Here is a 1,072,347-nt window from a genome sequence, read left to right on the forward strand (position 1 = left end):
ACCCCTCGCGTGATGGACCGTTCACTTCATATTGACTGAATTTTCTCATTTTGAGAAGATTGAAGGAGCGATATGTTTTACTTGCTAAAAACATTCTAAATCCAAGATCGCATAAATATTTCGATAGACTTTGCTGTCATCTTCAGGTCTTAAAAAATCTTTTTGTTGTGAAATGTGTTCATTTTATGTTGGACGTCACGCCAAGTTGTCACATAAAAAAAAAAGTGCTGCTTTTATCAACAAGACAACTTGGTGTAAGATCCAGCTTAAAATGAACACTTTTCATAACGACAGATATAAAGCTCCTGGGTCCCTGTGGTAGTGGTAAGGTCTTAAGGGACCAAACTGCTGAGGTCATCGGTCTGGGTGTTTGTAAGTTGGGCAAATGCCCAGGAGAAATGCCTGAAAAAAATGCCCAAAAACCATAAATACCCAGGCATTTACGCATTTTAAAGGTTTAATGATAAGCGACGCTTATAAAAAAAATTTGAGCTGATATTTTGTATTGGAAAAGTTGTTTTGAAACATTCCTTTTTCAGTGGTTAGGTAACAAAGTTGAGAAAGGTGCTTGAGAGTTAGGGGATAGTTATTAGGAGAAATAAATTGCGCTGTAAACATAACTTTTTACATCTTTAATGAGATCAATTGTAGGGGTAGTACATAATAGGAAAATAAAACGACACTCAAGATTTAAAGTAATTTTTGAAATAAAGTATAGTTTATATTAAGTAGCTAGCCTGTAGGTGGTATATTTACTTATATTACTGCAAACAAATTAAGAAATTGTTCTCAATCACTATACCTAACCCAGCACTTTTTTCATATTCTGAGGGCACTTGAAACATTTTTTGATATGCTTTTCCATTTTGTTGGAATGTGACTGTATTCCTTAAAACAATATTTATAAGATGTTCCTTTCCGTTTTAAATTGAAAAATTCCCAAACAGGCCATTTTCTCTTAACCATCTTGCAACTATTCAATAATCTATTGTCTCTAACACTGTAAATAACACAAAGACGAGGTTATGTTGTTTCTCGCTCAACCACATAGACGTGAATGTCTGTCAGACGGTCAGAATCTTGCCAATTCCAATTAACTAAATAGCCCACAGAGCTGCATGAATTACGGAAAATTGCCAGCTATTCACTCAGAATCTGATCTACTATCTATTTGCAATAGCATTAGCACTAATATTTGCTTAGAATAACTGGAATTAGGACAAAAAAGTTTATCAATTATGATTCTAGATAGGAATGTGTCACATATCGATTACGATTCCACAATTCCAAGAATCGCGGATTCTCTAGGAATCGACTAGTATTGGAATCAAATGATTCCAGCGTCTTGGGCATTGGTTCATTCTTATTAAATCTTTTTTTTGGTTAGTGTTCTCATTTAATATTCACAGCCTTGCAGTCACACGGCAGATAAAGAAAGAAGTGGAATAGAATACTACAATCTGTCTCAAAAGTCGCAACATCTGACAATATATATTTTTTTGTTTTTCATTGAAAACAGTTTAACATTTAATAATACATTTATCATCGAGTAACACATGCCAGCTGTTTAACACATTCAGTAATAATTTTGTTATCAATCATCATTCCTCAATACTATTCGGAGATGTGACGCGGATTATAAAGAACGTTACATTACAAAGCGACGACCCAAAGAGAATGTTTTTTTTTTATGCCGGCTTAACACAACACAGCTATTCAACGCCGTGACTGCGCGCGCGCGTGTGTGTGTGTGTGTGTGTGTGTGTGTGTGTGTGTGTGTGTGTGTGCGTGAGAGAGAGAGAGAGAGAGAGAGAGAGAGAGAGAGAGATAGAGCGAGAGAGAGAGAGAGAGAGAGAGAGAGAGAGAGAGAGAGAGGAACTGGTAAGCCGGCCGGGTTGGCCGAGCGGTTCTAGTCGCTACAGTCTGGAACAGCGCGACCGCTACGGTCGCAGGTTCGAATCCTGCCTCGGGCATGAATGTGTGTGATGTTCTTAGGTTAGTTAGGTTTGGGTAGTTCTAAGTTCTTGGGGACTCATGACCTCATATGTTAAGTCCCATAGTGCTCATAGCCATTTGAACCATTTTGAGAACTGGTAAAAATGAAAGGATATTATAAATGATAAACATCTGTCAACAACATACACCATCCCCTGGTACAACAAGTTTAATTGCTAGCAAAAAAAAAAAAAAAAAAAAAAAAAAAAAAAAAAAAAAAAAAAAAAACCATGCTTCTCTCTTCTTTCCTTTCGTTCATAGTCGTAAAGACAAGTGTAAACATTTACTAACCCTTAATGTCGTGAGTATCGTCCCATTCCCATTTTAGTTGGTTAATTACACATTCTAACAGCAAAAAAATAAAAAAATATTTCTTTTATAAATTCTAGGTTTTGGGCATTTACAACTGCTTTGGGAAAATTCCGGGCAGATACCCATTCATAAATGCACTGCCCACCTAGCATTTGCCCGGCCATTTTTGAGGCGTGAAGACGACAACAATGTCTTTCGAAACCGGTTGTTTTAAATATAGAAGTTTTTATGCGATATTGACTTTAGAATGTTTTTAGCATCGGCTTCATAACTCATTACCAACTGTAGCGCAGTTTTCTTTGCATAACTGTAGTTGTACCATCGTTTCTTCCCTGCGTAACACAGAACACGCGCTAACTCACGTTAAGCCGTCCGATGCGCTATCACTCCCAGATATAGGGGAAGTGATGCTAATATGGAACACTTTTTTGTTTAATGCAAAATACTGAATTTAAAATGTGGCTATTCCGTCAGAAATTTCAGCTGTGTTAGTTTATATATCTATTACAAAGAATGGATAATAATTTTTATGAAAAATGAACATAATAAATAATTACAATAGATTTTTTGACTTGCTGTAAATTATGAGCATTTCTAAGTGGGATGGTAACATGAAACAGATTTAAAATAAATAATAAAATATACATTCCCAGTTTAGATATTTATCAATGAAATTATAAAATGGAATTTTGACCTCACATGGAAAAATCACAAATTACAATGTAAATCTGTGGTAAAATAGTTTTTATGAGCTGTAGAAAACAATTCCGGTTCACAATTTAAAGTTCTTCATGAACAAAAGTCGCAAACGAACAGTTGCGTCTCACACCCACTGCACAACATATGAGCCCATTCCTAACACATGACACATTGAACCCAAAGTTCTCCAGGTTTTGACTTTTTAAATGCCTCACCACAAAACAAACAGTCTGGATCATCGTTTTCAGGAACGTCTTTCCCAAGAGTTTCTGTCAGGTTTGAACTACCAGAAGATAGTTCTATTTCCTCTTCCTCGCTACAACTTTCGTCCTTACTTCTTTTTGTAGTTAAGAACAGTGTTCGTTTACCGGTGTCAACAGTCTTCGCCCTTGTAGGTCTGTCTGACATTTTGGCGGTTCCTGGTTGATCTATAGGGCTATAAAAGGAAGATACCTGAATTGATGCCTTTTTCTTCTGTAGATTCAGTTCAGTACTTTGTTTGTTGTCTATGAAACACTTCAAAACGCTTTTATAGGGTTACCTGGTTAGGACAGTAGCCGAAAGTGCTTTCCGATCTCTGTTTGATGTCTTCTTTTTTGAACTTGGGACTGGAGAGATGTGCCGTGGCTTTACATAGCCTACAGATGCTGATGGACCCGCTGTCTGCTCTTCCCTTCGCCCCCCATCGCTTTGCTTTGAATCAACTCCGGCATCTCCATCGCCACAAAGTGCTTCACCACTGTCAGCTGCCTTTTCTGCTTCATGTTCAGCTGCAATGAAATCTGCTTCTGTAAAAATACCTCTGTTTAGTGGATAAATGCCGGTACATTTGAATCCATTGACTGCTACTGCACCACTTTGGACTCTGAGGTACGCCTTTCCAAGCTTCTCTGCAACATCGTAGGTGTCCATACCGCCTGTCCTTAGTGCCTGCCTAATCTCTTCACTGTAGTATGTTTCTAGGGGGCCCATGAAAGTGCTATCAAGGGGCTGTAGTCTATGTGTAGTATGAGGTGGCAAGCAGAGAATGGTCACATGATTATCTTTTGCTTTTATTATGACATCTATATTCCTGGTGTGAGAATAATGTCCAGCCAGTATGAGCAAGACAGGGGATTCAGCTGTAGGTTTCGTAGTTCAACGCAGTGGGTAAACCATTCAGTGAATAGATAGAACTGTACGCAGCCTGACGGATGACATTTTCCAATAGCTCCAGGAGGTGCACCTTTCATTAATCTGTCTGTCCAATTGGTGCGTGGAAAAATCATCATCGGAGGCACAAAGTTGCCACCTGCACTCATGCTTACAATGATCATCACCAGACTTCCTCTCTGTGCAGCAGTGAGGACTCCTATCTGTTTTCTTCCCTTCATGCCAATTACGTGTGGAATTTTTGTTTGCACTACACTAAGACCAGACTCGTTAACATTGAAGATCCGGTCAGGAGGATAGCGATATTCAGTGTATTCAGCTTCCAGAAGATCAAAAAATTTCATGGCACTCTCTCAGTTAAAGCCAGTGGCTCGAGAAAGTGATGCTCCTTCATGATTTCGTACTGAAAGCTGATTCTTGTGTCTGTTCATGAAGTGATCGAACCATGCCCTTCCAGTCATATCATCAGTGAACGGATCGCCGATTCCATTTCTTACTGCCAGCTGATAAGCCATTCGCCTCACGTCATTACGAGTGAGTCCATAAAATTTCTTTTCCATCTATAGGCAATACTCAACAAGGTCCTTTTCAATTTCTTGGGGAATAATAGGTTTTCTACCTAATTTTTCAGGTGCTAAAGTATTTAAATCTGTATCCTTTCTAGTCACCTTTCTAAAGAGAGTAGCTTTTGGTATATTGAAACATCTTGCTGCTTCATTTAGAGTCTTAGTTTTATCCCTAACAGCCATTATTGCTTGAACCATATCTTCAGGGCGCCATTTCTGTCGCATTCCCCTTTTTTCAGGCCATAACCTGCTTCTTGGCATGACGACACCTATAAAACAAAAAAGGGGTTGTAATATGGAACAGCCTGTTTCATATTTCCACCCAAAACAATTTTCAAACTAACCAAACAGACTACACTTTCGATAAATAATTTCAAGTAACCAAAATTATCATTTGTAAGTTTAATTCCATTGCTAAATCGTAATGTGGAAACAATATGCTAACTTCTAAATAAAAGTAGTAGGAAAAATATTTGAATCTTACGTTGCAAAAACTTTTGGAGGTTGGAAAACAACTTGCGTCTACTCATGGCTACATACAATGAGATATTGACCTCTGCTGCCTCTAGTGGCGGAAACAGAACATTGCGCTTGTGATAACTGAAACTGAAGCCAAATGACATTACTAGTCTTCAAATACTACGGTGTTTCATATTACAACCCTGTTTCATATTACCGCCACTTCCCCTAATAATATTGTGGTCGACTAATAATCACAGCGACGAGCTTATGTCGCTATGGCATGTTAGATATCATAATACTCTTTCTCATTACTTTTCCAAAAAGTTCCCTACAGAACTTAGTGCAGATTATTCTAAAACCGTAGGTTGCCATTTTTATGTATTATGCAACAAAATGTAGTAGGGAAGAAGCTCTATTCAATATGCTAGCATCTCATAATACTCATTCTCAAACTGTAGGTTACCCTTTTTATGTATTATGCAACAAAATGCAGTAGGGAAGGGGCTCCATTAAATTGTGCTAGCATCTCATAATACTCTTTTTCAGTAATTATATAAAAAATTGCCTGCAGAACTTAGCGCAAATAAATCTCAAACCGCAGGTTACCGTTTTTATGTGTTATGTAACAAAATGTAGTAGGGAAGGGTCATTATTAAATATGTTAGCTGCGCTACAAAATTACATAGCGTTATTATGCAATGAAGTCGATCGTTGAATAAAATCTGCAGCTTGCTCATAAGACGGACCATAAAAACCCTAACTCCAAGGGCGCACATCGTCCGCCCGCAATCCATCTGCTAAACTTGATCCTACAAACCAAATCCCAACCATGTGTACAGAAACGAGCAAAATGTCATTCAACGCCTTTCAGATTTCATAATGAAGCTCGTACAGCTGGTTAATATGACTGTATTACATCTATATACGCAATGACAGGAATTACTTACCGTACTGTATTCACCCTGGTACGGAAATCCTGTCGTGTTTACTAATAATTATTTCTGATTCTATATTTTATATAATTTAGAGACATTGTCCCTCTAACTACCTTTGTATGCTATACTTTTTTAACCCAGAAGATTGTCATGGCTGGCCGAAATTAACTACCTTATTAATAAAAGTTTTTTATGATCTATGACTGGGATCTACAAACACAAAAAAAGTACAGATTCGACCACTTCCTTTTCGTTTCCTGAACAGAGCCATCTCTGAAAGAAGGAGGAACTTCGAGAGGAAAATAGGAACTATCTGAAATATCAAAGTACAATTCGAAATACTAAGTAAGCGAAAAGTATATGAAGGCAAGCAAGTTCGATTCGTTGACTTCTGATGTAAGCATCTAAATAGACGAAGTAGTTAAAATACAGGGTGATTCAAAAAGAATACCACAACTTTAAAAATGTGTATTTAATGAAAGAAACATAATATAACCTTCTGTTATACATCATTACAAAGAGTATTTAAAAAGGTTTTTTTTCACTCAAAAACAAGTTCAGAGATGTTCAATATGGCCCCCTCCAGACACACGAGCAATATCAACCCGATACTCCAACTCGTTCCACACTCTCTGTAGCATATCAGGCGTAACAGTTTGGATAACTGCTGTTATTTCTCGTTTCAAATCATCAATGGTGGCTGGGAGAGGTGGCCGAAACACCATATCCTTAACATACCCCCATAAGAAAAAATCGCAGGGGGTAAGTTCAGGGCTTCTTGGAGGCCAGTGATGAAGTGCTCTGTCACGGGCTGCCTGGCGGCCGATCCATCGCCTCGGGTAGTTGTCGTTCAGGTAGTTATGGACAGATAAGTGCCAATGTGGTGGCGCTCCATCCTGCTGAAATATGAATTGTTGTGCTTCTTGTTCGAGCTGAGGGAACAGCCAATTCTCTAACATCTCCAGATACTGTAGTCCAGTTACAGTAGCACCTTCGAAGAAAAAGGGACCAAATATTTTATTGGCTGAAATGGCACAGAAAACGTTCACCTTAGGCGAGTCACGTTCATACTGAGTTGTTTCCCGCTGATTCTCAGTGCCCCATATACAGACATTGTGACGGTTGACTTTCCCGTTAGTGTGGAAAGTTGCTTCATCACTAAACACAATCTTTGAAACGAAAGATTCATCTGTTTCCATTTGAGCAAGGATAAAATCACAGAAATCGATTCTTTTAATCTTATCAGCTGCATACAGTGCTTGAACCAATTTCAGACGATAAGGTTTCATAACTAACCTTTTTCGTAGGACTCTCCATACAGTTGATTTTGGAATTTGCAGCTCTCTGCTAGCTCTGCGAGTCGATTTTCCTGGGCTGCGAACAAATGCTTGCTGGATGCGTGCTACATTTTCATCACTCGTTCTCGGCCGTCCAGAACTTTTCCCTTTGCACAAACACTCATTCTCTGTAAACTGTTTATACCAACGTTTAATACACCACCTATCAGGAGGTTTAACACCATCCTTCGTTCGAAATGCACGCTGAACAACTGTCGTCGATTCACTTCTGCCGTACTCAATAACACAAAAAGCTTTCTGTTGAGCGGTCGCCATCTTAGCATCAACTGACGCTGACGCCTAGTCAACAGCGCCTCAAGCGAACAAATATACAACTAAATGAAACTTTATAGCTCCCTTAATTCGCCGACAGATTGTGCTTAGCTCTGCCTTTTGTCGTTGCAGAGTTTTAAATTCCTAAAGTTGTGGTATTCTTTTTGAATCACCCTGTACATCACAGCAGGTGGCATCTACAGACAGCTTGTAGGAAACACGAGTTTACCTGAGATCCCTCCCTAACGGAAACACGAGTAAACCCGGTACCCGTCCGCAATGTGGTAATTATTAGCGACACTTTGGTTACAGCCGGTTGTTGTTGTTGTGGTCTTCAGTCCTGAGACTGATTTGATGCAGCTCTCCATGCTACAATATCCTGTGCAAGCTTCTTCATCTCCCAGTACTTACTGCAACCTACATCCTTCTGAATCTGCTTAGTGTATTCATCTCTTGGTCTCCCTCTACGATTTTTACCCTCCACGCTGCCCTCCAATGCTAAATCTGTGATCCTTTGATGCCTCAGAACATGTACTACCAACCGGTCCCTTCTTCTTGTCAAGTTGTGCCACAAACTCCTCTTCTTCGCAATTCTATTCAATACCTCCACATTATTTATGTGATCTACCCATCTAATCTTGAGCATTCTTCTGTAGTACCACATTACGAAAGCTTCTATTCTCTTCTTGTCCAAACTACTTATCGTCCATGTTTCACTTCCATAGATAGCTACACTCCATGCAAATACTTACAGAAACGACTTCCTGACACTTATATCTATACTCGATGTTAACAAATTTCTCTTCTTCAGAAACGCTTTCCTTGCCATTGGCAGCCTACATTTTATATCCTCTCTACTTCGACCATCATCAGTTATTTTGCTCCACAAATAGCAAAATTCCTTTACTACTTTAAGTGTCTCATTTTCTAATCTAATTCCCTCATCATCACCAGACTTAATTCGACTACATTCCATTATCCTCGTTTTACTTTTGTTGACGTTCATCTTGTACCCTCCTTTCAAGACACTGTCCATTCCGTTCAACTGCTCTTCCAAGTCCTTTGCTGTCTGTGACAGAATTACAATGTCATCGGCGAACCTCAAAGTTTTTATTTCTTCTCCATGGATTTTAATACCTACTCCGAATTTTTCTTTTGTTTCCTTTACTGCTTGCTCAATATACAGATTGTATAACGTCGGAGATAGGCTACAACCATGTCTCACTCCCTCCCCAACCACTGCTTTCCTTTCATCCCCTCGACTCTTATAATTGCTATCTGGTTTTTGTACAAATTGTAAATTGCCTTTCGCTTCCTGTATTTTACCCCTGCCACCTTTAGAATTTGAAAAAGAGTATTCTAGTCAACATTGTCAAAAGCTTTCGCTAAGCCTACAAATGCTAGAAACGTAGGTTTGCCTTTCCTTAATCTATCTTCTAAGATAAGTCGTAAGGTCAGTATTGTCTCACGTGTTCCAACATTTCTACGGAATCCAAACTGATCTTCCCCGAGGTCGGCTTCTACCAGTTTTTCCATTCGTCTGTAAAGAATTCGCTTTAGTATTTTGCAGCAGTGACTTATTAAACTGATAGTTCGGTAATTTTCACATCTGTCAACATCTGCTTTCTTTGGGATTGGAATTATTATATTCTTCTTGAAGTCTGAGGGTATTTCGCCTGTCTCATACATCTTGCTCACCAGATGGTAGAGGTTTGTCAGGACTGGCTCTCCCAAGGCCGTCAGCAGTTCTAATGGAACTCAGGTCTTTGAGTGCTCTGTCAAACTCTTCACTCAGTATCATATCTCCTATTTCATCTTCATCTACATTCACTTCCATTTCTATAATATTGTCCTCAAGTACATCGCCGTTGTATAGACCCTCTATACACTCCTTCCACCTTTCTGCTTTCCCTTGTCTGCTTAGAAGTGGGTTTCCATCTGAGCTCTTGATATTCATAGAAGTGGCTCTCTTTTCTCCAAAGGTCTCTTTAATTTTCCTTTACGCAATATCTATCTCACCCCTAGTGAGATAAGCCTCTACATCCTTACATTTGTCGTCTAACTATCCCTGCTTAGCCATTTTACACTTCCTGTCGATCTCATTTTTGAGACGTTTGTATTTCTTTTTGCCTGCTTCATTTACTGCATTTTTATATTTTCTCCTTTTATAAATTAAATTCAATATTTCTTCTGTTACCCAAGGATTTCTACTAGCCCTCGTCTTTTTACCTACTTGATCCTCTGTTGCCTTCACTACTTCATCCCTCAGAGCTACCCATTCTTCTTCTACTGTATTTCTTTCCCCCATTCCTGTCAATTGTTCCCTTATGCTCTCCCTGAAACTCTGTACAACCTCTGGTTCTTTCCGTTTATCCAGGTCCCATCTCCTTAAATTCCCACCTTTTTGCAGTTTATTCAGTTTTAATCTACAGTTCATAACCAATAGATTGTGGTCAGAGTCCACATCTGCCGCTGGAAATGTTCCTAAATCTCTGTCTTACCACTATATAATCTATCTGATACCTTCTAGCCGGTAGCTTTTCTTAAATAAGTGTTATTGTCGCTAAATATCTATCGATACATTTATCGCGCTGTCTGTGAGAAATGTTCCTCGGATTTGTAACGAAAATGACTGAATACAGTCGAACAGAGAAAATATAAGAGATCGCGGTGTCGCGTGTTGTCGCGCCGCGTCGTGTGAGTCCGCCGGCATCGTGGCGGAAACCGCAGAGATGTGAACCAGGACACGCGGCTGAGAAGTGAACCGAGCTGCCGCTGCGGCCGCGGAACGGGTCGAGCGGGCCGCCCGCCTATGTGTGGTTCTACAGTCCTCCAGCTTCCCTGATGCAACTAGCGCAGAATAAGCACAAAAGTTTGGAAATTTATGCAGTGCTGTGGAAAAGACTCGATCTGTCATAAATACGAGGGGTTTGCTGAAAAGTAATGCCTCCGAGTTTTTTTGTGAGAAAACTCTTTAAGCTTTTTCTATAAAATAAACGTTATTGACATTCCACGTCTTTACACTTCATGTCTCATATTTATTTCTCAACATAGGCACTCTGGCGACGAATACATTTCTACCAACGAGAGACCACTTCGTTGGTGCCGTCACTGCAGAATGGTTGGTTGTTTTGTTGAGGAGCCACAACCTCTCCTCTGCTTGCACCGCTGTCAAAGTGAAGCCCTCTAAGGTGTTCTGTAAGTTCTGGAAAGAAGATGAAAATCGGATGGGTCCATGTGGGGAGTGTATGGAGGAAGGTGGATGACAGTGGATCCAAGGTCTCGGATTGTTGAGATTCGCAGCGCTCGTGTGTAGTCTGGCGTTATCGTGCTGAAGGAGAGGGTGCTCTGTGTGTGGACGAACTCTTCGAATTCTAGACTCAACTGTAACACGCTGTTTCTCATGCACTGAGATACTTACGTCGCCCATTGCCACGTTACACACTACAATTCGGAGCAATAAAGGGACAACGGCCTTGCCGCAGTGGATACACCGGTTCTCGTCAGATCACCGAAGGTAAGCGCTGTCGGGCTTGGCCGGCACTTGGATGGGTGACTATCCGGGCCGCCATGTGCTGTTGCCATTTTTCGGGGTGCACTCAGCCTCGTGATGTCAACTGGGGAGCTAATCGACCGAATAGTAGCGGCTCCCGTCAAAGAAACCCATCGTAACGACCGGGAGAGCGGTGTGCTGACCACACGCCCCTCCTATCCGCATTCTCATCGGAGGATGACTCGGCGGTCGGATGGTCCCGATGGGCCACTTGTGGCCTGATGACGGAGTGCTTTTTTTTCTAGCGATAAAGGGCTGCGAATATGTACACATGAAGAATAAAGGTATAGAATTTTAATAATTTTTGTTTTACTTCAAAAGCTTTAAGAGTTTTCACATGAAAAATCCTGATGCATTACTTTTCAGCACGCCCTCATAAATCTTATCTACAGTTCTACGAGACTCGAAATGTGTGTACATTCAAGGGATTGTCTGGCAGCGTTCTCCCACGTTACACTTGTAAATCAGTGTCCATACATGCACACTGATTATTCATATGGTGCTAGCTGTTTATTGCACTGTGCCTCGGTGTTCTTCAATACACAAAGCGCCTCCTACTGATATGATAACTTAATTAGACCTTTCGTATCACTATTTCTTAGTGATCTCTTCTACCGTACGGCTGCCACAACAACCCTCTCTAATAGATTCCACACAAGATGGAATCTCAGTACCAGGATGCAAGAATTTATCACCGCATGATCATCCTGAACTATCATAGCTCCTTCACCGCAGTCGTAGCACAGTTGTATTGGTGAACCACACGAACAGTTGTTTTATCCACCTGACGGAGACCATGTATATGCTAACTGCACTCCTCTTTTAGTGGAGATGCATTTCAGGGCAACTTTTTTAGACCCAGAGTGTATTATAACACAGCTTTGCATTTTATTGGAGCACCGGTTTCGACGCTTTCGACGTTCATCTTACGGCGTATAATTACGATTTTAACTATCCGATGATAAGCGTTTTAAGACGTTAAGCAACTAATCGGTTTATAACTTGAATGTTGGGATATGGTACATCCTCTCTAGTCTTGCAAACTGAGAAGTTATTATCAGCTCAAGATGCACCTATAATGATGTGAAGCCGGTTGAGATGCCTAAAAAATAAACCTCTAAGCAGCTAGCGCGGTCTTGAAGAATTTTCATTCATTTTCAGAAAATTTTAAAGGATTATTTAAGATTTGTTTGGAGAATTTTTGGAAATTTTTTTACAGTAACAATGTATAATAAGGAACTTTTCCTCCTTTCATTTATTTCGATGTCCGTCTGAAGCTGTCAGAATCACTCACCATTGCTGTTAGTAATAAACAAACGTGTAGAAACAAGGCGATCACGTGTGTGAGAGGTAGTCATGAAGTTTTCATTATCGTGTCGAGAAAAAGAAGTTACGTAATTTGTTCTTTTTTGTGTTGCACATACAGGACTACAGTCCTAATACACATACACTGAAGCGCCAAAGAAACTGGTATAGGCACGCGTATTGAAGTACAGAGATATATAAACACGTAGAATACTTGTCAGATTGGTTACTGTTGCTACAACGGTAAGTTAGCAAGATTTAAGTGAGTTTGACATGTTATAGTCGGCGCACGAGCGATGGGACACAGCACCTCCGAGGTACCGATGAAGTGAAGATTTTCCCGTACAACCATTTCCCGAGTGTACCGTGAAAATCAGGAATCCGGTAACACATCAAATCACCGACATCGCTGCTGCTGGAAAAGGATCCTATAAGAACAGGACCAACGACGACTGAAGAGAATCGTCCAATGTGACAAAGTGCATCCCTTCCGAAAATTGCTGCAGATTTCAGTGCTGGGCCATTAACAAGTGTCAGCGTGCGAATCATTCGACGAAACATCATCGATAAGGGCTTTCGGAGCCGAAGGCCCACTATTGTACCCTTGATGATTGCACGACACAAAGCTGTACGTCTCACATGAGCCCGTCAACGCCGACGGAAATGCTACAGAGTGGCTCCAGGAACGCTCTTCTGTGTTTAAACACTTCCGCCGACCACCGCACTTCCCAGACATGAACATTACTGAGCATATCTGGGATACCTTGCACCGTGCGTCGTATTCTTACGGATTTATGGACAACCCTGCAGGATTCACAGTGTCAGTTCCTTCTGGCACTGCTTCAGACAGTCGAGTCCATGCCATGCCACGTTGAGGCACTTCTGCTTGCTCGCGGGGGCCCTACACGATATTAGGAAGGCGTACCAGTTTCCTTGACCCTTCAGAGTACAAATCCCCGCGCCACAGTACCGTAGCACGCCTCTGGACAAACCGAAACAAAGCGGCACGGTCCACTAACAAAGTGCAGTATGGTGCTGTGATTCGTGTACTGCGTCTGAACGGGAACAACTCTGCGACAGCCCGTGCTGCTTTGGTGGAAGTGTACGGAAACACTGGTCACGCGCCGCAGGCGCTCCTGGTGAGTCAGACAAGGCTAAATGTCGGAGATTCGAGTAGCAGCCCATCTCCCTGTGAAGAACCAGGAGTCGGTATTCGAGGATCGACGTGTCATAATGGTGGCGACACGAGACAAAGTGAAAATCAGTCGTGAATCACTTCTGAACATCTCGCACGACAGTGACAATTTCACAAAGTTCGTGCCGGCTGGGTCCCACGACTGCTCACATCCACTCTCAAAGGCCGCCGAGCTGAGGCAGCAGTGGAAAAGTTGCAGCTTGTCAGGCCAACCCACATAACCTCCGTAACTGCCTAACTACCACGGCACCGATAACCTCGTTCTAGAGCCCTTAAGCGTTCCAAACTCCCCCTCCCCCCCTCCTCTACCAAACCCTTCTTTACACAATAAAGGTCAGACCGAACGGGAAAACATCTTATGACTCGATACCTGGAAATTATTAGCTTTCATTTTACTCAGTCAAATTATGCGAAATCAAAAATGTGATCACACAATAAAATAAGCGTGAACTTATTAAAGTATGAGCTGTGACCTTCAGTGACGAGATCCCTTTCTCAAATTACGTTTCATTTCTATGAAACATACTGAAGAAACATAACCACTCGTCCCACTTTATTTTACAATGAAGGTGACTGCGTGGTAACTCAGAAAGAATACGACAGGACACAAAGTATTAATTTTCAGTGAGAACATTTCTTCTTAAATTGACAGAGTATGAATAAAAGGGGGGAACATCCTAAGCTAGAAGCTGGCTGGTGCCTGAGCATTAAACAACCCATCAGAACACGTTAAAATGATGCAACGTCGTTCATCGTGATCGACTATACCGGAAGTGAAGAGAGAGGAAGAGCAACGTGTAGACTCAGGCACTCAAACTGCGCTCTTATGAAACAGAGTTACGAGGGAATTGAACCATGACCAAAAACGCGCAGTTACGGCAGCAATATTTATACCGACTGAACAACTGAAACAAGTATAAGATAGGGAACTCGCGACCACAATACAGACGGTGAAACTGAAAGTACACATGAGTGAATAGATTACTCACTGAGCAACACCTTGGTGAAACAGATAAAAATCGCTAAATTGCAGAGAAACGAATACACCACTATGAAAGTTAGACTAGATTATGAGGAAACTGCGAAGAGATCAACGAGAGCAGGAAAAAAATTGGTTCAAATGGCTCTGAGCACGATGGGACTTAACATCTTAGGTCATCAGTCCCCTAGAACTTAGAACTACTTAAACCTAACTAACCTAAGGACATCACACACATCCATACCCGAGGCATGATTCGAACCTGCGACCGTAGCGGCCACGCGGTTCCAGACTGTAGCGCCTAGAACCGCACGGCCACACCGGCCGGCTGAGAGCGGGAAAGCTGAATCCTCCACTCGTTCATGCAACACACAGTCCTCACCAACAAAAGAGGTTGCTAAACTCCCATAAAATTATGAAGATGTAGCTGTTCAAATAGCAAGTTAGACGTTGGTCATTTAAGTCAATTGAGATCACATCTTGGGGTACAGAAATTCGAGCTGAGGGCCACTTAACGAACACGTGGAAATAGGTGGAACAAAGCGCACGCGGAAATTCGTACATCTAATCACACACAAAGCCGTAGCAGGAATAGACACATAAACTAGAATAGAAACAAACTTAACGCACACGAAGACACAATCATTCTCACACTCACGCACTCACACAGGGTAAAGATCGCCCTAACTTGTCCTAATCATCATGCAATGACGAACATTTCACATCGTACTGTTCCAAAGGAGCAGAGCAAACCCCTAACAGTAGAGAAGCATTATACTTTTAATTGAATACAACCCAGTGAAGTGAAAAAAATCGCTTCAGTTAGGCTGAAGAACTTACACATTCACAATCGCTTTAAAGTAGCAAGACGGTGCTATAAGAGTTACGAATCGAACTCACTAACAGCCAGCACCAGAGTATCCTTCTGGCGATAGCACCTAGAGAACCACCCAGGTGAACCGGAAGTACCAGAGGGGTCATTTCCGCACCCAACATAACACACACGGATAGTGGGGATAGATGTCGTTGCGCCGGTGGTTTTCCTGTACCACCAGCGGATAGGAAGCAGCTAGACTGCCACATGCTTCATAAATCCGAAAAAATACATCTACATCTACATTTATACTCCGCAAGCCACCCAACGGTGTGTGGCGGAGGGCACTTTACGTGCCACTGTCATTACCTCCCTTTCCTGTTCCAGTCGCGTATGGTTCACGGGAAGAACGACTGTCTAAAAGCCTCCGTGCGCGCTCTAATCTCGTGATCTCCTCGGGAGGCATAAGTAGGGGGAAGCAATATATTCGATCCTCATCCAGAAACGCACCCTCTCGAAACCTGGCGAGCAAGCTACACCGCGATGCAGAGCGCCTCTCTTGCAGAGTCTGCCACTTGAGTTTGTTAAACATCTCCGTAACGCTATCACGGTTACCAAATAACTCTGTGACGAAACGCGCCGCTCTTCTTTGGATCTTCTCTATCTCCTCCGTCAACCCGATCTGGTACGGATCCCACACTGATGAGCAATACTCAAGTATAGGTCGAACGAGTTTTTTGTAAGCCACCTCCTTTGTTGATGGACTACATTTTCTAAGGACTCTCCCAATGAATCTCAACCTGGTACCCGCCTTACCAACAATTAATTTTATATGATCATTCCACTTCAAATCGTTCCGCACGCATACTCCCAGATGTTTTACAGAAGTAACTGCTACCAGTGTTTGTTCCGCTATCATATAATCATACAATAAAGGATCCTTCTTTCTATGTATTCGCAGTACATTACATTTGTCTATGTTAAGCGTCAGTTGCCACTCCCTGCACCAAGTGCCTATCCGCTGCAGATCTTCCTGCATTTCGCTATGATTTTCTAATGCTGCAACTTCTCTGTATACTACAGCATCATCCGCGAAAAGCCGCATGGGACTTCTGACACTATCTACTAGGTCATTTATATATATTGTGAAAAGCAATGGTCCCATAACACTCCCCTGTGGCACGCCAGAGGTTACTTTAACGTCTGTAGACGTCTCTCCATTGATAACAACATGCTGTGTTCTGTTTGCTAAAAACTCTCCAATCCAGCCACACAGCTGGTCTGATATTCCGTAGGCTCTTACTTTGTTTATCAGGCGACAGTGCGGAACTGTATCGAACGCCTTCCGGAAGTCAAGAAAAATAGCATCTACCTGGGAGCCTGTATCTAATATTTTCTGGGTCTCATGAACAAATAAAGCGAGTTGGGTCTCACACGATCGCTGTTTCCGGAATCCATGTTGATTCCTACATAGTAGATTCTGAGTTTCCAAAAACGACATGATACTCGAGCAAAAAACATGTTCTAAAATTCTACAACAGATCGACGTCAGAGATATAGGTCTATAGTTTTGCGCATCTGCTCGACGACCCTTCTTGAAGACTGGGACTACCTGTGCTCTTTTCCAATCATTTGGAACCTTCCGTTCCTCTAGAGACTTGCAGTACACGGCTGTTAGAAGGGGGGCAAGTTCTTTCGCGTACTCTGTGTAGAATCGAATTGGTATCCCGTCAGGTCCAGTGGACTTTCCTCTGTTGAGTGATTCCAGTTGCTTTTCTATTCCTTGGACACTTATTTCGATGTCAGCCATTTTTTCGTTTGTGCGAGGATTTAGAGAAGGAACTGCAGTGCGGTCTTCCTCTGTGAAACAGCTTTGGAAAAAGGTGTTTAGTATTTCAGCTTTACGCGTGTCATCCTCTGTTTCAATGCCATCATCATCCCGGAGTGTCTGGATATGCTGTTTCGAGCCACTTACTGATTTAACGTAAAACCAGAACTTCCTAGGATTTTCTGTCAAGTCGGTACATAGAATTTTACTTTTGAATTCACTGAACGCTTCACGCATAGCCCTCCTTACGCTGCCTTTGACATCGTTTAGCTTCTGTTTGTCTGAGAGGTTTTGGCTGCGTTTAAACTTAGAGTGAAGCTCTCTTTGCTTTCGCAGTAGTTTCCTAACTTTGTTGTTGTACCACGGTGGGTTTTTCCCGTCCCTCACAGTTTTACTCGGCACGTACCTGTCTAAAACGCATTTTACGATTACCTTGAACTTTTTCCATAAACACTCAACATTGTCAGTGTCGGAACAGAAATTTTCGTTTTGATCTGTTAGGTAGTCTGAAATCTGCCTCCTATTACTCTTGCTAAACAGATAAACCTTCCTCCCTTTTTTTATATTCCTACTAACTTCCATATTCAGGGATGCTGCAACGGCCTTATGATCACTGATTCCCTGTTCTGTACATACAGAGTCGAAAAGTTCGGGTCTGTTTGTTATCAGTAGTCCAAGATGTTATCTCCACGAGTCGGTTCTCTGTTTAATTGCTCGAGGTAATTTTCGGGTAGTGCACTCAGTATAATGTCACTCGATGCTCTGTCTCTACCACCCGTCCTAAACATCTGAGTGTCCCAGTCTATATCTGGTAAATTGAAATCTCCACCTAAGACTACAACATGCTGAGAAAATTTATGTGAAATGTATTCCAAATTTTCTCTCAGTTGTTCTGCCACTAATGCTGCTGAGTCGGGAGGTCGGTAAAAGGAGCCAATTATTAACCTAGCTCGGTTGTTGAGTGTAACCTCCACCCATAATAATTCACAGGAACTATCCACTTCTATTTCACTACAGGATAAACTACTACTAACAGCGACGAACACTCCACCACCGGTTGCATGCAATCTATCCTTTCTAAACACCGTCTGTACCTTTGTAAAAATTTCGGCAGAATTTATCTCTGGCTTCAACCAGCTTTCTGTACCTATAACGATTTCTGCTTCGGTGCTTTCTATCAGCGCTTGAAGTTCCGGTACTTTACCAACGCAGCTTCGACAGTTTACAATTACAATACCGATTGCTGCTTGGTCCCCGCATGTCCTGACTTTGCCCTGCACCTGTTGAGGCTGTTTTCCTTTCTGTACTTGCCCAAGGCCATCTAACCTAAAAAACCGCCCAGCCCACGCCACACAACCCCTGCTACCCGTGTAGCCGCTTGTTGCGTGTAGTGGACTCCTGACCTATCCAGCGGAACCCGAAACCCCACCACCCTATGGCGCAAGTCGAGGAATCTGCAGCCCACACGGTCGCAGATCCGTCTCAGCCTCTGATTCAGACCCTCCACTCGGCTCTGTACCAAAGGTCCGCAGTCAGTCCTGTCGACGATGCTGCAGATGGTGAGCTCTGCTTTCATCCCGCTAGCGAGACTGGCAGTCTTCACCAAATCAGATAGCCGCCGGATGCCAGAGAGGATTTCCTCGGATCCATAGCGACACACATCATTGGTGCCGACATGAGCGACCACCTGCTGATGGGTGCACCCTGTACCCTTCATGGCATCCGGAAGGACCCTTTCCACATCTGGAATGACTCCCCCCGGTATGCACACGGAGTGCACATTGTTTTTCTTCCCCTCTCTTGCTGCCATATCCCTAAGGGGCCCCATTACGCGCCTGACGTTGGAGCTCCCAACTACCAGTAAGCCCACCCTCTGCAACCGCCCAGATCTTGCAGACTGAGGGGCAACCTCTGGAACAGGACAAGCAGCCATGTCAGGCCGAAGATCAGTATCAGCCTGAGACAGAGCCTGAAACCGGTTCGTCAGACAAACTGGAGAGGCCTTCCATTCAGCCCTCCGGAATGTCCTTCGACCCCTGCCACACCTTGAGACGACCTCCCACTCTACCACAGGTGCGGGATCAGCCTCAATGCGGGCAGTATCCCGGGCAACCACAGTCGTAGTCCGATCGGGGGATGCGTGGGACGAGCTGGCCGTCCCCGACAAACCCCCATCCGGAACCCCACAGTGACGCCCATTGGCAACAGCCTCAAGCTGTGTGACCGAAGCCAACACTGCCTGAAGCTGGGAGCGAAGGGATGCCAACTCAGCCTGCATCCGAACACAGCAGTTGCAGTCCCTATCCATGCTAAAAACTGTTGTGCAAAGAACGTCTGAACTAATCTATAGAGAGCGCAAACAAATCGACACAAAATTTAAACGGTTATTAAAATACAAGGTTGCCTAGTAAATTCAGTAATGCTGCTACTTGTGCACTGCTGACACACTGCTCGGCGGCGGAAGGAGACTACGCGATTTTACACTATTCAGGTACTAAAACGCGATGCTACAACTCTCAAATACTATAACACGCCCGAAATTTTGTGAATTAAACAATGCAAGTACCAAAAACACGCAAAGAAATTACAGGTACTCTCTCATTCCTTCGTACAGAAGACAAGGTAAAGGAGTGAACATGATAACATAGATTGTCATTATATAAATATTGGTGTGGATTACACAGGATCATTAATGGATACAACATTGCATATAGAATTTCTAATGCAGAGTACAGGTTATATCACTCTCACTGTTCAGTCCTTCTGGGCAAGTTTGAAGAAGTACACCGCGGATGAGCGGTGTATAAAATGAGATGTGAACAAGATAAAATCGATAAAATGTCTTATGAAACGATTCTCTATAGACGTTTCAGTCTAATCATCACGGGAGAGTGCTGGGTGTGCGATTGTGACCCTTAACCAAAGGAGCAAAGCAAGCAGTGGAAACATGTGGAGCCACCAGCGTCGAAAAAGGCGAAGACCCGGGAAGAATGATGCTGAGTGTTTTTTTTTTTTTCGGACTGTCGTAGTGTGGTGCTAACAGATTATGCTCGGTAGGGGCCAAACGTCACAAAATCATACTTTGGAAATATACTGATGAGATTGCGGGAGGCTATTAAGACGAACTATTGCGGGAAGCTGTCCAAGGAAGCGCCCCTTCTCATTCTCCACAGCACGGGCACACATATGCTGCTTCTTCGGAATACCAGATTTTGCCTCGTCCCCACTGTTCGTCCATGGCACCCAACGGCTTCTTCCTCATTCTTCGATTCAAGGAAGCACTTCGTGGCACACATTTCCAGAACGACGATGACTCAGTGAATTTAGGGGTAGGCGTTTCCTTTGCAGTCAAAATGCAGACTACTACAAGGAAGTCTTCGCTAAATCACCCATCGCAAGAAAAAATGTGTCACATTAGAGGGGTAACGAGTGCAGGAGGACCAATACCATCACCAAGTTTCACCGCCGCACTTTGGTTATGTAGAAGCGACAGTGAAAACTTCGTGTGACTATTCCTTGCAATACCTTACAGTTTCGATCTCACCGCAAAATACAAGTAGCGCACTTGGAGAACGAAAACGCCCTCTCTAACAATCAACAAAGATTCCGCAAACAGAGATCTTGCGAAATTTAGTTCGCTCCGTTTCCCCGCGAGATCCACAGCACTGCAGACGTCGGCGCTCAGCTTGGTGCTGTGTTCCTTTGCTTCAGGAAGGCGTTTGATCCAGTCCCGCGCTTCCTTTTTAAGTTTTCCGAATATCGGACCGCATTACAACTGAATTCAAGACTACCCGAGGTTGAACTCGATACGTTACTTTTAACAAAACAAAATCGACAGATGTAAAGGCAACTTCAGGAGTACCATAAAGAATTATGACAGGAACGTTACTGTTTACGATATATGTAAATGATCTAGTGCTTAACGTCGGAAGGCTGTTTAAGATTTCCACAAGACTAATGAATGGTGCAGGCCCTGGCAGTTGACACTGAGCGAAAATAAATACGTAGAAGAAGAAGTACGCTACTGTAGAACCAAACAACATCATTGATGACAGATCGGTGGAAACAGTATCTATAGTAAAATATCTATCCAGAGCAAGCTTAAGTAGAATGACCACAAAGAACAAACAGTATCAAAAGTGGATGCCAGACTGACATTTGCAGGGAGAATCTTAAGGAAATGTAACATCCGTGAAAGAAGTACCTTACAGAATACTGATTCGACCTATTCTCATCAGTCTGTGACATCTACAGGTTGGATTAATAGAGGAGACAGACATTATTAAAAAAAGAGCGCATTTTGTCACAGGATCGCTTAGGCGGCGCGAAAGCGTTACGGATGTACTCATCAAACTGCAGCGGCAAACGCTACAAGACAGGCGTACCCATCACGCAGAAGTTTTTTTCTCTTTACATTCGCAGACAGCAGTTTCCGGGAAGAGTCGGCTAACATACGAGGACTATTGTTTTTTCAGCGTCTAGTCGGTAAGCTCTGAGCAGATAGATTACCCACCGATCGCGTCACGCCGAACTTTTCAGTTCTGAACGCACAGTGCGTACGTAAAAATGCCTATAACAATAGTGCCTCCCTCCAAGTCTGAAGTGCGTACTATCATTCGATTTCTTCAGTCTGGGCGTTCCACCTGATTTCATGCAGCCCACATAACTTAACCGTCATGCGTGACAGCAATGTGTGGCAGCGGTGCAGGAACTTTGAAGCAGGACGTACAATGTCAGTTGAAACTTTCCCGTCTCCTCTAATCTCTTTTGTTACGCAACCTTCCCTTCTACAATAACCTATGAAACCTTCCCTTAGGATTTCTATCTCTTGCTTAATAATAACAAATGAAATCTTCCCTTTGAAATTAACTCTCTTTCCCAATAATAATAAGTGCAATCTTCGCATGCATATTTAAATGCTGCTTATTAAGAGTGATTTGCTGATCATTTCGACGAAACATAGAATGTGTCGTCGTCGTGGCCCTCAGTCGTTACTTGCATCGCATTCGGGAGGACGACGGTTCAATCCCGTCTCCAACCATCCTGATTTAGGTTTTCCGTGATTTCCCTACATCGTTTCAGGCAAATGCCGGGATGGTTCCTTTGAAAGGGCACGGCCGATTTCCTTCCCAATCCTTCCCTAACCCGAGCTTGCGCTCCGTCTCTAATGACCTCGTTGTCGACGGGACGTTAAACACTAACCACCACCACTGTTACTTGCAATAACCCAAAACTGTTCCTTACCTTTTTTACTGTTACTGGATCGCCATCTGACTGCTACATCGAACTGCGACATGAATATACTTACTCTGTTTCACTATATTAGCTGCTGGTGGGCTGTCATAATAAATGGCTGTATTTATTACCAAAGCTGACGTTATTCTTTAATAGCAAAGCTGACGTTATTCTTTATTTATTTGACTGAAGTTACGTAATTAATAGTTAAACTTTTTCTTAAAAACAATAAAATTTTGCAAAGTTTTAAGTTGATGGTTTTTAGGATGGATTGTAAACAGTAATGCAACATTGCTGGCAAAAATTAATTATATTCTGAAAACGTTTCTTCAAATATTTACTGCTGGTAATGAAATGATTTTACAAACATTAAAATGGGACTTACTTATTAACTAGCATTGCGTAAACATACCTTCAGTAGTCTTGAGTTTCAAAAAAAAAAAAAAAAAAAAAAGGAAACAATAATATTAGTTCCTCTTATGATAATAGTTAGCTGATGTCTCTGTACATCCGTTTATAATCTCTTGTAAATCATAACTGGTGGCTGGCAGGCTGGTGGCTCCTCTCAACCTCTCGCTTCAGACCTGCTACCGAGTCGCTTCATACCTCGCTTACTACTGACTTCCTACGAACGCTAAAGTGCTGTCTCTCCTGCCAACAATGGTTTCTGGTGCAGACAATCCCTGCTACCATTACAAATTGTATCAATGCGCGGTCTTTCCCGCTCATTTCTTAAAATGTATCCATACATAGTCTGTTCCTCCCTTTTTAAAATTATATCAATGTGCGGTCTCTCCAGCCAATAAATCTTTGGTGCAGACATTCCATGCTACCACAATTATTTCCAAAATGACAAATATTAATTATTCCTACTTAATCCTATTAATAAAATATAAACATCTTTCATAAATTGTGGTTTGACAATAGAAGTATACACGTCTTACACAGTAATGCAGGGGCTCAGGGAACGAAAGGTGTACCAGCCGACGATATTATTTAGCGAATGGATCAGGCGATTTGACAAAATCGTCTACGAAGGGCAATTCAGAACAAACGTAGAGAAATGTTGTCATCGGGGATCGTCCTTCTTCATGACGATGCTCGGCCGCAGACTGCAGCTGCAATAAGGAAGCTCCAGCAGCGTTTTCGACGGGAAGTGTTTGATAACCCGCCATGCGCCAGCGGACTTGACTCGGTCTGATTTTTATCTTCTTGCTCACACGGTCCGCTGGCTACGAGGAAAGCAGGTCGGTACAGAAAACGAGCTGCAGACCAGCGTACAGAATTGGGGAAAAGCTAGGACAAATGTCAATGCCGGGGCGGCGACTACGTAGACAACTAGTTGCAAGGTGTAGCTAATTGTTGCAAATAAAACACTTTTGATTTCCCCCCCCCCCCCCCAGTTCTTGGTTCCTGGAGTCGGGTAGACGCGCCGGCCCCCGGATCGAATCCGCCCGGAGGATTACCGACGAGAGCCAGTGTGCTGGCCAGCCTGGATGTGGTTTTTAGGCGGTTTTCCACATCCCGCTAGGTGAATACCGGGCTGGTCCCCACGTTCCACCTCAGTTACACAGCTCGCAGATATCTGAACACATTCACACTATTTCATGGATTCCACTAGACACAGACAGTTGGGGTACACTATTTCCGTCCTGGAGGGTACGGGGTAGTGGCAGGAAGGGCATCCGGCCACCCCTTAAAATGAACATGCCAAATCGATTAACCATGGCCGACCCTGCGTACCCGCGGGACAAGGCGCAAGCGATAGATAGACAGATAGATTTTCAGTGCGGATTCCATTTATCGACTGATCGGATCTTGAATATATATAAACTAAACTCCGTCTGAACAGGCCTTGGAAGGCCCAACGGTGGCGATCGGTCGCCGTGTCGTCCTCAGCCCATAGGCGTGACTGGATGCAGATATGGAGGGGCGTATGGTCAGCGCACCGCTCTCCCGGCCGCATGTTAGTTTACGAGACCGGACCCGCTACTTCTCAATCAAGTAGCTGCTCTGCTTGACTCACAAGGGCTGCGTGCACCCCGCTTGCCGAGTTGGGCTTGGCAAACCGGATGGTCACCCATCCAAGTGCTAGCCCAGCCCGACAGCGCTAAACTTCGGTGGTCTGACGGGAACCGGTGTTACCACTGCCGTTGGCCTCGTTTACTTCTACCGTCTCGCGAAACGACCAGAACGAGAAAATTCTAGAAATTACAGCTAATACAAAGGTCTGCTGGCAATTTTCCCCTCGCCATGAGAAGGGGGAATCAGTGCTATCAGACGTGCCATTCGCCATACACTGACAGGTCGCTTGAGGGTGTAGGTGTATGCAAAAGTCGCTTGACAGTCCCGATTTGTCGTTGACAGATACGCTGTACCCCACGCTCGCTCCTGCCCTGTGAGCCGTACCAACACCTACTCAAAGGAAGGCCTCGGCGCTTGTTCGTGACGTCACGTCAACTAGGCACGGGGAACGCCAGGTCTGTTGCAGGTATACTCATAATGGTGGTGTCTCCCTCTCTGACACAGGAAAATGTGAAACTATTGGCGGTAGTTGACCAACACACATTGTTCTGAGAGATTTCTGCAATCAATTAATTGTGCAATTCATTACACTTCTTAACAAATAGTGTACTCCTGAACTTAAATTTGCCGGCCGCGGTGGTCTAGCGGTTCTAGGCGCGCAGTCCGGTACCGCGCGACTGCTACGGTCGCAGGCTCGAATCCTGCCTCGGGCATGGATGTGTATGATGTCCTTAGGTTAGTTAGGATTAAGTAGTTCTAAGTTCTAGGGGACTGATGACCACAGTAGTTAAGTCCCATAGTGCTCAGAGCCATTTGAACCATTTGAACTTAAATTTCCACCTGTTTTAAGGATTGACATACAAAATCAACTTCATGGCCCCGCAGCAACAGAATTCGTGCTTCTTTACCTTATTTGTAAATCTGAGGAAGTTACGTTTGTCCTGGGTTGTTTTTACAAGAAACTGTCAACATATTGGTGCTCTTCTTTAGGTTTCTTGGTTGACTATGGGGTGAGGAGCACTGAATGTTAATGAAATATCTTGCGATTGTACACGTTGGGGGAGGGGGTGGGGGACAGAAGAAGAGGCAAAAGAGAGATACTTGTTTTATCAAATAAAATTTTTTGTCTTATAAAGTTTCTCCTTTCAGTTGCAAGAGGGGAATATTTATCTTTAATGTTTAAAAAAGTTTAAGCTCAGCAGTATTTTCGATGTATGAAACTATTTTGTTTCCTGCTTAGAATTCCTTTCGTTGAAAACGACTGTAATCTAATGACTGGCAACAGTTGGACATTTACACATGTAAATTGGTTCACATTTCCAGTGACGATGTCAAACGAAAATAAATAAACAAATAAAAGAAACTAGTTCATTGTGAGGGGGTTGGGGTAAGTTTCGATAAGAAAATGGATCAAGTAAATATAGTTGATTGAATGTAAAATTTCCGATGCTTGCAATGGGGCAAAGCATCTTCTCATATTGATCTACGTTTGTGTCGACAGGATTCAGTAATACAGAAGTATGATCTTCATTTGCAGCTTTACGATAGTAAGAAAATCTTTCATCTAAATAAAACTGCAGAATCCAAAACGATACCAAACATGTTGTCCAAAAATAAGAGATTTACAGTGATAAACACTCCCAGGCGTTTCTGCCTGCAACAGACCAGGTGTTGGCCGTACTCGGGCCTAGAATCGCACGGCAGGACAGGTGGTGCTGCCTCCTGGTGCGCGCTGTAGGAAAGCGCGGCTGCTGCCGTGAAGGCGCAGCGGGCCGCTCCAGTCGCTCTCTGGCGGCAGCGCGGGCAGGTCGGCGGGCGGACGCGGACCGCGGCACGCGAACCCACCACCCACTGCGGCACGGTCGGCGTTCCCACAGGCACCGAACCGCGGGCGCGCTCCGCGACGACGACATCACCCCCGACGCGACTTCGATCAGGCGGTCGACACGCGGTGGACGAAACCGTATCCATCGCGGGTGCCGGCGGGCTCGATTCTGCATTTGTTTACATTGAGGATCCAGCCGGTGTGAAGGCTCACGATATACACAGACGATAAGACGTGTTTTAAAGTGTCATTCAGCGTAATTTTTTTTTTTTCATTTGACCCTGCGTCACGCGAAGTTGCGCAGTTGTGTTTGCTAACGACCTTCACTCTGAGAAGTAATGTTTTTGTGCTAATTTAGGCTACCAGTTCCCTCAGTATCGCCATTCATCTGACAGTGATTGGCGACGTGCCAGTAGGAAGGGAAATTAGCTCGTGTTGTACAGCTGTGTTATCTTTCCGAGTTCTTTTTGTCGTTGCGAGACGAGATCAGCCGGGCGGAAGTGATCTGCGCAAGAGGCGGTGACCGGAATATGAAGCTGTGCGCTGTCGGCGCCTGAAATGCAGCCACAGCAGAGCACGTCCAACATGAGGAACAGCCACCACCACAGCCATAACCACCACCATGCCAACGGACATCTCAAGACCAACGGACACATCCCGAGTAAGTACCCACAGCTCTTGCTCCTCGTCCCGGTTACAGCTTTCTGCTCTAGTTGACCACCCTGTAGACTTGTCGTGGACGCTGAATACGCGCATTTCAGTGTTTGTACTGCGAAGGAGTTGATTAAGAATTCAGAGCTCGACTACGCATGAAAATGGAATTGCACCAAGAGCGGGGTGTATTTCATACGAAATCCTCGCAACTAAGGTAGGTCTACGCTGAAATTCTGACATCATTTCGTCGGAACCGTATACTTTCTTTCCTGCATTTTGATTTTAGAAATGCTTCCCTGGAAGCTCCCAAAGAGAGGGAATGGATCTACTGTTATTTGTTTTATTTTAGGCGCACCAGCCTTTTCTGACGGTGTAATCCTATCTTGCTCTCTCTCTCTCTCTCTCTCTCTCTCTCTCTCTCTCTCTCGTTTTGTAGCACAGCCAACATCCTCGACAATACACGTCAAATTTTATAGTCGACTGCACATGAAAATGGAATGCTTAGCTAATGTTATAAATGGCACCAAGAGTGGGATATATTTTATATGAAACCCTAGTAAAACTTTTTGTTTCCATATTTTTGGGAGGGATAATACGGACAGAAACAAGAAAAAATTCTCAGGTAAACATTGGCTCTAAATTGGATACCTCAAGCGCAATGAGCACAGTACGCTGCTGATGTTTCGTTGCTATCCGCAGGAGACATCTCCAAAGATACTTCGGCAATTGAAGCCAGTTGTATATGTATCTTTGGAGATAGCTGCCGCAAATGGGAAAGAAACGTCAGAAAATAGTTTTACACTGTGAACAAACCGATTAGACTGGAAATTTTAGCTGAAGAAAAATTTGGTTGTGAATTGGCGAAGCTAACGAATCTTAAAACGAAATAAAGGTCGTGGTAACATAGGAAACTGTAGCGTAATCCTAGGTCTACGTTTTTTCCATATTTAACTCTCTTTTCATTATAGAAGGTGTCCCACGAGATGTGCTCAATATTTAGGGATACAACAGAAACGATCCCTCCAAGCAGTAAAGTCTAGTAAACAGAGGCTCTAAAATGCCTATTTTAAGAGCTATGATCACTTCTCCATCTTCGATACTGTGAAATAAAGCTCTTTGCTTTCCATGTTTTGGGAGGAGGTAATATGGACCAAAACAAAAAAAAAAACTTCTCAAGGAAACATAGGCTCTAAATTGCACACCTCGAGAGCTATGAGCACTTATTCGGTAGAAGAGATGTGTTTCACAGCAGCGAAGATGAGCAAGTGCTCATAGATCTTAAGGTACGGGTCTTAGACGCAATGTTACTAGACTTTTTGGCGTCGAATGATCATTCTTGTCATATCCGTGAACACAAGCTATTTCTCCTGCGACAGCCTGCATTTGGTTAAAACTGCACAGTGAATTCAGAAAAGCTATACTACGTAACCGATATAACCGCCAACGCGTTCTTTGGAGTACACTGTCGTTGCATAAATAACTATAGATGAATTACAAAAAAATGCAAGGGGGAGCGAAGAGCAGGTAGTAAATGTTGCGCAAATCTTCGTCACCTGGCTCTCAAGGGACATTGACACGGACGAGCTGACGCTACAGGACGAAGAGTTTCAGCAGCTGTAATGCCAGCTGGTCTCGGACAGGACGTCCACTCGCGCAGAGTGTTTATGTCGGAGTTACAGGAGGGCCCGCCGAGTGTGCCCCCCGCCACCCGCGCGGCTGCTCTCGCCTTGCGTAACCCACTGAGCGGCGACCCTTAGGCTTACGGGACCGCGCGCCGGTACCGGGGTACCCAGCACCGGCTCAGCCCGGCACAGCGCAGCCAGGGTCACACAGCGGGTTGCGCCGCCTGACCCACTTCCGCAGTCCTTCTTCCCAGCCGCCGCCCGCACTTAACATCAGCGCTCTTCCTCACCGCTTTTGCGACAGCAAAGAACCTAACAAGCACGAAATATCATTGATCGGCCAAATCTACAAATAATCATTTCTGGCGTAATAAAATTGAAACTAGGACGTACACAACGGCGGCAGACGTCACATCACGAAAGAAAAAGTTTTCAAAATGGTTCAAATGGCTCTAAGCACTATGGGACTTAACATCTGAGGTCATCAGTCCCCTAAACTTAGAACTACTTAAACCTAACTAACCTAAGGACATCACACATATCCATGCCCGAGGCAGGATTCGAACCTGCGACCGTAGCAGCCGCGTAGTTCCGGACTGAAGCGCCTAGAACCGCTCGGACACCGCGGCCGGCCAAAAGTTTTCACTAAATTGGCATTACGGATAACCGAAAAATGGGATTGAAGAGTTCGCCTCAGCAATCAAGCGTCCGAAAATTATAAGATGATTAAGTGACGAAAATGCACTGAAGCGCCAAAGAAATTGGTATAGGCATGCGTATTCAAATACAGAGATATGTAAACAGGCAGAATACGGGCCGGCCGTGGTGGCCGAGCGGTTCTAGGTGCTACAGTTTGGAACCGCGCGACCGCTACGGTCGCAGGTTCGAATCCTGCCTCGGACATGGGTGTGTGCGATGTCTTTAGGTTAGTTACGTTTAAATAGTTCTAAGATTTAGGGGACTGATGACCTCAGAAGTTAAGTCCCATAGCGCTCAGAGCCATTTGAACCACTTTCTCAGAATACGGCGCTGCGGTCGTCAATGCCTATATAAGACAAGTGTTTCGCGCAGTTGTTAGATCGGTTACTGCTGCTACAATGGCACGTTGTCAAGATTTAAGTGAGTCTGAACGTGGCGTTACAGCCAGCGCTTGAGCGATGGGACCCAGCATCCCCTAGGTAGCGATGAAGCGCCGATTTTCTCATACGACCGTTTTACGACTGTACCGTGAATATCAGGAATCCGGTAAAACATCAAATCTCGGACATAGCTGCGCCCGGAAAAAGATCCTTTAAGAACGGGACCAACGACGACTGAAGAGAATCGTTCAACGTGACAGAATTGCAACCCTTCCGCAAACTGCTACAGATTTCAACAAGCGTCAGCGTGCGAACCATTCAACGAAGCATCATCGATGTACCCTTGATGACTGCACGACACAAAGCTTTACGCCTCGTCTGGGCCCGTCAACACCGACATTGGACTATTGATGACTGGAAACATGTTGCCTGGTCTAACGAGTCTCGCTTCAAAGTGTACCTAACGGATACCTCATGAATCCATGGACCCTGCACGTGTGCAGGGGACTGTAATGGCTTGAGGCGGGTGCAGTTGGAGTGATGTGGGACCCCTGATACGTCTGAAAAAATGTTCAAATGTGTGTGAAATCTTATGGGACTTAACTGCTAAGGTCATCAGTCCCTAAGCGTACACACTACGTAACCTAAATTATCCTAAGGACAAACACACACACCTATGCCCGAGGGAGGACTCGAACCTCCGCCGGGACCAGCCGCACAGTCCATGACTGCAGCGCCTAGACCGCTCGGCTAATCCCACCCGGCGATACGTCTAGATATGACTCTTACAGGTAACACGTACATAAACATCCTGTCCCACCACCTGCATCCATTAATGTCCGTTGTGCATTCCGACGGACTTGGGCAATTTCAGCAGGACAACGCGACACCCCACACGTCCAGAATTGCTAGAAAGTAGCTCCAGGAATACTCTTCTTACTTTAAACACTTCCGTTGGCCGCCAAACTCCCCAGACATGTTGTTCAGAAGAGATCTCCACACCGTCGTACTCTTACGGATTTATGAATAGCCCTGCATATCGTCAATTCCCTCCAGCACTATCTGAGATGCTACTCGTGTACATGCCACGTCGTGTTACGGCAGTTCTGCGTGCTCGCCGGGGTCCTACCCGATATTAAACAGGTGTACCAGTTTCTTTGGCTCTTCAGTTAAGCATCGAACAGTACTGGAACTCTGACCCATGCTTTTCACCGCCACTGCTCTATCAGCATGTGTCACAGATTGCCTCAAACGTTCGTCTTACTACCACCTTCTCCTCATCCTCTCCGAATTCCAACAGCAGGCTTCCACGATACTGCAGATAGTATGCTGGGTGATACTGTGCTGATGCTACAAACTTTCAGGACTGATGAAGAATAAATGTCAATTTGAGGTAAGAGGCCGTGGTCTGGAAACGACCGAGTCGAAAGTTATAAAAGAAAATCGTTGTGATACGTCTGTCAGTGGAATACGTGTAGCGCTACTGTTGTTGTTAAGATTTTAGGGTAGGCAACTTTCAGAGATGGTAGTATGGACCAAAAAAGGAAAAGAAGCCCAATAAACATGGGCTGTAAAACGCATACCTCAACACCTATGAACACTTGTTCACCTTCGCAACTCCTAAACACATCTCTAGTACTGAACAAATGCCCATAGCTCTTGAGGTATGAATTTTAACGTCCTCATTTGCTAGATAATTTTTTTCTTGTTTTGGTCTTATGAAGAACAGTGCCGGTACATGTATTTTACTCTCAGAGCTATCACAAAGTTTTTGGCTTATAACTTTCGAGTCAGTCGTTTCCGGATCAGTGTCCCTAACTTCAAATTTATAAATTTACCCTTCTCCGTCATACCTGGAAGTGTGTATCATCATCTTGGGATCACCCTGTGTAGTAATGATCTCGGTTCTCCACAGCGCCACGGTTGTTAGTGGTATGAAATTCTTCTAGTGGTAGTCGGAGTATACGCTGCATTGAATACTTAAAGTATTTTTAGTTCCAAACTTGCTGAAAGATTAAAATTGCGTCGGGGACCAGTACCCAAATCGGGAACGTTGCCTTCCGCAGGAAATGCAGTTAGCAACTGAACTACCTAGGCACGACTCCCGATCCGCCCTCAAAGCTCCAATTTCGCTAAAACCTCTCTGCTACCTTATGAACTCAAGAGCAGTCTCTTTCATACCTTACGCTCTTGATAGGGTGAGACTATTTGAGTCGCTCCACCGAGTGAGGTGGCGCGGTGGTTAGCACACTGGACTCGCATTCTAGAGGACGACGATTCAAACTCACGTCCGACCATCCAGATTTAGGTTTTCCGTGGTTTCCCTAAATCGCTCCAGGCAATCGCCGGGATGGTTCCTTCCCTGTCCTCGATGAAATCCGAGCTTGCTCTCCGTCCCTAATGACTTCGATGCCAACGGGACTTCAAAACCAATCTTCCTTCATTCCGGTTGTTGGTCGACTTTCTGGCTGTGAGTGGACGACGTTGTTAAGGTGCGTGTGGTCAGCACATCGCTCTCCCGGCCGGACACAACTAAAGCCACTTTTTTTCTCCTTCGACTAACTGCTCCGTCACTAAAGAACCCACCGAAGGAACCAAACCAGGGTGTGAGAACACCCGCAGCTTGGCAACTGGAGGACATCCAGCCCAAGGTTGTGACAGGGTTTTACAGAGAGTACTCTACTGCACTGGCTCCTTACTTAGCTTGCATTTATCGCGAATCTCTTGCCCAACGTAAAGTCCCGAGCGACTGGAAAAAAGCACAGGTGACGCCTGTATGTAAGAAGGGTAGAAGGACGGATCCTCAAAATTACAGACCAATATCCTTAGCCTGGGTTTGTTGCAGGATTCTCGAACACATTCTCAGTTCGAATATAATGAATTTCCTTGAGACAGAGAAGTTGCTGTCGATGCATCAGCACGGCTTTAGAAAGCATCGCTCCTGCGAAACGCAACTCGCCCTTTTTCACATGATATCTTGCGAATCATGGATGAAGGGTATCAGACGGATGCCATATTCCTTGACTTCCGGAAAGCGCTTGACTCGGTGCCCCACTGCAGACTCCTAACTAAGGTACGAGCATATGGGATTGGTTCCCAAATATGTGAGTGGTCGAAGACTTCTTAAGTAATAGAACGCAGTACGTTGTCCTCGATGGTGAGTGTTCATCGGAGGTGAGGGTATCATCTGGAGTGCCCCAGGGAAGTGTGGTAGGTCCGCTGTTGTTTTCTATCTACATAAATGATCTTTTGGATAGGGTGGATAGCAATGTTCGGCTGTTTGCTGATGATGCTGTGGTGTACGGGAAGGTGTCATCGTTGAGTGACTGTAGGAGGATACAAGATGACTTGGACAGGATTTGTGATTAGCGTAAAGAATGGCAGCTAACTCTAAATATAGATAAATGTAAATTAATGCAGATGAATAGGAAAAAGAATTCCGTAATGTTTGAATACTCCATTAGTAGTGTAGCGCTTGACACAGTCACGTCGATTAAATATTTGGGCGTAACACTGCAGAGCTATATGAATTGGGACAAGCATATAATGGCAGTTGTGGGGAAGGCGGATAGTCGTCTTCGGTTCACTGGTAGAATTTTGGGAAGATGTGGTTCATCTGTAAAGGAGACCGCTTATAAAACACTAATACGACCTATTCATGAGTACTGCTCGAGCGTTTGGGATCCCTATCAGGTCGGATTGAGGGAGGACGTAGAAGCAATTCAGAGGCGGGCTGCTAGATTTGTTACTGGTAGGTTTGATCATCACGTGAGTGTTGCGGAAATGCTCGGGTGGAAGTCTCTAGAGGAAAGGAGGCGTTCTTTTCATGAATCGCTACTGAGGAAATTTAGAGAACCAGCATTTGAGGCTGGCTGCAGTACAATTTTACTGCCGCCAACTTATGTTTCGCGGAAAGACCACGAAGATAAGATATGAGAGATTAGGGCTCGGTCAGGGGCATATAGGCAGTCATTTTTCCCTCGTTCTGTTTGGGAGTGAAACAGGGAGAGAAGATGCTAGTTGTTGTACGAGGTACCCTGCGCCACGCACCGTATGGTGGATTGCGGAGTATGTAAGTAGATGTAGATTTGGGATTATTCTGGTAACTGACACGACTTCAGATCCAGAAATTCTGAGACGAATTTAATTCGTGGTTCGCATTCAACAAACTATACATCTTCTTGGCACGCTAGTTGGCGGAGGCAGTGCACATTATCGTAACTTTGCTTTTCAACTATCGAATAGCTCTTGGAGCTTGGTGTTGTTGTTGTTGTTGTTGTGAAAGACGAGAGACCGTGCAGGGCAGCCTTGGGCCAGCAGTGGGAAGCAGCAACCGCAGTGGCGCAGTCTACAAGGCAGCGAAACTTCGGCGGTCCTCAGCAGTCGCGCAACGGGCCACCCGTGGTGCTGCTGCCGGCGTCAGCGACGTAGCCGACATTCCTGCAGACTGCTGCAGTGCTCGCTCCTGCACGCGGTGTACCTGTAAAGGCCGGGTGTCAAGGCAGCCAGACACACGTTCACCGACTGCTCAAACGTGGAGACACAACTAGTCGTCGTAGCTGTCTTGTCATGCCTCTGAGCGCAGCTAGAAAATGAACGTCTCCTTTTCTACTGCGTCTCCTGTTTACGTATATGAAATAGTAGTAATTATTGCCAGAAGCTTCTGGGGTTCGACTGCAAGAGCTTTCTGAAAGCAGTTACGCACTGAGAGTGGCAAAAAGACCGAAAACTAGAGAGGATCTCAAGCAAGAATGCGGGAAGACCGGAAGCGCGTTGTATAACGAAGAAAAGGCGACGAAGCTAGAACGCAAAAACACAAAGGGCGCGGTACAGACTGTCGGAAAATGATGCTATTAGCATCTGGATAGGGAAGAAGGGAAATGTATGAGTAGTAGCACAACCTAAATTGGATAAGTGTTGGTGAATCTCCTCGGAATTATTTATAAGAGGATTTCAGTTCTGTTCCTGCTATTTACGAGTCTAATCTCCTAGGCATAAAATCTGAGCCACAAGGGGAAGTCGGGCACTCGTGATGACTGGGTGTTGTGTGAGGTCCTTAGGTTAGTTAGGTTTAAGTAGTTCTAAGTTCTAGGGGACTGATGACCATAGATGTTAAGTCCCATAGTGCTCAGAGCCATTTGAACCATTTTTCTTAAGTCGGGCAACACAAACAGGTAGCGTGCGTCTGCAGACATAACGTCGAAGGCACTGTGTTTTTGGACTCATTCTGGTTTCCATCATACGACGTACCTCTGTTTATCTACTTGTTCTTTCCGCTATATCGTCGAAAACTGACAGTTTTAGACCGTGGCTGTGTACAAAATACAGGTTAATTTTTACGAGGAATATTTGTGATATCGCCATCTTTATTTACATTTCTCAAATAGCAAATACTTTTTGGTTTGTGTGTGGTGTTTTACAGTACATGTACATCAGATAAATAATTCAAAAACACTTCAGTATTTCGTGAACACAAGGAACAACATTGAGTAGAGTAACGCGGGATTTCCAATTTTCGACGGCACCTACCCACGTAAGAACTTCTGCCACATGAGGGAATAAAAAAGGGAAATGTCAACACCAACAAATGTATATCTAGATGTGAACACCTGTCGGAAGATGAAGCTATGACTTCGAAGCCGGTAACGGCTCTGTTTGTGTAAGTACATAGCATTATCAGTACTGGATGGTCGCTGTTTTCTTTCTCGCAGGAATCGACCTATACTCGTTCTTTATTTTGTTTCGTTTGGGGGTGCACTCAGCCTCGTGATGCCAATTGAGGAGCTACTCGACCTAATAATAATGGCTTCGGTCAAGAATACCATCACAACGACCGGGAGAGCGGTGTGCTGACCCCACGCCCCTCGTATCCGCATCCTCCCCTGAGGATGACACGGCGGTCGGATGGTACCGGTAGGCAACTCGTGGCCCGAAGACCGAGTGCTTTTTGAAGATGGAGTTTGGCTGACCATCCACTCATAATGCTGAGAATCAAATTCGAGTTTCAGGCGTCATTCGTTCCCAAGACATTTGAATACACATCAGCGAAACAAATTTATTAAAAGGATCAAAGAAATATAGCCGACAATTATGGGCTTACTTGTCTTGCTACTATCCTTCGCAAAGTTGTCGGGATTCCTTCAGTTTGTGTTGTTTGCCAACAGTAGGAATTAAAATGCGAAGGATTGTATTTTTTTAATAAAGACTGTCCGTGGATGGTACTTGGAGAAAACAGTTACGTTGCCACAGATACTTCCTTCGCAGGCGATAGCAGAAGAGGGGCGTGAAAGGCCGCGAGTCGGCAACAGGTGGCTGCAGCGGCGCAAGTAGAGCGCGACGGCAGGGCGGCCGCAGGCGCAGCGCGGCGCCACCGTCGCAGCCGGCGCACGCAGTCACGCACCTCACTGACGTAACTCACGTCGCCAGTACTTCCTCGCAACACTCGAGGCTCTGAGCGGATGCCAAAAGGAGTACAGGAAACGCCACACCCTTACCTATTGAGCTGCAGTGAAAGCGATAGCCTTTCGCACGCTTGATAGCTCTCCTGGAAATGAGGCTGTAGCCTTAATTGCAAATCGTAGAGTATGTTAGTGACGAGTGCGCTGAAAAGACGTCGTACGCTTTAAAACAAATACGAACTGGTCGGTTCGAAATACAATGGTAGGTAAATGTTTCATCTCTAGCTTTTTTTATTTAAAAAAAGGTTAAAAGGCTCTAAGCAGTATGGGACTTAACATCTGAGGTCATCAGTCTCCTAAACTTAGAACTACTTAAACCTAACTAACCTAAGGACGTCACACACATCCATGCCCGAGGCAGGATTCGAAGTGCTAGGGGACTGATGACCTCAGATGTTAAGTGCTCAGAGCCATTTTTTTTTTCGAAATCTGTTGCAATTTGCAAAAGGGTTGCTCTTCTGTCACATTGAACGATTCTATTCAGTCGTCGTTAGTCCTGTTCTTGCAGGATCTATTTCCGCCCGCATCGATGTCAGAGATTTGATGTTTTACCGGGTTCCTGATATCCTCGGTACATTCTTGAAATTGTCGTAGAGGAAAATGCCCCCTTAATCGCTACCTCGGAGATGCTGTGTCCCATCGCTCGTGCGTCTACCATAACACCGCGTTCAAACTCACTCAAATCTTGATAAGCTGCCATTGTAGCAGCAGTAACCAATCTAACAAGTGAGCCAGAGACTTGTCTTATATAGGCGTGGCCGACCGCAGCGCCGCATCCTGCCTATTTATATATCTCCGTATTTGAATACGCGTACCTGTACCAGTTTCTTTGATGCTTTAGTGTCATAATACTAATTTGTTTACATTAATGCTTGGCAAATTGCTTTAGAACGACTCCAAGAAATAGCAATTAAGAAAAAAATCATTTTAAAAATATTTGTCCGAAAATATGAGGAGTTCTTGTGTCATACAGTTAATTTAAGACGTACAACAGCTACAAACTCTCATGACTTTGACAGCATTGTAATTTACATGATATAAAACTGAAGTGTGTACTCACCAGTATCGGTTTTATCTTAGCACTACGGTTGTGAACACAGGACTGCAGGCTATGGTTATGTGAGTTGTAAATTCGGTGGTAGTGCTGTTTATTTCAGTCTTTTCTGTATCCGTTCTGAATAGTCAGTCTTTTTGGTAATTTTTTTTTCCTAGTGGGCAGGCTCGGTGAGAAACTGAAATGTATTTTGCGTTAAACATGGCTTGCAATTTTCTAGAATTCCTCGCCGGTTTTGAGACTCTTACTTTTCGTACTATTTTACTTCACAGAAGTTAGCTGAGAAATTAGTACATGTAAAAATATAAATGGTTTCACTAAAACATTATTTTTTGGAAGAGTGGAGGGGGAGGGGCGTAGGTTAGCAGTGGACAGGTAACGTTAGTGTGGATAGTCTTGTTAGTGGATTTGTTACATCTTGTAACCGTTCTGCCAACAAAATGCAATCTTTGTTTTGCCTTCCCCACAACATTATCTAAGAGATCGTTCCAATTTAAGTTTATCGTAATTGTTGTCCGTGGTATTTAACTGAATTGACAGTCTTTAGATTTGTGTGATTTATCGGCTGACGGAATGCGACACTGTTGATAGTGATTCGCGTGTAGAGTATGGACTTTAAGCTCGGTTGGAACCTCTTTAACGGATTCCTCGTGTGTACGATTTCACACTATTCATTATTTAGGGTCAATTTCTACTTTTCGCACTATATATCCTGTCTAAATCATTTTGCAGTTGATTTTGATCTTCTGGTGACTTCAGCATAAGCTGAAAGACAGCATCGTCTGAAAAAAAAAATCCTAAGAGGATTGCTCAGACTGTCTCCTAAATAATTTATACCGATTATCGTATCTTTTCTTTGATTACATATTTATAATTGTATTATTAGTAGACCAAAATTTATTGCACGTGGACATGGCGTGCTTCGGTCGGCTTATCTTGACTTTCTGTCGTGATATTTCAGCAGGACACCCCGAACCACTTGACAGAACACCCACAATACGATGCGATTTCTTTAGTCAGCACCGTGTTTGTTTAGTGTAACGTCACCACGTGTTTCCGACAACGGCCAGTGAAGGCCAAGTGCAATAATATCGTAGACGGGTAGTAGTCTTGTCACAGTCATCCAACGATACCAACACATAACGGACACGTCATCCAAAACTTCGAGACACGTACTGATGGACCAACTTACCTAAGAGTTCAACAAGGAAGTTGTGGAAAAATTGACCTCAACGTACGTTGATTGTGAAGGCCGTACATGACGAATCAGCACCTTAGAGACACTTTGGATGTGTTAGCACGTACCAGTGGACTTCTGTTGCAGTCTACACTTCACTGATATTGACTGCAGGAGGGCGATGACATGTCAGCTGTTAGGGTAATCCGTTTAGATCCAGTTGCTGACATGTTTTGCGAATGTGCAGGACTGGAAATGCGCAGTAAGCATACTACTGCAAAGACCGCTAGGACGTTATATGGAGTAGGTATCTCCAGATATAGCACCAGTAGCTCAGCCTACATCTATACGATTTTTGTGTGATAGGAGTGGGTGGCGTAGTAAAAGCCTATTTACACTAATGCGTGAGCTCCAAAACGTGTTCTGCAACTGGGCCTCCATTTGAATCCTGATAGACAAGTGTGTGACCATCGGTGCTGTCGAAGTCATCTGCAGTCGGCGACAGTTGTGAAGCTTCCACCACTGTTCATAGCAATACTCCCACTAAAGTCTAACAGGTCAACATTCGTTATGTTTATCAAATAAATAAGAATATATATTGTGTTATCTTCAACTGAAAATATCAGATGTATCAGATATCATCGCATATCCATAAAATAAAAAAATGCGGGTATTTATCTACCTGGTCATATTTTCTTATGAGACATGTAATGTTTCCTGATTGCACATTTACCAACCTTCCTTTTAACAGTTGTGCGATGAGTGCTGCCAACAAACACTGCATGTCTCATAACAAAAGCTGACTCTAAGCGTCTTCTGTTCAATGTATGTAAAAATCTGGAGGTTCGAGTCCTCCCTCGGGCATGGGTGTGTGTGTTTGTCCTTAGGATAATTTAGATTAAGTAGTGTGTAAGCTTAGGGACTGATGACCTTAGCAGTTAAGTCCCATAAGATTTCACACACATTTATTTTGTAAAAATCTGGGGTGATCGGAATAAACTTATTCGTTACCCCGTACTGAACAGTAAGAGTAGGCCTAGAACGAAATAGCGAAAGCAGAGACAATGCAAATCAAGATCGTTAGGCTGGGCTTGGAGTCGTTTCTCCCAAATATCGGGCATGGATGTGTGTGATGTTCTTAGGTTAGTTAGGTTGAATTAGTTCTAAGTTCTAGGCGACTGATGACCTCAGAAGTTAAGTCGCATAGTGCTCAGAGCCATTTGAACCATTTTCTCCCAAATATAATTTTATATTCTTTCCAGGGCGTCATTTTGATACGTAAGAGAAGTACGTACAAGTGTGGGACCAAGGGCGGCGATGCAGTGTGTGAGAGACTGTACTCGCATTCGTGAACTGCGAGATTCATAGCCTGGTCGACCAGTTCATGCTTTTGTATAAGAAGAGGAATGAGTCGCTTGGTGTTGTTCGGCAGCTAACTGGAAAGGATTTCTACTCTCATGCACTTTGGCTCCCGCAGTGCAGGTGTTCAACTAGTTTAATACAGACGATGGTGATTAATGAATATGTTATACAGTGTTGTCGATGTTACTGGTGTTGAAGAGAGAACATGAATCCCGACGCCGAGGTACTACTGACTTCTATTGTGGATGGCCAGTTTGATGCTGTCGAGCTTAAAATCCTGATGCATTCATTACGCACTAGCGAAATGTTTAGGATTTACCCAGGGCCACTGGCATACAATCTAGTGACGTTTGACTTTTCGCTGACACCTGTGCTCCACTTGATGGTCAAATTCCGGTAATGAAAAGTTCCTTCTACCCTCACAATTTAAACCATATTAGACTCATCACTCATCTATAAAATGAAGGTAAGTATTTAACTATAATATTTTGTTTTGAGAACGTCAGTGCACTAGTACCCTTGAACGACCTCGGCACCAAGGAGGACGCTGATTAAATTTTCTGTCGTTTCTTCTGAATCATTTGAGGAGAACACCGAAATTATCCTTTCGATATGGTCATGACAATTATTTTTTTCCAATTGAGCTAGTCCTCTGTGCGTAGTGATTTCAGTGTCGGTGAGACGTTAAAATAAGAAAGGTATCTTTCTTGTATTACACGAAACATTACAGACAACATAAAGGTTCCAAATTATTGCTGCTGATTATTCGTGCAACACACAAGCTCGATTTCGGAAAATTCGTCCCACCACCTTATATATCTGCGAAGCCAGTCCCATCTATGTTGATTCAGTGAAACGCGTTCATGCATGACAGCTGTTGCGCAATGATATTCTCCCATACCACTTTACCACGAAGTTATTTAGAAATTACATGAAAATTTCTATTTTTTTATTTTGCTAAGCATATGAAATCCAACTGACCGTGGAGCGTACGATCCACGCATGGACGTATTTTGTTGAATCGACGTAGATGTGACTGGTTTCCCAGATGCATCTGATGACGGGATGAGTATTCTGAAACCGAGCATGCGTTTTGTACGAATATTCAATATGAATAAAGTGCAGCGAGAGATAGTCTGTAAGCTATCACATAACAAAATGCATTGCGTGGTAACATCTCGCATGCTTTCCAACTTCAATCGTAGGCAGACATTTTGTCGTAATTTTTTAATAAAATGTTAAAGTAGTAATTAAGTGAGGAAACTCGATCTGAGATAACGTCACACATAAGAATCAAATGTACATCTCTGTCTACCTTCTTATGTTCTCCCTTCCGTAGGTGAAACAATATGTACCCATTTTTTTGGAGAAAGAGCTCGTTTCCGCCGTTAGAGTATAACCGCTCACAAGTTGTCTATAGACCCCATTGTACCGTACTATAGCAGTAAACTTAGAAAATTTGTATAACTGCAGAAGTTCTGAAGTGTTAAGATTAGGCGTCACGTAAGTCTCTTCGGGTTTGCTGCCGGATCCTAAAATCAACTTGACTCGATACTTCGGCGATCCAACTGGTCGCCATCTTCAGGAAAATGCTGCTGTTGGATCGCCGAAATATCGAGTTAAGTAAAAGCAGCATTTTCCTGAAAATGGCGACCAGTTGGATCGCCGAAATATCGAGTCAAGTTGATTTTAGGATCCGGCAGCAAACCCGAAGAGACTTTCGAGACTTATCACGCCGGGAAAGCTTACGTAACCACATAGACGTCACGTACTTAAACATGTTGTGTGTATGTTGGAAAAAATAACCAAAAAGATACATAAAACATTTTATTATTATTTTACAAATGACGTTAATCCCACCTAAAGTTGTGTTCCCAGATCCTATCTCAATTGCACAATCCAAATACTTGTGCTCCACATTTAACTATCTTTCTTGGAGCGCACGATCGTAAATTAGAAAAACAGGGGTGGGTCGTATAGCTGCTGAGTGCCTCCGAGATGCCATCGTCAACTACTATGGAGAGATTAAAATCCGTGTCTTACTTTCGAACAGGCTCTAGTATTTATTATGTTCTTAAGCCAGGTTTCAGTAGCTAACTGAACTTATATCCACTTAGATTTCGAAATACGCTTTGGATCTGCCACTAATGGAGTTCATACGATGTTTCGCAGCTGATTGGAAATAATTTATTTTAGTTGGGTGTTGGTCTTGCTGGGTACAGATTCGTTATATTCACAGAGGAGATCCGCGGGAGTATAACGGGACAGCCGTCGGGAATCGAAACGGACCCCACCCAGCGAAGGCGGCCAGCTTTTTTTGAAATGGAGCCACTTACTATCAGATTGCAACCGGTAACCGCTCAGCTGGTGCAATTTATCCTCGCCGTAAGGTAGCTGTCTGCGCTGCACGGGTCACTTTCTGGAGCGTGGCGAAGGGCACTTCATGTTGGGCTCTTGCCACACTGCTTTCTGAAACACCGAAAAGTACATGCTTCAAAAAATGGTTCAAATGGCTCTGAGCACTATGGTACTTAACTGCTAAGGTCATCAGTCCCCTAGAACTTAGAACTACTTAAACCTAACTAACCTAAGAACATCACACACATCCATGCCCGAGGCAGGATTCGAACCTGTGACCTAGCGGTCGCGCGGTTCCAGACTGTAGCGCCTAGAACCGGTCGGCCACCCCGGCCGGCTACATGCTTCCAGTTACTGGATACACAAAGGCTATCAGTGGACTTGTTCATTACCAGAGTGTTGCTTTCGCAGTCGCGAGATGCAAGTCAGAGTTATCTTGACGATTAGAATCTCTAGTGAGCCGCATGCACTCTTTTGCTAGAACCAGGGCATTCGTAAAATCAAAGTAATGCAGCAGACAAAATCGTTGCAATGTAACATCGGTTCTGTTATTTTCAACTTTATATGTATAGCTATGACTGATGTACTATTGAAAAATTACCGGTCGTTACGCGAAACAAGCGCCGCAGTGTTAGATCACCATAAAAATTAAATACAAACAGCTAAAGAAAAAAAAATGAAAGATTTATTATTGTTAAATATCTAAATTATGTGTTTTGGCTTATCCGTCATAAGATAACAGTCTGCTGTGGAGTATTACTCTGGGCTGTAAGCATTCCTCGTTCTCAAAATATGATGGAAATTAAATCCAACTTATTTTAATGTAAAGAAACAGAAAACCAGCAAAAAAAACAACACAAATAAAAAACAAAACAACTTTCAGCACAGCAGGAGTAGCACCAAAGGAGCCTCCCAGCTGGACGTCCGCGTGCGACAGGCGTAGCTAGCACGGTCAAGAGTCGTACGCCTTCAGTCCGTGCAGAGGTTTGATATCCAGTCTAGCATGTGGCGCACATTCTGATGATTACGCACTGTGCACCATTGCCTCTGCTCTGTTTGCACCCTTGCCTCTGCTCTCTATGCTCGTTCATTTAATTTTGTTTTAACAAGCAGAGTTCTAACTGATCTGCGATTGCGGTATCACGAGTTACGGAGCTCGAATATTAACTCGCAGAGGTGCTTCGTGAAGTTGTGCTGACGAAGGACGCTCAAAGGAAGCGCCACGTGTTGTCGGGCAGCGCTACGTCGAGTACGACACACTGATTACACAGGTGCGCAAAACTGGAACAGCGATTGTGTCACAGCTGAGTGCCGTGCGAGGCAGAGCACTATTTTTTTTTTATTTTCGGACAAAGAATGGACTATAAGTCTGCAGCGCTATTTGAGGCAATGTAGAAAAACGTTTGTGCCGTAGACGTCATGTGCTATACGACATTCGCAGTCTCAGCGTGCAGAATATGCGAAATGACTGTAGAGGTAGTTTATATTTAAAAATGGTTCAAATGGCTCTGAGCACTATGGGACTCAACTGCTGAGGTCATTAGTCCCCTAGAACTTAGAACTAGTTAAACCTAACTAATCTAAGGACATCACACACATCCATGCCCGAGGCAGGATTCGAACCTGCGACCGTAGCGGTCTCGCGGTTCCAGACTGCAGCGCCAGAATCGCGCGGCCACTTCGGCCGGCAGTTTATATTTAAAGTTACATATAAATATTCAGGTGGTTTTGTAATACTATTACAAACTTTAAGGGTGATGGAGAAGGGTACATGTATCAGCTTGAGGTAAGGGACCCTAGTTCGGAAACGACAGAGTCGAAATGTACAAGCAGAAACTTTCTCAAGTTCCGCCTTAGCCTTGCGCTGCGCTCAAACTAAGGACTCCAACTTCCGAACCTGGATCATGACGTATACAATTCTTGATGATTCCTCCCCGATACCGTCAGATAGTGTCTTCTCTTGACGGAGTAGTAACGGGGCACTCAGAGAGACAGTAAATCCTAAGTCTACGGTAAAATAACAATGAATTCCATTTATGTGCACGTGTTTTACAAGCTGCTACATTTACAACAGTTGTTCAAAGCGCCATCCCCAGGCGTCAATGCAGGCGTGACATCGTCGCACAAAGTTTTCTCTTACCCGATCTATTATCCCCGGTGTCGTTTGAACAGTGTCGCAGTCAGCGAGAATTCTTGCCAGGACACTCTCCTCAGTCTCACTTTACCCACGGCCCCAGAAGAAGAGGTAAGTTGGGTGCTGGCCGCGACACAGGACCTCTTCTGTCTATCCACTTTCAGGAAACGTCTGATCAAGGCTCACAAGGGGAGGCCGCCAATTGTGAAATCCAGATTCGATTCATACTGCGCATAATAAAAGCTCATGGCCAGAGGTATAATGTGGCAAAGCACAAAGATGCACTTCTCAGCCGTTGTCGAGAAAATCGACAGTTAGAAGAAACCGTTGCGGTGAAATACTCTCTACGATTACAAATTTTCTACACCGTCGTGGTGCAGTGGTAAGAGGTCGGATTCGTAATCCGAAGGTCGCCGGATCGATTCTCGCACCATGCTACCTTTTTTTTTAGTATTTGTTTTTTGTAATTCAATATATATATATATATATATATATATATATATATATATATATATATATATATATATATATATATTTGAATAGTATTTGTTTTTTGTAATTCAAATATATATATATAATTCCCGGCAATCAGTTGCAACAATTATGCATATAATAAGTTGTTGAAAGTCGTTTGTCGTGGAAAAACTGGCGACTTCGAACATCATTATGTTTTCCGCAAACAAAGTTGTATTTCACAAATGTTATTAATTGTCTTCATAATGTTAACCATGTATAGTTGACGAAAGACGTAGAAACGATATTCCGAAACGAATACGTATAGCGTAAGTCAAACGGTCGAATTAGAATGGAGACCCCACGAACACAAACTTGCTGTGGCAGGTATGAAATATAAACTCCGTTACTCGCTCGTTACACTTGAAGGACAGATGTTGAATGGGCCGAAACGAGCCGCCGCATAACAGCGTAGTTGCCTGCTAACTTCGAAAGAATGTAGATGCGGTCCCTAGCGCAACTTATAACATCGTGGAAAATCAGTGCGAACGGGAGGGCTTTGGTACACCCTGTTAAACAAACGGAAAAATGGAGGCGGTACAATTGGAGAGCGATCCGCCTTCGCCAACATGCATAAGCAATTCATTAATAATTGATATATATATATATATATATATATATATATATATATATATATTTTTTTTTTTTTTAATTACAAAAAACTAATAATAAAAAAATTGCATGGCGCGAGATTCGAACCGGCGACTTTCGAATTACGAACACGAGCGCTTACCGCTGCGCCACGACGCTGTAGAAAATTATTAATCGTAGAGAGTATTTCACCGCAACGGTTTCTTTTAACTGTCGATTTTCTCGACAACGGCTGAGAAGTGCATCTTGGTGCTTTGCCACATTACACCTCTGGCCATGAGCTGTTATTATGCGCAGTATGAATCGAATCTGAATTTCACAATTGGCGGCCTCCCCTTGTCAGTCCAAAGTTGGAACCACATCTATAGACGAATAACAACTGGGGTATGTTCCAGGAACCTGGGTAGTTTGCGTCTCATAACACTGTACACACTAGCTCATTTAAGAGGGGAGGAAGAAGGAACTGGCGTAGTACGTAATCAAATGGCTAAAATGGCTCTGATCACTATAGGACTTAACATCTGAGGTCATCAGTCCCCTAGATCTTAGAACTACTTAAACCTAACTAACCTAAGGACATCACACACATCCATGCCCGAGGCAGGATTCGAACTTGCGACCGTAGCATGGGATTCTCAACGGCCCAAACATGACTACTGCGACTATTTGACAATCCGTCTCTGATAAAACGGTTTCATCTGCGGAAAGTACATATGCAGGGAAGTGGGGATGGACTGTAAAACGCTGCAAAAATTATTGACTGAAACGACACGAGGTCGGAAGTCAGCAGGCCTCAAAGCATGCATTTTCTGTGGATGGTAGACGTGTAGTTGCATTATCCGTAATATTGCCACACAATATTCTGCGAAACAGTCATTTCAACTGCAACTGACCGAGTGCTGATTGCAGATCCACTCGAGCAAGCAACGCACCTTCAAGTCGGCAGTCCATGCAGTACGTCTTTCTCCTCGGGGTTGTATTGTGGTACCTGTTGCCTTGTTTTACTTAATCGTTATCACAATCTTGGATATATGGTGCGAGCCTGATGTCTTCTACGCGGATATTTGGTCTTGTACGACCTTCACATTTCTCTGCTGCATCCTTTTGCTTGAGCAAACACGAAAATCATGTCTGCAAGTTCCGTCACCGGATACAACTCAATCTGAATAGAGCTGATCGGCGTTAGCACTTCAACCTGGAAGTACAGACCGCAGTCTAATACAGTACAGACATTCTCCACCGGCGCCTATTAATTAAATTGCGTACATATGGAGTATCGTCTCAGTTGTGTGACTCGATTCGTGGTTTTCTCTCAGAGAGGTCACAGTTCGTAGTGACAGACGGTAAATCATCGAGTAGAACAGAAGTGCTATCTGGCGTTCGCAAGCTAATGTCATAGGCCCTCTGCTGTTCCTTATTAACATAGAATGATCTAGGTGATAATCTGAGCAGGCCCCTTAGACTGTTTGCAGATGACACTGTAATTTACCGTCTAGTAAAATTATCAGACGATCAATTCCAATTACAAAATGATCTAGAGAGAATTTCTGTATGGTGCGAAAAGTGGCAACTGGCACTAAACAAAGAAAAGTGCGAGGTCATCCACATGAGTACTAAAAGAAACCCGATAAATTTTGGGTATACGATAAATCGCACAAATCTAAGGGCTGTCAGTTCGACTAAATACCTAGGAGTTGCAATTACGGGCAACTTAAATTTGAAAGGCCACATAGATAATGTTGTGGGGAAGGCGAAACAAAGACTGCGCTTTGATGACAGAACACTTCTGATGCGACAAATCCATTAAAGAGACAGCCTACATTACATTTGTCCGTCCTCTACTGGAATATTGCTGCGCGGTGTGGGATCCTTGCCAGGTAGGATTGACGGAGGACATCGAAAAAGTGCAAAGAAGGGCAGCTCGTTTCGTGTTATCGCGCAATAGGGGTGAGACTGTCACAGATGTGATACGCGAGCTGGGGTGGCAGTCACTGAAACAAAGGCGGTTTTCTTTGTGGCGAGATCTATTTACGAAATTTCATTCACCAACTTCCTCTTCCGAATGCGAAAATATTTTGTTGACACCCACCTACATAGGGAGAAACTCGATTGCTTTTGCTGTGTACGGGGATGGATTAAGAGCAAACTCTACAGAGACAAGTATAAAACACAAGCGAGGCATTAGCCTCTGTAGTAAAAGCGCGCGAAACTGTTCTTCCAGGAGTTAGGTGCACTGTTGCGAGGAGAGCTGACAACTGCATTGACATCGGAAGTAAGACTGTTTAACCCCTTCACTCCTGAGACAAAAAAAAAAAAAAAATCGCAGAAAATTTTTCTTTTCACTTTTCCAGCAAACTAATAAACAAGCTTGACAAAAATGCAAATGAAATATTTTTTCTCATGATAAACTAAGCCATAAATGGAGGTTCACATAGGTGGGGCTCAAATCTTACTTGTCGTGAAAACATACTGGTCTTCTTTTAGTATTTTCTTTCCCATTTCTTCAATAAAAACCTTTTATTGAGCAATAAATATATGTCATTTGGAACAGTAAGTTGAATATGCTAACACGCGCAGAAAATAGGATTCTTAATGCTAATATTTTTGAAATACAGTACTTGATTTCCAATACAGGTTTCTATTGATGTTCTACAACATCTTCATAAATGTAAGAAAACGGTAATCACACAATAATTTCTGGCAAGTAATAATTTGCTGCTGCCAGTAAATAAATCTTCACGTTTTATGAAAAGCTTCCAAAACAATTATTTTTCACAATACACAAATACATTTTACATTGGACGCATACGTCTCTTATCTTGGAACTGCGGACAGGTTTTCTCCATTTTGAGGCATTCCTTGCCTCCACAAGTTTTGGTAGCTGGCCAACATTCTAAAACCTAACTTCTGAAACTGGCTGCACACAGCTCTTCTTGGCTTTTATTCACTTTTTCTGCATCATCAGAATCTTGGCTGCCAGAGAAATTCGCTGTACGAGGACGTGCTATTCTCCCAGCTACTGCCACGACTTATTATCGTTGTATTGTTTACCAGTCAGTTTTATCAAGTTCAGCGGGACAGTCTTCAACCCAAAACGGGAATTCGTCATCTTTCCTATCAGATAATTCTGCATGGGCCTCGTTAAGGAGAGCTACTGATTGCTCATCAGTTAATTTTTCATGCCTTGCAGTAGAGACGAGAAATAATAGTTATTTCAGTATTCCATTATCGAAGACCAGGTTGAAGTTAGCAAATATGCTTTATGACCTGAGATCCAAGTACCAAGACCTTTAGAAAATGTCTTATCTCCTAGTAACGAACAAAATTTATGCAATTCTGAACTAATTATCAACATATAGAATAGCGAACGTTAGGTGAAAAACACCACTTCTCAGTACAATATTTAGGCCTAAAAACTGTTTACGTACGTTTTCGATTTGTAGACGTAACCATTTTCTGGGTATGACCAGCTGTAAAGTAAAACACAAACCGTTCCCTGCAATGTGCTCCGTCCTGTAGACCTTCGTTCTATAAGCAGAAAAATACGGACATTTACGGAGATAATAAATAGTGAGCGAAGGTTCACATGTGTGGACCGAGGGAAAAGAATGAGTTACAATCAAATGTCAGCCGTCGTAAAACATCCGTTTTTGTTTAAATCAATGAACTGCATGGGTAAGTTTTTTGTGCGCTCCTTACGATTTCTGTGGAGATGTTTTATGCATATCATTGAAACTGCTTTAGACTGACTCTGTACTAAATGTAAATTGAATATTCGTTTGTACCAACAAAATAGTACCTAGTCAATAAAATTCTTCTAGGTTTGAGGCCGCATTGTCATCTGTAAAATTCCGACGTTTCGGCTACTGTTGCAAGGCGCCTTCCTCAGGGTGTATTGCTAACTGCTGTTAGCAAGGCACCTAGTTGCGTGTACTATAATAACATCCTGAAATGCTACGTACAGCTTGTGGCAAGACTGACAAATAATTATAGATGTTTGAAAAGCTAGCCCGTCAAATCGACAACAGTTATTAATGTTAATTTTTTTAATGTTCTTTCAGCTGACGTAGCACTGTTACAAAACGGTCGTTAGCACCGAATTGGTGAAAAGCTAGATGTTTAAAACAACAATCGGCCACTGGCAGACAGGACTAGGTGGAGTGATCGCTGTTTCTCTTCCGCGCGGAGTGCACGTGACGTGTGATGAGTCAGTTAGCTCTTCGGTGTCAAGCAGGCCTAATTCTTCCAGAGCAACTTAGCTCTTATTTGTACTCACTGCACCTGCACCGGGATCCAAGCAGTACAGCGCTAGCAGCAAACTGTGGGAATCAGGAGTCCCACTTCTTCAGGTCTTCACTTGCTGGCTGCTTTTAAACACGAGAGTGCGGCCGACGGGCTGCCCCAGCAAGAGTAGAACGGAAATGACCAATGTAACCGAAATGTGGAGTGCGTGTAGCACTTAGAAGGAACCACAATAACAGTGCGGGTCCGTAACGTGCTTACTCGAATAGTAAACGGTTGTGAAGACACAGTTGACCTCTTAGCAACAAATAATCCGGGGCTAATAACGAGCATCAAAACGGATATAGGGATTCGTGTACACATGGTTGTCGAAGAGAGACTGAATACTGTAACTCACAAATACACCAAAAATAAACGAAAAATATATTTATTCAAAAAAGCTGATAAAATTCGCTTTTCTCCTTCCTGAGAGACAATCTCCACTCTTTCCAAATCAACAATGTAAGTGTAGACCAGATGGGCTTGAATTTAGAGTAGTGGTATCGACAGCAATTGAGAGATTTATACGAAATAAATTAACAAACGACGGAGCTGATCCTCCTTCGTACAAAAAAAGGGTCAGAACACTGTTATAGAAGCAAAGAAAAAAAATGCGGAATTTAAAAGGAGGCAAAATCTCCAAGATTGGCGATATTTTACAGAAGCTCGAAATTTAGCGCCTACTTCAATGCGAGATACTTACTACAGTTTCCACAACGAAACTTTGTCTCGAAACCTGGCATAAAATTCAAAGAGATTCTGGCCTTATATGAAGTATGCTGGTGGCAAGACACAATCAATGCCTGCTCTGCGCTGTAGCAATGAAAATACTATCGACGACAATGTTTCCATAGCAGAGTTACTAAACACAGCCTTCCAAAATTCCTTCACCAAATAAGAACTACTAAATATTCCGGAATTCGAGTCAAGAATAGCTGTCAACATGAGTAACTTAGATGTAGAAATCCTCGGAGTAGTGAAGCAAGTTATTGTACATCAATTAGGTTCCTTTCAGGATATGCTGATGCAATAGCTCCGTACTTAACAATCACATACAACCGCTCGCTCGACGAAAGATCCGTACCCAAAGACTGGAAAGTCATTAACGTCGGCATGCAGCAGGATTTTGGAATATACGGTGTTCGAACACTATAAATTATCTAGAAGAGAACGGCCTATTGACACGTTGTCAACACGAATTTACAAAACATCGTTCTTGTGAAACACTACTGGCTCTTTACTTACACAAAGTGTCGAGCGCTATGCCAACGGTCCACGGGGCTCCCCCCCGTCGGAGGTTCGAGTCTTCGGGCATGGGTGTGTGTGTTGTCCTTAGCGTAAGTTAGTTTAAGTTAGGTTAGGTAGTGCGTAGGCTTATGGACCGATGACCTCAGCAGTTTGGTCCCAAGAGACCTTACCACAAATTTCCAAATTTTCGAGCGCTATCGAAAAATGATTTCACATTGATTCCGTATTTCTAGATTTCCAGAAGGCTTTTGACACCGTACCTCACAAGCGGCTTGCAATCAAATTGCGTGCTTATGGAATATCGTCTCAGTTGTGCGACTGGATTCGTGATTTCCTGTCAAAGAGATCACAGTTTGAAGTAACTGACGGAAATTCATCGAGAAAAACAGAAGTGTTTCTGACGTTCCCCAAGATAGCGTTATAGGCGCTCTGTTGTTTCTTATCTATGTAAAGGATATAGGAGGCAATCTGAGCAGCCGTCTTAAGTTATTTGTGGATGAAGCTGTCGTTTATCATCTAGTAAAGTTACCAGAAGATCAAAACCAATTGCAAAATGATTCAGACGAGAGATTTGTATGGTGCGAAAATTTACAATTGACCCCAAATAACAAAAAAATTTGAGGTCATCCACCCGAGTGCTAAAAGGAATCCGTTAAACTTCGGTTACACCATAAATCAATCAATATAAAGGCCGTAAATACAACTAAATACCTTGGAGTTACTATTACGAACAATTTAAAGTGGAAAGAACACATAAAAATGTTGTGGGGAAGGCGAACCAAAGACAGTGCTATATTGGCAGAATACTTCGAAGATGCAACAGATCTACTAGACAGACTGCCTACATTGCGCTTGTCCGTTCTCTTTTGGAGTACTGCTGCGCGGTATGGGATTCTTACCAAATCGGGTTAACGAACCACATTGAGAAAGTGGGCATGATACAGGATTTGGGGCGGAAATCATTAAAACACAGGCGTTTTTCATTGTGGCGGGATCTTCTCACGGAATTTCAATCACGAACTTTCACATCCGAATGCGACAATATTTTACTGACGCCGACATACGGGGGGGACAAAAGATCATCATCATAAAATAAGGGAAATCAGAGCCCGCACTGAAAGATATAGATTTTCGTTTTTTTCTTGCGCTGTTGCGGAGGCGAATAATAAAGAATTAATGTGAAGGTGATTCGATGAACCCTCTGTCAGGCACTAAGTGTGATTTGTAGAGTAGCCACGTTGATGGAGATGTAGAGTTAGAGAATACAGACGGGTTACAAGGCTATTTAGCCTCCAGAGATTCTCAGAGCCCGCATCTCGTGGTCGTGCGGTAGCGTTTTCGCTTCCCACGCCCGGGTTCCCGGGTTCGATTCCCGGCGGTGTCAGGGATTTTCTCTGCCTCGTGATGGCTGGGTGTTGTGTGATGTCCTTAGGTTAGTTAGGTTTAAGTAGTTCTAAGTTCTAGGGGACTGATGACCATAGATGTTAAGTCCCATAGTGCTCAGAGCCATTTGATTAGATTCTCAGATATTTTTGCAAATGGCAGTTATGAGTCAAAAATAGGAAAACCGGTGAGACAATATTCCAGTTAACCGACTTGGGTATATTGCCTACGGTGCCTTATTAACCTCTGCAGTGGTGTCGTATTATGATCGTCATAAGCACACATTCCTCGCACAATGTCGTGTTACCAGCTTTACACAGCCGTATATCCTGATATTCTCTGATACCTTCTACGGTCTTTCATAAAATCGTGGTTCCTAATCGCTATGAACCGAGCAAAGAGTTCCTTCCCATCTTCCATGTGTTAGTCTTACTATTGTCACCGACTATTACCCATTTAATTTTCACAACAGCCACAACGACGCGCTCAATTGCTATCTTTTCAGTTTCTTAATTATTCATTTTGCGATCCCTTCTAATTAACTCGAAATTGCATATATATTGATTTCCCATTTCACATTTCTCAACTTTGAAAGACTTAAACTGCCTTAAGTTATAAGTGGCAGAATACTGAAGAAATAGACTTCGACTATGAGACCCTAATTTTGTATCCAACATTCAGTTTATCAAACGAATTCGAAAAGTTTTTTTTTTATTTCTTCTCTTCCCGCTATGCATGCACCTTTCCTTGCCATGAGTACGCAAAGTTCTCAGTGATTCGGTAATATCGTTGTCAGTGTCTACTGTCATATTTTCAACTTACTTGCTATAGTGTCGTCATTTTTGTTTCCTGTCGTATCTTAGCAGCTAATTATTATCGTTATTATCATGTTCTTCTTAGAGATGTGGTCCGTCTGTGTAATTAAGTAAAAGGATGCTTGTTTTTCTGCCATGCGCATTTCGCTTCCGTTTATTCATGAAGCACCCTCAGTGGCGCGTAATATATGTTTGTTGTATGCATGTATATTTGCATCTTATAATGCAATAAGAAACCAAGATGTAGGACTCAGCCAGATTAAATAATGACTCATTCAATCTCCTCACTAAAGACACTTGCGTTTCCCTGCACACATGTTTCCCTCTTTTCCCCGCAAAATCCCCCATAACAGACGATAACACACACGGCTACGAAATAAACAAACGAATATCGAACTGCACACAGACACCGCAACACAAACAAAAGACGACCGATGAGGAAACAGCGACAGCTGGCAAAACTGATTACAGCAAACACGCGTAATCAACACAGAGTGAAAGGGAGGGGTTCAAGTGAAATGTGCTCTCAAACAATCAAAAATCTGTACTTGTGTACGCAGGACAACAAGATACTATTGTAGGACTACAATCATTAAACAATAAGATCGCAAAATCGTAAATAGAACCAAACAGTAATTTAACTTTTCGAAATTTGTGATCTGACAACGTTGTTTCTAAATAACATTAACACGATATAGAAAAACTGTAATGCACGAGGGCTATTTTGTTCAACCTTCGATCGGTCGCAAAATGGAAACTTCGGCGAAAATCAAAAATGTTTTATTTGCGCCATTTAGCTAGACCGACCAGATGCTTCTCAACATAGTCGCCGCTCCGAGCTAGACATTTGTCGAAGCATGGTACCAACTTTCCAATACCCTCGTCCTAGAAGGCAGCTGCCTGTGATTTCCGCCAGTTCCCTGAGCTGGTCTGCAGCTTCTGTGACAAAATGCCGTCCTCTTAGCCAGCGGTTCATGTGAGAGCAGGGGATTTATGGTGAGCGATCAAACATTTCCCAACGAAAACGCTACAGGGGACTCTTCGTTGCACCTGCGGTATGCGGCTGTGAATTATCGTGAAGAAGAAAAGGCACGATAGTCACTTTATGTGAGGTAAATGAAATCAGGCGAAACTACTCAGTAGGACTTTATACTTCTCGAGGAACACTATTTTCTAGGCATGCTTGCGTGCTCATTGTGCGCTCAGAATTGAAAAGTGCTACGTGACGTAATAGACCGGCATACTAGAGGCACTGCGCAAAAACGTCTGCTCAAAACTTCACCGGACTTCCTCTATGATTTTCATTTCGTGATCGCTCGGAGGTTGAAACAAAATAGCGTCTGTGACAACATATATATATATATATATATATATATATATATATATATATATATATATACATATGACTATATATATATATATATATATATATATATATATATATATATATATAATAGAAACGTTATATAATGCAGATTTTACATATAACACGACAAACATGTATTACGGGCCACTGAGGACGCTTCATAAATGAAAAGAAACAAAATACGTACGACACAAAAACAAACAGCCTTTTATGTAGTTGCATGGACGCACCACATCTCCAAGAAGATAATAAGACTTACTGTAGTGTATCGGGAAGTCTTTCAAATTATAAAGGTGGCACGGGTAAAACACAGGGAGCGAAAGGCTATTTACAATTTGTACAGAAACCAGATGGCTGTTATAAGAGTCGAGGGGCGTGAAAGGGAAGCAGTGGTTGGGAAGGGAGTGAGACAGGGTTGTAGCCTTTCCCCTATGTTATTCAATCTGTATATTGAGCAAGCAGTAAAGGAAACAAAAGAAAAATTTAGAGTAGGAATTAAAGTCTAGGGAGAAGAAATAAAATCTTTGAGGTTTGCCGATAACATTGGAATTCTGTCAGAGGCAGCAAAGCACTTGGAAGAGCGGTTGAACAGAATGGACAGTGTTTTAAGAGGAGGATATAAGACAGGGCCGGCCAAACGCTGCATGGTGTGCAGACGTGCGGAAGTGCTGCACATGTGCGCACGTGTGCGACAGCGAGCTACAGCGACATCTGTTATTAGACATGTGTCCTCAATGAACGGCGGCTCCACTTTCTTGTGGTACAAGCAAGAGCGCAACATACCCAGTCTCGTTTACCCCTGGTGACCGTAACCTTAACAGAGAAGTACTGAGAAATGGCAAGTACTGTGAAAAAGCAAAGGACGGGGGATGTATGTTCTCAGTCGTTTAAAAATGACTGGAAACTGCAATTCTTTTTTGTAGCCGTTGGTGAAAACTCACAGTGTTTGCTGTGCCGCCGAATAATAGGCCGCCAGCGTAAGTTTTCAATTGAAAGACATTACAATACATATCACAAAGACGAGTGTAGTGTACTCAACAGTGAAGAACGGCAATCAAAATTAAATGTCCTTAAGAAAATGGATGAGACACATCAACTCGATTTTACTGTACGTCAAAGTAACTGATACTTCTTGAACTCTTATTTTCTTGTGTTACATTTATGTCTGTTTTACTGTACGCTGTACAATGTACTGTTTTCAGTTTTCCAGAATGACAATCACACGAAATCTTCACTGCGAGCAAGTTTTAAAATCGCAATAAGAATTGCACAATCTGGGAAACCCTTTTCCGAAGGGGAGTTTGTGAAAGGGTGCTGATGCTGCAGAACTTGTGTATCCCACGAACGTTAACAGGTTTCAAGAAATCAGTCTATCCAAACAAACAGTGACAAGACGTATCAGTGCTATGGCCGGCGATCTGCACAGGCAGCTAATAAATAAGGCTAAATACGTTTTCGCTTTCTCTGTTGCGCTCGATGAAGCAACAGATCTTACAGATACAGCCCAGGTTGTGATATACATACGAGGTGTCGATTACGCACTTTGTGGAACAGAGGAGCGACATCTATGCGTAGAAACATACACTAAATGAGCGCTGACGGCAGCGGCGTGCACGCTGTGACCCGTAAGTTGCACATGTGCAGGAGCACCACACGCGTGCAGAATTTCTGGCCGGCCCTGATATAAGATGAACATCAGGCCCTGATATAAGATGAACATCACCAAAATCAAAACGAGGATAATGGAGTGTAGTCGAAGTAAATCAGATGATGCTGAGGGAAATAGATTAGGAAGGGAGATACTTAAATCAGTAGACGAGTTTTCCTATTGGGGAAGCAAAATAACTGAGGATGGTCGAAGTAGGGAGGATATAAAAAATGTTCAAATGGCTCTGAGCACTATGGGACTTAACTTCTGAGGTCATCAGTCCCCTATAACTTAGAACTACTTAAACCTAACTACCATAAGGACATCATCACACACATCAATGCCCGAGGCAGGATTCGAACCTGCGTCCGTAGCGGTCACGCGATTCCAAGATAATAGAAGCTTATAATATGTGGTACCCCAGAATAATGCTGAAAATTGGATGGGTAGATCAGGTAACTAATAAGGAGGTACTGAATAGAATTGGGGAGAAATTTGTGGTACAACCTGACTAGAAGAAGGGATCGGTTGGTAGGACAGATTCAGAAACATCAAGGGATCACCAATTTATTACTGGAGGGAAGCGTGGGAGGAAAATCGTAGAGGGAGACCAAGAGATGAATACAGTAAGCAGATCCAGAAGGATGTAGGTCGCAGTAGTTACTAGGAGATAAAGAGGCTTGCACGGGATGGAGTAGCATGGAGAGCTGTAGCAAACCAGTCTTTGGACGGAAGGCCACAAGAACAACAACATCGGAAGGTATTCAACGTTATCAATTAGCATTTTCATTGGTTTATAAAATAAGGCCAATTTTCAAGTATTGTATTGTTCTGATCGTACAAGTTCTTCCTACAATTAAAGGACGTTTTGAAGCATTCCGTCTCAACAGTTTTTTTTTTCACTTGTATTCAGTTTATCGCACTATTGACCAATTTTGGCCTTATAGGTCATTTTCATGGTACTCTAGAAAGAAACAGATCAGAGATGCAACATACAAAAATAATATTTTAGAACGGACGACATAAATTTGTGCTTAGAAATGTCGAAATGCTGTGTTAATAAACGGCGATAAAACCGGCATGAAAGCGAGCACATAACACGCAGGCGTCAGAATTGAAACCAGAAGGCTTACTGCGTGTAGTAATAGTCAGCTTTGTAACTAATGCCAAGCTATAGAACACTATATGTGCCCGTTACCGTTGTGGAACACCTATTGTCACTTCCGTCCACGCGGAAACAGTTACAGCAAAGATACAGGAATTTGAATAAGCGTGTCCATAGATCGATACGTGAGTCAGACACGTAACGAACTGCATTCTGTTATAAATATTTATTAAAAGGTTGAAACTGTAAGACCAAATCTAGAACGAACAGTGTGCCAAGCATCAAATGCGTCTGCAGAGTGCGGTGAAATCTAGGGAAGTCTTTATTAAATTTTGGACTTAGAAAAGCTTAGAAACACACTTTTCCAGACAGTACATCAATAGAAATATAATCTGTGATGTCAAAACTACATGTACTCTTATGTAACAAACTGTTTACTTAGCTAGAAAACTACATTCATGACTGCGATAGGTACATTTAGAGTCAGCCAATCGTGCAAGGTATAATAAATTGAACACTTGTGTAAAAACAGCCGAGTTGGAATACTTTAAAATGTTCTTTAACAAATATACGGTTGTGATGGTCCACGTGAAGGATATGACCTTACTACAATGAGATCGTCTTTCATTAAAACATATTTTTAACAGAAGGAAGCGCCAATTACATTTGCTGTCAGTTGCATTTATTTTAATCCGATGTTCAAAATTATATTGCGATCGCTTTCTGGATCATAAAAGAGCCCACGTTAAAAAAATTGCACAGAACAGTGCGTGTAATCGAAATGTCTGAGGGTTGTGTTGATAAATATGGTATGTGTGTGATCGAGGAGGCCACTCGATACGGTACTTCGTAGCGATTCTGCTACATGATGTATCCGTGGAAGTTTTAATCTTTACTACTTTCTTAAGAGAGTTTTAACTTGTGGATTCTGTTATGCTCAAAGCCTCCTAATCAGCGAATCGTTTCGTTACGCCATCTGATCGTTATTTAAGTTCTACTTCGAGTCAGTCTTGCTTTTTTTCGGGCAGATGTGCTTCGTTAATTTATTTTCAGTATCTGGTCTTGGAGTTATAGATGGCAGCGATCGAGATAACAGGTTTTTGTTTCAGACGTCAGCGCAGACTCGGTTAATTTGTACGAGAAGTTGTGTGTGGGATGTTTTTACGTTTCTCCCCCCACGGCGCCCGCTTGGAGCACACACCTGTACGGAGCAGGTGGCGGGGATTAATGGCGTGTCGGGGCGGTAGCGGGCCGAATCCGTCAGACACCGCGCCGCTGGTTCAGCGGGGCAGGTCAAGGACTGCTGCAGACCGCAGTGTTGTGTTTGCCCGTGTGGGCTCGCAGCTCTGCCCTTTTACAGCGGAGCCGATACTCGGCGCACGTGCGCATCACGCTTGCAAGGGGACCAAACGGACTTCCCTGCACCGATTTTATTCGTGTTGACAGGTTGTGGAGGGCACAACTAGGATGCCAACATATGTAAACAGCAAGACCCAACTTCTAAACGTTTTCGAGAAAATCGAGTTTGAAAACTTTTTTTTTCTTTTTTTTTTAGTCATCTCATCTGTCTCCTGAGTGGTTTGATGCGGCCCGCCACGAATTCCTCTCCTGTGCCAACCTCTTGGGTAGCTCTTGCAACATATGTCCTCAATTATTCAATTATTTACTGAATGTATTCCAGTCTGTCTCTTCTTCTACAGCTTTTACCTTCTACAGCTCCCTCTAGTACCATAGAAGTTATTTCTTGATGTCTTAACAGATGTCCTACCATCCTCTTACTACTTCTTGTTAGTGTTTTCCACGTATTGCTTTCCTCGCCGATTCTCCGGAGAAACTCCTCATTCATTGCCTCATCAGTCCACCTGATTTTCAACATTCTTCTGTAACACCACATCTCAAAGGCTTTGATTATCTTCTGGCCTGATTTTCCCACCCTCCACGTCGGTCTATCATACAATGCTGTGCGCCGAAAGTACATTCTCAGAAATTTCTTCCTCAAATTAAGGCCTATGTTTGATACTAGCAGACTTCTCTCGGCCAGGAATGCCTTTTTTACCAGTGCTAGTCTGCTTTTGATGTCCTCCTTGTCTGTCCGTCATGGTTTATTTTCCTGCCTAGGTTGCAGAATTCCTTAACTTCATCTACTTCTAGACCATTAATTCTGATATTAAGTTTCTCGCTGTTCTCATTTCTGCTACTTCACGTTACTTTCGTCTTTCTTCGATTTACTCCCAATCCATATTTTCTTCTCACTAGACTGTTCATTCCATTCAGGTGCTGTAATTCTTCCACACGTTCAGTTTGGATAGAAATGTCATCAACGAATCTTATCATTGAGATCATTTCACCTTGAATTTTAATTCCACTCTTGAGCCTTTATTTCCGTCATTGGATCTTTGATTTATAGGGTGAACAATAACAGCGAAAGATGACATCCCAGTCTTACACTCTTTTTGTATCCGAGCACTTCGTACTTGGTCTTCCACTCTTATTTTCCCTCTTGGCTCCTGTACATATTGTATATTACTCGTCTCTTCCTATAGCTTACCCCTATTTTTCTCATAAATTCGAAGAATCTTGCACCATTCTACATTGTCGAACGCTACTTCCAAGTCAACAGATCATATGAACTTGTCATGATTTTTCTTCAGTCTTGCTTCCATTATCAGCTGCAACATAGGAATTGCGTCTCCGGTGCCTTTACCTTTCCTAAAACCAAATTCATCCTCATCTAACGTATAAAAACTGTAGCCGTGCTTAGAATTTTGTGTGGTCGCTAGTTTTCAAGTACTCTACAGCGTAGCGAGTAACCGCTTAGTTCCATAAGCGCGAGGTCGCCGGAGTCAATCTCGCTGCTGATACTTTTTCTTCAATCCCAAGTAATTCAAACAACAAATTTATTGTGACTATCCAAATTAACAAAATCTATTGAATCTAATTAATATTTTTCTATCTTTATCCTGAAAAAAGGAGACAAAATTGTTCTTAATAAGATAGGAAATAAAAAAAAAGGATACTCGAGAACACTGAATCAAATCAGTATAGTCACTTTATTTATACTATTGTACCTGCATTTGCAATAAATATAATGTGCACTCGTTGGAGCAATGCAAGCATCAGGATGATACTGATCACAGAAATATGAAAAACAATAATTATTGCAACGTACAGCACATGTAATAAATGCCAAATTTTTGCATGTGCTTTTTTCCGTGTGTCTATTGCAAAACAAACTTCTTTTCCGTTCATAAACGGTTCTTCGCCATCACACAATTTCTCGGCGTACCGCGCATGAAGGAGCGTATGATCGAATACTGGTGCACGTAACAGATAGTGTTCGACTGCTTGAATGCTACTGCGTTCTTCTCTAGAAGCTATCTCTCGGTTGTGTTCGATGGTATACGCGCAATTTTGTAGTCTTTTTACATGCTTATAAAAATAAAAGTCCCAAGGTTGGAATAACAGCTTCAGCACTGCACTTTGGCAGATCATCTCCATCTTGGAAAGTTTACGTCTGAATTAGAAACAGAAACAATACTGACAGTGAGTTTCGCTCCCGAAACCTTGCGCTTATGAAACTAAGCGCTTCCTCGCCCGACTGCGAACTGATTGAGTACTAGCGACCTTACAGATTATACAAATACCCAAAAAATTTATCTCGAAAACGGTTGAGAGTTGCATCTTCCTATTTACGTATGTTGGAGCCCTAGTCATGCACTAAACATGCTCTCAGCGTGAATCAAACCGGTGAGGGAATGTTCGCACGTTTCCTCTGTTAACAGGCTGTTTGGATTCAGAGACCCAACGACTTCGTCGTGCTAGTCGTTGGCCGATTGAAAGTAAGTTCTGTGAAAGGATGTAGGTCACGACGATGGAACTACCGAGTACGAAGGTCGAGGTGCAGGACATCTTTGACAATGGGTGATATCATCGGAATAATGTCATCCGAATACTCAAAAAGAAGGACAATTTCATTTGCGTATGTCAGGTTTGCTACTAGCGCTTCGAGCAATTTTTTTAGTGCTTGGCAAGTCAGTGGAAGCTGTATAGGAGTTTATATACCAGATGAATCACGTCAAACATCCAGCTCTTTTATTTCGTGAACGGTTTAAGGTATCGGAAGAGAGGTTTACGGTAAACAGTAGCCAGAGGGGAACGTAATTTTGTTGTACGTGTGAAACTGTATAGCACTTCTGTCGACAGAGATATTGATTTTTAATTGGAATGGTGCACTTTTTTAAACTTCTGAAAACACGATTACATTGATACCAGAATGAAAAATGCTCCTATCGTACCACAGAAAAAGGCGGATGTGTCCTGGACAGAATTAGGGATGCAAAAGAAGGGAACTAGCTTTTCGACATATCTGGCGGCTTCAAACACATTTAAATCAAAACATCTTTACATATTCCCGCTTTTTTACGAGTTAACCCTACTTCCTCAGCGCAATGAGGTCTCTTAGCTTCAAGGTGTTGGCACACCTGCATGTTGTAATTTATGGTCTGAAGTACCTGATTTTGTGCCGAAAATCCAGAAGATTCGCCAACCGTAAGTAAACATTGTATAATATCATATTCAACTTTAAAGAGACGTTGTGTCATACTCACGACATGACAAATGCCACGTTGGATGACATGGTGACATGTGGTCATGTTATATGATATGACTTGTATCATATGACTACTTGACACGTTACATTACATGAATGACATAGATGCTAATGCGAAAAAGTAAAAAAGCGCTAATGTATCAAGATATTTAGATTTAAAAACCAGATGAATCGAAAAGATAGTTCGCTTCTTTTATACCTCTAACTCTACCCAGAAGACATTTATCTTTGCTTTATGCCGCAATAAATCATTTTTAGTGCTGCTTGCCAACATTCACTTTGTGACATTAGACCGCCATATCTTGACTTGGCCGACGACTGATAACGCATAGGCATTTTATTATCTTTAGAATCATATTATATGGTACCAACGGATAAGGACTTCCCAAAACTACAGAACGCTTATTAATTACATGTATTTGTGTGTTTGTCTACCTCCTCACAAAATTTGAACCGATTCGCATAAGTTTGATACATAGAAGTGGTGCGCCTCAAAATCTCACAAAAACCGGATTTTTTTCACGTAAAATCCGCGTGAAGCTAGATTTTTGAAAGCGCGTTTTCAATTTTATCGAAAGAATGCATTTTTTATGTTTTTTAAATCGTTTCCCAGCATTCATTTTACGTAAGAACGAATGTCAGGTGCTACATTTAGTTCGACATTAAACCATCGTATCTCAAAAAAAAAAAAAAAAAAAAAAAAAAAAAAAAATTGGTTCAAATGGCTCTGAGCACTATGGGACTTAAAGTCTGTGTCATCAGTCCCCTAGAACTTACAACTACTTAAACCTAACTAACCTAAGGACATCACACACATCCATGCCCGAGGCAGGATTCGAACCTGCGACCGTAGCAGTCACGCGGTTCCGGACTGAAGCGCCTAGAACCTCTGGGCCACCGCGGCCGGCCATCGTATCTCGACAACGGATAAAGGCTATTGGATAAAAAAGATATTGTTTTGACTTTATCCATTTATCTATCTTCGTGCAAAATTTGAACCGATTCGTACAAGTTTAAAGCGATGCGCTTCAAAAACTTTACAGAAAAACGTGTTTTTTGCACGTAGAATCCATACGAAGCAACTTATCTTGGATCAAGGTTCGATACACCGTTGAACCACCAGTCTCGCACCAGTCCGGAGTTATATAAGGATGACTGTTTTTACACGTGAAATCCGAGCGGTGCACATACAAATGATGCCATTGGCTGAGAATTAATTTGAGCCCAACTACAATGTTTTGTAAAAGAACTAATCGATTTGCAAAATTTGCCTGACAGTCAGCTCCGGTCCTTCGTCAAACCTTGCTGTAGCATAATTGCAGTAAGACAGACACTCGAATGGCTACACAAATGGCCGCTGGACCAGGCTAAACCAAACACCTTACAACCCATGTTCCTATCTGAAATAGGATCCACGATTCTGCGCAAGTGCTATTCATACGTATTCGTTACAGAGCTTCCACGCTATAACGGTAACGCTGTTGTCATTGAAACTTTTCGCAAAATGTCAGAGAAGTGTGCTAAAATGGAAAGGCTTACAAAAGCGCTAACCGTGATGCGGGCAACGGCCTCTTTCGGTGGTGATGTGGAGGTGGTAGATATAGCGAATTATCAGTTGTACCATTCCAGGAATCCCCACAACTGCATGTAACATCTGAAATGGGACAAGTCAATATGATGGAAATATAAATTGCGCTCTACGGACCATTTACATGTTCGATGAGTGCTTCTGGTGGTGCATAAGAACCATCAAAACTTTGATCGCCATTTGGGAAAAACTGCACAGCTTCCATATGCAACGACATAGTGTCACATACAGAGTGATCTTTGAATGATGACCACCTTACAACTTTTTGTGATATTTAAAACAAGTTATTCTGCAGTTCCGTTATAGAACCGGATATAACTGCTCATTCAACTTGCAGGGAGTGTTGAGGGTGATACTATTTTTTCTGGGAGGAGGAAGAGGAAGAGAGAGACGAGGATACGAAATGATCCATCAGTTTTTCTATAACGGAGATATTTAGGAATGTAAGAAGGTTGGTACCTCAACCTGGGGAACAACAGAAATTTTGAGATCTGAGGGAGCTCCACAAGCTAAAATATGCTTAGACTGGTTTAAAAAAGGGAGGCAGGAAATATAAGCATGTCTGTGGCGGGTAATGAAAGGACTATAGACTGTAATGGGTGTTCACTGCGTTAGCTCAGCCGAATCGTATTCAGCAGAACCGTGCACGCCACCTGTGGGATTCTTGACTGGAAAAAGCCGGTTGGTTGTAGGGATCAAGAATTCTATTTCACCAATTGAATGGGCGTGGCACTGTTTGTTGTCATATAGCACTGTGGAGGCATCATGAGCAACCTCCGCAAAATAGATCCACAGTGAACTGCGTAGTGTGGGGCTCGATATGGTGTCTGCATACAAACGCGCAACTGGTTTGCAGATTTTCCACTTCACTGCGGGCAAGAAGCAACCGTCAGTTTCCCGGCGTTCCTTTTACGACTGACACTGATGTGATCGCCGTCGCCCGTTACCCAGCAACGCCCTCTTTGCACGGCGCTGTTCCGCAAAACGGCGCGGTTGGCTGTAATCTTGATCTCGGCAAGTGCGCCGACTTCGCCGGTGCCCGCTCGCACTCGCTCCATTAATTACGGCTCTTGCGAAACACAGCTTAATTACGAGTCTCAGAGGCTACTGGACGCGAACGAACAGCTAGGCGAACGCTTCCGCGCACACTCGTTCGCACATGCGTGCTCCGTCAGATAGCGGGCATTCCGGCGCCGCCTAGAACCGTGAGCAACCGAGGTATCCGCTGGACGCCACGGAATACCAAATGTGTCTCCGTTACTACAACTGTTGACACCTAACCTGTTACGGTCACAAAATATCGCTGAACAAACTGTGTGCAGTTGACATTTGGAGTAGGGTCCTCTCAAAAGGGCACTGCTCGCAGCGTCGCGAAAACTGGACGTCTCCAGTGGTCCAGACAACACAGAAACGGGACAGCGCTTATTATGTGGTTCGATCAGTGCACCGATGACACAACGGGGAGTTTAAAGCGCAGTATGTGGAGGGTGTAGCTCTGGCTGGAGGAGAAGAAGGAGATTAGAATTTAACGTCCCGTCGACAACGATGTCATTAAAGACGGAGCGCAAGCTTCTATTAGGGAAAAATGGAGAAGGAAATAGGCCATGCCCTTTCGAAGGAACCATCCCAGCATTTCCCTTCAGTAGTTTATGGAAATCACGGAAAATCTTAATCAGGATGGCCGGATGTGGGTTGGAATCGTCGTCTTCCCGAATGCGAGTCCAGTGGTTGGAGCTAGTTCCATTATGTTTTGAGGGTGTGCTACATAACACAACTTGTACCCATCCATCCAGGCTGTGGAGCTGTCCAAAGATCACAGTGCCACACCAAGGCCGACAACGCATAACGATACCACAGATGTTAGTGAGGACTCGTCACAATCCACAACGACGTATGAGAGGAGCTTTTGAAAGCCACGTCTCAGCCCCAGCACTGCAGCGCCCTCACACTCAGGTCAACATAGTGTCGAGCGTGCAAGAGCTCAGTAGGGCGCAGCTAGCCGAAGTCTCAGTGGAACATGCTGTGGTTTTAATGTTGAACATTGGACTTCATGAGAACAGTTTGTGATTGTATGCATTACGTGATGCCTTCGCAGTCAAAGGCAGTTATAAATATTTTAGACTCTCCTGAGGCAAAGAACTGTCTCAAGTAAATATTTGCATTCATTCATGCAATACAGTAAAGTGAACTAATATTTCATCTGTTACAGCTAAAAATGAACCATCTCCCAACTCACACAGAAAACCCACAGTTGTGGCCAGAAGGTTGTATTTTCATGTGGTCACAGGGCAGGTATATGCAGACTTCAATCACACACTCTCGCTGACCAAGTGTTATCCTTTTCTCTACATCTTCATGATGAATATGCTGCAGACACTCCCAACATGGCAACAATTGTGCTTACATTCTAGATTTTTCGAACATGAGGCACCCTGCCACACCCTCACTGGTGTGCTCAGTCACCAATGTTAAACCCATAAAAAACGTCTAGGACTCTTTGGAACAGCGGCTATAAATTAGCAGTCAACATCTCTGCGGTTTGTACAGGATCTAATCATCAACAAGTGGTTCCAGTTGGATGTGCCAAATCTGAACAAACTTGTGAACTCTCTCCTTCTCGGAACTGAGGTCGTTATCAAGCTAGATGCGTCGTTACACGGGATTAGCGTCATGTCTGCTGCAGGTGAATAATTTTTGTCTGGTGTTTCTATATAGACCAATATCAACGAAAAAAAGTTTTCATGTAGAATTTTATTCACTGTTTATTTTTTACAGGGCTCAACAATTGAAATGCATCCAGATCGGATGACATAGATGAGAGATTTTGCAGAGGATGATGAGGAAGAACCTGCTTCCCTTCTAGCAGCTTTTAATTCTGGGTCACGTGTGTAAGGAACATACCAATCAATTGGAAGAATATCGAAGAAAAACGCATTTTTTAAGAAGTGTCACCAGACTAATGTATAAGTGGCGATCAAAAAATGTGCGGTTAAAGGCAGTACAGTCCAAAATCGGTATTCCAATGAGGCAAAATCTCCATGAGAATTGAGGCACCAGGTTGAAGATACCTGTCTGCTTAAACACCATGTCCTGTTGTGCCAACAAGCGTGCAACTGCCTGCTGCACATCCCTTGGCCGACAGGAAAGCCGACCCTTCAAGGTCTTTTTTAAGGGACTGAGGGCATGATAATCGGATGGGGACAGATCAGCACTATTGGGCGGGTGCCCAGGTGTTTTCCACTTGACTTGGCCCACAATGGATGAGGCAGGCCTGCCAGATCGACTGGCATCTTATGTCGCAGCGCGACCTGCACGGTTTTTTGCACACCGTTCCACAACAGTGCTGCCCAATACACATTCTTCATTACCTGATGGGTCTCTACCGAAGTTTGTCCTCAGCAGCCAAGAACAGAATAACAGCACGTTGGTCCTGTTTGGACACATCTGGTAATAACGTCGCCATAGCGCATTTGCCGCACACATGTCGGAAAGACACGAATGCCACATTAATTCCTTGCCTAAATGTCGGTGCTTATTACCCGCATCGAAGTCGCGCTGGGATGCATACTTACTGTAGCAACGCCCTCAAACGGAGATATATTGATCGCCCCTTCTACATAATTAGCTTAGAGCCCACTGCGTAGCTTGCGTAAACTGTGTGGCCTGCACAGGCCTCTTCTGTTTTTCTTTAATAGAATTTAAAATTGAACATCATCTAAACTTTTCACGCAAATTAAGACCATAGAAGCATAGTCTTTTCCGAATGCACTTCTGAGCAATAACCAATTCTGGTAACTGGAGTCAGAGGTCTGTGTTAATCTTGCGTTTTGGGTTCTTGTGGTAATACTCCAATATAAACTTTCATTCCCTAACACACTTTTCTTTAGAAGGCAAGTACCAGTTTTCATGGATTTAGGCTTATATATGTTTTAATATAATGAAATATTTTCATAAAACTTTCATCCTGTATTTCACACGCTTAAGGGTTGAATTTTCAAAATACACTCAAACACAGATCTCTTTATTTCTAACCAAGAAACCAAATACAAAATTAGTGCCTTAGATTTAGCTTAAAATGCTTGTTTAATGAAATATTTTTGTATGAAAATTTTGATCCACTATTTCATCCCCTTAGGACTTGGATTTCAAAAACACTGAAAAACATGTTTTTTAAAATTTATAACTGAGAAGACAAATACGATTCTTCATAGCTGTAGCTTTAAAAATGTTTTAGTTGTACTTTAATATCGATTTGTTTTCAAAATAAAATTTCAATTCCTATTTCACCCCCTCATTGACCGAATTTCGAAAAATGCTGAAGCAGCTATTTTTTTATGTGTGGCCGAGAAACCAAATACCAATTTTCGTTGTCCTAGCTTCAAAAATTACTTAATAGCGACATATTTTCAGAAAAGCCTTTGATCCCCTACTTCACTCACTTACGGATGGAATTTCGAAAAATTCTTTCCTAAACGATGCTTACAGCATAAGATCAACACCCTCTCCAAATTTCAAGTCTCTATCCTTCGTGATTTGGGCTGGGCGATGATGTATCAGTCAGTCAGGATATTGCCTTTTATACGTAGAGATTATAGACTTAAATCGCTAAGTCTCTTGTTCATCTTCGATTCTGTGTAAGACACGTCTTATACTGCAAGCTCCTTCCTTTCCAAATTTTGAGAATTTGTAGTATGGACCAAAACAAGAAAAAAATTAGTAAATATAGGCTTTAAAATACCATACGCGAGGAGCTGTGGGTTCAAAAATGGTTCAAATGCCTCTGAGCACTATGGGACTTAACATCCGAGGTCATCAGTCCCCTAGAACTTAGAACTAGTTAAACCTAACTAACCGAAGGACATCACACACATCCATGCCCGAGGCAGGATTCGAACCTGCGGCCGTAGCAGTCGCGCGGTTCCGAACTGAAGCGCCTAGAACCGCTCGGCCACCGCGGCCGGCGCTCCGTGTTCGAAACCTGGTTGTAGAATGTTTATTGTCAAGTTATGGGGATGCAAGAGCGTTTTATTAACTGTAAAATTACACCTGGATTTTACAATAAGTGTAATACAATCATTATAAGTATATGTGCGTATGGTGTTTTCAGAGGTAACAATATTTTTAAATTCCTGTATTCTTGTTTTTCATTCTTATATCAGTTCTTATATCTTATTCTTATGTTTGTTTTAGGAAGATTTGGTGCATTCCCTTGGATGACACCGATCGTAGAAACGTTCGAAACCTAGAAATTCCGAACACCACGAGCATCTCGTGAAGGCAGGTTTGCCACATTGACATTTCTTCGTATGAATCTCACTTGTTAAAGGAACGTTGTGAACAGTGGTGATGATTTCACGCGTTGACAATGATTTCTCAGCACACAACACATAACAGATCACTCTATCAAAAACTGGCGCTTGCAGCTGATTATGACTCAAAGAATTCCACCGAAAACAATTTCAAATTTAATCAAATGGCTCTGAGCACTATGGGACTCAACTGCTGAGGTCATTAGTCCCCTAGAACTTAGAACTAGTTAAACCTAACTAACCTAAGGACATCACAAACATCCATGCCAGAGGCAGGATTCGAACCTGCGACCGTAGCGGTCTTGCGGTTCCAGACTGCAGCGCCTTTAACCGCACGGCCACTTCGGCCGGCCAAATTTAATCCATCCGTTTGGTTTCTTTGAAGATTATGAGTAAATCTTAAGTATCCGATACGATATGCCACCCCGTAGCCAGACTTCTTCATTTATGCAATATGCGTTGGCAAAGACACCATGTAGAGTTGCAGATGTCATTTCAATCTTTAAGAAAGGTAAACGAAATAAATGCGCTAATTATCGTGGTGTAGCATTAGCAGACACAGCGTATAAGATCTACACGAAGATAATATATCAACAGCTGCAAATTATCGCCTAAAATCTGTTATCTGAAAAACAAAATGTTTTCAGAAAAACAAGCTCCTGAAGTGTTAACGTTTTCACACTTAAGCAGATTACAGAAAAACAAAAGGGAGTTCAACAGGGAAACACATGTCGTATTTATACTCTTAGAGAAAGCCTTCGACCATGTACATAAGAAAATCTTATGGAACATATTATCCAGGAATGGATATCCTCAGCAAATAATGAAGGTGATAGGAAGCCTATATAAAGGTACAAAAATAAGAAGAGAGACTAACCATACTATTTCAGAAGACATGCAGACAAACCAAGGGGTTCAATAAGAATGTAGCTTATCACGTACACTTTCTAATGTATACATTGACGATATGATTAAAACATGGTTCAAAAATGGTTCAAATGGCTCTGAGCACTATGGGACTTAACATCTGTGGTCATCAGTCCCCTAGAACTTAGAACTACTTAAACCTAACTAACCTAAGGACATCACACACATCCATGCCCGAAGCAGGATTCGAACCTGCGACCGTAGCGGTCACGCCCAGACTGAAGCGCCTTTAACCGCACGGCCACGCCGGCCGGCAAAACATGGGAATGAGAAACTGATGAAGGCTTGAGACCATCATATAACATATTTTTTTAAAACGGTGCTTTTCGCAGGCGACCTTGCAATTCTACAGGGTAGCGAGACCTCGCTACTATGAAAATAGCCACTCCCAAAACAAAAGCTCATAATAGTACACAAACCCACTGAACAATTTAGTCACTTCAATTACCTTGGAAATATTAAAAGCTATCATAATGGACTCGACATCGACAACAAACTGCAGAAACAGCAAATGATATGCCGAACAGTCTGTGGGACATTAAGAAATAAAGTGAGGGAAGAAACTAAAGTCAAGTCTTATAAGGTAATGGCGACCCCCAAAATGCTGTTAGGAAGTGAAACCTGGACAAATACAAAAAAGTAAGAAAGTAGAATCTAAGGGGCAGAAACGAAATTTCTAGATAGTGTTATGAGGTGTACAAGACTAGACAGACTAAGAAAAATAAGATATAAGAGCACGGCTTTAAATATATGCTATAAATAAGAAAATAAACTCTGATCGACAAAGCTGACTAGAATGCCAGATTCAAGACTATCAAAACGAGCCTTAAATTTTAAACCTTTGCGTACAATATCTTTAGGAAGACCAAGGGAAGGATGACTGGATACTTAGAAGGCGGAACAGCCCCATGGCCTAGACGATGATGTGAGAAGAAGAATTTGAAATAATTTTCCAATTCATTAATTTTTTTTAATTCATTTAGCAGACACGCAGTTAGGAGACGAACAAGGATAACATTATTTCAATATACAGTGGAAACATTCGTGTAGTAATCTTCTACGGACGTGGTATAAACGAAAAACAAAAACGAAAACATTAGTCGGCTTTCGAACATAGGGCCCAAAACCGTGAAGCCGCAATGCTAGCAAATGTGCCACCACTTCGGTCGAAGTACTTACTCTTTGAAAGGCGCAAAATGTATCTCGAAAACTTTGGCCGCCGTTTCCTGGGAAACAGTCGAGTATCTGTGTATAAGCCGAGAGATGTGTATCGCGTATGGTTCAAATGGCTCTGAGCACTGTGGGACTTAACATCCGTGACCATCAGTCCCCTAGAACTTAGAACTACTTAAACCTAACTAATCTAAGGACATCACACACATCCATGCCCGAGGCAGGATTCGAACCTGCGACCGTAGCGGTCGCGCGGTTCCAGACTGAAGCGCCTAGAACCGCTCGGCCAAACCGGCCGGCTGTTCGCTTATGTGGACCCCTCTTTCACAGAGAGAAGTTCCCAGGAAGTCGGGTTATGGCATTTGCAGTGTTTTGATCGTTAGCGATGCGCCTCCGTCTAATTAAACACGAGCTTGGTTAGCAGCCAGGCCAAGATTACACGATGCGGACTAGCGTCAGCGCTTGCGGTGACTGCCGCGGCTGGGACGTGGTGTGAGCAAGACGAGCAGGGAGGTGGGAGGCGCTCCGTGGCAGCTGTGCAGCTGCGCAGCTGTCGGCGCGTGACGGCTCCCAGCGCGCCTCCAATATTATTCGTGGATCACGATACCCGCCACCCGGTCGCCGCCACCCGGCGCCAAACAATTTGCCGCAAAGTGTCCGCCGGACTCCCGCGGCGCCGCCCCCTCCCCCCCCCCCCCCCCCCCCCAGCAATTGTTTCCCGCGGTCTCAGTCCCGCGGAGGAGCTCTTTCTGTTTTTGTACGGTTTTACAAACGATCGCACAGCCGAGCCGAGAGTGCGCAAGGTACCACAACGCCATTCGGGACGGCAGAGAGCGTTCTTCTGTTAGGAGACTGTTCAACACAATATAGCTCCGGAGGTATCGGCTGTCCGTTGTAACTACGTGATCAGCAATAAGAAGAGTGAGAAATTGCAATTGAATGAGTCGGTGGAAAGCCCTTTCGAAGACTTTTACATAATTCTAACGCCGCGGTACACTTGATTCCCACAAGCCTGCCTATCAACAAGACTACAGCTCGCAGTTTGAACAGTACCCACTGTGTCGCTAGTTGCCATTTCATAGGTGCGAACAACAGCGTTGCGGAACGCGCGTCACCAATTTTGTTGTCGTGGTCCATTTCTCGCGATTTGCAGTCTGTGAAAGCTGTAAAACGTTGATTACAGGCTATCTCGAAAAGACTGTGTTTTGTATAAATGAAGATGGAGACTGAAGACCGGAGCCAATTTTAACTTAGGCAAAGCCCTATAGAATTTTTATTTGCAGAAGAATCGTCGGATGTTATAAGGTAGTTGGGTACTTGTCGTTGCCGGTATACATTTATTCCAGTTCAGTCCATCTTCTCATTCGCTCTGTCTCTGTCCTTCTCCCCATTGCCACTTTGTCCATCTTCGTCTCCCCCTCTCTCAATCCACCTGCTCCTCCTCCCCTACTCCACCCCCAATTCTCTGTCTATTCCTTCCTGCCCCTGTCTCTACCCATCTGCTCCTGCCCCCCCTCCTATCCCCTCTGTTCCTTTCCCCTCTGTCCGTCGTCCTCCCTCTTGCCCTTTCTATATCCTGCTCACCCCCTCTATCTCCCACTCTTCCCACCATCGTCTCTTCTCCTTCACTGCCCATTTCTACCTTCCCATCTCTCCCATCATTGTGTCCATCCCCTCCTTTCCCCTCTCTCCTTTCGCCAGGTCCTTCCCCTCTCTCTGCCCATCTCCTACCATATCCTTTCTCTGTCAATTTCACCTTCCCTCTCTTCTGCCCAGCACCTCCTCCCCCATATCTCTGTTCATCACCTTGTCCCCACTCTCTGTCTGTCTATCTCGTTCTTCCTCGTTCTCTCTACACATTATCACTGCCATCACAACAAGAGGTTGTTGGTTCTTATCCCCACAGTATTTCTTTCCAGATAGTAAGTAATATGAATACTAATTTTGGTTGAAATCGACATTTTTTCCGCAGCTTTGCCCGCATACCCACATGTCACATATATTTCACATATATTTAAGTAGACCTAACATGTCTCACACATGAAACTTCCTGGAAGATTGAAACTGTGTGCCGGACCGAGACTCGAACTCGGGACCTTTGCCTTTCGCGGGCACGTGCTCTACCATCTCAGCTACGCAAGCACGACTCACGCCCCGTGCTCACAGCTTTACTTCCACCAGTACCTCGTCTCCTACTCTCCAAACTTCACAGAAGCTCTCCTGCGAACCCTGCAGGAGAGCTTTACGCCTTGCCTTGGCACGCCAACACCGACATTGAACTATTGATGCTTGGAAACATGTGCCTGGTCAGATGAGTCTCGTTTCAAATTGCATCCAGCGGATGGACGGGTACGGGTATGCAGACAACCTCATAAATCCAGGGACCCTACATGTCAGCAGAGGGCTGTTTAAGCTGGTGGACGCTCTGTGCTGGTGTGGGGTTTGTGCTGTTGGAGTGATTTTTGACCCCTGATACGTCCAGATGCTACTCTGACAGGCGACACATACGTATGCATCGTGCCTGATCACCTGCATCCGTTCATGTCCAATGTGCATTCCGACTGACTTTGGCAATTCCAGCAGGACAATGCGACATCCCACACGTCCAGAATTGCTGCAGACTACCTCCAGGAACACTCTTCTGAGTTTAAACACTTCTGCTAGCCATCAAATTAATGGGCATATCTGGAATTCCTTGCAACATACTGTTCAGAAGAGATCTCCACCCCCTCGTACTCTTACTGATTTTTGGACAGCCCCGCAGGATTGATGGTGTCAGTTCCCTCCGGCACTTTTTTTTTTTTTTGTCATCAGTCTACTGACTGGTTTGATGCGGCCCGCCAAGAATTCCTTTCCTGTGCTAACCTCTTCATCTCAGAGTAGCACTTGCAACCTACGTCCTCAATTATCTGCTTGACGTATTCCAATCTCTGTCTTCCTCTACAGTTTTTGCCCTCTACAGCTCCCTCTAGTACCATGGAAGTCATTCCCTCACGCTTAGCAGATGTCCTATCATCCTGTCCCTTCTCCTTATCAGTGTTTTCCACATATTCCTTTCCTCTCCGATTCTGCGTAGAACCTCCTCATTCCTTACCTTATCAGTCCACCTAATTTTCAACATTCGTCTATAGCACCACATCTCAAATGCTTCGATTCTCTTCTGTTCCGGTTTTCCCACAGTCCATGTTTCACTAACATACAATGCTGTACTCCAGACGTACATCCTCAGAAATTTCTCCCTCAAATTAAGGCCGGTATTTGATATTAGTAGACTTCTCTTGGCCAGAAATGCCTTTTTTACCATAGCGAGTCTGCTTTTGATGTCCTCCTTGCTCCGTCCGTCATTGGTTATTTTACTGCCTAGGTAGCAGAATTCCTTAACTTCATTGACTTCGTGACCATCAATCCTGATGTTAAGTTTCTCGCTGTTCTCATTTCTACTACTTCTCATTACCTTCGTCTTTCTCCGATTTACTCTCAAACCATACTGTGTACTCATTAAATTGTTCATTTCGTTCAGCAGATCATTTAATTCTTCTTCACTTTCACTCAGGATAGCAGCACTACTTCAGATATTAGTCGAATCCATGCCATGTCGTGTTGCGGCACTTCTGAGGGCCCTACAGGATATTCGACAGTTGTTACAATTTCTTTGGCTCTTCAGTGTATATGACTGCTAAATATGGAGTTATCGTATCACCAAATAGTAAAGGAATGTGACTGGTAGTAAGTAAGAGAACATAGGTCCGAGTCGCCCGTATTCTTTTACAGAGCCAGAAACGTGGATGGTAGCAATGCGCTCTCTGGGCAGGCCTTGCGTTGGAAGCGGCGCGCGCCCAGCAGCCTGTGTGAACCCTCAGAGGGGTCGGCGAGTGGCGCTGGGAAGGTCCAGGCAGACCCCAGACTGCGCGGCGCCCCGCAGCCCCCGCGCCGGCTGGCGGCCACCCACGAACCCGGATCCGCTGCACCTGCCGACCTCGCCGGCGATCCAATCGGATGGGACGGGATGGTTGCCTGAGGATTCGGCTCTGCACTGCCGAGCGACCCCACTCCTCAGACATTGCATCCGTCAGATCGGAGGTGATATGAAAATTTCAGCCTCCATTTCCATTTCGTGGCCCGCCCACACGTTTTCGGCCACGAGAATCAACCTTTAGAGTCTACACCCCATTCATAACCTAATAGGAAGACAACACTGTGATTTCCGTCTGTAGTACGGGCATAAACTTCGCCACTAGCTGCCTGCAGACATACTAAACGAGACCGACAGTTTGTCCAAAAAAATCACGAATAACTACACTACTGGCCGTTAAAATTGCTACACCACGAAGATGACTTGCTACAGACGCGAAATTAAACCGACAGGAACAAGATGCTGTGACATGCAAATGATTAGCTTTTCAGAGCATTCACACAAGGTTGGCGCCGGTGGCGATACCTACAACGTGCTGACATAAGGAAAGTTTCCAACCGATTTCTCATACACAAACAGCAGATGACCGGCGTTGCCTGGTGAAACGTTGTTGTGATGCCTCGTGTAAGGAGGAGAAATGCGTACCATCAAGTTTCCGACTTTGATAAAGGTCGGATTGTAGGCTATCGCGATTGCAGTTTATCGTATCGCGACATTGCTGGTCGCGTTCGTCGAGATCCAATGACTGTTAGCAGAATATGGAATCGGTTGGTTCAGGAGGGTAATACGGAATGCCGTGCTGGATCCCAACAGCCTCGTATCATCTCCATGAATGTAACGGATCGTGCAGCCACGTCTCGATCCCTGAGTCAACAGATGGGGACGTTTGCAAGACAACAACCATCTGCACGAACAGTTCGATGACGTTTGCAGCAGCATGGACTACCAGCTCGGAGACCATGGCTGCGGTTACCCTTGACGTTGCATCACAGACAGGAGCGCTTGAAATGGTGTACTCAACGACGAACCTGGGTGCACGAATGGCAAAACGTCATTTTTTTCGGATGAATCCAGGTTCTGTTTACAGCATCATGATGGTCGTATCCGTGTTTGGCGACATCGCGGTGAACGGACATTGGAAGCGTGTATTCGTCATCGCCATACTGGCGTATCACCCGGCGTGATGGTATAGGGTGCCATTGGTTACACGTCTCTGTTACCTCTTGTTCGCATTGACGGCACTTTGAACAGTGGACGTTATATTTCAGATGTGTTACGACCAGTGGCTCTACCCTTCATTCGATGCCTGCGAAACCCTACATTTCAGCAGGATAATGCACGACCGCATGTTGCAGGTCCAGTACGAGCCTTTCTGGATACAGAAAATGTTCGACTGCTGTCCTGACCAGCACATTCTCCAGATCTCTCACCAATTGAAAACGTCTGGTCAAAGGTGGCTGAGCAACTGGCTCGTCACAATACGCCAGTCACTACTCTTGATGAACTGTGGTATCGTGTTGAAGCTGCATGGGCATCTGTACCTGTTCACGCCATCCAAGCTCTGTTTCACTCAATGCCCAGGCGTATCAAGGCCGTTATTACGGCCAGAGGTGGTTGTTCTGGGTATTGATTTCTGAGGATCTATGCACCCAAATTGCGTGAAAATGTAATCACATATCAGTTCTAGTTTAATATATTTGTCCAATGAATACCCGTTTATCATCCGCATTTCTTCTTGGTGTAACAATTTTAATGGCCAGTAGTGTATAATTTGGAAAAAAAGCTAATGATGGCAGAGCCCCAATCTTCTTAGAGGATCAGGATTGAAACACATTTTTTTTCTGAAAGCAGGTTAGTTTTATTCAGGGTTCAAGTACGCGATATTATTCCCCGCTCATCTGGCTACAAAACTCTTTTTTAACATAACCTCCGTTCAATGCGACGGCCTTACGCCACCTTACTGGGAAGGCCTGTATGCCTCTTGCGTGATGCCACTCTACTTGTCGATGACGGAGCCAACGTCTTGCTGCAATCATAACCTCTCCATCATCCACGTACCGCTTCCTGCGAAGAACATCCTTCATTGGGACGAACAGATAGAAGTCGGAAGGTGCGAGATACGGGCTGTTGGATGGATGAGGAAGAACAGTCCAATGAAGTTTCGTGAGTCCGTCTCGTGCGCGTAGGCTTGTGCGAGGCTTTACGTTGTCATGGGGAAGGAGAAGTTTGTTTGCGTTTCTGTGACGACAAACACGCTGAAATCGTTTCTTCAGTTTCCTAAAGGTAGCACAATCGTTGCACCGCGAGGGAGGACATCAAACGGAATAACCCGTTCGGAGTCCCAGAAAACTGGTCGAGGGTGCGGCTTCGAACATGCCACTTTGTTTCCGGGCTGCGAACCCATGTTTCATCGCTTGTGACGATGTTCACTTAAAGACTGTCACGATCACCCCCGTAACGCGCAAGCAACTCCGCAGAGACGGTCCTTCGTTGCTCCTTATGGTCTTCTTTAAGCGCCGAGGAACCCGGCGGGCACATACCTTTCTACATCTACATCTACATTTATACTCCGCAAGCCACACAGCGATGTGTGGTGAGGGCACTTTACGTGCCACTGTCATTACCTCCATTCCTCCCTTTCAGTATCACAACTGGTTGGCGAGTGCATCTGCGTTAGTAATAGAGACGTTGAGTTGAGCACTGAAGCGTTGGATTGTGATCCGTCGATCACTTCGAACAAGTGTGTCCACACGTTCAAACATTGCAGGAGCCACAGATGTGTGCGACCGGCCGGCGCGCGAGTTATCGGACAGATTTCCGCGACCTTATTGCGATGATAAGAGACGCCTCGTCCAACGACTAAGAGTGATTCTGTCCACTGCAAGTTCTCCGTAGACGTTCTGCAAGCATCTATGAGTATCTGCGGTGCTCTGGTTTTCCGACAAAGGAAATTCGGTGACAGTTCTCATCTTGGAACAGATCTCCGTTACGGACGACATTTTGAAGGCTATGTATAGCGCTTCCAACTACTGGAATTTCATGAAACTTTTGGAGCTGAAGCAGGAATTTTATTTGCACTAAAGTGACATGTCTCAAGCTCTTTGCAATAACGATCAAAAATACACAATATTCCATTCCGAAGTCTCAATAGAATTAAACCAGCATGATTTGATCGTGTGATCAGTAACATCCGTTTCTCCATGAACTTTATCTCCTATAAGACGTACGGTTGATTATTGTTCTGCGTCACTGTGCAACAGATCCATTAATTCTAGCGTTTCTTAGGTTCGACGTAATTCTCAGCGTCGGGTTGAGTCTGTAGATATTTTCTACAAAGAATTTAATGGTGTCTTGTTGTAAAATGTATAAAGATTTACGATCATAACCTTTTTAACTAATATAAAGTTTGCATGCAGTTGCAGTAAAGGCTAATGTTATGAGGATATGAAGATTCAAGATGAATACAGAAAGCGGTGTAGAACTTATATTCTGAGCACTACTTCCTTTATTTACACGAGTATGTACTAAATTGCTAGACTCTTGATGTATAGTGAAAACAACTGGGAGGTCGTGGGTGCGATGTGCACTATTTACTGTCAACATTCGTGAACAACTAGTCGTAAATTTGCAGATAGTAACAGCGTGCTCTACGGTATGTAACATGAGAAATAGTAGTAATGCCTAGATGAAAAAGTACATCTTCGAACCGGAAATAAATTGTTATAAAAATGACTGATAGCCGTTTCATTATGAAATTTTAAGACCCCGTCAAAGTTCATTACAAGCCTACGTGATACTTCATGGGAATTACGAAGTCACAGATGTTAATGTTCTGTCGAAAACGCAGATTATTAAAAACTGGAATCACAAAATTTGAACACATCGTACTTTCCGCCATTTCACTCGGTAGTACTCGTCACTGCTGCTATTACCGTCATGAATCATGCCAGTCAGCTTACTATGACTCCATGATGAACGTGTAACACAACTTTGTCAACATAAAATGGGCTCTCTACTGCTAAAGGTTGCGAAACACTTCACCACTTACCTGGTGAGTTCCCGTAAGAGAAATTTGCAGTTCCCTAAAGATCAGTAGTGAATTGTCTCAAATTTAGCTAACGTAAAACCAAGTACGAAAAATACAAAACCAAAAGTTCTCGAGGTTAATTTCTGTAATTTCTGCCAATTTTTCGTTAGTGAAGTGAAAGTCCGGCTCAAACAAATGGCGCGAATTTTGCAGTAGTTATAAATTACGTTTTATTCAAGTAAAAATTAAGGTGTGAACTATTTCGAATCTATAAGTATAAAAAATAAAAACAAAGCTGCATTATTCCAGATTAAATCCGCTGAAGATACACTTAATGTAAAAGACGATACGCGTTTGGAACGTATGTGAGACTACGGCTAGAAAAAGGTGTTTGAAGTTAATAAACAAATATTTGCGTAATTGCTACCAAAAATGGGAGCAGCAACAACCTAATTATAGGTATTTTGTTTCCATCTTCAATTTTCTACGTTTTATGACACCATTCACTTCGGACGAACGAGCAAGCGCGATACATTGTAACAGTGCAGTTCTCCGTGAGCTTAAACGCATCAGTTGGCAGATATGGCGTCCGGCGGGTATGTACGTACATAATGTAGATCTTATTTGCGACACACAATCAGTCGAGGTTATGGTTCATCTGAAAATTCAAATGGTTAAAACTAATACATTTCAAGACAAGAAGCGGGGTTGAAAAAATCTATTTAAGCATGATATCCCTTCTTCATTAATTGGAAGCGGTTCACCACTGGCTTCGGCCCAATAACACAAAATATTAAATATGACTTCTCTGGTGTAAACTTTAAACTGAATGCCATGTTGTCAGAGAATGACAAGAAATCAAACCCATGTTCACCATACGATTTTAATCTGTCGCTAAGTTTCGTTACATCAAATATTCCTTTGAGAAGAAAAATCTTTCTTATGTAACCACTCCCTAGTGTTGAATTGAACCATTTCCCGCTACATCCTATCTCCAGAAACACTAGTGGAATAAGGTATGCCGGAGAGTCTGTGTGGAGTTCGGAAGAGTCGGAGAGAGATAACGGTAGACGAAGATTTGTGTCGGGTCGCAAAGCGGGTCTCACACACTTGGCTTCTTTTTCTACGCAATTTCGACAGGGCCCGGACACGAACGTCCCAAGGTAGTACGATGCGCTTCTCAAAATCCAAAAATTTGACTTTGAAGACATAGAGCGCTGTGAACTATATAAAATGTGGACAGTTTTCACTGAGTCATCCGTTGCCGTGGGCGTAACTTGCTAGTCTTGTAGTCGCGAGGTTGTTAGATGGATTCTCACAAGAGTTCAATTTTTTTTTTTACTTTGATTTGAGTTCTGTATTTATTATGAAGTACAAATGTCATTTATGAAATGTTGAATCATACGTTTTTAAAGAAGACAATATTCTGTAATGTTTAATTACTAAAAGCTTGAAATATGATTATTCATAAAAATTATTCTTATAAAAATGCGAAGCATTGAATAGAAAAAAAATTTATTTATTTCTAGAGATTACGAATTAATAGGAACATGATACTGAAAGCAATTTATTGATGATCAGATTTTTTTCATTTATCATTTTTCGTATTTTCATACGATTAGTAATTAAAAATAAAAGATGTTCTTTTCATTAAAAATATTTTATTTTTGCTAAATAACATTTTTATTTGAGAGTAAATACAGAACTCAAATAAAAGTTTAACAATATTACGTGTAGCGAGGATAGAACTAACACCCTCGAAACTGCAATATCAGAAAGCTGCATATGCAGTCACGGACGACTCTACAGAAATACTCGAATTTTTTTGTGCTTACGAACACTTGAAAATGTCGAAAGTAGATTTTCTTGAGTATTTTTGTGAAGTGCTTTGAACTGATTTAGGAAATCGGTGTTCAGGCACTGATTCACATCCTTAAGTAGGTAAGTAGGGGGGGGGGGTGGGGGGGGTACTTCAAAAACTGAGTTACGCGTTATTACGACAGGCCAAGCACCTTATGTTGGATGCTGTTCTACACTACAGATGACACAGATACACGACACTGTTTTACAACATAGTCACCAAGTCTCCGTAAACAATGCTCGGAACGTTCTTCCAATCGTCCAAATTCGTCAACGACAGAAATCCACTCCTTGGTCGCGGAGCCGTTCGAGAACGGCTGTGTTAAAGCTGTTGGGAAAGCTCTTTCCCCGAGATGCTGTTTCGGCTTTCCGAAAAGGAAATCACATGGTGCGAAATGTCGTCTTCTCCATCAGCTGCGCATTTGTGTGACCTTGGTCAGATTATGGGCACCATTTCACTACAGGTGGATGCGACATTGCATTTGGTCCGTATACCACCAAAATTTCATTGTGAATCTGTGTGCAGTTTAAATGTTTTGCCGACGAGAATCGTACTGTCCCGCGTACTTCAGCTCTGAAGTACGTTACCAGTTGCTGTACCATTTCATTCGCACACTGTGATACACCTGCTGTTCGTACCGCAGCAGGAATGGGTCTACATGAAACTGGGAACATGTACACTGTGTCCCATTTACGTTATGACAGTGGCTATCAAAAATAATTCTGTTCGCAATATCTATGTATGCTTCTGGATCAATACATTGCAGAAATCGTTTTAAATGTGTTTTGAAGGAGTCACTATAGTTCTTTTTTGGATTTGCATTCAATAATGTCGTACAATTTTGTTGCATGTCTTTAATTGCGTCTTAGCGGTGACCTTTTGTTGCGAATTTCAATTTGGGGAACAACCAGAGGTAGGCGACTTGGGCAATATCTGGTGAATACGGTGCGTAATCTAGGACTGAGAAACTTAACTTACCAAAAACTCGCGCACAATCTTACTTTGTGGGCTGGACGGTATCGTGGAGGAGCGACCAGGAACCTGAATCTCGGTATTCGTGTCGAATTTGACGAATTATCGCCGAGAAACGACGGAAGACCCCAAAAAGTTGCCTGGCTGCTCCACCGTCGTCTTCCCACGAGTGTCAGGCACCTGCTGTTACGTTAGCGGCGGGACGCCTGCTGCAGCGCTTTGACCTACTACACGGCTGCTGTCGGAACTTCAAGGATAATAATGCCGCAACTCGCCACAACATAGCACTGCAGTTTGTACACAAACAGTCCTAACGGAACTGAGACATACTGTGTACTTCCGTCTGACAGTGTATCATTCTTATCGTGCAGTGTTCTTAGTGTGCGACGAGATGTATAGCCCAGTTTCTGAAGTCCCTGCAAATGAATAAAGTTGAATAGCACCAGTCCTTAACCCATTACTGGCCATTGTCCCTTTTTTGGGACGCGTATATTTTACTTATTTCTACGTAAGCAATGGAGCTTTTAGACTTTATTGTTGCACCTGTAGGTTCAACTAACTGCTATAATGCCTGTAAATGTAAAATAAATAACTTTTTTCTAAGTACTTCACGTCAGGAAAATTATAAACCTGCCGATTTTTTGTTCTCGCACTTGGCAGCACTGTTTGTCTGCTGGTAGTTCCTGGACGACAATGAGCTGTGATTTAGTTGTCTGGGCGTGTTTGTTATGAACATAGGAATGTCCATGTAAGATTAAGTATACTTCAGATATTTTCAAGTAAGTGCAATATCGATATATTTTATGCGTCCCAATAATGGGACAATGGCATGTTACACTATCATTTATTGTTGATGTGCCCTATTCTTGTATACAAGTATTATAGAGAGAAGAATTGCAATTTACGTTCTTTATATGTGCTTTTTTTCATGTTCTATTCGAATTTTAAGATTTCAACAGGATAAAAACATGCCGCGTGGACTTACACTTGAAGAAATTCTAGCAGAAGTAGCGAACCATCAAGAGAGTGACGATGAAGATGATGATGTAGAATTGGCGATTATTCCACCCGATGCAGATGTAATAATAGATGAAGAAGAAATTGACGAAAATGTATTGAACAATGAGTCTGTTGTACAAGATGTAGCCGGTACTTAAGAGAGAAGCTCTCACTTTTGGTTGTCCGACAGAGAAAGTGATCTTTTACCTATCAAAGAAAACAGGATCAGTACCAAAACGCAGAGGAGCACAAGGAAGCTTATTGATGGGAGGACGGGTAAGCACAGATGTACGACTAGATCCAGGAAATCATTTCATTGTGCCAAGTACAACACAGAAGAGAGTAAAACACAGAAGAGATGTGCTTGCTGCAAGAAAAAAAACAACAAAAATTTGTGATAGGTGCAATGTTGGTGTACGTGACAAGTGTTTTGCTTCATTTCATACTGAATAGACATTCAATAATATTAAAACATTCTTTATTTATTGTTTGTGTTGTTTCTTACAAATGGTTCAAATGGCTCTGAGCACTATGGGACTTAACATCTGTGGTCATCAGTCCCCTAGAACTTAGGCCCGAGGCAGGATTCGAACCTGCGACCGTAGCAGTCGCGCGGTTCCGGACTGCGCGCCTAGAACCGCTAGACCACCGCGGCCGGCTGTTTCTTACAGTATTATGCATGGAGAATAAGATTGTGAATTTGGATAGCGCATTTGGCCAATGTCCCAAAAATGGGACGGTCTGTAGTTTTTGTTCTAATAAACTGAAAATTTTCAAAACAACTTTTTATTCAGTTACTCACTCAATGTAACGTATTTATGTATAAAAGTTTGCAAAAAATGATCGGATAGAGTTTTGGCCAGTAATGGGTTTAGGTTGTCTTGTCAGCTGCTCTGAGCGTAGCCCTCAAGAGGAAAAGATCAAGGTTCGATTTATGGGCGATACAGGGTGTTAGAGTGACAAGTGCTTTCAGCTCCCTGTGCTACAATGACGTAACCTGGAACTTGCTCCACCAGCAGCGTCTGACCGTGGACCGTGGCTTTTTTTTAGTTGATTTTTACTTCTATAGGGAATGGAAAGGGTAAAAATTTTCGCTTCATTTATTTATTCTTCTTTCAGCTTTAGTTTGGGCACACAGAGGGGTCGTTTAACTCGCTTCTTTTGGTGTGTGTTTGAAAACACGGTGTAAAAGTGCTAAAGGACTTTTATGTCCTTAAATTATGGAGGATTACGTAGGGATAACATTTACGGAGGCTCAAATACTATCGCCTTCGGTACTTTATATTTGTGGTTGCGTGAGGATTCTACCGTACCTACTGTGGTGAGTTGTGGTGTACTGTCGCGTATCATGTCCAGCTTCCGAAATAAGGTTCGTGCCTTCTCCTTGACCTTGTCTGAGAGGTAAGATACGCTTAAGGCTCGATGAATATCATGATTCCGGATCCACCATTGGGCTCCAGTGATCCATCGTAGGCATCTGCTTTGTACAACCTGTAACTTCTTGTAGTTAGTGGCACACGTAGTACCCCAAGAGGTCGATCCATACAAAATAGATGGTTCGAATGTGGCGTGGTACAGCTGGAGTTTCGTGCGTTGGCTGAGGTACGAGCTCTTCAGAAATGGGAGGAGAGCTCCCAGCATTTTGAGGCCAGACGTCTTCTTCTCCATAATGTGATGACTATACAGCAGTTTGGCGTCCAGATGCACTCCGACGTATTTTACAGTTGTTGCCCAGGGGAGTGGCTGGTATGATATCCGTAGTCGTTCATTGACGATGGGTCTCCGACGTGTGAAGACAATAACTATGGTTTTCTCTGCACTGACTGTTATTTTGTTCCTGTGGGTCCAGTGGTTCACTAAATCTAGTTGGCGCTGCATCCGTGTGACGAGGTGGTCCATTCTGGTGCCTGCAGTCAGGAGCGCTGTGTCGTCGGCATAGAAACTGGCAGTAACATGTGGCACCGTCGGGAGGTTGTTGATGTATAAATTAAACAGCAGTGGAGATATGACCGATCCTTGTGGAAGTCCTTCAAGGACAGGCCGTGTTGTTGAATTCTTGTCGTCAATGCGAACATGTAATCTGCGATCCTGAAGAAAATTGTCGAGAAGTTTCAAATAGCAGTCTGGTAGGGGAGTGGTAGGACCGTGGCTGATTTCATACAGAAAGCGGCGCGCGTCCTCGGCGCGGCAGGTTGTGTCGGTTGGGTCCGCGTGTGACCTGAGTGGGCCGCAGCCTTGGCAGCTGGGCGCAGTCGATGCCTTGACCTCTCGCGATCCGCATTCCTCGCGGCCGACATCAGTCTTTTGTAAGGCGGCCGCGTAGCGCACGACGGCTCGCCGCCTCGCCGCGCCGCTTGGGTATTTTCTGCTCTAACGAGTCCGCTGGGACTGGCTGTCTCCGCGAGCCGCTCAGCCCGGCCGACACCCGCCGACTGCGTGTCGGATCCATTTCTTTTAATCCGGCGCTGCGGACGCACGAGAACCGTCGGCAGGTTTCGTAATGCAGCCATTAGTTACAACAGTGAATCGGGCGGGCATTCGTGGAGCCGGGCCGGCAGAGGTCGGTCGTGTTTCTGGCGCAGAGCTCGGGTTCGCCGCCGCCTCGCGCCGTGGCGAGGGCGGACTTGTGGTTAACGGTCCGCTGCCCGCAATGTCACCAGACTGGTGCCGGCACCTTGCCGTCTGGGAAACGCTCCCCGGCGATCTCGTCACAAGTTCACTGCACTGCACTGCTCACTCCTTTACTCAGAGTACTTAGGGGCACAGTTACTTCTGGTGTGCGTTCCCGTAAGCGCGTTTTACACAAGCGGTTTTTTGGCCAAAATCGACTAGTCGAATGAATGCGAGTCGTTTGCTTTCGTGTAAATCATTAGTCGATCGCATCGAGTACAGGACAGTGACATCAGTGATCAATTGACTGTGCCGAGTGTGGAGTTCTAAAATCTCGTTTGTTAACATCGTATGTTAACTTACTCTGGCCTAGGTCACTCGTATTTTGTTAATGGGTTTTGCGCTCTTGTGTCTTCTCAATCTTTATTTTGTTATTTGCTTCCTTTTCGTGGCACGCTGCAAACACGGCACGAGGGCGCGGTATTTTTTATGCTAGTGTGTTCCCACAAGAGAGACCACGCATCTCAAACCAAAGAGGCATATACCGGATAGTTATAAATAACATTCCCTATTGAACACGTTATAACAAGGGAACTAATTACCATACGAGTACCAAACTTGGTAACATTAATGTCCAGAGTATGGCGTGCATGATTTTCATGCGTCACAGGGCTACCTTTCAGTTCCACCAGTAACCAACCACGCACCAGGTGCCGTGATCAGTCATCGTGATTCATAGTCTAACAGACCTGACCAGTCGCAGTGCACTTGTTGATGTGTCAACGTGAGCTTGGGCAAAAGCAGCAGGGCATTACTGGTGAAGCTCCATTATCAAAAGAACAGTAACGCTGCAGCTGCACTTCCAGAATATCGCCGGCTGAAAGGTTTACGGAAGGGTCCTCTTTCTCCACCTGCTGTGCGGAGCACAATGAAGAAGTTCGAAGCAACTGGAGAACTGGGCGTCGCTCCGGGAAGAGGTCGACGATCGGTTGCACCACAGGTGGCTGATAAATTCGCTGTTGCTATGACAGACATCGCTGCGCGCAATTCCCGATCGTCAGGCAGTGCGCGTGGTGTGTCCTGACACTTGAACATCCCGTGGGCCACTGTACAGAAGGTGCTTCGAACCATTCTCAAATGGTATCCGTACGAGATCCATATCGTACGGCAGCTTGCACCACGAAACTTCGCTCTCCAACTTCTCGCAAGGACTGAAGCTGACGAGGGCTGGGTCTGGACCATCCCATGGCAGACGAAGCTCATTTCTCTCTAGCGAGTGAGGTGAACACACAGAATTTACGAGTATGCGCATCTTCACGTCCAGTCACTGTGCATGAAGTCCCTCTATATGGTGAACGTGTCAACGTATGATGTGCCTTCATCACTGGCCCATACTTTCTTGAAAAGTTTGGCGCTCAAGGACCAAAGACGTGCAGTGTGACTGGTCAGCGCTACTGCGATGTGCTTCGCCAGCATGTCATACCCGCCCTACAGGAGAGAAAAACATTGAACTCAGCAGTTTTCATGCACACATCGCTCGTGAAGTTCACCTGCTTCTCCGAAATACATTTGGAAACGATCGAATTACCAGCCCATCGTTCCCGAATGCTTGGCCGGCACGATCTCTTTATCTCGCACCCTATAATTTCTGGTTGTGAGGCTACCTGAGAGACAGGGTTTACCAGGGGAAAATTCACACATGTGCTAATCTGAAGCGCAGCATATCGAGAGAGGTAGCCAGCATATCTACGGACACGCTTCGTTGTCCTGTGCAGAATACAATCCTGTGCTCTCAGACTCTTCTGGACACTGATGGGGGCCGTATTGAGCCCTTTGTGTAGCAGTAATGGTACTGGTTTGTAATAGTATGATGTACCGCAGCAGCACATTAAAAGTGTTTCAATTGAAATGGTTCTGCGTTATTTCTCTCCCCCTTGTCCTTGACGTTAATCCTATCAAGTTGGTGCTCGTACGGTAATTAGTTTCCTTGTTATAACGTGTTAAATAGGGAAGGTTAAATTATAACCACCTGGTGCCTTTTGCTTTACCGGACGAAGTAACACCCTTGGCTTTACTGTCGGAGTCAAAATTATCAGATCACTTTATTTCAACTTGAACACGGTGAAGTACTTAACTTTGTAACAATCCGTGTCCACAGAAATATGACGAGTATTTGTACTTTTGCTGATCATTAGTTTATCGCTTGATACAAAATAAAGTACTAGTTTCTTCTCAGAGTACAGCTGGTTATAAATTTTTGTGCAGAATTGAGTGTTGTGTGATGTCCTTAGGTTAGTTAGGTTTAAGTAGTTCTAAGTTCTAGGGGGCTGATGACCATAGCTGTTAAGTCCCATAGTGCTCAGAGCCATTCGAACCAACCAAGAGTTCAGCGTAACACAATTGTCGCGCTGGTGGTTCGGTAGTGCTGTGGTCTTCGGTGATGTTTGCCGACCAGGGTGAGCGCCACTGCGCACAGACATAAGCGAGCTGGTGCGGTGACGTATAGAAACTTTTCTGGGCGTGTCTACCCCACCGTCTCTCATTACTTTGTAACGGGAGTGCACGCGAACTCTAGTCGTCGTGTTCACTACGCCAGCCCATGGGCTCGCTGTTTACATATATTATTCCCTAATCTTTCCGCGTAGCTATAGTTGTGACCTATTCTCTTCACCAATCACAACAGGTTCTTTTTAGGCTCTACCAGAATTAAGGAGGAAACTTCCTTTGGTAATACATTGCAGCTATGGACATACGCAGTCGTTCTGTTGCTGTTGCTCCACCAAAGGTATTCCATATACAGGGTAATAGAAATGTACGATACAAATTGCAGGACACATTCCTCACACGTAGTGTGTCTGGAAACGCTTTGTATCCATGTTACAACTAATTTTCTCCAACTCACTGATAACGGGAAACACAGACGAACAGAACGCACCACCATGGCATATGCGACTCTTACTCACAGGAGATGTTCGATATGCCCTCCGTGGGCACTGATACATGCATCAACCCGCCGCCGTAGTGACTGTCGGATGCACTGATGTATGCCTGGAGTACTGCGTATGGTTCCGCAGCCTTCCATAATACGGGCGCGGAGTCTCTGAACACCTCGTACTGGGCATCCATGCACAAGAGCTTTCAAATGTCCCCTCGAATAAAAGTCTTGTAGATTTATGTCCGAAGGGCGTGGAGACCAGGCAATTGGTCCACCTCTACCTATCCATCCGTCACCGAATCCGTTGTTTAGAGGCCGACGGATGTTAACACTAAAATGCATTATGTAGATGTTTCTGCTAACAGATCAGGTAAAACATTCTCTACAAAATTATAGCTTTGTCCCTTGAGACTGACAGAAATTCTTTGTTGATGACTTGCTTCAACAGTTGCATGAGGATTGTCGTCTATCCACACACACCGATTGTGAAAATTTACAACCTGATCTCGTGGTACATTTTTGTTACACCCTGTATATATATTCCAAGCACTTCAGGTGACGAGTTTTAATTTTATTTTTTGTCTATACAAAATTTACTTTTGATTATAGACTTTGCCTGTATCTTCGCAAAAGATGTGTATGTTTTACTATTCAGCTCCTATTTTTGGTTAAAACAGCATTAATAGCTACAAAATTGTTTTACGGGTCATGTAAGTTTATATACATCAGTTCCCAGAGATGTTCGATTTTTTTTAAACTGTGAAACACTTCTTTCCCTCTTCATCGTATATACTTAAATTCTTGTGTATCACATTTCTTATGCTCTTCACAAGTGAGCATATGCAGTATGCAAGCATTTTCTTCCGCAATAAGATTTATGACTTTCAATATAACTACTGATTTGGCCGACAAAGAGAGACTTAACAGTTCGGCAGATGAACATAATCTGATCTACAATATCTCAAAACATTTCATCCCCCTAATGCAACACATCTCTTTTTTCTTTAACGTTGTACAATAATTACGAGAACATTCTGAAAAGTTACCCTACAGAATTTTTTTATGTGAAAACTATGAAACATTTTTAAATAAAATAAACATTATTAACGTTCTACAGCTTTAGTCTTCATGTCTACGTGTTTTCACCCCTCTGTCGCTAGAGGGCTCCCAATTGTAGCGTGTAACATGGCGGTGCGTAACGTCACGATGTCGGTGTACGAGAAACAGCGTGCTGTCATCGGGTTTCGAATCCTGTGTGTTCGTCCACACGTCGATCACCTTCTCCTTCACAATGACAACGCCAGACCACACAGCTCTCGAGGAACGTAGGGCGCCGAAACGTTTGACACACCACAATTACATAGACGTAGATTATACCACATTTACCAGGGTAGAGAACTTTGGCAGCTCCCCAGTTGTGTGGCATCGTGGATTTGAGCACGTGCGAGGTCTCATGTAATCAGGATGTCTACAAAGTCCAGCGGAGGAAGTCAGAATTTTGAGGAACGGCGTTACGGTGAGTATTAACGAAAATAAAATGTGAGCTTAATGCAGACGAGTAAGTAAGCAGGAGTAACGTGATGAGAGGACGAATATTAACTACTGGCACAGAAGAAAAGGTGATAACAAAGAGTTATTAACGAAGTAGTGTTCGGGTTAAAGAGGCTGAAGTGTTTAAAGTTAACAGTAGTGTATAAATGATAAGAAACAGTAATTGTGCTATAAAACGTTCCAAGCAAATTTTATTAGCTTTCGTGGAGAATGTTCCCAAAGTGGCGCTAATGAGTGTGGAAGCTGGATTTAACACTAGTGGCGAGCACGAGTGTGAACTGGAACTGTTATGGTGGAAGTGCTTGTTACTTAAACACAGATAGCATTTACATATATAGTTCGTCTGAGATGAAATTCAGTAATGCGCGTTATGGTGTCTATTTTAACTGAAGTGAATAATAACCAAGGTATATTTAACTCGAACAGGGAGGTGGAATGGGTACTAAGCACATGGTCACAGTTCTCCACCTTACCCTAGTTTACCTGTACGAGAATCCCTCTCCCCACCATCAAGCTCAACTAAATAATTTCAGGCTGAATTAATTAAATTTGCTACCGATGACGTCCATTGAAATAGAGGACGGGATGGGATTGGAATATTGCGCGGTGTCTCGTACATCGCCGACCAGTAACTACAGCCGCGGCCGACGCACAACTCGCGGCATTGCTCCACCACTTCGCAAACAGCGTGTGGAATACAGAATAACTTCACGGATATGAATCGAGACAGCGGTGCTTCATATGATGGCGGCGATGGGTCCTGCTCGCATCACGTACTTTGCTTCATGGTTATTCGAAACGTGTAACATAAAAAAACTCAGGTTAACGTAGCCAAATGAGTCGTATTACTGGATCAATATGGTTTTAAGGCAAGAAAAACGTCCGAAAATGCCTTCGACCCTGTACTATTTGCGACAGCACTGGAATATTTACCATTTAAAACCACTTAAAACGACTGTTGCGTTTGACACGACAGAAATGTGAATAAGAGCAAATGTAAACAGTAGTCGGTTTTAAAGCAAAGTCCAACGTAGGTCTGTAGCGCCACATTTTCGTATTACACGTCCATGTTGCCAACGCTGTTATCTCTGACGCATGCTCAATTAATCCACAGAGCTTGTAAGCGACTCACCTTGAGAATGGCTGAGAGACTGTCATCTGAAAATCGGAGATGAATTAAAAATATCCAGGATACACGCCCGAAAAAAGTTGGAATAAACATGTAGACAGTTTACTGAAACAGTCTATGGCAGTTTAAACTCTAGTTCCTGCCCTAATTTCGAGTTGTTCCGTCCACTTTCTCATGCCCTGAGCACCACATTAAGTGGTGAACATGCACTCTCTTCGCCGTCTTTGAAAATAAGTAAATGGGACTATTCTGTTCAGGAAACTAAATTTCGTCTATTTGCAATATGCCTCGTAGATTGTGCGTGCTGATAAGACTTCATAACCTGCAACTGTTGAACCACAGTGGCGACTGAGCAACTGTGCCCCCTCCTCCCCCCACCCCTTGTTTAGCTCTACGTCGCAGTGAAGAACGAACGTGCACGTTTTCGCAAGCAAGGGTGGCGAACGCCAGAGCTGACGGCAGGCTGTTGCGGAAGGCGGCGGAGCACCTGTTACTGCCCACGGCGGCAGCGCAAGTAGGCCGGAGTCAGTGACACGCGGGACACGCCCCCCTCCACCCCCTTCCCCACACCCCTCCCCACCATTATTCCGCCTACGCCTGCAGGAACTGTTGTTCGTATCTGCGGCCCCGCTGACGTCATGCGACAGGAAGCTACTCTCTTTCGCGTCCAGTCTTATCTGCTGACAGTGGTCCTCCAGTGAGCTGTAAGTACGCTGACTCAAGTTGTCTCGTCACATAAACAAAAATAGAAAAGATAGCCCTCTGTCTTTCCGTAGTTGTCACCTAAACTCCACTGCGGCAACTGTTGTGATTGCCAAACCAGTTATTTTCTCCTGCACGTGTTTCCAGGGAACAGAATTGAAGGCTCGGTCATGGTAGCAGTACCAGCACAGTTATGTCGTAGGACGAGAGAGTTGTAGACGGTAACCGCTTACCTTCTAACAAGTAGATTACTGTCATACGGGCACGACTGGCCTAAATTACGCACCCTTATGGAAAAGGATGGGAACAGAACGTATATTTATCTTACCATATTAACAGTCTTGCTAAACATCATGAGCCGTCTGGAAGCTGAACTACTGATTTATATCTCTATACTTCCAGCGTCAAGCCGTATTTCACTGTTGACAGCATCCTCTGGGAAATGTCGTGCGTGCAAGGCCTGGCACAAAAGGTACGACACTGATGCAGACAAGTACAGCTAGCTTACCGGCCGCTGCTTCGCTCGCGTAAACCGTATGGTGTGCAAGGATATTTTTGTTTTTCTTCAGTCGAACGTTTCTGTTGTTCGCAAATTACAACACCTTCTGAACTTTTCACGCTAATTAAGAATATAGAAGCATGGTGTTTTCCAACCAAAAAGCGATTCTCGTAACTGGAGTCCAAGGTTTTTGTTAGTCATGCCTTGTAGTGATGTTCTATAGAAAGTTTCATCCCCTAACACATATTTCTTTATATTTACCTGAGAACTGACTTACCAATTTTCACAGATGTCGCTTTAAAAAAGTTTTTGTATTTCTTTAATAATAATGTATGTTTTTGAAAAAAAAATTTCACCCACTTAGTAGTTGAATTTCAAAACATGTTGACAGACGTATTCTTTTATTTCTGATTGAGAAACCAAATACTAATTTTCGTGGTTCTAGTTTCAAAATCGCGTTAATAGCGGCAAATTTTCAAAATTCGTTTCATTCCCTAATTCACCCCCTTACGTGTGGAGTTCTGAGCAATCACTTCTTAAACGATGCCTACAGTATAAGATCCACAGCCTCGACAAATTTCAAGTTTTTATCCTTGGCGGTTTGGGCTCAGCGATAATGAGTTAGCGAGTCAGTCTGGTCCTATTTCAACCTCTTAAGGGTGAATTTCCAAAAACAGTAAAATACGTAGCTTTTTATTTCTAAATTAAGATTTTCATCGATTTAGGTTTAAAAATGCTCTCACAATGAAATATTTCCGTACAACATTTGGTTCCCTGTTTCACGGACTTAGAGCAGAATTTTCAAAAACACAGAAACATATGTTTTTCTGTTTCTAACGGAGAAGTCAAATACCAATTTTTATAGATGTAGCTGTAAAAAGCTTTAATAGCTGACCTTCAACCAGGTGGTCCGAAATGCCAACATTTTCTGTCTTCAGTTGCAATTATTTTTTATTTTTCTCTCTTTACCATAACAGGAAACGTTGTCATTTTAGAAATTTTGTACCAGGGTGGCAATTGCCTGAAGAAAAAAAGAATGAATCGGGATGTTTATGTCATGTCTTTTCTTCAAAGAATGTTCGTGGCGAATATGCTCTGGTTCCTCCCATCTTTCATTTCGCCAGCAGCCGTGTTCACAGGGCTGCACGTACCTCCCCACCTCCCCCCTGTCGCATTGTGTCAGGCAGCTCTGCTGGGTCAAGTCTGCCGAGTCACACTGGTACGACCATCTGTCAAAAGCCTGAATAACCGCCTTTTGCAGCGCGAACAGCTGCGAGACGGGCAGCAAGAGAGTCAGTGAGGTTCTGGAAGAGGTATCGACAGGGATACCGCACCATGCTGACCTTGGTGGAGTGGCTGGGTGGCTGCGCCAGGTTTCTCAGCTGACAGTCTGTGACGCGCACAGCCCAGTCGAGGTGGTTCCACAGATTCTCGATTCCTTTTAAATCCGGTGATTTTGGTAGCCACGGTGTCTGGTAAACTCGTCAGCTCCTCGTGTCGAGTAACAACAGACAGCGCGGAGGCGTGGACGTGGTCCCCATGGATATATGGTTACTTGTGTTGATCCATTGTGCGACGAGATCACGTAGGAAATGCCACGAAAACATTCTCCAGACCATTACGCTTCCTCCTCCGGCCTGGAACCTTCCGACGATTGTTCCGGGCTGTTTGCTTTCGGACGTTTCACGCCGAACACACCAGCGGCCAACTGTCCGATGGAGCACAATATGCGATTCATCTGGAGAGGCTACCTGTCGCCAGTTAATGGACGTCCAGTTGTGGTATTGGCGTACACTTTCGTCGTACTAGTCATCAAGGGTACCTCAGCCAGGTGCCCGTGCAGAGGCCCACACGCCGAACCATCGTGGAGGAGACACTGTTGCTAGCCCCTTGGTTCATCTGGGTGGTCAGTCGTTCAACAGTTGCACGTCAATTCGCCCGTACACGTTTCCGCAACCGTTGTTCACCACTGTCTTCTATAATGAATTGATAATTAAATCGGAACCCTTAGCTGCCGACAGGTGTTGTTGATATACGTCAATGGGGACAGCTGAAAATGTGTGCCCCGACCGGGACTCGAACCCGGGATCTCCTGCACACATTTTCAGCTGTCCTCATTGATGTATATCAACAACACCTATCGGCAGCCAAGGGTTTCGATTTAATTAACATTTCATTCTAGAGAAGCTGCGCCGTCATGAATGGTATCTGTTCTTTCGGGAACAGATACCATCTTCATATTGTCGTCTATGGCCCGCGGTGCACCACAGCTGGCTCAGCGCCGATTTTGGATACCGCCATTTTTCCACGCACAGTATACTTTAAACACGGGGCACGCGAACCACTTTAAAAACTTAGCCGTTTCGGACATGCTTCCGCCCTTGCCCCAAAAGTCAACGATCACGCTCTTTTGGACGCCATTTAAATCGCTCCGTTTCCACATTACAATGGCTGCACTATTTTCTGCGTCTCCCCGACACGGTTCATATGCCCTCCACTCATAGTACTGCTACCTAAAGTCCTGAATGGTTATTCCACGTTCACGCCAAACATAGGTGGAGGTGACAGTAATCTGACAGGGCCGTCTAGAATAGTCAGAGAGCTCGATATGACTTAGATGAAGAAAGCTGTGAACTCTCTTGCTTACCGAAGTCAGGCCACTATCAAAGCTAGTGCATGAAGTCTCCTGGGGATGAACAATTTTTATCGGGTGTGCTTATGTGGTAACATGTTACAACCACGACACGAACCAAGAAGAAGATCAGTTGTACTGAATTCCTGACTAAGAGTCCTCTTCGGTGTATGATGACGTAGCTCTCGCGATCGACTGGTAAACAGTCGCCCTGTCGCATACGACAAAGACACTAAGATCTCCGAGAAGCTAGTCGTACACAGATGGTGAAGCCGAGGTTCGCCTTTACCAGGTGCTCGCGAGTGCACATTGCGGAGGACCTAAACGCAATTGGTCTTCCACTGAAATTAGCGCGAGCTGTTGGTTCTCCGTCGTGATTTTGACAAGTTACCCCGCATTTGCAGATTTCCGCGTGACAAAAGTAACGCTGACAGCTGCTAGGCCGTATACTTTATGCCAACTTAGATGGGATTAGTGCCAGCGGAAGAGTCCCGATGATAGGCTTGTCATGTACACCGGTCGAATGATCATTATTTGCGCGTAGCTTAAAGGTGTTGTTTTAAAAATACTTGTCCAATATATGAAAGCTGTTGAACGTATTGCACCCAGAATGTACATTTATTATGAGTACTTTGCTTTGTGCTTATCTCTCTGGAGACGATGTGTGAACCCCACTTCCCATGCATCGTGTCCGTCTTTCTGTCAACTTCAGTATTTTGCAAGCAAGTTCCGTCGCGTTTTTCTGCACGTTCTATTCCACGCTCTCTCGTCTTAAATAAATTTCATGCCTTACACATTCAACTGACACTTCTGTCTGCGGATTGCTATCGGTCATGAGCTTTACGTTTACACTTTCTTTTTAATGACCACAGGAAAAAAACATGTACTGCCAGCTTAAACACCAATATTTTGCAACAATGTAAACGGAGTCCATACATCTTAAAAAATGGAGATACGAGTATGTATGTATGTATGTATGTGTGTGTGTGTGTGTGTGTGTGTGTGTGTGTGTGTGTGTGTGTGTGTATGTCTGCGTATGTATGCATGTACGTTCCACGTCTCCTCCTAACCCACTGGACCAATTTCAACCAAACATGGTACACGCATCTCTAAGTGTCAGTCAACAATCGCTGTGGGGCTAAGAACCACCCACCTATCATAGTTCAGGAGCTATGACGTCATACACAATGAGATGGGTGGAAAACTGCCACATTATGCATGACGTTTAAATTATTTATGTACTACTAACTCTATTAGCAATAAATTTCGCAGGTAGTATCCATATATGCCGCTAAAACACCTACAAAATTATATCATTGTATGACACATAGTACAGAAGATATGACGTCATCAACACTGAGATGTTTGAAAAAATGCAGCATCATGCATGCAGTCTTAATACATTGATCGCTTACTACAAAGACACTCCTACAGTTGACTCAACTTCAGAAGATCAGTGACACCTAGCAGCGCTTTTGACAGCTTTCAACCGAGAGGCGAAAACGGCTGTAGGCGAAAACAATAGCCATCTATAGAGCTACGAAGAGGCGTTGCCATAGAGACCTTTACAAAATTTAGTTGTAGAAACGTGATGCAGCTGCACTAACATGTTTGTACATTATACATATTTCTTTGTTCGAGTGTTTCATAGTTTCGAAGGTATTTTCACGAATACTTGAGAATGAAATTTCGATATTACACTACAAAACAGTTCATTTTTTGTTTTTGTTTCGAACAGACAACTGATTAAACGAAAACGGGGGCAGTAACGGGTTTGTGACCTAGACACTTTCCACATTATTGGTGTGATACACATATGTCCAAAGAACGATAGTAAAACTCTCATTATTGATAAACATAACAGTATATAAAACGATAGTTCACAACGAGTAACAAGGTGTAACACCTTTGTGAAATAAACACTGCAATGGATTTTAACATTCCTTCGGCTCTGAGGTTATTAGAGCTAGGGCAAAAGCTCAGATCTGCGAAGGACGGAGAATAAAAGCGGCCATGTCCTTTTCAAGGAACCATCGTGGTGTCTGCCTTCAGCGATTCAGGGAAATAACACTAAACCTAAATCTGAACGCGTAGATGGGTGTTTGGACCCTCAAATGTGAGTACAGTGCGTTGCCATTGCGCCACCGTGCTCGGTTGCTACACTGGAGATAGAACGTGAGTGTACATAGTGTCCTGACCAAATTAGTTGTCGATCTTTTTGGGAGTGCAGTTTTCTTTTGCGAGTGATACGTCCAATTCATCACCTGTTATGTGAGGGGTTTGCCTTACGGGAGAAGTGTGTGCGCTACAAAAAAAGTTAAACCGTGTGGTTAAATTCCTAAATGGCGAAGCTACGACGAGCGCTCGATAAGAAATGGAAGACATTTTTCTCTACAGATATCGGCCTAAAAATCCATAATTTGTTGTGGGACATCGTGGAGTATTTTTACTTCAGGCCCTATAGTTTGTTGATGATTCGATTGGTAGCGGCGCTTTACGTAGCCTTCAAAATGGCGTCTGTACTGGAGGTACGTTCCAGACAGAGAGCTGTCATTGGGTTTCTTTTGGCGGAAAACCAGAGCATCGCAGACACTCTTAGGCGCTTGCAGAATGTCTACGGAAACCAGGCACTGAACAAAAGCACGATGAGTCGTTGAGCGTGGCGTCTGTCATCATTGCGAAGTCGCACAGACCCGTCCGACGTGTCGAACGGTTGCACACAGTTGTGACTCCTGCAGTGTTGGAACGTGCGGACACTCTCATTCGAGGTGACCAACGGATCACAATCAAACACCTCGCTGCAAAACTGGACGTATATGTTGGTAGCGCTGACACACTCGTCCGGCAGTAGGGGTACTCAAAGGTGTGTGCCCGCTGGATTCGAGACTATGGAGAGCAACGAAGGACGATCTGTGCGTAACTGCATGCGCATTACGAGGATTATCGCGACAGTGTTTTGCCGAATATCGTCACAGGCGGTGAAACATGAGTTCATTGCTTCGAACCGAAAACAATTGTGGAGTAGCGACATATCACCTCTCCTCCGAAAGAAGAAGTTGAAAGCCGCACACTCAGCCGGTAAAGTAATGGCGATGGTCTCCTGGGACTCTGAAGGCGTTATTCTCTTTGATGTCCTCCCTCATGGTGCAACGATCAACTCTGAAGCGTACTGCGCTCCCTTCAGGAAACTGAAGAAACGACTGGCAGTTATTTCTCAATATTATTAAGTGTAACCTACTGCGTATAACAAGGCGGAAATCCCAATTTAGTACGAGTACAAAATAAATGCCCAGTCTTTGGAAGCTGTAACGTCCGTCAAGTATCTGGGTGTGACTATTCGAAATGATCTCAAATGGAATGATCAGATTACACAAGTAACGGGTAAGGCAAACTCTAGATTCCGGTTTATTGGTAGAATCCTGAAGCGATGCAGTCCTTCAACAAAGGAAATAGCTTACTATACGTTCGTCCAGTCTTGGAGTATTGTTCGTCTGTATGGGACCATTACCAATTGGGTGTGATTCAAGAAATTGATAAGGTCCAAAGAAGATTCAATTGACTCTGAGCACTATGCGACTTAACTTCTGAGGTCATGAGTCGCCTAGAACTTAGAACCAATTAAACCTAACTAACCTAAGGACATCACACACATGGATGCCCGAGGCAGGATTCGAACCTGCGACCGTAGCGGTCGCTCGGTTCCAGACTCTAGCGCCTAGAACCGCACGGCCACTCCAGCCGGCTCCAAAGAAGAGCGACAAGATTCGTGACTAGTGCATTTAGCCATCGCGAGAGCGTTACAAATCTCATAGCAAGTTTGAAGTGGGACACACTTGCAGACAGACGGCGCGCTAAACAGAAGGGGCTGCTGACTAAATTCCGAAATCCGATCTTCACCGAGGATGTAGAGTACATATTATTACCTCCAACTTTCAAATCGCGCAATGATCACCATTCAAAGACAAGGGAAATAAGAACTCGTACTGAGGCGTTCAGACAGTCGAACAGAGGGGGGCGGGGGAGGGGGGGGATATGACTTTGGCGCGAATTGTGCCCTCCACCACACACACCGTTTGGTGGCTAGCGGAGTATATATGTAGATGTAGATGTAGACTGCAGCGTGTTTGTCGCCTCAAAAATGCGAATGAACTTCTCCTATTCCATAACAACGCAAGGCCTCAAACAAATCTGCACACACGAGAGGAGCTGACAAAACTTCATTGGATCGTTCTTCTCCGTCCATCCTACAGCCCTGATCTCGCACCTTCCGACATCTGTCTATACGGCCCGATGAAGGATGAAATTCGCTGGAAGCAGTATGTGAATGATGGGGAGGTTATTGAAGCTCCAAGACGTTGGCTCCAATGTCGCCCAATAGAATGGTATCATGCGGGCATACGGGTCCTCGCAGTAATGTGGCGTAAGGGCCGTAGCATTGAAAGGAGAACATCTTGAAAAATTAAGTTTGTAGGTAAAAGTGTGGGGAATAATATGGTGTACTGGAATCCTGAATACAACCAACCTACTTTCAGGAAAAAAGAGCTGCATCACTTACTGAATTCCACACGTGCTAGTTTGCAGATGCTCCATCAAAAGAAGGTTAGAGAGTTGTAGTTAGACTACATGACGAAACGCGGCTAGACATCTGTTAGGGTCTCGTGTTGTTGCGCTCTGAGATGGACGTTTGCAGGTGCAGCTTGGGAGATGCGACCTTTCTTGTTGCCGTCTCAAGTGGAACGAACTCGAGGGAGGCTGTTAAGAGCGGGGTTTACTGCTGTTGACGTTTAGTGTCCGCCACCTGGAGTCACTTCAACAAAAGCGGCGCGTCTCGCCATCCTCGCCGTGTGCTGTAGCGGGGCGATGTACGGCAGCGGCTGCCAGCCCACCGTGCCGTTGGATGGCTCTCTCTGACGCCGTGACTGTTTCTGATAGAGGAGCGCCCACTGAGTGCATTCCTCCGCTTAATGGCGTCACACTGGCGTGCGCACCGACCGGCGATGCACTCGGGGCACAGGGTCCCTCCGGCTGAGAACGCTTCCACTTTCTGCATCCTACTGTTTTTCGTTGACCTATACAATACACTCAAAAGAGTCTTATTGCAATTATGAATTGTACTGGCATGGAATCATTGCCACTATTTACTAAAATCTGCGATTTGTTTTTGTAGTCATTAGATGATAGTTGTAGGCTGGCACGGGAAAGCTAACTGCTCAAATTCTCGCAAGACGTGCTATGCGCTTGGTGGAGGAATTACTACTAAAGTCTTCTAAAGGAACCACAAATATAATATTCACAAGTTAGTTTCAGAAGAAAAATGCAGAGAAGGAAATAGACCACTTGACTTGCTTTATTATAATTACAGTCTTGAACCACAATGTTTATTTGTACTCAGGTTATTAATTTCAGTAGGTAATGAACATCTTGAGACCTGAATAAAAACGTGTTGCATTATGCATATCAAGTCATTGCATCTAATACTACAGTCAAAATCATGAGCCATTTGGGCTTCGTCAAACAAATAATATTATGGTATGTAAAGAGCACCATTGAAGTGTGCATACTACACATGAAGAGAATGATTATAACTGAGTCTCTCTCCGTCACATGTAATGACATGAGATGTGTAGTGCAACATGTTTTTACTCAGGGCTGAAGATGGTCATTACCGACAGAAATTAATAACCTGATTATACATAAACACTGTGATCCAAGACTGGAATTATAATGAAGCAAATATTTTCCTGGATTGCTGGAAATTTTTTCGTGACAATGTCACCACTTGTACACCTCTTTACACAACCTTATTAGACATAAGGTACTATACGCGCGAGCAAAGTTGACACTCGGTGCGGTGGTTGATGGCAGCGACCCTAAAGGGATTCCCCATTTACAGTGGCTCTCACCAGCCACCGCGCCGCTTATTACCTGACACGGTAAGCAGTGAGGCTTGATGGGACATTTTAGCTCTTTACGGGTTTCTGCAGGAATTTATTTCCGCCTTTAAATTGATCTAGACTGGTATGACGGCAACTGTCACGTAACGACTCTGTAGCACAACCCTTCCATATGGATCCCTGTGTTAAACGAGGATGTGTGATTGATCCACGTTATTTTCCTTGTATGTTGCTGCCGTCATGGAGCCAGTCAAAGATGATCTGCCTCCGAGAATGAAATTAAATTACAGGATGGATGGGAAACTGTTCACTTTGAGTCGTCTAAAAGCAAGCTTCAGTCAAGCTGAGTCAGAAAGAGAACTGGCACTAATCCTAAATAACTTCTCCGCGACATACAAAAAGATTGGTCTCAAAGTGAATACCAGTAAACCACAGCTCCTTTACCAACCAGCGCCTAGGAAAGGACAAAGAAATATCAGTGTCATCATCGACGGAATGTGGCTTCAAATCGTTAACTCATGTACTACTTACCTCGGTAACATCTTCTCTTCAAATGCGTATATAGATCTGTATATTCCGTTAAGAATTAATCGTGTTGGGGCATCCTTTGCCCGAACAAAATCTCGAGTATTTGACGGACATAACGTCAATGCTGCAGCAAAGATCTTCAAGTACAATTCCGTTGTAGCTCACACCAAGCAGGAGCGCAAATGTTGAACATGTTACAGACGGAATCTTAAAAAACTGTAAAAAGATCACCAGTTGTATGTGAGGAGAAGTTTCCATACAACATAGCAAGACGGTCGCACAAATATGAACGTTCTTGAAGAGGCATACGGGACCAGTACAGAAGAGATGTTAGTAAGACGCCTTTTACGATTGGCAGGACATGTATATAGCATGCCTGAAATTTGCATTCGTGAACAAGTGTTTTACTCTGAGTTAACAGTGGGCAACACTGTGTGAGAGGTCAGAGGAAACGTTGTAAGGATGTAATTGAGGTTAACGTGAAGATGTCACATTAATGCTAACAACTGGAAAACTTCAGCCGTAGACTGTTCATCCTGGACATCACTAGTCCATCATGGGTCACTTTTTTAAGAAAACGGTCAATGAGCAGCCATTGATAAAAGGCAGCGTGGGTAGTAACAGGAAAGGCGACACGAAGTGGAAGGAATATATGATGCTCCACTTGCCGCCACCTATCAACACTGCGCAAACTGTGTGTGTCTCACATTGGACTGTACAGTCATCGTTGGCTTCAAGTTGATTGGAAGACAAACACTGCGTACAGTATCTTCTAGAATCCTCGCACCATTCCCGAAGAGGATCCACCTTGGCAATGAAGTATACTTACGCAGGAACGTGTGGTGAAGGGACTACATATAATTTGCAGACGAAAATTCATCTTCCAGTCTTTTGTTTGCTCGGTAATTAACTTCGAAGTTTGTTTCCAGGAGTGACCTTTCCAAACTGGCTGAGACAATAGCAGGCAGAGGTTCGGGAGACTTCCTGGTTCACAAATCGGTTTGTATCCATATAACTGCCAGTCGACCAATTCTTGATTGCGACAGTTCGAGAATTCTTACGACTAAGATCAACGGATGAAATAGACAACATTCAAAGAAGACTTACGCGCTTCATTACTGGCTGGTCAGCGTTGAATGTGTCACAAAAAAGCTCAACTAACTATTGTCAAAGAAAATTATTGTCTTCCATCTTCATCTAATTCTATATCTACATCTACAACTACATCAGTACTCCGCGAGCCACCTTACGGTGTGTGGGGAGCGTACTTGCTAAATGAACCTGCAAGGAAACGTGTTGCTCTTCTTTGGATTTACTCTACTTCCTATATCAACCCTATCTGATACGGATAGCAGACTGACGAGCAATATTCGTGTATAGGCCGAACGAGAGTTTAGTAAGCTACTTCCTTTGTTGATGAAGTGCATTTACTGAGGGCTCTTCCAGTCAATATTATTCTGGCATTTGCCTTACCCTCAGTTAATATTGTACAATTTGACTCTTACACAGAAGATATCAGCAACCAGCCACTTTATACAATGCTATTTATTTATTTAAAGAGCGCCGTTACCAGCTTCCAACCCACAGGTTCATCTTCAGACGGCTAGTTCACGTTTTACATTAGCTTTCGCCTTTTGTTTCACCAGCTGACGAAATTTCTTTGGGGTGGTGGTGTCGATCAAAAATCCGCGCGATTATGTTTAGTGCAGTCTGCTTATGATCTTGCAGCAACGAAAACCGTTTTTTTTAATTATTTACGTATATGTATGCACATAATGTAAAGCACCACTCACATACTAAGCAGTTTCATCATATGGATGTATGTTTACAAAGATGCGCTCTACGCCTTGAACGAGCAGAGAGGGGGGGATTTGGTTTTGCCCTTACAAAACAACCAGTTTGTTGAAGTGTTACTGCCAACGTAGACGGCGTTGGGCTGCAGGAGGCGCCATGCCGTACTATCGAAGAAAATCACACGGCACATATTTAATTGAATTGTACCAGTTGATGCGAAAACACAAATCGTGTCGACTCGGCTTTTGCATTTCATACATACTCAGCAACTCTAGCTGTCTATATCGAAATAATCAGCAGCCAGTTTCATAAAGGAAATTTACTTTGTTAACGTTTTCGCACACTTACTGCTCATCTTCAGAAGGTTATACCTATCGCATTATTAGCAAGTGTCAACAATGATATGCATACAGCAAAAACCGTGGTCTTATGGTGCTATGAACCACATGGCCACCGCATTCTGCCTTATGCCTCTTATTGTTGACACTTGTATATGCGATAGGTATAACCGCCCGAAAGAGCTAAGAAACTAAATTTCTTCTATGCAAGTGGTTGCTGACCATTTCGATATAATAATGAGTTATACGCTGAAGCCCTAAAGAAACTGGTATAGGCATGCGTGTCCAAATACAGAGATAAGTAAACAGTCAGAAAACGGCACTGTGGTCGGCGACGCCTATATAAGACAACAAGTGTCTGGCACAGTTGTTAGATGGGTTACTGTGCCATAATTGCGGGTTATCAAGATTTAAGTGAGTTTGATCGTGGTGTTATAGTGGGCGCAAGAGTGATGGGACACAGCAACTCCGTGGTAACGATGAAGTGGGGATTTCCCGTGCGACCATTTCATGAGGGTACCGTGAATGTCAGGAATCTGGTGAAACATCATATCTTCGAAATCGATGCGGCAGGAAAAAGATCCCGCTAGAACGGGACCAACGACGACTGAAGAAGATCGTTCAACGTGACAGAAGTGCAACCCTTCCGCAAATTGCTGCAGAATCCAATTCTGGGGCATCGACAAGTGTCAGCGTGCGAACGATTCAACAAAACATCATCGATATGGGCTTTCGGAGCCGAACGCCTACTCGTGTACCCTTGATGATTGCACGACACATAGGTTTACGCCTCGACTGGGCCTGTCAACACCGACATTTTACTGTAGATGACTGGAAACAGGTTGCCTGGTCGAACGAGTCTCGTTTCAAAATGTATCGACTGCATGGACGTGCACGGGTATGGAGACAACCTCATGAATCGATGGACCCTGCATGTGAGCAGGTCACTGTTCAAGCTGGTGGAGGCACTGAAATGGTGTGGGACGTGTGCAGTTGGAGTGATGTGGGACCCCTGATACGTCTAGATACGACCCTGACAGGTGACACGTACTTAAGCATCCTGTCTGATCACCTGCATCCATTCATGTCCATTGTGCATTCCGACGGACTTGGGCAATTCCAGTAGGACAATGCGACACCCCACACGTCCAGAATTGCTGTAGAGTGGCTTCAGGAACACTCTTCTGAGTTTAAACTCTTCCGCTGGCCCACAAACTCCCCAGGCATGAACATTATTGAGCATACCTGGGATGCCTTGCAAGGTGCTATTCAGAAGAGACCTCCACCCCCTCGCACTCTTACGGATTTATGGACAGCCCAGCAGGATTCATGGTGTCATTTCCCTCTTGCACTATTTCAGACATTAGTCGAGTCCATGCCACGTCGTGTTGCGGCACTTCTGCGTGCTCGCGGGGGTCCTATACGATATTAGGAAGGTGTACCACTTTTTTTGGCTCTTCGGTGTAAAAGGTAGAGCGAGCAAGCAAGCGGTCTACCTCCAACTAGGAGAAGCCTACCGGCAACTATACTAACCAGCAATCTTTAATGGGTGACGAACATGTAGTTTTGATGCACATTTTATTAATTTATCCCAAGCATCTATTTTAATTCTTGTAGATGCTTTAATCTTGTGCAGTGTGTTGAATTTTTTTGGAACATCCTGTATTTTCCTTGTGCGATTGACTTTTCGGGCAAGAAAACGTTTGCAAGGGTGTCCTGTCGCTTGTAACTTGCAGCTCTGTAGCATCTGCGTCGTCGTGTCAGCCAGGTCTAGCCTGTAGCGAAAAACTGGTACCAGCTCAGCCGTTTCCATAGCTGACGGTGGATCCGCGTGCGTCGGAGACGGGGAAACTAGTCGGCGCGCGGCTGGCCATGTATGAACGCGGTGCATGGGAGCCGCTAGCCCGACCCAGACCAGAGACGCCGTGATGGCTTTTTACTGGCGACTAGCGCGGAAGGTCGGAGCAATTCTATTGTCTCCATCGCGGCGTACGCCAGTGCCACTGCTGGTACGTGCGCGTCATCTGCAGCGCTCGCTGTCAGGTAAGGGAACCGTTCGAGGCTTCTAGGAGAATTGGCTACAGGTCGCCGAACACATTTTAATCTCACTCTCACGAGCAGCAGCACGAGGGTAACACTGCTTCGAAATACGTTCGTCGTCGCTAGATTAGAAAAGCTACATTATAGTAAGAGGCTAGTGAAAAACATACAGAACCAGGAAATTTGCAGCATTCAAGGCGCAAGTGTACTACATGACTATACATAATCTGTTACTAAGGTAAGATCGTGAGGAATATCTTTCAAACAGGGTAACAGTGCGATACCTTGGCTCTTTTATCGTTTTAAATAATAACTACATTTGGAATAAATAATGGAAAGAAATCACCACAGCCGTATCATCAAAGAAATTCTTGAACATTTCTCGTGGAGAAACAGACGGTCTGGCTAAAAGTATTTTAAAAATGGACACAAACAGTCTCGACCGCAAAAAGTTATCTCGATGGTGACAGATTTCGGTCAGTTTTTGACCATCTTCATACCCTCATACAATGATGATGACGGTGACGGTGAATGGACCGGGTGTTGTAACTAACAGTTGGTAGTTGATGGTTGGAGACACAACATCGTTCTGTACGGAATCCAGTTCATAGATTTATAAATTATAGAGCGCAGCAATCAGTCATCCTTTTTTAGATTTTATTACGAAAATCCAGATTTTGGCTAGTGGCTAGCCATTCTCAATGCACTATTTTCTATTCTCGATGCATGTAAGTCCCTGTTGTTCGGGCATCAGTTGCATTTATTTGAATACTCATAGACGTTGGCCACTGATGGAATTGTGTATACGATTGGAGTTAACCCACTCAGCGTCAGTTAATGCCTGAAGATGGTGTATTGAAGCACAGAAACTGGTAACCATATAATAAATAACATCGAAAGGACGGCTGTAGGTATTCCATTGTAATGTTTCCAGTACACAAAAGCAATTGATCAGACAGCATCAGCAGCTCTTTAAGATTGTTAACTGACTGGGCTACTGTGCACACGGAGGTCTCGTCGTTGTGCGATCCTGGGGAACAGCACAAGTACTTCGACAAGAGATGCACTTGTCAAAATGAATGACACCTGTCACTAAATGTTCGTGGATAACTGTACGAAAACGCCTATAACAAATTTACTGGGGTCCTTGTTTTAATATCTCCAACCGTTCGTGAAATACATTTCCGGGCAATGTGATTACAAGCCCAGAACCTACACCGTATAACGAAATTTCACTTACGATACGTGTGGAAGTATGTGATCAAATATGTGTAAGAATTGGGGTGTGAAATTTAGCACACAGAGGTGCCACGTTCCTCCACAACAGTGGCTTTAATTCAACTCGCTGTTGAGTCGAACTGAGCTCAGATTTCAACTACAGAGACTCCATGCAATGCTGTTTTAGATCTATGCCAGAATTCATGAATCGCAGTGGCTAGCAGTTGGTGGCGTGCCCCCAATTCGGAAACCCATGAGCAGATGTTTTCAGTGGGTGAGACGTCTGGAGAACGCGCTGGCAAGGGCAACGTTTCAGCACTGCCTGTATCGACGTAGGTCAGGACAGCACGGTTAAAATGCAGTCCTTCGTTATATTATTGAAAGATAACGTCAAGGAGACTTTGAAGATAGTGGTCAGTCAACTCTCTGAACACGTCAAAAGGGTGAGGTTTCTCGTCCAAATTGCGTGCTATGCGGATCGGAGATGAATGTCTTGTGTACTCAAGCCCATTTCCTCATTCAAGGTAAGTAACGGTGTCTGTACGATCTTCCACGACCGAGCAAAGAATATCTGGTCCTCTCGCGCGCTAGTCGCACGGGGCCACTGAGATCCTGCACGGCCCTCCTAAATTCGCCGATTCAGTTTTCGAATGGCTGTCGTGGGATGTCGACTAATATTGCGGAACGATAAACAACAGTCCTCGAAGGCGACGATACTATCACTGTCGACTTCCGATCGTTGCGGCAGACGATCCTCCTCCTTATATGTGGCGGAACACGATCGTCTCAAAACAACCAACACTCAAATGCAATTTGTGAGTGAGAAGCTCACTGCACAATCTCTCCTCAAACTCACACTGTAGATGGATTTACTGTTACATTCTTTACATGGTTGCGATGAAGTGCTCTTCATTTGCATAGCCAAGCATGTAGTACATTTTATGCCAGTTTTTAAATTTGAGATCTGCGACATAAAGTCGCATAGGAGGCAGGCCATTATGTTGATAATTAACAGTAGTACAGCATAAACGCTTGATCAGCCTTAGTGAAAAACCCATGCTTCAAAAATAGAGTGACTTTATAGGATGGAGAATAATCACTACCAGTCACAACAGAAGGTGGTTTTCATGTAACACACGACCGTTTCGGGCTTTTGCCCAGCTTCAGGTGGTTTACATTCATTTACATGTTTCCATATTCAGTGCCAGTTTAAATCGAAAACAGATAATGTGATGATAACTAAAAAGACATAAATGAAGCTTTTGGAAGTGGCTAAGCGACACGTGGAACTACACTATCATTTATAATATATAGAATGGTTGCTGGCAAATTGTGCAAGGTTAAAATATTGCTTGTTGTGAGGGCGTCATGAGTTGATTTTTGATTTTTAAAATATTTCATTAAAGATGTGTAGAAATGAGTACATGTGCTTCTGAAGTCACTAACGTCTAGAATGCCACTACTTTATCAAAGACTTAGTATGGAAACAAGTATAATTAGCATGATGAGTAATATACAGTTAACGCGTAAAAAACGAAATATTTTTGTAGCAAATGTGACAAATGTAATGTGAAAGTGATGTGGATACACAAGCTATATGTAAGTATAATAATATTTTAAAATGCATGTCGCTTAGCCACTTCCAAATGCTTCATTCCTGTCTATTTAGTCATCACTACGTTATCCGTTTTTGACGTAAACTGTGATCTCCACCACCGAGTATGGAAACATGTAGATGAATGTAAACCACCTGAAGATGGGCACAAGCCCGAAACCGGTCGTGCGTTAAATAAAATCACATCCTATTGTGACTGGTAGCGGTTACTAATCTACACCCTATAAAGGAACAGTCATGGAGTTCAATTGCATCCATTACGTACAAAATACTCAAAGAATGACTATATTGCTCTTAATAAGGTGCATTTCGGACTTAGCCATCTTCAGATCTCTAGGAGCAACATGCTGCACGTAGATATAAAGGCTACAAGTTGTGAAAGTTACAATCATAAACAGTTTGAAATTTCACCAGAGGTTAAAAATACCGCTATAGTTGTAAGGTTCTTTTATTTAGAACACGACCGGTTTCGGGCTCTTCTACTTCCATCTTCAGGTTCTATAACTTCGTGCTGTGACCCCGAGCTCCGCGGTGGACGAGTATAGGACGCGGTGTATTACCAGCGAGCGTTGTTAATGTATATGATCCCACTTCCGGTCACCATTGTTAATGTATACGGGCAGGGAAGGGGGGAGAAGGTTGTTACATATGCCTCGTGACGACAGTGTGCAGGAGGTCGAGCGGGCGGCACTTGAGAGTGGGCATCCAGGGCTGCCATTAAATGACAAAACAGGAGCCGGCCGCTGTGGCCGAGCGGTTCTAGGCGCTTCAGTCCGGAACCGCGCTGCTGCTACGGTCGCAAGTTCGAATCCTGCCTCGGGCATGAATGTGTGTGATGTCCTTAGGTTAGTTAGGTTTAAGTAGTTCTAAGTCTAGGGGACTGATGACCTCAGATGTTAAGTCCTATAGTGCTTAGAGCCATTTGAACCATTTGACAAAACAGAAAATTAGGTACAATAAGGAGTGTATATTTCAATGTACGATGTACAAGGGGCGCGCCTAGGATCGGAAGTTACCAGGTTTAGGCCAGTCTAGGAGGTCGAACAATTAATTGAAGTGGGCAACAGAAGAGGAAGCGGTTTATGTTAACTTATGTTGGTGGACGGTCGTGAAAAGCAAAGCCAGGGGCTCTGCCTTCCGAAAAGACGTCTGTTCTGCTCGAGGTCTGGATTACAAGAGAGAGAGGCAACTGCATTCCGCACCGCAGAACACTCCAGCGTCCACACGCCTGACCCGCATCCCACGCACGCTATTGCTTAAGACCAATGGCGTGAATTCGCTAGCAGTTTCAGCAGAGGTCTCAGGGCGTCTCTTGTCAGCAGCTTCAACTGGACAGAACTGCCTCGGTTTTGAAAGACGAGCAACTTGTGTCATGTAAGCACAGCGTAAGTTGCTCTAGGAGTAAACTTGTAAAGATTTCACTGGACCTTTGAAATAAATTTTAGAAATCAATTCCCTAAAATATTCCTTGACTGGCCGCGACCATGTACAGCGCAGAGCACACCTAATGGCACAGCAATGCAGATCTCCTGTTATATTTTTAAACTAAGGTGACTAGACGTTTTTATTTTGTGGGGACAGTCCTCAATTTTCATGCTTTGGCCTCAGTTCCTTTAAAAGTGATTGAGGACAACAAATGTCCTCAATTTCTTATTTTTGACTTCAGTTTTTGAAATTTCCCTAAATAATTGAAATAGGAAGAAAGTGCTGAACATATCACACTATAACTCAACTAAATGTACCAATGCATCGCAAATTTGGCATCAGGTGCTAATTTAATTGCAAGAAAATGGACTGATAACGGCATGGAAGTATTTTTGGTGCGAATGAATTTTTCCTTGAAATCATGGGAGACATGCTGAAGTATCAGTCAGATCCTTTCTAAAGTGTTATTCCACATGGTGAATTTTATCGAAACTTGACCAATCGATCAACAACTTCGTTAAATTTTTGGATGACGCGGCAAACTCATTTATAACTTTATCGTGAAACAAAACAGCAATGTTATTAATAATACCTCTTTCAGTGTTCGAGATTACGAATGCTTGTAAGAATTCTTGTCCTAACAGTGCACTTAGCCTAGTCTCTACATGCCGCAAAGCAAAAAAGGCAACCGTCAGCCAAGTGCAATATCCAACGTAGAGGCTGCTACATGCACTAACATATAAACTATACTGAGACGACAGCCTGCAAGCAGAGGGCACGCAATTTCTACAATTATAGCCCGTCTATAAACAAGCCATGAGACTCTAAAAAATGGTTCAAATGGCTCTGAGCATTATGGGACTTAACATCTGAGGTAGCAGTCGCGCTGTTCCGGACTGAAGCGCCTAGAACCGCTCGGCCACCGCGGCCGGCCATGACATTCTCTTCCTGGTTATTATTTGCGTATACGGTAAATTTTAAGAAAACGATAGCTAGTTTGTTTGAGAAAAGACAAAGTAGTTCTTTTGTTGGAAGTCTCAGAGACTCATGAGATACAGTTACAGACAGCCACAAAGTCATTTTAATGTGTAGATTTGATGAACTGCACTATCTAAAAAACATTCAACAGTCTAGATCGCATAAAATATTTATTTATTTACGACAACCGGTTTCGACAGACTTTGCCGTTATCTTCTGGTCTTAAAAATCTTTTTGTTGGAAAACGTGTTCATTTTACGTTGAAACCTCACGTGAAGTTGTCAAGCGGATAAAAATTAGCGCGTCATAAAAGGTTTGTAATAACTCAAATATTTAAAAACATGAAGCACCCTGTGCAAAAGGCCATTTCCGTATGTATATCGCTCACAGGTGCTTGTTACATCACAAAAACACAGTACACAGTCCCACATCTGTTTACATAATCTGGACCAAGAGATGTGCTTATTCAGTATGCTTTTGAAAACAATTCTGTGCTTTAAGTTTCCCTCATTTTCGTCCTCATCTGCTCACATTTTTCGCTGTTGGACTCGAAATTAATTTTTTCCGCCCTTTGCCGCCCCTAAAAGTTTGTCGCCCGACGCGGCCGCCTACTTTTGGCCAATGGTAGAAACGGGCCTCGTTTGGACGGAAAGTTTGTTTCGCATGCAGCGTGAATTACGCAACGAAATGTGGGTAACTAACACATGGACGGTCGTGATTGGAAAGGTAACAGCTGCAACGGGAATCTGTAGCGAAAAAAAATTAACTTGTCCGTTACATAAGGTACGGAATGCTTCTCGCGCGATTAATCTCCACCGTTTCGACAATGAAGTGTCCTAAATTAATTAGCAGCTAAGTGTCTGAATGGCGATAATTTGTAATTGAAGCGGGAGAGGAACGAATATTTCGTGCCTGGGAGCGGCCGTTAGCGGACACACCTTAATGAGAGCCTCGCAGGCGCTCCCATTTAGCATCGCGCCGTGACTGCCGACGCGACCGTGTAATTAAGACCGGCGCGCAGCGGCGCAGCACGGCCAAGTGGTGCGAGACCGCCCCACACTGCAGCAGACACTGTCGCTGTGTAGTCCGGCGGCACGGCCCGCGATCGCGGCAGGAGTTACCGGCCCCCGCGCCCCCGTAAACACGGCCGGTTATTACCCGCTGTCACTGGCCGTCCCGGGAGCTGCCGCTGCGGCTGTAGAGCCCGCCGCTCTCGCCTCGTCGCCATCTACGTGACAACTCGCCGCAACCAAGGCCTCTAATGCAAAACGAACGCAGTTTTCATTTTGTACTACATTTCCTAAAGCAGATAGAACTACACTGAAGAGCCAAAGAAACTGGTATAGGCATGTGTATTCAAATAAAGAGATAGGTAAACAAGCAGAATACGGCGCTGCCGCCGGCAACGCCTATATAAGACGACAAGTGTCTAACGCACTTGTTAGATCGGTTACTGCTGCTACAATGGCACGTTGTCAAAATTTAAATGAGTTTGAACGTAGTGTTATAGTCGACGCACGACCGATGGGACACAGCGTCTCCGACGTAGCAATCAAGTGCGGAATTTCCCGTACGACCATTTCACGAGTGCACCGTGAATATCAGGAATCCGGTAAAACATCAAATCTCCAACATCGCTGCGGCCTGAAAAAGATCCTGCAAGAACAGGACCAACGATGACTGACGACTTTACCTCACAAGTGACAGAAGTATTTCCGGAAGTTTACAATCTTGACAGAATCAATCTTTACGAATACAAACTAATATTGACTTTACTTGACTAGCATATAGGCATTTACTGATTTCGCTTTGTGTATTACAAAATTTTACGAAATCGCTTTTCTTCTTTCAATGGGTTTCATATACATTTGACATCTTGGCTAGGAAAAACAAATTTCTTGACAAATCAATCCCACGAGCGTTCTGTCTTTGCCGACTGAGATACGGAACCCTAAAAAGAGACGGTATTCAAAGCTTTCTTCAACTTCCGTTGCAAAGCACGGGCGTATGATTGGTCATGCAACAACGTCTTTTCCACCTATTTATCGCAGTACGTTCCATTTATTTGTGTTGCTGGTCGGGTGCCAGTCACTGCACCAAGCGTGGGAGCTCTGCAGCTATTCCTGCATTTGACTATAATTTTCTCCGTATACAACAGTATGAGCCGTGAATAGTCTCACAGGTTACCGACGTTATCCACTAGGTCATTTATACAAAATCTGATCAGAAGTATCAGGTCATCTTTATGTAATTCGGAATTCATCTCTACGCATCACGAGAAGCGGAATCAGAATAAAAGGAATTTGAAGCCATTTTGACTATTTTTCGACCGTGACTGTCTCAAGAAATATATAAAGGTTTCTTTTATTTTTTTATTTTTTTAAATTACCGCTAACAGTCACAAACTATGTCAACTATTATGTTACTTATTTATTTAGCGACATGTTTCGAGCGTTATACCTCATCTTCAGGCCAAAAGGCATTACAAAAACAACTTTACAGTAAAGTCATACTGATGTTATATAGTCTTTTCGTAAATGCTATGGCCGTCCTCTGGAAGAAGAAAAAGCTTGATAAGAGGCGATGTTACTTTGTAAGCTGGAATGATGTTTGCACGAAAATGTTTTGTAATGGTCACTCACTTTGTTCTTCTGGCGTGGCAGTCTCGTTGTGATACGTTGCGGTGTTTCCATTTCCGTGGCTCTCTTGGTCACTGTTCACAAATTGTCACTAACATATTGTAACAGGTGCTCAATTTGTAATGTATTTCATCAACCTACATCTGTAATACGATAACAAGACGTATAGAAGACATGTAAACACCTGACACCACATAGATCGACAGAAGGATAGTCAAATCGAAACCAGCTGTATTTCGATCGCCATCTTGTCCACTGCACTACAGAACTGCTTGTGATCGTGTTTCCAAGTTACTGCTATGTTAGTGACAATTCGTGAACAGTGACCAAGAGAGCCACGGAAATGGAAACACCGCAACGCATCACAACGAGACTGCCACGCGAGAAGAACAAAGTGAGTGACCATTCCAAAACATTTTGTGGAAACATCAGTCCAGCTTACAAAGTAACATCGCCTCTTACTATGTTTTCTCTTCTTGCACAGGATGGCCATAGCATTTACGAAAAGACTATACAACATCAGTATGACCTTGCTGTAAAGTTGTTTTTGTAATGCCTTTTGGCCTGAAGATGAGGTATAACCCTCGAAACATATCGTTAAATAAATAAGTAATACAATAGTGGACAAAGTTTGTGACTGGTAGTGGTAATTTATTTAATAAAAAAACCTTTACAAAATAAAAGTGTATGGAGCGTACTGTGTTGTAACTAGAGAAGCAGTAAGAGCAGAATGTGTCGATTCTAAGAGCTCAGTGACTTTAAATGTGGATTACTTACTGGTAACAAAGCCATCAGTGTCATTTAAACTATTCTAAAAGCTGCCAAAGTCGAATGTTGATGTGATTGTGAAATGGAAACGTGAAGAAACAACCGCAGCTGAACCAAGGTCTGGTAGACGGGGACCGCCGAGCATTGCCGAGGGGGGTTGTGAAATATCGCAGGAAATCAGCGGAAGGAATCAGTCGTGGATTCCAAAGCGCTGCCAGCAGTCCAGACAGCGCAGTGACTCTGCATAGGGAGTTAAAAAGAATGGGGAGCAATGGCCAAGAAACTCCTGATAAGCCACAGATTTTAATAAGCATTGCTAAGCGAAGATGAGGCGGTATAAACAGCGACGCTGCTGGACAATGGATCACAGGAAACCAGTGTTTGTGGTGGTGAATGACATTATATCCTACGGAAATCCGATGGAAGGGTTTGGATTGGGCAGTTGTCTGAAGAAGGTTACCTGCCATCATATGTAGTACGGAGAGAGTTAAGGTGTGGTCCCCTTATTGCGGAAGGCTATGAAAGCATTTAAAAACATCGTGTACTGTGTTCAGTAGAGGAACAGTTATGTGACGATGGCTCAAAAAATGGTTCAAATGGCTCTGAGCACTATGGGACTTAACATCTGTGGTCATCAGTCCTCTAGAACTTAGAACTACTTAAACCTAACTAACCTAAGGACATCACACACATCCATGCCCGAGGCAAGATTCGAACCTGTGACCGTAGCGGTCACGCGGTTCCAGACTGAAGCGCCTAGAACCGCACGGCCACACCGGCCGGCTATGTGACGATGATTGTATCAACATGACAAAGCACTCTGTCGTAAGGCATCACCTGTGACGCTGTAGTTTATGGACATTGACATTCCTGACCTGCTCAGAATACCGACCTGAACCCAATGGAGTACATTAGGATGAATCAGAACGTCGACTTTGCTCCAGACCCTAACGGCCAACATCACTACTTACTATGGTTTCCGCGATTCAGACTCGCGTCCGGCCATCTTGATTTACGTTTTCCGTGATTTCCGTGAATTGTTCAAGGCAAATTTCGAGATGGTTCCTTCGAAAGGGCACGGCTGCTTTTTTTCTCCATCCTTCCCTAATCCGAGCTCGTGCTCCGTCTCTAACGACGTCGTGGTCGACGGGATCCGCTGTTGAGGAAGAATGGCTGCCATTTCTCCACAGACATTGGGCCACCTCACTGAATGTGTCTGCAATAGAATCCAAGCCGCCATAAAGGCGAAGAGTGGGCAGACCGCGTATTAATCTCCTCTAATATGTGTCCGGATACTTTTGATCAGATTGCGTAGCTGTCACAGTTCCTACAAGGTGACCTGAACAATGCCTGACGTATATCGTGTGTGTAGAAGAAGCCAGAGAGAAGTGGACGTGGCGAAGAGTGCCTCACGGGCCTGGCCGTGCCGGTGTTTGGGCATCGGCCCGGGCCTTTGTGCGTTGAGTCAACGTCCGGCGGCGGCGGCGGCGGCGGCGGCGGCGACCACAGAGGCAGCGCCTGAGCGCACACGGCCCCGCCGCCCCCGCCCCCAGCACGGCAGCGCGGCAGAGGAGGCGCGCTCCGCACCGCCGCTCACAGCCGCCGCCGCCGCCGCCGCCGCCGCCGCCTCCACTCTGATGGGCACACACCTCGCCTCCCACTCCTCGCCTGCCCAACACTCGCTGTGAGCCTATAAACAACCACACGTCTGCACATTTCACGGGAGTTCTCAAGCGCGCGTTTGTGAATGTGTTAGACGAAGTGTACACCATTCCCCCCGACAGATGTTTGCTTTGGTAATGACATTCATCTTATGGCAGCAATTTCTATAATCTTTTCCTGTAGCCATGCGAGAACGGAATACGCCCCGACTAATAAATACGAGGGTGAGTCAAATGAAAACCTTAAATATTTTTTTAAGTATTATTTATTGTGCGGAAGTGGCACAAAGCTGTATCACCTTTCAACATAATCTCCCCCACGCTCAATGCAAGTCCTCCAGCGCTTGCAAAGTGCATAAAATCCTTTATAAAAAAATTCTTTTGGTAGTCCGCGGAACCATTCATGCATAGCGTGCCGTAGCTCTTCATCAGAACGGAACTTCTTTCCTCCCATTGCGTCTCTGAGTGGTCCAAACATATGGAAATCACTTGGGGCAAGGTCTGATGAGTATAGTGGATGAGGAAGATACTCAAAATGCTGGTCTGTGATTGTTACAACTGTTTTAAGGACGGTGTGGGGCCTTGCATTTTCATGTTGCAAAAGGACACCTGCTGACAGCAATCCACGCCGCTTTGATTTGATTGCAGGCCGCAGATGATTTTTAGGAGATCTGTGTATGGTGCACTGGTGACAGTGGTCCCTCTCGGCATGTAATGCTCCAAAATGACGCCTTTTTCGTCCCAAAAGAGAGCATAACCTTCCCTGCTGATGGTTCTGTTCGAAACTTCTTTGGGTTTTGGTGATAAGAAATGGCGCCATTCCTTGCTCGCTCTCTTCGTTTCCGGTTGGTGGAAGTGAACCCAGGTTTCGTGCCCAGTAAAGATTCTTGCAAGGAAACCATCACCTTCTCGTTCAAAGCGCCGAATAAGTTCTTCACAAGCATCAACACGTCGTTCTCTCATTTCTGGAGTCAGCTGTCGTGGCACCCACCTTGCAGACACTTTGTGAAACTGGAGCACATCATGTAAAATGTGGTGTGCTGACCCATGACTAATCTGTAAACATGCTGCAATGCCATTCAGTGTCACTCGGCGGTTTTCCTTCACTATGGTTTCAACTGCTGCAATGTTCAGTAGAGTCGCAACTCGTGCCTGACCTGGACGAGGAGCATCTTCCACTGAAGTCACACCATTTGCGAGCTTCCTACTCCATTCGCACTCTTCCTGCTGTGACAAACATGCATCACCGTACTGAACCTTCATTCGTCGATGAATTTCAATAGGTTTCACACCCTTCACTAAGCAAAAACCGAATAACAGAACGCTGTTCTTCCCTGGTGCAAGTCGCAAGTGGGACGGCCATCTTTATACTGATACTGCGACGGTACGTGTGCATATGCACTATGCTGCCGCCTACAGGCCATTCTGCACGCTGTTTGTAGCACGCTTACTAACTTACAGGATAACGACACGAAATTTCAATTTCTTATTACAAATTTAAGTTTTTCATTTGACTCACCCTCGTACATCGACGGAAAAAATATCGCCAGCACCAAAAAGGAGTAGTGCAACATATACGAAAGCTGGTAGGCGTGTTTTTACATCTGAAAGATGACGTCTGTTCAAATCTCGACCCAGTCAAGTGAGAGTGACGCTAGCACCGCCAGTATGAGAATCCAAATCCGGTTTGCTCTAAATACACGCTGTAACGGTCGTGAGTATTAGCTACCTGATATTGGAGGTGGTGAGTTGATTTTAGGTAAAAATGCCTTTAAGGTGGCAAAGACGCCATTATCAACACTTCACTGAGTTTGAACGAAGTCGTGTAATAGGGCTGTGAGAAGTTGCATGTTCCTTCTGTGATATTGCAGAAAGACTTGGTAGGAATTTCGCCATTGTACGTAATTACCGGCAGCTATGGTCAAGGGAGTGTACGGTCGAAAAAAAGCGGGCTCCCGACGGTCACGTGGCACTACCGAGAGGGAAAACTATCGTGTTCTGTGCATGGCTCTGGCGCGTCGTACTGCATCTGCAGCACCAATTTGAGCAGCAGTTGGCACCACAGTGACACAACCAACTGTTACAAATCGGTTACTTCAAGGGAAGCTGCTAACCAGAAGCCCTGTGGCGTGCATTCTACTGACACCAGACCACCGCCATTTGCGACTTCAGTGGTATCAAGCCAGAGCTCATTGGAGGGCAACGTGGAGGTCTCCGTGAAGAAAGCTGGTTTCTCCTCGGTGCCAGGAATGTCTGTACGGTGGTTAGAAGAAGGCCAGTTGAAGCCCTGTGACCAATCTCTCTACGTGCCAGACACACTTGACCTACACCTGGAATTTGATCTCATGTGACAGTAGAACCACTCTCGTGGTTATCCCACTCACCCTGACTACAAATTTGTACATCAAGTCTGGTGATTCGACCTATTGAGCTGCCATTCAGGAACAGCATTCCAGGAGGTGTTTTCCAACAGGATAATGCTTGTCGACATATCGCTGTCGTAACACAACATGCTCCACAAAGTGACCACGTATTGCGTTGGCCTGTTCGACAACCAGATCTGTGTCCAGTCGAACACATATGGGGCATATGGGGCGTTATCCAGAACCAGCTTTAACCGTCCCTGTACTGACCGACAAAGTGCAACAGGCGCAGAGCTCCATCCACAAAATAACATCCGGCACCCGTACAACACAACACATTCACGTCTCCAAGCTTGCGTTCAACTACACCCGCTGTTAATGTACCATCATTTCACATTTGCAGTGGCTTATCTCACACTTACATTAACCTGTGATACTGCAATGTTAATCTCTTAAATATGTTACGTACACAAATGTATTCCCGAAACTTCATCACTGTCCGTTAATTACTTTTTGGTGTTGCGATATTTTTCCGTCAGTGTATTTATCAGCTGTGAAGCCATCGTACAACTGTATCATGAAATCAGTATGGAGATCATTACAAAGCATTTGTCTAAAATACATGATTTATTTAATGCAACATGTTTCAGGACTACGTTATCCCATTATCAAGTTCTATAAAACAAGGAAAACAGAAAGCGTTACTTCCATCACCACGCACCTTAAAAGTAATGGTGATATGTCTACACTACCTCGTGGTACTCCGTACCTTAATTTTCCATTAGGCACAACCAAAAATTATATTCAAGCAGCAAATATATATTGTCAAAAATGAATTTCTTCCTGATATATTTCATGATACAAAGTTCGTAATTGGCTGTGGCGCATGGCATTGTAACAGAGCTCTTTTTCAACGAAGTAAACTGCTGGTGCCCTACTAACTATTGTACTATCCTGTTAGGTATACAGGGTGATTCACAATTCATGTTACACACTTATAGAGATTGTAGAGGGGACTTTTTAGATCAAGTTTACAAAGGGACGCAACGTCATCCAGCGACGCTACAGAGCGTAGAAGTTGTAGGCGCCGGTGCCTGTAAACGTGTGCATGTATACTGGGTGATTCCGCGATGATGGTACAAACTTTCTATGATGACGGATAGGTACAAATGTATTTACTTGAGGTTAGCGCCCATGCACATGAAACGAACGAGTCTAAAGTTACAAGCGAAAACCGTTGTGTTACCTCTGACGGTGGAGTGCTTGTACTGTTACTGTTGTTGCTAAGACAGTAGGGTAGGCAACTTTCGTGCGCTTGCATGAGTCCTGTGGCAGTAGTAGAAGACACGCTAACTGCTGCGAACCACCTGCATCCCTTCATGCTTCATGTCTTTCCCGATGGCGATGTCATCTTTCAGCAATGTAATTGTGCTACAGTGGTTTGAGGAGCATTACAGTGAATTCACGTTGATTAATATGTCAAAAATCCGCCTCAGTTGCGGCATGTTACTTTACCCAGGTTTCAGCTAGAGTAATCTAGCCTTCTTCAGAAGCATATAATAACCTAATAGATGCCAGAAAAAGGCACGGCCAAACATAAAAACATTAAGTACCGTGGTACCATGTCAAGCTACGTTACTTATCTGAGGAACAGCCCCGGCCCCAGTTCGTGGAAAGCAGTCGGTTAGCCGCGGACGCTACGTTGGAACGTAGCTTGACATGGTACCACGGTACTTTAGCTTTCTATGTTCGACCGTGCCTTTTTCTGGTATGTATTAGATTATTATATGCTTCTGAAGAAGGCTAGATTACTCTAGCTGAAACCTGGGTAAAGACCAGCAAAATATCGCAAGTGAGGCGGATTTTTGACATATTAATTTATCGCAGTTGCTGACAGGGCTGCAACATATTAAAAATTCTTAATTCACGCTGATGTCTCAGCAACCAAATACATCTGATGTAAATCCTATGGAACCCACCTCGCTCGCTATCGGGCGCCATCACCGCGTACGCAGATCAGCAGCCCCTTATTTATGCGAATTACATGACCTGTTTGTAGACATCTAAAACCATATATCTCCACTAATCTATTAACAAACTGTCGGATCCCTCATACATAGAATTAGTGTTGTACTTCGTTTCAAAGACGGACAAACAAGCTATTAAGTAGGTGTTCATAATGGTTTAGCTCACCAGTGTATTAAAATGTGCTGCCAGAAACACTACAGATTTCCTAACAAAATGTGAATAAATACACTACTGGCCATTAAAATTGCTACACCAAGAACAAATGCAGATGATAAACGGGTATTCATTGGACAAATATATTATACTAGAACTGACATGTGATAACATTTTCACGCAATTAGGGTGGATGGATCCTGAGAAATCAGTACCGATAACAACCACCTCTGGCCGTAATAACGGCCCTGATACGCCTGGGCATTGAGTCAAACAGAGCTTGGATGGCGTGTACAGGTACAGCTGGCCATGCAGCTTCAACACGATACCACAGTTCATCGAGAGTAGTGACTGGCGTATTGTGACGAGCCAGTTGCTCGGATACCATTTAACAGACTTTTCAGTTGGTGAGAGATCTGGAGAATGTGCTGGCCGGGGCAGTAGTCGAAAATTTTTTTGTATCCGGAAAGGCCCGTACAGGACCTGCAACATGCGGTCGTGCATTATCCTGCTGAAATGTAGGATTTCGCAGGGATCGAATGAAGGGTAGAGCCACGGGTCGTAACACATCTGAATTGTAACGTCCACTGTTCATAGTGCTGTCAATGCGAACATGAGGTGACCGAGAGGTGTAACCAATGGCACCCCATACGATCACGCGAGGTGATACGCCAGTATGGCGATGACGAATACACGTTTCCAATGTGCGTTCACTGCGATGTCGCCAAACACGGATGCGACCATCACGATGCTATAAACAGAATCTGGATTCATCCGAAAAAATGACGTTTTGCTATTCGTGCATCCAGGTTCGTCGTCGAGTACACCATCGCAGGCGCTGCTGTCTGTGATGCAGCGTCAAGGATAAACGCAGCCACGGTCTCCGAGCTGATAGTCATGCTGCTGCAAACGTCGTCGAACTGTTCGTGCAGATGGTTGTTCTCTTGCAAACGTCCCCATCTGTTGACTCAGGGACCCTCAGACGTGGTTGCACGATCCGTTACAGCCACGCGGATAAGGTGCCTGTCATCTCGACTGCTAGTGATACGAGGCCGTTGGGATCCATCACGGCATTCCGTATTACCGTCCTGAACCCACAAATTCCATATTCTGCTAACAGTCATTGGATCTCGACCACCGAGAGCGGAAATGTCGCGATACGATAAACCGCAATGACAATAGGCTACAATCCGATCTTTATCAAAGTCGGAAACGTGATGGTACGCATTTCTCCTCGTTACGCGAGTCATCACAACAACGTTTGACCAGGCAACGCCGGTCAACTGCTGTTTGTATATGAGAAATCGGTTGGAAACTTTCCTCATGTCAGCACGTTGTAGGTGTCGCCACCGGCTCCAACCATGTGTGAATGCCCTGAAAAGCTAATCATTTGCGTATGACAGCATCTTCTTCCTGTCGGTTAAATTTCGCGTCTTTAGCAAGTCATTTTCGTGGTGTAGCAGTTTTAATGGCCAGTAGTGTATATTATTATACACGACTGATCAGGCTCAGTGTGAATAGGTGAAAGAAAAGAAATGTTCAGTTACAGAATTATAAACAGTATTTCATAAATAGCGACAGTTAATGCTTCGCTCCATCACAGTGCAATGTCTTATAGAGTCAGGACGTTTCGTTAAGACGACTAACGCAGTAGTGAGGCGGTACGCCGCGAGCCCTGCAGCTGGGGTGGTACGCCGCGAGCCCTGCGGCTGTGCGAGCTGGCTGGTCGCAGGCCCGCGGCCGCCTTCCGTGTCGAGTTGCGCGGCCGGAAGCGGGGCGCAACCTGAGGCCCGCCGCCACCGGAAGCAGAGCCGGGGGCGGCGCGCCACGCGGGCAGGGACTGCCTCTGGGAACGCGCCACCTGCACCCCAGCACGGCCACCCTGCACCTTCCTGCGTGACTGCACCTCACCCGCTGCAGCGGAGTGTCGTCGCAATTCGGGCATTCGCTCAGTTTCACATTCAGGTCTCCTGCCCCTTAGAGGAAAGGAGCCTCGTTGCCCCCTCCCCCCCCCTCCCCCCTCACCTCACCTCGCGCGCCTCTTGTATCCAGATCAATCGAGGGTGTGCGGACATTTGCCACGCCGGACTTTTGCCACGATTTTACCCGCTCCGAAGGGTTGGGTCCCTTGTCACCTCCTCATCGCTGTCGCGCTGTAAAGGTACTTACTGAGCCTTTCCGCTGCTTGACTTAACATAGGACCAGAATCTCTTTGGATTTTTCGCCACATTTCTAGAGAGACTTTCGTTGTGGAAGCTATTAAATGCATCTCGCATTGAAATCCGCACCAAATTTCGAGCCTCAGTAAAACTTCCCCAATTTTGGAGATTTTGCGTTCGTCTAAATTATACGTGCCTTTTTCGGTGCTCCTGCAGCAGCTTTCTGTCGTGTTTCGTGTACCATGGGGGATCAGTTCCGTCTCTTACTAATTTATTTGGTATGAATCTCTCGAGTGCTGTTGATACTATTTCTTCGAACTTAAGCCACATGTGGTGTTCACTTACGAAGTTTGGAAAGATTGGAGACTGTCTCTTAGAAACACGTCAACCGAATTTTTAGCAGCTTTTATAAATAGATATATTTCGCGTTTAGTTTTGGTGAATTTCTTTGTTACGAAATTGAGCCTCGCTCGACTATTTGTTCACTAATCCCTGTATGTGTCGTCATGCTCAGGATTATTTGTGGCTAAGAGGTCAAGTCTGTTTTCGTAAACATTTACAATTTGAATTGCCTCGTGAACTAATTGTTTAAAATAATTTAAAAAAGCTCATTTAGAATAATTACGGAAATTGTTTTCTATTTACAATACGGTCTGAAAATGTATTTTTGTTAACTTACAGACGGTAGATTGAAGTCACTGCCAACTATAATTGTATGAGTAGCGTACCTATTAGTGATGAGACTCAAGTTTTGTTTGAACTGTTCAGCAACTGTTTCATCTGAGACCGGGGGTCGGTAAAAGGAGCCAGTTATTAATTTATTCCGGTTGTCGAATATATCCTCTGGCCATACTAAGTCACAGGAACTGTGTGCCTCAATGCCACTTGTGAGCTGGAACACACATTACATTATTTTTCCTTAAGTTGTGCTTCTAGTCTCTGTTGTAGTGCAGATCAGTACAATTACGGCTTTTCCCTCCAAAACCTAGGATGCTTTCTCGGTGACTCAGTAAATACCAGAGCTAAACAATGTAGAACAACAACGTACGTTACAAGCATAGCATTCTGTATTAGTTCATTTCCTTATTTTAAAATTGTACGTCGACTTCAGATGACATGTCAATCATAGATGTTCTTATCTCTATTTAATGAACGTGATCAAAAAGAAATGATTAGCGTACATTCGCATTCTCTTTACACCGTTCCTTTCTTGTTGCTCCCCTGCCGATGGACTGTTTCTATCGCAATCAGTAAGCATGAAAGTAAGCTACCGAACAGACAGAGGGATCTATATTTATACTTGGCAGAACTAATTACATACTGACAAAATCGTCGGTATTGCTTTCGTTCTCCTAAAGTTATAAATATTTCTATTTCGGAAAAGAAGCTCTGTATTTCGGCAAGATGTCGAAGAAGAAGGTCCCTTAAGTAGTGGTTGTATCGATTAAGATGTGGAGACGGCGGTTTGAAAGCGGACAGAAGTACGAGGAAGGGCGTCCCTTACCTGAGGGATCGCTACTCAAGCTAGCTGGCGAAGCGGCAAGTGTGGCAAACGTCCGGCGTGGCAAATGTCCGGCATTCCAATCGAGTACGAGCAATAAAACACTGCTCCCTTATTTAGGAAGTTTGAAGCTCAAATACCTCCTTAAAAAAAAAGTTCAAATGTTTGTGAATTCCTAAGGGACCAAACTGCTGAGGTCATCGGTCCCTGGACTTACACATTACTTAAAATAACTTACGCTAAGGACAACACACACACCCATGCCCGAGGGGGGAGGGGGTGGGGGGGGGGGGACAGGAACCTCCTGCGAGAGGGGCCGCGCAATCCCTGACATGGCGCCTCTAACCGCGCGGTCATTCCGTGCGACCCCTGTTTCAGCCTGTAAAATAACACAGTCGTTGGTGTCGACACAAGAAGGATGAAACAATATTATGAAAAGGAAGCCGCTACTCACCATATAGCGGACATGCTGAGTCGCAGATAAGCACAACAAAAAGACTGTCACAATATAAGCTATTTGATGTGACGAATGGCAGCTTGCTATAAATGTGGGAAAATATAAATTAGTGCAGGTGAATTGGAAAAAAAACCTGAAATACAGTACTAATGCTGTGCATCTTGACGTAATCACGTAAACTGAATATCTGGGCGAAATGCGGCAAAGCGATATTAAATGGAACGAGCATGTAAGATCCGGCAGTAGATAAGTCGAATATTCGTAGTCGGTTAACTGAAAGAATTCCAGGAAAGTATATTTTATCCCTAACGGAGACCGCATACAGAGTCCTGGTGCGACCAATTCTTCATTACTATTCGATTTTTTGGGATCCGCACAAGGTCGGATTAAATCAGGACATCTACTCAAACACGTGCTGCTAGTTTGTTGCCTGTAGGTTCGATCAACATGGAAGTATTACGGAAATGCCCATGAACTTTAATGAGAATGCCTCGACGGAAGAAGACTTCCGAATTACAGCTCGCACTTAGGCATAACAGTCGTTCTTCCAGCTCTCCATACATGAGTGGAATGGGAAATACCCTAGTAACTGGTACAGCGGGACGCATCCTCTGCCATGCACTTCGCAGTGGTTTGTAGAATGTAGATGCACATGGAGTTATGTTAAACACTGCGGTATTGTTTTCCGCTGTTGACGCAACCGGCAGCTGAGACGGCAGAGTGCTGTGACATCTGTGCACTGGACAGAAGGTGTGCTCTGACTAGTTGTTTATTGTTGTTTTATTTATTATTTATTTATTGCAAATTTAAAGACCTGTTACCTGATATTTTAAAACAGGTCGTACATATTACAGATTTCGTCTGTCAGCTTTTTTATAGATTTTTGTTTCTTTTTTTAAATGCAACATTTGACAAACAATAATACCTTTTAAAAAGACAATAATTTGAGATTGAAATATGAATAAAATTTTTAGTGTTTTCGTCGCCACTGTAGTCTTGTACTGCAAGGAAGCAAGGGAGAGGATGTTGTTATGGGTGGCCAGTATCCTCTTTCTATAACACAAACGTACACGTGGATCAATACGGTTCTTTATTTACATGAAGCTGCTACTTAACTTGAATAGAGCGCATGTTTGTGGTTAAAGCTCATGAGTAATACTCCTCTTGCGGACAATATCGGTAATATTGCTATAGTCACACTCTGGACGCCATGTACTGGCATAGCTTGTGCTGAACTACGCCGCTCTGCAAACCTGGAGTACTGAACCGAGGCAGCGAGTCCCTCCGGCCAGCGGCGGCGGCCTAAATACTCGCTGCCGAGAGGGCGTTGGCAGCCTGTTGCTTGTCGGTGTGTCTCTGGCCCCTCTCGTGATAGCCGCGCTTGATCCTGCCCTTACTTATCGATCTTCGCGCTTCAACTTTGCCGACCGGTGTGTTGGCGACAGCTTACTCCAGCACAACGAAATTTTGTCGTTTTGAGAAGAATGTGGAAAGACAGGAGTGTAGAGGAGAGGTTTGTTAGCGCCATCACCGATTGTGACTGGTGGTGAATACCTCGAAATGTTTTCTTCGAGCTATTGACCACCAGTCACAAGAAAACAGGTCATAGGTAGTAGAAGAGAAACGGTATTGCTAACCCTGTGCATTAACACCTGGTACTCAACTGTGCATGATATCGAGTGATTTCTTGGCTGCCAGCATCTTAAACAACATTTACTGTAATATTCACTAAACTTAACTATTATTTGACTGACATGTATAATTTGTCAGTGCATTTTGGAATGTTATATCTGATTCATAAACGTAGGTGTCGTATTTACTGTTACATCTGTTAGTAGTTGTTATATGATAGGTGTCCTGTAAACAAGTAGCTGACAGGTATTATGATGTTCTGATCCAGTATAGGGGTGAAACTGATTCAGATCGCCATCCCGTCACGCACATTTTGGTTTATCCGCAGTTCCCCTAAACCGTTTGAGGCAAAGAGCAACATGCCAGTTTCCTTCTCCATAGTTTCCTAGTAGATTCCGTAGTAATGTCGGAACACATGAGGCAATACTTACCGTACGACTTATCTTAGAAAATAGATCAAGGCAAACCTACGTTCCGAGCATTTCTAGACTTAGAGAAAGCTTTTGACAATGTTGACTGGAATACTCTCTTTCAAATTATGAAGGTGGCAGGGGGTCAAATAGAGGGAGCGAAAGACTATTTACAATTTGTACAGAAACCAAATGGCAGTTGTAAGAGTCGAGGGGCATGAAAGGGAAGCAGTGATTGGGAAGGGAGTGAGACAGGGCTGTAGCCTCTCTCCTATGTTATTCAATCTGTATGTTGAGCAAGCAGTAAAGGAAACAAAAGAAAAACTCGGAGTAGGAATTAAAATCGACGGAGAAGAAATAAAAACTTTGAGGTTCGCCAATGACATTGTAATTCTGTCACAGACAGGAAGGGACACGGAAGAGCAGTTGAACGGAATGGACAGTGTCTTGAAAGAAGGATATAAGATGAACACCAGCAAAAGCAAAACGAGTATAATGGAATGTAGTCGATTTAAATCGGGTGATGCTGAGGGAATTAGATTAGGAAATGAGACGCTTAAAGAAGTAGATGAGTTTTGCTATTTAGGGAGCAAAATAACTGATGATGGACGAAGTAGAGAGGATATAAAATGTAGACTAGCAATGGCAAGGGAGGCGTTTCTGAAGAAGAGAAATTTGTTAACATCGAGTATAGATTTAAGTGTCAGGAAGTCTTTTCTGAAAGTATTTGTATGGTGTGTAGCCATGTATGGAAGTGAAATGTGGACGATAAATAGTTTGGACAAGAAGAGAATAGAAGCTTTCGAAATGTGGTGCTACAGAAGAATGCTGAAGATTAGATGGGTAGATCACATAACTAATGAGGAGGTATTGAATAGAATTGGGGAGAAGAGGAGTTTGTGGCACAAATTGACTAGAAGAAGGGATCAGTTGGTAGGACATGTTCTGAGGCATCAAGGGATCACCAATTTAGTATTGGAGGGCAGCACGGAGGGTACAAATCGTAGAGGGAGACCAAGAGATGAATACACTAAACAAGTTCAGAAGGATGTAGGTTGCAGTAAGTACTGGGAGATGAAGGAGCTTGCACAGTATAGAATAGCATGGTGAGCTGCATCAAACCAGTCTCTGGACTGAAGACCACAACAACAACAGTTTCCCAGTCCTAGCTTACGCTGTCAGAGTATTCTGACAGCATAAGCACACTAAGCAGATTCAGAAGGATGTAGGCTGCAGTAGGTACTGGGAGATGAAGAAGCTTGCACAGGATAAAGCAGGATGGAGAGCTGCATCAAATCAGTGTCAGGACTGAAGACTACAACAACAACAACAACAACGTGGCCGTCGACGGGATGTGAATCCCCTGTTTCTCCTTCCTTCCGACGCTGGCCGCGGGTCCGCAGACGTGCCTCCTCGTCCAGAACCACGTTGCGGCAGTCGCGCGTGCTCCCAGCTGAGTCCCATAAATCCTCGCCCGCGGCCCGTTACCCGCGGAAATGTGGCGCGGCGCAGGCCGTGCAATTAGCGGCAGTAAAGCACCGGCGCGCCCCACGTGGCCCACATGCGAACCAGGCCGGCGCGCTCGCAGATCGCCCCCTGTGATTGCCGCCTGCCTGGCCGCCTGTGTGCCCGGCGCGGTGTTGTTGCCGCCCGTGGGAAGCGGCGCGGCGCGGCGCGGCTCACCGTCTGCCGCTACAGCCACCATTAAAATCCTATCTCTGCCATTCAATTTGTCTCGTCATAGCGGCTTCCATTTACGTTACATCCAGCCATTAAAATTGCATCACCGTGACGGTGGCATCCAATAAACGTCAAATTGGATATGCAAATGATTAGCATTTCTTTGCAGCCTTACAAAATAGATAAGTGCCACCCAATTACACTCTGTGTATAAGAAAAGATTAAGCGGCCGGTTTCCCCATTCAGAAATCGCTTCGGAATGTCGTTTGTTTCTGAGAAGATAGTGTTATGCATAGTGTAAGAAGGAGAAACTTCTAGCGGCTCGCGTCCAAATTCGACAGCGGCTGCATAGTGGCCTGTCGAGATCGTTCCTCGATACTGCTGCTTGCGAGTGTGGACTCGCTGGGTTCAGGTGGGACTCACACAACGCCTCGCAGGACCCTAGCGGCCCTGCTTGAGCCGTCCCCACACGGGGCTAAGTTAGTTAACGTTGACGTGGAGCTGTACGAGGCGGGGCCAACGAGATACACGGGCCGCGCGGCGTGCGTCACAGCACGTGACACTACAGGTCTTACGAGCTGCAGGGACAATCTCAGGCGCGAGAACGCGCACATTTAAAAGTTATGCGATCGGCCGCGCGTCGAGCATTTTGCTCACACGCAACAGGCTGTCTGAAATGTACCTAATATGTGTAAATTAGTATGTTTTTTTTATATTTATAATAAAACAGTCATATCTTGCTATTTAAAAGATGTATTTGCATTACGAAACTCAGTATATTCACATTGTTGATAATAATCTTTGGGCAATTAAAATCGCCAGTCTTCTACGGAACTTATAAAAAAATCGAAAGACAATTATTCATTATTATTATTATTATTATTATTATTCAAGAGCTGTGACTTAATCTTCGTTATACGAGTGTCACTCCAAAAGAAATACACTCTATATTTTTTAAATCCATCTTTTATTCTACGTGTTTGAAGGTTTTACAGTGTGTAGATACATCCCTTAGGAACAATATTTTCATTTCTCCACATAATTTCCATCCCTCTCAACTGCCTCATGCCATCTTGGAACCAGCGCCTGTATACCTGCACGGTAAAATTCTGGACCAACCTGTTGGAGCCACTGTTTGGCAGCGTGCACAAGGGAGTCATCATCTTCAAACCTTGTTCCACGAAGAGAGTCTTTAAGTTTCCAAAAGAGATGATAGTCACATGAAGCCAGGTCAGGATTGTAAGGCGGGTGTTTCAGTGTTGTCCATCCGAGTTTTGTGATCGCTTCCACGGTTTTTTGACTGACATGTGGCCGTGAATTGTCATGCAACAGCAAAACATCCTCCTTTTGCCGATGTGGTCGAACACGACTCAGTCGAGCTTGAAGTTTCTTCAGTGTCGTCACATATGCATCAGAATTTGTGGTGGTTCCACTTGGTATGATGTCCACAAGCAAGAGTCCTTCGGAATCGAAAAACAGCGTAGCCATAACTTTTCCAGCAGAAGTTGTGGTTTTGATTTTTTTTTTCTTGGCTGAATTTGCATGATGCCACTCCATTCATTACCTCTTCGTCTCTGGTGAAAAATGATGGAGCCATGTTTCATCACCTGTCACAATTCTTCCATGAAATTCATCTCCACCATTCTCGTACTGTTCCAAAAGTTCGCTGCATATCGTTTTTCTTATTTCTTTGTGAGCCACTGTCAACATCCTAGGAACCCACCTGGCACAAACCTTTTTTAACGCCAACACTTTCAATTTTCTGCAAACAATTCCTTCCCCTATCCCAACGTAGCGTGACAATTCGTTCACTGTGATGCGTCTGTCAGCAGTCACCAATTCGTTAACTCTTTGCACATTGTATGGAGTGTGTGCAGTACGAGGCCTGCCGCTGCGAGGACAATCCTCAATATTGCCGTGCCCGCTTTCATCATGTAACTTGCTTGCCCACCGACTAACTGGACTTCGATTGACAGCAGCATCTCCATACATCTTTTTCAACCTCTTGTGGATGTTTCCCACTGTCTCGTTTCCACAGCACAGGAATTCTATGACAGCACGTTGCTTCTGACGAACGTCAAGTGTAGCAGCCATGTTGAAGACATGCTGTGACGGCGCCACTCACGGGAACAGATTGAACTAAGTTTGAAAACAAGCGGGAAGGAAGTATCTACACACTGTAAAACTTTCACTCATGCAGAATGAAAACTGTATTTTTACAAAAATAGTGTGCATTTATTTTGGAGTGACCCTCGTATATCTGAGTTTGCCCAAATCACATAATGTTCCAGCATGTTTATTACACGAGCGTGGTTACCACGCTACACTCGCATTCAGGACGACGTTAAACCCCGCGTTCGGCCATCCTGATTTAGGTTTTCCGTGATTTTTCTAAATCGCTCAGGCAAATGCCACGATGATTCCTTTGAAAGGTCACGGCCGACTTCCTTCCCCGTCCCTCCCCATTCCGATGAGACCGATCACCTCGTTGTTTGGTCCCTTTCCCCAAAATCAACCAACCAACCAACCATGTTCGTTACACACAAATTTTTGACAATGAATACATGCATTTTTTTTGCATCCGCCTTTTGCGGCTTGGACAGACTTGACATATACAATTGGGCTTCTCGGCGTCTAAAACTTCAGTTTCATGGGTAAATCGTTTCATAACTTTCGCCAGATAAGACAGATTTTGGATTGTACTTCCATGCACCTCTTCCTCCAGCCACGCCAAAATTCTTTCTTCTTCTCTGTGCATCTATAAAAATACAAAATAATGTTAGCCTACTCATTTCATATGTACCTAGCCATCGTAAATAATAAAAGAAAACACACACACAAACACACACACACACACACACACACACACACACTATAAACTAAGAGCAATACACGCAAAATGAGATTTTAAAAAATATGAATAGCGGAATATACGGTCACGTCGACGCTTCCGCGATGAGCTAAATGCCGCGTGGCGGTGACCTGCCCAGGCAGGTGACTTCGGCGGGCGATGCCCATGTACTGACGCAACGACGACAGTCAGCGCGGACAGGGGAACGTATAAAAAACAGCTACTGAGTTAACGAGAACCCTGTAGGTACTGTTCACAAAATGCCGACTGATTTACAATTTCTGCCAGCAAAATGATCATAGCGTGATACTCGCGGGCTACGACCTGTTTAATATTTCGTGGCTGCTTGCTCAAATACATTCACGTTCTCGATGACACATTACAACGTTTAGGACTTTAGTGGGTATTTTTTCCTTGAGACACTAATTTTCCACTTGGCCATGGACATAGCCGTGCGTTCTCGATGTATGTCGGGCAAGGCAGCTAATGTGACGTCACAAATTCGTTTCGGGGGCCCGTATTTCACATGGGCGTGGTACAAGCTTTGTGACGTCACTTCCTGTTATTTCACATTGAGGAGCATTGTCTTGCGTGAAACTCAAAATAAGTTCTGAGATATTTCGGCAACATTCTCTACACCACAAACAGATCTTGCGAGACGCCACATTCTATCTGTAATCTTCAATTAAAGAGTTCTGTATTATAACTTACACCAGATGAATAATGGGTGTCCCAGGATGAATAATAAGCTTTTGAGCGCCCTATACGTACAACCATCAGGAAAGCGTGCGGGTTCTCGTCTTGCTGTATACAATTTCTTTCCAACTTCGCGTTTTCTAAAACATTTTTTTATTAAAACTTTTCTTGTTAAATTAATATAAATATTTTCTTTAAAATTCGGTGTTAGGTAAATATATAACTGCGCTCTGTCTCAGGAGTGCTTTTCTCCGATTTTGTGAATTTCTGTAGGGTAATGTCGATACTGACTGCATATGTAACTTTCCTTTTAGCCTTATAACATGTTCACCGATATTTACGTTCTTACTTAAGAATACTACAGACGGAACAAAATAACCACCATATGCACAAGCGAAGAAATGTGCGATTTAATGGAGCTAACGTAGCCATTTTTCGAAAGTCTATTTTCGTTTACAAACTGAGTGATTTTGGAGCCAGATGCAGTCCATAGCTGCCGTCGGAGAACGCTACAGTCGCAAATTCCGTTAACTACCACGCTTTATGTGACGCGGGGCTGTGTCTCGTGAGATAGATTTTCCCTTTCGCGTCCACGTCAGCGCTAGCTGCCTAGTCCCTTGTGAGACCGGCTTTAGAGTTGAGTAGCGTCCTGGTGGACAGACTTTGTTCACTTGGCCGTGTAGGATCGTATGCCCACGTCGCGTACGTTGACCGGATTTGTCTGCGGCAAGTCAAGCGCCAACACGGACAATGCGCTGCGAACTGTCAGTAAGGTTACGTCCCTTTATTGCAGCTTCCATTGGCGCGGCAGCAGAGTGAGGCGCTCCTATGACGGTGCTCCCAGCGCCAACACGGGACTTTGGAGCGGCACCACGTTGTATTTACAGACGAGTCGCTCCGGTTTGAAGGCTCCTCGGTGCCAGATTCGTCACAGCATATGGGTCCAGCATCTAGTGCGGTACGATTGGCTACGCAACACGATCACCTTTGGGGTACATATCCGGTCACCAGGCGTTACGTTTCTGACTTGTTAAGGCTAGTAGTTCTGCTCTATCTTCGAGTTTCCTGTGTCGTCTTTCAACACGATATCGCAAGACCGCGTGTTTCTTATGCCGTCCTTATCTACCCCGATACAGAGGTCGCCCGACTGGTTTCCTGGCCAGCACGTTCTCCAGACTGAAAACATCTGGTCGTGGGTCGCTGACAATCCGGCGAACCACCGCTCGCCATCCATTACGATGGATCAGCTCTGGCATAGAGATGAAGTGGCATAGAGTGACGAGACCGTATCTGTCTTACAGGTTCAGTTCGGCTCGGCGCCCAACCATATTAAAGCCCTTCTTGTTGCCACACTGGTATATCTGCCTACTTAATTTCACATCCTGTATACGCCGAAATTACCTACAGATTTAATCACATATGCTCCCTATTATACACCAAAATGAAAGATATTTCATTATTTGATATCATTCTTGGTAATGCCATTTCAGTGGTGACCTGTATAAATTTCTTCTTAATCTCTCCTCCTATTGGTGTGCTACGTTAGGAGTACCAAAATTGAATTGGGCAGAACAGATATCAAATATTCTAGCAATAAAGTCTACGTTTGGCAAACCGGATTTTTGTCCTGGTATTAATACTCTTGTTTACTGGCATTGGAGGGCGTTGACGTGTTCTACAAACATTTAACTTGAGTAATGTTAATTTGTTCTGCACCACTAATTTCAGCCTTCGAGACGGCTCTCCTGTTTTATTGTTACTACAAGCCCCCAGTAGCTACGTGGCATACTTTATTTAAGTTTCGGTAACTTGCAACTATATTTATCTATAAAGATTGATCCCTGTAGTTTATGGCACGTAATGGAACATTTACCAAATTCACTGCTGACCTGGATTATTTATATGGACTTACAGTAGGTAGATTTTGCAATCTACGTCAGATGAAACTCGTTTCTGATCGATGATTATTCGTCTTCAGCCGACGACCTTGTCGCAGTTATAACACTGGATTTCGTAACGTCAGCGAAGTTAAGCGCTCTCGGGCTTGGCTAACACTTGGATGGATGACCGTCTTGCCGGCCAGAGTGGCCGAGCGGTTCTAGGCGTTACAGTCTGGAACCGCGTGACCGCTACGGTCGCAGGTTCGAATCCTGTCTCGGGCATGAATGTTTGTGATGTCCTTAGGTTAGTTAGGTTTAAGTAGTTCTAAGTTCTAGGGGACTGATGACCTCAGAAGTTAAGTCCCATAGTGCTCAGAGCCATTCTTTTTTTTTTTATGACCGTCTTGGTCTGCCGAGCTCTGTTGGCAAGTGGTGTCCTTGTAGGGCCAATTGACACCTACATGGATGAGAAGTAAAGGCTGCGGTCGCGAAAACTGATAAGCGCGAGTGAGCGTTGTGCTAGCGACATGCCCCTCCGCGTCCGCATCCAGGGACGCTATGGTCTGAGGATGACACGGGGTTCGGTCGGTACTGTTGGGCCTTCAAGGTCTGTTCGGACGGAGGAGGAAGAGGAGGAGGAGGAGGAGGAGGAGGAAGTAGTCTCCGTCTTCCCCTTCTTCCAACGATCACCACAAACACATAAGTAAAGTTTGCAGAGCCCAATCTGAGAATCGACACTCTCAAATGGTCATACTATTCGGCCATACTCCCGCCAGCCTGTCTCAGCGAGAGAATTTCTAGTCCTTTCCTTACCACATGTCCTCAATCTGTGAAACGATGCGAAGCTGTTTTGAATTTAACTCTGAACATTGGGCAGATAGTCTGGTGATTGCGAAATTTGTGCTACCATCTCTAGCCCCTTGTCGAGCTATCTACCAATGGTGCAAATTCCTGCCACTGCCTGGTTCAGTGCCTAGCGCCGGCAGTTCGCGTTCCTTTACCAGCGTCTGTGCGAAGTCGCAAATGTTCCTCGCGATTCTGGCGGTGGCACGAAGCCAGTGTCGCCTTCCTCGTCTGTCTTCGTCGGCACCAAGGACAACCGGGAGGTGCCGCTGACGTCACTTCCTTCTGGCAGAGGCCGTGATGAGCAGCGTAAATCACCCGGCAACGCCGCTGCCCCGTGGGGCACCTAGCATAGCGCAGGAACCGACCAGCAACCCACGAGTTTGTGCTTTTACCTATTTATTTATTTTTGTTTCCACGAACGATATTGGGGGAATCGCTCATCGGCAGATGGAACGCTCTGTAATAGTGCTTAAGATACAATTAGCTTCCTGGCTCGCCCTGATATTGCGTCTATTTCATGTCCTGTTGAGGCAGATATTCACATGTTTTCTTTAGATGGTAACATACTAATTCAGGAGGATGGGTACCCATACTACGTGACTTCTTTTCACAAACTGGATGAAAGAAGAAAAAGGAAATTAGTCGGACGTGGTTTGAACGTCAAAGTCATTAGAATCCGACAAGCATGGGACCACCGGCATCGGCCTGGAGTGTGTCAGAGAAACCAGGGAAAACCTAGATTTGGTGTGATGGACAAGGACTGGATCTCCTCTCCTCCAGCAAAAGAATCCAGTGTCGTAACAACTGTGCAGCACTGCTCGTAAACACCACTTACTTCACTTATTCCTGACCTAGCTCGAGAAACACCACTTGTGACAGTTCACAGGCGCTGTTCAACAAATGAGCCACAGGTCATTTGTATGCGGAATGTGTTTTCTGTTAGTGGTTCAAAGACAGAGTACATTTTGCGTAATTGTTCGAAAACCATTGATCTAATAACTTCAGGTATTTATAGAACAGGCCCACATGTTAGTATTTAGCACAACGGATGGGGGTGTAAGCCCAAAAACCGCTTGAAGTAAGAAAGCAAAATTCGGATTCAACGTCTCCTCGACAATGCGATTATTAGAGACGTAGCACAATTTGGATCGGACATGAATAGGGCAGGAACTCGAATGTTGTCTTTTCGGATGATCGACCCAGGCATTGACAGAAAATTTAGGTCTGTGTTTGGAGCTCATTCTTATCGAATACGGGCCAACTGTGCTGACCAGAGGCTTGTTCTTCTAAGTCAGACAGTTTGAGCCGGGAACGTAAAACTATTGCAAAGAGTGATGGTTAATAGCTCATTCTTCACGTTTCCTTTTCTACATTCATTAATTATCACATTTTCATAGGTGTTGACAATAAAACAGATCTGTACTCCACAAGACATATGAGTTGAAGGGCACTACTGATAACACTGTCTTATACTCGCTTTACTGTTGCGCACTCGAGTAGCGTGTGGGAAGAATGATTCTCATAAAAATCAGATTATCAGTAATCGGGTGGCTTTTTAAAAGCTGTTCTGTCGCTCAAACATGAAGTCAGGCACGAAAAACATCGCTACCCTGTTCTACTGCCGTCGTATGCTAATAACTAATTGCTTGTCGAACTTTTCTGTTTCGCCAGAATCTGGTGGAAGACGGCGTCAGAGGGTAGGAAGACGGGCAGCTGCCGACAGAGCGTCAATAGAGTCTCGCGGTGGCTTCCGAGGGCTCAGAGACTTCGTACGAAAGTAAATGAAAGGAGTTCTGGAGATGAAGTCATAACACAGTAGAGTTTGGTGCGGTACTGTCTCTCAGTTGGGGCACTGCAAGATCAATAAAACGAGACGCCAGAAGCTGCAGCCGATTACCTCCAACTAACGCGAGGGACCCTAATTACTACAGGAACTTCGTAACCCCACGATATACGCGTTCCTGTCGCTTTGTCTCGTAGCGTCTCCGTGAATGAAGGATCCTGCCTTGTGACTACCATACGGAGGATCTGATTTCACTTGCCTGTGCAGCTGAAGATTTCTTTGACATAACTGAACAGCTGTAAGAAGGAGAAGTAGTTGCTCTTATGTAGGAAAGCCTACCTTAAGTGTCGGTGCAGTTATGTGCTAAATACATGCCTCATGATACGGTCGTCCAAATGCGCCGCTGGTAGGAGATGACAAAGAAGTTCATCATCTGAAGGTGGTTCACGATGCTGGTATAGTAGAGAAAACGAATAAGAAGGCAATATGGTAACCATCACTAAAAGATATTGTAAAAAAAAGAAAAGAAACTGTTTGATAGCTGCTACTATAAACAACAGTGTTTCTTCTATTACCATTCACTAGTCACTAGCTTTACAACAACAACTACTACTACTGCTGTCAATTTTTATATTAGTGTGTCCGCATTTGTGCGTCTTAATTATAACGGAGAAACAATACAAAACCTTCTTCAACTAATACAAGTAATACTGACTCTGCTAGTATTAATCAGAACTTCTATGACCTTCGATTGCATTTGTCTGACACATAAAGATCCACTGCTACATTGGAAATTGTTTCTGAGATATTTTCTGGGCTTCATTTCCTCGTGTTTGGTGACATAGCTCCAATTTATACTTTACTTCAAATAACTTAAGGGTTTGCTGGCGGGTGACGTCGTCGACCACCGCGACGTCACCCGGCAGCAAACTCGTAAGTTACTTGAACATTTAATTCGCCGGGAAAAAGTAAGGTCTCACATTATACTTTACTTGATAAAACTTTGTGTAGTAAGACTGAATAACACTTTTTCTTTTTTTTTTCTTTAGAATCGACTAATTCCATCGTTAACTCTTTATCAAGCGAGCATTAACCTTAATGCTATAGTCCTGTGTGCCTAACTAAATCATTGAGTTGGGCCGGTCAGAGTGCACGTTTGAGGTGAAGCTTCGTACTGGGTTCAAAATGGTTCAAATGGCTCTGAGCACCATGGGACTTAACTTCTGAGGTCATCAGTCCCCTAGAACTTAGAGCTACTTAAACCTAACTGACATGACACACATTCATGCCCGAGGCGGGATTCGAACCTGCGACCGTTGCGGTCGCGCGGTTCCAGACTGTAGCGCCTAGAACTGCTCGGCTACCCATGCCGGCTTCGTATTGGATTAATTAAGCATTGTCACTTCATATGGACCATTGTTGAGTCAATGGCGTTGTGGGATTCATAATATCTACTTGGTAATGGCTTAAAGTCGAAATAGGCCGCTTCTGGAAATGAAGTCGTATCTAGCGAAAATGGTCACTTAAATTTTCTAGGGTCTTGCTCTAGGTCTCTGGCATCTTGTCTGTACTCGCTCATTACTTCGAAATACGCAGTAGAGAACAGGGTAGAGTTCACTGAGTCAACAAGAACAAAATAACAGGCATTACTAACCTGCCTGTTTATTCTGTGCAAATAAGTTGGACACGGACTATTTTCTATAAGAAACAAACGAGCAGTGGGAAGAATCACACACACACACACACACACACACACACACACACACACACACACACACAGAGAGAGAGAGAGAGAGAGAGAGAGAGAGAGAGAGAAAGATAGTAGTTGTATGAAGTAAGGATGACGAACGTATTGCAGTGGGTGGTCTCAATCAGGCAGCATGGAGGTATGAAACGGGGTCTTGAGCTCCGAGAGTTAAGAGAGAGCTTCCCGCCCCGATGTGGCTACTCGCACTGTTTCTTGCCGATTTTCTCTTCCCAACGGCGTTCTAGAAAAAGGCAGCTCTGGTGAGGAATTGCTCTGCCCTTCTGACAGCCTGTAGTAACTGCGCCGGAAAGTCGCGTAGCGTTCACCACCGCAATTGTTTGAAGGTAGCCTATGAAGCTTTCTGCATGACATAAGTAATCCGAATGTATCACTATCAAGCGATGTCAAACTTTCTGATCGGCGTATATTTGCGCCGTAGCTACGGCCACCCACCGGGGAACAGAGCCAGTTGTCAGTTGCTTGCTCTTGGAATTTTTTTTTTTGGTATATTACATTTCATAAAAACGATACTGTAGGGCTCACTGAGACGCTAGGGGTGATGGAGTTGGATGTAATCGGACTAAAAAGTGTCAAATAATTTCTTCTAGCTCCGTACAGATTTCTAACCCCGTACAGATAGTCCTCAAAATCTGTGACTGTGAAGTTTTAGTGGCTAGGAAAATACTTGTAAGATTTGAAAACCATGGGGTGAATTCATTAGGTAATACTAAGTAGGTGATCTACGCATGTATCATTCACTAGGTAGTGTAATCGTAAGAAGGTGAGCTATTCATACAGCAGTTAATAGGTAGAGTAGTAGTAAGAAGGTGAAGTAATCATCCATCAGTTATGTATTGCAGGCGCCCTACGATTTTCATTTTAAATCCTACAAGTTTTTTATAGATATTAAAAATTCACGATCACAAATTTTCAGGGCTATCTATGTTGGGTTGGGGATCTGTATGGGGCTAGGAGAAATTATTTTATACTTTTCAACCCAATTTAAAAAGTTAGTGTACTAAAAATTCATTTTTATTAAAAGATTGTTTTGTTTTTTAGTCTTTCCTGTGCGAAATTCTACAATCGATTGCAAACATTTTGATTTAATTAAAACAGAGACGTGTGGTAAATTTCGGGTTTATTTCGGTTTCTCTTCACATGAGTGAACCAATATATTGTTTCCTCCTGTGTATTACTCGCAAAAAGACTCGTGAAGATAAAAATTAGAGAGATTCAACATCAGATGGGAGCTTACCAACAATCGTCCTTCCCATGAAGCATTCGTCACTAGAAGAGAAAACAGTTTAATGGCAGTGGTACACAATACCCTCCCACCACACTCCAAACAAGAAAGTGAGTTAATACTGCTTTGTCATTCGTTTCTGAACTATGTCTAAAATTTCAAGACTGTAGCTCATTGGGGAGTTAGTATAAAATCAATTGCAAAATTTGTACTGGCCAGGAAGACAGGCAAGAAAGCGATATCCAGCTCCTCTATCCCACTTCCCCTCTCTCTGCTCAGACGTTCCCGTCCGCTCGCATACAGGCTGGAACCCGTTCCGGTCCTACCTGCATAACACGCCAGCCGTGCAAAGTAGCCTCGATATCAGGCACTACCAACATTCCTCACCGTAACCCGAATCACTTCCGAACAGACCAACAAGAAAGCGAGTTAACATTGCAGTGTCATCCAGTTCGGAGCCATGTTTAAAATTCCAGGTATCTTGCTCATCGGGAAGTTTAAAAGCAAGCAGACAAATAGATAGACAAGAAAGCGACCTTATAGAAGCGTGGTAAAAAGCTCATTCAGAAAATTTCGACGTACACATACAACCAATGCTCTGATTAGCCTCAGCAGAGACGCGGAGAAGCAATCCGTCAGGAGCGCCGTAGCACGGTACGCAGTAGGGAGCTGGTAGCTGTCCTGTGCAACCTGAGACCTGTCCTGGCTTTGATTCAGCGCTCGTTAGGGAGCAGGGCAGCAGCCACTACAGTCAGCCCGCACTTAATGGCCAGACCGCACCTGCGTATCTGCCGCCCGCCGCTGCATAATGCATACCGCTGTCCTTCCGCGCCGCTCCTAGTGCTCAGTGCTCACCGACCGCCGGCTACACTGCTGACACTTGTTTACTTGTTCATAAATCGCCCCAGCCGCACGGCGCCTCTTTGCCAATTAAATGACGAGGGAAATTACTACCGCGCCTTGTCAATTACCACAGATATATTGCTGTTTGTTTTGGTCTGCTATCTTTATAATCGAGTATACACTTCTAGATAGCCACATTATGGCATTTTCTGTATCGTGGGATCGCGGAGACCTCTACCACGTGGAGGGAACGTGACGCCATGCGAAAGGCACGTAACAGGTGTAGAGGACGCAGTGAAAATGACCCGCTCCCACTCTTCTTAGCAGCCACCATAGCTACCACACACAAAGAGCTTTGACATCCGCATTATAAGACGGCACATATGTCGTAACCCTTTTTCCGCACACTCTTTCGTATTGTTCAAATAAATTTCAGTCTTGCAGTTAGTCGCCGTTTAATACATCGCGCGATATTTCAACCTGACAGCTACCAATCATCTTCAGATGAGCCATCGTAGACTGACGACCGAAATATATATCGGGTGCGAGTATTCCACGCATCTGTCAAAATAAAATTGACAGACGGACCACACCTCCCGGCAGCAGCGCCTTCGCTAGAACCGCGGAACTCAGCTGTCCTCTGCATTACCGCTCGCCGCGGCCGTTGGTGCACTCTGTTGTGTTCGATTAGAACAAATCGCGGAGCTAATAGCGTTCCATGCAATGTCCAACTGATAGCCGCTATCAAGGTTCATCGGCTTTACCCCTAGGCGTATTTCCACGACACTGCAGAACGTGTGCGGCAGAAAACTGCAGGATCGTAACCGATTAGATAGGGAAACTTCTTCCTCGTCGCATCAAGAGATCATGTTGTGTACCACCAACACTGTATCGTCTGCCAAAAATTCATTAGCGGAGTGTTCCATTACGTCCAGTAGCGAGCAACATTTGATCTCATACGTATGATTTAGCCAAACATCTCGGTTCTTTACTGAGACCATTGGTGGGGAAATGCTCACAGTGCATCTGTGACTAAGCTGACTTTTTCAACATACTAGAGGCTCTCCACAAAGCAGTTCTGACAGTTTAGTTAGTTCTGATGTGGTATAAATTTCTACAAAAGTCCCTCTCGTAGATTCTTTTGCAGTTTCAGTTGGACATCAGTATTTTGTTTCGGTACACTCTATTCTGAACCTCTTTTACGTTCAACCTAGAGTATTTGTTTTTTGAACAAACTGACGGCGTCGCCGTGGGTAGCCCTTTGTCTCCCTTGGTAGCGAACGTTTTTATGGAGGATTTCGACGAGAGAGTGCTCGAATCAGCTGGCCTTAAACCAACCTTATTTTGGAAGTATGTGGACAATATTTTCATAGTGTGGCGTCATGGAGAAGATAAATTGATGGATTTTCATCATCAGCTCAGCTTCATTCATAACAGCATTCGATTCATTAGCGAAATAGAGAATCATCTATACATTTCTGGTGAAAAATATTTTTCGCCTATCATCTAAGTTTGTAAGCCTTTTGGGATCAGTGAAGGACGACTTGTCATTGCGTAAGGCTGGAATTTACAAAACACCTTGTCAGTGTGGTATGGCTTGTAGATGACAGACCACACGCACTGTGGAAGAACGGTGCATGGAACATTAACGTTGCACCCACCTTTTGCAACCAAGCATGTCCGCTTTTCCCGAACACTGTATTTCCACTGGACATTCAACTAAATATGCTAAAACTATAATTCTAACCGGCCGGCCGCGGTGGCCGAGCGGTTCTAGGCGCTTCGGTCCGGAACCGGGCGACTGCTACGGTCGCAGGTTCGAATCCTGCCTTGGGCATGGATGTGTGTGATGTCCTTAGGTTAGTTAGGTTGTAAGTTCTAGGGGACTGATGACCTCCGATGTTAAGTCCCATAGTGCTCACAGCCATTTGAACCATTTTATAATTTTGACCACAGCAACTTGTTTTCGTGGAAATACGATTGGCGGAAAAGCTGATAAACCGTGGTAGCGGCTATCATTTGGACAGTGCATAGAACCCCATCGTCTAGACGATTTGTTCCGATCGAAGACGACCGTGTATGACAACGGCGGCGGCGAGCGGTAATGCAGAGGACAGCTGAGTGCCAACGGCGAGGGCGCTGCCGCCGGCGAGGTGGTCCTTCTGTCAACTTTATTCTGAAGCATAGCCCACTATGTATATTGTGTGGAACGTAGCTCATCAAATTTCGCTAGCTCAAAGTTTCGTCACAGGGTTATTTGGTAAGCGTGATAGCGTTACGGAGATGTTTAGCAAACCCAAGTGGCAGACTCTGCAAGAGAGACGCTCTGCATGGCGGTGTAGCTTGCTGTCCAGGTTTCGCGAGGGTGCGTTTCTGGATGAGGTATCGAATATATTGCTTCCCCCTACTTATACCTCTCGAGGAGATCACGAATGTAAAATTAGAGAGATCCAGCGCGCACGGAGGCTTTCCGGCAGTAGTTCTTCCCGCGAACTATACGCGACTGGAACAGGAAAGGGAAGTAATGACAGTGGCACGTAAAGTGCCCTCCGCCACACACCGTTGGGTGGCTTGCGGAGTATAAATGTAGATGTAGATGAAGATGACTGCCAGGTGCGCAGCTCAAATATCGTGGGATGTACTAAGCTGCGACTGGCTGCAGGCTCGAAATTTGTCTGAACATTCTAATCGCCGGTAAACTTCTAAAATTTACATTTATTCGTATTACTGTAAATTCAACATGTCCTTTCACCTTAACAGTTACCAAATTATCTGGGCTACCACACAACGAAAATGAACAGATAACGGTTTATAGACGGGAGAAACAATTCGCTTTCCGTCAATACGATCCAGATCTTTTCGCTAAGTATTTACTTTGCGTAACAAACTACTTAACGTGAAAGTACTCCTCCTAAATTCGTTGACGTCTCAATATTCTCTTTACCACAGCAAATAATACCAGTAGCGCCGTAGAAATTCATTTTTCGCTTAAAGTGATATAGAGTGATGAATAGTCAATATAGCTATTGCGAATGCACTCTCTTGTGGAAGAAGCAATCTTTCTTCTACAGATTAACAGTGTTTGATGCATTTTATTATCGATGATGTCATGTAATTTACTACTTGACAGTAGAGACATATGATGGATCAAATAAATGGTTCAAATGGCTCTGAGCACTATGGAACTTAAATTCTGAGGGCATCAGCCCCCTAGAACTTAGAACTATTTAAACCTAACTAACCTAAGGACATCACACACATCCATGCCCGAGGCAGGATTCGAACCTGCGAACGTAGCGGTCGCGCGGCTCCAGACTGTAGCGCCAAGAACCGCTCGGACACACCGGCCGGCTATAATGGATCTTATGCTACTTAACACTTTTTGAATACATACTGAATTAATTAGTTGACAAGGATATACGATAATATGATGAATCGTTCTTCCGTTCTCAATACGTCTACTAAGCGACAGACAAACGAGCTAAGTGTTGGAGCAAGCCTACAGCCATGCGAACTCTGCCGGTGCTAAGTTGAGGAGCAAAGTAGCTGCCTACGGCCTGGGGCTTTCTGTGATCCCATGCATATTTAACGCGGCAGAGGTTAAGACCGCAACAATGGGCGCGCGCGCAGCCGTCAGCGACGCCGTGGGACGGGGAAGTGGCTGCCGAGTTTGGATCTGTAAACAAAGGGCGGCAACGGGCGATCCGTCAGCTCAGTTGCGGGAGTCACGTGGGAAGGCGCCGCACGCGGAAGTGCCGCGCCGCCTTCAGCGCTGGCGGCCCGTCGCCAGCAGCAACAAAGTGTCTGCGTTAAGAATCTACGGCAGGCACCATTACGATAATTACTTTACCCGTCTGCAACAGACTGTGATGTTTTCCTCGAAAACATCAGCCAGTCGAAAGATATGAGGGCCAGTCAAATGAAAAGCGAACACCCATCACAACGGAATCGTGGAATGGTACCATTCGAAAATAATCACCATACGCATTAAGACATTTATCCCCCTGGGGGATATCACATCTTGCGAACCATGGATGAAGGGTATCAGACGGATGCCATATTCCTTGACTTCCAGAAAGCGTTTGACTCGGTGCCCCACTGCAGACTCCTAACTAAGGTACGAGCATATGGGATTGGTTCCCAAGTATGTGAGTGGCTCGAAGACTTCTTAAGTAATAGAACTCAGTACGTTGTCCTCGATGGTGAGTGTTCATCGGAGGTGAGGGTATCATCTGGCGTGCCCCAGGGAAGTGTGGTAGGTCCACTGTTGTTTTCTATCTACATAAATGATCTTTTGGATAGGGTGGATAGCAATGTGCGGCTGTTTGCTGATAATGCTGTGGTGTACTGGAAGGTGTCGTCGTTGAGTGACTGTAGGAGGATACAAGATGGACAGGATTTGTGATTAGCGTAAAGAATGGCAGCTAACTCTTAATATACACTCCTGGATATTGAAATAAGAACACCGTGAATTCATTGTCCCAGGAAGGGGAAACTTTATTGACATATTCCTGGGGTCAGATACATCACATGATCACACTGAGAGAACCACAGGCACATAGACACAGGCAACAGAGCATGCACAATGTCGGCACTAGTACAGTGTATATCCACCTTTCGCAGCAATGCAGGCTGCTATTCTCCCATGGAGACGATCGTAGAGATGCTGGATGTAGTCCTGTGGAACGGCTTGCCATGCCATTTCCACCTGGCGCCTCAGTTGGACCAGCGTTCGTGCTGGACGTGCAGACCGCGTGAGACGACGCTTCATCCAGTCCCAAACATGCTCAATGGGGGACAGATCCGGAGATCTTGCTGGCCAGGGTAGTTGACTTCCACCTTCTAGAGCACGTTGGGTGGCACGGGGTACATGCGGACGTGCATTGTCCTGTTGGAACAGCAAGTTCCCTTGCCGGTCTAGGAATGGTAGAACGATGGGTTCGATGACGGTTTGGATGTACCGTGCACTATTCAGTGTCCCCTCGACGATCACCAGTGGTGTACGGCCAGTGTAGGAGATCGCTCCCCACACCATGATGCCGGGTGTTGGCCCTGTGTGCCTCGGTCGTATGCAGTCCTGATTGTGGCGCTCACCTGCACGGCGCCAAACACGCATACGACCATCATTGGCACCAAGGCAGAAGCGACTCTCATCGCTGAAGACGACACGTCTCCATTCGTCCCTCCATTCACGCCTGTCGCGACACCACTGGAGGCGGGCTGCACGATGTTGGGGCGTGAGCGGAAGACGGCCTAACGGTGTGCGGGACCGTAGCCCAGCTTCATGGAGACGGTTGCGAATGGTCCTCGCCGATACCCCAGGAGCAACAGTGTCCCTAATTTGCTGGGAAGTGGCGGTGCGGTCCCCTACGGCACTGCGTAGGATCCTACGGTCTTGGCGTGCATCCGTGCGTCGCTTAGGTCCGGTCCCAGGTCGACGGGCACGTGCACCTTCCGCCGACCACTGGGGACAACATCGATGTACTGTGGAGACCTCACGCCCCACGTGTTGAGCAATTCGGCGGTACGTCCACCCGGCCTCCCGCATGCCCACTATATGCCCTCGCTCAAAGTCCGTGAACTGCATTTACGGTTCACGTCCACGCTGTCGCGGCATGCTACCAGTGTTAAAGACTGCGATGGAGCTCCGTATGCCACGGCAAACTGGCTGACACTGACGGCGGCGGTGCACAAATGCAGCGCAGCTAGCGCCATTCGACGGCCAACACCGCGGTTCCTGGTGTGTCCGCTGCGCCGTGCGTGTGATCATTGCTTGTACAGCCCTCTCGCAGTGTCCGGAGCAAGTATGGTGGGTCTGACACGCCGGAGTCAATGTGTTCTTTTTTCCATTTCCAGGAGTGTAGATAAATGTAAATTAATTCAGATGAATAGGAAAAAGAATCCCGTAATGTTTGAATACTCCATTAGTAGTGTAGCGCTTGACACAGCCACGTCGATTAAATATTTGGGCGTAGCATTGCACAGCGATATGAAGTGGGACAACCATGTAGTGGCAGTTGTGGGGAAGGCGGATAGTCGTCTTCGGTTCATTGGTAGCATTTTGGGAAGATGTGGTTCATCTGCAAAGGAGACCGCTTATAAAACACTAATACGACCTATTCTTGAGTACTGCTGGAGCGTTTGGGATCCCTATCAGGTCGGATTGAGGGAGGACGTAGAAGCAATTCAGAGGCGGGCTGCTAGATTTGTTACTGATAGGTTTGATCATCACGCGAGTGTTACGGAAATGCTTCAGGAACTCGGGTGGGAGTCTCTAGAGGAAAGGAGGCGTTCTTTTCATGAATCGCTACTGAGGAAATTTAGAGAACCAGCATTTGAGGCTGGCTGCAGTACAATTTTACTGCCGCTAACTTATAATTCGCGGAAAGACCACAAAGATAAGATAAGAGAGGTTAGGGCTCGCACAGAGGCATATAGGCCATCATTTTTCCCTCGTTCTGTTTGGGAGTGGAACAGGGAGAGAAGATGCTAGTTGTGGTACGAGGTACCCTCCGCTACGTACCGTATGGTGGATTGCGGAGTATGTATGTGGATGTAGATGTAGACGAACGATTCCTGTTTCGTAGAAGGCGGTCGGCCACTGGCAGATTCACAACCGCACCCACTCTCACACTTCCACGTCCACGCACGTCTTTGTTCAGGTCGTCAAAGATTTGAAAATCACACGGCGAAAGATCCGGGCAGGACGGAGGATGTTGCAGAGTTTTCGAACCAGCTCGCTTAAGTGTTGCCTTCGTACGAGTGGCAGTTTGGGAAAGGGCGTTATTGTGCAACAGGGTGCAAAAAAAAAAAAAAAAAAAAAAAATGGTTCAAATGGCTCTGAGCACTATGGGACTTAACTTCTGATGTTATCAGTCCCCTAGAACTTAGAACTACTGAGACCTAACTAACCTAAGGACATCACACACATCCATGCCCGAGGTAGGATTCGAACCTGCGACCTTAGCGGTCGCGCGGTTCCAGACTGTAGCGCCTAAAACCGCTCGGCCACTCTGGCCGGCGCAACAGGGTGATTCCGACCGATAACGTTCCTGGGCATTTTGACTTTATGGGACGCCTCAGTTTCTGCAATGTTTTTTCATAGCACTGCACATTGATTGTGTTTCTACACTCGACAAACTCGACGAGCAGATGGTCCCTCCAGTCGAAGAAGATAGTCATGACATTACTAGAACTTGTGTGAATAGCTTCGGATATCTGTAGCGGGAGAGACATGGTATGTTTCCGTGGCTGTGCCGTTGCCCTCGAGTTGTCGGAATGCTGTCTGACGGAATTATCCTATTGCACGGCGACGCCCGCCCCCACACTGCCAATCGGACGAAGGCTACACTTCATCAAGTTGGCTGAGAAACACTGCAACGTCTACCGTACTGCCCGGATCTTTCACCGTGTGAATCTCTCATCTTTGGCGACCTGAGGAGAGACATGTGTGGGCGTCGGTTTCAGTTGAACGATGGACTGCAAGAGTGAGTGCGGTTGTGGATCCGTCAGCAGCCGACCGCCTTCAACGAAACAGTAATCGATCGTCTCGTCTCCCAGGGGGATAAATGTCTTAACGCGAGTGGTGATTACTTTCGAATGGAACCGTTCCATGGGGTCCAGTTGTGGCGGGTGTTTATTTTCACTTGACTGCGCCTTATAGCAGGGCTTTCCATACACGACGGCGTAATATCACGAATGAAGATAACTTTTTGATGCAGTGTTTGTAGTCTTACGACGATATTTTTGTTCAGTATACGACACAGCTACCTCATAAAGAAAACAAATCCTTGCAGGTCATCTAGACACGTTCGCCGTGTGCTCGTCCTGTGGCTGTTACGTGTGCTGGAGCCATTCTGTGGTATCTGGGGGAAACAACCTGTCTGATAGGCCAGCAAACACAACCGCCTCAAATGACGAGCTGGGGTCGCATGATTTTGCTATGGCTTTTAAAACGTATGCCGACCTCAGCTCGCAAAATTGATTCCAAAACCAAGTACACGCCGTATGTGTCACGAGGTATCTTCTCTTAGTCAGCAACCAACACGGCGAAAAGAGCTGTCGTGGTGATACTGAGAAGGACGCTTGTCGACAGTGTTCTCAACAGTGGTAATGAGTAAGTGACTTGTCTCTCAGGGATTCACATTCTGAAGAACCGCAGGCAGTAGTTCAAAGTGCTATTGAACATCAGAAGGGAATGGGTGGCACATACCTTCAAGACCATAAGACAGCTCACTTTCTCATTGTATGAGTCAGTACAGTGATGGGGTACAGAAAGAAATTTTTTGTTCTTGTTGATGTTATGTTTTCAACTCCTTCATTGTTTATTACGAAATCAGTGGAAACAAAAAAAAAAAAAGTTCTACACCGACTTCAGAACCAACGTTGCACAGCAGCTGCTAGACTACGCAATTACCCGAACCTCTGCACACAGGTGACCATCAGCGAGTATCACCTCTATGAGATTTCAGGCGGAAATATGAGCTCATTTCCCGAAGCTCGTACCCAAACTGAGAATAAAAAAAAGTGACCAAAACGTGTGGTAGGGTTCTGTAACAGGAAAAAGAAGTGAAAGGTCATGGCAGTGTAATAAGTGTGGTGTTGTCCTACATTTAGAGGTCTACCATAACCAACAATCATGCTCGGTGATGAGTAAAGCAGTCATACTAGCTGTAATTCTAGAGAATATTTCTCTTGGCAAAATCAGTGGTCTAGCTAAAATACTTTAAAATGGACTACTTTTAATGGTAGCCGGTTTCGGTCAGTTGACATTCGTGGAGCCACAACACATACTCCCTTCACTACCACCGCCTGAAACCGATTACCTTTGGAAATAACTATTTTTATTGCGCTCCATTCATTTTAAAATCATACTAGCTGACATGTATTAAATGTAATTTCACAACAACCAGTAGGTTATTTAGATACGATGTAATCGGGTTAAGACTTTGTCATTCCTATACTAAGCCATGTTTTCCAACACCTGTTGGAAAGAAACTTTTGATAGTCTTGACAGGAAGCAAATTCTACGGAAAGTGCGATTAGCAGGAGCAGCAAGCGGCCAATGAAAATTCCTGTATTTTGTTTCTGAGACATTTTGGCTGAGAGAGCTGGATTTTAATCTCGTGGAGCGATTGAGAGCTCTCGAAATCGGAAAGTCGGTTTGCGATCCTGTGGCGTGTAGAAATTTTATGCCTCCTGGGGGGAATCTGGTGTTTTCATAGTGAGTGATCCTCCGTGTGGAACCAAGTAATTTCTTGCAGGACAGAAGACTGAGAGAATCCGAGAGTGAGTTTCCGTGCGTGAGTCACTTCCGCTTATTTAGGCGAGCACTACCATTTAGTGAGAGTGCACGTGGTAATCTGAATGTAGTGTTTCTGTGTGTTACTTTTGCCGTGCTGACTTTAAACTGTTATCCTATTCTGCTTCTGTGGAGATTGTCGGTGGAAGTTGCTACCAGCCAGATGAAGGCGGTGTATGAGCTCCGAGCGTTGCACCCCAGCGCAAGGCGTTTAGTTATTGACTTTGGAGTAGTGAGAAGTTTAATCCAATCTCGGCAGTCAAAGCCGTGCTGGCAACTCGTATTCACTCTGACGTAATTGTGTAACAGTGCAGAGTATTAACTCGGGCAAAAAAAGAAAAGAAAAAAATGCCTTTTCCTAATAAATCTGAGGAGCCAGACGTCGCGTAAATTGTCTCGCACGTCACACTTAGATGAGAAAGTGGCAATTCTGGATGCTGCCGCCATTCAGACTTCGAGCAACGTCACAGAAGCACTAGGGCGAAGGAAAGGAACCTTTCATTCTGATAGGACTGATAATTTCTTGAAAGGGAGAAACCAGCACGTTATTCTGGATAGAGAGTCACCAACAACAACATGTGTAATGCGACTATTAATGCTCATAATGTACATTCATAACTTCTTGTTCTTGCGATCTTCGGTCCGAAGACTGGTTTGATACAGCTCTGGCCGCTAGTCCATCCTGAGCAAGTCTTTTCGTCTCTGGATAAGTACTGCAACCTGTGGGGGCTGATCAGCAAAGACACTAATTTTTTTCGCAGATGTTTATTACTCCATTTCAGTTTTTACGTGATATTTTTCAAAGTATTCCCGTCCTACTGGAATGCCCTTATTACAGCGTTTCTACCAGTTCTCGAACGTGTGATCCAGGCTATTCTGTGTCAGGTCCTTGAGAATCGCCTCACTTTTCTTGATCACTGCTTCAGAGTTCTCAAATCGAATGCCCCGAAGCTTTGTCTTCAGTAATGGGAATAAAAAAATTTCGGGGTGTAAGCTCGGAGCTACAAGGCGTATGCGGTGCACAGGTGATGTTGAGGTGAGCCAGAAACTGCGTGACTTGATCTGCGACGTGAGGCTGCGCAAGTCATGATGAAATCGCCACCAAAACCTGGAAAGTTCTGATCATTTCTTTGGAATGTGCTTCCTCAGATTAGCCAACACTGACGTGTAGTTTGCTGCTGTAACAGTAATATGCGGGGGGGGGGGGGGGGGGGGAGGGGGGTATGCATGCTGGTAAATCATTCCATGGCAGAAAAAAATGTGAACGCTATCACTTTCCCAGCAGATGGAACAACTTGTACCTGGTTTCTTGTTGAACCTGGCGATTCCCATACTGTCCTGCCACGTTTTCCTTGGAAGTCATATTGAGGCGGCCATGACTTGTCACCGGTGATAATCGATTCCAGAAACGCCTCCTCTCCATCAGCAGAAAGATGCAACACCTTGAAGACGCTACCATATGAAATACTCAACCCTTCATTGACATTGCGTAACCCTCGCGGACAGTCACGTCAGGTGTGTTGATGTTGTCTTGCGTTCGTCACAACAGACACCGAAACAGCAGGCTCACTTTTCCTTAATACAGACAAGTCGGCCTTCTTTGAACTCCTTGAACCATCTAAAGACTGTTATATGAGCTGGTGCATCGCCACCGTTCACTTGCTGCAGCTTTGCGTAAGTTTCATTGGCTGTTTTGTTTGAACGAACACAAAATGTTATTGCACCGTACTGTTTCGTCACGTCCATTGTTTGGCATGCGAAATGCAAAGAACATCTACAAAATACACCAATATCGCCAACCTACCGATACGAGAGTGCTCCCGCCTACGGACATGATACATAAAAACCCGCTCTTTCCAGATATTCGTGGCATATATAGGAAACGCTGATGGAAGCTACAGGAAAAAATCAGTCTCAGTCTTTGCTGATCAGCGCTCGTACTTCCATTTCAAACTACTTACTGTATTCACGGTCGCGCGGAGTGGCCGCGCGGTTAGAGGCGCCTTGTCACGAATTGCGCGGCCCCTTCCGCCGGAGGTTCGAGCCCTCCCTTGAGCATGGCTGTGTGTGTTGTTCTTAGCATAAGTTAGTTTAAGTACTGTGTAAGTCTAGGGACCGATGGCCTCAGCAGTTTGGTCCATTAGGAATTGACACACATTTGAAAAATTTGTATTCACGCCTTGGTTTCACTCCAAAATATTTATCCCCTCCCATACACTTCTCTCAATAACCATATTGACGATTCTTTGATGCGTGCCGGCCGCTGTGGCCGAGCGGTTCTAGGCGCTTCAGTCCGGAACCGCGCTGCTGCTAAGGTCGCAGGTTCGAATTCTGCCTCGGGCATGGATGTGTGTGATGTCCTTAGGTTAGTTAGGTTTAAGTAGTTCTAAGTCTAGGGGACTGGTGACCTCAGATGTTAAGTCCCATAGTGCTTAGAGCCATTTGAATCATTTTGAACCTTGATGCGTCCAGATGTGACCCATTCTTTTAGTTGGGTTAACCACAAATTTCTTTTTCCTTCAGTTCGATTCAGTACATCCTCACTAGTTACTCGACCTACCCATCTAATTTTCATCATTCCTCTTTAGCACCAAATTTCAAAAGCCTTCTTTGCTCTTCCTGTCTGAACTGCTTATAGTCTGCGTTTGATTTAACGTATGTTTTGTAGTATGTTGTAATCTCAGGCTTTTTGCCAGCGGTGCGTTGTCCGAGGAAGTGTTACTCCATAAATATTTTTGTGATATTTTGATGCTATAAATAAAATATCCGCCCGGTGCAAAGATGCCAACCTCTTCATCCTCAGTTATTCTATAGTTTTATGCTCTGCCACAGAAGTTACACCCCGATGTCTTAAGAATCGTCCTGTCTTGCTGCCACTTCTTCTTATCAATGTTTTCCATGTATTCCTCTCCTCGCAGATTCCACAGAGATACTCCACATTTCTTATCAGTCCTTCTATATCACCACATCTCAAACGCTTCGCTTCCCTTTTTTCCGGTTTTCCCATAGTCCAAGACTCACTTTCATAAAAAAGCAATGCTCAAAACGGACATCCTCAGAAATTTCTTCCCCAAAACGAAATTAACGTCAGCAAATGCTAGGCAGCGTAGTGGCCTAGTGGATGTGACTCTCCATTAAGATGCAGGAGGAGAGATGTTTAAATTACGAGTTTAGTTTTCCTCTGATTTCTCCAGATCACCGGGGGGGGGGGGGGGCGGGGGTTGGGGGGGGGGGAGGAGGCGGAAGGCTCCTTAAACTACGACGCCGCGACCGATTTCATCTTCCGTCCTTGTTCAGCTCCAGCTATTCTTCTTTTTTTTCCCTTGTGGCTTTGTCCCGCACCGGAACAGGGTCCCCATGGTTATCAACTTATTTGGCATAGATAATTTCAGCGGTGCCAGGATTTCCTTCCTCTCACACCTCGTTACTCACCCTGGACGGGATATGTGTAGTCCAAGTGTCTGCGTGTAGTGTCAGTCATGTGAAAGTGAGTGTGAGTTTTCTAAATGTTTGCGAATCGTGTAACTGAGACGGGATTTGGTAGCAGCCCAGCTTTAACCTACTGCGATGTGGGAAACCTCCTAAGAATCATATACGGACTGGCCGGCACGCCCCTTCTGTATATAAATTGGGCATGCCGACCCTCCTAGTTTATCCACCCAGTGGATTCCATCCGTGGCCGGCGCATCTCCCTTTCCCAGAAGCGGCGCTTTAACACGCACGGCTAACCAGGCGGGCTCAGTTCGAGCTGTTTCTATGTCAACTATGATCTCGATGTCGACGGGACAAACTTTAAATATCTCTGGTGTAACTTTATTGGAGCTTGCGGCCAAAGGCTTTCTTTGACACAGCTTCCACGTGAGAACCACATGCCACCTAAAAACTTCATATGCTTGTTACATCACCACCTGTAGAAAACGGGATTCGAATTGGCTTCTAGAGGAATACCAAGTGCACACCTTAAGGAATCAGACAGCTCCGAACGGCATTATAGAAAACTCAGTAACGGTATACTTTCGGGCGGCTTAACGGGAAAAGCTATTAGGTTACGTACAACTAATTTGCCATAGGCTGTCAGACAAGCACCAGTAAACTGAAGGAGGTAATTAAAAAAGCATTAAATGTGGCGAAGCGCCAGTTGAACCCTTCCGGTTACTTCTCACACGCTGGGCCGAGGAAATGTGGGAATTCCACGGTTGCTGCACACCCTTTTGTACGGTTAAACTCAACTGCAGTTTCCCTTTGTTACAATACAAGAAGAATGTAATCGCACATCTAGCCACATAAAGGCTTGATGATCACACGGTATACAGGTGATACCGTCAAAATACAATCATAAAGTGCCAGAAGAGACCAAGTAGTTAGACGCTAAATTTATCTAAACTTTGCCATCACTGTCACTGAAGAAGTGGCTTTGAATAATGAAATTCCTTGGAATAATAGTATGGAATATTGATCAGCATGGTTAGAGGACGGGGTGGGAATTTAGTGGGTGATATGTCCGGTAACGGAGCGAGCTTATAGGGGCAGACAACTCTGCAGCCGTGTGTGTGGTCAACAGAAAAATCTTGCGAGTACTTCTCGAAGAAACGTAATTTGTTGTAGCACGGTAAGTCTTTGGCAGAAGATTAGATAAACCAAGTCAAACTTCTAGTCTGCTGCCTTGACCGGTTCGACGACTGGCCTTCTCATATGACATTCAACAGGTTCGTAAAACTCTTAACCTCGATTAAAAAAAAAAAAAACGATTCATAAGCGCGTCGTGGTGCTGCAGACTGCGTCATATGTAAGTACATACTACCACCGTGTGGAAGCATAAGCAAAATCGGTGAGCCTCTGGATGCCAGCTTGTCTTGTGAGATACTGAGGCACGAGCTCAGTTTTAGTAGTACTCCTCTTCTAGTCACCAACTCCCATAGCAGTTTAATTTCTGGTCACTCTTTTGACTGGTCTGGTGTGGTCCACCAAGGATTCCTTTCATGAGGCAACCTCTTCAGAGCAGCGCTTGCACCTGATGTCCTAAGTTATTTGTCGGGTGTATTCCAACCTCTGTCTTCCCGTGCGGGTTTTAGCCTCTACAGCTCCCTCAGCTAGTATGGCGGTTACTCCTTCAAGTCTTGACACAGGTCCCATAACTCTGCCCCTTCTTCTTGCCACTGTTTCCGCATGTTCTTCAGCTCGCCGAGTCTGTGGAGAGCCTTCTCATTTCATATCTTATCAGCCAATCTAATTGTCAACATCCTTCCATAGCATCGCATCTCAAAAGCTTCGATTCTCTTCTTTTCCCAATTTTCCCTACATAGAATTCTGTGCTCCGAACGTACATTCTCAGAAATTTTCAAATTAGGGTCTATGTAATATACTGTTATTCTTCTTGCCAGGAACATCCTCTTCCCCTGTGCTAGTCTGGTGTTTATCTTCCATGCATCCTTGGTGTTTTTGCATCCAAGATAACAGAATTCCTTCACTTAGTCTTCTTCGTGTTCCCCAATTTTTATGTTAAGTTTATCAGTGAACTCATTGCAGCTACTCCTCATTACTTCCGTCTTTCTTCTGTTTACTCTCAATTTGTAGTTAGTACTCATTATACTGTTATTTCCATTCAAAATTCCATTTATAATACAGTGTCATCAGCGATTCTTACCACTGATGTAGGAAAAAGCAAGAATCAGAGCTCCGCCTTCTGTTCCAAACGGGCCAATTGAGACCGACCGACCGCCGTGTCATCCACTGCCAACGGCGTCTTTCGGATACGGTAAGGAGGGCATGCGTCACCACAAATCTCTTCCATCCGTTGTCGGCTTTCTCGATATCGGAGCCGCTACTTCTCAGCCAAGCTCTGCGTCCTGGCCCCGAGGGCCAATCGGGACCGTCCGTCCGCCATGTCATCCTCGGGGCCGTTGACAGCTTTCCTGTCCTTGGAGGCACTGCTTCTCATTCAAGTTTGGCGTTCTGGCCCAGACAGGCTAATCGAGACGGAACGACTGCCTTGTCATCCTTTTCCAATGGTGTCATCGGATGCGATATGTTGGGGCTTGGGATCAGCACACCGTAACAGTTAACGTCACGAGGCTCAGTGCACCCCATTCCAGCCCTCCCACCAAGGAAGATCTCCTCGTAGCATAGGGGTCGAACCCGGGTCCTCCGTATAGGAGCCAAACAAGCTAGTCACAGAGTTACGGAGGCGGGCTACCACTATTGTACGTACCTTTAAAATCAAGACTATGCAAATAGCAAACTACAAGTCGGTTGTCACACAAATTAAATTATCGCTATAGGAGACAACCCACTCAGTCTTACAATGCCGGCAGGATGAAAGACCTGCTGCTACAACTACAGCCGTCTCGAGCAGAGGACCGCCCCTTCTGTACTTGCTGGTGCACTGGCGCCTGTCCTCTTAGCGCGGAAGACGTCGCCCGTGCAAACAAGTACGTCACCCACGATTGTCAGCGGAAGGCTGCGTGTAAATGCAAATGCATGCAAATGGCGCAGAGACTCTTATAAGCGGCCGGGTGCTGTCTCACGAGTTGTGGACTCGTTTTAAAGAGCGAGCGCTGCCGCTGGCCTTCTGCTGCGCCGAGGCTCCGCTCAGAGTGCTTATTGCCGAGGGTCTAATTGGGAAGTCGGCGCTGGGTTGATTCGCTTGGGCAGTGGAGCGGTAAGGAGGGGAAGCCTCTCTTCTCGCGGAATGCCAGGTATTTCTGCCTCTGTTGTGCTGCGGTTGACCGGCGGAAACAATAGCTGGAGCTAGAGTGCTGCAACGCTCAATGTTTGACCGGTCACAGCTCGTGTCCGGCCCCACACGACTCGGCTCGGTCACGTACTCGACCCATGTCTGATGTCCGGATTCCGGACACGCGGATAACCGAGCATGACCGGCACGCTGCACTGTACTGTACAAATCCAATGCATCTCTCTCTCTCTCTCTCTCTGTCTCTCTCTCTCTCTCTCTCTATCTCTCTCTCTCTCTCTCTCTCTCTCTCTCTCTCTCTCTCACACACACACACACACAATGTATTTATCTCTGTCTCTCTCTCTCTTTTACTACAAAAGTAACGTTTCCAAGAGCGGGTGCGTAACACAGCTAAATTCATAGAGCACTTTCTTTTATAATATTTACTCCCGTCTTCCTAACGTCCGGGAACTTTGTTGTAAATAAAACATTGATCACAAAAGACCAATCTGTGTTAATGTAATGTGTTGTAAGCGTCAAATAGTGCACCTGATTATGCGAATCAGTCCACATATCAACTGTCGCAGCACATGTTTTATTAATAACTTCCGCAATAACAGAAGGCATTATGCTGTTTCGTATTACATCAGCTCGTTCTTTGACATGTCTGCTTATAGTAAAGGGATGTGGCATGACATCTGCCACGTTAACTTCTCCATAATGCGCACCTAGATGTAGTAATGCTTGGCCTAGTTCTCTGAAACCTTCACCGCAAACAGCATTAAAAGGTCTCATATCTTTCGCACGCACTGCAACACACTTTGCTGTAATACTGTTTTTTATTACTGCCTGTATCCCTGAAGGAGCTGTATCTTTGTGAGGTTTCTTGCAACTGTGTTTCTTTAAATGAGTGGTTCCCGATTGGAAACACAATAATGTGGAGCAGTTTATGCACGATACGTACCCAGTGGACGCACTGTTTTCGTCTACAACCAACAAAAATGTGCCCCATACTTGGCTTTTTAGACCTTCTCCTCTCTTCAATGTATAAACATTGGTTTCAATCTTACGTCTTACTGCACTGGCTTCCTCGCACTGCATGATTACAGAGAGCGAGACACACCACAAATGAGAAGCCCGTACTGGCTGCAGTCTCACACGAATAATGACACTTGTAATGTGTTTGAAGTTACGTGCTACGTATTCGGTCACGGCTTCTATGCTCGGTCATAGAATTAGTGCGGGCAGCCTATCCAGTTAGGGTGTGCTCGCCCCATGCCGTATTTTGCGCTCGCTTACTCGGTCATGCAGGACTCTAGCTGGAGCGGCCGCAACCTCCAGGCGTCAGCCACCCTGTCTGGTGAACTCCTCGCTTTAGTACAGGCCACAGGCTGGCTTTTGTACGAGCTGTTCATCGTTTTTCGGAACGCAGACATCTGTTTTCGCCCGCACTGATCAAAGACTCTGCGTGAACTCCGTTGCTAAAATACGGAACCATCAAACATTATTATGGGTTTCATATACCTATAATCTGTACGAAATAGCAGATACAGATAAGCACTGTGCCACGTCATACACTGACAGCGTCTACGCTGCAAGCTGTTTGCCTGTTCAGTAGATTTGTATTAGTGAAACAGTGCTGACTTCCACAATATCGAGTGTGTTAGGAATTAACTTGTTTCTAATGATATACAATGCAGTTGAGACTGCAGCCTTCTCCATTCCCTGCCGCAATGCTAACAGATAGCATTGCCTTTTTGTAATCAGTGATAATACATTTGGCTGTATTTCCATTAATTTTGATGTGTGTGTGTGTGTGTGTGTGTGTGTGTGTGTGTCCGCGTATACTTACTACTAAAATAGTCCAAGTACAAGCTGACAAGCAAAATGGAGCCAAAAATTTTACTAGCTGGTATCACTGACACGTCTTCAAATTCGGATGTTGTGCCTATTTCTTGAATTTTTCCCAGCCACCTGAACAACAACTTTTCTATGACCGAATATTATGACCACTGCTCACCTCGACGTTGCATGCCTCCTGTGGCGTTGCGGGCACATGACGCGGTAAGAAAAGCATGTAAGCAGAGCAGACACGTACTATGGGTTGAAAATGGGCAAATCCATTGAGATAGGCGACTCCGACAAAGGACAGACTATTACTGCGCAAAGGCCTGTGGACGAGTATCTCGAAAACGGCGAACCTGGACAAATGTTCGCGTGCTACTGTTGTGAGCATCAAGAGGTAGAAGGACACAGAAACTACCAAAAGGGGCTAAATGTTGGACGTCGACGATTCTTCACAGAACGTGGGGTTCGCAAGCTTGTCTGCTCTGTAAAGTAGGACAGATGGAGATCTGTGACATCTCTGCCGAAAGAGCACAATGCTGGTGCACGCACAAGTGTTTCGGAGCACACCGTTCATCGTACATTGTTGAACATGAAGCTACGCAGCAGACCATATCCACATGTTCACATGCTGATCCAACGAAATCGTCAGTTACTATTGCAGTGGCTACGGGACCATCGGGATTCGACCGTCGATCAATGCAAACGTGTCGACTCTTCGGGTTAATCACATTTTTGCTACACTCGGTCGATGGTCGTCTACACAAACGCCGTCATCGAGGAGAACGGCGGAAAGAAACGTGCAGCCATTATTATGCTATAGGGGACATTCTCCTGCGGTTGCGTGGGACCTGAGGTAGTAATCGAAGACACACTGACAACTGCGAACCACCAGCATCCCTTCATGCTTGATGTCTTCCCCGACGGCGATGTCATCTTACAGCAACATAACTGTCCGTGTCTGAGAGCCAGAACTGCGCTGCAGTGGTTTGAGGAGCATTATAGTGAACTCACGTTGATATCTGGGCGACCAAATTGGCCTGATGTAAATCCTATGGAACCCATCTGTGTCGCTATCGGGCGTCACCACCGCGCACGCAAATCAGCGCCCCGTTATTTACACGAATTACATGACCTGCGCGTAGTCATCGAATGCCACATACCTCCACAAACAATCAGTGGAGTACTTAGTTCCAAAGACAGACAAAGAAGCTATTAAGCAGGTGGTCATACTGTATTGGCTCATCAGTGTATGTAATTTACTGAAGATATTAAGAATCGTATAAGCGACGTCGGAACTAAATAGTAGTAATTTGATTCGAAATAAAATTTCTTCGTTGAATTTGTGCTATACCCGTATGCCTGGATTAATCAAACAGTATCCTATATTCATTTGAGTGAAACTTTGGTATGACCTTTACATTACTGAAACCCCATATCCAAAAGCAGAGTTTATTAATACTTATGTACCCACGTTTCCGCTACAACCTTCGTGTTCGTCCATAGCGGTCAACAGTTGCGTAAAAGACAGACGTGTCTAGCAATTAAGTCGGTCGGCACCGTCCGGGCAAACTCAAGGCGCACACTATGGGCTCGCTGAGCTGCTGCTGGTTACGTGAGCTCTGCGGACGTGACGTGGAGGTTAACGAGTGCTTGCAGCAACTGCTCGCTACGTGTCAAAAGCTGCCAATGAATACTTGCCATCAGAGCGTGACACAGTCCTACACTGGAGGGGTCACTTTAGACTTATGAAGTGAGCATTTCTTTATGCTTTACGGATATTCCTTCTCATTTTTATCACAGCTGTCTGTAAAACATCGTGTAGTTTACTTAACGCAAATTTTTCGTGACGTTAAAATATTCTACACGCCACAAGCAAAAGAAGCTACATTATGCAACTGCAAATTTTGCAGCACACAGAGTGTGACTCTCTTTTAAGGAAAGTGATCTGCCGTTCCTTGCTTGAATTAGCATACTGTCACTGGCTTTCCGTTCCATACTGAGCTGATGACAAAATTGGACGTCTCAGCCAGCGAAGTGGCGCAGCGGTTAAGGCACTGGAGTTTCATTCTGGAAGAGTGAATTCAAACTTCCATTGGGCCATTCACAGGTGTTCTGCAATTTCCTTAAGCCTAACGCCAGCATGGTTTCTTTCAATGAGACACGACCGATGCCATTCTCTATCATTGGACTTTACGAGCTCGTGCTAGATCTCTTGCCGTCTTGTCGTCAATGGGTCTACTGAGCCCCAGTGTTCCTTTCGTCAGCCTAGTGGTAAAATCATAGTGAAACTTGTTTTCGAAACTTGATAAATAAGATGTGTGGTGTGTGTATAAGCTTTTTGAAGCATCTCTGTTTAAGAGCTCAGTCTCTCACCTTTACTGTTGGTGCTGTTGCAGAGGGAGACAGGGATATTAATCACTAAGACAAAATCATGTATTTGTAAAGGTGCCAACAGCCTCTCGGCTTCGCTCAGTCCTTGCACCTATTGTCTTTAATGCTCGACTCTCCTCAGTTCTCGAGCTATTTAGCATTCGTTAATAGTAATATCTGCCGCAGCTAACGGTTCTTGATGATTAACTTACATTTCGTCATTATGCTTTTGCACCGTTCTCGACATAGTCTTTCTACAAACGCTACTTGCCACCGCACAAAAGTTTGCAGCCTTTAGAGAACTTATGAGAACCCCTTTTCGCGAGTAGAGCGAGGCACGAGCCGCTAAGAACAGAATGTCAACTCAAACCCTTTCAGCTGTATAATTTCCAAACCGTTATTTTATTGGGCTACCAGTATCGGCGATATATTACGCCATTTTCAGGTCCCCTGATTGACGTGTAGAAAGATTCCAACGTCAGTTCCAGTCAAAATAGGTGCCAGCATTCAATGACTGGTATCTGTAGATTTCTAAGAGATACGACGATCACTTCAAACATCGTCGGCATATGGAATCTTCCTATACGTCGGTCAGGGGGCCTGAAAATGGCGTAATATATCGTCAAAACTGGTAGCCCAATGAAATAAAGGTTTAGAACTTAGACGGTTGAAAGGAGTTTCATTTGACATTCTGTACTGAGCAGCTGAGTCTCGCAACCACCTCTGAATAGATGGACTTAAAATGCGGCGTTTATATCGATTGCACAGAAATGTTTTTACGATAAATATCATACCAGCAAGCTCAGGTTTGTCTTTTCTTCTATAAAAATATTAGTAAATGGAAGATATTGAGAACTATTTCGATTTATTTGCTGCGTAAGTGGCGTAAAAAGTGGAAATAAAAAAAAGATTCCTGCAAAGGAGCTCGAACCCACGACCCTAGGATTATCGTTTGCTATTGTTTTCGCTGCGCCAACCACTGTCTGTGAACAACGCAAATGTTAATGGCCCATGTTCATCCGATCAGTGCCAGAAATGGTATTTGTTTTCTAAACGCTTACCCATCTGATGCTCCCAAGTCTGTCACATTCATTTCTGGTCAAGCCCTGCGCATACCATAAATTAAATATGAACGAAATCCATGATGAAGAGTAGGCGCGGTCCGTCTGCTAGTGCGGCGATTGCTTAAGTAATACAGTCTTCATGTTTCTGTTGATAGGGGTGAATGTCGAAATGAGAGGAAAAAGGGATGATATGTAGCCTACTCTATTTGGAATACTAGTATACTAGCGAACTGCTAGGCTTAAATATCCCCACTCGAAGGGTAGATCGCTGTGAACGGTTTCACAAGCCTTCCGTTTATATTTCCCGGGGGGAACTGAGAATCATATTAAATCACTGGTGCATGATAAAGTTAGGAGGAACTCAATGCTGCGCTTCCTGTCCCCTTTTGGGCAAATAATGGCAATGAAAATTTCTTTCACTGGAAGAATGGAATCGGCTACATCCTTAGAAGCCACAGCACGTAACGGGCAAGGGTGTTATGCTTTAAGTCTCTATGGACAACATGAGCTAACGTAATCAAAAGAGTTACCAAATATTTGCTGCCTGAAGTTTAGTATATAGACCAAATAAAAGTGCCGTTCAACAGAACAACCACTTATAATATGCAGTAAAATACTGAAGTAAACTTGGACAGCAATGTTATGGAAAGATACATCATTATGTAACACGAAATACTAAATTACAGCACAGTAACTTCAAAAATGAAAATTGAAAATAAGGTTCCTTTTATTTACAAGTTTTAAAGTAGCTAATCGTGGCTTGATAAAATACATGTATTACTTTTAAGGCTGTGGTAGTTCCGATGAGTCTAATACACAATTACATTGTGGTTTCTGAGGCACTTTAATGCTTTAACCAACTGGTTGTCGGTGTTTTTGATTAGTGCAACTTTTGCACTTTAATGAAAACCAAGATGATGAAATAAGTAGCAGGTTTCTATCTTTACTGCAGTATAAAAGGCCTTTCTTCATTAGAAAAGAACTTAGCTATACTTTAATGTGCTGTTAAAATAACAAAAACATTCAAATTTGCTACACAAATCCTTGTGAAGTAGTAACAGATAGAAGCCGTAAACATACACGATATGTGCATATTCCTCACTAGTGTAGATGTGTGGCATTTTAACCGTTTTTAACGATGCTTCTCTCTGATACACACCCAATTCCTCGCACTGCTTCACTCACAACACACTATGGACAACTGTGTGTTGAATGGGCAAGTTTAATGGTAGGAACACATCCACAGGAAAGAGATGAAAGCAACGAGACAGATTAGACTATAATAAAATATGTTCTGCCTCAGAAACCATTCGGAATAGGGCATATGTCCATGTAAAGTTTCTTGCTTCAAACGAGCGTTCCTGTCATATTCCTTGAAGTGAAATGAAAGATGGATATTGTCGTAGAACTGCTCAAAACAACTTTAAAACTGACGGTCGTCTTTTTGTGGGTTCTTGATGCAGTGGACCTGCTATGCAGTGCCACTCTTTCTGACCATATGACTTCGTTTCCGTCTGCAGAGGGTCGAGGGCTGTAAGAAAGCACACAACTACTCCAACTCGCTTCGAAATGACGTAACCACTCTGAACAACTCCTCTATGTTCTACTTCTTTCATAAGCACACATAGCGCGGGTACACGGATCGCTATGCTACTACTCTCGTGTAGCTAGACTTGTAACAGAACAGTCAGTCTTCTGTTTCTGGACGTGGCTGTTGTCGCCAGGACTCCCTTTCTCCTTGACTTCAAAGGCACCGCCATCGCACGACTTCAAAGTGTAAGCGTCGCTCCATATTAAGTGGAGACGTGCAATCGCTGCCGCGCTTTGCCGATGTTTCGAGTTCACTCCTCTTTCCGTGAACACCGCATATTCCCAAGAAGCTCCTCCTCCTCCTCCTCCTCCTCCTCCTCCTCCTCCTTCTCTTTCGTCCGAACAGGCCCAGCAGTACCGACCGCTGTGTCATCCTCAGCCGATAGACGCCACTGGATGGAGATGTGGAGGGGTATGTGGTCACACACCGCTCTTCTGGCCGTTGTCAGTTGTCAGCTTTCCTGACTGGAGCCGCTAATTTTTCGTCAAGTACCTCCTCAATTGGCCTCACAAGGGCTGAGAGCAGCCCGCTTGCAGATATCTCTCGTCAGACCGGATAGTCACCCATCCAAGTGCTAGCCCAGCCTGACAGCACTAAACTAATAACGGGAACCCGTGTTGCCATTGCGGCAAGGCCGTTGACCTCTCATGTCTTGAGTATTGAGCATTCCTTCCGGGACACGCTGTATCAATGTGTAGTGTGTTGTTGTGTTAAAAGCACTAGCGTGTTCCAGCTACATCTGCGACGGAAGCGTATTCTGGATTAAACTAGACGATTTTTACCGAGAGGAACGCATTCATGGAGATGGAGGAAAGGGAAGAGGAGAGTTTAAGGTGTAAAGTCCTTTGGACGACGAGTTCGCTGCAAACTGAGCACAAGCTCGGATTGGCCAAGCACGGAGAAGACAGTCGACCGTTTCTTTTCCAAGACAACCACCACATCATTAGTTTAGCACGATGCAGGGGAAACCGATAGTAGGGCCTCCCCGGTTCGTTCGACGAACAGGTTTCGGGCGTTATCTGTGGCTGCCGAAGTCTCTGAGCCGGATGCAGTCCTCCACCCTGTTCCGGAGGAAGCTCTTAGCCCGCAAGGTCTGGGCATTCACAGAGGGTGGGTTTGCTGGTAGTTGGAACCTCCAACGTTAGGCGCGTAACGGGGCCCCTTAGGAACAAAGCTGCCAAAAAGGGGAGGGAAGCCAGTGTGCATTTCTTGTGCATGCCGGGGGGAGTCATTCCGGGCGTGGAAAGGGTGCTTCTGGATGCCATGGAGAGTACGGGGTGCAGCCAACTGCAAGTGGTGGCCCATGTCGGTACCATTGACGTGTGTCGCTTTGGATCGGAGGAGATTCTGTCTGGTTTTGGGCGGCCAGCGGAAATGGTAAAGACTGTCAGTCTTGCTTGCGAGATTAAGGCGGAGCTCACCATGTGCAGCATCATCGACAGAACCGACTGTGGTCCTTTGGTGCAGAGCCAAGTGGAGGGTCTGAATCAGAGGCTCAGGCGGCTCTGTGGCCGTGTAGGCTGCAGATTCCTTGACTTGCGCCGCCGGGTGGTGGGTTTCTGGATTCCGCTTAATAGGTCCGGAATCCACTACACACAGGATGCGGCCACACGTGTAGCGGGGGCTGTGTGGAAGGAACTGGGCATTTTTTTAAGGTTAGATGGTCTCAGGGAACCACAGAAAGGGCGTCCGTCTAAAAGGAGGCAGATAAAACACAGTAAAGTAGTTGTAGAAACGATCGGTATTGTAGTTGTAAATTGTCGTAGCTGTGTTGGGAAAGATAGTTCAAATGGCTCTGAGCACTATGGGACTTAACTTCTGAGGTCATCAGCCCCCTAGAACTTAGAACTACTTAAACCTAACTAACCTAAGGACATCACACACATCCATGCGACCGTAGCGGTCGCGTGGTTCCATACTGTAGCGCCTAGAACCGCTCGGCTACCCTGGCCGGCTGTTGGGTAAGAACCAGAGCTCCAAACCCTAATATAAAAGCACTGAAGCCAAATAGTTATAGGTACGGAAAGCTGGCTAAATCCGGAAATAAGTTAATTCGAAATTTTTTCAAACGACCTAACAGTGTTCAGAAAGGATAAATGAAATACATTTGGTGGTGGAGTATTTATTGCTGTCAGAAGTAGTTTGTCTTGCAGTGAAATTGAATTAGATAGTTCCTGCGAAATAGTGTGAGTAGAGGTTATACTTGTCAATCGGACTAAACTATTAATTAGATCGTTTTGCCGATCCCCCGACTCAGAAGATACAGTTGCTGAACAGTTCAAAGAAAACTTGGAGTCTCATTTCAAATAGGTAACCCACTCATACAACTATAGTCGGTGGTGACTTTAATCTACCCTCGCTGGAAAAATTGTACGTTTAAAGCCGGCGGCAGGCATAAAACGTCATCCGAAATTGTACTGAATGCTTTCTCAGAAAATTATTTTGAACAGTTAGTTCATGAGCCCACTCGAAGCGTAAATGGTTGCGAAATAATCCTGGACAAATAGGGAGTATCATGACGAATACAGCGATTAGCGATAACAAGGCAGTTGCTGCTAGGCTGAATACCATAACACCCACAACCATAAAAAAGAAACGCAAAGTACATCTACTTAAAAAAGCTGATAAAATGCTCTTAACGCCTTTCTAACAGTCTCCACTCCTTCCCATTTGATCACGTAAACGTAGAAAAGATGTGGAATGATTTTAAAGAGATAGTATCAACGGCAATTGAGAGATATATAAAACATAAATTAATGGGTGATGGTACTGATCCCACATGGTACACAAAACGGGTGATATCGCTGTTGCAGAAGCAGCGAAAAAAGCATGCCACATTTAAAAGAACGCAGAATCCCCTACATTGGCAAAGTCTTGCAGAAGTTCGAAATACAGCGCGTACTTCAATGCGAGATGCTTTTAATAATTTCCACAACGAAATTCTGTCTCTAAATCTGGCAGAAAAACCAAAGAGATTCTGGTCATACATAAAGCACGCCAGTGGCGAGACGCAATCAATACCTTCACTGCGCGATGACAACGGTGAAGTCACTGATGACAGTGCCACTAAAGCAGAGTTATTAAACACAGTTTTCCGAAACTCCTTCACCAAAGAAGACGAAGTAAATATTCCTGAATTCCAATCAAGAACAACTGCCAAGATGAGAAACATAGAAGTGGATATCCTCGGTGTAGCAAAGCAGTTTAAATCATTTAATAAAGGCAAGGCCTCCGGTCCAGATTGTATTCCAGTCAGGTTCCTCTCTGAGGGTGCTGAGGCGATAGCTCCATATTTAGCAATTATATACAGCCACTCGCTCACAGAAAGATACGTACCTAAAGCCTGGAAAATTGCTCAAGTCACACCAATACCCAAAAAGGGAAACAGGAGTAATCCGCTGAATTACAGGCCCATATCACTAACGTCGATTTGCAGTAGGGTTTTGGAACATATACTGTATTCGAACATTATGAAGTACCTCGAAGAAAACGATTTATTGACACATAGTCAGCACGGTTTCAGAAAATTTGGTTCTTGCGGAACACAACTAGCTCTTTGTGGTGCCACCACCAGACACCACGTCTACGTCGGAGCCGCGTGTCGCCACTATCAGTGATTGCAGACCGAGCGCCGCCACACGGCGGGTCTAGAGAGACTGCCTAGCACTCGCCGCAGTTGTACAACAGACTTTGCTAGCGATGGTTCACTGTCTGTGTGCGTTCTCATTTGCAGAGACGACAGTTTAGCATAGCCTTCAGCTACGTCATTTGCTACGACCTAGCAGGGCGCCATATTGTTACTATAATTATATCTTCAAGAATGTATTCTGAACAGATAATATTGTGAATCATGCACCGTCAAGAGCGACGTTCATCATTAATGGATTAAAGTTAAGTATCGAACTAATTACGTCCGCTTTCTGAATTCTCCATCCTTGTCATGTTCCAGACTTCACGTCAGTATAGTTCTTCCCTCCTCACGCCAGCGTGCGTGAGCTAAAACGCGTGCATTTCGGCCTCCACTCGTAACACGGTGTTGACTCTTCTGCTAACACAAAACTCTTTATACTCATGAAGTAATGAGTACTATTGGCAGGAGATATCAAATTGATTCCACATTTCTAGATTTCCAGAAGGCTTTCGACACCGTTCCTCACAAGCGTCTTCTAACCAAACTGCGTGCCTAAGGAATATCGTCTCAGTTGTGCGATTGGATTCGTGATTTCCTGTCAGAAAAGTCGCAGCTCGTAGTAATAGACGGAAAGTCATCGAGAAAAACAGAAGTAATATCCGGCGTCCCCCAAGGAAGTGTTATAGGCCCTCTAATTTTCCTGATCTGTATTAACGACATAGGAGACAATCTGAGTAGTCCTCTTAGATTGTTTGCAGATGATGTTGTCATTTACCGTCTTGTAAAGTCATCAGATGACCGAAACGAATTGCAAAATGATTTAGACAAGATATCTGTGTGGTGCGAAAGTGGCAATTGAACCTGAATAAAGAAATTTGTGAAGTTATTCACATGAGTACTAAAAGAAATCCGCTAAATTTCGATTACGCGATAAGTCACACAAATCTTAAGCCTGTAAATTCAACTAAATACTTAGGGATTACGAATACAAATAACCTAAATTGGAACGATCACATAGATAATGTTGTAGGTAGAGCAAAATGGTTCAAATGGCTCTAAGCACTATGGGACCTAACATCTGAGGTCATCAGTCCCCTAGACTTAGAACTACTTAAACCTATCTAACCTAAGGACATCACACACACATCCATGCCCGAGGCAGGATTCGAACCTGCGACCGTAGCAGCCGCGCGGTTCCGGACTGAAGCACCTAGAACCGCTCGGCCACAGTGGCCGGCGTGGGTAGAGCAAATCAAAGACTGCGATTCATTGGCAGAACACTTACAAAGTGAAACAGGTCTACTAAAGAGATTGCGTACACCCCACTTGTCCCCACTATTCTGGAGTATTGCTGTGCGGTGTGGAATCCGCATCTGGTGGGACTGACGCATGACATCGAAAAAGTTCAAAGAAGGGCGGCTCGTTTTGTACTATCATGAAATAGGGGAGATAGTGCCACAGACATGATACGTGAATTGGAGTGGCAATCATTAAAACAAAGGCGATTTTGTGGCGATGGGATCTTCTCATAAAATTTCAATCGCCAGTTTTCTCCTCCGATTGCGAAAACATTGTGTCGGCACCACCTGCACAGGGACAATTGATCATCACGATAAAATAAGAGGAATCAGGGCTCGCGCAGAAAAACTTAAGCGCTCGTTTTTCCCGATCGCCGTTCGAGAGTGGAACGGTAGACAGCTTGAAGGTGGTTCATTGAACCCTCTGCCAGACACTTAATTGTGAATAGCAGAGTAATCACGTAGATGTAGATGTATGGGGAAAATGTGAACGTTGACAGCAAAACGGGGATCAGTATTCCCTGTTAGCGAATGAGAATCGAGAGTACAAAGCCGACGCTGGAGCTGTGTCGGTTTGCGGAGCTCCAGACGGGAGTGCGTGTGGCAGGTCAGTGCGCGTGTCGCGTGGTGGACTTGGGCGCATGCGCGGCCGGCCGGCTGTCACCGCTCCCCCACTACCACTCCCACGGCGGGCCGCGGTCAAGGCGAGGCCGGCCGGCGCGAGCACTGCTCTGGTCCGCGCAGCGCTCTCTTTCCTGCCCCGCCGCCACGGCGCGCCTCGTTCAGACTCTCACAACAAGGCAGGCGCCGCTAATGCTGACGCGCTAGGCGCCAGCACGCGCACATGCCTCGCCAGCGTCCACTTCCGATGTCGGTGACACTCTTTTAACGGCGCTACGACCAGGGGCGTGTCCGTGGTTCAGTTCTCGGAGGTGGGGGAAATCTGTCACAGTTATTGTTTCTACATTTACATTTTCATCCACATACGCACACTGATAAGCCAGAGCATTATAACCACAGCCCACCGCGACGTTGGACGCCACCTGGTGGCGTTGCGGGTACCTGACGCGGTAACAAAAGTATTTAAGCAGAGCGGACACGGACAGGGCATCACCCTAGTGAAGATGTGGGCTGCAAAGCAGAAAATCCATTGAGATAAACTGACGAAGGGGATATTATTATTAAGCAGACTCTGTGAAGGTGCAGAATGTTGAAATAAGCAGTTCACATAATATGCAAAAAACTGGTGATTTCTCAAACTGTGGAACAATCAAGAATGGGGTGCCGCAAGGTTCGGTCTCGGGTCCTCTGCTGTTCTTAATATATATTAATGACTTGCCATTCTATATTCACGAAGATGCAAAGCTGGTACATTTTGCCGATGATACAAGTATAGCTATCACACCCGACAGACAAGAATTAATTGGTGAAATTGTAAACGATGCTTTTCAGAAAATCATTAACTGGTTCTGTGCAAATGGGCTCTCATTAAACTTTGACAAAACACAGAGTATACAGTTCCACACAGTAAATGGAATGACACCATTAATAAATATAGACTTCGATCAGAAATCGGTAGCTAAGGTAGAATATTCAAAATTTCTAGGTGTATGCATTGATGAGAGGTTGAACTGGAAAAAACACACTGCGGATCTGTTGAAACGTTTGAGTTCAGCTACTTATGCTATTAGGGTCATTGCAAAGTTTGGCGATATACATCTCAGTAAATTAGCTTACCGCGCATATTTTCATTCGCTGCTTTCGTATGGCATCATATTCTGAGGTAACTCATCATTGAGTAAAAGAGTGTTCATTGCAGAAAAGCGTGTAATCAGAATAATTGATGGAGGTCGTCCAAGATCATCCTGCAGACAGTTATTTAAAGAGCTAGGGATCTTCACTGTAGCCTCTCAATATATATATATTATGAAATTTGTTATTAATAATCCGAACGAATTCAAAAGTAATAGCAGTGTACATGGCTACAACACTACTCAAGGTTAAATCTAACTTTGGCTCAGAAGGGGGTAAATTATGCTGCCACAAAAGTCTTTGGTCACTTACCTAATAGCATCAAAAGTCTCACACATAGCCATATAGCATTTAAAAGGAAATTAAAAGAATTTCTTAATGGCAACTCCTTCTACTCATTAGATGAATTTTTGGACATAGTAAGTGGGTAATTTCCCCAACCCCCACAAAAAAACAAAACAAAAAAATATTAAAAATATTAAGTGTCATATAATATTTTGTGTAATGTAATATCTTGTATAGACACCTTTTATTAACACGTTCCACATCATTACGAAGTGTCGTATTCATGATCTATGCAACAAGTACTAATCTAATCTAATCTCTAATCTAATCTAAAGGAATATCTGAAAACGGCGAAGCTGGTGGAATGTCCATGTGCTACTGACGTGAGTATCCACGGAAAGAGGCAGAAGGGCAGTGAAACTGCCACTTAGCGCTAAATGGACATCCACGCCTCTTCACAGAACATGGCGTTTGGAGGCTTGTCTGCTCTGTAAAGAAGGATAGATGGTGATCTGTGGCCTCTCTGCAGAAAGAGCTCAGTGCTGGTGCACGCACAAGTGTTTCAGAGCACACCGTTCATCCTGCATTGTTGAACGTGGAGCTCCGCAGCAGATCACCGCAGCATGTTCACATGTCGACCCAGCGGCATCGTCAGTTAGAACTGCAGTGGGCACGGGACCACTGGGATTCGACCGTCGATCGGTGGAAACGTGTCGACTCTTCGGGCGATTCACATTTTTGGTGCACCAGGTATACGGTCGTCTCCACAAACGCCGTCATCGAGGAAACGGCGGCTCGAAACGTGCAGCGCATGACGGACACAGTCTGCCTTGAGGATATTCTGCTATGGGAAACATTCTCCTGCGCTTGCATGGGACCTGCGGCAGTGATCGAGGACACGCTGACAGCTGCGAACCACCTGCATCCCTTCATGCTTGGTGTCATCTTTCAGCAGTATAAGTGTGCTACGGTGGTTTGAGGAGCATTAGAGTGAACTCACGTTGACGTCTCGGCGACCAAATTCGTCTGATGCATATTCTATGATACCCATCTGTGTCGCTATCGGGCACCATCACCGCGTACGCAAATCAGCGGTCCGTTATTTACGTGAATTACATGGTGTGTGCGTAAACACCTCATGCCTTAGACCTACCAACAAACTGTCGAATCCTGATACGCAGAACCGGTGATGTACTTCATTACAATGACGGACAAACAAGCTACTAAGCAGGTGGTCATAATGTTTTGGCTCATCAGTGACATATTCCGAAAGTCGCTGTACGGCGCACGATGGAGAGTACGTCGGTTTCAGATGCCAGTTCTCTAAACTTGCCAAACAGCGTTCCTTAAAAACAACGTCACCACCCCTCCAGGGATTCCAATAGGAGTTTCGGAAGCATCTCTGTAACACATACAGGGCTATTACAAATGATTGAAGCGATTTCATAAATTCACTGTAGCTCCATTCATTGACATATGGTCACGACACACTACAGATACGTAGAAAAACTCATAAAGTTTTGTTCGGCTGAAGCCGCACTTCAGGTTTCTGCCGCCAGAGCGCTCGAGAGCGCAGTGAGACAAAATGGCGACAGGAGCCGAGAAAGCGTATGTCGTGCTTGAAATGCACTCACATCAGTCAGTTATAACAGTGCAACGACACTTCAGGACGAAGTTCAACAAAGATCCACCCACTGCTAACTCCATTCGGCGATGGTATGCGCAGTTTAAAGCTTCTGGATGCCTCTGTAAGGGGAAATCAACGGGTCGGCCTGCAGTGAGCGAAGAAACGGTTGAACGCGTGCGGTCAAGTTTCACGCGTAGCCCGCGGAAGTCGACGAATAAAGCAAGCAGGGAGCTAAACGTACCATAGGATGGTGCTCCACCGCACTTCCATCATGATGTTCGGCATTTCTTAAACAGGAGATTGGAAAACCGATGGATCGGTCGTGGTGGAGATCGTGATCAGCAGTTCATGTCATGGCCTCCACACTCTCCCGACTTAACCCCATCCGATTTCTTTCTGTGGGGTTATGTGAAAGATTCAGTGTTTAAACCTCCTCTACCAAGAAACGTGCCAGAACTGCGAGCTCGCATCAACGATGCTTTCGAACTCATTGATGGGGACATGCTGCGCCGAGTGTGGGAGGAACTTGATTATCGGCTTGATGTCTGCCGAATCACTAAAGGGGCACATATCGAACATTTGTGAATGCCTAAAAAAAACTTTTTGAGTTTTTGTATGTGTGTGCAAAGCATTGTGAAAATATCTCAAATAATAAAGTTATTGTAGAGCTGTGAAATCGCTTCAATCATTTGTAATAACCCTGTACGTGTCGATCGAACCTATCGATAACAAACCTAGCAGCCCATCTCTGAACAGGTTTGATGTATTCCTGTAGTCCGGTCTTGTAGGGGTCCCGAACGCTCAAACAGTATTCAAGAATGGAGGCACTGGTGTTTTTTACGCAACCTCCCTTACAGGTAATCCACGCTTTCATTAAATTTCCCCAATAAGCAGAAGTCGACCATTCGCCTTCCCCACTTTGCAACGTTACGCCCAGATATTTAAACGACGTGTCCGTGTCACGCAGGACACTACTAATGCTGTATCCGAACAGTACAGAACTTTTTCTCCCACTCATCGGGATAAGCTTATATTTTTCTACATTTAGAGCTAGCTCCCATTGATCACACCAACTAAATTTTTTGTCTAATTCATCTTGTATCTTCTTACAGTCATGTAACGACATTTTCCCGTGCACCACAGCACCATCAGCAACAGCCACAGGTTGCTACTCATACTGTCCGTCAGATCATTTGTTTATGCAGAGAATGATAGCGGTACTGTTACACTTCCCTGGGGTACTCCTGATGATATTCTTGTCTCCGATGAACAATCAATAAGGAGAACGTAGTGCGTCCTATTACTTACGCCTTCAGTCCACTCACATATTTGGGAGCCTATTCCGTATATTTGTACGTTCGTTAACTGCGTTTTTCGGAAATGTAGGTAAATGCAATCTGTTTGACCCCCTCCCCTCTCCCAACCTCTTTCCGGAAGTATGGTTTGCCCTCTAACCCCTTATTTAACATGCAACAATTGCCTCGGATTTTATTAATAGCAACAATAAGTTACATAAAATGTTTTATTATAATCGTAAGGATTAGTTTACATCAGTGGTTAGTGCTAGTACTAGTAAACCCCCCTAGTCCCGATTCTTTAAAGAAACTCTGCTCTGTAAAATAGCTTCAAAAGTCTGATTACTATACAGATAGGTTAGTGAGTTAAATGTCTGATGTTAAGCATGTAAGGGGGAAAATTTAGAGAAGTTTTGAAATTATTTTTGAAGTTTGTTGCGAGTCTCTAAGTGTTCTCATTATCAAACACTTGATGGGTGTGCGCTCGGTAACTTGCGCCCCATTTTAAGCAAAAGCCAGTTCTCTATTCATCTCAGTGTTTATGACATCAAATCTCCGGAACTATGTGTCGTATAACGATATAATTTCGCAGGTAGATTCACTGCTATACAGGGTGTTACAAAAAGGTACGGCCAAACTTTGAGGAAACATTCCTCACACACAAAGAAAGAAAATATGTTATGTGGACATGTGTCCGGGAACGCTTACTTTCCATGTTAGAGCTTATTTTATTACTTCTCTTCAAATCACATAAATCATGGAATGGAAACACACAGCAACAGAACGTACCAGCGTGACTTCAAACACTTTGCTACAGGAAATGTTCAAAATGTCCTCCGTTAGCGAGAATACATGCATCCTCCCTCCGTCGCATTGAATCCCTGATGCGCTGATGCAGCCCTGGAGAATGGCGTATGGTATCACAGCCGTCCATAATACGAGCACGAAGAGTCTCTACATTTGGTACCGGGGTTGCGTAGACAAGAGCTTTCAAATGCCCCCATAATTGAAAGTCAAGAGGGTTGAGGTCAGGAGAGCGGGGAGGCCATGGAATTGGTCCGCCTCTACCAATCCATCGGTCACCGAATCTGTTGTTGAGAAGCGTACGAACACTTCGACTGAAATGTTCAGGAGCTCCATTGTGCATGAACCACATGTTGTGTCATACTTGTAAAGGCACATGTTCTAGCAGCACAGGTAGAGTCATCATCATCAGTTATCTGCTATATTAGCAGGTCCTTTGCCTCTCCATTTTCTGCGATCCATTGCTTCCTTCTTAAGGCTGCTGTATGTTGTACCGTCCATCATGTCATCCAGTATCTGGAATCTCTTCCTTCCTCGCTTCCTTTTCCCTTCTACATAACCTTCTAAAACTGTTTTTATCAGTCCGTCATTCTTTCTTAATATATGCCCAATCCAATTTCTTTTTTTTCTCTTTATTACATCTAGTAACTGCCTTTTCTCTCCCACTCTTCTCAGTACCTCTTCATTTTTTACTCTGTCCATCCAACTTATTCCTTCCATCTTCCGCCATGTCCAGATCTCAAAAGCCTCCAGCCTTTCTCTGTCTTTTTTCCTCATAGTCCATGTTTCAGCGCCATATAGAAGAACACTCCATACAAGACATTTTATGAGTCTCTTTCTGAGTTCTCTGTCCATACCGCTGCAGAAGATTCTCCTTTTCTTATAAAACGCCTCTTTTGCCATTGCTATCCTTGTTTTAATTTCTGTGGTGCACTTCCAGTCGGTGTCTATCCTGCTTCCAAGATACTTAAAATTTTGCACCTGTTCTAGTTTTTCTCCATTCAGCACAATTTTTAGTTCCTTATTTCCTTCTATTGCCAATACTTTTGTTTTATTTGTGTTAATTTTCATTCCATATTTTTTTCCGTTAGTTGCAATGGTGTCCACCAAATCCTGTAATTCTTTTTCCCCTGTGGCTAGAAGGACCATGTCATCAGCAAATCTCAAGCACCCTACTCTTCTTCCTCCAATTTCTACTCCTTTGTCATCTAATGAGCATTGGTCAATCATATTTTCCAAGTACAGGTTGAAAAGAGTAGGTGATAAACAGCATCCTTGTCTTACTCCTTTCCCTAGTCTGATCCAGTTTGTACTTTCTCCTCTCACTTTAACTGAAACTTTTTGATTAAGGTACAATGAGTTTATAAGTCTTCTGGTTTTCCAGTCCACTCTCTTTTCCCTCATAATAGTCGCCAGCTTGTCCCAAACCACATTGTCAAATGCCTTTTCTAAATCGATGAAGCACATATATAGGTCTCTTCCTTTTTCAATAAACCTTTCTCCTAAGATTCGTAGGAGCCCTATTGCATCTCTGGTGCCCGTATTCCGTCTAAAGCCAAACTGCTCCTCGCCGAGATTCTCCTCTATTACTTTTTCAAGTCTTTTATTAATTATTCTTAACATCACTTTGGCTGCATGTGAAATGAGGCTGATTGTCCTGTGCTCGCTGCATTTCTTGGTTCCTTGTTTTTTCGGCAATGGAATCATTACTGTTGTCAAAAAGTCCTCAGGCCATTCACCACTGTCATATATTTTATTACATAACCTCAATATTTCTCTTATTCCATTGTGGTTCAAGCATTTTAGTATTTCTCCCGGTATTGTATCTGTACCTACTGCTTTGCCATTTTTCATTGCAGCAATGGCAGACTTTACTTCTTCCATTATGATGGTCGGTCCTTTCTCTTCATCACTTACACTGTTGTGTGATTCAAGTTCCAGAGTTTCTGGTTTGCTATTTGTGTCATATAGCTCTTTTATATATTCTTCCCATCTCTGGAGGACATCGTCACGATCTTTATACACTACCTCTTCGTCTTTACTCAAAATTTCCATAGTAGCACTTCCTGCTCTGTTTTGTTCCCATGTCATAGTATTTACTCTGTTGTATAGTAAGTCGTATCTTCCTTTCCTGTCCAGTTCTTCAATTTCATCACATTCCTCTTTTAGCCATTTTTTCCTAGCCTGCTCTGTTTCTCTTCGCAGTTCGTTATTTAACCTTCGGTATATCTTTCTTGCATCTTCAGTGTTCTTGTTTTTCAATTTTCTTCTCTCCTCCATCTTGGAAATCATTTCTTGTGTGACCCATGGTTTTTTTTACCTTTTCCCTTTTACATATCCTATATTTTGCTGTCCTGCTTTAATGATTCCTTCTTTCAGCATATTCCAGTACTCGTTGGCATTATCAGGTGCTTCTTTGTCTCGTAATGTGTTTAGAAAGTCCCGAGACAGCATTTCTGTAATTTGTTCTTTGTTGGACCTTATCTTCTCTAGATCCCATTTCTTCACCATTGTCGCCTTTTTCAGTTTTTTCATTCTTATTTCTATTTCTGCCATAAGTAAGTTGTGGTCACTATTAATATCTGCACCTGGTAATGTGTGCACCTTCTTGATTCCATTCCTGTATCTTTCTTCTACCAATATAAAATCGATTTGGTTTCTATATTTATCCCCTGGTGATTTCCAAGTGTAGAGCCTCCTCTTATGGTTCTTGAACCATGTGTTTGCCACTATCAGCTGCCTTTCCCTGCAGAAGTCAACTAACCATTCACCTCTGTCATTTCTCTTTCCAAGACCATGACTGCCTACTATGTTTCCCTCTTTCCCTTCTCCCACAATGGCGTTCCAGTCTCCCATTACTATTTTGCAGCATTTTTTATTTTCGTCCATTATTCTCTCTATTACATTGTACGTTTCCTCTACAATTTGGTCATCATGTTCTGAAGTTGGCATATACACCTGGACAATCAGTAAATCTTTTTGTGCTCCTTTCAGCCTTACACCAATAACCCGGTCATTTGCATAGTCTACATATTCCACACATTTAGCCAATTCCTTTGTCATAATCATTCCTACTCCATTAATTCCTTTTACTTCTCCTCCTGAGTAGTAGAATACATATTCATCTGACTGCAACTCTCCATGTCCATTCCATCTTACTTCAGCAACTCCTACGAGGTCCATATGATTCTTTTCCATCTCTCTTTTAAGGTTTTCTAGTTTTCCTGCTTGTAGCAGAGTTCTGACATTCCAGGTACCAATTCTCGTTTTGATTTTTTGCCTCCTTTCAAGTTGTCCCCCCCGGAGATCCGAATGGGGGACTATTTTACCTCCGGACACTGATTTAACATGAGAGGAAGCCATTTTTTGTGCATAAAATGGAGACTGCATTACGCAGGGAAGATAATCTGCGGTGGTATTCCGTTGCCTTCCGCAGTTCTGGAGGCCGCCCCTAACATGGGATACAGACGCCTTTTGCAGCCGCCCGCTCCGGGTCAGACGCTGCATGAGAAGTATAGGTTGGAAAATGAAAGACCCCTAGCCCTCGAAACCTAATAGCGTCAGGGTCGGAAAAGAACAAGAGCTGGCCGAGGGTGGCCAGATAGGAAAGATAAGAGTGAGGAGCCTGGCATAAGTAAGTGGAAGCAATGCCAGGACTCAGCTCGGGGCCCCGTGGTCGCCAGCCACGTATCACTAGGTGTGACTCCCTGAGGTAGAGTATCCCATATGAAATCATGATAACGTGCTCCATTGAGCGTAGGTGGAAGAAACTAAAATGAGCTCTAACATGGAAAGTAAGCGTTTCCGGACACATGTCCACATAACATCTTTTCTTTATTTGTGTGTGAGGAATGTTTCCTGAAAGTTTGGTCGTACCTTTTTGTAACACCCTGTATATGGATAAAGTGTCTGCAATGTGTGTTGCGATTAGAGCGACTAGGAAAGAAGTGATACGTTAAAACGTTATGCTCGATGCTGAGCTTCCACTGCAAGAACATCACTGCTGTGCACACTGGCGAGAGCTGGTGACGTGGGCTGCTCGCCTGCCGTTACCCTATGACGGCGGCGCGCTCTCGCCTGCCCTGGCGCTAGCCGCTGCCAGAGGCCGGGCGACCTGCCCGCTACAATGCTCTCTGCTGCAGACAATGCGCGGCACGCAGCGAGACGTGCGCCTCCACTCCTCATTCAGGCTGCAAACGATCTGCTCGCCTTCTCTTTCGAGCCCTCGCTGTTTACGATCTCATTATGCCGCTCTAACTGCCTCCGTTACACGAGAGTACCGTAATGCATCACGGTCACGACCGCACAATAACGAATAAATCAGCATTGTGGTCCGCAGAGAATCTAATGCGCTTCGAGTTCAGGAAACGCAGTGCTGAGACAATTTCCCTCGGCTCGCGTCCTTACGGCGCGTGCGGACGTTACAAATCAGCGGCGTGGCAGCCGGCTCTGCACGCCAACCCTCAGGACTTATTACCCGCGAGCCGCGAGCGGAGGGCGCGTCTGGCACTGAGCGTGCGCAGCTTTCCGGGTTCTGCGGAGGACAGTTCAAATGCGCAACTCGATACAGGCAGTTCGCCGACGATCGATACTAGAGTATCGGTGAGTGGGCTACTACACTTATCCGCCCTATTCTGGAGTATTGCTGTGCAGTGAGGGATCCGTAAGAGGTGACACTGACGGATGATAATGAAAAAGTTCAAAGAAGGGCGGCTCGTTTTGTATTAATGCAAAGTGGGGGAGATAGTGCCACAAACATGATACGTGAATTGGAGTGGAAATCATTAAAACAAAGGCGTTATTCCTTGCGACGGGATATCCTCATAAAATTTCAATCGCCAGTTTTCTCCTTCGATTGCGAAAACATTCTGTTGGCACCCACCTACATAGGGAGAAATGATCATCACGATAAAACAGGAGAAACCAGGGCTCGCACAGAAAAATTTAAGTGCTCGTTTTTCCCGCGCGCCGTTCGAAACTGGAGAGAAAGCTTGAAGGTGGTTCATTGAACCCTCTGCCACACACTTAATGGTGAACAGCAGAGTAATCACGTAGATGTAGATGTGCATAGACTGCGCGATACTGTGCTTCTGTTACCAAAGCACTATGCTCGTGCATCTCTTTCGTACTGATTATCCTGTATTCAAGTGTTTGCTAGAGACTAAAACCAAATAAAGTGATTGGGTGGGCGAGATACTGGGCTCTCATTCCTTAGGAACGAGGTCCAAATTCCAGACTGACCAAACTCCAGATTTAGGTTTGCCTAGAGTTACGCAAATCGCTCACGGAAAAAGTTGAGATGTTTTATTGAACAGAAACCGACTGGATTTCCTACCACGTACTTCATCACGTGGGGGCTGTCTCAGCGCTTGTAATGACTTCAGCGTCGACGGGGCCACAGTGCTAGGTTCCATTCCTTGTTCCAGAAGGCAACATACAAGGCAAATCCTTTCGTATTATTCATTGTGCAATGGGTGGTCATATGGTTTTAATTATGACCTCGAAAAAATTTAGTTACATTGCAACTTGTTGGCGTGTATATGGCTGCAGTTCTGGTAGACACTGAAGTCGCTGCCACGGTACCGTAGCATGCCGCCAGACGTGCAAACACAAAATGTGCAGACACTAACGTAACTGGAGAGACTGAGAAATGGTCGCACGTCGCAGAGAAAGGGCTGTACCGCACGCTTTGAAACAAATATTACTATTTTTTTAATTTTTTGCTATCAGGATACCAGCATTGATTGTGAGATTCAAAGTCTCTTTTTGCTGACGAGTGACATCTATCACGAATGCAGTAGGGGCTCTAGGAACCACCGGACAATCTAATTTTTCGAATTTTTTTATTCATGGTACGTGAAGTGCAGAACAAGCAGTTCGATGCAATTGTGAAAAATTCTCAAGGAAACAGACTTTGAAGATTTCCGGAGAACTTTAATTCACGAAGTTAATGATGTGTTTCACAACAGACCGCGTAGCTCAGTTGCTAGAGACGGAGAATAATAATACGTAATAGGTGTATCACTTGTACGAAACGCACTATAGTCTTTTTCTTTATTTATTTTTTCGTTCTCTTCGAATACTGAAATCATTTAAATAGAAAATTCGCCACATGCATGCTATAATTAACACATATGTAATGATTATTTTTTATGAAAAATGTATGTCCTCTTATTTGTAATTACATATTGCACACATAACAAATATAACTTATGGATTATCAATATTTTATGAAAGATTGTAAATAAATAGTGTTTAAATTGGAAAATATTACAAATTTATTAACAATCTTTTACAAAACTGAGAATTTTAAATTTATAACTAAAACTGGAATTTTGCATGTGGTGTGTAATTAGAAACAAGAAGACGTACATTGTTCTTAAAAATGACTGGATATGTGTCAATTGGCATATGTTTGATAGATTTTATATTTAAGTGCTGCACATAATCGAACAGATAGGAAACAGTTAAATGAAAAAAATTATAGTGAGATTCATAGCAGCAATCCATTAATTACCTGACTAAATTATAGTGAGATTAGTAACAGCAATCCATCAATTACCTGACTTCCATTCTACTACGCTACCAAGTGAGCCAAGCGGACAATAGTGAAAACTGCCTTAATTTTAGTAAATTACAGTTCCTCGGAAAACTTCAAAGCCCATTTTCTCGAGAATCCTTAAGATTTTCGTGGGACTTCTTGGCCTGGCTGATATCTGAGTTCTGAACTTCAAGCAGGATAAATATAAAAAACTGAAAAAAATCCTATTGCCCGGTGATCTCCTTGTAAGACTATTTATTGGCATATGAAACACCATATTGCCACATTTTCATTTGTCTTTCATGGTACTGGGTGTCAACATCCTCACCACAGTGTTATAAGGTATTCAGCTCAAGTATCAGAGGCTAACAGCACTTTCGCTTGCGGCGCAGGGAGGGAAGTCAGGCCCGGATACCGATCTGGATCTGCAGCAGCGGCCAGCCTAAGTGTGGGGTTTTGATGGTTTTTCACTCCCGTTTAGGCAAACGCTGAGCTGGTCTCCAACGTACACTTAAGAAAATACAACGCAGAAACAGTTTACATACGAAAACACATACAACGTTTCCGCGATTCACAGACAGGTGATGCTGCAAGAACCCACCACTTGGACTAAACCTCCAGCAATGTCTCAGTTTAGCTGGTGAATCCCTAGATGGAGGTATAAGAGGCATTCAGTACTAACTGGCCTCGCTTTCCCACTCGAGTTAAGCCAGTCCGTTCTTGAACTGACGTAGTGAGCCGTCTCGTACGAGTTCTACCTACCTGTTACGTGGAGCCGGCCGTGGTGGCCAAGCAGTTCTAGGCGATCAGTCCGGAACCGCGCAACTGCTACGGTCGCAGGTTCGAATCCTGCCTCGGGCATGGATGTGTGTGATGTCCTTAGGTTAGTTAGGTTTAAGTAGTTCTAAGTTCTAGGCTACTGATGACCAAAGATGTTGAGTCCCATAGTGCTCAGAGCCATTTGAACCATTTGTTACGTTGAGATGCTCTCTTAGTTTTATGTCCCCTTGCGAGCCGTAAGATCCTGAAAATGCAGTACTACTGTCTGTGTTTTACGTAATGAAACGGGAAGAAGTCTTTTTGTTCAAATAATCTTTACATAGGATGCCATTATGGGGCGTTAATTTAAGAAATGCCGTAAAATGAATTTGTTCACACAGATTATAAGCTAACTATTAACGGTACCAGGGCATGGTTTACCGCATGACTTGATCGGAAGTCATCCTGTCGACTGTCTGAAACTTGAGCGTAAAATCGGTATAGTTCATATAAGATCGTACATCTTCGGGTATGCCAAAGTTATTCCTTTATTTATTAATATCAGCATTTCCTGCCGTTGTTAAATTACTGCAAGGTGCTATTAATGATTCTTAGGCTCCCCCTAATGTCTGTTTGACAAAAGGCAACTCTTGTTAGCAAATATTTGTTAATAACAATTACTTGATTCGCGCCAGAACAGATGTACATCCCTACTATCTCTTTTCTGACGTCACTAGCGATTTCTGCATCGGCACCTCATCCCACTGTATCTGAAAGCGCCAAATGGCCAACCTCCTCTGATGGCCAGCGTGGGAACCTACCTCTCGCTCCTTACTCCGTACCTGCTGCAGCGCTGATACATTCACTTCACGTATGTGAAATGCAAAACTGGAAATAAAGTAAAATGCGCTCTTATCTGCAAAGAAGGAGTACCTTAACGTGCACAGAACTTCCCATCAGTAGGTTAACAGACATTTGTGACGACAGGAAAGGGACAGGGTCATAAGCTTAAAATAAAGATAGCATTTGTCAAATGCTGAAAATAAGAGACCCAAAGAGGACGGTGTAAACGCTAGGAAAGAGAGATTTATCGCAGACATTTGAAATTTTGCGAAAGTAAAGGAAGACTCAGCAGCCTGAAACGCCCCACACAGCGTCAGGTTGAGATTTTAGGAAAAGTCAGCACACTGCCGCTCCTCATTGTCAGTGAAAGCCGTGCAGCCTCGTGACGGTCACGCGATCGCGCTACTGCTTCTAACTCTATACGCTGCGTAGTTTCCCCCTTGACTTTGGCAGCCTTGAGTTCACGCTGCGGCGCCACTTGTGTCCTTGGATGAGTGAGCTAAGCGTGTTCTTATGTCACGTGTTGCGTCCGTAACTGCTTTTGTTGTGGAGTTGACTTTACTTGCCACTGCAACGAGCTGAAGTCGTATGGCATACTAGGCCGAGAGACCACGACTTCTTGTTTGACCTCCAGGGTCCTTATACTATCCATTGGCATGCGTCACTCCAGAACACACGCTTCTCAGTTTCCATTTGGAACACACTGACAATAGACCTCAACATGACACACTTCCTTACATTTAAATATGGAACAACGTTGAAATATTGGCTGCTTGCGGGATACTAAGTTCCACCACGGCAGGAGTTGTGCTCACTAGTTCCAGTATGAAAACACCTATTGGTTCTGGACATTCTGGCAGCAGCTAGAGCAAGTGAACTGACTGCAATCGTATGATGAAGCGCGTTCTACACGTCTTTCTGAAAATTAAGAGCGCCTTGCAGGGCGTCTGTTGTGTTTTATATATGAATGCGTATGGACAATCGTCTTCCTAGATTTTTTGGACACCTCAGAATTGTATCCGTCGGCATAAAACCTGTCGACATGGATTCTCATATTCGTCCGCCTTATGTCTGTACAACTCGTTCACCATGCTCTTCAACAGGCTGAGCTGGTTACAAATCACGAAGTCTCGAAGAGGAAGCTAATAGTGAGGTCCAGCGTATGTTCGGCTCTTATTTATCAAAGGTGTGTATTTTGTATTGAACCGGGGACCTAGAAACGACGGAGAGACTACGTCCCGCTGTAACCCTCAGTGGTTCTCATCCCCACAACAGGCCACAGCTGTTATTGTGCGGTTCGGCCACCAATGGACTCCTCCCTGAGAACGTCTCATACCAGACGAATGTAAGCCTAAATGTTTACGTGGTAGAGTAATTATGATGTACGCGTACGTGGAGACAGTGTTTGCGCAGCAATCGCCGGCATAGTGTAACTGAGGCGGAATAAGGGCAACCAGCCCGCATTCGCCGAGGCAGATGGAAAACCGCATTAAAAACCATCCACAGGCTGGCCGGCACACCGGACCTCGACACTAATCCGCCGGGCGGCTAGCCGGGCGGGTTTTCAAAATGGTTCAAATGGCTCTGAGCACTATGCGACTTAACTTCTGAGGTCATCAGTGGCCTAGAACTTAGAACTAATTAAACCTAAGTAACCTAAGGACATCACACACATCCATGCCCGAGGCAGGATTCGAACCTGCGACCGTAGCGGTCGCTCGGCTCCAGGCTGTAGCGCCTAGAACCGCACCGGCACACCGGCCGGCTTAGGCGGGTTTTATGAAAGGTATTTAGTGGCTTGGCTGATGTGCAACATTTCAAATTTCTAAGGTAGTTGTTTAGTGAAAATAGATCTTCCATTCGATTAATGTGTTTTCGACATCTGATAGTCTTTGACAACATTTTATTGTTTTAGTTATCTATTACGTTTGTGCGTAAGTTCGTAGCGTTTTTCCATGAGTTTAGTACACACAACAGTTACACATAACAGAGACTTTAGCCATTAGTAATACATTCTCCTTCACTATTCGCAACAGTCTGCCAACGCTGGGGTAACTTTTTCGATTCCGCGACTGTAGAAATTACGTGGTTTTGAGGCAAAGAACTAGTCGAGCCACGTTCGGAGCTCATTTTCATCTGGAAATGAAGTTCCTCGAATGTTGTTCGATAGAGGGTGGAGAAGGTGAAAATCTGAGGGCACAAGATCAGTTTGTTAAGGTGGATATGGGATGACTTCCCAATCCAATTCTTGTATAATGTTTTTTGTGAATGTCGTAGAATGCGGACGGGCGTTATGCTGGAGTACCTTCATTTTACGTCTTCCTTCTCTTTGTTCAGGGATTACGTGTGGAAGACGTCTCAGTTGTTGACAGTAAATGTCGCCAGTGCTCGGTACACTTCGAGGAAGCAGTTCATTGTACAACACACCGTCGCTGTTTCGCCATGTGCACAACATTATCTTTTATCGTTTCGGGCAGGTCTTTGAACCGGGAGTTGCTGCTTTGTTTGGGCTCAGCCAATCCTTTCTTTTCCTCACGTTGGCACCTCACGTTACCATAAAGACACCATTTGTCATCACCAGTAACAATACAGGGAAGGAATTGTCGGTGTGCTTCACAAGCCAACTGATGACGAGCAAGCAGAGGGGCACGTAAGGACATCCTCTGATTTTTGTGATTTTTGCTTAGAGCATGCTGTACCCATACATCCGATTTTTAAACGTTTTCCATTGCATGAAAATGACGCACGGTGGTGGAATAGTCACAGTTCATCACATTTACCACTTCTCGAGTACACTGACGTGTGGATTAATGCTTTTAAATAATCTGCATCAATGTATTCCTGAACGTGCAGAGTCACTAATATCAAAGCGATCCCCCTTAAAACGAGAAAAGCATTTTCTTGGAGTGCTCTGTCCAGTGACGTTATACCCACACACGGTGCAAATGTTTCTGTCTGCCTCTGCTGCTGTCACCCCTCTACTGAACTCACACACAAGAATATGTCCGAAATGTTCCGATTTAGCGGCTGCTACGGACGCAGGTTCGAATCCTGCCTCGTGCATGGATGTGTGTGATGTCCTTAGGTTAGTTAGGTTTAAGTAGTTCTAAGTCTAGGGGACTGATGACCTCAGATGTTAAGTGCTTAGAGCCATTTGAACCATTTTTTTTTTTCCGATTCCTCCACTTGGCACTCCATTTTCTAGCGTCCACAGATCCATTCACTATCTGCAAATGACAAACTGATAATATGTAAACTCAAATTGCAACAGTGAGCTACAAATAAAAAATGACAATCCATAAATAATACCGCAGAAATCGGAATACCAACACGCAAAACAAAATCGCTACGAATTCATGCACCAACCTAATAATTTATCTAAAGTTCAAAATTATATATTGAGAGATGAGAAGAATGGCCCTCCCTTTCTCTTACTGAATTAGTGTTCTCACCGGCAGTGCTGATACAATATTGACGCGACGGAAGCGTGTTCTGAGACTTTGCCTCACGAATTATAGAACGTGACAAATGACACAAAGAGACACGTTGTAAGTGGTGGTTTAGGCAGCAGATACCTAAGGCTTGCGAAACTCCGATTAATTCACAACTTAACGAAAAGGCGCTGTCCCCTGCCCCGCCCCAGTAGTTTGACACTCCAAGAAAGTTTGTTGACCAGATGCCACTATCAGCATCTGAAGTTGGTGATTGTGTGCCGAAACCGGTTATGATTGTGTCATAACAAATGAGTGCATAGAGAAATTCGGAGTGCAAAGAAATAGAAGTTTATAATTATTTCGACTGTATACGTGTATTGTCTATTATAGAGAGAGGACGAGTCTGACATCCCGTAGACAGCGAGGTATGCAGAGCACAAACACGGATTGTAGAAAACATCGAATTTGTACTTTGAAAAAGAGGCATCCCGGCATTTGGCTCAGAAACCACGGAGAGCAGAAATTTGCGTAGCTGTACAGGGAATCGAATGCTGGCTTTCCGAATGTTATCGCACTGTTTTAAGCACTGGACCGCCTCACTGGGTACGTCTGTTTGATAACAACGTCAAACGCTGGAGCAGTACTGTAGAAGAGAGCGCGCTAGCGTCTTGTCTGAGGGTTTCTCCACAAGTGCGATGCGCTTTTCCAGGACTCTTACAACAAATCTGTCTTCCATTCGCCTGCCGGGATGGCCGAGCGGTTCTAGGCGCTACAGTCTGGAACCACGCGACCACTACGGTCGCAGGTTCGAATCCTGCCTCGGGCATGGATGTGTGTGATGTCCTTAGGTTAGTTAGGTTTAAGTAGTTCTAAGTTCTAGGGGAGTGATGATCTAAGATGTTAAGTCCCGTAGTGCTCAGAGCCATTTGAACCATTTTGTCTTCCATTCGCATGCCCTAGTACTGAAACTACCCGTTCGTCTCTTTACATATTGTTATGTATCGTTTTTTAGAATTACCGCTAAACCTATGATGTGACGTGCTCCGCAACTAATGTCGTAGATCTTTCCCTTGCTACAGACACGAGTCTGCATGCCTCCGTATGTGAAGAGAAACCATTACCACTGTGTTTCGTTGCCATCATTAAGTGACGATACGTTATTGTAGACAACAGCAATGCATGCGACAAATCTGAGCGTGTTGATGACCCTATACGACAATCGTTTATGCATATTGAGAAAATTAGCATTCTATTACCTCTCCTTGTTGCACACGCAGTTACCTTCCATTGTGAAAGAACATTCACCGGCCAGTGTAATGAGCTGAGTTTAACATTCTACGCACACACACACACACACACACACACACACACTACGGGAAGAGCGCCGCGGCCGCGGTCGCACGGCAGAGCGCTTTGTGGCTGCGGTCCCGCTGGCAGCAGCTGCTGGGTCGCCGATCTGCAGCCGCGCGTCTCCACGGCGCCCGAGTGTGACAGAGGCACTGCTGATCGGCTAACTCGTATGACGTCATAAGAAAGACAGCTCGGTCGTGCGCGAATCGATAGCTGTCTCTGCGGTCAGATGTCACAGCGCTAGCCATTCTGGCAGACGAAGTAGAGCAGCACGCTGTTATACGCTGTCCAGCCACATTAATGTGACCACCTGCCAAAAGCCTGGCGCTCTTCGAACCGTGCACGTACACTACGAGCTGTGTGACAAGTTGCATTGTCCTGTTGGTAGACGCCATCGTGCCGAGGAAAAACAAACTTTATGTCTGTGGTGGGCCTGGTCTCCAAGAGTAGATGCGTACTTGTGTTGATCCAGTGTGCCTTCCAGAATGACAAGATCACCCAGAGAACACCACGAAGACATTTCCCATACCATAACTCTCCCTCCTCCCGTCTGATTGTCCAGACGATTGTTGCAGGGTGTTTGCTCTCTGACGTCTCATAGCGTATACGCCACCGGCCATCTGTCCGGGGGAGCACAAAACGTGATTCATCAGAAAAGACCAACTGTCGCCATTCGGTGGACGTCCAGTCGCGATATTGGCGTGCATAATCTGGCTTTCGTCGCTGATGAACATCAGCCAGGATGGATGTATTAAGTTCCATAAGCAGCAACGTTCTCTGGAAGGCCGTTGAGGAGACACTGCTCGCAGCCCCACGTTTTACCTGGGAGGTCAGTTGCTCGACATTTCAACGTCTGTTCGCCCATACACCTTGCCACGGCCATCGTTCACCCCTGTCATCCATGGCCTGTGCTACACCAGCCTTGTCTCGGAGCCGGTTTTGGATAGCCCCATTTTGCCATGCACGGTATACTTTAACTATGGTAAAAAGTTTACAAATTCAGCTGTTTCCGAAATGCTTCCACCTCAGCCCGAAAGCCGGTGACCATGTCCTTTTGGACGTCAGATAAATCACTTCGTTTCAGCATTACCACAATGACTGCACTGTTTTCCCCCGGCACGCTTTATGTACCCTCCACTGCTGGTGCTGCCTCCTGCTGTCTATGAGTGTTTATTGCACGTTGACGTCGAACATAGGCAGTGGTCTCATTAATGTTACTCAACTGTGAATGTTGAAGTCTCACTTTCATTGTAATTTTGGAAGGTAGTGCTCCCTTGACTGAGAACCTGCCAAATTCATCCTCGTGACTTACACGAGTCCATAAATTTAGACACCATTTTGAACGAAATCGGTAAATTAACAAATATTGTTGCGATCTAGACTGTTGATTGTAACCTAAATATTTATATGAGTGTTACAGAAGAAAGGGACTTCCCTACTACATTTAAGTTATAATGCCTGTTGGATTGGTGGCACAGACAGGAAAACCTGGATTACAGACTTGGCATTCACTGTCACATGACTGCTATTTTCTGCACTAGAGCATGGAGCCCGCGTTAAACTGGATAAGCCAGGCGTAAGGGTAGGTTAGTTCTGTTAGTCCAATTTGGTATAGGTGCCACATGCTTTGTAGACGCCCTCTTTGTTCTTGGAGCGTGCCGCTTTCCAAATCTTAAATTACTTTCCTTTTCAATTTTCGCCTTCCAGTTTTTCACATGTTGCACTGTCTAAACTCAAATCTCTTATTCCTTTATACAACTTCGAAAACTGAATTACATATTATTTTGACAGGCCCAGTCACTTGTACCGAATGCTGTACTACATTTCAAAGTCACATAGATACAAGACACTATTTTTGAACATCGTTACCAATTCCCTGTAAACAACGAAAGGCATTTTCTACGAATCATTCAAGTCCTCAACGACAGCAATCCGCTGCTTGGTAACGCAGCCATTCGAGAACCGCTGTGTGAACGTCCCCGTTGGTGGACAAGCTCTTTCTGCAGATGTTCTTTAGTTGGCCAAAAGATGGAAATGGTACGGTGCAGTATCTCAACTGTATGGCGTATCAGCATCACCTGTGTCTGCGGGGCCTTGGTCAAACTGTTGGCGCCATTTCAGAACGGCTGGACGCGACATACCATTTAGTCCGTATACAGCCAGAATATCACGTTGAATCAATTTAGACGTTTGTCAACAGGAATCGTACTGTCCCGCGTACTTCAGCTTTACAGTACGTTTCCATCTGCGACGCAGTTTCTCTCCCTGCAGCACACCCGAACATATACACTCTCCTGACAATGCAGCACTCTTGTTGCATGCGGCCGGTGTGGCTGTGCGGTTCTAGGCACTTCAGTTTGGAACCGCGTGACCGCTACGGTCGCAGGGTCGAATCCTGCCTCGGGCATGGATGTGTGTGATGTCCTTAGGTTAATTATGTTTAAGTAGTTCTAAGTTCTAGGGGACTGATGACCACAGATATTAAGTCCCATAGTACTCAGAGCCATTTGAACCATTTTTTTCTTGTTGCATGTGTCATTTAGTTTCAGAAGTCCCTCCGTAGTAATCCAGTGTTACTGGCAACGTTACTGATCGTTTTTCAAATCTGATATGTACCCGCTAACTGGCTATGCCAGTTCTTTCACAGGCTTTCTCTTTTTCATGCAGCGAAGAAACATGCAGGAAATCAAATGCATCAAGGGAACTCTTACGGCGAGATATGCTCGGATGACAACGAAAAGATTCGCTGATCCATTTATTATGTGACAAGCGTGTTTGAAACTCTTTCGACAATTCGCTATGAAATTTGTTTCGAATATTATCGCCACGAATGGACACAATAGTCACTATACCGTGAGCAAACTGCAAAGCTTGAAATCACCTGTCGCCTCGCATTAAAAGGCACCCCCTTCCCCGAAACTAATCATGGATTCGCACCTGCTACCAGCAACAATAATCGTAGGTTACCCCACAATCAGAATCGAAAAGTGTTTAAACTTTTGTAATAGGAGTGAATTTCTCGAACGTTGAGATTATTACACCACTTACTGGTAAGTCCTACAATCTAATACACTAAAGCGCTAAAGAAACTGGTACAGGCATGTGTTTTCAAATACGGAGGTATGAAAACAGGGAGTCTACATAAGACAACAAGCTTCTAGCACAGTTGTTAGATCTGTTAGTGCTGCTGCAATGGAAGATTATCAAGATTTATATGAGTCTAAACGTGGTGCAGTCGGTGCACGAGCGATGGGACGCAGATTTCCAAGGTAGCGGTGAAGTGAAGATTTTCCCGTGCGACCATTTCACGAGTGTACCGTGAATATCAGGAATCTGTTAAAACAACAGATCTCAACATCGCTGCGGCCGGAAAAACGATCCTGCCAGAACGGGATCAGCAACGACTGACGAGAAACGTTCAACGTGACGGAAGTGCAACCCTTCCGCAAATTGCTGCAGATTTCAATGATGGGCCATCAACAAGTGTCAGCATGCGAACCATTCCCGAAACAACATCGATATGGCCTTTCGGAGCTGAAAGCCCACTGGCACTGTAACCTCCCCCTCACCAATCGACCTTAATGACAGTAAAAATTAAACCGCATACACCTAATGGAAATTTGGGAAAAGCAATCGTCACCAAAGTTAATTTGTCGGTAAAGAGGGAGGAAAGGGTTACATCTAAATGAAAGGAAAAATGCAAATGAAATTGGTGAAAATTGATTTTGAGAAATGGGTAAAATTAATAAAGAAAGTAAATGTGCGGTCGTTACGTTAACAATTAATTGGCGTTAATTAGATATTTGAGATTTGGGGAAAATTACGGTCGCCAGTCCTATGGGCAACTACTATAATAACTGAAAATGAAAGATTAATGCACATATAATTAGCACTAAAAGCGTGGCAACTGAAGGTTGACACGTGTTTTGTGAAAACTGAATGTTTGTCAGAAGTAATACATTTCGCTACACTTTGACTTAATTTAGCAAAAGAATTAATAAAACCGGAAAATTGAAAGTTAATTTAGTGATGAAATTAATAGAGAACTTTGTTTCTGAAGCACTACGAAATTCAATAAAATAAGGTTAGCCTTGGGCTACCTCAACAATCATTTCAAAAGCTACTTGAATCTACGCAATTTAGAAATAATAGATTTAACTTTGAACTTGAATTAAATGATTCTGAACAATTAACAATAGTAAAATTTAGTACGTACCAAGCTGAGCTGCAGTCACAGGTAAGCTAAAATATTGTAACAAAACTCGCACTCTTAATTTGTGCTTGTGTAATCTAAATATTGTAGCCAGCTATGAATACTTTAACTGAACTTAGAAATTAAAGCAGTGAAATGGAATGATATTACTTTAATGCTGGCGTTTGAATTTCAACGACACTCGGGTTCATTCCGGAAAAGGAAGGGACCCTGCTTGGTAATGCAATTGGGACAATGAGCAACAAAGGTTCATGCTACGTTGCTGTATTTCGTCGACACAAATCGACCAGTTTGAAAAGCTGAGGTCTGCCATACAGTTCTAAAACTATACATGCTTCCAGTCTTCCTTGTTGGTTGACTGGAGGTTTGAAGTCGTCGATCGAGGAGGTGACGACAGTCACTCATTGTCGGCCGTCGCTGTTGCAGAAGCTGGATGTTGGCGCGCCTTCTTCTCGACACGGTCACCAGGCGAAACGGGCTCTTGATGTGCGCCAGCTAATGCTTCCCGTCCGCGACACCGTGTCAAAAACTATCATAGCAAGTCGAGCGCAATTACATGCTGCCAAACTCCGAAAGCGCGGCAACTCGCGGGAGCGTCACACATCTGCGCCACCGCCCTACTCCAGCCAAACTCTCCTCTCTACCCGCGATCCACGCGGCAGAGTTAACACTACCAAAGATCCTAAACACTTTCGTTCTCCACACGACCTATCGATGTAATCGTTGGATAGCATAGTTTTCCCTAGGCAAGACCCAGCGTAAAAATACAAATAATATTTACAAAACAAACCAATTATACATCGACATAAATGCATATATATATATATATACAAATAGTAAAACAATTACAATATATAAAGACACAGAAATGTCATATCTTCAGGTAAAAAAATAAGGGAAAAAATTTATAGTACAATAGGTGGAAATAAGAGGATATGCATTTCCGGCGTTACACGTGCCACACATTGTCTGAGGATGTTCGTGTAACTTAAACAGACTCAGAAAATGTCCCAAAAAGGAAAAAAAACAGCGGAAATGCATATGCTCAAAACATCAAGAAAATTTAGCATTCTAATTAACCATAAACCAATTTTTAGACCATAATAATTGAGTGGAGACACTCCTAACCTTATTCCACTCTGTCATCTTACACAAAAGAAAACAGGTTGACAATATATTAAAATTCATAGAAAATGGTTTAGCTATTCTAAAATCAGCAAAATTCCTAACAGTCTCAAGAAATGGAATACTATTTACAAAATTAATCAGAGTACATGGTCATAAAAACAGGTAGATAAAAATACGCAAATTAATAATTAATTACACAGAATACACATTTTTATATAACCTTTTCATAATTAATATTCTTGTCATGAGAGTCCACTTAACGCTAAACAAGAAAATAATATACAGCAGATCGAAAAAAAATATTGACAACAGAATTCCTTCACATCAGCTGTCCGGGAAGAAAAACAACTCCGCCTTCCGTACCCGCAAGTACAAAGAATGCCGAGAGCCGCACAAGAGCCGACAGCGGCTCCGCCTCGCCAGTATTGTTGCGCCCGCCTGTGCGGCACGCTTGATCTCACTGGCCTGTGTAACGGCATTTCCAGAATGTCCGCTTCACTGAATTCTTTCGGAAAAACTACTCCCGAGTAATCTCAAGGACTCCATTAATACTATCACAGTGGATAACTCAACACTGTCCATCATCACACGCATGTACTAGCCTGAAACTTAAAACAGAGTCAAAATAATACTATCACAGAGGATGACTCAACATTGTCCATCATCACACGCATGTACTAACCTGCAACTTAAAACAGAGTCTAAGTACATCCGCAATGACTAGTAAAACACATATTCATGAAATCTTACAGGTAGTTAAAAAATCATATTTACATTCCTTAATCTACTGTGACTCAGCTGAAAACTTAAACTAGCAGCTTGGATTTTTCAACTGATTAATAATCAGTTACCCTTAAATCATTTAATCAAAATTAATTACTTATTAATTACAAATTCTTTAATGACCTGTTGGTCAGGCAATAGCACAGAATTGCTACAGTGTGAATCCAGGAACACTCTTTTGAGTTTAAACACTTCCGGTGGCCAACAAACTTCCCAGACGTGAACATTATCCAGCATATCTGGGATGCGTTGCAACGTTGCTGTTAAGAAGAGATCTCCACCCTTCCTACTCTTACGGATTTATGGACAGCCCTGCAGATTTCGTGGTGTCAGTTCCGTCCAGTACTACTTCAGACATTAGCCGAGTGCATGCCACGTCGTGTTGCGGCACTTGTGCGTGCTCGCGGGGGCCCTACACGATATTAGACGGGTGTACCAGTTTTTTTGGCTCGTGAGTGTATATCTACAGGGACGGCGTATCGTCCTGTGTGTGTGTGTGTGTGTGTGTGTGTGTAATAGCCCCCGGGAGGCAGGCCAGCGGACGGAAGAGAGTCGTAAGGTTTCCACTGCCACTGTGCGCTCGCCCCGGGCCCCGGACACCGAGCCGAGTGAGTCGCCTCGCCGGGGTGCTGTGCCCGGGGCGAGAGCGCGGCCAGCGGCGGGCAGCCGTGCGGAGACGCCGGCTGCTGGCTGCTGCCAGCTTGCAGCCGCTCGCTGAATCACCCCACACCCTGCACTCTGATTCGGCATGCCGCGAGCGTCGCCTTTGCTCCCGCTTCCTCATCCGTGAAAACTGTGTGAAGAGCACTAAAGCAGCGCCCTGTTACGCAGCAGTTCCTGTTACTAATCTGCGTCCGACGCATACATTTTACGAGACGTTTCAGATCATAGTGAGACAACTCGAGCTAGGAGATGAGGCGAAGAAGATGATGTTAGTGATGACTGGTCGAATAGAAATCTGTAACAATTCTTGCGCAATAATAATAAAACGGTGAAATCGTCGTGTCCAACAAATAGAATACTTGCGCAACAGACCCTACCGAAGGCGAGTCGGTCCAAACAGACATCATGATGCCCAGGGGGACACAGATATGATTAGCACCACGAGTGATGAAGAAGAAACAGATACAGACCAGGGCACCAACACAGATGTTGAAGCGTCCAGCGCCGATAATCCATAGTGTCAACCAAGTCCACTTCAAAGAACAGTCTGGAACGACCGACAAGAGGTGCACAAGTCAACACACAATCCTAAAAACAGATTGCACCTTATATGTAAATAGTTAACAGCACCTCCATGTCTAATAAGAGCTTAAAGCTAGTTACCTCTTCAAGGGACGTACGCCTTCCATTATGAGGCAGCGCACAGTCTGGATGGAAGGATCTTAATTGCGGTCCCTTGAGCTCAACCCGACAGATACCTATGGTAGATCGGGGAAAACCACCGTTCAGGTCGTGTTGTCGGTAGGGCTGGGAGGTGCTTGCGCCTGATGTACTCTACTAGGAGCCTTGTAAGCTCAGCACAAACCGTTAGCGTCATTACCTTTATTACTATTACCACAAGAACCATTTCATTAGCAACTTTGAGCCAAGCACAAAATCAGTTACCTCTCTATTGTATATCGTAAATAGTTTAGCACGCTGGACATGGAGGTCTTAGTCTTAGTTTCTAGCTTTAACGTACCCTAATCTCTTCTATTTAAGTTAGTTTTTAGGATGGTAGATGTTAAAGGCATGGTGAGCGATGGCCAGCGTGTTGAGGGTCATTCCAAGACCCGGGCCGCCGCCCACAACCAGGTGACGGGCAATATTATACCTATCTCTTCTCTATTCAATTCTCTTCCTTCCTTCTGTCTAAATATTTAATTTCTTTTTTTTATTAATATCTCACTTGATTTTGTATTAGTTATAAGTTTTTCTAATGCTGCACAAAAAAGATATCAAATGGATGTAAACAAATAGAGCCCGGGGCACGGGCAACGGTGTGAGTGGGGACGGGAGCCGGGGTGGTGTTACTTTCAGTCACACCGGCTAACGGCTAAGTGGCAACATAAGACCCACCATAAGAAATTAGACGGTGGGTCATAAAAAATAAACAGCTAGTGAAAAAAAAAAGTGTCCGTCTATTTGTCTTTCTGAACGCCCTAACCTCCAAAGTTACAAGACGAATTTTCATGGGCTTTACACAGGTAGCATGAGCATAGCTAGCGACAACGTATACTCTTTATTTCTTTATTTCATCAAAATCGAATCACGATAAAAAGATATCGTAATTTAAAGTTTTATCTAAAATCGTCTGCTCGGCTTAATAGTTCCGATGTTTATCTCTGTAACACCACCATCACGGGGTAGTTCACCAAACAACCAACAGATGGCGCAGTTAGTTTAAAAAAAAATCAGTAATATGTATTTTCGAAAGTTTACACCAGTAACACAATTAAGCGCCGCAATCTCATTTTTACAAAATAGCTGAAGCGCCAAAGAAACTGGTATAGGCATGCGTATTCAAATACCCCCCCCCTCCCCTCCCCTATGAACCATGGACCTTGTGGTTGATAGGGAGGCTTGCATGCCTCAGCGTTACAGATAGACGTACCGTAGGTGCAACCACAACGAAGTGGTATCTGTTGAGAGGCCAGACAAACGCGTGGTTTCTGAAGAGGGGCAGCAGCCAGGAATCGACGACCCTTCATGACCTTTTATAAGCGGCAGGAGGCGTGATAATGGCATATGGAGAGATCAGGACTATAGGACGGATGTCGAAGTGTCTGCCAATTGAGTTGGTGTAACTTCCGCGTTACGCCGCGTTACGCCCGAGATCGACCGGCGTCGTGCGTCGAATCGCGACCAGCACGAGGCTTCGCGAAACGTTCCACGACGGCGGTTCAGACAGACATGCTGCCCCACACACATCCCTCATTCTCCGATGGATGTCTACCAGCGTTTGTTCTTCAGCAGGAAAAACAGAAGAAAAGAATAAGAGATGTTTGGACGCAATTGGCTATAACATTGCTATAGATCGTTTCCGCATTTACCTCACGCACTTCGGAAGAACACGAATGCCACGTTAATCCCTACATGTCGATACTTATTTGCCTAGGAGACTCGCTACGTTGCATATATGCTGCAGCGACGCCATCTAAGGAAAACTTTTTGATCGACCCTTATACATTATGATTTTATCCAGTGTGGCCAGCCGATTATCTCCTAGTTTTTGCAGCGGAGCGGGGCTCGAGACAGATCAGTGTGTCACGTGCAGGGGATGCCGGGGCCTTTATTGCAGTATACGCGATAAACATCCATACGCTGGGTAGGTGGATTTTGAATTTTTAAACATCTTCTGCGTAGGAAGGTCCTCAAATAATGGAGAAAGCTATTCGCAGGTTGGCCCAACCGCAGTCTGAATTTGGCAGCGACAGAGGTGCAGGTGGCGCGCTGGGCCGGTGAATGGGGGCAGAGCTGCGAGCCAGCCAGCACAGTCCATCAGATAAGGCCGGGCCGTCGGGCCGACCCCTGCCATTCACGGCGCTCTGCGCAGTTCTGCTCGAGTAGTCGCCGGCGGCTGCGACCGCACCGCAGCCCAGCTGCCGCTCGCCTGACACGTGGCTCTCTGCAGCCCGGTTTTGTTTCGCCATTGTACTCTACAGACTACGTCCAGTCTCGTTGTTCCGAGCGAGCGTAGGATAATGCACGTAACAAAGAATCCGACAGTATCAGACTAGAAGATAAGTGTTGAACAACTTAAGCACATCAAAGCGCGTAACTGTTTAGTGGCGATACTTGTGGCGAAGGATTTGAGTGTGAGTGGAGATTGGTTTGGGACTCTGCAAGCGTTGACTTTTAATCAATTTTTGTTTTATTAAACAACGATTTACAGTGCCAAAGCACATACGAATGAAGCAAACCCTTGCAAGAATTAGCTTCAGATTAGAAGGAGGGTACCAAAAAATAGAATTAATAGAATAATTTGATCACCAAAGAGGGCAACAATCATATGCAATAAAAGCTTATCCTTAGATAAAGGCACATGTAACCGAGTGGTTATAGTTAAAATTTCCCTTTTTAACACCTTATAACACGGAAACTAATCACCATACGAGTATCAAACTTGGTAGCATTAATGTCCAAAGTATGGGGACCGTGATTTCCATGGATCACAGTGCCACCGTCCAGTTCCAGCTATGACCATCAGGTGTCCGCTCCGATAGTTGAGTGGTCAGTGCGACGGACTGTCATTCCAAGGGGCCCGGGTTCCATTCCCGACTGGGTCGGAGATTTTCTCCGGTCAGGGAATGGGTTTTGTGTTGTCTTCATCATCATCGTCTCATCCCCATCGACGCCAAATCGCCGAAGTGGCGTCAACTCAAAAGACTTGCACCAGGTGACCGGTCTACCCGACGGGAGGCCCTAGCCACACGACATTTCATTTCTTTCACCATCAGATGCGGTGATCACACATCGTGATTCATAGTCTCACACACCTGACCAATCGCAGTGTGCTTGTTGACATGTCAACATGAGATTGGACAATAGGAGCAGGGCATTATTGGTGAAGCTCTATAATCAAGTCGACCGGAGTGGCTGAGTGGTTCTAGGCGCTACAGTCTGGAACCGAGCGACCGCTACGGTCGTAGGATCGAATCCTGCCTCGGGCATGGATGTATGTGATGTCCTTAGGTTAGTTACGTTTAATTAGTTCTAAGTTCTAGGCGACTGATGACCTCAGAAGTTAAGTCGCATAGTGCTCAGAGCCATTTGAACCATTTGAACAGAATCGCTGTTGCAATGGCAAGCAACGCTGCGCGCAACTAGCGATCGTCAGGCAGTGCGCGTGTTGTGTCACGGCAGTTGAACATCCCGTGGTCCACTATACAGAAGGGCCTTCGAACCGTTCTCAAATGGTATCCGTACGAGATCCGTGTCGTACAGTAACTTGCACCACAGGACGCACAATGACATGTTGACTTCGCTCTCCACTTTCTCGCAATGATTGAAGTTGTCGAGGGCTGGCCCTGGACCATCCTATGGACAGAAGAAGCTCATTTTTCTCTGACGGGTTAGGTGAACACATAGAATTGCGGAGTGTGGAGTCTTCACCTCCAGTCACTGTGCATGAAGTTCCTCTGTATGGTGAATGTTTCACCGAATGGTATGTCTTAACGGCTGCGTTCATCATTGGGTCATTCTTTTTTGAACAGGCTGGCGCTCAAGGACCAAAGACGTGGAGTGTGACTGGCCAGCGTTACTGTGATATACTTCGCCGGCATGTCATACCCACCCTTAAGGAGAGAGACGCATTGAACTCAACAGTTTTCACGCAAGAAGATGGAGCCCCACCGCACACCGCCCGTGAAGTTCACCTGCTTCTCCGAAACACTGTTGGAAATGATCGACTTATCAGCCGATCATTCCCAAGTGCTCGGCCGCCACGATCACCTGATCTCACTCACTGTGATTTGTGGTTGTGGGGCTGCATGAAGGACAGGGTTTACCAGGGGAAGATTCACACATCTGCTGATCTGAAGCACAGCATATCAAGAGAGGTAGCCAGCATACGTGCGGAAATGCTTCGTTTTGCTGTGAATACCATCCATAGCTTGCAGACTCTTCTGGACACTGATGGGCGCCGTATTAAGGTCCTTTTGTAGCAGTAATGGTACCGTATGTAACGGTATGACGTAATGTAGCAGCACGTTAAAGGTTTTTCGATTGAAATGATTCTGCATTATTTCTCTTCCCCGTGTCCTTGATATTAATGTTACCAAGTCTGGTACTCGTACAGTAATTAGTTTCCATATTATAACGTGTTAAATAGCGAAAGTTTAATTATACCCACCCCGTAGATGAAACAATATTTTTTCGTTGCAAATAAATTTACGAGAAAGCATCAGAATGAAACAGCAAGAAGTGGAAAGGCTGACTCGAACGAGACCACTACTGAAACGTCCCCTTAGAAAAATTAATGAATTACTGTGCTGGTAATCACCTTACGTTATTTGATTTTCAAACAGCTGAGCAAAACTGAACGTACTCAGACATTTCTCTCTTTACTTATTCTGATCAACACTAAACTGACACACAATATTTTTTAGCGCAACGCAGTCTGACTTTCAATAATCCCTAAAAAAGCATGGCCCTGACTAACAATAACCTATAACTTTCATGAATCACTTACCTCACAAAAATCTCCGTTACTCGAACAATTGCAAAACAGCGAGCGCCAATACTGCCAGCTAAATAAAAGATTCTAACTACTGAAGGCACTAACTACTGATAGGCATAGTTAGCAAATGAAAGATTTCGATAGAGAACAAACAATGTATTTACCTTAATAGTGTTCAAAAGTCATATATATCAGTTCATGACATCCAGTCTTACAAATTTACTCTCTCTGATGGACACACGTCCAGATCATCCGCTCTCAAAACTCCGCCATGTCTCTCCCCACATCCACCACTGCTGGCGGCTCACCTCCAACTGCGCAACGCTATGCGCTGTTCACATCCAACTGCCCAACACTACAATAGAGAATATTTCAAAAATGCCAACCAGCCACAAACTGAACACAGCACAGTCAGTGATTTTCATACAGAGCGCTACGTGGCGTTACCAACATAAAAACCTAAACAGCCTACTTACACTACTACCGTCTGACAACAGACGGGACAAACACTACTAAGGAAATGAGAACTACTATGGAATCTTCAACGAAAATGTACGAACAAGCAGAACATACGAAGACTTATCATTAACACACAATGATCTCACAACGGCCTAGCCGTGTGTTTAATTCAGAACAATAATGGTACATTAAGCTAGTACCATGACCGCACTGTATGAATACTGTTAAATATAGTCAAGGCGCAATGAAATTTCTCATGGCCTGTTCGTGTTTCTTCACAACAACGAACAATAGCAGGCTGGCTTCACCAATCCTGCCGCTCTCTCCCACACTGTTGTGGTTGGTCAAGACTCTGAAACCTGCCAATGCCCGCCAGTTGAAATTGTGCCTCACAAAAACCACACAGTCTTTCTAGAAGCGACGATTTGGCTATACAACTCAAATATTTAAGAGCATTTTTTGTAGCTTCGGATAGGTGGTATCGATGATGTCATTCAATACTTCTAATGGATCTTGTGTTTAAGACCTAGAAGGCGTTCTTTAAGATAAGTGAACTGTGATTTTTGTTCCAGTTTGCAAATTATTCTTTTCTTGAGGTATTTTATAATGTTCACCCGATAAATCAAATTTAGCTTCCTGTAATGAATCAACGCGTTGTTCCCCAGCATTGACAGTCGTTTCAAGAGCTGCAAGCAAATCATCGACAGTTTTTACTGCCTTCCGGCATGCTGAAGCGGTATGTAAGGACTGAGTCACATTTATAAGCCTAATATGTTAAAATGTTCAGTTGGTTTTGGTTTCTGTTGTGCTATTATTCTTCATATTCTTTGCAACTGTCTATACTGCCACATGTTTTGATAGTCAACATAATAGTTATAGGGATTACTTTACTGCTTATAACGTATTTTTCTATGCAAATTTCACCACGAGCAAACACGTCTACAGGGTACAGAATATCAGAAGCATCTACCAAACTTAAAATATCGTGGGCGGCGGACTTGGATGGTTTTATTAACCACTGGACTGAACTGCAAAAACCGTTTTAGGCATATGGGACATTGAATGCAAGCTAGTGACTGAGTTAGTTTGAGATCTGATTCTTTTCTTAGCTCATCACTTGCTACTAGACATTTGTTTGAACAACATTAGAGTCGCTTTCACAGTAGCAATCAACTCAGGTAGTTTGTTAGATTTTTCAACATATTTTTACTACCAAATTGAGCATGTGGGCAAACACGATGTGTGACATTTTCTTCAAAGTACCATTTCTATCCCTTTATCCACCGAAGTCAAGTCCTTATGAAACTGGCCATAAAAAGAAAATGACGAAAAAATTGTTGACAGTAGTAAGAAGTAGTCAATTTTTTTTTTTTTTTTTTTTTTTTGCTAGCATCGAACGTCGATATTTTGTTGCGACACCGATATTACTATGTTATCGATATTTTGTAAATACTGGCGGCCATCGAACATGCCTATTCGCAGCTCCATGGAGGGTTGACTGAAAAGTAATCCCTCCACCTTCGTAACTCTTCAACAATTGGTATCATTGGTATGTGGCAGGTACTGGCTTGTTTCGTAGCCTCTTCTGTACAGTTCCGCTTGGCGGGAAGTCTTAGCATTGAACGGTTGTGTTGTTACAGTGTTAAAAATGGAACCCTGCCTAGAGGGTCGTCAATGCGATTGAAGCTACGTGTAGTCATTGAATTCTTGACAGCAGAAGGTGTCACCCCAAAGGAGATTCATCAAAGAATAAAAGCAGTTTATGGTGATTGTGTTGATGTGAGTACTGTGCGTCGTTGGGCAAGTAAGTTTAATGATGATGAGGCGGGAACATCTGACCTGCGTGACAAAGAGTTGGACGTCCTGTGACAGCAGACACCGAGTTTCATAAGGAAAATGTTGACAGATTGATACAGGTCAACCGTGGTATCACTCAGAGAGAAGTTGCAAGCACAATCGGGATTTCACAAGAACGTGTGGGTCACATTACTGCTTTGCTTGGCTATCAGAAGATCTGTGCACGACGGGTACCCTGGGTGCTGAGTCCTGATATGAAAGCGCACAGACGTGAAATTTGCCGCCAGGAACTCCTCTCGCGTTACGAGAATGAAGGTGACGCCTTTCTCCAATAATGAAAGACGATCTGCGGGGACATCATTATGCTTCTGATGAAGACGTTGAGAGAACTGTGAGACTGTGGTTGCGGAAACAGTGTGTCGACTTCTTCCGTGAGGGCTTCAGAAAACTTGTGCATCGTTGGCAGAAATGTATCCAATTGGCTGGTGACTTTGCGAAAAAGTGAATATTGGTGATTAAAGATCACATTCTAAGGATTATTTCTGCATTTGATTTATTAAAATATTCCCATCCAAACCCAATTAACTAAGGTGGAAGCATTACTTTTCATTCAACACTCGTATAAAAGCTACTGGGGAAGTAAAACAAGAAATACCTCCAGTCGCAAATATAGGGGCTTAAAAGTGTTACACCATGCATGTCGACCTCTTTTGGACCAAACATTAGTGTACTTCGCTACTTTATTTTATTTAATAATGCATAAATATATTACCAAATTTCACACGTAGTTCTCAATACAGTGTTTCGTTACACACAACAAAGTCTTATTTATAAATTGCCTCTTATACAAGCTAGGTACCGGTACTGTCAGACTCTATAATCTGTATTAGCAGTCCATATTAGCAGTCCACTGTCCCAGGTCATTGCAGAAGCTGTCTATGTGCTTGGAAACACGCAGGTTTCAGGCTGTGAATCAGTACAAGGTGCCGGCTATAGGAGCGTGCCCGACCCTACGCCCGAAACGGACGCCCTCTGATTACGGGACGAAGTCGAGGCTACTAGGGCGTTGTTCGACAGTTTTTGAAATGCGTCAGTTAAATTCACGAGCCTTAAACAGCACTTAACTGATGGATGCGAACTCACGAAATATGGTTTGAATTCAGTTGAAGTCTTCTACTGGGGCGACCACGTAAATGTTATTATGGTCTTCAGTAAGAGGGGTCTAAACAGTAAGTTTGTACTTTCGCCTATAGACAGAGACAGTTCACGTAAAACTATAACTATTCCCTTGAAGTGTTTCCGCAAACATCCATGGAAGAAACCTGTAAGGCGTTTGCTCTCCACATTCTCACACAGCATATTCGCAGCCGGGTGCAGAGCGCAAGCGTACAACGACGGTAATGGCCGCTTATATCAGCACCAGCGTAATGGATACTGAAGAAGCTGCAATGGCACAAGTGCACACAACGTGCGCCTGATGTTCCTTCCGAATCTGCCTACCACCACAATGACGGACTGATGATACAGCGGCAGCCTCAAACGATATTGTGCGAGTGAACGCCCGTCCTCACAACTTTCCACGCACTATGTGCTACGGGCTGTCTGAAGCTGGTAGGAAGGCCCCAGATCAAACAACCCTCGGAACCGCGCGAGGTGGCGCAGTGGCTAGCACACTGGGCTCGCATTCGGGAGGACGACGGTTCAATCCCGCGTCCGGCCATCCTGATTTAGGTTTTCCGTGATTTCCCTACACCGGTTCAGGCAAATGCCGGGATGATTCCTTTGAAAGGGCACGTCCGACTTCCTTCCCCGTCCCTCCCTAATCCGATGAGACCGATGCCCTCGCTGTTTGGTCGCCTTCCCCAAACAACCCAATCCAACACTCGGAAGCCGTTCATAGCTTTTATAACAAATTAAAAAAAAAAAGTATTTCCTTAATTCAAATAGCCACTAGAATGCCGAAAAACTAAGCACTGAGGATGCAGAAAACGACGATTTTATAGAACAGTAAGGTATTTTGAATAAAAAATTGATAAATAATTATTATTTATTTTTAAACACATTTCGCTAGAATGCAGACCACGACAGTTTTCAGAAACGGAATGTCAGTAGTAAGATGCAAACGTGAAACATCACTCGCCCTCCGCTTGTTGTTCACATTTAAACTTCTCTCCAGAGGGACCAAGATTCGACTGCACAACACTGTTTTCACGACCTACCCTACAATCCAAGGCAGCGAGCTTCGGTCCCTTACACACATAGAAAGCACTATTAAAAGAGGTAACATTGGTGGAGCGTCATTCTAATAGCTCTTAAAGCGAAATAGAAGCGGCACCGCAGTATGCAGCTCTTGAAGCTGTACGCGGTGCCTAGTGCGACGTAGGTACATAAATTGGATACTGGACCCGCAACGTCATGAGGCGTAACACGGTGATCAAGAACTTCGTTAGAAGGATGCAGGGAGATGGCTATACAACCCCTAATTAGTGGGATAGCCTCTTCGAACACAGGGCGGGAAAGTTTTAGGAGTTCCGTAAAGCCTGCACAATAGGAGACCAAAGGGTTACCACCAACACCAACAGCGTCGACATTCAACAATAGATTATGAGGTGGCAGGATAAAGAGAGAAGGTGGTTTTTATTGCGAAACTACCGTGTGGAGATCAATGGACGAATGAAAATTCGAAAAATGGATGACGGTAACTATCACTGTTAAAATAGCTTACAAGTTCAGTCACTGTTAAGACAACACATTTTGGACGAATAGGGCCTCTAAAACATAAAATTTAACTTTGTAGCTACAGTGCTTTCGATTCATGAAATCGTGAGGGACGTTTAATCTTGATAGACGCGCCCACTGCTGTGCACTTGTATATTCTGATTTCGATTTCTGCCTGCTACGGTGCCCTTATCATTACACTACAGTACATCCCAGTTAAGATGTATTCAACAGATGCGGAATATCCTCGTAGTCAATAGCCTAACATTAAGACCGCAAACGGAAGAAAAAGGTGATAACAGTTTTCAAGCAGATTTCATGCAAGTATCCACGGATTACATTAATTAGGAAAGTGATCCATGTGACAGTGCACATGAAAAATGTTGTATATGAGCGCTGAACGTTTTATGCCGCGTAAATCTAATAGGTACGTGCGTCTGCGGTTGTTCTTGTGATATGAACCAGTTGGTTATTTGCGTAAACGCTCCGCAATTAGTGGGCCAGTGCGCCCAAGCTAAGTCCCGTGTTTACATAGTCTGTTGTCATCACATTATTCCGCCCTTTCGCCAGACGAAATGGGAATTGTCAATTAAGGCTTAAAACCCGTTCTTCCGCGTTCAGTTAATGAACCCGAAGCGACGCTGCGGTCTGGGAACATCGATCCCAACGCTCTCGTAATTAGTCGAGCTAAATCGATAAAGAATCCGGACAGTAGTACTTCATTAGGTTAGACGCAGCTTTTTATCAAGGCAACAGCTCCAGGGCATAGCAGTTCAGGTTGCGTGCTCGTTAATCACAGCTACCTCCAACTTATTATTATTTTTTAAACAGATTTTATAAGTTGTATGTGTGGCTTCGTGGATAAGTGGGTAAGCGCCACACTACTAATACAAACGTTCGGGGTTCAACCTTCCATCGGTCCTAAGGTTTTTCTTGTCATGTGTCACTTCTGCCATGTCAGAGGATGATTTGTGCATATGTAGTGAATGCTAAGTGCTGCCGTTGTTCGGAGTACGAATGTGTGATGTTGGCAAATCATCGACGCTGATTTTGATTTCATCATCGACGTGTAAATGTCGATATCAAATGTTGAATTTACAGAAAGGCGCTCGAAAGAAATGTACTAATATATCTAATATCATATTTGGTAATCAGTGGTACCCAGACTGTAAAAATAACATTTTTGAGAGACGTATCCCCTTTAGTTCTGTCCTGTTGTTACAGAGAGCATATCCTGCTTTTGCGAGCAGTCTTTCAGAAGCGACAATGTGCCTACTCAACTGCAATACTTACGAGCAATTTTTGAAGCTTTAGTTGGCTAGTATCGACGATGTCATTCAATACTTCTAATGGGTCTTTTGTTTAAGTTCTAGAAGGCGTTCTTTCAGATAATAAATCAACTAAGATGGTATGCCCGTTTCTGTTTCAGTATACAGATTATTCTTTTCTTGTGCTTACAGAATGTATTTTATTGGCAGAACACTTGGAAAATGCAACAAATCTGTTAAAGAGATTTCACACTACGCTTGTCCGTCCTCTACCGGAATATTGTTGCACGGTATGGAATCCTTGTCTGATGGGATTAACCGAGAACAGTGAGAAAATTCAAAGTGGGCAGCTCGTTCTGTATTATCGCAAAAAAAGGGAAAGAGAGATGGGGCTATGAGGTGCGGGACGGGGTGGCAACCATTAAAACAAAACGATTTTCGCTGCGGTGAAATCTTTCCACTAAATTTGAATCACCAACTATCTCCTCCGAATGTGAAAATATTTTGTTGACTCCCACCTGTATAATGAGATATGAACGATGTAAAAAAGTAATGTACGTTTTTGAGTGCAATAAAATAAGAAAAATCAGAGATTTAGATGTTTATCTTTCTCACCTGCTATTCGAGAGTAGAACTGTCGAGAAACGTTTGAAAATCTTTCTATGAACCCTCTGCCAAGCACTTAAGTATGAACTGCAGAGTAGTGATGGAGATGTAGATCATGTAGAAGTATCCTCAATGTCTGTAAGATCACGACAGAGATTTGAAACTCTGGCCTCCTTTCACCCGGTGTTACACAATGGAAGGGTCGGATTCATCACGTCCAAACCAAGTAGTTCACGTAAGTTAAAACTCAGGTGTTAAATTTCAGCTGCTGACATGAACTAAAAGTTACCGAAAAATAGTCATGAAATAAGAAGTTTTTCTCACGGTTTTCTTGCATGAAACTGTTTTGTGTATAGACATGAATCCTGTCGTCCCTTGGCGTGTCAATTTAAAGCAATCGAAGTACAGTTAAATTTCTGTGGAGAGCTACAAGTCATATCTGTAAAGTTGCTTCCAATTTCTTCTGCACTATATACAAATAAATAACAGATTTCCAGGACATTAATGTAATTTTATTTCTTGTAACTATTGCAAAAATGTGAAGTATTGATGCAATGTTGCTAATTTGTACGTCTGTGTGACGTAGTAAATGCGGGAATTAATGATTCAGAACTTTTTTGGTATAACGAGGGAAGAAGAAGAAGAAGAAGATAATGATGAATATGAAGTTGAAGAAGAAAAAGAGGCTTTTCTTCCCACAAATCGGAAGATAAGCGTGACAGACAAAAAGCATAATGATTTCATTTCCTATTTTTCGCCACTTAGATGATCCTGCCACTAGAAGGCCTGAGCAGAAAACTGATCTTTTCACATGTGATCCAAAACTTCCGGTCGATTCATGAAGGCGAAAACATTGCACAAATAACAACGAACCATCCAGACTGATTACGGCCATCTTATGCTTTAAAAAAATAAATTAAATAATCGATCATTCCAGTTCGAATCGCTTCATTTTCTGATCTGTTTCTCGACACAGATTTTGTTACTTTTCTTGCCGCAATTTTTTCGAAACGAATGATCCGACTACTTGCCGCAATTTTTTCGGAACGAATAATCCGACTATGAGGTGGAGTAAATTCTTTTGTGCCGGTAGCTTTAGCAATATCCGAAGCCTACTCGCGCAAGAAGGTCTTACTGAAACTAAGTGTCTTTAGATAAAAAAAAAAGTTTAACGTCGCCATTGTACCCGACCGAGTCGTATGTCGTTCTGAAACTACAAGTCTCCACCAATACAGTTCACATTCGAAACGGCCAAAGCGAAACTTTTTTCAACAGTTGTCACACATAGGCGATTCTTACCACTTCTTTTCACTCAAAACACCAGTGCTTTTTCTTTTTGTGGTTGAGGAGTTTTATTTCCTGGCGTTTCTTTCGTAGATAATTGATAATTTAATGTGACATTTATCATTCGACAATTCTTTCTTTAGTTTTTTCGGCTTCGTTGAATCTAGAGTCTGCAAAACGAAGTGTTTACGTCGTTTCTAACCATATGTCTGCATTATTTAAATGTTCGCATAAAGGTGTATACACCGGTCCTGATATCACGTAATCTTCGCTCGTGTTCTCTTTTGACGGTTTCAATTGACAAAACATTCATAGGGTTCCCCATCACCTGCGAAACGAAACTGATTGTACAGAATATGTTTTAATTAGAATTAGCATCCGAAAGATGTGTTTTCCAAATACCTATTAGAAGTTAAAAGGAAGCCGCGCGGGATTAGCCGAGCGGTCTAGGGCGCTGCAGTCATGGACTGTGAGGCTGGTCCCGGTGGAGGTTCGAGTCTTCCCTCGGGCATGGGTGTGTGTGTTTGTCCTTAGGATAATTTAGGTTAAGTAGTGTGTAAGCTTAGGGACTGATGACCTTAGCAGTAAAGTCCCATAAGATTTAACACACATTTGAAGTTAAAAGAAAGACGCCTCCCACCCTCCTGCATAAACAAAGACAGCCGTACAGTAGCTTCCCTTTCCAACAAAACCTTGAAGCGGTATTCCCCTTCATTGGACGGTGCGGTGGTATCAAGACGATCGCACTTCCCCTGTCGTGTGCACAACAATCGCTCGAACAACAGCTAATGGTATCCGTCTTTTAGTCGTAAGCGCCAGGCAAGGAACTACCCTTTCAAACGATTTATTTGGGTAACTTAACAGTTCATGCTTAACAGAACGCAGCATGTCATTCTCAATGGAGAGAAGTCTTCCGAAGTAAAAGTGATTTCAGGTGTGCCGCAGGGGAGTGTCATAGGACCGTTGCTATTCACAATATACATAAATGACCTTGTGGATGGCATCAGAAGTTCACTGAGGCTTTTTGCAGATGATGCTGTGGTGTATCGAGAGGTTGTAACAATGGAATATTGTACTGAAATGCAGGAGGATCTGCAGGGAATGGCAATTCAATCTCAATGTAGACAAGTGTAATGTGCTGCGAATACATAGAAAGATAGATCCCTTATCATTTAGCTACAAAATAGCAGGTCAGCAACTGGAAGCAGTTAATTCCATAAATTATCTGGGAGTACGCATTAGGAGTGATTTAAAATGGAATGATCATATAAAGTTGATCGTCGGTAAAGCAGATGCCAGACTGAGATTCATTGGAAGAATCCTAAGGAAATCCAATCCGAAAACAAAGGAAGTAGGTTACAGTACACTTGTTCGCCCACTGCTTGACTACTGCTCAGTAGTGTGGGATCCGTACCAGATAGGGTTGATAGAGGAGATAGAGAAGATCCAACGGAGAGCAGCGCGATTCCTTACACGATCATTTAGTAATCGCGAAAGCGTTACGGAGATGATAGATAAACTCCAGTGGAAGACTCTGCAGGAGAGACGCTCAGCAGCTCGATACGGGCTTTTGTTGAAGTTTCGAGACTATACATTCACCGAGGAGTCAAGCAGTATATTGCTCCCTCCTACGTATACCTCGCGAAAAGACCATGAGGATAAAATCAGAGAGATTAGAGCCCACACAGAGGCATACCGACAATGATTCTTTCCACGAACAATACGAGACTGGAATAGAAGGGAGAACCGATAGAGGTACTCAAGGTACCCTCCGCCACACACCGTCGGGTGGCTTGCGGAGTATGGATGTAGATATAGATGTAGATACCAATACACAGGTTTTGCCACACATCTGACCATTCCCCTGCCAGTGGCAAAGCCGTCGGACAACGTCGATCGCAGTCGCGTATGAAATGGCTGCGGACACGCTTGGAGACGATCAGCATGTGAATGAGTCATTTCCAGATCGTCTAGCTACCGTGTGTACTGTCATCGGCGGCGAGCAGATGTGTGTGTGTGTGTGTGTGTGTGTGTGTGGACGTGAGTGCGCCCTTGGCGTGTTGTGTGCCACAGTGTTATTGTCTCGCTTTATATACGAGCTTCATTAGTGCCATCCCGACGACGCCGGGTTGGGCCTGAAAGTGAAACACGTTTACGATTATTACGTCTTGCGAAACGCGCGGGCAGCGCCGGTCGTGTGACGGTGGGAGGGCCGTGGAGAGGCCGGGCTGCGGTGACCGAGGAGAGGGGTCGGCGTGTGGCAGCTGGCCTTGTCAGGGGGCGCGACACGAGTGATCCCGAGGACAAGCCAGACTCTCCGCGACTTCGTGAATCACGGCGGCGTACACGGCCTCACCCGCCATCACGGTCGGAATACACGCACCGCCAGCGACGTGTGGGGCGACTTATTTCACTACTGACGAATAAGTAGAAGAAAAAAAAAGTTTACGGGTTGATCTAGATCATTTGCCTGCACAGATACCATTTTAAAACAATCTTAGTAAGGCCGGTGTTACACTATCGTATTTCTTTGTCAAAGAAGTATGATCAATTATTCGTCAAATTTCTTTGACAAAGATCTTTGACGTGGCGCGTAAAGGGGATATTACACTGCTGTCATATTTTTCGTCAAATTTCAAGATGACAGACAACAACTTGGTATTATGCGCTGCAGTTGCTAGTACCACAATTGCACTGTGTGTGTGTATTTGGAAGAAAAGCGGCGGAAAAAAGGAACATACTTGGATGGAGCCACAGGTATTACGTCGAGATAGTAAAAGCATTCAGGAAAATTTATTACGAGAACTACAAGCGAGGGCGTCAAGTCTTGTATATAAATTACTTACAAATGAGTCCGCAGCTCGTGGTGGTGGGTAGCGCTCTCGCTTCCCGCGCCCGGGTTCCCGGGTTCGATTCCCGGCGGGGTCAGGGATTTTCTCTGCCTCGTGATGACTGGGTGTTGTCTGATGTCCTTAGGTTGGTTAGGTTTAAGTAGTTCTAAGTTCTAGGGGACTGATGACCATAGATGTTAAGTCTCATAGTGCTCAGAGCCATTTGAACTTACAAATGAATGAGAATGTATTTCCGTATTTGCTCAGTAAAGTGCCTTCTCATATTTCAAAATAGAATATATTCTTGAGAAATGCTATATGTGCATAAGACGGGCAAACTGTGAAATTGCGATTTCTTGATACAGAAGAGAGCTAGTTTGCAACGCAACACTCGACCATCACATTGCACATTAACCAAAATAATTCCAGAGACGTGTGAAGCGATTTATAGAGCACTGAAGAGGGAATATGTGAAGGTAAATAAGCGTTTCGTACACTATATCAGCAAAAAAAACTATTTTTATTTTTGAATAATTTAATTAATGGAATTACTGCTCCAAAAACTATAAAACTAATAAAAAGTACGAAAGAGATTAAAGCTTTTTTAACTTGTGGCATCCAGAGTAAAAAAAAGACAAAATAGAATGAAAAGCTAAGAAAGAATATTTTTATTTTATAATGTGACCACATCCTCTATTCCGGCTTGCTGAAAGACTGCTGTATGTTTCCAGATGTATAGGTGGATGGCTGTAGCGGTGATTGTGGACATGAAGTCGCCTGAAGCATATTCCACCTGCCCATCAACACACAGTTAATAGCATGCAATGTACCCTTCCTCACTCCCCAGTCTAGTCGAAGCCACTTTATTGAAAAAAAAAAGGCTAAGGAACACACCAACTTTGGAGCAATGTTTACACTCAGTACAGAGACGTCAAATCTACGGCGAGGCCCTAGATTTGATCATATTTATTTGACGACAGGCGAGACTTGGCAAAGTTCCATATTACACCATCGAATTTCTTCGACATAAATATTTGGCATATCAACTTTGACAAAGAAATATGATAGTGTAATATCGGCCAAAGGATCACCAGACTCGCTTTGACCCGCAGTATAGGATTAAAATAGTCACTACTCGTATGTATACATTTATAAAAATCATGTGAAGGGCCAGAGGGAAGGACCAGGTAACTAAATTTTTATGAAACTCGAAAAAAACGCAGTTTTAATGTTTGAACAGTGATTACATCAATATATTATGAGAACATACAATACTTTTTATTTCGTAAATTGAACACCGTGGGAACTTCCAAAGTGGAAACAGCATTATCGGCATGTGGATCGTTCCCAGAATAAAGTAATTTCTCGACATACAATCAAATGTTATTCTGTAAGGGGAAAGAAACGGGTAACTCAAGCGAAACCGTCGCAATAATTTCTTAATACGACTAAACGAATTTCTAATTCCGATATTACAGCGACAGTACTTAGTTGTGGATCAGCTGACTGAAGAACTCGCAGCACTAGGGCGAAATAGTCTAGTCAGGCTTCGCAAATCTTTTCTGTTTCAGACTGGGAATTGCAATAATAAACGGAATTGTTCAAGATAGATTACAGGAAATAGCATATAACTGCAAAGCTATTGTGCACTAGACAAGTACGGAATTTTGAAGTTAAACATGCCCTTATAAGCAGGTATGGGCAGTTCAAACAGCCCATCCACTGAAACTTCCTGGCAGATTAGAACTGTGTATCGGACCGAGACTCGAACCCAGGACTTTTGTCTTTTGGGGCAAGTGCTCTATCGACTGAGCTACGCAAGCACGACTTACGAACTGTACCCGTAGCTTCAATGCTGCCAGTAGCTCGTCTCCTACCTTCCAGGAATGCTAGTTCTGCAAGCGTCGCAAGAGAGCTTCTGTCGAATTTGAAAGGTAGGAGACGAGGTACTGGCAGAATTGAAGCTGTGGGTACTGGTCTCGAGTCGTGCTTGGGTAGTTTAGTCGGTAGAGCACTTGCCCGCGAAAGGCAAAGGTCCCGAGTTCGAATCTCGGTCCGACACACTGTTTTAAGCTGCCAGGAAGTTTCACAACAGCGCACATTCCGCTGCAGAGTGAAAATCTCATTCTGGCCAGACCGTCCATTGGTTAACATTGTCAAGTTGTCCATCATAAGTTGTTTGATATTATAGCAACGGCAGGGCTGGAGTTTTCTTGGGGGTAGTTGCTGTTCTCTCTCTCTCTCCCCGCTCGTGTGTGTGTGTGTGTGTGTGTGTGTGTGTGTGTGTGTGTGTGTGTGTGCGCTCGCGATTTCTGTTATTATTGTCAAACATCTGTTTCTCGTAACCTGTAGAGAATTTAGAAGTGCTTGTTCTTTCTTTAGATCAGAAGAGTCCTTGAGGTGCTGTGGTCTAAACCCTGGAACGAACCTTAAAGAGGGTCAAAGACCATAAAAGTAACAGCAGTGCAGCTGGACGTCTTGTCGTCGCAATAAACATAGTCGGCACTGAGTTAATTTAACGGTAATTGAGCCCAAATAGCCTGGAATCCTCGCTGCGGCACGGAATTTAATTGAGGCTTACAGGGTTACACTTACAACGTTACCGCCGCACGGCAAGCGAGGTGTGCCGGCGCCACGGTTAGTAACTTCATGTCATAGCAAGGTGGGGGGAGGCAGCCGTGCCTGGGGCTGTCTTGAACTCGTCTTCTCCGCGTTGCCGCGTTGTCGACGAAACGGCGAGCTCGTTTTTCACAGACACTGGACAGGACGTCACAGTTAAGTGTTCAACGGCTGTTGACAGCGACGTCTTCGTTTCCGAGCATAATTTAGGTGCAGCCTTACGCTGCAATTGCTGCCAGTGCCTGTCACCATCCACTTTGTTTCGAACATTTACACTCTCTGAAGCGTGCACGGAGAGGTGAAATTGTATCTTGGCCGACGCCTTCAGAATGCACCAACCGAGGCACTTGAGTCCAACCCAACAGTACACAGCACAGACTGTCTATTAAAGTGAGTGCATTAGACATTACCTTCGTCTGGTTGACCTTGTATTACTATTTATGCAGGGGGCGTCTGGTGAGATTAGCAAAATTTCAAGTGAAAGTGCAACCGAAACAGACACACACTTGGATTTCATGCTCTCTCGCCGCAGGGCGTATCAATTGGTGCCAACTATTAGTTGAATGATTTAACCGAGCCGACTTCAACGAGCGACGATAAATGCCCCAAAGATCCGGAAAGAAATACCCGACAGGTTACAGGCACAAGTGACTTGAATACGTGTTGCTAATTATGCGGAACGCTCAGAAGAAATAGCCTTAGAATCAGCATATTACATAACCGTGTGGTGTGGTACTAATATGTAGACAAGTTCATTGCCTGGAAGACTCGGGGTAAAAAAATGGTTCAGATGGCTCTGAGCACTATGGAACTTAACATCTGAGGTCATCAGTCGCCTAGAACTTGGAACTACTTAAACCTAACTAACCTAAGGACATCACACACATCCGTGCCCGAGGCAGGATTCGAACCTGCGACCGTAGCGGTCGCGCGGTACCAGACTGAAGCGACTGGAACCCCTCGGTCTCACCGGCCGGCCTCGGGGTAAAAGCTATATGAGTTCTTGTAATAACGTTAACAGATTCCATCCCAACAGTGTACTGGCAGATTGTCTATTAATGTGAGTGTGCAGTCATCAGCTGTATTTCTTTCTCATTATCCTATTTCACGATATTTTGTTACGCAGAGTAAATTGCTGAACTCGTTTAATCAGATGCTACTGTCATTAAACACTTAACTAAAAGTTATCATTGCCTCTGTGCCACAATAAGACAGAAAATGAAGTTACATGTCCTAATTCATCTTCTGCTTGGCGTAAATCTGTGATGTAAATTCTTAGGCTGTAAAATTGTCGACGAAACATATAACTTATTTGCGACACGAGCACTACGTTGTGTCAAATACTGAAAAGCAAATGCGAGTTTTCGCGTCAGACTCTAGTACACAAACCGTTCTTCTTGCACAGTAAATGACATCTGCGTCTTGAAAGTGTTTCCTATTACACATCCATACAATGTGAACACGAACTCCACTGACAAAATTTATTGGGCTGTTCAGGGATATTGCCTGAGTGTCTTGATATAAGGGACTTATTCTCTCCGGTGCCTAATTACAGAGTGATTGCTTTTCGCATGATTTGTTACCCTTATTTATCTTTGTATCTGTATTGAAAATATCTGCACAACATTCGAAATGTCCATGTGTCTTGCTTGTTAACAAACTCACGCTACCTACTGCTGGAAACAGTAATGTCCACATCACACTTCGCCATCAAGCTTGCATTCAGTACTACTCAGTGATGTCTCGCTTTGTTTCTCTGGCAGTGTTAAAGTGATAAACAGCGCTAAGCTTATGGATACCGATGATGAGTTGGGCGACACCCAGCTCGTGTGTGGGTTCACTGAATGCACTGGAAGAGCGACACGACGGCGCCTTGCTGAGCTGTCCCACCGGCGGCGACATTTGTGCGTATACTAAGGTGACAAAAGTCGTGAGGTACCTCCCAGTATCGTGACGGATCCCCTTTTGCCCTGCGAAGTGCAGCCACGCGACCTGGTATAGACTCAACATGTCGTTGGACGTTCCCTGCAGAAATATCGAGCCGTGCTGCCCCTATAGCCGTTCATATTTGCGGAAGTGTTGTTACTGTAGGATTAGCGCACGAACTGACTTCTCGATTACGTACCATAAACGTTCGACGGGATTCATATCGGGCGATCTGGGCGGCCAAACCATTTATTCGAATTGTCAGAACGTTCTTCGAACGAGTTGCGAATAATTGTGGCCCAGTGACATAGCACATTGTCATGCATAAAAATTTCATCGTTGTTTGGAAATGGTCCGTGAATGGCTGCAAATGGCCTCCAGGTATTCGAACATAACCCTTTGGAAAATTATGAATTACTGTGCTGGAAAACCTCTTACGTTATTTGATTTTCAAACAGCTGAGCAAAACTGAACGTACTCAGACATTTCTCTCTTTACCTATTTTGATCATCACTAAACTGACACACAATTTTTTTTAGCGCAACGCATTATGACTTTCAACAATCCCTACAAAAGAATGGCCCTGACTAACGATAACCTATACCTTTCACGAACCACTTACCTCACAAAAATCTTCGTTATTCGAACTACTGCAATACAGCGAGCGCCAATACTGCCAGCTAAATAAAAGATTCTGATAGGCATAGTTAGCAAATGAAAGATTTTGATAGAGAACAAAAAATGTATTTACCTTAATAGTGTTCAAAAGTCATCATATATATATCTATCAATTCATGACATCCATCTTTACAAATTTCCTTTTTCTGGCGGACACACGTCCAGATCGTCCGCTCTCAAAACTCTGGCATGTCTCTCTCCACATCCACCACTGCTGGCGCCTCACCTCCAACTGCCCAACACTACGTGCTGTTCACATCCAACTGCCCCAACAGTACACAAGCGAATATTCCAACAATGAGTCCAACCAGCCACTGACTGCACACAGCACAGTCAGTGATTTTCATACAGAGCGCTACGTGGCGTTAACAAACATAAAAACCTAAACAGCCTACTTACACAATTTCCAGTCAATCGTCGTTTCAGCTGGACCAGAGGACCAGTTCGTTCCATGTAAACAAAGACCACACCATCACGGAGCCACCATCAGCTTGCACAGTGCCATGTTTGGGACCATGGCTTCGTGGGGTATGCGCCACAGCCTACCCCTACCGTTAGCTCTTAGCAACTGAAATGAACTGTCCATGATTTTTAAGTCGTCTAGCGTCCAACTGATGTGGTCACGATCCCAGGAAACGCGCTGTAGGCAATATCTTGCTGTTAGCAAAGGCACTCGCATTGGCCGTCTGCTGCCATAGCCCATTAACGCCAAATTTCGGCGCAGTGTTCTAACGGATACGTCCGTCGTAGATCCAACATTGATTTCTGCAGTTTTGCACGCAGTATTGCTTGTCTGTTAGCACTGGAAACTCTACGCAAACGCCGTTACTCTCAGTCGTTAAGTGAAGGCTGTCGGCCACTGCGTTGTTCGTAGTGAGAAGTAATGCCTGAAATTTGGCATTCTCGGCACACTCTTGAATCTGTGAATCGCGGAATATTGAATCCCCTAACGATTTCCCAAGTGGAATGTGACACGCGTCTAGCTCAAACTATGATTCCGCGTTCAAAGTCTGTCAATTCCCGTCGGGTGACCAGAAGCACCTTTTCACATGAATTGTCTGAATACAAATGACAGCTGAGCCAATGTACTGCCGTTTTATACCTTGCGTACGCAATAAGAGCACCGTCTGTATATGTGCATATTGCTATCCCACAACTTTCGTCACATCAGTGTAGCCGCCTAAGAGAAACTGGATCCTTCCGTTTCCGAATCGGAGAATACATATTACAGGCATTTTGATCAAATATTTCAGGGCAGCGAAAACAAGCTTTCCTAAAAATTACGCGATGGGTTTTTGTCCGAATTTCAATAGACAAACGAAAACTGGAAAGTGGACAAATGAGGTATCAAATTGACCACGTGCTGTCTAGTTTTGCAAAAGAATATTTAATTACTTGAAAGTAATCAGTGTAATTAAGAAGAAATCAAGTGATTTTAAGGAAAATTACACAACGTATTTTCGTCCGAATCTTCATAGCCAAACGAAGAACCTGATATGAACCAATAGTGTATCGAACGGACCATCGTGAGTTCTAGCGTTGCAGTGGAGAGGTTTAATTACTTGAAAGCAATCATGGTAACTGAGAAACACTTAATTAATGATTTGAGCGAAAATTGAAATGTTTCACGGGTAGGCGCTACTAGAGCAACGTAAGCGAAGTATATTTTATTTCAGTCTTCAAGGCCTAGCTATTTTAGCATAAAAAGTTGTATTGGTGTAAAATTCGACTATGAAAAAATGGTTCAAATGGCTCTGAGCACTATGGGACTCAACTGCTGAGGTCATTAGTCCCCTAGAACTTAGAACTAGTTAAACCTAACTAACCTAAGGACATCACAAACATCCATGCCCGAGGCAGGATTCGAACCTGCGACCGTAGCGGTCTTGCGGTTCCAGACTGCAGCGCCTTTAACCGCACGGCCACTTCGGCCGGCGACTATGAAAAAGGCTTCCTTAGAATCAAGTACTAAATTTGGGAAATTCCGCTAACAGAAGAGACTAGGGAGGCAAATGAGATGTCAAAAAGCTCATCTCTTCAAGGCATAGCCTTTTCGCGGATAAAAAAATTACATTGGCGTGATATTCAACTCTAAAAAATGCGTACTTCAAATCAAGTTCTAAATCTAGGAAATTCCGACAAGACGCTAGGAAAAAAATGAGGTGTCAAACATGCTTTCTGAACAAAACTTGAAAATGAAAAATAATTGGAAGAACATGATCAAATCTTTTGTGAAAAGATTTGACCAATGGTAAAAGATAAAACTGATTAGCGAAGATCTCATGCGCCCATCGAATGATACTCGAAATAATGTACAGCAAGTGGGGTGCCAACTGCGAATTCAAAATCCACTGTTTAACTTAGAATTATAGAATTCTATGAACTAGAGGATATGTGTTGATGGATTATTTAGCTCCACCGTAAACTGCTGTGTCAATGCCCAAAGATTCGAAACAGTTCCAACAAATCCTTCAAGTATCAAGAGAAGGAATGCGCATTCCCTGTCGCTTCCTCATTCGCTGTATATGATTTCGAGCATCATTCAAAGACACGTCAACTGTTTCTCTTATCTATTTTATTTCTTTTTAGACAAACCATTTCACAAAGGATTTGACAGTTGCCGGCCGATGTGGCCGAGCGGTTCTAGGCGCTTCAGTCTGCAACCGCGCGACCGCTACGGTCGCAGGTTCGAATCCTGCCTCGGGCATGGATGTGTGTGATGTCCTTAGGCTATTTAGATTTAAGTAGTTCTAAGTTCTAGGGGACTGATGACCTCAGATGTTAGGTCCCATAGTGCTCAGAGCCATTTGAACCATTTGACAGTTTTTTCGAAAAAATAATTCCCTATTGTGAGGGTATTTTTTCATAAGCAGAGGTAACTGGGGCATCAAACCAAATAGATCATTATGGCATTTTTATCGTGTAACGCACCATCAGAGACCACGGGTGTCTTATACCAAAATACCCACAAAATATCCCCGAACAACTTCTGAAATATTGTCGTAGCAGCTAGAGCTCTCCCCGCTATAGGTGCTGTGAATTGCCAACCCTGGGCGCGTCCTAACGTCAGGGACATGTCACATGCTGCCGTAAAAAATTGCCGATGCTTGCCAGTAAGCCGGCCGCTGTGACCCAGTATTTCTAGGCGCTTCAGTGCGGAACAGCGCTGCTGCTGCTGTCGGAGGTTCGAATCCTGCCTCGGGCATGGATGTGTGTGATGTCCTTAGGTTAGTTGGGTTTAAGTAGTTCTAAGTCTAGCGTTTAGTGGATGAAAACTCCGTGACTGAAGAAGTAGTTTAGTTTTCAGTTTTGTAGAGCTGACTCATCGTGTTCGCCGGCGAAACCGTGTGACTTGGTTTATTAGCTGGTACAGCGGAGAGTTGTGGGAGGCGCGGCCGAGAGGGGGGGGCGGGGGAGGGGCGAGGCTGCCGGCGTGCTGGCCGCTTGTGTAGTGGCGAGTGCGAACCGGGGACCAGGGCCGGCCGGCGACCTCTGCCGACGTTGCGCAGCACAGGAAGGGAACTACTTTCTCCCGCCGCAGGTGTTAGCTCACAGCCGCGCAGCGCCGCGTCGCCGTGATGGACGGCCACGGTTGCACGTCTTACCTAATGCCAGCAGCGCATCTACAAATATGCGCTATGCGCACTAGTATCACTCCAGTTGGTCGTCTATGCTGATACATGAGACCTAGGCGCGGAGAAATAGTGTTTCATGGCCTTCATTCGCGTCCCATTCCCTCTTACAGTCACATCTGTTAATCTGTTCTTTAAAAATATTTATTTCATCTTCCTGTCATTCACTTGACTTAGAATTCACGGTCTCTTCGAAGTTACGCGCCCCTTTATAATGAAATACTAGCCTTTTCCTCACAGTTTTGCCTGTGTACGCATTCGCCGTATATTGTGGCCAAATCTTCTTCACTGCCCACCTCATCCTCCCCCTTTCTCACTCTCCATCTCCTTCCCTCTCTAGTTACCCCTGCCCATCCACACGTGTAGCCTCTGCAAGGCATGCCGATACTACCCACACAGTACACTTCCTCCCCTCTCTATTTGTCGATATCCTCCTCCCCACTCTCCCAGTCCGCCTCATCCTCTCCCTTTCTCTCTGTCCATCCCATCTGCCCCTCTCTGTCCGTCGCCTCCTTCCCTGTCTCTGTTTTTTTCTTCCCTCTTTTTCTGTCGATGAGTACTTCATTCTCCCCCTCTCTCACTATCCGTCTCATACCTCTGTTAGCTCTGCTAATCCGCATATGTAGCCCCTTAAAGGCATTCCCAATACTACCTGCACAACACACTGACATATAGGGAAGCCTGCATGTCAGGGGCAGAAAGTCCCTTTTTTTTCCCCATATCTCCACTCCCATTAGATCTGGGAGGCTCTGACTCAAACAGTGCTGATAGTCGTTTTTTAAGCTGTGTGTATACCAAATATGGTGGTCTTGAGAATGTATCAATGAAATACCTTAGACCTGATAGCCAATAAAGCAAGCCTGTGTGGTGCATTTGTCTCCACACAGTCCTGATGGAAATTCATTCCTGTAGGCTGAAAGTTCTCATTCAAATTGGTGGTAGTCAGACAGTAGACTGAATATCGTATTGTATGGCTCAGTGGAGGTAACACAATGTTACCACTTCTGGTCATCTTCTGCAGCATTTTTCGCATGTGGAAACATTCTCTGTGCTATATTGAAGATCCACTGTAGAACACTCTTCATCTTGGAAACCCAAATTATATTGTTGCTATGACCCATGCATCTGGCAACGATTATTGTTGCACATTTGAAGTTGGTTAACTCACATCATGCTACCATGTTCCTAGACGTTTCTACACTCATACCATAAACCACATCTAGCAGCAACATTCCCCTGATGCACATGGGACATTTTGAAATAGTGAAACTTCTTCCATATCCTTTACACTCTCAGTTCATATAAGTGGGTATGCTTACCGTCGACTGTTTTGTTTGTAGTTAATTTTAAAACCACGACTATGGAGCATTAAGAAAATGTATCTTCGTTTGTTGTGGTTTTTGCAAAAGGCCGCCCTACCTATTTTGGCAGTGGAGACTGATATCTCAATCTTAAGCTTTGAATTTATTAAGAAGCATCTGGTGTATTGCAGTGTAAGGAAACGAAATGAAATGAATGCAATTGGCGTGACAAAAGAAACAGGTTTAACTGAAGCTGTAGTTGTTAAGCGCAAGAACCATGACAATTATTAATAAATTATTCTTTTTGTTCTGTGTTGGTTTTCATATGCATGCAATAAAATCTGTGATGCACTGGTAGCACTACAAACAAAAACGATAATTTTGAACATTCGAAATATAAACTTAGAAGAATAGTAAAGTAGAAATATACAAATTTTGATGGAATAAGGGAGAAAAAATGTCAACAGTATATATATATTGTACAGCCTGATGTAGCAAAAATATACCTAATCACCTCGGTAACAGAAGCAGTGGTACTGAGTGAAGTTCTTATGTGGGAAGGCTAAGAGTGGAATATGGACGTCCGTTGAAGAGGACTGAAGGAAAGAAGAAAGATTAGGATTTTACGCCCTGTAGACGACGAAATTTTTAGAGACACAGTACAAACTCTGATTATAGAAGAAGATGTAGGAGAAGCAGAAAAGAACCATCGGGCATTTATATCCAGTGATATAGAGAAATGGCGGGAGACCTAAGTCTGGCTAGCTGGCTGGATATATCTGACGCGATGGTAATCAGTGCGCTACCTCGGACTGTACTGTGGAAATTCGTCAACGGAAGCAAAAGGGTGGCAAAATGAGAGATGCAACTGGAACAACCAATCAGATCAGGGACCTATCAAATAAGTGACTAAGTTCGAGGTAGTACCAGAGATGGTCTGCAAAGTACTTATTCACTGCCTCCATACACGGATCTCGAAGCACTTGCAACGCGCCTACTGTGGCCGTAACTGGCGTCATTACGTCACTACCGACGTCCGCGTCATAAACAGCGGGTCATCTGCCTGGGGCGACGTTTATTATTTTAATGGGCCATCCTAGAGGCCGACCTCGACGGCAAATAATTTCCCCCTCGTCGTTTCATATTTTCGCAACGAACTGCTAACTATCTGCCGATTTACGGCCTGCTTACCATTTCCTCCTAACAGGAAATGTGTTAGGTCATCCGCGCTCTGAACGCCGCGCCGACGTCTGCCAGTCAGGTCCAAATTAATCGCTGGCCAGTATCAAATATGCTAATGTGCGGTGATATTTTTCTAAAATTTGTCATCCCAAGGAGAGGCGGCTGCGATTAGCGCGTCGCATAATTCCCGTGCCCCGCTAACGGATGAGCGGTATAACTGGCGGAGTTCTGTACTGAGTCATAACTATTGACGACAGCGGCAGGTATCGTTTACGCTGTGGCGGCAGAAAAACGGCCGCTGCGAGGAACGCGCGAGACGGAAAAATCCAGTAGCCGAGTGTAATTGCGTGTAAAGTGCCTGACGAGAATGGACAATAAATAGACGATTACCGTAGTTTCTCTGGAATACTGGCTGTTACTTAGTCCACGTGTGTGCTAATTGATGGCTTAATGAATAAGTGTTAAAAATTACAGCTTACACTACCGTCCAAAGAATTTTCATGGTATAACACTTTCTTCGTTTACGCGGAAACTGCGAGTTTCACAGTGTTTGGGATTCTATTTCAAACTAAGGCCCGCCCTTGACGATACAATGAGCCGGTACACACCGGAGAAAACCAGGGATGTAACCACCTTAAGTGGCCATGCCTGTTGACTTAACTGTTATCTCAGTACTTTGTGTGGCCGATAATAATGTCAATTCAGGGTGTTCACCGCTCTACCAATAGAAGTGGTGCGGATTGTCACGACTTCCGTCCTGTTTGATGACGAAGGTATCATATGTAGAGATGTATCGCCTGGGTGACTGTGATGACAGCTTTCAGAGTACAGTATTATGGTTGCGTTCTTCGGGACGATTATCAAAATAAAAAAGAAGTATGAGAGCGAAATCTGGTGAAGCTGCTTAGTATTCCCTTACAACCAGACAATGGAGACAAATGTCGCCATTCGACCTAACTAACCACTGTCGATAGTCACACGTCTTGCCTGTACGAAACACAGAGGGGAAGAGATGTTGAACATCATCATCCCCGCTGTTTTTGTCCGCAGAATTGAATCGAGGAAAATGTATTTCGCTATCCACCACTGTAGCGAATGTCAGAGGTTGGAACTTGTTGAGGTAAATGCGAAGGTTTTTTAGGTATTTGAAATCTGTCTTTGCAAATTGTAGCCGGCCAGTGTGGCCGAGCGGTTCTAGGCGCTACAGTCTGGAACCGCGGGACCGCTACGGTCGCAGGTTCGAATCCTGCCTCGGGCATGGATGTGTGTGATGTCCTTAGGTTGGTTAGGTTTAAGTAGTTCTAAGATCTAGGGGACTGATGACCTCAGATGTTAAGTCCCATAGTGCTCAGAGCCATTTGAACCATTTGCAAATACTAAAATGGCATGTTTATTTTGCAATGTGTGTTTTTTATTTACTTTAAACGTCGCCAGAGGTAACATTTTCGCCTGATTTCCGCTCACATCTGGAAGTGTTGTCCGCTTGCACATTTTCCACAGTTGCCACTGATATTCTTAGCTTACATTAGCGTTGTCTTCCATCTCTAGTGATGCAATAGATTGTCGTGTTTTACGTCACTAAAACATGTAGAGTTGCAAGCGAACGTGAAATTAGAGAGAAATCATGACTAGCAAAACCTGGGAAATGTGCAAGCAGACGACACTTTCAGATGTAAGCGGAGTCCAGACGAAATACTGCAACTGTCAATGTTTTAAATGAATAAAACGAAACAAGGAGGGTGAAATAAAGACGCATTTTAGTACTCTCAAACACTTATATTAACTACGAAATCCATGGTTGCGCAAACGAAGAGAAAGTGGAAGCCGGCTATTTGAAATTAGCGCAGACACGCGCTCCGTCTGTGTCGACTGAGTGGGGGAGCTAAGACCACCACATTTTATTTCTTCCATTAGTACTGAAGAGACGTGCTAGCCCCGTTTAGCATGGGGGAAACCTTGACTATGATAGCTTTTGTAGCAATTCACAGTCTCACCTGTCACCGCCTAACGAAACAAACACGAACTGCGCCTATCAGCGTAGCAAGGGCGACTGGCTCGGTGTCGCAAACCGTTGACACGAAACGCGATATGAGCAGTTGTCTGTTTCCCAACGTTTTGCTTTCACCTTAAGACATTCTCCCAGCAGTCTTCTGCGTAGCAGCACAGCCTGGACAACAGCACCTCGTGAAACGTATGCTACGTCTACGTGGGACGTAAAAACTGCATACTGCAGTGCTGTGTGGCAACATTGCGGCCACACGAATTGCAGCCACATATACTGCAACATTACCGGACCACTATCGCTCAGAAATGTTTGTGGCAATACGTTTGTTGAGCAAATGGCTACACTGTTCCCGCAATATGGGCGAACGCAAACTCCTGCAAGTGTGTGCGTCTCTATAACATCACACACAGGATCAAGTTGCAAAGAACAAGAAAAATCGGGCATTGTGGATGCGTGATTTTTTGACTCAGGGGAGTGCTTTAGAAGAATTAAATGGTGAACTGATGCTAGGTACATACTTGTTCCATAATTTCACCGGGATGTCAGAACACGACTTCTAATATCTTATACAAGCAGTTTGTCTGAGAATTGGTAAAACTGTTAAAAATGTAAAAGAGTATATATCAGTTACAATCCAAATGGGGATCTCCCTTCGGTTTTCAGCTATTGGTGATTCGTACAGAAGTTCAATGCATCTCTTTAAAGTTAGCTATCCATTAGTAAGTCTCATGCTGGCAGAAGTGGGCAATGCTTTGCAGAGGGACTAAAGGATTTCACTGAGGGAGATTTGAAATAAGAGTACATTTTTTATTATGATTTTATTTTTGTTCACAGTACCACAGTTTACACTACAATTCCTAGATCTGGAACCATTAGAGATGATATGAAACTCATGGCATCAATTGCAAACCATGTGGGCGAAGATCCACCAGTGCTTCCACTCTTTCCATTACAATTTTTTTGTCTTTCACCTGGCGTAGGTACAAAGACTTTGGAATTTCTTGCATGATTTCATCAGGCTTAGCAACGGCCTTGCTGCAGTGGATACACCGGTTTCCGTCAGATCACCGAAGTTAAGCGCTGTTGGACGTGGCCGGCATTTGGATTGGTGACCATCCGAGCCGCCATGCGCTGTTGCCATTTTTCGGGGTGCACTCAGCCTCGTGATGCCAATTGAGGAGCTACTCGACTGAATAGTAGCGGCTCCGGTCAAATAAAACCATCATAACGACTGGGAAAGCCCTGTGCTGACCACACGCCCCTCCTATCCGCATCCTCATCTGAGGATGACACGGCGGTCGGATGGTCCCGATGGGCCACCTGTAGCCTGAAGACGGAGACTTTCATCAGGCTGGATTCAGGGTGCATATGCACAGCTTGACAACTGTTTTTTCAGATTGCTAACTTTGTATGCATTAATTTCGACATCCTATAGCTCTGGTCGTACATGAGTTGCATTTATAAAATGCATTGTTCTCTCGTTTGCCCACTTCTCCACTGCTGAAGACAACAACCTCACGGCTGCAAACAACTAAAAAACATGTGGCCACATGTGCACGTGCAAACTTTCGAAGAAAATCAAAACAATATTTTTTCGCTCAGACACGTGTCGGCAAGAGAAGGAGGAAACAAAGGTGAGAGCGAGAGAGAACCGTTTACAGACAAGGACAGTTACTCAAAGTGCCTTGCAATACGAAATACTCCCCACCCTCGGTGGACAACACTGGCAACCCTTCGACAATGCGTCGGTAACTACCGGCAACAGCCTGTAACATCAGGAATATTGTTCAGCCATACCGCACAATTACCGTCTCTTTCAGTCACATTACAGCAATCTTGATGCAACACCTATGGGGCAAAATATTGCCGTAAAATATGGTCCGTCTAAAAGCACCTTTACAGACGGTGCAAGACTGGAAATCAAACGAGTTGGAGCGCTTGTGTTATGTTTACGGTAGCACCAGAGAGGACAGTCGGACTGACGCTCTGAGTTTAGCCAAGAGTCGTGACCGGCTGACCCATTTGGCAGAGAGATGCCTGTGAAAGTAAGAGCTATGGCTTCAAGCACCCGTCCAGCACCAAATTTCATGTCACGCAGAAATTTATTTTATTTCTCTCTCGCTAATCCATTTCTATAAGGGGCAGTCAAATGAAAACCGAACAACCTCCTCAGCAGGTCCATGAAATACTTGATTCAAAAGTAATCACCACACGCATTGTCTATCCCACTCGGAGATGAGACGACCAATTCCTGTTTCACAGAACGCTGTCAGCCGCTGACGGATCCGCAACTGTGAACTCCTTTTTCGACTGCAGGCAGCAGCCCTCGGCTCGTCGAGTTTCTCAGCGTGGAACCAAAATTAATTACCAGCGCTTTGAAGACACTTTGCAGACAATGTCAGGACTATAAAGGCAAACTCCCAGGAATGCTGTCGGAAGGAATCATCCTGTTGCACGCTAACGCCCGCTTCCACACCGGCAATCGGATGAAGGCTACGCTTCAGCGATTTTGTTAGGAAACACTGCAACATCCCCCGTGCTGCCCGGATTTTTCACCGCGTGAGTTTCACATCTTTGGCGATCTGAAGAAAGATATGTGTGGACGTCGGTTTGAGTCAGACGAGGAAGTGTGAGAGTGGGTGCTGTTGTGGATCCGTCAGCGGCCGACCACGTTATATGAAACAGGAATTGATCGTCTCATCTCCCAGTGAGATAAATGTCATAACGCGTGTGGTGATTATTTTTGAATGGAATAATTTCATGGTCCCGTTATGGCGGGTGTTCGGTTTTCATTTGACTCCTCTCAATAGAAGACCCGTTGCTGGTAAATACGACTAAATGCTACGTCAAAACCTCGATAATGTGTTTAGCCCCCTAATCTATCTAATTGCTGCGATGAACAAAATAATCGGGATTCGCAATATTTTATATTATGACACTGATTGCAATTAATGTCATAAAATTGTATGCTTATGCTTTCAAACTAGATTCTAGGTACAAGATGCATAACTGGTTTAAGGAACGACATTCTGCGAACACCGTATGCTCGTACGTAAAAAGCTCTTTAGTGTCGCCAAAGAGTACATACTGTAATGTTACAGTAGCTTTTAGTTAACGGAGTAACCTCGCGATATCCCGGCTATAATCACGGATTGCAAAAATCTGGAATATAATCTGAAAAAGAATGTGACGTATCATTAATAAGAATATAAGACACTCGGCTCCCTTAGATTAAAATAAACTGAAAAAGTAAGCCGCGCGGGATTAGCCGAGCGGTCTAAGGCGCTGCAGTTATGGACTGTGCGGCTGGTCCCGGCGGAGGTTCGAGTCCTCCCTCGGGCATGGGTGTGTGTGTTTAACTTAGGTTAAGTAGTGTGTAAGCTTAGGGACTGATGACCGTAGCAGTTAAGGCCCATAAGATTTCACACACATTTTTCGAAAAAGTAAGTAAATAAATGAAAGCGGTGATTAAGAACTACAGTTGGGATAGAGTGTCGCACAACTATCCATCGGTGGTATTAGGACCGCTCCGTTAGCTGTCGACATACCTTGCGTCTTCTGTCTGAAACATATCTCCTGGGCCTTATCGGCATAATTGATCGTAAATACCCTTGATTGGCATAATGCAGCAGAGATGAAAATTAAGTCCGACCGCGGTGAAGCACCGGTGCAAATACTTACCCAAGCTGCGTCTTACAGGAACGTGGAAAATACTTGTATACACGTGAATACAAAAGGAGAAATGCAGCCTCCTATGGGACGATTATCGACTCGTTGTTCTTTTGTTTCAGTCGATAATTCTATGTTTTGCAAATCACTCTATAAACAGAACCAATTATTCTGCTACGTGGTGAGAAATACTATAGTCACTGCTGATGGGCGGTGCTGGATCGTTCGAAGACAGCGTTCGCAGCCTTAACATCCTTCTCTAGACCGATGCTAGATCTTAGATGCTCTCGACAAGCCGACCACTCGCCGTTAGGGAGCGTCACAAAGCAAGCCGGTAGTTCGGCAGAAAGGGTTCAGAATAGAAGAGAGCTCCGCGAGCATGAATACAGCGTGACCGGTCAGTCGGTGACTGCGGCGCTGTGTGCGCCGGAGCGTGTCCCCGCGAACCTCCTCTGCCTCCACGCCGCGGGGCTGGCACCCGTCCGCACAGGTCACATACAGCCACCTCGCGCGGCAGTAGCATTCCAGCCAAAGTACTGGGCGTCTGTGCAAAGTCCTCTCACAAGATTCACGCTCATTTCACTGTGTTCAAACTAGCGCCGCAGTTGCTGGGATGATTGTGTCAGACAGTAGCGTGAAACGTACTCCTGCCAGCAGCAGTCGTGTAATTCAATACTCCCGGCATCTGCCAACTGGCAACTTTTGCACGCTCGGCAGATCCTTAGCCCAGACAGCTCGACACGAAAAAAATTCAAAAAGGTGTGCAGTGGTTGGCATCCGGCATAATTTGTGACTTTCAGCTTCCGACGGTACAGCGCTTCATCATTAAGATACCAAGAGGAGCGCTACATGGAAATTTGCACCGCCCATAATCTTGAACTCCTGCATCTATATTGTTAGGAATAACTTTTAACTTCAGCTGTAGGGAGAGATCCTTTGTTCGGCAGCAGACGGTGCAACAGCCAGCAGAAATCGTTATCATTACGGTTGTCAACGTCGTTCGGTTCAGGACACGGTCATAGATTGGATGCCTGGATGACCAGAGTGTCACAATGTGTTGAAGAAGACAATGCTTAAAAACTTGCTGGCAGACGACCACTTTTCCAGATAGAGTTATGTGTTCTGCATTGTGGCTCAAATTTGTTTTGATGAATCCCCTGTGGATATTATTTATTTTGGTGCATAAAGCAAGAGTAGAAACGATTGTGTTCTGCAAAAGCGGAAATCAATCTATATATTTGTAACCAGAAAAATGTTTTAAGATGTTTTATGTGTTGTATACAAGAATTATGTGAGGTAAGAATTATTTGTAACAGCATACACCAAACATTTGGAACGTTGCTTTTGGTTCAAGCGAACGTGAGGCTGACAGCGGATTCTGAACACCCGAAGTGTCCGTCACCCTATTGCAAACCGGGTAGCGCCTTGCTCAGCTCGTGAGGTACACTTCCCGGTAGTCTCAGACGCAAAAGCGTAACTCGAAATGTGACATTACGAAATGTGTTTTAATTACGACAACAAGTGGTTCTGCGTGTTTTTGCCAGAAAGAGAAAAAAATTTCTTGAGATGGAACTCATATTATTAATTCCCGAAATAAAGGAACATAATAAACCAGAAGTAAACCATTTCAGCGCCTAGACATTTTCATACTATAATATAAGTTCGAGAACACACCAGTCGGTCCTCAATATGAAAGTAGCAGAACCCATAGAGCCCAGTCCTATAATTTTTTCTGCAAACACGGCCACTTTAGATCATTGCTTATCAAAGGAAGATTTTATTGCGTCTAATGGTCTTTGCTTTCTATGCCGAAGTGTTTTTATTGGAAATACTTGAGTGAACTGGATAATATAATAAATATAGCTAATGAAACGACAAAACCAGTTTTTTTCAATATGTACTCTCTGAATATCGAGTTTATTTGACTACAACTATGTCCTTCAAGTTAAAGTAGCAGTCTAATGTGATGTAATGTTTAAAAAGGCTGCCGGTTAATCGAGTCTTTTTTTTTTGCCACGTCCTTTGCAAAGTTTCCACAACATCAGTATCTTCAGCTTTCAGTACGCGGTCCGCCTAGAATATTGTGGGTGTCACGATCCCTGAAATGATGCTAATAATTTACTGCGAAACTCAACGCACTTTTACGATTGAGAAACAGTTCACGTTTTGAAGTACCATATGATCGCTGTTTTGAAAACTTCTCTAGTATTACTCGAGGGTATATAGTCAGTTGTATGTTGCCGTAATGGCCGTTACTTTTTGCAAATCCATGCTCTTTCTCACAAAGTCATTTTTATTTTTTCGTATCTTTGGACTGTATTAACGCCCTTATAATTAAAACGCAACTACAATGATTCTTTTTACTTCAAAGTGTGGTTTCAAAACATAACAAAACAACAAATCAATTTCTTCAAACTATTAGTAGGCTTGGAAGGCAATCGTGCCTGTAATTTGCAGTAGAATTGGCTACGCTCTGGTTATCTTACACAATAATGTATGAAATTGTAGAGAAACGAATAATCATAGCTTTTTTATGTGCAGAAAGAGAGAACAAGCTAAATGAATCAAATTACATAATCTCACAACTGCTTTCACTTCTAGACCTTTGTATTGCATCTTTTTGTAGAGTTCGTCGCTCACTTGTACATTGAAGTCTCCAGTACAAACTTGATGGGTGGCTAAGAGAAAATCCACAAGTGCGGAAGCAGATATTCGGAGAAACTCCAGTGATATTTCGTTTGGTTCCAGAGCGGAAAAAAAAACAAGGAAAGAAGACCGGAGATGAGTGACTGACATCCGTCGAAGATGAGAAGCGTTGCAGACTAAGAACATGTTCGCAGCGGACGAGGGCAAAAGGGAATGGAGCTTTTCGGTTTCAAAGGAACCGTCCCGGCAGTCCTCGTAAATGATTTAGAGATTCTATATGTAGAATGAAGGCTTTAACGACAGGATGACGTAGATGCTGGTTAACCTTTCGGGATATGAGATCGTGGTCCAAGAAACTCTTCTGTTCCTGACATTTCGTCCAGGACTGCGCTGGACATCCTCAGAGGCGCTCCTCCGCTGAGTCTTGCCCGAGAGCGACATATATATATTGTCGAAAAGGGGCCGAGGTCGAAGTAACACGTGATGAGCAGAGATAATCCTTGTAAAAGATGAAACTTAACTATCGATGTCATCTTGTCAAAGTTAAAATTGTCTAGCGATTCTGCAGAGCTACTGTTCATATGTCGTAAGTTTCATCGCCACCTCTTTCCTATTAAAATATCCTGATGATTATAACTTTCAGTGGTTTCTCTAGATAGTCGTGGATAATAATTTAACGTTGTGGATAAAATTTCTGTTTCAGAAAGCTTCACTTCGTGGTTTCCTGATTGAAGAGCATGCTCTGCCAGAGCTGATTTCTCTATTTTTAGAATGAGATTTTCACTCTGCAGCGGAGTGTGCGCTGATATGAAACTTTCTCGCAGATTAAAACTGTGTTCCGTACCAATAATCCAACTCGGGACCTTCGCCTTTCGCAGGCACGTGCTCTACCATCTGAGCTACCCAAACACGACTCTCACCCCGTCCTCATAGCCGTAGATCTGCCAGCACCTCGTCTCCTACCTTCGAAAATTCACAGACGCTCTCCTGCGAACCTTGCAGAACCTATTTTTCCTAGTGGCAAAGACTTTTGTGTTATTTTAGCCTTGTATTTACGCTCCTCTTCGTAGTTCCAGTATAATCTTAACCACACGTACACGGAATTTTAGATACATTCCATGTCGACAGAGGAGGGCGTTTATCCTTCACAGACTGGAGTACTTGACTTATTTTCTTTATTAGTATGAAGACCGCTCTGATGTCATGTTTCTGTAAAATCTTGTCGATCTGATCCTTTACTTTTTTAATAAAAAGGGAGAGAAACTGTATTTTTCCGTCGTTGTGGTTCATCCTTGTCCTTCGGTCTTCTGTTCCTTGGTCGCAAAATTCTCTTTATCTCTTTCCCCGAGTAGCCATTTTTATCGAAGGCCTGCTTCAGATGTTTTATTTCAGCGTCCAGGTGTTCCGATGTGCATAACCGTTCGGCTCTATCTGCAGAGAAGCGCCACTGAGGATGTCCAGCGTAGTCCTGGACGAAACGTCAGGAACAGAAGAGTTTCTTGGACCACGACCTCACATCCCGAAAGGTTTACCAACAGCTATTCTATGCGTAGCCCAAATCTGGATTGTTGGAAATGGATTTAAGCCCTGCTCGTTCCGAATAAGAGAATGAACGTTACAGTAATTTTTCTCCTCTTCCTGAGAAAGCACAGAGCACCGTGGATTTTGATTCATTCATGGTAACTAATAATACAAGAGACGATGTTATTAACAGTCTGTCTTTGTCAATCTTGTAATATGTCGTTGACTCAGCCTTGGACTGCGTCGGGGTGTTTAGATAGTCCGATACTCTTTCAGTCCCTGGCTGAGAAAACGCTTTTAAAAGCAAAATACAAAAAAGAGTTTGAGTGGATGGGAGTGACACAGGCGGCTCTCTGCCATAAGATGTGTTGAGATGTCGGAAGAAACTCACGAGAGGCATGTTATAGTATACAACATTTGAGGCAACTTGTTATCTAGGTATGTATAAAGAAGTAATATTGTGAGATTAAAGACACGCAGGGAAGTTGAAACTTACACAGAGACTGGAACTCGAGTTAATATATGGACATGTAAGCTCCATTAAATAGACAGAAAAAAAATGAAGAAACGTTTACATATTTAATGCGACATGAATAACGTGCCATTTAATGGTGACTTCAGATACGTGCCTTATGCTGATTGTACCGAATGCCTCCGCTGTGTAACCAGATGTGCTGTGTGCGCTTTTCCTAAGGATGGTCTGTACCCACTGACTAACACAATTTGTACTGCTTTTTCGGTGAGTTCGTTGTCTTATCCTTTTTTGTACCAGAAAATAAAAGTAATTCAGTAGTGTAAGATCCACGTGAGCAGGTAAACCAAGAAAGTTTCGTACAAAGTTTTCGTCGCCAGAAACTTCGATCTCAACGAGGCTAAGTTTTTGGAAATTTTGTATATTGGAGAACCAATGATGGGCACACAGAAAAATGTTTGTTATAGATTATCAGGAGTTAATAAGCCTCGGAGGGAGAATATCGTTTGTTTACAGTCTTGTCACAAAATCAGAAGAGGAGGGGCAGGCGTACAGAAGAGAAGCAGTCTTCCTTGCCGCCTGATTAGCGGGGTTTTACATTTATCATGAATAAAGACTACCGTCTCAGTATCCTGGCGATGTCTACGTCGTGCAACCCTTTCTGTACGTTTGTATTCTGTGAACGCAAGCGTAATGATGGATTCTTCCAGCTTAAGTGAATGGTACCGCATGCCGCCCGAACTATTGTAACACCGCGAAGAATAATTACTGTGACACCTCGGCAGCATTCGCCTCATCTTCAGCCACTGTGCGGCCCAGACGTAAGTCTCTCCGCCATTCTTTCTCGACCACTCTTCTGGTCATACGCGCAACGTGTTGCTCAAGTCACCTCTCTGATAGAACGTCCGGAGAGAATTGCAATGTGCCTCTTCCTTATTTAGCTAGTACACGAGCGTGTAATTTCCATGAGAACCATTCACGCTGTACTGTGTGCGGTGTCTGATGTATATACACGGCGCTACCGGCGGGAACTGCGAGTCCAGGTGGCGGGGGTGTTATTTCGGTCGGTGGCGCGAGCCGGCGCCGCTTTCAGAACACGTCACGAGGGCCGAGAGCCGACCGCCAGAATCGGCCACTCCCTGGAGCGCGCCAGCCGCTCGGCCTGGGGCCCGACCAGTGTTGGCTGCCAGGTGCGAACACTGGAAACTTGTAGCCGTGCTCATTGTTTCCTCTGCTGTCGTACCGGCTCATCGCGTTTCGCTTTTGTGTTTGTTCTGGCGGTTCCTTTCACTCGAGACGGGCTCTACATTCGATTATAGAACAATGCACTATTGTGCTGGAACTGACGGAGACAGGGGTACATTTCCTGTATAAGCTACGTTGGAGTGTGTAAGTCTGGCACTTTTTTCCGGTCGTAGGCAACTGTATATTTCTTCTATTTCTTTGCAACATCTACATACACTACTGGCCATTAAAATTGCCACACCACGAAGATGACGTGCTACAGACGCGAAATTTAACCGACAGGAAGAAGATGCTGTGATATGCAAATGATTAGCTTTTCAGAGCATTCACACAAGGTTGGCGCCGGTGGCGACACCTACAACGTGCTGACATGAGGAAAGTTTCCATCCGATTTCTCATACACAAACAGCAGTTGACCGGCGTTGCCTGGTGAAACGTTGTTGTGATGCCTCGTGTATGGAGGAGAAATGCGTACCATCACGTTCCCGACTTTGATGAAAGTCGGATTATTGACTATAACGATTGTGGTTTATCGTATCGCGACATTGCTGCTCGCGTTGGCCGAGATCCAATGACTGTTAACAGTGTATGGAATCGTTGGGTTAAGGAGGGTAATACGGAACGCCGAGCTGGATTCCAACGGCCTCGTATCACTAGCAGTCGAGATGACAGGCATCTTATCCGCATGGCTGCAACGGACCGTGCATACACGTCTCGATCCCTGAGTCAACAGATGGGGACGTTTGCAAGACAACAACCATCTGCACGAACATTTCGACGACGTTTGCAGCAGCATGGACTATCGGCTCGGAGACCATGGCTGTGGTTACCCTTGACGCTGCATCACAGACAGGAGTGCCTGCGATGGTGCACTCAACGACGAACCTGGGTGCACGAATGGCAAAATTTCATTTTTTCGGATGAATCCACGTTCTGTTTACAGCATCATGATGGTCGCATCCGCGTTTGGCGACATCGCGGTGAACCCACATTGGAAGCGTGTATTCGTCATCGTCATACTGGCGTATCACCCAGCGTGATGGCATGGAGTGCTGTTGGTTACACGTCTCGGTCACCTCTTGTTCTCATTGACGGCACTTGGAACAGTGGACGTTACATTTCAGATGTGTTACGATCCGTGGCTCTACCCTTCATTCGGTCCCTGCCAAACCGTACATTTCAGCAGGATAATGCACGACCGCATGTTGCAGGTGCTGTACGGGCCTTTCTGGATACAGAAAATGCCCTGGCCAGCACATTCTCCAGATCTCTCACCAATTGAAAACGTCTGGTCAATGGTGGCCGGGCAACTGGCTCGTCACAATACCCCATTCACTACTCTTGATGAACTGTGATATCGTGTTGAAGCTGCATAGGCAGCTGTACCTGTACACGCCATCCAAGCTCTGTTTGGCTCAATGCCCAGGCGTATCAAGGCCGTTATTACGGCCAGAGGTGGTTTTTCTGGGTACTGACTCCTCAGGATCTATGCACCCAAATTGCGTGAAAATGTAATCACATGTCAGTTCTAGTATAATATATTTGTCCAATGAATACCCGTTTATCATCTGCATTTCTTTTTGGTGTAGCAATTTTAATGGCCAGTAGTGTATTATAACTTAATAAATATTCAATCCTCACAGAGTTGGTATTGTTTTGCATAACTTCCTAGAAATCCTAATGCCTTGAGGGTCAACTGTATGCCAGAAATGTCTCTTCGAAAATTTGTTTCATTCTACTTCGTTTATTAATTGCATGTTTCATTTCCTACTCTACTCCGCTGGCAACGAGGGAACAAACTGACTACAAATACGAAATATTTGAGAGCGAATTGTCAGTTTCGACATTTCCTGACAGTCTTGAAATATCTTTCGAGAACCGGAGGATACAACGATTTTTTTACATGATCTTGAGCTAGTTCTAGCTTCTGCTTGGCTCTATTGACATTTAAAGAGCGTCAAACGCAAAGTTTTTCCCTGCTGAAGAAGAGAAAAGAATATCATCTTCATTGGTATGATGCCTGATAAAATACTGTTGGTTTCCAGTCTAGGAAATCGGTTGACTATGGTATTATCTCGCAGAGATGTACTGATCTTAGCAACCCGATATGAAAAACAGTTTAGACTACTGAAAGTGAGCCGGCCGAAGTGGCCGTGCGGTTAAAGGCGCTGCAGTCTGGAACCGCAAGACCGCTACGGTCGCAGGTTCGAATCCTGCCTCGGGCATGGATGTTTGTGATGTCCTTAGGTTAGTTAGGTTTAACTAGTTCTAAGTTCTAGGGGACTACTGACCTCAGCAGTTGAGTCCCATAGTGCTCAGAGCCATTTGAACCATTTTTTTGAACTACTGAAAGTGAACAAAGCACCAGGCCCTTCCGGAAATCCGGCAACATTTTTTTTTAATTGAAGACGCTCCGGAATTAGTTCTTTTCCTATCTCATATTTATCAAGATTATCTTCTGCAGCGTACAGATCCACTTGAAAGGCAGAAGATTGGATACACAGACCAACATACCTAACGTCCATCTGCTGCAGGGCCGTAGAGAATATTCCAGGCTCAAACAACACGATTTCCTGAAGGACAACAACTTCTCTGTGCACAAGTTACTGTAGGTTTTTAACACGATACCGTAAGTACATTTAAAAACATTGAGTAACTTGGAAATCAGGAAGTTGTTCCTAAACTAAACTAGCAAACTGCAATCAAGAAACAAATTTTCAATTATTTCCTCACTAATTTACTGTAGAATTATAGTGTGACGAAGGTTTTAGGTAGAGTTGAGTCTGACTGCGTATTGTGCGAGCGTGAGCGTACAGTAAATATCTTCTTAGTTAAATACTAGGTCACAAGCGCACAAAAAAATAAAACTTTGGCGTTTAGAGACACAAATAATGAAGTCAAAACTGCTGATACCAGTAGTAAAAACACTAATAGAATAATTCTTACCACAAATGGGCAACAATAATAAAAAAACTTATTCTAAAACACATCCATATATTACGTTGATACAATAACCTTGCTTGGCCCAGATAACTGTACGAGTGGGCTCCAACTAGCAATGAGAACATATTTAAGCCTGTGATTAACTTTACAAGCTGACACACTGAATAACTAAGAGAAGCAACCAACTCACAGCGATACAAACCTGTTAAGGCTTTCGTGGCCACTTGTTGACATACCGCCTGTTGGCTTCGGACATTGGCGCGCCAGGTAGATTTAGTCTGCGGCCGCGAGCTCGGCTCCAGTCCACCACCAGCAATGGAGGGTGAAACTCTGACAATCCCAGCCAGTCGTGCTGGCGAAACGCCAGAAAAAATCATCAGACGAACGTCGGCCGAAGAACCCGAGACAGAAGCCAACAGGCAGTCTGTCAGTTCATTGTGACTTCTAAAATGTATTACTGCCTATCTTCAGCACCTGCTAGACCAACCCCAGAGACAGCCACACAGAAGTAACTACCAGATGGACCTTAAGGAGGGCAGTGCAATGCACAATAACTTATCATCTGTATATAGTCATTGAACTACAGTCTCGCCGTGCATATAATTTCACAGCCCCAGTACGCGTTGAAACTCCGTGCCACCTTATCGTATAACGCCAATAATGGGACCAGAACAAAATGGCGCAGCTCACTGATAAAGAATAATGTCGTGCGTTAATTCCTCTGTCATTGTGTGCCAGGATTGCGGACGTATACTTGCAATCAAACAAAAAATTAATTTAGTAACTTTATTTCTTTTGCGGCGATAATTAAAACTTTATCATTGACCCTCGTGTAGATAAAATGTTAGGAGGCAGCACTTTCTGTATTATTATGTCCAAGAAAGAGAACTACCAGCTTTGCGAAGTAAAGCAGCAGAAGTAAAACGGCTAGTGAGCTATTCAGATGAAACGTGCATGCACATCACAGTATGGACAGTTGTCAAAGTGTGTGTGCGAGGAACACTGTCAGTGCCCATGTTTAACTGTTCAGCTATGTAGGGTACTGACGACGAATGGCAGCGAATTCCCCCTCAAGAACCCAAACCGGAGAAGATATTAATGCAGGACGATGGCATCTGGAGCGAAGCCGGCGTTCTAGCTCATTCCAAAGGTGTTCAGTTCCTTTCAGGTCGGGTCTCCGGCAGGTCATTCCATTTCAGAAATGTTCTTGCCCACAAAGCATTACTTCACAGATGCTGCTTTTTGACAGTGTGGATTGTGATGCTGACAGAGACAACCATCGTCTCAGAACCGTTATTCTACTGAACGCAGTTCACAATGCTGCAAAATGTGTTTCTATCCCCCCGCATTTAGCGTTTTCTTTTACATTTTAAGGGGGAGACACCCTAACCACGAAAAATACCCCCGTATTATAAGACCATCTTCTCTTGGCATTCCGGAGAATGACGATTCAAACCCGCGTCCGGCCATCTTGATTTAGCTTTTCCGTTATTTCCCTAAATTGCTTCAGGAAAATTCGAGGATGGTTCGTTTGAAAGGACACGGCCGACTTCCTTCCCTATCCTTGTCTAATCCAATGGCAAAGATGACCTCGCTGTCAGGTCCCATCCCCCGAATCAACCAACCAACCTCTTTGGCACTGGACATCATGGCGGGTAGCGTTCTCCAGGCACTCACCCAGGTTCCATCTCTTCGATGGGATTGTGGCCACAGGGTGCAGCGTGTTTCGGTACTCGACATCACTCGTTTCCAGTCATCCAGCGCCATTCTTCTTTACACCACTTCGAGCTTCGCTTAGCGCTGACCACAGGAGTTCGTGGCTTACGAGTAGCTGCCCGACTACTGCACCCTGTTATTTTCGTGCTAACTGGACTGCTGACAGCACTTTGGACCTCGCGAGTGTTTCCTTGCACCGGTTTCATGCGAACTTTTACACTCACCCTGCGCAGTGCTCGACGGTTCCTGTCCGTCAGTGCCTAGATTCTGGCTGGTCTTGGTTAAGCTGTCGTTGTTGTTGCGCGTTTCCACTTCACAATCATGTCATCAAAAGGACTTTGGCGGCTTTAGAAGGGTTGAAACGTCGCTTAGGAACCAGTTACGCAGTTGATATCCAATGAATAGTCGACTTGCTGTAGACCGAACCGCTCTGCTGTTCCTGCTGCTCCAGTGACAACGCTTCGACTGTGTTATCTGTATGTTTTTCCATTTGAAGCAACACAGGGCTTTGCCCGTCTGACTTCTAGCACGGCTAAATGAGTGCTTGAAGACATCTTTTATTTATTCGTCGAAATGATTGTTTGCATGCATGACTGCACGTCTGTATCTGTTATTCCCTAAATTGCCTGCTTGTTTTGGATATTAGTCTATTATTTGAAGCGTTGTGGTATCGTATACCTAGCTGATGAATTATTTGGTTGGCCGAAGTTGAAGTCCTTTCATATAAAGTTACCGATTTTCTCTTGATGTATGTGAGTGTGGGTGGTTCGCCTAATAATTCTTTTATGTATGTGTTGGGCGTATATTTATCGGCATCTGCTATGATATGTAGGATACGGTTTTGCACAGTTTTAAGTTTGTGCAGTTGGGAGTCTGCCGCCATTGACCAAACTTCTGATCCATACAATATAGTATAGAGGATAACTGCTCTGTAAGTCATTCGTTTCTACTGTCAGCCCCCACCCTTGGTGAGTGGGTACAGATGATTAAATGCTGTACTACCTTTGTTCCGATCCCTATTTATTTGTTTCCAAAAGTCAACTTCTTGTCTATCTCTAGTCCTACGTAGGTTGCCGAGTCGGTCCAGTCGATGTCTCTGCCTGCAACCAAAATCTTAACTTTCTTGAACATTATCCCTACTGTTTTTCCTGGATTTATTTTAATTTTCCATGTGTTACACCAGCTTACTATTTTGTCCAGATGTTCTTGTAGTTTCCTCACTGTAGAGATTTCTACTGCTTTTATATACCGCTGTATCATAAGCGTAAAACGCCACTTCGTTGCCTGCCAGTTCTGGTATGTCATTTGTATACAGAGAGTATAGTATGGGACTCAGAACCGACCCGTGCGGGTCCGCAACCACGGCGTCCCTGAGCGTACTGACATGATTTCCGCACCTAACAGAGTATTGAATACCTGCTAGGAACAAGTCAGTTATGCTTATTATGTGTTCTGGAATCTCTAACTGGAGTTACTTGTATATTAAGCCATCAAGCCAGACTTTCTCGAACGCTTTCTCGATGTCGAGGAATAGCGCTCCTGCGCTATGTTTTATATATCTCGCCTTGCGTATGTGTTCGACCACACGTAGGGATTGATGGACAGTGCTATGTTCAGGACATAAGCGAAACTGCTTAGGGGTGACTATTATGTTATTTTCTCTCAGGAATTGGGTAATGGCTCTGTGGGTGAGGGACTCCAGTACTTTCCTTAGAAAGCACAGGAGTGAAATGGGCATGTAGCTCTCGGGTAGGATGGCGATTTTATTGGGCTTGGGTAGGGTTACAACCTGGGCAGTTTTCCACGCGGTTGGGAAGTAGGTTAGGGAAAGGCACTGGTTGTATACGGCGCTGAGGTGGGTGATTGCGGTAGAAGGAAGATGTGTTAGGTAAGGGACTCGCCCCTTGTCAGGGCTGAGGAGTTCTTTTAAACTGACCGTTCCCTCTTTCGTGACATCTAGTGGTCAATTAAGCATACGTACGAGTGTGCGAATACCTTTAGTCAGAGGTTGTGTTTGGGTTCTCCGGGGACACAAAGTGCAGAGAGCGGGTGCGCTGCCTCTGCCGCGAATCACTGTAGCCGGTGGAGCCGCGCCGGCGGTAACCGAAGAGGCCGCAGGAATGTGCCCCGCGAAACCCGAGAAGGCCGGCCGCGGCGCGCCACCTCTGAGCGGCCGCCGGCGGCCTTGCCCGCTCACCACAAGGTCGCGCCGCGCGGCCGCCGGAGGGGTCAGCCTGCTGCCCGTCTGCAGCGCGCCTGCGACACTCTTCTGTCGCTCACCACTTTCGGACAGGGAGCACTTCGCGACCGCGCGAACGTTGTGTGAGACTCTGACCTGACCGGAACCGTGGAGGTGGCGCGTATTTCCATCACGAGGCTGTGCGCCACTGCGCTCACACATTGACAGTGATCGGTCCTCCGAAGGCCTCTCGGTGCCGCTGCCACTTACGACCACGGGCTTCAAATACGATGAATATGCGGCTGTGCTCTTGTAACGTCTTTTGGTGACTGGCTGGATGAGGAGAGGGTGGTACGATAGGTCGGTGGCCGGGCTCCTCTCATTACAACACAAAATGCACACGTGGTTAAAATACACTCTATAGCACGAACCAATTGAGTATTTAACTTCAATGACGTCCAGTCTGAAGGTCTGTGGTTTATAGCAATCAAGTAACGTGTACTAATTCTTGGGAATATTGTCCGTGTGCACATCACAACTATACACAATGACTAACGTTCCCTCATGGCTAACGAAGGTACGAGGCGACGACTATCACTGTGGAAGACTAGAGCACAGTACGACTTGTTGAGGTGCAATACGAACTGAGTCCCGATGCGACGTGTTGAGGTACTGACATCGAAAGATTGAGTCTACTCTTTCGGCGTCGGCGGTCCACGGGGCGTTATCGGCCGTAGCCTGGGGGCGTGTCTTGGTCTTCTCTTGTCATAGGCGCGCCTAGTTCAGCGCCTGCTATACAATGTTTCCTAGTGCCGATCGGTGTGCTGGCGAAAGCGTACGCCAGCACAATGAATATGCAGATTACTCATTTTGCACGTTGTTCTCATTCTCTGGTATATTAGTAGTGGGCAATTTTATGGGGGAATGAGGTTCGAAGACTATGTTGCGGAGTATACAGACTATTCATTTATTTGCTGTCGGTTTCGAAGCAACTATGGCTTCATCTTCAGGCACTTTAATACTGTTACCGATCTAATATACTTGCGGGCTGGTGAGCCGGCCAGCCTACGTGTGGTTTTAGGTGATTTTCCACATCCCAGTAGATGTAAAAAACTGACTTGTCTCCACGCCCCACCTCAAGTACACGCTAAGTAAACATTTAGAAAACATTTCCACACTTGCTCGTAGGACCTACTCTAGACGGAGACAGGTGGGGTCCAAAGATTACTTTCTGGGGGACGAATGAGAGACTTATGACGTTAGATGTTTACTGTCGCCCTCACATAGGCGCTCAACACCATGTGGTAAAATCTGAAATTTACGAACTTGATTTAAAAAATGTTATGAGGAAGTACTTCAATGTAACAAAGTCCTAATTATTTACGAGGCACATGACCGAGAAGCGGCCACAGTAACATTTAAATTCATACTTGGCGTGTTGGTACGCTGATTCACGAAGTAGTACACGTGCAGAAAGAAAATACAATAAAATAGTGCAAGCAAAGCAATCGTATAATGAATAAGCAAGCTTACGTGATGAGTGAATCATCAACTAATGGGCACGTGGCTTACAGGAAGCAGCACTCAAGAAAAGATCTTAGTTATTCATTATGAACCGTGACTTAAATAGTTTATCTGACAGGAGACGTAATGACGGACGTAATGAAAAGTAAATTCTCTCTCGCTTCCGCAAACTTAGCATGGCACTACAAACATCACGTAGGAACTGCAAAGCGGTGGCGTCTCTCTTGTTCATTGTTTGTGGTACGTCCTGTACCTAAGCTGGCCAGGATAAACCACTTCACAGATCTTGTTCACCTCTAGTGTCACTTGTCTTACTGACCCACAGTTAGCTTTGAGCAACACGATAGTTGGAATACGCGCAAGAAATGAAAGATTTACGAGAAATGAAAAGTTCTCTCTCTACTCGTGTTTGCCAAGTAGTCATGTGACATTATATGAAAATAGATACTTGCATTAATATGCATCATAAAATTCTGATTATACGCTGCTATTGAGTCAGTCTGACATTGCACTGACCCAGTGGTTCCCAGCATGCGAGTAGTTACCTCTTGAGGGATGAAATGAAGTTTCTCTGAGGGCTAAAAGAAAAACGTCCGATATTCGAAAGATCATTACTTTTATCACTATTTCGTAAGACTGGCAAACAGATTAGGTAACTTAACCAATTACTACACTTTTTTAAGTGACAAGCACTACTCATCTATGACAATAAAATATAGACGTACAGGGTGTTCGGAAATTCCAGTTGCAGACTTCTAGTACTTATAGAGGGCAGCGAGTAACTAATATTTTGAACAGAAGTCCATGTCCGGAAACGTACCGTTTCCATTCTATGACGGTTTCAATACATGTATTGAACTCACCTACTTCTGCTTGAGGAATTGAATTAGACGTGACGCAGTACAATTAGTGGGTAACACTCCGAAAGGCAACATAACGAAACATCAGTTTATCATTGAAGTGCATTTATTTGTACTAACAAAAATGGTACAAATGGCTCTGAGCACTATGGGACTTAACATCTGAGGTCATCAGTCTCCTAGAACTTACAATTACCTGAACCTAACTAACCTAATGACATCACACACATCCATGTCCGAGGCAGGATTCGAACATGCGAGCGTAGCGGTCGCGCGGTTCCAGACTGTAGCGCCTAGAACCGCTCGGCCACAGCGGCCGGCATTATGTATTCGCTCACCTCTAAGAGTCCTAGAAGTTTATAACGGGAATTTCCGAACACCTTGTACACGTCACATATGCTGAAGTATCCCATGACAATTATTTCTCCGAGTTGTAGGGACTTCACACAAAGAACCTGAAATTGATTCATTATTCATTTCGCAAAAGATAAACGAATTAATTGATGGACAAGATAACAGTTACTAGCTAATGGCTACTATACTGAAGTAAGGCATACGCAGTATTATTATTAATATTAATATTATTATTTATTATTAGTGACAGCGATAGTGATCAGACACAAAGCATAGGTAGTTTGACGTTTCCAATTTCTGTCAATTCAGAATTAAGGAGTCCAACAATCATATGATATATGGAGAATATGTATAGCAGACACTTTTGTACTTGGTTGATTTCAGGAGGGACGGTGGTTACGGATGACGCAAGTGTCGCTACAGGGAGGAGTGCTGCAGAGAAAGCATGTTTTGCCGGCCGCGGTGGTCTAGCGGTTCTAGGCGCGCAGTCCGGAACCGCGCGACTGCTACGGTCGCAGGTTCGAATCCTGCCTCGGGCCTGGATGTGTGTGATGTCCTTAGGTTAGTTAGGTTTAAGTAGTTCTAAGTTCTAGGGGACTGATGACCACAGATGTTAAGTCCCATAGTGCTCCGAGCCATTTGAACCAAGCATGTTTTCTAAGAAGTGTCTACCCTCAATGTGGATAACTTTCTTTCGTGAGAAGTTTGCGGGTAGTACTCGCGAGATGCCGAGAATTTCGTCCTTATTATATAAGAAAAGTTGTTATAATGAACAGTACCAATTATCTCATTGACTCATTAGCTTGTGGTTTAATGAAAACTTACAAAAAACTAAATATGATTTTTATGTCCAGCATTTGGAGCATGGCGACGCATATTCGTCACCTGTAGTTGAACTGCCGTTTGTGCAGTCGTTTTATTCCAAATAAATATGATTCATCTTTCGACATTTTAAAAATAAAGCATTTGTAGGCGCTAAGGTTGTTGATGTTCGGAGGGTGGTGGGGGGTTACTGGCTACCATCTGATTACATTCAGGTAGTGCTCAGAAAGATGGGAACCCTACAGTAACCCTTCAATAGATTTAAAACACTATTTGGTTTTACTTTTTTTCTTAGAATAACTAGAAAAACATGCGTAAATGTAAAAATCAGATAGCGCGATATTTTTGACAAATGTTTCCAACTGGACAATAAATATTGAAATTCCACTGACAGTACAATTGCAGTAGACAAATGTGTTTAGATGAACGCAAATGGAAGTGCACTTTGCCTGAGGTGCACCGACTGTGACCTTGTGGTCAGCTTGGCTGGCTACAGAGTCCGCGTTCCCGATTGGCCCTTTCTTCCCGTTCCTGCCCCTACGCCCGCTCCGTCGTGTAATTTTTCTGCGATACCACGGCTTAGAACGACGTCCACTTAGGTACAATCAGAAGCTCGAATAAATTAACGGTAATGAAGATACGAAACTCGCCAAAGTTAAGGCAGATTACCGTATGGCGTTCAAACATTTAACAGACGCAGGTCTTCAACTATTGCCGTAAAAGGATGGTGTACTGCACTGTTCGATTAAACACGCGGGACCTAAGAGGGCCATTGTACACGTTTGTGTTGTTACCAGATGACGTGAAGAGAAGCAACAGCGAGGTGGCGCGGCCCGCCTGTGAAGACTCGCAGAGGAGGGCGGCGCGTCGCCGCCGGGGCGGTGACAGCGAGCAGGCTGCGGCTGCAGCAGGCAGCGTGCCAAGCAGCCGGGCCCAGTCCCCTAATTACGGACGCGTTATTTACGAGCTCGCCGCTGACATCTGCTGATTAGGAGCCGTGGAGAAATATGACGGAACACCTCGCGAGTGTGAGGTGGCCGCGCAACGCGTCGCTAGGCGCCGCCCCGCGCCGGTGCGACGACCCCGCTTAGCAACGCTCGGTGTGTGAGTGTGTGTGTGGGTGAAAGAGGGATCTTTCGTTCCTCTAAGTCTAAACACTGGAAAATGTATAGGAAAGTTTCAGAGTGGTCGGCCACACGCAGCCTCCAGTCCGATTTATAGATCGTAGTCGTCATCTGACATTTAACGTCTGAAGTTGTGACGTCACGACAAGTACACTTTGCAAGTAGCCGCCACACCACTCCACTGTCCGCGGCGATATAAATTGGCTTAAAAGTCTTTATCTCCTACAAAACTGACGTAAGAAACTCAGAATCTATTCCTAATACTGATTAGCACCAGAGTTAAACTTAGTTTTTTTTAGGTTCCCGTACCTCAACCGATAAAAACGGAACCCTTATAGGATCCTTTGTTGCCAGTCTCTCTGTCTGACTGTTAAAAACCCTTCTTCCCAGGAACCGGTAAACGTATCAAATGTCCATTATTATTATCCGGGCTGTTATGCCGTGGTCGGTTGATGAATTGGCACAGAATTCATCAACCGACCACGGTATAATAGCCCGGATAATAATAATGGACGTGATATTTCCGGCCGTGAAAGCCTACATTTTAGTATCAGACGTATCAAATTGATATTTACGTCACATAACGACTTCTATAGTCCGTTCGCGATGTAAGACTTAGAAGTTTCTAAGTCAGTGCAATCAAAAGATACGTCCTTTATTTTCACATATGATCTTACTCGCAAACCCATGCATCGAAACCTATAGCTTACTTCCCGCCGATCTACAATCATGAAATTTGGCAAGAAGTAATGTTTCTCAAAACAAGTAAAGGACAAAATCGGAAAATTGGTAATTTGTAACTATGTCCCACGAAAAAAATATTTCTTTTGTTTTTAGTTATCCGACGTGAAACTTGAAATTAAAACACTCATTAGTTCTGAGTTCAGGCTTAATGGGTTGTCAGCGAATGTTTAATTCACGTACAATTAGAAACGCCTTACCTACTTACAGTAATCCGTCCTGGATATCCGATGATGGATAAATTTCGAAACGCATCGTATGAGCAATAAAGTCATTCCTGCCTGATATTTGACTACTACCGTTGGATCTAGTCAACCTGAATGCCAAACGACTGGTTATTCTAATAACGCTCGCCTACCTCTTCCCTCCCTTTATACCACATTTATGTTATTGAAATTAAAACATTCTCTAAAGTCGTAGAACACTGGGAGTAATATCTTGTCACAGTAACAGCAAAAAATGGTCGAGATCTTGGATTCCCAGAATTAATGAACTGTATTATATATAAATAAGTTGGTACGGAACTCTCAGTGCGCCAGTTCTATTCGCGCCTGGCCAACCTTTCCAAACGGGTGAGGTTTTTCCGTCCCAGCAACAGTTTAAAAATTACCGTCTTACATCACGAAAACTATTGACTTCGCTGAAACTCTTTCTTTTTCGTTGTTTACCAAATTACCTCCCTCGGCAACGCATCGCGACTTTTCAAAAACCGACGTTCTTTGCAATTTTTTCACTATTCAACTCGTTCTGAGTACAAAGTTTAAAATGTCTATCTCCTACAAAATTTCATTAAAATTCTGCAAATCACTTATGTTCAGGTCTGTACAGTGTCTCTAACCACGTCAAGCATGTCGCAGACGCCTGCCCATTAGAAATGCGCATTTTAAGTTCTGGAGTTGTTTCCGGTAAAAATGGCACATACACGGTGCCTCTCACGTAATAGCTTAAAAAGGAATGTATGGGTGTCAGATCAGGAGACCTAGGTGGGCAACGGCAGAACACAGTGTCGACACGTTCATCACGGCCGTGTTCACTTCCACGTCACTTCGAATGCGCCGGCTTCCTATTCACTGCGCCTGCGCAACGATCAAAATTTTTAGTTTCCTTTTATATTATCTCTAATTGTTATCGATGTATCGCTATGCATTAAGTAGCTATAGCCGTTTGTAACCATTATATTCGTTTTGAATTGCTTTACTCATTCTACCATACAAGCTGTGAATGATTTTCAGTTACCTGAAACTACACACCTTTTCATGTCTTAAAAGAAATAGAGACGACACGTGTATGGCAGAACGTAAATTGTGAGCAAAAAGATATGCCTTCAAATTACTAGCACACTACAACTATCAGCTGCGTATCCAAACCAGTAAACATGATAAATTATTAGACGATTTTATAGTACTATGTACATGGCAGCACGACAACCTCGCTAAACGACACAAATTTGAATATAAAGTTTTTATACTTCACTTTTCCTGTAGTATGTTTCACTAGGATAATATGCGAGTGCAGGACTACAGTCAAGGACGAACTTGGAACTGTGGGGCTGTTTCTAGCAGCAGAACCGCTCTACACTCGGCAGTACGCTCGTGTAACTGCTACCAGTAGAAGTAAAACGTTTCAGTGACAAACAACATCAAAATGTTTCTAGAATGAAATTTTCACTCTGCAGAGGAGTGTGCGCTGATATGAAACTTCCTGGCAGATTAAAACTGTGTGCCGGACCGAGACTCGAACTCGGGACCATTGCCGCGAAAGGCAAAGGTCCCCAGTTCGAGTCTCGGTCCGGCACACAGTTTTAATCTGCCAGGAAGTTTTAACATCAAAATGGTTCAAATGGCTCTGGGCACTATGGGACTTAACTTCTGAGGTCAGCAGTCCCCTAGAACGTAGAACTACTTAAACCTAACTAACCTAAGGACATCACACACATCCATGCCCGAGGCAGGATTCGAACCTGCGACCGTAGCGGTCACGCGGTTCCAAACTGAAGCGCTTAGAACCGCACGACCACACCGGCCGGCCGACAAGCAACATCCTACGCAGACGGACCTGTCAATGAGTTATGGCTGCAGCAAGAAACGTCAGCAATGGGACATGCCGATAGCAACGAACACGTTGCAGACGCGCATATAACACCCTCACGTCATGGAGATTATCCGTGTGTAACAGATTGCGAGAAAGAACTATGAACGTGCCTATTACACAAGACACGAATGGAATTAATTTATTTAAAAGTTAATGAATTTACTGAGGAGAAGCACTGAAATAAAAACTGAGTAATTTTCTCATTGCTATAAAAAAAAACAAAAAAAACAAAAAAACACAAAAAAACGATGTCAATAATGGAAACCCGCATCTATTGTTGAATCCCAGCTTATTAGAAATTTGATAGGATCCTGTATGGAACATATTATAGTATTTGCCTACATAGTTCAACTCAGTAACAGTGTTATTTATCAGTTACGTCAAATATCGTCAATCCTTACTGATCTGCGAAGTCGGCAACTCATCGATGGTAATTAAGATAACATCATTGACGTATAAAGTTCGATGAGCGATAACACCATCTACCACCAATCTTAAATGGTGACTTTACTGAATGACGTAAAACACAACACACAAATAATCTAATATCATATTTATTAATAAATACAACAATGTTTGCAGAAACTGTAAAAATAACATATTTGGGAGAAATTTCCGTTTCACTCTATCGAGTGGTTGTTGTTGATAGACAGCATAACCCGCTTTTGAAAGCAGCGTTTAAGAAACTGACGATATGGTTATACAACTCAAATATTTAAGAGCAGTTTTTTGTAGCTTCGGACAGGAAATCACTATGACGTGATTCCATATTTCCATTTGATTTCCTTTAATATCTAGAAGGCTGTCTTGCGGGTGGTATGGGGTAATACGTCCATTTCTGTTCCAGTTTGTCAGTTATTCTTTTCTTGTGCTATTTTATAATGTTCATTTCATGAATTAAATTAACAACACCACGAAAATGCGAACAGAACGATAAATGACAGGCTTTATTCCTCGCGTAGTTACAACAATAACCAATTTTTCTGTTTTGTTTGTTCAAAAATATTCCTCCCCCCCTCCACCACCACCACCACCAGCACCAACACCGTTCCCTGCCCCATCCCATGGACACGTTTGTCAAGTCGCAGATGTGTTGTGGTGGTGTTGTTATGTGAAATGTTGAGAAAAAAAATTCGTGTAGATGACGAGAAAGCCGTGCGGTCAAAGGCGCTGCAGTCTGGAACCGCAAGACCGCTACGGTCGCAGGTTCGAATCCTGCCTCGGGCATGGATGTTTGTGATGTCCTTAGGTTAGTTAGGTTTAACTATTTCTATGTTCTAGGGGACTAATGACCTCAGCAGTTGAGTCCCATAGTGCTCAGAGCCATTTGAACCATTTTTGACGAGAAAATTAAGGTTGTGGAACAGGTACCCTGTTTTCTTTTTTGGCAACATCGAAGATAGATTTTTGTCTTAAAAATCGATGTTACGACATACTTAACACTTCAGTATCGATTTTAAAATAACAGTTTTAAACTCCCAACATCGATATTTCGTAAATAATGATAATCATTGACCATCCCAACCCATGTGCAACAAATATTGCTTCGGAAAGAATTCAGAGCTCGAGACGTTGAAGACCATTAGCCTTCCTTTCGAGGGTATGGACTGTGCGGCGCTGTTAACAGACGCGCCCGGTTTCCTGTTCGGCTGGCGAAGGCCGCCGGGCACGTGCGGAAGCCTGGTGTCGCAACCCGCTAATTGTTCGATAGCGCCGGCGCGGCTTGCCGTCGTGTTATCGCCGGCACGCCAAAGTCGCTCAAGGCTCGTCTGGCTGCTTCTTATCCGCGAGGAGACAACGCGAACTCCAAACGCGTCGCTCAAATCCACCTACTCTTCTGATTAGTGTGGTGGCGTCTTTTCCTTAAAGTAAGTGTAACAATGAACCTGAACCACTTGCAACCGCCAGGGTGTTTTCCGTACGACGCAAGCGCTGTGTCCGGCGAGCGCGGAAACCAGGCAGACTCCGGTCACTGATAAGGCTGCGACCTTTCTTCGGGCTCTGGTTGGTGGCGTAACATTTTAACCGAACTGGACAATTGGACAAGTTAGGAGCAGCCTTGAAAGAGAGTCTGAGAAAATCTTTTCACCTTTTAGCACCTCCGACTGACGTGTCAGTAGCATCTGCGCACAGAGTCAAACTCGATATGCCACCTGCCAAACGCCGACGGGCGGGCCGTTACCTTACTTACGATCGTACTGTTTTCCAATCAGACGTCCAGCGTAAAGGATAAATTTGCAAACATATTTTGTTTCGATTCTGTCAATCTGAGAGATGGTTGTAGTTTTCAAGTGTTTACATCTTCGCCACTACAGCGTTAACTATCGTCTTCTTACTCAACAAAAGAGCCCTGTATCTGAGCACACGTGTTCTGTAGATCTCTCTGGTAGGCTGTATGAGGATGGTAATAGCTGGCGTCGGAGGTTTTCCGTTCAAGTGAACGATTGGATAGAAGTTGCGGGTTGGTTCTTGGGGTAGATTGATTGCCACCACTGTGTCACCTGCTGGTGCGTCCTGAATGTGGGTGGTGACGTTATGGCTGCTTCTCTAGTATTTTGTAATACGATTAGGAGAGCCGCGCGGGATTAGCCGAGCGGTCTAAGCCCTATGACGCTGCAGTCATGGACTGTGCGGCTGGTCCCGGCGGAGGTTCGAGTCCTCCCTCGGGCATGGGTGTGTGTGTTTCTCCTTAGGATAATTTAGGTTAAGTAGTGGGTAAGTTTAGGGACTGATAACCTTAGCAGTTAAGTTCCATAAGATTTCACACACATTTGAACATTTGATTAGGGCAGAATAATAATGTTGTCTTTTGATTCAGGTTCATGATTTTAAAATCATTGGTATAGTAGCTGCTTCACGGTAGCTAAGTCAAGTGGATCTTGGCAATGAGTTGCTCTGCGCCTGTAGCTCCAATTCATACGACAGCTTATCACGGTAATTACGAGGGCATGCTGAAAAATTATACTCCGAATTTTTAATGTGAAAACTCTTAAGGCTTTTTAAATAAAACAAACGTTATTAATATTTTACATCTTTGTTATTGATGTCTACGAGTTTGGAGTCCTCTGCCACTAGAGGGATCCGAATTGTAACGCCTAAGTGGCTGTTCCTAACCTATGTCGGTGCGTGAGAAACAGCGTGCCGTAGTAGAATTTCGAAATCGGAGAGTCCTTCCACACACGGACCACCCTCTCCATCAGCATGTTGATGCCACTCCACACACAAGCGCGGTGACATCAGCAAAAATCCGACGACTTTGGTTCACTATTATCGATCATCCTCCACTTGACCTCTTTCGATTTTTCATGTTTCCAAAACATCTTCTAGGGCTTCATTTCTATAGTAAAAAAATAGAAATGAGAGTTTGGCGCCACTGGCCGGGAGGCCCCTTACGGCGCAGGTCCGGCCGCCTTGGTGCAGGTCTTATTACATTCGACGCCACATTGGGCGACCTGCGCGCCGGAGGGGGATCAGATGATGATGAAGACAACACAACAACGAATCCCTGAGCGGAGAAAATCCCAGACCCAGCCGGGACTCGAACCCGGGCCCCTGAGGACGGCAGTCCGTCACGCTGACCATTTTTTAAAATCTCATTTTGTTCGTTTTAGTTCGTTGTATGTGCTCGGGGCGGACGTCGCAAGACACCCGTTTCAGTTCGCCGTTGATCCATTAACTCAGTTTTTTTATTGCAGAGGGCAGCTAACCCTCTGACCGAAAACGCTGAGCTACCGTGCCGGGTTTGTTCGATATTGTTCGTTGCGTTTGGTCTGGGCGGACGTCGCAAGACGTCCGTTCAAGTTGATCGTTGACTCTTTAACTCAGTTTTTTTTTTATTACAGAAGGCATGCAGCCCTCTGACCGAACACGCTGAGCTACCGTGCCGACTTTGTTCGATATTGTTCGTTGCGTTTGGTCTGGGCGGACGTCGCAAGACGTCCGTTCAAGTTGATCGTTGACTCTTTAACTCAGTTTTTTTTTATTACAGAAGGCATGCAGCCCTCTGACCGAACACGCTGAGCTACCGTGCCGGCGTCCATTCAGCTATAGACGCGGATTATTTTTATAGTGATGAAGTGGTACAAGCAGAAATAAGGTTATGGCTCTGTCAACAAAGTCAAACATTCTGCAGTGACGGCATCAACAAACTGGTCTCTCGTTAGGAGAAACGTGTTCGTCGCCTGGGTCGCTATGTTCAGAAATAAATATATAGACATGAATAAGAACGATGTAGAATGTCAATAACATATGTTTTATTTAGAAAGCTTTAAGGGGGTCTAACATAAAAAGTTGGGAGCATTATTTTTGAGCAAGCCTTCGTATTGCGTGGAGTGAGACTTTCGTTCTACACACCCTCGGTGTGCTTAGATACGAGCCACGTCCAGTGGACTTAACGTTATCTGAGTTAATGGGCGGCCAGTGGTTTCCTGCCACGCATGTGATCGTGAAGTGATTGTCTCATCCCCTTCCTTCTGAGAATTTGAATATACGTTATGTAGAAAGCTTTGACGAATACGTGTGATTTTGTGTGTTTTCCGTGTTCCACGTAGTCGTTACCGACGTGTTGGTCTAAAAGAGGCTTTCAATAGAAACTTAAAATGTAGATGGAGCCCTTTAACCATGTGTTGGTGTTGTTACTTCCCGTTTGGTATTGAAAACTCACCTTGTACAAATAAGCGCACTCACATTGCAGACCAGCGTGTGATTTGTTTCGTATGCTGGTGCAGACCATCATATTTGACGTACCGTGGCAGAGCAGAGCAGACATACCGTTGTGCAGCAAAATTTTCAGTTTAAATGCCATGAGGAGCAATTTGTTTGTATTTTAGGGCGAGAGAACAGGTTGACTACTCTTCACAAGTTCAAGTGGTAGAACTAGCTGTTAAGGCCGAGAGTAGATTGCAAGGTTTCACATTAAGAAGTTTCAAATCGTTGATGTAATATCCAAGTTCTGTATCACATGGGAAATAAATGCACGTTTTAATAATATCAGTGCACTGGGCTTTATGACAAGTCAGCTGGAGGGATGGAGTGAGTTGTGTATTGGAGAGACTTTAAAATTGCCTTTCGTTATACTGATTGAGCACTTCCATTGTTTCGCTAAATTATAGGCTACAGGTATGCTAGAATGGTCTACTCAACAAGGTCAGCACCAGTTCCCTTTTACGTCTTTCCCCTAATGACGACGTTGTCGATGAGATGATACACCCCAGCGCTCATTTTTTCGTATTTTCTTTTTCATAATCTTGAAGGCGCTGACATCCTTATTCACTAAGAAGAGCTGAGTTGTAATTCATGTAGTGGGTCCTCCATTTACAAAGTTGTTTACTCCGTCACGCCATATTGGCAAATTGAGGACTGAGTTGCGTTGGCGTCGGCAGCGCACACGAGTGAGTGGCCTTCAGAAGCAAACGGCCGACGTCTTTCAGGCCCAAGTACAGCCGCTCGTGCTGTCTCTGGACTGCCCGTCCGTAAAGACTTATACCTAGCCACTGCCTATTATCCACAACGCTTTTTCTATATGATCGTTTTCAAGATGAGAAGAACTCTTAATACTATCAGAAAACCCAGCGCGTTTCTGTGGTTTTACCACGTTCTCTGGAGTTGATTTGACTTCTTCAGACTGCTATGTGCAGACAAAATTCCTGTTAGTATCTCTTTCGCGTAACCTCTCGTCATTCTGCATTGTGACTTTTGTGCGCAATCTGTTAAGAAGCGTAACTTTGTTATTTTTTTCGGCCTTTCCTTCTGAAAGAGAATGATCTGAAGCCTCTAGCTAAATAACTGTATAATACTGTAAAAAAGGTTTTACCAGTGTCTACTTCACGGTGTTAGAAACATAATGTAATTTTTAACTTGTTCTTTCTCTGTTTCTCACTCTGTCTCACTCTGATCTATTTTACTTTCCTTTTTAAAACTGCGTAAGGATGAAATATAATAACACACTTTAAAAGTTGCGTAAATATAAGAGCTCAATACCCAATTCCCTGTGCAACATGCGGTCTGCTTTACAGTTTGGATAGCAAACTAAGACAAAGCAGCAAACAAATAAACGAATAAACACGCGAAAGAGTCTGTATCCTCCCAAGACGTATCTTATCATCTTTGACTGGAATATTAAATAAATGTGACTGTACTGGAAAATAGGCTAATAATCCAAAAGTGAGATGAAAAAAGATGTAAGCTTTGTGGAACGTTGTCTACAGAAAAGAGTGTATTGTGTGCTCTTCCTGTGGCAACTGTCTAAGAACTGAGTCAACTTGTCGGGAAGTGGGAAGGAGGCTTATTTCGGCCTCCTTAATGGGTAGTGGTCTGGGCATAAGAGAGCGGTGTAAGCGGGGCGTGGTCTTGTGGCTGGCGTTGTTGACTCCGGATCAGGGGGCCCTGCGTTCGATTCTCTGCTTAGTTGGAGATTTTCTCCTCTTGGCACTGTGTGTGCGGTTTTGCGTGTGTGTGTGTGTGTGTGTGTGTGTGTGTTTCATCACCGACGCGCAAATCGCCGAAGTGGCACAAAATAAAAAGACACTAGAAGGTATTTGCCACCGAACAATTCCATACGCACATTCCGTCTTTGTAGGGAGTGGCTCAAGGTCCAGTGATATCCGCAGGACGGATTGTCTGTGCACCACCTGTCGCAGAGATACTTCTGAAAGTCCTCGCAGGAATTACGACCTTTCAGAAGCGCTGTAGGTGGGACCAGGAACTAGCCAGTGAGGGTGCGTACATTCTGCTACTCATTCTGACTGGCTGAAAAGCGTGAATGTTGAATAATTTCGTGAAGCTGTTTGGAACTCGCGACATCGACGATTCATCCGGCAGCCCTCGTCCAGTGTAGAAGTGGCGTGTCCCCTGGGCAGGGGCTGGTGCTCTCGCAGTTTATTTCAGGAGTCGGGAGTTCGTGATCAACCGAGTTATTTCTTGCTGCGCAAACTGAAACATTGCGGAATTGCGTTACCGTGCGTAGGCACAAGTCGAACATAGTGTCTTGGAGCCAGTAGGTAGTTGCACGATAGTGTTTCAGCGAACGAGGCGGACTTAGCAAGATCTAATAAATTGTACTTGTTTCTGTGGGAATTTGAGAGCGGTGTTTTTCTATGAGTCTTTTTTTCTTGACGTTGATTCGTATATCCTGTTGTCAATGGTAGGAGACAGTTGTTGCTTGGAGACAGTTGTTCGAGGCAGTGTGTAGAACGTCAGGAGTGAACCTTTGCAGTACAGTGGTCGGTACTCACAATCTTTCCTGAAAGTAGTTATACACTTACAGGGCTTTTAATTATCGACTTAGGAGTTGTGACAAGCTTAACTCTTCCTGGTAGGTCAGAGCGAGGTTCGCGATTCTTAACTAGACTGACTGGTAGGGCAACAGAGCAGAGGACTGATCCAGGTACACCAAAAAACGTTTGCGATTACATCTGTGGTGCCGTACGTCGTGGAATGTTTCTCCGAGAAGAGTGCGTGAATTCTCGCCGCGACCGCGAGAGTGATTCCACCCGCCCCGACAGAAGCTCCGAGGCACGGACTGAAGGAGCGCATCCATTCGTGTGACTGTTACAATGTTTAACCAGCAGCAGGTAGGCTGAGATGATAAGAAGAAAGACCTGCAGTGCCAGATCCCCCTCCAGCTGCCGTCGGCGGTGCCGTCGTTCCCTCGAACTGCGCCGACAGCTCGGGGCCCAGGTCGCTGTGACGCCGGGCGCGCCCACAGGCCCGCGAGAGCACGGAGTGGAGGTGCTTCTCCTCCAGGAACGCGGAGGCGCCGACGCTCTTCTAAGCTAAGAAGAGCCGAGCTGCAGCATCCTGTAGTGGGTCCTCCATTTGCAGAGTTGGTTCCTCCGTCACGCCACATTGCCAAAGTAAGGACTTGGCGTTGGCGTCCACAGCGCACACGAGTGCCTTTCGGAACCAAACGGTCTTAGAGTGCCGGAAGTTCTTTTTTGGACTGGGACTTTATTTTCTGAAACTAAGTTACGTCAAACCTCCCTATATATATATATATATAAGTCACTTACCTCACAGAAAATCTTCATAAGACGAACTACAACAATTACAGCCAGCCTAATAAAAAGATTAAAAGATTCCATCTACCATAGACTCTTACTACTAGGAGGCATATGGTTAGCAAAGGAAAGATTTTGTTGAAGAGCAAACAATGTATTCATGTGACAACCAATTCCGAAAACTATGTAGTTGTCAATAGCTTCACTGCCCAAACATTATCAACAACATCCGTCCTTATTTTCTTGCGTCTCTCTTTACAATGCATGTACTACCAAGAGAGAGTCTCCACTAAGAAAAAAGCATGTACGTACACTCGCTAACAGCTAGTCTGCCGAACCACAGAATCTCTTGCCGAGGGCGCAGAGCGATATTAATACAGTCTATAGCGCTACCAACATGCGAACATAAAAACAGGCTATTTACAAATTGAGGACTACTAGCAGCGCCTAAATGTACTTTGTTTGAGTATGACAGATATAATGAATTTACGTAAAAAGTGGACATAAGATCTGATAGTGAGTATAATACTGTACGTAATGAGGAAAAGTGAGGGCATCCTCATATTCTAGCAGTTAATACCTTTAATATTCAGCCTATGAACTTTAATACTACAAATTACGTATATGGGGTCATTAAAAAATTTCCGTCTGAGGGCGTTGGTGCAGCGTGCATGCAACGTAGGAGAGTCTCCGATGCGGGAATGCAAGCACTGATTTCTAGGCAAGGGATTAGTGTGGCATTCGTGTCTTTGCGACGTGCGTCCGGTAAATGCGGTACACGCGAAATGTGGTGACGTTATTACCAAATGCGCCCAAACAGGACCGACGTGCTGTTATTCTTTTCTTGACTACCGAAGGACAAACACTGGTATAAATACTTCGGAAATGAAGAATGTATGTATATGGAGCAGTATCTGTGTCGGAAACCGCCGTTGTCGAATGATGCACCAAGTTGTGTTGTGGCCGCAATTCGACACAAGATGGCGGTCGCTCTGGGAGGCCGCCTCAAGCGGGAGACACGCGAACCGCCGCCCGCGGTCCATTAAAAAACACCTCGAAGGGTCGAGGATGTGCGGCAGGCGGCTAAGGACTTCTTCACGGACGAGGACTCGACGTTTTACTAAAGGGATATCTTCAACCTGGTGCCTGAGTGGAGTGTTTGCCTCTATATTCACGACGATTTTCCCTGATTGGCGTACCGATTCTGGACTGTATCGCCTTCGAACAAAACCTTTCTGATTCCCCATTATATATTGGTATTCTACATGCTCTGTGTGAGACGTAAATAGGCGTAGCTTTGAATCTGCTGGACGAGGTTGTCCCATAATGCAGATAGTTTGTGATAAAGTATGAAAAGTAACCGTCAATGATTTTAAGATGTAGTACCATAGTTCTCATGTATATTATATTTTTGTTTATAGGCACGTTTAGTAGAGTTAAATGTATATTTGACGTACATTGTAACCATGGGCATGTGGTTTACATAATTTTGAACTACGAAGCAGTACTTAATGTTATTATATAGTTAAAGCATTATATATGCTTCCCTTTTATTGAGGGAGATTTTATGCCCCTATTAGTTATCGTGTCTAGATGTGCCAAATAATGGCGATATATCGCATCACGTCGCAGCATAATAAACTACTATAGTACTTAATCGTACCTTTTTGTGGTATATGAGGGGTAGTAAAAACTTCTATGAACTGGAGGAAATCAAGTCAAATAGTTCATTTTTGTATTTCCAACGTCTCGATACTTGGTCCACATCGAGATATTGGCACCACAGTACCGCATCACGCCACTAGAGGAGACAAACCAAACGGCGCAGCCATTTGTCGAAGCAGAGTATCGTGCGATAATTGATCTTCAGTAGCAGCGGAAATATTGCAGTAGGGGAGGGGAGGGGGGGAGTGACATCAGTCCAGCCAGCTGTAAAAGCCACCTCGATCGCTCTGACACAGCTGCAACGGCTTCTTAGAAATTGTAGTTGAGGCGGTTGCAGGAATCGCTAGCATTTCCAAGCGCCCAATAAGAAGTACAAAAAACGAGGGGGAAAACGTAGCTACAACATATAACAGCTACGGTAAATAAACAGTGAAGAACTTTACTTGTAAGAAAGGGAAAATATTTTTGAAAAGTAATATTTATAAACTACTGACGTTATGTTAATGGTTGTTCTACGATCCCCTTTTGACAGCGGCATGATACACATGTCAGTGCGTTCGAATAATAATTGGACCATTTTGTTTAAAAAATGAGTTTTATTTTGTGAAATGATCAACATTTCAGTTCTCTTGCATTAATTGTGTGAAGAAAGTGATTTTCGGCCATTTAACTCGGAACCGATTTGCTCAGTGACGCAACGATAGAACTTTTGGAAGGTGAACCTGCGTGTAAATACAAAGTGCGATTACCTTATTGCAAAATAATTTCCTTTGTATAAACACTAACTACGCGCACAGTTATCTGTCACGAGTGCCCCAAGAACCAATAATGACCATTCTGGCCTGAATTTAGTTTTCTATTTTTGTGCTGTAAATTCATTAAGTATGACAGTATTCAGAATTGAAGTATTCAGCATTTGTTGTAATTTTAACTGTAAATGGCAATGATTGTGCTTTCCCTTTTTTTCTGCTGTTGAAGTTGCTTCCCTTTCGTTAAGACTTTGTGATACATATGAACATAAAATGTTACTGACTGATGTATTGGGAACCACTCCAAAGTCACTGACACACAATTTTCGCGTGACACATTTTCTTCATTTTACATTTTCATTATCATAGTAAGCAACGTTATCTGCTACAGTACTTTTTGCAACCATTTTTTGATTTATGAGATTTTGTTCTAGCAGAGTCTGGTCGGTCTTGTTTTGCTTTGTTTGAGACTTCGTCCAGCCAATACTCTTCTTTTTTGGTACAGTAGCAATAAACTATTCACTGCGTACTGTATTTGTCGAATTGCTGGCTATAGCTGTTAATATGATCCTTTGCAGACTGACTAACAGTAGTTTGGAAGGTACACGAGACACGGGTGTTATACTTAGTCTTCAGCAGTCTGACCCCACCTCCCCCAGCGCGCAGTAGCCGTTCAGAACGTCGTTGTCCCTCCCCTGCTGATCCGTCTGTGTAGCTACGAGTTATTTTATGCGCACCCCACCGTACCCACAACATCTCCATAGTGTTGGACTAATTGGCACGGACATACATACGCACATGTGGAGAAATCGTCACAGCGCAACACACCACAGTATATTGTGCCATATTTAGACAAATATGACCGCAACAGCACGACAATGACATACGACAAAGGATAAGACAGCCTGACGTCTGGGCAGAACTAAAAACCATCACCGACAAAATTTCACAAGCACTCCACACAGCATATAGACAGGAACGACCATACATGAAACGGAGAACAGAAAATCACCCCACAAGGCAACACAACACATGGAACGATTCCGACAACAACACAACCACTGACTCGGATGCCTCAACAAACTCAGAAGAAGACAATATGGATTCCAAGAATAATATAAAAAATAAGATAAATAACGAAAAAGTAGATATTGAACGTTATCCAACGATAAAGATTGTATAAAAATCTATAAAATGTATAATGCTTGTAACTATAGATAAGTAACATGTAAATAACTGCTGAGTTTAACTTCATAACGGCATACATTACAGAAATACACTGAGCTGAAACTTTCTGGGGAGGCGAGGTTCAACGACCTTCCGAGGCTGCCCTCCCACAGCAAAAGCCATGACACTGCCAGTAACCAACAGTAAAATTAACATGAGAAATGTATGCTAATGTATTATATTTAGTGAAAAATTGTAAATGACGTATTAGTATTATTTCTACTTAGATGTAAGCAAATTGCTGCTCCATCTACGACTGACTCGAAGCCCTCCCACTTGGAACAGTCAGATAGTGGGACACTTTCTTCGATTAAAAACTTCTCCTATCATCTGTTGGTTTCCTCTTCAATTTTTTGACTGTTCCTGTTATATTTTTCGCAATTTACACTCATTCTCATAAATTAAGGCTACTGCTGATACATGGTGAAACAATGCTCTGGTGGGCGGTTTGCGGTTTTATATCACCTCGGGGTATGACCATGCAGTGCATTTGACCTGCGGTCGTAGCGCGGTGGCGCTGGCAGCAGTCCACACACGCAGAGGTGTGTTGGTGCATGTAAGAGTACGGTGCAGCCAGTAAGTGTGCAGACGTTTTCAGACGTACTAATAGTGACTTTGTCTTGAAAATGGCTCAAAGAACACATATTGATGACGTGGGAAGAATACTAGGGCGACTGGAGGCTGGTCAAACACAGGAGGTCGTAGCACGGGCCCTCCGTGTGCCACAAAGTGTGATCTCAAGATTATGGCAACGATTCCAGCAGACAGGAAACGTGTCCAGGCGCTACAGTACGGGACGTCCACAGTGTACAACACCACAAGAAGACCGATATCTCACCATCAGTGCACGCAGACAGCCACGGAGTACTGTAGGTACCCTTGCTCGGGACCTTACCGCAGCCACTGAACAGTTGTCTCCAGACACACGGTCTACAGACAGCTGAACAGATACGGGTTATTCGCACGGAGACCGGCAAGGTGCATTCCACTGACTCCTGGTCACAGGAGAGCCCGTAAAGTCTGGTGTCAAGAACACAGTACACGGTCATTGGAACAGTGGTCCCAGGTTATGTTCACGGGCGAGTCCAGGTATAGTCTGAACAGTGATTCTCGCCGGGTTTTCATCTGGCGTGAACCAGAAACCAGATACCAACCCCTTAATGTTCTTGAAAGTGACCTGTATGGAGGTCGTGGTTTGATGGTGTGGGGTGGGGTTATGATTAGTGCACGTACACCCCTGGATATCTTTGACAGAGGAATCGAAACAGGTCAGGTGTATCGGGACGTCATTTTGCACCAGTATGTCCGCCTTTTCAGGGGTACAGTGGGTCCCACATTCCTCCTGATGGATGATAACGCACGGCCCCACCGAGTTGCCATCGTGGAGGAGTACCTTGAAACAGGAGATATCAGGCGAATGGAGTGGCCTGCCTGTTCTCCAGAGACCTAAACCCCATCGAGCACGTCTGGGATGTTCTCGGTCGACGTATCGTTGCACATCTTCACACCAGTGGGACACTTCAGGAGCTCCGACAGGCACTGGTGCAAGAATGGGAGGCTATACTCCAGCAGCTGCTCGACCACCTGATATAGAGTATGCCAACACGTTGTGTGGCCTGTGTACATGTGCATGGTGATCATATCCTATATTGATGTCGTGGTACATGCGAAGGAAATAGTGGCGTTTTGTATCACATGTGTTTCGGGACGGTTTTCTCAGTTTATCACCAATACCGTGGACTTACAGATCTGTGTGGCGTGTGTTCCCTATGTGCCTTTGCTGTTAGCGCCAGTTTTGTGTAGTGCCACGTTGTGTGTCACCACATTCTGCAATTATCCTTAATTTATGAGCATGAGTGTATGTTCATCTTATTCCAGTACCAACAGTATGTAACAACGTATTATAACAAGCAAAACTGTAAAATGTACGACCTGTTTTTTAAAATAGGCAGCAGATCTCTCAATATCCAATAAAAGATTTATCGCTTCCATTTGCTGGCACAAGCATTGCACTGCCTCTGCTCTATGCTCGCATCTCTAACTTGATTCAGTATACTGGCCTAAGCAATTTTTATATCCAGGGCAGTAGGATAAGAGTGCAGTTTGCAATGGTCATAATTTTTCTTAAAGGGTGCGGAAGGGAGGGGGGGGGGGGGGGGGCAGAAGACCTCCTTGCCTTTACAAAGCTAACGAAAAAGAACACAGTATCCACATATTCTTAACAATTATCTCTAGTTTACTTTTACTGGCAGACTTGTAATGAAATATGTTAGTGCATTTCAGGCAGTGCATAGCCATTGAGCTTGGCGTTAAGAGAACTGTGCATGGAATTTGTGAACTGCTTGTGTAGAGTGGCAGCCAGCTTACCATTCCCGGCGTTTTCGAGCAATAACTCTCATGGCTTATCCTCATAACTTCTCAACATCATTGCAGTGCCTCACATTAGCCATTGCAGTAAAGTGTCCTCAGTAAATCATTCTGCCCTAAAAGCATTCCAAAATAATGCTTATTTTGACAATATGTCTCTGAGAATAGATTTTTTTCGGGGTCATGTTTAAAACTTTGTAACTATTCCACGTAAAAAATGTCTTTCATCCGAGAGGCCGATGTCGTGCAGCACAAGTGAAGAAGTTTTATAAGTGGAAAGGTGCCGGAGAGCCGCGGCGATCCCGCTGTATAGGCGCCAGGGGTCGAGCGGCGTAGCGCGGAGCAGGTGGTCCGCGGCAGTGTTCCATTATTAATGGCTAACGTGCGTAATCTGCGGCGCGCGGAATGCCCGCCGCCTTCTGCCGCGCTGCGAGGTCGGCGAACGCGCGGCCGCAGCGGCTAGCGGAGAGGCAGAAGGCGTAGAGGCGCGTAGCGTAAGCCGTCGGCACACGGACCGTGCTGTCGAACGTCAACGTTGAGCGTGCCGCGTTCAACGTGCTGCTGAACGCTCAGAAACGATGCGACTTGTGCGTACGGTACGTGGGCCCCAACGTGGTATGCGCGATCGCAACGCACTCCAGCGGCAGTTTGAGGGATGTTTCTAGTTCGTAAATCGCACTGTTTACTCGACGGGCGCGCGTAAAATTCCTACGTTAGCTCTATTAAAACGCACATTTCCTCTATCGACCACGAAAAGGAAAGCACCATGTTCAATCAATAAGGACACAGGCTTACAAAAGTTCCATTACAAACAGTCCGGTACAAATTTGGAATACTTCTCCGCATAAGATAAACATTATTTCATCATTCCCACATTTAGTAAAACCCCAAGGTCACTCTTACTTGATCACTGTTCCTACCCAGTAGCAGAATCTTTACAACATGTGAATTACGAAGCGTAAAAGAAAAACGAGCATAATATATTTATACAAGTAACGCAAGCTGTCCTGTAATTAAGCCAATCGAACAAAGTCACCCCTCAAAAAAAGGTGAACTTGTATTTACATAACATCAAATATTATAGCATATACTTATATTAAACTAATAATAAAGTATCAGAACTAAATAAAAACGCGAATGTTGGGAAAAGAAATTTGGGAGTGTAAAGACGCGAACAACCGCCTCAGCATAGACTCTAACCAACAACAGGCTGCTGCTCCTTAAAAATATTGTGTTACCCCTTGCTAAAAACGTTGATCACTCAACTAACAACGGGTTTTCCATTGATTCTCAATTTGCTCGTGCTCAGAAACGGCAGGTATACATATAGGCTTGAAATGAATGCCAATATGGCGCCTCACAACTCTGTACTGAAGGGAGACGGCGTGCGTGTGACGTAGGTGGCGATGTGCCATCTCATTGGTCAACTCTCAGACGCACGTTCAGAGTATCTGACATGCCAGATATTGCTCCGCACGCTCGGAAAGACTCCCGAACGTGCTGTTCCACGCTATGACGTCAGAAACTCGGCACGCTCAACGCTCAACGTTCGGATGCACGGTCCGTGTGCCGACGGCTGTAGGCGACGCCACGGCGGCCGCCGCAGACCCACTGGGCTGCAGGGCGCCGCGCTGTCCGCGACTCTCGCCGAGCGCACGGCTCCCGACCAAGTTCTTGAGAAACCGCACCACCTGCAAACATAAGCTGTAATCGGTCCCAAAGTTCCTCCATAAGTCAAAGAGTGCTTCACAGCCAGCGCGCTCCTCGAGCACAAGGTGAACGCAAGTCTGCGATCTGCGAGTACCGAACCCCCTCCCACGCCACAGGGAACAGGGTGGGGAGACGTGTGGAAGCTTGTGTGAACGAGAAAATCCATCCTTAGGGAAATGCTTGGACGAATACAATCTATGTACCGGGTGGTTATAATTAAACTTTCCTTATTTAACGCGTTGTAACACGGAAAGTAATTACCATATGAGGATCAAACTGCGAGGTGCCGGGGTGGAGAAGAGTTTGTACCTCTTTAATTCAGACGAATCTTACATGAGAACGAGACATACACTCGACCCCGTTCTTATCTACCAGCTAATTAATTATGTGCACAGCGGTAACGGAAGGAAATGATGGTGGACCCTGCTAGTTGGTAAAATAAAGAGTGCTCACTCACAATAATTTAATAAACATCGTAATCTACTAAAAAAAAGAGAACTTTGTCATAAAAACAACAGCAAATGGGATTCTGCCTATATCTACGAAATGATATGCGGATTAAATATCCCAACGAGATTTATTATGTATCAGAACATAAATGCATACGATTGTCGACACACACAGTAGGTTAAAGGATAGCGTATACTCAAATATTATGAGAATAAGAGTTGGCTCGAGAACAAGGGGTTCCTACTCTCAGTGATGCAATAGATTTACGATAATGACTGGAGGTCCTAATGAATCAAATATTAATCTCCCGACTATATAGCAGAATCGCAATTAGTAGTGAGAGCTCAAATGGGATCACATGGAGAAACAGGCAAGGCGGACTTGTAGCAAAGCGAGAGCGCGTGTTGCTGAGGGATTCAGTATAAAATTGATAAGGTCGTACAATGCCGGAGCCGCAAAATACAGTACCAGTACTGAAATCTGCAGCACGTCGTCGGTAGGCAGCGCCCTGATGATGTAGGCGCCGACTTCTGCCGTGCAGCAACTCTGTGTCAACCCCTGGCGTCGAAGGCTGTCCAAGAATTCTAAGTTCTTCCGAAAGGGAGGGACCAAGTCGCAAGACCATCCGACTCCCAGGAAGATCAGATCCCGAATCCCCCTCTGTGATGCGATCAAGCAGAGAAGCCAGCACTGCTCAACTCCCTACTCTCCTCGAAAACCGCGAATCAGCATGCAGTTCTGATTCTAAAATTCCCCCACACTGTCTCGGGACATCATTCGCACCAACAGCGAGCATTCCCTCCAGTTTCGAGCAGGGTTTCATGACGACAACTAACCTAGGTTTAAGTTGACCAATCATGCCTCTGCTATTCAGCTGAGGGCACTGAACTTGCCGTTTGACCGGCTACGAAAACAACCCGCCTAGACCACCGGCCAACCGGTGCCAGACAGTCGCACGCAGCAGGGCACAGTCCACAAGTTTTCTCCGAATCAAGTGGACAATGCAGTCAGTCGGTGCTAGCAATTTTCGTTCCGGACGCGCTGGTTGGTTCAAATGGTTCAAATGGCTCTGAGCACTATGGGACTTCTGAGGTCATCAGTCCCCTAGAACTCAGAACTACTTAAACCTAACTAACCTAAGTACATGACAAACATCCGTGCCCGAGGCAGGATTCGAACCTGCGACCGTAGCGGTCGCGCGGTTCCAGACTGTAGCGCCTAGAACCTTTCGGCCACTCAGGCCGGCGACGCGCCGGAACGGTAAACACATAAACTGCGGCGACACTCAGACGTCTCGCTGGTCGTTTCGCCCTGCATACAATAGGCGAAACTCGACCGACGTCAGTCGTTCCACCGGGTGCTTAAACCTATTGCACGAACCCCTCACAATTCAGGGAATTGCAGCCCCCAACAGGAAACGCTGTGTGCCGCGTCCTCCAATGGTCATCTCGCACAAGCCGTCCAGGGAAGTAAAACAACATGTTTAGGAATCGAGTGAAAAGTATTTTTTTGAGCTCTCAGTACAAATACTCTCATTAAAATAACCTTATTCGGTCTGTTACTATCGTGCAATGAGATAGAACATTAATAAAATTGATAAAAATGAGAGGCGTCATGAAAAAGAGGGCATGAAACCTCTCAAAACTCGGTAGCATTAATGTCAAGGACACGGGGAAGAGAAATAAAGCAGAATCAGTTCATTTGAAAGATTTTTAAGGTGCTGCTGCATTATGTCATACCATTACATACCGGTACCATTACTACTACAAAAGAGGTTCAATATGGCGCCCATCAGTGTCCAGAAGAGTCTGAAAGCGCAGGATTGCATTCTGCACAGCACAACGAAGCATGCCCGTAGTCATGCTGGTTACCTCTCTTAATATGCTGCGCTTCAGATCAGCACATGTATGAATGTTCTCCTGGTAAATGCTGCCCTTGAGGTAGCCGCACAACCAGAAATCATAGGAAGTGAGATGAGGTGATCGTGCCGTCCAAGCATTTGGAAACGATCGGCTGATAATTCGATCGTTTCCAAACGTGTTTCGGAGAAGCAGGTGAACTTCACGAGCGGTGTGCGATGGGCCCCATCTTGCGTGGAAACCGTTGACTTCAATGCGTCTCTCTCCAGCAGGGCGGGTATGACATGCTGGCGAAGCATATAGCACTAGTGCTGCCCAGTCACGCTGCACGTCTTTGGTACTTGAGCGCCAGCCTGTTCAAAAAAGAATGGACCAATGACGAACATATCTGTGAAGCCACACCATACTGTGACGCGTTCATCATACAGACCAACTTGATGCACAGTGACTGGAGGTGAAGATTCCCACACTCAGCAATTCTGTGTGTTCACCTCACCCGTCAGCAAAAAAAGGCTTCGTCTGTCCATAGGATGGTCCAGGGCCAGCCTTCTTCAGTCCTTGCGAGGGAGTTGAGAGCGAAGTCAACACGTCGTTGTGCATCCTGTCCTGGAAGCTGCTATACGAAATGGATCTTGCACGGATACCATTTGACAATGGTTCAGAGCACCTTCTATATACTGGACCACGGGATGTTCAACTGTCGTGACACAGCACGCGCTCTGCCTGACGATCGGGAATTGAGAGCAGCGATGTCTGCCATAGCAAGAGAGATTTCATCAGCCACCTGTGGTGCAACCGGTCGTCGGCCGCTTCCCGGAGCGACGCCCAGTTCTCCAGTTGCTTCGAACTTATTCATCAGGCTCCGCACAGCAGCTGGAGAAAGAGGAGTCTTCCCCTGCTCCATTTGTCTAAGTTCATGTTGACACGTCAACAAGTATACTGCGACTGGGCACGTGTGTGAAACTACGAATCGCGATGACTGATCACCCGGCACCTGATGGCCATAGCTGGAACTGGACGGTGGCGCTGTGACGCATGAAAATCATGCACCCCATACTCTGTACATTAATGCTACCAAGTTTGGTACTCGTACAGTAATTAGTTTCCGTGTTATAACGTGCTGATTACGGGAAGTTTAATTATAAACACCCGGTAATTCCTGTCGCGTTGCAGACCAATTACTTCATGCTGCAAACGAGCGCTATCTGCGTGGTAGCTTCACTATCTGCGTGGTAGCTTCACAGGAAGCTATTCCTATTACTTCACAGGAAATAATAGGAATGGAAAACTGAAAATCGGTTATTTCAGGAACCGGATATTTTGAGCGGTTGTAACAGTCAGGTTAAACTGACCAGGAAAAGAAACCGATTTAATCTAAAACAGGTTCTTTCAGTGATAACCGCCGTTTCTAGGTGGCAATAGTTAAAAGAAAGGCGTTTTTCGTGGCGGCAAGATGTTTTCACGAAACTTCAATCACCAGCTTTCTCCTCTAAATGCTAAAATATTTCATTACCGACAAGCTACATAGAGAGAAATGATAATAGTAATAAAACAAGGGAGATCGGAGCTCATACATAAGGATTTAAGTGTTTGTTTTTCGTACGCGCTGTTGGAGAGCGGAACGGTGGAGGAATAGGCTGAAGGTGGTTCGATGAATCCGCTGCCTGAAACTTTAAGCGAGATTTGCGGAATAGTCACGTAAATGTGGATGTGTAGATGTACGGCCGCAAGTAATATTTGCCGGGCGTGGTGGTGGTGGGGGGGGGGGGGGGGGGTGAGGGAGAGAATAGGCAATAACAAACTGCGATCCTATCTCCACCCCACCCCCCATCGTCCCCCTCTGCCCCCCCCCCCCCCCCTACCCATGCCAATATCCAGAACGGACTTGCTCTGAATCTGCGCAAGATCTGCACACGACACAGTAGCCGCACATTTCACAAAACTGCACCGGCAGTTGATATACCTTGGTAGTGCCTGCCTACAGTACGTCTCTCGAGAGCGGCCCCCCGCTCTGTACAGCGAGCGTTGTGTTTTGCGCCCGGCCTGCTGCCTTCTGACGCTTTCGCTCGTCCAGGGAGGGTGCTGAAATGGGCTGCAGTATGCAGGAGAAGCTAGTCTCTCCCGAGCAGAAGTGATGTCAAAATGACGTGTCACTCTATGCGAGCACTAAACCTGGTAGCAATCGACCCAGTAAGCCGGGAGACACATCACCTCCAGTGGATATGAGTGGACCCTCCAGGATCGCGACGGATAAAGAAAGCCAAATATCTGCGACAAGCGGGAATAGAAATGCCACTGGCACTCGTTCCACTCGCAGCGATTTCATCTTCCGTGCGTTAAGCAGAGCCGGCCTTTGTGGCCCACCGGTTCTAGGCGCTTCAGTCTCGAACCGCGCGACCGCTACGGTTGCAGGTTCGAATCCTTTCTCGGGCATGGATGTGTGTGATGTCTTTAGGTTAGTTAGGTTTAAGTACTTCTAAGTTCTAGGGTACTGACGACCTCAGATGTTAAGTCCCATAGTGTTCAGAGCCATTTGAACCATTTTTTTTGTGAAGCAGACCGAAGCCACAAACTGGAAGAAACACATTCCTGTTACAGTGCGCTCTCGTATATAAATAAAATGCAATGTTGCAGAACACACTTTTGTTACAGTATCAAGAAGGTTCTAGAATCTGTTACAGACGTGAAGATGAAGAAAACCTACCACCCTTCATTTCATAACACAACCCGTCTAATCACATGACCATTACCAACACATACGACTTTTCACTTTAATATCGTTCATCGTAGCGTCCCCTGATGGCTGTTACAGCCGATCACAACAAATCGTAACAACAGTGACATATTTGTGATAAATCGTCAACGTCCGTTGCCTTAAAACGGCATACTCTCATAACTCGCAACTTATGATACGAAAACCTCGAAATACGATGAAATTCATCGTGGCGTCCCCAGAGTTGTTCACATGTCGACTGCTAAAGAGTGTCGTGGCCGCACAGAGTGCCACGACGTTTTGACCTCACTTTAGCTCCAAAGCTCCGAATGACACTAGCTAACATCCGCTTCTGTATGCGCCTCACGCGACCTGGCCTGCCTAAACGGGCAGCTGGCGCGCATGCGCATCCGCCGACATGACGTGAGCTGCCCGCTGTCTTGCCCCACGCCACTGCCGTCCTCACATCTGCCATCACAAGTGGTCATCACCTTCTAAGTGGATCAGATCGTCTAGCGTAAATTCCGCTTGAATCGGGGGCAAGTTCTCTACCGACAGTTACTCAAACATGACTCACGACGCGCCGTCACAGCTTCACTTGATCTGCCTGAAGATTTTAATTGTCTTGTTTGTTATTTTTACAATACGGCGTTGGATTGCTTTTAATCATCATTACCGAGCGTCCACATCATTCTGTTACTTGTATGCGAAATATACGCGAAAAAAAAAACAGCCTTAGTGTCAGATACGGTTTCATATGTGTTTCCCGTGTATATCTGAAACATGTAAGCCTACCTTCGATGACAAGTCTTCAGAAGTGAAAGTAGCTGCGGGCGTATTCTACGGCAGTGTTATGCGCCCTTCCCTTTTCACAATATAGTGGATAACGTCGGAAGCGGAAGGCTTGCAGAGGATCGACACGTGGTACATGCATTGACAGTTGACAGTTGAGTCTAGACATCGTCAAATGTAGCTAACTGCGCATAGATGAGCGAAACGGTCTGTTCTTGCTTGATTAGACGTCGTCCAACAATCAATAGAAACAATCAATAAGACTGAATACCTGGAAGCGTGTCTACGGAGCGAGTAAAAGTGCAACAATTAATTATAAGAGAGACAAACAGATTTCATTGAAGAATCCAGAGGAAATGAAGTCCACTGAGGTAGGAGGTTGCTTACGAAATCCTCATGTGACCGATACTTGAGTATTGTTTGTCAGTCTGGGACTCGTTCGCACGACAGTGAGACGCCATCCACCGCCCATTCTTTCTCGATCAGTTTCGGTGCACACGTCTTGAAATCGGAAGACGCTAGACTGACTTTCTTTTTGGGGTCCTTTGCCAACTGGCCTAGACTGTCATTATAAACCAATCATTCATGTACTGACGCCTATAGAAAGGCGATTTACATACGTATCTCTACGTTTATTTTGCAATGACTCATCTAATTTCGAGTACATGGTTGGTCATTCTACTGGCCTGCACCGGGTTCTCAGTAGATTTCAATACGCTTTTTCTGTCTGGTAATGTAAGTGGGTACTGGAACACTTATGACGAACGTCCTACATATATCTCACGAAAAGACCATAAGGCTAAAAACTGGAGAGATCGGACCTGATACAGTGCTTACCAACACTTCTTCTTTCGGCGCACTTTTGGCGAATCGAATACGAAAAGCTACATGATTTACTCTCTTCCGCACACTATAATGGTGTCTTGTGGTGTGTAGATGTAAAGGTTTCATTTTGTTTATTTACATAAACTTTGTCGCTTTTGAGTTATCTATCTTTTGCAAGCATGGACTGCAGAGAAGATACAGGAAAAACGCTCCTTTTGTTTTTTGACAAGAACATCCAACAGTGTGGCACACTCCGTTGCACCTGATTACGGTTGTAAATGGGCTATGCGGTATGTCTGTTAAGGGAAAAATAAATGGATAAATAAAGTACCATTGAATCTGTAACCACATGGACATAGTCATTTCTTTTTAGGCAATAAAATACGAGTATATGTGATTAAGGGGTATTTTGTTTTAACTACACCTGTGAATCCACTATTTTATTTTCTGTAGTTCCATCTTGTGTAAATGGAATGAGGCTGCGGCTTGCCGAAGACTTGCCAATGAGGCACCGGAACTCGTAGCTAAATAAAATTACGCATGTTAATTTTATTTAATAATTTCATTTAGCTACGAGTTTCGGTGCCTCATTGGCACCATCTTTACGCTTCTATACACGAAACTACGTTAAGTCATCTAGTCGTTTGTGCACCACTATATCCAACTGGTTTCCATAGACTTTTCGATCGGCGTGGAACCCTTCACACCTCTCTGTTTTAGTGGTTGGAGCATTGTAGTAAAGATTTCAGAGAAACTCCATTACTCACCTATAAGATTTAATTCGCTTTCGTTTTAAACTTTATACCCGTGGTCTAGGGGTAGCGTCTTTGATTCATAATCAAAACGTCTTCGGTCACGGGTTCGATCCCCGCCACTGCCTAAATTTTGATAAATAATCAGCATTGGCGGCCGAAGACTTCCGGCATAAGAAGTCAGCCTCATTCTGCCAACGGCCTTGTCAAAGAGGGCGGAGGAGCGGATAGAGGTTCAGGGCACTCTCTTGTCCTAGGGGTGGGAAATTGCCCCTAAAGGCGGAAGAATCAGCAATGATCAACGACATGAGGATGCAGAAGGCAATGGAAACCACTGCATTAAAGACACGTAACGTGTATCCACAGGACATGTGGCCTGTAATTGAAGAAGTGTCATGATGATCTCTCCATTGGCAAAAGATTCCGGAATAGTCCCCCATTCGGATCTCCGGGAGGGGACTGCCAAGGGTGAGGCTACCATGAGAAAAAGATTGAATAATCTACGAAAGGATAACGTTCTACGAGTCGGGGCGTGGAATGTCAGAAGCTTGAACGTGGTAGGGAAACTAGGAAATCTGAAAAGGGAAATGCAAAGGCTCAATCTAGATATAGTAGGGGTCAGTGAAGTGAAGTGGAAGGAAGACAAGGATTACTTTTCGGCTGCGGTGGGGCGAGGACGCCCGCTGCGCCCCGCCGTGCGCGACCGTGAGCGCTTACTTGTGTTTACCTTCTCGCGGCGCGAGTTGTATTTGTTCCAAGTTCAGTGCGACTATGGCACACACATGGCGCCACGATACGATCAAAATTACTTTCCAACCAGATCACGCGCGTCCTCGAGCCTATGAAATAGAACAGTTCATACGCGACGATCTACGTTTAGATCCGGCGACTGTCGTCGGAATACATTTTTCTATAACGGCGAGCGCAGTTTATGTTAAAATGACCAGTCCAGAGGTCTGCGCGACAGTGGTTTCTAAATACTCGAACTCTCTCCGATTCAAACATTCTGACGGGCATATCGGTGCAGTGACGGTGGATCATGCAGGCATGGGCCTAAGGACTGTAAGGGTTTTTGAGCTCCCCTTCGAGGTCCCAGAGGAAGTTGTCAAGGACACCTTCCCACCATATGGCAATGTTATCAGCCACGTTGCAGAAAAGTGGCAAACTTTCTCGACGTATAAGGTCTACAATGGTGTGCGCCAAATTAAACTTGAGCTCAAGAAACACGTGCCGTCCTATTTGAACATCGGTGGCTGTCGTGCAATCATCATGTACGACGGTCAACCGCGTACCTGTTCAGGATGTGGGCAGGAAGGCCATGTTCGATCGAGCTGCTTACAACGTAGAATTACGCAGATACCAGTGGGAGACTCCGTTTCCCCGACGGGGACGACAATCCTGCCCCTCACGTACGCTCAGACGACGATGCGCACCATAGTTGAGGACGAAACGGGCGATCAGACACATCCATCGACGCCAGAAGTACTAAGGGAGGAAGAGGAAGGACCCTCGGTGCCAACCCATATGTCGCCCCCTCCACAGCAACAACAGCAGCAACAGTCCCACGGACTCCAGACGCAACACAACATTCAGAACGCGATGGACGTGGACGCGAACATTGTCCCGACCGCGGCTTTCCTAGCGGAAGGTGATACGACGCTGGATTGCCTCCCACATTCGGATACGGATGTCCACGTTCGAAAGCAACGTTCGCCTCGACGACGCAAGCGACGTCGGCGGACCCCTTCTGACGATTTCCTCCTACACACGGCCGGTCAAGAAGGTGACATCTCATCAGACGGCATGGATGCTGCGCCTGCTGAGGATCTGTGGTGTAGATGGTTCCCTTGCCCATACTACGAGTGCCCAGTTACTTCTTGCACCACAAACGCGGCAGGTCGCGTCGATGGATGGCGCTCCGTCTACCTCTACCAAAGACGACGTACGTGAGAGAGATTTAGGTGTCGATCAGCTACACAGCATCGTGTTGCACCCACTGTGGTCGGACGATGTTGAGGAACTTCCTGAAGAGGGCACGGGTGACAGGGGAGGGGGCGGCATTGGGGATGCCACTCCTAGCGTGAAAGACTCATAATTTGTAACGGGTTTGGTGGGTCCGGCATCTCTTGCGGTTAGCTTTGATTGCCATGGCGTCTACCCTAGGTGAAGAGGCTAGGCAGCACACCTTTCGCCTTGCCACAATCAATATCAACGCGATAAGGGCACCACACAAACTGACACTGCTACAACGCATGCTCGATGCGGCGGACATCGACGTGGCCCTCTTAAAGGAAGTATGTGTCGCTAGTTTCCCTGACTTCTACGGATATACCGCCCACATCTCCCACGCCTCTTCTACCGATTGTGGTGTGGCTGTCCTGCTACGGGACGGTTTGGCGGCTACGAACGTACTGTACTTACCGAGTGCAAGAGCCATGGCAGTAACAGTCAACGGTGTACGAGTCATCAACCTATATGCCCCTTCAGGATCAGGGAGACGGAGAGATCGGGCCCGCTTTTTTTAGGAAGATATTACGCGTCTATTTATGGGCCGCATAGACGATATGGTGATCGGAGGAGATTTTAACTGTACATTATCTGCATCTGATCAGCAGCCACATCACGTCCCGTGTGCGGAATTGGAAATGCTAGTGCGCGACCTCACCTGATTGACACGTGGCGCCACATCCATGGCCCAGCTCCTGGTTACACCCATTATACAAGCCATTCATCAAGTCGGTTGGACAGGATTTACGTCACAAGCACCCTTTCGACGGCGACGAGAGGAGCAGTGCTCTGGCCCACTGCATTCACCGACCACACGGCCTATATTTGCACCATTGCCCTCCAACCTGCACGTGTGTGGCGCAGTAGGCCCCCCTGGAAACTGAACGTCGCCCATCTGGACGAGCCGGCATGTAAAGGTGCTGTCGAAGAGTCGTGGAACGCGTCCTTACAGCGTCGTGGTCGTTACCGATCGACCCTCAGTTGGTGGATTGAATGTGCGAAGCCTGCTCTTAGGCGCACCTTCATGGCTTACGGCCGGGAAGCTGCGGCATGGAGGAGGAGCACGGAAAACTTTTATTACACCGTCCTACGGGAATGTCTTGCTATGGAGCCCTCACCTGACAGGCAGATCACAGTCAATCGCGCGAAAGCGCAGCTCGTCTCCTTAGCACGCCATCATTTACAAGGCGCTGTTATACGGTCGCGTGCTCCAGACACGATACAATCAGAAAGGCCATCTATGCACCACGTGCTCATAGAACGCAGGAGGCGCCGTAGGGCACTGGTAACCGACATGATAACCGACGACGGTCGACACGTGGTAGAACAAGCAGATATAGCAGAAGCCTTCTATGGGCATTACGCTCAACTTTATTCAGCAGTGCTCCCTGATATGGCGACGGTAGACACCGTTTCAGCACATGTCCACGGTACAGTTCCACCAGACATGGTACCGACTTTACTGGGAGAAGTGACAGAAGAGGAAGTTCTCGACGCCATTGGTAAAGGTGCTTCCCATAAATCACCAGGAATCGATGGGTTACCATTAGAGTTCTATCGAGCCTTTAAACAACTGTTGCTACCGTGTTTGATTGAAATTTGCCAGGAACTGATGTCCCCGGGTATACCGTTGCCTGCACCATTCTTGGAAGGTCTGATTGTCCCCATCCATAAGCCGAAGGGACGGAATCATGTCCGCGACTATCGTCCCTTAACGTTATTGAACAGCGACTTCAAGATCTTTTCGAGGCTGCTATCAGAACGTATTCGCGGCACACTATTGCACGTCTTGTCCGGCGATCAGACGTCCTTGGGGGGACCCAACAACATCAGAACTGCGTTATGTCGTTACAGAGATCTCATCTCCCTTGCATGGGTGAGACGTTTGCCGGCAGCCCTGGCGTCTATCGACTTTAGCCAGGCTTTTGACCGTGTGGGCCACACTTTCCTCACGGCCGTTCTACGGCGCATGGAATACACCGACCCCTTTATCACAGTGTTGACACGCCTACTACATGGTGCAACTTCTCGAGTTCTCGTTAATGGAAGACTGACGGCACCCATGCCGATCCTCCGATCAGTACGACAGGGATGTCCATTATCAACATTGTTATTTGCATTGGCCTTAGAACCTTTGTTGTGTGGTCTCCGAGACAGGCTCACTGGGATACAGTTCGGCGGCTCCATCTATCGTTGCACCGCATATGCGGATGATTTGATGATCGTCATACGTGGAGCTGACGACATGGCCGCGGCTTTGGACTGGATTGCAACCTACGGTACAGCTTCTGGTAGCCAAATCAACGTTGACAAGTCCGTCGCCTTGAGCATCGGGATTGGGCTACCGCAGGAACACATTGCCCCTTACGCTTCAGTGATACTGTACGCTGCTTAGGCTTAGATTTCATGAACGACATGCGACGCGCGACGACGCTCAATTATCGACGCCTTCTTAACCAAATTAGGGCCGGAATTGCAAATCAGCGCTTGCGATCCCTCAACATCGTTCAGCGAGCGTATTATGCCAATGTATACCTTGCGTCCCGCATAACGCATGTCGCCCAAACGCTACCCATTCCGAAGCCCTTGGCTCGTAGCATTATGGCAGCGCTGGGATACTTCGTCACCGCTGGTATGTTACTGAAGATCAGATACGTATCTCTTACCCTCCCCAAGGAAAAGGGTGGTCTCGGCCTAGTTAACGTCCATGATAGGGCCATTGCCCTCTATGTTCGCTCACATTTATGTCTGCTGCGCCGTTGTCCTACGAGCCTCACGAGTCTGCTTCTGACGGCGCTACGACCTGCTTCCCTAAGAGCGCCGGTTCCACTACAGGACATCCCAGCGCCCCTCTTTTATATAGGACGTTTCTATTTAGAACGAAGTTATTGCAGTGTCGTGCTCACGACACCACAAATGGCCACAACTCGACGCCTATATCATGACATGCTGCAACGCCGCCCCCAAATGTGGTCGAACTAAAATATCCTGACGTACGGTGGCGCGTGGTGTGGAAGACTGTACACGATGCCATGCTTGATTCCGATGTTGTTTCTCAATGGTACGTAGTCGTTAATGGGAAGCTGGTGACGCAAGAACGTCTCTACAATATCCACATGGCAGAATCTCCCAATTGTGTGGGTTGTAATACAGTAGATTCTGACGAGCACCGCCTCAGCTGTGGAGAGGCGGAACCGGTTTGGCACCTAGTGCGGCAGATGCTGGCTTATCTCTTGCGAGTTAGGCCGGAGCATATATCTGCACGCAAGTTATTGTTTCCGGATGAGACATTTTACCCCGAGACTCGAACCAACTCTGTCACCTGGATACGTGGACATGCAGTCCATTACCTCTGTCGTGACGGACACAAGAATTTCCTTGACTTCTGGCTCTATTTGCAAGAAAGACATCATACTATTTCCGGGCATACCAGATATCGACAGTGCTTCGCAAACTACCTATGGAGTGCCTTTCACAGCCCGCCCTGTAGCTGGAATGTTCCAGGCAGTGGCAGATGAGGTCAGAACGAACTGCAAACGAGCACATATTGAACAATCTTTATCAGTGGGCGCAGTCGCTGGGAAGCTTTCTTTACATGTTATTTACGTTTCATATCTTCGATGGCGTCTTCATTCTGTTTTAGTTTTCCAGGCTTGATTAACTATGACTGTTCGCACATTGATATGTATATAAATAAACAAAAAAGATTTTTAAAAAAAGTGGGCAGGAGACCTGCTTTCGAATCCAAATAAATACACAAGAACAAAATAAGAACAAAATGAACAACAAATAAAATATAATAAAGTATTATACCCTTTCCTTTCTCCTTTTATTTTATTTTTTTATACAAAGTTCAGAGGTTAAGGTGTTGGGCTGCCAATAAAAAAAAATTAAAAAAAAAAGTTGGTAGAGCACTTGCCCGCGAAAGAAAAAAAAAAAAAAAGGATAGCGTTCTACGAGTCGGGGCGTGGAATTTCAGAAGCTTGAACGTGGTAGGGAAACTAGAAAATCTGAAAGGGGAATGCAAAGGCTCAATCTAGATATAGTAGGGGTCAGTGAAGTGAAGTGGAAGGAAGACAAGGATTTCTGGTCAGATGAGTATCGGGTAATATCAACAGCAGCAGAAAATGGTATAACAGGTGTAGGATTCGTTATGAATAGGAAGGTAGGGCAGAGTGTGTGTTACTGTGAACAGTTCAGTGACCGAGTTGTTCTAATCAGAATCGACAGCAGACCAACACCGACAACGATAGTTCAGGTATACATGCCGACGTCGCAAGCTGAAAATGAACAGATAGAGAAAGTGTATGAGGATATTGAAAGGGTAATGCAGTATGTAAAGTGGGACGAAAATCTAATAGTCATGGGCGACTGGAATGCAGTTGTAGGGGAAGGAGTAGAGGAAAAGGTTACAGGATAATATGGGCTTGGGACAAGGAATGAAAGAGGAGAAAGACTAATTGAGTTCTGTAACAAGTTTCAGCTAGTAATAGCGAATACCCTGTTCAAGAATCACAAGTGGAGGAGGTATACTTGGAAAAGGCCGGGAGATACGGGAAGATTTCAATTAGATTACATCATGGTCAGACAGATATTCCGAAATCAGATACTGGACTGTAAGGCGTACCCAGGAGCAGATATAGACTCAGATCACAATGTAGTAGTGATGAAGAGTAGGCTGAAGTTCAAGACATCAGTCAGGTAGAATCAATACGCAAAGAAGTGGGATACGGAAGTACTAAGGAATGACGAGATACGTTTGAAGTTCTCTAACGCTATAGATACAGCAATAAGGAATAGCGCAGTAGGCAGTACAGTTGAAGAGGAATGGACATCTCTAAAAAGGGCCATCACAGAAGTTGGGAAGGAAAACATAGGTACAAAGAAGGTAGCTGCGAAGAAACCATGGGTAACTGAAGAAATACTTCAGTTGATTGATGAAAGGAGGAAGTACAAACATGTTCCGGGAAAATCAGGAATACAGAAATACAAGTCGCTGAGGAATGAAATAAATAGGAAGTGCAGGGAAGCTAAGACGAAATGGCTGCAGGAAAAATGTGAAGACATCGAAAAAGATATGATTGTCGGAAGGACAGACTCAGCATACAGGAAAGTCAAAACAATCTTTGGTGACATTGAAAGCAACGGTGGTAACATTTAGAGCGCAACGGGAATTCCACTGTTAAATGCAGAGGAGAGAGCAGATAGGTGGAAAGAATACACTGAAAGCCTCTATGAGGGTGAAGATTTGTCTGATGTAATAGAAGAAGAAACAGGAGTCGATTTAGAAGAGATAGGGGATCCCGTATTAGAATCGGAATTTAAAAGAGCTTTGGAGGACTTACGGTCAAATAAGGCAGAAGGGATAGATAACATTCCATCAGAATTTCTAAAATCATTGGGGGAAGTGGCAACAAAACGACTATTCACGTTGGTATGTAGAATATATGAGTCTGGCGATATACCATCTGACTTTCGGAAAAGCATCATCCACACAATTCCGAAGACGGCAAGAGCTGACAAGTGCGAGAATTATCGCACAATCAGCTTAAGAGCTCATGCATCGAAGCTGCTTACAAGAATAATATACAGAAGAATGGAAAAGAAAATTGAGAATGCGCTAGGTGACGATCAGTTTGGCTTTAGGAAAAGTAAAGGGACGAGAGAGGCAATTCTGACGTTACGGCTAATAATTGAAGCAAGGCTAAAGAAAAATCAAGACACTTTCATAGGATTTGTCGACCTGGAAAAAGCATTCGACAATATAAAATGGTGCAAACTGTTCGAGATTCTGGAAAAAGTAGGGGTAAGCTATAGGGAGAGACGGGTCATATACAATATGTACAACAACCAAGAGGGAATAATAAGAGTGGACGATCAAGAACGAAGTGCTCGTATTAAGAAGGCTGTAAGACAAGGCTGTAGCCTTTCGCCCCTACTCTTCAATCTGTACATCGAGGAAGCAATGATGGAAATAAAAGAAAGGTTCAGGTTCAAAAAATGGTTCAAATGGCTCTGAGCACTATGGGACTCAACTGCTGAGGTCATTAGTCCCCAAGAACTTAGAACTAGTTAAACCTAACTAACCTAAGGACATCACAAACATCCATGCCCGAGGCAGGATTCGAACCTGCGACCGTAGCGGTCTTGCGGTTCCAGACTGCAGCGCCTTTAACCGCACGGCCGAAAGGTTCAGGAGTGGAATTAAAATACAAGGTGGAAGGATATCAGTGATACGATTCGCTGATGACATTGCTATCATGAGTGAAAGTGAAAAATAATTAAATGATCTGCTGAACGGAATGAACAGTCTAATGAGTACACAGTATGGTTTGAGAGTAAATCGGAGAAAGACGAAGTAATGAAAAGTAGTAGAAATGAGAACAGCGAGAAACTTAACATCAGGATTGATGGTCACGAAGTCAATGAAGTTAAGGAATTCTGCTACCTAGGCAGTAAAATAACCAATGACGGACGGAGCAAGGAGGACATGAAAAGCAGACTCGCTATGGCAAAAAAGGCATTTGTGGCCAAGAGAAGTCTACTAATATCTAATACCGGCCTTAATTTGAGGAAGAAATTTCTGAGGACGTACGTCTGGAGTACAGCATTGTATGGTAGTGAAACATGGACTGTGGGAAAACCGGAACAGAAGAGAATCGAAGCATTTGAGATGTGGTGCTATAGACGAATGTTGAAAATTAGGTGGACTGATAAGGTGAGGAATGAGGAGGTTCTACGCAGAATCGGAGAGGAAAGGAATATGTGGAAAACACTAATAAGGAGAAGGAACAGGATGATAGGACATCTGCTAAGACATGAGGGAATGACTTCCATGGTACTAGAGGGAGCTGTAGAGGGCAAAAACTGTAGAGGAAGACAGAGATTTGAATACGTCAAGCAAATAATTGAGGACGTAGGTTGCAAGTGCTACTCTGAGATGAAGAGGTTAGCACAGGAAAGGAATTCGTGGCGGGCCGCATCAAACCAGTCAGTAGACTGATGACCAAAAAAAAAAAAAAGTAATTTTCCAAGACCGAGTAACTGCAAGTACAATAATCAGTCTAAACAGTCTCAAGTATTTGATTTAATCATTTAATGTAGCGTTCGTCTCAATCCCCACTCCTAAAAAAAAAAAAAAAGCAAGAACCAAGGATCCGGGAAACCTTGTCACAGTTGGGCCAGTCTATGAATGAGCATCATTCAGGGTCACTATCTGTCAAGGTCACGTACTACGTTAACGAGTGGTCTTCATGAATAACGGCAACTGGAAGCTGAATACCACCACACAGATTATGGTAATATTTTTTCAATAAAAGCCACTCATTCGGTATGAATCAAATCGTGTCCTTCAGCATGTTATCATCATCATTATTATTACTATGCCTCGTACGTAATACGTCATCGAAATGCCATGGAGAGGCACTTCAATCATTATTATAACGTTGATTTGTCTCTTCTGTTTCAAACCCACACCACCGTTCTTTTCGTACGGAAGCTGGTGTCGTGATGTTGGACAAGCCATTTCCTTAACATTTGGAACAGAATTTTCTTACGAGTCACTGAAGCTACGTGCCGTGTCCGAAATTAAGTAGTCGTCCCATCAGTGCTTTGGATAAACAGGACGGAGTCGAGAGCAAAAACCGTGATGACAAGAGACAAACCTACCTTTTATTGCAACGCAGAGTGAAGCAGGGGGAAAAGAAAAAGAGCAGCGAGGCCGGGCTGCCGCTTTAGGTCTCCCGACAAGAGCGATCGCCCGGCCGGTGACAGCGGGCCACTCAATTTGTGCCGCGCTGACGGATGGACCCGTCCCTCGCTGGCGCACGGCAGTCGCCGCGCAGCACGCTCTGCGCGTCGCAGTTTTGCGAGTTCCGTCGTACGGATGCTTCATCTATTTTTTCGCTTATTGTGTGCAAGGCACATCGTGATCATTTTGGAGCTAATGGTGCTAGTTTCCCAACAAGCAGTCGATTTAATGATCGTTCTTACACTCCTGGAAATGGAAAAAAGAACACATTGACACCGGTGTGTCAGACCCACCATACTTGCTCCGGACACTGCGAGAGGGCTGTACAAGCAATGATGACACGCACGGCACAGCGGACACACCAGGAACCGCGGTGTTGGCCGTCGAATGGCGCTAGCTGCGCAGCATTTGCGCACCGCCGCCGTCAGTGTCAGCCAGTTTGCCGTGGCATACGGAGCTCCATCGCAGTCTCTAACACTGGTAGCATGCAGCGACAGCGTGGACATGAACCGTATGTGCAGTTGACGGACTTTGAGCGAGGGCGTATAGTGGGCATGCGGGAGGCCGGGTGGACGTACCGCCGAATTGCTCAACACGTGGGGCGTGAGGTCTCCACAGTACATCGATGTTGTCGCCAGTGGTCGGCGGAAGGTGCACGTGCCCGTCGACCTGGGACCGGACCGCAGCGACGCACGGATGCACGCCAAGACCGTAGGATCCTACGCAGTGCCGTAGGGGACCGCACCGCCACTTCCCAGCAAATTAGGGACACTGTTGCTCCTGGGGTATCGGCGAGGACCATTCGCAACCGTCTCCATGAAGCTGGGCTACGGTCCCGCTCACCGTTAGGCCGTCTTCCGCTCACGCCCCAACATCGTGCAGCCCGCCTCCAGTGGTGTCGCGACAGGCGTGAATGGAGGGACGAATGGAGACGTGTCGTCTTCAGCGATGAGAGTCGCTTCTGCCTTGATGCCAATGATGGTCGTATGCGTGTTTGGCGCCGTGCAGGTGAGCGCCACAATCAGGACTGCATACGACCGAGGCACACAGGGCCAACACCCGGCATCATGGTGTGGGGAGCGATCTCCTACACTGGCCGTACGCCACTGGTGATCGTCGAGGGGACACTGAATAGTGCACGGTACATCCAAACCGTCATCGAACCCATCGTTCTACCATTCCTAGACCGGCAAGGGAACTTGCTGTTCCAACAGGACAATGCACGTCCGCATGTATCCCGTGCCACCAACGTGCTCTAGAACTACCCTGGCCAGCAAGATCTCCGGATCTGTCCCCCATTGAGCATGTTTGGGACTGGATGAAGCGTCGTCTCACGCGGTCTGCACGTCCAGCACGAACGCTGGTCCAACTGAGGCGCCAGGTGGAAATGGCATGGCAAGCCGTTCCACAGGACTACATCCAGCATCTCTACGATCGTCTCCATGGGAGAATAGCAGCCTGCATTGCTGCGAAAGGTGGATATACACTGTACTAGTGCCGACATTGTGCATGCTCTGTTGCCTGTGTCTATGTGCCTGTGGTTCTCTCAGTGTGATCATGTGATGTATCTGACCCCAGGAATGTGTCAATAAAGTTTCCCCTTCCTGGGACAATGAATTCACGGTGTTCTTATTTCAATTTCCAGGAGTGTATTTCATTTCGAGAAGCCTGCAGAGAAAAGTGTGTATATTTAATGGCTCGTAACATATTTGTATTAAATTAGCTGATTATCCAACTAATTAACCGGTTAGATGATCGTTCCAACATTCTCTTTGACACGGAAAGGAATCTATGTACAGTATAAAATCGAATTAACTTTTTTTTACATATTTTGGGATTGAAAGTACACGACATTAACCATGAAGTAAAATGTTTTCCAGTTTTTATATAATACTGATTAGACGCAACACTTGGTTATAAACAACACACTTAGTTTCTATTCGGCTTTAGCCGAGATAGAGCGGTATTTTGCTTCATTGAAACCTCACTTCTGAAAACTTAGCACCTGGAGGGTTGGGTTGGGTTGTGAGGTCATCGGTCTCATCGGATTAGGGAAGGACGGGGAAGGAAGTCGGCCGTGCCCTTTGAAAAGAACCATCCCGGCATCCCCGCATTTGCCTGGGGCGATTTAGGGAAATCGTGAAAACCTAAATCAGGATGGTCGGACGAGGGATTGAACCGTCGTCCTCCCGAATGCGAGTCCACTGTCTAACTACTGCACCACCTCGCTCGGCTTAGCACCTGGACCTTAAACATACAGAAGCATATTACTTACACGCGGCAAGCAAACAAAAACAAAAGATAAAAAAATCACAGCGAGACATAAGAAAAAAAGTTATTTGATCTCTACTGAAGCTAAAAATGTTTTGAATGATTCAAATACGATTCTACATATTGCATGCAAAAGGACTTGTCGCTCTTCTACCAGCTGTGTACTTTACGTCTGTGGAGGAGCGAAGAGGCCCTAATAATAGAAAAAAAAAATTCAGATCAGACCTGCGTTCAAGAAGTACCAAAGAAAAGACGAACAAAACTATAAATCTGTATCTCTGATGTTGGTCTGTTGTATATTTTTGGAACATGTTTTATGTCTCGTATAATGATATTTTTGGAGATCTAAAGTCTCCTCTCTAGGAATCGGCATCGGTTTCTAAAACAACGATCGTCCGAAAACCAGCTCGCTCTGTTCGCCCACGAGGCCCAGGAAGCAGTTGATACAGGCGTGGAAGACGTTCGATACAATTGCACACTGCCGCCTAATGAACAAAATACGAGCGTAAAAAATTTCGACCAACAGTGTGATTGGACTGAAGAGTTACTAGCAAACAGAACATAGCACATCTTTCTCAATGGAGAGAAGTCTTCAGACGTAAAAGTAACTTTGGGTGTACCGCAAGTGAATGCCATAGGACCATTAATTTTCACAGTATTTGTAAATGACTTAGCAGACAACGCTAGAAGCTTCATAAGGCTTTTCACGGATATTGGTATTGGATAGGGAGTCGCAACGCTGGCAAATTGTTGTGAAATGTAGGAAGACCTACAGAGGATCGAAGTTTGGTGCAGGGAATGGCAACTTACTCACGACATAAATAAGTGGAAATTTCCATTACTGTACGATTCGATGATTGCTAAACTGCCATTGGAAGCAGTTACATTCATTGAACATCTGGGAGTATGCGAACGGAGCGATTGGAAGTGGAACCACCACATTAACCAAGTCGCAGATACGACAGAGGTGCCAGACTGATATCAGCTGAAAAAGTTCTCAGAAAGAGTATAACGACGAACCAGGTACCTTACAAACCGTCATTTGACCGATGCATAAGTATTTCTCGGCTGTCTGAACTGTTACCACAGTGGATTGATGGCTAAAATAGAGAAGATTAAAAGATGATAAGATTTTCCACGTCGGCTGCCACAAACACAAATTCATTAAAAAACAATTCTGTTTTCCGCCTTGGCTATGTGTCATTCATGTCATACGATCAGCTGATTTTGGAGACGTACCATTTTCAAGTGCTGCTGCTATCGTCGTTACCTTACAGTTGCACTCTCTGTGGGGTCATGCTATCTAAATGACAAACTTACATTGTATACGCACATAGAGGGTGACGTCCGAACCTTAGAAGAGTGATGCCGGCACGGTAGCTCAGCGTGCCCGGTCAGAGGGCTAGCTGCCCTCTGTAATAAAAAAAAACTGAGTTAATGGATGAACAACTAACTGAAACGGGTGTCTTTCGACTTCCGCCCAGAGCAGATACCACGAACGAAAACGGACAAAATGAGATTTAAAAAAAAAATAAAATAAAAAAAAGAAGTGGTCTGCGCGGCTGACTGCCATGTGGGGCACCCGGGTTCGATTCCCAGTGTTGCCAGAGACTTTTTTCCTTAATGAGTGGACTGGTGCGGGATCCACTCAACCTCATGAGGCCAACGAGGAGCTACTTGATCGATTAGTACCGATTTCAAACTCGAGAAACCCAACAACGACCGGGAGAGCGGTCTGCTGATATTATGCCCATCCATGCCGCATCTAAAGGCGCCATTCAAGAGGATGACAAGGCGGTCGGTCGGGCCCGAATGGCCCGTCTAGGAGCAGAACCTGAAATTCAACACAGGGTGAAGGTGTGAGGTTACGGCGACAGGAGCACTTGGAAATAGTACGCCACCGAAATCAGTTGATCTTATGCTGTAAATGACAAACAAAGTGAAAATGGAATGTCTTTCAACCCACGAACGTTCGTTTAGTGAACGCGGAGATGTTCGTCCAACTTTAGTGGCAGACATTACAAGACAGGAGTTGTGCATCACGATGTGGTTTACTGCAGGGCGTGTGTTCCGAGAAGAGTCAACCAAAGTATTGCTTTCTCCTACTTATACTCTCTAAGACAAATTAAAAAAAAAGACGCACGACGAAAGAGTTATCCGAATGTGACTGAAATCGATAGGTGTAAAGTACATGTACTGACAACCAATCATAACAGTTTTAGAAAAATTGGATCATTTATTCAAGAGGAAGAGCTTCACAAATTGAGCAAGTCTAACGCGCTGGTCCTTCTTGTGCCTTTATGTAAGCAGTTATTCGGATTGGCATTGACTGACACTGTTGTTAGCTGTCCTCCTGAGGGATCGTGCGACATTCTCTCCAATTGGCGCGTTGGATCGTCAAAATACCGAAATGGCTGGAAGGTCTTGCCCATAATGCTCCAAACGTTCTCAGTTGGTGAGAGTTCCGGCCACCTTGCTCGCCAAGGTAGGCTTTGGCACAGTGACGGATACAGTAAAACCTCAAGGAGGGGGCGCTAAGGATATCTTGAGCTACCTTTACTTTTACGGTAACACAAAATAATCAAGTCACACGCAAAGTTTAAGAAAGTTTTATTTAAACTGATTATTCACATACACAAGACTATGCCATCTTATGATATAAAAAAGTTACAATTGTGGTCCTCTTCCTTAAATGATAGGGGCTGACTGACGGGGGCGGCGCGGGTGGCAATGCGGACGGCCCCGCCACTGGTTTGGCGAGCGATAAGACAAAATATGGAAACTCTCGCAGTGTACGGGCGGGGGTTATTTGCTGACGTGTAAGCCCAGGCTGGCTTACCATGAAAGGTGCCGTAGATGACAACCAGAGGGCTCCTTCTGGCACCCCAGACCATCCCTTTGGCTGTTGGGCCTTACGACGGGTATTCTACGGCTGTCCGGGACGTCTCCAGACAATCTTCGCTGGTTATCGGGGCTCAGTTCTAAGTGGGACTCATCACTGAAGAACATTGTTCTACACACAGTGAGGTTCCAGGCCGATGTCCAGGGTCTTCCATTGTAAGTAGGCTGTTTTGGTTCTTATATTGGTAACGCCACCGCCACCTAGCGCTCTGTATGAAAATCACTGGCTGCGCTGTGTGCAGTCTGTGGCTGGGTGGCATGGTTGGAATACTTGCTATTGTACTGCTGGGCAGTTGGATGTGAACAGCGCGTAGCGTTGCGCAGTTGGAGGTGAGCCGCCAGCAATGGTGGACGTGGGGAGAGAGATGGCGGAGTTTTGAGAGCGGACGATCTGGACGTGTGTCCATCAGAGACAGTACATTTGTAAGACTGGATGTCATGAACTGCTATATATATTATGACTTTTGAACACTATTAAGGTAAATACATTGTTTGTACTCTATCAAAATCTTTCATTTGCTAACTATGCCTATCAGTAGTTAGTGCCTTCAATAGTTTGAATCTTTTATTTAGCTGGCAGTAGTGGCGCTCGCTGTATTGCAGTAGTTTGAGTAACGAAGATTTTTGTGAGGTAAGTGATTTCTGAAAGGTATAGGTTATTGTTAGTCAGGGCCATTCTTTTGTAGGGATTATTGAAAGTCAGATTGCGTTGCGCTAAAAATATTGTGTGTCAGTTCAGTGTTGATCAGAATAGGGAAAGAGCGAAATGTCTGAGTACGTTCAGTTCTGCTCAGCTGTTTGAAAATCAAATAATGTAAGAGGTTTATCAGCACAGTAATTCATTAATTTTTTCAATGGGGACGTTTCACCATCTCGGGATTTTGAACATCTAATACGTCAGTTGAACAGAATTTGGCACGATATCTCTCCGGAAGGCATCCAGCAACTCTATCAATTAATGCTAAACCGAATAACTGCTTGAATAACGGTCACAGGCGGACCAACTCATTAATGTGAAGCTTTTACTCCCGAACATATCATTCAGTTTTACTGAAATCGTATACTCATGTGTTTGTCTGTACATTTACATCACATCCACCGATTTCCTCCCCTTTCGCGTACTTACTTCGTGATGAGTCGTTTTTTGCTCTTAGGTATATTTAACGAAAAGATATGAACACAAGTGTACACAAAGTGCTCCCCCCCCCCCTCTCTCCCCTCTCCACCCTACACACTGTAAGAAGGCTTCCGGAGTACAAATGTAGATATGGGCGTGCTTCACATACAACACGTAAAAGACAGCCGGACTGCAATATTTGATGAGAAAACTCCTAACAAAAGTATCTGGGTACTTGAAATCGGTCCAAGGCCGTAGCTGTGCAGTAGTACTGAAAATGAGTTAAATATTGTCAGTTGCAGACGGCATACAGTCACTGTAGAAAAGCCGAGCGAGGTGGCGCAGTCCTTAGAACACTGGACTCGTATTCGGGATGACGACGGTTCAATTCCGCGTCAGGCCATCCTGATTTAGGTTTTCCGTGATTTCCCTAAATCGTTTCAGGTAAATGCCGGGATGGTTCCTTTGAAAGTGCACGTCCGACTTCCTTCCCCATCCTTTCCTAATCCGATGAGACCGACGACCTCGCTGTTTGGTCTCTTCTCCCAAAAAGATCCAACCACTGTAGAAAAGCTATGTCTCGAGGAAAAACAACATTCCCTTGGAGTGTGTCTACTGTCAGTTGTGAGGAACCTCATCATTGTGAAGGCCTTTACAGAAAATATTTTCGTGGGTCTGGCGTTAATCCAAGGTCATATGCGTAAAGTGAATATTTTTAAAGTGAAGAGTTGAACTGCTGACAAGCGGCAGGGAATTATCACGTCAGTGACAACATTTGATTAGACATCGGAGCACTTGTGTCGGGTAGTGTTTTCCCCGCGCCGCCTGTCGAACACGCACCCTGCACAGCCGCTTACATCTCACCGGCTATCGAGAGCGGCTCTTTTGCATATCTATCTCGAGGCTGCCACTCACAGCTGTAGCGGTGGATCTGGGAGCCGTGATAGACCACAGAAACAAAGGAACAGCATCCTATTCACGATATACTTATCGAAATGTCATCTTTAGTCCGACACTGCGATACAGTGCTAACTTATTCCGAAGCTCAGTTCAGCCACTAAAGTGGAATACCGCCTCTTGGTGTATCGCAGCTTTTATGTGTATTTGTGACGTTTTTCTGTTCGTCGCACGAAAACAACATTCACCACGGATTCTTTCACTTCCGGTACCACCTGCTTTTAATATTATCTCCAGTACACAAATATCTTTTATGACTTATTCGTCCCATAGTCTAAGTGAATGTTAGTAATTCCCTTTAAAATCTTAGACAGTCATCAACTAGGTACGGACTCCTCACTTACGTTTTTACTTTTTTTTTGCATGCTCAGCAGAGGGAATCCACATCCACCCCACAGACATCATGCACTTATATTCTTTTTTTAAATTTGGAAGTACTTATGTTTGTAACCTCACTAAAAACTAATTATATATGTAGGGAGTAGAAAGCAATTTATGGGAGTGTTAGATGGCCGAGATCTTCGATGTTTATGGACGTTTAGAAAATCCCAGAAGCGAAATGGTAAGGCACTGGGTTCACATTCGAAATTATCGAGGTTCATACGCCCTGTCATCCAGACTGTGGTTAACCAATATTTGACTAAATCAGCAAAACTTTAAGCTTTCAGTATCCTTCGTACGTATTCACGGTGTGTCATTTTCTGTTCAGTTCTCTTTTGTAATCTGTCTTTGCACTTCAGTATTCGAATTTCCAACAGCACTGTAGAAAAAATTTCCATTCCTGATAGCTCACGCTTACTATTGGAAAATTAGTTTCACGTCCCAAACGCCACTACTGTCGAATGAGCTTCCTTTAATCAAGAGTAAGATACGGAACGAAAATGTACCTATTTCTCGTGGAAAGAAAGAAGGGAGGAAAATGGACGTTTAGGGATGCATGTCTCGTAGGTGCGCTTCGCCGCATATAATGACCTCAGTTTCAGGTGGCCAAGAACAGGGAAATGCCGGCCGCGGTGGTCTCGCGGTTCTAGGCGCTCAGTCCGGAACCGCGCGACTGCTACGGTCGCAGGTTCGAATCCTGCCTCGGGCATGGATGTGTGTGATGTCCTTAGGTTAGTTAGGTTTAAGTAGTTCTAAGTTCTAGGGGACTGATGACCACAGCTGTTAAGTCCCATAGTGCTCAGAGCCATTTGAACCATTTTTGAACAGGGGAAGAAATAAAACTTGACCTTACCGAAGGAAGCAGAAGGGAAAATTAGGACTTAACGTGTCGTCGAAAACGAGAGCATTACAAGCGGTGCATAAGCTCGGATTGAGGAAGGAAATCGGCCCTTCCGGCATTTTTGTCTAGCGATTTGGAGAACCAGTAGTGAACGTAAAGCTTGATGGTCGGACCGGGTTTCGAAGCCCCGTCCCCCAGGAGTGCGGGTCTAGTGTGTTACCACTTCGCTACGTCACTCGGTCTTTCTGACGGAACCAGCGTTGCTCTCGGCTGAGGCGATTTTCGAAAAACTTGTAAAACCTGAGTCGTGTTGGTGGAGAGAGGCTCTGAATATTGCTCGAGCGTCTTAGCAGCACGTGTGTCTCTACCGCTGTTCAGAAAACAAATGTGGCTGGAACTTCTTTCTCGTTTTTTGTGTCTCAGGCGATATAGGCTATATACCTTTTTTGGTGACTGTAATGAAACTATAATTTAGACCACACGCTCTTCCCTTTATCTCAAAGCATCTTCAATTGTCAATATAACAATTTGCTTTTTCTTACAAATCTGTTTGTCAAGATCGTAATCAGTTCTCTTGTTAAACAGTACTACTATTATTGAACAGTATTAAATTACAATTTTTTGTATCCTGAAAACTGTTTGGTGATAGTACGATAAAACGTGAGAACTGTTTACGATCTTGACAAATACATTTGTAAGAAAAAACTTAAGTCTTACAGTGGCTAGTAAAGATATAGTCAATAAAGATGGTCTGAAATAAAGCGAAAAGGGTATGGTATAAACAAAACTTATTACTGTCACCAAAGACGGAAAATAACGTACCGGGTGATTAAAAAAGAAAGAACACAGTTCAACAGTTTGTTACAGACAAACTACAGTATAAAAGATAGAAAAAAGATTGCGCATTTCACTTCATTTGAGGAATGTTCAAAGTTTTGGCACAGATGCTCTGTTGTTCGTTTGTAGCAAAATGGCGACCACACAAAAAGAGAAATAATTTTGTGTCTTGGAATTTGCGTGAAGTCAATCCATTGTTCAAATGGATCGTGCATTCCACCGCCGATTCAGCCAGAAGCTTTCTCTGCACAAGCAGGTTTATAACTGGCGTACTCAGTTCTTGGAAGTTGGCTGCATATGCAAAGGGAAGAGCACTGGTCGGCCACGCACGTCTGACGGAAATGTGGAGTGTGTCCAAGGTACGTTCCCACGGAGCCCTCTGAAGTCCACAAGACAGGCAAGTCACGAACTTCAACTTCCTCAAACAAAGATGTAACATGTTCTGAAACGTAGCCTCCGCATGAAGCTTTACAAGTTGCAGTTGCTACTGCTACTGCGTCCCGACGACCATAACAGGACACTTTTTCCAAACAGTTCACTTTTTGGGACGAATCGACATTTCGTCATGGGGTAAAACAAACCACCGTAATGTAAGAATTTGGGGATCACAAAATCATGGCGTCGTCGTCGAACATGAAAGAGACTCACCGAAACCATGTGTTTTGTGCCGTTTCTGTTCACGATGTTTATGGGCCTTCCTTTTTTACACAGGAAACTGTGACTTGTATGTCATACCTAGACACGCTGAAAGATTGGTTGTTTCCTTAACTTTACGACTATTCCAATAATTACATTTTTATGCATGACGGCGCTCACCCCACTTTCATCTTGAATGCAGCGTTATCTTAACAACACCATCTCACAATCTCGGGTTGGAAGATGTGGGTAATAAGATCTTCTTCATTGCCTTTGCCCTCTCATGTCGCTAACCCTTACGTTTTGCAATTTTTTTTCCTGTGGGGACGCATAAAAGACAAGAGTCTTTGTCCCAGTTACTCTTCAAGAACAGAAATCGAATTGTTGAAGCTGTCGATTCAATAAACAGGACCTGCTGAATGGCTTGTAGAACGAAATGGACGGCCGTTTCGATGTTACTCGAGCGACGCATGGCGCCGTGTTGAGTGCGTGGTCTGTGCGAACATAAAACTGTGAACCTTTGTCTATCCAGTGTCATGCGCAATGTGTTTCTATTTTTCATAGTTTGTAATAAACAACTGAAATCTTTTCTTTTTGAATCACCAAATGGTTCAAATGGCTCTGAGCACTATGGGACTTAATATCTGAGGTCATCAGTCCCCTAGAACTTAGAACTACTTAAACCTATCTAACCTAAGGGCATCACACACATCCATGCCCGAGGCAGGATTCGAACCTGCGACCGTAGCAGCAGCGCGGTTCCGGACTGAGGCGCCTAGAACTGTTCGGCCACAACGGCCAGCTTTTTGAATCACCCTGTATATTACTTTTATAACGGCGACTGCGGGAAAAAAGAGACCTAAACACACAAAAATACAACATGTTATAATGGCTGGTCAGGCATACTTTGTTTTCATTTCGTCGTTTCATGTTTTCTCTTTTTTCCTCTTCGGTTTGTGCTTAGTGTCCCACCGAAAGAGGAAACAGTTGTTATTGGACGACTAACTTAAGCATGATGTGGATGAATGAAAGAATCGTCCGGGCTGCTTGTGGACCGTTCAGACATGTACAAGACCTGTACAAAGGAACCCCCCCCCAAAAAAAATAAAGGAATGATGTGACCGATACGTGGACGTCCAGCTGGTGTTGTTTACCCTGCTCACACTGCATGTAGCGCAGCCTGTCCACGGGCGGAGTAGTCTGTCTCGCGACGAGACGCGCGTGCGCAGGTAGACAGCACGCGTGGCGTGAAATGCGAGACGGCGTCCACGGAGACGGTGGTGTCACGCGTGGGAGCCACGTGGCCGCGTGGGCGGGGGTCAGCTCCGGGTCGCGGCGAGCGGCCGCACGTGGCGGTCAGGCGCCTCACTCTGTCACACGGTCACAGCGTTTCTTCGAAAATCTGCGGGGAATTGAGTTTTTGTCGTTGTGGGCCAGAGTCCGAAGACTGGTTTGCTGCAGCTCTCCACGCTTATGTGTCCTGTTCAAGTTTCTTCGTCTCAGCACAACTACCTACATCCATTTGACCCTGCTCTCCGTGTTCAAGTCTTTGTTTCTCTCTGCAATTTGTACCTCCCTGCGATTCCTTACTTTACGAAACTAATAATTCATTGACGCCAAAGGACGTGTCCTGGCAACCGATCCCATATTTTAATCAGTTTGTACCATAAATTTATTTTCTCCCCATTTTGATTCAGTACCTCCTCATTTGACCTCTGAGATTTTCTGGACGCGAAGTTGATTAAGAGTGTGCACCCATGTGTTAATGCCGAGTTGTTTCCATTTTTTCTCACTATTTCGCCTAGCGACCCACTGGCGTTCTTCAGTCGCTGTCTGCTGTCTAATCCAGTCTGGTTGGAGTCCAGTCAGCAAGAACTTGCAACAGCAAAATTCACACAACCTGTAGAAGACAGCTGGCTCAGTGGTCGAAATGTTATACAGAAAATGGAAATAACAACTCGGCAGAACACATGGAAGCGCACAATTAACCTCCTCATTTGTTCTTCGATCTACCAAACAATTGGGAACTACGAATACCACAGCACAACTGGAAAATCGTGTGAGAAAATTTACCGATGAAAATAATACCAGAGGGCTGCATATCGGCTTGGCACAAAGTAATGGACCGGAAAATAGTGGCCAACTCCAAGCTTTACTCAATCCAGTTAAAATCGACAGCCGCAAATTGAAACTGTGATTCTGAGGATACAATCGAACATCGTTTTGAGTGCTCGAAATTTGTCGATGTGTGGCACACAGCAAGGGACATGATTCGACTGATCAGTAGAAGGGACATTCGAAATATACATGCTTCTAACGCTATGATGCCCGAATGGAAACCGTTCCCGAAAGCAAAGCGACACGCAACAACGTGGATCATGGCACACATAATACATATAATTTTTGGACTTAAATTAACGAACAACTTACAGAATCTGGCATATTTATGGTATGAATACGACAAAGCAACTCGTCATCCTAAATACAGGCTTACGTACGCGAATTTTCTCAAGGTTCCATTACGTAAAGCTTATGATAGTATTTTGACATGAAACCTCACGCAAAAAAAAAAGTGATGTGGATTCTACAAAAGTGTGAACTAAAAATATCTCAATGGACAACTTTTCGCATATTTTCGTACAAAAGACTGAAACTTGAATATGTTGTAATGTATATAATTATGTTTCAAATGAATTTGTTTTCTGTTATTATGCAAAGAAGTTAAATGCTAAATAAATATTTAAAAAAATGTCAGCACTCTTCTATGGCAACCAGATTTCAAAGCTTCTATTCTCTTCTTGTTTGAGCGGCTTATCGTCCAAGTCTGATTTCGGCATAAGGCTAAACCCTGGACAGAGACCTTCAGAAAACAGTTCTTAACACTTACATAATTTTATATTAGATGCTAATAAGTTCCCATTTTTCAGAAATGATTTTCTTGCTATTGCCAGTTTGTGTCCTATAGCCTCTCTATTAAGGCCAGCATCTGTTATTTTACTGAGCATACGGCAAAACTCATCTACTATTTTCAGTTTCTCATGCCCTAATCAAAATACCTCAGCATCCCTTTATTTAAATGGATTTATTTACATTTGTTGATGTTCAGAATAGAAATCCAAATTATAGTAACAAAAGTGGATAGCTGAGAAAGACACGTTCACGTTAAGAATGGTGTGTGGCTCTGTTGTATCTGCCATCATAGTACAGGGCGGGAAAAATAAAATTGTACCGGAAAATATTGACAGTAACACTGAAGCAGGACTGATCATTGTTAGTGAAAGTCACAGAAGATGCTGGAAATGGCCACCACTGACGCCGACGCCGTGCTATGCTCGATTTATCAAACTGTGAGAGACTCGTGGTGGATCTGCCTGAGGCATAGCGGCAGTAGCATTTTGACTGTTCCGTTTTAGCCCTCCCAGCGTCTCAAGATTATTTGTGTACACCTGGCCTTCAATTTGCCGCACAGGTAAAAATCATAGGGCGGGAGATCGGGCATCGAGGTTGTCAAGAGACTGCGCTGCCTCCGCTGATTGCCCTCTCCCCACAAAACATCTGAGGCACCTTCCGACAAGGCTGTCTAGGCGGTGTGTGCTGTTGCTCCGGCTTGCTGAATATGTCTGTACAGTCGTCCATCGCCTGTAAGTTGATCTACGTATGATTCAAACTTTCTGCACATACCGAAAAAAATCGTGTTTCGATGCGGAGATAATCTTGAGTTCATACAAGGGCTCTTCAGAGTACTGATGGGACTTTCATGATGCATGTTGACGCATGTTGTGTCCCCGCTTATTCTGACAGGCTGAGCCATGCCTCATCTGAAGAAATGAAAAATAAAGCTAATGATCCAAAAGTCGTGATTCCACTTCACTCGGAAACCACCGGCGGAAATCGACTCGCGGAAGCTCGTCTTGACGCTGCAACTCATGCACAACAGTGAGTTTGTAGGAATATAGATGCACCTCTCTTTTTTTTTTTTTAATAGTGTTTGGACAGGACGATCACTTAATTTACACTAGCACGGTTAAACGTCGTTGAGATATCGAGACTCTGTTTCAGGTTTCCCTTCACTCGAGCGACGTTTCTTGAAGTTCGAACTGTTTACGGGTTTAATTCACTACAGAGCCCGTTTCGCGTCATTTTGCACGTTACAGTAAGCAATTAAAGTGGCGTCTAACGAAAACGCATCGCATTATGGATGATTTCAAGACATTTGTGCCTATATTGTCAAGTGTTTGAGTGTGTCCTCCAGAAACAACACGATAAAAACTGACGATAAGCCGACCGAAGTGTAGCCAGTCTCAGGTGCAATAATACAGTCGTAGGCTAATACTGTGGCTCGGCGGTTCCAGTGAGTACTGCGACTGCAGACAAAAACGTTCAAATGTGTGTGAATTCCTAAGCGACCAAACTGCTGGGGTCATCGGACCATAGACTTAAACACTACTTAAACTAGCTTACGCTAATAATAACATACACATGCCTACACCTGAAGGAGGACTCGAACTTTCGGCGGGAGGGGCCGCGAATTCGTGACATGGCGCCTCTAACCGCGGGGCAGGACTTTTTTTTCACTAGCTGCTTATTTTTTATGATCAACCTTCTAATCTCTTATGGTGGGTCGTATGTTGCCACTTAGCCGCTGTGACTGGGTCCGGGATCCGGTGTGACTGAAAGTAACACCACCCCGGCTCCCGTCCCCACTCACACCGTTGCCCGTGACCCGGGCTCTATTTGTTTACACCCATTTGATATCTTTTTCTGTGCAGCATCAAAAAAACTTATAACTAATACAAAATCAAGTGAAATATTAACAAAACAAAACGAAATTAAATATTTAGAAAGAAGGAAGGAAGAGACTTGAATAGAGAAGAGATAGGTGTAATATTGCCCATCACCTGGTTGTGGGCGGCGGCCCGGATCTTGGAATGACCCTCAAGACGCTGGCCATCGCTCACCATAACTTTAACATCTACCATCCTAAAAACTAACTTAAATAGAAGAGATTAGTGTACGTTAAAGCTAGAAACTAAGACTAAGACCTCCATGTCCAGCCTGCTAAACTATTTACCATATACAATAGAGAGGTAACTGATTTTGTGCTTGGCTCCAAGTTGCTAATGAAAGGGTACTTGTGTTAAAAGTAATAAAGGTAATGACGCTAACGGTTTGCGTTGAGCCTACAAGGCTCCTAGTAGAGTACATCAGGCGCAAGCACCTCTCGGCCCCGCCGACAACACGACCTGAACGGTGGTTTTCCCCGATCTACCATAGGTATCCGTCGGGTTGGGCTCAAAAGAGAGGAACCACGGCAGGACTGCAGACGTGTACTGTAAACACATAATATATTACTTGTATTGTGTGTTGACCGGGGTCCTAGAAACGACGGAGAGTCTTCGTCTCCGCCATAGACGTAGTGGTCCACAACCGCACGGTGACTACCACAGTCCACTTCACCCCTCCGCCGCCCCGCACTGAACCAATGTTTCTGGGTTATTGTGCTGTTCGGCCCCCGCTAGACCCCCCAGGGAACGTCTCACACCAGACGAGTGTAACCCCTGTGTTTGCGTGGTAGAATAATGGTGGTGTACATGTACGTGGATAAATTGTTTGCGCAGTAATCGCCGACATAGTGGAGCTGAGGCGGAATGAGGACAACCAGCCCGCATTCGCCGAGGCGGATGGAATACCGCCTAAAAACCATCCACAGACTGGCCGGCACACCGGACCTCGACACAAATCCGCCGGGCAGATTCGTGCCGGGGACCAGGCGCTCCTTCCCACTCCGGAAAACCGTTCGTTACACCGCATGGCTAACCGGGCGGGCATAATATATTAATTACGTAACTGTATTTTCGAGGTGATCTATATGTACGTGATCACACTACAATTCACACGCGTGTGTGTTTGACAGAGGTTTAATAAAACCAGTCTCAGGCTACTTCTCGACTGTTACACTTTAGAATAGCTCGTAGTAAAGAGAAAGAGCTACTGGTCTTTGAACTTTTTCGATGGCATCACTCAATGCTATTTCTTGTTCTATATGATCTTTGCAGTGGATGTTGTTTGTAATTGTAGTGCCTAGATATTCAGTTGTATTATTTATCGCAGGACTGCAATTTAACGGAATTTGTTTAGTACTCCTGTGGAAGACCTCTTACTTCTTATTGTTTAGGATCAATTGCCAGTTTTCGCACCAAGCATATACCTTCTCCAAATCATTTTGCAATTTCTCTTGATCTCCTGGCAGTTTACTAGAGAGCAGACGGCGGTATCATCTGCATTCACTCCAAGAGGGTTGCAGAGATGTACAAGGGCCTGCTGAAAAGTAATGCTTCCGAATTTTCTTATGTCTAAACTGTTAAAGCTTTTTATGTCAAACTTTAGTAACATCCTACCTCTTTATTCTTCATGTTTACGTATTTATTTCTCAGCATAGTCACATTAGGGACAAACACATTTCTCTGAAGGAGACCTCACTTTTTTCATACCGCCACTACAGAATGTTTGTTGACGGAGCAATAATTCAACCTCTGCTTTCACCGCTCCATCACTATCAATAAGAAGTCATCGAAGGTGTCCTTTAAGTTTTGGAGACATGTGAAAATCTGATGGCTCCAAGTCGGGCGTGTATGGAGCATGATCGATGACAGTGAACCCAAGGTGCCGGATTGTTGTAGATTTCGCAGCGCTCGTGTGTGGTCTGACATTGTCATACTGAAGGAGGAGATGCACCACGGTGGACGACCTCTTCGAATTCGCACTTTAAGTCTTTTGAAGTTCTCTCAAGCTCCGACATAACTGCGTCACACACCGCCATGTTATACGGTACAACTCGGAGCCCTGCAGCGGCCGAGTGTTGCAACTTGCGTCAGCGAAGCGAGAAAGTCGACCGAGTAATATGCATGACATTTAATACCTCAAACGACATTGAGAACAGAATAACAAAATCGGAGATACTACTTTTCAGCACGCCCTCGCATCCTACAACGCAACTATCCTGGGTTACGGAACCCTAACCGAGTTGCTGGTTGCCTATGCAATGGCTCTCAGGGGCAACAAAAATTTAATTTTCAGTATTTAATATAAATAGTGGCCGGATTTAAAAATTTAAAATGCTGCCGTAATTTACACATTAAGTAGTCTTAGGTGAAACGTTTAGCCCAATAAGGCAAGTGTTACACTTCTAAATTGTATATTTGTCTTGAGGCAGCGTAAGCCACCAGGCGCAAATACCCAGACAATATTCATCCAAAATATGAGAATGATTCCACCTAGCGCCTTCCAGCGAACTTCACTCGTAATTTCAAACCTTTGTGAAAGTTTTTCTCGCTGATATCTCTCACAAAATAATGAAACGAAGAAAGTTTACCGCTTACTACGTTATGCTGTTCATGCAGTAAAACTGCTGCAAGAGGCATGACGTTTTAATTTATTACTTCTTTACTACTGGCCGTGTTCGCAACGCATTTTGCAGACAGTATTTGTACATACCAATGAGTGTTCCTGCAAAATTATATCATTGTATGACACACGATTTAGGAGGTACGCCGTGATAAACAATTATGTGTGTGAAGAATTAGCTATTTCTTAAAATAAAGCGCACATTACCCAGAATATACGCATCCATTGTTTGCTAATGAAAACGCTTAGCTACATCCAACGAACTTTAGAACATAATACACCTTTTTTCTAAACTTTTTCTCGCTCACATGCTTAACATAAAATAGTTAACACATTAACTCATTCGTAAAGTAATTAGAGCTTTGAAGCTTTTTTATACATATGAACTCGATTCTGTAATACGTTCACGCCGGCGCAGAGAACTGATTTTCTTGCCATGGGGCAGCGCGTGTATTGAAAAGCCCTAGGCTAATGTTTGAATATACTGTCGTTTTATTTTGAAGGTCCATTATTTTAAAACAACGAAATCTCACATAAAGTAATTTCACACTAAATTAATAACAAAATAAGTGATGTCTCGTTTGTTCAGAAAGCTCCTTCATTGAAGTGTCACACAGAATTGTATTCAAATTTTTCGTTGCGCCTGCTTGATACATAATAAGGTATACTTTAGTGAACTACTAGTACCGTAACTGGTAGAGAGTTTGTGAGCCTCCAGTGGCACACGGCGCCATTGAGATGGTCTAGCGTGAGCCACCGGTGGTACAAGCCGGCGTGACCGTGTTAAAGAATCGGAGGTTTACTGGATGTGTCCTAAATCGTTTATAGACACTGCGCAATAGAATTAGAGAATCACTTTTTCTAACCACTTAATTATTTCTCATTGCATCGTATAAGTTAGAAGTTTGGCTCAAAGGTGCTTACAACCTTCCTCTGTAAACATGCAAAAGGGTGCATCCTGTGACGCCACCCCATAGACACTTCAAACAGCAAGATGACACACGCGAAAGAAAGGCCAGAGTTCAGAAGTTCAGGTGAGGTTAATGATGTCACTGTTCACCACAATTCTACCCATCGCCACCGTGGACGTATCGCACGGTGGGAAGGTTGTCGTAACCCATCTTACCAGCTTTTCTCCCCTTCTTCCACGTGTCCGCGATGGAGATTAGAACCACGACGCTCAGCATCGAAATCACGCTGTTTCTTATGTGTGGCAGAGTAAACTAGTTCAGACACCCTGGTGCTCAGAACTGACACAAAAAGGGCTCACAGGGTGGTATAAAGAGCGTCGATGGAATCGCCCTTTTCCTTGAGGCGTTGATCCTCACACATTTTGAGGCCGAAAACAACAGTTCACAGTACGACGAGCAACAGGATGACTTCTGGACACTCTGACACTGCTGACACCCCATGGGGGCTTTAACTCTTCTCCAAGGACATTGTGGGACAGCAAACACATTGAAAATGGTAGCACCCCTTTGGAGGACAGTGTGATAACAATTTTTGTTCTGGTGTACAATGTGGAACTACAACGGACCGATGAAAACCATTCGGCGAAATCTGAACGCAGCAAAGGATGCTTACGCTTTTTCAGCCCTCCTGTTTTGCGCCGTCCTGACTGCGACCCTCTGCGGCATGATCATGGAGGTGTGTGATATTGACACATGTTCGAATAAAAAGGTAGAGGGTTCCTTTAAAACTTCCCAGTTCGGCAACAACCTCAGTGGTACGACACATGTTTGCTGAGTGCTTTAAAAATGTATCTGTGGAGAAAAAAATCTTTGACGAGAGTTTCAGGCACCTGCAGATAGGCAACCACTTGACACACCTGCACTCAAGCATGTCTACTAGCAGATGGCCAAGCGTCTTGCCACAGATTTTTTCTGTGCAAGTACATTTCTGAAGTGCTCAACAAGTGTGAACAGATGGCACTGAAAGTACTGTCGAACTGGGGGGTCTTAGAGAGAGCATTTACAGTCTTGTTCACTCATGTGTCAATCTCACAGTCCTGCATGATCATGCTACTGGAGGTTGCAAAACGGGAGGGTGAAGAAACACAAACACGCTTTGCTGCTTCAGTTCACATTCACATTTCGTCGAAAGGCTTTGAACATTCCATGGTGGTTCCGCCCTGCATACAAGAGCAAAACTTGTGGTCGCAGCGCGCTCCAAAGGGGTGTGATCACATTCAGTGGGTATCTCGACCATAATATCTTTAGAGAAGGACTGAAGCGTCCGTGGGGTGTTAGCAGTGTGAAAGATTGTCACGAACGTTGTTTTCGACCTCAAAATGTATGGGTGTCGACGCCTTAAGAGAAGGGCATCTTTTTGATGCTCTTTAGGCCACCCCCAAGGCTTTTTGTGTCGATTCTGATTGGCAGTGTGTCTGAAACGTTTTCCTCGCCACACATAAGAAGAGAGGCGTGTAAAGAAGAGGTTAAATGTAGGTGAGAGAGGTTTCGACAACTTTCCCATCGTGTGATACGTCGACGGTGGCTTTGGGTAGAATTGTGGTGAAATCGGATGCAATCATGACATCATTAATCCACCTTACACAGTACATGAACTTCTGAACTCTGGCCTTTCTTTCGCAAGCGTCAGCACCGTGCTTTTTGAAGCGTCAGAGAGCCCGGTGGTGCTCAGTGTAGATTAAGAAGAGCAGAGTGTCTATAACACATCTCTCCAGCACCACTTAATGACTTCCCGTCAACTACTGGGAACTGTGCCCTTTCTGACGTGAAATGGCTGATCGAATAGCACAACTGACATTTTTAAGTCTAGCATGTAAGTATTCGCATAGACCTCTACGGCTGTACTCCACCGTGTCGTTGTGTGTGTGACCAGCGACTGCAGCTGACGTGAGAACCGCGGGGCGGAGGGCCTCCGCAGCTAGAGTTCTCCTCCCTGCGCTACGTCCGCGCTGGCCTCAGCACACCAGAGGTCCGGCCTGCGCTGTGCTGGGCGGGCCCTGGCTAGCGGCGGCTATCGCGTCCACATCGGCCCGCCGTTTCCTGCTATTGTTCCGTCAGCCGCGCCGTATCGACAGCGCGGCTATTTCGAGAAAATGCCGCCATTGTGCAGCTCCAGCTCCAGCTTCACGTGCCAAATGTGAGTCGCGGTCAGACGCCGGGCACTTCTGCTCCAGGCTCTGCAGGCCGCAACACACCACGGCTGCGGCGCCATCCAGCTCGAGGCTGTACGGAGGGCGCTCTGCAGGTCTCGCCATCGAGAGAATCTATACGCGGTTACGCTACATCTACATCTCCACACACTTAAGCAAGACAACAACCATCTGCACGAACAATTCGACGACGTTTGCAGCAGCATGGACTATCAGCTCGGAGACCATGGCTGCGGTTACCCTTGACGCTGCATCACAGACAGGATCTCTGTGATGGTGTACTCAGTGGCGAACCTGGGTGCACAAATGACAAAATGTCATTTTTTCGGATGAATCCAGGTTCTGTTTACAGCATCACGATGGTCGCATCCGTGTTTGGCGACATCGCGGTGAACGCACATTGGAAGCGTGTATTCGTCATCGCCATACTGGCGTATCACCCGGCGTGATGGTATGGGGTGACATTGGTTACACGTCTCGGTCACCTCTTGTTAGCATTGACGGCACTTTGAACAGTGGACGTTACGTTTGAGATGTGTTACGACCCGTGACTCTACCCTTCATTCGATCCCTGCGAAACTCTACATTTCAGCGGGATAATGCATGACCGCATGTTGCAGGTCCTGTACTGGCCTTTCTGGAAACAGAAACTGTTCGACTGCTGCCCTGGCCAGCACATTCTCCAGATCTCTCACCAACTGAAAACGTCTGGTTCATGGTGGCCGAGCAACTGGCTCGTCACAATACGCCATTCACTACTCTTGAGGAACTGCGGTATCGTGTTGAAGATGCATGGGCAGCTGCACCTGTACACGCCATCCAATCTCTGTTTCACTCAATTCCCAGGTGTATCAATGCCGTTATTACGGCCAGAGGTGGTTGTACTGGGTACTGATTTCTGAGGATCTGTGCACCCAAATTGCGTGAAAATGTAATCACATGTCAGTTCTAGTATATTTGTCCAATGGATACCCGTTTATCATCTGCATTTCTTCTTGGTGTAGCAATTTTAATGGCCAGTAGTGTATATCAGTGCGAAGCACCGGCGGGTGCTTGGTGAGCGGGGCTCAGCGGGCAGCCGCGCCGGTGGCCGCAGCGACATTGGAACCTCGCGCAGCTCCAGGCCACACCACACCGGACGGCCAGCCTCGCGTGAGAGCGATTCCCCGTTCTCCTTAAGTCGCCGTTCAATTATACGGCTGCAGACGTTCCCAGCATAATTACAACTACCACGAACTGGTTCCCCGACACATCCTTCGGCAATCGTAAAATCGCCTCCCGATTCTTCTGTCATAACCGGCTCCGTCCTCCTCAACTTTTGCCACTCCCGATAGTTTTCTCCGCAAAAAAGGAGGGAAAGGGGCGAAAAGAGGAACAGGGCATATGCGAGTCGACATCTGGCGAATATTTCCAGATTTGTGGTACGGTAACTTACCAGTGCGGCACACACATCGATAAGAGACCACAGTTGCCTATTCTGCCTCGGTATTATATAACATAACGCTGCGTTTCTCGCTTCATATACTGAATTTCACATCTTTTACGTGGATAAAACACCGTTCCTGACTTGGGAAGCACCGTACATGCAGAAGTAGGGTGCATTACTTATTTGATCACACCGGCTGTACAGCCTATGTGACCAGAGGATTGTTTGTGTTCTGTGTCTTTCTTTCGTTGTACAACTTGCATGTTGTAATCACTAACTAGATAAGAATGTACTTATTATATAGCCGTATTATATGTCTACATGCACATCTGGACTCCGATAGCCAGTTTGCGGTGCGTGGGGAAGGGTACTCCTGATGCTGGCATCTTTTCCCCCTTCCCTGTTCCATTCACAAATGGCACGTGTGAAGAATGATTTTTGTTAAAGCCACGTATGACACCTCATCCCTCTGATTTTCTCGTCGCGACATTTCGCTAGACGTATGTGCGATATATTAGGAGTGCTCAAATGAGAAGGGACGAAACGTCGTAACAACCAAACCTGCTTAAATTTGCATATGCCGCTTTGGAATAACGTAGTGAGACTTGCGTGAATGTATGTGTCGTCACCTCCCGCTAAAAAAATCCAAATCTGTACCCTCAGCAGGCAAGATGACGCTCACCGACTTTTTCGACATCCGAGGTCCGATTTTCATCGAATTCCTCGAGTACGGGAAAACCGTCAACAGTGACATGTACTGTGAGAGTATTCGTGAGCTAGAAAAGACCATCCAAAGGCCTGAACTGCTCGCGGAGGGGCGATTCTGCTCCATGATAACGCGCGTTCACGCGTCTCCAAGGTCACGCAAAGTTTAATGGCACGTCCGAGTAGGAGCAGCATCTTGAGCTATCCGCCATACAGCCCAGACATATGGGCTTGCAAATTCCATGTCTTTGGCCCGCATACAAAAAAAGAATTAAAAATCACAAAGCGAAGCGCTTCAACTCCGACGACGAACTGAAAGACACGGTAAAGGACTGACTCGTGTCGTAACCACAGGGAAACATTCGGCTCGTGTAACTGTGGAATGGTTGTACTCACGCTTATGGTGATTAATTTTCAATAAAGACTTCGATTATACCGGCAGTGCTGTTTCGTACCTTTTATTTTGAGCACCGCTCATACAAGGACTTCATTTGTAAAGGTCCGTCTTGATTAGGCAGGTTGTACAGCCTATGTGATCAAAACGGACCTTTGTGTGAATAACGACCCATAACATCATCGCGGACTCATTTACAGACTTCATGTCTTCAGCTGACAGATAGCAAAATGATGCCAGGTTCTTCTTGCAAAGTACGTTCTCGATATTTCAACAGCATACCTCTCTGTGGTGCACAACGCCTCTCTTGTACCGTCTGCCACTGGAATTCACCGAATGTCTCCGAAACGGTTTCGCGCCGAGTTAACGATCCCGTGACAAAAATGCGCTCCTCTTCGTCTGCCGCGCGGTCTGGGGCGCCTTGCCACAGTTCTCTCGGCTCCCCCCGTCAGAGGTTCGAGTCCTCCCTCAGCCATGGGTGTGTGTGTGTGTTGTTCTTAGCGTAAGTTAGTTTAAGTTATATTAAACAGTATGTAAGCCCAGAGACCGATGACCACAGCAGTTTGGTCCCACAGCAACTTACCACAAATATTCAAATATATTCTTTGCATTGTACAAATTAACCATAAGTTCGATAGGGTCTCAGACTGACGAACAACACTGAAGAATCAGTTTTGTAAGTTACTCTTTTCGAGGGGGAATTACATTTCCTTAATATTCTCCAAATGAACGTTTTAGTCTAACGTCTGCTTTTCCTTCTTTTTGTTTTATGTGGTCATGACACTTTGGGTCGCTCCATACGGGCACTTGCAGATTTTTAACGGTAGTTGCTGTTTTCAGTAAACTGTCGACTTTCGAGCACAAGTGGATCTCTTCGCCTAGTTCTACGCTGTGCGTTATGTTTGTTTACGTTAAGGAGCAACAGCCAGTCCCTGCTCCAGTCGTATGATCTGCGGGTCTTCCTGCATTTCGCGATGTCTTCTGGCACTGTAACTTCCCTATAGGTAACGATATCGGCAGCGATTAGTCTCACGTAGCCCTCAACGTTATTCGCTAGATCATTAGTATAAGTCGCAAATATTAGCGGCCCCATAGAACTCCCTGCGGTATTCCCGAAATTTGTTCCGTTGGGAACCGTGTCTGGACTTATACCTTCTACCTGCAGAGGAGTCCAATCTTCAGCAACAAATCTGACCGATACCCGCTGATCACTTTTTTTGTTCACTAAGTGGCAGTGCGGAACTCCATCAGATGTCTTCAAGAACTAAAGATATTGATTGTTTCCCACAGTGATTGGCAAAATTCATAAATATTTTGTGAATAACGTGGTAACATAGGTTCACGTCAGTACAGTTTCCTGACTTGGGTCTTTTATATAAGCTGTACAGAATCATCAACGAATAGCCGCACGGAACATCCGGCTTTTTCCACGGGATAATTGATATGTACGATGAAAGTTATCTAAATAAATAAAAATATAAGCTGCAGTCAACTGTTTCTGGTTGTAAGACCTGAACTGCGATAATACATCAACTGTCGTATTGAGCAAGCAAAGCTGCACTGTAATAGTAATTAATTGTCATAATGAAGAGGGAAGTCTTTCATACTGTAAAAGTTATCGATCTGGCTGCAAGAATTTCGAACAATATAAACTGCCTGAATAATTAACTTGGACGTGAAACCTATAGTAATTGGCTTTGCAAAATTTGATCACAGAAACTGTCTCTGAATAACGTGAGTTGACCCTGATTGAATAAATAAAAAGAGTCATAATCTTTTCTCCTTACCTCTATTCTGCGCAAATCTGAATAACTCGATGCAGTACTGCTCTGTCTTGCGCGCCGCTATGCCAAAGCTGTAAATTACTGTATCTACACAGACACTCGAGAGGTGCAATGAGTTCTCTTTTAATTGCAAATCGAACATATTTGTGGATCATCCATTAAAAGGAATTGTAAGAGAAAGGTTGGTAAGAAAATGAAATATGCGTATAAATGACAACACAGTGTTTTTTTTTCTACTGAGAAAAAGTGCTCAAAGCAGATTTTAAATTTAATGAACTTCTCAACATCCAAACAATACACTTTCCTATCTCTCAAATATAATAACTTTCAGTAGAATAACCAAGTTCGTTCGATGGCACAGCTATAGTGAAAAAAAAAAATCGTTATTGTATTTACCTGACATTCTTTTAGTTATATTAGATTTCTTCCTTCTTCACAAATCAGTTTCATAGTCACGTTGATTGAACAAAATGATAAACTGAGACATTATATTTGTGTCATAATATTGCCATAGCTTCGTCACTAACAATGGTTAAGATTAACAGCATAACTCTAACACACCTGAACTTCGACTCTGTCTCTCTAAAGCTATACATTGTATATCTCACTGCGCCCTAGCGCAGCTTAAAGATACTCACTCAACTTCTGTGATACAGCTTACCACATCGCTATTCGCTGACAATCGATGCACACATACCAGAAATTCATATACCTAAATTATACATGACACCCATCAAAGGGATGTATAACTCTTCCTTTCTTGGTGCTCGTCGCCACATTTGGTACTACAGGAACGTTGAGCATAATCGAGCATCCCGGCAGAGCCACGACACATTGTTAGTTGTTTGCACAATCGTCGACTGTCCCAGTCACGGTGTACAGACTTAGTGTGCATTTGGCGTCATTTATGACTAGGGGAACTCTGCATAGCCGTTCACGTGATAATCGAACTGATCGCCCGTCGTGTTCTTCTCAAATTGAAGCAGTCGTGTCCCGCTTAAAGATTTCGCTGTCGACGGAACGCCAAGTCCTAGCGTCAAAAACGAATATGCAGAACGGACAGTGCTGTGAAAAATCAGACCTTCGAAGCCTGCCAACAGCCTGGGCGCGCAGCAGGTGGTAATCCCGCCGGTCTGCCTGCTACGCTGGGCTGGGCTCTCGCCGCTGCCGCGGCTCAGCTCCTTCGGACGTCGGATTAAGCAGCCAGTAATGGACACACGCGCTCAAGCCGTCGTGCGCTCGCGTTTCACACCTCGCAAGGCCCGCGACGCGTTTCATCTTGTTTGAGCTGTGCTTTAGCGTGGTGAGAAATAAACGAAAGGGCACAGAGGTTTAACATGCTCAACGTCTTGTTCACATTCAGCTCGCCAGTAAGGAAACGTCCGTCGTTAGAAACAAGCGCTGAGGATAAGGGTTACCAAGCATCTGTTCAAAACAGACGCAGTCACTTAGACCGAAGAATGGAGAAGAGGTTCAAATAAGTTATTTATTGGTGTAGAAGATTTTCTATGAAATGGTAGCAGAGAAAAAACAAATACAATAACATGTAAAAAAATTTTCTCGATTTCCTTCACATGGAACACAGTTTTCTGTTATAAGATTAACAGAGTCTGTTTACCCGATGGGGGCATCCATCAAAATGGCTCTGAGCACTATGCGACTTAACTTCTGAGGTCATCAGTCGCCTATAACTCAGAACTAATTAAACCTAACTAACTTAAGGACACCACACACATCCAAGCCCGAGGCTGGACTCGAACCTGCGACCGTAGCGGTCGCTCGGTTCCAGACTGCAGCGCCTAGAACCGCACGGCCACTCCGGCCGGCGGCATCCATGACTTTGGAGTGATAGTAATGTCTCCGTCAGACAAGAAGAGCCTCACCGGAGAATTACAACACATACGACTGGTGTTCCGAGGGAACATCAAACTGAAAATGCGATGCAGTTGAAATCAAGAACGCCTCAGAAAGTGGATGAGATTGAGATCGAGGAAGAGAAGCCAGAAATCGCTTACCTGTTTTTCGCTGGCCCAATATCCGGAAAGACGGTAGACTCCTGCAGAAATATGCCATCTAGTGTATTTCTCTCTTTACAGCTAACATAATTTCTAATATTAAAGACGATCCAAGTCTCCGAAAGCTCGGCGTGTGTCACATTCCATGCGAATGTAGAAGACTGTTAGGAAAGTAGAGGAGAGATGCAAGGAACATCAGTGGCATACCCGACTACAACAGCCAAACGAATCAGCTGTCGCCGAGCACTACCTCCAATGTGATCATGAAATGACTGAATTTTTTCATTTTGAGAGAACTGAAGGGCGATCTCTATAATTTTTAGAAACCATTCGCCATCCTAGATCGCCAAAGATATTTCGATACGCCCGCTAAACCCGCTGGGCAGAACAGGTGACTAGTATTGTGGCAAGGGCCAAATAAGGTTGGGGTCAGTTTCACCTTAAAATTGTAATAACACATTTACAACCAAAGCGGCACACAGCCGAACCTTTACAACTACGAGTCTCAAAATGCAGTTCTTTAGCGGCTGAAGGCCTCCACACAAGAAATCTTAAAAATCAACAAGATAAAAATGCAGTTAAAATAGCAAGTAAAATAATTAAAATATAAAAAACCACAAGGCAAAAGTAGATAGAACAAACATATGCAAGGTGTAATACAAACGGCTGAAGGCCCACAGTAAAATTTTCAAGATTTTTAAATTAATTACTATAACCTTTCAGAGGCAGAAGGCCACAATGTTTAAGCTTGAAACGTAATTTTAAGAATAAGGTTCCAAGGCTGAAGGCCCAAATTAATTTTCCAAAATTATAAAAAAAATAAAACCATAGGCCTTAAGTTTTAAGTCAATGAAACCGGAGTAAAAGAAAAGACAACACAACGGCAATAAGCTCTCAGCAAATATCCACTTGCCGGAATTCAAACTTACTTACATAAAACGCAGTAAAACCAAGAATTTTTCTTTTATCATTGGCTATGATAGATTATAAACTGACAATTAAACACCTGTGAGAAAAACAGTAAAGACAACAGCACTCAGAAGCCTCCAGGGGGTCGGTCTGCCCTCGTTCACTTAGGTGAGACAGGTGGTGAGCCCAACTACACTTGATCCGTCGGAACCCAACCAAGGGACAGCCACGGACCGACCGAAAAACGACTTGCTTGCCACCAATCGAGAGAATTCAAACACAAAATGTTAAGGGCGTGATTATCCACAATCAAACATGTATATGCATTAAGCTGTCAATACTACACACCGTGTTGGACAGCGACAACAGAAGAGGAAAGGAGACTGTCTAAAATTACGTTAGTGGCCAGGGCAGGTAACCGGAACACTAACGGCCACAAGGCGGAAAATTCCTCTGAAGTGGTCCTGAATAGAAGACGCCATCTGGGGGCGGCTGCTCCGAATTGGGAATATGTCTGCCAAGTGATGAGCCTGTGTGGTGGAACCCTCTCGTGCTTTGATTGTGTACCTCTTGGATGAGGTACACAACACTGCTACACTGTAGAACCTAAGAAACTGGTACACCTGACTAATATCGTGTAGGATCCCCGCGAGCATGCAGAATTGCCGCAACACGACGTGGCATGGACTGCACTAATGTGTGAAGTAGTGCTGGAGGAAATTGACACCATAAATCCTCCAGGGCTGTCCATAAATACGTAACAGTACGAGGCGGTGGAGATCTCTTCTGAACAGTACGTTGCAAGGCATCAAAATGTTCATGTATGGGGAGTTTGGTGGTCAGAGGAAGTGTTTAAACTCAGAAGAGTGTTCCTGGAGCCACGTTGTAGCAATTCTGGACATGTAGGGTGTCGCATTGTCCTGCTGGAATTGCCAAAGTCCGTCGTAATGCACAATGGATATGAGTGGATGCAGGTGATCAGACAGGATGCTTACGTACGTGTCACCTGTCCGAGTCGTATCTGTATGTATCAGGGATCCCATATCACTCCAACTGCACACGCCCCACGCCATTACACAGCCTCCACCAGCTTCAACAATCCCCTGGTGACATACATGGTCCATGGATTCATGAGGTACACGACCATCCGTTCGATAAAGTTTGAAACAGACTCGTCCGACCAGGCAACATGTCTCCAGTCATGTTGACGGGCCCAGACGAGGCGTAAAGCTTTGTGTCGTGCAGTCATGAGGGGCACACGAGTGGGTCTTCGGCTCGTTGATGTTTCGTTGAATGGTTCGCACGCTGACACTTGTTGATGGTCCAAGATTGAAATCTGCAGCAATTTGCGGAAGGGTTGCACTTCTGTCACGTTGAACGATTCTCTTCAGTCGTCGTCGGTTCCGTTCTTGCAGGATCTTCTTCCGGCTACAGCGATGTCGGAGATTTGATGTTTTACCGGATTCCTGATATTCAAAGTACATTCGTGAAATGGTCGTACGGGAAAATCCCCGCTTCATCGCTACCTTCAAATGGTTCAAATGGCTCTGAGCACTATGGGAGTTAACATCTTAGGTCATCGGTCCGTAGAACCTAACTAACCTAAGGACGTCACACACATCCATGCCCGAGGCAGGATTCGAACCTGCGACCGTAGCAGTCGCGCCGTTCCAAACTGAAGCGCCTAGAACCGCTCGGTCACACCGGCCGGCTCACCGCTATCTCGGAGATGCTATGTTCCATCGTTCGTGCCCGACTATAAACCACGTTCAAACTCATATAAATCTTGATAACCTGCAATTGTAAGAGCAGTAGCCGCTTTCACAACTGCGCCAGACACTTGTTGTCTTATAAAGACGTTGCCGACCGCACCGCCGTATTCTCCCTGTTTACGTATCTCTGTATTTGAATATGCTTGCATATACATATTTCTTGGGCTCTTGAATGTATTATTATAGAATAAAATGGAACAGGTATAGCCGTCCTTACGATGTTGTTTATCATTTGGCTACCAGTTTCGGTGCTTCAGTACACCATCTTCAGCCTTTAACTGACGCTTAGGGGGTAGACTTCAATCGTATACATTATTTCATCAGTGGCGAACATCTATGAAATGGTTTTCGCAGGGTGCGTGTAACTACGATATTGTTTCTCTAACCATCAAAATCGTTGTTACAGATAGTCTACGAAAGCCATTTCGTAGATTTTAGCCACTGATGGACTCCTGGAGTTAACCTTCTCAGCGTCTCTTAAGCCCTGAAGAATATGTACTTAAGCACCGACATTGGTAGCCAGGTAATAAATAACATCTCAAGAATGGCTGTATGTGTTCCATTTCATTACATAAATGAACGGCCGAAGGATGGAAATACTACTAATGTTGAAACTTCCTGGCAGATTAAAACTGTGTGCCGGACCGAGACTCGAACTCGGGACCTTTGCCTTTCGCGGGGAAAAGTGCCCTACCGCCAACGGCTATCCACGCACGACTCACGCCCCGTCCTCACAGCTTTACTTCTGCCAGTACCTGGTCTCGTACCTTCCAGACTTTACAGAAGCTCTCCTGCGAACCTTGCAGAACTAGCACTCCTTGGAAGAAAGGATATTGCGGAGACATGGCTTAGCCACAGCCTGGGGGATGTTTCCAGAAGGAGATTTTCACTCTGCAGCGGAGTGTGCGCTAATATGAAACTTCCTGGCAGATTAAAGCTGCGTGCCGGACCGAGACTCGAACTCGGGACTCCCGAGATCGAGTCAAGGTCCGGCACGCAGTTTGAATCAGCCAGGAAGTTTCGTATCAGGGAACACGCCGCTACAGAGTGAAAATCTCATTCTGGCTACTACTAATGTTGTCCGCCAAGTCACTAATTTATGCAGCATGAACAGCAAGAATGCCATTATACTGTACTGTGGCACGCTTGAAGTAACTTGTACATGTATCAACAACTCTTCATCCAAGGTAATATGATGCCCCACCTCTAACAAGCAATCCTCAGTGGACTCACAAATTTGGTGTGGCACCCCATATGACCATAGTTTAGTTAATGAGCCTCGGTATGGTACTGCGCCAACGGCTTTTTGGAAGGGGAAAAAAAACAGAACCTACCCAGCTGTTTTCAGACTGTCATATGAGAGAAGCTTAAATCGGTTTTGCTTATGCTCTTGATTCCATTTCTCCGACGCAACTGTTGATGTGCATCGTGCACTCTGAGAAGCTGAGAATGCGAATAGAAGAGACAGGTGAGATAAAAGAGAAGGAGATAGAGAAGACGTGAGGGGGAGAGACTGTGGTTGTAATGGGAGAGGGGTGGAAGATGGGGGGGGGGGGGGGGGCGTGACGTGGCGTCCCGCTCGGTCGTGACCGGCTGCCTATCTGGCCGACATCTGGCGCGGCCGCAGCACGCGCCGCCGTTGCCGCCGCCCTTATTAGCTAATTAATTAATTAACTCGCTCACGGCGGCGCGCGGCCCGGCCAGCCCCCGCGCTGACAAGCACAAACCACTGCTTCGAGAAGTGCTATCAACACGCGGAAGTCTTGTTCAGCGCGAAGTTGATTTTACACTTTGTAAGCTGTATGTAGGTCACTGTTTTTCGTTTCAATCGCTACAGTTTTGAATACAGCTGTTGTTTGCCCGCGAACGTATGCGGTGGTCGGATAGCTACGTTAACGTAGACGATAACCAGAAAAGGCAAGTGGAAAACGGAAGCTCTTGAAATTTGGTGCTAGAGAAAAAAGATAAATTTTGGAGGAACAGATCAAATAACTAATGGGGACGAACTGAACCGAACTGAGCAGAGAAGAAATTGACGGCAGTAATTGACTAAAACGATTGATTGGGCGCATTCTGAGACATCAAGGTACCATTAGTTTGGTAATAGAAGTGCTGGGTGGGGGGGGGGGGGTAAAACTTGTAGAGGGAGACTATGACTAGACTTCAGTAAGCGGGATGAAATGGATATTGGTTGCCGTAGTTAGGCTGAAATTTAAAAAAAATCTTGCACAGGGTAAACTAGAGTGGAGAGCTGCATCAAACCAGTCTTCACCAGGCGAGGTGGCGCAGTGGTTAGCGCGCAGAACTCGCATTCGGGAGATTTACGATTCAAACCCGTGTCTGACCATCCTGATTTAGGTTTTACGTGATTTCCCTAAATCGTTTCAGGCAAATGTCGGGATGGTTCCTTTGAAAGGGCACGGCCGGTTTCTTTCTCCATCCTTTCCTAATCCGTCTCTGATGATATCGTTGTCGACGGGACATTAAACCCTAATTTCCTCCTCCTCCAGACCAATCTTCTAACTGAAGACCACAGCAACAATAACAACACTGTGTAGACGTGAGGTATGTGGGCTCAGGTTTCACTAAAAATATATAGAAGTATACGTTAGTATAACAGAACTGATTGTCCTGCGTGTGAAAATAATGTTAAAATATCAATTTGAAAGAGATAGTTGCCCTATGGAGAACTGTAAAGTGTCAGATTGTCAGGGTCACATCCCAGGATACTGTTTCGAGTAATAAACATGAACTTACATCTACATCTACATCTACATGGGTACTCTGCAAATCGCATTTAAGTGCCTTCACAATTCTCTATTATTCCAATCTCGTATAGCTCGCGGAAAGAATGAACACCTATATCTTTCCGCACGAGCTCTGATTTCCCTTATTTTATCGTGGTGATCGTTCCTCTCTATGTAAGTCGGCGTCAACAAAATATTTTCGCATTCTGAGGAGAAAGCTGGTGCTTGGAATTTCGTGAGAAGATTCCGTCGCAACGAAAAACGCCTTTCTTTTAATGATTTCCAGCCCAAATCCTGTAACATTTATGTGACACTCTCTCGCATATTTCGCGATAATACAAAACATGCTGCCTTTCTTTGAACTTTTTCGATGTACTCCGTCAGTCCTACCTGGTAAGGATCCCACACCGCGCAGCAGTAGGGCCTATTCTAAAAGAGGACGGACAAGCGTAGTGTAGGCAGTCTCCTTAGTAGGTCTGTTACATTTTCTAAGGATCCTGCCAATAAAACGCAGTCTTTGGTTAGCCTTCCCCATAGCATTTTCTGTGTGTTCCTTCCAATTTCAGTTGTTCGTAATTGTAATACCTAGCTATTTAGTTGAATTTACGGTGTGTTATCGTTGTGTGACAGACGACAGTAAATCTGAAAAGTCAGTGCATCTGAATATTTGCTCGGACATTCGAATTTAATTGAGAGAAGTGTGTTCACGTCACGCGATAAGAGTAGTTCGTCAGACTTGAGAATTCTGGCTATGTTAGGATTATCACGGCATACATTTCGCTGCAAACTGTATGATATTTCAGTATGTAAGTAGTAGGAAATTTATGGTAAGGACTATGGGACCAAACTACTGAGGTCTTCGGTCACTAGGCTTACGCACTACTTAATCTAACTAACTTACGCTAAGAACAACACATACACCCATACCCGAGGGAGGACTCGAACCTCCGACGGCGGGAGCCACGCGAACCGTGACAAGACGCCTGAGACCGCCCGACCACCACACGCCTGTAAGCAGTATAGACCAGATTTATAGATGTTGTTTCAGAATATAGGGTATACATAAAGTCCGGGAACACTTTCAATTATTTATTGCACAAGAACTAAACATTGTACAGATGTCATACATATTGCATTTTGAAGAGAAACTCTGGAAGTCTTTTTTATTTTTTTTTATTTTTATTTTTTTTTTTTTTTCAAACATTCGATATGCGAACCATGAGTGACCCGGCAGACGTCAATACGGTAATTGAATTCTTGCCATACCCGTCCCAGCATAGCATCGTCGACTGTGGCAGTCGCTTCCCGTATTCTCTCCCGGAGCTCTGCTACATCACGTGGCAGAGACGGTACACACATAAGATCTTTAATGTGTCCTCATAGAAAAAAGTCACCCGGAGGGAGATATGGTGATTGGGGAGGCCATTTCATGAAACAGCTATCCCCTTCTGTAGCACGGCCGATTCACATTCACTTCACTCAGACTTGAACGTTCGCTTCTCTTTTCCGGGCACAAGCAACCCGTCGTAACGAATTTGTTGTGCCAGTGGTAAATGGCCTTCCTTGTTGGTGTCTTCTTACCGTACTTTGTTCTAAACATCCGTTGAACAGCTGTAGCACATTTGTTTTTGTCGAACTGTAACACACAGAAAGCTCACTCCGCACCTGAACTCGCCATGTTTGCGACTAGCGCTGGCTATCGGCAAATTACCAAACTACGCTTTGCCGGTATACATGAAAAAAACTTTCAGGGTTTCTCTTCAACATATGTATGATATCTGTACAATGTTTGGTTCTTGTGCAATAAATAATTGAAAGTGTTCCCGGACTTTATGTACACCCTGTATAGGCATATTCGGGAAAAAACTGGTGCTGTCACTTACCAGTGCAATTTTCCACGCCATATTAATACTTGAGAATGAATGCTGGTGAAATTATTAGCAACTGCATTGAAAGAAAGAAGTAGCAGTAAGCAGTATAGCTATAGGTAGACGAACATGAGCGCCGTTCGTTGTGCAACTAGTAAACGGAGATCTCCAGTCTGGTTATATGGTAGTATTTATGTAAGGTGATTCAGGTGGAAAGGTACATGCTTTAATGGTGCTGGTATTAGTTATTATTCTGAACAAAAAAGACATATGAACGTATGCCATATTCCGAACATAAAGGGATTTAATAAGGTTTTATTCCTGGGTTGTGACTCATTATTCCTGCCCTCACATTCTCACATCAGTGAAAGATGTGAGGCGATTTTACGTACGCCGTTTTTCTGCGACTACTGAAATTTTTATTTTCAACTGTTTGTGTACTGTATTCCAGAGTCTGAGATAGAAAAAGAGTCCTGGAAGTATGTACGGAACGGTCTAAAATTTCTAGCCTGTCTAGTTAATTTAACAGACCGGGATCTTCAATGAATCCCGCAAGTGAATGCGAACCGGGTTTGACCCCTTCCCCCTATGTCGTCACCTAATCGACTGCGCGTGCACAGATCTACTTGCATGCGTTTATAATTATTATTTGTATCCTTTGTAAGTACCTACTCAAATGACGACAGCTATTTAGATGTATAAAAAATTGAATAACATGTCTTCGGAAAACTGTAGAATTACTTTATTTCTGTCGTTTTTAAGTCTTGTTTTGTTATGTCTGACGACAACTGTTTGCTTGTATTTTACAAGACCCGGTTGCAGGTCTATTCTACAGCCGTCATCAGATGCAAAAATAGGAAATCCGAGCAAAATTAAAAAATAAAACTATACAATAATACTGTAAAAAAAATTGAGAGTATCATACCACTGCTGGAACTTTCTTTTGAGTCATCAGTCTTCTGACTTGTCTGACGCTTCTCGCCACGAATTTTTCTCCTGTGCCTTGAACCCTACGTCCTCAATTATTTGCTGGATGTATTCCATTCTTTGTCTTCCTCTAGTACCATAGAAGTTGTTCGCCGATGCCATAACAGTTGCCCTGTCACCCTGTCCCTTCTTCTTGTCGGTGTACTCTTTCCTTCTACCCGCTCTCTCCTCTGCACTTAACACTGGATTTTACTCTGAACTCCCAATATTTTAATTTCACCGAAGACTTTTGCCTTTTCTATAGGCTGAATCCGTCCTTCCCACAATCACGTATTTTTCTATTTCTTCAACCAGTCCGTATCCGGCTCGCAGTCCGCCGGCTGCCACCCGAGTCTTAATAGAATGTCAACAGACATCGCACCCCGCGCCGGCAGCGCTCGTCTGCATGAGAGGCGCCGACGCAGCAGCTGTTTGCTGGACTTTGAGCGAGCCGGCCGCTGTAGTAGAGCTGAACTGCGCTCACAGCAGAATGCAGACGCTGGAGTGCTTACGAGCGAAGGCCCTGGGAGCGTGGCCCAGATAGCGCCGCCCGCAGAGCGTTCGCCGACTCGGCCGCCTGTGCAGACACGCACCTGCTAGCTGCTAGCTGCGCGCCACCGCCGCCGAGTTCACGGCTTACCGCAGTGGCCGAGGTTGTAAGCCGAGAAATTAACGCTTCTCTTATAGTTGCGCTTCCTTACGAGCCTTGCGGCATGTGCGATGTAGATTAAGCAGATATTTCCTCGTAACGTATTCAGACTGCTGTATCAGCTAAAAGTATGCCTTGAAAATCGCAGTAACCTGGATGAACGTGAAGTGTAACTCATTGCGTAATACTGTTTCCTCATCACCCGTCCAGTGACGTTAGGAAGAATAACGTATAAAATTCATATTGGATTTTCAAATAAAAGAGAAGTTGTACTTTTCGATTATTCGTTACCGGTATTAACATTGCAATAATTAAGTTTTCCTCGTGCATTTTAACGAATTACTTAGGTGCTTTCGGAGTAGATAAAGATACAAAGGATTTCTCTTTTTCCCAGTTATTCACTGCGGAACGGTATGCAGGTTGGTGAAGGGTTTTCCTTCATATTCCATCGAAAGCCAGTTCACGAAATTTTGTAACTAAAACTTTTCCTGGAATAGTCGCCGATTCCCTCAAAATGTATTACATTAATGCCATCTCAGATTCTCGCCAAGTACATTTAAGGGTTACATGATTTATTAGTCCTCTCACTAGCCCTGTTTTCTTTCATGAATAAATTTGTTATTTCCTATTTCTTGTATGCGATGTGGGTCCTTTAGGCACATCAGGAGTGATTATTTCAACACTTTGTAAGCTGTCTATTTCGAGAACAAATCGCGTTATACTCAAATCAGCTCAGTGAAACCAAAGTTGGTACATTCTGTCCGACACAGGTAATTAACACACCAAACAGCTACTAACAAGGGGGTCATATGGCAATTTTTTGTATTTGTGGTACATGGAGTTCAAAACTCAAATATAAATCGACAAAAGCAGTTCGATGAAACTCTCAAAAATCCTGGAGAATATAAATTTTTGAAAATTTGTAATTTTCCGACCGCCTTTAATATGCTAAAGGAAGATAAATTTTACTCGACAGCGCGCGTGGCTGTGAGGTACAATGCCCGCCTAACGCGTCTGTGGCACAGGTTCGATTACTAGCTCAACCAAAATTTTAAACAGAAGTACCATGTTCCACAAGCACTTAAGGATGAGAAAGAATTTAATTTGTAATGTCTTTTTGCTTCAAACACTCTTTTCTAAAATCTCACTTATTAAGAATGTACATTTACAATGAAAACTGAATTTTTGTGTGTGATATGTAATTGGAAATAAGTAGACGCACATTTTTCATAAAAATAGCGTTTGATGAATTGTATATTAAAGTAATTTAATATTCGAAATGAATGGGGAAAAAACGATAAAGACAATGCCCGAAACGAGACTCGCACCACCGATCGTCAGTCTCCACAGCTACTGATTTGATTTCCACCTTCATATATTTCACACTTCACGGAATTGCTAGTAGGACACGGACCTCTGCTTGCAAATTTTCAGTGGCCGGGAATCGAACCTTGAACCCCTATGGCCAGGCGAGCGTTCTATCACATAGCCACACCGTCTATCGAGAAAAACCTACCATCCCTTAGCATATTAAAGTCGCTCGGAAACTTCAAAGTCGATTTACTTGAGAATTTTTGACGATTGCACGGAACTATTTTTGAGGATTAGTATTTGACTTCTGAACTTCAGGTACCTTCATAGAAAATTTTACAAAAATCCGATTGTCGTGTAGTCCCCTTGCAAGACTATCGGTAGAAAACTAGAATGTGTTCGAACAGCTTTTGAAACATTCACAGGAAAACATCGGAGTGTGGAGCAACGCTAAGTACCCTCCACCATGCATTTCGCAGTGGTTCTGAATAATCAAAGCACTGGCGGATACAGAGCGACTCTCAGCCAAAAGTGGGTGCATAATGTTGAGAGCCAATAAAAGAAAATAGGCCACTGCATACGAGGCTGAAAACAGAATACGGACTGACGTACGAATAATTGCAACCTGGAAGGAATTATGTTGAACTTTGCAACACTGTTAAGTTCTTTATTGGAAACGTATAAATGAATCACTTTGCGTCAGGTAGTGAGATTACTGGTGCAAAGCACGCTTTGAAAGGATGCCCGCATTATCTCCGCTAATTGAGTCAACGCTTATACGGAGTGCTGATTACAATAATTCGGTACCTGATTGACGCTAGCTTCCACCAGCCGGAAGTACTTGTTCAAAATTGTTCAAATGGCTCTAAGCACTATGGGACTTAACATCTGAGGTCATCAGTCCCCTAGACTTAGAACTACTTAAACCTAACTAACTTAAGGGCATCACACACATCCATGCCTGAGGCAGGATTCGAACCTTCGGCCATAGCAGCAGCGCGGTTTCGGACTGAAGCGCCTAGAACCACTCGGTCACAGCGGCCGGCTGAAGTACTTGCATTTAGTACTAACATGTTAAGTTAAATGGCTATGTTCACAAATAGTTATTCCATGGTTTGTAAAAGTGAAATGTAAATATTGTTATAGAGATGTTAAATTAGTTATGCCGTTTTGTAAACTGTTCTATTATGAAGAGAGGAAGTAGTTTAAAGTGTTTTTGATTTCTATAGCTTGTTAGGGCGAAGTATTCAGTGCAGGTTTTACTGTTGAACATTGGTACCTCTAAAGACTACATCAGAACAATATATGAATTTGGCGCGAGAACGCGAGACAGTTGCACATTACAGAACCTATTCTTACACAACATCAGTAAAGTCTTTCATTTATTTCAAGTTTCGAGATACTGCTGCTGATTAACACTTACACTACAATATCTCACTTTACACGTTGCCAGGCAGTTGTTTTTTTCTCTACTGAGTGCGCATTATGTGTAATTTAGTATTCAAATGAGTAGACTGTGATGACAGAAGTGATTTTGTGTTTAATTTCAGTTTCTTTAATGTGTTAAGACATTCATGCGTATAGGCGGTTAGGCGTTCATGACTGTTTTAGAAATTTGCTGAATGGCTGAAATTTGAATACCTTCGGGTGAGACAGTTTCTTTAGGAATAGTTACCAAAACACGAATTTATTTTAAAAGATGAATGTTCTATTTTTTCCGTATTGTACAGTCACAAACAAAGAGTAATTCCCAAACTTAAATGGCCAATCAATAGCCCATTTCTCTGTTTCAAATCACTCGGATTTCTATTTGTTCTCAAAATATAACACAGCTCTTATAAATATTAAAATTTTCTGCCAGATGAAAACCTGGAACTAAAATGTCAGTTGCTTATGGTGCATAAGAAGCAAATCAAGCGATGTTGTATCCGGAAATCAGAGTTTTGAAATGTCTCTGTTCATGTGTTAAAAAACTACAACTCATTCTGTTGAATTGTGCTCTCGTTGGACCACTTTAGTCAGTCATTTTCCGGTCATGATATTCAATAAGTTTTCTTTTCGAAGTGCCCAGTACCCTTTCACTCGTTCTGGTCTTTTTTTGTCGTTCGTCGTCTATGTAGACCCTTTTTATTGGATGTCGTTTGTCTATTTTTGGTTTAAATCTTATTTTTATGTTTTTCAGTTTCTTAAAAATTTTCTGTTTAGTTTTACATATCACCCAAGTTTAATTCTAGCTCTTTCACATCCTCCCTGATTTCCTTTATCCAAACAAGTTGTTGCTTCATGTTCCAAAGTTACTCTATAATTTTTCTTGTTCTCCTAACGTTACCCCAAAAAAAGAGATCCTTTTTTTCCGCATGGTGTCTGTAATGGGCTCCAGTCCACTGTACACCACTTCATTTGACACTGTCCGCTGTTGTCCATCTTTTTGATCTTTCTTGCGCATGAATCTTGTAGCGATTCTTTTGTCTACTTTTAGGAGTTTGTCGATTCTTTTTTTCTGAATGACTTTGAAAAGAGATTTACTTCCGTATGTCACCTCTGATTAAACCGCCGTTCTCTAATGGTTTAATTCACTTGTGACTGATTATCATGTTTTTTTTTGTATGAAGATCATGTTAATTTTGGAATTTTTATCATTTTATTAGTTCTGTCTCGCCACGCGGATTATTCGTGCAAGTTGTGTGTTGTAAATTCTCCTACATATTTACATTGTTTCGCAAATTCTACTTTTCTGTTATGTACTGTTAGGGGGTTGATTACTAGTGAATCTGCTAGCGTCATCTCAGTCTTTTCGAATGACATCTGTAGTTCTACATTTTTGTGCTATATTTTGTACTCTTGTTATTTCTAGCTTCTTAAATGTTATCCGTTATAGAAACGCTAGGTCGTCCTAAGCAATTTAAGCTTTTTCTATTCTCTTGGTTCCAATTTTTATGTTTTAATATATTCCTTGTACCATTTCCTGATGACGTACTCTGGAACATAGTTGCAAAGTAATGGAGATAAACCATCTCCCTGTCTTAACCCTTTTTTAATCGCAATGGCTCAGATATTTCTCCCCTAAATTCCGATTTAGATCTGGTTAGAGATAATTTTATGATTTTTTATTAATTTAGGATGAAATCCTAAATTCCTTAGCTGCTTCATCATTGTAGATATGCGGATACAATCATAAGCCTTTTTTGAACTTTGCAAACGTTATGACTTACTGCTTTTGTCTTCTTTTGTAGTAATCCGTTACCATTTTCAAAGTGATTACTCGTTTCCTTTATTTGGACAAGAAAAAAAAGGGACTAGTTACAGGTTCATCAGAGAATGAGATTACGGAGAGCACAGCAATAACTTTTGCCTTGCTGTGGCTGTGCAAAGGATAAAGGCTGTGAAAAACAGCAAGTCGGTGGATGACTGTTACGCAAAATCCAGCCGAACACCAAATATAGTAAAGCTTGCATAGTAGCTCGTCAGAAGAGGGCAGCTGGCCCTTACTGAATACGAGCTGGCTTGCTGTCGCTGTGAGTGAAGCTTCATCCCGCTCTCGAGACCGTGGGATTTCGCCACGTGAGTTGACGTAGCGGGCGAGGCCGCCCCTGCGACCCGCTCCGGTGCGCTCTGCGCCCGCTGTCCGCATTTGGCGCCACTGGTTTCGGGGTTGTCTGAATCGCCGGCTACAGCAGTTTCCTCTTTTATATCGAAATATTTTCTGACGGTAATGCCGGCAAAATACAAACTTTCCCACAACTCATATAAAAATGCGTTATTTGGCAGACCCCATACAGCAATGTAGTACAATAAAAAAGTTCACATTAATAAGTCCTACATAGAATCAAGGTAAAAAGGTGTCTGTAATTTATGTGAGAGACTTTCGATTTTTAACTCCCTGGGAAATAGATCTGAAACTATGCCATAAAATTTCGGGCGTGCAGCAGCATAAATTTCACTTCTTCTTCTAATATTTCAGCTGTATATCTTCCATCAGTCTCCAGAGCGAGCCGAGGTGACTGACACTTCAGCTCTTGCTTCGTCCTTTTAAACCCACGGACCGCGCTACTCAACCTCTCCTCGAAACCCTCCATAAAAAAGTTGGCCATGAAGGGCGGCAGACGGCTACCCATGGCGACGCCGTCAGTCTGTTCATAAAATTCGTTACTGGATAAAAGAGGCTGGAAGGCACTGGAATCTGCTAACTTGAAGCCCAAAGTATTTTGGAGATATGTTGATGACACGTTTGTACTGTGGCTCCACGATGAAGATAAATTAAACGAATCTTGAAATCATCTGAACTACATCCATAGAAAAATTCGGTTGACGATGGAAATGGAAAAAGATGGATGCCTTCCATTTTTGGATGTTATCGTGCGACGCAAAGGTAATGGCACTTTGGGACATGTAGTATATCGGAAACCGTCCCATATGGATTTATAGTTTCGTGCGAATAGCTGCCACCATCCTTCGCAGACGATAAGTGTTCTCAGAACTCTGGTACACAGACCACACGTCATTGCTGACGAGAGCAGTCTGGAGGACGTGCTACCCTTCAGAAGAGTTTTCGAAGCGAAAGAGTACTCTCCACAGCAGATACGTAAGGCGCTACAAATGAAGCCAACATTGGGCATAAGGAATGCAGAAGAAGACACGGAAGGTTTTAAATCGTGGCTTTTCTGCCATACATTGGAAGCCTATCGTCAAAAATAGGACGGATCGTCAGTAAACTGATTTTTCGCCCTCCACCAAGGACAGCAGCGCTCCTCGATTCCGTTAAAGACGATTTCGATTTTAGCTTCGACTTCATCTTTCTGCGACTTAGTAGCGAAAGAAGCAACTGAAATTCGGTTGGTGACGAATTTAATTAATGGAGATAGCGGCTTCAGCTTGGAAAAATCATGGAATCTGGCACTTTCTGTGATAAACTCACAAAAGACGCTGCGACGGTGCAGCTCGCAGTGATACATCGATATCACCATGTGTATCGACTGTGCAGTCACAGATCTAATTTCATGCGTATGTTATACCTCTTTCCCACCGCTCAACGTTTCTGGCGGCTTGTGTATCCGTAGCCGCATTCGCAGTAGCGCGGTCCGCGGTTTTAAAACGACGAAGCTAGCGCTGGCGCGTCAGTCACATTGGCTGACTCTGAAGATGGCTGGACTATACAGGGTGTTACAAAAAGGTACGGCCAAACTTTCAGGAAACATTCCTCACACACAAAGAAAGAAAATATGTTATGTGGACATGTGTGCGGAAATGCTTAATTTCCATGTTAGAGCTCATTTTATTACTTCTCTTCAAATCACATTAATCATGGAATGTAAACACACAGCAAAAGAATGTACCAGCGTGACTTCAAACACTTTGTTACAGGAAATGTTCAAAATGTCCTCCGTTAGCGAGGATAGATGCATCCTCCCTCCGTCGCATGGAATCCCTGATGCGCTGATGCAGCCCTGGAGAATGGCGTATGGTATCACAGCCGTCCACATTACGAGCACGAAGAGTCTCTACATTTGGTACCGGGGTTGCGTAGACAAGAGCTTTCAAATCCCCCCATAAATGAAAGTCAAAAGGGTTGAGGTCAGGAGAGCGTGGAGGCCATGGAATTGGTCCGCCTCTACCAATCCATCGGTCACCGAATCTGTTGTTGAGAAGTGTACGAACACCTCGAATGAAATGTGCAGGAGCTCCATCGTGCATGCACCACATGTTGTGTCGTACTTGTAAAGGCACATGTTCTAGCAGCACAGGTAGAGTAGTAAGAAATCATGATAACGTGCTTCATTGAGCGTAGGTGGAAGAAACTAAAATGAGCTCTAACATGGAAATTAAGCGTTTCCGGACACATGTCCACATAACATCTTTTCTTTATTTGTGTGTGAGGAATGTTTCCTGAAAGTTTGGCCGTACTTTTTTATAACATCCTGTATACAGCTAAAACATTAGAAGGAAGTGAAATTTATGCGCCTGCACGCCAGAATTTGTTCTGGAACAGTCATTCAAAAATGGTTCAAATGGCTCTGAGCACTATGGGACTTAACGTCTGAGGTCATCAGTCCCCTAGAACTTAGAACTACTTAAACCTAACTAACCTAAGGACATCACACACATCCATGCCCGAGGCAGGATTCGAACAGTCACTGCGCCGCGAAAAAATGATGTGCGCCTGCAAAGTTTAGAGCTACATTGGCGAATCTATAAATTTGACGACTTTAATTGTCTAAGTTCCAACAACTTTTACATTCTCAGTTATAGTCAAGTACTCGTAGTATCCGTTCAGTCCGTCACAGATAATTGGTAAGTACGGTTACGAGTCTGAAACAGAAGCGACTACCTTCATCCGGAAGACTGGTTGAACAGGTTTAACAGGATCGGCGAATACGGTTAGAAAAATCTACCTGTTAACATCGCTTTGATGACACTTGTGTGTGTGTGTGTGTGTGTGTGTGTGTGTGTGTGAGAGAGAGAGAGAGAGAGAGAGAGAGAGAGAGAGAGAGAAGTGCAGCAGTCGTCCCTCAGTTGCGAAGCGCGACACGTCTGCTCGAACGTATGTAATCCCGAAAGGAAAATAGAGGTCACATGGAGAGTGGCTACCCTCCTCTTGAGAACGGTTCGTATGAACAGAAGCGAAAAGTTGAGGCGGCCTGAGACAGTGGAGCCGGCAGCGGCGCTGGGTGAACGAGCGCAGCCGGCAAACAGAGGACGCGTGCCTCTGAATGAAGCCATTGTGGCGCCGCGCGCGGTATCCGGACATTATATTCTAATGCGCGACGTTGCATATTCAGGGCCCGCGGCTGTGATTAGCGCGGCTGCCGCACGGCGCGGCCCTAAACACGTTACCACCTGGTCATCCGGCCGCTCTTTAATTTACTTCTGCACCGCGCCTCGCATTATACAGTATCTACGAAAGAGAGGCTCTTAAGCTCCACAACCTTCACGAAAGACATACAAAGCTGCTCGCACGCAGTACTTTAGGGCTCGAACGTTTCCGTGTTGTTGTTTTGGTGAGTTAGAAGACTGGTTTGGCGCAAGTCTCGATGCTAACCTATCTTGTGCAATATGTCGTATTTACCCGCGGGCTTTCAGTTGAAGTGTCGTCCTCCCCTGTACGGGAGCTACATACTGTGTGCGCAAATACAGGTTGTGACACAAGAACGTCGACATATGGATGTTTGGTCTGGCCGTGAGTGGTGCACGGATACCAAAGCAGTTAAGGCTCGCATAAAGCTGGAAATCTGGGTTCGAATCCCGGTACGGGCACATGTTTTCGCTGACGTCATTCTCTTACATAGCTTATGGTTGCTCGTATGCGTAACTGCGAATACATTTTTTAAATCTTGTGCAACTCTCTTCATTTCTGCGTTAGTATTCTAGTCTACATCCGTTTGAACCAACTAACTGTGTTCAAGTCTTTTTCTCGCTCTACATTTTTATTACCTCTTCCCACACTTACCTTCATCACGAAACCGACTATTCTTGATTCTTCACGGCATGTCCCATCAACCGATCTCTTCTTTTAGAAAAATTCTTTTGTTCCCAGTTCGATCTAGAACCTCCGCATTAGTTATCCCGTCCACCAGTATAATCTTCTGGATTCTCCTGCAGCACTACATTCTCCCCTTGTCATGTTTGTGGTCCATATTTCACTTCTGTATCTACATCCGTACTCTGTAGATCATTGTGAATAGCATAGAAGAGGGTACTTTGGTACTTAGCATCGTATAACACGTTAGTGGTACTTCCCGGTCCCATCGCGTATGCAGCGCGGAAGATGGTTCAAATGGCTCTGAGCACTATGGAACTTAACATCTGAGGTCATCAATCCCCTAGAACTTAGAACTACTTAAACCTAACTAACCTAAGGATGTCAACACATCCATGCCCAAGGCAGGATTGGAACCTGCGACCGTAGCAGTCGCGCGGTGCCGGACTGAAGCGCCTAGAACCGCTCGGCCACCGCGGCCGGCCAATGCGGAAGAATGACGGTTTGAGTGCCTCTGTGAGTGCTGCAATTAGGCTAACCTCGTTTTCGCTGTAGCTACGAAAGCGATTCGGAGGGAACTGAGCAATATTTCTAGATTCTTCACTTCATCCTGCTTCCTGGAATTTTGTAAGGAGGCTTTCGCGGGATGATTACACCTATCTTCAAACGTCTGTCATTTTAGGCTTTTCATTTCCGTGACGATCTCCCGTGAGTATATATATCGTAAACGATTTTGTCACAGAATGCATACTTGACATACATGTACTGAGAGACGTTCTGCCACAAGTACCATCTCCTGTATGAGCAAAGAAATACCAGGTGAAGACCTTCCTATAGAACTACGATAACGCCGTTCAAAAACAAACAAACACACACACACACACACACACACACACACACACATACATGCGACGAGTCACGGAAGACGTAATACTCCTTTTATTTCGTGAACGGTTACACATATCGAAACGCAACGTCGAGGTGCACGAATGTTTCGTACTTTATTTTTTGTTATTAAATTATATTATCTTTTTTAACTTTTTTCTGTATTCTCATCAGTAAATAACTAAATATGGTTTGTGAATTTGATTCCTAAACATAATCTCTCTTGGGAGGTAATTGTTATCTGACCACCCATAACAATAAAAACAATCATCCTCGGACGGTGATATTCATGTGGCCTCCCATAAAAATAAAAAGAATCTCCCTAAAAATGTTCGCATTTAAAATTTTCTTATTTCGCGTCAATTATATTTCTGGAATTTTAGACAAGACATTTGTGATGAATATGTACGTGACGCGGTCGACATTTTCATATGTTAGTGATGCTGTCATTCCTGTTGGCTCCTTAATGTGTTTGTCTATAGTGCATAGAGTGACAAAGACTCTTTAAGCAGATAGAAGCAGCAGAAATCGTGGTGACAGATTTCCATATCAACCAAAGTGAGCACGAACATCTGGTGGTGCGCTTTCTCACCCCCACAACTGTCCTTATTAAATCAAATAACAACACCTGCGAATAAGATTCGTCTGTGTCTTAACGACAAGTTCTCTAGCCGCTGATTACTAACAGCTCAACTATGCTCGACTAACTTGTCATTTCCTGCCACTCGGCATGGTTGTCCATGTTTAGCGCATGTGACTTAAACTTGTTCATCTGAGTGATACTAAAATTAAAATAATCCCACTTCCTAAAGGTCAATTATTTTATTTGATGACACGTCTTCTTGGTTGAACATATCTTGATGATCATGTACTCTCTTGTATACTGTGCTATCTATCCCGAATTTCCAAGGAAAAGTGTCGCAGTCATTTTTATCTACCAAATCAGAACAAGTTGTAGTTTCACAACTGAAATTAGACGTCGTGAATGCAAGGTCCTTTTTTTACACTTATAAGTGTATTTTCTATTCTTAACCTAGAAACATGAGTGTATTCCTGATAAATGAAATGCAACTAGACGCGAAGAAGAAACCATCGACTGATGGCTCCTACTGAAACACCTTTTAATAAAAGTTTACTTCTTGACGTTTAATGGACATTTTGGATTTCGACGTAAACATCTACTTGCGTGAGTCGCATATCTTTGGTTTATCTGTTGATGTGGGTAAAATAACAATAAATATTAATGACTGTATCATGAGCACAGAAGTGCGCTTTAGTGATTCACATTGAGCACTTAGCGAAACCTGATGTTCTTTAAAGCCAGTTGCCATCAACAGTTTTTTTTCTCTGTAGTTCTCCACATTATTTTATCCTCTTGTCCATTCTAACATGATGGCAAGTAGTGATTTCTCTCACTGTTGTGCCTTATCGTGTATTCGAGAAACGTTAATTTGAATGAAATATCAAACAAATTGCCAAGTCGGTATGTAAACTCCAACTTATCACACTACTCCTGTATGATGCACGCACACTAAACGATTGAAATTAGCGGGATGAATTAATGATTTCAATACCATGTTACAGGTCTTACGTAATTTTCAAAGAATATAAACATTACCAGAATATAAACATTACCAGAGATGTATACTCTACGTAAAATTTCATCTCTGGCTCAGCGTAATAATGGCGAAGACAGGAATAAGTCATTGCGAGGAAGAGAAGCAGACCGTGTCTGTTGGCACCTAACACGAAAAACATCGACAGCATAAACCTTACTTTCGTGCTTCACAGACTGAGACACAGAAGGTAAACGATTTTCATTTGCTGTAATTGTAGAAGTTTGTTTAGCATGTTTTTCAACTCATATATTGTTTACGTAGTAAGTGAAACTTCAGGCATACGAAATTAATACTCAAATGAAACTGAAACCTGTGGTTTAAAGGAGATTGATTTACCTTGTATCTATCGCAAACGTATCTTTTCTTCTGTTTGGCTCGGACAGTCATCAAAGCCTCCCATATACAGATACTAAAAGCAATAGTGTTCTTTTCAAAGCCCACCGCTGCTCGCCGAAGACTGAAGATTAGCAGTGCTCTTTTATTTCTAGAAAATATGACGTAAAATTTTGCTTACGGCAGCACCAGCGTGGTGTGGTGTTGTTGGCAACGACCAGCCATGAAATAAATAATTAATGCTGTTCTTGCTCTACGGTTGATAGGATCTTGCAAGTAACCTTGTCTGCTCATTAAATTAATTATCCTAGTACAGCGAACATTTCACAACAGAACGTTTGCGTTAATATGAACGTCACATAGTTCTGAGTATTCAAAGGTCGTTGGCAACATCAGGAAACTACGCCGCCACCGCCGTAAGTAAAATTTAAGTAGATTTTGATATTTTTCCTTGGAGCCCTTCGTTGTTGCGTGATAAATTGAAATCTTATCGGTTTTTAGTTCAAATGTCATCGTAATAAGTATTATTATTGCTCTGAAATATTTGTGTATAGGTTAACCTGTACTTTTTTAAACCTGCACAGAAAAACAAGACGATTTTATTCGCCTTTGCTCCGCAACTGCATTCACGGTTGGTGATACCTTTGCTTTCGTACTGCACACTTCACCATTTTTGTAATGCTTTGTTGCACTCTAGTGAGCCACACATTGCATGTAACTTGTGCAATACTCTTTCTTTATTTAAAGGATGAAATTTTGAATCACTTATTTTTTTAAATGTTAATCCAAACGTTCCGGTATTCGATTGTTTCAGACACAGACGTAACTTGATTTTCGCCTTTGGCAATACAATGTTTGCGCAGAAAATGCTCATTTTAGCCGTTGCATTGAGTTCAGTGTTGAAGTGTAGCCTACGACCCGGTATTAATCGTTGGTTATTACCTCGGTCATAAGAAAGAGAACAGCGGTGGTCTTTGAAAAGAACATTATTGCTTTTAAACTTTATATGCTGGAGGCTTTGGTGACTGTATGAGCCAAACAAAAGAAAATATACATTTGCGATAGAGACAAGGTAAATCAATCTGCTTTTAAACTACAAGTTTTAATTCCCTTTTTTTCTGTGCACTTCAGTCTAAGTTTTCTCGACGGTAGAAGCGGCTCTAAAAAACGTAAATCTATGTGACTTATTTTGCTTGATTCCACAATATTTTGTTTGAATAAAAACCAACCTAGCAATGATGCTTGTACTCAGATTCAAATTTGTTTCTTTTACACAAAGCGTAATATTGTACTGCATTTAAAATAGAAACCTTTCAGTGTTAAGTGTTGTGAATGTAGGAACGCTGTTGTCCTGAATAGCTGCATCACGCACCCGTTCTCACCGCTCTCCTCCACGCTGTAGTGTGACGTTTCTGTCAGGCAGAATCCGCCACAACATAGAGTTACAGCCAATGCCTCTATTTGTGCAATATTTCAGTCCTAGGACAGGAACTAGCACCTAGCGGAACGTTGGTGACAGGCTTACCAACAATGATGGTCATGTAGATGACCTCCAGTCTAATACATAAAAGACTTGGGTTGAAAGGTGACGGTTCAGATGTAAGCTGGCGAAGTCAGCGAATGGTGATGTCGTGAGAATCATTGTAATTTTCGTCATGGTATGTATATTACGGATATGCAGTTTCAGTGAGTATCTTATGCTTGCCATTTCGATAACGTCAGGGTTCAAAGCGGGCAAGTGGTATCAGCAGGTTGAATATTTTCAAAAGAAAATGGATGTTTATAACATGCTATCTGTTACCCACAGCTGCGCTCGAGTATCAGTAATTCTGGTATGATGAGTCATGGTGTGTGAGCAAGAAACTATTGTAAGTGCAATTACGTCAACTGCCCACCCCCCTTCGTCCCAACTACCTCAACGCACATCTGTGCATCTTTTTACTGAAGTAGGTATACATTATACAACGTGTACATTTTGCAAAAAAATTAGTAATTTTTTAACATTGTTTATGTTCATTCATGTAAAAAAGATGTTCCATTCCGTATTCATTTGTGGTCTCTCTCTCTTTTTTTTCTAACGTATCCCTTATTCTTCCTCGGGGCACTAGATATCTGCATACAAATTTCATCCAAATCTGTTCAGTGATTTAGATACACTTTCACATGTAATATTAGGATGGGAGTACGGATTAAACACGTTGAGGACTGTATAAACATTCTTCCATTACTTTGAATCTGTTACTTGAACATATCGACCAATAAATAAATATAATGAAGTTCAAAAGTCAAAGAATGAATAGGTTTCGCTAAGAGTAAATATATTTCCCTAATTCGCGTAACTTTCTTCAAACCAATAAATATCTGGTACTACAGACTATCTCAATCAGCCTATATTCTTCCTCAGGATACAAGCTATCTCCATACCAAATTTCATCGAAATAGGTTCAGTATTTACAATAGTACTAAGGATTTCAGAGGGCAACATGCATCCTACACTCACGTCCTCAACGTGTTAGTGCTCCTTTCTACTAACAAAGAAGTACTGCATCTTGATTCGAAAGAAGTAGAGGTCATTTTCTAGTCCCTACAGCTGAGTCAAGAGTATCCCTTAAGTGAAGTGACTTTTGGTTGCTTGCCAGACCAATGGTCCCAAGTACCTGGTGACAACCATTCATAGTGCTTAAGATACGATGGAGAAATGCGATCTTCAGTATATCAAAACTTAGTGGACTAGTTCACAGATAATTAAGCGTTGTGAGGGTACGAGAGGAGGTGTGGTAATTTCCAGGAATGTTTGCTATCGAAGCCGCGGGCTACAAACGATAGATATCGAACGTGCGATTCTAAATCGATAACGCGACTGTGGTGGCGGGCGTTATGAGCATGTTTATAGGGGTCACTACAGCAACGACAAAAGAATAGTTACTAAAATACTTGTAATTACAAAGCAAACGTCTTACCTCAATCATCGTCGACATTGTTGTCATGAGAAAGGATGTGTATGCTACGGGAAGCATTCCCTTTTTGCCGTAACCTCGGTAGACTCTGCCAGTGTCACGCAAAAATAGGGGTACAGTGTCACATGCGTCAACTTTTCTTTGCAACCGCAAGCTATGGAAATACAGATACTGAAACAAGTGGAGTTGGTCTCTTTCTCCTGGACGCCCTTCTCTTTTAATGGAGGATTTAACTGATTTTCGACAGACGCTCGATGTTCTTCGTGTGCGCACTGGTGTCGTTGGAAGACAACGAACTTTACAAATGTTCAAATGTGTGTGAATTCCTAAGGGACCGAGCTGCTAAGGTTATCGGTCCCTAGACTTACACACTACTTAAAAACCTAACTTATTGTGAGAACAAAACACACACTCATGCCCGAGGGAGGACTCACCTCCGACGGGAGGGGCCTCGCAGTCCGTGACAGGACGCCTCTAACTTATACAGTGGTTGTCGAACTCGTGGCTGAATCCTTCTGCTTTCAGTGTCTTGTAGAACTGAAAGCCGTCTGTAATCACTTTGCTACCGGGCAGTATAAAGTGCTTTATCAAACAGACTACAGTTACCTTGTCTCTGGAGAACACTCTTACCACAAAGAAATTCCGGGATTCTCGTTCTATACCACCGAATACCCAAATATGTTTGATTTCATTCTTTAAAGGTCGTCCTTACTGGTTTTTCCTTCTTGCTATGTGCGATTCGTCCACTTTAACAACTTTATTTGGTCCTCCGATCCGTACACTATCGTTCGTCACTATTCTCTGCAAAACCCGAAATAGTCGTACAGTATTGGTAGATAAGTCAGTTTCGGATGCTGTTACTTGCAGGGTGTAGTCTCTGATCCAGCAAGATAGAAGAATTATGCTGGTCTGGATTGATAATTTGGAATAGTCAAACAATGTATTCTTCCTGATAGTCGTTCGTTTACCACAGTTTCCGCAATGAAATTGTAAAGGTATTTCACTATCAGAACTCTTCTTACGAACTTTTATACACTTCGCCCCAACGCAGTCTACACAGTCCATCCTTTCGTCGTCCGGTATCAGTCCATATTTCCGACAAAAATTCAAACAATTTTCTACATTGCATAAGCATGGAATTAGATTCTTCCACGTGAGGCAATCGGCCGAAGAAACATCTACAATACTAGACATCCCACTCACTACCGACAGAAATCGTTTGGGGTTCGCTAGCAACACAAAAATAATTTATCATAACGCCCGCCACCCCAGTCGCGTGATCGACTTAGAATCACACGTTCGATATCTATCGCTTGGAGCCCGAGGTTTCTATAGGCAAACATTCTTGGAAATTACCGGAGATCTTATATGCATGTAATTATATGATTGGTATAATTCAAACAATCAAGAACGTTTGTCTGGTCAGTTTAAACCATGTATTGTGAATGTCTAGAACAACACAATATATGTTACGTACAGCACTCAAAGTACGTAAATTTACATTAATGTTCCGTCTTAGTTTTGCATCACTCTCGTAACTTGCAAAGTTTGTATGTTTATTTGACGGGAAACATCTTTCCCATTTCTCTTCTGGGCACAACAGGAAATCGCTACGACAGCCACATTTGTAACAGAGATAAAACTAAAGCCGCGCTCTTAGTGCCGCACAGCAGAGCGTGTTGTCCTTCCAATGGTATATCATGTAGCTGTCGACGTAATCAAAAAGGCGTTTGGTGCTTACACCGCACGCGCATTGGCGTACGTCTATATTTACTTTTGCATCTACATTCATACTCTGTAAACCACTGTGAAGTGCGTGGCAGAGGGCACTTCTCATTGTACCAGTTATTGGGGTTTCTTCCCGTTCCACTCGTATAAGGAACGAGGAAATAATGATTGTTTAAACGCCTCCACGGATGCACACACCACAGCGATGCATTTGAATATATTGCATTGTAGCTGTCACCAACAGCAGTTGCCTGCAAATTACTTTCCGCAGCTAGGCCTGTACAGAGGAAAAATGTTCGCTGTAATTTTGGAGGCAGCGCTGGGAGTACTATGTCGACCTAACGGTAGGAAAAAAATTGAAATTTGTGGTAAGGACTACGGGACCAAACTGCTGAGTTCATCGGTTCCAGGGTCAACGCACTTCTTAATCTAACCTAAACTAACTTACACTAAGGACAACATACACACCCATACCCGAGGGAGGACTCGAACCTCGGACGGGGGGAGTCGCGCGAACCGTGACAAGACACCCCGCGTGGCCCTAACGATAGGAAATTGTCTTTATACTATCAGTTTTTCCTTTAGGCGTCCATTAGAGCAACAGTATGAGTCTCCCAGCACCGCGCTGTGCGAAGCGGGTGGAGAAGGGAACGTCTTGATAACAGCGTGGATCAGTGGCGTTGGGCTTTTTCACCGTTGGCTGCAGAATTTGTCTGACGCCTTATGATCGTCGCAAGGAGTGTGTGGTGGAGGCAAGGTACAAACGTACGTATCGGGCGTGCAGCCTCGCGGGTTCAGCGGGGAGACGGATCAGCCATGTTTTCGGCTGGTATCATGTACGGATGTCACACGTCTGTCATTGCTATAGAATGTTATGTGAGAACTGTCCAGTATCCTCCAACATCGTCCGACTCTGCAGTCAACATTTGAGCAATGGATTCGTCATTCCAGACGATAGTACACGTACACTCCACGTCCACCTCGTAAACACCTTCCCCGAGGACGCAGTGTAAGCTCCACCAGTCATTTTCTATTTTACGATCCATACGCAATTAGAAAGACAAATGTGGAGCAGATATTATAAAAAATAAGTTGGACTGCCAAGTCGAGACAGGACCTGGGAGCACAACTTTAAATGGCATTAATATTGTTCGTGAATGGTAATAAAATATGTAATTTTTTTTTTCTCTTCTTATCGGGGACTCTCACAAAAATGTTTGCGCATAAGACCTTTAATCCTTTATATCATGACTCTAATCATCTTAATTAACGTCAGTCGTGTCCGCTCAATTCTTCATACTGGTACAATGGTGACTATAGATCATTTGCATGCGTTTCCCATGAACGGCGGAATTGAACTCTCTCCTAAAATGTATACATATCGTCTTCCTCTACGGAAAGGAAAAGCATAAGAAGGTAGATGGAGACGTACATTTCTTCCTTATCTGTGACTCAGTTACCTTTAATCGAAATTATGCATTGGATTACCACTTCAACATTTTAATAAAAATTTACAGATTAATTTCTGGAACGATGGAAGGCGGAAAGCGTACTAGGTGTTACACCAGGAAGCATGATAACAAAAGCAGCATTGGAAGAAATTTCTTTCTTGAACGGTTGACATATTGGTCAGCAAAAGTGGTCTAGATGTAATTACAGATGTCGTCAAGTGTGAAAATTGAGTGTAGGTAGAGAAGCACATAGTCGCTCAATATTCGAGACCTGAAACGCATTTACCAAGCTGGGGTTCCAGGCGACAAATGTGAGTGAAGGACAACAAGCGATCCCTTTCCCAAACACGTGAAATACGAAACCACGTGAGACTGTACGTTAAAAACACAAGCTACATTAATTACACACAGTTTCGAGAAGGCCAGTATATCAGGAGCAAGCACTGCTGTTAATGCCGCTTCTGTAAGTCTCTTCCGTCCGTCGCCAGTTCAGTGATGCCAGTGTTCGCTCCCGGCGCAGCATACAGTAATAAATGCAACTCGTTGTACGACCTATCTGATTTATCATCTGTTCTATTCCCGGCGGAGATGCATCATTCGGACAACAGTCTAATTTCCGTCAGTGCCTCGGGGCCTTGTTAAGATACCTGGAGACCAGCTTAGGACGCGGATAAGGCCCGGTCGCCGATAACATCTTAGTCAACTACCATACCGACGTTATTAAAATACGGCAGTTTGCGAATACATTTCATTATCTCTTACGAACCGAAATAAATGAGAGAGCCACTTCACGCTAGAAAGGAACAGACGTAAGCCTCGTAGAAAACGATTTCGTAAATCTTTCAGTCGAACAGGACACAGCCTCTGGAAGTGTTAATATAGAGGACTTCGAAGCTGCTGCAAGCTATATGCTTAATTTAATCCTTGGAGTTTGTAGGATGATTTCGCGCAACCGGGAAAAGGATGCTCTCTGTTTCACGTATAAATCAAACACTAACGAACACACGTGATGGGATGATGGCGTTAACTTCTGAAGGCAAAAGCGGCATACGTAAGTTGTGCGTGGAAAGTACTAGTGAATTACTAAGCGCCGAGAAATACGCAAACGGAATATGTAGACGAGTGACTAATGATGCTAGGAAATACTCTTTGCCATACATTGTATTGTGTCTTTCGGAATATGTAGCCTGGTTTCCATAATATCACAAAATAACGACTCGAAGTTATGTGTCGAACGTGATAGAATTTCTGAAGGAAAAACTGGTTTAGATAATGGGAACGCATTCTCAAGCAAGCATATACCAGTTATGTATGGTAAATACTAATGGTTTGCAAAGCGTAGAGGAATACGCACCAGACAATACTGCATTGCTATATGCGCAAATGTCCGCCCCGATAGCTGAGTGGTCAGCGTGACGGATTGCCGTCTTACGGGCCCGGATTCGATTCCTGGCTGGGTCGGAGATTTTCTCCGCTCAAGGACTGGGTTTTGTGTTGTCTTCATCATCATTTCATCCCCATCGGGCTCGCAGGTTGCCCAATGTGGCGTCGAACGTAATAAGACCTGCACCAAGGCGGCCGGACCTGCCCTGCAAGGGGCCTCCCGGCCAATTACGCCAAATGTTCATTTCCAATTTATGCTCAAATGGAATATGTAGACGAGTAATTAACGATCCTAGGAAATACTCTTCACAACACATTGTGTAGTGGCTTGCGGAGTATGTTGCCTAGTGTCCATAAGTATAACATGTTCAAACAAATCGTTACAGTCAGAGAAAAACTGGATAATTTATTGAAGACCTAGAGCTTCACAAATTGTGCGACAGTCAGGTTGGTATCCCACAACTGTCCGGGGCGTCTCCAGACCCGTCTTCGGAGCAGAACCTCATTGACTGGAGTAGAATTGTCCGAATCTGGCCCTTATGCAAGCAGTTGTTCGGCTTCATCGATAGAGCTGCTGGATGTCCTACTGAGGGATTGTTCTGTCCAATTGTCGCGATAGATCGTCAGAATCCCGAGCTGGTTGGAGAGCTGTGCCAGTAATGCTCCAAACGTTCTCAATTGTTGAAATATCTAACGACCTTGCGGGCCGAGGTAGAGTTTGGCAAGCTCGAAGACAATCAGTAGAAACTCTCACTGTGTGCAGGCGGACATTATCTTGCTGAAATGTAAGCCCAGGATGGTTTCCCGAGACGGCCAGCAGAACGAGGCGTAGACTATCTTCGACGTACCGCTGCGCTGTAAGGCTGCAGCGGATGACAACCAAAGAGGTGGTGCTATCAAAAGAAATGGCACACAGATTGTCATTCGTGGTTGTCGGGCAGTACGGCAGGCGACAGTCAGGTTGGTATCCCACAACTGTCCGGGGCGTCTCCAGACCCGTCTTCGGAGCAGAACCTCATTGACTGGAGTAGAATTGTCTTATGAGCACCGCTTGGAGCTGAGCCCTGGTGTCAGCGAAGGCGTGTATGGAGACGTCCCGGACAGCGGTGGGATACCAACATGACCGTCGCGCGCCATGCGGCCCAACAACCTGGAGTGATGGCCTGGGGAGTCATTTCATTCCATAGCAGGACGCCTTTGGATGTCATTCGTGGCACCCTTACAGCACAGGCATACGCCGAAGATATTCTACGTCCCGTTTTGTTCCCCTTTATGACAAACCACCCTGGGCTTATATTTCAGCAAGATAACGCCCGCCCGCCCGCACACGGTGAGAATTTCTACTGTTTGTCTTCGTGCTTCCCAACACTGCATTGGCCAGCAAGGTCGCCGGATCTCTCCCCAACATCTGGAGCGGTGATCGTCAAAGCTTTTTGCTCAAGAGCCAGTATTAACATTGGGGGACGACACCTCGAGCCGTATATGTACCAGTCTTATTATTAATTGGTAAGATATACAAGTTGGCATGTTGCAAGCGTCCAGTAGACTAGTTGTGGTAAGGGCGCGATAAGTTGGCAGGTGGCTCCCATGTAGTGATCGTTAAAAATCGGCACTATTCAGACGACTTCGTGTCAGCTGTTCTCTATTTCAGATTCTTGCACCCTTAGCGGCCCCAAAGTCGTAGCACAGCTTTGCCTAACTATGTCTTGTCTCTGTGAACGGATGGTTAATTGGTTAATATAGGTAACTGTACTTATGTTTTAAAGGGTTCAAATGGCTCTGAGCACTATGGGACTTAAACTTCTGAGGTCATCAGTCCCCTAGAACTTAGAACTACTTAAACCTAACTAACCTAAGGACCTCACACAGATCCATGCCCGAGGCAGGATTCGAACCTACGACCGTAGTGGTCGCACGGATCCAGACTGTAGCGCCTAGAACCGCTCGGATTATGTTTTAAAGCTTTATTCAATACGAGACACTATGACATATGATTTGAATGTCAGTTTTCTTCTACTCATTCCACTGCATTATAAGATCTTTAATGGAATGTTCCCTGCTGCAAGTAACTATCACATTTGAAGTTGACCGTCTCTGTAACGTGCATTCACAAATCCATGTTACTTCCGTCTCAAAATTCATACCGTAGCAGCTGATCGCTACGAGACGCTCGCACACGTGAGTTGTCGGTACCGGAAGACAAAACATTAAAAGTTTCCCGCTGTAACACAGCAGTGGCCGCACTACTTGAGCCCTATATCGCTGATGTAAGCGTCCAACTTTACTTAGCTCATGGACGAATTCATCAGCATCGATTAAAATTAAGCACATCTTAAAATCCTGACTCGCTGTGTAAGTGTGTTTTTGTTAATAAGCAGGAGAACTACAGCTCTTAACATTAGTAGACGTTTTGGACTCGGGTGTTAGTTGTCAGATGCATATTGTTATAAAGTACGGCTGAGAATCGCAGGCCACACGAATACTTGATTCAGGCCGCATGTGCCCCACGGGCCGCAGTTTGACGACCACTGATTTGGAGCATTACGCGCAGAGCCCTCCAACCAGCTCGAGATTGATATCCCTCAGGAGCACATCCGACAACTCTGTCAACCAGTGCCAACTCGAATAACTGCTTGCATAAGGGCCAGAGGTGGATCAACGCGTTATTGATTTGCTCAAATTGTGAAGCTCTTTTCATAAATAAAGCAGCCAATTTTCCTGACATTGTAATCATTTGTTTTTCTGAACATGTACATCACATCTACTGATTTCCGTCCAAGTCGAATAATTCCTTTGTGATGCGTCATCGTTTTTGTCTTAGAGCGTAAATCTGTGAAAGCACCGTGCCTGTCTGTCTCTCTGTTGGAACTTTGAACACACTTTTCGAGAAACTACCTAACGAATTTTCATGAGGTCTTCGCATGGTACTAGAGCACAGCTTCGGGCACCGTTTGGGCTTTATTTCATCAAAATCGGATCACTGAAAAAAATACAACCATCCATAATATAAAAATGTGTGTATCCATGTATGTCCCACATCTCCTCCGAAACCCGTGGACCAATGTCAACCAAAGTTGCTAGATTTATCACTACACACAGCAGTAACTGTCTGAAAAGAATCGTTGTGGGGGTGAAAAAGAAGTGTAGGCCATGGAGCGGAAACACCCAGATTTTATTCAACCGGATTTGCAAATGATAGTACTTAGTGACTTGCAACATACTTTATATCATCACGAAACGTTCTATCTCTTACAGCCCTCACAGAAAGATGAAAGTAAAAAGTTTACCGCTTACTGTATTTTCGCTTTTCATGCAGTAAAACTGTCGCATCAGAATGACATTTTAATTTATTACTTCTTTACTACTAACTATATTCGCGACACAAAACTGCAGACAGTGTTCAGATACACCACTGAATATACCTGCAAAACTATATCATTATACGACACATAGCTTAAGAGACACGATGTCATAATCATTGAGCTGCGTGAAAACGAAATTGCAGGGCGAAATTAGCGTAAGATACAGGTGAAATGTGTGCCCATATATCTGTTTCGATGAAATTTCGTATGTAGATAGCTTTAATTCTGAAGAAGAAAATAGGCTACTTTAGAAAGTTTGTAGTGGAAGATATTTTCCGATTTGAAGAATATTATGCGAATTGGGGAAGAATATTTACTCTCTGAAAAAGCTATTTACTCTTTGACTTTTGAACTTATGGTTGATATGTGCCACGTGATATGATTGAAAGTAATGAATACCATATGTATACAATCTTCAACGGATTTAGTCCATACTTCCACCCTATTTATTGCTTAATTTACGCGTTATATAACGTATAGCTACTTCAATAGCACGCTGCATAAATGCGTGCTCCTGTCCATGCCTTTCTGTATGCACTGTTTGGCAGCAACGCTACGCATGCTGATGCATCGTGCGCTGTGACAGCTTGAGAGAGGGAAGAATGGGGAGCACATCATGAGCTGTGGTTACCCAAACAGGCAGACATGTGAGGGCAGCTGATGTTATTGGACATGTAATTGTTAACTTACTCACCATCACTAATCATAACAAAACTACTGATATGCGAAAGCCGCCATGGGTCACACTTAGTACATAATTTTTCCGTTGTTTGTAGTCGAAGTAATGTCAGTGGGGAGTGTGATTAATCCAAGCATTTAAAATACAGATAAAGCAATATGTGAAATAGTTGATAATACTGTGCGTAGGATGTGAATATCATTCGTATCTTCTAGTAAACCTTGCGGGATGTAAGGTCGTGGTCCATGAAACTCTTCAGCTCCTAACGTTTCGTCCAGTGCTTCGCTGGACATCTTCAGAGGGGTGTTTCTCCTCCGGTGAGTCTTGCAGTCGGCAAGACTCACCGGAGGAGAAACACCCCTCTGAAGATGTCCAGCGAAGCACTGGACGAAACGTTAGGAGCTGAAGAGTTTCATGGACCACGACCTTACATCCCGCAAGGTTTACTAGAAGATATGTCATCCGGTCGTGAAAGCCTTCATAATATCATTCGTGTTGCGAACTATCTGTGAAGACATTGATTCTCTGCAGATCTAGAATTCGGCGAATATATTATAACTGTTATGATTCCTTGTGTTGCTAGTGGTCAATGTGGGGAAACTAGCCTATTCCGGCGTTTGTAGAAGTATTTAGGATGGAGTAGCCATTGTGTTCTTTCAAATGGGACGCAGAAAATATTAGCGAGCAGCATATTGTTCTCAATGGAGAGACGTCTACAGACGTTAAAGTAACCTCTGTCGTGCCACAGGGGAGTGTTATGGGACCATTGCTTTTCACAATATATATATATGAACTAGTAGTTAGTGTCGGAAGTTCCATGCGGCTTTTCGCGGATGGTGCTGTAGTATAGAGAGAAGTTGCAGCGTTAGAAAATTGCAGCGAAATGCAGGAAGATCTGCAGCGGATAGGCACTTGATGCAGCGAGTGGCAACTGACCCTTAACATAGACAAATGTAATGTAATGCGAATACATAGAAAGAAGGATCCTTTATTGTATAATTATATGATAGCAGAACAAACACTGGTAGTAGTTACTTCTGTAAAATACCTGGGAGTATGCGTAAGGAACGATTTGAAGTGGAATGATCATATAAAATTAAATGTTGATAAGGTGGGTGCCAGGTTGAGATTCATTGGGAGAGTTCTTAAAAAATGTAGTCCATCAACAAAGGAGGTGGCTTACAAAACACTCGTTCGATCTATACTTGAGTATTGCTCATCAGCGTGGGATCCGTACCAGGTCGGGTTGACAGAGGAGGTAAAGAGGATACAAAGAAGAGCGGCGCGTTTCGTCACAGGGCTATTTGGTAAGCGTGATAGCGTTACAGAGATGTTTAGCAAACGAAAGTGGCAGACTCTGCAAGAGAGGCGCTCTGCATCGCGGTGTAGCTTGCTGTCAAGGTTTCAAGAGGGTGCGTTTCTGGATGAGGTATCGAATATATTGCTTCCCCCTACTTATACCTCCCGAGGAGATCACGAATGTAAAATTAGAGAGATTCGAGCGCGCACGGAGGCTTTCCGGCAGTCGTTCTTCCCGCGACCCACACGCGACTGGAACAGGAAAGGGAGGTAATGACAGTGGCACGTGAAGTGCCCTCCGCCACGCACCATTGGGTGGCTTGCGGAGTATAAATGTAGATGAACCTTGTGGATTCCGAGCCTGTGGTGCTAGATGGTTACAATGTACACGAATAACAGGAGCTCTACACTCAAACATTGTGTGCTATTCATAAATGACACAGAAGGTCGGCTTGCGGAGTATAAATGTAGATGAACCTTGTGGATTCCGAGCCTGTGATGCTAGATGGTTACAATGTACATGAATAACAGGAGCTCTACACTCAAACATTGTGTGCTATTCATAAATGACACAGAAGGTCACAGCTTTGCTCGTGTTAAGGTCGTAATTTTTTGCACGCAACTATTTTCACAAAACAATCAATTTTCGTGTTTACTTCTTTGTTCTTACCACTTACTGCTTCCCGGAAGCCTACTAAATGGGATGTGGTGAAGGCCTATGGTGCACAGTTAATGGACTGCGACTTCCTCAGGACAGTAGGTGCTTATCAGCATCTATTAGAAAGAAATGTCTGAACGTTTTGGCAGGAGGCAGCGGTTTAGCGTGAGCGCTATTAATGGGAGAAGGCAATGGCTAATGAAAAATGCCTCCATCCCTCTTCTGAGACTGACTGGCTGAAAGGGATACACAAATACCTCCATGGAGCAACTTTGTTGCTCGCGGAATGAAGGAGTTAGCTGGTAGCCATCACGAGAGGTAAGTGACAAGCTGTGGGCTCTGCGAAGCATTGGTGATGTTTTCTTGAGTATATCGACAACCAGGGGTGGTCGTAAGAGATCAATAAAGTTGTTTCCGCAACTATGGGAAGCTTCGAAACTGGTCACGAGAGCGTTTCCCATGCTCACGCGGTTGGTCACCTCCCTGTTTTCACGGGGAATGGCTTAGTCAACGTGGACCCAGTACCTAACTGAAGGTGGAGTTCAGTGGATGGAACGGACATGGCGGGGCTTAGTTGAAGCCAGTTGATTCCATTTGTCTCCATGAAAATTTGAAGTGGGGTACTTCTGTGAATTCTTTGACCAATTGACGTTGAACTGTAATTTCTGTATTGTTCTCGTAGAAATTGTCAGCAGAAGTTTCTAGCAGCGAGTTGGAGGAGATGGAGAATATTTTAGCGGTTAGACTGCTATAGGATATTTATTAGTGGCGTAGTTGTGTTGGCAGTTTTAATTCTGTCTCGTGGCTCAGAGCGAGGCTGACAGCCCTTAATTAGCCTGATTGAATAGAGTGGTAGTACAGAGAACTAATGTGGGTCCGCCTATAAATGTTTCCGAGAAATATCGTGTGCTGCACACCGGTAAGACTGCGTGCAGTTGACTGTGGCCGCGAGCGGCACTTCGCGCGACGTAACGTGAGCCCCGAGAACGGACGAAAGAAATGTTCCAAGCAAATGTTCAAATGTGTGTGAATTCCTGAGGGACCAAACTGCTTAGGTCATCGGTCCCTAGACTTACACACTGCTTAAGACCTACACACTACTTAAACTAACTTATGCTAAGAACAACACACACACCCATGCCCGAGGGAGGACTCGAACCTCTGTCGGGAGGGGCCGCGCAGTCCGTGACATGACACCTCAAACCGCGCGGCCATTCCGCGCGGCAAAGGAATGTTTCATATAAGTGAACGTATCTGAGCTATATTAATGACGTCTTTAAGGTTATAAAACGATTTCATTGCTTTTTTTTAGTGGCAGATTTATGAATTATCAAGTGCTTGACGTAATTTCCTAGAATTTGAATACTGCCTCCAAACAAACAATAGTACAAAATTCCACAGCTAGGTGCCTCTAGTTTAGCTTTTCAACTGCTAGTCAGCCACATGGCGTCAGCGGAGTGCATCAGCGCCAACGTTGTATCTCATTTCTGTACACCGTGCTGTACTGTGTATGCGAATTCCGGAATGGCTGACTTGAAAGAACAATGGATCAGCATTAGTTTTAAGTTCCACAAAACTGCAACCGAAAAGCACTGCACGTTAAAGAAGGGTTTTGGTAAGTAATCTTTGAGACATGCAAGAATGTTTGAGTGGTTTAAACGATTTAAAGATGGAATTCTGTGGAAGAAGACAAAAACACGTCCCACAGTCATCATGCGCAAACAAACCCAAAAGAGCGTGAAGTGATCTACAAGGACACAAAGCAGACAATCCATTATGTTTGTGAAAACGTAGTTTCATGCGGGAAATGTCAATGCATTCTAGCTACTGAACTGAACTTGCAGTGAAGTTCGTTCCTCGTCTTTTGAACGCCAAACAACGAGACCATCGGATTCAGGAGTCCACTGAAGTAAAACAAGAGTTCCAGATGGTCCAGATTTCCTGTAGCGAGCCTTAACTGCCAATTAATCGTGGGTGTACTGTCAATACCCTGAAAAAAAGTACAGTCTTCGCGGTGGAAGATACCATTCTCTCCGCACCTGGAAAAAGCACACGCCGTAACGTCACCTCACTGTTTGTGATTGGTTCTGACATTCCTAGAATTTCCCGTAAGGAAGTTCTTCCTTGTTGTCAGTTACAGGGAAGGTTCATTGCGAAATTTTGAGGACATTCAGGGGAGAAGTTAGTCGCAAACGGCTAGATACACTATGTCATCAAAAGTATCCGGATACCTGGCTGAAAATGACTTACAAGTTCGTGGTGCCCTCCATCGGTAATGCTGGAATTCAATATGGTGTTGACCCCACCCTTAGCCTTAATGACAGCTTCCACTCTCGCAGGCATACGTTCAATCAGGTTCTGGAAGGTTTCTTGGGGAATGGCGGCCCATTCTTCACGGAGTGCTGCGCTGAGGAGAAGTATCCATCTCGGTAGGTGAGGCCTGGCCCGAGGTCGGCGTTCCAAAATATTTCAAAGGTGTTCTACAGGGTTGAGGTAAGACCTCTGTGCAGGTCAAAACGCGAAATGCTAGTTGGAGCTAGACTCACGGGACATTCTATTTCGAAAATCTTTAGGGAATTCAATATTCCGAGATCCACAGTGCCAAGAGTGTTCAAAATGGTTCAAATGGCTCTAAGCACTATGGGACTTAACATCTGAGGTCATCAGTTCCCTAGACTTAGAACTACTTAAACCTAACTAACCTAAGGACATTACACACATCCATGCCCGAGGCAGGATTCGAACCCGCGACCGAAGCAGCAGCGCGGTTCCGGACTGAAGCGCCTAGAACCGCACGGTCACAACGACCGGCGTCAAGAGTGTGCCGAGAGTTCCGTATCGAGGCATTACCTCTCACGACGGACAACGCGGTGGCCAACAGCTTTTACTTAACGACTGAAAGCAGCGGCGTTGGCGTGGAATTGTCAGTGCTAACAGAGAAGTAAGACAGCGTGAAATATCCGCAGCAATCAGTGTGAGACGTACGACGAACATATCCATAAGCAAAGTGCGGCGAAATTCGGTGCAGCCGACCTATGCGAGTCCCTTTGCTGACAAGACGACATCGTCTGCGGCGCCTCTCCTGGGGTCCTGGCCATATCGGTTAAACCCTTGACTACTAAAAACCGTCGCATGGTTACTGAGTCTCGATTCAGAGCCGATGGTTGGGTTCGAGAGTGGCGCAGATCCCACGAATCCTTGGACCCAAGTTGTCAACAAGGCACTATGCAAGCTGGTGGTGGCTACATAATGGTGTGCGCTGTATTTACATGGGTCTTTGACAGGAAAAGGTTGTGTTCGGCTGCTTGGAGACCATATGCATCCAATCATGGACTTCATGTCCCCAGCCAACGATGGAATTTTTATACATGACAACGCTCCATGTCATAAGGCCACAGTCATTCGTGATTGCTTTGAAGAACATTCTGGACATTTCGAGCGAATGATTTGGCGATCCAAATCTTCCGACATGGAACATTTATGGAACATAATGGAGAGCTCAGTTCGTGCACAAAATTCTGCACCGGCAATTATGGACTGCTATAGGGATAGCATGACTCAATATTTCTGCGAAGGACTTCCAACGACTGTTGAGTCCATGCCACATCGAGTTGCTGCACTTCGCTGGGCAAAAGAAGGTCCGATACGATATTATGATGTATCCCATGACTTTTGTTACCTAGATGTATAGAGGACGCCGACACGAGCAGAGCAGCAGTCATAAAGAACCTCCTGAAGATGGCAACGGGCCTCCAAATGTGGTGGAGATCTCGACCTCACCTGGGTGGACACCTGAAAATTCTACGAGTTACGAATGTGCCGGGAATGCTTCAATCACAAATGAAATCGAACTTGAAAGGGCGGCATTTTGACTTCATAGAAGAGATTCGAGCAGAACCAGAACTAATTTGAAACATGGTAGAGCAAGCAGACTTCTAGCTCTGCTTCCAACAATGGGAAAAGTGAAATGAAACGAAGAAACGAATGAAAATTTGCACCATTGTCGGGATTCGAACGCAAGACTCCTGCTCACTAGGCAGACGCTCTAACTACTGCGCCACTGCAGCACAGCAGCTTTGCACAACTGGACAGACTACCCTAGCCAGCTTACCCCCTCAATCCAAATTTCCATTCACGCCTCGGACCACTCAGTATTGCCCCCAAACTCGAACACCGTTGCACAGGCTCTCCAACCGTATTGGAATAAGACCTCAGGATTGTTACTTCAGTGTGCACACATACGTCATAGGTCTTTGAGATTTCAAAACGTCTCTGGAAAATTGTAGCTTAATTTGCTTAAAACACCTACGCTTGGGTTTCAGGCGGGGTCCCCCGTGCCGTTTGTTGCTGAGGTGCTATTCCATAAAGTTGGAGAGCTTTCGCAATCCTGTTAGAGTTTTTGGAGAATACCAAATGGGCTGAGGCGTAGATGGTACACTACTCGCCATTAAAATTGATAAACCAAGAAGAAATGCAGATGATAAACGGGTATTCATTGGACCAATATATTATACTACAACTGACATGTGATTGCATTTTCACGAAATTTGGCTGCATAGATCCTGAGAAATCAGTACCCAGAACAACCACCTCTGGCCATAATAACGGCCTTAATACGCCTGGGCACTGAGTCAAACAGAGCTTGGATGACGTGTACAGGTACAGCTGCCCGTGCAGCTTCAACACAATACCACAGTTCATCAAGAGTAGTGACTGGCGTATTGTGACGAGCCAATTGGTCGGTCACCATTGACCAGACATTTTCAGTTGGTGAAAGATATGGAGAATAGGCTGGCCAGGGTAGCAGTAGAACATTTTCTGTATCCAGAAAGGCCCGTACAGGACCTCCAACATGCGGTCGTGCATTATCCCGCTGAAATGTAGGGTTTCGAAGGGATCGAATGAAGGGTAGAGCCACGGGTCGTAACACATCTGAAATGTAACGTCCACTGTTCAAAGTGACGTCAATGCGAACAAGAGATGACCGAGACGTGTAACCAATGGCACCCCATACCATCACGCCGGGTTATATATCAGTATGGCGATGACGAACCCACGCTTACAACGCGCGTTCACCGCGATGTCGCCAAACACGGATGCGACCATCATGATGCTGTAAACAGAACCTGGATTCATCCGAAAAAATGACTTTTTGCCATTCGTGCACCCAGGTTCGTGCACACCATCGCAGGCGCTCCTGTCTTTGATGCAGCGTCAAGGGTAACCGCAGCCATGGTCTCCGAGCAGATAGTCCATGCTGCTGCAAACGTCATTGTCTTACAAAGTCCCCATCTGTTGACTCAGGGATCGAGACGTGACTGCACGATCCGTTACAGCTATGCAGGTAAGATGCCTGTCATCTCGACTAGTAGTGATACGAAGCCGTTGGGATCCGGCGCGGCGTTCCGTATTACCCTCCTGAACCCACCGATTCCATATTCTGCTAACAGTCATTGGATCTCGACCAACGCGAGCAGCAATGTCGCGATACGATAAACCGCAATCGCGATAGGCTACAATCCGACCTTTATCAAAGTCGGAAACGTGATGGTACGCATTTCTCCTCCTTACACGAGGCATCACAACAACGTTTGACCAGGCAACGCCGGTCAACTGCTGTGTGTGTGTGAGAAATCGGTTGGAAAGTTTCCTCATGTCAGCACGTTGTAGGTGTCGCCACTGGCGCCAGCCTTGTGTGAATGCTGTGAAAAGCTAATCTTTTGCATATTACAGCATCATCATCTTGTCGGTTAAATTTCGCGTCTGTAGCCCGTCATCTTCGTGGTGTAGCAATTTTAATGGCCAGTAATGTAATTTGAATCAAGGAGGGAGGCGTGCTAGTGTGTCCATACAGCTGTGCAAAGCCACTGTGCCAGGATTGCGTAGTGGTTAGCACATCTGGCTAGTGAGCAGGAGACCCGAGTTGTAAACTCGGTCTTGGTACAAATTTTCATTCAATGATATAATCGCTGGAAGCGGTGCATAAAATTTCGCGGCTACTACGTTGGAGGTGATGTTGGGAATTAACGTGTAAGTTAAGTTTTGTGATTTTTAAGGGAATATGCTCGGAAATTTGAATGGCATCCCATATATGGTCAAAGTTTCATTGACGAGCGCTAGTCATTCCATGACACCCCATCCCGTGTTCCTCACGATCCGCCGGGGCTGTGTGCCAGGCAGCGATGTTGCGTGCTCTGCTGGGCCGCGCGCTGTGGATGACGGAGTGGGTGCGGCGGGCGAGCAGCGCGTCCGAGCAGCGGCTGCGCCGGCTGGAGGCGTGCCGCGCGCTGGGCGTGGCCCCGGGGGCGCCGCCCGACGCCGTCCGGCGCGCCTACTACCAGATGGCCAAGCGCTGCCACCCAGACCTCGCGGGCCCCGCCGCCACCGGCCGCTTCCTGCAGCTGCAGAGGGCCTACGAGACGCTCCGCCAGCACCACCACCACCAGCAGCAGCTCAGCACGCAGGCCGCGGCCCCGGCTGCGCCACAGGTAGCGTCTCCGTCCACCAGGTTGCTGCCTACGACGCGGGTGCACAAGCAGTCTGTTGCATTTCCACTGGACGAGTAACTGCAACAAGTTCTCGATTATCCTGCTTTCAGATCATTTGTGCGTAGTTTGGCCATTTTCGGTAAAAATGAAAAAAAAGTCTGAATTGCTCTGCCATAATTAGAACCAATATTTTTTTTTTTTTAGAATGAAAACTTGCGGTTGAGAAGACGTAGATGACGAGAACATACGCGAGTGGTTAAATAAGATAGGCAGTAAAGTGAGTTCGGTAGAGCTGAACAGTGAAGTCAAGGCGACTGAGGAACGCATTTTCGTGCAAGACTCTATGTAAGAGTATTATTCCATATCCTTGATACTAGCTGATGACGAAAGCTCTGTTGAACTGGTTTCCATGCTTCCTCCGAGAGAATGGATTCCATTCCCATCTTTAACTCTTAAGCCATCGGCACACGGACCGTGCTGTCGAACGTTAACTTTGAGCGTGCCAAATTCAACGTGCTGCTGAACGCTCAGGAACGATGCGACTTGTGCATACGGTACTTGGGCCCCAGCGTGGTATACGCGATCGCAACACACTCCAGCGGCAGTCGAGGGATGTTTCTAGTTCGTAAATCACACTGTTTACTCAACGGGCGCGCATAAAATTCTCACGTTAGCTCTATTAAAACGCACATTTCCTCCATCGTCCACGAAAAGGAAAGTACCATGTCCAATCAATAAGGACACAGACTTATAGAAGTTCCATTACAAACAGTGCGGTACAAATTTGGAATACTTCTCCGCATAAGATAAACATTATTTCATCATTCCCACATTTTAGTAAAACCCCAAGGTCACTCTTACTTGATCACTGTTCCTACCCAGTAGCAATCTTTACAACATGTGAATTACGAAGCGTAAAAGAAAAAGGAGCAAAATATCTTTATAGAAGTAGCGCATTCTGTCCTGTAGATTAAGGCAATCGAAAGCAATATAAAGCATGAACAGAAATGATCATAACACACTTTCCTGTGGCACGCTTGAAATTACTTCTATGAAGAAATAATCAATCCAGTCGTAAATTTCTCTTCATACACTAAGTAATCTTATTTTCGTTAAAAGACGTTGGTGAGGTACTGAGTCAAATACTTTTCATAGGTCCAGGAATAATGCATCTGCTTGACTGGGTTTATCCATGACTTTCAGGATGTCATATGAGACAAGCACAAGTTGGGTTTCACATGTTTGATGTTTTCGAAATTCGTGCTCGTTGACACGTAGGAGTTTGTTCTGTCCCAGATACAGCATTGTATATGAGTTCAGAATATGTTTTAGGACCCTGTATCAAATCTACGTCATTGAGATTGGACGGTAGTTTTGTAGATAGGTTCTATTATCCCTCTTGTGGACAAGTGTCCAATCACTGGGCAGAGCGTTTCGTTGAAAGCATTTTCACTATATTACAGATGAAACGGAGCTAACTGAACTCCAAATTCTGCATCCAGTGTGGCATGGATTCTATAATGGCCCGGAGAGTTAATCGATTTGCACATCTACATTTACATCTACACTCTGCAAGGCATCTTAGGGTGTGTGGTGGAGGGTACTTTATCATTGTCAATTCCCCCTTTTCGTGCTACAGTCGAGAATGGTTCGCGCGCAGGTCGACTGCTGATAGGCCTACCTGTGAGGGCGAATCTCTCTAATTTTACCTTCATAGTCTCTTCGTGAGGTATACGTAGGGGGAAGCAATATATCGGTTCACACTTGTAGGAACGTACGCTTTCGAAACTTTCAGTAGACCACATCATACAAAACGCCTCTCTTGCAGCGTCTGCCATTGAATTTGGCTGAGCATCTCCATGACGCTTTCGCGCTCACTAAACGAACCTGTAACGTGTGTTGCTCTTATTTGGATCTTATCTATTTCCTCTATCAGTCCTACCTGGTACTGATTTTGTATTGACGAGCAGCATTCAAGTACTGGTCGAACGAATGTTTTGTAAGCTACTTCATTTGTTTATGGTCTACATTCCAGAGGATTCTTCCAATGAATCTTATACCGGCATCTTCCTTGCCTGCGATTAATTTTATGTGATCATTCCACTTTAAATCACTTCCTTACCCATCCTCGTAGAAATGATATGGTTGTGATTTCTTCCCGTGATTGTTGTACACTAAAACGTTTCGTCTGTTTCTGTTAAGGTTCAGAACAGAGTGTCGGTCTTGTGCAGGTGTTCCGGCATTTCGCTACAATTTTCTAGCGTTGTTTCTGAAGCAACAGCATCATTTGCGAAAAGCCTCATGGGACTTACGATATTTTCCACTAACTCATTATCAAATATAGTGAAAATTAATATTCCAGTAACACTCCTTTGTGGATACGTTCGAAATCACTTTTACGTCGAAGATTTCTCTTAACTGAGAATGACGTGTCGTGTTCTGCTTGATAGAAACTCCGGTCACACAGTTGCTCTGATATTCCGTATGCTTGAATTTTGTTCATTAGGCGGCAACTGGGTCTCAACGCCACTTATCTTTGCAGTAGTGTGGAAGTACACTACTGGCCTTTAAAAATGCTACACCACGACGATGACGTGCTACAGACGCGAAATTTAACCGACGGAAAGAAGATGCTGTGATATGCAAATGATTAGCTTTTCAGAGCATTCACACAAGGTTGGCACCGGTGGCGACACGTACAACGTGCTGACATCAGGGAAGTTTCCAACCGATTTCTCATACACAAGCAGCAGTTGACCGGCGTTGCCTGGTGAAACGTTGTTGTGATGCCACATGTAAGGAGCAGAAATATGTACCATCACGTTTCCGACTTTGATAAAGGTCGGATTGTAGCCTATCGCGATTGCTGTTTATCGTATCGCGACATTGTTGCTCGCGTTCGTCGAAATCCAATGGCTGTTAGCAGAATATGGAATCGGTGGGTTCAGGAAGGTAACACGGAACGCCGTCCTGCATCCCAACGACCTCGTATCACTAGCAGTCGAGATGACAGGCATCTTATCCGCATGGCTGTAACGTCTCGATCCCTGCGCCAACAGATGGGGACATTTGCAAGACAACAATCATGTGCACGAACAGTTCGACAACATTTGTAGCAGCATGGACTATCAGCTCGGAGACCATGGCTGCGGTTACCTTTCACGCTGCATCACAGACAGGAGCGCCTGCGATGGTGTACTCAACGACGAATCTGGGTGCAAGAATGACAAAACGTCATTTCTTCGGATGTATCCAGGTTCTGTTTACAGCATCATGATGGTCCCATCCGTGTTTGGCGACATCGCGGTGAACGCACATTAGAAGCGTATATTCGTCATCGCCGTAGTGGTATCGTGTTGAAGCGCCATGGGCAGCTGTACCTGTGCACGCCATCCAAGCTCTGTTTGACTCAATGCCCAGGCGTTTCAAGGCCGTCATTACGGCCAGAGGTGGTTGTTGTGGGTACTGATTTCTCAGGATCTATGACCCAAATTGCGTGAAAATGTAATCACATGTCAGTTGTAGTATAATATATTTGTATAATGAATACCCGTTTATTATCTGCATTTCTTCTTGGTGTAGCAATTTTAAAGGCGAGTAGTGTACTTTCGTATCTTGGTTAGTAAACGAACATTTGAAAAGTACATTTATAATTGCACCTTTTTTCGTGATCTTTTCGCTCGAGAGACTCTCAAGCTTTCGGGTATTTATTGCTGCACATCGGATACGACACAAAACACGAAGCTGTCCTCTGCCAGTGCTCTATAGAAACAAATTCTTCTTCACCTTTTTAGTGACATGATGTTTCCGTTTTTCTCAGGCGTAAATAAATTTTAGTAGGCCTCTCGCGTGACTAGGAGCTGTCTGTTAGGAGTGGCCCGGTGTTAAACCGAGGAGTGGGATCCGATGTCGGGGCTGCCAAAGCGCGCCTGGATTAGCCGACCGCCGCGTCGGCAGGTGTGTGCCCGGCGGGCAGCGGTGCGTGACAAGGCGCGCACAATTGTCCGGACCCGCACTTCCATTACCCTCACGACTCCTTCTTTCCCCCTTTTTTTTGCGTCCTTCCGCCCTTGAGACAAAGAGAATCTGGAGCGTACATTAATGAATTGTCTGAATGGCGTGTTAATAGTCGACGCCAGACTAATGACGACGGCAGCTGTTGGCCGAGAGCTTGTGCGTGTGTGTGTGTGTGTGTGTGCGTGTGCGTGTGACTGCGTGCACGGCAGCCAACAGCGTGCTGCGTGACGGGACGTCACCTGCCGGGTTTTTGTCCCGCGGCTTCCACTCGTAATGCCTAGATGAAGATGTACGACAGGATAGGAAAGGAAACAGTTTGTGTGTGTGAGTGCGTGTGTGTGTGTATGTGTGTGTGTGTGTGTGTGTGTGCGCGCGCGTCTGCGCGCGCGTGTGTGTATGTGGGTGTGCGCGCGCGCAGTGAGGCAACGTCACTGCTACGTAATGTGAGACGAGTTCTGGCAACAGAGGAATTTTTTGCAAAGCGAGAAAGAGAAAAACAAAAACTGAATCCTTTCGTCCTTCTCAGTTTCAATTTTTCCCATCAGAATTATTATTTACTTAGGGTACTACATCACAGATACGAGTACAAAATGTTTCCAAAATCGCAAGTTGCATAATTTAGTTCTTACGGGGTGTAACGTGACCAAATGTTCATTACTCCGACATAACGAAGCACCCAGTTCTTATTTTTCTAAAATTGGCTTCTGCAATCGCAAGTGCATATTTTCGTCATTGTTCCACTGCAGAGTATTCACCAGCTTATTTATCTTTGAGCTTTCACAATAAGACTACAACTCGTTAAGAACAGTGTCTTTATACATGATCATACAATGTTCCCCACACTTCTGTGTAAATTATGCGGATGGAAGAGTAACCGATACTGAGTACTTAGAGCTAAACAGAACTGTTACTTGTGTCAATCACTTTTTTTTATCCACTACGCGTTTCGACGGCTTACACTCTCATCTTCCGAAGCGTCACTGCTATCTGTTTTTCACTTCATTTCGCTACAAATAAGGTATAATTTGTCACTTGTTATCGCAATATGGCACAGAAATGATACGCAAACTGGCAAGTGACTACCTCCAGGAAATGAAATTGAAATATAGTCCACTGATCCTCCTGAATATATGGGTGTAAGCCCTCAGAAAGCGTCGGGAAAAAAAATTAAACTGTGTGACATAGATGTTTTAATTTACCTTTCGTCTCATAAACAGTCGCAGTTTCCAAACCACAGTCGAACATGGACGAAATAAGTCTATCTACAATCTTCTTTTTTTACTCCACTTTGCTTGCTTGGTCAGAAACAGCACGCTCACCATACATAATAATATTTAAAACAAAAAAAATCGCAGCGTTCGTTAGGTTGGCACTCTGTCCTCTCTCTGTAATGTTGTCTCCAGTGCAAACGTTCACACATACAAGTGAAGTAGTGAACAGTGGTGAATTGTCTGCGAACGCTCGTCCTCTTGTGTTCCCTTCGATTCGCTCCGGTGTAAACAAGGGTTCACTGTATTTTGATCATTTATTGTTGGTTCATTAGTCTACACGCGCCAGTAATTTGTATGTATTTGGAGCATTTTTTCTGGTGGCTGTACAGGTTGTCCAGCGAAGGGGTCCCTGATTTTAAGTGAAATATCTCTAAAACTGGAATCGATAGACGACCGCAACAAAATGGGGTGATATTGTGAAAGCTGTTAGAATTTTATACAGAAGTTTGCAAATAGTTTGAGCAGCTACTAACACATGGCGCTGTACACTGTGCAGCTCGTAAAGTATCAGAACAGAATCTTTTCGAAATGTCCGCCGCTCGCAGTACGGAAGCGATGCAAACGAGCAATGAAATTTGTCGTCACATCCTGCAGTGTCTCAACGGAAATGGGTTCACATGCCACACAGATCATCGATTCAAAATCATCCAGCGTGGTGGGATGGTTTCGATAGACAGTGTCTTTCAATGTGCCCCATGAAAAGTAACGACACGGAGTCATATCGGGTGAATAGAAAGGCCAATTGAATCCTACAACAGTAAATTTGCAGTAATCCAACGCAATGACTCTATTCCCGAGGTATTTCACAAGAAAGCGGAATACATGTTCGGTGCGATGTGGTTTGGTCCCATCTTGCATGAAAGACACGGTGCCTGGTCGCTCCTCCAACTCCAACTGTGTGGCGACAAATTGTTCCAAAACTGCAACGTAACGTTAATTATCGTTTTTCATATTAAAAAATTGGTCAATAATTCCTCTAAAACTTAATCTGTAATTTTGGGAGAATACATTGATTTTGCCTCACACAAACTGGGCTTTTCGGAACTCTAGAATCGCCACTTTTGTTTATTTACGACTCCATTCAAGTGGAATTGTGCTTCATCTATGAAATAGGTGCAGCCAACATCAAATACTTGATTGTTATCAATCATTGTGAGAATGGGGTTCGCAAAGGTAGCGCTCTGCCGCACAGCTCTTTCAGATATGGCCTGGTGGCTTCGGATTTTGAATGTAAAGACATGTGGGCTCTGTCGCTGGATTTTCTGCGTGCTGGATCGATTCAAACCAGTCTCTGCTGCATTTCTTCCATCGATTTCCTTGCGTTATACAGAATAATTGCAGAAACCGTGGAGATATTTTCAGGAGTAACTGCAGTTTACCTAGGGCTAACATTTCCCTCTAGACAGATAATCAGCCACGCTACCTGTCCGTTGGAATTTTCCGAAGAGCTTGCGAATGGTTTTCATATCGGGTTCATTTAAAACATTAAATCGTGATTGGAAACTGCGCATTGCTGCCTTAGGACTGTGTTCTAACCTGTAGTATTACAGTACCAGAAAGACAAGCTGTTCAATGGAATACAGGATTTCAAGCTCTTCCTTCGCCAACCTTCTTTCATGTTTCAGAGATGGAACTCATGGCTTTGTCGAGTAGAAGACGGCAACTGTCATAACTTGATTTTCCAGAAACTTCGCTCAGTGGAAGAGAGGTCAAAATAAGCGAATACGTGTCTCGGCTTATTCGTAGATACTAGACCGTCAGAGTTGTCGACGTAATTTAGGTGCCTTTCAGTGCGCGATTAGTTCAGTCAAACTGATGGCGCAATGACTAGCGTCTTTCGATTTTGCATCCGTTGCTCGAAAACCGATTAATGTTTTTATTTATTTTATTTCATTTATCTTCGCAAGTCCGTAGAAGATTACTACATGAAGTTTCTTATCAAGTTTGGGGATACAGTGGAGTTATATTAATTGCTAGATTACAGCTGTGTTGCACAATAACTATCATACATTTATTGTGTAATGTATGTGTGTATGGTATTTTCGGGGGTTATAATCATTTTAAATTCTCATTTTCTTATATTTCTTTCTTATATTTTATTCTTACGCTTATTCTTCAGGGAGATTTGCTGCATTCAGTTCGATGATACACAACGTAAAATCGCGTGAAGGCTAGCTTGCTACAGCGACGGCTTTACTTGTGAATCTCACTCGGGAAAAAACGTCTTTCAAATTGCTGAATATTTCATGCGTTGGCAACAATTTCGTGGCAAACTACGCATAATGGATCACCTTCCGAAAAGTGGCTCATTCATTTGATTACAGATCGAGATACACTACAAGAATTTCACTGGAAGCAATTTCAATAATATTTCCAGTCATTTATTGTTTTTATTTTTTAAATTAATTCACCAGATATACGATTAGTAGGTGAATAAGGACAACGTTATTTCAATATACATTGGAAAACATTTATGTAGTAATTTTTTACCGTCGTTTTCTCAGAAACGCTGGAGTATCTACGGATAAGCCGAGACACGTATTCCTTATTTTGACCCCTCTTCTACTGAGCGAAGTTTCTGGGAAATCGGGTTTTGGCACTTTCCGTGTTCTCGTGAGCTGCGGGCCTGGGGCGCATTAAAATATAAGCACTAAGTATTGCGATTACAGAGGGATCTGTTAACATCTTTTCGAACTATTTCGAAACTTGTGTATAAAATTTTTACTGTTTTCACGATAAACATACCGTTTGTTAAATTTGTCTATCGACCTTAGTTTTCGAGATATTTAAATCTGAAATCAGGGTCCCCTTCGCAAGAAACCCTTTAGTTTTCACAAATGGTAGTTCGTTTTTGTCGTGGCCTGGATAGTCAACGAACGGCAATGGTAATAGCAACAACAGTGAACGTGACTGTAGGCATTCCCGGCGTGTACTGCTGATTAAGGTTTCTCGTCTCTCCAGCGGGGTGCTAGCGTTGATTTATTGCGACGTTTCGGTAAGTGTCTTACTACCCATCTTCTGGCGCGGAGAGCGGGCTATTTATACGCGCGGTCTCCCCCATCCACTAGTCCTCGGGAGGCTGCGGTGGTCCGGCCGCGCCCGCTACCACCAGGCTGGAGACCCGAGAAACCTTCACCAACAACAGTGAATGTCCAACAATATAAAATTCCAAGACGGTCAAGTTTCTCCTACGGGATATGGTAGCAGGCAGGTCTCGTGCTGTTGAAGGCGGAGGCGGCGTGGCGCGGCGTGACGCTGGAGCACGGGCTGCGGCGCCGCGTGCTGGTGCGGCGCCGGGGCTCGCCCGCGAGCGCCATGGGCGGCGGTCACCCGCTGTGGGCGCTGCTCACCACCCTCTCCAGCTTCCTGTGGCGGCCGCGCTGCTGACCGCCGCGACACACACACGCTCGTCGCACATTACGATCGTCTTTCGTTTTATTCCCCACTTTCTGGTAGAGCCGTTTGTTCGAAAGCTTCGGCGACTGCGTTTAAATAAATCCTCCAAACTTCGCCGTGATCCGGCGAAAGGGATTAAGAGCTTTCCTAACAAAAAGACACTGCCAGATCGTAGAGTCTACAAGAAAAATTCAAGTTTTATGAAATTCATCGCTTCCTAGACAACGGATATTGCAGTTCTCACCATCAATATGTGTAAACTGATAGTATTGACATGATTAGTCGATTACCAACCAAGAGTCCGAAGATACAACTCAGGTTAGTGCTTAATGGTCTTATCTGCTGCATGTAGCAGTGACCATTATACCATGCAAACAATACACAAAGAAGTTTTTACATCCCTGTGAAACAATACGTTGCCGATGTACAGAGAAGCGGCAACCCGAATTATAACTGCAGTGCAACCGTTGTTCCACACATTGCTGTTTCTGACGCATTCGAGTCTAAATCCTCATCTGAAATAAACTGCCTGAACACTGAGTTCACTACGAGTGCTACCTTATGTAAGCAGAAATTTGTAGTTTCAAGCATTGCCAGTTTTACCTAGGAATGATGAATAAATTTTGAGTGATGAAACTACTGGTTGTGTTTTGTTGAAACTATATTCTGTTTTAAAGGAGTAATCCACTAAATTACAGGCCCATATCGTTAACGTCGATATGCAGCAAGATTTTAGAACATATATTATGTTCTAACATTATGAATTACCTCGAATGAAACGGTCTATCGACACACAGTCAACATCGATTTAGAGAACATCGTTCCTGTGAAACACAACTAGCTCTTTATTCACATGAAGTGCTGAGTGCTATTGACAAGGGATTTCAGATCAATTCCGTATTTCTGGATTTCCGGAACGCTTTTGACTCTGTGCCACAGAAGCGGGTCGTAGTGAAATTGCGCGCTTACGGAATATCGTCTCAGTTATGTGACTGGTTTTGCGATTTCCTGTCAGAGAGGTCACAGTTCGTAGTAATTGGCGGAAAGTCATCGAGTGAAACAGAAATGATTTCAGGCGTTCCCCAAGGTAGTGTTATAGGCCCTTTGCTATTCCTCATCTATATAAACGATTTGGGAGACAATCTGACCAGCCGTCTTCGGTTGTTTGCAGATGACGCTGTCGTTTATCGACTAATAAAGTCATTAGAAGATCAAAACAAACTTCAAAACGATTTAGAAAAAATATCTGAATGGTGCGAAAAGTGGCAGTTGACCATAAATAACGAAAAGTGTGAGGTCATCCACATCAGTGCTATAAGGAACTCGTTAAACTTCAGATACACGATAAATCAGTCTAATCTAAAAGCCGTAAATTCAACTAAATACCTAGATATTAAAATTATGAACAACTCAAATAGGAAAGAAAACACAAAAAATGTTGTGGGGGAAGGCTAACCAAACGCTGCGTTTTATTGGCAGGACACTTAGAAAATGGAACAGACCTACTAAGGAGACTGCCTACACTACGCTTGTCCGTCCTCTTTTAGGATACTGCTGCGCGGTGTGGGATCCTTACCAGGTAGGACTGACGGAGTACATCGAAAAAGTTCAAAGAAAGGCAGTACGTTTTGTATTATCGCGAAATATGGGAGAGAGTGTCACAGAAATGATGCAGGATTTGGGCTGGAAACCATTAAAAGAAAGGCGTTTTTCATTGCGACGGAATCTTCTCACGAAATTCCAATCACCAACTTTCTCCTCCGAATGCGAAAATATTTTGTTGACACCGACCTACATAGGCGGATAATAGAGAATTGTGAAGGTGGTTCGATGAACCCTCCGCCAGGCACTTAAATGTGATTTGCAGAGTATCCATGTAGATGTAGATGTAGATGTAAAAATACTTGAAGTAAGGTATCAGATTCGGTCAAGCGCGTTAATTCCTAAGCATTAATTGCAACGTTTCTTTCATTGTTTACATCTCTCACTTTAAGTCTGAGTATGAGTGACTTGGGTTCACAGCAATACTTCGATAATTTGCCGCTGGGCACTAAGGATGAGAGGGACCCTTGAGCCACTACCGGTGTGTTGAGACTTTCTCAAAAATCAGAGAAGGATGACTGAACTATACCGTTTGTTGGTTGGTTGGTTGGTTGGTTTGGGGAAGGAGACCAGACAGCGAGGTCATCGGTCTCATCGGATTAGGGAAGGACGGGGAAGGAAGTCGGCCGTGCCCTTTGAAAGGAACCATCCCGGCATTTGCCTGGAGCGATTTAGGGAAATCACGGAAAACCTAAATCAGGATGGCCGGACGCGGGATTGAACCGTCGTCCTCCCGAATGCGAGTCCAGTGTCTAACCACTGCGCCACCTCGCTCGGTATATACCGTTTGTCACACTCGGGAATGGTGCTCCGTGTAGTCTGACATACAGCAAGAGGGAAGCCGCTAAGTGACAAGAATCTGGGGACGCTTCAGCGAAGTACAGGGATTCCCGTTACAAACAATCGGGTTTCTTGCTTGGTGGCTCTTTCCTTCACAAATCAGGAACGCAAACAAACAGTTGAAGCAAAGCCTAGCGATGTAATAATCACTGGGATGATGGCAGCCGGCACTGGAAACTACCACAGCGACAAGCAGGGTGAGAATGAGAGAGGAGTTCCCGAGTTACACGCTAGCTAGCACAGGGTCTGAAATTTTCATTCTGTATGAAGGCTATGAGGTGTGGTTATGCGGTGTCAATCATTCATTGGGTAAGATTGCACATTGGGGCCACCAATGACAGACGATGCAATGGAAAATTCAGTGCCCTGCAGGACAGAATAATCGAGAAGGTGGACAAAACGATGTGGCAGGAAGAGCTGGAGAATCAGTCAGTTAGGCAGAGGGACAATAATGAGACGGTGAGCAGACAGTCAGAGGAATCAGAAGAGATGGTGGGTTTGCCTTCTGGAGGCGTGCCAACCTACTGTCGTCTAAGTCTGCATTCATTCCGAACTATACTCTCACTTTCTGACTTATATTTTTCAGTTAATGTCGAATGGACTTGGATATTTAAGCATCCAACTGCGTGTCTTCTCTGGCTGTAGCCTAAAAATTTTACACTAACACCGCTTCTGCAAGACAGTTACTGTACACAACGGTCGCTGGGAGTCTGAACACAGGAACACCACATCGGCCACTGAGCGTGTTATACCTGAGGGGATTAAGTTGTCCAGCCTGGCAGAAGAAACGATTTAAGCGATCCAGGGCATCGCCGCAAAGCCGCAGAACATTTGAGATGAAAGTTGCTGGCTGTTAACTCGACGCCACACAAACGGGGAGATGTGATCGACACTTCGTGCTTAGCTCACAACCGCGGCACACGCCTTCATGCAAAACTGACTCTGTCGAATAGTGAGATGAGACAGTTCATCAAACCCTCCCCTCCCCCTACTTGTTGAATTACTGAGTCATGTTTATGCCCAGTCATATCGCTCTCGAGACTTACATTTATATTGCTTATATAATAATAAACGTTAATATTAGCAAGTTTTAATTCCTTTAATCATTTGTTTCCTCTATGGTCTGATTTCCACATTAAGTTCCATGATTTGCCTCTCCCAGTTCACTACATTTTGGCGCCCAGTGTGAGGCTAGTTTATCATTCGCTGTATCCTTTTTTAATTAATAACATTTTGGCACTGACTGTGGGGCCTGTCGTTTGGGTATTTCAATTTCAATAATACGTATTGGAAACACTTGAGACGCTATACATACGGCATAGTGTCTGCGTTCCTTCTTTTGTTGTGTACTTCTAAAGATTCTGGAATCTTACTTTTAGTTTTACATTTATTATTTGGGCTGAGTAAGCCATTAGCTTCATCTACACTCCTGGAAATTGAAATAAGAACACCGTGAATTCATTGTCCCAGGATGGGGAAACTTTATTGACACATTCCTGGGGTCAGATACATCACATGATCACACTGACAGAACCACCGGCACATAGACACAGGCAACAGAGCATGCACAATGTCGGCACTAGTACAGTGTATATCCACCTTTCGCAGCAATGCAGGCTGCTATTCTCCCATGGAGACGATCGTAGAGATGCTGGATGTAGTCCTGTGGAACGGCTTGCCATGCCATTTCCACCTGGCGCCTCAGTTGGACCAGCGTTCGTGCTGGACGTGCAGACCGCGTGAGACGACGCTTCATCCAGTCCCAAACATGCTCAATGGGGGACAGATCCGGAGATCTTGCTGGCCAGGGTAGTTGACTTACACCTTCTAGAGCACGTTGGATGGCACGGGATACATGCGGACGTGCATTGTCCTGTTGGAACAGCAAGTTCCCTTGCCGGTCTAGGAATGGTAGAACGATGGGTTCGATGACGGTTTGGATGTACCGTGCACTATTCAGTGTCCCCTCGACGATCACCAGTGGTGTACGGCCAGTGTAGGAGATCGCTCCCCACACCATGATGCCGGGTGTTGGCCCTGTGTGCCTCGGTCGTATGCAGTCCTGATTGTGGCGCTCACCTGCACGGCGCCAAACACGCATACGACCATCATTGGCACCAAGGCAGAAGCGACTCTCATCGCTGAAGACGACACGTCTCCATTCGTCCCTCCATTCAAGCCTGTCGCGACACCACTGGAGGCGGGCTGCACGATGTTGGGGCGTGAGCGGAAGACGGCGTAACGGTGTGCGGGACCGTAGCCCAGCTTCATGGAGACGGTTGCGAATGGTCCTCGCCGATACCCCAGGAGCAACAGTGTCCCTAATTTGCTGGGAAGTGGCGGTGTGGTCCCCTACGGCACTGCGTAGGATCCTACGGTCTTGGCGTGCATCCGTGCGTCGCTGCGGTCCGGTCCCAGGTCGACGGGTACGTGCACCTTCCGCCGACCACTGGCGACAACGTCGATGTACTGTGGAGACCTCACGCCCCACGTGTTGAGCAATTCGGCGGTACGTCCACCCGGCCTCCCGCATGCCCACTATACGCCCTCGCTCAAAGTCCGTCAACTGCACATACGGTTCACATCCACGCTGTCGCGGCATGCTACCAGTGTAAAGACTGCGATGGAGCTCCGTATGCCATGGCAAACTGGCTGACACTGACGGCGGCGGTGCACAAATGCTGCGCAGCTAGCGCCATTCGACGGCCAACACCGCGGTTCCTGGTTTGTCCGCTGTGCCGTGCGTGTGATCATTGCTTGTACAGCCCTCTCGCAGTGTCCGGAGCAAGAATGGTGGGTCTGACACACCGGTGTCAATGTGTTCTTTTTTCCATTTCCAGGAGTGTATTTCTTATAACGAACAACACAGTGTGAAACTTCTACGTTATTTGATTCTGAAACAGGTGATTACAACTGAACGTATTGAACCAGCTTTCTCTTTATTTTTTCTTATCATGTCAACACTGACCCACAATATTCTAGCGCAACGCAATCTGACTGCTCAGAAAAACTACACCCTGACTTCAAATGATTTATTCAAAAGAATGGCCCTGGCTAAAAAGAAATCTTAACAATAACCTATATATTTCATTAAGCACTTACCTCACAAAAATCTTCAATGCGCGAACTACTGCCATACAGCGAGGGTCAGTACTACCAGCTAAATAAAAAATTCTAACTACTAAAGCCACTAACAATTAATACGCATGTTGCTAGCAAAGGAAAGATTTTGTTGCAAACCAAATGTTGTATTTTTTTTACCTTAATAATGTAACATCCAGTTCAGACCCGAATATAAATCGTCATTGACACCTAGTACAAAGGTATATAATCATGAATAATATTCAATCTCCAAGTCGAACACGCACAGATCGTTAGCCTACGCTAACACTTCAGACCTCTATCCTCCATCAATGCTAACTTCTCACATGTAACATCCATCACTGCTGGCTGTTCTCCTCCAACTGCCCAACAGTACTTCCATCACTGCTGGCGATTAGCTTCCAACAACGAGTCCAACCAGCCACAGAGTACCTTACAAAGAAAGCGCAGTCAGAGATCCAATGCAAAGCGCTGAACAGCGCCGCCAACACAGATGCAGCCCACTTTCAAGTACAATGGAACACGTATGTCATTTAGTCGGACTGTTGAACGATACCAAATAATCTCTAGCATTAATACTTCTGAAGTATGTTCCTTTATTTCTGTTGGGAGAATTGCGTCAAACACATGAGAGTTGTCTCATTCTTCTTTTATCTGTGTTCTGATGCTGCGGCATCTAATGTTACATTCTTTACATATATTATGGAAGTTGGCTTCTGGCATCTGGAGTCACTGTTTCAGGTTTTCCGCATTTCCTTGAAACAGACATAGGGAAACTGTAATACTGCGGTATAAAAACTCCTTCATTATCCTGCTCCAGAAAATCTAGTTCATAGTCGCTAGGAACGTAGAGAGGACGTTAAATCTGGACAGCTGCCTTTCGCGTGGAGTGTTATTGAATTGAGTCATTAGTCCATCGAGCGTGAGCATATTGTCGAATTTGATGAGTACAGTCCTCGGTAGGCGCTTGTGTGGGTGACAGTCCTGATGTTTCACACGATTTTAGTCTGTTTCACTTGTCAAATGGAGCAAATATTTCGGTAACTATGAAAGGTTTCAGTTAATTAATTTCTCAGTTCTCTGCCCGTGCGATGTTAGTTCTAAAGTATCTGAAGTGGATAGGCTGATAGCGGCTAGGCTGTAGAATCCAGGGCCACTGACTCAGTGTTTGTGTTGTAATGGGGGGGGGAGGGAGGGGGGGGGGGGATCAATGTTTCGTACTTCCGACCTCTCTCCACTCTCTCCCCAAATATAATATGCTGTCACTTCTACTTTTAACCGTTTAGGATTCAACAATAATAACAGTAAAATGTAGACTATATAATCCGTGAATATAATAATTATAACAATTATTTCCTTACATTAACACTCAGCACGTAGTTTCACATAACTTACAAGGATAATAATGTACATGATGTAATATTCAAGTGTGCACTCGTCATTATCAGTATTTAACTTGGCATTAACATCGTGAACACAGGTTTGCAGACTGCGGCTGTACGAGTGCGCAAATGTGAGCAATGCAGTTTCGTTCATTCGGTTTCGCATACGATCAGGGAAGTAGGGAAGTCGGTCTTTATATTATTTTTTACCTAAGTAGAGGGCATTTTCCCTTCTGTCTGGCGTCACCAAACTCCCTGAGGTTTGTCGTTTCTCGCTGAGGACTCAAGAACCGGGTAAGATTTGTTGTTGGTGGCAGATAACGGACCAAACTCCCTGAGGTTTGTCGTTTCTCGCTGAGGACTCAAGAACCGGGTAAGATTTGTTGTTGGTGGCAGATAACGGACGGAGTGTGTGTAGACACATTTTCACGGCTCGAAAGCTCTCTGCCGCCTGATAGTCCGCTAGCGGATCCAAGTGGGCCGGACCTCAATGGAGCAACTTAAAAGCGTCTGGTGATAAACATAGCTTGTAATTTTCTAGCATTTCTTGCTGTTATTAAACTTTTTTCATGACACTTTATTTTCCGATACATACCTGGAAGCTATAATTAATATTCCTGTGTTCCGAGTGCAGCAGTGCGGGCTGTACATATCACAGGACGCTGAAACATAGTAGACACGTTCATTAATCGATGCGCTGAAAAAAAAAACAATAATTTTACTTTATTCCACCAAGTGAAAATATAGCACTGTAAGCAGTCAGAATGCAGGAAAAGGGGAGGAACGATCAAGCACATGATATGTGTGGTTCTGGCACCTTTATTAGGATATTTTCACGAGTTACAACATGGATTCAGTATGGTCTCCCGACTCATCAACATGTTACATCTGTAACGTGGCATGGTCGAAGTTTGCTCGTAGCATATCCAGTGCAGTCAGAGCAATATGTCATTGTATGCTGACCTTTAGATCAGGAAGATACACCCCTGTTAGACATGATTTTTCAGATAGCCCAGAAGCATCATGGACTTAGATCAGGAGTTCTAGAAAGCCATACATCTTGAAATTGCCTAGAGGTGATGAGTCGTTACAGAAGGTTTCTCGAAGCAAATCTTTCACCTGGCAAGCGATATCTTGTATGAAAGTAGTTGTGTGGACACAGCTGCGTTCTTGCAAAGATGGAATCACGTGTTGCACAAGGCGGTCCTTACAATGTGCGCCTAATAGGCCTGCGAGCTGTCATCTCCTCGAAGAAAAACAGACCAACAATGAAGGAGCTTCTGAAACGACACCACACAGCGACATAACCTGAGAGTTGTGGATGCCCTTGCACTACATGTAGCGGAGCAGAACTCCATATGCGACATTTCTGTGCATTAATGGCACTATGTGGAATAAAATGTGCCTTGTCCGACAAAAGAATATTCTCCAACCACGTGTGGTCCATGCGTGCCAAAAAAACACTAAGGATAAAGTCACGGTGTTGTAGCCTATCTTGGACCTTCACTTGTTGCAAAATGTGTATCTCGTAAGAATATCAGTATAAAATGCGCCACAAAATATTTAGAACTGTTGACCGGGGGGAAGATAATTTCTGTGACACAGTTCGGGCACTGATTGTAGAATTTGAGGTATGTGCTGCACGGTCGGCTACAGCTCAAGTAACTTCAACAACCGCCAGGGGAATGGCCGCCTCCTATTCCTGCTGTACCACCTATTTCATCTGTTTGTTCAAATTCCTCGATCATATTCTTTACCCCATTTACTGACATAGGGCCTCTTCGCAGTGATATACCCACAATGCAACGCTACTATTGCTGCTGTTTTGATAAAATAGCTTCACCGGCCTTGCATGGCCTTTCTTATCAATAGCCTAACTATTTACATCAACAGTCACTTCGAAAAAGAAATCGAAATGCGTCGGCGAGCTACAAACTGTATACTGACGTCAAACTTCTTACAGCGCCATATTTCCCCCTGGTGGCAGAACGTGGAACTATTATTTTTTCAGCATACTCCACGAGCGTACCGATTAGTGAACATATCTGCGGTGTTTCAGTGTCCTATGATGTCTACAGCCCACACTGCAGCACCTGGAAATCCGTCAGTTTAATTATAACCACGTGGCACCAAAAAAATTGGGAAATTGATAAATATGAGAATATAAATGATATTTAGTGAAGCGTTCTTCGTGGTCCCCATTTACCCCCCCCCCCCCCCCTCCCGACCGTCCATAGATCCGCGCTTGGATCCGTCGTTGAGGCGCAATCCGATGGCTGAAATGGAAGAACGCTGCCAGAGAAGCTCACGTGACCGCGTCCGAGTGTTCTCCGTCACACACTTTTGACGTGTTAAGGATGTTCAACGTAACGATGACTTCTGATACACGAGTGGAGTTGCAATTGCGGCAGGTCCAGATGATGCTCCGGTGTGAGCGGGGCTCACCAGCCCCTTGCCGCTCCGCTGGGCGAGGCGTTGGCGGCCGCATGTCAAGAAAGAGCGGAAGGCGGGCTTGCGCAACGAGCCCGCTGCAGGCAGAACGTAACTATGCGAAATAACCGTCATTTATGCAGGCTGCGCTTCCTGTTGCACGGGCCGGCGTTCTGCGCCACAGCTATACTACTTGTCGCAACGCCCGCCGCCGGCTCTACTGTTTCTGTCTGGTCCTACCCACGCAACGTCGCAATTTACTGGCTCCCAGCGTCCGCACTGCCGAATTCGCGCAGTACATGGTACAGTTCCTGAGAAGCAGTATCACTACAGACGTTAATCATTTGAGAAAAACAATGAATGAGTGTAGGTCAGAGTTTGATGATCTGTCAGTGTGGAGGATTCTGGAGGAGGAACATAATCCAACCGAAGAATGTGGGAAAGAAGCAGACGTGGCCTCTTTGAACAAACACCTAGTATCTGTCTTAGCAAAACCGCGGCAGGCTTACATCAAAATGGGTGGTGGTTGTGTTGGAATCATGCTGCTGCAGAATACGAGATAAATGTCATAGAATGCTATACAGAATGCAGTATCCTGGTGCATCAGTATCACAAGGGGCCAGTTTGCTGCACTACTGTCACTTTGAAAGGTTTCAGTTTCAGTATGTGCACGTTTCTGTGTGTTCTGAGCGTTCCGCCGTCTTGATGCACACTTTTACTTTCAGCTGACAGAACTCCCCCCTTCTTCAAATGGTTCAAATGGCTCTAAGCACTATGGGATTTAACATCGGAGGTAATCAGTCACCTAGACTTAGAACTACTTAAACCTAACTAACCTAAGGATATCACATACATCCATACCCGAGGCAGGATTCGAACATGCGACCGTAGCAGCCGCGTGGTTCCGGATTGAAGCGCCTAGAACCGCTCGGCCAGAGCGGCCGGTTTCTCCCTTCTTCTAGAAGTTCTTCCTGGAAAAGGTTTTTATACAAAGAAGAACTATTCAACTGCTCTGGAAGATTATCTGGTTTTATTGTCCAGATTACAAACAGACTTGAATCCACAACTCAATTTACAAATGACTGAACTGTTCCAAGGCTACTGGTGGAATCCTCCTTTACTTCATTTTGCGCTTCTAGATCATCGTTGACCATTGTCATGGAACTTCATCTTGAAGGGGCTCCCTGGTGCGACGCACGGCGCTGTAGACCCTGTGGCTACTTGCGATGATTCGGTTTCATCATAAGCAGGTCTTTCTCCACCGCACGACGCCCGGGAGCACATCCAACACAACATCCAGACATAATGAAACCATAATCGGTTAAATACTTCGACTAACCGTAATAACATAACTTAAATTTGATTAGCTACGAACTAGACACGATTTTTCAATTATATCAGCTATTACGGAGGCAGATGTTTTTATTAATTCTCATATCTGTATCCTCATAGTGTGGATTCAGAGTTCCGTTCGGGGACGGTTTCTCAACACATGTTTCTGTCCCCCCTTTCCCCTCCTCCCCCCCTCCCACCCTCTCACTTGAACCTCGCCATAGTCATAGACTGCACAACACAAAATCAAAGTGTGCGGTAACTATTAGCTCTGCTACTGTAAATGCAGATTTGTAGACCATGCCTATGTGAGCGTCTAAATGAGAGAAATACTGTTTCTTTTCCCGTATCCATTTGCGTTCCGGAAGTCAGTCTTTCTGATATTTTTTCCCTTCACAGAGCTCCTGCTTACCCATACTCAACTTCCTGTGATTTGTAGGTTCTACCTACGGAGTTACCAACCGTGTCGGCTTTGTTGTTGGCAGGACGTACGGTCAGCTCGAGAATGTGCGCCTTCACGTGCCTAGAATGTTACCGGCCGGGTCGTAAGCAAAATAAAAAAATAAAATAAAAAAGGCTCTAAGCACTATGGGTCTTAACATCTGAGGTCATCAGTCCCCTAGACTTAGAACTACTTAAACCTAACTAACCTAAGGACATCACACACGTCCATGCCCGAGGCAGGGTTCGAACCTGCGACCGTAGCAGCGGCGCGGTTCCGGACTGACGCGCCTAGAACCGCTCGGCCACTGCGGTCGGCAAGCCACAAGCAGCTGAAAAGTATCCTGTGTTAAATGTAGCTTGCGATTTATAAAATTTCTTATCATTTTCGAGAGTCCTGACTTTCTTGCTGAAATGTTCTGAGAAAGTTAGCTGTGAAAGTAGTAAATTGGTAAAAATATAAACGCACCTATTAAAAAGATTTCGTTGGGTAGGAAGCCATGACCTCCATTACACCTCCCTCCCTCCCCTTCCCATTTTGGAAATGCGCCCTGTTCTGCGAACACGTCCTACTGACAGGGCAGTCTGAAGTGTTAAACAAAATGGTTCAAATGGCTCTGAGCGCTATGGGTCTTAACATCTGAGGTCATCAGTCCCCTAGGCTTAGAACTACTTAAACCTAACTAATCTAAGGACATCACACACGTCCATGCCCGAGGCAGGGTTCGAACCTGCGACCGTAGCAGCGGCGCGGTTCCGGACTGAAGCGCCTAGAACCGCTCGGCCACTGCGGCCGGCAAGCCACAAGCAGCTGAAAAGTATCCTGTGTTAAATGTAGCTTGTGATTTATAAAATTTCTTATCATTTTCGAGAGTCCTGACTTTCTTGCTGAAATATTCTGAGAAAGTTAGCTGTGAAAGTTGTAAATTGGTAAAAATATAAACGCACCTATTAAAAAGATTTCGTTGGGTAGGGAGCCATGACCTCCATTACACCTCCCTCCCTCCCTCCCCTTCCCATTTTGGAAATGCGCCCTGTTCTGCGAACACGTCCTACTGACAGGGCAGTCTGAAGTGTTAAACAAAATGGTTCAAATGGCTCTGAGCACTATGGGTCTTAACATCTGAGGTCATCAGTCCCCTAGAGCTTAGAACTACTTAAACATAACTAACCTAAGGACATCACAACCGTCCATTTCCGAGGCAGGATTCGAACCTGCGACCGTAGCAGCCACGTGGTTCCGGACTGAAGCGCCTAGAACCGCTCGTTCACCGCGGCCGGCGAAGTGTTAAACGGCACAGTTAATTTCTCGCCCTTCTTTCCGAATCTGGTCCTAATCTAACTAGCGTAGTTCATTTTTCTGATAATGTCAAAATGCCAACTGGCACACTGTCAGAAATGTTAACGCGTCATATGGCGACCGGAACCTGCTAACAAACTCTTGGTTCCCACGCAGTGCCGGTGGCAGCACACGCGTCGTACTTGAAACAACCAGTGTATTAACGAACTCTCCTTGAAGACCTCGTAAGCCCCAGTGCATTTTTTATTTGCTGCCATTCATGACTGACCTGCCACGTAGTGACTAATGAAGGTCGTGTTTCCACAATATTACATTTTTACATGTATATGAAATGAAACTCATTTCATTTCTTATCATGTTAACAAAGTTTTGACAAAATTGTAATTTTAAACTTGTAAACTTAGAACTTATAAAGAAATGGAAACGTTTAAAATTAGCAATTTATGTCTTAAGAAGAAAGGAAAATACGAAGGTAGGAAAGACTTTAGATTTATACAATGCCATCATCGAGTACCACAGAAACACATTGAGCCCGTCGCTCCTGAGCAGCCACTGCCTTATCTTCTGCTACTCGCCATCCGAAGCCCAGTAACCTCACCAGTACTTTGAGTTCCTCGCACTCAGATCTAGGTTAAGTTAATGTACACGCCAGTCTACATGCATCTCTCTTTGAATTTAATATTACTTTCTAATCAAAACTTGTTTTGTGGCTCTTCGGTGACTAAGCCTTTAGCTCGTCTTAAACTGCTGAGGTCATCGGTCCCTAAGTCTATACACTACGTAATCTAACTTAAACTAACTTACGCTATGGACGCCACACACACCCATGTTCGAGGGAGGTCGAACCTCCGGCGGAGGGAGCCGCACGGACCGTTGGAAGGCGCCTCAGACCGCACGGCTACCCCGCGCGGCAGCACAGTCGATAGTGGTCTACGCACAAACTCTGGTCTGTAATTGATGGCGTTATGCCATGTATGTGTAATAGTCGTTTTCCTGCGATCTACAGCCGCAGTATACAAGTACACTACAGGCCATTAAAATTGCGACACCATGAAGATGACGTGCTACAGACGCGAAATTTAACCGACAGAAGAAGATGCTGTGATACGCAAATGATTAGCTTTTCAGAGCATTCACACACGGCTGGCGCCCGGTGGCGACACCTACAACGTGCTGACATGAGGAAAGTTTCCAACCGATTTCTCATACACAAACAGCAGTTGACCTGCGTTGTCTGGTGAAATGTTGTTGTGTTGCCTCGTGTAAGGAGGAGAAATGCGTACCATCACGTTTCCGACTTTGATAAGGGTCGGATTGTAGCCTATCGCGATTGCGGGTTATCGTATCGCGATATTGCTGCTCGCTCTGGTCGAGATCCAATGACTGTTAGCATTATACGGAATCGGTGGGTTCAGGAGGGTAATACGGAACTCCGTGCTGGATGCCAACGGCCTCGTATAACTAGCAGTCGAGATGACAGGCATCTTATGCGCATGGCTGCAACGGATCGTGCAGCCACGTCTCGATCCCTGAGTCATCAGATGGGGACGTTTGCAAGACAACAACCATCTGCACGAACAGTTCGACGACGTTTGCAGCAGCATGGACTATCAGCTCGGAGACCATGGCTCCGGTTACCCTTGACGCTGCATCACAGACAGGAGCGCCTGCGATGGTGCACTCAACGACGAACCTGGCTGCACGAATGGCAAAACGTTATTTTTTTCGGATGAATCGAGGTTCTGTTTACAGCATCATGGTGGTCGCATCCGTGTTTGGCGACATCGCGGTGAACGCAAATTGGAAGCGTGTATTCAAAATGGTTCAAATGGCTCTGAGCGCTATGGGACTTAACACCTGTGGTCATCAGTCCCCTAGAACTTAGAACTACTTAAACCTAACTAACCTAACGACGTCACACACATCCATGCCCGAGGCAGGATTCGAACCTGCGACCGTAGCGGTCACGCGGTTCCAGACTGAAGCGCCTAGAACCGCACGGCCACACCGTCCGGCAAGCGTGTATTCGTCATCGCCATACTGGCGTATCACCCGGCGTGATGGTATGGGGTCCCATTGGTTACACGTCTCGGTCACCTCATGTTCGCATTGACGGCACTTTGAACAGTGGACGTTACATTTCAGATGTGTTACAACCCGTGGCTCTACCCTTCATTCGATCCCTGCGAAACCCTACATTTCAGCAGGATAATGCACGACCGCATGTTGCTGGTCGTGTACGGGCATTTCTGGATACAGAAAATGTTCAACTGCTGCCCTGCCAGAACATTCTCCAGATCTCTCACCAATTGGAAAGTCTGGTCAATGGTGGCCGAGCAACTGGCTCGTCACAATATGCCAGTCACTACTCTTGTTGAACTGTGGTATCGTGTTGAAGCTGCATGGGCAGCTGTACCTGTACACGCCATCCAAGCTCTGTTTGACTCAATGCCCAGGCGTATCAAGGCCATTATTACGGCCAGAGGTGGTTGTTGTGGGTTCTAATTTCTCAGGATCTGTGCACCCAAATTGCGTGAAAATGTAATCACATGTCAGCTCTAGTGTAATATATCTGTCCAATGACTACCCGTTTCTCATTTGCATATTTTCTTGGTGTAGCAATTTAAATGGCCAGTAGTGTATGTGTTATGAGTCCCCACTCTCTCGACAGGCACCACCATCCTTCTGGTAGAGGCTCACACGCAGAAAATACATGGTGAAGGCCCGTGGCCGGTTAATAAATGAACCGTGCCCCGGCTAACATAATTATGTTTAATCCTAACCGCTACCTGCCTGTGAGCCTTTACTCAGCTGTCCCGCTCCCTTTGCCATAAATTCACTCTCAGGTATTTCCTCTCCTGTCCCTCACTGTCTCTGGTCTGCCAGTTTTCAGCCAATATGTTGCCGCGCGATACTTAATAGAGATGTCAATTTGGTACATCCTGAGGAGAACGGTGCTTCCGCTGACGTAGTGCTGGTAGCCCGAATGGCCACAGGAACATACTCCCCTATCCCAGTAAGAGACAGTTGAGGATCGAACTTGTTTTGTGGTAAAAGGCGAGTACTGAGTGGCGGAGGTACGAGAACGGCGTGAGGGAGGAGCGGCAGTAACCTGTGCCGCGGGGCGTCCGGTGCGGGCGAGGCGCGACGTGTTGTGAAACACTTGTTGCGGACGCCGGTGCTGCAGTGACGCAACGCCACCTGCGTGCGCCCGCTCCGCGCGCCGAGGCCGCCGCCGCCACCGCAGCTCCAAACACGCGCCGGTCTTACTCGTTACGAAGACTGCACGGAGCATCACGATGCTCCCTCATACGTAAGCTGTGAGCCTACCTGGCACTTACAGTGGCTACAGTTCAAAACTTATAAGAGATTTCCTCCCAGTATATGGCGACAAACAGATAGAAGAGGATGACAGCGTTAAATTTTGGAGATGACAGTTTCGTAATGAATTCAATTAAGAGAACCATGCCGGCCGCTGTGGCTGAGCAGTTCTAGGCGCTTCAATCCGGAACCGGCCGACAGCAACGGTCGCAGGTTCGAGTCCTGCCTCGGGCATGGATGTGTGGGATGTCCTTAGGTTAGTTAGGTTTAAGTAGTTGTAAGTTCTGGAGGACTGATGACCTCAGATATTAAGACCCATAGTGCATTTTTAAGAGAACCATACCACGAAAGTGCTGAAGTGCCTTAATAAATGGTTCAAATGGCTCTGAGCACTATGCGACTTAACTTCTGAGGTCATCAGTCGCCTAGAACTTAGAACTACTTAAACCTAACTAACCTGAGGACATCACACACATCCATGCCCGAGGCAGGATTCGAACCTGCGACCGTAGCGGTCGCTCGGCTCCAGACTGTAGCACCTAGAACCGCACGGCCACTCCACCGGCGAAGTGCCTTAATAAATCAGTATCTGCAATGCAGAGCAGTCAGACGTAAGTATATAGGAATTAAAACGCTAGCATAGTTGCTGATTTTTATTCCATAACGTCATACGGGGTCATTTTCTGGGATAGCCCATCAAGCCAGCGTAAAGTATTCAGAGCCCGAAAGCATGTAGGCTTAATATATATTATTTGTGGAAGACTGTTCAAAAAACTGAGGATGCTGTCTAGTGTTTATCAACACAGTAGAGACCTCGCTGATCCGTTCACTACGGGACCGGATGGTTGGATGTTTGGAACGCAGAACAGGTCGGATGATCAAAGATACACTTTTGTTGACCGATAAAATCACAGTGCAGTACGGTACAACTTTAATTTTCAACTGGAAATACTGTCAGAAATACAGTTCCATGGTAAAACAGTAATAAAACGAAAATGTCGACACCCTAAAAGATCTTGCACAGTACTGCCTATACAGTAAGTTACATCTGTGTCGCACAGTAAGATATTGTTCCTGCGAGTGGGAGTTTAACAACTGTAGATATATTATTACAGTACGGCATTGACACACAACTAACTCATTTTAGCCGGCCAGTGTGGCAGAGCGGTTCTAGGCGCTTCAGTCTGGAAACGCGCGACCGCTAGGTCGCAGGTTCGAATCCTGCCTCGGGCATGGATGTGTGTGATGTCCGTAGGTTAGTTAGGTTTAAGTAATTCTAATTTCTAGGGGACTGATGACCTCAGCAGTTAAGTCCCATAGTGCTCAGAGCCCTTTGAACCATCTGAACCGATCCAGGTACCGCATTTATCATAGGCCAACTGCCTACTGATCCATATCGCAGACGATGAGTTTCTGACATGTCCAAACAAACACCGGAAATGCGGTGGTCGGACTAAGCAGGAAATCGGATCATTCGAGGTCGAATTAACGGGATTCTACTGTATATGTACTCCTTAATGAAATTTCTCGTAAAGGCTGTGCGAGGGTTGGAACTTTAAAAGTGGCAATTACTTATTTACAGCTTGTAGAAAATAGATACTCCTTTCAAAGTTTCACTGACCTTCAAAGCAGTCATCACTATTGTGTATAATCCTTGTGGAAGTCGTAGATATACTTAGCAGCGCCAATTGCGTTGGTAGCGAGAGTGGGGCGGTCTATTGCCAAATGAATCTCTGTAACACTTTTGAAGCGAATGTCATGTAGTGTTTCCTTCGATTTATGAATCAAGTTGATGTCATAAGGACCTAAGTCTGGGGAGTGTGGTGGGTGGTATAGAAAAATAATGGGCGGGTCCCGCATGTTAGTAACGAAACGTTTCAGGTAGTAACGAAATGTTCTTCGAATCTCGTGGAATATTAGTTGGTCAGTAAGGAATATGCACGATATGCAGGGGCCCCGTTCCACACACAGCTCGTGCAGTTGGCAGTTGAGTCGTAGCGAGAGCCAACTGGAGAGCAGTGGCCAGCGCCTGCGCTGGAGGAAAATGGCGCTGGTCTAGCGTGGGAGCGCCGCCACTTACCTGCAATGGCCGCTCATACAGCGGCCGCGCTGCCTCGCTAATGAAGCAAACACATCCGATGAGGCGGCCCGAGACACTGCGCGACCTACGGCCGTCGCCGTAGCGCTGGAATTTATTTTCCACAGATCACAACTCCGAGCCGAGCTACATAGAGGCTAGCCTTCCCTCCGAGCACTTGCTGTGCAATGTTGCCGGTACAGCGCAGAAACTAAGAGTCCGTTTGTCCCGACATCGATAAGCATTAACGCTATTTTCCAGTTTTATCTTCCCCGTTTAAGCATTTATGATAACCGTGATATTCCTCCTTAATACTAGAAAAACCGAAATCTGTTACGAAAGCTGTTGGCTTCAGACCACTGACTACTTTTAGCGACTAAAACGAGATACCCACGTTTACGAACAAACATGTGTTAGTTACTCCATATACGAATTAATAAATGTAACGATTCGGTTTTTTATTTAGTTTCAACATGCGACCCGTTGCAACTGAAAAAATACACAATTTTAGTGCCGACAGTATTCATATAGTTATATGGATATGGTGTCTGTTCTTTCGGATATGTCCGAATGAACAGAGACCGTTTCCATATAAGTATATAGTTCTGGCAATACCGGCCATGACCTTCTTGTTCTGTGCGGATGCACACATATTCCTCGAACTCTTACGGGACTTGGTAAGATTGTCTTCCACGAGTAATGAGTGTGTTGGGGTGGGATACTATGAATGTAGTGTGTGGACATACAAGGTGAGAATGTGGGTCTCGCGGTAGGCGTGCGCGAGATAGTCCCTGCAGTCGCGCTATCCTCTGTGCCCTCGATGGCTAAGATGGATAGAGCGTCTGCCATGTAAGCAGGAGATCCCGGCTTCGAGTCCTGGTCGGGGCACACATTTTCACCTGTCCCCGTTGATATACGGTATATCAACGCCCGTTAGCAGCTGAAGGTATTAATATAATTCTAATTTCGTATTCATATAGCGTTAACTTCCTTTGCTGGCGACTTTTAACTGCTTACCTCCACTGAAAGAGACATGTTTTTTGAAGAGAGAAACGAACAACTTTGTTACCAGCTGATGATATATCTACGCGACATAAATTCTTAGCGTTTTTGTTTTACATCTAGGTATTCCGGGTGCCATGCGTTTATTTACAGATCGTCATTTTTTATTTGCGGTTCACTGTTGCTGTCTGAGTTCACGTATTATCATTCTGTCGTTTGGAGGTACTGAGTGGAGCTGTGGACGCTAGAAAATGGAGTGCCAAGTGGAGAGAGAAATCGCAACCTAAACAGGTTCAGTAGACGGGTGATAGCAGGGGAGACAGCCAGAAACCTTTGTGCCATGTACAGCGATAATGACATTGGACGGAGTACGGCAAGAAAATGTTTTTCTTCTTTTAAGGAGGACCGTTTTGGCATTAGTGACACTCTACGTTCAGGAAGAACTTGGAGGTTTGATAACTATCGTTTAAACGCAATTATCGGCACTGATTCACATCAGTGTACACGAGAACTGGCAAATGTGATGAACTCTGATGATTCCACTATCGTGTGAAATTTGCATGCAACAGGGAAGGTTCGAAAATCGACTGTATGGGTACCACATACGCTAAGCCAAAATCACAAAAATCTGCCGGTGGTCGTATGCCCATATCTATTTGCGCGTCAAATTGGCTTATGGACAACACTGACTATTCTTATCCTCTATCGTTACTAGCGACAAGAAATGGTATCTTTATTCTAACATAAGGAAAAATAAAGGGATGAGTGAACCCAAAAGATGCAGCAACTCCCTGTACAAACACCTGTGCGCAGCCACAAAAGATAATGTTACGTATCTCGTGGAACAGCGACGGTATGGTGTATGAAGATTTCCTTCCCGACGTGTAACCGTCACCGCTGTCGCTTACGGTCAACGACTGAGACGTCTTGCAGACGCAGCCCAAGAACAACGACCAGGAAGACTGCGTGAAGTGGTGCTACTCCACGACAGCGCCCGCCCGCATTGTGTTACATTGACAGAAAACGCTATACAGAACTGCGGTTGGGAAGCCATTCGCACACACCTTATTCACCTGACCTTGCTCCCTTATCTTTTCACCTTTTCCGATCTGTGTCGAACAGCATTCAAGGAACTTACTCTCCGGATGAAAAATGCGCTCCGGACATGGCACGACGAGTTCTTGGCCTCAAAAATATGTGACGTCTACAACCGAAAAATTACGCCAATGCTGGCAGACAGTTGTAAATAGTGAAGGAGAATATATTATTGACGACTAAAATCTCCGTTATGTGTATCTTTACGAAAAAACGCTACGAATTTATGCACCAACCCAATATTAATGCACTTTCATTTGGGGTGTGTCCATTCGTCGCCTTAATGACGTCTTGAACCCAGGTGAGAGCACTTTCAATGAAGCGTCTGAATGTCTGAGAAGGAATGCCAGCCTAGTCTTCCTCGAGAGCTGAAATCAGAGATGGTAGTGTCGTAGGACGCTAGCCTCTGGAGTGAAGTCCACGATAACTCATCCCAAAACAGTTACATTGGATTCATGTACACACTCTGGGCAGACCGGTCCATTTCTGGTATACTACTCTCCACAAAACATTGCCTCACAGACGCTTCTTTATAATAGGGTCATTGTCATGCTGATAAAATCAAACTATTGTACGCAGTATATAAAACTGTAAATTGTTTTCATGTCCTTCTGCATGTTTTCTTAAGCGCAATAACTGGACCACAGCAATCACGAAAAACACCTCCATACCGTAAGACCATCTCCTCCGTACTTCACTGTTGACATTGCTCATGATGGCAGTAACGTTCTCCAAGGCATTTGCCAAATCCAGTCAATTCCATCGGATTGCCATGGTCATGGCGTATAGTGTAGTTCATCACTCTCAGTCTCTGTTCAGTCATCCACTGTCCATTGAGGTCGCACTTGTACACCACCTCAAGCGTAGATTAGCATTGATTACAGAAATGTGAGGCTTATTAGAAGCTGTTCGACCATTGTACCCCATTATTTTGAACGCCCTGCGCCCTGTCATTGTGCTAGATGGACTGTTGGTAGCACTTTGGAACTCACGAATACTTCTTTCGGCTAACTTCGTGCGATTTTTCACAACCACCCTCCTCATTGCTTGACGGTCTGTGTCCGTCAGTATAATGAAGGAGGCTTATAGTCTTGGAACAGATGTGGTTTCCACTTTGCAATCACAAGAGGCAACGTGGACAACTTTAGAGGGGATCAAATGTCTCTGTTGGATCTGTTACTCAAGTGACATCCAATCACTATACTTTGATCAAAATTGCTTGATGGTTGACACATCACGCGTTGGAGCTGGTTTCCTCCAACGGGAGCGTTCAACGCCACGACCGAACCGTTCAAGGTTGCCAAACTGCAGCAACAATTGGTAAATGCACTTCGAATTTCTTGTCCGGCATTCTTTCTTGGTGTGTTTGGATCCCGAATCATGGGTCTAGTACTTTTATTTCGCATTTCACCATGTACAATGGCCACATAAAAAACAATACACACACAAACATAACGACGCTAATGAATTACACACGTTTCATAGATAGCAACAACTAAACACTGCTGGATACTTCTTCACGTGACGGGATTGAGCGTCACATATGCGTTTACCATACTCACAGAGATCGGCTTACATTAGATAATCTTCGCACGGCATTGTGTGAAACCAAGTTTTTTAAGGTTGCAATTCATCGTTGCAATTGGGTGATCATACTCAAAAGAACAAAAAATTCATTCAGCTTTGTACTATAGCTCAATGGTTGGCGTACTAACTTGCCGTGCTAAAGGTCGTAGGTTCGAATCTTATCAATTATCACGAAATTTCTTAATATCTAAATCTAATTATTTTTTCAGTTAATTGGTTTGAATGTATTTTTATTTCTTATTTTCTGACACGTCTTTTTCATAATTGTATTGACTTTTTATTCGTTATTATTTTTCTACCTGACAATTTTCGTCTGGAATCTGTCTGTCTCTCCTATAATCTGCAACCAAGTGCCAACCACGACTGCTCATCGGTTAGTACCGCGCCAGCTCGTGTAGCCAGTGAGAGGATAGTTACAGGTAACCAATGATAGCTATAAATTACAGTTTTAAACTTCCTGACAAAATAAAACTGTGTACCGGACCGAGACTCGAACTCGGGACCTTTGCCTATCGCGGGCAAGTGCTCTACCATCTGAGATACCCAAGCACGACTCACTACCCATCCTCAAAGCATCAATTCTGCCAGTACCTCGTCTCCTACCTTCCAAACTTCACAAATACTCTTATGTGAAACTTGCAGAACTAGCACTCCTAGAAGAAAGGATATTGCCGAGACATGGCTTAGCCACAGCCTAGGGGGTGTTTCCAGGATGAAATTTTCACTCTGCAGCGGAGTGTGTGCTGATATGAAACTTCATGACTGATTAAAACTGTGTGCTGCACCGAGACACGAACTCGGGACCTTTAGCTTTCGCGGGCAAGTGCTCTAATAACTGAGTTACCCAGACATGGAGGCAAATGTCCCGAGTTCGAGTTCGGTTCGGCATACAGTTTTAATCCGTCAGGAAGTTTCATATCAGCGCACACTCCGATGCAGGGTGAAAATTTCATTCTGTAAATTACTTTTTATGTTTTGAGTTTGCTCGTAGAGGTCAGCCTTAATTGCAGTGAACAAAGCGATCGTGTTTTTAGTTCTGCCGCAGATTGTTAACCAACACTTTCCCGGATGCATTGCACGTCAGGAGGTTTGGCTGGCTTAGGACATGAGTCTAAATTCAGGGCTACTAAAAGCGTCTCCTGCTGCAGCTCAGTCACTGGTGACTTAAAGTCAGCTATTGACAGAGCATCTCGCGTTGCCGACATACCTCACGACGGCCACTTACAACATTGCTCCGCGTTACACATTAACAGCATTTTTAGTGACTTCCCGTGTTTGTGTGTTACCTATAACCAAGCGGTAGCCGTCGGCCGATGTGGCAACATCATAGCGGCAAGTGACAGGCGTCAACTATCAAGTAATTTTAAACGAATATACTCTACGTTCGAAGTCACAGCACTCTCCTGACGGAGCCATTTCGCTGACAATACAATAGCCCCCGCCTTCGTTTCTACTGGCCGGTTCGCCTCTTGTAACATCTATTCGTAAGTGGGTTGCTTGGTTGGTTGATTGAGGGAAGGGGACCAGACAGTGAGGTCCAAATGGTTCAAATAGCTCTGAGCACTATGGGACTTAACTTCTGAGGTCATCAGTTCCCTAGAACTTAGAACTACTTAAGCCTAACTAACCTAAGGACATCACACACATCCATGCCCGAGGCAGGATTTGAACCTACGACCGTAGCAGTCGCGCGGTTCCAGACTGTAGCGCCTAGAACCGCTCGGTAACACCAGCCGGCGACAGTGAGGTCATCGGTGCCATCGGAATAGGAAGAATGGGGAAGGAAGTTGGTTGTGCCCTTTCAAAGGAACCATCCCAGCATTTTCCAGTAGGGATTTATGGAAATTACGGAACACATAAATCAGGATGATCAGACGCGGGTTTGAGCCGTCGTCCTCCCGCATGCGAGTCCAGTGTGCTAACCACTGCGCCACCTCGCTCCATAGTGTGTCTCGACACTTTTGCTCAGATAGTATAACTTTCAATACACAGACGACATTTTGACTGAGCGCTTTGATTCGTCGTACTTTGTGCAGATATCTATTTAAGCTGTCGCAGGTCATAACTACACCTTAATCTCAAGCAATAAACAGCGTGTGGCTCCGCTCCCTTTTATTTTGTAATATCGATGGCTTCCTTGTCGATATTGGCGTTTGTTATCCAAAAAGATTAGGCGTTCGTACCACAACCAAATGTAAAATTAAGGTAGGGAATCGAACCAGGGACCTTGGATTGACCGGCTGGGGTGGCCGAGCGGTTCTAGGCGCTACAGTCTGGAACCGCGCGACCGCTGCGATCGCAGGTTCGAATCCTGCTTCGGGCATGGATGTGTGTAATGTCCTTAGGTTAGTTAGGTTTAAGTAGTTCTAAGTTCTAGGGGACGGATGACCTTAGAAGTTAAGTCCCATAGTGCTCAGAGCCATTTGAACCATTTGAACCTTGGATTGAATAGTAAGCGGCGCTTTCCACTAGACCACGGAGGCAGCCATATCCCCTCCCTAACTTTTCAACACTTTCCGCTTCGTATGACAGAGGGCCACAAGAATGTTCTCTTACCAGATGCACTGAATTCTACACCATATTTCTCGAACTGTCTTCTTCTGGGAAGACTTGCACTTGTCTAACTGGTTAAATCATAGCCTCAGCTGTGCTGAGCTATGATTTTTCGTTTAAAAAGCTCAGCTATGTCTGACGAGACATAGGTTGTTTTTCGGGAGTCACTTTTTCTGCCGGAGCAAAACGTTGGCGAAATAGAGTTATCACTGTGCAGGAAGATATGGTGTATGTCTCAGTAACTCCCTGCACTGAGTCCTCTGTGATTAAATATAAGATTACCGAACAGTGATTACCGTCTGCATCAGAAGCCGCGAAGTAAAATTAGAAACTCTCCACCCAGGCACCGTTAATTAACAATTGTCCGTTCTCGGCTACAAGCGACAAAAACTGTGAGACTGCTGGCAGGGAAGCGCTGTTGAAAACAGCCGTGAAGGCAGAAGTGACTGAGATGAGCCATCTGCTGTTAACTACGCTTCCCTCGAGAGCGATATAATTCTGTGTGACTGAGATGAATACGTGTTTCGGAGATGATTCGGCAGTGATCTATTATCCCAATGCGGCTTAAAAATTATGTCTAAGGAACCACAGAGAAGTATTAACAACGAAGCTTGCTGGCACAAACCAAACGCGACACGGTACTGAACCGTGACTTAATTTCTCTGGCTAAATATAATCTACGAAACGTGCTTGTGAACATGTGTATATAAAACAGTTCTTTTTCAAGTTACTTTAATTTCCTATTTTTGCAGTCACCTGACACTGAACTTTGTTAATGTATCAACAATGTGAACGTCGTTGCATGTATGAAGGCTGATAGCCCCATTTTTTATCACGTAGTTTGTCTTCAGCATTTATTTGGCGAATATATATGGTGGTCTGACGTGATACAATGTGCTCCTTTCTACTAACAGATTACAGCTTGTGTGAAACACTGAGGATGTTCAAATGTTTGAAATCTTACGGGACTTAACTGCTAAGGTCATCAGTCCCTAAGCTTACACACTACTCAACCTATTGAAAGGAGGAGAATTTTATTGTAAAGTTATTTGAATGGTGTCCAATCCCGAGCGCTCAGCAAAAGTGTAAGTTTGTTCTTACAATTTGTCTCGAATGAAAAACCGGATTAAGGAGCCTAATTAAAAATGGGAAAGTTATGTCACTAGTCGTAGCTGGGGCCCTAAATAAGGAAACCACTTGCAATAAAAATATTCCTATCTAAAGTTAACAATCGAACAGAAAATATGAATCCAACCAGTAAATAATTTTCGTAGCTTCACGGATTGATTTAAAATATGCAGATTACGGAAACTAACTGAGAATGAAATAGGACTATTCCTACTTTGTTCGCTTTGTGATATAAACCACTGATCAGTGAATAAAATGCATTATACATTGGCTGACAGAAAAAAGTGAACAACCAGAAGACATGGTAGATGTCAATGTAAATTAGTACTCGTACATGTACAATCTACCGGCAGGTCTGTAGATGATTAGATAGAGTTGTAATTCTCTGTGAAGGGTATAAGGACAATCAGAGTCCATTAAGGTTTTTCTGTGTTATTTATCAGCCTGATAGGGTATGTGAGGGGCGCGGAGAGAGTGAGATGTTGAATGGTCACTGTGAAGGACAGAAAGATGTCACGTGCTCGTGTGAGAAAGCTTTGTCAGCACTTGACAAGAATTTGAAAGGGACTCCACTGTGTGTGTTCATTTGGCCGGTTGGTCGAACCGTGCGACATCCACATTTGCGGGGCATTCAGATGCGATAGTGGCCCGATATTGGACGGCGTGGGGAAGTGAGGACAGGCGTACGCGACGTCGAGGTTTCCGTCCACCAAGTCTCACCACCGGGACGGAGGGTCGCCGTATTGTGCACCAGGCACACCGTAACCGCTTCGCAACCGGTCTTGCAATACGAGAAGAAGTAATGGATTCCTTGCAACATTCAGCTTTATCCCGCAGCAGCCGCACTAGGGGACTACCGCTCGAGGCGTCCCCGGTAGAACGTGGGTGGGAGTGTGTATGGAGATGGTATCTGTTGTTTCGGACATGTCCGAAAGAATAGATACCATCTCCATATATAGTTAAGGATAACCGGCCATTGAGCTTGTTCTTCTGTGCGGATCCACACGCATTGTCCGAACTCTTGTGGGACTCGGTCAGATTGTCTGCCGCGAGTAATGAGTGTAATGGGCAGGGGCACTACGAATGTAGTGTGTGGACATTAAGTTGGGAATGTGGGTCTCACGGGGAGCGTCCCTGCAGTCTTACTATCGTCTGTGCCCTCGGTAGCTCCGATGGATAGAGCGTCTGCCATGTAAGCAGGAGATGCCGGGTTCGAGTCCCAGTCGGGGCACACATTTTCGACTGTCCCCGTTGATGTATATCAACGCCTGTCGACAGCTTGGGGTCTTGATTTAATTATCATTTCATGGGTGGGAGTAGGTCGAACGTTATGTCTGTTCCAGTGCGAACAGAATCCAGGGTGAATGCGACGTCATAGCGATGACTGTGCTCATTAGTTTCTTCCCACGGTACTTCAGTTTCTTTTAAAACTTTTTTATTTAATATCAGGCAGCGTGTTTTTGCATCAATATATAGGCACTGTGCCTTGTACAACTAATATTGTTTAACCTGTTGTAATGAGTAATATCTGCAATAGCGTTAACCCGACGCAGATTTGCAAGGCGTGAAGCCTAAGATGAAAACAGAAAAAAGGCTGGCTACTTGAGAAAGAACTCTTAATTGTGTCTATTTTTAAAATACCGCTGGTCTGTTATGTGGTCCTTCTTGTACCGCAGCGACTTGTTTCGCGCCTTAACCACATCCATAATAGTTTCGCGGGGGCTGCATTTCCCGGAAGTCCGCCTCCGTAGCCGGATGGTTAACCGCTTAGCCCGTACGGTAACTCAGCGATTCGTTCGTGACCCTTTGTAATCGAGATGTACGGGACGTCGTCATCCTAGTGGTTTCGTACTTGAAGAAACTTGTGCAGTCTTTTCGTCGCCGAATAAGGGCCATCATCGATCCTAGTGGCAGTTGTACGCGGTTTTAGCGCCATTTCCCCTGAGAGTGACTGCTTTTATTGTCCGTGAGGTTGCCTGAGCGAAAAGAGCGAGCGCCGCCTCGGATGGCGCTCCTCGGCTGGGTTGCAGTGTGAGTGGCGGAGACTAGCGCGCCGGCTAGACGCTAGACGGCCGCTGCTGTATAAGGCAGCAGGGAGCAGTGAGCGGCCAGCGGGAGGGACGTGCCGCGCGCACCAATGCAGCCTCGCTGGCCGCACTTCTTTGGCTCGCCGCCGCCGCGGCCGCTCGGCGCGGCCGGGCCAGCGCGCCGCCCGTGCCGGGATGCCATGCCCTTTTAGCGACTAATGTGTCATTGTTTGGCACCCGCCAGACGCCTTTAATTGTCTCATTGTTGGCCGCAGCTGCACTTCTTTGCCGGCGCGCCAGCTGCGCCGCGCTTGTTCGCCATGTTACGCGACAAGGGGCGCCGGCGGCGCGGCGCGGTCGTCTTCCCACAGCGCTATCCCCTCCCTGGAAGGCGGTCTCCCGTTCGTCACCCGATCTGCCAAAATCGGCCCTTCCACAGTGGGCACGTAGCGTTCACTCCACAGCCAGCTTACGGAGTGTAGCGCAAGGTACTACACTATTGACCATTAAAATTGCTACACCAAGAAGAAATGCAGATGATAAAAGGGTATTCATTGGACAAATATATTATACTAGAACTGACATGTGATTACATTTTCACGCAATCTGGGTGCATAGATCCTGAGAAATCAGTACCCAGAACAACCACCTCTGGCCGTAATAACGGCCTTGATACGCTTGGGAATTGAGACAAACAGAGCTTGGATGGCGTGTACAGCTACAGCTGCCCATGTAGCTTTAACATGATACCACAGTTCATCAGGAGTAGTGACTGGCGTATTGTGACGAGCCAGTTTCTCGGCCACCATTGACTAGAAGTTTTCAATTGGTGAGAGATCTGGAGAATGTGCTGGTCAGGGCAGCAGTCGAACATTATCTGTATCCAGAAAGGCCCGTACAGGACCTGCAACATGCGGTCGTGCATTATCCTGCTGAAATGTAGGGTTTCGCAGGGATCGAATGAAGGGTAGAGCCACGGGTCGTAACTCATCTGAAATGTAACGTCCACTGTTCAAAGTGCCGTCATTGCGAACAAGAGGTGACCGAGAAGTGTAACCAATGTCACCCCATACCATCACGCCGGGTGATACGCCAGTATGGCGATGACGAGTACACGCTTCCAATGTGCGTTCACCGCGATGTCGCCAAACACGGATGCGACCATCATGATGCTGTAAACAGGACCTGGATTCATCCGAAAAATCGACGTTTTGCCATTCGTGCACTCAGGTTCGTCGTTGAGTACACCATCGCAGGCGCTCCTGTCTGTGATGCAGCGTCAAGGGTAACCGCAGCCATGGTCTCCGAGCTGATAGTCCATGCTGCTGCAAACGTCGTCGAACTGTTCGTGCAGATGGTTGTTGTCTTGCAAACGTCCCCATCTGTTGACTCAGGGATCGAGACGTGACTGCACGATCCGTTACAGCCATGCGCATAAGATGCCTGTCATCTCGACTGCTAGTCATACGAAGTCGTTGGGACCCAGCACGGGGTTTCTTATTACCCTCCTGAACTCACCGATTCCATATTCTGCTAACAGTCATTGGATCTCGACCAACGCGAGCAGCAACGTCGCGATACGATAAACTGCAATCGCCATAGGCTACAATCCGACCTTTATCAAAGTCGGAAACGTGATGGTACGCATTTCTCCTCCTTACACGTGGCATCACAACAACGTTTCACCAGGCAACGCCGGTCAACTGCCGTTTGTGTATGAGAAATCGGTTGGAAACTTTCCTCGTGTTAGCATGTTGTAGGTGTCGCCACCGGTGCCAACCTTGTGTGAATGCTCTTAAAAGCTAATCACTTGCATATCACAGCATCTTCTACCTGTCGGTTAAATTTCACGTCTGTAGCACGTCATCTTCGTGGTGTAGCAATTTTAATGGCTAGTAGTGTATGTACCAGTCGCGGGAAGAACGATTCTTGGTAGGACTCTGTGTGAACTCGAATTTCTGTAGTTTTACCTCTGTGGTCTTTGCGCGAGATACATGTAGCAGGCACCAAGATTTTGGTTAACACTTCTAGGAATGTAGACCTTCGATACTTTAACATAGTAGAGAAAAACCTGATGCAGAACGTCTCTGTTACAGCGTCTGCCACTGGAACTGACTGAGGATCCAAGTCACGCTTTCGCTCTTACTAAATGAACCTATATTGGTACTTCTCCATTTCCTCCATCAGTCCTACTTGGTACGTATCCCAGACTGACGAGGAATACTCAAGTATTCGTAGAGCGAATGCTTTGTAAGTTCCTCCCTTTGTCGATGCATCTTTCGTGAGAACTCTTCCAATGACTCTCACTATGGCATCTGCCTTACTCACTATTAATTTAATGCGATCGTCCCACTGTAAATTGTTCCGTACACATAGTCCTAGTTTATGGACGTAACTGCTTCCAGTACTGTTCTGCAATCGTCTAATCATACAATAAAGTTTTTTTTTGTGTACGTGTTTGCAATACAATGTATATGTTGAGGGCCAGTTGCCACTCACTGCACCAAGTGTCGATCAGTTGCAGGTCTTCCTGTTTCGCTACAATTTTCTAGCTTTGCAACTTCTGTATACACATCAGTACACATCAGCGTCATCCACAAAAAGCTTTATGGAACTTTCGAAACGTTATCTACAGCGTCATATATATGTGTGTGTGTATGTGTGTGTCGAAGATACATATATGTCGAAGATTTCTCTCCGTTGAGGTTGAGAATGACATGCTGTGTTCTGCTTGCTAGAAATTATTTAAGAAAGTCACACAATACCGTACTCTCGTATTTTGTTCATTAGGCGGCAGTGCGGAACTGTATTGGCGTGTTGCCGAAGCCAAGGAACACGTCATCTACCTGGATGCCCGTATCTACTGTTTTCTGGGTCTCGCGGGCGAACACAGAGAGCTTGGTTTCACACGATCGTTATTTGGAGATTCCTGTTGTTTCATACAGAAGAGATTTTCGCTCGTGTTATAATACCAGAGCTTAGAACATGCTCCAAAATTCTACAAATTACTAACACCAGCGATATAGACCTATAGATGTGTCAGTTGGTTCAACGACACTTCCTGAAAATGGAAGTGACCCGCGCTTTTTTTCAAAGAAGGCTTCACTGCTCCTACGACGAACTGTACGCTCTTGCTAGAAGAGGAAGAAGTTCTTTCCCGTACTCTGTGTAGTATGGGATACTTGTCATACCAGGTCCAGTGCTCTGTCCTGTGTAGAGCGTTCAGTTGTTTTTCTGTTCCGTTGCCACTTATTTCGATATCTGTCATTTTGACGTTCGTGCGAAGATGTAAAGAAGGAAGCGCAGTATTATCTTCCTTGGTGAAACAAATCTGAAAAAGGAGTTAGTATTCCTGTCTCCACTCTGTTATCCTCCGTTTCGATACCATTATGATCACGTAGTGTCCTGACAGATCCCATAGATCAGTTTCTGATTTCTGTGTTCCGTTAGCTGTTACAAATAGAGTCAGACATATTCGATGGAATTAGGGATGGTCAGTTTCGCGCTCCAGCCAAGATACAATAGAGTGACTGTTCGTCAAAGCAGGAATGTATGCGTGCCGCCTAGTGAACGCCGCTGTGGTCATCTTGCAAGAGGGTAGTGTCCACAGCTTGCTCGTCACGAATATTTAAAGGAGAGATTAATACTTGGTCGTAGAACATGTTCAGATATACATCCTGGTTCATGTTCACGGTGAAATGATTCGGGGGGGCCCAAGCACGGCACGAAAAACACACCCCCATAACAGCACAGCATCACCTACGACATGAAGTACACCCTGCGCACGCTGCGTCTTAAATGCCTCGTCGGACTAGCGGTCCACTCGACGCCTTGCGTCTGTTGAAGAAGAAACAAAATCGCGACTTGTCGGACCGCAGTACACGTCCTCGGTCAACTAGTGTCGAGGTGTTACTAAATAGGGTTTCCCGAAATTCGTTGTCCAAAGAAAACTAAATAAATATTCGAGAATTCGAGTAAGAACTGCTGCCAACATGAATAACTTAGAAGTAGATATCATCAGTGTAACAAAGCAACAAAAATCACTTAATAAAGGCAAGTCATCCGGTACAGACAGTGTGTCAATTAGATTCCTTTCAGGTAATACCGATATACACTGACGAATAAAAATCGCAATTAATACAGAGTAATCAAATTTCGGGAATACAATTGTCTAGATAACATATTTAAGCGATTAACATTGCAAGGTCACAGGTCAGTGTAAGTGTGAGATAACCCACTGGAAATGTGAGATGCTGGTTCATTAATAACCGGGGTAACCGCCAGAATGTTGAATACAAGCGTGCAAACGTGCATACATTGTGTTGTACAGGTGCCGGAGGCCAGTCTGTGGGATGGATCGACACTCTGTAGAGTATGTTCGGTTACAACAGCGGTATGTGGTCGAGCGTTATCCTGTTAGAAAACGCGCTCTGGAATGCTGTTCATGAATGGCACGAAACAGGTCGAATCACCAGATTGACGTACAAATTTGCGTTCAGGGTGCGTGGCATAACCGCCATATACCGCCTGCTGTCATACAAATTCTCACCCCAGATCGTAACTTCAGGTGTAAGTCCAGTGTGTCTAGCACCCAGACGCGTTGGTAGCAGGCCCTTAACTGGCCTTCTTATAACAAACACAGGGCCATCACTGGTATCCAGGCAGCGCCAGCTTTCATCAGAAAACACAACAGACCTCCACCCTGCCCTCCAATGAGCTCTCGCTTGACGCCACTGAAGTCGGAAATGGTGGTGGTTTGGGGTCAGTGAAATGCATGTCTGACCTCGAAGTAACCAATTAGTAAGAGATCGTTGTTTCACTGTACTGCCAAGTTCTGCTCATATTGTCGCTGCACGTGGACCAGAGCCACACGCCGAACACGATGGCCTCTCCTCTCGGTAGTGCCACATGGCCGTCGGGAGCCCGATCTTCTTGCGACCGGACATTCCCATGACCACAGCTGCCAGCAGTCATGTACAGTGGCTACATTCCTGCAAAGTCTTTCTGAAGTATCGCGGAAGGAAAATCCAGCTTCTGTTATATCTATTACACGACCTTGCTCAAACTCAGTGGGATGTTGATACTGGCATCTTTGTCGTCTTTAAGGTATTCTTGACTAACATCAACTGACGGCGTCAAGTCTCAAGATAACTAACGCTCACGACCCTGCATTTATAGCAACCCTAATTTGCAACCTCATAGAGGCGCTACCAGCGCCGTTCTTATGCGACTGTCGCGAAATTTGAACATTCATCTGTCAGATGTAGAAACACGCCTACCAACTTTCGATTATGTCGCACAACTGTTTCTTCGTGTTGCGATTTTTCTTTTCCGCCAGTGGAACATCTGCATACTTGACAGCCATATACAACCGCTCGTTCGACGAAATACCCGTACTGTAATGCTAGCTCTGTTGCGACTGGTGTGGATTTTTTAAATATTTCAGAATCAGAAGTAAGATGATCACGAAGCAGGATTGCATCACATTGACGACAGCAAGAAAACACTAAACTCATGAAAAAGGAGGCTTTCAAATTACCGAAGCTAAAACCACCGATTAACTACCTGATATCTTTGTAATTCTATATCCTCAGGCTTAGATATCGTTGGGGATTGCGAAAGTTTGGTGACACAAGGCCATGTTAATATTCAAATTCAGTGATAAACTGACATCGTAAAGAACGTTAGAGTTAAGGCTTGACTTGTTAAATTGAAACTGCGTAAATGACAGCACGCTGTTGGCGTGCGATCGTTGCGTCACCAACCCAGTCACTTCAAACGTACTCAACAAGCTGAGACATAAATAGAAACTTTAGAAATTGTTAGTTGGAAGGATCTTCACAGCACTAGTGAATAAAAACATAGTCAAGCTCAAATAAATTATCATTTCAAGTTAAATTACAAAACTTAAAAGATACATGTCGCTACAGAATGGCGGTTGGAACAAAACGAGTAACAATAAGAAAACTTACCGTATTTTCTTTTTACAAAAACATGCTACGATCGAAAATAGGCAAATGATATTAGCGGATTTCATAGATGTAAGTTATATTTTATACATAATGCGTATATCACCAACATAGGATTTGTTACAGTACCCGGCGGAGGTTCGAGTTCTCCCTCGGGCATAGGTGTGTGTGTTTGTCCTTAGGATAATTTCGGTTAAGTAGTGTGTATGCTTAGGGACTGATGACCTTAGCAGTTAAGTCCCATAAGATTTCACACACATTTGAACATTTGTTACAGTACCCAAAGACTGGAAACTTGTGCAGGTCACACGAGTACTCGAAAAAAGAAATAGAAGCAATCGAGTCAATTTCAGACCCATATAACTGACGTTAGGGTTGCAGAACATATACTGTGTTCGAACGTTATGAATTATCTCGAAGAATTGAACTATTGATACATAACGCGGATTCAGAAAATACCGTTCTTGTGCAACACAACTAGCTCAACATTAATGAAGCTAATGAGACCTATCGGCAGGGGATCTCAAATTAACTGCTTATTTCTATATTTGCAGAAGGCTCCCGACAAGCTGCCTCATAGTTCGTAGTAACTGACGGAAAGTCATAGAGTAAAAACATAAATAATATCTGGGGTTCTCCAAGGATGTGTTATAGGCCCTCTGCTGTTGCTGATCTGTGTAAACGATTTCGGAGCTAATACGAGCAGCTCTCTTGGATTGCTTACGGATGATGCAGTCGTTTCCGTCTAGTAAGAAGATCAAGACCAAGTGCAAAATGGTTTGGACAAGATATCTATGTGTTGCGAAAAGTTGCGATTAACACTAAATAATGAAAAGTGTGATCCACATGAACTAAAAGGAACCCGCTAAATTTCGGTTGCACGATAATCCACACTAGTCTGAAGGCAGAGTGCGATTTATTGACAGAACTTTTAGAAGATGTAACACGTCTGCAAAAGAGATTGCCTACACGACGCTTGTCCACCCACTTCGGGATCCACATGAGACAGGACTGTCGGAGGACATCGAAAAAGTTCAAAGAACGTCAACTCTTTTTATACTATAGCGAAACAGAGGAGAGAGTTCGACGAATACACGAACTGGCGTGGCGCGATTAAAACAAAGGCGTTTTTCGTTGCAGCAGAACCTTCTCATGAAATTTCAATCACCAAGTTTCTCTTCACAGTGTGAAAATATCTTGTAGGCACCCACCTACATAGAGAGAAATAAACGATGATCGTAATGAAACCAGGGAAATCAGAGATCGGACGGAGAAATTTAAATGCTCGTTTTTCCCTGCGCTGTTAGGCAATGGTACGGTAAAAAAAAAAACAGTGTCAAAATATTTTGATAAACTATCTGACAGGCGCTTAAGTGTGTATTGCAGAGCAGTTGTGTGGATGTAGATGGCTAAATCAAATACGTATGGGTCAGAAGAGGACTGGGCATTGTCTCGGACTACTTTTTAAGAGAAATGAAAGCCGTATTTCAACTTAAAGGAGCAAACCGGCAAATTAAATTAAATTACATGCCGTATGGCGTTCATTGTTGTTTGGGATATTGTTCAAATGTTCAAATGTGTGTGAAATCTTATGGGACTTAACTGATAAGGTCATCAGTCCCTAAGCTTACACACTACTTAACCTAAATTATCCTGAAGACGAACACACACACACACCCATGCCCGAGGGAGGACTCGAACCTACGTCGGGACCAGCCACACAGTCCATGACTGCAGCGCTTTAGACCGCTCGGCTAATGCCGCCCGGCCATTTGGGATATTCTACGGGGTGGGTTCAGCCGCATGTCGGAAAGGATGCTGTTGCTCCGCCTCTTTCCTTGCTCACATGTGAGAATCGTGTCGTACGTGTATTTGAATAGTGTAGGTGAGTTAACGGATGCACGTAGAGTGTAGTGCTAAGTTTGTGTTGTATGATCATGAGAGAACGGAAAGTGTAAAACCCGGCGCCGCAACATACCCTACTCTTCTCGAATAGTACCGAGTGGGCTGTCGAAATTAATGTCGCCCGCCATCCGACAGACGGACAACCACCAACAATGTCACATGCCCTCACTTCACGAGAGACTGCAGCGAGGCTAGGAATTAAATCCAGGACATTGGCACAAGAGTGCCGATCGCGAACTCTACGCCACCACTTCTCCTCCACTTGCCGTCAAAATTTGATGGATCACCACGATTCGAACCAATTTACCTCTGAGGCAAGCACCACCGCACAGGCGTAAGTTAGCGACCTCTGCTACACAGGCAGATGATTGTTATGTAAGTCACAACGAGACTCCTAATTATTCAGGACGTTGATGACTAAGTTGTCGAAGTTAATGAAATTTACTCGGTAATTTCGCCGTGAAGTAAAATTTTCCGCGAGTTCTGTTACATCAAATTTCATCGTCAGTGGATGCCAGGAAGTGTCAAGGAGTAGTCGGTAAACAATCTTTGTAACTAAAGTATCCAGAAAGAGATCACGTTTACCATCGTCTGCGTGTGTGTAGGTCGGTGAGAAGGCTCTGCGTGTGTAAGTGCCTCCCACGCAGCGGGCGGCTTACCCTGCCGGGCGCCGCCCTGCTGCGTCGCCGTGTCGCCGCTCCCTCCTTCCCCTTCTCGCTGCTCCTGGGCTGGACATCCCGCCGGCGCGACTGCATTGTTTGGTAATAAGCGGAGCGTCGTATGACGGCCGTAACATCTCGCCGCGTGAATCTGTTCCGCTGTCATCACCTCGTGGAGAGGCGAAGCAGAGAAGCCACTCACTCTCAACGCACGACACACGAGTGTCTGGCTACCGACGCCGCGTTGCCACGTGATCTCGCAGGCGTCCCTCCGCTGTTGCACAGAAAACAAACAATAATACACGACCTTCGAATCTACCAGCTATCGCGTCTGTGCTCAAACGTGATTAAGTCGTAACAGTCCTTACTGTTACCTAGTGCGCCTGTCATCGCATACAGTGAAACAGTATTAATACCACTCGGATATACTGGTAGCTGTACATTTATAGGAACTCAACACAATCCATATTAGTGGCTGCCCTAGTGTTTAAGAAGAACGCGAAGTTCTCCTACCAGTTTTACCATAAAAGGACTGTGCATGTGAATAGTTGCATAATGAGTCGGGGGGACGAAATAATGGAAACTGATAAAGAGTTGCTGCTTGAATAATTAAAAAAATTAACTGGAAAGAATAATTGAAATAAATTGGAAGGTACACATCATCCTGGGTGAATTTTAACTGATACTAATACCAACAACCTTCAGTGTCAATATATTTAAGACCAATATTCATTATTTAAAGTTGCATACTTCTTGTCATTAGTTCCATTGTGCATAGAACTAATTATGACAATGCTGAATCGCCCCTCCGCTGCTCACGCAAATTCCTCTTGTCTGCTTCGAACCTCCTGATGCAGAATTCTCGGCGCGGGCCAAATGATGAACAGAGGGATGTGAATAATCCATATATATATATATATATATATATAAACCTGTCTTCCTAATAACTTTTATAACAATTTTTAATATACGGTTGGAATACACATTTTTAAACAATACTGGCACCGCGGAGCTAGTCATACGTCCGCCCACTACCACTTGTAAAAACAAACATATGAAGGTACAGAAATTAGTCAGTTGATGATCCTATCTCTTCTCTTGTTTGTGTAAAAACATTATTTCTGGCGCAAAGCAATACGTTAATTCACGTTCGGGTTTACATGTATAAAAAGAAAATAGTGAAGAAGAAAAAAGAATATTATCCACTACAGATGCCACCTCAGGTTGTCAGTACTGTAAAAACAAAGCCATTTTTGGCACTGTAAAACTGTCAATAATATAATAAGGTTATTATATTCAATGCAGCTGTGCTTCGTACATTAGTCCACGAAGATCCTAACCGATCCAACTCTTGAGATGTTCCTGTACTGAGTCAAATTTACCCGAAGAACAAAAAAAGTCTAGATTCTATGTCATGTTCCTGGTAACTACTTACGATACCGTATCGGACTTCACCTGCCTTGGTAACAGGGGACACATCAGTCCTTCCAGACATAAAAAACGCATAAAATTTCAATTTGTTGGCGCAGCTGTATTGAAACAGAACGTAATGCATCAGTACATGTTCATTAAAAGTGTGGTGTCACCGCCAGACACCACACTTGCTAGGTGGTAGCCTTTAAATCGGCCGCGGTCCGTTAGTATACGTCGGACCCGCGTGTCGCCACTGTCAGTGATTGCAGACCGAGCGCCGCCACACGGCAGGTCTTGAGAGACGTCCTAGCACTCGCCCCAGTTGTACAGCCGACTTTGCTAGCGATGGTTCACTGACAAATTACGCTCTCATTTGCCGAGACGATAGTTAGCATAGCCTTCAGCTACGTCATTTGCTACGACCTAGCAAGGCGCCATTATCAATTACTATTTATCTTGTGATGCATGTACCGTCAGACCGATGTTCACCAATTATGGATTAAAGTTAAGTATTCCAACAGATACGTACTATTTTTGCTAGTCTCATATCCCTGACCTGTTCCAGACCTCACGCCATCCTGCGTGAGCTTAAACGCGTGCCTTTCGGCTACCCGTCATTGTGGATTGGCTGTCTTGCCAGCCCACAACAAAAAGTTCGAAAGATAAGACATTCATTAAAAACCTGAAAGACAAAACATTATACAAGGTGCAACGGCTATAAGTGCAGTTATTTTTGTATGCGGTATCTTTATATGTACACACTTCAGTGTGACGGTTCTTTTCTCTCTGTATCCAATAATTTTGCCACAGACACATCATGTAGTTTCACGACCTGATGTTTTCTGCACGGCCGTAACAGCATCACTAAGACTACGCCTGCCGGTATAGACTAACCATTTTGCATCCATGCGTCCACACTTCAACACCAGACCTTATGCCCACGGGAGAATCAACATTAATGGCTTGCTCTTGCTCTTGGAGGCACTACCGAACATAAAAACATACGACTTGTACTAGCCATTATTATTAGTCTGCAAACGACATAAATACTGATGTCATGTTGTTGTGTACACCATCCACATTCACCAGTAGAAATATCTCCACTTACACCCGCTACACCCTATATTGTTCTCACCTAAGTGAAGTAACGTCCGCCCTTCGTAGCTTAGTGGTCAGCGCGACAGAATGTCAATCCTAAGGGCCAGGGTTCGATTGCCGGCTGGGTCGGACATTTTCTCCGCTCAGGGACTGGGTGTTGGGTTGTCCTAATCATCATTATTTCATCCCCATCGACGCGCAATTCGCCGCACTGGCGTCAAATCGAAAGACTTGCACCCGGCGAACGGTCTACCCGACGGGAGGCCCTAGTCACACGACATTTGCCGGCTAGGGTGGCCGAGCGGTTCTAGGCGCTACAGTCTGGAACCGCGCGACCGCTACGATCGCAGGTTCGAATCCTGCCTCGGCCATGGATGTGTGTGATGTCCTTAGGTTAGTTAGGTTTAAGTAGTTCTAAGTTCTAGGGGACTGATGACCTCAGATGTTAAGTCCCATAGTGCTCAGAGCCATTTGAACCATTTCACACGACATGTGTTTAGTAAAGAAACACGTAAGATCTATAAATTTTTGTTTGCCTTGGTGTTGTAGTAAAGTGTACGTATTACGAAATGTTTCGCTCCTGGTACAAAGTACTTTGTAAAGAACCTATCAGAAACTGGCATGTTATCCTCTTTATGTAACTGCTACGTGTAGAATGGCAAACGTGAGGCGAGAGCGGAATTGCTGCTGAGAGTATGCAACCGTAACGGCCCTGCTGTGTGGTGGCCAGCCGAGCGTTAGGGGTCGCAGGCAATATCTCGCCCACGCATCAGGTGACACGCCAGTTTCAACGTTCAAGGTTGTACTTTACAAAGGAAACGAGTACGTACTACGATACATACTGCAAACAATCACGACTTGGCTATCCAGGTTTCAATCCATGTATCAGGAAATTTGTAAGCGATTTCATCTGACTCGTGAAGTTGCTGCGGAGTCGCTACAGTAAATGGGCAGCAACTTCTTCACGGCTCGTCAGCTCAGGTTGTCACCCACGACATTTGGCAGTGAAATTCCTGTACAGAAATAGCACCATGATCGTGTGACGTCGTCCGGTAACGCTCTTGCTGGGAATGCTTCTTTCTTTATCTTACACAACTCATTTATACATTATTTTTTATTCACCCTTATTAACGGTTTATGGCCGCAAACTCAGACGTCTCCTTTTCGAAGTTAATTCCGAGCACTCACTGAAAATTTTAATTGAGGAGTGGTAGCAACATCATGTGTGCAAGGAACCACAAACGCCCTGCTAAACTATGTGCTACAGTAGGAAACAGCCATTTAAAGAACGCATGGAAACAGGAATATGAGAACGGATTTACTAAATGCATAACCCACTGAAGAGAAGATTTTAAATGGACATGGGCGACTTGATCGATAAGGCATTGACATTAAACTTTTAGTTGACGAAGAACGTCAAGGGTGGTCCTCTTAACGCTCACCTCTGACCATTTTTAGTACCTACTGTAATCCTGCTCTTTTATAGTCGTCATACGTCCATTCAGCGCCTCTCACAATGACGGATGGCCGTTTCGTTTTCTCAGCGTCGTGATCATCTGTTACACCGTTCTTGAACATTGAGCACTGCTCCCGGATGCTGTTCGCATCCATACATCTTCGTCATAGACTTCAACAAGTCCTCGTCAAAAGCGAAAGGCTCCACCTGCATCACGCTTACACTTCACAGTCGCTTCGTCATTACACCCACCGTAGAAACACGGGACGAGTGAATGACACTGGGCGAGCTCTTACAGTTCAGTGAACATCCAGAAAGAATGAATGAATCTCACGGATCAAGGAAGACAATGGCGTACAAGTTTTCAGCTTTGCAGCCGAGTAGTCGTTTGCTCTGTACACGGGCCCTAGTTGTCTTTGGCTGCTCACTGTTTGGATTGCGACCCAAACAGCGAGAAACGAAAACGACACCTGATACCTGATAAGGACAACTAGGACACGTTTCGAAATACCGTGGAAAGAGCATACTACATTTCGGCTGCAAATCCAGAAACGTCTAAACCATCAATTTCGCCGAGACAGCTGGTAGAGCAAAGAGCGCACGAAGTTTACTGTTCGGAATGATGTTCGTAATGATCGATCGAAGAGATGAGTCAACTTCGCATTTCGGCCTTAACGACCGTAGTGAACCAGAAGATAGGGAAGATTGTGGCAGAGATAGTGGATAAACTGATGATCGTCATTATGAATACAGTTAATATTTCTAGTCATTCTCTCCCAGTTGATACTTCAGTTAAATATTATATGTAGAGAGATGTACAGGGCTATTACAAATGATTGAAGCGATTTCATAAATTCACTGTAGCTCCATTCATTGACATATGGTCACGACACACTACAGATACGTAGAAAAACTCATAAAGTTTTGTTCGGCTGAAGCCGCACTTCAGGTTTCTGCCGCCAGAGCGCTCGAGAGCGCAGTGAGACAAAATGGCGACAGGAGCCGAGAAAGCGTATGTCGTGCTTGAAATGCACTCACATCAGTCAGTCATAACAGTGCAACGACACTTCAGGACGAAGTTCAACAAAGATCCACCAACTGCTAACTCCATTCGGCGATGGTATGCGCAGTTTAAAGCTTCTGGATGCCTCTGTAAGGGAAAATCAACGGGTCGGCCTGCAGTGAGCGAAGAAACGGTTGAACGCGTGCGGTCAAGTTTCACGCGTAGCCGCGGAAGTCGACGAATAAATCAAGCAGGGAGCTAAACGTACCACAGCCGACGGCTTGGAAAATCTTACGGAAAAGGGTAAAGCAGAAGCATTTCTTAAACAGGAGATTGGAAAACCGATGGATCGGTCGTGGTGGAGATCATGATCAACAATTCATGTCATGGCCTCCACGCTCTCCAGACTTAACCCCATGCGATTTCTTTCTGTGGGGTTATGTGAAAGATTCAGTGTTTAAACCTCCTCTACCAAGAAACGTGCCAGAATTGCGAGCTCGCAGCAACGATGCTTTCGAACTCATTGATGGGGACATGCTGCGCCGAGTGTGGGAGGAACTTGAATATCGGCTTGATGTCTGCCGAATCACTAAAGGGGCACATATCGAACATTTGTGAATTCCTAAAAAAACTTTTTGAGTTTTTGTATGTGTGTGCAAAGCATTGTGAAAATATCTCAAATAATAAAGTTATTGTAGAGCTGTGAAATCGCTTCAATCATTTGTAATAACCCTGTATATATGTTACTTGCTATCGATTGTAAACCTTTGCTGTCCGCATCTTGTGCTTATTCCAGAACCCATGGGTATAAGAAAACAATAGAGTAGTGAAAGTAAGTGACAAATTACAACCATATTCTTATAAATAGTTAGATAATTTAAATGTCCTCCCAGAAAACAATATAGGCTTCCTTACAAGATGTGTACGATGAAGAAATTTTTTTAATATTAAAAACCAGTGATGATGCTCAGCATGAATAGGTGAAACGTCTTTAGTTAGAACCAAAATAAACATTCAGTTGCAAAACACGGAATTTTTCTTTGCTATATGGTAAGCATAAATATTATAAATGTTGTTCTCTCCTGCTTTAGTGGCATCATATATTTGGTATCGTCGTTAGAAAATGTGTATTGTTGTGTGCCAGTTTTATAAATTCTCTATTCCATGTGGAACATAACGACAAATAGGACGGCACTGACTCCACGACGGACCTAAGTTGAAAGGGCGACTGAGGAAGAAGCGCAGTACACAGGATTGCCACATGTCCGACTTCTTGCGGTCTTGTACGGCCAAATATACATGGTGTTCGGAATTTCCCGTTAGAAACTTGTACGTTGTATGACTTGTAGAGGGGAATGAGTACATAGTATTTTGAATAGAAACCAAAGTCCGGAAACCTACCGTTTCCGTTTTACGACGGTTTCAGTTCAGATGTTTAACTCATCCACTTCTGGTTGGGGAATTGAATTAGGTGTGATTCAGTATAGTTATTAGGCAACAATTCGAAAGGAAACGAAATGAAATATCCATTTATCACAGTTTATGCAAAGTTTAATTTACGAGAGTCTTACAAGACAGACGAAGATCTGCTGGCACGAGTCCTGGCTGCCGCACTAGAAACTGAAGAGACACCAAGTGGAATGGAGAGTGCGTACCAAATCATGCTTCGTTGGTACGTCCGTAACAACGTTGGTGGTCGCCACATTGAGCCGCTGTAGTACTACATCAGTACTGATCTGTACGTACAGTATGCCGGGCTCACTCAAAAATAAAAAAGAACCCAGCATACAGTAAGTACAGAACAGTACTGGAATAATGTAAACATTGGTAAATGAGTTTTACTGTTTGGGCAGCAAAATAACTGAGGATAGTCGAAGTAGAGAGGATATAAAACGTAGACTGGCGATGGCAGGGAAAGAGTTTTTGAAGAAGAAAAATTTGTTAACATCGAGTATAGATTTAAGTATCACAAAGTCTTCTCTGAGTGTAGCCATGTATGGATGTGTTTAGATAAGAACAGAATAGAAGCTTTTGATATATGGTGCTACAGAAGAGTGCTGAAGATTAGATGGATGGATCAAGTCACTAATGAGGAGGTACTGAATAGAACTACGGAGGTGAGGAATTTGTGGCACAAGTTGACTAAAGGAAGGGGTCGGTTGGTAGGACACGTTCTGAGGCATCAAGGGATCATCAATTTAGCGCTGGAGGCAAGTGTGGAGGGTAAGAATCTTAGAGGGAGACCAACAGATGAACGGGCTAAGCAGATTCAGAAGGATGTAGGTTGCAGTAGGTACTCGGAGAGGCTTGCACAGGACGGAGTAGCATTGAAAGCTGCATCAAACCAATCTTTGAACTGAAGGCTACGACGACAACAACAACAAAAATCAAATGGCTCTGAGCACTATGGGACTTAACATCTCAGGTCATCAGTCCCCTAGAACTTAGAACTGCTTAAACCTAACTAACCTAAGGACATCACACACATCCATACCCGAGGCAGGATTGAACCTGTAACGTAGCGGTCGCGCGGTTCTAGACTGAAGCGCCTAGAACCGCTCGGCTACCAGCGGCCGGCCAACAACAACAGCACCAACAATTTAAACACGTCATATTTAACTGTTAATACAAACAAATGTGCTTACGTGATAAATGGATATTTCCTTCCGAATGTTTACCTAATAATTGTACTGCGTCATGCCTAATCCAGTTCCTTAAGCGGAAGTGGATGAGTTAAGGGATCCGAACTGAAACAGTTGTAGGATGGAAACGGTACATTTCCGGACATGGGTTCCTATTCAAAGTATTATGTACTCACTCCCCTCTACAAGTCCTAGAACTTTGCAACGGGAATTTCTGACCACCTTGTATAAGACTCCAGCCTGTCTGGCTTTTGTTACGTCTTTTAGCAATGAAGTAGAAAACGCACAACTAAGGTCTATTCTAAGCTACTGACGTAAACGCAAGGAATAAGTTTAAGGAGACGTACTAAAAGGATATACACTCGTAGATATACTGAACACTTATTTGCTATCATAATTGCTGAATTATAACGCTGTTTACTACTTTTTTTAAATTTAAGCGCGTTTAAGGTTAATCTCGCAAACAACTCGCGGTAACTGATTATTAAGTAACAACTGAAAATACCAAACTGACGCTATTTCTATTTAAAATAGGCAGCCTGACTTTTAAGGAAAAATAAACGCAGAGTCCATCTTTTCTATTTTTGGACCTGGAAACCGTAAATGTACAGTCAACAGCTGTAACATCAACGGCCAGTGACTTAAACACCAAAGCAACTTAGTTTTAAGTAGGAGTAACTATGGATCTTGAACTGTGGATGTAGTGGTAGGCATGCATCTAAGTCTTTGATGATAGAAAGTCCTTTTTGACTCTTGTAGAATTATAAATGGTAATGAAAATTATTATGTGAATAATGTGCTCTCTATTAATAATTATGTTTGTAATATAGTAACTGTTCTTAAATGCTTTACTGCAACTCATTTTACATAAATCACTCTTGAGAAAATCTTGCAAATAGAACTGGGATCAGATCGATCGCCAAGAATTAACTCCTGCGTGATATTATCTGTCTCGTATACTTCCCCATCAGTGCCACTGCGTTGTCTAGTTTCCTCCGCTAAAGCGCCCATTCGTAAGCAGAGGATTTCGCTCGTGAACGTTGTTTAAACTGAATGCCCTACTACGAATATTTTGTTGACGTACGAGTACATTACGTGAGAAGTGGCCCTTTACGGTCCGCTGCGCCACGGCCTTCGCTATCTGCGCTCTGATCTCGTATTGTCGCTAGAAGCACGACACGAGTCCTAGTGGTGCAACACCTGTCGACATAAAGACGTCGGCAGCTCGGGACACACAGTTGGTTATACGACGTCCACGAGGAGCGCCGTTTCAAGCAAGTGTTTCTCGTAGCTCCCAATAGCGCGCCGGCACCTGGCGGCTACACGAGACCCGCAACACGCAGGTGACGTCATACGTAGTTCCAAGTGCACGAAACGGGACGGGAATCTGATAAGGCGCGCGTCAGATCACGAAGCTCGTTGCCTGTCCAGTGACGGACACATCTCCTCGTTCACTCCCGAAAGGAAAAAAGAAAGCGTTTTAATTAAGTGGCCGTAAGATTTGAGAGGAACACGAACAATGTTCTTTTAAGCTGGGCGCCGGCCCCGAGTATCGTTCCTGTTTATCTTAAGTGGCAGACAGATGCTACCCTTATGCACTGCGTGGCCCTGCGCGGCGATCTTTAGGGGCCATTATCAGGGAACTAACACGATTTACGTGACCGCTGAGCCGGCAAGCGGGCGGCAGCGAGGTGAGGAAAACCTGCGGCGTGGGCAGCGTCAACATTTACTCCGCTCCCAGTTTACTGGAAAGCTCTAAAGCTGTTGTCAGTAGAGAGAAACTCCGGGTTCTTGTAGGCAGCGAGTAGAAGATGTCATCTCTGCTCTGTCATCTCTACTTTACTAGATTTACCGCTTTTACTCGATATTATTATTACGACATTGATACAAAGTCGTGGAAAATCTAGTAGGTAATTACTAAATACTTTGAAAAACAGTCACAAAATTCAACTGGATACATTTTCCATACGTACTGCCGGTCGGAATAGCGCGAGAACAACGAGAAAAAAGTATTTGTTTCAGTCAAAAATCTCACTTTTATTGTTTACCGACAACCGCTTTCGGTACCAAATACCACCATCAGGCCAACGTACGATCGAAAAATCACAGTGCATAGTCCAAATACCCGTAAAGAGTATCCGATCTTTTTTTATCACTTCCACGCATAATTTTTGTCTCGATCGCGCTTAGTTTGTTTTACGATTTTACTTATGACGCATTTAGACATGCATAAAAGAGGAACATTTGTGATGCGGCAATAGTGCAGCGTACGAGGCTGAATGCTGCCGAAACGTGTCATAATGAAAACTAAAAAATCAAATAATTAAGATCTAGACAAAAATTCTGTTGAAGTAATAATAATAATAATAATAATAATAATGGTAATAGTTATAATAATAATTAATTATGTACATTTTGGTGATTCAGCCGTTATTTAATATTTAAATTGGGACATAGTGTTTCAGCAGCACTTTGTTATCCTTACGTGTATATCTAAATGTTAAGCTAATGATTTGCAATTTTCCGGAAGTGTCCATACCCCCTCGCATCACGTTTTTTGGAAATTTAGAAATTTTTGGTAAGACCTTATGGTACCAAACTGCTGAGGTCCGGTCACTAAGCTTGCAAACTACGTAACCTAAATTAAACTAACTTACGCTAAGGACAACACACACCCATGACCGAGGGAGGACTCGAACTTCCGACGGGGGGAGCCGCGCGGATCGTGACAAGGCGCCCTACACCGCTCGGCTGCCCCGCACGGCATCATCACGTTTTTGCAAGGTTGGTCGGAGATTGTTACGAAACTGATAAATATTAATTCAGACGAATATAAGGACAACACACACCCATGACCGAGGGAGGACTCGAACCTCCGACGGGGGGAGCCGCGCGGATCGTGACAAGGCGCCCTACACCGCTCGGCTGCCCCGCACGGCATCATCACGTTTTTGCAAGGTTGGTCGGAGATTGTTACGAAACTGATAAATATTAATTCAGACGAATATTTTTGCAGGAGAGGCTGGGCATTGTGATGATACTGTGGAGCATTTAGGACAACGTTGTGCTGAAATGTGCTACGCTAATTTAACCAGTAAATACAGACTGAAACCGTATGTTGTATTTAACTTACTGCAATTTCTCATTGCGGGCACACACTTCACAGAATGCGTAATAATAAAAATAATACTAGTAATAATACAAGATCTTGCCTGACTTAGTTGTAAAAATGTTGCATCATTATCACTGAAAGCTTCCTCCACTTCTGGTCTAAACTGTCTTATTTCGAAAAATTGCGAAATGCACCAATAACGCCCCTGCCCAAACGTACCGGGGCCGAACATAGTTGCACAACATTCAGCATCAACAAATCGTCATGGAACGGGCTCCTGGATCAATCTGACAGCGGCGCATGACTCATTCACACCGAGCGAGGTGGCGCAGTGGTTAGCACGCTAGACTCGGAAGGACGCCGGTTCAAATCCGCGTCCGGCCATCGTTATTTAGGTTTTCTATGAACTTCCTAAATCGCTTCAGGCAAATGCCGCGATGTTTCCTTCGAAACGGCACAGCCGACTTCCTTCCCCATCCTTTCCTAATCCGATGCGACCGGTAACCTCGATCTTTGGTCCCGTCCTCCCAAATCAACCAACCAACCATGGCTCATTTACGTTACAGAGCCCACTGCTGACAGCCTGAGCTAACACCGTCACGAATTAAAGAAATATGCTGCAGTGATACAAGCCTTACTGAGACAGTGGTATGTTCTTACAATATCTATGACAATTTGAGCACAGGAGGCCCAACTCACGCAGTGCATAGGGTCAGGACAACTTGGCTTGTCCGCAGAATTCTGGAAGTTGATGCGGAAAGCTGTAAAAATTAAAATACCTGTCAGTAATATGTTTTTTAAATAATGGTAGTAATAATATCTGACCTTCTGTGATATTAGTGTCAAAGTACTAATACTGGACAAGGAATGTGGAAAGCAATGATCGTGGAACCTGTAGTATCCTTTAAATAAACGCAAGATACCATCTAAAACCCAAACGAGGATTGACGTGCCTAGTAACGCAATTGTGTGCAGAGTACAAAAAAAATTTCTAAATTATTTTAGTAAGTTTTAATAATTAATAGCGACACTTCTGTGGGTCACCAACTTTTCTGTTTGCGGTAGAACGAGTTTGTCAAGTGCAGAGCCTTCAACCCTGCGTGCTTCGCTGACCGCCTTCCGTTCAGAATGACGTGTCCGTTTCTCATCGATACACGAGATCTCGCTTTCTAGATACAGATCGTGACTATTTCTGTTGCAAGTTGGAAAGAGCATGATTTCACAGTGCCGAAGTGATGTTTATTGTGAGTCTGTTGCGGTTTGGTGACACAACTCATAGAAAACTGCGCAATGAAGTCTGATGCCTTGTTCTGTGGTGAAGGGCTTCCTAGTGTTACTAAACTGATTCATTCAGTCATATAAATCAGCTGTGATCATTCATTTTTCTGTCGGTATGTGCGTATAACTGTGAATTGCATATTGGTCCCATATTAGGTAAGTCACAGCTGTATTTGTGTTTAGAGACAGAACATGTTTCGTCACCGTCGTACAATCAAAGTTTCTTGTGAGCATTTGCGCCAAACTGATGAACTTTTATTAGTTTCATACCTGGGTTCAGCAGGACACAATGGTGGAACAGGTAAGAAAAAGAAGTAACATGATAATTTTCCTAAATGTTAATTATGTAAACATGAATAACAGAAACGGATTAGTGATCCCGTACTCATGATGAAAGATGCTTGGGTGAGCATAAACAAAACTAAGTTTTTCAACAATGCGGGCTCTATTCAAGATCTTGTGTATCTTACTATTCGTTATTACATTTCTAAATAATGTTCATCATCAGCAGTAACAAAATTGTGAAAATAGTGTATGAGAACTTTTCCTTCAAACTGGTCGTGGTAAGGGTAAGTGATCTATCGAAAGAGGCCTTTGGTACTTTACAGCTGACTTCGATGGCGCTTTTGCAGTGACGAAAACCAGAAGGGGAAGAGAGCGTAGAGCGTGAGTCGTGCACAGGAAGTGGGCCGTGCCGGGGGGAGCTGTGGGCTGACGCTTGGCTCGAAGAGAAGTCGTGACGAGCCTAATTGTGTCCGCCCTTATTAAAATGCACACCGCTTTCTCCACTCGCGGAATTCGTGGTGCGATGCTTACTTCGAAAAGGTCGGGTAACTCTTGAAAATATCCTCAATACCTGACTTGATTGGCCTTCCGGTCTCGAAAACAGGAAGTGAAATGTAATAGCACGGCTGAAGAGCCATCGTGCAACAACAGCTATTTCCTCGCTAAGTAATTGCAAAAGTCTTCAGTGAGAATCAAAAAATGAAAAAATTCTAAAGTTTCAAAAATTCTTTAGACAAAAAGAACAAATAACATAAAAAGTGCAGAGCAGAACCTGAACTGAAAGGATGTGAGTTTCGGCTTTGGGGATATGTTAAAGGATGCGTTTACCAGGACACGTTCGGTCTCTAGTTGATCTGAAGGCTACTACACGGCAACACGTTGTTCGGACTCCATCCGAACTGCTGCGAGCAACTGTTGATCATGTCGTTTTACGGATGCGGCATCTCGGTAACGTCTCTGGTGATCTTACTGAACAAATTGTGTAAGAGGCGGTTAATAATAAAATCAACATTATTCCTTTCTCACTTGTTTGACCTTTTCTGTCTGCGTCTCGTTCCTAATCCATTACATATGGGAACATTTATATAAGTCTTTCCTGCATTCACAGCGCCAGATATGCACCTAGCGTAAATCGGTTCCGCACTACCGCTTTAGAATTTCTACCAAGTTTCTCTGCCATACGATAATTACAACCCACACTGAGCCTCTGCGAGTAGCTGCAATTTATTATAACCACCTGGTACCAATGTGTTGCTGGATAGTTACCTGCTTGGTCCGTGGATCGTAGTTGCGACATGTAGTATGATGTGGAACAAGTCAGCTTTTACAGTTATTGTAGTACACTATGTAATCTTCCCCTCCTTCCTAATTCGAGTCGTTGTTCACAATAAACAAAGTCTTTTATGAGAAGTTTGAGAGGAGCGAAGATTGCAATACACTTTCTAGTTTACTTAGCTTTTCGTGTAGAGTTGGCACCAGTTCTTCTTGTCTAGGGGTCTGATTTTTGAAAATTCTTACATTTTAGGTCTTCATGGTTGACTTGACATCGTCCGCCCAAAATACAAAAATACGTCCAATCACATCAGAGGCATGCTTACTTCAAAAATGCTTCAAATGGCTCTGAGCACTATGGGACTTAACATCTGAGGTCACCAGTCCCCTAGAATTTAGAACTACTTAAACCTAACTAGCCTAAGGACATCACACACATCCATGCCCGAGGCAGGATTCGAACCTGCGACCGTAGCAGTCTCGCGGTTCCGGACGGAAGCGCGCAGAACCGCTCGGCCAAACCGGCCGGCCGCCGGCATGCTTACTCTGCAGCAATAACAATATTCCAAAGGATTTATAATTTTTCTTGACAAATGAATTTCGATTATTATTTCATAAATGAATCCAGAAATAAACATAATAAACACTATTCTGTATTGAACTGGGGACCGCTTCGTGCCATCGGAGCCCTCAGTGGTACACAGCCCCACAACAGGCCACAGCAGTCCACCCACACAAGCGCCGCCCCACACCGAACCCAGGGTTATTGTGCGGTTCGGCCCCCAGCGCCTCCCGCCCCCCCCCCCCCCCCCCCGGAAACTTCTCATACCAGACGAGTGTTTGCGTGGTAGAGTAATTATGGTGTACGCATATGTGGAGACAGTGTTTGCGCAGCAATTACCGACATAGTATGAGTGAGGCGGAATAAGGGATACCAGCCCACATTCGCCGAGGCAGATGGAAAACCGCCTTAAAAACCATCCATAGGTTGGCTGGCACGCCTGACTTCGACACTAATCCGCCGAGCGGATTCGTGCCGAGGACCGGTACACCTTCTCGCTCGGGAAGCAACGCGTTAGACCGCGCGGGGTTAATAAACAGTACTAGATCGCGTAGTTATTGATAGAAATTTTAAGAGTGCCAAAGAACTCGTAATTAATTTCAAATGTTCTTAAAAAAAACAATCCCATTGCAGTAAAGGAGTAAGTGTACTATGAATCTGCTGCCAGTATGTTCAACTATCTAGAAGCGATTTTTGAATGGACATTACATCCTTACGGCACACCTCCGTGCAACAAACATTTTCTTCTTCAGTGGGGTGTTTTCCGGCAATGTAATACCATCATATATTAATGACTGAAAGTAGAAAAAGTAAGTCAACTTGTTGAGACTTTCATCTCCAAAATCTGATATTATCAATAAGGCAAAAAAGTTACGGAACTAAGACGTTGGAGTTCTGTAATGTATAACATCAAGTTCTTACCCAAATAAACGCCTAAGAATTTAGGATATATTGTTTTACTTACTGATTTATTCGCATCCATTATTTCTAATGGTGACTGACAAGGCCTTGCGCCGTACTGTATTGCTTGCACTGTGTTTTATCCAAACAGAGTGGTAGTCTATTTGCAGAGAACCAGTAATTAATTTTCAAGAAAATATTATTTACATTTCGGATGTTGATGTTACTCCTATGGGCTTCATTATAACACTTGCATCTTAAGCAAAGAGAAGTACTTTTACATCTTGGATACATTTTGGAAGATCATTTATACATAACAAGACCATGTCCAGCATCGATCCCTGTGATGACATGTAGTGATTTGATTACCCATTCTGAAGATGCTGTTTCACTGAATACACTCCCTGAGTTTCTTTAAGTAACTCTATGCATCCTTGTATACGGCAGGTTCCGGTGGCTGGCATTTAAATCTCGCAAAGACCTCTCCAGTTCAGCAGCTGTCCGTCGACTTTTTACGTAGCTGGCAACTCGCATCCACTATCCATCGCTGTCCACATGCTTCAAAGATTGGTTAGCAACCAGCGCTGAGGGCAAAAACTTTATCTGGATTAACACGATTCATCCGCACTCGTATCTCGGTTGCGTCCTTAATAATGCTGCAACGGATATTTCTCATGCTTGAGGAAGAATGAGAGAAGTCATGCTATCAATGTTTCACACTTTCGTGCTGAGTCTTCACAGAATGTTCCCAGCTGCGGTAGTAACGATAGGTGGCGCTACACACAGCTATTTACGAAACTGGCATCTTGCAACGTACAGGCACGTGTGAACGGGAAGTTTTGACCGCATTGCGTACAACGGATGTTCTTCCGTATCGAACTAGAAATTACGAAACTGTTGAGCTAAACTGTTGAGCGTTGTTTTATTTTCTTCTACGTCAGTAACAACTGAATTATTACGGAACGGTATAATCAGATTAAACTCTTGAGCGGTAATTATTATGTCTTCGTGGCTTTTTCTTTGGAGTGATTCTCATAATCTGTCATTTAGACTTCGACGTACATACTCTTCCTATCCGGCAGAAGGTTTTAGTCTGGCTCTGTTATATATTTATCCGTCTCCTTATCAGTTCGAATCAACGAGCGTACGGACAGTAATAAGAACTAATACCGGCCCTTTCCGGCAGATACAGAGAGCGCAATAGTGGTTACAAGATGCCCTGATGCATTCGTGGCAGCTATAAAAGGCCCCTAAATCACTTGTAGCGCCGCGCCCGTTCCCAGTGTTTATGGAGGCCTTCCGAGGGCGCGGCGTAAATCACGCGGACCGCGTAATTGCGAACCTCTGCCACGCGGCGCGGCGCGGCGCGACGGCGGGTGCCGCCGCCACACCTGCCACCCCACTCTGCTCCACTCAGCGACCGCCACGAGGCCGCCAGCCCTGGGACTCGCTTATGTCAGCGCGTTTCTGGAAGAAGTGTACACCACGTGAAGGAATCGTGCAATGAAACGGAAAGACGCTAAAATTGTACAACAACAGCAAAATGGAATTAACAAGTTCTAGACGATTCTTAAAGGAGGACATCGGGCATCATGAAAAAAATTATACTGACACACGGTCCAGTCACATTGGCATCCTGTCAAAAGCATGAACAGCCACTTTCTCAGCGCGGGCGTACAGGAGAAGAGTCAATGAGTTGTGGAAGATACAGATAGGAATGTGGAGCCATGTCTACTCCAGTCCCGTAGCTAGTTGCGAGAGGTTTCTAGGAAGCCATGGCCCGAACGGCCAGAACAAGCATTAGGCGGTAAATTCAGGGAGTTTAGCTGTCAGGTGAGTACGGTGCTCTCCGAATCATGCACGTAATCTATCAGCTGTGTGACACGTTCCATTGTCTTGCTGTACATGCAAGTGTGCCAAGGAAAAAACAAATTACACGTAGGTATGGACGTGATCCCCAAAAATAGATGCGCACTTGTGTTAATCCATTGTGTCTTCCATAACGACGACACCAACCAGGGGCCGCGGATCCAGTCCTCATACCATAACACTGTCTCCTTCATCCTGGACCCTTTGCGGCGGCGCGGTTCTTTCCGTCCCTTTACGACGAACCTGCACCTCAGCAGCTCATCAGTAGGAAAGCCGAGTGAAACCTACTGTAGTTCGACGTGAACCAGGCTGCAATTAAAGTCACTAATCTACGTTTCGGGAGAAGCACGAAATGAAAGGTTGGAAATTTTGTCCTCAATTAATCACTGCCAAGCCCGTGCTAGTCTTAACAGTCACTCACAATCCCTTTCACTCACGTTAGCAAGTTTATGGTGTTGCATCTCCCGAAAACGTAATAGCTACAAAAATACTAATTGTTTTTGATTGAGAACGCTCGCCAAATATTAAGTCTGTCGGTACCAAATGCAGTCACAGTTTTTAGCCACCGACCTGCTCAATACGCCACGCGGAATATGTCTTTCCTCGTCACAAAATGCACTTAAAAGTTCCGAAATTTCTACACACATCGGAACAATTATGCCGTCACTTTCCAACACTTTTGATGTATGAAACACTGCTAGATCCGGCAACTTATCATTTTAATCGGAACTACTACTGCACACGTCCGATCTCTTTCATGGCTAGGCCTCGACTCTTCTTTAGAATACTCTCAGTCTTCTCTACCAGCAGAGAAAGGCGCGCGAAGAATATTGCTTTACCATTGGTCAGTTTACTCAACAGCCAATAGCAAAACAACATTCTCCCGCGTCAATCCGCGCTTTTCATCAATAACCAATCGCAAAATAGTAAACCTAACTACTGCACTTTTTACCGACGTAATTATCTAATATGCTGAAGTTTTGTTTATGCATAAAGTTATTTACTACTGTTATTTATACCTGAATTAACTTTCTCTTTACCATAAACTTACTTTACAAATCTATTCTACAAAAATCCACTTTGTTCATATCCATACTTCTTCGAAATGTTCCCACACTAAATCCTACTACATAACTCGTTAAACAATTATCTTCATATTAACCTTAAACCACACTCACGCATCATTCATACTGCTAAAACACATTTATAACATTTTACATACACAAAAAGACATAATAACACTTTATGAAATTACTAGAACAGATTATGAAAAACATTCTATTACTTTAGTGCACTCTAGTGGGCACAATCGAAACTAAATGAGTCCCCTATCCAATATTGTCCTCTATCGGCTGATACATAAACTACGTGTGCGTCCAGTCTCACGTCACCATCTGTCACTATCCAGCTCTGAGACACATCCCCCACTTAACCGCCTCCAAGGCAGGATAGTTATACGGCGCTGCGCCTCAACTTCCGACGATTGCTGCAGCGTGGTAGCTTTCAGACGTTTCAAGCCAATGGAGCATGGATCGTCATTCATTCGAAAAGGCCACCTGTCACCTGTCAGTGGACATCAAGCTGCGGTACTGGCGTGTAAATTCCAGCCTTCGTCGCCGTTGAACAACACTCAGCATGGCTGCATGTAACAGGCGCCTGACACGGAGGCTCATAAAGAGCAACATTCGCTAAATGGTCGTTGAGGAGACACTGTTGGTAGCCACTTTGTGCATCTGGGCGGTCAGTTCCCCAACAGTTGCCGTCTATTCGCCCGTACACATCCCCACGGCTGTCGTTCATCCCTGCATCTATGACGTATGGTGCACCACAGTTGCCTCAGTGTCGGTTTTGGAGACCACCATTTTGCCTTGCACGGTGTACTTTAACCATAGCGGCCTGCAAACAGTTTACAAACTTAGCCGTTTCGAAAATGTTTCCACCGTTGTCCCGAAGGCCAATGTATGATGTATGACTGTCAGATAAATCGGTCTGTTTGTGCATTATGACAATGACTACACTGCTTTCCGCCCTCACCCCCCCCTCCTCCCCCGGCCCCTCCCGATACAATTTATAAACCATTTTCTTGGTACCCCCACATGCCGTCTGCGAGTGGTTATTGCCCACTGACGTCGAACATAAGCGATGGGCACTTTAATTTGGCTGGACCGTGTAATTAGGCCTGTACTATGTACGCTTCATTTTGCCAGCAGAAGGTAACGGTCGGAAATAAAGTATGAAAATTCAGTTACGACAGTCGAAATTTTTTGAAAAATTAAAAAAATTAAGCAAGAAGAAAATCTGAAGAAATTTGAACAACTATGGAATTAATACTCTACAGAGCGTGTGTACAGACTTACCAGTACTCCTGACCGCAGGTCACTCACTATGACCAATCCTCATTAAATTACATCACATTTGTTTAAAAAATGTTGATCTTATTTAACAAATATAATTACAACAATGTATTTTCACAGCAACATTACCTGCTTTCTGGTAGTAAATCAAAGACGAGAACCAAAAATTACAAGAGCGAACGGTGAGGTGCGAGCTACTATCCGACCGATGGCGGGCCGCGGTTGGTGCACTCCTGCTGTACAGTGAGGAGAGGATACATGGAGCCCAAGGACAGAGGACGAAAGAGGACACAGAAAACAACTGCGTATACAGAGACGGGAAAGAGAAATAGAAGTAAACTCAGAATTAAAAATACTATGTTTTAGATAATGCCGACAGGGCAGTAATACAAAACGATAAAGCACTTAGAAAGGACTACACTTCGTATTCCCCAAAAGACATAAACTGTGTTCGATCTTGGGGTCGAAGACCACTGAGGTGACCAACGGAGAGTTAGGAAGACCAAAACTGACGTTAAGAAGTAGAAGTCAAGACAGGACACACAGAAAAATGCGTGTGCAAAGGAAAAAAAAAGAATCAAGAAGCCCGAGAAACGTGAGCTGAGCAGATTGATCTATTCTTTTGACGTTAGTTAATTTTCTTGTCGCGTGCTGTCAATATCTGCGCAGATAACACAAAACAAATAAATGAAGTTGTGTTCATGGAACTGAAAAACAAAAACAGAAAATAGGAAAGTAAGATGCATTGCAGTGCTCTATTCACTGCCTTTCAGTTACGCGATGAAGACCGGTCCCATTTATCGTGAGAGGTGACACAATGATTAAAAATATTCTGTTCTTATTGGAAAGGCGCAGAGATCAGATCATAGTCCAACCACTGTGAGTTAGGTATTCTATTGTGTTCTCAAAATAATTCATATGGATGGCGGCACGGTTCTCTCGCAACTTCGGTGCCGGTGCAGCGATGCTGTGCCTGTCCCCACGGCACCTCTCACGATGCTTGAGCGTTCACTACCTGGCCGCGAGAATGCCGACAAGGATCGAGTTTGTCCTAAGGCAAAGAGTGGTCCGTAACTCAGTGAAACCCACAGTTCAATATATTTATTCGTTCTGCATGCGTTCGGGAACGTCTATCTTAGCCGCCTCACCCAATGGTGAGGTGGCTAATATATAAGATGCGTCATAATTAACAACGAAAACTGACACGATAACGGAAGTAAAAACGTTCCAGGAAGCAAGGGTCTGCAAATGAGCCATCTGATAAGATATACAGGCCACCAACAACTTCACGGAGGTTTTGTCCCAGTTATCGCAAATGTATTCGGGATTTAAGCTTCTCTATGTATTAAGTCCCCATCTAATGCAGCTAGTCGGACCTGGTGGTCTAGCGGTAAAGCGCTTGACTGGAAACCAGGAGGTCGCGGCGTCGAATCCCGGCCGTATCTCGAATTCTTGAGTCTGCGTAGCCGTTACCTCAGAACGATGTGATGAGTCGCCAGAAACGACACGTGGTTCAGATTCAACGAAGCACTGTAAGTCTCCTTTCCCCATTTGGGTAAGTGGAGCAGGTTAGGGACACGCAAGTCGCCGAAGTGGCGTCCAATTGAAAGACTTGTTCCAGACAGAAGAGCCAAATGAAAAGAAATGTTATTGAGCTAAAGCTACTGGTGTAGGACGACACTGTACGCGTCAGTGTTGTACAAGTTGGACAGGTCTAGCAGGGGCTATAACTTGGCCTCCAAGTTCATTTCAACTCAGTCCCCTGTTACTCCAGTTCTTCAACGGGAATTCTGTGCCCTTCATTTTTGAGATGCCCCAGTCAGTATGATCATGAGGACTAATCTTTCCTCCCGCACAGGTTATGAAGGCCCAAAGGTACCGGCCGGTCGCCATGTCATCCTCAGCCCACAGGCATCACTGGATGCGGATATGGAGGGGTGTGTGGTCAGCACATCGCTCTCCCGGCCGTATGTCAGTTTCCGAGACCGGAGCGGCTACTTATGAATCAAGTAGCTCCTCAGTTTGCCTCACAAGGGCTGAGTGCACCCCGCTTGCCAACAACGCTCGGCAGACCGGATGGTCATCCATCCAAGTACTAGCCCAGCCCGACAGCGCTTAACTTCGATGATCTGACGGGAAGCGGTGTTACCACTGTGGCAAGGCCGTTGGCATCACGAGGACTGATGTCAGATAAAAGTGTAGTGCTCAGAAGCGGTCTGGAAAAATTACAAGGGTGTTGCAGGGGGGGGGGGGGATTATGCTGAGCGATCATACTTGCGAAAAAAATTCGATACGTTGCGCCTTGTCTGAGTTGCTTAGCATTGAAGCTAGCCAGTCAGGGATATTACAGCTGGTTCTAAATGAACAATTGCAACTGATCACATTACCACTCTTAAACTTAACAAAATAAAGTAAACTTGCTACTAACCACAAAGTGTCCCAGTAGCAAACAAATTCACACCCCAATATAATGTAATATCTCTTATGTGTTTACATTTCTAACTGTAACTCAACTGTAGCAATGTAATACTTGGTATATATTAATGCACAATTTTGCTGATAACAAAATGTAACCCCCCAATGAAAACATCACTGTTGTTCAACCAGCAATGAGTGTCCAGTGCAACTGTTCACAACAAATACCAAAAAATTGTAATTATGTAATAATGTGTATTCTAAATAATTCTAATTGTTGTCACACATGGTACTGGCATACCATAAAATGTGATTTATTATGTTAAAGAACGGTTTTACAGAACAAAAAGTCAAAAGACCCATTTGACAATTCCAAAGATAATACCACAACTAAAGATCGTATGTAAGTGCGTTGTATCTTAGTCCAGAATGCTTAGTTCGTAAGAACAGAAGCTCCTTGTAAACAATAACCAGTAGTTATCTGAAGATGGCCTAATAAGCTGAAAACTAATTTATACAAATAAAAATCTCAACACTCAATATGGAATTTTTCTATTAAGAAGTGACGGAAAAATCCATAAATAAGGATAAAATGATCTTCACTGATGAGAATAAGTTCAGTTTGGGTGGACAGGATGGATTTCAATATTATTGGCATGATCTGAGAACAGAGCAGCAGGTAAGAATGAGCAGAAATTTTGATGTTGGAAGTGTTACTATTGAGGCAGCCTCCTGCGCTAAAGTCACGCACTGCTTGACTGAACACTAGAGTGAACTCTGACATGTACACTGAGATGCTACAGAAGGAACTGATTCGAATATATGAGAACCATGGGGACCAAAGTTTAATGTTTCAAAAATGTAATGCATCTTTATGTTTCTGCTACAGCCAAAAAGCTCTTTGAAGATAAAGATCTCGAGGCCTTGCCCTGGCCTGCACGTAGTCCGTATGTAAACTCCGTGGAAATCAGTTGGGGGAATACTCGCGAGGAGTGTTTATCGTAATGGAAGGCAATTTGAGGCCGTATGTGAGCTAAAAAATCGGCACGAAAAGCGAGGGCTTCCGTTTCACTGCTAGAACTACAAACCATACCAAAATCAATGCTGAAGAAAATTTTCGAGGTAATTAAGAAGAACGGAAGTTGAACAAAGTACTAACACTGCAATAACACAACAGGACAATGAATGCTTTTACGCTAATTTCCATCCAGGATATGCAAACGCCTTATTTTGTTATTCGTGCTATGAAAGAAACTATGTAATCCGTCATCATTGATTACGTCTTATATCTATCTACAACTTACATAGTATATTCGATACATGTGTGTTTCGGTCATTGTATTACTACCTTCTTGGAACTCTGTCTTTATGCTGATTTCCACTACTATATAGCGGGTGATCAAAAAGTCAGTATAAATTTGAAAACTGAATAAATCCCGAAATAATGTAGATAGAGAGGTACAAATTGACACACATTCTTGGAATGACATGGGGTTTTATTAGAACCAAAAAAATACAAAAGTTCAAAAATGTCCGACAGATGGCGCTTCATCTGATCAGAATAGCAATAATTAGCATAACAAAGTAAGACAAAGAAAAGATGATGTTCTTTACAGGAAATGTTCAATATGTCCACCATCATTCCTCAACAACAGATGTAGCCGAGGAATAATGTTGTGAACAGCACTGTAAAGCATGACCGGAGTTATGGTGAGGCATTGGCGTCGAATGTTGTCTTTCAGCATCCCGAGAGATGTCGGTCGATCACGATACACTTGCGACTTCAGATAACCCCAAAGCCAATAATCGCACGGACTGAGGTCTGGGGACCTGGGAGGCCAAGCATAACGAAAGTGGCGGCTTAGCACACGATCATCACCAAACGACGCGCGCAAGAGATCTTTCACGCGTCTAGCAATATTGGGTGGAGTGCCATCCTGCATAAACATCGTACGTTCCAGCAGGTGTTTATCAGCCAGGCTGGGGATGATGCGATTCTGTAACATATCGGCGTCCCTCTCACCCGTCACAATAGAAGATACTGACGTTTTGCTGTCCAGCGCCATCTGTCGGAAATTATGTGATTTTTTTTGTTCTAATAAAACCCCATGTCATTCCAAGCATGTGTGTCAATTTTTACCTCTCTATGTACATTATTCCGTGGTTTATTAAGTTTTCAAATTTATACTGACTTTTTGATCACCCTGTACATGTATTTATAGATATGGCGTCCCACCTAACTCTGCCACCTCATGTAGAAAATAAAATGTTTCCCCAGGATGCACCTATGTCGCGTGCCCACGCAATGGGCGGGAGTGCACATTCCCTACAAGTAAATAAGCATCACTTTCAACACAAATTTACGTTTTTTTCTAGGGAAATTAAAACTGGAGCTACCGATAGTTGTGACAGACTTGATTTCACTGCTCGAAACCTTATACTTTCTGGAATACTTAGACTTTAAATAATGGAAACCATGCCACAGTTTCTGCCGTAATGTTGTAACACTGTAATGCGGGTTGCCTGCACTGTTCTGAAGCCTGCTTTAGGCGATCCTTGCTTGCTCTGCGCAGTAATGCAGAAGTCGTGGTGCCGTTGCCATCCTTTAAAATCTGTGTATTTCTGGAGGTATGAGTTTTAGAAAGTGGAAACAAGTCTGCCGTGGCTAACTGTACGTCTAATTGCATTTTTCACATTTTCTTTCGTTTCGAAAATACATGAGGTGGTAGAGTTAGATGGGACACCTCATGAAGTATACTCAGTATTGTAAAACACTCAGTATAATGTCATTTATTGAAATTGAACTCCGCTTCTCGAAAAATCACTATATATACACACAAAAACAAATAACTTGTAGACGACCATTCATCAAGAGCATCGGTGAGGTCTGTCGGAGCTGGTCCCAGCTCGTCGAGGAACTGGCTGTACTGCTTTTTTTTCTTTATTGTATTTCAATTCCCCATCGGGGTGGGCTGGCAGCAGCATATGCGCTGCTCTTCAGCCGAAAGACATAGAACAAACAATAGAAGACAGTTAAAAATATACAAAGGAGAGAATATGGTGAACATAGATCTAAAAAAGAGGGAACATCATGGAAGGCAATAGACAAAAAAAAAGGGGCGACTGTAAAGTGGAGATAAAAACCGTAAAAAAGTAGCGCACACAAAAAACCACACACTGGGACAATTAAAAGAACACAAGGCACAGTACGACCGGAGCATGAAAGTATCGACGGATGACAGCGAAGCTCAAGGCAGTACACAATTAAAATCACACCTCGTGACGCACAGGAGAAACAGCACTAAACACAAAACTGGCGTGGCACACTGACGATGAGGGTCTGCCAGGCGCAAGGAGATGAGGGAGACTGGAAGAAAGCCCGCATCTCGTGGTCGTGCGGTAGCGTTCTCGCTTCCCACGCCCGGGTTCCCGGGTTCGATTCCCGGCGGGGTCGGGGATTTTCTCTGCCTCGTGATGGCTGGGTGTTGTGTGATGTCCTTAGGTTAGTTAGGTTTAAGTAGTTCTAAGTTCTAGGGGACTGATGACCATAGATGTTAAGTCCCTTAGTGCTCAGAGCCAGACTGGAAGAAGGGAGGGACGGGAAGAGAGGGGGGAGATGGGCGGGGGGCGCGCTGAAGAGGGCCAGGTAGGGAGGGATGTGGGAAGGAAAGAGGCAAGGATGGGGTGCAGGGTCTCAGGGGGGGGGGGAGGAGGGGAGAGGAAAAAGGGGGCCCTGGGGAAAGGGGGGGGGGGCTGTACTGCTGCTGCGCTGGCCTTATAAAGCCGGCGGATGCCAACGGAGTACTTCAACTTTCCCTGTATCTGTGAGGCGGCCTCTGCAGAAAAAGGTTCGCATTTGTCTCTAGCAAGTTCTGTTTGTTTTGAAGAATTGTTTTCCTCTTGGTTGCGCCTGCAAGTGCTTGTGTATATTATATGGTACGCAGGGGTGCCTTGAGTGTAGTCTGCCTGGCAGGGGCCGTCTGTGGCAGACGTAACACCTCATATATGAGAAACATACAGGAAACGCAGAAGGATGTAGGGTGCAGTAGGTACTGGGAGATGAAGAAGCTTGCACAGGATAGAGTAGCATGGAGAGCTGCATCAAACCAGTCTCTGGACTGAAGACCACAACAACAACAACAACAACACGGGAAACGCTAAGGTATTCTACTGTCAAACGATTGTGTAACCATACAGTGAGATGCCTTGGCGCTTGCTGTATGTTCGTTGCATTCTACAGAGCTGGAGAGGGCAGCCTAACTGCCAAACCCGGTAATCATCTGTATTACATTGCAAATGCGAGTGTGATAACTAATCAGGTATTAACTTTCATCTAATTTTAGCTCCCTTCTGACTGCAAAACAGTAGCAAATTTTCGTGGAAGACCGAAGTTTTAACGGCCTGTGCCAGAAAAATGGGAGTTTACTCGGTTTGTAGAGAGACACTTGCTACTTTGCAGGCAGCATGTTGTACAGTGTGCGCGCGGCTCCTCGCAGACGGGAGCAGGTGCTGAGAAGGGAAGCTGCGGCGACCGGTGCACGAGAGCGCTGGAGCGGCGCGGCGCGGCGCGGCGGCCAGGTGGAGGTGTGGGTGTTGTGTGGTGTGGTGTAGAGGGCTGCCCGCCGTGTGGCGTGACGCCGCTGTACTCGCGGAGGGCGTGGCCGAGACACGCATTGTTCTGGCCCGCCGACAGCCGCCCTCTCCATTCAGCTTTCACCGGCCGCTGGAATGCACGCCGCTGCGAGGAAGCCGCTCTCCGGTACGGCACCGCACCTCAGAAACGAGGCCGCGAGTTCACCACCGCCGCATAAACAAGTCGCACTGGCACTACACCCACACATCACGGGGCAAACACTGCCTTGCTAGGAGACATACAAACAAAGTGCCGTTGATTACAGGATACACACTCGGTAGTAATTTGGAGGTAAAAAGGCGGCCTGATAGAGAGTGACAAACTGAATGGCACAAGTAAGAGTGCAAACGTATCACGCCGTTTCTTTTGTTTTTCGAATAGTAAAGAGTACAGCAGTCAGTTACAAATAATGTTTATTGCATATCCAGATTTCGGTCACTGTGTAGGCAACTGCAATGCTGAAGGACATATAAACAACCATTTACATTGATATGATACGCGGGTTGGTGTGGAAATCATTAGAACAAAGGCGTTTCTCGTTGCGCCGAGATGTTTTCAACAAATGACAATCTCGAATCTTCTACTCTGAATATTTCATTCATACCCAGCTACAAAGCGAAAAATGATCGTCGTAATAAAATAAATCAGAGTTCGTACGGAAAGACTGACGTGTTCGTTTTTCCCAAGCGCTGGTGGAAAGTGGAATAGTAGAGAAATAATGTGAAACTGGTTCACTTAAATGTGAACTGCGGTGTAGTCGTGTTGATGTAAACAGTAAGGTAACATGTTTGCCTTAGTAAACGTACAGTTGTATAACTTTTAAACGACAGTCGCAAAATACATACCGGTAAATGTAAATTAAAACATTAAAATCACTTACATATGCACTTAGTCCCATGGACTACTCGTTTCAGAGGCTGAGTTCACACCGAGGCCGTGTTTGCAGTTACAACACAGTTGGCTTCAGTGTACGTCATACCAATCTACAGCGCTCTCGTTACATCTGTCATGCGATGACGACATGTATTAACTTTATTTTACACTTCGTATGTTTTGTTTTTTTATTTTTTTAAAACTTATGTGCGTAAAACAAATAAGGTGGTTGTAACTAAAAAAAGTGACTAACATTTTACAGTTAAATGGTCGTTATTGTGTGATTTACCAAGTGACATCGATTACTGCTGCATACATTGCTACTGAGCACGGTTTACAAAATACAAAACATTTTTCTCAAAATATCTAAGGTAATAACTATTTTATGATAACTACATTACATATCAAGAACAGTTGAAGGAATTGGAACAGACAATAGTGGTATTATAATCACACCAGCAGCGATATGTCGATACGACCACAAGCCTTTCTACTTTAAAATGTCGTCTTTCATAAGTTTCACATAAAAAACATAATAATTTGGACAGTTTGGTGTTACAACTAATAAACTTTCAATTACATAATGTAATAATGTGGGTTGCCTCCAGAAAGTTTGTACTCATATGCGGTCTAGTCTACTGTCTTCTGACTGGTTTGGTGTGCCCCACCACGAATTGATGTCCTGTGCCAACTTCTTCATCTGAAAGTAGCACTTACAATCTACGTGCTCAATTACTTGTTGTATGTATTCCTATCACAGCCACGCTGTATACTTTCTACGCCCTACAGCTCCCACAAGTACAGTGGAAGACATTTCCAAGTCCCACCATATGGCCCATTCTTCTTGTCAATGTTCTTCCAAATGTTACCTTTTCTCGTCGATTCTGCGGAGAAGAACCGCCCCATCTCTTATCTTATCCACACGCCGATGATTCTGAAAAGAATCGAGCTCCCATGCATAAAACAACTTCAGGCTTCAAATTACTTTACAAATCACTCAATGTGTTAAGTATTTGATGGTAAGTATGTAAGCGAGAATAAGTTTAGAAAAGTTTTCAAATTATGTTTAAATTTTTTTGGAAATTGCTAAGTACTCTCGTTATCAAACACTAGATGAGAAGTTCGTAATCTGCGCTCCGTTTTCAGCAAGAGCTAGTCTTTCACTCATCTCAATGTTTGTGACATCATATCACCTAAAGTATATGTCGTGAAAATAATTTTACGGGTGAATTCACTGTCTGCAAAGTGTGTTGCGAATATAGATTCGGAAAATAAGGGTCGCCATTGTTTTTAAAAGACTCTATGATACAGCAGGTGACACAAGTAAACGCCATATGAATCCACACCCGTTGCTGGTTCAGCGACGGAAGGGGCGTTAGCAGAGGACGAATGGCGCAGATAGAGCTCTGAAGAGAGATCTGCGGCAGACCGGCATGCCCGAGGTTATTCGATTACATATCGTGACAGCGGATGGACGTGTACTGACTAAGTGGTCGCAAATGGAAGGGGGTGCTGTTATCCGATAGGAGCGGACACATCGGATTAATTCGACGCCGTCCATGAACGCTTACAGACCATGCATGGTGAAGAGGTCATGGTTTGTCAAACGGTTGGTCGCTGATGTCACATGTTCAGAGTAGGACGGTAGAGTGCAAAGGATGACGGTCAAAGTGGGCGTCCCTCCACATCCACGAATGAAGTCAACATCGCTGACTGTGCGACTATTCCTTGCATGGCAGGGCAACGGAGTTTTACCAGACTGGTTTCTTCAAACTGATTGTACGCTACGACAAATGTCTCAATGTCGGTGGCAACTGTGTCGAAAAATAGTGCTAGATGTGTAGATCATGACACCATGGTGTATTTGTTTTGTCAATAAAGTTTCCGTGTGGAAAACAATGACGAAACTTACTTTCGGAACGTCACTCATAGGAAAGTAGTAATGAATTAAAATTTCATGTCTGATGCCGTAGTTTTGCTGCATGAACAGCGAAAATGTAGGAAACAATAAACATTTTTTCTTTATCTTTAAAGTAGAATAGACGGTGATGTGTGACATCTCTGCCGAAAGAGCACAATGCCAGTGCACGCACAAGTGTTTTGGAGCACACCGTTCATCGTACATTGTTGAACGTGGAGCTCCTCAGCAAACCACTCTTAGGTGTTCACATGTTGGCGGCGCAACGACATCGTCAATTACGACTTCAGTGGATACAGGGCCATAGGGATTCGACCGTCGATCAGTGGAGATGTGTCGGCTCTTCGGGTGAACCACATTTTTGCAACACTAGGTCGGCGGTCGGCTCCGGAAACGCCGTCATCGACGCGAACGACGGTTCCAAAGGTGCAGCGTCTCACGGATGCAGGCTGGTGGGAGCAGTATTATACCACGGGAGTATTTTCCTGCTCTTGCATGGGACCTGTGGTAATAATCGAAGACATGCTGACATTTGCGAAACATCTACATCCTTTCATGCTTGCTGTCTTCACTGACGGCGATGTCATCTTTCAGAAGTATAATCGTCCGTGTGTCAGAGCCAGAACAGTGCTACAGTTGTTTGAAGAGCATTATAGTGAACTCACGTTGATGTCTCGGCGACCAAATGCGCCTGATGCTAATCCTATGGAATCCATCTGGGCCGCTATCGGGTGCCATCTTCTCGTACGCGAATCAGCGGCCCGTTATTTACGCGAATTACGTCATCTGTGCATAGACATCTAATGTCACATCCCTCCACAAATCTACCAACGATGTGTCGGATTCCAAAATGGTTCAAATGGCTCTGAGCACTATGGGACTTAACATCTGAGGTCATCAGTCCCCTAGACTTAGAACTACTTAAACCTAACTAACCTAAGGACATCACACACATCCATGCCCGAGGCAGGATTCGAACATGCGGCCATAGCAGCAGCGCGGTTCCGGACTAAAGCGCCTAGAACCACTCGGCAACAGCGACCGGCTCTGTCGGATTCCTGACACGCAGAATCAGTGATGTATTTCGTTCCAAAGAAGGACAAACAAGTTACGAGTGTTAAGCAGGTGGTGATATGTTTTGGCTCGTAACGGTGCTTGTGTTACTGTGTTGAACCTTTCACGATGTGTAGATTATCTCAGCATTTTAAACTTTTAAATTCAGTCCCTATTCATTTGAAATATTGAAAATCAGATTTTGTTGCCCCTGGAAGCAATTAGATAGGCAACCTGTAACAAGATCAGGCTTCCGTGGCCTGAGATACGTTTTCTTCCTCCCTTTAGCCTTGCTCCCATTGTAAAGTGCAACGTCAGAAGTGGCTATCTGGTGTCTTTACCAGAATCTACACTGATCCTCATCGATCAGAACAGATATCTACGGGGAGCCAAGTTCTTTGAAAGATGCACATTTGTTCGGCTTTCTCGTGCGGTCAATGCAAGTTTTGCGATTTGAGCGCGGGTGCCTCTTTCCGTAAGTGCGAGTAGATAGAGGCATTAGGTAGCTTAGCGACTGGAGGCAGGCGGAAACTGGAGTGTTACAAAATTATACCGAATGTATGTAAAGATAAAAAATAAAGTAAATGTATATGTGGAACTCTTTTTCAGAGGAAGAATATGAATTAAATAACTGAGAGGAAGAGATTGTAGAGTAATAAGAAGGCAGTAAGGACGTTGCATTCAGGTTTAGGTGGCTCAAGTTTTGAAGGTTAACTGTTACATTTGCACAATGTGAGATAGAAATCATTTAAACTTTAGTAATTTTCGTTGGGAAAATTTCCGGGATTTACTAGCGAGAGTGAAAATATAGTAGTATTGTAAAACAGTGAGGAACGCGCGAACTGAAACTTGCTAGAGCTGAAACTTTGGCTAATAAACAGTGACTATAAGTACAAGGTCTCCGTCTTCATTACTGAACGTAAGTCAAGAATGCTGTATTATCTGTTAAAACGAATATTTTATCAAACTGTGTAGAAGATCGAACAGGGACATGGTACAGGTGCTAGGCACTCAATCACTGCTCTTAACCTTCCCTTGTTTACGTATACTGTGAACATCACCCAAATAAAGTAGTTTCCGATTGCCTTTATTAATTTTGTGACCGCGAATAACCATCAACATATAGCTAAATGGGGTGGAAATGTAGAAAGGATTTCTGAGATTGTTCTGAGTGTTAGTGAGCAGCTTAAAACGAAGCTCACGCACCTGTCGCGTGGATTTGAACATTTTGAGACATTACTGTCATAATGCTATGCGATATTGACTCATTTTTGTCATCATTTCGTGGTTAATTTTATTTGCAGTGTATGGGACACATTTGATTGGAGAAAAGGTTTGCGATTTTCTCACTGGAAAAGTGTTCTCTCAGTGTGGTCTGTGGGTCCTCTTTGTAGCAGGAAGTGGTCAGCGAATCTCATTACAGATGGCAAAGGTTCCCTGGCAGCTGGACAGTAAGACTGTGGCCTGCGTCGTGCTTTTGTTAGCAGAGCCGGCGCCTCTCCTAGCCCTGAGCGGAAGGCGCCGTGCCGTCACTTCAGTCTGCAGTGAATCGTTGAGGGTGACAGTCTTGCCTGTATTCTGTTCAGACATCAAAGGACCAGATACCGACACTCTACCCAGCCGTGCGTGTGAAGTCCATTGCTTTTGCTCCCAAATTTGATGCAACCAAGGGATTTGAGTCACCCCACCACTCTGTTGGGTGGGAAGAAGTCGCCACACTTCTATCCGAATACGACTCTCTTGTTTGTTACGGTGCTTTTTGTAAGCCAAGTTTATGTAGTGTTCCCCATTTTTTCATGAAATAATGGATATTCTCGATTATCACACTGACAACAGCATTGAGTAGTCCACTCCAAATAGAGTTTTTTTGGAAGGAGAGAGTTGTGGAGGAAGATGTATGTTTTGTAGTCATTCGATCACCGCCTGCTATGAGTCACTCGTCTCCCGGCCACCGTTTGCTTGATGGGCGCACGGTTTGCAGATTTTTGGGAAATGCGCGTGCCGCAGTTGCAATAGCTCTGAACAGCTCACTACTTACTTACTTTGCCACGTAACTTGTGTGGTTAATTTGGTTATAATTAGTGTCATCTTGTTGGATCGTTATCTACGACTTTGCGGTGTGCCCAGATGAATAGATCTTGTTGCACTGTCTCCGTTAAGTTTTCGACGATTTTCAGTGCCTCCCCACAGTGTTAGCATCATTTTGTAAGTACTGGAAAGTCTTGCCTTCCAGTTTAAGATGAAGTGTTATAATGCTTTGTTTTCCCTTCAGTCTTCTTCCGTGGTTTTATATCTGGTCATTACGTATGGCGGACTCAGCTTGCAATTTGTTGCCTGATTACGGGTCCCATCCAAACAATTTATTCAGAACATAGAAGAGCACCTATTTTTCTGACGCGGTGATTTGGGCCGGCCGCAATGGATGAGCGGTTCTAGGCGCTTCAGTCTGGAACCGCGCCACCGCTACGGTCGCAGGTTCGAATCCTGCCTCGGGCATGGATGTGTGTGATGTCCTTAGGTTAGTTAGGTTTAAGTAGTTCTACGTCTAGGGGACTGATGACCTCAGATGTTAAGTCCCATAGTACTCAGAGCCATTTGAACCATTTTTTGCGGTGATTTGGACATAATTAGACACGATTTCTAAGATTTTCTGTGAGTTGTCAGTGCCTATATCTTACACACTGTGAAACTGTGTTCTGTGCTTGGAAGGCTGACAGATGAGTTCTTCCAAAGAGTACCCGCCATGTACTTACACGATGTGATGGGGGAAGTAGACGGATTAGCGAGGGCTAGAGCTCGTTTTCTGGAAGTTACTGCTTCGGTGTCATCAGATGAACTAGAGTTGAGTTTTTGATATTTGTGGTCGTTTTGATATTTTCGTGTAATTTTCGACGTTTTGTGTAGTACTGATAATCTTGGGAGGTTCATTTTCACTGTTGGTATGAGAGTCCAGTTTCATGGAACTGATGGAGCCTAACCCGATGTCACATGTAACTAGAACTTAGTGACACGTTCTCTTTCTTAACACTGCTTTACTTTTATCTCTATTACAGAAGTCGCTTTACGTATATTTCCTGTGGCTCAGGAATTGGTGAGAGTCTAGTTTCGAAACAGGAAAAAAAAAGAAAGAAGACAAAACCTGTGCAACTCTTGAGGTTGTGCAAAGCTCTTTTTTGCAATCTAGATCATGCACGCTGACAAGAAACATGCCATAGTTAGGGTTACCCACAGTAACAGGGAGGCGTACCGATGGTACAGTAGTTGTTCATGCATCACCTCTGCGACCGGAGGACGAAGGACAAAACTGGACTGGCACTTAGCGTACGGTACACTACAATGTAGATGTAGAGATAGGTATAGACATGGAAGAATAACATCGGTTCGCACCGTCACACACTCTCCCAGTAAACAAAGGAGCCTCTGAAGGACAGCAACTGCAAAAAGGATATCTCATCGGAGTTTACTGAACATATGTGTGAGACTCGCTCTCACCAAGCAATGAATCGTGTAGTATTCGTTAGGTCTTACTCATCTCTCGCATTTATCTTGTTTCATAAGGATCGTAGATAGAATACCACTACTCAACAATGGGTCGGACGACAGTTCAGTAAATAGCTTGTTTCGTAGATGAGGTGCGGTGGCCAAAAAATATTTCCAACAATCTGTACATGTCATTTGATTTTCCTACGACTGGGTGCATGCACTCGTATCATATTTAGATGCATAAATACAGTTTGACTGCTAGAATTGACTCAAATGACTTATCGTTCATAATGTGGGCAAGTAATGGAAGACCTTGCTTATACTGACAGCCACAAGCAAATTTTATTACCGTAATCCAGTATTTCAGCATTTTCAAGAAATTTTCGTCGATACCGTCTCTCTGTATAAGAATCGTGTCTCCAATCAGTGTGACAGTTCCGACGTTATCTGCTGGGACGTTTAATGTGTATCGTGAATGATTATAGTAGTACGTCATTTCTTTCAGTTGCGCCGGATGGCGCTTACGTTGCAGCCCACGTTGAATCTATATATACAACAACTAACTTCATGGTACATACGTCTGAAATCGTCGCCCGTTTAACGACAAGAATAGGTGTGCCACGCGCACTTGGGAAACATACAGCATCGCTGTGACAAATTTTACGAGGGTAATCCCAACAGTAAGGTCTCCTATTTTTTTTATAAGTACATAGACCTGTTTATTTCTACAATGGTTTACATCAGTTTACAACTTGAACATTTAGATATTTTTAGACATATTCACCATTTCTGTCGATGCATTTTTGTAGACGCTGTGGCAGTTTTTGTATGCCCATGTCATACCAGCTCGTCGCCATGCTCTTCAGAAAGTTATGAACCTCTTCTTTCACCTCGTCGTCGGAGCTGAATCGCTTTCCGGCCAAATGTTCTTTTAACCTAGGGAACAAGTGATAGTCACTGGGAGCCAAGTCAGGACTATGGGGCGGGTGGGTGATTATGTTTCACTGAAACTGTTGCAGGAGAGCAACGGTTTGCCGAGCGATGTGTGGGCGAGCGTTGTCATGGAGAATGTGTACGCCCTTGCTCAACATTCCTCTTCTCCGGTTCTGAATTGCTCGTTTGAGTTTTTTCAGAGTCTGACAATACCTGTCAGCCTTAATTGTGGTCCCAGCGATTCAGCTCCGACGACGAGGTGAAAGAAGAGGTTCATAACTTTCTGAACAGCATGGCGGCGAGCTGGTATGACATGGGCATACAAAAACTGCCACAGCATCTACAGAAATGCATCGACAGAAATGGCGATTATGTCGAAAAATAGCTAAATGTTCAAGCTGTAAACTGATGTAAACCATTGTGGAAATAAACAGGTCTATGTACTTATAAAAAATAGGAGACCTTACTTATGGGATTACCCTCGTACGTGCTTCTCATATTTACAATCATTTCAGAAAATAGTGTTCCATCTGGTCTGAAAGGAGCTCCACATCGCATGGGGCACAGTCCGTTGGTGGAATTCATACGTAGTTATTATCGTCACATCTAATGTAACATGCCCAATCGATTCAGGCTGCTGGCGGACTAGTGGATTTCAGCATGTTAGGAACAAATGATCGACTTCACACTTGATCATACAATAACAGCTTCGTACACGCGCACGCACTAAGCCGGTATTAACTGATGAGGAAAAACATCACGAAGACTGCTGGAGTTGGCACTGTCCGCCGAGAGACTGAATGCTGCCTAGCGTCGTTGTGTGCACGTGATGCTAAAGGCAAATGTGTAAGCGGAGCAGAGGCGAATGGCAAGTCAGTCCATCGACGATACGGGTCGAAAAAGGGGAAATCCACTGGCCTAAGCGACACTGGCAAAGGGCAGATGGTTATGGCCTGGTGCCGGGGACGAGCTTTCCGGAAACGCCGAAGCTGATCGGCTGTTCGTTGAAGAACGGGGAAATCACTAGCGGACGACAAGGCGTTGGACGTCCACGCCTCGTCACAGAACGTGGAAATCCGGGAGCTGTCCACTGTGTGGCAGATCTGATGACAGAGAACAGAGCAAGCACAAGTTTTTCAGACCACACCACCCAATGCACGTCGTTCAGCATGGCGCTCCTGCGTTTTCCCACGTTGATCCAAAGACTTCGTCAGTTACGATTTCAGTCGGCGCAAGATCATCGAGACTGGACTATGGATTAATAGAAGCGTGTCGCCTGCTAGCACGAATCACGTTTCTTGTCACACCAGGTGGATGTTCATGTCCGGGTATGCCGACATCCAGAAAAACGGCTGCTCGAAATATGCACCGTACCACCGACGCAGGCCACTGGGGGCAGTGTTAAGCTATGGGAGATGTTCATCTGGACTTGTGTGAGAGCTGTGGCACTAATCGCGGTTATCACGGCAGCTGTCAGCTACGTGAACATAATGGAGGACAACGTGCACGCTTTATGCTTGATGTCTTCCGCGACAGTCTACTGCATCTTCCAACAGGATAGCTGTCGATATCACAATCGTGCCATAGTAGTTTGAGGAACACGATAGTGAGCTCATGTTGTTATCTTGGCCACCAAACTCCCCTGATATGAACCCGATGAAACATATCTGGGGCGCTTCGGATGCCAGTTTCGAGCCTGCAAACCACAAGCCCATACTTCACGGGAACTGTGTGATATGTTGGCAGACATCTGGGCCACGTACCTCCAGAGACGTAACAATCTACATCTACATCTACATTGATACTCCGCAAGCCACCCAACGGTGTGTGGCGGAGGGCACTTTACGTGCCACTGTCATTACCTCCCTTTCCTGTTCCAGTCGCGTATGGTTCGCGGGAAGAACGACTGTCTGAAAGCCTCCGTGCGCGCTCTAATCTCTCTAATTTTACATTCGTGATCTCCTCGGGAAGTATAAGTAGGGGGAAGCAATATATTCGATACCTCATCCAGAAACGCACCCTCTCGAAACCTGGCGAGCAAGCTACACCGCGATGCAGAGCGCCTCTCTTGCAGAGTCTGCCACTTGAGTTTATTAAACATCTCCGTAACGCTATCACGGTTACCAAATAACCCAGTGACGAAACGCGCCGCTCTTCTTTGGATCTTCTCTATCTCCTCCGTCAACCCGACCTGGTACGGATCCCACACTGATGAGCAATACTCAAGTATAGGTCGAACGAGTGTTTTGTAAGCCACCTCCTTTGTTGATGGACTACATTTTCTAAGCACTCTCCCAATGAATCTCAACCTGGTACCCGCCTTACCAACAATTAGTTTTATATGATCATTCCACTTCAAATCGTTCCGCACGCATACTCCCAGATATTTTACAGAAGTAACTGCTACCAGTGTTTGTTCCGCTATCATATAATCATACAATAAAGGATCCTTCTTTCTATGTATTCGCAATACATTACATTTGTCTATGTTAAGGGTCAGTTGCCACTCCCTGCACCAAGTGCCTATCCGCTGCAGATCTTCCTGTATTTCGCTACAATTTTCTAATGCAGCAACTTCTCTGTATACTACAGCATCATCCGCGAAAAGCCGCATGGAACTTCCGACACTATCTACTAAGTCATTTATATATATTGTGAAAAGCAATGGTCCCATAACACTCCCCTGTGGCACGCCAGAGGTTACTTTAACGTCTGTAGACGTCTCTCCATTGATAACAACATGCTGTGTTCTGTTTGCTAAAAACTCTTCAATCCAGCCACACAGCTGGTCTGATATTCCGTAGGCTCTTACTTTGTTTATCAGGCGACAGTGCGGAACTGTATCGAACGCCTTCCGGAAGTCAAGAAAAATAGCATCTACCTGGGAGCCTGTATCTAATATTTTCTGGGTCTCATGAACAAATAAGGCGAGTTGGGTCTCACACGATCGCTGTTTCCGGAATCCATGTTGATTCCTACATAGTAGATTCTGGGTTTCCAGAAATGACATGATACGCGAGCAAAAAACATGTTCTAAAATTCTACAAGAGATCGACGTAAGAGATATAGGTCTATAGTTTTGCGCATCTGCTCGACGACCCTTCTTGAAGACTGGGACTATCTGTGCTCTTTTCCAATCATTTGGAACCCTCCGTTCCTCTAGAGACTTGCGGTACACGGCTGTTAGAAGGGGGGCAAGTTCTTTCGCGTACTCTGTGTAGAATCGAATTGGTATCCCGTCAGGTCCAGTGGACTTTCCTCTGTTGAGTGATTCCAGTTGCTTTTCTATTCCTTGGACACTTATTTCGATGTCAGCCATTTTTTCGTTTGTGCGAGGATTTAGAGAAGGAACTGCAGTGCGGTCTTCCTCTGTGAAACAGCTTTGGAAAAAGGTGTTTAGTATTTCAGCTTTACGCGTGTCATCCTCTGTTTCAATGCCATCATCATCCCGTAGTGTCTGGATATGCTGTTTCGAGCCACTTACTGATTTAACGTAAGACCAGAACTTCCTAGGATTTTCTGTCAAGTCGGTACATAGAATTTTACTTTCGAATTCAATGAACGCTTCACGCATAGCCCTCTTTACGCTAACTTTGACATCGTTTAGCTTCTGTTTGTCTGAGAGGTTTTGGCTGCGTTTAAACTTGGAGTGGAGCTCTCTTTGCTTTCGCAGTAGTTTCCTAACATTGTTGTTGTACCACGGTGGGTTTTTCCCGTCCCTCACAGTTTTACTCGGCACGTACCTGTCTAAAACGCATTTTACGATTGCCTTGAACTTTTTCCATAAACACTCAACATTGTCAGTGTCGGAACAGAAATTTTCGTTTTGATCTGTTAGGTAGTCTGAAATCTGCCTTCTATTACTCTTGCTAAACAGATAAACCTTCCTCCCTTTTTTTATATTCCTATTAACTTCCATATTCAGGAACGCTGCAACGGCCTTATGATCACTGATTCCCTGTTCTGTACATACAGATTCGAAAAGTTCGGGTCTGTTTGTTATCAGTAGGTCCAATATGTTATCTCCACGAGTCGGTTCTCTGTTTAATTGCTCGAGGTAATTTTCGGATAGTGCACTCAGTATAATGTCACTCGATGCTCTGTCCCTACCACCCGTCCTAAACATCTGAGTGTCCCAGTCTATATCTGGTAAATTGAAATCTCCACCTAAGACTATAACATGCTGAGAAAATTTATGTGAAATGTATTCCAAATTTTCTCTCAGTTGTTCTGCCACTAATGCTGCTGAGTCGGGAGGTCGGTAAAAGGAGCCAATTATTAACCTAGTTCGGTTGTTTAGTGTAACCTCCACCCATAATAATTCGCAGGAACTATCCACTTCTACTTCACTACAGGATAAACTACTACTAACAGCGATGAACACTCCACCACCGGTTGCATGCAATCTATCCTTTCTAAACACCGTCTGTACCTTTGTAAAAATTTCGGCAGAATTTATCTCTGGCTTAAGCCAGCTTTCTGTACAATGATTTGTCGAATTCCTGCCACGCAGAATCGCTGCTGTACTGCGTTCCAAAGATGGACCAACACGCTATTAAGTAGGTCGTCATAATGTTTTGGCTCATCAGCGTATGTCTGATTGAGACGGCATTGCCTCCGCAACAAACAGTTACAATCCTCCGGTTCCGACCAGTATCGCAGCGAGGTTCCCTTTAGCCGCAAGGCAAATGCCAGAGCCTGACATCCCGTCATAAATATTTCCAACTGAGAATCTCACTATCATAGCTCGCTGGGTTAGGATTCAAAGATTCGAGCTCTACAAGAGGCCTTGATTTCGAACATCTCACCGACGATTCGATAAGACAAAGAAAAGTGAAAAAAGTAACATAATAAACAGCAGGAGTTCTGAAATCAGGGCCTATACGCATTGTGACAGTTTTTTAGATTACTGATTTACTTTCGGGGCACTGGTATAAGAAAAGCAGCCTAATTTGTTAAAAAGATAGTGAAGTTTGTAAAAGGAGACATCTTGAAAGTCAGCAAGCCATTTACTGCGTCCATTTTCATTTACTATGAGAATTATGTTCATATAAGAGGATAACGAGGAGGCAGAATATTACAATAATAGCTTATAAATGCAAAGTGGACTGACCTCGAAAGAACTTCTCGTCCTAACTACATTTTATATCGTGCAGATCTCCTTTTTCTTTCTTTTCCGAGAGAGCTTTGGGAAGGGCATACGCTGAAGTTGAGACAGGGAAGGCAGTGTCCGATGTAAGGAAAAAAATACGTAACACAGGGCAGGTAGCGTAAGGTGTTGTCAGCGTGAAAGTTGTGTCGCCGGGTGGGTCCACAGGAAGCCATCGCTATTGTTTATGATACGGCTCCAGCCTAGTGGCCAAGAGGTGCCGTGGGAAAGGGTGGGACGCCAGCGTTCTGCCATGTTCAGAGTAGTTCATTCAGCGGATAACAATCTCGTGCTTCACAAAAGAAACATGGCATGCCGTACATAATATCCTAGTCTTGATTGCAGTCTTTTACTTTTCTAAGTCCTGTGTTGTATGGCTAGCCGTTGGGCGCGAAAATATGCCACTGTTGAAAATGCCTGTGATGTCAGGACGACGGATCATCGGAAGAACTTTTTGGAAAAGAAAAGTGGATTGAACTGTCATTGGAGTTTTAAGCTGGCGCATTTTTCTTGGTGGGATCTTTGCAGAAGAAGCAATTACGCCACTGCCGGACTGAGAGTTTTTAAAACAATGGTTGAGGGCATGTCTTGTTTGGTGAGGAGGAAATAGGAGGCTGTATAACGCAGATAGAAAACTGAGAGTTTGTTCGGGGACAGCATGGTGTGAAGATCGGGAGATTTCGACGTGAGTCTTGGTGCTGTGGGCAGTGGTTTCCACGCGAGCAGCCAACCAGGAGTCCAGTGTTCATGGTGGCCGTAGCACGTCCCTCGACCTGTACTTCAGAGAGGCTGTCGTCACGGCAACTCTCTGTCCACACTTCGCGCCGATACTTTACGGAGAGCACTGTTAGCAGCACCAGCATCTCACGACAGTTCTTGGTCAGAATTTGCTGAGAACATCTCGGTTATCTGTCCCACGTCCACCAGTGCGCCGGTAGATGGACGCCTTTCTCAGTCTACCAGTAAGGCGAACAGTCACTGTATTCGTTTAGTTAGAAACTCGCGCGTCATTTTAGGACGTCATTTGCGTCTGTAGGGCATGTCTACAAACCTTTCATGTAACTCTAGGAACCAGGATGTTCACTTAGTGTAAGTCATATAGCGCAGCTTTGTAATGTTAACTTAGTATCGTCAGATGTGTTTCATGTTTGTGTTTTTAACTGAATAAACTACGGTGTTTGTTTAAAACTTGCTTGTGTTGCCATCTTCATACATCCTCGTCTCGACTTTAGGATCTGTGCAAATATATATATATATATATATATATATATATATATATATATATATCCGATGCAGGTCGCTTTTGGACCTGACATTGAGATGGTGCGCGGAAGAATCGAAAACGTTCGTGCTTTTGCACAAAAAAACAATTGTCAGACTTAATATTTTCATAGGATTATTATTCAGACAACACATTGATTCTCAAGGAAAAACGTCTTCTCCCCACGAGAACTAAAGACAGAGTCTCTCTATTAATTGACAAAAAATTGAAAGGAGTTTTTTATGATTTCTTATTCGCCTTCCGGCGTAGCAAAATATATCCTTATCGACGCTTACAGCGGCCGCGCTAATAATTATTATCATTGGTTTTAAATTTTTGTCACAGCTTGATGGGGCTTTTCCTTATGTACCTATACAAATACAAGGATAGGGCCTTATTATTTCAACATGTTAGTTAATCCCTTCTGCACAGTAATTCAGCTTATATCTTAAAGGTGTGTCTGTCTTCCAATTAATTTTCTGAGTCAGGGTAACTATTTCATACATGGATTTTACGTAAAGTGTCCTAAAATACCAAACGTAAAATCGGGGGTCGTATCTCCACTGATGGGACACATAATCTGTGTGGTCCAATGTCGCCTTTTGAAATTGAAAAAAAAAGGTCTCATTCTTGTGTTTGGGAATCAAAATTAATTTCTCTCTGTTGCCGAGTAATTTGAGAACAGAAAGACAAAAGAGTAGTAAAACCAGCTTTAATTTACTGTAAGCCTACACATGAAATTTGGATCTTAATTATGTCGACGTAAATTTTCTAGGCAAGCAGAAGCAGTTCATTCTTCTCGAGTTATCGGCCGAGTAAAGCCTCTGGCAGCTTCCAACCCAGCGAGGGTGAGCTAATTTGTCTGGCCCTGTCGGCTGTCCTTGACGTGTTGCCTCAACTCATTTTGTGTTAGAGACGTTGTTAGCTGTACGAGCCGCTTAGATGTTAGTTTTTTCTGTCTGGCAGCTGCTCGTGCCCTCTCGTGTGTGGTTATTTCTTTTCCCGCGTCTTCAGCGACAAACACCTACGCACCTGCAGGTGCAGCTGACATTACTTCACGTAAGGGCGAGATAATAGGGGCGGGACAATCGTGTCCAGCTATCGGTGCCGGCTACTCTGATGTGAGCAGACCCGTTACATGTCAGTCGGACGCCGTAGTAGTAAACGATCTTATCATCGACTCGCAGCCGCTGTTGCTTTTGCTTCTCTCTTTACAAGCGCCGCGTCGATTGCAGCTAATGTTGGCGCAGCAGGGGATGTGTGTTCCTGTCCAGTTAGCGGCAGCTCTTTTGCGTCGCATACGTGTAATGCATGTACATTTCTCAATAGTTAGCACTTACTTCCATCAGCATCTACAACTGCGTTTCCTCCCTGAAAAAACAATGTTTCTTTCGTTGTTGTTATTTCAGTCTTCTCGTACGCCACAGAACGGACCGATGTAGGACAGATGGAACCGCTCTTCCATCAAGCTTACTGACACCATAAAAACATAACCATAATAATTAATTAATTAATTAAACCTACCTCTCCCCTCACACACACACACACACACACACACACACACACACGCAAAATAACTGAACAAATATCAAACCAGACACACAAAACACGAACAAAAGGCGTAAGATAAACGCACAGCGACAATTGGCAACACGCTATGAAAAGTGGAAGTGAAATGTTGTAATAAATGTGGGTGAAAAAATGTCGAAAATCGGTCGTCTGGAGTAAGGAAGCCAAGTAAATGCACCTCCAGGACAACACACATGGTGTGTCAACATAAGATATTGTCAGTCAGACGATAATTTAACCACATGAAATTTGTGTTGCAAAAGTTCTTTCTAACATGAAAAACAAAGAGTGGCATGACAAAAAATAACACACTGACATACTTGTAATTACTAGATGGTGCATTTAAAACGTATAAAGACAAACATGTATTACGGGCCGCTGAAATTACTTGACAAATAAAAGAAGCGAAACGCGTGTGGCAAATAATAAACTGCTTTTAATTTAGTTGCAAATTCGGAACATACCAGTATTAACAATAAAAACAGGTTTTAATTTTTCAAGTGCTGACAAAAATGTCATATATAATAATATTGCTAAAATAACTACGCGTTATTAACTAACATTTTATTCTTTGTGGGTTAGATGAATGTAGCTTCAACGTTACAGTATTTTTCAATAAAATTAATCTGTCTCCAGTCATTGTATTTAGATGATCTTCACGTTTCAGAATTAATATCCTACTGTAAAGGATTTTGAGGGTTGTATTTACTTTAGACTTTGACCTGGCGATTATGAAATAGTGTATCGGCCGCGCGGGCTAGCCGTGCGGTCTCGGGAGCCTTGTCCCGGTCCGTGCGGCTCCCCCCCCGTCAGAGGTTCGAGTCCTCCCTCAGGCACGGGTGTGTGTCTTGTCCATAGCGTAAGTTAAAGTTAGATTAAGTAGTGTGTAGGCTTAGGGACCGATGACCTCAGCAGTCCCATAAGACCTTAACCACAAATTTCCAATTTCCAAATAGTGTATCGGATAAAGTTTAGCGCAAACGCAATGGCAAATATAATAAAAATGATTATCTTCCTAAAACCATAAAAAAATTGTCGTCTGCGCTTTTCGCGATTTCTAATAACCTGGAAGTAATAAGCAAAAGTTACTGGAACGGTATTTTACTATTAACTGCTTCAGCTTTACACTAACATGATTGTGGTTTTACGATCTAAATGTCGAATAATTGGATTTTTTGAAGTTTCGCCTCTAGCCTTTTAATACTGTATGAAAAAAATAATTTCGATTTCTCCCCTCGCTAATGCAAACCTGAGGGATGTTACTCTAGTCGTACACAGCTAGGTCGAATCCAGCAGGTGGACGATATTACCACAGCCAGTATTGGGTCGGCACCGGATTGACAGTTGGTAACAGGAATTTAGTAATCACCAGACTTTGTTCAAAATTATTGGGTTACATCCCAAACCGCATTACAATGTCTCATGGACACACTGATGTTGATCCATCAAGTTCGACTCCCTCCCCCCTCCCTCCCCCCCAGTTGGCGTTTCGAGCCTCACAGCGTTCCCCCTCCTCCCTTTTTGTCATCCTTAAAACGAGAAACACACAAGTCTCTATACGCTGCACAAGCATTCATGACTGTCACTGGACCTTGCTCTGGACACCAATGTAGAATTCTCAGATATGCCTCAATGCTGAGTATCGCAGTGACTTTGACAATGATGCAGATGAGTAATGACGATATACTGATTTTATGTCAAATTTGGGCACCTGTGGTATTTAGAACGTGGGAAAAATTGAGGCTGGGATGTAGAGCAGCTGTGGAGTTGATATTTGGTATCGAGATGTGGACGTCATCGAATATTTAGATGGGGAGACTATAGATACTTTATGTTTTATATTACGAGGCAAACACTTTCTAATGTTCTGCAAAATGGTATTTATTTAATCACGAAACGGCTTTCGGCTTCTTGTGTCGTATTAAAGAGACAATTGAATATCGTAAACACAGATGAAATGTCGTGTGACTCACACTGATACTATTGACACAGAAGATAACAAATATGATGACCGAAAATGGAAACAAAATTTTTTATGTGGGGATAGACTTAACAACTGATGAAAATATGAAGTTAATTTTACAAGTTCAATCTAGTACGTGTAACTAAATCATAATTTAACAGAGGGAAAAAGGTTCAAATGGTTCAAATGACTCTGAGCACTATGGGACTTAACATCTGAGGTCATCAGTCCCCTAGAACTTAGAACTACTTAAACCTAACTAAGCTAAGGACATCACACACATCCATGGCCGAGGCAGGATTCGAACCTGCGACCGTAGAGGTCGCGCGGTTCCAGACTAGAGCGCCTAGGACCGCTCGGCCAGACCGGCCGGCGGGGTAAAAGAAAATTGAGTTTAGTGATTAAATACTAAGCTGACATTCTGTGTCATATGTTTGTTGATTCCCTGACATTCCAGAAGGGTCAACTTCCTGCTCCTCTTAACAGAACGTAGAGCTTGACATTCTACATGATATGAGTGGTTTCCTACTACAAGATAATCGGCAAAAGTTGAATATGAGACAGTGAAATTAAAATGAAATGTCGTGTGGTTAAGGCCTCCCGTCGGGTAGACCGTTCACCCGGTGCAGGTCTTTCGATTTGACGCCACTTCGGCGACCTGCGCGTCGATGGGGATGAAATGATGATGATTAGGACAACACAACACCCAGTCCCTGAGCGGAGAAAATCTCCGACCCAGCCGGGAATCGAACCCGGGACGTTAGGATTGACATTCCGTCACGCTGAGCACTCAGCTACCGGGACCGGACAATATGAAACAGTGAAACCTATCTTGAATTTGAACTACAATACTATCACTTGTCCTAATATTCCAGAGCTGTAAGTGACGCTCTTCAACGTAGTGTGAGCAGAATGCAAACACCACGGCTCCCTGGTCTGAAATTCAGCGTTACGATGGGCCAATGGAGGACTCGAACGTTGGATTCCAGAGACTCCTCCACGTGAGCTGTTGCTACCGTCTCATGTCTGCATCTGATATTTTCTAGGCCTCTAAAAAGCACCTTCCTTCTTTCTTCCCGCCAACAAAACGCGTCGACCGATCTTCTTAAAAGTTACTACAGCCCACCAGTTGCATGAATGTTTCTTTGATGAAATATCTCGTCAAGAAATGGCGAAATGTCAACAAGTTAATGAAATGAATTTCTTCCCGTCTTTTGTGTCCTCCTGATGTCACTTCTAACACACCAGTTGGTGCTTATTTAATCACCAGCTAGGCTCGCATTACGGGTCATGTGAAAACTTTAAAAAACAGTCGCCGAAACCAGTCGCCAACTTTAATTTCTGAAGCAGGTCACAGATATTTTTCACGCTTTTAGGAAAGCCAGGAGACGCATAAATGGCCAAGTATTCCTTTTAACAAGCTCCTAGCGCCTACCATCGGCTGAGAGAGTTCTGTCTTCTGGAACGAACGCTTTCTTACCTCGACTGTCCCGCAGACCTGCCGTGAAGTAGACAGTGGCCTCTTCGGCTGCTACCTGGCGAAACGTCTTCCATCCCTGACATGGGCAGTCCATTGCACCTGCACTTCTTCTTCCTATATTTCTGCGAGTGGCCGGCATTCCTACGGCTCCCGGTGATTCATTTCACCTGTCTCATATTCACCACACTCGTCACTTCTGAAGCTCGCCCCTAAAGCAAATTGGCATGCCCAGTACCATACTAGATTACAGAAAGTTAATAAGAGGAAGTGAAATTAGCTCATACCATCACTATGATAACATTACTTCCGTTAAACTAATTCATCTCCCCTCCAGTTGCATAAGTAATGAAAGGAGGCCAGCCAAAAGGCTTGTCAGCTTTCAATTTTCCTCGCTCAGTGCGCGGATGGAATAGGGTAGAAAACAACTAGTTGTTGGGTCATGGGGTTGTCATCGAAACGCCTTAAGAATCTCACCTGTGGTACTGCTGTACAGAGTGATGGAACTTGCTGCACCTCTCAGGTATACCAGTGCTCATGAGGTTAGAGTGAAAATAAAACAACGGGAGACGAAGTGGATAATTTTAAGAGCAGTTGAAGTCATAGGATACAGAGAAATTTGTGATATAAAAAGAGATATCCAGACAGCTTGGTTGTACAATAAGGTCAATAAAGATTCATCGACTCGTATACCAGTCTGTGACAAAGTTTTCATCTGTGAGAAAGTTTCTGAATCTTACCTCTTCTAACCATTCTACTCGTGGTCCGACTATAGGGATACAGGTATCATCAGAAAACTTTGTCGCGAGACAGAAATGGACAGGTGGTCTGGATTACTTCCATAACTAATAATCATAGCTTTGTTACCACTACAACTATTATGACTCACCGCTTTACTTCGCCAGTAAAATTGGTGGTGTCGAATCGAGTGTGGATAGGAGTAGGATGTTGCAGAAAGATTCTGGAGGACTGGGTCTACACAACGACTTCTTGTATGACTGTGGATAGGAAGCACCGAGGAATTTCTGTTAAGTGAAAGACACAAATGGAATGACATTCATCAATGGTACTAGCATGGTTTGGCAGAAGGACAGTGCACCTACACTGAACAACACGCAAGATTTGTTCGAAGCACTTTTCGCCACTTCCTGTACAGCGGCTTGTGGAGTAATGTTCAATGACGGTCAGAAAAATAGGATTAGCAGGTGTAGCATTTGTATAGGTGGGGATAAGGTGAGTATAAAGTAAGGCAGTGTGGGGAGTTTTGTAGAATTTTGGGAGTACGGAATTTTAAGAATATATATCGCCACATTTCCTTCCGCCAGGAGGCACGTTGGAGATGTGGCGCAGAAACTGGTGAAGAGCAACGTCTGATGTAAATATCTATTTGTTAAGGCCGCTTCTGTGATAACTATTTCAGTAAATAAATGTGTTGGCTACACTTTTCTCACCCACGATTAACACGAAATGCTGAAATTAGTTTCTCAGAGCTTTCGTTCTACCTTGCAAATATTGTATACGATGATGGTGCGGTCCGCGCTCGATATTCTGTCAGTCATCCGGCACGCCGTGAAAAAGTTTGATGACTTCTGGTCTTAAGTTACCTCCATTTCTTTTTTAACAATTAAAAAAAATTGCTTTGACGTCTTTCGATCTATTTCATTTAATTCTTATAACAACATGAACAAAATTGTAGTCCAAGAATATTTTTTGCCTAATTGCAGGCTTTTTACGTAACTGTACAGACATATTTGTCCAGTTTGTGATGTAAAAGGCTTTCTGTATTGCAACTGACATCCTAGTTTGTACTGAACAATACCTCTGTTGACATTATGTGTATCCCGACTCAGTAGCTCGGTTTACAATACATTGTTTCTTTCCGCACAAAGACGCCAAGCTATTTTCGTTTATGTTTATTGACGATAGCACTTTGGCTGAATAATATTACGATGATAATACAAGGCTTCCTCTGTTTTAATCATATATGCCTCATCACGTTCCTAAGCTCATTTAGTGCTTTTTGCTATTTAGTGCTTTAGTGCATTTAGTTCTTTAGTGCTATTCCACGATTTACCGTGCACAAGACGGAGATTGTCCAGAAGCAGCTGCATTTGGTACCCCATCGTCCTGACATCCGGGCCAGTTTCGCCGGCTACTGCAGCGGGTGGCCTATGGTGCCGGCGCCGCACTTGCCGCAGAGCATGCGTCGAGCGAACAGGCAGGCAGCTAAGCGGAGGCTGTGACGGGCATAACGGGAGGCTGTGTGCCACTACCGGAACACCGCAGCTGCAGCAGGGGCTGCGCGCCGACACGTTCCCAGCGTGCAGCTCTCCTGGACACGCAACGGTGCGCCTGGAAGCGTAGCCTAGCGTGCCAGCATTCTGCCCGCCTCCAGCACGCGGCCGCTTCCAGTGCCGAGTAAACGCGCTGCAAAGCTTTCCGCTTCGTCAGAACTCCAACAGCCAGCACGGCGATAGCCGCAGGTGCGAAATGGTCGTAAATGTAAGCTGTAAATACTCCCGTAACTGGGTCGCACTCCGCAGTATCCACTGCGATAGGTGGCGCACGATTGTTTACTTATTCATTTAATCGCTCGGATCACAAAGGCAAACCTCTAAAGCCGGGTTTATCCTAGGAGCAAGAATTTTCGCCGCGTAGTACGTAATGCGCCCGGCTCAGTGCGTCGTGTCTTCGACAGTGACAAAACAGTGAATCTGCCGTCCGACAGAGCGCAGTGCGTAGTGCACCTGCGCTTTACGCCAGCCATGACAGGCCGCCTGTTCTGACGAGTCTGATGCGTTGTATTCTGCGTTCTAGTGAAGTAATTACGCCAAGTACGTCAAATGGTGCTAAAAAAAAAGCCAGACAGCGAAAGTTTTGTAGAAGTATTTTTGTTAGGCTTTCTATACGTTTTCGAGGGCGCTGAATCCGGACTTTCTAAGTCCTAGAAAAATTTCGGCCTAGAAATTGGTCAAAAATGGAAAAAAACCTCAAAAAAGTAGGTTCCTGGTGTTTCGCTTATAATTCCGAAACGACACAGTTTTCGGTAAAGTTGACTATTTATAAAAATAAAGACCATAAAATTTCACACAAAATAGTTCTCAGTGACTTTTTTCGTCAGACAAACTCTATCACCTGTAGCGCGTATTGACGTTAGAGCGATTGCAAAGCTGAGGAGATCTATCTCACAGGCTTCCCCCGCGCCCTTGCCTACTTGTTGCACATACACTGCCGAATTCCATCCTCCAGTAGTATCACGATCACGACTTTGTTGGAGTGGCTGGTAGTTGTGCAATTCGGTGCCGAGGAAAATCAACTGTTAACTGAGGCATTGTCAAAAATATATTGTTGACTGTTTTTCTGAACTTCGCGTAATTCTGTAGCAAATAACCCTCTTCTTCAACGTCGATTTCACATTTAGTTATCTAGGAGTTTTCGTTTCTCCCAAGTGATCTATCAACACTGTACAGTACAAGGTGGTCAGAAACAGTCGGAAAAGCCTTTAAAGGGTGATGCATAATAGGTTGTGCTAAGAAATAACTTTAAAGAAAAAAAGTCAGTATGTTCCCTAGTTCTGAGGTAATTATCATCGAAGTTAGCTAGTCACGCCGTTGCGCACGCAAATTCAAGCGGCTCACCACACACACTTAGTGTCAGTGGTTCTCATAGTGCAGATGATAGCGCACGAGACTGCTCAGCCTTTCGTTCGGGTTCGATCCTTACTACCGTTTCATGTCCAATTTTTGTTTCGCTCTGTTGTTTAGTTTTAGGAAACCAAAGGAAGAACACGTTTGACGACGCCGTTTGCGTCGGGCCGCTTAAATTTGCGCGTGCAACAGCCTGATTGACCAACCTTAATGCTAATTAATACGGACACGGTGCAACGTATCGAATTTTTTCTAAACAGTTACGTCCCAGCCGAATATACCCTGCAACACCCTTACAAGCCTTTCAGACTGTTTCTGACCAACCTGAATATTAACACTTCAAAAAATGTTTTAAAAAAGTTTTGATTACCTGTCGGCGCAAAACGCCCTGTCCTCCTCCTAGGAAAAACCGGCTTAAGCTGGTCTACGGATGCCATCAACAGACTAATGATTTTAAGTTTCCGATTGGTACACTCTTTCTGATAATCTCCAGTTCTGTCACAAGAGTGATCTTTTCGTGTTGCCAGTGTGGGGAGGGCGTGGTGAGTGGCTTTCACACAAGATTTTGTTCTGTTAAAACTTCTGACGCACCCTTCTCACGCAGACATCTCACCACATGTATCACTGTTGTTGTTTTACTCAGCAATTTGAAGACTAATTTGACCTGTCCTGTGATTGTCTGTTCATGTGCCCATGACTACTGCAACCTGCAGCCATTTGAGGCTGCTTATTGTATTCATCCATTGTATTCATCCATTGGTCTTTATGCAATTTTTACTTCTTCCGCCGCTCTCTCTCTCCACACACACACACACACACATATATATATATATATATATATATATATATATATATATATATATATATATATATATATATATATATCGTTTCTTTCCGCAGTTCGGTTCAGTACCTACTCATTAATTATGGACTAGTCATCTTATCTTCAGCATTCTTACCTAGCTCCATATTTCGAAAGATTCTATTCTTTTCGTGTCTGGAATGTTTATTGTTTACGTTTCTCTTCAGTACAAGACTATACACTCCAAAGAAATACTTTCAGAAAAAACCGCCTTACAAATTTACATTCGGTGTTAACTCGTTTCTCTTTTTCAGAAATACTTTTCTTGCTGTTGCCAGTCTGCAGTGAATATCCTCTCTACTTCAGCGATCGCCAGCTATTTTGCTGCCCTGTAGTTTCTCAATTCCTAATTTAGTTCTCTTTTGTCGAGATTCATCTTACAACCCCTTTTTAAGACAATTTCCATTCCGTGTTACTGATATTCCAACTCCTGTGCTGTCTCTGGCAGAAGTGCAATGTTATTGGCAAACCTTACGTGTTTATTTCCTCTCCCCCAGAATTTTTCCTTGTTTTCCTTCACTGCATGCTCAAAGCACAGTTTGCATAACATCTGGCATAGGATACAAACGTGCCTCCCTGTCATGTCTTTGGTCTCTTACAACTGCAGTCTGGTTTCTGTACAACTTTTAGATAACCTTCCGCTCCGTGTATTTTGTTCCTGCTACATTATGAATCGCTTTCACCTCCTTTCTGTCGCGTTTCTGATATCTGACGGACTAATAATCTCGTCGTCAAGTCCCATTACTCCACATTCATTCAGTACCGTAAGAAGCGACGAGCAAAACGGAGGCGAACCGAAGGAAACGGAGCAGTCGGTCACTAGAGCGCAAGAAGAGCTGCTCAGCCAATGCGGACCTGCCGGCTAGTCCTCATAGAACAGGTAATTCCGGTACTGTCGTGGGAAGACGAATGAGGCGCTCACTGATGTTTTCGAGTATACTTAATATGCCACGTAGAGAGCTTTTAAACTTGTATTGTGATAGTAATGCGAAAAGAAATTATATTTAGATCTGTCAATACAAAGATCAAATGGGCGACATTTTTGAATGGAGAATTAGAAACTTCATTTATCAAGGGAAATGATAATTATTCATGGGTTACTGCGTTTTTCAATGAGAGGAAAATCGTTTTCAATACACAGAGTGTACCAGAAATTTGTGACAAACTTAGAGGGGTTGTAGAGGACGTCTTGAGGAACGAATCAAGCAAACGAACCCGTGCCCAGAAACGTCGTCCAACTAAACTACAGAGGGGCGAAGTTATAGGCGCCAGCGCCTACCACTAGACCACACCTTCGGCAGCAAATATGACTTTGTGCGCTGACAGACTATGGGCGGAACGTCTCACTGTGTTGTTTGTTATTCAGCGATCGCGACACTATAGCCAGTGGAGAAGATGTAGCTAGCTGATGCGTGGAAAGGTCTTATCTCCTATGAATGCAGTGCTCTGCAGCCTCGGTGCATGACGGTTTCAAACATGGGATTCATCTGCAGTTCATTGTTCTTCTGGAACCCTCTAAAATCTCCTATGGTTATCGGGATACAGGAGAAAAATAAACAGCACAGGAAACCCGTATCCAAAACCGTCATTCACCAGGGAAAGGAAGAATTCATTTATAGGAGACACGGCCTGTCTACACAGCTGCTGCCGGCCAGGGTGGCCGAGCGGTTCTAGGCTCTACAGTCTGGAACCGCGCGACCGCTACGGTCGCAGGTTCGAATCCTGCCTCGGGCATGGATGTTTGTGATGTCCTGAGGTTAGTTAGGCTTAAGTCGTTCTGATAACCTTAGATGTTAAGTCCCATAGTGCTCAGAGCCATTTGAACCATTTTACACAGCAGCTAGCGCCATCTTCTCCATTGGCGACCACTGAATAACAAACGACATTGCGATACGCCAACATACAAAGTCAGGTTTTGTGCCAAAGGGTCGGTGTAGCGGCAGGCACCAGCGCCTGTAACTTCGACGCTCAGTAGTATCGGTGGATGGCGTTTCCGGACACGGGTTCCTATCCTCAATTTCTTCCTTAAAGCAGCCTCTACAACCTCTCAAAGAACGTTGCAGCATTTCTGGGACACCCTGTTTCTCTCAGAGCCAATTCTTATTTTCTTGTAACAGATAAAAAATATGTTTAATTGCTATTTCATTTGCTTTACTATCTATTATTTTAGTAGTTTTTTGTTCTGCTAACAGGAATACTTACAGTGTTCCTGTTAATTTAAATTTAATTCCTATCCACAGAACTTGCCACACATTCTTCTAGTCTCAGCCTCCTAGGCAACAAAATCCGTATGATCCACTAAAGTTCAAACCGATTTTTATGCATGTGTCAATGTTACTCGCATGCATTAGAAGACAGCAACAGATTCTGAACAAAATCCTTCTTCTGTGCATTTATAATACTTAAGAAGCACACATAAAGATGAAAATTCTGATTGTTTTTACATGTAAAAATTTCAAAAATTTCTAAGAGAAGCAAAATGCGATCAACTCTACCCACCCATAAAATGTTTCCATACTTCATATTCAACCAGTGGAAGTCGGAGGCTACTCCACCTCCGGAAAACTCTTTTTGTGATAGGCACTGGCAACATGCAGGTCAGAAAATACAGAATACTGCATCTTTCACGCACTTCACGGTGGTTTGTATAATGTGGATACAGATATATATTACAAACATAAAAAAGTCTGGTATCTATATTGTTTACAGTGTGTGCTTTGCGAGAGATCGGACAACACGGAACGAAAAGTGAATCGCTCAACTACACTTGGTACCGACCTGTGCGAATATGTCACATAGGTGTGAAAAACATGTTCTTCACCTGTACGATAGATTGTATTTCAAAGCTATCATTGGCTGCATTGTCGTTGGAGGCTACACCTTGTACTAATATGGGTATTTGAGCAGCCTGTAACTGGTACCTCAGAATCACTTTAGTTATTGACCAATAAACGTAATAATTTCAAGTCTCCGTATGTATTGTTTCTCAATAAATTTCGAGTGAATAGGAAATCTGCCAAACATTGTTCTGAAAATAATCTATTGTCCGGCATAATCACACTAATTTCAAAACAAAATTGCCAATTTCGGGCGTCATCTGCCATCATGAGATCATAAAAGTAATGCCGTAGTTCAGTCGCACCCCTACGAAAATCACACTGTCAAGGCAAGATGAATGTGTTCTTTCAGCATGACGGGTCTCTTGCACATTCTAGTCGTCAGGTGACACATTAACCTAAACCTAACATATTCCGAAAGATAGATCGGCACGAATGATCACATTTCTTGGCCAACAATGCTCCGGACCCCTTACCCCTGTGGTGTCAGCTTCTGGAGATGCAGCGCAGCAGCAAAGCAGAAGGAGAAATCAAACCTCCCCCCAAGTGCAATGCAAGGAAATTCAGTTATAGTAAGCACATCCTGCTTTATTTTGAATGACAGTGTCCCGCTCAGTGCAATGCGACGACACAAAACTAGAAAAAATTTTTCTTTTGGTGACGGTGGAAGAAAATAAAGTTACTAAATGGTAGAAAAGAGCGTAGCATTCAAAAACTGTATTGTGAAACTTACAGTCATCTTTACGGAAACCACTTCTTGTTAAAAATACGCAAGGTGAAGAAAAAATGACGCATTTTCTACCTCGATGAAAACAGACGAAGTTACTGTACCCATTGTTATTTTATATTGGCTTCATTTGTCTCATGGACGAAACAAAGTGGTCGTTTACCTCTGTAAGAAGTCCATGCTACGTCTTAATATTTAAATAAAGGTAACAGGAACAGAGAGAAATAAGCTAGATACCACATTTTGGAGGTTTACATTGGATACAATTTCATGCTTTAACTGAAAAAAAAAGTTTGGCGAGTCTGCATATCCTTTCCCTACAGCAGTGCTCCTCCTCACTGAGCCAGTGGGACAGCTGGGGCACAGTGCAGAGCTCGCCATACCTTTTCTTGGCCACAATACAGGCAGTTACATAATCGTTTTTTAAATCGCCCTTCTGTTTAACCTATTGGCGGGACTAGGTTTTGCTAGATACACTTCTGTCTTGAACTGGTGAAATCTCATGCCGACCGACAAGTGCGGCAATTTTTCTTCACCCTGTATAACTCTGTATTCAAATTAGTTAAAAGAATGGTATAGGAGTGATGGACCTGTAACTCTTGAGTGCAACCCATGTTTTCAGATAATTTTGCTTAATCGCATCCCAGCAGGCAAGCTTACTAACCCGAAGCAATATAGAAAATCCATGAAAAAATTTGCCTTTTTCAAACTCATCATAAACTACGCACGAGCAAGCAATTAATCAAGAATGTTACATGATTATTTTCATACTTCTGAAATCAGTCTTTACAAAATCGTATTTCCAAAAAGCAACATCCTTTGCGCTTGCACTGTGTGTTCTGCTAGTTGTATCCAAACTGCTCAGCACCATGACTAACATTCGACTCTCTCATTCCCTTCTCAGTGAATGTGTCACGGGCAACGATAATGCTACTAACAGCTGAAGATCAAAAAATGGTTCAAATGGCTCTGAGCACTATGGGACTCAACTTCTGAGGTCATCAGTCCCCTAGAACTTAGAACTAGTTAAACCTAACTAACCTAAGGACATCACACACATCCATGCCCGAGGCAGGATTCGAACCTGCGACCGTAGCGGTCTCGCGGTTCCAGACTAGAGCGCCTAGAACAGATGAAGATCAATTGCTTGTAATCAGAATGTCTGTGGCGTAACACATCGATTATTGAAGACTTATGTTTGAAAAATATCCAGTGTACAGATGTGAAATATTACACCTCGAATAAAAAGAGAGCTCACATCACTTTAATTGAATATAAAAAATAAGCTAGCGGCCTTACATCGTTACCACTAACAATGCCAAATCGGATAATAACCACGCCGAACCCGTTTAGGTACTGGATGGTGGCAAAAGAAAAAGAGGAAGGAAGTACAGGGGATAGAGAAAGTTATCTGAACTGTGCTAGTAGTGGGATGGTTGTGTTTAACGGTCAACAACGCAGGTAGGGCACGTGTCGCGCTGGACTGTGTGTGTTCAGTACGGCCTAGGCATTAGTGGAGGTTGTTTACGTTTAGTGCACACTTCACATTTGCATTCAGAGGCCGAGGTCGACGTGCAATGAAAGACCTAACAGGGTTCCCTACACGGCAGACTGTGAAGGCCCGATTAGCTGGAGCATCAGTAACCAAAACAGCCAACTTATTGAATGTTTCAAGAGCAACTGTTTTAACAGTCATGACAGCGTACACAAAACATGGAAAGACTTTATCGTGTAAACGTAATAGTGGGCGCAAATCAAAACTAAATGACAGAGATCGTCGTACGCTAATACGAAAACTAGGGCGGTTAAAGTGACTGCAGAGCCCAGTATCCATCTTCGATATCCCGTATCTATCGAAACTGTCAGCCGAGAACTCCTTAAAGCGAATATTCGTGGACGAGCTGCTATACAGAACAACCAGCGAAAAGAAGCGTAAAACATGGTGTCAGGAGCATAAATCCTGGACGGCTGCTCAGTGGAAACACCTCAAATGGTCCAAAAAGTCAACGTTTTCGTTATTTCCGACATCGGACCGGGTTTACGTCTGGAGAACGCCGAAAGAAGCCTACAATCCTGATTGCTTGACTCCAACGGTTTGGCGTGGAAAAAATGGTTCAAATGGCTCTGAGCACTATGGGACTTAACATCTGAGGTCATCAGTCCCCTAGAACTTAGGACTACTTAAACCTAACTAACCTAAGGACATCACACACATCCATGCCCGAGACAGGATTCGAACCTGCTACCGTAGCGGTCGCGCGGTTCCAGACTGAAGCGCCTAGAACCGCTCGGCCACACTGGCCGGCGTTGGCGTGGAGGTGGAAGCGTAATGGTATGGGCAGACGTATCATGGTATTCTGCTGGTCCCATTATTACTCACAAAGGCCGTGTTACAGCTAATGATTATGAGAACATTGTAGATGATTAACATGTTGTTCCCCAACAATGATGTCGTATTCCAGGACAGTAGTGCACACATTCGCACAGCCAGGACAGTACAATCGTGGTATTGAGGAGGATGCAGCCAAACTGCAAAGTCTTACCTGGCCAGCGCAGTCCCCGATCTTGAACATGATCGAATCCTTCTGGGCGGTATTATAGCACAGACTGTGGAGCACATTTCCGCCCACTCGTCACTACAAGAGTTAGAAGAGGTTCTGATCTAAGAGTGGAATAACATTCCAATGGAGACTATACAGTCATTATATGCCAGTATTCCAAAAAGAATGGTAGCCGTATTAAGGGCAAATGGGTGCCCAGCCCTTTATTAATAAACCATTCCCAAGTTAGTACAGGTGTTCACATTACTTGCCTATTCCCCGTACAGTGGGCGAGTGTGAAGCAAGCTCGAATGCGAAGTACTCGGGTGGCGGCGCCGGACGCTCCGAGCCAAACCCGGCTGGAAGAGCAGCACAGTGCCGAGAGGTAGGGAGGGAGTAGTGGCTGCCTGCGGATATCTGCCGGACACGGGCTGTGGCCAGCCTATCGCGGCAGCTTCCCCCAACAGCGTCCCATTAACTGGCTGTTCGTGAGCGAGACGGCTCCACCGTAATTTCACACGTCTTTGCCGCCGGTCCCCGTAATTGAAATAATATTCTCGATTAATCTGGGCGAGCGGCGAGGGGACTGGAGCGAGCGTGCGCGCGTAATGGCAGTGAGCAGGCCCGCGGAACGTGGCCGTGTTTGCTCGTGCGCACGAGCGAGCAGGTAATGCGCGCCGGCCCGCGCCGCTTCCAGGAACTTCCGGCGCTTCCAGGAACACCGTCCGAGATAGCCAGCGCTCGCCCGTGCTCCACTCACGAGCACCGCCGTCCCTCCACTCCCTGAGATGCACTCGTACTTACTGCAGTCTCGACGTCATGGAACGAAAAAGAACGTTAAAACGCTCCACGATGCGTTTCGAATACCGTCTTTCACACTGACCCCAAGCACAACGCAACGGGACGTAGCGGAATGGGTCGTCAACGTTGTAAACCTCGGAAAGAATGTTTTGTTGTTTATGCTGGTGGGGGGAGAGAGGTGTCCTCTGCTAACATGGGAAGTTAACCTATTGTCGCTGCACTAATTCGTATTTTACTACTAGGTCTGGTACAATTGTATCTTACTATTTCACTCTTTCTTTTATTCTCGTGACACACTGCGAAGATTCAATGAAGTTCTCGACATTCTTCCACAATAGAGGCCAAGTATCGGAAATCGAAAAAGATTAGGTTTAAAAGTACCTGAACAAACAAAATACTTCCACTGCTCGTAAATAAGAAAATAAATTTAATGGTCAGTCAAACGGAAACAAGACAGGTATACAAAAATAAGTATACTGTTTATTATTTCAAACGTAATTGCAAGAACTGTGAATACATTTGTCCCACTGCGAGACAAGACGGTCAGTCCCGTCATGGAAAAACGATTGCAGTTGCCTACAGAGTCATGACTGTACCCAGGCCCGCGCCTCATCATCCGAAGTAAACTGACGGCCACGAATGTCTTTCTTCAGGGCTCCAAAAATATGGATATGGCATGGGGTGAAATCAGGACTGTATCGAGAATGTATAAGGGCTTCCCAGAGAAACTTCTACAGTGCAGTGGAAATAGCCTTCGAAACATGTGGGCGCGCACACCTAGGTACAATCATGGTTACGTAGGCAACTGAAAACATTTTCCATGAAGGAAATTTGGAAATTTGTGCTAAGTTCCCATGGGACCAAACTGCTGATGTCATCGAATGGCTCAAATGGCTCTGAGCACTATGGGACTTAACATCTGTGGTCATCAGTCCCCTAGAACTTAGAACTACTTAAACCTAACTAACCTAAGGACATCACACACATCCATGCCCGAGGCAGGGTTCGAACCTGCGACCGTAGCAGTCGCGCGGTTCCCGACTGCAGGCCTAGAACCGCTAGACCACCGCGGCCGGCTGATGTCATTGGTCCCTAGGCTTACACACTACTTAATGTAACGTAAACTAACTTACGCTTAGGACAACACACACTCCCATGCCCGAGGGACGAATCGAACCCATAAGTCGGGTTGTCCAACACCTCCAGTTGAAAGCAACTCAGAATGTCCTGTGTTGCACTTTTGTATCCGGTCTTGTGTTGTCTTGGAGCGAAGCCACAGCACGTGACGATTTTTTGTCGCTTTTTTAAAAAATGAAGCGTCGAAAGCTCCGTAAAGCGTCGCCTCATAGGCTAGAGGATGCACTTCCACTGCACATACGAAAATTGGGCATAGATCTGTGCCGCTTGACTGTCTTGTTTTCACGCTTTGTTTCTCTAAATGATGTGAATCAATTCAGGCAAGAAATTCAGGTTTGTAGTATTAGAAGTGGGATTGGCGCTAGATCAGCAGTGTGAAATGTTTCGCGTCAATTACGGTCGCAGGTTCGACTCCTGCCTCGGGCATGGCTGTGTGTGATGTCCTTAGGTTAGTTAGGTTTATGTAGTTCTAAGTTCTAGGGGGCTGATGGCGTCAATGTTAAGTCCAATAGTGCTCAGAGACATTTTTTGAAAAACACGAGCACACCATAACATCACCGTCTCCGAATTTTACTGTTGGCACTAGGCACGCTGGCAGATGACGTTCACCGGGCATTCACCATACGCACACCCTTCCATCGGGCCGGCCGAAGTGGCCGAGCGGTTCTAGGCGCTACAGTCTGGAGCCGCGCGATCGCTACGGTAGCAGGTTCGAATCCTGCCTCGGGCATGGATGTGTGTGATGTCCTTAGGTTTGTTAGGTTTAAGTAGTTCTAAGTTCTAGGGGACTGATGACCTCAGATGATAAGTCCCATAGTGCTTGGAGCCATTTATTATTTATTATCAACAGTCCAATGTCTGTGTTGACGGTGCCCAGGCTAGGCGTAAAGCTTTGTGTCGTGCAGTCATCAAGGGTACACGAGTGGGCCTTGAGCTCCGAAAGCCCATATCGATTATGTTTCGTTCAATGGTTAGCAAGCTGACACTTGTTGATGACCCAGCATTGAAATCTGCAGCAGTTTGTGGAAGGGCTGCACTTTGTCATGCTGAACGATCCTCTTCAGTAGTCGTTGGTCCCGTCGTACAGGATCTTTTTCCGGCCGCATCGATGCCGGAGATTTGATGTTTTACCCGATGCCTGATATTCACGGTACACTAGCGAAATGGGCGTATGGAAAATCCCTACTTCATCGCTATCTCGGAGATACTGTGTCCCATCGCTCTGCACCTACTACAACACAGCGTTCAAATTCACTTAAATCTTGATGACCTGCCATTGTAGTAGCAGTAACCGACCTAACAACTGCGCCAGACACTTGTTGTCTTATGTAGGCCTTGCCGACTGTAGCTCCGTACTCTGCCTGTTTACATATCTCTGTATTTGAATACACATGCCTATATCACTTTCTTTGGCGCTTCAGTGTACGTCGTGGCGCCGGCGTCGCCCCCATCGCCGGTGAGTCCTGTAGGCGCCCTCCAATCCCGTACGTAATCGGATTGTCGGCAGGAAGCGTGCGTAGCCCGTCCTGAGACGGATCCTCTCCGTACTGCCGGCCTGAAAGCCTATCATTAAGTTCGCAACCCACAAACGTGGTGAGCTAGGGCAGGCGTTATTTTAAGTGAAAATATTTCCCGGCCGCGGCCGCAGCCCATCTGGAAGGCCACGGAAGGCGTGCGACCCGCCGGGGGCACCCGCTCCTCAGGTGACGCCCCCTGCCAGCCCGCGGTTGCCATCTGCCGGCGATCCCGGCATTATCTCACAGGCCGTGCGCGAAACCCGCTGTTTAATCCGTTGCGCACGTCTCATCAATCAAGCCCGCAATCTGTATTCTTCAGATCCTATATACTGCGCCTTTTCATTTTAATGGTCTGCCTTAAACAAACATCGGCGTTTTCCCTTCTTTAATTGCCCTATCACAGCCGCATCGCATCACTTACGCTCTGGAACTCGAGAACGTAATTGCAGCAATATATTTCTGGCAACGAGAATTGGCCCTTTCGTGCGAACCAGCGTTTTTTTGCAATACAGTTGTGTAGGGAGTTGCGCTTTTTCCCACCTCTTCAGTGATGACTGCGCGTTATTATCGTATTTCCAGTGATGAGGTAGAAACAGAGTAGTGTACCACCCCGAAACTTGGAGCTGCAACGGCAGGAGCAGACAGCTGAATCGGAAAAAATCTAGCCAGGTTCGAGTATGACTCGCGCAATTAGGGTTACGTACAAATTTAATTACGAAAATAGACAGTTCATCCATTCCGGAAATCGAGAAACTCCACCATTTTTGCCTGTTATTGACTTAGATTCTGGCAAGATATCGCTCCCAGGGATTTTAGTGATATAAATGTGGCATAAAGTCCTGCAGGCGGTAGGCAACCAATATTTTAGTAATCAGTAGTTCTCCATTCAGGCTGACTGGGTCTCAACGGTAAAAGTCAAACATTAGGCAGCGAATGACCTTATTGCTTATAGGACGTGTTTCGGAATTTATGCATCAGATAACCAGGAACGATTGCTGCACGCAAATGCTTCAAGTTGTATGTGAAACAAGAATTTGCAGACTAGTCTGATATTGGACTCTCACGGTTGTGACCAGCATCAAAATAGCGGAAACCGAAATGAAAGATCACGGGATAGAAATGCCAGTGAAATGGATCGACAGAGGACAGGACACTAGACCTGACGGGATTCCAATGCCCACCACACACGGCGAGAGTTTCTTTTGCTTGTCTTCGTGCTTTCAAAATCCTAACCTTCGACGGCAAGGTTGCCGGATCTCTCCCAAAATTGAGAACGGTTGGAGCATTATTTGCTGAGCCCTTCAACGATCTCGGGATTCTGACGATCTAACGCGTCACTTGGATAGAATTGACAAGATATCCCTCAGGAGGACACCCAATAACTCTATCAATCAATGCCAAGCCGCATAACTGCTTGCATAAGGGCCTGAGGCAGACCAAAGTGTTATTGACTTGCTCAATTTGTCATGTTCTTTCTCTTTAACAAGGCATCCAATTTTTCTGTTATCGTAATCATTTTCTCTGTACACGTACATCACGTCTACCAATTTCCGTCCCAGATAATTCCTTCGTGATGTGCCTTTTGTTTCGTCTTATAGTGTATATAAATGATCTAGTGCATAGCGTCGCAAGTTCCATGAAGATTTCCGTGGACAGTGCTATTGTTTATAGACTTTTCTATGCACAAAGCATTATCCATGAATAGCCTATACTCGAATATTGCTCGTCAGCCTGGATCCATACATGATAGAACTGATGGAGGAAAGAATAGAAGATCCAACGAAGAGGACCTCGTTTAGTTGCATTTTTATGTAGTAAGCACGAAAGTGTTAAGGAGATCCTGAACCAAATCCTGTGGCAGACGCTGCCAGAGATTCGTTGGTGGGGTTTACTCTTTAGGGGAGGTTTACCATCTTTGGCCCGAAAAAAGCATGTTCTTTGAGATTTTTTTTCTCGGGATATGTTATAGATATCAATTTAAAATTTGGTCAAAATGTTTATTGATATTTCCTCTACAAACTAGAATTTTTTCGGCCGGAAATGTCGAAGAGCAAAGGCGGAAGTGCCATCGAAACGAAACAAAATTTCGATGTAGACCTCCACGCGAGGTATGTCACAGGTCAGCCGGCTCGTCTGGAATCAAAATTGAGTTGACGTTAGCGAAGTATATAAGATTCTTTAGGAGTTGTACCTCGCTTAAATTATTTGGACCATACGAAACAAAATGGCGGCAATTTGAAAAAAACTAGGGTTTTTCCATCGATTTTTCGACTTTGTCGGCCAAGTAAAAATATTTATAGTTGATGGATCGGAATAAAAGTGGTACAACTCCTAGACAATTTAGTTAGCTTCGTCGAAACAAAGAATCATGCCAATCGGTGCAGTGGATTTGAAGTTACCATAGCGCGCGATAAAAAAAAGTCATTTCGAGAAAAACGCGTTTGAAGTTTTGACTACATATAACTGCAATATTAAGCATCTTACTTTCAATCTGCTATTCCGGATCCATAAACTGGTCCTTCCTCTTCCTCATAGAGCGCGTTCTGCTCGATCTGGACTATCCTGCGCTGTCCAGAGCCGCTCATACGGCCAGTGATAAGCGGTTTTCGGCCTCTTGAATCTGGTGGTCGTCCGAATGTTTGGCGAAATGCGTCGAATAGAGTCCCATGGTCTTCAGAATTGCTGAATGCCCTTCGTTGAAGCTGCTCACTGCCAGGTGCTTGGTAGCTGACTTCCAAACACACGCGTTCAAACTTTCATTTGAATTTTGTGTGTTTCCTCCCAAGCATAGGTACAATAACTTGTCCTCCGAAAGAAAAAAACTGGTGCGTGAAAAAGGCCGATTTCAGGCAGGTGCATTTTTTTCTTCAACCGCGAATAACAAACATTTTCGTTCCGTATTCGGAAAGACCGTTTCAGGGGTGGATCCTAAACACTTTTATGGATACAAAAATGCAATTTAAAAAAAACGATATTTTTGAACCAAAAGATAATTAACGCCCCCTTAAAATTACGAGAGCGTACGTTACTAGCCGAGTCAACCAGTATATTGCTTCAACGTACCTATAGGTCGCGAAAAGACCACGACGATAAAATTACATTCGAGCTAAAACGGAGGTAATCGTTCTTTCCACGAACCATTCGTGATTCCAGTAGGAAAGGAGGGCGAGTGACACCGGTACACAAAATACCCTCCGGCATACATTGAGGTGGGATGCGAAGTACAGGTTTAGATGTAGCAGACACCATTGTTTGCAGGATGAATTTTTGCTCTACAGCGAACTGTGCGCTTATTTGAAACATACTGGCAGTTTAAAACTGTGCCTGGGAACTTTACCTTCTGCGGGCACGTGCTCTGCCTACGTGCTCTGCCTACTGAATCGTGCTTTGATAGCATAGTCGGCAGTACACTTGCCGCGAAAGCGAAGGTCCCAAGTTCGAGTCCTCGTTTGGCACACAGTTTTAATCTAGCAAGAGGTTTCAGAGATCATTATCTATATTGGCGGAAGTACTGGCTTAAACCGCGCGTAGAAACTGAGAGTTTGGAGAGCTGCAAAAGTAGGTGAGAAATAGCGACTGACTTCGGTAATTATTCGGGTACATTCCGTCGATAACAGCATCGTCAGTTGTTTTATAAATTAACAAGTTTACTGCATGTTCGAAGTATGACTAAAATTATTGTTACATACATGTTTTCCGCGGTCCATCACATCGACAACGAGTGTCATTTTTTAAATGTTTATTTGACACCACAACAGTGAAGCCATAGTCACAGTGCTTAAAAATATTTTTTTTGAAAAGGGGGTTACATTACCGGTTTCAACGAACTACGTCGACATTTTCAAATGTAAAACATCAGTTGGAAAATATTATAATGGGAATTTTGACCATACGTCCTACAAAAACTACGAGAAATAATGAGACCAGGCAACCGAGGCAATGGTGGCACAACCAAGTCACTACAGGTTATACCCATGCTTGCCCGAACGTTCATTCCATGTCCTAGTATAGAATAGATAAAAACTACACCAGGGTAAAAATTGCAAAGATTTACTGTAATGTGTCCTGCTCTGACACAACGATCGTATGGCCGATATAAATTCACAAGTAATAAGTGTATCAAGCACAGCAAGCTTCCATACGGAATGCAGCACATCATTTTACTATGTGCCGAAAAAAGAATCTCAAAAGACACCGTACTTTCATGTAGGACTCGTAGGTACCGTTGAAACTGGTAATGTAACCCCTTTAAGAAAAATGTAATGTGACTATGGCCTCACTATTGTAGTGTCAAATAATCATGTAAGTTATATTTTGATCAAACTTCTTACGACAATTGTGTCGGAATATTGGTACTTTCCCTGGCTAGCAAGTTTAGCGCCACCTACGCTTCTCACGTTGAACCCCCCTCCACCCTACCCTTCGCCCTCCCTGGCGCTATTAAAACACGCCAGAAGTCAACAAGCCATCTACAGGTTCCTTAGCGTGAGAATACTAGTATAAAATTTTCGACAGGCATTTAAATCCATCCTGAGTAAATACCATTCCGAAGAATTAATTTACAAGAAAGAGAAACGTTGTGCAGTAAGAGACGCGATGTGAGAGGATACTTCACAGATTGCCTTCACGAATTCAGAGACAGAATACTTAACGTTTGGCGCCGAAGATCTGTTGCCCACGGACACTCCGGCGTGAGGTAAAACTCTTACAGCATTCTCACAAGGGAACCTCCCCATCGCACCCCCCTCAGATTTAGTTATAAGTTGGCACAGTGGATAGGCCTCGAAAAACTGAACACAGATCAATCGAGAAAACAGGAAGAAGTTGTGTGGAACTATGAAAAAATAAGCAAAATATACAAACTGAGTAGTCCTTGTGCAAGAGAGGCAACATCAAGGATAGTCTGAGCTCAGTAGCTCCGTGGTTCCGTGGTTAGTGTGAGAAGCTGCGGAACGAGAGGTCCTTGGTTCAACACTTCCCTCGAGTGAAAAGTTAATTTTTTATTTTCAGTTTATGTGACAAACTCTTATGTTTTCATCACTTTTTTGGGAGTGATTATCACATCCACAAGAAAACCTAAATCGGGCAAGGTAGCAGAATCTTTTTACCCATTCGCCAAGTGTACAAGTTAGGCGGGTCGGCAACATATTCCTATCATGTGACGCACATGCCGCCACATGTGTCGTATAGAATATATCAGATGTGTTTTCCTTTGGAGGAATCGGTTGATCTATGACCTTGCGATCAAATGTTTTCGGTTCCCATTGGAGAGGCACGTCCTTTCGTCTACTAATCGCACGGTACTGCGGTGCGGTCGCAAATCACAGACACTAAACTTATTACAGTGGACAGAGACGTCAATGAACGAACGGACAGATCATAACTTTGCGAAAATAAAGAAAGTAAACTTTTCACTCGAGGGAAGACTTGAACCAAGGACCTCTCGCTCCACAGCTGCTCACACTAACCACGGGACCACGGCGCTCCTGGGCTCACATTATCCTTGATATTGCCCATCTTGCACATGGACTACTCAGTTTGTATATTTTGCTAATTTTTTTCGTAGTTCCACACAACTTCTTCCTGTTTTCTCGATTGATCTGTGTTCAGTTTTTCAAGGCCTATCCAGTGTGCCAACTTATAACTAAATCTGAGGGGGGTGCGATGGGGAGGTTCCTTTGTCAGTTGTCGCGCCAGCTATCATATTCGCCGAGGTGTCTGGAGCGCCACTTCTCCAGCAAGTTACTTCTCCTTCAGTGAACTGCTCATCGGTGTTAATCGTGAGAGGCTGCTTGAAGGAAAGCAACGCGGCAGTGAGCCTGTATCAGCAAGTGGCCTCTATGCGACATGCACTGTCCGCTGGCTGCTCGGCTCGGGCGACGGCAGTGACAGGTTCTTTACGGCGCCTGCGCGACCTCCGGCGGAGCGGTCAAAGGCGAGATTTACAGGTAGCCGTAAGTCACTCGTAATGGCTGGTTTCGCTTGCACATAATAACAGAGTTTACGGCGCTGAATGTTTTCCAGTTATTCGTACGTAATGGCCATCCGGGGATGTGAGTAATACACACGATTTCCCGCTCGCCGCACGCCCTCTCGCTGCCGCCGTGCGACGTTAATATTCTGCCGTTAAGGACAGCAGCTGACAGGCAGACGCAGACATAGACAGCGCGGCGGTTCTATGGCCTCACTGCTGCACTGCATGTGCAACAATAGCTTCCTAAAGCATGCGGAAAAGTAGGCACGACTGTAGCCTTTGTGCCCGGTGGTTAATAGATGAACTGACGGTGTTCCGAGTGTTGCCGTACGGGCTGAGTACATTGCAGGACGCTTAAGCATCTAGGTATGTTCACTAATCGGTGCGCCCATGGGGTATGCTGAAAAAAATAATAGTTCCGCTTTTAGCTACCAGATGAAAATATGGCGCTGTATGTAGTCACAATATGAAATGTTTCCTGTTTTGATACCAGTATGCTGTTTGCAACTTGGTGACACGTGTTGATTTATTTTGTCAAGTGATAGTTTGTGTGAAGGGTTAAGGTTGAAGTGTTCAACACTAAATGCAATGTCTAATGAAAAGAAAGACCATGCACTTCTGGTAAAGTTTTATCAGAACGGCAGCAACAGCAACGCTGCACTGTGGGAGTATTAACGACAGAAACGGCGGCCGCGGTGGCCGAGCGGTTCTAGGCGCTACAGTCAGGAACCGCGCGACCGCTACGGTCGCAGGTTCGAATCCTGCCTCGGGCATGGATGTGTGTGATGCCCTTTGGTTAGTTAGGTTTAAATAGTTCTAAGTTCTAGGGGACTGATGACCTCAGATGTTAAGTCCCATAGTGCTCAGAGCCATTTGAACCATTTTGAACCAACTTTGTTGTACTGAAACCAATGTTAGTGTACAGTGGAGGACAGAGCAATTTGCTCTTCGTTCACACTGTCACTATCAAAGTGCCTTTGCAATATTTCGGGAAGTAATATTTATTGTTAGAGTATGAAATAAACAACGGCATGAAGTTTGCGACTGTCCTGCTTCCATTCTTCCTATGGCCCTCCACCACATACTCTGATCAGCCCCTTTTCTGTGCCATACTGCACCGTCTGCGACTGTGTACACAGCGATTGTGGACGTGGGACTACCCGGCAAACACTACTCCGTCTGATAGGTGCCCAGACGGCATGTTTGGCTTTGTTGTCCGTTGACCAGAACGCCGTCTTCCGTGCAACGCACGATCGTACGGACATCCGTTCACAGTTTGTATCATTATATCATGAATTAGACACAGGACAGGAAAACAGTGGTTTGTTGCTTTAATTTTGGGCGTCAGTGTGTTATTTTAGCCTGAGGCAAAACAATGTGAAAAAATACAGGGTGATTCAAAAAGAATACCACAACTTTAAAAATGTGTATTTAATGAAAGAAACATAATATAACCTTCTATTATACATCATTACAAAGAGTATTTAAAAAGGTTTTTTTTCACTCAAAAAAAAGTTCAGAGATGTTCAATATGGCCCCCTCCAGACACACGAGCAATATCAACCCGATACTCCAACTCGTTCCACACTCTCTGTAGCATATCAGGCGTAACAGTTTGGATAGCTGCTGTTATTTCTCGTTTCAAATCATCAATGGTGGCTGGGAGAGGTGGCCGAAACACCATATCCTTAACATACCCCCATAAGAAAAAATCGCAGGGGGTAAGATCAGGGCTTCTTTGAGGCCAGTGATGAAGTGCTCTGTCACGGGCTGCCTGGCGGCCGATCCATCGCCTCGGGTAGTTGACGTTCAGGTAGTTACGGACGTTTAATACACCACCTATCAGGAGGTTTAACACCATACTTCGTTCGAAATGCACGCTGAACAACTGTCGTCGATTCACTTCTGCCGTACTCAATAACACAAAAAGCTTCCTGTTGAGCGGTCGCCATCTTAGCATCAACTGACGCTGACGCCTAGTCAACGGCGCCCCAAGCGAACAAATGTACAACTAAATGAAACTTTATAGCTCCCTTAATTCGCCGACAGATAGTGCTTAGCTCTGCCTTTTGTCGTTGCAGAGTTTTAAATTCCTAAAGTTGTGGTATTCTTTTTGAATCACCCTGTATAATCTTGAAGTTTTTCACAAAGTTAACCTTTATTTTCGAATGCAAGAAGAGATTGGCAAAAGGCATAGACTAAATTGTTTTAAGTACGTGGTTCTATTTCAGAATATAATTTCCGAATTTTTCACAAAATTAATCTTTATTATCATGGTAAGCGAGGAATAAAAAAAGAAATCGGCAAAAGTAAACAATCAGTTGTTTCAAGGAGGCAGTTTGTCTTTGGAACCACTATATCATACAGTTTTTAAACCCCCATATTTTCATCTGATATGTTTGAAAGAAAATTCGTATTTTTCCTGGACAGCCTCTCACATGTATGAAAACTACATACAACTCCAGTGGTTTCATTTCGAAACCACTCATAAAAGGAGAAGTACAAATTCAAATTTACGTTACAGTAACATTATGTATAGTTACTTTCACTGTCAGTGATCTCCGCGATATGGCCACTATAAAAAAAATCCGCATGTCGATTACTTTGAAAGCTATAAGTGACTGCTACAATGCATTACATATATGGTAGTGCCTCAGCACTACCTAACACTAACACTAGATGTCTCTTGCCTTGGAACAGCATCGGTTGTTTCATGGCACTTAAAAAGTAAATAAAATAAAATTGTAGTTTGAGGCAAAAACCACTGGTACTCAAGGGGTTAAGGAAATGGTTTAACGGAAATCTTTATATGCAAAGGTGAATAAGTGGACACTAATGAAAGTGCTGATGAAGCACAGAGCTGTGATGTGCGCTCTTAGAAGTTAAACCAAATACATTTTACAGAGCGAGGTGGCGCAGTGGTCAGCACAGTGGACTCGGCATTTCAAACCCACGTCCGTCCATCCGGGTTTCGGTTTTCCGCGATTTTCCTAAATCGCTCCAGGCAAATGACGGGATGGCTCCCTTAAAAGGGCACGGGCGATTTCCTTGCCCATCCTTTCGTAAACCGAGCATGTGTTCGTTCTCTTAATGTCCACTCTGTTGACGGGATGTTAAACTCCAAACTTCGTTCCTTGCTTCCTTGAAATGCGAGGAAGAGACTGATGTGATCCTCTCCCTGATTCTTAAGCTGGCGCACTATGCTCTACGCTGCACGAGCACAAAAGAAGTCAGTCAGTGTGTGTTGGGATCAACAGGGTGACTTCACACTGCTGTCGCTAGTTTTCCGATGCTTTCCAACGTCTTGTTACGAAGCGCCAAGTCCGAGCTCGCTTCGTGTGGACGACTGTCACGATTGGTTACGCTCTATAGTCTAATGTTTGTGTTGTTACAGCAAGAAAGAAAAGAAGAGATGAAACTTCGTAGCAGCTCATGTGCTGCGCCTCTCAAACTGCATAGAAAGGCTCCTTGCTGGACGGATCACCACCGTCGCGAGTGTAACGTCAAACAGTCTCGCACCACCAGGTACTGCGGGACTCCAGGACGTTGGTACTCTGTCTTGCGGGAAGAAATGTTTGCGCTACCATCTCTCCTCCTCTTCACATTCTGATTACGGTAACTTTTCCATCCAGAAGAACTGTTTCTATATGGACGATGAGTAAATAATTCATTAGAAAATTCTTTTAATTAATTATATTAGCTGTTTCCTTTGTTTATTTCGTAACAACTTGTTAAAAAAACGGAAAATTCCTGTTCCGCAAGTTATTTTTCGCCAGGTGTGGAAAGCTGAAGTGTATCCATTATTCAGTTGCGTTGGACACCATTACATACGACTTACTTGGGCATCATGGATGGGAAGTCATTTTTAAACTAAATGAATGTCAGAGTCACGTCCTCATGCATGGTGGCCGAGATTTCGTTTCTGCAGAAACACTGTAAAATACTTTCCGAAATAATCAGTTTTGCCACTGAAGTCGCTGTTAGTGATTAATTCGTCAGTTGTGTAGTAAAATTACTCAGCCGAGAAACGCTGGCAAGGGAAGAAAGAATGAAGGAAAGGGAGGAAGGCCAGGGACGGCGGGTCGTATTTCCCAGCTGTCCCTCGTGTGCCGTCATTAAATCAGCGGTCTCTGTGCTGAGCGGCAGCTAACATTTGCACGGTTTCTGAGTTACGACCGCTGGACGGCGTAGCCGATAAGCACGTGATGCGAGCAATTACTTTTAGCGGGTCCCTAAATTAATTCCGACTGCATTATTCGGACAGACCCATTACTCTCTGGCAGAACTTTTTACTTTGGTGAATGTGATTTTTATGCACTGCTGCGATAACATCTGCACACATACGTATGTACTTTCGGTACTTGTCGCGTTAAAAGTTCCAAATGGAAAGGAGCTCAGTAACGTATGCTCCACCTCTCTTCTTCTATATAACGACATTGCAGAGTCATAAGGAGTGTCACGAAAGTGCAGCATCTAATTAGCGTGAGTAGAAATGTTCGTTATCTTGACACGGCTTACGAAGAATGTATTTCGTAATGAAATAACAGCAAAAACTCGTCGAATACTATCTGCAAAAAGTTAAACTTGGCTCCTTATATCTGTATTCCCTATTGTTTATACAGGAATAATCCGGAATATTACGTGACCATATCCGTTTCTACAGAGTAGTATGATTTGAAGAAATGGAGGGACGCTTCTTCGCTTTCATTACTACTTCTTTTGTTGGCAGTGTCCGCGGACTGTAAGTTGCCCACCATTTCACCCTGAATAGCTGTAGAGTTTGCCATACTGAATGTATACGTACGTATTACACGGTAATGTTTCGCTGCTGAGCATGAGTGACTACACGTTTATGGAGTACGCCTGTATGTCACAGAATGGCGAAGTCAAGTGTAATTGGAACGCTGCTAATTGGATGTATCAGAATGTTTTCCGCACCGTCAGACACCATCGGATACCGTCAACGCCAACGTTAATCGGCTGCCCTAGAAGATGACCAGTTTCAAAATCATCGGTTTCTACTTTAAAAGGGGCAATACCCTATGCAGTTGATGAGGAGGCATCGACGGGCAATAACACCAAAATTTCTCGTGCAGAAGATCTATAATATTACGCCTATTACTCTAAGGCGATAAGTCTGGACTGTCACCAGCAGACCTAACACCACATATTCGTTTCTATACACCGTTATTGCATTGTGTTGTACGAAGAGCACATTTTCTAATACGTATTCTCTTTACAGCTGTGCCAAAATTCGCCAGGTTTGGTATTTTCAACTCAAGAAACATCTATCTCAGGAAAAGAAAACTCGAATGCTACTTGTTCCCAAATCTTTTACAAAGAGTACATTGGAAGATGCTACATGTGGCTATTTTTCTCAGGAGGAATATCTGTGTGGGATTATAGGACGATCATGTAATTGGACCATATCTTCTACAAATCATCTAATTGCTTTCGCAATACAATTTTCGTACTGGCAGTACTGTTGAGGTAAATGGAAGATGGGCCACGGAAAGTTCGGCGTGATCATGACGGTACAATACTTCATTTTACTAGTGCGACAAGGGCAGATACGATTTGGACAAATGTGTTATGATTTGGACAAATGTGGCACGATATGTAGAAGTATGTATGTATGTATGGCTCGTGACTACTCATTAGAAATATTGTTTACCTAATTCGACGCCACTGGATTGTTTCCTGTCACGCCACAAGAACCATGATGCTTATGAGATTTCAGTTGAAATGAACTGAGTGTTACATAAAATACGAGAAGACACTGTCCAATGCTGACGAGCATGTGTATCGGAACTTGTAAGGCGTTTGAGGCTAAGCAGATAGCCGCCAAGTTAGTTCTTTCTTGAGAGTGTGGGCAGAAGCATAACAACAGTGACCATATTGCAAGAGTGGGAGACGTTCAGCCAGTGGGGCGATGATGATCCACTCGTGGCAGTAAAACGGCTCGTTTTGGAGTGTGGGCTGATGTTTGGAACAGTGTCTACTTTGTAGTATGTAGTACAAATTTACAAAGAACCCTGGGGCTATTATTGCCAGACTAGTACTATGGTTACCCAGAATGTTTTAACCGTCAGCTAAATAAAATCACGGAGCTGCCATGAAACGTGGTAATGTGTCATGTCTTCTCTATGTAGTCACCCTGCGCTGATGGATAACTTGGCATAGACCCTGGTTGCCCAGGAAATGTGCCACGTGGAAAATCGTCTCATAGGCAGGCTAGATATGTCTGCCAAACAACGGTTTCTTCATCTGAGGTAAGGAAGATGCTATTCAGGGCCATTTCAGGAAAATATGCGAGGTGACACAAAATTAGGTAGCCGAAAAAAGCAGCATGTATGGCTGTGTCCTGTGCATGATGAGCAGGGGCGTAGTAGTTGATCAGAAACACCCCTGGCACAGATCCCTTAATCTAGAAAACCTTGCGTAACCTCGTCAGGAGATTTTGGTTGTGAGATGTGTGATGGTTTTCCTCTTACGAGCATAATCCGTTAGCACCACACCATGGAAGTCCCACAAGAGGCTCGGCCTCACTTTAACCATTGATGGTTGGGTCTTCGCCTTTTTCGGCTCTGTGGAAGCTACATGTTTCCATTGCTCGCTTTGCTTCTTTTGTCTCTGTTCATAGTGATACACACAGAATTCGACCACAGTTATTAGACTTTTGTATGTCCATCCTTTTAGCAGGAGGTCTCGGACGACGGCCGTTTACTATCGTGACAAAAAATAAAAACACGTACAGCCGTCCTTATGCTAGCAGTTTCATCGCTTCATTGCCTCATCTTCAGGCTGTTTTTGAAGCGGTACAGGTTGATATGATCCCCATGCATAACCCATCAGTTGCCAGCATTACTGGATACGCAGATAATGTGTCAGCACTACAACCATCAACTGCCAACTGAGTTGGGTTATGCAAGGGGATCATATCAACCTGTACCGCATCAAAAACAGCCTGAAGATGACGCAATGAAACTTTGAAACTGGTGGCGACAAAATAAAATAAAATCATAAGGACGGCTGTAGGTGTTTTTATTTTTTGTCACGATAGTTATTAGACGAACAGAGGAAAGGCCACTCGACCTGACGGGGTACTAATTCGACCCAGAGTGGGCGGAAGAGCTTGCCCCTCTTCAGCCAGCAGTATACTGTAGGTCTCTGCTGGAGCGAAGGGTGCATGATGATCGGAAAAATTTTTTAAAAAAAATCGTCATTCCCGTTTTCAGTAGGGGTCCTTCACAATGCACAAAACTGTAGGCCAATACTTTTTTGTAGGACCATACCTCTGACGGCGGTCTGTTGTAGAATTTTATGCTCTTCTATTATTAATTCGTGGCGGGCCGCATCAAACAAAATATACATATGATATTTCTGGAGACCAAAACTCTCCTCTGCAGGAATCAGCATGGATTCCGGAAACAACGACAGTTTGAAACACAAATCACTTTCATCGTCCAGGAGACCCAGAAAGCAGTAGATACCGGCGCCCAGGTATATAACGTATTCCCTGACTGCCAGAAGGCGTTCGATACAAAAAAATCGAGCATATTGAATATCATATCTGCTGTGTGATTTGATTGGTGAATACTGAACAAAAAGAACACAGCATTCATTCTCAACAGACTGAGGTCTTGAGACATAAAACTAACTTCGGACGTGCCCCAAGATACTGTTATAGGAGCAATACTTTTCACAATATGTGTGTAAATGTAGATGATCTCGGAAGTTCGCTGAGACTTTTCGCGGATGATGCTGTTGTATACAAAGTAGCGTTAACAAAAGGTAGCGAGAGGCGGGAAAGTCTGCAGGGGATCGACGCTTGTAGCAGGAAGTGGCAATTGGCCCTCAACAAAAATGTAACGTATTTTAAAAACAGGCAGTATGTATTGTATGATTACACAATTGCTGGACAATCATTGGAAGTGATGTACGGAGCGATTTGAAGACCCACATAATATCGCGGTTAAGGCATATGCTTGGTCCTTGGGAAACGTAGTCCATCGACGAAGGAAGTAGATTACGAAATACTCGTTCGACCAGTACTTAAAAATTACTTGTCAGCCAGGTATATGTAACACATAGAATAAATAGCTGAGTTACAAGTTCATTTAGTAAGAAAGAGAGAGCGCCACAGGGATTCTCAGCCAACTCCAGTGGCAGAGACTGTGGGAAAGGCGTTCTGCATCACATGTCCTGTTAAAGTTCCGAGAGCATATGTTCTTAGAAGGGTCAACCAGTGTACTGCTTCCTCCTGCATACATCTTGCAAAAAGACAATGAAGAGAAAATTATAGGCGTTCGAGCCCACACAGAGCCTTACCAGCAATCGTTATTCCCGCGAACTATTCGCATCTGGAACTAGAAAACGGGGAATTGACGCTGGTACACAAAGTACCCTTCGCAAAAAAAAGAAAAAAAAGAAAAAAAAGGTTCAAATGCCTCTGAGCACAATGGGACTTAACATCTTCGGTCATCAGTCCCCTAGAACTTAGAACTACTTAAACCTAACTAACCTAAGGACATCACACAACACCCAGTCATCGCGAGGCAGAGAAAATCCTTGACCCTTCGCCACACACCGCAAGGTGGCTGTCGGAGTATAGATGTAGATGTAGATTTGGGTGTTACAGAAGTTATATTGCTCTGTCTGACACATTTGCACAGCTGGCTTGGTTCGGTGGGCTCTTTTGAATGGGCGGTTGCAGTCATGGAACCCAGTGAATGGCGTCCCTTGCTACATTCAAAATGTTGAAAATTGGTTCGTGACAGATTTTCACTTTTTGCACTTGATTAAGCTGGTCTTTGAGCACCATGGCCACCACTTCTCATGACATTCCTGGTTCTTCACAGAGAGGCGGTCTGCCACTGTGTCCTTTGTCATTCAGAACTGTTGGACGACTCTGGAAGCATTTACTTGATGTTCACTTCCAACAGCTCAGCATGAACTGTTGCAGCGTTTATCTACAGGAAGCAAATGATCATATGATACTCCGCTTCATCAGCGGGTGCATCATTTTGTCCTGCTTCCTCCTGCGCTACTGCGACGCGGGAATTTTAGAGTGTACGACTGAAGATATGAACCTGTAAACGAATAAAACATTGATTAAGTAACTATCTTTTTCCTAAGTGATAATTAAAGCTTTATACCTGTCCCCGTGCGCTTGGAAGGCGTTACAGAAAGCAACAACGGTAGATAAAGTGTACGGAATGCGCGCGACAGGAAACGAAGGGTCCCAGCACAGACCCTTGGAGGACAGCCACGGCGACATCCCGCGCAGCAGGGCGCGGCTGCCCGTCCTTGCACAGCGGCAGTTCTGCATGCAGCGGACGCCAGCGGCAGGTATTGTCTGCCCCTGGCAAGTCGTCCTCGTGTGCACTGGTGTCGAAGCCGGCCATTGTGCCGTCGTCGGAGCTGTCGCCAACTCGTGACGGAGGAGCTGTGAGTCAGCTGTAGCGGAGACCGACTGACGCCGGCTGCCGCCCGTGCCTTTCTGGGACGAGACAAACGGCGGCGGGCCCTGCGTGCTGCTTTGTGCCGGACGCCGCTCTCGGCGAAGGACTGTCTTTTAGATTTCAGCGTGGAGCCGAGGCGATTGTGTCTGTAGTGTATACCAACGGTAGCGGCGGTTACCTGCTAGGTACGCAGCTCTGTCGATCAGCTGTCTGAGGTATGCATGCAAATTGCACACAGGACTATTCCCTGCTCTGGTACTCTGTGATCGCTCGTTTCACTACCAACATACTACACGATTATTTCTTTCATATCGTATGCATCAATGCTGACACTTGAAATAACGAATTTTTGCTTATCAGATGGAGATAAAACACACCTTAAATGGTCTTTGACACGAAACACATAACTGAATTGCAGTTGCAAAGCTTCACCCTCTGTCTGTTCAGCAGGAGCTTTCTCCGTGAAAGCAAACACATTATTATGTTCCAGAATGATATTCTGGGTGGATATGAAAATTTTTAAAGTTTTCCTGAGCAGTGCCAGGGTCAGAGGGGATGCTAGCATGAAATATCGAGATTGGAATGAAATACCAGAAGAACAGCCAAAATGTAATGCAGCATGAGCTCACCACCTACCTAAATTGCCACGCAGCACCTGAGTTAGAGCCGGCCGGTATGGCCGTGCCCTTCTAGGCGCTTCAGTCTGGAACCGCGTGACCGCTACGGTCGCAGGTTCGAATCCTGTCTCTGGCATGGATGTGTGTGATGTCCTTAGGTTAGTTAGGGTTAAGTAGTTCTAAGTTCTAGAGGACTGATGACCACAGATGTTAAGTCCCATAGTGCTCAGAGCCATTTGAACCATTTTGAACCTGAGGTAGAGGACCAAGGTGTCGATCCAGCAGAGTGAACGCATGGAGAAGAGAGCACAATGTTGTTCTGTTGACCACTCAAAGTGAAGCAACAATGCCTAACTCATATGCAAGAAGGGCTTTCAGTTCACGCATACTGCACAAATAATTGAGCTGAAAGCCTGAAGCGTAGAATTGGAACACTGTGGCATGGAGTAGAGTGCTGTCTTTAGTAGACATCAGTCATTTTTGATACACAATAATGTTACTGGTTGTTACAAACACTCTGAATTTCAAAGCTTAGTTTTCAGTTTGCAGCTAACCATGCCAAAGGTGGGACAGGTGACCTCCCATCTGTGACCTACATAGATAACTACGATCTACAATGCAACAGCCAGCTCCAGTCCTCTATAACACTTCCATTTTTTCCAGAAATTTCATCGCAGCATACACACCGCTGTCAAACATAAGATTTACTCTGCAAACGTAACCTAGGCTGTGTTAATCCCCTTCTCCAGCATATCCTTACTACAAAGAGTGCTACATTGGAAAATAGGAGATGGATATTTGTACATTGAAATTGTGAGCTGGTCTGTGAGGAGTGACTGGGCAGGTCTGCAGACATGAGCATTTCCTATGTCAGGCAGGGGCGCCAGCTCGATCCCAGTTTCGTCAGTCAGCTTAAACGTTAGCAAACTGGGCAAAAAATTTGTCGTCCCTCCCCCAGAAGACATCAGTGTAATATCGTGTAACACTGCGTCTATCCTGACAATGGCCTCAGTTCAGCGAGGAAGAGAGACCACAAATTTCTGGTACACCTTATCGAGCTGAAGACACGCATTGAGGAAGTACTTTTGAGTGAGTTGTTACTTCTTATCCTTTAACCTAGCGTCGCACTCAGACTGTGTTTTTGGCTATAATACAGGGTGTTATAAAAAGGTACGGCCATACTTTCAGGAAACATTCCTCACACACAAAGAAAGAAAATATGTTATGTGGACATGTGTCCGGAAACGCTTTCTTTCCAAGTTAGAGCTCATTTTATTACTTCTCTTCAAATCACATTAATCTTGGAATGGAAACACACAGCAACAGAACGTACCAGCGTGACTTCAAACACTTTGTTACAGGAAATGTTCAAAATGTCCTCCGTTAGCGAGGATACATGCATCCACCCTCTGTCGCATGGAATCCCTGATGCGCTGATGCAGCCCTGGAGAATGGCATATTGTATCACAGCCGCCCACAATACGAGCACGAAGAGTCTCTATATTTGGTACCGGAGTTGCGTAGACAAGAGCTTTCAAATGCCCCCATAAATGAAAGCTAAGAGGGTTGAGGTCAGGAGAGCGTGGAGGCCGTGGAATTGGTCCGCCTCTACCAATCCATCGGTCACCGAATGTGTTGTTGAGAAGCGTACGAACACTTCGACTGAAATGTGCAGGAGCTCCATCGTGCATGAACCACATGTTGTGTCGTACTTGTAAAGGCATATGTTCTAGCAGCACAGGTAGAGTATCCCGTATGAAATCATGATAACGTGCTCCATTGAGCGTAGGTGGAAGAACATGGGGCCCAATCAAGACATCGCCAACAATGCCTGCCCAAACTTACTGTAGAGCAATGAGTCGCATGTCAACACAAGCACCGAAGTCAACATTACCTTCATTCAATTGGGCCAACTGGCGGTGAATCGAGGAAGAACAGTACATACTGACGAAATTAAAATGAGCTCTAACATGGAAATTAAGCGTTTCCGGACACATGTCCACATAACATCTTTTCTTTATTTGTGTGTGAGGAATGTTTCCTGTAAGTTTGGCCGTACCTTTTTGTAACACCCTGTATAAGCTGCGATCTCCATTCATCGCTCCCCTCCCAACAGCTCAGCGCATCCCACCACTCTCACTGATTGGACCATAAGCTGCTTCACTAGCTCACTGCTCCCCACCACTCTCAGGGATCGGATTGCAAGGTAGCTCACTGTTTCCCACCACTTTCACAGACGAGAATTCATGGAGCAGATCACACGGGGACTTGAGGAACAGCTCTTCACTCTTGGCACAAAGATATAGTTTGCAACCCGCTTGGTTGTCTGAGCACACTCCACCCAAGTTCAGCTCTTTATAAAAATAACTTTATGTATAACACATAATTATTTTAACATAGATGATAGCCCAGGTGTACAAGTTGTCTCCAGGAGGAATGGTCAATATTCGGGGATATGACGGGAACGATAATTTGAAGAAGAATCTAAATTTGGAGATATGCCCTATTCCGAATAGTTTCTGAGATGGAACACATTTAAAGGTACTTTTGAACGTATTTTTTAAATTACGCGAAATTGTGGACTTTAGCGAAAAATTGTCACAGTACAAAATTAAACTACATTACATTTCCTAATAAGGTCCTATTCTTGTTTTCGTGAGGACTTACAAGTTACCTGAAGAGAGCGAGAGAATACTGAAAATATTACGTGACGTTCTTGCGCTGAGGGGTATGTAGGTTTTCTAAGCCAATTTGAGGAAGTTTCATGACTTCATAAACCACGTGTCCTATAACAGATTATTCGTTTCGAGTTCGTCTACACTATTGTGGTGCCGGCCGGAGTGGCCGAGCGGTTAAAGGCGCTACAGTCTGGAACCGCACGACCGCTACGGTCGCAGGTTCGAATCCTGCCTCGGGCATGGATGTGTGTGATGTTCTTTGGTTAGTTAGGTTTAAGTAGTTCTAAGTTCTAGGGGACTTATGACCACAGCAGTTGAGTCCCATAGTGCTCAGAGCCATTTGAACCATTTGAACACTATTGTGGTACGTTGTGAACAATGACAATGTACAGAATAATAAAGAAAATAGCCGGCCGCTGTGTCCGAGCGCTTCTAGGCGCTTCAGTCCCGAACCGCGCTGCTGCTACGGTCGCAGGTTCGAATCCTGCATCAGGTGTGCATGTGTGTGATGTCCTTAGGTTAGTTAGGTTTAAGTAGTTCTACGTCTAGGGGACTAATGACCTAAGATGTTAAGTTCCTTTGGTTTGCGGTTACCTCCAGCAATGAACTGATTAGTCAGGCAACGTTACGGCCCCCAATACAAAGGCAAGGATTTTCAGAGGACAAAACATTTCAGGACTTCTGTATGGAGGCTACTGCAGAAGTGAAAGCGGTGGTTGCTCAAAAAGAAAAAACACAGCTCATTTCTCAACCAGTTACCACCGTAATACACGAGACGTCTTCGATCTGGGAGAAGTTTGATGAAACTATTAGCAGCTTCAAGAAAGTCACGCCCCAGAAAGTGGGCCAATTCTCGAATTGGACAAATATTTAGCGGAGGGATATATGCCTGTAAACAGCGATCCCTTAAACTGGTAGGAAACAATAAAACTGCTGTAGCCAACGCTGCATCAATTGATTCTAGAAGTATCATATATAACAGGAGCATCAGTAAACTGTGACCGAATATTTTCAAAAGTAGGAGAAATATACACTGAGAAGAGAAACAGACTCACATCAACTAAAATGGATCAAAATTTGTTTATAAATGATAATATTGATTAATTTTTTCCTTTGTGGGTACATATATGGTAATATTGACTGTAAATGACTGCTGCAGATGCACTTCAATTACAGTTGTTATAATTCTTATATTGTATTTTTCCAATAAAAGTATCAAAATATAACAAGAATCAGTCTTCATTCTTTAAATTTTTCCGCTTGATAAAAATATTTAGGATTTTGTTGTAATATTTTGAATTTTTACAGCAGATGAAATTTAAAATGTTTGTATCTAAAAATTACAGGAAACATAATACAAAATGTTCCACAGAATTTCGGGAGACCTGCCGGATGTTACAAACATCCGGAAGTTCTCCCGAAATTTTGTGGAGCAATATGTACCTCGGGAAGGTTTTAAATCTCACATAACACAAAAGTATTACTGCTCTTTACATGGTCTTTGAAAATAGGACCAAGTCAGATACAAACATAACTGCAGTAACCTGAATTAAAAAAAGCAATATGCCGTACTTATTTTTATGAATTATGGTGAGTGGTGGGTCATGAAACAGAACTAGATCATGCCAGTGAGTGAGCCGGCCGCGGTGGCCGTGCGGTTCTAGGCGCTCCAGTCCGGAGCCGCGCTGCTGCTACGGTCGCAGGTTCGAATCCTGCCTCGGGGATGGGTGTGTGTGATGTCCTTAGGTTGGTTAGGTTTAAGTAGTTCTAAGTTCTAGGGGACTAATGACCACAGCAGTTGAGTCCCATAGTGCTCAGAGCCATTTTGAGCCAGTGAGTGACCAGTTCTGATCCGATCTCTGAAAAGAACAGTTTTCCAGTCTCTACTCAAGACCGCACGGTTTCAGTCCTGCGCCACCTGCCACGCTCAGAAACGACCCATGTGCTCTTTTAGGGGAGCTTTACCAGGAAGTTTCATCCCGCGATATTACAGAATGTTATGATATCTACATCCGTTTCGGCAATGAACACTGTCGTCTTATCTGTTACTTTCGCGAATTACGTTAGGTAAAAAACTGCTTACTTATGTATCTACATGTCAGTTTATATTTAAATGTTAAAAACTTTGTATGCCCTTGTATCAAAGAGAACACTCACCTAACCAACGTGACACCGAAGCTTACAGTTGACGTCAGAATTATTCTTGAATCCATCGCTGTATTATTGTACCAGATCGTCGAATGTGGCATTTGTGCTTCTTAAGACGTTCTGATAAAGCGTCTGGTATGTCTCTCCTGTTGAAGACAGCAACGTACCCCCAAAATTTTAGGCATAAGAACGAAGCGAGGAAAGCTTAGACGTTTGTCTTGGATGTTTTTAAGTTTTAGTGTCTTTTTACAAAACGTTCTCGTTTTATACGAGGGACGTTCTATAAGTACTGCAACACATCTTTCTCGGCCAATTTCAGTTGAAAAAAATGAGGAGTTTGTTGTGCAGTATCGCGGAATATTCCTGCTTCAGGCCCGATAGTCTCAGGAAGTTCTCATTGGTGGCGGCTCCATACGCAGCCTTCAGTGTGGCGTCTGCAATAGAAGTATGTTGCAAGCAGAGAGCTATCATTGAGTTGCTTTTGGCGGAAAGCCAGAGCATCGCAGATAAACATACGAGGGGGGTTTGAAAAATCCGTGCAAAAATAAAAACTACTTACGTGTTTGGGGTAACCTTTTTTATTCGACAAGGTCTCCTTTTAGAATTATACACTTCGTCCAACACTATTCTGATTTGTTGATCCCTTCCGAATAATAGGAATTGTCCAAGTCTGCAAAATTACTATTAGAAACTGCAATGACTTCCTCGTTTGAATAAAATCTTTGTTCCGACACCCATTTCTTCAAATTGGGGAACAAATGGTAGTCCTAGGGAGCCAAGTCTGGAGGATAGAGGGGATGTGAAACGAGCTGGAATCCTATTTCCATTAATTTTGTGACCACAACTGCTGAGATGTGTGCTGGTGCATTGTCATGATGGAAAATGATCTTTTTGCGATCCATTTGCCGACGTTTTTCTTGCAGTTCGGTTTTCAAACGGTTCAGTAACGATGACTAATATGCACCTGTAATAGTTTTACCCTTTTCCACATAGTCGATGAGGATTATCCCTTGCGAATTCCAAAAGACAGTCACCATAACCTTTTCGGCCGAAGGAATGGTCTTCGCCTTTTTGGGTGCAGATTCTCCTTTGGTAACCCATTAGATTGTTGTCTGGTCTCAGAAGTATAGTAATACATCCATGTTTCATTCACAGTGACGAAACGACGCTTAAAGTCCTGTGGATTCTTTCTGAACAGCTGCAAACCATCCTTGCAACACTTCACACGATTCCATTTTTGGTCAAGCGTGAGCAATCGCGGAACCCAACTTGCAGGTAGCTTTCTCATGTCCAAATGTTTATGCAAAATATTATGTACCCGTTCATTCGAGATGCTCACAGCACTAGCAATCTGACGCACCTTTGCTTTTCTGTCATCCATCACCGTACCATGGATTTTATCAATGAATTCTGGAGTCATAACCTCCACAGGGCGTCCAGAACGTTGAGCATCACTTGTGCCCACATGGCCACTCCGAAAATTTTGAAACCACTGATAAACTGTTCTAATAAAAGGTGCAGAGTCACCGTAATGTTTATCAAGCTTCTCTTGAATCTCCTGAGGCGTTTTGCCTTTCATAAAGTAATGTATAATCACCACAGGAAATTCTTTGTCGTCCATTTTTTGACAATCACTCGCCTTCCTTGATTCACACGAATGACAAACACAAAGAAATAGACCAATATGGCTGAAACATGGTGTGCATTCTTTCCAAAGATGCTACTAACTAAACATGACCTCGATACGTGCCGGTCGTGCCATCTCTCGGACTTTGCACGGACTTTTCAAACGGCCTTCTTAGGCCCTTACAGGACGTCTGCGGAAACCTGGCAGTGATGAGAAACACGGTGAGTCGTTGTCGAGGCATCTGCCACCATCGCAACAATGTCGCGCAAATCTTTCCCTTCTCCCGCGTGCCGGCCCGCCACATTCATCTATCCCCAGTAGACTGAAAGAACGGCTTCAGCGAGTTCATCGGCACAAAAAATGCAAACGAACTACCCTTGATCCATCATGACGTAAGGTCTCACACAAGTCGGTGCACCCGAGAGGATCTCATAAAACTTCATTGGACCACCCTACATCCCGGATCTCGCACCCTCCGGCTTGCACGTGTTTGGCGCAGTGAAAGATCCACCACGTGGGAAGCAGTACGTCGACAGTGGGGAGGTTATTGATGTGGCTGAACGTTGGCTTCGGCGCCGACCAGCAGAGTGGTACTATGCGGCCGTAAATAAAACCAATCTGCTTTCAGAAAAAAATTGTTGCATTACTTATTGACTGCCCCTCGTAACTTTCATTACGTTTGGATTGTTATCATACTAATTTAAGTGTCATAATTTTTATTCAGTTCAGTTACAGTGATTTATTACGTAACTCTATAAAGACATTAACGAGTAAATGTTCACACTTCACACTCGCTAACGACAACGACGTCAACAGCAGCACTTACTAACAGAAACGGGGGACCAGATCCTGGTTTCTCTGACAAATCGGTGTGACTATTCATTTTCTTGCGCTATCTGCTATCGTATTCAAGCCGTCTGAACGTTACCGCTGGCGAACGCCCAGAATGTTGCGTATCATCGCCACCTGTTTTAGAGTCACATCGACATGTCGGCCACATATGCTATGAAAATACAGACTTAATTATTCACACTTTTTGTAACTCAGGTTTTAATCTTGGATGAAATTAAATTCATTAGTCCTATGGAGTTAAGCATTGTGTTTTTTCGATAGGACATACGAGAATGATGATTTTCTTCTAATTTTGTTCCCTGTTTTACATACACTACTGGCCATTAAAATTGCTACACGAAGAAGAAATGCAGATGATAAACGGGTATGCATTGGACAAATATATTATACTAGAACTGACATGTGATTCCATTTCCACGCAATTTGGGTGCATAGATCCTGAGAAATCAGAACCCAGAACAACCACCTCTGGCCCATAATAACGGCCTTCATACGCCTGGACATTGAGTCAAACAGAGCTTGGATGGCGTGTACAGGTACAGCTGCCCATGCAGCTTCAACACGATACCATAGTTCATCAAGAGTAGTGACTGGCGTATTGTGACGAGCCAGTTGCTCGGCCACCATTGACCAGACGTTTTCAATTTGTGAGAGATCTGGAGAATGTGCTGGCCAGGACAGCAGTCGAACATTTTCTGTATCCAGAAAACCCAGTACAGGACCTACAACATGCGGTCGTGCATTATCCTGCTGAAATGTAGGGTTTCGCAGGGAACGAATGAAGGGTAGAGGCACGGATCGTAACACATCTGAAATGTAACGTCCACTGTTAAAAGTGCCGTCAGTGCGAACAAGATGTGACCGAGACGTGTAACCAGTAGCACCCGATAGCAACACGCTGGCTGATACGCCAGTATGGCGATGACGAATACACCCTTCCAATGTGCGTTCACCGCGATGTCGCCAAACACGGATGCGACCATCATGATGCTGTAAACAAAACCTGGATTCATCCGAAAAAATGACGTTTTGCCATTCGTGCACCCAGGGTCGTCGTTGAGTACACGATCGCAGGCGCTCCTGTCTGTGATGCAGAGTCAAGGGTAACCGCAGCCATGATCTCCGAGCTGATAGTCCATACTGCTGCAAACGTCGTCGAACTGTTCGTGCAGATGGTTGTTGTCTTGCAAACGTCCCCATCTGTTGACTCAGGGATCGAGACGTGGCTGCACGATCCGTTACAGCCATGCGGGTAAGATGCCTGTCATCTCGACTGCTAGTGATACGAGGCCGTTGGGATCCAGCACGGCGTTCCGTATTACCCTCCTGAAACCACCGATTCCATATACTGCTAACAGTCATTGGATCTCGACCAACGCGAGCAGCAATGTCGCGATGCGATAAACCGCAATCGCGATAGGCTACAATGCGACCTTTATCAAAGTCGGAAACGTGATGGTACGCATTTCTCTTCCTTACACAAGGAATCACAACAACGTTTTACCAGGCAACGTCGGTCAACTGCTGTTTGTGTATGAGAAATCGGCTGGAAACTTTCCTCATGTTAGCACGTTGTAGGTGTCGCCACCGGCGCCAGCCTTGTGTGAATGCTCTGAAAAGCTAATCATTTGCATATCGCAGCATCTTCTTCCTGTCGGTTAAATTTCGCGTCTGTTGCAAGTCATCTTCGTGGTGTAGCAATTTTAATGGCCAGTAGTGTATTTCCAAGCAAATACAAAAAAAAAACCCATGAAGAATCGTAAAAAATCCTATTACTCTTGTGCCTCGCTCAATTTCAAGATATGGGATATGTTTTCCAGACTTTTGAATAGATTGTTTTATTTAGTTGACTACTGCTTATTAATTCATCCAGTTTTATCGATACAGAGGAAAACAGTGGCTGACGATACTGTATGAACTCGTAAAACTCATCATGCTGCGTTAAATTCAATCGATAATATTTACATCCGTGGCTGTCGCCAGGATGTAAACCTCACGCAATGATTTACGAGCAGTTGCTTGGCGTGCTAATGAATACGAGTTTTGTCAAACGTCGCGTCCGCCATAAACTGATAGAGCTAGAGAGAGCAGCACAGCCGGACCCTAATGAGGGATGAAATGGTCATCATTAGGTTTAAGTGCGAAGCCAGCTGGGTTCACGCGTAGCAATTTAGGGGAGGCACAAACAACATTCGACTTCATCGGAATCCTGCTCCTCCCGAACACAATACTGTGACTTTATTTCTATGCTTACTCGCTCGGATTCTGACGAATCTGGTAGGTCTGAATATACAAATACAACCAGTGACTTTAGCTGTTTGTAGGGACTTCTGTTTGGCGTTTACTCCCACATTGCCGGCCGAAGTGGCCGTGCGGTTAAAGGCGCTGCAGTCTGGAACCGCAAGACCGCTACGGTCGCAGGTTCGAATCCTGCCTCGGGCATGGATGTTTGTGATGTCCTTAGGTTAGTTAGGTTTAACTGGTTCTGAGTTCTAGGGGACTAATGACCTCAGCAGTTGAGTCCCATAGTGCTCGGAGCCATTTGAACCATTTTGAACTCCCACATTACCTCACCGCCTTCTCCTGTGTTTGTACCTTGTTTTCAGATTACTCAGAAAGATTTTTAGTGTCGATATTTTACCACTGGTTAATAGTAACAAAGTTCTCTAGTTTGACTGACGATAATGTGTAAGTACGGCAGCACCTGAGTGCTCTTCCTAATTGTTAATATCTTCCTAAATGTTAATCTTCATCTTCCTAAATGTTAATATTTGTTAACATACTCGTATTAGACCCGAGAGTGGTTCAAATCCCCGCCCGGCCGTCCTTACTTTAATCTCTTGACTTTTTTTCTGTTTATCGGCTTTCAAGACGTGCCCATATAGCCATCTCAACAGTGGACTGTAATTTATGACGATACGAACACGAAGACAGCACAACACCCAGTTCCGGAGCGGAGAAAATCTCCGACCCGGCCGCGAATAGAACCCGCGCCTATTCGGTTAGCAATCTGGCGTGCTGACCGCACAGCTGCCGATGTGGACATCTGTAAATATCCTAGAATCAGTATGAGCCAGACGCCGCTGGGATGGTTCCTTCAAAAATACCGTGGTGCAGTTCCTCGTGAAGCCGCAAGGATGCACCCAGAACCGTCGTGCAAGCAGCTGTGGCGAAGCACGACTGCGCACGGTATGGCTGTTGACTCAGTGCCTTATAAAGGATGCTTAGTACTGGCGTACTTCGTTTCAACATCTTAAACTCTTTATGTGTGTAAAATAGACCCGGTAACGATCAACAGCATTACTTTAACATGTGAGGCAAGGTTAAACATTCTCAGCTGCTGCACAGATGACAAGAGCTCTGTAGCTGTTTGATTGCACTCGGAAACACTACTGATGCGATTACTGGAGTCGAAGAAATACAGTCCACAATTAATCTCCGAAATAGTTCGTCGTAAAATTCTCTTAGCCCGGAGAAAACGTGTTACTCGAACTACTGCAATACAGCGAGCGCCAATACTGCTCGATAAATAAAAGATTCTAACTACTGAAGGCACTAACTACTGATAGGCATAGTTAGCAAATGAAAGATTTTGATAAAGAACAAACAATGTATTTACCTTAATAGTGTTCAAAAGTCATCATATATATATCAGTTCGTGACATCCAGTCTTACAAATTTACTGTCTCCGATGGACACACGTCCAGATCATTGCTCTCAAAACTCCGCGGTCTCTCTCCCCACATCCACCACTGCTGGCGGCTCACCTCCAACTGCGCAACGCTACGCGCTGTTAACAGCCAACTGCCCAACACTACAATAGCAAATTCCAACAATGCAAACCAACCACAGACGGCACACAGCACAGTCAGCGATTTTCCTACAGAGCGCTACGTGGCGTTACCAATATAAAAACCTAAACAGCCTACGTACGATGTTAACGATTGCACAACTGACCCGCTGAACTGATTTCGATGAAATTAATGATGGAGATAGCTTGAACCCTGAGGGAAAACAGTGACTACTTTACAAAGTGTTTACTGCAAGATATTTATTGATTTGATTAGGTGGGTAGATCACGTAACTAATGAGGAGGTATTGAATAGGATTGGGGAGAAGAGACGTTTGTGGCACAACTTGACTAGAAGAAGGGATCAGTTGGTAGGACATGTCCTGAGGCATCAAGGAATCACAAATTTAGCATTGGAGGGCAGTGTGGAGGGTAAAAATCGTAGAGGGAGACCAAGAGATGAATACACTAAGCAGATTCAGAAGGATGTAGGTTGCATTAGATGAAGGAGCTTGCACAGGATAGATTAGAATGGAGAGCTGCATCAAACCAGTCTCAGGACTGAAGACCACAACAACAACAACAACAACAAACAAGAATATTACGCGAATTAGCGAAAATTATTTACAGTCTGAAAAAGCTATTTACTGTTTGACTTTTGTTCTTTATTATATTTGTGAAAATGCTTGTACTGACTGACATGTGCACGTGATATCATTCAATGCTTATACAATCTTCAATGTTTTTCATCCATATTTCCATTCTATTTTTTGCATAACATACACGTTGTATAGTGTAGCACGATGCAGAGATACGCGCTCCCGTCTGTGCCCCTTTGCACGCACTGCTGTTGAGGCGGACACAACGTGAGTTGGGACGGTCGTTGTTGGTGGTTGATGTGGGTGAGGGGGCCAGACAGCGAGGTCATCGGTCCCATCGGATTAGGGAAACACGGGGAAGGAAGTCGACCGTGCCCTTTCAAAGGTACCATCCCGGCATTTGCCTGAAGCGATTTCGGGAAGTCACGGAAAACCTAAATCAGAATGGGTTAGAACTCCCAAATGCGAGTCCACTGTGCTACCTGGCTTGGTGCGTTGGAACAGCTTGGAATCGGGGACAGCGGAGTGCACATTGCGAACTATGCTTAGCCGGGAGGCAGATGCGTGAGGGCAGCTGACATTATCGCACGTAGAGTAGCTTACTTACTCACAATCACTCATTATAATGAAACAACTGGTATGCGGGCGCAGCCGTGGGTGTAAGCTAGTGTCATGTAAACGTAAACAGCCCTTTGGAGATGAACCTGTCGGTTTGGGACCGGTAACGTTACTACTTCTGTAAATAGATAGCATTATTAACAGTTGGTAATTGCTGTTTTCTTCTTTACAAGAATCAATCTGTAAAAACGTTCTTATTGGCACGTAGAATCATCAATTTCCAGGTATACCACTTAGAATATTCTTAGTAGAAGATTTATTTACTCATTTGTCTCGTCATTTTTTGCAGTGATGCGGTGTGCGACATCAGTTTTTCGTACGAAAACAGCTTCTCAATTTTTGGATACAAATCAGTTATGTGGAAACAGAGATATAATATACTTTCATTTTCCCGACAATGTCAAATTTGGCTCTCGGAACTTTTCCACTTCCACTCTTCAAGTATTATAACCTCTGTGTCAAATGCCACAAAAATACTGTACGTTAGCTATTTACCTTACAGAGACAGACATATAGTTAGATATAATGTTGTACAACAACCACACTAAGCCGGCCGGTGTGGCCGTGCGGTTCTAAGCGCTTCAGTTTGGAACCGCGTGACCGCTACGGTTGCAGGTTCGAATCGTGCCTCGGGCATGGATGTGTGTGATGTCCTTAGGTTAGTCAGGTTTAAGTAGTTCTAAGTTCTAGGGGACTGATGATCTCAGTAGTTAAGTCCCATAGTGCTCAGAGCCATTTGAACCATTTGAACAACCACACTCTTGGTTTCTGTATGGGTTGTAAATAACATTTTGCTCAAATCAGACTGCAGCTGTAAAAAAAAAGGAGGAGGGGGGGGTGGGGGGGGGGGAGGCAGCAGTTGTGAGAGTGAGATAGCTTTGTAACCTGTTGCTGAAGTCGTTCATTCTGAACATAGAACAAACCAAAATATCAGAAACAAGAAATGAAGACTTTCATAGTCAGCGATGACATCATAATTGTGCCAGATATTAAAAGGGACTTGGAGGATCCGTTGAAAAGAACGGATAATATCTTCGATAACAATTTATGTATGAACATCAGCGATAGTAAAACGAAGATAATACACTGTAGTCTAATCAGAGCAAGTGATACAGAGCCAATTAGATTAGGAAATGAAACACTAAAAGTATTAGGCGAATTTTGCTATTTAAGCACCAAAATGACGGGTGATGGCCAAAGTGAAGAGGATACAAAATGCAGGTGCAATAGCAAGAAAAACTTTCCTGCAGAAGAGGAATATGTTGACATCCAATATGGATTTAAGTGTTGGGAAGTCTTTTCTGAAGATATTTGTTTGGAGTGTAGCCTTTTACGGAAGTGAAACATGGATAATAAACAGTGTAGACAAGAAGAGATTAGAAGCTTTTGAAATGTGGTCCTACAGAAGAACGCTGAAGATTAGATAGGTAGATCACGTAACTAATGAGGAAGTACTGAATAGAATTGAAGATCAAAGAAATTTGTGGCACAATCTGGCTAGAAGAAGGGACCGTTTGGTAGGACATATTGTGAGACATGAAGGCATCACCAGTTTAGTATGGAGAGAAGTGTAGGGGGTAAAGATCGTAGAGGGGGGCCAAGAGACGAAAAAAAATAGTGAAATGTTGTTAGCAAACAGGAAAGTTCTAATTATGAGTTATGATTAAAATAACACTTAAGAATCTGAATATGTAGTAACAATGAAAAAGGCTCAAGGCCAGAGAGAGCTGGGAAGAGAATATGGTTAAAGAGGTGGGAGGAAATGGAGATAGGAAGCGGAAAGGAGGAGGCGGAGAGGGAGAGGTGGCAGGAGAAGATGGAGGGAGAGGGGAAGGAGGAGACTGGGAGATACAGAAGGGCGCACGTGATGGACAGAGAGGGGGAGGGTAGGACGAGGATGTGGAGAAAGAGAGGCAGAGGAAGAGATAGAGGAGAGAAGGAGATTAGGGCGTATATGCAATTCCGATATATATTAGAAACGTGTTGTTTCTCTTTTGATTGTTTTCCATTTAACCAAACTGTAGCAATTCTAGACAGCAATGCATGGTCGGGAACAGCTAGTATGGAAATAAATTTACGGCATAAACTGACCAAGAGGAGACAGAAGTTGGTAGGATGATTTGTGAGGCATCAAGAAAATGTTAATTTGGCTATGGAGGGTAGACTGGGAGGGCAAAATTTTACGAGACACCAATGCATGACTTTAGTATATACACAGAAGAGCCAAAGAAACTGGTACACTTCCCTAATATCGTGTAAGGCCCTCGCGAGCACGCGGAAGTGCCGCAACACGACGTGGCGTGGACTTGACTAAAGTCTGAAGTAATGCTGGAGGGAACTGACACCATGAATCCTGCAGGGCTGTCCATAAATCCGTAAATGTACAAGGGGATGGAGATCTCTACTGAACATCACGTTGCAAGGAATCCCAGATATGCTCAATAATGTTCATATCTGGAAGTGCTTAAACTCAGAAGAGTGTTCCTGGAGCCACTCCATAGGAATTATGGACGTGTGGGGTGTCCCATTGTCCTGCTGGAATTGCCCAAGTCCGTTGGAATGCACAATGGACATGAATGGATGCAGGTGATCAGACAGGATGCTTACGTAGGTGTCACCTTTTAAGAGTCATATCTAGACGTGTCAGGGGTCTCATACCGTTTCAACTGCACACGCCCCACACCATTACAGAGCCTCGCCCAGCTCGAACAGTCCCCAGCTGAGATGCAGGGCCCGTGGGCTCATGAGGTTTTTCCATACCCGTACGTGTCCAACGAGACTCGTACGATCAGGCAACATTGTTCCAGTCATGAACAGTGCAATGTCGGTGTTGACGGACTCAGGCGAGGCGTTCAGTCATCAAGGTTACACGAGTGGGCCTTCGGCTCCGAAAGCGCATATCGAAGATGTTTCGTTGAATGGTTCGCATGCACTGAAAGCTGCAGCAGTTTTCGCAAGGGTTGCACTTCTGACACGTTGAAAGATTCTCTTCAGTCGTCGTTGTTCCAGTTCTTGCAGGATCTTTTTCTGGCCGAGGCAATGTCGGAGATACGATGTTTTTTCTGGATTCCTGATATTCACCTTACACTCGTGAAATGGTCATACGGGAAAAACTCCACTTCATCGCTACCTCGGAGACGCTGTGTCCCATCGCTCGTGCGTCGACTACAGCACCAAGTCCAAACTCACTTAAATCTTGATAAGCTGCCATTGTAGCAGCAGTAACCGATCTAACAACTGCACCAGACACTTGTTGTCTTGTATAGGCGTTGCCGACCGCAGGGCGGTTTTCTGCCAGTTTACATATCTCTGTATTTGCATGCGCATGCCTATACCAGTTTCTTTGGCGTTTCAGTGTATGTTAAAGTATATGAAGGCTGCAGAAGCTATGCAGAAATGATGGGACTTGTATAGGATATTGTGGCTTGGGGAGTTGCGTCAAACCAGTGTCCTGGGAGAAGGTGGCAACATGTACGTGGTTACTCTGTTATTCACAATAAAGTGCCTGGCAGAGGGTTCAACGAACCACCTTCAAGCTGTCTACCTTCCACTCTTGAACGGCATGCGGATTATCATTTCTCCCGATGTAGGTGGATGCCAACAGAATGTTTTCGCAATCGGAGGATAAAACTGGTGATTGAAATCCCGTCGCAACGAAAAACGCCTTTGTTTTAATGATTGCCACTACATTTCACGTATCACGTCTGGGACACTATCTCCTCTATTTTGCGATAATACAAAAGGAGCTCTCCTTCTTTGTACTTTTTCGATGTCATCCGTCAGTCTCACCTCATGCGGATCCCACACCGCACAGCAATACTCCAGAATAGGGCGAACAAGCGTGGTGTAAGCAGTCTCTTTAGTCGACATGTTGCACCTTCTAAGTGTTCTACCAATGGATCGCAGTCTTTGGTTTGCTGTACCCTCAATATTATCTATGTGATCGTTCCAATTTAGGTTATTTGTAATCGTAATCCCTCAGTTTTTAGTTGAATTTGCAGCCTACAGCCTTCAGAACGTAAGCGATGTGTTTGGGCGTGTAAGGAATTGTGTGACCTTTTTTGGTGGGCCATGTGGGGCACTAGTAATGGTGATGTGGCGGCAGCAGGCAGGGTGTTGTCGGCGCGCCGTGTAAACGATCGAACCTGCGCGCCGCTGTGTGTAGGCGAGCTCCGAACCCTGAGGCGCTGGGAAGGCGGCCGGCGGGCGGCCGCTGTGCGCTTCTTGCTGTGGAGTGGCTGGGATGGGATGTGCCGCAGCCGTAGCGTATCGGGGGCACCTCACCTGCCGCGTCTTTTTAGACGGCGGGGGAACGGTTCCAGAGCGCGCCGATACTGTCGGACCGTTAGCTCGCCACTACCCGAGCCACTTTTTTCGGTCATCCCGGCCGACCTCCGCCGCGGCAATGGGCTATTAATATCGGCGAAGATCTGTCGACGGATACTTCTTCTCCCCGCTTCGCTAGGGTTTAACGTCCTGTCGGGAGCGAGCTCGTAAAAGCCGAGGCAATTGCTAACGTTTTGTCCTCGTTCAGGAAGTGATCTGCTACGTCTGCGGTGTACGCAACCACCTTGGTACTCACGTAGAGTAATTAAGGGAAGTGGGGTAGGTTAACCGGCATCTCCAACCAAGTAACAACACGTGTATTTTTTTATCTCTCTTTCTTTTTGCTCTACTTGTGTACGTTGAATGCCTATGTCTTCAACTAATGAGGTCGAATACTTCCTACGTCGTACGACTGGCACGTTCCGCACACTCGTGAGGCGGTATGTTAGAGATGTCATTAATTTGCCGTAAACACTGTTGTTGAGTCTCCGGTAAATGTAATAATACGACGACAGGTCTCTATCTACAACTACACGAATGCTCTGCAGTTCCCACTTAAGTGTCTAGCGGAGGGTTCATCGAACCCCGTTTAGCCGGCCTGGGTGGCCGAGCGGTTCTAGGCGCTACAGTCTGGAACCGCGCGATCGCTACGGTCGCAGGTTCGAATACTGCATCGGGCATGGATGTGTGTGATGTCCTTAGGTTAGTTAGGTTTAAGTAGTTCTAAGTTCTAGGGGACTGATGACCTCAGAAGTTAAGTCCCATAGTGCTCAGAGCCATTTGAATCATTTTTTGAACCCTGTTTAGACTATGTCTCTACCGTCCCACTCCCGAACAGCGAGCAGGAAAAATGAACACTTACACGTTTGCGTGTGAGTTATGATTTATTTTATTACCATTTTCATTTCTCCCTCAAGCATGTGGACGTCAAGAAAACATCTTCGCATTCGGAAGAAAAAGTTGGTGACCGAAATTTCGTGGAAATGTCTCGCCGGAACGGAAAACGCTTTCGGTTTAATTATTGCCACAACAACTCGCGTATCATATCCGTCACACTCTCTCCCCTATTTCACGACAATACAAAACAAGCTCCTCTTCCATGAACGTTTTCGATGACCTCCGTCAGTCCTATCTGGTAAAATTGCCATACCACGCAGTAATACTCCAGAACAGCACGGATAAGCATAGTGTAGGCAGTCTCTTTAGTAGACTTGTTGCATCCTCTAAGAGTTCTGTCAATAAAATGCAGTCTTTGGTTCGCCTTCCCCACGATCTTTACTCCGTTATGGTTCCAATTTCTGTTGTTCGTTACTGCAATATCTAAGTATCTAAATAAAGAGAGATTATAATTACGAACAACATGAGTCAACATCCTTCAAATTTTTGTGGTTTAAGTTGTAACCGATATTTAACGGATTCCTTGTACTATTCATGTGGATGACCATGACGTTTGACATTTGGTCCCTCAGGTTTCCTCGATGGGCTTTCGGGTGTTCAACCAAGTTGCTGAATACATTTTTCTGCACGATATTTCGAGTTTCGGGTGCTGCGAGCTGCGTTATGCGTACTCGCTGTCTGGACTCCAACCAGACTGTGCACTATGGTTGGGGTCTGGGTAGCACTTGAAGAAGCCTTCCATCTAATCTTCAACAAGCAGAATTACTTCTTGTTGAATACTATTGCATTCAATCCAAACATACATACAGCAAAAGAAAAAAGAGTAGATAATGTTCGTAAAAGTATTACAGAGTGGTTTTATGCAACGGTCTCATTCTCAAACTCAAAAGGATAACCTATGCAGTTCTACATATCTAGAGGTACTGTATCAATAATAAATGGAATCCATGACGAGAAAATAATGAGTGGGTCGGAAACTTCAAAATTCTTAGCTGTGCATGTTGATTAGAATGTAAATTGAAAACGAAAAAACTCGTTTTTGTATTCTTAAAACAATTCAGTTCTGCTAGATTTGCACTTCGAATCATTGAAAATTGTAGGGAGGGACAAGTCAGCAAGTTAATATATTTGGCATAATTCATTCAACGACGTGATATGGAATAATGTTCTGGACGAACTCTTCATTAAGAAACAAAAGTTTTCATTGTTAAAAAACGTACAGTAAAAATAAAACGTGGTACTCACACACGATGATCTTATTGGGGTCTGTTTCAGGAGTTAGGCATTTCGACTACTGAATCACTATAGATTTATTCCCTCACAAAGTCTATTGTAAATAATCCACTGCACTTCAAAACTAACAATGACATAAGCAGTTACAGTACAAGATGAAAAAAATGACACTTATTATTGTACTTTAAGGGAGGTAGGACATCAAACAGGCCGACTTGGAGCAGGAGAAGCACCACAGGACATTTTATTTTCTACCGTCTATACTTTTACAAATAAATTCATAAAACTTTGTTAGCATGACCAGGAAGGATTCAGGATTCACACTCATAGCAGTGGAAGTGCAAAAACATAACAAAATAATTTTTTTTTAGATATGAAATTTCATCATTTTTTCACTTACTGTTGGCTGCATTTGTTGCTATAGGTACATTTTCCTTCACAAGGGAGATTCTTTGATGAATTTTGCACAGCATACAAACCATACTTGCAGGTGTATGAAACTCTAGAATTTTCCAAATCTATTAAAAACTGTGGTAAAAATGGAGATAATTAACTACAAAATTTAATTTTTTTTCTAAACATAATGTTTAAAACGTAACAGCTCATTAATGTTTTCATAAATTAAATAGATTCAAGAGTTTCAGACACCTGTAAGTATGGTTTGTATGCTGTGCAAAATTCGTCGAACAGTCTCTCTTACTTATGAAGAAAAGTGTACCTATAGCAACAAATGCAGCCAATAGTAAGTGAAAAAATGATGAAATTTCACATGTAAAAAAATGATTTTGTTATGTTTTTGAACTTCCGCTGTTACGAGTGTAAATCCTGAATCCTTCCTGACAAAGTTTTATGAATTTATTTGTAAAAGTATAGACACTGGAAATTAAAATGTCCTGTGGTGCCTCTCCTGCTCCAAGTCGGCCCGTTTGACGTCCTACCCCCCCCCCCCCCCCCTCCCACCTTAAGATTGACTTTACCACGAAAGGAGTGCACAATGCTGTCACCAAAATGTTCGAACACTTACAAAAAAAGTCTGAGACTTAGAAAAGTTAAATTTGAGAAGAAAGTGAAAAAGTTTCTCCTTCCCAGCTCCTCCTACTCCGCAGAAGACAATCTGTTTATGTGATAAGCAAAAGGGGGTGCGTTGAAATTACTACTTTAAATCAGTGCCCGCAGCTCGTGGTCGTGCGGTAGCGTTCTCGCTTCCTGCGCCCGGGTTCCCGGGTTCGATTCCCGGCGGGGTCAGGGATTTTCTCTGCCTCGTGGTGGCTGGGTGTTGTGTGATGTCCTTAGGTTAGTTAGGTTTAAGTAGTTCTAAGTTCTAGGGGACTGATGACCTCACAAGTTATTTCCACAGTGCTCAGAGCCATTTGAACCATTTTTGACAAAAGTCATGGAAGACTTGCTAATACCGTGTCGGACCTCCTCTTGCCCAGTGTCGTGCAGCAACTGGACGTGGCATGGACTCAAAAAACTGGAAGCCCCTGCATAAATATTGAGCCACGCTACCTCTATATCCATCCATAACTGCGAAAGTGTTGCTTGTGCAGGATTTTGCGCACGGACTGACCTCTCGGTTATGTCCCGTAAATGTTCGGTGGGATTCATGTCGAACGATCTGAGTGGCCAAACCATTCGCTCGAATTGTCCGGAATATACTTCAAACCAATCGGATACAACTATGGCGCGGTAACATGAGGCACTGCCATCCATAAAAATTCCATCGTTATCTGGGAACATTAAGTACACGAATGGCTGCAGATGGTCTCCGAGTAGCCGAACACAACTATTTCCAGTCAGTGATCGGTTCAGTTTGACCAGATGACCCCGTCCACTCCATGTAAACATGGCCCGCAGCATTGTGGAGCAGCCACCACCAGCTTGCACTGTGCCTTGTTGACATTCTGAGTCCATGGCTTCGTCGGGTCTGGGCCACACTCCATTCCTTTTATTAGCTCTAACCAACTGGACTTATCTGACCCGGCCATGGTTTTCCAGTTGTCTGGGGTCCAACCGATATCGTCACGAGCCCAGGAGAGGCGCTGCAGGCGATCTAGTGCTGTTAGAAAAATCACTTGCGCCGGTCGTCTACTGCCATAGCCCAATGACGCTCAATTTCGCCGCTCTGTCTTGACGGATACGTTCGTCTTGTGCCTCAAATTTATTTCTGTGGCTATTTCACGCAGTGTTGCCTGTCTGTTAGTACTGACCACTATATGCAAATACCGCTGCTCTCAGTCGTTAAGTGAAGGCCTTCGGCCACTGCGTTGTCTGTTGTGAGAGGTAGTTGAAATTTGGTATTCTCGGCATACTCTTCACACTATGGAGCTCGGAGTATTTAATTCCGCGACGATTTCCGAAACGGGATCATACTTGTAGCTTCGACTACCATTCCGCGTTCAAAGTCTGTGAGTTCCCATCGTGCGGCCACAAATCATGTCGGAAACCTTTCCCCTTAAGCCATCAGAGTACAAATTCCAATGCACTGACTTTTATATCTTGAGTACGCGATATTACCACCATCTGTATACCTGCACATCGCTGTCCCGTGACTTTCGTCTCCTCGGTGTATTACCTGCGTGACAGGACTCACGATAGGAAACGATGGTTACTTTGTGAAGTAGCCCGCCGCTCGTTTGCACCAGTTGCAGACTGCTCTGTCTGACTAGATTTCACGGGTTCACCTGTCTCGTAATTCTGTCTAGCAATAAGACTGCGCTGTGAGAGCAACGCGTCCGCTACACGCGGCGGAGTCAGAAGTCAGCAGGTTGCGCTCGAGGTCAGCAAGCGGGCTAGCTGTGGGCATGATTGCTGTCATTTGCCGGCTAACTACACGGCTCCTATAGTCGTCCACTCCCTGTGTGTGGCCACCTAAGTACCCCTGTCGCCACACGCTGCCATTACGCTGTTTGCCGCGATTAGCTTCCATACCTCCTGCGACAACGTGCTCTGTGATTACGCTTACTTCTGCTATTATATAACAAGGCTTGCGACAGTGACGGAATACTGTGCGGTATTCTCCTGGCAACCGGAGTCGTGCGACCCTGGCGACTGTTGATGTGCGCAAAAAGTAGCGAGGGCGGCGGCGCTGGTTAACGCACTAGATTTGTATTCTGCCGTGGCGGTGTTCAAGTTATAGTCCGGACGACTTGCTTTAGATGTCCATGCCTGCCCTTAATCATTGCAGGTACATGCCGGGTGGTACTTCAACATCACGACCAATTCACTTCTCTTGTCCAACTGGGTTCATACTTTGTCTGTAGTGACCTCGATGTCGAAGAGACGCACGTCTCCGACCATAATAGTGGGTGAAACAGATGTGGCTCCATTTATAGCCATGGCGACGCTGGCGTTTTTATGCGCTACTTTCTGCGTCGGTTTGGACTCAGTAGGTGCGGTACAGGCTATCACTATCTTGGTGGCCGTGATGAAAGAAGAAGATGGCAGTGGTCTTCTAAATAGCTGAAGGTTTGAGGCAGACAGAAAGAGTAGTACAGCATTGTTAACTTGGAGATCTGAAGGATCTGATTGGTTCAAATTGGCAAGAATTCCCTCCCTCGTGCTCATTAGCACGTTATTTATTTATTTACACGTCAAGTTCCGTAGGACCAAATTGAGGAACAAAACTCCAAGGTCATGGAACGTGTCAGTACATGAAATTATAACATTAAAGTAATAACAGATAAAAATAGATGTTTATGATCCCAAAAAAAATTAAGTCAATCCATAAGTTTAAGTAACAGCAATCAACTATAAAATAAGAATCAGCTTAATTTTTCAAGGAACTCCTCGACAGAATAGAAGGAGTGACCCATGAGGAAACTCTTCAGTTTCGATTTGAAAGCGCGTGGATTACTGCACAGATTTTTGAATTCGAGTGGTAGCTTATTGAAAATGGATGCAGCAGTATACTGCACACCTTTTTTTGCAAGAGCTAAGGAAGTCCGATCCAAATGCAGGTTTGATTTCTGCCGGGTATTAACCGAGTGTTTATTCTTGGGATTAAGCTAATATTGTTAACAAGAAATGGCATTAAGGAATATATATATTGAGAGACCAATATCAAAATACGCAGACTCGTGAACAGGGGTCAACAAGACGTTCGGGAACTTTTCTTCTCCACGAACATCCTGAACAACTCTAGCGAATGATTTGGCCACACAGATCGCCCGACATGAGTCGCATCGAACATTTATGTGACGTAATCGAGAGGTCAGTTTGTGCAGAAAATCCTGCATCGCAGTTATAGGCGGCTGTAGGGGAAGCATAGCTCAATATTTCTGCAGGGGTCTTCCTACGTGTTGAGTCCATGCCACCTCGACTTGCTGCAAAAGGAGGTCCGACACGATGTTAGGAGGTATCCCATGACTTTTAGTCACCTCACCTCAGTGAATGTGCCAACGACTTTGCCGCATTGGTAAAACCAGTTTCCATCACATTGCCGACGTTAAGCGCTGTCGGGCTAGGCTAGCAATTGCATGGGTCACCATCAGGGTCTGCCGAGCGTTGTTGAAAGAAAGTAGAGTACACTCACACCCTCCGATGCCAGTCTGGACTGAGAAGTAGCGGCTCCGGTAACGAAAACTGACAGCGGCCAGCAGAGCAGTGTGAGGACCGCGTGCCGCTCCGTATCCATATCCAGTGACGCCTGTCATCTGAGGATGCCACGGCGGCCAGTCGGCAGCGTTGTACCTCCCTACGTCTGTTCGGGAGGAGTTTAGTTCAGTTTATGTATTTATGCAAGTACATTCCACGTCTCCTCCTAAACCGCTAGACCGATCTCACACAAAATTGGTACACACATCACTTACTTTCTGGAAAATATTTCTGCTGGGGTAAGAACCACCTACCCATCAAACGTGTACAAATACGTGTCAAATATGGTAAATGTAGGTGAAATATATGTGACATGTGCATATGCGTGCAAGGTCATGGGTAAAAAGCTGCCCCTAAATCTGTGGATCGATTTGAACCGTATTTGTTACACGTGTTACTTATTAGATTGAAAGAAATACTGTGGCGGTAAGAATCAGAAACCTCCTATTGGGTTGGGGAGAGAGAAAGGGATGGAGTAGAAGGACAGTCAAAGAGGAGGAAATAGAAGGGACGCAGTAAGAGGAGGGAGAGAGGAGATGGACAGACAGAGAGGAAGGTCGACATGGAAAGAGAAAGAGAAGAGAATGAGATGCACAGAGGGAGGGGAAAGGAGGAGATGGACGGAGAAAAGACATAGGACGAGATGTACAGAGAGATGTGGGAAGAGGGTACGGAAAAATAGAGGGTCAAGGAGTAGATGGCCTAGTAGAAACTTAGAATAATCAGATATCCGGGGAACGCCAGGTATTCAGTAAGTATATAAATGCAGTCAGCATAAGGTATTTTTTACGAAAATATATGCAGTTGTCGTAGAAAACTGTGCACATTTTCGTAAAAAATAGTTTATGCTCATTGCATTGACACAGGGCGATTCCATGATGACGTTGCAAACGTTCAGGAATAATCGAGAATGGGAAGTGTATCAGTTTCACGTTAAGGGACTCTATTTCGGTAATGACCGAGTCGAAACATGTAAGCGAAACTCGTCCTGATATCTCTCGCCGTGGAATTCATGTAACGGTACTGTTCTTGCTAAGATTGTAAGGAAGGCAATGATGACAAGCAGTTAGGTGTAGAGGTTGGGATAATAACTCAACTAATGCAACGCAGGTGGCATACTGTGTACTGACACGAGCAATCGTGGTATACAGTGTATTTACTGCTATAGACGGCGGTCTGTTGAAAATACTAACGTTGATCAGCGCTAACCAAATGAAGATGTGCCCGATGATGGAATCTGCAGATATGATGTTCGTATATTGGTGAGCAAATGGAAGCAGCAGAGAAGCGGAGTGACTGTACAGGACTAACTATTCGCGCAAAAGATACCCGGTTGACACTATGTTTCGAAGACTGACAACGACTAAGTACAACAGCGCACTTGGTACCATAGCACAGCGACCGAGGAGGACGACAAACTACGTGGACTGTTCCCTTGGAAGTGCAGTGCTTGCTCGAGTGGATTAAACGCCTGCAGTCAGCATCCGATCAGTTGCATGTGAAATTAAAGTTTCTCAGTGCATGGCGATTATTACGGGAAATGCAGCTACACTTCTACCATCCACAGAAAGTGCGTGCTTTGACCCCTGCTGATTTCGAACCTCGTGACGTGCCAGCCAATGATTCTTGCAGCGCCTGACAATCGATCCTCACTTTCCTACGTATGTGGTTTTCTCGAAAGAAGCCTGTTTCACCAGAGGCAGAATGGTAAATGGTCGCAATAGTCATGTTTGAGCCGATGAGAATCGTCCGGCTACAGTTTTGAAAAGCCATCAGCACAGACTGTCACCGTGTGGGCAGGCAATCAATGACATACTAGGCTTGTTTCTCTCCCCCTCCTCCCCCCTCTTAAAGGCACCAGTGTACCCTTTGTTTATCAGAGACATAATACCCAGGCTCGTGTACATATTCCACTTGTTATTCGTCAACGGATGTGGTTCCATCATGATGGATACCTTTCGACTCGGTTGTTTCCATACTATGGTCCCTTACCTCAAATTGATACATTTACTCTTACCCATCGTTCCTGAAAGTTTGTAACATCGGCACTTAATCACCCTGTATACATAGACTGATGTGCCGAAGTCACGGGATACCTCCTAATATCGCGTCAGTACTCATTTGCCTGGCGAAGCGGCATGGACTCAACAAGTCGTATGAAGTCCTCTGCAGAAATATTGAGCCGTGCTCCTCTGTGTTCGTCCACGATTACGAAAGTGTTGCCGGTACAGGACTTTTGCACGAACTGACCTCTCGATTATGTCCCATAAATGTTCGATGGCATTCATGTGGGGTGATGTGGGTGGCCAAATCATTCGCTCAGACTGTCGAGAACATTCTTCAAACTAATCGCGCACAACTGAGGTCCGGTGATATGTTTGGGAACATATCGATTTTCAGTCGACGATGGGTTCCATGTAACGTAAACGGAGTCCACACCGTTATGGAGGTACCACCGGGTTGCATAGAGCTTTGCCTATGGCTTCGTGGGGTCTGCGCCGCTCTCGAAACCTACCACCAACTATTACCAACTAAAACCAGGACTCATCGGACACGGTCAGGGTTTTCAGTCGTCTAGGGTCGACATGGTCACGAGCGCAAGGGAGGCACTGCAGGCGATGATTTGCTTTTAGCAAAGGCGCCAGAGTCGGTCTTCCGCTGCCACAGTTGATTAACGATAAATTTCACCGCACTGTCCAAACGGATACTTCCGTCACACACTGATTTCTGCGGTTATTTTACGCAGTGTTGCTTAACTGTAGCAATGACAACCCTACGTAAACGCCGCTGCTCTCGATCGTTAAGAGAGGGCCGTCTGCGTTGTCCGTGGTGAGAGGTACTGCCTAAAATGCGGTATTCTCTGCACAATCTCGACACTGTGGACCTCTGAATATTGAATTTCCTAACGATTTGCGAAATGGATTGTTATATGCGTCTAGCTCCAACTACCCTTCCGCGTTAGGAGTCTGTTAATTCCCTTAGTACGGCCGTAATCAAGTCGGAAAACCTGAGTAGAAATGACAGCTACGCCAATGCACTGCCCTTTTATACTTTGTGTACGTCAGATGTTAAGTCGCATAGTGTTCAGAGCCATATTACCCATATGCATATTGATATCCGATCACTTTTGTCTCCTCACTGTATAAATCATATAATCGTATTATTGCCCGCCCGCACGGCTTTGCGGATTTGGAAGGAGCGCCTGGTCCCCGGCACGAATCCTCCCGGCAGCCTTGTGTCGAGGTCCGGTGAGCCGGCCACTCTGTGGATGGTTTTTAGGCGGTTTTCCATTTTCCTCGGCGAATGCAGGCTGGAGCCTTTCAGTCGTTTCTAGGACACGGTTAACATACTTCACATATAATAGAATCGTATTATTACATGGTTATTACGAAGTATCGTTATTGGCACATGCTAAATAGCATTACGTTTAACGTACTTACGATGAAGGGCAAAAGCCCGGAACTATTTCGGTGAAATAACCACCATGCAGCTTACATCAGACATTAATTATTAATAAGACCTTATAATTTGTATCAAATATACAGCAAAAAAGTACAGTACATGAACGTGGTAACTGTATGTTATGTGTGCCGGCAGTTGTGGCCGAGAGGTTCTCGGCACTTCAGTCCGGAACCGCGCTGCTGGTACGGTCGCAGGTTCGAATCCTGCCTCGGGCATGGATGTGTGTGATGTCCTTAGGTTAGTTAGGTTTAAGTAGTTCTAAGACTAGGGGACTGATGACGTCAGATGTTAAGTCGCATAGTGTTCAGAGCCATATTACCCATTTTTGTGTTGTGTGTGTGTGTGTGTGTGTGTGCGTGTGTGTGTGTATGTGTTGTAGTGTTTTTACTTTACAATCACCGTGATGCTGAAACTGCTTTACAACGATGAGAGCAGCGTCGCGGGAGACGGAGTTACAGATCAACCTAATCTTATAAAACTTTAGTTGCATCTGAACTTCTGGCGCTTAGTTCTTCAAAACTGAACAGTACGATAGTGAGATTGAAACCCGTCAGACGAATTGAGTCCCAGGGTGTGCGTGCGTTCTGCAGCGCTGTTTGAAAACATCAGCAGCGCACGTAACGACTCCGGCACGTGACTGCCAGCTGCGTCAGCCCGCGAATCTGCGCCGTCGTTCTTTGTATTCGAGTCAGCGCAGGCGGGGTGTCGCGGCTCGTGCCGCATATCCAAGTGGCATTCCGGAACCACCGGCGGCCTCGCGAGTTGTTTTCTTGTGGTCAGCGGGAGAGTCGGAGGCGGCCTTAAATCAGCCGGCCGGGGTCGGGCCGGCGCAGGGCGGGGGCAGAGCTCAGCGGGACGGGCGGCGGCGGCGGCGGCGGCGGCGGCGGCAAAAATGCGTCGGCCGACGCCCGGCCGCGGCGCGGCGGGGCGCGCGCGCCTTTCGCGGCTAATCCCGCCACCGGCGCTGTTAATTCGCGCCAATTAGCCGCCCGCGGTCCGTAAATCAGGCCGTCGCCTGCCGCCGCCAAAAAGAATGACTGCGTCCGTCGGGTGGCGCGGCGGCGCCCGTGGTTCTGGGCCGCGGCGCGGCGGCCGGCGGGTTTATCGCAACGAGGCAGGAATACTAACGAACTCAGCAGCTGAACGGCGGGTTAGCAAAGAAAAGGTATCACAAGCTACCACGTGTTCTAACAGTCGGGATGTGACGTCGTTGCCTCATCGAGCAGAGGACGTGGGTTCCAGTCTCACTTGCTGCTTCTTCCGTGCATACTTTATATATATCGGAACTCCATACCAGTTGCAGTGAAGGGGCAACAAAAATTTCATTTTCAATATTTCCCGTAATTTTTTACCGAATTGAAAATTTTAGAGTAAGGTGCTGGCATAATACACTCGTTAATAGGTATAATTTTATGTTAAAATTTAACACAATAAAAGTATTACAAGTAGAAACCGTCTTTATACAATGAAGAGTCAAAGAAACTGGTACACTTGCCTAATATCGTATAGGACACACGCGAGCACGCGGGAGTGCCGCAACACGACGTGCCATGGACTCGACTAATGTCTGAAGTAGTGCTGGAGGGAACTGACACCTTCAATCCTGCAGGGCTATCCATAAATCCGTAAGGGTACGAGGGGGTGAAGATTTCTTCTGAACAGCACGTTGCAAGGCATCCCAGATATGTTCAATAATGTTCGTGTCTGTGAAGTTTGGTGACCAGCGGAAGTGTTTAAACTCAGAACAGTGTTCCTGGAGCCACTCTGTAGCATCTATGGATGTATGTGGTGTCGCATTATCCTGCCGGAATTGCCCAAGTCCGTCGGAATGCACAGTTGACATGGATGGATGCTTACGTACGTGTCATCTGTAAGAGTCGTATCTAGGATTATCAGGAGTCCCATAGCGTTCCAACTTCACACGCTCCACACCATTACAGAGCCTCCACCAGCTTGAACAGTCCCCTGATGGCATGCAGGTTCCATGGATTCATTAGGTTGTCTCCATACTCGTACACGTCCATCCAGTCGATACAATTTCTAACGAGACTCGTCCGACCAGGCAACATGTTTCCAGTCATCAACAGTCCAATATCGGTGCTGACGGGTCCAGGAAAGGCGTAAAGCTATGTGTAGTGCAGTCGTCAAGGGTACACGAGTGGGCCTTTGGCTCTGAAAGCCCATACGGATCATGTTTCGTTGAATGGGTCGCACTCTGACACTTGTTGATGGCCCAGCATCGGAATCTGCACCAATTTGCGGAAGGGTTGCACTTCTGTCACGTTGAACGGTGCTCTTCAGTCATCTTTGGTCCCGTTCTTGCAGGATCTTTTTCCGGACGTAGCGATGTCGGAGATTTGATGTTTCACCGGATTCCTGATTTCCACGGTACACTCGTGATATGGTCGTACGGGAAAATCTCCACTTCATCGCTACCTTGGAGATGCTGTGTCCCATCGCTCATGCACCGACTATAACAACACGTTCAAACTCATCTAAATCTTGATGATTTGCGACTGTAGTAGCAGTAACCTATCTAACAACTGCGCCAAACGCTTGTTATTTGTCGACCGCAGCGCCGTATTCTGCCTGTTTATATATCTCTGTATTTGAGAATCAGAGCACTTGGCGATGTCCAACAAATTTTGCGCCTACTTTCAAACATTCGCGAAACTTTCGTCTCGCTTAAATGCTTAACGTTAAGCATTTAACATATTAACTCATTAGCAAAATCATCTGACGGTTGAAGTTATTTTATGCATGTGAATCCGATTCTAATCGGTGCTTTACTAGTTCTGTACTATCAAGAAGACCGTACTAACTTCCCTCACCGGTTTGATTCATATTGAAAAGATGCATAGAGCACGGTCAGCACTTCAACATACGAAGACAGGAGGATGCAACTCTACTTATATTGTTACAATGCGGAAGCGCTGTAACAAATATGTTTGAAAATGCTGCCTGCAGAATCACGGTTTGGGGAGTAAGGAGGGTGGTTCTTGGTGCTCGGTTTCTGTTTGAGCTAGGAATGTGGGGTAAAACCGTTTTTGGTTTTACCCGGACGAGCGGACGTTTCTGATTTGTATAGCCACTCGAACACCTGCCTTACTGTAGCTATGTAACAGTATATTAAGCAAGGTTTGAACGGCAAACCGGAGGTGGCACCCAGGCAAATTTTGCATATCAAATAATTTCTTTTGCAAAAGATTTTAACTAGGCTGAAATTAAATCTTAACTAATGGCACCAACTGCATGCGCGCCGTTCTGATCGAAAAATTGGAGGTTAAAATGGTATGTGTGCCTATGAAAAGATGAGTAAGACTCCCAAACACATAAGGAACTGGCTATATGGGCAGGTGACTAAATGTCAATTTTCGAACAAAACGTCGAGTTCGCAATGAACGTCTGCGCTCGCATTAAGCAAAGTTAGGTTCCCAACTGGCTTGTTAACAGAAAATAGAGAAAATCTCTAAATTTGTCTGATAAAGTGTGATGAAACTTAGTCAAACTATAGAACATATCAGGCGTCGTAATACATGAAATCGCATTTAAAACATAGAACTGTTTCTAGACCCAGAGTTTACCTCAAATGCACAAAATTAATATGCCAGTTGTACGGTGCAGATGACGCCAGTACCTCTGCCACCAATGTAACACATGTTGCCATGTGTGGAGCTGTTAACCTATGAGCTGTACTGCAAGTCAGTGCACTCCTTCTTGAAAAGTTGCTCTCAGGCAACGTGCACCCTGGAACTACGGTTCTAACGAACGGATGATATGGAGTTCCGGATTCCAGCGAAATTAATAAAAAATCAGTTTGATGTCATTTTCCAAGCTAAACCGATGTCGTCCTTGCAGAAAATTGTTATCCACTCATATGTAGTCCAGCGGGCAATATTGACAGGTCCTCGACCACTTGGGTTGACAACATTCCATTATCCTTGTTTTACTTGGGTTGATGTTCATCTTATAATATCTTTTCAAGAGACTATCAATTTCATGCAGTTGCTGTTCCAAGTCCTTTGCTGCTTCTGACAGAGCCACAACGTTGCCAGCAAACATCAAAGTTTTTATTTCTTTTCCTTGAACTTTAATTTCCTTTCCAAATGTCTCCATCGTTTCCTTCACAGAGTACCCAGTGTTTGAATTGATTATCATAAGTGATAGACTACACTACAGTCCGGTCTTACTCCCGTCTCAACCACCGCTCGCCTTTCTTGTCCTGCAGCCTAGTTCCTGTAAAAATGATAGATAACCGACAATTCCCAGTATCTTGTCTTTCCTATGTTCTTAATTTCAAGGAGTGTAATCCAGTTAACATTATGAAAAGATCTCTTTAAGTCTACAGTGCTACAAACATCGGTTCGCCTTTCTTAAACCCCGGTTGTAAGGTAAGTCGTAGGTTCAGTGTTGCCTCGCGTGTTCCTCCATTTCTCTGGAACTAGGGTTGCCAGGTGTACGTCTTTAGTCGGACATGGCCGGCATTTTACGGTTGTGCCCGGACAACTATTTACAATTTCAGCCTGTCCGGGTTTTGTTAGGCTTTTTATCGACGAAGCAGAGGACGCATGGCAAAGACTCTTTCCAAGTTGATGACGTAATTTGCGAGGAATTAGAATAAGGAGGAATAATGAGATATACCTTAAGGATATAAAGATATATCATTTACCAACCAGTGATACTCTTTTGTCTCGGTCCTGTGTTTCTCTTTGGAGACCGAATCAGCTTAATAACACTCAATGTCACAACTGCGTTATGCGCAGAGGGAACGAGGCGTAGTGGACTGTGCCGATAAGCCCATGCCAGTCCTCCCCACCCAACCTCGCGTTGAGGCCCGCAAGTGCACGATGAAGAATTTTATTCGGAATTACTGTAATTTTCAGAATATTGCTGTGCAATTCCAGGCCATAATTACAATACCGAAAATGTGTCATGTTTCATAAACTCCCGATCAGGAAAGGAACGCAATAAATTGCAAACTGGCACAAGCACAAAGATTATGGTGTCTTGTCATCTAGAGTTCCACGAGATGATTTCCAAGAAAATTGTAGTCTGTAAGAAGGTGTCAGCACCACTTCAGTCATTAAAAAGGTATTTCCTTCCGAGCTTAAAAAAATCGTAGTCAATAGTGCTACACATCCTTGATTATGTTGATCCTATTCTCCTAGGACTTTCGTATAAGAGTTCACGCCTGCTAGAACTGGTGATGAATGCTTGTGTGCTATACATTTGCGATGTATATTTCGACTATATCACACCTGCCTATGAAAAATTGTCATGCTTACATGCCGATAAACGTAGACATTATCATACTCCCTGTTTGCTGCATCATCTTCTCAATCATTGCACTCCTTCCTATTTACCTTTAACCCTTACGCCACTATATGAACAACACAGCAGAAATACTCTTTTCCAACAAACTACAATCCTCTCTGTAGCACTACACTGCACTGCCATGTTCTCTAAATCACTCACTGTATCAGGAACCCGATTTTGAAACAATATTTCTCAAAATATTAGAGAAATTAGAATCCTTCCGAACTTCGAAACACATCTAACAGCTTACCTTCTATCACAATAGCTCTCTCTTCTCGCAGCTCACTCTCAACAGTACTCCTCCCCTCATCACTTTTCCCTCCCTTTGTCTATACAGTTCTCTATTGAAATTCTCTTCTTCGCTAGAAACCATTGCCACTTTCATTTCGATCCCCTCTTTTTTCATTATCCCTTCTAATTCTTGTTAATGTCTCCATTATTTTATTGCTATTGTTACTATTACCATTATTATTATTATTCCATATTATTACGTATTGTTAGTAATGTGAATTATTATTATTGAGTGTAATAACTAATTGTTTTCATTCTTAATTCCCCCCTTATTTTATCACCATTGTTAGTGTTGTTATGATTAATATTGTCGATTATTATTTTTATCGGTAACGCAAATTATTATTATTGTGGTTATCATGTAATAGTTTTTTGTATGTGTTGTTTCTGGTCAAATGTAAAAGAAGATGTAAGGTCCTTCTCTGGTCAGGCTAAATGAACAATAAATAAATGAATGATATATAACACTGACGTTTTTCATAAAGTGGGTTCACATGAGAAATATTAATGCTTAAGTACAGGTAATTGTTATTTCTTGTAAGTCTAACTGAAATCATTGAATATCGTTTCGTTTCCCGTCCTAGAAGAATAGACAGCTGTTTACTTGGAAATTAGGCTATTTTTGAAGACGGCAAGAATGAAGAAGAGTCTGCTGTAATCATTGGCAAATTATAGGGGTCTTTATCGATTTTTAAAAAAATTTCAAGTACTTTTAACGTTAATCTCGCAAAGAACTTACTGTAACTAGTTACCAACCCGTTGGCTTATACACCCGGCTTCTGTTAATAGAATGCATGAAATGTTATATACAATTGGAGATCTGAGAAATCGATCTATTTAGTGGTGTATAACACACTCGATTTCTATTGATGTTTCGAGAGTTATAAACAATTGTTATCGGGTTTCGTTAGGTTTATTCCCCCTCAATCCCATCAAGAAAACACCATCCAGAAATTGTGTAGTGCGCAAAGCAAGGAAGAAGAAAAGTGATACACTGTATGAGAGTGAGAAATTTATAGTGCCGTTGTACATGCCTGTATTTTTTCGGGTATACCACACCAACAGAAACATCTAAATCAGTATTATCGCCACTCTTCATCACTTCGATAAATAATACGATGGATTTACAAAGAATTCTTATCAAAAAACATTGCGTAATTTTGAGGAGACTAAATATGCAGACTTTCTTAAACTGAAATAGTAAATAAAGGGTCGACTATGGGGAAATAAACCACTGAAATACTCAATGGAGTCAATTTGCATTTAAAATATGTAGTCCGGCTTGGGAAGGGAGTGAGACAGGGCTGCAGCCTCTCCCCGATGATATTCAATCTGTATATTGAACAAGCAGTAAAGGAAACAAAAGAAAAATACGGAGTAGGTATTAAAATCCATGGAGAAGAAATAAAAACTTTGAGGTTCGCCGATGACATTGTAATTCTGTCAGAGACAGCAAAGGACTTGGAAGAGCAGTTGAACGCAATGGACGGTGTCTTGAAAGGAGAATATAAGATGAACATCAACAAAAGCAAAACGAGGATAATGGAATGTAGTCGAATTAAATCGGGTGATGCTGAGGGAATTAGATTAGGAAATGATACACTTAAAGTAGTAAAGGAGTTTTGCTATTTGGGGAGCAAAATAACTGATGATGGTCGAAGTAGAGAAGATATAAAATGTAGACTGGCAATGGCAAGGAAAGCGTTTCTGAAGAAAAGAAATTTGTTAAGATCAATTATAGATTTAAGTGTCAGGAAGTCGTTTCTGAAAGTATTTGTACGCAGTGTAGCCATGTATGGAAGTGAAACATGGACGATAAACAGTTTGGACAAGAAGAGAATAGAAGCTTTCGAAATGTGGTGCTACAGAAGAATGCTTGAGATTATATGGGTAGATCACATGACTAATGAGGAGATATTGAATCGAACTGGGGAGAAGAGCAATTTGTGGCACAACTCGACAAGAAGAAGGGACCTGTTGGTAGGACATGTTCTGAGGCATCAAGGGATCACAAATTTAGCACTGGAGGGGAGCGTGGAGGGTAAAAATCGTAGAGGGAAACCAAGAGATGAATACACTAAGCAGATTCACAAGGATGTAGGTTTCAGTAAGTACTGGGAGATGAAGAAGCTTGCACAGGATAGAGTAGCATGGAGAGCAGCATCAAACCAGTCTCTGGACTGAAGACCACAACAACAACAACAACAACAACAACAGTCCGGCTTTTAGAGCAAAACGTCTGGCTGTGTATAACGCCCAGTCCCTGTATAACTCCCAGTCCGACTTTTATACTTTTGGGCCTGGTAACCCTATCTAGAGGACAGAATGGTCTTATCCTGCGAGTTTTTCCATTCTTCTCTAAATAATTGGTGTTAATATCTTGTAATTGTGATTTATTAAACTGATAGGTCGGTAATCTTCACATATAATGTTCTGGTTTTTTTCGGGGGTGGGGATTTGGAACTGTGACATTATTCTTGAAGCCGCAATTTAATAGATGTGATTGCTTCCAGCGGCTGCTCGGATCCATGTAATAACGCAACAACGATATTTCCGCCTATTCTGGAAAACCTCAGACGGGGTCAGTTGACGGTGCTAAGATGCGGCCAGGCCTGCAGCGGGCACGAGTGCGGCCTGCAATGCGAGCCAGCCGCGGACCAGCTGGTGGCGCCAGGTGCGGCCCACGTGTGCTGCGGGCGGCAGCACATGGCGATGCACGGCCCGCTACGGCTTCCCAGCTGCCCGCACCCAAGTTACCCACCAAGCGTGCCAGTTTGCAATGCCAGTGCAGCTCCCGTTCCCGTAACTACTTCTCCCCACTGTATGTCAATCTCGAACCTCGACCTGCGTTCAGGCCCTGTTTTCGTTCCAAATCCGGCAAAGACCGTATATTTTGAACTCTCGTTCTTCATCGATTATAGACGATGCTCCTTGCACAGAGCGATATGGCACATCGATTCTGATAGCCGGCACCAGTATCTCGAAGGGGAAGAGCTCTTGTCTGCAAATGAGCACGGATTTAGAAAGCATCGATCGTGCGAAGCTCAGCCGGTCTGTGTGGCCGAGCGGTTCTAGGCGCTTCAGTCCGGAACCGCGCGACCGCTACGGTCGCAGGTTTGAATCCTGCCTCGGGCATGGATGTGTCTGATGTCCTTAGGTTAGTTAGGTTTAAGTAGGTCTAAGTTGTAAGGGACTGATGAACCCAGATGTTAAGTCCCATAGTGCTCAGAGCCATTTTTTTCGTGCCAAGTTCAGCTTACCCTGCTCTCACATGATATTCTGCGAATCATGGATGAAGGACAACGGGCAGATTCCATATGCCTAGATTTCCGGAAAGTGTTTTACGCGCTGCCCCACTGCAAAATTTTAACGAAGGTCTGGGTATAAGCAGTAAGTTCCCAGATAAATGAGTGGCTCGAAGACTTCCTACGTGATAGAAACCAGTAAGTACATTGTCCTTGACAGCGAGGTTCATCAGAGGAAGTGTCGTCAGGAGCGCTCCAGGGGAGTGTGATAGGACCGCGCTTGTTCTCTACACAAATAAACGATCGGATGGACAGGATGAGCAGCAATCGCCAGATGTTTGCTGATGACACTGTGGTGTGTGCCAAGGTGTCGGCCTTGAGGGACAATAAGAGGGTACACGTTTACTTAGTGATTCCAACTAATTTGATTTTCTACATGTAGAAAAATGTAATTTTTTCGAAAACATTTACTTAAAACAGCGATGGATTTTAACAACTATACTTACAAAAATAGTCTAGGTAGCTCAGACCACATTTAATGGTGGCCGGTTTCAGCCCAAAGGCGGACCATCTTTACACCTTACTCCAAAGTTGATGTGTGAAGACAGATCCACGGAGTAAGAACTGCAGAAGCCTCCAGTGCAGTCAACTGCAGCTCAGTCTTTCTGGTACACGCAGCATAGTAGCGTAATACGAAGAAAAAAGGGCAACACAAGTGGAAAAGGAGCGAGCATATAGATATTAAGCTTTTAAGAAAAAATTCAAAAATATGAATTTAGTACTCCTTCACTTATCCTGCCATTTTCTGTTTCAGTTTTATAGCACATACACAAGACATATTTTCAGTAATGACTCTTCCAGGCGCGAAAATAATGAATTGGGCTTATCGTGGTAGGCAGCCATAACTATTGGATACCTTGCTTGACAGAGTTCCAAAAGAATTTACATGTATCATTTCTGTTTACTGGACGTCTTTAAAATGCATTGATTTAACCGAGCCGAAATGTTGAAACGCTTTGTAATTCCACGTTCTGGTGTAAAATCAAACCTATTTAATAGACAGATTATGCAGAGAGACACTGAAAGTCTCAAAGAAATAAGTGCATTCTGATGGAACTATTACTACAGGCTGCACTCTTTAATATAAGAAACAATGTGCTTTATAGCTTACACTCCAAATGAAAAATTACATTCAAACTGAGTTATCTTTTCAGTTATAAATCTTAGCAATGTTACTTAGGTGGAACAGGTGAAAAAAAATTTGTCCGTGGTATTGACGGAAATGAAAACTGTCAAAACGTAAAGCACCAGTTCGATGTTTATTAAACGTTGTAGAGACGTTCATCATGTAGTATGTATTAAATGATTAAATTTCCATTCCATTCTGAAATGACATCCGTCATCAACATCACTATGAGTTGTGACACCCGCGCCCGAAAACATTTCTGAATTTCTTGTAACATGTCAGCAAACAGCCTGTGAGTGACAACTTGATGAATTTCTTACCATGTTCGAAACACATTCTGTGTCATTTCATGACACATCAATAGCCAGAGGCTCTTATGTCAATATACACCTTCCCGTAGCGTCGCACACACGCTCTGTAAGTGACAAATCGGAGGCCAGGACAGGCCAGTCAAGGATCGATACAAGTCGTCAAGGCAGTTGTGCTGTAAACTGCCGTGTGGAGTCTTGTGTTTATCTGGAAAAAGGCCATTTTCTACATTTCTCGTATTGGGTGTGACAACACGATTCACCATTCTTGTTACGTATTACTATCAAATCCAATAGCTCCTCTCACCGTTGTTCCGAGAACTGCAGAGGTATGGCTCTCGAGAAACGCTGCTACTTGTGACGTTTCTTCAGGTCGCCTTTGGACGCATTCCCTCGATCTGAACGCCACAAACAGAAACGGGACTAATCGCTGAATAGCGCAAGATGTCAATTAATGCCTTAGTTGACTCTTGCTCTGAGCCTAGCAAGTCTCTATTGTCCGTAGTATGGTGTAGCCGTAAATGGCGCATACCAATTCAAGATTGCAACCCAAATTCGAGCGATCTGTTCCTGACGGTTAGTGGCAGCGCTGTGCCTGTAACCTCTGCTGTAGTTTCAGCGGTTCTCACCCATTTATTCGTCAGAGCTATTAGAACAATACTGCGATATTCTCGTGGCGTAGCCCTTCTGGAAGGACCAGAGCCTGCCCTCCTTGCCTCAGTGTTGTCCTGAGTCCACCTCGCCACTACTCGTTCTACAGCTCTGCACTGTAGCTAGCTGTCTGTGCAAAGCGTCTTTAAGATGCTCCAATGTTCGTGGTTACAGTGGTTTGACCATCCTTAGAAGTCCGAAAGATGTCGCTGAATTGCCCGTTGCAAGTCCTCCGCGAATGCTGTGTCGCGAGCTTCTCATGAAAAGTGCGAATAACGTTACACACTCGGTACTCACTCGAGTACTCAAGCCATCCGCTGTGGCCGAGAGCTTCTAGGCGCTTCAGTTCGGAACCGCTCTGCGCTACGGTCGCAGGTTCGAATTCTGCCTCGGGCATGGATGTGTGTGATGACCTTAGGTTAGTTAGATTTAAGTAGTTCTAAGTCTAGGGGACTAATGACGTCAGATGTTAAGTCCCATAGTGCATGGAGCCATTTGAACCATCTGATTCGATACTCACACCGTTTTTCGTCTGTACGAATAGGTTCTCTCTGTACTGGAAATATGCCCCCCCCCCCCCCCCCCATAAGGATGTAATTTCAGTCAAGCTACTACTACTACAACATGTCCCACAGGCATGAAAATGTTGGAATATCGATTTGAAACTACTTATTGAAGGTACTAACTGGACACTTTCCATTTCGGTCAGAGAATTTCCGAAGTATTTCTAATTCGAAGGAAAGAGCCTAAAGTGCCGAAATTCTGTTTCTCTGGTATACTGTGCAAAGTTTCCTTTTTTCTGTCTGAGTTGCTGTCCTTTGTCAAAGATTTTCAAAACTGATTTTGGTATTGCAGATGGCGGTGCAGCGGCCAACCGGCTGTGGACGAATGGATACGTGTCGCGGCCCGACGACAAGCAGTCGACGCTCTCGAGGTAAGCCTGCGCTGCCTCACGGCGCCCGTCTACTCGCCTACACTTCGCCATGGAGGGTTACTTGCTGCACAACAGAAAACAAAAGACTCGATGAGTTGCTAGAGAGTCTCAGATTTATTTTGGGGTAGCAACCAAGAGGTGCGTAATATCGTAACTAAAAGCAACGCGTGACTGGTCGTAATAGGAAGTGCAAATACCTGCACTCACTGTGAGCTAGAGTGATTGGAAATGGACGAAAGCTAATATCACAAAGAGAGAGAGAAAGAGAGAGAGGGTGATGGGGGAGACTAAGGAGATGTCACTTAGGAGGGAAGTAAGTAAACTTTACGTTAAACACCCCATCGACGATGAGGCCAGTAGAGACCGAGGACACACTCGAATTGGACAAGGACGCGGCAGAAGATCGGCCGTGGCCTATTGAGAGAAACAACCAGGCATTCATCTCAACCTATTAAGGAGGAGGAGGAAGTGATTAGTGTTTAACGTCCCGTCGACAACTAGGTAGTTGGAGACGGAACACAAGCTCGGATTAGGGAAGGATTGGGAAGGAAATCGGCCGTGCCCTTCACAAGAACCAAGTCGGATAGGGAAGTATTGAGAAGGAAATCGGCCGTGCCCTGTCAGAGGAACCATCCCGGAATTGTCCTGAAACGACTTAGGGAAATCACGGAAAACCTAAATCAGGATGGCCGGAGACGGGTTGGAACCGTCGTCCTCCCGAATGTGAGTCCAGTGTGCTAACCACTGCGCCACTTCACTCGGTTCGATGGGGGGAACCGATGGAAAATCTGAATGTCAATGGCCAGATGAGGGTTTGAATTTCGCTCCTCTAGAGTTCGTCTAGTCATTTAACCACTGAGTCGTCATGTTTATTAGCACACTTTACTCGCATTCGGGAGTAACGCTGTTCAACCCGCGGTCCGGCCATCCTGATTTAGGTTTTCTGTGATTTCCCTAAATCGCTCCACGCAAATGCCGAGATGGTTCCTTTGAACGGGCACGGTCGACTTCCTCATCCTTCCCTAATCCGATGGGTCCGATGAACTCGCTGTTAGGTTCTCTTCCTCAACTCAGCCAACCAGTCATCATGTTTATTGAGAATACTAACGAATCTATTACTCTCCCTGTCTCTATGTTCCTCCCCTCACCTTTAATCTCTCTCCCTCAATCTGACTTTTTTTATTTTTTGAGTCGTGCGCCCCACCACGAAGCCTTCTTCATTTCACAGCAGCATTTACATCTTACGTTTCTGTTATTTGATTGATTTATTTGGTCTCTTTCCTCCCCTACAGTTTTTACCCTTCATAACATGGAACTTATTCTCTGGTATCTTAACACGTGCCCTACATCCTGTCCCTGTATCTTGTTACTGTTATCCACACGTTCCTTTCTTCGCCGTCTTTCTAATAGCACCACAACTCAAACTTTTCGATTCTGCTCTTTTCCGTTTTTCCCAAAGTCCATGATCCACTTACAGACAATATTGTGATCCAAACGTACATTTTGAGAAATTTATGCCTCAAATTGATACTAGCAGAATTCTTTTTACTTGTGCCAGTTTACTTGTACTGTCATGTTTGATTAGTCCTTCCTTTAATTTGCTTCCATGGCAGCAGAACCCCTTAACTTCGTCTACTTCATAAAAACTAAACTAAACCCCGCCCGAGTACGCCATGATGGCCCAACAGTACCGACCGGCCGCCGTGTCATCCTCAGACTGAAGGCGTCACTGGATGCGGATATGGAGGATAATGTGGTCAGCACACCGCTCTCCGGCCGCATGACAGTTTACGAGACCAAGGCTGCTACTTCTCAATCAAGTAGCTCCTCAGTTTGCCTCACAAAGGCTGAGAGTGCCCCGCTTACCAACAGCGCTCAACAGACAGGATGGTCACCCATCCAGGTGCTAGCCCAGCCCGAGGGCACTTAACTTCGGTGATCTGACGGGTACTGTTGTTACCACTGCGGCAAGGCCGTTGGCCGTGTACTTCATGGTCACCATTTTTTATCTTAATTTTGTCGCTAATGTCGTTTCAGCTACTCTAATTACTTTTGTTTCTTCTCTCAATGCATATTGTGTACTCATTATACTGTTTATTCCATTCAGCAGGTCCTGCAGTTCTTTTTCAGTTTTTTCTGAGGATAATAATGTCATCACTGTCTCTTCTTCATATCCTTTCATTCTTTCAGTTTTGCCCTATTACTATTTGAAGTTTCAAAACATCGTGAGAATACCATTTGCGAGAAAAACATTGAAAATTATTTTTTTAGTGATCGGACTTGTGCCAAAAACTTTTATAATTATCTTCTTCCTGTTGGGATTAGGGTATCTCAAAAAAAAAAAAAAAAAAAAAAAAAAAAAAAAAAAAACTTTCTGGGAAATTTTAAGTGGCTCGTGTCGTCACAACGAATGTAAAATTAGAGAGATTAGAGCGCGCACGGAGGCTTTCAGACAGTCGTTCTTCCCGCGAACCATACGCGACTGGAACAGGAAAGGGAGGTAATGACAGTGGCACGTAAAGTGCCCTCCGCCACACACCGTTGGGTGGCTTGCGGAGTATAAATGTTGATGTAGATGTAGAACATCAGTTCGAATTTTTAGCCAAGCATTCTCTTTGGGGCTCTTCATGTTTTTGTGTACTTTTCTATACAGCAAGTAGGTGCCAATTACTTGTCCAGCTCCCTTGTCAAATTAGTTTTAAATATTAACAATAACTATAAGTAATTACGCTTAAGAGAGTTTATGGCTGTCGCCGGAAAAGAGGTGGAAGCTCACAGTGTGTACTCGGTAGGCTACCTATTCTCTGGTGGCAAGTGCGGTCCTACTCCACGGTTAAGATACGACAATGTACGCGAACGCGGCAGTCTCACCATCTTGCCTAGAGAGGCAATTCACCGTGTCTAGTGTTCTCTAACCAAGATCAGCAGTTGAACATCGGCATCCACGGGTAACACGATCCGCAAGCGTGAACCGACGTACCTTTCCGGATTACAACGCCCACTCTGTATGGTACAGTAAGTCCAGCGAGGTATCGCAGACGCTGGAGGAACCGAGCTCACACGGCGGCCCATCCAGCGCACTTACGTGGTCTGTGCTTAACTTGCCTCAGAAGCAGCAACTTCTGGCCATGAAAGTCAAAAAGCAAAGAGGTAAGGTGACATGTTCTGGTTTATCACTGTAAAACTGGATGTAAACTGCCCAGAAAAGTCTATCGTAACATTATGCCGTTCAGCGTACTGATTATTTCATTGTACACAATAGCGCTGGTTACTTGAGTTTACATACGCGGACAGGATAAACCATGTATCATCTGAAGAAATGAAAAACTGTGTCTCCAGATGTCCCGAAAACCATTTCACTCAGAGACCATTAGAAGGAGTGAAGACACGTGGTTTAGTATGGAAGCTGTAAATCGAGCACAACAGACGGTTTGGAACGATAAAAATACATGTATATGGTAATGTTCTGACACATTAAATTTTAATTGCCATTTGCGCAGCTAAATTACGTTGAAAACTATTTTTTTAGTGATCGGACTTGTGCCAAAGACTTTTCTAATTATCTTCTTCCTGTTGGGATTAGGGTGTCTCAAAATGCAAAAAAAAAAAAAAAAAAATTTCTGGGAAATTTTAAGTGGCTCGTGTCGTCACAACTTCATGCTCTAACACTGGGAATACTGGTTACCTAAATGTCACGCAGTTTTAGTAGTTGAAAAATTAAATTAGGTGATTTGTTTGCTTTTCTTTGAGTATTTTACTAACAATGAAACCATGATAATTCTTGAACATGGTTTGTACGAAATAATGACCAATATAAATTACTCTTGTAGCTGGTATCTGCACAGAGAAAGCGTGTAATGATATGGGACTCAGAGCAGGTTCGTGGTTGGCTTTAAACAGAGCCCAGGCGTGCCAAGTATGAGCGACGTCCTCTGAATGACGATCTTAGTCATAGATACAGCATGAAGGACTTCACGTGACAAACAGAGGTCAATGTGTTGTTTGCAGGCGATTGTGTGAGAAATCCCCACGCCTCATCCAAATGGAGTTATATAATCAAGTTACAAGGTGCATTTCTCACTTTTCCAGAATTTCAGATTGGGAAATGTTGGGCCTCTGAAATTACCATGGTACGGTGACAGTGGAAAAGGGAGTCAAAGAGATCCAAACGATTCGTAATCTTCGTAGAGGATCTTATAATGTGACGTCAACACGGGCAAAGAGCATAGTTTCCGCTTGGCGGTGTACTTAGAACGAGATGGAAATACATTTCGAAAATTCTCAGAGCAGAGCAAAAAGAGGCCGACGTGTTATTTTGTAACAATGTATGAACTATTTACGGTTTAAAAATAAAAATTTCGCATTTCTAAGAATACACTGGTTATTTAAAACAGAAATTTCAAAGAAAAGTTATTGTATGAAAACACAAAAAGGCCTACAAAATTTCCGTTTCTGTGACTAAGCGTTATTCAATGAGTAAGTGCCAGAAAAATTGTTATGTCGCTAATCAGTTGGTGCAATATATAAAACATCATTCCGACTGACAACTGTTCCACACAGATATTGGACGATTTTCTCTTCCGAAATTAAAAGTTAACCATTGTAGCTCCAGTTTCCAGGAAATGGAAAATTCACATTCGTTTTGTTTTTAATAAGCTTGCCTAATACGCATCATTTTATCCCTAAAAAATCTTCTTCGCTATTTTCGCTATTATCGGGGAGTGTGGTCGATATGGTCCACCCGATACACCATAGTGTAGAGGATAATGGTAATCGTCTTCGCCAAAGAGCCTCACTTTAGTTTGTGTAACAATGATATAGTGCAAGCGAGACGGTACAGAAATGAACACAACTGAGTCTTATTCAGGGCGAACCTTTGGAAGGATGGTCTGGGAAGCTTCTCGGCACCGTGAACGAGCGCGGTTACTGTGAACTGCGGGAGCTCTCAGAATCGATCGGAAGCCGAAACCCTAATTCTGCCCACCAGTCTACTTGTGTACCAACATCGTAGCACGCTGTAACACAAGCAAGGGACGGATGGTGGACTATTTCAAGGCTGCAGTACGTTCAGCGCGCCTTCGTTGCTTATTCTCTCTTATTCCTTCTCCGAACATGCAATATTATATACTGTAAACAGTCGATTTCTTCGTACTTCAGTTCTTATCTGCACTTTGGAAATGAACAGTCAGAGCTATTTTTCTCCGTACCACATAGTTGCGTACTGTTCATATGTACACTCAACTCTCAGTGACGGAATTCTTTTATTGAGAATAAATGTACAAAATATGAATATAATTTTCACACTACAGGAAAAGGCAATAAGAAAAATAAACAAAAATAGTAAGCGGACTCAGTATTAAGACATATTCGAAGCGTTGGGGATTTTAACTGCACCGTCTGAGTACGTTTACCATACATTCTGAGACATCAAGGGATCACCAATGTAGTACTGGAGGGAAGCGAGAGAGATAAATATTGTGTATGGAGATCAAGGGATGAATACAGTAAGCAGGTTCGAAAGGTTGTAGGTGGGAATAATCATTCGGAGATGACTTGGCCTGCGCAGGATAGAGTAACGTGGAGAGCGGCATGAAACAGGTCCTCAGACCAAAGAACGTAACAAGAGTACTAATCAGTTATGGACATGAGAACTAAACATTGATCATTACTGCTCAAACAACTCTGTCCCTGGCTGTGAAACAAGGTCTGCAGCGTAGTTACATTTACCAAGAAATTCAAAACAGCGCCTTCTACCAAGGAATGAAACAATACAATAACTTGTCAAAGGAGATTAAAGCGATCACGAATACAAATTTACCTAAAAAGACAATTGAAAAGTACCTGTTAAGCATAATGTTCTATGCAGCGAAGGTTTACTTAGGTAGCACAGAGTCTGTTTTTGTTAAAGAATGTAACACAAGTAAATAATGATAATAAAACTTCTGTCATTTAACAACACACTTTCGCACTACAGTGTTTTCGTTATTAAAGAACATCTTCTGAAAACCATGACCTGTACTTGAAATGTTTACTTCCCAAACTGGCATTCGGGCGTATAACCCATGGTCAGTGGCACCAGCTGTATGTTCATCAATTTCTAAAACATGACAACTATATATATAATAGCAGAAATATAAATTTACTTACGTCGTGTATCTCTGTAGTCCGTCCATACGATATCACATAGTACACAATTCGTATGTTATTGCTGTCAAATCTTAGGCAGTGGCAGTTCTTGATCATTTCCGACGTAATTGTCATATAGGGTCAACATGGAACTGACAGACCAAAGAGCCTATACTGCCTCTCTTTTGTTGTTTCTAAGATCATATTTATATACATCTGTGACATGCATTGATGTTGAAGAAATTAATGTACATGCAGTTGTTTTTTCCTCTCCGTCAAATGCCAGTGATGATGAATTGTACAGTCGAATACCGGTTTAGGGAATAAACATAGCACCAAGCATTCAAAATTTTAAAATGTTTTATATTTACTGGAAAACCTTACACAAAAGCATTGCTGTGGATAATGTTAACGTCTGATCCTTCTTTTGAGCTCAACATCTGACTCACTATGAAGCAGTGCTGACTCAGTTTTCCGGGCTAAAAAATGGGAAGTTACACTATGAAATAATGCGTATACAGTGTCTGTCATGTGTTGTTTGATCAGTACTGAGAAACGAATGAACAGTATAACACTAGCTTTTTACATTATTTAATAACTTCCTTGTAAGAATGTATAAGCGAAACAGTATTGGATATTAGGGATAAACGGTAAGTAGCTGCTCTGCTTTAAACAAATTGGCCTTGTATTCGGGAGAGTGGAGGCTCGAGTCTCCGTCCAAATGTTCCGATTTGGGCTTCCGCGGTTTCACTAATTTGCTTCAAACAAATGCGAGGATGCTTTCTGCAGTTTGGTCACGGCCGACTACGTGTCTCATCCTAGACATGTTAGTGAATCAATGCCTGTATACAGGCAAGATAGTTCAATAAATAATGTCCAAGAATTTTTTTCTCAGAATATGTTTACTCTTAACAGGCATGATTTGGAAACAATATTAGTCAACATTTATTTTACGTGTACTGTTTTTCTATATCATACCTTACTCCAGCGTTGTGTAAAAGCATATATTCCCTAACGGTAAAAATTCAGAATGATGACTCCCGGTTTCGTCACTTGTCAGATCTCCCAATTGGCCACAAATTGCTTCAAGAGTTCAGATGAAATGATTTTATTTGAATCTTTTGGTTGTTGCGAGCATTCGTAGAACAAATCGTGAGCACAGCTTCGAATATCCAAGAGTCACTAGTATCCTAGTTACTGTAAACGTACTTGCAGTGCTGACAGACAGCTGTGAAGCTAAACGTCATGTTGTGATTGGCCAGTCCGCACGAACAGCGGCAGTCGCGCCGCTCGCCTTGTCGGTAGCGACGGTTGCCATAGGACGTCCCCAACGTGGCCGGTCTTGGGGCTCTGTTTCTGCTTCCTGACGATTTAACGCTCTTTACCCACCGCCCGACAGTACTCCAAACAACAACACCATTACCATACACTGCACACAAACGTTTATGGATGTTGACCACGGTTTATTTTTTCCCAACCAAGAATTCAAGTACTGCAAGTAACGAGTGTCTTGCGTAGACGTTATTTTGATGGTTCACCACGACTATGCCGACTGCCGGAATTGTTCGAAACTTTGCACACGTGCAGAACAAGCATCAAATTTGAAGCATGTAAAGGGGCATTTTCTTATATTTATTAACAGATGTAACAATAAAAATAATGGGCCACTATTCATTGAACGTGCTTCGTGTGTGAATTATGTTTTATTTTGTTCTGAAGTTGCAATGCCACGACATGTCCAGTATCGTTGTAAAAATGATCTGCAGATGAATTGAAAGTATTACTGCTACTAAATGGGGCAGTCAAATGAAAAGGAGACACATGGAAAAAAGTAAGTAAACTGTTTATTATTTCAAAAATAATCACCATACTTGTTACTACATTTACCCAACTATGAGACAAGACGGTCAATTCCATCGTAGAAAAATGTTGGAATTTGCTTACGGAACCACGACTGTACCCCAGCATGGACTTCTTAGCCCGACACCAATCGACACGTCACGAATGTCTTTCTTGGGGTCTCTAAAAACATGGAAATCGCATGGGGAGAGATCAGAACTGTATGGAGAATACGTAGGGGCCAAGATGGCCGCCGAGTAAGTGACGCCAGAAACCATTTCCAGAAAGTTAAGTGATTTAGACAGGAATATAATTTAGTTTAACGCCGACAACAAATTAAATACGTGCATTAGTGTATCGTTTAGTCTTGCCATTAAAGGTTTGACTTTTCTTTGCGTATTTTTTCAGAAAACACGAAAAGATCGTAACTTCGCGAAGTCGCGCTTAGGCTTAAATTTTGTAAACGTGTTTGTTTCTTGTTTCACGGTAATTTAACTAGTTTCTCGGTAACAAATAAGTAAACTACTGTAAATAGCGTATAACTTCATTGTTGTAATACAGATTTCAGAAAAACAGCGTAACTTGCCTATATACATTTGTTTATAGGCCTAATTCTCGTAACGTTTTTGGAGAATCAAAGTTAAAGTATCTCGTTTAATTGTCCTTTTTTTCATTCCATCGAGTGAAATATATAATAAATAGCGTATACCTTCATTTTTTTAAATACAGATCTCAGAAAAACAGCGGAATTTTAAATCAGAAACTTGCTTATATACATTTGTGAATAGGCTTTATTCTTGTAACGTCTTTTTTGATTTTCGGTGATTTAATTGATTTATTCTAGCTAAAGTATTATTTTTGCCATGAGTGAGAAGTGCCTGACTTGCCGTAGAATTGTTAGTTCCGGGGTTTGGTGTGATGGATGTAGTAGTTTTTTTCACTGGGGGGAATGCAGTGGCGTGGGTGTTGGGAAAGTGGATCAGGCTCATCAGTAGCTAGGTAGGATTTGCAGCAGAGATAGGAAGATAGTGGAACAGGAGGGGAAAATTGCTGCCCTTCAGGCTGAGCTAGATCAGGCTAGGGAAGATCTGGACAGGTTAAGGAGGGAGAAGGGCAAAGAGAGGTGGGAAGTGGCAACAGGTAGCAGAAGGAACAGGCCTAGAACTAAGTCTGACAGTTTTGTGGTGAATGTCAAAAATAAGTTTGACCTGTTGCTTCAGTTGGAAACTGATGAGCCTCAAGCAGAGGTAGGTGTAGACAGGACACAACAAACTTCCAATAGGAAACTGAAAAAGAATGCAGGAAAGTCATCGAAAAGGAAGAAAGTTTTGTTGTTAGGCAGTTCTCATGCCAGAGGTGTAGGCCAACTTCTGCAGGAGGAATTAGGACCAGAATACCAGGTCACAAATTTTTTCAAACCAAGTGCTAGTCTGGATCAGGTGACAGAGGATTTAGGTTCACTCTGTAAAGGATTTACCAGGGAAGACACCGTGGTTATTGTGGGAGGGCCAGGGAACAGCATCGACAGAGATCCTGGGTACAGTATAGAGTGTGACCTGGTAAAGATTGCTTCGGCATCGAGACACACCAATGTTGAATTTGTATCTGTCCTGAGACGCCATGACCGGTCTCATTTGAACTCTTCTGTTGGGAGAGTTAATTTGGAGTTGGAACGGCTGCTTGGGTCGGGTGCGGGGGCTCATATTGGTGTGATTCCTGTTGATTATCTCAGTAGGTGGGACTATACCAGGCACGGCCTACATCTCAACAGGAAAGGGAAGGGGAAACTGGCTGGGGTAATAGCAGGAAATTTAAGGGGGGGGGGGGAGGCACTGCCATGAATGGTAAAATACCAGTGGTTACAGGTGTTGGAGCAGCACCTTTTTTAGGATAGGTAAGACAGAAAGATATCAAGTTCTACGAGAGGTCAGGATTGAAACAAATCTTCAGTTTAGGAAAGAAATTAAACAGCACAATTCTAGCACATTTGATCACCAATCACAGCTATCAATTATAAATTTTCACCAATCACCAGAAATTTTATCTCCACCAAGTTGTACCTCAGTCCTAGGTAATTCCATTGATGAATTAAAGTCACCCAACCCAGTTGACATAATCTGCCTCTCTGAACACCATGTGACCACTGGTATAGGAACTAGGCCTAAGCACAATGAGAAACTCAGACAGGAGAATACTGCAAATGTTAGAATAAGGAAAGGTTCTCATAAAAGTATAATTAAAAATAATGTAAGTATATTTCATCAAAATATTGGGAGTTTAAAGAATAAAGTAGATGAGCTTCTGGTTTGTTTAGAAGATTTAGAAGCTGAGAATGAAATAGATATACTATGCCTGTCTGAGCATCACATTGTTACTGATATGGATAAGGTAAATGTAAGTGGATATAAGCTCTCTGCACATGTAATGAGAGAAAATATGGAGAAAGGAGGAGTTGCCATATATGTCAAAAGTTATCATTGTGCAAAAAGTATAGAAACAAAAAAGTTTTGTGTAGAGAAACATATAGAAGCATGTGCCTGTGAGCTTAAATTAAATAAAGGCACATTTATAATTGTAACTGTATATAGGTCCCTATCAGGAAATTTTCATCTATTTCTGAAAAATTTGTACTCCTTGTTGTGCTATCTGTCAGACAGGGGGAAGCAAATTATTATTTGTGGGGACTTCAATGTAGATTCTCTGAAAGAAGGTAGTAGGAAAAATGACCTTGAAGTATTACTCGGTTCTTTCAATTTGACACCCGTTATTGATTTTCCTACTCGGGTGGTAAAGGATAGCAGCTCACTGATAGATAACTTCTTTATAGACCAAGATAAGTTTAACCAGATAAATGCTCAGCCAGTTGAGAATGGTCTTTCTGATCATGGTGCACAGCTAGTTACAATATATGACATAGCTCCATTCAGCAATACTAAACAGTAATCCAAAGTAGTACGTTCAGTCAACAATTTAACAATTGCAAATTTCAGGGAAAGCCTACAGCAGTTAGACTGGGATGAGGTGTACCGTGAACCTGATGCCAATTTAAAATATAATTTATTTCATGACATTTTTGTAAATGCATTTGAAAACTGCTTCCCCAAGAAAATAGTTAAATATACTCGTAAGAAACCTTGTAACAAACCATGGCTTACTAAGAGTATAAAAATATCTTGTAACTGGAAAAGGGAAATGTATCTGACAGCAAGAAAGAGTAGTGACCCAGAAACTATCAAAAATTATAAAAGCTACTGTGTTATATTAAGAAAAGTTATTAAAAAATCCAGGAGTATGTGTATCATGTCTGAAATCAGCAACTCTGATAATAAAATTAAAACAATTTGGAATATTATTAAAAGAGAAACAGGCCAACCAAGAGCAGAGGAAGACAGTATTACCATCAAATTGAATGAAAACTTTACGAACAAAAAGTCAGAAGTTGAAAATATTTTTAATAATCATTTTCTAAATGTTGTGGATATAGTAGGATCCAGGTGTTCATTAGAAGATGCTAGGCTGTTAATGGAAGAGGCCATACCTATGCAATTTGATACAATTGAAATCTCACCCACTTCTCCCTCTGAAATTAGGAAAATAATAAACTTGCTTAAAAGCAAAAACTCACATGGAATTGATGGCATTTCCAGAAAAATACTAAAAGCTTGTTCTCAACAGATAAGTAAGATTCTCAGCCACCTGTGTAATAGCTCTCTGGAACAGGGCATTTTCCCTGATAGACTGAAATATGCTATTGTTATACCTTTGCATAAAAAGGGGGATAGATCTGATGTCAACAATTACCGTCCAATGTCCCTTCTAACAGCTTTATCCAAAATTTTTGAGAAAGTAATGTATTCATGAGTAGCTTCACATATCTGTAAAAATGAAGTATTAACAAAATGTCAGTTTGGTTTCCAGAAAGGTTTTTCAACAGAAAATGCCATATATGCTTTCACCAGTCAAATTTTGAATGATCTGAATAACCGAACACCACCCATTGGGATTTTTTGTGATCTCTCAAAGGCTTTTGATTGTGTAAATCATGAAATTCTGCTAGACAAGCTCAAGTATTGTGGCATGAGTGGGACAGTGCACAAATGGTTTAATTCGTACCTAACTGGAAGAGTGCAGAAAGTTGAAATAAGTAGTTCTTGTAACATGCAAAGATCAGCACATTCCTCAAACTGGGGAACTATCAAGAATGGGGTTCCACAAGGGTCAGTCTTGGGTCCTTTGTTGTTCTTATTATATATTAATGACTTGCCATTCTATATTCATGAAGAGGCAAAGTTAGTTCTCTTTGCTGATGATACAAGTATAGTAATCACAACTGAGAAACAAGAATTAACTGATGAAATTGTCAATACTGTCTTTCAGAAAATTACTAAGTGGTTCCTTGTAAATGGACTCTCACTGAATTTTGATAAGACACAGTACATACAGTTCCGTACAGGGAATGGTATGACGCCATTAATAAATATAGACTTTAATCAGAAGCATATAGCTAAGGTAGAATATTCCAAATTTTTAGGTGTGTCCATTGATGAGAGATTAAATTGGAAGAAACACATTGATGATCTGCTGAAACGTTTGAGTTCAGCTACTTATGCAATAAGGGTCATTGCAAATTTTGGTGATAAACATCTTAGTAAATTAGCTTACTACGCCTATTTTCACTCATTGCTTTCATATGGCATCATACTTTGGGGGAATTCATCACTGAGGAATAAAGTATTTATTGCACAAAAGCGTGTAATCAGAATAATAGCTGGAGTCCACCCAAGATCATCCTGCAGACATTTATTTAAGGATCTAGGGATATTCACAGTAGCTTCTCAGTATATATACTCTCTTATGAAATTTGTTATTAACAACCAAACCCAATTCAAAAGTAATAGCAGTGTGCATAACTACAATACTAGGAGAAAGGATGATCTTCACTATTCAAGATTAAATCTAACTTTGGCACAGAAAGGGGTGAATTATACTGGCACTAAAGTCTTTGGTCACTTACCAAATAGTATCAAAAGTCTGACAGATAACCAACAAGTATTTAAGAAGAAATTAAAAGAATTTCTGAATGACAACTCCTTCTACTCCATAGAGGAATTTTTAGATATAAATTAAGAAAAAAAAGAAAAAATATATTTAAAAAATAAAAAAATAAAAATAAAAAAATAAAGAAAAACAAAAAACACAAAAAAATAAAATTGTTATATTAACTTAAGTATGTTGTTAAATTAACCTAATTATGTCATGTATTAGAAAATTCGACTCGTTCCACATCATTACGAAATATCGTATTCATGATCCATGGAACTAGTATTAATCTAACCTAATCTAATCTAATCCGTGAAACTTCTGCAACGTACACTGAACAACCTTGACAACATGTGGGCCCGCCTGAGTACAGTCATGGTTCCGAAGCAAACTGCAAACATTTTTCCGTGAAGGCATAGACCATCTTGTCTCACAGTGGGTTAAATGTCTTACTTTTGAAATAATAAAAAGTCTACTTACTTTTTTCCATCTCTAATTTTCATTTGACTAGTACTAGCAGTAGTAGTAGTAGTACTGCTACAGCAAAATAAGAGCAACACTGGAAACATACACTGTATGGCAACTTTGTATGCATACTGCACATTTATGCACGAGAGAGACCAATTGCTCCCCAGCGAGACCATACTACTGAAATTTGTCGCAGGATTTCATCTACTGACGATTAATTCACGCCATCAGGTAATAACCTCAGTATTTGGAAAACCTTGTTTACGAGAAAACACCAGCTTGGTTCCAGACTGACGTGAAGTAAGAGTCGTAAGACGTTTCTTGCATGTTCCGGCGTGTACGTGGTTTCATCACTGTCTAGGAAAGCACGTGGGAACACATTCTAACGTCCTTGAGCCATACGTTGTCACCGGTATTTTCAGTGCGCGCACTGAGTAAAGCGCAATGCTAACTTGTCACTACCAAGACGCAGTAGATCTTGTCTTATAAGATGTAAATTGTGTTCTTTAACTCTTACGTCACTAGAGGAGAACAAAACGTACTAGATCATATCCTGGATTTGCGACACTGTAGGTTGTAAATAAACGAGAGCGCATAGCCAGACTACTGTGTACGCCGTGGCCGCAGGTTTAGTCAGTGCGACGTGCTAGGACGAATACCTGTGCTAGGTGCTCAGGTACTTCCAGAGAACCTGTGGCTGCTGCTACGGGCTGTGCGTGTTCCACTTGTTGCTCATTTCGCCCGAGAAGTGAGACCCTTCGTCTAAGTCGTAGCGTGAACGTGGTTTATTTCTTATTGTGCGCCGACGTATCCGGTATTGCGATGAGAAACACTCGGCATGTGGTAGCAGGCAGCGCGGAGATCCGCAAGCGCGGAATTCCTTGCTACGTCGGCGGCGTACGGGCAGCCGCCTTGCTGGGAGGCCCCGGCTTCAGCTGCGAATGCCGCCGAATTCGGGAATACACGCGTATCTCATACGAAGGAGGTTATGGAACGTCAGACAAGGACATCCATTGTGCTCTCCTACCTTCAAAATATTGTTTACATTTTTTTCTATCATGCGATAATCACAAGTCAGTACCTGATTTTTATGTTTGTTTGGATAGTACAATTACTAAGATTTTCCAAGCTGTTAAGCCGAGGAGAAAATATAAAAATGCAGTAAATGAAGCAGGCAAAAAGGAATACAAACGTCTCAAAAATGATATCGACAGGAAGTGCAAAATGGCTAAGCACGGATGGCTAGATGACAAATGGGGTAAGATAGATACTGCCTACAGGAAAATTAAAGAAATCTTTGGAGAAAGGAGAACCACTTGCATGAATATCAAGAGCTTTGATGGAAACCCAGTTCTAAGAAAAGAAGGGAAATCAGAAAGGTGGAAAGAGTATATAGAGGGTCTATACAAGGTCGATGTACTTGAGGACAATATGAAGATGAAATGGGAGATATGATACTGCGTGAAGAGTTTGACAGAGCACTGAAAGACCTAAGCCGAAACAAGGCCACCGGAGTAGACAACATTCCATTACAACTACTGACAGCCTTGGGAGAGCCAGTCCTGACAAAACTCTACCATCTGGTGAGCAAGATGTATGAGACAGGCGAAATACCCTCAGACTTCAAGAAGAATATAATAATTTCAATCCCAAATGGTAAGACAGAGATTTAGGAACCAGGTTTTAAATTGTAAGACATTTCCAGGGGCAGATGTGGATTCTGACCACAATCTATTGGTTATGAACTGCAGATTGAAACTGAAGAAACTGCAAAAAGGTGGGAATTTAAGGAGATGGGACCTGGATAAACTGAAAGAACCAGAGGTTGTAGAGAGTTTGAGGGAGAGCATAAGGGAACAATTGACAGGAATGGGGGAAAGAAATACAGTAGAAGAAGAATGGGTGGCTCTGAGGGATGAAGTAGTGAAGGCAGCAGACGATCAAGTAGGTAAAAAGACGAGGGGGAATAGAAATCCTTGGGTAACAGAAGAAATATTGAATTTAATTAATGAAAGGAGAAAATATAAAAATGCAGTAAATGAAGCAGGCAAAAAGGAATACAAACGTCTCAAAAATGAGATCGACAGGAAGTGCAAAATGGCTAAGCAGGGATGGCTAGAGGACAAATGTAAGGATGTAGAGGCTTGTCTCACTACGGGTAAGATAGATACTGCCTACAGGAAAATTAAAGAGACCTTTGGAGAGAAGAGAACCACTTGTATGAATATCAAGAGCTCACACGGCAACCCAGTTCCAAGCAAAGAAGGGAAGGCAGAAAGGTGGACGGAGTATATAGAGGGTTTATACAAGGGCGATTTACTTGAGGACAATATTATGGAAATGGAAGAGGATGTAGATGAAGACGAAATGGGAGATAAGATACTGCGTGAAGAGTTTGACAGAGCACTGAAAGACCTGAGTCGAAAGAAGGCCCTGGGAATAGACAACATTCCATTAGAACTACTGATGGCCTTGGGAGAGCCAGTCATGGCAAAACTCTACCATCTGGCGAGCAAGATGTATGAGACAGGCGAAATACCCTCAGACTTCAAGAAGAATATAATTCCAATCCCAAAGAAAGCAGGTGTTGACAGATGTGAAAATTACCGAATTATCAGTTTAATAAGTCACGGCTGCAAAATACTAACGCGAATTCTTTACAGACGAATGGAAAAACTGGTAGAAGCGGACCTCGGGGAAGATCAGTTTGGATTCCGTAGAAATGTTGGAACACGTGAGGCAATACTAACCTTAAGACTTATCTTAGAAGAAGATTAAGAAAAGGCAAACCTACGTTTCTAGCATTTGTAGACTTAGAGAAAGCTTTTGACAATGTTGATTGGAATACTCTCTTTCAAATTCTGAAGGTGGCAGGGGTAAAATACAGGGAGCGAAAGGCTATTTACAATTTGTACAGAAACCAGATGGCAGTTATAAGAGTCGAGGGGCATTAAAGGGAAGCAGTGGTTGAGAAAGGAGTGAGACAGGGATGTACTCTCTCCCCGATGTTATTCAATCTGTATATTGAGCAAGCAGTAAAGGAAACAAAAGAAAAATTCGGAGTAGGTATTAAAATTCATGGAGAAGAAGTAAAAACTTTGAGGTTCGCCGATGACATTGTAATTCTGTCAGAGACAGCAAAGGACTTGGAAGAGCAGTTGAACGGAATGGACAGTGTCTTGAAAGGAGGATATAAGATGAACATCAACAAAAGCAAAACAAGGATAATGGAATGTAGTCAAATTAATTCGGGTGATGCTGAGGGAATTAGATTAGGAAATGAGACACTTAAAGTAGTAAAGGAATTTTGCTACTTAGGGAGTAAAATAACTGATGATGGTCGAAGTAGAGAGGATATAAAATGTAGACTGGCAATGGCAAGAAAATCGTTTCTGAAGAAGAGAAATTTGTTAACATCGAGTATAGATTTAAGTGTCAGGAAGTCGTTTCTGAAAATATTTGTATGGAGTGTAGCCATGTATGGAAGTGAAACATGGACGATAACTAGTTTGGACAAGAAGAGAATAGAAGCTTTCGAAATGTGGTGCTACAGAAGAATGTTGAAGATAAGGTGGGTAGATCACGTAACTAATGAGGAGGTATTGAATAGGATTGGGGAGAAGAGAAGTTTGTGGCACAACTTGACTAGAAGAAGGGATCGGTTGGTAGGACATGTTTTGAGGCATCAAGGGATCACAAATTTAGCATTGGATGGCAGCGTGGAGGGTAAAAATCGTAGAGGGAGACCAAGAGATGAATACACTAAGCAGATTCAGAAGGATGTAGGTTGCAGTAGCTACTGGGAGATGAAGAAGCTTGCACAGGATAGAGTAGCATGGAGAGCTGCATCAAACCAGTCTCAGGACTGAAGACCACAACAACAACAACAATCCCAAAGAAAGCAGGTGTTGACAGATGTGAAAATTACCGAACTATCAGTTTAATAAGTCAAAGCTGCAAAGTACTAACGCGAATTCTTTACAGACGAATGGAAAAACTGACAGAAGCTGACCTCGGGGAAGATCAGTTTGGATTCCGTAGAAATATTGGAACACGTGAGGCCGGCCCCTGTGACCGAGCAGTTCTAGGCGCTTCAGCCTGGAACCGCGAGACCGCTACGGTCGCAGGTTCGAATCCTGCCTCGGGCATGGATGTATGTGATGTCCTTAGGTTAATTAGGTTTAAGTAATTCTAAGTTCTAGGGAACTGATGGCCTCAGATGTTATGTCCCATAGTGCTCAGACCTATTCTTTTTTTTTTAATTCTTTTTTTATCTTTCAAAGCAGTATTTGCCGCTGAGAGTAGTTTTATTAGACTTTATACTCATCTATGTTTGATAGTACACGTAGAATACAGGGTGTAAATCTGTCTTTGCAGCGTGAGTAATAATAATTAATGGCATTCGTGTTTTCTAAAAATTAGCACGAATGTCCGTTTTCTAGGTATTCATTGTGAATTTCCACCGTAAGCAATAACAGAACTCACAATAGCAACTAAAATTTCTCCCTTCCTGCCTCTGCAGCCCTCCTATATATATTATTTTCAACAATCAAGTAAACAAAACACTAATTTTTGAAACTGCCAAATACATGACTTAAAATTAAAAGCTTTAGTTACAAAAGTTCTTGCTACAGTAGCTTTACATGAAATAAATTGCCGATTTGATACATATTGGTTGTAATTGTTAATTTTGTAATTTACTTGCAAAATAATTCTTTTGTATGTCATCCATTAATGCAAAAGTACAAAATTTTGATTTTCTTATAAATTACAAATTAGTTTTGGTGGATGACGTTGTCATGAATTCAATACATATTGCTTGATATTCTCATAAAACTGGTTTTTAAGAAATCAACATATTTTGGCGAAATACCAAAATATGATATCTATTTACGCTACATTTCGTAAACTTGTAATTGAAAGGGAAATCACTTTATGCGAAATAAATTATCAGTTTAAAGCATAATAATGATTATCTTGGATTTCGTGATTTTTTTTTAGAAAGCAGAACTATCCAATAATGCAAACATATAAGGTTGATTTTCTTCTTAATTGCAATTCGGATTATGTAACTAGAATTTCTTTAAGTTCCAAATACATTGCTTGGTTGGTTTTTTATGCACACAGGTTATATCAAAATACGATAATATGCTGTTTTTTTACAATTCATTTCCAGAAGTTACTTTTGAAATACTGCTCTGTTACTTAATTGGCAACTTAAGGCATTAAAAGTGTTATTAACATTAGATTTCACCATATAGCTTGTGGCAATACGCGTATATGTGAGATGTTTAGTTTCAGGTTGTGGACGAACAAGCGGTGCTGCAATCTACTGTTAATCTACGCAGTTTGTCCCATTACAGTACCTACTTACACTTGTCAATGACTAGACCAAACATTTTATAATCCTGCCTTTTCTAGCGGTTGGTGGACGTCCTTGGTCAACCTTAAACATTTCTGTATCTCCCTCGTCATGTTCTGTACTACACTGTGTCACACTTGTTTGTCTATCGCTAAAGCGCGTGCCTGGAATCCAAAAGGTCTCTGGGTCGAATCCTAGTCGGGCCACAGATTTTTTCAGCCTGTCTTTAACCTAGCATTCACCTACCAATCATGTAAGGATTCGCCAGATATGGCACGTGACAGGCGTTAGGTAAGGGGCACGTTGCTCGCTGAAGTGGCATCCAATTGAAAGGCTTGCGCCAGGATGTTGAGCCACACAAAATTATTATATGCATTGCGGTGATATTTAGCTTTTCCAAAATCTTGCCTACACGGCCAGCGACATTTTTAATGAGGGGCAACTTTGGAATCGGTAGACGGCTATGTGCTATCCTGATCTCTCCATGAAGGTGTGTCACCCTTGTGTCCACATTAGGTTACCCAGGTAACCTTTATAACTACATTAGCCAATTTTTCAGGTGTGTTGACACTGGTGTACACAAGCCACACGTTTTCCCGCAGTTTCATCTTTTTAAATGTCACAGTAAAAGCAAGATTTAAATACTTTCAAAGAAGAGCATGTAAATGGCAAGGGAAGTAATGCACTCTCTAATCTATATTTGGGTTTCCCAGGTGACTACATATCTTCATTAGAACAGATGGGAAGGTCACAAATGAAATACTTTATTTTATATGATAAAACTATTAATATTAATATTATTTAATACTAATATTATTTACTAGACAACCGAGTAATAATACAACAGATATGGTGTAAATATGTCAATTTTTTACTGTTTGTGACAGAGTAAATTATCTAATGTTATATAACTACTAAATTTTTATGATCGTTACAGTGAAAAGGTAAACTTGGAATTATTATTTATTCAGAAAGTCCACACACTGTTGTTGCAGTGCAATACTCATTACACGACATTTCTTGCAACATTTTTTTGTTAGCTCTTCCTCTTCTTTGATTGAGATTTGCATACAGAACAGTCAACAATGATTTTCAGCCATCAAAAACGGCTGAGTCCTCACTTGTTCAGGAAACAGAATTTGAGGTCCTCCTTCATGCACTCAATACTCGATTTCACTGAAAATTTTCTCAGGAAATTAGAATTTGATGATCTACGAGGTGCATTCAAGTTCTAAGGCCTCCGATATTTTTTCTCCGGACTGGAAAGAGATAGAAACATGCGCATTGTTTTAAAATGAGGCCGCGTTCATTGTCAATACGTCCCAGAGATGGCAGCACTGTACGGCAGATGGAATTTTACCGCCAGCAGCGAGAATGAGAACTGTTTTAAATACTTAAAATGGTGACGTTTTCCTTACTTGAACAGTATGCAATCATTCGTTTTCTGAATTTGCGTGGTGTGAAACCAAATGAAATTCATTGACAGTTGAAGGAGACATGTGGTGATGGAGTTATGGATGTGTTGAAAGTGCGTTCGTGGGTGCGACAGTTTAATGAAGGCAGAACATCGTGTGACAACAAACCGAAACAATCTCGGGCTCGCACAAGCCAGTCTGACGACATGATCAAGAAAGTGGAGAGCATTGTTTTGGGGGATCGCCGAATGACTGTTGAACAGATCGCCTCCAGAGTTGGCATTTCTGTGGGTTCTGTGCACACAATCCTGCATGACGACCTGAAAATGCGAAGAGTGTCATCCAGGTGGGTGTCACGAATGCTGACGGACGACCACATGGCTGCCCGTGTGGCATGTTGCCAAGCAATGTTGACGCGCAACGACAGCATGAATGGGACTTTCTATTCGTCGGTTGTGACAATGGATGAGACGTGGATGCCATTTTTCAATCCAGAAACAAAGCGCCAGTCAGCTCAATGGAAGCACACAGATTCACTGCCACCAAAAAAATTTCGGGTAACCGCCAGTGCTGAAAAAATGATGGTGTCCATGTTCTGGGACAGTGAGGGCGTAATCCTTACTCATTGCGTTCCAAAGGGCACTACGGTAACAGGTGCATCCTGCGAAAACGTTTTGAAGAACAAATTCCTTCCTGCACTGCAACAGAAACGTCCGGGATGGGCTGCGCGTGTGCTGTTTCACCAAGACAACGCACCCGCACATCGAGCTAACGTTACGCAACTTTGAAGTGATTGACCTGGCTCCTAGTGACTTTTGGCTTTTTCCAACAATGAAAGACACTCTCCGTGGCCGCACATTCACCAGCCGTGCTGCTATTGCCTCAGCGATTTTCCAGTGGTCAAAACAGACTCCTAAAGAAGCCTTCGCCGCTGCCATGGAATCATGGCGTCAGCGTTGTGAAAAATGTGTACGTCTGCAGGGCGATTACGTCGAGAAGTAACGCCAGTTTCATCGATTTCGGGTGAGTAGTTAATTAGAAAAAATATCGGAGGCCTTAGAACTTGAATGCACCTCGTATAGACCATGGAAGGCATTGCCAAATGTTTTCCCAGATCCAGTAGAAACAGTCTTTGTCTATGAGTCACATTTTTGCTTGAGGATTATTTTCTGCGTAAATAATTATGCCGCTAAGCTAGCAATATCTAGAGCCTTGTAAAAAATGCTAGCTGCCATTTCTGTGTCCCCCTTTTTACACTGTAATGAGAACACAACTAGTCCAACATATCAATGCCCCCTTTTGTGCTGTTATAACAATGTATAACATGTGTCTTTGAAAGAGATTCAGAACGTGATGCATCATAATGCATTGTGGATGACATTAGAAACTGCTTTCTTTTTCTTTGGAACATATGAACACAGAGAAACATTATCTTCACTGAATTCAAATATAGACGGTAGTTCTTAGCGTGAAAAGGAAGGTTACATTTCTGGCGGTTTATAGGACTTGTTTCGTTTCTCGGTACCAAGTATGGACACATCCGAAGTCATCAATAGTCTCGCTAAAATGATAGAATTGTAAAAAATTGTCAGTTTCTATTTTTCTGCCAGTGTCTTGTACTGCTCCACTTCCCTTGATTAGTTTATCTTCCGGAAACTGATTTATCTGTATAAATTTGGCCAGTTATTTGATAAGAATTTCACGAATCACAAACCCACCAAATCTTCAAGTCACATTTGGCTGACTTTGAGGGCCTGTACTGAGTATATCTTGTCTTTCCTTTGTGAGGAAAAAGCTGTTCATCAACAATGAAGCAATCAGAAGGCACATAGTTTTTACGAAGATTTGAATTTAGCATTTCAAATATGTCAGATATTGCAGCAGCTTTATCACTTTCGAAACGCTCAGCTGTAGTGTTCACATTGTCAAATCTTATAAACCTACATGTCTGCCAAAACCTGTTGAGGGATAAGCTTGTACAGTACGATGGGAATTCATCTGTTTTCCACATTCAGTGTTAGAGAATCTTTCTCCAGCTGTAATCAGTATACCAAGATATTTTTCAAATTCTTCAGTTGTCAATTGTTTCCACATTATCTTTGCTCCTTCTGAATTGATGTTGTAGTTTGTGAATACCTGATCTGCCTTCCTGGTGGTTTCACGTACTATTGTACCACACATTTCTTCTGTAAATAAACTCTTGGAGAAGTCTTTTATAGAAAGAAGTTTTGTTAGGGTATGTGGGTGGAGCAGCCCTTTCCCTCAAAATATTATGCTTCAGCAGCTTTCTTGTCCGAAAAGGTTCCTTATGCCATTTAGTTCCATCTTTACCACGTAGAATGCCTGCAGAAGACACAATCCCTCCACTGTTTTCGTCAGGTCTGTCATTTTCATCGCTACTATTATCAGTTATCTCTCTCTTTCAACTTCAGTTCCACTAAGAGCACCAACAACATTTTCAATATCTGAAGCAGCAGCAGCTTCATTACTCGGACTCGATTCATCTGTAGAAACTTCGTCGCTGAAATCTGTAGCGTCATCCACTTCTGTTTCAATAGCAGACAGCAACTTTCCAATACACTCTTCTTTCGCTCCATAGCTTAATCTACTGTATTCAGATTTAGAGTGTTCCAGTTTATTATCCATGAGAATCCAGAATTGTTGGTCACAGTAGCGAAGCTTACACAATAATGAATGGTTAATAATGTTGTGCAACAATAGCAACGGAAGCCAGCAACAATTAGAATGCCTTGTTGCAGCGATTTCGTATACATCCAGAGCTGAGTGTTGCTAGCCGTGACTGTACGACAATAAATCCATTGGGTTACCCACGTAACCTCGTTATAGAACGAAGTATAATTTTTTGAGTGTGGACACAAGGCTTAAGGACGAGTACTCATTCTGTAACAAACCGCTTACAAGACTTTCCATATTTCAGGCAAACCCGATTCATAGATTATGCTCGCCCTTTGCTCTGAAGTTTTTAAAGTTCCACACTTTTGCTGCGAATAGTGAAGTGGTCTCTTTGTGTGTGGACTTTTCAGTACACCTTGCGGTCAAAGCTGCCATCCCATTCTTAGAAGACTAGCGCTTTCAACGTAAATAAAGGTAAAGTTAGACGCTTCATCCAGTTCACGACTTTGTAGATGTGGGATCGACAAATTTGGAAAGGCATAGACGTAGAAATCAGGCTTCCGCTTCTGCAGGGCAATTATCGATGTAGAAGGAGAAGTGTCAAACGAAAGTGCTTTCGTCTGGCTGCAATAACGTTTGAAGGTAGAATCAGGAGTTTATAGTTCACCTTGTTTTTACGTATTATTTGCTCTCGGACAGCAGAATACGGCGAAAAAATCAGTCGCTTAAAAATTTCGAAAGCCTATTTTAACAACCATGCCTATTACAAGAAAAGCTCCACGTGAACCTTTTGTATAGCTTTCTAATGGACTTGACTCGATAGTCAAATATTTAAGAATATAATGAATACTGCAGCAATTAATCAGAGAAAAATGAAAATTTATTTTCGTGTCTACAAAGAGAAATGTTGTCTCGCCCTATTGATGCCGCGAGCCATAAGATACTGAAAACGTTTACTTGTTAATGGTACCTTCACACTAAAAACCAACGCCATCAATCTCGGTTGACAACTGCTTTCAACTCGAAGTTTGACTTAGTTTTCAACTGTTGTCACCAGTTGTTTGAAGTCGCGAGTGTGAACAACTAGTTGGAAATTTAGTCTCGAGATTTTAGTTTATGGACAGAGAGCAAAAACACGGCTGAGTTGTGTGACTTGCGCATGCGCATTTGCCGCGTTGTCTGCTGTATTTCTTTTTTCGTCTGCTGTGTTTCTTTCGACAATGGCAAATCAAGAGTCGTCAACTGATCGAACAATTCAGTTTTTGTTAGAAACTGAAGTGAGGAAACCTCTGTAGGATCCTTCTGACTCTGCATATAAAGACAGATATAACAGGAAAGATCTGTTGAAAGTAGTTTCGAATAAAATTGGTGTACCGCTTCTGGAGTGTGAAAGAAAATGGACAAATGGTAATACACAGTACAATCGTGAGCATTGTAAAATTGTCAATACTAAAAGTGGGTCTGGGACAACTGAGATCTACGTTCCGAAATGGATATTTTACGTGCATATGAAGTATTTGGAAGGTGTGAACAAGCCAGGGAGAGAAATATTTACAATCGTAAGTAAAATGTCATTCACTAGCGTTACTGAAGCTGTAAGACATTTAGCTGGAAATTTTGTAATTACACTGTATTTTTACCGGAAATTTATTTATTTCTCTTGTCATATTAATTTGTCAACATCTGACACAAAGTAGTTTGCAAATTATTGGCTTACACTGGCAATAACTAAAGTTATAAGGGTTTTATTTGGAAGTTTTTAATTACATTTATCTTTTCACCCGATATTTATTTATTCATATTTCACTTTACTAACCTCCGATACAAAGTAGATTGCAAATTCATCCCTTATATTGTCTGAAGACATTTATTTTGGGGAGACATCCTCAAACTGCCATCTGAAACCCTCCCTGTTTCTGTATCTTCCACACCAAAAGTGTCAGGTGGTGAGTAGACTGTGGCACTTTCTTTATTTCTGGAAAGACACAGTTGCAGAAGTAAATAATGTTGCTTTTTCAGGACTTAGTTGCATAGTTGTTCTAAGACACCGGAAAACTGCTTATTACACTCCTGGAAATTGAAATAAGAACACCGTGAATTCATTGTCCCAGGAAGGGGAAACTTTATTGACACATTCCTGGGGTCAGATACATCACATGATCACACTGACAGAACCACAGGCACATAGACACAGGCAACAGAGCATGCACAATGTCGGCACTAGTACAGTGTATATCCACCTTTCGCAGCAATGCAGGCTGCTATTCTCCCATGGAGACGATCGTAGAGATGCTGGATGTAGTCCTGTGGAACGGCTTGCCATGCCATTTCCACCTGGCGCCTCAGTTGGACCAGCGTTCGTGCTGGACGTGCAGACCGCGTGAGACGACGCTTCATCCAGTCCCAAACATGCTCAATGGGGGACAGATCCGGAGATCTTGCTGGCCAGGGTAGTTGACTTACACCTTCTAGAGCACGTTGGGTGGCACGACGGGATACATGCGGACGTGCATTGTCCTGTTGGAACAGCAAGTTCCCTTGCCGGTCTAGGAATGGTAGAACGATGGGTTCGTTGACGGTTTGGATGTACCGTGCACCATTCAGTGTCCCCTCGACGATCACCAGTGGTGTACGGCCAGTGCAGGAGATCGCTCCCCACACCATGATGCCGGGTGTTGGCCCTGTGTGCCTCGGTCGTATGCAGTCCTGATTGTGGCGCTCACCTGCACGGCGCCAAACACGCATACGACCATCATTGGCCCCAAGGCAGAAGCGACTCTCATCGCTGAAGACGACACGTCTCCATTCGTCCCTCCATTCACGCCTGTCGCGACACCACTGGAGGCGGGCTGCACGATGTTGGGGCGTGAGCGGAAGACGGCCTAACGGTGTGCGGGACCGTAGCCCAGCTTCATGGAGACGGTTGCGAATGGTCCTCGCCGATACCCCAGGAGCAACAGTGTCCCTAATTTGCTGGGAAGTGGCGGTGCGGTCCCCTACGGCACTGCGTAGGATCCTACGGTCTTGGCGTGCATCCGTGCGTCGCTGCGGTCCGGTCCCAGGTCGACGGGCACGTGCACCTTCCGCTGACCACTGGCGACAACATCAATGTACTGTGGAGACCTCACGCCCCACGTGTTGAGCAATTCGGCGGTACGTCAACCCGGCCTCCCGCATGCCCACTATACGCCCGCGCTCAAAGTCCGTCAACTGCACATACGGTTCACGTCCACGCTGTCGCGGCATGCTACCAGTGTTAAAGACTGCGATGGAGTTCCGTATGCCACGGCAAACTGGCTGACACTGACGGCGGCGGTGCACAAATGCTGCGCAGCTAGCGCCATTCGACGGCCAACACCGCGGTTCCTGGTGTGTCCGCTGTGCCGTGCGTGTGATCATTGCTTGTACAGCCCTCTCGCAGTGTCCGGAGCAAGTATGGTGGGTCTGACACACCGGTGTCAATGTGTTCTTTTTTCCATTTCTAGGAGTGTATATTCCAAAAAAATTCTCCGCAATTCTTCTAGCGCGACATGTTCGGTAGTTAGACATTCCTTCCTGGCTGCCTTTCTCTAGCCATCCTGCGTATGGTTTCATCACGTACTCTGAAAGTGCAAAAGCATCCTCCCCCACCATAACAAATGACAAATCTTCACAAGCTTTCCTGTAACAAAAAGTAAAAACGTAGAAGTGCGTTTACAAGAGTTTGAAACTGTTGTCAACATTTTTCAACAGTTGTAAGTTTGCCAAACTCACAACAGTTGAAAGTTTGCCAAACTTACAACAGTTGTCGGTTTTTGTTTGTTGGAGTTGGTTTTTGGTGTGAAGGTACGTTAAGACAATCTACGTCAACCTCTTAACTTCTGCAAAAATATTGTTTTCTGTTAAACTAATTTTTCTTCAGTGACCTAATTTTCATTCAGAAAACAAACGCTACGTAAGCTACTTATAGTCGTCATACCTTACTGTGTGAGATATATTTGTGCAGTAATACAGTAGAGCGTCGATTATCCGAACGTCGGTCAACCGAACGACCGCTTAACCGAACTGTGTACTCGCTCGCACCTGTTACTCTCCCACCCTACCTTCCATCATCCCCCTCACTCCCGAACCAAGTTTCCCCACAGTAGTCGCCGTACTGGACCACCGCTGGCGGAACCTTGCTTCTAATGGGGCCTTCACAAAGCGCTGCTGACAGGCCAAGCCGCTAGTCGCTGAATTTCAACAATCAGCACACTTCTGTCGGCTGGGCACTGGCAGTAGAAGCAGCGGCAGTATCAAAGCCGTTCACAGCAACAGCTGCGCCAGCTTAGAGTTGAGGCGTGCCGCTCCGCGCAGTTTGAAGGATTGCGCGCCCCCAAGAAGAGCTTCTCACGGTGCAAACAGTCACCTTCTGTTCTCTGTTACGACCACTTATGTGCTGCTGCGTGAAGAAGTGAACTTGACGATACAAAATGCTGCTTAAACGTAAACGTGTTGTCCTTTCTATGAGGGACAAGTACGAGATTATTAAAAGGTTAGAAGAAGGTGAATCTGCAACCACTTTATCCAATTGTAATTTTGTATACTGTGTGTACTGTTCATGCAAAAGGCGTATGTAAAATGTATATATTTTTGTTTAATAAACTGTACCACATACTATATATTCCTACTGAAGTTGCCTTTGTATGTTACTTTGTAATACTAAAAGAGATGCCTGTTTTTATGAATAAATTTACTGTACAGTACTTCTTTTTGGCAAATAAACATGTAAAGTTCGATTATCCGAACAAACCAGTTTCCCGAACACCCACGTCCCCCAATTACTTCGGATAATCGACGCTCTACTGTATGTGGTTTTCGGTCTGATGTCAACCTCAGATGCGAGTGCTGGACGCACCTTTCCGCTGTTTGAGGGCGACATGCAGAGTACTGGTCCTGGGACAGAGGTGGTGTTGATAGCGATGAAATTTTGTTTCCTATGTGTTAACACACGCTGTGCAATAATTTAAGTCGAGTGCCAATTCATGTGTTTGTTTGAATATGTAATGTAATTGTGTGTGTGTGTGTTCATTCAAATGATTAAAATGAATAATGTGCTATCGTAAAACTTTCCTGCGGGCAATTTATCGCAAAAAAAAAAAAAAAAAAAAAAAATTAAAAATTGTCAGGAGTTGGTGAAGGTTTATAAAATTTCTCCTTCTTCATTTTTAACCGTTAATAGCTGTGTAACTGAGTTAAAACATGGCCATACTTCTTTTGAAGACACACCATGTGCAGAGTGTCCAAAACTGACAACTACACGTATGAAAACTTGGAAAAAGTTCTCCATATGGTTTTGGACTGTCGCAAGTTCGAACCCTGCCTCGGGCATAGATGTGTGTGATGTCCTTAGGTTAATTATGTTTAAGTAACTCTAAGTTCTAGGGGACTGATGACCTCAGATGTTAAGTCCCATAGTGCTCAGAGCCATTTGAACCATCTTATTGGACTGTCGACGATTAATCTGCGTAGGTACATTTCTCATGAATATTTAATTGTGAGAAAGCTTTGTGGAAGATGGGTTCTGAGTTTGTTAAATGCCGAAGATAAGTCAAAGCGACAACTCTTTTCGTAGTATGCTTTGACTTACTTAAAAATCATCTGATGTTGGACTAAGGTTTAGATGGGGATTCACCACTTTATTGCAAACGACAAATACAGCAGAGGTTAGAAGCCAGAGGCTTTGTCATGAAACAGGTGGAGTCGGTTTCATTTGTCATACAGATTATAGTTAGCGTTTCCTGCAATGCAAAATGGATTTTTCGTGTTTAATACCATGCAAAATGTAAAACAGTAGCTAACGAATACTACGCTAATGTTCTGGATCAACTGGATGAGTAAATTCCTCCGAAACTTGGAGTGTGAAATAAAAAATCTTTGGTAACTCTTAAAAAAGATCAGTAACTGTTAATAAATGCATTTGACAGCGGGAATACTTAGGAATATAATAAACAAGCTGGAAATTCCAATTTCTTCGTCGGATTTGGCACCTTCTGACTAACACCTACTCTCCCTTATGAAGGAAATTGCGGCTAAGATAACGTTCTGAGTCCAGTGAAGAGTTTTTGGCACCCTTAGAAACATTGTTTGTAGATTTGTCAGAATAAATGGAGGGATTTACTGGCATAAAATGGGAAAATAAGCTCCTTTTGGCCCAAAAAAGACCCTCTCACCGTCAGGTCCGAATCTTCAACCTTCCTGTCGTCTAGTTGTTTCTGATCTTCCCTGTGTAGGTGTATGGACGAGGGAGATCACCGGAAGGAATTCCTGTTATTTAGAGGTCCAGGAAATTATTAAATTTATGGTGCCTCTCGACTTCTGACGAACATTTCCTCTTGTCGATTCCCCTGAACGTTCCACTTTATCTGTAGTTTGGAGTGCATTTCCACTTTCTCGGGCGCCGCAACCGGCGCTGTCTTGTGTGGAGAGACTTTTGTATGCTCCAGTAGAAAGCCCCGGTACCCCGCTGAGGGCGATAAATGTCGAATGTAGGGGCGCCAACAACTAAGAACCTCTACTTTATTGGATATAAAACGGCCACAGGTCCCATTTGGGCTCTCGGGCATGACAGGAATTAATGACGCTGCGTGGGTTATCTACAAAAGGCGTAAGACGTAATTAATAGCATCCCAAAGAATGTTAAGTACTATTTTATGGCAAAGGTTTTTATTTCCAGCCTCTTAACATTACTTACACAGCCCTCATTTGAAATACCAGAAGTGCATGCATCATGCAGGAGTTTCATTCACCGTTGTCGGCGTTTTAGTGATGTTTGCTAAGATTTTAACCGTCCATTAGAGCCGTCACACTTATAAATTTCGTAACGATTTCGAATATGCATCCGATTTCACCAGTGCTCCCCCCCCCCCCCTCCTTATACAAATACACACACACACACACACACACACACACACACACACACACACAAGTTACAATTTCTGTATTGGATGATGGACAACGTTATCCCAGAACAATTTTAAATCAGTAGCGACGGCCCGGTTTCAATCAAAATCTTCAGGGGTATGTGCTTGATTGCCATGAGAATGCCGTAACTTGAAATCCCCCCCCCCCCCCCCCCCAAATATTCCCAAGGGGAATCGCTTTGCGCCAGTCGCAACTCACTGGCATTTAACTGAGAAGAACCGACATCTACACTGGCCTGCGCTGTTTCTTTTAGCTTGCAAACTAAAGAAAAAGAAAAAGGATTCGCAATAGAAATGAACTCAGGTCTGACGTTGAAGAATGACTGAAATAATCTGAATCCTGTGGTTAAACTGCAGGAATGGAACCTTGACAATTAAGATTCTTAAACAATAGCCCGAAACTGAAAAGTCTATTGCAAAAGAATCAAATAGGGCAAGAATCAACAGGGCAAAGACACAGGGAGGATAGACAGTTCATTGTCGGTAATAAACGTGTAGGAAGCCATTGAGCACCAACCACTGGGTCCCCAAGAAATGCAGAGTGCAATGCAGGTGTGCTAAAAGCCAGCAGGTTACAAGTTAATAGTAAAATATTGTGAGCTGCAGTGCGAGTCTGAATTTCTATGTTTTACAAACCTTTAAATAACAAGTGGGATGTTGAGGCTCAGATAGGTATACGATGTGACGTGCTCCATATTTTGATCATCCATATTTTCGTCACGAATCTTGAAACTGGATAGTATCGGTTTCTTTCTCTGTGTTGCAAGCATTATGTGGCATCTATCCATATTTAAAGAGAGATGCTATTAATTACGACAAGAGCAAATTTTATCCAAGCAGTTCTGTATTTACTTACGCCCATCCAACGGCGATACTTTCCTACAAGGCGTCGTCAGCGAACAGTCTGACAATGTTGATCCTGTCTGATGAATCGTTTATGTATACTGAGGACAATGGAGGTAGTATCACTCGTACTTAGGACACATCCGATATTAGTTTCAATTCTGCTGAACATTCGCAATCCATTATTACGCGCTGCGTGATTCGAGCCAGTCACATATCTCAGAAGATACTCTTTACGGTCATATGCTGATAAGTAGCCGACGAAGTCGATGTGGTAGGATTTCGATCGCCTATCTGCAGTATTAAATTACTGAAACGGTTACCCAATCCCAGTTGCAAAGTACGTATGTAACGGCTTCCAGGAGGAAAAAAAAATCTGGCAACATCTGCTCATTAAGAAGTATATTGTTACGTCAAAGATTAACCAATTAAAGTTAGAAAACGTGTATCTCTTGAGGCAGCATAGCTCCTGGCGTCCAAATTCAAAAAATGGTTCAAATGGCTCTGAGCACTATCTGAGGTCATCAGTCCCCTAGACTTAGAACTATTTAAACCTAACAAACCTAACGACTGTAAGGTGTCAGGCAAATCCAACACCTTCCATGAAAACCCTGACATGATAAGCAAATCCGACAGTATGTCACATAGTTCCGAAAAAATCCTGCCATTAAATTAACCAAAGTAATACGATCAACGAGTGAGCAAATGGAATACCACGGACTAACGCAAGAATGCCTAAATGCATGTCATACCTTACCACCGTGAAACAGACGCAGTTCCGAGGGGAGAAACGAGAACAGAAGCCGAGAGCAGAATCGTGTGGGCTAGGAGGCCCTACGATAAGGGACGGACACCCACGTCGCCAGCTGACCGCCAAAACTACCCCCCAGCCCATGTTAAAAGATAGAGCCCTCCAGAAGAACAGTATAGATCTTACGATAACACTAAAAGGGCCACACCAGCTGCAAGTTTTAGCGTGAGACTTTTTCGCATCTCTGTTACGTTGCAAACGTTAAAAACATTGCCCCACCACGAAAAGTAACGTTTCCCATTGGATAGACAGAATTTTGTAGGTGGAGCTTAAGGTTAACATTGAGGCCCTGATTGGTCAGTTGAAAACACAGCCAGATAGCTTTTTTAAACCAACTTCGGTAAATTGTAGTAAGGAGAAGTTAGGTGAGAGTTGCTTCCGAGACGGCGAGGTGTGGACCTGCGCCGCCCGCCGCCCCCTGATGCTGCCTAAACACCGACAAGGTAATGAATGCACGCGATGCCACATTTTTGAGCGCATAACGCTTCACTCAGAACTGCAGAAGTCTCATCTGTTAACCCCCGTTTTACGTAATACTAGTGTCGATCGTCAATTAAATCTCATGGTGTTCACATTTGCTACTTGAAGTAAAAATCTGAAACGCGATGATTTTTCTGTTATACAATTGTTGAGAAGCCACATCAGCCACTGTAATTTACGACAAGTTAGATAAGTAATTAAAGATAATTGAGGGTCACTGTAGATCATTTGGATAGTTTTCTCTTTTATGAAACTTAACTTAAACCTAGATTATAGATGTGATACGGCATAGGTCATCCTTCGATACATTGTAGAACTTGGAAACCCATTCAAGGAATATTCGTTCACATTTTTGTTGAATGCAGTTGGTTTTTATCATCCTGTATTAAAACATTTCCTTTTATCAATAGCGCAATTTATAAACAATGTTTTGTGAGTAGAATAAAATTTCCAATGGTAAACTTAACTGCTTTTTCGATGTTATTTTACCAGCTAACTAAAAATAGAAAAGCCTTGAACCCCTTCCACTAAATTTAGTTAGTATTAAGATTCTTTAACAGGGAGTGCAGTGGAGCTGACGCTGAAATCATTAAGTATTTGATTATATCATCGCTAGTCTCACTGAACTCTTCTGAACTCTACATGTCATGTGTGGTCCGGCGTCTCCTTACCAGCAACAGGTCCCAGGTTCAAACTAGTAAATTCCCTAAAAAACACGCTCAGAGCGTCGTTGCGCGAAAGTGGTAGGGAGACACGACTTAGAACAAACAGACACCACGCAGAATGTTAAACGACATCACACACATCCATGAACGAGGCAGGATTTGAACCTGCGACCGTAGCAGTCGCGCGGTTCCGGACTGAAGCGCCTAAAACCGCTCGGCCACCGCGGCCGGCTGCGCCCAAATTACCTCGGCTAAATGCATCCAGTTTTTGTGAGTGAGAGCACCCGATGACTTCCAACCAACTTGACACATAACTTCAGACCTTATAGACTTTTTGTCGCTGCCGCAAAATAGTGAAAAGTGCAAAGTTTGTCATTCATTATAATTTCGCTGTTTGTGCAGCAAATCTCCAGCATCAGGCGTGACGTTTAAATTTATTACTTCTTAGCTTGTAACTCTACTCGCAACACATTTCGCCTCCTCACGTTGCGAGCTTAGCGCTTGGCGGTTGCTGCCGATCCTTGTGCTGTTTGTTAGAGATAGCGGAAAATATTAACAGTAAATAATGACATTCCCTGCGTATTACGCCGCTCAAGTGCTGGATATTGAATGTAGGAGCTTCGGGTGCAGCTCTACGGCTAAGATATTACTAGAATCGTGGCCGGGAACCAGTTCTGGCAGCTAAAGCTCTGGCCTGCTCGGGGTAACTGTCTGTCGTTTTATGGCTGATCCGCGAGACAATTGTCGGCATTAATCACGGCGCAGAACCTGTCGCCGGCAGTGCGACTATCTGCAACGAATCTGGCCTCGACCGCCGCACACCTGCGGGCCGAAACAGACGTGCAGTGGCGGACGAGAAACCGCGCCTCTCGGGCGGCCGGGATGTCTCGGGTCATTATTCACTGTTAACGAGCGCTAACTTCGCAAAGCGAACACGGCTTCTGTCGCGCACGGCCCCGTACTCTCATTATAAAATCCGTAATTGCAAATAATTTTCTGATCGGCGACAGACGCATACACACGCCTTCATTTGTTTCGAGCAACTGTGTAGTGCGGGTCTACACGAGCAAGTAGCGGCTTGTTTTGCACGTTAGTGTCACTTTCTGCGGTTGTACATTTTTTAATCTGACAGCACCCATTTTTTGGGTGATAATTAGACTGAACATTTTCCTCGCCTGGTCCTTGACGATTAACCGTTACTTCTCCTCACCTTGTAACAAATTCAATTTTAAATGTTTTAATTGGAACAGTCGCTACTGCGAAATCCACTCCTGTGGCCGAGGTCACTGGCGTGCGTTCTTGCTACATCTATATCCTCAGAGAGCGAGGGGTATAGACCGCGATACACGCTACGAAAGACTTCGCCTCCGCCCAAAACTCTGGCATCTCTCTCCCCACATTCACCACTGCTGGCGGGTCACCTCCAAGTGCCCAACGCTACACGCTGTTCACAACCTACTGCCCAACACCTACGTGGCGTTACCAACATAAAAACCTGAACAGCCTACTTAAATGTGTACTATGTAGCTGATATACTGCAGACATATGAGGAGAAAATTTTGCTCTTTGGAATGATGTAACCGTCTGTATGTGAAACTATTAAGGTGTGGTGTGTGCCAGACGACATAATTCCCAACGAAAATGCAAGTAAATACCCTAATGAAATGATCTAAACTAACAAATCGTTTAATGTACACACTAAAATATATTTAATTTTTCTGTACAGTATTGTATGTCAATATATAACGTCACTGGCACACACAGCAAATGAATAAAATTGTACTTGATATTAATATAAGGTACTTGTAACTGGAATGCATATCATAATGGCGGCATGCGGCTGAAACGCCTCGTGCTAACAGATTATTACTAGGAAAACGACTGAAGCAGTAGACGTTATTTCATAAAACGATCCTCAAGACATTTCACATAACATGGATACATTTAAGTTTAAATTTAAATGTAGTCATCAGTTTTTCCTTACAACCCCCTGTAGCGGCTTACTGCAATACTGTGGCGTGCTGATTCCAAAAGTGTAGCAGCACTCCAGACAAACAAACAAATAATTATGTAACTTTATTTTTTAGAGGTGATAACTGAAATGCCTTGAGTACACATAGTAGATAAGTATTTTTAGACTTCGTAACACCGCTCTTCAGAGATGGAATGTACTCGCTGGGAAAAGGCTGAACGAAATCCGTTGTCCAGAATGGAGATACCAGCAGCAGCATTTACGACGACTTCTGCCAAGACATGAACTTTTCAGTTAGTTGAAGCAGTTGAAGGGCAGTGTATATTCCACGTAAATGGACTGCATAGTTTTGCGAAAATATAAAAACTGCGCGGGCTGCCATATTTCAGCCAAAAAAATAAAAAAAGGCAGAAACGTCTATGTGGTGATGTCAAATTTTTCATTTAGTTTACGAACTGTGTGGATAAAAGGGGACATCAGTTGGTTACACAATTTTTAGGGTTTCGTGCCTAAGTCTGTAAAAATGCAGCCCATACACGGTTGCTTTGTTCTCCGCCCGCCCGTCCGTCTGTCTGTCCGTGCGACTGTTAAGAAGCATATCAGAGGCGGGTAGACGTATCAAGCACATTTATGTCACATGTTAAGGTCTACGGCTCCTTGGCGGTGTAAAAAAATGTGAGCTTCTAAGTCAATGGCACCAAAAGATTCGGCCATTTATGTCACATATTTTAATATTCGCAAACTCGCTCATAAAAACCTATAGGGTATTTCCCGTTGACGCAGAATCATGAAATTTTACAAGAAGCAGTGATAGTAAAGACTCTGAAAATCGTTACACTGTGATTGTATCACATAAAAATATGTTTTTGCCATTAGAACTTACGTTGCACTCATCAACCGTCAAAAGTATAACACAGGAATATTACTGCAAGCAAATGTAAAATATACACTACTGGCCATTAAAATTGCTACACCAAGAATGAATGCAGATGATAAACGGGTATTCATTGGATAGATATATTATACTAGGACTGACATGTGATTACATTTTCACGCAATTTGGGTGCATAGATCCTGAGAATTCAGTACCCTGAACAACCACCTCTGACCGTAATAACAGCCTTGATACGCCTGGGCATTGAGTCAAATAGAGCTTGGATGGCGTGTACAGGTACAGCTGCCCATGCAGCTTCAACACGATACCACAGTTCATCAAGAGTAGTGACTGGCGTATTGTGACGAACCAGTTGCTCGGCCACCATTGACCAGACGTTTTCAATTGGTGAGAGATCTGGAGAATGTGCTGGCCAGGGCAGCAGTCGAACATTTTCTGTAACCAGAGAGGCCCGTGCAGGACCTGCAACATGCGGTCGTGCATTATCCTGCTGAAATCTAGGGTTTCGCAGGGATCGAATGAAGGGTAGAGCCACGGGTCGTAACACATCTGAAATGTAACGTCCACTGTTAAAAGTGCCGTCAATGCGAACAATAGGTGACCGAGACGTGCACTCAATGGCACCCCATACCATCACGCCGGATGATACGTCAGTATGGCGATGACGAATACACACTTTCAATGTGCGTTCACCGCGATGTCGCCAAACACTGATGCGACCTTCATGATGCTGTAAACAGAACCTGGATTCATCCGAAAAAATGACGTTTCGCCACTCGTGTACCCAGGTTCGTCGTTGAGTACACTATTGCAACGCTCCTGTCTGTGATGCGGCGTGAAGGGTAACCGCAGCCATGGTCTCCGAGCTGACAGTCCATACTGCTGCAAACGTCGTCGAACTGTTCGTGCAGATGGTTGTTGTCTTGCAACGTCCCCATCTGTTGACTCAGGAATTGAGACGTGGCTGCACTATCCGTTACAGCCATGGGGATAAGATGCCTGTCATCTCGACTGCTAGTGATACGAGGCCGTTGGGATCCAGCTCGGCGTTCCGTATTACCCTCCTTAACCCAACGATTCCATACTCTGTTAACAGTCATTGGATCTCGACCAACGCGAGCAGCAATGTCGCGATGCGATAAACCGCAATCGCGATAGGCTACAATCAGACCTTTATCAAAGTCGGAAACGTGATGGTACGCTTTTCTCTCCTTACACGAGGCATCACAACAACGTTTCACCAGGCAACGCCGGTCAACTGCTGTTTGTGTACGAGAAATCGGTTGGAAACTTTCCTCATGTCAGCACGTTGTAAGTGTCGCCACCGGCGTCAAGCTTGTCTGAATGCTCTGAAAAGCTAATCATTTGCATATCACAGCATCTTCTTCCTGTTGGTTAAATTTCGCGTCTGTAGTACGTCATCTTCGTGGTGTAGCAATTTTAATGGCGAATAGTGTAGGTTATTGTCATGTTTTAGTAAGTACATGGAAAAATATTTTAGTAAAACTTCTGTATATATATATATATATATATTGAAAGTTCACTGTCCACTTCATTTTATATGCCCAGGCTAGTCTGAGGAACCAATTTAGAGATTTTGATATGGTCTTGCAATTCCCGAAATCGGTACCGATATCTTCCCAGTATAAAATATGGAAAACAGTTAAAAGGCGTTAAATTCTCGATTCCCGTGATGCATTATATATGTCGTGCAGTTAGGAAAAGCAGTCGCGTCGGTCGTCTGCTGTCGTAGCCCATTAATGCCAAATTTCGCCGCACTGTTCTAATGGATACATTTGTCGTACGTTCCACACTGATTCCTGCATATCACATTTAAGTGCCTGGCAGAGGTTTCATCGACCACCTTCGCCGGCCGGTGTGGCCGAACGGTTCTAGGTGGTTCAGTCCGGAACCGCGCGACTGCTACGGTCGCCGGTTCGAATCCTGCCTCGGGCATGGATGTGTATGATGTCCTTAGGTTAGTTAGGTGTAAGTAGTTCTAAGTTTTAGGGGACTGATGACCACAGCAGTTAAGTCCCATAGTGTTCAGAGCCATTTGAACCATTTTTTGAGTAATATCAATTTTCCGGGCGGGAAGGCGTACCGGCCCCCTGCACGAATCCGCCCGGCGGATTAATGTCGAGGTCCGGTGTGCCGGCCAGTCTGTGGATGGCTCTGCCTCGCGAATGCGGGCTGGTTCCCCTAATTCCGCCTCAGTTACACTATGCCGGCGATTGCTGCGCAAACATTGTCTCCACGTACGAGTGCACCATAGTTACTCTACCACGCAAACATTTGGGTTACACTCGTCTGGTGTGAGACGTTCCCAGGAGGTCCACTGGGGGCCGAACCGCACAATAACCGTGATTTCGGTGTGGGGCGGCGGTGGGGTGAGTGGACTGCTGTAGTGTGTTGTGGGGTTGTGAACCACTGAGGGCTACGGCGGGGACGAAACCTATCCGTCGTTTCTGGGTCGTCAGTTCAATACAATACAATACCATAGGATATTAATTTGGCCTGGAGGCGGTAATTTTGGTTTTCTGAAACTACCAAAATATCTCTCTGAGTTGATACTCAGTCACTGTGGTAAACTGCTGCAATTACATCTCTATCCGAGAGCAATCGCAGCTTTTTCTTCGATAATGGATCTAACCTTTAATATGCTAGCCTTTAATATGAATTCGACGTTTTTCTAAAAGTTGACTCTCAGAGCCGATCAAGCCGGTTTTAAGGATAATGGAATGAATAATTTTGCAAACAAAACATAATGTACTCCAGCTATAAGAATAGTTTCCCTCATTTCGAAAATGAATGGCAGAGGAATCTGTCTTCGCCTGGAATAACCCAAGAAAACAAAAATCACAGATGAGCACGTCGAAACGAGCTGCAGGGCATGCGCGTGTAAAACACGCCTCGCCTCGGACAACACGCGTGGCCGGGCCATTACACAGAGCGAACCAGGGGGCCCAGCCCCCCCCCCCCCCCCTTCCCCGCCTCATTCACTCGCGCGGTACTCGCTTCCCTAGCTTAGCATGCCCGCGTGCACTCGCGTGATGTGTTATCCCTCCGAGTCGGAATGTGCCGCCGTCCGGCGTGAAATACGGTTACCCTCTCTCAGCAGCCTCGCATATTGATCTTACACCGGCTACCATTCACTGGTCCTACAAGGTATGAATGGATTTATAAGTACCCTCCGGAAGGCGCTACAATTTGTTCGGCGTTCGCTGAGGAATGTCCTACCATTACAGACATAAGGTTTCGATTATCCATCTGTTTGTGAAATCTGTTAATACCTAAATGCTTCATTTGGAGCGTTGTCTGAGTTTTCTTGTGAAAGTGTCTAGAGGAAGATGTCGAGATCACTGACAAGTAGACATCACTGAATAATTTTCTTGTGTTTCACTATACTGACGTCCATTTTAAGTACGTACTACAAAAAATGGCTCTGAGCACTATGGGGCTTAACATCTGAGGTCATCAGTCCCCTAGAACTTAGAACTACTTAAACCTAACTAACCTAAGGACATCACACAATCCATGCCCGAGGCAGGATTCGAACCTGCGACCGTAGCGGTGACGCGGTTGCAGACTGAAGCACCTAGAACCGCTCGGCCACAGCGGCCGCCAAATGTATCCAGTAGACAGCTGATTCAGCTTATCCATGACTCATTAGAGCGTCTCCAACACTGTGGCAAGGAGGTGATCTTTCGCTGGATACCTGGCCACATTGGGATACAGGAAAACGACATGGCCGACAAAGCCGCCAAGGAAGCATGCCGCAAGGTACTGTCTGTCAGTGTCCCATCCCGTTGCACGCAATGATCTCATTTTCTGACAGACACATCAAACATCGTTGAGAGACTGAAAGGTTGCACGTAACAGAAAACAGACTGCGGTCGCTCAAATCGACCACACAGGCACGCTGGACTTGATCAGCGGTGAAATTTTGTTAACTGTGAAATTTTATGAACTGTCAGACCTCATCCCTATGGATTGGTGAGGATGGGATGCAGACTTTAATACATTATAAACAGCTCCGCATGTGGGGACAGCCTTCTTCCCCACCCATGAGAGTGGCATGCTGACTTTTCGTCAAGGTACCGAAGACATGATGTTGAGCGTCCTTCACCTAAAATCACCATTACTATACTGACGGTACTGGAACTGCAACGTCAGCAAAACTGGGGAATAACTGAATCGGTTAGCTGGAAAAGGGCCGGTCGCTGCGGCCGATCGGTTCTAGGCGCTTCAGTCCGGAACTGCGCTGCTGCTACGGTCGCATGTCCGAATCCTGCCTCGGGCATGGTTGTGTGTGATGTCCTTAGCTTAGTTAGGTTTAAGTAGTTCTAAGCCCAGGGGACTGATGACCTCAGATGTTAAGTCCCAAAGTGCTTAGAGCCACTTGAACAAGTTTCTTAGTTGGAAAAGTAAATTTCTCAGAAGAGAAAAGAAAATGTTTTATTACACGACGTGCTTAAGCACTGTATCGTGCAGTCCCTATGCAGCATTTAGCGAAACATGGTGAAACACCATTACAACGTACTTGAGCTATCGAATGTGGTCAGTAATTAAGATTGAATGTTATGGAGATGACACAACCTGATGACGCTGATGATACAACTTGCATTCCCTCTGCAGCATAACAATAGTGTCATGCAAGTTCATGTTATTCGTATCTGTCACAGCAATAAAAGTGTGTGCTATGAGCATACAGCTTTATTAATAATGTTCCCAAAATACAACCACAATGAAAATACAGCAAAACAGGCAATGATGACTATGCTTCAGTCTCCTTCATGTTGTTCATCCTTCGCTGACTACTGACAGTTACTGTTATAAAATGATTTTTGCCTGTCAAGTATGTATTTTCAAATTTTTTTTGAATCGGCTAGTGTCTTCTCTTTTATGGGAACGGGTGCACTAAATGCTTGTTTATCTGGAAGGTGTGGCTTACTTCATCCTTCGATCAGTGAGAAATGGGAAGCAGTGAGTCCATCAGTAAATGGGCTTGCTTCAATAGTTCCAAGAAAATCACTACTGAAAATGATGTGGTTGTACGTAGGTATCTGAAATTTCATTTTTATTGTGCTACCATAAGAGCACACTGAGGCAGCATCCATTTGTAGTGACCAGGCCACCAGGTCTGCAAGTTCAGAATATCTTCTGTAACACGTTTATGGCTGAGAGGACGAACGTATCAGCGTTTCATATTCCACTCGATTCATCTCCTGAGATGGCCACTTCTCAAACGTAGGACTCATCTAACGAGAATTTCTGTTGATGGGACATGTTATTATACCAAATGATGGGTACAGATATAAAGATCAGATATTACCGATAAACGCAATTGAAAACAAAACAGAGATGACCCCTTTTCCAACTCAAGGATTAAATTACATTTTACCTCTGATTATCATGCAGCGTAGGAGGAGGAATACTGATTAAACTTCTAGGTGACTCGGCGGTATACAGAACGCTAGCCTTTGTACATAAACCCGCAACCTCTGGAAGCGGGAACGGCTCTGACCAGGCTGCGCATCCCTCGAACACAGTAGCACGTAAGAGTGCGTCAGTGCACGCCGCACTGTAACGCCAGACTCTCGGCAAACGCTGAGCAAATGTTTTCAATAGGTGAGGAAACTGGAAAACGTGCTAGCCAGGACAACAGTCCAGCATCCAGCTACGAGGAGACTTCCAAATTTAAGTTGCAGATAATTATGGACGGACAAGTAACTTGCTTCGAATGCTGCACTACAAGGTGAAATAGGTACCTGACACTGTTTTCCCACTCAGGCACCAAGTCTCTGTAAACAACGGTCGCTACATTCTGTTAATCGTACGATTTCTCAACGATGGAAATCCGCTCCTTGGTCATCGAGCCATTCGAGAAGCGTTGTGTGAACGTCCTCATCACTGGAAACCTCTTTCCTCTCAGATGTTCTTTCTGCTTGCTGATTGCCTGGACATTGATGTCTGTAGTCGATGTCGGCAGCATGATCCGCGTGTGTGCGGCCTCAGTCTAATTGTTGGCACCATTTGAGTACGTCTGGGCGTGCCACTGTAGTTGGTCCATACACCGTCAGAATCTGGAAGTGAATCTGTGTACAATTTACGCATTCAGTCCACAAGAATTGTACTGGCGTGCATACTTTAGCTCTGTGATACGCTTCCAGTTGCTGCGCCATTTCAATCCCACGAGTATCGAAGTGGAACTGATTCTGCAGCAGACCCGGAACATGTTAACTCTTCTGATAGTGCCGTCTGTCTTTTTATACAATGGTCTTAGCGTGCTACAATATATGTAACGTGTTTTCTGAAGTTCTTACGTAGAATGGACAGCTCGGTAACAGGAGGTGTTGCGTTGTCTTGCTGAAGGATAACGTCAGGAAGACAATGGAAATATGGCACAGCCACCGACGTTAACTCAACAGAAGCTACAGCTGCTGTGCAAATAGCAGTCCATTAAATCCAGAGGTGTCCTGTTGTGTACCAAATGGGACCTCATACTTTTTATCTACATACAAGATGATGACGAATGTAATCTGGAAATGTTCGTTATTCACGGGGCTTCCATACTCTGACACGTCCATCATAAGCGTGTACTTAGAAAAGGGACTTGCCAGGAAGAAAAGGCGTGCCGCCACACCTACGTCCAGTGTCAAGGGATACCGCAACAGTGGCCACATGCGGGCAGTTCGCGGTCCACCAGACGCCGTCCCACTCTCGCTATGAATACTTGTCTTGCTGTAAACAAGCTAATTCCCTGACACAAGTTGCACGACGTGGTCGTACAATCTTGGCCGTTGAGTCCTGCACTGTGTTACGTTTGGCCCTGCTGGACCCGAAAATTCCATATTCGCATGACAGGTGCGGAGTCCTGAGCAACACTTTGAGCCTAGCGACTGGGAAAAATCCCAGGTCATCCTGTTTTTAAGAAAGGTCGTAGGAATGATGCACAGAATTACAGGTCTAACTTATATCGTTGACTTGAATCTGTTGTAGAATTACGGAACATGTTTTATGCTCAGGAATTACGAGGTTTTTGGAGAAAGAAAATCTCCTTCACAAAAATCAACATTTATTCCGCAGGGATGTTGCGAAACTCAGATCGCTCTGTTCCTCCACGAGATCCACGGCGCTGTGGACGACGGTGCTCAGGTTGATGCCATATTCACTGACTTCAGGAAAGGATTGACACTGTCCCGCCATGCCGTTTAGTGAAAAAAATACGAGCTTGCGGAGTATTGGACTAGAAATCAACACGTTGCTCATAGCGGAACAAAATCGGTAGTTGTGAAGATAATTTCGGGGCTACCCAAGGAAGTGTGATAGGACCGTTACTGTTTGCAACGTATGTAAATGATGTAGTAAAGTGTGGCGGAAGCTTTCTACAACTGTTCACAGGCAATGCGTTTGTCTATAAGAAAGTAGCAACACCAGAAGACAGTTTCGATTTGCAGGAGGACTACAGAGGATTCGTTAATGGTACAGGGATTGCAGTTGACTCTGAATGTAAATAAATGTAACATACTGCACACACCTAGGGAAAGAAACCCACTGCCGTACAATTACACTACTGATGACAAAATGCTGTAAGCAGTATCGTGTGAAAAATATCTCGCTGTAACTGTCCAGAGTGACCTTAAGTAAAACGTAAATGTCGTGTGACTAGGGCCTCCCGTCGGGTAGACCGTCGGACGGGCGCAAGTCTTTCGATTTGACGCCATTTCGGTGACTTGCACATCGATGGCGATGAAATGATGATGATGAGGACAACACAACGCCCAGTCCCTGAGGGGAGAAAAATCTCCCACCCAGCCGGGAATCGCACCCAGGCCCTTAGGATTGACATTCTGTCGCGCTGACCACTCAGCCACCGGGGGCGGTGTGACTTTAATTGGAATGACCACATAAAGCAAATAGTAGGAAAAGCTGACGCTACACTGAGATTCATAAGAAGAATCTTAAGGAAATATAACTTGTACACGAAAGAAGTGGATTACAAGTATTGTTCATAAATCAGGGATCCTTACCAGGTAGGCCTGAAAGAGGAGATGGAGAAGATCCAACGAAGAGCGGCGTGTTTCGTTCCGGGATCGTTTAGTCTGCGCGAGAGTGTTTGTGGTTGACAAATTTCATCGGCGTTCTGCATCACGGAGACGCTTACTACTGAAATTTCGGGAGAGCACTTTCCGAGAAGAGTCTGACGACACGTTACTTCCTCCCACATACATCTCGCAAAAGACCACGTCGAGAAACTTCGAGAAATTAGGGCTAGTACAGAGGGTTACCGACTTACCGACAATAATTCTTCCCACGCGCCATTCGCGAGTGGAACAAGGAATGGGGGATTAGTTATTGGTACCCTCCACCACACACCGTTAGGTGGCTTGCGGAGTTTGATGTAGATATAGATGTACAATGTCGCAGAACGATGATAATCCGCAGTCTCGATAGGTCGCGATACAGCTGGTAAACATTTCTCGTCACTTGATCTCCTCACTAACAAACAATGCGATATGTCAATTTCAAACCAGCTACGTAATCTTTCCTTATACACAGAATTTTCAGTCCTAGCTGTTTTGTGTGGTTGGATAGATGTTAATCTCTAGCACATCTGAGCAAGTAGTGCGATTATGACGATTTGAGCCGGCCGCTGTGGCCGAGCGGTTCTAGGCGCTTCAGTCCGGAACCTCACACCTGCTACGGTCGCAGGTTCGAATGCTGCCGCGGGGATGGATGTGTGTGATGTCCTTAGGTTAGTTAGGTATAAGTAGTTTCTAAGTCTAGGCGACTGATGACCTCAGATGTTAAGTCCCATTGTGCTTAGAGCGATTTTTTTTTTTTTTTTTTTTTGACGATTTGAAATTTTCGTGGAGTTACAATGTTGTTGTTCAGACTATTAAAAGTCATCCCCTTCCAAGTGATAACTGCAGAGTGGAGGTAATTCATACGTGCAGTCAGTTATTGTAATAGATATCCTCACGATGGCAACGTAAGCCGCTGAAAATTATTTTGATTTTATTATGTATCTGTGTCTTTCTTCTAGGAAACATTGTCCAAAAATTAAGGCAATTTCCAAAAGCTCCAGCTGCGACGGTGCTCTTCTAGTCTAGTGCTCGTATGTTCCCCGCTATGTTTATGTAATATGAAATAAACCGGGTGATCAAAAAGTCGGTATAAATTTGAAAACTTAATAAACCACGGAATAATGTAGATAGAGAGGTAAAAATTGACACACATGCTTGGAATGACATGGGGTTTTATTAGAACCTCCCTATATTGCTAGACGCGTGAAAGATCTCTTGCGCACGCCGTTTGGTGATGATCGTGTGCTCAGCCGCCACTTTAGTCATGCTTGGCCTCCCAGGTCCCCAGACCTCAGTCCGTGCGGTTATTGGCTTTGGGGTTACTTGAAGTCGCAAGTGTATCGTAATCGACCGACATCTCTAGGGATGCTGAAAGAGAACATCCGACGCCAATGCCTCACCATAACTCCGGACATGCTTTACTGTACTGTTCACAACATTATTCCTCGACTACAGCTATTGTTGAGGAATGATGGTGGACATATTGAGCATTTCCTGTAAGGAACATCATCTTTGCTTTGTCTTACTTTCTTGCGCTAATCATTGCTATTCTGATCAGATAAAGCGCCATCTGTCGGACGTTTTTCAAACTTTTGTATTTTTTTGGTTCTAATAAAACCCCATGTCATTCCAAGCATGTGTGTGAATTTGTACCTCTCTATCTACATTATCCCATGATTTATTCAGTTTTCAAATTTATACTGACTTTTTGATCACCCGGTACATACTAGTTGCATCACGTGCAGCGTATACGTTGCGTAACACCCCTGCAGGCACACTTTTAGTGTCGTGGCGTGTCGGTCTTAGCCGAAAGTAGTTAGGAGTGGTTCCAGTGTGGGACTGGTGCTCCCGCCCCTGACTGGCAGCGCCTTTCGTTGTTGGCCGCCCGCCGCCCCCGCCTGGCATTGCGTTCACGTAGCGCCGACGACGCACCGCAATGCCGAGTGTATCCACTGCCGCCGTGACGGGCTCCCGCACCAGAGTGCTTTCCTTCTGCCAGCCGGAATGCAGAATGCGGCATCCTTGACGGCAGCCACAATCGCATGGGTGGGATGCGTGCCGGATGCTACTTTTCTGTTCGCAAGAAGAATGCGTAACAGTACCACTTCTTACACGCCTTAATCTCACATAACGTAATATCCGTGGCTCTTATGTGAAATAATAATAAGTTTATTGCAGCCAAAGAGCCATACAAATTCAATGTACAGTGATAATAATAAGATAAATTAGAAATTTCACATATTGTGATTTGCATAGTCACTTATTGTTCGTGTCCTTTTGGTACAAAGCTCTATATGGTAACGTTTGCAAATTTGGTGACACAGTTTTACACTCACACATTTCGTTTGGTTCGTGATATGACGTGTTGTTGCATATAAGGTGGTGGAAACCATGGACTGCCAATCTGGTGATCACGTGTCTCATTTCGAAGTTTTCCTTTGTCCATGTTCGGCCAATCATGGCACCTGTGCTGTAAAATTCTGGAGGTATGTCTTCCCTTTCTTCCTTCAGTGTTTTAAGTAGACTTTCCAAGGCGCTGCTATTGGGTAGCATCAGGGTTGTCCGAAGGTCTTCAATGAGGAAGGGTTCCCTCGCCAGTAGGTATACAAGTCTCGATCGTATTGTTTTGGACACTCCTATTGCTTTCTTTATATAGGTCGCCTTCACCCTTTCTAGTGTTGTTAGGTTGTTCACTGTAAGATGTGGTCCAATAATTTCTATGCCGTAGGTCAGTATTGGGAAGATTTTGGCTCTGAATAGTGCCATTGCTGTCTCTAGGCTAAGGGATCTGATGTATTGTATTTCATGTATTGCCATTAATGCTTGCATTGCTTTCTCTGTTACATGTTTTGTGAAACATTTTGCAGTTGTTTGTATTGTGATCCCTAGGTACTTGTAGTCCGGTACAATCTTCAGTTTTCTCTCTCGTATGAAGATCTCAGCTGATACAGGTGTTCTTCCCCCTTTTCTGAGTACCATCATTTCTGTTTTCGCCACATTTATTTCGAAGCCGTGTTCGACACACCCATCTTCGATATCGTTTATCGCTTCTTGTAACTTTGCAATATTCTTTGCACCTATTACAATATCGTCTGCATATGCATATGAGACTTCACCCTCCCTTTGGGGTATTCTTACAATTTCTTCCGCTGCAAGGATAAATAACAGAGGACTCAGTGGGTCTCCGTGTAGTACTACTCCGTTTGATTGGAGTATCGGCTCCGATAGGCAGAGATTGTCTGATATTCTTACTTCGTTCCATTGCAGTATTGCGCTTATAATTCGTGTCCCGATGTTGTTTTTTCCCAGGGTTTTCTCTAGTTTTTTGGTCATTAATTTTCTGTTTATAAAGTCAAAGGCTTTTGTAAAATCTGTGAATACTACATAGAACTTTTCTCTGTCTTCAAGGGCTTCCCATGCGCTCTTTAGCAGGAGTTCTATTGCTGTCAGAGTTGATCTTCCCTTTCTGAATCCCATTAGGCTTTCGGGGGGGGGGGGGGGGGGGAGGTGTTCGTCGATTATTTGCTTTATTCTTTCTGTTATTATTTTTGTGAACACTTTGAAACGTAAGTTTTCCAGGGCTATGCCTCTGTGTTTGCTAGGGTCCTTGGGGTCTCCTTTCCCTTTCTGTTACGTGAAATTCAAGTTGAAATGCCGAACTTTTTCACTCCAAACAGCATTAACCCGAGGTACTAACAGAGTCGCAATTTCCAGCCGTTACAACAGCGATGCTGCGAGCGAGTGTCGCGTATAGTAGGTACGTGTCACATCTCTTTGACATCCCTGCTTCCTCTTCATGAAACATGGTCTTCCACTTTTTACTGCTGTGGGAAGCTTAATTTCAGGATAATCCTCGTACATCGAAACACATCAGAACAGTCTTATTGTGCCCATTAACTCACTGCATTCACTCCGCAGCATTCTTCTTAAGGACTAATCCAACCGGTTAAGTACTTAGCACCCAGCGAGGGAGCACAGCGCTTAAGACACCGGACCGGTATTTGTGAAGACAGGAATTCCAGCTGCGTGTGGCTGTCGTGATTAGTGTTTTGATGTTCCTCTGAATCACTCAGGCCACTGTCGGGACGATATTTATTTGACAAGGCATCGTCTTTCTTCCACTATCCACACCTGAACTCGTGCTTCGTATCTAATTAACTCCGTCCTTACTGACACGGCGCTAAACTCATGCTTTCCTTCCTTTTTAAAAACAATATTTCTTTAATCACCGTCTTTGTTCTCCCTCTACGAAAACGAAATGATGCGTACATCGAACTACAACGTTGTACCATGGACCTATACAAAGACATTAATCTTTCAATAATACTGATAATGGTTGCAAATGTTCTCATTCTCATTCGTGCTATTAAATTTACGTGTCAGATTCAGTTGTTCCTCAGCAGATATCAGCACAAATTTGGAAGACACGATTGACGTCAGAAGCGTATCGTAGATACAGTGGAAGAATACCCACGAGTTTCTCTTGTTTATAAAAATTAATTAGCTATAATTGCCACTAACAGTGAGTTCCAACTAACTGTTTGCCCGTACTGGCCCTGCCGTTAACGCAGAGACAAGCAGTCGCACTTACCCTAGTAGTGACGCTTCATATACATACGGGCGAAGAAATTTTCATTGCCGGAATTAGATCAACAGTGGAAGGAGGGATGGCATCATACATATCCTGATCGTAAGACTGGACGATGGAAAATCTGTCTGTGCGGTGGGAACTTTACTTCCGACAATCTCCATCAATCTGTTCCCGAAGATCAGGTTCAAAATGGCTCTGAGCACTATTGGACTTAACATCTGTGGTCATTAGTCCCCTAGAACTTAGAACTACTTAAACCTAACCAACCTAAGGACATCACACACATCCATGCCCGAGGCAGGATTCGAACCTGCGACCGTAGCGGTCATGCGGTTCCAGACTGAAGCGCCTAGAACCGCACGGCCACACCGGCCGGCCGAAGATCAGGCTATGTTTCGGCAATATGATTCGTCTTCTCCCTTCGTGTCCCTCCATAGTCCTCCTTATCTACACGGACACAACATTCATGACCCGTAACAGTCAACACAATACTGATCCTGACTTTACACAGTGCGCAGAGGAGTGGAGAAGAACAATTCTTACTAATTTATGGTATTAGTTACAATCTTCAGCTTCAAACGAACGACTGGGTGTGTCACTGAGCGGCTCGCTACAGAAGATGGGGAAGGTTTTCGGATTATTTAAACTTTACTAGCAAGAACTCACAAAACTATAATATAGCAGAGAGCATAATGAGGTAGCGCAGTGGTTAATGCATTGGGTTCTAATTCTGGAGGAGTGGACTTAAAATCCCTCCTGATTTAAATTTTTAGATCGTTTTCTTAAACCGATTAACGGCGAATACCGGAATGAGCCCTGTAAATTTTTTTTTTTTTTTTTTTTCATCCTTGTTTTATGCTTGCTTGCACCCGTTTCCAGTGACGTTATTGGCCGCGGGACGTTAAACCAGTCTTCGTTCCTTCGCATTTTTTCTAAGAAAGCACGTTGTTAATGTTGTTTATTCTCTCTGAAGAATTATTAATAGTGGCTTACATCGACGACATGAGACAACTAGTCGCACTTACTTGGGCACATCCCGTATTGCGTTCGGATTCACACTCACTGTCCATTACGATATATTAGGTCTCATTTTTCCTGAGTTATTTCGTCCGATGTCGTACTTGAAAGCCTGTTTCAGTAGGACACATTTTTGTGATACGTTGCTGTCGTTTTACGCACTCAGATGCCTTCCAGAAATCAGACTAAGCAGATGTTACAGGTTCTAGAAAGGAAAGCGGGTGTTCAACTTCAAGCCAAGACATTTAACGGTGAAAGCACTAAGATACGAAAAAATCGCCTTTAGCCTTTTAGTATAATTTTTATTTCATTTCCGTAAGAAACCGTCGCTGCAATCGCCGTAAATGATATAGGAAACCCCAAAAAGAACTAAAACAAGACGCTAGGAAAGGAGTTTTAACTTTACTGCTTCATAGATTTGGTTGTATCTTAGTCACTCGTATTCTGCAACATAATTTAAAAAATGATAAGCGGTAGCGATTAAATTTCTCCTAGATTACACTTCTCTCCGATTCTCCTTTCAATTTGGGGTGTAAATTTACTTTCCCACTGTAAGAATGTTACGAAAGCATGATTAATTTATGCCGTTAATGTCTTAACTCAGACGTGTTTTTTTGGACAGGTTTACACTTGTGCCAGATCAGCCCTTCGCGTATCGTGTTACAGCTCTACATTGAAACATAACTCTTTACTCTGGATGTTGTTGACGGCGAATCTTTCTTCAAAAAAAGGGTTCAAATGGCTCTGATCACTATGGGACTTAACATCTGAGGTCATCAGTCCCCTAGAACTTAGAACTACTTAAACCTAACTAACCTAAGGACATCACACACATCCATGGCCGAGGCAGGCGTTGAACCTGCTACCGTAACGGTCGCGCGGTTCCAGACTGAAGTGCCTAGACCCGCTCGGCCACAAAGGCCGGCTAATCTTTCTTCGCCACTCATGAAACAATCCCAGTTTCTTTGGAGTTTAATGCACAATGCCTTATTCATTCGTCGAGTTCCAAAGCAGCCACGTGTGTACTTTTATAATAAAATACGAGGGTCCACGGAACAGAAGTACTGTGAAACATAACGATTGTGAAGGTTTATGGCCAAAACTCACGACAGGGATAGGCAGTGACCTGTTACCCAATGTTCATCGGTTGGTACAATTGTAACTGCGTCGCATCTACAATCCCGAACTTCATGGTTGATACGTCCTCCGCCCATTCGACCTTTTAGAAGTACATGTTACCGCATTAAAAAAGAAACGTATCTATTTCAATGCCACTGTAGCTAAAACTAGATACGAGTATTAATAATACAAGAAAATACGTCGTGGATTATTTATGTAATACCGGGAATGTAGGTAGGACAGGGTTTGTATGTGATGGGTAGTCTCGACGGAAGGCGCGGGGGATTTCCAAATAGTTGGCGGTTTACTGCCTTGCACACCCGCTACTCATGTGGGGGCTCAAATTCGCTGTAGTCCCTCGCTCGCCATTGCATTGTGGCTGCAAACAACGAGCCAGTTAGTGCTGAGTCCACACGGCAGGCTACGAGCGGCGGGAACATGGCGGGCAGCTTTTATACTAAACTGGCCTGGCCCTTTGGAGACTATCAGAGGAGTGACGGCCGCAAGAAAATTGAAAAAAAAGTAAAGGTAGAATTAGCCTTGATGAGGCTGACATGATCTACAAATGGAGATTTTGTTTTTTGTAGGGACGTATTCTGGCAAAGGAACGCTAACGTCTGCGTTATGGTCGGCGATGTCGAAATGAGTTATTAACGTGAGTTATCTGTCGCGGAATCGATACCCAGGCCTGAAGCCTTGTTGTTAGTGAGAGCAGGGAGGATGGGGAGTGGAGGGACGGGAGGGGGAAGGGGCGGGGAGAATTTGTCGGAGCCACCGGGCCCTGCTATCACAGACATCGACAACCGCCTACCGCCCTGACAGCTGAATAAACTGACCAACAGAAGTGCCCAAGGGCGGCCAGGCAGCAAGAGAGGCTTTAAGCGGGTAAGCGCGCCACTGCGATCAGATACCAGCAGCTCTGTTATCAACTGGGTTGCCTTTCTGCCTCGAACAGGTTAGTTCAGTTTGGTCACCTGCGTACTCCACGGATGGTTGGCACAGTACATCACTATGGTGCGAAAGTGTCAGTTAGTTTACTGTGTAATACTTTTATCGGTGAAGATTACTTACATTCGGACTTTTTAGACAGTCGGATTTTACATTAATCGTAGACGTAATCTACATATCGATTTTTCCACGAATTAAAGCAACTAGTAGAAGAAGTTCAAGTAAAATTGATTTCTGTTTGTTTTAAAAAAAAACTGTTTACGTTGTTCCCAGGTGGTAAAATGTTGAAATGGCTGTATGCTTTGATCCATGTCGTTATACTTATCAATACTATTATTATTTTCAAATTGTCATCGGTTCCTAAAAATGTCTTCCATAAGATAGTAAATACATTCTGGGACTTTTGTTGATAAAAAAATGGTTCAAATGGCTCTGAGCACTATGGGACTTAACATCTGTGGTCATCAGTCCGCTAGAACTTAGAACTACTTAAACCTAACCAACCTAAGGACATCACACACATCCATGCCCAAGGCAGGATTCGAACCTGCGACCGTAGCAGTCGCGCGGTTCCGGACTGAGCGCCTAGAACCGCTAGACCACCGCGGCCGGCTTTTGTTAATAGGCCTAACTTCTTACGAGTTGCGACTTGGTGACGTACAGGAGGTATTACCTTACAGTAGTGTACGAAACCCTTTACGTCACCCCAGAAAGTATTTTGTTTCGTGTAGTGTTCTTCGCTGGGTATCTTCGTGTTGTAGCCCGTGTCTTGTAACAAGATGCCATTGCATGGTTTCAGCCGTAAGACTTACTGGCGCTCCCACTTAAGCCACCATTTGCAGGGCAACGCTGTGTTTGAACTTATTAAACGTCAAGTATCTGATAAAACATCGCATGCACAACGATTTGACAGATGCAACTAACATTCATTTGTACTGTGTATCCCTATCAGAAACGAGTGTGCAAATGAAATGGCTAGCTCAAGTGAAATTCGGAGATTGCTGTTATTCAGGTCCAAGCTAGCTGAAGGAAAAATATGATAAAATAATGGGGAAGGAAGGAAGATACATTCCTCATTAGATGTCACTAACATCCCCTATTTTGATGTAGAACTAATGCAGAAATACGGCTTGGTGCTTGACAACCACATCGAGTAACGGTGTCCCGCACTCGTCTATGAATCCAATAGAGCCGATAACTCTCCGTTCCCTGGTCTCGAACACTGTTTATGCTCCCGCCCAACTTAAGAATGTTTTCGGACTCCATTGGCGCACCACTAAACTTATAAACATTAGGCGTCAACTCGAGGCTATTCTGTTACATCCTGTGAGTTCTTCTCCTTGTCACGATCTGCGAGTACGCCTTAACGTTCAGCACGCTGACTGTAAGGCAGCGAGGAGAGCGCCATCCCAACCGAACCATTGACTGCTCTGGTGCAACGGACAGCACGAGTACGGTTTTGCGTAGTTTTCAGTGCTCATTTGGGCAAATGCTGGAACGGTCCACAAACAGCACTTTACACAGTACCCAAACACTAAAAATACGATCTACATCTACATCTACATGATTACTTTGCAATTCACAATTAAGGGCCAGGCAGAGGGCTCACCGAACCACCTTTAAGCCACTCCTCTAGTGTTCCACTCTCTAACAACGCGCGGGGAAAACGAGCGCTTAAATGTTTTCGTGCGAAATCTGACTTCTTATTTTATTATGATGATTATTCCTCCCTACGTAGACGCGCGCCAGAAAAATATTTTCGCAGTCAGAGGAGAAAGTTGGTGATTCAAATTTAATGAGAAGCTCCTGCCGCGGCGGAAAAAAACCTTTGTTTTAGTGACTCCAACCCCAATTAGTGTATCATATCTGTGGCCGTCTCTCCCCTATTTCGCGATAATACAGAACTAGCTGTACTACTTTGAACCTTTTAGAATTTGGAACTTTGTGGTAAGGTTTTATGGGACCACACTGCTGAGATCATCGCTCCCTAAGCTTACACACTATTTAATCTAAAGTAAACTAATTTACTCTAAGGACGACACACACACACCCATGCCCGAGTGAGGGCTCGAACCTACGACGGGGAGAGCCGCGTGGACCGTGACAAGACTCCTCAAACAGCGCGGCTACCCCACGCGGTCTGAACTTTTTAGATGTCCACCGTCAGTCCCACCTGATTCGCATCCCACACCTTACAGCAATATTCCAGAAGATGGCGGACAATCGTAGCGTAAGCCTCTTCGACTGTTGTAGTCCTGTCTTCTTCAGTTGCTTGTAATATTAAGATATATTGATAATTTTTACTTTTGGGCCGTCTAATTGCATCTGAATTTGAACTGTGGGGTTTCCTATGTTCTGTGCCATTCTAGATGAGTCTTATAGAGTATCATGTCTGGTCTGTTTTTTCGAATACAGCATATTAATTTCATTTAGTAGCCAATATCGTTCTGCGATTGATTTCGGCTTTCGTGCCACTGTAGAGCAGTTTTTAACCTTTACATTAATATAACTTGGAATAAAATCTTTTTTTCCAAGTTTTGTTGAATTTTATGGGCTGTATCGTCTTATGGAGCCTCAGATGGATCTTCTTGAAGCTGTTGTACATGTTGACAGGGAGTGCTTGACATAGCTGTATCAACATCTTCAAATTTTGTTGTCCTGTCTTCCTCAGTTGCGTGTAATATTACGGAATATTGATAATTTTTACTTTTGGACCGTATAACTACAACTGAATGATGTAGTTGTAGATACAAGGTCCAAAAGTAAAAATTATCAATATACCGTAATGGTAACGTAAGCAGTTTTTTTTAGTAACCCTGTTACGTTTTTTAAGTGTTCTACCAATAGATTGCAGTCTTTGATTTGAGTAATTGTAATCCCTAAGTATTTAGTTGAGTTTGAGTGTGATTTATTGTGTAACAGAAATATAGCGGATTCTTTTAGTGCTCATGTGGACGTCTTCACACTTTTCATGATTTAGAGTCAACTGCCACTTTTTGCACTATACAGATATCTTGTCTAAATTATTTTGCAGTTCGATTCGGTCATCTGTGACATTACGTGACGGTAAATGACAGCATTGTCTGCAAACAAACTAAGATGACTGCTCAGATTGTCTGCTATATCTTATATGTAGATCAGAAACAACTGAGGGTTCATAATATTTCCTTGGAGAACGGCAGACGTCATTAATGCTTTCCTCGAGGACTTTCCGCCAATTACTGCGAACTGCTAACTGCGACTTTTCTGAAGGAAATCACAAATCCACTTACGCAACTGAGACGATGCTCCGTTGGCATGCAATTTAAATATCGCTTGTGAGGAAGCTTCTGTCAGAAGCCTTCTGGAAATCTAAAAATGACACAAAGTACAAAGTGTACACGATTCACAGGCAGTTGGTGCACAGGAAATCCCTTCCTCAGGGTACCTTGATGACAGTGACGACAGGAGGGGCATCCGGCCACAAATAAAGCAAATTTGGCCAATCATGAGAACAGTGACCCCGTACGACGGGATAGGAGAAAGAGAGTTCTTTTCTTCCTTATAGAGAGACTGGTTACTGGGATCAGCCCCTTTATTCGTTCTCTAGAGTACTACTCGATTTAATTATTTTCGTAAATAAACGAAGGTATTTGTTTCTTTTTGGGAATTCCTCTCAATCTTTAGCCTGAAGTCACAGTCCGATCCTTACTCAATGCTCATCTGCTCGTCCGTCTCTAAACAGTATGTTTGTGTGTAACAATTACTTTGTGCTCAGTTTGTCTTTCCCAACTCCTTTTCATACGGATCACGCGAGAATATCTATCGTACAGGAAAGCGGGTAAGGTACACTGTGTACAGGGTTAGCTGCACAAGACGTAACAGCCGCCGCACGGAATGGGTGTGCGGTTTGAGGCGCCATGTCACGGATTGCACGGCCGCTCCGGCCAGAGGTTCGAGTCCTCCCTCGGGCATGTGTGTGTTTGTGCTGTTCTTAGCATAAGTTAGTTTAAGTAGTGTGTAAGTCTAGGGACCAATGACCTCAGCACTTTGGACCCTTAGGAATTCACATACACACACACATACGTAACAGCCTTTTATTTTGCTAACGGCTGAAGGTATCGAAACTAGGATTTAGAAGGGTACGGAATTTTGTCGTATGTTTAACACTCTTTATTCAACAGCGGTGTTGAAGAAAGTAGGGTTTCTTTTTTTTTTTTTTTTTTTAAATCAAAAAGACATACTTTTTTAACTTCATTCCAAACCTCTTGAAAAGACAAGCACAATGATATAACTTTTACTATTTTCGTCGGCGCTTTTCACAAAAAAAACGCAAATGAGCCAAGATTGAATTGAAAAGGGGCTGGAAACGGCTACGGTGTAAACAGTGCCAAGATGTGATGCCATACCAGGCTCCGCTATTCTATGCGGGAAGAAGATACGCCTATGCTAATAAGATAAACATAAAATCTGGGCACACATTGTATCACTGTTTTATTAGGGCGCTAAAATCAACAGGTTACTTATTGTTAAAAAGTTAAGTGATCGTTGATTTTAGCGACTTAGTGATGCAGTGATATAACTTGTGGCCACAGTCACAGGTGTCCTGACTGTGTACGGCTCAAGTTAAGATAAAACGTATTATGCCTTGGGGTAATTTAATACGTGAAAGCTTTCAGGGCCATCTGCGACTTCTGTAGATGGAAATACCAGATGGTCGTAGTTAAACTGGCGGTTTTCCGAGTGCTGCAGTCTGGGCTGAATACATTACAGGACGCTGAAACATCGTACGTATGTTCATTAATCGGTGCGCTCGTTGAGTATAGTGAAAAAAAAAGGGTTCCACTTTCTGCCACCACGTGAAAATATGGCGTTGTAAGCAGTCAGAGTGTGAAATGTCTCCTGTTTTGAGCCAGTAAGCTGTTTATCACTTGGCTACACGTGTTGCGAAGGTTGAAGTTTTCCGTACGAAACGCAATGGCTATTAAGAAGTAAAACCGTGCACTGGTGGTAAAGTTGTTGTAAGAGAACGGCAGCAATAGCAGCGCTGCATTGCGGGGATAACGCCGACAGAAACAGCTGCGAAGAAGCTGTTTTAAGAAACAGGTGAATCAGATGGTCCAGCGGGGAGAGGGAGGCGGCCCATTCGGATGGCAGTTATTGATTAAGTTGCTGTAGCAATATATCCGCGCGGGATTAGCCGAGCGGTCTTAGCCGCTGCAGTCATGGACTTTGCGGCTGGTCCCGGCGGAGGTTCGAGTCCTCCCTCGGCCATGGGTGTGTGTGTTAGTCCTTAGGATAATTTAGGTTAAGTAGTGTGTAAGCTTAGGGGCTGATGACCTTAGCAGTTAAGTCCCATAAGATTTCACACACCTTTGGTCATTTGCTGTAGCAATAGCCGACCCTAAAGCAGTTGCCACAAATTCTGTAAACAGTGCTGGAACTGTGTCAGGGAAATTGTCTCTCTCCTGGTCAACAGTTCAAAAGATTTTGCGGCGTATTTTACAGTAGTACCACAACAAGATTCAGACTGTGCACCAAAGGAAACTCTAGGATGGGCTACAGCGTCGTAACTTTTCCTTCGTTTCTTGGCAGGCATGGAAATGGATGACATGTGGCCAGGGGATATTTTGTGGATGAACGAGACACATTTTATCTGCACGACGCCGTGAGTGCACAGAACTATCAGCATATGGGCTTCTACTCCGCCTCATGTTGTGCAGGGGCTTACGTGACTATGTGGTGTGGTGTGGTGTGGTTTCACTAGCTCCTTCATTCCCGGTACGTTTTTCTTCGAGGGGACACCTTTGGGCCTGTCAGGTGCACAGCGAAATCTGCAGAAACTCCTTGTGCAACACGAAATTCCAGCTTTGCAGGAACGCAGCTGTGTCCACATCACTGTTTTCATGCAATACCAGGTGACACATGCTGCTTGCCAGGGGAAAAATTTGCTTCGAGAAACCTTCGGTAACGGTCGCATCATCTCTAAGCAATATCAGGATGTATGGCCTTCCAGAATCCCCGACCTAAATCCATGTCACTTCTGGTTGTGGGGATATCTGAAAGACTTCTTAACAGGGATGTATCCGGACTCTTCCCGATCTAAAGGATAGCATACGATGACATATCGCTCTGAATACAATGGATATGCAGCGAGCAACCGTCGACCATGTCAGCATGTTGCTGAGTCTGGAGCCCATGTTGAACGCGTATTGTAACTTGTGACTATAAAGGGCTAGACTATTGTAATATATTTGATCGCTTTCCTGCACCCACACCACAGGACTGCGTACAGAGGAATGTTTTCACTTGGTGGGAGAAAGTGTAACTATTATTTTTTCTGCATAGTCTACAAGCGCACCGACTAATAAACTACTTACAATGTTTCAAAGTCCTACGATGTATACAGCGCGCACTGCAGCACTTGGAACACCGTCAATTTAATTATGTCCACCGGCTGGAGTGGCCGAGCGGCTCTAGGAGCTTCAGTTTGGAACCGCGCGACCGCTACGGTCGCAGGTTCGAATCTGCCTCGGGCATGGATGTGTGTTGTCCTTAGGTTAGTTAGGTTTAAGTAGTTCTAAGTTCTAGGGGACTGGTGACCTCACATGTTAAGTTCCATAGTGCTCAGAGCCATTTGAACCATTTTTTAATTATGTCCACCCGCCATGTGCTAGTTTCTAGCTTATCAAAAGAAAACTGCACTGCCTGCAAAAAGTGAAGCACCCAGAAGGCGAGGAGGAAACGAAATGGAACCTCATGGCTTGGAAACATATCAGAGGTTGTTTCAGTGACAAAAAAATCGAGTCAAACATACAATGAAGTTGCCAGTAAGAGCTCACACGCCCGTCCAGTTAGCCCGCTCGGGTGGGAAGGCGTGGCGGACCCCCGGCACGAATCCGCCCGGCGGATTAGTGTCGAGGTCCGGAGTGCCGGCCGGTCTGTGGATGGTTTTTGGGCGGTTTTCCATCTGCCTCCGCGAATGCGGGCTGGTTCCCCTTAGTCCGCCTCAGTTACACTATGTCGGCGATTGCTGCGCAAACACTGTCTCCACGTACGCGTACACCATAGTAACTCTACCATGCAAACATTTGGGGTTACACTCGTCTAGTGTGAGACGTCCTGGGGAGGTTGGGGGGGGGGGTGCACTGGGGGCCGAACCGCACAATAACCCTGAGTTCGATGCAAATGGCTCTGAGCACTATGGGACTCAACATCTTAGGTCATAAGTCCCCTAGAACTTAGAACTACTTAAACCTAACTAACCTAAGGACATCACACACACCCATGCCCGAGGCAGGATTCGAACCTGCGACCCTAGCAGTCCCGCGGTTCCGGACTGCAGCGCCAGAACCGCTAGACCACCGCGGCCGGCCCTTGAGTTCGGTGTGGGGCGGCGGTGGGGTGAGTGGACTGCTGTAGCCTGTTGTGGGGTTGTGAACCACTGAGGGCTACGGCGGGGACGAAACCTATCTGTCGTTTCTGGGTCCCCAGTTCCATACAATACAATATAATGAACCCGCTTATCAGTATGGTGTTGCTTCTGCTTTAGCGTAGATGCATGCACTGATACAATTCGGAAGGGTGGCGTAAAGCTGTCGTATCCTCTCCTGAGACACAAGTGTTCCAACAGGTCCTTGAAATTCTGGGTACCGGCACTGCGACGGAGTTGACGTCCTGTATGTATGGAGTACAGATTTGGTGATCTTCCTGAGGACAGGAGAACCCCAGAATCGTCCAGGCTGTACATGCACATACATGTGTGAATGAGCATTGCCCTGTTGAGAAATGGTATCTCGGTACTGTCGCGCGAGACGTAACACATGAGAACGCAGGGCATCTGTGTCGTACCGTTGTGCCCTCAAAGTTCCATCAATCACTACCTGCCGTCATCAGAAGTCGTACCTCACGATGCCACAAACAACGGCGCCAGGAGTAACACCGCTTTGTCTCTCTAAACAACTGAGTGAATGGGTTGGTTGATTTGGGGGGAGGGGACCAAACAGCGAGGTTGCCGGTCCCATCTGATTATGGAAGGATGGGGAAGGAAGTTGCCGAAGCGATTTAGGGAAATCACGGAAAACCTAAGTCAGGATACCCGGATGCGGGTTTGAACCGTCGTCCACCCGAATGCGTGTCCAGTGCGCTAACCACTGCGGCATTTGGGACCTCCCTCCAGGTAGCCATCATGCTCACCGACGATTATATCCAGGGTAGCGTAGAACCGCGACTTATCGCTGAACGCACTACTACGCCTTTCGTCAGCAATGTGTGCTACCAGGTCACTGCATCACTCCAAATGCAGCAGTTTGTGTCGCGGTGTTAACGACAGGTTACGCGTGGGTCGGCAACTCCCTATCCCGGCTGCTACTGGTCTCCGACCAATGGTGTGAGATGACTCAGAGCGTTGCAGGGAGTCCCGGTTGGTAGGCGCAGATGGGAAGGGATTATGATGTTCCTGGTGCACAATACGGCGATCCCCGCTTGTATTGATCTGACATCGTCGATCGAAACCTTGACGACCAGTATGCCTGCCTTCACGTTCACATGCATTCTAACATCTGGGCACTGTCAAATACCAATACTCCATAAATCTGGATGTGTCACAATTCGACCATCCCGCCAGATGGGGTCCAACAATGAGGGTCCTTTCGAACTCTGGCAAGGCCATCATAACGTTGTCTCTCACGAGTGTGGGGCATCTCCGCGTCCTTCACATTGAGCATTCATCATCTGACGTTTCTCATGCCCCTTATACACCACACCTTGTCTGTCAACAACAGTAAACATGAACAACAGTAATGCTTTCCGGTGACCGTTCTACCTGTCAGAGAGAATTGCTACTCTAACAATTTGCATACCCGCCGATGGTGAATACGTGAACGTCATTACATTGACGTCTAAAAATTTCCTCAGGATGCCTCACTTTTTCTTTCAGGCAATTTGTTTCAAACAGGTGTACTTATTTATGTTTCAGTGACCAGTTTTTGTGGAAACGAGCAAACAGTGGGAAGGCTCGATATAACGACAGAGCCTGGCCTGCAAACTCCACACGGCGATGTTTACACCACAATAGCCGATTTCGGGCATCTGCCTTTCTATTTTAGCATGTTTTTCGAATATATATACGAACACTTTTAGCGTCAACGTCAAAAAGTGTTGTATTATTTTCCTTGTTTTACTAAGAGCTATAGATTGCCGTTAAAAAGTGCAGCGGTTGAATCAAAAAAGCACACGTATTTCAGTACCTCGCTTGATACAAGGCTGAATAGCGCTAAACATGCAACAAAACTACGTGCCTCTCAATGTGTTTTCATATACCCGAAAACCTAGTGTTGACATTTTGAGGCATTCACAAAATAAAAGGGTAGTTACATCCTACGTGACCCAGCCTGTCGACGTAGACAGATGCTATCCACTGTACGTAATATATTTAGAATATTCGCTGAAATACAACGGTTTAGCCGGCCGGTGTGGCCGTGCGGTTCTAGGCGCTTCAGTCTGGAACCGCGTGACCGCTACGGTCGCAGGTTCGAATCCTGCCTCGGGCATGGATGTGTGTGATGTCCTTAAGTTAGTTAGGTTTAAGTAGTTCTAAGTTCTAGGGGACTGATGACCACAGATGTTAAGTCCCATAGTGCTCAGAGCCATTTGAACCATTTTTTTGAACAACGGTTTGCAGTGGCAAAGCTCTCTTTACATGTATTACTTACTCAAGGCGTTACACTAGTGGAAAAAAAGGAAAAGAAACATTCTTAGATAATGATTTCAAATGAACGACATTTTATTCACATAGTATACAGGTCTATACTGTACGTCATCAGAATCGCAGGGTCGTACATAAGTGGACAAATTACCTCGTTCAGAGACATCATATCGACTTACGTCCTGTAATTTATACTTGAGGCTGTAAATAGCAATATTGTTATCCTGTCAAAGAGTTGTTGGTACACGGTTTCAATCATTTTTAGTGTGCCAGTAACTGTTTGTATCTAATCAGTCACAACCCTCAGCAAACAGCCCATTACACACGACATATTAGTTATCCTGTCAGTTTCACTACTTGTTTTTGTGTGCCAAATTTCGTATGAAGCTAGTCAGCAGAACTAATCCAGATATACGATTACGTTGGGTTCTGCCACGTTGTACTATAGAATGCTTAAAATACCAAAAAATCCTTCATTTCGCTCGTTCTGCAGCTGTTTTCCGCAGGGCGCAGAGTGATATAAAGATAGACGCAGTGCGACCGAAACGTCTGATATCTTAATTTTTTAAGTACACTCCTGGAAATGGAAAAAAGAACACATTGACACCGGTGTGTCAGACCCACCATACTTGCTCCGGAGACTGTGAGAGGGCTGTACAAGCAATGATCACACGCACGGCACAGCGGACACACCAGGAACCGCGGTGTAGGCCGTCGAATGGCGCTAGCTGCGCAGCATTTGTGCACCGCCGCCGTCAGTGTCAGCCAGTTTGCCGTGGCATACGGAGCTCCATCGCAGTCTTTAACACTGGTAGCATGCCGCGACATCGTGGACGTGAACCGTATGTGCAGTTGACGGACTTTAAGCGAGGGCGTATAGTGGGCATGCGGGAGGCCGGGTGAACGTACCGCCGAATTGCTCAACACGTGGGGCGTGAGGTCTCCACAGTACATCGATGTTGTCGCCAGTGGTCGGCGGAAGGTGCACGTGCCCGTCGACCTGGGACCGGACCGCAGCGACGCACGGATGCACGCCAAGACCGTAGGATCCTAGGCAGTGCCGTAGGGGACCGCACCGCCACTTCCCAGCAAATTAGGGACACTGTTGCTCCTGGGGTATCGGCGAGGACCATTCGCAACCGTCTCCATGAAGCTGGGCTACGGTCCCGCACACCGTTAGGCCGTCTTCCGCTCACGCCCCAACATCGTGCAGCCCGCCTCCAGTGGTGTCGCGACAGGCGTGAATGGAGGGACGAATGGAGACGTGTCGTCTTCAGCGATGAGAGTCGCTTCTGCCTTGGTGCCAATGATGGTCGTATGCATGTTTGGCGCCGTGCAGGTGAGCGCCACAATCAGGACTGCATACGACCGAGACACACAGGGCCAACACCCGGCATCATGGTGTGGGGAGCGATCTCCTACACTGGCCGTACACCACTGGTGATCGTCGAGGGGACACTGAATAGTGCACGGTACATCCAAACCGTCATCGAACCCATCGTTCTACCATTTCTTGACCGGCAAGGGAACTTGCTGTTCCAACAGGACAATGCACGTCCGCATGTATCCCGTGCCACCCAACGTGCTCTAGAAGGTGTAAGTCAACTACCCTGGCCAGCAAGATCTCCGGATCTGTCCCCCATTGAGCATGTTTGGGACTGGATGAAGCGTCGTCTCACGCGGTCTGCACGTCCAGCACGAACGCTGGTCCAACTGAGGCGCCAGGTGGAAATGGCATGGCAAGCCGTTCCACAGGACTACATCCAGCATCTCTACGATCGTCTCCATGGGAGAATAGCAGCCTGCATTGCTGCGAAAGGTGGATATACACTGTACTAGTGCCGACATTGTGCATGCTGTGTTGCCTGTGTCTATGTGCCTGTGGTTCTGTCAGTGTGATCATGTGATGTATCTGACCCCAGGAATGTGTCAATAAAGTTTTCCCTTCCTGGGACAATGAATTCACGGTGTTCTTATTTCAATTTCCAGGAGTGTATTTCAAGTACTTTGTAACAAGACTTTGTCAGTACACCAGGAATAATAATTTTAATAACATCCAGATGTAGCTTCTGCTTGGTTACCCTTATTCGGTTACGGCAAATGCATGGGTGGTTCTCCCAGAAAAAAAGAAAAAGATTCACCACGGCTAATTTCTGTCGCCAATAATTAAGATATCTGAATTTCTAATGACGGGACATTAAAGTAAGACTTCATGAGACTGTGCTTGTGTATCTGTTATAACGCCCCAATCAGAAAAACTTTTTCAATTAATAAAGCAATGAAATGACTGGGGTAACCTGCAGCTGCGATATTAACGTCTTGCAAAGTTGTTTCAGAATTTGTCACTTAGTTTCTTTTGGTTAATAATCGAGCATGCTTCCAGATTTACACATCTCACATTATAATTCTCGTTGCAACAGTATACGGCAGTGGTTGTCAAAGTGTGCGCCAGGGCGCACTGGTGCGTCCTAGAACATTTACCGGTGCGCCCTGTAATATTTTAGGAAAACATATGGCCAAATATAAAGGAACATAAAGCTACTCCATTTTATCCATTTCACGAAAGGTATAATACGGAACGAGTCCTTAAGATCTGTCGAAAAATTCAGTTTGGTGAAGGAAATAAGATGGCTTATTCTTCTTACAGTGTGGACAGTATTTTGAACGTTTCATGCCGACTGTCTTCTCTCTTCAATTGCTAGTAATATTAGCTATCTAACAGTAGCGCCTGTTTGGGAACTGAGCAAAGGTATTTCAAAATAATGAGTGATGATAAACCCACTACTGGCCCATCGAAGTCATCATTTACATTACCGAGAAGCGTAAGGAATTCTAGTGAAAGTGTAATTAGCAGTGCGGCGAGAAAAATAATTATTCGGATGGCAGAATGCCACAGTCTGGAGAAACAGAATGGCCAGATAATTGTCACATTTGTCACATTGCTACAACCATAACAGTATGCAATGGTGGGAGTGATTAATTCAATTAATAAAGGGAGAAAAATTGAGAGAAGTCTTAGAAAAAGCTATTCAGATGGCAAATTTTGTTAAAACAAGACCTGTCAAAAGCCGTTTATTCGAAAAGCTTTGTATCGCCATGGAGTCAGAACACAGTTGCCTTTACACACAGAAGTCAGGTGGTTGTCGAGGGGGAAACTATTTACCGTGTGCATGAGCTACGACGAGAACTTCTCGTGTTTTGCGAAGAAGTCAAACATTTACATTTTTACAACCTCCTTCGGAGTGAATTTTTGATTGCCAGATTGCAGTATTTGGCCGATATATTTCAGCAGTTCAATATTTTGACCACTAGCATGCAATGGAATGAAGGAAATATCCTCACATCAACTGACAAAATTAAAGCTTTTCACAGAAAACTACAAATATGGAATAGAAAAGCTGTTCAAGGTAACTGGAAATATTCCCTTTGGTAAGGAGCACGTGCATAAATGAAATACTTCCAATAGTAATAGGTAGTTTAGAAGAGAAACAGAGTTCATATGTTCCATCCCTCAACATTGAACAGTACGATCGGATTCGAAACACATTCATGGAAAATTCAGGTGGTTACGGCTTAACATTAACGGAAGAAGAAAAACTGGTAGCTATATCTACTGATCGTGGACTGATGATTAAGCTTAAGGAATTGTCTCTTGGATTTCCATAGAAGAAGAATATATGTCGATAACTAAAAAGGCTTTGAAAATTTTACTTCAATTTTCGACGTCATATTTATGTGAATTAGGATTTTCTATCCTCACCACAATTAAATGTAAAAAGAGACGAACTCTTCAATGTATTGACGACGAAATGAAAGTTTGTCTTTCAAACATAGCTCCAAACATTGAAGAAATCGCGAGGACACATCAGGCTTATGTTTCTCATAAAAACTAGAAAGGGTACGTTTCATTTGTATTTCATTATTACTTTTCTCTGTAATTTGAACTAATCGTTAGTTTTATTGCATTATTTCATTTCATTACGTTTCTTGCCTTTCATCTTGCCAGGGTAGGAGGCAACAAGGCGCTTGACCGTCGCATTTGGGTGACATCATGCTTCACGAATCTCTCACACTTTTTGTACAAAAATTATTTGTTAATATTGTGATAATGTATGGTTTTTATTAATATAACATATATTTTCTGTAGTCTGGACGCAAAATTGAAACTAAAATGACTTAATTGTTATTTTATTATGGTATTTATTTCCTGTATTGACTGTTGTAAAATATTCCTCAGAAATGTGTATATAGTGCGCGTGCCATTATTTGCGACCTTTTAAATGCGCCCGTAGCTCAAAAAGTTTGAAAATCACTTGTATACAGACTCATCTGTAGGTAATAGCGCTATTCGATCTATTAACATTGTGTAAAAGTAGTTCAAATAAAAGAAAGATTTGTTAATTACAAGGACGACGGACCACGACACAAATGAATTTCTCTGGTCCTGAAGGTGTCAGCACCTCCAGAGAGGATAGCGTGATCCGTGTTTGCAGTCAAGAAGAAAACGGCGACAACGGGACTAGGGCTAAAACTGTAATTACTGACCACCGAAAGCCGGCTGCGTTCATGGACAATAGGAGTGCAGAGCCCCAGCAACGAGAACCATGAAATTCTGCCAATGTGACAGGACTCGGACGAGCAATCTTCATAAGAAATTAAGTGAAGTTTTACCTCTTGTCTCGTTGCTGTGGCTTTCTTCTTGGCGAGGGACATCCCCTCTGATGGTTCCAAGACTTCAGGACTAGAGAAATTCATGTAGGTTGCTATCCGTCGTATTTGTAATAATCACCTTGTTTACTTGATGGGCGATAACTCCTTTCTCACAGTGTCAATAAGTTGCATTGGGCTAGTACGAGTACATACAGAAACGTCTATCCAACATAAAAATCAGAAGGGCAGAGAAAGAGAAGGAGAGAGGGAGAGATACGAGTCTGCAAGCATCATCGTAAGTGAAGCAAGAAATTCTTAAATATCGTTGCTAAATATTACTGTCGCAGCTGAAGATTGCTCGACACATGTCTTTGCGTTAATAAATGAGAAAGATTCGACGCTTGGAGGAGTTATAATGAGTATTAGAGGTGTGTGGGAGGGGGAAATTGGCGGGGGGGGGGGGGGGGGAGGGAAGGGAGAGAGAGGTACTCGCTCACAATAGACGAAAAGGGTGTTGCCTAATATGTGACAGCAAAACAATGAGACATATGCAAGCTTTGGCGGACGTGTTAAACTTCGGCTGAACGACCTGCTGAGCTGGCACTCAGGAGCAGACCCTTAATGAGCTTAAATGGTTCAAATGGCTCTAAGGACTATGGGATATAACTTCTGAGGTCATCAGTCCCCTAGAACTTAGAACTACTTAAACCTAACTAGCCTAAGGACATCACACACATCCATGCCCGAGGCAGGATTCGAACCTGCGACCGTAGCGGTCTCGCAGTTCCAGATGTAGTGCCTAGAACCGCTCGGCCACCCCGGCCGGCAATCGCAGATTTCCATTCATTGCTTCGACGCTATTTCATTTCTGGAGTGGAGCAGTGAATCCACACGAATTCCCCGCCATGCCTCGTTTCATTCTGAACCTCTCCCTTGGCAGCGAATGTCCTTCGAAATCGTCGCCAGTTGCGTACTTAGTGCTCACCCATTCCTGTTCTGCGAGCACGAGTTTTTCTGATCTGCACTGACGGATACATGGTACGTGTTCCGTATTTCTTACCTTTTAGTGCGGTTTTGCCTTTTTAAGGGCTCGTCAGTGGACACAAGTCGAACAGGTAGTGACGGACTAGTTTCGCAGCCCGTACCTCGACACAGCGAGAGACAAGCCACGTAAGCGCACTGCGTCAATAATCGCGGCCAAAAGAAAGCAGATTAACAGCAGCGAGTAGCTTGCAGGAAAGAGCGTTCTTCGTCACTTTGAGTTACAAGGCTCAGCTGCGTCTGCCCACCGCAGCTTTGGCTGTCTGAGCGCAAACGATGGTTTAATGGACGCATGGCCACATGTCGCAGCGGTCTTAGAATTTGTGGATCTCAGAAGCTGTCCGTGGGTTCGGCGGACTGCGCTCGAGAGCGGCAGGGGTGAGGATTGAGGGGTGTGGGTAGGATGTTTCTCTTGGGTTGACTGGGCGTTTTTCCTGTGTTTTCCTTTTCTCTCGCGCGTAATGTGACACTATACTCACACTGTTTCAGTTTTTCTGCTTACAAACATCTACAAAACTTAACAAGATTCACCCTCGGAAGTCTCCAAGTCATTTTTATGCCTCTGTAATGTTTGACGCAGCAGTTATTGATAGCGGAAGTCCGTGAAATACAAATTAGGCATTTTTTTATGTTTTTCATCGAACTGATGAAAAGGCAGACCAACTAGTTTGTAGATGTTAGGCAGTAAATTTTCTTTGGTGGATAATCTTGTCAATATATAAATAGCAGTTACGAAAATAGTATCTGAAAAAATAAAAAGAGTTTCATTTCGTAGAATACAATGTCATGAACGTACCACACCCGGCTCGTCAGACGAAGGACAGCGTCATATATAGAGGAGAAAAAGAAAAGTAATGGATTCTTGTGCTGATAATAGCGGTGGATCAAATTTAAACTTTGTTCCGTAAAGTATTGCTTATAATCTAAATAACTGAATAGTTACTGGCAGAGCTATAGTCATTATCCATAGTCATTTGCGCTCAAAATAACCAAAGTTGCAAAGGGCAGGTGTAGTTGAACCTTGCATCTCAACATGAGGAAGCACACTGCAGTAGAACCAACATTCCTTTTGGCTGCGAATACTGACATAGGCACAAGAGTTTTTCAGGGGAAGGTGTGGCGTACACTATGTGATCAAAAGTATCCGGACACCTGGCTGAAAATTACTTACAAGTTCGTTGCGCCCTCCATCGGTAATGATGGAATTCAGTACGGTGCTGGTACACCCTTAGCCTTGGTGACAGCTTCCACTCTCGCAGGCATATGTTCAATCTCGTGCTGGAAGGTTTCTTGGGGAATGGCGGTCCATTCTTCACGGAGTGCAGCACTGAGGAGAGGTATCGATGTCTGTAGGTGAGGCATGGCACGAAGTCGGCGTTCCAAAACATCGCAAAGGTGTTCTATAGGATTCAAGTCAGGACTTTGTGGAGGCCAGTCCATTACAGGGGTCTTATTGTCGAGTAACCAATGCGCCACAGGCCGTGCATTATGAACAGGTGCTCGTTCATGTTGAAAGATACAATCGCCATCCCCGAATTGCTCTTCAACAGTGGTAAGCAAGAAGGTGCTTAAAACATCAATGTAGGCCTGTGCTGTGATAGTGCCACGCAAAGCAACAAGTGGCGCAAGCCCCCTCCATGAAAAACACGACCACACTTTAACACCACCGCCTCGGAATTGTACTGTTGGCACTACATATGTTGGCAGATAACGTTCTCCGGGTATTCGATATACCCACACCCTGAAATCGGATTGCCACATTATGTACCGTGATTCGTCACTCCACACAACGCTTTTCCACTGTTCAATCGTCCAATGTTTACTCTCCTTACACCAAGTGAGGCGTCGTTTGGCATTTACCGGCGTCATGTGTGGCTTATGAGCAGCCGCTCGACCATGAAATCGAAGTTTTCTCACCTCCCGCCTAACTGTCATAGTACTTGCAGTGGATCTTGATGCAGTTTGGAATTTATGTGTGAGGGTCTGGTTAGTTGTCTGCCTATTACATATTACGACCCTCTTCAACTGTCGGCGGTCTCTGTCAGTCAACAGACGAGGTCGGCCTGTACGCTTTTGTGCTTACGTGTTCCTTCACGTTTCCAGTTCACTATCACATCGGAAACAGTGGACCTAGAGGTGTTTAGGAGTGTGGAAATCTCGCGTACAGACGTATGACACAAGTGCCTACACCCAATCACCTGACCACGTTCGAAGTCCATGAGTTCCGCGGAGCGCCCCATTCTGCTCTCTCGCGGTGTCTAATGACTACTGAGGTCGCTGATATGGAGTACCTGGCAGTAGGTGGCAGCACAATATGCATCTAATATGAAAAACACATGTTTTGGGGAATGTCCGGATACTTCTGATCACATAATGTACGTACTGTTCTCGTCGACGTGCAGAAGTGGACTCTATTTGGCAGGTAAAAACTCTTCGGCAGTTGTCTTTACACGGCAGAGACGGACAATAAAAACGCCTGAGTTAAGAATACGACTTTTTATCATTCCAGTCAGGAGTTCTGTCGAATGGCTTGGACCCTATGACGACAACAAACTGCCATGGGCACTCCTTGTGGAATATTTGACAACCAAGTTTGGTTGATCACTCAGTGTCTGAGTGCTGTACTGCTTATGGTGAGGAGCCGATACTAGAGTCATACCCACATTTGACCACGTTACGCGTTGGATTACGAGTGTACGTTATAAGGTAGTGCCTCGATATCTGTACTAAGCCAGATCTGTACTCTGTAGGACGCACCATACGAATGTCTCGTGGCACTGATTTTTATGCATGTGAATACGCTTTTGCTGAAGGCACGAGAGACACCATTACTGAGCAGGAATTTCTTGGTTCATAAATTCGTACTTAGTGTAGCAGCACATACAGTTAATCACCTCCTACATATACTTGACAACTTCGTTGAGGACAGCGAGTACGTCGATAGAATTCGAGAGAAGGAGGGCACCTCTACTGGTTGCAGACAACAAAGACGCCCCTTATATTGAAAGAATCTCGTCCTCCTACGTTTAGCTTGCCATATGAAGTACTGAACTACCGACCCAAAATCTTCTATTAGCCTGGAAGGTCGGATCGATCATTCAGTTCTACTACTAGTATCTCCCATCTGATTACATCAACGTGGCCATCATCGGTCAAAATATTCAGACGGCTCCAAAACAAGAGTGTGCACTGATCTTACTTTGGCGGGGATCTACATTCTTGGCCTACAAGCTTTCGACAGAATCCAGCATCTGCACTGTCGAAGTTCTTGCAATTAAGGAGGCCCTTAGATGTGTGGCTAAACAGTCGACGATGGAGTGGAGCAGTGGGAGCAGTGGGACTCCAACACAACCCGCTATGTGCTTGATGTAATTAATCTACCAGTGTGAAACATAAACGTGTGACATATCGAGTTGGTGCACCACGTCCAATGAGTGATGGCCGACCTTACTACAGTTGACTTCCTCATAAGGATATCGTTCCCGGTGTAAAGAAACAAGTCTTTCAAAAATGGTAACGGGTGTAGTAGATCTCACAACACTCCAAATGAAGACATTATGTCACAATACAGGCGAATATTTAGCAAAAAAGAGAACTTCCTTTTCACAGATAAAGTTATCTAGATGTCAGACCACTACTATAAAGCGCATCCGACCAGATCACGGCTGTTATCCTTCGCATCTCTGTCGGATGGAAGTTCAGCCATCTTCGTACTGCGACTTACACCAAACGGAGACTGCAAACCTCAACCATGTTATACCTGGATGTTCGCGTTGCGACAGACAAAGGCACAGTTTCCTCAGGGCCTTGATCGGAGCAGGATTCCCGCCTATAAATGTTTGAACAGCTGCCCACAGCAGACTATGTCAGTACCGCAGCGTTTCTGCAGGAAGCGGATATGCAGTTATAAACCAGACAAAGGATCCACCGCGAGAACACGTGATCTACGGATTGTGTCGAGTGTAGAAAGTCTGTGTGTTATTAGTGTAGTTTATTATGCCCATGTTGTGTATACGAAAATTTATACCACCTCTGTCATTATTCTCTTCTTTCACTAAATGGTTAACGTCAAAGTCAATAAATTAATAAAAAAAGGAAGTTCCTTTCACGGAACAATACTTATGAGGATTATCTGCTGCTGTGACGAAATTGTGTGTAATTCAGATCGTAGGCGATTGCGTTCCATTGTCATGCAAGCGACACCGAATGACTTACTTTTTCTCTGCTGTTTCTTCTATACATCTGTCGCTTTCCTTCACGTGACTTGGTGGGGGTGATGGGAGCTGCGCTCTCCTACGGAAGTCAGAGCCTGCTCCACATCTCCTGTGCCTCACTGTATAGAGCTCTGGCGAAGTACAGCAAGTGCGTAGAGATCAATCGGAGCATATCCAGGAGGACACTACTGCCATCTACGAGTCTGCTAGTGTGACACGGAAGAAACGCAACTGGCTAGCGACTAACGGGGCGCGGCACCAACAGGTCCTGACCGCCACCTGAGGGGCTGTACTCGTGGCTGTGCGGAACGGCAGGGCGCACACGACCTCTTTATCTGGCGGAAGCTGCACAAGTTCTGCAATATCGACGAGCTGCTCGAAGCTAATGAAAAAGTTTTTGAGGCAGAAAGGGCGTTTATGATCTATGTTCAAAGTCATCTTTTTCATTTGTATTGAAATGTGTCAATCGACGCACCTGTCATGTACTTCCGCGGTTTTATAATTTTGCAGTCTTCCTGGCAGGAAGAAGATTGCACTGGGAACCGTAGCTGAATGTGTTTTATTTTCGTTTGTTGCTACAGTTCCTATTATTACTGTCTATGAAACATGGATGATCGGTGACTGAATGAATTTGGGTGAATTAACATCGCATGCGACTGGCTGAACTGAGGTAGGAATTCTTGGTTTAACTTTGCGGTACATGCCTGGGAAAAGCAGTTCGACGTAATCTTCGAAACCGACGATTGGCGCCAGACAGTTACCTGCCAAGCGTTTTAAACGTGCGACGACAGCAATGATTCCTCCATAACCACGGGTTAGGGGCGCCGTATTCGCATTTTGGACATTAAACCGAGCGGAATATTTTGAGGTGAAAAAACAGCAGCTTGTCCCTCCTGTCTTCTGATTGGAGGAGAAGGTTTCTGTTACTGGCAGATTTATCTTGGTGATTCGTTAGTTCGCCCCCACCAAGTTTGTACGCTCGGTGTATGCAGAGGTGAGGCAGTTTGGATGTTGGAGAGAAGTTACTGGGTCGCGGACGAATCGCAGCAGAAAGTCACTGTTCCGTAAGTATGACATGCTGCTTCTGTGCTCACTTCAAAGGCGCTTTTGGATGGGAGTCGGTTCAATTTTGAGTTCGGATTGTCTATAACGATTAACCCATATCGTTATCAGCAGTGCGCTATTCTTGCAAGTGATATTTCCACTACCGTTTTATTTAATTTTAAATGGCGCCAAACTTCTACCTCAATCGCTGATGACTCACTTCATGCGTTGAGCACGAAGTTAACTTTCATGATTCTTTTCGGTGAGAGTCACTAGTCGGCTTTGACAATTAAATCATTACTGCAAGCTGCAGAACTTTGCTTCCGAATATTCTGAAAGATTGACTCTTCGTGTATGAGCAATTGCGCGTTCATATTGCATTCCTTAGTAAACCCAATCGTTTTTGAATAATGATGATTATTATTGTCTGTTTGTGAAGAACCACAGTGTTAGGTTTTTACACGTGCTCCATATTAAATGAAGTTCAATAGTACACTTCACTATTACGAATAAATATCTTTCACGCAGCTGCTCAGTTCTTTAAACTTCGCTAGAATATGCATACCAGCACACCTTCCCTCCCCCTGTGGTCTTCAGCCTTATGTAACCTCTAAGAGAGAGTCACTAGGAAATATTTAGTAAAGAGTAAAACCTGCTCGATCGACCTGAGGTTCAATAGTTAGAGTTCCACTGCACGTTTTTCCTTGAGACAAAGACTAAGGCTACAATTCACTTAATGTTCAGCCGGCCGTTGTGGCCGAGCGGTTCTAGGCGCTTCAGTTCGGAACAGCGCTGCTGCTACGGTCGCTGGTTCGAATCCTGCCTCGGGCATGGATGTGTGTGACGTCCTTAGGTTAGTTAGGTTTAAGTACTTCCAAGTTCTAGGGGACTGATGACCTCAGCCGGCCGAAGTGGCCGTGCGGTTAAAGGCGCTGCAGTCTGGAACCGCAAGACCGCTACGGTCGCAGGTTCGAATCCTGCCTCGGGCATGGATGTTTGTGATGTCCTTAGGTTAGTTAGGTTTAACTAGTTCTAAGTTCAAGGGGACTAATGACCTCAGCAGTTGAGTCCCATAGTGCTCAGAGCCATTTGAACCATTTGATGACCTCAGATGTTAAGTCCCATAGTGCTCAGAGTCATTTGGACTTAATGTTTATGCAGCTTCAGACGATTTGGCACTAAGGAGGAAGTAGACAATATTAAAAACTATAATGACTCAATAGGAAGCTCGGGGGCAGGAAAAGTTCCTGATGTAGGACGGAAGTGCGACCTACCAGAGAATTATGCACTGAGGTGACAAGAGTCATGGGACAGCGATATGCACAGATGGTGGTAGTATCCGTACACAAGGTATAAAAGGGCAGTGCATCGGTGGAGCTGTCATTTGTACGTGGGTGATTCATGTGCAGTGGTTCCGACGTGACTATGGCCTCACGAAGGGAATTAAGAGACTTTGAATGGCAGTTGGAGCTAGACTCACGGGACATTCCATTTCAAAAATTGTTAGATAATTCAATATTCAGAGAGCCACAGTGTCAAGAGCGTGCCGAGAATACCAAATTTCAAGCATTTCCTCTCACCACGAGCAACACAGTATCCGACGGCCATCGCTTAACCACCTAGGTAAGTGGCGTTTGCGTAGAGCTGTCAGTGCTAACAGACAAGTAACACTGCGCGAAATAACCGCAAAAATCAATGTGGGGCCTACGACGAACATATCGGTTAGGACAGTGCGGCGAAGTTTGTCGTTATTGGGCTGTGACAGCAGACGACCGACGCGAGAGCCTGTGTTAACAGCTCGACATCTTCTGCAGAGCCTCTTCTGGGCTCGTGACGAACTGGTTGGACCCTAGAGACTTGAAACGCGTGGCCCAGTCACATGAGTCCCGATTTCAGTTGTTAAGAGCTGATGGTAGGATTCGAGGGTGGTGCAGACCCCCCGAAGCCATCGACCAAAGTTGGCAACAAGGCACTGTGCCAGCCGGTGGTGGCTCCATAATGCTGTGGGCTGTGTGTGCATGGAAAGGAATGGGTCCTCTGGTCAAGCTGAACCAATCATTTACCGGAATAGTTATGTTCGGCTCCTTGGAGACCATCTGCAGCTATTCCTGGACTTTCTGTTCGCAAAACGACGGAATTCCTATGGATGACAATGCGCCATGTCACCGGGCCACAATTGATCGCGATTGGTTTGAAGAACATTCTGGACAATTCGAGCGAATGATTTGGCCACTCAGATCGCCCGTCATGAATCTCTTCGAACGTTTGTAAGACGTAATCAAGAGGTCAGTTCGTGCACAAAATCCTGCCCCGGCGACACTTTCGCAATTATGGACAGCTATAGAGACAGCTTGGCTCAATATTTCTGCAGGGGACTTCCAACGACTTGTTGAGTCCATGCCACGTCGAACTGCTGCACTGTACCGGCAAAAGGAGATCCGACACGATATTTGGAGGTATGCCATGGCTTTTGTTACCTCAGCGTAATCACTGGGAACGCTTTTTAGTATATTTAAAACCTCTTTTGTTTTTATAGATTGTGCATTTCGTCTCTTTTGGTTTTGTAGTTAGGAGGTACTGGGAGAACTGAACACGTGAGGACAGGTCATGAGTCGTGAATGGACAGCTCAGTGGGTGAGAGCATTACCCGCGGAAGAAAAGGGTTCTGGTTCGATTCCCAGTGCATTGTCATCTACATCTCCAGGATTAAGCTGCAATTCATACTGAAATGCTTCGCAGAGGGTTCATCCAACTACTTAAAACTAACATTTAAATCTTTCCGCGTGAGCTCCACTTTCTCTTATTTTATTACGATGATCATTTCCCCTACGCAGGTGGGAATCAACAAAATGTTTTTGTATTCGAAGGCAAATGATGATAATTGAAATTTCGTGAAAGCACAATTTTTTAAATCTTCCATGAACTTTCGTAATAGTATATTGTTGTACTGATAAGATCCTGTAAGATTTTATCGATCTCTTGGAAAAAGGAAAGCATCTGTGCAGTGGTGCATCGTCAGTTGTTAACGGGTGTTCGAACATATTCGTTCCTTGAAAATTATCCTATTCCTGACTGTTATTCGTAGACGCGGACGATAGAGGACGAAGTATCCATATCCCGGGAGGTATAGAGGCCGTTCATCTAACTGCGACTAATTCGTCAACTTATATCATCACATTGAGGGTGATGCGGCAGATGGACTTAAATATTTTGCACAAGTGTGTCTGTTTCAGGTTGCCTCATCGCCTACAGGGAAAAATAAAGACCCAAAGACTCGCATTTAACGTCGCGCTGGTACCGATGTTATTAGTGATGTAGTACAGACTCGGATTGCTGTGTACAGATTACAGATAGTTCTTCAAATCTGTCTCAAATGTTTTAGGCAGAAGACCGTAATACAGTGAGTGTTACACAAGTTTTCATTCTTGCCTCTGACATCTGTATAATCGACAACTTTACGTAAGCCAATCGCCAACCATTATCACTGTCGCAACACAGCTACATATCTGAAAAACTAGGTGCACTTATCACAGATGTAGCATTTAGTCGAAAGACTTGCACGAGACGTAGCGGAGAGTAAGAGTTTACAGAAAACTTCTTGTGGCACTGAGAAAACCTAAGAAATATGAAGGAAAGGAGATAAACCTTATACCCGATGGCGTTGATATCAATATAGTTCGGTTTCTGAAGTGTTGCTTAATAACTTACTTCTATTTGGTGTGCGGTTAGTTTTATTTACAGTACCCGTGATGAGTATGTTTCATTCAATGCAAAGCGATTTAGAAAAGATATCTGAACAGTGGGAAAATTTGCAAATGGCCCTAAATAACGAAAAGTGTGAGGTCATCCACATGAGAGCTAAAATGAATCCATTAAACTTAGGTTACACGATAAATCAGTCTAATCTAAAAGCCGTAAATTCAACTAAATGCCTAGGAATCACAATTACGAACAACTTAAATTGGAAGGAAAACATAGAAAATGTTGTGAGGAAGGCTAACCAAAGACTGCATTTTATTGGCAGGACACTTAGAAAATGTAACAGATCTACTAAGGAGACTGCCTACACTACGCTTGTCCGTCCTCTTTTAGAATAGTGCTGCGCGGTGTGGGATCCTTACCAGATAGGACTGACGGAGTACATCGGAAAAGTTCAAAGAAGGGCAGCATGTTTTGTATTATCGCGAAATATGGGAGAGAGTGTCACAGAAATGATACAGGATTTGGGCTGGACATCATTAAAAGAAATGCGTTATTCGTTGCGACGGAATCTTCTCGCGAAATTACAATCACCAACTTTCTCCTCTGAACGCGAAAATATTTTGTTGACACCGACATACATAGGGAGAAACGATCACCATGATAAAATAAGGCAAATCAGAGCTCGTATGAAAAGATATATGTGTTTGTTCTTTCCGCGCGTCACGAAATTGGAATAATAGAGAATTGTGAAGGTGGTTTAATGAACCCTCTGCTAGGCACTTAAATATGATTTGCAGAGTATCCATGTAGATGTATATGTAGAACTGGGATACCACGACAGCGTACTTGAGTGAATAGTTTACTGCCAATGGATATTCAGTCAACAGTGGTCAATGTTTTATACAAGTTTTCGATTTTATTTAAAACAGTTAAAGGACCGCGACTATAATCAAAAGTTGTAGTGCCACGTAAGATAAGTTTCAGAACTGCATCCACAAATGGAAACACCCAGAAAGTACGCAACGTGGTACTTGACGACCTATGATTATAGCTGTGTGAAGTGGTGACGGCATGGGTGATCATAAAAGAAGACTACGATGGATTTGTCGTGAGAAATTAACTACGAAAAAGCTTTGTGCGAGATGGAAATCGTCCGCATTTTTAGAAACCTGACCGAAAGGCAATGGTAGGCCTAATCCTAGTTACTGGCAAATTATTGAACTGTTAAAAAAGAAAAAAAGGAGATAATATGACTGTTCTGTCCGCTGATTTGTTGATAAGGGCGGTACATGTGTTCACTACTTCATAACAGAATTTAAAAAGATTGTCGACGTATTAAGCGGAAGCCAGTGGCTCTCCCCTGAAGCTAATAAATAAACAAAGGCGTAGTCCAATTCATCATTCCTGACATACCCTTACTGTGTACTCTGAAAGGGAAAAAGAATAAATAACGTATTATGTAAGCTTTCTGTACCAGCAGGATGAAAAACAGCTGTCTGAGAAGAGGCATGGACTGCTGAACAATAAAAATCTTCTTTTATCTCGAGAATGTGCAGAAACATGATTTGGCATTGAGAAAATAAAGCAATTTCAAACACGAATTGGCGAAACATCTACTGTTTCCAAGTTGAAGCATGCACCTATCTCTACTGTTCTCATACGTAAAGAAATTTGTGCTTGGGAGACGCTTGGATTCCACTGTAGAGTCTATAGCACTCGTAGACAGCTATTTTGACCTGACCTGTCAGCGTCACACCTTAGAACAGCAGGTAAATAAAAGAAAAATGTGATGCCAGTGTCTCTTTCTCCCGACTCTCCACGTTAGTTGGAGTTGAAACGGAAAGAATAAAGTGAAATATTATCACTTGCCATTCCAGTTTCTGCACTGAAGAAGTAACACTACCTTTCCCTAAGTATGAATAATTCAAGCGTATGAACAGCGAGACAATATCGCAGTAAATGACAAATCATAAAAGATACACAGCCGTGTATCTTACTGTTGCCAAGACAAAGTCAAACGCTTTGTAATTATGCATGAACCTGAGAACGTGCCTGTGTTCTTGGCGAACTAAGATAAATGTAGGAGTATCGTAAATATAGTGCCCCATTCCGGATTGTTTCACAGAGGGAAATACCGCGAGCCGTTTATTAGTTAATGCGACAGTTCGCAGTAATCATACATCGCAAGTCGGTTTGACCCCAAGGGAAAAAAATGCAGTTGGCGTTTCTGTGCAAAGGCGAACAACAGAGAAAACTACAAATGTCGAAATACTGTCGCTAGTTGCAAATTGTGTGGTCGTTAGTAATCTCTCAGTACCGTGTGGCACCGGTAGACAATTGCATAAAAGAGGAATAAATTCGTTCATTTTGCTGCCGTAGGCTGTGTCGCAAAGCTTCTTGCATGAATAAATGCGTGTGATCCGAATAATTGCAGCCAACCATCCTGTTGTATTATATTAGAAAATCGATGAAAGACAACTGTTATCTCACGCGAACGAGACTCATAATCTGCATTTACTGCTGAATGTTCCACTATCTCGAGTAAACAAATACCAGGATTCGTTTAGTTACAGCTATTCTGTAGAATAATTTGACACAGTTGGACTAGGAGTAAATTCTCCAGGGTATTTAAAAAACTTAGTATGTTAGAGGGGACGGAAACTGAGGAATTTTCAAGCGAGAAATCCTCCAGAATGAAATTTTCATTCTACAGCGGAGTGTGCGCTGATATGAAACTTCCTGGTAGATTAAAACTATGTGCCGGACCGAGACTCGAATTCGGGACCTTTGCCTTTTGCGGACAAGTGCTACATTGAAGCAAGAGCTTTTGTGAGGCTTGGAGAGTAGGAGACGAGGTACTGGCAGAAGTAAAGCTGTGAGGAGGTTCGTGAGTCGTGCTTGGGTAGCTCAGTCGGTAGAACACTTGCCTGTGAGGGACGAAGGTCCTGAGTTCGTGTTTCGGTCCTGCACACAGTTTTAATCCACTTGGAAGTTTCGGGAAATCCTTGTCTGGAAAGGTATGGCTTGGACACTGCCGAGCGTCTAAGTTTGAGAACGGTGGCAACAGTACGCCTTCCGACTCCGTTTATTTGAAAAATTAGTTTTGCGACCCGCAAGCCATCGGTGCAAGGAGGACGCAACATCTGAGCCTAATACCATTCCTGAGCAAGCGCTGAGGCTTCCATCGGCGTTTGCTCTCGTTATTATTGGATAGTCGTGTCATGTAAAGGTGCAGTAACGTTGTTGATAGCTTTATGCCGTGTGCCAGTACACAAGTAACGGAATGACCGATATGCTGCTTGCATGCGGCGAAGTTGACGACAATATCAACGCTGCTGTACAACTGTTTGCTGAAATTCCTCCCAACAGAAATACTCTGCATCATTCGCAGCATTAAGAGAAGACTACGAGGGAAGTGACATGTTTAAAAGTTGCAGTTGGTTCATTTGCAGTAACATATCCACACCGCGCATCTACAGTGTCACAACTGCTAGGTAGTTAACGTTGTCAGCAGTGGAAAACAAAACATCATAATAACGAAGCCGTCGAGGCAGCATAGACGTTCTTTATTGGCGTCATGTTTTCGCTTACTTTTGTCTAAGAGTAAAACGAAATCACTTTGTGTTCATTTGCTGCCGTTGCCAAAAATTTAGAAATAAGTTCCTAATCTTCAGTTTCTTCATTTCGTATAGTTACAACTTCCATTATTATACGGAAACTACGCTTGTTATGCACTATGCCTCGAAGGAGGACACTAACGGGTTGTACTGATAGACGAAGGGATAGAGAGGCACAATTTTTGCATAGGCAAAGTTATAGGAGTAATGTGGACACTGATATCGGTAATGCGATTGTTATTCTGAAAGATACATTCGCATGTGCGCTGAACGTAATTCCAAATAATTTTGAGAGTCATGATTACGGTTTGATAAATTTACAGTGAAGATTTTGTAAAGCAAAACATTTGGCGTCTGAGGTTACTTTACGTGATACAACGGTAACCACATTGTGTTGTCATAAGGGAGAAGTTAATTTGCCACCGTTAACACAAAATCTATTTTTTAACGCTCTGTATCGAAGACTCACTTCAAATGATCGAATGATCGAACAATTAAAGAGAAATTAAAGAACTAAAAATCTGCATAGTAAACGGGGGGGGGACTAAGAATCTGCTTACGAATAAAATTCAATTAATTACATAAAAATGACTTTTGTTACTTTATAGACGCAGGTGAATTTCGACCACAGGGGATTCTAGGATAAATTATTCTGCATTTCTATTCAGTATTATGTGTCAACATGGGTGGCGGCAGTCTGCGGTTGGTTGGAATGGTTACCTCCGAAGAGAACAGTTCTACCTCTACATGGTCTACATCTACATGGTTACTCTGCATTTCACACGTAAGTGCCTGGCAGAGGGTTCGTCGAACCATTTTCATACTAGTTCTCTACCATTCCACTCTCGAATGGTGCGTAGGAAAAAGGAACACCTAAATCTTTCCGTTCGAGCTCTGATTTATTTTATTATGATGATCATTTCTCGCTACGTAGGTGGGTGTCAACAAAATATTTTCGCATTCGGAAGAGAAAGTTGGAGATTGAAATTTCGTAAATAGATCTCGCCGCAAAGAAAACCGCCTTTCTTTCAGTGACTGCCACCCGAACTCGCGTATCATATCAGTGACACTCTCACCCTTATTGCGCGATAACGCGAAACGAGCTGCCCTTCTTTGCACTTTTTCGATGTCCTCCGTCAATGCTATCTGGTAAGGTTCCCACACCGCGCAGCAGTATTCCAGCAGAGGACGGACAAGTGTAATGCAGGCTATCTCTTTAGTGAGTTTGTCGCATCTTCTAAGTGTTCTGCCAACAAAGCGCAGTCTTTGTTTCGCCTTCCCCACAATGTTATCTATGTGGTCTTCCCAATTTAAGTTGCTTGTATTTGTAATTACTAGGTATTTACTCGAATTGCCAGCCCTTAGATTTGTGCGATTTATCGTATACCCAAAATATATCGGATTTCTTTTAGTACCCAAGTGGATGACCTCGCACTTTTCTTTGTTTAGTGTCAATTGCCACTTTTCGCACTATACAGAAATTCTCTCTAGATCATTTTGTAATTGGAATTGATCGTCTGATGATTTTACTAGACGGTAAATTACATGGTTATCTGCAAACAATCTAAGGGGGCTGCTCAGATTATCCCCTAGATCATTTATGTAAATCAGGAACAGCAGAGGGCCTATGACACTAGGGAGACGTGCGCCAACATTCAACAAGTGGCACAAACGCTGCGCACATATGGTGATAGCGTGTGGAGAATTACCTGTGAACAACAGTCAGCACATCCGTACCATCTGGAGGAAGTCCAGCCGGCGGTAGTGGCCTGTACGAGGAGTACCGTTTGCACAGTGTAGTTACGTACAGCTCGTATGTACAGCCACAACCGGAGCTGTTTACCTATTAATGCTCGAGAAGGACTTGGGAACTTGCATAAAACTCATATTTGGGGAGATGAAAATCAACTTGAGCACGTAGCTAGAAGTAACCAATAAAAGTTCAGTGTAAACGTGTCGTATCATTGGCGACAGAATCACTGGTCCGTAGCTAATGCCACTGAGACCAACAGATATTTTCTTGCTGTTATACGATCAGCTCATCCTGATGCAAATGTGCACCAGACATGCACCTCTTGACTGTTTTGAGTGGTCTGCTGCGATGGCTCTGATGTACGTTACTACTCTAATGTCACAGGAGTCCTTATAGCACGAATCGATGTGGCACTCATTTCACCTTGCGAGTCAGTCTCTACACAGTCGAGTATACACTTTGAACTCACGTTATGTTTCTTAGAGAAATGTGGAACTAAGACACGACGCCATATCTGTACCGTTATCTAACTTTCACTCCTCACAGCGACCAAACTTTAAATTTCCATATTTGGATTTTTTATTGGAAAATGACCGCTTTACTGCCGAGCACAGTATACTTAGCGTTTTCATGGTTTTATTTTATATATCCTGAATACGTTATGTCCTTGTACGCCTTAATTCGATTTTTGAACTCAAAGCTATGCTGGTATCACTACCTCAGCGGACTTTTCAAAATGTTATTAAACTATATACTTAGCGTTTTCATGGTTTTATTTTATATATCCTGAATACGTTATGTCCTTGTACGCATTAATTCGATTTTTGAACTCAAAGCTATGCTGGTATCACTACCTCAGCGGAGTTTTCAAAATGTTATTAAACTATAATGTAAATTGTTTAGCTCAATTATCGACTGAGTAATTGCTTTATCTTCTTTTATATTGAGTAACAAGTGAATCAGTTCTAAAGATGATAGGGAAGACGAAAAGAAGGTAAGAAAATGAGACAATAACATCTGGTCGACGTCTAGTTCATTTGAGACGGAGCAGTGGTTCAAATGGGAGGAGCATGGGATAAAAGTTGGCTGTGGCGTTGTTTGAGGAGCCGTACAGACATTCATCAAAGGTGAGAACCGAATCTGAATGGCCGGTCAAGAATCTCAGTGTGTCACTTCGCTCAGTGAATTTCTTGTTCCTATAATTTGTATAGAATGCTTTTATCACCTCTTAATAGTTCATAGCTTTCAATGGGAACCGCTGGAAGCAATGCAGCAATTGTTCTCCAAAACCCTTTTCCAAAGATTTAATTCCTCTTCCATTTCTTCTTTTACTCCTAAGTTTCGACACCAGATTTCAATACTGTATATTTAAAAATAACGTCAAGAGAATTAACACGTTAATCATAAAACACGCTTTATTGAATAAACGCAGACAGTTTGCAGCTACGTTTTGTCTTGTCTCTGTTCGCAAGTTTTTAAAAACCGTCTTTTGTCTTGTTCTGTTCGCAAGTTTTTAAAAACCGTCTTTTGTATTTTAGATTTTACCCTTTACAAATTAGTTCTGCGAGTATCTAAGTAAACAATACTGTTTTCACGCATAAAAGTCCATGTCGAATGGACTTTTCCACATTTATGAATATTTGGAAACGTCACATTTTCGTAAAATATCCCCAACTCTGGGTGGTAACTGAATTTTCTCAATGTCACTGCTGCATACAGTTTCTTGAGTTGCTCTGTATACTCTGAGCGTCCAAGAAGTAAGTAATCCGGACCGGCAATTGGACGCCGGTGACCTTCACAGAGAGGAGAATTTGTTACTCTGAATCTGTATACGTATGTGGCATATGATCGATGCCATAATCGCAATCGTAAACTAATCAAGGACACGACACTTCTCGTAGACCGAAAAAATGGTTGAAACAGAAGGGTTGTTGTAGCTGGCTGGACAGTAGTATAGTGTCTATCCTTTTCTGACTATGATATGCCAGTACCGATAGCCGTGACACTTTTAATGTTCGTAATCGTTGTGTAAGGCGCCTAAATGAATCTGGGAGTCTCAGCCCCAGTGCTTTGCTTTACTATTTACGAACTAGTCTACGGTTTCGCTGTGGTGTGTGCCTTCAGTGAGGTAAGCGGTGATTTAAATGCCAAGCACAAGCTACGAAAAGCTTCATAACAAATTTTCGGAGTCAGCGTTATATAAACAACAGGAAAAAAGAGCTATAGAAAGTAGCTGCTGGTGCTGAGGCGTGGATATGTCGAGAGAACCGTTCACGGTTGTCGGGATCAGGTGCTGAAGTAGAAACAAAGACTGGTTATCCTTGGAGATTAGAACCGAGTCCTAGCATGAGAGAAGCAACAAAACATACTCGACACAAGAAATTTGACCTATGGGAGAGAGAGAGAGAGAGAGAGAGACGTCGCAAAGGACGTCGTTTAGCAATAGGAGAGCTCAAGTAGAGTTAGCATGGTGGTGAGTCAGCGCCTCAAGGTCTTTCCGCTTTTGATACGGTGCAACTTACTGAAACATTAAGCTAACGCATTTCGTTCCTTTTAATAGTCAACTAGTGAAGCTGTGGTATTTTCGCAGAGGCTGTTCCGCCCATTTAACTGCACGTATTCGTTTTGAGAGATAGCCTAGGTCCTCTGGAACACGTAGAAACTTGCTCGCATAATTTAGATAAATCTTGAATCAATGCTGGATAAATAGATGTAATTCAATAGCATTAACTCTTGAGTATGTTGTTGCAATTCCGTATTGTTAATGTGACGTAAAATATTAATCGACCCGTGCACGATACTAATCTGTTCTAAAGAGATCCGCGCGAAATGCGAATTTACATGGGATCATATCTCGGGTTCTATTGATCACAGAGGTAAAGGGTGAACCTTTGACCCAGCGACCATTTGTATACCTATCAGAAGAACGGGCATACTGTAGCAGTTGTACACTACAGGTCAAAATTAAAACATTACATAGTTCCTTCACCCCAGGAAAACTGAGAAAATCGGTTGGTTCTTTGCATTATGGATCGTCTAGCGTGGCCTTTAGGAGGCTTGTAAAAGTATCATTTGCTCATGGGCGGTTCCTGAGAAAACTCCGGGAAAACATGATTTTTGGCTCGAAAAATACCAGTTGTGGGGATGGCCACTTGTATAATTGTGGCAGATCGTCGAAACATTTACAATATGTTCTTAAGATGATATTCTTTGAAAACTTTGAAATTTTTCCATATGATTACCCATTACCGAGATCCAGAAGCCCAAAGTTACCGTACTTAAGCACTTAAAATGTGCACGTGTTTCCTGTCTGAGGCGTAGGTGTGGTTTTAGCTCACATAGTCTATACATCGAAAGGATTCTAGGTTCATCGCAAGGATTCTGAGGTCACCAAATTAGCTTTACAGTAAGTCTTTTTTCACCAAGAAAACTTCATAACAGACACTTCATGCCTGACAAGAAATGCCCAAATTGGAACTGCAATGACTAAAAAAGGGTTTGAATTGACTGCTAATAATCAATGAAAACTGGAGAGACTGCAAATTCAGTAACATATTTCTAATAAATTTTTTACTCTTGTCAGATACAAATCATTAGCCTGGCATTTTCGATGAACTGCGAAAGATGAGCAAGGTACCCAAAAAAGATGTAAAGCAAACGATTTTGTGTTAACCTTATATTATCCGTACTTATTTGTTGTCTATAAGTGTCAAAGTGCATAAATGTGTCGAAGTAAATAAATAAACTGTGAAACTTTACTGACCTATAGAACTTGTTTTATACACACATCAAAAAAAGTTTTGCATCACCTCTGTTCCGAGAGTTCCGGAAGCTGCACAGAAAATTGGAATAGAGATCAATATAAACATCATTTCCGCCCTTTTTATTGCTCATGAAAACAACACATTGCATGTTGTACCACCATTCAGCGAGACGTTCAGAGGTGGTGGTCCACATTGCTGTACACATCGATACCTCTAATACCCAGAAGCTCGTTCTCTTGCATTGATGCATGCCTGTATTCGTCGTGGCATTCTATACACAACTTCATCAAGGCACAGTTGATCGAGATTGTCCCACTCCTCAATGGCGATTCGACGTAGATCCCTCGGAGTGGTTGGTGGCTCACATGGTCCATAGACAGCCCTTCTCAATTTATCCCAGGCACGATCGAAAGGGTTCATGTCTGTAGAACATGCTGGCCTCTCTAGTCGAGCGACGTCGTTATCCTGAAGGAAGTCATTCATAAGATGTGCACGAGGGGGGCGCGAATTTTCGTCCATGAAGACAAATGACTCGCCAATATGCTGGCGATATGGTGGCACTATCGGTCGGTGGATGGCACTCGCGTATCGTACAGCCGTTGAGGCGGCTCCCATGACCACCAGAGGCGTACATCGGCTCCACATAATGCCTCCCCAAAACACCAGAGAACCTCCACCTTGCTGCACTAGTTGGACAGTGTGTCTAAGGCGTTCAGCCTGACCGGGTTGCGTCCAAACACATCTCGGACGATTGTCTGGTTGAAGACACATGCGACACTCATCGGTGAAGAGAACGTGATTTCAGTCCTGAGCGCTCCATTCGGCATGTTGTTGGGCCCATCTGTACCACGCTGCGTGGTGTCGTGGTGCAAAGATGAACTTCGCCATGGATGTCGGGAGTGGAGTTGCGCATCACGCAGCCTACTGCGCACAGTTTGAGTCGTAGCACGGCGTCCTGTGGCTGCACGAAAAGCGTTATTCAACACGGTGGCGTCGCTCTCAGGTGTCTCCGAGCCATAATCCATAGGTAGCGGTCATCCGCTGCAGTAGTAGCTCTTGGGCGGCCTAAGCGAGGCATGTCGTCGATAGTTCCTGTCTCTTTGTATCTCCTCCATGTCCGAACAACATCGCTTTGGTTCACTCCAAGACGCCTGGACACTTCCCTTGTTGAGGACCCTTCCTGGCACAAAGTAACAATGCGGACGCGATGAAACTGCGATATTGACCGTCTAGGCCTCGTTGAACTACAGACAGCACGAGCCGTGTACCTCCATCCTGGTAGAATTACTGGAACTGATGGGCTTGCGGACCCCCTCCGTCTAATAGGCGCTGCTCATGCATGGTTGTTTACATCTTTGGGCGAGTTTAGTGACTTGTCTGAACAATCAAGGGGGCTATGTCTGTGATACAGTATCCACAGGGAACGTATATCTTCAGGAGTTCTGGGAACCGGCTTGACGCAAAACTTTTCCTGATGTGTGTATAAGTAGCACACCCTGGCGTAACAGGGAAAATAAGGAAACCAGTGGAAAAATGAACCTGTTGGAGCACAAAAAAAAGCGAATGGAACAAATGGCTCATAAATGAAATTTACGTGATGTACAGGAGAGCTGTAGACGACACGCCTATTTTTGTTCATTTATTTATCCCAACAGGAAAAATGCCAATAAGGAACACTCTTACATCTAACCAGCCATTCTTCAGTTTTTACATCACATTCATTATGAAACAACTTTCACAAGGGCTTGTCTGGAAATCAACGCTTAAAAATGGTTGTAACATTAATACTGAAAAAACGATAGCTGCAGGAGAAAAACATCACTGTTTACATTGGGTTGTGGAAAGTAAAATAATGAAAATAAATTGCAAGCAGACTAATGGTCCGTGGATAGTGAAAGCAACGGGCGTGAGAGGAGATATGGAACAGAGAGGCGAGACAGAATGACTATTTGCTACACTGTCTCACTGAGAAAACTGGATGCGTATGTTAACTTTTGAGGGCGAGTTTGTTTAGCTGACAAAAGAAAATTCTTCAGTTTTGTCATAAATGTCACAAGAAAGTGAATTGTGCAGAGTGCATGGTAGCTTGTTACAGACGCAGACAGCAGCAATGGAGAAGAACAAGGCGCTTTCCTTTATAATTTTTTTCGAGGTATTTTCTGATCTGTTATGATATTTTTTCTCCCTGTGTTGTGCCTTTTCCTTCGTTTCCGGATCACACCTGCCTTATAGTAGTTTGATTCAACAGTTATGTCATTCTGGCTGTTTTGTGTACACTTGCGACTACCAGCTACCAGTGTGATACACGGTGATCGCATCTGCTGGCGGGAGTTACTTGTCCTGCTTCTCAGGCACGTCTAACTTAACTACACCAGCAGTTTTCGGTACGGGAAGACTTTCTCTCACAATGTGCTTTATACTATGGATTGTTTTTATCTCAAATGTGCAGTGTAAGAGTTGCTAAATTTATAGTCTTTCTTAATTGACTTTAGCTTTAATTTCCAACTACAAGAGCGTAGATATGGGACCTGAGTTTCTCCAGGCATACATAATGTTAAGGTAACATACAGGACTGCAGTCGGCTGTCGTCTTCGATAACCGTTGATAAATTGACAGGTGATCACCCTGTCATTTTCAAGGCAAAATTGCAGCAAGAAAGCGCTGTGTATACATAAAACATCGATTTACAGGAGAAAAACTCCAGCTTTATTTACAACGTTACTTGCTAATTTCATTTCAACTGCTTCCTCAATAATACTGTCCCAATAGTTGGAAGTGCATGCCAGGATGTCTGTGTTGTTATATTCCGTAGGATGACCGGTTCCATTATAATGTTCTGCAGTAGCCGATTTTCTCCACTTCGAGGAGACCGCCTTGGAGTCGGCGGCTCTGTGACGTGCGTGTTTTTTTCAGATATGCAGACGATACTTTTGATGTTAGGCGTCATGGCCGTGAGAATCTGAACGACTTTTCAGAACAACGGATTTCAATCCACCCGAACATTCGTTTCACGATGGAGGTGGAAAAGGATGTCTGCCTCCCCTTTCCTGACGTGTTGGTCGGGAGGAAGGTTGATGGTACGTTGGGACATGTATCTTGTAGGAAGCTCACTCACACTGACTTGTACTTACAGGCTGATGGTTGCCACCATCCGGCTCAGCACGAGAGGGTACTTCATACCTACGTTCACAGGTTCAGCGTCATTTCAGACACTGAGAGTTTTTCAGGTGAGTGAACCCGACTTGAGGTTACCTTTTGTCAGAATGGGTACAGTGAAAGACAGACCAGACGTGCTTTGTGCTGTCGACAACTGTGAACCAGGTGAGTGATGATAATTCCAAGATGGTCTACGGTCTTTGTGACTTACACAGGGAGCATTTCCAACAAGATTGGTCTATTTTGCCAAAATATAAATGAAGTGTGTTTTTCGACCACCATGTGTGTGTGTGTGTGTGTGTGTGTGTGTGTTATCTTTCCAGAATTTCTCTGATAAACGAGGTGTTAAATTCCCGTGCACAGCACTTCCTTGCAGTAGTCTTGCCTTGAAAATGACACGGTGGTCACCTGTCGAAATATCGGCGCTCGTCTACGATGTCATCTGGCTGCAAGCTCGTAAGTTATTGACGAGTGTAGACATAGTCACAGTTCAGGCCCTTCTCTCACCTTGTTGAGTTCATACGTTGCTACGTAACAGATTCAAGTTCATATAGTTCTGTAGGAGAACTTTGAGTTGTATTTTGGAATGCCTTCTTTCTTTTTAAAAAGAACACCTAATTATTATGTGATTTCTTTCTGTACTCTAACATTTATCCCATCTAAAACGGTGTCAGCTTTTTGAGCATTTGGCAAATTTTTGTTTCATTATTTACTTTTGTGGCCCGATGCTGTTCCTGCCGCCGCAGTTGTCAGAGTAACCTGAGGAACGGAAGCCGTATGCGCCATCTGTGGGTGAATCGTGTGAACTTTGTCCTGTGTGTGATCGCATTTTAAGTGTTTGCATATCGTATTCTCTAAGGCGGAATTTGAGTACGAGTCCTAAACGAACGTGGCACACCGCTGGCTGGCCGGTGTACCAGACCACGGTCGTTTATCCGCCGTGTGGACTCAATCTGGGCCTGGCTTACCTCCCTGTCTCGAAAGCTAGCGCGCTGCACTCTACGCTGAATGAGCAGGTCCTAAGAATGACTTGCTAATTGGTCGAAACCGGCCATGATAATGCGTCACCGGAGACACTGAAACGGAGAAGGAGTTTGGAAACGTTGTTGTAGAAATGAAACCTAGTATTGCAATTACTATGAGATAACAGGTACTCGATACGTGATACAAGGTATTGAGGTTCGTACTCGCTAAGCTGGTGATGTAGACACAGCGTATGTTAGTCACGTAACTTCTCTGACTGCAACCAAGCCCATCTAAAACACGTTCGCAGTAAGCTGACTCAATTATGTAGAACAGATGACAGATGAAAGTAGTACTCGAACAGCTTATCGTTACTTACTTAATACTTTGCAGCAGCGATCACTAATCTGACTGATGCGGAATGCAACGCGTCGTGTTCCCACAAGTGGATATCTGGGGACAGGAAGGCAGGTGGACGGGAAGAGAGGCTCGCAGCAGCAGCCTGGCGATGTTTTGCTCGCCTCCAGAGATTGCCTTAATGCGGCGGCGGCAATTTGGGTAGCTGCTAGCCGGCCTCTGCCATTAGGCGCCTTAGCACCTCTTGCCGCGCCGCGCTGACTGCACGTGCCGAACTCGACTGCGCGCAGGATGTCTCGTAAATTCAGCTCCAGCTCCGACTCAGCGGTCAGCGATACTGCCCTGTTATTGCACAGGGTGGGTGAGAAGTCGCTCCCCAGTTTTAAATATCCATAATTTCTATGACTGTTGGTAATTATTAATGAACGTTATTGCGTTTTGTTGCAGAGCCTGGACCGTTCGAAGTACCTTCTTACGCTCAGCGAGGAGATGGCAGGAAATTTGACTTTATAAGAGCGCTCCCAGATCGCTTCGTGGTATGAAGTGTGGCGATCTGTAACCCTTGTTCAACGGTGGTGGCAGGGTGTTCAAAAAATGGTTCAAATGGCTCTGAGCACTATGGGACTTAGCATCTGAGGTCACCACTCCCCTAGAACGTAGAACTACTTAAACCTAACTAATCTAAGGACATCACACACACACACACACACACACACACACACACACATTCATGCCGGAGGCAGGATTCGGACCTGCGACCATAGCAGTCACGGGGTTCCGGACAGGGTGTTCATGGCCCTTATGCTCCGCTTGATGCTAAAACGATTAGGAATTGTCACACGAAGCTAATGACAACTGGGTCGGTGGCGAGATTATCACGGCAGTAGGGGACGTCTTCACGCGCAATACTAATGTCTCTTCTGTGGATTTCATCTGGAAATTCTCGGAACTCCATTATGTTCAGGAGTTATCGTTCGAGGACTGTGACGGGCGGGTGAAATATGGGGAAATTACGCTGTCGTGGCATAACTATTGACTGGATTTATTCAAGAATGTTATTTGGAGCGATGAGACCGTGTTTCACGTTGGGAGATTCATCAATCGAGACAACTGCCATTATTGGGCAGAAGCAAATTCGGAAATGACAATTCAAAAATCACGATGTCGAGCAAAATTGACGGTCTGGTGCGGTATGACTGCGGATTGTCTCATTGGTCCATTCATTCTGCGATATGCAATGAACAGCGACCGGTATCGCTAAATACTGAACGAATATGTGTGACCGTTGATACCACAATGGAAGAATGTTGCGGATATCCTTTTTCAGCAGGGTGGAGCACTAAATTTTGCCTGCTTGGACTGGTTCTACGAACACTTTCCAGGACGCTGGCTGGGACGGCGAGGACCTCATGGAATTGCCTCCGAGAAGTCCCGGCCTCTCCCCTCGTAACTTCTTCTTGTGGGGTTGGGCCAAAGAGCAAGTATACGAACAAACCCAAAATTAAGGACGAATTAGAGGAGATGATTATAGTTGTCCTCGGAAATGTACCTGTGACTTTCCTGCAGAAACCAGTTGATGACATTCCTACGTGCTGTGTTGTGTTTGCGTCGTTTGGTCGACAACGCAGGAGCATATGTGCAATTCTCATTGTTCCGTGTGCAAATTTCAATAATCAAAAATTCATGTATATTTAACACGAGGGAGCGACTTCTCACTGACACTGTAGTCAGTCCGAGGAGTGGTTCGATCTATCTTCTGCAAGTATCTTCATCTCTGCATAGCTTCTGCAACTTGCCTACATACATACACACGGTGATCAGCCAGAACATTATACCCAAGGACCTACTATCGATATAAACCTGTCCAGGCGATAGAAGCGCCACCTGGCGAGGAATGACTGCTGGTCAGACACATGCAAGGTGCTTGTAGTATCAGCGAGCGTGCTTTGCATGTGTAGAACGGGAAGGCGCGCGATCTATCTGAGTATGACCGAAGGCAGATTGTGATGACCCAAGGGTTCAGCACGAGCATTTCAGAAACTGCATCACTTGTCGGGTATTCGAGGAGTGCTGTGGTGAGTATCTTCAACACGTGGCGAAATCAGGGTGAAACCACGTCCAGACGTCGTGGGACTGATTCTCAGTTTTTCTTTTTCCATTGTTCTATATATTATTCTTATGAGCAGCAGTAGCCTTGTACAGATATGGAACGTGGACGCATTTCAGGAGGGACTTCAGACAAGGAGAAAGTAGAAGTTTCTGAAAGATTGTATTATATAACAATGCTGAGTATTATATGGGAAATCTAATAACTAATTGGGATGTTCTGAACCGAACTGGGGAAAAAAGAAAATTGTGGCACAGCGTGTCTAAAAGATAGGATCTCTTGACAGGACATATCCTGAGAGATCAAGGAATCGTAAATTTGGTGATAAAGGAAAGATAAAGCATGGGAGCGTGAGACTGATGGCAGTGGCGAGCAACGCATTTGTAAAAGAGAAGAAATTGTTAACATCAAATATAAATTTTAGTGTTATGAACTCACTTCTGGAGGTATCTATGTGACGTGTACTTCTGCCGTCAGTTATTTTGCTGTCCAAGTAGAAAACTCATCTACTACTTTTAGTATTTCATTAGCTAAGAAACCTTGCGTTGTCCGGGTATTTCTTTATTTCCCGTCTTCTTTTCATCCACCTCCTGCTCTCTTTTCTGTTCGTCCATCTCCTCTTCCCCCATCTCTCTGTCCATCTCCTGCTCCTCCCACTCTCGTCCATCTCCTCCTCACCTCTCCTCCGTCCATCATCCCATTATCACCCCCCCCCCCCCTCTCACAAAGGGAGGTTGGCGATTTTTACTCCCACATTATTTTTTCTTTATACTAAATTATACTTGTATTAACTTTAGTTGATATTGATCCAAGCGCTTAGGAGTAGATGTTGAACGTATCCGTTTGTGTCTTATATTGCACCAATATATGTTCGATTCTCTGATGTTTTACATCTTTAGACTTCAGCAAGGATGTTAAATTTATCTCTGGTATTCAGCCAAGTGGCTCGATATTCTGTCCCGAAACACGTTGACAAAATTATTGGCTGGCAGCAGTGCCCGTTCTCGCCGGCTGGTTGGCACTATGAACAGCATGAATAAGAGACAAACCACATATTATACTTCTAAAAGTGTTCCAAGTCAACTAAATACGGGAAATCAGTACCAAAATATCGTTTTCAGACTATCAGTCTTCTGAGTGGTTTGGTGTGTCCCGCAACGATTTGCTCTCCTGTGCCGACCTTTTCAGCTCCGAGTATCATTTGCAACAAAGTTCCAAGATTATTTCGTGGAAGTTTTGCACTACAGTTTTTACGCTCTACAGCTCCCTCTAGTACCATCGAAGTTTTCCATATCTTAACAGATGACCTACTGTCCTGTCGCTTCTTCTTGCTATTTTTTTCCCCATACGTTCTATCCTTCATCTCTTCTGTGGAGAACCCACTCATTCCGTATCTTACCAGTACACCTAATTTTCAACATTCTTCTGTAGCAACACAACCGAAACACTTAGATTCTCTTCTGTTCCTGTTTTCGCACGGTCCATGTTACGCTACCACACAATGCAGTGCGCCAAAAGTACATTCTGAGAAATGTCTCCCTCAAATTGACGCCTACGCTTGACACCAGTAACCACACTGGACTTCTCTTGGCCAGGAATGCCCTCTTTCCCTGTGCTACTCTGCTTTTTATATTATCCTTGCTTCCTTCGTGAGTAATTATGGTTCCGACTTAGCAGAATTCGTTGGCTTCGTCTAATCGTAATCTCCAATTTTGAAATTACGTTTCTCGGTATTCTCATTTCTTATGCGTCTTATTCCGGTTTACTATGAATCCGTATTCTGTACTCATTAAACAGTTCATTTTCATCCAACGGAACCTGTAATTCTTCTTCACATTCACTGAGGATAAGAATGTCATCAGTGAATCTTATCATTGGTATCCTGACACCCTGAATTTTAATCCCATTCTTGAACTTTTTCTTACTTCCGTCATTGTTTCTTCGATGTATAAATTGAAAAGTGGGGGCGAAGGACTGTATCCGTGTCTTATATTGTTTTGAATTCGAGCACTTCTTTCTTTGTCCTCCAACTTAATTGTTCCGTTTTTGTTCTTGTACATATTCTATATTACCCGCCTTTTCCTATAGCTTACTCCTACTTGTGTCAATTTCGAACATCTTGCACAATTTTATGAGTACATTGCCGAACGCGTTTTCTGGGTCGATGAATGTGATGAGCGTGTCTTGATTTTTCAACCTTGCTTCCATTATCAAGCGCAGCGTGAGAACTGCCTCTGTGGATGCTTTATCTTTCCTGAAATCTAAGTGACGGTCACCTAACTGATTCTTATATTTTCTTTTCCATTCTTCTGTATATTATTTTTATGAGCAGCATGGCAGCGCGAGTTGCTAAGCTGATTGTGTGCTAGTTTTCGCACTTATCTGCCCTTGTTATCTTTGGGTGCACGGGTATACTGCCGGTTCATAGTGTCCAACGGGCACAATATTTCGGCGATCAGACATGTCACCATCGTCAGGATTACATTCAATGCCGGGTCCCAAGCCTTGCTGAGATTGTAACCGCAACTTCGGTTGGTAAGATCTTCCCTGGCGCGAATTTCGATCGCCTCCCTTATAACGCTGTCCCAATATTTAGAGGTCTGAGCCAGGATCTTGGTACGCTCATAATCCATCTCGTGTTTCTCGGACAAACAGTGCTCTGCTACCACCGACGTATTTGGATATTTCAGTCGATCTTCGATGGTGCGTACTGTTTGTCCGATATAAGTCTTCCCACACTCACAGGGAATTTGGTATACGCTGGCCTTCCTCAAACCGAGGTCATCTTTCACACTTCCCAGTAATGCCCGTGTTTTATTGGGCGGGCAAAAGACGGTTTTAACTCGGCCGTATATTAAAGAAACATGTCAGACTTGACTTGTCAGTTGTGCGTTCTCTTCTTCGTCTCTCAAGAGCCTAACAAAACGCGAACTTATATACATTTGGCTACACACGACCGTAAAAAGCCGAACGCCTGGTAACGCTACGCACGTGTGACAGACACACGTGCTACTTCTTTGGAACATCAAATTTATCTCATTGCTCCGTCCTGACACAGGACCCAGTGACTTTTTCCTATTTCGTCGGTTAAAAAAAGGCATTGAATGGCAGGTACTTCCAAAATAACATCGAGCTGATTTTTCGAGGCGGAATGTTCCCTGGAAAGCCGAAATGCAGGTTTCTACAACTAAAATCCCTGCCAAGTAATCTATCGCTCGAAAAATGTGTCGTGACAAAGGATGAAACCGTAGAAGATGAATTGTCACCGAGTCTCATGGTCGCTGTTACATTTTTCAAGGTGAATTTTATAGCTTTACTGAGACCCCCGGTGTTTCTTTAATATACGGCCGAATCAAAATCCTCTTTTGCCCGCCCAATAAAACACGAGCATTACTGGGAAGTGTGAAAGATGACCTCGGTTTGAGGAAGGCCGGCATATACCACATTCCTTGTGAGTGTGGGAAGACTTATATCGGACAAATAGTACGCACCATCGAAGATCGTTGCCGAGAACATCAAAGGCATACTCCGACTGAAATATCCAAATAAGTCGGCGGTAGCAGAGCACTGTTTGTCCGAGAAACACGAGATGGATTATGAGCGTACCAAGACCCTGGCTCAGACCACTAAATATTGGGACAGCGTTATAAGGGAGGCTATCGAAATGCGCACCAGGGAAGATCTTATCAACCGAGATTGCGGCTACAATCTCAGCAAGGCTTGGGACCCGGCATTGAATGTAATCCTGACGATGGCGACATGTCTGATCGCCGAAATATTGTGCCCGTTGGACACTATGAACCGGCAGTATACCCGTTTACTGTTAGAGCAACAAATACGCCGGGAGAACCTGAAGAATCACAAATTTCCAATTAGTTTGTTTATATGGGATGCCATTCGCTTTGCACTGACAGAACACGAGAAACTCCGCAATTACATTCCACTTTAGAATCACAAATAATTTTCATTTTTCAGCAAAATAATGGGCTGCGTATTTGCGTAATTACTATCACACTGTTTTCAACTACCTGTCCACATAACAATACATTGCTGACTAAGTCTTAACTGATACCGCGACGGACAACATGTCCGTCCTCCGAGACTGCCGAACCAGCTAGGATCGTACAGCCGAAGCACTTCGCTCGCCATCCAAATTAACCGCGATTCGAAGATCTCCGAAGTGCTTCGTGTGCCTTTTCTTTTAGCAGTTGTTTATTATTCTCCTGATTATTCAAATGGTTCAAATAGCTCTGAGCACTATGGGACTTAACATCTGGGGTCATCAGTCCCCTAGAACTTAGAACTACGTAAACCTAAGTAACCTAAGGACATCACACACATCCATGCCCGAGGCAGGATTCGATCTTGCGACCGTAGCAGTCTCGCGGTTCCGGACTGAAGCGCCTAGAACCGCACGGCCACTGCGGCCGGCTCCTGGTTATTAATACTTGTGAAATAGTGGAATAATAGCACGCTATTGAGACTTGCTTTAACTTGAAATGCAAGTAAATGCGCTGTTTAGTTTGTCTAATATTAATAACACAAGATTATCATTTCGGCGCGCAACTTCCGAACGGAGCAGCCAGTCGCGAAGAAGGATCACAATTTAGGCGGTCTTTCTCAGGATACCCGTACCTAACAAACCACCTGTCATCGGTACCTCACACCACATTACGTCATCTGGCCACTGCTGCCTTCTCAACTGTTCTAAGAAGAGCTTCTTGTATCTGAATATGATGGCTGCCAAGCCAGAAATATTACAAACAGAAGTCCCTAAAAACACTGAGTCCATATATGAGATGATGATTGGCTTTGCTCTTTTGTCTCGGGGCCGTAATGATACAGACCGCATTCGTCCATGGTGATCCAGCGGCTCAAGCAGTCTTCTGGACTGGCGCGACACAATTGCTCCATCTCCGATGCCGCATCGGGTCGAACGGCTTTTCGAATGTCTGTGAGTCGCGGAACCCAGGGGACAGCGACCGTTGTCATGTTCAGAATGTCGTGCAAATTTTCAACACTCATCCATAACTGATTTCCAGTTTTTCCCCTGTTGCCCCGATTGTGAGACGACGGTCTGCGATCACCAGCGCCTTCGCTTCACCGCTCACTGAGGCTTGTTCGATCATGGACGGTTACAACGTTGTTCGACTAAAGGAATTACCGTTCGATACTCCACCAGTGCACTGCGACACTTGGCTCTGCTCCCCTAACGCCATTCTGTGGTTAATTTTTTGTGCTAATAATTAAAACTGTGTGGCTACTCGACTTATACTATGAAAAGCCTTTTCTGAGATGATAATCCTGCGAATTATGATTAAGGGCAACAGAGAGATTCCTTACTCCTAGATTTCCGAAAAGCATTTTACACGTTGTCCCACTCCTACCTGTTAATGAATGTACGAACAAGTGGAATACGTTCCCAGATACGTGAGTGGCTAGAAGACCTTTTAAACAACAGCATCAAGTACGTTGTCGTCGACGGAGAGTGTTCATCAGAGAGAAGGCTATCGTAGGGTGTGGTTCAGGGAAGTGTCTTAGGGCAGCAGTTGTTTTCTGTGTACATAAATGATCTGGCGGAAAGGGTGGGCAGTAATCTGCTGTTGTTTGTTGGTAATTCTGTGGTGTATGGGAAGCTGAAATCGTTGAGTGACTGCAGGAGGCTACAAAATGACTTAGACAAAATTTCTAGTTGGTGTTGTGAATGGCAGCTAGCTCTAAATGTAGAAAGATGGGCAAGTAGGAAATACAAATTCGATATTTTTCTAATACAGCATTAGCAGTGTCTTGCTTGACACAATCACATCGATTAAAAATCCAGGCGTAACGTTGCGAAGCGATATGAAATGGAACGAGAATGTGAAGATTGTAGTACGGAAGGCGCATTGTCCACTTCGGTTTATTGAGAGAATTTTAGGAAAGTGTGGTCCCCAAGTAAATGAGACCGCATGTGGAACATTATTGCGACCCATTCTTGAGTACTGATTCAATGTTTGTGATCCGCACCAGGTCGGATTAAAGGAAGATATCGAACCAATTCAGACCCGGACTACTAGATTTCTTACCGGTAAGTTCGCACATGTTTTACGGAGATGCTTCGGGAATTTAAATGGGAATCCCGGGAAGGAAGGCGACATTCTTTTCGGCATACACTATTAAGAAAATTTAGAGAAACGACATTTCAAGATAACTGCAGAACGACTCTGATCAAGCGAACGTACATTTCGCGTAAGGCCCACGACGATAAGAGACATGAGGGCTCACACGGAGGCACATAGGCAGTCGTTTTTTCCTGCGTCTGCTTGCGAATGGAACAGGAAAGGAAATGAGCAGTGAAGGTACAGGGTACCCTCCGCCAAGCTCTGTACCGTGGCTCGCGGAGTATGGCGAAGAATTACGTGTATCAATCATACCACCGTTCTCCTCGGTAGCGACTCAAACTGTGGAAACACGTGTAGTCCGACAGCTGGTGACACACAGATAAATAATCAGCAGCGGAGTGTTGGGAAGCAAAATCTACGGTTTCTGATAAGAGGCGTAATCGAATGTAGAAGACTTTCGTCATAGCAAAAATAATTCGCATGAAAAAGCTTTCGCTTGTAACCATCGTTTACTACTTGGCAGTTTTCGTAACGTTCCTCTAGAGTCTCCAGCCACTCTGCATAGAAGGGATTTTCCCAGTGGTTTCCATTTTGCGACCGATCGGAACTTACTTTCTGGACAACCCTCATACTATGCATTTGGTGGAGCAGCGACGGTGGGGTGTACTACGAATTGCTTCCCCGAGGTGTGACCATCACTGCTGAATTTCATTGTCAACAACTGGGACGTCTTGCTCACACGTTCCAAGAAAAACGACCAGGAAGATTGGGCGAAGTTGTGCTAATTCACAATAACGCCCGTCTGCATTCTGTTAGAGAGACAAAAAAGACTATACAGGGGTTGGGTTGGGAAATAATTACTCAGCCGCCTTAATCACCTGATCTTGCGCCTTCAGATTTTCACATTTTCCGTTCTTCATCGAACAACCTTCAAGCAGCTTCCTCTCCGGATGAAAATACGCTCCGAACATGGCTCGACGAGTTCTTCGCCTCAAAACCACGTGATTTCTACAGTCGAAAAGTTACGCCAGCCATGGCAGACGCAAATAGTGAAGGAAATATATTATTGATCGCTAAAACCTGTTACGTGAAATGTGTAACTTACGGAAAAAAGCCACGAACTTATGCACCATACAACATATGTGGCAAGGGCAAGCCATTAATGCTCATTTTTCCCTGTACAGCAGGCCAGATGTTGAAGTATATATGCGTGGAAACAAAACGACTGGTCTATACCGACAGGGATAGTCCAGTTAGTGGTGCAGTTACAACCGTGCAGAAGACATCAGGTACGAAATTATGTGACGCGTTCGCGGGAAGACCGTCAGAGAAAAAACAACCAACACGCTGAAGTGTGTACATATTAAGGTAGCATTGACCACAGTATCCGCGCTTATACCACTAATACCACGCACATACAAATAACAAAACGAAAGAGAAGCTCCTCAAATTTTGTAGTTCCATTTTACAAACACGGAAGAAATGTTAAACACATTAGGCAAACGGTCTGTCCATCGATCTAAGAGCTACTATAAGAGAAAAATTGTAACTAATTTTTAAAACACTTACAGAGTATTTATTGTTGGATAATCTTATTTATCACATCCTGTTAGTCTACGTACAGTGTCCTAACAACGCTTCGTTGAAGTTCTCGTACGGACTTCGAGAGATCTATTTTCCTCATCACAATTTTTCTTCTTGGAAGTTACGAAACCGGTATTTCTGTGTTCTTCATCCATTCTATTTTAGTGGGTAGCAACTAGTTTGGTACAGGTTACTGGCTTTCTATCTTAAGCTTTCTAGCTCACTTCGAGTCGGAAGTATTTGCTCTCGTTTTTCGTTCTGGATATTTGTTCTACGTCTGAAGTTGCCATTTTCGCGATGAAATTTACTATTACTGCTAGACTCTACACTGAAGAACCAAAACATTGTGACCACTGCCCAGCGGGCCTGCCGGCGCTTCAGTCTGGAACCGCGCGACCGCTACGGTCGCAGGTTCGAATCCTGCCTCGGGCATGGATGTGTGTGATGTCCTTAGGTTAGTTAGGTTTAAGTAGTTCTAAGTTCTAGGGGACTGATAACCTCAGATGTTAAGTCCCATAGTGCTTAGAGCCATTTGAACCATTTGAACCACTACCCAGCGGGAATGTGAACGCCGCCCAGTGGCTCTTCATCTCCGTGAGACGCCAAGGAAAGTATCTAAGTGGACAAGAGTCGAGTAGGGAACCATTCTACCTACGATGGATCGCAAATAGCGAAATCGACAGACGTAATCGGCTTAGACAAATGACAGACAGTTATGGCCCAGCTCCTGCTTAACAAACATCTCGGAAACGGTGAAGATGGTCGGCTACTGTCGCGAACATCAATGACAAGTATTTGAAGGACGCTGAAACCACGATTAGGTGACAAAGTATTGGGCCATACTTCGTCACAGAACGTGGGGGCCGGAGATTTTCCCGGTCTGTAGAGTAGGACAGGCGGAGATTTGTGGTAGATCTGCAGTGCTGGTGCTGGCGCAAGTGTTTAGGAGGACACCGTTCAGAGCTGAGCACGCCGTTCACAGTACGTTGCTGAACGTGGGACCCCTCAGCAGGCGCTCCCTACTTCTTCCCTGGAGCGAACTTGGGATAATCGAGACGGGACCGTCGCCTGGTCGCGTGAACCGTGTTTCTTGTCACACGAGATCGATAATCGTCTCCGGATACACGGATACATCGACATGCAGGCCAACGGCTGTTGGGAACTTACACTATGTGATCAAAAGTATCCGGACACCTTGCTGAAAATGACTTAAAAGTTCGTGGTACCCTCCAAAGGTAACGCTGGAATTCGGTATGGTGTTGGCCCACCCCTAGCCTTGATAACGGCTTCTACTCTCGCAGGTATACGTTCAATCACTGCTGGAAGGTTTGTTGGGGAATGGCAGCCCATTCTTCGAGCAATGCTGCACTGAGGAGAGTTTCGATGTCGGTCGGTGAAGCCTGGCACGAAGTCGGCGTTCCAAAATATCCCAAAGAATCTGTAGGATTCAGGTCTGGACTCTGTGCAGGCCAGTCCATTACAGGGATGTTATTGTCGTGTAACCACTCCGCCACAGACCGTGCATTATGAACAGCTGCTCGATCTTGTTGAAAGGTGGAATCGCCATCCCCGAATTGCTGTTTAACAGTGGGAAGCAAGAAGGTGCTTAAAACATTTGTGTACGCCTGTGCTGTGATGGTGCCACGCAAAACAACAAGTGGTGCAAGCCCTCTCCGTGAAAAATATGACCAGATCTTAACACCAGAGCCTCCGAATTTTACTGCTGGCACTACACACGCTGGCAGATGACGTGCACCCGGCATTCGCCATACCCACACCCTGCCATCGGATCGCCACACTGTGTACCGTTATTCGTCGCTCCATACAACGTTTTTCCACTGTTCAATATTCCAATGTGTACTCTCCTTACACCAAGCGAGGCGTTGTTTGGCATTTGCCGGCGTGATGTGTGGCTTATGAGCAGCCGCTCGGCCATGAAATCCAAATTTTCTCACCTCCAGCTTAACTGTCATAGTACTTGCAGTGGATCCTGATGCAGTTTGGAATTCCTGTGTGACGGTCTGGATAGGTGTCTGCCTATTACAGATTACGACCCTGATCATTTGTCGGTAGTCTCCGTCAGTCAACAGACGCTTTTGTGCTGTACGTGTCCCTTCACGTTTCCACTTCACTATCACTTCGGGAAAGTGGACCTAGGAATGTTTAGGAGTGTGGAAATCTCACGCACAGACGTATGACACAAGTGACACCCAGTCACCTGACCACGTTTGAAATCCGTGAGTTCCGCGGAACGCCCCATTCTGCTCTCTCACCATGTCTAGTGACTACTGAGGTCGCTGATATGGAGTGACAGTAGGTGGCAGCACAATACACTTAATATGAAAAACGTATTTTTTGTGAGTGTCCGGATAATTGATCATATAATGTACACTGCGTCACTGACAAAGGTCGGTGGAGGCAGTATTATGCTCTGGGGGACATTGATTTGGGCTTACATGAGACCTGTGGTAGTAATAGAATGCCCCATGACAGATATGGACTACGAGAACATTTTTATGGACCATTTGCATCGCTCCATGCTTGATGTGTTCTCTAATGGCGATGGGATGTCCCAGCAGAGGAACTGTCCTTATCACAGAACCAAAATTGTAGTACAGTGATATGAGGAGAATGATGGTGATCACACGTCGATGGCCTGGCTACAAAATTTGCATGACCTGAACTCGATGGAACACATCTGGGTCCGTACAGTGCCCATTATTGCCCTGTCGGCGAATTAACACTACTGTGTAGTACATTTGCGAATATCCGTAAAATCACGAAACCGGTCCTTCGTGTTGTTTCACAGAGTACTTCCTTCCTATGACGTTTCACCATTTATTTGGTTCAAATGGCTCTAAGCACTATGAGACTTAACATCTGAGGTCATCAGTCCCCTAGACTTAGAACTACTTAAACCTAACTAACCTAAGGACATCACACACTTCCATGCTCGAGGCAGGATTCGAACCTGCGACCGCAGCAGGAGCGCGGTTCCGGATTGAAGCGCCTAGAACCGCTCGGCCACAGCGGCCGGCACTATTTATTTCACATCCAGATACTTTACTGAACAGTTATGGACTAGTGAAATTGCGCTGTAACCTCTGCCGGTTGTTATGCAAATAAGGAAGTGGGTCTAGAAACGTTGCTGGTGGCGTTGCACTGATTAATTTCGGGGGTCTACCATGATGAATGTGTGATTAGGTGCTTCATTCTCACGAATACTGCTGTTTTAGTGAACATCGTCATTTACTCATTTATCTTGTTTTTACTGAATCGCTTTTGTAGAATACGCTGCTGCTCATGCTCTTACTCCACTGATAATTAACCTTTATTTAAACCTCAGGATAGTAATCGAACACTCTGTGACGAATAGCCATGTTAAATGTTAATCCATATAATATAGATTGTCACAAATATTAAAGCACGAAATAGCCTGCGGTTTATGTAATTACCCCTCTGTCTTCCGCGGTAGAGAAAAACGAGTACAAAATACGGGACGGGTTGTAATCTACAGTTTTATCAGAACGTTTCATGGTCCGCAAGTTATTCAGTACAAGCATATTTTGAATGGTGCTTTGAATTACGTCCCGCCGCTTTTTACGCTGGCTGGTAACTCTAGAGCGTGGCGCGGCCGTAGCGGTGCAGAACACCTAATAAAGCTGTTTATTTCCGAGGCGGGCGACCGCACGAGGCCGCGAGATCGGCGGCACAGCGCGGCGCGCGCAGCCTCCTGCGTCACTCAGATGCTATCTGATTTCTGCTGCGCGCACAGGGATCCCGCCACGCACCTCGACCCGAACATATTTTTATGCCTCTAAACGACGACAGATAAAAATCCCACAGTCCTGGCCGATTTGGGAAAGATACTTGCCGTGCTCCTTGCATACATAATTTTCAAGCCTTAAGCGAGAGCTTCGCATTGCTTATCACAACCGTGCAAGCAGACCGAAGCAGTACGATGCAGGTGCATTATATTTTGCGTACTTTATTTTGACCACGTTATGGAATTAGCACATTAATAACGGACAAGAGACTACCGCGTTAATGTCTCTTTTACTGCTCTCGCAGGATCAGCCTCGTTTGAGTTGATTTTTTATTTCTATTATTTTGGTGCAAAGTTCCACGACCGTCAAATCTGAGTGGGAGAACGGGAGTAGGGGGGAGGAAGTTTCCGTGGACAAGGGAAAGGTGGAAGAAACGGGGCACAATTTCCTGTTTAACAAAACTCATAGCGATTGAAAAAACTGTGTTTCTTAATCATCAAACATACTAATTCTACAATTTTGCGATGTGTGTCTGCTATCTGAAATGTTCTTAACTGAGAGAGTATAAATTTTACGAAACTTATTCACGTTATTTTGCACTTAGGCATGTAACTTTCGGATACATTCTAACATTTACTATGTATGTTAACATTCTTTGGCTGTTTTGACAGAGGTCAGTAACTTACCAGAAATTTGCAAACTGTAGGAACAGTGCTATTGAGACTTTTAGAGCCCAGACACCTGTAGTATTTTCGGTCACGAGGAGAACAGCAGTGAACGGCGAATTTTAAGATTTTAGAAATGACTCTGGATACAGTTGCAATATCCCATACGTATTCATGATGCTGTTGATGATGATAACAAGATTAAGGAAACTAAACATCTACGGTCATCAGTCTCTTATTCAAATTCTTGTGTTCCCCAACCGTTTGCGTCTTGAGTAAATCTGATGTGCATATGTGGGAAAATTCACTAAATCTTTGCATAGGGTGTATCTGAGACGGGACGTGGGTACCAGACCGGTATTCACCCAGTGGTATATGGGAAACCGCCTAAACACCACATGCAGGCTGGCCAGCTCACCATATCTCGTTGTTAATGCGCGTGGCTGATTCGATGAGTTTTGCCTCCCTGTATCCCGCTAGGCTGGTTAACGCCCTTCACTATCCGAGCGGGTGTACTACACATTTTGGCATTCCTCAAAGCAACATTGAACTGATAAATGTGGCTGTGAGGCGGGATAGAATGCTAGCTCAGTTTGCGAAGATGATAAACATTTTCAGCCTAGACGGCTGGCGGGCATTTACCAACCCCTGTACCTCGGAGGGTACACCCTTGACCACAGCGACTGCCTTTGCATAATACTTCTTCTCTTCCCAGTGTAAGAAAACCTTTGCCTTCTACGTCCTTTATAAATATCAGTTGCACGCACAGGATGTTAATTGGCATTCAGACCGCCGACGAAGTGACAAATCAAAACGGGCGCACACATCTGATTCGAGGTAAGTTGTTACAGTTATTTAATTAAACAATTAGGTGGTTTATTGTCTGCATCTTAAAAGACGGGACACCTCATGTTAGTGTGCAGGAAAGTCCGTAGCCCACGGGTAGGACACTCTCGGCGTGTGTCGTGGTAGTGTGCGTACCATTAGTTTCAAACTGACGGTTATGCAATTACGAGTACGTATGGTCTGTAACAGAGTACTATACTATTGTCCAGACATACAGGGGAACTTCATAAATACATTATTAGAGCAGGCCAAATAACTGTTATTGAATGTTGCACTGCACATTGTGAAGGCATTGCTAATTACGCATATAAAAATTTTTTTCGTGATTTTCTTTAGATTTCTATTCTTTTTCTTTTGTTCATGTGGGCATTTCTAATTGTGATTATGTAACATTCTATTGTGGTTTTTAAATGTAAAGATGTAATTGTGATTATTTCGTTTGCCAATGGATAAATATGTTTCTTGCTTTGTACCTGTGGTAAAGTTTGTAAAGTTCTCTTTTGAAATATTATTAATTGTGAAAAATGCAGTCAATAACATTTATAAAGATTTATGTAATTTACGATAACGATATAACATCTATAGACAGGGGACAGCGATAGTGATATCGATAGTCGAAAGGTTGTTGTGTAGTAGAGGGGATGGTGGATGGTGTGTCTGTGAAGCGTGCGCGGAAAAATAGTACTGTGTTTTATGAAAGAATACGTAATTGTATGGACAGTGATACCGAACTATCAGATTATTAATTCTCTTTACCACTGCGGTATGTAATGCCATCGCCAGCGAACTTTAAGAGCAAATAAACCGGACTGTGAAAGTGCCGCTAACAATACATTGTTGTGGCCGACACGAACAGTGCTTTTATGCGAATGAACTTTGCAGGTATTGGTTTTGGGTGGCGGAACTGATGTCTATCACATTCTGTCAAGCCGTGAAAGTGAAGACTTTAATTAACTGTGCAATATAAATAACTTTCAGTGACGTTGTCGAAGTTTGAAATGCGAAAACAGAGTGGATATTGTTTACGGTGAGCTTCACACACAAGAACAATTCTATGAACTGTGTATTTGTGACTAAGACTATATGAATGTGACAAACTGTGTAATTATGGACGATAAGTGCATAAAGTGTAAAAACGAGTGATGTCTACGTAATGCACTTTCAAAGAGAGGACATGTCAACTACGGTCGGATACTGGCGTCTTGTGGTTTGTTAATCACTACGGGGTTAATGATACAGCTGTGCCGGAACTTTATTTGCGTTTCGCCGGAGAAGATTAACCAGCGGAACTGTCTGTATCCTGCTCTCATCATCGTAACCCGCCGACATCGTGCTGCCCAACGCAACGCCTCGTATGCAACAAAAAGTTAAGAGATTTTGCCGAACGCTATCCCCTGACCTAGAAACTTTCTTTCTCTATTAAAAGTATAAGAATTACAGACTCTATTCAAATAAATTCTTTGTTTAGTTTATGTTTGCTTTCTGCTAACGAAAATAATATGACAATCAGTGAATTAAAAGTTGCCTGGTAGTCATTGTTAAAACACCAGTAAATATAAACTTCTTCCTCTCATTAGAACTAATTCTCCTTGCATGTCAAAATTATTGTAATTATTTTATGTAGTTTTATGTATTGTTATGAGACTAGACATATGACAGTGCCTAATAAGAGTATTTTGTCGCAAAATATGGCGTCGCGCGAAAATTACAGCGACCGTCATAATTGCTTGCGTTCTGACCAATAACGTAAAAGCTGCTATTCCCGTATTGGTGCATTTCCTGACGTGTGCGTGAATTATAAATGTCAGCTGTCAAATCACGTAGAGCCTGTTTACCCAGTAATAAAAGTTTTTGATATCGTATTGCTACGAGTCGTAGTATTAAGAGTCACTGGTTATACTCAAAAGTGGGTAGATGTATGGTGAACACCCCCCCCCCCCTCCAGTGGTCATGCAGTTATTAACAGTATTGTGTGTGATTCACGAAATTTTGTCACATTTTCTAATTCCTTTCAGATATTGTCTAAGATGTCTTTGAAGTTTCAGAGAATATATACGCAATTTTGTCGGTTCAGGTTTACTTCAGAGCAGTTTCTCGTGAATATTAGAGTTTTCAGTTCATAAACAAAGTGGGATCGTGACCAATTGAGAAGTATAACAAAGAGTGTGGTTTTCCAACTAGAATTTTGAATGACTTCACAGTTCAGATTTTGATAATTGTTTTTCTTGTGGGTTGAGGTCATCACAGCATAAAAGTGGCATAGATACAGGGCACTGTTTTTCAACAGTCCCAAGTCTCAGTAAACAACAATCGGAACGTTCTACCGATCATCCAGTTCCTCCGCGGCAGAAATCCGCTTCATCACCCCGGAACGACTCCAGGGCTCCTATGTGGGCGTCCTCATCGTTTGTAAATCTCTTACCTCGCAGATGTTCTTCCTCGATTGCCTGGGTATCGTCCTCTGTGATCGATGTCGACGGTCTTCCTTTTCGATCAGAATCACCCACGTCTATGCGGCACTGGTTAAATTGATGGCACCATTTCACTTCGGCTGGATGCGAGTTTTGATTTGGTCGATACACCTTCAGAATCATACCGTGAAGCGTGTGCAATTTAGACGTTTTGCTCACAAGAATCGCACTCCTCTGCGAAATTCAACTATAAAAGTACGTTTTCAGTTGCCACGTCATTTCACCCACACACTGCTATCCGTACAACAGCAGCAGTGTGTCTGCAGGAAACCCGGACCCTATACTCGTTCTGATAATTGGCCGCTCTTCTTGTGCAATGGCCTTAGCGTCTGGTCTTAATAAGACTTTTATTGCAGTTACTAACGACGACAACGAACCTATAAAACGTGTATATGTGCAATAACAGAAAAAGAGGCCGAAAAGCAAAGAAGACAACACGACTTACACGAGTCTATCTTATTTTCTGAAGACCGTACGTAATTTGAAATGAGTTAAAAATCGAGTAAGGACTGGCTGTTAACCACAAATACGATGTAAATCCGATTCCTTTATTAAGATTTCAGGCTAATTACATGAAAACACTAAAAGCAGGTTTTCATGAGACGCAGATTACACCTCTCCGCTTCAGGAGCGTCTGTTGCCTGCGTAAGTTGCATTAAGTGACTCGACACATAATAATACAAAGCACTGCGATCGTCGTCCAGCACACGTTGAGCAACGTAACTAAAATGTGGCGCAATGTCAACACGCGTAGCCCACACGCTCCCTCTCATCTTCACGAGCACATCGTCTAGCAAATAGAGAACAGTCCATGCAGGCGGCAACTATAAAAAGTGCCGGGACAACAGAAGCTCACACCAGACTGTCACCTACGATTTCTGCCCATACATCAACCTTCATGGTGCCGGTTGTGAAAGCCGGTTATTCCATCTCTATCAAATGCCTGCATAATACCCCCTTCCTGGGCACACATACGAGCAAATGGGTCCATCGTTTGTAGTGCTACGGACTCTGTTTCAGTAACGCAACAACTGTTTCGGCCATCTTGTCTGTTTTGATACAGCCATGTAGCATCGCGTTCACTATATGGCGTGAGGCGATTGCTTAAAAAGCCCATGTTCCTGCTTACGAACTCTATACTTCCATGGTTGAAAGATACCTACTGCGATTATGCGTGTGAAACCTGCAGGACACACTGAAAAAGTAGTGTCAAATATAGAAATGTTTCGGGTTAGATAGTTTCCTGTCTAGTATAGAGGGTTGAAAAATGAGTTAGACAAGATATCCGTATAATTCGAAAAGTGGCAGCCGATCCTAAACAATAAAAAGTGTGAGGTCTTCCACACTAGTATTAAAAAAAAGTCTGTCAAATTTCGGTTGCACGACAAATCCACAAATGTGAAGGTCGTCGAATCTACTAAATACCTAGGGATTATACCAACAATACTGTCAGAGGAACAGCCGCAACAGAGCATTTTACCAGACATTGAAAATACGACTACAGTTGTGAGATTCCACGTCGCCATATATACCTCCATTAAAATAAAAAATAAAAAAAGGGAAAAGTTTCATTACGTATTCCGGGTTATACATAAATGTTACGCCGCCGGCTCCCACTGATTTACTGCAATTCTGCGCTGTCTTATTCAGTATGTTCATTTATTCCTTATAATTCACTTTTATCGATTTTATATAACTTTCTGTGTAATGTCTTTTTTTGTTTTTTTCTTTTTAAATATAAATCACTATTAAAACTGTGAACGGCCGGGTTAGTGGCTCCGCGTTCTTCTTCCCGTCAAGAGATGTCAATAATTTTGCCACACTGGTTTACCAGTTTGTCCCCCCCCCCCCCCCTACCCCTTCGCGTGCCGGCTAATGTAGCCAAGCGGTTCAAGGCGCGTCTGTCTGGAGTCGCGCGACCGCTACGGTCGCAGGTTCGAATCCTGCCTAGGGCATGGATGTGTGTGATATCCTTAGGTTAGTTAGGTTTAAGTGGTTCTAAGTTCTAGGGGACTGATGACCTCAGCTGTTAAGTTCCATAGTGCACTGAGCCATTTGAACCCCCTTCCCGTACTCTACTCGGCGCTCTGCGCATGCTGGTAAAACACCGTCTCCTGTGAGACGGCGCTCGGGCTCACAGCACGAACTTTAGGGGTCCTGCTATTTCTTTACCGAGGCAGTCGTCCACTGTACTGTCTGGTGTCACTTTGCCATTGACTTAGGTTTTACAGCACCCAACCCAACCAGTGGTTTCTAAAATGTTTTATGGAACTTTCTTGTGTTTTTATGTGTATTGCTGCGTGTAAAACTTATCTTCTGCTATTTTCAAAATAAGACCTGAAGATGGGCGTCTAATAGCCCGAAGCCGGTCGTGCTCTAAATAAAAGAACCTTACAACTGTAGCGGTATTTTCAACATCTGCTACGGATTACAATTACGAACAACTTAATTTGGAACCACCACGGTTCAAAGTTTGTGGTGAAGGCAAACCAGAGTCTGAGCTGTATTGTCAGAAAACTTAGAAAATGTGGCAAACCTACTAACGAGACTGTCTACACCACTCTTGTCCGTCCTTTCCTGGAATGTTGCTGCGTGGTGGGGATAATTATCAGACAGGATTGACGGGAGACCGCGAAAATGTTGAAACAACAACAGCTCACTTTGTGTTATCGCAAAAGAGAGGAAAGAGTATCACGGATATGATCTACATACATGCTCCGCAAGCCACCTTTTGGTGTGTGGCGGAGAGTGCTTCGTGTACCAGTATGACTTCCCGCTGTTCCTGTTCCGGTCGCGAACCCGCGGGAAGAACGATTAATGGTAAGCCACGGTGTGGGCTCGAGTCTCTCTAATTTTGCCTTCATGGTCTTTTCGAGAGATATACGTAGAGGGAAGCAAAATATTGGTTGACTATTGTAGGAACGTACGCTCTCAGAACTTCAATAGTGGACCACTTCGATGCAGAACGCCTCTCTTGCAGTGACTGCAACTAGAGTTGGCTGAGCACCTTTAAGACGGTAACGCGCTTGCTAAATGAACCGTTTACTACATCTACATACATACTCCGCAATCCACCATACGGTGCGTGGCGGAGGGTACCTCTTACCACAACTAGCATCTTCTCTCCCTGTTTCACTCCCAAACAAAACGAGGGAAAAATGACTGCCTATATGCCTCTGTACGAGCCCTAATCTCTCTTACCTTATCTTTGTGGTCTTTCCGCGAAATGTAAGTTGGCGGCAGTATAAATTGTACTGCAGTCAGCCTCAAATGCTGGTTCTCTAAATTTCCTCAGTAGCGATTCAAGAAAAGAAAGCCGCCTTTCCTCTAGAGAGTTCCACCCAAGTTCCTGAAGCATTTCCGTAACACTCGCGTCATGATCAAACCTACCAGTAACAAATCTAGCAGCCCGCCTCTGAATTGCTTCTATGTCCTCCCTCAATCCGACCTGATAGGGATCCCAAACGCTCGAGCAGTACTCAAGAATAGGTCGTATTAGTGTTTTATAAGCGGTCTCCTTTACAGATGAACCACCTCTTCCCAAAATTCTACCAATGAACCGAAGACGACTATCCGCCTTCCCCACAACTGCCATTACATGCTTGTTCCACTTCATATCGCTCTGCAATGTTACGCCCAAATATTTAATCGACGTGGCTGTGTCAAGTGCTACACTACTAATGGAGTATTCAAACATTACAGGTTTCTTTTTCCTATTCATATACATTAAGTTATATTTATCTATATTTACAGTTAGCTGCCATTCTTTACACCAATCACAAATCCTGTCCAAGTCACCTTGTATCCTCCTACAGTCACTCAACGACGACACCTTTCCGTACACCACAGCATCATCAGCAAACAGCCGCACATTGCTATCCACCCTATCCAAAAGATCATTTATGTAGACAGGAAACAACAGCGGACCTACCACACTTGCCTGGGGCACTCCAGATGATACCCTCACCTCCGATGAACACTCACCATCGAGGACAACGTACTGGATTCTATTACTTAAGAAGTCTTCGAGCCACTCACATACTTGAGAACCAATCCCATATGCTCGTACCTTAGGAGTCTGCAGTGGGGCACCGAGTACCTGTGGTACGGATCCCAGACTGACTAGCATTACTAAGGTATTGGATAAACGAGTGTTTTGTAACCTACTTGCTTTGTCGATGGATTGCATTTCCTGAGAATTCTTCCGGTGAAGTCAGTCTGCCATTTGCCTTATTCGCGATTAATTTCATGTGGTCAGATCGATCCGTACCCACCTCCTAGATATTTTATGAAATGTGATGCTTCCATTGACTGTTCTGCAATCGTATAATCATAGAATAAAGGGTCTTTTTGTATATGTATTCGCAATGCGTTACATTTGTTTACGTTGAGGGAGAATTATCGCCATTCCGTGCGCCAAGCGGCGATCCTCTGCAGCTGAGGAGCCAATTGGGGTGGCAGTCATTAAAACAAAGGCAACTTTTCGTTGCAACGACGCCTGTTAACGAAATTTCAATCACCACTTCTCATCTACGAATGAGAAAATATTTCATTGACTCCCACCTATACACGGATAAATGACAATCGCAAGAAAATAAGTGAAATCTGAGCAAACATGGAAAGACGGAGGAGTTATGTCTGTCTGTTCAGTACAAATTAGCAGCTGATTTCGAATTAACTTTCCGATGAACTAGAGAAATGAAATTTTGAACATAGCTGAGAAACGAATTAAAATGCAATATTTACTCGCTTTCTAGACATTGAGGAATTAAGATGAAAGAAGACTGGAGGCACTAGAGATGTGGATATGGAGAAGAATGGAAAAAGTGAAATGGGAAGACCGAGTAAGGAATGAAGAAGTATTAAGAAGAGTTGGAGAAGGAAGAAACATGATGAAAGTCATCAGAAAGAGAAAACGGAACTGGATTGGACATTGTTTGAGGAGTAACTATTTATTGAAGGGAGGATTAGAAGGAATGGTGGAGGGAAAAGGGGGGAAGAGGAAAAAGAAGATATCAAATGCTGGACAATATCAAAGGAAAAGACTGACTATGGACAGACAGAAGTGGAAGAGGCTTAACCCATGACAAGACCTGCCGTAAGACAGAGTACCATACTACTACTACTACTACTACTACTACTATTGTCTGTTGTGTGACGGACGTTACTTCGTGTAATACTGCTGTTTCACCCTTTTCCTGCTCCACCCGCGAGTGGTTTGTGGGAAGAACGTGTCAAGCCATGATGTGAGCTCAAACTCTCTAATTTTTAAGCTCACGTTCTTTCCGCGAGATACACATGGAAAGAATCAATATGTTGGTTGAGTCAGCTGAAGATAAACTAAAACAAATTTGAAATTTACCACATATTCTGTTGTAATCTCATTAAGATGTTTGAAATCGCGTTGAAAGTTTCACACACACAAGACCAAAAAGCAGAAAATAATTATTTAAATGCAACATGTTTTTGTATTGGACTAAAAAGTATAAAAAATTCCTTCTAGCCTCATACAGATTCCTAATCCCGTTCTGACAGGCTGAAAATTGTGATTTTCAATTTTTGATACCTATGAAAATACTTGTAAGATTCATTACAAACCTAGAACGTGGGACGCTAGCAGTACGTAACTGATGGATGAACAGCTCACCTCCTAACTATTCCATGTGTCCCACATTTTTCGTTACAGATGCTACAATTATTTTCGTAGCTATTATAATTCACGTCGCTAACTTTCAGAACTATCTGCATGGGTTTAGCACTTTCTATGGGGCTAAGAGAAATTACTTTATACTTTTTAGTCCTATATAAAAACGTGTTATATTGAAAATTTATTTTTATTAAAGTAATTATTTTTTCCTTTGTGCTAATCGAGTGTGGAACGGTCGAGAAGTAGTCTGTCAGTGTTCTTTGAACTGTCTGCGAAGCTAGGTATGAATTGCAGTGTGATCCTGTAGATGCAGATAGCAGCACGTCGCCATCGAGGATACAGCAGATTGACTTATATCGATAATGCGAATCGATTATCTAACAAAATGATTTTTGTTATTGGTTATCAACTTCAGTTGTTGGATTTTACCTCTCTAAGTTTTAAACAAAAACAGTAATTGCCAACTCAGTAACGAAGAATTTTCAAATTTTTTTTCTCATTTTCATTGTATCGAATTCCGATGTGTAGTTCCATATGGATACAATTGGCGGCTTTCGCAACTACGTAGATCTGACGATGATCAAACACTGACTGTAAACAGTATATCATAAAAACTGATTCCTCCCTCTTGCAGGCAGTGTGACATCAACTGTGTTTTGAGGTACACGCCTCATAGACTTGCCCAAAACTGTTACTAGTTTCCCTTCACAGCTACCAAACTACACATAGCCTCCCCGATTACGGTACTGGACTAGCGGCTCCGGATGAAAGTATGTGGAGGAGAGCCTGGAAGAAATGGAGATAAACTCTTGGAAAGTGGAAGATGTGACTCAGTCCCTAGGCATTCTCTGGTCGCACAATACGAGAGGTACTGTCCGCAAAATGAAGGTTCTGTTACGGTATAAAGATATAACTTCTTACTGGTATTCTGCTCCACAGGATCCAAAAATATCTCAGGCATAACTACTGTTTGGTACAGCGTTCCTTTCGTCAGGAGGACAGCGAGAGAGAATCGGGCGACAAGGAATCCCACTTGCGCCATGTTTTGCATTTACGTTATTCCGCGATCTCAGTTTCAATATATGAGCAAAGGACATCGAGAATTCCTTTCCTCTGGAAAGTGTGGCATGCTTCGTTACAAAGTTAAATGACTGATTTCTGCGTATTTTATAATAGCTTCCTTGCTTTCTTGTTGAACATAAATCACTTAAAGTCGTATTTACTTTCATGAGCGTAAATTTCTTGGAAACATCGTACAAATGGAACCACATGGGACGCAAGTGGAAGGTCGATAAAAAGTCATATAAAATCAATATAAGTTTACGCAATCTGTCCTTGAATGCCAGCAAGAAGAACCACTCTAGCCACTAATAACTCCTGCGTCGTTTTTTAGTGCCGATAGACCACGAATACAGGAAAACTGTGTTAATTAGACGCGTTACGTAAATGAGCCTGCCAAACAAGAAGTTGGTTAATGACTAACATGCGTTCAAGACAAACACAATACCTGCGTAAAATATGTTCTAAACATATATGATTTAAGGTTTCACTTATTTCGCATGTTTACTGTGCTACAGCAAGAACCTATTTCAGATATACCGTATCGTACAGAACTACTTCTGACCAGGTGTCTTCTTTCAACAAAACAGCTAATTAAGAGGAATATTTTAATTATAAAACTACTCTCGCAACCAGTCACAAGAACAGGTACGTTCCAGTTACATAAGAGTTCCTTTACCATTCCGCCAAAAATATTCTGGAGGTTTCACTTAATTTAGAGACAATGCCGGAACTAATAATCACCTCTCACCTATATTCAATAGTCCTCCACCATGCCCAAATCAGATATCTCTGGGGTCCAGGGAAAACGAGTGTTCCACAATCTTCCCGTTTACTCGTTTAGAATGGGATCGACCGACTTTACACAGGTTTTGGTTATCAGGCTGAACACAAAGCTTAACTTCTTCGCAAGGGAACAAACATCAGCAGGGTTTTCTCAGTGACAACATATCTGCCGTAGTATTTTAGCTTTCATACTTTATATGTTATTTTTGCGAGAGATGCCACAGGGGACATATCACTACATCCCTTGATTCGGCTGCTCATAAGAAAGTATGTGGCTCCCATATAAATGTACATAATTGCATTTATAAAGAAGCATCAAAGTAGCTCCAATTTTATGAATGTACAGAAAAATAGAAGACATTTGTCCCTCTGGGTATAATTACTTGTGCTGCTCGTTAATGTCATAAGGGTGGGGAAACGAGAGCATCTGTAAAGTCGTTGAAGGCTGAACTCGTTTCTATGTATCGTATCCGCAGATGGAGTCACCTTTATATCTTCCAAATACGGATAAAATAACAACAGGTGGCGCTGAAACTGACTTATTTAACCCCTTTCAGTTATTTATAGATCAATTTGTGAGCCATTTCTACAGTGTAATATTATTATGTCAGCGATTCCTTTTCCGTTAATACCTTTACTTGCAATGTAAATGCAACCGAATAGTCACATATATTGTAGAGTTTGTTCCAGCAAAAACAGACGTGGAGCTACGAATCAAGCTATAATTTTTCAGATGAGAACATTTGGAGAATAGTTGATGAGAACAAATATCCAGTATTGCAAGAGAAAAAAAATCAACTTTAAGTTGGCCTAATTTTCTGTTTAAGATACTGAGTAAATCATTGTTTTCAACAATGAAATATAGAACCAAGAGTCACATTCAGTTCGAGATTTAATTTTTTTTAGTATTTTTGTGTCATGTTGACTGCATTACTTATTTTACACAAGACTGTACACAAGAATTTTTAGGTGTTAAAATTGTAGTTGTATTAATTTCAGGGCACCAAGGCTGCTGGTGCATTTTGTTAGTGCAGGTTGCCTACATTCAGGAGCTCTCAGGATCAAACCTATTTTTCTCCTTTGATTGACAGGTCCCTAACTATTGTTCTGCTGAGAGGATTATGGGTCCCTGGGGACAATCCTTCAGTTTGATTGACAGGCCCTTGACCTATTGTCCGCCTACCGCTGCACTCCCCCTACTCCTCCTAACCCCTTAGGAAACTTCCAACCCTCCCCCCTCCCCTTCGCTGATAGAGGTACAGTTTCAGGTCTGAGTCATTGAAATAGCCCCTTCTCACTCTATGAATTTGATTAACTACATACTTAAATCGATCAATTAATTAATCCCTCCCCTCTGGTAAACCTCGCAACCCTATCCTCCCCCTCCCCTACCTGGAAGTGGTGGCTCTATGCTGGGAAGGAAGGATCTCACGCCAAGAAATTCCATTACATAGCGTAAGGTATATTTATTTATAAAAAGTTCAGTTTTCTTTTGTTAGCTCTCTCTTGCTCATAATTCTCTGCTGTTCGGGGAGATGCAGGTGTTGTAAAATACGTCGAAAAGAAGTAGTTAAATCGATCTTTTTCTTTATTCCAGTCACGTGAGGAATACCATCATGAAACACCCTTCACACGTAATTTCACTGTTAAGAAATCTTTCGACTGCGCAGCTCGCACCGTCCGCCACTGTCCACTGTGTGCGCTGGCCCACACCGCGCACGCAGCCCGCTCGGTGTCCCGCAAAGGGACGCGTGCGGCAGCGGCCGCGCCACGTGCTGCTGTGCTCGGGCCCCACGACTGACAGACCCGATGTCACGCTAATCTCCGAACAAGAGCACGCCAGAAATGACTGTCGAAACACGTGTTCTCTCTCTGTTTCTCCTCCTGTCCGTGTCTACACGCGCCGTCGGTCGTGGTCGGACCGAACCACAAACAAAGCAGCATTCACCCTATAAAACTCTATGGAATGCCGACGCACGCGAGAACGTCCAAGGCAAAATGTCTGTCTGAGAATGGATTCCGCCATGGGCTCTAAACTGCGCCAGCCTTCCTGGTGCACTTTCTTATTTTGCATGTACTGCCAAGGATTAAGTACAATTTTGGTTGATGAGGTCAGTCCCATGGTACAATGTTTCTTTCCCAATGGTGATGCTGTGTTGCAAGGCGACAGGGTGTGTTCACACAGCTCGTATCCTCCAGGACTGGTTTTGTGAGCGCGAGGATAAAGTGTCGCATCACCCCTGGCCATGACTGTCAGCAGATCGGAATTTCATTAAGCCTTTGTGATCAACTTTGGAGGGAGGGATGCATAATCGCTATCCACCTCCATACCGCTGCCTCAGCTTTTCACTATTTTGCAGATAGAATGGCACAAAATTCCTTGAAAACCATACAGGACCTGTAATTATCCATTCCAGATGACTGGAAGTTGTTTTGAATGGCAACATTAGACGAGCGGTCTAAGGCTCTGCAGTCATGGACTGTGCGGCTGGTCCCGGCGGAGGTTCGAGTCCTCCCTCGGGAATGGGTGTGTGTGTTTGTTCTTAGGATAATTTAGATTAAGTAGTGTGTAAGCTTAGGGACTGATGACCTTAGCAGTTAAGTCCCATAAGATTCACACACATTTGAACATTTTTTTGAATGGCAACAGTTTTCGTACACTGCAACAAGTATGCTAAAGCATGGTGTTTCCAAATTTTGTCAACCCCCTAGAAGTAACACATATATCTTTGTAATATGGGATGTTTCTTTTGAAAATAGCAATGCTCTAGACGTTTGCATGTAACACAAACTAAAGTTCAAAAATGGTTCAAATGGCTCTGAGCACTATGGGAATTAACTTCTGAGGTCATCAGTCCCCTAGAACGTAGAACTACTTAAACCTAACTAACCTAAGGACATCACACACATCCATGCCCGAGGCAGGATTCGAACCTGCGACCGTAGCAGCAGCGCGGCTCCGGACTGGAGCGCCTAGAACCGCACGGCCACCGCGGCCGGCTTTTTTACGTCTCTCTCGAATTATTCGACAGCTACAGCCTCTAGCGGAGACGTGTCCCTGAATAAAATTTAACTGCATTATATTTCCTACATAAAGCTCATGTCCATTTTTTCTGTAGAACTAATAGTTTGCATGTAGCAGCTCAGAGAATATGAAAATTTTGCATGTGGAATTTGAAGGCTCTACAAGTTGCATAAAACCTATACGCAGGGGGAGCTGAATCATTGTGTATAAAAACACGTGAAACCGGAGTTGTCCTTTTGCAAAACCGTCAGTATTGTGAAAACATGTACCACTCTTTCACGACATACCCGAGGAAGATTTGTGTCAATGGATTTCGGTCCGGCAGAAACGACATTTGGTTGGGAGGTATTCAGCCATAAAAAAAGCACTCCATCTTCAGGTCACAAGTGGCCCATCGGGACCATCCGACCGCCGTGTCATCCTCAGCTGAGGATGCGGATAGGAGGGACATGTGGTCAATACACCGCTCTCCCGGTCGTTATGATGGTTTTCTTTGACCGGAGCCGCTACTATTCGGTCGAGTAGTTCCTCAGTTGCATCACGAGACTGAGTGCACCCCGAAAAATGGCAACAATGCATGGCGGCCCGGATGGTCACCCATCTAAGTACCGGCCACGCCCGACAGCGCTTAAACTCGGTGATCTGACGGGAAATTCAGCCATAAAGATGCTCTGATATTCCGTGCGCTCGTATGTCGTTCATCACGTGACCAGTGCTGAGCTGTGTTGAACGAGTGATCGGGAAATGACGCGCAGCTCGCGGGCGGAGAAGCCCGGCCGTGAGAAGGCCGGCCCTCCGATAGAGGCAAGCAGGAAGGCCGGCGCGCTCGGTCAGAACGCCGGCCGCTCGTAACTCCGCCGAGTGGCGGCGCGGCGCCGTAAATCCACGGTCACGACCAAATTACCGCCGGCACTGCGCCACGTGTCCGGAAACACCGCGCAAAAACGCGGCCCGCGTCGCCACTTCAGCGGGCCCGCGTCTCGCCGCAAGTGGCGACAGCACGCCGTGCGCTGAGTAGTGCTCTCGTAAAAAGGGCGGCGGGGGGCTGGAGAATTCCCTATGTTCATTTCATGGCCTACTATTGAACGCACATCAGTAGATACACAAGTCTTCAATTCCGTGCAAAACAGGGCGAGCAAAACAAAACTGACCAGAAAGTACACTCTAAGACAAAAACAGGGTGAAAACGATGCACCACGAAGGAATTATTATCTGAATCGGAGGGAAATCTGTAGACGCCATGTACACGTAGAGATAAAGAAATGTTTACAATTTCAGAATGATTTTAAATACTTGTTTTGTAAATAACACTGCCTTTTCCTGTTGCTAGTTACTTTATTTGTCCCTTAGGCGTTTCGCCTTCTCCTGTTCTAAGGCACGATGAGTAGGATCTATAACGATACAGTTTTGTTAGTTTTAAATAATCAAACAGTTCACTTTGCTATTTTTTTGTAAAAAAAGTAATTACTTACGGTTTGCTGATCTGCGTTTCCTTACATCTGGTCTGGAGGTCGCACTACCACTTTTATCACTGTCGTATAATCACATCTTTGTGTTCTCGCCTTCTACACACTGTTCACCATGTTTCTCAGTCTTTTTTGTGGTGCAATATTGTTCTTTTGTCACTCGATACCACTATTTCGCTGTACACTGTTTTTCACAGTGTGAACTATTTAGTCGTACCCTGTTTTTCACAGTATTGGCTCTGAGCACTATGGGACTTAACAGCTGTGGTCATCAGTACCCTAGAACTTAGAACTACTTAAACCTAGCTAACCTAAGGACATCACACACATCCATGCCCGAGGCAGGATTCGAACCTGCGACCGTAGCAGTCGCACGGTTCCGGACTGCGCGCCTTGAACCGCGAGACCACCGCGACCGGCTTTTCACAGTGTCAAAAACAGTGTACGACGAAATAGTTGTATCGAGTGACAAAAGAGCAATAGCCCACCACAAAAAAGAGTGAGAAACATGGTGAACAGTGTGTGGAAGGCGAGAACACAAAGATGTGATTATATGGCAGTGATAAAACTGTTAGTGCGACCTCCAGACCAGATGTGAGGAAACGCAGATCAACAAAACGTAAGTAATTACTTTTTTTACAAAAAAAAATCGCGAAGTGAACTGTTTAATAATCTAAAACTAACACAACTGTATCGTTATAGATCCCATTGATGATGCATCAGAACAGGAGAGGGCGAAGCGCGTATGGGATAAATAAAGTATCTATCAGCAGGAAAAGGCATTTTACTTTCATAAAATGGTTCAAATGGCTCTGAGCACTATGGGACTTAACATCCGAGGTCATCAGTCCCCTAGAACTTAGAACTACTTAAACCTAACTAACCTAAGTACATCACATACATCCATGCCCGAGTCAGGATTCGAACCTGCGACCGTAGCAGTCACGCGGTTCCGAACTGAAGCGCCTAGAACCGCTCGGCTACCGCGGCCGGCATTTTATTTTCAAAACAAGTATTTATAAGCTTGCTGCGGAGGATGGCCACACAAACAAACTTGTTACTGGATTATCTATGCGTTACAAACGAGCTTCACAAATTTCCCAAGTAAATAACACGGTCGTCAACCTCTGGCCCTTATGTAAACAGTTATTCGGCTTGGCATTGATTGGCAGAGTTGTTGGATGTCCTAAGGAATATCGTGTCAAATTTTGTCCAGTTGGTACGTTACAGCATTAACACAAGGTTTAAACTCCGCCGGCCAGTGTAGCCGAGCGGTTCTGGGCGCTTCAGTCCGTAACTGCACTGTTGCTACGGTCGCAGGTTCGAATCCTGCCTCGGACATGGATATGTGTGATGTCCTTAGGTTAGTTAGGTTTAAGTAGTTCTAAGTCTAGGGGACTGATGACCTCAGATTTTAACTCCCATAGTGCCTAGAACCATTTGAACAATTTGAATTCTGTTTAAACTCCGTTATCTGACATGAACGAAACCTGAGTGTATCAAGTTACTGCCAGTCTGCCCTAGTAAGATTCAGTGTATGTAATTACTGCAAGCACGACATGGCGAGAGAGCGTTTACAGTTGTAAATACTAACAGACTAGTCCATGTAATTCAGCTGACCAAGCTACACCACAAATTCACATGCAAGCCTATACTTGAGCCTACTAGTGACACCATTAACCAGCGTACACAGCTCCAAGCAGTAAGCTCGATTCCTAAGATACGTTCAGAACCAGCTTGTGATCCAACGCACTACTTTCCAAACACTCGTTACACTCAGATTTGTCCGAAGCGCAGCGAGGCTCACTGTTTTCAATCGCCGGAACTGGTCCCATCAGGCAGCGTACACAGAGGTATCAATACACACGGGGCCACCACTTTACAGCTCCACGGACCATCTCGGTGAAAGATAATGGTAGCCAACCGAGGCAGCAGCAGCCAAGTGAGGACGAGCCGGCCTCCACATCTCCTGCGGGCCCGCAGCACTCCTGCAAAACTTCCTCTCGCGACCGCCGCCCGCACGCGTTTTCCCGTTCACGCCGCAACCCCGACGTCTCGCGGTTAGTTTCTCTACTCGACCTCTCGAAATTCTTGCAAGGATCTTCTTGCCGAAGGAAAGTGTCCGCTTGTATTGAGCGACACGGCTCAGCCTGTGCTAAAAGCGAAATAGAAGAGAATCGAAGTGTTTGAGGTGTAATGCTACAGAAAGAAATTGAAAATTCGGTGGCCGTATAACATAAAAAATGAGGAGAATCAGCGAGGAAAGGGATTGTGGAAAATACTTACAAGACGAAGGAACATGGTGATAGAACAAGTGTTGAGACATCAGGGAATAACTTCCGTGGCACTTTACGGCGCTGCAGAGGGGAAAAACTGTAGGGAAAGACAGAGATTTTAATGTACCCAACAAATAACTGAAGCCGTTTGGCGAATCTGCTACTGTGAGATGAAGATGCTGGTGCAGGATAGGATATTGTGGCGAGCCGCATCAGACCATTCAGGGGAATTACGGCAAAAGAACATCCGATGCATTTGGAATATGGCCGCCATCAGTGTTGCCACTACATCATTACTCATAACCGCAAATGCAGTGCCGTCTGAGGTGTTCAGAGCTGTAGCCGTCGAAGCAACCACCGCCTGCGGCTCCCATCATTCTGCTAATAAACTGCGAAATAATAAAGTTGCCTGAAGAGCTAAGCAATGAGTTTGCAAGTACTAAAAGCACTCTACGACGATATGTATCAGGCTGCTGGCTGTTACTTTGCACAGAAGGACCGGGGCGGCGGCCATGGCGAGGAATTACAGTAGAAGGATTGCTCTTGATAAACCACAAACTGTTATTCACATCAACATGTTTTTAAATTATCGTTGGCCATCTGATTTTTCAAATTTAACTAGCACAGAGTCAACTCGGATTAAATATGTTTCTATGCACTCCGAAGCAAGTACTTTACGTGACGTACAACAACAGACTCGCTAATGGCAGCTCAGCGATACTGCCGATGAGTTAGTAATTGAAATTTCGCTATTTACATTGTCGTGGTTCCATGATTATTTTAAGGTATTATTATAAGTTACGATGTGTGGTACAGCCTGAAATATTATGCGAATGGGTAATGGTTGCAGGACGGCTAAATCTACATCACAAACGACGTATTCACTTTACTGTTAGCTTTTGAATATTTAGAAGTAGGAATCTGGTAGAGGTATCTCTTTAATCAGCGTTGTGGGTAAAATCTTCGCAGGTATTGTTGAAAGGAAAGTGCGAGTATTAGTTGAGGACCAGTTGGATGAAAATCAGTGTGGGTTTAGGCCTCTTAGAGGTTGTCAGGACCAGATCTGTAGCTTACGGCAAATAATGGAGAAGTGTTATGAGTGGAACAGGGAACTGTATCTATGCTTTATAGACCTAGAAAAGGCATATGACCGGGTTCCTAGGAGGAAGTTATTGTCTGTTCTACAAGATTATGGAATAGGAGGCAAACTTTTGCAAGCAATTAAAGGTCTTTACATGGATAGTCAGGCAGCAGTTAGAGTTGATGGTAAATTGAGTTCATGGTTCAGAGTAATTTCAGGGGTAAGACAAGGCTGCAACCTGTCTCCACTGTTGTTCATATTATTTATGGATCATATGTTGAAAACAATAGACTGGCTGGGTGAGATTAAGATATGTGAGCACAAAATAAGCAGTCTTGCATATGCGGATGACTTAGTTGTGATGGCAGATTCGATTGAAAGTTTGCAAAGTAATATTTCAGAGCTAGATCAGAAATGTAAGGACTATGGTATGAAGATTAGCATCTCCAAAACGAAAGTAATGTCAGTGGGAAAGAAATATAAACGGATTGAGTGCCAAATAGGAGGAACAAAGTTAGAACAGGTGGACGGTTTCAAGTACTTAGGATGCATATTCTCACAGGATGGCAACATAGTGAAAGAACTGGAAGCGAGGTGTAGCAAAGCTAATGCAGTGAGCGCTCAGCTACGATCTACTCTCTTCTGCAAGAAGGAAGTCAGTACCAAGACTAAGTTATCTGTGCACCGTTCAATCTTTCGACCAACTTTGTTGTATGGGAGCGAAAGCTGGGTGGATTCAGGTTACCTTATCAACAAGGTTGAGGTTACGGATATGAAAGTAGCTAGGATGATTGCAGGTACTAGTAGATGGGAACAATGGCAGGAGGGTGTCCACAATGAGGAAATCAAAGAAAAACTGGGAATGAACTCTGTAGATGTAGCAGTCAGGGCGAACAGGCTTAGATGGTGGGGTCATGTTACACGCATGGGAGAAGCAAGGTTACCCAAGAGACTCATGGATTCAGCAGTAGAGGGTAGGAGGAGTCGGGGCAGACCGAGGAGAAGGTACCTGGTTTCGGTTAAGAATGATTTTGAAGTAATAGGTTTAACATCAGAAGAGGCACCAATGTAAGCACTGAATAGGGGATCATGGAGGAACTGTTTAAGGGGGCCATGCTCCAGACTGAACGCTGAAAGGCATAATCAGTCGTAAATGATGATGATGATGATGATGAGGAATCTGAGCAGTTCTGCGTAATGTTGGAGCATTTTGACATATATCTTAGCAGTAGTCGATCTAATTGTGACGAGTAGCTTCTATTGTTGAAACTATAATTAGGTAAGCATATGGCGGAAAGCGCCGAATTTCAAGGATGTATTAGAGAAAGGAAAATTGCTTCATATTATAACTAAATAAATTTAACTGCAGTTAAATGCAATTTCCTTATTCACTCCTTGACAACTGCTATTGAAGAGAGACATCGTTGGACTGGAATAATCACAGGCAACGTTGGACGAGATGAAACACAGTACATACGTAACAGAGTTAGAGTGGTATATTTATAGCAAGGAAAGCAGGATAACATATGTAAATAACGTTCATGTTTGACACAGGTCAGAGGCTCAATATAAGTGCCGATATCGAACTCCCAATAAGGAATATGCCCTTCTCATTCACTAATGCATATTTTGCAACTGTTATTCACGCTGGGTAACACACTTTTGGGAAGTCCTTGGGAGATACTGTTCCACTGCTCTCTCAAGGCGATTTTCAGTTCTTGCACAGTTCGGGGAGGGTGCAATCGGTAAGAAACACGTCCGCCAAGAGCATCCCATAGGGTTAGGTCCGGCGAGTATGCAGGTCATCCCATATGTTCAATATATTCACTTTCCAGTGTTTGTGGCACCTCTGGGGTGCTGTGCAGGGGAGCATTGTCGTCCATAAACAGAAATCGGAGATCTACTGCACCCCTAAACAGACGTACATGATCCAGAGTGATCTCCACGCAATATCGCTGTGTTGTAACGGCACCTCGCCCAAAGATATGCAGTGGTGTTTGCCCATTGTGCATGATGCCTCCCCACACCGTAACGCTTAGACCATCACGAAGTTGTTCATGGACATTCTGTGGTGTGTACATGTTCCCCTCTCTCTTCACACTAACTGGTGGCCAAAATCAATTGCCACAGTGAAGCGGGATTTGTCGGAGAACATCACTCTGGATCACTGTTTCTGACCCCACCCAACATGGTACCTACACCAAAGAATTGTTTCTCGACGGTGGCGTGGTCTAAGTGGGATGCATATATCAGGCTTCCGAGCGTACAAACAGCCTGACTTAATCGCCGCAAAATAGTTCTGGCAGAGACACGCGTACTTGTAGTGATTACAAGACTTACAGCGATCTGCCTAGGAGTGAGATGTCTGTTCCTTTTCACCACAACGTTACCTATTGATGGTCTCATTATGTGGTGGTCCGCGACCACAGTAATGACATTTTGACGAGCTTCGAGCAGTTCAGCCGCTCGTGTACGATCGTAAGCACTGAAATGGTGTCTAGCAGACAAGTTGCCGTACCACACGGAACGTCTCACTAATCGGTTTTACAACAACATTCATGAAGGACCGTACTGCATGAACTGTCGAATGCATAAAGAGCGATCGTGCATACGCTTCGCTGCAGTTAACACGCCCCGCCCTCTATATTTCCTTTTGGTATCATTGTTCGGGTGGTCAGTAGCAACAGTCGATAGTTTCCTGCATTTGGCGGCTGTTCCCTGGCAAGTGTCTGTTGTTCCTCAGCATTTGTCAAGCAATGACTACAGAAATGTGTGGCTTATGAGGAGCTGCTAGATCACTGAACCCTGTTCTTTTTAACTCTCTACACACGATCACTATACCGCATGGATTGCTGGTAGCACTTAACGCACGAGGGATTGGTTCCGCTGATTGCATGCGCTTTTTTTACTGCCACCCTCCAGAGTGCTAGACGTTCACTGCCCATCAGCGCATGAGGTCTGGCAGGTCTTGTCTTAGCTGAGGTCGATCCTTCGCGTTTCCACTTCACAACTACAACATCAGCAGTCGACGTGGACAGCTCTTTTTTTTCTTGAGTCTTCAGTCTTCTGACTGGTTTGAAGCAGCCAGCCACGAATTTTTCTCCTGTGCCAACCTCCTCATCTCAGGGTAGCATTTGCAATCTACGTCCTCAGTTAATTGGTGGATGTGTTCCATTCTCTGTCTTCCTCTACAGTTTTTGCCCTCTACAGCTCCCTCTAGTACCATGTAAGTTAATCCCTGATGTCTCAACAGATGTCATACATCCTGTCCCTTCTCCTTGTCAGTGTTTTCCACATATTCCTTTCCTCTCCGATTCTGCGCAGGACCTCCTTACTCTTTACCTTATCAGTCCACCTAATTTTCAACATCCGTCTGTTGCATCTCATCTCAAATGGTTCAAATCGCTCTGAGCGCTATGGAACTTAACATCAGAGGTCATCAGTCCCCTAGAACGCAGAACTGCTTAAACCTAACTAACCTAAGGACATCACACACATCCATGCCCGAGGCAGGATTCGAACCTGCGACCGTTGCGGTCGCGCGGTTCCAAACTGTAGCGCCTAGAACCGCTCGGCCACTCCGGCCGGCCATCTCAAAAGCTTCGATTCTCTTCTGTTCTGGTTTTTCAACAGTCCATGTATCACGTCCATACAATACTGTGCTCTAAACGTACATTCTCAGAAATTTTTTCCTCAAATTAAGACCTATGTTTGATACTAGTAGACTTCTCTTGACCAGGAACGCCCTTTTCGCCAATGCTAGTCTACTTTTGATGTCCTCCATGCTCCGTCCATCACTGGTTATTTTGCTGCCTAGATAGCAGAATTCCTTAACTTCATCTATCTCGTGACCATCAGTCCTGATGTTAAGTTTCTCGCTGTTCTCATTTCTGCTGCTTCTCAATTCAGCAGATCCTGTAACTTTTCTTCACCGTCACTCATGATAGAAATGTTATCAGCAAATCGTATCATTCATATGATTCACCTTGAATTTTGATTCCACTCCTGAATCTTTCTATTATTTCTATGATTGCTCCTTCGATTTACAGACTGAACAGTAGAGGCGAAAGACTACATCCCTGTGTTACACCCCTTTTAATTTGAGCACTTCGTTCTTGGCTGTCCGTTCTTATTATTCCCTCTTGGCTCTTGTACATATCGTATATTACCCATCTTTCCCTATAGTTTACCCTTATTTTTCTGAGAATTACGAACATATTGCACAATTTTAGATTGTCGAACGCCTTTTTCCAGGTCGACCAATCCTGTGAACGTCTTTAGCCTTGCTTCCATTATCAGTGGCAACGTCAGCTTTAGAAGGGACGAAATGTTCGTGGTGGACTTGTTACTCAGCTGAGATACAACGACTCGCCCTCGTTCGAGGTCACTCACCTCCTGTGACCGGCTCATTATGCTGTCATAGCTTCTCTAGGAACTACACAGTACTCCCCGCCTCCTATTATACTGGCGGGTTCCGCCACTCGTGATATACCGGGTGATCAAAAAGTCAGTATAAATTTGAAAACTGAATAAATCACGAAATAATGTAGATAGAGAGGTACCAATTTTAGACACATGGTTGGAATGACATGGGGTTTTATTAGAACCAAAAAAATACAAACGTTCAAAAAATGTCCGACAGATGGCGCTTCATCTGAAAAGAATAGCAATAATTAGCAAAATAAAGTAAGACAAAGCAAAGATGAAGTTCTTTACATGAAATGCTCAATATGTCCACCATCATTCGCCAAAAATAGCTGTAGTCGAGGAATAATGTTGCGAACAGCACTGTAAAGCATGTGTGGAGTTATGGTGAGGCATTGGCGTCGGATGTTGTCTTTCAGCATCCCTAGAGATGTCGGTCGATCACGATACACTTGCGACTTCAGGGTTTTTTTTTTTTTTGTCATCAGTCTACTGACTGGTTTGATGCGGCCCGCCACGAAGTCCTTTCCTGTGCTAACCTCTTCATCTCAGAGTAGCACTTGCAACCTACGTCCTCAATTATTTGCTTGACGTATTCCAATCTCTGTCTTCCTCTACAGTTTTTGCCCTCTTCAGCTCCCTCCAGCCCAAAGCAAATAACCGCACGGACTGAGGTCTGCGGACCTGGGAGGCCAAGCATAATGAAAGTGGCGGCTGAGCACACGATCATCACCAAACGCCGCACGCAAGAGATCTTTCACTCGTCTAGCAATATGGGGTGTTTTTTTTTGTTCTAATAAAACCCCATGTCATTCCAAGCATGTGTGTCAATTTTTACCTCTCTATCTACATTATTCCGTGGTTTATTAAATTTTCAAATTTATACTGACTTTTTGATCACCTGGTGTAGTGATTAATTCCGCATTACATAGGGGTGTCCGTATACTTTTGAACAGATAGTGTATGTCATGATTTAACTTTGAGTTACTGGGAGCCCTCACATTTCGTAGTGTCACCCTGTCGCTGCTGCGTGCTGTGGCTGCAGTAGCTGAGTGAAGGATGAGCTGCTACGGAGTCGGTGACGGCGCGGCCCAGTTCCCGGTTCCCACAGCTACAACCAGAGCCAGTAACCCAGTTGTGGGGGCGTTCTCCCGGCTCTGGGAACGGCCGCCGCCCGTCCTTCATACTCACTCCTACCTGCCGTGGGAGGCGCGCGTGCGCTTTCTCTGCCCCGCATGTCTGCACTCTGCGTCCTCATTCTCGTCAACAGAGGCGTACTATTACCGGGATTGAATGTCGTTACGTCCTACAGTTGAGTCATATGACCTTACAACTGATCTCCTGTTTAGTTCCAGTACTTGCAACTGTATGGGTGGACTCGATAGGGTGCTGTCGATTAGACTGAATCGTATTGTGATAACGTGTACAGGGCTGCCGTAACTGGGCACTGAACTTCACTCGCAGTGCAGACAGTGCGAGCAGCCAGCGAGGACTCTCTGGTAACACATCACTTGACTGTACAGTAATGCCCTTAAACGTATTGACAGTGTGCGCTCGTGCATCGGCCTCCAGGTATTTTCGTTAGTTGTTAGTTTACTGAAAATAGGTTGCAAAACATTGGTCATGTGAATAACAGAAGTTACTGTCTGGTGGAAAATAATACGCCCAGTAATTTGTGCGGCACTACCTGCACACCACATTCCTATTCTCCCACCGCACACAGGCTCTTGCTGTAAGTGGTGAGGGTTTTCAGAATTGCAACGGCGATTGTTCTGCAAGTTCATACAGAAAACAAGAAATACGAGGGAGTGCTGAAAAGAAACGCCTTCGAATTTTTTATGTGAAAATTCTTAAAGATTTTTAAATAAAACAAATTTTTGTATAATCTACGTCTTTTTCTTCGTGTCTACATATTTACAGCCGTCTGCAGCCAGAGAGCTGCGAATTGTAACATGGTGGTGTGTAACGTAACTATGTGAGTGCGTGAGAAACAGCTTGCTGTAAATGAATTTCAAATTCGAAGAGTTCGTATAGGGAGGCAGCATGAAAATACCACACCATACACAAACATTGCAACATCTGCTAAAACCCTGCGCCTCACTGTCATCAATCGTTTTCCTTAAAGTCTCAACTGGCCCATCGTAATTGCGTTCGTTTTCGTAACTTATGGCTCTGAGCACTATGGGACTCAACTGCTGTGGTCATAAGTCCCCTAGAACTTAGAACTACTTAAACCTAACTAACCTAAGGACAGCACACAACACCCAGCCATCACGAGGCAGAGAAAATCCCTGACCCCGCCGGGAATCGAACCCGGGAACCCGGGCGTGGGAAGCGAGAACGCTACCGCACGACCACGAGATGCGGGCTTTCGTAACTTAAAGAACGCCTTCGAGGACTTCACTTTGGAAGTGGTGAAGCGGTGCAAGCAGAAGTGAGGTTGAGGCTCCATCAGCAAAGTCAAAATTTTAAAATGACATTATCAACAACCTGGTCGGTCATTGGGAAAAATGTGTTATTCGGCAGGGTGACTATGTGGAGATGTACGTATGTAGGAATGAATAGATGTAGAATGTTAATAATGTTTGTTTTATTTAAAAAGCTGTAAGAGTTTACTCATAAAATATTTGTCAGAGGCTTTACTTTTCAGCTCGCCCTCGTGTTATGTACTGAGTCAGTGCATGTTTTAGAATCTAAGGATGTGAGTATAATTGCCTAAACAACTAACTGTCTGACCTAAACGTATTGCACACGACAGATTATACGGGTATCAGTTAAAGTGTCTAAACTACACACAAACTAATAAAATATCATACATGTATCAAAACACACACATAGAAGGTATATACAAATAAATCTTTTATTACTTTGTCCTGAAGTATTAAAAGTATATGATTATAAACGCCAAAGCAATACAAGAAGTGAGTACTGGCACACATTATTATGGTCTACCAAAGGCTGGTGAACTTGGTGGACAGGGAAATGGAAGAGGCGGAATGGAATAGAGAGAGGAGACAAACAGTTACGTAATGTACTAAAAGCACGTTCAGAACGATGATAACTGGCTACTGCTACTTCAGGAAGGATGAATAATAGAACTGTATTTGATCGTAAGGTATTTAGTCAGGAGTCTACGAATGGTGTTTATTGATAGTTCAAATTTCCAGTAATTTTAGTTTTCTACCTATATTTCATCTGTGGAGAATACCACATCTAATGTCTTAAGAATGGCATTAATTCAGAACATCCTCAGCACAGATAGAATCTTTCGGTTTCAGTCGCAAACACTTTCCATGTTCAGTCAGAACATAAACCTACCTGATTGACATACGTATATAATTTTTTCACCGTTGAACAGAATTTGAGCTACAGTATTTCTGTCAAAGAGAGCACATCCATATTTCATAGATGTTAGTTTGCAGGCAAGTACGTGTGAAGTCTTGCCTACACTGAACATAGGGGGCTCACTTGTTGTTAGTATAAGTTAAAGCCTTCTGGGGGTGATATGTAAATCCTATTATTCTCTGTCTACCCTTTCTCCTAAATATCAATCCGGTTGTACCACTTTCTATCTACACCACAAACCGTATCAGATTTTCACACTGAATAAAAAATAATTTAAGTAATTGGGTACAGTAATAACTACAGTCGGCCTCTGTTTAATAGTGTGCGATGATGGGCTAGGAAGCCGACAGCTGGTCGACAACAAAATATGGAAGTGAATATTATTGTGGATTATTAATACTGTGCATCCTCACACGGATGTAGCACCATCATTACGGTCATCAGACTGAGTGCTACCTGTAACTGCCTTGAGGACGCAGCACGCCAGACAGACGGCGTGAGCAGGGCTGGGGCACGGTGAGGCGTGTCGTGCCCTAGACACGGCCAGCCAGCCAGCCAGCCAGCCGCGGCTGCGGAAGCGGCAGCGCCACGCCGCACCGTTATAGCGGACGCAGCGCCACGCTTCCCTCTGGACCGGCTCACACACTGCCTGTACACGTGCCGTGCACAGCTTGACTCAAAATAGGGAGGCGGGAGGGGAGTCTGGCAAAATCTCACCAAATATCAGTAGGGGGAGTGGGCAAAGAAAATCTCACGTCCACTTTTTAACTCAGAGGATATACACTGAAGCGCCGCAGAAACTGGTATGGTCATGCGTATTCAAATACAGTGATACGTTAACAGGCAGAATATGATGGTACGGTCGGCAACGACTATGTAAAAGAATAAGTGTCTGGCGCAGTTGTTAGATCGGTTACTGCTGCTACAATAGCAGGTTATCAAGATTTAAGTGGGTTTGAACGTGGTGTCGTAGTCGGCGCACAAGCGTTGCGACACAGCATCTCTGAGGTAGCGATGAAGTGGGGATTTTCCCGTACAACCTGTTTGCGAGTGTTCCTTGAACATCAGGAATCCGGTAAAACATCAAATCCCCGACATCGCTGCGGCCGGAAGAAGATCCTGCAAGAGTGGGACCAACGGCGACTGAAGAGAATCGTTCAACGTGGCAGAAGTGCAACCGTTCCGCAAATGGCTGCAGTTTTCGATACTGGGCCATCAACAAGTGCGAGCGTGCGAACCATTTAGTGAAACATCATCGATATGGGCTTTCGGAGCCGAAGTCCCACTCGTGTACCCTTGATGACTGCACGATCAAAGCTTTACGCCGCGCCTGGCCCCGTCAACACCGACATTGCACTGTTGATGACTGGAAACTTGTTGCCTGGTCGGACGACTCTCGTTTCAGATTGTATCGAGTGGGTGGACGTTACGCGTATGGAGACAACCTCATGAATCCATGGACGCTGCATGTCAACAGGAGACTGTTCAAGCTGGTGGAGGCTCTGTAATGGTCCAGTCTTAGAGTATTGTTCGTCTGTACGGGACCCTTACCAGTTGGGTCCGATTCAAGAGATTGAGAAGGTCCAAAGAAGAGCGGCAAGATTCGTAAGTGGTACATGTAGCCATAGCGAGAGCGTTACAAATCTCATAGAAAGTTTGAAGTGGGACACACTTCCAAATAGACTACGCGCTAAACGGACGGAGCTGCTCACTAAATTCCAAAATCCAATCTTCGCCGAGGATGTGGGGCATACATTATTAGCACCAATTTTCAAATCACGCAATGATCACCATTCAAAGACAAGGGAAATGAGAGTTCGTACTGAGGCGTTCAGACAGTCATTTTTCCGGCTTGCGGAGTATATATGTAGATCTAGACGCTGACAGGTGACACGTACGTAAGCATCGTATCTGATCACCTGCATCCATTCATGTCCATTGTCCATTCCGACGGACTTGGGCGATTCGAGCAGGACAGTGCGCCAGCTGAGACGTCCAGAATTGCTACAGAGTGGCTCCAGGAAGAACACTCTTCTGAATTTAAACACTTCCGCTGTCCACCAAACTCCCCAGACGTGAACATTATTCATCATATCTGGGTTGCCTTGCAACGTGCTGTTCAGAAGAGATCTGCACCCCTCGTACTCTTACGGATTTGTGGACAGCCCTGCCGGATTGATAGTGTCTATTCCCTCCAGCACTACTTCAGACATTAGCCAAGCCCATGCCATGTCGGGTTGCAGCACTTCTGCCTGCTCTCGGGGGCCCTACACGATATTAGGCAGGTGTACCAGTTTCTTTGGCTCTTCAGTGTAGTTTACAATATGTACTGTGAAAAGAACTCGGTTTTAGTAGGGTCTTCTGTCACCTTTTCGGAAGGGAATGAAAGATGAATAAAAAAATTACAAGAACGAACGGTGAGGGATGAGACGCCATCAGATCAATGGCTGGCCACATGCGACCCTACTCAAGGAGCTGCATGGTTGTATGTCGTGGCACGGCATGATGAGTTTGCTGTGTGTGTGTGTGTGTGTGTGTGTGTGTGTGTGTGCTTTGTTTATATGTTGTACCTGAATGCTGAGGTCACGTTTTTACTGGCGGTCGGTGATTGTAAGAGCCAGCAAATTGTTATTAAGCAGCCGGAAGCTGGCGACCTCTGCAGCTGGTGATGAGACAGCAGCAGTGCAGAGCCCCCTGCAGGCTGCGCTGTGAGGAGGCTCCAGGTGGTTCGCTCGCCTGGCTGCGCGGCCGCTGGCGATGCCGTCGCCGCGGCACGCAGGTTCTGCCTCCTCTCCTCTCCTCTCCTCTGCCGTGCTGTGCTAACGGCACGCACCGCACCGCACCGCAGCTGGCTGGCGGCTCGCTCTGTCATTACCACTGCCTGCCGGCGCGGCGCGCCGCAACGGGACCACAGCTGTGTTCCGCAGGCCGCGCCACGGCGCTCTCCGTCGTTCCGCCGCCTCTCCCACTGCAACGCACTGCGCTGTACACCTCACCAGCGGCGGTCAAGTGGCCGCACTTTTACCACTGCTCGTGTAGTTTTTCTGTAATGCACTGACAGTACACTGTCTTATCTACAGTATCCGGCAATGCGGAATTCACCACCGCGTGTCATGAGAGGTGGAATCCGCCAGTATTAAAGGAGCATATCGGTAGTCAAGTGTTGTCAGGAGAGAAGCAGTAACACCTGAATCGTTCTATAAGGAGAGCTACCTGACAACTTGAACTACTTGTATGCTGTTACCTCTTTAACGTATCCGTCCGGGTCATTTCAATCCTTCTAAAGCTGCCCAAGTTGACTGTTGGCGATGTGATTCCGAAGTGCAAAACCGAAGGAGCAATCATAGCTAAACTTAGACGAGGCCGGCCTAATGTGCTGACCCCAGAGACCTTCGAGCACTGCGGTGGCTGTGTTGGAAACTAGAAATTTCCCACTAATTGTGAAGTACTTCATGCTGCGGCAGTACATAGAGGTTTACTGCTAAGTAGTTTCTATTTCAGCCAGTATCACACACAAGCAAACCAGTTGCGAGTTTACCGGTGGTTACACATACTTTAGGTACTCCGCCTGTGCACGGCTCTTCTTAAAAACAATAGCTCGATGTGGTCATAAGGCCGAGCGGTGCACGTCTGTTTTCATGTCCTGCAGTTAATTCGCCGCAGATCATAACCTGTGGCTGTCATGCTGCGGTAGTTCAAATGGTTCAAATGGCTCTGAGCACTATGCGACTTAACTTCTGAGGTGATCAGTCGCCTAGAACTTAGGACTAATTAAACCTAACTAACCTAAGGACATCACACACATCCATGTCCGAGGCAGGACTCGAACCTGCGACCGTAGCGGTCGCTCGGTTCCAGACTGTACCGCCTAGAACCGCACGGCTACTCCGGCCGGCACTCCCTTAGTAGTCTATGCACTGGCTAGAACTGCGAGTTAATGAAATATACAAAACTATAAATTAAAAAATAAATCAATAATTTAATAATAACGGTTCTATTCTAACATCTGTAATTTCATGTAGACGACAGAGAATTATACTGAATAATGTTTATTCAAGGAAGGACATCTCAAATAAACGGGATGTGGTCCTACAATATTCAGTTACAAATCATACATACCCTTATCAATTGCAATCAAGTTTCGTTGAGAGCGTTTCAAGAAAGGCAGCAAAATCCGCAAGCTATAGTAATAGTCATCGGAGACTCATGAAAACTATGTCCATTTTATAATCTCAATACATGAAAGAATCAGAAACAGTTCAGAGTTCAACACGATGGTTCATAAAATGATACATGTGATACAAAAAATAGTAACTCATACTCTGTCTATCCTCCATTCCATAAACCAAGCGGCAAAAGTTAGAGCTTTGTACTGCAGCACATTCACACCTACCGCGATATAAAGTTCCTTGAGAAACTAGAGTAACGTATAGGCCGTTCGCAGCCCAATATCTCTCTCTCACTCCATCAAATGGTTCAAATGGCTCTGAGCTCTATGGGACTTAACATCTGAGGTCATGACTCCCACATAACTTAGAACTACTTAAACCTAACCAACCTAAGGACAACACACACATCCATGCCCGAGGCAGGATTCGAACCTGCGACCGTAGCGGTCGCGCGGTTCCAGACTGAAGCGCCTAAAACCGCTCGGCCACACCAGCCGGCACGGTTACTTTCGTGACTGAAATACTTATTTGTGAAACAATCATATAAGAAATGAGAAGAAGGTAATGTAGACACTTACTGCCCAATTTCTTTACCACCGTTGTTTTCGGAAGTTTTTGAGGAAGCAGTGCATAACACAGCACAGATAGGCCTACTTTGTTTTCAAATTCCCAGTTTGGCCCCAGAAAACAAGTATCCTCAGAAAATGGAATTCATTCTTTTTTGTTTGGCGACTAGCAAAGTACGTTGAGAGTGAGAGGTATTTTTTGTATTTAGCCCTTAACTTACAAGGCGACGTTTCTCTAACGTATACTACGAGGTGTGGTCTCTGGGACCCTTCGTTTAATCTGAGATTAATTGCAATTTAATTTGAAACTTTAATTGAAATTAAATGACATTTAGTTTTAGAATTACTTAAGTGTTGTTTAAACGCTCCTTGTTGATTTTATTGCCATAAATTAAACCTGCACGAACTTACTTTTTATCACAAAAAATCACACTTTCTTTTTTTTCTTTTTTGAAAAGCAGTACACATAAACGAGCTGTTGTTAGAGAACTGAATTCTAGATTCTGAAAAACTGTAGCGTCTCTGTAAAAAGTAAATTTTTACATAAACTAAATTCTAGGATTTAAACTTGCATATAAAATTATATTGATACAAAAGAAAGGAAGTATTCACAATATTAAAAACTACCGTCCTATCAGCTTGCTCTCAATTTTGTACAAAATTTTCACAAAGATCTTGTTAAACCGAATTAGTTCCACCCTAGACTCAGCCCAACCTGTGGAACAAGCAGGATTCCGAAGCAATTTGAGCACTATTGACCACATTCTGACCGTTAGTGAAGTGATAAGCAGAGCGAATGAATACCAACTGCCTCTCTGCAATGCCTTTGTTGACTTTGAAAAGGCATTTGACTCCGTTAGCCATGTAGCTGTCCTCCAAGCTTTGAGTGAGCAAGGAGTGGGAGCAGCATACACTGAAGTGCTCAGGAAAATCTACGAGAATTCTTCAGCTTATGGTAACATCGGCGAATCAACTAAAGAATTCCGCATCATGAGGGGTGTCAAGCAAGGCGATCCCATCTCCCCAAAACTGTTCTCTGCCGTATTGGAAATGGCTATGTCAAAGCTGAGCTGGGAAGGTAAGGGAATTAGAGTTAATGGAAGAAGGCTTACCAACTTGAGATTTGCTGATGATATTGCCTTACTGGCCAAAGACTTCGCAGAGCTCCAAAACTTAGTTACAGATCTTGCATCGGAATGTCAGATGGTTGGCTTGATCATGAACCTTTCCAAAACAAAAGTAATGTCCAACAAATGGGTCCCAGCTGGAGATGTGAAAGTCAAGGACAGTCTACTAGAAGAGGTCAGTGAATATGTCTACCTTGGCCAGATTATAAATATGAAGGGAGACATAAGGCCAGAAATCTATCGACGCATCAAGCTTGGCTGGCAAGCATTTGGGAAGAATTAAAAAGTATTCAGATCAAAAATGCCAGTAAATTTGAAGAAAGCAGTATTTGATCAATGCATTCTTCCTGTGATAACGTACGGCTGCGAGATATGGACACTGAACTCATTTACAAAAGGGAAACTTCGGACAGCACAGAGAGCCATGGAGAGATCAATGCTGGGCTATACAAGAAAGGACAGGAAAAGGGCAATGACATCCGGTCTGTGACGAAGGTTAATGACATCTTAGAGACAGTAGGTTCCTTGAAATGGCAGTGGGCTGGCCACGTCGCAAGAAGAAAAGACAACAGATGGACGAAGCTAGTACTGGAGTGGAGTCCGAGAGAGCACCGGAGTCCTAGAGGAAGACCACCAGACAGATGGGACAAAGACATCAAGAAAATCGCTGGTAACACCTGGCAGAGAACTGCCCAAGACCGTCCCACTTGGAGAAGACTGCTGAAAGCCTACCTGAATCCACGACTCGAAGAGGCCACATCATTTAATGATTGAATTGGCTGATGATGATGATAAAATTTGTCCTTTATATGTACAAAATGAAATTCTGAAAAAGTGACATTCAGTTCTAGGATTCATAGTTGATTTTAACGATCACATTAAGGATTCTATTGGCGTAACTGAGGACTACATCATTATTGTCCTGAAGTTATTCCTTTGAATGATACTCTTCTAGCAGAACTGTGATCATTGGCTATTGTAAATCCGGTTCTTTCTTGATCTTTGTCACTGACACCTTCCTCCATCCACTGATAAACGATTTCATCAAACTTACGATCGTTAAAACTGACAGAATCCTGCGAGCACATCTTGTACTATACCGATGAAAAGAGAAACATAGTTCACGAGGCGCGGTCTAGTACACCACAACATGAGTTCATAATAGACCGCAGCTCGTGGTCGTGCGGTAGCGTTCTCGTTTCCCGCGCCCGGGTTCCCGGGTTCGATTCCCGGCGGGGTTAGGGATTTTCTCTGCCTCGTGATGCCTGGGTGTTGTGTGCTGTCCTTAGGTTAGTTAGGTTTAAGTAGTTCTAAGTTCTAGGGGACTGATGACCATAGATGTTAAGTCCCATAGTGCTCAGAGCCATTTGAGCCATTTTTGAAATTCATAATACGAGTAAACAACAAACAAAGAATACAATAATGCAGCTGACAACAAAACATTGTAGAGTTGGCGGTTTAAGGAACGTAGGGGGAGTATAGAAGCACTTTGGCAGAATTGACCTTGGACAGAGAGTTCCAGATTTTCGCACGATCTGAGAGACCACACTTCGTTAACAGAAGCTTTTGATTATATGGATCACTTAACACTTTTGTATAAGCTGGGACGCTATAGGTTCAGATTAAAATCTCAACAGTAGTTCACCCCATATATGAAATGTAGGCAGCAGAAGGTTATTCTCCAGTTCCCACTATCTGGAGTCATATAAAGTGCGAGACGCGGTAGGGTTCTGTTCAGGGTCTGTTGCTTTTCTTGCTAACTGAAAATTATTACCACTGAATATGATAGATGGTTCAAAAATGCTTCTCGTTGCAGATGAGAAAAGTTTTACTCTGAAAGCCGTGGAATCGTGGAATGTCATGTAAACGATTAGCTACTGGGGTAGCAGATAATATCAACACGTGGCTTTCAGAGAACCCATTAAGACTTAACTACAACAAAGCGCAGTACATACATTTTCAGATACAGAACTCTTGAAAATGCTAAATTTGAGTAGAAAACGAATACTGTTTTCGAAATTATGAGAATCATTTCCTCTGTGTCTGACACTGACGCGCAAAGGCTTATTTGCTTTGCTTACTTTCCCCTCTTCTATCTCGTATGGTTTCAACTCTGCGCACTCGCGAAGAATATTTTTATCCCAGACAACAACGGTCTGACGGATCTATGGTGAACTTCATTACGTCGTTGTTCACGTGCCTTGGTGTTCTATCCATGCAATTCCTATATATACGAGGGTTGGAACTTAAATAGTGGCAACTATTTATTCAAAACCGATACAAAAGAATTACATGTTTGCACCTTTTACTGTCCTTAAAAGTAGTCACCAGCGTTGTGTAGAACCTGTTGCCAACGATGTGAAAGACGTTGTATACCGTCAGCAGAGCCTGTTCTGTTGATGGTGCTAATGGGGTGGTCTACATCCTGTCGAATCTCTGGAACAGTTCTGAAACGAATGCCACGAAGTGGTTCCTTCGTGTTCGGAATCAAATCAAAGTGACAAGGACTTATGTCCGGGGAGTATGGTGGATGGTACGGTACTTCCCAGTGTCATGGACGGAACAGAGCAGCCACAGCTTCCGCTATATGCGCCCGCCCATTGTTGTGCAAAATGATGGATGGGTTGCGCAGAAAGTGTCTCCGCTTCTTTCGCAAAGCTGGTCGCAGGTGATGCTCCAAAAATTCGTTGGATTGTCGTTTCAGTTTTGGCTTCGTGGCATTCGCTTCAGAACTGTTCCAGAGATTCGACAGGCAGTAGACCGCTCCATTCGCACCATCAACAGAACAGACCACTACGCCTTCCACATCGCTGGCAATGGGTTTTACACAACGCTGGTGACTATTCTGAAGGACAGTAACATGTGCAAACATGTAACTCTTTTGTATCGGTTGAGAATAAATAGTTACCACTATTTAAGTTCCAATCCTCGTACATTCCATTAATTACTGAGAATATTGACTCATTCAGAAAGCATCCGGCAGAACTGAAAAAAATAAGCTGAGTGGTAAATCGCTAATCTTCAATTAAAGTTGAGCGGTTCCCGTATGTGACATTCCATCAATCCTGTACAGGAGTTTCTCTCAGTAGTTGAGAACTTTTCTCTGAGAGGCGTTATTTATTCAAACGCCCTCACAGTGTTTTTGTGTTTTATTATTTCTTCAAATTTTTTGGACATAAATTTTGTAAATGGCTTTCTGTAAGCTACGTACTGACTCGGTTCATGACCAAGTAGCTTTCGTTCGCATGGTCCCACGAAAGCTGATAGTTAAATAAATAAAATAAGTACTTTGCCTATTAACCTACACCTAATTTTTGCTTCTTTTTGTTTCAGGTGAGCCACCGTGTGTGACCAACATGACGCCTTGCAACGCTAACGAGTAGTCTCCAATTCCTCTACAAATTTGGGTTGTTGCCCAGCAACGTCCATTCACAGTAAGTTGTCGCTAGTCTATGGGGACACCACAATGAACTGAAGTGGATCCGGCATGGTGGTCGCAGCAGACAGATTACCCACGTACTGGCCATCACAACAGATCAAAGCGCATCATTGATGAAACCATTCAAAATTACAGATGCATCGGCACAAACATGTAATGGCACAGATAAACGACACAACAAAAAGAAGGGAAAAATGACGCTTGTTAGATTTTATAGCCTTTCACAAAGGAGATGACGCTAAACTGTAAGAACACACGTGACGATCATCTGCAATGTTCTATGGTGATTGTTGACAAGCGTTTTGTGCAGTCATCACGTGTGGCGAAACCTAGTTTTTTCATGTAAGTCTCAAGGGCGTACGGCAGACGGTGACCTGCAGTCGAAAGAAGTACAAACTTGTAGGCCACGAAATATATCTGCGTCTACAATCTCTTTGCATCATAGGGGCTATTTTCATAGATTTTCCGGCCGAAGTGGCCGAGCGGTTCTAGGCACTACAGTCTGGAACCGCGCGACCGCTACGGTCGTAGGTTCGAATCCTGCCTCGGGCATGGATGTGTGTGATGTCCTTAGGTTAGTTAGTTTTAAGTAGTTCTAAGTTCTAGGGGACTGATCACCTCAGAAGTTAAGTCCCATGGTGCTCAGAGCCATTTGAACCATTTTTCATAGATTTTCTCGAACAAAGAAAAGTGATTTTGTTCGTCATTGGAAATTGCATCATAATAATGCAAGACAACACGTTGCATTCACTATGATTCAAAGTAGTAGACAATTGTTATGGACAGTGATACCACAAACACCTTACCGTCTTTATGCAGCATCATAGAAGTTTTGTCTGTTAGGGTAACTCAAGACTCGGTATGAGTTTTGGAAAAGTGACGTAATGACAACTGTGACATATGAGGAGACGTCCAAAAAGTAAGTTACACAGTATTACGGCAGGCCAAGTAACTTTTATTGAATTCTGCATGGTTTATTTCTTCGACAGAGATCGGCCTATTGATCACGGAGCCATTCGAGAATGCTGTGTGAACGTTCTCGTAGTTGAACAATGTCTCCTCTCCCCCCTCCGCCCCCCTCCTCGGAGATTTTCATCCTCGATTGCTCACACGTTATCCTATGTTGTCTACGTTGGTGCTCTTCCTTCCTGGTATCAGTACCAAACACGTCTGTGCCTCCTCGGTCGAATTGTTGTGTTGGCGCCACTTCACTACGACTGGATGTGACATTACATTTAATCCATCCACCCCAGAATTTCACCGTGAATCTGTGCGCAATTTAGACGTTCTGCCCACAAGAATCGTACTGCCCTGCGTGTTTCAACTTTGGAACACTTTTCAGTTTCCGCAGCATTTCACGCCCTCACTGCGACGCACCTGTTATCCGCACCGCAGCAGAACTACATCTACCGGAAATTTGGAAGAACGTGTACTCTCTTCTGACAATGCGTCACTCACATCTTAGTGTTCACTGAGATGTGTATCTTACTTTATGAAGTCCTTATGTATATAAAGTAATGCACACACTATTGCAGTTCAGCAATGATAGTCACTAACGAAATGAGGTCTGGTAAGTAGAACTACTTTTGTGGTCTCTCTAACCTCTGTCACTCAGTATCTGACATTTATTGAATGTCACCGATCGAAGTGGCACACTTGTAACTAGTGTTCGGGAGGATGGCGTTTCGAATTCCCATTTATCCGCCAAGGTTTATGTTTCCCATGATGTCCCTGCATAACTTGTGGCAAGTACTACGATGGTTCCTTCGAAAGGGCACGGCCAGTTTTCTTCACCATCCTTCTACAATCCGAGCTTCTCCCCGTTTTCAGTCGGTTTCATCGTCAATGGATCACTAGATTATAATCTTCATCTCATTGAATTTCATATTGATACCCAAAACCATTACGTCCAATACTCTATTTGTAACCAGTTTCGATAAAATGGTGTTACCATCAGGATAAAATATTTCAAAATTTTAGTAGTTGTGTACAATGAGCATGATGGCCAAGTTGAATATATTCGTATCTTACCAAACATAGCCGGCCGCGGTGGTCTAGCGGTTCTAGGCGCTCAGTCCGGAACTGCGCGACTGCTACGGTCGCAGGTTCGAATCCTGCCTCGGGCATGGATGTGTGTGATGTCCTTAGGTTAGTTAGGTTTAAGTAGTTCTAAGTTCTAGGGGACTGATGACCACAGATGTTAAGTCCCATAGTGCTCAGAGCCATTTGAACCTTACCAAACATAATGAAACATTCTGCTCAACAAACATCAAAACGCCGAAACATTGACTTCAACCTCATTATACTCAAGATCATACACAGATGCACTGTATATCACTACTGTATTACGACGTTGACTGTGATGTATTAATCCCTGTGATAGTGAATTTCGTGATATAGTAAGTCAAAAAAACGTCGATGTGCATACATATGCATATGTATCGATCTAACAATCAATAGTAACAGTGTAGAAGGCATATATGTTTTCAAATTTAGTACAACATTGATGAGCAGCATATTTGAACAATTTCATTCGGGATACGAAATAGCAATGCCGGCGTTAGTAAGAAATACGATGCAAGATTTTGAACATAGGTGTTACAGAACAGCAGGAATAAAGGACAGGCAACCAGTTGCAAAAAAATGGTGCTTTTCAAATAACTTTGACCACCTGACCACGGTTTCGACGGATCTAATCCAGTCTTCTTCAGAAGGACAGACAAACGTCATATTAGCAGTTCACTCAATAAAAGGTGTCTCCACCTAACATTTTATCGACAACGGTCTGTACGTCCATATGTAATAATTAAGGCCCCTAGAATCAAGGGCTTGTCACATCAGTAAAAACAATCACTCAGAATAACAGACTATGTTAACAGGTACATGCCGACATGCCTGTCCGAAGGAACATTGCATCGTATTTTTTAATAATACGGGCACTGCTATTTCGTATTTATTCAGTAAATAGGTGCTTCATGAACAGGAATATACGTAATGTACGAGTGCAAGTTGTGACACATGGACGACGGCGTATGGAAGTTTGGGTCTGGCCATTACTCATGCAACGCATATACAAGTATTATCATTACAATAAATCTGTGTTAGTCGCTTGCACGTTTCTTCATACTTACGACCCCGGAGGCTGAATGTGATCGGAATGGTGAAATATTCGTCACAGTCAAAACTATACTGCATCGAAATGACCTCTAAAGAAATGCCTGAATCTTCTTTGCAATTAATGCTTACGAGGCGCTGTCGACTTCATCTGCCTTGGTAATACTCACATCAATATTTCTAGACGTAAGAAAATGTATAAAATTTCGGTTTTATTGCACCATTGTATTAAAACAAAGATTAATGCGTTTTTACACCTCTGTTAATAACTATAAAGGGAAGAATACATTTTTTAAGTAAAGAAAAGAACTTTAGATCAGTAAATTGTATGAGATTAAACATTAGTCTTACTGACATGTAGAATTCTTTGATATTGTATCATTATCGATTCATTTTTCTGGCTTATAAACCTAATTCTTTCTACCTGACCACCAGAAGCAGTAGACCACAAAAGAGTAGTCAAGACACACTTGATATTACGATATATTTATTTTTTAGAAGAAATAATTTGAATTTAATTTCTGTAAGTAGTAGTTTCTCTGAGTAGAATTTGAAATTTCCACTTACAAATCACAATTTACTCTGTCTCCGGTGCTGCTCCGCGTTGGCGCTATCCATGCCTTCGGCTGCTTCATGATGTTACTCATAGAACCTGCTTCCATCCACTGCAAAACATTCTCTCGGCGTTTCGCCCAAAACATAATTACATGCAAATGAACAGAAAAGGAAAATTTTGTTTATACTGTCATCCCGTCCCTTAGGCTTATTTCCTTTGTTTTCATTTTTGTATGTTCAAATTATCCTAAGGACAAACACACACCCCCATGCCCGAGGGAGGACTCGAACCTCCGCCGAGACCAGCCGCACAGTACATGACTGCACCGCCTTAGACTGCTCGGCTAATCCCACGCGGCCCATTTTTGTATCTTATTTATAACTTTTCATGGCATTCACTCGGAAATCGTTTCCATTTGGCTCGAAACGCACTGGTGAAAAGAAAGAAAAAATTACTTTGCATCTGATTATAAACTTGTTATAACATGTCACGACGAAGTAAGCGCTGATAGTTTCTATTGATCGTAATTGAAGCTGTCGTTAGGTCAAGATGGGGACACATAAGTGTCGTCCGTTGCAGAGCCTCATCTTCAACAGTGTGCGCTGAACTGTGTGTTTCTCCAGAATTGCACTGTATCAATAACCCGTTCCCTTTCGATGCACCATGACAATCAAAGTCGCTCATATCAGTAAATTGCCCCATTTGCGGCCCGTATCGATGTTAGTGTGACCGACCATTCGTCTCCGCAGCGCTTATACATCTACATCTACATTTATACTCCGCAAGCCACCCGACGGTGTGTGGCGGAGGGCACTTTACGTGCCATTGTCATTACCTCCCTTTCCTGTTCCAGTCGCGTATGGTTCGCGGGAAGAACGACTGTCTGAAAGCCTCCGTGCGCGCTCTAATCTCTCTAATTTTACATTCGTGATCTCCTCGGGAGGTATAAGTAGGGGGAAGCAATATATTCGATACCTCATCCAGAAACGCACCCTCTCGAAACCTGGCGAGCAATCTACACCGCAATGCAGAGCGCCTCTCTTGCAGAGTCTGCCACTTGAGTTTATTAAACATCTCCGTAACGCTATCACGGTTACCAAATAACCCTGTGACGAAACGCGCCGCTCTTCTTTGGATCTTCTCTATCTCCTCCGTCAACCCGATCTGGTACGGATCCCACACTGATGAGCAATACTCAAGTATAGGTCGAACGAGTGTTTTGTAAGCCACCTCCTTTGTTGATGGACTACATTTTCTAAGGACTCTCCCAATGAATCTCAACCTGGTACCCGCCTTACCAACAATTAATTTTATATGATCATTCCACTTCAAATCGTTCCGCACGCATACTCCCAGATATTTTACAGAAGTAACTGCTACCAGTGTTTGTTCCGCTATCATATAATCATACAGTAAAGGATCCTTCTTTCTATGTATTCGCAATACATTACATTTGTCTATGATAAGGATCAGTTGCCACTCCCTGCACCAAGTGCCTATCCGCTGCAGATCTTCCTGCATTTCGCTACAATTTTCTAATGCTGGAACTTCTCTGTATACTACAGCATCACCCGCGAAAAGCCGCATGGGACTTCCGACACTATCTACTAGGTCATTTATATATATTGTGAAAAGCAATGGTCCCATAACACACCCCTGTGGGACGCCAGAGGTTACTTTAACGTCTGTAGACGTCTCTCCATTGATAACAACATGCTGTGTTCTGTTTGTTAAAAACTCTTCAATCCAGCCACACAGCTGGTCTGATATTCCGTAGGCTCTTACTTTGTTTATCAGGCGACAGTGCGGAACTGTATCGAACGCCTTCCGGAAGTCAAGAAAAATAGCATCTACCTGGGAGCCTGTATCTAATATTTTCTGGGTCTCATGAACAAATAAAGCGAGTTGGGTCTCACACGATCGCTGTTTCCGGAATCCATGTTGATTCCTACATAGTAGATTCTGGGTTTCCAAAAACGACATGATACTCGAGCAAAAAACATGTTCTAAAATTCTACAACAGATCGACGTCAGAGAGATAGGTCTATAGTTTTGCGCATATGCTCGACAACCCTTCTTGAAGACTGGGACTACCTGTGCTCTTTTCCAATCATTTAGAACCTTCCGTTCCTCTAGAGACTTGCGGTACACGGCTGTTAGAAGGGGGGCAAGTTCTTTCGCGTACTCTGTGTAGAATCGAATTGGTATCCCGTCAGGTCCAGTGGACTTTCCTCTGTTGAGTGATTCCAGTTGCTTTTCTATTCCTTGGGCACTTATTTCGATGTCAGACATTTTTTCGTTTGTGCGAGGATTTAGAGAAGGAACTGCAGTGCGGTCTTCCTCTGTGAAACAGCTTTGGAAAAAGGTGTTTAGTATTTCAGCTTTACGCGTGTCATCCTCTGTTTCAATGCCATCATCATCCCGGAGTGTCTGGATATGCTGTTTCGAGCCACTTACTGATTTAACGTAAGACCAGAACTTCCTAGGATTTTCTGTCAAGTCGGTACATAGAATTTTACTTTCGAATTCACTGAACGCTTCACGCATAGCCCTCCTTACGCTAACTTTGACATCGTTTAGCTTCTGTTTGTCTGAGAGGTTTTGGCTGCGTTTAAACTTAGAGTGAAGCTCTCTTTGCTTTCGCAGTAGTTTTCTAACTTTGTTGTGGGTTTTTCCCGTCCCTCACAGTTTTACTCGGCACGTACCTGTCTAAAACGCATTTTACGAATGCCTTGAACTTTTTCCATAAACACTCAACATTGTCAGTGTCGGAACAGAAATTTTCGTTTTGATCTGTTAGGTAGTCTGAAATCTGCCTTCTATTACTCTTGCTAAACAGATAAACCTTCCTCCCTTTTTTTATATTCCTACTAACTTCCATATTCAGGGATGCTGCAACGGCCTTATGATCACTGATTCCCTGTTCTGTACATACAGAGTCGAAAAGTTCGGGTCTGTTTGTTATCAGTAGGTCCAAGATATTATCTCCACGAGTCGGTTCTCTGTTTAATTGCTCGAGGTAATTTTCGGATAGTGCACTCAGTATAATGTCACTCGATGCTCTGTCCCTACTACCCGTCCTAAACACCTGAGTGTCCCAGTCTATATCTGGTAAATTGAAATCTCCACCTAAGACTATGACATGCTGAGAAAATTTGTGTGAAATGTATTCCAAATTTTCTCTCAGTTGTTCTGCCACTAATGCTGCTGAGTCGGGAGGTCGGTAAAAGGAGCCAATTATTAACCTAGCTCGGTTGTTGAGTGTAACCTCCACCCATAATAATTCACAGGAACTATCCACTTCTATTTCACTACAGGATAAACTACTACTAACAGCGACGAACACTCCACCACCGGTTGCATCAATCTATCCTTTCTAAACACCGTCTGTACCTTTGTAAAAATTTCGGCAGAATTTATCTCTGGCTTCAACCAGCTTTCTGTACCTATAACGATTTCGGCTTCGGTGCTTTCTATCAGCGCTTGAAGTTCCGGTACTTTACCAACGCAGCTTCGACAGTTTACAATTACAATACCGATTGCTGCTTGGTCCCCGCATGTCCTGAATTTGCCCTGCACCCGTTGAGGCTGTTGCCCTTTCTGTACTTGCCCAAGGCCATCCAACCTAAAAAACCGCCCAGCCCACGCCACACAACCCCTGCTACCCGTGTAGCCGCTTGTTGCGTGTAGTGGACTCCTGACCTATCCAGCGGAACCCGAAACCCCATCACCCTATGGCGCAAGTCGAGGAATCTGCAGCCCACACGGTCGCAGATCCGTCTCAGCCTCTGATTCAGACCCTCCACTCGGCTCTGTACCAAAGGTCGGCAGTCAGTCCTGTCGACGATGCTGCAGATGGTGAGGTCTGCTTTCATCCCGCTAGCGAGACTGGCAGTCTTCACCAAATCAGACAGCCGCCGGAAGCCAGAGAGGATTTCCTCGGATCCATAGCGACACTCATAATTGGTGCCGACATGAGCGACCACCTGCAGATGGGTGCACCCTGTACCCTTCATGGCATCCGGAAGGACCCTTTCCACATCTGGAATGACTCCCCCCGGTATGCACACGGAGTGCACATTGGTTTTCTTCCCCTCTCTTGCTGCCATATCCCTAAGGGGCCCCATTACGCGCATCACGTTGGAACTCCCAACTACCAGTAAGCCCACCCTCTGCGACCGCCTGGATCTTGCAGACTGAGGGGCAACCTCTAGAACAGGACAAGCAGCCATGTCAGGCCGAAGATCAGATCAGCCTGAGACAGAGCCTGAAACCGGTTCGTCAGACAAACCGGAGAGGCCTTCCGTTCAGCCCTCCGGAATGTCTTTCGCCCCCTGCCACACCTTGAGACTACCTCCCACTCTACCACAGGTGAGGGATCAGCCTCAATGCGGGCAGTATCCCGGGCAGCCACAGTCGTAGTCCGATCGGGGGATGCGTGGGACGAGCTGGCCGTCCCCGACAAACCCCCATCCGGAACCCCACAGTGATGCCCATTGGCAATAGCCTCAAGCTGTGTGACCGAAGCCAACACTGCCTGAAACTGGGAGCGAAGTGATGCCAACTCAACCTGCATCCGAACACAGCAGTTGCAGTCCCTATCCATGCTAAAAACTGTTGTGCAAAGAACGTCTGAACTAATCTACAGAGAGCGCAAACAAATCGTCACAAAATTTAAACGGTTATTAAAATACAAGATTGCCTAGTAAATGCAGTAATGCTGCTACTTGCGCAATGCTGACACACTGCTCGGCGGCGGAAGGTGACTACGCGATTTTACACTATTCAGATACTAAAACGCGATGCTACAACTCTCAAATACTATAATACGCCAGAAATTTATGAATTAAACAATGCAAGTGCCAAAAACACGCAAAGAAATTAAGAATTAAACTATGTAGCAAATGAGTGAGCTAGGAGTATACGACTTGCTGCTGCAGCTGCTTATCCAACGACGGCAGGGAGCACACTGACTGTGACCAACCGACACTGGCCGTTCAAAACAAAAACAGAAGACAGACGACTACGCGAATTTACACTATTCAGGTACTAAAACGCGATGCTACAACTCTCAAATAGTATAATACGCCAGAAATTTATGAATTAGACAATGCAAGTACCAAAAACACGCAAAGAAATTAAGAATTAAACTATGTAGCAAATGAGTGAGCTAGGAGTATACGACTTGCTGCTGCAGCTGCTTATTCAACGACGGCAGGGAGCACACTGACTGTGACCAACCGACACTGGCCGTTCAAAACAAAAACAGAAGACAGACGACTACGCGAATTTACACTATTCAGGTACTAAAACGCGATGCTACAACTCTCAAATACTATAATTCGCCAGAAAATTATGAATTAGACAATGCAAGTACCAAAAACACGCAAAGAAATTAAGAATTAAACTATGTAGCAAATGAGTGAGCTAGGAGTATACGACTTGCTGCTGCAGCTGCTTATCCAACGACGGCAGGGAGCAGGGGAGCAGGGGATAGGTAAAATACGAGTGATGTGAACACCTGTACTTACTTGGGAATGGTTCATTAATAACGGGTTGGACCCCCATTTTCCCGTAATACAGCTGCGATTCTTCTTGGAATACTGTCATGCTCCAAGTTCCTGCACCAAATGTCTATCCTCTATATAGTTTTCTAGCATAGCGACTTCTCTATAAACAACAGCGTCTTCGTGGAGCGAAGCCTACGACAAAGACAGGTCGCGTGCGGACGTCACGGCATGTGACACTGCAGGTCTTAGGAGAGCCAGCAGCCGCCTCCGGCGGCGAGCGAGTAACTACGTATACGTTTCGAGTGGAATGTTATGCATGTTATGCCACTCTTAGATCAGAACCTCTTCTAACTTCTGTAGTGACGATGGAGGCGGAAATCTGCTCCGGAGTCAGCGCTCCAATACCGCCAGCAAGAATACGATAATGTTCAAGTCCTGGGACTGTGCTGGCTAGGGAAGACAATGAAGTTCAGTTGCATGCTCCTCATACCACGATTGTACTGTCCTGTCTGTGTGAATGGGCGTATTATCGATCTGAAACATGGTATCATTTTTGGGGAGCAATAGTTGAATAATGAGGTGCACCTGATTACCTAAAATGTTCACATTATCGTTGGCTGTATCACGGCCTTTGAGGGTAATGATGGGACCAGCAGAATACCATAATATGGCTCCATACACAATCACACTTCCACCTCCATGCTTAACCGTTGGAATCAAGCAATCAGGATTGTAGGCTTCTTTTTGCTTTTTTTTTTTTAGACGTAAACCCAGTCCGATGTTGGAAGTAACGAAACCATTGACTCGTCGGACCGTATGACGTGTTTCCACTGATCAGCCGTCCAGGATTTATGCTCATGACACCATGTTTTACGCTTCTTTGCGTTGGTTGTCGTCACTAATGGTTTCGGTATAGCAGCTCGTCCATATGAAGTTCTCGGCGGACAGTGTCGATAAATACGGGTCTCGAAGATGGCTATTGAGCTCTGCAGTCACTTTAACCGCCGTAGTTTTAAGTTATTTTGACACAATTCGTGTTAGCGTACGACGATCTCTATCATTTAGTTTTGACTTGCGCTCACTATTACGTTTACACGATTGATGTCTTTCCATGTCTTGTATAATCTGTCATGACTGTTGAAACAGTTGCTGTTGAAACATTTAATAAGTCGACCGTCTTGGTTACTGATACTCCAGCTAATCGGTGTCCCACAATCTGCCCTCTTTGGAACTCTTGTTAGGTCTTTCATTGCACGTCGACTTCGGCCTCTGAATGCAAATATGAAGTGTGCAGTAGTCGTAAAAAATCTGCACTGATGCCTAGTTGGTACTGAACACCCACAGTCCAGCGTGACACGTGCCTTATGTGCGTTATTGACCGTTAAACACAACCATCCCATTACTACAACTGTTCACATTACTTTGCATATCCCCTGTGCCTCCCTTACTGCATCACATGCCCACAACGTCACCAGGCGGCAACAACCTATCGATGGGGCAGTGGTCATAGTGCTTTGGCTCAGCAGAGTATAAATGATGCATTGGATGACGTCGAAAGCTCTATAATGGGTCCCACGAGAAATACGGGCCCCCTCAATGAACTTGTGACGTCACACTAGTCGCCTCGTCTGCCATACATTGCGAACGCTCGGCTCCGTGCAGGGCGCACGGAAAATCAATATGTAATTGTAATGGCATCCACTAAAGGTCTTAACTTTCGTGTGTACTGTCCAGAGCTTTCATGCATTTAAATTCGTTCGAAATAGTTGTTCGCTCGCCGCCGGAGGCGGCTGCTGGCTCTCCTAAGACCTGCAATGTCACATGCCGTGACGTCCGCACGCGACCTGTCTTTCTCGTGGGCTTCGCTCCACGAAGACGCTGTTGTTTATAGAGAAGTCTCTATGCTAGAAAACTGTATAGAGGATCGACATTTGGTGCAGGAACTTGGAGCACACGGATAAATGTTTATGTAGCACAACTTGCTTTCCAACTTGTTGATCCCACAAAAAAGGTTCTGTAAAGTGTTAACTCTTAAGGCGCCGGATGCACCTGCACGAATTATCAACTGAAAATTAGAAAGTAAGGTCTCTGAATGCGTGCTTGGATTTCTGAGTTGCCTACGCTGTAGTCTAGGGGCCAACCAAATGCACTTTTCGCATCAATCCTAAAATCTCATTAAAAAAATATGTGTGAAATCTTATGGGACTTAACAGCTAAGGTCATCAGTCCCTAAGCTTACACACTAATTAATCTAAATTATCCTAAGGACAAACACACACACCCATGCCCGAGGGAGGACTCGAACCTCCGCCGGGATCAGCCGCACAGTCCATGACTACAGCACCTAAGACAGCTCGGCTAATCCCGTGCGGCTAAAATCTCATTACAAAGTTCAAATAAATGAAGGCAGGAACTTCCAGCGAAAAGTAATGTTCACTGTTCACTGTTGTTTTTAAGATTTAACAAAACTGAGTTTATTCATTTCACTGTAACGATCATCACCGGTTAATAATTATTTGTCATTGAATTAATGAATGTCGGAGTGAAGTCTTAAGATAAAGAGGAACTTTGTCTCATGTTATGTATCATGTTAATTTCCGGAAAAATCTCGAAAAATACATCTAAGTTCGTTTCGTGCAAGTTTAATGTTTAAGCTCCATAACTGCGAACTAGTGAAAAATTCCGAGTGCAGGTCAGTGGCAAATAACGATGGTAAAGTATTAGAAATCACACCACCTAATGCGAAATATTCGACGTCCACAACCTGAAAATATTTCATTGTGTTCGCTAAGGAAACTCGCAAATATCACAAGCCCACGATTCAACTCTTAGAAAAATTTCGACACACTAAACGCACGACCTATTACCATTCATACGTACTGCCTCTCCTGGACCCGAAAGTGACTGCTGCACGAATCCGAAGAAGGTTCCCCATGAAAGATGGCTGCCGCTTATCTCAGCCCTCCCTGTGACATGAGTCAAGTGAACAGACTTCCAGATTCCGCAACGTACTTAAAAACTATAAATTTAATGTTATACAAATGTGTTATAAATCAGTTCGCATGCAAATTTCCCAGTTTTCCTCTGCTGTTCTTCTTTTTTCTCTAAGTTAAATAGTTTGTCAAAGCAAACAGTAGTTTCACGCTCCTTTGTTGTTAGTAAATATATACAGTTAAAACTAAGTACATTCATTAATTCTTATCTATATTTATTTTATAAATTTGTCACTACTTTCAATGTTTTATTTATTATTTAGGTAAAAGTTCATATTTTTAGGCACTGGGCGCACGTTACGGCCTCTAAAATAGGCAATGTTTATAATACCTACTATATCCTCTGATAGCGATCAATGAGACCTGCCCGTAGGCGCTTCGTGTGTGAGAATCGCTTAAGGCGCTGTCAGGTCATAAATTCTCAAAGTTCATTCGAGCACAAAACAGTTATCATTTAATAACTGAATAACTAAACTACTATTGTGGTCGAGGACGCGTTTTTACCTACAGACTCGTCTTAATTTTGTCTTGATAACTATGTTACTGGCTTCTCAGTAACCAGTCGGGTTCGCTTTTTAGTGGATTTGGTCTTATTTCATATTATGCTGTCCCCTGAGTTTGGGCATGGCGGTTACCCCCTTCACGTTCTTCGCCAGTGGCAGGACGCGCGGATTTTCGCTATCATTCGGCCAGAGCACGCGTCTACCTGGTAGTCGCTGTTGAGCTGTCCTGCCAATTCTTATACTCAGTGTCCAAAAATCATTGAGGCTCAAAGGATGCCGCCATTTATTGATAACATCGCGAGGCTCGCAAATGTAGCGCGTTTCACATATATTTTTCTGAAAGAACCGTTATTGTATGATTGCGAAATAAATACTGGAAGCAGTCGCAATCCATTAAATAACTGAGTGTATCGCTAAGGAGAGATTTACAGGGCTGAATGCTGTTTGAGAACATCTGAGCACAATGAGGGACAGTGTCTGATTCAAGTGCTCTTTAAGGCCGACCATGCCAGTGCTTTAGCAATGAAACTAAAATAAGTTAACGCATTTGCTCGCCACCGAAAGCAATAGTGACTTCCCTCGACCCGGTTTTCTAGTCTGGTCAGCTTCTCTGAATGCTCTGTCGTAGCTGAAAGGTACCTTAACTTCACTTTTCCGAAACAGTGGTAGGCTTATTCTGCAATGTCGGCGTGCTAAATAAGTACTCTTGCATTCTGAATACGTCTTCTTATTTCACAGCGCGCAATCATGGCACCTCGCTCTCTGTGATTTCGTTTTGAAGCATTGGCGCCAGGCAGTTCAGTACCCTTCGCCACACGCAATAAACTGGCTTGCGGGACATACCCGAGTGGTGCGAATCAGTCTGGAAAACTTTTAAGGGAGTTGCAGGGTAAGATGAGCTGAGAATGACTGTTAAGAAGAAAATTCCATACGTTGCACCGTTCCCGAGTTAACTGGGATTGAATTTAGCCAATCAGGCCGCTGCGCGAAAATTCAAGCGGCCCGCCGGAGACGGTGTCGTCAACGTTTTTTTCATTTGGTTTCCCGAAACCGAACAAGAGAGCGATACAAAAATCGGGTATGCAACGATAGTGAGAATGGAACTCGAGCCCAAAGCTGACTCTCTCTTTGTCTACCGTCAAATAGTCAAGGGAAGTCGAAAACCGTACCGGAGACTGTCGGCTGGAATCTACTCTTGATTGCTCTTTGAAGACTGAGTACTCCAGTGTGCACTTATTTTTTGGGGGTAGCTGCAGAAAAAATACTCCAAACTGTGAGAAGCTTCTTGAGGGAGAAGTAGCAATTTGGATTTCTGAAGTTGATATGAACGGTCCGAAGGGCAGTGATACACCACATATACTTCCAATACTGACGTCCATTGGCTTCTAAGGCAAAGGATGAAATAGTCACTGGGAATGTCACTGACCTACGTGCGCGGTAGATAAGATCTCTTTCGTAATTGAATTTGAAACATCATGGCGGATTAAAAGTGTGCGCAGGAGCGGGACTCGAACCCAGATGGTTGCTTTGATAGGGCACGTCCGACTTCCTTGCTCATCCTTCCCTAATCCGATGGAACCGATGACCTCGCTATTTGGTCCTCTCCGCGAAGTCAACCAACGAATCGAACTCAGGATCTTTGCTTTTCGCAAGCAAGTGCCGCACCAACTGAGCTACCCAACCGCGACACACAGCCCTTCTCTGAGCTTTACTTCCACTAGTACCTTGTCTGCTTCCTTCCAAACTTCACAGAACTTCTCCTACGCAACTTGAGTGACCACTCTCCTGGAAGAGACAAGTAGTAGTCCAGCAATTTTTGCAAGAGAACTGCATGTAGCTCAGTCGCTAGAGCACTTGCCCGAGAAAGGCAAAGGTCCCGCTTTAGAGTTCCGAACCGGTACACAGTTTCGTATCAACGCACGCTCCGCTGGAGAGTGAAAAATTCATTCTATTATAAATATGTTTTTCTTAAAACGTAACATCATAACATACTCAAGGTCCTGGAAAAATTCCACTGATGAGTGCTACTACTACTGTTACTACTTACTACTATTACCTTAAGACAATCAGATAATGGTAGGAGATTTGGGCCCACTACTCTGCTTTGGACCAGCAACAGTCAACAGAATGTTTGTGAAAATTAAAGACAGCTGATTTTCATAAACAGCAAAATTTCGTTGATGTCTAAACTGGAGTATAAATGGATTTAGATTCACAGTTAAGCATGAGACTGCTGAACTGCATTAAATGGAAGTGAGCCAGCAGCTGCAAAAAGCGATGTACCGGGTGATCAAAAAGACAGTATAAATTTGAAAACTTAATAAACCACGGAATAATGTAGATAGAGAGGTAAAAATTGACACACATGCTTGGAATGACATGGGGTTTTATTGGAACAAAAAAAAAAGTATTGCTAGACGCGTGAAAGATCTCTTGCGCGCGTCGTTTGGTGATGATCGTGTGCCCAGCCGCCACTTTCGTCATGCTTGGCCTCCCAGGTCCCCAGACCTCAGTCCGTGCGATTATTGGCTTTGGGGTTACCTAAAGTCGCAAGTGTATCATGATTGACCGACATCTCTTGGGATGCTGAAAGACAACATCCGACGCCAATGCCTCACCATAACTCCGGACATGCTTTACAGTGCTGTTCACAACATTATTCCTCGACTACAGCTATTGTTGAGGAATGATGGTGGACATATTGAGCATTTCCTGTAAGGAACATCATCTTTGCTTTGTCTTCCTTTGTTATGCTAATTATTGCTATTCTGATCAGATGAAGCGCCAACTGTCGGACATTTTTTGAACGTTTGTATTTTTTTGGTTCTAATAAAACCCCATGTCAGTCAAGCATGTTTGTCAATTTGTACCTCTCTATCTACATTATTCCGTGATTTATTCAGTTTTCAAATTTATAATGACTTTTTGATCACCCGGTATATATACCAACGTCAGTTACAGACGTCAGGAGTGCACAAACAATTAGATATTCGACAGATAAGCCTAGAATACAAAACAGAAGTATTTGGGGCGAAACGTATGAGATTGTAGTGTAGCTGTAGCGTTATTGTAAACGACGGGCGAAGCAAAATTACGGGTTTATTGGTGGTGTCGGTGGTAGTACACTTTTTCAGCATCCATTAGACAATAATTGACTTCTATACTATCATGAGTAAAAAGCTCTACTGAAACAGACGAATTTGCGACAGCGGTTTTGCTGAAGAGTCGCTGGCTTACGTTGTGCTGCACTTCAAAACGGTGAGGTGGAGCTCAGGGCTCACAGAGGGCAACGTCCACGGGGGAGATGAGATCTCCGTGGGAACGTCGGCGGGGACAGAAGCTGCGAAGTTGCTCAAGGAGTGTGCGGGAATGCCTGCAGAAGCGAGAGGCTGCCAACAGAACTGCGAAAGTGGTCTTCCTGCCCTCGACTGCGGGTATCACTGACGAACGTCTACTCCGCTGCAGTCACAGAACTACTGATAATGGAGGGGGGAGGAGAGAAATGGAGTGGAAACTGCCAGGGATAAACAAATTTACAGGGGATATCGCAGAAGAACTTATTGATGATTGTTTAACACACAGTTACAATGTTTTTAATGAAAGGTTCATTATATAACCTTTTTAAAATTACTGAAGAAAATTGAAAAACTAGATAAAAGAGTTCGCAGAAGGCGATTACGAACCACAAGGAAGTGCATTTTATGTACAACCACTATTTTGCAAGACTACGTATTGCATTTAGAGAACGATACACCTATAAAATTTTTAGTCAGTGAATCCATAATAACAAAACAATTTAACAGACACGTTAACAGATTAAAAGAAAAAATAAGGATTGATCAGCTGAAGTATCTGAATTGAATGGGAGGCACTGTTATTCACTTACAATTGTGCAATGAATGCTATTTTAAAAGAAATATACACTAGTGGAAAAATAGTACACCTGGAAAGACGATTTTGATACGATGACGGTGTACACCATCTGGGGAATAGAAGATGTACTGATAATGGTTTCAACGTCATCCGCCAACTGACAGCGTTGTGGCTAGTTTCCAGAGCGCTATCTGTGTTTACCCTTTAATATGGAATTCTTACGGCCAGAAGGCTGGCTGTGGAGCGGACGGGTAAAGCAAGTAGGAAACCGTGCAACGGAGACGCACTCGTGCATCCTACATCCAACTGAACGAGTTTGAAAGGGATCGAATTGTGGCCCTTCGAGTGGCGGGATGGTCCTTCCGGAGAATTGTCGCACAATTTAAACGTGTTGTGTTAGTTGTGCAACGATGCTGGTATCAGTGGTCACGTGAACATCCTCACACCTGTAGACGAGGTTCTAGACTTCCATGCAAAACAGACGCCCGCCAGCATCATTGTGTTGCAAGGGCAGCAGTGGCAGGTCGTACAGCTACCACAGCACAGGCAAGAGGGCTTGTCAGGCCAGACGTGCGAAATGTGTGTTAGCAGTGGGACCACGGGCTCACACACCTCTAGCGCGTATTCCACGGTTCGACTGGTGCCGCCAGAGGTTCACTTGGAAGATGGAATGGCGCGCCGTGGTCTACAGCAATGAGAGCAGGTTCTGCCTGCACACAATTGATAGTGGTTTTCACGTACGACGTAGACCTGGTGAGCGCCATCTCGTACAGTGCGTTAGTTCAAGACACGATGGCCCCATCCCAGGCCTTATGATCTGTAACTCTCGTTCACTTTTGGTGCTTCTGGAGAGGAAGCTAGCCAGCGGTCAGTACGTGTAGAATGTTGTTAGACGCCCTCTTTTGCCGTTTTGCGACAGGAAGGTGATGTGTTGTTCCGACAGGACAATGCTGCCAATACACTGATCGTGAAACTCAACGCGCTTTGCAAGACGTCCAGCAACTTCCCTGGCCAGCACGAGCTCTGGACTTGTCGCCAACCTAGCACGTGTGGGACATGATGGGACGAGAAGTGACTCGTACGACTTGTCATCCAACAAGTCAAAAGAACTAGGTGAGCAGTTCGAGCATCGACTGTTTGGCAGAGTGAGAGCGTGCGTTACCGCCCGTGGAAGCTACACCACCTACTAATACCGGTGTTTCAGCATGGTTCAATACCTGGTACCCCAGAAGCGCTTGTGATATTCATCTACAAATGTAAACATTTCATGTACTCCGTATGCGCTGTTGCAATAATGTATCTTTAGTGAATTTGAAACCTCTAAAAGCATGGACAGTATTTTTTTCCGAAGCGTACGTGCAGAACAATTTCACTGAAATGCGAGATTACTCGAATCCGCAGAAGCCAACTTACAGCGTTAAGAAACTATGTTATGAGCATAAGCAGTAAAAAAATTCCAACATTTGCGAAATTCCAGGTTTCAGTGAAATGAATGTTAAAAGCCTTACATAAACAAGTGCAAATAGTAGAATTAATTTTATTATAACTGCAAGGACGTACAAAATCCAGACGCCATAGATTGCTTGCGGTTACTGGTGACAATTCAAAATTTACAGTGAAGTAGCTGACTCCAAGCCAATACAATTTCACGAGGTAGTAACATGAGATTAACTGCAGTTGAATAGCTGACCATCAAAACCCTGAAAACAATCATAATTACAGGCCAGACAATAGTGACCAGTAGTACAACAGATAAAACGCTCAGTTAAAAACAAGACTTAAAATGGAAAATCCAGGAGAGCACAGATATCCAGTTAGTACAGATAAGATAGCTGAACTCAGTTTATTTTATTTTATTTATTTTTTGTAAGTAGTTTATCCATTCGGTATTGAAGGTGAATGAACCATTATTCCTGTGACAGCAACTACAAATGTGTGACATGCCGAATATTACAAATCAACCTCGTTAAATGTTCAAATGTGTGTGAATTCCTAAGGGATGAAACCGCTGAGGTCATCAGTCTCTAGACTTACACAGTACTTTAACTAAAATACCCTAACTTCTGCTAAGAACAACACACACACCCATGCCTGAGGGAGGACTCCAGCCTGTGATAAGGCACCTCAAACCGCGCGGCCACTCCGCGTGGCTCAACCTCGCTAACCACCTTTGACAACACGAGGAGTACGAGGTTCACAAATTGCTCACCATGCAATCATTTCCCAGCGACAATGGGTACACATTCGTTACAGAAGTTGATCAACATTAACAAGTCCAGGCTGTCCTTCCTTTCAGAGAGGCAATTCCCTACATCCAATGCCGCTTGAAAATAAACACCAAAGCAAATCCAAGCTCGCCGCTTGGCTTTAAACACAGCCACCGGCCAAGCCGACTTCCATTGTTGTGACCAGCCAGCCGCCACCAGGAAAACTGTCCATAGTCATCGCAGTCGGCATCTTCCTTCTCCTCCCCGGTGGAGTCGCTTAAATCGCGTTCCCCTGCCATCCCGTCTCTCGGCCGGCCAGGGAAGACGTAGAATTCTCTGAGCAAAGATAGGCGAGCGTAGTAACTATCGATGCGCGCACTCGCACGGATCAACTGCCCTTTCGTCTCCGTCACGTCGTGATAATAAGAGGATCGCTGTCCAAGTGTCGTGCTGCTCGAACCTACTGCTGTTTATGCCTAACATGGGTCAGTCTATGCAGTGCTCTTTCCCAGTGACGTGTCGCTGAAGGCCTCAGTATTCGAATTACAGAGGAGCGGGTTTGAGGTACCCGTAGAGGCCATCCTTCCACTTATTAAGAGCTTCGTCGATAGCCTTCCCTCTCCAAGTTTGTGCACCGTCTCTAATGACTTCGTTGTCACGACATGTTAAATCTGTATCTCACGTGTTTCTCGGGCCTGAATATTTTAGACTTTCCATATGAAAATAATTGTGGTAATAAACATTTCGGACAAAATATTAGTCACATCCTTAAAAAAGCACACTGGTCGCTTTGGGGCAATGCAGGCTCTTTTAGAACAAGTACCAGGTGGTCACGTGACCCTCCACCGCTGACTCAGGCCATGGCAGTGGAATGGCGTGTGGTTGCCGGTCGATTGTATGGAATCAACTCTGTAAGATAGGTCGACGTGCAGACGTCACAGAAAGACAATAATGAGGTATCGTGTTTGGCGTGCTGTTGAGCAAACAGTGTACGAAGTTGCCCTATTTGTTGGTGTATGAAAACAGTATGTCCAAAGTGTCTACAATGAATATAATGCCACTGGCAGTCATTTATCAGCACGTAAGAATAGCGGCGGTGGAAACATCCGGACCGATTGGTACGTGAGACGAGAATGGCACCTTATCAGTAAATGCAGATGGATTTCAACCTGTTTCAGACCGAACATTGCGGAGGGAACCGCATAAGAGGGAGATTCGGAGTGAAGCAGCTCGCAGAACACCATTTCTCACAGCTGCAGATAAAGCTGTACGTCTTCAACGGGCCATTTAAGACAAAAGAGGACTGTAGCTGTCTGAGGACAGTGGTGTGGCCCCAGTAGTCGCGACGTTTTCAAACGGTGGCAGCCGTCGAGTGCATCGCCGGCCCAATGAGGCGTTTAGCCCGTAGTGTGCAGAGGGTGTGTTGCGTAGTTCTGGCTGGAAGTGACTCTGTGATGCTTTATAGGGGGGTTCTTGGGTATCATGGCTTGGTCCAAATGTCTCTGAGCACTTGAGCACTATGGGACTTAACATCTGAGGTCATTATTCCCCTAGAACTTAGAACTACTTAAACCTAACTGACCAAAGGACATCACACACATCCATGCCCGAGGCAGGATTCGAACCTGCGACCGTAGCAGTCACGCGGTTCGGGACTGAAGCGCCTAGAACCGCTCGGTCACCGCGGCCGGCTCCACATCTTCATTGTGTCTGTGCTGTAGATACAAGTATGCATAGGATTTAGTAAAATAAGCATTAATACCCGGCGTAAATAAAACTACAGCAGTTGTCGCCAAGGGAATATGCGTAAGTTGGCACCAGTAGATCATGCACTGGCTCCAGGAAACCAAGAAATTCGTTTTTACGATACTCTAATTTTCTCAAGGTACAAGCATTATTGTGCTAGGATGTACAGAAACGGCACAGAAATTTAAAAGCACAATAACAGCTTGAACAGAAAAGGAGGATTGAAATTAGAGAAGTTGTGGGCCTTAGAACTAAGCGAACAGTTCTAACTTATCCGCACTACAAGCTCCATAACATCCGTCGGTACGACTCTGTGATGTTAGGAAGCGGTCTCATAACGTGACGACACGATCGTCACTTGGATACATACAAACAGTTCGGCGTGCTGAGCTTCTTTCATTTTGCATAAACTACCAGAGTTTGTATAACATCTGGTGATGTCTCCAGGATTAGGCAACCGAACATGCCCTAGACCGACGCCTAACAAAAATAGTACGCGACGCACTTCAGAAACAAGAACGAATTAGTCGTACTAACGCCTCGTTAGCCGATGTGGACAGGGACAGAACGACGTAGGACGCAGCTGACGAGTCCAGGCTGCGCCTGCTTTGCCCGCGGGGGATGAGACGGGCAGGACCGTGCTGTGTGGCTTCCGCAGAAGGCGACTGGCGAACGGAGGCCGGCGGTCAGCTCGGCGAGTGGTGTCAGCAGAGCGGAGCCGGGCGGACTGCCCGCGGCCGCGTAACGGCTGCAACGGGACGCGCCTGGACCGCTGTGCGGCCGGCGCACCGCGTGTCACCTCCCGGCAAAGTGGCGGCAGCTGGCGCAAGGCCACTCTGCGCCGTCTCGCGGCTGTCAAATTTCGTTAGTGGTAAATATAAGGGAACGCACGTTGCTGACGTGATACAGGTCCCCTGCCGATACACATTACACAGGACAGGCGGAAAGTACCGGGTGGTTGTAATTAAAGCGCAGCTACTCACGGAGGTCCAGTGTCACCTGCAATTACCCTATGGCAGGCCCGTCGGGTTAACCGTGCGGTCTAACGCACGGCTTTCCGGATTGAGAAGGAGCGCCCGGTCCCCAGCACAAATCCGCCCGGCGGACTTGTGCCAAGGTGAAAGTCGCGAGTTCTTTCTTCTTATCTCGTGTTTTCTACTGAAAATCTCGTGCTTGTACTCTTGTTAACTTTGCTATTACAGAGGTCGCCTAAACTTTATTTTTTTTATTGGTCCTGTGCGCAACAAATAACTTACTTGGTCTTCCTGCTGCCACTGCTTGATCTGCAGCATTCCATTATTTAACAAAAACGTAAAAAAGCCTATTATTCATGCTGAGTGCAATGCATGTTCTGTATGGCGGCTCCTGCTGTTGCTGCGGCTGCTGCTGCTTACTACAACTACATATAATTCAAGAGAAAGAGTTTTGTCAAATCTAAACTCGATAAATGATAATCCAAACAAGTAATAAAGCGATTCTTTCTCATTCAATTAACAAAACGCTAGAAACTCTTTGAACAAGCGATTCGTATGTAAATCTGCCTCCAGTGGCATTAAAGCAATATTACAAATTACAAATTAATCAAACTTTTGAGACAGACTGAAATACTTCTCAGTTAAATGCACAGTGAAACAATTCCCTGACAATTACAAAAGAAATCAGTGACAAAAATCAGTACTTAATCTATTCGCCAAACAATGGCTTCCCTTAAGAATTCAACTCCTTTCATTATCAAAATTACCGTCTGCTGCTACGCACATACACAAACACTTTTCTTTAAATTAATAAGCGCGCTGCAAATTATAAAAAATATCAACTCACTACCAAATCCTGTGTCACTGCTGGCGGACGCAGCAGTACGGCAGTTCGGCGACGACCCCTCGCCCAATACACGTGCGCACCACAGTAGGCGGGCTCCTACACTGGCCTCCAAATTGCTACTAGTCAATCCGTGCACTGCGAAGCGCGGCAACAATATCTTAGATTCAAGAGCTTGTGTATGCGCGCTGTAGCCAACCTTTAAATCCTAAGAGAGTATTGCCAACTCTCAAAGGTCTGTGGATGGTTTTTAGGCGGATTTTCATCTGCCTCGGCGAATGCAGGCTGGTTCCCCTTTTTCCGCCTCAGCTACACTATGTCGGCGATTGCTGCGCAAACAAGTTCTCCACGAGGGGGTGGGGGGTGGGAGGGGTCACCGGAGCCTGAACCGCACAATAACCCTGAAAGAGTGGTTCAGTGTGGGGCGGTGGATGGCTGAAGTGGACTGCGGGGTAGTCGTCTTGGGGTTGTGGACCACTACAATACCTTATGGCAGCGAAACTTGGTAGACATGATAATGCGCTAATGCGGAATCGATTTACGCTGGAAAAAAATTAGTTTCAATTCTCGTCACCAGGTACAAATCTGACGCTGTGAATGCAAGGAAGACCTATATACAAATACGCTGAAGAGCCAAAGTAACTGGTACATCTGTCTAATATCGTGTAGGGCCCCCTAGAGCATGCAGAAGCGCCGCGACACGATATTTGAAGCAGTTTCGGAGGGAATTGACACAATGAACCCTGCAAGGCTGCCTATAAGTCCGTAAGAGTACATGGGGGTGGAGATCAATTCTGAACAGCACGTTACCAGGCATTCCAGACATGCTCAGTAATGTTAATGTCTGGAGAGTTTGATGGCGAGATGAGGTGTTTAGACTGAGAAGAGTGTTTCTGGAGCCACTCTGTAGCAATTCTGGGCGTGTGGGGAGTCACACTGTCCTGCTGGAATTCCCCATGTCCGTCAGAATGCACAATGGACAAGAATGGATGCAGGTGATCAGACAGGATGCTTACGTAGGTATCACCTGTCAGAGTCGTATCTAGACGTATCAGGGGTCCCATATCATCCCAACTGCACACGCCCCACACCGTTACAGAGCCTCCACCAGCTTGAACAGTCCCCTGCTGACATTCAGGGTTCATGGATTCACGATGTTGTCTCCATATCCGTATACGTCCATCCGCTCGATACAGTCTGAAACGAGACTCGTGTGACCAGGAAACATGTTTCGTGTCATCGTCAGTGTTAAGGGACGCAGGCGAGGCGTAAAGCCTCGTGTCGAGTAGTCATCTCGGGTACACTAGTGGGCCTTCGTCTCCGAAAGGCCCTATCGATGATGAATGGTTTGCACGCTGACACTTGTTGACTGCACAGTATTGAAATCTGCAGAAATTTGGGGAAGGCTTGCACTTCTGTCACGTTCAACGATTCTCTTTAGTCGTCGTTGGTCCCGTTCTTGAAAGATCTTTTTCCCTACCGCAGCGATGTCGAGATTCGAAGTTTTACCGGATACTTGATACTCACGGTACGCTTGTGAAATGTTCGTACGGGAAAATCCTCACTTCATCGCTACCTCGGAGATGCTGTGTCCCATCGCTCTTGCGCCGACTATAACACCACGTTGAAATTCACTTAAATCTTGATAACCTGCTATTGTAGCAGCAGTAATCGATCCTAAAGCTACGCCAGACACTTGTCTTATGTATACGTTTCCGAGCGCAGCGCCGTATTCTGCCTGTTTAAATATCTCTGTATTTGAATACGCGTGCCTTCACCACTTTCTTTGGATCTTCAGTGTATTTCCATACGTAATGCAGTAGGAACGGGACGTGCCCAGAAAAGGTCTAACCAGTAAGGAAGGTGTAAAGCTGATTTTATTATTAACCGCCGCTTGCACAATTTGTTCAATACCGGCACCGGTGACGTCAACGAGAGTCTGCTTCCGTAGAGTGACATGGTCAACATTTGCTCGCAGCCGTTCAGGTGGAATTCAAGCGACGGTTTACTGTATACGGAACCTGACCTTGGTAAACGCGTTCTTTTAGATATCCACCGTCAAAAATCATATGAATTCAGATCAGGTGATCATCCCGGCCAAGTGTCTGGAAAAGCTCTGGAAAGAACCCATTCGTGAAAGGCTGCATTAAGCAGATCTGTCACTGGGTAAGCGATATGATCTATTGACCCACCTTGGACGAAAACGGTTGTTTCCACAGTTGCGCTATTCCAAAGCAGGAATCACATGCGTTACAAGGAGGTCTAGATAACGTGAAAATGTCACGGTACACCTGACAAGTCCTCTGATTGTAGTCGCTTCAAAGAAGAACGGAGCGAGAACAAAGGTGCTTGTGAAAACTCGCCACACTCTCACATACGGCGAGTGCAGTTGGTTTTCGTTAACTCACGTTATGGTGTGTCAGATCACAACGCAGATGTCGTACCGTCATACAAACAGCCTCGCGGGATTAGCCGAGCGGTCTAAAGCGCTGCAGTCATGGACTCTGCGGCTGGTCCCGCCGGAGGTTCGAGTCCTCCCTCGGGCATGCGTGTGTGTGTTTGTCCTTAGGATAATTTAGGTTATGTAGTGTGTAAGCTTAGGGACTGATAACCTTAGCAGTTAAGTCCCATAAGATTTCACACACATTCGTCATACAAACAGTGTGCAGCGCCAGATTTGTATCTGGTGGCCAAAATTGGAGGGATTTTCTTTTCAATGAGTAAATAGGTTTCTCATTAACACACTAGCTTCTCTACCAAGTTTCGCGGCCATACAGTAATTACAGGCCACCCTGGACAACCGTGAGTAGCTTCACCTCATTCATAGCCACGTGGTAGTTAACGAGAGCTAACGTAGCGGTGTCAACATGCAAAAGGGAAAGTGATGCGCCCACGGCTCCGCAAGGTGGTCGTTGCACTGTGGTAACAGGTCTCTAGGTAAACGCTCACAGGCCGGCAGACGAAACACGGACGTCCTACCAAGGCCACACGCATTTGAGATTTACTCTAATTGGGTCTGGGAATTACCGTAAATTTGGTAAGGAGTAAGGGGAATCCGAAGCCACATCACAAGACACCCTGCGAACAAGAAACTGATGGCTGTAGGTGTGCTACAACCGAGGGTCCATCGCAAATAAGAGCTGCAGTGTGGCAGCCATCGCGGTACCCCAGCAGTCGGAATCGGAAGGCGTGGCGTACCTGGATGCTCAGAGTTTACCAGCGAAGCCTCGAAGTCACAGTAGAGAGTGCCGTACAGTAGTAAGCAACCTGCAACGATCGTAACTTATTCCACTTCGGAGAACAACTGACTTAGATAAGTATATAGTAATAGAAATATCGGGCGTCTTCGTCTTTGTGTAAGATAATAGGAGAAGAAGAAGAAGAAAAAGAAGACCAGACTGCGCTTGTCACTACTAGTGATCTGATAAATGTGTTTCTGTAAAGCGTTTGAACGAGTCTTGGCCTAGTAGTCGTCTCTGACAACGCTGAGTATTTAAGGAGACAAATGAGACACGTGTTTTCTGTACGAGTAAACAGAAAGAGTCATGGAACCGTGTTCGTCTCTGGTCAGAGTGAGTCTTTACTATTAGACTAATTGGAGAATTTTGCTATAATGCGACTGTTTCTAGAAGGAGCTAGGCGAGCGAGTCATAAAAGTAAAGACATTGTAGGACGCCTCTCCCAGTAAGGTATATTTGTGAACTAAATTGTTGAACTGTTCCAACAATACCTGACTAGAATTCGGAATATTTCCTAGTGTGATAACAAACCTCTGCATTCCACTCACCTATCCTAACTAACTGAATGAAGTTTCTACTCCCTCTTACCTCTTACGAAGTTAGAAAGGAGCCTACCCACAATTTATTGTCATCTACTCCTGTCTGCAACTAACGGCGATGCGAAAACCGTACAAATTACAGGAAGAAAGACAATAAGGGCCTAGTGTGGTGTCGTCCGAAGAGCGAGGTGCCAAGGCAAGGTTGGTAACTCGCAACGCGACCACCGGTGCAAGTTGCGTCGACGAATGAGCTACACCGGCGCAGCCACGCGCACAAACATCTCGTTACGCGGCCGCAACCGCTCTTCTACTTACGGCTGAGCACAGGGCCACGCAGCCCAGTACGCGATCATCGAGTAAGAAGACAGCATCGTCTTCTAGTAAACCAGCTCTGAGATCAATGTACTATGCGGAACACTAGGTGAACGTTATCGTTAAAAATGTGACACTTGCATTTTGGCTGCATCAAGCGATACGTTAATGTTGAGAGACACTTTTCAATATTCACGACATTCCTGTGGAAATGGATTGTACAAAGTTAAGCAATTCTTCTTATCTATATTATAACAACGTGAATTAACATTTTATTTGTTATAATATCCGTCTCCTCCCGGAACAAAGCAAGTAACACATTGTTGTACCGAAGAATGCATTTTCGTCCGGTACAACACTTAGAGTGTGTACTACGTAGTCCCGTCCCTCCATTTTCGACTCATACGTAACATCTAATAAAGGTCACCACGCCCTTCATCCATACTGTTTACATACGCGGGTAAGTCAAAAACTATGTGCACCTCCGTTCTAATCGTATTTAGTTTGCTAGTACGGTTTAATGCGCTCGCCATCTGCTAAATGGCACCGTTCACTTCGCGTGTAGCAGCTTTCAGTGTTGGCACATGAGTTCGCTTTGAGCTCCTGTGAAGTAAACATGGGTGTGCCATCCCCGTTGCACCAATGAAGAGAAATTCAAGGGCCGTGTTTCACCGCAGTGAAGTGTTTGCCAGTGCATAGAACAATTCAAAAGCGGAAGAATAAGGGTGAAGGACGCCCAGTCGCTTCCTCTACCGATTCCAGCGTTGAGCAAGAGCGTGACCTGATTATGGATAGCAGACGAATGACTGTAGATGAAGTGGTAAACTTTCTCCTTGTTTGGTCTAATCTTACGCATGCATGCAGTGGCGTCACGTAATAATGCCCTTGCCGGCCGCGGTGGTCGATCAGTTCTAGGCGCTTCAGTCCGGAACCGCGCGACTGCTATGGTCGCAGGTTCGAATCCTGCCTCGGGCATAGTTGTGTGTGATGTCCTTAGGTTAGTTAGGTTTAGGTAGTTCTAAGTTCTAGGGGACTGATGACCTCAGATGTCAAGTCCCATAGTGCTCAGAGCCATCTGAACCATTTTGATAAGGCCCTTGACGACCTGCGTCGACGACGCTCTGTCTCGCGCACGCTGACTTGCTTGCTGCAGGCTAGTCTCGCTCTTAATGTGGCCTATCCACAGCACTGCCTCACGATCGATTCAGTATTTCGATGCACTTCCCATGATTTTCGAAGTAATCATCTGTAGCACCAGATGCCCAGAGCATCATTCCTGCGACGATCCAAATGCACACTAATCACGGTTCTGCATATGACAACATCCATAACAGGCTCGACTATCGTAAAATCTGTAAAAGATGGGCTCCAAAATAATTCAGTGAAGAGCATAAGGGCAGCAGGCTGAGAATCTGTTGGGTCATTCTAATAAAATGTTTTTGAAACTAATCATCAGTGGGAATGAAAGATGGGTTCATCACTTTCAACGAGAAAGCAAACGTCAGAGCACGGAATGGGTACACTCCAATCCTCCAGTCGCAAAGAGGTTGAAGAGTGAATACTGTTCAGGAAACGGGATGCGCAAGAACCAATTCTGGAACATTACGTGCAAAAGAGGTCAACATTAGTCAGCTTTACAGTGATGTGCATGCGAGTTGTAACCTGAAGTTCGAAAGAAACTCCCAGGTCTATTTTATTTATTTATTTGATTCATGACAACGCGCGTCCACATATCACCGCCCACACCATTTAGACTCTTCAACATATGCATTTCGACGTGTTGGATCATCTTGTATACAGTCGCGATCTCGACGCATCGGATTTGTGATGAATAAGTGACATTTTTCATCAGCATTTTGGACTTTTTTGCAACGACTGACTGACTGCATTGAATGTCAGGGTGACTTGTAAAAAGTGATGTAATAGTAGATTTAGCAGTGTTGATGCAATAAATCCGGAAAAAAATACTGTGCAGATGCTTTTTCCTCTCCCCGATGTTATTCAATCTGTATATTGAGAAGGCAGTAAAGGAAACAAAAGAAAAATTCGGAGTAGGTATTAAAATCCATGGAGAAGAAATAAAAACTTCAAGTTTCGCCGGTGACATTGTGATTCTGTCAGAGAGAGCAAAGGACTTGGAAGAGCAGTTGAACGGAATGGACAGTGTATTGAAAGGAGGATATAAGATGAAAATCGACAAAAGCAAAACGAGGATAATGGAATGTAGTCGAATTAAGTCGGGTGATGCTGAGGGAATTAAAGTAGTAAAGGAGTTTTGCTATTTGGGGAGCAAAATAACTCATGATGGTCGAAGTAGAGAGGATATAAAATGTAGACTGGCAATGGCAAGGAAAGCGTTTCTGAAGAAGAGAAATTTGTTAACATCGAGTATAGATTTAAGTGTCAGGAAGTCGTTTCTGAAAGTATTTGTATGGAGTGTAGCCATGTATGGAGGTGAAACATGGACAAGAAGAGAACAGAAGCTTTCGAAATGTGGTGGTACGGAAGAATGCTGAAGATTAGATGGGTAGATCACATAACTAATGAGGAGGTATTGAATAAAATTGGGGAGAAGAGGAGTTTGTGGCACAACTTGACTAGAAGAAGGGATCGGTTGGTAGGACATGTTCTGAGGTATCAAGAGATCACACATTTAGCATTGGAGGGCAGCGTGGAAGGTAAAAATCGTAGAGGCAGACCAAGAGATGAATACACTAAGCAAATTGAGAAGGATGTAGGTTGCATTTGGCACTGTGAGATGAATCTTGCACAAGATAGAGTAGCATGGAGAGCTGCATCCAACCAGTCTCACGACTGAAGACCGCAACAACAACAGTGCGTCGGTACATATAAATGGATAGAAACTACGTGATTCATATGTACCCACATTTCTTATATTCCATAACAAGGCCACGTAATAGACATCCACTCCGATGTAAAGAAATCGGACCTGGCGTCTAACATTCCCAGTCTTGCAGTCGCAAGGGGCTGTGCAGAAGGACCTTAATATCAGATTTAAGATGGAGCCCTCGAGAGACCGCAAAATTCATCCACATAACTCTAGTGTGAATGTAATGCTCTTATCGTTCGTATGAGGTCACGCGCAGAATCGCGGTTTTGGGGAAATGGTGGTGGTGGTGGTGGTAGTGGTAGTGGTAGCGTCCTGATGCTCAGTTACTATTTTCGCTAGGCACGTGGGGTAAAAACTTTCTGGTTTGTTCCCAACCAACAAACATCTGAACAACCATTCCAAAAAAATGGTTCAAATTGCTCTGAGCACTACGGGACTTAACTTCCGAGGTCATCAGTCCCCTAGAACTTAGAACTACTTAAACCTAACTAACCTAAGGACATCACGCACATCCATGACCGAGGCAGGATTCGAACCTGCGACCATAGCGGTCGCGCGACTCCAGACTGTAGCGCCTTGAACCGCTCGGCCACCCCGGCCGGCACAACCATTCCAACACATGTTGTACTGTAGCTGTGTTACAGTATAGTAAGCAAGGTTCGAACGACGAACCGGAGCTAGTGCTCAGGCGAATTGTGTTAATCGATTAACTCCTTGCCGGCCGGGGTGGCCGAACGGTTCTAAACGCTACAGTCTAGAACCGCGCAACCGCTACGGTCGCAGGTTCGAATCCTGCCTCGGGCATGGATGTGTGTGTCGTCCTTAGGTTAGTTAGGTTTAAGTGGTTGTAAGTTCTAGGGGACTGATGACCTCAGATGTAGTGCCCAGAGCCATTTGACCCATTTGATTAACTCCTTTTTGAAAAGATTTTAATTTGTCTTAAATTAATGCTCAAGTAATCACATCGTTTGTATGCGCACCATTCGGATTTTTCGTGCAAAACAATCGTCGTTTGTATTTTACGCGCAAAAACAGTCACCCTTAAATAACTATGGACTGTAGTAAGATTGATGATTCAAATTTGATCCGCCGTGGTATTGGACCTTCTCCTAAGAGAAGTTTCAACAGTTTGAAAAATCTTTATTCGTTTGGGTTTACGTGCAAAAAACACATTTCTGTGGGAGACTTTTGAAGCGAACCACTTCTATACTTTAAACTTGTACGGATAGGTTCAAACTTTGCGTGAAGGTTGACAAATGGATAAATTCAAAACGATGTTTTTTTAATGCGTCGTCGAGATACGATAGTTTACCCTCGAACTAAATGTAGCACGTAAAATTCGTTGTACGTGAACGGAATGCGTGGAACCGGCTTAAAGTGAATGAAATAAATAAAAAAAGCATTACTGCGATAAAACTGAAAACTTGGTTTAAAAAATCTGTCTTCATTTGGATATTACGTGCAAAAAAAGTTTTTTGTGAGGTTTAGCGCGCCACTTCTATCTTTCAGACTTACTTTATACTGTTCAAACTACTTAACAATGCGGATAAATGTGTGTAGATAATCGTCATATCATTTCTTCAAAGCTTTAACCGTTGACTTGATGTAAGCAACATTGTTCGGAAGACAATAAAACAACCTATATGGAAGTGTTCGCCCGCCGAATCAACAAAATTCTACAGCGGTAGAATTATGGTCAGAATTATGGTAGAGTAGATGTTGGAAACCAGACTGAAAAATGCTCCTATCACAACACATAAATAGGCAAAAATGTCCTGGACAGAGTCAGAGTCAGCTGGCGGCTTCAGATCAGATCATCTTGCTATATTCGCGTTTTTAATCCCCCCAGAATCTTTATCCCCCCCCCCACCAGAAAATGTTTTTAGCTATTACGTGTGTGCTCATCAGCCATAGGATATCATATATTGTTTACTGTGACTGGTGAATCTTCTTGGTTTTGGGTAAGGGCTCAGGGACTTCAGCCTATAAACTGCAAAATGAAAGTGTGCTAACACCTTGCTGTTAAGACAGTATTGTTAACCCGTAAGAAAACGTGAATATGTCAAGAGATTTTGATTTAAATGTGTCTCAAGCTGCCAGATAAGTCGAAAAGCTAGTTTCCTTTTTTACATCCCTAACTCTGTGTAGGACATATTCGCCTCTTTTGTGCTACGATACGAGCATTTTTCGTTTTGGTGTCGTGTGTGACGGGGTTCCTGGGATTGCTGGTTCTGGACGGCGATTCTCTGCCGAAGATGGACGCAAGAGCAGCAGAAGAAGGCACTTCGCAAATACAAGAACGTCTTTATTGCTGTTTACATTCGGTAGCGTCGACGGCAAGCGAGGTATGCACCCCGTCACGGCGATTTCCAGTGCACTGACCTCTGGCCCGGATTACAACGCGGAAGGTCCTCTACCGCGATGGCTGCTGCTGTATCGGATACGTCGCGCGTTAGAGCCGACCCCTAGCGTGGTAGGCCCGATGAAGAACAGCTGTGTCCTGTCCTCAGTGGTAAAGGGCGAGGAAGACTTCCATTTATATATTGGCAGAGGCGAAGACGCTGGATCACCCTCGCCATTGTTCCTTGAAGGCGGCAGAGTGCTGTGCTGCCTGAGTGCCTGAACGATCAGGCGGCGGACAGATGTTTGAGCCCCGCCTACGATAGTGACTGCAGCGTCAACGGTACGGCGCTGACTAGGAGTGACTAGACGTCGCACTCCTGCCGAGCTTTTGGACTCCGACATGCTTGGCGGATAGGGGGAGGGGGGGGGGGGAGCTGGGGCGGGGCTTCGGGATGCGGAGGGGGCGGAGGAGGAAGGGTTAAATGCAGCTGCTCTGGGCTAACTTTGCGGAAAAGGCCGCGTTTGTATCTTACGCGAAAGTGTCTGGAACTGAGACCAGTGACTGTCCGGTTGTTCTCATGCAGCAGTCTTTCAGCTCGTAGCACAAGCTGTTTGAAGGCTGGTCGACTCCCGGGCGTTGATACGCGAAACGCCGTCACCCAAGTAGCTCTCCCCTGCTGTGGATGCTAAGCGAGCAGTTCGACTACTGACGGTGGTGAATGCCTGGTCCCGCTGCTAGGTCTTTGGGTCTGAGCACTGCAGTGGTTCATCCCGTTACACATGCGTATCCAATGCTTAAGTCATAATCTTGGTGGCAGTGTATGGTAACGAGTGATAAGATCACTCTACGCCCATAACTTCCTTGTGGATCTGCAGCTCGAACAGTAAGCGCTATGCCATGTGGAACAACCACCTACTCACGATTTACTTGTCTGTGGTCGGCAGTAGTTATAGAGCATGTAGCAATATAAACATAGACAGTGATAAGAAACAGCATCTGAACTTATTTTTGATGCTACGGTCGTAGGTTCGAATGCTGCCTCGGGCATGGATGTGTGTGATGTCCTTAGGTTAGTTAGGTTTAAGTAGTTCTAAGTCTAGGGGACTGATGACCTCAGATGTATAGTCCCATAATGCTTAGAGCCATTTTTTGAACTTATTTACACGAAAAGGAAACAAAGTTTTCGAACGTTACGTTTCCACGCACGAGTCATACAGTGCTTGTACTTCTTCTCCTTGCTTTCATTTACCATTAGTGCTGTATAAGAGTTTGTTCAATTTAGTTTAAGGAAAGCATGAAATGTATTACACACGTCACGATAATTCGTACCTTTTCTGTCGGTTACCGACAGTTTCTGTTAATGTTGTATTATGCACTGGCCATGCATTGATGTGAAATGCGTTTATAATCCCCATCCAGCCCCCTGGATTTTGGGTTTTGTGGTTTTTCTAAACTTGAAAAGGTGAATGCTGGAATGGCTTCCTTCGAAAATTCACAGTTGGTTTCTTTCCCATTTCTCATCCAGAACTTGTCTCCCATTTATCGCTAACATCGAGACGTTAAGCCCTAACCCTTCTTTGTGACTGTCGCCGTCAGCCTTAATTAACAGTTTTGTACGTAACCAATACTTTCAGTATACAAATAAGGCAATTTTCTTAAAATATAACTTTACCTATGACACTAGGACATATGTCCTTTTTGGCCATTTACGCCACTTTTTGGATAACAGCCTGCACGTTCGTAGTCAGAACAGAGTTAATGATCAAACTGATAACGGCTGGGACTTTATTAGTGATAAACTTGCGTATAAGATGGGGAGTGCTGACACATCTCTAAGCTTGTGAACTCTATGCTATCAGCAACCAGTCCAGCTCTCTTCATTCTGGCGTTTTGTGGTTCTCATAAAAAACTACACTTAAGTTATTTACGGTCCTTCGCAGTGTTATACTTGTTCCTTTCTCATTTCTTGTCACTTTTGGGATAGTATTGCGTCTGTAATGATGTGGCTAACATAGATGAACTCTGACGGATAAGGGAAGACAGTCAAATAGACAGGAAGAGAAGCTGTCAGGAGCATACTCGCCTCACCAGAGGTATGGCTCTCGTGTTTACCTTCTACTTTGTGGTCCGTGTTTTCACGTTTGAGCACGCCGCAGTATGTACAGTGGCACAGAGCGGCAATGATCAAACACTTTAGGAGAATGATTTTTCCGGTTTGATGTTAGTCGGAATGATACTGGCAACTGGAGAAGTGGAGACTGTTGGGAAAGAGGGAGAGAAGACAAACTGCAATATCGTTTCTCAGAAAAAAAGCATGCAGGTTTAAACTAGAACCGTTGTTGCTACTCATAGCTAAAGCTCGATGTAGGCAAACAGATCCAAGACATTGACGTTTAAACTCAGAAAAACTCGCGTCTTTAATTTTTCTGTACTAAAACGATTTTAAAAGGATCCTTATTTGAATCGCGATACAGCCCATAGTTTTAACCCGTGAGTTTGTTCATTAATGTGTCACAACTTATAGAGACATCTTGACAAATGCGTATTATTGAGGATTGAATCATGGAAGAAATAATAATAAAAAGTAACATTGTGTTCAGTAAGATTTATTACAAACTAAATGTAGTTCTATACCTGAAAATCTGCTGTAGTCCAGAGACTGTCTGATTAAAAAGTCTACTGAGATCTAATATTTTCTTGAAATAATAATTTAATTGTGTGGTATAACCTGCACACAAAACATTTTTGCTAAAATATAACCGGTTACGTCTAAATCAGTAATCAACATAGCAGTGGAAGATTTCTATCAAAGCAGGAAGAGGTGAGCAACGGTTGTTAGTTCCCAAGTGTATTAAAAAGTAACGAAGTGTGAGCATGTTTCAACTTGAAAGAAACATGACCTAAAATTTCTCTTAGACGGGGATTGGAACCAAGCACCTAATATGATTGCTAAATAAGCACATTCAAATTTTAGCTATAGAATTTTTTCACCACAAATGAGGTAACTGAAACAAAACTACTTTGTACTGTCATTCCAGTTTAAATCATTTCAAGAAGCGCACACATTTTTACTTCCGATTGAAATCATATTTAAGATATTTGATGGTGAGTTAAGAGTAACAATAGTTGCAGAATAGGAGTTCAGGATCCCGGTCCGTACAAAAATTTTCTTCATTAAGCCTAATTTGAAGTTGAATTTTGCTTTTTGAAACGTCATTTATTGTGATACATTTGGATTTAGAAGCATTAAAGACTGTCCTCTCAAACAACGCGTTTCCTGATATTTGTTTTTTCGTGGTATTAATTTGCATCTGCACTGATCGCCATACAGAGCAATGTTCTGTAGCGGTATGTTGTAGTATACATTTCATATAGCCACACGACTGTAGCGAAAAGAGATTAGAGGACCTGCAAGAAAGTTACGTTACATGGGTTGCATACAAATCAGGCGGAACGCATGTCAGGCCAGTCGGGGATACTTTTGAGTGTGATAGTACATGTTTTATTCGTCGTGTATACCTATTTAGAAGCAGTTTTGAAATTATGTGTATAGTAAGCCAAACAGCTGCTATACTCAAAGACTTTTTATTAAGATGTTATTTTCTGGTGTTATAATTTTATTTAGGCTACAAGGCCATTATAAAGCTGCCTGCAAACATATGTAGCTGTTAGTGCGCATATCTACCCCTATTTGTAACTAATAAGAATTTCGTATATATCTGTCCTAATACTTCCTTCCATAACGCATTGTTAACGCTGTCACTGTCTGACACATTACATTGTACTGCTGTGTATCTTAGTCGTAGCGCATCCGAAGTTGTTATTCTCTAGATCTGTAATGTCTCAACAGTGAAATTTGTTGCTGGGTAGTATCGGCTAAGACGTAATTAATATTAGCCATAAAACCTTCAATTCAGACGTAAGCCAAAGATATTATATGGTTACATAGCTGGCTTATTATCTATGGAGTTGTGTGTGGCAGTAGTAAATTCTTTGCTAATGTTCGCTGATGTTGTCTTCGCCTGTAAATTTGCAAATGGACAAAATTCTTAACGAGTAAACCGACTTAAAACATAAAAACTGTATCTACATTTTTTATTGAAATTATAGAACATTATAACAGATAAAACGAATTTACGGGCAAAAGTAACACCAGCGAACAAAATCAAATAAATTACTCAGGGACTTGTCATGACGTCAGAAACTTGAAGCCGACGTCCGCCATGTTAGTAGGGTCAAACATTAGCTTATGTGGAGGTGTTTTGATAAAAAATGCCAGTTTGCATCATTTACAGGTGTATTAGCCGTTCTGACTACAGCTTATAGTGTAAAGGAATCACGTTTAATTTGTAATTGGACTCGTCCAAACGATATGTTCTTGAATTTTAGTTGCGCTACTTACTTTTAGTGTAGTGGTTTTATTTCTGTCAGTTGAATTTAGATTTCCTATCAGCGCAACTGGAATAGCTGGAATAGCGCTCTGGTTGAATGCTATGAGAAGGAAGTCGAGACATAAACCGCCTTAAAACATAAAAACTGTATCGACATTTTTTACTGAAATTACATAACATTATAACAGATAAAACGAATTTACGGGCAAAAGCAACACCAGCGAACATAATCAAATAATTTACTCATGGAGATGTAATAACGGGTGTTGTCATGACGTCAGAAACTTGAAGCCGACGTCCGCCATGTTAGTGTAGGAGAACATTAGCTTCTGTGGAGGTGTTTTGATAAAGAATGCCAGTTTGCAAGTAGCAGTACAAGATATTATACTGCTACAGCGTTAACGACGTGTTATGGCTGTAAATACTACGACGGATATATACAAAATTGTTATTAGTTACAAATCGAGAGAGATACATGCACTAACACCTCCATAAGTTTGTATATAGCTTGATAATAGCCATGGAACCGAAATTACCTTATAGCATCAGAAAATTGCACTTTAAAAAAAAGTCTCTGAATATAGCAGCGCTTTGGCTTACTATACTTACAATGTCCTTACTAGATATTTATAGAGCTGCAGGCCCGGAATACTTCAAAAAGTTTTGGAATTCGTTCTTGACACTCGCCTAGAATAAGCCTGCTCCTGTTCTCATGAACTTGAGGACGGTGCAGATGTCTAAACCGGTCTGTACTGAAGAGTAAAGTAGGAATATTTGTTCTAACGGGACAGCCGGCGCGGAAATGATGATGTCCTTCCTGTATAAAGCATAATAAACAGATCATCTAGATGAGCGGTAAATGTAATGGCGAAGGGTACGATAAGGTTATATATCCAACAGTTGTGATTTCCATTGGCAATTAAATGAATGTCATTCTTTTTATAAGCCAGACTTACATGTTTTTGTTACTCATTGCATTAGCTCATTGCTGCAACCAAAAATAGCCTCGAAATAAAGGGGGACAAATGCCTTTCCTTTCATTTATTATAAGGAAACTATGTGCAAGTCAATAATATTTCTAAAATAACTCTGTATTTCGATGACTGTTCCATGCGTTGAGTACGTCGCTGTATAGACTATGTTTCAGTAGTCAATACTGCGATGTCGTTTACTAGTGGACGCAGAAGAGTGCTAAAAGCTTGAAATAATCAGCTACTATTGGAATGGGCTGCTACGGTTTAATCTCTTCTTTCTGGAACGGATATATCCGTGGATTTCATTACTTTTACTAAAGTATCATTGCACAAGCCGATAATAAGTTTGAATTTTGGAGCAGGACACAGTCATTATTGCGGAACAGTGGTCGACAGAATATGGAATATCGCGCTAGTACTCTGCGTTATCAGGTGGAAAGCTAGCATGTCGTGCCATCTGATGTTTTTCTGGTATTTTTCTACACTGCGCAGAATTCTCAGGTGTCCGCCAGGACTAATGCGTAAGTTCTCCACGGTACTTCGGCAAACAGATTCATTGCCGTTTCAGGTGGTTCACGATGACAGCTGCTTGAAGTCCTGTATCCACCACGAACCAGAACTCCACCGACACACTTTCAAAGGTGGTACTATGGACCAAAACAAGAAAATGGTCCAGTAAACTTGGGCTCTAAAATGAATACCTTAAGAGCTGTAAGCGTTCGCTGATATTAGCTTCTGTGGAACAGAGCTCTTCGACTAAACAAGGGCTCAGAGCTCTTAAAACATCCTTTTTAGAGCCAATGCTTACTAGACTTTTTATGTTTTGGTGGAGTTCTGGCTCATCCTGTACATTGACCGTAATCCCCTCTGTCACGACCATGGAGCTACAATAAGAGAAGCTGTCATGACGTCACAAACTTGAAGCCGACGTCCGCCATGTCAGTAGCTTCAAACACTGGCGTCTGGTGAAAGTGTTTTGATAAAAAACACCAATTTGCGTCATTTACAGGTGTACTGGTCGTTCTGATTGTAGTATAAAGTGTAAAGAAATCACATTTCATTCGTCAGTTGACTCATTCAGGCGATATTTTCTTTTATATGAATGAATTTTAGTTTCACCGGTTACTTTTACTGTAGTTGTTTTATTTCAGTGATTTTACTTTAGATTTCCTATTAATACAACTCGAAGAGCGCTCTCTGGTTGAATGCTGTGAAAAGGAAGTAGAACAAACCGCCCAGACATAGCAAAATATGTTCTCGGCATTTTGGGGAAGAGGACATAAATGGAACATCGGTGTCGTCATTCCTAATTAAGGAAAATTCGCGGCTACGAAAGCAGCCATTTCAAATCACATATTTCGCTTCTTCGTAATTGTAAAGGTGTAACAAAAAGAAAGATACATTATCGAGGCCAAATGCATCGTATTACTGGATCAAATGTGGCTTAAAGATCAGAAGAAGTCTGAAAATGCCATCCTAACACTGTGTTATTCACGAAATCACTGTAATGTTTATTATTTAAAACAACTGTTGCATGGACACTACAAAAATTAAGAAAAAGAAATAATTTTAAATAGTAGTCTGCTAATGTTTACGGGTTACAAACACGCTGGCGCCGGCTTCAAAGCAAGACACAGCATAGGTCTTAACGCCATCTCCCTTATTTATATCTCCACGGTCGCGACGCATGAAGTAGACCTGTATTACAATATTTTTCTGTGACCCTATGTGGTCTTTTTCTCTTTGGAATAAATAAATGTTCCTGTTGACGTGAAAGCGGGTAATGCTCGTTTCACAATAAGTCCCGCAAACGTGACGTGATTTTGACATCCACGACCGTATGATCGTCTATCGACAAGCAAGAATATGAATGTTATTGCTCCTCGATTCACTCGCAGGAATTTAAGCTGTCTTCTTAGTGTCCTGCCTAACCACACACTAGGAAGTTGCTATATATCCGGAAAAAAAGAGAGAAATATTTGTGAGAAGAAAAAATACAAATTTTATTGCAGCTCTTTTTAGTCGCAGCATTTAAAGATATACTCTTAGGTTCCAAGCTAAACCCACATATTCGGAAATAAAGAGCCAAAGAGTAGTGAAAAGGCAGAATATGTATTTTATTGTTGGTCTTTTCAGTCGCAGCAATTGAAGCTGTACTCTTAGGTTCCTGCCTAACAATATACTCCGAAATCGCTAAATATTTATTTCATCCTTCGTTCTCAGATGAGACTGAATGTTAACAACATCCAGTATTGCAAAACTCACTTCTATCACATTCATAAGAAAGTAGCAGAACGTGTTAAGAACGCTAACATGAAAAAAACTGTATGTAACGGAATGCGAACCAACACCAAATCCACCATACTTGACCGAAATGTGTAAGGCCACATGACAAGACACAAAACCGAACGCTATAGTACTGGATATATTACAAGATACAACAAACGATATGCTTTCTTTACTTCAAATGGCTATCACTGGAAACAATTAGATATAGCAACGAAACGAGATTTATTGCGAGTTGCTGAAAGCTTCTACAACGCTCTGGATTTAGGAAGGAAGGAAGATAGGGTTTAACTTACCGTTGACGTCGAGGTCATTAGAGACGACCGAGAGAGGTGGCGCAGCGGTCAGCACACTGGTCTCGCATTCGGGAGAACGACGGTTCAAACCCGCGTCCGGCCCTCCTGTTTTTGGTTTTTCGTGATTTCCCTAAATCGCTTCACTCAAATTCCGGGATGGTTCCTTTGAACGGGCGCGGCCCCCCATCCTTCCCCACCGTTACCTAATCCGATGGGACTGATGACCTCGCTGTTTGGTCCCCTCCCCCAAGCCAACCAACCAGTCATTAGATACGGAGCACAAACTCGGATTGTATCAATGATGGGGAAGGAAATCGACTGTGCCCTTTCAAAGGAGCCATCTCGGAATCTGCCTGGAGCGATTTGGGGAGATCAAGGAAAACCTAAATCTGGATTGCTGGACGGGGGGTTTGAACGGTCGTCCTCCCGAATGCGAGTCCAGTGTGCTAACCACTGCGCCATCTCGCTCGATCTCTGGATTTAGTGTCACCAGTATCCATCTTCGAAAAAATGTAATTTCAAGACACTTGGCTACTAAAGTTGTGCTGAGACGAAGTCCTCCTTCATCAACTTGCCTCGAAATGGCGGACATCGCTATCACCGCTTCCGGATCTAATATAGGGTGTCCCAATTAAATATGACAACATAACATTTAATAACTTAAGACGTAATTGAAATATTTATTACTTCTACAAGTATTCTTGGACCATGACTTCCCAGATCGCTGGATTGGGAGAGGTAGTCCGTCATTTCTCATAAAAGCCCAGACATTACGCCACTTGATTTTTTTTCTGTGGGGGTTTATCAAGAATCAAGTGTACCAGCACACGGTTCGTGATCTATCAGATCTAAGTCTTTGCAAAACTTACGCCTGAAATGCTGCAAAACACTTGGAGAGAAGTGAGATATAGTCACTAACGGTGCGCATTTCGAGGTTAATTAGGTGTGAGGAAAACATTTTGAGTTACCACGCTCGTAGAAACACACTGTCAATAAATATATCGATTACTTCTCAAGTTATCACATTTTATGTTATCATATGTTTAACCTGAACATCCTTTATATCTACGACCAGGTGGATCCCTATCTCCGAGAACAGAAGCTCGCACGTTCGCGTTTCCGCCGACACTTCTGACCGAGTATGTGGTGCCGTCTTGTACGTCGCATGTGAGGAAAACAGCAATACTTATATGCACCTGTGTTGCAGTAAAAGCAGTTTAGTGCCTATCAAGAGAGTTAAATATAGCACCTTAACTGCGTCGTTAGGAACGAGGCTGTTGCGTTGTTACTGCAATACTGCCAACTGTGATACTGGCAATACGACGCTTTGGACTGACACCTCCACGACCCTAGCACGGGTACGAGCAGGGGCCAGCACCTGGAAATTGCACGCTCCAAGTGCGGCTTGGTGGAGGCTGGCGCAAGAGAATGGTTGGTTCAGCAAAACTGTGCCTTCGTAAAGTACTCGGCAGGGTGAGTCTGCGCGAGGATGAACTTCAAACTGTTCTTGTAAGCCTCAAAGCCGCTCTCAATTCGAGACCTACCTCCCAGACTGATGGTGAAATGCTTACACCAGCAATCTTCTCTGTAGGAGGAAGACTTAATACTTTGCCGAGAGGAATCGAGGTGAGTGCTGAAGTTACAGTCGTATTTAAGATCTCAGTCGTATATGTCAGCGGTGACAATGAGCAGCCACCTCATAGATCTTAACTGCTTTTGACCCCTTGGTGCTTTTCGCCAATGCTGACGATCCCAGTCTGCTTTACATAAAAATATCAGACTGTTCCTTATATCCCTGTAGTTGATACCACATTGCCTAAACTGAAAAACATTGTTTCCCATCCACGTTACTAAAATGTTATTCCAAAGTAAAAATACACTCCTGGAAATGGACATTGACACCGGTGTGTCAGACCCACCATACTTGCTCCGGACACTGCGAGAGGGCTGTACAAGCAATGATCACACGCACGGCACAGCGGACACACCAGGAACCGCGGTGTTGGCCGTCGAATGGCGCTAGCTGCGCAGCATTTGTGCACCGCCGCCGTCAGTGTCACCCAGTTTGCCGTAGCATACGGAGCTCCATCGCAGTCTTTAACACTGGTAGCATGCCGCGACAGCGTGGACGTGAACCGTATGTGCAGTTGACGGACTTTGAGCGAGGGCGTATAGTGGGCATGCGGGAGGCCGGGTGGACGTACCGCCGAATTGCTCAACACGTGGGGCGTGAGGTCTCCACAGTACATCGATGTTGTCGCCAGTGGTCGGCGGAAGGTGCACGTGCCCGTCGACCTGGGACCGGACCGCAGCGACGCACGGATGCACGCCAAGACCGTAGGATCCTACGCAGTGCCGTAGGGGACCGCACCGCCACTTGCCAGCAAATTAGGGACACTGTTGCTCCTGGGGTATCGGCGAGGACCATTCGCAACCGTCTCCCTGAAGCTGGGCTACGGTCCCGCACACCGTTAGGCCGTCTTCTGCTCACGCCCCAACATCGTGCAGCCCGCCTCCAGTGGTGTCGCGACAGGCGTGAATGGAGGGACGAATGGAGACGTGTCGTCTTCAGCGATGAGAGTCGCTTCTGCCTTGGTGCCAATGATGGTCGTATGCGTGTTTGGCGCCGTGCAGGTGAGCGCCACAATCAGGACTGCATACGACCGCGGCACACAGGGCCAACACCCGGCATCATGGTGTGGGGAGCGATCTCCTACACTGGCCGTACACCACTGGTGATCGTCGAGGGGACACTGAATGGTGCACGGTACATCCAAACCGTCATCGAACCCATCGTTCTACCATTCCTAGACCGGCAAGGGAACTTGCTGTTCCAACAGGACAATGCACGTCCGCATGTATCCCGTGCCACCCTACGTGCTCTAGAAAGTGTAAGTCAACTACGCTGGCCAGCAAGATCTCCGGATCTGTCCCCCATTGAGCATGTTTGGGACTGGATGAAGCGTCGTCTCACGCGGTCTGCACGTCCAGCACGAACGCTGGTCCAACTGAGGCGCCAGGTGGAAATGGCATGGCAAGCCGTTCCACAGGACTACATCCAGCATCTCTACGATCGTCTCCATGGGAGAATAGCAGCCTGCATTGCTGCGAAAGGTGGATATACACTGTACTAGTGCCGACATTGTGCATGCTCTGTTGCCTGTGTCTATGTGCCTGTGGTTCTGTCAGTGTGATCATGTGATGTATCTGACCCCAGGAATGTGTCAATAAAGTTTCCCCTTCCTGGGACAATAAATTCACGGTGTTCTTATTTCAATTTCCAGGAGTGTATAATGCGTTCCCTTCAGCCGCGCTTTATTACTACCTGCAGTGTTTAATTTTATTTTCGTTTGTGTGCATGTTTTAGCCATCAACTATGGCTCACCTCTTTTTATTATAAACTCGACTAGGTTTCTCTTCATTTCCGACGACCACAGCTGTGTCTTTGGTGAAGCATCATGCTGATACCTGACCTTGACCAAAGTAAAACAGATGTATTAGGGAGATGCGAGAAAGATGTAACAGCAATGGGTGACAAGGTATAAGGCTTTCTATAAAGTGAAACAGCGTTAATATCATTGATTCATCAATGGCTATTCTTGGAGCACATATCTGTATGGGTGTGAAAAGTAATAAATGGGGTACGCGGGAATGTAACGATCAGTCGTCGTTCGTACAGCGCTACAGTAGACTGTTGAAGATCAGAACTTTGAGGGCAGAAACTAAGAGCTCTTGGAATCGTTGGAGCAAGGACTGCTTGCTGCTACTCAGGAGCTTCCACAAAGTTCAGAAGGTCGGTAGGAGCCAGAAGATCAGAATCAGCGACATCATGTTTTTCTCATTGCTCTTGAGCGAAGAGAGATTACCAGGAAAAACCCGAACCATGATATTATAATACCATTGTATGATTTACTGCGTTCTTTTTCTGTGTGAAATAAATGTTCTTGTTGATGTGAAAGCTTGGAGCTACATCGAATACCCTCCATCAATCCGCTCCTGTCCAGTAGCGACCATTCTGTGTCCTTCATTCATTATGTTCTTTGCTGGGCATTTCTTACTCGTTGGATCGGCGAGGGACTTTTTGTTGCTTACTCAAATAACTTTTTCACACTCATACAGAGCTGTGCTCCATACATAGCTTTTCATGAATCAATTAGGTTAGCATCTGCTTAAGCCTATACAAAACCTCTTTTGCTTGTGTAGTCCTAGCTGTTATATCTTTCTCATATCTTCCGTATATATTATACATTCGTCCACCTCTTAAAGAGCCTCTTGTTCTAGTTGAGCCATTCAGGATGTCGACCATTATCTGAATTTTATTTTCGTTTTTGTGCACGTTGTAGCCATGAACTATAGCTCGCCTAATTTTGTGAAGCACCTGACTCAGTTCCTGTTCACTTCCGACGGACATAGCTATGTCCCTGGAGAAGCATCATTGTGATTTCTGGCCATGACAAACCCCTCCCACGTTGTTCCTTTACTTCTCTCATTATCCTTGGGACACATAAATTAAATATCAATGGTGACAATGAGCAGCCACCTCATGGACCTTACCTGATATTGGTCCCTTGCTGCATTTCGTCAATGCTGACGATTCCAGTCTGCTTCGCATAAAACTATTTGATTTTCCTTCTACCCCTGTAGCTGATACCTTACTGCCAAAACTTCAACAAATTCTTTTCCCATTCCACATTAGCAAAAGCTTACTTTATTGAAAGATGCAATGCATGCTTCCTTGCTTTGCGTTAAATTGCGCTTTATTACTAGCCACAGTTTTTAAATGCCTTCACGAGTGATCTTACGTCTCCTCAAAGCAGGTGCTCTCTAAATCATTCATTTTTCTCTTGTAGTCATTGATAAAGTACTATTGTAAATCCATAATGAATTTTCACCTTTCAGCGGGGTTTGAGCTGATTTCAGTATCCCTGGCAAACTGATGTCGCGGACCAGGACTGCAATGTTTGCCTTTCGAGGGCAGGTGCTCTACCGGCTAAGCTACCCAAGAACGACTGACGACTTGTCCTCATAGCTTTATTCCACCAGTATCTTTACCGTCCCTCCCTGACTTCACTGAAGTTCCCGCGCGTACCTCACGGGACTAACACTTCTGCAAGAAAGGATATAACAGAGACATGGCTTAGGCATAGCCTACGGGATAGTTCCCAGAATGAATTTTCACTTTGCAGCGGGGTGTACGCTGATCTGAAATTTCCTACGATATTAAAACAGTGTGCCTGCCGGGCCTCGAAACCGGGAACTTGGCCTTTCGCAGAAAAATACTCTACCGACTGAGGTATCCAAGCACTACTGTAAGTGTTTTTATGCATGTTGGAATGTATCCCTTATTTTAAAAAAAGGGGATGGAATGATATGCGTGTACTTACTGCTTCCGAAGGCTAATTGTTCGGAAGTGAGGTACAGCATAGTAACCACAACAGAAGTATAACAAAGAAATGTATATGTAGCTTTTTTTTAATTCATCAGTTTTTGACCGGGTTGATGCGGCCCGCCACGAATTCCTCTCATATGCCAACCTCTTCATCTCGGAATAGCACTTCCAAGCTACCGCCTCAGTTATTTGCTGTATGTATTCCAATATCCGTTTTCCTATACTGTTTTTACCCTCCACAGTTCCCTCTACTACCATGGAAGTTATTCCGCGATATTTTAACGGATGTCCTACCGTAGTGTCCCTTCTTCCTGTCAGTGTTTATCATGTGTCCCTTTTCTCGCCGATTCTCCGGATAACCTCCTCATTTCTAACCTTATCAATTCATCTAATTTTCCATATTCTTCTGAGGTACCACATCTCAACTGCTTCTGTCCTCTTCTGTTCCCGTTTTCTCACAGTACCTATCTCACTATTATACAATGATGTGCTCCAAACGTACATTCTCAGAAATTTCTTCCTCAAATTAAGAGCTGTTATTGGCCAGAAATACCCTTTTTTCCAATGCTACTCTGATTTTTATGTCCTCTTTGCTCCATCTTCATGTGTTATTTTTCTGCTTATGTAACACAATTCCTTAACTTCATCTACAACGTGATCACCAATAGTGATGTTAAGTTTGTCGCTGTTCTCATTTCTGCTACTTCTTATTACTGTCGTCTGCCTTCGATTTACTCTCCGTCCAAACTCCGTAGACATTAGACTAATCATTCCATTTTTCAGATCCTGCAACTCTTGTTCACTTTCACTGAGGTTAGCAATGTCATCACCGAATCTTAATCTTATCAGTGATACCCTTTCACCTTGAATTTTCTTAAACGTTTCTCTTATTTCCGTCTTTTCTTCTTCGATATATAGACTCAACAGCAGGGGCGAAAGACTACATCCCTGTTGTGGCCATCCCTCTCCTTCTTTCTCTCTCTTGCTCCGTCATCGTCGTTTTCTTCTTTTCTCCTCGGCTGTCCAAACCCTCTTCGTTCTTCCTTCGTCGTACCGCGGCTATATCTCAGGGTTTTCGACAAAAGGGAGGGAGAAGTGGGCACATATGTGGTTGATCACGACGACGTAGTGCTATGTGTGAATGTCACCCTTATTTCCGTTTTGGGAAGATTGATGACTTAAGCTGAAACATTTCGCTGTCTTACACCCTATTCAACGCAGGCACTTCGTTCTTGGTCTTCCACTCTTATTGGTGCCTCTTGGCTCTCGTACGTGTTCACTATAGCTTACCCAAGTTTTTCCAGAATTTCGAACATGTTGCACCATTTTACATTGTAGAATGCTTTATCTAGGTCAACGAATCCTATGAACGTGTCTCGATTTTTCTTCAGTCCTGCTTCCATTATCAGCCACAACGTCAGAATTGCTCCTCTGGTGCCTTTACCTTTTCTAAAGCCAAACTGATCGTCATCTGACAGATCCTCAATTTTATTTTCCATCCTCTGTATATTATTCTTGTCAGCAATTTGGATGCATGACCTGCTAAGCTGATTGTGCGATAATTGTCGTTCTTGTGGGCTTTTTCATTCTTCTGAATTGTGTGAATGATGTTTCTCCGAAAGTCAGCTGGAATATCGGAAGACTCGTACATCCTACACACCAACTTGTATAGTTGTATAATTGTAACTTCCCCCAATGATTTTAGAAATTTTGGTGGTATGTTATCTATTCCTGCTGTCTTATTCGATCTTAAGTCTTCCAAAGCTGTTCTTAAGTCTGAGTCTAATACTGGATCCCCTACATATCAACTCCTGTTTCTTCTTCTACCACGTCATCATTCAACTCTACCCCCCATACAGGCCTTTAATGTACTCTTCACCCGCTCACTCCTCTCCATTTCACAGTGGAATTCCCATTGCACACTTAATGTTATAGCCCGTGCTTTCAATTTCACCGAAGCTTGTTTTGACTTTAGTGTTTATTGAGCCAGTCCTTAGTCCCAGAAAAGTCAACCGTATCTCGTCATTTCTTATTACTTCCATATCGCACTTCTTTGGGCACTGATCCTTCCTCACTAGTCTCTTTAGCTTCAGTCTACTCTTCATCACTACTAAATTGTGATCTGAGTCTGTATCCCCTCCTGGGTACGCCTTACAATCCAATAACTGATTTTGATCACTATATAATCCAAGTGGAAGCTTCCCGAGTCTCCCGGTCTTTTTCGAGCATACCTTCTCCTATTGTGATTCTTGAATAGAGTATTCGCTAACACTAGCTGAAATTTGTTGCAGAAATCAATTAGTGTTTCTGCTCTTTCATTCCTAGTACCAAGTCCATATTCTCCTGTAACCTTTTCCTCTACTCCTTCCCCTACAACTGCATTGCAGTCCCCCATTACTATTAGATTTTCATCTCCATTTGCGTATTGTATCACCCTTTCAATAACCTCATATACTTTCTCTATCTCTTCATCTTCATCTCGCGACGTCGGCATGTATACCTGTACTATAGTTGTCGGTGTTGGTTTGCTGTCGATTCTGCTGAGTGAACTGTTCACAATAACTCACTATCTGCTCTACCTTTCTATTCATAACGAATCCTACTCCCATTATACTATTTTCCGCTGCTATTGGTAGTACCCTATACTCGTCTGACTAGAAATCCTTGTATCTTCCCATTTCACTTCACTGATGCCCACTATGTCTCGACTGAGCCTTTACAAAATCCTTTTCAGATATTTTTAGCGTCTCTACCACGTTCAAACTTTTGACATTTCACTCCTCGACTTGTAGAACGTCATCCTTTCGTTGGTGATTAAAACTTTTTCTCACGGTCAGCTCCCCATTGGCAGTCCCCTCACGGACATCCGAATGGGGGATTCTTCCCGAATCTTTTGCCAATGGAGAGATCATCATGATAATTTTTCAATTACAGGCTGCATGTCGTATAGATATACAGTGTATTGTGTCTTTAATGCAGTGGTTTCCATTACCTTTTGCATCCTCATGTCTTAGATCATTGCTGATTCTTCCGCCTTTAGGGGCAGTTTCCCACCCCAAGGACAAGAGGGTGCCCTGAACCTCTGTCCGCTCCTCCACCCTCTTTGACATGGCTGTTGACAGAATGAGGGTGACTTTTTACGCCGGAAATCTTCGTCCGCAATTAATGATGATTTTTATTCCAAATTTAAGCTGTGGTGGGGTTCGAACCTGGGATGGGGGACGTTTTGATTGCTAATCAAAAACGCTACCCCTAGATCAATTTCAGTTTCCGTTAAATATAAAGCACCTGCTTGGCCAAAATAGCTGTTACCTGCTTTATCACTTTTTGGTGTTAGGGTGCATAAAAGCTTGGTCACCGCGGACTTTGATAACATGGCGTATAATTTAACGGAGTAACGTGCGTTATACAAAGGAGAACAGTAATCGGACTTCGTAACAAGAAATTTAGACTGTAATGTCCGACTCGAATTCAAAAATGCACACAATGCCCCGTGGATGGTGCGTAGTCGACTCGTCTCCAAACCAATCGCTTCCAACGTTACTATAAACTGAGACATTAAAAGAAACTTACATATTAATAGCAGATGATGGTGGTTTATTTTCTAATCAACGAAGGCACACCGCAGGCTAATTAGTTCCATATTAATGACAGTATTACAGAGAGGAAGAAAATGGTGTGCTTACGTTATGCAAGGCGCGAGACAAGAGTCACAAGAAGAAGACTGCATTCTTTACATTTTTTTAAAAACAGATGATAACCGACACTTAATCATAGATACATTCAGTACAACGGTGTGAGTTAAGTAGAACCTCAGAATGATTAGCTCGATGAAATTACGAGATACCTTAATTTATTACAGAGTGTGTAGATTGAGTGTGTGGGACTTTCCACATCACTCTGCTCTTGCCTTCTTTGGAAGCCCGTTAATTACATTCTTTTCAATTTTTAGAAAACTTTTCTTCAGTTTCATAAATTCCATTCACGAGCTTGAATTGTTTTCTTTCACTACTCGAGCTTCTAAGAATTCCGTTGGTATTTCGTGAATTTTCCTTGGTATGAATGAAACTCTGTACACTCGCGTTGCTGCCTCCTGTCGAAAAGCACGGCACTACCTCGAGCTGGTGGAGCCTTTGTACTTGCAGCTTTTCGGCAAGAGAAGAGAACGATATCGCACCGAGTTTCATCGTCTTCTTTTCCATTGTTCTATACCCTTGGGCACTAGCACAGCATAGGAGCAACTGTTATAGTTCGACATATTAAACAGTCATAAATTTGATAACAGACAAGATCCAAAGAAAGCTTAATTTTTCCATTGGTCTTGTCCTTTTCGCAGAGGACGATTGGTCCCCAGTACTCATTCACTTTCAAGTTTATGTTCTCAAACGAAGCACCGGAGAAAGTAAAATAAAATTTAGAACAGTGCAGAAATTTGATGAGGACTGGGGCCAGGGCTGTCATGAAATTTTTAAATGAAATCATTCCGCTCTACGCCGTTAAGCCATTACTTATTGCGACTACAATTTCAACACGTTGTCATGTTCGAGCATTCTGAAAGCAACCAATTTCAAATTACGAAACTGACAAACGTTCAAAGTGAAATTTTCAAAGCTACCTACGCGGTATGTAGTAACCTACTCAATAATATAAAGCTGTGACATGCTGTGTAAGACCAGTTGCATGTGATGGTGTGAATTTATCTGCTCATAGAAAGAACGCTTTCATGACTGGATGACATAGCTGCTGGTAAACCCTTCGGGATGTAAGGTTGTGGTCCAAGAACAGAAGTGTTTCTTGGACCACGACCTTGCATCCCGAAAGGTTCACCAGCAGCTAATTTATCTGCTGTTCCATGTACCATTCACTTTAGAAAGCAGGTGAAATAATGATTTTACTCGCACTCGTTTCACATTTGTGGACCGCTGCTACCATCTGTATGTGAGGTTATAGACCCTCTTCTCTACTTGTGTTTTGTGGGTATTGTTCTATCGTGACTTGATAGTCACTTCATCTTTTTACTTATTTTTAATCTATATTCTCAATATCGCTTGTGATTCCGCTTTTATTTAACACATATTAAAGTCACTTTTCTCTTTTCTGCGCACACATTTCACAAACGACATGATATCGACTACATATATTATCATCTTTGCAGTCCATAGCTGATACTGTTCATATGCTTACATCTTTGCCGCATTTGTGATCCATTTCCCACGCCTGCTACACAGGATTTAAACTTAAGTATTTATATCGTTATTTCACCAGCTTTCTAACGTGTACGATACATAGAACAGCAGATAAATTAACAGCATCAATTGCAACTGTTCTTACACATTGCGTCGCCGCTTTATGTTATTGGTTGGCTTACAACATCCCCCGTAAGTAGCTTTGAAATTTTCACATTCAGCGTTTGTCACTTTCGCAATTACATTTATTATATTTGACAACAGACTCCTTTCGAAATGCCTAAAAGTGACCAGGTGCCGATATTTCAGTCCCAATAAATAATGTTTTAATAGTCTACAGCGAAATTATTTCGTTTAAAAATTTAGAGTAGTATTTTATCTCATATTTTTCCTGCTTCTGATGATGATTCGATGGAGTTGTGCCGCGCGGGATTAGCCGAGCGGTCTGAGCACTGCAGTTGTGGACTGTGCGGCTGGTCCCGGCGGAGGTTCGAGTCCTCCCTCGGTCATGAGTGTGTGTGTTTGTCCTTAGGATAATTTAGGTTAAGTAGTGTGTAAGCTTATGGACTGATGACCTTAGCAGTTAAGTTCCATAAGATTTCACACCCATTTGAACATTTTGATGGAGTTGTGTTCCACTCCGATGCACTCTCTTACGTAATCGCGTGTGTTGCGGCGAACACGCTTGCTCCGGTGTAGTCGAGGAGCCTGGTACAGCTTGCCTTCCGCCTCGTAAGTCCTGCCGGACTCCACTGCTTAGTATGTCTGCCGCGCGCGCCCCAGACGTCACAAAATCTGCGTCCCTAATCATATGGTAATGTCTCGGCCAGCGGGACGGGTTTCGCTGTGAAACGTCTTACTTGCTACATCCCCCCACGCACCGCTATGGAAATACGAGTGTGCTGCTCGTCCTCCTTCCGAGGCGAGCCAGTAAGCCGGGCCACGGCGCGGTCTTGCTCGTCAGCGAGCTTGTCAAGATTATTTACGCCGTGTGTTTTCGGGTGTCATAAAATCGTAGCTTGGAGCTTGCCCCTGTGCGAGATTAGCCGTATTTTGAAACTCAGACTGATGGCGAAAAGATATACATGTGAGGTCGGTCGTAAATTAATGTGAAAATGGGCAGACATATATATATATTTTTGCTAAAATGTTATGTAGGCTTCAACGCTGTGCGAAGACGTCAGATTTTTATGAAAAATGTACCATTCCCGACTTGTCCATCAGGTTCACGCATTCTGTGAGTGTGTGTGTGTGTGTGTGTGTGTGTGTGTGTGTGTGTGTGTGTGTGCGTGCGTGTAAATAAGACGCGGAGGTGGAGGGGTACATGGGGAGGGATGTCAAAGACGTATATAGGAATATAAGGTAGTAATATATGGTAGCCATATAACGAGAGTGAAGTTATTTTGCTAAATGCGGCGAAAATTTTAAATGGATACTACTTCACATGCCGCCAGAGGAGAAGCGGAGATTAACAGATGCTGGACTCTTGTTCGAGAAAGCCTTTGGCTAAATCTATATCCGTTATTCCTGATTTCTCCCTTTTTGTGCTTCGCGCAAATCACTTCATGCGAAGACCGAGATTAATCCGGAACCTTTTTGCTTATCTATTCAAGAAAGTATGATCTGTAGTGATTCCAATATTTGATGCACCTGCCACTCTCCATTTCATTAGCAGAAGAGGCTAGTATTTGGTGTTATTTTTAGGGAAGAGGAGCGCAGGGTGGAGTTGAGCGTGGGGGGGGGGGGGGGAGGGGGGAGGTAAGCTCTCTAAACGACTTACAATCATTTCTCGTTGGACTTCATGTAGTGTCAACAGGATTATCAGCGTGCGCCACCTGAATGATACTCAACGATTTATTAACATAAATCTGCGGCTGAAACAACTTTGAACTCAGTAACTCAGTGTATTTAGTTTTTTTTTCGTTGATTACCAAAACATTTCGGTCAGTAGCAGATATTTCGAAAGTTGCGTATTCGTATTGCATTTGCAATGTGTAAGATAAGGAAAATGGTTTTTTAAAAATATTTTGGCAATATTTAACTCGTGTAGAAATTAGGCTTAAAATCTCTACCCCTGCCAACCTACGAGAAAATTCTGAAATTCACCTACGGTATAGATAGCAACACAGTCTTCGCCATGCTCGTGCTTCGACTACTTTTGTCGCGCAACGTAAGGCGCACGAAACTGAGAGCAGCGGAAGTGGCAATACAGTGGGAGCCGTAACTGCAATACTGCTGGCAGCACTGGTTCAGACGCTAGCTGCTAGACGCCAGTCTCAGATATCAGTGCTCGAGTCTTTAAATATACGGCGTGGTACGGGTCATTTTACTGAGCCCTGCGCGACGTCGCGCCTCTTGTAGACACTTAAGCTTGCTTTCTCGCTGTGAACAGTCGCCTTTCAGGTACGTTTTAACGGCCGCGCATTGACTTCGGGAAGACGTATATAGGGAAGGGATGGACGAGCCACCGATGTCAAGCTGTGCCGGATGCTTTCGAGACTTATAAGGGACGGCCACCGGTGTGATCTGTACTGTCCCGTGCAAAGTGTAACGCCACCGAGAGTCGGAGCTTCTGGCAGTCGATTGAAAGCGCGAGATGAATGCCGCGCCCTGAGGCCGTAAATATCGCAGTAAGTGACGGGGCGGGTAACGCAGCCGGCGGCCGGGCGTCGTGACCCGGCGCGCCACCTCGGTACACAGCCAGACACGGCAGGTGTGGGCAGGTATCAGCCGCCTGCAGCCGCCGTGCGCCAATTACAGCAGCGCAGCACGCGATGCGGCGCGCCGAATCACGCGAGAACCAGCACAGCACACCCTGCCAGGTTGTCGCTGCACCCCCCCCCCCCCCCCCGGGCCAAGAGTGCGCGTCGGCTGAGGTCCGTGACGAATTACTTGAGTCCACCGTGTCAGAATGCGCCTCGGATAAGTCGTGGGGCTGCCCTCTCCACGTAACTGTACATTTCTCCTTTGTTATTGACCCTCTGCAGTTAATCTTCCCGCACAATTCGCAACATACGTACAAAAGTTTCATCCAGTTACACAAATTTTCACACGTAAACATTTGCGCAGTAAGTGGTCGTTTCTGATTTTTAAACTTCAAAACATGTTCAAATGTGTGTGAAATCTTATGGGACTTAACTGCTAAGGTCATCAGTCCCTAAGCTTACACTCTACTTAACCTAAATTATCCTAAGGACAAACACACACACCCATGACCGAGGGAGGACTCGAACCTTCGCCTGGACCAGCCGCACAGTCTTTTGAACTACAAAGTAAAGCCAAAGAAACCGGTACATCTTCCTAATATCGTGGAGGATCACCCGCAAGCACGCAGAAGTGCCGCAGCACGACGTGGCGTGGACTCGACTGATGTCTGAAGTAGTGCTGGAGGGAACTGACACCATGAATCCTCTAGAGCTGTCCATAAGTCCGTAAGAGTACGAGGGATGGAGATGTCTTCTGAACAGCACGTTGCAAGGCATCCCAGAGATGCTCAATAATGTTTATGTCTGGGGAGTTTAGTGGCCACCAGAAGTGTTTAGACTCAGATTGTTCCTAGAGCCGCCCTCTAGCAATTCTGGATGTGTGGGGTGTCGCATTGTCCTGTTGAAATTGCCCAAGTCCGTCGGAATGCACAATAGTCATGAATAAGAGGATGCTTACATTCGTGTCACATGTCAGAGTCGTAGCTAGACGTATCGGATTCCATATCACTCTAACTGCACACGTTCCACACCATTACAGAGCATCCACCAGCTTGAAAAGTCCCCTGCTTACATGCAGGGTCCATGGATTCATGAGGTTCTCTCCATACCCGTACACGTCCATGAGCACGATACAATTTGAAACGACACTCGTCGGACCAGCCAACATGTTTCCAGTCATCAACAGTCCAGTGTCCATGTTGACGGCCCAAGCGAGGCGTAAAGCTTTGTGTCGTGCATTCATCAAGGGTACGTGAGTATGCCTTCGGCTCTGAAAACCCATATCGATGATGTTTCGCTGAATGGCTCACACACTGACACTTGTTGACGGCCCAGCGTTGAAATCTGCAGCAATTTCCGGAAGGGTGGCAGTTCTATCACAACGATTCTCTTCAGTCGTCGTTGGTCCCTTTCTCACAGGATCTTCTCCCAGCCGCAGCAATGTCGGAGAATTGATGTTTTACCGGATTCCTGACATTAACGGTACACACGTGAAATGATCGTACGGGAAAATCGCCACTTCATCGCTACCTCCAAGATGAAGTGTCCCGTCGTTGTGCACCGACTATAACACCATGTTTAAACTCACTTAAATCTTGATAACTTGCCATTGTAGCAATAGTAATCGACCTAACAACTGCACCAGACATTGGTTATCTTTTATAGTACTGTCGACCGCAGTGCGGTATTCTTCCTGTTTACGTGTCTCTGTATTTGAATACGCTTGCGTGCCGGCTGGTGTGGCCGAGCGGTTCTAGGCGCTACAGTCTGCAACGTCGCAGGTTCGAATCCTGCCTCGGGCATGGGTGTGTCTGATGTCCTTAGGTTAGTTAGGTTTAAGGAGGTCTAAGTTCTATGGGACTGATGACCTCAGAAGTTAAGTCCCATAGTGCTCAGAGCCATTTGAACCATTTGAACGCATGCCTATACCAGTTTCTTTGGCACTTCAGTGAAGTTTAGACTGGATATACAACTGCCAATTAGTTATCAGAGACACCCAGCTTCCAACTGAATTGTCTATGATCTTTACATCACAGGTTTGCAATACGACCAGGTCAATATAACAAATGTTTGTTTAATTTTGCCTCTACTCTGAATACACATGTTCATTAGCAATGGCTTCTAAATCATTACGCCTCGAACCCGAAAAGTCTATACTCACTTTAAAACCACAAAGCAAAGATGATACCTTTTTTACGCTTTTTATAGTTATTTTGTCTGTATCTGTCGTGCAACAAGTCACTAATCAGGCTCGCGAAACGCCATTACTCGTTTCTCAACACCAGTGTCCTTCAATAGTCTGCTCTCACTATAAAACACATTCCACACCGATAAGTAAATCTTAATATCTTTTACTATAACTTTTTGTACTTCTCACGGTCGTGCAACGACTAGTCCAACAAACAGTCACCCTTTTTCGAGTCTACTTTTCTTCGAACTGTCTTCATCACGTTGTTCCTCAGAGTTTACGTAAGTATTAATGTCTGTGGTCATACTAACTAAATTACAAAACATAAATATCTGCCGTATTTAAACACAAAAAATTATCATAATTCAGATAGCGTAAGTCATAGTAGAAAAGGTATAAACGTGGAAAGACTATTTTCGTCTTATGCCTTGTCTCGCCGACACCAGCCGAATGGTGCATGTAAAAATTTCAATTACTGGTCTAATACTTACATACATGACAACTCCATGTCCTTTGAGGAACATGTTGTGAAGAGCCCGGGCAGATACGAGTATAGCACAGTTGTTGGTATGGTCATTGTCTGCAGCAAGTGTACATGGTGCTCAAGAAATGTTGCGAGAAACTTAGAGGGGTTGTAGGGGGTATCTTGACGAAGAAATCAATGCTGCGCAGACAGGTCTTGTCTGCTATGAATGTGATGTTCTGTTACCTCTGTGGGTGACCGTTTCGGACATGGGTTTCCACCTACAGTTTTTTTTTTCTCCTGGAACCCTCGAAAATCTCAAATGTTTTTTCGGTATACAGCGTAAAAATAAGCTGCAAGTGGAAAACCGTCACCCACCAATTACAAACGAAGTTGCAAGACGGGCCTACGGTCCATCAGCGTAGAACGTCGCCCTTGCTGCCGAAGTGGTGGCCCAGTGGGAGGCGCCGGCACCTGTAGCAGCGACGGCCTGCAGTGTGCCGCTGGACGGCGTTGCCGGGCACGGGGTGCTATCCTGTATTTGTTCCTTAATACAGTGTTTACAGCTCCTCGAAGTTTTTGCCAGCATTCTGGGACACCCTGTGTACGATAGGTAAGCTATTTGCCAATAGGTCGTTTCCTTCGAGGAAATTCATAGTGTTCGAACACGGTGTATGTTGCAAAATCCTACAGCAAACGGACGTCAGTGATACATTATGTAGTTTATCGCATTAGTGATATTTCCTTTCTTGAGCATTGGTGTCGCCTGTGCAGCTTTTCACTCTTAGGTACGGGTGTTTCGTGAAGCGACCGATTGTATAATATGATTGCTAAGTAATGTAATAGCGTAGGGGCCTACTCTGAAAAGGACCTACCTAGTACACAATGTGAAGCCGAAGACTTGCCTTTATTAAAGGATTCGAGCTGCCTCACTATACTAAGGGTATCTATCTCTAAGTTAGTCATGTTGATAGCTGTTCTTGATTCAAATTCTGCAATCATTTCAGAATGGAATCAAAGTTTAATCACTTGATACCCATTACGTGTTTGTCAACTGCACAACGCGTTTTGTGGTGTATTCCATTCTGTTATCATGATTGTGTTATTGTTTTTTTCTTTGTTTCATCCGTTTCCATTTTTTACACCTTTTACAAGACATTAAATGAAAAATTATGAAATCTGTTGCTATGCAAAAAGGATTAAGATAATTTTATACACTTATCCATCTCTATGACTCTGGTTTGCATGTGTTTGTAATGATACTTTTTAATTTATGGTAGGGTCTTATGGGACCAAACTGCAGAGGTCATTGGTCCCTAAGCGTACACACTACTTACTCTAACTTAAACTAACTTACACTATGGACAACACACACAGCCATGCTCGAGATATGACTCGAAGCTCCGAGGTGGGGAGCCGCGCGGACTGTGACAAGACGCGCCAACCCGCGCGGCACCCCGCGCGGCTGTAATGCTACGGTATCATTCAGGAATACACTGAGGTGACAAAAGTCATCAGATAGTGACTTGCATGGATACAGATGGCGGTAGTATCGTGTACACAAGGTATAAAGCTGTCACCTGCATTGATGTTATTCATGTGAAAAGGTTTCCGACGTGATTATGGCTGCACGACGGGAATTAAAAGATTTCGGACGCGGAATGGTAGTTAGAGGTAAGCACATGGGACACTCCACTTGGGACATCGTTAGAGAATGCAATATTCCGAAATCCCCAGCGTCAAGAGTGCGCCGAGAATACCAAATTTCAGGCATTACCTCTCACCACGGACAACGCATTGGCCGACGGCCTTCAGTTGTGGGTAGCGGCGTTTGCCTCGAGCTGTCAGTGTTAATAGGCAAGTAACATAGCGTAAAATAACCGCAGAAATCATTGTGGGAGGTACGACGAACGTATCCGTTAGGATAGAGCGGCAAAATTTTGCGTTAATGGGCTATGGTAGTAGACGATCGATGCGAGTGCCTTTGATAACAGCACAATATCGTCTGCAGTTCCTCTTCTGGGCCCGAGACCGTATCGGTTGAACACCAGACGACTGGAGGACCGTGGCCTGGTCAAATGAGTTCCAAGATCAGTTGAGAAGAGCTGATACAGGTTTCGAGTATGACGCATGTCCCACGAAGCCATGGACCCAGCTTGTCAAAAAGGTACTGTGCAAGCTGGTAGTGGCTCCATGATGATGTGGTCTGTGTTTACATGGAGTGAACTGGCTCCTCTTGCTCAACTGAATCACTCAGTGAATAGAAATGATATATTCAGGTACTTGGAGGCCATTTACAGCCATTCATGGACTTCATGTTCGCAAACGATGATGAAACATGTCATCGGGCCACAGTTGTTAGCGACTGGTTAGAAGAACATTCTGGACAGTTCGAGGAATGGTTTGGCCATCCAGATCGCCCGACGGGAATCCCATCGAACATTTATGGGACATTATAGAGAGGTCACTTCGCGGATAAAATCCTGCGCCGGAAATACTTTCACAATTATGGACGGCTATAGAGGTAGCAGGGCTCAGTATTTCAGTAGGGGACTTCCTGCAACGATTTGTTGATCCCGTGCCACGTCGAGTTGCTTGACTACACCGGGTAGAAGGAGGCCCGAGCCGATATCGAGCGGTATACCACGACTTTTGTCACCTCAGGGTATCTGACGTGAATTCTGCGTGACAACGGAAAGCACCAACTGCAGAGATGGCTCTGGGAAGTAGGAGTGCGTTATTTGGGATTTCCTGCAGCTCGCTGTGGTGTGACTTGAATTTTGACTGCAAGTTAGTGCCGAGTCGTGAGTAAGCGCACGCGCGGTAGCCAGTCTCGGCCCACGTGTCGCGCAATTTCTCGCGCGACCGCGGCGCCGTCCGCGTCCGCTAATTGCCTGCCTGCCTACCGGCCGCGACGGTAAACGTAAATAAATGGCGGCGCTCGTGTCGGCGCATTAAGCGTGCCTTGCAACAGCAGCGGCGGTGGCGGCGGTGGCGGTGACGCGGGCTTTTTTGTGCGCCCGCGGGCGGCGTGGGAACCGCGCGATTAGGCCGGCCGCGCTGCCGCTGGCTGCCGGCGGCGGCGGTTCGCGGAACTGCGCCCAGCGCCGGCGTGCCGCGGCGTGGCTCTCGCGGTCGGCCTGTGGCTGAAACACGCCTCAAGACTCAGCTGTAAGTTCACCAAGCTGCTAATGCGACAGGAAGAAGATGCTGTGATATGCAAATGATCAGCTTTTCAGAGCATTCACACAAGGTTGGTGCCGGTGGCGACACCTACAACGTACTGACATGAGGAAAGTTTCCAGCTGATTTCTCATACACAAACAGCAGTTGCCAGGCGTTGTCTGGTGAAACGTTGTTGTGATTCCTCGTGTAAGGAGGAGAAATGCGTACCATCACGTTTCCGACTTTGATTAAGGTCGGATTGTAGCCTATCGCGATTGCGATTTATCGTATCGCGACATTGCTGCTCGCGTTGGTCGAGATCCAATGACTGTTAGCAGAATATGGAATCGGTGGGTTCAGGAGGGTAATACGGAACGCCGTACTCGATCCCAACGGCCTCGTACCACTAGCAGTCGAGATGACAGGCATCTTATCCACGTGGCTGTAACGAATCGTGCACCCACGTCTCGATCCCTGAGTCAACAGATGGGGACGTTTGCAAGACAACAACCATCTGCACGAACAGTTCGACGACTTTTGCAGCAGCATGGACTATCAGCTCGGAGACCATTGCTGCGGTTACCCTTGACGCTGCATCACAGACAGGGGCGCCTGCGATGGTGTACTCAACGACGAACCTGGATGCAAGAATGGCAAAACGTCGTTTTTTAGGATGAATCCAGATTCTGTTTACAACATCATGATGGTCGCACCCGCGTTTGGCGACATCGCGATGAATGCACATTGGAAGCGTGTATTCGTCATCGCCATAGTGGCCTATCACCCGGCGTGATGGTATGGGGTGCCATTGGTTACACTTCTTGGTCACCTCTTGTTCGCATTGACGGCACTTTGAACAGTGGACGTTACATTTCCGATGTGTTACGTCCCGTGGCTCTACCTTTCATTCGATCCCTGCGAAACCCTACATTTCAGCAGGATAATGCACGACCGCATGTTGCAGGTCCTGTACGGGCGTTTCTGGATAGAGAAAATGTTCGACCGCTTTCCTGGCCAGCACATTTTCCAGACCTCTCACCAATTGAAACGTCTGGTCAATGATGGCCGAGCAACTGACTCGTCACAATACGCCAGTCACTACTCTTGATGAACTGTGGTATGGTGTTGAAGCTGCATGGGCAGCTGTACCTGTACATGCCATCCAAGCTCTGTTTGACTCAATGCCCAGGCGTATCAAGGCCGTTATTACGGCCAGAGGTGGTTCTTCTGGGTACTCATTTCTGAGTGTCTATGCACCCAAACTGCGTGAAAATATAATCACATGTCAGTTCTAGAATAATATATTTCTCCAATGAATATCCGTTTTTCATCTGTATTTCTTCTTGGTATAGCAATTTTAATGGCCAGTAGTGTAAATGTCAGTCCGACTGCATACAGTCCAGATTGAGAAACATAGCTCTATCCAGTGAAGCATATACTAAGAGGATACTGCCCTCGATTGGCTCATTACTTCCGACGTTCATTAGAATTTCAAACAGAGCGGCGTATTTCAGTCAACAGTGTCGAAAGCTTTCTCTACATATAAACACGCTGAGTCACGTTAAAACGTAACACCCCTATTATTTCGCGAACCGTTCCAGGTATCGAAACGAAGTTTTCGTCAAATGATAGTACGCTAAGGTGCATGTAATTTGGTACGTTATAGGGGATCTTAACTCTTGTATCGCTCCAGATACTGAAGCAAGAATGCCTTTGTAAATAAAAAGACACACAGGGTGTATTGAAAAGAATCATCCCATTTGGCACGACTATATTTCTGAAACTAATAAACATATACAATGAGTATTGTTATTTGATAAACGGGCAAGTCAAAAAGTTTTTTTCATGCCTATTCATAGGTGTTCACCATGCCCCTCTAGAGATGCACGGCATATGCCAGTGCGGTATTCAAATTGTTCCGACACTGCAGCGAGCATGTCTTGAGTTACAGCTTCCACAGCTGCTGTTATGCTATGTCTCAGTTCATTCATTGTTGTTGGTAACAGACGGTCATAAACAGAGTATTTTATAAATCCCCAGAAGAAATAATCACATAAAGTTAGGTCCGGTGACCTTGGAGGCCAGTAATGTAAGCGTGAATCATTTGGTCCAGTGCGACCGATCCATCGTCTAGTAAGCCCCTGATTTACAAACTCTCGCGCTTCCAGATTCGAGTGTGGCGGTGCCCATCCTGCTGGTAAACCAGGTCGTTCGAATCAGACTTCAAATGTGGGAAAAGAAAGTTCTAAAGCACATCGAGATGTGTGCTTTCTGTGACAGGGTTCTCGGCAAAGAAAAAATTGACCATACACCTTCACTTTTTCCCCTGAAACTGCACAAAACACATTAAATTTTCAAGAGTCCCTCTCATGTTGTTCAAATTCATGTGGTTGTTCCGTACCTTTGCATTTCAATGGTATGTTACCTTGTCACTAAACACAAAGCGTAGAAGAAAACTGTCTTCCTCCATCTTGCCAAGAACGAAATTACAGAACTTTACACCGGCCGCTGTGGACGAGCGGTTCTAGGCGCTTCAGTCTGGAACCGCGCGACCGCTACGGTCGCAGATTCGAATCCTGCCTCGGGCATGGACGTGTGTGATGTCCTTAGGTTAGTTAGGTTTAACTAGTTCTAAGTTCTAGGGGACTGGTGACCTCAGTGTTAACTTCCAAAGCGCTCAGAGCCAACTGAAAAGAACTTTACATTTTGTTGTTTGTCACCTTCACGAAGAGTTTGAACTAGCTGAATTTTGTATGATTTCATGTGTAAACGTCGATGCAACACACGTCAGACGGATATCGGGGCATGTTAAGTTGTCGACCTGCAAGGCGAACGGATTTCTACGGACTCCTCGTGAAACTATGGTGGATGCGTTCGACGTCTGTAGCAACACTCGGGGAAGCTCAGCGATTTGCCTTTACGCAAAAAAAACTGTTTCTCGGAATTGTTCATGCCATTTTCTAATGCTCTGTGGTGTAGGAGGATCCACACCATACATAGTGCGAAAGTCACGCTGAACAGTTATTACTCACCCGCACTGCTCAATACCTAGAATACAAAACGCTTTCTGTTTTCCCGACACCATTTTTACTAGAACTGAAGTGAGCAGACACTGCTGCTGCTTAGCGGAAACCATGTAAAACTCGAGAGTTTGCTCTTTCCAACAGTGTGTTGTTCACGCACATATCTCAAATAACATAATAGTTACGATTTTTAAAAAATGGAATGATTCTTTTTGATACACCCTGTATTTTGACGACATCCGAAAGCGCTTGAAAAGACAAGTAGAGTGACATTATGATTGTTAATCATGAGGTTCAAACTCTTCGCAAAGGAATCCCAGAAATGTACTAACATTGGAAACCAATGTGTCCAGAGTCAGCAATTGCGCTGTACACACAAAGCAGAGATCCCATGCGAGAGTCAGTTGCTATATGCAGCAAGACGGGCCTACGATTCAAAGGTAAAATCTGATTTCCTATGCGACATAGATACAGGGCCCATTATGATTTTTATGTATGGAACTACGTCATTTGCTAGCTTCTGGGGCATCAGATAGGGTTTGGGAAAACTATTTCAAATTTTTGTACGCTCCGAAACAGATAAGCCGATCAGTCACACTTCATAATTGTAAACAGTCCTATTCATGTAAAAAAAAAGAAACCACTGCATTAACTTTCTTAGATTTGGAAAAAATAAAACAAAAGTGTGACCTGACTTGTCTTTGCCTGGAGACCCTTGGATGCTTCTTAAAAGAAACCACCTACTGTCGGACAATGTATCTTTAAATAGTGATCGGAATTGTAATTAGACGGAGTACAGTGTAAATAAACTGAACCGTTTGCTCAGGATGACTGACGACACGTCACCCAGAAAATAAACACTTTTCTTAACGATACGTAGTTTTACGCTTTACTTAAGGGCGTGCTCGAATTATGTACCATCGACTGCAAGGCACATTTGCAATCGCCGCTCGCGAGAGTGATGAAAATATGAAAGCAGATTGGATAATATGTCGTTGCATGCTGGGGCGATTCGACGGCGCGTATCATGACAGAATGCATCGTTCAGTGCTCCCTATAGAAAGAATCATGAGAGGAGTCAAATCAGGTGTCCTGGACAGCTGTTGTACTGCAGCATTCCGTCCCATCCAACGGTCGGGAAACTTTTCATACAGTATTCGCGTTGCAACAAGGGAAGGGAGCGCTAGGCACATACAGTACCGCTTCAGAAGAACCGATGGTCTATGTTTGCAAGAAGATGCGCGTAAGTACTTGCATTTAACATCCCTGGTATGATGTAAGGTCCCACAACGTAATTTCATAGGACTCCGCACCATACTTTCACGCTTCACGGTCGTTTCCTTATATCTGACGAAGCCAGCGTGCATTTTCAGCGTCCCTACTGCATGTTACGTAAATTTACATCACCGCGGTTTGTATTTTCACTTTGTCGCTTAAGAGCGCACGATGGAAAACCGTAGTGTCGTCTTCCAAACGTTGCAAAGCAAACCCAGAAAATTCTGTACGACTTTAAAAATCACGCCCTCCGTGTGCATGATGTAGTGACATATGATAAGGGTGGAATTAATGTAGATGCATGATGCGACTGGCACTCCTCTGGCTGATACTAGACTCCTTGGCAATACGTCTCGTCTCCCATTCGCCGTAAAAAAGTGGCGAGTCTAACTTCTCCTCATTGGTGTACATGTCTGCTTGCAAGGAACGTTGAAGCGAAGACTACCAGCCGACAGACGACACAGTTCCTGTTAGTTCTGCAGTGGACACAAGTAAACAGTCGAAAGGCTTGATACAGAGACGTTGCCTGGCATGAGTGTGTTTACAACGCAATAGCTGATTCCGGCCGACTTGCCATTCAGTTTTAGAATATTCCGCGGATTGTTTTGCGAAGAGTTTCAACCTCAAAAAAATGGTTCAAATGGCTCTGAGCACTATGGGACTTAACATATGAGGTCATCAGTCCCCTAGAACTTAGAACTACTTAAACGTAACTAAATTAATGACATCACACACATCCATGCCCGAGGCAGGATTCGAACCTGCGACCGTAGCGGTCACGCGGTTCCAGACTGAAGCGCCTATAACCGCACGGCCACACCGGCCGGCGTTTCAACCTCAACACGAACAAGCATTATATCACTGTACTCGGTTTTTCAAACGCTTTCGGATGCCTAAAGAAAAAATCATTCTACTTAAAAATATCATACTTGCTTCAGTATCTAGATCAATACAAGAGTTCAGAGTCTTTATTGCATACCAAAGTACATGCCTCTTAGCGCACTATCAGCTGTCACAGACTTGGTTTCGTGACCTGGAACCGTTCGCGGCATAAAAGGAGTGTTACGTGACTCACTCTGTAGATGCCACAAACGTACATATGTATTTATTTAACCCATCTTCTAAGATCAGTGAGTTATTGTGATTCTTACTGCAGTTACTTGAGAATTCGTTGAGGCATTTGCACGTCAAATTGACCGTTGAGCATAGTTTCTTCACGAAAGCGACCGAATGATTTACAGGACTAAAACTCATATCAGTTAATACGACAGAACAACCAAATTAAGTCTGTTAGCCAGTCGTGAGAAAGCCAGAATTGTGGTTTCCAATTCAAATGTTTGTATACCCGCTTTTGAGTGCTGATCTGTGTTTAGGGAAGTAAAGTCAAGGATACTGAAATTTAACTTACAGTAGAGACGGGATTCCAGTTGCCTTAATTCCAGTGGAAGAATGGAGGAAATATAATGGGGATCTATCTACTGAAAACCTTCCAGAATTCTTCGTAAAAATGACCATGAGTTGTCCATCTTTGACTATCTTATGAAGAAAACGAAATAATTACGAGTGTAGAAGTCAAAAAAGAGCTTGTCACAGTGAAGAATGGACGAGCTGCAGGTTCGAATGATTTGTCCATCAAACTGTTCGTAAGTGGACCAGAGAAACCTGTGAAATCAATGGCTGATGTATTGAGTTACTTGCTAAGGAAGGAACATACACCAGAGGAATGGGAACAATATACATATCCAACACACACAAAAAGATAACAGGAAAAATATTCAAATTTTATAGCAGTAAACGTAACAAATTCAGTCTCCGGATAATGTAGGGAAGGCTATAAAGGCGAGAAATGAATCACAGATTGTGGACGAAAAAGAACAGAACTCTTTCCATTTCCGTCAATACATCCACTGTCTTGCCCATCGTGCGTTCGACTATCAAGCAGACGCCATTACAAGGTTGTGTGACGGTCCAGTCAGGTGACATTCTGAAATATCACACTAGTCATGTAGGGAAGCAGCATACTCACGCCTTATAAAATTCACATCAATCTTTCTATTGTGTGCCAGCCTAGTCCGCTGTAACTAGCTCTGACGTCATAAATGTTGCGCAATACTTTAAAAATCAAGTAAATAACCTGAAACGTTTCTAGCATGTCAGGAGTAATACTAAATCAATATGTGTTGAATATCAGTTCAATAACTTTAACCATTTTCGAAATTTGGACGTTTTTCTGTAAAAATCATTGGCGCAACAGAAAAGAGCTAGAGACTTGAAAATTTATATTTACAGTCCTTTTGCATAATAATTTAGTAGAAACAGTATTCAGGATCTCACAAACTAAAATTTTAGTTGAAATTCATAATTTTCTGGTTTTTGTCTTAGAAATTAAGGAAGCAAGATAGATTAAGTAGGCGAATAAATCAGGCTAGGATGTTTAAATTTAAGTAGAAGGGAGATCCGCTATAATCATAAAGATGTGAGAAGTTTTAATTGAATAACTATAAAACTATAGCGATAGCGTATCTCCAAAGGGCAAGTTCAGAGCTCGTCTACTGCGTGTAGTGTAATTAAATTAATTCTCTCGCCCAAAATATTTGACTTAGCCACGTCAGACTTTTATTATGATTACTTACCTGTGTGCTGAATGAACATTTAAATTGAGAGCTTCATCGGCCATCAGCAAAGGAAGCAATGATTTATTCAATAACTAGAAGTGGTGCATTACTAGCCCAGCGGCTAGTCGGGAGAGCCGATTTGATCAGGCGTTCCCTTAGCCGTCCGCACCGCGGCTTTATATATAACAACGCTGCGCGATAAAGAAAGGCCCCAGTTCTCTCCAGACGCTGAATAGCACACCACCTGTGCTGGGAGTCGCGTCGCGTCGGTATCATTGCTATAAACAGCCTCGGATGCCGTAATAAGTTACTCGGGATACGCGTAACCATGAAATCATTTTCGAATGAAGTGTTAATTCTGGGATGACTTTAATGATCTGTCTTCAGTTTGCGTATGTCGTATTTTCACGTGCCGTCGCGGGACAGACACTCTACCATTATTTAGCGTGGCGTTTGATGAACATTATCATCAAATTATGGCGAGCATTCACTTAAATATTTAATTTGGACAGTTATAGTTGCATCAGCGCATTAGACTCTGAACTGCTCTGGTAGTTGGATTGTGTGGATTCTTTTTTTTTGATCTGTGACTTTCAGAATATAGCGAACGTTTTTACAGGATCGCTTTTGATTATGAATCCCAGACAATCTCCTAATTCCTCAGAGCTATAAGCTGAAACTATAAGTGTATTTCTCAGATGAAGTGGGCACTAGGAATTCTAATTACAGGCTTCACGTTTTGTTAATCACTTTCTGGTGGCCAAAATTGTAGTTAGAGAGCCAGTGTTGAGAACGGCAAACAAAAGCATTAAATAAATAATAGGAACATTTATATAACAATTAATTCCACCCGCGGCCCCACATATGGATAATCGGCCAGGAAATGCATCTTTTCTACACTGCACAAAATATTATTAACAACAATTATTCCACCCGCCGCCCCACAGTCGCAACGATAAACCCTCTCCCTCTCCAACACTGGTGCTATGTCTGATGCACATGCTTGGGAACATTGTTTGTTTTTACAAATGAGAATATTTATTTCACGTTTGATGTAAGGCCGAATTGAGCAACAGATGTCACGAGTGGCGGCGCTGCCATTGTAATAGAAGGCGGCGAGTACTACGGTGTCAGTAGAGAAGCAGCAACGGCAGTAGCTCAGTGACTTATAAATTGGAGTACTCATTGGATGTCACATGAGCCACAAATCAGTCAGGGACATGTCAGCCCTTCTAAAGCTGCCGAAATCGACCACTGGTGACGTAACTGTGAAGTGGGAACACGAAGAATCAGCCACAGGTAAACCAAGAACAGGCAGACCCCATGTACTGACGGGTGGGAACCGTCGAGGATTGCTCAGAGTCGTCGTAAAAAAAGTCGCATTATATCAACGGAAGGTTCAAATGGCTCTGAGCACTATGGGACTTAACATCTATGGTCAGCAGTCCCCTAGAACATAGAACTACTTAAACCTAAGGACAGCACACAACACCCAGCCATCACGAGGCAGAGAAAACCCCTGGCCCCGATGAAATAAGTCTGGCAACATGGCGGCTGAACTTCCCCGCCTCCCGGCCAACAATTCCATACGATCATTTCATTTCAACGGAAGGAATTACCCGTGATTCCCAAAGTGCAACCAGCAGCCGAGTTAACATAATGACTGTGCGTAGGGAGTTAAAAACAACGGGGTAAAATGGTGGTGCAGGTGCTCATAAGCCACACATTTCTGTAATCAGCGCTAGTTGATGGGTGCGGTCTAAAGAGTTACGGCACTGGTTAATAGATGACTGGAAACGCGTGATTTGGAATGATGAATGATACTCGAACCCGTGGTAGTCCGATGGAAGGTTCTGGCTTTGGCGAATGCCTGGAGAACGTTCCCTGCCATCATCTTTAGTGCCGACAGTACAGAGAAGGCGGTGTTAAGGCTTCGGGGCGTTTTTAGTGGTTACGGTGTGGTCCCCTTATTGCGCATTAGAAGACGCTAAATCAGGAATGATATGAATACATTGAACAGCATTGTGTGTGGCGTACAGCAGAGGAACATTTCGGAGACGATGATTGCATCAGCATAATAACGCCAATGTCATAAAGCAGCAACTGTGAGGCAATGGTTTGTGGACAATGACATTCCTGGAATGGACTGGCTTGGCCTGAGACCCGATCCCAACTCAGTGGAACACCTTTGGAAGGAGTCAGAACTTCGACTGTGCTCCTCACCTCATCGTCGAGCACCACCACCTCCCCTGTTTTCAGCTCTTGAGGAGAACTGGGCTGCAATTCCACCACAGACATTGAGATGTCTCATTGAAAGAGTCGTCAGCGGATTTCGTCATAAAGGCAGATGTGGAGACACCCCAGACCAGTATATCTCCTAAAAGGTCTCCGGATATTTTTGATCAGGTAGTATAATTGCTTGATAGCAACAAATTCTGACACAACAATAAATATTCCGATACTCGGGAAATAAATGAACATAGACATTATTTTTTCCGACACAGTAAAGAATATGCCAAAATTAATTAGAGGGAACCTGTATCCCAAACTTCACAGCTGATTCGGAGCCAGCTTGATATATTCAAGGTATGTCGTAGTTCATAGCGAAAACTGACGTCGTTGGAAAATTATACTAATAGAAACAAAATCTTTCCAGTAAATAAGGGCCCGCAAATGAGCTGTTTGTGAGATAGTGCCGAATGTGTGCTTACAATCGGCCACTTACTTCAGTATAAAACATTGCCAGAGTTATTAAAAAGATATCTGAAGTGTAACCTTTTTTATTCATTAAATCCTCATCAAATTTTATGGTTGGGGGATGTGGTAGATCAGAAGGTCCACAGGCACCTTTTACAGCTGACGTAATACGACATCCAACACCGTAGTGTGACCCAAGATACGCATGTCGAGCAGCGTCCTTAACTTTCTTCCAAGATAACGTAACATCAGTCCTTTGAATTTTGCTTTCAGGAGTCATCACAGAAGCGAAGTGGACAGCATTCCCGTATTGGCGTTTGAAAAACTGAAGTACTGATTTTTACAGTCTTGTCAAGATTTTTAGTAAGATACGAAGATGTTTGGAAGAATTCGTAACTCACAACCCGAGACTAGTGCAGCGTTGTATCCAAACCCAAGGACGACATGTGCAGTGAACCAGACATCCTGCTGCACAGGATTCTGCTTCGAAATTGTAAATTGATACTCAGCCTGATTAACGGACCAGCACCGAACCATTTCACCTCAACGACAGTGATGGCACCATGCTTGCAAGAAAACTGCCACCACATTGGTAGTCGCCCACACGGCGCTCTCTATATACCACCTGCGACACACTAAGAAATTACAATTTCCAACTTATCTACGAGACTAACTTGAGTGAACAAGTAAAATACAAAAAGGTGGAGATTGTTTAGAGAATTTTTAAATCGTTGCGTTAAACACATCATCTAAAGAAACTGTAGTGAATATCGGCAACCAGGGCGGCCAATCAACTGTTTAGCAACAAAAACAAACCGGCGATCTCCTGTCGACATTAAGGCGCAGCAGCAGCAGCAGCAACCGGACGGATGAGGCATCCCTGAACAAGCAGTCGGCCTCCGAATAACATCTACCCACAAACAACTGTATCAATTGTCGAGTCATTTACAATATACAGTGTTGAATTAACGATGTAAGTTTATAAGATAATAAAAATGGTACAGTGAATACTAACATTTAACGTGCTGAAGCAGTATTGTTTTGCTGTTAAGGTATGCCATGTGTGAAATTTGAGCCCAGCTAGAGGGGAACTTTGCTTCTACTATTGTATGTTTTCAATCGTGTTAGATATATGGGATATAGGAAGCGATATAAGAAGCAGCAGTCAATCTTGAACGTGTGCTGTTTAGTGTACTTCGCTTCATACGGAGATTGGAGAGCAAGATATTCCAGGTGAGAGTCTCAGCAGTTCTTCCTGTTTCCAGTCAACTATGGTTAAGTTTACTCGTGGCGTAGTACCTGCGATATGTTTAGGAACTGGAGTTTTGGCAGTTGGAATTTTTGCTAGAATGGAAATGGCCATTGGCCTCGTGGTTGGAGGTACTAGCGGCAGATTCATGGTGGTTCTGTAACAACGTCAAAGAGAGTAGAACATTGCCGCACACCTTTGTGAATGCGATGGTCTAGATGGTTATCGATTCTTGCACACACACGAGCGTGGTCGCTGCTGTAATGCCACATACGACTGAGCACCATTGAACAGGTGAAGTTTGAAGTATAGCGGATACTTGCTGAAGTTGAACGTTCACTAGTGACGTGAGGCAACTATAAGCCATGCGCCTAAACAGTAGGTTGCTGATGAATAAACCAAAGGCAGCATGAATGAGAATAGGTTTCAAGGATTTTAAAACAGAAATCTGCAACATTATAAAGCATGACATGCTCAAGAATGTCGAAAAACGATCTTAATTTTCGATATAACCCTTATTTGTCTACATCGAGGGTTTATAAAGTGAGATGGCCGGTTTCGACTGTGCTAGCGGTCATCTTCATGTCACAAAATGTTTCAGTACTTGATTCCACAACCTGTAAAATGTTACAAACTGTAACGATATTTTATGATCTGAGGACGATTGCTAGCACAATCAAAACAGGTCATATTATCTTATAAACACGTGATCTATACAAATAAAGATCATATATCAGCAAACCTGTAATTTCTCACGGTACTGAGTGTCTGCTTCGTCTCCGGCCACAGCCGGCCACGGTAGCCTGCAGAAGCAGCAGCGTGTCGCACGATAAGATCGCGTGTTCCGTCCGCCTGCAGGCAGGCAACCCGCGGAGCTCGACTCGCAGGTGTCTGGAGTGTCGCAACGGGCGCGTCCTTCTGCGGCACGGCAGTGAGTAATGGCGGGCTCGGGGTACGGCCAACTGGCAGGAAGTGTCACAGCAGCCCGGCACACCCCGCGAGGACTGTCGCGCTGCTCCATTATCTCCTGTGGGAGCTGACGCTGTTAGAGCTTCTGCTAACCAACTGTCCGCATCCACCTACCCAGTCCTACGCCCTAGTCTAGGCAACGATCCCTCCCAAGCCTCTTCAATGAGTTTACCTCCTGGCGTGCCCACTGCTTCCTTAGAATCGAAACTGTTAACGCGTTGATAACATGTAACAGTCTACGAAATAACTCCAGCACACTTAAACTACTAGAGAACACATTCACAACAGCCCTGTCCGACGTATGCAAAGTGTGGACATGTACACCCCCTAAATTATGCCACACACACACACTACAGCTACACAATTACTCTACAATTCACATTTAAGTGTTTGACAGCTGGTTCATAAAACAGCTATCAGGCTACTTCTCGACAGTTCCACACTCGAATAACACACGGGAAAACCGAGCACTAAAGCATTCCCGTGCGAGCTTGATTTCTGTTATGTTACAACGACGACAATTTATTTCTGTGCAGATAGGAGTCATTTAAACATTTTGGCATTCGGACTGAAAAACTGGCAACTCAAATTTCCTGGAAAAACCTCGCAGCAGTGAGAAACACTTTTATTTTACCGATTACCGCCTCAAGTCGCTTATCACATTCTTGACTTTCTCTCCTCTGATTCGCGATAGTACAAAATGGTCTGACCTTCTATACTTATTCTATGTCCTCTGTTAACAGTGTCTGGTAAGTATTCCCTACCGTGTAACAATATTCAAGAAGAGGACGGACAAGCGTAGTGTAGGTAGTCTCTGTAGCAGATCTATTGCATCTTTGGAGAGTTCGGCCAATGAAACGCAATCAATAGTTCTACTTCCCACAATATTTTCTACATCATGATTCAAATGTAAGATGTTCGTAATTGTAATCTCAAGGCGTTTAACTGAACAGGCAACATTTCAATTAACGTGATTAACAGATTCTTTTAGTTCTTATGTAGAGGACTTCATACTTTTTATTTTTTGGGATAAATTGCTACTTTTCGCACTGTGCAGATATCTTGTCTAAATTATTTTGCATTTGCTTTGATCTTCTTATTTTACTAGACGGTAAACGACAGCATCATCTGCAAACAACCTAAGAATGCAGCTCAGATTGTCTCCTAAATCGCTGATATAGATTAAGAACAGTAGAAATCTTTTATCACTTGCTTGGGGAACGCCGGCCATCACTTCCGTGTTACTCGTTGATTTTGCGTCGATTACTATGTTCTGAGAGGAAACCATGAATCCAGTCGCGCAACTGAATCGATACTCCGTAGGCACACAATCTGATTAGAAGTCTCCTGTAAGGAACGGTGACAAAAACTCTTTCCGAAATCTACAACTATGGAATCTGTTTCAAGACCCCTGTCGCTAGAACTCATTACTTCGTCCGAATAAAGAGCTAGTTGTATTTCACACGAAAGATATTTTGTGAATCCGTGCTGAGTGTTCTGGATCCCTCGATGTCCCTCCCGGTGTGGCTTGCTGTATACACCTGCTGGTGCCTGACGTGAAAACTGCAGCCGCCAACCAGGAACGCACCATCTTCAACCATCAAGCCTAAGAGCCGTCTACGGTGACTTGGTATCTGCTCTTTCAGGAAAGGAAAATAGACTGTTTTATGAGGAAGCCTTAATGGAAACGTCGAGAAGCAATCGGCCACGCGTAGGATGTTACGGTTTACTTTCCTTCATTCACCAAGAGAGTAACTATTCCTGTGCGGCTGGTCCCGGCGGAGGTTCGAGTCCTCCCTCGGGCATGGGTGTGTGTGTTTGTCCTTAGGATAATTTAGGTTAAGTAGTGTGTAAGCTTAGCGACTCATGACCTTAGCAGTAAAGTCCCATAAGATTTCACACAAATCTTGTAACTATTCATTTTCATGTTCGTACCTGCTGCAATTGACGAATTGTGCCAAAATTGAACACGAACCCGGATTTGCTGTTTGTCACACTGTCTTCTTAATCTTCTAGGCTGTCTGAGGATGCCTCCAGGAGTGATCCAGAGTCACTAAAGTTCCCACCTATGATCTCTCAACACTACTGCCAGAGGTCCCCACACGGTGTGCTCGGAAATACTGTTTCTGCAGGAATGGACTTAGTGGAGGACCAAGGGTAGGTCTGCCACGTGGAGTCTCAGTACGCCAATATTATCAGTTGTTACAGTGTGGTCATTACATTGAATACTCAGTTTGTCTGAGCTATCCACAGTTACATTGGTTCTTGCAGCTTCATTGATTTGTTCTCTTCTTGTTATCTGTACTGTTTATCGTCCACGTTTCAAACGAGGCTGCACTTCAGACAAATACACTTAAATGTATATTCGTTGTAAACAAATTTCTTGTTTCAGAAACGCTTTTCTTGCTGTTGCCAGTCTGCATTTTGTATTTTCTATACTTAAGTGATCGGCAATCAGCTCAAATAACAAAACTTTGTCTACTACTTTCAGTGTCTCATTTGCTAACAAGGGAACCTCCCCATCGCACCCCCCTCAGATTGAGTTGTAAGTTGGCATAGTGGATAGGCCTCGAAAAACTGAACACAGATCAATCGAGAAAACAGGAATAAGTTGTATGGAACTATGAAAAAAAAAAGCAAAAAATACAAACTGAGTAGTCCATGCGCAAGATAGGCAACATCAAGGACACACTGAGCTCAACAGTGCCGTAGTCCCGTGGTTAGCGTGAGCAGCAGCTGAATGAGAGGTCCTTGGTTCAAGTTTTCCCTCGAGCGAAAGGTTTCATTTTTATTTTCGCAAAGTTATGATTTGTCAGTTCGTTCATTGACGTCTCTGTTCACTGTAATAAGTTTAGTGTCTGTGTCTAGCGACCGCACCGCAAAACCGTGCGATTAGTAGACGAAAGGACGTGCCTCTCCAATGGGAACCGAAAAAATTTGATCGCAAGGTCATAGGTCAACCGATTCCTCCACAGGAAAACACGTCTGATATATTCTATACGACACTGGTGACGGCATGTGCGTCACATGACAGGAATATGTTGTCGACCCACTTAACTTGTTCACTTGGCGAATGGGTAAAAAGATTCTTCTACCTTGCCCGATTTAGGTTTTCCTGTGGATGTGATAATCACTCCCTAAAAAGTGATGAAAACATAAGATTTTGTCACATAAACTGCAAAAAATGAAGGCAACAGTTTCACAGTCGCACAGTTTTCCTGTGCACTGTCAAAACATGTTTTTAACGTTTTCAAATTTTTCCGTGTGTAGACCGTCAAATCCTGCAGAGCGAAGTTGATTATGTGTGAGTGCCTGAACTTTGATAATTGTCTGAAAATAAAAAATTAAACTTTTGACTCGAGAGAAGACTTGAACCAAGGACCTCTCATTTCGCAGCTGCTCACGCTAACCACAGGACCATGGCGCTTCTGGGCTCAGATTATCCTTGATGTTGCGTATCTTGCGCATGGACTACTCAGTTTGTATATTTTGCTTATTTTTTTCGTAGTTCCAAACAACTTCTTCCTGTTTTCTCAATTAATCTGTGTTCAGTTTTTCAAGGCCTATCCACTGTGCCAACTTATAACTAAATCTGAGGGGGGTGCGATGGGGAGGTTCCCTTGTAAGTACTTACCGAACAGACATGTGCGCCTGATTCATTTTACTGCAGTTATTTTTCTGCCACGTGACGATAACAAATAACAATATCTTCCTAGATTTGTACAGTTTTCCGGGGTTAAATTAATGAATATTGCCACTGGCGTTCTCCAGTGCTACTGACGATTTTGTCTTCTAACTTACGAGAGCGTGCTGAAAAGTAATGCCTTAGAATTTTTTAATGTGAAAGCTCTTAAACCTTTTTAAATGAAACAAAAGTTATTGACATTTTACATCTTTGTTATTCATGTCTACATATTTCTTTCTCAATATAGTAACCCTGATGACGAATATATTTATCCCAATGAGAGACCAGTTTGTTGATATTGTTGATACTGCCACTGTAGAATGTTTGACTTTGTTGACGGAGCCTCACCATTGCTTGTACCACTTCGTCAAAGTGAGGACCTCGAAAGTGTTCTCTAAGTTCTGGAAGCAGATCAAAATCGGATGGGGACAAGTCGGGACTGTACGGAGGATGCTCGGTGACTGAGAACTTGAGGTGTCGGACTGTTGCAGATGTCGCAGCGCTCGTGTGTGGTCCGGCATTGTCATGCTGAAGGAGAGGCTGCTCCATGTTTGGATGAACTCTTCGAATTCGAAGATGGATTACAGCACACTGTTTACCACACACCGACTCAGTTACTTTACACACCGCCATGTTACACGCTTCGGTTCGGAACCCTCCAACGGCAGAGGGCTGCAAACATGTAGACATGAAGAATAAAGATGTGGAATGTTAATAACGTTTTCTAAAAAAAAAGCTTTGACAGTTTTTACATGAAAAATTCGGAGGCATTACTTTTCAGCACGCCCTTGTATTTCGGACTGTTTACGATACACCCGTCCTGCAGGTTGTAGCAGAGCCAAATAGCGTTTCTTTAAAACCATCGCTTTGCAACGTACCTTCAGATTTTACTCTACCTTAAGTGCGATCAAAATTATGAAACACAACGAAACATATTTTGATGCCTATCACAAAGTCAAGGAAGAGTTAAAAAGTACCACAAAGTCGAAGAAAAATCCACCACTTATTGGATAATATTGGAAATGTATACTTAAAAGACGTCTTGATATAGATATATGCTAATTAAAAGGCAGAGTTGTTCCAGCAGGGGGACGCATCTCATTTTTGGAGAAATAGAATCTCTCATAGGTAGCGAACAGGAATTGCGTATTTGGGTTTTGTGGTTCCTAGCAAATTGGCGTGCGCTAGGTAGATCAAATGCTTTACAGGTAAATTCTCGTAACAGAGTAGGAACACCAACTATCCTTTGTCAATAATGCTATTTATTAAGAACAAATTGTGCTATTGCCGGTTTCTAACCTACGGTTTCATCATCAGGCTGCTGTTCACACTTATAATTATGTATAGTATATGCTGTACATTTTAATTTAAGATAATTTCAATTACAGTTAAGTACCTCGTTCTCTTACGCCTTCTTGTGTAGGGCAGCATCAACCCACGGAAGTTTTGCCACAACGTAAATGAGCCAATAGCACGTGTACAGCATAAACTATATTGTAATTTTAAAAGTTAGCTGCCGCCTGATAATGAACCCGTCGCTTCGAAAACGGTAGTTACACAATTTCTTCCTAAAAAAATAGTGCTTTCGGCAAAAGCTGATTGATATTCCTACTTTGTTGTGGGAATGAACTTGTAAATATCAGATGTTTAGGTCAGAATTTCTCTTCGCGAAAGATAACATATAGGAGCATAAAAAAGGGCGAATATGCTCCTATTCGTTAAAAGACTGCCTCAAAACCAATTTGAAATAACGCATTTTACACCTTGAGCCGGATTTTACGTGCACAAAACTACAACAACATGGGTTTCCCAGACCCTTTCTGATGAAAACAGAGACACTTCACAGCATGTGTCTTCATGCTACGTCACTTTACAAACTACGTTTATCCCCACACCAGCTATTACTTGTACAAGTAGTGTAACTTTGAAATTCTTTATATCGGAAACTGATAAATTTTGAAGGTTGTTCAAGATTACAGCCCTTTCTTGTGCAGAGCTTTCTTGGAATCCGCGACTCGGTTTTCGTATCGGTTTTGTTATCCAAAAGCAATGTCTTTTCAGGTTTTTTCAGGAAACACCATGAACTAAATGATGCGTCCAAGAGCCCCTTAAGACACGCCGTAGCTCACGTGTAAGGCAAAGAGAGCCAACCGATTTACTCTATTTGTCTAAGCTGGAGGAAATGTGTGATATTCAAACTTTGGCCCCGTATTTTAGGATAGTTACTGTAAGACGATCCTTCTGTTTGATATACAAATGGTCTTTAGCACAAGGGCTATCCAAATCACTTGACCGCTACCTTTCTACCATCAACAGCACCCAAGGTCCGTGTCCCGGAAAAACAGCGTTTTTTAGAGCGGCGTTTTGGAACGTATTAGGTAGCGCCTGATGTTGCGTGAGTACCGTTTAAGACAGAAGAGTCACAATTACACTGCAGAAAAAGAAAACAAGACATTAGTGCACCTGGAAAGAAGACGTCGATTTTGATCTGCTGATCGATGACCCATGCTGCGGCTCGTGTTGGTGCTTTTTGTAGGTTTCCGCCCTCTGTTGGAGGCCAGACCGTATCATTTAGTTCACATGGTTGCTGTTGTTTGTCTTCTTCTCGTGTTGACTGGCGCCACTTGGTTTCTCAAGTGTTGCCTGTACTCTAGTGGCAGCAGCTGCGGTTATCGATATGTAGTAACTGTGGCCCTATCTTTGGGGCGACGTCGTGGTTCTTCCGGGTTGTGTCAGTAGACAGTTCGTTTGGGGACTCAGGAGGAGCCAGGTCCGCGCAGCGCACGAACACGCTGGGATCGCTGGTGGCGCGCATGGACTGCTGGATCGAAGGCCTGTGGTCACGAGGGTGGAGGACCTCGTCGTAAACTGGATCCTGCAAACTTTAAGTTGAGTGCATTTTGATTCAAATAGAGAAACCTCCACCATTGTGAGATCTTGCGATTCTTCGGTGACTTGGGTGCGTGTTGCTCCTCGTAGTGTCGCTGAGACGAAGAACTGCGAGTGGAGTGCTTGGGGAAGGCGGATCTGATTAGCTTTCCTGACTTATAATTAGTATTTATTGCGTTCAGTTTGTTACTATTTGTTAAGTTCAACCAGCGGTATTTTTCCTGCCTCGTGGCCGCTAATGCCCCAGTTACCTGCCCTGGGAGTTAGTGTATGTAACGGCAGTGTATGTTTCCTCGCCTTGCCACTGCTGTCTGGTGAGGCGTGTTGTTTTGACAGCTTATTTGATTGTGGGTTGGTTGGCGATTCATCTACTCGGGTGGTAGTGATTCCTTTCTCGTTCTGGGCGCTCTAAGCACAGTATTCTGCGGGCAGAGTCCAGACCGCCGGTTCCGGCTTTGGCGTATTTTAACATCTTTGCATTTGGTTTATTGGATATCAGGTAGCCTCTGCAAGATTATCATTAGTCATTCGTTAGACTGCCACTAGTCTGAGTTACTACATTGTGAAGTGAATGCAGCTCTTGGCTGCCTATCTCATCGCCCTCAAAAGTGTTTTTTGCTGGACCAATTCAGAGGTCGATTTCTGGTGCACCATCTGTGACTGGCCCTTGTGTTTTATTATTGTATTTGCTGTTTTATTGTATGTTTCTAATTTTTTAAAAAATAATTGCCATTCTTGTCGTCACAGCAGGTTTAAATCATTGTGCTACCAAGTTGACCATCATTTTGTCTCCCCATTTGGTGATGAGTTGCCTGTCTTTTTAAATTAACCTTTGCTATTGCATTGCTGTTTTACAGTATGTTTGTTAAATATTTTTATAGTTGACGTTCTTGGCGTTGAAGGCCTTCAGCCGTGACTGTGGTTACTTCCCTTAAAATTCTAATTGGGCTCACATTGGCTTGTTTTTAAAACATTATTTCCTGCGTCTGTATTTTATGCGCATTTGGTAAATTGTAACGCACTGAAGGCCCTATTAATTACACAGTTGTTTACTATTTCATTAATAACGTGTGATATCTTTATTTGTTGCTGAGTCTGGAATCACCTTTTTAAAATAAACGTGTGTAATTGCAGAAAGGAACCAATAGTGATTGATTACGGAACTGTCTACAATCGTAACCCACAATCGTAAGCGAATCCTGCCTTCTTTGACTACCAGGTTTCAGTATAATATGCCATCTGGGGATAGTAGATGTACTGATAGTGGTTTCAACATCGTCTGACAACAGATAGCGTAATGGCATAGCTAGCAGAGTGCCACCTCTGTCTACCTTTTAATAGGGAATGCTCACAGCCGAAAGGCTCAGTTTGGTGCAAACACGTGAAACAAGCAGGCAACCATTCCACGGACACGAACTCATGCTTCCTACAGCCAATTGAGCGAGTTTGAAAGGGGTCACACTGTGGCTTTCCGAGTGGCGAGATGGTACTTTCGCAGAATTGCCATACAAGTTGGACGTACTGCATCAGTTGTGCAGCGGTGCTAATATCGGCGATTACGTGAACATTCTCACATCCGAAGAAGAGGTTCTGGATGTCCGCGCAGTACAGACGCCTGCCAGGATCGTTATATTGTAAGGGCAGCTGTGGCGGATCGTACAGCTACCACAGCACAAGTGAGGCGACTTGTGAGCCCAGACGTGTCAATACGAACTGTTGCGAACCGGCTGTTAGCAGTGGGTCGGCCGCGCGGGATTATCTGAGCGGTCTAGGGCGCTGCAGTTATGGACTGTGCGGCTGGTCCCAGCGGAGGTTCGAGTCCTCCCTCGGGCATGGGTGTGTGTGTTCGTCCTTAGTTTAATTTAGGTTAAGTAGTGTGTAAGCTTAGGAACTGATGACCTTAGCAGTAAAGTCCCATAAGATTTCACGCAAATTTTTGAGCAGTTGGTCTACAGGCACGCACACCTCTAGCCCATCTTCCACTCACGGCACAGCATCGACATGCAGGACTCGACTGGTACCGTCAGAGGATCACTTGGAAGATGGAATGGTGTGCTGTGATCTTCAGCGATCAAAGCAGATTCTGTCTGCACGCAAGTGATGGTCGTCTGCGCATACGGCGCAGTCCTGGAGAGCGCTGTTTCTTAGAGTGCATTCGTCCAAGACACATTGGCCCCACTGTAGGCCTTATGTTCTGGGGTGCGATAAGCTACAACTCTCGTTCACCTTTCGTGTTTCTGGACGGGACGCTAAGCAGCGCTCAATACTTGCAGAATGTTGTTAGACGAATTGTTCTGAGTTCTAGTAACAGGAGGGTGATGTGTTGTTCCAACAGGATAATGCTCGCCCACACACTGTCCGTGAAGCTCAACAAGCTATGCAAGACGTGCAGCAACTTCCCTAGCCAGCACGATATCCGGAATCGTCTCGAGAACTTGTGGGATGGCAAGTGACTCGGGCGGCTCGTCAGCCAACAGCTCTTACAGAACAACGTGAACAGGTCGAGCAGGCATGGCATAACGTGTCCCAGGACAGTATTCGCCATCTGTACGATCGACTGGATGCCAGAGTCAGCATCTGCATCGCCGCTCTCGGAGGCTACACCACGTTTCAGCACGGGTCGATATCTGGTACCTTAGGACCACTTCTGCTACTGATCTGTAAATGTAACACCGGCCAACGACGCAAAAACTTTTTTGCTGAAAATACCTTATTCTTATGTTTTTTAGGGTGGAAAATCCAAATATGATATTTAAAAAACTGCATAGCCCACCATTCCTTTACATTTTACAGTTAAATTTTTTAAATTAATCGATTTTTTAAAGAATTTAACGGCTTCTGTGCAGTTAAAATAACTTAATAAGGGCGCGTAATGAATGTAGATGACGTTGGTAGAAGGTCGATTCTATTTTTGTGTTAACAGATGATGTTCTGTTTACTGTCAACCTAACCTCACTTTCCCGTTTCCTGAACATGTGCTCAGTACAATGTCTAATCGTGGTTGTAAAAACTCTGCTGACAGTTTTTGTTGTATTTGTGGTGAATTTGTGATTAAAAACACCAAAGAAACATTACAGATTCTGTCAAAAGGGTTACCTATCATACTTCGGATCTAAACATGGTAATCAAGATAAATCTTGGGCGCCACATAAGGTATGTTATGTATGTGTTGAAGATCTGAGAAAATTGTCCAGAAAGGAGAAAAAAGACTTTATATTTGGTGTTCGTATGATATGGAGGGAGCCAATAAATCATTCCGATGATTGCTACTTTTGGAGGGCTGATATTACTGGTCCTAATTCGATAAACAAGAAGATACTAAGCTTTCCTAACCTTCCGTCCGCCATCCGACCGGTAGGGCATGGTGTAGATTTGCCGGTTCCTGAACCACCAGATGATTTAAATTCTATTCGAACAGAAGAATTTTCTGATGTAGAATGTGATTTAGATGAACCAGATGATGACGAATTCCGTTGTAAAACCGAAAGTCTAGAGCCCGAATTGTTTACTCAGACCCAGCTTAACGATTTGGTTAGGGATCTGGGCTTAACGAAAGAAAAAACTGAATTTCTTGGTTCTAGATTAAAAGAAAAGGACTTATTGGCAGCTGGAACCAACAGCAGAGAGCAGCAATTTTAAAAGTTTTTTCAAGAAGAACGTGATTTAGTGTACTGCTCAGATATTCCCGGTCTGATGACTGAGTTTGGTACTGAATACAAAAAGGAAGACTGGAGGTTGTTTATTGATTCATCCAAAACTAGTTTAAAGGCTGTTTTATTATACAATGGTAACATGTATGCATCTGTACCTGTTGGACATTCTGTACATATAAATGAAAGCTATGAAAACCTAGAAATAGTGCTAAATAAAATAGGCTATTCTGCTCATGATTGGATGATATGTGGTGATCTAAAAGTAACATGCATGCTTCTTGGTCAGCAAGTTGGCTTTACCAAATTTCCATGTTTCTTGTGTGAATGGGACAGTAGGGCTAGGTATCAACACTGATGCAGAAAAAACTGGGCTTTGAGGGAGTCTTCAAAACCTGGTGAGAAGAACGTTCTACGCAAAAACCTTGCAGATCGAAAAAATGTAGTCCTACCACCGTTACATATAAAGTTTGGCCTAATGAAACAGTTTGTAAAGGCTTTGCCTAAAGATGGACCATGTTTTAAGTATCTCTGCCAAAAGTTTCCACACCTTTCAGAAGCTAAACTAAAAGAAGGCGTGTTTGTCTGACCTGACATTAGAAAATTGATGTTTGATGTTAACTTTGAATCCACAATGACCTTAAATGAGAAAGAAGTATGGGTATCATTCAAGCAAGTCGTTACAAAGTTCTTAGGACATGAAAAAGACCCAGAAAATGTTTCTATTGCTTTAGGATGTTTAATGAGCGTGAAAGTCCACTTTTGGAACAGTGACGTTGATTTCTTCCCGGACAATATGGGGAATGTTAGTGAGGAGCAAGGAGAGCGTTTTCATCAGGACATTAAAGTTATGAGAAAACTCTACAAAGCCCTCTGGAACACCAATAGGATGGGGGACTACTGTTGGTCACTTCAGCTAGAAGTTCAGCAAGCGACTCATCGTGGAAAAAGCTACAGAAGAAGCTTCAAAGAAAAAAAGAGAAAGAAAATACAAACCAATTACAGCTGACAAGTGAAAGCTCTATAAATACATACCATTGTATTAAGTAGCTTACTGTAAACACAAACCATGTTTATGTTGTAACAAAGCGTTTCATTAATATCCTCGTTTTCCGTATAGCATAGAATTTTTATACTATATAATAAAAAGCATATTGCTCGAAAACTATAGGTGATACAAAAGCTAAGGCTTTTTTTGGATTCAGCTCATAAAAATCTATAAAGATCTGCCATCAAAGTAAAAAAGTTTTTCAATAAAAATTTTCGTTGGCCTGTGTAATCATTTGAGGTACTCCACATGCAATAAATATTGCGTTAATTGGAAACCTCTAAAAGGGTTTACTAATCTATTTTCAGCAGCGTATTTTCCCGACTTTTGCGTTGCTTTATAATGCAAACTGTTGTAGGACCCAAAACTAGTATCTCTATGGGAAATATTTAGTAACGGAGTAGTTCTGCACCAGCACGCCGACAGGGGGCAGTTCATCTACCACGAACGGAACTGCGGCTGTGTGCAGCAATAACCTTGCTGACTGCACCCAGACACACGGTCTCCCGTGTGAAAGGAGCCTACTCGTTTCTGCCGTGCGTCGTGTTTGCAGACGCTATCGCGCGGCCCCTGCCTGCGCAGAACAATGGCCGGCGCATTGTTATTAGAGGAGGAGACAGCCGCGGGGACCCAGTGCCCCCCTGCCGCGCAGCTGCGCGACTGCCTTTGTGGCCGGCGATTGGCACTGCCCGCTGCCCGCTGCCCGCCACAGCGCCCGGCCATTACGCGCCGGCCCGCGACGGATCAAGTCATTGTTTGTATGCGGCGCCAGTTCCGCGACGCAGGCAGGCCGGCGGGCGATTGCGGCGGTAATGAGGTCCCCGCTGCGCTCCCAGTAGCCGCCAGCCGCCCCAGAGGTGGTCCTCCACTGCCGACAGCCGGTACAACCTGCAGACTGCCGACAGTTCCGGATGCGCTGCTCGGACGGTCGACACTCGACACCGGCTCGCATTACCGCGGCCAGATAGGGCCAGTTGGAAGGAAGGAAGGAGGGTCTCGTTCGAGATGGGGCACGAGGTCTGGTTAGTGAAGACTAGCGAAGGGTACTGACCATGCCATTTCAAAGAACCATGCCGGCATTTGTCTTTTGCGATTTAGGAAAATCACGGTAAATACAGGGTGATCAAAAAGTCAGTATAAATTTGAAAAGTGAATAAATCACGGAATAATGTAGGTAGAGAGGTACAAATTGACACACATGCTTGGAATGACATGGGGTTTTATTAAAACAAAAAAAAAAAATACTAGTTCAAAAAATGTCCGACAGATGGCGCTTCAGCTGATCAGAATAGCAATAATTAGCATAACAAAGTGAGACAAAGCAAATTACAGGAAATGCTCAACATGTCCACTATCATTCCTCAACAATAGCTATAGTCGAGGAATGATGTGAACAGCACTGTAAAGCATGTCCGGAATTATGGTGAGGCATTGGCGTCGGATGTTCTCTTTCAGCATCCCTAGAGATGTCGGTCGATCACGATACACTTGCGACTTCAGGTAACCTCAAAGCCAATAATCGCACGGACTGAGGTCTGGGGACCTGGGAGGCCAAGCATGACGAAAGTGGCGGCTGAGTACACGATCATCACCAAACGACGCGCGCAAGAGATCTTTCACGCGTCTAGCAATGTGGGGTGGAGCGCCATCCTGCATAAACATCGTACGTTCCAACAGATGTTTATCAGCCAGGCTGGGGACGATGCGATTCTGCAACATATTGGCGTACCTCTCACCCGTCACGGTAGCAGTTACAAAACCAGAATCACGCATTTCCTCGAAGAAAAAAGGCCCGATAACGGTAGATGTGGTAAATCCAACCCATACCGTAACTTTCTCGTCGTGCAATGGAGTTTCCACGACAGTTCTAAGATTTTATGTAGCCCAAATTCTGCAGTTGTGGGCGTTCACAGACCCTCGGAGCGTGAAATGAGCCTCGTCGGTCCACAACACGTTACTCAACCAATCGTCATCTTCCGCCATCTTTTGAAACGCCCACACCGCAAATGCCCTCCGTTTCACTAAATCTCCAGGTAGCAGTTCATGATGCCGATGGATTTTGTACGAATAGCATCCGAGGGTACGCATCAGTGGCAATCAAACAGTAGTGTATTAGAATGCCGGTGCGACGTGCGACTGCACGAGCGCTCACTTCCCCGTGCGTAGACGATCCTGCTAGTCTCCATTTCTTACTGAACCGTCTCAGCAGAATTACGCCTTGTGCTCGGTCGGCCACTACGGGGTCTATCGTCTAAACAACCCGTGGCTTCGAACTTCGAAATTATTCTCGCCACAGCTGCATTTGTCAACGGACCTTTACCCGTTCGAATCCCCTTCCTATGGCGATAGGATCGTAACGCTGAACTAGCACATTCCCCATTCTGATAATACAGCTTCACTAAAAGCGCCTTTTCAGGCAACTTCAACATGCTACGACTGTTGGCGCGTCTGATTCTCTCTCTCATTACAGCTCCTTTTATACACGATTCTCATGCGCAGTCACTGACGTTTTGCTGTCCAGCGCCATCTGTCGGACATTTTGTGAACTTTGTTTTTTTTGTTCTAATAAAACCCCATGTTACTCCAAGCATGTGTGTCAATTTTTACCTCTCTATCTACATTATTCCGTGGTTTACTAAGTTTTCAAATTTATACTGACTTTTTGATCACCCGGTATATAAATACTGATGACCGGTGGCTGACTAATGCGAATCCAGTGGGCTTATCGGTCGGTGGGCTAGTTGTGGTCCACAGGGCTACTTCAAATTGTTAAGGGCATTACTGTCTACAAAGAGGAGGTTCTGCCGTGATGGGTACTGAGAGATAATATTTTAATATTGCAAATCGTAATCTAATGTGGTGAATCTGGAGGCATTAGGTTCTTCTGCTGTGTTGTAGAGTGAACGCGTCAATGTTACAACGGTTTTACACTGAACCGCCAAAGAAACTGGTATAAGCAAGCGTATTCAAATACAGATATATATGTAAACAGGCAGAATACGGCACTGTGGTCGGCGACGTCTATATGTATAAGACAGCAGGTGTCTGGTGTAGTTGCTACATCGGTTACTGCTGCTGCAATGGCAGGTATCAAGATTTAAGTGAGTTTGACCGTGGTGTAACAGTCGGCGCACGAGCGGTGGGACACAGCATCTCCGAGGTAGCGATGAAAGGGGGTTTCTCCCGTACGGCCCTTTCACAAGTGTTCTGTGAATATCAGGAATCTGGTAAAACATTGCTGCGGCCAGGAAAGATCCTACAAGAACGGGACCAACGACGACTGCAGAGAATCGTTCAATGTGACAGAAGTGCAACCCTTCCGCAAATTGCTGTAGATTTCACTGCTGGGCCATCAGCAAGTGTCAGCATGCGAAACATTCAACGAAACCTCATCGATATGGGGTTTCGGAGCCGAAGGCCCTCACGAGTACCGTTGAGGACTGCACGACACAAAGCTTTACGCCTCGCCTGCGCCCGTTAACACAGACATTGGACTGTTGATGACTGGAAACATGTTGCCTGGTCGGACGAGTCTCATTTCAAATTGTATCGAGCGGATAGACGTGCACGGGTATGGAGACAGCCTCATGAATCCACGGACCCTGCATGTAAGCAGGGGACTGTTCAAGCTGGTGGAGGCTCTGTAATGGTGTGGAACGTGCTCAGTTGGAGTGATATGGGACCCCTGATACGTCTAGATACGACTCCGACATGTGACACCTACGTAAGCATCCTGTCCGATCACCTGCGTCTATTCATGTCCACTGTGCATTCCGACGGACTTGGGAAATTCCAGCAGGCCAATGCGACACCCCATGTGGTCAGGATTCACTCCCGCTGGCCACTAAACTCCCCATATATGAACATTATTGAGCATATCGGGGGATGCCTTGAGACGTGCTGTTCAGAAGAGATCTCTATCCCCTCGTACTCTTACGGATTTATGGACAGCCCTGCAAGATTCGTGGTGTCACTTCCCTCCAGTACCGCTTCACACCTTAGTCGAGTCCTTGCCACATTGTATAGCCGCAGTTCTGCGTGCTCGCGACGGCCCTACACGATATTAGGTAAGTGTAGAAGTTTCTTTGGCTCTTCAGTGTAATTTCTTAAACACGACATGTTCCAAGGTCTTATTCTCCCACCTTCAAGTGGATCAGTGGATTATAGTAAGAGTTACTTTACAAGTCGTAGCTAGCTTTTGTTCAAAATTCAAATGGCTCTAACCACAATGGGACTTGACATATGAGGTCATCAGACCCCTAGACCTAGAACTATTTAAACCTAACTAACATAAGGACATCACACACATCCATGCCCGACGCTGTATTCGAACCTGCGACCGTAGCAGCAGCACGATTCCGGACTGAAACGCCTAGAACCGCTCGTCCACAGCGGCCGGCCAGCTTTCTGTCTTAACCTTCATTTTCAGGCTGTTCCAGCAAAAAGAACACTGAAGGCTGCGATGGCAGGCAGTTGTGAATAGCAGAGTAATAATATAGACGTAAATGAAGATGTAGACGCAGAAAGCGTGTACATTAGGTGATTAAAATGCTGCTGTTCTACTGCGCTTGCACGTGTGACTTCCATAACCTGAGGAAGCCAGTGGACCAAATTCTGATTTGTATTCCTCAGACATAATTGACTCCTTCCTACCTGTGTCCTGTGCAACGACACGAGCAGTAACTACAGTTGTGTGCAGATAACGAGCAAGGTTACTGGGCATTGCGCAGTGACAAGGAACAATGTACGATGTGACGCTTTAGCCATTCTGCCGCATTCGCTTATGGTCCTGCATACGTAATTTAATATTGATTTCAATATTAGTTTCGGTACGATCAGGCATTTTAGCCACTACAGTGTTCATTAAGGGTGGCATAAAGAAAACACAAGCATTGTGTTAAGAAGTGACAGCGATAATTTTCCGAGCACATAAATTCTGCTACGGAGAGTCAGAAGCATCAGACAGTAGCTCATGGTAGCGATCAAGCCAGCGTTCCCGCTTACCACAGTACGCAGCGGCTGGAGCGTGAGCCGTTGGACACAGACAGCACACGTCCCTCTCTGTGCACAACGCATCACGCTACCATCTTCTTACATGCACCTCGCTACAACAAAAGCGCCAAAGTCGCCACTGGTTTCCGAACTTGGAATAAACAAGACTGTCAGCATAAGACTGTTTTTAAGACATTTTTGTTAGGTGGCTTTCTTGTCTCTCTTTTTGTACAGATTTTGCTATTGATTTCAGCCTAACTGCCCAATGAACTACAAACTATTTAAACATAGCTAAGAACTGAGTGACAGTGTATTGGCCTGTTCGGCAATGGCAGAGGTCGGGGTGAAAATGTTTGGTAACGCCTGACATCTCGGACGCCTTACAGGTCTGGAATGTTGTGTTGGTAGTATCGGAATGCGTTCCAGGCGGCATCGTAGAGGACGAACGTGGCTGAGCAGAGAGAGGTGGTAACAGTAGATGGATATTGCTTTCATGTCTGTCTACTCGGGACAAATCCTGCACTTAATTTTAAACTAATTTCTCAATGAGGTAGAGACTCAACATTTCAAACATAGCTCAGAACTGGGTCACAGTGCAATGATAACTCCCTTTCTAGTCTAGCGTACAGTGGAGGGTATTTCATTTAGCACTGTCAGTTCCTGGTGAGTTAGAGACTTGAAACTTTCAGCATACCTCATAACTGGATGACAATCCAATATTAACTTCTTTTCTTGTGTGGTTGTGGCGGAGGGTACTTTCTGTACCACTACTACTTCCCCTTTTCCCGTTCCAATCGTGAATGGTTTATGGGGACTGTTGTAAGTTTCTGTGTGAGTTTAAATGCCTCTAATTTTTACGTTCATGGGATTTTCGTGAACAAAACGTAGGAGAAAGCAATATCTTGTTTTCGTCAGGCGAGGAGCAAATGAAAGAATCTTGAAATGTATCATATGTCTCCATGTTTGAAATCGATTGAAAAATTTCACACACACAAGACTGAAAAAGAGAAAATAATTATTTAGATCAAAATGAATTTTTAAGATACAATTTTTTTTTTGAAATCGAACTATGAACTATAAAGTCATTTCTCCTAGCCAATTACAGATTCCCAACGCCATACGGATAGTCCTGAAAATTTGTAATTATGAATTTTTAATAGCTATAAAAATACTTACAAGATTTAAAACGAAAAACTTGGGGCGGTACACCACTTGCCAACTGAAGCATTAACAGCTGACCTCCTTTCCTAAACGTGCTGCATACACCCCAAGGTTTTCGTTTTAAATCTTAAAAGTATTTTCATGGCTATTAAATATTCATTATCACAAATTTTCCGGACTATCTGTATGGTGTTAGGATTCTGTATGCGGCTATTTTGTGCAGTTTAAAAATATTTTATATTAATTATTCATTTTTGTTTAAACAATTATTATTAAATTTGTCACATGCCATTTACAACGCATTTTGACTGTCTTTGTGAGAGCACTATTTATAGCTTACGCTACAGATTTTTGTAGTGAAACGACTAGGCACGAACAGCTTCAGGATAGGGAATTGCAACAACAGTGGAGCAATGTAACTGATAAACATCTAAGCAATGTTGTGCAATTCTATAGCCAAACCAATTTGGCAGCTCTCAAGTGCTGAGGAAGATGGCTTACGCGTCTGCTGCTCTTCAATGGCAAGGTTTCGAGCAGTAATGTCTCCTGACCAGCTCACACACCGAACGTTGAACCAGATCAAAGTTCTGCCATGTTATTCTAACTTCGAATATAATTTTAGGTTAGCTGCTGCTTCGATAAAGTAATTAATCTTTCCCTTTCCAAATAACTTGATATAAGACGAAATCTCTTTGCCGATATCTCTTGAATTTGAGAAGCAATTTAGGTATTAAGTGGGAGGCAAAGTGATTCTTTGGCTCAGTTTTTTGGCGGGCCTTGTTCCTCACTTAAGGCTGCCCGGACCTCTGGGTCCCACATCCACCCTCCATACGATCATTAGCTGAGCCCGGCGTCATATTCGAGCGGAACTAAAGCACCCAACATTAGAGTTATTACCTCTCCAGATATGTTATCCACGCCATTACAAGATTCTTACAGCCCAAAATTTGTGTCACTCAGTGAGACAGAAACACTAAATCCAAACCAAAACCGTTGGAGCTGTTGCACTGCTTTTGATTTGCCAGTCTTATATCCATTGTGAGTAATGCAGTTCACTCGCAAAAGAAGTGGTTTACCAAGTTACCTGTATGCCTAATCCCTGATTATTGCTAATCATTACGGTGTTTAAGAACCCTCAACATCGCAGCGCGTCTGCAATCGTTGGTTAATATATTAAAAAACTAGAAACCCGCCTCGATTCCGAAAAAAGCACCTAGTGTTAACCTAGGTTTCGGCGTAGATAACTACACCTTCTTCGGAACAATAAAACCCACAAGTGCCTAAGAAGACCTCTGTCAATGATTAAAAGAACACCATAGCTAAACATTATTGCAGTTTATGGCGGGTCATGGCCCATCGAACATAGGCCAATGTGAGGTGGAGGTTACACCAGTTAAGTAGTGGTTTAGAGTTTGTATATATGTACTGTTTGTGTTTGCCTTTTTTTCGTTTATAAATATTTAGCTTTGGTGTTCTTTTAATCATTGACAAAGGTCTTCTTAGGCACTTGTGGGTTTTATTGTTCTGAAGAAGGTGTAGTTATCTACGCCGAAACCTAGGTTAACACTAGGTGCTTTTTTCGGAATCGAGGCGGGTTTCTAGTTTTTTAATTCATTAGGGAGTGTTAACACTACATATAGAGAATATCCAGCGCAGAGCGGCGTGTTACGACGTGGTACCTTTCGTCGGAATGAGAGCGTCACATAAACAAAAAACTGTACAGGCAGACGCTAAAAGATCGGCGTTTTGGATGTCGGAGAGGTTTGCTGTTGAAACTTTGAGGGGGTATTTCCAGGGAATTCGGGCAACACATTACTTTCTCACATATTGGTCTCGCGAAATGACCAGAACGAGAAAATGTGATAAATTAGACAAGATATAGAGGTTAACTACAACTAGTCTTCCTATGTGTCATTTGTGAATGGAATAAGGAAGGAGGAAGACGATGACGCCGGCCGGTGTAGCCGATCGTTTCTAGGCGCTTCAGTCCGGAACCGCACTGCTGCTGTCACAGGTTCGAATCCTGCCTCGGGCATGGATGCGTGTGATGTCCTTAGGTTAGTTAGATTTAAGTAGTTCTAAGTCTAGGGGACTGATGACCTCAGAAGTCAAATCCCATAGTTCTCAGAGCCAAAACGATAACGGTAGCAGAAGTACCCTCCGCCGCACGCCGTAATGAACTTCCGGAGTATAGATACAGATGTAGAACTGCGCACAGCTTTGGAATTTTACTGAGGATATCGGTTAAAGATGTTTGCGTAAAGATTTCCGCCAACACTTTTCGTCCACACACCGGCCAATTGTTCGTTACGAGAATTTGCAGCACCAGGATTCGAGCCACTTAGCTCGGAGTCGAACAGCACCACTCTGACTAATGCTAGCGACTTCAGCCGCCGAGGCAGCTGCTTATTCAGTTGCGCTAGTCATACAATTGAGCAGAATGTTGGTGCTGGTATGTGGAACGATTATACGCAGAACTCCCGCCTCTCTGGTATATAGAGTGTGACCCTTGCAGGAACGGGTGGGACGCGCGGGCCGTGTAGAGACGTGTAACATTTGAATACGGCCGCATCGGCTGTGCGGGAGGGGGTCAGGGGAGGCAGGCGCGGCAATTTGTCGCCGCCGTAATTACGGCGTGGGAATGGCGACTGTACAAATTGACGGCCGAGATTAATACCTGGCCTCCTAACAGGCGGCAGCGCCCACCGCGCCCTGAACAATGGTCGCGCCTGCCTACCTACTGTGTACCGTGCACTGCGTGCCGGGCCTGTTCCGTTCTGCATCGGAATGCCGCGACACCTACACCCGCGTTGCACAGCCACAAGGAATTTCGCTCCCTCTTCTCTGGTTCCAGATTTCCATTCAACGTATCTCGCTCCGACAATCCCTCGTTTCTTTAGTTTCTGGTCCGTTATTTTTTTACTTTTCCAAGCATTGTTATTCACATTTAACTCATATCCGATTGCCCACTGACTTCAATAAATTAGTCGAGGTTGATGTTAAAAGCAATGCAGCGTATAATTTGGTGGGTGAGATATCCAGATCTCATGAGATACATTCAGCCTCCTCTTTGGAACAGTTTTTTTATTATTCGCACACTGACATTTTTTCTTGGCGAAGGACTACAGTGGTGTTCCAACTCCACATTTATTGTGCCTGGCTGACAAGTGAAGCTCATTACGGCGTATGGAATTTTTCAATCCATTCGTAGAGACTCCGTTCTGGCAAAACACTGTTCCCGTACAGTACCGAAAGTCTTCGATGAAATTCGGCCCCTGATTCGTCTTCCGACCACAAAAAACGGATCACTGAACGTTGCTCTTCTCTGGTGCAAATAGACAGCGAAGCAGCCATGATTAACACCACGGCAGCGATAACGAAACTAACCTAGCAGCTTGGAAATTACAAAGATATAACAACAAATAAACAAAGCATGCGTCATCAACGTAAAACGACAGTACTACCAAAATAAACAAAAATATAACTAAATTGTGGATAATAATTGACTGACCCTCGTAATAATAATAAAATCATATCTGTATTATACCAGTAAAGTCTCTGAAACTGTGTCATTTCATTTTTATACGTACGTGTATCTGGGTTTCGGGCTGGATCCCCCATTTACGTTCGATGCTGAGGTATTACTCCAGAACATGGAGAGCCTCGGCAGTTCTGTTCGCTTGTAAGGGGAAATTTTAAGTAGACTGGGGTGGCAGTGAGCGTTTGAATCGTGGAGGGAATCCGTGCAGTTGTATGCACTGCGGTGCCAAGGGAACTTGGTGGCTAACGCACCTGCCTAGTAAGCTGAAGGCTCGGGTTTGATTACAGGCTTTGGTACAAATTTTCACTCGCCGCGTCAGTCTATATAAAAGAAATAAAAAATTTAATTGAGCTGCTGACGTAGACGCGACACGACTGCAGAATAATAGAGCTTGTCACGATGTTTTCGTCTGGTTCCATTTTTACATCCACAACTTGTATTTCATGCTGATTCCATACACTATTACGAGGCCACAGCGCTCCAGAGGCCTTGATAACTACGATCTCCACAGAGACTTCCATGATTTATAAACATACGCCCCGCCGAGTAAACAGGCGCGTCATTGGATCGTATGTTCTACTTCCAGCACCTGCTAGAGTTTGTACGTCTTCTAACTCGTATTCTCCATATAAAACCTTCCGATAACCCCAGGACACATCTGTCTCGTGGTTTGCAGCAATTTAAACAAACAAATAAACCTTTTATAAAAGCTTTTGAAATCATATCGATTGCACTAAACCTTTTAATTCGATGTATTTTCATCTCTACTCCAGTTATTTTTTTCCCACATTCCTCTAGTCATTGGATTCGAAAAATTACCTAACTGCAGCTCTTCAGCACTTCACATATTTTCCTATTTTTCGCCTAATTTCTTCTCTCTACTTTGACAAGTCGATTACCTTTTTCATAATCGACACGTAATTATTCTCGTATACACTCTTTTTTTATTGATACCAATCAGATGTCCATAAAAATCAGGCCTTAGTTTCCCCTTGGTTACGTTTACTGGATACGATATTTTCTTGAGAACTTTTGTCAGCCTCTTTTCCTGGGCGCTGGATTGCCGTGCGTTCTCACAAATTAAGTAGTGTATTTTAATTTTACCAAATTATTCAGTTGCTGTTCGTTTGCTAGCACTTTAGGCCTATGTCGTATAATTAATCAGCATAATTCAGGAAATTTGTACTACTAATTTGAGGGAAAATTACACAATGGATTTTTGACCGAATTTTCGTAGCTAATCGAAGAATGCGAATTGGCCAACTGAGGTATCAAACTGACCAGCGTGATATCTATCTTTGCAAAAAAATGTTTAACTGCTTTGAAAGTAATCAGGGTGGGTAAGAAAAAATTAGTGGTAGGAGGGGAAATTGTCATATTTCTAGAAAAGCTGCTGCATATTGTCTAAAGGAAGTGTCCAAAAGTTGATCTATTTAAGGCCTAGCTCTTCTGCACATAAAAAGTTACAATACTATGTAAATTGGAAAATTCTTTCTTTCATGTTGAAAAAAAGGAAATATCAAATTACAGCATTTTCTCGCTGTCTCCTGCTGTATGTCCTCTTAATATCGCAATTACATTTACACTGGTAACATTTCATACAGCGCTCCAACTGTGAATCTGACGAGATGAAATTTTTCTTGAGTGTGTACATACCGCAGGTGCATAAATCCGTGAATTAGCCAGCCAGTGATGCTGTATAAACAGACAACTTCTGCAGAGTCTTTCTTCTAAGATCCGTGCCTTCTCTTTCACCTGTTAATTTATGCTACAGGTTTATTAACTGTTTACGATCTATAAATTAAATTACTACACTCAGACACAGCCACGCTATTGGAAGAGTGGTCTTTGAGTAAATAAACGTGAAGAATCGATAATTACGTGCATGCTATGTTATCTTATAAAGTCACCATTACAAACGTTACTAGTAGAGGATAGCCGCAAAAATATTATGACTTCGACAGTCACCCGCTCTTCAAAGCGTTTTGCAGTTCCTGGTGATATTTTAGCGTTATATAACGTGTCTAAGATGCTTGTGGAAGCATAAGTGACGTCTCCCGGAACCAGACATTTTAATGAAGACTTAGTTAATGTCATTTCTCCTCCTAATATCATCTTTACGATTATTACTAGTCTCTGCAAGCTGTAATTTGTTATCCATAAGAGTATAATTACGTGTTTAATTTTTGCTGTAGTTTTTTTAGTTGCAGTCACTTCCGCATGTGGCTTTAAAAGTCGATAGAAGTACAGCATTGTCACGTGGAGCTTTCGTCTTCCCTTTCTTTCGAGGTTGTGTGCATCCAATGTGATTTGTGAAAACAATGATAACGGTGAATTTAATCACGATCAAAATCACTTACGTGACTGCTTCATGAACACTGGAGAAAAAAAGAAAAAATCAAATTTAGGCTGTGTGCGTGTTTCTAGATAACTCTGTGGCTGTCTCTGCCCTTAGTCTCTCAGACGCCACTCCTTCTTTGATAACTTAGACACCAAAATTGGAAAAACAGAAAACTGAATGTAAACGCTGTACATTAATTTAATAAGTGTGAGCTTGTTGTACAGTCAATTCCAGGTTATGTACAACATAACGCATATCATTGTTCAGCTATGGAGAAATTGTGCTAAGTCTATCGACTGCATAGAAGCATTAAATCCGATTTTGTGAAAATCATTAGAATACATCAAGAGGAAAAGGTACTGGTTAATATCAGTTGGTACATTTCGTCATACACTTGTTTGTACGAGGTGCATTCAAGTTCTAAGGCCTCCGATTTTTTTTCTCCGGACTGGAAAGAGATAGAAACATGCACATTGTTTTAAAATGAGGCTGCGTTCATTGTCAATACGTCTCAGAGACGGCAGCACCGTACGGCGGAAGGAATTTTACCGCCAGCGGCGAGAATGAGAACTGTTTTAAATACTTAAAATGGCGACGTTTTCCTTACTTGAACAGCGTGCAATCATTCGTTTTCTGAATTTGCGTGGTGTGAAAACAATTGAAATTCATCGACAGTTGAAGGAGACATGTGGTGATGGAGTTACGGATGTGTCAAAAGTGCGTTCGTGGGTGCGACAGTTTAATGAAAGCAGAACATCATGTGACAACAAACCGAAACAACCTCGGGCTCGCACAAGCCGGTTTGACGACATGATCGAGAAAGTGGAGATAATTGTTTTGGGGGATCGCCGAATGACTGTTGAACAGATCGCCTCCAGAGTTGGCATTTCTGTGGGTTGTGTGCACACAATCCTGCATGACGACCTGAAAATGCGAAAAGTGTCATCCAGGTGGGTGCCACGAATGCTGATGGACGACCACATGGCTGCCCGCGTGGCATGTTGCCAAGCAATGTTGACGTGCAACGACAGCATGAATGGGACTTTCTTTTCGTCGGTTGTGACAATGGATGAGACGTGGATGCCATTTTTCAATCCAGAAACAAAGCACCAGTCAGCTCAATGGAAGCACACAGAGTCACCGCCACCAAAAAAATTTCGGGTAACCGCCAGTGCTGAAAAAATGATGGTGTCCATGTTCTGGGACAGCGAGAGCGTAATCCTTACCCATTGCGTTCCAAAGGGCACTACGGTAACAGGTGCATCCTACGAAAATGTTTTGAAGAACAAATTCCTTCCTGCACTGCAACAAAAACATCCGGGAAGGGCTGCGCGTGTGCTGTTTCACCAAGACAATGCACCCGCACATCGAGCTAACGTTAAGCAAAAAGTTTCTTCGTGATAACAACTTTGAAGTGATTCCTCATGCTCCCTACTCACCTGACCTGGCTCCTAGTGACTTTTGGCTTTTTCCAACAATGAAAGACACTCTCAGTGGCCGCACATTCACCAGCCGTGCTGCTATTGCCTCAGCGATTTTCCAGTGGTCAAAACAGACTCCTAAAGAAGCCTTCGCCGCTGCCATAGAATCATGGCGTCAGCGTTGTGAAAAATGTGTACGTCTGCAGGGCGATTACGTCGAGACGTAACGCCAGTTTCATCGATTTCGGGTGAGTAGTTAATTAGAAAAAAAATCGGAGGCCTTAGATCTTGAATGCACCTCTTATTACGATAAAACTTAATTTGGTGTAACGAACATGTAATAAAGTTAGAAAATAATTATAGGAACCTTGATTTAACTTCAACTATTTAGATTTGATGTAGTCAATACAGTCTATTTCGAGCCACAATTAGTTCCGAGTCGCTTGCTGACTGATTATCAAACGGATTTAGTTGTTCCTGAAACACTAGGTGTTTGTTTCTATCTGAAGATGCTCGACGTCAGACTTTGAGTGCAGAAATAGAGTTCTAAACGGTGCGCTGCCGGTTTGACTATGTGGCCAGTGGCCTGTTCGTTTCAGAGACGCAGGCGGTGTGTCAATTAGCGTACACGGCCTCCATTTGCCACCGCAACAGTGCGTAATCTTCAGTGAAGTCTTTTTTGTAAGTTATGGCGCGTTAACTTGGGGATTTGTTTCTGTTCTTTCCGAGACGTGGTGGATAACCGTTGCTGACTATTGGTACATATTAGCCTGCCACGTACGTGGCACACTACTTCATCTCAAAGGTTGTTGCGAACCGCGATACACCGACCCTTTTTGTGGACTCGACCATGAAAATATTGATACAGAAAGTATCCAATTTCAAACTGTCGCCGGAGTAGGATGCATGGCATTGTATAAAATAAAATGTTTGTGCAAACAGTTTTCTTGGTTTTCTTTTCGAACGAAAGTGATAACCTGGGACATCCAGAGCGTCTCACAGTCTTCACAGGCTTTCCCCCTCGCCCAGTTTCGTATGATATCGATATGTAAGCCTCCGCGGCGGATCTAAATTTCATTGAACTCTTTCTAGGTGCACCGCTGCGTCATTGTAGAAAAAATTTAAAAAAAAACTGACATAACCATCGGTCGTGTTGCAGTGATCTTCCTTAGAAGTGGGGACTGTTTCCGCTGCGGACTGGTCATCAGAGGCCTCTCGATAAGAGCCTCACCAAATTTAGCACACTCATGACTTGCTGAGCGGAAACACTGCTGTGAGGGTTAGACACCCCAACGCCACTCAAAGCAGGGCTAGGGGTAGGGGAAAGACCTTTGGAACTCTGGGAGCAATTTCAGTTAATCTTAGTACACATATGATACTTCAACGGGCAAAAAGTTTTTAAAAAAATGGTTCAAATGGCACTGAGCACTATGGGACTTAACATCGATGGTCATCAGTCCCCTAGGACTTAGAACTACTTACACCTAACTAACCTAAGGACAGCACACAACACCCAGTCAAGTTTTTAAAATTACACATTCCTATAGTGCCACTGGGGAAGATACGGTGGGAGTTGGCGAGTGCAAGGAGTGGCATTTGACCCTCTACATGAAGAGGTGTATCGTACTGCGAATACATCGACAGAAAGACCCTTTAATGTATCATTACAAACTCGCAGAACAACCAATGGAAACAGTTACTCCCACAAAATATCTACGAGTATGCGTACGGACCAATTTGGAGTGGAACGACCACATAAAATCAATCGCGAGAATTCTCAGGGAATGTAGACTGTCAACAAAGGAAGTGGCTTACAAAGCACTCGTTCGACCAAAACTTGAATATTGCTGGTCAGAGTGGGATCCGTACCGCATTGGACTGATAGAGGAAACAGAGAAGATCCTTAGAAGTACAGCGCGTTTCGTTACAGGTTCGTTTAGTAAGTTCGAAAGCGTCAGAGAGGTGCACAGCCAACTCCAGTGGCAGATGCCGCAAGATATGCGTTATGCATTGTGGTGCCATTTACTGGGCACACGTCTCCAGAACAGTCAACCAGTACACTGATTCTTCATACATATGTGAAGATAAAGTTAGAGAGATTCAAACTCGCACCGAGATTTACCAGCAATCGTTCTTCCTGTGGACCATATGTGACACAGGCGCTCCCCACACACCGTGAGGTTGCTTTTGGGGTATAGATGTAGATTTAGAGAGAGTTATATAAAAATTATAGCAAATTACTGACGTATAACAATGTATGAATGTAAAACTCTATAATAGTATGTGTGGTCAATGACAATAGTGAATTTAGGATGAACTGTTTGTGAGGTTCAACACGGCGCTTTTTATTCTGGTGTAATGAATTCGACAGTACTGTTTTGCGTCGACTCTAGAGGAGGCTGGGAGACCAGAAGCAGATTTGTGAGGGCGGCAGGTCCAACCCCCTCACATTAGACGTGCGGCTTCTGTAGTGGGAAGAATGAGCAAATGGTTCAAATGGTTCTAAGCACTATGGGACTTAACATCTGAGGTCATCAGTCCCCTAGACTTAGAACTACTTAAACCTAAGGACATCACACACATCCATGCTCGAGGCAGGATCCGAACCTGCGACTGTAGCAGCATCGCGGTTCCAGACTGAAGCGCCTAGAACCGCTCGGCCACAGCGGCCGGCCATGAGCAAATCCTGACAGATTCGGGTTGGAACTAGTTGACTGATCTTGTACAGCATACAATGGTGATTCAACGTCGACGTCCAGCAGGCGAGGTGCGGCAGACAATGAGTGAGGTGAGACGGGGACGCGATGGGGAGCATCGAGCCCACGATACTTGATGGCAGTGCCCTATCACGGCTCAGCACAGTCATAAATGGAGAGACCTTGCGAAGTAAGCTTTGTCAGTTGCCGGCGATGTAGACCGCAGGGCGTGCTGGCGCCCGGTTCTAGTCGTGGCTGGTGACAGAAGCGATGGCATCCGGGGACCAAAACCTCGGCCCACAAAGTCTGGCTTGTGGCACCTGGCAACCGTACTCACTAAGTGGGTCGGTGGCTAGGGGGCCAAGTTCGACCCTAGGGCCCACTGGAGGAGGAGGAGATCTGTGTTTAACGTTCCGTCGACGACGAGGTCACTAAAGATGGAGCACAAGTTCGGATTAGGTCGGGGAAGGAAATCGGCCATGCCCTTTCAAAGAACCATTTCTTCATTTACCTGACGCGATTTAGGGAAATCCCGGAAAACCTAAATCAGGATGGCGGGACGCGAATGCGAGTCCAGTGTGCTAACCACGCCGGCCGCTGGTGGCCGAGCAGTTCTAGGCGCTTCAGTCAGGAACCGCGCGACCGCCACGGTCGCAGGTTCGAATCCTGCCTCGGGCGTGGATGTGTGTGATGTCCTTAGGTTAGTTAGGTTTAAGTAGTTCTGAGTTCTAGGGGACTGATGACCTGAGATGTTAAGTCCCATAGTGCTCAGAGCCATTTGAACCATTTTGTGCTAACCACTGCGCCACCTCGCTCGGTAAGCCCGTTGGAGCTGACACCGGACCGAACGGCGGGCGATCCTATAGGATGAGGGACAACTGCGTCAGCAGACGGCAGTATAGCGATGTTGCCCGCTTCACCGGCGTTGTCGTCAGGGCGGCCAGAACTTATTTATGCACGCCAGGCCGAGGCGTGTTAGCATGCCGGTGCCCGAGGCGCTGCCCACTTCCGCTGCCGTAATGCTGCAGGCGTGTTCCAGCTGCAGACCAGCTGGCTGTACCGACGTACTGACACCGGCCGTCACAGCGAAATTACTGCGACAGCTGCTTCCTGCAATCAGCGCGGTTACACTGCCGAAAAGTCTTTAACAGGTTATCGACAGACACCAGGCAGAGAACTGAAAATCGCCAGACATTCGAAGAGAAGGTAAAAGAGGACCTTATTATACATTACTTCCGCAATTTATCAGGATATTTTGACTCTGCGATATAAATCCCACGTAGCTCTAATAAACAGATCTTGTTGCAAGTACTAGATAAAAACAGCTACTGAGTAGTAAAACAGGATAAGACTGACATCTGGCTTATTTATTGACGAATTATTTCTAAATTACCTGTTTCTGCCGTATTTATTGCCAAATTATTTATAAATTACTTTATGTTTCTACAAGAAGTAATGTAGAATAATTTGGCCATAAATATGGAAGATCTCAGTTTTGCGCTAGCTTAATTTGATGTTGCTCTACAGAATGGGCCCATGAAATTGCACTATAAGGTAAAATTAGCGTATAATGAGAACTGAAATATCAGTTTAGCTTGACGTTTCCTGTAACATACACTGCAAGGAAAAAAAATCAAACACCGTCAAAACTGTGAACAGTGGCACCAGGATATAGTAAGTGCGTACTGAGGGGTTGTAGTATTAATGATTCATTTGTCACGGTCATCGGCGATCAGATGGAGCTCTGGAGGTTTGTCTCTGAGTCCTCTGGTTTGACTCTGTATGCAGCAACTGTGCTGAGTGTAGAGGTGACCAGTACGTGCACTATGTTTTCTAGGGTGCAACCTGCCCTGCAGACTAGTATGTGCTCGTGTTCAGTAACTTCAGGTTTTTAAACAGCGTCACATTATAGGCCTGTGGAAGCTCGATGGACGTATCGATGGATTGCTGCACATGTTGGGCGAAATGTACGGCAGAGACTAAGTTACGGTGAACACTTCAGTAATAGTGTTGTTCTCATCAGAATCGACACCAAACCAGCACCGATAACAATAGTTCAGGTATACGTGCCGACATCGCAAGCAGTACGTAAAGATTAGATTGGATTAGTACTTGTTCCATAGATCATGAATACGACACTTTTTAATGATGTGGAACGTGTCAGTTTAAGAAAAGGTGTCTATACAAGATATTACGTTACACAAAATATTACATGACACTTAATTTTTTTTTTTTTTTTTGGTGGGACTGGAGAAATTACCCACTTACTATATGCAAAAATTCATCTAATGAGTAGAAGGAGTTGCCATTCAGAAATTCTTTTAATTTTCTTTTAAATGCTGTATGGCTATCCGTCAGACTTTTGATGCTATTAGGTAAGTGACGAAAGACTTTTGTGGCAGCATAATTTACCTCCTTCTGAGCCAAAGTTAGATTTAACCTTGAGTATTGAAGATCATCCTTTCTCCTAGTGTTGTAGCCATGTACACTGCTATTACCTTTGAATTCGTTCGGATTGTTAATAACGAATTTCATACGTGAATATATATATTGGGAGGCTACAGTGAAGATCCCTAGCTCTTTAAATGTCTCCAGGATGATCTTGGATGAGCTCCAGCAATTATTCTGATTACACGCTTTTGTGCAATGAACAATCTTTCTACTCAATGATGAGTTACCCCACAATATGATGCCATACGAAAGCGGAGAATGAAAATAGGCGTGGTAAGCTAATTTCCTGAGATGTATATCACCAAAATTTGTAGTAACCTTAATGGCATAAGTAGCTGAACTCAAACGTTTCAGCAGATCTTCAGTGTGTTTCTTCCAGTTCAACGCCTCATCAATGCGCATACCTATAAATTTTGAATATTCTACCTTAGCTACCGATTTCTGATCGAAGTCTATGTTTATTAATGGTATCATTCCATTTACTGTGTGGAACTGTATATACTGTTTTTTGTCAAAGTTTAATGAGAGCCCATTTGCAGAGAACCACTTAATGATTTACTGAAATGAAAATCTAATTGAGATGGGGGATTGAAGAGGAGAAGAAGAAAGGATTATGGGAGGTTATGGACTTGGCAGTAGCAACGAAAGAGGAGAAAGACTAATTGAGTTTTGCAATAAATATCAGTTAGTAGTGGCAAATACTCTGTTCAAGAATCATGGGAGGAGGAGGTATACTAGCAACAGGCCGGGAGATACGGGGAAGATTTCAGTTACATTACATGATGGTCAGGCAGAGATTCCGAAATCAGATATTGGATTGTAAAGCGTGCCCAGGAGCAGATAAAGACTCACGTCACAATTTAGTAATGGTGAAGAGCAGACTGAAGTTTAAGAGACTAATCAAGAAGAATCACTCGTAAAGAAGTTAGATACGGAAGTACTAAGGAATGAAGAGGCACGCTTGGAGTTCTCTGAGACAGTAGATACTGCGATAAGAAGTAGCTCAGTAGGCAGTTCACTTGAAGAGGAATGGATATCCCTAAAGAGGGCAAAGACAGTAGCTGGAAAGAAAACCATAGGTACAAGGAAAGTAACTGCGAAGAAACTAAGGATAACAGATGAAATACTTCAGCTGCTCCAAGAAAGAAGGAAATACAAAAACATTCAGGGAAATTCAGGAATATAGAAATACAAGTCACTTAGCAAAGAAATAAATATGAAGTACAGGGAAGCTAAGGCAAAGTAGCTGCATGAAAAATTTGATGAAATCGAAAAACATATGGTTATCGGAAGGAGTGACACAGCATATAGGAAAGTTAAAACAGCCTTCAGTGAAATTGGAAGCACGGACGGTAAAATTTAGAGTGCAACGGTAATTCCACTGTCAAATGTAGAGAATAAAGCAGATAGCTGGAAAGAGTACATTAAAGGCTTCTACGAGGAGGAAGACTTGTCTGATCAAGTGATAGAAGAAGAAATAAGAGGAGATAGGGAATCCAGTACTAGAAGCAGAAATTTAAAAGATCTTTGGAAGACTCAAGATCAAATAAGGTGGAAGGGATGGATAACAATCCATCGAAATTTCTAAAATCATTGAGGGAAGTGGCAACAAAATGACTACTCACGTTGGTACCTGGAATGTATCGGACTGGCGATATACCATTAGACTTTCGGAAGAACATCACCCACACAATTCTGAAGAAAACGAGACCCGACAACTGCGAAAACTATCACACCATCAGTTTAATAACTCATACATCCAGGCTGGTGACACGAATAATATACAGAAGAATGGAAAAGATTGAGTATCTGTTAGATGACGATCAGTTTACCTTTAGGAAAGGTAAAGGTCCAGAGAGGCGGTTCTCACGTTGTGGTTGACAATGGAAGAAAGACTGAAGAAAAAATCGAGACATTCAATGGATTTGTCGACCTGGAAAAAGAGTTCGGCAATGTAAAATGATGCAATGTATTTGAAATATTGAGAAAAATAATTGTAAGCTATACGGAAACACGGCTAATATACAATATGTGCAGGGAAGAAGAGTTAACAATGAGTCTGGAAGACCAATAACCAAGTGATAGGATTAAAACCGGTGTAAGGTAATGATGTAGTCTTTTGCCCGTATTGTTTAATCTATTTCTCGAAGAAGCAATCATCGAAATAAAAGAAAGATTCTAGAGTGAGATATCAGTGACAAGATTAGCTGATGACACTGCTATTCTGAGTGAAAGTGAAGAAGAATACAAGATATGCTGAGTGGAATGAACAGTCTAATGAGTAAAAAGTTATGGGCTCAGAGTAGATCGAAGGAAGACGAAAGTAATCGCAGATAGTGAAAATGAGAACAACGATAAACTTAAGAATTGGGGTTTACGAAGTAGACGAATTTAAGGAATTATGCTACCTAGGCAGCAAACTAACCCATGAGGGACATAAAGAGCAGACTAACAATGGCAAAAAGTTCATTCTTTGCCAAGGGAAGACCACAGTTTGAGGAAGAAATGTCTAAGAATGTACGTTTTGAGCACAGCAATGTATGATAGTGAAACATTGACTCCAGTGAAACTGGAACAGAAGTGAATCGAAGCCTTTGAGATGTGGTGTTACAGAGAAATGAAAATTAGGTGGAATGATAAGGTAAGGACGTGGGTTTTCGTAGCCGGGCGCCCACTCGCGTATCCTTGATGATTGCACGACATAAAACTTTAAGCCTCCGTCAACGGCGACGCTGGACTGTTGATGACTGGAAACATGTTACCTGGTCGGACGAGTGTCGTTTCAAATTGTATCGAGCGGATGGACGTGTGCGGGTATGGTGACAACCTCATGAATCCATGGACGCAGCATGTCATCAGGGGACTGTTCAAGCTGGTGGAGGCTCTGTAACGGTGTGGCGGATGTGCAGTTGGCGTGATGTGGTATCCCTGATATGTCTAGGTACGACTCTGATAGGTGACAGGTACCTCAGCATCCTGTCTGATCACCTGCATCCATTCGTGTCTATTGTGCAGCCGGCTGGTGTGGCCGTGCGGTTCTAGGCGCTACAGTTTGAAACAGCGCGACCGCTACGGATCAGGTTCGAATCCTGCCTCGGGCATGGATGTGTGTGATGTCCTTAGGCTAGTTAGGTTTAAGTAGTTCTAAGTTCTAGGGGACTGATGACCTCAGAAGTTAAGTCCCATAGTGCTCAGAGCCATTTGAACCATTTTTTTCTATTGTGCATTCCGACGGACTTGGGCAATTCTAGCAGGACAATGCGACATCTCACGTGTCTAGAATTGCTACAGAGCTGCTCCAGGAACAGTTTTCTGAGTTTAAGCACTTTCGCTGGCTACCAAACTCCGCAGAAATGAACATTTTGAGCATATCTGGAATGTCTGACAACGTGGTGTTCAACAGAGATCTCGTACGCTTACGGATTTACGGACAGCCCTGCTGGATTCATGGTCTCAATTCCCTCCAGCGGTACTTCAGACATTAGCCGAGTCCATGCCACGTCGTGTTGCGGCACTTCTGCGTCCTCGAGGGGCTTCTACACGATATTAGGCAGGTGTACCAGTTTCTTTTGCTCTTCAGCGTATAATTAATCGCAAGAGTAATGAGTTATGTAAAATTAATTGCACTCCGTCTTCAGGTCACGCCTACCGGGACCATCCGACCGCCGTGTCATCCTCCGTGGAGGATGCGGATAGGAGGGGCGTGGGGTCAACACACCGCTCTCCCGACCGTTATGATGGTATTCTTCACCGAAGCCGCTACTAATCGGTCGAATAGCACCTCAATCGGCATCACGAGGCTGAGTGCACTCCTAAAAATGGCAACAGCGCATGGCGGCCTGCATGGTCACCCATCCAAGTGCCGACCACGCCCGACAGCGTTTAACTTCGGTGGCCTCACGGTAACCGGTGTAACCACTGCGGCAAGGCCGTTGCCGTAAAATTAATTGACGGGAAGAAATATCGGGATACCCATAATCGGTTATCAGAGTAAGTACGATTAATGGGCTAACTGCATTTAGTCGCTCACCGCCCGCCTGGCCACCGGCCTGTGCTACCTGCGACTGTGCGCGGTGCGGCGCGGCGCAGCGCCGTGCAGCGCGGTGTCGGCCTCGCCCTTGGCCTGCCTTGGCCTTGCGGCCGATGTGGGTCGCAGCGGGGCGAGCTGGGGCCAGCGACACCGCAGCGCACCACGCCACAGCTGGCCGCCGCGCCGCAGCCCGGCACACACGCACCGCGGTCCCGTTCCGTCTCCCATCCTGACCGAGGCGCTGTGTCGGGGCCATACTTACAAGGAACCCCTTGAGTCTCAGGTCTCAAAAGGCCCATTCGACGCCCCACGTATTGTCTACCGTTCTTCCACAGTATTGGCTGCTAAAGGCAACAGGTGTCGGGATTAGAGGTGTCCAATGGTGAGTACATCACGAGGCTACGGAACGTAGTTGAACTGCACAGTTGACGAGTAACTCACAACAGTGCTGCAGTGCAAGTGGCGTTGATACAAAGCAGAGCAATGACTACGATAAACAAAGCAAACATCGCATTATATCAACAAGAACACTTGCCGGTGTTGACATTTCGTGAGAAAGGGACCCGAGCAATCCCGCAGAGTGAGAAAGAAGTGGCAGATGAAATATTAGCGTTTCTTCAAGATGAGTCAGTGGAATGTGTGGTGTCGTCTACGCTAGACTGTGTGTACAGTGCACATGATGAATACGGTAATGCTGATACGTGCTTAACAAGCGAAAGTGATACGGAAACAGGTATCGAGCGACGTAGCCTATCATCTTTGTCGGACGCGGAGCCACAAATTCCACCACAGTGAAATGTGGCAAAGAACAATTGTTGGCCAAGGAGCGGGTACTAAACATAATTACGTACATTGAAGATCATCAGCAGAATAGAATGAACAGATTTCAAATAACTCGGCAGCAATGTTACGGTGTAGTGCATAAGAAAAAACTGCGGATATTCAAGGGAGGACAAGGCACAATTGTTACAGAAACTGGTGTTTGTGCATTTCAATGATGCTCGATACCAATTTACAGGACGTGCAGGTAGTAGCGTACAACGTAATGCGCATTAAACTGCGCGTCACAGATTACAGTGATTTCAAGGAAAGCTGTGGATAGTTCAAACAGTACTACAGAAATGAAACATGTAAGATAATGAAATTTCAAACAAAGCGTAATCTTGATGATGCACATCAAACAGCCGAAGTGGCACGCAAATTTGTAAACCAGATAGCGCCGGCCGCTGTGGCCGAGCGGTTCTAGGCGCATCAGTCCGGAGCCGCGCTGCTGGTATGGTCGCAGGTTCGGATCCTGCCTCGGGCATGGATGTGTGTGATGTGCTTAGGTTAGTAAGGTTTAAGTAGTTCTAAGTCTAGAGGACTGATGACCTCACATGTTAAGTCCCACAGTGATAAGAGCCATTTGAACCATTTGTAAACCAGATAAACAGGCGCCAGGTTCACACCCCCGTGCTGACTGCTGCTCATCGACGACGAAGGTTGGAATTTGTGCAACAGTACCGCAACTGGAGGTCCACTGAGTGGTGACAAGAGGCCTTTCCAGATCAGTCACATTTTCTGCCCCATCGGACAGATGGCCGTTGGTGTGTAAGGCGTGCAACGTTTGAAAGTAGCCGTCTTGCATGTCTTGTGATCTGGGGAAAGTTTTCGTGGTATTCTCTGGGAAAATCTGTCATTCTCGAAGGCACACTGGGTCAAAACACGTATGCATCTACCGTTCAGGACGCCATTGCAATTTTTCTTCCGTAACACTATGGCATCTACCAACAGGTCAATACAACATGCCATACAACTCGCTGTGTACGGGCGTGGTTCAGAAAGCACCAAGACGAATTCACCATCTGCCTCGTGATGACTGGGTGTTGTGTGATGTCCTTAGGTTAGTTAGGTTTAAGTAGTTCTAAGTTCTAGGGGACTGATGACCATAGATGTTAAGTCCCATAGTGCTCAGAGCCACTTGAATTCACCATACTTCCCTGGCCACCACATTCTCCGTGTTTAAACCCAATCGAGAATCTGTGGGAAAAGCTCGGACGGGCTGTTTGCGCCATGGATCCTCAATCGAGAAACCTGGTGCAGCTGCCCACGGCAATGGAGTGGGCTTGGTGCCACAACCCTGTCGGTATATTCTCTGACTGCTTTCCCAACCGTGCGAAAGATGGCTATTCAGGCTTTTGACAGGTGGTCAGATTCATATGACTGGGCTGTGTATAAAGAAAAGTTGTTAAAAATAAAGCTCGCCAGTCGTCTCATTGTCATTAGTTTGTGGTTGAATAAAACATCAACCGTCTAAAGAAACTAAACATCTTTATCGTTCGTCATTTCAAAAATTAAAGTTTTCCAAGAAAATTCTTTTTCGTTATAAAGTGTAGTTAGGCGCAAATGTCCAATTGCAGTCAGAGGTAATCAGAAAGGCTGGGATCCACTGATGTAGATGGTGGCATATCCTGACACCACCGTAACAGCCGGCCGGATGGCCTAGCGGTTCTAGGCGCTACAGTCTGGAACCGCGTGACCACTACGGTCGCACGTTCGAATCCTGCCTCGGGTATGGATCTGTGTTATGTCCTTAGGTTAGTTAGGTTTAAGTAGTTCTAAGTTCTAGGGGACTGATGACCACAGATGTTAAGTCCCATAGTGCTCAGAGCCATTTGAACCACTTGAACCACCGTAACATGGTGTGGCAAGAAACGTGAGTCATCCGACCGTTCACTGATCCATGGTTCAATCTCGACAATCCAGTTCACTGCAACGGTAATTGGCACTGTTTTTAGATCAACATGGGAACAGGAGGGGTCGGTCGTCTGCTGCAGATGCCCGTGTTGAACAATGTACGCTGAGCAGTGTACTGCGAAACACTTATGCTTGTATGCTTGTACCAACATTGCACTCTGTGTACAGATCCAGCGCAGAATGCCGCCCGTCCTGCTCTACAGCTCGAACGAGCCTCCCACCTGCACTTTCTGTGACGAGGGGTGGACGTCCGGCCCCTACCGTCTACTCGTGGCACCTCCGCCCTGCAGCTCCGTCCTATAGAAGTCCACGACAGTAGCACGTGCACAGCACACCAGCACCGCCGTTTCGTTCCCAGTTGCCGGGCCATAACAATCTGACCTTCGTTAAAGCCGATTATGTCGATGCGTTTCCCCATTTGCGTCACTTATCATCCCTAGAATGAAATGGTTCAAATGGCTCTGAGCACTATAGGACTTAACATCTGAGGTCATCAGTCCCCTAGCCTTAGAACTACTTAAACCTAACTAACCTAAGGACATCGCACACATCCATGCCCGAGGCAAGATTCGAACCTGCGACCGTAGCAGCAGCGCGTTTCCGGACTGAAGCGCCTAGAACCGCTCGGCCACTCTAGCTGGCTCCCTAGAATGACTCGCTGCTCGTATCTACTCCCTTTGGGCTGATCGATGTGATATATACAGGATGTAAACGATAGCTGTTCACAAGGTACCAAGAGCAATTTGACATAGGGCACTTGCGTTCCATCAAGCTGGGAAACAGTCTCAAATTAGCCTACAAAATCCACATTAGGTACAGCGCATGGGCGTCGCGAGCGATTTTCAATATTCTTTCGCTCTATTACGCCACTGGCTATTTTTTAACATTATTATATTAAACTTTCCCCTGACGGCATTGTAAGAAAAAGATTTTCATAAACATTATGCAGAACTTAATAGAGTTTACAATATGATCCAAAGTTAACCCTTTCTGGCTCGGTAGTTTCGTAGCAAGAATGCCAGACAAAGTAAACGATTTAATTGTTAATGTTACGCCTCTAAAATTCACACTATTTTGAGGTAAAATTTACACAGACGTCATTTTTCTGTTCTGTGCGTGCAAGAACGAAGGCTTTTCAATATTCAAGGACGATTTTATCCGTAATCTTGCACTGCGCATGCGCTGCATCATAGGTCGATTTTGTGGCCCACCGATTTGGGGCTGTGTCCTACATGAATTTGTTCGTTTCGGCCTCACCTCCTCCACAGTGATATGTTTCAAAACAGTTGTCGTTTACACCCTGTATAGTAATATGACATATTATCATTTATTATTGCCGTTCGTTCCCGAAGAAACAAGATTCTTCGTTGTGTTCGATGTAAAATTAGAAAAAAGAAGACGGACGCATTCAGTACGGACAGTTATAGTAAGTCTCTAAGCTGCAACTCCAGTACGTCGGCTGTTGCGACAGACGCAACGTGCCAGTAACAGCGCGCATTCCATTGGCTGTCCTTTAATGTGCCTGAATACAATACTTTCTAGTGGCGCATCTGTAGTGACGCGATAGCAGAGACACCAGTGCGACGCGCGCGCGGCTTGAAAGCTGGTTCAAATGGCTCTGAGCACTATGGGACTTAACATCTGAGGTCATTAGTCCCCTAGAACTTAGAACTACTTAAACCTAACTAACCTAAGGACATCACACACATCCATGCCCGAGGTAGGATTCGAACCTGCGACCGTAGCAGTCGCGCTGTTCCAGACTGAAGCTTGACAGCAGGCCAATAAACTGTAACCAAGTTTCATAAGCAAACGTCAGGAGGCAGCTCCGCACTCGATATTACAGTTAGGTGCTGGGTAATTCTGTCGCTTTCTTCACCTAAACACCGGAAGCCACGCAGAGCCGCTGATGTGTGATTACCCCAGCGTTACGCCTGTAATTGGCGTCAGTTAGCGTGGTTCGTGATACTTCCTGTTACGCAAATAATTCTGAGCACCTGCTAATGAAGCCCTTCTCTCTGTTCAGCCTGGTGTTTAGGGGAAGCCGTGACCGACAGGCGAAGAAAATGATTATGTAAAAGCGAACCTTTTGTTTTCTCGCCAACTCTTCCCGGTACGCCGTCACGGCTTTTGGGTGTAGGCGCGTCGTCGCAAGACAGAACAGGGCGCAAGAAACATTACGGGAAAATAATATCCGACTATAATTTATGGTTCTGTTCGACGATTTTAAAACGAAGAAATAAAATTATCGTAGCTATGAAGGAATCATTTCGTCCATAAGAACGCTGCTTAGAGGTGAGCATGAGATTAATATCTCACGCAGGCTGCATGCTAAAAAGCGAAGTGTTTTGCCCGGAGCTAATTACGAGTGGCTCCAGCATCGAGAAACAAAGCGAGTGACGCCACAAATTCTCATATTCACAACACAACAGTGCATGAATGATGTTTTCACATAGATATGTGCTTCTGTATCAACCTAAATTGACGACCAAGCGTTACCGAACATATGTCATCACAGTGCCATCTTTAAGAAACTAAACATACACAGATGTTACATAATCATGTTTATCAGTATTAGCATCTAATGAAGCTTATGCCTCATGGTGACATGTAGGAGTAAACTTCAAGTAATGTCTCGTGAGTTACGGACACTTCTTATTTAAGTGAATTTATTGATTAAATAGAAGCTGCAAATTCAAAACGGAACGCAAACACGTACAAAAGTGAAATCTAACTCGCTCTCTCTCTGTCGCTCTCTCTAATGTTTCTGGCACTGCTCTAGGAAGAACTTTGTTATGATCTTCAACACAAACCTTTCATTTAATCCTATTAGGGCCACCAAAGTTTTTGGCTACGATTCACACTCGCTTCTGACAGTAATGAGTCTGTGCGCACTTTAACTGGGGAAAGTAAACAAAAGAAAGAGTGTTGTTCATTTATAAGTGTTTGTTCGTATGGTCACGTTACTGCCACGTAATGAGTTTGTGCGCACTGTAACTGGGGAAAGTAAACAAAAGAAAGAGTGTTGTTGGATAATAAATCTTGGCTCGTTGTTCAGTTACAAGTGTTTGTTCGTATGGTCACGTTACTGCCAGTCCCTCGTGCAGTATGAATGTAGAGTCGTAAGAGCGTGTGGTTAGCGTAGATGACCACATGTAATTCGACATCTATACTCCTCAAGCCAACGTACATTGCATGGTGGAGGGTACTTCTTACCAGTATTATCTCATTCGCGTGTTAGTGAGACAAAAATAACTGTCCTATGCCTCTGTATACACTCTAACATCTCTCAAGGTATGCTATGATCCCTGTGAGGGATACTTCAGCAGAGTGGTAGGGCAATATTCTTCTAAGGTAGGCACTCTTGCCAATTTTTTGTTTTCTGACGTTCCTTAGTTCCTTCTATTATTATAATTCCTTAATAATAATAATAATAATAATAATAGTACTGGAATAATAATAATAATACTGGAACAAAATAATGTGCAATCAGAAGAAGAAGAAAATACAGTAATGGACTCAAACATCCCAGAGCAAACAAACAAAGGACAACACGCATCAATTAAACAATTAGAGGAAAACGAAATCTTAAGACAGCCACCAGAACAAGCAAAAATAGAACACAAAGTGACACACATGTTAGATATAGAAGAAAAATTTCAGCTGACATATATAGAATACAAAGACACAAATACAGACATTAGACCATTCTTGCATAGACCGCCAAATAACCCACAAGTCGAAACAACAATAAAAACTATCAACACAATTATACACAACAAAATAAATGAAAACACAACTATGGAAGAGTTACAACTACTGGTTTACATAGGAGCGCTCACTACACTAAATATACACACTAGGCAGAGATCAGAACCAACCAACACACAGAAGAAACCCACAAAACCAGCATGGCAACACAGGCTACAGATCAGAATAGAAAAACTGAGAAAAGACATCGGACAGCTAACACAATTTATAAGAAATGAAATGTCAGAAAAAAAACGAAAAAGGTTAGGTAAAATCTCACAACAAGAAGCGATAGAGCAATTAGATGAAAAGAAGCAGAAATTACAAGCATTGGCCAAAAAACTTAGAAGATACAAAAAAAGTGAAAATAGGAGGAAACAAAACCAAACTTTCAACACAAACCAAGAGAAATTTTACCAGACAATAGATAACACACACATTAAAATAGACAATCCACCAAACATAACAGACATGGAACACTTCTGGAGCAACATATGGTCAAACCCGGTACAACATAACAGGCATGCACGGTGGATACAAGCAGAGACAGACACATACAAGATGATACCACAAATGCCTGAAGTGATAATGTTGCAACATGAAGTCACCCAAGCGATGAATTCTACTCACAGTTGGAAAGCCCCTGGAAAAGATAAAATAGCAAATTTCTGGCTAAAGAAGTTCACCTCAACACATTCACATCTAACTAAATTATTTAACAGTTACATTGCAGACCCATACACATTCCCTGATACACTTACACATGGAATAACTTATCTGAAACCTAAAGATCAAGCAGACACAGCAAACCCAGCAAAATGTCGCCCCATAACATGCCTACTAACAATATACAAAATATTAACTTCAGTCATTACACAGAAATTAATGACACATACAACACAGAACAAAATTATAAATGAAGAACAAAAAGGCTGTTGCAAAGGAGCACAAGGATGTAAAGAGCAACTGATAATAGATGCAGAGGTGACATATCAAGCTAAAACTAAACAAAGGTTGCTGCACTACGCTTACATTGATTACCAAAAAGCTTTTGATAGTGTACCCCACTCATGGTTACTACAAATATTGGAAATATACAAAGTAGATCCTAAATTGATACAGTTCCTAAACATAGCAATGAAAAATTGGAAAACCACACTTAATATCCAAACAAATTCAAATAATATCACATCACAGCCAATACAGATTAAGCGTGGAATATACCAAGGAGACTCATTAAGTCCTTTCTGGTTCAGCCTTGCTCTGAATCCACTATCCAACATGCTAAATAATACAAATTATGGATACAATATTACTGGAACATACCTACACAAAATCACACATTTTCTATACATGGATGATCTAAAACTACTGGCGGCAACAAATCAACAACTCAACCAATTACTAAAGATAACAGAAGTATTCAACAATGATATAAATATGGCTTTTGGAACAGACAAATGTAAGAAAAATAGCACTGTCAAGGGGAAACACACTAAACAAGAAGATTACATATTGGATAACCACAGCGACTGCATAGAAGCGATCGAAAAAACAGGTGCCTATAAATATCTAGGACACACACAAAAAAATAGGAATAGATAATACAAATATTAAAGAAGAACTAAAAGAAAAATATAGACAAAGACTAACAAAAATACTGAAAACAGAATTGACAGCAAGAAACAAGACAAAAGCTATAAATACTTATGCTATACCAATATTGACCTACTTATTTGGAGTAGTGAAATGGAGTAACACAGACCTAGAAGCACTCAATATACTTACATGATCACAATGCCACAAGTATAGAATACATCACATACATTCAGCAACTGAAAGATTCACATTAAGCAGAAAGGAAGGAGGAAGGGGATTTATCGATATAAAAAACCTACATTATGGACAGGTAGACAATTTAAGAAAATTCTTTCTAGAACGAGCAGAAACTAGCAAAATACATAAAGCAATCACTCATATAAATACATCGGCTACACCACTGCATTTTCATAACCACTTCTACAACCCTTTAGATCATATAACATCAACAGATACGAAGAAAGTAAATTAGATAAAGAAAACACTACATGGCAAGCACCCGTATCATCTAACACAGCCACACATCGATCAAGATTCATCCAACACATGGCTAAGAAAAGGCAATATATACAGTGAGACAGAAGGATTCATGATTGCAATACAGGATCAAACAATAAACACCAGATATTACAGCAAGCATATTATTAAAGATCCCAATACCACAACAGATAAATGCAGACTTTGCAGACAACAAATAGAAACAGTAAATCACATCACAAGCGGATGTACAATACTAGCAAATACAGAATACCCCAGAAGACATGAGAATGTAGCAAAAATAATACATCAACAGCTTGCCTTACAACATAAACTTATAAAACAACACGTTCCCACATACAAGTATGCACCACAAAATGTACTGGAGAATGATGAATACAAATTATACTGGAACAGAACCATTATAACAGATAAAACAACACCACATAACAAACCTGACATCATACTCACCAATAAAAAGAAGAAATTAACACAACTAACCGAAATATCCATACCCAATACAACAAATATACAAAAGAAAACAGGAGAAAAAATTGAAAAATACATCCAACTGGCTGAGGAAGTAAAGGACATGTGGCATCAGGATAAAGTTGACATTATACCAATTATACTGACAACTACAGGAGTCATACCACACAATATCCACCAGTACATCAATGCAATACAGCTACATCCAAACTTATGTATACAACTACAGAAATCCGTAATTATTGATACATGTTCAATTACCCGAAAGTTCCTAAATGCAATATAACATATACCGTACAGTTAAAAGGAAGTCACACTTGATCAAGGTCCGCGTGACTTTCCATTTTTGACCAGACATAACGTCTGAGAAAAGAAAGAAAGAAATAATAATAATAGTTCCTTCTATTATTATAATTATTGTCTATCCAACCGTTTATTTTTATTCCAGAGACATTTCTTTTGTTTCTATTTGCGAAGCATTCTCAGGTGCCTGTCATACATGTTTCTTGCATGAAAATAATAAATGTGTTACCAGATGTAGCACTATTTTACAGTTTTTACGTTTTTCTTTCATTGTTGGGTAAGAAACAACTTATTGAGTTGCAAGTTTCATAATGTTAAATTTCTGTTTGATTCTCCTTACAATTTTTGGGATATTATTATCACACGTGTCGCCCTGAAACTGTGACTGATTATCCTGCGCACATTATGATGTCCAATTTTCGGATTTTCCGAGCACATTTCACCTAAACAGTTCACTTTCACAGTGGCTAAAACGTGTGCAGCTTGTGCTTCTTTACTGCTTATAGCGTTGTCAACTCTCGCTGGGTGTTTCTCGGTCACTTTTTGTTTGTGTTGTGGCACCTGTAAGCATGCTGATATTTCCCTTTGAAACATGGCTGTTAAAAGGTAAATGTACAAGAATATGATCATCATAAGATAGCCAACCGGCTTCAAACAAAATTTTTCTTCAACTTGGTTTCGACACCGACTACTGATGTCTTCATAAGAAAAGCCAAATAAATACTTTAAAAGATTATAAAACTATTAACATAGAGAAAATCCAAGAATACATGGTTAACATACCGAACAGATTTATGATGGAATTGTAATCACATGTAGTAACATACCAACACATTTACGAGCAAAATGCTCTCATCGTATAAAATATTTCATAATAAGTTAAGTTTACAAAATAGATCATACAATTCGCCAGATTTCGGCAGTATGAACAATGCTTACAACGACCTAGCAAAGTTTCTTCATATCAAGTTACAAAAAAATCTTGTCTTTCGAAATAATTATTCAATCTGCAAAAGTCAAAATCTCGTTAATAAAATAAAGAATCTACGTTGAGATCGAGCGAGGTGGCGCAGTGGTTAGCACACTGGACTCGCATTCGGGAGGACGACGGTTCAATCCCGTCTCCGGCCATCCTGATTTAGGTTTTCCGTGATTTCCCTAAATCGCTTTAGGCAAATGCCGGGATGGTTCCTTTGAAAGGGCACGGCCGATTTCCTTCCCCACCCTTCCCTCACCCGAGCTTGCGCTCCGTCTCTAATGACCTCGTTGTCGACGGGACGTTAAACACTAACTCCTCCTCCTCCTACGTTGAGATCAAAATATCAGACTGCTATCGTTCGATACTAAAAATCTTTACACGAACGTACCTGCGCAGGCAATTTTAGATATTATAGAAAAAAATTTTGTGTTTGCAAAAAAGGGATTTCTGGTGAGCATATTGACTTCATGAATTTAATGCAAATTGTAGTCAAATATAACTATTTTGATTGCAATGGACAGTTGTGTCAGCATTCCGACTGTCTTGCAGTTGGTTATCCATTAGCTAGTATTCTTGCAAACATGTTCATAAATTCCTCAGAAGAAAAAATTTTGAAAAATTTATCAGCCGTCATTGTAGCTGTTCTTTCATACTCCAGATATGTATATGACGCTTTTATTATTTGCAGAGGGCCTAATGACGGCATGATCATCTTCAAACCCATTAACGTACTTCACGAAGATGTTACTTTCACATGTGAGCTCTAAAACGAATTCAGTCACTTAAATTATATGGATCTAACATTAAGAATAGTTGATAACAAAATTTCTTTCAAAATTTTTCCGAAACATATATACACTGATCAGATAGTGCCGTCCCGTTCAGCACATCCTCATTCTCACAAAAATAGCCTATTTTCATTGTTCCGTCCATAGAGCTGTTTCTGCTCCTTCGTCTGATGAAAATCTCGATGCTGATAACTTGATTAAACATTGCAGTCAATAATGGATACGAACCAACAACACTGGTCAATGTTTACAAAAGTAACTTTGGTGAACAGTTAAACCACCAGCTTCGTCCCACAGGGCCGGCGACTTGCCTCCTCAGTCCCACATAAGCTGCCGGCCGACTCTCGAAGATGTCAGCTGCAAAAATGCTCCGCGAAGCTATTTTAATAATCACTCACCATAGCAGAACACAGGCACTTGGGCTAGCCAATTGCTACTAATGCCAATGACACCTGCTGTAAGATGCTGGCTGTCACAAGTACTTCCGGAAGTTGCTTTCCAACGTATGTTTGGCAACACGAGCCATCATGTACAGTCACACGCGTTTAACGTAGCCATGCACGCTCTGGGCACAACCCGTTCGGGAAGATTAGGGAAAGACCGGCCTGTTTCAAAAACTGGAGGAAGCGGTCTTCCCCCAGATATCGCAAACTGGCTGTACCGTAAAGGGGCGATAACACAGGCGCGGCCAGGAGTGTGGAACTGAGAAATGTTATAAAAACCCACTTTTTATAAGTTACTTAAACTGCATTTGGATTTTATACGCACTTCACACCAGTTTGTACAGTAAGTTTGTGTGAAGGCAACTAGAACACGAAATATTACGGAATTAAAGTAAAGGATATAAGAATAAGTAATACAGTCAAAGGAAAGTGCGCTTATAAAAGCCGAAGAGAGCGAATTGTGAAAGGGAAATCCAGTTGTATTCGATTACGATCTCAGGTATTCAACAAATGACGACTTCTTTTTAAAATATGTAGACATGAGGAACAATTAAAGTAAGCACATCATATTAGTAACAAAAGTGTTTTGAAACTACAGCAATCTAAATTTACAAACTTGTTATGTATGCAAAATTTTTTGAGAATCATCACTGATGATACGTGATGCAAACATCTACATCTACATCTACATATATACTCCACGAGCCACTGAGAACGGAGCCAAGGCAGGCAGTACATCGTACCTACCTTATCGGTATTTCTTCCCATTCCATTCACTTATTGTAGGGAGGGGGGGGGGGGGGGTGACTGCCTGTATGCCTCTATAAGAGCCCTTATCTCTCTTATCTCATTCTCATGTTCCCTATACAGTACAAAATGAGGTGGTAGCAAAATGGTTGCACAGTCTTCCATGAATGTAGTTTCTCTAAATTTCCCCTTGCATACCTGCAACAGTTTCGTGTGGGCTACACCGCCCTTTTACGGTCCACCACCGCGTCTTTGAATGTTCGATGCTTATTGTCATCCAGACTTCTAAAGGACTCCACACACTGAAGCAGTAGTGTAGACTCGTTTGCATTAGCATCTAAATGTTCTCAGCTGCGGAGAATGTGGCCGAGGTAGAGTTTGGCAAGGAGCAACACAAGCAGTACAAACTCTGGCTGTCTGCGGGCGGCCATTATCTTCCTCAAATGTAAGCCCAGGATGGCTTACCATGAAGGGCAACGAAACGAGGCGTAGAATACCGTTGACGTACCGCTGTACTGTGAGGGTGTCGTGGATGACAACCAAAGGGGTCCTGCCATTAATAGAAATGGGACACCCTACAATCACTCCTGGTTGTCGGGCTATATGCCAGATCTCACCACAGTGACGAGTCCTTGGCATGCAATCTCATTGACTGGCGCAGAACTGTATCCAGTCAATAGTCCCGCTGCGAACAGAGCCCGGAAGACCAGCGATGACGTAACTGGAAACGCCCAAGACAGCGGTGGAATACGAACCCGACCGTCGCCCGCCATATGACCAGACAACCAGGATCGGTGATCTGGGGTATTACATCTGTTAAGAGCAGGAGCGGTACGGCAACGATATTATGCGCCCCGTTTTGTTGCCCTTCATGAAAGCGCATCTTGGGCTTACATTTCAGCAATATAATGCCCGCCCGCACACGGTGAGAGTTCCTATTGCTTGTCTTCGTGCTTGCTAAACACTAACTTGGCCAGCAAGGTCGCTGGATCTCTCCCCAATTAAGAAAGTTTGGAGCATTATGAGCTTGGCCCTCCAACCAGCACCGAATTTTGACGATCTACGGGGCCATTCGGAGAGAATGTGGCGCAATATCCGTGAGGAGGACATTGAACAGCTTTATTAATGAATGGTAAGAGGAATAACTGCTTGCATAGCTCTAACGGCCAGAGGTGGACCAACGCGTTATGGGCTTGCTCAATGTATGAAGCTCTTTGTATTGAATAAATCACCCAAATTTATGAAATTGTAATCATTTGTTTGTCTGCAGAAGTACCTCACATGTACTAATTTCCGTCCCACTCGGATAATTACTTCGTGGTGCGCCGGTCTTGTTTGTGTTTATAGGACTGCTTTGCTGAAGATGATCACTACTCTTGTAATAAAATGCATTATTTTACAATTGTGTGCACGTGTTTGTTAAAAAAAAGGGGACTTCTGCAGTTCCTTTAAGTTCCTGCAGTTCCACCCACTAACTTTACAGTATGCTTGAGCGACGGAAAACCAAATGATGTGCGAGATGTTTGTGGAGGCCGTGAGTGCAGCAGGTGGTGTGTGCCGGCAGGTACTGGACGGCGGAGCGGCCGCGCGCCGGCTCGTCGGCCAGCCACAGCTACGCGGCGGCGCGCAGGGCGTGCCGGGAGCGCGGCGTGCTCTTCCAAGACGCCGACTTCCCGGCCACGGCGCGCTCCATCTCGCCCAGCAAGAAGACCGCGCCGCACCCCATAGTCTGGCTGCGGCCCACGGTGAGTCGCCGCTGCCCGTCTAGCGCCCAAATGACTAGCTCCAATGAGGAATTTTTATTATGAAAACTCTTAAACCATTTTAAATAAAACAACATTCTACATCTTTATTCTTCATTAATTGACAAACTAGCATCGGCCAAGTGTTCATTTTGGCAATATTCTATCAGAAAAAAACAAGAAATGAACCTTGTTTGTAGTCTACTATCGAAAAAATTTTACACTGCAGAGCCAAATAAACTTGTACAACTGCCTGATATCATGAAAGCACCCACGAGCACACAGAAGTGCCGCAACATGATGTAGGATGGAATCGACTGATGTCTTAAGTAGTGCTGGAGGGAATTGACATCTGAATCCTGCAGGGCTGTCCATAAATCAGTAAGAGTATTGGTGGGGGGAGACCTATTCTGAACAGAACATTGGATGGCATCCCAGATATGTTCAATAATGTTCATGTCTGGGAGTATGATGGCCAGCGGAAGTGTTTGAACTTGGAAGAGTGTTCCTGGAGTTTGTCTCCACACCCATACACGTCCACCCGCTCGATACAATTTGAAACGAGATTCGTCCGACCAGGGAACATGTGTCCAGTAATCAGCAGTCCAATGTCGGTGTTGACGGGCCCAGGCGGGACGTTAAGCTTCGTGTCATGCGTGCAGTCGTCAAGGGCACACGAGAGGGCCTCCGGCTCCGACAGCCCATATCGATAATTCTTTCGTCGAATGGTTCGCACGCTGACACTTGTTGATGGCCCAGCGTTGAAATCTGCAGTAATTTGCGGAAGGCTTGCACTTATGTCACGTTGAACGATTCTCTTCATTCGTCGTTGGTCCAGTTCTCGCAGGATCTCTTTTCGGCCGCAGCGATGTCAGGGATTTGATGTTTTACCGGATTCCTGACGTTCACGGTGCACTTGTGAAATGGTCGTACGGGAATATCCCCAATTCATCGCTACCTCGGAGAAGCTGTGTGTCATCGATCGTGCGCAGACTATAACTCCACGTTCAAATTCACTTAAATCTTGACAACCTGCCATTGAAGCAAACAGTAACTGATCCAACAACTGCGCCGCACACTTATTGTCTTATCTAGGCGTTGCCGACCGCAGCGCCGCATTATGCCCATTTACGCATCTCTGCGTCTGAATACGCAAGCCTATACTAGTTCTTTTGGCGCTTCAGTGTATTTCCACATATTATGGAAAACATATTTGAAATTATGAAACAGTCGTACAAAGAAATATGAGTAATGTACAAGTGCATGGGACACTATCCTGGACAGTGTCTCTACACAGTGTGTGGACGCAGTTGCTACGCTCGTCTTCAAAGCGATTTTGTGCACTTCTCTGTGGCAACGCCTCGTCATTCCTCTACAGGCGGCTACTGTTTTCGCCTACAGCCCTTTGCGCTTCGTAGTCAAAAGATGTCGAAAGTGCTGCAAGTCGTTCGTGGTCGTGAGGTAGCGTTCTCGCTTCCCACGCCAGGGTTCCCGGGTTCGATTCCCGGCGGGGTCAGGGATTTTCTCTGCCTCGTGATGACTGGGTGTTGTGTGCTGTCCTTAGGTTAGTTAGGTTTAAGTAGTTTTAAGTTCTAGGGGACTGATGACCATAGATGTTAAGTCCCATAGTGCTCAGAGCCATTTTTTTTTGTTTTTTTGTTTTTTTTTTTTTTGGCTGCAAGTCGTCGTGGATTTCCTTACGTTGACTCGACCGTAGCAGTTTCGTAGCAATAAAGAATAAACTTATTAAAACTTTGTGCATGATGAGGCATTGTTGTCACACATTTCACTGTTTTATGTGTCTTGCACTATGTGTAATACATGCTATATTTGTGTAGGTTCATTAAAGGACATGTGTGCATACTGCCTGCAAAATGTGTTGCGAATACAGTTAGTAGCATAGATGTAATTAACTTGAACGTCATACATAGTGCGGCAGTTTTTCAAACATCTCAGTGTTTATGGTTCAAATGGCTCTGAGCACTATGGGACTCAACTGCTGAGGTCATTAGTCCCCTAGAACTTAGAACTAGTTAAACCTAACTAACCTAAGGACATCACATACATCCATGCCCGAGGCAGGATTCGAACCTGCGACCGTAGCGGTCTTGCGGTTCCAGACTGCAGCGCCTTTAACCGCACGGCCACTTCGGCCGGCTCCAATGTTTATGACGCCATATCTTGTGAATTGTGTGTAGTACCATGATACAATTTCGTGGGTGCGTTTAACGGCATATTTGGATATTCTCTGAGAAATTAATTGCGAATAAAGTTAATAGTACAGAAGTAATAAATTTAAACATAATGCATGATGCGGCAGTTTTTCTCTCATGTCAATGTTTATGACATATCTCTTGAATGTGATAGGTAGGTGGTTCTTGCCACACAGCAATTGTCGCCTGACAGTATGGGAAATGTGGACCAGCCTCGATTCAAATCAGTCCTGTTGTGTAGGAGATGTGGGACACACACAAACATACGCACACTCGTAGCTTCATACATACATCCATTTTTATAATATTATGGGTAGCTGCATATTTACTTCCCAACATAGCCGGTCACTCACTCACTGCAACCCTCAAATACCTTGGCCTCACCCTCGACATTTCTCTCAGCAGTGACCGTTTCTTGAAACACTCACTGTAGAATGTTTGACTTCGTGACGGAGCCACGACCTTACCTCTGCCTGGACGGCTTCATCACTATCAAAGTGAAGTCCTCGAAGGTGCTCTTTATGTTTTGGGAACAGGTCAATATCGGATGGGGCCAAGTCGGGATTGTATGGGAGATAATCGATGACAGTGAGTCCAAGACGTCGGACTGTTGCAGGTGTCGTAGTCTCGTGCGTGTTTTGGCATTGTCATGCTGGAAACTACAGGGCTTCGTGTGTGAACGGATTCTTCCAATTCGAAACTCGATTGCAGCACGCTGTTTCTCACGCACCGACATAGTTACGTTGCATACCAGTATGTTACACGCTACAGTTCGGAGCCCTATAGCGACAGAGGACTGCAAATACACAGACATGTAACATAAAGCTGGAGACTGTTAATAACGTTTGTCTTATTTAAAAAGCTTTTAAGAATTGTCAAATAAAAAATTCGGGAGCGTTACGTTTCTCCACGCCATCGTAGCAATAACCAAATTGCGTGCAGTATATTCGGAAATGCACATCTTTAATGTTAAAATCTCCTATTGGCTAACATTCGGTAGTGTCTTCCTCCACCCCGTGCATTGCAACGTGCCTGAATTCTCCTCTGTACGCTGTTCACAAGGTCCTCGGGACGTTGCTGCACAAAGCCAGTCCACCCTGTCTAGGCGGGCTTCCTAGGGTCAATAGTATGTGAGACGACTATTGCAAACACGCGCTGTCAGTTTCATCTAGTCTCAAGCACGCTCAGTAGTGTTCAATCGGGTTATTGTAGCACGTGGCATTAAATTTGGTTGATTGTTGACATATAGAGGATGTTATTCACGAGAGGCGTGACGTACGTTGGTGAATCATCTTGCTGAAAGACAAACTCATCGCCGAAACGTTGACTGTATGTCTGGACAGTTAGTTGGATGATCCTGTTCCGTTACTGCATTACTCTAGACACCGACGGGAGAACCTGAAATAGATCCATCGTACAGACCCAGAGCCTAACTCTTTCTCTGTCTGCTGAAGCTGTGCGCCCACATGCCTGAGATGTACATTCGTATCTGGCCGCCCCCACACTCTTCTACGACGATCGTCAGATAAATCACGCAGTCTTCGGTGAAGAGAAGCCAACGCCATTGATCCAGGTTGCATTGCAGGCGTTCCCTTGTCTGCCTCCTTCACGCACTTTGCTTCTGGATGGGGGATTAGTACTGTTGTTCGTAATGGGCGCCTAAAGGCCAAATTCATCGAGGCATTTGGAGACAGGCGACCACTACGACGCAGATCGTAAATGTTTTGTGTTTCGTATAGCGGCTGAATGTTCGAATGATGTCGTCGTAGTAGATCCTTCATCCATATTGCCGTTACAAGACTATTGGCGCACGGTCTAACAAGGAGAGTTTTGTATTCATTGTACATAAAGCTCAAATCTCAAATATCTGTATCCTAAAGCAGTCAGATACAAGTCTACAAAATTCTCGACAAAATCTACTTCGCAGTTTTCTGTACTTTTTAATATCCTGGAACACCGCCATTCATTTTGATGGACCACGTGGATATTTGGTAGAATATGCATCTGCCATGTGGGCGGCACAGGTTCCATTTCTGGACGTGGAAAAATTTTAAACAGACAGACCTACGAACATCTCCTCCAAGAGTAAAATATATAAATATGAAAAAAATAAATTTGTCACGTTCCTTTAGAATTTAAAGACTCTTTATAATCAACCTTTTATAAAAGATCGACACGTATACATCCATATGACTACTTTGCAATTCACAATTAAGTGCCTGGCGGAGGGTTCTACGGACCACCTTTTGATTATTCTTCTGCCGCTTCACTCTCTAACAGTGCGTGGGAAAAATGAACGTGTACAAGCACTGATTTCTCTTATTTTATTACGATGATCATTTTCGCATTGAAAGGAGAAACTTAGATATTGAAGTTTCGTGAAAATACCTCGCAGCAACAAAGAACGCCTTTGTTGTAATTACAGCCACCGCAACTCGCTTATCATGTCCGTGACACTCTTTCCCTATTTCGCCCGATAGAAAATGAGCTGGCCTTCTTTGCAGTTTTCCGATGGCCTCTGTCAATAGTATCTGGTAATGGTACCATAACTGACAGCAGTCCCCTAGCAGGGGAGGACAAGCGCAGCGTAGGCAGTCCTTTTAGTAGACCTATCGCATCTGTTCTGCCAATACATCGCAGTCTTTCGTTAACTTTCCCCAAAGCATTATCCATGAAATGTCCCAATTTAAGTTGTTCGCAACTGAATTTCTGACTGTTTAGTTCAAATGGTAGCCTCTAGATTTGCGTGATTTATCGTGTAACTGAATTTAACATTTTTCTTTTAGTTTTCATACAGATGACCTTACCCTTTTCCTTATTCAAAAACAATTGTCACTTTCGCACCAAGCATATATCACGTTTGTCATCTTGCAATAAGTTTCAGATTACTTTAGTAAACGGTAAACGTCAGCATGACCTGCAGAGGGTGTAAGACGCCTGCTCTTTCATCGTTTAGGGTCTAAGAGATTAGGAACTGCAGAGGGCCTGTAATAATTCCTTTAACCCAGGACTTACGACTTCGCAATGAAACCTGGAATTTTGTATGTTATTTGTAATCAGAAATAAGATGTACATTTTCATTAAAAGCACTCCGTCTGCAGGCCACAAGTGGCCCACAGGGATCATCCGACCGCCGTGTCTTCCTCAGCTGAGGATGCGGATTGGACGGGCGTGTGGTCAGCACACTGCTTTCCCGGTCGTTATGATGGTTTTCTTTGACCGGAGCCGCTACTATTCGGCCGAGTACCTCCTCAGTTGGCATCACGAGCCTGAGTGCTCCCCGAAAAATGGCAACAGCGCATGGCGGACCGGATGGTCACCCATCCAAGTGCCGGCCAAGCCCGACAGCGCTTAACTTCGATGATCTGACGGGAAGCGGTGTAGCCACTGCGGCAAGGCCGTTCCCACATTTCCATTAAAACTGATAGTTATTTATGTGTTAATTAGCATGTATATGATGTATTTTATACTTAAAAGGCTTAGGTATTCGAACTGAACAATAAAATTAATGAGGGAAACGAGACTAACCAGCGCTGCGGCGATAAGTAGTGTCGATTGATACCGATTCTTATCCGTCTTTATGTACAGGGTGTCTCACAAAGAGGTTTACGTTGTTTGAATTTTAATAACTGAGGAGGCGTTACGAGTAACCTGGTCCAGTCGTCATTATATAGTGGTCTCGTGACTAGTGTCTGTAGCCATTCATTTGTTTTTCTTTTGTTTATTCTTGTTGCTAGTAACTACACGTCAGTAACAAGGTGGCTGGAAAATTGTCCTCGTAGCAAAGAAAATGTATTTTCAAGTGTAACTGAAAATTTGAAAATGAAGAGATGATGGCGGGCATAGTTTTATACTGCGACCATCACGTGTAATAACAAAGAAATTACGTGACTGATTTGAATGGGAAGGTACCGTGCGTGATATGAAGACAGAATGATGCGGAAGGAAGATATCAGCGGCATATGAAAGAGGGATGGACGCAGTAGTACAAGCTTTCATAAGATCCCCAAAGAAGTCCGTTCGGCGAGCTGCACTTGAATCCCTATGTTACGGAAGAACGAACTGTTAATCTTCCTGGGTTATCAGTTTAGTGCGGCATGTCAGTCAGAGGATTTTTAGGACCATTCTTTTTTTGAAGGAACAGCGACAGGTGTAAAGTACCTTACCATGCTGCAAGAACGAATGGTACCAGCTGTTCACCAACTGTACCGAGATGAAGATTGTTTTTTTTCCGACAAGACGGTGCACCGTCACATTACCATCGCGACGTGCGGCAATTCCTGGATGAAACATTTGTTCAGAGGTAGATAGGCCGACGAGGAAGTGTTGAGATACCACCCAGATCTACCGATCCAGCGCCGTTAGACTCCTTTCTGTGAGGAACCCTGAATGACACCATCTACGCTACAAGGCCACGTACCCTGCATGACATGAGAGGGGTGACTGTGACTGCCTGTGAATCCATTCGAGTGGAAACCACAACACGTGTGTGCCGATCAGTTCCAAAGCGTTGCAGACGCTTTACTGCTGGCGATCGAGGACATTTTGAATTTCTCAACAGTGAAACATCATCAGTAACGCAGTGACCATCTGTGAATTAAAAATTCATAGTTTTTGTTATTTTGTTCGAGTTATTAAACAGTGTAAATCCCTTTGTGGATCACCCTGTATTGCAGAACACACACTTTTGTTTGACATGTTAATAGGGCCATTAATCGTACCAGATGTCCGTCTCCGGTAGCTGCGTGGTCAGCGCGACAGAATATCAATCCTACGGGCCCGAGTTAGATTCCCGGCTGAGTCGGAGATTTTCTCGGCTCAGGGACTGGGTGTTGTGTTGTCCTAATCATCATCATTTCATCCCCATCGACGAGCAAGTCGCCTAAGTGGCGTCAAATCGAAAGACTTGCGCTCGGCGAACGGTCTACCCGACGGGAGGCCCTAGTCACACGACATTTATTTATCGTACCAGATACTTGAGTTCTGAACATCACGTACCATAAATTTAGAAAAAAGAATTAGAAAAATCCAATTTCTGTGTGCTCTGCTTGCTTGAGATGTTGTTGAGGAATGTTGACAGACTGTATACAAATCACAATATCCCGCTTGCTATTGGAGAGAAAGGTAACTGCTGAACCGTGCTGGGAATACAGGTTTACTTTCACCTCTACAACACAGCTATTTCTTTCCTGTGGTAAAAAGCATAAGGAATCTGTTCCCAGATATGTGAGTGACTGGAAGGCTTTTAAGTAATAGAACCCAGTAAAATGCCATGGACGGCAATTGTCCATCGGAGACAAGGGAATTGTCAAGTGTGTTGCAAAGACAGAGTTCTCCTGTCACAAATACTACGAACTATGCTAGACATGAAGGTGGTGAGCATTTCAGTTAATTCTAAAATTAAAATTAAAATTGAGAAAAAAATTGGTACTATTTATAAAAAAACAAGAAACATCGAATGTATCCCAGGCATCCACTAATATTCTCAGCAAACTTGAGTTAAAAATCACATAGCGCCAGAAAACACTCCTAAATCGTTTAATGACGGTATTGTCTACAGGATAGTACCGTAGCTGGAGTACTGTAATTTTGGTGACTTATCTCTTGCTTTCATATCCTCAAAGGCGAATCGCCTGGCATGTGAATATTAGATGTCTGAAATTACTCGCATTATTTAAATACCTAGTGGCAACATTGTAAAGTGGATGACCCTGCCGGATAGCCGGGCGTGCTAAGACGCTTCTTCCGGAATTTGGTTAGGCGCGGCGGCTGCGGATCGAAACAGCCCGGGTCGGTGTGCTGGCCAGTCTCGATGTGGTTTTTAGGCGGTTTCCCACGTCACTTTAGGTGAACACCGAGCAGATACCCACTTCTCGGCTCACTTCCAGGATCAGCAAACATTTCGAAAACGTTCTCGCACTTTCATACTTTCAACACCAAACGCAGACAGATGGGGTACACAAATTCCGGCGCTGGCGCAAGGGGTGGTGGAAGCAGGTGGAAGGGGGTGGCAACGGGAGGGAAATCTGGCCACCTTGTATCACTTACACTGCCGTATTCAGATTAGCGTACCGACCGCGTGAAGACGCTGGATAAGGGCATTAAAGAAGAAGATGAAAAAAACTAAGAAATTCCTCTGCACACTGTTAACCCTCTATTGCATGGTGTTGTCATTTAGTAAAAAACTGTAAATTTAATTATAATGTTAAGGAAACAACTGGTGTGTGCATGATGTTGTTGTCTGGCAGCGCACACAGTCTGGCTGGATCGATCTCGACTATGTTTAGCGTCATTATGTTGTCAGAAACAGCTCAAAATCGATTATCTTTGCTGAAGGTTGAGCGTACGAAGGAAGGAGCTGAAAGAAAGAATGAATTATTTCTGTCAGTTGATCACATCTAGTTAAAAGTTTAAGGTACGTAAAATGCTGCTCGATCATAGGGCAGATTATATTTCCATGTCTCTGTACTTGAACTATTAAAAATTAGTATACTGAATAAATCAAAATTTCTGCGTTGATCCTGTTATATTTATTTCGTGTGTCAGACCCCACTACAAAATTTCACTGAAATTGGTTTCTTTAAAAATTCATGCTGTAGAGCGTTCAGAAAGGCCCAAGCATAGGTAATAGATTCCCAGATGTGTGAGTGACGCCGCTCGGGACAGACGTGCGGTCAAGGGCGCCTTGCACGGTTCTCGCGGCTTCTCCCGTCGGAGGTCAGGGTCCTCCCTCGGGCATGGGTGTGCGTGTTGTCCTTAGCGTAAGTTAGTTTACGGGTAGGTGTGAAAGCCTAGGGACCGATGACGTCAGCAGTTTGGTCCCATAGGAACTTACCACAAATTTCCAAAATTATGTGAGTGACTCAAAGACCTTTTAATTAATAGAAGCCAGTACATTGTCCTGGACGGCGTGTGTTCATCGGAGACAAGGCTACTGCCAGGAGTGCCGCAGGGAAGAGCAATAGCACTGCTGCTGTCCTCTGTATATGAACGATCTGAGAATGGATTGAGAATCAGTCTACAAATTTTTGCTGATGACGTTGTAGTCTATGAGAAAGCCTCGTCGTCGAGTTACCGTAGAGCGATGGAGGATGACAGTCACAATTTCTACTTGGTATGGAGAATGACAGTACGCTCCAAGAGTGGCTTGTCTATAAGGGAGACCGAATATATCGAGCCAGATCGACCCATATTCGAGTCTATAAGAGAGACCGAATATATCGAGCCAGATCGATCCATATTCAAGTATTGCCCGAGTGTTTCCCATACCCACCAGCTCGGCTTAAATGAAGAAGTGGAAGCAATTCAGCTGCGTGCTACTACTTTTTTTACCGGTGGGTTGGATTGACACTCTGGAGGCAAGACGATGTTCTTTCGCGAAAAGCTATTGAGAACATTTAGAGAACCGCCATTTTTCGGCTGACAGCAGAACAATTCTGCTATCGTCAAGGTACATCTCACGTAAGGACCGCGAAAACAAGATAAAGGAAATTAGGACTCGAACGGAGGCATGTAGGGAGTCGTTTTCCCCTCCCTCCATTTGCGAGGGGCACAGGAAAGGAAATGCCTAGCAGTGGTATGTCGTATGGCGGCTTGCAGAGTATCTGTAGAAACTGACGTAGATGAACAAGTGAAGGCGATAGTAACGCCAGACAGTGGTGGGCTTAGATTGATTGGAGAGGTCTGGGAAAGCGGAGTATTTCTGTTATGGATCCACGCACTGTGCTTGGGGTGCTTATGAAGTCGACTTGTTGAAAGATGTCAGACACTCTCACCCTGTTTTGTAACAGTGAGTTACAGTCTCTACGAAAATATAGCAGTGATGCCCAGGGAACTTGCATAATAGTCATTTCACGGAATGCGGCTATGTTAACGAATAACTTAAAAAAGAGGTATTTCGGGTAGAACACAGTAGATCAGAATACTTAGCACTCTCCACCACACACACGGAGCGCGGTGGCGCAGTGGTTAGCACACTGGACTCGCATTCGGGAGGACGACGGTTCAATCCCGTGTCCGGCCATCCTGATTTGGGTTTTCCGTGATTTCCCTAAATCACTCCAGGCAAATGCCGGGATGGTTCCTTTGAAAGGGCATTGCCGATTTACTTCCCCGTCCTTCCCTACTCCGATGAGACCGATGACCTCGCTGTTTGGTCTCTTCCCCCAAAACAATCCAATCCAATCCACCACACACCATACAATGCTTCACTAGGTGTATTGTTAAATGTTACATGCGTTATTCGCTAAGTCTTTCATAGGCGTGCCTCATAATCAATGACAGGAAAACACACTACGTGACATGCAATTCTATTTAAATTGTGGGATATTCAACACTAAGTATGCTAAGACTGGTAATGGTCTGAAGGCGTAGCTACTAACACTTTACTTTTTTAAAAATTTCTCGTATTATTACTTGTTTACTCTTTCCATTCAATGGAGTACATACTTTGTCTATAACAACAAGAAGAAATGGAGGAGTAATATGGAACAAACAGTGCGAGAAGACTTGCAAACATATGAAGAAAGTTTAGAAGAGGAGACGTAATTAACGTGTTTGGTCATTTTATGCTAAATGGAACTGTGTGCAAGATGTTTATTGATTTCCCGGTTTTCCAAGAGAGTTTTTAGACTTCATTTGCTAAGTGGAGGACATGGAATTGAGCCTTGTAGCTGTGACCCTCACTCAATACATGCTTAGCGGATGTGAAGCAGTTTTTTTTTTTCATCACATACCATTAAATTTTAGAGCCGTTGGATTTGAGTGTGATACCTATAACAAGTATGTAAGCCGAAAACCGGCTGACGAAATAAATTAATATTGTAGAAAATTCACAGCGTTGTGCTTTTTATTTATAATTATGAAGTTTTCTACCAAAAATGGAGGTGAGTAAGATGGGAAAATTGTTATTTCATCAGTCAAGGGTTCACTTATATAAACTAGGAAAAAATTTAGTGGGCGAAGATAAGAATTATGATCTACTCAGGTGTACAGAAATAGTCTTGATATACTGTGATGGAATGCTATTGTAAAGAAAGAGCTAACTGTCGAGTCTCAATAATGGATGCTGTTCAATACAGATACGATTTCTCCTACCTGTACCCAGAGACGAAACTATGTGTTGAGAAGATGAAAACATCCTTTGCTACAAAGGAGACACCCCAAATTCCCTTCTTAAAAATGAAGTTGCTGATTTATGGCCATTGTACTTACATATTTAACTATCCAGCGAGAGAGGGGGGGAGGGTGATTTATTCCACCTCGATCGTTGTCTCCTCCGAGAAAGTCTTTCAGGGCCCACAGCGAACTAATTGTCCGAAGTACGTTTTAATCTTAAAAAATAAAAATTATTATGAGAGTTGCATGCAGGTAATTGCTCGGGCGCAGATAAGCAGAAGTGGATAACTTGAGAAGGCTGTCCATCTATTATCGGAATTGTTTGCAAGCCATCGCCTGGTGAGATTATAGAATTCTGAGAATGTCAGCAGCGCACTGCACCGCAGCACTATCATCACGTGACCCTGATGTGCTGATATATTTGCCTGTTCGATCGCTGCTGAGCTGTGCTCCGACTACGCGGAAGCCCTCGCGGCGGAATGGGAAGGCGGCACGTCCTGTCGGAACGTTGCATTACAGATTACTAAAAACAGGAATGATTCTAGTACACTACCCTTCCCGTCTCTCTGCGTAGCCTTATTAGCGAAGGCTAATTATGATCGGCGATCAGGCAAACTGGTATATTGCTTTTCAAGTTAATCAAGGAGAGAAGTTAATCATTGGGAAGGCGGTTAATCACGTTGAGGCAGGAAAGCGATGGTGCTGGCAGCGGCGGCTTTGAGCAAAGGCTGGGAGCGCGCCGTTCCTTCGACCTACGGTTGCCCGGCGTTACGTCGCGCGCAGTTCGCAGACTCGAGGCACGTAGGTGCGGCGTCTCTTGGGACGATTAAAAAATATCAGTATACACTTTGTGTACTTTAACGTTGCCGCCTCTCCTCAACACGGCAACGGGTGGAGGAACTCAACAAGAAATTGAAAGGAGTGAACAAAATCACGTGATTGCAAAGCTACGTCGGTCTGCAATAAATTGAAGTGCAGTCCATGTATCATCTTATGCTGATAAAATAAGAGTGGAAACGCAGATGGAAAAATAACTTTTGCAATTGTATGTGACGTCAGTTGTGTGTTCAGCGCAAATAGCATCCCTGTCCACATTTTTAATGTGGGTGCAGAACGTGTGAGAGGCATAGTTATACTCTGCTGCACCAGGACAGAACACAGAGATTCGGAAACCGTCCACCCACCTGGTGTCTTCTAAAGACGTCCTTGTCCATGCACAGAAGTAGCACTCAGGTAATATATTCATGTTTCTTGATGTGACACTGTAGGAAACTTTCCAGTTAGTGACTAAGATTCTATAAGCTACTAAATGTAGAGCTGACTTTCATAAGGGATGCCATTGCCTCATAATTGACGAATCATGTAGCAGGCAAAGCCATTACCTACTTAAGAATCATGTAACAAACTTCATATAACGACACTCGTAACACAGTTCAAATACGTAACAATCAGAATCCATGTTTACAAAATACTTTGCATACACTGCAATCTCGTATCGGACCTATTTACACTGGTCCTCTATGTATTGCTCACCGAGTCGCGAATCGTTAGGATAATTCTATGTAAGGTGCACAACTAAGATGTTTATCGTGCGGCGTCCTACCAGGAAACGTACCGTCCAGCCGCTCAGCTCAGACTTTCTCTCTCCACCCTCCAAACTCGACTCGTCAGCCCGAAACGCTTCGCCTGGTGCGTGCTGATGGCATGGACCGAAAGCACACAAAGTGTTTCGTTTGTATTTCTTAATTCTTAATGAGACGCCCGCTAAATCCACTGGGCAGAACAGGTGACTAGGATTGTGGAAAGGGCCAAATGAGGTTGCGCTTAGTTTCACCTTAAAATTGTAATTTATTATTATCTATTTACACATTTACAACGAAAGAGGCACATAGCCGAACCTTTAGAACTGCGAGTTTCAAAAGGCAATTATTTCACGGCTGAAGGCCTCCAAATAAGAAATCTTACAGCAAGAAGAAGAATCTCAAGTGGTAAAAACATACAGTTAAAATTGCAAATAAAATAATTAACATATATATACACAGTGAGGCTGAGAGCTTCAGGGGAAGAGTGAATAGACAAACATAAAAAAGATGTAATAGAAACGCCTGAAGGCCCACAGTAAGTTTTTCAAGATTTTAAAAAATAAAGTACCATAACCTTTCAAAGGCAGAAGGATGCAATGAATTTTTTTTCTTTTTTTAGAACAAGGCATTGGCTACGATAGATTATAAACAGACAATTAAACACCGGTGAGAAGGACAATAAAGAAAATGGCACTCAGAAGCCTCCAGGGAGGTAGGTCTGCCCTCGTTCACTTAGGTGATCCGTCGGAACTCCAACCAGGGGACCGACCGACAAAACGACTTGCTTGCCACCAGTCGGTACATGAGAACTCAAACACAAAAGGCTACGAACGTGATTATCCACAATGAAATATGTATTAGCTGTCAAAACTATACACCATGTTGGACAGCGACAACAGGTGAGGACAGGACGCTGCCTGAAATTACGTTAGTGGCCAGGGCAGGTAACCGGAACACTAACGGCCACAAGGCAGAAAATTCCGCTGGTACACTTGAATCTGAAATACGGTAATATAGTTAACTTCACCCAAAAGGAACATCGCGTGAATTTACTTCAGTGTCCAGGGCAGGTAACCAACACACTAACGGCCACAAGGCAGAAAATTCCGTTGGTGCACTTGAATTGTAGCCAACGAATATAGTTAATTGCACCACATGGGCGCTAAATTTCAACAATAGAAACATTCGGTGTTGCTCACAGGAAAACCTCCCCGACAGCGAACCACCGAAACGAACCACACAACATGAATGGACGTGGCTTGGGTACTTGAAACCACTACTCATCTTTGACGTCCTGGGTCGGTGAACCACGAAGCTCGTAGCGCTCGGACAGCTCCACACACGCTCCGACACTGCGCAGGAACCGCCAGCGGACCCATCCGACTCCCCTCAGAAAGCCGACAACATGTAAAAGTCGTCAGTGGAAATAACGCCAACCACACACATAACCTGACAAGCATTTGCACGGAGACCTGAACGATACCTAATAGTAACCAAGCACGCACGAGAGCAAATCGGGAGTCGATGCACACACACACACACACACACACACACACACTCTCACACTGCCGACTCATGAACCATCGGCGAACCAAAACGCGTCGTCCAGTAGGACGACCGACCCACGATCCACCAAGACCGTGGCCCGGCTCAAGTGATGCGTGGCGGCAATGGTCGGGCGAGCCATGTCGATGCAGACCTCACTGCTGCTCCAATCCGACTGCACTAGTGCCGCATTGCAACTCCCTGACTGGCAGGTCCGGACTGCACTCCAGACGTGTTCCAACTGATTGGCAGACCCGGACCCCCGACCCCAAACTTCCTTACGGCAGACAACGTCCGGGAAGTAATAGCAGTCGAGCAAAGATACTACGAGAGAGGATATATCGATACGCGCTGCTAGCACCGGTCACGGTCAGCCTAAGCAGCAACTCAGTGACAGTAGTACTTTAAATTAACGTACTGAGGTGGAAGTACTTTAAAAACAGGGTGTGAAATACATGATGGCGGGAACACGAGCCACGCACGGCTTACTTAGTACAAGAATAGTTACACAAAAGTTGTTATGGAAAGTAACTTAATATACGTTCTAAGCCAAAAAAGAAGATACAAAAAAAAGAGGCATCAAGAAGGAATTATCCGAATGGGATGGAAACTAGCACATGTAATGTAAATGTACAGACAAACAAATTAATTACAATTTCAGAAAAACTTCACAATTTATTCGAGTGAAAGAGCTTGACAAATTACGCGTGTCACTAACGCGTTGGTCCACCTCTCGCCCTTCTGTAAGCAGTTATTCGGGCTGACAGAGTTGTTGCATGTCCTCCCGAGGGATATCGTGCCACATTCTGTTCAGTTGGCGCGTTATACCGTCAAGATCCCGAGCTGGTCGGAGGGCCCTGCCCATAGAGCTCCAAACGTTCTCAATAAGTGAGGCACTCTCGCCGTGTGCGGGTGGGCACTATCTTGCTGAAATGTAAGCACAGGGTGGCTTGACTACGAAGGGCAACAGCACAAGGCGTAGAATATCGTTGATGTACTGCTGTACTGTGAGGGTGCCGTGGATGACTACCAAAGAGGTCCTGCTATAAAAGGAAATGGCACTATCAATTGTGCGCTACTCGGGTTGGTATTCCACAGCTGTGAGTGTCATATCCAGACACGTCGTCAACCTAGAATCTCATTGACTGGAGTAGAAGTGTTTTCTCTCATGATCCCCGCTTCGGATAGAGCCCGGAAGACCAGCGAAAGAGTGTCTGGAAACGCCCAATTCAGCGGTGGGGTACCAAAATGACTGTCGCCAGCCATACGGTCCCACAACCAGAAGTGTTGTTCTGAGGTGTTATTTCTTTTCGTAGTAGGACCCCTGTGGTTTCATCCATATCGCTCTTACAGCACAACTTCACGTCAGTGATATTATATGCATCGTTTTGCTGCCCTACATGGCAAGCCATCCTGGATTTGCATTTCAGCAAGATAATGCCCGCCCGCACACGGCGAGAGCTCCTGCCGATTGTCTTCGTGAGTGCCAAACGACAGCTTGACCAGTAAGGTCGCGGATTGCTCCACAACTGATAATGTATGAAGCATTATGGGCAGTGGCCTCCAACTAGCTGGGGATTTTGACTATCTAACGCGTCAGTTGCACAGAATTTGGCATGGCATTCCTCAGGCGGACTGACTCTGTTAATCAATGCTAACCTAAGGAACTTCTTGAACAGGCCTAAGTGTCAGATGTGAACCAACGTGTTGTTGACTTGCTCAATTTGTGAAGTCCTCTCTCTTGAATAAATCGTCCAGTACTTCAGATGTACTGACTTCCGCCCCATTCGGATAATTTCTTCGTGATGCTTCGTATTTTAAATTTTTTGCCCTACAGTGTATTTTATGACAGTTTTATATTGCATCAGACGTCAGGTAACCTATTTTAGTTACGAAATGAGGCTTGGAAGTAAATATTTTGGGTCCCAGAGCTAGAAATTTTACAATCTGTCAACCTTGTAATCACTTCATCATAAAAATTAGAATATAATTTTTCTGTGATGGATATTTTACAGACTCAACAACTGACAGCGTTTCATATTTCTCTGCTGGTCGACGCTGAATAATGCGACTGTTGCATGAATAAAATGAGGATTTCAAGTCAGCGAAACCCTATCCTCAGACGGTGGTATTCTGGTGTTTAGACAAGATTATACTGTCAGACAAAAAAAGTGAAGGTATAATGACCACCAGAGTGAATTGTGCAGTATCCTGATTAAAGGGGCATTCGGATGTGGCAGTTATGCAGACCTAAGGCAGCGGCTACACACCGACCAGGACAGTGCCGCGAAACGGCATCAAGAAGGTGCTGACCCGCTCGCCAATGGAGAAAGCGGGCAGCGCCACACCCCCAGGCAGACAGAGACAGGGTTCAGCGCCCCCTGTCAACCCTGATTTAACCGGCCACCAGGTGCTGGTCGGCCGAGAATTCTAGAGCATCAGAACTCAGTAACAGAGAATCTATACGCAGCCTGTGTTCTGCGAGTAGTAATAATGAAAAGCACTAGCATATAGGAGGCAGAGGAGCAAGTCAACTTATGGTTCTCTTCTTTTTAGAAATGTGTTATTTTAATCAGCATGTGATATGTACAGACATGTGATATGTACAGATCGGCCATCACAACTTCTCTGCTTCCTTGTGTGGCTTGATGCTGATTCCCACTGTAGCCGACACAACAACAGTGGCCCGATGTTGGACTGCATAGGAACTTGAGAGCTGGGATACTCGTCATCAAAGTTACTTTAGGCCACTTCTGACCACCACAAGGGAAGATCGCCATATTGCGCAGCAATACAATCGTATCCCCACCACATCTGTCATCCCGCACCATTCGTTCAAGACTAGCCACAGCTGGACAAGTGAATTACCGTCCCACGCGTAGGCTGGAGTTAACCCCACAACACATTGGATTGGTATTAGTACCAGGAGGCAGGAGGCACATAACTGCTGAGGAATGGCGTAGCATTGTGTTCAGCGATGAATCGCGGTCCTGCATTAAGTCAGATCTTCGTCGGCGGCGAGTATGGCGGCGAACGTGCTTCTGCTGGCGTCATGGTACTGGTCCTCTTAGGCGACATGATCGTGACGCTATTTTTGAACACGAAATTAATCGTCCGTACATGCACGTGCCTCCAAGGACTGTCTACGTGGTTTTGAGGTACTCCCGTGCGTAGCACGACCACCAAAACTCTCCCTGATAGAAAATGTGTGGAGCCATTTCGGATGTCAACTTCGTCTCAGTGCCAGTGTCTAGGGTATCAAGGATCAGTCACAAAAGTTGTGGCTCACCCTGCCTCGGGAGAGGATACAACAGCATTAACACACCCTTCTCAACCGAAACAGTGCACGCCTCCAGACCAGAGAAGGTGGGAGGTCGTCCTGCCACATACTCTGTACATTTGACTCGATTTTCTAATCACTGAATTAATATCACAAACCCGCTCAACCAGTGAAGTTTCATATAGTTCCCTCCTGCGCTTCTACGTGCTTCACTCACTCGTCAGGAAGTGTGTTTCTGAGCTTGTATAAATAACAAGGATGTGCGAAATTTATGAGGATCTGTAGTATGATAGGATCATCTCAATTCTGTATCGCGAAAGAAAGAGAGACACGTAATGGATAATGTCAACCATTATAGAATATATAGTGAAGTCTGAAGCTGTTGATTAAAATGAAAAAAAAGAAGAAACGTACAATTTTGCGTCTTCCACATAGATTTCTCCTGCCTTATGATGATTGTTTAACTGTCGAAACGCGTAGTGGATGAAGTACAACCTTTCGTCTTACGCAGAATTATTTCTTTTTTTAATTATGTAGCAAATGTTATGGAATTAACATTCTATGGGAGATGTGTATATTCGAGCTTCTAAGTATAAACTGGCCATACTAACGCAGTAAGAGAATCGTTACCTGAGGTGAAGACACGAAATTGTTTTATACTTTGGCCTCTGTCTATGAAATATTAAATTGCATACGATATTATTTGCTGTGACGGGTTGTCACGATTGTATTGTTTCTTAACAAGTGGTAAACGATGTGATTGTTGCTCGCGTAAAAGGTAAGAATTGGCATATGTTTACAGTCAAAATGAACACAATCTTTGCTTCTACAACTTCTTCGTTGCTGCAGTTCTGTGTCGGAGCGTAGGTACATTCATACGCAATGATACAACTAGTCCAACATCTGCGATAAAATAGATTGTCAAACACAACTCACGACCCGTCCTCGCAGCTCGGGCTGTGTGCCGGGCCGGGATTCGAGCTCGGGGCCTCTGCCTTTGGCGGGCAGGTGCTCTACCGACTGAGCTACCCAAGCACGACTCACTACTCTTTCCATCTGCCAGAAAATTTCAAATCACATTTCATTCTCGAAACAGACTATCATTGGTAATTCAACTGGAAGCACTGTTCAGTAGAAACTCATTCTCGTACACTGTTCATTCAGTCGATACTCTTTCTCGTAGCACGGTGCAAAAACAAAATCCAAAAACATATACGAGAACTTGCATTTTAACCTGAAGAGTCTAATGGTTGTCCTTAACTCTGTTGTTGCCGGAGACGGTACTCTTCTCGCTGCTTGCTTTCGACTACGAGATGACAGGGACGTAGCCTGGCGTAGAACTGCCCCCGCCACCGTGTGTCGTTTTACTTCAGGACAAGCCGCAGAAGGCGGCGCGGAGAACTTCTGCGGGCGTGTCTTGTTACTTCCGTCTCATTGACGTGCCCAGCGGTGCTCCGATAGCAAGCAATATCTTTGTGGTGTCGATAGCAGGCTACAGCGCTACTCCTATCGATTACGCCACATTATGTTCAAAAATAAATGATAAAAAGTATTTCATTTTTATCACAGCAAGAAGAACAGCTTGTTAACATCAATCGTATTTCATGGTCACTCAAAAAGATATTTCATTCTTTTAGCTACAATATATTAGAGTTGATAATGTCCTGGGGCCAGTTGCAGTTTTAAGAATAGTAAGTCACCGTGCTACTATTTTGTTAGACGTACTTCTCTGTGTAACACTTCGCCATTTATCTTTCGAAAACTGTCACAGCGTGGATGATAATGTATCCGAGGCTCGTTTTCTTCGTCTTCTTCGCTTGTGCCTTGCAGGGAAAGGCTGTGCCCGCCGACTCGCCACAGTTAACGAACGAAAGCACGCGCCATTGCGTAAACCGACTACACAGTCCTGGGGCGCTGTTCCAGCCCGCGCCTGGAGATTCCGGCCCCAGATAGTCCTCACGCACAGCTCCGTCCGCCGGAGAACGTGTGCTCCGGCTTATTTCCATAATTAAATCTCGCTCGAGTGATTCACGTTGCCGTAAGCAAACGTCGACCTGTCCTTCATGACGTATTGCCGTAGTTAGTGAGCCTCTTTTTAAAGTACACACCAACAACCCATTCGACGAAGGAGAAAGGCTGTTTGTACATGAGATCGCCGCCAACATGAAAGTCAAAAAATAAGTGGTTCATTTCCTGAAGGAAGGGCGTCCTTGAAGGTCACGTAACAAACCTGACAGCGCTTCATGGCGAAATGTAGACTACCGCCTATTTGCTGTTTATTTGCATTTTCCAAAGAGCCTTCTAACGTTATTCTCCGTACCTGTGTGTCTTTTCACTAAGACGCATTTTTGTCATTTCTAACCTAAGTGTCACACCGTACATTATGATGTCTGACAGTGTTTCTTAATACCGTCGTTGAACCATTGATCCAGACTACAATTTGTGTTCCTCCCATAGGTGACGATAATTTAAGAGCAGATTTTCACGGCCAAGGAAAATAGAGCTCATGGCAAAAGTAGACAGATTAAAAACAGTCTAGGTTATATGAAAAACACCTCCATTGTGTCAGATAGTCACATGATATCAGAATTGAGAATACAGATAAATTTATCACTCTGAACAATGCAAGGAAAAAGATAGATTGCTATTTACCTTAAAGACGACACGTTAAATGCGGACAGGCACAATTAAGACACTTACACATTAGCTCTCGACCACAGCCATGGACAGAAAAACAAACACACATCATTCATACACACAAGCACACCTCACACACACGTGGCTGCAAACTCTGGCAGCTCGGACCACAATGCAACCGTCACATGGAATGGAAGCAGCAATTTCAATTCCATGTGACAGCCGCATCCTGGTCTCCGGGAGAGGTAAGAGGTAATGGTAAGTGCCCTTTAACTGTGCCTGTCTCCAACTCAACGTGTTATCTTTTTTTTTTTTTTTTTTTTTTTTGTCATTAGTCTACTGACTGGTTTGATGCGGCCCGCCACGAATTCCTTTCCTGTGCTAACCTCTTCATCTCAGAGTAGCACTTGCAACCTACGTCCTCAATTATCTGCTTGACGTATTCCAATCTCTGTCTTCCTCTACAGTTTTTGCCCTCTACAGCTCCCTCTAGTGCCATGGAAGTCATTCCCTCATGTCTTAGCAGATGTCCTATCTTCCTGTCCCTTCTCCTTATCAGTGTTTTCCACATATTCCTTTCCTCTCTGATTCTGCGTAGAACCTCCTCATTCCTTACCTTATCAGTCCACCTAATTTTCAACATTCGTCTATAACACCACATCTCAAATGCTTCGATTCTCTTCTGTTCCGGTTTTCCCACAGTCCATGTTTCACTACCATACAATGCTGTACTCCAGACGTACATCCTCATAAATTTCTTCCTCAAATTAAGGCCGGTATTTGATATTAGTAGACTTCTCTTGGCCAGAAATGCCTTTTTTGCCATAGCGAGTCTGCTTTTGATGTCCTCGTTGCTCCGTCTAGGTAGCAGAATTCCTTAACTTCATTGACTTCGTGACCATCAATCCTGATGTTAAGTTTCTCGCTGTTCTCATTTCTACTACTTCTCATTACCTTCGTCTTTCTCCGATTTACTCTCAAACCATACTGTGTACTCATTAGACTGTTCATTCCGTTCAGCAAATCATCTAATTCTTCTTCACTTTCACTCAGGATAGCAATGTCGTCAGCGAATCGTATCATCGATATCCTTTCACCTTGTATTTTAATTCCACTCCTGAACCTCTCTTTTATTTCCATCATTGCTTCCTCGATGTACAGATTGAAGAGTAGGGGCGAAAGGCTACAGCCTTGTCTTACACCCTTCTTAATGCGAGCACTTCGTTCTTGATCGTCCACTCTTATTATTCGCTCTTGGTTGTTGTACATATTGTATATGACCCGTCTCTCCCTATAGCTTACCCCTACTTTTTTCAGAATCTCGAACAGCTTGCACCATTTTATATAGTCGAACGCTTTTTCCAGGTCGACAAATCCTATGAAAGTGTCTTGAGTTTTCTTTAGCCTTGCTTCCATTATTAGCCGTAACGTCAGAATTGCCTCTCTCGTCCCTTTACTTTTCCTAAAGCCAAACTGATCGTCACCTAGCGCATTCTCAATTTTCTTTTCCGTTCTTCTGTATATCATTCTTGTAAGCAGCTTCGATGCATGAGCTGTTAAGCTGATTGTGCGATAATTCTCGCACTTGTCAGCTCTTGCCGTCTTCGGAATTGTGTGGATGATGCTTTTCCGAAAGTCAGATGGTATATCGCCAGACTCATATATTCTACACACCAACGTGAATAGTCGTTTTGTTGCCACTTCCCGCAATTATTTTAGAAATTCTGATGGAATGTTATCTATCCCTTCTGCCTTATTTGATCGTAAGTCCTCCAAAGTTCCTTTAAATCCCGATCCCCTATCTCTTCTAAATCGACTCCTGTTTCTTCTTCTATCACATCAGACAAATTTTCACCCTCATAGAGGCTTTCAATGTATTCTTTCCACCTATCTGCTCTCTCCTCTGCATTTAACGGTGGAATTCCCGTTGCACTCTTAATGTTACCACCGTTGCTTTTAATGTCACCAAAGGTTGTTTTGACTTTCCTGTATGCTGAGTCTGTCCTTCCGACAATCATATCTTTTTCGATGTCTTCACATTTTTCCTGCAGCCATTTCGTCTTAGCTTCCCTGCATTTCCTATTTATTTCATTCCTCAGCGACTTGTATTTCTGTATTCCTGATTTTCCCGGAACATGTTTGTACTTCCTCCTTTCATCAATCAACTGAAGTATTTCTTCTGTTACCCATGGTTTCTTCGCAGCTACCTTCTTTGTACCTATGTTTTCCTTCCCAACTTCTGTGATGGCCCTTTTTAGAGATGTCCAGTCCTCTTCAACTGTACTGCCTACTGCGCTATTCCTTATTGCTGTATCTATAGCGTTAGAGATCTTCAAACGTATCTCGTCATTCCTTAGTACTTCCGTATCCCACTTCTTTGCATATTGATTCTTCCTGACTAATGGCCTGAACTTCAGCGTACTCTTCATCACTACTATATTGTGATCTGAGTCTATATCTGCTCCTGGGTACGCCTTACAATCCAGTATCTGATTTCGGAATCTCTGTCTGACCATGATGTAATCTAATTGAAATCTTCCCGTATCTCCCGGCCTTTTCCAAGTATACCTCCTCCTCTTGTGATTCTTGAACAGGGTATTCGCTATTACTAGCTGAAACTTGTTACAGAACTCAATTAGTCTTTCTCCTCTTTCATTCCTTGTCCCAAGCCCATATTCTCCTGTAACCTTTTCTTCTACTCCTTCCCCTACAACTGCATTCCAGTCGCCCATGACTATTAGATTTTCGTCCCCCTTTACATACTGCATTACCCTTTCAATATCCTCATACACTTTCTCTATCTGTTCATCTTCAGCTTGCGACGTCGGCATGTATACCTGAACTATCGTTGTCGGTGTTGGTCTGCTGTCGATTCTGATTAGAACAACCCGGTCACTGAACTGTTCACAGTAACACACCCTCTGCCCTACCTTCCTATTCATAACGAATCCTACACCTGTTATACCATTTTCTGCTGCTGTTGATATTACCCGATACTTGTCTTCCTTCCACTTCACTTCACTGACCCCTACTATATCTAGATTGAGCCTTTGCATTTCCCTTTTCAGATTTTCTAGTTTCCCTACCACGTTCAAGCTTCTGACATTCCACGCCCCGACTCGTAGAACGTTATCCTTTCGTTGATTATTCAATCTTTTTCTCATGGTAACCTCCCCCTTGGCAGTGCACTCCCGGAGATCCGAATGGGGGACTATTCCGGAATCTTTTGCCAATGGAGAGATCATCATGACACTTCTTCAATTACAGGCCACATGTCCTGTGGATACACGTTACGTGTCTTTAATGCAGTGGTTTCCATTGCCTTCTGCATCCTCATGTCGTTGATCATTGCTGATTCTTCCGCCTTTAGGGGCAATTTCCCACCCCTAGGACAAGAGAGTGCCCTGAACCTCTATCCGCTCCTCCGCCCTCTTTGACAAGGCCGTTGGCAGAATGAGGCTGACTTCTTATGCCGGAAGTCTTCGGTCGCCAATGCTGATTATGTATCAAAATTTAGGCAGTGGCGGGGTTCTAACCCGGGACCGAAGACGTTTTGATTATGAATCAAAGACGCTACCCCAAGACCATTTTTTTATTTTATTTATTTATTTATTTATTTTTTAATTAAAGTCGTCGTGCGACTTGTAGTTAAAGTCCAGTTCTTACAGGAGCTCCTGAAGCATATCCGCCTACAGCATGCCAGCTCGTCCAAACGTGTCTTCTCATGGCGTAGGCGTGGGTTCTGGGTAGCAGATTTATTCAGTTCGGTTCGGTTTATACAGTTTTCAGCTTCTCAGGGCTTGGGCGTTCCAGCTATTAGGTGGGTCATCGAAAGTGCTCCGTAAGAAATTGGAAAAATATTGTTTATAGCGTGGGTTGCGTATCAGGACGCAGTGTTATTCGTTGAGATAAGTCCAATATCCTAGTGTAGACTTGTCGCCAGAAGTAAAAAGATAGCGGATCGTGTGGCCACAGATCCAATTCACAGAGTGAGTTTTGGCGGAGGGGTAGAAAGTCTTATCGGGGTACAAAAGCATGTGGACGTCGATCTGAGCCGGTGTCTGGGGAGTAAGAAACGCCAAAATTCGCCGCGCAAGTGTCCGGACGTCGAACGCTGTGCCACAGTGGAACCGGTGGACATCCGTATCATCCACTCCACAGTGGGTGCAGAGGGATGAATCGGCGAGATGGATGCGGTGCAGACGATCTCGGTTAACTTGTTTGCCATTCACGGTGACGTACCACGCTGATTGAACGTCTGATTCGAGAAAACGCGCATGGATCGCCTTCCATATGTGTCGCCACACGTACTGTGGATACTTACGTTCGATGGGGTTGGACGGGCGGCACTGTTGTAACAATTCGGAGACTGTTTTCGTGAGGTACAAACGTGTAAGTGATAAGGACCGGTAGATATAACTGAACTCCAGGAAAAATCCTTGGATGTAACAAAAGTGGGTTGGAATGTTCGATACCAGTACTGGCGCGGACAAGGAGGCCGGTGCAAAGTTGTGAAGCAGGAGGCTAGTAAGGCTCTGTGGGCAACGATGCCAAAGTTTTAGTTGGGAGCTGACGTATAGTGCCTTGACACGAGTCGGCACGTGGATGAGTCCCACCCCGCCACGATCTCGTGGCAGTGCAAGGGATTCATACTGCACCTTGAATAACATCCCCGAGCTGACGAAGGAGCCGAAAGCCATCAACAGTCGTCGCGCCAGGAGATTTGGGACTGGTAGTACTTGGGCCACGTGTGGTATACGGGAAGCATGATACATGTTCACATATTGCGCGCGTTGGATAACGTCGAGAGCTCGTAGCCGGTGATCTGCGAGATTTGCTCTGATTGTCTGTAGCAAGTGTCTACCATCGATAGTCGCTGAGCGGCGCAGGCCTGCTGTGAAATCAAGTCCAAGACACCGTATGGTGGCGGCGACACTAAGGGGGGCAGCGTATCTCTCCGGCAAGCCCTCACCAATGAGCAGGACCTTGGATTTTGACACGTTGAGGCAGCTCCCCGACGCTTCGCCGTAAGTCACCACCCATGTCAGTGTTGCTCGTACTTCATCTTCACTGCGCAGATATAGTACTATGTCGTCTGCGTAGGCTGTACAACAAAGATGGTGGCCTTGCACAGCCATGCCTTCCAAACGTTGGCGCATGCCCTGGAGCAGGGGTTCCAAGGCGAAAGCATACAAAATCGTGGAAAGAGGGCATCCTTATCGTACAGATCGTGCGATGACCAGGGACGGTGTAAGGCGACCATTGTACAGGATTTTAGAGGTTGCACTACTCAACAGGCGCATAACCACTGTGACAATACCGCCAGGAAAACCCATATGCTGAAGAACTGTCCGTAAATAGAAGTGGTCAACACGGTCGAAAGCCTGGCTAACGTCCAGTGAAGCCAAGGCGCCAGGGAGACGCTGATAATGCGCAAATGGTATCATGTCTCTGTAACGGCAAAGGGCCGTACGGATGTTGTTGTCGCCTCCTAGGAAAGTCTGGTCGCAGGATGTGACGTAACGTGCGACCTTCTTGAGTCGCGATGCCAGTAGCCGTGCGAATATTTTCATGTCGCTGTTGAGCAAAGTAATTGGTCGATAGTCCTGGTCCCTCGATATCCCGCACGGTTTATGTACGGGGATAATAATGCCTTCTAGAAAGGCGCTCGGGACCACTGTCACCGGTGACATCAGCTCTTGTGCGATTGCCGTCCACGTGGAAGCCAACAAATAGTGAAAACTTTTATAAAATTCGATGGGTATACCGTCAGGTCCAGGAGATCTGTTATCGGAACCCGCCTTGATAGCGTCTACAACTTCATCTGTGGTTACGTCGTCTTGGAGGTCATGCACTGCATCCTCCGGAAGAGTGTTCGTAGTAAGCTGAGCGACTTCTGTGATCAGTGCTGCAGAATGCGGTACGACTGCGTATAGCCCGGCAAAATGAGCATGGAGAGCACGACCGATGCTTTGTTGGGTGTCGTGCCGGCGCCCTTCCACATCAGTGAGTACTTGGATCAGAGCTCGTTGTCGTCGTTGTCTTTCCTGAAGGAGGTGGTACATCGACGGACGTTCTTGAGGGATTCGATTAGAAGCTCGAGAACGGACTACAGTGCCTTCCAAGTTACGCCGCATGATCAAGATCTGCGCCTTCGTGCGATGGACCATCGACTGCTGGGCTGGCGAGAAAGGCATCGTCGTACAGTCACGTAGAATGGTGTAGTAGAAGTGCAGGGTATTAGTTTGCCACGCCTTTAATTCCTTCCCATAACTCATCAGTCTTCCTGAGGGTCGGCTTCGCACAGGAGAGCCACCATGATAAGGTGGAGTCATAGGCTTCTCGACGATGGTGGCAGCGTGCCCACGCTTCTTCGACCACACGGCGACAGTCTGAGGAGGTCAGGTGAGCGACAACGAGTTTCCACAGACCACGACTATGCCACACTTGCTGTCGGGCGAGAGTGACGTCACATAGGTACCCATCATGGTCTGAAAAGGCCAAGGGCCAGACTTCCGCATGACGTGTGCCATCAGCAAGGGAGCGTTTAACGTAGATGCGATCTATGCGGCTTGACGAGTGAGAGGTGTAGAATGTATAGCCCGGTTGAATTCCGTGGAGCTTCTTCCATGTGTCAACAAGTCGGAGACGGTCGATGACCACTGAGAGAGATGCACAAGGGGAATGTCGCGGGAGTTGGTCCGCGGGCTCTTGTGTCGAGTTAAAATCCCCACCGAGTACCAAATCGTCCTGCGGACCGGTGAAGAGGGGTGTGACGCTTTCGGCAAAAAAAAGTTTGTCGGTCATGACGGCGGCCAGTTCCGGACGGAGCGTAGATATTAATAATACGCACGCTGAACAGTGTGAGGGCCATACCTCGCGCAGTGGGGAGGTAGATGACGTCCTCTGCAGGGAGTCCGTCGCGTAGCAGGATGGCGACGCCGCTACCGGTATCGGATGCGGGGGAAACATGGGCGTTGTATCCGGTGGGAACTAGGAAGTCAGCCACAAACACCTCTTGTAAGAGTGCTATATCCACATCCGCAGAGTAAATAGTGTCTCTGAACATGGCCAGTTTATGGGGGGCACGAATGGTGGCCAGATTCATCGTGGCGATACGATATTGCTGTGTACGGCCATCCTCAGTATTTGCTGAACGTGCGGTAGAAGTAGCCGGCAGGTGGAGACCCGCCGGTGGTCCCGCAGTGGTGATAATTACTGGCGGGGCGCCAGCCCCAGTGTCGCCGAGGTGGACTCCTGTGCAGACACGCTGGCAGTCTGTTCCACTTCTTCTTCAACGTCATCGGCCCAGGAAGCTGACAACGTGGACATGTGACGGTCACGTACTTCTGGAACGGATGTTGTGGATTCCGCAACATGAGTGGCAGGGGGACCGCCGTCATCATTCGTTGACAACGGCGAGGACACGTCCCTGGCTGGGAGAGTAGGCGTCACAGGAGGGGCGCCTGTTGCTGCCACATCGCGTGACTGGACGCAATGTGGGAGATCACCGTCAGACATCAGGTCGACATCTCGCGGGGCCGTCTGAGAAAGGGTGTCATCGGAAGGCGTTCGCCGTCGTTTCCTGTGTTTACGAGGCGACCACTGTTTTCTGATGTGGCCTTCTGAATCAGAATGTGGTCGCCCACCGTCTGACGCCGAACCCGTCTGGACAAAGGCAGACGTCGGCACGACACCGAGGTCGACGTCTATGATTCCAACAGGAACATCGGTTTCGGTCTGCAACCCGGACGGTCCTGAAGCGAGCACTGGAGGCGACGTCGTGCTTGTGTCCTCGGCGCGTTGTGCTGCGGCGGGTGGCGTTGACGATGCTGCTGGCGCAATCGAGATTGGTACGACGGGGTCCTGTGCAACCCTGGCGTAGGTGATGGGTAAGGACGTGACCGTCGAAGTCTGGGTCTCTTCACGTAACGGCGTCTGTATTAAACGGCGGTGTAAGCATTCGGAACGTACATGTCCCTCCTGGCCACATCCTGCGCACGTTCGGGCTGTCCATCGTACATGACGATGGCCCTCACACCGCCAATCAGCAGGTACGATGGGACATGTTTCGTCAGCTGAATTTTTATTTGCCGGACGCCATTTAATACGGAGTAGGTCGTAAATGTTTGCCACTTCTCCGCGACGTGACCCAAGACGGTGCCATATGGTTGGAAAGCGGCAATGACCATATCCTGAGGCACCTCGAACGGGAGCTCAAACACCCGCAATGTCCGGAGACCGAATCCAGCATGGGCGACTGTCACAGCACCCATATGTCCATCAGAGTGTTTAAATTTCAGTCCGGTGGCATGACGGTGAATTATGTCATTGCAAATTTCCTCCGTCGACATCTTGATGTAGACAACACTTCCAGTGATGGAAAAATGTATGCCGATTACGTCCTGGGGGTTCAAACGTAGATCCTCACGTATGAACTGTTCGACTTCGAAAGCTCTGGGTCGTGGATGTTCGGCCTGAAACGTTACTTTGATCGTTGCACGGCGGTACGAGTGCGCCATGGTGTACGTTAGTACTGGACTCGATAGACACAAACACCGCGACGCGGAACAACGCCGAGAGCGGAGCGTCGGACGGCGCGCGGAGCAGCTCCGCACGCTAGCACGGCTGAGAGCCGACTGACCATGGGTAGATTATCTTTACGATAAATAAAAATCCATCTATTCCTTGCATCGTCGATATTCCAAACTGGAGACTCCGTTGTTTGATTTTATCATCACTATGTTAGCCTCGCGTCGTTCTATTGATATTAAATAAGTTTGGTGATTTTATTTAAATAATAAAATATAAAATATCACAAAATGGTCTGCACGTCCATTTCCTTTGGCGCATCAGAACGAACTAATCTATAGCATTTGCGATCATAGTTCCTCCTCTCGCTGACTGAGTTAAAACAGTTGGTATAAAAGTTTAACCTTTTAATTATTATGATTAATATTATCAAGCTGTAAATGAAATAAGCTTATAGTTTTGTCAGAAGTATTGATGGGTACGTACAATTTTGTATCTTGCCATGAGACATTGCCACGTGAAACTGACAGCGGTAGTCAGCCGGTGTGGCCGGGCGGTTCTACGCGCTTCCGTTTGGAACCGCGTGACCGCTACGGTCGCAGGTTCGAATCCTGCCTCGGGTATGGATGTGTGTGATGTCCTTAGGTTAGTTAGGTTTAAGTAGTTCTAAGTTCTAGGGGACTAATGACCTCAGATGTTAAGTCCCATAGTGCTCAGAGCCATTTAACAGCGGTATCTCATGGGAAACATCTAGACTGGTAAATTACCGTATTTCACTGTTGAAAGAGAGTACAATGGACGTTTATGGATTTTATATTAGTATACCCGTATTTATTCGAAGGCGACTTTCAATAAATGAAACAATGACATGATTACATGTCCAAGAAACAGGAATTTTGCAGTATGCCATTTGCACGAAAATTTGATGGTTACTATACACGGTGTCGTACTGATCTCGACCACTGCAAATGACTTTTTGTAGTGACGTAGAATAAGGAACAAATGTGTCAAGGAAATATAGTTCAGCTATCAGGGAGACATTAATCAGCATTTATGCCTTTCTTGTAACCTTCCTCGTTACGATGATATGAACAGCAGTGCGGTTTTTAAACAGCACCCTACATTTTTTATTCGGTGACCCATTTCCTCTCCTCAACGCATGTTCAAAAATTTATCACGATCTATCATTCACGTAAACATGACGTCGTTAAAACGTAATACAAAATTGACTTTGACTTTCGTGTAATAGCACATAGTAGCTGTGATGGGGATAACGTAACTTGCTGCAGATGATAGTAGAAAAATCGAACCATTAGGAAAATGCATACCTATCATTCAGTCATCTTTCTTTTTAAGGTAATAATTTCGGAACGTGGCCATGCAGCTGTCTCAGCACTGGAAATGTTATGTTGCACTCTGTTTTGACAATTTGGAGTATACGTTAGTAGAAGTTGTACCCTTGTACGAAGTGGTCAACTGTTTTCATTCCAGGTTTGTGTGACTGCAATGCACACCTACGAAGAAAACATAGAATTCTACCTTTTTTTGGGGGAGGGGTGGGGGGGGGCTGTAAGTTTGCATTTTTCTAGTGTTCCCATTTGTAGTCTTCCTAGGCGGCAATGACGCTTTCTTGGAGGATCGTTCTTTTTGTGACGAGACCGGAATCGTATCATAGTCGTTTGAGAACCATCGTAGCGAAACAACGCTGGAGCCTTGGACACCAAATTCGCCTGGTCTTAACCCGATGGAATACTGATAAGTGTCGGGCGCCGGCTCCGCTCCCGCAAACTGTTTCCCCTGCGCGTAGACTTCGCGTGCAACAGACCTTCGGAAGCATATGGAGGATTTCGCGAATCCATGCCCGGCAGAACTGTTGCTGTATTGACTTGAAAAGTTTGGCCAACACACTGTTAATGTGTGGTCGGAACGTTCTGGCTCATCATTGCATATGTTGCCAGTGAACGAAATAAGAAAACGGCCGTTATGGGGAAAAGTAGATGAGGAAACTGGACAAGACGAGACGCTTTGCTTTTAGAGGAAGAATATCAGTTTCGCAATTATTTGAGGATGAACGATGATAACGGCCGCATCCTGCGGTATGTTAAACACACTATCACTATCTCATAAGCATCTATCCAAAAATCGAAGGCTGTCAAACACAGATTTTTGATACTTTAACATACACTGTCCAGTCACATTAATATTGTCGCAGAAGACGCTGAGTAGCTGCGTGGTGTAGTTGCTATGATACTGAACTATTGCATGGAGGGTCGTGAGTTCAAAACTCACCTAGACTGTACAATTTTAATTTCTATATTCGGTTCGAGTACATTCTAGAAGTATCCATAAATGTCAAGTATCATAGTACTGGAATGTTCTGTAGCTGTTTATATACGGTATGAATTCTGGCCGGAGGCTCTCGTATGTGCAAGTGCAAGTGCTGAATAAACCTTCGTTATGTGAAGTTAGTGTTCGTCATTCGTCTAACTACACCTTCTTCTACGTGACAATATGACCACCTGTCGAAAGCCTGAAAAGAGACCCCCAAGGATAGATACATACTTGCGTTGATCCGTTGTGCATTCCAGAATGATGAGATCGCACAGTGGATGTCACAAAAATGTTTCGCAGAACATGGCGCTCCCTCATCCGGCCTGGACCCTTCCCACAACTGTTGCAGGGTGTTCGCTTTCAGGCGTTTCAAGCCATACACGCCAGCGGCCACCTGTCATCTGAAAAGGCCACGTGTCGCAACTCAGTGGAGGTCCAGTTGTAGTATTGGCGTGCAAATTCCATCGTTCGTCGCCTATGAACAGCAGTGAGCATGGGTGCGTGAAGCAGGCGCCTGCTGCAGAGCCCCATACGCAGCAACGTTCGCTGAGCGGTCGTTGAGGAGCCACTCTTGGTAGCCTGCTGGTTCATCTGGGAGGTCAGCTGCTCAACAGTTGCACGCCTATCCGCCCCTTCACATGTCCGGTGCCGTCGTCCACCCATGTCATCTACGAGTTGGTGCATCATAGTTTCCTAGGCGCCGGTTTTGGAGAACGCCGTTTTGATATGCGCGGTATACTTTAATCGCAGCAGTAGGCGAATAATTTATAGACATAACCGTTTCGGAAATGCTTCCACCCTTGGTCCAAAAGTCAATGATCACACTAGTTTGGACACCAGTCTCCGCGTTACGGCAACGACGGCACTGTATACAAATCTTTAACCTAATGCAGCGCGTCAGCAACCGTATATGTATAGAAAATAAACAATTTTTTCAGTCTTCAGTTGCAAGGTAATTTTTACTCGTTTACCTAGGTTTCGATTCCAGTAATGGAACCTTCTTCAGAACCTATAAATTAAACCACATACGGACATATATTACTCACTGAAATGCATCATCAGTCTAATGACTGAATAATAAAGAAATCGTGATACTCACAAAAAATTAAATTATTTTGAGAGCCAAACACTGGCCGTGTCACAGATTAAAAATTAAAACAGTAAAGACGCATAATCATAAGATTATGTGTGTCAAGATTAAAACCATTAAGGCGAACGTAGACGGAGCTACGCCGGCCAGAAATAAGGACCACATGTGAGCGGCACGGAAAACTAGGCGTCGCGAGCAGTTTCGCGGCGAGGCTCGGCCGCGGCCAAGCGCATGCGCGAGCGCAGGCGCAGGCGCGAGAGACAAACTGTCTCAAAATTATTTAGAGCAAATATACATATAAACAAGATGTGACTGAAAGCCGTCCTACAAATGGACAAACCTATCTATTGGTATGGCAACATTGAACAATTTATCTGAGAACAAACTACAAAACCAAAGTATAAAATTTTTTTTTTACATTTAAATATTATAGTAAGAGGGCGAAACCCCGCTACAGTAACTAAAAAATTAGTGTCGAAACCATGCGTGCTAAGCATAAAATGTCTTTAACATTAAAACGCCTTACAAACTATGTGTCATTACCAAGCATATTACGAAATACAAAGACACACATGTACAATCGCACTATAATAAAGGGACGAAGCAGGTAGGAAAACAGCATCGGCCATTCAAAGCGGACTGTGGGTCAATTCCACCTGAGTAAAGGTTGAAATCCTTCGAAATAACTTCTATTTTTTAGTTGCAACTGATCATTAAGTAAGTTGTCTCTATCAATAACAAGATGTTTAAAAATTTGCAATTCTTCGAGGGTGTCTAGCCTACATCCCTTTACGTCATTATGCAAAAGCTCTGCGTCTTTTAGAGGCTTGGGAGCATGCGCCTTTTGGACCAGATGTTCAGCAAATGTAGATCCTCGTGTTCCGTCACCGCTTTTTGTCGGCAGATGCTCTTTAAACCTAACAGACAGGGCCCTTCCTGTCTGGCCAATGTAATAAGAAGGACATTCAGCACACGTGATCTTATACACACCTGACAGCGATGATTTATCAGTACCTTTATCCAGAGAATGAACTAAATTCTTTTTGAGGTTGTTAGTGGTAGAGTATGAAACTTTACACCCTAGGTTTTTTAATAGACGAGCTACCTTATAGGATATGTTACCTATAAAGGGAACTGATACGTATTTCGATGCCTGGTATTGATTGTGGGTACCTGAACTGGAAAGCGTGGTAGCCTTCATTCGTGTTTTTTTGTTGAACAACTGTCTCACTATACTGGGATTATATCCATTATTCTGAGCGATGTTTTCGAGGACTTTTAATTCGTTCTGTAAGTTGACTGGCGAAAGCGGAATGGAAAGGGCTCGATGGATACTCGAGTGAAAAAAGGCCATTTTATGGGCATGAGGATGGGTGGAATCAGCTGGGACGATGATGTCGGAATAGGTTGCTTTCCGAAAAATTTTGAAATCTATTTTGTTGCCAATAATGGATAGAGTCAGATCGAGATAGTCTAAGGTGCTATCAGCTGTCTGATTTTCTTGCGTGAAACTGATTTTTTCATGGAGGTTATTGAAAGTGGTAAATAACAGTTCCAGCTCATCATGGGAACCTTCAAACACAAACAGCAAGTCATCTACATATCTCGCATAGAATATTATATTATTTGCCAAATCTGGATAATTCCGAAAAACATCTGCTTCATTGAGTTTATAAAAATATCTGACATGATACCAGCTAACGGGCTGCCCATAGCTAGACCACAGGGTTGCGAATATATTTTATTATTGAAAGAGAAATAATTGTACTTGAGGGTGGTGCGTAACAGAACCATTAGTTCATCGATCTCAGGGGCAGATAATTTTTTATGGTATCGCAAATTGGTTTCTATAATGCCCATCGTCTGCTCAACAGGTACATTAGTATATAAATTTTTAATATCTAATGATACGAGTTTTGTGATGTCAGAACAGGCTTAAGTTTTAAGTTTGTTGGCCACGTCTACCGAATTTTTGACGGAGAAGTTTTTTTCAAACACAAAATTCTCTTTCAATTTACGGTGTAGGGACCTAGCTAGTTTGTGGTACTGTCAACGATCGGACGGATGGGATGGAAAATTTTGTGAACCTTAAACCGGTTTCTCAAAATAGGTGGTTTCGGATTCATGTTTATAAGGCATTTTTTATAAAACTCGCCGATTAACTTTTTTGTACTGCTAAGAGCCGACCTTATCTCTTTTTGGATCACGGGTGAAAAAATTACGGCACTATATCCCTTGTTATCCTACACGATTTGTGTACGAGTACCTTCCACTTCTGGTGCTGCTTCCTTGCCATCTGTGAGTGGTTATTGTACGTTGTCATCGAACATATGCGGTGATCACATAATATGGACCGTGCATTTTCCGGCACCATTTCTCTATGATCTTTCAGTGACGTTTCTCGTCAGTATTGACAAGCCAGATGATTGTTGTTTGTGGCCTATGCTGTTTTAAAGCACTGGCTATTTCAGAAATTCTTCTAATTCATCTGTGGCATGGATCAGCAAACCAGTGTTTAGTAGTATTAGTGAAAACAGTCTTGGTAGCAATTTTAGTATTTTTATTCATCAGCTTCGCGTTTCATCTTATTTAGGCATCTTCAGGCTGATCTACATAGAAAACAGAGAACAAATACATCTATTTAAGGATCGCGATCGCGTTGTGCAGACTTGGATAACCTAAAAGCATGTGTAAACAGATCAAATACTGAAAGAGCAAATACCTTAATCTGGTATTTCTTGGTGTGATCCTTTAGACAGTGTAGCTAAAGGGCATCGTCGAATACATCGGACCATCATCGTCTTCGTTAACCTCAGTAAATACTAGAAATATAAAGTAGTAAAAACAGATAAAAGAATTGACCAATGGTCGGACACTCATAAATGCAATCATATTTCCGAAGCCTTATGATAAGGGCTTACCTTTATAGATGGACATGAGTGACTCAAAGACCTGCATAACGCGTTTACGTTCACAGGAGCAAATAACAGAATAAGATGGGGCTCAGGTAGTAAGCATAATGCGCCACAGCGTCGTGTGCCAGTACTGACGCCAAATACAGAATCACGTCATTACATGGCGCTGCCACTCAGCAGCTGGTCATAATGAAAGATCGTAAACCAGATACAAATTGCCACTAAAAACTTTGTAAATATAATGCACATAAAACATTAATAAGATAGAATCACTAGAAGCAACACCTGTGCTTTAATTTATCCAAAAATTATGACGGAGTACAAATACAAAAGAAGGCGGTAAATTTAAAATATAATAGCAGGGTGTATAATGCAACACACAGATGCGGTGCCTAATTAAGTATTACGTATCATATATCACTAGAACGAGAACATTGCTAACACAGCACCATAATTTCGGATGAAGAGGCACACCTATAACACACAATGCTGCTCATACGGAGCAAGAACTTCTAACTAATAAGGAAATTCTTTTTATAAAAATACCAAAGTAAAATCATTACGCTTGAAAGATACACACCAGCGTGGGAGGAAGACGTAATGCGGGTGAACGTTTTTCCCATTTCCATTTTTTTCTTACATTAAAATGTGCAAGATCCGTCGACATTTGAAGCGACAAACTCGCAATATCATTTTCTAATCAAAAAAAACTCTAAGGGCTTGGCTAACAAGACGACATAAGACGAGAGAGGAAAAGGGCTCATATTTAGTCTTAAATAGATTTATTTGTTCTCTGTTTTCTATGTAGATTAGCCTGAAGATGCCTAAATTAGGTCAAACGCGTAGTAGATAAATAAAAAAACTAAAATTGCAACCAAGACTGTTTTCAACTAACTCTGGATATTTCGTTTCGTGCTGCATTACACTGGTTTCCATTGTCACAGTTTTCACCTTTAAAATCGAAAAGATAGAAGTTCTATTCAAACTGTGCAGTTGAAATACTGCCGTAGTCTTTGCATTAGTTATCCACATTCTGAGTTCTTTTCTCTCGAAATCATTTGGTTGGGCTGGTGTTTTCCGTTCAGACTGAAACCAGGTGCGTTACTGAGGGTTCAGGGCCTATCGGCAACATTTATATGTCATCTGATCCACTTTCACGAATGAATATACAAGGTGCGTGTGAAAAGTTCGGTGAATGGTCACAAAGCCCTTCAGAGTAATCACCATTACCCAAAACACACTTCTGAACATCGGCTGTAAAGTTGTTGGAAACTGAGAGCAGACGCTCCTTGTTGAATGGCTCGAGGCGTCTCGAGTGCTGTTGGGTATCCGCGTTATCACAGGAGATGAGATTTTATGCTACCAATACGATCCGGATACCAAGCGGCAATCACTGGCGTTGTGTTCACCGTCTTCGCCAACCCCCCCCCCCCCCTGCCCCACACACACCACGAAAAAAAAATGGCTAACAAAATGCAACATTAAGAGGATGTTGATCGCCTTTCTCGACAACAAGGGCTAGATCCATCGTAAGTTTCTACACGATGGACACATGATGAACACCATGCTGTTGACTGTCACTTGGTCTCCGGATCGTACTGTTAGTACCATGTCTGGTCTGCAGTAATGAAGCGGATATCTAACAACGCGTGATTCAAGGTGCTTCGAGCGATTCCACAACAAGCGTTTGGTAACAGTTTCCAACATATGTACAACAAATATCAGAAATGTGTTGTACCTAATGGTGATTATTTTGAAGGCCAGTAAAGCTACTTTGTTTGTGACTCTTGTTTTCTTTATTTCCTGAGACCATTCACGAACATTTCAGGCGCACCCTGCAGACCATCATGAATGCGTACCTACATCCAGTTCCGCTTGAGTTCCGTGCGATCGTTCGGTGTATGTTTGGAGTGGATGTGAGCAATCGCATTGTTGGTTTTCCACTTTTCCCGCTGTCGCCTCGACTGAGATACACCGGTCATCGGGCATCACGACGCCACAACATGAGGGTCGCGCCTCTTCACAGAGCATCGTCTGCCACTTCCTTCTTCGTCAGTCAGACTTGTCTGACCACATTGGAAGCATGTGCATTTTCTAACAACAGATTAATTTCTGCTGGAACGCTCCATAACGGTGTTCCGGCACCTTCCGAGCCGATACGTAAACATCATTCCCATCCTGTCCCTTTGCCCGTGGCGCTCAAGATCATTCCCTCTTTCCCTCCTCGCGTAACTGTTAGAACAAAAAACACTCAACTTACCTCGGATGGATTACCTATACAATATAGGGGAGCTCCCAGTAGGAGCCGTTTTTAAATACAAATGCAAAACATAGGTGTGTTACTTGACTGCATGTCGTCTACGCCATTATAGTTCCCAAACGGAAGGTCCAATTTTAATGGAGTTTTTTATTTGAAAGTTGATTTAATCGGGATGGCTCTTAGCTTTGTTCCATGAAAGTACGTTCAGCCGTTTAAATTTAATCGGCTGTAGGAAATAAAAATGTTTCCCACCAACGTGTCTCATCGCGTTATGTTTTTGCTATACCTTCGGGAAGTCGCCGTTGTACGAGACCCCGACTGGCTAAATTCTTTTTTTAATTAATACTGGGAATACGTTCACCGAGCAGCTACAATGCAACTGTTTGAATGTTCCGTCTGGCAGGAATTAAAAACTTGACGTCATAGTCACGCAGAGTTCCGGCTTGTGCCAATGTCGAGGAGAACTAGGGAGCAAACAGACGCTGCTACGGGGACAGACGATGACACCTGATGTTTTTATTAAATCTTATGATTGTACTGTTTTTATTGTACGATATTATGTTTCAGAAACCTGAATTTCGGAACTGTATTACCTGAATTCTCATTGTAAGTTATATCACAAGTATTCATAAAGGGAAACATATGATTTTAATGGCGTTTGAGGGGAGGGGGGGGGGATTATTTGTTTGAAGAGAGGGTTCCGGCACCTTAAGATGTTAGAAACGAAGCGTTGCTTCTATCATACACTGAAGTGACAGACGTCATGGGACATCTCCTAATATCGTGTTGGATCTCCTTTTGTCTGGCCTAGTGCAGCAACTTGACGTGGCATAGGCTCAAGAAATCGCTGAAAGTCCTCTACGGAAATATTGCGCCATGCTGCCTCTATCATACCCTGTGTCATCAGTCTTCCGACTGGTTTGATGTGGTCCACCACGATTTTCTCTCCTGTGCTGACCTCTTCATCACAGAGTAACAAGCCGGCCGCTGTGACCGAGCGGTTCTAGGCGCTTCAGTCCGGAACCGCGCTGCTGCTGCGGGCGCAATTTCGAATCAGGCCTCGGGCATGGGTGTGTGTGATGTCCTTAGGTTAGTTAGGTTTAAGTAGTTCTAAGTTCTAGAGGACTGATGACCTGAGAAGTTAAGTCCCATAGTGCTCAGGGCCACCACCACCACGAATTCCTTTCCTCTCAGATATTGCGCAGAATCGCCGCATTCCTTACGTTATCAATCCACCTAATTTTCAACATTCGCCTGTAGCAGCACATCTCAAATGCTTACATTCTCTTCTACTCCGGTTTTCCCACAGTCCATGTTTCACTACCATAAAATGCTGTGTTCGAAACGTACATTCTCAGAAATTTCTTTCTCAAATTAAGGACTACGTTCGATGCTAGTAGACTTCTCTTGTCTAGGAATAACCTATTTGCCAGTGCTGGTCTGCCTTTGATGTCCTCCTTGCTCCGTCCGACATGGGTTATTTTACTGCCTAGATAGCAGAATTCCTTAACCTCATGTACTTCGTGACCATCAATCCTGATGTTAAGTTTCCAGCTGTTCTCATTTCTGCTACTTCTCGTTACTTTCGTATTTCTTCGATTTACTCTCAATCCATATTATGTACTCATTAGACGGTTAATTCCACTCAGCAGATCATGTAATTATTCTGCACATTCACTCAGGATAGCCATGTCATCAGCGAATCGTATCATTGATACCTTTTCACCTTGAATTTTAATTCCACTCCTGAACGTTTCTTTTGTTTCCATCATTGCTTCTTCGATGTAAAGATAGAACAGTAGAGGCGAAAGACTACATCCCTGTAGCATTTCGTTGTTGGTCGTCCACTCTTATTATTCCCTCTTGGTTCTTGTACATATTGTATATTACCCGTCTCTCCCTATGGCTTACTCCTATTTTTCTCAGAATCGCGAACGTCTTGTACCATTTTACATTGCCGAACGCTTTTTCACATCGACAAATCTTATGAACGTGTCTTGATTTTTCTTCGGCCTTGCGTGTATTATCAACTGCAACGTCAGAATTGCCACTATCGTGCATTTGCCTTTCCTAAAGCCAAACTAATCGTCATTAACACATCATCCATTTTCTTTTCCATTCTTCTGTGTATTATTCTTGTCAGCAACTTGGATGTATAAGCCGTTAAGCTGACTGTGCGATAGTTCTCGCACTTGTCAGCTCTTGCGCTCTTCGGAATTGTTTGGATGATATTTTTCTGAAAGTCAGTTGATGTATCTCCAGACTCATACATTCTACACACCAACGTAAATAGCCGTTTTGTTGCCACTTACCCTAATGATTTTAGAAATTCTGATGGAATATTATAGATCCCATCTGCCTTATTTGATCGTTAGTCCTCCAAAGCTCTTTTAAATTCTGATTCTACTACTGGATCCCCTATCTCTTCTAAATCAACTCCCGTTTCTTCTTCTATCACATCAGACAAATATTTCCCTTCATAGAGGCCTTTAATGTACTGCTTCCACCTATCCGCTCTCTCCTCTGCACTTAACAATGGAATTCCCGTTGCACTCTTAATGTTATCACCCTTGCTTTTAATTTCACTGAAGATTGTTTTGGCTTTCCTATATGCTGAGTCAGTCCTTCCGACTATCATTTCTTTTTCGATTTCTTCACTTTATCATACAGCCATTTCGTCTTAGCTTCCCTGCGCTTCCTATTTATTTCATTCCTCAGCGACTTGTATTTTTGTGTCCCTGAATTTCCCTGAACCATTTTTGTACTTCCTTCTTTCATCGATCAGCTGAAGTATTTTTTTTGTTGCCCATGGTTTCTTTACAGTTGTCTCCTCTGTAACTACGTTTTTCTTTCCAGCTTCTATGATTGCCCTTTTTAGAGATGTCCATTCCTCTTCAACCGCACTGACTACTGGACTGTTCTTTATAGCTGTATTTACAGCCTTAGATAACTTTAAGCGCATCTCGTCATTCCTTAGTACTTCCGTATCGCACTTCTTTTCGTATGGATCCTTCCTGACTAATCTCTTAAACTTCAGCCTGCTCTTCATCATTACTGCATTGTGATCTGAGTCTATATCTGCTCCTGGGTACGCCTTACAATCCAAAATCTGATTTTGGAATCTCTGTCTTACCATGATGTAATCTAACTGAAATCTTTCCGTATCACCCGGCCTTTTTCATGTATACCTCCGCCTCTTGTGATTCTTGAACAGAGTATTCGCTATTGCTAGTTAAAATTTATTACTGAACTCAACTAGTCTATCTCCTCTCTCGTTCCTTGTCCCAAGCGCATATTCTCTGTAACCTTTTCCTCTACTTCTTGCCTTACAACTGCATTTCAGTCCCCCAGGACTTCTAGATTTTCATCTCCCTTTCAGTATTGTATCACCCTTTCAATACCCTCATATACTTTCTCTGTCTCCTCATCTACAGCTTGCGACTTCGGCATGCATACCTGTACTATCGTTGTAGGTGTTGGTTTGCTGTCGATTCTGATGAGAATAATCCTATCACTGAACTGTTCATAGTAACATACTCTTTACCCTACCTTGCTATTCATAACGAATCCTACTCGCGATATACAATTTTCCGTTGTTGTTGATATTACCCTATACTCATCTGACTAGAAATGCTTGTTTCCTTTCCATTTCACTTCAATGACCCCTACTATGTCTAGATTAAGCCTTGCCTGTCTCTTTTCAGATTTTCTAGCTGCGTCTATAACCGTACATAATTGCGGAAGTGTTACCTGTGCAGGATTTTGTGCACGAACTGACCTCTTAATTATCTTTCACAAATGTGCTGCGGGGTTCATGTCGAGCGACCTGGATGGCCCAATCATTCCTCGTATCGTCCAGAATGTTCTTGAAACCAGTCGCAAACAATTGTGGGCTACTGACATGGCGCATTGTCATCCATAAAAATTCCATCGTTGTTTCGGAATATGACGTCCATGAATGGCTGCAAATGGTCTCCAAGTAGCCAAATATTCTGAAGACCGTCCTATACAAACACAGCACACGTCATTACGGAGTCACCACCAGCTTGCACAGTGCCTTCGTGAGGACGGGGCTACATTTGAACCCTATCGTCACATACTACCATCTGAATGAAACTGGAACCCATGTGACGAGGTCACGCTTTTCCTGTCGTCTCTGGTCCACCCGATATGGTCACGAGCCCAGGAGAGGGGCTGCACGCAATGTCGTGCTGTTGGCATAGGCACTCGAATCGTCGTCTGCTGCCATAGCCCATTAACACCATATTTCGCCGCACTGTCCCGTATACTTTCGTCATACGTCCCACATAGATTTCTACGGCTGTTTCACGCAGTGTTGCTTGCCTATTACCACTGACAACTTTACGCAGACGCCGCTTCTCTCGGTCGTTAAGCGAAGACCGTCGGTCACTGTGTTGTACGCGGTGAGAAGTACGTAACGCTGGAAAAATGTTATTCTCGGCACACTCTTGGCACTGTGGATCGGGGAATATTGAATTTGTTAATGATTTCCGGAATGGGATGTCCCATACGTGTAGTTCCAAGTAACATTCGCCTTTCAAAGTCTCTTAACTCCCGTCATGTGGCCATAATCACCTGAGTACAGCTGACAGTTCCGTCAACGCACTGCCCTTTTATACATTGTTTATGCGGTACTACCGCTGTCTGTATAGGTGCGTAACGCTATTCTATGGCTTTAGTCACCTCCTCGTACGTTGTTTACGTTCGCTTACACCAACACATCACGGAATTTTACAGCGTTGTTCCCCTTCAATGGGCTGCGGCATTTTTTTTCCCCGGTTCCTTTAACGGCGTGTTCGTATAGTTTGTGGCGGTCGCCGGTACTGGTATGGCGATGTAGGGACGAATTCTGACTACAAGGACCAAGGACACGCAGCTTCAACGACACACGTTACTGATCCCTGCTCTACGACAGACAGGTTCTTTGGATTCAACTTTTTTGATGCACAATGGAGGTGCTCCTCACATTGCTCGTTGAGGTCAGTCGGTTACTCCATAACGCATTTGGAGAAGACTGAAACATCAGCCGATCCTTCCAAACTGCTTCGCCTCCAAGATCATTACATTTGAATCCGTGTGATTTCTGGGACGGTTTATCAACGGAACACTAACACACACTGGAAGTAGAAGATGAGCAGCGAGGGAGGTAGCTAATATCCCACCGGGAATGTTTCGGGCAGCTACGGAGCAGTCTCTAGTGCCGTTCCAGGCTGTCGTGGCTGTAGGTGGTCGTCACACTGAGCGACGTTTGTAGCCTGGAACGTAAAGAAGGTATGCAATTAGGAAATGACACCCTCTCACGTGGAAATTAAAATATGTTTATTTCAAAGGTTTATTCGTTATTTCGCGTCCGGATGTCCTTACAAATGTTTCCACAAAGTTTCACTGTCTTACGATCACTCATTTTCCATGAGGGACCCCTCCTGTAACGAAATCTTACTTATAACCATCCTGTGCATTATACTTGACGGCGAACATTGAATAGAAACGAATTTACCATCTAGTGCGATCCAAGCAAACGCAGTGGGGATCTATAATGACGTCAGTACATGTTATGTAAGTAATTCAGCAAGTAGAGTTAGCAACACTGTCACATTGTTAGTTGACGATTCTTTCGCCACAGGGAACTATAGTCCAATCATGATTATAAGGAAATGCATAAAGTCTTAGAGAAAATTTCCACTTGGTGTCGTTGGAGGTAGGCTTTTTCTTAAATGTGGATAAGTGCAAGGTAATGCCTGTAACGAAGGATAAAAACCGATGGTATTCGGTTGCAAGGTTAACGGCGAACATGTGGAGCACGCAACATCGTTTAAAAACTTAGGGGTCACTCCAAGAAGCGATTTTTACCCATTAGAGCCCAGGGTTACATTAATGGTACGCGTAACAGAACTAGACTTGTATTAATTTTGTAGACAACAATGAAATTCTATAATCTTGCTACGCTTTCACTCCTGTGTTAATAGATGTGGGAAGAAGTCCGCTACTGAGGCGTGTACCTGCAAGCAAACAAAAAACTTTGATGACATAATTTAGTGGTGATGATGAAAACTCTATGACCGCACCTATGAGGCATATAGTTGTCAGGCGTCACGTGCAGGGCGTGCGTGGGATGGCAGGGGCCGGCCGCCGTGCCAGCGTGTCCGGCGTGGGGGCGGGGCAGCGCCGGAAGCGGCTGTGTGTCCCGCTGGTTAGTGAGGCCCACCGCCCACCGCCCACTGCTGCGGCCGCACAAACAGCTGGCCCCCGTCCACAACACACCCTGTACACCAGAACCAATCCACGTGGGCACGATAATTGCGTTTTGTAATGCTACCATTTTTATCTGTTGCTTAGCACTTCTTTTACCCGCTACGGTCGCAGGTTCGAATCCTGCCTCGGGCATGGATATGTGTGATGTCCTTAGGTTAGTTAGGTTTAAGTAGTTCTAAGTTCTAGGGCACTGATAACTTCAGAAGTTAAGTCCCATAGTGCTCAGAGACATTTGAACCATTTGAATGCTGTATACATTGAAATCAATTACATTTTACTGTTGATGTATAAAGTAAAATATTTACAGCTTCTGAGTCAGAATGGTGAAATATTTCAGTTTTTATAGTTACGCTAGATCCATTGTGTCATGTGATTCAGACTGTAGAAAAAATTGTTTAAATTCTGTTGCTAGTTGTTCCCAGTAGCGGACTTCTTCCCACATCTATTAACACAGGAGTGAAAGCGTAGCAAGATTATAGAATTTCATTGTTGTCTAAAAAATTAATACAAGTCTAGTTCTGTTACGCGTATCATTAATGTAACCCTGGGCTCTAATGGGTTAAAATCGATTCTTGGAGTGACCCCTAAGCCTTTAAACGATGTTACGTGCTCCAGATGTTCGCCGTTAGCCTTGCAACCGAATACCATCGGTTTTTATCCTTGTTTACAGGCATTACCTTGCACTTATCCACATTTAAGAGAAAGCCTACCTCCAACGACACCAAGTAGAAATTTTCTCTAAGACTTTAAGAATTTTCTTATAATCGTGATTAGACTATAGTTCACTGTGGCCAAAGCATGGTCAACCAACAATGTGACAGTGTTGCTAGCTCTAATTGCTGAATTACTTACATAACATGTACTGACGTCATCATAGGTCCCCATTGGGTTTGCTTGGCTCGCACTCGATGGTAAATTCGTTTCTATTCAATGTTCGCCGTCAAATATAATGCACAGGATGGTTATAAGTAAGATTTCGTTACAGGAGGGGGCTCTAATGGAAAATGAGTGATCGTAAGTCAGTGAAACTTTGTGGAAACATTTGTAAGGACATCCGGACGAGAAATAACGAATAAACCTTTGAAATAAACATATTTTAATTTCCACATAAGAGAGTATCATTTCCTAACTGCGTACCGTCTTTACGTTCCAGGTTAAAAACATCGCTCAGTGTGACGACCACCTACAGCCACGACAGCCTGGAACGGCACTAGAGACTGCTCCGTAGCTGCCCGAAACGTTCCCGGTGGGATATTAGCTAACTCCCTCGTTGCTCATCTTCAACTTCCAGTGTGTGTTAGTGTTCCGTTGATAAACCGTCCCAGAAATCACACAGTTTCAAATGTAATGATCTTGGAGGCCAAGCAGTTTGGAAGGATCGGCCGATGATTCGGTCTTCTCCAAATGTGTTATGAAGTAACCGACTGACCTCAACGAGCAATGTGAGGAGCACCTCCATTGTGCGTAAAAAAAATTGAATCCAAAGAACCTCTCTCGTAGAGTAGGGATCAGTAATGTGTGTCGTTGAAGCTGCGTGTCCTTGGACCTAGTAGTCAGAATTCGTCCCTACATCGCCATACCAGTACCGGCGACTAACAGGAAGTCATGACACTAATACGATTGACAACGCAAATCCTGCAACGCACAGTCTGAACATCATTCTTATGAAGTCCGGTACCCATACGTAAATAGTTTTCCGTGTGCGCTGGCTCAAGTAGCGAAAGTTTATCTATAACCATCCTATACTCTGCTATTTGAGTCAAAATGCTACGAATGAATCGCATATCTGTGAAGACACATGATCTTATTGTTTTCAGTAATATTGTAAGTAGGCTGTTTAGGTTTTTATGTTGGTAACGTCACCTAGCGCTCTGTATGAAAATCACTGGCTGTGCTGTGTGCAGTCTGTGGCTGGTGGGAATTGTTGAAATAGTCGCTATTGTAGTGTTGGGCAGTTGGCTGTTAACAGCGCGTAGCATTGCGCAGTTGGAGGTGAGCCGCCAGCAGTGGTGGATGTGGGGAGTCAGATGGCGGAGTTTTGAGAGCGGATGATCTGGACATGTGTCCATCAGAGAGAGTAAATTTGTAAGACTGGATGTCATGAACTAATATAATGACTTTTGAACACTATTAGGGCAAATACATTGTTTGTTCTTTATCAAAATCTTTCATTTGCTAACTACGTCTATCAGTAGTTAGTGACTTCAGTAGTTAGAATCTTTTATTTAGCTGGTAGTATTGGTGCTAACTGTATTGCAGTAGTTCGAGTAACGAAGATTTTTGTGAGGTAAGTGATTCGTGAAAGGTATAGGTTATTGTTAGTCAGGGCCATTCTTTTGTAGGGATTTTTGAAAGTCAGAATGCGTTGCGCTAATAATATTGTGTGTCAGTTTAGCGATGATCAGAATAAGTAAAGAGAGAAATGTCTGAGTACGTTCAGTTTTGCTCAGCTGTTTGAAAATCAAATAACGTAAGGGGTTTACCAGCACAGTAATTCACTAATTTTTCTAAGGGGACGTTTCAGTATGTCTGTTTCACTTGACGATGTGGACATCTGCATCATAGAATTATGATCTGCTACGAAACGTAAAATCTGACTTCGGTGGCAGGTAAGTTATTGGAGTTGTTTACCAACGTGTTTAGACGGCGGTCGTTGCCCTCTGCGGCAGACACGGTGAGCGTAACGCAACGCAACGCAACGTAACGGTGTGGCACGCTGCCCAAGTGGCCGCCAGGTCTCACTGGACCAGCGCGAGGTCACGTGCGACGCGTTGCGTTCCTCCGTTCTGAAACTGCGTGCTAGTGGGTGGTTCCAGCTCCTGATAACGTCACAGTCGGAAAAAAAACTGAACTACCGACAATGAGAGAACATCATTGAAGAGTAATCGCATATGAATATACACCACTAACAAGCCGTCGTAACGCAAGAAAGTTTCAAATATACATTGACGCTGTGATCATAATTTGATGGCGAGGCCGTACATTGGGGCAAGGGCTTCTTCTGATCGTTCTGTGACAGAAGGTTCACAGCGCGGTGGCTGTCGGAAGTAGCTGCTTGGATAAAAATCGTTTGTAGCAGACGCTAGCTACAACCTACGTAGTCAGCATTAGCCAATAGATGACTGTCTGCTGAGTGCATCTTCCTGGTCTTAAACGAAAGAAGACTTGACCCCGGAATTATAAGATACAATCAGCGATAGGTTATATTGCACAGTCGAAACTTGGTATTGACGAGTTAGCACGGAAACAATATGGCTATAACCATTTCAGTGTAGTAACACACAATAATCAACGCTAAGCTGGTTAGCGACTACAAACAAGAGAATGTCGGTACAACACGATCACAGACATACATTACTAGACTTGCAAAGATGCATCTTTTACTGAAGTCTGTCGTTCGATGAGGTAAAATGGCAGTGTCAGCAAGTTTGTATATTGTACTACCAAGAATTTCTGAAACCAAATGAGATTGTAGCCTTTAGGAGGTGGTGTCATAAAGATCTACAGATGAGCAAATATTTGTCTGCTAGTTGAATCATAGAATAGAGAATCGTGTTAGGAGAACAATATCGTGTTGCATATACATGCGTTTAAAGCAGACGATAGTTTTTATAAGAACATTGAAATGAATAAGGAAACTTTTTCTCAACGACAAATAGCACGTTCTACTTGTAGGAGCACTTTGATAAGGAGCATACTATTCGAAGAAAAGTCAAAGTTGATCAGAACAATATCATTAAGCTACGTCTGTTAACACCAGATTTATGTAATCCCCTGAAATATACATAAACTATTTAATCACTGCCAGTCTTTTAGACAAGAAAAACTGTAATGCAATTATTTAGGATTACACACAGCACAAAAGCAAAAATACGGAAGATGTTTCTAGTTATTCTTACACTGTGACATGTTCCTTTCCTTGTATCTTCCGTCTGCTGTATGAGAAAATTCCAACCAAGCACGACGTATGTAATAACCATTTTGTCAAAACTCTAAAGGTAACATAGTTATATCAGTTTTTCCTCATTTCTTACGACTGTTTTATCAGTAAATAAACATATTTTTACACGCCGCCATATTGCTATACTAAAAAGCTGGCTTCAGTAACGCCGATGATGCCGTATGCGGTATTGCCAGTCTGTTAATGTAAGTCCGTGGATACGATGCGTCGTCCTCCGATCTTTAGCCGAAGCAGCTGCTGCCGTCGGACTTCGTGCAGAGTGTCAGCTTACAGCGAACGATTAACGCTTACTAGACTTTGAGGAGCTTAGGAGTCGACGTCCTATTCTGCATCTACATCCACATGAGTACTATGCAGTTTGCACTTAAGCGCCTGGTTCGTCTAATCACATTCAGACTATTTCTCTATCATTACACTATCGAACAACGCCCTAGAAAAACGAACACTTAAATCTTTCCGCACGAGCTCTGATTTCTCTTATTTTATTACCATGAATATTTCTCCCTATGTAGGTTGGCGCTCGACAAAATATTTTCGCACTCGGAGGAGAAAGTTGGTGATTGCGATTTCCTGAAACGATCGCTACGCAACGGAAAACGTCTTTCTTATAATGATTGCTACCGAAACTTGTGTATCATATTCGTGACACTCTCTCCCCTGTTTCGCGATAATACAAAATGAGCTGCCCGTCTTTGAAATTTTTCGATGTCTACAATCAATTTTATCCGTCGACGAAGATTTCGTTACTGATGGAGTACAAACTCAACTTGGAGAAGAGAATTAGAAAAGATTTAGGGGACCAATGGGAAATATACATCTGGATAGCGATCCAGAGAATCGAAGTATTGCTCTCCAGAATGCGAATTCCTGGTCTTAACCATCCAGATATCATACAAAACAGTTGAAAGTCCGGCACTACTGATTACTGGATGAGTTCCACGAGGAAGTCGTTTCCAGATGAAGTACCGTACATTTTCAGTGGGAGACATCTTGTCAGCAGATAGGTCAAGACAGAAGCAACATTTGTCATCTGGGGAAGAAGATATTTTTAATGTGTGAACAAAAATTCCTTGTTGATATATAGGTCCATACATTATCCGGTCACATGCATCCGGATATCTATTAGTGGACATTAATATGGTGTGAATCCACCACTCGCCTTTATGATCGCTTGAGTTCTGTTGCGGACACTTTAATTGGGGTGACTGAATGTCTGCAGAGGAATGACAGCCCATTCTTGTTCAATATCCCAAACCAGAGAAGGCACTGATGTACGACACTGGGGTCTGGAGGACAGTCAATTGATTCCAGTAGTGTTCCAGTTGGCTCAAGTCGGAACTCTGCGCAGGCCAGTCCATTTCAAGAGTTTTACTGTCCACAAACCATTGCCTCACAGGTGTTACCTTCTGACAGGGTGTATTGTTGTCTTGATACATTCACAGTCTCCGAACTCTCACTCTACTGTATGCAGCACACAGTGCAGTCACATTTGTTTGTTTAAGCGCACTAAAGGGACCACAAACCACGAAAAACAGCCCCTTACAGTAACACCACCTCCTTCGTTCTTCACTGTTGGCGCTACACATGATGGCAGGTAAAGTCCTCCATGCATTCACCAAACCCAAAGCCTTCCATCGGGTTGTCACGGGGTATAATTAATTCTCCTTTCAAATGACTCATTTCCAATCATCCACTGTCCAATGGCGTCGCTCTTACACCACAAGCGTCGCCTAACACTGACCACACAAATTTGTTGGTTGTGAGGAGTTGTTTGACCTTTGTACCTCATTGTTTTTAACTCCCTTCAGTCGAAGAACCAAGAGAATATATTAAAAAAGTCATTCCATAAAACTTTAAGCAACAAAAAGTAGCACCAACATCCTTTACTGAAATTAGTACAATTATAAAAATTCTGAGAGACAAAACCTCTTGTAGGTTGATGGAATTTCAAATAGAATTCTGAAAAGATGTTGCAATTTAATTATTGGTGTCCTTAGTGACATATATAATGCATCAATGGCATAGAGAATTTTTGCAGGCAGGTTGAAATACGCAATTATCAAACCACTTCATAAGAAAGGTGACAAGACAGACTTAAACAGTGATCCTCCAGTATCTTTAGTGACATATTTTTCCACAAATTTCGAAAAAGTAATGCATTGAAGAGTAGTAGCACACGTATCACACCACAGTTTGGATTCCAGAAAGGTTGCTCGACTCAGAAAGCTATTTACACATTCATTCATCAAACAGTACAAGCATTACATCATAATATATCGCCATCTGGCTTTTTTGTGATCTCTCTAATGCCTTCCATTTCCTAGATCATGATATTCTCTTAGGAAACCTCAAGTTTTATGAAATTGATGGCTCTATACACAACTGATTTGAATCATACTTGACAAACAGAATGTAAATGTTGTGTTGAAAAATTCAGATAATTTTGGAACGGTACAAAATTTTAGTGGCTCAGGTAAAAAAAAAAAAAAAATCACAAAGGGGGTCCCACAGGGTTCAATTTTTGGTCCACTCCTATTTTTTATATGTGTAAATGACCTTTACTTAACATTCAACAAAACCAAATTGGTACTTCTTGCAGACTATAATGGTGTTTTAATAAATCCCATCAGAAAGAAAGCACCAGATGGGTTAATAAATGATTTTTTCCAAACAATTATTAAGTATTTCTCTGAAAATTTTGAAAGAAAAACATTGCATTAATTTCTGTACACCAAATAGAGTGGTGACAACAATTGATGTAGCACAAGAGTAGGAGTCAGTAAACAGGGTAGAATACTCCAAATTTTTGGGTGTACATTACATGAAAACATTAACTAGAAGCAGCATGATATTGAGCTTCATAAACGATTAAGTTCAACTTGTTTAGCTCTTATATAATTTCTAATCTCGTAAACAAACGTGTCAGACTCCTGACATATTTAATATATTTCCACTCATTAACGCCGTAAGGAATAATATTTTTGGGTAACTCTTCACTTAGAAATAAAATGTTGATTGCACAAAAACGAGCAGTAATAATAATATGTGGTATTCAGTCAAGGTGTCATGTAGGTACTTCAAGGCATTTTAACTGTGCCGTCACAATACATATTTTCGGGAATGAATTTCGTCATAAGTAATTCATCACAATTTGAGGGGAACAGTGTTGCACATACCTTCAACACTAGAGGGAAAAATAACCTTTATTCCACGATGATACAGTGCGATGGACCGCACTGTATTACAAACCGTAGCTCGGAAAGAAGTTCAATACGCAGCAGTGAAACTTTTGATCACTTGCCCAATAACATAAAATGTCTGACAGGTGGCGAAGGAAGCTTTAAATCTCATTTAAAATAATTTTCCCTGGACAAATCTTTGTATTCAGTTGACGGATTTCTACTTAAAAACTAGTAGGTAGTAAAAAAATTCGTTTTTAAGTGTAGTTGCGTGAGTAGGAATAAAAGGATAATGTGTTCATTAATATTAACAATCATCATGTGTGCATATCATGTAACTGACTCGTTACACATCAATTCGATAAAAGAATCGTTCCAATGATCCATCGAACATGTAAGTAGCTAACTAACTGACGTTAATGCATGAGGTGTGGCTGCTCATGGCTTGGCTGTGCTGTTCCTTCTCATTTCCACTTCACAATCACATCTCCAACGGTAGACTTTGGCGGCTTTAGAAGGGCTGAAACGTCTCTGACGGATTAGTTATTGAGGTGGCATATCATGAGTAGTCCACGTTCCAAGTGACCGAGGTCTCCTTACCGCCTCTGCTGGCAAAACACAACTCCATGCCTACCTTTATAACATCCAGTGATGAAATCCGCTTTACGTACGTGTTTCTGGGGACTTTTGATCAGACAGTGTATGTGTTGAAGGGCAGCATCAACCGGAGCTACACGTGTTATATGATTAGCTTACACTTTATATGAAAAAAAAGGTGTTTTCCATCCTCCAACAATACGAAAATAAAATGGCACCAATGTCACAACGTTGGCAAAGTGTACGACATAATAAAACTTTTCTAGATCCTGGGCTCAATCGATAAATCTTGTAATGTCACCAAGGTTGTGCAGGAGAATTTATTAGGGAACAAAAAAAGGTTCTCGGGAACTATACTGAAGAGCCAAAAAGCTGGTACACGTCCCTAATATCGTGAAAGCCCCCAGGAGTAGACTCGACTAATGTGTGAGGTAGTGTTCGAGGGAATTGACGCCAGGAATCCTGCAGGGTTTGAGGGGAGGGGGTAGAGATCTCTTCTGAACAGCACGTTGCAAGGCATCCAATAAATAATGTTCATATGTGGCGAGTTTGGTGGCCAGCGGAAGTATTTGAACTCAGAAGGGTGTTCCTGGAGCCACTCTGTAGCAATCCTGGATCTGTGGGGTGTCGCATCGTCCTGCTGGAATTTCTCAAGCCCGTCGGAACGTCCAATGGACAAGAATGGATGCATGTGATCAGACAGGATAGTTACGTACGTGTCACCTGTCAGAGTCGTATCTAGACGTATCAGGGGTCCTATGTCACTGCAACAGCACACGCCCCACACTATTACAGATCCTCCACCAGCTTGAACAGTCCCTTGCTGACGTGCAGGCTCCATGGATTCATGAGGTTGTCTTTATACACCTACACGTCCATCCGCTCGATACAATTTGAAGCGAGACTCTTCCGACCAGGCAACATGTTTCCAGTCATCAACAGTCCCATGTCGGTGTTGACGGGCCCAGGCGAGGCGTAAAGCATTATGTCGTGCAGTCATGAAGGGAACACGAGCGGGCCTTCGAATCTGAAGGCCCACATCGATGATGTTTCGTTGAACGGTTCGCACGCTGAAGTATGTTGATGGCCCAGCATTGAAATGTGCAGCAAATTGCGGAAGGGTTGCACTTCTGTAACGTTGAACGGTTCTCTTCAGTCGTGTTTGGTCCCGTTCTTGCAGGATCTTTTTCCGGCCTCAGCGATGTCGGAGATTAGATGTTTTACCAGATTCCTGATATTCATGGTACACTCGTGAAATCGTCGAACGGGAAAATCCCTACTTCATCGCTACCTCGAAATGATGTGTCGCGTCGCTTGTGCGCCGACTATAACACCACGTTCAAACTCACTTAAGTGTTCATAATCTGCCATTGTAGCAGCAGTAACCGATCTAACAAATGCCGCAGACACTTGTTGTCTTATATAGGCACTGTCGACCGCAGCGTCGTGTTCTGTCTACTTATATATTTGAATAAACATGCCTACACCAGTTTCTTTGACGCTTCAGTGTATTTTATTGTAGAATGAAAGCACGTAACTGAAACCATCAAAGGAACCGTCAAGGCAGCACGTTGCAACTGACCTAAAAGACACGTAATCTATGACGAGTGGAGTAACTATTTATTTATTTTTTGCTACTTTTACAAACAGCAACAGAGTAAGGAACCGTTGTGCCTGGCCCAAAACCGTACCGTTGTATCGTATGTTGCAAAACAGTCTGGGATAAGCTCGGCGACTGTGGACCGCACTGCATTACACGTGAGGCGCTGTGCACTTGTCCCCGATGCGCGGGTTCCTCCGGCCGTCGCTAAAGTGGACTTCGCTGTTGCGGCAGCGTGGGGTCGATGTGGTACCGGGCCTTGTGATGTAATTGTGCGGGAGCGGTACAGGTAATCCACGACTGCCGCGGAATGCAGTCCGGAGCGAAACGGCGTGTGGCGAGGGAGTGCGTGCTGACGGCAGACGGAGGGGCAGGCAGCTCGTGTGAGAGCGGCAGAGCACGGCAGAGCAGAGCAGAGCAGAGTGGACGGCCGGAAGCGCGCAGGCCCCGGCTCCCTGCTAACGGGCCGCCCTCGCCCCGCCTCGCGCGCGCTCCCACTGACCCACACACACACACACACACACACGGCCGCGTCAAATCATCTCGCTGCGTTCCCTCCAGCTTTCTGCTCTCGCTTCCTGCCGGAGAATTCTTCCCAACTTCGCTCAGTACACTCGAAAACATGAAGATCGACGTACTTTGGTCACGGTGGAAAACTCGTCAAGGCCCGTTAAAATTAACCAGGAAAGTCAACAAACGGCGAAATCGTACGTACTGTGCTCATCTCCACCCGTACCCTCTCTTCTTTCTGGAGGGCAACAAAACACAGTATCAGAATGTCGCAACTTAACGAGGACAAATGACGTAGTGGACTGGGCGAAGCAACAGACCTACATACAGGTTGAACTTCTCATTACACCCATATTTAATAAATAAAACGCTTCCAGCTGTGTATGAATTGTTTATACGATCGGTTTCGTCACAGCCAATCGCTTCCTTAGGCGTTCATAGCGCCGTTAAAACATTAAGCCCGTATGATGAGAAAAACGGGGACTCTATCTTCTCTAAATAAAATGCACCAGGCAGGGCTTCACGAATCAAATTCACCAGTTGATAAAAATGATATGTTGGAAATGCGTTAACATACCATGATGCGGCGGGCAGCATTGTTCCAACCACCTTCCTGTACAGGTTGTACTTAGGATGGATGCTTCCCGATATGTTAACGCGGTTTCAACACGCCAGTTTCTTCAACTGATCAATTGTATTCGTGACGACCTGCTTATTGCAGGTAATTGAATTTTATTTAGAGAACTCCGACTCCCCTTATTCCTGTCTTACATACTTAATGTCTTAACGACGTATACACATCTGAGGATGTGATTTGATATCACGATACTGGTTTGTTCCTAAAAATAAAGGTTCATACCCAGTGGAATAGGTTTATTTCTCAAATACGAATTACTTCAGTTGCGGCTCCCCGCAACGTGAAACTGTTTGCTTTCCTTACACATTTATTCTCATATTCACAAATGTCATCAAACTGAAGGCAGTCTTGGTTAATAAATTTTTTCTCTGATATTATCGGATTACAAAATGACAAACAACACATTGACGATTTAACGTCTGATCAATTAAAGACAACTGCCAACTAAATACAATTATTACAGTCCTAAACCCACACATGCCCCCACATCTCTACCGTGGCCTCTACAAAATTTCTGGCCACTCTTCATGCACATAGCATTCAGTTTTCTTATTCGTGTCTAACAAATACAGAGCAGGTTGACATTTCGATAGCAATCTGAGAATGAATTGTCATTAATGCCATCCATTAACATTGAAGCCACGAAGTACTCATCAGCTATACCTCACAACTACGACAAAAACACCTTTACTGTGAACTGAAAATTACTCTGGTTAGTTCCCCCTTTGTTTTAGACAGTTTGTTAGCGGTGTTTAGTCTGTCTGTGAAAACCAGGTTTTTTTACACAGTGCTCGGCTGTAATGCTGCGTAAAGTCTTACATTTGATTGTTCTTGATATGCCACTTGCTTAGATTATACCCGCAACGAAATCAATATGCAGTAAATAAGCGTAGAATGTTGGTCATCACTCACATTACGTTCCGCCATGCAGTCTATCAACTCCTCAAAAAAATGGTTCAAATGGCTCTGAGCACTATGGGACTTCACTACTGAGGTCAACAGTCCCCTAGACCTTAGAACTACTTAAACCTAACTAACCTACGGACATCACACACATCCATGCCCGAGGCAGGATGCGAACCTGCGACCGTAGCAGTCGCGCGGTTCCAGACTGTAGCGCCTAGAACCACTCGGCCACCCCGGCCGGCATCAACTCCTCATATGAGATAACAGAGTGACCTTTGAGTCGTAACAACTGCATGCATTTATGTTGGCATTCACACTGGTACTTTAAGTACACCAAGCACAATGTGCTGCAGTCCCGCATATCTAGGGGTCCTCTCGGTTGCGAGAACTTCGACAGTCAAGATAATGGCTTCCGTCGTAAGATGTAACAGAGACCAAGATAATGTATCACCGTAGAAGTGAGCGAAACCGGTGTATTCGTGTGTGTGTATTTTCATCGTTGGCAACCACGCTGATGCAGTCATCTGAGAGATGGTAGTGGAAGTGGAAGACAAATCCCACTATGTGTGCTGATGGTAAATTTTGGGCAGGTAATTCAGGACTTCGTATCCCAAGCTAAATGTACGTGGCATAGTGTATTTTTCTATGCGAGACACAGGGTTTGGGCAAAAATATGGAAGTAACAAAGACGTTATAACACTCTGTTTCCTAAAAGAACCACTTAGTCCTGTCACGGGAAAAGTTAGGTGTAACACTACCGGCTACTACTAAATTTGCAGTATACAGATAATGCTATTCCTGTGAAAAGGATTTTTGTGACCGTCACTGTGTGCAATGGGTATTGGACTGTTTTTCGACTGTGGAAAGATTGTTATTGAGGGGGAACAATAGCAAAACAAACGGGTATCGAACCAATGTTGTATTAGTAATCAAGTAAACTGTAATTACGTAAAAAGAAACGGTTGCCAGCCTAATTAGGGGGCCGTAGTGGCCGAGCGGTTCTAGGAACTACAGTTGCGAGGTGCCGGGGCTAGCAGTGTATTTAACACTAAATTCTTCTAGAATCTACATATGTAAATGATGCTCTAAGCCCCCCCCTATTCTAACTCCGACTTTTGCTGTTGCACAAGGATTTAAAAAAATACGCGAACTGACTCTAATCAACCCTGCCAGTGAAGTAGAAGAGAGTTTGGCACCTGCAATAATTTAATTTGATAAATAAGTTAAATAAACGAAGGTTTCATTAACATAGTGAGGAATGATAGGGTTGCTCTACCGATTAACAGAATGAAAGTTCTGTCCAAAATAACAATATGATTTATTAAGACTAAACACAAAATAATAAACAAAAACACATGAAACATTTACAATACATCAAATTGGCTCAAATTGGATACTCAAACAAACGCTGTGAATGTGAAGTTGTCCCTAAACTAGATTGTGAGGATTCTGACGAAGTGGTATGTGGAGCCAATTCCTTGCAACTCAAATCTTAAGAGAAAACACATAGCCAACCCAACATTAATTGCTGCTACCCAAGACAGAACAAAGTTAGAAAAAAGACGAACAGGCGCGCTCTGCTGAGCTCTGATTATCACCTAGGAAAATCCCTGTCTGCCGGTGCTGCGGACATACCTTACCAATCTGTCTTCTTAACTGCAAGAACACGATTTGGCGTACCGGAGGCGATGGCTGGTTGCTTTGACGTCCTCGACCGAAAGGCGAGAGCCGACTACCCAGAGCACCCGTACAGGCCGAACACACAACATTCCCGTCCGCACGACAGTGGCCGTGGTTAAACGTTCCAATCAGCAACTCGAAAACCGGCGGAAAATTCCACTCTATTGCCGGAGCACTACCATTCTACCAATGGAGATTCTTGGCACCAATTTCTGCGCTGATTTTGCTACGTCACGGAGCTATGCCCTGAGCAAGCCAATCACAGTTACTATTTTGCAGAAAACGCGGAAATTTTCCCGCCACAACTGCCTGGGTACACAAGTCATTCCCGCGCCTTGCTGGAAGCCTGCCAGAAAGTGTTTTCGCTAAGTTTCTGCGAAGTAACGGAACCCCTAGCCCAGCCGCTACTTCAGGCCCCAGCGGGCGTGTCTCTTGACAATGTCGGTGTCTGGAAAGCATTCACTCGACTGCCTCACACCCGTCGGCTTAACCCTCTCGAGATCAGCAGAGCCCGCCTGTCACCGGACCACCTGGGTGACAAGAGACGCTGCGTGGGAAGTCCGCGTGTGAAGGAATAGCAACTTTCCACCGCATGCAATTAGAGAGGAGAATCGTAAGATAGAAATATGAGAGGGGGGTCAAGCCACCTCTCACAGTCAGGAACCGCGCGACAGCTATGGTCGCAGGTTCGAATCCTGCCTCGGGCATGGATGTGTGTGATGTTCTTAGGTTAGTTAGGTTTAAGTAGTTCTAAGCTGTAGGGGACTTATGACCACAGCAGTTGAGTCCCATAGTGCTCAGAACCATTTGAAACTAATTGGGGAAAGTTGTACCCCAGTAGTAGCATGGTTCATAAAGAAATTGACTACGTAGGTTGACTTTATTTTATACTAAACTTCTGTTTTGCAGTTAAGATACAGGGCAGTAGCGCAGTTAAGCAAGTAATGTTCCGGTGAATTGACTTGAACTACACTGGAGAATAAATCTGTTTCGGCAAAAACTGGCTATCAGCAACACTTAATATCTGTACATTACAGTAGGAAGATGATGGTAATTGTAGGTAACTGATTACTGAAGGTGTAGCACTATGGATATGGACAAGGGGTTCTTTTGTCAGTTTAATTATAGGGAATTACTACTGTTGAAATAGTTATGAAGTAATGGTATCTTTTGTACTGATTATTACTTGCATTCTCAAGGAATATTCGCTATCTTATATTATTTAGCTCAAACGGAATGTGTGGCACCTGGATCTACACTCCTGGAAATTGAAATAAGAACACCGTGAATTCATTGTCCCAGGAAGGGGAAACTTTATTGACACATTCCTGGGGTCAGATACATCACATGATCACACTGACAGAACCACAGGCACATAGACACAGGCAACAGAGCATGCACAATGTCGGCACTAGTACAGTGTATATCCACCTTTCGCAGCAATGCAGGCTGCTATTCTCCCATGGAGACGATCATAGAGATGCTGGATGTAGTCCTGTGGAACGGCTTGCCATGCCATTTCCACCTGGCGCCTCAGTTGGACCAGCGTTCGTGCTGGACGTGCAGACCGCGTGAGACGACGCTTCATCCAGTCCCAAACATGCTCAATGGGGGACAGATCCGGAGATCTTGCTGGCCAGGGTAGTTGACTTACACTTTCTAGAGCACGTTGGGTGGCACGGGATACATGCGGACGTGCATTGTCCTGTTGGAACAGCTCCCCACACCATGATGCCGGGTGTTGGCCCTGTGTGCCTCGGTCGTATGCAGTCCTGATTGTGGCGCTCACCTGCACGGCGCCAAACACGCATACGACCATCATTGGCACCAAGGCAGAAGCGACTCTCATCGCTGAAGACGACACGTCTCCATTCGTCCCTCCATTCACGCCTGTCGCGACACCCCTGGAGGCGGGCTGCACGATGTTGGGGCGTGAGCGGAAGACGGCCTAACGGTGTGCGGGACCGTAGCCCAGCTTCATGGAGACGGTTGCGAATGGTCCTCGCCGATACCCCAGGAGCAACAGTGTCCCTAATTTGCTGGGAAGTGGCGGTGCGGTCCCCTACGGCACTGCGTAGGATCCTACGGTCTTGGCGTGCATCCGTGCGTCGCTGCGGTCCGGTCCCAGGTCGACGGGCACTTGCACCTTCCGCCGACCACTGGCGACAACATCGATGTACTGTGGAGACCTCACGCCCCACGTGTTGAGCAATTCGGCGGTACGTCCACCCGGCCTCCCGCATGCCCACTATACGCCCTCGCTCAAAGTTCGTCAACTGCACGTACGGTTCACGTCCACGCTGTCGCGGCATGCTACCAGTATTAAAGACTGCGATGGAGCTCCGTATGCCACGGCAAACTGGCTGACACTGACGGCGGCGGTGCACAAATGCTGCGCAGCTAGCGCCATTCGACGGCCAACACCGCGGTTCCTGGTGTGTCCGCTGTGCCGTGCGTGTGATCATTGCTTGTACAGCCCTCTCGCAGTGTCCGGAGCAAGTATGGTGGGTCTGACACACCGGTGTCAATGTGTTCTTTTTTCCATTTCCAGGAGTGTATTATAGTCTGAATAATTGTAACCAACTGCTCATTTCTGATTGCCGTTGTTGTAATATGGCATTTAAATTTGGCTCAACACTTAGCATGGGGGCCCGAAAATCATTTATCGGTAGATTCGAATCGTGGCCGACGCTTTAGTCACAACACAAAATGGAAAACACTGTTAACTGCATAACACATGAAAATGTAAACACTTATTTCAATTAAAAGAATCTTTGAACTTGATACTTTAACTGTCTATTCATGAAAACTACGTGGAGTATTTCTAAACTTATGATCAAAAAATAATTATGTAGTTCACAATTCTACAAAGTTTGCTATCTTCTGTTAAGGAAAGTAATTGCTTTTCAGTTCAATAAAACAGGATACTCGAATTCATCACAGCAGCTGGGATAGGGCCCTGTCTAGGTAAATGACTAAGGATAAATTACGGTGGCTGAAAACTGAGTTTAGAGAACATAAAATTATTACTGAAAACGAAAACACGTAACTGGTACGGCAATGATTCAGTACTCAATATAAATTAAGCTGAAAGTGGTGGCACCGCCTATCTGCAGTGCTGTTAAAAATAAATAAATAAATAAAAATGCTCTTCCTGTGCAACAAGCTCTGAGAATTCTCTTCCTAGCGTTGGATTTTCATAGCACAGAGCTAACCAGAGTATGTCATGAATAACAAGGCACGTTACGTCCGCATTCGAGGCTATATTATTTAATCTTGTAGTTCTTCTCACTTCTGTCAGTTCAGAAGGTGCGCACCCATTGCCTGCTATCCACCGACTGGCTGATGCCGCAAAGGAACTTTGCAATTCGACCGCCAAGACCCACCTTTTGAATTCCAACTCAACCACTTCTGTTGCGGAGGGACTTCCCTCCAAGTTTTACATGATTGCGAACCCACTTTCTCTATGCATGAACCACTTAAATATAACATTTTCATTCTTTTACAGCACACTACTTTCGACATCGCATTCATAGATAATTACAATTATATAAATAATCAAAAATAATGAATAAAACATTCACATGGATGTTACATCAAAGAGCATAGTTATACGGAAGTCACATTAAGTACAAACAGCAAAGAAGTTTGGTAAGATCGTTATAGATAATATCGATAATAGCGTTACAACATGACACATTACCGTGTCTAATACGGTGTAAGAAAAATGTTGGCATTCAGAACAGCTTCCAAGCGTCTCGCAACGAATTAATACAGGGCCTATATTGTTGTCCAGCGGTTCTTATACTGTTCTTCCTTTGACAAGTTTATGTACCTATGATGGTGGCTGATAGCGATCACGCATGCTTCTCTCCAAAATAGACTACAAAAGCTGAGATCCTGGTGACTGTAGTAGCCAGGGGAGATGTGACAACCAATCTTTGTATCACAAGACCAGCCCTGGACGATGCTAGCTGTCTGAACAGGGGGCCCTGTCGCCGTAGAACTCAGCATCTCCATTTGGGAAGAAACATTTTACCATGGGATCAGCCAAAATGGTCATGGCAGTAATATGACCTTGCAGAGTAACTACGACGCCTGCGCTATACCACGATATAGACGCCCAAATCGTCACTGATGCCCCGGCATGTTTCACTCTCGGGACGTAAACTCGGCCAGAAGTTGAAAAAAATGTACAGCAAGACTCATCCCACCAAATGGTTCTCTTCCATTGTTCCACAGTCCCTGTTTTAAGACTTAGGCACCACGCTTTCCTGTTACGGGCATTTGCTTCATTGATGAGTGATTTAGGAATCCAAGCTCGTCCTGCAGTTCCCTGATTATGGAGCTCTATTCGTCTATTTTTGGAGCTGACAGGATGAGCGAAACATTCAGTTCTGCAGTGACTTTCGTAGCTGTCGACCTCTTATTTTTCGTCACAATCCCCTTCAAGTGCCGTCTGTCACGATCACTCAACACACACTTTCGAGTGCATTGTCACTTAGATGATGTTTTTCCGATTTCCCTGTATACTGCATAAGTCTTCGTTTACGTTGCCTCTTGAAACACCAAACACTTTAGCTGTCTCTGTTACAGAAGCATCCAGCACTGGAGCACCAACCATAACCCACGTTCGAATTCACTTAACTCCGACATAATTCCGACAAGTACATAAAACACTAGGAAATTGCAGTGCCTGTGTTATTCAAAAATTCAAGTGGCTCTGAGCACTATGGGACTTAACATCTGAGGTCATCAATCCTCATCAATCCCCTAGAACTTAGAACTTCTTAAACCCAACTAACCTAAGGACATCACACACATCCATGCCCGAGGCAGGATTCGAAGCTGCCACCGTAGCGGTCGCGCTGTTCCAGACTGAAGCGCCTCGGCCATGAATTATTCTGATTACAATGCAAAGTTCCTTTGGATATGGATGCATGTATCGTAATGAGAATAATACAGGCACTGCAATATCGTATGTCTCTGCCGATACTGGGCAAGGGACTTTCAAGTACAATGCCTCCCTTGTACGGGAATATACATAACGGATGTACGAGTCCAGATCGTAGACGTGTGGTTGACGACATTCGGAAGTTTTGGTGTCTCCGCCAGTCGTGCACATATAGCCAAATCGTTGGGCGACCGCTCGCGATAAGCCGGTAATCCGGATTCGAGTCCCGGTCCGGCATAAATGTTCATTGTCGTCATTGTCGTCATTCTACAGTTAATGGTTGTCGTTTTCGCAATTGCGAATACATTTAGTGAATTATATAGAACACGGTTCTGATCGCGACTGACACAACGTATTGAGGACGTTGCAGAGATGCCGTTCGTGGGCGAATACCATTGCTCAACTTACATCTCGGCTCCAATCTGCATTTATTTTCAAAAATTTCTCGCGGTGTTTCCATATTTTTGTCCTACACCTGTATCAAATAACTTTGCTGCCTGTAACTTGCTCCGGGTTTTGCACCTTTCAAAAAGTCGAAACGGTCGGTGGAGCCAGGAAAGTTCATCTGAGATTCCGTACGCGCGGCGAGGTCTGGCTCGGCTCGCCGCCATTTGGCGTGCTGTATGGTTCGTGTGTGGCGACCGTAATCTCCCTTACACCACGCAGAGGACCCCGGGCCTTACAGCTAGCGTCCGAACGCGGCAACCGCGCCTACAACCCTGCAGGCCCGGCGCACAACGTTCCAGCTCGCGTTCCCCTCACGTATTTGCCCAACTGAAGCGGCGCCAGCCCGGCATGTTTACGGGGGGCGGACGGCGCGTAATGGGAGCAGCCGGCATTGTGATTGCGGCGCACCGCCGCTATCTGCAGATCGCCACCCGCCCGCAGTCGGCGTGCTCCTTTTGCGGCGTGCCCTGATACGCTGCCGACATTCAATTTAAATCGCCAGCGTCTTCTGAGTTACGCGCCATTCAGGTGTATTACGCTCTGTGGACGGCCATGTTTTATGACGGGATCGTGACGCTGCGGGTTCCTGCTCCCCGCTGGAGGTGACAAGAGATACGAGCCCAGATACTCGGCCCGATCTCGCCTCCGCTAATGGGCCGTACGGCCGACTCCCCTCACTCGTCCATAATGCGGCTACTAATTAAATGAGATCCGTTGCCTCGTTATATCCTGTGCTGTATGCCTCACGCCCGAGACCTCATAATCTCCCTCGCTCAGCCGACCGGTTTCGGTTAGGAACAATTAAGCGCATGTTGTAAGGTCTTTATTTTGAACTACTAGTTCGACATACACACACACACACACAGAGAGAGAGAGAGAGAGAGAGCGAGAGAGAGAGAGAGAGAGAGAGAGAGAGCGAGAGAGAGAGGGGGGGGAGGGAGAGAAGGACTTCACGTATAACGGCAGGTAGGTGTCGGAACGTGAATGTAGTCACGAAATTTACAAACAAAAGCCCGCCCGGCTAGCCGAGCGGTCTAACGCATGGCTTTCTGGAGCGGGAAGGAGCGCCTGGTCCCCGGCACGAATCCACTCGGTGGACTTGTGTCGAGGTCCGGTGAGCCGGCCAGTCTGTGGATGGTTTTTGGGCGGTTTTACATCTGCATTGGCGAATGCGGGCTGGTTCCCTTTATTCCGCCTCAGCTACACTGCGTCGTCGATTGCTGCGCAAATAAGTTCTCCACGTACGCGTACACCACCATGACTCTTACCCCGCAAACATAGGGGTTACACTCGTCTGGTGTGAGACGTTCCCTGGGGGGGTCCAGCGGGGGCCGGACTGCACAATAACCCTGGGTTCGGTATGGGGCGGCGGAGGGGTGAAGTGGACTGCGGTGGTCGTCGTGAGGTTGTGGACCACTGCGGCTGCGGCGGGGACGGAGCCTTTCCGTCGTTTGTAGGTCCGCGGCTAACATACAAACAAAAGTTGAAATTTGTTTATTGGAAACTGTGTGCGCCGAAACCTCTGGCTAGTAATGTGAACGCAAGTACTATTTAAGAGTCAGACAACAGTGTCGCCCATGTATTCTCATCTAGAATCGCCTTAGCTACCCTACTTTTGAATACGAACATCACTGTTCAAATTACTTTTGATTTATGTGATACAAATTAATCGAAACTGCATCTCACTGCTTGAATATCAAACTGAAATTAAGAATGGTTATCATTAAGGCTTAGAATTACTTCCTCATCAAACAATTCATCAACTGTCGCCTAAGGAAAATGTATCTTATTAGAAAAAAAAAATCTACTGAATTTATATGAAAGTTTTGGAAATGTGAACTGTTTCAAATATTGTCACAAAACTTCGTTTAGGCCTTACAATAGATTTTTACGGTGCAAACAATAATTATGTCTGCAGACTGCAAAAATGTTAAGTGCTGAACTGCAAGTACCTGGGAATAAATCACTGCTGCGAAAAAGGCCTTATAATACTAATGTTATCCATCATAAATAAAACTTTTGTTCTTTCTTCTAAAATGCGATTCACTGTTCACGCAATAGCACAAGGTGTGACAGTTCAGATTTTATCAAATGTAGATTTCCTCTAATGATATGGATAAGCTTCATGAAATACTTATAAATGAGTGGAGAAGTGTTGTACAGTTAAACTGTATCTTTTTGATAACTGGACGTCGAGTGTTAGACAAGGGTGTCGTCGGGAGTGAACCAGGGAAGTGTGACAGGACGACTCACATTCTCCGTGTACATAAACGATCTGACGGTTGAAGAGAGCAGCAGTGCGCCGCTTTTTACTGACGACGCTGTATTGTTCGGGAAAATGTCGTCGTTTAGTGAGTGTACAGGGTACAGGGTAGCAGACAGAATTTCTGTGTGGTCTGATCAATTGCGCCTTTCTCTAAATGTAGAACAATGTACGTTAATGTAGATGACCTGAAAAACCAATCCAGTAATGTTCAAATACAGAATTAGTCTTGTGCTCCTTGACACAGATGCGTAGGTTAAATATCTGGGCGTAACACAAACCGATATGAGATGTAACGATCACATTAGATTGATAATAGGGAAAGCGAATGGTCGACTTAGATTTATTCGGAGAATTATAGGAAAGTGTAGGTCATCTATAAAAGAAACCGCGTATAGAACACTAGTGCGATCTTGGGTACTGCTCTGGTGTTTGGGATCCCCACCAAATCGGGTTAAAGAAGGACATTGAAGAAAATCAGAGGCGTGTTGCTAGATTGTTATCAGCACGTACGCGAGTTTTAAGATGTTTCGTGTGAACTCAAATGGAAATCCCTGGAGCGAAGACGACGTTCTTTCCACGAAACATTAGGGACAAAATTTAGAGAATCGACATATGCGGCTGACTGCAGAACGATTTCACTGCTACAAACAGGATCGCAAAGACGGGATAAGAGAAATAAAAGTTCGTATGGAGGCATACAGACGGTCGTTTTTATCTCGATCCATTTGCGAGTGGGACATGAAAGGGAATGTATAGTAGTGGTATAAGATACCCTCCATCGTCTAGCATGTGGTGGCTTGCGGAGTAATATACAGTGGCGTGCAAAACTTAAGGACGAAAGAAACTTTCGCATGCTGTATCACCGCCAACTATCATAGATCGATAAAACATGGACTCCATATATACGAGGGTGAGTCAAGTGAAAACCTTAAATATTTTTTAAATACAGGGCTATTACAAATGATTGAAGCGATTTCATAAATTCACTGTAGCTCCATTCATTGACATATGGTCACGACACACTACAGATACGTAGAAAAACTCATAAAGTTTTGTTCGGCTGAAGCCGCACTTCAGGTTTCTGCCGCCAGAGTGCTCGAGAGCGCAGTGAGACAAAATGGCGACAGGAGCCGAGAAAGCGTATGTCGTGCTTGAAATGCACTCACATCAGCCAGTCATAACAGTGCAACGACACTTCAGGACGAAGTTCAACAAAGATCCACCAACTGCTAACTCCATTCGGCGATGGTATGCGCAGTTTAAAGCTTCTGGATGCCTCTGTAACGGGGAAATCAACGGTCGGCTTGCAGCGAGCGAAGAAACTGTTGAACGCGTGCGGGCAAGTTTCGCGCGTAGCCCGCAGAAGTCGATGAATAAAGCAAGCAGGGAGCTAAACGTACCACAGCCGACGGTTTGGAAAATCTTACGGAAAAGGCTAAAGCAGAAGCCTTACCGTTTACAATTGCTACAAGCCCTGACACCTGATGACAAAGTCAAACGCTTTGAATTTTCGGCGTGGTTGCAACAGCTCATGGAAGAGGATGCGTTCAGTGCGAAACTTGTTTTCAGTGATGAAGCAACATTTTTTCATAATGGTGAAGTGAACAGACACAATGAGCAAATCTGGGCGGTAGAGAATCCTCACGCATTCGTGCAGCAAATTCGCAATTCACCAAAAGTTAACGTGTTTTATGCAATCTCACTGTTTAAAGTTTACGGCCCCTTTTTCTTCTGCGAAAAAAACGTTACAGGACACGTGTATCTGGACATGCTGGAAAATTGGCTCATGCCACAACTGGAGACCGACAGCGCCGACTTCATCTTTCAACAGGATGGTGCTCCACCGCACTTCCATCATGATGTTCGGCATTTCTTAAACAGGAGATTGGAAAACCGATGGATCGGTCGTGGTGGAGATCATGATCAGTAATTCATGTCATGGCCTCCACGCTCTCCCGACTTAACCCCATGCGATGTCTTCTGTGGGGTTATGTGAAAGATTCAGTGTTTAAACCTCCTCTAGCAAGAAACGTGCCAGAACTGCGAGCTCGCATCAACGATGCTTTTGAACTCATTGATGGGGACATGCTGCACCGAGTGTGGGAGGAACTTGATTATCGGCTTGATGTCTGCCAAATCACTAAAGGGGCACATATCGAACATTTGTGAATGCCTAAAAAAACTTTTTGAGTTTTTGTATGTGTGTGCAAAGCATTGTGAAAATATCTCAAATAATAAAGTTATTGTAGAGCTGTGAAATCGCTTCAATCATTTGTAATAACCCTGTATTATTTATTGTGCAGAAGTGGTACAAATCTGTATCACTTTTCAACATAATCTCCCCCACGCTCAATGCACGTCCTCCAGCGCTTACAAAGTGCATAAATTCCTTGAGAAAAAAATCTTCTGGTAGTCCGCGCAACCACTCGTGAACCGCGTGGCGTACCTCTTCATCAGAACGGAACTTCTTTCCTCCCATTGCGTCTTTGAGTGGTCCAAACATATGGAAATCACTTGGTGATGAGGAATGGCGCCATTCCTTGCTCGCTCTCTTCGTTTCCGGTTGGTGGAAGTGAACACAGGTTTCGTCCCCAGTAACGAGTAACGATTCTTGCAAGGAAGCCATCACCTTTTTGTTCAAAGGGCCGAAGAAGTTTTTCACAAGCATCAACTCGTCGTTCTCTCATTTCAGGAGTCAGTTGCAGTTTGCACCCATCTTGCAGACACTGTGAAACTGGAGCACATCGTGCACAATGTGGTGTGCTGACCCATGACTAATCTGTAAACATGCTGCATTGTCGTTCAGTGTCACTCGGCGGTTTTCCTTCACTAGGGCTTCAACTGCTGCAATGTTCTGTGGAGTCACAACTCGTTGTGCCTGACTTGGACGAGGAACATCTTCCACTGAAGTCATACCATTTGCGAACTTCCTACTCCCTTCGTAGACTTGCTGCTGTGACAAACATGCATCACCGTACTGAACCTTCATTCGTCGATGAATTTCAATAGGTTTCACACCTTCACTGCGCAAAAACCGAGTAAAAGAACGCTGTTCTTCCCTGGTGCAAGTCGCAAGTGGGGCGGCCATCCTTATACTGATACTACGACGGCATGTGTGCATCTGCACTATGCTGCCATCTACAGGCCATTCTGCACGCTGTTTGTAGCACGCTTACCAACTTACAGGATGACGGCGCGAAATTTCGATTTGTTATAACAAATTTAACGTTTTCATTTGACTCACCCTGGTAGAAAGAATTGCTACAGTATAGTACAGAAAGCAAATGAATGCCAATAATTACACCGAAGTCACCGCTATTTATCATGGTTGCTTGCACATGACAAAATGTGGGCCATCACGGACGGCAAGGCGTATTCTGCAACTTGGTTCCAAGCTGCTCACAAGGTTGATAAGGAGTTGTTGTAGGGCGTCCCATTCCTGCAACAGTGAAGCTGACTATTACTGGATGGTTGTCGGTGAATCTGCAAGTGCTGCAATACGTCTGCCTAGCGCGGCTCACACTTGCTCGATGGGATATAAGTCGGGAGAACAGGCAGGCAGGCCATTTCGCCGAGTATCCTTTCGTTCCTCGAGCTCCTCCACCTGCGCTGTGCACATCGTCATCCATAAAAGTGGTTGGAGTGCAGTGTCACAGCGACGCTGACCGGTGAGCGTGCCGTGCTCAGATATTTGGAGATCAGTGCGCTCGTGCGTGCGTTACGAATAGGGAGTTACTGTGAACAGCTCAGTGACAGGGGTTTTAACATCAAGATCTACAGCAAACTAGCAACAACAATGAAAGTTCAGGTATACGTGCCGGCGTCGCAAGCTGAGAATGAAGAAATAGAAAAGTATGTGAGATATTGAAAGGGTAATACAGTACGTAATGAGGGATGAAAATCTAATAGTAATAGGAGACTGGAATGCGATTGTAGGGAAAGGAGTAGAAGAAACAGTTACGGAATAATATGAGCTTGGTAGTAGGGATCAGAGAGGAGAACGGTGTCTCCCATTTTGTAATGTCCAGAGGGACCCTCATAAATCGCGGTGAGTTCAGCGTAATTATTGTCTTTGAATAAAAATGTCGTTTCTGTTCGTTTCAGTGCGTATTTCTTTCAGTTACTTTCTGTAATATTCTGCAGCAGTTGTTTCTGTCTAGCATCCAAGTTCAGTCGAGCTTCAGCGGGTAGGCAAAATAATGTGAACACCTGTACTTATGTGGGTATTGTCTATTAATAAATTTTGTCCGTAATACATCTGCAATTCTTCTTTGAATACTGGCATATAATGATAGTATAGTGTCCAGTGGAATTTTATGTCACTCTTCGATTAGAACATCTTCTAACTCCTGTAGCGACGAGGGAGACCGATATATACTCCGGAGTCTGCACTCCACTACCACCCACAAGGGTTCGATAATGCTCAAGTCCGGGGACTGTGATGGCCAGGAAAGGCGCTGCAGTTCAGTTGCATGCTCCTCATACCACGATTGTAGTGTTCTGGCTGTGTGAATGGGTGCATTATCGTCCTGAAATATGGTACCATTGTTGGGGAACAACATTTGAATCACGGGGTGCGCCTGATTACCTAAAATGTTCACACAATCGTTGCCTGTAAAACTGCCTAAGACAGTAATGATGGGACCAGCAGAATACCGTGATACGGCTGCCCACACCATCACACTTTCATCTCCATGCTTAACCGTTGGAATCAAGCAATCACGATTGTAAACTTCTTTCGGCATTTTCCAGACGTAAACCCGTTCCGATGTTGGAGATTGACTCGTCGGACCATATGACGTGTTTCCACTGATCAGCAGTCCAGGATTTATGCTCCTGACAACATGTTTTTCGCCTCTTTGCGTTGGTTGTCGTCACTAATGGTTTCGGTACGGCAGCTCGTCCATGAATATACGCTTTATGGAGTTCTCGGCGGAGAGTGTGTGTAGATACGGGGTCTCCGCCGAGCACTTAATAAAGAATCTTGCATGTCAGATTTTTGCCTCGTGGACAGGAACGCGGCCTATGTGATGCGACATTGTTTTGCGTCATAAGCAGAACACAGGAGTCACCGTATTGTATTCAGTTGAGCTACGTATTTGATGGGTCTTCTTTGTCATAGAAACATGTGGTACGAATATACACTGAGGTAACAAAAATCGTGAAATACCGCCTAATATCGTGTATGATCTCCTTTGGCCCAGCATAGTGGCTCAATAAGTCGTTGAAAATCTGTGCGGAACCGCGCGACTGCTACGGTCGCAGGTTCGAATCCTGCCTCGGGCATGGATGTGTGTGATGTCCTTAGGTTAGTTATGTTTAAGTAGTTCTAAGCTCTAGGGGACTGATGACCTCAGATGTTAAGTCCCATAGTGCTCAGAACCATTTGAACCATTTGAAAATCTGTGTTCTGCAGAAACATCGAGGCATGCTGCCTCTACAGCCGTTTATAGTTGCGAAAGTGTTGCCGGTGCAGGATTTTGTGCACGAACTGATCTGTCGATCATGTTACACAAATGTTAGATAGGATTCATGTCGGACGACCTCGTGGGCAAATCACTAGCTTGAATTGTCGAGAATGTTCTTCAAAGCAATCGTAAAAAGCTGCCACCCGGCGACGCGGCGCATCGTCATTCATAGAAATGAAGTCCATGACTGGCTGCAGGCGTTCTCCAGGAGCCGAACATAGACATTTCAAGACAATGATCGCTTTAATTGGACCAGAGGATCCAGTCCACTCCATGTGAACACAGCCCATACCATTATGGAGTCACCACCAGCTTGCACTATGTCTTGTTGACAAAAATTGGTTCAAATGGCTCTGACCACTATGGGACTTAACATCTCAGGTCAGCAGTCCCCTAGAACTTAGAACTACTTAAACCTAACTAACCTAAGGACATCACCACATCCATGCCCGAGGCAGGATTCGAACCTGCGACCGTAGCGGTCGCGCGGTTCCAGACTGAAGCGCCTAGAACCGCTCGGCCACCAGTGGCCTTGTTGACAACTAGGGCCCATAGCATGTGGCGTGTGCACCACTCTCGAACCCTACCATCAGCTCTTACCAACTCAAACCGGGACTCATCTGATTAGGTGCCCCCCCTCCCGTCCCCCCTCCCCCCCCCCCCAACCCTATAGGATACAGCCGATATGGTCACGAGCCCAGGAGAGGCGTTGTCAGCGAAGGCACTCCGGTCGGTCGTCTGCTGCCACAGCCTGTTAACGTCAAATTTCGCCGCGGCTATTTTCGCGGCGTTGCTTGTCTGTTAGCACTGACAACTCTGCGCAAAAGCCGCTGCTCTCGGCCGTTAAGTGAAGGCCGTCGGCGTCTGCGTGTGTCGAGGTGAGAGGTAATAATGCCCGAAATGTGGTATTTTCGGCGCACTCTTGACTGCATATCTCGGAATATTGATTTTTCTAACGATTCCCTAAATGGAATATCACGTGTATCTAGTTCCAACTACCATTCCGCGTTCAAAGTCTGTTAATTCTCGTCACGTCAGAAACCTTTTAACATGAATCACCTGAGCCGCCAATGCTCTGCCGTTTTATATTTTTTGCGGACTATACTGCCGCGATCTCTGCATGTGCCTATCGCTATATGTTTTTGTCACTTCACTGTAAGCTATTTCCAACTAACAGCAAATTGAAGATCACCTGAAGACGCATCGTTGTAGCTACGATTTGTTGTAATAAAATTCAGACGTGGTATTTACTGGTATTAAGGAAAACGTGGAAGGGAGGACCCACCAATGTAAGTTTCTTCTCAGACAATCTATTTATTTAACAATATATAAGCATAAATTTGTTTTCTTTGCAATTAACAAATTCGTGAAATGAATAAGCTGTTACAAGAGAAATCAAGACAAGAACAACATGACAATAATTACAAGACGGCCGGACCTGCAGCCGGCCCATTATCGGGTGAAACAGCGGTGTTTACTACCGCACAGGGCACAGTTTCTCTTCTTAAATGCCCTTCTGCAACACATGAAAACATATAAGTAATACTGATGACAAGAGTGTTTCAACTACTCAGACAGACGAGGTATTTCTTTTTTTAAAATCGGAAACTGTATGTCGAAAGGTTAGGGGTTAAGATGGACACCTATGCTTAAAAGTTAAACAAATCAGGAAACAATTATGACAATGATAAGGCTTGCTTCAAAGGGAGGAACTTTTCCATTTCAATCAGCTACCAAGGTGGGACTGGATCGCAACGCGTTCCTTTTGACAATCTTATTCCGACTAAAGCCCTAGTGATAATTGGCTGTTAATATTTCAAAAATTAAATTGCTTCTGAGTTATGAAGGCCGCTCTGAAGAAACGGTTTAAAACATTACATATGGGCACTTATTACTGCAGAACTAACTCGGCTGAACCACAAGATCCAGTTAAAAATGCATGAATAGTAACCCGATCTGTCAAAGACAGGAACGCACAGCTTAGTACAACAGCTACTTCAGATTATCTCAAATACAATTAAAATCAAGGAATTGAACAGGTTAACACCTAAATCTAACCACAAGGGCCCTGTTTGTTTAACGGCAACGTATGCCTTGGTACAATTGTTCCGACTGTATTTCCGACCAGGAGCTGATTCGTTAAAACATTAATGTTCGGGTATAAACTAGAAAGGAAGGGCAATATAATAACAGAACAAATTTCTAAACAGCAATTAGTGTCTAGTACAGTACTACGGTCTATATTTACGACCAAAGAGCCGATAGTAACGGGGCAAATTTTTAAACGACAACCAGTGTCTTAGTACTACACTATGGCCTATATATACGAACAAAGAGCCGACCGAGTAAAACTCTGAGGGTCGGGTACAAACCAGAGAATAATTAGGAGGTCGGGGGACAATGACACCAATCACCTCGAGGATTACAGGATGTTACTCCCCTTTATCAGCAAGCAGCTCCATGGATCCACGGTGCGTCGCAGCGGTTACTGAGTGTTGCCGATGAAGGCCAGGCAGAAGAGGGCAGCCAGGCCACGAGCGGTCGTCCGACACGAATGTTGCCAACCAACGGACGGGATGTCGACGCTGACCCCGGTGAAGTACTCCGGTATGTTTTCTCTGCGGTGGCCCTCCTTGCGTAGCTCGTGGCTTCCGCCGCTCCGACCTCGTAACCACCTCTTGCCGCGACGCTACCTGCAATCCCCAAACTTGGTGCCTCCCCGCTCGGGCCAGCGAACCCGTCTATATACCAACAAGCAAAGAGCTTCTGAGGACTCTTCCTCATAGATATTGGCAAGAGGGGATAGTCGATACTACCCTTGAACTAGTGGCACCAGACAGAACAGTCTAACTTAATGGCGCCACGGCTCAAAAATGATAAGAGACTTCGTATCGATAGATAAAGGCTTCGTCTATTTTGTGTTTTTATTGTTATGGCTTGTATGCTAGGAAGTATACTCTTTCAGTGATCTATCAAAAGCGCGTCATTCTAACAGGTTTTGTCGTAGTGAAGTGTCAAATAGTGACATTTGTAGGGACTGTCTTTAGGCGGTGTAGACACTTTATAGGGGCGAGGAGGGGGGGGGGGGGGGGCAGCAGCTGCGATGTTGAAGTCGTAGCTGTCGTGAGTCGTGAAACGAAAAGTAGTAAGTTCGCGTTCGCGTCTAACTCCTTAAAAACAATTTTATTTCACTTTTTGTTATCTAAAAGATTCTCGGTCTTTTTCAGTAATTTAATAGAAGCATTACCTGCAATAATCAGCTTTGTTTATTATAAATGTATTTTCTGCAGTTCCTTCTGCAAAGAGCACAACTAGAACGTTTTCCCAGTGGCCAGAAATCTTAACGCAACTGCCAGTCTATGTCAGAATGTGTCAGAATGTAAACACAAGTTACGCACTGGAAGTTTTGCACTCTTACGAAACTTTGTGTAAAAATATACACACGTCTGTCTTGGTTTTACGGACTGCCTCATGTTTGTATTGTTGCGAATCTCAATCAGCGATGAGTACAAATTAAATGTATTAGGACTTATTCAGCGGCTAGGCGTAAGCTTCGAGATGGAAGTAGTGCGACAGTATTGGTAGATGGTACGGGCCAGCGCCAATGAAGCGGCGCCAGGAGACAGATAGCGTTTCGTGACTAGCTGGACGCTGTAGCCGAATGCGTAACAGGGATCAAAGTAGCTTTCTCACATCACATGATTATGGAAATATACCAAGTACGTGGTCAGCCTCCAGGGAGGAGGTATAGAACATTCTAGAAGCTTTCCGTGACGTACGAAGGTAGTATAAATAGGGGGTCAGGAGGACCCTATAGTCAGTCGAGATCTGCTGAGCATACCGACACAGAACCTGTGTAATTCTACGGCAGACGTGGGGGACTTAGTACGATTCGCTATCCTCGGCTCCGCAACAACCAGGGAGATAGATTCCGGAGTAAGAGATTCAACTGCCAAAAAGTAGTGCAAGATAGTGCCAGTAGGGATTCTCAGTTGTCAAACGATAAGCGATCTTATGAATTCTACCCTGCAGCAGTAACCACTCCTCACCGAGTTCCGTATCTTGCACCTTAGAATTAGCTTGCTCCCTCTAGCTGTCGGAGTTGCAGTAGCTGCCCGCGCCTACTTCTACTCTTTGAGAAGATCGAACGACGTAAGACCCCTGAATACAATTCGTGTCAATTCACTCCCTCTCTGGACACGACAGTATCTTGTTGGTAAATATTTTTTTCAATATGGTGAGGAGGATCGGAAAAGTCTCCTCCTTCATTCAGATAAAATTACGAAAACAATATCGTTCTTGAAATCTAAGTGATGAAGTTCGTTGCTTAATGGTAGTCAGTGCAACATCGAGAATATGGATACTATGCATGCTTAAACGGGCTTTAGACGCTACAAGTGAATTAATTCTAAAACCGAAAATGGTATGAAAATTAATTAACTCTTGCTAGTACGTATGTCAGATCATTGTACGGCATTATTCGCTGTTCAAGCCATCGGTGCAGGGTGTTCTTCGCTATTTCCTCCGCTTTTCTTCGACAATCGCTAATAGAGCTAACGCAGCTATTGTACGCTCGCCAATTTTCGTAACGAAACTGTGTGGTTTTGCGTGCCAGATATTGCACCAGATGCCGTAGACTGCCACCGGAGAGCGCTGAGGAAGACGCTACGTTCCGTGAGATGTAGCAGGTCGCTTCAGAGCGTGCAGCAACCACGACGGACGCCACATCAGGCGTGCTTCGAGAGAAACACGTCCCGTGTGAAGAGGGATTAAGCGCTCATTGTGACGTCGCATGCGCAGGTGTTGTATTACTCGCAGTGCAGTTGTGTCCGGGCGGAGCGGCGGGCGGACGGCTGGTAGCATTCTGCGCCGGACCGCGGCAGAGAGCGGGCAGTTTTATGGCGACACGACGCGACCGGCTGGATAGACGGCCGCCGCGCCCGAGGCTGCGGCCGCGCCGCTAACGGGCCGCCTAGCTGTAGAGGCGGAGCGGCATCACAAGCAGCCGCGGCCGCAGGCGGCGGGGACAAGCACAGCCACACTCCGGACACGCCGCCGTCTTTTTGCTGGCCGGCGGCGAACCGCAGCCCGGCCCAGCAGCCTGCACTCGGCAACGGGACAGGCGCGCCTGAGGCACCGGTGACGAGGCGGCCGGATTCGCGAGCGCGCTTCCTTCTACAGGACGTCGGTTGAGCATATGTCGGCCTGATGGGCAGGTGAAGTGTAGCACTCTGATACGAGTCCGATTAAAATACACCGTGTAAGGGCGTCAATGATGGGGTTAGTTCTTCTGGTCTTCAGTGCGAAGACTGTTTTTATTCAGCTGTCCTAGCCAGTTTGTCGTGTGCAAGCCTCCTTCACCTCGACATAACATGTCCACCCTAAGTCCAGCTGAACATGCTTAGTATAGTTCAACCCTTACACAATTTTATCTCTCCAGCACCAAAATGTTATTTCCTTGTTGCCTGACGACGTATCCGATCAAACAATCCCACTCTCCCGGTCTACATCTACATCTACATTTATACTCCGCAAGCCACCCAACGGTGTGTGGCGGAGGACACTTTACGTGCCACTGTCATTACCTCCCTTTCCTGTTCCAGTCGCGTATGGTACGCGGAAAGAACGACTGCCGGAAAGCCTCCGTGCGCGCTCGAATCTCTCTAATTTTACATTCGTGATCTCCTCGGGAGGTATAAGTAGGGGGAAGCAATATATTCGATACCTCATCCAGAAACGCACGCTCTCTAAACCTGGACAGCAAGGTACACCGCGACGCAGAGTACCTCTCTTGCAGAGTCTGCCACTTGAGTTTGCTAAACATCTCCGTAACGCTATCACGGTTACCAAATAACCCTGTGACGAAACGCGCCGCTCTTCTTTGGATCTTCTCTATCTCCACCGACAACCCGACCTGGTACGGATCCCACACTGATGAGCAATACTCAAGTATAGGTCGAACGAGTGTTTTGTAAGCCACCTCCTTTGTTGATGGACTACATTTTCTAAGGACTCTCCCAATGAATCTCAACCTGGTACCCCCATTACCAACAATTAATTTTATATGATCATTCCAATTCAAATCGTTCCGTACGCATACTACCAGATATTTTACAGAAGTAAATGCTACCAGTGTTTGTTTCGCTATCATATAATCATACAATAAAGGATCCGTCTTTCTATGTATTCGCAATACATTACATTTGTCAAGTCAGGCCATAAATTTATTTTTATCCCAATTCGATTGAGTACTTCGTCATTAGTTGTTTGATTTACTCATCCAATCTTCACTATTCTTCCCTAACACCACATTTCAGAGGTTTCGGTACCCCTGTTTTCTGATCTGTCTATCGTTACACTGACCGCCCCCGATAGCTGAGTGGTGAGCACGACGGAACATCATACCTAACGGCCCGGGTTCGATTCCCGGCTGGGTCGGAGATTTTTCTCCGCTCAGAGACTGGGTGTTGTGTTGTCCTTATCATTATCATTTCATCCAGATCGACACACAAGTCGCCGACGTGGCGTCAGCTGGAAAGACTTGCACCAGGCGAACTGTCTACCCGACGGGAGGCCATAGCCACACGGCACTTCTCATTTCCATCGTTACATTTCACTTCCGTACAAGGCTACACTGCAGATAAATACATCCAGAAAAGATGGCCTAACATTTTGGTTTATTTTCGACTTTAACGAACCTGAGTTCTACACAAATGCTTTTCTTGCTGTTGCCGGTCTGCATTTTATATCCTCTCTACTTCGGTACGCTGGGTAACTTTATTATGACATTACTCCTTCCCCATGTCAAAATAATATTAGACATAATATCTAAGGAACTACAACGATTGCCATGTCTTCACTATGAATAAGAGTCCCTGCCTTGTATACTCTGGCGCAAAAAAATAATTCGCTACACCAAGAAGTAGTTGTCCGACATAAAAGAAAGTTGGTATGCGTGTTTCTGTACCAGAAAGATGATGCCTGTTCAAATTTCGTGCTGGTCGCACAAGAGTAGCGCTAGTAGGTTTGCTTTAAATACACACTCTAACGGTCGTGAACATTAGTTACCTTTGAGATTGGACGTAGTGAGTTAATATACGTCACGACTTTGAACGAGGTCGTGTAGTAGCGCTACAAGAAGCTGGATCTTCCTTCTGCGATCTTGTAGACAGACTTGGCAGCAGTGTGGCCACTGTACATGACTGCTGGCAGCGGCGGTCACGAGAAAGAAGTGCGGTCGCAAGAAAACCGACGTCCGGGCGGCCACTTGGCACTGCCGATAGTGAAGACCGTTATGTTCGGCGCGTGGCTCTGGCGCGTCGTACTGCATCTGCAGCAGCAATTTGAGCAGCAGTTGGCACCATAATGACACAACGGTCACAAACCGGTTACTCCAAGGACAGTTCCAAGTTAGATGCCCTGCAGCGTGCACTCCACTGACCCCAAACCACAGTGGTGTCAAGCGAGAGCTCATTGGAGGGCAGGGTGAAGATCAGTTGTGTTTTCTGGTGAAAGCTGGTTCTAACTCAGTGTCAGTGAGGTTGTGTCTTCGTTAGAAGGAGGAAAGTTGAGGGCCTCAAACCAACCTGTCTGCCTGAACCTGCACCTAGAATTATGGTCTGGGGAGCGATTTCGTGTGACAGCAAGAGCACTGTTGTAATTCTCCAACGCCCACTGACAGCAAATTTGTATGCCAACCTGGTGATTCGACCGTTCGGCCACCATTCTTGAACGGCATTCCAGACGGTGTTTCCCAACAGGATACCGCTCGCCCACATACGGCTAGTGTAACCCGGCATGCTCTACAGAGTATCAACATGTACCTTGGCCTGATGGGTCAAGAGATCTGTCTCGAATGGATTACATATGAGACGTCATCGGATGACAACACCAGCATCATCCATAAAAAAATTAACCGTCCGTGTATTGGCCGACCAAGGGCAACAGGCACGCAACTCCATCCCACAAATTGACATTTGGCACGTGTAGAACACAATACATCAACGTTTGCGAGCTTACATTCAACATACTGTCGGTTACATCAGTCTTTAATGTATCAGCGTTTAACGTTTGCAATGGCTTATCTAGCTCTCACAATAACCTCTGAGCTAACAATGTTAACCACTTAGATATGTTACCTGTTGTTGTTGTTGCGGTCTTCAGTCCTGAGACTGGTTTGATGCAGCTCTCCATGCCACTCTATCCTGTGCAAGCTCCTTCATCTCCCAGTACCTACTGCAACCTACATCCTTCTGAATCTGCTTAGTGTATTCATCTCTTGGTCTCCATCTACGATTTTTACCCTCCACGCTACCCTCCAATACTAAATTGGTGATCCCTTGATGCCTCAGAACATGTCCTACCAACCGGTCCCTTCTTCTGGTCAAGTTGTGCCACAAACTTCTCTTCTCCCCAATCCTATTCAATACCTCCTCATTAGTTACGTGATCTACCCACCTAATCTTCAACATTCTTCTGTAGCACCACATTTCGAAAGCTTCCATTCTCTTCTTGTCCAAACTATTTATCGATCATGTTTCACTTCCATACATGGCTACACTCCATAGAAATACTTTCAGAAACAACTTCCTGACACTTAAATCTATACTCGATGTTAACAAATTTCTCTTCTTCAGAGACGCTTTCCTTGCCATTGCCAGTCTACATTTTATATCCTCTCTACTTTACTCCCTAAATAGCAAAACTCCTTTACTACTTTAAGTGTCTCATTTCCTAATCTAATTCCCTCAGCATCACCCGACTTAATTCGACTACATTCCATTATCCTTGTTTTGCTTTTGTTGATGTTCATCTTATATACTCCTCTCAAGACACTGTCCATTCCATTCAACTGCTCTTCCAAGTCCTTTGCTGTCTCTGACAGAATTACAATATCATCGTCGAACCTCCAAGTTTTTATTTCTTCTCCATGTATTTTAATACCTACTCCGAATTTTTCTTTTGTTTCCTTTACTGCTTGCTCAATATACAGATTGAATAACATCGGGGAGAGGCTACAACCCTGTCTTACTCCCTTCCCAACCACTGCTTCCCTATCATGTCCCTCGACTCTTATAACTGCCATCTGGTTCCTGTACAAATTGTAAATAGCCTTTCGCTCCTTGTATTTTACCCCTGCCGCCTTTAGAATTTGAAAGAGAGTATTCCAGTCAACATTGTCAAAAGCTTTCTCTAAGTCTACAAATGCTAGAAACGTAGGTTTGCCTTTCCTTAATCTTTCTTCTAAGATACACAAGTGTATTCCCGAAATTTCATTACTCTACATTAATTATTTTTTGGTGTTGCGATTTTTTTTTTCGTCAGTGTATTAGTGCTAATAATGTTAGCGTTTTCCGTCAGTAGACCACCATTCAAAGCAACTGTGACGTGGGCTTCGAACTAATACTGCATGGTATCAGTCAAATGTTCACAAGGGCACCGTTCGAACTTGCCCTCTCCGGTTCGATTCATGCTGTCAGGAAGTCTGGGCACGACTCCGTCCTCAACATATGTATATAGGAAGATGCAACGCCCAACGTTTTCGAGAAAATCGAATTCTAAATTTTAAGCGTGCTTATGTGCCTTGTATGGTCGCTAGTATTCAGTGAATTCACTGCTGAGCGATTAAGCGCTTAGTATTGTAAGACAAGGTCCATGGACCGAATGTCGTTGCCAGCACTGTATTTTTATCCCCACGTAATTTGTTGCAACTGTGCAATGATTTATTTATGAGGAGTGGCCAGACTCCGACCTGGATGTTCTCTCGCTAGACTGACGACACTAACCTAGTCGATTTCTTATGCGCCAATTACTTCGTCTTACAACGTGTTGTTTCTCAACTAGCGTTTCATAACTGTTGCGAAATATTTTTCCTCCACACAAGTATTGAAAACGATAAGACTGCTGGAAACAGACATCTTTGAGGGTTGAAAAACGACCGCGGGAACTAACATACGAATGAAGCGCTCTTCCGGTTTGTGAACGCTCTCTTCTTTCTCCCACCATCAAACAAAAGTCGTTTGAGCACATATAGCTGCTTCTCGTGGGTCAAAAATAGCCGCAGGATTGCCGGGAAAATGGGTTCATACGGTGAGCCGTACCGGACATGGCCTCATGGCGGTTCGAGACGTACCTGAAAGGATATCGATAAAGCGGGCTAATGGTAAGTAGGAATACGGCTATAATGAGATACTAAACGTTTTAGACAGAAATCGGATTTTTCAGGGTAAAGATTATGAAAGTAATAAATCATTCATTAGATATTGATAATTTGCACAATCATGTTAATCTCCTGTTAGAATTATGTGGGAATGAAGAAGAAAAGCACTTGTCAAAAGCGAGATTCGACCCACTAACGATCATACAAGCACATCTAAAATTTTCAAGCTCGATTTTCTCGAAAACGGTTGAGAGTTACGTCTTCCTGTTTGTATATGTTGAAGTCCTAGTCGTGCCCTACACATCCTATAAATATGAATCAAATCAGTGAGGGGGAAGTCCGTACGGTGTCCTTGTGGGCAACTGTCTGTTCGGGTGTCTGTAGTTCCTCAGCATCACTTCATTTAATACAAGTACATTCCATTGCTCTCGTCTTATTTCTGTTGATGTTCGTCTCGTAACCTCTCTTCATGGCATCACTCATTCCGTTCAACTCCAAGTCCTAAGTCCCGATAGGAAGAGTATATAAATCCTAAGTTCTTATAACTATAACACACCGGCGTTAAAGAGTAACTCCAATGACGATGAACCAAATCCAAATTGTTAGGTAAAAGAAAATAGTAATTGCAGATGAAATTTCTTATAACGCACAACAGCGTCTTATTTCTGTTCGCCGTCTGTGTTAACTAGTGCGGCCGGAGAGATCAAGCCAATTAAGCGACTGACGATGTCATTGTCCAGTGGAAACTGACCGATCAACTAAGAAAGGTCTTACGTAAAAGAATGTATGGAAAAACTGAAAGAAATGGTCTGTAATTCAATCTCAGGGTGGTTCGGCTTAGAGAGCCACAAATACAGAACGTATGCAACCACATCGAACAGTGCAGGTGGGGGAGATCTTGGAAAGAGAGCATATTCGGCCGAATGCACTGGCCTGCCCATCCTCCTGACTTAAATCCCATCGAGCACGTATGGAATCGTAGGAGGGACGTGTTGCAGCACGTCCGCATGCACCAACGACAGTCCAGTAATTGTCAAGCGCCGTGGGGGGAACGGAACACCCTACCACAAGGACTGCTTACCAATCTTGTGCCCAGCACGAGAATACGTTACAAAGCATGCACTGTCGGCTCTCGTCATCATACATACTATTAGTAACTGTATCCCGTAGTGTGTAATGTCCATGTATTCACCATGAATCGAGGTGTCTTCGAATAAAAGTGTCATTTCTGTACGAGTCACTGCGTATTTCTTTCAATTATGTTATGTATATACAGTAGGGCTCTTTCTACCTATGGCCCAAGTTCCATCGGCCTGTGTTACTTGGCAGTGACACATCATGCGAAAGTTAATTTCGTCCTTAAAGTTTTGCAACCCAGTGCGCTAATTTCCATCAATATTGCTCAACCTACCTTGACTTAAATATTACCTGTACCATGTGTATATTCCAGTTATCATATCTTAATTGCCGGCCGCGGTGGTCTCGCGGTTAAGGCGCTCAGTCCGGAACCGCGCGACTGCTACGGTCGCAGGTTCGAATCCTGCCTCGGGCATGGATGTGTGTGATGTCCTTAGGTTAGTTAGGTTTAAGTAGTTCTAAGTTCTAGGGGACTGATGACCTCAGATGTTAAGTCCAATAGTGCTCAGAGCCATTTGAACCATTTTTCATATCTTAATTTCCTAATACACATTTTCAACAATTATAAGAGATGTATCTCAATCAGCAACAAATGGTGGATTTTGTTCATGAGACAATAAGGGATTCGGCAATAATGGGAGAAAAACCAACATGTACTAATCAATGACCACCTCCAGTAGTCATTATCATATTCTAATGTTGGAAGTTGTAGTAAGCCTCTTTATGCTGAAAGACTTGAACAAAAAATTCTATTTTACCGTTTAATGTTTCGTCGGTTTCAAGTGACTCGGCCTGAGCGATTTTAAGGAACTACAGAGGATCCGTTGGTAGCCTATACTCGTTTTACTACTGACGAATAGGCGCCAGATTCTAACGAGCAGTCAAAACCTTGAACAAGCTTGTAATGTACTTTACAAAAGACCGCTGACGCCGATTTCAGTGATATCATTTTCTTTCTATCAATGCATTTTGCTGCTTGAGCAATGGGGAAATAGTGCTTGAGTGTAGTTGCTCCTTAAGTCCTCTGTACTTCATCCACCCAATCTGTCATTGGGGACAGGTGTCCTACCTGAAACGTAAACCAATTAATGTAACTTAAATCCGCTGTCTGTAGACTGTCCAAACCCAGATAACATTTTGTTTACGTTAATTTATGAGTAAGAAACGATAATTAACGTGGTTGGTAGTTTTTTATTATACACTGGAGAGCCAAAGAAACTGGTACACCTGCCTAATATCGTGTTGGGTCCCCACGAGCACGCAGAAGTGCCCGAACACGACGTGGTATGGACTAGACTAATGTCCGAAGTAGTGCTGGAGGGAATTTATATCGTGAATCCTGCTGGCTATCCATAAATCCGTAATAGTACGAGAAGGTGGAGATCTCGTCTGAACAGCACATTGCAAGGCATTCCAGATAGTCTCAATAATATGTGGGGAGTTTGGTGGCCAGCGCATGTGTTTAAACTTACAAAAGTACTCTGTAGCAATTCTGGACGAGTGGGTTGTTGCATTGTCCTGCTGGAATAGCCCAAGTCTGTCGGAATGCACAGTGGATATGAATGGATGCAAGTGATCAGACAGGATTCTTACGAACGTGTCACCTGTCAGAGCCGTAGCTACACTTATCAGAGATCCCATATCACTCCAACTGCACACGCCCCACACCGTTACAGAGCCTCCACCGGCTTGAACAGTCCCCTGCTCACATGCAGGGACCAGGGATTCATGAGGTTGTCTCCACCCGTACACGTCCATCCACTCGATACAATTTGAAACGATACTCGTCGGACCAACGAACATGTTTCCAGTCATCAACACTCCAACACGAGCTCAGGTGACGCGTAAACCTTTGTCTTGTGCAGTCATCAAGGGTACGCGAGTGGGCCTTAGGCTCCGAAAGCCCACATCGATGATGTTTCGTTGTATGATTCGTACGCTGTTGCTGATGGCTCAGCATTGAAATCTGCAGAAATTTGCGGAAGCGTTGCACTTCTGTCACACTGAACGATTCTCTTCAGTCGTCGTTGGTCCCGTTCTTGCAGGCTCTTTTCCCGGCCGCAGCGATGTCGATGTTTTACCGGATTACTGATAATGACGGTACACTCGTGAAATGATCGTACGGGAGAATCCCTACATCACCACTACCTCGCTGTGTCCTTTCGCTGGTGCGCCGACTCACTTAAATGTTCATAATCTACTACTGTAGCAGCAGTAACCGATCTAACGACTGCGCCAGACACTTGATGTCTTATACAAGCGTTTCCGACTTCGGCGCCGTATTCTGTCTGTTTACTGAACACGGATACCTATAGCAGTTTCTTTCAGTGTATGATATTTCTGTATATATTATGGTGTTCAGAAGGAAGAATTGTGTGAGACAGCCGTCCGAGCTTGTGTGTCCTGTGTAAGTCACTTCACCTGTGCCTAACAGATGCAGCCTACATCCATCTGAACCGGCTCACTGTAGTCAAGCCCTGGTCGCCCACTATAGTTTTCACTTCCGTACGCCTTCTTCCGTTACCAAACTGATGCCTCACGATGTGACCTATCGACCGCATCCTTCTTTTAGTCAAGTTACGCTATAAACTTCTTTTTCCATTAATTCGACTGACTATCTTTCCATTAGTATTGATCTACCCATCTAATCTTCAGGATTCTTCTGTAGCACCACGTTTCGAAAGCTTTCCATTCTCTTCCTTTGTAAACTGTTTATCGTTCACATTTTACTCCCATATAAGGCTACACTCCAGACAAGTACCCTCACATAAGACTTTCTGAGACTGACATTGATATTAGATTTTAACAGATTCCTCTTTTTCAGAAATGATTTTCTTGGTATAGCCTGTCTGCATTTTATGTCCTCTCTGCTTTTGCCATCATCAATTACTTTGTTGCGAAAATACCGAAATTTATCATCTGCTTTTAGGTCTCTTTTTCTAATCTTAGTTTCCAAGCATCGTCTGATTTAATTCGATTACATTCAGTTACCTATGTTTTTTTATGTTCAACCTCTTTTCATTACAAAGTCTATTCCATTAAAGTGCTCTTTCAAGTCCTTTGCTGTGTCTGACAGAATTAAATGGTCATCGGCAAACCTCAATGTTTTTATTTCTTCTCTTTCTCTCTTTCGAAAAAAGTACGTCTTGTTGAATGTACAGATTGAATGACATCGCAGATAGGCTACTTCTATTTCTACTTCTACATGATTACTCTGAAATTCACATTTAAGTGATTGGCAGAGGGTTCATCGAGCCACAATCATACTGTCTCCCTACCATTCCACTCCCGAACAGCGCGCGGGAAAAACGACAACACCTAAACCTTTCTGTTCAAGCTCTGATTTCTCTTATTTTGTTTTGATGATCATTCCTACCTATGTAGGTTGGGCTCAACAAAATATTTTCGCATTCGGAAGAGAAAGTTGGTGACTGAAATTTCGTAAATAGGTCTCACCGCGACGATAAACGTCTTTGCTTTAATGACTTCCATCCCAACTCGCGTATCATATCTGTCACACTCTCTCCCCTATTACGTGATAATACAAAACGAGTCGTCTCAGTCCCTTCTCAAACAATGCCCCCCTTTCATGTCCTCCGACTCTTATTACTGCAAACTGGTTTCTGTGCAATCTCTCCTCCGGGTACATCGCTTCAGATATAAAATGATTTAGGTTGCGCAACAGACTTGAATTACCCTTTTAAGTAAAAGACAAAAGTTGTAGCGACCTTATGAAGTCCGAGATGCACAAAAAAGGGAGCACAGTAGTAGAGTGTCAGATAAAAAATATTCTGATAGTTCCAAACGTTCTCACGGTAAGCTACAGAATCAGTTTAAATCTTAACTTTCGCTATATGTTGCTTGTTTCGTTAGCTGCTACAATGTTCTACCGAATCCTAGTTTATGATTCTGATTAGCTACGGCCGTGAGAACAGATTAATATTTCATGCCCACGGAGGGAATTAGTCTCCTTCGCCTTCGAGTCAAACTAATTTACTTCTCGGAGGCCCTTAAGAGCGGCGTAATTCATATTCAGACTTTCAATTTCGCCACACGACAACGGCCGCGTTTGTTGGGCTGATGTACGAGTCCTCCAGCGTGCTGCCGCCTATATCTCGTGTCTCCTAAATTAGCGGCTAACCGCTCTGGGCTCGTGTTGCTGGCTGTATAAACATTTCGAGCGCCTAATTCATCGCAGACGGTAGCAAAAATAATTTCTCTCACTACCCTGTAAAAATGTCCAATTAAATGCTTCATTCCTTGTAGGTACAAGTCAAGGGGGAAAAACTTTCCTTCATTTCCACTTTCCTGCAGCAATACCAATACATTTACGTAAAGTTTTGTGTAAAAACTATGATTAGTAGTGCTTCATTGCTGATGTCCATCACCTTCTTAACTTTCATAAAAATCTGAAGGCAGCAAACAGTGGCATTTACACTGAAGTATGACATTGCCATAGACAACTGGAGAAGCATCAGGGCTTTAGGTATTTGCATATATCTAGTTTTTTTAGCGGAAAACAATGTAATTGTCGAACGAAAGTTTTCCATGTGCCTAGACGAAACATGGTATCCGTATGCCTTCTACACTCCTGGAAATTGAAATAAGAACACCGTGAATTCATTGTCCCAGGAAGGGGAAACTTTATTGACACATTCCTGGGGTCAGATACATCACATGATCACACTGACAGAACCACAGGCACATAGACACAGGCAACAGAGCATGCACAATGTCGGCACTAGTACAGTGTATATCCACCTTTCGCAGCAATGCAGGCTGCTATTCTCCCATGGAGACGATCGTAGAGATGCTGGATGTAGTCCTGTGGAACGGCTTGCCATGCCATTTCCACCTGGCGCCTCAGTTGGACCAGCGTTCGTGCTGGACGTGCAGACCGCGTGAGACGACGCTTCATCCAGTCCCAAACATGCTCAATGGGGGACAGATCCGGAGATCTTGCTGGCCAGGGTAGTTGACTTACACCTTCTAGAGCACGTTGGGTGGCACGGGATACATGCGGACGTGCATTGTCCTGTTGGAACAGCAAGTTCCCTTGCCGGTCTAGGAATGGTAGAACGATGGGTTCGATGACGGTTTGGATGTATCGTGCACTATTCAGTGTCCCCTCGACGATCACCAGTGGTGTACGGCCAGTGTAGGAGATCGCTCCCCACACCATGATGCCGGGTGTTGGCCCTGTGTGCCTCGGTCGTATGCAGTCCTGATTGTGGCGCTCACCTGCACGGCGCCAAACACGCATACGACCATCATTGGCACCAAGGCAGAAGCGACTCTCATCGCTGAAGACGACACGTCTCCATTCGTCCCTCCAATCACGCCTGTCGCGACACCACTGGAGGCGGGCTGCACGATGTTGGGGCGTGAGCGGAAGACGGCCTAACGGTGTGCGGGACCGTAGCCCAGCTTCATGGAGGCGGTTGCGAATGGTGCTCGCCGATACCCCAGGAGCAACAGTGTCCCTAATTTGCTGGGAAGTGGCGGAGCGGTCCCCTACGGCACTGCGTAGGATCCTACGGTCTTGGCGTGCATCCGTGCGTCGCTGCGGTCCGGTCCCAGGTCGACGGGCACGTGCACCTTCCGCCGACCACTGGCGACAACATCGATGTACTGTGGAGACCTCACGCCCCACGTGTTGAGCAATTCGGCGGTACGTCCACCCGGCCTCCCGCATGCCCACTATACGCCCTCGCTCAAAGTCCGTCAACTGCACATACGGTTCACGTCCACGCTGTCGCGCATACTACCAGTGTTAAAGACTGCGATGGAGCTCCGTATGCCACGGCAAACTGGCTGACACTGACGGCGGCGGTGCACAAATGCTGCGCAGCTAGCGCCATTCGACGGCCAACACCGCGGTTCCTGGTGTGTCCGCTGTGCCGTGCGTGTGATCATTGCTTGTACAGCCCTCTCGCAGTGTCCGGAACAAGTATGGTGGGTTTGACACACCGGTGTCAATGTGTTCTTTTTTCCATTTTCAGGAGTGTACTTCGACTAAATGTTTCGTCATATTCATCAGATTGATACATTCTGCGCAAAGAGTTCTGGTTATGGGACATCCACAAATGTACAAGCCTATTTTGAAAAATGAAGAAACCGCAGAAAAGCTGTTCAATCCACAGTAAAAGATTATGGATTAAGCAACTGTCCTGCAGTTTCTTGATTTTTCAAAATTTTGGACAAAGATGTAACATCCCTTCCTAAGAGCGGAAAGCTATCGTTAATAAAAAAAAAATGGCTCTGAGCACTATGGGACTTAACTTCTGAGGTCATCAGTCCCCTAGAACTTAGAACTACTTAAATCTAACTAACCTAAAGACATCACACACATCCATGCCCGAGGCAGGATTCGAACCTGCGACCGTAGCGGTCACGCGGTTCCAAACTGACGCGTTTAGAACTGCACGGCCACACCGGCCGGCCTATCGTTAATAACAACAGACGGAAAATATACTGTAAAGACATAGCCGTCAATATTATTTTGTCGTTATACTTTTCAGATAACTGTTATCATTCATAAGGTGGACTTTAAACCATTGCAGCTGAATAATGAAAGGTGTGCATCTGTGTTTCTGAGCTGTTTCATATGTGACCTTATTTCAAAGTAAAATTGTATACATTAATATTTTTTTTATTTTTAGTGTCAATAGTGAAGCCAGTCAACCGAGGACTAATGACTTAACTGCGTGTGGTCAAAATAGTTAACACTGAGCTTTCTTCAACCCAAGAAACACCCACGAAAAGGAACAGGGCACACCATTCAGTATGGGGCACACGAACTTCAGTAACAGCCTCAGTTCCGGGTACCTGTGATTCAGTGACGATGGTATCGTTTTCCTCTTTGCATTACAGCTTAAACTGGGGTATAGGTGTCTACGTACATGTAATGGTTTCTCTAGTTGCTGATTGTCTTCCATATCGTCGTCATTTTCAACATTTTGCAGCTACTGCAAACATATTCTTCCTCCACGGTATTTCATTTTGTCCATTTGCAGTCAGACTGACGATCAGGGTTTAGCAAAGGCTGGACCGCAGTCGCACTGCTTCCTGCCAACACTCTGTCAACTCATGAGTAGTAAGAGGCACGTACCTAGTTGTGCGAAGAATCTGTTTTCGCAGTGATGGCGGCTGCGCGTCGTTGCATAGATTAATTTTGATAGATGCAATAGCTTACGACCCTGTCCACTAGATACCAGGCTATTTACAAGGCTATTCAGCTGCCCCTGCTACTGTATTTCATGCAAACCGCAACGCCAACAGATACAACATGCAAGATTTTTATATTCTCTCGCTCACTATGCGCAAATTATTAGTCCTACAGAGAAAATGAGCAGAACATTTTGTAGCAAGTTTAATGTAGTTACATTTTGTACTGCGATGCGTTCACGCTAGAGGCCACAGTTTTCTAATTATTCAAGAAAAACATGCGAAAATGACCTTCTAATGCGTGTTTCTTGAACAATCGGAAAACTATGGCCTCTAGCGGAAAAGTATTACAGTAAAAATTTTAACTACATTAATTTTCCTACAAGAAAGATTCTGTTCATTTTTTTCTGTAGGACTAACAGTTTGCGCATAGCGAGCGGGAGAAAAGGAAAATCTTGTGACTGGTATTTGAAGGCGTTTTGGGCAGCATAAAAAACAGTGGGAGGGACATCTGAATCACCCTCTGTAATAAACAGTCTACTAATTTCTTTCCTCTCTTGGGCTTTCCATTTTTTCTTGCTCTCTGGGATGTGTTTTATCTAGGACCTGCCCAAGAATTTCGCTTCTATGTTTTGTTCTGTATCCAAATGTTTCCTTATTTATGCAAATTCTCTCTAGATCTTCACGGGTTTCGGCTGGTCCCGGCGGAGGTTCGAGTCCTCCCTCGGTCATGGGTGTGTGTGTGTGTGTGTGTGTGTTTGTTCTTAGGATAATATAGGTTAAGTAGTGTGTAAGCTTAGCAGTTAAGTCCCATAAGATTTCACACACATTTTTTTCATGGGTTTCAGTAAATAATTTATCTATACATTTAAATTTTTCAAAGTGCATTTTTCTTGTTATTTTTTTAGGACTCGTCTTTTGGATGTGCTAATGAAATATTGCCTGTTTTTCGTAATTCCAAACTTTTTTCTTAATTTTTGGGCACTTTGTTCGGATATAGTCAGTTCTGCGTGATAGAATCCACGAGGTTTCCAGTTGGTCAAGGATCACAAGGTGCTTGACTCAATGAAACAAGAGGCCCGTAAAAAAAACAAGGAGACAAATTTTTAAATTTCTCGCCTTCTGTTAGTTTAATCGTCAGTATTCCCGTAAATACACTTGGAAAAAGAGAACAAACGCGCACATGTGCTACATGACAAAGGCTAGAAGGGGAATACAGAGAGATTCCATTTCACCGATATTAATTCTGTTATTGATGCAGCAGAACGTTTGCATACGGAACGGAAAGTATCGCTTACCGGGAGATTATCTGTATTAATGGGTTTTAAATGCTTCGGCAGCAGTAGCGGCATAACGTAACGATCATACTTGCTAATACGCATGAAATATCGAACGAGATCGGTACGCTGTTAAGAGCAATAAATAACCATTATGCTCGGTTGCACACAGGAAATAAATTGCCGGTAGCCGGTAGGTTCCCCGCGGCCGTCGGATGCGCTTTCCGGAGAAGGCAAAAGCGAGCGCGGCGGCAGAAAAGGAGAGCAGTAAGGTAGCTGCTGGCTGGCTGGCTGGCTGTTACTGCGCTTTCCTTATGCGGCGCAATGCCGCAGTGCGCAGCGCGAACGTACAGTATAACCAAATGCAGGGAGGCCGCAGCCCGCTTACGTTATGACGCGCGAGCTCTGCCGGCGGCGCCTTTGTGCGCTGCCCAACACTCGTTTGTTTCAGTCCCAGCAGCCCGTTGTTAGGACAGCTGTTTTGTCGCTTGCAAATCACGGCCTATTAGCGGCTGTCTGCTACTCGCCGTTTCTGCAAACGAGCAAGTACGCAGAAGGACAGGGGCCCGACAAACAAGATGAACATCCTGACGTCAGAACCACGTATTTAGAAACGATTTGTGTCTTATCTGTAATGCTCTGACATTTCTTTTTCTTATGGGAATTCAGGTCACCTATTACACACACAACTGTCCTTTATACACTGAAGAGGCAAAGAAACTGGTACACCTGCCTAATATCGTGTAGGGCACCTGCAAGCAAGAACAAGTGTCGCAATACGACGTGGTGTGGACTCGACTAACGTCTGAAGTAGTGCTGGAGGTAACTGACACCATGAATCCTGCAAGACTGTCCATAAATCTGATAAACCTTTAAGAGTACGAAGGGGTGGAGATCTCTTCTGAACAGCACGTTGCAAGACATCCCAGAAACGCTCAACAATGCTCATGTCTGGCGCGTTTGGTGGCCAGTCGAAGTGTTTAAACAAAGAAGAGTGTTCCTGGAGCCACTCTGTAGCAATTCGGGACGAGTTCTGCTGGAATTGCGCAAGTCCGTCGAGGTGCACAATGGACATGAATGGATGCAGATGATCAGACCGGATTCTTACGTAGGTGTCACCTGTCATAGTCGTATCTAGACGTATCAGGGGCCCCATATCACTCCAGCTGCACGCTCCCCACACCATTACAGAGCCTCTATCAGCTTGAACTGTCCCCTGATGATATGCAGGGTCCATGGATTCATGAGGTTGTCTCCATACCCGTACACGTCCATCCGCTCGATACATTTTGAAACGACACTCGTCCGACCAGCAACATGTCTCCAGTCGTCAACAGTCCAATGTCAGTGCTGACGGGCGCAGGCGAGGCGTAAAGCTTTGTGCCGTGCAGTCATCAAGGGTACACGAGTAAGCCTTCGGCTCCTAAAGCCGATATCTATGATGTTTCGTTGAATGGTTGGCACGCTGTTGTTTATGGCCCAGCATTGAAACGTGCAGTAATTTGAGGAAGGGATGCACTTCTGTCACGTTGAACAATTCTTTTCAGTCGTCGTTGGTCCCGTTCTTGCTGGATCTTTTTCCGGCCGCAGCGATGTCGGAGATTTGTTGTCTTACCGTATTCTTGATATTCACGGTACAAAATGTTTCAAATGGCTCTGAACACTATGGGACTTAACTTCTGAGGTTATCAGTCCCCTAGAACTTAGAACTACTTAAACCTAACTAGCCTAAGGACATCACACACATCCATGCCCGAGGCAGGATTCGAACCTGCGACCGTAGCGGTCGCGTGGTTCCAGACTGTAGCGCCTAGAACCGCTCGGCCACTTCGGCCGACTTCACGGTACACTCGTGAAATGGTGGTGCGGGAAAATCCCCACTTCATCGCTACCTCGGAGATTCTGTCCCATCGCTCGTGCGCCGACTGTAACACCACGGTTCAAATGGCTCTGAGCACTATGGGACTTAACTACTGTGGTCATCAGTCCCCTAGAACTTAGAACTACTTAAACCTAACTAACCTAAGGACATCACACACATCCATGCCCGAGGCAGGATTCGAACCTGCGACCGTAGCAGTCGTGCGGTTCCGGACTGCGCGCCTAGAACCGCTAGACCACCGCGGCCGGCGTAACACCACGTTCAAACTCACTTAAATGTTTAAAACCTGCGACTGAAGGAGCAGTAACCGATTTAACAACTGCGACAGACACTTGTTTTCGTATATGGGCGTTCGCGACGGCAGCTCCGTATTCTGCCTGTTTACATATCTCTGTATTTGAATACGCATGCCTATACAAGTTTCTTTGACGATTGAGTGCAAATGTCCAAACATGTTTCGACACCTTGTGCCATCAACAGTGGTTGTTTTTATTCGGTTCTATGAAATGAAACACCTTGAAAGCAATTAGGCCTAAAACGTTCATAGTTGTTCTGTTTATTACCTTATTATCCTATATCGCTGGGTTCTGTAGGATCATATTTACATTACTGTGAATTGACAGTTTACCATCTACAATTAAATTATGTTACACTCAGTTCAAAAACAAAATGTGAGTCCGAAACCAAATAATGAATAATTTTCTCCTCCCGTTTCTGTTACATGTCTGCAAGGATCGGATCAGTCATTATGATGTCATCACACAAGAAGGGCAAATTGTCATTGTTGCTCGATTAGTTGGCGTCTATAGTTTTCTTAAAATATTCTTCTTCTCACCGTGTCGATGACAACCTTTTAAATGAAGCATAGTGCGTATCAAGGCGCCTTTTGCGTCACGACGCCTAAGGAGGAGATGCGAACGTTGCAGTGTACGTGCTCTGTTTTCTCTTATTTTATTATGATGATCATTTCTCCGTATGGAGGCTGGCGACAATAAAATATTTTCGCAGCGAGAGGACAAAGCTGGTGACTCAAAAGATCTCACCGCAACGACAAATGTCTTTGTCATAATGATAGCGACTCATATCCGTGACACTGTCTCCTCTCTTACGCGATAATTTAAGAGGAGCTACCCTTCCTTGGATTTTTCGATGCTCTTCATCAATCCGCTACCGATACCATTTAGCGCAGCGGTATTGCAGAAAAAGTACAAACGGCGTGTACGTAGTCTCTTTAATGGATTTGTTGCAACTTCTAAGTGTTCTGCCAATAAAATGCTGTCTTTTTTTTTGCCGTACCCACAGCATTACCTGTGTCATTGTTCTAATTTAAATTGTTCGTAATTATTATCTCCAGATAATAGTTGAATTGACAGCCTTTACATCAGTCAGTGTGATTTCTTGTGTAACAGAAATTTAACCAATTCCTTGTATTGTTCTTGCGGATGACTTCACAATTTTGATTATTTAGCGTCAATTCGACTTTTCACATCATACAGATATTTTCAAATAGGTTTTGATCTTCTGATGACTTACTAGAGCGTAAAGGACAGCATCAGGTGCAAACAATCTAAGGGCGCTGCTCAGATTATCTTCTAAATCGTATATAAACATCAGGAACGACAGGTGGTCTATAGCATGTCCTTGATATACGCCAGATAATACTTTTGTTTTTTAAATGACTTTCGTCAGTCACTACAAACTGTGATCTTTCTGACAGGAAATCACAAATTCAGGGGCATAACTGAAACGATATACCATAGTCTTGCAATTGGATTAGATGTCTTTTGTGAGGAAAATTGTCAAAAGTTTTCTGGAAGTCTAGAAATACGAAATCAATTCGAAATCCATTGTCGAGGCACTTATTACTTCATGAGAATAAAGAGCTAGTTGCGAAAGTTCCCTGCTGACTATGTGTTAGTAGACCGTTACCTTCGAGATAATTCATAATGTTCGAACGCAGTATATGATCCACAATCCTACTGCAAACCGTCGTGAGTGACATGGGTCTGTTATTCAGTGATTACTCCTACTTCCATTCTTGAGTGTTGATGTGACTTCTGCAACTTTCCAGTCTTCTGGTACGGACCTTTGGTCGAGCAAGCGGTTGTATATGATTGCTGAATATGGAGCTATTACATCAGCATACTCTGAAAGGAACTTAATTGATATGCATTCTGGACCGGAAGACTTTCCTTTCATTAAGTGAAGTGAGTGGCTTCGCTACACAAGGATATCTACTTTAAAGTTACTCATGTTTGCTACAGTTCTTGATTCGATTCTGGAATATTTGCTTCGTCTTCTTTGGTGAAGAAATTTCGGAAAACCATTTTTAGTAACCCGGGTTTAGAGCCACTGTCATCGGTAACACACTATTTATCGCTGAGTCCCCATTTTAACACGACAGTTTTACTTGGTCCAAGTCCCACACAAAGATGATTAAGTGATTTCCATGTTGGCTATGCCCGACTGTTTCCCGGCGGTAACTGTTCGTTTGTTGGTATCCAGTCACGTTTAGCTCTGTCCTATCAGTGCTGAAGCCTCTCTGAGAAGACACTGAGCAGCAGGTCGATGCTGATGAAGTGTATGTCTATCACCGGTGTTGACTTTTCTCCTATCTACACTACTATCCGTCTAATGTCGGGTGGTGCTAATGCGGCCAGAAGTTGGATCTTCTCTGTTGGTGTTGGTGTCAAGCATCCTATCAGCTGGCGCAAGTTTGGCGAAAAGCAATGTCACTCTTTTTCGAGTGGCCACACAGGAGCAGCATCGTCTCCTGTCGAGTAGAGCAGTGCCAAAGGCGAGGTCCGAAGCACGTATGGGCTTGCTCCTCAACTTGGGCTGCGACCTTCATTCTGGCGTCACAGTGTTGCATGAATATCGGACACCTGACCCCGGAGAAGCAGTGGTTGGGAAGCGAGTGAGACAGTGTTGTAGGCTCTCCCCGATGTTATTCAATCTGTATATCGAGCAAGCAGTAAAGGAAACAAAAGAAAAATTCAGAGTAGGTATTAAAATCCATAGAGAAGAAATAAAAACTGTGAGATTCGCCGATGACATTATAATTCTGTCAGAGACAGCAAAGGACTTGCAAGAGCAGTTGAACGGAATGGACAGTGTCTTGAAAGGAGGATATAAGATGAACATCAACAAAGGCAAAACGAGGATAATGGAATGTAGTTGAATTAAGTCGGGTGATACTAACATGGTTCAAATGGCTCTGAGGTCATCAGTCCCCTAGAACTTAGAACTACTTAAACCTAACTAACCTAAGAACATCACACACATCCATGCCCGAGGCAGGATTCGAACCTGCGACCGTAGCGGTCGCGCGGTTCCAGACTGAAGCGCCCAGAACCGCTCGGCCAGCGGGTGATACTGAGAGAATTAGATTAGAAAATGAGACACTTAAAGTAGTAAAGGAGTTTTGCTATTTGGGGAGCAAAATAACTGATGATGGCCGAAGTAGAGAGGATATAAAATGTACACTGGCAATGTCAAGGAAAGCGTTTCTGAAGAAGAGAAATTTGTTAACATCGAGTATAGATTTAAGTGTCAAGAAGTCGTTTCTGAAAGTATTTCTATGGAGTGTAGCCATGTATGGAAGTGAAACATGATCGATAAATAGTTTGGACAAGAAGAGAATGGAAACTTTCGAAATGTGGTGCTACAGAAGAATGCTGAAGATTAGATGGGTAGATCACATAACTAATGAGGAGGTGTTGAATAGGATTGGGGAGAAGAGGAGTTTGTGGCACAAATTGACAAGAAGAAGGGACCGGTTGGTAGGACATGTTCTGAGGCATCAAGGAATCACAAATTTAGCATTGGAGGGCAGCGTTGAGGATAAAAATCGTAGAGGGAAACCAAGAGATGAATACACTAAGCAGATTCAGAAGGATGTAGGTTGCAATAAGTACTGGGAGATGAAGAAGCTTGCACAGGATAGAGCAGCATGGAGAGCTGCATCAAACCAGTCTCAGGACTGAAGACCACAACAACAACAACAACAACAACAACAAACAACCCCGAGTTATCTTAGGGATACAGAGTTCCGAACCAAAACAAATTGGCTCTAAGCAATATGGGACTTAAAATATGAGGTCATGAGTCCCGTAGACTTAGAACTACTTAAACCTAACTAACCTAAGGACATCACACCCATCCATGCCTGAGGCAGGATTCGAACCTGCGACCGTAGCAGCAGCGCGGTTCCGGACTGAAACGCCTAGAAGCGCTCGGCCACAACGACCGGCTGAACCAAAACGTTTTTTAAGTTGTGGTTGATACGTTGACTGCGGATGTGGAAAGTGCTGACTGTTTTTCCAGGATTTCGCTTCAGGCTGCTGGCTTCTTAATCGAAGTACTCTCCGCTACGCTTCGTTCTATTGGAGATGCCACGACCTATCTTCCTCCGACCTTTGAACTGACTTACCCAGTTAGTGTATACTTCGCACGGTGCAACCATTGCATTATCCTATATCGTACCATAATAAGTGATTTTCTATCCTTTTCTGTCAGTCTATAAAAATTTTTTGAAAAAAGACGTCATATGTTTTCTGAAATGATTTGTATTAAAATAAGAAATACAATTGACACTCCTTTGAACCGTGCTTGAATTCATGTACAGCATGAGATGTTGGTACCACCAGCACTCTTTGACATCCGCATCTACATGACTATTCTGCAGTTCACACTTAGTAGCCTGACAGAGGGTTGTTGGAACTGCCTTGTGACTCTTTCCTGCCGTTTCATTCTCTATCAGCGCGTGGGAGAAATGAACACTTAAATTTTTCTGCACGAGCTCTGATTTCTCTTATTTTATTACTATGATCATTTCTCCCTATGTATGTTGGTGACAGTAAAATATATACGCATTGAGAGGAGAAAGTTGGTGATTGAAAGTTCGTGAAAAGAACTCACAGCAACTAAAAACGCCTTTGTTTGAATGACTGCCATTCTAACTCGCTTATCACATCCGTGACAGTCTCTTCCCTATTTTACGGTAATGCAAAAGGACCTGCCCTCCATGGAACATTTTCGATGTCCTCTGTCAATCCTATATGGTAAAGATCGCATACACCACACTTACCAGAGAAAGAACAAGCGTAGTGTAGGCAGTGTCTTCAGCAGGCCTGTTAACATCGTATAAGCGTTCTGCCAATAAAACATAGTATTTGGTTTGCCTTCCTCACAACATTACCCATGTGATCGTTCCAACGGAAATTGTTCGTAAGTGTAATTCCTAGGTATTTAATTTAATCGACAGCCTTCGGATTTGTGTAACTTATCGTATAATCTAAATTTAACGGATTTCTTTTTGTGCCCATGTGAATGACCTCACAAGTTTCCTTATTGAGAGGTAGTTGCCACTTTTCGAACCATTCAGGTATAGTGTCTAAGTTATTCGCAGCTGGTTTTGATCGTAAGTTAAACATTGAACTTTAAACTCTCAATCGGTACGTCATTTGCTGTAAATGCCTTTGATCATCATTCAAAAGCATGTCAAATGTATCTCTCATCTGTTTTATTTCTACTTTTATAAAAAATATTTGAAAGTATTTTTACAATTTTTTATCTTCGTTTTTTGTTCATTCTTAGTTACTCTGGTGCGTTTCAAGCAATTTAATATTTTTTGCAAAACCACATCTCGTGCTGGTGAATTTGATAGCCTATTTTTCCACTTGGCACTCTACGTTTCTAGAGAGAGATTTTTTCTTCCACATTTATTTGATCAAAAATGACTGTTTGCTTCTGCAAGTGCCCTAATCTCTTATTTCACTCTGATGATGCTACACGAGATATGCGACGGTGTATAAATCGTCCCTGCTTACCCAACACGGTTTCTTATGAATAACGTCATCTCTCACCCAGATATTCCCATTTCGTTGTTACACTGTTACACCTTTCTCGATACCAGCAACGCATGCCTGAATATTCATGAGACGTATGCCGTCAATCCTGGTTGATGTGAAATCAATTTTTTGAAGTAACAGCCTGTTGTGTCTAGGCATCCTGCATACTCAGTTCGCTAGACAAACAGACAACTCGTGTTGTTATAACAAGACAAGTACAAATACTTATGATTGATAGATGTGTCGCAAGCAACGGGCGACATACAAAATAATGAATCTTCTTCAAAATAGACAAACACAAATCTGTGCTAAGTAGGGATTGCTAATGATAGATTCTACTATGCGTCAGCTGATGAAGTGGCTTACGTTGACGCCGCTATCGAAGTGGGCTGCCATCAGTCGGGCGGGGCTTATGTCTTCTTCACCTAGGGGCTGGTGCTGTTCCGTTGTCGTCCTGGAGGGAGATCGGTCAGCGTGTGATTGGCTGACCTCTTCTCACAGCCATCTCTCCTCTGTCCTTACCGACTGGCGTGCCGGAGCTGACTTTACGCCTTAACACAACCCACTTTAATTGGTCACACACTGTGACAAAACTGGACCCCCTCGAATGTTAATCAACTAGAAATGACAGTGCTCATTTAATAAAAGTGGAGGGATCCTGTAACATGTCACCCGGTATCTCAGGTACGTTAAAGTTTCGAGCTAACTGAAAAAAAGGATTAACTGAATAATACGCCCATACATGCAGGAAAGGTACACAAAACTATAATAAGAGCATTATTCATACATTTACTAAAATCAAAAGTTTTCCTCTACAAAAGGGCTTCACTAAGCAGACTAGACAGCTGTGGTTGGCTGTTTTCTGCTAACGTAAGGGCGGACACTGCACAACGCGAGCATTTTTTCAGCATACAGGATTAATAAACAAGATAAAAGGCACAAAAACAGATCAACGTGCAAATGAAAAAGTACACTAGCAAACAGCACAAATAAATATGCATGTGCGGTTAAAAACAAACGAAAGTCAAGACTAAATAACTTTAGCGTCACTGGTAATAATATCAGTTATTTACGATAATGACTGTGTAGGATGTTTATCAGTTTGCAGAATTATGAAGTCCACAGCAAAAAGGGGTTTAATGAATGAAACAGCTTTTATTTATTGCTATGTATGTTAGTGAAAAATGTTCACTATGGTATTCTGCAGTTACTCAAATGTCAATGACAGTGAGAAACTAACACCACTCTTAAACAAAATTCTTTTTAGAACATTATTTATGTGAACAGTTCATGATGGTTGAGCTTTTTATCTTTTTTTAATCGCTCTCCACTTAGCTGGTTGTGCCTGATTCTCTTGATCGTAGCCACCCGTTGCAGATGCAGCAGAAACGGGCGATGTTTTTACAGTCCTACCAATTAGCGTATCTCTATGTAGTGACAAAAGTAAGATGACGTATCCCGACGTTATAATGTTGGTCGTTTGTAGTCACAGTTTTAGATTTATGATTTTCCTTTCCACCGCAGTTCGTCACATTTCACAGTGCCGCCGTCTATAATAAGAAAGATCATTAATATATAATTGTAATTTGAATTATCAGTTCACGGTATGCGTCAAACAATCGGTATTTGCACAATAGTCACCATACACTCATATCAGTCACGCAGCGTTCGGCGTACACTTCATTCATTATTTTTTTTTTTTTTTTTTTTTACAGAAGTGATGAATGCTGGCGAAATACGTCATACTGTATGTTAATGGTTTCTCACTGCGCATAATGTCTACAATATTATGAAACTTGGATATGTACTCGTATCCTGTAATACAACAATTGGTCTGTAAGACCAGAAGTATGTGTTTTCGACAATGGTATGTCACAGACACGTCAGACATGTTTTAACTTTTTCAGCATACACTTGAGAATGCCTATAAAGCCGAAATCATGACAGTGTAAAACAAATAAAAAATTAGCAGTCAAATGGCAGGAACTTCCTTTCAAAAAGTCTATATGACAGTGGTCCCTCATGAAGGAAAGATCATTATGTGGGGGTGATGTTTTTCCGAAAGTCTGTTGGTATGTGGTCAGTCTCTTACATTCTGCACTTCAACATGAATAATCGTTTTGTTGCCACATCCATCAATGATTTTAGGAATTCCAAGGGAATGTTATCTGTCTCTTCTGCCTTATTTGGTCTTAAGTCTTCCAAACCTCTTTTATATTCTGATTCTAAAACTAGAACCTCTATCTCCTCCGTATCGACTCCTGATTTTTCTTCTGTCAGCTCATCAGACAAATCCACCTCATCATAGAGGCCTTCAGTGCACTCCTTCCACCTATTCGCTCTCTTCTCTATATTTAACAGTGGAAGTCGAGTTGCACTCTTATCGTTACAGCCCTTGTTGTTAATTTCACCGAAGATTGTTTTGACTTTTCTGTATGCTGAATCAGTCCTTCTGACACATATTTCTCTTTCGATTTCTTCACATTTTTCATGTAGCCAGTTAGCCTGTCTTGGCTTCCTATTTGTTTCATACCGAAGTGATTTGTATTTCTGTATTCCTGAGTTTGTCTAAGCATTTTTGAACTTCCTTCTTTCACCGATCAACTGAAGTATTTCTTCCTTTACCCATGGTTTCATCGCAGATTATCTTCATTGTATCGATCTTTTTCTTTCCAACTTCTGTGATTTGCCTCTTTAGAAACTCTCAACTGAACTGCCGATTGAGGTATTCATCATCGTATTATCTATAGCCTCAGAGACGTTCAAGCGTATGTCATTATTAAATTGTGATCTGAGTCTGTATCTGGTCCAGGTTAGGCTTTACAATCCAATATCTGATTTCAGAGTCTCTGCCTGATTGTAATGTAATCTAACTGAAATCTTCCCGTATCTCCCGGCCTTTTCCAAGTATACCTCCCTTTCTTGTAATTCTTGAACAGATTATTCGCTATTACTAACTGAAATTTATTGTAGAACTCTATTAGTCTTTCTCCTCTCTCATTCCAAGCCCATATTCTCCCGGAACCCTTTCTTCTGCTTCTTCCCATACAACCACAGTTCACTCCTGCATGGCCATAAGATTTTCATCTCCCTTTACGCACTGAATTACCCCTTCAATATCCTCATATACGTTCTCTACCTTTTCATCTTACGCTTTAGACATCGGCAAGTATACCTGATCACTTCACTGATACCCACTACATCTAGACTGAACCTTTCCATTTTCATTTGCAAATAGCTCCCCTGCCACGTCCAAATTCTTTACATTCCACGCCCTGGCTCGTAGAACGTTATCCTTTCGTCAGTTATTCAATCTTTTTCTCATGGTCACCTCCCCCCTTGTCCGTCCCCGGTGGCTGAATGGTCAGCGTGACGGATTGTCAGTCCTCTGGGACCAGGTTCGATTCCCAGCTGGGTCGGGGAATTTTCTCCGCCCAGGAGCTGGGTTTTGTGTTGTCCTCATCATCATCCTATCATCCTCATCGACTGTGGGTCGCCGAAGTGGCGTCAAATTGAAAGACCGGCACCCGACGAACGGCCTACCCGGCGGGGGCCCCATCCACATGACTAAATAAAAAAATAAACCTCCCCCTTGTCAGTCCCCTCACGGAGATCCGAATGGGGCACTGGCCGGGGCACTAGGCTTGCGATGTCGGCATGTATGTCGGTGTCGGTTTGCTTTCTATTCTGATGAGAACAATACTTTTATTGGTTATTCAGTTTTTTTCTCATGGTCGCCTCCACCTTGGCAGTCCCCTTCCGAGGATTCAGATGGTGGACTATTACGGAATGTATTGCCAATGGAGAGATCAAGATGACACTTTTTCAATAATAGGCAACATGTCCTACGGATTATGTCTTTAATGCAGTGGTTTCCATTGCCTTCCGCATCCTCATGCCACTGATCATTGCTGATTTTTCCACCTTTAGGGGCCGTTTCCCAACTCAAGGGCAACAGAATGTGCTGAACCTCTATTCGCTCCTCCGTCCTCTTTGAGAAGGCCGTTGGTTGAAAGAGGGTGACTTCTTATGCCCGAAGTCTTCGGCTCCCATTGCTGATGATTTTTATTCGGAATTAAAGCAATAGCGTGTTTCGAACCCGATACCACTGAAGTTTCCTTCTTCTTATTCCTCTTTTTTCTACGAGTTTTCTGCACCACTCGGCGTCTCTCGCATCCAAGTTTCCATCTGCTTCTGCCCTACCAGTCCTCTTCTTCCAAGTCCCTGTCCTGCATTGCACTCCTCACTCCACCCTTCCACTGCAGCCAGGGCCTCCTCGCTTCATCGCTATCCTTGAGATGCTCCGTCCCACCGCTCGTGCGCCCACTATAACACCACGTTCAAACTCACTTAAATCTTGAAAACCAGTGACTGTAGGAGCAGCAACCGATCTAACAACTGTGCAAGACACTTGTTGTCTTATTAGGCATTGCCGACCGTATTCTGCTCGTTTTCATATCTCTGTATCTGAATACGCGTAAGTATATTAGTTTTTGTGACGCTTCAGTGTGTTATTGGCGAAACGCTCAACACTGATCATCTGACCCTTGCATAACATTCCACAGTCCAGCATGCATAGCATTCTCGAGCCTCGTTGGCACGAATAGAAGGTTGCCGTTAACTGGCTCAGTATCCGCGGGTGGAGGACGGAACGAATTGTCTCGAGGCTGGCAGCCAGCGCGCGGCCAGGCGAGACGTCGCACGCAGGTGGCGGTCGACCGACTGGCCCGGCGTGACGGAGCGCTCCAGGTTCCGCCCCGCCCCCCCCCGCCCCCCCCCCCCTCGAGCTGCGTCGTCTCGCGCCTCTTGTGTTGCCCGCGATATACGGCGGCCGGCTGTCCGCGCCGCCGCCCACGCAGCCCGCGGTGCGCCTGACCTGTCGCCGCAGCGGCAAGGTAAACAAGCGGGCATAACCGCCTAAAATACGGGCCCTCGGTAGCGGCGGTGGCGGTGGCGGCCGACTCGTGGGCGCTGGCGCCGTAACTCTGCAGCAGCGGCGCCTTCAGCTGTCCGCCGCCCGGCCGTCCATCAGACACGCCGCGCTCGCGCTCTTCCCACTGCCGTGACACAGCTGCTTCCACACCACACTTTATTTCCCAGCTGTCATCCTTTCGCCTAGTTCAGATCCTCTAATTTTTGACCAGTCTTTCCATGTCCACGTTTCTCTTAACACAAAACACTCGCTAATCCATTTCAAATACTGTAACTATTATGTCCGACAAAAAAGAAACACGGAATCAAAACTGTAAAAATATTTACCCACGCGATTATACTGCACCGCCAAAGAAACTGGTATAGGCATGCGTATTCAAATACAGAGATATGTAAACAGGCCGAATACGGCGCTGCGGTCGGCAACGACTACGTAAGACAAGTGTATGGCACAGTTGTTAGATCGATTACTGCTGCTACAATGGCAGGGTACCAAGATGTGAGTCTGAACGCGGTGTTACAGTCGGCGCACGAGCGATGAGACACAGGAGTCGAGGTAGCGATGAGGTGGGGATTTTCCCGTTCGACCATTTCACCAGTGCACCGTGAATATCAGCAATCCGGTTAAACGTCAAATCGCCGACATTTCATCGGCCGGAAAAAGATCTTGCAAGAGCGGGACCAACGACGACTGAAGAGGATCTTTCAACGTGACAGAAGTGTAACCCTTCCGCAATTGCTGCAGATTTCAATGCTCGGCCATGAAAAACTGTCAGCGTCTGAACCATTCAGCGAAACATCATCGATATGGGCTTTCGGAACCGAAGGCCCACTCGTGTACCCTTGATGACTGCACGACACAAAGCCTTACGACTCGCCCGAGACCGCGAACATCGACATCGGTCTGTTGATGACTGGAAACATGTTGGCTGGTCAGATGAGTCTCGTTTCAAATTGTATCGAGCGGATGGATGTGTGTGGGTATGGAGACAACCTCATGAATCCATGGGCTCTCCATGTCAGCAGGGGACTGTTCAAGCTTGTGAAGGCTCTGTAATCGTGTGGGGCGTGTGTAGTTCCAGTGATTTGGGACGCCTCCAGTGATTTGGGACGTAAGACTCCTGTCTGATCACCTGCAACCATTCATGTCCATTGTGCATTCTGTCTGACGTTGTCAATTCCAGCAAGTTCCGAATTTAAGCACTTCCGATGGCCACCAAACTCCCCAGACATGAATATTATTGAGCATATCTGGAATGTCTTGCAACGTGCTGTTCAGAAGAGATCTGCACGCCCTCGTACTGTCACAGATTTATGAAGAGCCCTACAGAGTTCATGGAGTCAGTTCCCTCCAGCATCACTTCGGACATTAGTCGAGTCCATGCCACGTCGTGTTGCGGCAGTTGTGAGTGCTCGCGGGGGCCCTACACGATATTACGCAGGTATACCAGTTTATCTGGCTCTTCAGTGTATACTGAATGCGCACAGTTGTGAGCTTCTAGCTAAATATTAACAACACAAAAATGCTTTCATAACCAATCAGTTGACACCACATAAACTAAATAATCTTCGAAAGATTTACTATGACAAGAATATTTTGCAAAATGTCAATAACTGGAAAACAAATGAGTCCCCTGCTGGACGATATCACTGGTAGAACAAAATTTAAAGTTCCGACAAGACACTACGGAGCACACTAGTCTTGAACACAAAGTCGGTGCAGAGCACGAGCAATGAAAGAGTTACTGTTGATATCCACAGTCACCGAAACGGTGACAAATTCCAGACGCGCCCAGCTGTTGGAGTGCGGGCCCCGGGATCGCGCAATCTCTGTTGAGCGACGATCGACGGCGGACTGGACGGCAACAGCTGTGACGAAGTTGATCGGCTCCGGACAGGCGATGTTACTGCCTTCGGCTGCCACGGCGCCACCTTAGCTTCTCGCTACACCCAGTACTGCTTCTTCCTGACTGGCTGCCTGCTTGCATCGCGGAAGCACAGCACAGCCTTGATCGGCCCTCGCCGATGCTGGCTGTGCCTGGCGATTCAGATTTTGGCGCGGCAGCCGGAGTCGCCCTTTGATGTCTACTCGCCGACATCTGGCACCTGCTGCGGTTCGGATGGAATCGCAGGCATTTGAATTGTGTAGCCGGCAGACATTTGGCCGCCGGAGCTCCCCAATAGGATCGCCACATCAGTAAACTTTCTCAATTTTCCCTCGGTGTTCAGCAATGTCCTTCTGTCCATCCTGCACGAATTGTAAGGATACGCACTGATAACCTCGTCGTTGCGCGCCCCTAATCCACATACTAACCTATCCACCAACCCACCTACCTAATCATCCGCCCCCCTCACAACAACCAAAAAACAAATACACACACTCACTCACACACACACACACACACAGGACAGAGAGCTGATGAGTCATTTCATAAAATTGTTTATCGCATATATAAGAATACCATCCAGCTTTTCGTAAGTGAATCTATTGGAACAATATACATTCAGCTGCTAAAAGATAGATAATATTTAAATTTACCTGAGCGTTAAGTGTAAGGGAAGTAGCAACTGAGGAAATAGGGCTGCGTATACTACCTTCGGTAAACTGTTAACTTTCATCGCGTTGGCAGTTTAACGAGAGTTGCAAAAGTTCTGATGGTTTCTTCGTATCTTGCGCTTCACATCCAGAATAGGAGCATTCCTAAGTCACTTCTTGCGTCAGTGAGACAATTCTGTGGAGGTTAGACGCTGCCTTAGTATCGCATATCTAATGAAGGCCCAAATATTAACTACGCACTGGGGACACATTTTCTAACTTTCTGCCATAATCTCGTATACATGCCATCCATTGTCCTCTAAAAGGATTATCTAGACTGATCGTTTGCAGTTCCCCTTTCATATTTTCTAGCTTCCCTACCACAGACGTCTGACATTCCAAGCTTCAGCTTGTAGAATGTTACCCTTTCGTTGATTATTATTCAATCTTTTTCTCATTATCACCTCCCTCTTGGCAGTGAGGTGTCAGAGATCCGAGAGGGCCACTTTTCCGGAATCTTTCGCCAGTTTGAGAGATCATCACGATACTTCTCCTGTGAATTCACATTGTGTGTCTTCTGTTGCCCTGTGCCGTTGATCATTGCTACTTCTTCCGCCTTTCGGGGCCTATTTTACTCCCCAAGGGTAAGAGATTGCCTTGAATCTCTCTCGCTTCTCCGTCTTCTTTGACAATGCCGTTGGCAGAACGATGTTTGACTACTTACTCAGAAAGTCTTTGATCTCCATTGCTGATGAGTTTTATTAATAGCTTAAGCAGTGGGTTAGAATCTAGAACGCAGGAAGTTTTTATTACTAGTCCGCTACTCTTAGATCATCGGTCGACGGCTTGAACGTAGACGCTAATTATCCTGTAAAAGCCAAGTTACGAAATTTCGAGTACCAGAACTGTGTGAAGAATCCAGAGATGTTCTTCAACTCCCTACGTATCACTTCCGCAGGGACATTAAAACTGACTGGGCTAATCGCAACGCGGACAGAATCATCTGACCAGCCATTCTTCTCACGCACCTTTACACTACGGGAACGGGAAGGAATCATAACACGTCGCCGCATGCTAAATACCATCCAGCATGCACTTCGCAGTGGACTGCAGACTATGTATATAGACGTACGTGACGATGTGGGTTAAAGCAGCATGTGGTATTACAATGTTCTGAACTTCTGACACCCGACATGGGGATTAGGTTATTGAATCGCCAACGGCAACTGAAGTTCAATTGCTCGCGATTTGTTAAGTCGCTGCCTTCGTATGTGTTGCATGTTCACACAGACAGAATAAATAACACGTAATTATTTAGTTAATATAACAACTTTTCACACATTTTTGCCTACAGCATCTCTAATTTAAGTTTATTTAGGTCTCATGTATTTTCACGCCATCGTGGGGTATTTGTCTTCCATGCCCAGTGTCCGAGCCATGGAATGTTCTGACCTCAGTATAGTGCTACACGTCATTTAGGATTCTCTAATAAGGACACCTATTAACATACAGTTTTGCTGAGGTAGTACTGTAGCTAGATTAAAGTGTGATACACTACGTGAAGGCAGTCTGTGTATGCTCAGTAATATACTAAACATAAAAAGCACATAAACAGATAGTGACGCTCTCTGAAATCAACGACATAAGTTTATTGGAAACAGTACACACACCGCATTCCGTTTTCACGATCTGCTGTAGGCTCTCCGGAGCAGGTTTACAAAGGCAGTAATAAAAGAATAAATAAACTCTACTAGTAGCAAGAGTCAGTGGGATTTTATGACCCAGCTTAAGTGTTCAACAGTTCCTTTCTTGCTGGCGCGCACGCACGCACACGCACACACACACACACACACACACACGCGATGCATAGAGGTACTCACAAGTTGAGTGTTAACCGGTAAAATTTCCAGAGATCTTCAAAAGAGCGAAACAAAATTTTAACCAAATGGTGGTATGCAAAAGAGCCAGTAAGTGGCTTTCCCGCGGATGGAAACGAAACTTCTATTAAAAACAGGCCATGATCATGAAGGCCAAAATTACCACACACTCGGCTTCCATCGTCGCCAGGTAGTAGAGGTTCAAGGACAACCTCACACGAGAGTGTTCACTTTCAAATCTGCATGCTCCAAAGTGGCAGGACATATGCCAGAGATGCTCACATGACTGTGTATGATGGATACATTCGACACAAGGAAAAATATGATAATGAGTGAAGGATACGTGCACGATAGATACGAGAACAAAAAGTGAGGATCATAGAAACCTGTCCAGTGTCAAAGTCACTTATCTCAACTGAGTTCCCAATTAGCTGTCCGCTATTACAATTTCCCACACTCCTGCACTCCGCTCATGTGTTGTCCTTACCGCGTCTCGTGTACGCTACGCCACCAGGTGTGATGGGCAGTGGTCTTAATGTCTGGTTCAGCAGTGTACGCAGTACGTTGCTGCATTCTTCTAGTATTAAACATCGTTATTTTAGAATAACTAAGTCTGTTTAAGAGCACTACTTCCGAAGCCGCAACGAGTGCGAATCCCGTCCGATGTTTCGTGTTCCCTTCGTCTATCTAAATCTGTTGCCTTCTCGATGTTAGAGACAAATTTCTTTTATTGAACTTTTTTTTTTCAAGTATCAGTCTTCCGAAAATATTGTTGTCATCCTATATTCCTTCGAATAACTGCTGAATCATTTCTGCGTATCTAGTACATCTAAAAGTTTCAACCATTTGTTTTGGTATACTTTTCTCTGTATCTGGCTTACTGTTTTCCCGCATTACTGTACCTTCCAATTCCAAGTAGATGTAGTGGTTGAAGACCTACGGAACTGTATCTTCACCCGGTAACGGCTTTCAACAGGCTCTTTATCTCGATTGGAAACACTCCAACTGTGCGGGATACGATTTCAATAATGAAGTCACTACACTAACCACTTTTTTCACGACCAGAAATACGCGCGTAGAGAATTTACGTATGTTTTGAGTGTGATGTGTGATGTTGTGTTGTTCTGGTTCATTGCGCTCACAGTCGCCGTTTTATGTTCTCACTGCAGTCAGAAAAACAAAACTATAAATCTTGAAATTTAAAAGCTAATGCCGTAGAATAGTATGTTTTTCACATGTTCTTACAGTTATTGTATCTGCTTGACAACTAGGAGTTCACACATCTGCTGCACGTTATACTGCTTATTTACAGCAAATTATATCGTAATACAAAGATGATTTGATAGTATTGCTTGGCAAGGGACGAGGACATAATGAGAGGTGGCCTATTTTATCTATGCAAAGTCTACAAACACAACAACGCAGCATACAGTCACTGCTGTATGACCTTATGATTAGCACATTGTTCAGGGTAGACCTACTGAAATTTTTATAACGAATCTTTATTTTTTATTCTCTTGAAGATTCACTATGCCACTGAACCACTCTTGACGTCCTAGGCATGAGCTGTCACTCTGAAAGACAAGGGTATGGACCTTCTGCACGCCATTGAGCTGATTGCGAATTTAAGTCATTTTTGCACTACGGCATTATGTAGGGTCTCTATTTTCAGGCGCTGTAACATTCACATAGAACTCATTTCTGATATGCTTCAAATATTTCATAATGATGTGCGGTCCACAGCTCATGTGTAAGGTTGTTCTGTGGATTAAGGCTTCTGGCGTAATTGCTGGGCCCATTTAACCATTTGCAAGCTTGAATTTCCGTTACTTCGATAATGTTATGATCTTTGGCACACCCTGATTATTATACTCAAATGTCATTAACTTAAGATTCAAATGGAACAGTCGTGAAACAGTATAAATTATAGAGGTAGTACTCTATTATTTTAGGAGTGCGCTGGACTGTAATGGGACCATTGACACACACTGTTGTCAAATGAAATTATACTGATACCTGCACTTGAATGCATTACAATCTTTTATATGAGTATTGCAAATGAGCTCTTGCATAATGAAACTTGTAGTAAGGTTGTGCATCTCATATTTACATAATGTAGTTAAATCCTTATATATAAAACTCTCATGTCACAGTGTTAGTTGCCATACTCCGAATCGGCTCGATCGATTCTGATGAAATTTGACATGTCTATTCGGTAGGTCTGAGAATCGGTCGTAATCTATTTTTATATCCCTAAGTAATAAGGGTGGTCCATACCAAAAATTTTTTCTTATTTTTTGGACAGAACTTTTTATTTTTTATGATGTGGCATTAAAAATACACACAACCCTGAATTTCACCCTTCCACCACCAACCCCTATTTTTTAATAGCGATTTTAGTAACAGTTTTCAACCCCGGTCGATAACTGAGCAATTATCACTTGATCAACGGATCGATCGATTCTGATGAAATTTTACATATATATTCGGTACGTCTGAGATTCGGTCGTAGTCTATTTTTGATAGCCCTAAGTGATATGGGTGGTCCACCCCAAAACATTTTTCTTATTTTTTGGACAGAACTTTTTATTTTTATTTTTTTATGATGTGGTATTAAAAAATACACACAACCATAAATTTCCACCCTTCTACCACCAACCCTTATTTTTTAATTGTGATTTTAGTAATTTTATAATTTTCAACCCCGGTCGATAACTGATCAATTATCACTTGATCAACGGCTCGATCGATTCTGAAGCAACGACTCGAATATTTTTCTTTGAATCGGCGTAACTAGACCGAGAATTTGAACTAGGTAGCACGCGTCATTCACCAAACCGACATTTAGGCCTAGCACAGACGCATCGATTTTTATCGTACGGAAATATATCGTGCGATGAAATTCTTATAGTGGAACAAAGCAGTTCCTATGCTCTCCTTTGTTCCTCTAAAAGAATTTAATCGTACAATATATTTACGTACGATAAGAATCGATGCGTGTGCGCTCGGCCTTATTCATAATTCTAGCGAACAAGTTTCGACACGAAATTGCCGCCATGTTTGTATGCTCATGGACGAGCTGTGTATCGGCTGCAATTGTTAAATCCGCGCGATCTACCGTAGAAACGCTAGAACTAATAGAGGCCAATACTGCCGGACTTCCCCCTAAGCCTTTTCTCACTCCCTACACTGTTTTCGGCCATTATTATTGTTTGTGTCACGAGCTCCCGCCAGCAACGGCTATTGTGTTACACGTATACATTGTGTTACACGTATACGTTATTCTTATAGACTAGAGATAATTTATATGGCAAAACAACGTTTGCCGGGTCAGCTATAACATATAAAGATTTTCAGGGGCCGAACAAAGTTCGCCGGGTATAGCTAGCATTTATTTATTTATTTTTTTTGGTCATCAGTCTAAAAAACATCCTGTCCCTTCTCCTTATCAGTGTTTTCCACATATTCCTTTCCTCTCCGATTCTGCGTAGAACCTCCTCATTCCTTACTTTATCAGTCCACCTAATTTTCAACATTCGTCTATAGCACCACATCTCAAATGCTTCGATTCTCTTCTGTTCCGGTTTTCCCACAGTCCATGTTTCACTACCATACAATGCTGTACTCCAGATGTACATCCTCATAAATTTCTTCCTCAAATTAAGGCCGGTATTTGATATTAGTAGACTTCTCTTGGCCACAAATGCCTTTTTTGCCATAGCGAGTCTGCTTTTGATGTCCTCCTTGCTCCGTCCGTCATTGGTTATTTTACTGCCTAGGTAGCAGAATTCCTTAACTTCATTGACTTCGTGACCATCAATCCTGATGTTAAGTTTCTCGCTGTTCTCATTTCTACTACTTCTCATTACCTTCGTCTTTCTCCGATTTACTCTCAAACCATTCTGTGTACTCATTAGACTGTTCATTCCGTTCAGCAGATCATTTAATTCTTCTTCACTTTCACTCAGGATAGCAATGTCAACAGCGAATCGTATCATTGATATCCTTTCACCTTGTATTTTAATTCCACTCCTGAACCTTTCTTTTATTTCCATCATTGCTTCCTCGATGTACAGATTGAAGAGTAGGGGCGAAAGGCTACAGCCTTGTCTTACGCCCCTCTTAATACGAGCACTTCGTTCTTGATCGTCCACTCTTATTATTCCCTCTTGGTTGTTGTACATATTGTATATGACCCGTCTCTCCCTGTAGCTTACCCCCACTTTTTTCAGAATCTCGAACAGCTTGCACCATTTTATATTGTCGAATGCTTTTTCCAGGTCGACAAATCCTATGAAAGTGTCTTGATTTTTCTTTAGCCTTGCTTCCATTATTAGCCGTAACGTCAGAATTGCCTCTCTCGTCCCTTTACTTTTTCTAAAGCCAAACTGATCGTCACCTAGCGCATTCTCAATTTTCTTTTCCATTCTTCTGTATATTATTCTTGTAAGCAGCTTCGATGCATGAGCTGTTAAGCTGATTGTGCGACAATTCTCGCACTTGTCAGCTCTTGCCGTCTTCGGAATTGTGTGGATGATGCTTTTCCGAAAGTCAGATGGTATATCGCCAGACTCATATATTCTACACACCAACGTGAATAGTCGTTTTGTTGCCACTTCCCCCAATGATTTTAGAAATTCTGATGGAATGTTACCTATCCCTTCTGCCTTATTTGACCGTAAGTCCTCCAAAGCTCTTTTAAATCCCGATTCTAATACTGGATCCCCTATCTCTTCTAAATCGACTCCTGTTTCTTCTTCTGTCACATCAGACAAATCTTCACCCTCATAGAGGCTTTCAATGTATTCTTTCCACCTATCTGCTCTCTCCTCTGCATTTAACAGTGGAATTCCCGTTGCACTCTTAATGTTACCACCGTTGCTTTTAATGTCACCAAAGGTTCTTTTTGACTTTCCTGTATGCTGAATCTGTCCTTCCGACAATCATATCTTTTTCGATGTCTTCACATCTTGTCTTTCTTCTTTATTTATATTCTACGAAAAGATCAAATTGCTATTTTTTCCGGAAATGCAGGCTATTTCAAAAGGATTTATCTGATTACACAAGACCGCAGGGCTGTGTTGAGACCGCTACCGTCGACCGAATGATGGGTCATGGAGAGCGGTAGAGCAAGCCGGTCGGCGCTGGGCGCTAATGATACAACAGTAGCGGAACGAGAACTTTATTACAGTAAAGCTTACCGTCGTGTGTTCTTCTCTGACCCTGCGCGCAGCCCAGAAATGCAGCGCACGGCCTCGGAATATGCTGATACTGTCTCAGCAGTCGTCGGACGCCGTCTCCCTGTGGCGTCCGGGCCATGTCGGGCAGGCGGCTGACGTAGCCCGTACAGCAGGCGTTGCTGCCCAGGATCGAGACTGCGTACTACCGGAGCACTCTCGTGCATATCGAAGTGGTGTACTCGGGTAATCTCCCAGCAGCTCTGCACTGTGTGGCAACGAACATCATAGCCTTTACACCAAGGAAGGCTGGGATTGCCGATGACTGTTTACAAGCAATAGTTGGGGCCAACAGCGGTTGATGTGCTTCCCGAATACTGCTGCAGGTGTATGGAGCACCAAACACCATCAGGTCGACTTATCAAGCCTGAGGCAGGACTCCCGAGGTCGGAAGCAGACAGGTAGCAGACTCGGAGGCCTAAGTCATCTTGGCGAACGGTAGCAGCGCATCACAAGCTTGGCTACGTAGCTGACGAGCTCCAACGCGAAGGATCAGAAACCTGGGTATCTATTACTGCTTCTCTGAGGCAATGACGTTAAAGCCTGATCAGTGTTACCAAATGTAGCCTACTCTTCCGGGCTCATCAGCGGTCTTCACTACCCCTCTATTTCGCAAGAATAACTTTCAGCGTTTCAGCTTGTTGCCTTTCCGCCACATCAGCAGGTTGATAGGTTTTCTTGTGAAACTTTTAGCCGCGCAGGATTAGCCGAGTGGTCTGGGGCGCTGCAGTCGTGGACTGTGCGGCTGGTCCCGGCGGGGGTTCGAATCCTCCCTCGGGCATGGGTGTCTGTGTTTGTCCTTAGAATAATTTACGTTAAGTAGTGTATAAGCTTAGGGACTGATGACCTTAGCAGTTAACTCCCATAAGATTTCACACACATTTGAACATTTTTTTGCAACTTTTACTCTCTCTTGGGAAAAGAAGCTGTGCTGCGAGAACGACGTGTTCTTACACATCCTTGGCGTGCTTTTAACACATGCGTTTAGTATCGTAGTTTTTAGTTATCTTTGACATAATGTGTTCAACATGCCATCCGCTGCCCGCCGTGGCCGAGCGGTTCTAGGCGCTTCAATCTGGAACCACGCAGCTGCTACGGTCGCAGGTTTGAATCCTCCCTCAGGCATGGATGTGTGAGAGGTTAGTTAGGTTTAAGTAGTTCTAAGTCTAGGGGACTGATGACCTCAGATGTTAAATCCCATAGTGCTCAGAGCCATTTGAACCAAGCCATACACCGGAAGCACGATTAACATAAAGAAGATTGTCAAACTCGTCCCATGTCTGTAACTACTGCATTCACTGGTGTTGTTATACTGAGTTACTGGTTACAGGGGAGGCATATAGACAAAGTCTTCCACCATCCCCCTCACAAAATGAGTCTGGCAGCCGACCTTGAATGCCAGAGGCGCATTGTGAGATCAGAAAGAGGCAGAGCACTGTTAAGAAATGCTTGTGCGGTGGTGGTGCTCCATCCAGTTGAAAAATGAGATGTTGGCATGTTCTCAAAATTCTGGACAAAGCCAGGTGAACGAGCGACCGAGCAGAGGAGCTGCAGCGTGGAGACCCTTACTGACGAGAGCTTCTATGCTTAAGCTGCAATTTATCCACAAACCCGTATCTTCAGTCATGTAAAATACGTAACCTTGTGAAATCGCCCTGGCCTTCTAGGGTCCTTTGACTAGGTTTCAGAGCCTCTAGTGGCTGTACAGTTCCTGCGTCTCAGGCCCCATCACGGCTATGTCTGCGTCAGCGTTCGCTTCATGTCGCAGCCGCGGCGCGCCGCAGTATCTAACGAGGGTGTGCGCGGTACGCGTTGCTCGGGGGTCACCGCTCTATTCCTCAGCCTGCTCATCAGCTGCGTTCAACCCTCGCATCCCATAAGCATCATCCGACCCCCCAATAGACCCATCATGTCACATACTCCTTTGAAATGACTTTTTTCTATTATTTTCAGCTCCCAGTGAATATATTGACCTCTTTGGGGGAATGTTGTTTCCTTCACCTAGTCGCAGATTTTACATCTAACGTGACGTGATATAACTCGTCATTCTCTGATGTGCCGTCACCATCTCTTTGCACTGCGCAAGTCACCGAAGTGGCGTCAAATCGAAAGACTTGCACCCGGCGAACGGTCTACCCGACGGGAGGCCCTAGTCACACGACATTTACATTTACATCTCTTTACACCACATACAGATGTTGCGAGAAGAGCCCTCGATGTCTATTGTAGTATTTTTTTACTCATCTCGGATAGTAAGGGCCTATGGAGAACGCGATGGGAGGTACTCTTCTTTCAAATCTCGAAGGACTAATAGTTGTAGGCACCGAGAAGTGTGAGGAATGGGTGATTGACGGGGTGGGGGGTGGGAGAGATGTGGAGGTGACTGCGGACAGGATATGCTGGCCATCATGCGACTCCCATCATCCACTTGTCCTTCGCCCGAGAACACACGTTAATGGAGCCTTAACAGATCACGGCTTTATAGCTCAGCCTTTCATTTGATTAGAACGGAACATCCGTCTGACACGCGGATATGGCTTGCGTTTGTTACGTTAGAGGAGCTCAAAGCGAGCCCCACGGTCCTAGCCAAAAACGAGAGTCTCATTTGCTAATTAGTCGCAGTGCAGTGAAGGTTACGCGCATCATCGTGCCGATTTACCCAACAAAACTTGCTTCCGATCCCGCTCCACACCGCCTCACAGGCGGCTGTTCCAAGTAAAAGCAAGTATTCACCTGTCTTCTGTCTCCTGGACCCGCACTATTGTGCCTCACAGACGGATAATCCAACTTATTCTTTAAGCTCTTTTACTTGACATATTTAGTTACCTGACTACGTTACAGCTTAATTTATATTTCACTTAGTTCCCTTAAGGGAATTTGGAGTGAATAACTTTATTCATAAAATCGCAACTACCACATTGCTTATTATTAAATGTGACGACAGTCTGTGGTTCTCTCTCTTTATAAACTACGATTTTACTAGTTTAAAATATTTTCTGTATACAGGTATCTACTTTACATAGTATTACTTTATTTTGCCTCATTCATGTTTGTTATTATTCCTTGGTTGTTTGCTTGTTTGTAAGCAACCCATTTTACAACACTTTTCATAAATTACATTCCACAACGAAGTCCTAGCATATATTGTTGATTCTTGACACACGTTGTTTTCTTTTTTTAGAGTGCAATGGCTGGAAAAATACATAGAAATGTGTATAACAGAAGCAAACGAATTATGCAGATAAAAGTGAGCGATCTCAGTTCTGATGATAATGTGCCACATACTATAAACACGGAATGTGGTCCTCCACATCCACCATATATTCCAAATTCCTCTTTTATTGACTCTAATCGCTATTTCTGTATAGCTAAAATATTGTCAAGACTGATAAAACTTTGTCTGGGACAGTTGGATTTTCTTTCTGAAATTCAATAAAAATTTAAAATCTTTGAATTTCAACACTTCATTCATTTTAAAATTTCAGATAAATCTTAGCATTCAACAGTGGCTTAATATATGTCAGAAAAAAGCGATATTTGCCCCAGAAGCGGATTTTCCAACTCTCTATCCACCTCGCACACGGATGTACCCCAGGACGACGTTCCTCTCTGAATGTTAAAGCTATACTGAGCGACCATTTTGTCCCTAAATTTTTCGCTGTTGTCATAGATGTTCATCTGTTCATTGACTTCGTTCTAGCAAAGACGCGTTCCCTATAGGATCGTTGGTGCAGAGTCACTATACGAGGGCTGCTTTGAAATGTACTTGCTCATTCGGTAACAGCAATTCTCGCTAAAGCCAAGGTAACAGGTTCGAATCTTGGTGCAGTGCACGGTTATAGTCTGCCATCAAGTTTCAAAGTGCCATGCAGTACATTGTAGAGTGAAAGATTTATTCTGGAAACCATTGCTTAAGTTGTTCCCAAGTCACCACATCTACGCAACTACGCTGCGTTTCACACTTCACTCCCTGGCAAAGGGTCCTTCGAATCGGCTTCAGGCTATTTCTCTACCGTTCCACACTAAAACAGCGCGTGGGAAGAAATGGAGCACGTGAAGCTTGTTGTACGAGCCCTAATTACTCTTAATTTTATTATGCTGATCATTTCTTCCTATGTAGTATCGCGATAGAAAAATATTTTCACGTTCTGAAGAGAAAGTTGTTGATTGAAATTTCGTGGAAATCTCGCCACAACGAAAGACATCTTTGTGTTAATGATTCCCATTCCAACTAGCGTCTCGTATCCGTGTCACTCTCTCCCCCATTTCCCGATAATACAAAACGGGCTGCCCTTGTTTGAACTTTTTCTATGTCTTTGTCAACACTGGTAAGAATCACAAATAGCACAGCAGTTCACTAGAAGAGGACGAACAAGCGTAATGTAGACAGTGTCTTTAGTAGATCTATTGCATCTTCTAAGCGTTCTGCCAATAAAACACAGTCTTTGGTTCGCCTTCCCCATAACATTTTCAATGTGCTCTTTTCAATTTAAGTTGCTCGTAATTGTAATTCCTAAGTACTTATTTTGGCACCATTCGGATATAGTGTCTAAGCCTTTTGCAGTTGGTTCTGATCTTCTCGTGACTTTGCTAGACGGTAAGTAACAGCAGTAATCTGCAAAGTCTAAGAGGGCAGCCACAGATTGTCTCCTAAAACATTTATATATTACGAACAGCAGACGGCCTATAACACTTCCTTGGGGAACGCCAGAAATCACTTCTGTTTTACTCGATGACTTTCCGTTAGTTACTACGTACTGTGATCGTTCTGACAGGAAATCACGGATCCAGTCGTACAACTGAGTCGATACTCAATAGGTACGCAGTTTGATTAGAAGCCTCTTGTGAAGAATAATTCAAATTATGTTGGAAGAAATGAAAATTTTTGAGACTGGGTAGAAGTCACGAAGAGAGTCCGACGAGGTTCAATTTTGGGACCAATTCTATTCCTTGTATCTTTGAATAACCTTCCAGCTGACATTCGTCAGTCAGTCATAGACGACCCCAGCGTTACAATGAATACAATTAGACAGAAAGTAACAGAAAAAAATTGTTAACGATGTTTTTTCAAATAATTCTTAAGTGTTTCTCTGAAAATGAATTCTTCCTAATTTTTGAGAAAACACATTGTACATCGGGATGGTGTGCCCTGCATTCTACCGTATTTTAAATTGGTCTAGCGACCTCTTGACGGTTGAATAATTTTATCACAATTAGACGAAGTATGTTGGGTCATCTACTGGTTATCGCTTGAACTAAATTATGAAATAAACGTGTATCCCTGAATATGTGCCTCTAACGCCACGAAAGTAGTTGGATCATAAATAAGTATTTAGCACACAGCTGAAGCAGTCTTTTTCATCGTGATACACTATATTCAGTTGTGTGGAACAAATAGAATCATACCAACAATTGACGTAGCACGCGAACAGGAGTCAGTGAATAAAGTAGGATGCTACAAATTTTTATGTGTATAAACTTGAATTGGAATAAGCATGATACTGAGCTGCTCAAACACTTAAGGCCAGCTACTTTTGCTCGTCGTATAATTCCTAGTCGTGGAAACAAACAAAGCGACTTGCGTATTTCCACTCAATATTGTGTTATGGAGTAATTTTGTCGGTTAACTCAGCACTTAGAAAGTGTTACTGTAGAAAATGTAGCAGAAAGAATAAGTCATCATGTAGATATCTCCTGAAGGAGCTGGGGAAATCTGACAAGGAATTGTTGAATCCAATTGTTACGGGCAATAGTTGGTGTTTTGGTTACGAAAAGCGGAGTACCACGGTTTTAAGGAGTTGGTCGTAATGTTTTGATTCATCAGTGAATATTTGTAAGACTTCTTTTCTTTTACTATCTCTTGTAAGAATGTGAAACGCTACTCTGCTAAATACTCTGTTTACGAGGGGCGTTTAATAAGTAATGTAACCACATTTTTCTGAAAGCACGTTGGTTTTGTTCAGGTGTCCGATACACCATATTATTCCCCACTCTTTTAGATACAAAACCTTGTTTTTTAACACAATTTACCTTCAATGCAGCGACCTAACGCAACTTTACCGGGAGGGTCCGTGTACCTGCAGAGTACCATTCTACTGCTCAACGTCGGAGCCAAGCTTTTGCTGGATCTGTAACATTCATGTCATCGACGTACTGCTTTCCATGGACTGCATTCTTCATTGGGCGAAATAGCTGGAAGGTGGGAGATCCGTGCTGTACGGTGGATGAAGAAAAACAGTTGCGATGACAAATGAACATCTACCGTGCTCTGGTTTCTGCTAAAAGAAATTTAATGACAGTCCTCTGCTTGGAACGCACCTCCTCACTGACGTCATTTTGAAGGCTACATATAGCACCGCCTCTTATCGGGACTTCAGATACTGTGGAAATTGAAGCGGCAATATTTGACAAGGTCCGACAACAGATCCCGCATTTTTTGAATCGAAATTGATCGAGAAAACAAACTGAAGCGCGAAAGAAACTGGTATAGGCATGCGTATTCAAATACAGGAATATGTAAACAGGCAGAATACGGCAGAGCGGTGGGCGACGCCTATGGAAGACAACAAGTGTCTGGCGCAGTTGTCAGATCGGCTGTTGCAATGGCAGGTTATCAAGATTTAAGTGAGCATGAACGTGGTGTTATGGTCGGCGCACGAGCGATGGGACACAGCATTTCCGGGGTGGCGATAAAGTGCTGATTTTCCCGTACGACAATTTCACGAGTGTACCGTGAATATCAGGAATCCGGTAAAACATCAAATCTCCGACATCGCTGCGGCCGGAAAAATATCGTGGAAGAACGGGACTAACGGCGACTGAAGAGAATCATTCAACGTGACAGAAGCGCAACCCTTCCGCAAAGTGGTGGAGATTTCATTACTGGGTCATGAACAACTGTCAGCGTGGGAACCATTCAACGAAACATCATCGATAAGGGCTTTTGGAGCCAAAGGCCTACTCTTGTACCGTTGCTGACCGCACGACACGACATTTTACGCCTCGCTTGGGCCCATCAAGCCCGACATTGGACTGTTGACGACTGGAAACAAATTGCCTGTTCGGACGAGAATCCTGCCTCTGGCATGGATGTCTGTGATGTCCTTAGGTTAGTTAGGTTTAAGTAGTTCTAAGTTCTAGGGGACTGATGACCTCAGATGTTAAGTCCCATAGTGCTCAGAGGCATTTGAACGATTTTTTTTTTTATTTTTGTTCGGACGAGCCCCGTTTCAAATTGTATGGAGCGAATGGACGTGTGTGGCTATGCAGACAATCTCGCGAATCCATGGACCCTGCATGACTGCAGGGGACTGTCCAAGTTGTTGGTGGGTCTGCAGTGGTGTGGGGCGTGTGCAGTTGGAGTGATATGCGACCCTTGATACGTCTAGATACGACTCTGACAAGTGACTCGTACGTAAGCGTCCTGTCTGATGATGTACATCCATTCATGTCCATTGTGCACTCCTACGGACTGTGCGGATGGTCCCGGCGGAGGTTCGAGTCCTCCCTCGGGCATGGGTGTGTGTGTTTGTCCTTGGGATAATTTAGGTTAAGTGGTGTGTAAGGTTAGGGACTGATGACCTTAGCAGTTAAGTCCCATAAGATTTCACACACATTTGAACGTTTTTTTTTTTTTTGAACTCTGACGGACGTGGGCGATACTAGCAGGACAATGCGACAAGCCACACATCCAGAAGTGCTACAGAGTGGCTCCAGGAACACTCTTCTGAGTTTAAACACTCCCGCTGATCACAAAACTCCCCGGACATGAACGTTACTGAGCATATCTGGGATGCCTTGCAGCGTGCTATTCAGAAGACATTTACATCCCTTGGAACTCTTTCGGATTTACTGACAGCCTTGCAGGGTTCCTGGTGTCGATTCTCTTCAGACATTAGTCGAGTCCGTACCACGTTGTGCTGAGGCACTTCTGCGTGCTCGTGGGGGCCCTACACGATATTAGGCAGGTGTACCAGTTTCTTTGGCTCTTCATTGTTAGTGTTGAATTACTTACTGAACGCCCCTCGTATAGATTATCGGAGGGATAGTGCATAGAGTAAATATCTCTGGAGTGAGCATTCACATGCGCAGAACAGATATTGTGTTGTCAACATACATTGCCGGCCTGGTCACGTGATCTCGGGACGTCGTGTGTGTGTCCGTATAGCGCCCTATGGGTTATTACAAATGATTGAAGCGATTTCACAGCTCTACAATAACTTTATTATTTGACATATTTTCACAATGCTTTGCACACACATATAAAAACTCAAAAAGTTTTTTTAGGCATTCACAAATGTTCGATATGTGCCCCTTTAGCGATTCGGCAAACATCAAGCCGATAACCAAGTTCCTCCCACAAGCGTTTGACTATGTCACCGGGTGTCAGGGCTTGTAGCAATTGTAAACGGTAAGGCTTCTGCTTTAGCCTTTTCCATAAGATTTTCCAAACCGTCGGCTGTGGTACGTTTAGCTCCCTGCTTGCTTTATTCGTCGACTTCCGCGGGCTACGCGTGAAACTTGCCCGCACGCGTTCAACCGTTTCTTCGCTCACTGCAGGCCGACCCTCACAGAGGCACCCAGAAGCTTTAAACTGCGCATACCATCACCGAATGGAGTTAACAGTTGGTGGATCTTTGTTGAACTTCGTCCTGAAGTGTCGTTGCACTGTTATGACTGACTGATGTGAGTGCATTTCAAGCACGACATACGCTTTCTCGGCTCCTGTCGCCATTTTGTCTCACTGTGCTCTCGAGCGCTCTGGCGGCAGAAACCTGAAGTGCGGCTTCAGCCGAACAAAACTTTATGAGTTTTTCTACGTATCTGTAGTGTGTCGTGACCATATGTCAATGAATGGAGCTACAGTGAATTTATGAAATCGCTTCAATCATTTGTAATAGCCCTGTATATTTAGAATGTCACTACATCCCTATTACAGACGGATTCTTTTCGTACGTGTTGTGGATTATTTATATATGTTGCGCAGACATTTTAACAGTATCCACTTGATACCGGGAATAAACCAGCTACGTAAATTTTAAGGGCAAGTGATATTACATTCTGCTTCTTTGCGATAGGTGTCACAGTTCAGATGCACTCGATTTTTGGTAGTTTTCGGTATTATACGGCACTTTATTGTATTACAGAGCCTGACGTACATTTTTGCGGTTATGGTCTTGCAAAACGACTTGACAGTACGCTAGTACTTTTGCAAGTGTCCGAAAACACCGAATTTGCCACAGATTAGCGATTATATCCCTGCTAATTCATCCTTTTTTCTTGTATTTCTGCGCATTTATTTTCTCGTTTTTGCGACCTAAAGCACAATTTTTCTTACTGGTGGCACTTTGAGGTATTTATTTAACGCATTTTAAGTACTTTCTCCCAGTTTATTAAATAAATAGTAGACTGAGTAATCTATATACATAATCGACAAGTCACTGATAAATGCATGGAGGATAGTATTTACTGAAACAACTAACCATTCCCTTTCCTGTTCCACTAGCAAATTTACGAGAGGAAGCGGTTGTTTGTAAGCTTTTGTACGAGCCGTAATTCTGTTACATAGTCATAAAATCGTAGGAAAATAGGTGTATAGAATCAAGCCTTAATTATAAGGCGTCTCGAAATTTTTAAACATATACAGTGTCTCTTAATTAGAGGTACATGGTATGTTCCCACGAAAAGTTACTATCCCTCCTTTCATATATTTTTCTTTGCATCCATAGCAACAACAGTAATTCATCCTCGCTATTACACTATCAACAAACGGTGAAACACAACAAAAACTCTTGATATTATAAACTTCAAACGCTGCAGAAAGCACAAACGCACAGCGAAGTCCCGAAAACACGTGACAATCCTGGTTTAATGCTGACAACATGAGCAGAACGCAATGCTCACTCCAGAGATATTTACTCTATGGGATAGTGAATTATTGACATAACCAAAAAGTGAGTGAGTGATTAACAGCTTCGTCAGTGAGAGAAGATGCTGCAGGAGCAGGAGGCAGCGGCCTGATGCGCGCTGCGCGTGTGCGTTGCAGGAGATGTGCCAGCGGCCGCGCTTCGTGAGCGACGCGGAGGCGGGCGAGGGCGGGCGGCTGCGCGTGGAGGCGGGCGAGCGCGGCGACCCGCCGCTGCTGGCCGCCGTGGCGGCGCTGTCGCTGACGCCGCGCCTGCTGCAGCGCGTCGCGCCCCACGACCAGGGCTTCGACGCCGCCAGCGGATACTGCGGCCTCTTCAGGTGCGTGCAAGTCCCCTCACTGCACTCCCGTAGTCCTCTCACACCGTGAGACAGCTCCTCCATCACTGCTCAGTGGTAGCCTGTTACTATTCCAAAAAGCGGGAAATATTCTTGGTGGGCAACACCACATGGTTGCAGGGTGCAAAAAATATCGTGCCTACATGCTGTCCAAGTCTTTAGCAAAATATTTCCACCTCAAACCAAAGAAAAATAAGCTCAGTATTAAGTCCTGCCAAAAACACTACTGGCCATTAAAATTGGTACACCAAGAAGAAATGCAGTTGATAAAAGGGTATTCATTGGACAAATATATAATACTAGAACTGCCATGTGATTACATTTTCACACCATTTGGGTGCATAGATCCTGAGAAATCAGTACCCAGAACAACCATCTCTGGCCGTAATGACGGCCTTCATACACCTGGGCATTGAGTCAAACAGAGCTTGGATGGCGTGTACAAGTACAGCTGCCCATGCAGCTTCAACACAATACCACAGTTCATCAAGAGTAGTGACTGGCGTATTGTGACGAGCCAGTTGCTCGGCCACCATTGACCAGACGCTTTCAAATGGTGAGAGATCTGGAGAATGTGCTGGCCAGGGCAGCAGTCGAACATTTTCTATATCCAGAAAGGATCGTACAGGGCCGTCAACATGCGGTCCAGCATTATCTTGCTGAAATGTAGCGTTTCACAGGGATCGAATGAAGGGTAGAGCGACGGGTCGTAACACGTCTGAAATTTAACGTCCACTGTTCAAAGTGCCGTCAATGCAAACAAGAGGTGACCGAGACGTATAACCAATGCCACCCTATACCATCGCCAGTATGGCGATGACGAATACACGCTTCCAATGTGCGTTCACTGCGATGATGCCAAACACGGACGCGACCATCATGATGCTGTAAACAGAACCTGGATTCATCCGAAAAAATGACGTTTTGCCATTCGTGCACCCAGGTTCGTCGTTGAGTACACGATCGCAGGCGCTCCTGTCTGTGATGCAGCGTCAAGGGTAACCGCAGCCATGGTCTCCGAGCTGGTAGTCCATGCTGCTGCAAGCGTTGTACAACTGTTCCTGTAGATGGTTGTTGTCTTGCAAACGTCCCCATCTGTTGACTCAGGGATCGAGACGTGGCTGCACGATCCGTTACAGCCATGCGGATAAGATGCCTGTCATCTCGACTGCTAGTGATTCGAGGCCGTTGGGATCCGGCATGGCGTTCCGTATTACCCTTCTTAACCCACCGATTCCATATTCTGCTAACAGTCATTGAATCTCGACTAACGCGAGCAGCAATTTCGCGATACGATAAACCGCAATCGCGATAGGCTACAATCCGACCTTTATCAAAGTCGGAAACGTGATGGTACGCATTTCTCCTCCTTGCACGAGGCGTCACAACAACGTTTCAGCAGGCAACGCCGGCCAACTGCTGGTTGAGTATGAGAAATCGGTTGGAAACATTCCTCATGTCAGCACGTTGAAGGTGTCGCCACGGCGATAACCTTGTGTGAATGCTCTGCAAAGCTAATCATTTGCATATCGCAGCATCTTTTACCTGTCGGTTAAATTTCGCGTCTGTAGCACGTCATCTTCGTGCTGTAGCAATTTTAATGGGCAGTAGTGTATTTACTACAGTGACGTACACTGCTGTACACTTAAGGACGAAAGAAACTTTCGTATGTGTGACTGGGAAATAACATAGCACGATCAAACTAGGACCGTACGTAGAAAGGACTGCTACAGTAGAGAACGTAACTGAAACAAATACGTAATGAGACGAAGAGAAATGACACTTTTATTCAAAGACATTAATCACACCGAAGTCATCGCAATTCAAGGTGATCCTCTGTACATTAAAACTGCGGCACATGCTTCTTAATGAGACGTGTGATCGGCACGGATGGCAGCGCACGCTCTGTGTCGTGCTCCCACGCTCGTCGCAAGGTTGACGTCGAGTTCTTGGGATAGGGCGTTCTATTCCTCCTCCAGCACAGTTGACAAATTGTACATGCATACCGTCTCGTTCCAAGAACTCCTCCACCCTCGCAGTTCGATGCCGTTGCGCACAGTGTTCCACAAAAATGAGACAAGTTTCGAAACCATCCCTGAAAGAATGCACTTGGGGGAGGAGTACAGTGTGCGACTGTCGCTGACTGGTAAAAGTAGCGTGCTCAAACATTTGGTGAGCACTAAACCCATCCAACATTATACCTTCCCGCACCATAACATCTCTACCAATAATCGTTAATGTTCGACAATATTCGTCAGTGCTTTATGTGTTGCCACTTCTCGCCATATGACGGTACGTCCAGCACTGTCGAACATGATCGTTTTGGTGGTAAAAGTGTTAGCGCGTGTGCAGGCATAAAACGCTGCATGAGCGCACTTAGCTCTAGATCTTTGAACACGGTACAATACCCGACCCGGTCGACGTTCTTCTGACGCCGTACTCCATCCCCGATAGCGTGTTTCGAGGAGTGGCTTCTGCCCCGACATCATTTTATGGAAGTCAACGCACGGCTGTATCCAACAGCGCTGGTGGGGGGCTGTAGGATCGAGAGGAAATTTGGCCTATCCATTCCACCGGCTTGAGCACCATCGACTGACTATATGTGGGATGCGTTGGGGAGACGCATGCCCCACCGACCAATCATCAGCTGTCAATCGCGAAGGTGAAGGAGTGGAAGACCCTACCACAAGAACTCCTTTTGAATCTTGTGACCAGCATGACTGCACGTTGCGTAAAACGCACTGCCGTGCGTGGTATCATGTACGCTATTAAGAACGGAATTGAGTCGTTTGTAATGTCCACAGTACTTGAGCGTAATTACTGTCTTTGAATAACAGGGTCGTCTCATTGTATATTTCTGTAAGTTACGTTCTGTGCTATACTGTACCAGTACTTTCTGTGTACGGTCTAAGTTTGATCGAGCTCTGTTAATGGCAATGGCACATTACGCGAAACCTACTTTCATTCTTAAGTTTCCCACACGAGGTTTAGCTTTTATCATCGACCTAGCTCTCCTCTCCTCTTCCAGCTATTTTCTTACTTTTCAACAGGGAACCAGTATTTCTGTCTCTGTGCAAACTTTCCACACCCTTCTCATCCCGTTTCATTTGTTTCTTCCTTCCATTTCATCCGCATTAATTCTCGCTTATCTCTGCATTGATTCCTTCGGCATTGCTGGAGTAGGTTTCTGTTGTATGTCAATAATCATAAGTTACAAGACTGTACTGAGGAAATTATTAAATTTTAATAAGACTGACATTTCTTAAATGCCACATATTCATTTGTTACTATACAATTCGTAATGTTAGCACAATGAGAAAGTCTGGCTAGATGTAGGATGGTTCCTAAGACCTTAATCTTGTCAGGTGAAATAAACGCATAAATAAGTAAAATACAATGGTTAGAAGCACAGTCGAGCATAAAACCAGAACACTAATATATCTGGAAATCAGGAATTCACAGGGAAATTCCACATGCCCCCCCCCCCCTCCCTCACCCTCCCCCCCCCTCAGATTTAGTGGTAAGAGAGAAGAGAGCCCAGTTGACAGCTCGTCAAAAACTGAACACAGATCAAGCATGAAAACAGGAAGAAGGTGTACTGAACTGTGAAAAAAAGAGCAAAATAGAAATAGTGAAGTGTCGAAAGACAAGTGCATTATACAGCAGCCGAAAACAGCAACAGTTTCTTGGTTAAGCGGTTACCGTGTTCATATCTTTCTCCTGCCCTTTATTTTTATTTTATTTTATTTTTTATTTTTATTTTTATTTTATTTTTTTTTTGCACAACAGAAACTGTGTGAGTGTGAAACTCTTACGTTCATTTGTCGCAGCTTATGTGAAAAACTAGTATGTTTTCATCATTTCCTTGAGAGTGATCACATTCACATTCAGACGAACACCTAAATCGGGCAAGGAGGCACATCTCACTCACTTACCAGGCGTACAAATTAGGTGCATCGGTATGAGATTCCTATCATATGACGCACGTACTGTCGCTAATGCCGTGTATGACATACCAGACAGCTTTTACGGTGGAGGATTTGGTTAAACTGTCGCCTTGTCATTAAATGTTTGTGGTTCCCATTCGAAAGCTGCTTCCTTACTCCTCGCTGCTACAAACGGACGTTTCATTACGACAGAGACACAGATTTGAATATGGTGAACAGCGGAAAACAAAAAAACAAAAAAAAAAACAAAAAAAAAATTGCACGAGTGGGGTTCGAACACAGCTCGCCAGCGTGGCAGTCAGACACCGTGATCACTTAACCACAACACCACTGGTGTGCCCAGATGTTCTATATTGCACTTGTTGTCCTTCAACCGATCACTGCTTTTTTTTTTTTTTTTTTAACAGTTCAGTACGCCTTCCTGTTTTCATGCTTGATCTGTGTTCAGTTTTTGACGGGCTACCCACTGAGCCATATTAACACTAAATGTGAGGGGGGTGGGGGAGGGGGGAGTTTTCCTTGTCACGAATTTCTAATACGCTCTACGGGGATTTGAACCGCTAGATGATGAAATGAATGTACTGAATCGCTTATTACAAGTCACTTTGACATTCTGCTTCGGAAACAAACGTTGTGGAGCAAAGCCAAGGTCCATTGTTCTGAAGTTTGTGATCGGCCGCAGCTTGATGTGGCGTGCTCGGCGATCTGGGCAATGGTTGCTACTCTCTACGGGTTGCAGGTCTTCAGACAGGATTCCCACTGGTTCAGTGCGACAGCTACAGAATGTAATTGTCTCGATAGCTGTGAATTTGTCACTCGCAGAAAGACAGGGGCAGGTGTTTCAGTTGTATACAAAAATATAAATGCGGATTCATGTTTGAACTAAAATGTTTTTTGATTAGCAATGCATATATTTGTACGAATCTCCTGCCTGAACGATTTCTTATATGTGACATTTAAAACTTCAGCTTTGATTTTGCTGTCTTCTACTGCCACGCCAGACTGGTCAACGAGTGACTGGATGGAATCCGTAGACCCGCTTAGCGACTTTTACAGAGGACCAGAATTTTCTCGGGTTCTCTGCCAGATCTTTTGCTAATATAGTTGTATGACGGTGGTAGTTGTGTGCTGCAGCAGGGAAAGGAAGGACCCAGCGGAAAAACACTCCTGTTGGAAAAATGCGAATACGTTCCTGTTATTTAGAAGACTCTCACTGAAAAGGGAATGGGGATGTTGTTGTTGTTGTGGTCTTCAGTCCTGAGACTGGTTTGATGCAGCTCTCCATGCTACTCTATCCTGTGCAAGCTTTTTCATCTCCCAGTACCTACTGCAACCTACATCCTTCTGAATCTCCTTAGTGTATTCATCTCTTGGTCTCCCTCTACGATTTTTACCCTCCACGCTGCCCTCCAATACTAAATTGGTGATCCCTTGATGCCTCAGAACATGTCCTACCAACCGATCCCTTCTTCTGGTCAAGTTGTGCCACAAACTTCTTTTCTCCCCAATCCTATTCGATACTTCCTCATTAGTTATGTCATCTACCCATCTAATCTTCAGCATTCTTCTGTAGCACCACATTTCGAAAGCTTCTATTCTCTTCTTGCCCAAACTACACTCCTGGAAATGGAAAAAAGAACACATTGACACCGGTGTGTCAGACCCACCATACTTGCTCCGGACACTCCGAGAGGGCTGTACAAGCAATGATCACACGCACGGCACAGCGGACACACCAGGAACCGCGGTGTTGGCCGTCGAATGCCGCTAGCTGCGCAGCATTTGTGCACCGCCGCCGTCAGTGTCAGCCAGTTGGCCGTGGCATACGGAGCTCCATCGCAGTCTTTAACACTGGTAGCATGCCGCGACAGCGTGGACGTGAACCGTATGTGCAGTTGACGGACTTTGAGCGAGGGCGTATAGTGGGCATGCGGGAGGCCGGGTGGACGTACCGCCGAATTGCTCAACATGTGGGGCGTGAGGTCTCCACAGTACATCGATGTTGTCGCCAGTGGTCGGCGGAAGGTGCACGTGACCGTCGACCTGGGACCGGACCGCAGCGACGCACGGATGCACGCCAAGACCGTAGGATCCTACGCAGTGCCGTAGGGAACCGCACCGCCACTTCCCAGCAAATTAGGGACACTGTTGCTCCTGGGGTATCGGCGAGGACCATTCGCAACCGTCTCCATGTAGCTGGGATACGGTCCCGCACACCGTTAGGCCGTCTTCCGCTCACGCCCCAACATCGTGCAGCCCGCCTCCAGTGGTGTCGCGACAGGCGTGAATGGAGGGACGAATGGAGACGTGTCGTCTTCAGCGATGAGAGTCGCTTCTGCCTTGGTGCCAATGATGGTCGTATGCGTGTTTGGCGCCGTGCAGGTGAGCGCCACAATCAGGACTACATACGACCGAGGCACACAGGGCCAACACCCGGCATCATGGTGTGGGGAGCGATCCCCTACACTGGCCGTACACCACTGGTGATCGTCGAGGGGACACTGAATAGTGCACGGTACATCCAAACCGTCATCGAACCCATCGTTCTACCATTCCTAGACCGGCAAGGAAACTTGCTGTTCCAACAGGACAATGCACGTCCGCATGTATCCCGTGCCACCCAACGTGCTCTAGAAGGTGTAAGTCAACTACCCTGGCCAGCAAGATCTCCGGATCTGTCCCCCATTGAGCATGTTTGGGACTGGATGAAGCGTCGTCTCACGCGGTCTGCACGTCCAGCACGAACGCTGGTCCAACTGAGGCGCCAGGTGGAAATGGCATGGCAAGCCGTTCCACAGGACTACATCCAGCATCTCTACGATCGTCTCCATGGGAGAATAGCAGCCTGCATTGCTGCGAAAGGTGGATATACACTGTACTAGTGCCGACATTGTGCATGCTCTGTTGCCTGTGTCTATGTGCCTGTGGTTCTGTCAGTGTGATCATGTGATGTATCTGACCCCAGGAATGTGTCAATAAAGTTTCCCCTTCCTGGGACAATGAATTCACGGTGTTCTTATTTCAATTTCCAGGAGTGTACTTATCGTCCATGTTTCACTTCCATACATGGCTACACTCCATACGAATACTTTCAGAAATGATTTCCTGACACTTAAATCAATACTGGATGTTAACAAATTTCTCTTCTTCAGAAACGCTTTCCTTGCCATTGCCAGCCTACATTTTATATCCTCTCTACTTCGACCATCGTCAGTTATTTTGCTCCCCAAATAGCAAAACTCCTTTACTACTTTAAGTGCCTCATTTCCTAATCTAATTCCCTCAGCATCACCCGACTTAATTAGACTACATTCCATTATCCTTGTTTTGCTTTTGTTGATGTTCATCTTATATCCTCCTTTCAAGACACTGTCCATTCCATTCAACTGCTCTTCCAAGTTCTTTGCTGTCTCTGACAGAATTACAATGTCATCGGCGAACCTCAAAGTTTTTATTTCTTCTCCATGAATTTTAATACCTACTCCGAATTTTTCTTTTGTTTCCTTTACTGGTTGCTCAATATACAGATTGAACAACATCGGGGAGAGGCTACAACCCTGTCTTACTCCCTTCCCAACCACTGCTTTCCTTTCATGTCCCTCGACTCTTATAACTGCCATCTGGTTTCTGTACAAATTGTAAATAGCCTTTCGCTCTCTGTATTTTACCCCTGCCACCTTTAGAATTTGAAAGAGAGTATTCCAGTCAACATTGTCAAAAGCTTTCTCTAAGTCTACAAATGCTAGAAACGTAGGTTTGCCTTTCCTTAATCTTTCTTCTAAGATAAGTCGTAAGGTCAGTATTGCCTCACGTGGTCCAGTGTTTCTACGGAATCCAAACTGATCTTCCCCGAGGTTGGCTTCTACTAGTTTTTCCATTCGTCTGTAAAGAATTCGTGTTAGTATTTTGCAGCTGTGACTTATTAAGCTGATAGTTCGGTAATTTTCACATCTGTCAACACCTGCTTTCTTTGGGATTGGAATTATTATATTCTTCTTGAAGTCTGAGGGTATTTCGCCTGTTTCATACATCTTGCTCACCAGATGGTAGAGTTTTGTCAGGACTGGCTCTCCCACGGCCGTCAGTAGTTCCAATGGACTATTGTCTACTCCGGGGGCCTTTCAGTGCTCTGTCAAACTCTTCACGCAGTATCGTATCTCCCATTTCATCTTCATCTACATCCTCTTCCATTTCCATAATATTGTCCTCAAGTACATCGCCCTTGTATAGACCCTCTATATACTCCTTCCATCTCTCTGCTTTCCCTTCTTTCCTTAGAACTGGGTTTCCATCTGAGCTCTTGATATTCATACAAGTCGTTCTCTTATCTCCAAAGGTCTCTTTAATTTTCCTGTAGGCGGTATCTATCTTACCCCTAGTGAGATAGGCCTCTACATCCTTACATTTGTCCTCTAGCCATCCCTGCTTAGCCATTTTGCACTTCCTGTCGATCTCATTTTTGAGACGTTTGTATTCCTTTTTGCCTGTTTCACTTACTGCATTTTTATATTTTCTCCTTTCATCATTTAAATTCAATATTTCTTCTGTTACCCAAGGATTTATACTAGCCCTCGTCTTTTTACCTACTTGATCCTCTGCTGCCTTCACTACTTCATCCCTCAAAGCTACCCATTCTTCTTCTACTGTATTTATTTCCCCCATTCCTGTCAATTGCTCCCTTATGCTCTCCCTGAATCTCTGTACAACCTCTGGTTCTTTAAGTTTATCCAGGTCCCATCTCCTTAAATTCCCACCTTTTTGCAGTTTCTTCAGTTTTAATCTACAGGTCATAACCAATAGATTGTGGTCAGAGTCCACATCTGTCCCTGGAAATGTCTTACAATTTAAAACCTGGTTCCTAAATCTCTGTCTTACCATTATATAATCTATCTGATACCTTTTAGTATCTCCAGGGTTCTTCCATGTATACAACCTTCTTTCATGATTCTTAAACCAAGTGTTAGTTATGATTATGTTGTGCTCTGTGCAAAATTCTACCAGGCGGCTTCCTCTTTCATTTCTGTCCCCCAATCCATATTCACCTACTATGTTTCCTTCTCTCCCTTTTCCTACACTCGAATTCCAGTCACCCATGACTATTAAATTTTCGTCTCCCTTCACAATCTCAATAATTTCTTTTATTTCATCATACATTTCTTCAATTTCTTCGTCATCTGCAGAGCTAGTTGGCATATAAACTTGTACTACTGTAGTAGGTGTGGGCTTCGTATCTATCTTGGCCACAATAATGCGTTCACTATGCTGTTTGTAGTAGCTTACCCGCATTCCTATTTTCCTATTCATTATTAAACCTACTCCAGCATTACCCCTATTTGATTTTGTGTTTATAACCCTGTAGTCACCTGACCAGAAGTCTTGTTCCTCCTGCCACCGAACTTCACTAATTCCCACTATATGTAACTTCAACCTATCCATTTCCCTTTTTAAATTTTCTAACCTACCTGCCCGATTAAGGGATCTGACATTCCACGCTCCGATCCGTAGAACGCCAGTTTTCTTTCTCCTGATAACGACATCCTCTTGAGTAGTCCCCGCCCGGAGATCCGAATGGGGGACTATTTTACCTCCGGAATATTTTACCCAAGAGGACGCCTTCATCATGTAATCATACAGTAAAGCTGCATGCCCTCGGGAAAAATTACGGCTGTAGTTTCCCTTTGCTTTCAGCCGTTCGCAGTACCAGCACAGCAAGGCCGTTTTGGTTATTGTTACAAGGCCAGATCAGTCAATCATCCAGACTGTTGCCCTTGCAAGTACTGAAAAGGCTGCTGCCCCTCTTCAGGAACCACACGTTTGTCTGGCCTCTCAACAGATACCCCTCCGTTGTGGTTGCACTTACGGTACGGCTATCTGTATCGCTGAGGCACGCAAGCCTTCCCACCAACGGCAAGGTCCATGGTTCATGGGGGGGGGGATACTGGCTGCCTAATTCTACCTTCCTCAGTAAAAATTTTCCCAAAAGTTTCTGGATGCGAAAATATAAGTGTTTTCTTCTGTCCTGGAGAAGTAATTGATACTGGAAGATAGCAGACAGTGACCGCTTTATAGAAAGAGTTGAGGAGACGATGGAAGTGTAGAGAGGAAGAGAGGTACGCAGTTCCACTGGAACATAATTGACAGTGACAGAACAGTGCTAGGAAAAGAGTGAAGGAGACAGTTCCAGAGGAGGGGGATGTGGGGGAGGAATAAAGAGAAACAGAAAATGGGGGTAAAAAAGGAAGGAAAATTGGGTTTAATGTCCCGTCGTCATCAATATCATTAGAGACTGAGCACAAGCTCGGAATGTGTCAAAGATGGGGAACGAAAACGGCCGTACCCTTTCAAAGGAGCTATCCCGACAACTGCCTTTCGCAATTTACGTAAAAGACGGAAAACTTAACTGTGAATGGCCGGACGCGGGTTTGAACCGTCGTCTTCCCGAATGCGAGTCTAGTGTGCTAACCACTGCTTCACCTCGCTCTTTCCGGAAAATGGACTGTAGGCGAGAGTTCACAGGGTAATAACTGTACAGAGTAAGCCTTTTAAAATGCTTTACCTTTTGTTCACATATCAGCTGTTACGTAATTACACCAGCCTTAGATCTCCTAGAAATATCAGGAAGTGGGAGACAAATACAAAGAGATAAAGAAAGTTGTCTGCGGAGGGTTCCTACACAACGAATGTGTATAACTGAGAAATTTACAGTGCAGCTGGGAGTTGAGATACGTTGTTTTGTTGTGGACATTTTAAACACGGGCTGTGGGCGGGAAATCTTAATTTTCTGTTTACGCCCTTCACCTACTCGGTGGCCGTCGCCGTAAAGCAGAAGGCTGGCTGGTCTTCCCAGATAAGCGGCGAGATAGGAGTGTTAATGTCGGGGTACAGACGCGGTACATCGCTTTAAATCACGCGACCCGCCCTGCGCATGCGCACTGAACTGTGAGCGCCGTGACACGTAACGGCCCGCATCTCTGGCTCGTTAAAGCCCCGTGATCAGGGAACGCCTACCGCTCACGGTTGTCTGCCGGTACTGGAGGAAGAGCAGCACTGCGACGGCCGAAACGATCCACGTGGAAACGGTTGTAAGTAATGGAGAGACCAAGCACGAAATTATTCGGCCCTTGTGAAGATTGCGGTTAGGGAAACTACACTAAGTGGGCACACTCGGGACACACTGAAAGTCGCGAGCTCTTTCTTCTTATCTCGTGTTTTCTACTGAAAATCTCGTGCTTGTTCTCTTGTTAACTTTACTATTACAGAGATCGCCTAAACTCTATATATTTTTTTTAAATTGGTCCTGTGCGCTCCAACTGCTTGATCTGCTGCATTCCATTATTTAACAAAAACATTAAAAAAACATATTATTCATGCTGAGTGCAATGCATGTTCTGTATGGCGGCTCCTGCTGTTGCTGCGGCTGCTGCTGCTTACTACAACTATATATAACTCAAGAGAAAGGGTTTGGTCAAATCTAATTCCTTTTTTTAAAAAAAAAAACTATATTCTGAAAGCGATTCTTCCTCATTCAATTAACAAAATGCTAGAAGCTCTTTGAACAATCGCTTCGTATGTAAATCTGCCTCCAGTGCATTAAAGCAATATTACAAATTAATCAAACTGTTGAGACAGACTGAAATACTTCTCAATTACATACATATTGAAACAATCTCCAGACAATTACAAAAGAAATCAATGACAAAAATCAGTACTTAATCTAACAATGGTTTCCCTTAGGAATTCAACTCCTATCATTATCAAAATTACCGTATGCTGCTACGCACATACACAAACCCTTTTCTTTAAATTAATAAGCGCGCTGCAAATTATAAAAAATATCAACTCACTACCAAATCCTGTGTCGCTGCTGGCGGACACAGCAGTACGGCAGCTCGGCGACGACCTCTCGCCAACACACGTGCGCACCACAGTAGGCGGGCTCCTATACTGGCTTCCAAACTGCCACTAGTTAATCCGTGCACTGCGAAGCGCGGCAACAGTATCATAGATTCCAGAGCTTGTGTATGCGCGCTGTAGCCAACATTTAAATGCTAAGAGGGTATTGCCAATTCTCATCACACTGCTGTTCATTAGAAGCAAACTTGTAGTAGCTAATAGCACGTAAATTACCGTCTATGCTCTTGCAAGGGGATCCAGCAGTTTCTAGTTTTGGACACGTACACACTTCGGTGCAGTATCTATCAATAAACAAACTAATACCGTCCTAACAGGCCTCGAAGGCCCAGTATTGCCGACCGGCCACATGTCATCCTCACCCCCTTAGGCGTACCTGGATGCGGATACGGGGTGGCATGTGGTCAGCACACAGCTCTCCCGCCCGTTTTCAGTTTTCGGGACCGGTACCGCTACTTCTTAGTCAAGCAGATCCTGAAATGGCATCACAAGGGCGGGGTGCACCCCGGCGACCCATCCAGGTGCTCCTCATGCCCGACAGCGATTCGGTGATCTGACGGAAACTGGTGTTACCACAGCGGCAAGGCCATATCCAGTATACACTAACGGAAAAAAATCATATCACCAAAAAGGAGTTGTGAGGCTTAAACTAAAGTTGGCGTGCATCTCTCTATATGTGAAAGACGAAGTCTATTCATAGTTCGCGCCAGTCGCATAGGAGTAGCCCTGGTAGCACCACTATGAGTATGCAAATCAGGTTTGCTCGAAATACACGGTGTAACGGCCGTGAGTGTTAGTTACCTTTGCGATTGAACGTTAGTTATATTAGTCAAGAGTGCCTTTACGGTCACAATGACGTCATTACCGACACCTCTCGCTGTTTGAAAGACGTCGTGTAACAGGGCTACGAGTAACTGGATGTTACTTCCAGGATAGTGCAGAAAGACTTGGGAAGGATATAGCCTCTGTACATGATTGCTGGCAGCCGTGGTTACGGGAATGTACGGTCGCGAGAAGACCAGGCTACTGTGGAAAGCCTGCCGTGTTCGGAGCACGTCTCCGGCGCATCGTATTTCATCTGCAGCAGAAATTCGAGCAGCAGTTGGCACGATAGTGACGCAAGGGTTAGAAATTTATTATTTCAGACAGCTCCGAGCCAGATGCCTTGTAACGTGCATTCCGGTGACCCCAAACCACCGCCATTCGTGAGTGTCAAGCGAGAGCTCATTGTAGGGCTGGATGGGGGTCTGTTGTGTTTTCTGATGAAAACTGGAGTGATGGCCATGTGTTTGTTACAAGGAGACCAGGTTATGGCATGCAGCTAATCTGCCAGCGGCCTCGATACGCTGGACCTCCACCTGGAGTTGTGGCATGGGGTGCGATTTCGTGTGAGAGTAGGGGTACTCTCGTGGTTACCCCAAGCATGCTGATTGCAAATTTGTACGTCAATCTGCTAATTCGACCTGTTGCGCTACCATTCGTGAATAGCATTCCAGGGGGTGTCTTACAACAGGATGACGGTAGGGCAACATGCGTTACAGGGTGTCCACATGTTGCCTTGGCCTGCGCGATCACCAGATCTGTAGAATTTCATATTTTCAGTGGCTTCTGTCGTACTTACGTTAAGCTGTGATCTTGCAATGTTAATTACTTACATACGTTACTTAGACTAATGTATTCCCGAAATTTCATTACTCTACATTAATTATTTTTGGTGTTTTTTCGACAACGAAAAGATGACTGTAGACTCCATCCTAAGTTCTTTGAGCTGTGTTGCAGAGTGGGTTGCTCGTCATCTCTTGGTCTAGAAGTAAGACAACGACGATTTTTGCCGTATAACGTTCAGCGAAGTTAATTCCGCTGGGCAGCTCTGCTTTCGTAGGCACAAACGCACTACTCGTAACGCTCCTTTCGAGTAGCACCAAAGAGGCAGCCGAGCTTAAGATCCCCATCAGACGCACGGATCACCATCAATAGTGCCGCACGCCCTCACGTGATGGAACACTGCGGAGAGATTTGAAATTTAATACTGGACATTGGTGCAAAATCTACTGATCGGCAACTTGCTGCCGTCATCCCTCCTCCAGCAGCCAGCAGCACGTGGTTGTGTACCCAGTCGGTTTCCCATTCACCTACTGAACACGCCCACCGTTGCTTAAATTCGATGTTGTGCCTGGAACTCTGAGGTATCCTAAAACATAGCCACTCCTGTTCATACTCTTCTCGTTGAATAACGGAGCTAGCGCTCAGCGGGCTGTGGTGTCCATGTGGCTTCAGATGACAACCGTTCTCCTCCCACACCGCATTCCTAAGCGCTGTTCCGTCGCTCGGGTTCTTTCCAAAGTCTGTCTCTAGGAAGGGATCAATGAATCTAAATGCAAGCTGCTGATGTGCCAAGTAACATGTTAGGCAGTACGAGAATACCAGGAGACCCTCAATACTCTCACGTAGAAAATAACAAAGGAGCGACCACGGCACTATCGAGGACAGCTATTGGAAGAATCGAAAAAGCCAGTGTTGTATTTGGGAAAGTGAATGCATTTCATTATATGGCAGTTTTGATCTGAGTCTGGATCTGTTCTCTTTCACTTGACTATGAGCTATATTATTCAGTCCTGACCCTGATCTGTAACACGTCTGTATCAGTGGCGAAGCTTTAGTGCCCTCTGGTAAAGTTATAGATACATCACTGATGTTTATTACAAATAAGATGTGGTCCAAGTATGGTCTCCTAAGGAACATCCGAAGCTGTAGTGTTTTAACAACAACCAAGTTCGTCCCTGTTCTGAGGCAATGTAGAGTGACTTAAAGTTTCTTACAAGAGTGAAACCAACTTCTCTGTTTTATCAGAACTTATGATAACTCTTCTTTTTGACACGAATCATATCCAGATTCTTGTTGGATATTCATTTGTCTTAACCGTATAGCACACAATATTACTGTTAATATTAGCTGAAGACCTTCGGAATTTATATATATACACTCGTGACTGAGTTTTATAAATTGATGTGTAAACACGTTATTGTGTTTATATTTGAAACTACCTGGAGAATTTAAGCTGTGTGACAAATCGTGACTCCGACCTGGAATCTTGCGTTTTTGTCACGTATAGTGCGGCCAGTGAGAGTGTAATATTCAGATACAAGAAGCTCTTCTTAGAACAGTTGAGAGGGCAGCAGGGGCAAAGATGACGTAATGTGGTGTGAGGTACCGATGACAGATAGTTTCTTAGGTACGGGTATCGTGAGACAGACCGCCTAAATTGTGGTCCTTCTCCGCGATTGGCTGGTGCGTTCGGTAGCTCCGCGCCAAATTGACAGTCTTCTGTTATTAACATTAGAGAAACTAAACAGCATATTTACTTGCATTTCAGATTAAAGCCTTTCTCAATAGAGCGCTGTCATTCCATTATTCCACAACAATAACCCGCAGAATAATAAACAACTCCTAAACGAATGGTAGACGAAGCATTTCGGAGACCTACGGATCGCACCTAAATTGGATGGCGGGCGAAGTTGCACGTCTGTAAGACTATAGCTGGTTCGACAGTATCGGAGGACAGATTTGTTGTCTGCCGCGGTATCAGTTAACACTTAATTTGCAATATCTAGTTTGTAAACGTGAGGGCTGTAATTACGGAAATACGCAGTTCATTAATTTGTTGAATAATAGAAATTATTTGTGACTCTAAAGTGGAATGTAATTGTGCAATTTCTCGTCTTCTGCTAATAAAAAGGGAGTGACATGCCGTATAACCAAACTGATTGGAAATTTCATTATTTCTGAAATAACAGTTCCTCGCTAAGAGCTACTTTCAGCCTCCAGATAGCGGATTTACGACCTACGCGCTATTTTCTGCGCAGGGGACAACTGTAGAAGACTGCAAGTTGGTGAACATTAATTAGAACTTACGCATTCCACTAAGGGCGGTGGAAGCAAATAGGCACCTCACGTGTACTGCAGTCTTAGTACAAATGAGATCAGTGACACGTTATCTGTGGTAACACAGAGCAGGTATGATGAAGAGAAATGTTTTTGAGAGAAGCGGTTTATCATACACATATATGTATCACACTCTCCCACTCTCTCTTTTTCAACTTGACGTAAGAGAAGCCGGCCCCTGTGGCCGAGCGGTTCTAGGCGCTACAGTCTGGAACCGCGCGACCGCTACGGTCGCAGGTTCGAATCCTGCCTCCGGCATGGATGTGTGTGATGTCCTTAGGTTTGTTAGTTTTAAGTAGTTTTAAGTTCTAGGGGACTGGTGACCTCAGATGTTAAGTCCCATAGTGCTCAGAGTCATTTGAACCATTTTTTTTTTGTACCCTTATATTCATTCTAATATAATTGATTTACCGAGTATTTCAGATGGATACAGCTAGTTGTCTCCTTTAAGTTCTTTCCTTCTTCAAATAGTTATTGTGCTTCTTACGTAGTACAGCAACGGTTATAAAATTATTTGTAGAGTATTCCAGTAAGTTGCAAGCTGTCTTCAGTCAACATATACTCACCTTTGCAAATATTGAAATTTATCCAAAACAAATAATCTCACCGGACAAAATATTAGTTACTCCAGTGCGCACGCGCAGATGAGTCGTTAACCCTTTACAGACGGCGCAACGGTCGAATCATGTGCTCAACTGCGCGCGCGTCGCCCTACGGGAGCACAAGGCAGCAGCGGTCAGTGAGACATCACGTTTCAAACGGACATTGTGGGTAAACGTGGGTAAATGTAACGCTGTGACAGAGTGGCAAAAAGGGGCAATCGTGTTTCCCCCTGCCCATGGCCAAACGGTCTGTGAAGTTGCCTGGATTTGTTGGTGTTTCGCAGCAGACTGCTCAGCGTATCTATAAACAGTGGTGAAACACAAGTGGCCGCGAAACACGACTTCAAAGTTGTGGTCGACGGTGACCGGAGACGCGTTTCACGTCTTGTATTTCAAAATCGACGCCAAACCCGACAGGAATTACTGCATACAGGGAAAGAAGGTCAATCCCAGCCTGTTAGCGAGAGAACATTGCAACAGGAACTTCGTGCAACGAACATTTGGAGTCGGTCACCTCACAAGAGGCCATTGTTCACAAAGGCACATCGGACGTTAAGAATATGTGACTGGTTTTCCGAAGACTGCTCTACCCTATAACAAATCGAATCGCCAGCAAAATGTCCTCACTTGAACGTCATAGAAAGTGTGTGGGGCATGTTGGAACACCGGGTAAAACACCGACATCAGCAGCCTTGCAATCTGGTGGAACAGAGCGATCAAACCCTCAGCGATTGGCTTAATCTGCATGCGGCGTACCAGAACAACCATGTGCACTCACTTACTAACCAAAACCAAGCGGTTATCAAGTCCGGGAGGGGGGGGGGGGGGCGGAATTATACGGAGTTAAATGGTCTTTGCAATGATATCTGCGGGTGTGACTCTTTTTTTTTTTTTTTTTTGTCAGGTCATTTTATTCTTCTATACGTTTCAATGTAACATATATGAGTATGAGATAACTGCACTCAAGCTCATAAATTAAGGATAATTGCAGAATGTGGTGCCACATAACGTGGCACTACACAAAACTGCCGCTAATAGCATAGGCACATAGAGAACACACACGACACAGATCTGTAAGTCCACGGTATTGGTGATAAGTTGAGAAAAACTTCCCGAAACACATGTGCTACAAAACGCCACTGTTTCCTGAGCATGTACCCCGACATCAATATGTGATATGATCATCATGCATACGTAGACAGGCCGCACAACGGGTTGGCATAATGTGGATCAGGTGGTCGAGCAGCTGCTGGGGTATAGCCTCCCATTCTTGCACCAGTGCCTGTCGGAGCCCCTGAAGTGTCGTAGGGGTTTGAAGACGTGCAGCGATACGTCGACCGAGAGCAGCCCAGACGTGCTCGATGGGGTTTAGGTCTGGAGAACAGGCAGGCCACTCCATTCTGTTTCAAGGTACTCCTCGACGATGGCAGCTCGGTGGGGTAATGCGTTATCATCAAACAGGAGGAAGGTGGGATCCATTATCCCTTTCAAGGACATTAAGGGGTTGGTATCTGATTCCTGGTTCACGCCAGATGAAAACCCGGCGAGAATCTCTGTTCAGACTATACCTGGACTCGTCCGTGAACATAACCTGGGACCACTGTTCCAGTGACCATATACTGTGTTCTCGACACCACGCTTTATGGGTTTTCCTGTGACCAGGGGTTAGCACACAGTCACCATTAGCACCTCTGGAAACGTCTGCAAACTTACTCGCTGCCCCGTACTCTGACATGCACCAACACACCACTGCGTATGTGGACTGCTGCCAGTGCCACCGTCCGACGACCGCAGGTCAAATGCACCGCATGGTCATACCCCGGGGTGATTTAAACCCGCAAACCGCCCACCAGAGCGTTGTTTCACCATGTATCAGCATTATCCTTAATTTATGAGCATGAGTGTATATGTTCCGTCCAGCTTACTGAAGTCCGTTGTAAGTAACCTTATGACTGAAACTTCCTAGCAGATTAAAACTGTGTGCCGGATCGAGGCTCGAACTCGGAATCTTTGCCTTTTGCGGGCAAGTGCTCTACCAACTGAACTACCCAAGCACGACTCACGACCCGTCCTCACAGCTTTACTTCCACCTGTACCTCGTCTCTTACCTTCCAAACGCCACAGAAGCTCTCCTGCGAACTTTGCAGAAGTAGCACTCCTTCTGGCGGAAGAAAAGCTGTGATGACCGGTCTTGAGTCGTGCTTGGGTAGCTCAGTTGGTCGCTGGTTGGCGTTTGCGATGAAAAACTGAGTGGAAGGATCAGCAAACGAACTTGAACGGATGTCATGTGACGTCCGCAACGATTAAACACAACGACCAACAATGAACAAAATGAAAAAAAAGTTGGTAGAGCACTTGCCCGCGAAAGGCAAAGGTCCCGAGTTCGAGTCTCGGTCCAGCACACAGTTTTAATCTGCCAGGAAGTTTCACATCAGCGCACACTCCGCTGCAGAGTGAAAATCTCATTCTGGAAACATCCCCCAGACTGTGGCGAAGCCATGTCTCCGCAATATGCTTTCTTCCAGGGGTGCTAGCACTGCCGGCCGAAGTGGCCGTGCGGTTAAAGGCGCTGCAGTCTGGAACCGCAAGACCGCTACGGTCGCAGGTTCGAATCCTGCCTCGGGCATGGATGTTTGTGATGTCCTTAGGTTAGTTAGGTTTAACTAGTTCTAAGTTCTAGGGGACTAATGACCCCAGCAGTTGAGTCCCACAGTGCTCAGAGCCATTTGAACCATTTGAGTTTGGTGCTAGCACTGGAAGTTTCGCAGGAGAGCTTCTGTAAAGTTTGGAAGGTAGGAGACGAAGTACAGCCGGAGTAAAGCTGTGAGGACGGGTTGTGAGTCGTGCTTGGGTAGCTCAGTTGGCTGCCAGCACGGTGGCTCAGCGTTTTCGATCAGATGGTTCCCTCCCATCTGTAATTAAAAATATATATATATATATATATATATATATATATATATATATATATATAGAAAAATTTTAAAAAAACTAAGTTAATGGATCAAGGATGAACTTGAGCAAGCGACATGGGACGTCCGCCCTGAACCAACAGAACGAAAAATAACGAACAAAATGAGATCAGCAAAATGTTGGGTGGGCACTTGCCCGCGAAAGGAGTAGGTCCCGAGTTCGAGTCTCGCTGCGGCACACAGTTTTAATGTGCCAGGAAGTTTCTGATTGGCGCACACTCCGCTGCAGAGTAAAAATCTCATTCTGGAAAACTTATCACTTTTTAAAATTCATGGTTTGTGTGCTGTTTATGAATTACACGACACTCGAGACACACGGTGAACATTTAGAGCAGAAGTCTAGTATACAGTATAATATACACATTTTTTCGTGACATTCCGGTGACTGTCACAAGTCACATTTAATTATGATCCTATTTACAATTTTGTTACTTTAGATTCTTCAGCCTTCTGACATATGTGTTTTTATGGGAATGAGCATATGTTGCGTATGAACTCTCTTAAGGTTTGTAGCCGGCCGCGGTGACCGAGGGGTTCTAGGGGCTTCAGTCCGAAGGTTCGAATCCTGCCTCGGGCATGGATGTATTGATGTCCTAGGTTAGTTAGGTTTAAGTAGTTCTACGTCTAGGGGACTGATGACCTCAGATGTTAAGTCCCATAGTGCTCAGAGGCATTGGAACCATTCTTTTAAGGTTTGTACTTCTTCCGTCCTGGTGTTCCTCATTATGCCTGGGATGCCTGTCTTCAGCCAATATTCTGCACGTAATACTCGATAGTTATGTCTATGCACCATGCACGGTACCTCCACTGAACGCACCATGTACAGTGCCTCCACTGACGTGGTGCCGAAAGCCCCTCATAGTTGCAGAAGTACACCCCTCTACACACGCCTTCCAACCTAGGCGTTAGCTGTTGTGCAGAGTCGATGTACCCACAAGCTGACAGCAGAACACTGACTCGAAGACAGTGGACAGGCATGTTCTAATCGTACAAGTCGCAATCAAAAAATTTCCGTTTGAGGGTATTGTTGCAGTATAATGCAACGTGTTGGCGATGCCTTTGCGGATATATAAGCAGTAACATCTAGTCGGGGTATTAGTGTGGCACTCGTGACTTTCCGACGTGAGTGCAGTAAATGCAGAAACGTGAACTATGGCGACGTTATTAGCACATGCGTCCGAACAGCAGCAATACGCTCTTAATCTTCCCTTGGATGGCGAATTACAAACTCCGGTATACGTCCATCAGAGAATAAAGTATGTGTATGGGGCAGAATGTCTGTCGAAAACCACCGTTGCGGAATGGTGCGCCAAGTTTCATGCTATATGCTTATATGGATATGGTGTCTGTTCTTTGGGACATGTCCGAAAGAACACAGACCATTTCCATATAAGTATATAGTTCTGACAATAGTGACCATGACCTTCCTTTTCTGTTTGCGCCGGCCGGAGTGGCAGAGCGGTTCTAGGCGCTACGGTCGCAAGTTCGAATCCTGCCTCGGGGATGGATGTGTGTGATGTCCTTAGGTTAGTTAGGTTCTAAGTTCTACGGGACTGATGACCTCAGATGTTAAGTCCCATAGTGCTCAGAGCCATTTGAACCATTTTTTTCTTCTGTGCGGATGCGTACATACTACCCAAACTCTTACGGGACGTGGTAAGAATGTTTTCCACGAGTAATGAATGTGTTGGGTAGGGACACTACGAATGTAGTGTGTGGACGTATAAGGTGAGAATGTGGGTCACGCAGGAGGCGTACGCGAGATAGTCCCTGCAGTAGCACTATCCTCCGTGCCCTCGGTGGCTCAGATGGATAGAGCGTCTGCCATGTAAGCCGGAGATCCCGGATTCGAGTCCCAGTTGGGGCACACATTTTCACCTGTCCCCGTTGGTATATATCAACGCCTGTCAGCAGCTGAAGGTATTGGAAAGGAAACTTTCTGGATAGCCCCTTGTAGTACCAGTGATTCGGATTCCTTGACCAGCCCGAGCATCGACATGGAGGAAAGATCAGAGATTCTCGGGCTTCATAGCACGGCCGCAGCTTGCTTGCCAGGAGTGTACCGCCGCAGCCGTAGCCATCCCACGTGTGGCCTGTGTTACTTTTTCGATTCGGATTGCACCCTGGATTGTCTGTAGCTACTTGATTCCGACGACTTTCACTGCTCTGTGGAATTTATTTTTGGCTAGCCTTTCATATCATAATCTCTGACCAGTCTCTGAGTAACTGTAAATGCGAGATGTCATAGACTGTGTCCCAGTTTTGCAGAGTAACATAGGAAAGTAGTGGTGGGTAATGTGAATTTTAATACGTTGATCTTGGAAAGTTTGTGCAGTAATTTGTATGCCACTTCAGTAGCTGTTTTAATGTGCTGGTTAAAGCTTAATTTCTGGTCCAGGTATATGTCCATGCACCTTGTAACCACATTTCCTTGTAACCACATTTCTTTTTTTATGTTATTTCCATGTTGTTCAAGAGTAGGGTTCCCTTACAAATTCCGTTTCAACATACTACAGGGTTTTCTATTTGCTACAGTGTCAAGTCTGTTCGTAGCACACCAACTGTTTGTGGTTTGCCTGTCACAAGGAAGAGATCGCCAGCATACACGACTACTCCTGACCGATCGTCTCCTTGTTTTACGAGAGGTTCAATGGCGATGTCACTGATGGTATGTAAATACAGATAAACAAAATTCGTAATACTGACATTATTCTGTAATATTTAAAGAAAAATTAATTATCATTGGATATACTCGGGGATACTCGCATCGGCGGGGGCTATTTTTCCTGGAAAGAACTTATTATTGCAGATTCCATATTTTTAGGTTTCCTGAAAGCAGTTGACACTTTGCCACGCTGCAGACTGTTGACGAAGTTACGATCATATGGAACATATTTCCAGATATGTGAGCGGCTCGAAGACTTCTTAAGTAATAGAAATTAATTATTATTGGATATACTCGGGGATATTTCGGGAACTCAAACAGAAATCCCTCGAGGGAAGGCGAAGTTATTTTCGAGGGACACTGCTGAGAAAACTCAGAGAAACGGCATTTGAACCTCACTGCATAACGATTCTACTTCAGCCAATATACACTGAAGCGCCAAAGAAACTCGTATCGTCGGGGGCTATTTTTCCTGGAAAGAACTTATTATTGCAGATTCCATACTTTTAGGTCTCCTGAAAATACAGGGATATGAAAACAGGTAAAATACGACACTGCGGTCGGGAACGCCTATATCACTCAATAAGTGTCTGGCGCAGTTGTTAGATCGGTTACTGCTGCTACGGTGACAGGTTATCAAGATTTAAGGGAGTTTAACGTAGTGTCAGCGCACGAGTGATGGGACACAGCATCTCCGAGGTAGCGATGAAGTAGCGATTTCCCCGTACGGTCCATTTCACGAGTGTACCGTGAATATCAGGAATCCGGTAAAACATCAAATCTCCGACATCGCTGCGGCCGGAAAAAGATCCTGCAAGAACGAGACCAACGATGACTGAAGAGAATTGTTCAACGTGACAGAAGCGCAGCTCTTTCGCGAATTGCTGCAGATTTCATTGCTGGGCCATCAGCAAGGGACAGCGGGCGAACCATTCAACGAAACACCATCGATATAGGCTTTCGGAGTCGAAGGCCAACTCATGTACCCTTGATAACTGCACGGTACAAAGCTTTACTCCTCGCCTGGGCCCATCAACACCAGTATTGGACTGTTGATCACTGTGGCCGGCCGGGGTTCAAAATGGCTCTGAGCACTAAGGGACTCAACTTCTGAGGTCATTAGTCCCCTAGAACTTAGAACTAATTAAACCTAACTAACCTAAGGACATCACAAACATCCATGCCCGAGGCAGGATTCGAACCTGCGACCGTAGCGGTCTTGCGGTTCCAGACTGCAGCGCCTTTAACCGCACGGCCACTTCGGCCGGCCCGGCCGGGGTGGCCGAGTGGTTCTAAGCACTACAGTTTGGAACCGCGCGACCGCTGCGGTCGCAGGTTCGAATCCTGCCTCGGTCATGGATGTGTGTGATGTCCTTAGGTTAGTTAGGATTCAGTAGTTCTAATTTCTAACGGACTGATGACGTCAGAAGTCAAGTCCCATAGTGCTCAGAGCCATTTGTTGATCACTGTAAACATCTTGTCTGGTCGGACGAGTCTCGTTTCAAATTGTATCGAGAGAATGGACGTATACGGATATGGAGACAAACTCACGAATCCATGGACCCTGCATGACAGAAGGGGACTGTTCAGACTGGTAGGGGTTCTGTAATGGTGTGGGGCGTGTGCAGTCTGAGTGTTATTGGACCCTGATACGTCTAGATACGGCTGTGACAGGCGACACGTACTTGCATCCTGTCTGATCACCTGCATCCATTCATGTCCATTGTGCATTCCGACTGGCAGTTACAGAAGACTTCATCGATATAGGCTTTCTAAGCCGAAGGCCCACTCGTGTAAGCTTAATGACTGCGCGACACAAAGCTTTACGCGTCACCTGGGCCCGTTAACACCGACTTTGGACTGTTGATGACTGGAAACGTGTTGCCCGGTCCGACGAGGCTCGTTTCAAAGTGTATCGAGCGGATGGACGTGTACGGGTATGGAGACAACCTCATGAATCCATGGATCATGCATGTTAGCAGGGGACTGTTGAAGCTGATGGAGGCTTTGTAATGGAGTGGGGCGAGTGCACTTGAAGTGATGTGAGACCCATGATACGTGTAGATACGATTCTGATCGGTGACAGCTAAGTAAGGTTCAAATGGTTCAAGTGGCCATGAGCACTATGGAACTTAACTTCTGAGGTCATCAGTCAACTAGAACTTAGAACTACTTAAACCTAACTAACCTAAGGACAGCACACACATCCATGCCCGAGGCAGGATACGAACCTGCTACCGTAGCGGTCGCGCGTTTCCAGACTGTAGCGCCTAGAAGCGCTCGGCCACAGCTAAGTAAGCATCCTGTCTGATCACCTGCATCCATCCGTGTCCACTGTGCATTCTGACGGACTTGTGCAATTCCAGCAGGGCAATTCGACACACCACTCGTTCAGAGTTGCTACAGAGTGGCTCCAGGAACACTTCTGGGTTTAAACACTTCCGCTGGTAAACACACTGCCCAGACATGAACGTTATTGAGCATATGTGGGATGCCTTGCAACCTGCTGTTCAGAAGAGATCTCCACCCCGTCGTACTCTTACGGATTTATGGGCATCCCTGCTGGATTCATGGTGTCACTTCCCTCCAGCACTACTTCAGACATTAGTCGAATCCTACACGATATTAGGCAGGTATAACAGTTTCTTTGGCTCTTCAGTGTAAGACGCTAGTGAGACCTATTCTTGAATACTGCTCGAATGCCTGGAATCAACAGCAGGTGGGATAAAGGGGGACAGTGAAGTAATTCTGAGGCGGGCAGCTATGTTTGTTACCTACAGGTTCGAATAAAAACGCAGTTGTTACAGAAATGCTTCGGGAACTCAAACAGGAATCCCTCGAGGGAGGGTGAATTTATTTTCGAGGGACACTGCTGAGAAAGAGAACCAGCACTTTAAGCTGACTGCAGTACGATTTTACTGTGATGACATACATTTTGCGTAAGGGCCATGAAGATAAGATACTAAAAATTGGAACTAATACGGAGACATAAAGACAATCGTTTTTCCCTCGCTGTTTTTGCCGGTGGAACAGGAAAGGTAATGACTAGTAGTGGTATAGGGTACCCTCCGCCACGCACCGTATGGTGTACATCTAAATGCACTACGAATAACCTCATCCTGGCGGAGCTCTGGCCACGGGCTCGTGAGCGCTGAGTGTGGGAGGCAGGCGGCTTGGTTGGGCCGCGTGTGTGAGGGGCGGCGCCTGTGTGAGCCCCGGCTGCCACCGAGCCGCCGCCGCTTATGAATTATTTACGGGCAGACAGCGCGCGTCACAGCGTGCCCGCGTCTGAACGCTCCGCGGCAAGCCGGGCCGGCGTCTGGCACGCGCCCCCTCAACTCTACACTCTGCAGTCTACATGGGTAACAATTCACAAGACGCCTTTCTAAGGGAGAGTCTCCACTCATTCCTAACTATGTGAGCGTAGACCACAAGGGCCTCAAATTCAACGAAATGGTTCAAAAATGGTTCAAATGGCTCTGAGCACTATGCGACTTAACTTCTGAGGTCATCAGTCGCCTAGAACTTAGAACTAAGTAAACCTAACTAACCTAAGGACAGCACACACGTCCATGCCCGAGGCAGGACTCGAACCTGCGACCGTAGCGGTCACGGGGTTTCAGACTGAAGCGCCTAGAACCGCTCGGCCAAACCGGCCGGCAACTAAATGGTTGCGACGGCTATTATCAGATATATATCCCTGGTAAACTAATAAGACATGGTACTGACCCCCTACGGTTCACAAAATGGGTCAAAAAGCTGTTGTTGATGGAACGAAATTACATACCAAATTTCAGGAAAAGAAAACCCCCCACGATTGACGATGTTTTCACTGAACCTCGAGACATAGTGCTGACGTATATGCGAGATGCTTTTCATAGTTTCCACAACGAAACTCTGTCTCGAAATATGAAAGAATACCCTAAGATATTCTGCTCATATGTAAAATACACCAGTGGCAAGACACAATCAATACCTTCCCCGCATTAAGTTTCCTTTCACAGCATGCTCATATAGTAGTTTCATATTTAGCAGTAATACACAACCTCTCGCTCGACGAAAGATCCGTGTTAGAAAACTGGATAAATGGAGAGGTTACACTAATACTGGCAACGGCCTTGCCGCAGTGGATACACCGGTTCCCGTGAGATCACCGAAGTTAAGCACTGTCGGGCGTGGTCGGCACTTGGATGGGTGGCCATCCAGCCACCATGCGCTGTTTCCATTTTTCGGGGTGCACTCAGCCTCGTGATGCTAAATGAAGAGCTACTCGACCGAGTAGTCACGGCTCCGGTCAAAGAAAACCATCGTAACGACCGGGAGAGCGGTGTGCTGACCACATGCCTCTCCTATCCGCATACTCAACTGAGGATGACACGGCGGTCGGATGGTCCCGATGGGCCACTTGTGGCCTGAAGACGGAGTGCTAGTCACACTAATACTCAACAAAGGAAACAGGAGTAATCTGTTTAATTGCAATCCCACATCACTGACGTCGGATTTTTAGCAGCTTTTTGGAATGCATACTGTGTTCTAGCATTATGGATTACCTCGAAGAAATCGACTTATTGTCAAATAGCCAATAAGGATTCATAAAATATCGATCTTGTGAAACACAGCTGTTTCCTTATTCACTTGAACTAAAGAGTGATGTCGGCAGGGGACCTCTAATTCATTCCATATTTTTAGATTTCCAGAAGGCTTTCAGCACCGTTCCTCACAAGCGACTTCCAATGAAATTGCGTGCCTATGGAGTAGCGCATCAGTTGTGGGGCTGGATTTGTGATTTCCTGTCTAAAAGGTAACAGTTCGTAGTAACTAACGGACAGTCAGCGGCTACAACAGAAGTGATATCTGGCATTCCCGAAGGATGTGCTATAAGTATCTGCTGTTCCCGATCTACACTGAAGAGCCAGAGACACTGTTGCACTTGCCTAATATCGCGTAGGGCCCCCGCAAGTACGCAGAAGCGCCGCAACACGGTGTGGCAGGGACTCGACCAATGTCTTAAGTAGTACTGGAGGGAACTGGCACCATGAATTCTTCAGGGCTGTCCATAAATCCGTCCAACACTCAGAGTGCACAGCCCTTTACCATTACAGAGCTTCCACCAGCTTGAACAGTCCCCTGCTGGGATGCAGGGTCCATGGATTCGTGAGGTTGTCTCCATACCCGTATACGTCCATCCGCTCGATACAATTTGAAAAGAGACTCGTTAGACCAGGCAACATGTTTCCAGTGATCAACAGTCCAATGTTGGCGTTGAAGGGCCCAGACGAGGCGTAAAGCTTTGTGTCGTGCAGTTACCAAGGGTACACGAGTGGACCTTCGGCTCCGAAAGCCCATATCGATGATGTTTCGTTGAATGTTTCGCCCCCTGACATTTGTTGATGGCCCAGCATTGAAATCTGAAGCAATTCACGGAAGAGTTGCGCTTCTGTCACGTTGAATGATTCTCTTCAGTCGCCGTTGGTCCCGTTCTTGCAGTATCTTTTTCCGGCCTCAGCGATGTCGGAGATTTGATGTTTTACCGGATTCCTGACATTCACGGTACACTTATGAAATGGTCGTACGGGAAAATCCCCACTTAATCGCTACTTCGGAGATGCTGAGTTCCATCGCTCGTGTGCTGACTATAGCATCACGTTCAAATTCATTTAACTCTTGATAACCTGCCATTGTACCAGCAGTAACCACCAATCTAACAACTGCACCAGACATTTGTCTTATATAGGCGTTGGCGACCGCAGCGCCTTATTCTGCCTGTATAAATGTCTTTGTATTTGAATACGCATTCTCTACCAGTTTCTTTGGCGCTTCAATGTATATAGCTCTGCTACAACTTTATTCGCAACAAACGAAACACACAGTATCCACGTACATCACTGAATGCCCTCGCAGCATTATATCATTGTAGGACACGCAATTCAAGAGACATCACATGATAAACATTGAAATGCGTGAAAAACTAGCATTTGCTTAAAAATGCTCGTAAATTACCAGGACTAAATTCATCCAATGTTTCATAATGAGAGGACTTACCGAGATATAATTTCGAAATTTTCTAAACGTTTTTTCACTTACGTACATTGCGGTTATCGTCCGCAAGGGTACCCAACTTTATAGGAAAGACGTTCGGACTTCGCGCTACAGGATTTGCGTAGATAGTAGTGTTAATGTCGTGATATGACATTAGGCGCCGGTAGTGGTACGGCGACGTAAACTTGAAACACAAGCATCAGCGTGCAATGTACGCTGAAGCGCCAAAGAAACTCGTACACGCATGCGTATTCAAATACAGAGATATGTAAACAGGCAGAATACGGCGCTGCGGTCGGAAACGCCTATATAAGACAAGTGTCTGGCGCAGTTGTTAGATCGGTGGTTACTGCTGGTACAATGGCAGGTTATCAAGATTTAAGTGAACGTGGTGTTATAGTCGGCGCACGAGCGATGCAACAGATCGCGGAGGTGATGATGAAGTGCGTATTTTCCCGTACGACCATTTCACGAGTGTACCGTGAATATCAGGAATCCGGTAAAACATCAAATCTCCGACATCGCTGCCAAAAACGCTGTCAGAAACGGGACCAACAACGACTGAAAGGAATCGTTCAACGTGACAGAAGCGGAACCCATAGGCAGTTTGATGCAGATTTCAACGCTGGGCCATCAACGTGTGTCAGCGTGCGAACCATTCAACGAAACACCATCGATATGGGCTTTCGAAGCCGAAGACCTACACGTGAAAGCTTGATGACTGCACGACACAAAGCTTTACGCCTCGCCTGGGCCCGTTAACACCGACTTTTGACTGTTGAGGACTGGAAACATGTTGCCTGGTCGGACGAGTCTCGTTTCAGATTGTATCTAGCGGATGGACGTGTACGGGTATGGAGACAACTTCATGAATCCACGGACCCTGGATGCCAGCAGGGGACTGTTTAAGCTAGGAGAGGATCTGTAATGGTGTGGGCCATTTGCAGTTGGAGTGATGGGGGACCCCTGACAGGTCTAGATACGTTTCTGACAGTTGACAGGTACGCAAGCATCCTATCTGAACTCTACACCCATTCACGTCCACCGTGCATTCCTACAGACTTGGGCAGTTCCAGAAGGAAAATGCGACATCCCACTCGTGCAGAATTGTTACAGATTGACTCCAGGAATACTTTTCTGAGTTTAAACACTTCCGCTGGCCACCAAACTCCTCAGACATGAACATTTTCGATTGCGTGATGAGTCAAATAAGCCTGTAAATTCAGCTAAATATTTAGGGATTACAATTATAAATAACCTAAATTGGAACGATCACATAGATAATATTGTGGGTAGACCAAACCAAAGACTGCGACTCATTGACAGAACATTTAGAAGGTGCAAGAGGTCTACTAAAGCGACTGCTTACACGACGCTTGTCCACCCTATTCTGGAGTATTGCTGTGCGGTGTGGTGTGAGATACGCAGCAGGTGGGACTGACGGATAACATCGAAAAAGTATAAAGAAGGGCAGCTCGTTTTTTATTAACGCGGAATAGGAGAGATTGTGTCACAGACATGATACGTGAATTGGAGTGACTTCCATTAAAACAAAGGCGTTTTTCGTTGCGACGGGATCTTCTCACGAAATTTCAATCACCAGTTTTGTCCTCGGTTTTCGAAAACATTCTGTCGCCACGCACCTACATAGGGAGAAATGATCATCACGATAAAATAAGAGAAATCAGGGCTTGCACAAAAAAATTTAAGTGCTCGTTTTTTCCGCGCGCTGTTCGAGAGTGGAACGGTAGAGAGACAGCTTGAAGGTGGTTCACTGAACCCTTTGCCAGGCAGTTTATCGTGAAAATCAGAGTAGATTACTGAGCATATCTGGGATATTTCGAAATGTGCTGTTCAGGGGAGATCTACCCTCGTCTTACTCTTACGGATTTATGAACAACCCTGTAGGAATCATGGAGTCAGTTCGCTCCAGCACTACTTCAGACATTAGTCGAGTCCATGTGACGTCGTGTTGCGGCACTTCTGCGTGCTCGCAAGTCTCCTACACGATATTAGGCAGGTGTACCACTTTCTTTGGTTCTTCAGTTCCAGACAGCGTGAGACTGGACAAAGTGAGCAGGCCAGCAAGCATCATATGCTACACAAATGCTACTTGTTACAGTGGTATATCACATGCTGTATGCTGTCAATGTTTCGTTCTCACAGTGTATATACTGTAAAAGTGAGTGTACCAGCTAGCTTAGAATGGAAACAGACAGATGGATCTTAACGACGAAAGCCGCCCATAGTGTCGCAAGCCAGCACCTAGCATTGAGTTTGAAATAGCTGTGTAAACCGCAGAAGATGAGCCTGGAAAGGTTCGAAAACCGGTTCATGGAATGAATATACAGCTATTTAAAAAAGTTTCAGGTTGTAGTTTTAAGCCGGCCGCTGTGTCCGAGCGGTTCTAAGCGCTTCAGTCCGGAACCGCGCTGGTGCTACGTCGCAGGTTCGAATCCTGCCTCGGGCATGGACGTGTGTGGTGTCCTTAGGTTTGTCCCATCATGACAGATCCCATCCTGCAGCACTATAAGAAGTGGTTTCCGACTGCACCAACATTGGGTTCCCATCAGAAACTGTTCTGTTTAGGCCGCGCGGGGTAGAAGTGTGTAAGCCTAGGGACCGATGACCTCAGCAGTTTGATCCCATGGGAACTTACCACAAATTTCGAATTTTTGTTCTGCCTACGGACAAGAACGAATATCGTCCGTAGGATAGTGAACGAAATTAGCGCCGCCGCGTCTGAAACCGAAACGAACAGAGGTACCGGCGAACGGAACCCTATTTCGGCTGCTGCGGAATGCGCATGCGCCGTGCTTCCGCTCAGCAGAAAAAGCGCTGCGCGTAATCGCAGATAGCGCAGAGGCGCCGGGGCAGTGGGACGAGCCGGCGGGACGGCCCCGCCTAACAGTACGCCAGCGCGCGCTGCCGCCGCCCGTTACCTGACCGATCGCCCGCTGCCACACACAGCCCTCACGCGCCACAAAACTCCGCTCCGGCCGCAGAGGCTGGCGCTGCCGCTCCAGGCCAACGCGCGACCGCGGGCACCGCTTCAGCTGCAGGCTGCCCCCGCCGACTTAGGTCCCCATTTTACAGGACCTAAGACACTGAGGACGGTAAAACGTTTTATTGGATCTTACAGTCAAAAAGTAAGACGGCGCCTACTGCCAGACAGAAACATCACTTGATCATGCTCTACTTGAAATCAAATCTAAAGCTACGGCTGTGGAAAAGATACTCTTGTTCGAACGGACTCCAGATTTTCCGGTGCGCCGCAGCTTTCCATACAGTATCGAGCTGGTTCGAACATTAACGTGACATTTTACTCGCGCGGCGCGAGTGCAAGGGATGAGCAAGAAACTACGAACTAACTTCAACAATATGCTATGAGTTTGCTTGAAATTTGACAGTTTCGTTAAACACTGGAGGAAATACCATTAATTCCTACCATGGCATATAATTGAACAGACAATGCTGGTGTGTATGGATATACAGGATGTTCAAAAAAAGTGTGGACTACTTTGAGAAGTGGAAGTACTCATCGAAACAAGAAAAATAAGTCCAGTGAATATGGATCCGGAAACGCATACTTTCTGAAAAAACCCCAATAAAGATGGGTACGGAAATACATACCTTCTGCTATAAATACGCGATTACGGAGATGTTTAAGGTGGCGTCCATTCGTGACAATGCACCCCTCTACTCTCCGGCGTAAGGAATGAAGTATACCCGATTGTTGTTGTACCTGGTGGCAAGCACTGAAGATGCGACCCTGCAGTGTGTGCACATCGCTGATTGGCGTGGCGTAGACCAATTCCTTCAAGTGTCCCAATAACCTAATGTCTAGGGGACTGAGGTCTGGGTAACTAGCAGACCAAGGTGTGGGGCCACCCCGACCACCGCAGCGGTCCTCAAATGTCCTCGTCAGATGTTCGCACACGTTGTGACGGCAGCGTTCTGCTGCACTATCATGCATGATGACGTTTGGTTTGTGGGGCGCCCAACTGGGCGGTCATCAACGCCCATACAAAGTCCCAATTGTTACACAGTCAAATTTTTTCACAGTCCAATGTAGCCTCTGTCACAAATGATGATGATGAAATGATGAGGAATATACAGACACCCAGTCCCAGGGCAGAGAAAATCCCCAACCCGGCTGGGAATCGAACCCAGGACCCAGTGATTCAGAGGCAGCAACGCTAGCCACTAGACCACGAGCTGCGAATACCATCATCCATGAACCACATTTGTATTTGTAGCTGGAATGGCACAGCCTCCAGCAAGAAATGCCATACATTAATGAGAAAGTCCAGATACAGCGTCCTAGTTCACCTTTTTGGTAGCACACATGACGCTCTATAAATCTATCGCCAAATACGCCTGTCCATACGTTGATTGAGAATCAGTGTTGATACGATCTTTTCTGAACTGCATGGCGATTTACATTTGCCCACACATGCTGATTATGTAAATTTACTCTATCTCATCGGTAAGTAAAATCTTTGTTGACAACAGTGGATCTATGACATACTTCTGCAACAGCTGTTGACAGTCGCCGTCTGCCACGGTGGTCCTGTGGCCTTGGGGCTTGAACACGCTGTAGATGACGTGGGAACAGCAACTGTTCATGAAGTAGCCCCAAGATAAGAGAGTGAAACACGTCTTCTGCTGCTGCTAATGGTCGCACACTGGTCTCACGGGTTTCTTCCATTGAACGTACCACACGCTCCTCCATGTCAAGCGTGCGGACTGTGTGGGGACTTCCATTGTCAGTCTTCCGAGATGCAAGGGTACCTCCGTCCTTCAGACACTGGAAAAGTCTGACGAACAGCTTATTATTAGAGGGCACTCTGCGCTGTGGATAGTTTTCAGCATATAGTACACAGGCTCGCAGGCTACGTCCATTTGTTAAACCATAGCAGAATACCATAACCCCAATTCCCTTGTGGAGTAGCAGGTTTCCATTGCTAACAAGTGGTGGAAGAGAGAAATCTAAATGTACTGTACTATTTGTACGTACAAACGGCGAATTAACAGTAAACACATAAGTGAATCCGCTTTTGGAAGAGGGTGAAACACCATGATACGTATCCAGGGTTGACAGTAATGTATAATAAGGCACAAAAACACGGCGAAGACTAACGTAGCCTGCAACACGACATGAACCATACAACTGACTGCAGAACACCTAATGGTAGGTAGGGTACTCTACTTGCCGACACGTTTAACGGAGCGCCAATGCAACGACTGTGATAACACCCGCAACCAAGCGTCTCGCAGCACGTGTTTACCTCGGCAACTATACGTTTGTCGATCCATGTGTATTGGACTTATATGTCTTCTTTCGACGAGTAGTGCCACCTCTGAAAGTATTCGACACTTTTTTTGAACACACTGTGTAAGCATTTATGCTGATTTTCATGTAAAGTTAACAAAGACGAAAATGTCCTCCGAAAAATAATACTTGACTGAACCCAGCACAATATTTTATTTGTTTATAGGAGACGATACTGATTTACCAAGTAAGTTGCGAATGGAGAATTCAGTCGCTGTTCAAGGAATTAGAATAACGGGTAAAAACGTTACCATATTTTAATCACTTTGAAATCAAGACAGCAATATTCAGATGAAACAATGAAGAAAATTTATCGAGCACCAAAGACCGAGCAAACGAAACATATCGTAATAAACTGACTATATGAATTACAGCGACAAGACCCCTCTTGGGAGATAGTACCATCGGACGTCACTAGATCGCGGGACGAGCGAAACCTCGAGAGTTGAACAGAATGAAAGTTGCAGTCTTTTATTTATTTATTAGTTCCCTCTGTTGCGCGTGATCTGGACCCCAGAAAATATTTCAGTCCGTTTCGACAGTTATTTTTATTATTGACATCCACAGTGCAATAAAAAAGCCAAGTCAGGTCGTTCTGATAATGTACCAACAAAAGTTAGTAGATCGCAGGCGGATCAAAAGATCGAACAAAATTCGAGATTTCCCAAACAGTGACATAAACTGGTCGAAGAGTTAGAGTCGCTTTCAAACACTACCCTGTCTAATAATAAACACATTCACATTAAGCGCTAGTCTTTATTACTTTAATGAAATACTCACTTCATTGCCGATTCTGGTATTGCCAATTTTTTCCAAATGAAATTATTGCCTGAATACGTAAAGAATTAGAAATGACAAATTTTATACTTCCCAAAGAAAAGAGTAATATAAACTGTAACTCATTGACAAATAATGGTTATTGAAAGTGTATTAATACTATTTGTAAGATAATTCTAATTTATTGTTCCTCTCAACTGCATATTTTTAATTAGATTGCAACTTTCGATCACTCTGGGTGATCTTCAGATCTAAGTAGTTGCGGCTCCAAACCGCCTTGTCTACTCAGAACCTCTTACAGAGTACTGTGTGATTACCGTATATGTTTTAAGAAATTTTATATTGTGAGAGTACTCTGATATGTGGTGCTGAGTACACGAGACGGGTTTCTAACGCAACTATTTATATCTGAAGATGACCTAAAGTGATCGAAACATGTAATCTAATTAAATAATGCAACTGGGACGGAACAATAAATGAGAATTATCTCAAATATCAATACAGTTGAAACTTCCTGGCAGATTAAAACTGTGTGCCCGACCGAGACTCGAACTCGGGACCTTTGCCCGCGAAAGGCAAAGGTCCCGAGTTCGAGTCTCGGTCGGGCACACAGTTTTAATCTGCCAGGAAGTTTCATATCAGCGCACACTCCGCTGCAGAGTGAAAATCTCATTCTGGGATCAATACAGTTGCTGAATCTCTCAAAACGATTGTGTCGGCTATAGTGGATTACGATTTAATGAGAAAGAGATGGGACACTAAAATGAGGTTCTTTCTTTACGCATCTGCTTTGTGTCTTCGTTGAAACCAGTAGAAGTGCTACACTGTGAAATAAATCGTCATTAATAGTAATGTTAAGCCTAACAAGTTTATTCAGACGACAAAATTATTCCTTTATACCTTTCCGCTAATAATATCCTGCACTACTATAGATCACGGTCACAGAGGGAATGAGAACAAAGCCGGTATCTGCTCGCTAATGGTGGCCGTTGGCTAAATATGAATCTCTGACCGGCACGAAGATGATCCATTCCCAAAGCGGTATACGAAGTCCATTGCTACTTGTTCAATCTTAAACATAAACATTTTTAATTATTTCCCGAATCATGATGGTTAGCCGCGCGGGATTAGCCGAGTGGTCTAAGGCGCTGCAGTCATGGACTGTGCGCCTGGTCCCGGCGGAGGTTCGAGTCCTCCCTCGGGCATGGGTGTGTGTGTTTGTCCTTCGGGTAATTTAGGAGAAGTAGTGTGTAAGCTTAGGGACTGATGACCTTAGCAGTTAAGTCCCATAAGATTTCACACACATTTGAACATTTTTGAAAAATAGTTAAATACCTTTTATGAGGAAATATTTACATTCAACTACTCAGGTGGCCAAGACAGTAGAGTGATCGAAGATTCTGTTCCACTGCATCGTACAGATATTATTTTGTTTGGTTCAGTGCTTTAGTCGAGAGTTAACGTCAATTTTTTTTTGATTGTATGAAAGACATGCGTGGTTATATGCAGTGACACTCTAATTTCTTATCGGAAGTACAAATCTTGTTAAAAGTGTGTTTGACAGGATTGCAGGAACCGCAAGCTATTTCAACCTTACAATAAACAAGAGTCGGGAAAACATAGCTACAAGAATTTCCGAATCATCACTGCTTCGGTAAGATGCAGAAAAAATTATAATATATTTTTAGGAATATTACAGAACAGATGATCAGGGGACTGACACATAATCTCAAGGTGACGCACATTCTTTATTTTTACATTGTCACTGTTGTACGAAGACACGCTGTCCGCTACGCTACATTTTTTACCCCTTTTTTGTTTTACGACTTTTTCTTCTGGCAGTATATGGTCAATCTTGTTTCGCTTTGCTTGGTGCTTCGTTTATGCAACTGTATCACTACCGGTACTGTTTACTTTGAATGTCTGTATTTCTCGAATTATTAGTCGTCATGACATACTCTGTTAATACGATCGTTCGCAGACATGTTAGCTGAAGCTCATAAATTATGCTAGACGTACGTTTATGGTCGTCAGCGGGGCCCCCAACACTTTCATTTTCCCCTCCCCTCCACGACTGCGCAGCTACGGGCTAGTTTACTTTGAGCCCTCTCCACTTCATGGTTCACGTTGAAATACGTAGTTGGATGAATATAGAAATAAGCGTGCCATATTCACTCCACGACTTTCACAAAGTAGTTCTAGCAACGGAGGAAGTAAAATGTTTGCTAATGACCTCTTTCGGCTGGTTCTCAGCTGAAACATTTCGTGTTTTTGTGACCAACGTTCTTTGTTTAGGCGAAGTAACCTTCCATCTAATGTCGTTATTTTAAGTGCGAATTACTTAGTACTATGTACTTCCGACTTGATTTAGGTGATAAACAGAAACCTGACAATAGTTCTATAAATCTGATCATTTTGAAAAACGGAACAAGAGAATCAACAACTAGCTTAGAAGTACTTTGTGAAAAAAAAAGGCCGAGAATTAATAAACCACTGTTTGCAAGCTTTTTTCATTTAGAAAACAATTTTAAAATGTAGACTAAAATGATGCAAATTGTAATGCACATTACGGTGAATCACCTAGAAAGGAAAATCATCCCTCAGGTTTACAGGAATCAGACACTAGCTGTCAAAAGAAAAGACAGCGACGCAAAATTTTCAACAGTAAAGAAAGGTGTGTTCGGCATGGATCCAGCCTTTTCTCATTAATCTTCAGTATTACATTGAGAAAGCAAGAACCAGCATGAAGATGCATATGTTGAAGTAAAAACTAGACGTGCAAAACAAATTATAAATTCTTAAATTTGCAGATAATGTAGCAGTGTTAGTAAATCTGAAAATCGTTTTCAAAAGACCATAGAAGGCATGGACAAGCTTTCTCCAAAAAGCTGCAGCGTGAAAATAAATAAGAAAAAAACCGAACTCCTTGAATATAGTAAATTTCCAGTAGCAACAGACATGCTTCTGGATGGAGAGAATGTGAAGCAAGGTACAAGGTAGTCACCTAGGTATTTGAATGACAGAGGATGGTAGACCCTGCCAGGAGATTAAATTCACAACCATTCGACAATAACAACAAGCTACTAAACACCAGAAAACAACATGAAAAAACCTTTATTTGGAATGTTGTTCTATATGGTTCGGTGGCACGGGCAACAGGGGATCCAGAACAGAGAATAATACACTCCTGGAAATTGAAATAAGAACACCGTGAATTCATTGTCCCAGGAAGGGGAAACTTTATTGACACATTCCTGGGGTCAGATACATCACATGATCACACTGACAGAACCACAGGCACATAGACACAGGCAACAGAGCATGCACAATGTCGGCACTAGTACAGTGTATATCCACCTTTCGCAGCAATGCAGGCTGCTATTCTTCCATGGAGACGATCGTAGAGATGCTGGATGTAGTCCTGTGGAACGGCTTGCCATGCCATTTCCACCTGGCGCCTCAGTTGGACCAGCGTTCGTGCTGGACGTGCAGACCGCGTGAGACGACGCTTCATCCAGTCCCAAACATGCTCAATGGGGGACAGATCCGGAGATCTTGCTGGCCAGGGTAGTTGACTTACACCTTCTAGAGCACGTTGGGTGGCACGGGATACATGCGGACGTGCATTGTCTTGTTGGAACAGCAAGTTCCCTTGCCGGTCTAGGAATGGTAGAACGATGGGTTCGATGACGGTTTGGATGTACCGTGCACTATTCAGTGTCCCCTCGACGATCACCAGTGGTGTACGGCCAGTGTAGGAGATCGCTCCCCACACCATGATGCCGGGTGTTGGCCCTGTGTGCCTCGGTCGTATGCAGTCCTGATTGTGGCGCTCACCTGCACGGCGCCAAACACGCATACGACCATCATTGGCACCAAGGCAGAAGCGACTCTCATCGCTGAAGACGACACGTCTCCATTCGTCCCTCCATTCACGCCTGTCGCGACACCACTGGAGGCGGGCTGCACGATGTTGGGGCGTGAGCGGAAGACGGCCTAACGGTGTGCGGGACCGTAGCCCAGCTTCATGGAGACGGTTGAGAATGGTCCTCGCCGATACCCCAGGAGCAACAGTGTCCCTAATTTGCTGGGAAGTGGCGGTGCGGTCCCCTACGGCACTGCGTAGGATCCTACGGTCTTGGCGTGCATCCGTGTGTCGCTGCGGTCCGGTCCCAGGTCGACGGGCACGTGCACCTTCCGCCGACCACTGGCGACAACATCGATGTACTGTGGAGACCTCACGCCTCATGTGTTGAGCAATTCGGCGGTACGTCCACCCGGCCTCCCGCATGCCCACTATACGCCCTCGCTCAAAGTCCGTCAACTGCACATACGGTTCACGTCCACGCTGTCGCGGCATGCTACCAGTGTTAAAGACTGCGATGGAGCTCCGTATGCTACGGCAAACTGGCTGACACTGACGGCGGCGGTGCACAAATGCTGCGCAGCTAGCGCCATTCGACGGCCAACACCGCGGTTCCTGGTGTGTCCGCTGTGCCGTGCGTGTGATCATTGCTTGTACAGCCCTCTCGCAGTGTCCGGAGCAAGTATGGTGGGTCTGACACACCGGTGTCAATGTGTTCTTTTTTCCATTTCCAGGAGTGTACAAGATTTCGAGGCATGATATTGGAGAAGAGACCTAAGGATTTCGTGGACAAATGACCAATGAATGTATCTTCAAGAACATGAGAGAGAAAAGTTCGTTGTGAAGGAGTATCAAGGGACATCGCCACTTTATTGTGATATTACTAGAAAGCAGAATGAACGAGGAAGACAAAACGTGAGTACGTCAGACAGATAAACAGGGGCTGGGCCAGTAATATCCACCTGCGCGATGGAACACCGTACAAGTTGCAGTCGTAGGAAAGGAGACTCTACAGACCACCTACTTGAAGGACGTCACAGTTACAAGGTGCAATATGAGGTTTTACGTAACACCCGCAAAGGGAGGAAGATGAACTACCTTGAAATAATGGAAATTAATAAACATGTGTCCACTTGCACGCATTGAGTACTGAACGGTGACACGCAGTTCCTTCATTCGCCACTTCTAACTGCACGTGCTATTAATAATTCCATCCTGACCAATTTTTAGATTTACCCTCCTACTCATATACCCCATTTTCCCTTTGATTCAGTTACTGTTGTTTCGCTTGCCCTACTAAAATTCTACTATGTATAATTACAGTTGTCTTACATACCTGCTTAGTCCCACTTGTAATATTCTATTTGTTTGTAATAATGGACCCGTTAAAGATAAAACTCTTATTCAGTCACCCTCTTGGAACTTGTCATCAAAGTTTATATATTGTTCAACTTGCGTATTTCCTCAGAATAGGTGTTGTAATTTGCCATGTAATTCATTATTTAATGTTCCGCATATTTTACCTAATCTAAATAGTTTTACTGAAGTAATTTCTGTCCTTTTAGTCCTAAATCGAACAACAACAGTCGTCGACTTTGAGAACCAATTGTGACACTCATCGCTCCCTATGCACCTAATTTAAAATCTTTCATTCAGCAAAAAATTCATAGCCACACATATTTATCTTTGAACCTGACGATGGCGTAACAGCTGGAAACAGGTTTGTAAAATAATAATGTAGAATATTACACTAATGTCGCGTGATTTTTCATTCATTATGTGTGAAATCTTTTAGGTAGAACCTACGGAACGATCAGTTAACATAAAGCAAAATAAAAGAAGGTCTGAAATTGACAACATATTCATAACTTGCAAAAGTTGGGAAAAATAGTGAACGAGGGACACTACTGACTATTCGACGGGTAGAGAACGAAGGAAGAAGCTAGAAAAGTCATATAATTTCTCTATTCCTTTCGGCGTTATTTGTACATCTGATCTTCTGCACCCACCAGAAAGTCACAGAGTATGGAAATTATAATAAACCACATTTGCTGTTTAAGACTTTCCCGACGTAGTAAGTGCTTCAATGGTTCACGGGCGTCACGTCGGATAATGTCGTGGAAGCTGCACGGTATTTCGACGAGACAGCTGTTCGTCATCTTCAGGTGCTTACTGACGCTCTTCTAGTGAGTCAACGTATTTATTGGCGACCCATTGCAGCAACACCTCAGTAAGCGCCTGAAGATGACGAGCAGCTGTCTCGTCGAAATACTGTGCAGCTTCCACAACATTATCCGACGCGACGGCCGTGAACCATTGAATCAGCTATATTAAACCAGTTCGTGGATGAGCAGTTAATCTTTATGAGCTGAGCCCACTACAACGGGAAACTCGCTGAAATAAAAAAAAAAAAAAAAAAAAAAACACGAGGCTTCAGAGTGCACGTGAACGAAGAGGACTTACTCGCTGTCCAAGTGATACGCGCACGGTGGGCCGAGACCGCAGCAGTCCATCATTGCATAAGCGTCTGGCCTGGTGCGAGGTGGCCCGTTTCGGTGTTATGCAGCGTTTGCCGTGAACAATGTAATCTCTGGAGGAAGTGGTGCCGGGCCGACAATGGGCAGTAAGTAAGGCGTGCTGCGCCGTGCGATCCTATCGATAGCTCGCGAGCTGACGCGGCGCCGGCCGCTGTTTCCCTCGATAGCGCAGCCAACCGGAATGCGCAGCGGAGCCATCTTAATGGCCACCCGGATACCATCGGCGAAAGTTATTTTTCGGAGAAACTCCGACATGCTCGTACGCGTTCAGAAGAGCAGTGGTGGCTCTTTTTTATGTTTGGCTCTCGATGCTGTATTCCTACTCTATGAAATGTCTGACAAAATGCAACAGTCCGAGCAAAAATGGTCAAACTGAACTGGCAATAAGTATGTTCTGGGCAAAAAGTGAAGTATAATATCTGCCGGATCCGGCCCGCGCTTGGCTTCAATTCGTCCGGCGGAAGAATTTCGTGGGAAAGAGAGCGAGAGAGGGCGAGGCGATCGCATTTTCCTCCGACTGTGAGGCATTTTTGGATATTCGCGTCTGTTGCTCGCATTTCTCCACTTTTGCTTCCGTATAATACAGCTAATAATATTAAGTTCAAGCTGTGTAGACTTTAAAATTTTTTAAAATGAAGAAAGATATCATGGCCCAGAATGAGATTTTCTCTCTGCAACGGAGAGTGCGCTGATAAAAACTTCCAGGCAGATTAAAAATGTGCGTCAGTGTAGGAAGTTTCATATGACAATTTATTTAGTGTTACGGAAAAACCCATGCCTATACGATCAGTCATCAAAAGTCTTTTTTGACAAATATTTTAAAAATGTTTGTTAACAGTTTTTTTCGTACATTAAAACACAAAATTTTAAACATTCTGATGAGGTGTCTGTGGCCAACAATCGCAAAGTTACTTCTAACTGCGTGTCGACTCTGACTGCTTGTCTGAATGCCGTCTTTTGTTGTTCAGGTCCTTCTCTTATTAACATTAGTAAATAATTCTTATCCATTGTTGACGTGTTAAAACGTCACAACAGTCGAAATTCAAGGTAATTTATAATGAATTACTGCAACCATTCCTTCTGTAGGGGTTTATTTTTACGCGATGACATTTCAGGACAATTGGCAACCCATCTTCAGATGTTTACATTTATTTAAGTGCCGTGAACATTGTTGCACAATTCTACAATGGTACTTTTTAAGACAGCAATCGTAAAACTGCAAGGAAAGAAACGATGTTCACGATACGTGAATAAATGTACTCGTAAACGTCTGAAGACGGGTTGAATATAAAATGAAAGTACGTAAAGAACAGCATGATTAATGGCATAATTTGCTATCGTGGCATGTCGGGAAAGGGGTGCCATTCACACCATTCATATCGATGTGTTTGCCCATAAACATGAATCACGGGCACAATAGTTTTGACTTTGTGGACTAGGAGCGCTGCTGTCGCATCACGTGATGAGCCGGCCCGCGAGCCTGCCTATATTCTTTTCAGTTTGTGCGTTTGTAGCCCATTGACAACGTGCACCCGTATAAGACGCTGTGATCAATGACGTTTAGCAAGGTACTCGGCTCCAAAGATCCCCTGCTGTTCACAATGTTTGCTCGCAAAGTGGTTGAGTTGGACCTGCATTCGCTGACTGTTCCTGCCGCGTTCAGAACCGACTGTCATTGAATTCTTCCTGCTGGCTGCATCTTTTTACGACCTCTGTTTTGATGCCGTGTCACACGGCTGCGAGCGGCACATTGTCTATTGTAGACATTTGGCAGTTCGCGTTTGTAGCAGTTCCTGGTAGGAGAAAGTGCTCAAAGATCGTCCACCGCGAGGTATATAAGAGCAATAGCAAACATTTTGAGTCTCTTAAATGTGTAAGCACATTCCATCCTCAATAATGTTGTAAGCTTTCTATGTAATTTATCTAGATATGTGAATTACTGAATATTCTTTTTCCAGGAACTTTCTCCTCGGGTAACGTGATCTTTAAATATTGTATTCAAATACTCAGCAAAAATTACTCTTGGTTGGCCCTGTATTGCGTATGTGAACAGTGTCACCAAATAAAATTTTACTCTTCGTTAAATGCTGAATTTGAAATAATGAAAATGGAGCTAACTAAATACCAAAAGAAATAAATTATGCGCTCAGTGAAAACTAACTAACTGAAACTCAATACTGAAGTATGTTATGAAAGTTACGTAACATGAAGGCAATGACTTTAAGTATCCACAAAATAAAACACTGCTCATCACAGTAGAAAATAATTATTTAAGATAACCAGCACTGTTCACTGTAAATTAATCTGTTTACTTAGCGCAACATCTGGAAATTCTGACTACGTACCGTTTGAAGGCAAAGTGAGATCTGCCCTGAAAGAGAAGTAACTTACCCAATGCTCAGCGTACTATTTTGTGTCTGGTGTACTGACGTTCTCGACAGTAAACTGAAATTAGCAGTTGCAGCAACTAATGAAAAATAATCTACTTTGAATTTTTCTGTGCTTGTCAGAAACGATCTGTGGCTGCGTGTGGCGTACAGTACATTGCGAGGTTTATTAAGAATGATGGAGGAGGGTTTTACTTCAAAGAAAATCGTTCTTGAAATTCCTGTATTAAACTTTGCTTTTTATCAAAAAGACTGTACAACATAAGAAGACTAACAACTACGAAATTTTCTCATTCCTAAAATTACATGGAGATGAAAACTTGTTGATAAACCTATTGTACTGATTGTGTTGATAGAGAAGATGGAGAATATTCGCGCGGAAATGGAACATTAACCACAGTCACACATAATGAAATAGATCTTTGGAATCAGCAATTAAATATTTCGTTAACCTGCTAGATATTTCATCTTTGATACATTGGCAGTGATGATTCGGTCATCGACTCGCCTTGAAAACGATTGCATGGTTATCAGCGGAAATATCGGAAGATGAAATATTGCTGTGCCGATGTAAGTCTGAATATGATGAAATATTCTACACGCCGGTAAAACTTTAAGTATGACAATTAAATTCTGTTTTCACAAACTAATAGATTCTGCAAGAAGTGAAATTATCCTTTCGGTTCGCAAGTATTAAAATAGCGAAAAACATATTCTGTAGGTCCATTTTCTTTAAACTAGCTTATGTAACTTCTCTCATATAATGAACAAAAACCTACTTTAGACCTTTTACGATCGTTGTTAAGTTCTTTCTTTTGTTATTTTCCCCACTCAGTGATACGGAGGCTAAAATTGTTTGGGTTTGGGAAAGAAACCTGTTCACGCAGTATGAATTGGATTAATCAAAGCCTATACACACATTCGATACAGCGGAATAATTTTTATATACTCGGCATGCATTTACAGCACTAATTGCTGTTTTCTGCCTGAAGGCGGTGACATCGTGCGCTGAGTTGGGTGACGTCGTTTACCTGGTTCATTCAGCCCCCTGGTGTATATGTGTGACACGTAGTGGTTTTTGGGACCTGATCTCTACAACCTAATACATAGTGCTATAGGGCGCATTATGTCTTCTTCTTATGCAGTATACACAGTAATGTCGTTCAGCCTAGGTTTGTCCATCCGGCGGCACTCCTCCTGGTCGGAACCTCTGGTACGACTGTGTCCGCGCTGGTCTGGCTTGATCTCAAACCAAGCTCTCCATCCTTTCGTCTGGTCCCTTTGTCTCCAACGTTTCATTACCGAACATTAGACCATCGCCGCTACAAATCGGTAGTATTCGCGGATCAGTCATGTAATCCAAGTCAGGTAAGTTCCAGTATTCGTTAAAAAGTCTCGTTTACGCAGTTGATTATACATTACAATTCATATAAAGCAAATACATCGAAAAATATACAGGATTGTCAGTCTGAAAAGCTTTAAAGGGTGTTGCAGGGTAGGTTGTGCTGATATATAATTGTTGAGGAAGAAGTACGATAGGTTGGGCCGTTTCCGAGTTCATTAACATCGAAGTTAGCCAGTGAGACCGATGCGAGCGTAAATCCAAGCGACCCGCTAGAGACGGTGTCACCAACGTGTCCTTCCTTTGGTTTCCCAAAACCGTAGAAGAGAGCGGAACAAAAATTGGACATGGGACGGTAATAAAGATGGAACCCGAGGTAAAGGCTGAGAGGTTTCATGCGCTATCATCTAGGCAGTGGAACAACTGACGCTTACTGTAGCTGGCAGGACGCTTGAAATTGCGCGTACAACAGCCTGATTGGCCAACTTCAATGCTAATTTACTCGGAAACGGCAAAACGTTTTGAATTTTTTTCTTAAGAATTATTTCTCGGGAGAACCTACCCTGGAACACTCTTACAAGCTTATCAGACTGTTTCTGACAACCCTGTATGAGAGTATAGCTTGTGAAACAATATTGCACTCTGATTCACCAACTTCTGGGAAACTTCGTTCACACTGTGGTTATGGGTACGTCCAGACGTAATAGCTCCTTTCTGCTGTTACGCCACGTCCCCAGGTCAACTCATCTTACTGTGATGGTGTCATACAAACGACAGAAACATGCACAACATTTCATTGCCATCACCGTCATGAGCGGTGGAGAGTCACATGAGGGCCTGGTAATAAATAAACCAGCTGCCGCGGTGCAAACCAGCGTGTTCCTTAAAGTGGATGGCTAACATTTTTCCTGGCGTGATGCTCGAGTTTGTTGGTGGTGCTCTGCCCGCAGGTTCCGGCTGTGGCACTTCGGCGAGTGGCGGGAGGTGCTGGTGGACGACCGGCTGCCCACGTTCCGCGGCCGGCTGGTCTTCATGCACTCCTCCAACCCCACCGAGTTCTGGGCCGCGCTGCTCGAGAAGGCCTACGCCAAGTGAGTCTCCCGCAGGGCGCCTCTGCCTTACCGTATTCATATTGTACAAAGTGACACAAATAACTTTTACAACTGATCTCGATGTTACTTTAACCGTGCTGGATCTTGTTGAACTCCAACATCCAACCATCTACGAATGGTTTCAAGACGTTACGACGTGTTTCGGCCCATAACGCCCATCTTCAGAAGGGTACACCTGTTTTACTACAGTGTCAGAATCGTTATCTGCTTCTCTACTGTTGGAGAATATTTAAGCAGTTAACACCAATCTATCTGTTTTCAGTCGCGCCCACATTCTATATTGTGCAAGTCATCCTTACTGCATATGAAGTGGCGCTACCTACTTAAATATTCTTGCGCCGTACAGCAGCAGAGGGAATACTACTGAAGGTTCTGGTACTGTTATAAAACAAATAATATGTGAAACTGTGAGTGTTGTGACTGACAGTTTTCTATTTTTCACAAACACAACTTTTATTGAAGTAAATTCACAAGGTTGATGAATAGACATGCAAACGAAAGGTAACAATAACGAAAAAAAGTCTCCTAATTCAGGCAAACAAAAGTTCACTTCTAATTTTCCACAAAGGTTCGTGCTAACAAACTCACATTCTAGTAACAGTCCAATTCCGGACGAAGACGTAATCTTCTACAGTCCCAGTACACGAGGTCGGCATCTGGAGTGAACTGATCTTTGGGCCTGGTTCTAGCGCCTAAATAGCTGTCTCCAGCCAATAAGGTTTTGGCGTAGTGATACTTCCTGCAGGTCGTGGCTCGAGCTCCCCCTGCAGAAAGTAGTGCTCGCAATGTCTGTTTCCCTTATCTTCTATGTAAATAGCCGGTGTTTACCATGGCGCATTTGGGTACGCCTTGGGCATAGACAACCTTGTTTTCTGTGGTGTTATCTGGGTTGCCGGCCGTCAGGGGCTACCTTGACTCGAGTATAAAAGTGAGCTTTACAGTTACAGTTCCGGGGACGCACTGCCGAAATCGAAGATACATCAGCCACATTATTCCCAGAGAATGTTTGTCCCTGCAGACTAGACATAAAAAAAGATAAATGTAATATTGATAAACAGATGGACAGTCCATGGTAGGTCCCAGAATTAGCATCGCTTATTGAAGGCTGTAATCCCTACATAGTATTTGGTACAGAAAGTTGGTTGAAACCGGAAGAGAATAGTAACGAAATCTCAAATTCGGTAGTTATCTTAAAGACAGGTTAGACGCCAATGGTGGCGGCGTATTTACTGCCGCATAGAACGCAATAACATCTAGCGAGGTTGTCACGATTCCAAACTTGATTTAATTTGAGTCAAGTTAATAATCAAATAAGTCATAAATCGTAATCGGATGCTTTTATAGACCACCTGCGTCAGCATCTGTAGTGGCATAGCGCTTCAGAGAGAACGTACACATTATCGTGAATAAGTTTCCTGATCATGCTATCGTAATACGGAGTGACTTCAACTTGGTATGGACAGGGAGAGTCGCGCTATCAAAACTGGTACCAGAGTCAGCAATTCATGTGACAGTATTCTGAATGTCATGGACGAAAATTACTTCGAAGACATCGACAACTCGTTAAGGTAACATCTTAGACCTCATAGCAACAAACAATCCTCAACTTGTCGAATTAGTTAACGTAGAGGAGGGTATCAGTGATAATAAGGCCGTGATAGTAGTTATGACTAATGATATTGCAAGGAATTTCAAGGAAGATAGGAAAATATTATTGTTTAGCCAGAGTAACAAGATACGAAATGCAGATTAGCTGAACTGTCAACAACAAATATCGAGTGTTGGGAAGCAAAAATGGGGACATTTAAAAGCATTATTCATTATGCCTTAGACGAGTTTGTTACGAGCAGGGTCTTAAGAGACGGGAGAGATCCAATGTGGTTTAACAGTTAGAAAACTGTTGCGAATCAAAGAGAGCTTCATCACAGATTAAAGAGAAGTCAAAATCCAGCTGAAAATCAAGAGCTCGACGAAGCGAAAATGAACGTAAGAAGTAATAAGAGAAGCGTTTAATGACTTTGAAAGTAAATTTTTTGTCAACCTTTCCAGCTAAAAACCCAACAAGTTTTAACCTTACATAAAATCAGTAAGCGATTCGAAATGCTCTCTTCAGTCATCATAATGGAATCGTAACGAAAATAACAGAGAGAAGATCAAAATACTGAGTTCGGTCTTCTGAAACTATTTCACGTCGGAGGTTAATAACATGGTCCATCATGTCAGTTATCGTACGATTTTCGAAATGGAATATAATGAGATAGCTGATCGCGGACGAATGCAGGTGATTGTAAACCTAAATCACGTATGTCAGTCAGTTGTAGGATTGTGAAACATATTTTATATTCATGTTTACGACATTCTTGGGGAACGAAAAATCAACATGGCTTCCGTAAGCAGAGATCTTACGGAACTCAGGTCGCTCTCTTCCTCCATGCGATACACAGAGCTGTAGACAACGTCTTCCTTGACTTCAGGAAGGCATTAGACATCGTCCCGCACTGCTGTGTAGTGACAAAAATACGAGCTCATCGAGTAGCGTAGCAGATTTGCAACTGGATTCAAGACTTCCTAACAGACAGAACTCAACACGCCGCTGTTGAAGAAAGAAAATCGACAGATCTAAAGGTGATTTTCGGAGTGCCGCAAGGAAGTATGATAGAGCCGTTACAGTTTACAGTATATTTATAAATGATCTAGTAGAAAACGTCAGATACTCTTTAAGGCTGTTCGCAGATGATGCGGTTGTCTGTAACAAAGTAGCAAAGCTAGATGAAAGTAACGATCTGTAGAATGACCTCCAGAGAATTGACGAATGGTGCAGGCTCTGGCAATTGACCCCGAATGTAAATAAATGTAACATATTGCGCATACGTAGGAAAATAAATACACTGCTGTACAACTACACCACCGATGAGAAACTGCTCGAAACAATATCTACCGTCAAATATCTATAAGCAACCAACCGGAGCAACCTAAACTGGAGTGATTACATAAAACAAACAGTAGGAAAAATAAGATGCCAGACTGAGATTCTTAGGAAGAATCTTAAGAAAATGTAATTCATCCACCAACGAAGTGGCTTACAAGGCGCTTGTTCAACCGATTCTTGAGTATTGTTTATCAATTTGGGAACTTTACCAGGTAGGAGTGATAGAAGACCCAAGGAAGAGCGACTCGTTTTGTGGCGGGATCGTTTAGTCGGCGCGAGGGCGTTACAGAGATGATCAGCAAACTCCAGTGGCAGACGCTACAATAGAGGTTTTATGTATCACAGAAAGGTTTACTATTGCAATTTCGAGAGAGTACTTTCAGGGAAGAGTCGAACAACATATTACTTCCTCTCACTTACGTCATGCGAAATGAACTCAACGAGAAAATTCGAGATATTAGAGTTAATATAGAGGCTTAGCGTCGGCCGCTGTGGCGAGTGGTGCTAGGCGCTTCAGTCCGGAACCGCGCTGCTACTACTGTCGCAGGTTCGAATCCAACTTCGGGCATGGATCTGTGTGATGTCCTTAGGTTAATCAGGTTTAAGTAGTTCTAAGTCTAGGAGACTGATGACCTCAGATGTTAAGTCCCATAGTGCTTAGAGCCATTTGAACCATTTTTTAGGCTTACCGACAGTTATTCTTCTTACGCGTCATTTGTGAATGGAATAGGGAAGGGGGGATCAGTTAGTGGTATCAGAAGTACCCTCTGCCACACACCGTCAGATGGGGAGTGCTGATGTAGACGTAGATGTTCAAATACTGTGAAATATTCATGAAGGTAAAATGAGAGAAATTAGAGCGGATACAGACTCACGGACGCCAGACGGCGGTTATAAGAACAGGACACTAGTGGGAAACAGTGTCTGAGAAGGGATTGAAACTGGGTTGTAACCTATCCCCTACGTTACACACTCAGCAGATCGATCAAGCAGGAACGGAACCAAGGAGAAATCTGGGAGGGAATTAGCGTTCTAGTCGTAGGAAAAGAGATAAAGACTTTGATGTTCGTCGATAACATCGTAATTCTGTCAGAGGTGGCAAAGGACTTGGAAGAGAAGTTGAATGGAATGGATAGTGTTCTGAAAAGAGATCATAAGATGAAAGTCAATAAAAGTAAAACAACGGTAATGAAATGTACTCGAATGAAATCAGGTTATGCTGAACGAATTAGATTAGGAACTGAGACAATAAAAGTAGTTGAGAAGTTTCGTTACCTGACAGCAAAATAACTGATGATGGTGGGAATAGACAGGGTATAACCCAAAAAACAGACTGGCAATGTTACGAAAAGTATTCCTAAAAAGAGGAATTTTCGAACACAAAAGGTAAATTTAAATCTTCTCCTTCCGCCTCCTCCTCTCAACAATGAGTAGTGTTTCGGCAACTGTTGTGGCTTCATATGATTTACTACTATCTTTTCTTTGGTCTTCCCACACTACTTCTTCCGACTGGCTTGTATCTACTTTCTGCTCTTGGTAGTCTTCTTTCACTCACACGTTCTAGATGGTCTTTACACTTTTCTTAGGCTAATGTTTGCAACTCTCCTCTTATCTATTTATTTCTAAATCGATCTTGTCTAGAACATCCTTTTACAGACCGTAGAAATTTCATTTCCGCTTTTTGTACGTGGCTTTTATATCCCTCTCTCATTATCCATGACTCACTTCCACAAAGCAGCTTCGAGACAGCAATTACGTTATAGAAACTGAGCTGCTTGTTGTTGCTGATTTTGTTTTTTCAATGTTCTTCTTGTGGTGCCGGATTTTACGTGAAAAAACACGTACTTTATGAGTTTACGCACCCCACTTATATGTTTCAGACATCTGCGAATCTGTTCAAATTGTCTAAGAAGGCAGACAAATACGTGTAGTCAATGGTCGTTCTAATGTTTTGTGAAAACTTTATCCGCTGCCACGACACAAGCAACATGGTTCGAAAGACAATAAAAAAACCTATAACGAATCAGTCGTCTCCCGAGTCAAAAAAAATCCACATCGGTTGTCAAGCTGTAGTAGTTTAATATCAAAATTGTGGTAGAGTAAAACGTTGGGAACCAAAATGAAAAATACCCCTGTCACAGCACAAAATATATGCCCTGGAAAGTGTTAGGGATGTACGAGTTAAAGAAGCGATCTAGCTCTTTGAATTATCTGGCTGCTTCAAAGACATTTAAAACATTGTGACATATTCAAACGTTTTTACGATTTAAACCTACTTCCTCAGCACAATGAGCTCTCTTAGTTGTAGGTATTGGCACACCTGCATCTTTCGATTTATAGGCTGATCCTGTGCCCAAAATACAAAAGATTTGCCAGTTTTGGTAGACAATATATAATATCATATGGCTGAAGACCGCAATGTAATAGCTAAAAAAGTTTTTCTGGGGGGATAAAACTTCTGGGGGTGGATTTGATCCTGGTTGGGAGGCGGAGGTATGACATCATTTATCATGTTACTTTATTGGACACGATGCACTGTATTAGATGGAATGGTTTTATACTAGCAAGTACAAAAGTGCAATTGTCAAGATGTTTCGATTTAAATATCTCTGAAACTGGCAGATAAGTGGAATGGCTGTTTCCTTTTTTAAATCGCTAACTCTGCCCTGGATATATTTGCCTTTTTTGTGCTATGATACGAACATTTTTCATTCTGGTATTCCTAAATCGTATCCAAGGTAGATAAAGTTGGAGACTTGTTCGATGACTTGGTTATTGATGATGATTTTGGCTCTTAGGGGTTTCTTCCTATGAAAACCGTCACCTTTATTTTGTGACGAACACAGCTTCAACTTACATAATGCTCTTTGCAAGCCACCTTCTGTTTTATCTATAAGCAGCAGGTCGTCAGCAAATATCAGTGTATTAATAAATTCGCTTTTTCTTAGATTAATACCTTGTGCTGGAAGTGTACTTTGCCATATACGAGTGGTGTCGTCCAAATACATATCAAACAGTGTCAGAGAAAGGCTACATTCTTGTCTTACTCCTTGACTTATAATTAATACTTGCCGCTCTCTTTCATTTTGCAGAACTGTCTGTGTGTTCAAATACAGGATCTCTATTGCTGATATAAGACGTTTAGGATATCCCTGTTTTTATAAAATTTTCCATATTGCCTTCCTATCTACCTTGTCGAATGTCTGTTTAAGTTTGAAAAGCGCAATACGTGTCGGAAGGTTCTATCGTCTCCTCTCCAATATTCTATGTATAGTGGTATATCATCTCTCAACACACGCTGTTTGATCAAAAGTACCCGGAAACCCCCCAAAACATACGTTTTTCATATCAGGTGCATTGTGCTGCCACCTACTGCTAGGTACTCCATTTCAGCGACCTCAGTAGTCATTAGACATCGTGAGAGAGCAGAATGGGGCGCTCCGCGGAACTCACGGATTCGAACATGATCAGGTGATTGGGTGTTACTTGTGTCATACGTCTGTACGCGATATTTCCTAAATATCCCTAGCTCCACTGTTTTCGGTGTGATAGTGAAGAGGAAACGTGAAGGGACACGTATAGTACAAAAGCGTACAGGCTGACCTCGTCTGTTGACTGACACAGAAATCCGACAGTTGAAGAGGGTCGTCATGTGTAATAGGCAGACGTCTATCTAGACCATCACACAGGAATTCCAGACTGCAGCAGGATCCACTGCAAGTACTATGAAAGTTAGGGGGGGAGGTGAGAAAACTTGAATTTCATGGTCCAGCGGCTACTCATATGCCACACATCACGCCGGTAAATGCCAAACGATGCCTCGCTCGGTGTAAGGAGCGTAAACATTGGACGATTGAACGGTGGAAAAACACTGTGTGGAGTGACGAATCACGGTATACAACGTGGCGATCCGATGTCAGAGTTAGGTATGGCGAGTGCCCGGTGAATGTCATCTGCCAGCGTGTGTAGTTCCAACAGTAATATTCGGAGGCGGTGGTATTACGGAGTGGTCGTGTTTTCCGTGGAGGCAGCTACACTAGCATCCCTTGTTGTTTTGCTTGGCACTATCACAGCACAGGCCTACATTGATGTTTTAAGCACCTTACTGCTTCCCAATGTTGAGCAATTCGGGGATGGTGACTGCATCTTTCAACACGATCGAGCACTTGTTCATAATACACAGCCTGTGGCGGAGTGGTTACACGACAATAACATCCCTGTAATGGGCTGGCCTACACAGAGTCCTGACCTGAGTCCTACAGAGTACCTTTGAGACGTTTTGGAACGCCGACTTCGTGCCCGGCCTCACCGACCGACATCGATACCTCTCCTGAGTGCAGCACTCCGTGAAGAATGGGCTGACATTCCCCAAGAAACCTTCCAGTACCTAACTGAACGTATGCCTGCGAGAGTGGAAGCTGACATCAAGGCTGAGGATGGGCCAACACCATACTGGATTCCAGCATTACCGATGGAGGGCACCACGAATTTGTAAGTCATTTTCAGCCAGGTGTCCGGATACTTTTGATCACATAGAGTATCTCCAATCCCTAAACCTATTTTGGACATAAGATAACTTGACCTCTGCTACGGGTTTCTAAAGAATATTAATTGCCTTACCAAACATGTCATATCCCGTTTCAAGATACACATTCCTCCGTAAATTTCGGGTTGGTCTGTCTCCTTTTTAGAAGGTTGATACTATGTTTGGTACCCTGCATTGCTCAGGCATTCTATTTCCAATCCAGCAAATCTTAATCAAACGCAGCAAGCGGTATTTCACTAGCATCCCTCCATCTTTTAACAATTCCGCAGTAATTCCTTCTAAAGCGGCGGCTTTCTATTTTGCTTTCGTTAATGCTTCTTCGAACTCTTGCATAGGTACGGCTTCTCTTCTTCTTTAACCTGATTGTCGCTGCACCAAATACTACTATAGTATTTCAGTCCATCCTGAATTTCTTTTATATCCATAGTATGTCTTTCTGATTTCCTCAGATTTCTCAACAATATTTAAGGGAAGTCCTTACCCCACATAATTTTCTATTTAGGTGACAAACGTATTCCAGCTTTTCCATGTGAATTCCTTATTACTGTTTTAGACGTTTGTTTCGTTGTTGTCTGTGTTTTTCTCTTGATTATTCTGAGTCGCTTTGTATTAAGTTCAAGGGGAATCTTTGTTTTCCTCTTAATGCACCTTTTATTTCTTATTCCCTATCTTTAGACATTTTTTATTTTTGTTTATTCTATTTTTCCCGAATTCCCGAATTCTTATTATGCATTGTTTAATGTTGTTCCAGTCCATATCTGTGTTTTCTGCTGTTAGTGTTTCTAACTATGTAATAGTCTGTTAGTGATCTGAGTTCTCTGCCACTCCAAGTACACATCTGTATTTCTTTTTTTCGGAAAAATGGATTTGAGATCTTTAATTTGTTATTGCTACAGAATTCTGCAAGTCTTATTCCGTTGTTTTGAAGGTTTGCTTCTCCAAACTTTTATCGGATTTTTGTTGTTGCCATATTCCCTAGTTTTGCATTCAAATGTCCTGCCAGAATTAAATAGTCTGCTTTATTCGTTTGGTCTGTTTCTGCCTGCTTTGTATGGCAGAACTCCTCTGAATCTTCCTCTCTTCCTTCATCTGGTGCACGTCGTCCAATAAAGACGAGGTATCCCCTTTTAATCATAAACCGAGCACTGGTTATTCTCTCATTTACATTTCTGTAGGATGCGAGGGTCTTTTTCCACTTCTTGTCTATTAATATTCCAGTTTCAGCACAGACTCTATATTCCTGTGCTACGCCACTATATATCAGCATGTACTCAGTCTACATTTTGGTGCCTAGCCGCGCGGGGTAGCCGTGCAGTCTAGGGCGTTTTGCCACGGTTCGCGCGGCTCCCCCCCTCCCCCCCCCCCCCCCCCCCCTGAGGTTCAATTCCTCCCTCGGGCACGGGTGCGTGTGTTGTCCTTAGCATAAGTTAGTTAGTTTAAGCTAGATTAAGTAGTACGTAATCCTAGGGATCGACGACCTCAGAAGTTTGGTCCCGTTGTCCATACCACAAATATCCAAATTTTGGCGCCTTTTATTTCTTTCGTAGTGTCACTAATCACTGCCATGTTTATGTTTTTAGTTTTTAACCGTATTTCAAACTCAAGTTCGTTCTTAGTGAGAACTCTTACAATCCATCCAATAACCTTCAATGTATCTGTTCTGCCAAATCGTTTATCTTTTCCTTTTCTCGGCCGTTTCCATTGGATCCGCCCGGCTTCTTCCTACAAAACTTATGAGTGTTTTACGTAGGTGAGGTACCAGACCATCGTACAGTTCCCAAACTGGAGGACAAGGGTTTTAATTTTAGGGTCTATTTTCCTTAGACAGGCTGCCTTCTCCATGGCTTATGAGCTCAGTCTACTCACGCAGGCTTCGATTCGGCCTTTGTGGCAGCGTTGGTCTTAATTTGGCCCATCCGCCGCCACATTACTTGTATACCCTCCTGTAAAAAGACATATTGTCTTTGGTTCTGTTGTTATCCCACTTCCTGGGTGACCTTTTCCGCTAGCTGAAGGTCTCCTGCTACGCCGAAACTGGGGTTGGGATTGTCGTCTGCTCCTCTACTCCCTCAAACGGAAAAAAGAGAGTAAATTTGAAAGACATTCTCAGGCCTCAAAACCTAATACCTTCGGCGTCGTAAATATCAGAAACTGCCCAAGAGAGACCAATAGGAAAGATAAAAGAAGCAGACCGGTGTAAGCAATGTCAGACTTAGCTACGGACTTCGTGGACGCCACCCACTTTTCCCCTAGGAGGAGTATTGTTTGTCTGCCCCCTTATCAATTAAAGGTTATGTAATCTTTTATGAAGGTACACTCCTGGAAATGGAAAAAAGAACACATTGACATCGGTGTGTCAGACCCACCATACTTGCTCCGGACACTGCGAGAGGGCTGTACAAGCAATGATCATACGCACGGCACAGCGGACACACCAGGAACCGCGGTGTTGGCCGTCGAATGGCGCTAGCTGCGCAGCATTTGTGCACCGCCGCCGTCAGTGTCAGCCAGTTTGCCGTGGTATACGGAGCTCCATCGCTGTCTTTAACACTGGTAGCATGCCGCGACAGCGTGGACGTGAACCGTATGTGCAGTTGACGGACTTTGAGCGAGGGCGTATAGTGGGCATGCGGGAGGCCGGGTGGACGTACCGCGGAATTGCTCAACACGTGGGGCGTGAGGTCTCCACAGTACATCGATGGCGGAAGGTGCACGTGCCCGTCGACCTGGGACCGGACCGCAGCGACGCACGGATGCACGCCAAGACCGTAGGATCCTACGCAGTGCCGTAGGAGACCGCACCGCAACTTCCCAGCAAATTAGGGACAAAGTTGCTCCTGGGGTATCGGCGAGGACCATTCGCAACCGTCTCCATGAAGCTGGGCTACGGTCCCGCACACCGTTAGGCCGTCTTCCGCTCACGCCCCAACATCGTGCAGCCCGCCTCCAGTGGTGTCGCGACAGGCGTGAATGGAGGGACGAATGGAGACGTGTCGTCTTCAGCGATGAGAGTCGCTTCTGCCTTGGTGCCAATGATGGTCGTATGCGTGTTTGGCGCCATGCAGTTGAGCGCCACAATCAGGACTGCATACGACCGAGGCACACAGGGCCAACACCCGGCATCATGGTGTGGGGAGCGATCTTCTACACTGGCCGTACACCACTGGTGATCGTCGAGGGGACACTGAATAGTGCACGGTACATCCAAACCGTCATCGAACCCATCGTTCTACCATTCCTAGACCGGCAAGGGAACTTGCTGTTCCAACAGGACAATGCACGTCCGCATGTATCCCGTGCCACCCAACGTGCTCTAGAAGGTGTAAGTCAACTACCGTGGCCAGCAAGATCTCCGGATCTGTCCCCCATTGAGCATGTTTGGGACTAGATGAAGCGTCGTCTCACGCGGTCTGCACGTCCAGCACGAACGCTGGTCCAACTGAGGCGCCAGGTGGAAATGGCATGGCAAGCCGTTCCACAGGACTACATCCAGCATCTCTACGATCGTCTCCATGGGAGAATAGCAGCCTGCATTGCTAGTGCCGACATTGTGCATGCTCTGTTGCCTGTGTCTATGTGCTTGTGGTTCTGTCAGTGTGATCATGTGATGTATCTGACCCCAGGAATGTGTCAATAAAGTTTCCCCTTCCTGGGACAATGAATTCACGGTGTTCTTATTTCAATTTCCAGGAGTGTATTTGTCTGGAGTGTAGCCTCGTACGGAAGTGAAACATGAATAATAAGCAGTTCAGACAAAAAGACAACAGTAGCTTTTGAAATGTGTTGCTACAGAAGAATGTTGATTAAAAAGGTAGATAGAGTAATGTGGAGGTACGGAATCGCACCAAGCAAAAAAGAAATGTGTGGCTTAACCTGACTGAAAAACGTTAGTTGTTAGGACACACCCTGAGATATGAAAGAATTTCTGTTTTTTAATGTAGGGGTAAGGGATTGTAGAGAGAGACCAAGGGACAAATACAGTAAGCGACTTCAAATGGATATAGGTTGTAGAAGTCATTCGGAGACGAAGAGACTTGCAGAGGGTTGAATAGGTTCGAGAGCTGCATGCAACCAGTCTTCGAACTGAATACCGCAACAGCAACAACAACAACCACGACGACAAAAGCCTACCGACACTCGTTCTTCCCGCTCACTGTCTGGGAACTGGACACGAGAAGGGAAAATTGTAGTGGTAGCACAAGTAACCCTCAGTCACACATCACAAGGGTCCTTGCCATGTATAGATGCTGATGTACAGTAATACTGGGTGTCCAATAACCTTCATATGAACGTGATTGTGCCCTGTTCCAAATGGTTTCTGAGACAGAACACATTTAGTGTATGAGTGCGTGCTGAAAAGTAATCCCTCCGAATTTTTATGTGAAAACTCTTAAAGCTTTTCAAGTAAAACAAAGTTTATTGAACTCTAAATATTTACGCTGCATGTCTACATTATTATTTCTCAAATATTCATGCTGGCGATGAACACATTTCTCCCAATAAAAGACCAGTCTGTTGATACCACCACTGTAGAATGAATGACTTTGTTGACAAAGCCCCAGCCTCACCTCTAGTTACACCACTTCACCACTATCAAAATAAAGTCTTCGAAGGTGTTCTTAAGGTTTTGGTAACAGATGAGAATAGTATGAGACTGCATGGAGGTTGGTCGATGGCAGTGAACTCTTAAGGCGTCGAATTGTTACAGATGCCGCAGCGCTCCTGTGTGCTGCAGCACTGTCATGCTGAAGGAGAGGGTGCTGCATGTGTGGACAAACTATTGGAATTCGAAACTCGATTGCAGCACGCTGTTTCTCTCGCACCGACGTATTTACGTTACTCATCACCACGTTACACGCTACAGTTCGGAGCTGCATACTTGTTGACAAGAAGCCTAAAGAACTTTATTTCTTGCAGCCTTTGTCCCGCTGCAATGCGGGGTCGGCCGGGTTACTATTGATTTGGCAGTGTTAGTTGCAGAGGGTGGCCGGATGCCCTTCCTAGCGCCACCCCGAACCCCCCGGGATGGAAGTAGTGTGCCCCAGCTGTCTGCGTCTAGTTTAAGCCATGGATTAGTGTGAACGTTTTCAAAAGTCTGCGATTCATGTAACTGAGGCGGAACGTGGGGACCAGTCCGGTATTCACGTAGCGGGATGTGGAGAACCGCCTAAAAACAACATCCAGGCTGGCCCGCATAACGGCTGTCGTCGTTAATTCGCCAGGCGGATGCGATCCGGGGCCGGAGCGTCTACCCGAGTCCAGGAAGCAGCCCATTAGCGCTCTCGACTATCCTGACAGGTACAAGAAGCCTAAAGATGTAGAATGTTAATAACGTTTGTTTTATTTAAACGGCTTTAAGAGTTTACACATAAACGATTCGGAGGCCTTACTTTTCGGCAAGCCATCGTACATTGGTTTTTGGGCTAATGTCTCGCATCTGCCTGTCTTACCAACCCAAGCTCTTTGATCTTTTATTGTAGCCTAACCCCGTTGCTTTCAACCTCTTTGCTCGGAATGTCTTTCCGCAGTTAAATTAACTCGTTGAATGCGCATTTTTCACCGCCTGTTGTGAGTGAAGCAATGCGAGGAACTGAGAGTATATCAGACAAAAGTGTCGGTTAACTGTATTTGTACACGCACTGGCTGAAATGCCACACATCTACACTAATGGAGAAAATGAAGATACGCGGTTTGTTTACGGCTTCTGCACTTGTAGTGCTCCTGGTGTTGCCGCAGAATACCGTCGGCACTTTTCAAAACGTCGAATTCGCAAGTGTAGAGTATTTACCAGAGTTTTCAGCACACTGCACGAAACAGGTATTCGTCGAAGATCTCAGTTCGACGGGATATTAGAGGGTTTATTCTGAACTCTATAATAGCTGTAATGCGACGTGTTAAAAATATAAATTTTTCGACTGATACTTTGTAAAACACATGTAGTAATGTTTACTAACTGTTGTATATGTGTATACCAGACATTGTATTGAGTAACACAGAAAATAAGTAACTATGTACATTAAATGTGTTCTATCTCGGAAACGATTCGGAATAGGGCATATGTGCATAGAAAGTTCATCATTCATGTGATCGTTCCTGTCATATCCCTGAATATTGACCACTCATCCTGGGACACCCTGCATATGTAGGTGTAGACATGTACACAGCAGTTTTTTCGTAGAAGCTCATGTGTGAACTTGTGTGATATCTGATATCTGACTGGCCAGAGATAATAAAACCTTAAATTCAGTGCAAGAAAAATCAGTATGACGACAATACACTGTTTGAAGTGATAGTTATGACACATGGCACTGTGATTTTGTTAATCACGAGAACAGCTGCACAAAGTACGTGACAGCTGTACAAAGTACGTGAAGTCTAAAATTTAAGAGGAGAGAACTATGAGACACAGATCTGATTTACTGACGTAGATATGCAGATATGAATCAGTCTCCTTCCTGGAAAAGTGTTCTGGTCCAGAACAGTGGAACGGAGCATAAGCAAGTGAAGAAATTTGAATTCAAAGTCCACAGCATCGAAGAGAATAGAAGTCTAGCAGCAAATGCAACAATAGATGGGCTGTGCCCGAGACAGGTTAAGCACACACGTCGCTTAATTTGCATACAGAGGACTCGTACGAAGATTTGAAAATGAACCTGGTTCCAGAATATCTGCGAGGGCTACGAACATTTTAATGTTGTTCCTAGGTTAAAAAACAGGTTGAACGACTCGAAAAACAGATATAAAAATTTTGGAATGGTGTACATGTGCGTGACATCCGTACTGACAGTTGTCTACGAATTAAACAATATAATTGGTCTTATTTATTTCATCCTTTTAGTATCAAGATAACTGGAACATTTTTACCTTTTAATTAATTTCTGCAAAATTGGCTCCAAAATTGATTTCTTGTCTCATCCATGAGATAGCCACATTGTTTCATCACAGAACAGTACCTGGAATTGGCACTGTCATTTGGCACTGTCTAAAACGTGGCAAGCAAACCAGCTGAACAGTGTAGTAGGCATCAAGTGATGCGGCACAATGGTGAAGACACTGAACTCGTATTTAAGGGTTCAAGTTGCAGTTATACATCTAGGGTTAGCTTTCCGTGGTTTCCCGAAGTAAGAAAAATCGAATGACAGGTTGGTTTTTTTAAAGAGGAAGCGACTGATCTTCTTCTCCCATCTTTTCGCATCCGAGCATCTTGCTCGGTCCCTGATGACGTCGTCATCGACTTTACATTAAACTTCAGTCTTCATTCCTTCTTCCCAAGGTATGCGTTGGAGTTGCATAACAAATACTAGAACAAAGGTTCTTTGAAGCTTTCCTTACAACAATCTACGTCGAGAACTGATCGAAAGGAGTGCTCGCTCGTAAATACTTTCTGCTACTGCAGCGAAACTGGCTCGATGCCATGCCTAATGAGAATAATGCTTTCTGCTTGTGGACAGAGCACTACGATTGATGGTAAACCAACAACTAATGACGTTGTGACACGCTCTTAATGAGCTGCAAATCGTATTGTATTGTCGAGCTGTCGAACCACGTCACGTTCATGAAAAAATACACTCACGTAAATCTCAAAGTGCTTCATTACACTGTCCTTGTTGGACATACTTTGTGAAGTTATGTATCCTGTCGTGAGGTCATCGGTATGCACGAGAGTACTGCTGTGTTGTTCGGCGATGTCATCTGACGTGCCGTGATGAATGTAGAGTTCTCTGCAATATAATGTACTACGGAACAATACACTAACGTTGGCATCGGTTGAGACGGTGTCGTTCGTTATTTCCGTGGGAAATAGGAGAGAAAGAGAAGCAGAATAAGAAGAGAGAGAGAGAGAGAGAGAGAGAGAGAGAAGGGGGCGGAGAGCAACAGGGAGACGAAGAGGAAGAGATACAGAGAAGAAAAGGGAAGATGACGAGGGAGTTTAAAGTCCCGTCGACGATGAGGTCTTTAGAGAAGGGGCATATGCTAGGACTGAGAGAGGCTGAGGAAGGAAATCAGGCGAGTCCTTTCAAAAGAACAATTCCGGGCGGTTTACGGAAATTACGTGAAAGCTGCATCCAGATGGCCGGACAAGGATTCGAATTGCTATTCTCCAGGATAAAAAAAAAGTGGGGAGAGGGGCGAAGAAGAATAAGAAAAGTCATTTGAAGTGATTTGGAGAAGGCTCTGGAAGCACGAATGAAACGACAGTTCTCAGACAAAAAATTTACATTTGAAAATTACTGGTCATTTAAACTTTTTTGCCGGACTGGGGCTCGAAACCAGAACCTTGCCTTTCGCAGGCCAAATTCTTACGACTGAGCCACCTCTGCACGACTCGGAAGCCGACTTGACAGCTCCGAAACTATCAGTAGGCCCGACTGTCCCTTTCTCTCCAAACTTTCTACATCTACATCTACCCTGCATGGCGGAGGGTATTCTGTATCACAACTGCTTATTCCCTTTCCTGTTCCACTTGCAAATAGAGCAAGGGGAAAAACGATTGTACACTGCTGGCCACTGTAAATGCAACACCAAGAAAGACAAGAGGTAGCACAACAAAATTTATTTTGTAGATAACATGTTGACCAAGTATCAAATGATTACGTTTACAGACGTCTGTGACATGTGGTTCCTGCCAGCATCAGTAGCCAGAGTAGCTGCCATTGTTGGAGATCACCGCTGCCACACGTCTCGGCATTGAGTCAAAGAGACGTTGGATGTGTTCCTGGGGTACAGCAGCCCAAGCAGCTTCCACACGTTGCCAAAGATCATCTGGTGTGGCAGCTGGGGATGTAATCTGGGTCACTCGTTGAGCAACCATGGACCACATGTTTTCTATCGGCGAAAGATCCGGAGAGCGAGCCGGCCAGGGAAGCACTTCAATCTGGTTATTGACGAAGAACCTTTGGACAATGCGTGCCACGTGTGGTCGCGCATTATCCTGTTGAAATATGGCTGTGGCCGAGCCCTGAAGGTAAGGAAGGACAACTGGCTCCAGCACCTCGGATATGTAGTGCCGGCTATTTAAAGTACCGGCAATGCGTACTAGAGGCGTGCGAGAGTAATATCCAATACCGCCCCATACCATAATACCCGGTGCAAGACCAGTGTGGCGGTGCATAATGCAGCTGTCCAGCATCCTCTCTCCACGGTGTCTCCACACTCGAATCCGACCATCGTGGTGCTGCAGACAGAAGCGTGCCTCGTCAGTAAAGACAACGTCATTCCATTCTGCCGTCCACATCCGTCTGTCATCACACCATTGGCGACGGAGACGTCTGTGGTTCTGCGTCAATGGTAGACGAAGCAATGGACGTCTTGCGGACAGACCACTCTGCTGTAAACGGCGTCGAATGGTACGCGCAGACACTGGATGATGCGTTACAGACGCAATGTGCTGTGCTATGGTTCGGGATGTCACTGAGCGATCCGTCACTGCCATGCGCACAATTTGCCTATCAGCACGTGCAGTGGTGCACCGAGGTGAATGCGATCGACCACGTCGGTCCGTCGTACCCTCCTGCATCCAACGGTCACATATCCGCATTACAGTTGTTTGGTTTCGTCCAACACGACTAGCGATTTCTCTGTATGATAATCCACAATCTCGGTAAGCCACTATCCTTCCTCTGTCGAACTCGGATACTTGATCAAAAGATGTTCGCTGTTGTCTACGAGGCATAACTGATCGTCTTGTGAAACAACCACAAGGTAAACACACGTGCCGAACGTACACTCGTCGAAATCGCCAAGCCTTAAATGGCGCTATGAGGTGGCGCCACAGGCGCGCGTGATGTGCGTCTGCGCTGAAAGTCTAATCAGTTGCATATCTCATCGCTGCAAACCCATGGTGTAAATTTCACTTGGTTCGGATGCTTCCTTCAGGGTGTTGCATTTACGGTGGCCAGCAGTGTATATATGCCTCCGTACGAATCCTGACTTCTCTTATCCTATCATCGTTGTTCTTACGCGAAATATATGTTAGCAACGCCGACCTTGTGGCCGAGCGGTTCTGGGCGCTTCAGTCTGGAACCGCGCGACCACTACGGTCGCAGGTTCGAATCCTGCCTCGGGCATGGATGTGTGTAATGTCCTTAGGTTAGTTAGGTTTAAGTAGTTCTCCGTTCTAGGGGACTGATGACCATAGTGCTCAGAGTCATTTGAACCATTTTTATGTTGGCAGCACTAGAATCGTTCCGCAGCCAGCTTCAAATGCCACTTCTCTAAAGTTTCTCAGTAGTGTTCCTCGGTCCCAAAAACTCAAGCAATGCTCAAGAATGGGTCGTTCTAGTAACCTATATGTTGTCTCCTTTACAGGTGAACCTCACATTCCTAAAATCTCCCAATAAAGCGGAGTCAACCACTCGCCTTCCCTACTACAAGCCTTATTTGCTCGTTCTGTTTCACACAGCTTTGGAAGGCTACGCGTATATAATTAATCGACGTAACTGTATCAAGCTGCACGCCACTAATACTGTATTCCAGTATTACTGGATTGTTTCTCCCGCTCATTTGCATTAACTTCCATTTTTCTACGTTTAGAGCGTTCATCACACCAACTAGAAATTTTATGAAAGCCATCTTATATCCTCCAACAGTCACTCAACGATGATAACTTTTCGTACACCACAACATAATCATAGTCGTAAATTGCTGCTTACCCTGTCCGTCATGTCATAGGTGTGCATAGAGAGTGCACTCCTGACTATACCCTTGTATCTGATGAACACTCATCGTCGAGAACAACTTGCTGGGTCTTATTACTTGAGTAGTTTTCAAGCCAGTCATATCTGGGAATCTATTCCGCATGCCTGTACCTTTATTAGCAGTCTGCAGTGGCGCACGGTGTCAAGTACATTTCGGAAATCTAGGAATATGGAATCTGCCTTTTGAGGGTAAGCTAAGTTTCGCAAGAACTATTCTTTCTATATCCAGGCTGACACGTGGATAGAATCTTTTTAGTTTTAAGGAAATTTATCGTATTCTAACGTTCAGTAATTCTGCAGCAAACCGATGTGAAGGATATTGGTCTGTAATTTTGCGTGTCCGTACTTTTACTGTTCTTATATACATGAGTCACTTGGGATTTCGCACTGGGCCAGAGATTCACGATAAATATAAGCTCAGTAAGAGGCCAGTGCCGTAGAATACTCTTTGTAAAAACGAATTGGGATTGCATCCAAGCCTAGCGACTTATTTGTTCTCAAATCTTTTAGTTCTTTCTGTACGCCAGGAATGCTTATTATCTTGTCCTCTTACACGTGCGTATGTGCGATAGAGTATCTTTAGTATATACCTTGCTGGACTGTCACCTTTGGAAGACAGGATAACAGCCATAGCCTATTAATTTCAGGGTGGACGTTGGGTCTGCGGCGCAGTGTGCGCTATTTCGAAACTTCCTGGCCAGATAAAAATTGTGTGCCGGACCAAGAGTCCAACTCCGAATATTACATTTCAGAGACACTGCTGTTAGCGATTGAGCCATGCACGCAGTTTTAATCAGTCAGGAAGTTTCAAAACAGTGCACTCTCCACTGCAAAGTAAAATATTCACTCTGCAGAAGTGCACGCATGTTACAATACTGCCCAATACCTGTTTTATTATTGTACAGAGAGCTTTTCTTAAAGCATCAGCTTTAATTTTCAGTTTTTATGGTCATTTCAGTGTGTACAGCCACATCATGAGATGGAATAACCTTACCAACGGTCTACACGTTCGTCGGCGTCAAACCTGTTGACTGCCCATTATAGCAGTGTCACGGAGACATAGGCGTCGTTACCCAACCCATACATTAAAGTACCGCGTACAAAGAGCGCCGTGTTAAAACGTTCCTTTGTCCTGCAGTCCTGGATCCCCGCCAAGTCCCATTCGCTGTCGCGGCAGTATCCGAGGCAAATTACGGGATGTATTGCTCCCAAGATTAATTAGAAAACATTTATTGACAGCATGTATCTACTTCACTGTGTAACCCCACTTATCGATCTTAATGGCAGTGAAAAATTAAACCGCGTGTACCTAATGGAAATTTGGGAAAAGCAATCGTCACCGAAGTTAATCTGTCGGTAAAGAGGGAGGAAGGGTTACATCTAAATGAAAGGAAAAATGCAAATGAAATTGGTGGAAATTAATTTTGAAAAAGGGTAAAGTTAATAAAGAAAGTAAATGTGTGGTCGTTACGTTAACAATTAACTGGCGTTAATTAGACATTTGAGATTTGGGGAAAACTACGGTCGCCAGTCCTATGGACAACTACTATAATAACTTAAAAGCGAAGGTTATTGCACATATAATTAACACTAAAAGCGTGGCAACTGAAGGTTGACACGTGTTGTGTGAAAACTGAATGTTTGTCAGAAGTAATAAATTTCGCTACATTCTGACTTAATTTAGCAAAAGAATTAATAAAACCGGAAAACTGAAATTTAATTTAGTGACTGAAATTAATAGTGAACTTTGTTTCTGAAGCACTACGAAATAAAATAAAATAAGGTCAGTCTTGGGCTACCTCAACAACCATTTCGAAAGCTACTTGAATCTACGCAATTTAGAAGTAAGAGGTTTAACTTTGAACTTCAATTAAATGATTCTGAACAATTAACAGTAGTAAAAATTAGCGCGTACCAAGCTGAGCTGCAGTCACAGGTAAGCTAAAATATGGTAACAAAACTCGCACTCTTAATTTGTGCTTGTGTAATCTGAATATTGTAGCCAGCTATGAATACCTTAACTGAACTTTGAAATTAAAGCAGTGAAATCGAATGATATTACTTTAATGCTGGCGTTTGAATTTCAACGACACTCGAGTTCATTTCGGAAAAGAAAGGGACCCTGCTTGGTAATGCAATTGGGACAATGAGCAACAAAGGTTCATGCTAAGTTGCTGTATTTTAGTGATGCTAATGGAATAGTTTGAAATGCTGAGGTTTGCCATACAGTTCTAATACTTTACGTGCTTTCAGTCTTCCTTGTTGGTTGACTGAAGGTTTGAAGTCGTCGATCGAGGAGGTGGTGACAATCACTCATTGTCGGCCGTAGCTGTTGCAGAAGCTGGATGTTGGCGCGCCTTCTTCTCAACACGATCACCAGGCGAAACGGGCTCTTGATGTGTGCCTGCTAATGTTTTCCGCCTGCGACACCGTGCCAGAAACTATCATAGCAAGTCGAGCGCAATTACATGCTGCCAAACCTCGGAAGCGCTTCAACTCACGGGACCGTCACACAACACACCTGCTCCGCCGCCCTACTCCAGCCAGACTCTGCTCTGCCTGCGCTCCACGCGGCAGAGTTAACACTACCAAAGATCCTAAACAGTTTGGTTCTCCACACGACCTATCGATGTAGTCGTTGTAGCTAGGCTCAATACCGTTTCTTTCAAATCCACCAGAAACAAACACAAAATAATTTTATTTAAAAAAACAGATAAAGTGTCACTAGAAGCCTTCCTAAGAGACAATCTCCATTCCTTCCGAACTGACTATGCAAATGTAGACGAGATGTGGCTCAAATTCAACTATATAGTAGCAACAGCAATTGAGAGATTCATACCTCATAAATTGGTAAGAGATGGAACTGATCCCCCATGGTACACAAATCAGGTCCGAACGCTGTTGCAGAGGCAACGGAAAAAGCATGCGAATTTCAGAAGAACGCGAAATCCCGGAGATTGGCTAAAATTTACAGACGCGCGAAATTTGGCACGGACTTCAATGCGAGATGCCTTTAATAGGTTCCACAACGAAACATTGTCTCGGAATTTGGTAGAAAATCCGAAGAAATTCTGGTTGTATGTAAAGTACACAAGCGGCAAGACGCAGTCAATACCTTCGCTGCGCAGTGCCGATGGTACTGTTACCGACGACTGTGCCGCTAAAGCGGAGTTTTTGAACGCAGTTTTCCGAAATTCCTTCACCAGGGAAAACGAATGGAATATTCCAGAATTTGAAACACGAACAGCTGCTAGCATGAGTTTCTTAGAAGTAGATACCTTATGGGTTGCGAAGCAACTCAAATCGCTTGATATGGGCAAGTCTTCAGGTCCAGATTGTATACCGATTAGGTTCCTTTCAGATTACGCTGATACAATAGCTCCCTACTTAGCAATTATATACAACCGCTCGCCCACCGATAGATCTGTACCTACAGATTGGAAAATTGCGCAGGTCGCACCAGTGTTTAAGAAGGGTAGTAGGAGTAATCCATCGAACTACAGACCTATATCATTGACGTCGGTTTGCAGTAGGGTTTTGGAGCATATACTGTATTCAGACATTATGAATCACCTCGAATGGAACGATCTATTGATACGTAATCAGCATGGTTTCAGAAAACATCGTTCTTGTGCAATGCATTATTCGCATGAAGTAATGGCCGCTATCGACAGGGGATCTCAGGTTGATTCCGTATTTCTGGATTTCCGGAAAGCTTTTGACACCGTTCCTCACAAGCGACTTCTAATCAAGCTGCGGGCCAATGGGGTATCGTCTCAGTTGTGCGACTGGATTCGTGATTTCCTGTCAGGAAGGTCGCAGTTCGTAGTAATAGACGGCAAATCATCGAGTAAAACTGAAGTTATATCAGGTGTTCCCCAGGGAAGCGTCCTGGGACCTCTGCTGTTCCTGATCTATATAAATGACCTGGGTGACAATCTGAGCAGTTCTCTTAGGCTGTTCGCAGATGATGCTGTAATTTACTGTCTAGTAAGGTCAACCGAAGACCAGTATCAGTTGCATCAGTTGCAAAGCGATTTAGAAAAGATTGCTGTATGGTGTGGCAGGTGGCAGTTGACGCTAAATAAAGAAAAGTGTGAGGTGATCCACATGAGTTCCAAAATAAATCTGTTGGAATTCGATTACTTGATAAATAGTACAATTCTGAAGACTGTCAATTCAACTAAGTACCTGGGTGTTAAAATTATGAACAACTTCAGTTGGAAAGACCACGTAGATAATATTGTGGGGAAGGCGAGCCAAAGGTTGCGTTTCATTGGCAGGACAATTGCAACAAGTCCACTAAAGAGACAGCTTTCACTACACTCGTTCGTCCTCTGTTAGAATATTGCTGCGCAGTGTGGGATCCTTACCAGGTGGGATTGACGGAGGACATCGAAAGGGTGCAAAAAAGGGCAGCTCGTTTTCTTTTATCACGTAATAGGGGAGAGAGTGTGGCAGGTATGATACGCGAGTTGGGATGGAAGTCATTAAAGCAAAGACGTTTTTCGTTGCGGCGAGATCTATTTACGAAATTTCAGTCACCAACTTTCTCTTCCGAATGCGAAAATATTTTGTTGAGCGCAACCTACATAGGTAGGAATGATCATCAAAATAAAATAAGAGAAATCAGAGCTCGAACAGAAAGGTTTAGGTGTTCGTTTTTCCCGCGCACTGTTCTGGAGTGGAGTGGTAGAGAGATAGTATGATTGTGGTTCGATGAACCCTCTGCCAAGCACTTAAACGTGAATTGCAGAGTAGTCATGTAGATATAGATGTAGATGTAGTCGTTCGATAGCACAGTTTTCCCTAGGCAAGACCCAGCGTAAAAATACAAATCATATTTACAAAACAAACCAATTATACATCGACATAAATGCATAAATATACATATACAAATAGTAAAACAATTACAATATATAAAGACACAGAACTGTCATATCTTCAGGTAACAAAATAAGGAAAAAATTTATAGTACAATAGATGGAATTATGAGGATATGCATTTCCGGCATTACAACTGGCACACGTAAAATAGTCTTGATGAGGTTCACCAGCCTCACTTTGCCCTGCGACAACGAGATAAAACTGTCATTTCCCCGTAACCAAGCGTTTATTCTCTCTGTCTAACTGTGTTCAAAAAGATTCCGAAAATCCGACTGCTAGATTGAAGAATGTACCATGCCAACAGTCATTACACTACCCTCAGCTGCTTCCTAGTACCATCCGCCGACATCTCCACAAAGACAAAACAGGCTACAATTCCAAGACTGTAAGCCAAAAATCACACAGTAATGCCACACTTCAAGGAAATGATTTTAATTCATCGGCTCAAATTAGACCTAACCAAGTCCACCGCTTTCAGTAATCGCAAACTCCAGTTAGCTAATGTCTCCACAGTGTAATGTGACACATTATAACTTATTACACACATCAAAAAAAGTTTTGCATCACCTCGGTTCAGAGAGTTCCGGAACCTGTACAGAAAATTGGAGCAGAGATCAACATAACCATCATTTCCGCCCCTTTTATTGCTCATGGAAACCACACATTGAGTGTTGTACCACCCTCAGAGGTCGTGTTCAAGATTGCTGTATACACTGGTACCTCTAATACCCAGTAACAAGTCCTCTTGCATTGATGCATGCCTGTATTTGTCGTGGCATACTATCCACAAGTTCATCAAGGCACTGTTGGTCCAGATTGTCCCACTCCTCAATGGCGATTCGGCGTAGGTCCCTCAGAGTGGTTGGTATGTCACGTCGTCCATAAACAGCTCTTTTCAGTCTATCCCAGGCATGTTCGATAGGGTTCATGTCTGGAGAACATGCTGGCTACTCTAGTCGAGCGATGTCGTCATCCCGAGTGAAGTCATTCACAAGATATGCACGATGGAGGCGCGAATTGTCATCCATGAAGACGTATGCCACGCCAATATGCTGCCGATATGGTTGCAATATCGGTCGGAGGATGGCATACTCGCATCGCATTGCCGTTACGGCGCCTTCCATAACCACCAGCGGCGTGCGTCGGCCCCACAGCAGGGAACCTCCATCTTGCTGCACTCGCTGGACAGCGTGTCTAAGGCGTTGAGCCTGACTGGGTTGTCTCCAAACAAGTCTCCGACGATTGTCTGGTTGAAGGCATATGCCACACTCACCGGTGAAGAGGACTTGATGCAAGTCCTGAGCGGTCCATTCGGCATGTTGTTGGGCCCATCTATACCGCGCTGGCATGGTGTCGTGGTTGCAAAGATGGACCTCACCATGGACGTCGGGATCAAGTTACGCATCATGCAGCCTATTGCTGACAGTTTGAGTCGCAACACGACATCCTGTGGCTGCACGAAAAGCATTATTCAACATGGTGGCGTTGCTGTCATGGTTCCTACGAGCTATAATCCGTAGGTAGCTACTGCAGTAGTAGCCCTTGGGCGGCCTGAGCGACGCATGTCATCGACAGTTCCTCTGTATCTTCTCCATGTCCGAACAACATCGCTTTGGTTCACTCGGAGACGCCTGGACACTTCCCTTGTTGAGAGCCCTTCCTGGCACAAAGTAACAATGCAGACGCTATCGAAACGCGCTATTGACCGTTTGGTCATGGTTGAACTACAGACAGCACCAGCTGTGTACCTCCTTCTTGGTGGAATGACTGGAACTGATCGGCTGTCGGACCCCCTCCGTCTAATAGGCGTTGCTGACGCATGGTTGTTTACATCTTTGGGTGGGTTTAATGACATCTGTGAACAGTAAAAGGGACTGTGTCTGTGAGACAGTATCCACAGTCAATGTCTATCTTCGGGAGTTCTGCGAAGCAGGGTAATGCAAACCTTTTTTTTGACGTGTGTATATGATGAAAAGCATCCAGACATCCGTATATAATGCGGTAATGACCGGTAGTTGTCACGAGAGACGAACTCACTAATGTAAAAGGAGGGGGGAGTATTATGTTACCAGTAGAGTAGCAGTGACATCAGAATTGGTCGATTAGGAGCGCTCAGTGACTTTCAACGTGAACTAGTCATTGGATGTCACCAGAGTGACAGATCCATCAGGGACATTGCAGGCCTTCTAAATCCGCCCAATTCGACTGTTGGTGATGTGATAATGAAGTGGAAATGCGAAGGAACAACCACATCTAAACCAAGACCAAGCAGACCTCATGTACTGACGGACAGAAACGATCGAGCATTGTAGATGGTGGTTGTAACAACACGCATGAAATCAGCGGAAGGAATCACTTGTGCGTTCCAAAGTGCTACCAGTATTTCAGCAGACATAAACACGGAGCTTAAGGAGTTCAAATGCAGCTCCTTATAAGCCACACATTTCTGTATTCAGTTTCTGTATTCAGTCTAAGCGGCGGTTGAACTGGTGTAGAGCGCTAAGCCTCTGGATGACTAGAAACGAGTGACCTGGAGCGGTTAGCGGTGAATCACGCTATACTTTGTGGCAATGTGATGGAAAAACTCGTGTTTGGCGAAAGCCCGGAGAATGTCACCAGCTACGAGGTGTAGTGTCAGCAGAGAAGTATGGAGGGGATCGTTTTACGGTTGGGCGTGTTATTCGTGTTTACGGTGTGAACCTCTTATTGTGCTTAAGGAAGCACTAATTCGGAAGGATATGAACATGTTTTACAGCATTGTGGAACAGTTTGTGGACAATGATTGATTGTATCATCATGACACTACATCCTGTCATAAGGCAGCATCAGTGGACCATCTCTGGTTTCGTCTCTTGAGAGAGAGTGAGATAGCATTCCTCCAGTGACATTCAGGCACCTCACTGAGAGTGTTCCCAGCGGGATTGAAGCCTCCTTTAGGCGAAGGGTAAACACTTCGTCTTAATGTCTACTAATAGTTGTCCGGATACTTTTGAGCAGATAGTGCATGAAAATTGTATCTACCAAGGACGTGCACACTCGTTAAAACCCAATAATCGCTCAAAAAATGGAAAAATGTCATGTTATAATTACACAACCGCTCTCGGGGACGTACTTTCGAGTTATTGTAGGCTTTCCGTACTGGAAAAACAGAGTTTTTAATCAGTAAGAACGACTGTACTCGGACACACGATAGGCAAATTACATTTTATGATCACCTTGACCTCTGAGGGCACGTGGCTTGCTCCTACTGATGGCAGGCTTACTCACTTTTACGAGCTCGAAGCTATCACTCAGCCATTTTAGCCAATTAGCCTCAAAAGCAGAAGGTACACAATTTCGCTGGTAGTTTGGAACTCAGGGTAATAGCACTCATCCGCCCAGGGCCACTTCCTGCAACGACGTTTCAGAAGTTTATCTGCAGCAGGTGCCGGAGAACACCTGCAGTCGTGCGGGTGTCATAGCCAGGGAAAGAGCAATCCATGGCCGCCAGGCTGACAAAGCACCATTTCAGCAGATGCCGGATTAGAGGCCAGCCCCACGGTACGGCCTTTAATCATATGTTTAATCTACGAATTACCATAACCACGCCTTCCAGGGAATGCAGGATATATTTGCAGATTTATCCGTTTAGTCTTTCGGGGAATGTAATCTATTTGCTCGAAGAGCTCCTTTCATCTTGCTACTTTTCAAACACCCCTCAACGACATCGTCAAGTTTATCGCTACAATTTGAAGTCCGCCTGTACTTCGCGGTTTTGTTACAAAAGGCGAACATCAGTAGAGTCTCAAATCACGACTGCTATTCATTCATTTGTGGCTATCTTGTGCTTGATGGTTTGCCAAACATTAACGGTCTATGGTTTCATATAATGTTTGATGTGATCTTTAATGATTGAAAAACGAACGTAAACTTCCCGTAATGTTTTTTTATCCTCACTCAGCACAAAACGAAGACACATCGTTCCCCATCAACACGGAGCACTCAGTGTTGTCACCATAGTATTTATTACAATCGAAAGTTCTGGACCTCTTGCTCTCATCACGTTACAATTTTTTTTAAACTCTCCTAACACATAGAAGAGCCCGCCTTCAACTGACGTGGCTTCTTTTATGAAGGTGGCTTGTGACGTCTTTCTTATGGCGTCAAAGAAGCCCTACGTCAGAATTACGTCCTGGCTTATGAATCAAATGATCATTTGTACAATCGGTGACAGTGGAGGCTAATTTGCAGTATGGTTCAGTGGATCAAAAATATTCGGGGACTTCAACAGATTGCAGGTACGGTTTGCATGTAAATAAGCGTTAAAACATAAAAAACGAAAATCATTACAAAAGTAGATGAGAATTTCCTATAATCATATATTCAGAAACCTGTTAGAGAAATAGCGCATTTTGCTTGTGACGAGTAATGTGTAATACTCGTTGGTACAGATGACTCAGTGTTCTCAAGAGATGCCATAGTAAATTACTACCACACGTACATGTGGGCAGACGCAAATCCTTGAGCTGTCATGAAAGTGAGGCATAAGGATCGCTTCAGCATCAACGAATGGAGAGGAATTGTTGGTGACAGATTCGTAGGGCCATACACTTTACCAAACAGATTAACAGATGTTGTGTATCATCGATGTATACGCTATGAACTACTACATCTGTTGGCTAGTGCCAAATCGCACCGTAAGGAGCGGTAGCGGCAGTTGCGTTATAGATGGCTGCCTTCACTGGATCTGTGTTTTTTGGTTTGAAGAATCGAAGTCGGCGACAACATTTCAGCGTAATTTCCGTACCAATAACGCTAAAGATCCCCCCTAGTAGCCTACAATTTATGAGTGGCATACATGTATTGTAGAAACAGGGTACTCGGTAAGATATGGGGAATCATCAGGTCGTCCAAGCACATCTGACGACGTCGTTGAGTGAGTGAGACAACGTTTTGTCAAGAGCCCTATGAAATCGACCCGGTGTGCATCTCGCGAACTGCGAATCCCACATACGACTGTTTGGCGTGTGTTGAGAAACCATTTGCATTTGAAATTGTTCAGATTAAGGATCGTACAAGTAATAAAAGACACATAAAATTGCCCGCAAGAACTTCTGAGCGGATATGTCTAATCGATTACATGAGGATGAATATTTCTTGGACAAAACCATTTTTTCTCACGAGACGACTTTTCACTTAAGTGGCAACGTTAACACACATAACTGTAGGATCTGGGGCAGTGAAAATCCACATCAAACATTGTAACATGTTCGTGATAGCCCTAAATTGAACGTTTTTTGTGTATGGAGAGAGAATAGAGTGTTCGCCCCCCCCCCCCGTTTTTTTTCGTGAGAGAACTATCAACGACATAGTGTATGTGGGTGTGTTACAACAATTATTGATACCGTAGATCTATGAGGATGACCAAGAACGAAATGTTTACTTCATGCAAGATGGTGCACCACCACACTAACTGGCTGACTTCTGGGATTTTCTGAGTGACCACTTTCCAGGTCAAAGGATTGGCCGTGATGCGCCAATTGCGTGGCACCCACATTTCCCAGACCTGACACCACTCGATTTTTTATGGGGATTCATCAAGGATATCGTCTTTTTACCAGCTATGCCGGATTTTCTACCTGAACTCAGAGCAAGAACTGGCCCCGCCACTGAGAAAGTTACACCTGCAGTGCTACAGCGATTTTTGGAAGAAATTGACTTCCGATGGGATGTATGCAGGATAACCAACGGAAGACATATTCAACATCTTTAGTTCAAAGTAAAAAACTTGATGTGTTTCCCTACAAAATAACGCTTAATCCAGCTCTATATCTTCTTCCAATAAATTTATATGAACTTTTAAAGTTGTAAAGTCCTTTTCGAAACACGCTTTATAAAGGAGTGGCAGTGACGGCAAAATAAGGATTCATCTCCGGTCGATAACGCGTGGAGGGGTTGACGACATGCTGACAACAGGTCCCACGATCATAGAGGGCCCAACGTACTGCCTTTTAGGCAGCAGTCGGATTCTCGGAACAGGCCTAAGTGCAATGCGTGAGTCGTGTTGATGTTATTTCTAACATCTAGTTTTGACCAGTGCTATCTCCTATAGTAATATGACAATTTTAAACACATCGAAAGATTGAATTTTGATCGGAAATTACAAATCTGTTCATGAGTTTTCTCAAAGCAAATTCTCTCGTAAGTTATCGATGCATTAATATAATTGTTTTAATCACTTAACAGTCTTTTGGATGAAAAAAATATCTGTATCGAGGTAGTTTGACCTTGTACATCGACAGTGATGGTTGAGTTACTTCAGAAAGCCATTCAAAAAAAATTTCGAAAAGGAGATTGAAAAGTACTTTCATATCAGGCTTTGCGGGATTAGTTGACAGAACCTATTATGTCGCTGTGAATACAGGTATGAGAGGGTTTCTAGTTGCAATGAATATTAGTTATTGTTGGGACAGTTTACACAAGAAAAAGAAAATAACAAAGTTTGAATTATACGAAGAAAATACGAGTAAATACAATAAAAAGATCGACATGGAAAGAGGCAGATAATTTCAAGGAATGTCATATAGCAGCCCAAAGTGTCTGTTATGTTATATGAGAGCCATCTTTTACTACGCGAAAATTTAGCTTGTAATGTCCGCCTGCTTAGCTGGGTGGTAAAGTGCTTGCTTCTATGCAAGTGGGCTCGGGTTCGATTCTCGGCCGGGTTGGAGGGTTTCTCCGCTGGTGGAGTGGTTGTTTTGTTGTCCTTATTATCATTTCATCCTCATCACTGGCACGCAAGTCGTCCAACGTGGCGTCGGCTGAAATAAGACTTAACACTTGGCGGCCGAACTTCCCCGGATGGGGCCTCCCGGCCAACAGTGGCATACGCTCATTTTTTTCGCTTATAATGAACAAAGGACCTTCATTACCAAGCAGTTAGTTAGCTATATAATGGGTGCTCGCAGTCAATCTTGTATTTTACAAAAGAGCGGAGAATGAGTAGACTGCATTATTTGATCAAAAATACCTGGACACTTACTAGTGGACATTAACATGGAATGTGTCCACCATTGGCCTGTATGACGACTGTCAGGGGATGCTTTCAATCACGTGTCTAAATGTCTGTCGAGGAATAACAGCTCAGTCTTCCTCGAGACTCAAAACAAGAGAAGGAGTGATGCGGGCGCTGAGATCTGAAGTGAAGTCGACCCTCTAACCCATCCGAAAGGTATTACACAGATTTCACGTCGGAACTACGGGCAGTCGACCCCAACTCAGGACGGTTATTTTCCACGAACCACTGGCTCACAGATGATCTTTAAGGGGGTTGCATGTCATGCTGATGCTATCAATAATGGCAGTACACAGTGCTGCAGACATGTTCATATGTTTTCGTATGTAGTGTTTTCTTAAGCACAATAACTGGTTCGCACCGTGAGCGCGAGTAACAGCCCCACCTACTCCATTCTTCACTGTGCCGCCCCTGGGTAGCCGCGCGATCGGAGGCGCGTTGTGATGGTTCACGCAGCTCCCCCCGTCGGAGGTTCGAGTCCTCTCTCGGGCGTGAATGTGTATGTTATCCTTAGCGTAAGTTAGTTTAAGTAGCGTGTAGGTCGAGTGGTCGTACCTGTGGTCTAGGGGTAGCGTCTTTGATTCATAATCAAAACGTCTTCGGTCCCGGGTTCGATCCCCGCCACTGCCTAAATTTTGATAAATAATCAGCATTGGCGACCGAAGACTTCCGGCATAAGAAGTCAGCCTCATTCTGCCAACGGCCTAGTCAAAGAGGGCCGAGGAGCGGATAGAGGTTCAGGGCACTCTCTTGTCCTAGGGGTGGGAAATTGCCCCTAAAGGCGGAAGAATCAGCAATGATCAACGACATGAGGATGCAGAAGGCAATGGAAACCACTGCATTAAAGACACGTAACGTGTATCCACAGGACATGTGGCCTGTAATTGAAGAAGTGTCATGATGATCTCTCCATTGGCAAAAGATTCCGGAATAGTCCCCCATTCGGATCTCCGGGAGAGGACTGCCAAGGGGGAGGTTACCATGAGAAAAAGATTGAATCATCAACGAAAGGATAACGTTCTACGAGTCGGGGCGTGGAATGTCAGAAGCTTGAACGTGGTAGGGAAACTAGGAAATCTGAAAAGGGAAATACAAAGGCTCAATCTAGATATAGTAGGGGTCAGTGAAGTGAAGTGGAAGGAAGACAAGGATTTCTGGTCAGATGAGTATCGGGTAATATCAACAGCAGCAGAAAATGGTATAATAGGTGTAGGATTCTTTATGAATAGGAAGGTAGGGCAGAGGGTGTGTTACTGTGAACAGTTCAGTGACCGGGTTGTTCTAATCAGAATCGACAGCAGACCAACACCGACAACGATAGTTCAGGTATACATGCCGACGTCACAAGCTGAAGATGAACAGATAGAGAAAGTGTATGAGGATACTGAAAGGGTAATGCAGTATGTAAAGGGGGACGAAAATCTAATAGTCATGGGCGACTGGAATGCAGTTGTAGGGGAAGGAGTAGAAGAAAAGGTTACAGGAGAATATGGGCTTGGGACTAGGAATGAAAGAGGAGAAAGACTAATTGAGTTCTGTAACAAGTTTCAGCTAGTAATAGCGAATACCCTGTTCAAGAATCACAAGAGGAGGAGGTATACTTGGAAAAGGCCGGGAGATACGGGAAGATTTCAATTAGATTACATCATGGTCAGACAGAGATTCCGAAATTAGATACTGGATTGTAAGGCGTACCCAGGAGCAGATATAGACTCAGATCACAATATGGTAGTGATGAAGAGTAGGCTGAAGTTCAAAACATTAGTCAGGAAGAATCAATACGCAAAGAAGTGGGATACGGAAGTACTAAGGAATGACGAGATACGTTTGAAGTTTTCTAACGCTATAGATACAGCAATAAGAAATAGCGCGGTAGGCAGTACAGTTGAAGAGGAATGGAAATCTCTAAAAAGGGCCATCACAGAAGTTGGAAAGGAAAACATAGGTACAAAGAAGGTAGCTGCGAAGAAACCATGGGTAACAGAAGAAATACTTCAGTTGATTGATGAAAGGAGGAAGTACAAACATGTTCCGGGAAAATCAGGAATACAGAAATACAAGTCGCGGAGGTATGAAATAAATAGGAAGTGCAGGGAAGCTAAGACGAAATGGCTGCAGGAAAAATGTGAAGACATCGAAAAAGATATGATTGTCGGAAGGACAGACTCAGCATACAGGAAAGTCAAAACAACCTTTGGTGACATTAAAAGCAACGGTGGTAACATTAAGAGTGCAACGGGAATTCCACTGTTAAATGCAGAGGAGAGAGTAGATAGGTGGAAAGAATACATTGAAAGCCTCTATGAGGGTGAAGATTTGTCTGATGTGATAGAAGAAGAAACAGGAGTCGATTTAGAAGAGATAGGGGATCTAGTATTAGAACCGGAATTTAAAAGAGCTCTGGAGGACTTACGGTCAAATAAGGCAGAAGGGATAGATAACACTCCATCAGAATTTCTAAAATCATTGCGGCAAGAGCTGAAAAGTGCGAGAATTGTCGCACAATCAGCTTGACAGCTCATGCATCGAAGCTGCTTACAAGAATAATATACAGAAGAATGGAAAAGATAATTGAGAATGCGCTAGGTGACGATCAGTTAGGCTTTAGGAAAAGTAAAGGGACGAGAGAGGCAATTGTGACGTTACGGCTAATAATGGAAGCAAGGCTAAAGAAAAATCAAGACACTTTCATAGGATTTGTCGACCTGGAAAAAGCGTTCGACAATATAAAATGGTGCAAGCTGTTCGAGATTCTGAAAAAAGTAGAGGTAAGCTATAGGGAGAGACGGGTCATATACAATATGTACAACAACCAAGAGGGAATAATAAGAGTGGACGATCAAGAAAGAAGTGCTCGTATTAAGAAGGGTGTAAGACAAGGCTGTAGCCTTTCGCCCCTACTCTTCAATCTGTACATCGAGGAAGCAATGATGGAAATAAAAGAAAGGTTCAGGAGTGGAATTAAAATACAAGGTGAAAGGATATCAATGATACGATTCGCTGATGACATTGCTATCCTGAGTGAAAGTGAAGAAGAATTAAATGATCTGCTGAACGGAATGGTCTAATGAGTACACAGTATGGTTTGAGAGTAAATCGGAGAAAGACGAAGGTAATGAGAAGTAGTAGAAATGAGAACAGCGAGAAACTTAACATCAGGATTGATGGTCACGAAGTCAATGAAGTTAAGGAATTATGCTACCTAAGCAATAAAATAACCAATGACGGACGGAGCAAGGAGGACATCAAAAGCAGACTCGCTATGGCAAAAAAGGCATTTGTGGCCAAGAGAAGTCTACTAATATCAAATACCGGCCTTAATTTGAGGAAGAAATTTCTGAGGACGCACGTCTGGAGTACATGGACTGTGGGAAAACCGGAACAGAAGAGAATCGAAGCATTTGAGATGTGGTGCTATAGACGAATGTTGAAAATTAGGTGGACTGATAAGGTAAGGAATGAGGAGGTTCTACGCAGAATCGGAGAGGAAAGGAATATGTGGAAAACACTGATAAGGAGAAGGGACAGGATGATAGGACATCTGCTAAGACATGAGGGAATGACTTCCATGGTACTAGAGGGAGCTGTAGAGGGCAAAAACTGTAGAGGAAGACAGAGATTGGAATACGTCAAGCAAATAATTGAGGACGTAGGTTGCAAGTGCTACTCTGAGATGAAGAGGTTAGCTAAGGAAAGGAATTCGTGGCGGCCCGCATCAAACCAGTCAGTAGACTGATGACAAAAAAAAAAAAAAAGGCCGAGGGAAGAATGACCTCAGCAGTTTGGTCCCATAGGAACTTACCACCAACACCACCACCACCACTACTTCAGTGTTGCCACTACACATCATGGCACCTAACGTTCTCCAGGCATTCGCCGAACGTGAACTCTCCGATCGGATTGTCAGAGTACGGCGTAAATCAGAACAGAGACTCTCGTTTCCTCTGATCCACTGACCAGTGGCGTTAATGTTTGCATCACATCAAGCGTCGCTTAGTACTGACTGCAGAGATGTATGTCGTATGAGGAGATACTTGACAGTTTTAAGCCATTCCTTTTAACTACCTACACACAGTCACTGTACCGGCTGGCCCGCTGGTAGCCCTTTGGAACTCACGAGTGATTCCTTCCGCTGATTCATGCGAATTTTTGCAAGCTTACTTCGCAATGCTCGAGGGTCCCTATCGTCATTATCCGAGATCTGCCTGTTCTTGGTATAAGTATGGTTATTCCTTCGTGTTTTGACTGCACAGCCATATCGCCAATAGTCGACTTGGGCAGATTTAGAAGGGTCGAAATGTATGTGAGGGATGGGGAACTCCAGTGACTAGTCCACGTTGGAAGTCACTGAGCTCTCATGAAAGACCCATAATGCTGTTACTGCATGTCTACTGACGACACAATACCTGCTTTTACACTGACTGGTCCACCTCTTCTGACATCCAGTGGTCAACTCCACATTAGATAGGGCTGTCTGGATACGATTGACTAGATCTACATCTACATCTACATGTACAAAGTTTCTCCGCAAGCCAGCGTACGGTGTGTGGTGTAGGGTACCCAGTACCACTACCAGTCATTTCCTTTCCTGTTCCACTAGCAAATAGATCGAGGGAAAAACGACTATCTATATAAGTCCAAATGAGCCCTAATTTCTCGTATGTTGTCTTTGTGATCCTTACGCGCAATGTATGTTGGTGACAGTAGAATCGTTCGGCAGTCAGCTTCAAATGCCGATTCTCTACATTTTCTCAATAGCGTTTCTCGAAAAGAACGTCGCCTCCCATTTGAGTTCCCGAAGCACTTGTGTTCCCGTAACACTTACCTGTTGTTCGAACCTGTCGGTAACGAATCTAGTAGCCCCCCTCTGAATAATCTTCCGATGTCTTCCTTCAATCCGACTTGGTACGGATACCAAACAGTCGAGCAGCGCTCAAGAATAGGTCGCACCATCGTCCTATATGCTGCCTCTTTTACAGGCGAACCACTCTTCACTAAAATTCTCCCAATAAGCCGAAATCGACCATTCGCCTTCCATACGATAGTCCTCACATGGTCGTTCCATCTCATACCGCTTTTCAACGTTACACCCAGACATTTCAACGATTTGGCCGTGTCCAGCATGTCACTAGTAATAGAGTATCCGAACATTACAGGTTTCTTCTTCCTAATTATCCGCATTAACTTACATTTTTCCATAATTAGGGCTAGCTGCCATTCGTTACACCAACTGGAAATTTTATTTAAGTCGTCTTGTATCCTCCTGCAGTCACTCAACTTTGACACCTTACCGTACACGACAGCATCAACAACAGACAATCGCAGATTACTCCCACCCTGTTTATCTGTAAAGAGAACAACAGCGGTCCCATCACACTTCCGTGGGACATACCTGACGATACCCTGCTCTCTGATGAACACCGGCCATCGAGGACTATATACTTCGTTCTATTATTTAAGAAGTCTTCGAGCCACACACGTATCTATGAATTTATTCCATAAGCTCGTACCTTCGTTAACAGCTTGCAGTGGGGCACCGTGTCAAATGCTTTCCGGAAATCTAGAAATATGGAATATGTCAGCTGCCCTTCATCCATAGTTCTCAGTCTATAATGTGAGAACAGGGCAAGCTAAGTTCGGCAGGACCGATGCTTTTTAAAACCATGCCGATTCGTGGACGTAAGCTTCTCAGTCTCAAGAACATTTATCCATATTGAAACTGAGAATATCTTCAAGGATTCTGCAGCAAGCAGAAGTTAGGGGTACGGTCTGCAATTTTGCGGGTGCGTTCTTTTACTCTTTTTATGTACTGGAGTCAGCTCTGCGTGTTTTTTAGTCGCTTGGGACTTGGTGCTGTGCGAGAGAGTCAGAACAAATGCAAACTAGACGGTGTGTATTAGGAGCTGGCACGTGTCTGCCGCAGGCTGTACGGCAGCTACGAGAGCCTGCAGCAGGGCAGCGCGACGCGGGCGCTGCAGGACCTGACCGGCGGCATCGTGCAGAGCTTCGCGCTCTGCTCGCAGGACCGCTACCTCACCTTCCAGGTGCTCAACAGCGCCGTGCCGCGCTCCAGCCTGCTCGTCGCCAGCATCAACCCCGTGAGTACCCGCCGCCGCCCTCTCCACCTTCACTTCTCAAAAGCGTTTTCAGTGTCCTCACTGGTGTACACGGAGACTCTGAAGTGCAAGACACTAATTATTTTATCCCTATTATTTGGAGAACACCGTAGCTGTTTTCGAAAATTACGCTTTAGGAAATACTGCAACTAGCCACAAGCTTTTTTCTTATATGATTTATTGTACCATTACTAGTTTCTGCCCTGAGGCCAACGTCAGATGGTAGCGTTGACTTCTTTCCAAGTTTTACATTTGCGTCCTAAAATGCAGGGTGACTTTTTCCACCGTGTTCAAAACTGTGGGGATCGATCGATGAGAGGACACGGAACAGAAAAGGTCTAATGAGCTTACGTCAGGAAAAGCATGGTTTTCATGCTAGACACCATTTATTCTATCACAAAGTGTTACAGAGACTGCAGGCTGATACGCGCTGTACCATGCAGTTACAGTATGTGCTGAAAATGGTTTCCATGTGCCTCAACTACTGCCTGTACACGCCGTAGCCTGTTCCATCTCGTATCTTTACATCGGCCACGCTGCATCCGAACAGTCTCAAAGGCATACTCAATACGCTGCTCCAGTCTCTCCATATCTGGAATGGCCTCTGCATACACGATACTTTTGAGGTGGCCCCATAACCAGAAATCGTACGGGTTGATATCTGGTGAAGGAGCAGCCCGTGCAACTAGACGCCGTCGTCTGATCCATGGAGCAGAGAAGCCACCATTGAGATGCGTCCGTACGTTAACGAGAATTGGGCTGGAGCACCATCATGTAGCAGCTACATAACCCTTAGAATCATCAGTGGCACTTCTTCCAGCAGGGGAGGCAAAGTCACCCGCAAGGAACGCCAATAGTTCGGGCCTGTTAGGTGACGTGGAAGGAAGACTGGTCCCAAAATACGGTCGCCAATTATCCCGGCCCACCCGTTCCGGCTGCACCCATGCTGGTGATACGCTGTCATCATACCATGGCGGTTCTGCATACTATACCACAGATGACTCTTATGAAAATTGAAGATACAAATCCGCATAAAGGTGGCCTCATCGGTGAACAGGATGGATGAGTCAAATCCCGGAATCGTGGTTGACTGGCGAAGAATCCGTGACAAAACTGTTCCAGATGAGTAAAGTCTGTCGCTAGTAAGCCCTGAACACGCTGTGAGTGATAAAGGCTGTAACAACTGTCACACGGTCGTCTGGATTACCCTGTACCGGTACTGACACGGATGCCGCCTTCCACAATGTTAATCACATTTTCCTCCAAGTCTGATGTCCGAACATTCGGGTATGTCTTTCATGATTTCCTGCTTCCTGAAACGACCCTGTCTCAGACAAACAGCGAAACACGGTTCCATACATTGAACACGGTGGTTGTTGTCGGCGGAGAGAGGTCTCGTGACACAATCTTGCTGTCCACCGCCCGTTGCCATTTGCTTTTCCGTAAGTAAACACCATGTTGGCAAGCTCTCGATTCGAATACGCTGTATCACATCCACTACAAGGTAAGTCAGGAAGAGATGTGAATCGGACACATTACCAATTACAACGGCAGGAGAGTGCCCTAGGGCATGACGTATGTGGAACAGTACCACCGTCTAGGAGGCATAGTGTGACTGTGGCTACATGGTACAGTGCAGATTAGACTGCAGTCTCTGTGACAAAGTATAATTGAATAAATGGGCTCTAGCATGGAAACCATGTTTTTCCGGATATAAGTTCATCAGACCTTTTTTGTCCCGTATCCTCTCATCGATCGATCCCTACAGTTTGTACACGGTGGGAAAAATCACCCTAACAAAGAACATGTGATACATGGTTTACAAGAGGTTTCAAATTTGCGACCCAAAATACAACAAAGTTTTTGTGATTACATAGTTTCACACTTATATATGCCCTATACGTTTTACTTACTTCCTGAAATATATATATATATATATATATATATATATATATATATATATATATATATATATATATCATTACAATTAAGTGCCACAAGACAAATTGCCTGCCTATTGTGACAACCCATGGGAAAATCGTACAAGTACCACATTTTAAGTACCTGGGAGAAATCATCCAGCCGTCAGGGATCAACCTAAAGGCCAATGAGGAAAGAATAAAAGAACTACAGAAAGCATATAAACTCACGTGGAATTATTATAACAAAAAGTCCATATCCATTAACGCAAAATTGGGGCACTACAACACTATCGTACTTCCGGAGGCACTGTATGCATCTGAAACAAAACAAATAGGTGGGCAAACTAAAATCAAAGAAATAGAGAAACAAGAAAGGAAAATTCTCAGGAAAATTTTTGGCTCGATACAAGAGCAAGGAATCTGGAAGAAGAGACCAACATCAGAATTATATAAATACACAGACAAGATTACGGATACAATAAGGAAAAGAAGAATGCAGTTCTACGGACATATCCACAGGATGAATGAAAACAGAATTTCAAAGCGAATTCTTAAAGTCATCAACTCAGGCAGGGGAAAAACAAAATTGATAAAAGAAGTTGAAGAGGACCTCAGACAAGCACACATAACAGTAAACGTTGCAGAAAATAGAACTGAATTCAGGAACGTCATCAAAAAACATAAATTTGACACCACAACACAGAAGAGACCAGGATGCAAATGGACAGCGGAGCGAAAGAAACAATATATATATATATATATATATATATATATATATATATATATATATATATATATATATATATATATATATATGAAGAAAATTTGGGCTCAGAAAAAACACACTCAATCATCATAAAGGAATTCAAGTTCAAACGCTCTCTTAATTGGGAATAATCGAAAATAATAATAATAATAATAATAATTACAATCAATTATTATCCACGGACTGAAGTACATACAAGAAGGCGGATACATTTGTTTACATCGGCTGCTGATTTGATGAGCCAACGAATGTGATATGTGTACAGATATGGCACATCTCTGGAGATGTGCCAGATACTTCTTGATAATACAGATAATTTTATACAGTTAAACATTTAATTATTTACTTTTGAAAGACTCTGGTAATGGCCAATGAACAATTTTGTCTCTGCTTGTTAATATTATTTCTATCATTTCAAATTATAGGAGTCGTATGAAATTTTGAAGATAAATTTGGTTCCTTAATATTAATTGATCATCCAGTAACAAGTCGGGTTTACTGTGAATGTCGTTGTATATTTCTAATTTCTCTAACAAATTCATCTGTACTTCTGTTTCGACAAAATGTAATACCTCTAAGTTTTCTTCGAAGCTTACCTCTGAGCTTCCGTATTGGAGCAAGTGAGTAGCGAAAGTTGACTTATTTAGCTTGTTGAACCTGGGAGCATCCATATGTTCTCTCCTACCAGTTTTGCCAGTGTAAAGTTTGTGGCATTGTTGTATTTTAGGACACAAATGTAAAACTTGCAAAGACGTCAACGCCACCTTCTGACAATGGGCTCAGGCATGATGCTACAATAAAATCACTTCAAAATATGTGGCTGGTTGTAATATTCCGTACAGTGTAATTCAAGATAGTAAATTTAAATTAAATGAAAATAATTTATTGTGTTACCCACTATCTAGGTTTCGCTGTTCTATTGATCAGAAAAATATATTTCAGGGAAACGCTCTTTTGTTGTGTTTAGGTGGAAACTATGTCTGCAGTAAAATATTACTTTTGGTCTTTAAACATTGTTTTGAAGACGATGGTGCCGAAAAGAACACGTGAGAACCATGACACTCATATCAATAATCTTAATAGAAAGTAACTCTAGTACACACGTAATGCAGTCTTCAAACATATCAGTCGATACCTTGAATTATTTTTCACTTTTACAACGACCTGCTCATATAGCGTAATGCGCAGAGCTTTAGCTTGCGAGAGTGGGAGTTGAGTCAGGTGAGGATCGAATCCGCGTGTCTGGTTGACGATCGTGGCTTGTGCACCAGCCACAATGAGAGTGGTTTTTAAGGCGCACTTCTACCTTCATTTAGGTGAATGCTGGGCTGGTCGTCATTTTCTGCCTCAGAAACGGCAACACGCAAACAGCTAAAATTCGATAACACACAGAACAAAGTTTACACCATCAGACAGCAGGCGCACTCGACTTTCCTTCAGCAGGTTACCACGACAACTGTGGCATCAAATAGCTAAATAAGATAAAGAGCCAAACTTGAGCACAGCGGAGCCCGTAAGTAAACAGTGGCAAAGCTCTGACGAGAAACAGTAGTTCTCATTATTTACAACATGTAAAGCCACATCGCAGTAATGGAGATTCTCTAAGATTTTTGACTATACATTTTTTTTAAATTATTTCATGTTGAAATATGTTCCTAATATTCTTGAAATGCACATGGCCAAGAGAGAGACTTCGTACATACTTCGACAGACTGTTTTCTACAGTTTACATTCTCACTCAATGCTACCTAAAGATTTTTACTATGGTTTGGTTGGGTGATTGCTAATCACCAAGGAGTATGAGAAGCACTGCTTCGCGAAAACTTTCACTCATCAGTTTCTGTTACGACATGAATGTCACTTGGTTTTTTAAAGTTCGATTTGAGGTCCGGATTTTGCGGCCACCTTGGCGCTGAACGAACGTCATCGTTCACATATGCCATGACAAAAGCGACATTGTGCGAGACATTTTACTTTTCACTTTGAAACAAAGTGTATCAAACGCAGTTTTATCACACACATTGCTGAAATCAACCAGTGTTAAATTGGTTGCCTCCCATCTGTCTATTAACTCTCTAAGATCGACTATCATTTTATTAACCTTGTGTTTAGCTGTGGAGTTTCCAAAATCCCTCTCACATTTATCGTCGACGTAAGTGACAGTAACTTGTAAGTAAGTTGAAAAATGAACTTTAAACCATTTCATATCAATTATATGATGACAGCCTTTAAGTATATTTATTCTTGGCGAACAGGCTGAATTAAGTTTTTCTTCCGATTCTGTATGAAATTTAATAGTGACGAGAGAGAAACTAAACATGCCAGTAAGAACCAGAATAATAACTTCAGCTTCGTTTTTCATTCTTTCTTTATTCATTTATCGTGAGTGTGCATGCTCCATCATTACATGCAACCTCAGAACAGACTCTCATGAAGTCTTTAGTAATGAATTTGTAATAACACGTTTTAATAAAACGCGTTTGTAGAAGTGCTGACTTGTGGTGGTAGTGATGACTAGTAATTTGTCGCAGCTTGAAACATGGGTGGTGTCGATAAAAAGTAATTTACTGCGTTCTTCGGAAACTAGATAAACAGAAACACACTTTGCTTTTCATATGATGAGACAGTGCAGTGTTCTCCACGGGACTTGAAGTACTGACACGCCGTATTCAATAGAACAGGCAGGCCAGGTTTTGGCGGTGAGCACATTTTGTGTCATTCTGGTCGACAGTTCCCTATATTCCTCGTACGGTTAAAGTGTTGGATTCCGCTTGAATTCTCTGTCTGTAGAGTCTCGCTTATTCGTCTAATGTCATCCGTGGAGCAAGAGGGGCCTTTTCTTTGAAAGTACGTTGAGCATGTGCAGTGCAGTAAGTGTGAGAGTGGAGTCCCAAATTTTACGATCTTTTCTGCTTTTTCTGCCTTGTAATTGTTTAGTGACCATCGTTATTTACTATTAATTATTTGTGTTGACGAAATACGGTAATATTATAAATCGAGAAAATTATTTCATTAGTAAGTTTTGGAAGATATTTCTAAAAAAAATTGCATCACGGGTGTACTAATGTAATGAAGTGGGAACCTGCAAATCTCTTCCATCTTGTAACCCAGCATTTCCAGACAAAACAAGTAAAAACCGGCCACACAGTCACGATTGCCGTTCTTCATCAACGATGCGTATGAAATTCATTGTCGCGTTGAGATATCTTCGCAGCAAAAACCTGCAGTTATTTATTCAACGAACTGTAGGGGCAGTCAGTGCACGCCTGTGAGTTTGGCTGCACGCCCAACAGCAGTGCACGCTTGGTTGCGGGCGAGTCAGTGAGGAAGCTGAAGAGGTGCGCGGAGAAACATCACGAGTAAAAATTAGTGGCTGTTGGGTACGTTAGGAATCACGAATAGTATACTAATTAAGACGGAGAAAAGTGTTAGTATCAAGAGTTTGATGTCTTCTCATAAAGTTGTCAGTTATCTACTCTCCAGAAAACACATTGTAACGAAAAAGAAACTGGTATGGGCATGCATATTCAAATACAGAGATACCTAAACAGGCAGAATACGGCGCTGCGGTTGACAACGCCTGTCTAAGACAACAAGTGCCTGGCGCAGTAATTAGATCGGTTACTGCTGCTAAATAACAGGTTATTAAGAGTTAAGTGAGTCTGAACGTGGAGTTATAGTCGGCGCACGAGCGATGGGACACAGCATTTCCGAGGTAGCGGTGAAGTGGGAATTTTCCCGTATGATCATTTCATGAGTGTAGCGTGAATATCAGGAATCTACTAAAACACCAAATCTGAGACGTCGGTGCAGCCCGATAAAGATCCTGTAAGAATGGGACCAACTACGACTGAAGAGAATTGTTCAACCTGACAAAAATGCAACCCTTCCGCAAGTTACTGCAGATTTCAATGCTGGGACACCAACAAGTGTCAGCGTGCAAAACATTCAACGAAACATCATCGATATGGGCTTTCGGAGCCGGAGGCCCACTCGTGTACCCTTGATGACTGCACGACACAAAGCTGTACGACGCGCCTGGGCCCGTCAACACCGACATTGGACTGTTGATGACAGGAAACATGTTGCCTGGTCGGACGAGTCTCGTTTCAGTTTGTGTGAAGTGGATGGACGTGTAGGGGTATGCAGACAACCTCATGAACCAATCGATGGACCCTGCATGGCAGCAGGGAATGTTCAAGCTGGTGGAGGCTCTGTAATGGCGTGTGGCGTCTGCAGTTAGAGTGATATGGGATCCCTGATACGTCTAAATACGATTCTGACAGGCGACACGTACGTAAGCATCCTGTGTGATCACCTACATCAATTCGTGTCGATTGTGCATTCCGTCGGACTTGGGCAATTCCAGCAGGACAACGCGACACCCCACAAGTCTAGAATTGCTGTAGAGTGGCTCCAGGAACACGTTCTGAGTTTAAACACTTCCGCCGACCACCCCAAACTCGTCAGACATGAACGTTATTGAGCGTAACTGGGATGCCTTGCAACGTGCTGTTCAGAAGAGATCTCCACGCCCTCGTTCTGTTACAGATTTATGAATAGCCCTACAGAATTCATGGTGTCAGTTCCCTCCAGCACTACTTCAGACATCTGTTGTTCTCGAGTCTATGCAATGTCATGTTGCGGCACTTCTGTGTTCTCGCGGGGGCCCTACACGATATTTGGCAGGTGTATCAGTTTCTTTGGATCTTCTGTTTATAATAACTGCTGTTAATAAGCGAGTAGATACACGAACACTGTTACAAATTTTAGAGGAAATGAGTCTGAAAAAAAATCCAGTAATGTGATTAAACAAACCCTAACCAACGCAACACCCAAGGTCAAGTTCAGAGGAAAGCTTTCAGAGGCCTTCGAGATTTAAACCGGAGTGAGACAGGATGACTGACTTTCCTCTCGCTCTTTAACTATGCACTTGATAAGGTGATCAACGAGTGTCGATGAGAAATTAAAGGAGTGGTGGAAAACGAATGGGGTGCAAGAAAAAAGAATATTGGTGGACTGTCTACCATTCGCAGATGATACTATGATATTGTAGGAACGATTAGAAGAGGCGGCTAAACAAATCACGTAATTACTGAGACAAGCGACTAAAGCAGGCGAACAGATCTCTATCGAGATGACACAATATATGACAGAGTTCGAGACAACTACTATATGGACGAAAATAGAAGGAGGAAAAATTCAGAAGGTGGAGAGATTGCAACACCTGAGGGAATGGATAGAAACTGGGCTGACAGAAACGGAAGAAATATGAGCACGAATACAGAAAATGAATTTGGAATGCAAATTAACTATGTGAGTCTATGATGAGACCAATATTTCGATCAATTTAAAACAGAGACATTAGGAGACAGTGATCCGCACTGAAGCCTTACACGCAGAGAATCTCTTAACCTGGTAAGGACAGGAGTACTTAAGAGACTAGAACTGGTGGAACGAAAGGTTCTTAGGAGGATATTGGGACTTCGAAGAACAGAAGATGGTCAGTTTAGAAGACGAGCGATTCAAGAACTGACACAAAGATAATCTCGGACATCATCAGGAAAAAGAGGAACGTGTTCTTCAGACACGTCCTTAGAACGGACCAAGTGAGGTTAACTCAGCAAATACTACAGTTTTTGGAAAACAAGAAAATCAAAGTACGCTAGTTCCAAGAGGTACAAAGGGATGTGGAAGAAAGAATACAAGAATTAGAGATATACAACAGGGTGATTTGTAAATAAAGAAATTCAGGCTTTCACGGGTTTCGAAGACAGAGCTAGACCCCGAGCAAAATCATCATGGACAGAAGAAGGAAGGAGACTTCAAGGTGCGAGAGTGAAAGAATATTTGACAAGGAGAAAGAGCAGAATAAACGAAGATGACGCGAATTAACGTGGTCCTAAGATGAACAAAACGAAAAGAAGAAGAAACGAAGTCACGTGGTGATTAGGTGCTAGACATGGGCTCGAGAAGAGTCGGATTCTAATGCAGATAAGAATTTGCGGGGTTTCTCTCAGTTACTTTAGGCTGATGGGACCGTACCTTTCAAATGGACTCGGCCATTCTGGAGTCTCGCTCATGTCGAATTTGAACGTCGCCAATGACATCTTGATGTGCAAGTTTCTGTATGTCCGTCCTTGTGCCAGGAGGTCTGGGGGATTACGGCCGTTCACTGTTGTAAGAAGTGAAACACCTACAGCCGCCTGTTGACAGTTGATGGCTGGAGAGACATGACAGTTACAGGTAGCCTGCGTAAAGCAGCTGTTGGCCACTGATGCATCGTATATATGGATCGTGATAACACCTTCGGCATCAATTAAGGCCTGAAGATGGAGTACTGAAGTAGCTACAGAATAAATGAGAGCATAAGAACAGCTGTGGGTGTTTCATTTCTTACAATCGTAATGTGCAGTTTATTGCTCCTTCATTGGCTCTCCTCACAGCTCATTTTACTGGTTATTTTATAGTCCATTACATCACACATTATGCTGTTCATTTTACTGCATATTTTATATCTAATGCACTTAAACATAATTTACTTGTTTTCTTTGCTCCTCATCTCGAGTTATTTAATTGTCCAGTGTACCATATACGTCCAAGTGTTTATGAGAACCGTAAATAAACTAATAAATCAGAATGGACGGGACGTAAAGCCCTATACGGCCTTCTTGTAGATCCGATTAATTTGCTGGAGAGGTGTTCATATGAAAAGAAGCAAGTAATACTGTGTCTGGGGTCTAGCACATTTACTATATTGTTCTGGTGTGCTTTGCGCTACATTCAGCACCGATGTTTCTTGCTTCTGAGGCTACAAAGAGGAGTTAATACGATAATGGAAGGAAATGAGGACGGAAAAAACATGTTCAGAGGATCCATGTTGCAGTAATCTACGCAGAGATGAAGAGGCTTACACGAGATAGGCTAGCGTAGAGAACTGCATCAAATCAGTTTTCGGGCTGAAGATCACAACAGCAATCATAGTTTTCTTTAGCAACAATATTCATGAGTGGTGTAGAAAGTCTTGAAAAAAATGCTGCTCGTATGATATCGACTGACTGAACAAACTGCTCTGTTGTTCTCTGAAATTCGAACAAGACTGCACACACGGTCTGCGTACACACATCAAAAAAGTTTTGCATCACCCCCGTTCCCAGAACTCCTGAAGATAGTCGTTGACTGTGGATATTGTTTCACAGACGCAGTCCCTTTGATTGTTCAGAGATGCCATTAAACCCGCTCAAAGATGTAAACAACCATGCATGAGCAGCGCCCGACAGTCGATCAGTTCCAGTCATTCCATCAGGAATGAGGTACACGGCTCGTGTTGTCTGCAGTTCAACCATGCCTAGACGGTCAATATCGCGGTTCGATCGTGTCCGCATTGTTACCTTGTGCCAGGAAGGGCTCTCAACAAGGGAAGAATCCAGGCGTCTCGGAGTGAACCAAAGCGTTGTTGTTCGGACATGGAGGAGATACAGAGAGACAGGAACAGCCAATGACATGCCTCGCTCAGGCCACCCAAGGGCATATATATTATATACGCTACTGAAATTAGTCTTAAATAAGCCATAACAACAGAGAAGAACAGTCATGTTCATCCCTACAACACTAGAGGGGAAAGTGTCCTTTATTATCTGTTATTAAAGCCGTCCGTGGCTCAGAAAGGAGTTCAAATATGCAGCAACAAAAATTTGGATCATTTGCCCAATAACATAAAATGACTTACAGGAGGAGAAAAGTTTTAAATTTAACTTGAAACCATTTCACCTGGGCAATTAGCTGTCAGCCAGTTTAGAAAAATAATCTAGTTGTTAAGTGTACACTACTGGCCATTAAAATTGCTACACCAAGAAGAAATGCAGATGATAAACGGGTTTTCATTGGACAAATATATTATACTAGAACTGACATGTGATTGTATTTTCACGCAATTTGGGTGCATAGATCCTGAGAAATCAGTACCCAGAACAACCACCTCTGGCCGTAATAACGGCCTTGAGATGCCTGGTTATTGAGTCAAACAGAGCTTGGATGGCATGTACAGGTACAGCTGCCCATCCACCTTCAACACGATGCCATAGTTCATCAAGAGTAGTGACTGGCGTATTGTGACGAGCCAGTTCCTCGGCCACCATTGACCAGACTTTCCAATTGGTGAGAGATCTGGAGAATGTGCTGGCGAGGGCAGCAGTCGAACATTTTCTGAATCCAGAAAGGCCCGTACAGGATCTGCAACATGCGGTCGTGCATTATCCTGCTGAAATGTAGGGTTTCGCAGGGATCGATTGAAGGGTAGAGCCAAGGTCGTAACACATCAGAAATGTAACGTCCACTGTTCAAAGTGCCGTCAATGCGAACAAGAGGTGACCGAGACGTGTAACCAGTGGCACCCCATACCATCACACCGGGTGGTACGCTAGTACGGCGATGACGAATACACGCTTCCAATGTGCGTTCACCGCATGTCGCCAAACACGGATGCGACCATCATGATGCTGTAAACAGAACCTGGATTCATCCGAAAAAATGACGTTTTGCAATTCGTGCACCCAGGTTCGTCGTTGAGTACTCCATCGCAGGCGCTCCTGTCTGTGATGCAGCGTCAAGGGTAACCGCAGCCATGGTCTCCGAGCTGATAGTCTATGCTGCTGCAAACGTCGTCGAACTGTTCGTGCAGATGGTTATTGTCTTGCAAACGTCCCCACCTGTTGACTCAGGGATCGAGACGTGGCTGCACGATCCGTTACATTCATGCGGATAAGATGCCTGTCATCTCGACTGCTAGTGATACGAGGCCGTTGAGATCCAGCACGGCGTTCCGTATTAACCTCCTGAACCTACCGATTCCATATTCTGCTAACAGTCATTGGATCTCGGCCAACGCGAGCAGCAATGTCGCGATACGATAAACCACAATCGCGATAGGCAAGAATCCGACCTTTATCAAAGTCGGAAACGTGACGGTGCGCATTTCTCCTCCTTACACGAGGCATCACAACAACGTTTCGCCAGGCAACGCTAGTCAACTGCTGTTTTTGTGTGAGAAATCTGTTGGAAACTTTCCTCATGTCAGCACGTTGTAGGTGTCGCCACTGGCGCCAACCTTGTGTGAATGCTCTGAAAAGCTAATCACTTGCATATCACAGCATTTTTTCCTGTCGGTTAAATTTCGCGTCTGTAGCACGTCGTCTTCGTGGTGTAGCAATTTTAATGGCCAGTAGTGTAGTTGCATGAGTTGGACTAAAAAATTAATGTGTTTATTAATGTTAACATAAATCATGTATACATGTCCTGTAAACTGATTCGATCTCTGAAACCTGTAACTGACAAACTAATTGACTTCTCTAACTTGTAAGCACAATGAGTTGTTGTATGTTAGGAGTACGTAGATGTCTGCATGTAGCGTGCCGGAGGAATGTAAGCTGACAGAGTGAGAATGTGCAGGAGAAGGAGAGCCGGCGGCAGCTGCGGCTGCGCAACGGGCTGGTGACGCAGCACGCGTACAGCGTGACGGGGCTGGCGCGCGTGCGCGGCCCGCTCGGCGAGACGCCGCTGGTGCGCCTGCGCAACCCGTGGGGGCGCGGCGAGTGGACGGGGCCCTGGAGCGAGCGCTCCTGGGAGTGGGACGGCCTCTCCGAGCGCGACAAGGAGCTGCTGTCCGTGCGCGTGCGCAACGACGGCGAGTTCTGGTCAGTACTCGCTGTTTACCTGTGCCGAGGAAATTCAGACAACACAAAAATCTAGAACATATGTGTGCGTGTGTGCGCGCGTGTGAATCCATGGGTGTTGTTGTTATTGTGGTCTTCAGTCCTGAGACTGGTTTGATGCAGTTCTCCATGCTACATTATCCTGTGCAAGCTCCTTCATCTCCCAGTACCTACTGCAGCCTACATCCTTCTGAATCTGCTTAGTATATTCATCTCTTGGTCTCCCTCTACGATTTTTACCCTCCACGCTGCCCTCCACAGCCTACATCCTTCTGAATCTGCTTAGTATATTCATCTCTTGGTCTCCCTCTACGATTTTTACTCTCCACGCTGCCCTCCAGTACTAAATTGGTGATCCCTTGATGCCTCAGAACATGTCCTACCAACCGATCCCTTCTTCTAGTCAAGTTGTGCCACAAACTCCTCTTCTCCCCAATTTTGTTCAATGCCTCCTCATTAGTTATGTGATCTACCCATCTAATCTTCAGCATTCTTCTGTAGCACCACATTTCGAAAGCTTCTATTCTCTTCTTGTCCAAACTATTTATCGTCCATGTTTCACTTCCATACATGGCTACACACCATGCAGATACTTTCAAAAACGACTTCCTGACACTTAAATTTATACTCGATGTTAACAAATTTCTCTTCTTCAGAAACGATTTCCTTGCCATTGCCAGTCTACATTTTATGTCCTCTTGACTTCGACCATCGTCAGTTATTTTGCTCCCCAAATAGAAAAACTCATTTACTACTTTAAGTGTCTCTTTCCTAATCTAATTCCCTCATCATCACCCGACTTAATTCGACTACATTCCATTATCCTCGTTTTGCTTTTGTTGATGTTCATCTTATACCCTCCTTTCAAGACACTGTCCATTCCGTTCAACTGCTCTTCCAAGTCCTTTGCTGTCTCTGACAGAGTTACTATGTCATCGGCGAACCTCAAAGTTTTTATTTCTTCTCCATGGATTTTAATAGCTAGTCCGAACTTTTCTTTTGTTTCCTTTACTGCTTGCTCAATATACAGATTGAATAGCATCGGGGATAGGCTACAAGCCTGTCTCACTCCCTTCCCAACCACTGCTTCCATTTCATGTCCCTCGACTCTTATAACTGCCATCTGGTTTCTGTACAAATTGTAAATAGCCTTTCGCTCCCTGTATTTTACCCCTATCACTTTTAGAATTTGAAAGAGAGTATTCCAGTCAACATTGTCAAACGCTTTCTCTAAGTCTACAAATGCTAGAAACGTAGGTTTGCCTTTCCTTAATCTTTCTTCTAAGATAAGTCGTAGGGTCAGTATTGCCTCAAGTGTTCCACCATTTCTACGGAATCCAAACTGATCTTCCCCGAGGTCAGCTTCTACCAGTTTTTCCATTCGTCTGTAAAGAATTCTTGTTAGTATTTTGCAGCCATGACTTCTTAAATTGATAGTTCGGTAATTTTCACATCTGTCAACATCTGCTTTCTTTGGGATTGGAATTATTATATTGTTCTTGAAGTCTGAGGGAATTTCGTCTGTCTCATACATCTTGCTCACCAGATGGTAGAGTTTTGTCAGGACTGGCTCTCCCAAGGCTGTCAGTTGTTCTAATGGAATGTTGTCTACTCCCGGGGCCTTGTTTCGACTCATGTCTTTCAGTGCTCTGTCAAACTCTTCACGCAGTATCATATCTCCCATTTCATCTTCATCTACCTCCTCTTCCATTTCCGTAATATTGTCCTCAAGAACATCGCCCCTGTATAGACCCTCTATATACTCCTTCCACCTTTCTGCTTTCCCCTCTTTGCTCTATGGGTATGAAATCAATAAGGAGGCATCTCTTTCTCTTTTAGTGTTCAACCCTGAGCGCCATTCCTCTCTTCTGTCTGCCTTCCTCTTCATTTCCACGTATGTCTTACATCCAACGTCATTCATGATATGTTGCATGTATGATATCCTAGGTCGCCCCCGCCGATTCCTTCCCTCAATAGCTCCTTCTGCTATTGTTGCAATGATGTTGTTGTGTCGTAGGATGTGCCCTACAAGTTTGTCTCTTCTTGTTCGGATGTGCCTCCACAGAGATCTGGTTTCCTGTACTCTTCTAAGCACCTCCTCATTTGTTACTTTGTCTCTCCAGCTGATCTTCATCATCCTTTTATGGCGCCACATCTCCGGCGCCTCTAGCCGTCTTCTCTCTTCTCTATTAATTGTCCAAGTCTTACAGCCGTATAGGGCCACACTCCAAACGAAACCTTTCGTGATACGTTTCCTTATTTTCAGACTGATGTTACTAGCGATTAAGTTCCTTCTCCGATCAAATGCAATTTCTTTCCGGCTTCTACCATCTTTTGTGATTTTGCTTCCCAGGTAAGTAAATTCCTGTATCACTTCCAGCTCCTCTCTTCCAATTCTCATTCTCAGAGGTTCATATTCTGCTCCTGTACTGCATACCATCACTTTAGTCTTTGTCTTGTTTATTATTCCATACAGACTGCATAGAATTTTTTCCGTTGTTCTGAGGACTTCCTCTAGATATTCTTTTGTCTCCGTGACTATAGAAATATCATATGCATAACGTAGCATGTCTATCTTCTACCCATTAATTTTGGTCCCCACCTCAGTAGTTTCTCGAACTTGGTCTATAGCTTCCTGGATGTAAGCATTGAATATAAGAGGAGAGAGAGAACATCCTTGCCTTACCCCTTTTCTAATATTTGCTTCTTGCTCATGCTGACAGTTCCTAATCACTGCCACCTCATTCTTATAGAAGCTGGGTATCACACCGATGTCTTTGTACTTTATTCCACTTTTCCTCAGCACTCTGAACATCTCTTGCCAGATAACGTTATCAAATGCCTTTTCCATGTCTACAAAGGCAATATAAGTTGGTTTATTTTTCTGTAATTGCTTTTCGATAAGGAGTCTCAGTACCAGAATCGCCTCTCTTGTTCCCAATCCCTTTCTGAAGCCAAACTGATCTTCACTCAGCATATCCTCCACCTTCTGTTCAATTCTCTTCAGAACTAAGGAGGCATGGGATATGAAATTATATCAGTACAAGCCGTTCAGAAACCCTGAGGTCGCATTGCTATGAATGTGTCATGACAAAAGAAAAACTATGCTTTACCGAGACTCGAACTCGCTTTTTCTGCTTTTAATGAAAATCAGAAAGTCCAGTTTCGAGTCCAGATCTGGTAAAAATTTTGGACTGTCACAACATATCCACTGAAACAGTGCTTTCTACTAGAGAAATAAATAGTGCGATAATATGCTCGAGGAAATCAACGAGACAACTAAAACAAAAGTAGTTCTTCTTTCTTTTGTTAAACCAGACGACAATTTTTTATGTGTGTGGTGTGTATTCTTTCGGTAATGTCCGTAACAACAGACACCATTTGTATGCGGCCACTGCATTAAATGCAACGGCGACATGTGAAAATTTGTGGCGGACTGGGATTCGAAACCGGATTCTACACTTCTCTAGAACGATTCCCTTAACCGCCATTTTTTTTTTAATTTCTGAAAAAGTGGATGGTGGGGGCAAAATGGGGAGGGGTCGCAAACCCAGTCCTGGCCACAATGTCCCGTTCTCCCCCTCAGAACTAAGAAGGATGGAGGGCATACGATCCATGGAAAGAGAAAGAAGAAAAGAGTAATACTAATAATACTAATAATTAGAACAATAATAATAATTATTATTACTATTATTTTGTACCATCACCAACGTATTACAAAAGCTCGTGCTTTGGCATGCCTCATAATAGCGAGGGGAAGGTAAGTGAAACCTGGTCCTCGTCGGCTGCCAAACAGGAAGAAATATAAAAGAGGTCGTCTTTTTAAGACGTGAAGACGCTGCGCCGGCTACTGTGACCGAGCGCTTCTAGGCGCTTCAGTCCGGAACTGTGCTGCTGCTACTGTCGCAGGTTCGAATCCCGCCTCAGGCATGAATTTGTGTGATCTCCTTAGTTTAGCTAGGTTAAGTAGTTCTAAGTCTAGGGGACTGATGATCTCAGATGTTAAGTTCCATAGTGCTTAGAGCCATTTGAAGACGCTGCATAGAGCTACTCGCTGCGGAATTATTGATGCATATCTTCCCGTAGTAATGTGTCACCACTGACAGTTCAGTACTAACAAAAGCGGTTCTACGTTCAACTTCTCCTGTCGTGGACAGTCCGGATCAGGTTACGTAAAGCGCTCCAGAGAAAATTTAAGAAATATTGCTGGTATACTTGTGGTTCCGTACGATCGCACAGTGTCGTTCGTTTGAGTAGTGTCAAAAATTGAGGTCTATCTTCTCACCGCCACCGAACCAGTAGTGGACGGCCTGGCCGCGGACCCATGTCACAGAAGTCGTTTTTCCTTTCGGAAAATACACATCATGTGGGAAGATGAGCGATTATGCAGCTATCGGTCGGGAGTCACACGTGTGAGGAAAATCAACATCTGGCCCACCAAATGCCAAACATCACTCGCCGATCCGCTGACAAGGCGATGGTCATCCTTATCCATCACTCTTCAGGTTAACACAATAAAGAGTGCACGAGTTTAATTTCATGTAGACGAGACTGGCACATCTGCTTCCCGTTAACAGTCATGTAACAAAGGACGGACATACAAAAAAAGAGGACTGGACGTCCATATCAAGAGTGGCGGCTTTCACCGCGTGCCACACAACACACCACTCTATATTGTCTATATTGGGGTACTTCGTTTTAATCACCTTCGGCGCCTTAGTTGCAGGTTGGTGTTTATTGTCCTCAACAATGTCAAGTGAGTGGGCAATAGTGCGCTGCAGATATAACCTCAAGGAAGAATTGGCCAAGACAGGTTTGTAAGACATGTCGAACAACGTTACCACATCTTCCTGTGAGAGCTTATAAACACGGCGTTCGCTGCCTTGAACATGAAAGAGTCCTAAGCCTCCACCGTACCTCAAGAACGTCACAAACTCGTAGCGGATCTTAAAAAGCATGAGCATACTAACAAAGAGTCCAGAAGCCGCCATGTGGCGAACAAGACATGGTGGGATTGGAACATTTGCGCAATATGGGGAATGCGGGATGCCAAACAGACATTCACATATCGCGTCCGTTGCAGAAGTCCAAAGACGACGGTCGGTTAGCGCTGCTCTGATCTGATTTAATAGATGCCTGCAGTTGATGGCTATTCAGAGTGCCAGGTTAGTTGTGAAATCAATGCCCGAGCAACGTATCGTGTCACTGGTACGGGGGTGATGCACCCATCGGACAGTCCCTTACCTGTAGGCAGAGCATAAGATTTTTGGACATTGAGACTACCATGCCTTAAACCGCGAACCACGCCAATGCTGCGCAGATATAATTTCCACAACGAAGGAGGAATACCAGATCGTCGGCATAAGCACTGTACCACAAAGTGCGTCTGCCAAGTCTCATCCCCGCCGGGCGTTGTCGGAAGCCACAGAGAGCGCCAAAGCGAAGGCGTACGGTATCGCTAACAGAGGACAGCCCTCTCTCACCGAGCGCTGGATCAAGATTGGCGGCATGAGGCGGCCGTTGTACTGCACCCTGTACATTGCGCCACGATGAAGACGCGTCACTATCTCTATGTCGTAGTACCGCCGTCAAAAACGCATGGTCAGCCCTGTCAATGTTTAATGTCAATTTATTGTATATTAACAGATCATAATCGTACTTGACTGCTACATTTGTATTCTGTGGTAGCAGTTATGACGTTTTATCTGTCTTCGGAAAAAATTTCCTTCCCTCACGTGTAACATTATCTGAAAAATCATTTATAAGGGGCAATAAAAAAGTTTCCAATCGAAGGCAACACTAGCCCCTTGCCCAGCAACTCGACGTGGTGTGGACTCAACAAGTCGTCTGAAGTCCCCTGCGGAAATACTGAGCCATGTTGCCTCTATAGCCGTCCATAATTGCGAAAGTGTTGCCGGTGCAGAATATTTTGCACGAACTGACCTCTCGATTATGTCCCATAAATGTAGTTGACAAATTCGGTCCATGGTTTCGTGGGGTCTGCGCTAACATCGAATCCTATCGTCAGCTCTTACCGACTGAAATCGGGACTCATTTTACCAGGTAACGGTTTTCCAGATGTCTAGCGTCTACCCTCTCCCAGGAGAGGCGCTGCAGAAGATGTCATGCTCTTAGAAAAGGCACTCGGGTAGGTGGTCAGCTGCATTACCCCATTAACGCCAAATTTGCCGCACTGTCCTAACGCTTACGGTCGTCGTACATCCCGCATTGATTTCTGCCGTAATTTCACTCAGTGTTGCTTGTTTGTTAACACTGACAACTCTACGCAAACGCCGCTGCTCTCCGTCGTTAAGTAAAGGCCGTCGGCCACTGCTTTGTCCGTGGTGAGAGGTAATGCCTAAAATTTGATGTTCTAGGCATGCTCTTGACATTGTGGATCTCGGAATATTGGATTCCCTACGATGTCCGAAATGGTACGTCCCATGCGACTAGCTCCAACTACCATTCCGCTATCAAAGTCTGTCAGTTCCCGTCGTGCGGTCACAATCACGTCGGAAACCTCTTCACAGTAATCTCCTGAGACGAATGACTGCTCTGCTGAAGCGCTGCCCTTTCGTACCCTGTGCACGCGAAACTACCACTACCTTTATGTGTGCATATCGGTATCCCATGAGTATTGACACCTCTGTATACATACCCACACCGGAGTCGCGTTGAGTTGCTTATATGCAGCAACATCATACTCAAAAGGCAACTTTTTATTCGTCTCATACATGTATGTTAGGAAAAATTCAGTTCTAAAGCTGCTGTACAAATGCAGTGCCACATGAAATTGTTTTTGATATTGTAAACTTTTCTGCAATTTTCATTTTATTTTAGCCCTGTGTTGTCTCTATCCATTAAACTCTAATTTCCAGGTACGATTGAAACTAGTTATCAGACCATTTTACATCTACGTCTACATGCGTACTGTGCAAACGACTCTGAAGCTCATGCCAGGGGGTACTAATCATTGTACCACATGTTACGATTCCTTCCCACTCCAATCACGTATAGAGTGTGATGAAATCACTGCCTAAATGCCTCCGTGCGCCCATTAATTAGTATAATTTTGTCTTCGCGGTCCGTACGGGAGCGATACTTAGCATTCTGAAGTACATTTGTAGGGTCGTAACTTACTCCAGATATTTCTGTCCTATTTAGTAAAGTTTTATGACCAGAGTCAGATCCCTACAATAGGTCTAAAAATACAGGGTTATTCAAAAAGGAAGAGCAGATTTCAGTTCTTTGTTTCAAACTAGGAAAGATAAAAACACATTGAACTTGTCACTGGATAGAGGAAGCACCCAAATTTTATGTTCGCACAGACACTATACCCCATATTCAACATGAGCACCATTCGTTGCTCGAGAAACGCTAAAACGGTAGTCCATTTCATTCCATACACGATGCAGCAGGTCCCTTCTTAATGGATCAACAGTTTCAACAATTCGATTGCTCAGCTCTTTAAGATTAGCTGCCATAGATGGGGACCAGGAATCTGTTATTTATACATCCCACTGAAAAAATAGCAACGTGTTAGGTCTTTGACCTGGGAGGCCAAAAGCAATGAACAAGATCTTGTTGTCCACCTCTTACAGTCCAACTTTGTCGGGAGGTGATGTTGAGATAACACCGCACCTCAGGGTGAAAATGAGGCGTGGTGCCGTCATTAATAAAAAAGAAATCAGTGGAATCTTCTTGATGTTGAGGAAACAACCAACTTAGCAGCATGTCCAGGTATGACATTTCTGTGACAGTTTCCTCCGCATAATAGCTAAGGTCCATAAACGTTGTGAACACAAATGCTACAAAACACATTCAGTTTCCTTGAATCTCTTTCATGTTCGATGACGACACCAGGATTTTGTGACCCCCAAATTCTTACATTGTGGCGGTTTACTGTACCCGATAGATAAAACGTCGATTCGTTTGAAAAGATGAATCGTTTGGAAAACAGTGTCCTCTGCCATACCCTGGAGAACTCAAACGCAAAATTCGTACTTTCTGATGTGGTCGTCTGGACATAACAGCTGCAGTAACTGCTTCTTATGCAGGCGTCGTTTCACAACTCGCCGTACCGTTGTTTGAGGAAGTTGAAGTTTCTGGCCTGCCAGTCTCGTGGACTTCCGATTGCTCCGTGTGAACGCATCTCGGACACGCTCGACATTTTTGATCAGACGGGCGTGGTCGACCACTTCTTTCTTTTGCATAGGCAACCAACTTTCAAGAATTTTGTATGCCAGTCATAAATGTTCAGTAATGGCTGGATGGACGGTGGAATGCAAGTTGCACTTGAACGATCGATCGACTTCGCCCAAATTCCAACATACAAAATTATTTCTCTTATGGTGTAGTCACCACAATGCTACAAACAACAGCGCATCTGTGTCAGATCTTTGAACCGTCTTCTATCCAGTGACATGCGCAATGTGTTTCTACCTTTTATAGTTTGTCTGCAATAAACCACTGAAATCTGTTCTTTCTTTTCGAATCATTCGGTATGCCTCTGACGCAGTTATCTTTGCATAGTGCTATAAGTACCACTTTCGTAATCTCTTCTGTAATTGATTCTGAACGTCTTCTACCTTGGAAACCGAACTGTGCTGCTATGCATCTCCAGGTAGTTCATTAGTCTGTTTTTAGTAATTTTCTGTTGCTACTGCAGTGAACTTCACGTTGCAGCAAAAATACAAAATGCAGTTTTCTTTCCTCTGCGGACCACGATGCTTTCTGGCTGTTTTGTGCAACTGTTTTCGGTGGTGATGTCACGACATTCATCATCTGTTAGCTGTGCTACTCTATTCTGCCGATTCAGCCTCGAATTAGAAATACTTTTCATTTGCCTACTTGCTATTGCTGTATTTTCAGATTCATCTTCCAGCAAAGCATGTGTTGCGTAGTAATCATCGCACAATTTTACAAAATGATCTGCTGCTTTTCATTCAAGACATCTACGGCAAAAGTATAAGATCTTATTTTTGTAGGCCCTAAAATAAAAGTGCTAGGAATATGAAGAATAATGATTTGCTGTGTTCTAAGTATGTTTACCCTGATTTTAGTCACGAGGGAATAACGGCTGTCATGAAAAGGAGGTATTTAGCATATGTTTTCTTATAAAATTCTGCACATTGCTTACAGGAGACAAGGCACAACAATTAACACTTATTAGGATATGATAATGTCACGTTGGCAGCAGTGATTCGCCATGTAATGAAAGAACATAATTTCAAGTATCGAAATCGATACACGCTTGAAGTCTGATGTTCCCTTTCATAACAATAGTCCAATTGCCAATTATGTCCTATTCTCACAGTTTTCTCCTTGTCTATTCCGGTACCTTATTAAAACAGAATTGCCCTGAAATAAAATCTTTGATGTCTTTGAAGCCATTTTTGAGGGGCGAAAGCAATTAAGTTTCAATGTGGTTAGTCATTCCATGATTTGTCTCTTAGCACAATTACGTAAATCTGCTGTAGAATGCTTACATGAAGTACTTTCAATCTTGCTTTTCTTTCTGGAGATATTAGTATTTCCTTCGGTAAGGCATGGTATTCCGTTATACGCATTATGCAGTGTCTTACAAGCATGTTGGGTTCCCTTTATCTTCGACGTTTTCCCTTTTCATGAAGCCAACAGGTAACTCACTAACGTTACACCAAAATCCATCGCTGCTGCCCGCGGACATATGTTCCGTTATCGCTTTCTCTACTCAAACTACGAAAAATAGGGAGTAACGCTTTGTAGTTGACGCGGTCTTACCCAGCCAACTCATAGCTGCATGCTTGGCTTGTTGAACAATACGCCAACTTTTCCCACAACTTTCCCTTGTATGAGTTTCAAGCAAAGAGTACGATCTGGCCACTTCATGCGTGGAACCGTTATCTGTTCTTAACCATCATATCATAAGCATTTCACAATACCGTAACCTATTTCGACTACAAAGTGGTCTTCAGATTGCCAATAGATAAAAACAAGCGACAAAGAATCATTACAAAATCTAACGAGTAACGACATGCATCGTAAATCGGCAACGTATCGTTTCCAGTGCGTTGTCCATAATACTGAACGCAGCAGGTACTATATAGGTTAACGTTTTATTTCGTTTCTTTGTCGATTCATACATGTTTATATTCGCGAAAGGAGTATATACTTTGCCAGATTTTTAGTTATATTCGTTAGAGAAATGTGATATTATTTTGTATACAATTATTAAAAACTTCAAGAATTTTAAAAGTTTCAATGAGGAACACAGAGGGAGAATGGGTGGTGTGCTTGGGGGAGCGGCTCATATGCACGTGATGATATGGACACTTTAAACGAGCAGTTAGGTACCGGGTGGTTGTAATTAGTTGTGCAGCTACTGTAAAAGGTCGAGCGTTGTACAGCAAAGAAACTTGGTAGATACTCTAATGCGATATGCGCAGAAAAAATAAAGTGTTGCAGTTTTCCCACCAGGTACAAATCTGACTCCGTGGATACAAGAAAGACGTATAGAAATGTTTCCATATCCAATGGATTAGGAACATTATGTGGGCAGTAAAGGTCAAACAAGTGAGAAAGGCGTAATGTTGGTTTTATTATTAACTGCCGCTTACACAGTTTGTTCAGTATGAGCACTGGAGACATCGACGAGACGTTGCATCCGTAAAGCCAACAGATGAATAGTTGCTCGCAACTTTCCCAGTGGAATCTGAGCATCGTGCACCTTTATACTGGAATTCAGATCAGGAAGAGAGCGGACGTGTTCCTGGTAAACAGTTTCTATTACATATCCCCAGAGTCAAAACTCACATGGTTTCAGATCAGGGGATGTTGCAGGCGATGGATCTAGAAAACCTCTGGAGAGAGATTGTATTAAGCAGGTATACTGGGCGAGTGATACGAGGTATTGCCCCATCTTGCATGAAAATAATGTTTTCCAGACAGTTGCACTCTTTAAAAGTAGAAATCAGATGCTGTACAAGGAGGTCTCAGTAATGTGCATACATCACTGTACACGCGACAGGGCCTCTGGGTGTATTCCAAAGAAGAAAGGACCGAGGATAAAGCTGCTTGTGAATCCACACCGCACGGTCACATACGGCAAGTTCAAATGGTTCAAATGGTTCTGAGCACTATGGGACTTAACATCTGTGGTCACCAGTCCCCTAGAACTTAGAACTACTTAAACCTAACTAACCTAAGGACATCACACACATCCATGCCCGAGGCAGGATTCGAACCTGCGACCGTAGCAGTCGCGCGGTTCCGGACTGAGCGCGACCACCGCGGCCGGCATACGGCAAGTGCAATGGCTCTTCGTGCACAATGTGTGGTTTAACAGTAGCCCAAGTTCGGCAGTTCTGTCTATTCACCTCACCCTGTTGTGTAAAACGTGCCTCGTCAGTCCGTAGAATATTGCCGGACCACATGTCATCAACTTCGATCTGTGCAAGAGACCAAAGAGCAAATTCAGAAGATTTCTGCGGATCATGAGGTTTCTGTTGCTGCATCATTTATATCTCATACAGGAACCAGTGTAAAACAAACTGCAAAACTTTCTGTACTGTTGACCACAGGATGGACAATTCTCGTGACACTGCATGAGCACTAGCTGTACCTGGGGACGTGCTGCATGACCAGTTACAGCAACGAAACCTCTTAGATAACTTCCATTGGGATAAGACACCATCTTCCAGATAACACGTCGAGCTCAGCTGTGTTTCGAATTTCATTGTCTTCTTCTTTAAACCATTTGTTGACATCGAGTCTCTCCTCAGACTTTTCAGTCTTCGAATACTCTCTCAATGCAGCACTGCAATTGCTGCCGTTCACATAAAATAGTTTCACTAACCGTGAATGGTCTCTCTTTTCGATATCTGTGCTGTTCACTCACATTATGCGTTGTCAAATGAGAGCGAGGACGGCATACCGAAGCCAGATTTGCACCTTGTCGCGACAATCTGAAATAATTTTTTCTCCAGCGTAACTCGGTTCCGCATTGACGCATTGGAATATCTACAAACTTTTGCTGCATATGATAATTACGTACCCACGATGGACCTCTGCAAGTAGCTGCAATTCAAGTGTACCAACGCGGTATATTAAAACAATGGTGAAAACGGGCAGTATGTAATTTTCCCCAAACTGTTATGTGGTGTACGCTGTGCCCCGCGGCGCACAGTGAGTCTGACTGCGCTGTGCTGTTGCAGGATGTCGTTCGAGGACTTCGCGCGGCACTTCACGCACCTGGACCTGGTGCATATCGGGCCGGACGACTGGATGAGCGAGCCGGCGCTGCACTCGAAGCAGCCGTGGCGGGCCGTGCTGGCGCGCAGGCGTTGGCGGCCCGGATACAACGCCGGCGGCGGGCCGCACTTCGCCGGTGAGTACCCCTTCCTCTTTGTCTTCCTGTTCCGCTGCAGTTAGCAGAAACGTGAGAGAACGAATGCTACGACGCTACGACACAGACAGACAAGCTCGCCGTACAAAATACACTTTACACTTAAGGGACGAAAAAATAAAAATTAAAAAAAAACACGCACAACGAACGAGTTATCCGAATGGGGAGGAAATCTGTAGATGTTATGTATACGTACAGACGAAAAAATGATTAAAATTTCAGAAAAATTGGATGATCTGTTCAAGAGAAGAACTTCACAAACTGAGCAATTTAAAAAGGCGTTGGTCCACCTCTGGTTCTTATGCAAGCAGTTATTCGGCTTGGCATTGATTGACAAAGTTGATGTGTGTCCTCCTGAGGCACACCGTGTCAAATTCTGTCCAACTGGCGCGTTAGATCGTCAAAATTCCGAGACGGTTGGAGGGCCCTGCCCATAATGCTCCAAACGTTCTCAGTTGGGTTGGTATCCCACCACTGTCTAGGTGGCACACGTATTCAGCCTGGAATCTCATTGACTGGTGCACCAGCTGTCTTCAGTGATGAGTCCCGCTTCGAAACGAACTCCGATGACCAGCGAAGACGTATCTGAGCAAGCCACGGACAGTGGTCGGACACCAACCTGACTGTTGCCCAGTATTCTAACCCTCCTTTTGTTGCCCTTCCTGGCAATCCATCCTGGGCTAACATTTCGGCAAGATAATGCCCGCGCGCACAAGGCTAGAGTTGCTACCACCTTGTCTTCGTGCTATCCAAACCCTACCTTGGCCAACAAGGTCGTCCGATCTCTCCACAACTGAGAATGTCTGGAGCGTTATGGGTTTTTTTATGACCTAACGCGCCAATTACACAGAAGCTGGTACGGACCCTCTCAGGAGGACATCCAACAATTCTACCAATCAATGCCAAGCCAAATAACTGCTTGCAAAAGGGCTAGAGGTGTAACAATCATCCAATTTTTCTGAAACTGTAATCATTTATTTGCCTGTGTACATTACATACATTACATATATCGATTTCCGTTCGATTCGGTTAGTTCCTTCGTGGTTCAAGTTTTTTTCCGTACGGTGTGTTAATAACATCCTCGAACCCTCAAAAGTGTTTTGGAGAGCTATATGTGGTGTACAACTGCTACCGATGGTCACGTGACTCTGGGTAGCTGGCGTAAGTCATGGTAGTGAAGTGGTGCGTACTGGCCAGTTCACGGTATGGTATTGCTTTGGTAAGATGGGTCTATGTGTTATGTATCATGCTTGTACATACCCATGCCCTCACTGTGAACGATGTTGCCCGATTTGTTTGTATGTCTACACAGACTGGCCAACGTTTGTATAAGGATTGGTGTACCACTCACAGACATATAACATGGCCTAAGAATAGTGGTTGTAAAAAGTTCATTAGTGGCAAGGACTGCTGACGAATGCTATGCCTTGTCATAACAATCACCTTCAACCCAACAGGAATTACTTTTGTCCGTAAATAGGGAACGGCATACACACTGTACCTTTATTGTCGAATACCTCGAAAACGGACATTGCTCATAGTAGCAAAGCTGCATGTCTTCTGTGGACCAGGCAACACATAAACTGGACTGTAGCTGTCTGGAGGCGTGTGGCGTGACTCGACGGGTCGCGATGTTGCCTCTTTACAACAGATGTTATGCGTCCACTGCACCAATGCCCCAACGAATCGTTTAATCCGTAGTGCGTGGATATAATTTAAGTCGGAGGTGCTTCTCTGGTTTTGGAGGCGATTTTTGTACCAGAGCTTGGGCCCACTCACTCACGCTTCCGTGAACATGAACCATGGTTAAACTTCCCGGCAGATTAAAACTGCGTGCCAGACTAATACTTCAACTCGGGACCTTTCCCTTTCGCTGGCAAGTCTCCAACACACGAGCTATCCAAGCACAACTTACGAACTGTCCTCACAGCTTCATTTCCACCGTACCTCATCTACTACTTCATCTCCCACCTTCTTCCAGCCGTACTAGTCCCGTGAGTTTCGTAGGAGAACTTCTGTGAAGTTTGAAAGGTAGGAGATGACATACTGGCGGAAGTGGAGGTACGAGAACGGGTTGTGACTCGGGCTTGGATAGCTCACAAGGTCGAGCACTTGCCCGCAGAAGGGAAAGGTCCCAATTTTGAGCCTCGGTCCGGCACATAGTTTTAACCTGCTAAGAAGCTTCGTATCAGCGCACACTATGCTGCAGAGTGCAGATCCATTCTGGATGACCAGGGACGATTATTTCAAAATTCTCGATGACCAGTCGTCGTCCTTCCTTCTACATCTTCATCATGGGCATGCTGTGAGCATCTCCATCTTACAGGATGACAATATCCGTATTCACCAGGTTGCATGCACATGTTTCCGGTTCAGTGAACATTAAGACATCCTATCACATCTCAGCTCATCCGCAAAATCACCCGTTCCCACTGAACATAGCTGGGACTATTTGGAACGGAAGGTGAAACGTAACAACCACAAACTGGTAGCTCTGCGATATCTTATCACCAGTGGATGGCTTCACCTGAGTATAGCATACCCGAAGAAACTTGTGGGCTCTCTCCCTCGACGAAGTGACGCCCTTATCAAGACTACAGGTGGTGTTCTCCTGTATTGGCGTGAAGTCTGCTGGCAGTGAATAATTTTTTCCTGTATGTTTAATTGCCCTCACTGGCTGCAGTGCGTCGTATCTCACTTTCAGCCACTCGTTCTCGCAGTTGAGCATTACACTGAGTGTCAACAGTGAGGTTGCTGCATGTAGCTCAATAATAAATTGTGCCACTATATGAATAGTGCGGCTCTGTATGGCTACTGCAGCTGACATTTCTGAAGTGTTGGCAGAAGAGCCAACACAGTGTTGCTAGAGGCCGAAATGCACGCGTTTAATTACACGCAGACTGGCGTGAGGTCTGGAACAGGTCAGAGAAATAACACTAGCAAAACAGGAGGTAACTGGTGGAATACTTAACTTTAATCCATAATTGGAGAACATCGCTCTTGATGGTAAATGTTTTATAATTTCAATATTAACTGGTAATGGCGCCTTGCTAGGTCGTAGCAAGTGAAGTAGCTGAAGGCTATGCTAACTATCGTCTCGGCAAATGAGAGCGTATTTGTCAGTGAACCATTGCTATGAACGTCGGATGTACAACTAGGGCGAGTGCTAGTAAGTCTCTCTAGACCTGCCGTGTGGTGGCGCTCGGTCTGCAATCACTGACAGTGGCGACACGCGGGTCCGACGTATACTAACGGACCGCGGCCGATTTAAAGGCTACCACCTAGCAAGTGTGGTGTCTGGCGGTGACACCACATTTTCATTGCCCAGAATTCCTACATACCCTAATACCCAACAGAAAAGCACCTCCTCCCCTTGGTATTATAAACAAAGATGGATATCCTACATACATTTGACTAGTTTCTCTACTTCACTGGATGGCTTGTAGCTGAGTTAGAACTGGTGAGTAGTTTCGCACGTCGAATACATGTCATCTGGTTTAGTGACCTCAAGATAGTATACTGGGTGTAATGGGTATAAGTGCAGATATTTCTATCGGTGGCTGAGAACGGCGCACTGAACAACATTACATCACTACTTTCGTCATCTGCTGACTAATAATTACAGCTATTACAACTTGTGTGTTTGTAGGTTGGTTAGTGATTCAAAGTACATGTGGCCAGAGTAAGCCATTAATGCTAATTTTCTCCCGGGCAGCATGTCAGAAGTGTGGATACGTGGACGCAAGCCGCGCGCAGTGGCCGCGCGGTTTGAGGCGTCTTGTTCCGGATTGCGCGGCCCCTCCTGCCGGAGGTTCGAGTCCCCCCTCGGGCATGGGTTTGTGTTTTGTTTGGTCCGTTAGGAATTCACACACATTTGAACATTTGTGGAAGCAAAACGGTTAGCCAATACTGACAGCCGTAGTCCAGGGTGCAGTAACAACAATGCAGAAAACACCGTTTAGTAAATTATGTGACGTATTTTTGGGAAGACAGTTAGGCGCAAGCAAAAAACAACTAACACAATGAAGAGCGTACATATTAAAGTACCACATACAAAAATATTTGGCACGGGTACTGACTATGGACAGGTCCCATAGGCACATGTGGCCGGCGTCGTCGCCTCTGGTGGAGAAGGTTTCTGATCTTTCTAAGTGTAGTGCAACCACTTTTGTTCAGTAAGCAAACACTAACAATTACTGCTATAAATAGGACTCAGTGAGTAAGGTAAAGTGCCGCAAATAGGACTCGGTGAGTAAGGTTCAGTGCTGCAAATTTTTTGATGCACATATTGACGGAAATTTGAACTGCATCAACCCTGTTATTCAGACTCAAACATCTGGGTTCAGCAACTTTTCCCCTTCGGAGACTGATAATTCTGTAAATGAAAACCAACATTTTAACATATTTTACACATTTCCACTCATTAATTGTCTTACGGTACATTTGCATATTTTTGGACTGGTCGTTACTTAGAAAGTGCGTACTTAGTGCATAAAAGCGAGCAATTAGAATAATATTTGGTGCACACTTACAGTCACCTTCTAGACGCCTCTTCACAAGGAGTTAGGCATTCAGACTGCATCATCATAACATTTACATTCACTAATGAAATTTGCCGAAAATAACCCTTCGTAATTTAAGAACGTCACAAATCTTTACATACACAACACTAGGGAACAAAATCAACTTCATCAGTTATTACGAAAGCTGTCAGAGCCTCAAAAAAGAGTTAAACATGCAGCCACAAAAGTCTTTTATCGTTTGCTCCAAGCATAAAATGTCTGTCATGTAGCAAAGCAAATTTTAAACGTAACCTAATTTTTTGTGGTTGGCGTATTCTTTCCCATGGATGAATATTCACTTAAAACAGTTTTAGTGTATGCTGTACACCAAAAAGATCTTTACCTGACTGAGAGAGAATAGTGATATCCACAGATGCAATATTTCAGTTGTAACATTAGTAGTGACGAAGCCTGATACGCTCATTTTCATTAAGTTTAAACTACTGTGTTCTTTAGTAACCTGTAACTGGCCAACACAGACTGTCACACAAAACAAGCAGGTAACGAAATATGCATAAACAGAAAACTTACTCGTTCCTTATGACTGCGATTTAAATCGTGCGAATGTTCCCTTTAACATATAATTCACTAACTAGCTGATAAATTTCAGAATGAAATTCTGTCGTCAGTTACACCATTAGGAAATTTATTTCGTGTAATTTCCTAATAGTGTAGCTGACGACAGAGTTTTATTCTGGAAAAATAACAGCAGTGAATAAAATACATTTATAATCCAGACGGCACTGCATGCAAACAGAAAAACTGTATCGAAAAAACTGAACTCGTTGTCTGATTATTACAAACATTTTTGCAAAATGTATCCTTTACGTCAAATATTTCTCTACCATGTATTTTGTGAAAATGGTATAGGAGTGGCAAATCTGAGTGCAAGACATATGAATAGAAAACTTTATTCATTCTCGTCCGAAGAATGAAATCAACTAAACCAAACCAATAAAAAAAAGTTTTCACTAAAACCTTCCGTTATTCAAACCCATCATAACTGAGCGCAAGCAAGCAGTGCAGTAACAAGAACTTTCCTAGCAGATTAAAACTGTGTGCCGGACTGAAACTCGAGCCTTTGCTTTTCGCGGACTAATGCTCTACCGACTTTTTATTTTATTTTACTTTTTTTGTTCGTTATTGTTCGGGGCGGACGTCCCACTACGCCCGTTGAAGTTCATTGTTGATCCTTTAACTTGGCTATTTTACTGCACGGGTTAGATAACGCTTTGACAGAACACGCTGAGCTACCGTGACGGCACCGACTGAGCTACCAACGCACGGCTGACGATCTGTCCTCATAACTTTACTTCTGCAGTACCTCGTCTCCTACCTTCCATTTGCCCGCGGAAGATAAAGATCCTGAGTTGGAGTCTCGGTGCGGCAATCAGTTTGAATCTGCCAAGGCATTTAAATCAGCGTACATACCGCAGCAGAGTGAAAATTTTCATTCCGAAGGCAGCAACACTTCACCTAAAAAACCTTCACTTGTCTAGTCAATGTTTACAATATCATAATACAGCCTTCTCTGAACTCGCGGTTAGAGACGCCATGTCACGGATTACGCAGCCCCTCCCGCCGGAGGTTCGAGTCCTCCCTCGGGTATGGGCGTATGAGTTGCTCTTAGCATAAATTAGTTTAAGTAGTGTGTAAGTCTAGGGACCAATGAGCTCAGCAGTTTGGTCCCTTAGGAATTCACACACATTTGAACATTTTTTTGAGCCTTCTTTGTAACTTTACGTCCGTTCTCTGCAAGCCATTTCTATCCACTCAGCAGCACAGCCAACACCCGACTCTGTCACTACATCTACATCTACATTTACATTTATACTCCTTAAGCCACCCAACGGTGTGTGGCGGAGGACATTTTACGTGCCACTGTCATTACCTCCCTTTCCTGTTCCAGTCGCATATGGTTCGCGGGAAGAACGACTGCCGGAAAGCCTCCGTGCGCGCTCGAATCTCTCTAATTTTACATTCGTGGTCTCCTCGGGAGGTATAAGTAGGGGGAGGCAATATATTCGATACCTCATCCAGAAACGCACCCTCTCGAAACCTGGACAGCAAGCTACACCGCGATGCAGAGCGCCTCTCTTGCAGAGTCTGCCGCTTGAGTTTGCCAATCATCTCCGTAACGCTATCACGCTTACCAAATAACCGTGTCACAAAACGCGCCGCTCTTCTTTGGATCTTCTCTATCTCCTCTCTCAACTCGACCTGGTACTGATCCCACACTGATGAGCAATACTCAAGTATAGGTCGAACGAGTGTTTTGTAAGCCACCTCATTTGTTGATGGACTACATTTTCGAAGGACTCTCCCAATGAATCTCAACCTGGCACGCGCCTTACCAACAATTAATTTTATGTGATCTTTCCACTTCACATCGTTCCGTACGCATACTCCCAGATATTTTACAGAAGTAACTGCTACCAGTGTTTGTTCTGGTAACATATAATCATACAATAAAGGATCCTTCTTTCTATGTATATGCAATACATTACAGTTGTCTATGTTTAGGGTCAGTTGCCACTCCCTGCACCAAGTGCTCATCCGCTGCAGATCTTCCTGCATTTCGCTGCAATTTTCTAATGCTGCAACTTCTCTGTATACTACAGCATCATCCGCGAAAAGCCGCATGGATCTTCCGACACTATCTACTTAGAATGCCTACTTCAACGACACCGTTACTAGTAACCAAATGTCACACTGCTTGTACTCGTAACCTCTGTGGCGTAACATATCGACTATTGAAAACTACCGTTTGGAAAATGTTTATTGTGCAAACATGAAATAAGACACAGTCAATGAAAATGCAAAGCTCAGATCACTTTCTTCGAATACTAAAAATAAAATAGAAATCTTATAAGTAGCACACGCTAGTGTAAGTTAGCTGTCATGACGGTACGAATATCTGCTGTACGGTGCCGGACTCGTTTTGGCCCAGTACTCGATACTGATAGGTGTATTGGCACAACTAACCAGAATACTGCAGCTGTCGTTCTCGCTGTTGCTCGCAGAGACGACGGCGACGAACCCGCAGTTCCACGTGCAAATCCCGCGCACGTCGGCCAGCAAGTGCCACGTGGTGGTGTCGGTGACGCAGGCGTACGAGACGCAGCCGCCGGACGGCAAGAGGCGGCGGCCGCTCTACGCCATCGGCTTCGCCGTCTACGAGGTGCCGCCCGCCACCGCCCGCCTCACACAGCACTTCGTCGCCGAGCACGTGAGTAGCCAAGAGCCTGCAGCAGGCCCACCACGATCCTAGTGCGCTAACATCAACAGAAGCCGTGACACCGAGTGGGATACAATACCACCGAGCAAAGGGTATGCGCTGAAACGTGGAAACACCGAACACACAACACATTATCGTGCCTGAAAAGATGCTGGAAAACTGTTGCATTCAATATAGCTTCCAGTCGTCTCGGAATAGATAAATACAGGTTCTGTATGGTTTTCAAGGAAATCTTATACTATTCTTCCTGCAAAATTGTCGCAAGTATAGGTAATGGTGATGGAGGTCGACAGCGAAGAAGCACCATTCTTTCGAAAGTAGACCACAAAGGCTCAGTAATGTGATATGATGACTGTTGTGGGCAGGGGAGATGCAACAGTTCATCCTCGTGCTCACAAAACCAGCCCTGGATGATGATGCGAGCTGTGTCAGCATGCAGCCCAGTATGCACGCCCCCCCCCCCCCCCCTTACTAATCGGTTGATCGCGTAAGTCTAATGAATTCGGTTTTTGACAAGGTTATCATCACCGAAGAAAATTTGACCGGGTAGTGGAGAGAAGTGTGCTAAAATTGTTCTAATGAACATCGTGTTCCATTCCTCCATTTTCTACTTACTTGGATTTTGTTGAGTACTTTAAACATTGCCATCACTCACGTAAAGTACGAAACGAAAAGCCGGTACTACGTGAATCAAAGAGTCCACAACAAATATTATTGAAATAATACAGAAATTAACTAACACGGTCGTCAGCCCAATTGGGCGCTCTCTGTTCAATATCTAAGCGATAATGCGGACAGCAATGAAACGTAGCTGTTTTGCTGCACGTGTGGCGACACAAGGTAGACATAACGGGTGTTCAAAAAGTCTCTCCGCAGTGCCGTATGATTGTTAGCCGCGCGTGCCGTATGATTGTTCGCCTGCCTGGGTTACTTCCCTTCAAGTGGACTCTCCCAACATTCCATTGTTTCGTTTATCTTGGCCAGCATCAGTAGTATCATTGGTGTGTGTCGTTACGTGTTGACGTGAAGGTTTAAATTTAGTTCCTTTGTTCGTTTGTTTCGTTTTTGTCACTGTTAAAATGCTAACCATTGAAGAACGTGTGTTTTTAGTCGAACAAGTGTTCAAAGCTGGCAGTAAATACACCGTTTCAGTTCGTCAAACATTTAATTCAGTTTTCCCGGAGACAACACTCCCACATCGCGATACTGTGCGAGATTTGATTAACAATTTCGAAGTACGGGTTTAGTAACAGATGCACCGACAAGTGGTCGTCATAGTGTTTTTCTGAGGATAAACTACTCGATATTTCCTATAAAATGACCATGAGTCCGAACAAGTCAGTAAGAAAACCCGCCCAGGAAGTCGATGTTAGAGTCGGAACGGCCCACACAGCTATAAGGAAAAAATTAGAACTTTTCCCATACAAAGTGACAGTCGTGCAACAACTGAAAAATAATACTGATCATGGGAAGAGACTGCATTATTGTCAATGGTTCAAAAATTTCGTTCAACGAAATGGAAGGGATATTCTCAATGAAACGTTTTTCACTGATGAGGCGTGGTTTCATTTATCCGGGTTCATGAACTCGCAAAATTCTCGTATGTGGAGTACTGCAAATCCATTGTGTATTCATGAGGAACCACTTCATTCTGTGAAAATAAGAGTTTGGATTGCAATTTCTAGACGTCGGATTTTGGGTCTCATATTTTTCAACGAAACAATAAACGCACAGCGATACTGCAGTGATATTCTGTACCCATTCATAAGAGAACTTGTGTTAAGTGAAATACTGAACGGTTATTTTCAACAAGATGGTGCAACCGCACATATAGCTCGCGTTTCAATGTCACTGCTTGCTGATGTTTTTGGTGATCGCATAATTTCACAGGGATTTTGGGCTCCACGATCGCCTGACTTTTCCTTCTGGGGTACAGCGAAAGCAACTGTCTATAAAAACAGCCCAAAATCGGTCGATGAATTGAAAACTGCAATATTCACTTTCACTGCTTCTGTTACAGAAGAAATGTTACAGCCTGTGTTTGGAAACGTGATTAGACGAATTGAATTGTGTATTCAACACCAGGGGGGACACTTTCAGTATTTAATGTGAAAATTTGTGAGTAAAAATGAATATTCTATAAATTAATAACTTGTATTTCACTGAGTTTCATTTCAGTATATTCACTGCGGCATACGGGACGCACGGCTAACAATCATACGGCACTGCGGAGAGACTTTTTGAACACCCCGTAAATTTCTGACATCACAACACGTTACGAAATAAGAATGAACAAAGAAAGCAATTGTCTTATGTAATTAATAATCGGAAATGTTAATTTGGAAAAGATATTTAAACTCGTCATTGAAAAGTAAATGATTTCGTTACCACAGATGAATGTTTCTTACATTCACAAGATTCCTGCTTATTTCTGGCTACGTACTTTGAATTGATTGTAATTACTACAAAAATGTACTAGTTTGAATAAGCAATTATTGTCTTTTAACAGCCTGGCAATGTCGAAATACTAGCCAAGATGGCACACAAGAGCGTTATTACAGTAGACGCTTTCTTACTTTTGAGACGGCCAAAATTATTTTTAGTTGCTTCACATTGTCTCCATTTAATTAATAAGAATAACATTGCTTCTGAATATTACTGAACGACACAGTTAACTTATTGAGGCTTCATTATTGATTACCTTCAGTTATCTTTCCAGCGTCCGCCCCATAAGCTGAATGGTCAACGCGTTGGAACGCCACGCCCGGGGGCCCGGGTTCGCTTCCCGGCTGGGGAGGGAGATTTTCTCCTCTCAGGAACTGGGTGTTGTACTGTCCTCATTTCATCCCCATTGTCGACGCGCAAGTCACCCAATACGGCGTCGCACTCAATAAGACTTGCACTTGGCGTCCGAACTTCCCGTCTGGGAACTCCCGGCCACTGACGCCATGCGCTCATTTCCATTTCCATTTTTCCAGCAAGCAAAGAACGCTATCAGTGACAGTATTTTATTACGTGTTTTAGCTTTAAACAACGAAAATCAGGTATTCAATAACTTAAAAGGAACTGAACCCAAGACAATGACTGAGGACAATGACATGATTAGGTATCTACAGTTTGCACGAATGTTACTTATTATTCGTTTAAAATCACTCAGATTGTGCCACCAGGTAATCCATCGCCAAGTTCCGAACGTGAACGAAAATGAAACTTGTTCGTTGCAGACTGAACCATCGACTTCGTTGTCGTCGACAATGCCGCTGTTGCTCCATGTGATACTGCGGGCACACTTTGATCAGCAGTGTCCAATTATGAGGCAGGATCTTGATGTTATTGGAGTCTCTTACATTTTCCCACACTTCTCAAGCTCTTGGTGCCTCACTCGCATCAATTCCGGCTCATATAGGCCCGGCTATCTACTGTACGTACCATTTTGGTGCGTTCTGTCAACAACAGTGAAAGTCTTCCGTGCACTCTGCTCCGACGTCAGCCTCGCGTCAGAAACAGCGCTACTACCCAAGCTTTTGCTCTCTGCGAACAGTATTGCTTTTCTTAACATTCCCCAATGGCATTAACCCAGAATAATCACATCCAAATATATAATAATTTATACGGTTTACAGTACATGTTAAATTTCTTATTAACACATAGTAGCTAAAGTTTTACAGAACAAGTACACCATGTTTACAATAAACTTCATTGGCAAAATTTTTTGGGTAGCACATCTGTGTTATAGTCAAAAACAGGAGCCCTGTCCCCTTCGAACGCAGCATCACCACTGCGGAACAAACACTGTACCATGGGAGGGACCTGACCGCCCAAACTGGTCACATAATCCTCGGCAGTGACTTCACCTTGCATAGCAACCGTGAGGCGCATGGAATACCGCGATGTGTTTCGTCAAATCATCACAGAAGAACCACCATGTTTTGCTCTTGGGACGTGAACTCAACCAGAAGTTGGAAACAGTGTGAAACAAGACTCATTCGACCACGTGACGTTCTTCCACTGCTCTATAGTCCAGGTGTTACGGCTTCGACGCCACGTTCCCCTGTCTCGCCCATTTCCATCATCGACGTGTGCTTTTGTAAACCCAGCTCGCCCTCCAGTTCCCTGATTACGCAGCTCCCTTCGTATTGTTTTGGTGCTGACAAGGTTTGCGAGTGCGACGTTCAGTTCAACAGCGACACTTGCAGCAACCGCCCTCTTGTTTTTCGCTACAATCCGCTTCAATGACCGTCCGTCACGATCGCTCAACACTTACTTTTCTCCGCGTTGTCACTTAGCAAATGTTGTGTTTTCGGACTTGCTCTGCAAACGGTATAAATCTTCTGTGCTGTGCCTTTTGAAACACCCTACACTTGGCCTACCCTGGTTACGGAAGCTCCTACTAAGAGCACCAGCAATTTGTCCACGTTCTAATTGACATAGCTCTGACATAAGGCATTCACAGCTACACAGAATATTGTACTATGTATGACTGACACTTGCAGCGCCTTGAGGACATGTGCCGTTCGTGGTCAAGTAAAGCGCAACCTGCAGGCTGGCCTGGCATCTGCATTTATGTTCAAGCACGCATTTCTCGCAGTGTTTTCATATTTTTGTCCAACCCCTGTGCATGTGTCAATACAGACAATCGTTGTACAAGGAAATATTTTTCACCAAGCAGCCTCCAAAATTTATACGAGTAACACTCCACATTCGGAGTGTTAAGACTCCATTTTCACTGCACTTGAAAATGGCACACGTTAGCCGAAACACATAAAAAAATAACAATAAAGTGATGAAATACTGATGTCTAGTTCTAATTTTTTTCCCACCGTCCCTGTTCAGTTTGCGAATGGTACGAAGGAAGAACGACTGCAGATAAACATCCGTATGAACTCTTATAATTCCTCTGAGGTTTTCGTCATGGTCATCTCGCGAGACGTATGTGAGAGGAAGTCGTACGTTTGTTGCTCGATATAAGGCTTTTCCTCAGTATAATGAACACAGCTGCACGTCCAACTTTCTGTGAAATAATGCTTATTAATGAATTTTTAAATAAATGTGAATTAACATCTTCAACTTTTGTGGTCCTGTCCTCCTCAGTTGCGCGTAATACTACGGTATATTGATTATATTGATGTGAATTATATTGTTCTTCTGTTGAACTTCTTACCACCACAGGACGTGCAAAATATTGCCTTTTTTGGGCGCAAACAAAATTTATTTTAGCATTTCGTTGACAATTTACGAGTAAAAAGTATGAATTTGTCTCTACGTACAATGAAAAGAAAGAAAGAATATATTACGTGAAACATTTAATATTTGAAATATTTCTATTCTGTGTGGTAGAGCTCGAATCATGGCTCCACAGAAAGCCTCACCTCGCATACACCATAATGAAACGACTAATCTGCATTTGTGCTCCAGCGTACTGCAACTGACGGTCACCCGCTAACACTCATTTGCAAAATGACTGCAACAAATTTTCTAATGTCGTTCAGGATGACTGTTTTCTTCGTCAATTAGGTAAATCGTAAGTAGGATCTTCGTTCGTGTCATCAACATCAAAACGATAATGTTCAGATTCTTGGAGTAGGGTATGCGAAAAATATTTGCGTCGCAGAGTGGACTAGTTGCAGACGTATTGCTTCGAGTACACACTAACAGTGGCGTCTCACACGCAACTTCCTAGTTTGGTTGTTTCGACTGCGATTGACTGCTTAGACTGCATTGTCGTCAACCTGACTTACATGTAAACTATGAGTATTTACGTCCATTTTCTTGTTTGTTGGATGACTATTATTACTCACGAGAATTAATGCTTCTGTGACGAACGCTGCTCGTAAAATTACGGGCGTGGCAGCCCTCGCTAAGATGTTGTGTCCGTTAAAATAACGGGCATGGGCTTTCCAACAGTGAAAACATAATATTACGTGCATGGCATTCTAACTGTGGTCTCACATAAATATTGTGTGACCCTATCAAAACTACGAGAGGCCCTTTATCTAACCACGTAAATCTACTGTGTCTATTTTTTAATCTTTCGAAAAAAGTTGATATTTAATGAAATTCAAAGACTTATTTTTCCAGTTAGCAAAGTATGTTCGTCAGTTACCTACTTCCTAGATCTTGAACAGCTGTCCTAGTTTACCAAACTTTCAGAGATTTGCTTCAGGCTGCGAAGCTTTCTGGTAAAACAGTTTCCTGTTTTATCATAACGGAAACTTGTCAGGTTCATAGTGAATTCGCTATTGTGAAAATACAGACTTAACATCTGTGTATCTCTAACAGCAAATCATCCTGCATTCTAAGCTTCCTTGCCCTTCTGTTCTGGGTTTTTACAGCTTGCTTTACGTTCACAGACTTTTGTTTTAAGATAGCGGATGATGCGTGCAAAAACTATATCACAGCATGACCTGCTGGCACAAAATTGCAATTTTGTTTAATTGTGTCCGTTAACAAACTAATTTGCCGACGCCACTCACTGTTGCTTAATAGAAGGGGAGTATCCCTGCGTTTACGAAACTGTAATATTCTGGTGTCATTGGCTGAAAGTAATTTTTCCAGTGATTGGTGTTACTAGAATGAGATTTTCACTCTGCAGCGGAGTGTGCCCTGATATGAAACTTCCTGGCAGATTAAAACTGTGTGCCCGACCGAGACTCGAACTCGGGAGCTTTGCCTTTCGCGGGCAAGTGCTCTACCAACTGAGAGTGAGTCGTGCTTCGGTAGCTCAGTTGGTAGAGCACTTGCCCGCGAAAGGCAAAGGTCCCGAGTTCGAGTCTCGGTCGGGCACACAGTTTTAATCTACCAGGAAGTTTCGATTGGTGTTACTGGTTAACGCTCGAATATAACGCAACGTGCGACTTGTAAAAGTATAACTGCAGAGAGCAATTGCCGGTACTGAGGGACACACACACACACACACACCAAAACGAAAGCAATTAATGCGCAAGTCTTCTGCAAACTTTTTCATTTTATTCAAATTATTCTAATGCCCAGACGTAGGGGGAAATAGATCTGTAACTTGGTCCTACTGTTGAAAGTTCAGTCATTGTTGCTGTATGTTCGAAATACTGGTTTTGACCGAAATGACAGAATACGAATTTTTGACAACTATTGCTAAGTGAGCCACTATGTTTACATGAATAGACAGATTAGTTGGTTCCTTGGCTGGTGCTCTGAGGCGGGCGTTGGTCCTGGTATTGCAGAAGCCGCTCGACGTGACGAACCACTCGGTGGCCCGTGAGGTGGTGACGTTCTTCACGCTGCCTCCGGGAGACTACATCGTCGTCCCACAGACCAACGTGCCCAACTGCGACGGCAAGTTTCTCCTCAGGATATTCACCGACGAGCAGAGCAATATCTGGTAATATTCTTTCGTATAATACACATTTAACATAATGTAAAATTGACCTGTGAACATCTTTCAGCGGCCTCTTCAAAGATCTCGAAATACTTTCACATGGCATGCACTGCCTGAGAAAAAAAGGAAGCATCCAGAAGGGGAGGACGAAACGAAATGAAACTTCATGGGTTGAGAGGGTATATCACGTTATTTCAGTGCTTACACAATTGAGTCAACTTTAAACTTGGCATCACGAACCTTCTTCTCAGTAGGAGATCACATCTCTTCTGCCACATATGCAATGACTCGGTAGGGAAGAATGTTATAAAGCTTTTGTATTTTCTACTGAGGCAAGCTGACCCAGTAGCATTGAAGCTGATCCTTGGTACCATCATACTGGCACTCGGAAGGAGCTGACATTCTGGTCCACATGTTCCGTTGGGGATAGAACTGGTGATCCAGCTGGCAATAGGAATACCTCAGTATCATGCAGACAAGTCACAGAGACACATGCCATGGGTATGAATTATCCTGTTAAACAATGCCACCACGATGCTATCACATTGGAGGTAACATATGAGGAATCAGTCCTGCAAGCAGTGACCTGAAGCGACACCTGATGGCTCCCCACGTCATGATGCCTGGAGTAACACTGCTGTACCTCTCCAAAACATTGGGAGAATGGGCTCTTCCCGGGTTGGCACCACACTCACTGACAATAGGTTGTCTAGGATAGTTTAGACTGCAGTTCATTGTTGAATGTAATGTGGTGCCATTAGCAGACATGCTTCCTGGTGTTGGGACCGTGAAAAATGAAGCCATTAGTGTTGTTGTGTTAATGGCAGCCTACAAATAGGACATTAATATCCTTGTGCGGATTCTACTAGTCGCCAACCGACATCACAGGTTGACACAGAATGATGCAGGGAGACCATTTACTTGTTCCCAGATGGCAGGCACAGATGTGAAGGGGTTATGATGTGCTTGGTGCGCAACACTGTGGTACTCTCTTGCAATGGTTAGGCGTAGTCAGCCAGAACCTTGGCAATAAGTGTACCTGCCTGCACGTTCCCAAACAGTCCATCATCAGGCCAATGTCTCATTTGAATGCCCCACAAATGTGGATTGCATGATTCAACCTGCTGTCAAAATGGAGACACCATCCAGTATGCAAATTTTGTGGAAGGCCACCTCTGGCACTGTTCTCAGTCTACATCCAAAACTAGCTCTTATTTCATTTTATACTGGCCTTACTTAGACCTTGTGTTGTTCCAAACAAATTTGTAATAGGATCTTTAGAAAATGATGTGTTAATAACTTTCTGACTGAATGTATGAATTGAATTACTGAAGAAATGGATCAATAAATCAATGAATATATCTTCTAATCAAAAATTTGTTTCTCTTGTGTGGCAAAATGTTATCTAATTGTACAACTTCTTCAACATATTTACAGCCTTCCAAAACCCTGTTATTTCTCAGATTACCAGGAACAAAGAATAGCCTCTTATTAAACCTCTTTTCAATCTGAAACATCCACTTTGGTCAGTTGTGCTTGATTAGAGAGTGACTAGCTGGTTTTGAATTTGCAGATGGAAAAATTTTCATTCCCCTTAATTGGCTGGCAAGAAGAGTGCAGATTGTGGTGCAAAGTTACTAGTCATCATCTCCTGCTGATAAATACCAAGCTTTTCTGCATTCTCTCAAGAAGTTATGCCATGTGGAAAATTACAGATTATTAGTCTAACATTAAGCATGGTGATCCCTGTCATGTTATTCAATGGTAGGAGGCTATATTCAGGTGCTGTATTTCACCATCTCCTTTCTCTTATCATCATCAAGAATTTAAGAGTGTTGTCACACACTAGTTAAGTTAATAAGTTAATATGGAAGCAGTTCAGAGTTCTTCATTGTCACTATTATGGTTGTCATTGTGGAAGTGAATTTCTGTTTGCTTCCCTCAAGCCTCTGTGTTGAATACATAGTTGGATAATGCAGGTGACAGAAGAGTGCTTTTGAAATTTAAAGAAGTACAAAGACTTATGGAATGTCGTGAGATAGAAGTTGAATTCATGTGATGCATGTGTCAATGACATATGATGTGAGTCCTTGCCCAGACAGACAGGATGATTGGGGCATTTAAATGGCAGTGTTGCCATTAGGAATTTTCTATCGTGTGGTGATAATTAATGTGCAGCTACTCATACAGGCCCAAAATGGGCTATATAGCAGCAAAACTTGTTAGATATGTCGATGCATTAATGCAGAACTGATTTACACTGGAAAAACAATTACTTTGACTTGTGGCCACCAGGTGAAAATCTGGCACTGTACACTGTATGATGGCATGTCATCCATACTATCATTTGACAAGCTCTGATGTGAGTGAACAATATGCTTTATGCAAAAGGCAGCAGTTACAGTGTTGCATTGAGAGAGTATTGCTGACTGCAATGTCTGATTAGAGTCCTGATGTCATGATTTAAAGAAGATGATAATGAAATTTGAAAACACGGGTGAGCCTGGTGTGGCTCCTTGAAGAGGAAGGTATCCTATCCCAGTGGAAGTTATTGACAAGGCTGCTGTTGCTGTAACTGACCATGCAGCACATGCCCTGGATAACGCTAATGTTTTTTGCAGTGTGATGAGAATTGTCCATTCTACAGTTAACAGTATGGAAAGTTTTGCAGTCTATTTTACATTGGTACCTGTACAAGATCTAGACAGTGCAGCAACTGAAACCTCATGATCCACAGCAACATTCTGAATTTCTCTTTTGTTTTTGGCATGGATACAAATTGATGAAGCTGGCCAAACTGGATGACAAGGCAAATTTTACACAACAACATGCAGTGAATACACAGGACTGCTGAATGTGGAGTACTGTTAAACCACGTGTTGTGCATGAAGAGGCATTGCACTCACTGTGTGTGAATGTATGGTGTGGATTCACATTCACCTCTATTCTTGGTCTGTTTTTCTTTGAAGAGACTACATCCAGAGTATCAGTCAAGTGTACCATGACACCTGCACATTATGAAGACCTCCTTGTACAGCATGTGATTATTTCTTTGGAAGTGTGCAACTGTGTGGAAACCACTGTTTTTACAAAAGATGGGGCAACACCTCATGTTGCTTACCCAGTTAAGGATCTGCTTAAAGCAACCTTCCACAAATGTGTTATCTCCACAGTTCTTCCAAATGCATGACCTGGAAGGACATCTGATTTTTGGATCTGGAGGTATCTAAAAGAGCATGTTTACTGGGAATAAGTTTGTCCTCTGCCTGAACTGAAGGCCAGTACATAGGAAAATGTTGCTCAGTTCCACTGGAGCTGCTGTGAGCAACTAACAATCACATATTTTATGGACATGCCATCTTGGTGACATTTATGATGCTCATTCTGAACAAACTGCATAAGTGGAGTTTAATAATAAAATCAGCATTATGCCTTTATCACTTGTTTTACCTTTTCTGCCCACATTCATTCCTAACACATCACATATGGAAACATGTCTTGTATTCACAGCACCAGATTTGTACGTGTTGGCCGAAGTTGGAACTAATCTTTTACCTGCATACATAGACTCCTCATTACCACATTAGAATATTTACTAAGTTTTGCTGCCACATAGTCATTACAGCCCACACTGGACTTCTGTGAGTAGCTGCTCTTTCATTATAACCACCCAGTATCTTTAAAACTACACATACATCATCAGTCTGAAGGAGGGCAGTAGTACGCATTCAAAGGCACTGCTAACCCAAAATCAGCTTCAGTGGTTTGGGAATGTACCAGTAATCTGTGTGCTAAGTCAGCACATTCTAAAGCATATGAACAGACTAAGGATAGTCATCAATCAGAACAGAAGCAGAGGTTCAGAAGCAATTTCAGAGCTTACTTGAAGCAGTCTCTTGTACTTACTCACTATGGAGAAACATATATCCTTAGCCAGCTAGCCTGAATAATAACAACTCTTAAATGAGTGCACTCTTTGAAGAAGTATAACAGTATACTAAAAAAAGAAACCCAAACAAAGCTCTCGGGAGAAATTGTGTGTTACCAGCAACCCCCCCCCCCCCTCATATTTACTTGTGACTACTGGCATTAAGTGTTTGCTTCATGGATGCAGCACATCTGTCACCCAACAAGCTGTTCATAGGAAGATATTTTACATGTTCACAAGAGAAAATTTAATATCACTATTGATTTTAAGATTATGAAACTTTTCGTTCACAATATTTGTATATTTATATTCTTCTTATTTCTCCCATTTTCCTCAACTCTGAGATCCTGTTAAATTAATTACACAAAATTTTCAGTATTTCCAAATATTTTAAATAATACTATTACAATATAAATTTTAATGTGTTTTACAGCTTTTCTTACCATTACCTCTAACTAAGTTGTATTATTCTGATGCTATATTTTATCTAAAATCATTTGTAGAAAAAAATACATGAGAAAGTCATGACTGAAGAAATTACATGCAGTTTGATGCTGGCTTATATTTAATTTCCTCAAGAGCTGATGATATAAAATTATTGTGTGTTTTCATTACTACTACTACTACTACTACTACTACTCCTCTCTCTCTCTCTCTCTCTCTCTCTGCCCTCTCTTATTAGTGTAGGCTGTATGCTCGAAGGTGTTTGTAATCATGCCAATCAAAGAATTCCAATCTATTGTTTCATTTTGTGTCACCTACAGACAACCTCAAGCAAGCAGACAACTCTGAAGGTAAAACTTAAAAATCTGTCTGTTTTGAATCTAGACATCTTGAAGAAAAATCAAAACTTCCTTATACCTTTTTATATCTTCAGCTACAAAGGACATTTCCTTTCATAAAGGTTATCTTCACAGCAATTTATTCTCATGCTTTTCTGCTAAAATAACAATCTATGACTTTATGTATTTGGAGATCAGTTGTCTAATACTTTCTTTCTCCATGTAGTTACTCTTAAAGTGGCATGGATTCTACAAAGAAGGATCCTTTCATTGTTCTCTGAGATTTCTTATCTCACTACACTGCTTCCTCTATGATTGTGTCAAGTAATTAATCATACAGTCAGTTTTCTAGTTTAAAAATTCCCTAATCACACAAAAGATAAGAAATCTACTCACTAAGTTGTGGCAGAACACACACATAAAAGAGGGTTGTAATTCAGCAGTCTTTTGGAGCCAGTGGCTCTTACATCAGGCAGTAGGGTTGAAGGGGAAGGAAGGGGATGAAGGAAAAGGACCAGAGAGATTTAGGAAATGGGGTAGATTTCAGGAAAGTCACCCAGCAATGTGGGTCAGGGTAGACTTACCACATGGGATGAGAAGGAAAGACTGAATGTTGGGGACTGCATCGGATGAGATAGATTTTTCAAATCTTGTCCAATGCAGTCCCCAGCAATCAGACTTCCCTTCTCATCCCATGCAGGAAGTCTACCCTGACCCGCAGTTCAGGGTGACTTTTCCAAAATCTACCCCTTTTCTTAGATTTCTCCAGTCCTTTTCCTTCACTCTTCTTTCTTCCCCTTCAGCCCTTCTGCCTGAAGGAGCAGTCCCTGGGCCGAAAGCTTGCCTAATTACAACCCTATTTTATGTTTGTGTTCTACTGTCATATGGTGAATAGATTTTTTATCTATCCAGTTAAATTGTTTTTTCAGAAATTGATTGCTTTTGTTGTTATATTAATTAATCACACAAAAGTATCAGGTCAACAAACAGATCATTGTCATTGTACACTACAATCCATTCTTAAATTACAATTACAAACAAATAAACTGAGTAGAAAATCTAAATGGACACACACACACACACACACACACACACACACACACACACACACACACACACACAACAAGCATTTAGAAATAAATGATTTGTCATTGATTAGTGTCACTAGCACTCAGTAACTACAAACATCACTCTAGCATATTAAAAAGAAAAGATACTCATTGCTCAACTTTAATTTTACATATTACCATACTTAATGTAAATTTTATTTTAAAAATATCCATAAATTCATCTTATTTATACAAAAAGAAAGTGATGTGCAGAAATATTTCTCTTTACATTAACTTTCAGGGAAGTGAATGACGACAATATGGTGTTCCGGAACATATCAACAGAATTCCTTGACGATGCAGTAGTGCTGGTAAGTTTAGTCTTCGAAATTGGAGAGATTTAAATAAATATATATGGCAATACGTTAATCTCTGCTTGCTTTTTCTCACTGAGTTAAGTGAGGAGATGTGAAGGAGGCAAGAAAGAAAGGGAGGAAGATTCTTGGCAAGAAAGAAAGGGAGGAAGATTCTTTAATGTCCATTTGTCATAAAGATCGTTTGAGGCAGAACACTAGCACAAAATGTACTTAGAAAGTTGGCTGTAGCCTTTCCAAAGGAACAATCCCAGTTTTCAACTAAAGTCATTTATGGAATCCAAGCAAAATGTAACTCTGTATGGCCATTCTGATATGAGAGAGATGAGATGGAGTTGAGAGTTGGTGCAATAATACTATTACTCATACCTTAAAGTTAAAAGTCTGTGCCAGTTATGAATTTCAGAAGAAAATTAAGGTATCATGAATCATTGTCATTTCTGAAGAGATCCATCTGGAATATCTTACCTTATTTTTAATAGATTTGGTTTGCTTGTGAGTATGTCTGACAAATCTGTGTTCCCCCTGCAGCCACAAAATTCTGCTGTGTTAGTGCACAATAAATGTTGGACCCTTTTGTATGACTGCCAGGTGCTGCTTACAGCTAAAATATTCTCTTACATCAGGTGTTAATCACATTTACTTGAGTACACATCCTTAAATTACTACATTTTCATATACACTGAAATGTACATAATTCTTTTTAAATGAACAACTGTAAGTACATTTGCTGCAAATACTGACATTTCTACCTCTTGACTTCTTTATTTGCATAACACTTCAGTTATCAGATATTCACTGGTCTTTATTTCATAATGGACACTTGTAGAAACATGTAGCTGAAAAATGGACGACTACACACTGAAGGTTGCACTAAAGGTGAATCAAGACAAACGGAGTTCATGCAGTTATGAAGAAGACAAGAATAGCAAGAATTTCTTCAGATAAATGGCATGAGGTTCAGATACCTGGGATCTTGGTTTACCAGCGACTTGTAGAAACCTACTGCAAATATTTTCCATCACTTTTGACTTTAGAGGTCATAGTTTTCTGTCAGTTTGTTACAAAGTTTTTTTTTTTCAGTTTTAAAATTGAAGATTCCATTTTGCATGCCAAAATATTTATGGGAAATTGCTTAAATGTTGTGACTATTAAATTAAATTTTATTATTATTATTATTATTATTAGTTGTAGTATTAGAATAATTTAAAGCATATAATGTGGTGCTTTTATGAAGTTAAAACCTTAGCTAATTTTCCAGACTGGAATTAGTACATAAATTCTTGCCTGCTGTGAGCTCAGAAATGTTCATTCCAACAGTGTTCAGGAAAATCAGCTTATCACAAATTACTTTTTTTTTCCTAGAAGGTCTCGAATACATTGAAGCTATGCAATGGTCACTTCCAAGTCCACAAACTTCCAAGATGTCTATTATTATCCTCAGAAAATTACAACCATTCATAGGTAACAACATACAGGAATACAAGCTGGTTTTCAACCAAACTGACCAATAAAATGTCACTATAAGACAACTGTTTGAAAAGCACTGGAAATGTGATAGAAAGATTTATGGTCTGTTCATCAATTTTCTTCATACATATGGACAGCATCCATAGGAATAGCCTATATGATAGCCTGTATGATTTCAGAACCTCTGAGAAGCTAGTGAGAATGTTGCAAACTTTTATGAATAGATCAAGGGCAGAAGTGCATTTCCGAGGGGTCACATCAGGAAGGTTTGAGACAGGTCTCAGGAAAAGGGATGCTCTCTAATGCATTCTGCTCAGTTTCATCTTAGATACAGTAATAAGGGAATGTAGGCAACAGAAATGAACTGGAGTGCAGATGGATGATAATTTTCAATTGTCTCACATATGCAGTTGATATAATAATGCTAAGTGAATCAATCCATGAGTTGAAAGAAATTTACCTGAAAAATGGATGATTACACACAGAAGGTTGTGCTTAAGGTGAATCAAGACAAATGGAGTTCATGTAATTGTGATGAAGAAAACAAGAGCAAGAATTTCTTGAGATAGATCACATGAGGTTCAGATACTTGGGATCTTGGTTTACCAGCAACAACAGCATAGAAACGGGCCTCGAGGAAAGAATAATAGTGCGAATGAAATGCATGTATTCCCTCAGGGAGTTGCTCAGCTCAAAATCCATATCAGCGAATACTAAGATGAGAATCTATAACATAGTGATATGGCCAGCAGTCATGTTTGGTTCAGAAACCTGGGCCATGGCAAAATGTGAAAAGGAAAAACTATTAATGTATGAGAGAAGAGTAATGCAGAAGATGTGGGGACCAATCTTACATAACGGCCAATCTTAGATAACAAGGAGGTGAGAGGAGGATGAATGAGAAAATCTACCTCTTTATGCAACAACCAACAACACTAAGGAAATTTGAGAGCAAAAGAATCCAGTGGGCAGGCCATGTAGCCCACATTGCAGAAGAAAGACAGGCGAAGAAACCATCTGAGGGAAACCAAACGCCAGATGCCCCATATGATGGCCAAGGCAGCTGTTGAAGGACCTGGTAGCCCTAGAGATTGAAGACACCTGGAGGAACTAAGCACAAAACAGAAAGGAATGGAGGAAATTTGTGGAAGCAGCATATGGTCTGTAGGGCCTGTGGTTGCTGGATTTGTATATATGTACTCAGAAGTCTATGTGAGCTGTAAGTTGGATTAGTGGTGTCACATTGGCAACAAATTTCGTCAGAATTTTACCCACCATGACATGTTACACGATTGGAAGTTCATCCCCCCCCCCCATCTCACCCCTTTTCTTGACATCTCTGTGATGGTGGTCAGAATCATGACGCCCAGTGTAGAAATCATGTGGTTTTCTTGTGGGTGGTGACAAAAACATTTAAGATACATGAACACTTATAATGAACATGAAAATGTCTCATGAGATGGCATAGAGAGCATCAATTAAACCATCCCTTCCCTTGGGGTGCTCATTTACACAAGTTTGTGGTTTGAAATGACGATTTGCAGTGTGATGTTCTTGACAACCTTTGACACTGCTACACTTCTCAGATGATTTGACCTTTCTCTAAGAACATTTTGCAGTTGCATCTCCACTGAACATGATCTCACCCCTTTGGAGCATAGCATAACTGCAATTTTTGCTCTGGTATACAGGCGGAAGCACCAGAAATTGTTGAAAAGTATTTGACATCTTCTGAATGTGATCCACAGTAGCAGTGGGTGTTTATGTGTTTTAGCCCTCTTGTTTCATGCCCTCCTGTGGTGTGATCATTGAAGTATACATAAATAAAATGATAGAGGCTCTTCCTTAGACTACCCCATTTCGCAACACTCTTAGTGCCACACTAGAACTTTTGTTGAGCAATTTAAAACTGTACCTGTATAGAGAAAATTCTTGACTGATTTTTAGAACCATTCAACATCCCTTAAATTCTGTAAGCTCGCAAGCAGGTGCTAGAGCAATGCTATAGTAATGCTATAGTGCCACTCAGCTGAAGGCTGTTGATAGGTTGCCTGTGCTAGAAATCAATGCATGATTGTTGTGGTACACAAACATTTTCAGAATGCTCAACAAAGCTGCACAGATGAAAAAAACTGTGATCGTGCTACACTCCAGAGGGGTCAGATCAAGTTCAGGTGGGTTGCAACTGGACCACACCTTTAGAGAAGGGTTAAATCATCAGATGGGAGTCAGTAATATCAAAAGCTGTCCAGAATGTTATTCTGTTGTTTATTTCACTGCAAACTGTCACTTTTGACTGCAAAAAGAGTATAAATGAAGATCCTAAGGAATGGGGTATTTTCATTCCTTTATGCCATCTCCTGAGCTCTTTTTGTGTGTTCTGAGTCATGGTGTGTCTGAAAAGCCTTCCTTGTCCACCCATAAAAAAACCACATGGTTACAACACTGGGCATCATGGTTCTGACCTCCATCACGTGGGCATCAAGAAAACACAGGAGATGTCGGCGTTGGGGGGGGGGGGGGGGGGGGGAGGAGAGGGTGACAAGCTTCCCTGTGTATGACACATCCACAGTAGTGTTGGGCAGAATTGTGATGAAATTTAGTCTAGTGTGACATCATTAATACACCTTACAGCCGACATGAACTTCCCGCTTTTGTTTCCCAATCTGTTAATCTGTTGACACCTTGCTGTTTGAAGCATTGCTGAACTCAAAGGTGACATTACAGGGGACCACACTTTTGCTCCTTTATAGGCATCTTTGAGCAAAAGTTCAAACTTCTGCATCACAATGGGGGAAAATGATGGAGTTCCAAAAAAGTGTACCCTTTAACTCTCTTGCGAAATGTATTTCATGCTTGGATTATATCTTACCACAATAAGTCTGAGAAGATTTAAAGTGCATTGAGAATATTCCATCTGGTAATCTTTCTAATGAGCTACAAATTCACTGAAGGTAACGACTTTTTATAAATATGCAGATTCTGAAGCTAAGTTTTTCATTAGATTATGTACTGTTTCTTACAAAATCGAATATGCAGTCTTTAAGTGATGAGCCTGATCCACTGTAACAACTACCAAATAGATGACCAGATTTTAATGCTGAAGTACACAATACATGGTCTAAAATGTTTTCAAGTGAAAATAAATTTTCAGTGTTTTAAAAGCATCAGTATGCTTTCCTGTTCTCCCCATGATTTACATATTTTCCAAGATTCTCATCTCACTCGTTTACTAAACATTCAGAGCAGTGTATAGAATTGCCAAAACATTTACACTGAAAATTATACAGACAGCAGAGGATCCAAAACTGCATATATTGGGTTAGGGCTTGAAAGGCTGGAAATAACTATAATGTATTAAATGTCTATGAGACATATTTATGTAAATAGTTCATGTTTCACAACAAACAACTTCCTCCCATACCATCATTGATGATGTCACCTTGGAAAACAATATGCAATTGTATGTTGTGTGTCTATGGTGGAGTTTACCACTGTTACCATAACTGGTTGCAAAAGATGGATTACTTCTCCTGACTGAAATCTTCAGTCATGCCATTAGTATAATGCAGCAGGGTGTGGTGCTTGAAAAGCTGAACAACTAAACCAACAAAAGTTTTATGTCAATGTGTTATCTGAATTGGAAAAAAAAATTGCTTTGAATAGAAACTTATGAGAACATAGCTTGTTCAAGCTATGTAAAGCTGGCCAGGGTTCTTGGCAAAGAATTGTTCATTCAGTGGAGTTTGAGATGATGTAGGATCTTGTGGGATAAGATTAAAATATGAGTACCCCTGAAACTGCCCATGAAATGTGCATTTTGAAGAACACTGTGTGGAGAGTAATGTTAGAGAAGCAGTCACACTCTCACTGTAAACCATGTGTGTAAGAAAAGCGCGCAATTAATTTTGAACTCCAAGTTCAGTTCCGGCACTGGATTATGTCATAATGAAAGCACTGAGACTGGCATTTATCAAGTTGAACAGTGGCTATGGGCTGAAGCTGTAACTATATGGTGTATGCTATTTACATCAATAAAAACCCATTTATTATAGAAATTTAGTTTCTTATACTAAATTACCCACTTTAGAATCCACTACAATTGGTATAATTTTGATCCTAAATGTTTGAGATACTTTGTCTATGGTCATGTATTGCTTTCTTATCAAAGTGGATTAGATAAAACTCAGCTACATGTTCTATGAAGCTGGTGTTTGAGCTCCTACCTCTCTGCCCAATATAGTAGGTAGGAAGTTTTTGCAACCTTTGTATTTTATCTTTGTCACTATGTCCAATTTTATATTAGAAGCTCTATTGTTTGCTAACTTCCCTTTTGTGCAAAAGAAAATTTTGGCATCAGTGTTCCTGAACAAGTTGGCTGTTTTGTAAAATTTTTAAACTCTTGTGAAAGATTCTATAGGATTTTCAGAAGTAAAAATGAATTAAATTGTTGCTGGACTGGAAACTTTGCAATTACCATAAGACATAAGACTGTGTCAGTTAATTTATAATGAACTTACCTCACTGCAATGCAGGAGCTTTAGGCAATAATTCTATAGTGCATAGCTCTTAGTTGTTTCTGAGAACTCTTTCCATACAACAGTCTACACAAATTACTGTTCCTGCTCTTGTTAATTCTTGTAATGTAATAGTCTTAAAGTGCTGTTGTTTTTACTAATTCCATCATTTATTTCAGCCTGATGGGAAGAATATGGTGTCAAAGCTGTTGCTTAAGTATCCTCCTGAAGTAGATGCTTCACAGTTACAGAAAATTTTGAAAGCCCATTGGAAAGGTAAGGCAAATATTAGAAATTAAAAAAAAAATCAAAAACAGGGTACACCATTTTAATGTGTACTTACAATTTCGTGCTTTTTTATTTCAGCTTACTTGTCAGAAAAACCTAGTCTGGAATTATGTAAAAGCTTAATCATGTTGAGAGATTCTAATATTAGTGGACGTATTAATCTCCTGGATATACCTGTGCTGATGCACATGCTACAATTCTGGAGGGTAAGGCATTTCACCATATTTGTTTATTAGTGCAGAATGAAGATCTTCCGTAATACTCTAATGTCTCTCATCTTTCCTTTGCACTCATATTCTAATGTACTTCATCTCTTGGTTCTGGCCTTTGTGTGTAATGCTGTGCTTGATTTGTGTGATGTATAACTGGAGCAGAACTTGACGTAGGTCCATTTTAAGCTATAAGCCACAACCACCCCTTACCACTTTGGGTACTGCAGTGAGTATAATTCAAGTAGAAGCTTCTGATTCTTGTGGCAGAGCACAATATATTTGTTCATTGTGGAAGTTGAGCCATTTGCCCACATGTTCCACACTAGCAACACCATATCTAGTGTCACATATCTGTCTTTCCTTCTCAGCCCCTCTGGTAACTCTCGCCATTTCCTAAACCTGGCCAGTCCTTTTCCTCCATCTCTCTGCATTCCCATTCAACGATTCTGTCAGAAGAAGGAGCCACTGCCTCTGAAATCTTGTACTTTTACTTAACTATATTTATATGTTTTCTCCTGCCACTGTTTGGTGAATAGGCTTTTTATTGGTCCAGTTAATTAATTAGCTCAAAGTATCAAAGATGTCAGAGGAAATCAACTGAGCCCCTGGGGAAGAAACCATACAGCATTCACCTGAAAAGAAGTTTCGATTGCTGTGACATGTTGCTTGGATAATGTGTACCAGTATCAGGACAATAACTGGTTCAATCATAAATATTTTCTTTCATGAGGGATTTATATAAAATGATGAATAAATGAATATGTATGTGCACTAACATGATGCTACAGATACTGAAGCTGAAATCCTAGTATGTCTAGAAAAGAACCATATTTAAAGTGTCTCAGTATGATTCATTGTACAGAAGAGAACACCTTACCAGATATTTATGTATCTTATGAAAGTGCAAGAAATGTAATGGATATTTCTTTGCTCATGACTAAAATCTGCGTGATTAGACTTTTATTGAGACCCGCAAAAAATTCAACAAAACTTTTCATGAAGTTCTTTGATAAAGAGATTTGTCACAATTAATACAGATGAGTATGGAGACAGTGGAACCAAATCTTTGTAACTCATCTATAATATTATTTTACTGCTCTAGCGACTCATTTCAAAGGTGTATATCAATTTGTATGCCAAATAATATCTGTTCACATGTTGATACTAAGCCTGAGATGGTTTTCAAGCCTAATAAATGTAGTGAGAGTCCTCCCCCCCCCCTCCCCCCCACGACATGAATGCCTATTATGTCTCACTGTAAAAATGGGAGAATGTTAACAGTGCAATACTGTTGATACATGGGGGAACACACCTATAGTGCTTGATCCTCAGGAATTGTTACATGTGCCCACCATTAATTTTAAGTGTGTTGCTACTGCTGTTGAGGAGTATTTGAGACAGATAATTGAAGACTATCATTCAAACAGATCATTTACTAACTAATTACACAGATGTGTCTTTAGTTTCACACAACATTTTCTCTTACATCAGAACACTGTGGTAGTTCTGCAGTGCCTACATTAGTGGTCTCTGATTTTACTTTGAACATTTGTCTGACATTAAGCAAAATATACATACAATAGTGTATGTTGAGTTTGATATCTTTGTGAGCTAAACGAATAACTTGCCAATGAATTACAACAAATCTTGCAGTGTTAAGTGGTCATATTTATGAATGCTATTCTGCACTGACATCCTCACAGATGGACTTTGGATCCAGCATTAACAAGAAACAGCTATATCCCACAGCCTACCCATACAGTCTGTTCAGAGAAACGGTATTCATAAATTACATTGTGTCCCTAAAACTCTCCAGACGCCAATCACCATTCATTACAAAAATGTACACTATGTAACTTGTATCATTCAAGATATTCACTTGCTGTGTTACAAAATTTCATCTGGAACTGCAATTTATTTATATTCCTTCTGAAGCATGGTGTACAGTTGTTCCTGTTTTACGCACAAATTATTTTGGCATACAACTAACACTATCACTAATTCTGTAAATACATGTAAGAGATCACATTGGGTCTCTAAGTATGGCACTCTAGAAAATATTCTCTTGTTGATATTCTTTGAAATATGATACAGAAAGGCCCAATTTTAAAGTGTATCCATAGTTGGGATACATTCTATATTTTTATGAACACCTGAGCTCAGTTCGTTAAACTCTCAGTTACAAACAAACAAATAAGTAAATTAAACATAAAAAAAGATCAAACCAGGCTAAAGGTTACAAACTGTAATGTCATCTTCACAATAATTATTGTCATTATGAAACATGACAGAAAATACAGACCCCTTTACATTTAAGTACCACAACATGTACTGCAGTTCACAACTCAATAATTTCATTTCAGTTCATAAATAAATAATTTCAGTACATTCTGAAATCTGTATGCTCTACTGTAAGTCATGTGAATTCATTCTTATAGTCAGTGACTTGTGGGCAGGAACACAGCCAAAAAGAGGGGTAATTGATGTATCATTTTGTCACTTACAGCTCCAACATAACAGTAAAGTCCCCTCCTGTAGTTTGAAATCTGTATTATTCAATTTCTTAGACCCACAAAGGAAAAGACTGGATTTAGTGCTCCCCTAAAGATCTCCTGTTTTTCCTTAGATATTTTTCTGAAAATTAATTTGTGATGTTTCATTATTTGTATTTTGCATTTTGTTTTATTCTTAAACTTGAACTCTGAGACTTTCACCTTTTACCAAATCTAACAATTTCTCCTTCTTTTTCTTCTTTTTTTTATTTTCTGTCTCTGGACCAATTTATTTCAAATTAACTTTTCCTTTTCCTTGAACTTGAGCTTTAACTTTATTCCAGTATTCGCATATTCTTTTTCTGTGCTTTTTCTTCTTTGCTTCAGTCCATGTTTTGCCAGTTTGTAGGTTTGTCATTTCTTGGAAAACCAAGACCTTCTGGACTTTATTCTTCAGTGTAATGTGTTTTTGCTTATCCTCCAGCATTATCGCATTTCTTGCTGGCCCTTTTCTACCTTGAATGGAAGATTCAACTGCTAAACCTTGTAGGAGTCATACAGGTATTTTCTACACGTGTATAAAGTTCATGGTGGTGTTGTCCCCTTAATTCACTATTTTCTTTGATCAGCTCTAGAATTTTGTTCAAGATCTGTCTCTCTCTCTTATTTATATTTTCTTGATCAGACCTTTTCTATTCATAGCAAGGCATTTTGTGTCATGTAGGGCCTACAATCATATTACTGTAGGCAGTAATGTCACATCTTGCCACTGACTGATGTTGACTTCTTCTTGTGGACACTTTTGGTTAGTGATTTCACTGTTTCCATTTTTCTGATCCATGATGCAAAGACTTCTTTCTCAGAGGAGAAAGATTAACAAATTCACAGATTAAAAGCTCCACAGATTTAGATCAACTGGTCTGGATGCCCAAGCTGTACAAAAATGGTGGCTGATAATTCTAGCATTTCCAAAACTCCCCAGCAGCAGCTGTTTCACTGGTTGCAAAATGTGTGCAGGAGCACACTTTTGTGTAAAAATGGTCCTATCATGCTGCTGAAGGATTGGAATGATGCTGGTGCATGAAAGGCTCTCATAATGTTTAGTGGTGATCATACATGTAACAGAATCTGCAGAATCCCACACCTCAAAAAAATGATGCCATCATCCCACACTGAACAGCTACCTTTGCAGATTGAAGTGGCGCCAGTTGATGTGCAAATGGATATACCATTGCCCATGTTCTAGAACTCTTGTATTGACATGCCCTTGGAGATGGATTGTAGTGCAGATATTTGTATTACTCACAGGTCAGCAAGAAGCAAATCCTGAACATGCATAATTTTATGTGGATAGCAATGCAGGATGTTTCATAGAATTTTATGATCAGAGGTATGTCTGAAATTCAGGCAATTCCTCATGCATTGCATGTTCGCACAGCACTGCTCGACCCCTCCTGCAATGCTGTGACCACATCTTCCACCAACATCAGATCACCTGTTTTCTTTTCTCTTCCACACTGCATTTCAAAAGAATCTATCTTTTTGAATTACATAATAATTTTCTCCTGACCCTTGGCAGACATTAGGACCTTTTTTCATTCCCTTGAGTGTCCAGGACTTCTGCAGAGCTACTGCTGGCACACAGTCACCATTCTTGTACAAGAGCTTTGCCAGCAGCACATGATCCTGCATTAAGACAGTCACGCCAAGCATCTCAGATGCAAACTTAGGAACAGCCTGTACCACCATCTTTTATTTTGCATATCAGTTAATTACAATGTGGTAAAATTTTCATCAATTCCTTTGTTTCCATAATGTCTCCCCCCTCTTTAATAATATTCTGTTCAAATTTGACATCACTCTTAGCTTTTTACAGCTTCCTGAAACAGGAACTCTATACTTGCCCTGCAGGCACCTCTTCCCTTCTGAACTGCTTTTATTGCTTTTTGGGCTGCTGAAATGGCTGCTGGTTATTGCTTCAACATAAGGTAGCCCTGAATAATAGGAGATTCTTGAAATTATGTAGACTATGCAGATATTTTATCACTCACTAGTTGACGTAATAAATCTTTTACAAATATGCAGAACAGATACATTTTGCTCAAGTGAGTACCTACTTGATAACAGAAGATATGAGAGTTGCCCAGAAAGTAATGCACCATAAAAGTAGGGCATGTATGCCATGTCAGTACCAACCCTTGTCTAGGTGGCGGAGCCAGTTCTTCACTGTGTGAATCACCTCCTCATCATCCTCAAAATGTCTTCAATGAATTTGATCCTTTAATGGTCGAAACAAGTGGAAGTCTGAGGAGGCTAGGTCAGGGCTGTAGGGTGGATGGGGTAACATTGTCCAATCCACTTTTGCAATATGTTCAGCAGTCCTCAGACTTGTTTGGGGCTGAGCATTATCATGATGCAGCGAAACATCTCCTGGGTTGTCGTGACAGTGAAGTTGCCAGAATCTTGTCTTGAGTTTTGTTAATGTGTCGACATATGCATCTGAATTAATGGTACTGCCTCTTGGCATCACATCAAAATGAGAATCACATTTTCACATTCCCAGAACACAGTGATCATAACCCTACCAGTGGAAGCAGTTGCTTTGAATTTTTTCTTCTGTGGTGAGTGGGAGTGGCACCATTCCATTGACTGTCATTTTGTTTTGGGTTCAAAATGGTGAAACCAGGTTTCATTACTGATCACAGTCCAGAACGAGAAGGCCTCCCCCTCAGCTTCAAAATGTTTCAATAAATCAAAACAAATGTTTTTCTGTGTGATTTGTGATCCATCATTAGACACCGCGGAACCCATCTTGCACACACTTTTGAATATCCAAGAGTGCGGATAATTGCATCCACACTTCCTTTGATGACAGACAGATGCAGTGCCAACTGTCAAGTCATAATTCGTCTGCCCTCATGAATGACAACATCAGCTCGCTGCAACATGTCAGGTGCGACAGCCATGGATGGTCTCCCTAACTGCTGGAGCTCTGCCAAACCACCTTCTGATGATCTCAACCTCCCTGCCTAGCAACTAACTGCTCTTCCATCAACAACAGATGCTCCATAGACTTTGCACAAGCGTTTGTGAATACTCCCCACAGTTTCTTTCTCTGCAGTGGAAATTCAATGATGGCATGTTTGTGAATACTCCCCACAGTTTCTTTCTCTGCAGTGGAAATTCAATGATGGCATGTTGCTCGTAACATACATCACCTACAGACACTGTTTACAAACAGTCCTGCAGCTACGCTGTCTGTTGGAAGTGACAGAAACTTAGCACACTACCTCAGGAGACTTCTAATAATACATATTTTATATTTACATTCGTGGTATTGTTTACGGGTGAGAAAAAAAAGTTGTGCATTACTTTCTTGGCAACTCTCATATGAACAACAAAATAATTATATAAAATGCTACATGTAAAACCACAAAACTAAACATATTGCAGCAAGTCATTGTCAGGGCAGAAGTGATATTATATTATGTGATTGCAGTTTATTGCTTATGATTTAACTTCTACATTTGTGTTTCTAAGGAAAGTTATACTGTAGAAACACTGTACGTTGTTGTCTTCAGTCTTGAACTAATTTTATCATGTTATCCACATTAGTGTATCCTATATTAGTTTCTCCATCTTTGCACAAGTACGGTGACTTACATCCACTTGAATGTCATTATTGTAGTCAAGCAGGCAAGCCTTGGTGTTTCTTTACAAGTTTCACTCTCCATACTCCATTACTAAAGTGACTACACCCTGATGGCTTGGAATATATCCTATGAACCTATCCCTCCTTTTAGTCATGTTATTCAATTAAGTTCTTTTCTCCCCAGTTCAGCTCAATGTTTCGTCATTAGTTATGTGATCCACTTGTCTAATCTTCTCAGTTATTCTGTAGCTTTTATTGTCTTCTTGTCTGTAGTGTTTCTCATGGACATTTTATTTCCATATAAGGCTACACTCATAACAAATACTTCCAGAAAAGATTTCCTGATACTTAAATTTATATTTTATGTTAACATAGGCCTCCATTACATGAAAACTTTTCTTGCTATTAGCTGTCTACTACATTTTATACCCTCTCTACTCATGCCATTGCCAGTTATTTTGTTGCCCAAATAGTAGACTAAAACTTGGGTACTATTTTTAACCTCCCATTTCCCAATCTAATTTTCTCACCAACACCTTATTTAATTTGATTCAAGTCCATTAACCATTTTTAACTTTTGTTGATATTAATCTTATTAACTCTTTTTAAGAAACCATCCATTCCATTCACCTGATCTTCCAAATCCTTTGTCTGTCTTGATAAAGTTTGGCTGCCATTGGCAAACTTTATGTTTTTATTACTTCCATCTGAATTTTTATGTTCTTTCCAAGTTTCCTTTTTTGCTGCTGAGTGTATGTATTGAATAACATGAGGGTAGGGTACAACTCTGTTACACCACATTCTCAACTACTGCCTCGCTTTCACGTTTTTTGATGCTTAAAACTGCAATTTGATTCCTGTAAAAGTTGTAGGTAATCTTTCACTCTACATGCTTTATCCCTGATAGCTACATAATTCCAGTGAGTGATGCCAAAAGCTTGTTGTAAATCCACAAATTCGACAAATGTAAGTTTATGTTTCTTCATTCCATCTTCTAAGATAAATTGTAGGATTAGTATTGCTTCACATGTTTCTACATTTCAGGGAAACCAAACTGACTACCCCTCAGATTAGCTTCTACCAGTCAATCAATTCTCCTGAGGATTATTGGTGCTTGTATTTAGTAACCTTGTCTTGTTAAAGTAATAGTTTGCTTATACTCGCACCTCTCAGCAACTGCCTTCTTTGATATTCTTTTGTCATGCTGGTTCTCCTAAATCTTAATAACTTCTAGGGAAAGCTATCTATTCCGTGTATCTTGTTTAGACTTAGGTCTTTCTGTGATCTACCAAATTCTTCTTCTGGTGGATCATAACCCATCTCATTTTCATCTGCTTCCTCTTCCCCCTCTATAATATTATCATCACTGTTCAGATTTCTTTTGTTAGTACCAGCTTGCCATCTGAACTGTTGTTAATACTCCTACAGCCTTATTCTCCATAGATATCTTTAGTAAGTGACATATGATGTTACTGTACTCATATATGCTTCTATAGCTTTACATCACTTCTCCAGGCACTCCTGATTTGCTGTTTTTCAGTTTCTGTCAGTCCTACTTTTTAGACATCTATTTTCCCTTTAGCCTACTTCATTTGCATTGTTTTTATGTTTTCTCCTTTCATCAATTAAACTTAATACCTCTTGCAGTTTCCAAGTCCTTTCCTTTTCACCTATTTCTTTGTCTTCACTATTTCATCTTTCGAAGCTACCCACACATCCTCTATTTCTTTTTTGCTTGTTTCAGTCAGCTGTTGCCTACGCTTCCCTTTTAAACTCTCAACAAACAAATACTGTACAGTATATACTGGCTTAAATATAATCCATATTTTTCATTTTAATTACTTTTTTATATGTGTTAATAAAACAAGTGTCATTTATTTGTCCACAGATAGCTTTCCAGAAGTTTGACAAGGGTCACAATAGTAAGACTAGCAGCTATAACCTGAGACCCCTTTTGTGGGAAGCTGGAAGCACTGCAAGTAATAAAGTGCTTGAATGTCTTGTGCTGAGATTTGCCAAAAATAGGGTACTAACATCAGAATGTTTTATTATGGCAATGGTTCGGCTCCATCTTGCACATGGTTAGTATGTCTAATACATATGAATGCAGATAACTCTTTGTCATTTTATTTGTACTAACTGATGAGCCTGTGACTGAAAGTATGTCATTTGAAAATAGAATCATAAATATTTGCTTTAGACTATTTGTGATGTAAATACTTATCATATTGTCAGATACTTAAAGATATATTTTCTATTTTTACAGAAAGGTATCACAGCTTAGATACAAAAATGAAGGGCAACCCAATTTCACTGGAAGAGGTAATTTATTTTTTTCTGTGAAGCATTGTATTAACATTATTTCTACTTTTTACACACATGAATGTATGGAACAAAGTGTTTCAGAATGCTTTTGCTTTCTGGTTGTAATAGAAACTCACCTACACCATGGACCTCACAAATGCAATGATTTTTCTTTTTACAGATGATACTGATGACAATCTACTCTTGACACTGGTGACATCAGATGCGATAATCAAAACAGTATACCAATTATAGCCATTAAACCAAAGAAAATGTAAAGTATTGTCAAAATTATGTAATATATTGAATATATTGTTGTTGTAAATACCATGTAAATTACAATTAAATTATATAATAATTTTATTTTGCAAAATAGTATATTTTTATAGCTCGTCTTCATCTGAGAAAGTATCTGTACCTAGTCAACAAAAAACATGTACAAATTATTTGTTGAGAAGATCTAGTTACTATTAATGCAGTCAAACTATTGCAGTGTGCCTAAAACCTTTAGATACTGGAAATACATCTTCTTTAGAGCTACATTAATACATCAGATAATTATGCAAAGAGGGTCATAAAACCCATGTGAGTATTGTTTCATCTCTGTTTTGCTTTAGTTATGTGATCAGTTATGAGCAAATGAATGAATTGTAGCAATGTAATTAACTCTAAGTAAAAGAAGAAAGAACATGTAGCTTGTAGTTGTGGTGACAAATATGTCCCCATTTGAACTTTCAAAATTTTGCACTACTAGAGACAAAAGGCAGGAAATGCTACATCCCAGCTGCAAAGAAAAAGGAATGCATAACCAGTTTATGGAAAAATAAATCTGTAATATAAATAAATAACATCACACACTAACAACTTGTATGGGAACTTACTTTCCCTTGTGACTTTAGAGTCAGAAGTGATGTTCTTGCTTCTTTCAAAGTGAATTGTATGAAATCATATGCATTTCAAATACATTATGAAATATTTTAGTAAAGTTATCTTTATCATGAAATGAAATCCTTATTGGCAGTTAGAGCAAATGTGTTATTCCCTGGTTTTTAATCTCTATTTGTGATATCTGAAAAAAATTCTTTTTAAAAGCTACATGAAATTAATAGCCAATGAAAATATTTTACATAAGCGGATCTCATTAAATTTATTTCAAATGAGTTCTTCTTCAGAGTTGACAGGAAAAATGTTGACAGCATTCGTATCAGAAATGCCACTGTTCTACAAAAACACACGAAGTGTATTTGAGGTGATCATGGCATTTCTTTGATTAATCAAAGATTCAGTCACAGGCAACAGAGCTGCCTTTGACTAATATATGAATGAGCATGATAAACAGCTGATACCGTTCAGTGAACTGGCTCAAATGTCTTATAATTATTCATGCAAGTTTACAAAATCCCAAAATGAGCAGAAAACAAATGAAAATACAGAATACCTCAGAGGAATGTAGGACTGATTCATGCAGTGTGCAGTATCTAATTTTATGAGAAGGCTTAAGTTGAATTTAGAGAAGTACTGTTATGTTTCTATGTAAAGATCATGTTAATGTATTCACAGTGTTCAAATATTTTGATACATATGATTTTTCTCATATGTAATGTTCACTAGAGTGGTCATATTTCAGTCACAGTGAATTCTGTTACTACAAAGCATTTAGTGAGATTATGAAAATTGTCTCAGGCCCAAAAATTAATGAGATTTGTTACATGTTAAAATATGTTTAGTAAAGTTACAATAAATATCCTTATAATCTGAACTTGAATTTTCTTGTTACCTGAAATGCTACCCTTTAGTTACCAACATAAAATATAACATATGAAATAACTCATTCCATGTAGGCTTTCACGGCCAGCGTCTTCATCAGTAAACACTTCCGGGCTAAGTTGCTGTAGAAGAAGTTCTACAGATCGACCACGGTAACTTAGCCCGGAAGTGTTTATTGATGATATTAAATAACTGTTTGTTACAACATATTCTGGTAGAAAGTATTGTCAAGTAATAGTAGTTGATCTATATATTCTTAAACTGTGGACAATGAAAAACTGATCTTCTTCATTTTGAAAATTCCATACATTATTATTGTTTATTTATTGCTGCATTTATTAAACTTATTGCCTTGTTATCCAAGATGAATTTGGAATCTACACAATGTCTCTGAGAAATTTACGTAATACAAGTAGCTTCATTATTGTAATCATATTACAGCTCACAGTACTTGGAAAAATGTGTTTGACAAAATGTTAACAGAAATCAGAAACCAAAAAGCAAGAAGAGAAGAACCCAAGGTACAGATTCGCACCTCCAGACTCCTGGTTATGTGAATGCCCTGGCAGAAACTTTGAGTGTGCTCACATGTGAAAAGGGGCCTATGACAATTGCTAGTAGCAGTGACTAGATTTATTATTAATACAAGCAGGTCTAGTGGTATATTCCACCAAATCAGAGGAATGCTCAAATGATTTATAAAGCAAACTTTGACCCTGAGTCCCCATGTTCTATGCTGCTTGTATATTCTACAAAACAAAACTGTTATAAATCATTATAAATAACATTATTTTTAAAATGCCACTGCTTCGAGTTGACATAAATGATTAGGTGCCACCCACTTCACAATGGTTGCTCACATCAATAGTAACCACAGGAGATACTTACGACAGTGTCGATGACGCATGCAAAGGTGACAGCCTACTCCGATGTGTTTAGTCTACTGCATGTCCAAGAAGTACTTCAATGATTTCTTTTTCACTCTTCACTTGCACTTTGTGTACTCTCAGCCTGTTCTGTGGATTTGCTTGATGCATGTAGGAGTATTCATTATGAACTGAAAGTAAATGGCATCTTATATCCTGTCCACAATCATCCACAACTCTGGGTCTGTAACAGTTATGTTTAATGAATTTTTTCATATCATCCTGATCTGTGTAGGCTTTTTAATAGACACTGGAAGAGAATGTTTTCTTGGAATCAACCAATTTGCTGCGACATTTCCCTTGTCAACATTAGATTGTAGATCGACACTGCAGGCAATGGCTGTGCACTGGTGAACAATGACACACGGTACAGCTTTAATGTTTTCTTAATGTTTAGTAAGATTCTGTAGACCTACCAACCTTTATCAGCTGAGTTCCAATCACTTTACTGTCATCCACCTGCCAGTACCTAAGCTGGAATTTATTGCAAATTCCATTAGTAGTTAATGCCAGGTCATTGTCCACCTTGCTCTTCCTGTGCCTGTGCAGCGAGATGCCTAGTGGTAATACCTATTCAGAATATGCCTAAAATCTCAAGCAGTGACTGTAGTAGAAAGGTTCCAAATGCTCTGGTAATCCTTAAAAAACACAACCATCTGCTCTTGCCTACAAAATAGTCCTGTATGATACTTAAGAGCTAATATTCCATGCAATGGCCACAAAGCTAGTGCTGGTCATAAGTATAACACCCCAGTAGGTCCTATGTACCAATATGGCATTCTGTAGGTGGTAGTTCCATTTGTTATTAACTTATGCACCACCTTAGATGCTTTTGAGACTGCATTGGTAACATATGATATTATTTTTTTGCCTAGGTATATCCATAGATGTCTGCATATCAGAATTTCCTCCTAATCTTATAGGTTTTTATTTATTTACTTTATTAGTGGACAGCTTACATTTCAGCAGCATGTATGTCATCTTGTTTATTGTTACTGACAATTTATTGTCTCTGCACCTCTGGTACATTTGAGCAAGGACGGTACTGCTCTCTCCTCCAAAGCTGTCCTGGAGTCAACTGAAACCACTACCAGGAAGCTGTCTGTCACAGAGGCATGGAAACTAAAGGCAGACACTGCTTTCTGATACAGGTCTCTTAGAAGTCTTGTCCTTTTTATTTATAAAAATAGCAACATTCTGACTAGATGTTGACAAAGAGATGTCTCGAGGTTACTTTCCATACACTGAAAAATTACATTCATTTGAGGCGCGTCTCACAGAAAATTGAGTGACAGATTAACTTTTGTAGATATCTCTTGGTAATAAGTTTGATTATCTTATTATGCATGAATTACATTTTACTACCCTCCCATGACAGTTATCTCAGAGGCTAAGATATAGTTTGTTGGGAATCTGGACACCTCTCAAGAACACATAAATTGCACATCACCACAGGCTGTAGAAGGTCATTCTTGCAACTATGTATTTGTGAACAAAATTACTAACTAATGATGGCAACATCAATGTATTTCCCCTCCTTAAACAAAACTGGCACCAGTTAAGCCTCAGAAGCACCACATATTCCTGAAATCAGTCATGAAGGGCACTCTTGAATGTTTTTAGCATATTCATGAGGCCAACAGGCCTATAACACTTGCAATCTACTGGTTTCCTCCCTTTCAGTCTCTTAATTATGACTATATATTAAATTTTCCAATACTTAAAGACCAGTCACAGCTTTAAACAATCTTTGAATAGTTTCTATGGTACTACTTCACTCAAAATTTAGGGGTGAGCAGCGTCTAGACCTAAGATCTTGCCTCCACAACCTACTGTTTCATGCATGGTGATGTGCTTAAGCCAGAGGGGTGAATATCTTCCTGCTTAGCTGTTAGTCTATGATGTTGTGCCGCATCTGCTCATTGTATATTCACTTCCATCCCTGAGACATACATCCATCACCTGATTTAATCATTGATAGAGTCATTAGTGTTCTAATCTTTCCTGAGAGGAGTTTGTGTAGTCTAGTCTACAGACCTATGACAAGCTGCAAAGAAAGGTAGATCTGTGTGTTCCTGACATATCTGTTACAGCTGTGCTTTAAGAGCAGGTTGCTGGTCACAGAGGCATGGAAACAGAAGGCAGATACTGCTTTCTGATACAGGTCTCTTAGAAGTCTTGTCCTTCTCTTGAGGGGCATTAATCTGTATTCCCTTGGTGACAATGAGTGATTTGAGCAAGTAGTTGTGATGGCTTCTTGATGTGCTCTCTGCAATAGTTTAGTTAGCACATGCACTCATTAATGTATACATCACACCCCTCACTTGACCAGAAAGGCAAGTTTCTGTCCCAGTCAGCTTATTTCAGGTTCAAATTTTCTTCAGGAGGCTTTCTCTCCATATGATGTTATTTCTGTTTTCTGAATTTTTTTATAAAAATAGCAACATTCTGACTAGATGTTGCCAAAGAGATGTCTCGAGGTTACTTTCTATACACCGAAAAATTACATTCAGTAACCAAGCTTAGCCATCAGTGCATCAAACTAACAGTAAAATCTATTTAATAATAAAGTGACACAGCTAAAGGTTGGGGCCAGAGATATTGTCTGAAAGAATTGAGTGCTTGATCATTCAAAGTATTCTTACATATGTGAACTCAAAGTGTTACTGACATTTCACTAATCATATAACTGTAGTATGAACTGATGGAATATTTATCTCAAAGATAGCAAAAAAAAAAAAAAATAATAATAATAATAATAATTTGTGGGAAATAGTTGTGACTCATTATATATGATATTTACTTGAGATATTATGGAAACTCAAATACAATCTAAATCTTAAAGGTTGGATAATAAAATGTTTTCTACCAGTTGGCTATGAACAATAATAACTGTCAGGCTTGTTTCTTAAGCAGGACAGAGATTCATTTCCTTCTGCTTAATCAGAGTTGGTGTTACTTCTCTAATTATCCAGACACCAATAGGCCACTGAATTATAATGTCATTACTGAAAAATAGTAAAAGAGAAGAGGCTCTATGGACAAAAATTGGAGTGAAGTTTCAGATGCTAAAGATTAGTGACAGGCTCTGCACTACAATAGTATGTCCATAAATACACAGTATTGCAGTGCTGCAATGCACAAGTCAAAAAAACAAGCTATTTTCAATTTCAGGACAATCACTTTTGTGGAGAAATTACTGTAGATTTTTCACATAGATAGTATAGACTAAGAGTATTTTTATTTTTAAGTTTTCAGTTTTGGATTCATTCATATAGCAAAATAAAAAAGTTGGAAGAGTTTAATGGGACAACCATTTTTTATAGTTTTTCTGCAAAATTACCTTCAGTGATTTAAGTGTGAAAATAAACTTTAAAAAATGGTAAAGAGTTAATGATGAAACATGTTAGTCACTTAGCATTAGGTAACATCAGAAGATACTCTAATGACTGTCAGAACATTAGCAAAACCTGTCGAAAAGGTCAATGGGAAAGTTATATCATTGATGTCAGATACTTATATTTTATCTCTATCTCACTAAAACTGAAAAAAATACGTATAAAAAGGATGTTCAAAAAGTATCTTGACACTAGTCATCTTCAAAGTAGTCCCCTTTACTATCTACATAACTCTCCCAATGCTACTGCCAGTGCTAGAAGCATCACTGGAAAGCCTCTTTTGGTATGGTGTGCAGGTACTCCATAATGTTCTCTCAGTTCTGAAATCTGGTTCATTCCAGAGTCTTTTTCAGTTAGGGAAAAGCCAAAAGTCACTCGGTGCTAGGTCAGGGGAATAGGTAGGCTGATATACCACAGCCGTGTTGTGTCTCATCAGGACGAATGATGAACGGCTGCATTATCATGGTGAAGGTACCAACTGCCCACTGCGCACGACTCTGGCCATTTGCATCACACTGATTCATGAAGGCCTACCTGCATGAGCTTCACTTTACACTGATGAGCAGCCATTACTGAAGCAGTTGTACCTTCCTTTACCTCTGCAGTGCCCACTGCCTCATCCTCAAACACTTGTCAAATATTGCAGATTCTTTTAACTTGAGAACCACCAAGCTTAAAACAAAGTTTGATGCAATAAAATTGTTCTACTTTTTCTGTAATTTTACACACAACACAAAATTTGATGACTATCACTTAAACATGTTCATTTGTCAACGGCTAGTCAGTGACTTGTTGTTTCCACGCTCATGAAAAAAATTAGGCATGCCAACTAAATATGTCTACAAACATAGAGAGGGCATGGGCTGAGATACCACTGTTGGTTTCAACATTAAAAAATAAAGTTAGATACTTTTTGAACAGCCCTCTTAGGTGGGCACAAACTAATACAAGGGTGGTTTGAAAAGTTCTCGGAATCACCACGAGAGGTCAGCACTAGCATAATAAGTTGTTCACGTGATATTCATTGGATTGTTGCCTGTAAACACATGCCACGTCAGTGCTCTTAGAAGAGAGCTGTGGCGGTGATGTGGCTCTGTTGTTGTTCCTGCGTAGTGATTTGCGAAGATGGAAAAAAATCGAGATTCCAGCAGTGATAAAGTACTTCATAAAGAAAGGTACGAAAGCAAAGGACATTCATGCAAATTTCCAGAATATACTGGGGGACTCTGCTCCTTCATATTCAACTGTTTCCAAGTGGACAAATGAATTTAAATTTGGTCGGGAGAACTTAGATGATGATCCACACAATGGTTGGCCAAGATGTGTCACTACTCCAGAAATAATTGCAAAAGTGCTGAAAATGGTCATGGAGGATCACCAACCAAAAGTGCATGAAATTGCTCATGCTTGTCAGATGTCATCTGAAAGGGTATATCACATTTTAACTGAAGAATTAGAAATGAAAAAATTATCTGCAAGATGGGTGCCACGACTCTTGACACATGCTCGTATGCATGTGCCATTGCCATGGCAAAATTATACAAACTGAGGTATGAATTGCTGCCAAAACCACCTTATTCACCTGATATAGCTCTGTCAGACTTCCATCCCTTCCTATTCCATCCTGAGAACTTTACAAACCACACTCTTATCATACTGATGTAGAAGCTGTAATTCCATAATATTTGATATTTTACAGGCCACTACTGGGAAATACTGTATTTTGAATGTAATCAAGCAACTAGGCTCTTGTATAAGTAGCTTCAGTAAAGCTATAGTAATTGTTTTAGTTGACCATTATGGTCAGATTCTTTCTATAAAACATGCCAAACAGTTTCAGCCAATTAAGGAGATTGCTCTATAACAGAAATATATCAATTAATTAGTTCATCAATTTCCATAAGTACAATGAGGATTTGATTTTATCCAACCATTACTGGGTACTTCTGTAAAGTATACTAACTACACATTATGAATGGTGCTAATCTGTTCAGACTGATATCCATGATAATCGTTTGTAGATTACTTTATCCCTGTGGTGTGCCTTCTGCAGTGGTCAGCGTTAATGGTCACTTCTTTAGGATTTTCAATTAGTCATGAGGCTACAAATGCACGCAGGTCACAGTAGCAGTAAGCGCTATCCACTGATTGGGCTGTGTGCATTTTCAGCCTCAGGACTGAAAACACCGGAGACATGATTACTGTCAGCTGTCCACTTCAGTGGACACAGCACACCACAGGATGCATGTATGTTAGGAGAAAACAAGTAATCTGAAAAACGCCTCTTCTATTTCTACTTTATATTACTCAGCTTCTGATTTTATCTAACACTTCAAAGAAAGTAACTTTACACTGACTGCAAACTGTTGTGTACATACTGCCAAGGTCTAAGTAATATAAATATACGAGTCACATTTGGATAAATTGTAGGAATTCCTAATGAGATATTCCTTTACATGATTATTTGGAGGTTTTCAAACTATTGACTCAGTTGTGATGGTTCAGAGAGAACTTCAGGAAAGGACATTGGGGAGAGATTCACATAGCAGATCATGTTTTTGAAAAATTTAATTCTCCATTTAATGTATTCCTTCATTTCTTCTCTTCTAAAAGAATTGAGGGTAAAATTACACATAAGTTATTAATGATAAGAGAGATTAAAGTATGCTATGCCAGGATGAGAGGCATCTACCTAATTCACATGGAAACTTTTAACAATGAGTAAAAATAGCATCCCGTGTACCACCAATATTTATAAAATCCTCCAGCCTGTTTCCAAAAAGAAAAACACATCTACAGTGCAGATACCCAAAGACTGAAGCAAAGAGATGAAAAATTTATAAAAATAAAGTAATTAATTAAAGAAAAACAAAGAAATGAAAAGAGTTAAGCAAATGAAATTGTTGTCTCCAATAAAAGCTGTGGCTGAAAGAATGATACATTGAAATCATTGTTCATGCCACTGATCATTGCATTACAGTGGTAGCAAATTTTAGAGCTATTAATAAACAACTAAATACAGATGCACTAGATTTACTTAGTCAGGCACTGTTCACTTCATGAGCAGAGATTAGTTTCACAAATATAGCCTCTAAATGATTGCAGATGTTATTATATACCCAAGAACCAGCAGTTCTTCTTACTATGACTATATTTCTAGCATAGTATTAAAATTACAACCTGACTTGTACTATTTTTGTAACTAAACAATGACTTGAGGCATATTTCCTAATGGATTTGTATTTTCAACAATGACATCTCTACATAAAAATGGAGGTAAGAAAATGTCATGTCATTCATGTCATTAATTTCAGTGTTTTTAAAAAAGTGAAAAACTGGACAACAGCAAGATATTGACTAATGTTCCACTTGTTAATTACTTCTCAGCTCTTCTTCCACAAATGATAATATATGGAGAAGGTCTTATATGAGTTTATTGATAAAGTTGTTACTGAGTTAATGAACAAAAATCATTCTTTTTTATGATTCTATGATCATAACAAGACATTTGAGTATTTGGACCATTAAATACTAATTGCTTGGTTGGAACTTAGAATCTTTCTTTTGTGGTAAGAAGCTGGGGATCATAGTGATAAACTGTCACAGGAATATAATCATACACAGTGTGGGAGAACCCTAAATGTGGAATCTTATTTGATTTTAGTATTAAAGCCATGCATATCTCAGCTGACCTCACATTGGTGAGGAGGCATGGCCACAAATTTTCACTTAGTCATATGGCAACATGCCAGGGATAATGTGTCTATGTTGATTTTGTTTGTGAAATAACTCATCTACATGTTTTTGATCTTTCTATATCTGTTCATTTACGTGTCTTATCATCCAGAAATGGAAAACAGAAAGAGTGGGCTTAATATTAACCTGCAGCCTGAAATACAAATTTTTGAAATTATGTAATGACAGTAACAACATGTAACATGTTTATTGCATGCACACTATGTACCAGAGCATTTTCTGTTGAACATAAAGGGAAGGGTGATATTAAAGATAATGTGAAAATAGCTAAACATAGGAGTACTATTATGGCTACTGTGTCACCAGTCATAAGAGATTTTTTAAAGTCAATGATATGAATAACAATGATTTGTAGTGTGCTGCTAAAGAGGCTAAATTTTCATTCCACACTCAGTTTCGAAACAGTTACATGGCCAAAAATTTTTATCTGCTAGGACCAAACGCAAGACAATTATTGCTATGTCTGGTGAAAAATAGAACAGAATTAGTAAAGTTCCAAGTTTAAGGGTTGTATTGGACCAAAAATGGTTAGTAATATATGCATAAACTACCCAACATGGTGATGAAACTACCAGGGTCAAAATAATGAAGAAAGATAAGGATAAACAGGGAAATAATTATTCATAGGTAATACACAAAAACACTTTGTCAACAATGGAGGTGGTTCACAAAGAAATTTCCACAAAGGCACATTTATATATACATCTGAAGGACACACAAAATGCAGTATCCTGAATGAGTATTCACAAGAGAAACTGGAAGTTACTTAGGTTAATAGTTCATACACTGTGATGAACACTAACTGTCTTTTAAGGAAGCTGCTTCATACAAGCACGAAGTCTAATTGCAGCCAGTGTATACTGCCCAAGGAGCACATTGTCCAATGAGGTAGGTTTGGTGGAGGTGATGGCTGCTTGTCGGTGCTGCTGTGGTGATCCTTTATGGTTGGTGTTGTGGTTAGAATACTGTATGCCATGAGGTATAGATACCATTGTTTCTCCACAAATAGAACTGGCTTAGAAGTGGCCAGGTGCTGTCTTAAGTAGGCCTACATTCTCAGTGGACAGATACATGTTCCAAGCTTGTTGGTCACATGTTCCGCATAAGTAAGAGAGTACAGTGAAGGCAGCACAGTTGGCAGTGATCTGAGCTCAGCGGGTGGCAATGCTGGCACCACTTCTTTTTGTGGAGTCTACTGCAGGATAGTTTGTAAATATTGCATCTAGTTGGTGTGTGTACACCAGTCATTGTATTTATTTACTTTCAGTGCAAAAAGGCCAGTGTTGCCTGATAGCCCATGCAGATCTGTAGCATGGGAAACCATCAGTCTCAGCTGTACTGTTGAGCATAGTAGTTGCAGGCTATAGGCTGGGGTAGAGCAGCCTTGGTAACGACAGCTTAAAAGTTATTTAAGTTACTGCACTGTTACAAACATCTATGAGCCATATGGTGATCATCTGTGGGTGAGTCATTGTGTACTCATCTTCATTTACTTTGTTAAGTGACCTTAAAGTAACTTTAAAGAAACCTTCAAGAGCTGTAATATTTGCTGACATGAGCAGGGTGTACATTCAGCCATATAATATCGAGCCCAGTTGGTAATTGAACTGGTTTACAGTAAACTATTAAGTCTTAACTTCATGAGATTCACATTATGCTGTTTGAAACAAACATAAATGATCCACTCATATTAGAAATAGTTATTAATATCTCAACAATAATCAAATTCTTTGAGAGCCTTCAGCCCAAGAATATACAATTCAGCCAATAAACAGAACTAAGCAAGAAGATCTGTTCACTGTGTTTTTGGATTATAAATATTTCTTGTGGCGCTAGAACTTTCATTCCCCATTGTTGTACCAAATTACCTTCTATATCAGTGCAGATTAAGTAAAGAAAGTATTCTACTCTTCAGAAGACATGAAAATTTGTGCCAGACTAGGACTCGAACCCAAATTTTTCCAGTTGCCATGAGTGTTCACCTTAACCACTTTGGATATCCAAGCACATTAAGACAAATATTATATCATCATTATATCCATCGAGGCATGGGTATGTCACTGGCATTTACAAGGTCTGTGTTTATGTTTGCATGTGTGTCTGAAGGAACAGACAGCTGTGGTAAACATTATGAAAGAAGTTCACACATTCTGAATATGGATTGACATCAAGTGTTTTTGACACATATGGAAATCATGAATTGTGTGCACTTAATTGTTGTACCTATGTGAGATATGAAAGTCTGGAGGGGTCCTGAAGGTGTGCTTGGATAGCTGAAATTGTTAAGATGTCTGCTCATAAAAAGCAAGAAAGCTGGATTCATGTCCTGATCTGTCACAAATTTTCATGTGTTGCAAATATCTGTTGTTGGTGCATATTCACAATGTGCAAATTATTTTGTAATATTGAATAAAGACTCCTGTGTCTGTTTAAAACCTTTATTCATAAAACCGACTGGTTTTGCAAACTATATTTGTATCATCAGATTTTGTCTTAAACAAATAAGCACTATAACAAACCGGTCATGTCTTTGAATATAGTTTTTAGACATTCGCAGCTTTCCTTCTCATTCGGCATGGAATATTTCAACTGCAGATGCCCTCCATGCAAAGTGTTATTTTATAATATTTACGACAGCTTTACTCATCAACAGCAGTATCTGTTCCTTCAGACAAGCATGCACTTGCATTTATGTCTAAGATTAGATTAGATTTACTTTCATTCCAATTGATCCATAGTGAGGAGGTCCTCCAGGATGTAGAACATGTCAGAAAAACAACAATACCTGACAAATATTTACAACTAAAACAAATAAGCTAATGTACCATTCCACAGGTCCCAAGTGGAATGATCATCATTTTTTAATGAACACTATATGAAACAGTCATTTTACAAATACTAATGCACTGAATTTAAAATAAAAATGTTTTTTTTAAATTTATTTATAAGATAATAAACGTGTAATACAACTACTATAATACAATGAACACATTACTGCACAGAAATGGTGCAGAAGTTAGATTGTACTTACACACACACACACACACACACAGACAGACACACACACACACACACACACACACACACACACACACACACATTTACAATGAACACATTACTGCACTGAAATTGTGTAGAAGTTATATTAGTTGGTTTTACTGAGAAATTCATCAATGGAGTAGAAGGAGTTGGCCACCAATAAATCCTTTAGGCTTCTCTTAAACTGAATTTCATTGGTTGTTAAGCTTTTTATGGCTGCTGGCAAGTTATTGAAAATGTGTGTTCCTGAATAATGCACACCTTTCTGTACAAGACTAAGTGACTTTAAATCCTTGTGAAGATTATTCTTATTTCTGGTATTGATTCCATGAATTGAGCTATTGGTTTGAAAAAGTGATATATTTTTAATGACAAATTTCATTAAGGAATAAATATATTGGGAAGCAGTAGTTAGTATCCCTAGTTCCCTAAACAGGCTTCTGCAGGATGTTCTTGAGTTCACACCACTATAACTTTTACTGCATGTTTTTGTGCCCGGAAAACTTTAGCCTAGCTTGATGAATTACCCCAAAAATAATCCCATATGACATTATGGAATGAAAGTAAGCATAGTATGCCAGCTTTTTTATTTTTATATCCCCTATGTCTGACACAATTCACACTGCAAATAGAGATTTGTTAAGATGCTTCAGCAGTTCTGTGGTGTACTCCTCCCAGTTGAATTTATTATCAAGCTGTAATCCCAAGAATTTAACACTGTCCATTTCTTCTATCTGCTTATTATCATATGTTAGGCATATACTCCTGGGACACCCCTTACAAGTTCTGAACTGCGTGTAGTGTGTTTTATCGAAGTTTAGTGACAAAGAATTGGCTTGGAACCAGTGATTAATGTCCACAAATATTTTATTAGCTGGTATTTCTAAGACTATACTTGATTTGTTATTTATTGCAATGTTTGTATCATCAGCAAACAAAACGAACTTGGCATCTGGTAATGTCACTGATGAAAGGTCATTGATATACACAAGACAATGTAAGGGCCCCAAATGGAACCTTGTGGGACCCCACATGTAATTAGTTCTCAGTTGGATGATGCCTGATAGCTTGATACATGCCTCTTTCCTAATAACACCCTTTGTTTCCTGCCAAAGATTTAAGATTTGAACCATTTTGTAGCATTTCCTGTTACACTATAATATTCTAATTTATTTAAAAGGATATTGTGATTTACACAGCCAAATGCCTTTGACAGATCACAAAATATACCACTTGCCTGCAATTTTTGTCTGTTGTATTGTGTCTATTATATTGTATTGTGGAGTCACAGTCACTGTATAATTGCAGAAATTGTAGCGGCCAATGTTGCTCAATTATGTTCTCTCTTACGGTGTTGAAAGTGATACTCGCATAAACAAACAGTATAGCATCACCAGAAAAGCAAAAGTACTTCAGGACATTTCATTTACATGTTTTATTTTTATTTTTTTGTTTTTCCAGTCTAAAACTGTGATATTTGCTATGTGAGTGCTGATTATAGTTTGATGATATGAAATCTTTTGGTTTGAAATTCTCACCAAGCTGATGAACTCTAATGGATGACACTGCTTTGACACGTATATTCTTTAGTGTGCTAACAGATTTCGAATCAGTACTATATTTCTCAACAGCAGTCAGAAGAGATTTTATTGAATCTGACACAAAGACTTTCTCACAATCTATAAATCTCAGAAATAATGGCAACCCATACTCATTCCCAAATTCCATTATTTTGTACACAGCTTTGAACTGGTTTGTTGAAATATACTCAGAGATTCTCCAGTTGTTGATAATTTTAGTGAAGAACTTTTACATTTAGACAAGTAGGACAATTGTGGCATTTTTCCAGTTTTGAGCACTTGTCTTATTTTTCAAACAATCTGTAAATAATTTTGCAAGTTTCTTAAGTATATGAAACACCCTCATCTCCTCATGCTTCGTTTTTCTTCATAAACTGAGTGGCTCTCTGTAGGCCTATCACAAGTGACATTACTTACAGACTGTCACCATCTCTTAAAGTAGATAAACACTTAAATAGTTATTGTAATGCTTGTACAATTTTCTCTCAGTTGTTAATTAATGTACCAATGTAAAATAATATGCTCTAAGCCTTGGATTAGGTAAATGCTTGGTGGTTGGAATAGGCAGTATTTTTGATGACAGAAGAAGAGGTTGTTCAGCTTCTTCTACAAGGAATATGTAAGGATAAGGCATGGGAGATTTGTGTTTGTACAAGGATGGGAGGATAATTATGGTCAGTGAAGGCTTCAGTGAGACCCTCGGCATATTTCGAGAGGGACTGCCCATTACTGCAGATGTGACGATCATAAGTGGCTAAGATGTATGGAAAGGTCTTCTTGGTATGGAATGGGTGGCAGCTGTCGAAGTGGACATATTGCTGGTGGTTAGTAGGTTTGATATGGACAAAGGACTGATGAGTCCATCTTTGAGTTGGAGGTCAACATCTAGGAATGTGGCATTGATGGATTGAGTAGGACCAGGTGAAGCAAATGGGGGAAAGTTGTTGAGGTTCTGGAGGAATGTGGATAGGGTGTCCTCACCTTCAATCCAGGGAAAGGTAGTGTTCAACAGTGGTAAAGCCATGGGCATTAGGAATGTTAGTGTACAGGGAGGTGGCATCAACAGTGGGTATGATGGAGCCCTGGCAGAATATTAAAGTACTGTGCTGCACATGTTAACCCTGTATTTAGCCATATTTGTAATTTTTCCTGTAGGAATGGTCAGTTTCCTGAACGATTAAAGTACTCGGCAGTAAAGCTGCTTTATAGAAAGGGAGAATGGGATAATGTAGACTATTTTTGACCTATTTCATTGCCATCAGTGTTTGCTAAAGTTATTGAAATGGCTGTGTATGTAACGATAATTGATCATTTTGTATCATACGATTTGCTATCAAACGTACAGTTAGGCTTTAGAAGTCGTTTAACAACTGAAAATGCTAAATTCTCTTTTCTCTGTGACGTTTTGGATGGGTTAAACAAAAGGTTTCGAACGCTAGGCACATTTTTTGATTTAACTAAGGCGTTTGATTGTGTTGATGACAAAATATTCCCCCAGAAGTTGGACCATTATGGAATACGTATAGATGCCACCAGATTACAGAAAGACGATTTCAGAAGGGTCAGGAGTCGCTGTCTCCGATCAGGCTGTAATGAAAGAGTTCCGAGAAAGGACCTTACTACGCAGAGGTCCTGGCTGAGTAGCCCGCTTGACATGACAAGATATCGCAGTACCCCTTCAGTTCTGCAGTTCCCATGTGAACTGGCGAAACAAGTTATTGCCAAACGAGTCGAGGTATTCTCTGACGCAAAGTGATGGTCATGTTCGTGTGTGGAGGCCCGTGGTGAGTGGTACCTGCCAAATGTTGTCCAGAAAATCTACAGTTTTCCGCGGTTCTGTTATGTTGTGGATAGGCTTCAGTGTTGACAGCCATACGGATCTTGTCGTTGTTAATGGTCGCCTTAGCGCCAGGCAGTACGTCGAACAAATGATGTTGGATCATTTAGTGACTGCTGCATGCGTTGGTGGCCCTGAATTCCTTCTGATGTCAGGGACTGTGTGGCTGGTGTCAACAGAATTGTATTGCGAAGCTTGGACTTTGAAGCAATGGAATGGCTGGCTGTGACTCCCTACCAAACTTAATCGTGCATATGCGGGACATGCTTTACAGAAGTGTTCGTGGTCGTTCTGTTCCACCACGGACTCTCACGTAAGTATGGTATCGGATACCACAGGTTGACCTGCGTAGACACACGGAGCTCATACACGCTATTGAGCTCTCAAAGTGCTATGAAAAGCGCATAGGACGATGGGATGAATAATTGTTTCCACTTAGTTTTCGACACCTTCAGGAATTTCAATTCGTTTTATTTAAACGATCGAGGATGTACAGATGTTTTGTTGCGTACTTAATTTTTAAAAGATAAATGTATACAATGCAGAAACTGCAAGATGGGAAAGAAGGCACAATGATTATCTGTATCCGCTGTCTAATAAAGCTGATATTGGGAGAGTGGCTGCAAGAAGAATGCTACAGCAGACAAGACAAGTTCTACGAGCAGAAGGCACTCTACCTAACAGAATATTCCTACAGCAACGAACTGGTAGACGTCCAAGAGGACGTCCGCGAACGAGGTGGAGACACGGGACCTTAGTGACCTTGGAATAAGCAGATCCAACAGCCAGCACTGACGATGCCCGAGACAGAAGTAAATGACCAAACATATATAATAAATGGTGTGGTGTAACGACGTATTAGTTTTTCGTTTGACATATATGTATGACCATGTGCAGACTTCGTCACCCACGTCAGTTACAACCCACTTTAAAAATGATTCATATTCTTTTTAAATTGTCATAGAATGGTTCTTGAACGAAACTGTAAAACATCAGTTGAGTCGTGTGCAAAGAATTACATCACTTGGGCCAATTGGTTTTTGTAACCTTTTCAAATTTAAAGTTCGTTTGTTTCTCCTCAGAAAATTATATCGACACACGTTATCTTGATCTAATCGATAATAGAATCACACATTAAATAAACTTTTTAGATTCAAAGTTTCGGCCAACGCTGTCTGAATCAATAATCTTGTCAGATATATTATTAATCCGTTCACATAACTCTTCATAAATAAATCTTCAAGAGACGTGTTTCAACTTTAGTAGCATACATTATTTTATTAGCTTCCTACACATACAGATGTGAACTTGAGCGTTGACAGACAGTGACTAACATTTCAATAAGACTAAGATCTATTTGATCTCATTGTTGTACAAAAAGAGTATAAAAATTCATTTTTAATTTTTTAGAAACACGACGCAACAACTCGGTTCCAGGATCTTCTGTTGCTCCTTGGCTGTCGACCCGCGACGTATAGCGGCCAGCAATTTCCTCTCTGGTCGCGGCAACGAAGATGCTGTCCCCGTTCGTTGCGCCGATCTCTCCGTACATGAAACACATAAAAAAAAATACAAAACTTTTAGATAATTCACATCTATTATAAATAATAAGAAAACACATAAGCAAAACTAAATTAAACTTATAGTCACCTGCAAACTGGGCTGACTTTGGTGGATGGGTGACGCTTAATTTCGTCCCACTACATACCCCACCCACAAGCTCAGTTTGTCAGGTTTTAACCGAAATTAAAACTTTTCAATATACAATATTTAACTGTTAATACATTTTCCTCACATTTTACGTAACCTAGAGTCCTTGCTATTAGATAGATTTAATCCTTTTAATACGATATTGTTGTGACTGTTTATCATTTCCTCTTAATTGTGCTATTATGGTAATTCGTAACCGAATATAGGGAGATTGCTCCTCTTCAGTTAATAGTTGCTAATAAATACTAATTTAGTACGTTCTTTAACGTTGTACATTAGGACAGAGCATTCAAATTGCGATAGATTAGTTATAGTTTCATTTATTTACTAGAGTTATTCTTTTCAAGAATGTATATTACTAATAAGTTTCTCACAATATCTAATAGTACTATTTACTTTACGTCATTCTCTTCCCTAATGCCTTATTTATGCCTGAGGTCAAGAAGAAATCAAGCAAAACTTTCTTTAGAATCTCGGCACGGCTTTCTTTACCTTCGGACACCTTGTTGGGTAATGGCCATTTATTTAGGAGAAACAAGCGAGAGAGCCCCGTTTGGTGTGTTCTATATTAACACTATTACAAACCTCTATTAAAGGCACTCTGCTATGTTCTCGTGAGCCATATAGCTCTGGACGCCCATGGTCCCTAAAACTATTAACCATCCCCTTGGGTTCCTACTATCCGAGTAAATTTAAAATACGCAAAATTCCTTTAGACCTAAGAGCAAAATTCCCTCCATATAAATCCCCCTTTTGGTTATCTTTCTCTTTTTGAAGTACCAGTAGATTATTGTAGAACACATGTTTAAGCTTTCTGTCATTTATTTAAAATAACACGTAACTATCACGAAAAACTTCACATGAATAAACTATGAACGCTCTTCCGTATGTAACATATACTAAATATTAACTTATTTAGAAATGAAGGGTTTCATTTGATCAACACTATATAATCCTTTAATTACACCTGATGAAGGTTCCATAAGAAGTAATGCTTTGGGATGTACAATCTTATGTACAACATATGGACCTTCAAGGATAAAGAAGAATTTTCTACATTCCTTATCGATCTTAGAACTTTTAGGATGAGATCGTACTAGCACAAGATCTCCTACCTGAAATGAGGGTTCTACAGCCTGTTGATTATAACTTTTAATTCTCCGTTCGGCATTTTTTACAATCTGTTCGCAAACTTTTTCGTCTGGAATATCTTGTTGTATCTCATTTACTGGTGGCCAAGGTAAAGCAGCTAGTAAAGGCTCACCTATAATTCGTTTGCCTAAAATTTCTATAGGTGATAATCCCGTCGTTAGGTGAGGCAATTCATTTAATATCTTTTCGAATTCAGGCATTAGTTTGGCCCACCGAGTATGTTTATGTGCACAATAAGTTCTACATAATCGTCCTAATTCTTTCATGACTCTTTCTACTAAATTACTTTGAGGGTGATATTTCGAAATTAAGATATGTTTGATTCCATATTGTCTTATCATATCTTGAAATCTTTGACTAATAAAGGCACTACCGTTGTCAGACATAAGTCGTTTAGGAATGCCCCAGTTAACAAAGTAATTTCGGGTGAGGCAGCGTATAACGCTTGCTGTATTCGCTCGTTTCAAAGTATACAGTTTCACATGTTTGGACCAACATTCCATTACAACAAACACATAAGTTAATCCTCCTGAACTCCGAGGCAGAGGGCCGAAAAAATCTAATGATAGTAGATCCCACAAACCTCGAGGAATTACAGCATATAATTTATAACGCTTGGATTTGTTATTAACTTTAACCTTTTGACAGGTTTCACAAGCCCTAATAATACTTCTCACAATACGGGACATATTTTTGAAATAATAATACATCATTAGATGTTTAATACATTTATGCATTCCAAAATGCCCGTAACCTTCATGAATATAAGTAATTAACTCGTCCACAACCGTTTTCGGAATGCAGATTTTCCATCTCTGGTGTTCCCTCTGTGCTTTCCAATACAACAAGTTATTAAAATATAACCACACACCCCGGGTGTTAACTGTTTCGTCCCCATTATTAAGGTTTTGTATAATTCGTAGAATAACATCTTTCTTTCCTTTACATAATACGGTAATCCACTAATTAGGACTCGTATTAGATGACTTTCAATTAATTTAGCACGGTTTAAATTCCATTCAAAATAATTCCTATAACCTCTCCACCGTTTAGAATATGGAGGAGGGGCTAACAACTCTAAAGTTAAGTGTTGTTGTTTTCGTCTTGACCAATAATTTTGTTTAAACTGCTTAACAAAATCATCCCAATCCCTGAATTCAGTTCTATGCAGTACTGCCCACTGCGCAGCTTCTGCTTCTAAATGTCCTATTACAAATTGAATGCGTTTTTCATTACTCCATTTAGGAGATAATGATGTTTCAAAAGCTTTTATAAAGATTATAGGGTGCAGTTCGCCTCCTGGTTTGAATACAGGAAATCGACTTGCTACATTTGAATTTGTTGTTATGTCATCCAGACATTCTGCGAGAGAAATAGTCGGATTTTGTTTAGATTGCAGAGACGGAGTTGCATCGGATTGGCTTGCCGTGACTGCCTTATTCATATTGTTGCCATCCGTGCTAGCAAATTCGATGCGACTGTTGTCTCTGATTATGTTATTACCTCTGCTACCTGAAATGTTCTCGTTATTATCTAATTCCGATAACCGTTTCGTAATTTCCTGTATCCGCATTTCTGTATTGGATACGCGATTAGCTAATATCGATTCTTCACTGTGTTCACGATGTGAACGCTCGGTACCTTCGTCAATATTATTATCTTTGGCAGTCTCAAGATTACTGCATATTTCAGTAATTAAAGATTTCATGTTTTCGATTTCGGTATGGTCCTTTTCTACTTGATGAGTTAATGTCTCTAATTCTACATTATCTATTGAAGAAATCTCTACAGGTTTGGTAGAGACCTCTTTAATAGATTCCAATAATTCTCTACGAACAGTTTCCGTTTGCATAGAAAATTCATCTCGTAACATATTGTTATTTTTCTGTATTTCATTTACAACTAAGATATTGACAATATCTAGTCTGTCGGTTAAGTCAGTAATATCGTTTCGCATGCGAGCTTTTTCCTCGCGCGATTCCTGGATATGTTCTTCTAACCTTTTACAATTATCAGCAATCTTGTTACTAAGTCCTACTAATTTTTCCTGCATTTCGACTTTAGAAGACTCTATTTTATCACTTAATTCTCGACTGGTTTCATTAAGATATTCCTGCAACCTGTCTGTTGATTTTGTTAGCTCCCCTTTAAGTCTAGCAGTAGATTCCTCGTTAGACTGTTTTAATTCCTGTTTTAGTTCCTGTTTCAATCTAGCAGTAGATTCCTCGTTAGACTGTTTTAATTCCTGTTTTAGTTCCTGTTTCAATCTAGCAGTAGATTCCTCGTTAGATTGTCTTAATTCCTGTTTTAGTTCCTGTTTCAATCTAGCAGTAGATTCCTCATTAGACTGTTTTAATCTAGCCATAGATTCTTCGTTAGACTGTTTTAATCTAGCCATAGATTCTTCGTTAGACTGTTTTAATTCCTCTTTTAATCTAGCAGTAGATTCTTCGTTAGACTGTTTTAATTCAGCTAGGAAATCCCCGTTAGATTGTTTTAATTTAGCTATCGCCCTAAAAAGGGATCTCATGCTCCTATCGGACATAGATTGCTCTTCGTCTGACATTTCACTTCCCGACATTATTGTAAGATATTAACTATTTACACACGCAGACTTGTAATCAACAATCCTATAAAAGCACACTTCCTATGTACAACACTCCACTTCCAACTTGAAACAAACTCACCGGACACTAATATTGTAATTTGTAGTTCTCGATGATCAGTGTGCTGCTATGGGCTGCAGATGTAACAGCCGTCGATGCAGCCGCTGAGATGCTGTGACCCCGCTTCCGCAACCGGCAGGACGCTGAGTCGAACACCGGAAACGTCGCTAGCTGCAACCACGCCCGGCACCGCCGTAGACAGGCGAAGCCCTCAGCAACACCTCTAACACCAGCCGGAGGAACGCCCCGCAGCTGACGTACTGGGCCTATTAGTTTAGGGAGAAAAAGAGTTGTCGAGGTTTGCAGCGTTCAGCTGCTGCCCAACAGATGCGCCTTCTCGTGGAACCACTGCGTGACCGTACTGCTTGGCTGCGCTCCGTCAGATGCCCACCCCCGCGAAGTCGCCACTGGCTGGTGAAGGCTCCACGAAACTCGCGTTGACTTCCGAAGGACTCTTGATGTTTTGTTTCGTACCTGTGTGCCTTAGTTGCACACAAGTCCTGTTTCTAAGGTCGCCACGGTGTGGTGTAACGACGTATTAGTTTTTCGTTTGACATATATGTATGACCATGTGCAGACTTCGTCACCCACGTCAGTTACAACCCACTTTAAAAATGATTCATATTCTTTTTAAATTGTCATAGAATGGTTCTTGAACGAAACTGTAAAACATCAGTTGAGTCGTGTGCAAAGAATTACATCACTTGGGCCAATTGGTTTTTGTAACCTTTTCAAATTTAAAGTTCGTTTGTTTCTCCTCAGAAAATTATATCGACACACGTTATCTTGATCTAATCGATAATAGAATCACACATTAAATAAACTTTTTAGATTCAAAGTTTCGGCCAACGCTGTCTGAATCAATAATCTTGTCAGATATATTATTAATCCGTTCACATAACTCTTCATAAATAAATCTTCAAGAGACGTGTTTCAACTTTAGTAGCATACATTATTTTATTAGCTTCCTACACATACAGATGTGAACTTGAGCGTTGACAGACAGTGACTAACATTTCAATAAGACTAAGATCTATTTGATCTCATTGTTGTACAAAAAGAGTATAAAAATTCATTTTTAATTTTTTAGAAACACGACGCAACAACTCGGTTCCAGGATCTTCTGTTGCTCCTTGGCTGTCGACCCGCGACGTATAGCGGCCAGCAATTTCCTCTCTGGTCGCGGCAACGAAGATGCTGTCCCCGTTCGTTGCGCCGATCTCTCCGTACATGAAACACATAAAAAAAAAATACAAAACTTTTAGATAATTCACATCTATTATAAATAATAAGAAAACACATAAGCAAAACTAAATTAAACTTATAGTCACCTGCAAACTGGGCTGACTTTGGTGGATGGGTGACGCTTAATTTCGTCCCACTACAATGGGTGTGATGTTGCAGCTATTTTGTCATGATTAGTGGACTTGATGTGTTAATCATTATGCTCTATGTATGTTTCGTATTTGTACAGTTTTGTCTTCTGCCATGGTCTTAAATGGCCTGTGTATGTGCAATAAATGATGATGATCATGATGATGAAAGGTATAATTTTGTAACATACCCAGTCTTCAATTATTGCTCAATGGAGTATGTCAGACGCGCAAATTCGTGTTTTTCTAATTCTTCTGGGCTGTGTATTTATGTCGCTCGCATGTAAACAAGTCAGTCCCCCATTATTGGCACAATTGCGTTAATGATAAATAATTTAGGCTGGTGCTTACTGTTCTCCTCTAGAGTAGACCGCAGCGCACATCCTAGTCCCCGCCGCATTCTCGCCACGGGCATCCTCCACGGCAGCGGACTTTCCCCATCAGCGACAGAGTAGCGCTGCTGCATGGTCGTGGCTGAGGGACAGCGCGGCGCTGGCTGGCATACAAACCGAGGAGGGGCGGGCCGTGCAAGGAAGACTGGCAAACAGATCGTTCAACATCTGACGTAATCTTAAACCACTGCTGCAGCAGAACCAACGAGTGAGATACACTTTCCAAGTCTGAACATGTAATGTCAGATGTTTGAACGCATTAGGGATATCTGAAATGGGGAATGCAAAGGCTCAATCTAGATGTGGGATGTCCCAGGTGCAATGGTCAATATTCAGGAATATGACAGGAACGATGATTCAAAGCAAAATACTTTTTATTTATCTAAAATGAATACCATTAGAAATATGAGAACTTACTGACAAGGGGAAGGCCTCAGACACAGCCAACCGATTCGCTTCAAATCTGGCAGGTCGCTTGTGTACAACCTAAAACGAAGGACTCTACGATATTTTGGCTCAACATCCCCCGTTTTTGTGCAAATCACCCCTAAAGGTTATGACGAGCAATCAATTCAAATTGGCGGGAACGATAGATAATTGTGAATAGAGCACTTTTCATCAGCAGGTACGGGGTCCACAAATGCATGCTTCTCCGGAAATCGAGGAAAGAAACTTTTACAACTGCCGCTTATATACCCACATGGTAAACGCTTTTCATGAAGAGCGTCGTTGGCGTAACGGGGAAGGTAACTGGCAGGGAAGCGGAGAACCTGGGTTCGAATAGTGAGGAACCTGTATGTTTTTCACTTTTTTTAAATTGTAGGTTTTCGTATCAGAATTCGTAGCGACCGGATGGTTAATAAGGTATGCAACTCAACACAGAAAAATACTAGTAATGAGGTAGGCAAACTAATTTCCCAAACGAAGTGAATTAGGACAGAATTAAACTTTTATGCCTTGTCACCTGAAAACAACTCCGAGTAAGAGTGCTACAAATTCCTCACGGGGGACCACAGGTAACCAACCGCGCCACGCTGGTTTACAGCGAGGCACGGGACAGAATGCACGCGGGGAGAGTTATGTTGTCCCAGTTTCCTGTCCGTTATGTCAATGTTGTAAAAACTCGAAGAGTGAAGGTGTCCAGTACGAACATTAAAGAAGTCAATCGCAAAGAGTTGTTTTCCGTCATTAGGCTGCCGCGAACCTCGATGATACATGCAATGATTTTTCATCGTTAATCCACCGAATAAATAAAATACGTTTTGTGAAAGAATAGAGTGATCTTCCTTAAATAGCCTATGACTTGTACTGTATGTAGTTTGTAGTAATTAGCTTTTCTGTTTATGCCGTAGTAACTAGTTATTATTTGTTGTGTCATGTCTTTCAGTTGCATAATCTGAATAGTGGAGGATGTACATCCTTGAAATCGTTATAGGTACAGAAAGCTGGCTTAAGCCAGAGATAAATTCTGCCGAAATTTTTACAAAGGTACAGACGGTGTTTAGAAAGGATAGATTGCATGCAACCGGTGGTGGAGTGTTCATCGCTGTTAGTAGTAGTTTATCCTGTAGTGAAGTAGAAGTGGATAGTTCCTGTGAATTATTATGGGTGGAGGTCACACTAAACAACCGAACTAGGTTAATAATTGGCTCCTTTTACCGACCTCCCGACTCAGCAGCATTAGTGGCAGAACAACTGAGAGAAAATTTGGAATACATTTCACATAAATTTTCTCAGCATGTTATAGTCTTAGGTGGAGATTTCAATTTACCAGATATAGACTGGGACACTCAGATGTTTAGGACGGGTGGTAGGGACAGAGCATCGAGTGACATTATACTGAGTGCACTATCCGAAAATTACCTCGAGCAATTAAACAGAGAACCGACTCGTGGAGATAACATATTGGACCTACTGATAACAAACAGACCCGAACTTTTCGAATCTGTATGTACAGAGCAGGGAATCAGTGATCATAAGGCCGTTGCAGCATCCCTGAATATGGAAGTTAATAGGAATATAAAAAAAGGGAGGAAGGTTTATCTGTTTAGCAAGAGTAATAGAAGGCAGATTTCAGACTACCTAACAGATCAAAACGAAAATTTCTGTTCCGACACTGACAATGTTGAGTGTTTATGGAAAAAGTTCAAGGCAATCGTAAAATGCGTTTTAGACAGGTACGTGCCGAGTAAAACTGTGAGGGACGGGAAAAACCCACCGTGGTACAACAACAAAGTTAGGAAACTACTGCGAAAGCAAAGAGAGCTCCACTCCAAGTTTAAACGCAGCCAAAACCTCTCAGACAAACAGAAGCTAAACGATGTCAAAGTTAGCGTAAGGAGGGCTATGCGTGAAGCGTTCATTGAATTCGAAAGTAAAATTCTATGTACCGACTTGACAGAAAATCCTAGGAAGTTCTGGTCTTACGTTAAATCAGTAAGTGGCTCGAAACAGCATATCCAGACACTACGGGATGATGATGGCATTGAAACAGAGGATGACTCGCGTAAAGCTGAAATACTAAACACCTTTTTCCAAAGCTGTTTCACAGAGGAAGACCGCACTGCAGTTCCTTCTCTAAATCCTCGCACAAACGAAAAAATGGCTGACATCGAAATAAGTGTCCAAGGAATAGAAAAGCAACTGGAATCACTCAATAGAGGAAAGTCCACTGGACCTGACGGGATACCAATTCGATTCTACACAGAGTACGCGAAAGAACTTGCCCCCCTTCTAACAGCCGTGTACCGCAAGTCTCTAGAGGAACGGAGGGTTCCAAATGATTGGAAAAGAGCAGAGATAGTCCCAGTCTTCAAGAAGGGTCGTCGAGCAGATGCGCAAAACTATAGACCTATATCTCTTACGTCGATCTCTTGTAGAATTTTAGAACATGTTTTTTGCTCGCGTATCATGTCATTTCTGGAAACCCAGAATCTACTATGTAGGAATCAACATGGATTCCGGAAACAGCGATCGTGTGAGACCCAACTCGCCTTATTTGTTCATGAGACCCAGAAAATATTAGATACAGGCTCCCAGGTAGATGCTATTTTTCTTGACTTCCGGAAGGCGTTCGATACAGTTCCGCACTGTCGCCTGATAAACAAAGTAAGAGCCTACGGAATATCAGACCAGCTGTGTGGCTGGATTGAAGAGTTTTTAGCAAACAGAACACAGCATGTTGTTATCAATGGAGAGACGTCTACAGACGTTAAAGTAACCTCTGGCGTGCCACAGGGGAGTGTTATGGGACCATTGCTTTTCACAATATATATAAATGACTTAGTAGATAGTGTCGGAAGTTCCATGCGGCTTTTCGCGGATGATGCTGTAGTATACAGAGAAGTTGCTGCATTAGAAAATTGTAGCGAAATACAGGAAGATCTGCAGCGGATAGGCACTTGGTGCAGGGAGTGGCAACTGACCCTTAACATAGACAAATGTAATGTATTGCGAATACATAGAAAGAAGGATCCTTTATTGTATGATTATATGATAGCGGAACAAACACTGGTAGCAGTTACTTCTGTAAAATATCTGGGAGTATGCGTACGGAACGATTTGAAGTGGAATGATCATATAAAACTAATTGTTGGTAAGGCGGGTACCAGGTTGAGATTCATTGGGAGAGTGCTTAGAAAATGTAGTCCATCAACAAAGGAGGTGGCTTACAAAACACTCGTTCGACCTATACTTGAGTATTGCTCATCAGTGTGGGATCCGTACCAGGTCGGGTTGACGGAGGAGATAGAGAAGATCCAAAGAAGAGCGGCGCGTTTCGTCACTGGGTTATTTGGTAACCGTGATAGCGTTACGGAGATGTTTAATAAACTCAAGTGGCAGACTCTGCAAGAGAGGCGCTCTGCATCGCGGTGTAGCTTGCTCGCCAGGTTTCGAGAGGGTGCGTTTCTGGATGAGGTATCGAATATATTGCTTCCCCCTACTTATACTTCCCGAGGAGATCACGAATGTAAAATTAGAGAGATTAGAGCGCGCACGGAGGCTTTCAGACAGTCGTTCTTCCCGCGAACCATACGCGACTGGAACAGGAAAGGGAGGTAATGACAGTGGCACGTAAAGTGCCCTCCGCCACACACCGTTGGGTGGCTTGCGGAGTATCAATGTAGATGTAGATGTAGATCCTTCGACCAGCGCTGAAATATGTAGTTGTGAGCCTGTCACAGACGACGGCAAGCGGGAAGTTACCGACGCTGTGTTTTGGTTTGTAAAAGTGTTGCAAGACAGATGTATTATCAATGCACTGCCGGAAGCAGGCAGTTCTGTTTCTCGGCGTTCCAGATTGATAACAGCGGCTATCGTCGAGCGATTTTTGGAGCTGACAAACGAAATGATTTTTCTTGATACTGAATAACCATACCATGAAGACGAAGCAGGTGATCAGTGGAAGATATCACGACTAGTGAATCGCAGAATAGGCGGTAGCGCTAGCCAGGAATCATCCAAATTGCAACCTACGAGCACTGGAAAAGATTGTAGCAACAACAGACCTGAAAAGGAAGAAGGACCTAAAACTGTTGGAAAATTGATATCGCTAAAGGAAGGATAAGATACGACAAATACCAGGCAATAAATTAATGGACATACGAACGATTTAGTCGAATCTTGTCGTTGTAACGAGAATGTAACAACGAGAATACTCCAGAGTGGGCTGCAGGTGCAGCGCCTCAATGTACGAGCAACAAGGATTTTACGTTTGCCGCATCATGATCTTGGGCAAGGAATTTCAAATCGTAATATAAAATTCGTCAACGGCACGTCACTAAATACGCCTCCCACAAGGAGGTAGAAAATATAGAAGATATGCAGGAAGTGGTGGCTCTTTTCACCACGCAAACGCCGTCACTTGCGACCAGTTTTAATCGTGACCAACACCTATCAAACAGGAGGCTAGTATCGGGTGAACATTCGACGCACGTTGTGGCATAAGGGAGAGAAACGAACACTTGGGCAGTTGGTAGAAAAAAAAAAACACATTAGTACAAGGCGAAATATGCCATCACAGCCTTTGGAAAAGTGTTGCCTAAGGTTTTCCTATGTTTATAAGAAACAAATGTTACATTTAGTCCTCAGGTTATAGAAGAGGACAACCGCTTAACCGACTCGTTGAAAAGTGTTTACATTACTTATTCCAAATCCTGGAAATTGACAAATGCGATTTACAGAACGTTTCTTGAGAATGTTTTAAAACCATACGTTGCTGATAACAAGTTTCGCCTAATATTGGATTCCTGGGGTGGACAGACTAATACTCTAATGTACGACACCATGTTAATAGATGACGAGGGTCAACCGACGTGCACGGTAAAAGTAATACGGCCAAACTGCATACCTGTGTATCAGCCGTGTGATGTTTATTTCTATCGCCAGGTTAAAAACTTTAATTCGAGGCTTCAGAACTGCAGTGTGCTTCTGGAAACCCAGCGGCAATTGCACAATCGCACGGATGCACTAACTATTCACAGCATAATTCATAACCAGCTTTCAGCACCGATCTTTGAGTCAATGATATAGTATGCGTGGTGCGCATCAAAATTAATTCCCGAAAAAGACGTATTTTTAAATGTAAACCAAGTTTGTTTTCTGCTGACTCTTCGGGAGGAACAGCGTAGCTGTCGAAAGATTACATTCGTTAGATGTTCTTGGCGCAGCGAGTATATTTATTTCGAATGTTAATATGACAAGAACCACCCATCTAGTTGTTCGAATAAAAGTGAGGACTCGGAACAGTCACTGGAAGAGCCACTGTAAAGTGACCAGGAGTAACACTTCAGTTGTTTACTTTCCCAATAGGTTTGAGAAGTTTATTTGCCTACCTTTTTATCATTCCTTATCGATTTACTTACCTTATTAACACTCCTATCCCTATCAATTGAGGTATAGAAAAATACGAACGAGAAGAATAATATCCGCTAGGTTTCCTCGAGATTCGAGCTCGAGTTCTCAGCTTCGCAGCCAGTTACTTTTTTGTTTTTTGTTTCTTGAATCTGCTCGGGGCGGACGTCGTAAGACATCCGTTTAAGTTCGCTGTTGATCGATTAACTCAGTTTTTTTATTCAGAGGTCAGCTAACACTGTGACCGAACACGCTGAGCTACCGCGCCGGCGTTACTTTGGCTGTTACGCCAATGGCGCTCTCCGCGAAAAAGCGTTAACCATTTGGGTACAAAAGCGGCAGTTGTAAAAGTTTCTTTCCTCGATTTCTGGAAAATAATGCATTTGTGAACCATATACCTAATGATGAAAAATGCTCTACTTACGATTATCTATCGATCCCGCAAATTCTAAGTCGATTGCTCGTTATAACCCTTAGGGGTGATTTTCTCAAAAACGGGAGGCTGTTGAGCCAAAATATCGTACAGTCCTCCGTTTTAGGTTGTACACAAGCGACCTGCCAAATTTGAGCCGAATCGGTTGGCCGTGTCTGAGGCCTTCCCCTTGTGAGTATAAGAAATGTGTTACACAGTAGCGAAGATGAACAAGTACTCATAACACTTTGCAGCCCATGCTTACTGGACATTTTTTTCTTGGTTTGGTACATACTACCACGTCTCAAATTATGTAAGGCAAAGTTCATCAGTACAAAAGTTTGGTTTCGTAGAATCTAAGATGAAGAATTGCTCTTAGCTTTCAGGTATGCATTTTAGAATCCATGTTTACTAAACGTTTTTGCTTTGAATGATCGTTTCTGTCATAGCCCTGAATATTGATCATTCCTCCTGGGACACCCTGTCTAGTAGGGGATCAGTGAAGTGAAATAAAAAGAAGGTAAGGATTTCTGATCAGAAGAAACAGCAGCAAGAAATGGAATAACGGGAGTAGGATTCATTATGAACAGGAAGATACGGCAGAGAGTGAGTAGCTGTGAACAGTTCAGTAAGAGGATTGTGCTTGTCGGATTCGACAGGAAAACAGTGGTTCTGGTATACAAGCTGATGTCGAAAGCAAAATGTGACAAGATAGAGAAAGTATAAAGTGAGGATGCTTGAAAGGAAAGTTCAGTATGTTAGCATGTAATGGAACAGCAAAGTCTAATAATCGTGGAGGATTAGAATGTGGTTGAAGAGGCACGAATAGTGTTATGGGTGATTATGGGACTGATAGTAGGAATGAAAGAGAAGAAAGACTAATTGAGTCTGCAATAAATTTCAACTGGTAATAGCGAATACTCTGTTCAAGAATCGCAAGGGGAGCAAGTATACGCAGAAAAGACCAAGAGATACTGGATACATCATGGTCAACCAGAGATTAGGAAACCAGATTTTGGATGTACGTTGTACGCAGGCGTAGATATTGACACAGATTGCAATGTAGTAATAATGAAGAGAGCCGGCCGGAGTGGCCGTGCGGTTCTAGGCGCTACAGTCTGGAGCCGAGCGACCGCTACGGTCGCAGGTTCGAATCCTGCCTCGGGCATGGATGTGTGTGATGTCCTTAGGTTAGTTAGGTTTAATTAGTTCTAGGTTGTAGGCAACTGATGACCTCAGAAGTTAAGTCGCATAGTGCTCAGAGCCAATAATAAAGAGAAAATTGTTTAAGAGAATCGTCCACAAGAACCAATGTGGAAAGAAGTGTCATACTGAAGTAATCAGGAATGATGAGACGCATTTGAAGTTCACTTGAAATAGGGGCAGTTCAGCTGAAGAAGAATGGTCGTATCTAAAATGAGCAATCACAGATGTTAAACAGACAACCATAGGTAAAAGGAAGGTAACAGGAGAAATATTTCAATTGATGGACGAATTCTTGAAGACACGGGCCTCCTGCTGTTCTTCAGTCTTTTCATTCAGAAGCTGTCCCATTCCCTACACGTGGGGATCATCAGTGTTTGGCTTTTCATAATGTAGAAATGTGTGTCTACTCAAGCCCTTCATTTCCCCAATTCATTCCATCTCACTTCACTTACGTCTGGGATATCGAATGTATTTCTCTCTGCTACTGCTCTCAGATGTGATAGTTTCCCAGCTTGGTATGAGGTTCGAACATTCCAGAAACCGACGCCAAACGTTGTCGTAATTAGGTCCGTCCGGCTGCTTCTCTTAGCTTCTTTAATATATATTGCGGGTTATTAGCCTACAACAGCCGTTTGCCAACCAAAGTGTTACAGGTATGGAGAGAATTTCATTTCCTACAATTTCCTTTGCATTGTATCGTTACACTGCCATTACTCGGTCCTCACAGCCCCGACTGTGGTAAGAGGCTGCCCCACTAGAAGGTGACGTTGAAATCTGGACAGGTGAGGCTATCTGAGTCGCTGCACTGTACCTTACATAAAGGAAGGGTGATAAACGTCTCCCTAGTGCAATGTTGTGCACCAACTGAATAAGCTAGTGAGGAGCTCCAGAGGACAGTCCGCAAAACCAACAGAAAAAAATATTTTAATTACGATGGGTGATTTCAATGCACAATTGGGTGCAGACAGTCTTAGACAACATGGAGTGTGCAATATGACTAATAGTGGAGAGTTTTTTGTGGACTTCCGTGCCAATAACTATCTAATTATTAGTGCCATAGTCTTCGCTCATAAATAATGTTAGAAAATATCATGGTTGTCTTCAAATCTTCACACGCAGAATCAAATTGATCATTTAACATTTAGCAGAAAAGTGCAGAAAATCCCACATAGACGTGAGAAATAGAAGTGGAGCCGACATAGGTAGTGACCACAATCTTATGACTGCACATGTTCACATCAAGACAGCCGCAACGCGAAAATGTTTTCACTCTCAAAAGAAAAGATTTGATTTTGGAAAGTTGAAGAATGAAAGTACCAGCTAAGAGATCAAACTAGAACTGAGAAATCGGTTTGACAGTCTTTGCATGGATGAAAAAGAGGGCATCAATGAACACTGGAAGAAGGTGAAAATAGGCTTTACAAGCATAGCTAAAATTGTTGGCTTCAACAACTCAATAAGGACATGAATGTCAGAAACAACCTAGAAATGTATCGAACAACTGAGAGAGATAAAACTAACACTGAACAGTAGCAAGGCACGACTCCAGAAGGTTAAACTACAGGAAGAACAAAAAACTAAAGATATGGAGGTGAAAAAGAACGTCAACGCGGATCGCAAGAAGTGGGTCTCGGAATTGGGTGACAAGGCAGAGAGAGCAGTAAGTGCTGGCAACATGAAGGACCTCTAAGATGTCACAAAGACCTTCGCCTAAAGAAAGTCGTCCGCAGTCGATCTGTAAGGAACAAAGGAGGTTATTTCCTCTCCAACGATGACTTACAACGTTCAAAATGGAGTGAACACTTTATGGAGGTGCTAAACAGAGATGATGACGGAGAGTCTGAACAAGAAAGAGAAACCGAAGATGAAGGTGATCTTCAAATGGTAGAAAATACGATTACATCTACACCTTCGTGGTTCCTCTGCTATTCACAATTAAATGTATGGCAGAGGGTTCAATAAACCACCTTCGAGCTGTCACTACCGTTCCACCCCCGAATGGCACGCGGGGAAAATGAGCACTAAGATTTTTCTGTGAGAGCCCTGATTTCTCTTATTTTGTCTTGATGATCTTTTCTACTTATGTACGTAGGTGCCAACCGAATGTTTTTGCAAGCGGAGGAGGAAACTGGTATTTGAAATTTCATGAGAAGGTCCCATCGCAACGAAAAACACCTTTGTTTTAATGATTACCACTCCAATTCCAGTATTATGTCTGTGGCACTATCTCCCCTATTTCGCGATAATACAAAACGAGCTGCCCTTCTTTGTATTTTTTCGATGTCATCCGTCAGTCTCACCTGATGTGGATCCCACACCGCACAGCAATACTCCAGAATATGGCGGACAAGCGTATTGTAAGCAGTCTCTTTGGTAGACCCGTTGCACCTTCTAAGTGTTTTGCCAATGAATCGCAGTCTTTGCTTTGTGTACCCACAATATTACCTATGTGATCGTTCAGACTTAGGTTATTTGTAATTGTAATCCTTAAGTATTTTGTTGAATTTACAGCCTTCATATTTGTGTGACTTATCACGTGATCGAAATTTAGCGGATTTCTTTTAGCACTCACGTGAATATCTTTATACTTTTCTTTATTCAGGGTCTATTGCCACTTCTCGCGCCATACAGATAACTTATCTAAATCATTTTGCAATTCGTTTTGTTCATCTGATGACTTTACAAGACGGTAAATGACAGCATCATCTGCAAACAATCTAAGACGGCTACTGCGATTGTCTCCTATGTCGTTAATATAGATCGGGAACAATAGTGGGCCTATAACACTTCCTTCGGGAACGCCGGATATTACTTCCGTTTTACTCGGTGACTTTCCATCTATTACTACAAACTGTGACCTTTCTCATAGGAAATCACGAATCCCATCGCACTACTGAAGCTATATTCCATAGCCACGCAGTTTGGTTAGAAGACGTTTGTGAGGAACGGTGTTGAAAGCCTTCTGGAAATCTAGAAATATGGAAGCAATTTGACATCCCCTGTCGATAGTACTCGTTAGTTCATTAGTATAAAGAGCTAGTTGGGTTTCACAAGAACGATGTTATCTGACTCCGTGCTGACTATGTGTCAATAAATCGTTTTCTTCGGGGTAATTCATAATGTTCGAATACAGTATATGTTCCAAAACCCTATTGCAAATCGACGTTAGTGATATGTGTCTGTAATTCAGCGGATTACTCATATTTCCCTTTCGGGGTATTGGTGTGACCTGAGCAATTTCCCAGTCTTTAGGTACGGAACTTTCAGTGAGCGAGCGGTTGCATACAATTGCTAAATATGGAGCTATCATTATCAGTTCTGCAAGGTTCGCAGGAGAGCTTCTGTAAAGTTTGGAAGGTAGGAGACGAGATACTGGCAGAAGTAAAGCTGTGAGACTCGGCGTGAGTCGTGCTTCGGTAGCTCAGATGGTAGAGCACTTGCCCGCGAAAGGCAAGTTCGAGTCTCGGTCGGGCACACAGTTTTAATCTGCCAGGAAGTTTCATATCAGCGCACACTCCGCTGCAGAGTGAAAATCTCATTCTGGAAACATCCCCCAGGCTGTGGCTAAGCCATGTCTCCGCAGTATCCTTTGTTTCAGGAGTGCTAGTTCTGCAAGGTTCGCGGGAGAGCTTCTGTAAAGTTTGGAAGGTAGGAGACGAGATACTGGTAGAAGTAAAGCTGTGAGACCGGGCGTGAGTCGTGCTTCGGTAGCTCAGATGGTAAAGCACTTGCCCGCGAAAGGCAAAGGTCCCGAGTTCGAGTCTCGGTCGGACACAGAGTTAAAGTCTGCCAGGAAGTTTCATACCAGCGCACTCTCCGCTGCAGAATGAAAATCTCATTCTGGTTATCAGTACACTCTGAAAGGAACCTGACTGATATACAATCTGGACCGGAGGCCTTACCTTTATTACCCCGGGGATATCTACTTCTATGTTTCTCATCTTCGCAGTTGTTCTTGATTGGAATCCTGGAATACTTACTTCGTCTTCTTTGGTGAAGGAATTTCGGAAAACTGTGTTTAATAATTCTGCTTTAGTGGTATCGTCATCAGTGACTTCACCGTTGTTATCGCGCAGTGAAGGTATTGATTGCGTTTTGTCACTGGCGTGCTTTAAGTATGACCAGAATCTTTTTGGGTTTTCTGCCAGATTCCGAGACAGAGTTTCGTTGTGGAAATTATTAAAAGCATCTCGCACTGAGGTAACCGCTATATTTCGAACTTCTGCAAAACTTTGCCAATCTTGGGGATTTTGCGTTTTTTTTAAATCTGGCATATTTTTCTCGTTGCCTCTGCAACAGCGATCTGACCCGTTTTGTGTACCACGGGGGATCAGTACCATAACTTATTAATTTATGTGGTACATATCTCTCAATTGCCGTCGATACTATCTCTTTGAAGTCATTTCACATCTTTTCTACGCTTACGTGATCAGATCGAAAGGAGTGGAGACTGCCCCTTAAAAAGCCGTAAAGAGCATTTTTATCAGCTTTTTTAAATAGATGTACTTTGCGTTTCTTTTTGATGGTTGTGGGTGTTACGGTATTCAGCATAGCAGCAACTGTCTTGTGATCGCTAACCTTGTATTCGTCACGATACTCCCTATTTGTCCAGGATTATTTGTTGCTAAGAGGTCAAGCATGATTTCGCAACCATTTACGCTTCGAGTGGGCTCATGAACTAATTGTTCAAAATAATTTTCTGAGAAAGCATTCAGTACAATTTCGGATGACGTTTTGTGACTGCCGTCTGCTTTAAACGTATAATTTTTCCAGCATATCGAGGGGAGATTGAAGTCGCCACCGACTATAATTATATGAGTGGGGTACCTATTTGAAATGAGACTCAAGTTTTCTTTGAACTGTTCAGCAACTATATCTTCTGAGTCCGGGGCTCGGTAAAACGATCCAATTAACAGTTTAATCCGATTGTCAAGCATAACCTCTAACCATACTATTTCGCCAGAACTATCTAATTCAATTACACTACAAGGTAAACTACTTCTGACAGCAATAAATACTACACCACCAACTGCATTTAATCTATCCTTTCTGAACACTGCTAGGTTGTTTGAAAAAATTATGGATGAACTTATTTCCGGCTTTAGCCAGCTTTCCATACCTAAAACTGCTTGAGCTACAGTGCTTTCTATTAGGGTTTGGAGCTCTGGTTCTTTCCCAACACAGCTACGACAATTTTCAACTACAATACCGATCATGTCTACAACTACCTCACTGTGTTTTACCTGCCGCCTTTTCGACGGACGCCCTTTCTGTGGTTTCCTGAGACCATTTAACCTAAAAAACCGCTCAGTCCCTTCCACACAGCCCCCGATAACCGTGTAGCCGCTTCCTGTGTGTAATGAACTTCTGACCTATTAAACGGAACCTGTAAACCCACCAACCGATGGCGCAAGTCAAGGAATCTGCAGCCTACACTGTCACAGAACCGCCTGAGCCTCTGATTCAGACCCTCCACTCGGCTCTGCACCAAAGGACCACAGTCGGTTCTGTCGACGATGCTGCAGATGGTGAGCTGCGCCTTAATATATCAAGCAAAACTGGCAGTCTTTACCATTTCCACTAGCCGCCCGAAACCAATCTCATCCGATCCAAAGCGACACACGTCATTGGTAGCGACATGAGCCACCACCTGTAGTTGGCTGCACCCCGTACTCTTCATGGCATCCGGAAGCATCCTTTCCACCTCCGGAATGACCCCCACTCCCCCCGGTATGCACACGGAGTGCACACTGGCTTCCTTCCCCTCCTTGGCAACCATGTTATTAATGGGCTCCATTACGCACCTAACGTTGGAGCTCCTAACTACAGCTCCCAATTTCTTTGGAGCCATCCTCAAACGATGAGATCAAGACAGCAATCAAGCAGGTAAAGAATGGAAAGGCCCCAGGGGCATCAGATCTTCTGACTACTGACCCAGACACAGCCACTGATCTTCTCCGGCCTCTTAGATAAAAATCTGGAACTTGGAGAGCATTCCACGGGAGTGGATAGGATTTCTCAGCAAATTTCCCAAAAAAGAACACATCTCCAACTATCTTAACTGGAGGGGAATCACCTTGCTTACGATTCCAAGTGAAGTTTTGGCGAAAATAATCCTTAATAAAATCAAGGTGCAAGTTGAACTACAGATAAGAAAGCAGCAAGCCGATTTTAGAAGTAATCGTTCTTCTACAGATCAAATAAACACTCTTAGAGTCATTAAACATCAGTAAAATGAATTCCTCACTAGTCTTCACATTCTTTTTGTAGACTCTGAAAAGGCCTTCGACTCCATTAAATGAAGTCAAATGTGGAAATCTTTGGAAAAGTTCGCGATACCGAGTCATCCATGAGGGTAAAGTTACGGAGCCCTTACCATTTAAGTTTGGAGCTAGCCAAGGATGTATTTTATATCGAACTATCTTTTTACTAGTGCTGGATAAAGTGGTAAAAAAGTGGTGGAGAAGAAAAAGAGAGGGATACAGTGGGTACTGACTGAGCTAGTGGAAGATATTGAGTTTGCCGACGATGTCTGTCTCCTCTCGCAGAACCGTTTTGACATGGAAGGAAAGCTGCAGGACCTTGAACATAAGTCCAAGATTTTTGGGCTAAAAGTGAATGCCGTGAAGACGAAGATTGTGAAAATCAGTACAAGATATACGAGGAAGATGAGACTGAACAATGAGGATGGTGAAAAAAGGTAAACGAGTTGACAATCCTTGGCATGTAAGTACTGAAGGGGAAGAGCAGCTACCAGAGCAAGAATCCGAAAGTTGAATGGGGCTTCATCCACCTGTATCCATTATGAAGGGCAAGAGAAATTTCCGTAACAACTAAACTACAAATACTTAGAACAAACGTAAAAGCATTGCTGCTATGCAGATGCGAAATTCGGAAAGTTACCCTTACAATCACCAAGAGTTTTCAAGCTTTCCTCAATACGTGTTTTAGAAAAATTTTTAAAATCTTCTGGCCAAATGTGATATCCAATGCAAACCTTTGGAACAGAACTAGAGAAAAACGTATCACCTTCCAGATAAGAAAAAGAAGTGGAGCCGAATCGGACGCACCCTCCGAAAAAGCTAGGCTGCTGTATAGAGACGAGCTCTCTGTTGAACCCAAAGGATAAAGAGAAAACGAGGAAAACCAAGGTTATCACGGAGGAGGCGAAGAGGCCAAGAAGGAGGGCAAAACAATTGCGGAGTTGAAGATTCTTGCCCGAAATCGAGTGCGCTAGTGGAGCTCCGTCGAAGGCCTATACCTTGCATAAGAGCAACAGGCTGCAATAAAATTCAGTTATTCGGATACTGTGTTCAAGAATCATACGAGTAAGAGGAGAAGGTAGACTTGAAAAGCCGGCCGTTGTGGGCGAGCGGTTCTAGGCGCTTCAGTCCGGAACCGCGTTGCTGCTACGGTCGCAGGTTCGAATCCTGCCTCGGGCGCGGATGTGTGTGATGTCCTTAGGTTAGTTAGGTTCAAGTAGTTTTAAGTCTAGAGGACTGATGACATCAGATGTTAAGTCCCACAGTGCTTAGAGCCATTTGAGCCATACTTGGAAAAGGCCCGCAGATAATGGATACATCACAGTCAGCCAGAGATTAGGAAATCAAATATTCGATTGTAAGGCGTATCCAGGAGCAGATATTGACTCAGATCACAATTTAGTGACAGTTAAGAGTAAACTGAAGTTTAAGGAACCAGCACAAGAACCTGTGTGAAGGAAAGTGGGATACTGGAGTAATGAGAAATGATGAGAGCTGACTGAAGTTCACTTTAAATGTGGTAACGAATACTACAGTGGCAGTTCGTTTGAAGAGGAGTGGACATCTCTAAAAGGAGGAATCGCGGATGTTGAACAGGAGAAATATTACAATTGATCATCCGAATGAAGAAAGAACAAAAATGTTCAGGGAAAGATAGAAATGCAGAAATACAAATCACTCGGAAATGAAATAAATAGGAAGTGGAGGAAGCAAAGACGAAATGGCTGCAGGAAAAGTATGGAGAAATCGAACAAGAACTGATCGTCGGGAGGACTGATTCGGCGTATAGAAAAATCAGAACTACGTACAGTGAAATAAAAAGCAAGGTGGTAAAATTAAAAGTGAAATGGGAATTCCTCTGTTAAACGCAGAAGACAGAATGGATAGGTGGAAGAAGTAGAGTACACTGAAGGCCTCTACCAGGGGGAGGAGTTATCTGATGGGGTGACAGAAGAAAAAAATGGTGTTGATATGGAAGAGATAAGGTGCTCAGAATTTAAAACAGATGAGGAAGTCTCAACATCAAGTAAGTCAGAAGGGCAAGATAATATTCCATGAGAATTTCTGAAATCATCAAGTGGGAATCAAACAACTATTCAAGTTGGTGGTGTGCAGAATCTGTGATACAAGCGACTTACTATCAGACTTTCGGAGAAATATCATCCACACAATTCTGAAGATAGACCGAGTAAGTAAGTGCGAGAACTACCACACAATCAGTCTAGCATTTCACGCATCCAAGTTGCTGACAAGAGTAATATACAGATGGATGGAAAACAAAACTGAGTATCCTTTAGATGACGATTGTGTATATCGTGTATTAAATTGGGGACCTAGAAACGACGGAGAGGCTTCGTCTCGCCGTAGTCCTGAGTGGTGCACAACCCCACAACAGACCACAGCAGTCCACCCACTCCACTGCCAGCCCGCACCGAACCCAGGGTTATTACGGGTTTCGGACCCCAGAGGACCCCCCCTCCTCCCCCATCACCCCTCACCCCCCCCCCCCCCCACACCCAGCAACGTCTCATACCAGACGAGTGTAACCCCAAATGCTTGATTGGTAGATTAAGTATGGTATGCGCATATATGGAGACGGTGTTTGCGCAGCCAGCCCGCATTCGCCGAGGTAGATGGAAAAACACCTAAAAAACCATCCACAGGCTGGCCGGCACATCGGACCTCGACACTAATCTGCCGGGAGGATTCGTGCTGGGGACCGACACGCCTTCCCGCTCGGGAAGCAGCGCGTTAAACCGTGCGGCTAGCAGGGCGGGCTTAGATGACGATTACTTTGGCTTTAGGAAAAGTAATGGCATCAAAGAAGAATTCCTGACGTTGCGGTTGACAATGTAAAATGTTGCAATATGTTCGAAATTCTGGAAAAAAATGGAAGTAAGTTATAGGAAACGACGATTAATGTGCAATACGCACAAGAACCAAGGAGATTCAGTAAGAGTGTAAGAACAAGAGCGAAGTATTCGGATTAAAGAATGTAAGAAAAGAGTGCGTTCTTCCGCTCTCACTGTTCAATGTATACATCAACGAAGCAACGACGGAAATAAAAGAAAGGTTGAAGACTGGGGTTAAAATGAAGGGTGAAAAGGGGCCAAGGGTATACTCACTGATGGCATTGCAATCCTCAATGAAAGTGAAGAATAATTACAGAATCTGTTGAGTGTAATCAGCACACTAATCAGTACACAATATGGATTGAGAGAAAACCGAAAAAGAAGACGAAAGTAAAGGATTTGGATTGTTTTGGGGGGAGGAGACCAGACAGCGAGGTCATCGGTCTCATCGGATTAGGGAAGGATGGGGAAGGAAGGCGGCCGTGCCCTTTCAAAGGAACCATCCCGGCATTTGCCTGGAGCGATTTAGGGAAATCACGGGAAACCTAAATCAGGAGGGCCGGACGCGGGATTGAACCGCCGTCCTCCCGAATGCGAGTCCAGTGTGCTAGCCACTGCGCCACCTCGCTCGGTACGAAAGTAAAGGTAAGGAGCAGGAATCAGAACAGCGAGAAGATTAACATCAAAATTGGTGGTCACGAAGTAGGCGAAGTTAAGGAATTCTGCTACCTTGAAAGCAAAATAGCCTATGATGGACGAAGCAAAGACGACGTAAAAAATCAGACTAGTGCAGGCAATGATGCGTCCCAGGCTAAAAGAAGTCTATTGGTGTCAATCTTACGCCCTACTAGACGTTTGCACCACAGCATTGTGTGCTACTGAGTCATAGACTGTGGGAAAACCGGAACTGAAAAGAATCGAAGCGCCTGAAATGTGGCGCTACAGAAGAATGTTGAAAATTGGGTTGACTGATAAGGTAGGGAATAAGGAGCTTTTACGCAGAGTCAGCCGAGAAAGGAACATGGAAAACTCTGACAGTAAGAAGGGATAAAATGATAGGAGATGTGTTAGGACGTCAGGAATAGTGTCAATCGTTATAGAGGGAGATGTAGAGGATAAAAATTGTAGAGGAAGACAGAGATTGGATTACATCCTGCAAATAATTGAGGACGTTGGGTTCAAAACCTACTCCAAGTTGAAGAGGCGAGGAATTCGTGGCGGGCCGCATCAAGCCAGTCAAACAACTGAGAACTTAAGAACGAGGTGGCGTATTCTGCGTTTAATAAGACCGTCACAGCTACTGGCGCAGTGCGTATAGCGAACAGTGCGATGGCGTCGCGACCCGGACACGCATGAAAAATTATTCTTCGACTCATCGAAAACTCTTTGCATTTATAGTTAAAACTACATGTATCAAGGGAATGTATATTATTTTACGCGAGGGACCTTATGGCACAGAAATTCTTATATGGCTATCGTCCTGTGCGATGATATGAGTTTTAGAGAATTTTTTGAAAGTACTGGTTATTATGACATTGGTTTGCTATGTATGGTACGAAATGTCCCCGAACGTTAGTGTCTCATCTCAAGATATCACCAGTTTCACTTTCATGAACAAATAGAAGATAAAAAAAGATCGATTTCTTAATATTAGTAGGTGAAATAGAGGAAAGGAAAATTACATGGCAAGATAAACATTTTATTTTCTTTCTTGCGTCCTCTTGTTTTTAAATAACAGCATATTATTAAAGTAACATACCATTTACACAAAAAACATCAAGATGGAATCAATGAAATAGGAAGAGATATATCGAAACCAAACCAAAAGTGCATTGTCCAGTTTACTGGTATCATAATAACGAACTGTAATCATAATTATATGTAGTGCTTGTAAACTGCACTTGGCTCAAAGCGTGAAATTTAAAATAGAATGTTTACACAATACATTTCTGATTTATAAACAAAATTTAGATTATAGTAATTTGCCCTGCAACTGTTTAATAAACAAGTGTCATATCGAAATATTGGAGACAAGGCACATTTAAATCCAGTCTAAGTGTATCATCAGTTTCATGTCTTAACACAAAGTAACACAAACGCTGTGGATTATATACACAAGAAGTAGTAATAGAAAAGCACCGTGTCACATTTCCTTATCACAGACAGTACACAACACTCAAAATGGCGCTGTGTAATAACTAGTCACTGCATGTCTCAACTAAATTGTAAGTCAAAGTTTTTGGAATGTCATTTACATAGCACATCGACAAGCACATATACAGTAAGAGTAACGTATTTTAAAATATTGTTATCAGTCTTATAAGAATTGGTCGACACTTGACATAGGAATCGATGTCCATAACTCTACATCATAGCAGTACCTAAAGATTAAACAAATTTAGAAAAAGTATATACAAGAGTCTTCTGCTCAGGATACGCCTTCTCCATAATTGTTAGAAAGTCAGTTGCTCCCCATACATCACGAAAATCGATTCATGGTAAATACGAGTACAGCAAAATGATACACAGAATCCAGCAGATTGTGTCAATGATGATTTTAATTTCAGATAGAAAAGTGCACTATTTTCAAAGTCAATATTTTCAGCGTTGTGGAATCACTTACAAACACAAGGTCAGTTGACCAGGAAAATACGCCTTGAAACCGCACAACAGATTTTTGTAAAGTATACAAGAAAAAAATATTTACTTTAATAAGGCCAAAATCCAGAGGTTTTTCTTTCAAAAGTGGACAAGTTCTAAACTTCGGTTATATACGTGAACAGAGAGCTCCATTCCATTTACAGGTAATTCACACAGATTATCAGTATAAACGTGAAATTCTGGAAGTCAAATTGTCTCACAATTTATACCACAATACATGGATAATATTTCTGTGTTCCGGTGAAATTGGAAATTTCCAGGTTTATGATTTTTCAGCCGGGTTCATGTTGCTATTTTCTTTCATAACTCTCTGAATCACGGGTAGCGAGTAAGTGGGCCACCTATCACTGTCGAAGCAACCTACGTGATAGACTCTGCTGTCGTGCTTCCAGCACTCTCGCTATGAGCTGGAGCAGGGAATCGAAGTGTCTGTGCATTTTTCTCGCCTTTAAAACTTTAACGTGTTCGAGTTTCGTGAGAAGCGTTACACGATATAATTTTTTGTGTTCGTCTGGACATAAATGGTTGGGCAATATGTGACGAGTTGTAGAGAACTTTTGGTCAG

The 1,072,347-nt window shown here is 43.9% G+C and overlaps 2 protein-coding genes and 2 pseudogenes across 2 annotated transcripts; 3 read left to right on the top strand and 1 right to left on the bottom strand.

Annotated features, from left to right (window-relative positions):
- The first annotated feature begins 11,197 nt into the window (after positions 1 to 11,197).
- On the top strand, positions 11,198 to 11,315 carry LOC124778301 (annotated as a pseudogene).
- A 15,198-nt stretch (positions 11,316 to 26,513) lies between these two features.
- Positions 26,514 to 764,042, top strand: LOC124775466. The gene is made up of 3 exons (XM_047250298.1): positions 26,514 to 27,151; positions 506,310 to 506,388; positions 763,799 to 764,042. The coding sequence occupies exons 1-3, from the start codon at positions 27,049 to 27,051 to the stop codon at positions 764,040 to 764,042; spliced, it is 426 nt and encodes a 141-aa protein (XP_047106254.1). The 5' UTR covers positions 26,514 to 27,048.
- Positions 412,834 to 412,951, bottom strand: LOC124778206 (annotated as a pseudogene).
- Positions 764,043 to 877,749: 113,707 nt separating the features above from the next.
- LOC124775467 (calpain-1 catalytic subunit-like) lies at positions 877,750 to 1,030,627 on the top strand. Its single transcript, XM_047250299.1, has 14 exons — positions 877,750 to 877,818; positions 886,059 to 886,258; positions 931,545 to 931,685; positions 967,742 to 967,916; positions 980,070 to 980,314; positions 992,527 to 992,699; positions 1,000,303 to 1,000,508; positions 1,007,717 to 1,007,874; positions 1,013,932 to 1,014,001; positions 1,020,171 to 1,020,267; positions 1,020,358 to 1,020,485; positions 1,028,524 to 1,028,716; positions 1,028,902 to 1,028,957; positions 1,029,121 to 1,030,627. Exons 1-14 carry the CDS (start codon positions 877,750 to 877,752, stop codon positions 1,029,145 to 1,029,147), a joined length of 1,938 nt encoding a protein of 645 aa, XP_047106255.1. The 3' UTR covers positions 1,029,148 to 1,030,627.
- The last annotated feature ends 41,720 nt before the right edge of the window (positions 1,030,628 to 1,072,347 follow it).

Source organism: Schistocerca piceifrons, chromosome 2 (genome assembly GCF_021461385.2).
Source record: "Schistocerca piceifrons isolate TAMUIC-IGC-003096 chromosome 2, iqSchPice1.1, whole genome shotgun sequence".
NCBI lineage: Eukaryota > Metazoa > Arthropoda > Insecta > Orthoptera > Acrididae > Schistocerca > Schistocerca piceifrons.

Excerpts from the sequence above, each read along its gene's own strand:
- LOC124775467 (XM_047250299.1), top strand. The coding sequence starts at position 877,750 with ATGTCTGCGTCAGCGTTCGCTTCATGTCGCAGCCGCGGCGCGCCGCAG. Across the intron at positions 980,315-992,526 it reads CGCAACGACGGCGAGTTCTG|GATGTCGTTCGAGGACTTCG; the intron begins GTCAGTACTCGC and ends GTGCTGTTGCAG. Across the intron at positions 1,014,002-1,020,170 it reads TTGACGATGCAGTAGTGCTG|CCTGATGGGAAGAATATGGT; the intron begins GTAAGTTTAGTC and ends CATTTATTTCAG.
- LOC124775466 (XM_047250298.1), top strand. The coding sequence starts at position 27,049 with ATGCAGCCACAGCAGAGCACGTCCAACATGAGGAACAGCCACCACCAC. Across the intron at positions 27,152-506,309 it reads GACCAACGGACACATCCCGA|ATGGCGGTGCAGCGGCCAAC; the intron begins GTAAGTACCCAC and ends TTGGTATTGCAG. Across the intron at positions 506,389-763,798 it reads AAGCAGTCGACGCTCTCGAG|GTACTGGACGGCGGAGCGGC; the intron begins GTAAGCCTGCGC and ends GTGTGCCGGCAG.